At 53.3% G+C, this 889045-nt stretch overlaps 2 protein-coding genes across 2 annotated transcripts in view; both read left to right on the top strand.

Annotated features, from left to right (window-relative positions):
* The first annotated feature begins 171611 nt into the window (after positions 1 to 171611).
* On the top strand, positions 171612 to 856424 carry LOC140395883 (complement factor B-like). The gene is made up of 17 exons (XM_072483954.1): positions 171612 to 171746; positions 505761 to 505946; positions 529163 to 529336; positions 532965 to 533045; positions 536589 to 536683; positions 536798 to 536918; positions 777513 to 777641; positions 781569 to 781649; positions 784557 to 784697; positions 786250 to 786368; positions 789816 to 789945; positions 795262 to 795418; positions 797044 to 797129; positions 838200 to 838324; positions 838925 to 839003; positions 851404 to 851453; positions 856087 to 856424. Exons 1-17 carry the CDS (start codon positions 171689 to 171691, stop codon positions 856207 to 856209), a joined length of 1935 nt encoding a protein of 644 aa, XP_072340055.1. The 5' UTR covers positions 171612 to 171688; the 3' UTR covers positions 856210 to 856424.
* A 22021-nt stretch (positions 856425 to 878445) lies between these two features.
* The window catches only part of LOC140395882 (tumor necrosis factor receptor superfamily member 12A-like), a 51472-nt gene continuing 40872 nt past the window's right edge, over positions 878446 to 889045 (top strand). Inside the window, exon 1 of the mRNA XM_072483953.1 lies at positions 878446 to 878622. Coding sequence (XP_072340054.1) covers positions 878508 to 878622 — 115 coding nt within the window. The 5' untranslated portion in view covers positions 878446 to 878507. The remainder of the gene's footprint in view (positions 878623 to 889045) is intronic.

Raw genomic sequence — 889045 nt, 5'->3', positions numbered from 1 at the left:
TCCCTCGCCATCTCCCTCCCTCTCCCTCTCCCTCCCTCACCAACCCCTCCCACTCCCTCGCCATCTCCCTCCCTCTCCCTCCCTCACCAACCCCCTCCCCCTCCCTCGTCATCTCCCCTCCCTCAGCCTCCCTCGCCATCTCCCTCCCTCAGCCTCCCTCGCCATCGCCCTCCTTCTGCCTCGCTCACAACCCCTCCCCCTCCCTCGCCATCTCCCTCCCTCGCCATCTCCCTCTCTCACCAACCCCTCCCCCTCCCTCGCCATCTCCCTCCCTCACCAACCCCTCCCCCTCCCTCGCCATCTCCCTCTCTCACCAACCCCTCCCCTCCCTCTCCCTCCCCCTCCCTTGCCCACTCCCTCCCTCAGCCTCCCTCGCCATCTCCCTCCTTCTCCCTCCCTCACCAACCCCTCCCCCTCCCTCGCCATCTCCCTCATCCCTCTCCCAGCCTCCCTCCCCCTCCCCCAATCTCCCTCCCCCTCTCCCAGCCTCCCTCCCCCTCTCCCAGCCTCCCTCCCCTCTCCCAGCCTCCCTCCCCCTCCCCCAGTCTCCCTCCCCCTCTCCAGCCTCCCACCCCTCTCCCAACCTCCCTCCCCCTCTCCCAGCCTCCCTCACCCTCCCCCAGTCTCCCTCCCCCTCTCCCAGCCTCCCTCCCCCTCTCCCAGCCTCCCTCCCCTCTCCCAGCCTCCCTTCCCCTCCCCTCCCCCTCCCCCTCCCCCTCTCCCCCTTTCCCCTCCCCCTCCACCCCCATCCACCTCCCCCAGCACCCCCCCTCCCCTTCCCCCCTCCACCTCCCCTGTTGGAGAACATAACATGGGGCGACACGGTAGCACAGTGGTTAGCACAATTGCTTCACAGCTCCAGGGTCCCAGGTTCGATTCCGGCTTGGGTCACTGTCTGTGCGGAGTCTGCACATTTTCCCCGTGTGTGCGTGGGTTTCCTCCGGGTGCTCCGGTTTCCTCCCACAGTCCAAAGATGGGCAGGTTAGGTGGATTGGCCGTGATAAACTGCCCACAGTGTCCAAAAAGGTTAAGTGGAGTTATGGGGATGGGGTGGGAGTGTGGGCTTGGGTAGGGTGCTCTTTCCAAGGGCCGGTGCAGACTCGATGGGCCGAATGGCCTCCTTCAGCACTGTAAATTCTACTCTCTCTGTGTCTCCCTCCATCTCTCTGTCGCACTCTCCGCGTCTCCTTCCTTCTCTTCCACTTTGTCTCCATCTGTCTCTCCCTCATTTCTCCCTCCCATCTCTCCCTCCCTCTCTCTGTCTGTCCCTCCCTCTCGCTGCCTCTTTCTCTCTCTTTGTGTATCTCTCCTCCACTTGTTTTCTCTCTCTTTCTCTCTCCATGTCTCCTTCCCTCTTTCTTTCAATCTCTCTCCGTGTCCCTCTGCCTCTCTTTTTCTCTCCGTGTCTCTCTCCCTCTCTATCTCCTTCCTTCTCGCTTTCACTCTCTCTCTCTGTCTCTCTACCGCTCTGTCTCTCTCGCCGTGTCTCCCTCTCTCTGCCTCTTTCTCTCTCCGTGTATCTCTCTCTCTCTCACTCGCCTCTCTCCAATCTCTCGTCCCCCTTTCTCTGTGTCCCTCCCTCTCGCTATCTATTTCTCTCTTTGTGTATCTCTTCCTCACTCAGTCTCTCTTTCTCTTTCGGTGTTTCCCTCCCCCTCTCTCTCTCTCTCCACGCCTCCCTCCCTCTCTTTGACTCTCTCTCTCCATGTCTCCATCCTTCGCTCTATCTCTCACTCCATCTATGTCTCACTCCCACTCCCTCTCTCTCTCCGTGTCTCCAACTCTCTCCCTTTCAGTCTCTCCCCTGTCTCCTTCCCGCAGTCTCCCCATGTCTCCCTTTCTCTCAATGTCTCTCCCACTCTCTGTGTCTCGCCCCCTCTCTCAGTCTGTCTCTCTCTCACTGTCTCCGTCTCTCTTTCTCCCTCTAGCCATGTCTCCCTGTCTCTGTCACTCTCTCTCCTTGTCCTCCTCCTCTCTCTTTATCTCTCACTCTCCATGTCTCCCTCCTTCCCTCTTTCTCAATCTGTGCTCCTCATAATTTTATACATCGCAATCGAGTCCCCCTTAGTCTCCTCTGCTCCAAGGAAAATCTATCAAATCTCTGCTTGTAGCTCAAACTCTCCAGCCCAGGCAACATCCTGGTAAATCTCCTCTGCACCCTTTCCAGTGCTGTCACATCCCTCCTGTAATGTGGATTCCAGAACTGCACACAATACTCTAGCTGTTGCCTAACAAGCGTTTTACACTGTTCCAGAGTAACCTCCCACCTCTTAAACTCTATGCCTCGGTTAATAATGACAAGTATACCAGAAATGGTGAACCAAATCGCCCAGTATCGAGTATTCCCCACGGTCAAACTGAAATCGGCCTATCATCAACTCCCTATCCGCCCAGAGGACCGCCCCCATATGGCCTTCGAAGCAGCCGGTCGGCTCTTCCCCTTCCTCAGGGTCCCTTTCGGTGTCACAAACGGGATCTCTGTTTTCAAAGGGCAATGGATCAAATGGTGGACCAGTACGGCTTACGGGCTACATACCCGTACTTGGACAACGTCACCATCTGCGGCCATGACCAGCAGGACCATGACGCAAACCTGAGGAAGTTCCTCCAGACCGCCCGGTCCCTCAATCTGATATACAATAAAGAGAAATGCGTGTTCCACACAACCCGGCTAGCCATCCTCGGCTACGTCGTGGAAAACGGGGTCCTAGGCCGAGACCCCGACCGCATGCGCCCCCTTAAGGGACTTCCCCTCCCCCGTAGCCTCAGGGCACTCAAACGGTGCCTGGGGCTCTTTTCCTATTTGGCCCAGTGGATCCCCAGATATGCGGACAAGCCCGTCCACTCATTAAGACCACGGTCTTTCCCCTGACGGCTGAGGCTCAGTCGGCCTTCAGTCGTATCAAGGCCAATATCATCAAGGCCGCCATGCCCGCGATGGACAAAACCATTCCCTTCCAGGCAGAAAGCGACGCATCAGACGTCGCCCTGGCTGCTACCCTCAACCAGGCGGGCAGACCGGTAGCGTTCTTCTCCCGAACCCTCACTGCCTCGGAAATTCGACACTCTGCAGTCGAGAAGGAGGCACAAGCCATAGTAGAGGCCGTAGTAGAGGCACTGGAGGCACTACCTAGCCGGTAGGAGGTTCACCCTCATCACCGACCAACGGTCGGTCGCCTTTATGTTCGATAACACGCAACGGGGCAAAATAAAGAATGATAAAATTCTGAGGTGGAAGATCGTACTCTCCACCTACACGTCCGGGGAAGCTCAACGAGTCCCCAGATGCCCTGTCCCGCGGCACATGCGCCAACGCGCAGAAAGACTGTCTGCGGGCCATCCACGATGACCTCTGTCACCCGGTGGTTACCCGGCTTGCCCATTTCATCAAGTCCCACAACCTACCTTACTCCACCGAGGAGGTCAAGGCCATGACCAAGGCTTGCCAGATCTGTGCGGAGTGTAAACCGCGCTTCTATCGACCAGACAAGACTCGCCTGGTAAAGGCCTCTGGGCCCTTTGAGCGACTAAGCGTGGACTTCAAAGGGCCCCTCCCGTCTACCAACCACAACACCTACTTCCTCACTGTCATCGACAAATTCTCCCGCTTCCCATTCGCCGTTCCCTGCCCCAATATGACATCGGCCTCCGTAATCAAGGCACCGCACAGCATCTTCACCGTGTTCGGTTTCCCCGCCTATATCCACAGCGACCGGGGTACATCGTTCATGAGCGATGAGCTGCGTCGATATCTGCTCAACAAGGGCATCGCCTCGAGCAGAACGACCAGCTATAACCCGCGGGGAAACGGGCAGGTGGAGAGGGAGAACGCGACAGTTTGGAAGGCTGTTCTTCTAGCCCTATGGTCAAGAAGTCTCCCAATCGCCCGCTGGCAGGAGGTCCTACCCGATGCCCTGCACTCCATTAGGTCGCTCCTCTGTACGGCCACGAACGAGATGCCTCACAACCGTTTGTTTGTCTTCCCCAGGATGTCCACCTCTGGGGTCTCGCTTCCACGTTGGCTGACGAATCCAGGACCAGTTCTACTCCGGAGGCACGTGAGGAGCCATAAGACAGATCGGCTGGTCGAGAGGGTCCAACTACTACACGCAAACCCTCAACACGCCTACGTCGAGCACCCCGACAGCAGGCAGGAAACCGTTTCCCTGCGAGACCTGGCACCCGCTGGCTCGCCCACGACGCCCCCCCCCTTCCACCGACGCTCCCCTCCCCGCACCGGCTGTCGACTTCGACAGCGCCCCCCAGCCGGCGCCGGCACCAATCACCCGAGTCACCCCCGATAGCCCCCCTGCTCCAACCGTGCTCCCGGATATACCACCACCGAGGTCGACCGTATCCGCCGCACCACCGGAGCTGAGAAGGTCGACACGGGCAATCAGACCACCCAAATGACGATGTGTTTTTTTAAAACAGGGGGTGAATGTGATGAATGAATCTGTATACACATGTACCTTTAATGCGTAGGCCCTTTAAGACCGGGTTTGGAACGCTGGGGGACTCCGCCTCCGGCTCCACCCCAGGAAGCTGTATATAAGGTTACGTTCAGTTGGCAGCGTGCAGTGAGCACACTTCTCGGCAGCTGTCTGGTTCTCTGGTAATTAAAGCCTTTGAATTATCAATCATCGCTCCTGAGTCATAATTGAGGGTTTCTCACCGTGTTTCCCTCTCTGTCTCTCCATGTTTCCCTCTCTCTCTCTCTCTGTTTCCCTCTCTCTCTCTCTCTCTCTCTCTCTCTGTGTTTCCCTCTCTCTGTCTCTCTCTCTGTCTCTCTCTCTCTGTCTCTCTCTCTGTGTTTCCCTCTCTCTCCGTGTTTCCCTATCTCTCTGTGTTTCCCTCTCTCTCTCTCTCCGTGTTTCCATCTCTCTCTCTCTCTCTCTCTCTTCCTCTCCCTGTTACCCTCTCTCTCTCTCTCCGTGTTTCCCTCTCACTGTCTCTCCGTGTTTCCCTCTCTCTGTCTCTCTCCCTGTTTCCCTCTCTCTCTGTCTCTCTCCCTGTTTCCCTCTCTCTCTGTCTCTCTCTCCGTGTTTCCCTCTCTCTGTCGCTCCATGTTTCCCTCTCTCTGTCTCTCCGTGTTTCCCTCTCTCTGTCTCTTTCCCTGTTTCCCTCTCTCTCTGTGTTTCCCTCTCTCTCTGTCTCTCTGTGTTTCCCTCTCTCTGTCTCTCTGTGTTTCCCTCTCTCTGTCTCTCTCCCTGTTTCCCTCTCTCTCTGTCTCTCTCTCCGTGTTTCCCTCTCTCTGTCTCTCCGTGTTTCCCTCTCTCTATCTCTCACCCTTTTTCCCTCTCTCTCTGTCTGTCTCTCCGTGTTTCCCTCTCTCTGTCTCTCTCCCTGTTTCCCTCTCTCTCTGTCTCTCTCTCTGTGTTTCCCTCTCTCTGTCTCTCCGTGTTTCCCTCTCTCTGTCTCTCTCCCTGTTTCCCTCTCTCTCTGTCTCTCTCTCTGTGTTTCCCTCTCTCTGTCTCTCTGTTCATGTTTCCCTCTCTCTCTCTCTCTGTGTTTCTCTCTCTCCCTCTCTCCGTGTTTCCCTCTCTCTCTCTCTCCCTCTCCCTGTTACCCTCTCTCTCTCGCTCAGTGTTTCCCTCTCTCTCTCTCTCTGTTTCCCTCTCTCTCTGTCTCTCTCTCCGTGTTTCCCTCTCACTGTCTCTCCGTGTTTCCCTCTCTCTGTCTCTCTGTCCGTGTTTCCCTCTATCTCTCTCCCCGTGTTTCCCTCTCTCTGTCTCTCTCTCCGTGTTTTCCTCTCTCTGTGTGTCTCTCTCTCTGTGTTCACCTCTCTCTGTCACTCTCTCTCTCTCTCTCTGTTTCCCACTCTCTGTCTCTCTTTCTCCATGTTTCCCTCTCTTTGTCTCTCTCCGTGTTTCCCTCCCTCTGTCTCTCTCTCTGTGTTTCCGTCTCTCTGTCTCTCTCCGTGTTTCCCTCCCTCTCTCTCTCTCTCCGTGTTTCCCTCTCTCTTTCTGTATTTCCCTCTCTCACTGTCTCTCTCTCTCGCTGTTTCCCTCTCTCTCTCTCTCCATGTTTCCCTCTCTCTGTCTCTCTCTCTCTGTTTCCCTCTCTCTGTCTTGTGGTGATGTGCATCAATGTAAATGCATGTAGGCTAGCTAGACACTGGAGGGAGCACAGGAGACATCACACACACACACAACCAATAGATCAGTTAGATAGGACACGACCAATGGACATTCACGATACACACAGAGGTGACACCACCACAGGGGGCATTACACCAACCCATATATAAAGGACACCACACACATGATTTGCCTCTTTCCAGTGGAGACAGTCAGTGAGTACAGACACAGTTGATTCAATATCACTCCCACCACGTGGATTGCAGCAACTGGTTAGTCAGTCTGGGTAGCTATAGTAGGATTAGCAGTAGTGTCGAACCCAAGTAATAGAAGTGTAAATAGTTTAATAAACGTGTTGAAGTTATCTCCATGTCTGAACCTTCGTTTGTCAAGGAAGCCGCTTATGTTACACCTACAACATAACAAATCATGGTAACAGCAGCAAACTGTTTCAATCCAGATAGCCATACCTCAGCGTACAGTGACAACCAGTAACGATACCCAGGCAAGGTGTTCGACATCCGGGTCCGCAGCATCTCCAGTGCCACGGCGATCTCCGCCAAAACTGGCGGGTATTCCGGCAAAAGTATGAACTCTTCCTGGTAGTAGCCGAACTGGAAGACGTGGCCGATGCTGAAAAGACAGAGCTTCTCCTCACCATCGCCGGTGCCAGAGCAGAAGAAATCTTTTAAAAATTCAAGTTCTCCAAGGGGCAAAACAGGAGCGACTTCCAGGCAGTCCTGGACAAATTCGGCAAATACCGTGAGGAAAACACACTCCAACCAGCAAGAAAAGGTAAGAGAAGCGCCAGTACTCACCACGAGGCCGAGATCCCGGAGCAGAGAACAGTTTTGATCGGTGGCCATCTTTCTAAAGGGACTGCACATGCGCAGTGGCGCGAGACGCCGCGCTGGCGCAATCACGAAAATGGCCTCCATTACAGGAACAGCGATTTGCACATGTGCAAACGCTTCCTACGTATGATGTCACGTGCATCATGACGTCAGAGGCCCCGGACCACGCCCATTTAAAGGGGAAACGTCCCAAATCAAAGAAAAAATCTTTTAAAGCCGTAAAACAACATTCACCTGGAATGACAGCGCAATGCCTCAAATTGAACCAGGAAATGAAATTAACCTCCGAAGAACCCTGCAACAAGCAGTTACCTACGCCCAAACCGATGATTCCGACCTTGAATACTTCGATACCGACCTTTACCTTTTCTCTGGACCTCGCGAGCCCAATGCCAGCTCCGACGCAAACAGTGATGATGTGGTCCTGGAAGACTACGACTCGGACGAACCTTTCACCTTACATACCACCACACCCAGTACCAAATCCGAACCGCAGCTAGACGTGTTGCACGTTGACGATCCCGACGACGGATTCTTCGGATTTGAGGATCTTCAGCCCAGCAGATATGACATCCCGACTCGTGAGTGCAGGATGATGCTGCGGCCTGACACCAAGAGACAGAGAGCGGTACAAGCCCACAGAGAGCGGCCTGCTGCCACACAGAGCGTGGTCCACGCACCGCTCAGGGTTCCCGACTCTACGAAAGAAGACACGCAAGACTCCAGAGCGCAGTCCTCGCAGGAACAAGAAGTGACTCCAGTGTCACAAGCCTCCACAGCGAGCTCGTGGACAGACTCCACGATAGAAGACCATAAGACATAGGAGTGGAAGAAAGGCCATTCGGCCCATCGAGTCCATTCCACCATTCAATCATGGCTGATTCCAACTCCATTTACCCGCTCTCTCTCCATAGCCCTTAATTCCTCGAGAAATCAAGAATTTATCAACTTCTGTCTTAAAGACACTCAACATCCCGGCCTCCACCGCCCTCTGTGGCAATGAATTCCACAGACCGACCACTCTCTGGCTGAAGAAAGTTCTCCTCATCTCTGTTCTAAAGTGACTCCCTTTTATTCTAAGGCTGTGCCCCCGGGTCCTAGTCTCCCCTGCTAATGGAAACAACTTCCCTACATCCACCCTATCTAAGCCATTCATTATCTTGTAAGTTTCTATTAGATCTCCCCTCAACCTCCTAAACTCCAATGAATATAATCCCAGGATCCTCAGACGTTCATCGTATGTTAGGCCTACCATTCCTGGGACCATCCGTGTGAATCTCTGCTGGACCCGCTCCAGTGCCAGTATGTCCTTACTGAGGTGAGGGGCCCAAAATTGCTCACAGTATTCTAAATGGGGCCTAACTAATGCTTTTCAAGCTTCAGAAGTACATTCAGAAGAGACGCAAGACTCCAGAGCACAGTCCTTGCACACACAAGACATGACTCCAGTGTCACAAGCCTCTGCAACGAGCTCGTGGACAGCCTCCACGATAGAAGCAATGTAAGACTCCGACGCAGGAACAAGACCATGAGGGTCTAGCAACCTCCTCTGACCAACTAGCGGCAGACGATGCAAGTCTGCCATGCTCAAGTAAACAGCAAGACGACTACGACAGTCTACCACGCTCCAGTACACAGCAGGACGACCATGACGGTCTATCATGCTACAGTGAAGAACAAAGCGACGATGACAGTCCCAGCCCAAATGAAGGACAACAGCAAGACAATGACAGACCACCCACATTGTTTGCACCACCAGATGAAGACTCTGACAATTTACCCAACCCACGTGAACAACAAGCAGCTACTGAGGCTCTACCCACGGTATGTGAGATGAGTGACTACAGCATCCCACTTCCCATGCAAGATGTGCAAAGTGACAGACCTCAGCTAGTGTGTACAGAGGCACTCGACGATCACTGTGAGAACACTGGTGACTCCGGTGACACCACGATGCTTCCACCCTCATTCGCTCGAACCTCTCCACAAGTCAATGCATTCCTGCACGTTCCGACTCCAGACGTGCAGCTTCAAGAAATCTCAGCTGACTCCAGTGAACCTGCTAAGACTCCGGACGGGGAGCATCAACAAACCAACACTGACTCAGTTAAAACAGACAAGACTCCAGATGGGGAACAACCAAACACCGACTCTGATTCACGTAAGCCGGACTTTACTCCAGACAGGGAGTGCCGCAACCTCAGTGATGGCACGCTCAGGGTGACAGCAGATGCCACAACGACAGGAGATGGATCACTCAACAATTACACTGGGTCAGTAATAACAAGCAGCGGCTACAGTCCAAGAGGAATACACCAATATTCACCACAGCTATATCCACACATTTCTTTCCACACCCGCAGTGCAGCCAATGACAGCTCATGCTGGACAAACCCAGTATTCAGGCATGCAGCAGCCAGCAGTCTATGCAGCATATTCTCAAACAGGCCAGCACTACGGATTGCCCACTAATGGAATCAAGACCGAAGGAGGACTACCGCAAGCGCAATCTGCACTACATTCTGGATGCCTTAGTTACAGCCCAGGATTTGCTGCACCCCAGCCTGGCCAGTCGGCATATTCCTATCAGATGCAAGGTTCTAGTTTCACACCATCACCAGGTATTTATGCGAGCAGCAATTCTGTTTCCAATTCGACAAGCTTCAACGGTTCTCAGCAGGGTCACCCTTCCAGCACAGCACGTGGCCAGAGCCAGTATGTACAGTCTTATCCAACTTCAACATATGGCACATCCATGACCTCGAATGATACTGTTGATGGTACCTCTTCAACGTCAACACCTTATCAGCTACAAGATGCCATCCGACAGCACTATCACAAACATCAAAAAAGAAAGGGACTCCAAATCAGACAGCGAAGTGATTTGACCACTTCTTGTTTCCTGTGGCACAGGGACGTTGATGCCGTTCATAACCAAGAGAGACATTTGACCATGGTGATTGATGTTTTTTGGACTCACATGAATGATTTGAACTTATTGTTTAATCACTGTTCCCATGACTTGTATACACCTTAACCTGTCTACCTGGTTTTTGTTCAATTTTCTTAAAATGTACAGAAAATATGTAACATATAAAAAAGGGGGGATGTGGTGATGTGCATCAATGTAAATGCATGTAGGCTAGCTAGACACTAGAGGGAGCACCAGAAACATCACACATACACACTCAACCAATAGGTCAGTTAGAGTCGAACAGGGGAGGTGTCTCGTACCCGTTAACCCGGACGGCCATCATTGAGCTCTTGAGGTGCTTGGGTCGCGACTGGTCCAAGGTGACTGCGCTGAGTTGAGGGTAACTCGCGGTGTGGTCGGCTGTGCTGGGGCGGCCCCCCAGTGACTGTCCGAGCAGGTCGTACGCGTCGAGCGGCGTAGCAGATGCCGTCCAAGATGGCGGCTCCCGTTGATCAAGCGTAGCGGGCGTCGAGGAACATGGCGTCCAAGATGGCGGCCCCCATGGATCGCACGTGGCCGGCCGTGTGGGGGAGGATGGCCAAAATGGCGGCCCCCGTGAGTCGCACGTGCTGTGCGGAGTCGGCAGGTACGCTGCCACATTGCGAGGTCTACGGGCCTGAGAGTCGGTCGTCCGGGTCTGAGAGTTTGCGTGCTTAGGCGAGGCGGACCTTGGCGAAGTGCCCTTTTCGGGCACAACTGCTGCAGTGCGCGTTGCGGGCCGGGCAATGCTGTCGAGGGTGTTGAGGCTGGCCGCAAAAATAACAAAAGGCAACCCCCCGTGTTGAGCGGGTGGGCGCGCAGCACAGGCCTGGGGTAGTCTCTGGTCGGGAGCCCACGAGGGGGTCGAGTGTTGGGCCGGAAATGCAGCGGGGCTCTGGAAAGCGACCTCCAGTGAAGTCGCCAGTTTCACCGTCTCGTCCAGGTCCTGGGCCCCTCTCTCTCGAGCAGTCGCTGCCGCATGTAATTTGACCTGACCCCCGCAACGTAGACGTCTCGGACGGCGAGCTCCATGTGCTGAGTGGCCGTAACGGCCTGATAGTTGCAGTTGCGCGCAAGGGCTTTGAGGTCGTGCAGATAGTCGGCGAGTGACTCCCCGGGGCGTTGGCGCCGAGTAGTGAGAATATGTCGCTCATAGACCTCGTTCACAGGCCGCACGTAGATGCGCTCGAGGACTGCGAGAGCGGTGGTAAATATGAGGTGGCCTCTTCGAGTTGCACAGAAATGCGGTGACCCACCCGTGCGTGGAGAAGACTCAATTAATGTTCGCCGTGACGGATGGCATCGATGACGCGGCAAGGTCGGCCTTGAAACACCGCAGCCAGTGTGAAATAATTTCCTTCGCCTCCGCAGCCTGTTGATCGAGCTCCAGTCTGTCAGGTTTGAGGGCTGACTCCATAATCGTTATTGTTCAGATAGTTAATTAAATTGATGCGACCATCAATTCACTCAAGGACTCGTGTCGGAGTAAAACAGTGCTTTTAATTAACTATCAACATTGCCTGCCTGCGACTGGTACATACTGAGGACACTCCCACAGGCCAGCTACTCTTATACTCCTTCAAAGGGGCGGAGCCATGGGCGGAACCCATACATGCTCCAACATCCTCCAACATCTCCCCCTGTGGGTGAAGCCATACAATGGCCCACTGATAAAACCCACAGGGTTAATAACATAGAACATAGCTGGTCAATTAACTGTATTTACATTCACCACACTCTCTGTCTCTCTCTCTGTTTTTCCCTCTCTCTCTCTGTCTCTCTCTCTCTGTCCGTGTTTTCCTCTCTCTGTCTCTCTCTGTCTCTCTCTCTCTCTCTCTCTCTCCATGTTTCCCTCTCTCTGTCTCTCTCTCTGTGTTTCACTCTCTCTGTCACTCTCTCCGTGATTCCCTCTCTCTGTCTCTCTCTCTCCATGTTTCCTTCTCTCTGTCACTCTCTCCGTGTTTCTCTCTCTCCGTGTTTCCCTCTCTCTCTCTCTCTCGCCGTGTTTCCCTCTCTCTGTCTCTCACTCTCTCTCTCTCCGTGTTTCCCTCTCTCTGTCTCCCTCTCCGTGTTTCCCTCTCTCTCCCCGTGTTTCCCTCTCTCTGTCTCTCTCTCTCTCTGTCTCTCTCTGTGTTTCCCTCTCTGTCCTCTCTCCATGTTTCCCTCTCTCTGTCTCTCTCCCTGTGTTTCCCTCTCTCTGTCTCTCTCTCCGTGTTTCCCTCTCTCTCTCTCTCTGTGTTTCCCTCTCTCTCTCTCCGTGTTTCCCTCTCTGTGTCTCTCTCTCCATGTTTCCCTCTCTCTGTCTCTCTCTCCGTGTTTCCCTCTCTCTCTCCATTGTTCCCTCTCTCTGTCTCTCTCCGTGTTTCCCTCTCTCTCTCTCTCTTACTGTGTTTCCCTCTCTCTGTCTCTCTCTCCGTGTTTCCCTCTCTCTCACTCTCCGTGTTTCCCTCTATCTCTCTCTCTCTCCATGTTTCCCTCTCTCTGTCTCTCTCCCCGTGTTTCCCTCTTTGTGGTGGTATGTATTAGGGGTAATGTGGTACCTGTGAAGCCGAGAGGCTATTGGCTGACAGGTTCGGGCCCTGGTTGGATCTGCCGACTTCTGGCTCTGCCCTGAAGGCGGAGTATAAGAGCCCGAGCTTCTCCCCGCAGCCTCATTCTTTTGCTGAGCTGCTGGGGACAAGTCTCGCTTAATAAAGCCTCGATAGACTTCATCGCTTCTCGTCTCGCGTAAGTCATTGTGCGCTACAATTTATTAAGCGAGTTTAAAAGACTATGGAGCTCCGGATCGCCCCGGAATGCCTGCGGATCAGCCCCCATGCAGCGAACTTGGCGGCCGTATTCAAACACTGGCTAGAATGCTTCGAAGGTTACCTTCGAACGGCCCCCGGCCGGATCACGGAAGACCAGAAAATGCAGGTCCTGCATTCGAGGGTAAGCCCGGAAATTTACTCGCTTATAGGAGACGCAGAGGATTTCCCGACGGCGCTCGCATTGCTGAAGGGCATCTACGTTCGGCCCGGAAACCAGGTCTACTCACGCCACCAACTCGCGACGAGACGACAAATTCCCGGAGAATCGCTCGAGGAATTCTACGCCGCGCTGCTGATTTTGGGACGAGGCTGCAACTGGCCGCCGGTGAACGCGATCGAACACGCGGACCTGCTAATTCGTGACGCATTCGTGGCAGGTATGAACTCTCCCCAAATTCGTCAAAGTCTTTTAGAAAGAGAGTCGCTAGGACTCTCAGAGGCACGGGCCCTTGCGGCCTCCCTTGATTTGGCCTCGCAAAACGTCCACGCCTACGGCCCCGACCGTGCGGCAGCCCCTTGGGCTCCGTGGACCCCCGTCGCGACCAACTCCCCAGCACCCCCCCATCAAGCTTGTGCGGTTAAAGTGCCAGACCATCCCAGGGGGGGCCCGCTGCTATTTTTGCGGACAGGCGAAACACCCCCGGCAGTGCTGCCCGGCCCGCGCAGCTACTTGTAAAAGCTGCGGCAAAAAGGGCCATTACGCGGCAGTGTGCCGGTCCCGGGGGGTCGCCGCAATCCCCGGAGAAGAACGAGGACAGCACATCCCAAACACCCCCCAACCCCCCCCCCCGCGCCCCATGTGCGACCCGCGGGCGCCGCCATTTTGGGTCCCGGGCACCACGAGGGGAGGATGGGCGCCGCCATCTTCTGACCCCCCAGCCACGTGCGATTCATGGGGGCGGCCATTTTGTCCACCCCCGGCCGCGTGCGATTCATGGACGCCGCCATCTTGGTTGACAACAAAGGACCCCAGCATTGACAGCTCCACGGGGTCCGAAGAAGACGCCGCGACACTACTACCACGACTGGCTTCGGTGACACTGGATCAATCGCGGCCCCGGACGCTCCAGACGACGACAACAACGGTGCTGGTCAACGGATACGAGACACCATGCCTGATCGACTCCAGGAGCACTGAATGTTTTATTCACCCAGACACGGAAGTCCTCCTCCGGAACGTCGCTGCCGACCTGGCTGGCGGCCCCAGGACCCATCTTGCTCCGGAAACATGTGCGACGTTGGTCGAGAGGGTCCACCTTCTCCACGCGAACCCGCAGTACGCCTATGTGGCGTACCCCGACAGCCGACAGGACACGGTCTCCCTGCGGGACCTGGCGCCCACCGGCAACACACACACCCCACCCGACACCGATCATCCCCTCCCTGTCACCGGCGCACCCCACGACCGCCCCCTTCCCAAGGGGATCGGTCCTCCTCCCGTGCCCGCCCAGGAATAAAACAGGAACAAACAGCGAAATGCTCCCGGAGACGACAACGCCCGAGCAAGCACCTGCAGCACCACCGGGGCTGAGGCGATCGACGAGGAAGACCAGACCACCCGCTCGACTCGTGGAATCCGCGTGACACCAAGAAAAAGCAAGAATGCTGTTGTAACAAAAAAATGTTTTTTGCTGGTATTGTAAATAGTTCTCACAAACTTGTACATAGCCCAGTGTAGGGCTAAAACTGTATTAACACAGTCCGACATTTGTTCCAGGGCCAGCCTTGTAAACCCCTGCCACCATGCGAACCACCACCCCGCCGGGTTCCTTTTTAACAAGGGGTGAATGTGGTGGTATGTATTAGGGGTAATGTGGTACCTGTGAAGCCGAGAGGCTATTGGCTGAAAGGTCCCCGGTCCTGGTTGGATCTGCCGACTTCTGGCTGCGCCCTGAAGGCGGAGTATATAAGCTCGAGTTTCTCCCCGCAGCCTCATTCTGTTGCTGAGCTGCTGGGGACAAGTCTCGCTTAATAAAGCCTAGATAGACTTCATCACTTCTCGTCTCGCGTAAGTCATTGTGCGCTACACTCTCTCTCTCCATGTTTCCCTCTCTCTGTCTCTCTCTCCGTGTTTCCCTCTCTTTCTCTGTCTCTTTCTATCTCTCTCTCCGTATTTCTCTCTCTCTCTCCCCGTGTTTCACTCTTTCTCTTTCTCTCCGTATTTCCCTCTCTCTCTCTCTCTCTATCTCTGTGTTTCTCTCTCCTTGTTTCCCTCTCTCTGTCTCTCTCTCTCTGTTTCTCTCTCTCTCTCTCCATGTTTCCCTCTCTCTGACACTCTCTCTCTCTCACTCCGTGTTTCCCTCTCTCTCTCTCTCCGTGTTTCCCTCTCTCTCTCTGCCTCTCTCTCCGTGTTTCCCTCTCTTTCTCTGTCTCTCTCTCTCTCTCTCCGTGTTTCTCTCTCTCTCTCTCTCTCCGTGTTTCCCTCTATTTGTCTCTCTCTGTGTTTCTCTCTCTGTCTCTCTCTCCGTGCTTCCCTCTCTCTCTCTCTCTCCGTGTTTCCCTCTCTCTCTCTCTCTCTCTCTCTCCGTGTTTCCCTCTCTCTCTCCCCGTGTTTCCCTCTTCCTCTTTCTCTCCGTATTTCCATCTCTCTCTCTCTCTCTGTGTTTCTCTCTCCGTGTTTCCCTCTCTCTGTTGCTCTCTCTCTGTTTCTCTCTCTCTCACTCCGTGTTTCCCTCTCTCTCTCTCTCCGTGTTTCCCTCTCTCTCTCTGCCTCTCTCTCCGTGTTTCCCTCTTTTTCTCTGTCTCTCTCTCTCTCCGTGTTTCTCTCTCTCTCTCTCTCTCCGTGTTTCCCTCTCTTTGTCTCTCTCTGTTTCTCTCTCTGTCTCTCTCTCCGTGCTTCCCTCTCTCTCTCTCTCTCTCCGTGTTTCCCTCTCTCTCTCTCTCTCTCTCTCCGTGTTTCCCTCTCTCTCTCTGAGTTTCGCTCTCTCTGCCGCTCTCTCTGTGTTTCTCTCTCTGTCTCTCTCTCCGTGCTTCCCTCTCTCTCTCTCTCCGTGTTTCCCTCTCTCTTTCTCTCTCTCTCTCCGTGTTTCCCTCTCTCTCTCTCTCTGAGTTTCGCTCTCTCTGCCGCTCTCTCTGTGTTTCCCTCTCTCTCTGTCTCTCTCTTTCTCTCTCCATGTTTCTTTCTCTCTCTCTCCGTGTTTCCTTCTCTCTCCGTGTTTCCCTCCCTCTGTCTCTCTCTCCATGTTTCCCTCTGTCTCTCTGTCTCTCTCTCTGTTTTACTCCCTCTCTGTCTCTCTCTCTCTCGCCATGTTTCCATCTCTCTGTCTCTCTGAGTTTTGCTCTCACTGTCTCTCTTGATTTGTTATGTTCTAGGTGTAACATCAGTGGCTTCCTTGTGGTGCACTTGACAAAGGAAGGTTCAGACGTGGAGATAACGTCAACACGTTTATTAAACTATTTACACTTCTATTACTCGGGTTCGACACGACAGCTAATCCTGCTGTAGCTACCCAGACTGACTAACCAGTTGCTGCAAGGACTGCGGTGTAGAGTCTTGCGTGTCTTCTTTCGTAGAGTCGGGAACCCTGAGCGGTGCGTGGACCACGCTCTGTGTGGCAGCAGGCCGCTCTCTGTGGGCTTGTACCGCTCTCTGTCTCTTGGTGTCAGGCCGCAGCATCATCCTGCACTCACGATTTGGGATGTCATATCTGCTGGGCTGAAGGTCCACAAATCCGAAGAATCCGTCGTCGGGGTCGTCAATGTGCAACACGACCAGTTGCGGTTCGGATTTGGTACTGGGTGTGGTGGTATGTAAGGTGAAAGGTTCGTCCGAGTCGTAGTCTTCTAGGACCATATCATTACTGTTTGCGTCGGAGCTGGCATTGGGCTCGCGAGGTCCAGAGAAAATGTAAAGGTCGGTATCGAAGTATTCAAGGTTGGAATCATCTGTTTGGGCATAGGTAACTGCTTGTTGCAGGGTTCTTCGGAGGTTAATTTCATTTCCTGGTTCAATTTGAGGCATTGCGCTGTCATTCCAGGTGAAGAAAGGTTGTTTTACGGCTTTAAAAGATTTTTTCTTTGATTTGGGACGTTTCCCCTTTAAATGGGCGTGGTCCGGGGCCTCTGACGTCATGATGCACGTGGCATCATACGTAGGAAGCGTTTGCACATGCGCAAATCGCTGTTCCTGTAATGGAGGCCGTTTTCGTGAGTGCGCCAGCGCGGCGTCTCGCGCAACTGTGCATGTGCAGTCCCTTTAGAAAGATGGCCACCGATCAAAATTGTTCTCTGCTCCGGGATCTCGGCCTCGTGGTGAGTACCGGCGCTTCTCTTACCTTTTCTTGCTGGTTGGAGTGTGTTTTCCTCACAGTATTTGCCAAATTTGTCCAGGACTGCCTGGAAGTCGCTCCTGTTTTGCCCTTTAGAGAACTTGAATTTTTAAAAGATTTCTTCTGCTCTGGCACCGGCGATGGTGAGGAGAAGCTCTGTCTTTTCAGCATCGGCCACGTCTTCCAGTTCGGCTACTACCAGGAAGAGTTCAAACATTTGCCGGAATACCCGCCAGTTTTTGCGGAGATCGCCGTGGCACTGGAGATGCTGCGGACCCGGATGTCGAATACCTTGCCTGGGTATCGTTACTGGTTGTCACTGTACGCTGAGGTATGGCTATGTGGATTGAAACAGTTTGCTGCTGTTACCATGATTTGTTATGTTGTAGGTGTAACATAAACGGCTTCCTTGACAAAGGAAGGTTCAGACGTGGAGATAACTTCAACACGTTTATTAAACTATTTACACTTCTATTACTCGGGTTCGACGCTACTGCTAATCCTACTATAGCTACCCAGACTGACTAACCAGTTGCTGCAATCCACGTGGTGGGAGTGATATTGAATCAACCCTGTGTCTCTACTCACTGACTGTCTCCACTGGAAAGAGGCAGATCATGTGTGTGGTGTCCTTTATATATGGGTAATGCCCTCCTGTGGTGGTGTCACCTCTGTGTGTATCGTGAATGTCCATTGGTCGTGCCCCATCTAACTGATCTATTGGTTGAGTGTGTGTGTGATGTCTCCTGTGCTCCCTCTAGTGTCTCGCTAGCCTACATGCATTTACATTGATGCACATCACCACATCTCTCTCAGAGTTTCGCTCTCACTGTCTCTCTCTCCGTGTTTCCCTCTCACTCTCTCTCTCTTTCCCCATGTTTCCCTCTTTCTCTCAGTCTCTCTCTCCGTGTTTTCCTCTCTCTCTCTCTCTCTCTCCATTTTTCCATCCCTCTGTCTCTCTCTCTGTGTTTCCCTCTCTCTCTCCATGTTTCCCTCCCTCTGTCTCTCTCTCCGTGTTTCCCTCTCTCTCTCTGTCTCTCTCTCTATTTCTCTCTCTCTGTCTCTCTCTCTGTTTCTCTCTCTCTCTGTCTCTCTCTCTGTTTCTGTCTCTCTATCTCTCTATCTATGTTTCCCTCTCTCTCTCTCTCCGTGTTACCCTCCCTCTGTCTCTCTCTCCGTGTTTCCCTCTCTCTCTCTCCATGTTTCCCTCTCTCTCTCTCCGTGTTACCCTCCCTCTGTCTCTCTCTCCGTGTTTCCCTCTCTCTCTCCATGTTTCCCTCTCTCTGTCTCTCTCACCGTGTTTCCCTCTCTCTCTCTCCCTGTTCCCCCTCTCTCTCTGTCTCTCTCCCTGTGTTTTTCTCTCTCTCTCCATATTTCTCTCCCTCTCTCTCTCTCCGTTTTTCGCTCTCTCTGTCTCTCTCCGTTTTTCCCTCTCTCTGTCTCTCTCCGTATTTCCCTCACTCTCTCTGTCTCTCTCTCTCTGTTTCCCTCTCTTGTCATAATATACACCAGTATATCATGGTGCAGACACACACACTGATGGACACACAGCGGGACCAATCAACACGCACAACACCGCAGCCAATCACCAGTTAGAGCACACTCACTGTATAGACAGGGGGCATCAGAGTTCCCGCTCATTCGGGATGCAGCCTCCTACAAGGACAGAGCTTACAGCTTACAGCACAGATCCTCACCATGTGCTGAGTGCATCTCCTGGTTAGGACAGGCATCGGTCTTTAGTTTAATCTAACATCGTGTTAACCCACAGTGAAAGTATGTTCAACAGTTTCTAACTTAATGAAATAGTGTTGTATTATTTTACGTGTTGGTGGCCTGTATGTGTTCCACGGATCCAGAGCACCCAACACATCGTGGTACCAGGAGTTGAGGGATATTAGAACTTCTTAGACCTACCTGCAAGTGATCTGCCTTCTGCAACATAGAGGAGAATGAAAGTTTCGAGTGCTATATTTTCCAACAGCGTTTGCAGGGTAAGGATGAACCTTTCCAGTCCTTTCTCACCCACCTCCGCATCCTTGCGCAGTCCTGTAATTGCGGGCCCACCTCCGACTCCATGATACGCGACCAGATCGTTTTCGGTGTTCAGTCGGACCCCCTACGCCAGCAGCTCCTCAAGGTAAAGCAGCTCCCCCTAGCGACCGCCATCGAGACCTGCGTGCTACACGAAATGCCATTAGTCGGTATTCCCACATCCAAGCGGCTGAAACGGCGCGGCAAGGTCACCACGAGGCAGAACGGGTCCAAGCAATCGAGCAGCTCCAGGGCCTCAGCCTGGATGACAGCGGCCATTTTGTGCGCTTTTCGCGGACTCCCACGCTTGTGCGCACCGAACGAGGGGACGGCAACATTGATGAGTGTACTGCGCAGGCGCGCAGCACGTACGACTGCACCGCGCATGCGCGGTGGCGCAGTGAACGTACTGATGCTACAACGTGTGGCAACTGTGGCTCCGCCCACTTAAAGCGGCAATGTCCTGCCAAATCTCGACAATGCCTGAGATGGGGCAAACTTGGCCACTCTGCTGCTTTATGCAGATCAGCTCAGCCTGCCAACTCTCGTCGCTCCAGCCAGCCTCGCAGGAATGTCCGGGCCATTCAACCCACGGTCACCGAGTCCGATTTGGACCTGCTACCCGATATTGACACCGAGGACCCGAAGGCGCCTTTTCGAGTCGGCATCGTTACAAAAAACAGGGTGTCCCCGAAGCAAAGAATCCAGCCTCTATCAGTACACAGCATCGATCCAGACGATGAGTGGTGTGCCACCCTGACGGTCAACCGGTCCCAAATACGATTCCGCCTGGACACTGGTGCCTCCGCCAATCTCATTGCGCGGTCTGACCTCCAAAGCCTTTGTGTCAAACCAGCCATCCTCCCATCAGCCTGCCAGCTATTAGAATATAATGGCAATGCCATTGTTGCCAGCGGCTCGTGTCAGCTTGAAGTGACGCACAGGTCACGCAAAGCCATCCTTCCCTTTGAAATCATGGCTCCTCGAAAGCCTCCCTGCTTGGCGCGCAGACATGCAAGCTGTTGAACCTAGTTCAGAGAGTTCACTCTCTCTCCTGCTGACGCGTCTGCCTTTCAGGACACTGACTTCAGGGCGCAGCTCAACGCCATTATCAACCAGCACCACGACGTCTTCGAGGGCACGGGCACGCTCCCGTACACCTACAAGATTTTATTAAAACAGAATGCCACGCCTGTAGTGCACGCACCTCGCAGGGTCCCAGCACCCCTTAAGGACCGCCTCAAGCAGCAGCTGCAGGACCTCCAGAACCAAGGAGTGATTTCCAAAGTCACGGAACCGACCGACTGGGTCAGTTCCATGGTATGTGTAAAAAAGCCTTCCGGCGAATTGAGAATTTGCATTGATCCCAAGGATCTAAGTCGCAATATCATGAGGGAGCATTATCCAATTCCCAAGCGCGAAGAGCTCACATGTGAGATGGCTCGCGCCAAGCTCTTCACCAAACTCGACGCCTCAAAAGGATTCTGGCAAACCAGCTCGATAAATCCAGCAGGAAACTTTGCACATTTAACACCCCCTTTGGCAGATATTGTTACAACAGGATGCCGTTTGGGATCATGTCTGCTTCAGAAGTGTTCCATAGGATTATGGAACAGATGATGAAAGGCATTGAGGGTGTTCGCGTCTATGTCGATGGCGTAATCATTTGGTCCACCACCCCGCAGGAGCATGTTAGCTCGTATTCAGACGTATACGTGAGCAGGGCCTCTGCCTCAACTGGGCCAAATGCTCCTTCAGCCAGACGGAACTCAAGTTCCTCGGGGACCACATCTCCCAGTTGGGTGTGCAGCCGGATGCGGACAAGGTAGCTGCCATCACAGCAATGAAAACGCCAGAGGACACGAAGGCGGTCCTCCGATTTCTGGGTGTCATGATATTCAAACATACATCATAACACATACATAATGATAGACAGACCAACGGAACAATTAGCACACATAACACGACAGCCAATCACAGACAAGAGCAGACACAGTATAAAACAAGAAACACGACACTTCCTGGGCAGTCCATCTGGAGACAGCACAGGGCCAGGACCTCATAGCAAGACACTCACACAGTCACAACGTGCTGAGTACCAAGTCTGATGTATAAATAGTTCAATGGAGTAAAACTGCGTTGTACCAATCGCAACCGTGTTGGTTCGTCTGTACCTCAGAGCACCCAACACTTCATGATACCAGGAGTTAATCGATACCTACCGGCAAATCTGCCATCCTGAGCCATGGACACCCTCAACAAACCGCAGCCGTTGAAAGTCGCTGGGAACCTGGGCACAAATTGGAAGCTCTTCAAGCAGTGATTCGAACTGTTCATGCGAGCCAACGAAAAACAGGGCGCCTCGGACGAAACAAAGATTGCCATGCTCCTCACTACCGCAGGTCAGCACGCCATCGATGTATACAACTCCTTGGTGTTCGCGGAAGGCGAGAACAAAGCTAAGTATGACACGGTCCTCCTCAAGCTCGACAAGCACTTCAACGTTGAGGTCAACGAAAGCTTTGAGAGGTATATCTTTCAGCAGCGCCTACAAGGTAAGGATGAGCTCTTTCAGTCCTTCCTGACGCACCTCCGCATACTCGCGCAGTCCTGCGGTTACGACACCACCTCAGAGTCCATGATCCGGGACCGGATCGTTTTTGGCATTGCCTCCAGTGGCCGACGCCAGCAGCTTATAAAAATAAAAGGCCTGACCTTAGCATCTGCAGTTGAAGCCTGTGTCCTGCGTGAGAATGCGACCAGCCTCTACGCCCAATTTCAGGCGACCGAATCGGCACGGAGGGGGTCCCACGCGATCGAATCGGCAAGCCAGGCCGCCCACGAGGCCGAACGCATCCAGGCAATCGAGTTTCTCCCGGCCCGCGGCCCGGACGAGGGCGGCCGTATCGCGCGCTTTTCAAGGCCTCCCGCATTTGTGCGCGCCAAAACCTACGGCAACACTGAGGGACGCACTGCGCAGGCGCGCCCGACGCAAGACCGAACTGCGCATGCGCAGTGGCATAACGAACGCCATGACGTCATGACGTGCGGCAACTGTGGAGCTGCACATTTAAAAGGGCAATGTCCTGCAAAAACCCGACAATGACTACGCTGGCAAGATGGGCCACTACGCTGCTTACTGTCGAGCGGCTCAACCTGTGGATCTTCCACATCTCCGACAACCTCGCAGACATGTGCGGACCATCCAGGCTCCACATCAGGACATCCAAACCGACGACACAGATGACCAAGACGCCTTCCGGGTTGCGGTCATTGATGCGAACCGGGTCAACACCATCAATCTGGGCGATGAATGGTGTGCCACCCTGACGGTCAACCGATCGCCGATCACTTTCCACCTGGACACTGGCGCCTCCGCCAACCTCATAGCATGGTCAGCCTTCTACGCCATGAAGGTCAGACCACCAATCCGGCCATCCCGGTGCAAGATGGTCGACTACAACGGGAACGTTATCCCGGCCATGGGATCCTGCCAGCTCCAGGTGACACACAAAACACACACGGCCACACTCTCGTTCGAGATAGTCGGCTCATCGAAGGACTCCCTGCTGGGCGCACAGGCATGCAAGGCTCTCCACCTCGTGCAACGAGTCCACTCTCTCTCTCCAGACGGAACGTCTGACTTCCCGGATGCAGAGTTCACGCACAGCTCCAATCACTCCTCGCCCACAACCAGGAGGCATTCGAGGGCATGGGAAGACAGCCATACACCACCTGAATTTGCCTCAAACCAGACGCCATCCCGGTCGTTCACGCACCTCGCAGGGTTCCTGCGCCACTTAAAGACCGCCTCAAGCAGCAGCTGCAGGATCTCCAGGACCAAGGGGTCCTATCCAGGGTCACGGAGCCCACGCCATGGGTCAGCTCCATGGTGTGTGTCAAGAAGCCCTCTGGCGGACTTCCGGGTGCGGCGATGACCAGCTAAGTCGCACGTTTCGGCAGCTCCCGGTGGAACGGACTTTTGGGCTCTTGATAGGAGCCCCAACGGCAATTTTAACGGCTAAAAACACCGTGCGGTAAACCAAAAGGGAATTCCCCCTGGACACGGATGGAAAAAGGAGAGGAAAGTGGCCGGATTGCAGCGGATCCTTTGGAACAGCGGCAAGGAAGGCAAGCAAAAACCAAGATGGCGTCGGAAGGTGGCAGTTTAACATGGGGCCCTGAACAACAAGAGTTCTTGAAATGCTGCGTGGAGGAGATAAAAAAGGAAATGAAGAAAGAGCTGTTGGCCCCGATACTACAGGCGATCGAAGGGCTAAAGGAGGAACAAAAGACCCAGGAGCAGGAGCTTCGGGTCGTGAAGGTGAAGGCAGCCGAGAATGAGGACGATATACAGGGCCTGGTGGTGAAGACGGAGATACAGGAGGCACATCAGAAACGATGTGTGGAGAGGCTGGAGGCACTGGAAAACAACGCAAGGAGGAACAACCTGAGGATTCTTGGTCTTCCTGAAGGTGTGGAGGGGGCGGACGTCGGGGCATATGTGAGCACGATGCTGCACTCGTTAATGGGAGCGGAGGCCCCGACGGGTCCGTTGGAGGTGGAGGAAGCGTACCGAGTTATGGCGCGAGGATCGAGAGCAGGAGAAACTCCCAGAGCCATAGTGGTGAGATTCCTCCGTTTCAAGGATAGAGAAATGGTCCTTAGATGGGCGAAGAAAACTCGGTGCAGTAAATGGGAGAACGCGGTGATCCGCATTTATCAAGACTGGAGTGCGGAGGTGGCGAGAAGGAGGGCGAGCTTTAATCGGGCCAAGGCGGTGCTTCATAAAAGGAAGATAAAATTTGGAATGCTGCAACCGGCAAGACTGTGGGTCACATATCAAGGGAGGCACCACTACTTTGAGACGGCGGATGAAGCGTGGACTTTTATTGTAGAAGAAAAACTGGAATGAGTGGATTATTAAAAGAACGTTTGGACAAAGTGGTGGGGCGAATGTGGGGGGCGAAGAGGGGTTTTATGTTCTAATCCTGCGGTATGGTAACTTTTCTCTCTCCCACAGGTGGTGATGGGGGGAGGTGGGGAGGGAGAGAAGATGGGGCGTTGGCCATGGGAGGCGGGGCCAAGGGAGAAGCGCGGGCTTGGTTCCCGCGCTATGATAATTATGGCGGGAATAGAGAAGCAGGAAGGAGGGGGCGTCGCACGGTGCGAGCCGTGGTCACGGGGGGAAGCCGAGGTCAGCCAGAGTTTGCTGACTTCTGGGAGCAACATGGGGGGAGTAATTACGCTAGCGGGGGGGTCTAGCGGGGGGGGGAGGGGGGAATTACTGGGTTACTGCTGCTGGGGAAAGGGGGGAGTGGGTACGGGAGAGGATGGGCGGGGGGGCACCGCCTGGGGGAGATACAGCTGCGTGGGAACTGGGTGAGAAGCTGGAAAAAGATGATGGCTAATCGGCAAGGGGGGGGGATGGGAAGCCCCCCAACTCGGCTGATCACGTGGAACGTGAGAGGGCTCAACGGGCCGATAAAGAGGGCACGGGTACTCGCACACCTTAAGAAACTTAAAGCAGATGTGGTTATGTTACAGGAAACGCACCTGAAACTGATAGACCAGGTTAGGCTGCGCAAAGGATGGGTGGGGCAGGTGTTCCATTCGGGGCTGGATGCGAAAAACAGGGGGGTGGCTATATTAGTGGGGAAGCGGGTAATGTTCGAGGCAAAGACTATAGTGGCGGATAACGGGGGCAGATACGTGATGGTGAGTGGCAAATTACAGGGAGAGATGGTGATTTTGGTAAACGTGTATGCCCTGAACTGGGATGATGCCAATTTTATGAGGCGAATGCTAGGACGCATTCCGGACCTAGAGACGGGAAAGCTGATAATGGGGGGAGACTTTAACACGGTGTTGGAACCAGGGCTGGATAGGTCGAAGTCCAGGACTGGTAGGAGGCCGGCAGCAGCCAAGGTGCTTAAAGATTTTATGGAGCAGATGGGAGGTGTAGACCCGTGGAGATTCAGTAGACCTAGGAGTAAGGAGTTCTCGTTTTTCTCCTATGTCCATAAAGTATATTCGCGCATAGACTTTTTTGTGCTGGGTAGGGCATTGATCCCGAAGGTGAGGGGAACGGAATATACGGCTATAGCCATTTCGGATCATGCCCCACACTGGGTGGACTTGGAGATAGGGGAGGAAGCAGGAGGGCGCCCACCCTGGAGAATGGACATGGGACTAATGGCGGATGAGGGGGTGTGTCTAAGGGTGAGGGGATGTATTGAAAAGTACTTGGAACTCAATGACAATGGGGAGGTCCAGGTGGGAGTGGTCTGGGAGGCGTTGAAGGCGGTGGTTAGGGGGGAGCTGATATCAATAAGGGCACATAAAGGGAAGCAGGAGAGTAAGGAACGGGAGCGGTTGCTGCAAGAACTTTTGAGGGTGGACAGACAATATGCGGAAGCTCCGGAGGAGGGATTGTACTACAGGCACTGCAGAGGCACAATGGAGGAAGGCGCAGGGTGTACAGTATGAATATGGGGAGAAGGCGAGCAGATTGCTGGCACACCAATTGAGGAAAAGGGGAGCAGCGAGGGAAATAGGGGGAGTGAGGGATGAGGAAGGAGAGATGGAGCGGGGAGCGGAGAGAGTGAATGAAGTGTTCAAGACATTTTATAAAAAATTATATGAAGCTCAACCCCCGGATGGGAGGGAGAGAATGATGGACTTTTTGGATCGGCTGGAAATTCCCAAGGTGAAAGAGCAGGAAAGGGTGGGACTGGGAGCACAGATCGAGGTAGAAGAAGTGGTGAAAGGAATTAGGAATATGCAGACGGGAAAGGCCCCGGGACCGGACGGATTCCCAGTTGAATTTTACAGAAAATATTTGGACTTGCTCGCCCCGGTACTGACGAGGACCTTTAACGAGGCAAAGGAAAGGGGACAACTGCCCCCGACTATGTCTGAAGCAACGATATCGCTTCTCTTAAAGAAGGAAAAGGACCCGCTACAATGCGGGTCCTATAGACCAATTTCCCTCCTAAATGTGGATGCCAAGGTCCTGGCCAAGGTAATGGCAATGAGAATAGAGGAATGTGTCCCGGGGGTGGTTCACGAGGACCAAACTGGGTTTGTGAAGGGGAGACAGCTGAACACGAATATACGGAGGCTGTTAGGGGTAATGATGATGGCCCCACCAGAGGGTGAAACGGAGATAGTAGTGGCGATGGATGCCGAGAAAGCATTTGATAGAGTGGAATGGGATTATTTGTGGGAGGTGTTGAGGAGATTTGGTTTTGGAGAGGGGTATGTTAGATGGGTGCAGCTATTGTATAGGGCCCCAGTGGCGAGTGTGGTCACGAATGGACGGGGATCGGCATATTTTCGGCTCCATAGAGGGACAAGGCAGGGATGTCCTCTGTCCCCATTACTGTTTGCACTGGCGATTGAGCCCCTGGCGATAGCGCTGAGGGGTTCCAAGAGATGGAGGGGAGTACTTAGGGGAGGAGAAGAACACCGGGTATCTCTGTATGCGGATGATTTGCTACTATATGTGGCGGATCCGGCGGAGGGGATGCCAGAAATAATGCGGATACTTGGGGAGTTTGGGGATTTCTCAGGGTATAAATTGAACATGGGGAAGAGTGAGCTGTTTGTGGTGCATCCAGGGGAGCAGAGTAGAGAAATAGAGGACCTACCGTTGAGGAAGGTAACAAGAGACTTTCGTTACCTGGGGATCCAGATAGCTAAGAATTGGGGCACATTGCACAGGCTAAATTTAACGCGGCTGGTGGAACAGATGGAGGATGATTTCAAGAGATGGGATATGGTAGCCCTGTCAATGGCAGGGAGGGTGCAGGCGGTTAAGATGGTGGTCCTCCCGAGATTCCTCTTTGTGTTTCAGTGCCTCCCGGTGGTGATCACGAAGGCTTTTTTTAAAAGGATAGAAAAGAGCATCATGGGTTTTGTTTGGGCCGGGAAGACTCCGAGAGTGAGGAAGGGATTCTTACAGCGTAGTAGGGATAGGGGGGGGCTGGCACTACCGAGCCTAAGTGAGTACTATTGGGCCGCTAATATTTCAATGGTGAGTAAGTGGATGGGAGAGGAGGAGGGAGCGGCGTGGAAGAGATTAGAGAGGGCGTCCTGTAGGGGGACTAGCCTGCAGGCTATGGTGACAGCCCCATTGCCGTTCTCACTGAGGAACTACACCACAAGCCCGGTGGTGGTAGCTACACTGAAGATTTGGGGACAGTGGAGACGACATAGGGGAAAGACTGGAGCATTGGGGGGGTCCCCGATAAGAAACAATCATAGGTTTGCCCCGGGGGGAATGGATGGGGGATATGGAATGTGGCAAAGAGCAGGAATAACGCAACTGAAAGATCTATTTGTGGATGGGAAGTTCGCGAGTCTGGGAGCGCTGACCGAGAAATATGGGTTGTCCCAAGGGAATGCATTCAGGTATATGCAATTGAGGGCTTTTGCGAGGCAACAGGTGAGGGAATTTCCGCAGCTCCCGACACAAGAGGTGCAGGACAGAGTGATCTCAAAGAAATGGGTGGGGGATGGTAAGGTGTCAGATATATATAGGGAAATGAGGGACGAAGGGGAGACTATGGTGGATGAACTAAAAGGGAAATGGGAAGAAGAGCTAGGGGAGGAGATCGAGGAGGGGCTGTGGGCAGATGCCCTAAGCAGGGTAAACTCGTCGTCCTCGTGTGCCAGGCTAAACCTGATTCAGTTTAAGGTATTACACAGGGCACATATGACTGGAACACGGATCAGTAAATTTTTTGGGGTGGAGGATAGGTGTGCGAGGTGCTCGAGAAGCCCAGCGAATCATACCCATATGTTTTGGTCATGCCCGGCACTACAGGGGTTTTGGATGGGGGTGACAAAGGCGCTTTCAAAAGTAGTAGGAGTCCGGGTCGAACCAAGCTGGGGGTTGGCTATATTTGGGGTTGCACAAGAGCCGGGAGTGCAGGAGGCGAGAGAGGCCGATGTTTTGGCCTTTGCGTCCCTAGTAGCCCGGCGCAGGATATTGCTAATGTGGAAAGAAGCCAAGCCCCCGGGGGTGGAGACCTGGATAAATGACATGGCGGGGTTCATAAAGCTAGAGCGGATTAAGTTCGTCCTAAGGGGGTCGGCTCAAGGGTTCACCAGGCGGTGGCAACCGTTCGTCGAATATCTTGCGGATAGATAGATGGGGGAAAAAAAAAGAAGGCAGCAGCAGCAGCCCAGGATTTGGGGGGGGGGGGGGGGGGGATGGGGGGGGGGGGGTGTAGCCTGTGACAAGGCAGTTGCCAATTAGGGCTAGTTTTCATTTTTGTTATTTAATATTTATTTATTTTTTGTTTTTTGTTTATATAAAATAGGTCATTGTTATCTGTGTTGTTATAATGTTGTGTAAAGGATGCACAATGTACTGTGTTGGTTGACCAAAAATTTTCAATAAAATATTTATTAAAAAAAAAAGAAGCCCTCTGGCGAGCTCCGCATCTGTATTGACTCCAAAGACCTCAATAATAATATTATGAGGGAACATTATCCCATACCCAAACGGGAGGAGATCACCAGTGAAATGGCCCAGGCGAAGATATTCACAAAACTGGATGCTTCTAAAGGATTTTGGCAGATCCAACTGGACCCGTCCAGCCGAAAGCTGTGCACCTTCAATACCCCTTTCGGCAGGTTCTGCTATAACTGGATGCCATTTGGCATCATCTCGGCATCCGAGATCTTCCACAGAATCATGGAGCAGATGATGGAGGGCATCGAAGGGGTGCGCGTATATGTGGACGATGTCATCATCTGGTCCACCACACCGCAGGAGCACATACATCGTCTCCAACGCGTTTTTGCCCGCATACGGGAAAACGGCCTGCGCCTCAACCGAGCCAAGTGCTCCTTTGGCCAGACCGAATTGAAGTTCCTGGGGGACCACATTTCCCGGCCAGGGGTCCGTCCGGATGCAGACAAGGTGAGCGCCATTACAGCCATGCCGCAGCCGGCAGACAAGAAAGCAGTGCTACGCTTCCTTGGCATGGTCATCTTCCTGGGTAAGTTCAATCCCAACCTGGGCTCCCACACGACAGCTCTGCGCCACCTCGTCAAAAAGTCCACAGAGTTCCAGTGGCAACACACACACCAGCTGGAATGGGAGGAGCTCAAACGCAAACTCACCACGGCACCAGTGTTGGCGTTTTTTGACACATCTCGTGCCACCAAAATCTCAACTGATGCCAGCCAATCCGGCATTGGAGCAGTGCTCCTGCAGCGGGATGACACGGCATCATGCGCCCCAGTGGCCTATGCATCGCGAGCCATGACCCCCACAGAGCAGCGCTAGGCGCAGATCGAAAAAGAATGCCTGGGCTTGCTAACTGGTTTAGACAAGTTCCACGATTACGTATATGGTCTTCCACGGTTCACGGTCGAAACTGACCACCGCCCCCTGGTCAGCAGAATAAACAAGGACCTGAACGAGATGACCCCTCGCCTCAAGCGCATCCTACTTAAACTCAGGAGGTACGACTTCCAACTGGTCTACACTCCAGGGAAGGACCTCATCATGGCGGATGCCCTATCCAGAGCAGTGAGCACGCCGCCAGATGCGGAGGGGTTCGTATGTCAGGTCGAGGCACAGGTGGCTTTCACAGCGGCAAATCTGCCAGCTGACGACTCCAGTCTGGCCCGTATCCGCCGAGAGACTGCGGCCGACCCCCTTCTGCAGCGAGTGATGCGCCACATGACGGGAGGGTGGCTCAAAGGGCAGTGCCCGCAGTTCTACAATGTCCGAGACGACTTGGCCGTCATTGATGGTGTCCTTCTGAAGCTGGACCGGATTGTGATTCCGCACAGCATGCACAAGCTGGTTCTCGACCAACTACACGAAGGCCACTTGGGGGTCGAGAAGTGCAGACGGAGGGCTCGAGGGGTGGTATACTGGCCGGGCATCAGTGACGATATTGCCAACATGGTGGTCAACTGTACAACCTGCCAAAGGTTTCAGCCGGCGCAACCTCCTGAGACGCTTCTGCCCCATGAGCTGGTGACGGCCCCCTGGGTGAAGGTGGGTGTCGACCTATTTCACGCACTCGGCAAGGACTATGTCATCATAGTTGACTACTTCTCAAACTACCCTGAAGTCATACGCCTGCACGATCTGACGTTGTCTGCTGTCATTGGGCCTGCAAAGACACCTTTGCTCGCCACGGCATTCCGATGACTGTCATGTCGGACAATGGGCCCTGTTTTGCCAGCCAGGAATGGTCGTCCTTTGCTGCTTCGTATGGCTTCACACACGTGACGTCCAGCCCTCTGCATCCCCAGTCCAATGGAAAGGCGGAGAAGGGCATTCACATTGCCAAGCGGCTCCTCTGCAAGGCTGCTGCTGCCGGATCGGACTTCTACCTCGCCCTGCTGGCCTATCGCTCGGCTCCACTAGCCACGGGTCTCTCGCCAGCCCAGCTGCTGATGGGTTGCACCCTCAGGACCACTGTGCCTTCCATCCTGGCACCCGCAATAGACCATGCTCCGGTACTGCATAGGATGCAACTGCAGCGCGGTCGCCAGAAGAGATCGTACGACACACGGGCAACTGATCTTCCCTCCCTGGCCCCTGGAGATAACGTCCGCATCCACCTACCAGACGGTGGCTGGTCAGCACCTGCCGAAGTCCTCCACTGGTTCCTGATAGCGACTTCGTGGAGCTGCCATATACCAAGCCCCTTCTGTCGCCGCCCGTGTCCAGGCCCGCACCTCAGCCGGTGGTTCTCGACCCACCCTTGAGGCGGTCAACCCGAATTCGTCGCCCACCTACTAGACTGGACTTATGAGACTGTTCACACGTCAAACTTTTGCAACCACTGTTTTATAACATGTCTCTGTTTTATTGTTACAGGCCTCGTTTGATCGGTCCAAATTTCCACGTTGTTCTTTTTGTTATGGTACAACCTCGTTATTATGTCACACCCGACATCGCCCCTTGTATATAGTTAAGCCCCATGTACATGATGTAAATATTCCGCGCGCACACACCTTTAGCTGCACTCAGGAGACATTTAAATTTATAACCACGCAGGCACATAATCTTGTAAAAAAGGGAGGATGTCATGATATTCAAACATACATCATAACACATACATAATGATAGACAGACCAACAGACCAATTAGCACACTTAACGCGACAGCCAATCACAGACAAGAGCAGACACAGTATAAAACAAGAAACACGACACTTCCTCGGCAGCCCATCTGGAGACGGCACAGGGCCAGGACCTCATAGCAAGACACTCACACTGTCACAACGTGCTGAGTACCAAGTCTGATGTATAAATAGTTCAATGGAATAAAACTGCGTTGTACCAATCGCAACTGTGTTGGTTCGTCTGTACCTCAGAGCACCCAACACTTCATTGGTCATGGTAAATTTTTTAGGGAAATTCATCCCTAATCTCGACTCTCATACCACGGCTCTCAGGAAGCTGGTCAGGAAGACGACAGACTTCCAATGGCTCCCTGCCCACGAGCGCGAATGGAGAGAACTCAAAACAAAACTGACCACGGCCCCGGTCTTAGCCTTCTTTGATCCAGCAAAGGAGACCAAAATTTCCATAAGACATAGGAGCGGAAGTAAGGCCATTCGGCCCATCGAGTCCACTCCACCATTCAATCATGGCTGATTTCAACTCCATTTACCCGCTCTCTCTCCATAGCCCTTAATTCCTCGAGAAATCAAGAATTTATCAACTTCTGTCTTAAAGACTCTCAACGTCCCGGCCTCCACCGCCCTCTGTGGCAATGAATTCCACAGACCCACCACTCTCTGGCTGAAGAAGTTTCTCCTCATCTCTGTTCTAAAGTGACTCCCTTTTATTCTAAGGCTGTGCCCCCGGGTCCTAGTCTCCCCTGCTAATGGAAACAACTTCCCTACGTCCACCCTATCTAAGCCATTCATTATCTTGTAAGTTGCTATTAGATCTCCCCTCAACCTCCTAAACTCCAATGAATATAATCCCAGGATCCTCAGACGTTCATCGTATGTTAGGCCTACCATTCCTGGAATCATCCGTGTGAATCTCCGCTGGACCCGCTCCAGTGCCAGTATGTCCTTCCTGAGGTGTGGGGCCCAAAATCTCTCACAGTATTTTAAATGGGGCCTAACTAGTGCTTTACAAAGCTTCAGAAGTATATCCCTGCTTTTATATTCCAAGCCTCTTGAGATGAATGACAACATTGCATTTGCTTTCTTAATTACGGACTCAACCTGCAAGTTTACCTTTAGAGAATCCTGGACTAGGACTCCCAAGTCCCTTTGCACTTCAGCATTATGAATTTTGTCACCGTTTAGAAAATAGTCCATGCCTCTATTCTTTTTTCCAAAGTGCAAGACCTCGCACTTGCCCACGTTGAATTTCATCAGCCATTTCTTGGACCACTCTCCTAAACTGTCTAAATCTTTCTGCAGCCTCCCCACCTCCTCAATACTACCTGCCCTCCACCTATCTTTGTATCATCGGCAAACTTAGCCAGAATGCCCCCAGTCCCGTCATCTAGATCGTTAATATATAAAGAGAACAGCTGTGACCCCAATACTGAACACTGCGGGACACCACTCGTGACCGGTTGCCATTCCGAAAAAGAACCTTTTATCCCAACCCTCTGCCTTCTGCCTGACAGCCAATCGTCAATCCATGTTAGTACCTTGCCTCGAATACCATGGGCCCTTATTTTACTCAGCAGTCTCCCGTGAGGCACCTTATCAAAGGCCTTTTGGAAGTCAAGATAGATAACATCCATTGGCTCTCCTTGGTCTAACCTATTTGTTATCTCTTCAAAGAACTCTAACAGGTTTGTCAGGCATGACCTCCCCTTACTAAATCCATGCTGACTTGTCCTAATCCGACCCTGCACTTCCAAGAATTTAGAAATCTCATCCTTAACAATGGATTCTAGAATCTTGCCAACAACTGAGGTTAGGCTAATTGGCCTATAATTTTCCATCTTTTTCCTTGTTCCCTTCTTGAACAGGGGGGTTACAACAGCGATTTTCCAATCCTCTGGGACTTTCCCTGACCCCAGTGACTTTTGAAAGATCATAACTAACGCCTCCACTATTTCATTAGCTATCTCCTTTAGAACTCTAGGATGTAGCCCATCTGGGCCCGGAGATATATCAATTTTTAGACCTCTTAGTTTCTCTAGCACTTTCTCCTTTGTGATGGCTACCATATTCAACTCTGCCCCCTGACTCTCCGGAATTGTTGGGCTATTACTCATGTCTTCTACTGTGAAGACTGACACAGAGTACTTATTTAGTTCCTCAGCTATTTCCTTGTCTCCCATCACTAGATTACCAGCGTCATTTAGGAGTGGCCCAATGTCTACTTTTACCTCCCGTTTGTTTTTAATGTATTTAAAGAAACTTTTACTATCATTCCTAATGTTACTGGCTAGCCTACCTTCATATTTGATCCTCTCTTCCTTATTTCTCTCTTTGTTATCCTGTTTGTTTTTGTAGCCTTCCCAATCTTCTGACTTCCCACTACTCTTTGCCACATTATAGGCTTTCTCTTTTGTTTTGATGCATTCCCTGCCTTCCTTTTTCAGTCATGGCTGCCTAATCCCCCCTCTGATAACCTTTCTTTTCTTTGGGATGAACCTCTGCACTGTGTCCTCAATTACTCCCAGAAATTCCTGCCATTGCTGTTCTACTGTCTTTCCCACTAGGCTCTGCTCCCAGTCGATTTCCGTCAGTTCCTCCCTCATGCCCCTGTAGTTACCTTTATTTAACTGTAACACCTTTACATCTGATTCTACCTTCTTTCTTTCAAATTGAAGACTGAATTCTACCATATTATGATCACTGCCTCCAAAGTGTTCCCTTACTTTCAGATCTTTTATCAAGTCTGGCTCATTACATAACACAGTCCAGAATGGCCTGTTCCCTCGTGGGCTCCATCACAAGCTGTTCCAAAAAGCCCTCCTGTAAACATTCAATGAATTACCTTTCTTTGGGTCCACTGGCAGCATTATTTACCCAGTCCACCTGCATATTGAAGTCCCCCATGATCACTGTGACCTTGCCTTTCTGACATGCACTTCCTATTTCGTGGTGCATTTTGTGCCCCCGGTCCTGACCACTGTTAGGAGGCCTGTACATAACTCCCATTATGGTTTTTTTGCCTTTGTGGTCCCTCAACTCTACCCACACAGACTCCACATCATCTGACCCTATGTCATTTAGTGCTATTGATTTAATTTCATTCCTAATTAACAAGGCAACCCCGCCCCCTCTGCCCACCTCCCTGTCTTTTTGATAGGTTGTGAATCCCTGGATGTTTAAATGCCAGTCCTGAACCCCCTGCAAACACGTCTCTGTGATGCCTACCACATCATACCTGCCAGTCACAATCTGGGCCACAAGCTCATCTACCTTGTTCCATACACTGCGCGCATTTAAATACAGCACCTTTAATTCTCTATTGACCATCCCTTTTTGTTTTCTTAGTTTGGTGGACCTTGGTTTACTGAGCCTTTCCATACAATGTGTCATATTTTGTGACATGGGGACGATCGTAACCTCTCCTGAGTTTTGTCTTTTCGTGCTTTTTTGTATTCCTAAGCAGCTACGCTTCCCACTGATTACTTCACCTCTTGGTTCCCTGACTTTCCCTTCCCCCCCCCAATCTCTAGTTTAAAGTCCTATTGACCATCCTATTTACTCTTTTCGCCAGAACACTGGTCCCAGCTCGGTTCAGGTGGAGACCATCCCAACGGTACAGGTCACCCCTGTCCCAAAACTGATGCCAGTGTCCCATGAAAAGGAACCCCTCTTTCCCACACCACTCTTTCTGCCACATGTTAACTTCCCTTATTCTTGCCTCCCTATGCCAATTTGCACGTGGCTCGGGCAGTAATCCGGAGATTATGACCCTTGAGGACCTGTTTTTTAATTTGAATCCTAGCTCTTTATAATCTATAAACAGGTCCTCTTTCCTAGACTTGCCTATGTTGTTGGTACCGACATGGACCACAACAACTGGATCCTCCCCATCCCTCTCCAGTATCCTTTCAAGCCGGTCAGAGATGTCCCGCGTCCTAGCACCGGGCAGGCAACATACCATGCGGGACTCTTTATCCTGCTCACAAAGGATACTATCTATCCCCCTGATAATAGAATCCCCTACAACTACAACTTGCCTATTTACTCCCTCCCCTTGAATGGCCTGCTGAACCATGGTGCCTTGGTCAGCTGACTCATCCTTCCTGCAGCCCTGTTTGCCATCCACACAGGGAGCAAGTGCCTCATACCTGTTGGACAGGGTCAAGGGCTGAGTCTCCTGAGTTCCTGACTTCTGGTTCCCTTTACCTGCCTGATTTGCAGTCACACCTGCTGTCCCTGGCCACTGGTAGGATTTAAACTACTTACTCTGACAGGTGTGACTGCCTCCTGAAACACAGTGTCCAGGTAAGTCTCCCCCTCCCGGATGTGCCTCAGTGTTTGAAGCTCAGACTCCAGCTCATCAACTCTGAGCCGGAGCACTTCGAACAGCCAACACTTACTGCAGATGTGGTCGCTGCAGCTCGCAATGGGATCTGCCAGCTCCCACATCAAGCAGCTCAAGCACATCACCTGACCAACCATCTCTAATTAATTAATTAGTTTAATTTAAGTTTACGAGTTTAGCTGTGTTTTTTTTAAATTTGGGGCAGATTTGCTATCAACCAATCAGATCATAGCTTCCCTCTGATGTCACTTTTGAAAAAAAAAGTGGAAAACAGGAAGTTACCATTAGGTTTTTATACTCACAGAGACTGCTCCTCCTCCACCGAACGGCTCACAAAATAGTCACTTACCAGGGATAAAAAACACTTCCTCCCCACCTAGCTTCGAATTCCCACCTAAATTCAAATTCCCAAACTCACTCTTGGTTCTGTCTCACTCTGGCTGTGTCCTCTCTGGCTCACTGGGAGAACTCACTGGGAGTGAGTTTACAAGTTGCTCTTTTTAAATTCGACCGATGCAAGTCAATCCGGCATTGGGGCAGTGCTCCTTCAATGTGATGAGGCCTCATCATGGGCCCCCGTTGCATATGCGTCACGTGCGATGACCCCCACGGAGCAGCGCTACGCGCAGATGGAAAAGGAGTGCCTGGGCCTTCTGACCGGTGTGGTTAAGTTTCACGATTATGTCTACGAGCTTCCTCAATTCACAGTCAAGACCGACCATCGCCCACTGGTCAATATAATAAGAAAGACTTGAACGACATGACGCCTCGCCTCCAGCGTATTCTTCTCAAGCTCCGGCGATACGACTTCCAGCTGGTATACACCCCAGGCAAAGACCTCATCATTGCTGACGCTCTCTCCAGGGCAGTCAAAACTCCATGTGACCCAGCGGGATTTGTCTGCCGGGTTGACGCCCATGTGGCCTTTGTGGCCTCCAATCTACCTGCCTCGGATGAACGCCTCGTCCAAATTCGCCGCGAGACGGCGGCTGACCCCTTGCTACAGCGTGTCATGCGCCACCTAACGGACGGGTGGCTCAAGGGCCAATGCCCTCAGTTCTATAATGTCAGAGAGGATCTGGCGGTAGTAGACGGGGTTCTTCTAAAACTGGACCGCATTGTCATCCCGCATAGCATGCGCCAGCCCGTCCTGGAACAGCTACACGAGGGCCACCTTGGCGTGGAAAGTGCCGCCGACTGGCCCGAGAGGCAGTGTACTGGCCCGGCATTAATGACGACATAGCCAACACAGTGTTCAACCGCCCCACCAGTCAGCGCTTCCAGCCGGCCCAACCACGTGAGACCCTGCAGCCCCATGAGTTGGTCACGTTACCATGGACCAAGGTGGGCATCGACCTGTTCCACGCGCTGGGCAGGGACTATGTCCTGATTGTGGACTACTTTTCGAATTACCCGGAGGTGATACCTGCATCACCTCGTCTGCAGTCATTCGTGCATGTAAAGAAACATTTGCTCGACACGGCATCCCGCTCACGGTTATGTCGGACAATGGCCCCTGCTTCGCCAGCCAGGAATGGTCCAACTTTGCCAGGCAGTACAATTTTGCCCATGTGACGTCCAGTCCCCTGTACCCCCAATCCAACGGCAAAGCGGAGAAGGGAGTCCACATAGTCAAACGGCTCCTCTGCAAGGCTGCTGATGCTGGGTCCGATTTCTACCTTGCCTTTCTGGCCTATCGCTCCGCCCCACTGTCCACTGGCCTGTCGCCAGCCCAGTTACTCATGGGTCGTACCCTGAGGATGAAGGTGCCATCTAATCATGTCCCAGACCTCAACCACGTTCCGGTACTTCGCCGTCTCAGCACAAGGCGGCTCATGACTCCCGTGCAGCTGATCTCCCTGCTCTGGCTCCAGATGACACTGTCCGCGTCCATCTTCCGGATGGTGGCTGGTCTGCGACTGCTGTTGTCCTTCGTCAGGATGCCCCCCGCTTGTTCCTGGTCCGTCTACCGGATGGCTCCATTCTGCGCCGCAATCGACGCGCCCTTCGTCTCGTTCCACGCTCGCTATGTGATCCTCAACTGTCGCCTCGCCCTCCTGCTGACCCTGCCATGGACTATGCAGAGCTCCCTGTCACTCTGCCTCCCCCTGGCTCTGACGCAGTCCAGTCCGCCCCTGAACCGGCGGCTCTCGACCCTTGAGGCGGTCAACCAGAATTTGTCGACCACCTCAGAGACTAAATTTATGAACTTTGCGGACTTATAGACTCTCTGAATTGTTTTGTTGCTTTGTTTGATCGTTTCCCTGGTTTGTATATAGTGTTGATCTCGTTACTCTTGTTGCATACTGCTTCTCTGCACCAGGCACCTTCCCATGTAAATAGCTTAGTTCTCATGTACATAGTCCTGTAAATATGTCTTCGCACCCCACACGTAGTTAGGAACATTCTCACCATACATTATTTTTTGCCACACACATGCATGTTTTTTATAAAAGGAGGGATGTCATAATATACACCAGTATATCATGGTGCAGACACACACACTGATGGACACACAGCGGGACCAATCAACACACACAACACCGCAGCCAATCACCAGTTAGAGCACACTCACTATAAAGACAGGGGGCATCAGAGTTCCCGCTCATTCGGGATGCAGCCTCCTACAAGGACAGAGCTTACAGCTTACAGCACAGATCCTCACCATGTGCTGAGTGCATAGACTGGCTCGGACAGGCATAGGTCTTTAGTTTAATCTAACATTGTGTTAACCCACAGTGAAAGTGTGTTCAACAGTTTCTAACTTAATCAAATAGTGTTGCAATATTTTAAGTGTTGGTGGCCGGTATGTGTTCCCCGGATCCAGAGCACCCAACACAACAGCTCTCTCTGTCACTCTCTCCGTGTTTCCCTCTCTCTCCTGTCTCTCTCTCTCTCCATGTTTCCCTCTCTCTCTCTCTCCGTGTTTTCCTCTCTCTCTCTGTCACTCTCTCTCTCTCTCCGTGATTCCCTCTCTCTGTCTCTCTCTCCATATTTCCCTCTCTCTCTGTCACTCTCTCTCTCTTCATGTTTCCCTCTCTCTGTCTCTCTCTGTGTTTCTCTCTCTCTCTCTCTCACCGTGTTTTCCTCTCTCTGTCTTTCTCTCTCTGTTTCCCTCTCTCTCTCTCCCCGTGTTTCCCCCTCTCTCTGTCTCTCTCTCCCCCCATGTTTCCCTCTCTCTGTCTCTCTCTCCGTGTTCCCTCTCTCTCTCTGTCTCTCTCCCCGTGTTTCCCTCTCTCTCTCACTCTCTCTCCATGTTTCCCTCTCTCTGTCTCTCTGTGTTTCTCTCTCTCTATCACTCGCTCCGTGTTTCTCTCTCTCTGTCTCTCTCCGTGATCCCCTCTCTCTCTCTCTCTCTCTGTGTTTCTCTCTCTCTGTGTTTCCCTCTCTCTGTCTCTCTCTGTGTTTCTCTCTCTATCACTCTCTCCGTGTTTCCCTCTCTCTGTCTCTCTCTGTGTTTGTCTCTCTCTCTCTCTGTTACTCTCTCTCTGTCTCTTTCTCCGTGTTCCCTCTTTCTCTCTGTCTCTCTCCCCGTGTTTCCCTCTCTCTCTCACTCTCTCTCCATGTTTCCCTCTCTCTGTCTCTCTGTGTTTCTCTCTCTCTATCACTCGCTCCGTGTTTCTCTCTCTCTGTCTCTCTCCGTGATCCCCTCTCTCTCTCTCTCTCTCTGTGTTTCTCTCTCTCTGTGTTTCCCTCTCTCTGCCTCTCTCTGTGTTTCTCTCTCTATCACTCTCTCCGTGTTTCCCTCTCTGTCTCTCTCTGTGTTTGTCTCTCTCTCTCTGTTACTCTCTCTCTGTCTCTCTCTCCGTGTTTCCCTCTCTTTCTGTCTCTCTCGCCATTTGTTCCTTCCCTCTGTCTCCCTCTCAATGTTTCCCTCGCTCTACATCTCTCGCTGTGTGTCCCTCTCTCTCTCCCCCCCTCTCTCTCTGTCTCACTTACTCTCTTGCTGTGCCACCCTTCCCCTTTCTGTATCTCTGTCTCAGTCCCTCTCTCTCTCTCTGTCTCCCTCCCTCTCTCTCTCTCTCTCTGTCTCACTCCCTTCTCTCTCTCTCACTCTGTGTCTCCGTCCCTCTCTCTGTCTCCCTCCCTCTCTTTTTCTTTGTCTCCCTCTCTCACTCCCTTCTCTCTCTCACTCTGTGTCTCCTTCCCTCTCTCTGTCTCCCTCCCTCTCTCTTTCTTTGTCTCCCTCTCTCACTCCCTTCTCTCTCTCACTCTGTGTCTCCTTCCCTCTCTCTGTCTCCCTCCCTCTCTCTTTCTTTGTCTCCCTCCCTCTCTCTCTGTCTCTCTCTGTCATCCTCCCTTCTCTCTCTCTCACTCTGTGTCTCCTTCCCTCTCTCTGTCTCCCTCCCTCTCTCTTTCTTTGTCTCCCTCTCTCTCTCTCTCTCTCTCACTCCCTTCTCTCTCTCTCACTCTGTGTCTCCTTCCCTCTCTCTGCCTGCCTCTCTCTCACTTTCAGTGGCTGAGAGCCAGCTACAAGGCCGTGTGTGTGGTCTTTTACAACAAAAAAACTGCTTGAAACCCTCACTGATCCCAGTCCTGGTGAGGAGCGAACACCGGAGCCGGATGAAGCTCCCGGAAATCAGCCGGAGAATGGCCGGGTCGCTAGCCGCTCATGCACAGTGCTGACGACCTGCAGCAGCTGCACCATACAACATGGCGGCGGCCATGTGCGAACCCGACCCCCCATCCGCGACCCCACGGGGCTGTTTAGCACAGGGCTAAATCGCTGGCTTTGAAAGCAGACCAAGGCAGGCCAGCAGCACGGTTCAATTCCCGTACCAGCCTCCCCGAACAGGCGCCGGAATGTGGCGACTAGGGGCTTTTCACAGTAACTTCATTTGAAGCCTACTTGTGACAATAAGCGATTTTCATTCATTTAATTTCATTTTCATTTCAACCAATGAAGACTCAGAATAGGACACAACCAATGGGCAGTCAGGACACTCTGAGGTGTCATCACCACAAGGGGGCATGACATAAACACTATAAAAGGGATGAGGCACTCACACCCTGCTTCTTTCCACAGACAGACAGCCAGAGAGTTAGACAGGGTGTGGTAAACCACTGTTGCTCCTATATTAGGTGATGTACGGTAGCACCTGTACTACAGGTTCGCCGGTAGTCCCTGCCTGCTGGCTCCGCCCAGTAGGTGGAGTATAAATATGTGTGTCCTCCGTGCAGCAGCCATTTCGCCAGCTGCTGTAGGAGGCCACACATCTTAGTGTAATAAAGCCTCAGTTGTATTCAACTCTCGTCTTTGTGCAATTGATCGTGCATCAATTTATTGCTCTGAGATTTTCAGAAGATGGACCTCCGTATCAAGCCGGATCGCCTGCAGCTGGATCCGCAATCAAGCGACGCCAAGAAGGACTTTCAGCACTGGCTAGCTTGCTTCGAGGCGGACATCAGGTCTGCACCAGACCCTGTTCCGGAGGCTCAGAAAATACAGATACTGTACTCGAGGTTGAGCTCCAACGTCTTTCCGCTGATCCAGGACGCCCCGAACTTCGACGAAGCCATGCCGCTACTTAAAGAAAATTATGCCCAGCGGACGAACACGCTCTTCGCCAGGCACGTACTCGCCACTCGCTCTCAGCTCCCTGGTGAGTCCATAGGAGATTTCTGGTGGGCCCTAATCCCACTCGTCCGGGACTGTGACTGTCAGGCCGTTACGGCCTTGGAACATTCTAACCTCCTTACGCGGGACGCGTTCGTTACGGGGATTGGGTCGGACCTCTTACGCCAGCGACTTTTAGAAAGGGCCACGCTCGATCTCACAGAGACAAAGAAGCTAGCGCTCTCTATGACGGTCGCCTCGCGCAATATTCAGGCCTACACCCCCAGCCGCGCGGCCCACCTCTCCTACGCATCGTGGACCCCACAGACGGCCGCCCAGCGATGGCCTTACCCAGCCAATACGCCTGCACCACGCGCCAGCCAGCGAACCCCGGGGTCCACGATGTTACTTTTGCGGCCTGCAAAAACACCCCCGCCAACGCTGCCCGGCCCGCGCTGCCCTTTGCAAGGCTTGCGGGAAATGTGTGCCAGGCCGCGCAATTGCCCTCATTCCCCTCGCTTACGCACAATGGGAGCTGCCATCTTCACCCCCCCGGACCATGTGCGGCCAGTGGGTGCCGCCATCTTCCCCCCGAGCAAAACGTGCAGCCCATTGGCGCCGCCATTTTGTCCTCCCCAAGATCTTCAGGCGCTGCCATCTTGTCTCCCCCATGGTGCATGGGCACCACCAGCGTTCCAGGACCCGTGCCCGCCGGGCACCCCATCATCTGACACCAGCAACGACCAACCACAACTCGCCTCAGTGACCATCGGCCAGTCTCGTCCGCACAACCAGGCCACCGCATCGACCAGCGTTAACATCGATGGACACGTGACCTCCTGCCTGCTGGACTCCGGGAGCACCGAAAGCTTCATCCACCCGGATACGGTAAGGCGCTGCTCCCTCGCGGTACACCCCGCCAACCAAAGAATCTCCCTGACCTCCGGATCCCATTCCGTGGCGATCCGGGGGTACTGTACGGTCACACTCACGGTCCAGGGTGTAGAATTCAGCGGCCTCCGCCTCTACGTCCTCCCTAACCTCTGCGCTGCCCTACTGCTAGGCCTGGACTTCCAGTGCAACCTCCAGAGCCTAACCCTCAAATTCGGCGGACCCCTACCACCCCTCACTCTGTGCGGCCTCGCGACCCTAAAGGCCGATCCACCTTCCCTCTTTGCCAATCTAACCCCGGATTGCAAACCCGTCGCCACCAGGAGCAGACGGTACAGCACCCAGGACAGGACCTTCATCAGGTCCGAGGTCCAGCGGCTGCTTAAGGAGGGTATTATCGAGGCCAGCAACAGCCCCTGGAGAGCCCAAGTGGTAGTGGTGAAAACTGGGGAGAAACACAGGATGGTCGTGGACTACAGCCAGACCATCAATCGGTACACGCAGCTCGACGCGTACCCCCTCCCACGCATATCTGATATGGTCAATCAGATTGCACAGTACCGGGTCTTCTCAACGGTGGACCTGAAATCTGCCTACCACCTGCTCCCCAACCGTAAATCAGACTGTTCATACACCGCTTTCGAGGCAGACGGTCGCCTCTATCACTTCCTCAGGGTTCCCTTCGACGTCACCAACGGGTCTTCCAAAGGGAGATGGGCCGAATAGTCGACCGGTACGGGCTGCGGGCCACCTTCCCCGTACCTAGACAACGTCACCATCTGCGGCCATGACCAGCAGGACCACGATGCCAACCTTGCCAAATTTCTCCACACCGCCACTTTCCTAAACCTCACCTCCAACAAGGAGAAGTGCGTGTTCAGCACAAACCGCTTAGCCATACTCGGCTATGTGGTCCAGAACTGAGTTCTGGGGCCCGATCCCAACCGCATGCGTCCCCTCATGGATCTCCCCCTCCCCCACTGCCCAAGGCCCTCAAACGCTGCCTCGGGTTCTTCTCGTACTACACCCAGTGGGTCCCAAACTATGCAGACAAGGCCCGCCCACTCACACAGTCCACCCATTTTCCCCTGACGGCTGAGGCTGAACAGGCCTTCGCCCGTATCAGAGCCAATATCGTCAAGGCCGGGATGCACGCAGTAGACGAGTCACTGCCCTTTCAAGTGGAGAGCGACGCATCAGACGTCGCCGTAGTCGCCACCCTCAACCAGGCAGGCAGGCCCGTGGCATTCTTTTCCCGCACCCCTCATGCCTCCGAAATTAGGCACTCCTCCATCGAAAAAGAGGCCCAAAAAGAGGCTATCGTTGAGGCTGTGCGGCATTGGAGGCATTACCTGGCCGGCAGGAGATTCACTCTCCTCACTGACCAACAGTCGGTTGTCTTCATGTTCAATAACACACAGCGGGGCAAGATCAAGAATGATAAGATCTTGAGGTGGAGGATCGAGCTCTCCACCTACAATTACGAGATTTTGTATCGCCCCGGTAAGCTCAATGAGCCCCGAGACGCCCTATCCCGAGGTACATGTGCCAGCGCACAAGTAGACCGACTCCGGACCCTGCACGATAGCCTTTGTCACCGGGAGTCACACGGTTGTACCATTTCATAAAGGCCCGCAATCTGCCCTACTCCGTCGAGGAAGTACGGACAGTCACCAGGGACTGCCAGGCCTGTGCGGAGTGCAAGCCGCACTTCTACCGGCCGGGCCGTGCGCGCCTGGTGAAGGCCTCCCGCCCCTTTGAACGCCTCAGCGTGGATTTCAAAGGACCCCTCCCCTCTCCCGACCGTAACACGTATTTTCTCATTGTGGTTGATGAGTACTCCAGATTCCCCTTCGCCATCCCATGCCCCGATATGACGTCTGCCACCGTCATCAAGGCCCTCAACACCATCTTCGCTCTGTTCGGCTTCCCCGTCAGTGACAGGGGATCCTCATTCATGAGCGATGAGCTGCGTCAGTTCCTGCTCAGCAGGGGTACAGCCTCCAGCAGGACGACCAGCTACAACCCCCGGGGAAACGGACAGGTAGAGAGGGAGAACGGGACGGTCTGGAGGGCCGTCCAACTGGCCCTATGGTCCAGGAACCTCCCGGCCTCCCGCTGGCAGGAGGTCCTCCCTGATGCACTACACTCCATTCAGTCACGGCTGTGCACCGCCACTAACAACACACCCATGAGCGTTTCTTTGCCTTCCCCAGGAAGTCCACATCCGGGGTGTCGCTCCCGACTTGGCTCGCAGCTCCAGGACCCGTCCTTCTCCGTCGGCACGTCCGACTCCACAAGGCGGACCCCTTGGTGGAGAGGGTGCAATTGCTCCATGCCAACCCCCAGTATGCCTACGTGGTGTACCCCGATGGCCGCCTGGATACTGTCTCCCTCAGGGACCTGGCACCAGCAGGTTCCCCCCCCCCCCCCCCCCCCCCCCCCCCCCCCCGCCGGCCCGGCTCCACCCCCCCTCCTCCGGCGCTCCCAGCAGCAACCCCCCCAGGACCATCCGTCCTCCCCCTGCCCACGCCCGAGGATGAAGAGGATTTCGGCACGCTCCCGGAGTCACCGAAGACCAGACCAGCATCGGTATCGCCGCCACCACTGCGTCGCTCCCAGCGGCACAACAAGGCCCCGGACAGGTTAAACCTCCAACTGGTTCATTCGACTTCAAAAGAAACTTTTATTCCCACAAATATTGTATATGTAAATTCAATTTCTGTATATAATTCTCCACCAATCCCACTGGACTCAATTTTAACAGGGGGTGAATGTGGTAAAACACTGTTGCACCTATATTAGGTGATGTACGGTAGGACCTATACTACAGGTACGGCGGTAGTCCCTGCCTGTTGGCTCCGCCCAGTAGGTGGAGTATAAATATATGTGTCCTCCGTGCAGCAGCCATTTTGCCAGCTGCTGTGGGAGGGCACACATCTTAGAGCAATAAAGCCTCAGTAGTATTCAACTCTCGTCTTTGTCCAATTGATCGTGCATCACAGGGTTGATCAGCAGTATCGCACCCCAGCACGTGGCTTAGAGCAAGCTGGTACAGTTAGACTGAGTTACTACAGTTAGATTAGCAGAGAGTCCAACTCATTTGAGAACTGTGCTAATAGTCCAATAAACACGTTGAACACATTTCGGAGCCGATCCGGGGTGGAGCATCGCGGGACAGCCTGCCAATGACGCGCCAATGCCATTGCAACGGCACCTGCCGTGCGACTCGATGACGCCATTTCGGAGGGGGCGTAGCATGGATGACCGGTGTCAAACCCCAATTTCGCCGTCGGAGTCAATTCTCCGCCCGATCGCCGATTATGATATCGGCGATCGGGCAACGGCGAATCCCGCCCTGGAGAGAGAGAGAGAGAGAGTGAGGGGTTGGAGATGGAGGGAGAGAGAGAGCGGGATTGGAGATGGAGGGAGAGAGAGAGCGGGATTGGAGACGGAGGGAAAGAGAGAGTGAAGGATTGGAGACTGAGTGAGAGAGAGAGAGTGAGAATTGGCAATGAAGGACGCAAGAGAGTGTGAGGATTTGGAGGTAGAGAGAGAGAATAAATGAGGGATTGGAAATAGAGGAAGAGAGAGGGAGGGAAGATGGAGGGAGAGAGGATTGGCGATGAAGGAGTGGAGAGAGAGTGAGAGATTGGCGATGGAAAAAAGGGAGAGAGTGAGGAACTAGAGATGGAGGGAGAGAGAGTGAGGGATTGGAGATGGAGAGAGAGAGAGTGAGGAACTGGAGATGGAGGGAGAGAGAGTGAGGGATTGGAGATGGAGAGAGTGAGAGTGAGGAACTGGAGATGGAGGGAGCGAGAGAGTGAGGAATTAGAGATGGAGGGCGAGAGTGAGGGATTGGAGATGGAGGGAGATAGAGTGAGGGATTGGAGATGGAGAGAGAGAGTGAGGGATTAGAGATGGAGAGAGAGAGAGTGAGGAATTGGAGATGGAGGGAGAGAGAGTGAGGGATTGGAGATGGAGGGAGAGAGAGAGTGAGGGATTGGAGATGGAGAGAGAGAGTGAGGGATTGGCGATGGAGAGAGAGAGTGAGGAATTGGAGATGGAGGGAGAGAGAGTGAGGGATTGGAGATGGAGGGAGAGAGAGAGTGAGGGATTGGAGACTGAGTGAGAGAGAGAGAGTGAGAATTGGCAATGAAGGACGCGAGAGAGTGTGAGGATTTGGAGGTAGAGGGAGAGAAAGAGTGAGGGATTGGAAATAGAGGAAGAGAGGGAGGGAAGATGGAGGGAGAGAGGATTGGCTATGAAAGAGTAGAGAGAGAGTGAGAGATTGGCGATGGAAAAAAGGGAGAGAAAGTGAGGGATTGGAGATGGAGGGAGAGAGAGTGAGGGATTGGAGATGAAGGGAGAGAGAGTGAGGGATTAGAGATGGAGAGAGAGAGTGAGGGATTGGAGATGGAGGGAGAGAGAGCGAGGAACGGGTGATGGAGGGAGAGAGAGTGAGGGATTGGCGATGGAGGGAGAGAGTGAGGGATTGGAGATGGAGGGAGAGAGAGAGTGAGGGACTGGAGATGGAGGGAGAGAGGTTGAGGGTAAGGGATTGGTGGTGGAGAGAGCGGTGAAGTATTTGAACGGGGTTGAGTGTGAGGGATTGGAGATGGAGGAAGAAAGAGGGATTCAGTGAGGAGGATGAGTGAAGAAGAGAGACTAAGGAATGAAGATGGAGTGAGAGAGAGTGAAGAATTGGAGATTGAGTGAGAGAGAGAATGATGGACTGCATATGGGGGGAAGAGTGATAGTGAGTGCTCGAGGTGGCTCTAATATAAAAATAATGATAGGCCCCACTCCCTCGTACCCTCCCTCTCCCCCAGCCCAATGAGTTGCGAGGTTACCTGCGAGTGAGGGCTCGACGAGGTGCATGAGGCCTAGGATGAGAAGTACAGCCTGCATTGTCGAGTGAGTGTGGAGTCGACAGTCCAAAACAACATTGACGGGGATTCCAGTCAGGCGAGGACTGAGTCAACACACACCGCCTCTGGCCACAGTCCCTCAGAAATTGTACAAACACTGAGCAAAGTTCATGCAGTGCTCCCAGGGACAGAGAGCAGATTTCGTAACACCCCCCACACGCCCCCAACGGAGATATCCGGCTCTCTCTGGGTGGATCAGTTCTGGGTGCTGTGGTGATATGCATCACTGTATATACACAAGGGGTTAATATAAATACACTATAACTAAGTAACTACTTGAGGGAGAACCAGAGATGTCATGACATGCAGACATACAGCCAATGGGTCATCACAACAGGACACGGCCAAAGGGTAATCAGGACACCCAGAGGTGGCTTTACCACAAGGGGGCACTTCACAACCCATATAAATGGACAGGGCACACATGCCCACAGACAGACATCCAGAGAGTACATCAGGGTTGATCAACAGCATCACACCCAGCACGTGGCTTAGAGCAGGCTGATCAAGATAGACTGAGATACTACAGTTAGATTAACAGAGAGTCAAACTCATTTAAGAACTGTGTTAATAGTTCAACAAACACGTTGAACTCATTTCATAGTCTGGAGCTTCCTTTGTTAAAGCATACATCAAGGAAGCAACTTATGCTACACAAAGCAGCATAGCACATGATACCAGGAGTGCCTGTTACATCTATTTAGTTCAACTCAGCGAGCCGTGACAACCAGCAACCGAACCCAGGCACGATGATCGAGATTCCGGTTCCTAATCCACTCAGGTGCCACGGCAATCTCAGTGCCAACTGGCAGGCATCTAAGCAACGATTTCAGCTTTACATGGAAGCATCCGACCTACATGGCGTGGCCGATGCTGAGAAGATTGCTCTTCTCCTCACCATTGCGGGTGAACATGCAACAGAGATATTCCGCTCCTTTAAATACTCCAAAGGGCCGGACCGAACGTGATTCCAGACGGTCCTGGACAAATTTGAAAGCTACTGCGAGGTAAACACAAAAGAAGTCGGTAAACTGGCTCCAATACTCACCACGAGGCAGAGATAGGGTTGCAACAGAAGCAAACGGCCATTTTGATTGGCAGCCATCTTGTGCATATACAGCCGGCCCAGTCCGCACAGGCGCAGTTTCTGGGAAGACGCGAGCCGGCAAAACACTGCGAAAAGAGCGCACAGTAAAGGAAAAGTGATTTGCGCATGCGCCATCCATTCCTACGCTTTACGGCACGAGCGTCATGATGTCAGAGGCCCCGGACCACGCCCACTTAAAGGGGAAATGTCCGAAAATTACAAAGAAGAGTTTTAAAGCCACAAAACACCATTCTTTCACTTCGAAAGACAGAACAATGCCTGAACTACCAGTAGTTGAAAGCAACCTCTGCAGAACCCTGCAACAAGCAGTTAGCACCGCCCAAAGAGATTATTTGGTCCATGAGGACTACGACTCAGACCTTGAATTCTTCCTTGGACACAGAGAGCGCAATGACAATACCGAAACAAACGAAGGTAATTGGTTTATCGAAGGAAACTGCTCAGACATGGCTCAGTTATTCGGATATGATGATCATACAAGCATTAGCGCCACAGTTGCAAATCTCAACACGCCTCTACTCACGGTAGATGAATCCAATACCACGATGCCATGGCAGATCGTCGATACATTGGATGATAGAAACCTGTCAAATACCCACGAAGAAGGTGAAGCCCACAGAGAGCGGCCTGATGCCACACAGAGAGTGGTCCACGCAGCACGAAGAGGCCCCGACTCCACAGAGAGGGTGGTCCACGCAGCACGAAGAGTCCCCGACTCCACACAGAGAGCGATGAAAGACTCCGCAGCGAGACCACTGCACGTCTCCACACAGGGATCGATGAAGGTCTATCCACCTTATCTGAGCAACCAGCAGCAGACGATGCAAGTCTACCACGCTCACGTGAACAACAGAAAGACTCTGACAGTCTACCAGCTCATCTAACCAACAAGCAGACACTGCAGCTCTACCCACTGCATGTGAGACAAGTGACGGTGGCATCACAATTCCCTTACAAGGGGCGAGATTCTCCGACCCCCCGCCGGGTTGGAGAATCGCCGGGGGCTGGCGTGAATCCCGCCCCCGCCGGTTGCCGAATTCTCCGGCACCGGGCATTCAGCGGGGGCGGGAATCGCGCCGCGCCGGTTGGCGGGCCCCACCCTCCCGCGATTCTCCGGCCCGGATCGGCCGAAGTCCCGCCGCTAAAATGCCTGTCCCGCCGGCGTAGATTAAACCACCTACCTTAGCGGCGGGACAAGGCGGCGCGGGCGGGCTCCGGGGTCCTGGGGGGGGGCGAGGGGCGATCTGGCCCCGGGGGGTGCCCCCATGGTGGCCTGGCCCGCGATTGGGGCCCACCGATCCGCGGGCGGGCCTGTGCCGTGGGGGCGCTCTTTCCCTTCCGCCTTCGCCACGGTCTCCACCATGGCGGAGGCGGAAGAGACTCCCTCCAACGCGCATGCGCGGGAATGCCGTCAGCGGCCGCTGATGCTCCCGCACATGCGCCGCCCGGAGATGTCATTTCCGCGCCAGCTGGCGGGGCACCAAAGGCCTTTTCCGCCAGCTGGCTGGGCGGAAATTCGTCCAGCGCGGGCCTAGCCCCTTAAGGTTGGGGCTCGGCCCCCCAAGTTGCGGAGCGTTCCGCACCTTTGGGGCGGCGCGATGCCCGACTGATTTGCGCTGTTTTGGGCGCCAGTCGGCGGACATCGCGCCAATACCGGAGAACTTCGCCCCTGATGTGCAACATCACAGCGAGACTGACAGATCTCAGCTCGTAAGCACAGAGGTACTCGACAATCCAAGAGAAACTACTCGTGAGTCCAGTGCGACCACGTCAATTGAAACCTCATCTACTCGAGCCTCTCCACAAGAAAATGAAATCTTGAACATTTTGACGCCAGACGAGGACCATCAAGAAACCAAAGATGATTCAGGTGAACCAGAACGGACTCCAGACGGGGGGGCATCGACAAGCTAAAGATGATTCCAGTGAACTGGATATGACTCCAGACGGGGAGCACCGAGGAATCAGAGACGGCTCAATGAAACAGCAGATGCCACAAAGGACACTGACACAAGTAACTTTGTGAAGGACTCAAATTCTCCACTCGGTCTGGTCATTGAGCGTAACAAACACAACAACAAGCACATCAATAACAACAACACAGACAACAACAAGAAGCGTACCAAAGGCACCAACGTCAACAACGAGCATGACAAAAACAACAACACTGGAACAACGACTGGGACGACATGGTACAACCCTCAAATGCAGGACAATGTGACAGCACAGCTCCTAACACTGGCAAGAGTACAGCCACACCCTGGCAAGATAATGCATCTTACAAATTCACGTTTGCTACACTACAAACAAGCAGACCAGCTTTCAAGGCAGCTGACATACGGCATCAATATCGCAATCACACAAAACAGTCCAGGTCGGACAACACAGATGACAGACTACATCGCTACCACAAGCATCGAAAAAAAAGAGTCCAAATCAGACAACGCAGTGATTTGACCATTTGAACACCTCCTGATGACTTCTTGGTTCCTTAAGCACAAGGAAATGACAACATCAACATCGACACTTCAATAACAAAACAAGAAAGCCACTCAACCATATAAATTCATGAACTTTGGACTCATAAATATGATTTGCTACTGGATAATCATCACAGTCATCATGACTTGTACATGTCATCACTTATCTACCTATATTGTTCAATTTTCTTTAACCGAGTACAGAAAATATGTAAGACGAATAAAGGGGGGATGTGGTGATATGCATCACGGTATATACACAAGGGGTTAATATAAATACACTACAACTAAGGAACCACTAGAGGGAGCACTCTTCGGAGATGTCATGACATGCAGACATACAGCCAATGGGTCATCACAACAGGACACAAGCAATGGGTAATCAGGACACCCAGAGGTGGCATTACCACAAGGGGGCACTTCACAACCTACATAAAAGGACAGGGCACACACGCTTTGCCTCTTTCCACAGACAGACATCTGCAGAGTACATCAGGGTTGATCAACAGCATCACACCTAGCATGTGGCTTAGAGCAGGCTGGTAAAGATAGACTGAGTTACTACAGTTAGATTAGCAGAGAGTTGAACTCATTTAAGAACTGTGTTAATAGTTCAAGAAACACGTTGAACTCATTTCATAGTCTGGAGCTTCCTTTGTTAAAGCTTACATTAAAAGTAACCGGCTTATGCGACATGACAGGTGCGAGTCACCCCATCTCACCCCCATAGGTGCACACAGCAATGCTCAGGCTTCATTTCGGGCCTAGCACTGAGCCAACCTCACATCCTGTCTGTGAGTTACCCCTCCCCCATATACACACACACAGCAATGCTCCATTTCAGGCCCAGTGCTGAGTTAGCCCATCACAGACCCTGGATGTGTTACTCCTCCCACAATACGCGAACACAGCAAAGCTCAGGCTCCAGTTCCGGCCTAGTCCTGAATTAGCACATCATGCAACCAGTTATAGGCCAAAAAGCCTTGAATCAGAGAAATACTTAACCCAAAGGGGAAAGAAGATTAGCACACAAATCTAAATATATTAGTGCTGAATGAGGAACAATGCCATCAAGTGAGGATACAACGATCGTTCAAAAGCAATTAAAAACTTTAAAATCTTCTCCTCAGCCTCACACAAACTTTCAAGGTTGAATTTGATGATAGGATAAAGCAGGGGAGAGGAGGCTCTTGGCCAACTGCCAATGAAACTTCCACAACTAGAAATGTATTTGTTGCTAACAAACTCTTGTGTTCCCGTATTGGAGGAGTGTGAAGCAAACTTTAGTTCAATTCCGACAGTGTTCATGCTGTTGTTAGTAATCTGAGAGATCCCAGGCCTTAGAAGGCCACAAGTGCGAACTCCGGCCCAGTGCTGAGATAGCCTCTCTTCACAACCTATTTCAGTGGACCACTATACCAGTATATCTACCTGGATGGCTAATCCAGCAATTTAAACACTACACTTATGATGTTCCCTTGACTATTAGTGGAGTAATGTCACCACGACACTACTATATCTCCCTGGAATACTGATACAGTAATATAACCACTACACTACTGTATCTCCCTGGATTACTGATACAGTAATATAACCACTAAACCACTGTATCTCCCTGGATTACTGATACAGTAATATAACCACTACACTACTGTATCTCCCTGGATTACTGATACAGTAATATAACCACTACACTACTGTATCTCCCTGGATTACTGATACAGTAATATAACCACTACACTACTGTATCTCCCTGGATTACTAGTCCAGTAATATAACCTCTACACTACTATATCTCCCTGGATTACTAGTCCAGTAATATAACCTCTGCACTACTGTATCTCCCTGCATTACTAGTCAAGTAATATAACCACTACACTACTGTATGCCCCTGGATTACTAGTCCAGTAATATAACCATTACACAACTGTATCTCCCTGGATTACTAGTCCAGTAATATAACCACTACACTACTGTCTGCCCCTGGATTACTAGTCCAGTAATATAACAATTACACAACTGTATCTCCCTGGATTACTGATACAGTAATATAACCACTACACTACAGCACGGTAACATTGTGGATAGCACAATTGATTCACAGCTCCAGGGTCCCAGGTTCGATTCCGGCTTGGTACACTGTCTGTGCGGAGTCTGCACATCCTCCCCGTGTGTGCGTGGGTTTCCTCCGGGTGCTCCGGTTTCCTCCCACAGTCCAAAGATGTGCAGGTTAGGTGGATTGGCCCTGATAAATTGACCTTAGTGTCCAAGATTGCCCTTAGTGTTGGGTGGGGTTACTGGGTTATGGGGAGAGGGTGGAGGTGTTGACCTTGGGTCGGGTGCTCTTTCCACGAGCCGGTGCAGGCTCGATGGGCCGAATGGCCTCCTTCTGCACTGTAAATTTTATGATAATCTGTGACTACGGTATCCCCCTGGATGACTCGTTCCATAATATAATCACTACACTACTGTATCTCCCTGGATTTCTGATACAATAATATAACCACTATTCTTCTGTATCTCCCTGGATTGCTGATACAGTAATATAAACACTACACTACTGTATCTCCCTGGATTACTGGTACAGTGATATAACCACTACACTACTGTATCTCCCTGGATTACTAATACAATAATATAACCACTACTCTACTGTATCTCCCTGGATTACTGGTACAGTGATATAACCACTACACTACTGTATCTCCCTGGATTACTGATACAATAATATAACCACTACTCTACTGTATCTCCCTGGATTACTGGTACAGTGATATAACCACTACACTACTGTATCCCCCTGGATTGCTGATACAGTAATATAACCACTGCACTACTGTATCTCCCTGGATTACTGGTACAGTGATATAACCACGACACTACTGTATCTCCCTGGATTTCTGATACAATAATATAACCATTACTCTACTGTATCTCCCTGGATTACTGGTACAGTGATATAACCACTACACTACTGTATCCCCCTGGATTACTGATACAATTATATAATCACCACACTACTGTATCTCCCTGGATTACTGATACAGTAATATAACCACTACACTACTGTATCTCCCTGGATTACTGATACAGTAATATAACCACTACACTACTGTATCTCCCTGGATTACTGATACAATAATATAACCACTACTCTACTGTATCTCCCTGGATTGCTGATACAGTAATATAACCTCTACACAAATGTGCCTCCCTGGATTACTGATACAGTAATATAACCACTACACTATTGTATCTCCCTGGATTACTGATACAATAATATAACCACTACACTACTGTATCTGCCTGGATTACTGATAAAGAAATATAACCACTACACTACTGTATCTCCCTGGATTACTGCTACAGTAATATAACCACTACACTACTGTATCTCACTGGATTACTGCTACAGTAATATAACCACTACACTACTTTATATCCCTGGATTACTAGTTCAGTAACATAACCATTACACTACTGTATCTCCTTGGATCACTGATACAGTAATATAACCACTACACTACTGTATCTCCCTGGATTACTGATACAGTAATATAACCACTACATAAGAACATAAGAACTAGGAGCAGGAGTAGGCCATGTGGCCCCTCGAGCCTGCTCCACCATTCAATGAGATCATGGCTGATCTTTTGTGGGCTCAGCTCCACTTTCCGGCCCGAACACCATAACCCTTAATCCCTTTATTCTTCAAAAAACTATCTATCTTTTTCTTAAAAACATTTAATGAAGGAGCCTCAACTGCTTCACTGGGCAAGGAATTCCATAGATTCACAACCCTTTGAGTGAAGAAGTTCCTCCTAAACTCAGTCCTAAATCTACTTCTCCTTATTTTGAGGCTATGCCCCCTAGTTCTGCTTCCACCCGCCACTGGAAACAACCTGCCCGCATCTATCCTATCTAGTCCCTTCATAATCTTATATGTTTCTATAAGATCCCCCCTCATCCTTCTAAATTCCAACGAGTACAGGCCCAGTCTACTCAACCTCTCCTCATAATCCAACCCCTTCAGCTCTGGGATTAACCTAGTGAATCTCCTCTGCACACCCTCCAGTGCCAGTACGTCCTTTCTCAAGTAAGGAGACCAAAACTGAACACAATACTCCAGGTGTGGCCTCACTAACACCTTATACAATTGCAGCATAACCTCCCTAGTCTTAAACTCCATCCCTCTAGCAATGAAGGACAAAATTCCATTTGCCTTCTTAATCACCTGTTGCACCTGAAAACCAAATTTCTGCGACTCATGCACTAGCGCACCCAGGTCTCTCTGCACAGCAGCATGTTTTAATATTTTATCATTTAAATAATAATCCCTTTTTGCTGTTATTCCTACCAAAATGGATAACCTCACATTTGTCAACATTGTATTCCATCTGCCAGACCCTAGCCCATTCACTTAGCCTATCCAAATCCCTCTGCAGACTTCCAGTATCCTCTGCACTTTTTGCTTTACCACTTATCTTAGTGTCGTCTGCAAACTTGGACACATTGCCCTTGGTCCCCAACTCCAAATCATCTATGTAAATTGTGAACAGTTGTGGGCCCAACACTGATCCCTGAGGGACACCACTAGCTACTGATTGCCAACCAGAGAAACACCCATTAATCCCCACTCTTTGCTTTCTATTAATTAACCAATCCTCTATCCATGCTACTACTTTCCCCTTAATGCCATGCATCTTTATCTTATGCAACAACCTTGTGTGTGGCACCTTGTCAAAGGCTTTCTGGAAATCCAGATATACCACATCCATTGGCTCCCCGTTATCTACCGCACTGTTAATGTCCTCAAAACATTCCACTAAATTAGTTAGGCACGACCTGCCCTTTATGAACCCATGCTGCACCTGTCCAATGGGACAATTTCCATCTAGATGCCTCGCTGTTTCTTCCTTGATGATAGATTCCAGCATCTTCCCTACTACTGAAGTTAAGCTCACTGGCCTATAATTACCCACTTTCTGCCTACCTCCTTTTTTAAACAGTGGTGTCACGTTTGCTAATTTCCAATCCGCCGGGACCACCCCAGAATCTAGTGAATTTTGGTAAATTATCACTAGTGCATTTGCAATTTCCCTAGCCATCTCTTTTAGCACTCTGGGATGCATTCCATCAGGGCCAGGAGACTTGTCTACCTTTAGCCCCATTAGCTTGCCCATCACTACCTCCTTGGTGATATCAATCCTGTCAAGGTCCTCACCTGTCATAGCCTCATTTCCATCAGTCACTGGCATGTTATTTGTGTCTTCCACTGTGAAGACCGACCCAAAATACCTGTTCAGTTCCTCAGCCATTTCCTCATCTCCCATTATTAAATCTCCCTTCTCATCCTCTAAAGGACCAATATTTACCTTAGCCACTCTTTTTTGTTTTATGTATTTGTAGAAACTTTTACTATCTGTTTTTATATTCTGAGCAAGTTTACTCTCATAATCTGTCTTACTCTTCTTTATAGCTTTTTAAGTAGCTTTCTGTTGCCCCCTAAAGATTTCCCAGTCCTCTAGTCTCCCACTGATCTTTGCTACTTTGTATGTTTTTTCCTTCAATTTGATACTCTCCCTTATTTCCTTAGATATCCACGGTCGATTTTCCCTCTTTTTACCGTCCTTCCTTTTTGTTGGTATAAACCTTTGCTGGGCACTGTGAAAAATCACTTGGAAGGTTCTCCACTGTTCCTCAACTGTTTCACCATAAAGTCTTTGCTCCCAGTCTACCTTAGCTAGTTCTTCTCTCCTCCCATTGTAATCTCCTTTGTTTAAGCACAAAACACTAGTGCTTGATTTTACCTTCTCACCCTCCATCTGTATATTAAATTCCACCATATTGTGCTCGCTCCCACTACACTACTGTCCCTCCCTGGATTACTGATACAGCAATATAAACACTACACTACTGTATCTCCCTGGATTACTGCTACAGTAATATAAACACTCCACTCCTTTTTCTCCCTGGATTACTACTTCAGTAATCTAACCAGTACACTACTGTATCCCCCTCGATTACTAGTCCAGTAATATAACCATTACACTACAGTATCTCCTTGGATTACTAGTCCAGTAATATAACCACTACACTACTGTATGTCCCTGGATTACAAGCCCTGTAATATAACCATTACACTACAGTATCTCCATGGATGACTGATACAGTAATATAACCACTACACTACTGTATCTCCCTGGATTACTAGTCCAGTAATATAACCACTACACTACTGTATCTCCCTCGATTACTGATACAGTAATATAACCACTACAATACTGTATCTCCCTCGATTACTGATACAGTAATATAACCACTACACTACTGTATCTCCCTCGATTACTGATGCAGTAATATAACCACTACACTACTGTATCTCCCTGGATTACTGATACAGAAATATAACCACTACACTACTGTATCTCCCTGGATTACTGAGACAGTAATATAACCACTACACTACTGCATCTCCCTGGATTACTGAAACAGTAATATAACCACTGCACTACTGTATCTCCCTAGATTACTAGTCCAGTAATATAACCATTACACTACAGTATCTCTTTGGATTGCTGATACAGTAATATAACCATTACACTACTGTATCCCCCTGGATTAATGATACAGTAATATAACCACTACACTACTGTATCTCCCTGGATTACTGGTACAGGAATGTAACCACTACACTACTGTATCTCCCTGGATTACTGATACAGTAATATAACCATTACACTACTGTATCCCCCTGGATTACTGATACAGTAATATAACCACTACACTACTGTATCTCCCTGGATCACTGATACAGTAATATAACCACTACACTACTGCATCCCCCTGGATTACCGATACAGTAATATAACCACTACACTGCAGTGTCTCCTTGGATTACAGATTCAGTAATATAACCAATACACTACTGTATCTCCCTGGATTACTGATACAATTATATAATCACCACACTACTGTATCTCCCTGGATTACTGATACAGTAATATAACCACTACACTACTGTATCTCCCTGGATTACTGATACAATAATATAACCACTACTCTACTGTATCTCCATGGATTACTGATACAGTAATATAACCTCTACACAAATGTGCCTCCCTGGATTACTGATACAGTAATATAACCACTACACTACTGTATCTCCCTGGAATGCTGATACAATAATATAACCACTACACTACTGTATCTCCCTGGATTACTGATAAAGAAATATAACCACTACACTACTGTATCTCCCTGGATTACTGCTACAGTAATATAACCACTGCACTACTGTATCTCACTGGATTACTGCTACAGTAATATAACCACTACACAACTTTATATCCCTGGATTACTAGTTCAGTAACATAACCATTACACTACTGTATCTCCTTGGATCACTGATACAGTAATATAACCACTACACTACTGTATCTCCCTGGACTACTGATACAGTAATATAACCACTACATAAGAACATAAGAACTAGGAGCAGGAGTAGGCCATCTGGCCCCTCGAGCCTGCTCCACCATTCAATGAGATCATGGCTGATCTTTTGTGGACTCAGCTCCACTTTCCGGCCCGAACACCATAATCCTTAATCCCTTTATTCTTCAAAAAACTATCTATCTTTTTCTTAAAAACATTTAATGAAGGAGCCTCAACTGCTTCACTGGGCAAGGAATTCCATAGATTCACAACCCTTTGGGTGAAGAAGTTCCTCCTAAACTCAGTCCTAAATCTACTTCCCCTTATTTTGAGGCTATGCCCCCTAGTTCTGCTTCCACCCGCCAGTGGAAACAACCTGCCCGCATCTATCCTATCTATTCCCTTCATAATATTATATGTTTCTATAAGATCCCCCCTCATCCTTCTAAATTCCAACGAGTACAGTCCCAGTCTACTCAACCTCTCCTCGTAATCCAACCCCTTCAGCTCTGGGATTAACCTAGTGAATCTCCTCTGCACACCCTCCAGTGCCAGTACGTCCTTTCTCAAGTAAGGAGACCAAAACTGAACACAATACTCCAGGTGTGGCCTCACTAACACCTTATACAATTGCAGCATAACCTCCCTAGTCTTAAACTCCATCCCTCTAGCAATGAAGGACAAAATTCCATTTGCCTTCTTAATCACCTGTTGCACCTGAAAACCAAATTTCTGCGACTCATGCACTAGCACACCCAGGTCTCTCTGCACAGCAGCATGTTTTAATATTTTATCATTTAAATAATAATCCCTTTTTACTGTTATTCCTACCAAAATGGATAACCTCACATTTGTCAACATTGTATTCCATCTGCCAGACCCTAGCCCATTCACTTAGCCTATCCAAATCCCTCTGCAGACTTCCAGTATCCTCTGCACTTTTTGCTTTACCACTTATCTTAGTGTCGTCTGCAAACTTGGACACATTGCCCTTGGTCCCCAACTCCAAATCATCTATGTAAATTGTGAACAGTTGTGGGCCCAACACTGATCCCTGAGGGACACCACTAGCTACTGATTGCCAACCAGAGAAACACCCATTAATCCCCACTCTTTTCTTTCTATTAATTAATAAATCCTCTATCCATGCTACTACTTTCCCCTTAATGCCATGCATCTTTATCTTATGCAACAACCTTTTGTGTGGCACCTTGTCAAAGGCTTTCTGGAGATCCAGATATACCACATCCATTGGCTCCCCGTTATCTACCGCACTGTTAATGTCCTCAAAACATTCCACTAAATTAGTTAGGCACGACCTGCCCTTTATGAACCCATGCTGCACCTGTCCAATGGGACAATTTCCATCTAGATGCCTCGCTGTTTTTTCCTTGATGATAGATTCCAGCATCTTCCCTACTACCGAAGTTAAGCTCACTGGCCTATAATTAACCACTTTCTGCCTACCTCCTTTTTTAAACAGTGGTGTCACGTTTGCTAATTTCCAATCCGCCGGGACCACCCCAGAGTCTAGTGAATTTTGGTAAATTATCACGAGTGCATTTGCAATTTCCCTAGCCATCTCTTTTAGCACTCTGGGATGCATTCCATCAGGGCCAGGAGACTTGTCTACCTTTAGCCCCATTAGCTTGCCCATCACTACCTCCTTGGTGATATCAATCCTGTCAAGGTCCTCACCTGTCATAGCCTCATTTCCATCAGTCACTGGCATGTTATTTGTGTCTTCCACTGTGAAGGCCGACCCAAAATACCTGTTCAGTTCCTCAGCCATTTCCTCATCTCCCATTATTAAATCTCCCTTCTCATCCTCTAAAGGACCAATATTTACCTTAGCCACTCTTTTTTGTTTTATGTATTTGTAGAAACTTTTACGATCTGTTTTTATATTCTGAGCAAGTTTACTCTCATAATCTGTCTTACTCTTCTTTATAGCTTTTTTAGTAGCTTTCTGTTGCCCCCTAAAGATTTCCCAGTCCTCTAGTCTCCCACTGATCTTTGCTACTTTGTATGTTTTTTCCTTCAATTTGATACTCTCCCTTATTTCCTTAGATATCCACGGTCGATTTTCCCTCTTTTTACCGTCCTTCCTTTTTGTTGGTATAAACCTTTGCTGGGCACTGTGAAAAATCACTTGGAAGGTTCTCCACTGTTCCTCAACTGTTTCACCATAAAGTCTTTGCTCCCAGTCTACCTTAGCTAGTTCTTCTCTCCTCCCATTTTAATCTCCTTTGTTTAAGCACAAAACACTAGTGCTTGATTTTACCTTCTCACCCTCCATCTGTATATTAAATTCCACCATATTGTGCTCGCTCCCACTACACTACTGTCCCTCCCTGGATTACTCATACAGCAATATAAACACTACACTACTGTATCTCCCTGGATTACTGCTACAGTAATATAAACACTCCACTCCTTTTTCTCCCTGGATTACTACTTCAGTAATCTAACCAGTACACTACTGTATCCCCCTCGATTACTAGTCCAGTAATATAACCATTACACTACAGTATCTCCTTGGATTACTAGTCCAGTAATATAACCACTACACTACTGTATCTCCCTGGATTACAAGCCCTGTAATATAACCATTACACTACAGTATCTCCATGGATGACTGATACAGTAATATAACCACTACACTACTGTATCTCCCTGGATTACTAGTCCAGTAATATAACCACTACAATACTGTATCTCCCTCGATTACTGATACAGTAATATAACCACTACACTACTGTATCTCCCTCGATTACTGATACAGTAATATAACCACTACACTACTGCATCTCCCTGGATTACTGAAACAGTAATATAACCACTGCACTACTGTATCTCCCTAGATTACTAGTCCAGTAATATAACCATTACACTACAGTATCTCTTTGGATTGCTGATACAGTAATATAACCATTACACTACTGTATCCCCCTGGATTAATGATACAGTAATATAACCACTACACTACTGTATCTCCCTGGATTACTGGTACAGGAATGTAACCACTACACTACTGTATCTCCCTGGATTACTGATACAGTAATATAACCATTACACTACTGTATCCCCCTGGATTACTGATACAGTAATATAACCACTACACTACTGTATCTCCCTGGATCACTGATACAGTAATATAACCAATACACTACTGTATCTCCCTGGATTACTAGTCCAGTAATATAACCATGAGACTACTGTATCTCCATGGATTACTGATACAGTATATTAACCACTACACTACTGTATCCCCCTGGATTACCGATACAGTAATATAACCACTACACTGCAGTGTCTCCTTGGATTACGGATTCAGTAATATAACCAATACACTACTGTATCTCCCTGGATTACTAGTCCAGTAATATAACCATGAGACTACTGTATCTCCATGGATTACTGATACAGTATATTAACCACTACACTACTGTATCCCCCTGGATTACTGATACAGTAATATAACCTCTACACTACTGTATCTCCCTGGATTACTAGTCCAGTAATATAACCACTACACTACTGTATCTACCTGGATTACTGACACAGTAATATAAGCACTACACTACTGTATCTCCCTGGATTACTGATACAGTAATATAACCACTACACTACTGTATCCCCCTGGATTACTACTCCAGTAATAAAACCACTAAACTACTGTATCCCTCTGGATTACTAGTTCAGTAATATAATCACTAAACTATTGTATCTCCCTGGATTACTAGTCAAGTAATATAACCACTGCACTACTGTATCTCCCTGGACTACTGATACAGTAATATAACCACAATACTACTGTACCTCCCTGCATTACAGATGCAGTAATATAACCACTGCACAATTGTATCCACCTTAATTACTAGTCCAACAATATAGCCACTACACTACTGTATCCCCCTGGATTACAGATGCAGTAATATAACCTCTACACTACTGTATCTCCCTGGATTACTGATATAGTAATATAACCTCTACACTTCTGAATCTCCCTGGATTACTAGTCCAGTAATATAACCACTACACTACTGTATCTGCCTGGATTACTGATACAGTAATATAACCACTGCGCTACTGTATCTCCCTGGATTACTAGTCCAGTAATATAACCACTACACTACTGTTTTCCACTGGATTATTAGTCCAGTAATATAACCACCACACTATTGTATCTCCCTGAATTTCTAATCCAGTATTATTACCACTATACTTCTGTATCCCCTTGGATTACAAGTCCAGTAATGTCACATCCATACTACTGTATCTCCCCGGATTAGTGTTACTGTAATATAACAACTACACTACTGTATCTCCCTGGATTATTAGTCCAGTAATATAACCGCTACACTACTGTTTTCCCCTGGATTACTAGTCCAGTAATATAACCACTACACTACTGTATCTCCCTGGATTACTGATACAGTAATCTAACCACTACACTAGTATATCTCCCTGGATTCCTGATACAGTAATATAAACACTACACTACTGTATCTCCCTGGATTACTGATACAGTAATCTAACCACAACACTACTGTATCCCCTTGGATTATAAGTCCAATAATATAACTACTACACTACTGTTTCTCCCTGGATTACGTGTCCAGTAATCTAACCACAACACTACTGTATCCACTTGGATTACTCGTCCAGTAATATAACAACTACACTACTGAATCCCCCTGGATTACTAGTTCTGTAACATAACCACTACAATACAGTATTCCCCTGGATTACAATCCTGTAATATAACCACTACACTACTGTATCTCCCTGGATTAGTGTTACAGTACTATAACCACTACACTACTGTATCCCCCTGGATTACTGATACAGTAATATAACTACTACGCTACTGTAAATCCCTGTATTACTAGTTCAGTAACATAACCACTACAATAGTGTATCTCCCTGGATTATTAGACCAGTAATAACCACACCGCTACTTTAATTTCGCTGGATTAGTGATACAATAATATAACCACTACACTACTGTATCCCCCTGGATTACTGATACAGTAATATAACCACTACACTACTGTTTCTCCCAGGATCATTAGTCCAGTTATAACAGACTTGAGGCTGTTTTCGTTAGAGAGAAGAAGGTTAAGAGTTGACTTAATTGAGGCATACAAGATGATCAGAGGATTGGATACGGTGGACAATGAGAGCCTTTTTCGTCGGATGGTGATGTCTAGCATGAGGGGACACTCCTTTATATTGAGGGGAGATAGATATAAGACAGATGTCAGAGGTAGGTTCTTTACTCAGAGAGTCGTAAGGGTGTGGAATGCCCTGCCTGCAACAGTAGTGGACTCGCCAAGGCTAAGGGCCTTCAAATGGTCATTGGATAGCCATATGGACAATAAGGGAATAGTGTAGATGGGCTTTAGAGTGGTTTCACAGGTCGGCGCAACATCGAGGGCCGAAGGGCCTGTACTGCGCTGTAATGTTCTATGTTCTATAACCACTACATTACTGTATCTCCCTTGATTACCGATACAGTAATATAACCACTACACTACTGTATGTCCCTGGATTACAAATCCAGTATTATAACCACTTCACTACTGTATCTCCCTGGAATACTCGTTCAGTAATATAGCCACTATACTACTGTATCCCCCTGGATTACCAGTCCAGTAATATCACCACTACACTACTGTACCCCCTGGACAACGACTCCAGTAATATAACCTCTACACTAATGTATCTCCCTGGATTGCTGATACAGTAATATAGCCACTATACTACTGTATCCCCCTGGATTACTGATACAGTAATATAACCACTACACTACTGTATCTCCCTGGAATACTCGTTCAGTAATATAGCCACTATACTACTTTATCCCCCTGGATTACCAGTCCAGTAATATAACCACTACACTACTGTATCTCCCTGGATTACTGATACAGTAATATAACCACTACACTACTGTATCTCCCTGGATTACTGATACAGTAATATAACCACTACACTACTGTATCTCCCTGGATTACTGATACAGTAATATAACCTCTACACTACTGTATCTCCCTGGATTACTGATACAGTAATATAACCACTACACTACTGTATCTCACTGGATTACTGATACAGTAATATAACCACTACACTACTGTATCTCCCTGGATTACTGATACAGTAATATAACCACTACACTACTGTATCTCACTGGATTACTGATACAGTAATATAACCACGACACTACTGTATCTCCCTGGATTACAGATACAGTAATATAACCACTACACTACTGTCTCCCCCTGGATTACTGATAAAGTAATATAACCACTGCACTACTGTATCTCACTGGATTACTGATACAGTAATATAACCACTACACTACTGTATCAACCTGGATTACTGATACAGTAATATAACCACTATGCTACTGTATCTTCCTGGATGACTGATACAGTAACATAACCAGGAATCTACTGTATCCCCCTGGATAACGACTCCAGTGAAGTAACCACTACACTACAGTATCTCCCGGGATTACTGATACAGTAATAAAACCACTACACTACTGTATCTCACTGGATTACTGATACAGCAATGTAATCACCACACTGCTGTATCTCACTGGATTACTAGTCCAGTAATATAACCACTGCACTACTGTATCTCACTGGATTACTGATACAGCAATGTAATCACCACACTGCTGTATCTCACTGGATTACTAGTCCAGTAATATAACCACTGTACTACTGTATCTCACTGGATTACTGATACAGTAATATAACCACTACACTACAGTATCTCCCCGGATTACTGATACAGTAATAAAACCACTACACTACTGTATCCCCCTGGATTACTGAAACTGTAATATAACAACTACACTACTGTATCTCCCTGGATTACTGATAAAGTAATAAAACCACTACACTACTGTATCTCCCTGGATTACTGATACAGTAATATAACCACTACACTACTGTATGTCCCTGGATAACTGATACAGAAATAAAACCACGACACTACTGTATCTCACTGGATTACTGATACAGTAATATAACCACTACACTACTCTATCTCCCTGGATTACTGATACAGTATTATAACCACTACACTACTGAATCTCCCTGGATTACTGACACTGTAATATAACCACTACACTACTGTATCACTCTGGATAACTGATACAGAAATAAAACCACTACACTACTGTATCTCCCTGGATAACTGATACAGAAATAAAACCACTACACTACTGTATCTCACTGGATTACTGATACAGTAATATAACCACTACACTACTCTATCTCCCTGGATTACTGATACAGTATTATAACCACTACACTACTGTATCTCCCTGGATTACTGATACAGTAATAAAACCACTACACTACTGTATCTCCCTGGATTACTGATACTGTAATATAACCACTACACTACTGTATCTCCCTGGATTACTGATACAGTAATAAAACCACCACACTACTGAATCTCACTGGATTACTGATACTGTAATACAACCACTACACTACTGTATCTCCCTGGATTACTGATACAGCAATGTAATCACCACACTGCTGTATCTCACTGGATTACTAGTCCAGTAATATAACCACCACACTACTGTATCTCCCTGGATTACTGATAAAGTAATATAACCACTACACTACGCTATCTCCCTGGATTACTGATACAGTACTATAACCTCTACACTACTGTATCTCACTGGATTCCTTGTCCAGTAATATAACCACTACACTACTGTATCCGTCTGGATTACCAGTCCAGTATTATGACCACTATACTAAAGAATCTCATGGGTTACTAATCCAGTAATATAACCACTACACTACTGTATCTCCCTGGATTACTGATACAGTAATAAAACCACCACACTACTGAATCTCGCTGGATTACTGATAATGTAATATAACCACTACACTACTGTATCTCCCTGGATTACTGATACAGTAATATAACCACTACACTACTGTATCTCACTGGATTACTAATCCAGTAATGTAACCACCACACTATTGTATATCCCTGGATTACTGATACAGTAATATAACCACTACACTACTCTATCTCCTTGGATTACTGATACAGTAATATAACCACTACGCTACTGTATATCACTGGATTACTAGTCCAGTAATATAACCACTACACTAATGTGTCCATCTGGATTACCAGTCCAGTATTATGACCACTACACTAAAGTATCTCATGGGTTACTAATCCAGTAATATAACCACTACACTACTGTATCTCCCTGGATTACTGATACAGTAATATAACCATTACACTACTGTATCCGTCTGGATTACCAGTCCAGTAATATGACCACTACACTTCTGTATCTGATGGGGTACTAATCCAGTAATATAACCACTACACTACTGTGTCAACCTGGATTACTAATCCAGCAATATAACCACTACACTGCAGTATATCCCTGGATTACTAGTCCAGTAATATAACCACCACACTACTGTATCTCCCTGGATTATTGATACAGTAATATATCCACTACACTACTCTATCCCCCTGGATTACGACTCCAGTAAAGTAACCACTACACTACTGTAATTACCTGGATTACTATTCCAGTAATATAACCACTACACTGCTGTATCTCAGAGGAGTACTAGGCCAGTAATATAACCACTACACTACTGTATCCCCCTGGAATACTAGTCCAGTAATCTAACCACAACACCACTGTATCACCATGGATTACTGACACAGTAATATAACTACTACACTACAGTATTCCCCTGGATTACTAGTCCTGTAATATAACAACTACACTACTGTATCCCCCTGGATTACTCGTCCAGTAATATAACATCTACACTACTGTATCTGCCTGGATTACTAGTCAAGTTATATATCCACTAAACTATTGTATCCCCCTGAATTACCAGTCCAGTAATATAACCATTGCACTACTGTATCTCCCTGGATTACTGATACAGTAATATAACCACTACATTACTCTCCCTCCCTGGATTACTAGTCCAGTAATATAACCTCTACACTACTGTATCTCCCTGGATAACTAGTCCAGTTATATAACCACTACACTACTCGTATCTCCCTGGATTACTAGTGAAGCAATATAACCACTACACTACTGTATCTCCATGGATTACCAATCTAGCAATGAAAACACTACACTAATGTATCTCCCTGGATTACTGATATAGTTGTCTAACTACTACACTACTGTATCTCTTGTGTTACTAGTCACGTAATCTAATCACAACACTTCTGTATCCCCCTGGATTACTGATACAGTAATATAACCACTACACTACTGTATCTCCCTGGAATCCTGATACAGTAATATAACCACGACACTACTGTATCTCCCTGGATTACTAATCAAGTAATATTACCACTACACTACTGTATCTCCATGGATTACTAATCCAGTAATATGACCACTACACTACTGTATCCGTCTGGATTACCAGTTCAGTAATATAAGCACTACACTACTGTTTGTCCCTGGATTACCAGTCCAGTATTATAACCACTATACTACTGTATCTCCCTGGATTACGACTCCAGTAAAGTAACCACTGCACTACCGTATCTCCCGGGATTACTGATACAGTAATATAATCAGTGCACCACTGTATCTCCCTGGATTACTGATACAGTAATACAACCATTATACCACTGTATCTCCCTGGATTACTACTCCTGTAATATAACGTCTACACTACTGTATCCCCCCTGGTTTACTAGTCCAGTAGTATAACCACCACACTAGTGTGTCAATCTGGATCACCAGTCCAGTAATATATCCACTACACTACTGTATTTCCCTGGATTACAAATCCAGTAATATAACCACTACGCTACTGTATCCCCCTGAATTACCAGTCCAGTAATATAAACACTGCACTACTGTATCTCCCTAGATTACTGATACAGTAATATAACCACTACATTACTCTACCTCCCTGGATTACTAGTCCAGCAATATAACCTCTACATTACTGTATCTTCCTGGATTACTAGTCCAGTTATATAACCACTACACTACTGTCTATCCCTGGATTACTAGTCCAGTAATATAACCACGAATCTACTGGTTCTCCATGGATTACCAATCTAGCAATGAAAACACTACACTAATGTATCTCACTGTATCCCCCTGGTTTACTAGTCCTGTTATATAACCACTGCACTAGCGTATCAATCTGGATTACCAGTCCAGTAATACAACCACTACACTACTATATCTCCCTGGATTACTTATATAGTAATACAACCACGACACAACTGTATCTCCCTTGATTACAAGTCGAGTAATATAACCACTACTCGACTGTATCCTTCTGGATTAGCAGTTCTATAATATAACCACTACACTACTGTATCTCCCTGGATTACAAATCCAGTAATATTACCACTATACTACTGTTTCTCCCTGGATTACAAATCCTGTAATATAACCACTCCACCACTGTATCTCCCTGGATTACAAATCCAGTAATATAACCACTATACTACTGTACCTCCCTGGATTACAAATCCAGTAATATAACCACTCCACTACTGTATCTCCCTGGAGTACTGGTACAGTAATATAATGAATACACTCATGTATCTCTCTAGATTACAAGTCCTGTAATATAACCATTACACTACCTTATACCATTGGATTACTAGTTCTGTAAAATAACCTCTACACTACTGTATGTCCCTGTATTACTGACACAGTAATATAACCACTGCACTACAGTATCCCCTGGATTACTGATACAGTAATATAACCACTACACTACTGTATCTCCCTGGATTACTATTCCAGTAAAATAACCACTACACTACTGTATCTCCATGTATTACTGATACAGTAATATAACCACTACACTACTGCATGTCCCTGGATTACTAGTCCAGTAATATAACCACTTCAGTACTGTCTATCCCTTGATTATTAGTCCAGTAATATTACCACTACACTACTGTCATTCCATGGATTAACAATCTAGCAATGAATACACTACACAATGTATCTTCCTGGATTACTGATATAGTAATATAAACACTACACTACTGTATCTCCCTGGATTACTAGTCAAGTTATGTAAGCACAACACTACTGTATCCCCCTGGATTGATAAAATATATATCAACTACACTACTGTATCTCCCTGGATTACTGATACAGTATTATAACCACTACACTACTTAACTCCCTGGATTACTGATACAGTAATATAACCACAACACTACTTAACTCCCTGGATTACTGATACAGTAATATAACCACAACACTACTGTATCCCCCTGGATTACTGATACAGTAATATAACCACCACTCTACTGTATCTCCTTGGATTACTGATACAGTAATATAACCAGTACACTACTCTATCTCCCTGGATTACTGATACAGTAATATAAACACTACACTACTGTGTCTCCCTGGTTTACTGGTGCAGTAATATAACCACTACACTGCTGTATCTCCCTGAATTACTGATACAGTAATATAACCACTACACTACTGTATCTTCCTGAATTACTGATACATTTATATAATCACTGCACTACAGTATTCTCCTGGATTACCAGTCCAGTAATATAACCACTACACTACTGTATCTCCCTGGATTACTGATACAGTAATATAACCACTACACTACTGTATCTCCCTGGATTACTAGTCCAGTAATAATACCACTACACTACTGTATCTCCCTGAACTTCTGATACAATAATATAACGACTAGACTACCGTAACCCCGTGGATTACTAGTCCAGAAATATTACCAGCAAACTACAGTATCTCCCTGTATTGCTAGCCCCGTATTATAACCACTACACTACTGTATCTCGCTGGGTTACTAGTCCTGGAATATAACCACTACCCCATTGTATCTCCCTGGACTACAAGTCCAGTAATATAAACACTACACTACCGTAACTCCCTGGATTACTAGTCAAGTAATATAGCCACGACACTACTGTATCCCTCTCGATTACTGATACAGTAATATAACCACGACACTACTGTTTCTCCCTGGATTACTTATAAAGTAATATAACAACTACACGACTGTTTCTCCCTGGATTACTGATACAGTAATATAACCACGACACTATTGTATCTCACTGGATTACCAGTCCAGTAATATAGCCACTACACTACTGTATCCGGCAGGTTTACCAGTCCAGTAATATAGCCACTACACTACTGTATCTCCCTAGATTACTGATACAGTAATATAACCACTACACTACTGTATCCCCCTTGGTTACTGATACAGTAATATAACCACTACACTACTGTATCTCCCTGGATTACTGATATAGTAATATAACCACTACACTCCTGTGTCTCCCTGGATTACAAGTCCAGTAATATAAACAATACACCAATGTATCTACAGAGATTACTAGTCCAGTAATATAACCATTACGATACTGTATCGCACTGGACTACTAGTCCTGTAAAATAACCTCTACACGACTGTATTTCCCTGTTTTACTGATACAGTAATATAACAAATACACTACTGTATCCCCCTGGATTACTGATACAGTAATATAACCACTGCACTACTGTATCTCCCTGGATTACTATTCCAGTAATATAGCCACTACACTACTGTATATCCCTGTATTACTGATACAGTAATATAACCACTACACTATTGTATCCCCCTGGATTACTAGTCCAGTATTATAATCACTACACGACTGTATCTCCCTGGATTACTACTCCAGTAATATAACGTCTACGCTACTGTATCCCCCTTGCTTACTAGTCCAGTAATATAACCACTACAATAGTGTATCAATCTGGATTATTAGTCCAGTAATATAACCACTACACTACAGTATCTCCCTGGATTACTGATACAGTAACATTAAAACCAAACTACTGTATCCCCCTTGATTACTTTCCCAGTATTTTAAAGACTACCCTACTGTATCTCCCTGTATTACTGATACAGTAATATAACCATTACACTACTGTATCCCCCTGGATTACTGATACAGTAAGCAAACCACCACACTACTATATCTCCCTGAAATACTAATCCAGTAATCTAACCACTGCATACTGTATGTCCCTGGATTACCATCCCAGTAATATAACCACTACACTACTGTGTCTCCCTGGATTACAAGTCCAGTAATATAACCAATACACTACTTTTTATTCCTGGATTACTAGTCCAGTAATATAACCACTACACTACTGTATCTCCCTGGATTACTGATATAGTAATATAACCACTACACTCCTGTATCTCCCTGGATTACTAGTCAAGTAATCTGATCACAAAATTACTGTATCCCCCTGGATTACTGATACAGTAATATAACCACTACACTACTGTATCTCCCTGGATTACTAGTCAAGTAATCTGATCACAACACTACTGTATCCCCCTGGATAAATACTCAAGTTATATAATTACTACACTGCTGTATCTCCCTGGATTACTGATACGGTAATATATCCACTGCACTACAGTATTTCCCTGGTTTACTAGTCCAGTAATATAACCACTACACTACTCTCTCTCACTGGATTACTAGTCCAGTAATATAACCACTACACTACTGTATCTCCCTGGATTGCTAGTCCAGTAATATAAACACTCCACTACTGTATCGCCCTGGATTACTGATACAGTTATATAACCACTACACTATTGTATCTCCCAGGATTACTAGTCCAGTAAAATAACCACGACACTATTGTGTCTCCCTGGATTACTTGTCGAGTAATATATACACTCCACTACCGTATCGCCCTGGATTACTGATACAGTAATATAAGCGCTACACTACTAAGAACACAGAACAAAGAACAAAGAAATGTACAGCACAGGAACAGGCCCTTCGGCCCTCCAAGCCCGTGCCGACCATGCTGCCCGACTAAACTACAATCTTCTACACTTCCTGGGTCCATATCCCTCTATTCCCATCCTATTCATGTATTTGTCAAGATGCCCCTGAAATGTCACTATCGTCCCTGCTTCCACCACCTCCTCCGGAAGCGAGTTCCAGGCACCCACTACCCTCTGCGTAAAAAACTTGCCTCGTACATCTACTCTAAACCTTGCCCCTCTCACCTTAAACCTATGCCCCCTAGTAATTGACCCCTCTACCCTGGGGAAAAGCCTCTGACTATCCACTCTGTCTATGCCCCTCATAATTTTGTATACCTCTATCAGGTCTCCCCTCAACCTCCTTCGTTCCAGTGAGAACAAACCGAGTTTATTCAACCGCTCCTCATAGCTAATGCCCTCCATACCAGGCAACATTCTGGTAAATCTCTTCTGCACCCTCTCTAAAGCCTCCACACCCTTCTGGTAGTGTGGCGACCAGAATTGAACACTATACTCCAAGTGTGGCCTAACTAAGGTTCTATACAGCTGCAACATGACTTGCCAATTCTTATACTCAATGCCCCGGCCAATGAAGGCAAGCATGCCGTATGCCTTCTTGACTACCTTCTCCACCTGTGTTGCCCCTTTCAATGACCTGTGGACCTGCACTCCTAGATCTCTTTGACTTACAATACTCTTGAGGGTTCTACCATTCACCGTATATTCCCTACCTGCATTAGACCTTCCAAAATGCATTACCTCACATTTGTCCGGATTAAACTCCATCTGCCATCTCTCCGCCCAAGTCTCCAAACAATCTAAATCCTGCTGTATCCTCCGACAGTCCTCATCGCTATCCGCAATTCCACCAACCTTTGTGTCGTCTGCAAACTTACTAATCAGACCAGTTACATTTTCCTCCAAATCATTTATATATACTACAAAGAGCAAAGGTCCCAGCACTGATCCCTGTGGAACACCACTGGTCACAGCCCTCCAATTAGAAAAGCATCCTTCCATTGCTACTCTCTGCCTTCTATGGCCTAGCCAGTTCTGTATCCACCTTGTCAGCTCACCCCTGATCCCGTGTGACTTCACCTTTTGTACTAGTCTACCATGAGGGACCTTGTCAAAGGCCTTACTGAAGTCCATATAGACAACATCCACTGCCCTACCTGCATCATTCATCTTAGTGACCTCCTCGAAAAACTCTATCAAGTTAGTGAGACACGACCTCCCCTTCACAAAACCATGCTGCCTCTCACTAATACGTCCATTTGCTTCCAAATGGGAGTAGGTCCTGTCTCGAAGAATTCTCTCCAGTAATTTCCCTACCACTGAAGTAAGGCTCACCGGCCTGTAGTTCCCGGGATTATCCTTGCTACCCTTCTTAAACAGAGGAACAACATTGGCTATTCTCCAGTCCTCCGGGACATCCCCTGAAGACAGCGAGGATCCAAAGATTTCTGTCAAGGCCTCAGCAATTTCCTCTCCAGCCTCCTTCAGTATTCAGGCCCTGGGGACTTATCTACCTTAATATTTTTTAAGACACCCAACACCTTTTCTTTTTGGATCTCAATGCGACCCAGGCTATCTACACACCCTTCTCCAGACTCAACATCTACCAATTTCTTCTCTTTGGTGAATACTGAGGCAAAGTATTCATTTAGTACCTCACCCATTTCCTCTGGCTCCACACATAGATTCCCTTGCCTATCCTTCAGTGGGCCAACCCTTTCCCTGGCTACCCTTTTGCTTTTTATGTACGTGTAAAAAGCCTTGGGATTTTCCTGAACCCTATTTGCCAATGAGGTTTCGTGACCCCTTCTAGCCCTCCTGACTCCTTGCTTAAGTTCCTTCCTACTTTCCTTATATTCCACGCAGGCTTCGTCTGTTCCCAGCCTTTTAGCCCTGACAAATGCCTCCTTTTTCTTTTTGGCAAGGCCTACAATATCTCTCGTTATCCAAGGTTCCCGAAAATTGCCGTATTTATCCTTCTTCCTCACAGGAACATGCCGGTCCTGAATTCCTTTCAACTGCCACTTGAAAGCCTCCCACATGTCAGATGTTGATTTGCCCTCAAACATCCGCACCCAATCTATGTTCTTCAGTTCCAGCCTAATATTTTTATAATTAGTCTTCCCCCAATTTAGCACATTCATTCTAGGACCACTCTTATCCTTGTCAACCAGTACTTTAAAACTTACTGAATTGTGGTCACTATTACCGAAATGCTCCCCTACTGAAACATCTACCACCTGGCCGGGCTCATTCCCCAATACCAGGTCCAGTACCGCCCCTTCCCTAGTTGGACTGTCTACATATTGTTTTAAGAAGCCCTCCTGGATGCTCCTTAGAAACTCCGCCCCGTCTAAGCCCCTGGCACTAAGTGAGTCCCAGTCAATATTGGGGAAGTTGAAGTCTCCCATCACCACAACCCTGTTGTTTTTACTCTTTTCCAAATTCTGTCTACCTATCTGCTCCTCTATCTCCCGCTGGCTGTTGGGAGGCCTATAGTAAACCCCCAACATTGTGACTGCACCCTTCTTATTCCTGATCTCTACCCATATAGCCTCACTGCCCTCTGAGGTGTCCTCTCGCAGTACAGCTGTGATATTCTCCCGAACCAGTAGCGCAACTCCGCCTCCCCTTTTACATCCCCTCTATCCCGCCTGAAACATCTAAATCCTGGAACGTTTAGCTGCCAATCCTGCCCTTCCCTCAACCAAGTCTCTGTAATGGCAACAACATCATAGTTCCAAGTACTAATCCAAGCTCTAAGTTCATCTGCCTTACCTGTAATACTTCTTGCATTAAAACATACGCACTTCAGGCCACCAGACCCGCTGTGTTCAGCAACTTCTCCCTGTCTGCTCTGCCTCAGAGCCACACTGTCCCTATTCCCTAGTTCTCCCTCAATGCTCGCACCTTCTGACCTATTGCTCCCGTGCCCACCCCCCTGCCATACTAGTTTAAACCCTCCCGTGTGACACTAGCAAACTTCGCGGCCAGGATATTTATGCCTCTCCGGTTTAGATGCAACCCGTCCTGCTTACACAGGTCACACCTGCCCCAGAAGAGCTCCCAGTGGTCCAGATAATGGAAACCCTCCCTCCTACACCAGCTGTTTAGCCACGTGTTTAGCTGCTCTATCTTCCTATTTCTAGCCTCACTGGCAGGTGGCACAGAGAGTAATCCCGAGATTACAACCCTCGAGGTCCTGTCTTTTAAATTTCTGCCTAGCTCCCTGAACTCCTGCTGCAGGACCTCATGCCCCTTCCTGCCTATATCGTTAGTACCAATATGTACAACGACCTCTGCCTGTTTGCCCTCCCCCTTCAGGATGCCCTCTACCCGTTCGGAGACATCCTGGACCCTGGCACCAGGGAGCCAACATACCATCCTGGAGTCTCTTTCACGTCCACAGAAGCGCCTCTCTGTGCCCCTGACGATAGAGTCCCCTATTACTATTACTCTTCTGCGCTTTGACCCTCCCTTCTGAACATCAGAGCCAGCCGTGGTGCCACTGCTCTGACTGCTGCTGTTTTCCCCTGATAGGCTATCCCCCCGACAGTATCCAAAGGGGTATATCTGTTCGAGAGGGTGACAACCACAGGGGATTCCTGCACTGACTGCCTGCCCTACACTACTGTATCACCCTGGATTACTAGTCCAGGTATATAACCACTGCACTACTGTATCTCCCTGGATTAATGATACAGTAGTGTGACAACTGCACTACTGTATCTTCCTGGATTACTATTCCAGTAATATAACCACTACACTACTGTATCTCCCTGGATTACTAGTCCATGAATATAACCACTGCACTTCTGTATCTCCCTGCATTACTGATACAGAAATATAACCACTACACTAGAGTATTCCCCAGGATTATTAGTCCAGTAATGTAACCACACCGCTACGGTATCTCCCTGGATTACTGATACAGTAATATAACCACTACACTACTGTATCCCCCTGGATTACTAATAGAGTAATATAACCGCTACACTACTGTATCTCCCTGTATTACTAGTCCAGTAATATAACCATTACAGTACTGGGTGCCCCTGGATTCCTAGTACAATAATTTAACACCTGCACTACTGTATCTCCCAGGATTACTGAGAGAGTAATATAACCATTCCATTACTGTTCCTCCCTCGATTACCAGTCCAGTAATATAACCACTACACTACTGTATCTCCCTGGATTACTAGTCCAGTTATATACCCACTACACTACTGTATCTCCCTGGATTAGTAGTCCAGTGTTATAACCACTACACTACTGTATCTCCCTTGATTACTGATACAGTATTAAAACCACTACACTACTGTCTATCCCTGGGTTACTAGTCCAGTAATATAACCACTACACTACTGTAACTCCATGGATTACCAATCTAGCAATGAATACACTACACTACTGTATACTCCTGGATTACTGATATAGTAATATAAACACTACGCTACTGTATCTCCCTGGATTATTAGTCAAGTTATGTAAGCACAACACTACTGTATCCCCCTGGATTAATAAAATATATATCAACTACACTAATGTATCTCCCTGGATTACTGATACAGCAATATAACCACTGCACTACTGTATCTCCCTGGATTACTGATACAGTAATATAACCACTACACTACAGTATCTCCCTGGATTACTGATACAGAAATATAACCACTACACTACTGTATCTCCCTGGATTACTGATACAGTAATATAGCCACTACACTACTGTATCTCCCTGGATTACTGATACAGTAATATAACCACTACACTACTGTATCCCCCTGGATTACTGATACAGTAATATAACCGGTACACTACTGTAACTCCCTGGATTACTGACACAGTAATATAAACACTACACTACTATATCTCCCTGGATTACTGACACAGTAATATAACCACTACACTACTGAATCTCCCTGGATTACTGGTGCAGTAATATAACCACTACACCACAGTATCTCCCTGGATTACTGATCCAGTAACATAAAAACCAAACTACTGTATCCCCCTTGATTACTTTCCCAGTATTTTAAAGACTACCCTACTGTATCTCCCTTTATTACTGATACAGTAATATAACCACCACACAACTGTATCTCCCTGAAATACTAATCCAGTAATCTAACCACTGCATACTGTATGTCCCTGGATTACCATCCAAGTAATATAACCAATACACTACTGTGTCTCCCTGGATTTCAAGTCCAGTAATATAACCAATACACTACTGTCTATCCCTGGATTACTAGTCCAGTAATATAACCACTACACTACTGTATCTCCCTGGATTACTGTTATAGTAATATTGCCACTACACTACTGTATCTCCCTGGATTACTAGTCCAGTAATATAACCACTACACTACTGTATCTCCCTGGATTACTAGTCCAGTAATATAACCACTACACTACTGTATCTCCCTGGATTACTAGTCCATGAATATAACCACTGCACTTCTGTATCTCCCTGCATTACTGATACAGAAATATAACCACTACACTAGAGTATTCCCCAGGATTATTAGTCCAGTAATGTAACCACACCGCTACGGTATCTCCCTGGATTACTGATACAGTAATATAACCACTACACTACTGTATCCCCCTGGATTACTAATAGAGTAATATAACCGCTACACTACTGTATCTCCCTGTATTACTAGTCCAGTAATATAACCATTACAGTACTGGGTGCCCCTGGATTCCTAGTACAATAATTTAACAGCTGCACTACTGTATCTCCCAGGATTACTGAGAGAGTAATATAACCACTCCATTACTGTTCCTCCCTCGATTACCAGTCCAGTAATATAACCACTACACTACTGTATCTCCCTGGATTACTAGTCCAGTTATATACCCACTACACTACTGTATCTCCCTGGATTAGTAGTCCAGTGTTATAACCACTACAGTACTGTATCTCCCTTGATTACTGATACAGTATTAAAACCACTACACTACTGTCTATCCCTGGGTTACTAGTCCAGTAATATAACCACTACACTACTGTAACTCCATGGATTACCAATCTAGCAATGAATACACTACACTACTGTATACTCCTGGATTACTGATATAGTAATATAAACACTACGCTACTGTATCTCCCTGGATTATTAGTCAAGTTATGTAAGCACAACACTACTGTATCCCCCTGGATTAATAAAATATATATCAACTACACTACTGTATCTCCCTGGATTACTGATACAGCAATATAACCACTGCACTACTGTATCTCCCTGGATTACTGATACAGTAATATAACCACTACACTACAGTATCTCCCTGGATTACTGATACAGAAATATAACCACTACACTACTGTATCTCCCTGGATTACTGATACAGTAATATAGCCACTACACTACTGTATCTCCCTGGATTACTGATACAGTAATATAACCACTACACTACTGTATCCCCCTGGATTACTGATACAGTAATATAACCGGTACACTACTGTAACTCCCTGGATTACTGACACAGTAATGTAAACACTACACTACTATATCTCCCTGGATTACTGACACAGTAATATAACCACTACACTACTGAATCTCCCTGGATTACTGGTGCAGTAATATAACCACTACACCACAGTATCTCCCTGGATTACTGATCCAGTAACATAAAAACCAAACTACTGTATCCCCCTTGATTACTTTCCCAGTATTTTAAAGACTACCCTACTGTATCTCCCTTTATTACTGATACAGTAATATAACCATTACACTACTGTATCTCCCTGTATTACTGATACAGTAAGCAAACCACCACACAACTGTATCTCCCTGAAATACTAATCCAGTAATCTAACCACTGCATACTGTATGTCCCTGGATTACCATCCAAGTAATATAACCAATACACTACTGTGTCTCCCTGGATTTCAAGTCCAGTAATATAACCAATACACTACTGTCTATCCCTGGATTACTAGTCCAGTAATATAACCACTACACTACTGTATCTCCCTGGATTACTGATATAGTAATATTACCACTACACTACTGTATCTCCCTAGATTACTGATACAGTAATATAACCACTACACTACTGTATCTCCCTGGATTACTAGTTCAGTAATATAACCACTACACTACTGTATCTCCCTGGATTACTGATACAGTAATATAACCACTAAACTACTGTATCTCCCTGGATTACTGATATAGTAATATAACCACTACACTACTGTATCTCCCTGGGTTACTAGTCAAGTAATCTGATCACAACACTACTGTATCCCCCTGGATTAATACTCATTTTATATAATTACTACACTACTGTATCTCCCTGGATTACTGACATGGTAATATATTCACTGCACTACAGTATTCCCCTGGTTTAGTCATCCAGTAATATAACCACTACACTATCTTACTGGATGACTAGTCCAGTAATATAACCACTACACTACTGTATCTGCCTGGATTACTAGTCAAGTAATATAACCACAACACTACTGTATCTCCCTGGATTACTAGTCCAGTAATATAACCACTACACTACTGTATCTCCCTGGATTACTGATATAGTAATATTACCACTACACTACTGTATCTCCCTGGATTACTGATACAGTAATATAACCACTACACTACTGTATCTCCCTGGATTACTAGTCCAGTAATATAACCACTACACTACTGTATCTCCCAGGATTACTGATACAGTAAAATAACCACTACACTACTGTATCTCCCTGGAGTACTAGTCCAGTAATATAACCACTACACTACTGTATCTCCCTGGATTACTAGTCCAGTAATATAACCACTACACTACTGTATCTCCCTGGATTACTGATTCAGTAATATCACCACTACACCACTGTATCTCCCTAGATTACTGATACAGTAATATAACCACTACACAACTGTTTCTCCGTGGACTACTGATACCGTAATATATCCACTACACTACTGTATCTCCCTGGATTACTGATATAGTAATATAACCACTACACTACTGTATCTCCCTGGATTACTGATATAGTAATATAACCACTACACTACTGTATCTCCCTTGGTTACTAGTCAAGTAATCTAATCACAACACTACTGTATCCCCCTGGATTAATACTCATTTTATATAATTACTACACTACTGTATCTCCCTGGATTACTGACATGGTAATATATTCACTGCACTACAGTATTCCCCTGGTTTAGTCATCCAGTAATATAACCACTACACTATCTCACTGGATTACTAGTCCAGTTATATAACCACTACACTACTGTATCCCCCTGGATTACTGATACAGTAACTTAAAATCTACACAACTGTATCCCCCTGGATTACTATTCAAAAGTTTGGATCACTATTATAAAGACTACACTACTGTATCTCCCTTTATTACTAGTTCAGTATTATAACCACTACCTTCTGTATGTCCCTGGGTTACTAGTCCAGCAATATAACCACTACACTACAGAATTTCCCTGGATTGCAAGTCCAGTAATATAACCAATACACTACTGTCTATCCCTCGATTACTAGTCCAGTAATATAACCACTACACTACTGTATCTCCCTGGATTACTGATACAGTAATTTAACCACTACACTACTGATTTTCCCTGGATTACAGATACCGTAATATAACCACTACACTACTGTATCTCCCTGGATTACTTGTCCAGTAATATAACCACTACACTACTGTATCTCCCTGGATTACTGATATAGTAATATAACCACTACACTACTGTATCTCCCTGGATTACTGATACAGTAATATAACCACGGCACTACTGTTTCTCCCTGGAATGCTGATACCGTAATATATCCACTACACTACTGTATCTCCCTGGATTACTGATATAGTAATATAACCACTACACTACTGTATCTCCCTGGATTACAGATATAGTAATATAACCACTACACTACTGTATCTCCCTGCATTACTTGTCAAGTAATCTGATCACAACACTACCGTATCCTCCTGGATTAATACTCAAGTTATATAATTACGACACTACTGTATCTCCCTGGATTACTGACACGGTAATATATCCACTGCACTACTGTATCTCCCTGGATTAATAGTCAAGTAATATAACCACAGCACTACTGTATCTCCCTGGATTACTAGTCCAGTTATATAACCACTACACTACTGAATCCCCCTGGATTACTGATACAGTAACTTACAATCTACGCAACTGTATCCCCCTGGGTTACTATTCAAAAGTTTGGATCATTATTATAAAGACTACACTAGTGTATCTCCCTTTATTACTAGTCCAGTATTATAACCACTACCTTCTGTATGTCCCTGGGTTACTAGTCCAGTAATATAAGCACTGCACCACTGTATCTCCATGGATTACAAGTCCAGTAATATAACCACTCCACTATGTATCCCACTGGATTACTAGTCCAGTATAATAACCAATATACTAATTTATCTCCCTAGATTATATTACGGGACTACTAATCCAGCAAGATACACTAGTGTAGTGGTTGTATTACTGTATCAGTAATCCATTGAGATACAGTAGTGTCCTGGTTATATTACTATATCAGTAATCCAGTAAGATACAGTAGTGTCGTGGTAATATTACTGTATCAGCAATCCAGGGAGATACAGTAATATAGTGGGTATATTACTGTATCAGTATTCAAGGGAGATACAGTAGTGTAGTGGTTGTATTACTGTATTAGTAATCCAGGGAGATACAGTAGTGTAGTGGTTATATTACTGTATCAGTAATCCAGGGCGATACAGTAGTGTAATGGTTATATTACTGTATCGGTAATCCAGGGGGATACAGTAGTGTAGTGGTTATATTCCTGGACACGTAATCCAGGGAGATACAGTAGTGTAGTGGTAATATTACTGTTTTAGTAATCCAGGGAGATGCAGTATTGTAGTGGTTATATTACTGTCTCAGTAATCCAGGGAGATACAGTATTGTAGTGGTTATATTACTGTATCAGTAATCCAGGGAGATAAAGTAGTGTAGTGTTTATATTAACAGACTCGTAATCCAGGGAGATACAGTAGTGTTGTGGTTATAATATTGGACCAGTAATCCAGGGAAATACAGTAGTGTAGTGGTTATATTACTGTCTCAGTAATCCAGGGAGATACAGTATTGTAGTGGTTATATTACTGTATCAGTAATCCAGGGAGATAAAGTAGTGTAGTGTTTATATTAACAGACTCGTAATCCAGGGAGATACAGTAGTGTTGTGGTTATAATATTGGACCAGTAATCCAGGGAAATACAGTAGTGTAGTGGTTATATTACCCTATCAGTAATCCAGGGGGATACAGTAGTGTAGTGGTAATATTACTGTATCAGTAATCCAGGGGGAGACAGTAGTGTAGTGGTTATGTTTCTGCATCAGTAATCCAGGGAGATACAGCAGTGCATTGGTTATATTACTGTCTCAGTAATCCCGGGAGATACAGTAGTGTAGTGGTTATATTACTGTATCAGTAATCCAGGGTGATGCAGTAGTGTAGTGGGTATGTTACTGTATCAGTAATCCAGGGAGTTACAGTAGTGTAGTGGTTATATTACTGTATCAGTAATCCAGGGGAATACAGTAGTGTAGTGGTTATATTACTGTATCAGTAACCAAGGGGGATATAGTAGTGGAGTGTTTATATTACTGAATCAGTAATCCAGGAAGGTACAGCAGTGCAGTGATTATGTTACAGGACTGTCAGTCCAGTGAGATGCAGTAGTGTAGTGGTTATATTACTGCATCAGTAATCCATTGGCATACAGTAGTGCCGTGGTTATATTACTGTATCAGTAATCCAGGGAGATACACTATGGTAGTGGTTATATTACTGGACTAGTAATCGAGGGAGATACAGTAGTGCAGTGGTTATATTACTGTATCCGTAATCTTGGGAGACACAGTAGAGTAGTGGTTATATTACTGGGCTAGTAATCCAGGGATATACAGTAGTGTAGTGGTTATATTACTGGACTAGCAATCCAGGGAGACACAGTAGTGTAGTGGTTATATTACTGTATGAGTAATCCAGGGAGATACAGTAGTATAGTGTTCATATTACTGTATCAGTAATCCAGGGAGATACAGTAGTATAGTGTTCATATTACTGTATCAGTAATCCAGGGGGATACAGTAGTGTAGTGGTTATATAACTGTATCAGTAATCCATGGAGATATAGTTGTGTAGTGGTTATATTACTCTATCAGTAATCCAGGACGAAACAGTAGTAGAGTGGTTATATTACTGGACTAGTAATCCAGGGAGACACAGTAGTGTAGTGGTTATATTACTGTATCAGTAATCAAGGGGGATACAGTAGTGTAGTGGTTATATTACTGTATCCGTAATCCAGGGAGGTACAGGAGTGCAGTGTTTATATTACTTTATCAGTAATCCAGGGGGATACAGTAGTGTAGTGGTTATATTACTGTATCAGTAATCCAGGGAGATGCAGTAGTGTACTGGATATTATCCTGGTCTAGTTATCCAGTGAGATACCGTAGTGTAGTGGTTATATTACTGGACTAGTAATCCAGGGAGATACAGTAGTGTAGTGGTTATATGATTGTAGCAGTAATCAAGGGAGATAAAGTAGTGTGTTGGCTATATTACTACTGGACTAGTAATCCAGCGATGTACAGTAATGCAGTGGTTATATTACTGTATCAGTAATCCAGGGAGATACTGTAGTGTAGTGGTTACATTACTGGACTAGTAATCCAGGGAGGTACAGTCGTGAAGTTGTTATATTACGGTATCAGTAATCCAGGGGGGATACAGTTATGTAGTGGTTATATTACTGTATCAGTATTCCAGGGAGATACAGTAGTGTAGTTGTTGTATTACTGTATTAGTAATCAAGGAAGATACAGTAGTGTAGTGGTTACATTACTGTATCGGTAATCCAGGGAGATACATTAGTGTAGTGGTTATATTCGTGGACACGTAATCCAGGGAGATACAGTCGTGTGGTGGCTATTTTGCTGGACTAGTAATCCAGGGAGATACAGTAGTGTTGTGGTTATATTACTGTATCAGGAATCCAGGTAGATACAGTAATGTTGTGGTTATATTACTGGACTAACAATCCAGGGAGATATAGTAGTGCAGTGGCTCTATTACTGTATCAGTATTCCAGGGGGATACAGGAGTATATTGGTTTTATTGCTGTACTAGTAATCCAGAGAGATTCAGTAGTACAGTGGTTATATTACTGTATCCGTAATCCAGGGAGATAAAGTAGTGTAGTGGTTATATTACTGTATCAGTAATCCAGGGGGATACAGTAGTGTAGTGGTTATATTACTGTATCAGTAATCCAGGGAGATGCAGTAGTGTAGTGGTTATATTGCTGTACTAGTAATCCAGCGAGATTCAGGAGTGTAGTGGTTATATTACTGTATCAGTAATCCAGGGAGATAAAGTAGTGTAGTGGTTATATTACTAGACTAGGAATCCAGTGAAATACAGTAATGTGGTGGTTCTATTACTGCATCAGTAATCCAGGGAGATACAGTAGTGTAGTGGTTATATTACTGTATCAGTAATCCAGGGAGATACAGTAGTGTAGTGGTTATATTACTGTATCAGTAATCCAGTGGGATACAGTAGTGTAGTGGTTATGTTATTGGACTAGTTATCCAGGGAGAGACAGTAGTGAACTTGTTACATTACTGGACTAGTAATCCAGAGAGACACAGAAGTGTAGTGGTTATATTACTGTATCAGTAATCCTGGGAGATACAGTAGTGCAATGGTTATGTTACTGTATCAGTAACCCAGGGAGATACAGTAGTGTAGTGGTTATATTACGGTATCAGTAATCAAGGGGGATACAGCAGTGTAGTGGTTATATTACTGTATCATTAATCCAGGGAGGTATAGTGGTGCAGTGGTTATATTACTGTATCAGTAATCCAGGGGGCTACAGTAGTTTAGTGGTTATATTACTGGATCAGTAATCCAGGGAGGCGCAGCAATGTAGTGGTTATATTACTGGACATGTAATCCAGGGAGATGCCGTAGTGTAGTGGATATAATCCTGGTCTAGTAATCCAGTGAGATACAGTTGTGCAGTGGTTATATTACTGGACTAGTAATCCAGGGAGATACAGTAGTGTAGTGGTTATATTACTGTATATGTAATCCAGGGAGATACAGTAGTGCGGTGGTTATATTACTGGACTAGTAATCCAGGGAGATACAGTAGCGTAGAGGTTATATTAATGTATCAGTAATCCAGGGGGATACAGTAGTGTAGTGGTCATATCATTGTATCAGTAATCCAGGGAGGTACAGTAGTGTAGTGGTTATATTACTGTATCAGTAATCCAAGGTGATACAGTAGTGCAGTGGTTATATTACTGTATCAGTAATCCAAGGAGATAAAGCAGTGCAGTGTTTATATTAATAGACTAGTAATCCAGGGAGATAAAGTACTGTGGTGGTTATTTAACTGGACTAGTAATCCAGGGAGATACAGTAGTGTTGTGGTTATAATATTGGACCCGTAATCCAGGGAAATACAGTAGTGTAGTGGTTATATTACCGTATCAGTAATCCAGGGGGATACAGTAGTGTAGTGGTTATATTACTGTATCAGTAATCCAGGGGGATACAGTAGTGTAGTGGTTATAATACTGTATCAGTAATCCAGGGCGATACTGTAGTGTAATGGTTATATTACAGTATCAGTAATCCAGGGAGATACAGTAGTGTAGTGGTTATATGATTGTAGCAGTAATCAAGGGAGATACAGTAGTGTGGTGGTTATATTACTACTCGACTAGTAATCCAGGGGGATACAGTTATGTAGTGGTTATATTGCTGTATCTGTATTCCAGGGAGATTCAGTAGTGTAGTGGATGTATTACTGTATTAGTAATCCGGGAGATACAGTAGTGTAGTGGTTATATTACTGTATCGGTAATCCAGGGGGATACAGTAGTGTAGTGGTTATATTCCTGGACACATAATCCAGAAAGATACAGTTGTGTGGTGGTTATCTTACTGTATCAGGAATCAAGGTAGATACAGAAGTGTTGTGGTTATATTACTGGACTAGTAATCCAATGAGATATTGTAGTGCAGTGGTTCTATTACAGTATCAGTATTCCAGGGGGATACAGTAGTATAGTGGTTATATTGCTGCACTAGTAATCCAGAGAAATTCAGTAGTGCAGTGGTTATATTACTGTATCAGTAATCCAGGGAGATACAGTAGTGTTGTGGTTATATTACTGCCTCAGTAATCCAGGGGGATGCAGTATTGTAGTGGTTATATTACTGTCTCAGTAATCCAGGGGGATGCAGTATTGTAGTGGTTATATTACTGTCTCAGTAATCCAGGGAGATACAATAGTGTTGTGGTTATATTACTGCCTCAGTAATCCAGGGGGATGCAGTATTGTAGTGGTTATATTACTGTCTCAGTAATCCAGGGAGATGCAGTAGTGTCGTGGTTATATTAATGTCTCAGTAATCCAGGGAGGTGCAGTATTGTAGTGGTTATATTACTGTATCAGTAATCCAGGGGGAGACAGGAGTGTAGTGGTTAGGTTACTGCATCAGTAATCCAGGGAGATACAGCAGTGCAGTGGTTATATTACTGTCTGAGTAATCTAGGGAGATGCAGTATTGTAGTGCTTATATTACTGTCTCAGTAATCTCGGAAGATAGAGTAGTGTCGTGGTTATATTACTGTATCAGTAATCCAGGGTGATGCACTACGGTAGTGGTTATATTACTGTATCAGTAATCCAGGGGGATACAGTAGTGTAGTGTTTATATTACTGAATCAGTAATCTAGGAAGGTACAGCAGTGCAGTGATTATATTACTGGACTATCATTTCAGTGAGATGCAGTAGTGCAGTGGTTATATTACTGTGTCAGTAATCCAGGGGGAGACAGTAGTGTAATGGTTATATTACTGTATCAGTAATCCAGGGAGATACATTAGTGTAGTGGTTATATTACTGTATCAGTAATCCAGGGATGTACAGTAGTGTAGTGGTTATATTAATGTATCTGTAATCCAGGGAGATACAGTAGTGTAGTGGTTATATTACTGTATCAGTAATCCTTTGGGATAAAGTAGTGTTGTGGTTATATTACTGTATCAGGAATCCAGGGAGATACACTATGGTAGTGGTTATATTACTGGAAAAGTAATCCAGTGAGATACAGTAGTGTAGTGGTTACTTTAGTGGACTAGTAATCGAGGGAGATACATTAGTGCAGTGGTTATATTACTGTATCAGTAATCTTGGGAGACAAAGTTGTGTAGTGGTTATATTACTGTATCAGTAATCCTGGGAGATACATTAGTGCAGTGGTTATATTACTGTATCAGTAACCCAGGGAGATACAGTAGTGTAGTGGTTATATTACTGTCTCAGTAATCCAGGGAGATACAGTAGTATAGTGGTTATATTACTGTATCAGTAATCCAGGGAGTTACAGTAGTGTAGTGGTTATATTACTGTATCAGTAATCCAGGGAGACACAGTAGTGTAGTGGTTATATTATTTTATCAGTAATCCAGGGAGATACAGTAGTGTAGTGGTTATATTACTGTATCAGTAATCCAGTAGGATACAGTAGTGTAGTGGTTATTTTATTGGACTAGTTATCCAGGGAGAGACAGTAGTGAACTGGTTACATTACTGCACTAGTAATCCAGGGAGACACAGAAGTGTAGTGGTTATATTACTGTATCAGTAATCCAGGGGGATACAGCAGTGCAGTGGTTTCTTCCTGTCTCAGTAATCCAGGTAGATGCAGTATTGTAGTCGTTATATTACTGTCTCAGTAATCCAGCGAGATACAGTAGTGTAGTGGTTAGATTACTGTATCAGTAATCCAGGATGATGCAGTAGCGTAGTGGTTATATTACTGTATCAGTAATCCGGGGAGATACAGTATTGTAGTGGTTATATTACTGTATCAGTAATCCAGGGGGATACAGTAGTTTAGTGTTTATATTACTGAATCAGTAATCTAGGAAGGTACAACAGTGCAGTGATTATAGTACAGGACGATCATTTCAGTGAGATGCAGTAGTGTAGTGGTTATATTACTGTATCAGTAATCCTTTGGGATAAAGTAGTGATGTGGTTATATTACTGGAAAAGTAATCCAGTGAGATACAGTAGTGTAGTGGTTATATTAGTGGAGTAGTAATCGAAGGAGATACATTAGTGCAGTGGTTATATTACTGTATCAGTAATCTTGGGAGACAAAGTAGTGTAGTGGTTATATTACTGTATCAGTAATCCAGTAAAATAGAGTAGTGTAGTGGTTATATTACTGTATCAGTAATCCAGGGAGTTACAGTAGTGTAGTGGTTATATTACTGTATCAGTAATCCAGGGAGACACAGTAGTGTAGTGGTTATATTACTGTATCAGTAATCCACGGAGATACAGTAGTGTAGTGGTTATATTACTGTATCAGTAATCCAGGAAGATACAGTAGTGTAGTGGTTATATTATTGGACTAGTAATCCAGGGAGAGACAGTAGTGTAGTGGTTACATTACTGGACTAGCAATCCAGGGAGACACAGAAGTGTAGTGGTTATATTACTGTATCAGTAATCCTGGGAGATACATTAGTGCAGTGGTTATATTACTGTATCAGTAACCCAGGGAGATACAGTAGTGTAGTGGTTATATTACTGTCTCAGTAATCCAGGGAGATACAGTAGTATAGTGGTTATATTACTGTATCAGTAATCCAGGGAGTTACAGTAGTGTAGTGGTTATATTACTGTATCAGTAATCCAGGGAGATACAGTAGTGTAGTGGTTATATTACTGTATCAGTAATCCAGTAGGATACAGTAGTGTAGTGGTTATGTTATTGGACTAGTTATCCAGGGAGAGACAGTAGTGTACTGGTTACATTACTGGACTAGTAATCCAGGGAGACACAGAAGTGTAGTGGTTATATTACTGTATCAGTAATCCAGGGAGATACAGTAGTGCAATGGTTATGTTACTGTATCAGTAACCCAGGGAGATGCAGTAGTGTAGTGATTATATTACGGTATCAGTAATCAAGGGGGATACAGCAGTGTAGTGGTTATATTACTGTATCATTAATCCAGGGAGGTACAGTAGTGCAGTGGTTATATTATTGTATCAGTAATCCAGGGGGCTACAGTAGTTTAGTGGTTATATTACTGGATCAGTAATCCAGGGAGGCGCAGCAGTGTAGTGGTTATATTACTGGACATGTAATCCAGGGAGATGCCGTAGTGTAGTGGATATAATCCTGGTCTAGTAATCCAGTGAGATACAGTTGTGCAGTGGTTATATTACTGGACTAGTAATCCAGGGAGATACAGTTGTGCAGTGGTTATATTACTGGACTAGTAATCCAGGGAGATACAGTAGTGTAGTGGTTATATTACAGTATATGTAATCCAGGGAGATACAGTAGTGCGGTGGTTATATTACTGGACTAGTAATCCAGGGAGATACAGTAGCGTAGAGGTAATATTAATGTATCAGTAATCCAGGAAGATACAGTAGTGTAGTGCTTATATTACTGTATCGGTAATCCAGGGAGATACAGAAGTGTAGTGGTTATATTACTGTGTCAGTAATCCAGGGTGCCAAAGTAGTGTAGTGGTTATATTAATAGACCAGTAATCCTGGGAGATAAAGTAGTGTGGTGGTTTAATTACTGGACTAGTAATCCAGGGAGATACAGTAGTGTTGTGGTTATAATAATGTACCAGTAATCCAGGGAGATACATTAGTGTAGTGGTTATATTACTGTATCAGTAATCCAGGGGGATACAGTAGTGTAGTGTTTATATTACAGGATTAGTAATCCAGGGAGATAGTGTAGTGTAGTGGTTATATTACTGGACTAGTAATCCAGGGAGATACAGTAGTGTAGTGGTTACATTACTGCACTAGTAATCCAGGGAGGTACAGTCGTGAAGTTGTTATATTACGGTATCAGTAATCCAGGGGGGATACAGTTATGTAGTGGTTATATTACTGTATCAGTATTCCAGGGAGATACAGTAGTGTAGTTGTTGTATTACTGTATTAGTAATCAAGGGAGATACAGTAGTGTAGTGGTTACATTACTGTATCGGTAATCCAGGGAGATACAGTAGTGTAGTGGTTATATTCGTGGACACGTAATCCAGGGAGATACAGTCGTGTGGTGGTTATTTTGCTGGACTAGTAATCCAGGGAGATACAGTAGTGTTGTGGTTATATTACTGTATCAGGAATCCAGGTAGATACAGTAATGTTGTGGTTATATTACTGGACTAATAATCCAGGGAGATATAGTAGTGCAGTGGCTCTATTACTGTATCAGTATTCCAGGGGCATACAGTAGTATATTGGTTTTATTGCTGTACAAGTAATCCAGAGAGATTCAGTAGTACAGTGGTTATATTACTGTATCTGTAATCCAGGGAGATAATGTAGTGTAGTGGTTATATTACTGTATCAGTAATCCAGGGGGATACAGTAGTGTAGTGGTTATATTACTGTATCAGTAATCCAGGGAAATGCAGTAGTGTAGTGGTTATATTGCTGTACTAGTAATCCAGCGAGATTCAGTAGTGTAGTGGTTATATTACTGTATCAGTAATCCAGGGAGATAAAGTAGTGTAGTGGTTATATTACTAGACTAGGAATCCAGTGAAATACAGTAATGTAGTGGTTCTATTACTGCATCAGTAATCCAGGGAGATACAGTATTGTAGTGGTTACGTTACTGTATCAGTAATCCAGGGAGATAAAGTAGTGTAGTGGTTATATTACTGTGTCAGTAATCCAGGGTGAAAAAGTAGTGTCGTGGTTATATTACTGTCTCAGTAATCCAGGGAGATACAGTAGTGTTGTGGTTATATTACTGTCTCAGTAATCCAGGGGGATACAGTAGTGTAGTCGTTATATTACTGTATCAGTAATCCAGGATGATGCAGTAGTGTAGTGGTTATATTACTGTATCAGTAATCCAGGGGGATACAGTAGTGTAATGTTTATATTACTGAATCAGTAATCTAGGATGGTACAACAGTGCAGTGATTATATTACAGGACTATCATTTCAGTGAGATGCAGTAGTGTAGTGGTTATATTACTGTATCAGTAATCCTTTGGGATAAAGTAGTGTTGTGGTTATATTACTGTATCAGGAATCCAGGGAGATACACTATGGTAGTGGTTATATTACTGGAAAAGTAATCCAGTGAGATACAGTAGTGTAGTGGTTATATTAGTGGACTAGTAATCGAGGGAGATATATTAGTGCAGTGGTTATATTACTGTATCAGTAATCTTGGGAGACAAAGTTGTGTAGTGGTTAAATTACTGTATCAGTAATCCAGTAAAATAGAGTAGTGTAGTGGTTATATTACTGTATCAGTAATCCAGGGAATTACAGTAGTGTAGTGGTTATATTACTGTATCAGTAATCCAGGCAGACACAGTAGTGTTGTGGTTATATTACTGTATCAGTAATCCAGGGAGATACAGTAGTGTAGTAGTTATATTACAGTATCAGTAATCCAGGAAGATACAGTAGTGTAGTGGTTATATTATTGGACTAGTAATCCAGGGAGAGACAGTAGTGTAGTGGTTACATTACTGGACTAGCAATCCAGGGAGACACAGAAGTGTAGTGGTTATATTACTGTATCAGTAATCCTGGGAGATACATTAGTGCAGTGGTTATATTACTGTATCAGTAACCCAGAGAGATACAGTAGTGTAGTGGTTATATTACTGTCTCAGTAATCCAGGGAGATACAGTAGTATAGTGGTTATATTACTGTATCAGTAATCCAGGGAGTTACAGTAGTGTAGTGGTTATATTACTGTATCAGTAATCCAGGGAGACACAGTAGTGTAGTGGTTATATTACTGTATCAGTAATCCAGGGAGATACAGTAGTGTAGTGGTTATATTACTGTATCAGTAATCCAGTAGGCTACAGTAGTGTAGTGGTTATGTTATTGGACTAGTTATCCAGGGAGAGACAGTAGTGAACTGGTTACATTACTGCACCAGTAATCCAGGGAGACACAGAAGTGTAGTGGTTATATTACTGTATCAGTAATCCAGGGGGATACAGCAGTGCAGTGGTTTCTTCCTGTCTCAGTAATCCAGGTAGATGCAGTATTGTAGTCGTTATATTACTGTCTCAGTAATCCAGCGAGATACAGTAGTGTAGTGGTTAGATTACTGTATCAGTAATCCAGGATGATGCAGTAGCGTAGTGGTTATATTACTGTATCAGTAATCCGGGGAGATACAGTATTGTAGTGGTTATATTACTGTATCAGTAATCCAGGGGGATACAGTAGTTTAGTGTTTATATTACTGAATCAGTAATCTAGGAAGGTACAACAGTGCAGTGATTATATTACAGGACTATCATTTCAGTGAGATGCAGTAGTGTAGTGGTTATATTACTGTATCAGTAATCCTTTGGGATAAAGTAGTGATGTGGTTATATTACTGTATCAGGAATCCAGGGAGATACACTATGGTAGTGGTTATATTACTGGAAAAGTAATCCAGTGAGATACAGTAGTGTAGTGGTTATATTAGTGGAGTAGTAATCGAGGGAGATACATTAGTGCAGTGGTTATATTACTGTATCAGTAATCTTGGGAGACAAAGTAGTGTAGTGGTTATATTACTGTATCAGTAATCCAGTAAAATAGAGTAGTGTAGTGGTTATATTACTGTATCAGTAATCCAGGGAGTTACAGTAGTGTAGTGGTTATATTACTGTATCAGTAATCCAGGGAGACACAGTAGTGTAGTGGTTATATTACTGTATCAGGAATCCACGGAGATACAGTAGTGTAGTGGTTATATTATTGGAGTAGTAATCGAGGGAGATACATTAGTGCAGTGGTTATATTACTGTATCAGTAATCTTGGGAGACAAAGTAGTGTAGTGGTTATATTACTGTATCAGTAATCCAGTAAAATAGAGTAGTGTAGTGGTTATATTACTGTATCAGTAATCCAGGGAGTTACAGTAGTGTAGTGGTTATATTACTGTATCAGTAATCCAGGGAGACACAGTAGTGTAGTGGTTATATTACTGTATCAGTAATCCACGGAGATACAGTAGTGTAGTGGTTGTATTACTGTATCAGTAATCCAGGAAGATACAGTAGTGTAGTGGTTATATTATTGGACTAGTAATCCAGGGAGAGACATTAGAGTAGTGGTTACATTACTGGACTAGCAATCCAGGGAGACACAGAAGTGTAGTGGTTATATTACTGTATCAGTAATCCTGGGAGATACATTAGTGCAGTGGTTATATTACTGTATCAGTAACCCAGGGAGATACAGTAGTGTAGTGGTTATATTACTGTCTCAGTAATCCAGGGAGATACAGTAGTATAGTGGTTATATTACTGTATCAGTAATCCAGGGAGTTACAGTAGTGTAGTGGTTATATTACTGTATCAGTAATCCAGGGAGATACAGTAGTGTAGTGGTTATATTACTGTATCAGTAATCCAGTAGGATACAGTAGTGTAGTGGTTATGTTATTGGACTAGTTATCCAGGGAGAGACAGTAGTGTACTGGGTACATTACTGGACTAGTAATCCAGGGAGACACAGAAGTGTAGTGGTTATATTACTGTATCAGTAATCCTGGGAGATACAGTAGTGCAATGGTTATGTTACTGTATCAGTAACCCAGGGAGATACAGTAGTGTAGTGATTATATTACGGTATCAGTAATCAAGGGGGATACAGCAGTGTAGTGGTTATATTACTGTATCATTAATCCAGGGAGGTACAGTAGTGCAGTGGTTATATTACTGTATCAGTAATCCAGGGGGCTACAGTAGTTTAGTGGTTATATTACTGGATCAGTAATCCAGGGAGGCGCAGCAGTGTAGTGGTTATATTACTGGACATGTAATCCAGGGAGATGCCATAGTGTAGTGGATATAATCCTGGTCTAGTAATCCAGTGAGATACAGTTGTGCAGTGGTTATATTACTGGACTAGTAATCCAGGGAGATACAGTTGTGCAGTGGTTATATTACTGGACTAGTAATCCAGGGAGATACAGTAGTGTAGTGGTTATATTACTGTATATGTAATCCAGGGAGATACAGTAGTGCGGTGGTTATATTACTGGACTAGTAATCCAGGGAGATACAGTAGCGTAGAGGTTATATAAATGTATCAGTAATCCAGGGGGATACAGTAGTGTAGTGGTCATATCATTGTATCAGTAATCCAGGGAGGTACAGTAGTGTAGTGGTTATATTACTGTATCAGTAATCCAAGGTGATACAGTAGTGTAGTGGTTATATTACTGTATCAGTAATCCAGGGAGATAAAGCAGTGTTGTGTTTATATTAATAGACTAGTAATCCAGGGAGATAAAGTAGTGTGGTGGTTATATAACTGGACTAGTAATCCAGGGAGATACAGTAGTGTTGTGGTTTTAATATTGGACCCGTAATCCAGGGAAATACAGTAGTGTAGTGGTTATATTACCGTATCAGTAATCAAGGGGGATACAGTAGTGTAGTGGTTATATTACTGTATCAGTAATCCAGGGGGATACAGTAGTGTAGTGGTTATATTACTGTATCAGTAATCCAGGGTGATACTGTAGTGTAATGGTTATATTACTGTATCAGTAATCCAGGGAGATACAGTAGTGTAGTGGTTATATGATTGTAGCAGTAATCAAGGGAGATACAGTAGTGTGGTGGTTATATTACTACTCGACTAGTAATCCAGGGGGATACTGTTATGTAGTGGTTATATTGCTGTATCAGTATTCCAGGGAGATTCAGTAGTGTAGTGGATGTATTACTGTATTAGTAATCCGGGAGATAAGGTAGTGTAGTGGTTTTATTACTGTATCGGTAATCCAGGGGGATACAGTAGTGTAGTGGTTATATTCCTGGACACATAATCCAGAGAGATACAATTGTGTGGTGGTTATCTTAGTGTATCAGGAATCCAGGTAGACACTGAAGTGTTGTGGTTATATTACTGTATCCGTAATCCAGGGAGGTACAGCAGTGCAGTGTTTATATTACTTTATCAGTAATCCAGGGGGATACAGTAGTGTAGTGGTTATATTACTGTATCAGTAATCCAGGGAGATGCAGTAGTGTAGTGGATATTATCCTGGTCTAGTTATCCAGTGAGATACAGTAGTGTAGTGGTTATATTACTGGACTAGTAATCCAGGAAGATACAGTAGTGTAGTGCTTATATTACTGTATCTGTAATCCAGGGAGATACAGAAGTGTAGTGGTTATATTACTGTGTCAGTAATCCAGGGTGCCAAAGTAGTGTAGTGGTTATATTAATAGACCAGTAATCCTGGGAGATAAAGTAGTGTGGTGGTTTAATTACTGGACTAGTAATCCAGGGAGATACAGTAGTGTTGTGGTTATAATAATGTACCAGTAATCCAGGGAGATACATTCGTGTAGTGGTTATATTACTGTATCAGTAATCCAGGGAGATACATTAGTGTAGTGGTTATATGATTGTAGCAGTAATCAAGGGAGATAAAGTGGTGTGTTGGCTATATTACTACTGGACTAGTAATCCAGCGATGTACAGTAATGCAGTGGTTATATTACTGTATCAGTAATCCAGGGAGATACAATAGTGTAGTGGTTACATTACTGGACTAGTAATCCAGGGAGGTACAGTCGTGAAGTTGTTATATTACGGTATCAGTAATCCAGGGGGGATACAGTTATGTAGTGGTTATATTACTGTATCAGTATTCCAGGGAGATACAGTAGTGTAGTTGTTGTATTACTGTATTAGTAATCAAGGGAGATACAGTAGTGTAGTGGTTACATTACTGTATCGGTAATCCAGGGAGATACAGTAGTGTAGTGGTTATATTCGTGGACACGTAATCCAGGGAGATATAGTCGTGTGGTGGTTATTTTGCTGGACTAGTAATCCAGGGAGATACAGTAGTGTTGTGGTTATATTACTGTATCAGGAATCCAGGTAGATACAGTAATGTTGTGGTTATATTACTGGACTAATAATCCAGGGAGATATAGTAGTGCAGTGGCTCTATTACTGTATCAGTATTCCAGGGGGATACAGTAGTATATTGGTTTTATTGCTGTACTAGTAATCCAGAGAGATTCATTGTACAGTGGTTATATTACTGTATCCGTAATCCAGGGAGATAAAGTAGTGTAGTGGTTATATTACTGTATCAGTAATCCAGGGGGATACAGTAGTGTAGTGGTTATATTACTGTATCAGTAATCCACGGAGATGCAGTAGTGTAGTGGTTATATTGCTGTAGTAGTAATCCAGCGAGATTCAGTAGTGTTGTGGTTATATTACTTTCTCAGTAATCCAGGGAGATACAGTAGTGTAGTGGTTATATTACTGTCTCAGTAATCCAGGGAGATACAGTAGTGTAGTGGTTACATTACTGTCTCAGCAATCCAGAGAGATTCAGTATTGTAGTGGTTATATTAATGTATCAGTAATCCAGGGGGAGACAGTAGTGTAGTGGTTATATTACTGTATTAGTAATCCAGGGAGATGCAGTAGTGTAGTGGTTATATTACTGTATTAGTAATCCAGGGAGATGCAGTAGTGTAGTGGTTATATCACTGTATCAGTAATCCAGGATGATGCAGTAGTGTAGTGGTTATATTACTGTATCAGTAATCCAGGGGGATACAGTAGTGTAGTGTTTATATTACTGAATCAGTAATCTAGGATGGTACAACAGTGCAGTGATTATATTACAGGACTATCATTTCAGTGAGATGCAGTAGTGTAGTGGTTATATTACTGTATCAGTAATCCTTTGGGATAAAGTAGTGTTGTGGTTATATTACTGTATCAGGAATCCAGGGAGATACACTATGGTAGTGGTTATATTACTGGAAAAGTAATCCAGTGAGATACAGTAGTGTAGTGGTTATATTAGTGGACTAGTAATCGAGGGAGATACATTAGTGCAGTGGTTATATTACTGTATCAGTAATCTTGGGAAACAAAGTTGTGTAGTCGTTATATTACTGTATCAGTAATCCAGTAAAATAGAGTAGTGTAGTTGTTATATTACTGTATCAGTAATCCAGGGAGTTACAGTAGTGTAGTGGTTATATTACTGTATCAGTAATCCAGTAAAATAGAGTAGTGTAGTTGTTATATTACTGTATCAGTAATCCAGGGAGTTACAGTAGTGTAGTGGTTATATTACTGTATCAGTAATCCAGGGAGACACAGTAGAGTAGTGGTTTTATTACTGTATCAGTAATCCAGGGAGATTCAGTAGTTTAGTGGTTATATTACTGTATCGGTAATCCAGGAAGATACAGTAGTGTAGTGGTTATATTATTGGACTAGTAATCCAGGGAGAGACAGTAGTGTAGTGGTTACATTACTGGACTAGCAATCCAGGGAGACACAGAAGTGTAGTGGTTATATTACTGTATCAGTAATCCTGGGAGATACATTAGTGCAGTGGTTATATTACTGTATCAGTAACCCAGGGAGATATAGTAGTGTAGTGGTTATATAACTGTCCAGTAATCCAGGGAGATACCGTAGTTAAGTGGTTATATTACTGTATCAGTAATCCAGGGAGTTACAGTAGTGTAGTGGTTATATTACTGTATCAGTAATCCAGGGAGACACAGTAGTGTAGTGGTTATATTACTGTATCAGTAATCCAGTGAGATACAGTAGTGTAGTGGTTATATTAGTGGTCTAGTAATCGAGGGAGACACATTAGTGAAATGGTTATATTACTGTATCCGTAATATTGGGAGACACAGTAGTGTAGTGGTTATATTACAGGACTAGTAATCCAGGGAGATAAAGTAGTGTAGTGGTTATATTACTGGACTAGTAATCCAGGGATATACAATAGTGTAGTGGTTATATTACTGGACTAGTAATCCAGGGAGACACGGAAGTGTAGTAGTTATATTACTGTATCAGTAATCCAGGGAGATACAGTAGTATAGTGTTTATATTACTGTATCAGTAACCCAGGGAGTTATAGTAGTGTAGTGGTTATATTACTGTATCAGTAATCCAGGGAGTTACAGTAGTGTAGTGGTTATATTACTGTATCAGTAATCCAGGGAGATACAGTAGTGTAGTTGTTATATTAGTGGTCTAGTAATCGAGGGAGATACATTAGTGCAGTGGTTATATTACTGTATCCGTAATCTTGGGAGACACAGTAGTGTAGTGGTTATATTACAGGACTAGTAATCCAGGGAGATAAAGTAGTGTAGTGGTTATATTACTGGACTAGTAATCCAGGGATATACAAAAGTGTAGTGGTTATATTACTGGACTAGTAATCCAGGGAGACACGGTAGTGTAGTAGTTATATTACTGTATCAGTAATCCAGGGAGATACAGTAGTATAGTGTTTATATTACTGTATCAGTAACCCAGCGAGTTATAGTAGTGTAGTGGTTATATTACTGTATCAGTAATCCAGGGAGATACAGTAGTGTAGTGGTTATATTTCTGTATCAGTAATCCAGGAAAATACAGTAGTGTAGTGGTTATATTACTAGACTAGTAATCCAGGGAGATGCAGTAGTGTAGTGGTTATATTACTGGACTAGTAATCCAGGGAGACACAGTAGTGTAGTGGTTATATTACTGGACTAGTAACCCAGGGATATACAGTTGTGTAGTGGTTATATTACTGTATCAGTAATCCAGGGAGACACAGTAGTGTAATGGTTATATTACTCTATCAGTAATCCAGGCAGATACAGTAGTGTAGTGGTTATAATACTGTATCAGTAATCCAGGAAGATACAGTAGTGTAGTGGTTATATTACTGGACTAGTAATCCAGGGAGATGCAGTATGCAGTATTGTAGTGGTTATATTACTGGACTAGTAATACAGGGAGACACAGTAGTGTAGTGGTTATATTACTGTATCAGTAATCCAGGGAGATACAGTAGTGCAGTGGTTATATTACTGTATCAGGAACCCAGGGATGTCCTGTAGTGCAGTGGTTATATTGCTGTATCAGTAATCCAGGGGGATACAGTAGTTTAGTGGTTATGTTACTGTATCAGTAATCCAGGGAGGCGCAGCAGTGTAGTGGTTATATTACTGTATCAGTAATCCAGGGAGATACAGTAGTGTAGTGGTTATATTACTGGACAAGTAATCCAGGGAGTTCCAGTCGTGTAGTGGATATAATCCTGGTCTAGTAATCCAGTGAGATTCAGTAGTGCAGTGGTTATATTACTGGACTAGTAATCCAGTGAGATACAGTAGTGCGGTGGTTATATTACTGGACTAGTAATCCAGGTAGATACAGTAGTGTAGAGGTTATATTATTGTATCAGTAATCCAGGGGGATACAGTAATGTAGTGGTTATATCACTCTATCAGTAATCCAGGAAGATACAGTAGTTTAGTGGTTATATTACTGTATCAGTAATCCAAGGTGATACAGCAGTGTAGTGGTTATATTACTGTATCAGTAATCCAGGGAGATGCAGTAGTGTAGTGTTTATATTAATAGACTAGTAATCCAGGGAGATAAAGTAGTGTGGTGGTTATATTACTGGACTCGTAATCCAGGGAGATACAGTAGTGTTGTGGTTATAATATTGGACCAGTAATCCAGGGAAATACAGTAGTGTAGTGGTTATATTACTATATCAGTAATCCAGGGAGATGCATTAGTGTAGTGGTTATATTACCGTATCAGTAATCCAGGGGGATACAGTAATGTAGTGGTTATATTACTGTATCAGTAATCCAGGGTGATACAGTAGTGTAGTGGTATTATTACTGTATCCGTAATCCAGGGAGATACAGTAGTGTAGTGGTTATATGATTGTAGCAGTAATCAAGGGAGATACAGTAGTGTAGTGGTTATATGATTGTAGCAGTAATCAAGGGAGATACAGTAGTGTAGTGGTTATATTACTGGACTAGTAATCCAGAGAGGTACAGTAGTGTAGTAATGATATTACTGTATCAGTAATCGAGGGAGATATAATAGTGTAGTGGTTATATGATTGTAGCAGTAATCCCGGGAGATACAGTAGTGTTGTGGTTATATTAATGGAGCAGTAAATCTGGGGTATACAGTAGTGTAGTGGTTATATTACTGGACTAGTAATCCAGGGAGATACAGTAGTGTAGTGGTTATATTACTGTATCAGTAATCCAGGGGGATAGATTAGTGTGGTGGTTATATTACTGGATTCGTAATACAAGGAGATACAGTAGTGTAGTGGTTATATTACAGTATCAGTAATCCAGGGAGATAAAGTAGTGTGGTGGTTATATTACTATTGGACTAGTAATCCAGGGGGATACAGTTATGTAGTGGTTATATTACTGTATCAGTATTCCAGGGAGATTCAGTAGTGTAGTAGTTGTATTACTGTATTAGTAATCCAGGGAGATACAGTAGTGTAGTGGTTATATTACTGTATCGGTAATCCAGGGGGATACATTAGTGTAGTGGTTATATTCCTGGACACATAATCCAGGGAGATACAGTAGTGTGGTGGTTATTTTGCTGGACTAGTAATCCAGGGAGATACAGTAGTGTGGTGGTTATCTTACCATATCAGGAATCCAGGCAGATACAGTAGTGTTGTGGTTATATTACTGGACTAGTAATCCAATGAGATATAGTAGTGCAGTGGTTCTATTACAGTATCAGTATTCCAGGGGGATACAGTAGTATAGTGGTTATATTGCTGTACTAGTAATCCAGAGAGATTCAGTAGTGCAGTGGTTATATTACTGGATCAGTAACCCAGGGAGTTATAGTAGTGTAGTGGTTATATTACTGTATCAGTAATCCAGGGAGACACAGAAGTGTAGTGGTTATATTACTGTATCAGTAATCCAGGGAGACACAGTAGTGTAGTGGTTATATTACTGTATCAGTAATCCACGAAGATACAGTAGTGTAGTGGTTATATTAATGGACTAGTAATCCAGGGAGATGCAGTAGTGTAGTGGTTATATTACTGGACTAGTAATCCAGGGAGACACAGTAGTGTAGTGGTTATATTTGTGGACTAGTAATCAAGGGAGATACAGTAGTGCAGTGGTTATATTACTGAATCCGTAATCTTGGGAGACACAGTAGTGTAGTGGTTATATTACAGGACTAGTAATCCAGGGAGATAGAGTAGTGTAGTGGTTATATTACTGTACTAGTAATCCAGGGATATACAGTAGTGTAGTGGTTATATTACTGGACTAGTAATCCAGGGAGACACGGTAGTGTAGTAGTTATATTACTGTATCAGTAATCCAGGGAGTTAAAGTAGTGTAGTGGTTATGTTACTGTATCAGTAATCCAGGGAGACACAGTAGTGTAATGGTTATATTACTCTATCAGTATTCCAGGGAGATACAGTAGTGTAGTGGTTATATTACTGTATCAGTAATCCAGGAAGATACAGTAGTGTAGTGGTTATATTACTGGACTAGTAATCCAGGGAGATGCAGTATGCAGTATTGTAGTGGTTATATTACTGGACTAGTAATACAGGGAGACACAGTAGTGTAACGGTTAAATTACTGTATCAGTAATCATGGGAGATACAGTAGTGCAGTGGTTATATTACTGTATCAGTAACCCAGGGATGTACAGTAGTGCAGTGGTTATATTGCTGTATCAGTAATCCAGGGGGATACAGTAGTTTAGTGGTTATGTTACTGTATCAGTAATCCAGGGAGGCGCAGCAGTGTAGTGGTTATATTACTGTATCAGTAATCCAGGGAGATACAGTAGTGTAGTGGTTATATTACTGGACAAGTAATCCAGGGAGTTCCAGTCGTGTAGTGGATATAATCCTGGTCTAGTAATCCAGTGAGATTCAGTAGTGCAGTGGTTATATTACTGGACTAGTAATCCAGTGAGATACAGTAGTGCGGTGGTTATATTACTGGACTAGTAATCCAGGTAGATACAGTAGTGTAGAGGTTATATTATTGTATCAGTAATCCAGGGGGATACACTAATGTAGTGGTTATATCACTGTATCAGTAATCCAGGAAGATACAGTAGTTTAGTGGTTATATTACTGTATCAGTAATCCAAGGTGATACAGTAGTGTAGTGGTTATATTACTGTATCAGTAATCCAGGGAGATGCAGTAGTGTAGTGTTTATATTAATAGACTAGTAATCCAGGGAGATAAAGTAGTGTGGTGGTTATATTACTGGACTAGTAATCCAGGGAGATACAGTAGTGTTGTGGTTAAAATATTGGACCAGTAATCCAGGGAAATACAGTAGTGTAGTGGTTATATTACTATATCAGTAATCCAGGGAGATGCATTAGTGTAGTGGTTATATTACCGTATCAGTAATCCAGGGGGATACAGTAATGTAGTGGTTATATTACTGTATCAGTAATCCAGGGTGATACAGTAGTGTAGTGGTATTATTACTGTATCAGTAATCCAGGGAGATACAGTAGTGTAGTGGTTATATGATTGTAGCAGTAATCAAGGGAGATGCAGTAGTGTTGTGGTTATATTACTGTATCAGTAATCCAGGGAGATAAAGTACTGTGGTGGTTAAATTACTACTCGACTAGTAATCCAGGGATGTACAGTAATGCCGTGGTTATATTACTGTATCAGTAATCCAGGGAGATACAGTAGTGTAGTGGTTATATTACTGGACTAGTAATCCAGAGAGGTACAGTAGTGTAGTAATGATATTACTGTATCAGTAATCGAGGGAGATATAGTAGTGTAGCGGTTATATGATTGTAGCAGTAATCCCTGGAGATACAGTAGTGTTGTGGTTATATTAATGGAGCAGTAAATCTGGGGTATACAGTAGTGTAGTGGTTATATTACTGGACTAGTAATCCAGGGAGATACAGTAGTGTAGTGGTTATATTACTGTATCAGTAATCCAGGGGGATAGATTAGTGTGGTGGTTATATTACTGGATTCGTAATACAAGGAGATACAGTAGTGTAGTGGTTATATTACAGTATCAGTAATCCAGGGAGATAAAGTAGTGTGGTGGTTATATTACTATTCGACGAGTAATCCAGGGGGATACAGTTATGTAGTGGTTATATTACTGTATCAGTATTCCAGGGAGATTCAGTAGTGTAGTAGTTGTATTACTGTATTAGTAATCCAGGGAGATACAGTAGTGTAGTGGTTATATTACTGTATCGGTAATCCAGGGGGATACAGTAGTGTAGTGGTTATATTCCTGGACATATAATCCAGGGAGATACAGTAGTGTGGTGGTTATTTTGCTGGACTAGTAATCCAGGGAGATACAGTAGTGTGGTGGTTATCTTACTGTATCAGGAATCCAGGCAGATACAGTAGTGTTGTGGTTATATTACTGGACTAGTAATCCAATGAGATATAGTAGTGCAGTGGTTCTATTACAGTATCAGTATTCCAGGGGGATACAGTAGTATAGTGGTTATATTGCTGTACTAGTAATCCAGAGAGATTCAGTAGTGCAGTGGTTATATTACTGGATCAGAAACCCAGGGAGTTATAGTAGTGTAGTGGTTATATTACTGTATCAGTAATCCAGGGAGACACAGTAGTGTAGTGGTTATATTACTGTATCAGTAATCCAGGGAGATACAGTAGTGTAGTGGTTATATTTCTGTATCAGTAATCCAGGAAGATACAGTAGTGTAGTGGTTATATTACTGGACTAGTAATCCAGGGAGATGCAGTAGTGTAGTGGTTATATTACTGGACAAGTAATCCAGGGAGTCACAGTAGTGTAGTGGTTATAGAACATAGAACATAGAACAATACAGCGCAGTACAGGCCCTTCGGCCCACGATGTTGCACCGAAACAAAAGCCATCTAACCTACACTATACCATTATCATCCATATGTTTATCCAATAAACTTTTAAATGCCCTTAATGTTGGCGAGTTCACTACTGTAGCAGGTAGGGCATTCCACGGCCTCACTACTCTTTGCGTAAAGAACCTACCCCTGACCTCTGTCCTATATCTATTACCCCTCAGTTTAAGGCTATGTCCCCTCGTGCTAGCCATTTCCATCCGCGGGAGAAGGCTCTCACTGTCCACCCTATCTAACCCTCTGATCATTTTGTATGCCTCTATTAAGTCTCCTCTTAACCTTCTTCTCTCTAACGAAAACAACCTCAAGTCCATCAGCCTTTCCTCATAAGATTTTCCCTCCACACCAGGCAACATCCTGGTAAATCTCCTCTGCACCCGTTCCAAAGCCTCCACGTCCTTCCTATAATGCGGTGACCAGAACTGTACGCAATACTCCAAATGCGGCCGTACCAGAGTTCTGTACAGCTGCAACATGACCTCCTGACTCCGGAACTCAATCCCTCTACCAATAAAGGCCAACACTCCATAGGCCTTCTTCACCACCCTATCAACCTGGGTGGCAACTTTCAGGGATCTATGTACATGGACACCTAGATCCCTCTGCTCATCCACACTTTCAAGAACTTTTCCATTAGCCACATATTCCACATTCCTGTTTTTCCTTCCAAAGTGAATCACCTCACACTTCTCTACATTAAACTCCATTTGCCACCTCTCAGCCCAGCACTGCAGCTTATCTATATCCCTCTGTAACCTGCTACTTCCTTCCTCACTATCGACAACACCACCGACTTTAGTATCGTCTGCAAATTTACTCACCCACCCTTCTGCGCCTTCCTCTAGGTCATTGATAAAAATGACAAACAGCAACGGCCCCAGAACAGATCCTTGTGGTACTCCACTTGTGACAGAACTCCATTCTGAACATTTCCCATCAACCACCACCCTCTGTCTTCTTTCAGCTAGCCAATTTCTGATCCACGTCTCTAAATCACCCTCAATCCCCAGCCTCCGTATTTTCTGCAATAGCCTACCGTGGGGAACCTTATCAAACGCTTTGCTGAAATCCATATACACCACATCAACTGCTCTACCCTCGTCTACCTGTTCAGTCACCTTCTCAAAGAACTCGATAAGGTTTGTGAGGCATGACCTACCCTTCACAAAGCCATGCTGACTATCCCTGATCATATTATTCCTATCTAGATGATTATAAATCTTGTCTCTTATAATGCCCTCCAAGACTTTACCCACTACAGACGTGAGGCTCACCGGTCTATAGTTGCCGGGGTTGTCTCTGCTCCCCTTTTTGAACAAAGGGACCACATTTGCTATCCTCCAGTCCTCTGGCACTATTCCTGTATCCAATGATGACATAAAAATCAAAGCCAATGGTCCAGCAATCTCTTCCCTGGCCTCCCAGAGAATCCTAGGATAAATCCCATCAGGCCCCGGGGACTTATCTATTTTCAGCCTGTCCAGAATTGCCAACACCTCTTCCCTACTTACCTCAATGCCATCTAATCTATTTACCTGGAGCTCAGCATTCTCCTCCACAACATTATCTTTTTCCTGAGTGAATACTGACGAAAAATATTCATTTAGTATCTCGCCTATCTCTTCAGACTCTACACACAACTTCCCATCCCTGTCCTTGACTGGTCCTACTCTGTCCCTAGTCATTCGCTTATTCCTGAATTCCTTATATTTGTGGACTAGTAATCAAGGGAGATACAGTAGTGCAGTGGTTATATTACTGTATCCGTAATCTTGGGAGACACAGTAGTGTAGTGGTTATATTACAGGACTAGTAATCCAGGGAGATAGAGTAGTGTAGTGGTTATATTACTGGACTAGTAATCCAGGGATATACAGTAGTGTAGTGGTTATATTACTGGACTAGTAATCCAGGGAGACACGGTAGTGTAGTAGTTATATTACTGTATCAGTAATCCAGGGAGTTAAAGTACTGTAGTGGTTATGTTACTGTATCAGTAATCCAGGGAGACACAGTAGTGTAATGGTTATATTACTCTATCAGTAATGCAGGGAGATACAGTAGTGTAGTGGTTATATTACTGTATCAGTAATCCAGGAAGAGACAGTAGTGTAGTGGTTATATTACTGGACTAGTAATCCAGGGAGATGCAGTATGCAGTATTGTAGTGGTTATATTACTGGACTAGTAAACAGGGAGACACAGTAGTGTAATGGTTAAATTACTGTATCAGAAATCATGGGAGATACAGTAGTGCAGTGGTTATATTACTGTATCAGTAACCCAGGGATGTACAGTAGTGCAGTGGTTATATTGCTGTATCAGTAATCCAGGGGGATACAGTAGTTTAGTGGTTATGTTACTGTATCAGTAATCCAGGGAGGTGCAGCAGTGTAGTGGTTATATTACTGTATCAGTAATCCGGGGAGATACAGTAGTGTAGTGGTTATATTACTGGACAAGTAATCCAGGGAGTTCCAGTCGTGTCGTGGATATAATCCTGGTCTAGTAATCCAGTGAGATTCAGTAGTGCAGTGGTTATATTACTGGACTAGTAATCCAGGGAGATACAGTAGTGTAGTGGTTATAATACTGTATCTGTAATCCAGGGAGATACAGTATTGTAGTGCTTATATTACTGTCTCAGTAATCTAGGAAGATACAGTAGTATAGTGGTTATATTACTGAATCAGTAATTCAGGAAGGTACAGCAGTGCAGTGATTATATTACAGGACTATCATTTCCGTGAGATGCAGTAGTGTGGTGGTTATATTACTGCGTCAGTAATCCATTGGGATACAGTAGTGTCGTGGTTCTATTACTGTATCCGGAATCCAGAAAGATACACTATGGTAGAGATTATATTACTGGACAAGTAATCCAGTGAGATACAGTAGTGTAGTGGTTATATTACTGGTCTAGTAATCGAGGGAGATACATTAGTGCAGTGGTTATATTACTGTATCCGTAATCTTGGGAGACACAGTAGTGTAGTGGTTATATTACAGGACTAGTAATCCAGGGAGATAAAGTAGTGTAGTGGTTATATTACTGGACTAGTAATCCAGGGATATACAATAGTGTAGTGGTTATATTACTGGACTAGTAATCCAGGGAGACACGTTATTGTAGTAGTTATATTACTGTATCAGTAATCCAGGGAGATACAGTAGTATAGTGTTTATATTACTCTATCAGTAACCCAGGGAGTTATAGTAGTGTAGTGGTTGTATTACTGTATCAGTAATCCAGGGAGACACAGTAGTGTAGTGGTTATATTACTGTATCAGTAATCCAGGGAGATACAGTAGTGTAGTGGTTATATTTCTGTATCAGTAATCCAGGAAGATACAGTAGTGTAATGGTTATATTACTGGACTAGTAATCCAGGGAGATGCAGTAGTGTAGTGGTTATATTACTGGACTAGTAATCCAGGGAGACACAGTAGTGTAGTGGTTATATTTGTGGACTAGTAATCGAGGGAGATACAGTACTGCAGTGGTTATATTACTGTATCCGTAATCTTGGGAGACACAGTAGTGTAGTGGTTATATTACAGGACTAGTAATCCAGAGAGATAGAGTAGTGTAGTGGTTATATTACTGGACTAGTAATCCAGGGATATACAGTAGTGTAGTGGTTATATTACTGGACTAGTAATCCAGGGAGACACGGTAGTGTAGTAGTTATATTACTGTATCAGTAATCCAGGGAGTTAAAGTAGTGTAGTGGTTATGTTACTGTATCAGTAATCCAGGGAGACACAGTAGTGTAATGGTTATATTACTCTATCAGTAATCCAGGGAGATACAGTAGTGTAGTGGTTATATTACTGGACTAGTAATCCAGGGAGATGCAGTATGCAGTATTGTAGTGGTTATATTACTGGACTAGTAATACAGGGAGACACAGTAGTGTAATGGATAAATTACTGTATCAGTAATCATGGGAGATACAGTAGTGCAGTGGTTATATTACTGTATCAGTAACCCAGGGATGTAATGTAGTGCAGTGGTTATATTGTTGTATCAGTAATCCAGGGGGATACAGTAGTTTAGTGGTTATGTTACTGTATCAGTAATCCAGGGAGATACAATAGTGTAGTGGTTATATTACTGGACAAGTAATCCAGGGAGTTCCAGTCGTGTAGTGGATATAATCCTGGTCTAGTAATCCAGTGAGATTCAGTAGTGCAGTGGTTATATTACTGGACTAGTAATCCAGGGAGATACAGTAGTGTAGTGGTTATAATACAGTATCTGTAATCCAGGGAGATACAGTAGTGCGGTGGTTATATTACTGGACTAGTAATCCAGGGAGATACAGTAGTGTAGAGGTTATATTACTGTATCAGTAATCCAGCGGGATACACTAATGTAGTGGTTATATCACTGTATCAGTAATCCAGGAAGATACAGTAGTTTAGTGGTTATATTACTGTATCAGTAATCCAAGGTGATACAGTACTGTAGTGGTTATATTACTGTATCAGTAATCCAGGGAGATAAAGTAGTGTAGTGTTTATATTATTGGACTCGTAATCCAGGGAGATAAAGTAGTGTGGTGGTTATATTACTGGACTAGTAATCCAGGGAGATACAGTAGTGTTGTCGTTATAATATTGGACCAGTAATCCAGGGAAATACAGTAGTGTAGTGGTTATATTACTATATCAGTAAACCAGGGAGATGCATTAGTGTAGTGGTTATATTACCGTATCAGTAATCCAGGGGGATACAGTAATGTAGTGGTTATATTACTGTATCAGTAATCCATGGTGATACAGTAGTGTAGTGGTATTATTACTGTATCCGTAATCCAGGGAGATACAGTAGTGTAGTGGTTATATGATTGTAGCAGTAATCAAGGGAGATACAGTAGTGTTGTTGTTATATTACTGTATCAGTAATCCAGGGAGATAAAGTACTGTGGTGGTTATATTACTACTGGACTAGTAATCCAGGGATGTACAGTAATGCCGTGGTTATATTACTGTATCAGTAATCCAGGGAGATACAGCAGTGTAGTGGTTATATTACTGGACTAGTAATCCAGGGAGGTACAGTAGTGTAGTAATGATATTACTGTATCAGTAATCGAGGGAGGTATAGTAGTGTAGTGGTTATATGATTGTAGCAGTAATCCCGGGAGATACAGTAGTGTTGTGGTTTTATTAATGTATCAGTAAATCTGGGGTATACAGTAGTGTAGTGGTTATATTACTGGGCTAGTAATCCAGGGAGATACAGTAGTGTAGTGGTTTTATTACTGTATCAGTAATCCATGGGGATAGATTAGTGTGGTGGTTATAATAATGGATTCGTGATACAGTAGTGTCGTGGTTATATTACAGTATCAGTAATCCAGGGAGGTAAAGTAGTGTGGTGGTTATATTACTATTGGACTAGTAATCCATGGGGATCCAGTTATGTAGTGGTTATATTACTGTATCAGTATTCCAGGGAGATTCAGTAGTGTAGTGGCTGTATTACTGTATCGGTAATCCAGGGGGATACAGTAGTGTAGTGGTTATATTCCTGGACACTTAATCCAGGGAGATACAGTAATGTGGTGGTTATTTTGCTGGACTAGTGATCCAGGGAGATACAGTAGTGTGGTGGTTATCTTACAGTATCAGGAATCCAGGCAGATACAGTAGTGTTGTGGTTATATTACTGGACTAGTAATCCAATGAGATATAGTAGTGCAGTGGTTCTATTACAGTATCAGTATTCCAGGGGGATACATTAGTATAGTGGTTATATTGCTGTACTAGTAATCCAGAGAGATTCAGTAGTGCAGTGGTTATATTACTGTATCAGTAATCCAGGGAGATAAAGTAGTGTAGTGGTTATATAACTCTATCAGTAATCCAGGGGGATACAGTAGTGTAGTGGTTATATTACTGTATCAGTAATCCAGGGAGATACAGTAGTGTAGTGGTTATATTACTGTCTCAGTAATCCAGGGAGATGCAGTAGTGTCGTGGTTATGTTAATGTCTCAGTAATCCAGGGAGATGCAGTAGTGTCGTGGTTATATTCCTGTCTCGGTAATCCAGGGAGATACAGTAGTGTAGTGGTTATATTACTGTATCAGTGTTCCAGGGAGATAAAGTAGTGTAGTGGTTATATTACTGGACTAGGAATCCAGTGAAATACAGTAGTGTAGTGGTTATATTACTGCATCAGTAATCCAGTGAGATACAGTAGTGTTGTGGTTATATTACTAGACTAGGAATCCAGTGAAATACAGTAGTGTAGTGGTTATATTACTGCATCAGTAATCCAGTGAGATACAGTAGTGTAGTGGTTATATTACTAGACTAGGAATCCAGTGAAATACAGTAGTGTAGTGGTTATATTACTGCATCAGTAATCCAGTGAGATACAGTACTGTAGTGCTTATATTACTGTATCAGTAATCCAGGGAGATACAGTAGTGTACTGGTTATATTACTGTATCAGTAATCCAGGGAGATACAGTAGTGTCGTGGTTAATATTACAGTATCAGTAATCCAGGGAGATACAGTAGTGTTGTGGTTATATTACTGTCTCAGTAATCTAGGGAGATACAGTAGTATAGTGGTTATATTACTGTATCAGTGATCCAGGGTGATGCAGTATTGTAGTGGTTATATTATTGTCTCAGTAATCCAGGGAGATGCAGTATTGTAGTGGTTATATTACTGTCTCAGTAATCCAGGGTGATACAGTAGTATAGTGGTTATATTACTGTATCAGTGATCCAGGGTGATGCAGTACGGTAGTGGTTATATTACTGTATCAGTAATCCAGGGGGATACAGTAGTGTAGTGTTTATATTACTGAATCAGTAATCTAGGAAGGTACAGCAGTGCAGTGATTATATTACAGGACTATCATTTCAGTGAGATGCAGTAGTGTAGTGGTTATATTACTGTGTCAGTAATCCATTGGGATACAGTAGTGTCGTGGTTCTATTACTGTATCAGGAATCCAGGAAGATACACTATGGTAGAGATTATATTACTGGACAAGTAATCCAGTGAGATACAGTAGTGTAGTGGTTATATTAGTGGTCTAGTAATCGAGGGAGATACATTAGTGCAGTGGTTATATTACTGTATCCGTAATCTTGGGAGACACAGTAGTGTAGTGGTTATATTACAGGACTAGTAATCCAGGGAGATAAAGTAGTGTAGTGGTTATATTACTGGACTAGTAATCCAGGGATATACAATAGTGTAGTGGTTATATTACTGGACTAGTAATCCAGGGAGACACGTTATTGTAGTAGTTATATTACTGTATCAGTAATCCAGGGAGATACAGTAGTATAGTGTTTATATTACTCTATCAGTAACCCAGGGAGTTATAGTAGTGTAGTGGTTGTATTACTGTATCAGTAATCCAGGGAGACACAGTAGTGTAGTGGTTATATTACTGTATCAGTAATCCAGGGAGATACAGTAGTGTAGTGGTTATATTTCTGTATCAGTAATCCAGGAAGATACAGTAGTGTAATGGTTATATTACTGGACTAGTAATCCAGGGAGATGCAGTAGTGTAGTGGTTATATTACTGGACTAGTAATCCAGGGAGACACAGTAGTGTAGTGGTTATATTTGTGGACTAGTAATCGAGGGAGATACAGTACTGCAGTGGTTATATTACTGTATCCGTAATCTTGGGAGACACAGTAGTGTAGTGGTTATATTACAGGACTAGTAATCCAGAGAGATAGAGTAGTGTAGTGGTTATATTACTGGACTAGTAATCCAGGGATATACAGTAGTGTAGTGGTTATATTACTGGACTAGTAATCCAGGGAGACACGGTAGTGTAGTAGTTATATTACTGTATCAGTAATCCAGGGAGTTAAAGTAGTGTAGTGGTTATGTTACTGTATCAGTAATCCAGGGAGACACAGTAGTGTAATGGTTATATTACTCTATCAGTAATCCAGGGAGATACAGTAGTGTAGTGGTTATATTACTGGACTAGTAATCCAGGGAGATGCAGTATGCAGTATTGTAGTGGTTATATTACTGGACTAGTAATACAGGGAGACACAGTAGTGTAATGGATAAAATACTGTATCAGTAATCATGGGAGATACAGTCGTGCAGTGGTTATATTACTGTATCAGTAACCCAGGGATGTAATGTAGTGCAGTGGTTATATTGTTGTATCAGTAATCCAGGGGGATACAGTAGTTTAGTGGTTATGTTACTGTATCAGTAATCCAGGGAGATACAATAGTGTAGTGGTTATATTACTGGACAAGTAATCCAGGGAGTTCCAGTCGTGTAGTGGATATAATCCTGGTCTAGTAATCCAGTGAGATTCAGTAGTGCAGTGGTTATATTACTGGACTAGTAATCCAGGGAGATACAGTAGTGTAGTGGTTATAATACAGTATCTGTAATCCAGGGAGATACAGTAGTGCGGTGGTTATATTACTGGACTAGTAATCCAGGGAGATACAGTAGTGTAGAGGTTATATTACTGTATCAGTAATCCAGCGGGATACACTAATGTAGTGGTTATATCACTGTATCAGTAATCCAGGAAGATACAGTAGTTTAGTGGTTATATTACTGTATCAGTAATCCAAGGTGATACAGTACTGTAGTGGTTATATTACTGTATCAGTAATCCAGGGAGATAAAGTAGTGTAGTGTTTATATTATTGGATTCGTAATCCAGGGAGATAAAGTAGTGTGGTGGTTATATTACTGGACTAGTAATCCAGGGAGATACAGTAGTGTTGTCGTTATAATATTGGACCAGTAATCCAGGGAAATACAGTAGTGTAGTGGTTATATTACTATATCAGTAAACCAGGGAGATGCATTAGTGTAGTGGTTATATTACCGTATCAGTAATCCAGGGGGATACAGTAATGTAGTGGTTATATTACTGTATCAGTAATCCATGGTGATACAGTAGTGTAGTGGTATTATTACTGTATCCGTAATCCAGGGAGATACAGTAGTGTAGTGGTTATATGATTGTAGCAGTAATCAAGGGAGATACAGTAGTGTTGTTGTTATATTACTGTATCAGTAATCCAGGGAGATAAAGTACTGTGGTGGTTATATTACTACTGGACTAGTAATCCAGGGATGTACAGTAATGCCGTGGTTATATTACTGTATCAGTAATCCAGGGAGATACAGCAGTGTAGTGGTTATATTACTGGACTAGTAATCCAGGGAGGTACAGTAGTGTAGTAATGATATTACTGTATCAGTAATCGAGGGAGGTATAGTAGTGTAGTGGTTATATGATTGTAGCAGTAATCCCGGGAGATACAGTAGTGTTGTGGTTTTATTAATGTATCAGTAAATCTGGGGTATACAGTAGTGTAGTGGTTATATTACTGGGCTAGTAATCCAGGGAGATACAGTAGTGTAGTGGTTTTATTACTGTATCAGTAATCCATGGGGATAGATTAGTGTGGTGGTTATAATAATGGATTCGTGATACAGTAGTGTCGTGGTTATATTACAGTATCAGTAATCCAGGGAGGTAAAGTAGTGTGGTGGTTATATTACTATTGGACTAGTAATCCATGGGGATCCAGTTATGTAGTGGTTATATTACTGTATCAGTATTCCAGGGAGATTCAGTAGTGTAGTGGCTGTATTACTGTATCGGTAATCCAGGGGGATACAGTAGTGTAGTGGTTATATTCCTGGACACTTAATCCAGGGAGATACAGTAATGTGGTGGTTATTTTGCTGGACTAGTGATCCAGGGAGATACAGTAGTGTGGTGGTTATCTTACAGTATCAGGAATCCAGGCAGATACAGTAGTGTTGTGGTTATATTACTGGACTAGTAATCCAATGAGATATAGTAGTGCAGTGGTTCTATTACAGTATCAGTATTCCAGGGGGATACATTAGTATAGTGGTTATATTGCTGTACTAGTAATCCAGAGAGATTCAGTAGTGCAGTGGTTATATTACTGTATCAGTAATCCAGGGAGATAAAGTAGTGTAGTGGTTATATAACTCTATCAGTAATCCAGGGGGATACAGTAGTGTAGTGGTTATATTACTGTATCAGTAATCCAGGGAGATACAGTAGTGTAGTGGTTATATTACTGTCTCAGTAATCCAGGGAGATGCAGTAGTGTCGTGGTTATGTTAATGTCTCAGTAATCCAGGGAGATGCAGTAGTGTCGTGGTTATATTCCTGTCTCGGTAATCCAGGGAGATACAGTAGTGTAGTGGTTATATTACTGTATCAGTGTTCCAGGGAGATAAAGTAGTGTAGTGGTTATATTACTGGACTAGGAATCCAGTGAAATACAGTAGTGTAGTGGTTATATTACTGCATCAGTAATCCAGTGAGATACAGTAGTGTTGTGGTTATATTACTAGACTAGGAATCCAGTGAAATACAGTAGTGTAGTGGTTATATTACTGCATCAGTAATCCAGTGAGATACAGTAGTGTAGTGGTTATATTACTAGACTAGGAATCCAGTGAAATACAGTAGTGTAGTGGTTATATTACTGCATCAGTAATCCAGTGAGATACAGTACTGTAGTGCTTATATTACTGTATCAGTAATCCAGGGAGATACAGTAGTGTACTGGTTATATTACTGTATCAGTAATCCAGGGAGATACAGTAGTGTCGTGGTTAATATTACAGTATCAGTAATCCAGGGAGATACAGTAGTGTTGTGGTTATATTACTGTCTCAGTAATCTAGGGAGATACAGTAGTATAGTGGTTATATTACTGTATCAGTGATCCAGGGTGATGCAGTATTGTAGTGGTTATATTACTGTCTCAGTAATCCAGGGAGATGCAGTAGTGTAGTGCTTATATTACTGTCTCAGTAATCCAAGGTGATACAGTAGTATAGTGGTTATATTACTGTATCAGTGATCCAGGGTGATGCAGTACGGTAGTGGTTATATTACTGTATCAGTAATCCAGGGGGATACAGTAGTGTAGTGTTTATATTACTGAATCAGTAATCTAGGAAGGTACAGCAGTGCAGTGATTATATTACAGGACTATCATTTCAGTGAGATGCAGTAGTGTAGTGGTTATATTACTGTGTCAGTAATCCATTGGGATACAGTAGTGTCGTGGTTCTATTACTGTATCAGGAATCCAGGAAGATACACTATGGTAGAGATTATATTACTGGACAAGTAATCCAGTGAGATACAGTAGTGTAGTGGTTATATTAGTGGTCTAGTAATCGAGGGAGATACATTAGTGCAGTGGTTATATTACTGTATCCGTAATTTTGGGAGACACAGTAGTGTTGTGGTTATATTACAGGACTAGTAATCCAGGGAGATAAAGTAGTGTTGTGGTTATATTACTGGACTAGTAATCCAGGGATATACAATAGTGTAGTGGTTATATTACTGGGCTAGTAATCCAGGGAGACACGGTAGTGTAGTAGTTATATTCCTGTATCAGTAATCCAGGGAGATACAGTAGTATAGTGTTTATATTACTGTATCAGTAACCCAGGGAGTTATAGTAGTGTAGTGGTTATATTACTGTATCAGTAATCCAGGGAGACACAGTAGTGTAGTGGTTATATTACTGTATCAGTAATCCAGGGAGATACAGTAGTGTAGTGGTTATATTACAGGACTAGTAATCCAGGGAGATAGAGTAGTGTAGTGGTTATATTACTGGACTAGTAATCCAGGGATATACAGTAGTGTAGTGGTTATATTACTGGACTTGTAATCCAGGGAGACACGGTAGTGTAGTAGTTATATTGCTTTATCAGTAATCCAGGGAGTTAAAGTAGTGTAGTGGTTATGTTACTGTATCAGTAATCCAGGGAGACACAGTAGTGTAATGGTTATATTACTCTATCAGTAATCCAGGGAGATACAGAGGTGTAGTGGTTATATTACTGTATCAGTAATCCAGGAAGATACAGTAGTGTAGTGGTTATATTACTGGACTAGTAATCCAGGGAGATGCAGTATGCAGTATTGTAGTGGTTATATTACTGGACTAGTAATACAGGGAGACACAGTAGTGTAATGGTTAAATTACTGTATCAGTAATCATGGGAGATACAGTAGTGCAGTGGTTATATTACTGTATCAGTAACCCAGGGATGTACAGTAGTGCAGTGGTTATATTGCTGTATCAGTAATCCAGGGGGATACAGTAGTTTAGTGGTTATGTTACTGTATCAGTAATCCAGGGAGGCGCAGCAGTGTAGTGGTTATATTACTGTATCAGTAATCCAGGGAGATACAGTAGTGTAGTGGTTATATTACTGGACAAGTAATCCAGGGAGTTCCAGTCGTGTAGTGGATATAATCCTGGTCTAGTAATCCAGTGAGATTCAGTAGTGCAGTGGTTATATTACTGGACTAGTAATCCAGGGAGATACAGTAGTGTAGTGGTTATAATACTGTATCTGTAATCCAGGGAGATACAGTAGTGCGGTGGTTATTTTACTGGACTAGTAATATAGGGAGATACAGTAGTGTAGAGGTTATATTACTGTATCAGTAATCCAGGGGGATACACTAATGTAGTGGTTATATCACTGTATCAGTAATCCAGGAAGATACAGTAGTTTAGTGGTTATATTACTGTAGCAGTAATCCAAGGTGATACAGTAGTGTAGTGGTTATATTACTGTATCAGTAATCCAGGGAGATAATGTAGTGTCGTGTTTATATTAATAGACTAGTAATCCAGGGAGATAAAGTAGTGTGGTGGTTATATTACTGGACTAGTAATCCAGGGAGATACAGTAGTGTTGTGGTTATAATATTGGACCAGTAATCCAGGGAAATACAGTAGTGTAGTGGTTATATTACTATATCAGTAATCCAGGGGGATACAGTAATGTAGTGGTTATATTACTGTATCAGTAATCCAGGGTGATACAGTAGTGTAGTGGTATTTTTACTGTATCAGTAATCCAGGGAGGTACAGTAGTGTAGTGGTTATATTACTGTATCAGTAATCCAGGGAGGTACATTAGTGTAGTGGTTATATTACTGGTCTAGTAATCAATGGAGATACAGTAGTCTAGTGGTTATATTACTGTATCAGTAATCCAGGTTGGTACAGTAGTGTAGTGGTTATATTACTATATCAGTAATCCAGGGAGATGCATTAGTGTAGTGGTTATATTACCGTATCAGTAATCCAGGGGGATACAGTGGTGTAGTGGTTATATTACTGTATCAGTAATCCAGGGAGTTCCAGTCGTGTAGTGGATATAATCCTGGTCTAGTAATCCAGTGAGATTCAGTAGTGTAGTGGTTATATTCCTGTATCAGTAATCCAGGGAGATACAGTAGTGTAGTGGTTATATGATTGTAGAAGTAATCAAGGGAGATACAGTAGTGTTATGGTTATATTTCTGTATCAGTAATCCAGGGAGATAAAGTACTGTGTTGGTTATATTACTACTGGACTAGTAATCCAGGGATGTACAGTAATGCCGTGGTTATATTACTGTATCAGTAATCCAGGGAGATACAGTAGTGTAGTGGTTATATTACTGGACTAGTAATCCAGGGAGGTACAGTAGTGTAGTAATGATATTACTGTATCAGTAATCGAGGGAGATATAGTAGTGTAGTGGTTATATGATTGTAGCTGTAATCCCGGGAGATACAGTAGTGTTGTGGTTATATTAATGTATCAGTAAATCAGGGGTATACAGTAGTGTAGTGGTTATATTACTGGACTAGTAATCCAGGGAGATACAATAGTGTAGTGGTTATATTACTGTATCAGTAATCCAGGGGGATACTGTAGTTTGGTGGTTATATTGCAGGACTAGTAATCCAGGGAGATACAGTATTGTAGTGGTTATATTGTAGTAGTGTAGGGGCAGCACGGTATCTTTGTGGAGAGGACAATTGCTTCACAGCTCCAGGGTCCCATGTTCGATTCCGGCTTTGGGTCACTGACTGTGCGGAGTCTGTACATCCTCTCCGTGTGTGCATGGGTTTCCTCAGGGTGCTCCGGTTTCCACCCACAGTCCAAAGATGTGCAGGTTAGGTGGATTGGCCATGATAAATTGTGCTTAGTGTCCAATATTGCCATTAGTGTTGGGTGTGGTTACTTGGTTATGGGGATAGAGTGTAGGTGTATACCTTGGTTCGGGTGCTTTTTCCAAGAGCCAGTGCAGACACGGTGGGCCGAATGGCCTCCTTCTGCACTGTAAATTCTATGATAATCGATGAGATTACTGTATCAGTAATCCAGGGAGGAACAGCAGTGTAGTGGTTATATTACTGGACTAGTAATCCGGGGAGATACAGTGTTGTAGTGGTTATATTACTGTATCAGAAATCCAGGGAGGTACAGTAGTGTAGAGGTTATATTACTGCATCAGTAATCCATGGGGATACAGTAGTGTAGAGGTTCTATTACCGTATATGTAATTCAGGGAGGTACAGTAGTGTAGTGGTTATATTGCTGGACTAGTATTCCAGGGAGATTCAGTAGTATAGTGGTTATGTTACTGGATCAGTAATCCAGGGGGATACAGTAGTGTAGTGGTTATATTACTGGTTTAGTAATCCAGTGAGGTACAGTAGTGTAGTGGTTATATTACTGTATCAGTAATCCAGGGAGGTACAGTAGTGTAGTGGTTATATTACTTGTCTAGTAATCCAGGGAGGTACAGAGTGTTGTGGTTATATTACTGTATCAGTAATCCAGGCAGATGCAGTAGTGTAGTGGTTATATTACAGGACTAGTAATCAATGGAGATACAGTAGTCTAGTGGTTATATTACTGTATCAGTAATCCAGGTTGGTACAGTAGTGTAGTGGTTATATTACTGTATCTGTTATACAGGGAGATGCAGTAGTGTAGTGGTTAAATTACTGGACTTGTAATCCAGCGAGGTGCAATAGTGTAGTGGTTATATTACTGTATCAGTAATCAAGGGAGATACAGTAGTTTAGTGGTTTCTTACTGTATCAGTTATCCAGGGAGATACAGTAGTTTAGTGGTTATATTAATGTATCAGTAATCCAGTGGGATACAGTAGTGTAGTGGTTATATTACTGTATCAGTAATCCAGGGAGATACAGTAGTGTAGTGGTTATACTAATGTATCAGTAATCCAGGAAGATACAGTAGTATAGTGGTTATATTACTGGACTAGGCATCCAGGAAGGTACAGTAGTGTTGTGGTTATATTACTGGACAAGTAATCCAGGGAAATACAGTCATTTAGTGGTTATATTATGTATCAGTAATCCAGAGAGATGCAGTAGTGTAGTGGTTATATTACTGGACTTGTAATCCAGCGAGGTATAGTAGTGTTGTGGTTATATTACTGCATCACTAATTCAGGGAGTTGCAGTAGTGTAGTGGTTATATTACTGTATCAGTAATCCAGGGATACAGTAGTTTAATGGTTATATTACTGTATCTGTAATCCAGGGAGATACAGTAGTGTAGTGGTTATATTACTGTATCAGTAATCCAGGGATACAGTAGTTTAATGGTTATATTACTGTATCAGTAATCCAGGGAGATACAGTAGTGTAGTGGTTATATTACTGTATCAGTAATCCAGGGATACAGTAGTTTAATGGTTATATTACTGTATCTGTAATCCAGGGAGATACAGTAGTGTAGTGGTTATATTACTGTATCAGTAATCCAGGGATACAGTAGTTTAATGGTTATATTACTGTATCTGTAATCCAGGGAGATACAGTAGTGTAGTGGTTATATTACTGTATCAGTAATCCAGGGATACAGTAGTTTAATGGTTATATTAATGTATCTGTAATCCAGTGAGATACAGTAGTGTAGTGGTTATATTACTGTATCAGTAATCCAGGGAGATACAGTAGTGTAGTGGTTATATTACTGTATCAGTAATCCAGGGATACAGTAGTTTAATGGTTATATTACTGTATCAGTAATCCAGGGAGATACAGTAGTTGTCATGATATTCAAACACACACATCATGATAGACACACCAACAGACAAATCAGAACACACAACACCACAACCAATGACAGAAAGATAAAAAAGCACAGACACGACCCCCGGTGGTCAGTATTAGCTGCAGAGAAGGACCAGGACACATCTGTTACCAAACACACTCAGGGAGACAGCACGTGCAGAGTATCCAGGACGAACTGTATTATAAGAGTTAAAATAAAATAGAGTTGTACCACATACAACTGTGTTGGCTCATCTGTGCACCAGGGCACCCAACACCACATGGTACAGGAGTGGATCGATACCTGCCGGCATACCTCAGTGTACAGAGACAACCAGCAGTGCCCAGGCAAAATGATAGAGCTCCCGGTTCCGCAGCCGCTCCAGTGCTACGGTGATCTCCGCGAAAACTGGCGGCGATTCCGGCAATGGTTCGAATTGTTCCTGGTGGCAGCTGAACTCCAAGACCTGGATGATAGCGAAAAAAATTGAATTTCTCCTCACCATCGCCGGTGCAAGAGCACGAGAAATATTCACAAGGTTCAGGTTCTTCAGGAGGCAGCAAAGGTACGATTACCAGGCAGTCCTGGGCAAATTCTCCAAGTACTGTGAAGAAAACGCAATCCAATGGGCAAGTAAAGGTAAGAAAAGCTGCAGTACTCACCTCGTGGCCGGGATCCCGGAGCCCGAATTCCCAGAGTCCGAAATCCCGGGCCTGAGAGAGGGCTGGGTCGAGGTCGGCGGCCACCTTGCTAAAGGTATCACGCTAGCACAGTTGCACGAGATGCTGCGCATGCGCAGTCAAGAAAACGGCCATCGGTAAAGGAACAGCGATCTGAGCATGCGCAGTCGCTTCCTACGTGCTAGATACCGAGCGTCAGGATGTCAGAGGCCCCAGACTGCACCAATTTAAAGGGGAAATGTCCCAAATCCAATTTAAAAGGGAAACGTCCCAAATCAAAAAAACAAAAATCTGTTAAAGCTGTAAAACAACCTTCCCTCACCTGGAATGACAGCACATTGCCGGAAATTGACCCAGGAGATGAATTTGACCTCCGAAGAACCCTCCGACAAGCAGTTACCTACGCACAAGCCGATGATTCCGACCTCGAATGACGATCTTTACAGTGTTTCCGGACCTCGCGAGCCCAATGATAACTCCGTGGTCCTATACGACTATGACTCGGACGAACCTTTTTTGTTGCACATTGGCGGCCCCCACATTGAATCCGACGCAGATGCGGATTCATTTTTCGGATTTGAGGATCTTCAATCCAGCAGATATGACGTTCCAACTTATCAGTACCGGATGATGCTGCAGCCTGACATTAACAGACAGGGAGCGGTGCAAGCACACGGAGAGCGCCCTGCTGCCACACAGAGCGTGGTCCACGTCCCGCTCAACGTTCCCGACTCTATGAAAGAAGACATGCAAGACTCCAGAGCGCAGTCCTCGCATGAACCAGAAGTGACTCCAGTGTCACAAGCTTCCACAGCAAGCTCGTGGACAGACTCCACAATTGCAGAAATGCAAGACTCCAGAGCGCAGTCCTTGCACGGACAAGAAGTGACTCCAGTGTCACAAGCCTCCACAGAGAGCTCGTGGACAGCCTCCACGATAGAAGCAACGCAAGACTCCAGAGCGCAGTCCTTGCACGAACAAGAAGTGACTCCAGTGTCACAAGCCTCCACAGAGAGCTCGTGGACAGCCTCCACGATAGAAGCAACGCAAGACTCCAATGTGCAGTCCTTGCAGGAACAGGACCATGAGGGTCTAGCAACCTCTCCTGACCAACCAGCGGCAGACGATGCAAGTCTGCCATGCTCACGTGAACAGCAAGAAGGCTATAACAGCCTACCATGCTCCACTACACAGCAGCATGACCATGACGGTCTCTCATGCTACAATGAAGGGCACAGCGCTGAAGACTGTTCAAGCCCAACTGAAGACAAGCCAAAGGAATCGCCTCGTCCAAGCCCGAAGAAAAAAGGTTTATGCGCTGACCTTCAGGATCATTATAGCCGAACAGAGATTAATAATGCTGCACGGCCACAGAAGGATGCTGAGGATTTGCTAACGAAATTAATTGAATGTTTAACTTGCAAGGAGCAGACTGAGAATTGCCAGTGTTTTAGTACGGATCGAAAAAATGGACAAGACATTGATCCTCAGGTAATGGAAATAACACAACCTGAATCATATCTACAGCAGGGACAAATGTCTCCCTTCAACACAACGCCGCAAAATCCCAACTTCGGAGACCAGCAGTTAGTCAGTAATGACTCTTCAAACCTTGAGGGGAACATTAATTGCATTGAACCTATACACACTCCACTGATAAATGAGCAGAACATTGGAGCAAGAATCCTGAGGACACCGACATCGAGTAGCCAGATAACGAATTTAAAACCCACAGCAGTTTCAAGTGAACCAAGTGTGCTTTCCACTAATGGTGAAGATGCAGATAAGGTCGACCCGATTATCCATTGTACCACACTAACCCCAGTGATTAAGCAGTTATGTATGGGGAGTATAATGTGGGCAATTGAGAACAGTAAAAGAGAGACTGTGACCATGCCAGTCCCAGCAAAATCAGACCCAGAGACCATGAAGGCATGTACATTAGACAGAGATACATATGAGGTACCTGAGAAGAAAAGTGAAACGGAATGTTCTTTGGAAAATAGTACAATGTCGATAGAAACATTGGATCCTATATTCGAGACCATACATATGGGAGAATTTGGGGGTAATAAACAAGGTTCTGCAATGTCTGGGGGAAGATTTAAAATTCCAAAGAAGAAAAGCCCAAATGAAGGACAACGGCAAGACAATGACAGTCCACCGACATGGTGTGCACCACCAGATGAAAACTCTGACAATTTACTCAACCCTAGTGAACAGCAAGCTGCTAATGAGGATCTATCCACGGGATGTGAGACGAGTGACGACAGCATCCCACTTCCCATGCAAAAGGTGCAAGGTGACAGACCTCGCCTAGTGCGTACCGAGGCACTCGACAATCACGGTGGGACCACTGACGACTGCGGTGGCGGCGCACCGCTTCCACCCTCGATGGCTCGACCCTCTCCACTGGTCGGTGCATTCCTGCATGTTGCGACTCCAGAAGTGCAGCTTCAGGGAATCTCGGCTGCCTCCAGTGAACCTGTTTGGACTCCGGACGGGGGGCATCGACGGAAGGCAGACCGGACTCCAGATGGGGAGCAGCCAAGCGCCAACTCTGATTTGCGCACGCCAGACCTTGCTCCGGACGGGCGGTGTCGCGGCCTCGGTGATGGCACACTCAGGGTGACGGCGGATGCCACGGCGACAGGGAATGGATTGCGTGGCAGTCACACTGAGTTGGCAGTGGCAACCAGCACCGGCGGTCCAAGATGGACACACCAATTCGCGCCATCGCCAGACGTTGATGCGAGCAACAATTCTCTCTCCAAGGCGACATGCTTCGACGTTTCTCTGCGGAGTCGCCCTTCCGGCACAGCAGGTGGCCGGAACCAGCGTGCACGGTCTCGGCCAACTTCCACATCTGGCACAGTCATCGCCTTGCATGATATTAGTGATGGTGCTACTTCGATGGCAACGACCCATCGGCTACAAGATGCCGTCCACCACAAACATAAAAAGAAAAAAGACTCCACCTTGTTCCTGGCATGCAGGGCGGATGGATTGGTGCGTAGGCGCAATCAGCGAGCTTTGCGCCGCATTCCACGCTCGTAACTGAACCGTACGCACACGCCGGATCCTCCACTGGTTCCCAGGATGACTTCGTGGAGATGCCACGGATCATGCCCCTTCCATCGCCACCAGAACCAAACCACAGCCAAGGCAACACTAACAAAGATGTTGAATGTTATATTTGCACGAATGAAAAAACCAAGCACTGCACGAAGTACAACAAATGGTAAAGTAGAGACTTCGGCAACAGCATCACCTCCAACAGTCCAAGGTGAACCAGTGTGACCCCAAATCTCCACAGCTGAACCGGCTTGAGGACCAGCCCATTCTTGAGGCGGTCACCCATTAGACTGGACTTATAACGCTGTTCATACGTTCAAAAAGTCAAACACTTCTGTATTATAACCTGTTGTTGTTTATTGTTCCAGATATCGTCTGACCGGACCAATGTTCAAGTTTTTTTTTTCTCTCGCATCCAAGTTTTGTTATGGTACAACCTTGTTAGTGTGACGCACCCGACATCGCACCATGTAAATAGTTACGTCATATACACACGCTGTACACAACACACACACACACTCTTAGATGCACTCACGACACAATTATATTTATAACCACGTAGGCACATATCTTTGTAAAAAGGGGGGATGTCATGATATTCAAACACACACATCATGATAGACACACCAACAGACAAATCAGAACACACAACACAATGACAGAAAGATATAAAAGCACAGACACGACCCCCGGTGGTCAGTATTAGCTGCAGAGGAGGACCAGGACAGATCTGCTACCAAACACACTCAGGGAGAGAGCACGTGCAGAGTATCCAGAACGAACTGTATTATAAGAGTTAAAATAAAATAGAGTTGTACCACATACAACTGTGTTGGCTCATCTGTGCACCAGAGCACCCAACACCACAGTAGTGTAGTTAGAATCATAGAATCATAGAAGTTTACAGCATGGAAACAGGCCCTTCGGTCCAACCAGTCCATGCCGCCCAGTTTTTACCATTAAGCTAGTCCCAGTTGCCCGCACTTGGCCCATAACCCTCTATACCCATCTTACCCATGTAACCATCTAAATGCTTTTTGAAAGACACAATTGTAGTGGTTATATTGCTGCATCAGTAAGCCAGGGTGATGCAGTAGTCTAGTGGTTACATTACTGGACCAGCAAACCAGGGATATACAGCAGTTTAGTGGTTATTTTACTGTATCAGTAATCAAGGGAGTTACAGTAGTGTGGTGGTTATATTACTGAACTAGTAAGTCCAAGGAGGTACAGTAGTGTAGTGGTTAAATTACTGTATCAGTCATCCAGGGATACAGTCTTGTAGCGGTTATATTACTGGATTAGTCATCCTGGGATACAGTCGTGTAGCGGTTATATTACTGTATCAGAAACCCAGGGAGATACAGTAGAGTACTGGTTATATTACTGTATCAGTAATCCAGGGAGATACAGTAGTTTAATGGTTATATCACTGTATCAGTAATCCTGGGAGATACAGTAGTGCAGTGGTTCTATTACTGTATTAGTAATCCAGGGAGATACAGTAGAGTACTGGTTATATTACTGTCACATAAATCCTGGGAGATACAGTAGTGTAGTGGTTATATTATTCGACTAATAATCCAGGGAGGTACAGTAGTGTAGTGGTTATATTACTGTATCAGTAATCCAGGGAGGTACAGTAGTGTAGTGCTTATATTACTGTGTCAGTAATCCTGGGAGATACAGTACTGTAGTGGTTATTGAACTTGACTAGTAATCCAGGCAGATACAGTAGTGTAGTGGTTATATTACTGTATTAGTAATCCAGTGGGATACAGTAGTGTAGTAGTTATATTACTGTATCAGTAATCCAGGGAGGTACAGTAGTGTAGTGTTTAGATTACTGTATCAGTAATCCAGGGAGATACATTAGTGATGTGGTTATATTACTGGACTAGTAATCCAGGGGGACACAGTAGTGTAGTGGTTATATTACTGCATCAGTAATCCAGGGAGATACAGTACTGCAGTGGTTATATTACTGTATCGGTAATCCTGGGAGATACAGTAGTGTAGTGGTTATTGTACTGGACTAGGAATCCAGGGAGATACAGTAGTGTAGTGGTTATATTACTGTATTAGTAATCCAGTGGGACAAAGTAGTGGAGCAGTTATATTACTGTATCAATAATCCCGGGAGTTACAGTAGTGTAGTGTTTAGATTACTGTATCAGTAATCCAGGGAGATACAGTAGTGCAGTGGTTATAATACTGCATCAGTAATCCAGGGAGATACAGTAGTGCAGTGGTTATAATACTGCATCAGTAATCCAGGGAGATACAATAGTGTAGTGGTTATATTACTGGACTAGTAATCCTGTGGGATACAGCAGTTTAGTGGTTATATTACTGGACTAGTAATCCAGGGAGGTCCAGTAGTGCAGTTGTTATATTACTGCATCAGTAATCCAGGGGGATACAGTAGTGTAGTGGTTATAATACTGTATTAGTAATGCAGGGAGATGCAGTAGTGTAGTGGTTAAATTACTGGACTTGTAATCCAGCGAGGTACAATAGTGTAGTGGTTATATTGCTGCATCAGTAATCCAGGGAGTTACAGTAGTGCAGTGGTTATATTACTGTATCAGTAATCCAGGGAGATACAGTAGTTTAGTGGTTTCTTACTGCATCAATTATCCAGGGAGACACAGTAGTTTAGTGGTTATGTTACTGTATCAGTAAGCCAGGGAAATAGAATTGTGTAGTGGTTATATTGTTGGATCAGTAAGCCAGGGTGATGCAGTAGTGTAGTGGTTATATTACTGTATCAGTAATCCAGGGGGATACAGTAGTGTTGTGGTTAGATTACTGTATCAGTAATCCAGGGAGATACAGTACTGTAGTGGTTATATTACTGTATCAGTAATCCAGGAAGATACAGTAGTTTTGAGGTCATATTACTGTATCAGTAATCCAGGGGGATACAATAGTGTAGTGGTTATATTACAGGATCAGTAATCCAGGGAGATACAGTAGTGTAGTGGTTATATTGCTGTATCAGTAAGCCAGGGCGCTGCAGTAGTCTAGTGGTTACATTACTGGACCAGCAAACCAGGGATATACAGCAGTTTAGTGGTTATATTGGTGTATCAGAAATCAAGGGAGTTACAGTAGTGTGGTGGTTATATTACTGAACTAGTAACTCCAGGGATGTACAGTAGTGTAGCGGTTATATTACTGTATCAGTAATCCAGGGAGATACAGCAGTGTAGTGGTTATAGTACTGTATCAGAAATCCAGGGAGATACAGTAGTGTAGTGGTTATATTACTGTATCAGTAATCCAGGGAGATACCGTAGTGTAGTGGTCATATTACTGTTTCAGTAATCCAGGGAGATACAGTCGAGTACTGGTTATATTACTGTATCATTAATCCTGGGAGATACAGTAGTGTAGTGGTTATATTATTTGAGTAGTAATCCAGGGAGTTACAGTTGTGTAGTGGTTATATTACTGTGTCAGTAATCGAGGGAGGTACAGTAGTGTAGTGTTTATATTACCGTGTCAGTAATCCAGGGAGATACAGTAGTGTAGTGGTTATTGTACTGGACTAGTAATCCAGAGAGATACAGTAGTGCAGTGGTTATATTACTGTATATGTAATCCAGGGAGATACAGTAGTGTCGTGGTTATATTACTGGACCAGTAATCCAGGGAGATACAGTAGTGTTGTGGTTTTAATAATATACCAGTAATTCTGAGAGATACATTAGTGTAGTGGTTATATTACTGGACCAGTAATCCACGGAGATACAGTAGTGTAGTGGTTATATTACTGTATCAGTCATCCAGGGGGGTGCAGTAGTGTAGTGGTTATATTACTGTACCAGTAATTCAGGGAGATACAGTAGTGTAGTGGTTATATTACTGGACTAGTAATCAAGGGAGATACAGTAGTGTAGTGGTTATATTACTGTATCAGTAATCCAGGGAGATACAGTAGTGTAGTGGTTATATGATTGTAGCAGTAATCAAGGGAGATACAGTAGTGTTGTGGTTATATTACTGTATCAGTAATCCAGGGAGATAAAGTAGTGTGTTGGTCATATTACTACTGGACTAGTAATCCAGTGATGTACAGTAATGCAGTGGTTATATTACTGTATCAGTCATCCAGGGAGATACAGAAGTGTAGCGGTTACATTACTGGACTAGTAATCCAGGGAGGTAGAGTAGTGAAGTTGTTATATTACAGTATCAGTAATCCAGGGGGATACAGTTATGTAGTGGTTATATTTCTGTATCAGTATTCCAGGGAGATACAGTAGTGTAGTTGTTGTATTACTGTATTAGTAATCCAGGGAGATACAGTAGAATAGTGGTGATATTACTGTATCGGTAATTCAGGGGGATACAGTAGTGTAGTGGTTATATTCCTCGACACGTAATCCGGGGAGATACAGTCGTGTGGTGGTTATTTTGCTGGACTAGTAATCCAGGGAGATACAGTAGTGTAGTGGTTATATTACTGTATCAGGAATCCAGGTAGATACAGTAGTGTTGTGGTTATATTACTGGACTAGTAATCCAGGGAGATATAGTAGTGCAGTGGTTCTATTACTGTATGAGTATTCCAGGGGGACACAGTAGGATAGTGGTTTTATTGCAGTACTAGTAATCCAGAGAGATTCAGTAGTGCAGTGGTTATATTACTGTATCCGTAATCCAGGGAGATAATGTAGTGTAGTGGTTACATTACTGGACTAGTAATCCAGGGAGGTAGAGTAGTGAAGTTGTTATATTACGGTATCAGTAATCCAGGGAGATACAGTAGTGTAGTGGTTATATTACTGTATCAGTATTCCAGGGAGATACAGTAGTGTAGTTGTTGTATTACTGTATCAGTAATCCAGGGAGATAAAGTAGTGTAGTGGTTATATTACTAGACTAGGAATCCAGTAAAATACAGTAGTGTAGTGGTTATATTACTGCATCAGTAATCCAGGGAGATACAGTAGTGTTGTGGTTATATTACTGTCTCAGTAATCCAGGGAGATGCAGTATTGTAGTGGTTATATTACTGTCTCAGTAATCCTGGGAGATACAGTAGTGTAGTGGTTATATTACTGTCTCAGTAATCCAGGGAGATACGGTAGTGTAGTGGTTATATTACTTTATCAGTAATCCATTTGGGATAAAGTAGTGTCGTGGTTATATTGCTGTATCAGGAATCCAGGGAGATACACTATGGTAGTGGTTATATTACTGGACAAGTAATCCAATGAGATACAGTAGTGTAGTGGTTATATTAGTGGACTAGTAATCGAGGGAGATACATTAGTGCAATGGTTATATTACTGTATCCGTAATCTTGGGAGACACAGAAGTGTAGTGTTTATATTACAGGACTAGTAATCCAGGGAGATAGAGTATGGTAGTGGTTATATTACTGGTCTAGTAATTCAGGGATATACAGTAGTGTAGTGGTTATATTACTGGACTAGTAATCCAGGGAGACACAGTAGTGTAGTGGTTATATTACTGTATCAGTAATCCAGGGAGATACAGTAGTATAGTGGTTATATTACTGTGTCAGTAATCCAGGGAGTTAAAGTAGTGTAGTGGTTATATTACTGTATCAGTAATCCAGGGAGACACAGTAGTGTAGTGGTTATATTACTGTATCAGTAATCCAGGGAGATACAGTAGTGTAGTGGTTATATTACTGTATCAGTAATCGAGGAAGATACAGTAGAGTAGTGGTTATATTACTGGACTAGTAATCCAGGGAGATACAGTAGTGTAGTGGTTATATTACTGGACGAGTAATCTAGGGAGACACAGTAGTGTAGTAGTTATATTACTGTATCAGTAATCCTGGGAGATACAGTAGTGTAGTGGTTACATTACTGGACTAGTAATCCAGGGAGGTAGAGTAGTGAAGTTGTTATATTACGGTATCAGTAATCCAGGGCGATACAGTAGTGTAGTGGTTATATTACTGTATCAGTAATCCAGGGAGACAAAGTAGTGTAGTGGTTATATTAATAGACCAGTAATTCAGGGAGATAAAATAGTGTGGTGGTTTAATTACTGGACTAGTAATCCAGGGAGATACAGTAGTGTAGTGGTTATATGATTGTAGCAGTAACCAAGGGAGATACAGTAGTGTTGTGGTTATATTACTGTATCAGTAGTCCAGGGAGATAATGTAGTGTGTTGGTTATATTACTACTGGACTAGTAATCCAGGGATGTACAGTAATTCAGTGGTTATATTACTGTATCAGTAATCCAGGGAGATACAGTAGTGTAGTGGTTACATTACTGGACTAGTAATCCAGGGAGGTAGAGTAGTGAAGTTGTTATATTACGGTATCAGTAATCCAGGGAGATCCAGTAGTGTAGTGGTTATATTACTGTATCAGTATTCCAGGGAGACACAGTAGTGTAGTGTTTATATTACAGGATTAGTAATCCAGGGAGATAGAGTAGTGTAGTGGTTATATTACTGGACTAGTAATCCAGGGATATAGAGTAGTGTAGTGGTTATATTACTGGACTAGTAATCCAGGGAGACACTGTAGTGTAGTGGTTATATTACTGTATCAGTAATCCAGGAAGTTACAGTAGTGTAGTGGTTATATTACTGTATCAGTAATCCAGGGAGACACAGTAGTGTAGTGGTTATATTACTGTATCAGTAATCCAGGGAGATACAGTAGTGTAGTGGTTATATTACTGTATAAGTAATCCAGGAAGATACAGTAGTGTAGTGGTTATATTACTGGACTAATAATCCAGGGAGATACAGTCGTGTAGTGGTTCTATTACTGGACTAGTAATCCAGGGAGACACTGTAGGGTATTGGTTATATTACTGTATCAGTAATCCTGGGAGATACAGTAGTGCAGTGGTTATATTACTCTATCAGTAATCAAGGGGGATACAGTAGTGTAGTGGTTATATTACTGTGTCAGTAATCCAGGGAGGTACAGTAGTGCAGTGGTTATATTACTGTATCAGTAATCCAGGGTGATACAGTAGTGCAGTGGTTATATTACTGTATCAGTAATCCTGGGAGATACAGTACTGCAGTGGTTATATTACTGTATCAGTAATCAACGGGGATACAGTAGTGCAGTGGTTATATTACTGTGCCAGTAATCCAGGGAGGCGCAGCAGTGTAGTGGTTATATTACTGTATCAGTAATCCAGGGAGATAAGTAATGTAGTGGTTATATTACTGGACAAGTAATCCAGGGGGATGCCGTAGTGTAGTGGATATAATCCTGGTCCAGTAATCCAGTGAGATACAGTAGTGCAGTGGTTATATTACTGGACTAGTAATCCAGTGAGATACAGTAGTGTAGTGGTTATATTACTGTATATGTAATCCAAGGAGATACAGTAGTGCGGTGGTTATATTACTGGACTAGTATTCCAGGGAGATACAGTAGTGTAGAGGTTATATTAATGTATCAGTAATCCAGGGGGATACAATAGTGTAGTGGTTATATCACTGTATCAGTAATCCAGGGAGATACAATAGTGTAGCAGTTATGTTAATGTATCAGTAATCCAAGGTGATACAGTAGTGTAGTGGTTATATTACTGTATCAGTAAGCCAGGGAGATAAAATAGTATAGTGTTTATATTAATAGACTAGTAATCCAGGGGGATAAAGTAGTGTGGTGGTTATATAACTGGATAGTAATCCAGGCAGATACAGTAGTGTTGTGGTTATAATATTGGACCAGTAATCCAAAAAAATACAGTAGTGTAGTGGTTATATTACCGTATCAGTAATCCAGGGGGATACAGTAGTGTAGTGGTTATATTACTGTATCAGTAATCCAGGGGGATACAGTAGAGTAGTGGTTATATTACTGTATCAGTAATCCAGGGGGATACAGTAGTGTTGTGGTTATATTACGGTATCAGTAATCCAGGGAGATACAGTAGTGAAGTGGTTATATTACTACTGGACTAGTAATCCAGGGAGATACAGTAGTGTAGTGGTTATATTACTGGACTAGTAATCCAGGGAGACACAGTAGTGTTGTGGTTATATTACAGTATCAGTAATCCAGGGAGATAAAGTAGTGTGGTGGTTATATTACACCTGGACTAGTAATCCAGGGGGATACAGTTATGTAGTGGTTATATTTCTGTATCAGTATTCCAGGGAGATTCAGAAGTGTAGTGGTTGTATTACTGTATTAGTAATCCAGGGAGAAACAGTAGTGTAGTGGTTATATTACTGTATCGGTAATCCAGGGGGATAGAGTAGTGTAGTGGTTATATTCCTGGACACGTAATCCAGGTAGATACAGTAGTGTTATGGTTATATTACTGGACTCGTAATCTAATGCGATATAGTAGTGCAGTGGTTCTATTACTGTATCAGTATTCCAGGGGGATACAGTAGTATAGTGGTTATATTGCTGTACTAGTAATCCAGAGAGATTCAGTCGTGCAGTGGTTATATTACAGTATCAGTAATCCAGGGAGATAAAGTAGTGTAGTGGTTATATTACTGTATCAGTAATCTAGGGGGATACAGTAGTGTAGTGGTTATATTATGTTTCAGTAATCCAGGGAAATGCAGTAGTGTCGTGGTTATATTACATTCTCAGTAATCCAGGGAAATACAGTAGTGTAGTGGTTATATTACTCTCTCAGTAATCCAGGGAGATGCAGTAGTGTCGTGGTTATATTAATGTCTCAGTAATCCAGGGAGATGCAGTAGTGTTGTGGTTATATTACTTACTCAGTAATCCAGAGAGATACAGTAGTCTAGTGGTTATATTGCTGTACTAGTAATCCAGCGAGATTCCGTAGTGTAGTGGTTATATTACTGTATCAGTAATCCAGGGAGATAAAGTAGTGTAGTGGTTATATTTCTGGACTAGGAATCCAGTGAAATACAGTAGTGTAGTGGTTATATTACTGCATCAGCAATCCAGGGAGATACAGTAGTGTTGTGGTTATATTACTGTCTCAGTAATCCAGGGAGATACAGTATTGTAGTGGTTACGTTACTGTATCAGTAATCCAGGGGGAGACGTTACTGCATCAGTAATCCAGGGAGATACAGTAGTGTAGTGGTTAAATTACTGTATCAGTAATCCAGGGTGATGCAGTGGGGTAGTGGTTATATTACTGTATCAGTAATCCAGGGGGATACAGTAGTGTAGTGTTTATACTACTGAATCAGTAATCTTGGAAGTTACAGCAGTGCAGTGATTATATTACAGGACTATCATTTCAGTGAGATGCAGTAGTGTAGTGGTTGTATTACTTTGTCAGTAATCCATTGGGATACAGTAGTGTCGTGGTTATATTACTGTATCAGGAATCCAGGAAGATACACTATCGTAGTGGTTATATTACTGGACAAGTAATCCAGTGAGATACAGTAGTGTAGTGGTTATATTAGTGGACTAGTAACCCAGGGAGATAGAGTAGTGTCGTGGTTATATTACTGGACTAGTAATCCAGGGATATACAGTAGTGTAATAGTTATATTACTGGACTAGTAATCCAGGGAGACACGGTAGTGTAGTGGTTATATTACTGTTTCAGTAATCCAGGTAGATACAGTAGTATAGTGGTTATATTACTGTATCAGTAATCCAGGGAGTTAAAGTAGTGTAGTGGTTATATTACTGTATCAGTAATCCAGGGAGACACAGTAGTGTAGTGGTTATATTACTGTATCAGTAATCCAGGGAGATACAGTAGTGTTAAGGTTATATTACTGTATCAGTAATCCAGGACGATACAGTAGTGTAGTGGTTATATTACTGGACTAGTAATCCAGAGAGATTCAGTAGTGTAGTGGTTGTAGTTCTGGACTAGTACTCCAGGGAGACACAGTAGTGTAGTGGTTATATTGCTGTATCAGTAATCCTGGGAGATACAGTAGTGAAGTGGTTATATTACTGTATCAGTTACCCAGGGAGGTACATTAGTGCAGTGGTTATATTACTGTACCAGTAATCCAGGGGGATGCAGTAGTGTAGTGGTTATGTTACTGTATTGAGTTATCCAGGGAGGCGCAGCAGTGTAGTGGTTATATTACTGTATCAGTAATCCAGGGAGATACAGTAATGTAGTGGTTATATTACTGGACAGGTAATCCAGGGAGATGCAGTAATGTAGTGGATATAATCCTGGTCTACAAATCCAGTGAGATACAGTAGTGCAGTGGTTACATTACTGGACTAGTAATCCAGGGAGATACAGTAGTGTAGTGGTTATATTACTGTATCTGTAATCCAGGGAGATACAGTAGTGTGGTGGTTATATAACTGGACTAGTAATCCAGGGAGATACAGTAGTGTAGAGGTTATATTACTGTATCAGTAATCCAGGGGGATACAGTAGTGTAGTGATTATATCACTGTATCAGTAATCCAGGGAGATACAGTAGTGTAGTGGACATATTACTGTATCAGTAATCCAAGGTGATACAGTAGTGTAGTGGTTATATTACTGTATCAGTAATCCAGGGAGATAAAGCATTGTAGTGTTTATATTAATAGACTAGTAATCCAGGGAGATAAAGTAGTGTGGTGGTTATATTACTGGACTAGTAATCCAGTGAGATACAGTCGTGTTGTGGTTATAATATTGGACGAGTAATCCAGGGAAATACAGTAGTGTAGTGGTTATATTACCATATCAGAAATGCAGGGAGATGCATTAGTGTAGTGGTTATATTACCGTATCAGTAATCCAGCGAGATACAGTAGTGTAGTAGTTATATTACTGTATCAGTAATCCAGGGAGACACAGTAGTGTAGTGGTTATATTACTGTATCAGTAATCCAGGGAGATACAGTAGTGTAGTGGTTATATTACTGTATCAGTAATCCAGGAAGATACAGTAGTGTAGTGGTTATATTACTGCATCAGTAATCCAGGGAGATACAGTAGTGTAGTGGTTATATTACTGTATCAGTAATCCAGGGAGACACAGTAGTGTAGTGGTTATATTACTGTATCAGTAATCCCGGGAGATACAGTAGTGTAGTGGTTATATTACTGTATCAGTAATCCAGGGGGAGACAGTAGTGTAGTGGTTATGTTACTGCATCAGTAATCCAGGGAGATACAGCAGTGCAGTGGTTTCTTGCTGTCTCAGTAATCCAGGGAGATGCAGTATTGTAGAGGTTATATTACTGTCTCAGTTATCCAGGGAGATACAGTAGTTTAGTGGGTATATTACTGTATCAGTAATCCAGGATGATGCAGTAGTGTAGTGGTTATATAACTGTATCAGTAATCCTGGGGGATACAGTCGTGTAGTGTTTATATTACTGAATCAGTAATCTAGGAAGGTACAACAGTGCAGTGATTATATTACAGGACTATCATTTCAGTGAAATGCAGTAGTGTAGTGGTTATATCACTGTATCAGTAATCCATTGGGATAAAGTAGTGTCGTGGTTATATTGCTGTATCAGGAATCCAGGGAGATACACTTTGGTAGTGGTTATATTACTGGACAAGTAATCCAGTGCGATACAGTAGTGTAGTGGTTATATTAGTGGACTAGTTATCGAAGGAGATACATTAGTGCAGTGGTTATATTACTGTATCCGTAATCTTGGGAGACACAGAAGTGTAGTGTTTATATTACAGGACTAGTAATCCAGGGAGATAGAGTAGTGTAGTGGTTATATTACTGGACTAGTAATCCAGGGATATACAGTAGTGTAGTGGTTATATTACTGGACTAGTAATCCAGGGAGACACAGTAGTGTAGTGGTTATATTACTGTATCAGTAATCCAGGGAGATATAGTAGTATAGTGGTTATATTACTGTGTCAGTAATCCAGGAAGTTACAGTAGTGTAGTGGTTATATTACTGTTTCAGTAATCCAGGGAGACACAGTAGTGTAGTGGTTATATTACTGTATCAGTAATCCAGAGAGATACAGTAGTGTAGTGGTTATATTACTGTATCAGTAATCCAGGAAGAAACAGTAGTGTAGTGGTTTTATTCCTGGACTAGTAATCCAGAGAGATACAGTTGTGTAGTGGTTATATTACTGGACTAGTAATCCAGGGAGACACTGTAGGGTATTGGTTATATTACTGTATCAGTAATCCTGGGAGATACAATAGTGCAGTGGTTATATTACTGTATCAGTAATCAAGGGGGATACAGTAGTGTAGTGGTTATATTACTGTGTCAGTAATCCAGGGAGGTACAGTAGTGCAGTGGTTATATTACTGTATCAGTAATCCAGGGGGATACAGTAGTGTAGTGGTTATATAACTGTATCAGTAATCCAGGGAGGCGCAGCAGTGTAGTGGTTATATTACTGTATCAGTAATCCAGGGAGTTAAGTAATGTAGTGGTTATATTACTGGACAAGTAATCCAGGGGGATGCCGTAGTGTAGTGGATATAATCCTGGTCCAGTAATCCAGTGAGATACAGTAGTGCAGTGGTTATATTACTGGACTAGTAATCCAGGGAGATACAGTAGTGTAGTGGTTATATTACTGTATATGTAATCCAGGGAGATGCAGTAGTGTAGAGGTTATATTAATGTATCAGTAATCCAGGGGGATACAGTAGTGTAGTGGTTATATCACTGTATCAGTAATCCAGGGAGATACAGTATTGTAGCAGTTATATTACTGTATCAGTAATCCAAGGTGATACAGTAGTGTAGTGGTTATATTACTGTATCAGTAATCCAGGGAGATAAAATAGTGTAGTGTTTTTATTAATAGACTAGTAATCCAGGGGGATAAAGTAGTGTAGTCGTTATATCACTGTATCAGTAATCCATGCAGATACAGTAGTGTTGTGGTTATAATATTGGACCAGTAATCCAGGGAAATACAGTAGTGTAGTGGTTATATTACCGTATCAGTAATCCAGGGGGATACAGTAGTGTAGTGGTTATATTACTGTATCAGTAATCCAGGGGGATACTGTAGAGTAGTGGTTATATTACTGTATCAGTAATCCAGGGGGATACAGTAGTGTTGTGGTTATATTACAGTATCCACTTCCGGGTGCGGCGATGACCAGCTGAGTCGCACGTTTCGGCAGCTCCCTGTGAAACGGACTTTTGGGCTCTTGATAGGAGCCCCAACGGCAATTTTAACGGCTGAAAACACCGTGCGGTAAACCAGAAGGGTGTTCCCCCTGGACACGGATGGAAAAAGGAGAGGAAAGTGGCCGGATTGCAGCGGATCCTTTGGAACAACGGCAAGGAAGGCAAGCAGAAACCAAGATGGCGTCGGAAGGTGGCAGTTTCATATGGGGCCCTGAACAACAAGAGTTTTTGAAACGCTGCGTGGAGGAGATAAAAAAGGAAATGAAGAAAGAGTTGTTGGCCCCGATATTACAGGCGATTGAAGGGCTGAAAGAGGAACAAAAGACCCAGGAGCAGGAGCTTCGGGTCGTGAAGGCGAAAGCAGCTGAGAATGAAAACGATATACAGGGCCTGGTGGTGAAGTCGGAGATACAGGAGGCACACCAGAAACGATCTGTGGAGAGGTTGGAGGCACTGGAAAATAACGCAAGGAGGAACAACTTGAGGATTCTTGGCCTTCCTGAAGGTGTGGAGGGGGCGGACGTCGGGGCATATGTGAGCACGATGCTGCACTCGTTAATGGGAGTGGAGGCCCCGACGGGTCCGTTGGAGGTGGAGGGAGCATACCGAGTTATGGTGCGAGGACCGAGAGCAGGAGAAGCTCCCAGAGCCATAGTGGTGAGATTTCTCCGTTTTAAGGATAGAGAAATGGTCCTTAGATGGGCGAAGAAAACTCGGTGTAGTAAATGGGAGAACGCGGTGATCCGCGTCTATCAAGATTGGAGTGCGGAGGTGGCGAGAAGGAGGGCGAGCTTTAATCGGGCCAAAGCGGTACTTCACAAAAAAAAGATAAAGTTTGGAATGCTGCAACCGGCAAGACTGTGGGTCACATATCAAGGGAGGCACCACTACTTTGAGACGGCGGATGAAGCGTGGACTTTTATTGTAGAAGAAAAATTGGAATGATTGGACTACGAAAATGAACGTTTGGACAAAGTGGTGGGACGAGTGGGGGGGGGGGGGGCGAAGAGGGATTGTATTGTATGATTAATCCTGCGGTATGGTAACTTTTCTTTCTCCCACAGGTGGTGATGGGGGGAGGTGGGGAGGGAGAGGAGATGGGGCGTTGGCCATGGGAGGCGGGGCCGAGGGAGAGGCGCGGGCTTGGTTCCCGCGCTATGATAATTATGGCGGGAATAGAGAAGCAGGAAGGAGGGGGCACCGCACGGGGCGAGCCGTGATCACGGGGGGAAGCCGAGGTCAGCCAGAGTTTGCTGACTTCTGGGAGCAACATGGGGGGAGTAATTACGCTAGCGGGGGGTCTAGCGGGGGGGGGGGGAGGGGGGAATTACTGGGTTGCTGCTGCTGGGGAAAGGGGGGAGTGGGTGCGGGAAAGGATGGGCGGGGGGGCACCGTCTGGGAGAAATACAGCCGCGTGGGAACTGGGCGAGAAGCTGGAAAAAGATGATGGCTAACCGGCAAGGGGGGGGGGGGGGAAGCCCCCCAACTCGGCTGATCACGTGGAACGTGAGGGGGCTTAACGGGCCGATAAAGAGGGCACGAGTACTCGCACACCTTAAGAAACTTAAAGCAGATGTGGTCATGTTACAGGAAACGCACCTGAAACTGATAGATCAGGTTAGGTTGCGCAAAGGATGGGTAGGGCAGGTGTTCCATTCGGGGCTGGATGCGAAAAACAGGGGGGTGGCTATATTAGTGGGGAAGCGGGTAATGTTCGAGGCAAAGACTATAGTGGCGGATAACGGGGGCAGATACGTGATGGTGAGTGGCAAATTACAGGGAGAGATGGTGGTGTTGGTAAACGTGTATGCCCCGAATTGGGACGATGCCAATTTTATGAGGCGAATGCTAGGACGCATCCCAGACCTAGAGACCGGAAAGCTGATAATGGGGGGAGACTTTAACACGGTGTTGGAACCAAGGCTGGATAGGTCGAAGTCCAGGACTGGTAGGAGGCCGGCAGCAGCCATGGTGCTTAAGGATTTTATGGAGCAGATGGGAGGGGTGGACCCGTGGAGATTCAGTAGACCTAGGAGTAAGGAGTTCTCGTTTTTCTCCTATGTCCATAAAGTCTATTCACGCATAGACTTTTTTGTGTTGGGTAGGGCATTGATCCCGAGGGTGAGGGGAACGGAATATACGGCTATAGCCATTTCGGATCATGCCCCACACTGGGTAGACTTGGAGATAGGGGAGGAAACAAGAGGGCGTCCACCCTGGAGAATGGATATGGGACTAATGGCGGATGAGGGGGTGTGCTTAAGGGTGAGGGGATGCATTGAAAAGTACTTGGAACTCAATGACAATGGGGAGGTTCAGGTGGGAGTGGTCTGGGAGGCGTTGAAGGCGGTGGTTAGGGGGGAGCTGATATCAATAAGGACACATAAAGGGAAGCAGGAGAGTAAGGAACGGGAGCGGTTGTTGCAAGAACTTTTGAGGGTGGACAGACAGTATGCGGAAGCACCGGAGGAGGGACTGTATAGGGAAAGGCAAAGGCTGCATGTGGAATTTGACTTGCTGACCACAGGCACTGCAGAGGCACAATGGAGGAAGGCGCAGGGTGTACAGTATGAATATGGAGAGAAGGCGAGCAGATTGCTGGCACACCAATTGAGGAAAAGGGGAGCAGCGAGGGAAATAGGGGGGGTGAGAGACGAAGATGGAGAGACGGAGCGGGGAGCGGAGAGAGTGAATGAAGTGTTCAAGACATTTTATAAAAAATTGTATGAAGCTCAACCCCCGGATGGGAGGGAGAGAATGATGGAGTTTTTGGATCGGCTGGAAATTCCCAAGGTGGAAGAGCAGGAAAGGATGGGATTGGGAGCACAGATCACGGTAGAAGAAGTGGTGAAAGGAATTAGGAACATGCAGACGGGAAAGGCCCCGGGACAGGACGGATTCTCAGTTGAATTTTACAGAAAATATTTGGACTTGCTCGCCCCGCTACTGACGAGGACCTTCAACGAGGCAAAGGAAAGGGGACAACTGCCCCCGACTATGTCAGAAGCAACGATATCGCTTCTTTTAAAGAAGGAAAAGGATCCGCTACAATGCGGGTCCTACAGACCAATCTCCCTCCTCAATGTAGATGCCAAGGTCTTGGCCAAGGTAATGGCAATGAGAATAGAGGAATGTGTCCCGGGGGTGGTTCATGAAGACCAAACTGGGTTTGTGAAGGGGAGACAGCTGAACACGAACATACGGAGGTTGTTAGGCGTAATGATGATGGCCCCACCAGAGGGTGAAACGGAGATAGTAGTGGCGATGGATGCCGAGAAAGCATTTGATAGAGTGGAGTGGGATTATCTGTGGGAGGTGTTGAGGAGATTTGGGTTCGGAGAGGGGTATGTTAGATGGGTGCAGCTGTTGTATAGGGCCCCAGTGGCGAGTGTGGTCACGAATGGACGGGGATCGGCATATTTTCGGCTCCACAGAGGGACAAGGCAGGGATGTCCTCTGTCCCCATTACTGTTTGCACTGGCGATTGAGCCCCTGGCGATAGCGCTGAGAGGTTCCAAGGGATGGAGGGGAATACTTAGGGGAGGAGAAGAACACCGGGTATCTTTATATGCGGATGATCTGCTACTATATGTGGCGGATCCAGCGGAGGGGATGCCAGAAATAATGCGGATACTTGGGGAGTTTGGGGATTTTTCAGGGTATAAATTGAACATGGGAAAGAGTGAGCTGTTTGTGGTGCATCCAGGGGAGCAGAGTAGAGAAATAGAAGACCTACCGTTGAGGAAGGTAACAAGAGACTTTCGTTACCTGGGGATCCAGATAGCTAAGAATTGGGGCACATTGCACAGGCTAAATTTGACGCGGTTGGTGGAACAGATGGAGGAAGATTTCAAGAGATGGGACATGGTAGCATTGTCAATGGCAGGGAGGGTGCAGGCAGTTAAGATGGTGGTCCTCCCGAGATTCCTTTTTGTGTTTCAGTGTCTCCCGGTGGTGATCACGAAGGCTTTTTTCAAAAGGATAGAAAAGAGTATTATGGGTTTTGTTTGGGCCGGGAAGACTCCGAGAGTGAGGAAGGGATTCTTACAGCGTAGTAGGGATAGGGGGGGCTGGCACTACCGAGCCTAAGTGAGTATTATTGGGCCGCTAATATTTCAATGGTGAGTAAGTGGATGGGAGAGGAGGAAGGAGCGGCGTGGAAGAGATTAGAGAGGGCGTCCTGTAGGGGGACCAGCCTGCAGGCTATGGTGACAGCCCCATTGCCGTTCTCACCAAGGAACTATACCACGAGTCCGGTGGTGGTAGCTACACTGAAGATTTGGGGACAGTGGAGACGACATAGGGGAAAGACCGGAGCACTGGGGGGGTCCCCGATAAGAAACAACCATAGGTTTGCCCCGGGGGGAATGGATGGGGGATATGGAATGTGGCAAAGAGCAGGTATAACGCAATTGAAAGATCTATTTGTGGATGGGAAGTTTGCGAGTCTGGGAGCGCTGACCGAGAAATATGGGTTGCCCCAAGGGAATGCATTCAGGTACATGCAATTGAGGGCTTTTGCGAGGCAGCAGGTGAGGGAATTCCCGCAGCTCCCGACACAAGAGGTGCAGGACAGAGTCATCTCAAAGAAATGGGTGGGGGACGGTAAGGTGTCGGATATATATAGGGAATTGAGAGACGAAGGGGAGACTATGATGGACGAACTAAAAGGGAAATGGGAAGAAGAGCTAGGGGAGGAGATTGAGGAGGGGATGTGGGCAGATGCCCTAAACAGGGTAAACTCGTCGTCCTCGTGCGCCAGGCTAAGCCTGATTCAGTTTAAGGTATTACACAGGGCACATATGACTGGAACACGGCTCAGTAAATTTTTTGGGGTGGAGGATAGGTGTGCGAGGTGCTCGAGAAGCCCAGCGAATCATACCCATATGTTTTGGTCATGCCCGGCACTACAGGGGTTTTGGATGGGGGTGACAAAGGTGCTTTCGAAAGTAGTAGGAGTCCGGGTCGAACCAAGCTGGGGGTTGGCTATATTTGGGGTTGCACAAGAGCCGGGAGTGCAGGAGGCGAAAGAGGCCGATGTTTTGGCCTTTGCGTCCCTAGTAGCCCGGCGCAGAATATTGCTAATGTGGAAAGAAGCCAAGCCCCCGGGGGTGGAGACCTGGATAAATGATATGGCGGGGTTCATAAAGTTAGAGCGGATTAAGTTCGTCCTAAGGGGGTCGGCTCAAGGGTTTACAAGGCGGTGGCAACCGTTCGTCGAATATCTTGCGGAAAGATAGATAGGGGAGAACAAAGAAGGCAGCAGCAGCAGCCCAGAACTTGGGGGGTGGGGGGTGGGGGGGGGGGGGGGGGGTGGCCTGAGACAAGGCAGTTGCCAATTAGGGCTAGTTTTTATTTTTGTTATTTAATATTTATTTATTTGTTGTTGTTTTCTTTTGTTCTTGTTTAAATAAAAAAGGTCATTATTATCTGTATTGTTATAATGTTGTGTAAAGGATGCACAATGTACTGTGTTGGTTGACCAAAAATTTTCAATAAAATATTATTTAAAAAAAAAAATATTACAGTATCAGTAATCCAGGGAGATAAAGTAGTGTGGTGGTTATATTACTACTGGACTAGTAATCCAGGGAGATACAGTAGTGTAGTGGTTATATTACTGGACTAGTAATCCAGGGAGACACAGTAGTGTTGTGGTTATATTACAGTATCAGTAATCCAGGGAGATAAAGTAGTTTGGTGGTTATATTTCTACTGGACTAGTAATCCAGGGGGATACAGTTATGCAGTGGTTATATTTCTGTATCAGTATTCCAGGGAGATTCAGTAGTGTAGTGGTTGTATTGCTGTATTAGTAATCCAGGGAGATACAGTAGTGTAGTGGTTATATTACTGTATCGGTAATCCAGGGGGATACAGTAGTGTAGTGGTTATATTCCTGGACACGTAATCCTGGTAGATACAGTAGTGTTGTGGTTATATTACTGGACTAGTAATCTAATGAGATATAGTAGTGCAGTGGTTCTATTACTGTTTCAGTATTCCAGGGGGATACAGTAGTATAGTGGTTATATTGCTGTACGAGTAATCCAGAGAGATTCAGTAGTGCAGTGGTTATATTACTGTATCAGTAATCCAGGGAGATAAAGTTGTGTAGTTCTTATATTACTGTATCAGTAATCTAGGGGGATACAGTAGTGTAGTGGTTATATTACTGTTTCAGTAATCCAGGGAGATGCAGTATTGTAGTGGTTATATTACTGTCTCAGTAATCCAGGGAGATACAGTATCGTAGTGGTTATGTTACTGTATCAGTAATCCAGGGTGAGACGTTACTGCATCAGTAATCCAGGGAGATACAGAAGTGCAGTGGTTACTTACTGTCTCAGTAATCCAGGGAGATACAGTACTGTAGTGGTTATGTTACTGTATCAGTAATCCAGGGGGATACAGTAGTGTAGTATTTACATTACTGAATCAGTAATCTTGGAAGTTAAAGCAGTGCAGTGATTATATTACAGGACTATCATTTCAGTGAGATGCAGTAGTGTAGTGGTTATATTACTTTGTCAGTAATCCATTGGGATACAGTAGTGTCGTGGTTGTATTACTGTATCAGGAATCCAGGAAGATACACTATCGTAGTGGTTATATTACTGGACAAGTAATTCAGTGAGATACAGTAGTGTAGTGGATCTTTAGTGGACTCGTAACCCAGGGAGATAGAGTAGTGTAGTGGTTATATTACTGGGCTAGTAATCCAGGGATATACAGTAGTGTAGTAGTTATATTACTGGACTAGTAGTCCAGGGAGACACGGTAGTGTAGTGGTTATATTACTGTATCAGTAATCCAGGTAGATACAGTAGTATAGTGGTTATATTACTGTATCAGTAATCCAGGGAGTTAAAGTAGTGTAGTGGTTATATTACTGTATCAGTAATCCAGGGAGACACAGTAGTGTAGTGGTTATATTACTGTATCAGTAATCCAGGGAGATACAGTAGTGTTAAGGTTATATTACTGCATCAGTAATCCAGGACGATACAGTAGTGTAGTGGTTCTATTACTGGACTAGTAATCCAGAGAGATACAGTAGTGAAGTGGTTATATTACTGTATCAGTAACCCAGGGAGGTCATTAGTGCAGTGGTTATATTACTGTATCAGTAATCCAGGGGGATACAGTAGTGTAGTGGTTATGTTACTGTATTGAGTAATCCAGGGAGGCGCTGCAGTGTAGTGGTTATATTACTGTATCAGTAATCCAGGGAGATACAGTAATGTAGTGGTTATATTTCTGGACAGGTAATCCAGTGAGATGCAGTAATGTAGTGGATATAATCCTGGTCTAGAAATCCAGTGAGATACAGTAGTGCAGTGGTTATATTACTGGACTAGTAATCCAGGGAGATACAGTAGTGTAGTGGTTATGTTGCTGTATCCGTAATCCAGGGAGATACAGTAGTGCGGTGGTTATACTACTGGACTAGTAATCCAGGGAGATACAGTAGTGTAGAGGTTATATTACTGTATCAGTAATCCAGGGGGATACAGTAGTGTAGTGATTATATCACTGTATCAGTAATCCAGGGAGATATAGTAGTGTAGTGGTCATATTACTGTATCAGTAATCCAAGGTGATACAGTAGTGTAGTGGTTATATTACTGTATCAGTAATCCAGGGAGATAAAGCATTGTAGTGTTTATATTAATAGACTAGTAATCCAGGGAGATAAAGTAGTGGGGTGGTTATATTACATGACTAGTAATCCAGGGAGATACAGTAGTGTTGTGGTTATAATATTGGACGAGTAATCCAGGGAAATACAGTCGTGTAGTGGTTATATTACTATATCAGAAATCCAGGGAGATGCATTAGTTTAGTGGTTATATTACCGTATCAGTAATCCAGGGGGATACTGTAGTGTAGTGGTTATATTACTGTATCAGTAATCCAGGGGGATACAGTAGTGTAGTGGTATTATTACTGTATCAGTAATCCAAGGAGATACAGTAGTGTAGTGGTTATATGATGTATCAGTAATCCAGGGAGATACAGTAGTGTTGTGGTTATATTACAGTATCAGTAATCCAGGGAGATAAAGTAGTGTGGTGGTTATATTACTATTGGACTAGTATTCAGGGGGATACAGTTATGTAGTGGTTGTATTTCTGTATCAGTATTCCAGGGAGATTCAGTAGTGTTGTGGTTGTATTACTTTATTAGTAATCCAGGAAGATACAGTAAAGTAGTGATTATATTACTGTATCGGTAATCCAGGGGGATACAGTTATGTAGTGGTTATATTTCTGTAGCAGTATTCCGGGGAGATTCAGTAGTGTTGTGGTTGTATTACTGTATTAGTAATCCAGGGAGATGCAGTAGTGTCGTGGTTATATTACTGTCTCAGTAATCCAGGGAGATACAGTATTGTAGTGGTTATGTTACTGCATCAGTAAGCCAGGGAGATACAGCAGTGCAGCGGTTATATTACTGTCTCAGTAATCAAGGGAGATGCAGTATTGTAGTGCTTATATTACTGTCTCAGTAATCCAGGGAGATACAGTAGTGTAGTGGTTATATTACAGTATCAGTGATCCAGGGTGATGCAGTAGGGTAGTGGTTATATTACTGCATCAGTAATCCAGGGAGATGCAGTAGTGTCGTGGTTATATTAATGTATCAGTAATCCAGGGAGATACAGTAGTGTAGTGGTTATATTACTGTATCAGTAATCCAGGGAGATAAAGTAGTCTAGTGGTTATATTACTGGACTAGGAATCCAGTGAAATAGAGTACTGTAGTGGTTATATTACTGCATCAGTAATCCAGGGAGATACAGCAGTGCAGCGGTTATATTACTGTCTCAGTAATCCAGGGAGATACAGTACTGTAGTGGTTATATTACAGTATCAGTAATCCAGGGTGATGCAGTAGGGGAGTGGTTATATTACTGTATCAGTAATCCAGGCAGATACAGTAGTGTAGTGTTTATATTACTGAATCAGTAATCTTGGAAGGTACAGTAATGCAGTGATTATATTACAGGACTATCACTTCAGTGAGATGCAGTAGTGTAGTGGTTATATTACTGTGTCAGTAATCCATTGGGATACAGTAGTGTCGTGGTTATATTACTGTACCAGGAATCCAGGAAGATACACTATGGTAGTGGTTATATTACTGGACAAGTAATCCAGTGAGATACAGTAGTGTAGTGGTTATATTAGTGGACTAGTAATCCAGGGAGACACAGTAGTGTAGTGGTTATATTACTGTATCAGTAATCCCGGGTGATACAGTAGTATAGTAGTTATATTATTGTATCAGTAATCCAGGGAGTAAAAGTAGTGTAGTTGTTATATTACTGTATCAGTAATCCAGGGAGACACAGTAGTGTAGTGGTTATATTACTGTATCAGTAATCCAGCGAGATACAGTAGTGTAGTGGTTATATTACTGTATCAGTAATCCAGGACGATACAGTAGTGTAGTGGTTATATTACTCGACTAGTATTCCACAGAGATACAGTAGTGTAGTGGTTATATTACTGGACTAGTAATCCAGGGAGACACAGTAGTGTAGTGGTTATATTTCTGTATCAGTAATCCTGGGAGATACAGTAGTGCAGTGGTTATATTACTGTATCAGTAACCCAGGGAGGTACAGTAGTGCAGTGGTTATATTACTGTATCAGTAATCCAGGAGGATACAGTAGTGTAGTGGTTATGTTACTGTATCAGTAATCCAGGGAGGCGCAGCAGCGTAGTGGTTATATTACTGTATCATTAATCCAGGCAGATACAGTAATGTAGTGGTTATATTACTGGACAAGTAATCCAGGGTGATGCAGTAGTGTAGTGGATATTATCCTGGTCTAGTAATCCAGTGAGATACAGTAGTGCAGTGGCTATATTACTGGACTAGTAATCCAGGGAGATACAGTAGTGTAGTGGTTATATTACTGTATCTGTAATCCAGGGAGATACAGTAGTGCGGTGGTTATATTACTGGACTAGTAATCCAGGGAGACACAGTAGTGTAGTGGTTATATTACTGTATCAGTAATCCAGGGGGATACAGTAGTGTAGTGGTTATATTACTGTCTCAGTAATCTAGGGTGATACAGTAGTGTAGTGGTTATATTACTGTTTCAGTAATCCAGGGAGATGCAGTAGTGTCGTGGTTATTTTACTGTCTCAGTAATCCAGGGAGATACAGTATTGTAGTGGTTATTTTACTGTCTCAGTAATCCAGGGAAATACAGTAGTGTAGTGGTTATATTACTGTATCAGTAATCCAGGGAGATACAGTAGTGTAGTGGTTATATTACTGTATCTGTAATCCAGGGAGATACAGTAGTGCGGTGGTTATATTACTGGACTAGTAATCCAGGGAGACACAGTAGTGTAGTGGTTATATTACTGTATCAGTAATCCAGGGGGATACAGTAGTGTAGTGGTTATATTACTGTCTCAGTAATCTAGGGTGATACAGTAGTGTAGTGGTTATATTACTGTTTCAGTAATCCAGGGAGATGCAGTAGTGCAGTGGTTATATTACTGTCTCAGTAATCCAGGGAAATACAGTAGTGTAGTCGTTATATTACTGTTTCAGTAATCCAGGGAGATGCAGTAGTGTCGTGGTTATATTACTGTATCAGTAATCCAGGGAGATACAGTAGTGTAGTCGTTATATTACTGTTTCAGTAATCCAGGGAGATGCAGTAGTGTCGTGGTTATATTACTGTATCAGTAATCCAGGGGGATACAGTAGTGTAGTGGTTATATTACTGTTTCAGTAATCCAGGGAGATGCAGTAGTGTCGTGGTTACATTACTGTCTCAGTAATCCAGGGAGATGCAGTATTGTAGTGGTTATATTACTGTATCAGTAATCCAGGGGGTGATGTTACTGCATCAGTAATCCAGGGAGATACAGCAGTGCAGTGGTTATATTTCTGTCTCAGTAATCCAGGGAGATACAGTAGTGTAGTGGTTATATTACTGTATCAGTAATCCAGGGTGATGCAGTAGGGTAGTGGTTATATTACTGTATCAGTAATCCAGGGGGATACAGTAGTGTAGTGTTTATATTACTGAATCAGTAATCTTGGAAAGTACAGCAGTGCAGTGATTATATTACAGGACTATCATTTCAGTGAGATACAGTAGTGTAGTGGTTATATTACTTTGTCAGTAATCCATTGGGATACAGTAGTGTCGTGGTTATATTACTGTATCAGGAATCTAGGAAGATACAGTATCGTAGTGGTTATATTACTGGACAAGTAATCCAGTGAGATACAGTAGTGTAGTGGTTATATTAGTGGACTAGTAACCCAGGGAGATAGAGTAGTGTAGTGGTTATATTACTGGACTCGTAATCCAGGTCTATACAGTAGTGAAGTGGTTATATTACTGGACTAGTAATCCAGGGAGACACGGTAGTGTAGTGGTTATATTACTGTATCAGTAATCCAGGGAGATACAGTAGTATAGTGGTTATATTACTGTATCAGTAATCCAGGGAGTAAAAGTAGTGTAGTGGTTATATTACTGTATCAGTAATCCAGGGAGACACAGTAGTGTAGTGGTTATATTACTGTATCAGTAATCCAGGGAGATACAGTAGTGTTAAGGTTATATTACTGTATCAGTAATCCACGACGATACAGTAGTGCAGTCGTTATATTACTGGACTAGTAATCCAGAGAGATACAGTAGTGTAGTGGTTATATTACTGGACTAGTAATCCAGGGAGACACAGTAGTGTAGTGGTTATATTACTGTATCGGTAATCCTGGGAGATAGAGTAGTGAAGTGGTTATATTACTGCATTAGTAACCCAGGGAGGTACATTAGTGCAGTGGTTATATTACTGTATCAGTAATCCAGGGGGATACAGTAGTGTAGTGGTTATGTTACTGTATTGAGTAATCCAGGGAGGCGCAGCAGTGTAGTGGTTAAAATACTGTATCGGTAATCCAGGGAGATACAGTAATGTAGTGGTTATATTACTGGACAGGTAATCCAGGGAGATGCAGTAGTGTAGTGGATATAATCCTGGTCTAAACATCCAGTGAGATACAGTAGTGCAGTGGTTATATTACTGGAGTAGTAATCCAGGGAGATACAGTAGTGTAGGGGTTATATTACTGTATCTGTAATCCAGGGAGATACAGTAGTGCGGTGGTTATATTACTGGACTAGTAATCCAGGGAGATACAGTAGTGTAGAGGTTATATTACTATATCAGTAATCCAGGGGGATACAGTAGTGCAGTGATTATATCACTGTATCAGTAATCCTGGGAGGTACAGTAGTGTAGTGGTCATATTACTGTATCAGTAATCCAAGGTGATACAGTAGTGTAGTGGTTATATTACTGTATTAGTAATCCAGGGAGATAAAGCATTGTAGTGTTTATATTAATAGACTAGTAATCCAGGGAGATAAAGTAGTGTGGTGGTTATATTACTGGACTAGTAATCCAGGGAGATACAGTAGTGTTGTGGTTATAATATTGGACCAGTAATCTAGGGAAATACCGCAGTGTAGTGGTTATATTACTATATCAGAAATCCAGGGTGATGCATTAGTGTAGTGGTTATATTACCGTATCAGTAATCCAGGGGATACTGTAGTGTAGTAGTTATATTACTGTATCAGTAATCCAGGGGGATACAGTAGTGTAGTGGTATTATTACTGTATCAGTAATCCAGGGAGATACAGTAGTGTAGTGGTTATATGATGTAACATTAATCAAGGGAGATACAGTAGTGTTGTGGTTATATTACTACTGGACTAGTAATCCAGGGATGTACAGTAATGCCCTGGTTATATTACGGTATCAGTAATCCAGGGAGATACAGTAGTGTTGTGGTTATATTACAGTATCAGTAATCCAGGGAGATAAAGTAGTGTGGTGGTTATATTACTACTGGACTAGTATTCAGGGGGATACAGTTATGTAGTGGTTATATTTCTGTATCAGTATTCCAGGGAGATTCAGTAGTGTTGTGGTTGTATTACTGTATTAGTAATCCAGGGAGATACAGTAATGTAGTGGTCATATTACTGTATCGGTAATCCAGGGGGATACAGTAGTGTAGTGGTTATATTCCTGGACACGTAATCCAGGTAGAAAAAGTATTGTTGTGGTTATATTACTGGACTAGTAATCCACGGAGATACAGTAGTGTAGTGGTTATATTACTGGATTATTCATCCAGGGGGAGACAGTCGTGTAGTGGTTTTGTTACTGGACAGGTAATCCAGGGAGATATAGTAGTGTAGTGGTTATATTACTGGACTAGTTATCCAGGGAGATAAAGTAGTGCAGTGGTTATAATACTGGATTAGTAATCCGGGGAGATACAGTAGTGTCAGTTGAAAGGAATTCAGGACCGGCATGTTCCTGTGAGGAAGAAGGATAAATACGGCAATTTTCGGGAACCTTGGATGACGAGTGATATTGTAGGCCTCGTCAAAAAGAAAAAGGAGGCATTTGTCAGGGCTAAAAGGCTGGGAACAGACGAAGCCTGCGTGTAATATAAGGAAAGTAGGAAGGAACTATGGCAGATAGGGTTAAGGAAAATCCCAAGGCTTTTTACACGTACATAAAAAGCAAGAGGGTAGCCAGGGAAAGGGTTGGCCCACTGAAGGATAGGCAAGGGAATCTATGTGTGGAGCCAGAGGAAATGGGCGAGGTACTAAATGAATACTTTGCATCAGTATTCACCAAGAGAAGAAATTGGTAGATGTTGAGTCTGGAGAAGGGTGTGTAGATAGCCTGGGTCATATTGAGATCCAAAAAGACGAGGTGTTGGGTGTCTTAAAAAATATTAAGGTAGATAAGTCCCCAGGGCCTGATGGGATCTACCCCAGAATACTGAAGGAGGCAGGAGAGGAAATTGCTGAGGCCTTGACAGAAATCTTTGGTTCCTCACTGTCTTCAGGGGATGTCCCGGGGGACTGGAGAATAGCCAATGTTGTTCCTCTGTTTAAGAAGAGTAGCAAGGATAATCTGGGGAACTACAGGCCGGTGAGCCTTACTTCAGTGGTAGGGAAATTACTGGAGAGAATTCTTCGAGACAGGACCTACTCCCATTTGGAAGCAAATGGACATATTAGTGAGAGGCAGCATGGTTTTGTGAAGGGGAGGTCGTGTCTCACTAACTTGATAGAGTTTTTCGAGGAGGTCACTAAGATGATTTTTGCAGGTAGGGCAGTGGATGTTGTCTATATGGACTTCAGTAAGGCCTTTGACAAGGTCCCTCATGGTAGACTCGTACAAAAGGTGAAGTCACACAGGATCAGGGGTGAGCTGGCAAGGTGGATACAGAACTGGCTAGGTCATAGAAGGCAGAGAGTAGCAATGGAAGGATGCTTTTCTAATTGGAGGGCTGTGACCAGTGGTGTTCCACAGGGATCAGTGCTGGGACCTTTGCTCTTTGTAGTATATATAAATGATTTGGAGGAAAATGTAACTGGTCTGATTAGTAAGTTTGCAGACGACACAAAGGTTGGTGGAATTGCGGATAGCGATGAGGACTGTCAGAGGATACAGCAGGATTTAGATTGTTTGGAGACCTGGGCGGAGAGATGGCAGATGGAGTTTCATCCGGACAAATGTGAGGTAATGCATTTTGGAAGGTCTAATGCAGGTAGGGAATATACAGTGAATGGTAGAACCCTCAAGAGTATTGAAAGTCAAAGAGATCTAGGAGTACAGGTCCACAGGTCATTGAAAGGGGCAACACAGGTGGAGAAGGTAGTCAAGAAGGCATACGGCATGCTTGCCTTCATTGGCCGGGGCATTGAGTATAAGAATTGGCAAGTCATGTTGCAGCTGTATAGAAGCTTAGTTAGGCCACACTTGGAGTATAGTGTTCAATTCTGGTCGCCACACTACCAGAAGGATGTGGAGGCTTTAGAGAGGGTGCAGAAGAGATTTACCAGAATGTTGCCTGGCATGGAGGGCATTAGCTATGAGGAGCGGTTCTCACTGGAACGAAGGAGGTTGAGGGGTGACCTGATAGAGGTCTACAAAATTATGAGGGGCATAGACAGAGTGGATAGACAGAGGCTTTTCCCCAGGGTAGAGGGGTCAATTACTAGGGGGCATAGGTTTAAGGTGAGAGGGGCAAGGTTTCGAGTAGATGTACGAGGCAAATTTTTTACGCAGAGTGTAGTGGGTGCCTGGAACACGCTACCGGAGGAGGTGGTGGAAGCAGGGACGATAGTGACATTTGAGGGGCATCTTGACAAATACATGAATAGGATGGGAATAGAGGGATACGGACCCAGGAAGTGTAGAAGATTGTAGTTTAGTCGGGCAGCATGTTCGACACGGTCGTGGAGGGCCGAAGGGCCTATTCCTGTGCTGTACATTTCTTTGTTCTTTATTTGTTCTTTGTAGTGGCTATATTACTGAACTAGTAATCCAGGGAGATATAGTAGTGTAGTGGTTATGTTACTGAACTAGTAATCCAGGGAGATAAAGTAGTGTAGTGGTTATATTACTGTATCAGTAATCCAGGGAGATACAGTAGTGTAGTGGTTATATCACTGTACCAGTAATCCAGGGGGATACAATAGTGTAGTGGTTATATTACTGGACTAATAATCCAGGGAGATGCAGTAGTGTAGTGGTTATATTACTGAACTCCTAATCCAGGGAGATTCAGTAGTGTAGTGGTTATGTTACTGAACTAGTAATCCAGGGAGATACAGTAGTGTAGTGGTTATATTACTGTATCAGTAATCCAGGAAGATACAGTAGTGTAGTGGTTATATCACTGGACTTGTAATCCAGGGAGATACAGTAGTGTAATGGTAATATTACTGTATCAGTAATCCAGGTAGATATCGTACTGTAGTGGTTATATTACTGTATCAGTAATCCCGGGAGATGCAGTAGTGGAATGGTTATATTACTGTATCAGTAATCCAGGGAGATATAGTAGTGTAGTCGTTATATTACTGTATCAGTAATCCAGGGAGATACAGTAGTGTAGTGGTTATATCACTGGATCAGATATCCAGGGAGATACAGTTATGTAGTGTTATATTACTGGACTAGTAATCCAGGGAGATACAGTAGTGTAGTGGCAATGTCACTGGACTAATACTCCAGGGGGATGCATTAGTGTAGTTGTTATATTACTGGACTAGTAATCCAGGGAGATAAAGTAGTGTAGAGGTTATATTACTGGACAAGTAATACTGGGAGATACAGTTGTGTAGTGGTTATATTGCTGTATCAGTAATCCAGGGAGATGCAGTAGTGCAGTGGTTAAATTACTGTATCAGTAATCCAGGGAGATACAGTAGTTTAGTGGTAATATTACTGGACTTGTAATCCAGGGAGATACAGTCGTGTAGAGGTTATATTACTGGACGAGTAATACAGGGAGATACAGTAGTGTAGTGGTTATATTACTGGATTAGTCATCCAGAGGGATACAGTAGAGTAGTGGTTTTGATACTGGGCAAGTAATCCAGGGAGATACAGTCGTGTAGTGGTTATATTACTGGATTAGTCATCCAGGGAGATACAGTAGTGTAGTGGTTATATTACTGGATTAGTCATCCAGGGGGATACAGTAGTGTAGTGATTATATTAATGTATCAGTAATTCAGGGGGATACAGTAGTGTAGTGGTTATATTACTGGATTAGTCAACCAGGGAGATTCAGTAGTGTAGTGGTTATATTACTGTATCAGTAATCCAGGGAGATACAGTAGGGTAGTGGTTATATTTCTGGATTAGTCATCCAGGGAGATACAGTAGTGTAGTCGTTATATTACTGGACTAGTAATCCAGGGAGGTACAGTTGTGTAGTGGTTATATTACTGGATTAGTCATCCAGGGAGATACAGTAGTGTAGTGGTTATTTTACTGTATCAGTAATCCAGGGAGATACAGTAGTGTAGTCGTTATATTACTGTATCAGTAATCCAGGGAGATACAGTGGTGTAGTGGTTATAATACTGAACTAGTAATCCGGGGAGATACAGTAGTGTAGTGGTTATGTTACTGAATTTGTAATCCAGGGAGATACAGTAGTGTAGTGGTTATATTACTGGACTAGTAATCCAGGGAGATACAGTCGTTTTGTGGTTATATTACTGGATTTGTAATCCAGCGAGATACAGTAGTGTAGTGGTTATATTACTGTATCAGTAATCCAGGGAGATACAGTAGTGTAGTGGTTATACTACTGGACTAGCAATCCAGGGGGATACAGCAGTGTAGTGGTTATATTACTGGACTACTAATCCAGAGAGATACAGTAGTGTAGAGGTTACATTACTGGACTAGTAATCCAGGGGGATACAGCAGTGTAGTGGTTATATTACTGGACTAGTAATCCAGGGAGATAGAGTAGTGTAGAGGTTAAACTACTGGACAAGTAACCCAGGGAGATACAGTAGTGTAGTGGTTATATTACTGTATCAGTAATCCAGGGAGATGCAGTAGTGTGTCGGTTATACTACTGGACTAGCAATCCAGGGGGATACAGCAGTGTAGTGGTTATATTACTGGACTAGTAATCCAGGGAGATACAGTAGTGTATAGGTTATATTACTGTACTAAAAATCCAGGGAGATACAGTAGTTTAGAGGTTATATTACTGGACTAGTAATCCAGGGAGATACAGTAGTGTTGTGGTTATGTTACTGAATTAGTCATCCAGGGGGATACAGTAGTGTAGTGGTTTTGTTACTGGACAAGTAATCCAGGGAGATATAGTAGTGTAGTGGTTATTTACTGTATCAGTAATCCAGGGAGGTGCAGTTGTGTAGTGGTTATATTACTGTATCGGTAATCCAGGGAGATGCAGTAATGTAGTGGTTATATTACTGGACTTGTAATCCAGGGAGAAACTATAGTGTAGTGGTTATATTACTGTATCAGTAATCCAGGGAGATACTGTAGTGTAGTGTTTATGTTACTGTATCAGTAATCCAGGGAGATACAGCAGTGTAGTGGTTATATTACTGCATAGGTAATCCAGTTAGATGCAGTAGTATAGTGGTTATATTACTGGACTAGTAATCCAGCCAGAAACAATAGTGTAGTGGTTATATTACTGTATCAGTAATCCAGGGAGATACAGTAGTGTAGTGGTTATATTACTGTATCAGTAATCCAGGGAGATACAGTTGTTTTGTGGTTATATAACTGGACTAGTATTCCAGGGAGATACAGTAGTGTAGTGGTTATATCACTGTACCTGTAACCAGGGGTATACAGTAGTGTAGTGGTTATATTACTTTATCAGTAATCCAGGGAGATACATTTGTGCAGTGGTTATATTTCTGCACTAGAAATCCAGGGAGATACTGTAGTGTACTGGCTATATTGCTGGCCTTGTGATCCACGGAGATACAGTAGTGTAGTGGTTATATTACTGTATCAGTAATCGAGGGAGATAAACTAGTGTCGTGGTTATATTACTGTATCAGTAATCCAGGGAGATACAGTAGTGTAGTGGTTATACTGACAATATTCCAAATTTCTTTACCCGTCAGTCTGGCCTCAATAAAAGTCGAGATGGATTTGCAGTTATGCATTAGTTATTTTATTTGACTTGCAAGTCTTTCTCAATTCACAGCAAGTACAAAGCACATCTTGCTTCGTACACCTCTGGCATCAAGGTCGTCTGTAGGACAAAGAGACCTCTACTAATAACACAAATGGCATCAAGTTTCACATACACGATTCCCATAGGTCATCCTATACCCCTCCTGACCTAGCTATACACTCTAATTGGCTCACTTCCAGTCCCTTCCTCTGGCCCCTATTACCCAGCATCCTTTTCCCCTCCGTAGCTGGACACACCTCTTCCTTGCTTTGCCATGCGGTCTGAAATCCTTTGTCTGTGAACTCACCAGGATGAGCCTGGCCTATCTCTACATTACAGTAACTAATATCTCTAAAGGAACTATTTTATATCACATTCGTCATTCCCTCCTTTTATCATTCCATGATAACCGAACTATCCAATCCATAGCTACGGTCCCTCATCTAAAAGGATCCATCGCTGAATTTCCAATTCCTGGCGTAGCCCCCCCTTCATCTGCTGCACCCTCATGGATTTTGACATCCAAGATTTCAGGGGCGTTGATCTGTTCCAGTGCACCCCGCATTCTACCCATCACACATTTAAGGATGGCTAGGCCCACAAAGATGCAGCCGATAGCCACCACTAAATACATGGCCATATTTATCAACCAGTCCTTCCAACCTCCAAATCCCCAGTTACCCCAAGAGCCAGGATCCTGCATTCCGTCCAGGTGATCCCGTATGTGATCCATAAATTTAGTGATGTTAGCGGACAAGTCCTGAACTCCCATGATACACTTGCCCTGTACTATGGCGCATACCCCACCATCACGGGCCAGAAGATAGTCAAGAGCATATCGGTTCTGCATTGCAAACAACCGCAGCTGAGACAACTCCTTGGTTATTGCCCCGAGGGCTCCCAAGGTTTCATTTCCCAGGATGGTAAGGCCACAAATAAAATAATTCCTATCGCTGACAGCCAAGGAACCCCCCACACCTCCCAGTGTCAAGATGCTCCGAATTCCCCACAGGGCTGAGTGGCCCCGGCTGGGTGCGAGAACCTGAGGTTTTTTCCAGTTCTCGCAAAATTCAGCTGAGACTGCCCGGCGTGCTAACTGATTATGCAGCTTCCACGCTGACGGGCAGGGGACTGAGGTAGGGACTAGAGTCCCAATAGCAATTTGGCGGGGAAATGGGGGTGACAAAACATTGGTTGCTGTGCCATTAAATAAAAAGTAGTATCCTTGCTCCGTGTGCAGGCTAGCATCACAATCAGTATATCGGTTGCGTAAGGACACCCCAGTAGCCCTGTTTATCCAGCTTGGAAACACCCATTCGGGTCGCCTAGCAATGCGGAAAGCCCTAGTCCCAACAGTGATGTGAGAGACATTCGCCCAGCCACAAAGGAGCTGGAGGCCGGCGTTCAATGGAACGCAGGTGGTGTTATAACAAACGCATTGGCCAGGCGCCTGGGTGATATGGCACCTCCTGTCCGTACAGGTGGGGAACAGACATGTTATATTTGTTTCCACCTCCACCAGCAAACAGCCGTATCCTTCACTGCTGAAACAATTCTCGTACGACCGGGAATCCCGATTGGGAGTGAAGTGGCTAGGTATAGATGCCCTCCACCGTTGCAGCCTATCATACTGTGAGTGGGAATTATCCCGAGGAAGGGGAAGGCAAATAGCCGGTGGTGCTGAACCCGGATCGTAAGGAAGAGTGACTTGCTCGGGCGGTGGCTCGGAACGCTGACAATGAACCACCGTTTGGGGAGTGCCCCAAAGCGGTGAAACAGAAAATAACCTAGACACCGCTGCGGGGTTCGGGTAGCAGACAACCCGTCCCTGGCCATACAAGCGGTGGTAAATCTGGTAGAAGAGATTCATTCTACCCGGGTTTTCCTCAGTTTGGCCTTTAACTAAATTAAGTGTATCTCCTGATAACCTACGTTCTAGCTGTACTTCCCTTCTCACACGTCCCGTCCTCTCTCTAGTCCCTCTCTCTCTCTCACAGCCTCTTCCTACTCTCTCCTGACGGTCTGATGTTACCTTTAAAGCACCAATCTTAACACATCCAAAATCAAATTTACATGTATTCCAAAAACAAGGCAATGTCCATATAATGTTCCCTTCCCATCGCCGGGACCGGTGCAATTGCTTCATGACTCCTGCATTCTCCTTAACTTTGACGACCTTCCATGAGTCGATACCATGTCCTCGTATATGGGGGCAGCGAAGAACATCACCTTTGCATAAATGAAATATCCTTGTAGTTTGGTTGGGGTTACAAATGTAGTTAATATTTCCCTTTTCCATGTCCGTCGCCAATAACACTCCAAGCGAGGTGAGGCCGTAGATCATACAGGCGGTGCGTAGCCACCCCATCATATTCCACACCTGTAAAATAGCACTGGAGAAGGGAGGCAGGTTAGTAACCGACCTTTTACAGTAGTGGAGATGGACTCAATTTACAGTGGTGGAGGTGGACCCAAGCACTTCGCCCCTCCACTTTAACTGCTGTGGGGGTGGTAAGGAGAACTTGGAAGGGCCCGTCCCATCGCGGCTCCGACCCCTTCCAAGTCCAATGTTTGACCATGACATAACTGCCGGGCTGGACTGAAAGTGAGCTAGGTACTGGGGGCAATGGCTGGTGAGCCGCGCGGACCTGGCCATGGAGCTCCTTGAGCACCTGCGTGAGGGCTAGAACATAGGTGGTCATCTCTTCAGTCATCTGATGAAACTGAACCAGTCTGGGAACCTGCAGGCTCCAAGGAGTTCTAAGAGGCCTGCCATAAAGGATCTCGGCAGGAGAGAGCCGGGCCGGTCCCGCAGGTGTAACCCGCAGCTGGAAGAGGGCAACGGGGAGCAACTTAAGCCATGTCAGTCCTGTGTCTGCTCTTAATTTAGCCAATTTAGTTTTGAGGGTCTGATTGTGTCTCTCAACCAACCCGGCCGCCTGCGGTCTATAAGCACAGTGTAACTGCTGGCGTATGCCCAACTGGGAGTAAAACTCCTTGTTAATTTGTCCAATAAAATGAGGCCCATTATCAGAACTTAACTGAGCTGGTATACCGTACCGGGGAATGATTTCCCGCATCAAGACTTTAACCACAGTAGCAGCTTTATTATCGATAGTCGGATACGCCTCGACCCATCTGCTGAACACATCCACAATTACCAAAACATATTTATAACATTGACAGCTTTCCAACTCAATGTGATCCATTTGGAGCGTCTCAAAGGGACCACTGGGCAACGGGGTTTGCCCCTTCCCACAAGGGATACCTTTGCCGGTGTTATATTGCTGACAAATCAAACACCGATTACTGATACTTTGGGCCAACCCCTGCATTTTAGGGTGCCACCAAGTGTCCAGCAACAAATCACTAGTCCCCCGAGCCCCACAATGAGTTGCAAAGTGTACACATTCGATGACCCATAAAGCCAGTACATCAGACATACAAGTCTGATGTGCAGGCGTGGTCTATAAAGAGGAAACAGAATCATATGTACAACTTAACCGTTTCCACATTTATTTATCATTCTCAGGAGCGTCCTCCTGTAACCTTATGACGCCTTGGATGGTTGGCATTGGCTTGTCAGAAGCAGACATATTTATAGTAGATCGTTTAGTCTGACTTAACATTTTAGGCACCATCACTTGCTGAATTTGCGCGGCTGTCCGCGCTGCACAATCTGCTCGTTCATTATCAACGTCAACTGGGGTCTTACCATTTGTGTGGGCAGCGCATTTAATGACGGAAATCTGCGTGGGCATAAGAAGGGCCTGCAGTAGGTCATTAACTAAACCCCGGTGGGATATTTCCGTGCCGGCCGAGGTAAGGAATCCCCTCTTCTTCCAGAGCTGTCCGAAGTCATGAACTACCCCGAAGGCGTATCGGGAGTCAGTGTAAATATTTACCCGACGATCTCCCCCAAGTATACATGCACGGGTGAGGGCAAAAAGTTCGGCTTGTTGGGCTGAATAAGGGGTCTGGAAAGCTGCCGCTTCTAGAATCAGACCATCCTGATCTACGATTGCATAACCGGACAATCTCCGGCCAGTGGGGCTTACTAATGCACTGCCATCAACATACATAATCATGTCAGGTTGTTCTAACGGAATATCACTCAGATCGTCCCTTATTGTGGTAGTTTCCTGAATCAAGGCTAAACAGTCGTGACCAGGTGCGTCCTCATGGACAGGGGGACCGCTAAGAAAACAGGCTGGATTGATAGTGGTACAGCATTTAAATGTCAGACGTGGATTGTTCAAAAGGTATATCTCATACCTATTCTGACGAGCTGCGGTAAGATGTTGAGTTTGAAGTTGCCCCAATAGTGCGATTACCGAGTGGGAGCTATACACCGTAATATCCTGTTGGAGAGTTATATTGACAGCAGCCTGCAAACTATTGTATATCGCTGCCAAGATCTGGGTGCAAACAGGGTGGCCCAACGCCACTGGGTCGAGTTTGGAAGAGTAATATGCTACGGGCCGGTGCGTGTCCCCATGTTGCTGGGTGAGTACCGCTGTTGAACATCCTTCCAGAACAGTACAGTATATCTGGAACGGTCGGTCGTATAGGGGCCTACCAAGGGCCGGTGCTTGTAGCAAGGCCTGCTCCAGGCAACGGAAGGCCTCGAGTGCCTCGGTGGTGAGAATAAAGTTTCCCTCTTCACTAGTGTAAGGCGTCAGCAGCTTTGTATAGACAGCGATGTTTGGTATCCACTGCCGACAATAATTCACCATACCCAGCCAATGACGGACCTCCTTGGCTATTGTAGGGGTGGGGAATTGGCATATTGGTTCAATCCTACTGGGTTCGAGACTTCTTTCTGTGGCTGTAAGTAAAACTCCGAAGAACTTTACCATTCTCTGAGCCACCAAGACCTTTGATTGTGAGATAACATAACCCAACGAGGATAGGTGGATTTATAATTGGATCACATCATTCCTATTACTGGGCTCGTCAGGACTTGCTACCAATATGTCATCTACATACTGCACTAGAGTGGAACCATGCTCCAATGCCAAGGCCTGGAGTTGGGTCTGCAGACATCTGGAGAAGAGTGTAGGTGAGTTGACGAACCCCTGTGGCAGTCGGGTCCAGGTATACAGCTGTCCATTGTAAGTGAAGGCAAACAAATATTGGCTTTCAGATGCAAGTGGGAGGGCAAAGAAGGCGTGCTGAAGGTCAATTATGGCGAAGACCCGGGCTTGAGCTGGAATTTGAGCCAGTATGTGGGCAGGGTTAGGGACGAGAGCATGTAACGGCTATGCGATGGCATTAATTGAACGTAAATCCTGTACTAATCGGTACTGGTCTGGTTTGGCTGGTTTAGGCACAGCAAGTATGGGGGTGTTACATTCTGATTGGCAAGGGACCAAAATACCCTGTTGCAACAGCTCTTGAATTAATTTATCTATTGATGGAGCAGCTTGAGATTTCAGGGGGTATTGTCGAATGGAAGGTAGCTTTACATGATCCTTAATTGTTACCTTAATAGGTGTAACATTTGTCTTTCCCACTTGTGATGGGTATTCCGCCCAGACCTGTGGATTGACATATTCCAACAGATCATGTCCCCAGTGATGCTGCAGTCGAGTGTTAATCGTTTCAGGGACCTCAAAATATTTTATGGCAGTGCCATCTGGCGTGACTTGAAGTGCGTACTCTGTTGGATCCGAATGATCCACTGCCCTCCTTACCATAGGCCCCAGATCCCTGGCATGGTACTGGTTGTGGACCTGACGTGTAATATGAGGGCTTACCGAAGCGGACTGTGGCCATAAATGTGGAGCTATTGTAACAAAATCGGCTGTACCTTCTTTTCCCGTGACTGTGGCTGTAACCTTGACTGGCCATTCGGTCCCAATTAATGGCCGGTATTTGTCCTCCAACTCCCTGTTTTGTCCGGTTCTGTCATAGGCCAGGGTCACGTGATGCAGTGAATGTTCAAAGTCTAACGTCCACCACTGGGGGTTTATAGAAATATAGCACTGTTGTCTCATCCTCCATGATTTAACCATTACCCCCTCGTCTCCGCACTCTAGCTGTAGCTGGAAGATACACAGTAAATCTCGGGCCAACAAGTTACAGTCCAATCCAGTAGTCACTACAAACTGATGATCTGCAGACTTATTCTCGTAAGTGACTGTCACAGGTTCAGAAATAGGATACTCACACACCTGTCCTTGGAACCCCGACAATTGCTGCGTGTGGTCGGATAATGGTAGTCGAAGTTCTGATTGCACAGAAGACATGGCTGCTCCAGTGTCGATTACAAATGAGTGATGTTCATCTCCTATCTGCAGAAAAATAATAGGTTTCCCTGTCCGATTGGAGAGTCCTTATGACTAAATTAGCTAGTCAATCCTGTGTTGGGAAAGGGTTTGCCTGGGAAAAGTCAGTGTATCTCGTCTGTCCTCCCCTTGGTGGGTACCCCCTCCTTTGGGTCGGGTAGTCTCCTTCTGCTGCCTGTCTTTTAAAGGGGCATTCCTGTTGCCAGTGATCTGCACGGCCGCAATTAAAACATGCATTGCTCCCTCTATATCTGCCCCGTCCTCTTCTCCCAGTAGACCAATGGCCCCTCAGAGGGGGCGGCGGTTGTAAAGCTGTTGGTGCATACGGTGGGCCATAAAAAGGAGCTGAGGGTCCCTTTGGGTGGGTTTGATATCCTCCCCCTCGCTGATCCACTCACTCAAAGTCACAATATTGGGGCTCCAGCTGGTAAGCTACCATTTCTGCCACTTGTTGGGGTCGCAGATCATCCTTTTTCATTACATACTCAGTCTTAACCTATGTAACTGAGCCTCCTTCCTGGCCTACACCCTCCTTCCAATAAAATCTGACTGCCCTTGCCATCTGGGAAGGGTCGTTCTCTGTCCAATTCATGTTATTACATTTCACAGCAGTAGCCACAGAAGGTTGTAGGCAATGCATTAACATAGCACAATATTGAGGGGAATTCTGACCATTTTGATATGGCCTGACTGCCCACGGTAGATTTCATTAAAACGTTCCAGAAATTCATCTGGCTCTTCAATCTTCTTAGGTTTTAGGTCTAAGATAGCAGAAATATTTATGGGCTTTTGAAATGTGCTATTCAACGCATTCAGGATTTGTGTCCGTCTATCGTCGTCTAACGCATGGGCTTGCTGAAGTGCGGCGTGGCTAGCATAATTCAAGTGATTAAGATAATTGCGGTACTCTGCTGGGGTTAAAACCTGCTGGACTAAGGCCCAGAGGTCCCTTGAATCAGCTTGATAAATTGAGATGGTAGTTCTCAGGGAATCCACAAAAGCAGCAAGAGATTTTTTTCTATCTGGGATTGTAGCCATAATAGCCATCATCTCACTGGGTGTCCATGGGAAGTAAACGTCTATCGTGGGCTGGGCCCCGGCAGTCACCGCGTCAGGGTTTGGTATCTTCCTAATCGGCAACTGTCTCCGAGTCTCACCAGGGGGCACTCTAGCTATTTCCTCTGGTTCTTCCAAGATGTCGACGTCCCTCCCTGTCACTAGAGGGAGTTCTTTCTCTTCAGAATCATCCCTGGCATCTCCCTTTGTTCTCGAAATTTGCGGTTTCCCCTTGGTCTGAAGGGATTTAGGTGGTATGCTTAATTGTTTCTGGTTAGGATCAAGCCCTTCTCTCGCTGTCCGAGATCGGGTCCTAGAGCTAACTGGGCTTGTGGAACAGAGCTCCTCTTCCCCTACTGATCGTGAAGATGGTAAATCGGGACCCACGCTATCAACCAAAAATGGCTGGAGTTACTGGCATGATTGGAATCTGGGGAGCAGTGACTGGATATAAATTATTATACTCTGGTGGTTCTGGAATTAGTGCAGACAATGCTACAGGTGCAGTCGGAACTTTTGCTGACATTTTCAAATCATCGAATTGATCATTTTCTGTCAATTCAAGGCCAGCCATTGAACTACGTAGCCCATCTTTTGTTTGACCCGAGCCTTTCCTGTCTTTACTTGCGCGTTTTTTGAATGCACATTCCTTTTTCAAGACCTGTAATGTTTTTTTGGTTACCCTGTTCACTAATTGGAATTCCCATTTTAAGGGCATTGGCCTGCCAACTTGATAACATGATCTTATCTCTTTCCTCTTGACAATATTGTCTCCATAATCCAATTAATTCTTTTGCTTTCATTCTTTGACTCTTTTTCCAGATGTGTCCCTGAATTTTCTTAATAATCTCTAGGTCTTTGGTGCCCCCTAGTGGCCATTCATCACCCATTTTACTCCTTAACGTTGCTGACATTTTCCTGAAATCTTTTGCTTTATCCGGATACATATTGCATAATATTTGCAATGGCATGCCTGGATCATTTGTGCTATTCAAGGAATTCCCCATAATCTCAACTAGTCCTCAGAACTGCATTTTTCGCCACTACAGTCCAAGGGTACAATTTTAGCTGAATCAACTATAGATTTAAAACGCTCATTGAACTGAACCTTCATCTGCTGAAGTCCCATCAGTCTTTAAAACACTTACTTAACTGAACCTTCATCTGCTGAAGTCACATCAGTCTTAAAAACACTTACTTAACTGAACCTTCATCTACTGAAGTCACATCAGTCTTAAAAACACTTATACATGGAATTGAATCATCGTTTTAGATGTTACATCAACCCAAAACCTAACCCAAGCCGAATCAACAATATGAAATCCCATCAATTAAATTTCTAAACCCCAGACTGACCTTTGATTTCGTCGAGACGATCTTTCCGTACCAACCGCGAGTGACCAGACTAATCAGACGATAAGAAGAGGGGAAAAATCAATGCGCGGTCATTTTCCAGCTGTACATTGTGGGCCCTTTTTTCCCATCCTCCTGTTCATAATCAGTCTAATTCTGATTTCGCAGTTGGTCAGAACCGTCTTGAGAAATCCCGGGTTTCCGGCACCAAATGACAATATTCCAAATTACTTTACCCGTCAGTCTGGCCTCAATAAAAGTCGAGATGGATTTGCAGGTACAGCATTGGTTATTTTATTTGACTTGCAAGTCTTTCTCAATTCACAGCGGTACAAAGCACATCTTGCTTCGTACACCTCTGGCATCAAGGTAGTCTGTAGGACAAAGAGACCTCTACTAATAACACAAATGGCATCAAGTTTCACATACACGATTCCCATAGGTCATCCTATACCCCTCCTGACCTGGTCATACATTCTGATTGGCTCACTTCTCATCCCTTCCTCTGGCCCCCTTATTACCCAGCATCTTTTTCTCCTCCTTTGGTGGACACACTTCCTCCTTGCTTTGCCATGTGGTCTGAAATCCTTTGTCTGTGAACTCACCAGAATGAGACTGGCCTATCTCTACATTACAGTAACTAATATCTCTAAAGTAACTATTTTATGTCACATTTGTCAATACTACTGGATAGTAATCCAGGGAGATACAGTAGTGTAGTGGTTATATTACTGTATCAGTAATCCAGGGAGATACAGTAGTGTAGTGGTTATATCACTGTATCAGTATTCCAGGAAGATACAGTAGTGTAGTGGTTATATTACTGTATCAGTAATCCAGGGAGATACAGTAGTGTAGTGGTTATATTACTGGACTAGTAATCCAGGGAGATACAGTAGTGTAGTGGTTATATCACTGTATCAGTAATCCAGGGAGATACAGTAGTGTAGTGGTTATATTACTGGACTAGTAATCCAGGGAGATACAGTAGTGTAGAGGTTATATTACTGGACTAGTAATCCAGGGAGATACAGTAGTGTAGCGGTTATATTACTGGATTAGTAATCCAGGGGGATACAGTAATGTAGTGGTTATGTTAATGGACTAGTAATGCAGGGGGATGCAGTAGTGTAGTGGTTATATTACTGGACTAGTAATCCAGGGGGATCCAGTAGTGTAGTGGTTATATTACAGGACTAGTAATCCAGGGAGATACAGAAGTGTAGAGGTTATATTACTGTACTAGTAATCCGGGGAGATACAGTAGTGTAGTGGTTATATTACTGAACTAGTAATCCAGGGAGATACAGTAGTGTAGTGGTTATATTACTGGACTAGTAATCGGGGGAGATGCAGTAGTGTAGTGGTTATATTACTGGACTAGTAATCCAGGGAGATACAGTAGTGTAGTGGTTATAATACTGGACTAGTAATCCGGGAGATACAGTAGTGTAGTGGTTATATTACTGGACTAGTAATCCAGGGAGATGCAGTAGTGTAGTGGTTATAATACTGGATTAGTAATCCGGGGAGATACTGTAGTGTAGTGGATATATTTCTGTATCAGTAATCCAGGGGGATACAGTTGTGTAGTGGTTATATTACTGGATTAGTCAACCAGGGAGCTACAGTAGTGTAGTGGTTTTGTTACTGGACCAGTAATACAGGGAGATATAGTAGTGTAGTGGTGATATTACTGGACTCGTAATCCAGGGAGATACAATAGTGTAGGTGTTATATTACTGGACTAGTGATCCAGGGGGATTCGATAGTGTAGAGGTTATATTACTGTATCAGAAATCCAGGGAGATACAGTAGTGCAGTGGTTATATTACTGGACTAGTAATCCAGGGAGATACAGTCGTGTAGTGGTTATATTACTGTACCAGTAACCAGGGAGATACAGTAGGGTAGTGGTTATATTACTGTATCAGTAACCAGGGAGATACAGTAGTGTAGTGGTTATATTACTGTATCAGTAATCCAGGGAGATACAGTAGTGTAGTGGTTATATTACTGTACCAGTAACCAGGGAGATACAGTAGTGTAGTGGTTATATTACTGGACTAGTAATCCAGGGAGATACAGTAGTGTAGTGGTTATATTACTGGACTAGTAATCCAGGGAGATACAGTAGTGTAGTGGTTATATTACTGTATCAGTAACCAGGGAGATACAGTAGTGTAGTGGTTATATTACTGTATCAGTAATCCAGGGAGATACAGTAGTGCAGTGGTTATATTACTGTATCATTAATCCAGGGAGATACAGCAGTGTAGAGGTTATATAACTGGACTAGTAATCCAGGGAGATACAGTAGTGTCGTGGTTATATTACTGTATCATTAATCCAGGGAGATACAGTAGTGTAGTGGTTATATTACTGGACTAGTAATCCAGGGAGATACAGTAGTGAAGTGGTTATATTACTGGACTAGTAATCCAGGGAGATACAGTAGTGTAGTGGTTATATTACTGCATCAGTAATCCAAGGGGATACAGTAGTGTAGAGGTTATATTACTGTATCAGTAACCAGGGAGATACAGTAGTGTAGAGGTTTTATTACTGTATCAGTAGCCAGGGAGATACAGTAGTGTAGAGGTTTTATTACTGTATCAGTAGCCAGGGAGATACAGTAGTGTTGTGGTTATATTACTGCATCAGTAATCCAGGGAGATACAGTAGTGTAGAGGTTATATTACTGTATCAGTAACCAGGGAGATACAGTACTGTAGTGGTTGTATTACTGTATCAGTAATCCAGGGAGATACAGTAGTGTAGAGGTTATATTACTGTATCAGTAATCCAGGGAGATACATTAGTGTAGTGGTTGTATTACTGTATCAGTAATCCAGGGAGATACAGTAGTGTAGAGGTTATATTACTTTATCAGTAACCAGGGAGATACAGTACTTTAGTGGTTGTATTACTGTATCAGTAATCCAGGGAGATATAGTAGTGTAGTGGTTGTATTACTGTATCAGTAATCCAGTGAGATACAGTAGTGTAGTGGTTGTATTACTGTATCAGTAATCCAGGGAGATACAGTACTGTAGTGGTTGTATTACTGTATCAGTAATCCAGGGAGATATAGTAGTATAGTCGTTATATTACTGTATCAGTAATCCAGTGGGATACTGTAGTGTAATGGTTATATTACTGTATCAGTAATCCAGGGAGATATAGTAGTCTAGTGGTTGTATTACTGTATCAGTAATCCAGGGAGATATAGTAGTGAAGTGGTTGTATTACTGTATCAGTAATCCAGGGAGATACAGTAGTGTAGTGGTTGTATTACTGTATCAGTAATCCAGAGAGATATAGTAGTGTAGTGGTTATATTACTGTATCAGTAATCCAGGGGGATACAGTAGTGTAGTGGTTATATTACTGTATCAGTAATCCAGGGAGATATAGTAGTGTAGTGGTTATATTACTGTATCAGTAATCCAGGGAGATACAGTAGTGTAGAGGTTATATTACTGTATCAGTAGCCAGGGAAATACAGTAGTGTAGTGGTTACATTACTGTATCAGTAATCCAGGGATACAGTAGTTTAATGGTTATATTACTGTATCAGTAATCCAGGGAGATACAGTAGTGTAGTGGTTATATTACTGGACTAGTAATCCAGGGAGATACAGTAGTGTAGTGGTTATATTACTGTACCAGTAACCAGGGAGATACAGTAGTGTAGTGGTTATATTACTGTATCAGAAATCCAGGGAGATACAGTAGTGTAGTGGTTATATTACTGTATCAGTAACCAGGGAGATACAGTAGTGTAGTGGTTATATTACTGTATCAGTAATCCAGGGAGATACAGTAGTGTAGTGGTTATATTACTGTACCAGTAACCAGGGAGATACAGTAGTGTAGTGGTTATATTACTGGACTAGTAATCCAGGGAGATACAGTAGTGTAGTGGTTATATTACTGGACTAGTAATCCAGGGAGATACAGTAGTGTAGTGGTTATATTACTGTATCAGTAACCAGGGAGATACAGTAGTGTAGTGGTTATATTACTGTATCAGAAATCCAGGGAGATACAGTAGTGTAGTGGTTATATTACTGTATCTGTAACCAGGGAGATACAGTAGTGTAGTGGTTATATTACTGTATCAGTAATCCAGGGAGATACAGTAGTGTAGTGGTTATATTACTGTACCAGTAACCAGGGAGATACAGTAGTGTAGTGGTTATATTACTGTATCAGTAATCCAGGGAGATACAGTAGTGTAGTGGTTATATTACTGTACCAGTAACCAGGGAGATACAGTAGTGTAGTGGTTATATTACTGGACTAGTAATCCAGGGAGATACAGTAGTGTAGTGGTTATATTACTGGACTAGTAATCCAGGGAGATACAGTAGTGTAGTGGTTATATTACTGGACTAGTAATCCAGGGAGATACAGTAGTGTAGTGGTTATATTACTGTATCAGTAATCCAGGGAGATACAGTAGTTTCATGGTTATATTACTGTATCAGTAATCCAGGGAGATATAGTAGTGTAGTGGTTATATTACTGTATCAGTAATAGCTGCAGCTCCAAATCAAACCAGATCGCCTGCAGCTGGATCCGCAATCAAGCGACGCCAAAAAGGGACTTTAATCACTGGCTAGCTTGCTTCGAGGCGGACATCAACTCAGCGACCACCCCTGTTCCGGAGGCTCAGAAGATACATATCCTGTAATCAATTATGAGCTCCAGCGTGTTTCCGCTGATGCAGGAAGCCCCGAACTACGCCGACGCCATGGCGCTTCTCAAAGAAAACTACGCACAGACACCGAACACGCTCTTCGCCAGGCACGCACTCGCAACTCGCTCTCAACTCCCTGGTGAGTCCCATAGAAGACTTCTGGTGGGCCCTAATCCCATTCGTCCGGGACTGTGACTGTCAAGTTGCTTCGGCCACCGAACATTGCAACCTTCTTATGCGGGATGTGTTCGTAACGGGGATTGGGTCGGACCTCATACACCAAAGACTGTTAGAAGGGGCCACGCTCGATCTAGCTGAGACAAAGAAGCTAGCGCTCTCTATGATGGTTGCCTCACGTAACATTCAGGCCTACCCCACCAGCCGCGCGGCCCACCACTCCTACCCCTCGTGGTCCCCACAGACGGCCGCCCCAGTCAGTACGCCTGCGCCACACGCCAGCCCGCGCACCCCAGGGGTCCCCGATGTTAATTCTGCGGCCAGCAGAAGCACCCTCGCTAACGCTGCCCGGCCCACGCTGCCGTTTGCAAGTATTGCGGCAAAAAGGGGCACTTCCCCCGCGGTGTGCCAGGCCAGCGCAGTCGCCGTTATCGCCCCCACCCCCCTAGCCTGCACACAATGGGTGCCGCCATCTTCACCTCCCGGGGCCACACACGGCCAGTGGGCGCCGCCATCTTCATAGAATTTACAGTACAGTAGGAGGCCATTCGACCCATCGAGTCTGCACCGGCTCTTGGAAAGAGCACCCTACCCAAGGTCAACAGCTCCACCCTATCCCCATAACCCAGTAACCCCACCCAACACTAAGGGCAATTTTGGACACTAAGGGCAATTTATCATGGCCAATCCACCTAACCTGCACATCTTTGGACTGTGGGAGGAAACCGGAGCACCCGGAGGAAACCCACGCACACACGGGGAGAACGTGCAGACTCAGCACAGACAGTGACCCATCAGGGAATCCAACCTGGGACCCTGGAGCTGTGAAGCAATTGTGCTATCCACAATGCTACCGTGCTGCTGCCTTTTCCATTTCCTCCAGGTCCCCTTTGGCGTCACAAATGGGGTTTCGGTGTTCCAATGAGCGATGGACCGAACGGTGGACCAGTGCGGGCCACGTTTCCGTACTTGAACAATGTCACCATCTGCGGCCATGATCAGCAGGACCACAACGCCAACCTCCACCGATTTCTCCAAACCGCCCAAAAACTCAACCTCACCGACAACAAGGAGAAATGCGTTTTCCGCACAACCAGGCTAGCCATCCTCGGCTACGTCGTGGAAAACGGGGTCCTGGGACCCGACCCTGACCGTATGCGCCCCCTCCTACAACTCCCCCTCCCTCACTGCCCCAAGGCCCTGAAGAGGTGCCTTGGATTTTTCTCCTATTACGCCCAGTGGGTCCCCCAGTATGAGGACAAAGCCCGCCCACTATTTAAGGCCACCCTCTTTCCACTGGCAGCTGAGGCTCGACAGGCCTTCAACTGCATCAAGGCGGACATCGCCAAAGCTGCGATGCGCGCGGTTGATGAGACCGTCCCCTTCCAGGTGGAGAGCGAGGCCTCAACGTCGCCCTCGCCGCCGCCCTCAACCAAGCAGGCAGACCGGTAGCATTTTTTCCACACACTCTCACCACCATCTTCTCCCCCTCAGTCCACGTGCGGCCCATGGGCGCCGCCACCTTGTCCAACCCCCGCATCAACCAGTGTGAAAATTAACGGACACGTGACCTCTTGCCTGCTGGACTCGGGGAGCACCGAAAGCTTCATCCGGGGTGTCGCTCCCCATTTGGCTCACGGCTTCAGGACCAGTTGTGCTCCGTCGGCACGACCGCCTCCACACGGCGGACCCGTTGGTGGAGAGGGTGCAGTTGCTCCATGCGAACCCGCAGTGTGCCTACGTGGTGTACCCCGACGACCGCCTGGATACTGTCTCCCTCAGGGACCTGGCACCATCAGGTTCCACACACACACCCCTCCCCCCCCTCCCCAGGTGCTCCCAGCAGCAACCCCACCAGGACCATCCGTCCTGCCCCTGCCCACGCCCGAGGATGAAGAGGATTTCAGCACGCTCCCGGAGTCATCAGGCCAGCATCGACATCGCCGCCACCGCTACGTCGCTCCCAGCGGAACATCAAGGCCCCGGACCGGTTAAACCTCCAACTGGTTCACTGGACTTCAAAAGACATTTTGTTTCTGATCAAATACTGTAAATATAAATTCTGTGCTGTATCTAGTTCTCCACCACCCCCACCGTACTCAATTTTAACGGGGTGATGGAGATACCCCTAAGTAAACCACTGTTGACCTATATTAGGTGATGTAAGGTAGGACCTGTACTACAGGTTCGCCGGTAGTCCCTGCCTGCTGGCTCTGCGTGTCCTCCATTCAGCAGCCATTTCGCCAGCTGCTGTGGGAGGCCACACATCTTAGAGCAATAAAGCCTCAGTTGTATCCAACTCCAGTCTTTGTTCAATTGATCGTGCCTCACTGAGCGTTGCACTTTTGTGTGTATACGGGGAAGAATAACTCTCATACAGGTTTCAAGATCTGCTAACTCAGGACTAGACCTGAAATGGAGCCGGAGCATTGCTGTGTACATGTATCGGGGTCTGAGACTGTCGAACTCAGCACTAGGCCGAAATTGAGCCTGAGAGTCACTGTGTGCATGTAATGGGGGGTGTGGGGGGTGAGTAACTCGCTCACAGGGTCCGAGATCAGCTAAGGACTTGAAATGGAGCCTGAGCATTGCTGTGTGTGTGAATGGGTGGAGGGGTAACTCACAGACAGGGTGTGAGGTTGGCTCACTCACTACGAGGCGCGAAATGAAGCCTGAGCATTGCTGTGTGCATGCATGGGGGTCGGGTGAGGGTGGGGGTAGATCTATTACCCAGAGGTGACCAACCAAGAGAGAGTCAGATATCTCCGTTGGGGGCTTGTGGCAGGGGATACTCACAGACAGGGTGTGAGATTGGCTAACTCAGTACTAGGCCCAAAATGAAGCCTGAGCATTACAGCGTGTGCATATAGGGGGTGGGGTAACCCACAGAGAGGATATGTGGTCGGCTGACTCACCACTAGGCCCTAAGTGAAGCCTGAGCATTGTTGTGTACGCGTATGGGGTGGACTGGGGGTGGGGAAGGAACTCGTACCCAGAAGTAATCCACCCAGAGAGATTCAGATATCGCTGTTGGGGGCGTGTAGAGGGAGTTAAAAAATCTGCTCTCTGTCCCTGGGAGCACTGCATGAACTTTGCTCAGTGTTTGTACAATTGCTGAGGGACTGTGGCCAGAGGCGGTGTGTGTTGACTCAGTCCTCGCCTGACTGGAATCCCCGTCAATGTTGTTTTGGACTGTCGACTCCACACTCACTCGAAAATGCAGGCTGTACTTCTCATCCTAGGCCTCATGCACCTCGTCGAGCCCTCGCTCGCAGGTAACCTCGCAACTCCTTGGGCTGGGGAGGGAGGGTACGAGGGAGTGGTGCTTATCATTGTTTTTATATTGATCCACCTCGAGCCCTCATGATCTCTCCCCCCCATACGTAATCTATCATTCTCTCTCTCCCTCCATGTCCATTCCCTCACTCTCTCTCCCTTCATCTCCAATCCCTCACTCTCTCTCTCTCTCCATCTCCAATCTCACACTCTCACACCCTCCATCTCCAATCTCTCACTCTCTGTCCCTCCATCTCCAATCCCTCACTCTCTCCCTCTATATCCAGTCCCTCACTCTCCCTCCATCTCCAATCCCTCACTCTCTCTCCCTACATCTCCAATCCCTCACTCTCCCTCCCTCCATCTTCAATCTCTCACTGTCCCTCCATCTCCAATCCCTCACTCTCTCTCCCTCCATCTCCAATTCCTCTATCTCCCTCCATCTCCAATCCCTCACTCTTTCTCCCTCCACATGCAATCCCTCACTCACTCTCCCCCCATCTTCAATCCCTCACTCTTACTCTCCCTGTAACTCCAATCCCTCACTCACACTCTCCTTCCATCTCCAATCCCTCACTCTCACTGTCCCTCCATCTCCAATCCCTCACTCTCTCTATCTCCCTCCATCTCCAATCCCTCACTCTCTCTCCCTCCATCTCCAATCTCTCACTCTCTCTCTCTCCCTCCATCTCCAATCTCTCACTCTCTCTCTCCAACTCCAATCCCTCACTCCCTCTCTCCCTGCCTCACAGCAACACCCAGATCCCTCTGTACCACAGCAACACCCAGATCCCTCTGTACCGCAGCAACACCCAGATCCCTGTGTACCGCAGCAACACCCAGATCACTCTGTACCGCAGCAACACCCAGATCCCTCTGTATCGCAGCAACACCCAGATCCCTCTGTACCACAGCAACACCCAGATCCCTCTGTACCGCAGCAACACCCAGATCCCTCTGTACCGCAGCAACACCCAGATCCCTCTGTACCACAGCAACACCCAGATCCCTCTGTACCACAGCAACACACAGATCTCTCTGTACCACAGCAACACTCAGATCACTCTGTACCACAGCAACACCCAGATCCCTCTGTACCACAGCAACACCCAGATCCCTCTATAGAACATAGAACATAGAACATAGAACAATACAGCGCAGTACAGGCCCTTCGGCCCACGATGTTGCACCGAAACAAAAGCCATCTAACCTACACTATGCCATTATCATCCATATGTTTATCCAATAAACTTTTAAATGCCCTCAATGTTGGCGAGTTCACTACTGTAGCAGGTAGGGCATTCCACGGCCTCACTACTCTTTGCGTAAAGAACCTACCTCTGACCTCTGTCCTATATCTATTACCCCTCAGTTTAAAGTTATGTCCCCTCGTGCCAGCCATATCCATCCGCGGGAGAAGGCTCTCACTGTCCACCCTATCCAACCCCCTGATCATTTTGTATGCCTCTATTAAGTCTCCTCTTAACCTTCTTCTCTCCAACGAAAACAACCTCAAGTCCGTCAGCCTTTCCTCATAAGATTTTCCCTCCATACCAGGCAACATCCTGGTAAATCTCCTCTGCACCCGCTCCAAAGCCTCCACGTCCTTCCTATAATGCGGTGACCAGAACTGTACGCAATACTCCAAATGCGGCCGGACCAGAGTTCTGTACAGCTGCAACATGACCTCCCGACTCCGGAACTCAATCCCTCTACCAATAAAGGCCAACACTCCATAGGCCTTCTTCACAACCCTATCAACCTGGGTGGCAACTTTCAGGGATCTATGTACATGGACACCTAGATCCCTCTGCTCAGCCACACTTTCAAGAACTTTACCATTAGCCAAATATTCCGCATTCCTGTTATTCCTTCCAAAGTGAATCACCTCACACTTCTCTACATTAAACTCCATTTGCCACCTCTCAGCCCAGCTCTGCAGCTTATCTATATCCCTCTGTAACCTGCTACATCCTTCCACACTATCGACAACACCACCGACTTTAGTATCATCTGCAAATTTACTCACCCACCCTTCTGTGCCTTCCTCTAGGTCATTGATAAAAATGACAAACAGCAACGGCCCCAGAACAGATCCTTGTGGTACTCCACTTGTGACTGTACTCCATTCTGAACATTTCCCATCAACCACCACCCTCTGTCTTCTTTCAGCTAGCCAAGTTCTGATCCACATCTCTAAATCACCCTTAATCCCCAGCCTCCGTATTTTTTGCAATAGCCTACCGTGGGGAACCTTATCAAACGCTTTGCTGAAATCCATATACACCACATCAACTGCTCTACCCTCGTCTACCTGTTCAGTCACCTTCTCAAAGAACTCAATAAGGTTTGTGAGGCATGACCTACCCTTCACAAAGCCATGCTGACTATCCCTGATCATATCATTCCTATCTAGATGATTATAAATCTTGTCCCTTATAATCCCCTCCAAGACTTTACCCACTACAGACGTGAGGCTCACCGGTCTATAGTTGCCGGGGTTGTCTCTGCTCCCCTTTTTGAACAAAGGGACCACATTTGCTGTCCTCCAGTCCTCTGGCACTATTCCTGTAGCCAATGATGACATAAAAATCAAAGCCAAAGGTCCAGCAATCTCTTCCCTGGCCTCCCATAGAATCCTAGGATAAATCCCATCAGGTCCCGGGGACTTATCTATTTTCAGCCTGTCCAGAATTGCCAACACCTCTTCCCTACGTACCTCAATGCCATCTATTCAATTAGCCTGGGGCTCAGCATTCTCCTCCACAACATTATCTTTTTCCTGAGTGAATACTGACGAAAAATATTCATTTAGTATCTCGCCTATCTCTTCAGACTCCACACACAATTTCCCATCCCTGTCCTTGACTGGTCCTACTCTTTCCCTAGTCATTCGCTTATTCCTGACATACCTATAGAAAGCTTTTGGGTTTTCCTTGATCCTTCCTGCCAAATACTTCTCATGTCCCCTCCTTGCTCGTCTTAGCTCTCTCTTTAGATCCTTCCTCGCTACCTTGTAACTATCCATCGCCCCAACCGAAACTTCACACTTCATCTTCACATAGACCTCCTTCTTCCTCTTAACAAGAGATTCCACTTCCCTGGTAAACCACGGTTCCCTCGCTCGACGCCTTCCTCCCTGTCTGACCGGTACATACTTATCAAGAACACGCAGTAGCTGATCCTTGAACAAGCCCCACTTATCCAGTGTTATCCAGGCCCGTACCCCATGGCTTACCCCTGGTAAGTCGTCCCCCCCACAAGTATCCAAAGCGGTATACTTGTTTCTCAGGGGAACGACCGCAGGGGATCCCTGCACTGACTGTTTTTTCCCAGTCCCTCTTACAGTTACCCACCTATCTCCAATCTTTGGTGTAACTAATTCCCTGAAGCTGCTATCTATGACCCCTTCTGCCTCCCGAATGATCCGAAGTTCTTCCAACTCCAGCTCCAGTTCCCTAACTCGGTCTTGGAGGAGCTGGAGATGGCAGCACTTCCTGCAGGTAAAATCAGCAGGGACACTAACTGCATCCCTCACCTCAAACATCCTGCAGGAGGAACATTGCACTCCCTTCCCTGCCATTCCTCTAACTTTCTACCAAGATCTAGCTAACAACTAAATTAAATTTTTATAAAAAATAATAATAATATAATAAAAATATGGTACTTACCTCAGACCAATGGGTTTTATTATTAGGTTAGAGGAGGAGGGCGGGTGGGAGACACTACACGTGTAGTGTCTCGGGTTTCCTCTCCACCAGAATTTATTGGTGAGGGTCTTCCCAGACGTCCGCGGGTCGACTTCCTGATCCCGCCTAAAAAACTAATTTAAAGAAAAAGTCTCAGCTCCTGCTGAAACTGACTCACCACTCACCAGCTGTTCTCCCGCCGAAATCGACTGGCCTGCCCCTGCAAAGAGAAGTACCACAGCAACACCCAGATCCCTCTGTACCACAGCAACACCCAGATCCCTCAGAACCACAGCAACACCCAGATCCCTCTGTACCACAGCAACACCCAGATCCCTCTGTACCACAGCGACACCCAGATCCCTCTGTACCACAGCAACACCCAGATCCCTCTGTACCGCAGCAACACCCAGATCCCTCTGTACCACAGCAACACCCAGATCCCTCTGTACCACAGCGACACCCAGATCCCTCTGTACCACAGCAACACCCAGATCCCTCTGTACCACAGCGACACCCAGATCCCTCTGTCCCGCAGCAACACCCAGATCCCTCTGTACCGCAGCAACACCCAGATCCCTCTGTACCACAGCAACACCCAGATCCCTCTGTACCACAGCGACACCCAGATCCCTCTGTACCACAGCAACACACAGATCCCTCTGTACCACAGCGACACCCAGATCCCTCTGTATCGCAGCAAGACACAGATCCCTCTGTACCGCAGCAACACCCAGATCCTTCTGTACCGCAGCGACACCCAGATCCCTCTGTCCAACAGCAACACCCAGATCCCTCTGTACCATAGCGACACACAGATCCCTCTGTACCGCAGCAAGACACAGATCCCTCTGTACCGCAGCAACACCCAGATAACTCTGTACCGCAGCGGCACCCAGATCACTCTGTCCAACAGCAACACCCATATCCCTCTGTCCAACAGCGACACCCAGATCCCTCTGTCCAACAGCAACACCCAGATCCCTCTGTACCGCAGCGACCCCCAGATCCCTCGGTCCAACAGCAACACCCAGATCCCTCTGTACCACAGTAACACCCAGATCCCTCTGTACCACAGCAACACCCAGATCCCTCTCTACCACAGCAACTCACAGATCCCTCTGTACCAAAGCAACGCCCAGATCCCTCTGTACCACAGCAACACCCAGATCCCTCTGTACCACAGCAATACCCAGATCCCTCTTTAGCGCAGCAACACACAGATCCCTCTGTACCACAGCAACACCCAGATCCCTCTGCACCGCAGCAACGCCCAGATCACGCTGTACAACAGCGACACCCAGATCCCTCTGTACCGCAGCAACACCCAGATCCCTCTGTACCACAGCAACACCCAGATCCCTCTGCACCGCAGCAACGCCCAGATCCCTCTGTACAACAGCGACACCCAGATCCCTCTGTACCAGAGCAACACCCAGATCCCACTGACCACAGCAACACCCAGATCCCTCTGTACTGCAGCAACACCCAGATCCCTCTGTACAACAGCGACACCCAGATCCCTCTGTACCACAGTGACACCCAGATCCCTCTGTACCACAGCAACACGCAGATCCCTCTGTACCACAGCAACACCCAGATCCCTCTGTACCACAGCAACACCCAGATCCCTCTGTACCACAGCGACACCCAGATCCCTCTGCACCACAGCAACACTAGATCCCCCTGTACCAAAGTAACACCCAGATCCCTCCGTACCACAGCGGCACGCAGATCCCTCTGTACCACAGCAACACCCAGATCCCTCTGTATCACAGCAACACCCAGATCCCTCCGTACCACAGCGGCACCCAGATCCCTCTGTGCCACAGCAAAACCCAGATCTCTCTGTACCACAGCAACACCCAGATCCCTCTGTACCGCAGCGACACACAGATCCCTCTGTACCGCAGCGACACCCAGATCCCTCTGTACCACAGCGACACCCAGATCCCTCTGTACCTCCACAACACCCAGATCCCTCTGTACCGCAGCAATACCCAGATCCCTCTGTACCGCAGTGACATTCAGATCTCTCTGCACCGCAGCGACACCCAGATCCGTCTGTACCACAACGACACCCAGATCCCTCTGTACCACAGCGACACCCAGATCCCTCAGTACCGCAGCGACACCCAGATCCCTCTGTACCACAGCGACACTCAGATCCCTCTGTACCACAGCGACACCCAGATCTCTCTGTACCGCAGCGACACCCAGATCCCCCTGTACCACAGCAACACCCAGACCTCTCTGTACCACAGCGACACTCAGATCCCTCTGTACCGCAGCAGCTACACCCAGATCCCTCTGTACCACAGCGACACCCAGATCTCTCTTTACCACAGCGACACACAGATCCCTCTGTACCGCAGCGACTCCCATATCCTTCTGTACCACAGCAACACCCACATCCCTCTGTACCACAGCGTCACCCAGATCCCTCTGTACCACAGCAACACCCAGATCCCTTTGTACCACAGCGACACCCAGATCCCTCTGTACCACAGCGACACCCAGATCCCTCTGTACAGCAGCAATACCCATATCCCTCTGTACCACAGCAACACCCACATCCGTCTGTACCACTGTGACACCCAGATCCCTATGTACCACAGCGACACGCAGATCAGCTGTACCATAGCAACACCCAGATGCCTCTGTGCCACAGCAACACCCAGATCCCTCTGTACCACAGCAACACCCAGATCCCTCTGTACCACAGCAACACCCAGATCCCTCTGTACCGCAGCAATACCCAGAACCCTCTGTACCGCAGCAACACCCACATCGATCAATACCACAGCAACACCCAGATTCATTTGTACCACAGCGACACCCAGATCCCTCTGTACCACAGCAACAGCCAGCTTCTTCTGTACCACAGCGACACCCAGATCCCTCTGTACCGCAGCAACACCCAGATCCCTCTGTACCACGGCGACACCCAGATTCCTCTGTACCGCAGCGACACCCAGATCCCACTGTACCACAGCGACACCCAGATCCCTCTGTACCGCAGCGACACCCAGATCCCTCTGTACCGCAGCAACACCCAGATCCCTCTGTACCACAGCAACACTCAGATCACTCTGTACCACAGCAACACCCAGATCCCGCTGTACCACAGCAACACCCAGATCCCTCTGTACCACAGCAATACCCAGATCCCTCTGTACCACAGCAACACCCAGATCCCTCAGAACCACAGCAACACCCAGATCCCTCTGTACCACAGCAACACTCAGATCCCTCTGTCCATTAGCAACACCCAGATCCCTCTGTACCGCAGCAACACCCAGATCCCTCTGTACCACAGCAACACCCAGATCCCTCTGTACCACAGCGACACCGAGATCCCTCTGTACCACAGCGACACCCAGATCCCTCTGTACCGCAGCAAGACACAGATCCCTCTGTACCGCAGCAACACCCAGATCCTTCTGTACCGCAGCGACACCCAGATCCCTCTGTCCAACAGCAACACCCAGATCCCTCTGTACCATAGCGACACCCAGATCCCTCTGTACCGCAGCAAGACACAGATCCCTCTGTACCGCAGCAACACCCATATCACTCTGTACCGTAGCGGCACCCAGATCCCTCTGTACAGCAGCAACACCCAGATCCCTCTGTACCACAGCAACACCCAGATCCCTCTGTCCAACAGCGACACACAGATCCCTCTGTCCAACAGCAACACCCAGATAGCTCTGTACCGCAGCGACCCCCAGATCCCTCGGTCCAACAGCAACACCCAGATCCCTCTGTACCACAGTAACACCCAGATCCCTCTGTACCACAGCAACGCTCAGATCACTCTGTACCACAGCAACACCCAGATCCCGCTGTACCACAGCAACACCCAGATCCCTCTGTACCACAGCAACACCCAGATCCCTCTGTACCACAGCAACACCCAGATCCCTCAGAACCACAGCAACACCCAGATCCCTCTGTACCACAGCAACACTCAGATCCCTCTGTCCTGTAGCAACACCCAGATCCCTCTGTACCGCAGCAACACCCAGATCCCTCTGTACCACAGCAACACCCAGATCCCTCTGTACCACAGCGACACCGAGATCCCTCTGTACCACAGCGACACCCAGATCCCTCTGTACCACAGCAACACCCAGATCCCTCTGTACCACAGCGACACCCAGATCCCTCTGTACCGCAGCAAGACACAGATCTCTCTGTACCGCAGCAACACCCAGATCCCTCTGTACCACAGCAACACCCAGATCCCTCTGTACCACAGCAACACTCAGATCCCTCTGTCCATTAGCAACACCCAGATCCCTCTGTACCGCAGCAACACCCAGATCCCTCTGTACCACAGCAACACCCAGATCCCTCTGTACCACAGCGACACCGAGATCCCTCTGTACCACAGCGACACCCAGATCCCTCTGTACCGCAGCAAGACACAGATCCCTCTGTACCGCAGCAACACCCAGATCCTTCTGTACCGCAGCGACACCCAGATCCCTCTGTCCAACAGCAACACCCAGATCCCTCTGTACCATAGCGACACCCAGATCCCTCTGTACCGCAGCAAGACACAGATCCCTCTGTACCGCAGCAACACCCATATCACTCTGTACCGTAGCGGCACCCAGATCCCTCTGTACAGCAGCAACACCCAGATCCCTCTGTACCACAGCAACACCCAGATCCCTCTGTCCAACAGCGACACACAGATCCCTCTGTCCAACAGCAACACCCAGATAGCTCTGTACCGCAGCGACCCCCAGATCCCTCGGTCCAACAGCAACACCCAGATCCCTCTGTACCACAGTAACACCCAGATCCCTCTGTACCACAGCAACTCGCAGATCCCTCTCTACCACAGCAACTCACAGATCCCTCTGTACCAAAGCAACGCCCAGATCCCTCTGTACCACAGCAACACCCAGATCCCTCTGTACCGCAGCAACACCCAGATCCCTCTGTACCACAGCAACGCTCAGATCACTCTGTACCACAGCAACACCCAGATCCCGCTGTACCACAGCAACACCCAGATCCCTCTGTACCACAGCAACACCCAGATCCCTCTGTACCACAGCAACACCCAGATCCCTCAGAACCACAGCAACACCCAGATCCCTCTGTACCACAGCAACACTCAGATCCCTCTGTCCTGTAGCAACACCCAGATCCCTCTGTACCGCAGCAACACCCAGATCCCTCTGTACCACAGCAACACCCAGATCCCTCTGTACCACAGCGACACCGAGATCCCTCTGTACCACAGCGACACCCAGATCCCTCTGTACCACAGCAACACCCAGATCCCTCTGTACCACAGCGACACCCAGATCCCTCTGTACCGCAGCAAGACACAGATCTCTCTGTACCGCAGCAACACCCAGATCCCTCTGTACCACAGCGACACCCAGATCCCTCTGTACCACAGCAACACCCAGATCCCTCTGTACCACAGCGACACCCAGATCCCTCTGTACCGCAGCAAGACACAGATCCCTCTGTACCGCAGCAACACCCAGATCCTTCTGTACCGCAGCGACACCCAGATCCCTCTGTCCAACAGCAACACCCAGATCCCTCTGTACCATAGCGACACCCAGATCCCTCTGTACCGCAGCAAGACACAGATCCCTCTGTACCGCAGCAACACCCATATCACTCTGTACCGTAGCGGCACCCAGATCCCTCTGTACCGCAGCAACACCCAGATCACTCTGTTCCGCAGCGGCACCCAGATCCCTCTGTCCAACAGCGACACACAGATCCCTCTGTCCAACAGCAACACCCAGATAGCTCTGTACCGCAGCGACCCCCAGATCCCTCGGTCCAACAGCAACACCCAGATCCCTCTGTACCACAGTAACACCCAGATCCCTCTGTACCGCAGCAACTCCCAGATCCCTCTCTACCACAGCAACTCACAGATCCCTCTGTACCAAAGCAACGCCCAGATCCCTCTGTACCACAGCAACACCCAGATCCCTCTGTACCACAGCAATACCCAGATCCCTCTTTAACGCAGCAACACCCAGATCCCTCTGTACCACAGCAACACCCAGATCCCTCTGTGCCGCAGCAACACCCAGATCCCTCTGTACCACAGCAACACCCAGATCCCTCTGCACCGCAGCAACGCCCAGATCCCGCTGTACAACAGCGACACCCAGATCCCTCTGTACCGCAGCAACACCCAGATCCCTCTGTACCACAGCAACACCCAGATCCCTCTGCACCGCAGCAACGCCCAGATCCCTCTGTACAACAGCGACACCCAGATCCCTCTGTACCAGAGCAACACCCAAATCCCAATGACCACAGCAACACTCAGATCCCTCTGTACTGCAGCAACACCCAGATCCCTCTGTACAACAGCGACACCCAGATCCCTCTGTACCACAGTGACACCCAGATCCCTCTGTACCACAGCAACACCCAGATCCCTCTGTACCACAGCAACACCCAGATCCCTCTGTACCACAGCAACACCCAGATCCCTCTGTGCCACAGCGACACCCAGATCCCTCTGTACCACAGCAACGCCTAGATCCCCCTGTACCAAAGTAGCACCCAGATCCCTCTGTACCACAGCAACACTCAGATCCCTCTGTACTGCAGCAACACCCAGATCCCTCTGTACAACAGCGACACCCAGATCCCTCTGTACCACAGCAACACCCAGATCCCTCTGTACCACAGCAACACCCAGATCCCTCTGTACCACAGCAACACCCAGATCCCTCTGTGCCACAGCGACACCCAGATCCCTCTGTACCACAGCAACGCCTAGATCCCCCTGTACCAAAGTAACACCCAGATCCCCCTGTACCACAGCAACACCCAGATCCCTCTGTACCACAGCAACACCCAGATCCCTCTGTACCACAGCAACACCCAGATCCCTCTGTGCCACAGCAACACCCAGATCCCTCTGTACCACAGCGGCACGCAGATCCCTCTGTACCACAGCAACACACAAATCTCTCTGTACCACAGCAACACCCAGATCCCTCTGTATCAGAGCAACATCCAGATCCCTCCGTACCACAGCGGCACCCAGATCCCTCTGTACCACAGCAACAAACAGATCCCACTGTACCACAGCAACATTCAGATCCCTCTGTACCACAGCGACACCCAGATCCCTCTGTACCTCCACAACACCCAGATTCCTCTGTACCGCAGCAATACCCAGAGCCCTCCGTACCGCAGTGACATTCAGATCTCTCTGGACCGCAGTGACAACCAGATCCCTCTGGACCACAACGACACCCAGATCCCTCTGTACCACAGCGACACCCAGATCCCTCAGTACTGCAACGACACCCAGATCCCTCTGTACCGCAGCGACACACAGATCCCTCTGTACCACAGCGACACCCAGATCCCTCTGTACCTCCACAACACCCAGATCCCTCTGTGCCGCAGCAATACCCAGATCCCTCTGTACCGCAGTGACATTCAGATCTCTCTGGACCGCAGCGACACCCAGATCCCTCTGTACCACAACGACACCCAGATCCCTCTGTACCACAGCGACACCCAGATCCCTCAGTACTGCAGCGACACCCAGATCCCTCTGTACCACAGCGACACACAGATCCCTCTGTACCACAGCAACACCCAGATCCCACTGTACCACAGCAACATTCAGATCCCTCTGTACCACAGCGACACCCAGATCCCTCTGTACCTCCACAACACCCAGATCCCTCTGTACCACAGCGACACTGAGATCCCTCTGTACCACAGCGACACCCAGATCTCTCTGTACCGCTGCGACACCCAGATCCCCCTGTACCACAGCTACACCCAGGTCCCTCTGTACCACAGCGACACCCAGATCTCTCTTTACCACAGCGACACACAGATCCCTCTGTACCGCAGCGACACCCAGATCCCTCTGTACCACAGCAACACCCAGATCCCTCTGTACCGCAGCGACACCCATATCCCTCTGTACCACAGCAACACCCAGATCCCTCTGTACCACAGCGACACCCAGATCCCTCTGTACCACAGCAACACCCACCTCCCTCTGTACCACAGCGTCACCCAGATCCCTCTGTACCACAGCGACACCCAGATCCCTCTGTACCACAGCGACACCCAGATCCCTCTGTACCACAGCGACACCCAGATCCCTCTGTACCACAGCGTCAACCAGATCCCGCTGTACCACAGCAACACACAGATCCCTCTGTACCACAGCGACACCCAGATCCCTCTGTACCACAGCAACACCCACCTCCCTCTGTACCACAGCAACACCCAGATCCCTCTGTACCACAGCGACACCCAGATCCCTCTGTACCACAGCAACACCCACCTCCCTCTGTACCACAGCAACACCCAGATCCCTCTGTACCACAGCGACACCCAGATCCCTCTGTACCACAGCGTCACCCAGATTCCTTTGTACCACAGCGACACCCAGATCCCTCTGTACCAGAGCGACACTCAGATCCCTCTGTACCACAGCAACGCCCACATCCGTCTGTACCACAGTGACACCCAGATCCCTCTGTACCACAGCGACACGCAGATCCGCTGTACCATAGCAACACCCAGATGCCTCTGTGCCACAGCAACACCCAGATCCCTCTGTACCACAGCAACACCAAGATCCCTCTGTACCACAGCGACACCCAGATCCCTCTGTACCACAGCAACACCCAGATCCCTCTGTACCGCAGCAACACCCACATCCCTCTATACCACAGCAACACCCAGATTCCTTTGTACCACAGCGACACCCAGATCCCTCTGTACCACAGCAACAGCCAGATCCCTCTGTACCGCAGCAACACCCACATCCCTCTATACCACAGCAACACCCAGCTTCCTCTGTACCACAGCGACACCCAGATCCCTCTGTACCACAGCAACACCCAGATCCCTCTGTACCACAGCGACACCCAGATTCCTCTGTACCGCAGCGACACCCAGATCCCTCTGTACCACAGCGACACCCAGATCCCTCTGTACCGCAGCGACACCCAGATCCCTCTGTACCGCAGCGACACCCAGATCCCTCTGTAGCGCAGCAACACCCTGATCCCTCTGTACCGCAGCAACACCCAGATCCCTCTGTACCGCAGCAACACCCAGATCCCTCTGTGCCACAGCAACGCCCAGATCCCTCTGTACCACAGCAACACCCAGATCCCTCTGTACCACAGCAACACCCAAATCCCTCTGTACCGCAGCAACACCCAGATCCCTCTGTACCGCAGCAACACCCAGATCCCTCTTTAGCGCAGCAACACCCAGATCCCTCTGTACCACAGCAACACCCAGATCCCTCTGTACCGCAGCAACACCCAGATCCCTCTGTACCGCAGCAACACCCAGATCCCTCTGTACCACAGCAACACCCAGATCCCTCTGTACCACAGCAACACCCAAATCCCTCTGTACCGCAGCAACACCCAGATCCCTCTGTACCACAGCAATACCCAGATCCCTCTTTAGCGCAGCAACACCCAGATCCCTCTGTACCACAGCAACACCCAGATCCCTCTGTACCGCAGCAACACCCAGATCCCTCTGTACCGCAGCAACACCCAGATCCCTCTGTACCACAGCAACACCCAGATCCCTCTGCACAGCAGCAACGCCCAGATCCCGCTGTACAACAGCGACACCCAAATCCCTCTGTACCGCAGCAACACCCAGATCCGTCTGTACCACAGCAACACTCAGATCCCTCTGCACCGCAGCAACGCCCAGATCCCTCTGTACAACAGCGACACCCAGATCCCTCTGTACCAGAGCAACACCCAGATCCCAATGACCACAGCAACACCCAGATCCCTCTGTACTGCAGCAACACCCAGATCCCTCTGTACAACAGCGACACCCAGATCCCTCTGTACCACAGTGACACCCAGATCCCTCTGTCCCACAGCAACACCCAGATCCCTCTGTACCACAGCAACACCCAGATCCCTCTGTACCACAGCAACACCCAGATCCCTCTGTACCACAGCGACACCCAGATCCCTCTGTACCACAGCAACACCTAGATCCCCCTGTACCAAAGTAACACCCAGATCCCTCCGTACCACAGCGGCACGCAGATCCCTCTGGACCACAGCAACACACAAATCTCTCTGTATCACAGCAACACCCAGATCCCTCCGTACCACAGCGGCACCCAGATCCCTCTGTACCACATCAACACCCAGATCTCTCTGTACCACAGCAACACCCAGATCCCACTGTAGCACAGCAACATTCAGATCCCTCTGTACCACAGCAACAGCCAGATCCCTCTGTACCACAGCGACACCCAGATCCCTCTGTACCGCAGCGACACACAGATCCCTCTGTACCACAGCGACACCCAGATCCCTCTGTACCTCCACAACACCCAGATCCCTCTGCACCGCAGCAATACCCAGATCCCTCTGTACCGCAGTGACATTCAGATCTCTCTGGACCGCAGCGACACCCAGATCCCTCTGTACCACAGCAACACCTAGATCCCCCTGTACCAAAGTAACACCCAGATCGCTCCGTACCACAGCGGCACGCAGATCCCTCTGGACCACAGCAACACACAAATCTCACTGCACCACAGCAACACCCAGATCCCTCTGTATCACAGCAACACCCAGATCCCTCCGTACCACAGCGGCACCCAGATCCCTCTGTACCACAGCAACACCCAGATCTCTCTGTACCACAGCAGCACCCAGATCACTCTGCACCACAGCAACATTCAGATCCCTCTGTACCACAGCAACACCCAGATCCCTCTGTACCACAGCGACACCCAGATCCCTCTGTACCGCAGCGACACACAGATCCCTCTGTACCACAGCGACACCCAGATCCCTCTGTACCTCCACAACACCCAGATCCCTCTGCACCGCAGCAATACACAGATCCCTCTGTACCGCAGTGACATTCAGATCTCTCTGGACCGCAGCGACACCCAGATCCCTCTGTACCACAACGACACCCAGATCCCCCTGTACCACAGCGACACCCAGATCCCTCTGTACCACAGCAACACCCAGATCCCTCTGTACCACAGCAACACCCAGATCCCTCTGTACCGCAGCAATACCCAGATCCCTCTGTACCGCAGCAACACCCACATCCCTCTATACCACAGCAACACCCAGATTCCTTTGTACCACAGCGACACCCAGATCCCTCTGTACCACAGCAACAGCCAGCTTCCTCTGTACCACAGCGACACCCAGATCCCTCTGTACCGCAGCAACACCCAGATCCCTCTGTACCACAGTGACACCCAGATCCCTCTGTACCACAGCGACACGCAGATCCGCTGTACCATAGCAACACCCAGATGCCTCTGTGCCACAGCAACACCCAGATCCCTCTGTACCACAGCAACACCAAGATCCCTCTGTACCACAGCGACACCCAGATCCCTCTGTACCACAGCAACACCCAGATCCCTCTGTACCGCAGCAACACCCACATCCCTCTATACCACAGCAACACCCAGATTCCTTTGTACCACAGCGACACCCAGATCCCTCTGTACCACAGCAACAGCCAGATCCCTCTGTACCGCAGCAACACCCACATCCCTCTATACCACAGCAACACCCAGCTTCCTCTGTACCACAGCGACACCCAGATCCCTCTGTACCACAGCAACACCCAGATCCCTCTGTACCACAGCGACACCCAGATTCCTCTGTACCGCAGCGACACCCAGATCCCTCTGTACCACAGCGACACCCAGATCCCTCTGTACCGCAGCGACACCCAGATCCCTCTGTACCGCAGCGACACCCAGATCCCTCTGTAGCGCAGCAACACCCTGATCCCTCTGTACCGCAGCAACACCCAGATCCCTCTGTACCGCAGCAACACCCAGATCCCTCTGTGCCACAGCAACGCCCAGATCCCTCTGTACCACAGCAACACCCAGATCCCTCTGTACCACAGCAACACCCAAATCCCTCTGTACCGCAGCAACACCCAGATCCCTCTGTACCGCAGCAACACCCAGATCCCTCTTTAGCGCAGCAACACCCAGATCCCTCTGTACCACAGCAACACCCAGATCCCTCTGTACCGCAGCAACACCCAGATCCCTCTGTACCGCAGCAACACCCAGATCCCTCTGTACCACAGCAACACCCAGATCCCTCTGTACCACAGCAACACCCAAATCCCTCTGTACCGCAGCAACACCCAGATCCCTCTGTACCACAGCAATACCCAGATCCCTCTTTAGCGCAGCAACACCCAGATCCCTCTGTACCACAGCAACACCCAGATCCCTCTGTACCGCAGCAACACCCAGATCCCTCTGTACCGCAGCAACACCCAGATCCCTCTGTACCACAGCAACACCCAGATCCCTCTGCACAGCAGCAACGCCCAGATCCCGCTGTACAACAGCGACACCCAAATCCCTCTGTACCGCAGCAACACCCAGATCCGTCTGTACCACAGCAACACTCAGATCCCTCTGCACCGCAGCAACGCCCAGATCCCTCTGTACAACAGCGACACCCAGATCCCTCTGTACCAGAGCAACACCCAGATCCCAATGACCACAGCAACACCCAGATCCCTCTGTACTGCAGCAACACCCAGATCCCTCTGTACAACAGCGACACCCAGATCCCTCTGTACCACAGTGACACCCAGATCCCTCTGTCCCACAGCAACACCCAGATCCCTCTGTACCACAGCAACACCCAGATCCCTCTGTACCACAGCAACACCCAGATCCCTCTGTACCACAGCGACACCCAGATCCCTCTGTACCACAGCAACACCTAGATCCCCCTGTACCAAAGTAACACCCAGATCCCTCCGTACCACAGCGGCACGCAGATCCCTCTGGACCACAGCAACACACAAATCTCTCTGTATCACAGCAACACCCAGATCCCTCCGTACCACAGCGGCACCCAGATCCCTCTGTACCACATCAACACCCAGATCTCTCTGTACCACAGCAACACCCAGATCCCACTGTAGCACAGCAACATTCAGATCCCTCTGTACCACAGCAACAGCCAGATCCCTCTGTACCACAGCGACACCCAGATCCCTCTGTACCGCAGCGACACACAGATCCCTCTGTACCACAGCGACACCCAGATCCCTCTGTACCTCCACAACACCCAGATCCCTCTGCACCGCAGCAATACCCAGATCCCTCTGTACCGCAGTGACATTCAGATCTCTCTGGACCGCAGCGACACCCAGATCCCTCTGTACCACAGCAACACCTAGATCCCCCTGTACCAAAGTAACACCCAGATCGCTCCGTACCACAGCGGCACGCAGATCCCTCTGGACCACAGCAACACACAAATCTCACTGCACCACAGCAACACCCAGATCCCTCTGTATCACAGCAACACCCAGATCCCTCCGTACCACAGCGGCACCCAGATCCCTCTGTACCACAGCAACACCCAGATCTCTCTGTACCACAGCAGCACCCAGATCACTCTGCACCACAGCAACATTCAGATCCCTCTGTACCACAGCAACACCCAGATCCCTCTGTACCACAGCGACACCCAGATCCCTCTGTACCGCAGCGACACACAGATCCCTCTGTACCACAGCGACACCCAGATCCCTCTGTACCTCCACAACACCCAGATCCCTCTGCACCGCAGCAATACACAGATCCCTCTGTACCGCAGTGACATTCAGATCTCTCTGGACCGCAGCGACACCCAGATCCCTCTGTACCACAACGACACCCAGATCCCCCTGTACCACAGCGACACCCAGATCCCTCTGTACCACAGCAACACCCAGATCCCTCTGTACCACAGCAACACCCAGATCCCTCTGTACCGCAGCAATACCCAGATCCCTCTGTACCGCAGCAACACCCACATCCCTCTATACCACAGCAACACCCAGATTCCTTTGTACCACAGCGACACCCAGATCCCTCTGTACCACAGCAACAGCCAGCTTCCTCTGTACCACAGCGACACCCAGATCCCTCTGTACCGCAGCAACACCCAGATCCCTCTGTACCACAGCGACACCCAGATTCCAATGTACCGCAGCGACACCCAGATCCCTCTGTACCACAGCAACACCCAGATCCCTCTGTACCGCAGTGACACCCAGATCCCTCTGTACCGCAGCAACACCCAGATCCCTCTGTACCGCAGCTACACCCTGATCCCTCTGTACCGCAGCAACACCCAGATCCCTCTGTACCGCAGCAACACCCAGATCCCTCTGTGCCACAGCAACACCCAGATCCCTCTGTACCTAAGCAACACCCAGATCCCTCTGTCCGCAGCAATACCCAGAACCCTCTGTACCGCAGCGACACCCAGATCCCTCTGTACCACAGCGACACCCAGATCCCTCTGTACCGCAGCGACACCCAGATCCCTCTGTACCGCAGCGACACCCAGATCCCTCTGTACCACAGCAACACTCAGATCACTCTGCACTATAGCAACACCCAGATTCCTCTGTACCACAGCAACACCCAGATCCCTCTGTACCACAGCAACACCCAGATCCCTCTGTACCACAGCAACACCCAGATCCCTCAGAACCACAGCAACACCCAGATCCCTCTGTACCACAGCAACACCCAGATCCCTCTGTCCCGCAGCAACACCCAGATCCCTCTGTACCGCAGCAACACCCAGATCCCTCTGTACCACAGCAACACCCAGATCCCTCTGTACCACAGCGACACCCAGATCCCTCTGTACCACAGCAACACACAGATCCCTCTGTACCACAGCGACACCCAGATCCCTCTGTACCGCAGAAAGACACAGATCCCTCTGTACCGCAGCAACACCCAGATCCTTCTGTACCCCAGCAACACCCAGATCCCTCTGTCCAACAGCAACACCCAGATCCCTCTGTACCATAGCGACACCCAGATCCCTCTGTACCGCAGCAAGACACAGATCCCTCTGTACCGCAGCAACACCCAGATCACTCTGTACCGCAGCGGCACCCAGATCACTCTGTCCAACAGCAACACACAGATCCCTCTGTCCAACAGCGACACCCAGATCCCTCTGTCCAAAAGCAACACCCAGATCCCTCTGTACCGCAGCGACCCCCAGATCCCTCGGTCCAACAGCAACACCCATATCCCTCTGTACAACAGCAACACCCAGATCCCTCTCTCCCACAGCAACACACAGATCCCTCTGTACCAAAGCAACGCCCAGATCCCTCTGTACCACAGCGACACCCAGATCCCTCTGTACCTCAGCAACACCCAGATCCCTGTGTACCACAGCAATACCCAGATCCCTCTTTAGCGCAGCAACACCCAGATCCCTCTGTACCACAGCAACACCCAGATCCCTCTGTACCGCAGCAACACCCAGATCCCTCTGTACCACAGCAACACCCAGATCCCTCTGCACCGCAGCAACGCCCAGATCCCGCTGTACAACAGCGACACCCAGATCCCTCTGTACCACAGCAACACCCAGATCCCTCTGTACCACAGCAACACCCAGATCCCTCTGCACCGCAGCAATGCCCAGATCCCTCTGTACAACAGCGACACCCAGATCCCTCTGTACCAGAGCAACACCCAGATCCCAATGACCACAGCAACACCCAGATCCCTCTGTACTGCAGCAAGACACAGATCCCTCTGTACCGCAGCAACACCCAGATCCCTCTGTACAACAGCGACACCCAGATCCCTCTGTACCACAGTGACACCCAGATCCCTCTGTACCGCAGCAACACCCAGATCCCTCTGTACCACAGCAACACCCAGATCCCTCTGTACGACAGCGACACCCAGATCCCTCTGTACCACAGCAACACACAGATCCCTCTGTACCACAGCGACACCCAGATCCCTCTGTACCGCAGAAAGACACAGATCCCTCTGTACCGCAGCAACACCCAGATCCTTCTGTACCCCAGCAACACCCAGATCCCTCTGTCCAACAGCAACACCCAGATCCCTCTGTACCATAGCGACACCCAGATCCCTCTGTACCGCAGCAAGACACAGATCCCTCTGTACCGCAGCAACACCCAGATCACTCTGTACCGCAGCGGCACCCAGATCACTCTGTCCAACAGCGACACCCAGATCCCTCTGTCCAAAAGCAACACCCAGATCCCTCTCTACCGCAGCGACCCCCAGATCCCTCGGTCCAACAGCAACACCCAGATCCCTCTGTACCACAGTAACACCCAGATCCCTCTGTACAACAGCAACACCCAGATCCCTCTCTACCACAGCAACTCACAGATCCCTCTGTACCAAAGCAACGCCCAGATCCCTCTGTACCACAGCGACACCCAGATCCCTCTGTACCACAGCAACACCCAGATCCCTGTGTACCACAGCAATACCCAGATCCCTCTTTAGCGCAGCAACACCCAGATCCCTCTGTACCACAGCAACACCCAGATCCCTCTGTACCGCAGCAACACCCAGATCCCTCTGTACCACAGCAACACCCAGATCCCTCTGCACCGCAGCAACGCCCAGATCCCGCTGTACAACAGCGACACCCAGATCCCTCTGTACCACAGCAACACCCAGATCCCTCTGTACCACAGCAACACCCAGATCCCTCTGCACCGCAGCAATGCCCAGATCCCTCTGTACAACAGCGACACCCAGATCCCTCTGTACCAGAGCAACACCCAGATCCCAATGACCACAGCAACACCCAGATCCCTCTGTACTGCAGCAACACCCAGATCCCTCTGTACAACAGCGACACCCAGATCCCTCTGTACCACAGTGACACCCAGATCCCTCTGTACCACAGCAACACCCAGATCCCTCTGTACCACAGCAACACCCAGATCCCTCTGTACCACAGCAACACCCAGATACCTCTGTACCACAGCGACACCCAGATCCCTCTGTACCACAGCAACACCTAGATCCCCCTGTACCAAAGTAACACCCAGATCCCTCCGTACCACAGCGGCACGCAGATCCCTCTGTACCACAGCAACACACAAATCTCTCTGTACCACAGCAACACCCAGATCCCTCTGTATCACAGCAACACCCAGATCCCTTCGTACCACAGCGGCACCCAGATCCCTCTGTAATACAGCAACACCCAGATCTCTCTGTACCACAGCAACACCCAGATCCCACTGTACCACAGCGACACCCAGACACCTCTGTACCGCAGCAACAGCCAGATCCCTCTGTACCACAGCGACACCCAGATTCCTCTGTACCGCAGCGACACCCAGATCCCTCTGTACCACAGCGACACCCAGATCCCTCTGTACCGCAGTGACACCCAGATCCCTCTGTACCGCAGCAACACCCAGATCCCTCTGTACCGCAGCAACACCCTGATCCCTCTGTACCGCAGCAACACCCAGATCCCTCTGTACCGCAGCAACACCCAGATTCCTCTGTGCCACAGCAACACCTAGATCCCTCTGTACCACAGCAACACCCAGATCCCTCTGTACCTAAGCAACACCCAGATCCCTCTGTACCACAGTAACACCCAGATCCCTCTGTACCACAGCAACACCCAGATCCCTCTCTACCACAGCAACTCACAGATCCCTCTGTACCAAAGCAACGCCCAGATCCCTCTGTACCACAGCGACACCCAGATCCCTCTGTATCACAGCAACACCCAGATCCCTGTGTACCACAGCAATACCCAGATCCCTCTTTAGCGCAGCAACACCCAGATCCCTCTGTACCACAGCAACACCCAGATCCCTCTGTACCGCAGCAACACCCAGATCCCTCTGTACCACAGCAACACCCAGATCCCTCTGCACCGCAGCCACGCCCAGATCCCGCTGTACAACAGCGACACCCAGATCCCTCTGTACCGCAGCAACACCCAGATCCCTCTGTACCACAGCAACACCCAGATCCCTCTGCACCGCAGCAACGCCCAGATCCCTCTGTACAACAGCGACACCCAGATCCCTCTGTACCAGAGCAACACCCAGATCCCAATGACCACAGCAACACCCAGATCCCTCAGTACTGCAGCAACACCCAGATCCCTCTGTACAACAGCGACACCCAGATCCCTCTGTACCACAGTGACACCCAGATCCCTCTGTACCACAGCAACACCCAGATCCCTCTGTACCACAGCAACACCCAGATCCCTCTGTACCACAGCAACACCCAGATCCCTCGGTACCACAGCGACACCCAGATCCCTCTGTACCACAGCAACACCTAGATCCCCCTGTACCAAAGTAACACCCAGATCCCTCTGTACCACAGCAACACACAAATCTCTCTGTACCACAGCAACACCCAGATCCCTCTGTATCACAGCAACACCCAGATCCCTCTGTACCACAGCGGCACCCAGATCGCTCTGTACCACAGCAACACCCAGATCTCGCTGTACCACAGCAACACCCAGATCCCACTGTACCACAGCGACACCCAGATCCCTCTGTACCGCAGCAACACCCAGATCCCTCTGTACCACAGCGACACCCAGATTCCTCTGTACCGCAGCGACACCCAGATCCCTCTGTACCGCAGCAACACCCAGATCCCTCTGTACCGCAGCAACACCCAGATTCCTCTGTGCCACAGCAACACCCAGATCCCTCTGTAACACAGCAACACCCAGATCCCTCTGTACCTAAGCAACACCCAGATCCCTCTGTCCGCAGCGATACCCAGAACCCTCTGTACCGCAGCAACACCCACATCCCTCGATACCACAGCATCACCCAGATTCCTTTGTACCACAGCGACACCCAGATCCCTCTGTACCACAGCGACACCCAGATCCCTCTGTACCGCAGCAACACCCAGATCCCTCTGTACCACAGCGACACCCAGATTCCTCTGTACCGCAGCGACACCCAGATCCCTCTGTACCACAGCGACACCCAGATCCCTCTGTACCGCAGCGACACCCAGATCCCTCTGTACCGCAGCAAGACCCAGATCCCTCTGTACCACAGCAACACTCAGATAACTCTGTACCACAGCAACACCCAGATTCCTCTGTACCACAGCAACACCCAGAACCCTCTGTACCATAGCAACACCCAGATCCCTCTGTACCACAGCAACACCCAGATCCCTCAGAACCACAGCAACACCCAGATCCCTCTGTACCACAGCAACACCCAGATCCCTCTGTCCCGCAGCAACACCCAGATCCCTCTGTACCGCAGCAACACCCAGATCCCTCTGTACCACAGCAACACCCAGATCCCTCTGTACCACAGCGACACCCAGATCCCTCTGTACCACAGCGACACCCAGATCCCTCTGTACCACAGCAACACACAGATCCCTCTGTACCACAGCGACACCCAGATCCCTCTGTACCGCAGAAAGACACAGATCCCTCTGTACCGCAGCAACACCCAGATCCTTCTGTACCGCAGCGACACCCAGATCCCTCTGTCCAACAGCAACACCCAGATCCCTCTGTACCATAGCGACACCCAGATCCCTCTGTACCGCAGGAAGACACAGATCCCTCTGTACCGCAGCAACACCCAGATCACTCTGTACCGCAGCAGCACCCAGATCACTCTGTCCAACAGCAACACCCAGATCCCTCTGTCCAACAGCGACACCCAGATCCCTCTGTCCAACAGCAACACCCAGATCCCTCTTTACCACAGCAACACCCACATCCGTCTGTACCACAGTGACACACAGATCCCTATGTACCACAGCGACACCCAGATCCCTCTGTACCGCAGCAACACCCAGATCCCTCTGTACCGCAGCAACACCCAGATCCCTCTGTACCACAGCAACACCCAGATCCCTCTGCACCGCAGCAACGCCCAGATCCCGCTGTACAACAGCGACACCCAGATCCCTCTGTACCAGAGCAACACCCAGATCCCAATGACCACAGCAACACCCAGATCCCTCTGTACTGCAGCAACACCCAGATCCCTCTGTACAACAGCGACACCCAGATCCCTCTGTACCACAGTGACACCCAGATCCCTCTGTACCACAGCAACACCCAGATCCCTCTGTACCACAGCAACACCCAGATCCCTCTGTACCACAGCAACACCCAGATACCTCTGTACCACAGCGACACCCAGATCCCTCTGTACCACAGCAACACCTAGATCCGCCTGTACCAAAGTAACACCCAGATCCCTCCGTACCACAGCGGCACGCAGATCCCTCTGTACCACAGCAACACACAAATCTCTCTGTACCACAGCAACACCCAGATCCCTCTGTATCACAGCAAGACCCAGATCCCGCTGTACAACAGCGACACCCAGATCCCTCTGTACCGCAGCAACACCCAGATCCCTCTGTACCACAGCAACACCCAGATCCCTCTGCACCGCAGCAACGCCCAGATCCCTCTGCACAACAGCGACACCCAGATCCCTCTGTACCAGAGCAACACCCAGATCCCAATGACCACAGCAACACCCAGATCCCTCAGTACTGCAGCAACACCCAGATCCCTCTGTACAACAGCGACACCCAGATCCCTCTGTACCACAGTGACACCCAGATCCCTCTGTACCACAGCAACACCCAGATCCCTCTGTACCACAGCAACACCCAGATCCCTCTGTACCACAGCAACACCCAGATCCCTCGGTACCACAGCGACACCCAGATCCCTCTGTACCACAGCAACACCTAGATCCCCCTGTACCAAAGTAACACCCAGATCCCTCCGTACCACAGCGGCACGCAGATCCCTCTGTACCACAGCAACCACAAATCTCTCTGTACCACAGCAACACCCAGATCCCTCTGTATCACAGCAACACCCAGATCCCTCTGTACCACAGCGGCACCCAGATCGCTCTGTACCACAGCAACACCCAGATCTCGCTGTACCACAGCAACACCCAGATCCCACTGTACCACAGCGACACCCAGATCCCTCTGTACTGCAGCAACACCCAGATCCCTCTGTACCACAGCGACACCCAGATTCCTCTGTACCGCAGCGACACCCAGATCCCTCTGTACCGCAGCAACACCCAGATCCCTCTGTACCGCAGCAACACCCAGATTCCTCTGTGCCACAGCAACACCCAGATCCCTCTGTACCACAGCAACACCCAGATCCCTCTGTACCTAAGCAACACCCAGATCCCTCTGTCCGCAGCGATACCCAGAACCCTCTGTACCGCAGCAACACCCACATCCCTCGATACCACAGCAACACCCAGATTCCTTTGTACCACAGCGACACCCAGATCCCTCTGTACCACAGCGACACCCAGATCCCTCTGTACCGCAGCAACACCCAGATCCCTCTGTACCACAGCGACACCCAGATTCCTCTGTACCGCAGCGACACCCAGATCCCTCTGTACCACAGCGACACCCAGATCCCTTTGTACCGCAGCGACACCCAGATCCCTCTGTACCGCAGCAAGACCCAGATCCCTCTGTACCACAGCAACACTCAGATAACTCTGTACCACAGCAACACCCAGATTCCTCTGTACCACAGCAAAACCCAGAACCCTCTGTACCATAGCAACACCCAGATCCCTCTGTACCACAGCAACACCCAGATCCCTCAGAACCACAGCAACACCCAGATCCCTCTGTACCACAGCAACACCCAGATCCCTCTGTCCCGCAGCAACACCCAGATCCCTCTGTACCGCAGCAACACCCAGATCCCTCTGTACCACAGCAACACCCAGATCCCTCTGTACCACAGCGACACCCAGATCCCTCTGTACCACAGCGACACCCAGATCCCTCTGTACCACAGCAACACACAGATCCCTCTGTACCACAGCGACACCCAGATCCCTCTGTACCGCAGAAAGACACAGATCCCTCTGTACCGCAGCAACACCCAGATCCTTCTGTACCGCAGCGACACCCAGATCCCTCTGTACCACAGCAACACCCAGATCCCTCCGTACCACAGCGGCACCCAGATCCCTCTTTACCACAGCAACACCCACACCCTCTGTACCACAGTGACACACAGATCCCTATGTACCACAGCGACACCCAGATCCCTCTGTACCGCAGCAACACCCTGATCCCTCTGTACCGCAGCAACACCCAGATCCCTCTGTACCGCAGCAACACCCACATCCCTCTGTACCGCAGCAACACCCTGATCCCTTCGTACCGCAGCAACACCCAGATCCCTCTGTAGCGCAGCAACACCCACATCCCTCTATACCACAGCAACACCCAGATTCCTTTGTACCACAGCGGTACCCAGATCCCTCCGTACCACAGCAACAGCCAGCTTCCTCTGTACCACAGCGACACCCAGATCCCTCTGTACCGCAGCAACACCCAGATCCCTCTGTACCACAGCGACACCCAGATTCCTCTGTACCGCAGCGACACAACGATCCCTCTGTACCACAGCGACACCCAGATCCCTCTGTACCGCAGCGACACCCAGATCCCTCTGTACCGGAGCAACACCCAAATCCCTCTGTACCGCAGCAACACCCTGATCCCTCTGTGCCGCAGCAACACCCAGATCCCTCTGTACCGCAGCAACACCCAGATCCCTCTGTACCGCAGCAACACCCAGATCCCTCAGTACCGCAGTGACAACTAGATCCCTCTGTACCACAGCGACACCCAGATCCCTCTGTACCACACCAACACCCAGATCCCTGTGTACCACAGCAATACCCAGATCCCTCTGTACCACACCAACACCCAGATCACTCTGTACCGCAGCAACACCCAGATCCCTCTGTACGGCAGCAACACCCAGATCCCTCTGTACCACAGCAACACCCAGATCCCTCTGCACCGCAGCAACGCCCAGATCCCTCTGTACAACAGCGACACCCAGATCCCTCTGTACCAGAGCAACACCCAGATCCCAATGACCACAGCAACACCCAGATCCCTCTGTACTGCAGCAACACCCAGATCCCTCTGTACAACAGCGACACCCAGATCCCTCTGTACCACAGTGACACCCAGATCCCTCTGTACCAAAGCAACACCCAGATCCCTCTGTACCACAGCAACACCCAGATCCCTCTGTACCTCAGCAACACCCAGATCCCTCTGTACCACAGCGACACCCAGATCCCTCTGTACCACAGCAACACCTAGATCCCCCTGTACCAAAGTAACACCCAGATCCCTCCGTACCACAGCGGCACGCAGATCCCTCTGTACCACAGCGGCACGCAGATCCCTCTGTACCACAGCAACACCCAGATCCCTCTGTACCGCAGCAACACCCAGATCCCTCTGTACGGCAGCAACACCCAGATCCCTCTGTACCACAGCAACACCCAGATCCCTCTGCACCGCAGCAATGCCCAGATCCCTCTGTACAACAGCGACACCCAGATCCCTCTGTACCAGAGCAACACCCAGATCCCAATGACCACAGCAACACCCAGATCCCTCTGTACTGCAGCAACACCCAGATCCCTCTGTACCACACCAACACCCAGATCCCTGTGTACCACAGCAATACCCAGATCCCTCTGTACCACACCAACACCCAGATCACTCTGTACCGCAGCAACACCCAGATCCCTCTGTACGGCAGCAACACCCAGATCCCTCTGTACCACAGCAACACCCAGATCCCACTGCACCGCAGCAACGCCCAGATCCCTCTGTACAACAGCGACACCCAGATCCCTCTGTACCAGAGCAACACCCAGATTCCAATGACCACAGCAACACCCAGATCCCTCTGTACTGCAGCAACACCCAGATCCCTCTGTACAACAGCGACACCCAGATCCCTCTGTACCACAGTGACACCCAGATCCCTCTGTACCAAAGCAACACCCAGATCCCTCTGTACCACAGCAACACCCAGATCCCTCTGTACCTCAGCAACACCCAGATCCCTCTGTACCACAGCGACACCCAGATCCCTCTGTACCACAGCAACACCTAGATCCCCCTGTACCAAAGTAACACCCAGATCCCTCCGTACCACAGCGGCACGCAGATCCCTCTGTACCACAGCGGCACGCAGATCCCTCTGTACCACAGCAACACCCAGATCTCTCTGTACCGCAGCAACACCCAGATCCCTCTGTACGGCAGCAACACCCAGATCCCTCTGTACCACAGCAACACCCAGATCCCTCTGCACCGCAGCAATGCCCAGATCCCTCTGTACAACAGCGACACCCAGATCCCTCTGTACCAGAGCAACACCCAGATCCCAATGACCACAGCAACACCCAGATCCCTCTGTACTGCAGCAACACCCAGATCCCTCTGTACAACAGCGACACCCAGATCCCTCTGTACCACAGTGACACCCAGATCCCTCTGTACCAAAGCAACACCCAGATCCCTCTGTACCACAGCAACACCCAGATCCCTCTGTACCTCAGCAACACCCAGATCCCTCTGTACCACAGCGACACCCAGATCCCTCTGTACCACAGCAACACCTAGATCCCCCTGTACCAAAGTAACACCCAGATCCCTCCGTACCACAGCGGCACGCAGATCCCTCTGTACCACAGCAACACCCAGATCCCTCTGTACCACAGCAACACACAAATCTCTCTGTACCACAGCAACACCCAGATCCCTCTGTACCACAGCGACACCCAGATTCCTCTGTACCACAGCAACACCCAGATCCCTCTGTATCACAGCAACACCCAGATCCCTCCGTACCACAGCGGCACCCAGATCCCTCTGTACCACAGCAACACCCAGATCTCTCTGTACCACAGCAACACCCAGATCCCTCTGTACCACAGCGACACCGAGATCCCTCTGTACCGCAGCGACACAGAGATCCCTCTGTACCACAGCGACACCCAGATCCCTCTGTACCTCCACAACACCCAGATCCCTCTGTAACGCAGCTACACCCAGATCCCTCTGTACCACAGCGACACCCAGATCTCTCTTTACAACAGCGACACACAGATCCCTCTGTACCGCAGCAACACCCAGATCCCTCTGTACCACAGCAACACCCAGATCCCTCTGTACCGCAGCGACACCCATATCCCTCTGTACCACAGCAACACCCACATCCCTCTGTACCACAGCGTCACCCAGATCCCTCTGTACCACAGCAACACCTAGATCCCTTTGTACCACAGCGACACCAAGATCCCTCTGTACCAGAACGACACCCAGATCCCTCTGTACCACAGCAACGCCCACATCCGTCTGTACCACAGTGACACCCAGATCCCTATGTACCACAGCGACACGCAGATCCGCTGTACCATAGCAACACCCAGATGCCTCTGTGCCACAGCAACACCCAGATCCCTCTGTACCACAGCAACACCAAGATCCCTCTGTACCACAGCGACACCCAGATCCCTCTGTACCACAGCAACACCCACATCTGTCTGTACCACAGTGACACACAGATCCCTATGTACCACAGCAACACGCAGATCCGCTGTACCATAGCAACACTCAGATGCCTCTGCACCACAGCAACACCCACATCCCTCTATACCACAGCAACAACCAGATTCCTTTTTACCACAGCGACACCCAGATCCCTCTGTACCACAGCAACAGCCAGCTTCCTCTGTACCACAGTGACACCCAGATCCCTCTGTACCGCAGCAACACCCAGATCCCTCTGTACCACAGCGACACCCAGATTCCTCTGTACCGCAGCGACACCCAGATCCCTCTGTACCACAGCGACACCCAGATCCCTCTGTACCGCAGCGACACCCAGATCCCTCTGTAACGCAACAACACCCAGATCCCTCTGTACCGCAGCAACACACTGATCCCTCTGTACCGCAGCAACACCCAGATCCCTCTGTACCGCAGCAACACCCAGATGCCTCTGTGCCACAGCAACACCCAGATCCCTCTGTACCACAGCAACACCAAGATCCCTCTGTACCACAGCGACACCCAGATCCCTCTGTACCACAGCAACACCCACTTCCGTCTGTACCACAGTGACAGACAGATCCCTATGTACCACAGCGACACGCAGATCCGCTGTACCATAGCAACACCCAGATGCCTCTGTGCCACAGCAACACCCAGATCCCTCTGTACCACAGCAACACCCAGATCCCTCTGTACCACAGCAACACCCAGATCCCTCTGTACCGCAGCAATACCCAGATCCCTCTGTACCGCAGCAACACCCACATCCCTCTGTACCACAGCAACACCCAGATTCCTTTGTACCACAGCGACACCCAGATCCCTCTGTACCACAGCAACAGCCAGCTTCCTCTGTACCACAGCGACACCCAGATCCCTCTGTACCGCAGCAACACCCAGATCCCTCTGTACCACAGCGACACCCAGATTCCTCTGTACCGCAGCGACACCCAGATCCCTCTGTACCACAGCGACACTCAGATCCCTCTGTACCGCAGCGACACCCAGCTCCCTCTGTACCACAGCAACACCCAGATCCCTCTGTACCGCAGCAACACCCTGATCCCTCTGTACCGCAGCAACACCCAGATCCCCCTGTACCGCAGCAACACCCAGATCCCTCAGTACCGCAGCGACACCCAGAACCCTCTGTACCACAGCGACACCCAGATCCCTCTGTACCACAGCAACACCCAGATCCCTGTCTACCACAGCAATACCCAGATCCCTCTGTACCACACCAACACCCAGATCACTCTGGACCGCAGCAACACCCAGATCCCTCTGTACCGCAGCAACACCCAAATCCCTCTGTACCACAGCAACACCCAGATCCCTCTGTACCTCAGGAACACCCAAAGCCCTCTGTAACGCAGCAACACCCAGATCCCTCTGTACCACAGCAACACCCAGATTAATCTGCACCGCAGCAACACCCAGATCCCTCTGTACCGCAGCAACACCCAGATCCCTCTGTACCGCAGCAACACCCAGATCCCTTTGAACCGCAGCAACACCCAGATCCCTCTGTACCGCAGCAACACCCAGATCCCTCTGTACCACAGCGACACACAGATCCCTCTGTACCGCAGCGACACTCAGATCCCTCTGTACCACAGCAACACCCAGATTCCTCTGTACCGCAGAACACCCAGATCCCTCTGTACCACAGCGACACCCAGATTCCTCTGTACCACAGCGACACACAGATCCCTCAGTACTGCAGCGAGACCCAGATCCCTCTGTACCACAGCGACACCCAGATCTCTCTGTACCGCAGCGACACCCAGATCCCCCTGTACCACAGCAACACCCAGACCCCTCTGTACCACAGCGACACTCTGATCCCTCTGTACCGCAGCAGCTACACCCAGATCCCTCTGTACCACAGCGACACCCAGATCTCTCTTTACCACAGCGACACACAGATCCCTCTGTACCGCAGCGACACCCAGATCCCTCTGTACCGCAGCGACACCCAGATCCCTCTGTACCACAGCGTCACCCAGATCCCTCTGCACCACAGCAACACCCAGATCCCTCTGTACCAGAGCGACACCCAGATCCCTCTGTACCACAGCAACGCCCACATCCGTCTGTACCACAGTGACACTCAGATCCCTATGTACCACAGCGACACGCAGATCCGCTGCACCATAGCAACACCGAGATGCCTCTGTGCCACAGCAACACCCAGATCCCCCTGTACCACATCAACACCAAGATCCCTCTGTACCACAGCGACACCCAGATCCCACTGTACCACAGCGACACCCAGATCCCTCTGTACCACAGCAACACCCACATCCGTCTGTACCACAGTGACACACAGATCCCTATGTACCACAGCGACACGCAGATCCGCTGTACCATAGCAACACCCAGATGCCTCTGTGCCACAGCAACACCCAGATCCCTCTGTACCACATTAACACCCAGATCCCTCTGTACCACAGCAACACCCAGATCCCTCTGTACCGCAGCAATACCCAGATCCCTCTGTACCGCAGCAACACCCACATCCCTCTATACCACAGCAACACCCAGATCCCTCTGTACCACAGCAACGCCCACATCCGTCTGTACCACAGTGACACTCAGATCCCTATGTACCACAGCGACACGCAGATCCGCTGCACCATAGCAACACCGAGATGCCTCTGTGCCACAGCAACACCCAGATCCCCCTGTACCACATCAACACCAAGATCCCTCTGTACCACAGCGACACCCAGATCCCACTGTACCACAGCGACACCCAGATCCCTCTGTACCACAGCAACACCCACATCCGTCTGTACCACAGTGACACACAGATCCCTATGTACCACAGCGACACGCAGATCCGCTGTACCATAGCAACACCCAGATGCCTCTGTGCCACAGCAACACCCAGATCCCTCTGTACCACATTAACACCCAGATCCCTCTGTACCACAGCAACACCCAGATCCCTCTGTACCGCAGCAATACCCAGATCCCTCTGTACCGCAGCAACACCCACATCCCTCTATACCACAGCAACACCCAGATTCCTTTGTACCACAGCGACACCCACATCCCTCTGTACCACAGCAACGCCCACATCCGTCTGTACCACAGTGACACCCAGATCCCTATGTACCACAGCGACACGCAGATCCGCTGTACCATAGCAACACCCAGATGCCTCTGTGCCACAGCAACACCCAGATCCCTCTGTACCACAGCAACACCAAGATCCCTCTGTAGCACAGCGACACCCAGATCCCTCTGTACCACAGCAACACCCACATCCGTCTGTACCACAGTGACAGACAGATCCCTATGTACCACAGCGACACGCAGATCCGCTGTACCATAGCAACACCCAGATGCCTCTGTGCCACAGCAACACCCAGATCCCTCTGTACCACAGCAACACCCAGATCCCTCTGTACCACAGCAACACCCAGATCCCTCTGTACCGCAGCAATCCCCAGATCCCTCTGTACCGCAGCAACACCCACATCCCTCTATACCACAGCAACACCCAGATTCCTTTGTACCACAGCGACACGCAGATCCCTCTGTACCACAGCAACAGCCAGCTTCCTCTGTACCACAGCGACACCCAGATCCCTCTGTACCGCAGCAACACCCAGATCCCTCTGTACCACAGCGACACCCAGATTCCTCTGTACCGCAGCGACACACAGATCCCTCTGTACCACAGCGACACCCAGATCCCTCTGTACCGCAGCGACACCCAGATCCCTCTGTACCACAGCAACACCCAGATTCCAGTCTACCACAGCAATACCCAGAGCCCTCTGTACCACACCAACACCCAGATCACTCTGGACCGCAGCAACACCCAGATCCCTCTGTACCGCAGCAACACCCAGATCCCTCTGTACCACAGCAACACCCAGATCACTCTGTACCGCAGCAACACCCAGATCCCTCTGTACCGCAGCAACACCCAGATCCCTCTGTACCACAGCAACACCCAGATCCCTCTGCACCGCAGCAACGCCCAGATCCCTCTGTACAACAGCGACACCCAGATCCCTCTGTACCAGAGCAACACCCAGATCCCAATGACCACAGCAACACCCAGATCCCTCTGTACTGCAGCAACACCCAGATCCCTCTGTACAACAGCGACACCCAGATCCCTCTGTACCACAGTGACACCCAGATCCCTCTGTACCACAGCAACACCCAGATCCCTCTGTATCACAGCAACACCCAGATCCCTCCGTACTACAGCAGCACCCAGATCCCTCTGTACCACAGCAACACCCAGATCTCTCTGTACCACAGCAACACCCAGATCCCACTGTACCACAGCAACACCCAGATCCCTCTGTACCACAGCGACACCCAGATCCCTCTGTACCGCAGCGACACACAGATCCCTCTGTACCACAGCAACACCCACATCCCTCTGTACCACAGCGACGCCCAGATCCCTCTGTACCAGAGCGACACCCAGATCCCTCTGTACCACAGCAACGCCCACATCCGTCTGTACCACAGCGGCACGCAGATCCCTCTGTACCGCAGCGACACCCAGATCCCTCTGTACCTCCACAACACCCAGATCCCTCTGTACCACAGCGACACCCAGATCCCTCTGTACCACAGCAACACCCAGATCCCTCTGTACCACAGCGTCACTCACATCCCTCTGTACCACAGCAACACCCAGATCCCTTTGTACCACAGCGACGCCCAGATCCCTCTGTACCAGAGCGACACCCAGATCCCTCTGTACCACAGCAACGCCCACATCCGTCTGTACCACAGCGACACGCAGATCCGCTGTACCATAGCAACACCCAGATGCCTCTGTGCCACAGCAACACCCAGATCCCTCTGTACCACAGCAACACCAAGATCCCTCTGTACCACAGCGACACCCAGATCCCTCTGTACCACAGCAACACCCACTTCCGTCTGTACCACAGTGACAGACAGATCCCTATGTACCACAGCGACACGCAGATCCGCTGTACCATAGCAACACCCAGATGCCTCTGTGCCACAGCAACACCCAGATCCCTCTGTACCACAGCAACACCCAGATCCCTCTGTACCACAGCAATACCCAGATCCCTCTGTACCGCAGCAATACCCAGATCCCTCTGTACCGCAGCAACACCCACATCCCTCTGTACCACAGCAACACCCAGATTCCTTTGTACCACAGCGACACCCAGATCCCTCTGTACCACAGCAACAGCCAGCTTCCTCTGTACCACAGCGACACCCAGATCCCTCTGTACCGCAGCAACACCCAGATCCCTCTGTACCACAGCGACACTCAGATTCCTCTGTACCGCAGCGACACCCAGATCCCTCTGTACCACAGCGACACCCAGATCCCTCTGTACCGCAGCGACACCCAGATCCCTCTGTACCACAGCAACACCCAGATCCCTCTGTACCGCAGCAACACCCTGATCCCTCTGTACCGCAGCAACACCCAGATCCCTCTGTACCGCAGCAACACCCAGATCCCTCAGTACCGCAGCGACACCCAGATCCCTCTGTACCACAGCGACACCCAGATCCCTCTGTACCACAGCAACACCCAGATGCCTGTCTATCACAGCAATACCCAGATCCCTCTGTACCACACCAACACCCAGATCACTCTGGACCGCAGCAACACCCAGATCCCTCTGTACCGCAGCAACACCCAAATCCCTCTGTACCACAGCAACACCCAGATCCCTCTGTACCTCAGGAACACCCAGAGCCCTCTGTAACGCAGCAACACCCAGATCCCTCTGTACCACAGCAACACCCAGATTAATCTGCACCGCAGCAACACCCAGATCCCTCTGTACCGCAGCAACACCCAGATCCCTCTGTACCGCAGCAACACCCAGATCCCTTTGAACCGCAGCAACACCCAGATCCCTCTTTACCGCAGCAACACCCAGATCCCTTTGTATCACAGCGACACACAGAATCCTCAGTACCGCACAACATTCAGATCTCTCTGTACCACAGCAATACCCAGATCCCTCTGTACCACAGCAACACCCAGATCCCTCTGTACCACAGCAACACCCAGATCCCTCTGTACCGCAGCAAAAACCAGATCCCTCTGTACCACAGCAACACCCAGATCCCTCCGTACCACAGCGACACCCGGATCTCTCTGTACCACAGCGACACACAGATCCCTCTGTACCGCAGCGACACTCAGATCCCTCTGTACCACAGCAACACCCAGATTCCTCTGTACCGCAGAACACCCAGATCCCTCTGTACCACAGCGACACCCAGATTCCTCTGTACCACAGTGACATTCAGATCTCTCTGGACCGCAGCGACACCCAGATCCCTCTGTACCACAGCGACACCCAGATCCCTCAGTACTGCAGCGAGACCCAGATCCCTCTGTACCACAGCGACACTCAGATCCCTCTGTACCACAGCGACACCCAGATCTCTCTGTACCACAGCGACACTCAGATCCCTCTGTACCGCAGCAGCTACACCCAGATCCCTCTGTACCACAGCGACACCCAGATCCCTCTGTACCACAGCGACACCCAGATCCCTCTGTACCACAGCGACATCCAGATCCCTCTGTACCACAGCTACACCCAGATCCCTCTGTACCACAGCGACACCCAGATCCCTCTGTACCACAGCGACACCCAGATCCCTCTGTACCACAGCGACACCCAGATCTCTCTGTACCACAGCGTCACCCAGATCTCTCTGTACCACAGCGACACCCAGATCTCTCTGTACCACAGCGTCACCCAGATCTCTCTGTACCACAGCGTCACCCAGATCTCTCTGTACCACAGCGACACCCAGATCTCTCTTTACCACAGCGACACACAGATCCCTCTGTACCGCAGCGTCACCCAGATCTCTCTTTACCACAGCGACACACAGATCCCTCTTTACCACAGCGACACCCAGATCCCTCTGTACCACAGCGACACCCAGATCCCACTGTACCACAGCGACACCCAGATCCCTCTGTACCACAGCGACACCCAGATCTCTCTTTACCACAGCGACACACAGATCCCTCTGTACCGCAGCGACACCCAGATCCCACTGTACCACAGCAACACCCACATCCCTCTGTACCACAGCGTCACCCAGATCCCTCTGTACCACAGCGACACCCAGATCCCTCTGTACCACAGCGACACCCAGATCTCTCTTTACCACAGCGACACACAGATCCCTCTGTACCGCAGCGACACCCAGATCCCTCTGTACCACAGCGACACCCAGATTCCTCTGTACCACAGCGTCACCCAGATCCCTCTGCACCACAGCAACACCCAGATCCCTTTGTACCACAGCAACACCCAGATCCCTCTGTACCAGAGCGACACCCAGATCCCTCTGTACCACAGCAACGCCCACATCCGTCTGTACCACAGTGACACCCAGATCCCTATGTACCACAGCGACACGCAGATCCGCTGCACCATAGCAACACCGAGATGCCTCTGTGCCACAGCAACACCCAGATCCCTCTGTACCACATCAGCACCAAGATCCCTCTGTACCACAGCGACACCCAGATCCCTCTGTACCACAGCAACACCCACATCCGTCTGTACCACAGTGACACACAGATCCCTATGTACCACAGCGACACGCAGATCCGCTGTACGATAGCAACACCCAGATCCCTCTGTACCGCAGCAATACCCAGATCCCTCTGTACCGCAGCAACACCCACATCCCTCTATACCACAGCAACACCCAGATGCCTCTGTGCCACAGCAACACCCAGATCCCTCTGTACCACAGCGACACCCAGATCCCTCTGTACCACAGCGACACCCAGATCTCTCTGTACCACAGCGTCACCCAGATCTCTCTGTACCACAGCGACACCCAGATCTCTCTGTACCACAGCGTCACCCAGATCTCTCTGTACCACAGCGACACCCAGATCTCTCTTTACCACAGCGACACACAGATCCCTCTGTACCGCAGCGTCACCCAGATCTCTCTTTACCACAGCGACACACAGATCCCTCTTTACCACAGCGACACCCAGATCCCTCTGTACCACAGCGACACCCAGATCCCACTGTACCACAGCGACACCCAGATCTCTCTTTACCACAGCGACACACAGATCCCTCTGTACCGCAGCGACACCCAGATCCCACTGTACCACAGCAACACCCACATCCCTCTGTACCACAGCGTCACCCAGATCCCTCTGTACCACAGCGACACCCAGATCCCTCTGTACCACAGCGACACCCAGATCTCTCTTTACCACAGCGACACACAGATCCCTCTGTACCGCAGCGACACCCAGATCCCTCTGTACCACAGCGACACCCAGATTCCTCTGTACCACAGCGTCACCCAGATCCCTCTGCACCACAGCAACACCCAGATCCCTTTGTACCACAGCAACACCCAGATCCCTCTGTACCAGAGCGACACCCAGATCCCTCTGTACCACAGCAACGCCCACATCCGTCTGTACCACAGTGACACCCAGATCCCTATGTACCACAGCGACACGCAGATCCGCTGCACCATAGCAACACCGAGATGCCTCTGTGCCACAGCAACACCCAGATCCCTCTGTACCACATCAGCACCAAGATCCCTCTGTACCACAGCGACACCCAGATCCCTCTGTACCACAGCAACACCCACATCCGTCTGTACCACAGTGACACACAGATCCCTATGTACCACAGCGACACGCAGATCCGCTGTACGATAGCAACACCCAGATCCCTCTGTACCGCAGCAATACCCAGATCCCTCTGTACCGCAGCAACACCCACATCCCTCTATACCACAGCAACACCCAGATTCCTTTGTACCACAGCGACACCCAGATCCCTCTGTACCACAGCAACGCCCACATCCGTCTGTACCACAGTGACACCCAGATCCCTATGTACCACAGCGACACGCAGATCCGCTGTACCATAGCAACACCCAGATGCCTCTGTGCCACAGCAACACCCAGATGCCTCTGTACCACAGCAACACCCAGATCCCCCTGTACCACAGCAACACCCAGATCCCTCTGTACCGCAGCAATACCCAGATCCCTCTGTACCGCAGCAACACCCACATCCCTCTATACCACAGCAACACCCAGATTCCTTTGTACCACAGCGACACCCAGATCCCTCTGTACCACAGCAACAGCCAGCTTCCTCTGTACCACAGCGACACCCAGATCCCTCTGTACCGCAGCAACACCCAGATCCCTCTGTACCACAGCGACACCCAGATTCCTCTGTACCGCAGCGACACCCAGATCCCTCTGTACCACAGCGACACCCAGATCCCTCTGTACCGCAGCAACACCCAGATCCCTCAGTACCACAGCGACACCCAGATCCCTCTGTACCACAGCGACACCCAGATCCCTCTGTACCACAGCAACACCCAGATCACTCTGGACCGCAGCAACACCCAGAGCCCTCTGTACCGCAGCAACACCCAGATCCCTCTGTACCACAGCAACACCCAGATCCCTCTGTACCTCAGCAACACCCAGAGCCCTCTGTAACGCAGCAACACCCAGATCCCTCTGTACCACAGCAACACCCAGATTAATCTGCACCGCAGCAACACCCAGATCCCTCTGTACCGCAGCAACACCCAGATCCCTCTGTACCGCAGCAACACCCAGATCCCTTTGAACCGCAGCAACACCCAGATCCCTCTTTACCGCAGCTATACCCAGATCCCTTTGTATCACAGCGACACACAGAATCCTCTGTACCGCAGCAACATTCAGATCTCTCTGTACCACAGCAATACCCAGATCCCTCTGTACCACAGCAACACCCAGATCCCTCCGTACCACAGCGGCACCCAGATCCCTCTGTACCACAGCAACACCCAGATCTCTCTGTACCACAGCAACACCCTGATCCCTCTGTACCACAGCGACACCCAGATCTCTCTGTACCGCAGCGACACCCAGATCCCACTGTACCACAGCAACACCCAGATTCCTCTGTACGGCAGAACACCCAGATCCCTCTGTACCACAGCGACACCCAGATTCCTCTGTACCGCAGTGACATTCAGATCTCTCTGGACCGCAGCGACACGCAGATCCCTCTGTACCACAGCGACACCTAGATCCCTCAGTACTGCAGCGAGACCCAGATCCCTCTGTACCACAGCGACACTCAAATCTCTCTGTACCACAGCGACACTCAGATCCCTCTGTACCGCAGCAGATACACGCAGATCCCTCTGTACCACAGCGACACCCAGATCTCTCTTTACCACAGCGACACACAGATCCCTCTGTACCGCAGCGAAACCCAGATCCCTCTGTACCACAGCAACACCCACATCCCTCTGTACCACAGCAACGCCCACATCCGTCTGTACCACAGTGACACCCAGATCCCTATGTACCACAGCGACACGCAGATCCGCTGTACCATAGCAACACCCAGATGCCTCTGTGCCACAGCAACACCCAGATCCCTCTGTACCACAGCAACACCAAGATCCCTCTGTACCACAGCGACACCCTGATCCCTCTTTACCACAGCAACACCCACATCCGTCTGTACCACAGTGACACACAGATCCCTATGTCCCACAGCGACACGCAGATCCGCTGTACCATAGCAACAACCAGATGCCTCTGTGCCACAGCAACACCCATATCCCTCTGTACCACAGCAACACCCAGATCCCTCTGTACCACAGCAACACCCAGATCCCTCTGTACCACAGCAATACCCAGATCCCTCTGTACCGCAGCAACACCCACATCCCTCTATACCACAGCAACACCCAGATTCCTTTGTACCACAGCGACACCCAGATCCCTCTGTACCACAGCAACAGCCAGCTTCCTCTGTACCACAGCGACACCCAGATCCCTCTGTACCGCAGCAACACCCAGATCCCTCTGTACCACAGCGACACCCAGATTCCTCTGTACCGCAGCGACACATCGATCCCTCTGTACCACAGCGACACCCAGATCCCTCTGTACCGCAGCGACACCCAGATCCCTCTGTACCGCAGCAACACCCAGATCCCTCTGTACCGCAGCAACACCCTGATCCCTCTGTGCCGCAACAACACCCAGATCCCTCTGTACCGCAGCAACACCCAGACCCCTCAGTACCACAGCGACACCCAGATCCCTCTGTACCACAGCGACACCCAGATCCCTCTGTACCACAGCAACACCCAGATCACTCGGGACCGCAGCTACACCCAGATCCCTCTGTACCGCAGCAACACCCAGATCCCTTTGAACCGCAGCAACACCCTGATCCCTCTGTGCCGCAACAACACCCAGATCCCACTGTACCGCAGCAACATTCAGATCTCTCTGTACCACAGCAACACCCAGATCCCTCCGTACCACAGCGGCACCCAGATCCCTCTGTACCACAGCAACACCCAGATCTCTCTGTACCACAGCAACACCCTGATCCCTCTGTACCACAGCGACACACAGATCCCTCCGTACCGCAGCGACACTCAGATCCCTCTGTACGGCAGAACACCCAGATCCCTCTGTACCACAGCGACACCCAGATTCCTCTGTACGGCAGAACACCCAGATCCCTCTGTACCACAGCGACACCCAGATTCCTCTGTACCGCAGTGACATTCAGATCTCTCTGGACCGCAGCGACACGCAGATCCCTCTGTACCACAGCGACACCTAGATCCCTCAGTACTGCAGCGAGACCCAGATCCCTCTGTACCACAGCGACACTCAAATCTCTCTGTACCACAGCGACACTCAGATCCCTCTGTACCGCAGCAGATACACGCAGATCCCTCTGTACCACAGCGACACCCAGATCTCTCTTTACCACAGCGACACACAGATCCCTCTGTACCGCAGCGAAACCCAGATCCCTCTGTACCACAGCAACACCCACATCCCTCTGTACCACAGCAACGCCCACATCCGTCTGTACCACAGTGACACCCAGATCCCTATGTACCACAGCGACACGCAGATCCGCTGTACCATAGCAACACCCAGATGCCTCTGTGCCACAGCAACACCCAGATCCCTCTGTACCACAGCAACACCAAGATCCCTCTGTACCACAGCGACACCCTGATCCCTCTTTACCACAGCAACACCCACATCCGTCTGTACCACAGTGACACACAGATCCCTATGTCCCACAGCGACACGCAGATCCGCTGTACCATAGCAACAACCAGATGCCTCTGTGCCACAGCAACACCCATATCCCTCTGTACCACAGCAACACCCAGATCCCTCTGTACCACAGCAACACCCAGATCCCTCTGTACCACAGCAATACCCAGATCCCTCTGTACCGCAGCAACACCCACATCCCTCTATACCACAGCAACACCCAGATTCCTTTGTACCACAGCGACACCCAGATCCCTCTGTACCACAGCAACAGCCAGCTTCCTCTGTACCACAGCGACACCCAGATCCCTCTGTACCGCAGCAACACCCAGATCCCTCTGTACCACAGCGACACCCAGATTCCTCTGTACCGCAGCGACACATCGATCCCTCTGTACCACAGCGACACCCAGATCCCTCTGTACCGCAGCGACACCCAGATCCCTCTGTACCGCAGCAACACCCAGATCCCTCTGTACCGCAGCAACACCCTGATCCCTCTGTGCCGCAACAACACCCAGATCCCTCTGTACCGCAGCAACACCCAGACCCCTCAGTACCACAGCGACACCCAGATCCCTCTGTACCACAGCGACACCCAGATCCCTCTGTACCACAGCAACACCCAGATCACTCGGGACCGCAGCTACACCCAGATCCCTCTGTACCGCAGCAACACCCAGATCCCTTTGAACCGCAGCAACACCCTGATCCCTCTGTGCCGCAACAACACCCAGATCCCACTGTACCGCAGCAACATTCAGATCTCTCTGTACCACAGCAACACCCAGATCCCTCCGTACCACAGCGGCACCCAGATCCCTCTGTACCACAGCAACACCCAGATCTCTCTGTACCACAGCAACACCCTGATCCCTCTGTACCACAGCGACACACAGATCCCTCCGTACCGCAGCGACACTCAGATCCCTCTGTACGGCAGAACACCCAGATCCCTCTGTACCACAGCGACACCCAGATTCCTCTGTACGGCAGAACACCCAGATCCCTCTGTACCACAGCGACACCCAGATTCCTCTGTACCGCAGTGACATTCAGATCTCTCTGGACCGCAGCGACACGCAGATCCCTCTGTACCACAGCGACACCCAGATCCCTCAGTACTGCAGCGAGACCCAGATCCCTCTGTACCACAGCGACACTCAAATCCCTCTGTACCACAGCGACACCCAGATCTCTCTGTACCACAGCGACACTCAAATCCCTCTGTACCACAGCGACACCCAGATCTCTCTTTACCACAGCGACACACAGATCCCTCTGTTCCGCAGCAACACCCAGATCCCTCTGTACCGCAGCAACACCCAGATCCCTCTGTACCACAGCAACACCCAGATCCATCTGTACCTCAGCAACACCCAGAGCCCGCTGTAACGCAGCAACACCCAGATCCCTCTGTACCACAGCAACACCCAGATTAATCTGCACCGCAGCAACACCCAGATCCCTCTGTACCACAGCAATACCCAGATCCCTCTGTACCACAGCAACACCCAGATCCCTCCGTACCACAGCGGCACCCAGATCCCTCTGTACCACAGCAACACCCAGATCTCTCTGTACCACAGCAACACCCTGATCCCTCTGTACCACAGCGACACCCAGATCTCTCTGTACCACAGCGACACCCAGATCTCTCTGTACCGCAGCGACACTCAGATCCCACTGTACCACAGCAACACCCAGATCCCTCTGTACGGCAGAACACCCAGATCCCTCTGTACCACAGCGACACCCAGATTCCTCTGTACGGCAGAACACCCAGATCCCTCTGTACCACAGCGACACCCAGATTCCTCTGTACCGCAGTGACATTCAGATCTCTCTGGACCGCAGCGACACGCAGATCCCTCTGTACCACAGCGACACCCAGATCCCTCAGCACTGCAGCGAGACCCAGATCCCTCTGTACCACAGCGACACTCAAATCCCTCTGTACCACAGCGACACCCAGATCTCTCTGTACCACAGCGACACTCAGATCCCTCTGTACCACAGCGACACCCAGATCTCTCTTTACCACAGCGACACACAGATCCCTCTGTACCGCAGCGACACCCAGATCCCTCTGTACCACAGCAACACCCAGATCCCTCTGTAACGCAGCGACACCCATATCCCTCTGTACCACAGCAACACCCAGATCCCTTTGTACCACAGCGACACCCAGATCCCTCTGTACCAGAGCGACACCCAGATCCCTCTGTACCACAGCTTCGCCCACATCCGTCTGTACCACAGTGACACCCAGATCCCTATGTACCACAGCGACACGCAGATCCGCTGTACCATAGCAACACCCAGATGCCTCTGTGCCACAGCAACACCCAGATCCCTCTGTACCACAGCAACACCAAGATCCCTCTGTACCACAGCGACACCCAGATCCCTCTTTACCACAGCAACACCCACATCCGTCTGTACCACAGTGACACACAGATCCCTATGTACCACAGCGACACGCAGATCCGCTGTACCATAGCAACAACCAGATGCCTCTGTGCCACAGCAACACCCATATCCCTCTGTACCACAGCAACACCCAGATCCCTCTGTACCACAGCAACACCCAGATCCCTCTGTACCGCAGCGACACCCAGATCCCTCTGTACCGCAGCAACACCCAGATCCCTCTGTACCGCAGCAACACCCTGATCCCTCTGTGCCGCAACAACACCCAGATCCCTCTGTACCGCAGCAACACCCAGATCCCTCAGTACCACAGCGACACCCAGATCCCTCTGTACCACAGCGACACCCAGATCCCTCTGTACCACAGCAACACCCAGATCACTCAGGACCGCAGCTACACCCAGATCCCTCTGTACCGCAGCAACACCCAGATCCCTTTGAACCGCAGCAACACCCAGATCCCTTTGTATCACAGCGACACACAGAATCCTCTGTACCGCAGCAACATTCAGATCTCTCTGTACCACAGCAACACCCAGATCCCTCCGTACCACAGCGGCACCCAGATCCCTCTGTACCACAGCGACACACAGATCCCTCCGTACCGCAGCGACACTCAGATCCCTCTGTACGGCAGAACACCCAGATCCCTCTGTACCACAGCGACACCCAGATTCCTCTGTACGGCAGAACACCCAGATCCCTCTGTACCACAGCGACACCCAGATTCCTCTGTACCGCAGTGACATTCAGATCTCTCTGGACCGCAGCGACACGCAGATCCCTCTGTACCACAGCGACACCCAGATCCCTCAGTACTGCAGCGACACTCAAATCCCTCTGTACCACAGCGACACCCAGATCTCTCTGTACCACAGCGACACTCAAATCCCTCTGTACCACAGCGACACCCAGATCTCTCTTTACCACAGCGACACACAGATCCCTCTGTTCCGCAGCAACACCCAGATCCCTCTGTACCGCAGCAACACCCAGATCCCTCTGTACCACAGCAACACCCAGATCCATCTGTACCTCAGCAACACCCAGAGCCCTCTGTAACGCAGCAACACCCAGATGCCTCTGTACCACAGCAACACCCAGATTAATCTGCACCGCAGCAACACCCAGATCCCTCTGTACCACAGCAATACCCAGATCCCTCTGTACCACAGCAACACCCAGATCCCTCCGTACCACAGCGGCACCCAGATCCCTCTGTACCACAGCAACACCCAGATCTCTCTGTACCACAGCAACACCCTGATCCCTCTGTACCACAGCGACACCCAGATCTCTCTGTACCACAGCGACACCCAGATCTCTCTGTACCGCAGCGACACTCAGATCCCACTGTACCACAGCAACACCCAGATCCCTCTGTACGGCAGAACACCCAGATCCCTCTGTACCACAGCGACACCCAGTTTCCTCTGTACGGCAGAACACCCAGATCCCTCTGTACCACAGCGACACCCAGATTCCTCTGTACCGCAGTGACATTCAGATCTCTCTGGACCGCAGCGACACGCAGATCCCTCTGTACCACAGCGACACCCAGATCCCTCAGTACTGCAGCGAGACCCAGATCCCTCTGTACCACAGCGACACTCAAATCCCTCTGTACCACAGCGACACCCAGATCTCTCTGTACCACAGCGACACTCAGATCCCTCTGTACCACAGCGACACCCAGATCTCTCTTTACCACAGCGACACACAGATCCCTCTGTACCGCAGCGACACACAGATCCCTCTGTACCACAGCAACACCCAGATCCCTCTGTAACGCAGCGACACCCATATCCCTCTGTACCACAGCAACACCCAGATCCCTTTGTACCACAGCGACACCCAGATCCCTCTGTACCAGAGCGACACCCAGATCCCTCTGTACCACAGCAACGCCCACATCCGTCTGTACCACAGTGACACCCAGATCCCTATGTACCACAGCGACACGCAGATCCGCTGTACCATAGCAACACCCAGATGCCTCTGTGCCACAGCAACACCCAGATCCCTCTGTACCACAGCAACACCAAGATCCCTCTGTACCACAGCGACACCCAGATCCCTCTTTACCACAGCAACACCCACATCCGTCTGTACCACAGTGACACACAGATCCCTATGTACCACAGCGACACGCAGATCCGCTGTACCATAGCAACAACCAGATGCCTCTGTGCCACAGCAACACCCATATCCCTCTGTACCACAGCAACACCCAGATCCCTCTGTACCACAGCAACACCCAGATCCCTCTGTACCGCAGCAATACCCAGATCCCTCTGTACCGCAGCAACACCCACATCCCTCTATACCACAGCAACACCCAGATTCCTTTGTACCACAGCGACACCCAGATCCCTTTGTACCACAGCAACAGCCAGCTTCCTCTGTACCACAGCGACACCCAGATCCCTCTGTACCGCAGCAACACCCAGATCCCTCTGTACCACAGCGACACCCAGATTCCTCTGTACCGCAGCGACACAACGATCCCTCTGTACCACAGCGACACCCAGATCCCTCTGTACCGCAGCGACACCCAGAGCCCTCTGTGCCGCAGCAACACCCAGATCCCTCTGTACCGCAGCAACACCCAGATCCCTCAGTACCACAGCGACACCCAGATCCCTCTGTACCGCAGTGACAACTAGATCCCTCTGTACCACAACGACACCCAGATCCCTCTGTACCACACCAACACCCAGGTCCCTGTGTACCACAGCAATACCCAGATCCCTCTGTACCACACCAACACCCAGATCCCTGTGTACAACAGCGACACCCAGATCCCTCTGTACCACAGTGACACCCAGATCCCTCTGTACCACAGCAACACCCAGATCCCTCTGTACCACAGCAACACCCAGATCCCTCTGTACCACAGCAACACCCTGATCCCTCTGTGCCGCTGCAACATCCAGATCCCTCTGTACCGCAGCAACACCCAGATCCCTCAGTACCACAGCGACACCCAGATCCCTCTGTACCGCAGTGACAACTAGATCCCTCTGTACCACAGCGACACCCAGATCCCTCTGTACCACACCAACACCCAGATCCCTGTGTACCACAGCAATACCCAGATCCCTCTGTACCACACCAACACCCAGATCCCTCTGTACAACAGCGACACCCAGATCCCTCTGTACCACAGTGACACCCAGATCCCTCTGTACCACAGCAACACCCAGATCCCTCTGTACCACAGCAACACCCAGATCCCTCTGTACCACAGCAACACCCAGATCCCTCTGTACCACAGCGACACCCAGATCCCTCTGTACCACAGCAACACCTAGATCCCCCTGTACCAAAGTAACACCCAGATCCCTCTGTACCACAGCGACACCCAGATCCCTCTGTACCGCAGCGACACCCAGATCCCTCTGTACCGCAGCAACACCCAGATCCCTCTGTACCGCAGCAACACCCTGATCCCTCTGTACCGCAGCAACACCCAGATCCCTCTGTACCGCAGCAACACCCAGATCCCTCAGTACCACAGCGACACCCAGATCCCTCTGTACCACAGCGACACCCAGATCCCTCTGTACCACAGCAACACCCAGATCCCTGTCTACCACAGCAATACCCAGATCCCTCAGTACCACACCAACACCCAGATCACTCTGGCCGCAGCAACACCCAGATCCCTCTGTACCGCAGCAACACCCAGATCCCTCTGTACCACAGCAACACCCAGATCCCTCTGTACCTCAGCAACACCCAGAGCCCTCTCTAACGCAGCAACAGCCAGATCCCTCTGTACCACACCAACACCCAGATCACTCTGTACCGCAGCAACACCCAGATCCCTCTGTACAGCAGCAACACCCAGATCTCTCTGTACCACAGCAACACCCAGATACCTCTGTACCACAGCAACGCCCAGATCCCTCTGTACCGCAGCAATACCCAGATCCCTCTGTATCGCAGCAACACCCACATCCCTCTATACCACAGCATCACCCAGATTCCTTTGTACCACAGCGACACCCAGATCCCTCTGTACCACAGCAACAGCCAGCTTCCTCTGTACCACAGCGACACCCAGATCCCTCTGTACTGCAGCAACACCCAGAACCCTCTGTACCACAGCGACACCCAGATTCCTCTGTACCGCATCGACACCCAGATCCCTCTGTACCACAGCGACACCCAGATCCCTCTGTACCGCAGCGACACCCAGATCCCTCTGTACCGCAGCAACACCCAGATCCCTCTGTACCGCAGCAACACCCTGATCCCTCTGTACCGCAGCAACACCCAGATCCCTCTGTACCGCAGCAACACCCAGATCCCTCAGTACCACAGCGACACGCAGATCCCTCTGTACCACAGCGACACCCAGATCCCTCTGTACCACAGCAACACCCAGATCCCTGTCTACCACAGCAATACCCAGATCCCTCTGTACCACACCAACACCCAGATCACTCTGGACCGCAGCAACACCCAGATTCCTCTGTACCGCAGCAACACCCAGATCCCTCTGTACCACAGCAACACCCAGATCACTCTGTACCGCAGCAACACCCAGATCCCTCTGTACCGCAGCAACACCCAGATCCCTCTGTACCACAGCAATACCCAGATCCCTCTGCACCGCAGCAACGCCCAGATCCCTCTGTACAACAGCGACACCCAGATCCCTCTGTACCAGAGCAACACCCAGATCCCTCTGTACCACAGCAACACCCAGATCCCTCTGTACCACAGTAACACCCAGATCCCTCTGTACCACAGCAACACCCAGATCCCTCTGTACCACAGCAACACCTAGATCCCCCTGTACCAAAGTAACACCCAGATCCCTCCGTACCACAGCGGCACGCAGATCCCTCTGTACCACAGCAACACACAAATCTCTCTGTACCACAGCAACACCCAGATCCCTCTGTACCACAGCAACACACAAATCTCTCTGTACCACAGCGACACCCAGATCCCTCAGTACCACAGCAACACACAAATCTCTCTGTACCACAGCAACACCCAGATCCCTCTGTATCACAGCAACACCCAGATCCCTCCGTACCACAGCGGCACCCAGATCCCTCTGTACCACAGCAACACCCAGATCTCTCTGTACCACAGCAACACCCAGATCCCACTGTACCACAGCAACATTCAGATCCCTCTGTACCACAGCAACACCCAGATCCCTCTGTACCACAGCGACACCAAGATCCCTCTGTACCGCAGCGACACACAGATCCCTCTGTACCACAGCGACACCCAGATCCCTCTGTACCTCCACAACACCCAGATCCCTCTGTAACGCAGCTACACCCAGATCCCTCTGTACCACAGCGACACCCAGATCTCTCTTTACCACAGCGACACACAGATCCCTCTGTACCGCAGCGAAACCCAGATCCCTCTGTACCACAGCAACACCCAGATCCCTCTGCACCGCAGCGACACCCATATCCCTCTGTACCACAGCAACACCCACATCCCTCTGTACCACAGCGACACCCAGATCCCTCTGTACCAGAGCGACACCCAGATCCCTCTGTACCACAGCAACGCCCACATCCGTCTGTACCACAGTGACACCCAGATCCCTATGTACCACAGCGACACGCAGATCCGCTGTACCATAGCAACACCCAGATGCCTCTGTGCCACAGCAACACCCAGATCCCTCTGTACCACAGCAACACCAAGATCCCTCTGTACCACAGCGACACCCAGATCCCTCTTTACCACAGCAACACCCACATCCGTCTGTACCACAGTGACACACAGATCCCTATGTACCACAGCGACACGCAGATCCGCTGTACCATAGCAACAACCAGATGCCTCTGTGCCACAGCAACACCCATATCCCTCTGTACCACAGCAACACCCAGATCCCTCTGTACCACAGCAACACCCAGATCCCTCTGTACCGCAGCGACACCCAGATCCCTCTGTACCGCAGCAACACCCAGATCCCTCTGTACCGCAGCAACACCCTGATCCCTCTGTGCCGCAACAACACCCAGATCCCTCTGTACCGCAGCAACACCCAGATCCCTCAGTACCACAGCGACACCCAGATCCCTCTGTACCACAGCGACACCCAGATCCCTCTGTACCACAGCAACACCCAGATCACTCAGGACCGCAGCTACACCCAGATCCCTCTGTACCGCAGCAACACCCAGATCCCTTTGAACCGCAGCAACACCCAGATCCCTTTGTATCACAGCGACACACAGAATCCTCTGTACCGCAGCAACATTCAGATCTCTCTGTACCACAGCAACACCCAGATCCCTCCGTACCACAGCGGCACCCAGATCCCTCTGTACCACAGCAACACCCAGATCTCTCTGTACCACAGCAACACCCTGATCCCTCTGTACCACAGCGACACACAGATCCCTCCGTACCGCAGCGACACTCAGATCCCTCTGTACGGCAGAACACCCAGATCCCTCTGTACCACAGCGACACCCAGATTCCTCTGTACGGCAGAACACCCAGATCCCTCTGTACCACAGCGACACCCAGATTCCTCTGTACCGCAGTGACATTCAGATCTCTCTGGACCGCAGCGACACGCAGATCCCTCTGTACCACAGCGACACCCAGATCCCTCAGTACTGCAGCGACACTCAAATCCCTCTGTACCACAGCGACACCCAGATCTCTCTGTACCACAGCGACACTCAAATCCCTCTGTACCACAGCGACACCCAGATCTCTCTTTACCACAGCGACACACAGATCCCTCTGTTCCGCAGCAACACCCAGATCCCTCTGTACCGCAGCAACACCCAGATCCCTCTGTACCACAGCAACACCCAGATCCATCTGTACCTCAGCAACACCCAGAGCCCTCTGTAACGCAGCAACACCCAGATCCCTCTGTACCACAGCAACACCCAGATTAATCTGCACCGCAGCAACACCCAGATCCCTCTGTACCACAGCAATACCCAGATCCCTCTGTACCACAGCAACACCCAGATCCCTCCGTACCACAGCGGCACCCAGATCCCTCTGTACCACAGCAACACCCAGATCTCTCTGTACCACAGCGACACCCAGATCTCTCTGTACCGCAGCGACACTCAGATCCCACTGTACCACAGCAACACCCAGATCCCTCTGTACGGCAGAACACCCAGATCCCTCTGTACCACAGCGACACCCAGTTTCCTCTGTACGGCAGAACACCCAGATCCCTCTGTACCACAGCGACACCCAGATTCCTCTGTACCGCAGTGACATTCAGATCTCTCTGGACGCAGCGACACGCAGATCCCTCTGTACCACAGCGACACCCAGATCCCTCAGTACTGCAGCGAGACCCAGATCCCTCTGTACCACAGCGACACTCAAATCCCTCTGTACCACAGCGACACCCAGATCTCTCTGTACCACAGCGACACTCAGATCCCTCTGTACCACAGCGACACCCAGATCTCTCTTTACCACAGCGACACACAGATCCCTCTGTACCGCAGCGACACCCAGATCCCTCTGTACCACAGCAACACCCAGATCCCTCTGTAACGCAGCGACACCCATATCCCTCTGTACCACAGCAACACCCAGATCCCTTTGTACCACAGCGACACCCAGATCCCTCTGTACCAGAGCGACACCCAGATCCCTCTGTACCACAGCAACGCCCACATCCGTCTGTACCACAGTGACACCCAGATCCCTATGTACCACAGCGACACGCAGATCCGCTGTACCATAGCAACACCCAGATGCCTCTGTGCCACAGCAACACCCAGATCCCTCTGTACCACAGCAACACCAAGATCCCTCTGTACCACAGCGACACCCAGATCCCTCTTTACCACAGCAACACCCACATCCGTCTGTACCACAGTGACACACAGATCCCTATGTACCACAGCGACACGCAGATCCGCTGTACCATAGCAACAACCAGATGCCTCTGTGCCACAGCAACACCCATATCCCTCTGTACCACAGCAACACCCAGATCCCTCTGTACCACAGCAACACCCAGATCCCTCTGTACTGCAGCAATACCCAGATCCCTCTGTACCGCAGCAACACCCACATCCCTCTATACCACAGCAACACCCAGATTCCTTTGTACCACAGCGACACCCAGATCCCTCTGTACCACAGCAACAGCCAGCTTCCTCTGTACCACAGCGACACCCAGATCCCTCTGTACCGCAGCAACACCCAGATCCCTCTGTACCACAGCGACACCCAGATTCCTCTGTACCGCAGCGACACAACGATCCCTCTGTACCACAGCGACACCCAGATCCCTCTGTACCGCAGCGACACCCAGATCCCTCTGTACCGCAGCAACACCCAGATCCCTCTGTACCGCAGAAACACCCTGATCCCTCTGTGCCGCAGCAACACCCAGATCCCTCTGTACCGCAGCAACACCCAATTCCCTCAGTACCACAGCGACACCCAGATCCCTCTGTACCGCAGTGACAACTAGATCCCTCTGTACCACAACGACACCCAGATCCCTCTGTACCACACCAACACCCAGGTCCCTGTGTACCACAGCAATACCCAGATCCCTCTGTACCACACCAACACCCAGATCCCTGTGTACAACAGCGACACCCAGATCCCTCTGTACCACAGTGACACCCAGATCCCTCTGTACCACAGCAACACCCAGATCCCTCTGTACCACAGCAACACCCAGATCCCTCTGTACCACAGCAACACCCTGATCCCTCTGTGCCGCAGCAACATCCAGATCCCTCTGTACCGCAGCAACACCCAGATCCCTCAGTACCACAGCGACACCCAGATCCCTCTGTACCGCAGTGACAACTAGATCCCTCTGTACCACAGCGACACCCAGATCCCTCTGTACCACACCAACACCCAGATCCCTGTGTACCACAGCAATACCCAGATCCCTCTGTACCACACCAACACCCAGATCCCTCTGTACAACAGCGACACCCAGATCCCTCTGTACCACAGTGACACCCAGATCCCTCTGTACCACAGCAACACCCAGATCCCTCTGTACCACAGCAACACCCAGATCCCTCTGTACCACAGCAACACCCAGATCCCTCTGTACCACAGCGACACCCAGATCCCTCTGTACCACAGCAACACCTAGATCCCCCTGTACCAAAGTAACACCCAGATCCCTCTGTACCACAGCGACACCCAGATCCCTCTGTACCGCAGCGACACCCAGATCCCTCTGTACCGCAGCAACACCCAGATCCCTCTGTACCGCAGCAACACCCTGATCCCTCTGTACCGGAGCAACACCCAGATCCCTCTGTACCGCAGCAACACCCAGATCCCTCAGTACCACAGCGACACCCAGATCCCTCTGTACCACAGCGACACCCAGATCCCTCTGTACCACAGCAACACCCAGATCCCTGTCTACCACAGCAATACCCAGATCCCTCAGTACCACACCAACACCCAGATCACTCTGGCCGCAGCAACACCCAGATCCCTCTGTGCCGCAGGAACACCCAGATCCCTCTGTACCACAGCAACACCCAGATCCCTCTGTACCTCAGCAACACCCAGAGCCCTCTCTAACGCAGCAACAGCCAGATCCCTCTGTACCACACCAACACCCAGATCACTCTGTACCGCAGCAACACCAAGATCCCTCTGTACAGCAGCAACACCCAGATCTCTCTGTACCACAGCAACACCCAGATACCTCTGTACCACAGCAACGCCCAGATCCCTCTGTACCGCAGCAATACCCAGATCCCTCTGTATCGCAGCAACACCCACATCCCTCTATACCACAGCATCACCCAGATTCCTTTGTACCACAGCGACACCCAGATCCCTCTGTACCACAGCAACAGCCAGCTTCCTCTGTACCACAGCGACACCCAGATCCCTCTGTACTGCAGCAACACCCAGATCCCTCTGTACCACAGCGACACCCAGATTCCTCTGTACCGCAGCGACACCCAGATCCCTCTGTACCACAGCGACACCCAGATCCCTCTGTACCGCAGCGACACCCAGATCCCTCTGTACCGCAGCAACACCCAGATCCCTCTGTACCGCAGCAACACCCTGATCCCTCTGTACCGCAGCAACACCCAGATCCCTCTGTACCGCAGCAACACCCAGATCCCTCAGTACCACAGCGACACGCAGATCCCTCTGTACCACAGCGACACCCAGATCCCTCTGTACCACAGCAACACCCAGATCCCTGTCTACCACAGCAATACCCAGATCCCTCTGTACCACACCAACACCCAGATCACTCTGGACCGCAGCAACACCCAGATTCCTCTGTACCGCAGCAACACCCAGATCCCTCTGTACCACAGCAACACCCAGATCACTCTGTACCGCAGCAACACCCAGATCCCTCTGTACCGCAGCAACACCCAGATCCCTCTGTACCACAGCAACACCCAGATCCCTCTGCACCGCAGCAACGCCCAGATCCCTCTGTACAACATCGACACCCAGATCCCTCTGTACCAGAGCAACACCCAGATCCCAATGACCACAGCAACACCCAGATCCCTCTGTACTGCAGCAACACCCAGATCCCTCTGTACAACAGCGACACCCAGATCCCTCTGTACCACAGTGACACCCAGATCCCTCTGTACCACAGCAACACCCAGATCCCTCTGTACCACAGCAACACCCAGATCCCTCTGTACCACAGTAACACCCAGATCCCTCTGTACCACAGCAAACCCAGATCCCTCTGTACCACAGCAACACCTAGATCCCCCTGTACCAAAGTAACACCCAGATCCCTCCGTACCACAGCGGCACGCAGATCCCTCTGTACCACAGCAACACACAAATCTCTCTGTACCACAGCAACACCCAGATCCCTCTGTACCACAGCAACACACAAATCTCTCTGTACCACAGCGACACCCAGATCCCTCAGTACCACAGCAACACACAAATCTCTCTGTACCACAGCAACACCCAGATCCCTCTGTATCACAGCAACACCCAGATCCCTCCGTACCACAGCGGCACCCAGATCCCTCTGTACCACAGCAACACCCAGATCTCTCTGTACCACAGCAACACCCAGATCCCACTGTACCACAGCAACATTCAGATCCCTCTGTACCACAGCAACACCCAGATCCCTCTGTACCACAGCGACACCAAGATCCCTCTGTACCGCAGCGACACACAGATCCCTCTGTACCACAGCGACACCCAGATCCCTCTGTACCTCCACAACACCCAGATCCCTCTGTAACGCAGCTACACCCAGATCCCTCTGTACCACAGCGACACCCAGATCTCTCTTTACCACAGCGACACACAGATCCCTCTGTACCGCAGCGAAACCCAGATCCCTCTGTACCACAGCAACACCCAGATCCCTCTGCACCGCAGCGACACCCATATCCCTCTGTACCACAGCAACACCCACATCCCTCTGTACCACAGCGACACCCAGATCCCTCTGTACCACAGCAACAGCCAGCTTCCTCTGTACCACAGCGACACCCAGATCCCTCTGTACTGCAGCAACACCCAGATCCCTCTGTACCACAGCGACACCCAGATTCCTCTGTACCGCAGCGACACCCAGATCCCTCTGTACCACAGCGACACCCAGATCCCTCTGTACCGCAGCGACATCCAGATCCCTCTGTACCGCAGCTACACCCAGATCCCTCTGTACCGCAGCAACACCCTGATCCCTCTGTACCGCAGCAACACCCAGATCCCTCTGTACCGCAGCAACACCCAGATCCCTCAGTACCACAGCGACACGCAGATCCCTCTGTACCACAGCGACACCCAGATCCCTCTGTACCACAGCAACACCCAGATCCCTGTCTACCACAGCAATACCCAGATCCCTCTGTACCACAGCAACAGCCAGCTTCCTCTGTACCACAGCGACACCCAGATCCATCTGTACTGCAGCAACACCCAGATCCCTCTGTACCACAGCGACACCCAGATTCCTCTGTACCGCAGCGACACCCAGATCACTCTGTACCACAGCGACACCCAGATCCCTCTGTACCGCAGCGACACCCAGATCCCTCTGTACCGCAGCAACACCCAGATCCCTCTGTACCGCAGCAACACCCTGATCCCTCTGTACCGCAGCAACACCCAGATCCCTCTGTACCGCAGCAACACCCAGATCCCTCAGTACCACAGCGACACGCAGATCCCTCTGTACCACAGCGACACCCAGGTCCCTCTGTACCACAGCAACACCCAGATCCCTGTCTACCACAGCAATACCCAGATCCCTCTGTACCACACCAACACGCAGATCACTCTGGACCGCAGCAACACCCAGATTCCTCTGTACCGCAGCAACACCCAGATCCCTCTGTACCACAGCAACACCCAGATCACTCTGTACCGCAGCAACACCCAGATCCCTCTGTACCGCAGCAACACCCAGGTCCCTCTGTACCACAGCAACACCCAGATCCCTCTGCACCGCAGCAACGCCCAGATCCCTCTGTACAACAGCGACACCCAGATCCCTCTGTACCAGAGCAACACCCAGATCCCAATGACCACAGCAACACCCAGATCCCTCTGTACTGCAGCAACACCCAGATCCCTCTGTACAACAGCGACACCCAGATCCCTCTGTACCACAGTGACACCCAGATCCCTCTGTACCACAGCAACACCCAGATCCATCTGTACCACAGCAACACCCAGATCCCTCTGTACCACAGTAACACCCAGATCCCTCTGTACCACAGCAACACCCAGATCCCTCTGTACCACAGCAACACCTAGATCCCCCTGTACCAAAGTAACACCCAGATCCCTCCGTACCACAGCGGCACGCAGATCCCTCTGTACCACAGCAACACACAAATCTCTCTGTACCACAGCAACACCCAGATCCCTCTGTATCACAGCAACACCCAGATCCCTCCGTACCACAGCGGCACCCAGATCCCTCTGTACCACAGCAACACCCAGATCTCTCTGTACCACAGCAACACCCAGATCCCACTGTACCACAGCAACATTCAGATCCCTCTGTACCACAGCAACACCCAGATCCCTCTGTACCGCAGCGACACACAGAACCCTCTGTACCACAGCGACACCCAGATCCCTCTGTACCTCCACAACACCCAGATCCCTCTGTAACGCAGCTACACCCAGATCCCTCTGTACCACAGCGACACCCAGATCCCTCTGTACCGCAGCGAAACCCAGATCCCTCTGTACCACAGCAACACCCAGATCCCTCTGCACCGCAGCGACACCCATATCCCTCTGTACCACAGCAACACCCACATCCCTCTGTACCACAGCGACACCCAGATCCCACTGTACCACAGCAACAGCCAGCTTCCTCTGTACCACAGCGACACCCAGATCCCTCTGTACTGCAGAAACACCCAGATCCCTCTGTACCACAGCGACACCCAGATTCCTCTGTACCGCAGCGACACCCAGATCCCTCTGTACCACAGCGACACCCAGATCCCTCTGTACCGCAGCGACACCCAGATCCCTCTGTACCGCAGCTACACCCAGATCCCTCTGTACCGCAGCAACACCCTGATCCCTCTGTACCGCAGCAACACCCAGATCCCTCTGTACCGCAGCAACACCCAGATCCCTCAGTACCACAGCGACACGCAGATCCCTCTGTACCACAGCGACACCCAGATCCCTCTGTACCACAGCAACACCCAGATCCCTGTCTACCACAGCAATACCCAGATCCCTCTGTACCACACCAACACCAGATCACTCTGGACCGCAGCAACACCCAGATTCCTCTGTACCGCAGCAACACCCAGATCCCTCTGTACCACAGCAACACCCAGATCACTCTGTACCGCAGCAACACCCAGATCCCTCTGTACCGCAGCAACACCCAGATCCCTCTGTACCACAGCAACACCCAGATCCCTCTGCACCGCAGCAACGCCCAGATCCCTCTGTACAACAGCGACACCCAGATCCCTCTGTACCAGAGCAACTCCCAGATCCCAATGATCACAGCAACACCCAGATCCCTCTGTACTGCAGCAACACCCAGATCCCTCTGTACAACAGCGACACCCAGATCCCTCTGTACCACAGTGACACCCAGATCCCTCTGTACCACAGCAACACCCAGATCCCTCTGTACCACAGCAACACCCAGATCCCTCTGTACCACAGTAACACCCAGATCCCTCTGTACCACAGCGACACCCAGATCCCTCTGTACCACAGCAACACCTAGATCCCCCTGTACCAAAGTAACACCCAGATCCCTCCGTACCACAGCGGCACGCAGATCCCTCTGTACCACAGCAACACACAAATCTCTCTGTACCACAGCAACACCCAGATCCCTCTGTATCACAGCAACACCCAGATCCCTCCGTACCACAGCGGCACCCAGATCCCTCTGTACCACAGCAACACCCAGATCTCTCTGTACCACAGCAACACCCAAATCCCACTGTACCACAGCAACATTCAGATCCCTCTGTACCACAGCAACACCCAGATCCCTCTGTACCACAGCGACACCAAGATCCCTCTGTACCGCAGCGACACACAGATCCCTCTGTACCACAGCGACACCCAGATCCCTCTGTACCTCCACAACACCCAGATCCCTCTGTAACGCAGCTACACCCAGATCCCTCTGTACCACAGCGACACCCAGATCTGTCTTTACCACAGCGACACACAGATCCCTCTGTACCACAGCGACACCCAGATCCCTCTGTACCTCCACAACACCCAGATCCCTCTGTAACGCAGCTACACCCAGATCCCTCTGTACCACAGCGACACCCAGGTCTCTCTTTACCACAGCAACACCCAGATCCCTCTGTACCGCAACGAAACCCAGATCCCTCTGTACCACAGCAACACCCAGATCCCTCTGCACCGCAGCGACACCCATATCCCTCTGTACCACAGCAACACCCACATCCCTCTGTACCACAGCGTCACCCAGATCCCTCTGTATCACAGCAACACCCAGATCCCTTTGTACCACAGCGACGCCCAGATCCCTCTGTACCAGAGCGACACCCAGACCCCTCTGTACCACAGCAACGCCCACATCCGTCTGTACCCCAGTGACACCCAGATCCCTCTGTACCACAGCAACGCCCACATCCGTCTGTACCACAGTGACACCCAGATCCCTATGTACCACAGCGACACGCAGATCCGCTGTACCATAGCAACACCCAGATGCCTCTGTGCCACAGCAACACCCAGATCCCTCTGTACCACAGCAACACCCAGAACCCTCTGTACCACAGCAACACCCAGATCCCTCTGTACCGCAGCAATACCCAGATCCCTCTGTACCGCAGCAACACCCACATCCCTCTATACCACAGCAACACCCAGATTCCTTTGTACCACAGCGACACCCAGATCCCTCTGTACCACAGCAACAGCCAGCTTCCTCTGTACCACAGCGACACCCAGATCACTCTGTTCCGCAGCAACACACAGATCCCTCTGTACCACAGCGACACCCAGATTCCTCTGCACCGCAGCGACACCCAGATCCCTCTGTACCACAGCGACACCCAGATCCCTCTGTACCGCAGCGACACCCAGATCCCTCTGTACCGCAGCAACACCCAGATCCCTCTGTACCGCAGCAACACCCTGATCCCTCTGTGCCGCAGCAACACCCAGATCCCTCTGTACCGCAGCAACACCCAGATTCCTCAGTACCACAGCGACACCCAGATCCCTCTGTACCGCAGTGACAACTAGATCCCTCTGTACCACAGCGACACCCAGGTCCCTCTGTACCACAGCAACACCCAGATCCCTGTGTACCACAGCAATACCCAGATCCCTCTGTACCACACCAACACCCAGATCACTCTGTACCGCAGCAACACCCAGATCCCTCTGTACCGCAGCAACACCCAGATCCCTCTGTACCACAGCAACACCCAGATCCCTCTGTACCTCAGCAACACCCAGAGCCCTCTGTACCGCAGCAACACCCAGATCCCTCTGTACCACAGCAACACCCAGATTAATCTGCACCGCAGCAACACCCAGATCCCTCTGTACCGCAGCAACACCCAGATCCCTCTGTACCACAGCAACACCCAGATCCCTTTGAACCGCAGCAACACCCAGATCCCTCTTTACCGCATCAACACCCAGATCCCTTTGTATCACAGCGACACACAGAATCCTCTGTACCACAGCAATACCCAGATCCCTCTGTACCACAGCAACACCCAGATCCCTCCGTACCACAGCGGCACCCAGATCCCTCTGTACCACAGCAACACCCAGATCTCTCTGTACCACAGCAACACCCTGATCCCTCTGTACCACAGCGACACCCAGACCTCTCTGTACCACAGCGACACACAGATCCCTCTGTACCGCAGCGACACTCAGATCCCTCTGTACCACTGCAACACCCAGATTCCTCTGTACCACAGCAACACCCTGATCCCTCTGTACCACAGCGACACCCAGACCTCTCTGTACCACAGCGACACACAGATCCCTCTGTACCGCAGCGACACTCAGATCCCTCTGTACCACTGCAACACCCAGATTCCTCTGTACCGCAGAACACCCAGATCCCTCTGTACCACAGCAACCCCCAGATTCCTCTGTACCGCAGAACACCCAGATCCCTCTGTACCACAGCGACACACAGATTCCTCTGTACCGCAGTGACATTCAGACCTCTCTGGACCGCAGCGACACCCAGATCCCTCTGTACAACAGCGACACCCAGATACTCAGTACTGCAGCGACACCCAGATTCCCCTGTACCACAGCAACACCCAGACCCCTCTGTACCACAGCGACACTCAGATCCCTCTGTACCGCAGCAGCTACACCCAGATCCCTCTGTACCACAGCGACACCCAGATCTCTCTTTACCACAGCGACACACAGATCCCTCTGTACCGCAGCGACACCCAGATCCCTATGTACCACAGCAACACCCAGATCCCTCTGTACCGCAGCGACACCCATATCCCTCTGTACCACAGCGACACCCACATCCCTCTGTAAAACAGCAACACCCAGATCCGTCTGTACCACAGTGACACCCAGATCCCTATGTACCACAGCGACACGCAGATCCGCTGCACCATAGCAACACCCAGATGCCTCTGTGCCACAGCAACACCCAGATCCCTCTGTACCACAGCAACACCAACATCCCTCTGTACCACAGCGACACCCAGATCCCTCTGTACCACAGCAACACCCATATCCGTCTGTACGACAGTGACACACAGATCCCTATGTACCACAGCGACACGCAGATCCGCTGTACCATAGCAACACCCAGATGCCTCTGTGCCACAGCAACACCCAGATCCCTCTGTACCACAGCAACACCCAGATCCCTCTGTGCCACAGCAACACCCAGATCCCTCTGTACCGCAGCAATACCCAGATCCCTCTGTACCGCAGCAACACCCACATCCCTCTATACCACAGCAACACCCAGATTCCTTTGTACCACAGCGACACCCAGATCCTTCTGTACCACAGCAACAGCCAGCTTCCTCTGTACCACAGCGACACCCAGATCCCTCTGTACCACAGCGACACCCAGATCCCTCTTTACACAGCAACAGCCAGCTTCCTCTGTACCACAGCGACACCCAGATCCCTCTGTACCGCAGCAACACCCAGATCCCTCTGTACCACAGCGACACCCAGATTCCTCTGTACCGCAGCGACACCCAGATCCCTCTGTTCCACAGCGACACCCAGATCCCTCTGTACCACAGCAACACCCACATCCGTCTGTACGACAGTGACACACAGATCCCTATGTACCACAGCGACACGCAGATCCGCTGTACCATAGCAACACCCAGATGCCTCTGTGCCACAGCAACACCCAGATCCCTCTGTACCACAGCAACACCCAGATCCCTCTGTGCCACAGCAACACCCAGATCCCTCTGTACCGCAGCAATACCCAGATCCCTCTGTACCGCAGCAACACCCACATCCCTCTATACCACAGCAACACCCAGATTCCTTTGTACCACAGCGACACCCAGATCCTTCTGTACCACAGCAACAGCCAGCTTCCTCTGTACCACAGCGACACCCAGATCCCTCTGTACCACAGCGACACCCAGATCCCTCTGTACACAGCGACACCCAGATCCCTCTGTACCGCAGCGACACCCAGATCCCTCTGTACCTCAGCAACACCCAGAGCCCTCTGTACCGCAGCAACACCCAGATCCCTCTGTACCACAGCAACACCCAGATTAATCTGCACCGCAGCAACACCCAGATCCCTCTTTACCGCAGCAACACCCAGATCCCTCTGTACCGCAGCAACACACAGATCCCTTTGAACCGCAGCAACACCCAGATCCCTCTTTACCGCAGCAACACCCAGATCCCTTTGTATCACAGCGACACACAGAATCCTCTGTACCACAGCAATACCCAGATCCCTCTGTACCACAGCAACACCCAGATCCCTCCGTACCACAGCGGCACCCAGATCCCTCTGTACCACAGCAACACCCAGATCTCTCTGTACCACAGCAACACCCTGATCCCTCTGTACCACAGCGACACCCAGACCTCTCTGTACCACAGCGACACACAGATCCCTCTGTACCGCAGCGACACTCAGATCACTCTGTCCCTCAGCTACACCCAGATCCCTCTTTGCCACAGCAACACCCAGATCCCTCTGTACCACAGTGACACCCAGATCCCTCTGTACCACAGCGACACCCAGATCTCTCTTTACCACAGCAACACCCAGATCCCTCTGTACCGCAGCGAAACCCAGATCCCTCTGTACCACAGCAACACCCAGATCCCTCTGCACCGCAGCGACACCCATATCCCTCTGTACCACAGCAACACCCACATCCCTCTGTACCACAGCGTCACCCAGATCCCTCTGTACCACAGCAACACCCACATCCCTTTGTACCACAGCGACGCCCAGATCCCTCTGTACCAGAGCAACACCCAGATCCCTCTGTACCACAGCAACGCCCACATCCGTCTGTACCCCAGTGACACCCAGATCCCTATGTACCACAGCAACGCCCACATCCGTCTGTACCACAGTGACACCCAGATCCCTATGTACCACAGCGACACGCAGATCCGCTGTACCATAGCAACACCCAGATGCCTCTGTGCCACAGCAACACCCAGATCCCTCTGTACCACAGCAACACCCAGATCCCTCTGTACCACAGCAACACCCAGATCCCTCTGTACCACAGCAACACCCAGATCTCTCTGTACCACAGCAACACCCAGATCCCACTGTACCACAGCAACATTCAGATCCCTCTGTACCACAGCAACACCCAGATCCCTCTGTACCGCAGCGACACACAGAACCCTCTGTACCACAGCAACACCCAGATCTCTCTGTACCACAGCAACACCCAGATCCCACTGTACCACAGCAACATTCAGATCCCTCTGTACCACAGCAACACCCAGATCCCTCTGTACCGCAGCGACACACAGAACCCTCTGTACCACAGGGACACCCAGATCCCTCTGTACCTCCACAACACCCAGATCCCTCTGTAACGCAGCTACACCCAGATCCCTCTGTACCACAGCGACACCCAGATCCCTCTGTACCGCAGCGAAACCCAGATCCCTCTGTACCACAGCAACACCCAGATCCCTCTGCACCGCAGCGACACCCATATCCCTCTGTACCACAGCAACACCCACATCCCTCTGTACCACAGCGACACCCAGATCCCACTGTACCACAGCAACAGCCAGCTTCCTCTGTACCACAGCGACACCCAGATCCCTCTGTACTGCAGAAACACCCAGATCCCTCTGTACCACAGCGACACCCAGATTCCTCTGTACCGCAGCGACACCCAGATCCCTCTGTACCACAGCGACACCCAGATCCCTCTGTACCGCAGCGACACCCAGATCCCTCTGTACCGCAGCTACACCCAGATCCCTCTGTACCGCAGCAACACCCTGATCCCTCTGTACCGCAGCAACACCCAGATCCCTCTGTACCGCAGCAACACCCAGATCCCTCAGTACCACAGCGACACGCAGATCCCTCTGTACCACAGCGACACCCAGATCCCTCTGTACCACAGCAACACCCAGATCCCTGTCTACCACAGCAATACCCAGATCCCTCTGTACCACACCAACACCAGATCACTCTGGACCGCAGCAACACCCAGATTCCTCTGTACCGCAGCAACACCCAGATCCCTCTGTACCACAGCAACACCCAGATCACTCTGTACCGCAGCAACACCCAGATCCCTCTGTACCGCAGCAACACCCAGATCCCTCTGTACCACAGCAACACCCAGATCCCTCTGCACCGCAGCAACGCCCAGATCCCTCTGTACAACAGCGACACCCAGATCCCTCTGTACCAGAGCAACACCCAGATCCCAATGATCACAGCAACACCCAGATCCCTCTGTACTGCAGCAACACCCAGATCCCTCTGTACAACAGCGACACCCAGATCCCTCTGTACCACAGTGACACCCAGATCCCTCTGTACCACAGCAACACCCAGATCCCTCTGTACCACAGCAACACCCAGATCCCTCTGTACCACAGTAACACCCAGATCCCTCTGTACCACAGCGACACCCAGATCCCTCTGTACCACAGCAACACCTAGATCCCCCTGTACCAAAGTAACACCCAGATCCCTCCGTACCACAGCGGCACGCAGATCCCTCTGTACCACAGCAACACACAAATCTCTCTGTACCACAGCAACACCCAGATCCCTCTGTATCACAGCAACACCCAGATCCCTCCGTACCACAGCGGCACCCAGATCCCTCTGTACCACAGCAACACCCAGATCTCTCTGTACCACAGCAACACCCAAATCCCACTGTACCACAGCAACATTCAGATCCCTCTGTACCACAGCAACACCCAGATCCCTCTGTACCACAGCGACACCAAGATCCCTCTGTACCGCAGCGACACACAGATCCCTCTGTACCACAGCGACACCCAGATCCCTCTGTACCTCCACAACACCCAGATCCCTCTGTAACGCAGCTACACCCAGATCCCTCTGTACCACAGCGACACCCAGATCTGTCTTTACCACAGCGACACACAGATCCCTCTGTACCACAGCGTCACCCAGATCCCTCTGTACCTCCACAACACCCAGATCCCTCTGTAACGCAGCTACACCCAGATCCCTCTGTACCACAGCGACACCCAGGTCTCTCTTTACCACAGCAACACCCAGATCCCTCTGTACCGCAGCGAAACCCAGATCCCTCTGTACCACAGCAACACCCAGATCCCTCTGCACCGCAGCGACACCCATATCCCTCTGTACCACAGCAACACCCACATCCCTCTGTACCACAGCGTCACCCAGATCCCTCTGTATCACAGCAACACCCAGATCCCTTTTTACCACAGCGACGCCCAGATCCCTCTGTACCAGAGCGACACCCAGACCCCTCTGTACCACAGCAACGCCCACATCCGTCTGTACCCCAGTGACACCCAGATCCCTCTGTACCACAGCAACGCCCACATCCGTCTGTACCACAGTGACACCCAGATCCCTATGTACCACAGCGACACGCAGATCCGCTGTACCATAGCAACACCCAGATGCCTCTGTGCCACAGCAACACCCAGATCCCTCTGTACCACAGCAACACCCAGAACCCTCTGTACCACAGCAACACCCAGATCCCTCTGTACCGCAGCAATACCCAGATCCCTCTGTACCGCAGCAACACCCACATCCCTCTATACCACAGCAACACCCAGATTCCTTTGTACCACAGCGACACCCAGATCCCTCTGTACCACAGCAACAGCCAGCTTCCTCTGTACCACAGCGACACCCAGATCACTCTGTTCCGCAGCAACACACAGATCCCTCTGTACCACAGCGACACCCAGATTCCTCTGCACCGCAGCGACACCCAGATCCCTCTGTACCACAGCGACACCCAGATCCCTCTGTACCGCAGCGACACCCAGATCCCTCTGTACCGCAGCAACACCCAGATCCCTCTGTACCGCAGCAACACCCTGATCCCTCTGTGCCGCAGCAACACCCAGATCCCTCTGTACCGCAGCAACACCCAGATTCCTCAGTACCACAGCGACACCCAGATCCCTCTGTACCGCAGTGACAACTAGATCCCTCTGTACCACAGCGACACCCAGGTCCCTCTGTACCACAGCAACACCCAGATCCCTGTGTACCACAGCAATACCCAGATCCCTCTGTACCACACCAACACCCAGATCACTCTGTACCGCAGCAACACCCAGATCCCTCTGTACCGCAGCAACACCCAGATCCCTCTGTACCACAGCAACACCCAGATCCCTCTGTACCTCAGCAACACCCAGAGCCCTCTGTACCGCAGCAACACCCAGATCCCTCTGTACCACAGCAACACCCAGATTAATCTGCACCGCAGCAACACCCAGATCCCTCTGTACCGCAGCAACACCCAGATCCCTCTGTACCACAGCAACACCCAGATCCCTTTGAACCGCAGCAACACCCAGATCCCTCTTTACCGCATCAACACCCAGATCCCTTTGTATCACAGCGACACACAGAATCCTCTGTACCACAGCAATACCCAGATCCCTCTGTACCACAGCAACACCCAGATCCCTCCGTACCACAGCGGCACCCAGATCCCTCTGTACCACAGCAACACCCAGATCTCTCTGTACCACAGCAACACCCTGATCCCTCTGTACCACAGCGACACCCAGACCTCTCTGTACCACAGCGACACACAGATCCCTCTGTACCGCAGCGACACTCAGATCCCTCTGTACCACTGCAACACCCAGATTCCTCTGTACCACAGCAACACCCTGATCCCTCTGTACCACAGCGACACCCAGACCTCTCTGTACCACAGCGACACACAGATCCCTCTGTACCGCAGCGACACTCAGATCCCTCTGTACCACTGCAACACCCAGATTCCTCTGTACCGCAGAACACCCAGATCCCTCTGTACCACAGCAACCCCCAGATTCCTCTGTACCGCAGAACACCCAGATCCCTCTGTACCACAGCGACACACAGATTCCTCTGTACCGCAGTGACATTCAGACCTCTCTGGACCGCAGCGACACCCAGATCCCTCTGTACAACAGCGACACCCAGATACTCAGTACTGCAGCGACACCCAGATTCCCCTGTACCACAGCAACACCCAGACCCCTCTGTACCACAGCGACACTCAGATCCCTCTGTACCGCAGCAGCTACACCCAGATCCCTCTGTACCACAGCGACACCCAGATCTCTCTTTACCACAGCGACACACAGATCCCTCTGTACCGCAGCGACACCCAGATCCCTATGTACCACAGCAACACCCAGATCCCTCTGTACCGCAGCGACACCCATATCCCTCTGTACCACAGCGACACCCACATCCCTCTGTAAAACAGCAACACCCAGATCCGTCTGTACCACAGTGACACCCAGATCCCTATGTACCACAGCGACACGCAGATCCGCGGCACCATAGCAACACCCAGATGCCTCTGTGCCACAGCAACACCCAGATCCCTCTGTACCACAGCAACACCAACATCCCTCTGTACCACAGCGACACCCAGATCCCTCTGTACCACAGCAACACCCACATCCGTCTGTACGACAGTGACACACAGATCCCTATGTACCACAGCGACACGCAGATCCGCTGTACCATAGCAACACCCAGATGCCTCTGTGCCACAGCAACACCCAGATCCCTCTGTACCACAGCAACACCCAGATCCCTCTGTGCCACAGCAACACCCAGATCCCTCTGTACCGCAGCAATACCCAGATCCCTCTGTACCGCAGCAACACCCACATCCCTCTATACCACAGCAACACCCAGATTCCTTTGTACCACAGCGACACCCAGATCCTTCTGTACCACAGCAACAGCCAGCTTCCTCTGTACCACAGCGACACCCAGATCCCTCTGTACCACAGCGACACCCAGATCCCTCTTTACACAGCAACAGCCAGCTTCCTCTGTACCACAGCGACACCCAGATCCCTCTGTACCGCAGCAACACCCAGATCCCTCTGTACCACAGCGACACCCAGATTCCTCTGTACCGCAGCGACACCCAGATCCCTCTGTTCCACAGCGACACCCAGATCCCTCTGTACCACAGCAACACCCACATCCGTCTGTACGACAGTGACACACAGATCCCTATGTACCACAGCGACACGCAGATCCGCTGTACCATAGCAACACCCAGATGCCTCTGTGCCACAGCAACACCCAGATCCCTCTGTACCACAGCAACACCCAGATCCCTCTGTGCCACAGCAACACCCAGATCCCTCTGTACCGCAGCAATACCCAGATCCCTCTGTACCGCAGCAACACCCACATCCCTCTATACCACAGCAACACCCAGATTCCTTTGTACCACAGCGACACCCAGATCCTTCTGTACCACAGCAACAGCCAGCTTCCTCTGTACCACAGCGACACCCAGATCCCTCTGTACCACAGCGACACCCAGATCCCTCTGTACACAGCGACACCCAGATCCCTCTGTACCGCAGCGACACCCAGATCCCTCTGTACCTCAGCAACACCCAGAGCCCTCTGTACCGCAGCAACACCCAGATCCCTCTGTACCACAGCAACACCCAGATTAATCTGCACCGCAGCAACACCCAGATCCCTCTTTACCGCAGCAACACCCAGATCCCTCTGTACCGCAGCAACACACAGATCCCTTTGAACCGCAGCAACACCCAGATCCCTCTTTACCGCAGCAACACCCAGATCCCTTTGTATCACAGCGACACACAGAATCCTCTGTACCACAGCAATACCCAGATCCCTCTGTACCACAGCAACACCCAGATCCCTCCGTACCACAGCGGCACCCAGATCCCTCTGTACCACAGCAACACCCAGATCTCTCTGTACCACAGCAACACCCTGATCCCTCTGTACCACAGCGACACCCAGACCTCTCTGTACCACAGCGACACACAGATCCCTCTGTACCGCAGCGACACTCAGATCACTCTGTCCCTCAGCTACACCCAGATCCCTCTTTGCCACAGCAACACCCAGATCCCTCTGTACCACAGTGACACCCAGATCCCTCTGTACCACAGCGACACCCAGATCTCTCTTTACCACAGCAACACCCAGATCCCTCTGTACCGCAGCGAAACCCAGATCCCTCTGTACCACAGCAACACCCAGATCCCTCTGCACCGCAGCGACACCCATATCCCTCTGTACCACAGCAACACCCACATCCCTCTGTACCACAGCGTCACCCAGATCCCTCTGTACCACAGCAACACCCACATCCCTTTGTACCACAGCGACGCCCAGATCCCTCTGTACCAGAGCAACACCCAGATCCCTCTGTACCACAGCAACGCCCACATCCGTCTGTACCCCAGTGACACCCAGATCCCTATGTACCACAGCAACGCCCACATCCGTCTGTACCACAGTGACACCCAGATCCCTATGTACCACAGCGACACGCAGATCCGCTGTACCATAGCAACACCCAGATGCCTCTGTGCCACAGCAACACCCAGATCCCTCTGTACCACAGCAACACCCAGATCCCTCTGTACCACAGCAACACCCAGATCCCTCTGTACCGCAGCAATACCCAGATCCCTCTGTACCGCAGCAACACCCACATCCCTCTATACCACAGCAACACCCAGATTCCTTTGTACCACAGCGACACCCAGATCCCTCTGTACCACAGCAACAGCCAGCTTCCTCTGTACCACAGCGACACCCAGATCACTCTGTTCCGCAGCAACACACAGATCCCTCTGTACCACAGCGACACCCAGATTCCTCTGCCACGCAGCGACACCCAGATCCCTCTGTACCACAGCGACACCCAGATCCCTCTGTACCGCAGCGACACCCAGATCCCTCTGTACCGCAGCAACACCCAGATCCCTCTGTACCGCAGCAACACCCTGATCCCTCTGTGCCGCAGCAACACCCAGATCCCTCTGTACCGCAGCAACACCCAGATCCCTCAGTACCACAGCGACACCCAGATCCCTCTGTACCGCAGTGACAACTAGATCCCTCTGTACCACTGCGATACCCAGATCCCTCTGTACCACAGCAACACCCAGATCCCTGTGTACCACAGCAATACCCAGATCCCTCTGTACCACACCAACACCCAGATCACTCTGTACCGCAGCAACACCCAGATCCCTCTGTACCGCAGCAACACCCAGATCCCTCTGTACCACAGCAACACCCAGATCCCTCTGTACCTCAGCAACACCCAGAGCCCTCTGTACCGCAGCAACACCCAGATCCCTCTGTACCACAGCAACACCCAGATTAATCTGCACCGCAGCAACACCCAGATCCCTCTGTACCGCAGCAACACCCAGATCCCTCTGTACCACAGCAACACCCAGATCCCTTTGAACCGCAGCAACACCCAGATCCCTCTTTACCGCAGCAACACCCAGATCCCTTTGTATCACAGCGACACACAGAATCCTCTGTACCACAGCAATACCCAGATCCCTCTGTACCACAGCAACACCCAGATCCCTCCGTACCACAGCGGCACCCAGATCCCTCTGTACCACAGCAACACCCAGATCTCTCTGTACCACAGCAACACCCTGATCCCTCTGTACCACAGCGACACCCAGACCTCTCTGTACCACAGCGACACACAGATCCCTCTGTACCGCAGCGACACTCAGATCCCTCTGTACCACTGCAACACCCAGATTCCTCTGTACCACAGCAACACCCTGATCCCTCTGTACCACAGCGACACCCAGACCTCTCTGTACCACAGCGACACACAGATCCCTCTGTACCGCAGCGACACTCAGATCCCTCTGTACCACTGCAACACCCAGATTCCTCTGTACCGCAGAACACCCAGATCCCTCTGTACCACAGCAACACCCAGATTCCTCTGTACCGCAGAACACCCAGATCCCTCTGTACCACAGCGACACCCAGATTCCTCTGTACCGCAGTGACATTCAGATCTCTCTGGACCGCAGCGACACCCAGATCCCTCTGTACCACAGCGACACCCAGATCCCTCAGTACTGCAGCGACACCCAGATTCCCCTGTACCACAGCAACACCCAGACCCCTCTGTGCCACAGCGACACTCAGATCCCTCTGTACCGCAGCAGCTACACCCAGATCCCTCTGTACCACAGCGACACGCAGATCCGCTGTACCATAGCAACACCCAGATGCCTCTGTGCCACAGCAACACCCAGATCCCTCTGTACCACAGCAACACCCAGATCCCTCTGTGCCACAGCAACACCCAGATCCCTCTGTACCGCAGCAATACCCAGATCCCTCTGTACCGCAGCAACACCCACATCCCTCTATACCACAGCAACACCCAGATTCCTTTGTACCACAGCGACACCCAGATCCCTCTGTACCACAGCAACAGCCAGCTTCCTCTGTACCACAGCGACACCCAGATCCCTCTGTACCACAGCGACACCCAGATCCCTCTGTACACAGCAACAGCCAGCTTCCTCTGTACCACAGCGACACCCAGATCCCTCTGTGCCGCAGCAACACCCAGATCCCTCTGTACCACAGCGACACCCAGATTCCTCTGCACCGCAGCGACACCCAGATCCCTCTGTACCACAGCGACACCCAGATCCCTCTGTACCGCAGCGACACCCAGATCCCTCTGTACCTCAGCAACACCCAGAGCCCTCTGTACCGCAGCAACACCCAGATCCCTCTGTACCACAGCAACACCCAGATTAATCTGCACCGCAGCAACACCCAGATCCCTCTGTACCGCAGCAACACCCAGATCCCTCTGTACCGCAGCAACACACAGATCCCTTTGAACCGCAGCAACACCCAGATCCCTCTTTACCGCAGCAACACCCAGATCCCTTTGTATCACAGCGACACACAGAATCCTCTGTACCACAGCAATACCCAGATCCCTCTGTACCACAGCAACACCCAGATCCCTCCGTACCACAGCGGCACCCAGATCCCTCTGTACCACAGAAACACCCAGATCTCTCTGTACCACAGCAACACCCTGATCCCTCTGTACCACAGCGACACCCAGACCTCTCTGTACCACAGCGACACACAGATCCCTCTGTACCGCAGCGACACTCAGATCACTCTGTCCCTCAGCTACACCCAGATCCCTCTTTGCCACAGCAACACCCAGATCCCTCTGTACCACAGTGACACCCAGATCCCTCTGTAACACAGCGACACCCAGATCCCTCTGTACCGCAGCAACACCCATATCCCTCTGTGCCACAGCAACACCTATATCCCTCTGTCCCACAGAAAAATCCAAATCCCTCTGTAACACAGCAACACCAACATCCCTCTGTACCACAGCGACAACCACATCGCTCTGTACCACAGCAACACCCAGATCCCTCTGTACCGCCGCAACACCCAGATCCCTCGGTACCACAGCAACACCCAGATCCCTCTGTACCTCAGCAACACCCAGAGCTCTCTGTACCGCAGCAACACACAGATCCCTCGGTACCACAGCAACACCCAGATCCCTCTGTACCACAGCAACACCCAGATCCCTCTGTATCACAGCAACACCCAGATCCCTCTGTACCACAGCAACACCCAGATCCCTCTGTACCTCAGCAACACCCAGAGCCCTCTGAACCGCAGCAACACCCAGATCCCTCGGTACCACAGCAACACCCAGATCCCTCTGTACCTCAGCAACACCCAGAGCCCTCTGTACCTCAGCAACACCCAGATCCCTCTGTACCGCAGCAACACCCAGATCCCTCTGTACTGCAGCAACACCGAGATCCCTCTGTACCGCAGCAACACCCAGATCCCTCTGTACCGCAGCAACATTCAGATCTCTCTGTACCACAGCAATACCCAGATCCCTCTGTACCACAGCAACACCCAGATCCCTCTGTACCTCAGCAACACCCAGAGCCCTCTGTACCTCAGCAACACCCAGATCCCTCTGTACCGCAGCAACACACAGATCCCTCTGTATCACAGCAACACCCAGATCCCTCTGTACCACAGCAACACCCAGATCCCTCTGTACCTCAGCAACACCCAGAGCCCTCTGAACCGCAGCAACACCCAGATCCCTCGGTACCACAGCAACACCCAGATCCCTCTGTACCTCAGCAACACCCAGAGCCCTCTGTACCTCAGCAACACCCAGATCCCTCTGTACCGCAGCAACACCCAGATCCCTCTGTACTGCAGCAACACCGAGATCCCTCTGTACCGCAGCAACACCCAGATCCCTCTGTACCGCAGCAACATTCAGATCTCTCTGTACCACAGCAATACCCAGATCCCTCTGTACCACAGCAACACCCAGATCCCTCCGTACCACAGCGGCACCCAGATCACTCTGTCCCACAGCAACACCCAGATCTCTCTGTACCACAGCAACACCCTGATCCCTCTGTACCACAGCGACACCCAGATCTCTCTGTACCACAGCGACACACAGATCCCTCAGTAGCGCAGCGACACTCAGATCCCTCTGTACCACTGCAACACCCAGATTCCTCTGTACCGCAGAACACCCAGATCCCTCTGTACCACAGCGACACCCAGATCCCTCTGTCCCTCAGCTACACCCAGATCCCTCTTTGACACAGCAACACCCAGGTCCCTCTGTACCACAGTGACACCCAGATCCCTCTGTAACACAGCGACACCCAGTTCCCTCTGTACCGCAGCAACACCCATATCCCTCTGTGCCACAGCAACACCCATATCCCTCTGTCCCACAGCAAAACCCAAATCCCTCTGTAACACAGCAACACCAACATCCCTCTGTACCACAGCGACAACCAGATCGCTCTGTACCACAGCAACACCCAGATCCCTCTGTACAACAGCAACACCCAGATCCCTCTGTACCACAGCGACACACAGATCCCTCTGTACCGCAGCAATACCCATATGCCTCTGGACCACAGCAACACCCACATCTCTCTGTACCACAGTGACACCCAGATCCCTATGTACCACAGCGACACACAGATCCTGCTGTACCATAGCAACACCCAGATGCCTCTATACCACAGCAACACCCAGATCCCTCTGTACCGCAGCAACACCCTGATCACTCTGTACCACAGCGACACCCAGATCCCTCTGTACCGCTGCAACACCCACATCCCTCTGTACCACAGCAACACCCAGATCCCTCTGTCCCTCAGCTACACCCAGATCCCTCTTTGCCACAACAACACCCAGATCCCCCTGGTCCACAGTGACACCCAGATCCCTCTGTAACACAGCGACACCCAGATCCCTCTGTACCGCAGCAACACCCAGATCCCTCCATACCACAGCGGCACCCAGATCCCTCTGTACCACAGCAACACCCAGATCCCTCTGTACCACAGCGACATCCAGATCCCTCTGTACCACAGCGGCACCCAGATCCCTCTGTACCGCAGCAATACCCATATCCCTCTGTACCAGAGCAACACCCACATCCCTCTGTACCACAGCGACATCCAGATCCCTCCATACCACAGCGGCACCCAGATCCCTCTGTCCCACAGCAACACCCAGATCCCTCTGTACCACAGCGACATCCAGATCCCTCTGTACCACAGCGACACCCAGATCCCTCTGTACCGCAGCAGCACCCAGATCCCTCTGTACCGCAGCAACACCCAGATCCCTTTGAACCGCAGCAACACCCAGATCCCTCTGTACCGCAGCAACACCCAGATCCCTCTGTACCACAGCAACACCCAGATCCCTCTGTACCTCAGCAACAACCAGAGCCCTCTGTACCGCAGCAACACCCAGATCCCTCTGTACCACAGCAACACCCAGATTAATCTGCACCGCAGCAACACCCAGATCCCTCTGTACCGCAGCAACACCCAGATCTCTCTGTACCACAGCAACACCCTGATCCCTCTTTACCACAGCGACACCCAGATCTCTCTGTACCACAGTGACACACAGATACCTCTGTACCGCAGCGACACTCAGATCCCTCTTGTACCACTGCAACACCCAGATTCCTCTGTACCGCAGAACACCCAGATCCCTCTGTACCACAGCGACACCCAGATCCCTCTGTCTCTCAGCTACACCCTGATCCCTTTTTGCCACAGCAACACCCAGGTCCCTCTGTACCACAGTGACAGCCAGATCCCTCTGTAACACAGCGACACCCAGATCCCTCTGTACCGCAGCAACACCCAAATCCCTCTGTGCCACAGCAACACCCATATCCCTCTGTCCCACAGCAAAACCCAAATCCCTCTGTAACACAGCAACACCAACATCCCTCTGTACCACAGCAACAACCAGATCGCTCTGTACCACAGCAACACCCAGATCCCTCTGTACCACAGCAACACCCAGATCCCTCTGTACCACAGCGACACACAGATCCCTCTGTACCGCAGCAATACCCATATGCCTCTGGACCACAGCAACACCCAGATCTCTCTGTACCACAGTGACACCCAGATCCCTATGTACCACAGCGACACACAGATCCCGCTGTACCATAGCAACACCCAGATGCCTCTGTACCACAGCAACACCCAGATCCCTCTGTACCGCAGCGACACCCAGATCCCTCTGTACCGCAGCAACACCCAGATCCCTCTGTACCCCTGCAACACCCAGATCCCTCTGTACCACAGCAACACACAGATCCCTCTGTACCACAGCAACAACCAGATCCCTCTGTACCGCAGCAACACCCAGATCCCTCTTTACAGCAGCAACACCCAGATCCCTATGTATCACAGTGACACCCAGATCCCTCTGTACCACAGCAACACACAAATCCCTCTGTACCACAGCAACACCCAGATCCCTCCGTACCACAGCGGCACCCAGATCCCTCTGTACCACAGCAAAACCCAGATCTCTCTGTACGTCAGCAACACCCAGATCCCTCTGTACCACAGCGACACCCAAATCCCTCTGTACCGCAGCAACACCCAGATCCCTATGTACCACAGCGACACCCAAATCCCTCTGTACGTCAGCAACACCCAGATCCCTCTGTACCACAGCGACACCCAAATCCCTCTGTACCACAGCAACACCCAGATCCCTATGTACCACAGCGACACACAGATCCCGCTGTACCATAGCAACACCCAGATGCCTCTGTACCACAGCAACGTTCAGATCCTCCTGTACCACAGCGACACCCAGATCCCTCTGTACCACAGCAACACCCAGATCCCTATGTACCACAGCGACACACAGATCCCGCTGTACCATAGCAACACCCAGATGCCTCTGTACCACAGCAACACCCAGATCCCCCTGTACCGCAGCAACACCAAGATCCCTCTGTACCACAGTGGCACGTAGATCCCTCTGTACCACAGCAACACCCAGATCCCTCTGTATCACAGCAACACCCAGATCCCTCCGTACCACGGCGGCACCCAGATCCCTCTGTACCACAGCAACACCCAGATCTCTCTGTCCCACAGCAACACCCAGATCCCTCTGTACCACAGCAACACCCAGATCCCTCTCTACCGCAGCAACACCCAGATCCCTCTGTACCGCAGCGACATCCAGATCCATCTGTACCACAGTGACACCCAGATCCCTCTGTACCACAACAACACCCAGATCCCCCTGTACCACAGAAATACCCAGATTCCTCTGTACCGCAGCGACATCCAGATCTCTCTGGACCGCAGCGACACCCAGATCCCTCTGTACCACAGCGACACCCAGATCCCTCAGTACCGCAGCGACACCCAGATCCCTCTGTACCACAGCGACACTCAGATCCCTCTGTACCACAGCGACACTCAGGTCCCTCTGTACCACAGCGACACCCAGATCTCTCTGTACCACAGCGACACACAGATCCTTCTGTACCGCAGCGACACCCTGATCCCCCTGTACCACAGCAACACCCAGACCCCTCTGTACCACAGCGACACTCAGATCCCTCAGTACCGCAGCAACACCCAGATCCCTCTGTACCATAGCAACACCCAGATGCCTCTGTACCACAGCAACACCCAGATCCCCCTGTACCGCAGCAACACCAAGATCCCTCTGTACCACAGTGGCACGTAGATCCCTCTGTACCACAGCAACACCCAGATCCCTCTGTACCACAGCAACACCCAGATCCCTCTGTATCACAGCAACACCCAGATCCCTCCGTACCACGGCGGCACCCAGATCCCTCTGTACCACAGCAACACCCAGATCTCTCTGTCCCACAGCAACACCCAGATCCCCCTGTACCACAGAAATACCCAGATTCCTCTGTACCGCAGCGACATCCAGATCTCTCTGGACCGCAGCGACACCCAGATCCCTCTGTACCACAGCGACACCCAGATCCCTCAGTACCGCAGCGACACCCAGATCCCTCTGTACCACAGCGACACTCAGATCCCTCTGTACCACAGCGACACTCAGGTCCCTCTGTACCACAGCGACACCCAGATCTCTCTGTACCACAGCGACACACAGATCCTTCTGTACCGCAGCGACACCCTGATCCCCCTGTACCACAGCAACACCCAGACCCCTCTGTACCACAGCGACACTCAGATCCCTCACTACCGCAGCAACACCCAGATCCCTCTGTACCGCAGCGACACCCAGATCCCTCTGTACCACAGCAACACCCAGATCCCTCTGTACCGCAGCGACACCCAGTTCCCTCTGTACCAAAGCGACACCCAGATCCCTCTGTCCCACAGCTACACCCAGATCTCTCTTTGCCACAGCAAAACCCAGATCCCTCTGTAACACAGCGACACCCAGATCCCTCTGTACCGCAGCAACACTCATTTCCCTCTGTACCACAGCAACACCCATATCACTCTGTACCACAGCAATACCCATTTCCCTCTGAACCACAGCAACTCCCACATCCCTCTGTACCACAGCGACACCCACATCCCTCTGTACCACAGCAACACCCACATCCGTCTGTACCACAGTGACACCCAGATCCATATGTACCACAGCGACACACAGATCCCGCTGTACCATAGCAACACCCAGATGCCTCTGTGCCACAGCAACACCCAGATCCATCTGTACCGCATCAATACCCAGATCCCTCTGTACCGCAGCAACACCCACATCCCTCTATACCACAGCAACACCCAGATTCCTTTGTACCACAGCGACACCCAGAATCCTCTGTACCGCAGCAACATTCAGATCCCTCTGTACCACAGCAACACCCAGATCCCTCTGTACCACAGCAACACCCAGATCCCTCCGTACCACAGCGGCACCCAGATCCCTCTGTACCACAGCAACACCCAGATCCCTCTGTACCACAGCAACACCCAGATCTCTCTGTACCACAGCGACACCCACATCCCTCTGTACCACAGCAACACCCAGATCCCTCTGTACCACAGCGACACCCAGATCCCTCTGTACCACAGCGACACCCAGATCCCTCTGTACAGCAGCAATACCCATATCCCTCTGTACCACAGCAACACCCACATCCGTCTGTACCACAGTGACACCCAGATCCATATGTACCACAGCGACACACAGATCCCGCTGTATCGCAGCAATACAAAGATGCCTCTGTGCCACAGCAACACCCAGATCCCTCTGTACCGCAGCAATACACAGATGCCTCTGTACCGCAGCAACACCCACATCCCTCTATACCACAGCAACACCCAGATTCCTTTGTACCACAGCGACATCCAGATCCCTCTGTACGGCAGCAACACCCAGATCCCTCAGTACCACAGCGACACCCAGATCCCTCTGTACCGCGGTGATACCTAGATCCCTCTGTACCACATCGACACCCAGATCCCTCTGTACCACAGCAACACCCAGATCCCTCTGGACCACAGCAATACCCAGATCCCTCTGTACCACAGCAACACCCAGATTCCTCTGTACCGCAGCAACACCCAGATCCCTCTGTACCGCAGCAGCACCCAGATCCCTCTGTACCACAGCAACACCCAGATCCCTCTGCACCTCAGCAATACCCAGAGCTCTCTGTACCGCAGCAACACCCAGATCCCTCTGTACCGCAGCAACACCCAGATCCCTCTGTACCGCAGCAACACCCAGATCCCTCTGTACCACAGCAACACCCAGATCCCTCTGTACCGCAGCAACACCCAGATCCCTCTGTACCGCAGCAGCACCCAGAACCCTCTGTACCACAGCAACACCCAGATCCCTCTGCACCTCAGCAATACCCAGATCCCTCTGTACCGCAGCAACACCCAGATCCCTCTGCACCGCAGCAACACCCAGATCCCTCTGTACCGCAGCAACACCCAGATCCCTTTGTACCGCAGCAACACCCAGATCCCTCTTTACCGCAGCAACACCCCGATCACTTTGTATCACAGCGACACCCAGAATCCTCTGTACCGCAGCAACATTCAGATCCCTCTGTACCACAGAAACACCCAGATCCCTCTGTACCACAGCAACACCCAGATCCCTCCGTACCACAGCGGCACCCAGATCCCTCTGTACCACAGCAACACCCAGATCTCTCTGTACAACAGCAACACCCAGATCCCTCTGTACCACAGCGACACCCAGATCTCTCTGTACCACAGCGACACACAGTTCCCTCTGTACCGCAGCGACACTCAGATCCCTCTGTACCACAGCAACACCCAGATCCCTCTGTACCGCAGCGACACCCAGATCCCTCTGTACCACAGCGATACCCAGATCCCTCTGTCCCTCAGCTACACCCAGATCCCTCTTTGCCACAGCAACACCCAGATCCCTCTTACCACAGTGACACCCAGATCCCTCTGTAACACAGCGACACCCAGATCCCTCTGTACCGCAGCAACACCCACATCCCTCTATACCACAGCAACACCCAGATTCCTTTGTACCACAGCGTCAACCAGAATCCTCTGTACCGCAGCAACATTCAGATCCCTCTGTACCACAGCAACACCCAGATCCCTCTGTACCACAGCAACACCCAGATCCCTCCGTACCACAGCGGCACCCAGATCCCTCTGTACCACAGCAACACCCAGATCCCTCTGTACCACAGCAACACCCAGATCTCTCTGTACCACAGCGACACCCACATCCCTCTGTACCACAGCAACACCCAGATCCCTCTGTACCACAGCGACACCCAGATCCCTCTGTACCACAGCGACACCCAGATCCCTCTGTACAGCAGCAATACCCATATCCCTCTGTACCACAGCAACACCCACATCCGTCTGTACCACAGTGACACCCAGATCCATATGTACCACAGCGACACACAGATCCCGCTGTATCGCAGCAATACACAGATGCCTCTGTGCCACAGCAACACCCAGATCCCTCTGTACCGCAGCAATACACAGATGCCTCTGTACCGCAGCAACACCCACATCCCTCTATACCACAGCAACACCCAGATTCCTTTGTACCACAGCGACATCCAGATCCCTCTGTACGGCAGCAACACCCAGATCCCTCAGTACCACAGCGACACCCAGATCCCTCTGTACCGCGGTGATACCTAGATCCCTCTGTACCACAGCGACACCCAGATCCCTCTGTACCACAGCAACACCCAGATCCCTCTGGACCACAGCAATACCCAGATCCCTCTGTACCACAGCAACACCCAGATCCCTCTGTACCGCAGCAACACCCAGATCCCTCTGTACCGCAGCAGCACCCAGATCCCTCTGTACCACAGCAACACCCAGATCCCTCTGCACCTCAGCAATACCCAGAGCTCTCTGTACCGCAGCAACACCCAGATCCCTCTGTACCGCAGCAACACCCAGATCCCTCTGTACCGCAGCAACACCCAGATCCCTCTGTACCACAGCAACACACAGATCCCTCTGTACCGCAGCAACACCCAGATCCCTCTGTACCGCAGCAGCACCCAGAACCCTCTGTACCACAGCAACACCCAGATCCCTCTGCACCTCAGCAATACCCAGATCCCTCTGTACCGCAGCAACACCCAGATCCCTCTGCACCGCAGCAACACCCAGATCCCTCTGTACCGCAGCAACACCCAGATCCCTTTGTACCGCAGCAACACCCAGATCCCTCTTTACCGCAGCAACACCCCGATCACTTTGTATCACAGCGACACCCAGAATCCTCTGTACCGCAGCAACATTCAGATCCCTCTGTACCACAGAAACACCCAGATCCCTCTGTACCACAGCAACACCCAGATCCCTCCGTACCACAGCGGCACCCAGATCCCTCTGTACCACAGCAACACCCAGATCTCTCTGTACAACAGCAACACCCAGATCCCTCTGTACCACAGCGACACCCAGATCTCTCTGTACCACAGCGACACACAGTTCCCTCTGTACCGCAGCGACACTCAGATCCCTCTGTACCACAGCAACACCCAGATCCCTCTGTACCGCAGCGACACCCAGATCCCTCTGTACCACAGCGATACCCAGATCCCTCTGTCCCTCAGCTACACCCAGATCCCTCTTTGCCACAGCAACACCCAGATCCCTCTTACCACAGTGACACCCAGATCCCTCTGTAACACAGCGACACCCAGATCCCTCTGTCCCGCAGCAACACCCATATTCCTCTGTACCACAGCAACACACGAATCCCTCTGTACCACAGCAACACCAACATCCCTCTGTACCACAGCTAAACCCAGATCCCTCTGTACCGCAGCAACACCCAGATCCCTCTGTACCACAGCGACACCCAGATCCCTCTGTACCACAGCGACACCCAGATCCCTCTGTACCGCAGCAATACCCATATCCCTCTGTACCACAGCAACACCCACATCCCTCTGTACCTCAGTGACACCCAGATCCCTATGTACCACCGCGACACACAGATCCCGCTGTACCATAGCAACACCCAGATGCCTCTGTACCGCAGCAACACCAAGATCCCTCTGTACCGCTGCAACACCCACATCTCTCTGTACCACAGCAACACCCAGATCCCTCTGTACCACAGCAACACCCAGATCTCTCTGTACAACAGCAACAACCAGATCCCTCTGTACCACAGCAACACCCAGATCTCTCTGTACCACAGCAACACCCAGATCCCTCTGTACCGCAGCAACACCCAGATCCCTTTGTACCGCAGCAACACCCAGATCCCTCTTTACCGCAGCAACACCCCGATCACTTTGTATCACAGCGACACCCAGAATCCTCTGTACCGCAGCAACATTCAGATCCCTCTGTACCACAGAAACACCCAGATCCCTCTGTACCACAGCAACACCCAGATCCCTCCGTACCACAGCGGCACCCAGATCCCTCTGTACCACAGCAACACCCAGATCTCTCTGTACAACAGCAACACCCAGATCCCTCTGTACCACAGCGACACCCAGATCTCTCTGTACCACAGCGACACACAGTTCCCTCTGTACCGCAGCGACACTCAGATCCCTCTGTACCACAGCAACACCCAGATCCCTCTGTACCGCAGCGACACCCAGATCCCTCTGGACCACAGCGATACCCAGATCCCTCTGTCCCTCAGCTACACCCAGATCCCTCTTTGCCACAGCAACACCCAGATCCCTCTTACCACAGTGACACCCAGATCCCTCTGTAACACAGCGACACCCAGATCCCTCTGTACCGCAGCAACACCCACATCCCTCTATACCACAGCAACACCCAGATTCCTTTGTACCACAGCGTCAACCAGAATCCTCTGTACCGCAGCAACATTCAGATCCCTCTGCACCACAGCAACACCCAGATCCCTCTGTACCACAGCAACACCCAGATCCCTCCGTACCACAGCGGCACCCAGATCCCTCTGTACCACAGCAACACCCAGATCCCTCTGTACCACAGCAACACCCAGATCTCTCTGTACCACAGCGACACCCACATCCCTCTGTACCTCAGCAACACCCAGATCCCTCTGTACCACAGCGACACCCAGATCCCTCTGTACCACAGCGACACCCAGATCCCTCTGTACAGCAGCAATACCCATATCCCTCTGTACCACAGCAACACCCACATCCGTCTGTACCACAGTGACACCCAGATCCATATGTACCACAGCGACACACAGATCCCGCTGTATCGCAGCAATACACAGATGCCTCTGTGCCACAGCAACACCCAGATCCCTCTGTACCGCAGCAATACACAGATGCCTCTGTACCGCAGCAACACCCACATCCCTCTATACCACAGCAACACCCAGATTCCTTTGTACCACAGCGACATCCAGATCCCTCTGTACGGCAGCAACACCCAGATCCCTCAGTACCACAGCGACACCCAGATCCCTCTGTACCGCGGTGATACCTAGATCCCTCTGTACCACAGCGACACCCAGATCCCTCTGTACCACAGCAACACCCAGATCCCTCTGGACCACAGCAATACCCAGATCCCTCTGTACCACAGCAACACCCAGATCCCTCTGTACCGCAGCAACACCCAGATCCCTCTGTACCGCAGCAGCACCCAGATCCCTCTGTACCACAGCAACACCCAGATCCCTCTGCACCTCAGCAATACCCAGAGCTCTCTGTACCGCAGCAACACCCAGATCCCTCTGTACCGCAGCAACACCCAGATCCCTCTGTACCGCAGCAACACCCAGATCCCTCTGTACCACAGCAACACCCAGATCCCTCTGTACCGCAGCAACACCCAGATCCCTCTGTACCGCAGCAGCACCCAGAACCCTCTGTACCACAGCAACACCCAGATCCCTCTGCACCTCAGCAATACCCAGATCCCTCTGTACCGCAGCAACACCCAGATCCCTCTGCACCGCAGCAACACCCAGATCCCTCTGTACCGCAGCAACACCCAGATCCCTTTGTACCGCAGCAACACCCAGATCCCTCTTTACCGCAGCAACACCCCGATCACTTTGTATCACAGCGACACCCAGAATCCTCTGTACCGCAGTAACATTCAGATCCCTCTGTACCACAGAAACACCCAGATCCCTCTGTACCACAGCAACACCCAGATCCCTCCGTACCACAGCGGCACCCAGATCCCTCTGTACCACAGCAACACCCAGATCTCTCTGTACAACAGCAACACCCAGATCCCTCTGTACCACAGCGACACCCAGATCTCTCTGTACCACAGCGACACACAGTTCCCTCTGTACCGCAGCGACACTCAGATCCCTCTGTACCACAGCAACACCCAGATCCCTCTGTACCGCAGCGACACCCAGATCCCTCTGTACCACAGCGATACCCAGATCCCTCTGTCCCTCAGCTACACCCAGATCCCTCTTTGCCACAGCAACACCCAGATCCCTCTTACCACAGTGACACCCAGATCCCTCTGTAACACAGCGACACCCAGATCCCTCTGTACCGCAGCAACACCCATATTCCTCTGTACCACAGCAACACACGAATCCCTCTGTACCACAGCAACACCAACATCCCTCTGTACCACAGCTAAACCCAGATCCCTCTGTACCGCAGCAACACCCAGATCCCTCTGTACCACAGCGACACCCAGATCCCTCTGTACCACAGCGACACCCAGATCCCTCTGTACCGCAGCAATACCCATATCCCTCTGTACCACAGCAACACCCACATCCCTCTGTACCTCAGTGACACCCAGATCCCTATGTACCACCGCGACACACAGATCCCGCTGTACCATAGCAACACCCAGATGCCTCTGTACCGCAGCAACACCAAGATCCCTCTGTACCGCTGCAACACCCACATCCCTCTGTACCACAGCAACACCCAGATCCCTCTGTACCACAGCAACACCCAGATCTCTCTGTACAACAGCAACAACCAGATCCCTCTGTACCACAGCAACACCCAGATCTCTCTGTACCACAGCGACACCCACATCCCTCTGTACCACAGCAACACCCAGATCCCTCTGTACCACAGCGACACCCAGATCCCTCTGTACGACAGCGACACCCAGATCCCTCTTTACAGCAGCAATACCCATATCCCTCTGTACCACAGCAACACCCACATCCGTCTGTACCACAGTGACACCCAGATCCATATGTACCACAGCGACACACAGATCCCGCTGTACCGCAGCAATACACAGATGCCTCTGTGCCACAGCAACACCCAGATCCCTCTGTACCGCAGCAATACACAGATGCCTCTGTACCGCAGCAACACCCACATCCCTCTATACCACAGCAACACCCAGATTCCTTTGTACCACAGCGACATCCAGATCCCTCTGTACGGCAGCAACACCCAGATCCCTCAGTACCACAGCGACACCCAGATCCCTCTGTACCGCGGTGATACCTAGATCCCTCTGTACCACAGCGACACCCAGATCCCTCTGTACCACAGCAACACCCAGATCCCTCTGTACCACAGCAATACCCAGATCCCTCTGTACCACAGCAACACCCAGATCCCTCTGTACCGCAGCAACACCCAGATCCCTCTGTACCGCAGCAGCACCCAGATCCCTCTGTACCACAGCAACACCCAGATCCCTCTGTACCTCAGCAATACCCAGAGCTCTCTGTACCGCAGCAACACCCAGATCCCTCTGTACCGCAGCAACACCCAGATCCCTCTATACCGCAGCAACACCCAGATCGCTCTGTACCACAGCAACACCCAGATCCCTCTGTACCGCAGCAACACCCAGATCCCTCTGTACCGCAGCAGCACCCAGATCCCTCTGTACCACAGCAACACCCAGATCCCTCTGCACCTCAGCAATACCCAGAGCCCTCTGTACCGCAGCAACACCCAGATCCCTCTGCACCGCAGCAACACCCAGATCCCTCTGTACCGCAGCAACACCCAGATCCCTTTGTACCGCAGTAACACCCAGATCCCTCTTTACCGCAGCAACACCCCGATCACTTTGTATCACAGCGACACCCAGAATCCTCTGTACCGCAGCAACATTCAGATCCCTCTGTACCACAGAAACACCCAGATCCCTCTGTACCACAGCAACACCCAGATCCCTCCGTACCACAGCGGCACCCAGATCCCTCTGTACCACAGCAACACCCAGATCTCTCTGTACAACAGCAACACCCAGATCCCTCTGTACCACAGCGACACCCAGATCTCTCTGTACCACAGCGACACACAGATCCCTCTGTGCCGCAGCGACACTCAGATCCCTCTGTACCACAGCAACACCCAGATCCCTCTGTACCGCAGCGACACCCAGATCCCTCTGTACCACAGCGACACCCAGATCCCTCTGTCCCTCAGCTACACCCAGATCCCTCTTTGCCACAGCAACACCCAGATCCCTCTTACCACAGTGACACCCAGATCCCTCTGTAACACAGCGACACCCAGATCCCTCTGTACCGCAGCAACACCCATATCCCTCTGTACCACAGCAACACACAAATCCCTCTGTACCACAGCAACACCAACATCCCTCTGTACCACAGCTAAACCCAGATCCCTCTGTACCGCAGCAACACCCAGATCCCTCTGTACCACAGCGACACCCAGATCCCTCTGTACCACAGCGACACCCAGATCCCTCTGTACCGCAGCAATACCCATAACCCTCTGTACCACAGCAACACCCACATCCCTCTGTACCTCAGTGACACCCAGATCCCTATGTACCACAGCGACACACAGATCCCTCTGTACCACAGCAACAGCCAGATCTCTCTGTACCACAGCAACACCCAGATCCCTCTGTACCACAGCAACATTCAGATCCTCCTGTACCACAGCGACACCCAGATCCCTCTGTACCACAGCAACACCCAGATCCATCTGTACCACAGCAAAACCCAGATCCCTCTGTAACACAACAACACCCTGATCCCTCTGTACCGCAGCAACACGCAGATCCCTCTGTACCGCAGCAACACCCAGATCCCTCTGTACTGCAGCAACACCCAGGTCCCTCAGTACCACAGCGACGCCCAGATCCCTCTGTACCACAGCAACACCCAGATCCCTCTGTACCACAGCAACACCCAGAACCCTCTGTACCACAGCAACACCCAGATCCCTCTGTACCTCAGCAATACCCATATCCCTCTGTACCACAGCAACACCCACATCCGTCTGTACCACAGTGACACCCAGATCCATATGTACCACAGCGACACACAGATCCCGCTGTACCGCAGCAATACACAGATGCCTCTGTGCCACAGCAACACCCAGATCCCTCTGTACCGCAGCAATACACAGATGCCTCTGTACCGCAGCAACACCCACATCCCTCTATACCACAGCAACACCCAGATTCCTTTGTACCACAGCGACATCCAGATCCCTCTGTACGGCAGCAACACCCAGATCCCTCAGTACCACAGCGACACCCAGATCCCTCTGTACCGCGGTGATACCTAGATCCCTCTGTACCACAGCGACACCCAGATCCCTCTGTACCACAGCAACACCCAGATCCCTCTGTACCACAGCAATACCCAGATCCCTCTGTACCACAGCAACACCCAGATCCCTCTGTACCGCAGCAACACCCAGATCCCTCTGTACCGCAGCAGCACCCAGATCCCTCTGTACCACAGCAACACCCAGATCCCTCTGTACCTCAGCAATACCCAGAGCTCTCTGTACCGCAGCAACACCCAGATCCCTCTGTACCGCAGCAACACCCAGATCCCTCTATACCGCAGCAACACCCAGATCGCTCTGTACCACAGCAACACCCAGATCCCTCTGTACCGCAGCAACACCCAGATCCCTCTGTACCGCAGCAGCACCCAGATCCCTCTGTACCACAGCAACACCCAGATCCCTCTGCACCTCAGCAATACCCAGAGCCCTCTGTACCGCAGCAACACCCAGATCCCTCTGCACCGCAGCAACACCCAGATCCCTCTGTACCGCAGCAACACCCAGATCCCTTTGTACCGCAGTAACACCCAGATCCCTCTTTACCGCAGCAACACCCCGATCACTTTGTATCACAGCGACACCCAGAATCCTCTGTACCGCAGCAACATTCAGATCCCTCTGTACCACAGAAACACCCAGATCCCTCTGTACCACAGCAACACCCAGATCCCTCCGTACCACAGCGGCACCCAGATCCCTCTGTACCACAGCAACACCCAGATCTCTCTGTACAACAGCAACACCCAGATCCCTCTGTACCACAGCGACACCCAGATCTCTCTGTACCACAGCGACACACAGATCCCTCTGTGCCGCAGCGACACTCAGATCCCTCTGTACCACAGCAACACCCAGATCCCTCTGTACCGCAGCGACACCCAGATCCCTCTGTACCACAGCGACACCCAGATCCCTCTGTCCCACAGCTACACCCAGATCCTTCTTTGCCACAGCAACACCCAGATCCCTCTTACCACAGTGACACCCAGATCCCTCTGTAACACAGCGACACCCAGATCCCTCTGTACCGCAGCAACACCCATATCCCTCTGTACCACAGCAACACACAAATCCCTCTGTACCACAGCAACACCAACATCCCTCTGTACCACAGCTAAACCCAGATCCCTCTGTACCGCAGCAACACCCAGATCCCTCTGTACCACAGCGACACCCAGATCCCTCTGTACCACAGCGACACCCAGATCCCTCTGTACCGCAGCAATACCCATAACCCTCTGTACCACAGCAACACCCACATCCCTCTGTACCTCAGTGACACCCAGATCCCTATGTACCACAGCGACACACAGATCCCTCTGTACCACAGCAACAGCCAGATCTCTCTGTACCACAGCAACACCCAGATCCCTCTGTACCACAGCAACATTCAGATCCTCCTGTACCACAGCGACACCCAGATCCCTCTGTACCACAGCAACACCCAGATCCATCTATACCACAGCAAAACCCAGATCCCTCTGTAACACAACAACACCCTGATCCCTCTGTACCGCAGCAACACGCAGATCCCTCTGTACCGCAGCAACACCCAGATCCCTCTGTACTGCAGCAACACCCAGGTCCCTCAGTACCACAGCGACGCCCAGATCCCTCTGTACCACAGCAACACCCAGATCCCTCTGTACCACAGCAACACCCAGAACCCTCTGTACCGCAGCAACACCCAGATCCCTCTGTACCACAGCAACACCCAGATCCCTCTGTACCTCAGCAACACCCAGAGCCCTCTGTACCGCAGCAACACCCAGATCCCTCTGTACCACAGCAACACCCAGATCCCTCTGCACCGCAGCAACACCCAGATCCCTCTGTACCGCAGCAACACCCAGATCCCTCTGTACCGCAGCAACACCCAGATCCCTTTGTACCGCAGCAACACCCAGATCCCTCTGTACCGCAGCAGCACCCAGATCCCTCTGTACCACAGCAACATCCAGATCCCTATGCACCTCAGCAATACCCAGAGCTCTCTGTACCGCAGCAACACCCAGATCCCTCTGTTCCACAGCAACACCCAGATCCCTCTGTACCGCAGCAACACCCAGATCCCTCTGTACCACAGCAACACCCAGATCCCTCTGTACCGCAGCAACACCCAGATCCCTCTGTACCGCAGCAGCACCCAGAACCCTCTGTACCACAGCAACACCCAGATCCCTCTGCACCTCAGCAATACCCAGAGCCCTCTGTACCGCAGCAACACCCAGATCCCTCTGCACCGCAGCAACACCCAGATCCCTCTGTACCGCAGCAACACCCAGATCCCTTTGTACCGCAGCAACACCCAGATCCCTCTTTACCGCAGCAACACCCCGATCACTTTGTATCACAGCGACACCCAGAATCCTCTGTACCGCAGCAACATTCAGATCCCTCTGTACCACAGAAACACCCAGATCCCTCTGTACCACAGCAACACCCAGATCCCTCCGTACCACAGCGACACCCAGATCTCTCTGTACCACAGCGACACACAGATCCCTCTGTACCGCAGCGACACCCAGATCCCTCTGTACCACAGCGACACCCAGATCCCTCTGTCCCTCAGCTACACCCAGATCCCTCTTTGCCACAGCAACACCCAGATCCCTCTTACCACAGTGACACCCAGATCCCTCTGTAACACAGCGACACCCAGATCCCTCTGTACCGCAGCAACACCCATATCCCTCTGTACCACAGCAACACACAAATCCCTCTGTACCACAGCAACACCAACATCCCTCTGTACCACAGCTAAACCCAGATCCCTCTGTACCGCAGCAACACCCAGATCCCTCTGTACCACAGCGACACCCAGATCCCTCTGTACCACAGCGACACCCAGATCCCTCTGTACCGCAGCAATACCCATAACCCTCTGTACCACAGCAACACCCACATCCCTCTGTACCTCAGTGACACCCAGATCCCTATGTACCACAGCGACACACAGATCCCTCTGTACCACAGCAACAGCCAGATCTCTCTGTACCACAGCAACACCCAGATCCCTCTGTACCACAGCAACATTCAGATCCTCCTGTACCACAGCGACACCCAGATCCCTCTGTACCACAGCAACACCCAGATCCATCTGTACCACAGCAAAACCCAGATCCCTCTGTAACACAACAACACCCTGATCCCTCTGTACCGCAGCAACACGCAGATCCCTCTGTACCGCAGCAACACCCAGATCCCTCTGTACTGCAGCAACACCCAGGTCCCTCAGTACCACAGCGACGCCCAGATCCCTCTGTACCACAGCAACACCCAGATCCCTCTGTACCACAGCAACACCCAGAACCCTCTGTACCACAGCAACACCCAGATCCCTCTGTACCTCAGCAATACCCATATCCCTCTGTACCACAGCAACACCCACATCCGTCTGTACCACAGTGACACCCAGATCCATATGTACCACAGCGACACACAGATCCCGCTGTACCGCAGCAATACACAGATGCCTCTGTGCCACAGCAACACCCAGATCCCTCTGTACCGCAGCAATACACAGATGCCTCTGTACCGCAGCAACACCCACATCCCTCTATACCACAGCAACACCCAGATTCCTTTGTACCACAGCGACATCCAGATCCCTCTGTACGGCAGCAACACCCAGATCCCTCAGTACCACAGCGACACCCAGATCCCTCTGTACCGCGGTGATACCTAGATCCCTCTGTACCACAGCGACACCCAGATCCCTCTGTACCACAGCAACACCCAGATCCCTCTGTACCACAGCAATACCCAGATCCCTCTGTACCACAGCAACACCCAGATCCCTCTGTACCGCAGCAACACCCAGATCCCTCTGTACCGCAGCAGCACCCAGATCCCTCTGTACCACAGCAACACCCAGATCCCTCTGTACCTCAGCAATACCCAGAGCTCTCTGTACCGCAGCAACACCCAGATCCCTCTGTACCGCAGCAACACCCAGATCCCTCTATACCGCAGCAACACCCAGATCGCTCTGTACCACAGCAACACCCAGATCCCTCTGTACCGCAGCAACACCCAGATCCCTCTGTACCGCAGCAGCACCCAGATCCCTCTGTACCACAGCAACACCCAGATCCCTCTGCACCTCAGCAATACCCAGAGCCCTCTGTACCGCAGCAACACCCAGATCCCTCTGCACCGCAGCAACACCCAGATCCCTCTGTACCGCAGCAACACCCAGATCCCTTTGTACCGCAGTAACACCCAGATCCCTCTTTACCGCAGCAACACCCCGATCACTTTGTATCACAGCGACACCCAGAATCCTCTGTACCGCAGCAACATTCAGATCCCTCTGTACCACAGAAACACCCAGATCCCTCTGTACCACAGCAACACCCAGATCCCTCCGTACCACAGCGGCACCCAGATCCCTCTGTACCACAGCAACACCCAGATCTCTCTGTACAACAGCAACACCCAGATCCCTCTGTACCACAGCGACACCCAGATCTCTCTGTACCACAGCGACACACAGATCCCTCTGTGCCGCAGCGACACTCAGATCCCTCTGTACCACAGCAACACCCAGATCCCTCTGTACCGCAGCGACACCCAGATCCCTCTGTACCACAGCGACACCCAGATCCCTCTGTCCCTCAGCTACACCCAGATCCCTCTTTGCCACAGCAACACCCAGATCCCTCTTACCACAGTGACACCCAGATCCCTCTGTAACACAGCGACACCCAGATCCCTCTGTACCGCAGCAACACCCATATCCCTCTGTACCACAGCAACACACAAATCCCTCTGTACCACAGCAACACCAACATCCCTCTGTACCACAGCTAAACCCAGATCCCTCTGTACCGCAGCAACACCCAGATCCCTCTGTACCACAGCGACACCCAGATCCCTCTGTACCACAGCGACACCCAGATCCCTCTGTACCGCAGCAATACCCATAACCCTCTGTACCACAGCAACACCCACATCCCTCTGTACCTCAGTGACACCCAGATCCCTATGTACCACAGCGACACACAGATCCCTCTGTACCACAGCAACAGCCAGATCTCTCTGTACCACAGCAACACCCAGATCCCTCTGTACCACAGCAACATTCAGATCCTCCTGTACCACAGCGACACCCAGATCCCTCTGTACCACAGCAACACCCAGATCCATCTATACCACAGCAAAACCCAGATCCCTCTGTAACACAACAACACCCTGATCCCTCTGTACCGCAGCAACACGCAGATCCCTCTGTACCGCAGCAACACCCAGATCCCTCTGTACTGCAGCAACACCCAGGTCCCTCAGTACCACAGCGACGCCCAGATCCCTCTGTACCACAGCAACACCCAGATCCCTCTGTACCACAGCAACACCCAGAACCCTCTGTACCGCAGCAACACCCAGATCCCTCTGTACCACAGCAACACCCAGATCCCTCTGTACCTCAGCAACACCCAGAGCCCTCTGTACCGCAGCAACACCCAGATCCCTCTGTACCACAGCAACACCCAGATCCCTCTGCACCGCAGCAACACCCAGATCCCTCTGTACCGCAGCAACACCCAGATCCCTCTGTACCGCAGCAACACCCAGGTCCCTTTGTACCGCAGCAACACCCAGATCCCTCTGTACCGCAGCAGCACCCAGATCCCTCTGTACCACAGCAACATCCAGATCCCTATGCACCTCAGCAATACCCAGAGCTCTCTGTACCGCAGCAACACCCAGATCCCTCTGTTCCACAGCAACACCCAGATCCCTCTGTACCGCAGCAACACCCAGATCCCTCTGTACCACAGCAACACCCAGATCCCTCTGTACCGCAGCAACACCCAGATCCCTCTGTACCGCAGCAGCACCCAGAACCCTCTGTACCACAGCAACACCCAGATCCCTCTGCACCTCAGCAATACCCAGAGCCCTCTGTACCGCAGCAACACCCAGATCCCTCTGCACCGCAGCAACACCCAGATCCCTCTGTACCGCAGCAACACCCAGATCCCTTTGTACCGCAGCAACACCCAGATCCCTCTTTACCGCAGCAACACCCCGATCACTTTGTATCACAGCGACACCCAGAATCCTCTGTACCGCAGCAACATTCAGATCCCTCTGTACCACAGAAACACCCAGATCCCTCTGTACCACAGCAACACCCAGATCCCTCCGTACCACAGCGGCACCCAGATCCCTCTGTACCACAGCAACACCCAGATCTCTCTGTACAACAGCAACACCCAGATCCCTCTGTACCACAGCGACACCCAGATCTCTCTGTACCACAGCGACACTCAGATCCCTCTGTACCGCAGCAACACCCATATCCCTCTGTACCACAGCAACACCCAGATCCCTCTGTACCGCAGCAACACCCAGATCCCTCTGTACCACAGCGACACCCAGATCCCTCTGTCCCTCAGCTACACCCAGATCCCTCTTTGCCACAGCAACACCCAGATCCCTCTTACCACAGTGACACCCAGATCCCTCTGTAACACAGCGACACCCAGATCCCTCTGTACCGCAGCAACACGCATATCCCTCTGTACCACAGCAACACACGAATCCCTCTGTACCACAGCAACACCAACATCCCTCTGTACCACAGCTAAACCCAGATCCCTCTGTACCGCAGCAACACCCAGATCCCTCTGTACCACAGCGACACCCAGATCCCTCTGTACCACAGCGACACCCAGATCCCTCTGTACCGCAGCAATACCCATATCCCTCTGTACCACAGCAACACCCACATCCCTCTGTACCTCAGTGACACCCAGATCCCTCTGTACCACAGCAACACCCAGATCTCTCTGTACAACAGCAACAACCAGATCCCTCTGTACCACAGCAACACCCAGATCTCTCTGTACCACAGCGACACCCACATCCCTCTGTACCACAGCAACACCCAGATCCCTCTGTACCACAGCGACACCCAGATCCCTCTGTACGACAGCGACACCCAGATCCCTCTTTACAGCAGCAATACCCATATCCCTCTGTACCACAGCAACACCCACATCCGTCTGTACCACAGTGACACCCAGATCCATATGTACCACAGCGACACACAGATCCCGCTGTACCGCAGCAATACACAGATGCCTCTGTGCCACAGCAACACCCAGATCCCTCTGTACCGCAGCAATACACAGATGCCTCTGTACCGCAGCAACACCCACATCCCTCTATACCACAGCAACACCCAGATTCCTTTGTACCACAGCGACATCCAGATCCCTCTGTACGGCAGCAACACCCAGATCCCTCAGTACCACAGCGACACCCAGATCCCTCTGTACCGCGGTGATACCTAGATCCCTCTGTACCACAGCGACACCCAGATCCCTCTGTACCACAGCAACACCCAGATCCCTCTGTACCACAGCAATACCCAGATCCCTCTGTACCACAGCAACACCCAGATCCCTCTGTACCGCAGCAACACCCAGATCCCTCTGTACCGCAGCAGCACCCAGATCCCTCTGTACCACAGCAACACCCAGATCCCTCTGTACCTCAGCAATACCCAGAGCTCTCTGTACCGCAGCAACACCCAGATCACTCTGTACCGCAGCAACACCCAGATCCCTCTATACCGCAGCAACACCCAGATCGCTCTGTACCACAGCAACACCCAGATCCCTCTGTACCGCAGCAACACCCAGATCCCTCTGTACCGCAGCAGCACCCAGATCCCTCTGTACCACAGCAACACCCAGATCCCTCTGCACCGCAGCAACACCCAGATCCCTCTGTACCGCAGCAACACCCAGATCCCTTTGTAACGCAGTAACACCCTGATCCCTCTTTTCCGCAGCAACACCCCGATCACTTTGTATCACAGCGACACCCAGAATCCTCTGTACCGCAGCAACATTCAGATCCCTCTGTACCACAGAAACACCCAGATCCCTCTGTACCGCAGCAACACCCAGATCCCTTTGTAACGCAGTAACACCCTGATCCCTCTTTTCCGCAGCAACACCCCGATCACTTTGTATCACAGCGACACCCAGAATCCTCTGTACCGCAGCAACATTCAGATCCCTCTGTACCACAGAAACACCCAGATCCCTCTGTACCACAGCAACACCCAGATCCCTCCGTACCACAGCGACACCCAGATCTCTCTGTACCACAGCGACACACAGATCCCTCTGTACCACAGCAACACCCAGATCCCTCTGTACCGCAGCGACACCCAGATCCCTCTGTACCACAGCGACACCCAGATCCCTCTGTCCCTCAGCTACACCCAGATCCCTCTTTGCCACAGCAACACCCAGATCCCTCTTACCACAGTGACACCCAGATCCCTCTGTAACACAGCGACACCCAGATCCCTCTGTACCGCAGCAACACCCATATCCCTCTGTACCACAGCAACACACAAATCCCTCTGTACCACAGCAACACCAACATCCCTCTGTACCACAGCTAAACCCAGATCCCTCTGTACCGCAGCAACACCCAGATCCCTCTGTACCACAGCGACACCCAGATCCCTCTGTACCACAGCGACACCCAGATCCCTCTGTACCGCAGCAATACCCATAACCCTCTGTACCACAGCAACACCCACATCCCTCTGTACCTCAGTGACACCCAGATCCCTATGTACCACAGCGACACACAGATCCCTCTGTACCACAGCAACAGCCAGATCTCTCTGTACCACAGCAACACCCAGATCCCTCTGTACCACAGCAACATTCAGATCCTCCTGTACCACAGCGACACCCAGATCCCTCTGTAGCACAGCAACACCCAGATCCATCTGTACCACAGCAAAACCCAGATCCCTCTGTAACACAACAACACCCTGATCCCTCTGTACCGCAGCAACACGCAGATCCCTCTGTACCGCAGCAACACCCAGATCCCTCTGTACTGCAGCAACACCCAGGTCCCTCAGTACCACAGCGACACCCAGATCCCTCTGTACCGCAGTGACACCTTGATCCCTCTGTACCACAGCGACGCCCAGATCCCTCTGTACCACAGCAACACCCAGATCCCTCTGTACCACAGCAACACCCAGAACCCTCTGTACCGCAGCAACACCCAGATCCCTCTGTACCACAGCAACACCCAGATCCCTCTGTACCTCAGCAACACCCAGAGCCCTCTGTACCGCAGCAACACCCAGATCCCTCTGTACCACAGCAACACCCAGATCCCTCTGCACCGCAGCAACACCCAGATCCCTCTGTACCGCAGCAACACCCAGATCCCTCTGTACCGCAGCAACACCCAGATCCCTTTGTACCGCAGCAACACCCAGATCCCTCTGTACCGCAGCAGCACCCAGATCCCTCTGTACCACAGCAACACCCAGATCCCTATGCACCTCAGCAATACCCAGAGCTCTCTGTACCGCAGCAACACCCAGATCCCTCTGTACCGCAGCAACACCCAGATCCCTCTGTACCGCAGCAACACCCAGATCCCTCTGTACCACAGCAACACCCAGATCCCTCTGTACCGCAGCAACACCCAGATCCCTCTGTACCGCAGCAGCACCCAGAACCCTCTGTACCACAGCAACACCCAGATCCCTCTGCACCTCAGCAATACCCAGAGCCCTCTGTACCGCAGCAACACCCAGATCCCTCTGCACCGCAGCAACACCCAGATCCCTCTGTACCGCAGCAACACCCAGATCCCTTTGTACCGCAGCAACACCCAGATCCCTCTTTACCGCAGCAACACCCCGATCACTTTGTATCACAGCGACACCCAGAATCCTCTGTACCGCAGCAACATTCAGATCCCTCTGTACCACAGAAACACCCAGATCCCTCTGTACCACAGCAACACCCAGATCCCTCCGTACCACAGCGGCACCCAGATCCCTCTGTACCACAGCAACACCCAGATCTCTCTGTACAACAGCAACACCCAGATCCCTCTGTACCACAGCGACACCCAGATCTCTCTGTACCACAGCGACACACAGATCCCTCTGTACCGCAGCGACACTCAGATCCCTCTGTACCACAGCAACACCCAGATCCCTCTGTACCGCAGCGACACCCAGATCCCTCTGTACCACAGCGACACCCAGATCCCTCTGTCCCTCAGCTACACCCAGATCCCTCTTTGCCACAGCAACACCCAGATCCCTCTTACCACAGTGACACCCAGATCCCTCTGTAACACAGCGACACCCAGATCCCTCTGTACCGCAGCAACACCCATATCCCTCTGTACCACAGCAACACACGAATCCCTCTGTACCACAGCAACACCAACATCCCTCTGTACCACAGCTAAACCCAGATCCCTCTGTACCGCAGCAACACCCAGATCCCTCTGTACCACAGCGACACCCAGATCCCTCTGTACCACAGCGACACCCAGATCCCTCTGTACCGCAGCAATACCCATATCCCTCTGTACCACAGTAACACCCACATCCCTCTGTACCTCAGTGACACCCAGATCCCTATGTACCACCGCGACACACAGATCCCGCTGTACCATAGCAACACCCAGATGCCTCTGTACCGCAGCAACACCAAGATCCCTCTGTACCGCTGCAACACCCACATCCCTCTGTACCACAGCAACACCCAGATCCCTCTGTACCACAGCAACACCCAGATCTCTCTGTACAACAGCAACAACCAGATCCCTCTGTACCACAGCAACACCCAGATCTCTCTGTACCACAGCGACACCCACATCCCTCTGTACCACAGCAACACCCAGATCCCTCTGTACCACAGCGACACCCAGATCCCTCTGTACGACAGCGACACCCAGATCCCTCTGTACAGCAGCAATACCCATATCCCTCTGTACCACAGCAACACCCACATCCGTCTGTACCACAGTGACACCCAGATCCATATGTACCACAGCGACACACAGATCCCGCTGTACCGCAGCAATACACAGATGCCTCTGTGCCACAGCAACACCCAGATCCCTCTGTACCGCAGCAATACACAGATGCCTCTGTACCGCAGCAACACCCACATCCCTCTATACCACAGCAACACCCAGATTCCTTTGTACCACAGCGACACCCAGATTCCTTTGTACCACAGCGACATCCAGATCCCTCTGTACGGCAGCAACACCCAGATCCCTCAGTACCACAGCGACACCCAGAGCCCTCTGGACCGCGGTGATACCTAGATCCCTCTGTACCACAGCGACACCCAGATCCCTCTGTACCACAGCAACACCCAGATCCCTCTGTACCACAGCAATACCCAGATCCCTCTGTACCACAGCAACACCCAGATCCCTCTGTACCGCAGCAACACCCAGATCCCTCTGTACCGCAGCAGCACCCAGATCCCTCTGTACCACAGCAACACCCAGATCCCTCTGTACCTCAGCAATACCCAGAGCTCTCTGTACCGCAGCAACACCCAGATCCCTCTGTACCGCAGCAACACCCAGATCCCTCTATACCGCAGCAACACCCAGATCGCTCTGTACCACAGCAACACCCAGATCCCTCTGTACCGCAGCAACACCCAGATCCCTCTGTACCGCAGCAGCACCCAGATCCCTCTGTACCACAGCAACACCCAGATCCCTCTGCACCTCAGCAATACCCAGAGCCCTCTGTACCGCAGCAACACCCAGATCCCTCTGCACCGCAGCAACACCCAGATCCCTCTGTACCGCAGCAACACCCAGATCCCTTTGTACCGCAGCAACACCCAGATCCCTCTTTACCGCAGCAACACCCCGATCACTTTGTATCACAGCGACACCCAGAATCCTCTGTACCGCGGCAACATTCAGATCCCTCTGTACCACAGAAACACCCAGATCCCTCTGTACCACAGCAACACCCAGATCCCTCCGTACCACAGCGGCACCCAGATCCCTCTGTACCACAGCAACACCCAGATCTCTCTGTACAACAGCAACACCCAGATCCCTCTGTACCACAGCGACACCCAGATCTCTCTGTACCACAGCGACACACAGATCCCTCTGTACCGCAGCGACACTCAGATCCCTCTGTACCACAGCAACACCCAGATCCCTCTGTACCGCAGCGACACCCAGATCCCTCTGTACCACAGCGACACCCAGATCCCTCTGTCCCTCAGCTACACCCAGATCCCTCTTTGCCACAGCAACACCCAGATCCCTCTTACCACAGTGACACCCAGATCCCTCTGTAACACAGCGACACCCAGATCCCTCTGTACCGCAGCAACACCCATATCCCTCTGTACCACAGCAACACACGAATCCCTCTGTACCACAGCAACACCAACATCCCTCTGTACCACAGCTAAACCCAGATCCCTCTGTACCGCAGCAACACCCAGATCCCTCTGTACCACAGCGACACCCAGATCCCTCTGTACCACAGCGACACCCAGATCCCTCTGTACCGCAGCAATACCCATAACCCTCTGTACCACAGCAACACCCACATCCCTCTGTACCTCAGTGACACCCAGATCCCTATGTACCACCGCGACACACAGATCCCGCTGTACCATAGCAACACCCAGATGCCTCTGTACCGCAGCAACACCAAGATCCCTCTGTACCGCTGCAACACCCACATCCCTCTGTACCACAGCAACACCCAGATTCCTCTGTACCACAGCGACACACAGATCCCTCTGTACCACAGCAACAGCCAGATCTCTCTGTACCACAGCAACACCCAGATTCCTCTGTACCACAGCAACATTCAGATCCTCCTGTACCACAGCGACACCCAGATCCATCTGTACCACAGCAAAACCCAGATCCCTCTGTAACACAACAACACCCTGATCCCTCTGTACCGCAGCAACACGCAGATCCCTCTGTACCGCAGCAACACCCAGATCCCTCTGTACTGCAGCAACACCCAGATCCCTCAGTACCACAGCGACACCCAGATCCCTCTGTACCGCAGTGACACCTTGATCCCTCTGTACCACAGCGACGCCCAGATCCCTCTGTACCACAGCAACACCCAGATCCCTCTGTACCACAGCAACACACAGAACCCTCTGTGCCGCAGCAACACCCAGATCCCTCTGTACCACAGCAACACCCAGATCCCTCTGTACCTCAGCAACACCCAGAGCCCTCTGTACCGCAGCAACACCCAGATCCCTCTGTACCACAGCAACACCCAGATCCCTCTGCACCGCAGCAACACCCAGATCCCTCTGTACCGCAGCAACACCCAGATCCCTCTGTACCGCAGCAACACCCAGATCCCTTTGTACTGCAGCAACACCCAGATCCCTCTTTGCCGCAGCAACACCCAGATTCCTCTGTACCACAGCGACACCCAGATCCCTCTGTACCACAGCAACACCCAGGTCCCTTTTAATCAAAGCGACACCCAGAATCCTCTGTACCGCAGCAACATTCAGATCCCTCTGTACCACAGCAACACCCAGATCCCTCTCTACCACAGCAACACCCAGATCCCTCCGTACCACAGCGGCACCCAGATCTCTCAGTACCACAGCAACAACCAGATCTATCTGTACCACAGCGGCACCCAGATCTCTCAGTACCACAGCAACAACCAGATCTATCTGTACCACAGCGACACCCAGATCCCTCTGTACCACAGCAACACCCAGAGCCCTCTGTACCGCAGCAACACCCAGATCCCTCTGTACCACAGCAACACCCAGATCCCTCTGCACCGCAGCAACACCCAGATCCCTCTGTACCGCAGCAACACCCAGATCACATTGTACCGCAGCAACACCCAGATCCCTCTTTACCGCAGCAACACTGAGATTCCTCTGTACCACAGCGACACCCAGATCCCTCTGTACCACAGCAACACCCAGATCCCTCTGTACCACAGCAACACCCAGATCCCTCCGGACCACAGCGGCACCCAGATCCCTCTGTACCACAGCAACACCCAGATCTATCTGTACCACAGCAACACCCAGATCCCTCTGTACCACAGCGACACCCAGATCACTCTGTACCACAGCGACACACAGATCCCTCTGTACCGCAGCGACACGCAGATCCCTCTGTACCACAGCGACACCCAGATCCCTCTGTCCCTCAGCTACACCCAAATCCCTCTTTGCCACAGCAACACCCAGATCCCTCTGTACCACAGTGACACCCAGAATCCTCTGTAACACAGGGACACCCAGATCCCTCTATACCACAGCAACACCCAAATCCCTATGTACCACAGCAACACCAACATCCCTCTGTCCACAGCAACACCCAGATCCCTCTGTACCACAGCAACACCCAGATCCCTCTGTACCACTGCGACACCCAGATCCCTCTGTACCGCAGCAATACCCATATCCCTCTGTACCACAGCAACACCCACATCCCTCTGTACCACAGTGACACCCAGATCCCTATGTACCACAGCGACACATAGATCCCGCTGTACCATAGGAAAACCCTGATGCCTCTGTACCACAGCAACACACATATCCCTCTGTACCGCAGCAAAACCCAGATCCCTCTGTACCGCTGCGACACCCACATCCCTCTGCACCACACCAACACCCAGATTCCTCTGTACCACAGCGACACACAGATCCCTCTGTTCCACAGCAACAGCCAGCTTCCTCTGTACCACAGCGACACCCAGATCCCTCTGTACCGCAGCAACAACCAGATCCCTCTGTACCACAGAGACACCCAGATTCCTCTGTACCGCAGCGACACCCAGATCCCTCTGTACCGCAGCGACACTCAGATCCCTCTGTACCACAGCGACACCCAGATCCCTCTGTACCGCAGCGACACCCAGATCCCTGTGTACCGCAGCAACACCCAGATCCCTCAGTACCACAGCGACACCCAGATCCCTCTGTACCACGGCGACACCCAGATCCCTCTGTACAACAGCAACACCGAGATCCCTCTGTACCACAGCAATACCCAGATCCCTCTGTACCGCAGCAACACCCAGATCCCTCTGTACCGCAGCAACACCCAGATCCCTCTGTACCGCAGCAACACCCAGATCCCTCTGTACCTCAGCAACACCCAGAGCCCTCTGTACCGCAGCAACACCCAGATCCCTCTGTACCACAGCAACACCCAGATCCCTCTGCACCGCAGCAACACGCAGATCCCTCTGTACCGCAGCAACACCCAGATCCCTCTGTACCGCAGCAACACCCAGATCCCTTTGTACTGCAGCAACACCCAGATCCCTCTTTGCCGCAGCAACACCCAGATGCCTCTGTACCACAGCGACACACAGATCCCTCTGTACCACAGCAACACCCAGGTCCCTTTTAATCAAAGCGACACCCAGAATCCTCTGTACCGCAGCAACATTCAGATCCCTCTGTACCACAGCAACACCCAGATCCCTCTGTACCACAGCAACACCCAGATCCCTCCGAACCACAGCGGCACCCAGATCTCTCAGTACCACAGCAACAACCAGATCTATCTGTACCACAGCAACACCCAGATCCCTCTGTATCACAGCGACACCCAGATCTCTCTGTACCACAGCAACACCCAGAGCCCTCTGTACCGCAGCAACACCCAGATCCCTCTGTACCACAGCAACTCCCAGATCCCTCTGCACCGCAGCAACACCCAGATCCCTCTGTACCGCAGCAACACCCAGATCCCTCTGTACCGCAGCAACACCCAGATCACATTGTACCGCAGCAACACCCAGATCCCTCTTTACCGCAGCAACACCGAGATTCCTCTGTACCACAGCGACACCCAGATCCCTCTGTACCACAGCAACACCCAGATCCCTCTGTACCACAGCAACACCCAGATCCCTCCGTACCACAGCGGCACCCAGATCCCTCTGTACCACAGCAACACCCAGATCTATCTGTACCACAGCAACACCCAGATCCCTCTGTACCACAGCGACACCCAGATCACTCTGTACCACAGCGACACACAGATCCCTCTGTACCGCAGCGACACGCAGATCCCTCTGTACCACAGCGACACCCAGATCCCTCTGTCCCTCAGCTACACCCAAATCCCTCTTTGCCACAGCAACACCCAGATCCCTCTGTACCACAGTGACACCCAGAATCCTCTGTAACACAGGGACACCCAGATCCCTCTATACCACAGCAACACCCAAATCCCTATGTACCACAGCAACACCAACATCCCTCTGTACCACAGCAACACCCAGATCCCTCTGTACCACAGCAACACCCAGATCCCTCTGTACCACTGCGACACCCAGATCCCTCTGTACCGCAGCAATACCCATATCCCTCTGTACCACAGCAACACCCACATCCCTCTGTACCACAGTGACACCCAGATCTCTATGTACCACAGCGACACATAGATCCCGCTGTACCATAGGAAAACCCTGATGCCTCTGTACCACAGCAACACACATATCCCTCTGTACCGCAGCAAAACCCAGATCCCTCTGTACCGCTGCGACACCCAGATCCCTCTGCACCACACCAACACCCAGATTCCTCTGTACCACAGCGACACACAGATCCCTCTGTTCCACAGCAACAGCCAGCTTCCTCTGTACCACAGCGACACCCAGATCCCTCTGTACCGCAGCAACAACCAGATCCCACTGTACCACAGAGACACCCAGATTCCTCTGTACCGCAGCGACACCCAGATCCCTCTGTACCGCAGCGACACTCAGATCCCTCTGTACCACAGCGACACCCAGATCCCTCTGTACCGCAGCGACACCCAGATCCCTGTGTACCGCAGCAACACCCAGATCCCTCAGTACCACAGCGACACCCAGATCCCTCTGTACCACGGCGACACCCAGATCCCTCTGTACAACAGCAACACCGAGATCCCTCTGTACCACAGCAATACCCAGATCCCTCTGTACCGCAGCAACACCCAGATCCCTCTGTACCACAGTGACACCCAGAATCCTCTGTAACACAGGGACACCCAGATCCCTCTATACCACAGCAACACCCAAATCCCTATGTACCACAGCAACACCAACATCCCTCTGTCCACAGCAACACCCAGATCCCTCTGTACCACAGCAACACCCAGATCCCTCTGTACCACTGCGACACCCAGATCCCTCTGTACCGCAGCAATACCCATATCCCTCTGTACCACAGCAACACCCACATCCCTCTGTACCACAGTGACACCCAGATCCCTATGTACCACAGCGACACATAGATCCCGCTGTACCATAGGAAAACCCTGATGCCTCTGTACCACAGCAACACACATATCCCTCTGTACCGCAGCAAAACCCAGATCCCTCTGTACCGCTGCGACACCCACATCCCTCTGCACCACACCAACACCCAGATTCCTCTGTACCACAGCGACACACAGATCCCTCTGTTCCACAGCAACAGCCAGCTTCCTCTGTACCACAGCGACACCCAGATCCCTCTGTACCGCAGCAACAACCAGATCCCTCTGTACCACAGAGACACCCAGATTCCTCTGTACCGCAGCGACACCCAGATCCCTCTGTACCGCAGCGACACTCAGATCCCTCTGTACCACAGCGACACCCAGATCCCTCTGTACCGCAGCGACACCCAGATCCCTGTGTACCGCAGCAACACCCAGATCCCTCAGTACCACAGCGACACCCAGATCCCTCTGTACCACGGCGACACCCAGATCCCTCTGTACAACAGCAACACCGAGATCCCTCTGTACCACAGCAATACCCAGATCCCTCTGTACCGCAGCAACACCCAGATCCCTCTGTACCGCAGCAACACCCAGATCCCTCTGTACCGCAGCAACACCCAGATCCCTCTGTACCTCAGCAACACCCAGAGCCCTCTGTACCGCAGCAACACCCAGATCCCTCTGTACCACAGCAACACACAGATCCCTCTGCACCGCAGCAACACGCAGATCCCTCTGTACCGCAGCAACACCCAGATACCTCTGTACCGCAGCAACACCCAGATCCCTTTGTACTGCAGCAACACCCAGATCCCTCTTTGCCGCAGCAACACCCAGATGCCTCTGTACCACAGCGACACACAGATCCCTCTGTAACACAGCAACACCCAGGTCCCTTTTAATCAAAGCGACACCCAGAATCCTCTGTACCGCAGCAACATTCAGATCCCTCTGTACCACAGCAACACCCAGATCCCTCTGTACCACAGCAACACCCAGATCCCTCCGAACCACAGCGGCACCCAGATCTCTCAGTACCACAGCAACAACCAGATCTATCTGTACCACAGCAACACCCAGATCCCTCTGTATCACAGCGACACCCAGATCTCTCTGTACCACAGCAACACCCAGAGCCCTCTGTACCGCAGCAACACCCAGATCCCTCTGTACCACAGCAACTCCCAGATCCCTCTGCACCGCAGCAACACCCAGATCCCTCTGTACCGCAGCAACACCCAGATCCCTCTGTACCGCAGCAACACCCAGATCACATTGTACCGCAGCAACACCCAGATCCCTCTTTACCGCAGCAACACCGAGATTCCTCTGTACCACAGCGACACCCAGATCCCTCTGTACCACAGCAACACCCAGATCCCTCTGTACCACAGCAACACCCAGATCCCTCCGTACCACAGCGGCACCCAGATCCCTCTGTACCACAGCAACACCCAGATCTATCTGTACCACAGCAACACCCAGATCCCTCTGTACCACAGCGACACCCAGATCACTCTGTACCACAGCGACACACAGATCCCTCTGTACCGCAGCGACACGCAGATCCCTCTGTACCACAGCGACACCCAGATCCCTCTGTCCCTCAGCTACACCCAAATCCCTCTTTGCCACAGCAACACCCAGATCCCTCTGTACCACAGTGACACCCAGAATCCTCTGTAACACAGGGACACCCAGATCCCTCTATACCACAGCAACACCCAAATCCCTATGTACCACAGCAACACCAACATCCCTCTGTACCACAGCAACACCCAGATCCCTCTGTACCACAGCAACACCCAGATCCCTCTGTACCACTGCGACACCCAGATCCCTCTGTACCGCAGCAATACCCATATCCCTCTGTACCACAGCAACACCCACATCCCTCTGTACCACAGTGACACCCAGATCTCTATGTACCACAGCGACACATAGATCCCGCTGTACCATAGGAAAACCCTGATGCCTCTGTACCACAGCAACACACATATCCCTCTGTACCGCAGCAAAACCCAGATCCCTCTGTACCGCTGCGACACCCAGATCCCTCTGCACCACACCAACACCCAGATTCCTCTGTACCACAGCGACACACAGATCCCTCTGTTCCACAGCAACAGCCAGCTTCCTCTGTACCACAGCGACACCCAGATCCCTCTGTACCGCAGCAACAACCAGATCCCACTGTACCACAGAGACACCCAGATTCCTCTGTACCGCAGCGACACCCAGATCCCTCTGTACCGCAGCGACACTCAGATCCCTCTGTACCACAGCGACACCCAGATCCCTCTGTACCGCAGCGACACCCAGATCCCTGTGTACCGCAGCAACACCCAGATCCCTCAGTACCACAGCGACACCCAGATCCCTCTGTACCACGGCGACACCCAGATCCCTCTGTACAACAGCAACACCGAGATCCCTCTGTACCACAGCAATACCCAGATCCCTCTGTACCGCAGCAACACCCAGATCCCTCTGTACCGCAGCAACACCCAGATCCCTCTGTACCGCAGCAACACCCAGATCCCTCTGTACCGCAGCAACACCCAGATCCTTCTGTACCCCAGCAACAACCAGATCCCTCTGTACCGCAGCAACACCCAGATCCCTCTGTACCGCTGCAACACCCAGATCCCTCTGTACCTCAGCAACACCCAGATCCCTCTGTACCTCAGCAACACCCAGATCCCTCTCTACCGCAGCAACAACCAGATCACTCTGTACCACAGCAACACCCAGATCCCTCTGCACCGCAGCAATGCCCAGATCCCTCTGTGCCGCAGCAACACCCAGATCCCTCTGTACCGCAGCAACACCCAGATCCCTTTGTACCGCAGCAACACCCAGATCCCTCTTTACCACAGCAAAACCCAGATCCCTCTGTACCACAGCAACACCCAGGTCCCTCTGTACCACAGCAACACCCAGATCCCTCCGTACTACAGCGGCACCCAGATCCCTCTGTACCACAGCAACACCCAGATCTCTCTGTACCACAGCAACACCCAGATCCCTCTGTACCACAGCAACATTCAGATCCTCCTGTACCACAGCGACACCCAGATCCCTCTGTACCACAGCAACACCCGGATCCCTCTGTACCACAGCAAAACCCAGATCCCTCTGTAACACAACAACACCCAGATCCCTCTGTACCACAGCAAAACCCAGATACCTCTGTACCGCAGCAACACCCAGATCCCTCTGAACCGCAGCAACACCCAGATCCCTCTGTACCGCAGCAACACCCAGATCCCTCAGTACCACAGCGACACCCAGATCCCTCTGTACCGCAGTGACACCTTGATCCCTCTGTACCACAGCGACACCCAGATCCCTCTGTACCACAGCAACACCCAGATCCCTCTGTACCACAGCAATACCAGATCCCTCTGTACCACAGCAACACCCAGATCCCACTGTACCGCAGCAACACCCAGAACCCTCTGTACCACAGCAACACCCAGATCCCTCTGTACCACAGCAACACCCAGATCCCTCTGTACCTCAGCAACACCCAGAGCCCTCTGTACCGCAGCAACACCCAGATCCACTGTACCACAGCAACACCCAGATCCCTCTGCACCGCAGCAACACCCAGATCCCTCTGTACCGCAGCAACACCCAGATCCCTCTGTACCGCAGCAACACCCAGATCCCTTTGTACTGCAGCAACACCCAGATCCCTCTTTACCGCAGCAACACCCGGATTCCTCTGTACCACAGCGACACCCATATCCCTCTGTACCACAGCAACACCCAGATCCCACTGTACCGCAGCAACACCCAGAACCCTCTGTACCACAGCGACACACAGATCCCTCTGTACCACAGCAACACCCAGGTCCCTTTTAATCAAAGCGACACCCAGAATCCTCTGTACCGCAGCAACATTCAGATCCCTCTGTACCACAGCAACACCCAGATCCCTCTGTACCACAGCAACACCCAGATCCCTCCGAACCACAGCGGCACCCAGATCTCTCAGTACCACAGCAACAACCAGATCTATCTGTACCACAGCAACACCCAGATCCCTCTGTACCACAGCAACACCCAGATCCCTCTGTACCACAGCAACTCCCAGATCCCTCTGCACCGCAGCAACACCCAGATCCCTATGTACCGCAGCAACACCCAGATCCCTCTGTACCGCAGCAACACCCAGATCACATTGTACCGCAGCAACACCCAGATCCCTCTTTACCGCAGCAACACCGAGATTCCTCTGTACCACAGCGACACCCAGATCCCTCTGTACCACAGCAACACCCAGATCCCTCTGTACCACAGCAACACCCAGATCCCTCCGTACCACAGCGGCACCCAGATCCCTCTGTACCACAGCAACACCCAGATCTATCTGTACCACAGCAACACCCAGATCCCTCTGTACCACAGCGACACCCAGATCACTCTGTACCACAGCGACACACAGATCCCTCTGTACCGCAGCGACACGCAGATCCCTCTGTACCACAGCGACACCCAGATCCCTCTGTCCCTCAGCTACACCCAAATCCCTCTTTGCCACAGCAACACCCAGATCCCTCTGTACCACAGTGACACCCAGAATCCTCTGTAACACAGGGACACCCAGATCCCTCTATACCACAGCAACACCCAAATCCTATTGTACCACAGCAACACCAACATCCCTCTGTACCACAGCAACACCCAGATCCCTCTGTACCACAGCAACACCCAGATCCCTCTGTACCACTGCGACACCCAGATCCCTCTGTACCGCAGCAATACCCATATCCCTCTGTACCACAGCAACACCCACATCCCTCTGTACCACAGTGACACCCAGATCCCTATGTACCACCGCGACACATAGATCCCGCTGTACCATAGGAAAACCCTGATGCCTCTGTACCACAGCAACACACATATCCCTCTGTACCGCAGCAAAACCCAGATCCCTCTGTACCACTGCGACACCCACATCCCTCTGCACCACACCAACACCCAGATTCCTCTGTACCACAGCGACACACAGATCCCTCTGTTCCACAGCAACAGCCAGCTTCCTCTGTACCACAGCGACACCCAGATCCCTCTGTACCGCAGCAACAACCAGATCCCACTGTACCACAGAGACACCCAGATTCCTCTGTACCGCAGCGACACCCAGATCACTCTGTACCGCAGCGACACTCAGATCCCTCTGTACCACAGCGACACCCAGATCCCTCTGTACCGCAGCGACACCCAGATCCCTGTGTACCGCAGCAACACCCAGATCCCTCAGTACCACAGCGACACCCAGATCCCTCTGTACCACGGCGACACCCAGATCCCTCTGTACAACAGCAACACCGAGATCCCTCTGTACCACAGCAATACCCAGATCCCTCTGTACCGCAGCAACACCCAGATCCCTCTGTACCGCAGCAACACCCAGATCCCTCTGTACCGCAGCAACACCCAGATCCCTCTGTACCGCAGCAACACCCAGATCCTTCTGTACCCCAGCAACAACCAGATCCCTCTGTACCGCAGCAACACCCAGATCCCTCTGTACCGCTGCAACACCCAGATCCCTCTGTACCTCAGCAACACCCAGATCCCTCTGTACCTCAGCAACACCCAGATCCCTCTCTACCGCAGCAACAACCAGATCACTCTGTACCACAGCAACACCCAGATCCCTCTGCACCGCAGCAATGCCCAGATCCCTCTGTGCCGCAGCAACACCCAGATCCCTCTGTACCGCAGCAACACCCAGATCCCTTTGTACCGCAGCAACACCCAGATCCCTCTTTACCACAGCAAAACCCAGATCCCTCTGTACCACAGCAACACCCAGGTCCCTCTGTACCACAGCAACACCCAGATCCCTCCGTACCACAGCGGCACCCAGATCCCTCTGTACCACAGCTACACCCAGATCTCTCTGTACCACAGCAACACCCAGAACCCTCTGTACCACAGCAACATTCAGATCCTCCTGTACCACAGCGACACCCAGATCCCTCTGTACCACAGCAACACCCAGATCCCTCTGTACCACAGCAAAACCCAGATCCCTCTGTACCACAGCAACACCCAGATCCCTCCGTACCACAGCGGCACCCAGATCCCTCTGTACCACAGCAACACCCAGATCTATCTGTACCACAGCAACACCCAGATCCCTCTGTACCACAGCGACACCCAGATCACTCTGTACCACAGCGACACACAGATCCCTCTGTACCGCAGCGACACGCAGATCCCTCTGTACCACAGCGACACCCAGATCCCTCTGTCCCTCAGCTACACCCAAATCCCTCTTTGCCACAGCAACACCCAGATCCCTCTGTACCACAGTGACACCCAGAATCCTCTGTAACACAGGGACACCCAGATCCCTCTATACCACAGCAACACCCAAATCCTATTGTACCACAGCAACACCAACATCCCTCTGTACCACAGCAACACCCAGATCCCTCTGTACCACAGCAACACCCAGATCCCTCTGTACCACTGCGACACCCAGATCCCTCTGTACCGCAGCAATACCCATATCCCTCTGTACCACAGCAACACCCACATCCCTCTGTACCACAGTGACACCCAGATCCCTATGTACCACCGCGACACATAGATCCCGCTGTACCATAGGAAAACCCTGATGCCTCTGTACCACAGCAACACACATATCCCTCTGTACCGCAGCAAAACCCAGATCCCTCTGTACCACTGCGACACCCACATCCCTCTGCACCACACCAACACCCAGATTCCTCTGTACCACAGCGACACACAGATCCCTCTGTTCCACAGCAACAGCCAGCTTCCTCTGTACCACAGCGACACCCAGATCCCTCTGTACCGCAGCAACAACCAGATCCCACTGTACCACAGAGACACCCAGATTCCTCTGTACCGCAGCGACACCCAGATCACTCTGTACCGCAGCGACACTCAGATCCCTCTGTACCACAGCGACACCCAGATCCCTCTGTACCGCAGCGACACCCAGATCCCTGTGTACCGCAGCAACACCCAGATCCCTCAGTACCACAGCGACACCCAGATCCCTCTGTACCACGGCGACACCCAGATCCCTCTGTACAACAGCAACACCGAGATCCCTCTGTACCACAGCAATACCCAGATCCCTCTGTACCGCAGCAACACCCAGATCCCTCTGTACCGCAGCAACACCCAGATCCCTCTGTACCGCAGCAACACCCAGATCCCTCTGTACCGCAGCAACACCCAGATCCTTCTGTACCCCAGCAACAACCAGATCCCTCTGTACCGCAGCAACACCCAGATCCCTCTGTACCGCTGCAACACCCAGATCCCTCTGTACCTCAGCAACACCCAGATCCCTCTGTACCTCAGCAACACACAGATCCCTCTCTACCGCAGCAACAACCAGATCACTCTGTACCACAGCAACACCCAGATCCCTCTGCACCGCAGCAATGCCCAGATCCCTCTGTGCCGCAGCAACACCCAGATCCCTCTGTACCGCAGCAACACCCAGATCCCTTTGTACCGCAGCAACACCCAGATCCCTCTTTACCACAGCAAAACCCAGATCCCTCTGTACCACAGCAACACCCAGGTCCCTCTGTACCACAGCAACACCCAGATCCCTCCGTACCACAGCGGCACCCAGATCCCTCTGTACCACAGCTACACCCAGATCTCTCTGTACCACAGCAACACCCAGAACCCTCTGTACCACAGCAACATTCAGATCCTCCTGTACCACAGCGACACCCAGATCCCTCTGTACCACAGCAACACCCAGATCCCTCTGTACCACAGCAAAACCCAGATCCCTCTGTAACACAACAACACCCAGATACCTCTGTACCACAGCAAAACCCAGATACCTCTGTACCGCAGCAACACCCAGATCCCTCTGTACCGCAGCAACTCCCAGATCCCTCTGTACCGCAGCAACACCCAGATCCCTCAGTACCACAGCGACACCCAGATCCCTCTGTACCGCAGTGACACCTTGATCCCTCTGTACCACAGCGACACCCAGATCCCTCTGTACCACAGCAACACCCAGATCCCTCTGTACCACAGCAATACCAGATCCCTCTGTACCACAGCAACACCCAGATCCCACTGTACCGCAGCAACACCCAGAACCCTCTGTACCACAGCAACACCCAGATCCCTCTGTACCTCAGCAACACCCAGAGCCCTCTGTACCGTAGCAACACCCAGATCCACTGTACCACAGCAACACCCAGATCCCTCTGCACCGCAGCAACACCCAGATCCCTCTGTACCGCAGCAACACCCAGATCCCTCTGTACCGCAGCAACACCCAGATCCCTTTGTACTGCAGCAACACCCAGATCCCTCTTTACCGCAGCAACACCCGGATTCCTCTGTACCACAGCGACACCCATATCCCTCTGTACCACAGCAACACCCAGATCCCTTTTAATCACAGCGAAACCCAGAATCCTCTGTACCGCAGCAACATTCAGATCCCTCTGTACCACAGCAACACCCAGATCCCTCTGTACCGCAGTGACACCCATATCACTCTGTACCACAGCAACACCCAGATCCCTCCGTACCACAGCGGCACCCAGATCCCTCTGTACCACAGCAACACCCAGATCTATCTGTACCACAGCAACACCCAGATCCCTCTGTACCACAGCGACACCCAGATCTCTCTGTACCACAGCAACACCGAGAGCCCTCTGTACCGCAGCAACACCCAGATCCCTCTGTACCGCAGCAACACCCAGATCCCTCTGTACCGCAGCAACACCCAGATCCCTCTTTACTGCAGCAACACCCAGATTCCTCTGTACCGCAGCAACACCCAGATCCCTTTGTATCACAGCGACACCCTGAATCCTCTGTACCGCAGCAACACCCAGATCCCTCTGCACCACAGCAACACCCAGATCACTCTGTACCACAGCAACACCCAGATCCCTCTGTACCGCAGCAACACCCAGATCCCTCTTTACTGCAGCAACACCCAGATTCCTCTGTACCGCAGCAACACCCAGATCCCTTTGTATCACAGCGACACCCTGAATCCTCTGTACCGCAGCAACACCCAGATCCCTCTGTACCACAGCGACACCCAGATCTCTCTGTCCCACAGCAACACCCAGATCCCTCTGTACCACAGCAACATTCAGATCCTCCTGTACCACAGCGACACCCAGATCCCTCTGTACCACAGCAACACCCAGATCCCTCTGTACCACAGCAAAACCCAGATCCCTCTGTAACACAACAACACCCAGATCCCTCTGTACCACAGCAAAACCCAGATACCTCTGTACCGCAGCAACACCCAGATCCCTCTGTACCGCAGCAACACCCAGATCCCTCTGTACCGCAGCAACACCCAGATCCCTCAGTACCACAGCGACACCCAGATCCCTCTGTACCGCAGTGACACCTTGATCCCTCTGGACCACAGCGACACCCAGATCCCTCTGTACCACAGCAACACCCAGATCCCTCTGTACCACAGCAATACCAGATCCCTCTGTACCACAGCAACACCCAGATCCCACTGTACCGCAGCAACACCCAGAACCCTCTGTACCACAGCAACACCCAGATCCCTCTGTACCACAGCAACACCCAGATCCCTCTGTACCTCAGCAACACCCAGAGCCCTCTGTACCGCAGCAACACCCAGATCCCTCTGTACCGCAGCAACACCCAGATCCCTCTGTACCGCAGCAACACCCAGATCCCTTTGTACTGCAGCAACACCCAGATCCCTCTTTACCGCAGCAACACCCGGATTCCTCTGTACCACAGCGACACCCATATCCCTCTGTACCACAGCAACACCCAGATCCCTTTTAATCACAGCGAAACCCAGAATCCTCTGTTCCGCAGCAACATTCAGATCCCTCTGTACGACAGCAACACCCAGATCCCTCTGTACCGCAGTGACACCCAGATCACTCTGTACCACAGCAACACCCAGATCCCTCCGTACCACAGCGGCACCCAGATCCCTCTGTACCACAGCAACACCCAGATCTATCTGTACCACAGCAACACCCAGATCCCTCTGTACCACAGCGACACCCAGATCTCTCTGTACCACAGCAACACCGAGAGCCCTCTGTACCGCAGCAACACCCAGATCCCTCTGTACCGCAGCAACACCCAGATCCCTCTGTACCGCAGCAACACCCAGATCCCTCTTTACTGCAGCAACACCCAGATTCCTCTGTACCGCAGCAACACCCAGATCCCTTTGTATCACAGCGACACCCTGAATCCTCTGTACCGCAGCAACACCCAGATCCCTCTGCACCACAGCAACACCCAGATCACTCTGTACCACAGCAACACCCAGATCCCTCTGTACCGCAGCAACACCCAGATCCCTCTTTACTGCAGCAACACCCAGATTCCTCTGTACCGCAGCAACACCCAGATCCCTTTGTATCACAGCGACACCCTGAATCCTCTGTACCGCAGCAACACCCAGATCCCTCTGTACCACAGCGACACCCAGATTCCTCTGTACCACAGCAACACCCAGATCACTCTGTACCACAGCAACACCCAGATCCCTCTGTACCGCAGCAACACCCAGATTACTCTTTACTGCAGCAACACCCAGATTCCTCTGTACCACAGAAACACCCAGATCCTTTTGTATCACAGCGACACCCAGATCCCTCTGTACCGCAGCAACATTCAGATCCCTCTGCACCACAGCAACACCCAGATTCCTCTGTACCGCAGCAACACCCAGATCCCTCTGTATCACAGCAACACCCAGATCCCTCTGTACCACAGCAACACCCAGATCCCTTTGTATCACAGCGACACCCAGAATCCTCTGTACCGCAGCAACATTCAGATCCCTCTGCACCACAGCAACACCCAGATCCCTCTGTACCACAGCAACACCCAGATCCCTCCGTACCACAGCGGCACCCAGATCCCTCTGTACCACAGCAACACCCAGATCTATCCGTACCACAGCAACACCCAGATCCCTCTGTACCACAGCGACACCCAGATCCCTCTGTACCGCAGCAACACCCAGATCCCTCTGTATCGCAGCAGCACCCAGATCCCTCTGTACCACAGCAACACCGAGATCCCTCTGTACCTCAGCAATACCCAGTGCTCTCTGTACCGCAGCAACACCCAGATCCCTCTGTACCGCAGCAACACCCAGATCCCTCTGTACCGCAGCAACACCCAGATCCCTCTGTACCGCAGTGACACCCAGATCCCTCTGTGCCACAGCAACACACAGATCCCTCTGCACCTCAGCAATACCCAGAGCCCTCTGAACCGCAGCAACACCCAGATCCCTCTGTACTGCAGCAACACCCAGATCCCTTTGTACCGCAGCAACACCCAGATCCCTCTATACCGCAGCAACACCCAGATCACTTTGTATCACAGCGACACCCAGAATCCTCTGTACCGCAGCAACATTCATATCCCTCTGTACCACAGCAACACCCAGATCCCTCCGTACCACAGCAACACCCAGATCCCTCTGTACCACAGCAACACCCAGATCTCTCTGTACAACAGCAACACCCAGATCCCTCTGTACCACAGCGACACCCAGATCTCTCTGTACCACAGCGACACACAGATCCCTCTGTACCGCAGCGACACTCAGATCCCTCTGTACCACAGCAACCCCCAGATCCCTCTGTACCGCAGCGACACCCAGATCCCTCTGTACCACAGCAAGACCCAGATCCCTCTGTACCACAGCGACACCCAGATCCCTCTGTCCCTCAGCTACACCCAGATCCCTCTTTGCCACAGCAACACCCAGATCCCTCTTACCACAGTGACACCCAGATCCCTCTGTAACACAGCGACACCCAGATCCCTCTGTACCGCAGCAACACCCATATCCCTCTGTACCACAGCAACACACAAATCCCTCTGTACCACAGCAACACCAACATCCCTCTGTACCACAGCTAAACCCAGATCCCTCTGTACCGCAGCAACACCCAGATCCCTCTGTACCACAGCGACACCCAGATCCCTCTGTACCACAGCGACACCCAGAACCCTCTGTACCGCAGCAATACCCATATCCCTCTGTACCACAGCAACACCCACATCCCTCTGTACCACAGTGACACCCAGATACCTATGTACCACCGCGACACACAGATCCCGCTGTACCATAGCAACACCCAGATGCCTCTGTGCCACAGCAACACCCAGATCCCTCTGTACCGCAGCAACACCAAGATCCCTCTGTACCGCTGCAACACCCACATCCCTCATTACCACAGCAACACCCAGATTCCTCTGTACCACAGCGACACACAGATCCCTCTGTACCACAGCAACAGCCAGATCTCTCTGTACCGCAGCAACACCCAGATCCCTCTGTAGCACAGCAACACCCAGATCCCTCTGTACCACAGCAACATTCAGATCCTCCTGTACCACAGCGACACCCAGATCCCTCTGTACCACAGCAACACCCAGATCCATCTGTACCACAGCAAAACCCAGATCCCTCTGTAACACAACAACACCCAGATCCCTCTGTACCGCAGCAACACGCAGTACCCTCTCTACCGCAGCAACACCCAGATCCCTCTGTACCGCAGCAACACCCAGATCCCTCAGTACCACAGCGACACCCAGATCCCTCTATACCGCAGTGACACCTTGATCCCTCTGTACCACAGCGACGCCCAGATCCCTCTGTACCACAGCAACACCCAGATCCCTCTGTACCACAGCAACACCCAGAACCCTCTGTACCGCAGCAACACCCAGATCCCTCTGTACCACAGCAACACCCAGATCCCTCTGTACCTCAGCAACACCCAGAGCCCTCTGTACCGCAGCAACACCCAGATCCCTCTGTACCACAGCAACACCCAGATCCCTCTGCACCGCAGCAACACCCAGATCCCTCTGTACCGCAGCAACACCCAGATCCCTCTGTACCGCAGCAACACCCAGATCCCTTTGTACTGCAGCAACACCCAGATCCCTCTTTACCGCAGCAACACCCAGATTCCTCTGTACCACAGCGACACCCAGATCCCTCTGTACCACAGCAACACCCAGGTCCCTTTTAATCAAAGCGACACCCAGAATCCTCTGTACCGCAGCAACATTCAGATCCCTCTGTACCACAGCAACACCCAGATCCCTCTGTACCACAGCAACACCCAGATCCCTCCGTACCACAGCGGCACCCAGATCCCTCTGTACCACAGCAACACCCAGATCCCTCTGTACCACAGCAACACCCAGATCCCTCTGCACCGCAGCAACACCCAGATCCCTCTGTACCGCAGCAACACCCAGATCCCTCTGTACCGCAGCAACACCCAGATCACATTGTACCGCAGCAACACCCAGATCCCTCTTTACCGCAGCAACACCCAGATTCCTCTGTACCACAGCGACACCCAGATCCCTCTGTACCACAGCAACACCCAGATCCCTCTGTACCACAGCAACACCCAGATCCCTCCGTACCACAGCGGCACCCAGATCCCTCTGTACCACAGCAACACCCAGATCTATCTGTACCACAGCAACACCCAGATCCCTCTGTACCACAGCGACACCCAGATCACTCTGTACCACAGCGACACACAGATCCCTCTGTACCGCAGCGACACGCAGATCCCTCTGTACCACAGCAACACCCAGATCCCTCTCTACCGCAGCGACACCCAGATCCTTCTGTACCACAGCGACACCCAGATCCCTCTGTCCCTCAGCTACACCCAAATCCCTCTTAGCCACAGCAACACCCAGATCCCTCTGTACCACAGTGACACCCAGAATCCTCTGTAACACAGGGACACATAGATCCCGCTGTACCATAGGAAAACCCTGATGCCTCTGTACCACAGCAACACACAGATCCCTCTGTACCACAGCAACACCCAGATCTATCTGTACCGCAGCAACACCCATATCCCTCTGTGCCACAGCAACACCCATATCCCTCTATACCACAGCAACACCCAAATCCCTATGTACCACAGCAACACCAACATCCCTCTGTACCACAGCAACACCCAGAACCCTCTGTACCACAGCAACACCCAGATCCCTAAGTACCACTGCGACACCCAGATCCCTCTGTACCGCAGCAATACCCATATCCCTCTGTACCACAGCAACACCCACATCCCTCTGTACCACAGTGACACCCAGATCCCTATGTACCACAGCGACACATAGATCCCGCTGTACCATAGGAAAACCCTGATGCCTCTGTACCACAGCAACACACAGATCCCTCTGTACCGCAGCAACACCCAGATCCCTCTGTACCGCTGCGACACCCACATCCCTCTGCACCACACCAACACCCAGATTCCTCTGTACCACAGCGACACACAGATCCCTCTGTACCACAGCAACAGCCAGCTTCCTCTGTACCACAGCGACTCCCAGATCCCTCTGTACCGCAGCAACAACCAGATCCCTCTGTACCACAGAGACACCCAGATTCCTCTGTACCGCAGCGACACCCAGATCCCTCTGTACCGCAACGACACCCAGATCCCTCTGTACCACAGCGACACCCAGATCCCTCTGTACCGCAGCGACACCCAGATCCCTGTGTACCGCAGCAACACCCAGATCCCTCAGTACCACAGCGACACCCAGATCCCTCTGTACCACGGCGACACCCAGATCCCTCTGTACAACAGCAACACCGAGATCCCTCTGTACCACAGCAATACCCAGATCCCTCTGTACCGCAGCAACACCCAGAACCCTCTGTACCGCAGCAACACCCAGATCCCTCTGTACCGCAGCAACACCCAGATCCCTCTGTACCGCAGCAACACCCAGATCCTCCTGTACCACAGCAACAACCAGATCCCTCTGTACCGCAGCAACACCCAGATCCCTCTGTACCACAGCGACACCCAGATCTCTCTGTACCGCAGCAACACCGAGAGCCCTCTGTACCGCAGCAACACCCAGATCCCTCTGTACCGCAGCAACACCCAGATTCCTCTGTACCGCAGCAACACCCAGATCCCTCTTTACTGCAGCAACACCCAGATTCCTCTGTACCGCAGCAACACCCAGATCCCTTTGTATCACAGCGACACCCTGAATCCTCTGTACCGCAGCAACACCCAGATCCCTCTGTACCACGGCGACACCCAGATCCCTCTGTACAACAGCAACACCGAGATCCCTCTGTACCACAGCAATACCCAGATCCCTCTGTACCGCAGCAACACCCAGAACCCTCTGTACCGCAGCAACACCCAGATCCCTCTGTACCGCAGCAACACCCAGATCCCTCTGTACCGCAGCAACACCCAGATCCTCCTGTACCACAGCAACAACCAGATCCCTCTGTACCGCAGCAACACCCAGATCCCTCTGTACCACAGCGACACCCAGATCTCTCTGTACCGCAGCAACACCGAGAGCCCTCTGTACCACAGCGACACACAGATCCCTCTGTACCACAGCAACAGCCAGATCTCTCTGTACCGCAGCAACACCCAGATCCCTCTGTAGCACAGCAACACCCAGATCCCTCTGTACCACAGCAACATTCAGATCCTCCTGTACCACAGCGACACCCAGATCCCTCTGTACCACAGCAACACCCAGATCCATCTGTACCACAGCAAAACCCAGATCCCTCTGTAACACAACACCCAGATCCCTCTGTACCGCAGCAACACGCAGTTCCCTCTGTACCGCAGCAACACCCAGATCCCTCTGTACCGCAGCAACACCCAGATCCCTCAGTACCACAGCGACACCCAGATCCCTCTATACCGCAGTGACACCTTGATCCCTCTGTACCACAGCGACGCCCAGATCCCTCTGTACCACAGCAACACCCAGATCCCTCTGTACCACAGCAACACCCAGAACCCTCTGTACCGCAGCAACACCCAGATCCCTCTGTACCACAGCAACACCCAGATCCCTCTGTACCTCAGCAACACCCAGAGCCCTCTGTACCGCAGCAACACCCAGATCCCTCTGTACCACAGCAACACCCAGATCCCTCTGCACCGCAGCAACACCCAGATCCCTCTGCACCGCAGCAACACCCAGATCCCTCTGGACCGCAGCAACACCCAGATCCCTTTGTACTGCAGCAACACCCAGATCCCTCTTTACCGCAGCAACACCCAGATTCCTCTGTACCACAGCGACACCCAGATCCCTCTGTACCACAGCAACACCCAGGTCCCTTTTAATCAAAGCGACACCCAGAATCCTCTGTACCGCAGCAACATTCAGATCCCTCTGTACCACAGCAACACCCAGATCCCTCTGTACCACAGCAACACCCAGATCCCTCCGTACCACAGCGGCACCCAGATCCCTCTGTACCACAGCAACACCCAGATCCCTCTGTACCACAGCAACACCCAGATCCCTCTGCACCGCAGCAACACCCAGATCCCTCTGTACCGCAGCAACACCCAGATCCCTCTGTACCGCAGCAACACCCAGATCACATTGTACCGCAGCAACACCCAGATCCCTCTTTACCGCAGCAACACCCAGATTCCTCTGTACCACAGCGACACCCAGATCCCTCTGTACCACAGCAACACCCAGATCCCTCTGTACCACAGCAACACCCAGATCCCTCCGTACCACAGCGGCACCCAGATCCCTCTGTACCACAGCAACAACCAGATCTATCTGTACCACAGCAACACCCAGATCCCTCTGTACCACAGCAACACCCAGATCACTTTGTATCACAGCGACACCCAGAATCCTCTGTACCGCAGCAACATTCATATCCCTCTGTACCACAGCAACACCCAGATCCCTCCGTACCACAGCAACACCCAGATCTCTCTGTACAACAGCAACACCCAGATCCCTCTGTACCACAGCGACACCCAGATCTCTCTGTACCACAGCGACACACAGATCCCTCTGTACCGCAGCGACACTCAGATCCCTCTGTACCACAGCAACCCCCAGATCCCTCTGTACCGCAGCGACACCCAGATCCCTCTGTACCACAGCAAGACCCAGATCCCTCTGTACCACAGCGACACCCAGATCCCTCTGTCCCTCAGCTACACCCAGATCCCTCTTTGCCACAGCAACACCCAGATCCCTCTTACCACAGTGACACCCAGATCCCTCTGTAACACAGCGACACCCAGATCCCTCTGTACCGCAGCAACACCCATATCCCTCTGTACCACAGCAACACACAAATCCCTCTGTACCACAGCAACACCAACATCCCTCTGTACCACAGCTAAACCCAGATCCCTCTGTACCGCAGCAACACCCAGATCCCTCTGTACCACAGCGACACCCAGATCCCTCTGTACCACAGCGACACCCAGAACCCTCTGTACCGCAGCAATACCCATATCCCTCTGTACCACAGCAACACCCACATCCCTCTGTACCACAGTGACACCCAGATACCTATGTACCACCGCGACACACAGATCCCGCTGTACCATAGCAACACCCAGATGCCTCTGTGCCACAGCAACACCCAGATCCCTCTGTACCGCAGCAACACCAAGATCCCTCTGTACCGCTGCAACACCCACATCCCTCATTACCACAGCAACACCCAGATTCCTCTGTACCACAGCGACACACAGATCCCTCTGTACCACAGCAACAGCCAGATCTCTCTGTACCGCAGCAACACCCAGATCCCTCTGTAGCACAGCAACACCCAGATCCCTCTGTACCACAGCAACATTCAGATCCTCCTGTACCACAGCGACACCCAGATCCCTCTGTACCACAGCAACACCCAGATCCATCTGTACCACAGCAAAACCCAGATCCCTCTGTAACACAACAACACCCAGATCCCTCTGTACCGCAGCAACACGCAGTACCCTCTCTACCGCAGCAACACCCAGATCCCTCTGTACCGCAGCAACACCCAGATCCCTCAGTACCACAGCGACACCCAGATCCCTCTATACCGCAGTGACACCTTGATCCCTCTGTACCACAGCGACGCCCAGATCCCTCTGTACCACAGCAACACCCAGATCCCTCTGTACCACAGCAACACCCAGAACCCTCTGTACCGCAGCAACACCCAGATCCCTCTGTACCACAGCAACACCCAGATCCCTCTGTACCTCAGCAACACCCAGAGCCCTCTGTACCGCAGCAACACCCAGATCCCTCTGTACCACAGCAACACCCAGATCCCTCTGCACCGCAGCAACACCCAGATCCCTCTGTACCGCAGCAACACCCAGATCCCTCTGTACCGCAGCAACACCCAGATCCCTTTGTACTGCAGCAACACCCAGATCCCTCTTTACCGCAGCAACACCCAGATTCCTCTGTACCACAGCGACACCCAGATCCCTCTGTACCACAGCAACACCCAGGTCCCTTTTAATCAAAGCGACACCCAGAATCCTCTGTACCGCAGCAACATTCAGATCCCTCTGTACCACAGCAACACCCAGATCCCTCTGTACCACAGCAACACCCAGATCCCTCCGTACCACAGCGGCACCCAGATCCCTCTGTACCACAGCAACACCCAGATCCCTCTGTACCACAGCAACACCCAGATCCCTCTGCACCGCAGCAACACCCAGATCCCTCTGTACCGCAGCAACACCCAGATCCCTCTGTACCGCAGCAACACCCAGATCACATTGTACCGCAGCAACACCCAGATCCCTCTTTACCGCAGCAACACCCAGATTCCTCTGTACCACAGCGACACCCAGATCCCTCTGTACCACAGCAACACCCAGATCCCTCTGTACCACAGCAACACCCAGATCCCTCCGTACCACAGCGGCACCCAGATCCCTCTGTACCACAGCAACACCCAGATCTATCTGTACCACAGCAACACCCAGATCCCTCTGTACCACAGCGACACCCAGATCACTCTGTACCACAGCGACACACAGATCCCTCTGTACCGCAGCGACACGCAGATCCCTCTGTACCACAGCAACACCCAGATCCCTCTCTACCGCAGCGACACCCAGATCCTTCTGTACCACAGCGACACCCAGATCCCTCTGTCCCTCAGCTACACCCAAATCCCTCTTAGCCACAGCAACACCCAGATCCCTCTGTACCACAGTGACACCCAGAATCCTCTGTAACACAGGGACACATAGATCCCGCTGTACCATAGGAAAACCCTGATGCCTCTGTACCACAGCAACACACAGATCCCTCTGTACCACAGCAACACCCAGATCTATCTGTACCGCAGCAACACCCATATCCCTCTGTGCCACAGCAACACCCATATCCCTCTATACCACAGCAACACCCAAATCCCTATGTACCACAGCAACACCAACATCCCTCTGTACCACAGCAACACCCAGAACCCTCTGTACCACAGCAACACCCAGATCCCTAAGTACCACTGCGACACCCAGATCCCTCTGTACCGCAGCAATACCCATATCCCTCTGTACCACAGCAACACCCACATCCCTCTGTACCACAGTGACACCCAGATCCCTATGTACCACAGCGACACATAGATCCCGCTGTACCATAGGAAAACCCTGATGCCTCTGTACCACAGCAACACACAGATCCCTCTGTACCGCAGCAACACCCAGATCCCTCTGTACCGCTGCGACACCCACATCCCTCTGCACCACACCAACACCCAGATTCCTCTGTACCACAGCGACACACAGATCCCTCTGTACCACAGCAACAGCCAGCTTCCTCTGTACCACAGCGACTCCCAGATCCCTCTGTACCGCAGCAACAACCAGATCCCTCTGTACCACAGAGACACCCAGATTCCTCTGTACCGCAGCGACACCCAGATCCCTCTGTACCGCAACGACACCCAGATCCCTCTGTACCACAGCGACACCCAGATCCCTCTGTACCGCAGCGACACCCAGATCCCTGTGTACCGCAGCAACACCCAGATCCCTCAGTACCACAGCGACACCCAGATCCCTCTGTACCACGGCGACACCCAGATCCCTCTGTACAACAGCAACACCGAGATCCCTCTGTACCACAGCAATACCCAGATCCCTCTGTACCGCAGCAACACCCAGAACCCTCTGTACCGCAGCAACACCCAGATCCCTCTGTACCGCAGCAACACCCAGATCCCTCTGTACCGCAGCAACACCCAGATCCTCCTGTACCACAGCAACAACCAGATCCCTCTGTACCGCAGCAACACCCAGATCCCTCTGTACCACAGCGACACCCAGATCTCTCTGTACCGCAGCAACACCGAGAGCCCTCTGTACCGCAGCAACACCCAGATCCCTCTGTACCGCAGCAACACCCAGATTCCTCTGTACCGCAGCAACACCCAGATCCCTCTTTACTGCAGCAACACCCAGATTCCTCTGTACCGCAGCAACACCCAGATCCCTTTGTATCACAGCGACACCCTGAATCCTCTGTACCGCAGCAACACCCAGATCCCTCTGTACCACGGCGACACCCAGATCCCTCTGTACAACAGCAACACCGAGATCCCTCTGTACCACAGCAATACCCAGATCCCTCTGTACCGCAGCAACACCCAGAACCCTCTGTACCGCAGCAACACCCAGATCCCTCTGTACCGCAGCAACACCCAGATCCCTCTGTACCGCAGCAACACCCAGATCCTCCTGTACCACAGCAACAACCAGATCCCTCTGTACCGCAGCAACACCCAGATCCCTCTGTACCACAGCGACACCCAGATCTCTCTGTACCGCAGCAACACCGAGAGCCCTCTGTACCACAGCGACACACAGATCCCTCTGTACCACAGCAACAGCCAGATCTCTCTGTACCGCAGCAACACCCAGATCCCTCTGTAGCACAGCAACACCCAGATCCCTCTGTACCACAGCAACATTCAGATCCTCCTGTACCACAGCGACACCCAGATCCCTCTGTACCACAGCAACACCCAGATCCATCTGTACCACAGCAAAACCCAGATCCCTCTGTAACACAACACCCAGATCCCTCTGTACCGCAGCAACACGCAGTTCCCTCTGTACCGCAGCAACACCCAGATCCCTCTGTACCGCAGCAACACCCAGATCCCTCAGTACCACAGCGACACCCAGATCCCTCTATACCGCAGTGACACCTTGATCCCTCTGTACCACAGCGACGCCCAGATCCCTCTGTACCACAGCAACACCCAGATCCCTCTGTACCACAGCAACACCCAGAACCCTCTGTACCGCAGCAACACCCAGATCCCTCTGTACCACAGCAACACCCAGATCCCTCTGTACCTCAGCAACACCCAGAGCCCTCTGTACCGCAGCAACACCCAGATCCCTCTGTACCACAGCAACACCCAGATCCCTCTGCACCGCAGCAACACCCAGATCCCTCTGCACCGCAGCAACACCCAGATCCCTCTGGACCGCAGCAACACCCAGATCCCTTTGTACTGCAGCAACACCCAGATCCCTCTTTACCGCAGCAACACCCAGATTCCTCTGTACCACAGCGACACCCAGATCCCTCTGTACCACAGCAACACCCAGGTCCCTTTTAATCAAAGCGACACCCAGAATCCTCTGTACCGCAGCAACATTCAGATCCCTCTGTACCACAGCAACACCCAGATCCCTCTGTACCACAGCAACACCCAGATCCCTCCGTACCACAGCGGCACCCAGATCCCTCTGTACCACAGCAACACCCAGATCCCTCTGTACCACAGCAACACCCAGATCCCTCTGCACCGCAGCAACACCCAGATCCCTCTGTACCGCAGCAACACCCAGATCCCTCTGTACCGCAGCAACACCCAGATCACATTGTACCGCAGCAACACCCAGATCCCTCTTTACCGCAGCAACACCCAGATTCCTCTGTACCACAGCGACACCCAGATCCCTCTGTACCACAGCAACACCCAGATCCCTCTGTACCACAGCAACACCCAGATCCCTCCGTACCACAGCGGCACCCAGATCCCTCTGTACCACAGCAACAACCAGATCTATCTGTACCACAGCAACACCCAGATCCCTCTGTACCACAGCGACACCCAGATCACTCTGTACCACAGCGACACACAGATCCCTCTGTACCGCAGCGACACGCAGATCCCTCTGTACCACAGCAACACCCAGATCCCTCTCTACCGCAGCGACACCCAGATCCTTCTGTACCACAGCGACACCCAGATCCCTCTGTCCCTCAGCTACACCCAAATCCCTCTTTGCCACAGCAACACCCAGATCCCTCTGTACCACAGTGACACCCAGAATCCTCTGTAACACAGGGACACATAGATCCCGCTGTACCATAGGAAAACCCTGATGCCTCTGTACCACAGCAACACACAGATCCCTCTGTACCACAGCAACACCCAGATCTATCTGTACCGCAGCAACACCCAAATCCCTATGTACCACAGCAACACCAACATCCCTCTGTACCACAGCAACACCCAGATCCCTCTGTACCACAGCAACACCCAGATCCCTCTGTACCACTGCGACACCCAGATCCCTCTGTACCGCAGCAATACCCATATCCCTCTGTACCACAGCAACACCCACATCCCTCTGTACCACAGTGACACCCAGATCCCTATGTACCACAGCGACACATAGATCCCGCTGTACCATAGGAAAACCCTGATGCCTCTGTACCACAGCAACACACAGATCCCTCTGTACCGCAGCAACACCCAGATCCCTCTGTACCGCTGCGACACCCACATCCCTCTGCACCACACCAACACCCAGGTTCCTCTGTACCACAGCGACACACAGATCCCTCTGTACCACAGCAACAGCCAGCTTCCTCTGTACCACAGCGACTCCCAGATCCCTCTGTACCGCAGCAACACCCAGATCCCTCTGTACCACAGCAACACCCAGATCCCTCTGCACCGCAGCAACACCCAGATCCCTCTGCACCGCAGCAACACCCAGATCCCTCTGGACCGCAGCAACACCCAGATCCCTTTGTACTGCAGCAACACCCAGATCCCTGTGTACCGCAGCAACACCCTGATCCCTCAGTACCACAGCGACACCCAGATCCCTCTGTACCACGGCGACACCCAGATCCCTCTGTACAACAGCAACACCGAGAACCCTCTGTACCACAGCAATACCCAGATCCCTCTGTACCGCAGCAACACCCAGAACCCTCTGTACCGCAGCAACACCCAGATCCCTCTGTACCGCAGCAACACCCAGATCCCTCTGTACCGCAGCAACACCCAGATCCTTCTGTACCACAGCAACAACCAGATCCCTCTGTACCGCAGCAACACCCAGATCCCTCTGTACCGCAGCAACACCCAGATCCCTCTGTACCTCAGCAACACCCAGATCCCTCTGTACCTCAGCAACACCCAGATCCCTCTCTACCGCAGCAACAACCAGATCACTCTGTACCATAGCAACACCCAGATCCCTCTGCACCGCAGCAATGCCCAGATCCCTCTGTGCCGCAGCAAAACCCAGATCCCTCTGCACCGCAGCAACACCCAGATCCCTTTGTACCGCATCAACACCCAGATCCCTCTTTACCGCAGCAACACCCAGATCCCTCTGTACCACAGCAACACCCAGGTCCCTCTGTACCACAGCAACACCCAGATCCCTCCGTACCACAGCGGCACCCAGATCCCTCTGTACCACAGCAACACCCAGATCTCTCTGTACCACAGCAACACCCAGATCCCTCTATACCACAGCAACATTCAGATCCTCCTGTACCACAGCGACACCCAGATCCCTCTGTACCACAGCAACACCCAGATCCCTCTGTACCACAGCAAAACCCAGATCCCTCTGTAACACAACAACACCCAGATCCCTCTGTACCACAGCAAAACCCAGATCCCTCTGTACCGCAGCAACACCCAGATCCCTCTGGACCGCAGCAACACCCAGATCCCTCTGTACCGCAGCAACACCCAGATCCCTCAGTACCACAGCGACACCCAGATCCCTCTGTACCGCAGTGACACCTTAATCCCTCTGTACCACATCGACACCCAGATCCCTCTGTACCACAGCAACACCCAGATCCCTCTGTACCACAGCAATACCAGATCCCTCTGTACCACAGCAACACCCAGATCCCTCTGTACCGGAGCGACACCCAGATCTCTCTGTACCACAGCAACACCTAGATCCCTCTGTACCACAGCGACACCCAGATCCCTCTGTACCGCAGCAACAACCAGAACCCTCTGTACCGCTGCAACAGCCAGATCCCTCTGTACCACAGCAACACCCAGATCCCTCTGTACCTCAGCAACACCCAGAGCCCTCTGTACCGCAGCAACACCCAGATCCCACTGTACCACAGCAACACCCAGATCCCTCTGCAGCGCAGCAACACCCAGATCCCTCTGTACCGCAGCAACACCCAGATCCCTCTGTACCGCAGCAACACCCAGATCCCTTTGTACTGCAGCAACACCCAGATCCCTCTTTACCGCAGCAACACCCGGATTCCTCTGTACCACAGCGACACCCATATCCCTCTGTACCACAGCAACACCCAGATCCCTTTTAATCACAGCGAAACCCAGAATCCTCTGTACCGCAGCAACATTCAGATCCCTCTGTACCACAGCAACACCCAGATCCCTCTGTACCACAGCAACACCCAGATCCCTCCGTACCACAGCGACACCCAGATCTCTCTGTACCACAGCGACACCCAGATCCCTCTGTACCACAGCAACATTCAGGTCCTCCTGTACCACAGCGACACCCAGATCCCTCTGTACCACAGCAACACCCAGATCCCTCTGTACCACAGGAACACCCAGATCCCTCTGTACCACAGCAACACCCAGATCCCTCTGTACAACAGCAACACCCAGATCCCTCTGTACCACAGCAAAACCCAGATCCCTCTGTAACACAACAACACCCAGATCCCTCTGTACCACAGCAAAACCCAGATACCTCTGTACCGCAGCAACACCCAGATCCCTCTGTACCGCAGCAACACCCAGATCCCTCTGTACCGCAGCAACACCCAGATCCCTCAGTACCACAGCGACACCCAGATCCCTCTGTACCGCAGTGACACCTTGATCCCTCTGTACCACAGCGACACCCAGATCCCTCTGTACCACAGCAACACCCAGATCCCTCTGTACCACAGCAATACCAGATCCCTCTGTACCACAGCAACACCCAGATCCCACTGTACCGCAGCAACACCCAGAACCCTCTGTACCACAGCACACCCAGATCCCTCTGTACCACAGCAACACCCAGATCCCTCTGTACCTCAGCAACACCCAGAGCCCTCTGTACCGCAGCAACACCCAGATCCCACTGTACCACAGCAACACCCAGATCCCTCTGCACCGCAGCAACACCCAGATCCCTCTGTACCGCAGCAACACCCAGATCCCTCTGTACCGCAGCAACACCCAGATCCCTTTGTACTGCAGCAACACCCAGATCCCTCTTTACCGCAGCAACACCCGGATTCCTCTGTACCACAGCGACACCCATATCCCTCTGTACCACAACAACACCCAGATCCCTTTTAATCACAGCGAAACCCAGAATCCTCTGTACCGCAGCAACATTCAGATCCCTCTGTACCACAGCAACACCCAGATCCCTCTGTACCGTAGTGACACCGAGATCACTCTGTACCGCAGCAACACCCAGATCCCTCCGTACCACAGCGGCACCCAGATCCCTCTGTACCACAGCAACACCCAGATCTATCTGTACCACAGCAACACCCAGATCCCTCTGTACCACAGCGACACCCAGATCTCTCTGTACCACAGCAACACCGAGAGCCCTCTGTACCGCAGCAACACCCAGATCCCTCTGTACCGCAGCAACACCCAGATCCCTCTGTACCGCAGCAACACCCAGATCCCTCTTTACTGCAGCAACACCCAGATTCCTCTGTACCGCAGCAACACCCAGATCCTTTTGTATCACAGCGACACCCTGAATCCTCTGTACCGCAGAAACACCCAGATCTCTCTGCACCACAGCAACACCCAGATCACTCTGTACCACAGCAACACCCAGATCCCTCTGTACCGCAGCAACACCCAGATCCCTCTTTACTGCAGCAACACCCAGATTCCTCTGTACCGCAGCAACACCCAGATCCCTTTGTATCACAGCGACACCCTGAATCCTCTGTACCGCAGCAACACCCAGATCCCTCTGTACCACAGCGACACCCAGATTCCTCTGTACCACAGCAACACCCAGATCACTCTGTACCACAGCAACACCCAGATCCCTCTGTACCGCAGCAACACCCAGATTACTCTTTACTGCAGCAACACCCAGATTCCTCTGTACCACAGCAACACCCAGATCCCTATGTACCACAGTAACACTCAGATCCCTCTGTATCACAGCGACACCCAGAATCCTCTGTACCGCAGCAACATTCAGATCCCTCTGCACCACAGCAACACCCAGATCCCTCTGTACCGCAGCAACACCCAGATCCCTCTGTATCACAGCAACACCCAGATCCCTCTGTACCACAGCAACACCCAGATCCCTTTGTATCACAGTGACACCCAGAATCCTCTGTACCGCAGCAACATTCAGATGCCTCTGTACCACAGCAACACCCAGATCCCTCTGTACCACAACAACACCCAGATCCCTCCGTACCACAGCGGCACCCAGATCCCTCTGTACCACAGCAACACCCAGATCTATCCGTACCACAGCAACACCCAGATCCCTCTGTACCACAGCGACACCCAGATCCCTCTGTACCGCAGCAACACCCAGATCCCTCTGTATCGCAGCAGCACCCAGATCCCTCTGTACCACAGCAACACCCAGATCCCTCTGTACCTCAGCAATACCCAGAGCTCTCTGTACCGCAGCAACACCCAGATCCCTCTGTACCGCAGCAACACCCAGATCCCTCTGTACCACAGCAACACCCAGATCCCTCTGTACCGCAGCAACACCCAGATCCCTCTTACCACAGTGACACCCAGATCCCTCTGTAACACAGCAACACCCATATCCCTCTGTACCACAGCAACACACGAATCCCTCTGTACCACAGCAACACCAACATCCCTCTGTACCACAGCTAAACCCAGATCCCTCTGTATCACAGCAACACCCAGATCCCTCTGTACCGCAGCAACACCCAGATCCCTCTGTACCACAGTGACACCCAGATCCCTCTGTACCACAGCGACACCCAGAACCCTCTGTACCGCAGCAATACCCATATCCCTCTGTACCACAGCAACACCCACATCCCTCTGTACCACAGTGACACCCAGATCCCTATGTACCACCGCGACACACAGGTCCCGCTGTACCATAGCAACACCCAGATGCCTCTGTGCCACAGCAACACCCAGATCCCTCTGTACCGCAGCAACACCAAGATCCCTCTGTACCGCTGCAACACCCACATCCCTCTGTACCACAGCAACACCCAGATTCCTCTGTACCACAGCGACACACAGATCCCTCTGTACCACAGCAACAGCCAGATCTCTCTGTACCGCAGCAACACCCAGATCCCTCTGTAGCACAGCAACACCCAGATCCCTCTGTACCACAGCAACATTCAGATCCTCCTGTACCACAGCGACACCCAGATCCCTCTGTACCACAGCAACACCCAGATCCATCTGTACCACAGCAAAACCCAGATCCCTCTGTAACACAACAACACCCAGATCCCTCTGTACCGCAGCAACACGCAGATCCCTCTGTACCGCAGCAAAACCCAGATCCCTCTGTACCGCAGCAACACCCAGATCCCTCAGTACCACAGCGACACCCAGATCCCTCTATACCGCAGTGACACCTTGATCCCTCTGTACCACAGCGACGCCCAGATCCCTCTGTACCACAGCAACACCCAGATCCCTCTGTACCACAGCAACACCCAGAACCCTCTGTACCGCAGCAACACCCAGATCCCTCTGTACCACAGCAACACCCAGATCCCTCTGTACCTCAGCAACACCCAGAGCCCTCTGTACCGCAGCAACACCCAGATCCCTCTGTACCACAGCGACACCCAGATCCCTCTATACCGCAGTGACACCTTGATCCCTCTGTACCACAGCGACGCCCAGATCCCTCTGTACCACAGCAACACCCAGATCCCTCTGCACCGCAGCAACACCCAGATCCCTCTGTACCTCAGCAACACCCAGATCCCTCTGTACCGCAGCAACACGCAGATCCCTCTGTACCGCAGCAACACCCAGATCCCTTTGTACTGCAGCAACACCCAGATCCCTCTTTACCGCAGCAACACCCAGATTCCTCTGTACCACAGCGACACCCAGATCCCTCTGTACCACAGCAACACCCAGGTCCCTTTTAATCAAAGGGACACCCAGAATCCTCTGTACCGCAGCAACATTCAGATCCCTCTGTACCACAGCAACACCCAGATCCCTCTGTACCACAGCAACACCCAGATCCCTCCGTACCACAGCGGCACCCACATCCCTCTGTACCACAGCAACACCCAGATCCCTCTGTACCACAGCAACACCCAGATCCCTCTGCACCGCAGCAACACCCAGATCCCTCTGTACCGCAGCAACACCCAGATCCCTCTGTACCGCAGCAACACCCAGATCACATTGTACCGCAGCAACACCCAGATCCCTCTTTACCGCAGCAACACCCAGATTCCTCTGTACCACAGCTACACCCAGATCCCTCTGTACCACAGCAACACCCAGATCCCTCTGTACCACAGCAACACCCAGATCCCTCCGTACCACAGCGGCACCCAGATCCCTCTGTACCACAGCAACACCCAGATCTATCTGTACCACAGCAACACCCAGATCCCTCTGTACCACAGCGACACCCAGATCACTCTGTACCACAGCGACACACAGATCCCTCTGTACCGCAGCGACACGCAGATCCCTCTGTACCACAGCAACACCCAGATCCCTCTCTACCGCAGCGACACCCAGATCCTTCTGTACCACAGCGACACCCAGATCCCTCTGTCCCTCAGCTACACCCAAATCCCTCTTTGCCACAGCAACACCCAGATCCCTCTGTACCACAGTGACACCCAGAATCCTCTTTAACACAGGGACACATAGATCCCGCTGTACCATAGGAAAACCCTGATGCCTCTGTACCACAGCAACACACAGATCCCTCTGTACCACAGCAACACCCAGATCTATCTGTACCGCAGCAACACCCATATCCCTCTGTACCACAGCGACACGCAGATCCCTCTGTAGCACTGCGACACCCAGATCCCTCTGTACCGCAGCAATACCCATATCCCTCTGTACCACAGCAACACCCACATCCCTCTATACCACAGCAACACCCAAATCCCTATGTACCACAGCAACACCAACATCCCTCTGTACCACAGCAACACCCAGATCCCTCTGTACCACAGCAACACCCAGATCCCTCTGTACCACTGCGACACCCAGATCCCTCTGTACCGCAGCAATACCCATATCCCTCTGTACCACAGCAACACCCACATCCCTCTGTACCACAGTGACACCCAGATCCCTATGTACCACAGCGACACATAGATCCCGCTGTACCATAGGAAAACCCTGATGCCTCTGTACCACAGCAACACACAGATCCCTCTGTACCGCAGCAACACCCAGATCCCTCTGTACCGCTGCGACACCCACATCCCTCTGCACCACACCAACACCCAGATTGCTCTGTACCACAGCGACACACAGATCCCTCTGTACCACAGCAACAGCCAGCTTCCTCTGTACCACAGCGACTCCCAGATCCCTCTGTACCGCAGCAACAACCAGATCCCTCTGTACCACAGAGACACCCAGATTCCTCTGTACCGCAGCGACACCCAGATCCCTCTGTACCGCAACGACACCCAGATCCCTCTGTACCACAGCGACACCCAGATCCCTCTGTACCGCAGCGACACCCAGATCCCTGTGTACCGCAGCAACTCCCAGATCCCTCAGTACCACAGCGACACCCAGATCCCTCTGTACCACGGCGACACCCAGATCCCTCTGTACCACAGCAATACCCAGATCCCTCTGTACCGCAGCAACACCCAGAACCCTCTGTACCGCAGCAACACCCAGATCCCTATGTACCGCAGCAACACCCAGATCCCTCTGTACCGCAGCAACACCCAGATCCTTCTGTACCACAGCAACAACCAGATCCCTCTGTACCGCAGCAACACCCAGATCCCTCTGTACCGCAGCAACACCCAGATCCCTCTGTACCTCAGCAACACCCAGATCCCTCTGTACCTCAGCAACACCCAGATCCCTCTCTACCGCAGCAACAACCAGATCACTCTGTACCACAGCAACACCCAGATCCCTCTGCACCGCAGCAATGCCCAGATCCCTCTGTGCCGCAGCAACACCCAGATCCCTCTGTACCGCAGCAACACCCAGATCCCTTTGTACCGCAGCAACACCCAGATCCCTCTTTACCGCAGCAACACCCAGATCCCTCTGTACCACAGCAACACCCAGGTCCCTCTGTACCACAGCAACACCCAGATCCCTCCGTACCACAGCGGCACCCAGATCCCTCTGTACCACAGCAACACCCAGATCTCTCTGTACCACAGCAACACCCAGATCCCTCTATACCACAGCAACATTCAGATCCTCCTGTACCACAGCGACACCCAGATCCCTCTGTACCACAGCAACACCCAGATCCCTCAGTACCACAGCAAAACCCAGATCCCTCTGTAACACAACAACACCCAGATCCCTCTGTACCACAGCAAAACCCAGATCCCTCTGTACCGCAGCAACACCCAGATCCCTCTGTACCGCAGCAACACCCAGATCCCTCTGTACCGCAGCAACACCCAGATCCCTCAGTACCACAGCGACACCCAGATCCCTCTGTACCGCAGTGACACCTTAATCCCTCTGTACCACATCGACACCCAGATCCCTCTGTACCACAGCAACACCCAGATCCCTCTGTACCACAGCAATACCAGATCCCTCTGTACCACAGCAACACCCAGATCCCTCTGTACCGGAGCGACACCCAGATCTCTCTGTACCACAGCAACACCTAGATCCCTCTGTACCACAGCGACACCCAGATCCCTCTGTACCGCAGCAACAACCAGAACCCTCTGTACCGCTGCAACACCCAGATCCCTCTGTACCACAGCAACACCCAGATCCCTCTGTACCTCAGCAACACCCAGAGCCCTCTGTACCGCAGCAACACCCAGATCCCACTGTACCACAGCAACACCCAGATCCCTCTGCAGCGCAGCAACACCCAGATCCCTCTGTACCGCAGCAACACCCAGATCCCTCTGTACCGCAGCAACACCCAGATCCCTTTGTACTGCAGCAACACCCAGATCCCTCTTTACCGCAGCAACACCCGGATTCCTCTGTACCACAGCGACACCCATATCCCTCTGTACCACAGCAACACCCAGATCCCTTTTAATCACAGCGAAACCCAGAATCCTCTGTACCGCAGCAACATTCAGATCCCTCTGTACCACAGCAACACCCAGATCCCTCTGTACCACAGCATCACCCAGATCCCTCCGTACCACAGCGGCACCCAGATCCCTCTGTACCACAGCAACACCCAGATCTATCTGTACCACAGCAACACCCAGATCCCTCTGTACCACAGCGACACCCAGATCACTCTGTACCACAGCGACACCCAGATCACTCTGTACCACAGCGACACACAGATCCCTCTGTACCACAGCAACATCCAGATCCCTCTGTACCACAGCAACACCCAGATCCCTCTGTACCACAGCGACACTCAGTTCCCTCTGTACCACAGCAACACCGAGAGCCGTCTGTACCGCAGCAACACCCAGATCCCTCTGTACCACAGCAACACCCAGATCCCTCTGCACCGCAGCAACACCCAGATCCCTCTGTACCGCAGCAACACCCAGATGCCTCTTTACTGCAGCAACACCCAGATTCCTCTGTAGCACAGCAACACCCAGATCCCTTTGTATCACAGCGACACCCTGAATCCTCTGTACCGCAGCAACACCCAGATCCCTCTGTACCACAGCAACACCCAGATCACTCTGTACCACAGCAACACCCAGATCCCTCTGTACCGCAGCAACACCCAGATCCCTCTTTACTGCAGCAACACACAGATTCCTCTGTACCACAGCGACACCCAGATCCCTCTGTACCACAGCAACACCCAGATCCCTTTGTATCACAGCGACACCCAGAATCCTCTGTACCGCAGCAACATTCAGATCCCTCTGCACCACAGCAACACCCAGATCCCTCTGTACCACAGCAACACACAGATCCCTCTGTACCACAGCAACACCCAGATCCCTCCGTACCACAGCGGCACCCAGATCCCTCTGTACCACAGCAACACCCAGATCTATCCGTACCACAGCAACACCCAGATCACTCTGTACCACAGCGACACCCAGATCACTCTGTACCACAGCGACACACAGATCCCTCTGTACCACAGCAACATCCTGATCCCTCTGTACAGCAGCGACACCAGATCCCTCTGTACCGCAGCAACACCCAGATCCCTCTGTACCGCAGCAACACCCAGATCCCTCAGTACCACAGCGACACCCAGATCCCTCTATACCGCAGTGACACCTTGATCCCTCTGTACCACAGCGACGCCCAGATCCCTCTGTACCACAGCAACACCCAGATCCCTCTGTACCACAGCAACACCCAGAACCCTCTGTACCGCAGCAACACCCAGATCCCTCTGTACCACAGCAACACCCAGATCCCTCTGTACCTCAGCAACACCCAGAGCCCTCTGTACCGCAGCAACACCCAGATCCCTCTGTACCACAGCGACACCCAGATCCCTCTATACCGCAGTGACACCTTGATCCCTCTGTACCACAGCGACGCCCAGATCCCTCTGTACCACAGCAACACCCAGATCCCTCTGCACCGCAGCAACACCCAGATCCCTCTGTACCTCAGCAACGCCCAGATCCCTCTGTACCGCAGCAACACCCAGATCCCTTTGTACTGCAGCAACACCCAGATCCCTCTTTACCGCAGCAACACCCAGATTCCTCTGTACCACAGCGACACCCAGATCCCTCTGTACCACAGCAACACCCAGGTCCCTTTTAATCAAAGGGACACCCAGAATCCTCTGTACCGCAGCAACATTCAGATCCCTCTGTACCACAGCAACACCCAGATCCCTCTGTACCACAGCAACACCCAGATCCCTCCGTACCACAGCGGCACCCAGATCCCTCTGTACCACAGCAACACCCAGATCCCTCTGTACCACAGCAACACCCAGATCCCTCTGCACCGCAGCAACACCCAGATCCCTCTGTACCGCAGCAACACCCAGATCCCTCTGTACCGCAGCAACACCCAGATCACATTGTACCGCAGCAACACCCAGATCCCTCTTTACCGCAGCAACACCCAGATTCCTCTGTACCACAGCTACACCCAGATCCCTCTGTACCACAGCAACACCCAGATCCCTCTGTACCACAGCAACACCCAGATCCCTCCGTACCACAGCGGCACCCAGATCCCTCTGTACCACAGCAACACCCAGATCTATCTGTACCACAGCAACACCCAGATCCCTCTGTACCGCAGTGACACCTTAATCCCTCTGTACCACATCGACACCCAGATCCCTCTGTACCACAGCAACACCCAGATCCCTCTGTACCACAGCAATACCAGATCCCTCTGTACCACAGCAACACCCAGATCCCTCTGTACCGGAGCGACACCCAGATCTCTCTGTACCACAGCAACACCTAGATCCCTCTGTACCACAGCGACACCCAGATCCCTCTGTACCGCAGCAACAACCAGAACCCTCTGTACCGCTGCAACACCCAGATCCCTCTGTACCACAGCAACACCCAGATCCCTCTGTACCTCAGCAACACCCAGAGCCCTCTGTACCGCAGCAACACCCAGATCCCACTGTACCACAGCAACACCCAGATCCCTCTGCAGCGCAGCAACACCCAGATCCCTCTGTACCGCAGCAACACCCAGATCCCTCTGTACCGCAGCAACACCCAGATCCCTTTGTACTGCAGCAACACCCAGATCCCTCTTTACCGCAGCAACACCCGGATTCCTCTGTACCACAGCGACACCCATATCCCTCTGTACCACAGCAACACCCAGATCCCTTTTAATCACAGCGAAACCCAGAATCCTCTGTACCGCAGCAACATTCAGATCCCTCTGTACCACAGCAACACCCAGATCCCTCTGTACCACAGCATCACCCAGATCCCTCCGTACCACAGCGGCACCCAGATCCCTCTGTACCACAGCAACACCCAGATCTATCTGTACCACAGCAACACCCAGATCCCTCTGTACCACAGCGACACCCAGATCACTCTGTACCACAGCGACACCCAGATCACTCTGTACCACAGCGACACACAGATCCCTCTGTACCACAGCAACATCCAGATCCCTCTGTACCACAGCAACACCCAGATCCCTCTGTACCACAGCGACACTCAGTTCCCTCTGTACCACAGCAACACCGAGAGCCGTCTGTACCGCAGCAACACCCAGATCCCTCTGTACCACAGCAACACCCAGATCCCTCTGCACCGCAGCAACACCCAGATCCCTCTGTACCGCAGCAACACCCAGATGCCTCTTTACTGCAGCAACACCCAGATTCCTCTGTAGCACAGCAACACCCAGATCCCTTTGTATCACAGCGACACCCTGAATCCTCTGTACCGCAGCAACACCCAGATCCCTCTGTACCACAGCAACACCCAGATCACTCTGTACCACAGCAACACCCAGATCCCTCTGTACCGCAGCAACACCCAGATCCCTCTTTACTGCAGCAACACACAGATTCCTCTGTACCACAGCGACACCCAGATCCCTCTGTACCACAGCAACACCCAGATCCCTTTGTATCACAGCGACACCCAGAATCCTCTGTACCGCAGCAACATTCAGATCCCTCTGCACCACAGCAACACCCAGATCCCTCTGTACCACAGCAACACACAGATCCCTCTGTACCACAGCAACACCCAGATCCCTCCGTACCACAGCGGCACCCAGATCCCTCTGTACCACAGCAACACCCAGATCTATCCGTACCACAGCAACACCCAGATCACTCTGTACCACAGCGACACCCAGATCACTCTGTACCACAGCGACACACAGATCCCTCTGTACCACAGCAACATCCTGATCCCTCTGTACAGCAGCGACACCAGATCCCTCTGTACCGCAGCAACACCCAGATCCCTCTGTACCGCAGCAACACCCAGATCCCTCAGTACCACAGCGACACCCAGATCCCTCTATACCGCAGTGACACCTTGATCCCTCTGTACCACAGCGACGCCCAGATCCCTCTGTACCACAGCAACACCCAGATCCCTCTGTACCACAGCAACACCCAGAACCCTCTGTACCGCAGCAACACCCAGATCCCTCTGTACCACAGCAACACCCAGATCCCTCTGTACCTCAGCAACACCCAGAGCCCTCTGCACCGCAGCAACACCCAGATCCCTCTGTACCACAGCGACACCCAGATCCCTCTATACCGCAGTGACACCTTGATCCCTCTGTACCACAGCGACGCCCAGATCCCTCTGTACCACAGCAACACCCAGATCCCTCTGCACCGCAGCAACACCCAGATCCCTCTGTACCTCAGCAACACCCAGATCCCTCTGTACCGCAGCAACACCCAGATCCCTTTGTACTGCAGCAACACCCAGATCCCTCTTTACCGCAGCAACACCCAGATTCCTCTGTACCACAGCGACACCCAGATCCCTCTGTACCACAGCAACACCCAGGTCCCTTTTAATCAAAGGGACACCCAGAATCCTCTGTACCGCAGCAACATTCAGATCCCTCTGTACCACAGCAACACCCAGATCCCTCTGTACCACAGCAACACCCAGATCCCTCCGTACCACAGCGGCACCCAGATCCCTCTGTACCACAGCAACACCCAGATCCCTCTGTACCACAGCAACACCCAGATCCCTCTGCACCGCAGCAACACCCAGATCCCTCTGTACCGCAGCAACACCCAGATCCCTCTGTACCGCAGCAACACCCAGATCACATTGTACCGCAGCAACACCCAGATCCCTCTTTACCGCAGCAACACCCAGATTCCTCTGTACCACAGCTACACCCAGATCCCTCTGTACCACAGCAACACCCAGATCCCTCTGTACCACAGCAACACCCAGATCCCTCCGTACCACAGCGGCACCCAGATCCCTCTGTACCACAGCAACACCCAGATCTATCTGTACCACAGCAACACCCAGATCCCTCTGTACCACAGCGACACCCAGATCACTCTGTACCACAGCGACACACAGATCCCTCTGTACCGCAGCGACACGCAGATCCCTCTGTACCACAGCAACACCCAGATCCCTCTCTACCGCAGCGACACCCAGATCCTTCTGTACCACAGCGACACCCAGATCCCTCTGTCCCTCAGCTACACCCAAATCCCTCTTTGCCACAGCAACACCCAGATCCCTCTGTACCACAGTGACACCCAGAATCCTCTTTAACACAGGGACACATAGATCCCGCTGTACCATAGGAAAACCCTGATGCCTCTGTACCACAGCAACACACAGATCCCTCTGTACCACAGCAACACCCAGATCTATCTGTACCGCAGCAACACCCATATCCCTCTGTACCACAGCGACACGCAGATCCCTCTGTAGCACTGCGACACCCAGATCCCTCTGTACCGCAGCAATACCCATATCCCTCTGTACCACAGCAACACCCACATCCCTCTATACCACAGCAACACCCAAATCCCTATGTACCACAGCAACACCAACATCCCTCTGTACCACAGCAACACCCAGATCCCTCTGTACCACAGCAACACCCAGATCCCTCTGTACCACTGCGACACCCAGATCCCTCTGTACCGCAGCAATACCCATATCCCTCTGTACCACAGCAACACCCACATCCCTCTGTACCACAGTGACACCCAGATCCCTATGTACCACAGCGACACATAGATCCCGCTGTACCATAGGAAAACCCTGATGCCTCTGTACCACAGCAACACACAGATCCCTCTGTACCGCAGCAACACCCAGATCCCTCTGTACCGCTGCGACACCCACATCCCTCTGCACCACACCAACACCCAGATTGCTCTGTACCACAGCGACACACAGATCCCTCTGTACCACAGCAACAGCCAGCTTCCTCTGTACCACAGCGACTCCCAGATCCCTCTGTACCGCAGCAACAACCAGATCCCTCTGTACCACAGAGACACCCAGATTCCTCTGTACCGCAGCGACACCCAGATCCCTCTGTACCGCAACGACACCCAGATCCCTCTGTACCACAGCGACACCCAGATCCCTCTGTACCGCAGCGACACCCAGATCCCTGTGTACCGCAGCAACTCCCAGATCCCTCAGTACCACAGCGACACCCAGATCCCTCTGTACCACGGCGACACCCAGATCCCTCTGTACCACAGCAATACCCAGATCCCTCTGTACCGCAGCAACACCCAGAACCCTCTGTACCGCAGCAACACCCAGATCCCTATGTACCGCAGCAACACCCAGATCCCTCTGTACCGCAGCAACACCCAGATCCTTCTGTACCACAGCAACAACCAGATCCCTCTGTACCGCAGCAACACCCAGATCCCTCTGTACCGCAGCAACACCCAGATCCCTCTGTACCTCAGCAACACCCAGATCCCTCTGTACCTCAGCAACACCCAGATCCCTCTCTACCGCAGCAACAACCAGATCACTCTGTACCACAGCAACACCCAGATCCCTCTGCACCGCAGCAATGCCCAGATCCCTCTGTGCCGCAGCAACACCCAGATCCCTCTGTACCGCAGCAACACCCAGATCCCTTTGTACCGCAGCAACACCCAGATCCCTCTTTACCGCAGCAACACCCAGATCCCTCTGTACCACAGCAACACCCAGGTCCCTCTGTACCACAGCAACACCCAGATCCCTCCGTACCACAGCGGCACCCAGATCCCTCTGTACCACAGCAACACCCAGATCTCTCTGTACCACAGCAACACCCAGATCCCTCTATACCACAGCAACATTCAGATCCTCCTGTACCACAGCGACACCCAGATCCCTCTGTACCACAGCAACACCCAGATCCCTCAGTACCACAGCAAAACCCAGATCCCTCTGTAACACAACAACACCCAGATCCCTCTGTACCACAGCAAAACCCAGATCCCTCTGTACCGCAGCAACACCCAGATCCCTCTGTACCGCAGCAACACCCAGATCCCTCTGTACCGCAGCAACACCCAGATCCCTCAGTACCACAGCGACACCCAGATCCCTCTGTACCGCAGTGACACCTTAATCCCTCTGTACCACATCGACACCCAGATCCCTCTGTACCACAGCAACACCCAGATCCCTCTGTACCACAGCAATACCAGATCCCTCTGTACCACAGCAACACCCAGATCCCTCTGTACCGGAGCGACACCCAGATCTCTCTGTACCACAGCAACACCTAGATCCCTCTGTACCACAGCGACACCCAGATCCCTCTGTACCGCAGCAACAACCAGAACCCTCTGTACCGCTGCAACACCCAGATCCCTCTGTACCACAGCAACACCCAGATCCCTCTGTACCTCAGCAACACCCAGAGCCCTCTGTACCGCAGCAACACCCAGATCCCACTGTACCACAGCAACACCCAGATCCCTCTGCAGCGCAGCAACACCCAGATCCCTCTGTACCGCAGCAACACCCAGATCCCTCTGTACCGCAGCAACACCCAGATCCCTTTGTACTGCAGCAACACCCAGATCCCTCTTTACCGCAGCAACACCCGGATTCCTCTGTACCACAGCGACACCCATATCCCTCTGTACCACAGCAACACCCAGATCCCTTTTAATCACAGCGAAACCCAGAATCCTCTGTACCGCAGCAACATTCAGATCCCTCTGTACCACAGCAACACCCAGATCCCTCTGTACCACAGCATCACCCAGATCCCTCCGTACCACAGCGGCACCCAGATCCCTCTGTACCACAGCAACACCCAGATCTATCTGTACCACAGCAACACCCAGATCCCTCTGTACCACAGCAACACCCAGATCCCTCTGTACCTCAGCAACACCCAGATCCCTCTGTACCTCAGCAACACCCAGATCCCTCTCTACCGCAGCAACAACCAGATCACTCTGTACCACAGCAACACCCAGATCCCTCTGCACCGCAGCAATGCCCAGATCCCTCTGTGCCGCAGCAACACCCAGATCCCTCTGTACCGCAGCAACACCCAGATCCCTTTGTACCGCAGCAACACCCAGATCCCTCTTTACCGCAGCAACACCCAGATCCCTCTGTACCACAGCAACACCCAGGTCCCTCTGTACCACAGCAACACCCAGATCCCTCCGTACCACAGCGGCACCCAGATCCCTCTGTACCACAGCAACACCCAGATCTCTCTGTACCACAGCAACACCCAGATCCCTCTATACCACAGCAACATTCAGATCCTCCTGTACCACAGCGACACCCAGATCCCTCTGTACCACAGCAACACCCAGATCCCTCAGTACCACAGCAAAACCCAGATCCCTCTGTAACACAACAACACCCAGATCCCTCTGTACCACAGCAAAACCCAGATCCCTCTGTACCGCAGCAACACCCAGATCCCTCTGTACCGCAGCAACACACAGATCCCTCTGTACCGCAGCAACACCCAGATCCCTCAGTACCACAGCGACACCCAGATCCCTCTGTACCGCAGTGACACCTTAATCCCTCTGTACCACATCGACACCCAGATCCCTCTGTACCACAGCAACACCCAGATCCCTCTGTACCACAGCAATACCAGATCCCTCTGTACCACAGCAACACCCAGATCCCTCTGTACCGGAGCGACACCCAGATCTCTCTGTACCACAGCAACACCTAGATCCCTCTGTACCACAGCGACACCCAGATCCCTCTGTACCGCAGCAACAACCAGAACCCTCTGTACCGCTGCAACACCCAGATCCCTCTGTACCACAGCAACACCCAGATCCCTCTGTACCTCAGCAACACCCAGAGCCCTCTGTACCGCAGCAACACCCAGATCCCACTGTACCACAGCAACACCCAGATCCCTCTGCAGCGCAGCAACACCCAGATCCCTCTGTACCGCAGCAACACCCAGATCCCTCTGTACCGCAGCAACACCCAGATCCCTTTGTACTGCAGCAACACCCAGATCCCTCTTTACCGCAGCAACACCCGGATTCCTCTGTACCACAGCGACACCCATATCCCTCTGTACCACAGCAACACCCAGATCCCTTTTAATCACAGCGAAACCCAGAATCCTCTGTACCGCAGCAACATTCAGATCCCTCTGTACCACAGCAACACCCAGATCCCTCTGTACCACAGCATCACCCAGATCCCTCCGTACCACAGCGGCACCCAGATCCCTCTGTACCACAGCAACACCCAGATCTATCTGTACCACAGCAACACCCAGATCCCTCTGTACCACAGCGACACCCAGATCACTCTGTACCACAGCGACACCCAGATCACTCTGTACCACAGCGACACACAGATCCTTCTGTACCACAGCAACATCCAGATCCCTCTGTACCACAGCAACACCCAGATCCCTCTGTACCACAGCGACACTCAGTTCCCTCTGTACCACAGCAACACCGAGAGCCGTCTGTACCGCAGCAACACCCAGATCCCTCTGTACCACAGCAACACCCAGATCCCTCTGCACCGCAGCAACACCCAGATCCCTCTGTACCGCAGCAACACCCAGATGCCTCTTTACTGCAGCAACACCCAGATTCCTCTGTAGCACAGCAACACCCAGATCCCTTTGTATCACAGCGACACCCTGAATCCTCTGTACCGCAGCAACACCCAGATCCCTCTGTACCACAGCAACACCCAGATCACTCTGTACCACAGCAACACCCAGATCCCTCTGTACCGCAGCAACACCCAGATCCCTCTTTACTGCAGCAACACACAGATTCCTCTGTACCACAGCGACACCCAGATCCCTCTGTACCACAGCAACACCCAGATCCCTTTGTATCACAGCGACACCCAGAATCCTCTGTACCGCAGCAACATTCAGATCCCTCTGCACCACAGCAACACCCAGATCCCTCTGTACCACAGCAACACACAGATCCCTCTGTACCACAGCAACACCCAGATCCCTCCGTACCACAGCGGCACCCAGATCCCTCTGTACCACAGCAACACCCAGATCTATCCGTACCACAGCAACACCCAGATCACTCTGTACCACAGCGACACCCAGATCACTCTGTACCACAGCGACACACAGATCCCTCTGTACCACAGCAACATCCTGATCCCTCTGTACAGCAGCGACACCAGATCCCTCTGTACCGCAGCGACACCCAGATCCTTCTGTACCACAGCGACACCCAGATCCCTCTGTCCCTCAGCTACACCAAGATCCCTCTTTGCCACAGCAACACCCAGATCCCTCTGTACCACAGTGACACCCAGAATCCTCTGTAACACAGGGACACCCAGATCCCTTTGTACCGCAGCAAAACCCATATCCCTCTGTGCCACAGCAACACCCATATCCCTCTATACCACAGCAACACCCAAATCCCTCTGTACCACAGCAACACCAACATCCCTCTGGACCACAGCAACACCCAGATCCCTCTGTACCACAGCAACACCCAGATCCCTCTGTACCACTGCGACACCCAGATCCCTCTGTACCGCAGCAATACCCATATCCCTCTGTACCACAGCAACACCCACATCCCTCTGTACCACAGTGACACCCAGATCCCTATGTACCACAGCGACACACAGATCCCGCTGTACCATAGCAAAACCCAGATGCCTCTGTACCACAGCAACACACAGATCCCTCTGTACCGCAGCAACACCCAGATACCCCTGTACCGCTGCAACACCCACATCCCTCTGTACCACACCAACACCCAGATTCCTCTGTACCACAGCGACACACAGATCCCTCTGTACCACAGCAACAGCCAGCTTCCTCTGTACCACAGCGACACCCAGATCCCTCTGTACCTCAGCAACACCCAGATCCCTCTGTACCTCAGCAACACCCAGATCCCTCTCTACCGCAGCAACAACCAGATCACTCTGTACCACAGCAACACCCAGATCCCTCTGCACCGCAGCAATGCCCAGATCCCTCTGTGCCGCAGCAACACCCAGATCCCTCTGTACCGCAGCAACACCCAGATCCCTTTGTACCGCAGCAACACCCAGATCCCTCTTTACCGCAGCAACACCCAGATCCCTCTGTACCACAGCAACACCCAGGTCCCTCTGTACCACAGCAACACCCAGATCCCTCCGTACCACAGCGGCACCCAGATCCCTCTGTACCACAGCAACACCCAGATCTCTCTGTACCACAGCAACACCCAGATCCCTCTATACCACAGCAACATTCAGATCCTCCTGTACCACAGCGACACCCAGATCCCTCTGTACCACAGCAACACCCAGATCCCTCAGTACCACAGCAAAACCCAGATCCCTCTGTAACACAACAACACCCAGATCCCTCTGTACCACAGCAAAACCCAGATCCCTCTGTACCGCAGCAACACCCAGATCCCTCTGTACCTCAGCAACACCCAGATCCCTCTCTACCGCAGCAACAACCAGATCACTCTGTACCACAGCAACACCCAGATCCCTCTGCACCGCAGCAATGCCCAGATCCCTCTGTGCCGCAGCAACACCCAGATCCCTCTGTACCGCAGCAACACCCAGATCCCTTTGTACCGCAGCAACACCCAGATCCCTCTTTACCGCAGCAACACCCAGATCCCTCTGTACCACAGCAACACCCAGGTCCCTCTGTACCACAGCAACACCCAGATCCCTCCGTACCACAGCGGCACCCAGATCCCTCTGTACCACAGCAACACCCAGATCTCTCTGTACCACAGCAACACCCAGATCCCTCTATACCACAGCAACATTCAGATCCTCCTGTACCACAGCGACACCCAGATCCCTCTGTACCACAGCAACACCCAGATCCCTCAGTACCACAGCAAAACCCAGATCCCTCTGTAACACAACAACACCCAGATCCCTCTGTACCACAGCAAAACCCAGATCCCTCTGTACCGCAGCAACACCCAGATCCCTCTGTACCGCAGCAACACCCAGATCCCTCTGTACCGCAGCAACACCCAGATCCCTCAGTACCACAGCGACACCCAGATCCCTCTGTACCGCAGTGACACCTTAATCCCTCTGTACCACATCGACACCCAGATCCCTCTGTACCACAGCAACACCCAGATCCCTCTGTACCACAGCAATACCAGATCCCTCTGTACCACAGCAACACCCAGATCCCTCTGTACCGGAGCGACACCCAGATCTCTCTGTACCACAGCAACACCTAGATCCCTCTGTACCACAGCGACACCCAGATCCCTCTGTACCGCAGCAACAACCAGAACCCTCTGTACCGCTGCAACACCCAGATCCCTCTGTACCACAGCAACACCCAGATCCCTCTGTACCTCAGCAACACCCAGAGCCCTCTGTACCGCAGCAACACCCAGATCCCACTGTACCACAGCAACACCCAGATCCCTCTGCAGCGCAGCAACACCCAGATCCCTCTGTACCGCAGCAACACCCAGATCCCTCTGTACCGCAGCAACACCCAGATCCCTTTGTACTGCAGCAACACCCAGATCCCTCTTTACCGCAGCAACACCCGGATTCCTCTGTACCACAGCGACACCCATATCCCTCTGTACCACAGCAACACCCAGATCCCTTTTAATCACAGCGAAACCCAGAATCCTCTGTACCGCAGCAACATTCAGATCCCTCTGTACCACAGCAACACCCAGATCCCTCTGTACCACAGCATCACCCAGATCCCTCCGTACCACAGCGGCACCCAGATCCCTCTGTACCACAGCAACACCCAGATCTATCTGTACCACAGCAACACCCAGATCCCTCTGTACCACAGCGACACCCAGATCACTCTGTACCACAGCGACACCCAGATCACTCTGTACCACAGCGACACACAGATCCTTCTGTACCACAGCAACATCCAGATCCCTCTGTACCACAGCAACACCCAGATCCCTCTGTACCACAGCGACACTCAGTTCCCTCTGTACCACAGCAACACCGAGAGCCGTCTGTACCGCAGCAACACCCAGATCCCTCTGTACCACAGCAACACCCAGATCCCTCTGCACCGCAGCAACACCCAGATCCCTCTGTACCGCAGCAACACCCAGATGCCTCTTTACTGCAGCAACACCCAGATTCCTCTGTAGCACAGCAACACCCAGATCCCTTTGTATCACAGCGACACCCTGAATCCTCTGTACCGCAGCAACACCCAGATCCCTCTGTACCACAGCAACACCCAGATCACTCTGTACCACAGCAACACCCAGATCCCTCTGTACCGCAGCAACACCCAGATCCCTCTTTACTGCAGCAACACACAGATTCCTCTGTACCACAGCGACACCCAGATCCCTCTGTACCACAGCAACACCCAGATCCCTTTGTATCACAGCGACACCCAGAATCCTCTGTACCGCAGCAACATTCAGATCCCTCTGCACCACAGCAACACCCAGATCCCTCTGTACCACAGCAACACACAGATCCCTCTGTACCACAGCAACACCCAGATCCCTCCGTACCACAGCGGCACCCAGATCCCTCTGTACCACAGCAACACCCAGATCTATCCGTACCACAGCAACACCCAGATCACTCTGTACCACAGCGACACCCAGATCACTCTGTACCACAGCGACACACAGATCCCTCTGTACCACAGCAACATCCTGATCCCTCTGTACAGCAGCGACACCAGATCCCTCTGTACCGCAGCGACACCCAGATCCTTCTGTACCACAGCGACACCCAGATCCCTCTGTCCCTCAGCTACACCAAGATCCCTCTTTGCCACAGCAACACCCAGATCCCTCTGTACCACAGTGACACCCAGAATCCTCTGTAACACAGGGACACCCAGATCCCTTTGTACCGCAGCAAAACCCAAATCCCTCTGTGCCACAGCAACACCCATATCCCTCTATACCACAGCAACACCCAAATCCCTCTGTACCACAGCAACACCAACATCCCTCTGGACCACAGCAACACCCAGATCCCTCTGTACCACAGCAACACCCAGATCCCTCTGTACCACTGCGACACCCAGATCCCTCTGTACCGCAGCAATACCCATATCCCTCTGTACCACAGCAACACCCACATCCCTCTGTACCACAGTGACACCCAGATCCCTATGTACCACAGCGACACACAGATCCCGCTGTACCATAGCAAAACCCAGATGCCTCTGTACCACAGCAACACACAGATCCCTCTGTACCGCAGCAACACCCAGATACCCCTGTACCGCTGCAACACCCACATCCCTCTGTACCACACCAACACCCAGATTCCTCTGTACCACAGCGACACACAGATCCCTCTGTACCACAGCAACAGCCAGCTTCCTCTGTACCACAGCGACACCCAGATCCCTTTGTACCGCAGCAACAACCAGATCCCTCTGTACCACAGAGACACCCAGATTCCTCCGTACAGCAGCGACACCCAGATCCCTCTGTGCCGCAGCGACACCCAGATCCCTCTGTACCACAGCGACACCCAGATTCCTCTGTACCGCAGCGACACCCAGATCCCTCTGTACCGCAACGACACCCAGATCCCTCTGTACCACAGCGACACCCAGATCCCTCTGTACCGCAGCGACACCCAGATCCCTGTGTACCGCAGCAACACCCAGATCCCTCAGTACCACAGCGACACCCAGATCCCTCTGTACCACGGCGACACCCAGATCCCTCTGTACAACAGCAACACCGAGATCCCTCTGTACCACAGCAATACCCAGATCCCTCTGTACCGCAGCAACACCCAGAACGCTCTGTACCGCAGCAACACCCAGATCCCTCTGTGCCGCAGCAACACCCAGATCCCTCTGTACCGCAGCAACACCCAGATCCTTCTGTACCACAGCAACAACCAGATCCCTCTGTACCGCAGCAACACCCAGATCCCTCTGTACCGCAGCTACACCCAGATCACTCTGTACCTCAGCAACACCCAGATCCCTCTGTACCTCAGCAACACCCAGATCCCTCTCTACCGCAGCAACAACCAGATCACTCTGTACCACAGCAACACCCAGATCCCTCTGCACCGCAGCAATGCCCAGATCCCTCTGTGCCGCAGCAACACCCAGATCCCTCTGTACCGCAGCAACACCCAGATCCCTTTGTACCGCAGCAACACCCAGATCCCTCTTTACCGCAGCAACACCCAGATCCCTCTGTACCACAGCAACACCCATGTCCCTCTGTACCACAGCAACACCCAGATCCCTCCGTACCACAGCGGCACCCAGATCCCTCTGTACCACAGCAACACCCAGATCTCTCTGTACCACAGCAACACCCAGATCCCTCTATACCACAGCAACATTCAGATCCTCCTGTACCACAGCGACACCCAGATCCCTCTGTACCACAGCAACACCCAGATCCCTCTGTACCACAGCAAAACCCAGATCCCTCTGTAACACAACAACACCCAGATCCCTCTGTACCACAGCAAAACCCAGATCCCTCTGTACCGCAGCAACACCCAGATCCCTCTGTACCGCAGCAACACCCAGATCCCTCTGTACCGCAGCAACACCCAGATCCCTCAGTCCCACAGCGACACCCAGATCCCTCTGTACCGCAGTGACACTTTAATCCCTCTGTACCACATCGACACCCAGATCCCTCTGTACCACAGCAACACCCAGATCCCTCTGTACCACAGCAATACCAGATCCCTCTGTACCACAGCAACACCCAGATCCCTCTGTACAGGAGCGACACCCAGATCTCTCTGTACCACAGCAACACCTAGATTCCTCTGTACCACAGCGACACCCAGATCCCTCTGTACCGCAGCAACAACCAGAACCCTCTGTACCGCTGCAACACCCAGATCCCTCTGTACCACAGCAACACCCAGATCCCTCTGTACCTCAGCAACACCCAGAGCCCTCTGTACCGCAGCAACACCCAGATCCCACTGTACCACAGCAACACCCAGATCCCTCTGCACCGCAGCAACACCCAGATCCCTCTGTACCGCAGCAACACCCAGATCCCTCTGTACCGCAGCAACACCCAGATCCCTTTGTACTGCAGCAACACCCAGATCCCTCTTTACCGCAGCAACACCCGGATTCCTCTGTACAACAGCGACACCCATATCCCTCTGTACCACAGCAACACCCAGATCCCTTTTAATCACAGCGAAACCCAGAATCCTCTGTACCGCAGCAACATTCAGATCCCTCTGTACCACAGCAACACCCAGATCCCTCTGTACCACAGCAACACCCAGATCCCTCCGTACCACAGCGGCACCCAGATCCCTCTGTACCACAGCAACACCCAGATCTATCTGTACCACAGCAACACCCAGATCCCTCTGTACCACAGCGACACCCAGATCTCTCTGTAACACAGCAACACCGAGAGCCCTCTGTACCGCAGCAACACCCAGATCCCTCTGTACCACAGCAACACCCAGATCCCTCTGCACCGCAGCAACACCCAGATCCCTCTGTACCACAGCGACACCCAGATCTCTCTGTACCACAGCAACACCCAGATCCCTCTGTACCACAGCAACACCCAGATCCCTCTGCACCGCAGCAACACCCAGATCCCTCTGTACCGCAGCAACACCCAGATCCCTCTTTACTGCAGCAACACCCAGATTCCTCTGTACCACAGCAACACCCAGATCCCTTTGTATCACAGCGACACCCTGAATCCCCTGTACCGCAGCAACACCCAGATCCCTCTGTACCACAGCAACACCCAGATCACTCTGTACCACAGCAACACCCAGATCCCTCTGTACCGCAGCAACACCCAGATCCCTCTTTACTGCAGCAACACCCAGATTCCTCTGTATAAACAGCGACACCCAGATCCCTCTGTACCACAGCAACACCCAGATTCCTTTGTATCACAGCGACACCCAGAATCCTCTGTACCGTAGCAACATTCAGATCCCTCTGCACCACAGCAACACCCAGATCCCTCTGTACCACAGCAACACACAGATCCCTCTGTACCACAGCAACACCCAGATCCCTCCGTACCACAGCGGCACCCAGATCCCTCTGTACCACAGCAACACCCAGATCTATCCGTACCACAGCAACACCCAGATCACTCTGTACCACAGCGACACCCAGATCACTCTGTACCACAGCGACACACAGATCCCTCTGTACCACAGCAACATCCAGATCCCTCTGTACCACAGCAACACCCAGATCCCTCTGTACCACAGTGACACTCAGTTCCCTCTGTACCACAGCAACACCCAGATCCCTCTGTACCGCAGCGACACCCAGATCCTTCTGTCCCACAGCGACACCCAGATCCCTCTGTCCCTCAGCTACACCAAGATTCCTCTTTGCCACAGCAACACCCAGATCCCTCTGTACCACAGTGACACCCAGAATCCTCTGTAACACAGGGGCACCCAGATCCCTTTGTACCGCAGCAACACCCATATCCCTCTGTGCCACAGCAACACCCATATCCCTCTATACCACAGCAACACCCAAATCCCTCTGTACCACAGCAACACCAACATCCCTCTGGACCACAGCAACACCCAGATCCCTCTGTACCACAGCAACACCCAGATCCCTCTGTACCACTGCGACACCCAGATCCCTCTGTAACGCAGCAATACCCATATCCCTCTGTACCACAGCAACACCCACATCCCTCTGTACCACAGTGACACCCAGATCCCTATGTACCACAGCGACACACAGATCCCGCTGTACCATAGCAAAACCCAGATGCCTCTGTACCACAGCAACACACAGATCCCTCTGTACCGCAGCAACACCCAGATACCTCTGTACCGCTGCAACACCCACATCCCTCTGTACCACACCAACACCCAGATTCCTCTGTACCACAGCGACACACAGATCCCTCTGTACCACAGCAACAGCCAGCTTCCTCTGTACCACAGCGACACCCAGATCCCTCTGTACCGCAGCAACAACCAGATCCCTCTGTACCACAGAGACACCCAGATTCCTCCGTACCGCAGCGACACCCAGATCCCTCTGTGCCGCAGCGACACCCAGATCCCTCTGTACCACAGCGACACCCAGATCCCTCTGTACCGCAGCGACACCCAGATCCCTGTGTACCGCAGCAACACCCAGATCCCTCAGTACCACAGCGACACCCAGATCCCTCTGTACCACGGCGACTCCCAGATCCCTCTGAACAACAGCAACACCGAGATCCCTCTGTACCACCGCAACACCCAGATCCCTCTGTACCACAGCAACAGCCAGATCCCTCTGTACCTCAGCAACACCCAGAGCCCTCTGTACCGCAGCAACACCCTGATCCCTCTGTACCACAGCAACATCCAGATCCCTCTGCACCGCAGCAACACCCAGATCCCTCTGTACCGCAGCAACACCCAGATCCCTCTGTCCCGCAGCAACACCCAGATCCCTTTGTACCGCAGCAACACCCAGATCCCTCTTTACCGCAGCAACACCCAGATCCCTTTGTATCACAGCGACACTCAGAATCCTCTGTACCACAGCAACACCCAGATCCCTCTGAACCACAGCAACTCCCAGATCCCTCCATACCACAGCAACACACAGATCCCTCTGGACCACAGCAACACCCAGATCTCTCTGTACCACAGCAACACCCAGATCTCTCTGTACCACAGCAACACCCAGATCCCTCTGTACCACAGCGGCACCCAGATCCCTCTGTACCACAGCAACACACAGATCCCTCTGTACCGCAGCGACACCCAGATCCCTCTGTACAGCAGCAACACCCAGATCCCTCTGTACCGCAGCAACACCCAGATCCCTCTGTACCGCAGCAACACCCAGATCCATCTGTACCACAGCAACACCCAGATCCCTCTGCACCGCAGCAACACCCAGATCCCTCTGTACAGCAGCAACAGCCAGATCCCTTTGTACCGCAGCAACACCCTGATCCCTCTTTACCGCAGCGACACCCAGATCTCTCTGTACCACAGCGACACACAGATCCCTCTGTACCGCAGCGACACTCAGATCCCTCTGTACCACAGCAACACCCAGATCCCGCTGTACCGCAGCGACACCCAGATCCCTCTGTCCCTCAGCTACACCCAGATCCCTCTTTGCCACAGCAACACGCAGATCCCTCTGTACCACAGTGACACCCAGATCCCTCTGTAACACAGCGACACCCAGATGCCTCTGTACCGCAGCAACACCCATATCCCTCTGTGCCACAGCAACACCCATATCCATCTGTACCACAGCAAAACCCAAATCCCTCTGTACCACAGCAACACCAACATCCCTCAGTACCACAGGAACACCCAGATCCCTCTGTACCACAGCAACACCCAGATCCCTCTGTACCACAGCAACACCCAGATCCCTCTGTATCACAGCAACATCCAGGTCCCTCCGTACCACAGCGGCACGCAGATCCCTCTGTACCACAGCGACATCCAGATCCCTCTGTCCCTCAGCTACACCCAGATCCCTCTTTGCCACAGCAGCACCCAGATCCCTCTGTACCACAGTGACACCCAGATCCCTCTGTAACACAGCGACACCCAGATCCCTTGTACCGCAGCAACACCCAGATCCCTCTGTACCACAGCAACACCCAGATCCCTCTGTACCACAATAACACCCAGATCCCTCTGTACAACAGCGACACCCAGATCCCTCTGTACCATAGTGACACCCAGATCCCTATGTACCGCAGCGACACACAGATCCCTCTGTATCACAGCAACAGCCAGCTTACTCTGTACCACAGCAACATCCAGATCCCTCTGTACCGCAGCAACACCCAGATCCTTCTGTACCACAGCAACACCCAGATTCCTCTGTACCGCAGCGACACCCAGATCCCTCTGTACCGCAGCAACACCCAGATCCCTCTATACCACAGCGACATCCAGATCCATCTGTACCGCAGCGACACCCAGATTCCTCTGTACCGCAGCAACACCCAGATCCCTCTGTACCACAGCAGCACCCAGATCCCTCTGTACCACAGTGACACCCAGATCCCTCTGTAACACAGCGACACCCAGATCCCTTGTACCGCAGCAACACCCAGATCCCTCTGTACCACAGCAACACCCAGATCCCTCTGTACCACAATAACACCCAGATCCCTCTGTACAACAGCGACACCCAGATCCCTCTGTACCATAGTGACACCCAGATCCCTATGTACCGCAGCGACACACAGATCCCTCTGTATCACAGCAACAGCCAGCTTACTCTGTACCACAGCAACATCCAGATCCCTCTGTACCGCAGCAACACCCAGATCCTTCTGTACCACAGCAACACCCAGATTCCTCTGTATCGCAGCGACACCCAGATCCCTCTGTACCGCAGCAACACCCAGATCCCTCTATACCACAGCGACACCCAGATCCATCTGTACCGCAGCGACACCCAGATTCCTCTGTACCGCAGCAACACCCAGATCCCTCTGTACCACAGCAACACTCAGATCCCTCTGTACCACAACAACACCCAGATCCCTCTGTACCGCAGCAACACCCAGATCCCTCTGTACCACAGCAACACCCAGATCCCTCTGTACCGCAGCAACACTCAGATCCCTCTGTACCACAGCAACACCCAGATCCCTCTGTACCGCAGCAACACCCAGATCCCTCTGCACCACAGCAACACCCAGATCCCTCTGTACCTCAGCAACACCCAGATCCCTCAGTACCACAGCAACATTCAGATCCCTCTGTACCACAGCAACACCCAGATCCCTCTGTACCACAGCGACACCCAGATCCCTCTGTACCACAGCAACACCCAGATCCCTCTGCACCGCAGCAACGCCCAGATCCCTCTGTACCGCAGCAACAACCAGAACCCTCTGCACTGCAGCAACACCCAGATCCCTTTGTACCGCAGCAACACCCAGATCCCTCTTTACCGCAGCAACACCCAGATCCCTCTGTACCGCAGCGACACCCAGATCCCTCTGTACCACAGCAACACCCAGATCCCTCTGTACCACAGCAAAATTCAGATCCCTCTGTACAACAGCAACACCCAGATCTCTCTGTACCGTAGCAACATTCAGATCCCTCTGCACCACAGCAACACCCAGATCCCTCTGTACCACAGCAACACACAGATCCCTCTGTACCACAGCAACACCCAGATCCCTCCGTACCACAGCGGCACCCAGATCCCTCTGTACCACAGCAACACCCAGATCTATCCGTACCACAGCAACACCCAGATCACTCTGTACCACAGCGACACCCAGATCACTCTGTACCACAGCGACACACAGATCCCTCTGTACCACAGCAACATCCAGATCCCTCTGTAACACAGCAACACCCAGATCCCTCTGTACCACAGCGACACTCAGTTCCCTCTGTACCACAGCAACACCCAGATCCCTCTGTACCGCAGCGACACCCAGATCCTTCTGTCCCACAGCGACACCCAGATCCCTCTGTCCCTCAGCTACACCAAGATTCCTCTTTGCCACAGCAACACCCAGATCCCTCTGTACCACAGTGACACCCAGAATCCTCTGTAACACAGGGACACCCAGATCCCTTTGTACCGGAGCAACACCCATATCCCTCTGTGCCACAGCAACACACATATCCCTCTATACCACAGCAACACCCAAATCCCTCTGTACCACAGCAACACCAACATCCCTCTGGTCCACAGCAACACCCAGATCCCTCTGTACCACAGCAACACCCAGATCCCTCTGTACCACTGCGACACCCAGATCCCTCTGTAACGCAGCAATACCCATATCCCTCTGTACCACAGCAACACCCACATCCCTCTGTACCACAGTGACACCCAGATCCCTATGTACCACAGCGACACACAGATCCCGCTGTACCATAGCAAAACCCAGATGCCTCTGTACCACAGCAACACACAGATCCCTCTGTACCGCAGCAACACCCAGATACCTCTGTACCGCTGCAACACCCACATCCCTCTGTACCACACCAACACCCAGATTCCTCTGTACCACAGCGACACACAGATCCCTCTGTACCACAGCAACAGCCAGCTTCCTCTGTACCACAGCGACACCCAGATCCCTCTGTACCGCAGCAACAACCAGATCCCTCTGTACCACAGAGACACCCAGATTCCTCCGTACCGCAGCGACACCCAGATCCCTCTGTGCCGCAGCGACACCCAGATCCCTCTGTACCACAGCGACACCCAGATCCCTCTGTACCGCAGCGACACCCAGATCCCTTTGTACCGCAGCAACACCCAGATCCCTCTTTACCGCAGCAACACCCAGATCCCTTTGTATCACAGCGACACTCAGAATCCTCTGTACCACAGCAACACCCAGATCCCTCTGAACCACAACAACTCCCAGATCCCTCCATACCACAGCAACACACAGATCCCTCTGTACCACAGCAACACCCAGGTCTCTCTGTACCACAGCAACACCCAGATCTCTCTGTACCACAGCAACACCCAGATCCCTCTGTACCACAGCGGCACCCAGATCCCTCTGTACCACAGCAACACACAGATCCCTCTGTACCGCAGCGACACCCAGATCCCTCTGTACAGCAGCAACACCCAGATCCCTCTGTACCGCAGCAACACCCAGATCCCTCTGTACCGCAGCAACACCCAGATCCATCTGTACCACAGCAACACCCAGATCCCTCTGCACCGCAGCAACACCCAGATCCCTCTGTACAGCAGCAACAGCCAGATCCCTTTGTACCGCAGCAACACCCTGATCCCTCTTTACCGCAGCGACACCCAGATCTCTCTGTACCACAGTGACACACAGATCCCTCTGTACCGCAGCGACACTCAGATCCCTCTGTACCACAGCAACACCCAGATCCCGCTGTACCGCAGCGACACCCAGATCCCTCTGTCCCTCAGCTACACCCAGATCCCTCTTTGCCACAGCAACACGCAGATCCCTCTGTACCACAGTGACACCCAGATCCCTCTGTAACACAGCGACACCCAGATGCCTCTGTACCGCAGCAACACCCATATCCCTCTGTGCCACAGCAACACCCATATCCCTCTGTACCACAGCAACACCCAAATCCCTCTGTACCACAGCAACACCAACATCCCTCAGTACCACAGGAACACCCAGATCCCTCTGTACCACAGCAACACCCAGATCCCTCTGTACCACAGCAACACCCAGATCCCTCTGTATCACAGCAACATCCAGGTCCCTCCGTACCACAGCGGCACGCAGATCCCTCTGTACCACAGCGACATCCAGATCCCTCTGTCCCTCAGCTACACCCAGATCCCTCTTTGCCACAGCAGCACCCAGATCCCTCTGTACCACAGTGACACCCAGATCCCTCTGTAACACAGCGACACCCAGATCCCTTGTACCGCAGCAACACCCAGATCCCTCTGTACCACAGCAACACCCAGATCCCTCTGTACCACAATAACACCCAGATCCCTCTGTACAACAGCGACACCCAGATCCCTCTGTACCACAGTGACACCCAGATCCCTATGTACCGCAGCGACACACAGATCCCTCTGTATCACAGCAACAGCCAGCTTACTCTGTACCACAGCAACATCCAGATCCCTCTGTACCGCAGCAACACCCAGATCCTTCTGTACCACAGCAACACCCAGATTCCTCTGTACCGCAGCGACACCCAGATCCCTCTGTACCGCAGCAACACCCAGATCCCTCTATACCACAGCGACACCCAGATCCATCTGTACCGCAGCGACACCCAGATTCCTCTGTACCGCAGCAACACCCAGATCCCTCTGTACCACAGCAACACTCAGATCCCTCTGTACCACAGCAACACCCAGATCCCTCTGTACCGCAGCAACACCCAGATCCCTCTGTACCACAGCAACACCCAGATCCCTCTGTACCGCAGCAACACTCAGATCCCTCTGTACCACAGCAACACCCAGATCCCTCTGTACCGCAGCAACACCCAGATCCCTCTGCACCACAGCAACACCCAGATCCCTCTGTACCTCAGCAACGCCCAGATCCCTCAGTACCACAGCAACATTCAGATCCCTCTGTACCACAGCAACACCCAGATCCCTCTGTACCACAGCGACACCCAGATCCCTCTGTACCACAGCAACACCCAGATCCCTCTGCACCGCAGCAACGCCCAGATCCCTCTGTACCGCAGCAACAACCAGAACCCTCTGCACTGCAGCAACACCCAGATCCCTTTGTACCGCAGCAACACCCAGATCCCTCTTTACCGCAGCAACACCCAGATCCCTCTGTACCGCAGCGACACCCAGATCCCTCTGTACCACAGCAACACCCAGATCCCTCTGTACCACAGCAAAATTCAGATCCCTCTGTACAACAGCAACACCCAGATCTCTCTGTACCGTAGCAACATTCAGATCCCTCTGCACCACAGCAACACCCAGATCCCTCTGTACCACAGCAACACACAGATCCCTCTGTACCACAGCAACACCCAGATCCCTCCGTACCACAGCGGCACCCAGATCCCTCTGTACCACAGCAACACCCAGATCTATCCGTACCACAGCAACACCCAGATCACTCTGTACCACAGCGACACCCAGATCACTCTGTACCACAGCGACACACAGATCCCTCTGTACCACAGCAACATCCAGATCCCTCTGTACCACAGCAACACCCAGATCCCTCTGTACCACAGCGACACTCAGTTCCCTCTGTACCACAGCAACACCCAGATCCCTCTGTACCGCAGCGACACCCAGATCCTTCTGTCCCACAGCGACACCCAGATCCCTCTGTCCCTCAGCTACACCAAGATTCCTCTTTGCCACAGCAACACCCAGATCCCTCTGTACCACAGTGACACCCAAAATCCTCTGTAACACAGGGACACCCAGATCCCTTTGTACCGTAGCAACACCCATATCCCTCTGTGCCACAGCAACACCCATATCCCTCTATACCACAGCAACACCCAAATCCCTCTGTACCACAGCAACACCAACATCCCTCTGGTCCACAGCAACACCCAGATCCCTCTGTACCACAGCAACACCCAGATCCCTCTGTACCACTGCGACACCCAGATCCCTCTGTAACGCAGCAATACCCATATCCCTCTGTACCACAGCAACACCCACATCCCTCTGTACCACAGTGACACCCAGATCCCTATGTACCACAGCGACACACAGATCCCGCTGTACCATAGCAAAACCCAGATGCCTCTGTACCACAGCAACACACAGATCCCTCTGTACCGCAGCAACACCCAGATACCTCTGTACCGCTGCAACACCCACATCCCTCTGTACCACACCAACACCCAGATTCCTCTGTACCACAGCGACACACAGATCCCTCTGTACCACAGCAACAGCCAGCTTCCTCTGTACCACAGCGACACCCAGATCCCTCTGTACCGCAGCAACAACCAGATCCCTCTGTACCACAGAGACACCCAGATTCCTCCGTACCGCAGCGACACCCAGATCCCTCTGTGCCGCAGCGACACCCAGATCCCTCTGTACCACAGCGACACCCAGATCCCTCTGTACCGCAGCGACACCCAGATCCCTGTGTACCGCAGCAAAACCCAGATCCCTCAGTACCACAGCGACACCCAGATCCCTCTGTACCACGGCGACTCCCAGATCCCTCTGAACAACAGCAACACCGAGATCCCTCTGTACCACCGCAACACCCAGATCCCTCTGTACCACAGCAACAGCCAGATCCCTCTGTACCTCAGCAACACCCAGAGCCCTCTGTACCGCAGCAACACCCTGATCCCTCTGTACCACAGCAACATCCAGATCCCTCTGCACCGCAGCAACACCCAGATCCCTCTGTACCGCAGCAACACCCAGATCCCTCTGTCCCGCAGCATCACCCAGATCCCTTTGTACCGCAGTAACACCCAGATCCCTCTTTACCGCAGCAACACCCAGATCCCTTTGTATCACAGCGACACTCAGAATCCTCTGTACCACAGCAACACCCAGATCCCTCTGAACCACAGCAACTCCCAGATCCCTCCATACCACAGCAACACACAGATCCCTCTGTACCACAGCAACACCCAGATCTCTCTGTACCACAGCAACACCCAGATCTCTCTGTACCACAGCAACACCCAGATCCCTCTGTACCACAGCGGCACCCAGATCCCTCTGTACCACAGCAACACACAGATCCCTCTGTACCGCAGCGACACCCAGATCCCTCTGTACAGCAGCAACACCCAGATCCCTCTGTACCGCAGCAACACCCATATCCCTCTGTGCCACAGCAACACCCATATCCCTCTGTACCACAGCAACACCCAAATCCCTCTGTACCACAGCAACACCAACATCCCTCAGTACCACAGGAACACCCAGATCCCTCTGTACCACAGCAACACCCAGATCCCTCTGTACCACAGCAACACCCAGATCCCTCTGTATCACAGCAACATCCAGGTCCCTCCGTACCACAGCGGCACGCAGATCCCTCTGTACCACAGCGACATCCAGATCCCTCTGTCCCTCAGCTACACCCAGATCCCTCTTTGCCACAGCAGCACCCAGATCCCTCTGTACCACAGTGACACCCAGATCCCTCTGTAACACAGCGACACCCAGATCCCTTGTACCGCAGCAACACCCAGATCCCTCTGTACCACAGCAACACCCAGATCCCTCTGTACCACAATAACACCCAGATCCCTCTGTACAACAGCGACACCCAGATCCCTCTGTACCACAGTGACACCCAGATCCCTATGTACCGCAGCGACACACAGATCCCTCTGTATCACAGCAACAGCCAGCTTACTCTGTACCACAGCAACATCCAGATCCCTCTGTACCGCAGCAACACCCAGATCCTTCTGTACCACAGCAACACCCAGATTCCTCTGTACCGCAGCGACACCCAGATCCCTCTGTACCGCAGCAACACCCAGATCCCTCTATACCACAGCGACACCCAGATCCATCTGTACCGCAGCGACACCCAGATTCCTCTGTACCGCAGCAACACCCAGATCCCTCTGTACCACAGCAACACTCAGATCCCTCTGTACCACAGCAACACCCAGATCCCTCTGTACCGCAGCAACACCCAGATCCCTCTGTACCACAGCAACACCCAGATCCCTCTGTACCGCAGCAACACTCAGATCCCTCTGTACCACAGCAACACCCAGATCCCTCTGTACCGCAGCAACACCCAGATCCCTCTGCACCACAGCAACACCCAGATCCCTCTGTACCTCAGCAACACCCAGATCCCTCAGTACCACAGCAACATTCAGATCCCTCTGTACCACAGCAACACCCAGATCCCTCTGTACCACAGCGACACCCAGATCCCTCTGTACCACAGCAACACCCAGATCCCTCTGCACCGCAGCAACGCCCAGATCCCTCTGTACCGCAGCAACAACCAGAACCCTCTGCACTGCAGCAACACCCAGATCCCTTTGTACCGCAGCAACACCCAGATCCCTCTTTACCGCAGCAACACCCAGATCCCTCTGTACCGCAGCGACACCCAGATCCCTCTGTACCACAGCAACACCCAGATCCCTCTGTACCACAGCAAAATTCAGATCCCTCTGTACAACAGCAACACTCAGATCCCTCTGTACCACAGCAACACCCAGATCCCTCTGTACCGCAGCAACACCCAGATCCCTCTGTACCACAGCAACACCCAGATCCCTCTGTACCGCAGCAACACTCAGATCCCTCTGTACCACAGCAACACCCAGATCCCTCTGTACCGCAGCAACACCCAGATCCCTCTGCACCACAGCAACACCCAGATCCCTCTGTACCTCAGCAACACCCAGATCCCTCAGTACCACAGCAACATTCAGATCCCTCTGTACCACAGCAACACCCAGATCCCTCTGTACCACAGCGACACCCAGATCCCTCTGTACCACAGCAACACCCAGATCCCTCTGCACCGCAGCAACGCCCAGATCCCTCTGTACCGCAGCAACAACCAGAACCCTCTGCACTGCAGCAACACCCAGATCCCTTTGTACCGCAGCAACACCCAGATCCCTCTTTACCGCAGCAACACCCAGATCCCTCTGTACCGCAGCGACACCCAGATCCCTCTGTACCACAGCGACACCCAGATCCCTCTGTCCCTCAGCTACATCAAGATTCCTCTTTGCCACAGCAACACCCAGATCCCTCTGTACCACAGTGACACCCAAAATCCTCTGTAACACAGGGACACCCAGATCCCTTTGTACCGTAGCAACACCCATATCCCTCTGTGCCACAGCAACACCCATATCCCTCTATACCACAGCAACACCCAAATCCCTCTGTACCACAGCAACACCAACATCCCTCTGGTCCACAGCAACACCCAGATCCTTCTGTACCACAGCAACACCCAGATCCCTCTGTACCACTGCGACACCCAGATCCCTCTGTAACGCAGCAATACCCATATCCCTCTGTACCACAGCAACACCCACATCCCTCTGTACCACAGTGACACCCAGATCCCTATGTACCACAGCGACACACAGATCCCGCTGTACCATAGCAAAACCCAGATGCCTCTGTACCACAGCAACACACAGATCCCTCTGTACCGCAGCAACACCCAGATACCTCTGTACCGCTGCAACACCCACATCCCTCTGTACCACACCAACACCCAGATTCCTCTGTACCACAGCGACACACAGATCCCTCTGTACCACAGCAACAGCCAGCTTCCTCTGTACCACAGCGACACCCAGATCCCTCTGTACCGCAGCAACAACCAGATCCCTCTGTACCACAGAGACACCCAGATTCCTCCGTACCGCAGCGACACCCAGATCCCTCTGTGCCGCAGCGACACCCAGATCCCTCTGTACCACAGCGACACCCAGATCCCTCTGTACCGCAGCGACACCCAGATCCCTGTGTACCGCAGCAACACCCAGATCCCTCAGTACCACAGCGACACCCAGATCCCTCTGTACCACGGCGACTCCCAGATCCCTCTGAACAACAGCAACACCGAGATCCCTCTGTACCACCGCAACACCCAGATCCCTCTGTACCACAGCAACAGCCAGATCCCTCTGTACCTCAGCAACACCCAGAGCCCTCTGTACCGCAGCAACACCCTGATCCCTCTGTACCACAGCAACATCCAGATCCCTCTGCACCGCAGCAACACCCAGATCCCTCTGTACCGCAGCAACACCCAGATCCCTCTGTCCCGCAGCAACACCCAGATCCCTTTGTACCGCAGCAACACCCAGATCCCTCTTTACCGCAGCAACACCCAGATCCCTTTGTATCACAGCGACACTCAGAATCCTCTGTACCACAGCAACACCCAGATCCCTCTGAACCACAGCAACTCCCAGATCCCTCCATACCACAGCAACACACAGATCCCTCTGTACCACAGCAACACCCAGATCTCTCTGTACCACAGCAACACCCAGATCTCTCTGTACCACAGCAACACCCAGATCCCTCTGTACCACAGCGGCACCCAGATCCCTCTGTACCACAGCAACACACAGATCCCTCTGTACCGCAGCGACACCCAGATCCCTCTGTACAGCAGCAACACCCAGATCCCTCTGTACCGCAGCAACACCCAGATCCCTCTGTACCGCAGCAACACCCAGATCCATCTGTACCACAGCAACACCCAGATCCCTCTGCACCGCAGCAACACCCAGATCCCTCTGTACAGCAGCAACAGCCAGATCCCTTTGTACCGCAGCAACACCCTGATCCCTCTTTACCGCAGCGACACCCAGATCTCTCTGTACCACAGCGACACACAGATCCCTCTGTACCGCAGCGACACTCAGATCCCTCTGTACCACAGCAACACCCAGATCCCGCTGTACCGCAGCGACACCCAGATCCCTCTGTCCCTCAGCTACACCCAGATCCCTCTTTGCCACAGCAACACGCAGATCCCTCTGTACCACAGTGACACCCAGATCCCTCTGTAACACAGCGACACCCAGATGCCTCTGTACCGCAGCAACACCCATATCCCTCTGTGCCACAGCAACACCCATATCCCTCTGTACCACAGCAACACCCAAATCCCTCTGTACCACAGCAACACCAACATCCCTCAGTACCACAGGAACACCCAGATCCCTCTGTACCACAGCAACACCCAGATCCCTCTGTACCACAGCAACACCCAGATCCCTCTGTATCACAGCAACATCCAGGTCCCTCCGTACCACAGCGGCACGCAGATCCCTCTGTACCACAGCGACATCCAGATCCCTCTGTCCCTCAGCTACACCCAGATCCCTCTTTGCCACAGCAGCACCCAGATCCCTCTGTACCACAGTGACACCCAGATCCCTCTGTAACACAGCGACACCCAGATCCCTTGTACCGCAGCAACACCCAGATCCCTCTGTACCACAGCAACACCCAGATCCCTCTGTACCACAATAACACCCAGATCCCTCTGTACAACAGCGACACCCAGATCCCTCTGTACCACAGTGACACCCAGATCCCTATGTACCGCAGCGACACACAGATCCCTCTGTATCACAGCAACAGCCAGCTTACTCTGTACCACAGCAACATCCAGATCCCTCTGTACCGCAGCAACACCCAGATCCTTCTGTACCACAGCAACACCCAGATTCCTCTGTACCGCAGCGACACCCAGATCCCTCTGTACCGCAGCAACACCCAGATCCCTCTATACCACAGCGACACCCAGATCCATCTGTACCGCAGCGACACCCAGATTCCTCTGTACCGCAGCAACACCCAGATCCCTCTGTACCACAGCAACACTCAGATCCCTCTGTACCACAGCAACACCCAGATCCCTCTGTACCGCAGCAACACCCAGATCCCTCTGTACCACAGCAACACCCAGATCCCTCTGTACCGCAGCAACACTCAGATCCCGCTGTACCACAGCAACACCCAGATCCCTCTGTACCGCAGCAACACCCAGATCCCTCTGCACCACAGCAACACCCAGATCCCTCTGTACCTCAGCAACACCCAGATCCCTCAGTACCACAGCAACATTCAGATCCCTCTGTACCACAGCAACACCCAGATCCCTCTGTACCACAGCGACACCCAGATCCCTCTGTACCACAGCAACACCCAGATCCCTCTGCACCGCAGCAACGCCCAGATCCCTCTGTACCGCAGCAACAACCAGAACCCTCTGCACTGCAGCAACACCCAGATCCCTTTGTACCGCAGCAACACCCAGATCCCTCTTTACCGCAGCAACACCCAGATCCCTCTGTACCGCAGCGACACCCAGATCCCTCTGTACCACAGCAACACCCAGATCCCTCTGTACCACAGCAAAATTCAGATCCCTCTGTACAACAGCAACACTCAGATCCCTCTGTACCACAGCAACACCCAGATCCCTCTGTACCGCAGCAACACCCAGATCCCTCTGTACCACAGCAACACCCAGATCCCTCTGTACCGCAGCAACACTCAGATCCCTCTGTACCACAGCAACACCCAGATCCCTCTGTACCGCAGCAACACCCAGATCCCTCTGCACCACAGCAACACCCAGATCCCTCTGTACCTCAGCAACACCCAGATCGCTCAGTACCACAGCAACATTCAGATCCCTCTGTACCACAGCAACACCCAGATCCCTCTGTACCACAGCGACACCCAGATCCCTCTGTACCACAGCAACACCCAGATCCCTCTGCACCGCAGCAACGCCCAGATCCCTCTGTACCGCAGCAACAACCAGAACCCTCTGCACTGCAGCAACACCCAGATCCCTTTGTACCGCAGCAACACCCAGATCCCTCTTTACCGCAGCAACACCCAGATCCCTCTGTACCGCAGCGACACCCAGATCCCTCTGTACCACAGCAACACCCAGATCCCTCTGTACCACAGCAAAATTCAGATCCCTCTGTACAACAGCAACACCCAGATCTCTCTGTACCACAGCAACACCCAGATCCCTCCGTACCACTGCGGCACCCAGATCCCTCTGTACCACAGCAACACCCAGATCTCTCTGTACCACAGCAACACATAGATCCCTCTGTACCACAGCAACATTCAGATCCTCCTGTACCACAGCGACACCCAGATCTCTCTGTACCACAGCAACACCCAGATCCCTCTGTACCACAGCAAAACCCAGATCCCTCTGTACCGCAGCGACACCCACATCCCTCTGTACCACAACAACACCCAGTTCCCTCTGTACCACTGCGACACCCAGATCCCTCAGTACCGCAGCGACACCCAGATCCCACTTTACCACAGCGACACTCAGATCCCTCTGTACCGCAGCGACACCCAGATCCCTCTGTACCACAGCGAAACCCAGATCCCTCTGTAACACAACAACACCCAGATCCCTCTGGACCGCAGCGACACCCAGATCCCTCTGTACCACAGCGACACTCAGAACTCTCTGTACCACAGCGACACACAGATCTCTCTGTACAACAGCTACACACAGATCCCTTTGTACCGCAGCGACACTCAGGTCACTCTGTACCACAGCGACACCCAGATCTCTCTCTACCACAGCGACACACAGATCCTTCTGTGCCGCAGCGACACCCAGATCCCCCTGTACCACAGCAACACCCAGACCCCTCTGTATAACAGCGACACTCAGATCCCTCTGTACCGCAGCAACACCCAGATCCCTCTGTACCACAGCGACACCCAGATCCCTCTGTACCGCAGCAACACCCAGAATCCTCTGTACCACAGCAACACCCAGATCCCTCTGTACCACGGCAACACCCACATCCCTCTGTACCACAGCGACACCCACATCCCTCTGTACCACAGCAACACCTAGATCCCTCTTTACCACAGCGACACCCAGATACCTCTGTACCACAGCAACACCCAGATCTCTCTGTACCACAGCAACACCCAGATCCCTCTGTACCACGGCAACACCCACATCCCTCTGTACCACAGCGACACCCACTTCCCTCTGTACCACAGCAACACCCAGATCCCTCTTTACCACAGCGACACCCAGATCCCTCTGTACCACAGCGACACCCAGGTCCCTCTGTACCACAGCGACTCCCAGATCGCTCTGTACCGCAGCAACACCCAGATCTCTCTGTACCACAGCAACACCCAGATCCCTCTGTATCACAGCAACACCCAGATCCCTCTGTATCATAGCAACATCCAGATCCCTCCGTACCACAGCGGCACCCAGATCCCTCTGTACCACAGCAACACCCAGATCCCTCTGTACCACAGTGACACCCAGATCCCTATGTACCACAGCGACACACAGATCCCGCTGTACCATAGCAACACCCAGATGCCTCTGAACCACAGCGACACCCAGATCCTTCTGTACCACAGCGACATCCAGATCCCTCTGTCCCTCAGCTACACACAGATCCCTCTTTGCCACAGCAACACGCAGATCCCTCTGTACCACAGTGACACCCAGATCCCTCTGTAACACAGCGACACCCAGATCCCTCTTTGCCACAGCAACACCCATATCCCTCTGTACCACAGCAACACCCGAATCCCTCTGTACCACAGCAACACCAACATCCCTCAGTACCACAGCAACACCGAGATCCCTGTGTACCACAGCAACACCCAGATCCCTCTGTACCACAGCAACACCCAGATCCGTCTGTAGCACAGCAACATCCAGATCCCTCCGTACCATAGCGGCACCCAGATCCCTCTGTACCACAGCAACACCCAGATCCCTCAGTAGCACAGCAACACCCAGATCCGTCTGTATCACAGCAACATCCAGATCCCTCTTTACCACAGCGACACCCAGATCCCTCTTTGCCACAGCAACACCGAGATCCCTCTGTACCACAGCAACACCCAGATCCCTATGTAACGCAGCAACACCCAGATCGCTCTGTACCACAGCAACAACCAGATCCCTCCGTACCACAGCGGCACCCAGATCCCTCTGTACCACAGCAACACCGAGATCTCTCTGTACCACAGCAACACTCAGATCCCTCTGTACCACAGCAACATTCAGATCCCTCTGTACCACAGCGACACCCAGATCCCTCTGTACCGCAGCAACACCCAGATCCCTCTGTACCACAGCGACACCCAGATCCCTCTGTACCACAGCGACACCCAGATCCCTCTGTACCGCAGCAACACCCTGATCCCTCTGTACCACAGCAACACCCAGATCCCTCTGTACCACAATAACACCCAGATCCCTCTGTACCACAGCGACAACCAGATCGCTCTGTACCACAGCAACACCCTGATCCCTCTGTACCGCAGCAACACCCAGATCCCTCTGTACCACAATAACACCCAGATCCCTCTGTACCACAGTGACACCCAGATCGCTCTGTACCACAGCAACACCCACATCCCTCTGTACCACAGTGACACCCAGATCCCTATGTACCACAGCGACACACAGATCCCGCTGTACCATAGCAACACACAGATGCCTCTGTACCACAGCAACACCCAGATCCCTCTGTACCGCAGCAACACCCAGATCCCTCTGTACCGCAGCAACACCCAGATCCCTCTGTACCGCTGCAACTCCCACATCCCTCTGTACCACAGCAACACACAGATTCCTCTGTACCACAGCGACACACAGATTCCTCTGTACCACAGCAACACCCTGATCCCTCTGTACCACAGCGACACCAAGATTCCTCTGTAGCGCAGCGACACCCAGATCCCGCTGTACCATAGCAACACACAGATGCCTCTGTACCACAGCAACACCCAGATCCCTCAGTACCGCAGCAACACCCAGATCCCTCTGTACCACAGCGACACCCAGATCCCTCTGTACCACAGCAACACCCAGATCCCTCTGTACCACAATAACACCCAGATCCCTCTGTACCACAGCGACACCCAGATCGCTCTGTACCACAGCAACACCCACATCCCTCTGTACCACAGTGACACCCAGATCCCTATGTACCACAGCGACACACAGATCCCGCTGTACCATAGCAACACACAGATGCCTCTGTACCACAGCAACACCCAGATCCCTCTGTACCGCAGCAACACCCAGATCCCTCTGTACCGCAGCAATACCCAGATCCCTCTGTACCGCTGCAACACCCACATCCCTCTGTACCATGGCAACACCCAGATCTCTCTGTACCACAGCGACATCCAGATCCCTCTGTCCCTCAGCTACACACAGATCCCTCTTTGCCACAGCAACACGCAGATCCCTCTGTACCACAGTGACACCCAGATCCCTCTGTAACACAGCGACACCCAGATCCCTCTTTGCCACAGCAACACCCAGATCCCTCTGTACCACAGCAACACCCGAATCCCTCTGTACCACAGCAACACCCAGATCCCTCTGTACCACAATAACACCCAGATCCCTCTGTACCACAGCAATACCCATATCCCTCTGTAACACAGCAACTCCCACATCCCTCTGTACCACAGCGACACCCAGATCCCTATGTACCACAGCGACACCCAGATCCCGTCTGTATCACAGCAACATCCAGATCCCTCCGTACCATAGCGGCACCCAGATCCCTCTGTACCGCAGCAACACCCAGATCCCTTTGTACCGCAGCAACACCCAGATCCCTCTTTACCGCAGCAACACCCAGATCCCTTTGTATCACAGCGACACTCAGAATCCTCTGTACCACAGCAACACCCAGATCCCTCTGAACCACAGCAACTCCCAGATCCCTCCATACCACAGCAACACACAGATCCCTCTGTACCACAGCAACACCCAGATCTCTCTGTACCACAGCAACACCCAGATCTCTCTGTACCACAGCAACACCCAGATCCCTCTGTACCACAGCGGCACCCAGATCCCTCTGTACCACAGCAACACACAGATCCCTCTGTACCGCAGCGACACCCAGATCCCTCTGTACAGCAGCAACACCCAGATCCCTCTGTACGCAGCAACACCCAGATCCCTCTGTACCGCAGCAACACCCAGATCCATCTGTACCACAGCAACACCCAGATCCCTCTGCACCGCAGCAACACCCAGATCCCTCTGTACAGCAGCAACAGCCAGATCCCTTTGTACCGCAGCAACACCCTGATCCCTCTTTACCGCAGCGACACCCAGATCTCTCTGTACCACAGCGACACACAGATCCCTCTGTACCGCAGCGACACTCAGATCCCTCTGTACCACAGCAACACCCAGATCCCGCTGTACCGCAGCGACACCCAGATCCCTCTGTCCCTCAGCTACACCCAGATCCCTCTTTGCCACAGCAACACGCAGATCCCTCTGTACCACAGTGACACCCAGATCCCTCTGTAACACAGCGACACCCAGATGCCTCTGTACCGCAGCAACACCCATATCCCTCTGTGCCACAGCAACACCCATATCCCTCTGTACCACAGCAACACCCAAATCCCTCTGTACCACAGCAACACCAACATCCCTCAGTACCACAGGAACACCCAGATCCCTCTGTACCACAGCAACACCCAGATCCCTCTGTACCACAGCAACACCCAGATCCCTCTGTATCACAGCAACATCCAGGTCCCTCCGTACCACAGCGGCACGCAGATCCCTCTGTACCACAGCGACATCCAGATCCCTCTGTCCCTCAGCTACACCCAGATCCCTCTTTGCCACAGCAGCACCCAGATCCCTCTGTACCACAGTGACACCCAGATCCCTCTGTAACACAGCGACACCCAGATCCCTTGTACCGCAGCAACACCCAGATCCCTCTGTACCACAGCAACACCCAGATCCCTCTGTACCACAATAACACCCAGATCCCTCTGTACAACAGCGACACCCAGATCCCTCTGTACCACAGTGACACCCAGATCCCTATGTACCGCAGCGACACACAGATCCCTCTGTATCACAGCAACAGCCAGCTTACTCTGTACCACAGCAACATCCAGATCCCTCTGTACCGCAGCAACACCCAGATCCTTCTGTACCACAGCAACACCCAGATTCCTCTGTACCGCAGCGACACCCAGATCCCTCTGTACCGCAGCAACACCCAGATCCCTCTATACCACAGCGACACCCAGATCCATCTGTACCGCAGCGACACCCAGATTCCTCTGTACCGCAGCAACACCCAGATCCCTCTGTACCACAGCAACACTCAGATCCCTCTGTACCACAGCAACACCCAGATCCCTCTGTACCGCAGCAACACCCAGATCCCTCTGTACCACAGCAACACCCAGATCCCTCTGTACCGCAGCAACACTCAGATCCCGCTGTACCACAGCAACACCCAGATCCCTCTGTACCGCAGCAACACCCAGATCCCTCTGCACCACAGCAACACCCAGATCCCTCTGTACCTCAGCAACACCCAGATCCCTCAGTACCACAGCAACATTCAGATCCCTCTGTACCACAGCAACACCCAGATCCCTCTGTACCACAGCGACACCCAGATCCCTCTGTACCACAGCAACACCCAGATCCCTCTGCACCGCAGCAACGCCCAGATCCCTCTGTACCGCAGCAACAACCAGAACCCTCTGCACTGCAGCAACACCCAGATCCCTTTGTACCGCAGCAACACCCAGATCCCTCTTTACCGCAGCAACACCCAGATCCCTCTGTACCGCAGCGACACCCAGATCCCTCTGTACCACAGCAACACCCAGATCCCTCTGTACCACAGCAAAATTCAGATCCCTCTGTACAACAGCAACACTCAGATCCCTCTGTACCACAGCAACACCCAGATCCCTCTGTACCGCAGCAACACCCAGATCCCTCTGTACCACAGCAACACCCAGATCCCTCTGTACCGCAGCAACACTCAGATCCCTCTGTACCACAGCAACACCCAGATCCCTCTGTACCGCAGCAACACCCAGATCCCTCTGCACCACAGCAACACCCAGATCCCTCTGTACCTCAGCAACACCCAGATCCCTCAGTACCACAGCAACATTCAGATCCCTCTGTACCACAGCAACACCCAGATCCCTCTGTACCACAGCGACACCCAGATCCCTCTGTACCACAGCAACACCCAGATCCCTCTGCACCGCAGCAACGCCCAGATCCCTCTGTACCGCAGCAACAACCAGAACCCTCTGCACTGCAGCAACACCCAGATCCCTTTGTACCGCAGCAACACCCAGATCCCTCTTTACCGCAGCAACACCCAGATCCCTCTGTACCGCAGCGACACCCAGATCCCTCTGTACCACAGCAACACCCAGATCTCTCTGTACCACAGCAACACCCAGATCCCTCCGTACCACTGCGGCACCCAGATCCCTCTGTACCACAGCAACACCCAGATCTCTCTGTACCACAGCAACACATAGATCCCTCTGTACCACAGCAACATTCAGATCCTCCTGTACCACAGCGACACCCAGATCTCTCTGTACCACAGCAACACCCAGATCCCTCTGTACCACAGCAAAACCCAGATCCCTCTGTACCGCAGCGACACCCACATCCCTCTGTACCACAACAACACCCAGTTCCCTCTGTACCACTGCGACACCCAGATCCCTCAGTACCGCAGCGACACCCAGATCCCACTTTACCACAGCGACACTCAGATCCCTCTGTACCGCAGCGACACCCAGATCCCTCTGTACCACAGCGAAACCCAGATCCCTCTGTAACACAACAACACCCAGATCCCTCTGTACCACAGCAATACCCAGATCCCTCTGTACCGCAGCGACATCCAGATGTCTCTGGACCGCAGCGACACCCAGATCCCTCTGTACCACAACGACACCCCGATCCCTCTGGACCACAGCGACACCCAGATCCCTCAGTACTGCAGCGACACCCAGATCCCTCTGTACCACAGCGACACTCAGAACTCTCTGTACCACAGCGACACACAGATCTCTCTGTACAACAGCTACACACAGATCCCTTTGTACCGCAGCGACACTCAGGTCACTCTGTACCACAGCGACACCCAGATCTCTCTCTACCACAGCGACACACAGATCCTTCTGTGCCGCAGCGACACCCAGATCCCCCTGTACCACAGCAACACCCAGACCCCTCTGTATAACAGCGACACTCAGATCCCTCTGTACCGCAGCAACACCCAGATCCCTCTGTACCACAGCGACACCCAGATCCCTCTGTACCGCAGCAACACCCAGAATCCTCTGTACCACAGCAACACCCAGATCCCTCTGTACCACGGCAACACCCACATCCCTCTGTACCACAGCGACACCCACATCCCTCTGTACCACAGCAACACCTAGATCCCTCTTTACCACAGCGACACCCAGATCCCTCTGTACCACAGCAACACCCAGATCTCTCTGTACCACAGCAACACCCAGATCCCTCTGTACCACGGCAACACCCACATCCCTCTGTACCACAGCGACACCCACTTCCCTCTGTACCACAGCAACACCCAGATCCCTCTTTACCACAGCGACACCCAGATCCCTCTGTACCACAGCGACACCCAGGTCCCTCTGTACCACAGCGACTCCCAGATCGCTCTGTACCGCAGCAACACCCAGATCTCTCTGTACCACAGCAACACCCAGATCCCTCTGTATCACAGCAACACCCAGATCCCTCTGTATCATAGCAACATCCAGATCCCTCCGTACCACAGCGGCACCCAGATCCCTCTGTACCACAGCAACACCCAGATCCCTCTGTACCACAGTGACACCCAGATCCCTATGTACCACAGCGACACACAGATCCCGCTGTACCATAGCAACACCCAGATGCCTCTGAACCACAGCGACACCCAGATCCTTCTGTACCACAGCGACATCCAGATCCCTCTGTCCCTCAGCTACACACAGATCCCTCTTTGCCACAGCAACACGCAGATCCCTCTGTACCACAGTGACACCCAGATCCCTCTGTAACACAGCGACACCCAGATCCCTCTTTGCCACAGCAACACCCATATCCCTCTGTACCACAGCAACACCCGAATCCCTCTGTACCACAGCAACACCAACATCCCTCAGTACCACAGCAACACCGAGATCCCTGTGTACCACAGCAACACCCAGATCCCTCTGTACCACAGCAACACCCAGATCCGTCTGTAGCACAGCAACATCCAGATCCCTCCGTACCATAGCGGCACCCAGATCCCTCTGTACCACAGCAACACCCAGATCCCTCAGTAGCACAGCAACACCCAGATCCGTCTGTATCACAGCAACATCCAGATCCCTCTTTACCACAGCGACACCCAGATCCCTCTTTGCCACAGCAACACCGAGATCCCTCTGTACCACAGCAACACCCAGATCCCTATGTAACGCAGCAACACCCAGATCGCTCTGTACCACAGCAACAACCAGATCCCTCCGTACCACAGCGGCACCCAGATCCCTCTGTACCACAGCAACACCGAGATCTCTCTGTACCACAGCAACACTCAGATCCCTCTGTACCACAGCAACATTCAGATCCCTCTGTACCACAGCGACACCCAGATCCCTCTGTACCGCAGCAACACCCAGATCCCTCTGTACCACAGCGACACCCAGATCCCTCTGTACCACAGCGACACCCAGATCCCTCTGTACCGCAGCAACACCCTGATCCCTCTGTACCACAGCAACACCCAGATCCCTCTGTACCACAATAACACCCAGATCCCTCTGTACCACAGCGACAACCAGATCGCTCTGTACCACAGCAACACCCTGATCCCTCTGTACCGCAGCAACACCCAGATCCCTCTGTACCACAATAACACCCAGATCCCTCTGTACCACAGTGACACCCAGATCGCTCTGTACCACAGCAACACCCACATCCCTCTGTACCACAGTGACACCCAGATCCCTATGTACCACAGCGACACACAGATCCCGCTGTACCATAGCAACACACAGATGCCTCTGTACCACAGCAACACCCAGATCCCTCTGTACCGCAGCAACACCCAGATCCCTCTGTACCGCAGCAACACCCAGATCCCTCTGTACCGCTGCAACTCCCACATCCCTCTGTACCACAGCAACACACAGATTCCTCTGTACCACAGCGACACACAGATTCCTCTGTACCACAGCAACACCCTGATCCCTCTGTACCACAGCGACACCAAGATTCCTCTGTAGCGCAGCGACACCCAGATCCCGCTGTACCATAGCAACACACAGATGCCTCTGTACCACAGCCACACCCAGATCCCTCTGTACCGCAGCAACACCCAGATCCCTCTGTACCGCAGCAACACCCAGATCCCTCTGTACCGCTGCAACACCCACATCCCTCTGTACCACAGCAACACACAGATTCCTCTGTACCACAGCGACACACAGTCCCTCTGTACCACAGCAACAGCCAGCTTCCTCTGTACCACAGCGACACCCAGATCCCTCTGTACCGCAGCAACACCCAGATCCCTCTGTACCACAGCGACACCCAGATTCCTCTGTACCGCAGCGACACCCAGATCCGTCTGTACCGCAGCAACACCCAGATCCCTCTGTACCACAGCGACACCCAGATCCATCTGTAACGCAGCGACACCCAAATTCCTCTGTACCGCAGCAACACCCAGATCCCTCTGTACCGCAGCAACACTCAGATCCCTCTGTACCACAGCAACACCCAGATCCCTCTGTACCGCAGCAACACCCAGATCCCTCTGTACCACAGCAACAGCCAGATCCCTCTGTACCTCTGCAACACCCAGATCCCTCTGTACCGCAGCAACACTCAGATCCCTCTGTACCACAGCAACATTCAGATCCCTCTGTACCAAAGCAACACCCAGATCCCTCTGTACCACAGCGACACCCAGATCCCTCTGTACCACAGCAACATTCAGATCCCTCTGTACCACAATAACACCCAGATCCCTCTGTATCACAGCAACACCCACATCCCTCTGTATCACAGTGACACCCAGATCCCTATGTACCACAGCGACACACAGATCCCGTTGTACCATAGCAATACCCAGATGCCTCTGTACCACAGCAACACCCAGATCCCTCTGTACCGCAGCAACACCCAGATCCCTCTGTACCGCTGCGACACCCACATCCCTCTGTACCACAGTAACACACAGATTCCTCTGTACCACAGCGACACACAGATCCCTCTGTACCACAGCAACAGCCAGCTTCCTCTGTACCACAGCGACACCCAGATCCCTCTGTACCGCAGCAACACCCAGATCCATCTGTACCACAGCGACACCCAGATTCCTCTGTACCACAGCAACACCCAGATCCCTCTGTACCGCAGCAACACCCAGACCCCTCTGTACCGCAGCGACACCCAGATCCCTCTGTACCACAGCGACACCCAGATCCATCTGTACCGCAGCGACACCCAGATTCCTCTGAACAGCAGCAACATCCAGATCCCTCTGTACCGCAGCAACACCCAGATCCCTCTGTACCACAGCAACACCCAGATCCCTCTGTACCGCAGCAACACCCTGATCCCTCTGTACCACAGCAACACCCAGATCCCTCTGTACCTCAGCAACACCCAGATCCCTCTGTACCGCAGCAACACCCAGATCCCTCTGTACCACAGCAACACCCAGATCCCTCTGCACCACAGCAACGCCCAGATCCCTCTGTACCGCAGCAACACCCAGAACCCTCTGCACCGCAGCAACACCCAGATCCCTTTGTACCGCAGCAACACCCAGATCCCTCTTTACCGCAGCAACACCCAGATCCCTTTGTATCACAGCGACACCCAGAATCCTCTGTACCGCAGCAACACCCAGATCCCTCTGTACCACAGCAACACCCAGATCCCTCTGTACCACAGCAACACCCAGATCCCTCCGTACCACTGCGGCACCCAGATCCCTCTGTACCACAGCAACACCCAGATCTCTCTGTACCACAGCAACACCCAGATCCCTCTGTACCACAGCAAAACCCAGATCCCTCTGTACCGCAGCGACACCCAGATCTCTCTGTACCGCAGCGACACCCACATCCATCTGTACCACAACAATACCCAGATCCCTCTGTACCACTGCGACACCCAGATCCCTCAGTACCGCAGCGACACCCAGATCCCTCTTTACCACAGTGACACTCAGATCCCTCTGTACCGCAGCGACACCCAGATCCCTCTGTAACACAGCGACACCCAGATCCCTCTGTAACACAACAACACCCAGATCCCTCTGTACCACAGCAATACCCAGATCCCTCTGTACCGCAGCGACATCCAGATGTCTCTGGACCGCAGCGACACCCAGATCCCTCTGTACCAAAACGACACCCCGATCCCTCTGTACCACAGCGACACCCAGATCTCTCAGTACTGCAGCGACACCCAGATCCCTCTGTACCACAGCGACACTCAGATTCATCTGTACCACAGCAACACCCATATCCCTCTGTACCACAGCAACACCCAGATCCCTCTGTACCACAGTGACACCCAAATCCCGCTGTACCACAGCAACACCCAGATTCCTCTGCACCACAGCGACACCCAGATCCCTCTGTGCCACAGCGACACCCAGTTCCCTCTGTACAGCAGCAATACCCAGATCCCTCTGTACCACAGCGACACCCAGATCCCTCTGTACCACAGTGACACCCAGATCCCTCTGTAACACAGGGACACCCAGATCCCTCTGTACCGCAGCAACACCCATATCCCTCTGTGCCACAGCAACACCCATATCCCTCTGTACCACAGCAACACCCAAATCCCTCTGTACCACAGCAACACCTACATCCCTCTGTACCACAGCAACACTCAGATCCCTCTGTACCGTAGCGACACCCAGATCCCGCTGTACCACAGCAACATCCAGATCCCTCTGTACCACAGCAACACCCAGATCCCTCTGTACCGCAGCAACACCCAGATCCCTCTTTACCGCAGCATAACCCATATCCCTCTGAAACCAAAGCTACACCCAGATACCTCTGTACCACAGCAACGCCCAGATCCCTCTGTACCACAGCAACACCCAGATCCCTCTGTACCGCAGCAACACCCAGATCCTTCTGTACCGCAGCAACACCCAGATCCCTCTGTACCGCTGCAGCACCCAGATCCCTTAGCTACCGCAGCAACACCCAGATCCCTCTGTACCACAGCCACACCCAGATCCCTCTGTACCACAGCGACACTCGGATCCCTCTGTACCGCAGTGACTCCCTGATCCCTCTGTACCACATTAACATCCAGATCCCTCTGTACCGCAGCAACACCCAAATCCCTCTGTACCACAGCAACACCCAGATCCCTCTGTACCACAGCAACACCCAGATCCTTCTGTACCACAGCAACACCCAGGTCCCACTGTCCCACAGCAACACCCAGATCACTCTGTACCACAGCAACATCCAGTTCCCTCTGTACCGCAGCAACACCCAGATCCCTCTGTACCACGGCGAAACCCAGATCCCTCTGTACCACAGCAACACCCAGATCCCTCTGTCCCACAGCAACACCCAGATCACTCTGTACCACAGCAACACCCAGATCCCTCTGTACCATAGCAACACCCAGATCCCTCAGGATCACAGCAACACCCAGATCCTTCTGTACCACAGCGACACCCAGATCCCTCTGTACTACAGCAACACCCAGATCCCTCAGGATCACAGCAACACCCAGATCCCTCTGTACCACAGCGACACCCAGATCCCTCAATATCACAGCAACCCCCAGATCCCTCTGTACTACAGCAACACCCAGGTCCCTCTGTACCGCAGCAACACCCTGACCCTTCTGTACCACAGCAACACCTAGTTCCCTCTGTACCACAGCAACACCCAGATCCCTCTGTACCACAGCAACACCCTGTTCCCACTGTCCCACAGCAACACCCAGATCACTCTGTACCACAGCAACATCCAGATCCCTCTGTACCGCAGCAACACCCAGATCCCTCTGTACCACAGCGACACCCAGATCCCTCTGTACCGCAGCTACACCCAGATCCCTCTGTACCACAGCAACACCCAGATCACTCTGTACCACAGCAACACCCAGATCCCTCTGTACCACAGCAACACCCAGATCCCTCAGGATCACTGCAACACCCAGATCCCTCTGTACCACAGTGACGCCCAGATCCCCCTGTACCACAGCGACACCCAGGTGCCTCTGTACCACAGCAACACCCAGATCCCGCTGTACCACAGTAACACCCAGATCCCGCTGTACCACAGCCACACCCAGATCCATCTGTGCCACCGCAACACCCAGATACCTGTGTACCACAGACACACCCAGATCCCTCTGTACCACAGCGACACTCGGATCCCTCTGTACCGCAGCAACACCCAGATCCCTCTGTACCACATCAACATCCTAATCCCTCTGTACCGCAGCAACACCCAAATCCCTATGTACCACAGCAACACGCAGATCCCTCTGTACCACATCGACATCCTAATCCCTCTGTACCACAGCGACACCCAGATCCCTCTGTACCACAGCAACACGCAGATCCCTCTGTACCACAGCAACACCCAGATCCCTCTGTACCACAGCGACACCCAGATCCCTCAATATCACAGCAACCCCCAGATCCCTCTGTACTACAGCAACACCCAGGTCCCTCTGTACCGCAGCAACACCCTGACCCTTCTGTACCACAGCAACACCTAGTTCCCTCTGTACCACAGCAACACCCAGATCCCTCTGTACCACAGCAACACCCTGTTCCCACTGTCCCACAGCAACACCCAGATCACTCTGTACCACAGCAACATCCAGATCCCTCTGTACCGCAGCAACACCCAGATCCCTCTGTACCACAGCGACACCCAGATCCCTCTGTACCGCAGCTACACCCAGATCCCTCTGTACCACAGCAACACCCAGATCACTCTGTACCACAGCAACACCCAGATCCCTCTGTACCACAGCAACACCCAGATCCCTCAGGATCACTGCAACACCCAGATCCCTCTGTACCACAGTGACGCCCAGATCCCCCTGTACCACAGCGACACCCAGGTGCCTCTGTACCACAGCAACACCCAGATCCCGCTGTACCACAGTAACACCCAGATCCCGCTGTACCACAGCCACACCCAGATCCATCTGTGCCACCGCAACACCCAGATACCTGTGTACCACAGACACACCCAGATCCCTCTGTACCACAGCGACACTCGGATCCCTCTGTACCGCAGCAACACCCAGATCCCTCTGTACCACATCAACATCCTAATCCCTCTGTACCGCAGCAACACCCAAATCCCTATGTACCACAGCAACACGCAGATCCCTCTGTACCACATCGACATCCTAATCCCTCTGTACCACAGCGACACCCAGATCCCTCTGTACCACAGCAACACGCAGATCCCTCTGTACCACAGCAACACCCAGATCCCTCTGTACCACAGCAACAACCAGATCCCTCTGTACCGCAGCAACACCCAGATCCCTCTGTACCACAGCAACACCCAGATCCCACTGTCCCACAGCAACACCCAGATCCCTCTGTATCTCAGCAACACCCAGATCCCTCTGTACCACAGCAACACCCAGATCCCTCTGTACCACAGCAACACCCAGATCCCTCAGTATCACAGCAACACCCAGATCCCTCTGTACCACAGCGACACCCAGATCCCTCTGTACTACAGCAACACCCAGATCCCTCAGGATCACAGCAACACCCAGATCCCTCTGTACCACAGCGACACCCAGGTCCCTCTGTACCACAACAACACCCAGATCCCCCTGTACCACAGCAACACCCAGATCCCTCTGTACCGCAGCAACACCCAGATCCCTCTGTACAGCAGCATAACCGGTATAAGAATTGGCAAGTCATGTTGCAGCTGTATAGAACCTTAGTTAGGCCACACTTGGAGTATGGTGTTTAATTCTGGTCGCCACACTACCAGAAGGATGTGGAGGCTTTAGAGAGGGTGCAGAAGAGATTTACCAGAATGTTGCCTGGTATGGAGGGCATAAGCTATGAGGAGCGATTGAATGAACTTGGTTTGTTCTCACTGGAACGAAGGAGGTTGAGGGGCGACCTGATAGAGGTATACAAAATTATGAGGGGCATAGACAGAGTGGATAGTCAGAGGCTTTTTCCCAGGATAGAGGGGTCAATTACTAGGGGGCATAGGTTTAAGGTGAGAGGGGCAAGGTTTAGAGTAGATGTACGAGGCAAGATTTTTACGCAGAGGGTAGTGGGTGCCTGGAACTCACTACCGGAGGAGGTAGTGGAAGCAGGGACGATAGGGACATTTAAGGGGCATCTTGACAAATATATGAATAGGATGGGAATAGAAGGATATGGACCCAGGAAGTGTAGAAGATTGTAGTTTAGACGGGCAGTATGGTCGGCACGGGCTTGGAGGGCCGAAGGGCCTGTTCCTGTGCTGTACATTTCTTTGTTGTTTGTTGTTTGTTTATCCCTCTGTACCACAGCAACACCCAGATCCCTCTGTCCCACAGCAACACCCAGATCACTCTGTACCACAGCAACACCCAGATCCCTCTGTACCATAGCAACACCCAGATCCCTCAGGATCACAGCAACACCCAGATCCTTCTGTACCACAGCGACACCCAGATCCCTCTGTACTACAGCAACACCCAGATCCCTCAGGATCACAGCAACACCCAGATCCCTCTGTACCACAGCGACACCCAGATCCCTCAATATCACAGCAACCCCCAGATCCCTCTGTACTACAGCAACACCCAGGTCCCTCTGTACCGCAGCAACACCCTGACCCTTCTGTACCACAGCAACACCTAGTTCCCTCTGTACCACAGCAACACCCAGATCCCTCTGTACCACAGCAACACCCTGTTCCCACTGTCCCACAGCAACACCCAGATCACTCTGTACCACAGCAACATCCAGATCCCTCTGTACCGCAGCAACACCCAGATCCCTCTGTACCACAGCGACACCCAGATCCCTCTGTACCGCAGCTACACCCAGATCCCTCTGTACCACAGCAACACCCAGATCACTCTGTACCACAGCAACACCCAGATCCCTCTGTACCACAGCAACACCCAGATCCCTCAGGATCACTGCAACACCCAGATCCCTCTGTACCACAGTGACGCCCAGATCCCCCTGTACCACAGCGACACCCAGGTGCCTCTGTACCACAGCAACACCCAGATCCCGCTGTACCACAGTAACACCCAGATCCCGCTGTACCACAGCCACACCCAGATCCATCTGTGCCACCGCAACACCCAGATACCTGTGTACCACAGACACACCCAGATCCCTCTGTACCACAGCGACACTCGGATCCCTCTGTACCGCAGCAACACCCAGATCCCTCTGTACCACATCAACATCCTAATCCCTCTGTACCGCAGCAACACCCAAATCCCTATGTACCACAGCAACACGCAGATCCCTCTGTACCACATCGACATCCTAATCCCTCTGTACCACAGCGACACCCAGATCACTCTGTACCACAGCAACATCCAGATCCCTCTGTACCGCAGCAACACCCAGGTCCCTCTGTACCACAGCGACACCCAGATCCCTCTGTACTACAGCAACACCCAGGTCCCTCTGTACCGCAGCAACACCCTGACCCTTCTGTACCACAGCAACACCTAGTTCCCTCTGTACCACAGCAACACCCAGATCCCTCTGTACCACAGCAACACCCTGTTCCCACTGTCCCACAGCAACACCCAGATCACTCTGTACCACAGCAACATCCAGATCCCTCTGTACCGCAGCAACACCCAGATCCCTCTGTACCACAGCGACACCCAGATCCCTCTGTACCGCAGCTACACCCAGATCCCTCTGTACCACAGCAACACCCAGATCACTCTGTACCACAGCAACACCCAGATCCCTCTGTACCACAGCAACACCCAGATCCCTCAGGATCACTGCAACACCCAGATCCCTCTGTACCACAGTGACGCCCAGATCCCCCTGTACCACAGCGACACCCAGGTGCCTCTGTACCACAGCAACACCCAGATCCCGCTGTACCACAGTAACACCCAGATCCCGCTGTACCACAGCCACACCCAGATCCATCTGTGCCACCGCAACACCCAGATACCTGTGTACCACAGACACACCCAGATCCCTCTGTACCACAGCGACACTCGGATCCCTCTGTACCGCAGCAACACCCAGATCCCTCTGTACCACATCAACATCCTAATCCCTCTGTACCGCAGCAACACCCAAATCCCTATGTACCACAGCAACACGCAGATCCCTCTGTACCACATCGACATCCTAATCCCTCTGTACCACAGCGACACCCAGATCCCTCTGTACCACAGCAACACGCAGATCCCTCTGTACCACAGCAACACCCAGATCCCTCTGTACCACAGCGACACCCAGATCCCTCAATATCACAGCAACCCCCAGATCCCTCTGTACTACAGCAACACCCAGGTCCCTCTGTACCGCAGCAACACCCTGACCCTTCTGTACCACAGCAACACCTAGTTCCCTCTGTACCACAGCAACACCCAGATCCCTCTGTACCACAGCAACACCCTGTTCCCACTGTCCCACAGCAACACCCAGATCACTCTGTACCACAGCAACATCCAGATCCCTCTGTACCGCAGCAACACCCAGATCCCTCTGTACCACAGCGACACCCAGATCCCTCTGTACCGCAGCTACACCCAGATCCCTCTGTACCACAGCAACACCCAGATCACTCTGTACCACAGCAACACCCAGATCCCTCTGTACCACAGCAACACCCAGATCCCTCAGGATCACTGCAACACCCAGATCCCTCTGTACCACAGTGACGCCCAGATCCCCCTGTACCACAGCGACACCCAGGTGCCTCTGTACCACAGCAACACCCAGATCCCGCTGTACCACAGTAACACCCAGATCCCGCTGTACCACAGCCACACCCAGATCCATCTGTGCCACCGCAACACCCAGATACCTGTGTACCACAGACACACCCAGATCCCTCTGTACCACAGCGACACTCGGATCCCTCTGTACCGCAGCAACACCCAGATCCCTCTGTACCACATCAACATCCTAATCCCTCTGTACCGCAGCAACACCCAAATCCCTATGTACCACAGCAACACGCAGATCCCTCTGTACCACATCGACATCCTAATCCCTCTGTACCACAGCGACACCCAGATCCCTCTGTACCACAGCAACACGCAGATCCCTCTGTACCACAGCAACACCCAGATCCCTCTGTACCACAGCAACAACCAGATCCCTCTGTACCGCAGCAACACCCAGATCCCTCTGTACCACAGCAACACCCAGATCCCACTGTCCCACAGCAACACCCAGATCCCTCTGTATCTCAGCAACACCCAGATCCCTCTGTACCACAGCAACACCCAGATCCCTCTGTACCACAGCAACACCCAGATCCCTCAGTATCACAGCAACACCCAGATCCCTCTGTACCACAGCGACACCCAGATCCCTCTGTACTACAGCAACACCCAGATCCCTCAGGATCACAGCAACACCCAGATCCCTCTGTACCACAGCGACACCCAGGTCCCTCTGTACCACAACAACACCCAGATCCCCCTGTACCACAGCAACACCCAGATCCCTCTGTACCGCAGCAACACCCAGATCCCTCTGTACAGCAGCATAACCGGTATAAGAATTGGCAAGTCATGTTGCAGCTGTATAGAACCTTAGTTAGGCCACACTTGGAGTATGGTGTTTAATTCTGGTCGCCACACTACCAGAAGGATGTGGAGGCTTTAGAGAGGGTGCAGAAGAGATTTACCAGAATGTTGCCTGGTATGGAGGGCATAAGCTATGAGGAGCGATTGAATGAACTTGGTTTGTTCTCACTGGAACGAAGGAGGTTGAGGGGCGACCTGATAGAGGTATACAAAATTATGAGGGGCATAGACAGAGTGGATAGTCAGAGGCTTTTTCCCAGGATAGAGGGGTCAATTACTAGGGGGCATAGGTTTAAGGTGAGAGGGGCAAGGTTTAGAGTAGATGTACGAGGCAAGATTTTTACGCAGAGGGTAGTGGGTGCCTGGAACTCACTACCGGAGGAGGTAGTGGAAGCAGGGACGATAGGGACATTTAAGGGGCATCTTGACAAATATATGAATAGGATGGGAATAGAAGGATATGGACCCAGGAAGTGTAGAAGATTGTAGTTTAGACGGGCAGTATGGTCGGCACGGGCTTGGAGGGCCGAAGGGCCTGTTCCTGTGCTGTACATTTCTTTGTTGTTTGTTGTTTGTTTATCCCTCTGTACCACAGCAACACCCAGATCCCTCTGTCCCACAGCAACACCCAGATCACTCTGTACCACAGCAACACCCAGATCCCTCTGTACCATAGCAACACCCAGATCCCTCAGGATCACAGCAACACCCAGATCCTTCTGTACCACAGCGACACCCAGATCCCTCTGTACTACAGCAACACCCAGATCCCTCAGGATCACAGCAACACCCAGATCCCTCTGTACCACAGCAACAACCAGATCCCTCTGTACCGCAGCAACACCCAGATCCCTCTGTACCACAGCAACACCCAGATCCCACTGTCCCACAGCAACACCCAGATCCCTCTGTATCTCAGCAACACCCAGATCCCTCTGTACCACAGCAACACCCAGATCCCTCTGTACCACAGCAACACCCAGATCCCTCAGTATCACAGCAACACCCAGATCCCTCTGTACCACAGCGACACCCAGATCCCTCTGTACTACAGCAACACCCAGATCCCTCAGGATCACAGCAACACCCAGATCCCTCTGTACCACAGCGACACCCAGGTCCCTCTGTACCACAACAACACCCAGATCCCCCTGTACCACAGCAACACCCAGATCCCTCTGTACCGCAGCAACACCCAGATCCCTCTGTACAGCAGCATAACCGGTATAAGAATTGGCAAGTCATGTTGCAGCTGTATAGAACCTTAGTTAGGCCACACTTGGAGTATGGTGTTTAATTCTGGTCGCCACACTACCAGAAGGATGTGGAGGCTTTAGAGAGGGTGCAGAAGAGATTTACCAGAATGTTGCCTGGTATGGAGGGCATAAGCTATGAGGAGCGATTGAATGAACTTGGTTTGTTCTCACTGGAACGAAGGAGGTTGAGGGGCGACCTGATAGAGGTATACAAAATTATGAGGGGCATAGACAGAGTGGATAGTCAGAGGCTTTTTCCCAGGATAGAGGGGTCAATTACTAGGGGGCATAGGTTTAAGGTGAGAGGGGCAAGGTTTAGAGTAGATGTACGAGGCAAGATTTTTACGCAGAGGGTAGTGGGTGCCTGGAACTCACTACCGGAGGAGGTAGTGGAAGCAGGGACGATAGGGACATTTAAGGGGCATCTTGACAAATATATGAATAGGATGGGAATAGAAGGATATGGACCCAGGAAGTGTAGAAGATTGTAGTTTAGACGGGCAGTATGGTCGGCACGGGCTTGGAGGGCCGAAGGGCCTGTTCCTGTGCTGTACATTTCTTTGTTGTTTGTTGTTTGTTTATCCCTCTGTACCACAGCAACACCCAGATCCCTCTGTCCCACAGCAACACCCAGATCACTCTGTACCACAGCAACACCCAGATCCCTCTGTACCATAGCAACACCCAGATCCCTCAGGATCACAGCAACACCCAGATCCTTCTGTACCACAGCGACACCCAGATCCCTCTGTACTACAGCAACACCCAGATCCCTCAGGATCACAGCAACACCCAGATCCCTCTGTACCACAGCAACAACCAGATCCCTCTGTACCGCAGCAACACCCAGATCCCTCTGTACCACAGCAACACCCAGATCCCACTGTCCCACAGCAACACCCAGATCCCTCTGTATCTCAGCAACACCCAGATCCCTCTGTACCACAGCAACACCCAGATCCCTCTGTACCACAGCAACACCCAGATCCCTCAGTATCACAGCAACACCCAGATCCCTCTGTACCACAGCGACACCCAGATCCCTCTGTACTACAGCAACACCCAGATCCCTCAGGATCACAGCAACACCCAGATCCCTCTGTACCACAGCGACACCCAGGTCCCTCTGTACCACAACAACACCCAGATCCCCCTGTACCACAGCAACACCCAGATCCCTCTGTACCGCAGCAACACCCAGATCCCTCTGTACAGCAGCATAACCGGTATAAGAATTGGCAAGTCATGTTGCAGCTGTATAGAACCTTAGTTAGGCCACACTTGGAGTATGGTGTTTAATTCTGGTCGCCACACTACCAGAAGGATGTGGAGGCTTTAGAGAGGGTGCAGAAGAGATTTACCAGAATGTTGCCTGGTATGGAGGGCATAAGCTATGAGGAGCGATTGAATGAACTTGGTTTGTTCTCACTGGAACGAAGGAGGTTGAGGGGCGACCTGATAGAGGTATACAAAATTATGAGGGGCATAGACAGAGTGGATAGTCAGAGGCTTTTTCCCAGGATAGAGGGGTCAATTACTAGGGGGCATAGGTTTAAGGTGAGAGGGGCAAGGTTTAGAGTAGATGTACGAGGCAAGATTTTTACGCAGAGGGTAGTGGGTGCCTGGAACTCACTACCGGAGGAGGTAGTGGAAGCAGGGACGATAGGGACATTTAAGGGGCATCTTGACAAATATATGAATAGGATGGGAATAGAAGGATATGGACCCAGGAAGTGTAGAAGATTGTAGTTTAGACGGGCAGTATGGTCGGCACGGGCTTGGAGGGCCGAAGGGCCTGTTCCTGTGCTGTACATTTCTTTGTTGTTTGTTGTTTGTTTATCCCTCTGTACCACAGCAACACCCAGATCCCTCTGTCCCACAGCAACACCCAGATCACTCTGTACCACAGCAACACCCAGATCCCTCTGTACCATAGCAACACCCAGATCCCTCAGGATCACAGCAACACCCAGATCCTTCTGTACCACAGCGACACCCAGATCCCTCTGTACTACAGCAACACCCAGATCCCTCAGGATCACAGCAACACCCAGATCCCTCTGTACCACAGCGACACCCAGATCCCTCAATATCACAGCAACCCCCAGATCCCTCTGTACTACAGCAACACCCAGGTCCCTCTGTACCGCAGCAACACCCTGACCCTTCTGTACCACAGCAACACCTAGTTCCCTCTGTACCACAGCAACACCCAGATCCCTCTGTACCACAGCAACACCCTGTTCCCACTGTCCCACAGCAACACCCAGATCACTCTGTACCACAGCAACATCCAGATCCCTCTGTACCGCAGCAACACCCAGATCCCTCTGTACCACAGCGACACCCAGATCCCTCTGTACCGCAGCTACACCCAGATCCCTCTGTACCACAGCAACACCCAGATCACTCTGTACCACAGCAACACCCAGATCCCTCTGTACCACAGCAACACCCAGATCCCTCAGGATCACTGCAACACCCAGATCCCTCTGTACCACAGTGACGCCCAGATCCCCCTGTACCACAGCGACACCCAGGTGCCTCTGTACCACAGCAACACCCAGATCCCGCTGTACCACAGTAACACCCAGATCCCGCTGTACCACAGCCACACCCAGATCCATCTGTGCCACCGCAACACCCAGATACCTGTGTACCACAGACACACCCAGATCCCTCTGTACCACAGCGACACTCGGATCCCTCTGTACCGCAGCAACACCCAGATCCCTCTGTACCACATCAACATCCTAATCCCTCTGTACCGCAGCAACACCCAAATCCCTATGTACCACAGCAACACGCAGATCCCTCTGTACCACATCGACATCCTAATCCCTCTGTACCACAGCGACACCCAGATCCCTCTGTACCACAGCAACACGCAGATCCCTCTGTACCACAGCAACACCCAGATCCCTCTGTACCACAGCAACAACCAGATCCCTCTGTACCGCAGCAACACCCAGATCCCTCTGTACCACAGCAACACCCAGATCCCACTGTCCCACAGCAACACCCAGATCCCTCTGTATCTCAGCAACACCCAGATCCCTCTGTACCACAGCAACACCCAGATCCCTCTGTACCACAGCAACACCCAGATCCCTCAGTATCACAGCAACACCCAGATCCCTCTGTACCACAGCGACACCCAGATCCCTCTGTACTACAGCAACACCCAGATCCCTCAGGATCACAGCAACACCCAGATCCCTCTGTACCACAGCGACACCCAGGTCCCTCTGTACCACAACAACACCCAGATCCCCCTGTACCACAGCAACACCCAGATCCCTCTGTACCGCAGCAACACCCAGATCCCTCTGTACAGCAGCATAACCGGTATAAGAATTGGCAAGTCATGTTGCAGCTGTATAGAACCTTAGTTAGGCCACACTTGGAGTATAGTGTTTAATTCTGGTCGCCACACTACCAGAAGGATGTGGAGGCTTTAGAGAGGGTGCAGAAGAGATTTACCAGAATGTTGCCTGGTATGGAGGGCATAAGCTATGAGGAGCGATTGAATGAACTTGGTTTGTTCTCACTGGAACGAAGGAGGTTGAGGGGCGACCTGATAGAGGTATACAAAATTATGAGGGGCATAGACAGAGTGGATAGTCAGAGGCTTTTTCCCAGGATAGAGGGGTCAATTACTAGGGGGCATAGGTTTAAGGTGAGAGGGGCAAGGTTTAGAGTAGATGTACGAGGCAAGATTTTTACGCAGAGGGTAGTGGGTGCCTGGAACTCACTACCGGAGGAGGTAGTGGAAGCAGGGACGATAGGGACATTTAAGGGGCATCTTGACAAATATATGAATAGGATGGGAATAGAAGGATATGGACCCAGGAAGTGTAGAAGATTGTAGTTTAGACGGGCAGTATGGTCGGCACGGGCTTGGAGGGCCGAAGGGCCTGTTCCTGTGCTGTACATTTCTTTGTTGTTTGTTGTTTGTTTATCCCTCTGTACCACAGCAACACCCAGGTCCCTCTGTACCACAGCGACACCCAGATCCCTCTGTACCGCAGCTACACCCAGATCCCTCTGTACCAAAGCAACACCAAGATCCCTCTGTACCGCAGCAACACACAAATCCCTCTGTACCACAGCAACACCCAGATCCCTCTGTACCACAGCAACACCCAGATCCCTCTGTACCACAGCAACACCCAGATCCTTCTGTACCACAGCAACACCCAGGTCCCACTGTCCCACAGCAACACCCAGATCACTCTGTACCACAGCAACATCCAGTTCCCTCTGTACCGCAGCAACACCCAGATCCCTCTGTACCACAGCGAAACCCAGATCCCTCTGTACCACAGCAACACCCATATCCCTCTGTACCACAGCAACACCCAGATCCTTCTGTACCACAGCAACACCCAGGTCCCACTGTCCCACAGCAACACCCAGATCACTCTGTACCACAGCAACACCCAGATCCCTCTGTACCATAGCAACACCCAGATCCCTCAGGATCACAGCAAAACCCAGATCCTTCTGTACCACAGCGACACCCAGATCCCTCTGTACCACATCAACACCCTGATCCCTCATGATCACAGCAACACCCAGATCCCTCTGTACCACAGCGACACCCAGATCCCTCTGTATCACAGCAACCCCCAGAACCCTCTGTACTACAGCAACACCCAGGTCCCTCTGTACCGCAGCAACACCCAGACCCCTCTGTACCACAGCAACACGTAGATCCCTCTGTACCACAGCAACACCCAGATCCCTCTGTACCACAGCAACACCCTGTTCCCACTGTCCCACAGCAACACCCAGATCACTCTGTACCACAGCAACATCCAGATCCCTCTGTACCGCAGCAACACCCAGATCCCTCTGTACCACAGCGACTCCCAGATCCCTCTGTACCGCAGCTACACCCAGATCCCTCTGTACCACAGCAACACCCAGATCACTCTGTACCACAGCAACACCCACATCCCTCTGTACCGCAGCAACACCCAGATCCCTCTGTACCACAGCAACACCCAGATCACTCTGTACCACAGCAACACCCAGATCCCTCTGTACCACAGCAACACCCAGATCCCTCAGGATCACTGCAACACCCAGATCCCTCTGTACCACAGTGACGCCCAGATACCCCTGTACCACAGCGACACCCAGGTGCCTCTGTACCACAGCAACACCCAGATCCCGCTGTACCACAGCAACACCCAGATCCCGCTGTACCACAGCCACACCCAGATCCATCTGTGCCACCGCAACACCCAGATACCTGTGTACCACAGACACACCCAGATCCCTCTGTACCACAGCGACAATCGGATCCCTCTGTACCGCAGCAACACCCAGATCCCTCTGTACCAAATCAACATCCTAATCCCTCTGTACCGCAGCAACACCCAAATCCCTCTGTACCACAGCAACACGCAGATCCCTCTGTACCACAGCTACACTCAGATCCCTCTGTACAACAGCAACAACCAGATCCCTCTGTACCGCAGCAACACCCAGATCCCTCTGTACCACAGCAACACCCATATCCCTCTGTACCACAGCAACACCCAGATCCTTCTGTACCACAGCAACACCCAGGTCCCACAGTCCCACAGCAACACCCAGATCACTCTGTACCACAGCAACACCCAGATCCCTCTGTATCATAGCAACACCCAGATCCCTCAGGATCACAGCAAAACCCAGATCCTTCTGTACCACAGCGACACCCAGATCCCTCTGTACCACATCAACACCCTGATCCCTCATGATCACAGCAACTCCCAGATCCCTCTGTACCACAGCGACACCCAGATCCCTCTGTATCACAGCAACCCCCAGAACCCTCTGTACTACAGCAACACCCAGGTCCCTCTGTACCGCAGCAACACCCAGACCCCTCTGTACCACAGCAACACGTAGATCCCTCTGTACCACAGCAACACCCAGATCCCTCTGTACCACAGCAACACCCTGTTCCCACTGTCCCACAGCAACACCCAGATCACTCTGTACCACAGCAACATCCAGATCCCTCTGTACCGCAGCAACACCCAGATCCCTCTGTACCACAGCGACTCCCAGATCCCTCTGTAACGCAGCTACACCCAGATCCCTCTGTACCACAGCAACACCCAGATCACTCTGTACCACAGCAACACCCAGATCCCTCTGTACCGCAGCAACACCCAGATCCCTCTGTACCACAGCAACACCCAGATCACTCTGTACCACAGCAACACCCAGATCCCTCTGTACCACAGCAACACCCAGATCCCTCAGGATCACTGCAACACCCAGATCCCTCTGTACCACAGTGACGCCCAGATACCCCTGTACCACAGCGACACCCAGGTGCCTCTGTACCACAGCAACACCCAGATCCCGCTGTACCACAGCAACACCCAGATCCCGCTGTACCACAGCCACACCCAGATCCATCTGTGCCACCGCAACACCCAGATACCTGTGTACCACAGACACACCCAGATCCCTCTGTACCACAGCGACACTCGGATCCCTCTGTACCGCAGCAACACCCAGATCCCTCTGTACCAAATCAACATCCTAATCCCTCTGTACCGCAGCAACACCCAAATCCCTCTGTACCACAGCAACACGCAGATCCCTCTGTACCACAGCAACACCCAGATCCCTCTGTACAACAGCAACAACCAGATCCCTCTGTACCGCAGCAACACCCAGATCCCTCTGTACCACAGCAACACCCAGATCCCACTGTCCCACAGCAACACCCAGATCACTCTGTACCACAGCAACATCCAGATCCCTCTGTGCCGCAGCAACACCCAGATCCCTCTGTACCACAGCAACACCAAGATCCCTCTGTACCGCAGCTACACCCAGATCCCTCTGTATCTCAGCAACACCCAGATCCCTCTGTACCACAGCAACACCCAGATCCCTCTGTACCACAACAACACCCAGATCCCTCAGGATCACAGCAACACCCAGATCCCTCTGTACCACAGCGACACCCAGATCCCTCTGTACTACAGCAACACCCAGATCCCTCAGGATCACAGCAACACCCAGATCCCTCTGTACCACAGCGACACCCAGGTCCCTCTGTACCACAACAACATCCAGATCCCTCTGTACCACAGCAACACCCAGATACCTCTGTACTGCAGCAACACCCAGATCCCTCTGTACCGCAGCATAACCGGTATAAGAATTGGCAAGTCATGTTGCAGCTGTATAGAACCTTAGTTAGGCCACACTTGGAGTATAGTGTTTAATTCTGGTCGCCACACTACCAGAAGGATGTGGAGGCTTTAGAGAGGGTGCAGAAGAGATTTACCAGAATGTTGCCTGGTATGGAGGGCATAAGCTATGAGGAGCGATTGAATAAACTCGGTTTGTTCTCACTGGAACGAAGGAGGTTGAGGGGCGACCTGATCGAGGTATACGAAATTATGAGGGGCATAGACAGAGTGGATTGTCAGAGGCTTTTTCCCAGGGTAGAGGGGTCAATTACTAGGGGGCATAGGTTTAAGGTGAGAGGGGCAAGGTTTAGAGTAGATGTACGAGGCAAGTTTTTTACGCAGAGGGTAGTGGGTGCCTGGAACTCACTACCGGAGGAGGTAGTGGAAGCAGGGACGATAGGGACATTTAAGGGGCATCTTGACAAATATATGAATAGGATGGGAATAGAAGGATATGGACCCAGGAAGTGTAGAAGATTGTAGTTTAGTCGGGCAGTATGGTCGGCACGGGCTTGGAGAGCTGAAGGGCCTGTTCCTGTGCTGTACATTTCTTTGTTGATTGTTGTTTGTTTATCCCTCTGTACCACAGCAACACCCAGATCCATCTGTACCACAGCGACACCCACATCCCTCTGTACCGCAGCTACACCCAGATCCCTCTGTACCAAAGCAACACCAAGATTACTCTGTACCACAGCAACACCCAGATCCCTCCGCACCACAGCATCACCCACGTCCCTCAGGATCACAGTAACACCCAGATCCCTCTGTACCACAGCAACACCCAGATCCCTCTGTACGGCTGCAACACCCAGATCCCTCTGTACCGCAGCAACACTCAGATCCCTCTGCACCGCAGCAACACCCAGATACCTCTGTATCTCAGCAACACCCAGATCCCTCTGTACCACAGCAACACCCAGATCCCTCTGTATCTCAGCAACACCCAGATCCCTCTGTACCACAGCAACACCCAGATCCCTCTGTCCCACAGCAACACCCAGATCCCTCTGTACCACAGCAACACCCAGATCCCTCTGTACCACAGCGACACCTAGATCCCTCTGAATCTCAGCAACACCCAGATCCCTCTGTACCACAGCAGCACCCATATCCCTCTGTACCACAGCAACACCCAGATCCCTCTGTACCACAGCGACACCCAGATCCCTCTGTACCACAGCGACACCCAGATCCCTCTGTATCACAGCAACACCCATATCCCTCTGTACCACTGCGACACCCAGATCCCTCTGTACCACAGCGACACCCAGATCCATCTGTACCACAGCAACACCCAGATCCCTCTGGATCACAGCAATACCCAGATCCCTCTGTACCACAACGCCACCCAGATCCCTCTGTACCACAGCAACACCCAGATCACTCAGGATTACAGCAACAGCCAGATCCCTCTGTACCACAGCGACACCAAGATCCCTCTGTACGACAGCAACACCCAGATCCCTCTGTACCACAGCAACACCCACACCCCCCTGTACCGCAGCAACACCCAGATCCCTCTGTACCACAGCAACAGCCAGATCCCTCAGGATCACAGCAACACCCAGATCCTTCTGTACCACAGCGACACCCAGATCCCTCTGTACCACAGCAACACCCTGATCCCTCAGGATCACAGCAACACCCAGATCCCTCTGTACCACAGCAACATCCAGATCCCTCAGTACCACAGCAACACCCAGATCCTTCTGTACCACAGCGACACCCAGATCCCTATGTACCACAGCAACACCCTGATCCCTCAGGATCACAGCAACACCCAGATCACTCTGTACCACAGCAACACCCAGATCCCTCTGTACCACAGCAACACCCAGATCCTTCTGTACCACAGCGACACCCAGATCCCTCTGTACCACAGCAACACCCTGATCCCTCAGGATCACAGCAACACCCAGATCCCTTTGTACCACAGCGACACCCAGATCCCTCTGTATCACAGCAACCCCCAGATCCCTCTGTACCACAGCAACACCCAGATTCCTCTGTACCGCAGGAAAACCCAGACCCCTCTGTACCACAGCAACACCCAGATCCCTCTGTACCACAGCGACACCCAGATCCCTCTGTACCGCAGCTACACCCAGATCCCTCTGTACCACAGCAACACCCAGATCCCTCTGTACCACAGGAACACCGAGTTCCCTCTGTACCACAGCGACACCCAGATCCCTCTGTATCACAGCAACACCCAGATCCCTCAGTACCACAGCGACACGCTGATCCCTCTGTACCACAGCGACACCCAGATCCCTCTGTATCACAGCAACACCCAGATCCATCTGTGCCACAGCGACACCCAGATCCCTCTGTACCGCAGCGACACCCAGATCCCTCTGTACCACAACGACACCCAGATCCCTCTGTACCACAGCAATACCCAGATCCCTCTGTACCACAGTGACACCGAGATCCCTCTTTACCAAAGTGACAACCAGATGCCTCTGTACCACAGCGACACCCAGATCACTCTGTACCACAGCAACACCAAGATCCCTCTGTACCACAGCTACACCCAGATCCCTCTGTACCACAGCGACACCCAGATCCCTCTGTACCACAGCAACACCCAGATCCCCCAGTACCAGAGCAACACCAACATCCCTCTGTACCGCAGCAACACCCAGATCCCTCTTTACCACAGCAACACCAAGATCCCTCTGTACCACAGCTACACCCAGATACCTCTGTACCGCAACAACATCCAGATCCCTCTGTACCACAGAAACACCCAGATCCCGCTGTACCACAGCCACACCCAGATCCGTCTGTACCACCGCATCACCCAGATCCCTCTATTCCTCAGCAACACCAAGATCCCTCTGTATCACAGCGAAACCCAGATCCCTCTGTACCACAGCAACACCCAGATCCCTCTATTCCTCAGCAACACCAAGATCCCTCTGTACCACAGCGACACACAGATCCCTCTGTACCACATTAACATCCAGATCCCTCTGTACCGCAGCAACACCCAAATCCCTCTGTACCACAGGAACACCCAGATCCCTCTGTACCGCAGCAACACCCAAATCCCTCTGTACCACAGCAACACCCAGATCCCTCTGTACCGCAGCAACACCCAGATCCTTCTGTACCGCTGCAACTCCCAGATCCCTCTGTACCACAGCAACATCCAGTTCCCTCTGTACCGCAGCAACACCCAGATCCCTCTGTACCACAGCGAAACCCAGATTCCTCTGTACCACAGCAACACCCATATCCATCTGTACCACAGCGACACCCAGATCCCTCTGTACCGCAGCTACACCCAGATCCCTCTGTACCACAGCAACACCCAGATCACTCTGTACCACAGCAACACCCAGATCCCTCTGTACCATAGCAACACCCAGATCCCTCAGGATCACAGTAACACCCAGATCCTTCTGTACCACAGCGACACCCAGATCCCTCTGTACCACAGCAACACCCAGATCCCTCAGGATCACAGCAACACCCAGATCCCTCTGTACCACAGCGACACGCAGATCCCTCTGTATCACAGCAACCCCCAGATCCCTCTGTACCACAGCAACACCCAGGCCCCTCTGTACCGCAGCAACACCCAGACCCCTCTGTACCACAGCGACACCTCGATCCCTCTGTACAACAGCAACACCCAGATCCCTCTGTACCACAGCAACACCCAGATCCTTCTGTACCGCAGCAACACCCAGATCCCTCTGTACCTCAGCAACACCCAGTTCCCACTGTCCCACAGCAACACCCAGATCACTCTGTACCACAGCAACATCCAGATCCCTCTGTACCGCAGCAACACCCAGATCCCTCTGTACCACAGCGTCACCCAGATCCCTCTGTACCACAGCAACACCCAGATCACTCTGTACCACAGCAACACCCAGATCCCTCTGTACCACAGCAACACCCAGATCACTCAGGATCACATCAACACCCAGATCCCTCTGTACCACAGTGACGCCCAGATCCCCTGTACCACAGCGACACCCAGGTGCATCTGTACCACAGCAACACCCAGATCCCTCTGTACCACAGCAACACCCAGATCCCGCTGTACCACAGCCACACCCAGATCCATCTGTGCCACCGCAACACCCAGATACCTGTGTACCACAGATACACCTAGATCCCTCTGTACCACAGCGACACCCAGATCCCTCTGTACCACAACGACACCCAGATCCCTCCGTACCACAGCAATACCCAGATCCCTCTGTACCACAGTGACACCGAGATCCCTCTGTACCAAAGTGACAACCAGATGCCTCTGTACCACAGCGACACCCAGATCACTCTGTACCACAGCAACACCAAGATCCCTCTGTACCACAGCTACACCCAGATCCCTCTGTACCACAGCGACACCCAGATCCCTCTGTACCACAGCAACACCCAGATCCCCCAGTACCAGAGCAACACCCAGATCCCTCTGTACCACAGCAACACCCAGATCACTCAGGATCACATCAACACCCAGATCCCTCTGTACCACAGTGACGCCCAGATCCCCTGTACCACAGCGACACCCAGGTGCATCTGTACCACAGCAACACCCAGATCCCTCTGTACCACAGCAACACCCAGATCCCGCTGTACCATAGCCACACCCAGATCCATCTGTGCCACCGCAACACCCAGATACCTGAGTACCACAGATACACCTAGATCCCTCTGTACCACAGCGACACCCAGATCCCTCTGTACCACAACTACACCCAGATCCCTCCGTACCACAGCAATACCCAGATCCCTCTGTACCACAGTGACACCGAGATCCCTCTGTACCAAAGTGACAACCAGATGCCTCTGTACCACAGCGACACCCTGATCACTCTGTACCACAGCAACACCAAGATCCCTCTGTACCACAGCTACACCCAGATCCGTCTGTACCACAGCGACACCCAGATCCCTCTGTACCACAGCAACACCCAGATCCCCCAGTACCAGAGCAACACCCACATCCCTCTGTACCGCAGCAACACCCAGATCCCTCTGTACCACAGCAACACTCAGATCCCTCTGTACCGTAGCGACACCCAGATCCCGCTGTACCACAGCAACATCCAGATCCCTCTGTACCACTGCAACACCCAGATCCCTCTGTACAGCAGCAACACCCAGATCCCTCTGTACCGCAGCATAACCCAGAACCCTCTGAAACCACAGCGACACACAGATCCCTCTGTACCACAGCAACACCCAGATCCCTCTTTACCACAACCACACCCAGATCCCTCTGTACCACAGCGACACTCGGATCCCTCTGTACCGCAGTGACACCCAAATCCCTCTGTACCACAGCAACACACAGACCCCTCTGTACCGCAGCAACATCCAGATCCCTCTTTACCGCAGCAACACCCAGATCCCTCTGTACCGCAGCAACACCCAGATCCCTCTGTACCGCAGCAACACCCAGGTCCCTCTGTACCACAGGAACACCCAGATACCTCTGTACAACAGCAACACCCAGATCCCTCAGAACCACAGCGACACACCGATCCCTCTGTATCACCGCAACAACCAGATCCCTCTGTACCACAGCGACACCCAGATCCCTCTGTACCACAGCGACACCCAGATCCCTCTGTACCACAGCGACACCCAGATCCCTCTGTACCACAGCAACAACCTGATCCCTCTGTACCACACCGACACCCAGATCACTCTGTATCACAGCAACACCCAGATCCCTCTGTACCACAGCAACACCCAGATCCATCAGGATCACAGCAACACCCAGATCCCTCAGTACCACAGCAACACCCAGATCCCTCTGTAACACAGCGACACCCATATCCCTCTGTACCACAGCGACACACAGAATCCTCTGTACCGCAGCAACACCCAGATCCCTCTGTACCACAGCAACACCCATATCCCTCTGTACCACAGAGACACCCAGATCCCTCTGTACCGCAGCTACACCCAGATCCCTCTGTACCACAGCAACACCCAGATCACTCAGTACCACAGCAACACCCAGATCCCTCTGTACCACAGCAACACCCAGATCCCTCAGGATCACAGCAAAACCCAGATCCCTCTGTACAACAGCGACACCCATATCCCTCTGCACCACAGCAACACCCAGATCCCTCAGGATCACAGCAACACCCAGAACCCTTTGTACCACAGCGACACCGAGATCCCTCTGTACCACAGCAACACCCAGATCCCTCAGGATCACAGCAACACCCAGATCTCCCTGTACCACAGCGACACCTAGATCCCTCTGTACCACAGCAAGACCCAGATTCCTCTGTACCGCAGCGACACGCAGATCACTCTGTACCGCAGCGACACCCAGATCCCTCTGTACCGCAGTAACACACATCCCTCTGTACCATAGCAACACCCATATCCCTCTGTACCACAGCTACACCCAGATCCCTCTGTACCGCAGCAACTGCCAGATACCTCTGTACCGCAGTAACACCCACATTCCTCTGTTCCATAGCAAAACCAAGGTCCCTCTGTACCACCGCGACACACATATCCCGCTGTACCATAGCAACACGCATATCCCTCTGTACCACAGCAACACCCAGATCCCTCTGTACCGCAGCAACACCCAGATCCCTCTGTACCAAATCAACTTCCAGTTCCCTCTGTACCGAAGCAACACCCAAATCCCTCTGTGCCGCAGCAACACCCAGATGCCTCTCTACCACAGCAAAACCCACTTCCCTCTGTACATCAGCAACACCCAGATCCCTCTGTACCACAGGGAGACCCAGATTCCTCTGTACCGCAGCGACACCCAGATCCCTCTGTACCGCAGCAACACCCAGAACCCTCTGTATCGCAGCAACTCCCAGATCCCTCTATACCACAGCGACACCCAGATCCCTCTGTACCGCAGCGACACCCAGATCCCTCTGTACAGCAGCAACACCCAGATCCCTCTGTACCGCAGCAAAATCCAGATCCCTCTGTACCGCAGCAACGCCCAGATCCCTCTGTACCGCAGCAACAACCAGATCCCTCTGTACCACAGTGACACCCAGATCCCTCGGTACCACAGCAACACCCAGATCCCTCTGTACCACAGCAACACCCAGATCCCTCTGCACCACAGCAACACCCAGATCCCTCTGTACCACATCAACACCTAGTTCCCGCTGTACCACCGCAACACCCAGATCCCTCTGTACCACAGCAACACCCAGATCCCTCTGTACCACAGCAACACCCAGATCCCTCTGTACCACAGCAACACCCAGATCCCTCTGTACCGCAGCGTCACCCTGATCCCGCTGTACCACAGCAACATCCAGATTCCTCTATACCGCAGCAACACCCAGATCACTCTGTACCACAGCAACACCCAGATCCCTCTGTATCGCAGCTACACCCAGATCCCTCTTTACCGCAGCAACACCCAGATCCCTCTGTACCGCAGCAACACCCAGATCCCTCTGTACCACAGCAACACTCAGATCCCTCTGTGCCGTAGCGACACCCAGATCCCGCTGTACCACAGCAACATCCAGATCCCTCTGTACCACTGCAACACCCAGATCCCTCTGTACAGCAGCAACACCCAGATCCCTCAGTACCGCAGCATAACCCAGAACCCTCTGAAACCACAGCGACACCCAGATCCCTCTGTACCACAGCAACACCCAGATCCCTCTTTACCACAACCACAGTCAGATCCTTCTGTACAGCAGCAACACCCAGATCCCTCTGTACCACAGCAACACACAGATCCCTCTGTACCACAGCAACACCCAGATCCCTCAGTACCGCAGCATAACCCAGAAACCTCTGAAACCACAGCGACACCCAGATCCCTCTGTACCACAGCAACACCCAGATCCCTCTGTACCACAGCAACACCCAGATCACTCAGGATCACATCAACACCCAGATCCCTCTGTACCACAGTGACGCCCAGATCCCCCTGTACCACAGCGACAACCAGGTGCATCTGTACCACAGCAACACCCAGATCCCTCTGTACCACAGCAACACCCAGATCCCGCTGTGCCACACCCAGATCCATCTGTGCCACCGCAACACCCAGATACCTGTGTACCACAGATACACCTAGATCCCTCTGTACCACAGCGACACCCAGATCCCTCTGTACCACAACGACACCCAGATCCCTCCGTACCACAGCAATACCCAAATCCCTCTGTACCACAGTGACACCGAGATCCCTCTGTACCAAAGTGACAACCAGATGCCTCTGTACCACAGCGACACCCAGATCACTCTGTACCACAGCAACACCAAGATCCCTCTGTACCACAGCTACAACCAGATCCCTCTGTACCACAGCGACACCCAGATCCCTCTGTACCACAGCAACACCCAGATCCCCCAGTACCAGAGCAACACCCACATCCCTCTGTAGCGCAGCAACACCCAGATCCCTCTGTACCACAACAACACTCAGATCCCTCTGTACCGTAGCGACATCCAGATCCCTCTGTACCACTGCAACACCCAGATCCCTCTGTACAGCAGCAACACCCAGATCCCTCTGTACCGCAGCATAACCCAGAACCCTCTGAAACCACAGCGACACCCAGATCCCTCTGTACCACAGCAACACCCAAATCCCTCTTTACCACAACCACACCCAGATCCCTCTGTACCACAGCGACACTCGGATCCCTCTGTACCGCAGTGACACCCAAATCCCTCTGTACCACAGCAACACACAGACCCCTCTGTACCACAGCAACATCCAGATCCCTCTTTACCGCAGCAACACCCAGATCCCTCTGTACCGCAGCAACACCCAGATCCCTCTGTACCGCAGCAACACCCAGGTCCCTCTGTACCACAGGAACACCCAGATACCTCTGTACAACAGCAACACCCAGATCCCTCAGAACCACAGCGACACACCGATCCCTCTGTATCACCGCAACAACCAGATCCCTCTGCACCACAGCGACACCCAGATCCCTCTGTACCACAGCGACACCCAGATCCCTCTGTACCACAGCGACACCCAGATCCCTCTGTACCACAGCAACAACCTGTTCCCTCTGTACCACACCGACACCCAGATCACTCTGTATCACAGCAACACCCAGATCCCTCTGTACCACAGCAACACCCAAATCCATCAGGATCACAGCAACACCCAGATCCCTCTGTACCACAGCAACAACCAGATCCCTCTGTAACACAGCGACACCCATATCCCTCTGTACCACAGCGACACACAGAATCCTCTGTACCGCAGCAACACCCAGATCCCTCTGTACCACAGCAACACCCATATCCCTCTGTACCACAGAGACACCCAGATCCCTCTGTACCGCAGCTACACCCAGATCCCTCTGTACCACAGCAACACCCAGATCACTCAGTACCACAGCAACACCCAGATCCCTCTGTACCACAGCAACACCCAGATCCCTCAGGATCACAGCAACACCCAGATCCCTTTGTACCACAGCGACACCGAGATCCCTCTGTACCACAGCAACCCCCAGATCCCTCTGCACCACAGCAACACCCAGATCACTCTGTACCACAGCAACACCCAGATCCCTCTGTACCACAGCAACACCCAGATCCCTCAGGATCACAGCAAAACCCAGATCCCTCTGTACAACAGCGACACCCATATCCCTCTGCACCACAGCAACACCCAGATCCCTCAGGATCACAGCAACACCCAGATCCCTTTGTACCACAGCGACACCGAGATCCCTCTGTACCACAGCAACACCCAGATCCCTCTGTACCGCAGCAACACCCAGATCCCTCAGGATCACAGCAACACCCAGATCTCCCTGTACCACAGCGACACCTAGATCCCTCTGTACCACAGCAAGACCCAGATTCCTCTGTACCGCAGCGACACGCAGATCACTCTGTACCGCAGCGACACCCAGATCCCTCTGTACCGCAGTAACACACATCCCTCTGTACCATAGCAACACCCATATCCCTCTGTACCACAGCTACACCCAGATCCCTCTGTACCGCAGTAACACCCACATCCCACTGTTCCATAGCAAAACCAAGGTCCCTCTGTACCACCGCGACACACATATCCCGCTGTACCATAGCAACACGCATATCCCTCTGTACCACAGCAACACCCAGATCCCTCTGTACCGCAGCAACACCCAGATCCCTCTGTACCAAATCAACTTCCAGTTCCCTCTGTACCGAAGCAACACCCAAATCCCTCTGTGCTGCAGCAACACCCAGATGCCTCTCTACCACAGCAAAACCCACTTCCCTCTGTACATCAGCAACACCCAGATCCCACTGTACCACAGGGAGACCCAGATTCCTCTGTACCGCAGCGACACCCAGATCCCTCTGTACCGCAGCAACACCCAGAACCCTCTGTAACGCAGCAACTCCCAGATCCCTCTATACCACAGCGACACCCAGATCCCTCTGTACCGCAGCGACACCCAGATCCCTCTGTACAGCAGCAACACCCAGATCCCTCTGTACCGCAGCAAAATCCAGATCCCTCTGTACCGCAGCAACGCCCAGATCCCTCTGTACCGTAGCAACAACCAGATCCCTCTGTACCACAGCGACACCCAGATCCCTCTGTACCGCAGTGACACCAATATCCCTCTGTCCCGCAGCAAAACCCAGATCCCTCTGTATCACAGCAACACCCAGATCCCTCGGTACCACAGCAACACCCAGATCCCTCTGTACCACAGCAACACCCAGATCCCTCTGCACCACAGCAACACCCAGATCCCTCTGTACCACATCAACACCTAGTTCCCGCTGTACCACCGCAACACCCAGATCCCTCTGTACCACTGCAACACCCAGATCCCTCTGTACCACAGCAACACCCAGATCCCTCTGTACCACAGCAACACCCAGATCCCTCTGTACCGCAGCGTCACCCTGATCCCGCTGTACCACAGCAACATCCAGATTCCTCTATACCGCAGCAACACCCAGATCACTCTGTACCACAGCAACACCCAGATCCCTCTGTATCGCAGCTACACCCAGATCCCTCTTTACCGCAGCAACACCCAGATCCCTCTGTACCGCAGCAACACCCAGATCCCTCTGTACCACAGCAACACTCAGTTCCCTCTGTACCGTAGCGACACCCAGATCCCGCTGTACCACAGCAACATCCAGATCCCTCTGTACCACTGCAACACCCAGATCCCTCTGTACAGCAGCAACACCCAGATCCCTCAGTACCGCAGCAAAACCCAGAACCCTCTGAAACCACAGCGACACCCAGATCCCTCTGTACCACAGCAACACCCAGATACCTCTTTACCACAACCACAGTCAGATCCCTCTGTACCACAGCGACACTCGGATCCCTCTGTACCGCAGTGACACCCTGATCCCTCTGTACCAAATCAACATCCAGATCCCTCTGTACCGCAGCAACACCCAAATCCCTCTGTACCACAGCAACACACAGATCCCTCTGTACCACAGCAACATCCAGATCCCTCTTTACCGCAGCAACACCCAGATCCCTCTGTACCGCAGCAACACCCAGATCCCTCTGTACCACAGCAACACTCAGATCCCTCTGTACCGTAGCGACACCCAGATCCCGCTGTACCACAGCAACATCCAGATCCCTCTGTACCACTGCAACACCCAGATCCCTCTGTACAGCAGCATCACCCAGATCCCTCTGTACCGCAGCATAACCCAGATCCCTCTGAAAGCACAGCGACACCAATATCCCTCTGTACCGCAGCAAAACCCAGATCCCTCTGTATCACAGCATCACCCAGATCCCTCGGTACCACAGCGACACCCAGATCCCGCTGTACGACAGCAACATCCAGATCCCTCTATACCGCAACAACACCCAGATCACTCTGTACCACAGCAACACCCAGATCCCTCTGTACCGCAGCAACACCCAGATCCCTCTGTACCGCAGCAACACCCAGATCCCTCTGTACCACAGCAACACTCAGAATCCTCTGTACCATAGCGACACCCAGATCCCGATGTACCACAGCAACATCCAGATGCCTCTGTACCACAGCAACACCCAGATCTCTCTGTACCGCAGCAACACACAGATCCCTCTGTACCGCAGCATAACCCTGATGCCTCTGAAACCACAGCGACACCCAGATCCCTCTGTACCACAGCAACACCCAGATCCCTCTGTACCACAGCAACACTCAGATGCCTCTGTACCGTAGCGACACCCAGATCCCGCTGTACCACAGCAACACCCAAATCCCTCTGTACCGCAGCAACACCCTGAACCCTCTGTACCGCAGCAACTCCCAGATCCCTCTATACCACAGCGACACGCAGATCCCTCTGTACCGCAGCAACACCCTGAACCCTCTGTACCGCAGCAACTCCCAGATCCCTCTATTCCACAGCGACACCCAGATCCCTCTGTACCGCAGCGACACCCTGATCCCTCTGTACAGCAGCAACACCCAGATCCCTCTGTACCGCAGCAAAATCCAGATCCCTCTGTACCGCAGCAACACCCAGATCCCTCTGTACCGCAGCAACAACCAGATCCCTCTGTACCACAGCAACATCCAGATTCCTCTATACCGCAGCAACACCCAGATCCCTCTGTACCACAGCAACACCCAGATCCCTCTGTATCGCAGCTACACCCAGATCCCTCTTTACCGCAGCAACAGCCAGATCCCTCTGTACCACAGCAACACCCAGATCCCTCTGTACCGCAGCAGCACCCAGATTCCTCTGTACCACAGCAACACTCAGATCCCTCTGTACCGTAGCGACACCCAGATCCCGCTGTACCACAGCAACATCCAGATCCCTCTGTACCACTGCAACACCCAGATCCCTCTGTACAGCAGCAACACCCAGATCCCTCTGTACCGCAGCATAACCCAGAACCCTCTGAAACCACAGCGACACCCAGATCCCTCTGAACCACAGCAACACCCAGATCCCTCTTTACCACAACCACACCCAGATCCCTCTGTACCACAGCGACACTCGGATCCCTCCTTACCGCAGTGACACCCTGATCCCTCTGTACCAAATCAACATCCAGATCCCTCTGTACCGCAGCAACACCCAAATCCCTCTGTGCCGCAGCAACACCCAGATGCCTCTCTACCACAGCAAAACCCACTTCCCTCTGTACATCAGCAACACCCAGATCCCTCTGTACCACAGGGAGACCCAGATTCCTCTGTACCGCAGCGACAACCAGATCCCTCTGTACCGCAGCAACACTCAGAACCCTCTGTACCGCAGCGACACCCAGATCCCTCTGTACAGCAGCAACACCCAGATCCCTCTGTACCGCAGCAAAATCCAGATCCCTCTGTACCGCAGCAACGCCCAGATCCCTCTGTACCGCAGCAACAACCAGATCCCTCTGTACCGCAGCAACACCCAGATCCCTCTGTACCACAGCAACACTCAGAATCCTCTGTACCACAGCAACATCCAGATGCCTCTGTACCACAGCAACACCCAGATCCCTCTGTACCGCAGCAACACACAGATCCCTCTGTACCGCAGCATAACCCTGATGCCTCTGAAACCACAGCGACACCCAGATCCCTCTGTACCACAGCAACACTCAGATGCCTCTGTACCGTAGCGACACCCAGATCCCGCTGTACCACAGCAACACCCAAATCCCTCTGTACCGCAGCAACACCCAGAACCCTCTGTACCGCAGCAACTCCCAGATCCCTCTATACCACAGCGACACCCAGATCCCTCTGTACCGCAGCGACACCCTGATCCCTCTGTACAGCAGCAACACCCAGATCCCTCTGTACCGCAGCAAAATCCAGATCCCTCTGTACCGCAGCAACACCCAGATCCCTCTGTACCGCAGCAACAACCAGATCCCTCTGTCCCACAGCAACACCCTGATCCCTCTGTACAGCAGCAACACCCAGATCCCTCTGTACCGCAGCAAAATCCAGATCCCTCTGTACCGCAGCAACACCCAGAACCCTCTGTACCGCAGCAACTCCCAGATCCCTCTATACCACAGCGACACCCAGATCCCTCTGTACCGCAGCGACACCCTGATCCCTCTGTACAGCAGCAACACCCAGATCCCTCTGTACCGCAGCAAAATCCAGATCCCTCTGTACCGCAGCAACACCCAGATCCCTCTGTACCGCAGCAACACCCAGATCCCTCTGTACCACAGCAACACACAGATCCCTCTGTACCACAGCAACATCCAGATCCCTCTTTACCGCAGCAACACCCAGATCACTCTGTACCGCAGCAACACCCAGATCCCTCTGTACCACAGCAACACTCAGATCCCTCTGTACCGTAGCGACACCCAGATCCCGCTGTACCACAGCAACATCCAGTTCCCTCTGTACCACTGCAACACCCAGATCCCTCTGTACAGCAGCAACACCCAGATCCCTCTGTACCGCAGCATAACCCAGATCCCTCTGAAACCACAGTGACACCAATATCCCTCTGTACCGCAGCAAAACCCAGATCCCTCTGTATCACAGCAACACCCAGATCCCTCGGTACCACAGCGACACCCAGATCCCGCTGTACGACAGCAACATCCAGATCCCTCTATACCGCAGCAACACCCAGATCACTCTGTACCACAGCAACACCCAGATCCCTCTGTACCGCAGCAACACCCAGATCCCTCTGTACCGCCGCGACACACAGATCCCGCTGTACCATAGCAACACGCATATCCCTCTGTACCACAGCAACACCCAGATCCCTCTGTACCGCAGCAACACCCAGATCCCTCTGTACCAAATCAACTTCCAGTTCCCTCTGTACCGAAGCAACACCCAAATCCCTCTGTGCCGCAGCAACACCCAGATGCCTCTCTACCACAGCAAAACCCACTTCCCTCTGTACATCAGCAACACCCAGATCCCTCTGTACCACAGGGAGACCCAGATTCCTCTGTACCGCAGCGACAACCAGATCCCTCTGTACCGCAGCAACACCCAGAACCCTCTGTACCGCAGCGACACCCAGATCCCTCTGTACAGCAGCAACACCCAGATCCCTCTGTACCGCAGCAAAATCCAGATCCCTCTGTACCGCAGCAACGCCCAGATCCCTCTGTACCGCAGCAACAACCAGATCCCTCTGTACCACAGCGACACCCAGATCCCTCTGTACCGCAGTGACACCAATATCCCTCTGTACCGCAGCAAAACCCAGATCCCTCTGTATCACAGCAACACCCAGATCCCTCGGTACCACAGCAACACCCAGATCCCTCTGTACCACAGCAACACACAGATCCCTCTGCACCACAGCAACACCTAGGTCCCACTGTACCACCGCAACACCCAGATCCCTCTGTACCACAGCAACACCCAGATCCCTCTGTACCACATCAACACCTAGTTCCCGCTGTACCACCGCAACACCCAGATCCCCCTGTACCACAGCAACACCCAGATCCCTCTTTACCACAGCAACACCCAGATCCCTCTGTACCGCAGCGTCACCCTGATCCCGCTGTACCACAGCAACATCCAGATTCCTCTATACCGCAGCAACACCCAGATCACTCTGTACCACAGCAACACCCAGATCCCTCTGTATCGCAGCTACACCCAGATCCCTCTTTACCGCAGCAACACTCAGATCCCTCTGTACCACAGCAACACTCAGATCCCTCTGTACCGTAGCGACACCCAGATCCCGCTGTACCACAGCAACATCCAGATCCCTCTGTACCACTGCAACACCCAGATCCCTCTGTACAGCAGCAACACCCAGATCCCTCTGTACCGCAGCATAACCCAGAACCCTCTGAAACCACAGCGACACCCAGATCCCTCTGTACCACAGCAACACCCAGATCCCTCTTTACCACAACCACACCCAGATCCCTCTGTACCACAGCGACACTCGGATCCCTCTGTACCGCAGTGACACCCAAATCCCTCTGTAAAACAGCAACACACAGATCCCTCTGTACCACAGCAACATCCAGATCCCCCTTTACCGCAGCAACACCCAGATCCCTCTGTACCGCAGCAACACCCAGATCCCTCTGAACCGCAGCAACACCCAGATCCCTCTGTACCACAGCAACACTCAGATCCCTCTGTACCGTAGCGACACCCAGATCCCGCTGTACCACAGCAACATCCAGATCCCTCTGTACCACTGCAACACCCAGATCCCTCTGTACAGCAGCAACACCCAGATCCCCCTGTACCGCAGCATAACCCAGATCCCTCTGAAACCACAGCGACACCAATATCCCTCTGCACCACAGCAAAACCCAGATCCCTCTGTATCACAGCAACACCCAGATCCCTCGGTACCACAGCGACACCCAGATTCCCCTGTACGACAGCTACACCCAGGTCCCTCTGTACCACAACAACACTCAGATGCCTCCGTACCGTAGCGACACCCAGATCCCGCTGTACCACAGCAACACCCAAATCCCTCTGTACCGCAGCAACACCCAGAACCCTCTGTACCGCAGCAAATCCCAGATCCCTCTATTCCACAGCGACACCCAGATCCCTCTGTACCGCAGCGACACCCTGATCCCTCTGTACAGCAGCAACACCCAGATCCCTCTGTACCGCAGCAAAATCCAGATCCCTCTGTACCGCAGCAACGCCCAGATCCCTCTGTACCGCAGCAACAACCGGATCCCTCTGTACCACAGCGACACCCAGATCCCTCTGTACCGCAGTGACACCAATATCCCTCTGTACCGCAGCATAACCCAGATCCCTCTGTATCACAGCAACACCCAGATCCCTCGGTACCACAGCAACACCCAGATCCCTCTGTACCGCAGTGACACCCAGATCATTCTGTACCACAGCAACACCCAGATCCCTCTGTACCGCAGCTACACCCAGATCCCTCTTTACCGCAGCAACACCCAGATCCCTCTCTACCGCAGCAACACCCAGACCCCTCTGTACCACAGCAACACTCAGAATCCTCTGTACCATAGCGACACCCAGATCCCGATGTACCACAGCAACATCCAGATGCCTCTCTACCACAGCAACACCCAGATCCCTCTGTACCGCAGCAACACACAGATCCCTCTGTACCGCAGCATAACCCTGATGCCTCTGAAACCACAGCGACACCCAGATCCCTCTGTACCACAGCAACACCCAGATCCCTCTGTACCACAGCCACACCCAGATCCCTCTGTACCGCAGCAACACCCAGATCCCTCTGTACCAAATCAACTTCCAGTTCCCTCTGTACCGAAGCAACACCCAAATCCCTCTGTGCCGCAGCAACACCCAGATGCCTCTCTACCACAGCAAAACCCACTTCCCTCTGTACATCAGCAACACCCAGATCCCTCTGTACCACAGGGAGACCCAGATTCCTCTGTACCGCAGCGACAACCAGATCCCTCTGTACCGCAGCAACACCCAGAACCCTCTGTACCGCAGCGACACCCAGATCCCTCTGTACAGCAGCAAAACCCAGATCCCTCTGTACCGCAGCAAAATCCAGATCCCTCTGCACCGCAGCAACGCCCAGATCCCTCTGTACCGCAGCAACAACCAGATCCCTCTGTCCCTCAGCGACACCCAGATCCCTCTGTACCGCAGTGACACCAATATCCCTCTGTACCGCAGCAAAACCCAGATCCCTCTGTATCACAGCAACACCCAGATCCCTCGGTACCACAGCAACACCCAGATCCCTCTGTACCACAGCAACACACAGATCCCTCTGCACCACAACAACACCTAGGTCCCACTGTACCACCGCAACACCCAGATCCCTCTGTACCACAGCAACACCCAGATCCCTCTGTACCACATCAACACCTAGTTCCCGCTGTACCACCGCAACACCCAGATCCCTCTGTACCACAGCAACACCCAGATCCCTCTGTACCACAGCAACACCCAGATCCCTCTGTACCACAGCAACACCCAGATCCCTCTGTACCGCAGCGTCACCCTGATCCCGCTGTACCACAGCAACATCCAGATTCCTCTATACCGCAGCAACACCCAGATCACTCTGTACCACAGCAACACCCAGATCCCTCTGTATCGCAGCTACACCCAGATCCCTCTTTACCGCAGCAACACTCAGATCCCTCTGTACCGCAGCAACACCCAGATCCCTCTGTACCACAGCAACACTCAGATCCCTCTGTACCGTAGCGACACCCAGATCCCGCTGTACCACAGCAACATCCAGATCCCTCTGTACCACTGCAACACCCAGATCCCTCTGTACAGCAGCAACACCCAGATCCCTCTGTACCGCAGCATAACCCAGAACCCTCTGAAACCACAGCGACACCCAGATCCCTCTGTACCGCAGCAACACCCAGAACCCTCTGTACCGCAGCGACACCCAGATCCCTCTGTACAGCAGCAACACCCAGATCCCTCTGTACCGCAGCAAAATCCAGATCCCTCTGTACCGCAGCAACGCCCAGATCCCTCTGTACCGCAGCAACAACCAGATCCCTCTGTACCACAGCGACACCCAGATCCCTCTGTACCGCAGTGACACCAATATCCCTCTGTACCGCAGCAAAACCCAGATCCCTCTGTATCACAGCAACACCCAGATCCCTCGGTACCACAGCAACACCCAGATCCCTCTGTACCACAGCAACACACAGATCCCTCTGCACCACAGCAACACCTAGGTCCCACTGTACCACCGCAACACCCAGATCCCTCTGTACCACAGCAACACCCAGATCCCTCTGTACCACATCAACACCTAGTTCCCGCTGTACCACCGCAACACCCAGATCCCTCTGTACCACAGCAACACCCAGATCCCTCTGTACCACAGCAACACCCAGATCCCTCTGTACCACAGCAACACCCAGATCCCTCTGTACCGCAGCGTCACCCTGATCCCGCTGTACCACAGCAACATCCAGATTCCTCTATACCGCAGCAACACCCAGATCACTCTGTACCACAGCAACACCCAGATCCCTCTGTATCGCAGCTACACCCAGATCCCTCTTTACCGCAGCAACACTCAGATCCCTCTGTACCGCAGCAACACCCAGATTCCTCTGTACCACAGCAACACTCAGATCCCTCTGTACCGTAGCGACACCCAGATCCCGCTGTACCACAGCAACATCCAGATCCCTCTGTACCACTGCAACACCCAGATCCCTCTGTACAGCAGCAACACCCAGATCCCTCTGTACCGCAGCAGAACCCAGAACCCTCTGAAACCACAGCGACACCCAGATCCCTCTGTACCACAGCAACACCCAGATCCCTCTTTACCACAACCACACCCAGATCCCGATGTACCACAGCAACATCCAGATGCCTCTCTACCACAGCAACACCCAGATCCCTCTGTACCGCAGCAACACACAGATCCCTCTGTACCGCAGCATAACCCTGATGCCTCTGAAACCACAGCGACACCCAGATCCCTCTGTACCACAGCAACACCCAGATCCCTCTGTACCACAGCCACACCCAGATCCCTCTGTACCGCAGCAACACCCAGATCCCTCTGTACCAAATCAACTTCCAGTTCCCTCTGTACCGAAGCAACACCCAAATCCCTCTGTGCCGCAGCAACACCCAGATGCCTCTCTACCACAGCAAAACCCACTTCCCTCTGTACATCAGCAACACCCAGATCCCTCTGTACCACAGGGAGACCCAGATTCCTCTGTACCGCAGCGACAACCAGATCCCTCTGTACCGCAGCAACACCCAGAACCCTCTGTACCGCAGCGACACCCAGATCCCTCTGTACAGCAGCAAAACCCAGATCCCTCTGTACCGCAGCAAAATCCAGATCCCTCTGCACCGCAGCAACGCCCAGATCCCTCTGTACCGCAGCAACAACCAGATCCCTCTGTCCCTCAGCGACACCCAGATCCCTCTGTACCGCAGTGACACCAATATCCCTCTGTACCGCAGCAAAACCCAGATCCCTCTGTATCACAGCAACACCCAGATCCCTCGGTACCACAGCAACACCCAGATCCCTCTGTACCACAGCAACACACAGATCCCTCTGCACCACAACAACACCTAGGTCCCACTGTACCACCGCAACACCCAGATCCCTCTGTACCACAGCAACACCCAGATCCCTCTGTACCACATCAACACCTAGTTCCCGCTGTACCACCGCAACACCCAGATCCCTCTGTACCACAGCAACACCCAGATCCCTCTGTACCACAGCAACACCCAGATCCCTCTGTACCACAGCAACACCCAGATCCCTCTGTACCGCAGCGTCACCCTGATCCCGCTGTACCACAGCAACATCCAGATTCCTCTATACCGCAGCAACACCCAGATCACTCTGTACCACAGCAACACCCAGATCCCTCTGTATCGCAGCTACACCCAGATCCCTCTTTACCGCAGCAACACTCAGATCCCTCTGTACCGCAGCAACACCCAGATCCCTCTGTACCACAGCAACACTCAGATCCCTCTGTACCGTAGCGACACCCAGATCCCGCTGTACCACAGCAACATCCAGATCCCTCTGTACCACTGCAACACCCAGATCCCTCTGTACAGCAGCAACACCCAGATCCCTCTGTACCGCAGCATAACCCAGAACCCTCTGAAACCACAGCGACACCCAGATCCCTCTGTACCGCAGCAACACCCAGAACCCTCTGTACCGCAGCGACACCCAGATCCCTCTGTACAGCAGCAACACCCAGATCCCTCTGTACCGCAGCAAAATCCAGATCCCTCTGTACCGCAGCAACGCCCAGATCCCTCTGTACCGCAGCAACAACCAGATCCCTCTGTACCACAGCGACACCCAGATCCCTCTGTACCGCAGTGACACCAATATCCCTCTGTACCGCAGCAAAACCCAGATCCCTCTGTATCACAGCAACACCCAGATCCCTCGGTACCACAGCAACACCCAGATCCCTCTGTACCACAGCAACACACAGATCCCTCTGCACCACAGCAACACCTAGGTCCCACTGTACCACCGCAACACCCAGATCCCTCTGTACCACAGCAACACCCAGATCCCTCTGTACCACATCAACACCTAGTTCCCGCTGTACCACCGCAACACCCAGATCCCTCTGTACCACAGCAACACCCAGATCCCTCTGTACCACAGCAACACCCAGATCCCTCTGTACCACAGCAACACCCAGATCCCTCTGTACCGCAGCGTCACCCTGATCCCGCTGTACCACAGCAACATCCAGATTCCTCTATACCGCAGCAACACCCAGATCACTCTGTACCACAGCAACACCCAGATCCCTCTGTATCGCAGCTACACCCAGATCCCTCTTTACCGCAGCAACACTCAGATCCCTCTGTACCGCAGCAACACCCAGATTCCTCTGTACCACAGCAACACTCAGATCCCTCTGTACCGTAGCGACACCCAGATCCCGCTGTACCACAGCAACATCCAGATCCCTCTGTACCACTGCAACACCCAGATCCCTCTGTACAGCAGCAACACCCAGATCCCTCTGTACCGCAGCAGAACCCAGAACCCTCTGAAACCACAGCGACACCCAGATCCCTCTGTACCACAGCAACACCCAGATCCCTCTTTACCACAACCACACCCAGATCCCTCTGTACCACAGCGACACTCGGATCCCTCTGTACCGCAGTGACACCCTAATCCCTCTGTAAAACAGCAACACACAGATCCCTCTGTACCACAGCAACATCCAGATCCCCCTTTACCGCAGCAACACCCAGATCCCTCTGTACCGCAGCAACACCCAGATCCCTCTGAACCGCAGCAACACCCAGATCCCTCTGTACCACAGCAACACTCAGATCCCTCTGTACCGTAGCGACACCCAGATCCCGCTGTACCACAGCAACATCCAGATCCCTCTGTACCACTGCAACACCCAGATCCCTCTGTACAGCAGCAACATCCAGATCCCTCTGTACCGCAGCATAACCCAGATCCCTCTGAAACCACAGCGACACCAACATCCCTCTGCACCACAGCAAAACCCAGATCCCTCTGTATCACAGCAACACCCAGATCCCTCGGTACCACAGCGACACCCAGATCCCGCTGTACGACAGCAACACCCAGATCCCTCTTACCCACAGCAACACTCAGATGCCTCTGTACCGTAGCGACACCCAGATCCCGCTGTACCACAGCAACACCCAAATCCCTCTGTACCGCAGCAACACCCAGAACCCTCTGTACCGCAGCAAATCCCAGATCCCTCTATACCACAGCGACACCCAGATCCCTCTGTACCGCAGCGACACCCTGATCCCTCTGTACAGCAGCAACACCCAGATCCCTCTGTACCGCAGCAAAATCCAGATCCCTCTGTACCGCAGCAACGCCCAGATCCCTCTGTACCGCAGCAACAACCAGATCCCTCTGTACCACAGCGACACCCACATCCCTCTGTACCGCAGTGACACCAATATCCCTCTGTACCGCAGCATAACCCAGATCCCTCTGTATCACAGCAACACCCAGATCCCTCGGTACCACAGCAACACCCAGATCCCGCTGTACGACAGCAACATCCAGATCCCTCTATACCGCAGCAACACCCAGATCATTCTGTACCACAGCAACACCCAGATCCCTCTGTACCGCAGCTACACCCAGATCCCTCTTTACCGCAGCAACACCCAGATCCCTCTCTACCGCAGCAACACCCAGACCCCTCTGTACCACAGCAACACTCAGAATCCTCTGTACCATAGCGACACCCAGATCCCGATGTACCACAGCAACATCCAGATGCCTCTCTACCACAGCAACACCCAGATCCCTCTGTACCGCAGCAACACACAGATCCCTCTGTACCGCAGCAACACCCAGATCCCTCTGTACCACAGCCACACCCAGATCCCTCTGTACCACAGCAACACCCAGATCCCTCTGTACCACAGCAACACCCAGATCCCTCTGTACCACAGCCACACCCAGATCCCTCTGTACCACAGCAACACCCAGATCCCTCTGTACCGCAGTGACACCCAGATCCCTCTGTACCGCAGCAACACCCAGATCCCTCTGTACCACAGCAGCACCCAAATCCCTCTGTACCACAGCAACACCCAGATCCCTCTGTACCACAGCAACACCCAGATCCCTCTGTACCACAGCAACACCCAGATCCCTCTGTACCGCAGCAACACCCAGATCCCTCTCTACCACAGCAAAACCCACATCCCTCTGTAACGCAGCAACAACCAGATCCCTCTGTACCACAGCAACACCCAAATCCCTCTGTACCACAGCAACACCCAGATCCCTCTGTATCACAGAAACACCCAGATCCCTCTGTACCATAGCGACACCCAGATCCCTCTGTATCACCGCAACACCCAGATCCCTCTGTACCAAAGCGACGCCCAGATCCCTCTGTACCACAGCGACACCCAGATCGCTCTGTACTACAGCGACTCCCAGATCCCTCTGTACCACAGCAACACCCAGATCACTCTGTACCACAGCAACACCCAGATCCCTCTGTACCACAGCAACACCCAGATCCCTCTGTACCACCGAACACCCAGATCCCTCTCTACCGCAGCAACATCCAGATCCCTCTGTACCACTGCAACACCCAGATCCCTCTGTACAGCAGCAACACCCAGATCCCTCTGTACCGCAGCATAACCCAGATCCCTCTGAAACCACAGCGACACCAATATCACTCTGCACCACAGCAAAACCCAGATCCCTCTGTATCAAGTCAACACCCAGATCCCTCGGTACCACAGCGACACCCAGATCCCGCTGTACGACAGCAACACCCAGATCCCTCTGTACCACAGCAACACTCAGATGCCTCTGTACCGTAGCGACACCCAGATCCCGCTGTACCACAGCAACACCCAAATCCCTCTGTACCGCAGCAACACCCAGAACCCTCTGTACCGCAGCAAATTCCAGATCCCTCTATACCACAGCGACACCCAGATCCCTCTGTACCGCAGCGACACCCTGATCCCTCTGTACCGCAGCAAAATCCAGATCCCTCTGTACCGCAGCAACGCCCAGATCCCTCTGTACCGCAGCAACAACCAGATCCCTCTGTACCACAGCGACACCCAGATCCCTCTGTACCGCAGTGACACCAATATCCCTCTGTACCGCAGCATAACCCAGATCCCTCTGTATCACAGCAACACCCAGATCCCTCGGTACCACAGCAACACCCAGATCCCGCTGTACGACAGCAACACCCAGATCCCTCTGTACCGCAGCAAAATCCAGATCCCTCTGTACCGCAGCAACGCCCAGATCCCTCTGTACCGCAGCAACAACCAGATCCCTCTGTACCACAGCGACACCCAGATCCCTCTGTACCGCAGTGACACCAATATCCCTCTGTACCGCAGCATAACCCAGATCCCTCTGTATCACAGCAACACCCAGATCCCTCGGTACCACAGCAACACCCAGATCCCGCTGTACGACAGCAACACCCAGATCCCTCTGTACCGCAGCAAAATCCAGATCCCTCTGTACCGCAGCAACGCCCAGATCCCTCTGTACCGCAGCAACAACCAGATCCCTCTGTACCACAGCGACACCCACATCCCTCTGTACCGCAGTGACACCAATATCCCTCTGTACCACAGCATAACCCAGATCCCTCTGTATCACAGCAACACCCAGATCCCTCGGTACCACAGCAACACCCAGATCCCGCTGTACGACAGCAACATCCAGATCCCTCTATACCGCAGCAACACCCAGATCATTCTGTACCACAGCAACACCCAGATCCCTCTGTACCGCAGCTACACCCAGATCCCTCTTTACCGCAGCAACACCCAGATCCCTCTCTACCGCAGCAACACCCAGACCCCTCTGTACCACAGCAACACTCAGAATCCTCTGTACCATAGCGACACCCAGATCCCGATGTACCACAGCAACATCCAGATGCCTCTCTACCACAGCAACACCCAGATCCCTCTGTACCGCAGCAACACACAGATCCCTCTGTACCGCAGCATAACCCTGATGCCTCTGAAACCACAGCGACACCCAGATCCCTCTGTACCACAGCAACACCCAGATCCCTCTGTACCACAGCCACACCCAGATCCCTCTGTACCACAGCAACACCCAGATCCCTCTGTACCGCAGTGACACCCAGATCCCTCTGTACCGCAGCAACACCCAGATCCCTCTGTACCACAGCAGCACCCAAATCCCTCTGTACCACAGCAACACCCAGATCCCTCTGTACCACAGCAACACCCAGATCCCTCTGTACCACAGCAACACCCAGATCCCTCTGTACCGCAGCAACACCCAGATCCCTCTCTACCACAGCAAAACCCACATCCCTCTGTAACGCAGCAACAACCAGATCCCTCTGTACCACAGCAACACCCAAATCCCTCTGTACCACAGCAACACCCAGATCCCTCTGTATCACAGAAACACCCAGATCCCTCTGTACCATAGCGACACCCAGATCCCTCTGTATCACCGCAACACCCAGATCCCTCTGTACCAAAGCGACGCCCAGATCCCTCTGTACCACAGCGACACCCAGATCGCTCTGTACTACAGCGACTCCCAGATCCCTCTGTACCACAGCAACACCCAGATCACTCTGTACCACAGCAACACCCAGATCCCTCTGTACCACAGCAACACCCAGATCCCTCTGTACCACCGAACACCCAGATCCCTCTCTACCGCAGCAACATCCAGATCCCTCTGTACCACTGCAACACCCAGATCCCTCTGTACAGCAGCAACACCCAGATCCCTCTGTACCGCAGCATAACCCAGATCCCTCTGAAACCACAGCGACACCAATATCACTCTGCACCACAGCAAAACCCAGATCCCTCTGTATCAAGTCAACACCCAGATCCCTCGGTACCACAGCGACACCCAGATCCCGCTGTACGACAGCAACACCCAGATCCCTCTGTACCACAGCAACACTCAGATGCCTCTGTACCGTAGCGACACCCAGATCCCGCTGTACCACAGCAACACCCAAATCCCTCTGTACCGCAGCAACACCCAGAACCCTCTGTACCGCAGCAAATCCCAGATCCCTCTATACCACAGCGACACCCAGATCCCTCTGTACCGCAGCGACACCCTGATCCCTCTGTACCGCAGCAAAATCCAGATCCCTCTGTACCGCAGCAACGCCCAGATCCCTCTGTACCGCAGCAACAACCAGATCCCTCTGTACCACAGCGACACCCAGATCCCTCTGTACCGCAGTGACACCAATATCCCTCTGTACCGCAGCATAACCCAGATCCCTCTGTATCACAGCAACACCCAGATCCCTCGGTACCACAGCAACACCCAGATCCCGCTGTACGACAGCAACACCCAGATCCCTCTGTACCGCAGCAAAATCCAGATCCCTCTGTACCGCAGCAACGCCCAGATCCCTCTGTACCGCAGCAACAACCAGATCCCTCTGTACCACAGCGACACCCAGATCCCTCTGTACCGCTGTGACACCAATATCCCTCTGTACCGCAGCATAACCCAGATCCCTCTGTATCACAGCAACACCCAGATCCCTCGGTACCACAGCAACACCCAGATCCCGCTGTACGACAGCAACATCCAGATCCCTCTATACCGCAGCAACACCCAGATCATTCTGTACCACAGCAACACCCAGATCCCTCTGTACCGCAGCTACACCCAGATCCCTCTTTACCGCAGCAACACCCAGATCCCTCTCTACCGCAGCAACACCCAGACCCCTCTGTACCACAGCAACACTCAGAATCCTCTGTACCATAGCGACACCCAGATCCCGATGTACCACAGCAACATCCAGATGCCTCTCTACCACAGCAACACCCAGATCCCTCTGTACCGCAGCAACACACAGATCCCTCTGTACCGCAGCATAACCCTGATGCCTCTGAAACCACAGCGACACCCAGATCCCTCTGTACCACAGCAACACCCAGATCCCTCTGTACCACAGCCACACCCAGATCCCTCTGTACCACAGCAACACCCAGATCCCTCTGTACCGCAGTGACACCCAGATCCCTCTGTACCGCAGCAACACCCAGATCCCTCTGTACCACAGCAGCACCCAAATCCCTCTGTACCACAGCAACACCCAGATCCCTCTGTACCACAGCAACACCCAGATCCCTCTGTACCACAGCAACACCCAGATCCCTCTGTACCGCAGCAACACCCAGATCCCTCTCTACCACAGCAAAACCCACATCCCTCTGTAACGCAGCAACAACCAGATCCCTCTGTACCACAGCAACACCCAAATCCCTCTGTACCACAGCAACACCCAGATCCCTCTGTATCACAGAAACACCCAGATCCCTCTGTACCATAGCGACACCCAGATCCCTCTGTATCACCGCAACACCCAGATCCCTCTGTACCACAGCGACGCCCAGATCCCTCTGTACCACAGCGACACCCAGATCGCTCTGTACTACAGCGACTCCCAGATCCCTCTGTACCACAGCAACACCCAGATCACTCTGTACCACAGCAACACCCAGATCCCTCTGTACCACAGCAACACCCAGATCCCTCTGTACCACCGAACACCCAGATCCCTCTCTACCGCAGCAACACCCAGATCCCTCTGTACCACAGCGACACCCAGATCCCTCTGCACCGCAGCAAAACCCAGATTCCCCTGTACCACAGCAACAACCAGATCCATCTGTACCACCGCAACACACATCCCTCTGTACCGCAGCAACACCCAGATCCCTCTGTACCACAGCAACACTCAGATGCCTCTGTACCGTAGCGACACCCAGATCCCGCTGTACCACAGCAACACCCAAATCCCTCTGTACCGCAGCAACACCCAGAACCCTCTGTACCGCAGCAAATCCCAAATCCCTCTATACCACAGCGACACCCAGATCCCTCTGTACCGCAGCGACACCCTGATCCCTCTGTACAGCAGCAACACCCAGATCCCTCTGTACCGCAGCAAAATCCAGATCCCTCTGTACCGCAGCAACGCCCAGATCCCTCTGTACCGCAGCAACAACCAGATCCCTCTGTACCACAGCGACACCCAGATCCCTCTGTACCGCAGTGACACCAATATCCCTCTGTACCGCAGCATAACCCAGATCCCTCTGTATCACAGCAACACCCAGATCCCTCGGTACCACAGCAACACCCAGATCCCGCTGTACGACAGCAACATCCAGATCCCTCTATACCGCAGCAACACCCAGATCATTCTGTACCACAGCAACACCCAGATCCCTCTGTACCGCAGCTACACCCAGATCCCTCTTTACCGCAGCAACACCCAGATCCCTCTCTACCGCAGCAACACCCAGACCCCTCTGTACCACAGCAACACTCAGAATCCTCTGTACCATAGCGACACCCAGATCCCGATGTACCACAGCAACATCCAGATGCCTCTCTACCACAGCAACACCCAGATCCCTCTCTACCACAGCAAAACCCACATCCCTCTGTAACGCAGCAACAACCAGATCCCTCTGTACCACAGCAACACCCAAATCCCTCTGTACCACAGCAACACCCAGATCCCTCTGTATCACAGAAACACCCAGATCCCTCTGTACCATAGCGACACCCAGATCCCTCTGTATCACCGCAACACCCAGATCCCTCTGTACCACAGCGACGCCCAGATCCCTCTGTACCACAGCGACACCCAGATCGCTCTGTACTACAGCGACTCCCAGATCCCTCTGTACCACAGCAACACCCAGATCACTCTGTACCACAGCAACACCCAGATCCCTCTGTACCACAGCAACACCCAGATCCCTCTGTACCACCGAACACCCAGATCCCTCTGTACCGCAGCAACACCCAGATCCCTCTGTACCACAGCGACACCCAGATCCCTCTGCACCGCAGCAACACCTATATTCCCCTGTACCACAGCAACACCCAGATCACTCTGTACCACAGCAACACCCAGATCCCTCTGTACCACAGCGAATCCCAGATCCCTCTGTACCACAGCGACACCCAGATCCCTCTGTTCAAAGGCGACACCCAGAACCCTCTGTACCGCAGCGACACCCAGATCCCTCTCTACCACAGCAAAACCCACAACCCTCTGTACCGCAACAACACCCAGATCCCTCTGTACCACAGCAACACCCACATCCCTCTGTACCATAGCAACACCCACATCCCTCTGTACCAGCTCAACACCCAGATCCCTCTGTACCGCAGCAACACCAAGATCCCTCTGTACGACAGCGACTCCCAGATCCCTCTGTACCACAGCAACACCCAGATCCCTCGGTACCAGAGCAACACCCAGAACCCACTTTATCACAGCAACAACCAGATCCCTCTGTACCACAGCAACACCCAGATCCCTGTGTATCTCAGCAACACCTTGATCCCTCTGTACCACAGCAACATCCAGATCCCTCTGTACCACAGGAACACCCAGATCCCACTGTACCACAGCAACACCCAGATCCCTCAGTACCACCGCGACACACAGATCCCTCTGTATCACGCAACACCCAGATCACTCTGTACCACAGCGACACCAAGATCCCTCTGTACCACAGCGACACCCAGATCCCTCTGTACCACAGCGACACCCAGATCCCTCTGTACCACAGCGAAACCCTGATCCCTCTGTACCACAGCGACACCCAGATCCCTCTGTATCACAGCAACACCCAGATCCCTCTGTACCACAGCAACACCCAGATGCCTCAGGATCACAGCAACACCCAGATCCCTCTGTGCCACAGCAACACCCAGATCCCTCTGTACCACAGCGACACCCATATCCCTCTGTACCACAGCGGCACCCAGAATCCTCTGTACCGCAGCAACACCCAGATCCCTCTGTTCCACAGCAACACCCATATCCCTCTGTAGCACAGCGACACGCAGATCCCTCTGTACCGCAGCTACACGCAGAGCCCTCTGAACCACAGCAACACCCAGATCACTCTGTACCACAGCAACACCCAGTTCCCTCTGTACCACAGCAACATCCAGATCCCTCTGTACCACTACAACACCCAGATCCCTCTGTACAGCAGCAACACCCAGATCCCTCTGTACCGCAGCATAACCCAGAACCCTCTGAAACCACAGCGACACCCAGATCCCTCTGTACCACAGCAACACCCAGATCCCTCTTTACCACAACCACACCCAGATCCCTCTGTACCACAGCGACACTCGGATCCCTCTGTACCGCAGTGACACCCAAATCCCTCTGTACCACAGCAACACACAGATCCCTCTGTACCACAGCAACATCCAGAACCCCCTTTACCGCAGCAACACCCAGATCCCTCTGTACCGCAGCAACACCCAGATCCCTCTGTACCGCAGCAACACCCAGATCCCTCTGTACCACAGCAACACTCAGATCCCTCTGTACCGTATCGACACCCAGATCCCGCTGTACCACAGCAACATCCAGATCCCTCTGTACCACTGCAACACCCAGATCCCTCTGTACAGCAGCAACACCCAGATCCCTCTGTACCGCAGCATAACCCAGATCCCTCTGAAACCACAGCGACACCAATATCCCTCCTGTACCGCAGCAAAACCCAGATCCCTCTGTATCACAGCAACACCCAGATCCCTCGGTACCACAGCGACACCCAGATCCCGCTGTACGACAGCAGCACCCAGATCCCTCTGTACCACAGCAACACTCAGATGCCTCTGTACCGTAGCGACACCCAGATCCCGCTGTACCACAGCAACACCCAAACCCCTCTGTACCGCAGCAACACCCAGAACCCTCTGTACCGCAGCAAATCCCAGATCCCTCTATACCACAGCGACACCCAGTTCCCTCTGTACCGCAGCGACACCCTGATCCCTCTGTACAGCAGCAACACCCAGATCCCTCTGTACCGCAGCAAAATCCAGATCCCTCTGTACCGCAGCAACACCCAGATCCCTCTGTACCGCAGCAACAACCAGAACCCTCTGTACCACAACGACACCCAGATCCCTCTGTACCGCAGTGACACCAATATCCCGCTGTACCGCAGCAAAACCCAGATCCCTCTGTATCACAGCAACACCCAGATCCCTCGGTACCACAGCAACACCCAGATCCCGCTGTACGACAGCAACATCCAGATCCCTCTATACCGCAGCAACACCCAGATCACTCTGTACCACAGCAACACCCAGATCCCTCTGTACCGCAGCTACACCCAGATCCCTCTTTACCGCAGCAACACCCAGACCCCTCTGTACCACAGCAACACTCAGAATCCTCTGTACCATAGCGACACCCAGATCCCGATGTACCACAGCAACATCCAGATGCCTCTGTATCACAGCAACACCCAGATCCCTCTGTACCGCAGCAACACACAGATCCCTCTGTACCGCAGCATAACCCTGATGCCTCTGAAACCACAGCGACACCCAGATCCCTCTGTACCACAGCAACACCCAGATCCCTCTGTACCACAGCCACACCCGGATCCCTCTGTACCACAGCAACACCCAGATCCCTCTGTACCGCAGTGACACCCAGATCCCTCTGTACCGCAGCAACACCAAGATCCCTCTGTACCACAGCAGCACCCAAATCCCTCTGTACCACAGCAACACCCAGATCCCTCTGTACCACAGCAACACCCAGATCCCTCTGTACCACAGCAACACCCAGATCCCTCTGTACCGCAGCAACACCCAGATCCCTCTCTACCACAGCAAAACCCACATCCCTCTGTACCGCAGCAACAACCAGATCCCTCTGTACCACAGCAACACCCAAATCCCTCTGTACCACAGCAACACCCAGATCCCTCTGTATCACAGAAACACCCAGATCCCTCTGTACCATAGCAACACCCAGATCCCTCTGTATCACCGCAACACCCAGATCCCTCTGTACCACAGCGACGCCCAGATCCCTCTGTACCACAGCGACACCCAGATCCCTCTGTACTACAGCGACTCCCAGATCCCTCTGTACCACAGCAACACCCAGATCACTCTGTACCACAGCAACACCCAGATCCCTCTGTACCACAGCAACACCCAGATCCCTCTGTACCACCGAACACCCAGATCCCTCTGTACCGCAGCAACACCCAGATCCCTCTGTACCACAGCGACACCCAGATCCCTCTGCACCGCAGCAACACCCAGATTCCCCTGTACCACAGCAACAACCAGATCCATCTGTACCACCGCAACACACATCCCTCTGTACCGCAGCAACACCCAGATCCCTCTGTACCACAGCGAATCCCAGATCCCTCTGTACCACAGCGACACCCAGATCCCTCTGTTCAAAGGCGACACCCAGAACACTCTGTACCGCAGCGACACCCAGATCCCTCTCTACCACAGCAAAACCCACATCCCTCTGTACCGCAACAACACCCAGATCCCTCTGTACCACAGCAACACCCAGATCCCTGTGTATCTCAGCAACACCTTGATCCCTCTGTACCACAGCAACACCCAGATCCCTCTGTACCACAGCAACACCCAGATCCCTCTGTACCACAGCAACACCCAGATCCCTCAGTACCACAGGAACACCCAGATCCCTCTGTACCACAGCAACACCCAGATCCCTGTGTATCTCAGCAACACCCAGATCACTCTGTACCACAGCGACACCAAGATCCCTCTGTACCACAGCGACACCCAGATCCCTCTGTACCACAGTGACACCCAGAACCCTCTGTACCACAGCGAAACCCTGATCCCTCTGTACCACAGCGACACCCAGATCCCTCTGTACCACAGCAACACCCAGATCCCTCTGTACCACAGCAACACCCAGATCCCTCTGTACCACAGCAACACCCATATCCCTCTGTACCACAGCGACACCCAGCATCCTCTGTACCGCAGCAACACCCAGATCCCTCTGTTCCACAGCAACACCCATATCCCTCTGTAGCACAGCGACACGCAGATCCCTCTGTACCGCAGCTACACGCAGAGCCCTCTGAACCACAGCAACACCCAGATCACTCTGTACCACAGCAACACCCAGTTCCCTCTGTACCACAGCAACACCCAGATCCCTCAGGAGCACAGCGACACCCAGATCCCTCTGTACCACAGCGAAACCCTGATCCCTCTGTACCACAGCGACACCCAGATCCCTCTGTATCACAGCAACACCCAGATCCCTCTGTACCACAGCAACACCCAGATGCCTCAGGATCACAGCAACACCCAGATCCCTCTGTACCACAGCAACACCCAGATCCCTCTGTACCACAGCAACACCCAGGTCTCTCTGTACCGCAGCAACACCCAGATCCCTCTGTTCCACAGCAACACCCATATCCCTCTGTAGCACAGCGACACGCAGATCCCTCTGTACCACAGCAACACCCAGATCCCTCTGTACCACAGCAACACCCAGATCCCTCTGTTCCACAGCAACACCCATATCCCTCTGTAGCACAGCGACACGCAGATCCCTCTGTACCACAGCAACACCCATATCCCTCTGTAGCACAGCTACACGCAGAGCCCTCTGAACCACAGCAACACCCAGATCACTCTGTACCACAGCAACACCCAGTTCCCTCTGTACCACAGCAACATCCAGATCCCTCTGTACCACTGCAACACCCAGATCCCTCTGTACAGCAGCAACACCCAGATCCCTCTGTACCGCAGCATAACCCAGAACCCTCTGAAACCACAGCGACACCCAGATCCCTCTGTACCACAGCAACACCCAGATCCCTCTTTACCACAACCACACCCAGATCCCTCTGTACCACAGCGACACTCGGATCCCTCTGTACCGCAGTGACACCCAAATCCCTCTGTACCACAGCAACACACAGATCCCTCTGTACCACAGCAACATCCAGAACCCCCTTTACCGCAGCAACACCCAGATCCCTCTGTACCGCAGCAACACCCAGATCCCTCTGTACCGCAGCAACACCCAGATCCCTCTGTACCACAGCAACACTCAGATCCCTCTGTACCGTAGCGACACCCAGATCCCGCTGTACCACAGCAACATCCAGATCCCTCTGTACCACTGCAACACCCAGATCCCTCTGTACAGCAGCAACACCCAGATCCCTCTGTACCGCAGCATAACCCAGATCCCTCTGAAACCACAGCGACACCAATATCCCTCCTGTACCGCAGCAAAACCCAGATCCCTCTGTATCACAGCAACACCCAGATCCCTCGGTACCACAGCGACACCCAGATCCCGCTGTACGACAGCAGCACCCAGATCCCTCTGTACCACAGCAACACTCAGATGCCTCTGTACCGTAGCGACACCCAGATCCCGCTGTACCACAGCAACACCCAAACCCCTCTGTACCGCAGCAACACCCAGAACCCTCTGTACCGCAGCAAATCCCAGATCCCTCTATACCACAGCGACACCCAGATCCCTCTGTACCGCAGCGACACCCTGATCCCTCTGTACAGCAGCAACACCCAGATCCCTCTGGACCGCAGCAAAATCCAGATCCCTCTGTACCGCAGCAACACCCAGATCCCTCAGTACCGCAGCAACAACCAGAACCCTCTGTACCACAGCGACACCCAGATCCCTCTGTACCGCAGTGACACCAATATCCCGCTGTACCGCAGCAAAACCCAGATCCCTCTGTATCACAGCAACACCCAGATCCCTCGGTACCACAGAAACACCCAGATCCCGCTGTACGACAGCAACATCCAGATCCCTCTATACCGCAGCAACACCCAGATCACTCTGTACCACAGCAACACCCAGATCCCTCTGTACCGCAGCTACACCCAGATCCCTCTTTACCGCAGCAACACCCAGACCCCTCTGTACCACAGCAACACTCAGAATCCTCTGTACCATAGCGACACCCAGATCCCGATGTACCACAGCAACATCCAGATGCCTCTGTACCACAGCAACACCCAGATCCCTCTGTACCGCAGCAACACACAGATCCCTCTGTACCGCAGCATAACCCTGATGCCTCTGAAACCACAGCGACACCCAGATCCCTCTGTACCACAGCAACACCCAGATCCCTCTGTACCACAGCCACACCCAGATCCCTCTGTCCCACAGCAACACCCAGATCCCTCTGTACCGCAGTGACACCCAGATCCCTCTGTACCGCAGCAACACCAAGATCCCTCTGTACCACAGCAGCACCCAAATCCCTCTGTACCACAGCAACACCCAGATCCCTCTGTACTACAGCGACTCCCAGATCCCTCTGTACCACAGCAACACCCAGATCACTCTGTACCACAGCAACACCCAGATCCCTCTGTACCACAGCAACACCCAGATCCCTCTGTACCACCGAACACCCAGATCCCTCTGTACCGCAGCAACACCCAGATCCCTCTGTACCACAGCGACACCCAGATCCCTCTGCACCGCAGCAACACCCAGATTCCCCTGTACCACAGCAACAACCAGATCCATCTGTACCACCGCAACACACATCCCTCTGTACCGCAGCAACACCCAGATCCCTCTGTACCACAGCGAATCCCAGATCCCTCTGTACCACAGCGACACCCAGATCCCTCTGTTCAAAGGCGACACCCAGAACACTCTGTACCGCAGCGACACCCAGATCCCTCTGTACCACAGCAAAACCCACATCCCTCTGTACCGCAACAACACCCAGATCCCTCTGTACCACAGCAACACCCAGATCCCTGTGTATCTCAGCAACACCTCGATCCCTCTGTACCACAGCAACACCCAGATCCCTCTGTACCACAGGAACACCCAGATCCCTCTGTACCACAGCAACACCCAGATCCCTCAGTACCACAGCGACACACAGATCCCTCTGTATCACGCAACACCCAGATCACTCTGTACCACAGCGACACCAAGATCCCTCTGTACCACAGCGACACCCAGATCCCTCTGTACCACAGCGACACCCAGAACCCTCTGTACCACAGCGAAACCCTGATCCCTCTGTACCACAGCGACACCCAGATCCCTCTGTATCACAGCAACACCCAGATCCCTCTGTACCACAGCAACACCCAGATGCCTCAGGATCACAGCAACACCCAGATCCCTCTGTACCACAGCAACACCCAGATCCCTCTGTACCACAGCTACACCCATATCCCTCTGTACCACAGCGACACCCAGCATCCTCTGTACCGCAGCAACACCCAGATCCCTCTGTTCCACAGCAACACCCATATCCCTCTGTAGCACAGCGACACGCAGATCCCTCTGTACCGCAGCTACACGCAGAGCCCTCTGAACCACAGCAACACCCAGATCACTCTGTACCACAGCAACACCCAGTTCCCTCTGTACCACAGCAACACCCAGATCCCTCAGGAGCACAGCGACACCCAGATCCCTCTGTACCACAGCGAAACCCTGATCCCTCTGTACCACAGCGACACCCAGATCCCTCTGTATCACAGCAACACCCAGATCCCTCTGTACCACAGCAACACCCAGATGCCTCAGGATCACAGCAACACCCAGATCCCTCTGTACCACAGCAACACCCAGATCCCTCTGTACCACAGCAACACCCAGGTCTCTCTGTACCGCAGCAACACCCAGATCCCTCTGTTCCACAGCAACACCCATATCCCTCTGTAGCACAGCGACACGCAGATCCCTCTGTACCACAGCAACACCCAGATCCCTCTGTACCACAGCAACACCCAGATCGCTCTGTTCCACAGCAACACCCATATCCCTCTGTAGCACAGCGACACGCAGATCCCTCTGTACCACAGCAACACCCATATCCCTCTGTAGCACAGCTACACGCAGAGCCCTCTGAACCACAGCAACACCCAGATCACTCTGTACCACAGCAACACCCAGTTCCCTCTGTACCACAGCAACATCCAGATCCCTCTGTACCACTGCAACACCCAGATCCCTCTGTACAGCAGCAACACCCAGATCCCTCTGTACCGCAGCATAACCCAGAACCCTCTGAAACCACAGCGACACCCAGATCCCTCTGTACCACAGCAACACCCAGATCCCTCTTTACCACAACCACACCCAGATCCCTCTGTACCACAGCGACACTCGGATCCCTCTGTACCGCAGTGACACCCAAATCCCTCTGTACCACAGCAACACACAGATCCCTCTGTACCACAGCAACATCCAGAACCCCCTTTACCGCAGCAACACCCAGATCCCTCTGTACCGCAGCAACACCCAGATCCCTCTGTACCGCAGCAACACCCAGATCCCTCTGTACCACAGCAACACTCAGATCCCTCTGTACCGTAGCGACACCCAGATCCCGCTGTACCACAGCAACATCCAGATCCCTCTGTACCACTGCAACACCCAGATCCCTCTGTACAGCAGCAACACCCAGATCCCTCTGTACCGCAGCATAACCCAGATCCCTCTGAAACCACAGCGACACCAATATCCCTCCTGTACCGCAGCAAAACCCAGATCCCTCTGTATCACAGCAACACCCAGATCCCTCGGTACCACAGCGACACCCAGATCCCGCTGTACGACAGCAGCACCCAGATCCCTCTGTACCACAGCAACACTCAGATGCCTCTGTACCGTAGCGACACCCAGATCCCGCTGTACCACAGCAACACCCAAACCCCTCTGTACCGCAGCAACACCCAGAACCCTCTGTACCGCAGCAAATCCCAGATCCCTCTATACCACAGCGACACCCAGATCCCTCTGTACCGCAGCGACACCCTGATCCCTCTGTACAGCAGCAACACCCAGATCCCTCTGGACCGCAGCAAAATCCAGATCCCTCTGTACCGCAGCAACACCCAGATCCCTCAGTACCGCAGCAACAACCAGAACCCTCTGTACCACAGCGACACCCAGATCCCTCTGTACCGCAGTGACACCAATATCCCGCTGTACCGCAGCAAAACCCAGATCCCTCTGTATCACAGCAACACCCAGATCCCTCGGTACCACAGCAACACCCAGATCCCGCTGTTCGACAGCAACATCCAGATCCCTCTATACCGCAGCAACACCCAGATCACTCTGTACCACAGCAACACCCAGATCCCTCTGTACCGCAGCTACACCCAGATCCCTCTTTACCGCAGCAACACCCAGACCCCTCTGTACCACAGCAACACTCAGAATCCTCTGTACCATAGCGACACCCAGATCCCGATGTACCACAGCAACATCCAGATGCCTCTGTACCACAGCAACACCCAGATCCCTCTGTACCGCAGCAACACACAGATCCCTCTGTACCGCAGCATAACCCTGATGCCTCTGAAACCACAGCGACACCCAGATCCCTCTGTACCACAGCAACACCCAGATCCCTCTGTACCACAGCCACACCCAGATCCCTCTGTACCACAGCAACACCCAGATCCCTCTGTACCGCAGTGACACCCAGATCCCTCTGTACCGCAGCAACACCAAGATCCCTCTGTACCACAGCAGCACCCAAATCCCTCTGTACCACAGCAACACCCAGATCCCTCTGTACCACAGCAACACCCAGATCCCTCTGTACCACAGCAACACCCAGATCCCTCTGTACCGCAGGAACACCCAGATCCCTCTCTACCACAGCAAAACCCACATCCCTCTGTACCGCAGCAACAACCAGATCCCTCTGTACCACAGCAACACCCAAATCCCTCTGTACCACAGCAACACCCAGATCCCTCTGTATCACACAAACACCCAGATCCCTCTGTACCATAGAGACACCCAGATCCCTCTGTATCACCGCAACACCCAGATCCCTCTGTACCACAGCGACGCCCAGATCCCTCTGTACCACAGCGACACCCAGATCCCTCTGTACTACAGCGACTCCCAGATCCCTCTGTACCACAGCAACACCCAGATCACTCTGTACCACAGCAACACCCAGATCCCTCTGTACCACAGCAACACCCAGATCCCTCTGTACCACCGAACACCCAGATCCCTCTGTACCGCAGCAACACCCAGATCCCTCTGTACCACAGCGACACCCAGATCCCTCTGCACCGCAGCAACACCCAGATTCCCCTGTACCACAGCAACAACCAGATCCATCTGTACCACCGCAACACACATCCCTCTGTACCGCAGCAACACCCAGATCCCTCTGTACCACAGCGAATCCCAGATCCCTCTGTACCACAGCGACACCCAGACCCCTCTGTTCAAAGGCGACACCCAGAACCCTCTGTACCGCAGCGACACCCAGATCCCTCTCTACCACAGCAAAACCCACATCCCTCTGTACCGCAACAACACCCAGATACCTCTGTACCACAGCAACACCCAGATCCCTGTGTATCTCAGCAACACCTTGATTCCTCTGTACCACAGCAACACCCAGATCCCTCTGTACCACAGGAACACCCAGATCCCTCTGTACCACAGCAACACCCAGATCCCTCAGTACCACAGCGACACACAGATCCCTCTGTATCACGCAACACCCAGATCACTCTGTACCACAGCGACACCAAGATCCCTCTGTACCACAGCGACACCCAGATCCCTCTGTACCACAGCGACACCCAGAACCCTCTGTACCACAGCGAAACCCTGATCCCTCTGTACCACAGCGACACCCAGATCCCTCTGTATCACAGCAACACCCAGATCCCTCTGTACCACAGCAACACCCAGATGCCTCAGGATCACAGCAACACCCAGATCCCTCTGTACCACAGCAACACCCAGATCCCTCTGTACCACAGCTACACCCATATCCCTCTGTACCACAGCGACACCCAGAATCCTCTGTACCGCAGCAACACCCAGATCCCTCTGTTCCACAGCAACACCCATATCCCTCTGTAGCACAGCGACACGCAGATCCCTCTGTACCGCAGCTACACGCAGAGCCCTCTGAACCACAGCAACACCCAGATCACTCTGTACCACAGCAACACCCAGTTCCCTCTGTACCACAGCAACACCCAGATCCCTCAGGAGCACAGCAACACCCAGATCCCTCTGTACCACAGCGACACCCAGATCCCTCTGTACCACAGCAACACTCAGGTCCCTCAGGATCACAGCAACACCCAGATCCCTTTGTACCACAGCGACACCGAGATCCCTCTGGACCACAGCAACCCCCAGATCCCTCTGTACCACAGCAACACCCAAATCCTTCTGTACCACAGCAACACCCAGATCCCTCAGGATCACAGCAACACTCAGATCCCTCTGTACCCTAGCGACACACAGATCCCGCTGTACCACAGCAACATCCAGATCCCTCTGTACCACAGCAACACCCAGATCCCTCTGTACCACAGCAACACCCAGATCCCTCTGTACCGCAGCATAACCCAGATCCCTCTGAAACCACAGCGACACCCAGATCCCTCTGTACCACAGCAACACCCAGATCCCTCTGTACCACAGCCACACCCAGATCCCTCTGTACCACAGCGACACTTGGATCCCTCTGTACCGCAGTGACACCCTGATCCCTCTGTACCAAATCAACATCCAGATCCCTCTGTACCGCAGCAACACCCAAATCCCTCTGTACCACAGCAACACCCAGATACCTCTGTACCACAGCAACACCCAGATCCCTCTGTACCACAGCAACACCCAGATCCCTCTGTACCACAGCAACACCCAGATCCCTCTCTACCACAGCAAATCCCACATCCCTCTGTACCGCAGCAACACCCAGATCCCTCTGTACCACAGCAACACCCAGATCCCTCTGTACCGCAGCAACACCCCGATCCCTCTGCACCGCAGCAACACCCAGATCCCTCTGTACCATAGCGACACCCAGATCCCGATGTACCACAGCAACATCCAGATGCCTCTGTACCACAGCAACACCCAGATCCCTCTGTACCGCAGCAACACACAGATCCCTCTGTACCGCAGCATAACCCTGATGCCTCTGAAACCACAGCGACACCCAGATCCCTCTGTACCACAGCAACACCCAGATCCCTCTGTACCACAGCCACACCCAGATCCCTCTGTACCACAGCAACACCCAGATCCCTCTGTACCGCAGTGACACCCAGATCCCTCTGTACCGCAGCAACACCAAGATCCCTCTGTACCACAGCAACACCCAGATCCCTCTGTACCACAGCAACACCCAGATCCCTCTGTACCGCAGCAACACCCAGATCCCTCTCTACCACAGCAAAACCCACATCCCTCTGTACCGCAGCAACAACCAGATCCCTCTGTACTACAGCGACTCCCAGATCCCTCTGTACCACAGCAACACCCAGATCACTCTGTACCACAGCAACACCCAGATCCCTCTGTACCACAGCAACACCCAGATCCCTCTGTACCACCGAACACCCAGATCCCTCTGTACCGCAGCAACACCCAGATCCCTCTGTACCACAGCGACACCCAGATCCCTCTGCACCGCAGCAACACCCAGATTCCCCTGTACCACAGCAACAACCAGATCCATCTGTACCACCGCAACACACATCCCTCTGTACCGCAGCAACACCCAGATCCCTCTGTACCACAGCGAATCCCAGATCCCTCTGTACCACAGCGACACCCAGATCCCTCTGTTCAAAGGCGACACCCAGAACCCTCTGTACCGCAGCGACACCCAGATCCCTCTCTACCACAGCAAAACCCACATCCCTCTGTACCGCAACAACACCCAGATCCCTCTGTACCACAGCAACACCCAGATCCCTGTGTATCTCAGCAACACCTTGATCCCTCTGTACCACAGCAACACCCAGATCCCTCTGTACCACAGGAACACCCAGATCCCTCTGTACCACAGCAACACCCAGATCCCTCAGTACCACAGCGACACACAGATCCCTCTGTATCACGCAACACCCAGATCACTCTGTACCACAGCGACACCAAGATCCCTCTGTACCACAGCGACACCCAGATCCCTCTGTACCACAGCGACACCCAGATCCCTCTGTACCACAGCGAAACCCTGATCCCTCTGTACCACAGCGACACCCAGATCCCTCTGTATCACAGCAACACCCAGATCCCTCTGTACCACAGCAACACCCAGATGCCTCAGGATCACAGCAACACCCAGATTCCTCTGTACCACAGCAACACCCAGATCCCTCTGTACCACAGCTACACCCATATCCCTCTGTACCACAGCGACACCCAGAATCCTCTGTACCGCAGCAACACCCAGATCCCTCTGTTCCACAGCAACACCCATATCCCTCTGTAGCACAGCGACACGCAGATCCCTCTGTACCGCAGCTACACGCAGAGCCCTCTGAACCACAGCAACACCCAGATCACTCTGTACCACAGCAACACCCAGTTCCCTCTGTACCACAGCAACACCCAGATCCCTCAGGAGCACAGCAACACCCAGATCCCTCTGTACCACAGCGACACCCAGATCCCTCTGTACCACAGCAACACTCAGGTCCCTCAGGATCACAGCAACACCCAGATCCCTTTGTACCACAGCGACACCGAGATCCCTCTGGACCACAGCAACCCCCAGATCCCTCTGTGCCACAGCAACACCCAGATCACTCTGTACCACAGCAACACCCAAATCCTTCTGTACCACAGCAACACCCAGATCCCTCAGGATCACAGCAACACTCAGATCCCTCTGTACCCTAGCGACACACAGATCCCGCTGTACCACAGCAACATCCAGATCCCTCAGTACCACAGCAACACCCAGATCCCTCTGTACCACAGCAACACCCAGATCCCTCTGTACCGCAGCATAACCCAGATCCCTCTGAAACCACAGCGACACCCAGATCCCTCTGTACCACAGCAACACCCAGATCCCTCTGTACCACAGCCACACCCAGATCCCTCTGTACCACAGCAACACTTGGATCCCTCTGTACCGCAGTGACACCCTGATCCCTCTGTACCAAATCAACATCCAGATCCCTCTGTACCGCAGCAACACCCAAATCCCTCTGTACCACAGCAACACCCAGATACCTCTGTACCACAGCAACACCCAGATCCCTCTGTACCACAGCAACACCCAGATCCCTCTGTACCACAGCAACACCCAGATCCCTCTCTACCACAGCAAGTCCCACATCCCTCTGTACCGCAGCAACACCCAGATCCCTCTGTACCACAGCAACACCCAGATCCCTCTGTACCGCAGCAACACCCCGATCCCTCTGCACCGCAGCAACACCCAGATCCCTCTGTATCTTAGCAACACCCAGATCCCTCTGTATCACAGCAACACCCAGACCCCTCTGTACCACAGCAACACCCAGATCCCTCTGTATCACCGCAACACCCAGATCCCTCTGTACCACAGCGACGCCCAGATCCCTCTGTACCACAGCGAATCCCAGATCCCTCTGTACCACAGCAACACCCAGATCCCTCTGTACCATAGCAACACCCAGATCCCGCTGTACCACAGCAACACCCAGATCCCTCTGTACCACCGCAACACACAGATCCCTCTGTACCACAGCCACACCCAGATCCCTCTGTACCACAGCAACACCCAGATCCCTCTGTACCGCAGTGACACCCAGATCCCTCCTTACCGCAGCAACACCCAGATCCCTCTGTACCACAGCAGCACCCAAATCCCTCTGTACCATAGCAACACCCAGATCCCTCTGTACCACAGCCACACCCAGATCCCTCTGTAGCACAGCAACACCCAGATCCCTCTGTACCGCAGTGACACCCAGATCCCTCTGTACCGCAGCAACACCCAGATCCCTCTGTACCACAGCAGCACCCAAATCCCTCTGTACCACAGCAACACCCAGATCCCTCTGTACCACAGCAACACCCAGATCCCTCTGTACCGCAGCAACACCCAGATCCCTCTCTACCACAGCAAAACCCACATCCCTCTGTACCGCAGCAACAACCAGATCCCTCTGTACCACAGCAATACCCAAATCCCTCTGTACCACAGCAACACCCAGATCACTCTGTATCACAGAAACACCCAGATCCCTCTGTACCATAGCGACACCCAGATCCCTCTGTATCATCGCAACACCCAGATCCCTCTGTACCACAGCGACGCCCAGATCCCTCTGTACCACAGCGACACCCAGATCCCTCTGTACTACAGCGACTCCCAGATCCCTCTGTACCACAGCAACACCCAGATCCCTCTGTACCACAGCAACACCCAGATCCCTCTGTACCACCGAACACCCAGATCCCTCTGTACCGCAGCAACACTCAGATCCCTCTGTACCACAGCGACACCCAGATCCCTCTGCACCGCAGCAACACCCAGATTCCCCTGTACCACAGCAACAACCAGATCCATCTTTACCACCGCAACACACATCCCTCTGTACCGCAGCAACACCCAGATCCCTCTGTACCACAGCGAATCCCAGATCCCTCTGTACCACAGCGACACCCAGATCCCTCTGTTCAAAGGCGACACCCAGAACCCTCTGTACCGCAGCGACACCCAGATCCCTCTGTACCACAGCAACACCCAGATCCCTCTCTACCACAGCAAAACCCACATCCCTCTGTACCGCAACAACACCCAGATCCCTCTGTACCACAGCAACACCCACATCCCTCTGTACCATAGCAACACCCACATCCCTCTGTACCAGCGCAACACCCAGATCCCTCTGTACCGCAGCAACACCAAGATCCCTCTGTACGACAGCGACTCCCAGATCCCTCTGTACCACAGCAACACCCAGATCCCTCTGTACCACAGCAACACCCAGATCCCTCTGTACCACAGCAACACCCAGATCCCTCGGTACCAGAGCAACACCCAAAACCCACTTTATCACAGCAACAACCAGATCCCTCTGTACCACAGCAACACCCAGAGCCCTCTGTACCACAGCAACACCCAGATCCCTCTGTGCCACAGGAACACCCAGATCCCTCTGTACCACAGCAACACCCAGATCCCTCAGTACCACAGCGACACACAGATCCCTCTGTATCACGCAACACCCAGATCACTCTGTACCACAGCGACACCAAGATCCCTCTGTACCACAGCGACACCCAGATCCCTCTGTACCACAGCGACACCCAGATCCCTCTGTACCACAGCGAAACCCTGACCCCTCTTTACCACAGCGACACCCAGATCCCTCTGTACCGCAGTGACACCCAGTTCCCTCTGTACCGCAGCAACACCCAGATCACTCTGTACCACAGCAACACCCAGATCCCTCTGTACCACAGCAACACCCAGATCCCTCTGTACCACAGCGACAGCCAGATCCCTCTGCACAGCAGCAACACCCAGATTCCCCTGTACCACAGCAACAACCAGATCCATCTGTACCACCGCAACACACATCCCTCTGTACCGCAGCAACACCCAGATCCCTCTGTACCACAGCAAAACCCACATCCCTCTGTTCAAAGGCGACACCCAGATCCCTCTGTACCGCAGCGACACCCAGATCCCTCTGTACCATAGCAACACCCACATCCCTCTGTACCAGCGCAACACCCAGATCCCTCTGTACCGCAGCAACACCAAGATCCCTCTGTACGACAGCGACTCCCAGATCCCTCTGTACCACAGCAACACCCAGATCCCTCGGTACCAGAGCAACACCCAGAACCCACTTTATCAGAGCAACAACCAGATCCCTCTGTACCATAGCAACACCCAGATCCCTCTGTACCGCAGCAACACCAAGATCCCTCTGTACGACAGCGACTCCCAGATCCCTCTGTACCACAGCAACACCCAGATCCCTCTGTACCACAGGAACACCCAGATCCCTCTGTACCACAGCAACACCCAGATCCCTCAGTACCACAGCGACACACAGATCCCTCTGTATCACGCAACACCCAGATCACTCTGTACCACAGCGACACCAAGATCCCTCTGTACCACAGGAACACCCAGATCCCTCTGTACCACAGCAACACCCAGATCCCTCAGTACCACAGCGACACCCAGATCCCTCTGTATCACGCAACACCCAGATCACTCTGTACCACAGCGACACCAAGATCCCTCTGTACCACAGCGACACCCAGATCCCTCTGTACCACAGCGACACCCATATCCCTCTGTACCACAGCGAAACCCTGATCCCTCTGTACCACAGCGACACCCAGATCCCTCTGTACCGCAGTGACACCCAGATCCCTCTGTACCGCAGCAACACCCAGATCCCTCTGTACCACAGCAGCACCCAAATCCCTCTGTACCACAGCAACACCCAGATCCCTCTGTACCACAGCAACACCCAGATCCCTCTGTACCACAGCAACACCCAGATCCCTCTGTACCGCAGCGACACCCAGATCCCTCTGTACCGCAGCAACTCCCAGATCCCTCTGTACCACAGCAGCACCCAAATCCCTCTGTACCACAGCAACACCCAGATCCCTCTGTACCACAGCAACACCCAGATCCCTCTGTACCACAGCAACACCCAGATCCCTCTGTACCGCAGTAACACCCAGATCCCTCTCTACCACAGCAAAACCCACATCCCTCTGTACCGCAGCAACAACCAGATCCCTCTGTACCACAGCAACACCCAAATCCCTCTGTACCACAGCAACACCCAGATCCCTCTGTATCACAGAAACACCCAGATCCCTCTGTACCATAGCAACACCCAGATCCCTCTGTATCATCGCAACACCCAGATCCCTCTGTACCACAGCGACGCCCAGATCCCTCTGTACCACAGCGACACCCAGATCCCTCTGTACTACAGCGACTGCCAGATCCCTCTGTACCACAGCAACACCCAGATCACTCTGTACCACAGCAACACCCAGATCCCTCTGTACCACAGCAACACCCAGATCCCTCTGTACCACAGCGGCTCCCAGATCCCTCTGCACCGCAGCAACACCCAGATTCCCCTCTACCGCAGCAACACCCAGATCCCTCTGTACCACAGCGAATCCCAGATCCCTCTGTACCACAGCGACACCCAGATCCCTCTGTTCAAAGGCGAGACCCAGAACCCTCTGTACCGCAGCGACACTCAGATCCCTCTCTACCACAGCAAAACCCACATCCCTCTGTACCGCAACAACACCCAGATCCCTCTGTACCAGCAGCAACACCCACATCCCTCTGTACCATAGCAACACCCACATCCCTCTGTACCAGCGCAACACCCAGATCCCTCTGTACCGCAGCAACACCAAGATCCCTCTGTACGACAGCGACTCCCAGATCCCTCTGTACCACAGCAACACCCAGATCCCTCGGTACCAGAGCAACACCCAGAACCCACTTTATCACAGCAACAACCAGATCCCTCTGTACCACAGCAACACCCAGATCCCTGTGTATCTCAGCAACACCTTGATCCCTCTGTACCACAGCAACACCCAGATCCCTCTGTACCACAGGAACACCCAGATCCCTCTGTACCACAGCAACACCCAGATCCCTCAGTACCACAGCGACACACAGATCCCTCTGTATCACGCAACACCCAGATCACTCTGTACCACAGTGACACCAAGATCCCTCTGTACCACAGCGACACCCAGATCTCTCTGTACCACAGCGACACCCAGATCCCTCTGTACCACAGCGAAACCCTGATCCCTCTGTACCACAGCGACAACCAGATCCCTCTGTATCACAGCAACACCCAGATCCCTCTGTACCACAGCAACACCCAGATGCCTCAGGATCACAGCAACACCCAGATCCCTCTGTACCACAGCAACACCCAGATCCCTCTGTACCACAGCGACACCCATATCCCTCTGTACCACAGCGACACCCAGAATCCTCTGTACTGCAGCAACACCCAGATCCCTCTGTTCCACAGCAACACCCATATCCCTCTGTAGCACAGCGACACGCAGATCCCTCTGTACCGCAGCTACACGCAGAGCCCTCTGAACCACACCAACACCCAGATCACTCTGTACCACAGCAACACCCAGTTCCCTCTGTACCACAGCAACACCCAGATCCCTCAGGAGCACAGCAACACCCAGATCCCTCTGTACCACAGCGACACCCAGATCCCTCTGTACCACAGCAACACTCAGATTCCTCAGGATCACAGCAACACCCAGATCCCTTTGTACCACAGCGACACCGAGATCCCTCTGGTACACAGCAACCCCCAGATCCCTCTGTACCACAGCAACACCCAGATCCCTCTGCACCGCAGCAACCCCCAGATCCCTCTGTACCACAGCAACACCCAGATCCCTCTGTACCACAGCAACACCCAAATCCTTCTGTGCCACAGCAACACCCAGATCCCTCAGGATCACAGCAACACTCAGATCCCTCTGTACCCTAGCGACACACAGATCCCGCTGTACCACAGCAACATCCAGATCCCTCAGTACCACAGCAACACCCAGATCCCTCTGTACCACAGCAACACCCAGATCCCTCTGTACCGCAGCATAACCCAGATCCCTCTGAAACCACAGCGACACCCAGATCCCTCTGTACCACAGCAACACCCAGATCCCTCTTTACCACAGCCACACTCAGATCCCTCTGTACCACAGCGACACTTGGATCCCTCTGTACCGCAGTGACACCCTGATCCCTCTGTACCAAATCAACATCGAGATCCCTCTGTACCGCAGCAACACCCAAATCCCTCTGTACCACAGCAACACCCAGATACCTCTGTACCACAGCAATACCCAGATCCCTCTGTACCACAGCAACACCCAGATCCCTCTGTACCACAGCAACACCCAGATCCCTCTCTACCACAGCAAATCCCACATCCCTCTGTACCGCAGCAACACCCAGATCCCTCTGTACCACAGCAACACCCAGATCCCTCTGTACCGCAGCAACACCCCGATCCCTCTGCACCGCAGCAACACCCAGATCCCTCTGTATCTCAGCAACACCCAGATCTCTCTGCACCACAGTAACACCCAGATCCCTTTGCACCACAGCGACACCCAGATCCCTCTGTATCTTAGCAACACCCAGATCCCTCTGTACCACAGCAACACCCAGATCCCTCTGTACCACAGCAACACCCAGATCCCTCTGTATCACCGCAACACCCAGATCCCTCTGTACCACAGCGACGCCCAGATCCCTCTGTACCACAGCGAATCCCAGATCCCTCTGTACCACAGCAACACCCAGATCCCTCTGTACCACAGCAACACCCAGATCCCTCTGTACCGCAGTGCCACCCAGATCCCTCTGTACCGCAGCAACACCCAGATCCCTCTGTACCACAGCAGCACCCAAATCCCTCTGTACCACAGCAACACCCAGATCCCTCTGTACCACAGCAACACCCAGATCCCTCTGTACCACAGCAACACCCAGATCCCTCTGTACCGCAGCAACACCCAGATCCCTCTCTACCACAGCAAAACCCACATCCCTCTGTACCGCAGCAACAACCAGATCCCTCTGTACCACAGCAACACCCAAATCCTTCTGTACCACAGCAACACCCAGATCCCTCTGTATCACAGAAACACCCAGATCCCTCTGTACCATAGCGACACCCAGATCCCTCTGTATCATCGCAACACCCAGATCCCTCTGTACCACAGCGACGCCCAGATCCCTCTGTACCACAGCGACACCCAGATCCCTCTGTACTACAGCGACTCCCAGATCCCTCTGTACCACAGCAACACCCAGATCACTCTGTACCACAGCAACACCCAGATCCCTCTGTACCACAGCAACACCCAGATCCCTCTGTACCACAGCGACTCCCAGATCCCTCTGCACCGCAGCAACACCCAGATTCCCCTGTACCGCAGCAACACCCAGATCCCTCTGTACCACAGCGAATCCCAGATCCCTCTGTACCACAGCGACACCCAGATCCCTCTGTTCAAAGGCGAGACCCAGAACCCTCTGTACCGCAGCGACACCCAGATCCCTCTCTACCACAGCAAAACCCACATCCCTCTGTACCGCAACAACACCCAGATCCCTCTGTACCACAGCAACACCCACATCCCTCTGTACCATAGCAACACCCACATCCCTCTGTACCAGCGCAACACCCAGATCCCTCTGTACCGCAGCAACACCAAGATCCCTCTGTACGACAGCGACTCCCAGATCCCTCTGTACCACAGCAACACCCAGATCCCTCGGTACCAGAGCAACACCCAGAACCCACTTTATCACAGCAACAACCAGATCCCTCTGTACCACAGCAACACCCAGATCCCTGTGTATCTCAGCAACACCTTGATCCCTCTGTACCACAGCAACACCCAGATCCCTCTGTACCACAGGAACACCCAGATCCCTCTGTACCACAGCAACACCCAGATCCCTCAGTACCACAGCGACACACAGATCCCTCTGTATCACGCAACACCCAGATCACTCTGTACCACAGCGACACCAAGATCCCTCTGTACCACAGCGACACCCAGATCTCTCTGTACCACAGCGACACCCAGATCCCTCTGTACCACAGCGAAACCCTGATCCCTCTGTACCACAGCGACAACCAGATCCCTCTGTATCACAGCAACACCCAGATCCCTCTGTACCACAGCAACACCGAGATGCCTCAGGATCACAGCAACACCCAGATCCCTCTGTACCACAGCAACACCCAGATCCCTCTGTACCACAGCGACACCCATATCCCTCTGTACCACAGCGACACCCAGAATCCTTGTACTGCAGCAACACCCAGATCCCTCTGTTCCACAGCAACACCCATATCCCTCTGTAGCACAGCGACACGCAGATCCCTCTGTACCACAGCAACACCCAGATCCCTCAGGAGCACAGCAACACCCAGATCCCTCTGTACCACAGCGACACCCAGATCCCTCTGCACCACAGCAACACTCAGATTCCTCAGGATCACAGCAACACCCAGATCCCTTTGTACCACAGCGACACCGAGATCCCTCTGGTACACAGCAACCCCCAGATCCCTCTGTACCACAGCAACACCCAGATCACTCTGTACCACAGCAACACCCAAATACTTCTGTACCACAGCAACACCCAGATCCCTCAGGATCACAGCAACACTCAGATCCCGCTGTACCCTAGCGACACACAGATCCCGCTGTACCACAGCAACATCCAGATCCCTCAGTACCACAGCAACACCCAGATCCCTCTGTACCACAGCAACACCCAGATCCCTCTGTACCGCAGCATAACCCAGATTCCTCTGAAACCACAGCGACACCCAGATCCCTCTGTACCACAGCAACACCCAGATCCCTCTGTACCACAGCCACACCCAGATCCCTCTGTACCACAGCGACACTTGGATCCCTCTGTACCGCAGTGACACCCTGATCCCTCTGTACCAAATCAACATCGAGATCCCTCTGTACCGCAGCAACACCCAAATCCCTCTGTACCACAGCAACACCCAGATACCTCTGTACCACAGCAATACCCAGATCCCTCTGTACCACAGCAACACCCAGATCCCTCTGTACCACAGCAACACCCAGATCCCTCTCTACCACAGCAAATCCCACATCCCTCTGTACCGCAGCAACACCCAGATCCCTCTGTACCACAGCAACACCCAGATCCCTCTGTACCGCAGCAACACCCCGATCCCTCTGCACCGCAGCAACACCCAGATCCCTCTGTATCTCAGCAACACCCAGATCTCTCTGCACCACAGTAACACCCAGATCCCTTTGCACCACAGCGACACCCAGATCCCTCTGTATCTTAGCAACACCCAGATCCCTCTGTACCACAGCAACACCCAGATCCCTCTGTACCACAGCAACACCCAGATCCCTCTGTATCACCGCAACACCCAGATCCCTCTGTACCACAGCGACGCCCAGATCCCTCTGTACCACAGCGAATCCCAGATCCCTCTGTACCACAGCAACACCCAGATCCCTCTGTACCATAGCAACACCCAGATCCCGCTGTACCACAGCAACACCCAGATCCCTCTGTACCACCGCAACACCCAGATCCCTCTGTACCGCCGCAACACCCAGATCCCTCTGTACGACAGCCACTTCCAGATCCCTCTGTACCACAGCAACACCCAGATACCTCTGTACCACAGCAACACCCAGATCACTCTGTACCACAGCAACACCCAGATCCCTCTGTACCACAGCAACACCCAGATCCCTCAGGAGCACAGCAACACCCAGATCCCTCTGTACCACAGCGACACCCAGATCCCTCTGTACTACAGCAACACTCAGATCCCTCAGGATCACAGCAACACCCAGATCCCTTTGTACCACAGCGACACCGAGATCCCTCTGACCACAGCAACCCCCAGATCCCTCTGTACCACAGCAACACCCAGATCCCTCTGTACCACAGCAACACCCAGATCCCTCAGTACCACAGCGACACACAGATCCCTCTGTATCACGCAACACCCAGATCACTCTGTACCACAGCGACACCAAGATCCCTCTGTACCACAGCGACACCCAGATCCCTCTGTACCACAGCGACACCCAGATCCCTCTGTACCACAGCGAAACCCTGATCCCTCTGTACCACAGCGACACCCAGATCCCTCTGTATCACAGCAACACCCAGATCTCTCTGTACCACAGCAACACCCAGATGCCTCAGGATCACAGCAACACCCAGATCCCTCTGTACCACAGCAACACCCACATCCCTCTGTACCACAGCGACACCCATATCCCTCTGTACCACAGCGACACCCAAAATCCTCTGTACCGCAGCAACACCCAGATCCCTCTGTTCCACAGCAACACCCATATCCCTCTGTAGCACAGCGACACGCAGATCCCTCTGTACCGCAGCTACACGCAGAGCCCTCTGAACCACAGCAACACCCAGATCACTCTGTACCACAGCAACACCCAGTTCCCTCTGTACCACAGCAACACCCAGATCCCTCAGGAGCACAGCAACAGCCAGATCCCTCTGTACCACAGCGACACCCAGATCCCTCTGTACCACAGCAACACTCAGATCCCTCAGGATCACAGCAACACCCAGATCCCTTTGTACCACAGCGACACCGAGATCCCTCTGGACCACAGCAACCCCCAGATCCCTCTGTACCACAGCAACACCCAGATCACTCTGTACCACAGCAACACCCAAATCCTTCTGTACCACAGCAACACCCAGATCCCTCAGGATCACAGCAACACTCAGATCCCTCTGTACTCTAGCGACACACAGATCCCGCTGTACCACAGCAACATCCAGATCCCTCAGTACCACAGCAACACCCAGATCCCTCTGTACCACAGCAACACCCAGATCCCTCTGTACCGCAGCATAACCCAGATCCCTCTGAAACCACAGCGACACCCAGATCCCTCTGTACCACAGCAACACCCAGATCCCTCTGTACCACAGCCACACCCAGATCCCTCTGTACCACAGCGACACTTGGATCCCTCTGTACCGCAGTGACACCCTGATCCCTCTGTACCAAATCAACATCGAGATCCCTCTGTACCGCAGCAACACCCAAATCCCTCTGTACCACAGCAACACCCAGATACCTCTGTACCACAGCAACACCCAGATCCCTCTGTACCACAGCAACACCCAGATCCCTCTGTAACACAGCAACACCCAGATCCCTCTCTACCACAGCAAATCCCACATCCCTCTGTACCGCAGCAACACCCAGATCCCTCTGTACCACAGCAACACCCAGATCCCTCTGTACCGCAGCAACACCCCGATCCCTCTGCACCGCAGCAACACCCAGATCCCTCTGTATCTCAGCAACACCCAGATCCCTGTGCACCACAGTAACACCCAGATCCCTCTGTACCACAGCAACACCCAGATCCCTCTGTACCACAGCAACACCCAGATCCCTCTGTATCACCGCAACACCCAGATCCCTCTGTACCACAGCGACGCCCAGATCCCTCTGTACCACAGCGAATCCCAGATCCCTCTTTACCACAGCAACACCCAGATCCCTCTGTACCATAGCAACACCCAGATCCGGCTGTACCACAGCAACACCCAGATCCCTCTGTACCACCGCAACACCCAGATCCCTCTGTACCGCCGCAACACCCAGATCCCTCTGTACGACAGCGACTTCCAGATCCCTCTGTACCACAGCAACACCCAGATACCTCAGTACCACAGCGACACACAGATCCCTCTGTATCACGCAACACCCAGATCACTCTGTACCACAGCGACACCAAGATCCCTCTGTACCACAGCGACACCCAGATCCCTCTGTACCACAGCGACACCCAGATGCCTCTGTACCACAGCGAAACCCTGATCCCTCTGTACCACAGCGACACCCAGATCCCTCTGTATCACAGCAACACCCAGATCCCTCTGTACCACAGCAACACCCAGATGCCTCAGGATCACAGCAACACCCAGATCCCTCTGTACCACAGCAACACCCAGATCCCTCTGTACCACAGCGACACCCATATCCCTCTGTACCACAGCGACACCCAGAATCCTCTGTACCGCAACAACACCCAGATCCCTCTGTTCCACAGCAACACCCATATCCCTCTGTACCACAGCGACACCCAGATCCCTCTGTACCGCAGCTACACCCAGAGCCCTCTGAACCAGAGCAACACCCAGATCACTCTGTACCACAGCAACTCCCAGTTCCCTCTGTACCACAGCAACACCCAGATACCTCAGGAGCACAGCAACACCCAGATCCTTCTGTACCACAGCGACACCCAGATCCCTCTGTACCACAGCAACACTCAGATCCCTCAGGATCACAGCAACACCCAGATCCCTTTGTACCACAGCGACACCGAGATCCCTCTGTACCACAGCAACCCCCAGAACCCTCTGTACCACAGCAACACCCAGATCACTCTGTACCACAGCAACACCCAGATCCCTCTGTACCACAGCAACACCCAGATCCCTCAGGATCACAGCAACACCCAGATCCCTCTGTACCACAGCGACACCCAGATACCTGTTTACCGCAGCAACACCCAGATCCCTCTGTACCGCATCATCACCCAGATCCCTCTGTACCACAGCAACTCTCAGATCCCTCTGTACCCTAGCGACACACAGATCCCGCTGGACCACAGCAACATCCAGATCCCTCTGTACCACAGCAACACCCAGATCCCTCTGTACCACAGCAACACCCAGATCCCTCTGTACCACAGCGACACCCAGATCCCTCTGCACCGCAGCAACACCCAGATTCCCCTGTACCACAGCAACAACCAGATCCATCTGTACCACCGCAACACACATCCCTCTGTACCGCAGCAACACCCAGATCCCTCTGTACCACAGCGAATCCCAGATCCCTCTGTACCACAGCGACACCCAGATCCCTCTGTTCAAAGGCGAGACCCAGAACCCTCTGTACCGCAGCGACACCCAGATCCCTCTCTACCACAGCAAAACCCACATCCCTCTGTACCGCAACAACACCCAGATCCCTCTGTACCACAGCAACACCCACATCCCTCTGTACCATAGCAACACCCACATCCCTCTGTACCAGCGCAACACCCAGATCCCTCTGTACCGCAGCAACACCAAGATCCCTCTGTACGACAGCGACTCCCAGATCCCTCTGTACCACAGCAACACCCAGATCCCTCGGTACCAGAGCAACACCCAGAACCCACTTTATCACAGCAACAACCAGATCCCTCTGTACCACAGCAACACCCAGATCCCTGTGTATCTCAGCAACACCTTGATCCCTCTGTACCACAGCAACACCCAGATCCCTCTGTACCACAGGAACACCCAGATCCCTCTGTACCACAGCAACACCCAGATCCCTCAGTACCACAGCGACACACAGATCCCTCTGTATCACGCAACACCCAGATCACTCTGTACCACAGCGACACCAAGATCCCTCTGTACCACAGCGACACCCAGATCTCTCTGTACCACAGCGACACCCAGATCCCTCTGTACCACAGCGAAACCCTGATCCCTCTGTACCACAGCGACACCCAGATCCCTCTGTACCACAGCAACACCCAGATGCCTCAGGATCACAGCAACACCCAGATCCCTCTGTACCACAGCAACACCCAGATCCCTCTGTACCACAGCGACACCCATATCCCTCTGTACCACAGCGACACCCAGAATCCTCTGTACCGCAGCAACACCCAGATCCCTCTGTTCCACAGCAACACCCATATCCCTCTGTAGCACAGCGACACGCAGATCCCTCTGTACCGCAGCTACACGCAGAGCCCTCTGAACCACAGCAACACCCAGATCACTCTGTACCACAGCAACACCCAGTTCCCTCTGTACCACAGCAACACCCAGATCCCTCAGGAGCACAGCAACACCCAGATCCCTCTGTACCACAGCAACACTCAGATTCCTCAGGATCACAGCAACACCCAGATCCCTTTGTACCACAGCGACACCGAGATCCCTCTGGACCACAGCAACCCCCAGATCCCTCTGTACCACAGCAACACCCAGATCACTCTGTACCACAGCAACACCCAAATCCTTCTGTACCACAGCAACACCCAGATCCCTCAGGATCACAACAACACTCAGATCCCTCTGTACCCTAGCGACACACAGATCCCGCTGTACCACAGCAACATCCAGATCCCTCAGTACCACAGCAACACCCAGATCCCTCTGTACCACAGCAACACCCAGATCCCTCTGTACCGCAGCATAACCCAGATCCCTCTGAAACCACAGCGACACCCAGATCCCTCTGTACCACAGCAACATCCAGATCCCTCAGTACCACAGCAACACCCAGATCCCTCTGTACCACAGCAACACCCAGATCCCTCTGTACCACAGCCACACCCAGATCCCTCTGTACCACAGCGACACTTGGATCCCTCTGTACCGCAGTGACACCCTGATCCCTCTGTACCAAATCAACATCGAGATCCCTCTGTACCGCAGCAACACCCAAATCCCTCTGTACCACAGCAACACCCAGATACCTCTGTACCACAGCAATACCCAGATCCCTCTGTACCACAGCAACACCCAGATCCCTCTGTACCACAGCAACACCCAGATCCCTCTCTACCACAGCAAATCCCACATCCCTCTGTACCGCAGCAACACCCAGATCCCTCTGTACCACAGCAACACCCAGATCCCTCTGTACCGCAGCAACACCCCGATCCCTCTGCACCGCAGCAACACCCAGATCCCTCTGTATCTCAGCAACACCCAGATCTCTCTGCACCACAGTAACACCCAGATCCCTTTGCACCACAGCGACACCCAGATCCCTCTGTATCTTAGCAACACCCAGATCCCTCTGTACCACAGCAACACCCAGATCCCTCTGTACCACAGCAACACCCAGATCCCTCTGTATCACCGCAACACCCAGATCCCTCTGTACCACAGCGACACCCAGATCCCTCTGTACCACAGCGAATCCCAGATCCCTCTGTACCACAGCAACACCCAGATCCCTCTGTACCATAGCAACACCCAGATCCCGCTGTACCACAGCAACACCCAGATCCCTCTGTACCACCGCAACACCCAGATCCCTCTGTACCGCCGCAACACCCAGATCCCTCTGTACGACAGCCACTTCCAGATCCCTATGTACCACAGCAACACCCAGATACCTCTGTACCACAGCAACACCCAGATCACTCTGTACCACAGCAACACCCAGATCCCTCTGTACCACAGCAACACCCAGATCCCTCAGGATCACAGCAACACCCAGATCCCTCTGTACCACAGCGACACCCAGATACCTGTTTACCGCAGCAACACCAAGATCCCTCTGTACGACAGCGACTCCCAGATCCCTCTGTACCACAGCAACACACAGATCCCTCGGTACCAGAGCAACACCCAGAACCCACTTTATCACAGCAACAACCAGATCCCTCTGTACCACAGCAACACCCAAATCCCTGTGTATCTCAGCAACACCTTGATCCCTCTGTACCACAGCAACACCCAGATCCCTCTGTACCACAGGAACACCCAGATCCCTCTGTACCACAGCAACACCCAGATCCCTCAGTACCACAGCGACACACAGATCCCTCTGTATCACGCAACACCCAGATCACTCTGTACCACAGCGACACCAAGATCCCTCTGTACCACAGCGACACCCAGATCCCTCTGTACCACAGCGACACCCAGATCCCTCTGTACCACAGCGAAACCCTGATCCCTCTGTACCACAGCGACACCCAGATCCCTCTGTATCACAGCAACACCCAGATCCCTCTGTACCACAGCAACACCCAGATGCCTCAGGATCACAGCAACACCCAGATCCCTCTGTACCAAAGCAACACCCACATCCCTCTGTACCACAGCGACACCCATATCCCTCTGTACCACAGCGACACCCAGAATCCTCTGTACCGCAGCAACACCCAGATCCCTCTCTTCCACAGCAACACCCATATCCCTCTGTAGCACAGCGACACGCAGATCCCTCTGTACCGCAGCTACACGCAGAGCCCTCTGAACCACAGCAACACCCAGATCACTCTGTACCACAGCAACACCCAGTTCCCTCTGTACCACAGCAACACCCAGATCCCTCAGGAGCACAGCAACACCCAGATCCCTCTGTACCACAGCGACACCCAGATCCCTCTGTACCACAGCAACACTCAGATCCCTCAGGATCACAGCAACACCCAGATCCCTTTGTACCACAGCGACACCGAGATCCCTCTGGACCACAGCAACCCCCAGACCCCTCTGTACCACAGCAACACCCAGATCACTCTGTACCACAGCAACACCCAAATCCTTCTGTACCACAGCAACACCCAGATCCCTCAGGATCACAGCAACACTCAGATCCCTCTGTACCCTAGCGACACACAGATCCCGCTGTACCACAGCAACATCCAGATCCCTCAGTACCACTTCAACACCCAGATCCCTCTGTACCACAGCAACACCCAGATCCCTCTGTACCGCAGCATAACCCAGATCCCTCTGAAACCACAGCGACACCCAGATCCCTCTGTACCACAGCAACACCCAGATCCCTCTGTACCACAGCCACACCCAGATCCCTCTGTACCACAGCGACACTTGGATCCTTCTGTACCGCAGTGACACCCTGATCCCTCTGTACCAAATCAACATCGAGATCCCTCTGTACCGCAGCAACACCCAAATCCCTCTGTACCACAGCAACACCCAGATACCTCTGTACCACAGCAACACCCAGATCCCTCTGTACCACAGCAACACCCAGATCCCTCTGTACCGCAGCAACACCCCGATCCCTCTGCACCGCAGCAACACCCAGATCCCTCTGTATCTCAGCAACACCCAGATCCCTCTGCACCACAGTAACACCCAGATCCCTCTGTACCGCAGCTACACCCAGATCCCTCTGTACCACAGCAACACCCAGATCCCTCTCTACCACAGCAAATCCCACATCCCTCTGTACCGCAGCAACACCCAGATCCCTCTGTACCACAGCAACACCCAGATCCCTCTGTACCGCAGCAACACCCCGATCCCTCTGCACCGCAGCAACACCCAGATCCCTCTGTATCTCAGCAACACCCAGATCCCTCTGCACCACAGTAACACCCAGATCCCTCTGTACCACAGCAACACCCAGATCCCTCTGTACCACAGCAACACCCAGATCCCTCTGTATCACCGCAACACCCAGATCCCTCTGTACCACAGCGACGCCCAGATCCCTCTGTACCACAGCGAATCCCAGATCCCTCTGTACCACAGCAACACCCAGATCCCTCTGTACCATAGCAACACCCAGATCCCGCTGTACCACAGCAACACCCAGATCCCTCTGTACCACCGCAACACCCAGATCCCTCTGTACCGCCGCAACACCCAGAACCCTCTGTACGACAGCGACTTCCAGATCCCTCTGTACCACAGCAACACCCAGATACCTCAGTACCACAGCGACACACAGATCCCTCTGTATCACGCAACACCCAGATCACTCTGTACCACAGCGACACCAAGATCCCTCTGTACCACAGCGACACCCAGATCCCTCTGTACCACAGCGACACCCAGATCCCTCTGTACCACAGCGAAACCCTGATCCCTCTGTACCACAGCGACACCCAGATCCCTCTGTATCACAGCAACACCCAGATCCCTCTGTACCACAGCAACACCCAGATGCCTCAGGATCACAGCAACACCCAGATCCCTCTGTACCACAGCAACACCCAGATCCCTCTGTACCACAGCGACACCCATATCCCTCTGTACCACAGCGACACCCAGAATCCTCTGTACCGCAGCAACACCCAGATCCCTCTGTTCCACAGCAACACCCATATCCCTCTGTACCACAGCGACACCCAGATCCCTCTGTACCGCAGCTACACCCAGAGCCCTCTGAACCAGAGCAACACCCAGATCACTCTGTACCACAGCAACTCCCAGTTCCCTCTGTACCACAGCAACACCCAGATACCTCAGGAGCACAGCAACACCCAGATCCCTCTGTACCACAGCGACACCCAGATCCCTCTGTACCACAGCAACACTCAGATCCCTCAGGATCACAGCAACACCCAGATCCCTTTGTACCACAGCGACACCGAGATCCCTCTGTACCACAGCAACCCCCAGATCCCTCTGTACCACAGCAACACCCAGATCACTCTGTACCACAGCAACACCCAGATCCCTCTGTACCACAGCAACACCCAGATCCCTCAGGATCACAGCAACGCCCAGATCCCTCTGTACCACAGCGACACCCAGATACCTGTTTACCGCAGCAACACCCAGATCCCTCTGTACCGCATCATCACCCAGATCCCTCTGTACCACAGCAACACTCAGATACCTCTGTACCCTAGCGACACACAGATCCCGCTGTACAACAGCAACATCCAGATCCCTCTGTACCACAGCAACACCCAGATCCCTCTGTACCGCAGCATAACCCAGATCCCTCTGTACCACTGCAACACCCAGATCCCTCAGGATCACAGCAACACCCAGATCCCTCTGTACCACAGCGACACCCAGATACCTGTTTACCGCAGCAACACCAAGATCCCTCTGTACGACAGCGACTCCCAGATCCCTCTGTACCACAGCAACACCCAGATCCCTCGGTACCAGAGCAACACCCAGAACCCACTTTATCACAGCAACAACCAGATCCCTCTGTACCACAGCAACACCCAAATCCCTGTGTATCTCAGCAACACCTTGATCCCTCTGTACCACAGCAACACCCAGATCCCTCTGTACCACAGGAACACCCAGATCCCTCTGTACCACAGCAACACCCAGATCCCTCAGTACCACAGCGACACACAGATCCCTCTGTATCACGCAACACCCAGATCACTCTGTACCACAGCGACACCAAGATCCCTCTGTACCACAGCGACACCCAGATCCCTCTGTACCACAGCGACACCCAGATCCCTCTGTACCACAGCGAAACCCTGATCCCTCTGTACCACAGCGACACCCAGATCCCTCTGTATCACAGCAACACCCAGATCCCTCTGTACCACAGCAACACCCAGATGCCTCAGGATCACAGCAACACCCAGATCCCTCTGTACCACAGCAACACCCACATCCCTCTGTACCACAGCGACACCCATATCCCTCTGTACCACAGCGACACCCAGAATCCTCTGTACCGCAGCAACACCCAGATCCCTCTGTTCCACAGCAACACCCATATCCCTCTGTAGCACAGCGACACGCAGATCCCTCTGTACCGCAGCTACACGCAGAGCCCTCTGAACCACAGCAACACCCAGATCACTCTGTACCACAGCAACACCCAGTTCCCTCTGTACCACAGCAACACCCAGATCCCTCAGGAGCACAGCAACACCCAGATCCCTCTGTACCACAGCGACACCCAGATCCCTCTGTACCACAGCAACACTCAGATCCCTCAGGATCACAGCAACACCCAGATCCCTTTGTACCACAGCGACACCGAGATCCCTCTGGACCACAGCAACCCCCAGACCCCTCTGTACCACAGCGACACCGAGATCCCTCTGTACCACAGCAACCCCCAGACCCCTCTGTACCACAGCAACACCCAGATCCCTCTGTACCACAGCAACACCCAAATCACTCTGTACCACAGCAACACCCAAATCCTTCTGTACCACAGCAACACCCAGATCCCTCAGGATCACAGCAACACTCAGATCCCTCTGTACCACAGCGACACCCAGATCCCTCTGTACCCTAGCGACACACAGATCCCGCTGTACCACAGCAACATCCAGATCCCTCAGTACCACTGCAACACCCAGATCCCTCTGTACCACAGCAACACCCAGATCCCTCTGTACCGCAGCATAACCCAGATCCCTCTGAAACCACAGCGACACCCAGATCCCTCTGTACCACAGCAACACCCAGATCCCTCTGTACCACAGCCACACCCAGATCCCTCTGTACCACAGCGACACTTGGATCCCTCTGTACCGCAGTGACACCCTGATCCCTCTGTACCAAATCAACATCCAGATCCCTCTGTACCGCAGCAACACCCAAATCCCTCTGTACCACAGCAACACCCAGATACCTCTGTACCACAGCAACACACAGATCCCTCTGTACCACAGCAACACCCAGATCCCTCTGTACCACAGCAACACCCAGATCCCTCTCTACCACAGCAAATCCCACATCCCTCTGTACCGCAGCAACACCCAGATCCCTCTGTACCACAGCAAAACCCAGATCCCTCTGTACCGCAGCAACACCCCGATCCCTCTGCACCGCAGCAACACCCAGATCCCGCTGTACCACAGCAACACCCAGATCCCTCTGTACCACAGCGACGCCCAGATCCCTCTGTACCACAGCGAATCCCAGATCCCTCTGTACCACAGCAACACCCAGATCCCTCTGTACCATAGCAACACCCAGATCCCGCTGTACCACAGCAACACCCAGATCCCTCTGTACCACCGCAACACCCAGATCCCTCTGTACCGCCGCAACACCCAGAACCCTCTGTACGACAGCGACTTCCAGATCCCTCTGTACCACAGCAACACCCAGATACCTCAGTACCACAGCGACACACAGATCCCTCTGTATCACGCAACACCCAGATCACTCTGTACCACAGCGACACCAAGATCCCTCTGTACCACAGCGACACCCAGATCCCTCTGTACCACAGCGAGACCCAGATCCCTCTGTACCACAGCGAAACCCTGATCCCTCTGTACCACAGCGACACCCAGATACCTCTGTACCACAGCAACACCCAGATCCCTCTGTACCACAGCAACACCCAGATCCCTCTGTACCACAGCAACACCCAGATCCCTCTCTACCACAGCAAATCCCACATCCCTCTGTACCGCAGCAACACCCAGATCCCTCTGTACCACAGCAACACCCAGATCCCTCTGTACCGCAGCAACACCCCGATCCCTCTGCACCGCAGCAACACCCAGATCCCTCTGTATCTCAGCAACACCCAGATCCCTCTGCACCACAGTAACACCCAGATCCCTCTGTACCACAGCAACACCCAGATCCCTCTGTATCACAGCAACACCCAGATTCCTCTGTACCACAGCAACACCCAGATGCCTCAGGATCACAGCAACACCCATATCCCTCTGTACCACAGCGACACCCAGAATCCTCTGTACCGCAGCAACACCCAGATCCCTCTGTTCCACAGCAACACCCATATCCCTCTGTACCACAGCGACACCCAGATCCCTCTGTACCGCAGCTACACCCAGAGCCCTCTGAACCAGAGCAACACCCAGATCACTCTGTACCACAGCAACTCCCAGTTCCCTCTGTACCACAGCAACACCCAGATACCTCAGGAGCACAGCAACACCCAGATCCCTCTGTACCACAGCGACACCCAGATCCCTCTGTACCACAGCAACACTCAGATCCCTCAGGATCACAGAAACACCCAGATCCCTTTGTACCACAGCGACACCGAGATCCCTCTGTACCACAGCAACCCCCAGATCCCTCTGTACCACAGCAACACCCAGATCACTCTGTACCACAGCAACACCCAGATCCCTCTGTACCACAGCAACACCCAGATCCCTCAGGATCACAGCAACACCCAGATCCCTCTGTACCACAGCGACACCCAGATACCTGTTTACCGCAGCAACACCCAGATCCCTCTGTACCGCATCATCACCCAGATCCCTCTGTACCACAGCAACACTCAGATACCTCTGTACCCTAGCGACACACAGATCCCGCTGTACCACAGCAACATCCAGATCCCTCTGTACCACAGCAACACCCAGATCCCTCTATACCACAGCAACACCCAGATCCCTCTGTACCACAGCGACACTTGGACCCCTCTGTACCGCAGTGACACCCTGATCCCTCTGTACCAAATCAACATCCAGATCCCTCTGTACCGCAGCAACACCCAAATCCCTCTGTACCACAGCAACACCCAGATCCCTCTGTACCACAGCAACACCCAGATCCCTCTGTACCACAGCAACACCCAGATCCCTCTGTACCGCAGCAACACCCAGATCCCTCTCTACCACAGCAAAACCCACATCCCTCTGTACCGCAGCAACACCTAGATCCCTCTGTACCACAGCAACACCCAGATCCCTCTGTACCGCAGCAACACCCCGATCCCTCTGCACCGCAGCAACACCCAGATCCCTCTGTATCTCAGCAACACCCAGATCCCTCTGCACCACTGTAACACCCAGATCCCTTTGTACCACAGCGACACACAGATCCCTCTGTATCTTAGCAACACCCAGATCCCTCTGTACCACAGCAACACCCAGATCCCTCTGTACCACAGCAACACCCAAATCCCTCTGTACCACAGCAACACCCAGATCCCTCTGTATCACCGCAACACCCAGATCCCTCTGTACCACAGCGACGCCCAGATCCCTCTGTACCACAGCGACTCCCAGATCCCTCTGTACCACAGCAACACCCAGATCCCTCTGTACCACAGCAACACCCAGATCCCGCTGTACCACATCAGCACCCAGATCCCTCTGTACCACCGCAACACCCAGATCCCTCTGTACCGCCGCAACACCCAGATCCCTCTGTACGACAGCGACTCCCAGATCCCTCTGTACCACAGCAACACCCAGATCCCTCTGTACCCGAGCAACACCCAGCACCCACTTTATCACAGCAACAACCAGATCCCTCTGAACCACAGCAACACCCAGATCCCTCTGTACCACAGCAACACCCAAATCCCTCTGTACCACAGCAACACCCAGATCCCTCTGTACCACAGCATCACCCAGATCCCTCTGTACCGCAGCAACACCCAGAACCCTCTGTACCGCAGCAACTCCCAGATCCCTCTATACCACAGCGACACCCAGATCCCTCTGTACCGCAGCGACACCCAGATCCCTCTGTACAGCAGCAACACCCAGATCCCTCTGTACCGCAGCAAAATCCAGATCCCTCTGTACCGCAGCAACACCCAGATCCCTCTGTACCGCAGCAACAAGCAGATCCCTCTGTACCACAGCGACACCCAGATCCCTCTGTACCGCAGTGACACCAATATCCCTCTGTACCGCAGCAAAACCCAGATCGCTCTGTATCACAGCAACACCCAGATCCCTCGGTACCACAGCAACACCCAGATCGCTCTGTACCACAGCAACACCCAGATCCCTCTGCACCACAGCAACACCTAGGTCCCAATGTACCACCGCAACACCCAGATCCCTCTGTACCACAGCAACACCCAGATCCCACTGTACCACCTCAACACCTAATTACCGCTGTACCACCGCAACACCCAGAGCCCTCTGTACCACAGCAACACCCAGATCCCTCTGTACCACAGCAACACCAAGATCCCTCTGTACCACAGCAACACCCAGATCCCTCTGTACCGCAGCGTCACCCTGATCCCGCTGTACCACAGCAACATCCAGATCCCTCTATACCGCAGCAACACCCAGATCACTCTGTACCACAGCAACACCCAGATCCCTCTGTATCGCAGCTACACCCAGATCCCTCTTTACCGCAGCAACACCCAGATCCCTCTGTACCACAGCAACACCCAGATCCCTCTGTACCACAGCAACACTCAGATCCCTCTGTACCGTAGCGACACCCAGATCCCGCTGTACCACAGCGACATCCAGATCCCTCTGTACCACAGCAACACCCAGATCCCTCTGTACAGCAGCAACACCCAGATCCCTCTGTACCGCAGCATAACCCAGATCCCTCTGAAACCACAGCGACACCCAGATCCCTCTTTACCACAGCAACACCCAGATCCCTCTTTACCACAACCACACCCAGATCCCTCTGTACCACAGCGACACTCGGATCCCTCTGTACCGCAGTGACACCCTGATCCCTCTGTACCAAATCATCATCCAGATCCCTCTGTACCGCAGCAACACCCAAATCCCTCTGTACCACAGCAACACCCAGATCCCTCTGTACCACAGCAACACCCAGATCCCTCTGTACCACAGCAACACCCAGATCCCTCTGTACCGCAGCAACACCCAGATCCCTCTCTACCACAGCAAAACCCACATCCCTCTGTACCGCAGCAACACCCAGATCCCTCTGTACGACAGCAACACCCAGATCCCTCTGTACCGCAGCAACACCCCGATCCCTCTGCACCGCAGCAACACCCAGATCCCTCTGTACCACCGCAACACCCAGATCCCTCTGTACCACAGCGACGCCCAGATCCCTCTGTACCACAGCGACTCCCAGATCCCTCTGTACCACAGCAACACCCAGATCCCTCTGTACCACAGCAACACCCAGATCCCGCTGTACCACATCAGCACCCAGATCCCTCTGTACCACCGCAACACCCAGATCCCTCTGTACCGCCGCAACACCCAGATCCCTCTGTACCACAGCAACACCCAAATCCCTCTGTACCACAGCAACACCCAGATCCCTCTGTATCACCGCAACACCCAGATCCCTCTGTACCACAGCGACGCCCAGATCCCTCTGTACCACAGCGACTCCCAGATCCCTCTGTACCACAGCAACACCCAGATCCCTCTGTACCACAGCAACACCCAGATCCCGCTGTACCACATCAGCACCCAGATCCCTCTGTACCACCGCAACACCCAGATCCCTCTGTACCGCCGCAACACCCAGATCCCTCTGTACGACAGCGACTCCCAGATCCCTCTGTACCACAGCAACACCCAGATCCCTCTGTACCCGAGCAACACCCAGCACCCACTTTATCACAGCAACAACCAGATACCTCTGAACCACAGCAACACCCAGATCCCTCTGTACCACAGCAACACCCAAATCCCTCTGTACCACAGCAACACCCAGATCCCTCTGTACCACAGCATCACCCAGATCCCTCTGTACCGCAGCAACACCCAGAACCCTCTGTACCGCAGCAACTCCCAGATCCCTCTATACCACAGCGACACCCAGATCCCTCTGTACCGCAGCGACACCCAGATCCCTCTGTATCGCAGCAAAATCCAGATCCCTCTGTACCGCAGCAACACCCAGATCCCTCTGTACCGCAGCAACAAGCAGATCCCTCTGTACCACAGCGACACCCAGATCCCTCTGTACCGCAGTGGCACCAATATCCCTCTGTACCGCAGCAAAACCCAGATCCCTCTGTATCACAGCAACACCCAGATCCCTCGGTACCACAGCAACACCCAGATCGCTCTGTACCACAGCAACACCCAGATCCCTCTGCACCACAGCAACACCTAGGTCCCAATGTACCACCGCAACACCCAGATCCCTCTGTACCACAGCAACACCCAGATCCCTCTGTACCACCTCAACACCTAATTACCGCTGTACCACCGCAACACCCAGAGCCCTCTGTACCACAGCAACACCCAGATCCCTCTGTACCACAGCAACACCAAGATCCCTCTGTACCACAGCAACACCCAGATCCCTCTGTACCGCAGCGTCACCCTGATCCCGCTGTACCACAGCAACATCCAGATCCCTCTATACCGCAGCAACACCCAGATCACTCTGTACCACAGCAACACCCAGATCCCTCTGTATCGCAGCTACACCCAGATCCCTCTTTACCGCAGCAACACCCAGATCCCTCTGTACCGCAGCAACACCCAGATCCCTCTGTACCACAGCAACACTCAGATCCCTCTGTACCGTAGCGACACCCAGATCCCTCTGTACCACAGCGACGCCCAGATCCCTCTGTACCACAGCGACGCCCAGATCCCTCTGTACCACAGCGACTCCCAGATCCCTCTGTACCACAGCAACACCCAGATCCCTCTGTACCACAGCAACACCCAGATCCCGCTGGACCACATCAGCACCCAGATCCCTCTGTACCACCGCAACACCCAGATCCCTCTGTACCGCCGCAACACCCAGATCCCTCTGTACGACAGCGACTCCCAGATCCCTCTGTACCACAGCAACACCCAGATCCCTCTGTACTCGAGCAACACCCAGCACCCACTTTATCACAGCAACAACCAGATACCTCTGAACCACAGCAACACCCAGATCCCTCTGTACCACAGCAACACCCAAATCCCTCTGTACCACAGCAACACCCAGATCCCTCTGTACCACAGCATCACCCAGATCCCTCTGTACCGCAGCAACACCCAGAACCCTCTGTACCGCAGCAACTCCCAGATCCCTCTATACCACAGCGACACCCAGATCCCTCTGTACCGCAGCGACACCCAGATCCCTCTGTACAGCAGCAACACCCAGATCCCTCTGTACCGCAGCAAAATCCAGATCCCTCTGTACCGCAGCAACACCCAGATCCCTCTGTACCGCAGCAACAAGCAGATCCCTCTGTACCACAGCGACACCCAGATCCCTCTGCACCACAGCAACACCTAGGTCCCAATGTACCACCGCAACACCCAGATCCCTCTGTACCACAGCAACACCCAGATCCCTCTGTACCACCTCAACACCTAATTACCGCTGTACCACCGCAACACCCAGAGCCCTCTGTACCACAGCAACACCCAGATCCCTCTGTACCACAGCAACACCAAGATCCCTCTGTACCACAGCAACACCCAGATCCCTCTGTACCGCAGCGTCACCCTGATCCCGCTGTACCACAGCAACATCCAGATCCCTCTATACCGCAGCAACACCCAGATCACTCTGTACCACAGCAACACCCAGATCCCTCTGTATCGCAGCTACACCCAGATCCCTCTTTACCGCAGCAACACCCAGATCCCTCTGTACCGCAGCAACACCCAGATCCCTCTGTACCACAGCAACACTCAGATCCCTCTGTACCGTAGCGCCACCCAGATCCCGCTGTACCACAGCGACATCCAGATCCCTCTGTACCACAGCAACACCCAGATCCCTCTGTACAGCAGCAACACCCAGATCCCTCTGTACCGCAGCATAACACAGATCCCTCTGAAACCACAGCGACACCCAGATCCCTCTTTACCACAGCAACACCCAGATCCCTCTTTACCACAACCACACCCAGATCCCTCTGTACCACAGCGACACTCGGATCCCTCTGTACCGCAGTGACACCCTGATCCCTCTGTACCAAATCATCATCCAGATCCCTCTGTACCGCAGCAACACCCAAATCCCTCTGTACCACAGCAACACCCTGATCCCTCTGTACCACAGCAACACCCACATCCCTCTGTACCACAGCAACACCCAGATCCCTCTGTACCGCAGCAACACCCAGATCCCTCTCTATCACAGCAAAACCCACATCCCTCTGTACCGCAGCAACACCCAGATCCCTCTGTACGACAGCAACACCCAGATCCCTCTGTACCGCAGCAACACCCCGATCCCTCTGCACCGCAGCAACACCCAGATCCCTCTGTACCACCGCAACACCCAGATCCCTCTGTACCACAGCGACGCCCAGATCCCTCTGTACCACAGCGACTCCCAGATCCCTCTGTACCACAGCAACACCCAGATCCCTCTGTACCACAGCAACACCCAGATCCCGCTGTACCACATCAGCACCCAGATCCCTCTGTACCACCGCAACACCCAGATCCCTCTGTACCGCCGCAACACCCAGATCCCTCTGTACGACAGCGACTCCCAGATCCCTCTGTACCACAGCAACACCCAGATCCCTCTGTACCCGAGCAACACCCAGCACCCACTTTATCACAGCAACAACCAGATACCTCTGAACCACAGCAACACCCAGATCCCTCTGTACCACAGCAACACCCAAATCCCTCTGTACCACAGCAACACCCAGATCCCTCTGTACCACAGCATCACCCAGATCCCTCTGTACCGCAGCAACACCCAGAACCCTCTGTACCGCAGCAACTCCCAGATCCCTCTATACCACAGCGACACCCAGATCCCTCTGTACCGCAGCGACACCCAGATCCCTCTGTACAGCAGCAACACCCAGATCCCTCTGTACCGCAGCAAAATCCAGATCCCTCTGTACCGCAGCAACACCCAGATCCCTCTGTACCGCAGCAACAAGCAGATCCCTCTGTACCACAGCGACACCCAGATCCCTCTGCACCACAGCAACACCTAGGTCCCAATGTACCACCGCAACACCCAGATCCCTCTGTACCACAGCAACACCCAGATCCCTCTGTACCACCTCAACACCTAATTACCACTGTACCACCGCAACACCCAGAGCCCTCTGTACCACAGCAACACCCAAATCCCTCTGTACCACAGCAACACCAAGATCCCTCTGTACCACAGCAACACCCAGATCCCTCTGTACCGCAGCGTCACCCTGATCCCGCTGTACCACAGCAACATCCAGATCCCTCTATACCGCAGCAACACCCAGATCACTCTGTACCACAGCAACACCCAGATCCCTCTGTCTCGCAGCTACACCCAGATCCCTCTTTACCGCAGCAACACCCAGATCCCTCTGTACCGCAGCAACACCCAGATCCCTCTGTACCACAGCAACACTCAGATCCCTCTGTACCGTAGCGCCACCCAGATCCCGCTGTACCACAGCGACATCCAGATCCCTCTGTACCACAGCAACACCCAGATCCCTCTGTACCGCAGCGTCACCCTGATCCCGCTGTACCACAGCAACATCCAGATCCCTCTATACCGCAGCAACACCCAGATCACTCTGTACCACAGCAACACCCAGATCCCTCTGTATCGCAGCTACACCCAGATCCCTCTTTACCGCAGCAACACCCAGATCCCTCTGTACCACAGCAACACCCAGATCCCTCTGTACCACAGCAACACTCAGATCCCTCTGTACCGTAGCGACACCCAGATCCCGCTGTACCACAGCGACATCCAGATCCCTCTGTACCACAGCAACACCCAGATCCCTCTGTACAGCAGCAACACCCAGATCCCTCTGTACCGCAGCATAACCCAGATCCCTCTGAAACCACAGCGACACCCAGATCCCTCTTTACCACAGCAACACCCAGATCCCTCTTTACCACAACCACACCCAGATCCCTCTGTACCACAGCGACACTCGGATCCCTCTGTACCGCAGTGACACCCTGATCCCTCTGTACCAAATCATCATCCAGATCCCTCTGTACCGCAGCAACACCCAAATCCCTCTGTACCACAGCAACACCCAGATCCCTCTGTACCACAGCAACACCCAGATCCCTCTGTACCACAGCAACACCCAGATCCCTCTGTACCGCAGCAACACCCAGATCCCTCTCTACCACAGCAAAACCCACATCCCTCTGTACCGCAGCAACACCCAGATCCCTCTGTACGACAGCAACACCCAGATCCCTCTGTACCGCAGCAACACCCCGATCCCTCTGCACCGCAGCAACACCCAGATCCCTCTGTACCACCGCAACACCCAGATCCCTCTGTACCACAGCGACGCCCAGATCCCTCTGTACCACAGCGACTCCCAGATCCCTCTGTACCACAGCAACACCCAGATCCCTCTGTACCACAGCAACACCCAGATCCCGCTGTACCACATCAGCACCCAGATCCCTCTGTACCACCGCAACACCCAGATCCCTCTGTACCGCCGCAACACCCAGATCCCTCTGTACCACAGCAACACCCAAATCCCTCTGTACCACAGCAACACCCAGATCCCTCTGTATCACCGCAACACCCAGATCCCTCTGTACCACAGCGACGCCCAGATCCCTCTGTACCACAGCGACTCCCAGATCCCTCTGTACCACAGCAACACCCAGATCCCTCTGTACCACAGCAACACCCAGATCCCGCTGTACCACATCAGCACCCAGATCCCTCTGTACCACCGCAACACCCAGATCCCTCTGTACCGCCGCAACACCCAGATCCCTCTGTACGACAGCGACTCCCAGATCCCTCTGTACCACAGCAACACCCAGATCCCTCTGTACCCGAGCAACACCCAGCACCCACTTTATCACAGCAACAACCAGATACCTCTGAACCACAGCAACACCCAGATCCCTCTGTACCACAGCAACACCCAAATCCCTCTGTACCACAGCAACACCCAGATCCCTCTGTACCACAGCATCACCCAGATCCCTCTGTACCGCAGCAACACCCAGAAACCTCTGTACCGCAGCAACTCCCAGATCCCTCTATACCACAGCGACACCCAGATCCCTCTGTACCGCAGCGACACCCAGATCCCTCTGTATCGCAGCAAAATCCAGATCCCTCTGTACCGCAGCAACACCCAGATCCCTCTGTACCGCAGCAACAAGCAGATCCCTCTGTACCACAGCGACACCCAGATCCCACTGTACCGCAGTGGCACCAATATCCCTCTGTACCGCAGCAAAACCCAGATCCCTCTGTATCACAGCAACACCCAGATCCCTCGGTACCACAGCAACACCCAGATCGCTCTGTACCACAGCAACACCCAGATCCCTCTGCACCACAGCAACACCTAGGTCCCAATGTACCACCGCAACACCCAGATCCCTCTGTACCACAGCAACACCCAGATCCCTCTGTACCACCTCAACACCTAATTACCGCTGTACCACCGCAACACCCAGAGCCCTCTGTACCACAGCAACACCCAGATCCCTCTGTACCACAGCAACACCAAGATCCCTCTGTACCACAGCAACACCCAGATCCCTCTGTACCGCAGCGTCACCCTGATCCCGCTGTACCACAGCAACATCCAGATCCCTCTATACCGCAGCAACACCCAGATCACTCTGTACCACAGCAACACCCAGATCCCTCTGTATCGCAGCTACACCCAGATCCCTCTTTACCGCAGCAACACCCAGATCCCTCTGTACCGCAGCAACACCCAGATCCCTCTGTACCACAGCAACACTCAGATCCCTCTGTACCGTAGCGACACCCAGATCCCTCTGTACCACAGCGACGCCCAGATCCCTCTGTACCACAGCGACGCCCAGATCCCTCTGTACCACAGCGACTCCCAGATCCCTCTGTACCACAGCAACACCCAGATCCCTCTGTACCACAGCAACACCCAGATCCCGCTGTAACACATCAGCACCCAGATCCCTCTGTACCACCGCAACACCCAGATCCCTCTGTACCGCCGCAACACCCAGATCCCTCTGTACGACAGCGACTCCCAGATCCCTCTGTACCACAGCAACACCCAGATCCCTCTGTACTCGAGCAACACCCAGCACCCACTTTATCACAGCAACAACCAGATACCTCTGAACCACAGCAACACCCAGATCCCTCTGTACCACAGCAACACCCAAATCCCTCTGTACCACAGCAACACCCAGATCCCTCTGTACCACAGCATCACCCAGATCCCTTTGTACCGCAGCAACACCCAGAACCCTCTGTACCGCAGCAACTCCCAGATCCCTCTATACCACAGCGACACCCAGATCCCTCTGTACCGCAGCGACACCCAGATCCCTCTGTACAGCAGCAACACCCAGATCCCTCTGTACCGCAGCAAAATCCAGATCCCTCTGTACCGCAGCAACACCCAGATCCCTCTGTACCGCAGCAACAAGCAGATCCCTCTGTACCACAGCGACACCCAGATCCCTCTGCACCACAGCAACACCTAGGTCCCAATGTACCACCGCAACACCCAGATCCCTCTGTACCACAGCAACACCCAGATCCCTCTGTACCACCTCAACACCTAATTACCGCTGTACCACCGCAACACCCAGAGCCCTCTGTACCACAGCAACACCCAGATCCCTCTGTACCACAGCAACACCAAGATCCCTCTGTACCACAGCAACACCCAGATCCCTCTGTACCGCAGCGTCACCCTGATCCCGCTGTACCACAGCAACATCCAGATCCCTCTATACCGCAGCAACACCCAGATCACTCTGTACCACAGCAACACCCAGATCCCTCTGTATCGCAGCTACACCCAGATCCCTCTTTACCGCAGCAACACCCAGATCCCTCTGTACCGCAGCAACACCCAGATCCCTCTGTACCACAGCAACACTCAGATCCCTCTGTACCGTAGCGCCACCCAGATCCCGCTGTACCACAGCGACATCCAGATCCCTCTGTACCACAGCAACACCCAGATCCCTCTGTACAGCAGCAACACCCAGATCCCTCTGTACCGCAGCATAACACAGATCCCTCTGAAACCACAGCGACACCCAGATCCCTCTTTACCACAGCAACACCCAGATCCCTCTTTACCACAACCACACCCAGATCCCTCTGTACCACAGCGACACTCGGATCCCTCTGTACCGCAGTGACACCCTGATCCCTCTGTACCAAATCATCATCCAGATCCCTCTGTACCGCAGCAACACCCAAATCCCTCTGTACCACAGCAACACCCTGATCCCTCTGTACCACAGCAACACCCAGATCCCTCTGTACCACAGCAACACCCAGATCCCTCTGTACCGCAGCAACACCCAGATCCCTCTCTATCACAGCAAAACCCACATCCCTCTGTACCGCAGCAACACCCAGATCCCTCTGTACGACAGCAACACCCAGATCCCTCTGTACCGCAGCAACACCCCGATCCCTCTGCACCGCAGCAACACCCAGATCCCTCTGTACCACCGCAACACCCAGATCCCTCTGTACCACAGCGACGCCCAGATCCCTCTGTACCACAGCGACTCCCAGATCCCTCTGTACCACAGCAACACCCAGATCCCTCTGTACCACAGCAACACCCAGATCCCGCTGTACCACATCAGCACCCAGATCCCTCTGTACCACCGCAACACCCAGATCCCTCTGTACCGCCGCAACACCCAGATCCCTCTGTACGACAGCGACTCCCAGATCCCTCTGTACCACAGCAACACCCAGATCCCTCTGTACCCGAGCAACACCCAGCACCCACTTTATCACAGCAACAACCAGATACCTCTGAACCACAGCAACACCCAGATCCCTCTGTACCACAGCAACACCCAAATCCCTCTGTACCACAGCAACACCCAGATCCCTCTGTACCACAGCATCACCCAGATCCCTCTGTACCGCAGCAACACCCAGAACCCTCTGTACCGCAGCAACTCCCAGATCCCTCTATACCACAGCGACACCCAGATCCCTCTGTACCGCAGCGACACCCAGATCCCTCTGTACAGCAGCAACACCCAGATCCCTCTGTACCGCAGCAAAATCCAGATCCCTCTGTACCGCAGCAACACCCAGATCCCTCTGTACCGCAGCAACAAGCAGATCCCTCTGTACCACAGCGACACCCAGATCCCTCTGCACCACAGCAACACCTAGGTCCCAATGTACCACCGCAACACCCAGATCCCTCTGTACCACAGCAACACCCAGATCCCTCTGTACCACCTCAACACCTAATTACCACTGTACCACCGCAACACCCAGAGCCCTCTGTACCACAGCAACACCCAGATCCCTATGTACCACAGCAACACCAAGATCCCTCTGTACCACAGCAACACCCAGATCCCTCTGTACCGCAGCGTCACCCTGATCCCGCTGTACCACAGCAACATCCAGATCCCTCTATACCGCAGCAACACCCAGATCACTCTGTACCACAGCAACACCCAGATCCCTCTGTATCGCAGCTACACCCAGATCCCTCTTTACCGCAGCAACACCCAGATCCCTCTGTACCGCAGCAACACCCAGATCCCTCTGTACCACAGCAACACTCAGATCCCTCTGTACCGTAGCGCCACCCAGATCCCGCTGTACCACAGCGACATCCAGATCCCTCTGTACCACAGCAACACCCAGATCCCTCTGTACAGCAGCAACACCCAGATCCCTCTGTACCGCAGCATAACACAGATCCCTCTGAAACCACAGCGACACCCAGATCCCTCTTTACCACAGCAACACCCAGATCCCTCTTTACCACAACCACACCCAGATCCCTCTGTACCACAGCGACACTCGGATCCCTCTGTACCGCAGTGACACCCTGATCCCTCTGTACCAAATCATCATCCAGATCCCTCTGTACCGCAGCAACACCCAAATCCCTCTGTACCACAGCAACACCCTGATCCCTCTGTACCACAGCAACACCCAGATCCCTCTGTACCACAGCAACACCCAGATCCCTCTGTACCGCAGCAACACCCAGATCCCTCTCTACCACAGCAAAACCCACATCCCTCTGTACCGAAGCAACACCCAGATCCCTCTGTACGACAGCAACACCCAGATCCCTCTGTACCGCAGCAACACCCCGATCCCTCTGCACCGCAGCAACACCCAGATCCCTCTGTACCACCGCAACACCCAGATCCCTCTGTACCACAGCGACGCCCAGATCCCTCTGTACCACAGCGACTCCCAGATCCCTCTGTACCACAGCAACACCCAGATCCCTCTGTACCACAGCAACACCCAGATCCCGCTGTACCACATCAGCACCCAGATCCCTCTGTACCACCGCAACACCCAGATCCCTCTGTACCGCCGCAACACCCAGATCCCTCTGTACGACAGCGACTCCCAGATCCCTCTGTACCACAGCAACACCCAGATCCCTCTGTACCCGAGCAACACCCAGCACCCACTTTATCACAGCAACAACCAGATCCCTCTGAACCACAGCAACACCCAGATCCCTCTGTACCACAGCAACACCCAAATCCCTCTGTACCACAGCAACACCCAGATCCCTCTGTACCACAGCATCACCCAGATCCCTCTGTACCGCAGCAACACCCAGAACCCTCTGTACCGCAGCAACTCCCAGATCCCTCTATACCACAGCGACACCCAGATCCCTCTGTACCGCAGCAACACCCAGATCCCTCTGTACAGCAGCAACACCCAGATCCCTCTGTACCGCAGCAAAATCCAGATCCCTCTGTACCGCAGCAACACCCAGATCCCTCTGTACCGCAGCAACAAGCAGATCCCTCTGTACCACAGCGACACCCAGATCCCTCTGTACCGCAGTGACACCAATATCCCTCTGTACCGCAGCAAAACCCAGATCCCTCTGTATCACAGCAACACCCAGATCCCTCGGTACCACAGCAACACCCAGATCGCTCTGTGCCACAGCAACACCCAGATCCCTCTGCACCACAGCAACACCTAGGTCCCAATGTACCACCGCAACACCCAGATCCCTCTGTACCACAGCATCACCCAGATCCCTCTGTACCACCTCAACACCTAATTACCGCTGTACCACCGCAACACCCAGATCCCTCTGTACCACAGCAACACCCAGATCCCTCTGTACCACAGCAACACCAAGATCCCTCTGTACCACAGCAACACCCAGATCCCTCTGTACCGCAGCGTCACCCTGATCCCGCTGTACCACAGCAACATCCAGATCCCTCTATACCGCAGCAACACCCAGATCACTCTGTACCACAGCAACAGCCAGATCCCTCTGTATCGCAGCTACACCCAGATCCCTCTTTACCGCAGCAACACCCAGATCCCTATGTACCACAGCAACACCCAGATCCCTCTGTACCACAGCAACACTCAGATCCCTCTGTACCACAGCATCACCCAGATCCCTCTGTACCACCTCAACACCTAATTACCGCTGTACCACCGCAACACCCAGATCCCTCTCTACCACAGCAAAACCCACATCCCTCTGTACCGCAGCAACACCCAGATCCCTCTGTACCACAGCAACACCCAGATCCCTCTGTACCGCAGCAACACCCCGATCCCTCTGCACCGCAGCAACACCCAGATCCCTCTGTATCTCAGCAACACCCAGATCCCTCTGCACCACAGTAACACCCAGATCCCTTTGTACCACAGCGACACCCAGATCCCTCTGTATCTTAGCAACACCCAGATCCCTCTGTACCACAGCAACACCCAGATCCCTCTGTACCACAGCAACACCCAAATCCCTCTGTACCACAGCAACACCCAGATCCCACTGTATCACCGCAACACCCAGATCCCTCTGTACCACAGCGACGCCCAGATCCCTCTGTACCACAGCGACTCCCAGATCCCTCTGTACCACAGCAACACCCAGATCCCTCTGTACCACAGCAACAGCCAGATCCCTCTGTACCACAGCAACACCCAGATCCCTCTGTACCACAGCAACACCCAGATCCCTCTGTACCGCAGCAACACCCAGATCCCTCTCTACCACAGCAAAACCCACATCCCTCTGTACCGCAGCAACACCCAGATCCCTCTGTACCACAGCAACACCCAGATCCCTCTGTACCGCAGCAACACCCCGATCCCTCTGCACCGCAGCAACACCCAGATCCCTCTGTATCACCGCAACACCCAGATCCCTCTGTACCACAGCGACGCCCAGATCCCTCTGTACCACAGCGACTCCCAGATCCCTCTGTACCACAGCAACACCCAGATCCCTCTGTACCACAGCAACACCCAGATCCCGCTGTACCACATCAGCACCCAGATCCCTCTGTACCACCGCAACACCCAGATCCCTCTGTACCGCCGCAACACCCAGATCCCTCTGTACGACAGCGACTCCCAGATCCCTCTGTACCACAGCAACACCCAGATCCCTCTGTACCCGAGCAACACCCAGCACCCACTTTATCACAGCAACAACCAGATCCCTCTGAACCACAGCAACACCCAGATCCCTCTGTACCACAGCAACACCCAAATCCCTCTGTACCACAGCAACACCCAGATCCCTCTGTACCACAGCATCACCCAGATCCCTCTGTACCGCAGCAACACCCAGAACCCTCTGTACCGCAGCAACTGCCAGATCCCTCTATACCACAGCGACACCCAGATCCCTCTGTACCGCAGCGACACCCAAATCCCTCTGTACAGCAGCAACACCCAGATCCCTCTGTACCGCAGCAAAATCCAGATCCCTCTGTACCGCAGCAACACCCAGATCCCTCTGTACCGCAGCAACAAGCAGATCCCTCTGTACCACAGCGACACCAATATCCCTCTGTACCGCAGCAAAACCCAGATCCCTCTGTATCACAGCAACACCCAGATCCCTCGGTACCACAGCAACACCCAGATCGCTCTGTACCACAGCAACACCCAGATCCCTCTGCACCACAGCAACACCTAGGTCCCAATGTACCACCGCAACACACAGATCCCTCTGTACCACAGCAACACCCAGATCCCTCTGTACCACCTCAACACCTAATTACCGCTGTACCACCGCAACACCCAGATCCCTCTGTACCACAGCAACACCCAGATCCCTCTGTACCACAGCAACACCAAGATCCCTCTGTACCACAGCAACACCCAGATCCCTCTGTACCGCAGCGTCACCCTGATCCCGCTGTACCACAGCAACATCCAGATCCCTCTATACCGCAGCAACACCCAGATCACTCCGTACCACAGCAACACCCAGATCCCTCTGTATCGCAGCTACACCCAGATCCCTCTTTACCGCAGCAACACCCAGATCCCTCTGTACCACAGCAACACCCAGATCCCTCTGTACCACAGCAACACTCAGATCCCTCTGTACCGTAGCGACACCCAGATCCCGCTGTACCACAGCGACATCCAGATCCCTCTGTACCAAAGCAACACCCAGATCCCTCTGTACAGCAGCAACACCCAGATCCCTCTGTACCGCAGCATAACCCAGATCCCTCTGAAACAACAGCGACACCCAGATCCCTCTTTACCACAGCAACACCCAGATCCCTCTTTACCACAACCACACCCAGATCCCTCTGTACCACAGCGACACTCGGATCCCTCTGTACCACAGTGACACCCTGATCCCTCTGTACCAAATCATCATCCAGATCCCTCTGTACCGCAGCAACACCCAAATCCCTCTGTACCACAGCAACACCCAGATCCCTCTGTACCACAGCAACACCCAGATGCCTCTGTACCACAGCAACACCCAGATCCCTCTGTACCGCAGCAACACCCAGATCCCTCTCTACCACAGCAAAACCCACATCCCTCTGTACCGCAGCAACACCCAGATCCCTCTGTACCACAGCAACACCCAGATCCCTCTGTACCACAGCAACACCCAGATCCCTCTGTACCACAGCAACACCAAGATCCCTCTGTACCACAGCAACACCCAGATCCCTCTGTACCGCAGCGTCACCCTGATCCCGCTGTACCACAGCAACATCCAGATCCCTCTATACCGCAGCAACACCCAGATCACTCTGTACCACAGCAACAGCCAGATCCCTCTGTATCGCAGCTACACCCAGATCCCTCTTTACCGCAGCAACACCCAGATCCCTATGTACCACAGCAACACCCAGATCCCTCTGTACCACAGCAACACTCAGATCCCTCTGTACCACAGCATCACCCAGATCCCTCTGTACCACCTCAACACCTAATTACCGCTGTACCACCGCAACACCCAGATCCCTCTCTACCACAGCAAAACCCACATCCCTCTGTACCGCAGCAACACCCAGATCCCTCTGTACCACAGCAACACCCAGATCCCTCTGTACCGCAGCAACACCCCGATCCCTCTGCACCGCAGCAACACCCAGATCCCTCTGTATCTCAGCAACACCCAGATCCCTCTGCACCACAGTAACACCCAGATCCCTTTGTACCACAGCGACACCCAGATCCCTCTGTATCTGAGCAACACCCAGATCCCTCTGTACCACAGCAACACCCAGATCCCTCTGTACCACAGCAACACCCAAATCCCTCTGTACCACAGCAACACCCAGATCCCACTGTATCACCGCAACACCCAGATCCCTCTGTACCACAGCGACGCCCAGATCCCTCTGTACCACAGCGACTCCCAGATCCCTCTGTACCACAGCAACACCCAGATCCCTCTGTACCACAGCAACAGCCAGATCCCTCTGTACCACAGCAACACCCAGATCCCTCTGTACCACAGCAACACCCAGATCCCTCTGTACCGCAGCAACACCCAGATCCCTCTCTACCACAGCAAAACCCACATCCCTCTGTACCGCAGCAACACCCAGATCCCTCTGTACCACAGCAACACCCAGATCCCTCTGTACCGCAGCAACACCCCGATCCCTCTGCACCGCAGCAACACCCAGATCCCTCTGTATCACCGCAACACCCAGATCCCTCTGTACCACAGCGACGCCCAGATCCCTCTGTACCACAGCGACTCCCAGATCCCTCTGTACCACAGCAACACCCAGATCCCTCTGTACCACAGCAACACCCAGATCCCGCTGTACCACATCAGCACCCAGATCCCTCTGTACCACCGCAACACCCAGATCCCTCTGTACCGCCGCAACACCCAGATCCCTCTGTACGACAGCGACTCCCAGATCCCTCTGTACCACAGCAACACCCAGATCCCTCTGTACCCGAGCAACACCCAGCACCCACTTTATCACAGCAACAACCAGATCCCTCTGAACCACAGCAACACCCAGATCCCTCTGTACCACAGCAACACCCAAATCCCTTTGTACCACAGCAACACCCAGATCCCTCTGTACCACAGCATCACCCAGATCCCTCTGTACCGCAGCAACACCCAGAACCCTCTGTACCGCAGCAACTGCCAGATCCCTCTATACCACAGCGACACCCAGATCCCTCTGTACCGCAGCGACACCCAAATCCCTCTGTACAGCAGCAACACCCAGATCCCTCTGTACCGCAGCAAAATCCAGATCCCTCTGTACCGCAGCAACACCCAGATCCCTCTGTACCGCAGCAACAAGCAGATCCCTCTGTACCACAGCGACACCAATATCCCTCTGTACCGCAGCAAAACCCACATCCCTCTGTATCACAGCAACACCCAGATCCCTCGGTACCACAGCAACACCCAGATCGCTCTGTACCACAGCAACACCCAGATCCCTCTGCACCACAGCAACACCTAGGTCCCAATGTACCACCGCAACACACAGATCCCTCTGTACCACAGCAACACCCAGATCCCTCTGTACCACCTCAACACCTAATTACCGCTGTACCACCGCAACACCCAGATCCCTCTGTACCACAGCAACACCCAGATCCCTCTGTACCACAGCAACACCAAGATCCCTCTGTACCACAGCAACACCCAGATCCCTCTGTACCGCAGCGTCACCCTGATCCCGCTGTACCACAGCAACATCCAGATCCCTCTATACCGCAGCAACACCCAGATCACTCCGTACCACAGCAACACCCAGATCCCTCTGTATCGCAGCTACACCCAGATCCCTCTTTACCGCAGCAACACCCAGATCCCTCTGTACCACAGCAACACCCAGATCCCTCTGTACCACAGCAACACTCAGATCCCTCTGTACCGTAGCGACACCCAGATCCCGCTGTACCACAGCGACATCCAGATCCCTCTGTACCAAAGCAACACCCAGATCACTCTGTACAGCAGCAACACCCAGATCCCTCTGTACCGCAGCATAACCCAGATCCCTCTGAAACAACAGCGACACCCAGATCCCTCTTTACCACAGCAACACCCAGATCCCTCTTTACCACAACCACACCCAGATCCCTCTGTACCACAGCGACACTCGGATCCCTCTGTACCACAGTGACACCCTGATCCCTCTGTACCAAATCATCATCCAGATCCCTCTGTACCGCAGCAACACCCAAATCCCTCTGTACCACAGCAACACCCAGATCCCTCTGTACCACAGCAACACCCAGATGCCTCTGTACCACAGCAACACCCAGATCCCTCTGTACCGCAGCAACACCCAGATCCCTCTCTACCACAGCAAAACCCACATCCCTCTGTACCGCAGCAACACCCAGATCCCTCTGTACCACAGCAACACCCAGATCCCTCTGTACCGCAGCAACACCCCGATCCCTCTGCACCGCAGCAACACCCAGATCCCTCTGTATCTCAGCAACACCCAGATCCCTCTGCACCACAGTAACACCCAGATCCCTTTGTACCACAGCGACACCCAGATCCCTCTGTATCTTAGCAACACCCAGATCCCTCTGTACCACAGCAACACCCAGATCCCTCTGTACCACAGCAACACCCAAATCCCTCTGTACCACAGCAACACCCAGATCCCACTGTATCACCGCAACACCCAGATCCCTCTGTACCACAGCGACGCCCAGATCCCTCTGTACCACAGCGACTCCCAGATCCCTCTGTACCACAGCAACACCCAGATCCCTCTGTACCACAGCAACAGCCAGATCACTCTGTACCACAGAAACACCCAGATCCCTCTGTACCACCGCAACACCCAGATCCCTCTGTACCGCCGCAACACCCAGATCCCTCTGTACGACAGCGACTCCCAGATCCCTCTGTACCACAGCAACACCCAGATCCCTCTGTACCCGAGCAACACCCAGCACCCACTTTATCACAGCAACAACCAGATCCCTCTGAACCACAGCAACACCCAGATCCCTCTGTACCACAGCAACACCCAAATCCCTCTGTACCACAGCAACACCCAGATCCCTCTGTACCACAGCATCACGCAGATCCCTCTGTACCGCAGCAACACCCAGAACCCTCTGTACCGCAGCAACTCCCAGATCCCTCTATACCACAGCGACACCCAGATCCCTCTGTACCGCAGCGACACCCAGATCCCTCTCTACCACAGCAAAACCCACATCCCTCTGTACCGCAGCAACACCCAGATCCCTCTGTAACACCTCAACACCTAATTCCCGCTGTACCACCGCAACACCCAGATCCCTCTGTACCACTGCAACACCCAGATCCCTCTGTACCACCGCAACACCCAGATCCCTCTGTACCACAGCAACACCCAGATCCCTCTGTACCACAGCAACACCCAGATCCCTCTGTACCGCAGCGTCACGCTGATCCCGCTGTACCACAGCAACATCCAGATCCCTCTATACCGCAGCAACACCCAGATCACTCTGTACCACAGCAACACCCAGATCCCTCTGTATCGCAGCTACACCCAGATCCCTCTTTACCGCAGCAACACCCAGATCCCTCTGTACCACAGCAACACCCAGATCCCTCTGTACCACAGCAACACTCAGATCCCTCTGTACCGTAGCGACACCCAGATCCCGCTGTACCACAGCCACATCCAGATCCCTCTGTACCACAGCAACACCCAGATCCCTCTGTACAGCAGCAACACCCAGATCCCTCTGTACCGCAGCATAACCCTGATGCCTCTGAAACCACAGCGACACCCAGATCCCTCTGTACCACAGCAACACACAGATCCCTCTGTACCGCAGTGACACCAAGATCCCTCTGTACCGCAGCGACACCCAAATCGATCTGTACCACAGCAACACCCAGATCTCTCTGTACCACAGCCACACCCAGATCCCTCTGTAGCGCAGCAACACCCAGATCCCTCTTTACCGCAGCAACACCCAGATTCCTCTGTACCACAGCAACACCCAGATCCCTCTGTACCGCATCAACACCCAGATCCCTCTGTACCACAGCAACACACAGATCCCTCTGTACCACAGCAACATTCAGATGCCTCTGTACCACAGCAACACCCAGATCCCTCTGTACCGCAGCAACACCCAGATCCCTCTGTATCGCAGCATAACCCTGATGCTTCTGAAACCACAGCCACACCCAGATCCCTCTGTACCACAGCCACACCCAGATCCCTCTGTACCACAGCAACACGCAGATCCCTCTGTACCGCAGTGACACCCAGATCCCTCTGTACCGCAGCAACACCCAGATCCCTCTGTACCACAGCAGCACCCAAATCCCTCTGTACCACAGCAACACCCAGATCCCTCTGTACCACAGCAACACCCAGATCCCTCTGTACCGCAGCAACACCCAGATCCCTCTGTACCGCAGCAACACCCAGATCCCTCTCTACCACAGCAAAACCCACATCCCTCTGTACCGCAGCAACAACCAGATGCCTCTGTACAACAGCAACAACCAAATCCCTCTGTACCACAGCAACACCCAGATCCCTCTGTATCACAGCAACACCCAGATCCCTCTGTACCATAGCGACAACCAGATCCCTCTGTATCACCGCAACACCCAGATCCCTCTGTACCACAGCGACGCCCAGATCCCTCTGTACCACAGCGACACCCAGATCCCTCTGAACCACAGCCACACCCAGATCCCTCTGTACCGCAGCAACACCCAGATCCCTCTGTACTACAGCGACTCCCAGATCCCTCTGTACCACAGCAACACCCAGATCCCTCTGTCCCGCAGCAACACCCAGATCCCTCTGTACGACAGCGACTCCCAGATCCCTCTGTACCACAGCAACACCCAGATCCCTCTGTACCAGAGCAACACCCAGCACCCACTTTATCACAGCAACAACCAGATCCCTCTGAACCACAGCAACACCCAGATCCCTCTGTACCACAGCAACACCCAAATCCCTCTGTACCACAGCAACACCCAGATCCCTCTGTACCACAGCATCACGCAGATCCCTCTGTACCGCAGCAACACCCAGAACCCTCTGTACCGCAGCAACTCCCAGATCCCTCTATTCCACAGCGACACCCAGATCCCTCTGTACCGCAGCGACACCCAGATCCCTCTGTACTGCAGCAACACCCAGATCCCTCTGTACCGCAGCAAAATCCAGATCCCTCTGTACCGCAGCAACACCCAGATCCCTCTGTACCGCAGCAACAACCAGATGCCTCTGTACCACAGCGACACCCAGATCCCTCTGTACCGCAGTGACACCAATATCCCTCTGTACCACAGCAAAACCCAGATCCGTCTGTATCACAGCAACACCCAGATCCCTCGGTACCACAGCAACACCCAGAGCGCTCTGTACCACAGCAGCACACAGATCCCTCTGCACCACAGCAACACCTAGGTCCCACTGTACCACCGCAACACCCAGATCCCTCTGTACCACAGCAACACCCAGATCCCTCTGTAACACCTCAACACCTAATTCCCGCTGTACCACCGCAACACCCAGATCCCTCTGTACCACAGCAACACCCAGATCCCTCTGTACCACAGCAACACCCAGATCCCTCTGTACCACAGCAACACCCAGATCCCTCTGTACCGCAGCGTCACGCTGATCCCGCTGTACCACAGCAACATCCAGATCCCTCTATACCGCAGCAACACCCAGATCACTCTGTACCACAGCAACACCCAGATCCCTCTGTATCGCAGCTACACCCAGATCCCTCTTTACCGCAGCAACACCCAGATCCCTCTGTACCACAGCAACACCCAGATCCCTCTGTACCACAGCAACACTCAGATCCCTCTGTACCGTAGCGACACCCAGATCCCGCTGTACCACAGCCACATCCAGATCCCTCTGTACCACAGCAACACCCAGATCCCTCTGTACAGCAGCAACACCCAGATCCCTCTGTACCGCAGCATAACCCTGATGCCTCTGAAACCACAGCGACACCCAGATCCCTCTGTACCACAGCAACACACAGATCCCTCTGTACCGCAGTGACACCAAGATCCCTCTGTACCGCAGCGACACCCAAATCGATCTGTACCACAGCAACACCCAGATCTCTCTGTACCACAGCCACACCCAGATCCCTCTGTAGCGCAGCAACACCCAGATCCCTCTTTACCGCAGCAACACCCAGATTCCTCTGTACCACAGCAACACCCAGATCCCTCTGTACCGCATCAACACCCAGATCCCTCTGTACCACAGCAACACACAGATCCCTCTGTACCACAGCAACATTCAGATGCCTCTGTACCACAGCAACACCCAGATCCCTCTGTACCGCAGCAACACCCAGATCCCTCTGTATCGCAGCATAACCCTGATGCTTCTGAAACCACAGCCACACCCAGATCCCTCTGTACCACAGCCACACCCAGATCCCTCTGTACCACAGCAACACCCAGATCCCTCTGTACCGCAGTGACACCCAGATCCCTCTGTACCGCAGCAACACCCAGATCCCTCTGTACCACAGCAGCACCCAAATCCCTCTGTACCACAGCAACACCCAGATCCCTCTGTACCACAGCAACACCCAGATCCCTCTGTACCGCAGCAACACCCAGATCCCTCTGTACCGCAGCAACACCCAGATCCCTCTCTACCACAGCAAAACCCACATCCCTCTGTACCGCAGCAACAACCAGATGCCTCTGTACAACAGCAACAACCAAATCCCTCTGTACCACAGCAACACCCAGATCCCTCTGTATCACAGCAACACCCAGATCCCTCTGTACCATAGCGACAACCAGATCCCTCTGTATCACCGCAACACCCAGATCCCTCTGTACCACAGCGACGCCCAGATCCCTCTGTACCACAGCGACACCCAGATCCCTCTGAACCACAGCCACACCCAGATCCCTCTGTACCGCAGCAACACCCAGATCCCTCTGTACTACAGCGACTCCCAGATCCCTCTGTACCACAGCAACACCCAGATCCCTCTGTCCCGCAGCAACACCCAGATCACTCTGTCCCACAGCAACACCCAGATCCCTCTCTACCACAGCAACACCCAGATCCCTCTGTACCACCGAACACCCAGATCGCTCTGTACCGCAGCAACACCCAGATCCCTCTGTACCACAGCGACACCCAGATCACTCTGTACCGCAGCAACACCCAGATCCCCCTGTACCACAGCAACAACCAGATCCATCCGTACCACCGCAACACACAGATCCCTCTGTACCGCAGCAACACCCAGATCCCTCTGTACCACAGCGAATCCCAGATGCCTCTGTACCACAGCGACACCCAGATCCCTCTGTACAAAGGCGACACCCAGATCCCTCTGTACCGCAGCAACACCCAGATCCCTCTCTACCACAGCAAAACCCGCATCCCTCTGTACCGCAACATCACCTAGATCCCTGTGTACCACAGCAACACCCACATCCCTCTGTACCACAGCAACAACCACATCCCTCTGTACCAGCGCAACACCCAGATCCCTCTGTACCGCAGCAACACCCAGATCCCTCTGTACGACATAGACTCCCAGATCCCTCTGTACCACAGCAACACCCAGATCCCTCTGTACCAGTGCAACACCCAGAACCCACTTTATCACAGCCACAAACAGATCCCTCTGTACCACAGCAACACCCAGATCCCTGTGTATCTCAGCAACACCTTGATCCATCTGTACCACAGCAACACCCAGATCCCTCTGTACCACAGGAACACCCAGATCCCTCTGTACCACAGCAACACCCAGATCCCTCTGTACCACAGCAACACCCAGATCCCTCTGTACCGCAGCAACACCCAGATCCCTCTCTACCACAGCAAAACCCACATCCCTCTGTACCGCAGCAACACCCAGATCCCTCTGTACCACAGCAACACCCAGATCCCTCTGTACCACAGCAAAACCCGCATCCCTCTGTACCGTAGCGACACCCAGATCCCGCTGTACCACAGCGACATCCAGATCCCTCTGTACCATAGCAACACCCAGATCCCTCTGTACAGCAGCAACACCCAGATCCCTCTGTACCGCAGCATAACCCAGATCCCTCTGAAACAACAGCGACACCCAGATCCCTCTTTACCACAGCAACACCCAGATCCCTCTTTACCACAACCACACCCAGATCCTTCTGTACCACAGCGACACTCGGATCCCTCTGTACCGCAGTGACACCCTGATCCCTCTGTACCAAATCATCATCCAGATCCCTCTGTACCGCAGCAACACCCAAATCCCTCTGTACCACAGCAACACCCAGATCCCTCTGTACCACAGCAACACCCAGATGCCTCTGTACCACAGCAACACCCAGATCCCTCTGTACAGCAGCAACACCCAGATCCCTCTCTACCACAGCAAAACCCACATCCCTCTGTACCGCAGCAACACCCAGATCCCTCTGTACCACAGCAACACCCAGATCCCTCTGTACCGCAGCAACACCCCGATCCCTCTGCACCGCAGCAACACCCAGATCCCTCTGTATCTCAGCAACACCCAGATCCCTCTGCACCACAGTAACACCCAGATCCCTTTGTACCACAGCGACACCCAGATCCCTCTGTATCTTAGCAACACCCAGATCCCTCTGTACCACAGCAACACCCAGATCCCTCTGTACCACAGCAACACCCAAATCCCTCTGTACCACAGCAACACCCAGATCCCACTGTATCACCGCAACACCCAGATCCCTCTGTACCACAGCGACGCCCAGATCCCTCTGTACCACAGCGACTCCCAGATCCCTCTGTACCACAGCAACACCCAGATCCCTCTGTACCACAGCAACAGCCAGATCCCTCTGTACCACAGAAACACCCAGATCCCTCTGTACCACCGCAACACCCAGATCCCTCTGTACCGCCGCAACACCCAGATCCCTCTGTACGACAGCGACTCCCAGATCCCTCTGTACCACAGCAACACCCAGATCCCTCTGTACCCGAGCAACACCCAGCACCCACTTTATCACAGCAACAACCAGATCCCTCTGAACCACAGCAACACCCAGATCCCTCTGTACCACAGCAACACCCAAATCCCTCTGTACCACAGCAACACCCAGATCCCTCTGTACCACAGCATCACGCAGATCCCTCTGTACCGCAGCAACACCCAGAACCCTCTGTACCGCAGCAACTCCCAGATCCCTCTATACCACAGCGACACCCAGATCCCTCTGTACCGCAGCGACACCCAGATCCCTCTCTCCCACAGCAAAACCCACATCCCTCTGTACCGCAGCAACACCCAGATCCCTCTGTACCACAGCAACACCCAGATCCCTCTGTACCGCAGCAACACCCCGATCCCTCTGCACCGCAGCAACACCCAGATCCCTCTGTATCTCAGCAACACCCAGATCCCTCTGCACCACAGTAACACCCAGATCCCTTTGTACCACAGCGACACCCAGATCCCTCTGTATCTTAGCAACACCCAGATCCCTCTGTACCACAGCAACACCCAGATCCCTCTGTACCACAGCAACACCCAAATCCCTCTGTACCACAGCAACACCCAGATCCCACTGTATCACCGCAACACCCAGATCCCTCTGTACCACAGCGACGCCCAGATCCCTCTGTACCACAGCGACTCCCAGATCCCTCTGTACCACAGCAACACCCAGATCCCTCTGTACCACAGCAACAGCCAGATCCCTCTGTACCACAGAAACACCCAGATCCCTCTGTACCACCGCAACACCCAGATCCCTCTGTACCGCCGCAACACCCAGATCCCTCTGTACGACAGCGACTCCCAGATCCCTCTGTACCACAGCAACACCCAGATCCCTCTGTACCCGAGCAACACCCAGCACCCACTTTATCACAGCAACAACCAGATCCCTCTGAACCACAGCAACACCCAGATCCCTCTGTACCACAGCAACACCCAAATCCCTCTGTACCACAGCAACACCCAGATCCCTCTGTACCACAGCATCACGCAGATCCCTCTGTACCGCAGCAACACCCAGAACCCTCTGTACCGCAGCAACTCCCAGATCCCTCTATTCCACAGCGACACCCAGATCCCTCTGTACCGCAGCGACACCCAGATCCCTCTGTACTGCAGCAACACCCAGATCCCTCTGTACCGCAGCAAAATCCAGATCCCTCTGTACCGCAGCAACACCCAGATCCCTCTGTACCGCAGCAACAACCAGATGCCTCTGTACCACAGCGACACCCAGATCCCTCTGTACCGCAGTGACACCAATATCCCTCTGTACCACAGCAAAACCCAGATCCGTCTGTATCACAGCAACACCCAGATCCCTCGGTACCACAGCAACACCCAGAGCGCTCTGTACCACAGCAGCACACAGATCCCTCTGCACCACAGCAACACCTAGGTCCCACTGTACCACCGCAACACCCAGATCCCTCTGTACCACAGCAACACCCAGATCCCTCTGTAACACCTCAACACCTAATTCCCGCTGTACCACCGCAACACCCAGATCCCTCTGTACCACAGCAACACCCAGATCCCTCTGTACCACAGCAACACCCAGATCCCTCTGTACCACAGCAACACCCAGATCCCTCTGTACCGCAGCGTCACGCTGATCCCGCTGTACCACAGCAACATCCAGATCCCTCTATACCGCAGCAACACCCAGATCACTCTGTACCACAGCAACACCCAGATCCCTCTGTATCGCAGCTACACCCAGATCCCTCTTTACCGCAGCAACACCCAGACCCCTCTGTACCACAGCAACACCCAGATCCCTCTGTACCACAGCAACACTCAGATCCCTCTGTACCGTAGCGACACCCAGATCCCGCTGTACCACAGCCACATCCAGATCCCTCTGTACCACAGCAACACCCAGATCCCTCTGTACAGCAGCAACACCCAGATCCCTCTGTACCGCAGCATAACCCTGATGCCTCTGAAACCACAGCGACACCCAGATCCCTCTGTACCACAGCAACACACAGATCCCTCTGTACCGCAGCAACACCCAGATCCCTCTCTACCACAGCAAAACCCACATCCCTCTGTACCGCAGCAACACCCAGATCCCTCTGTACCACAGCAACACCCAGATCCCTCTGTACCGCAGCAACACCCCGATCCCTCTGCACCGCAGCAACACCCAGATCCCTCTGTATCTCAGCAACACCCAGATCCCTCTGCACCACAGTAACACCCAGATCCCTTTGTACCACAGCGACAGCCAGATCCCTCTGTATCTTAGCAACACCCAGATCCCTCTGTACCACAGCAACACCCAGATCCCTCTGTACCACAGCAACACCCAAATCCCTCTGTACCACAGCAACACCCAGATCCCACTGTATCACCGCAACACCCAGATCCCTCTGTACCACAGCGACGCCCAGATCCCTCTGTACCACAGCGACTCCCAGATCCCTCTGTACCACAGCAACACCCAGATCCCTCTGTACCACAGCAACAGCCAGATCCCTCTGTACCACAGAAACACCCAGATCCCTCTGTACCACCGCAACACCCAGATCCCTCTGTACCACAGCAACACCCAGATCCCTCTGTACGACAGCGACTCCCAGATCCCTCTGTACCACAGCAACACCCAGATCCCTCTGTACCCGAGCAACACCCAGCACCCACTTTATCACAGCAACAACCAGATCCCTCTGAACCACAGCAACACCCAGATCCCTCTGTACCACAGCAACACCCAAATCCCTCTGTACCACAGCAACACCCAGATCCCTCTGTACCACAGCATCACGCAGATCCCTCTGTACCGCAGCAACACCCAGAACCCTCTGTACCGCAGCAACTCCCAGATCCCTCTATACCACAGCGACACCCAGATCCCTCTGTACCGCAGCGACACCCAGATCCCTCTCTACCACAGCAAAACCCACATCCCTCTGTACCGCAGCAACACCCAGATCCCTCTGTACCACAGCAACACCCAGATCCCTCTGTACCGCAGCAACACCCCGATCCCTCTGCACCGCAGCAACACCCAGATCCCTCTGTATCTCAGCAACACCCAGATCCCTCTGCACCACAGTAACACCCAGATCCCTTTGTACCACAGCGACACCCAGATCCCTCTGTATCTTAGCAACACCCAGATCCCTCTGTACCACAGCAACACCCAGATCCCTCTGTACCACAGCAACACCCAAATCCCTCTGTACCACAGCAACACCCAGATCCCACTGTATCACCGCAACACCCAGATCCCTCTGTACCACAGCGACGCCCAGATCCCTCTGTACCACAGCGACTCCCAGATCCCTCTGTACCACAGCAACACCCAGATCCCTCTGTACCACAGCAACAGCCAGATCCCTCTGTACCACAGAAACACCCAGATCCCTCTGTACCACCGCAACACCCAGATCCCTCTGTACCGCCGCAACACCCAGATCCCTCTGTACGACAGCGACTCCCAGATCCCTCTGTACCACAGCAACACCCAGATCCCTCTGTACCCGAGCAACACCCAGCACCCACTTTATCACAGCAACAACCAGATCCCTCTGAACCACAGCAACACCCAGATCCCTCTGTACCACAGCAACACCCAAATCCCTCTGTACCACAGCAACACCCAGATCCCTCTGTACCACAGCATCACGCAGATCCCTCTGTACCGCAGCAACACCCAGAACCCTCTGTACCGCAGCAACTCCCAGATCCCTCTATTCCACAGCGACACCCAGATCCCTCTGTACCGCAGCGACACCCAGATCCGTCTGTACTGCAGCAACACCCAGATCCCTCTGTACCGCAGCAAAATCCAGATCCCTCTGTACCGCAGCAACACCCAGATCCCTCTGTACCGCAGCAACAACCAGATGCCTCTGTACCACAGCGACACCCAGATCCCTCTGTACCGCAGTGACACCAATATCCCTCTGTACCACAGCAAAACCCAGATCCGTCTGTATCACAGCAACACCCAGATCCCTCGGTACCACAGCAACACCCAGAGCGCTCTGTACCACAGCAGCACACAGATCCCTCTGCACCACAGCAACACCTAGGTCCCACTGTACCACCGCAACACCCAGATCCCTCTGTACCACAGCAACACCCAGATCCCTCTGTAACACCTCAACACCTAATTCCCGCTGTACCACCGCAACACCCAGATCCCTCTGTACCACAGCAACACCCAGATCCCTCTGTACCACAGCAACACCCAGATCCCTCTGTACCACAGCAACACCCAGATCCCTCTGTACCGCAGCGTCACGCTGATCCCGCTGTACCACAGCAACATCCAGATCCCTCTATACCGCAGCAACACCCAGATCACTCTGTACCACAGCAACACCCAGATCCCTCTGTATCGCAGCTACACCCAGATCCCTCTTTACCGCAGCAACACCCAGATCCCTCTGTACCACAGCAACACCCAGATCCCTCTGTACCACAGCAACACTCAGATCACTCTGTACCGTAGCGACACCCAGATCCCGCTGTACCACAGCCACATCCAGATCCCTCTGTACCACAGCAACACCCAGATCCCTCTGTACAGCAGCAACACCCAGATCCCTCTGTACCGCAGCATAACCCTGATGCCTCTGAAACCACAGCGACACCCAGATCCCTCTGTACCACAGCAACACACAGATCCCTCTGTACCGCAGTGACACCAAGATCCCTCTGTACCGCAGCGACACCCAAATCGATCTGTACCACAGCAACACCCAGATCTCTCTGTACCACAGCCACACCCAGATCCCTCTGTAGCGCAGCAACACCCAGATCCCTCTTTACCGCAGCAACACCCAGATTCCTCTGTACCACAGCAACACCCAGATCCCTCTGTACCGCATCAACACCCAGATCCCTCTGTACCACAGCAACACACAGATCCCTCTGTACCACAGCAACATTCAGATGCCTCTGTACCACAGCAACACCCAGATCCCTCTGTACCGCAGCAACACCCAGATCCCCCTGTATCGCAGCATAACCCTGATGCTTCTGAAACCACAGCCACACCCAGATCCCTCTGTACCACAGCAACACCCAGATTCCTCTGTACCACAGCCACACCCAGATCCCTCTGTACCACAGCAACACCCAGATCCCTCTGTACCGCAGTGACACCCAGATCCCTCTGTACCGCAGCAACACCCAGATCCCTCTGTACCACAGCAGCACCCAAATCCCTCTGTACCACAGCAACACCCAGATCCCTCTGTACCACAGCAACACCCAGATCCCTCTGTACCGCAGCAACACCCAGATCCCTCTGTACCGCAGCAACACCCAGATCCCTCTCTACCACAGCAAAACCCACATCCCTCTGTACCGCAGCAACAACCAGATGCCTCTGTACAACAGCAACAACCAAATCCCTCTGTACCACAGCAACACCCAGATCCCTCTGTATCACAGCAACACCCAGATCCCTCTGTACCACAGCAACACACAGATCCCTCTGTATCACCGCAACACCCAGATCCCTCTGTACCGCAGCGACAACCAGATCCCTCTGTATCACCGCAACACCCAGATCCCTCTGTACCACAGCGACGCCCAGATCCCTCTGTACCACAGCGACACCCAGATCCCTCTGAACCACAGCCACACCCAGATCCCTCTGTACCGCAGCAACACCCAGATCCCTCTGTACTACAGCGACTCCCAGATCCCTCTGTACCACAGCAACACCCAGATCCCTCTGTCCCGCAGCAACACCCAGATCACTCTGTCCCACAGCAACACCCAGATCCCTCTCTACCACAGCAACACCCAGATCCCTCTGTACCACCGAACACCCAGATCGCTCTGTACCGCAGCAACACCCAGATCCCTCTGTACCACAGCGACACCCAGATCACTCTGTACCGCAGCAACACCCAGATCCCCCTGTACCACAGCAACAACCAGATCCATCTGTACCACCGCAACACACAGATCCCTCTGTACCGCAGCAACACCCAGATCCCTCTGTACCACAGCGAATCCCAGATCCCTCTGTACCACAGCGACACCCAGATCCCTCTGTACAAAGGCGACACCCAGATCCCTCTGTACCGCAGCAACACCCAGATCCCTCTCTACCACAGCAAAACCCGCATCCCTCTGTACCGCAACATCACCTAGATCCCTGTGTACCACAGCAACACCCACATCCCTCTGTACCACAGCAACAACCACATCCCTCTGTACCAGCGCAACACCCAGATCCCTCTGTACCGCAGCAACACCCAGATCCCTCTGTACGACATAGACTCCCAGATCCCTCTGTACCACAGCAACACCCAGATCCCTTTGTACCAGTGCAACACCCAGAACCCACTTTATCACAGCCACAAACAGATCCCTCTGTACCACAGCAACACCCAGATCCCTGTGTATCTCAGCAACACCTTGATCCATCTGTACCACAGCAACACCCAGATCCCTCTGTACCACAGGAACACCCAGATCCCTCAGTACCACAGCAACACCCAGATCCCTCAGTACCACAGCGACACACATATCCCTCTGTATCACCGCAACACCCAGATCACTCTGTACCACAGCGACACCCAGATCCCTCTGTACCACAGCGACATCCAGATCCCTCTGTACCACAGCGACACCCAGATCGCTCTGTACCACAGCGAAACCCTGATCCCTCTGTACCACAGCGACACCCAGATCCCTCAGGATCACAGCAACACCCAGTTCCCTCTGTACCACAGCAACACCCAGATCCCTCTGTACCACAGCGACACCCATATCCCTCTGTACCACAGCGACACCCAGAATCCTCTGTACCGCAGCAACACCCAGATCCCTCTGTTCCACAGCAACACCCATATCCCTCTGTACCACAGCGACACCCAGATCCCTCTGTACCGCAGCTACACCCAGATCCCTCTGAACCACAGCAACACCCAGGTCACTCTGTACCACAGCAACACCCAGTTCCCTCTGTACCACAGCAACACCCAGATCCCTCAGGAGCACAGCAACACCCAGATCCCTCTGTACCACAGCGACACCCAGATCCCTCTGTACCACAGCAACACCCAGATCCCTCAGGAGCACAGCAACACCCAGATCCCTCTGTACCACAGCGACACCCAGATACCTCTTTACCGCAGCAACACCCAGATCCCTCTGTACCGCATCAACACCCAGATCCCTCTGTACCGCAGCAACAACCAGATCCCTCTGTACCACAGCGACACCTAGATCCCTCTGTACCGCAGTGACACCAATATCCCTCTGTACCGCAGCAAAACCCAGATCCCTCTGTATCACAGCAACACCCAGATCCCTCGGTACCACAGCAACACCCAGATCGCTCTCTACCTGCTCAACACCTAATTCCCGCCGTACCACCGCAACACCCAGATCCCTCTGTACCGCAGCAACACCGAGACCCCTCTGTACCCTAGCGACACACAGATCCCGCTGTACCACAGCAACACCCAAATCGATCTGTACCACAGCAACACCCAGATCTCTCTGTACCGCAGCGACACCCAGATCCCTCTTTACCGCAGCAACACCCAGATCCCTCTGTACCGCAGCAACACCCAGATCCCTCTGTACCACAGCAACACCCAGATCCCTCTGTACCACAGCAACACCCAGATCCCTCTGTACCACAGCAACACACAGATCCCTCTGTACCACAGCAACATCCAGATGCCTCTGTACCACAGCAACACCCAGATCCCTCTGTACCGCAGCATAACCCTGATGCCTCTGAAACCACAGCGACACCCAGATCCCTCTGTACCACAGCCACACCCAGATCACTCTGGACCACAGCCACACCCAGATCCCTCTGTACCACAGCAACATCCAGATCCCTCTGTACCGCAGTGACACCCAGATCCCTCTGTACCGCAGCAACACCCAGATCCCTCTGTACCACAGCAGCACCCAAATCCCTCTGTACCACAGCAACACCCAGATCCCTCTGTACCACAGCAACACCCAGATCCCTCTGTACCGCAGCAACACCCAGATCCCTCTCTACCACTGCAAAACCCACATCGCTCCGTACCGCAGCAACAACCAGATCCCTCTGTACCACAGCAACACCCAAATCCCTCTGTACCACAGCAACACCCAGATCCCTCTGTATCACAGCAACACCCAGATCCCTCTGTACCATAGCGACAACCAGATCCCTCTGTATCACCGCAACACCCAGACCCCTCTGTACCACAGCAACACCCAGATCCCTCTGTACCACAGCAACACCCAGATCCCTCTGTACCACCGAACACCCAGATCCCTCTGTACCGCAGCAACACCGAGACCCCTCTGTACCCTAGCGACACACAGATCCCGCTGTACCACAGCAACATCCAGATCCCTCTGTACCACAGCAACAGCCAGATCCCTCTGTACCACAGCAAAGCCAGATCCCTCTGTACCGCAGCATAACCCAGATCCCTCTGAAACCACAGCGACACCCAGATCCCTCTGTACCACAGCAACACCCAGATCGCTCTGTACCACAGCCACACCCAGATCCCTCTGCACCACAGCAACACCCAGATCCCTCTGTACCACAGCAACACTCAGATCCCTCTGTACTGTAGCGACACCCAGATCCCGCTGTACCACAGCCACATCCAGATCCCTCTGTACCACAGCAACACCCAGATCCCTCTGTACAGCAGCAACACCCAGATCCCTCTGTACCGCAGCATAACCCAGATCCCTCTGAAACCACAGCGACACCCAGATCCCTCTGTACCACAGCAACACCCAGATCCCTCTTTACCACAACCACACCCAGATCCCTCTGTACCACAGCGACACTCGGATCCCTCTGTACCGCAGTGACACCCTGATATCTCTGTACCAAATCAACATCCAGATCCCTCTGTACCGCAGCAACACCCAAATCCCTCTGTACCACAGCAACACCCAGATCCCTCTGTACCACAGCAACACCCAAATCCCTCTGTACCACAGGGAGACCCAGATTCCTCTGTACCGCAGCGACACCCAGATCCCTCTGTACCGCAGTGACACCAAGATCCCTCTGTTCCGCAGCAACACCCAAATCGATCTGTACCACAGCAACACCCAGATCTCTCTGTACCACAGCCACACCCAGACTCCTCTCAGCCGCAGCAACACCCAGATCCCTCTGTACCACAGCAACACCCAGATCCCTCTGTACCGCAGCATAACCCAGATCCCTCTGAAACCACAGCGACACCCAGATCCCTCTGTACCACAGCAACACCCAGATCGCTCTGTACCACAGCCACACCCAGATCCCTCTGCACCACAGCAACACCCAGATCCCTCTGTACCACAGCAACACTCAGATCCCTCTGTACTGTAGCGACACCCAGATCCCGCTGTACCACAGCCACATCCAGATCCCTCTGTACCACAGCAACACCCAGATCCCTCTGTACAGCAGCAACACCCAGATCCCTCTGTACCGCAGCATAACCCAGATCCCTCTGAAACCACAGCGACACCCAGATCCCTCTGTACCACAGCAACACCCAGATCCCTCTTTACCACAACCACACCCAGATCCCTCTGTACCACAGCGACACTCGGATCCCTCTGTACCGCAGTGACACCCTGATCCCTCTGTACCAAATCAACATCCAGATCCCTCTGTACCGCAGCAACACCCAAATCCCTCTGTACCACAGCAACACCCAGATCCCTCTGTACCACAGCAACACCCAAATCCCTCTGTACCACAGGGAGACCCAGATTCCTCTGTACCGCAGCGACACCCAGATCCCTCTGTACCGCAGTGACACCAAGATCCCTCTGTTCCGCAGCAACACCCAAATCGATCTGTACCACAGCAACACCCAGATCTCTCTGTACCACAGCCACACCCAGACTCCTCTCAGCCGCAGCAACACCCAGATCCCTCTGTACCACAGCAACACCCGGATCCCTCTGTACCACATCAACACCCAGATCCCGCTGTACCACCACAACACCCAGATCCCTCTGTACCACAGCAACAGCCAGATCCCTCTGTACCACAGCAACACCCAGATCCCTCTTTACCGCAGCAACACCCAGATCCCTCTGTACCGCAGCAACACCCAGATCCCTCTGTACCACAGCAACACGCAGATCACTCTGTACCATAGCGACACCCAGGTCCCGATGTACCACAGCAACATCCAGATGCCTCTGTACCACAGCAACACCCAGATCCCTCTGTACCGCAGCAACACACAGATCCCTCTGTACCACAGCCACACCCAGATCCCTCTGTACCACAGCAACACCCAGATCCCTCTGTACCGTAGTGACACCCAGATCCCTCTGTACCGCAGCAACACCCAGATCCCTCTGTACCACAGCAGCACCCAAATCCCTCTGTACCACAGCAACACCAGATCCCTCTGTACCACAGCAACACCCAGATCCCTCTGTACCACAGCAACACCCAGATCCCTCTGTACCGCAGCAACACCCAGATCCCTCTCTACCTCAGCAAAACCCACATCCTTCTGTACCACAGCAACAACCAGATCCCTCTGTACCACAGCAGCACCCAAATCCCTCTGTACCGCAGCAACACCCAGATGCCTCTCTACCACAGCAATACACACATCCCTCTGTACATCAGCAACACCCAGATCCCTCTGTACCACAGGGAGACCCAGATTCCTCTGTACCGCAGCGACACCCAGATCCCTCTGTACCGCAGTGACACCAAGATCCCTCTGTACCGCAGCGACACCCAAATCGATCTGTACCACAGCAACACCCAGATCTCTCTGTACCGCAGCGACACCCAGATCCCTCTTTACCGCAGCAACACCCAGATCCCTCTGTACCGCAGCAACACACAGATCCCTCTGTACCACAGCAACATCCAGATGCCTCTGTACCACAGCAACACCCAGATCCCTCTGTACCGCAGCATAACCCTGATGCCTCTGAAACCACAGCGACACCCAGATCCCTCTGTACCACAGCCACACCCAGATCCCTCTGTACCACAGCCACACCCAGATCCCTCTGTACCACAGCAACATCCAGATCCCTCTGTACCGCAGTGACACCCAGATCCCTCTGTACCGCAGCAACACCCAGATCCCTCTGTACCACAGCAGCACCCAAATCCCTCTGTACCACAGCAACACCCAGATCCCTCTGTACCACAGCAACACCCAGATCCCTCTGTACCGCAGCAACACCCAGATCCCTCTCTACCACAGCAAAACCCACATCCCTCTGTACCGCAGCAACAACCAGATCCCTCTGTACCACAGCAACACCCAAATCCCTCTGTACCACAGCAACACCCAGATCCCTGTGTATCACAGCAACACCCAGATCCCTCTGTACCATAGCGACAACCAGATCCCTCTGTATCACCGCAACACCCAGACCCGTCTGTACCACAGCGACGCCCAGATCCCTCTGTACCACAGCGACACCCAGATCCCTCTGTACCACAGCCACACCCATATCCCTCTGTACCGCAGCAACACCCAGATCCCTCTGTACTACAGCGACTCCCAGATCCCTCTGTACCACAGCAACACCCAGATCCCTCTGTCCCCCAGCAACACCCAGATCACTCTGTACCACAGCAACACCCAAATCCCTCTGTACCACAGCAACACCCAGATCCCTCTGTACCACCGAACACCCAGATCCCTCTGTACCGCAGCAACACCGAGATCCCTCTGTACCACAGCGACACCCAGATCCCTCTGTACCGCAGCAACAACCAGATCCCCCTGTACTACAGCAACAACCAGATCCATCTGTACCACCGCAACACACACATCCCTCTGTACCGCAGCAACACCCAGATCCTTCTGTACCACAGCGAATCCCAGATCCCTCTGTACCACAGCGACACCCAGATCCCTCTGTACAAAGGCGACACCCAGATCCCTCTGTACCGCAGCAACACCCAGATCCCTCTCTACCACAGCAAAACCCACAACCCTCTGTACCGCAACATCACCCAGATCCCTCTGAACCACAGCAACACCCACATCCCTCTGTACCACAGCAACACCCACATCCCTCTGTACGACAGCGACTCCCAGATCCCTCTGTACCAGAGCAACACCCAGATCCCTCTGTACCAGTGCAACACCCAGAACCCACTTTATCACAGCAACAAACAGATCCCTCTGTACCACAGCAACACCCAGATCCCTTTGTATCTCAGCAACACCTTGATCCATCTGTACCACAGCAACACCCAGATCCCTCTGTACCACAGGAACACCCAGATCCCTCTGTACCACAGCAACACCCAGATCCCTCAGTACCACAGCGACACACAGATCCCTCTGTATCACCGCAACACCCAGATCACTCTGTACCACAGCGACACTTACATCCCTCTGTACCACAGCGACATCCAGATCCCTCTGTACCACAGCGACACCCAGATCCCTCTGTACCACAGCGAAACCCTGATCCCTCTGTACCACAGCGCCACCCAGATCCCTCTGTATCACAGCAACACCCAGATCCCTCTGTACCACAGCAACACCCAGATGCCTCAGGATCACAGCAACACCCAGATCCCTCTGTACCACAGCAACCCCCAGATCCCTCTGTACCACAGCGACACCCATATCCCTCTGTACCACAGCGCCACCCAGAATCCTCTGTACCGCAGCAACACCCAGATCCCTCTGTTCCACCGCAACACCCATATCCCTCTGTACCACAGCGACACCCAGATCCCTCTGTACCGCAGCTACACCCAGATCCCTCTGAACCACAGCAACACCCAGATCACTCTGTACCACAGCAAGCCCCAGTTCCCTCTGTACCACAGCAACACCCAGATCCCTCAGGATCACAGCAACACCCAGATCCCTTTGTACCACAGCGACACCCAGATACCTCTTTACCGCAGCAACACCCAGATCCCTCTGTACCGCATCAACACCCAGATCCCTCTGTACCACAGCAACACTCAGATCCCTCTGTACCCTAGCGACACACAGATCCCGCTGTACCACAGCAACATCCAGATCCCTCTGTACCACAGCAACAGCCAGATCCCTCTGAACCACAGCAACACCCAGATCACTCTGTACCACAGCAACACCCAGTTCCCTCTGTACCACAGCAACACCCAGATCCCTCAGGATCACAGCAACACCCAGATCCCTTTGTACCACAGCGACACCCAGATACCTCTTTACCGCAGCAACACCCAGATCCCTCTGTGCCGCATCAACACCCAGATCCCTCTGTACCACAGCAACACTCAGATCCCTCTGTACCCTAGCGACACACAGATCCCGCTGTACCACAGCAACATCCAGATCCCTCTGTACCACAGCAACAGCCAGATCCCTCTGTACCACAGCAACACCCAGATCCCTCTGTACCGCAGCATAACCCAAATCCCTCTGAAACCACAGCGACACCCAGATCGCTCTGTACCACAGCCACACCCAGATCCCTCTGTACCACAGCCACACCCAGGTCCCTCTGTACCGCAGTGACACCCTGATCCCTCTGTACCAAATCAACATCCAGATCCCTCTGTACCGCAGCAACACCCAGATCCCTCTGTACCACAGCAACACCCAGATCCCTCTGTACCACAGCAACACCCAGATCCCTCTGTACCGCAGCAACACCCAGATCCCTCTCTACCACAGCAAAACCCACATCCCTCTGTACCGCAGCAACACCCAGATCCCTCTGTACCACAGCAACACCCAGATCCCTCTGTACCGCAGCAACACCCCGATCCCTCTGCACCGCAGCAACACCCAGATCCCTCTGTATCTCAGCAACACCCAGATCCCTCTGCACCACAGTAACACCCAGATCCCTTTGTACCACAGCGACACCCAGATCCCTCTGTATCTTAGCAACACTCAGATCCCTCTGTACTGTAGCGACACCCAGATCCCGCTGTACCACAGCCACATACAGATCCCTCTGTACCACAGCCACACCCAGATCCCTCTGTACCACAGCAACATCCAGATCCCTCTGTACCGCAGTGACACCCAGATCCCTCTGTACCGCAGCAACACCCAGATCCCTCTGTACCACAGCAGCACCCAAATCCCTCTGTACCACAGCAACACACAGATCCCTCTGTACCACAGCAACACCCAGATCCCTCTGTACCGCAGCAACACCCAGATCCCTCTCTACCACAGCAAAACCCACATCCCTCTGTACCGCAGCAACAACCAGATCCCTCTGTACCACAGCAACACCCAAATCCCTCTGTACCACAGCAACACCCAGATCCCTCTGTATCACAGCAACACCCAGATCCCTCTGTACCATAGCGACAACCAGATCCCTCTGTATCACCGCAACACCCAGATCCCTCTGTACCACAGCGACGCCCAGATCCCTCTGTACCACAGCGACACCCAGATCCCTCTGTACCACAGCCACACCCATATCCCTCTGTACCGCAGCAACACCGAGATCCCTCTGTACTACAGCGACTCCCAGATCCCTCTGTACCACAGCAACACCCAGATCCCTCTGTCCCGCAGCAACACCCAGATCACTCTGTACCACAGCAACACCCAGATCCCTCTGTACCACAGCAACACCCAGATCCCTCTGTACCACCGAACACCCAGATCCCTCTGTACCGCAGCAACACCGAGATCCCTCTGTACCACAGCGACACCCAGATCCCTCTGTACCGCAGCAACACCCAGATCCCCCTGTACCACAGCAACAACCAGATTCATCTGTACCACCGCAACACACACATCCCTCTGTACCGCAGCAACACCCAGATCCCTCTGTACCACAGCGAATCCCAGATCCCTCTGTACCACAGCGACACCCAGATCCCTCTGTACAAAGGCGCCACCCAGATCCCTCTGTACCGCAGCAACACCCAGATCCCTCTCTACCACAGCAAAACCCACAACCCTCTGTACCGCAACATCACCCAGATCCCTCTGTACCACAGCAACACCCACATCCCTCTGTACCACAGCGACACCCAGATCCCTCTGTACCGCAACATCACCCAGATCCCTCTGTACCACATCAACACCCACATCCCTCTGTACCAGCGCAACACCCAGATTCCTCTGTACCGCAGCAACACCCAGATCCCTCTGTACGACAGCGACTCCCAGATCCCTCTGTACCACAGCAACACCCAGATCCCTCTGTACCAGTGCAACACCCAGAACCCACTTTATCACAGCAACAAACAGATCCCTCTGTACCACAGCAACACCCAGGTCCCTGTGTATCTCAGCAACACCTTGATCCATCTGTACCACAGCAACACCCAGATCCCTCTGTACCACAGGAACACCCAGATCCCTCTGTACCACAGCAACACCCAGATCCCTCAGTACCACAGCGACACACAGATCCCTCTGTATCACCGCAACACCCAGATCACTCTGTACCACAGCGACACTTACATCCCTCTGTACCACAGCGACATCCAGATCCCTCTGTACCACAGCGACACCCAGATCACTCTGTACCACAGCGAAACCCTGATCCCTCTGTACCACAGCGCCACCCAGATCCCTCTGTATCACAGCAACACCCAGATCCCTCTGTACCACAGCAACACCCAGATGCCTCAGGATCACAGCAACACCCAGATCCCTCTGTACCACAGCAACACCCAGATCCCTCTGTACCACAGCGACACCCATATCCCTCTGTACCACAGAGCCACCCAGAATCCTCTGTACCGCAGCAACACCCAGATCCCTCTGTTCCACCGCAACACCCATATCCCTCTGTACCACAGCAACACCCAGATCCCTCTGTACGACAGCGACTCCCAGATCCCTCTGTACCGCAGCTACACCCAGATCCCTCTGAACCACAGCAACACCCAGATCACTCTGTACCACAGCAACACCCAGTTCCCTCTGTACCACAGCAACACCCAGATCCCTCAGGATCACAGCAACACCCAGATCCCTTTGTACCACAGCGACACCCAGATACCTCTTTACCGCAGCAACACCCAGATCCCTCTGTACCGCATCAACACCCAGATCCCTCTGTACCACAGCAACACTCAGATCCCTCTGTACCCTAGCGACACACAGATCCCGCTGTACCACAGCAACATCCAGATCCCTCTGTACCACAACAACAGCCAGATCCCTCTGTACCACAGCAACACCCAGATCCCTCTGTACCGCAGCATAACCCAGATCCCTCTGAAACCACAGCGACACCCAGATCCCTCTGTACCACAGCAACACCCAGATCGCTATGTACCACAGCCACACCCAGATCCCTCTGTACCACAGCCACACCCAGATCCCTCTGTACCGCAGTGACACCCTGATCCCTCTGTACCAAATCAACATCCAGATCCCTCTGTACCGCAGCAACACCCAGATCCCTCTGCACCACAGGAACACCCAGATCCCTCTGTACCGCAGCAACACCCAGATCCCTCTCTACCACAGCAAAACCCACATCCCTCTGTACCGCAGCAACACGCAGATCCCTCTGTACCACAGCAACACCCAGATCCCTCTGTACCGCAGCAACACCCCGATCCCTCTGCACCGCAGCAACACCCAGATCCCTCTGTATCTCAGCAACACCCAGATCCCTCTGCACCACAGTAACACCCAGATCCCTTTGTACCACAGCGACACCCAGATCTCTCTGTATCTTAGCAACACCCAGATCCCTCTGTACCACAGCAACACCCAGATCCCTCTGTACCACAGCAACACCCAAATCCCTCTGTACCACAGCAACACCCAGATCCCTCTGTATCACCGCAACACCCAGATCCCTCTGTACCACAGCGACGCCCAGATCCCTCTGTACCACAGCGACACCCAGATCCCTCTGTACCACAGCAACACCCAGATCCCTCTGTCCCGCAGCAACACCCAGATCCCTCTGTACCACAGCAACACCCAGATCCCGCTGTACCACAGCAACACACAGATCCCTCTGTACCAGCGCAACACCCAGAACCCTCTGTACGGCCGCAACACCCAGATCCCTCTGTACGACAGCGACTCCCAGATCCCTCTGTACCACAGCAACACCCAGATCCCTCTGTACCACAGCAACACCCAGAACCCACTTTATCACAGCAACAACCAGATCCCTCTGTACCACAGCAACACCCAGATCCCTCTGTACCACAGCAACACCCAAATACCTCTGTACCACAGCAACACTCAGATCCCTCTGTACCACAGCATCACCCAGATCTCTCTGTACCACAGCAGCACCCAGATCCCTCTGTACCACAGCAACACCCAAATCCCTCTGTACCACAGCAACACCCAGATCCCTCTGTATCACAGCAACACCCAGATCCCTCTGTACCACAGCGACACCCAGATCCCTCTGTACCACAGCCACAGCCAGATCTCTCTGTACCGCAGCAACACCCAGATCCCTCTGTACTACAGAGACTCCCAGATACCTCTGTACCACAGCAACACCCAGATCCCTCTGTCCCGCAGCAACACCCACATCACTCTGTACCACAGCAACACCCAGATCCCTCTGTACCACAGCAACACCCAGATCCCTCTGTACCACCGAACACCCAGATCCCTCTGTACCGCAGCAACACCCGAATCCCTCTGTACCACAGCGACACCCAGATCCCTCTGTACCGCAGCAACACCCAGATCCCCCTGTACCACAGCAACACCCAGATCCATCTGTACCACCGCAACACACAGATCCCTCTGTAACGCAGCAACACCCAGATCCCTCTGTACCACAGCGAATCCCAGATCCCTCTGTACCACAGCGACACCCAGATCCCTCTGTACCAAGGCAACACCCAGATCCCTCTGTACCGCAGCAACACCCAGATCCCTCTCTACCACAGCAAAACCCGCATCCCTCTTTACCGCAGCAACACCCAGATCCCTCTGTACCACAGCAACACCCACATCCCTCTGTACCACAGCAAAACCCAGATCCCTCTGTACCAGCGCAACACCCAGATCCCTCTGTACCGCAGCAACACCCAGATCCCTCTGTACGACAGCGACTCCCAGATCCCTCTGTACCATAGCAACACCCAGATCACTCTGTACCAGAGCAACACCCAGAACCCACTTTATCACAGCAACAACCAGATCCCTCTGTACCACAGCAACACCCAGGTCCCTGTGTATCTCAGCAACACCTTGATCCCTCTGTACCACAGCAACACCCAGATCCCTCAGTACCACAGCGACACACAGATCCCTCTGTATCACCGCAACACCCAGATCACTCTGTACCACAGCGACACCCAGATCCCTCTGTACCACAGCGACACCCAGATCCCTCTGTACCACAGCGACACCCTGATCCCTCTGTACCACAGCGACACCCAGATCCCTCTGTATCACAGCAACACCCAGATCCCTCTGTACCACAGCAACACCCAGATGCCTCAGGATCACAGCAACACCCAGATCCCACTGTACCACAGCAACACCCATATCCCTCTGTACCACAGCTATACCCATAACCCTCTGTACCACAGCGACACCCAGAATCCTCTGTACCGCAGCTACTCCCAGATCCCTCTGAACCACAGCAACACCCAGATCACTCTGTACCACAGCAACACCCAGTTCCCTCTGTACCACAGCAACACCCAGATCCCTCAGGATCACAGCAACACCCAGATCCCTCTGTACCACAGCAACACTCAGATCCCTCAGGATCACAGCAACACCCAGATCCCTCTGTACCAAGGCAACACCCAGATCCCTCTGTACCGCAGCAACACCCAGATCCCTCTGTACCACAGCAACACCCACATCCCTCTTTACGCAGCAACACCCAGATCCCTCTGTACCACAGCAACTCCCACATCCCTCTGTACCACAGCAAAACCCAGATCCCTCTGTACCAGCGCAACACCCAGATCCCTCTGTACCGCAGCAACACCCAGATCCCTCTGTACGACAGCGAATCCCAGATCCCTCTGTACCATAGCAACACCCAGATCACTCTGTACCAGAGCAACACCCAGAACTCACTTTATCACAGCAACAACCAGATCCCTCTGTACCACAGCAACACCCAGGTCCCTGTGTATCTCAGCAACACCTTGATCCCTCTGTACCACAGCAACACCCAGATCCCTCAGTACCACAGCGACACACAGATCCCTCTGTATCACCGCAACACCCAGATCACTCTGTACCACAGCGACACCCAGATCCCTCTGTACCACAGCGACACCCAGATCCCTCTGTACCACAGCGACACCCTGATCCCTCTGTACCACAGCGACACACAGATCCCTCTGTATCAGAGCAACACCCAGATCCCTCTGTACCACAGCAACACCCAGATGCCTCAGAATCACAGCAACACCCAGATCCCACTGTACCACAGCAACACCCATATCCCTCTGTACCACAGTGACACCCATATCCCTCTGTACCACAGCGACACCCAGAATCCTCTGTACCGCAGCAACACCCAGATCCCTCTGTACCACAGCAACACCCATATCGCTCTGTACCACAGTGAAACCCAGATCCCTCTGTACCGCAGCTACTCCCAGATCCCTCTGAACCACAGCAACACCCAGATCACTCTGTACCACAGCAACACCCAGTTCCCTCTGTACCACAGCAACACCCAGATCCCTCAGGATCACAGCAACACCCAGATCCCTCTGTACCACAGTAACACTCAGATCCCTCAGGATCACAGCAACACCCAGATCCCTTTGTACCACAGCAACACCCAGGTCCCTGTGTATCTCAGCAACACCTTGATCCCTCTGTACCACAGCAACACCCAGATCCCTCAGTACCACAGCGACACACAGATCCCTCTGTATCACCGCAACACCCAGATCACTCTGTACCACAGCGACACCCAGATCCCTCTGTACCACAGCGACACCCAGATCCCTCTGTACCACAGCGACACCCTGATCCCTCTGTACCACAGCGACACCCAGATCCCTCTGTATCACAGCAACACCCAGATCCCTCTGTACCACAGCAACACCCAGATGCCTCAGGATCACAGCAACACCCAGATCCCACTGTACCACAGCAACACCCATATCCCTCTGTACCACAGTGACACCCATATCCCTCTGTACCACAGCGACACCCAGAATCCTCTGTACCGCAGCAACACCCAGATCCCTCTGTACCACAGCAACACCCATATCGCTCTGTACCACAGTGAAACCCAGATCCCTCTGTACCGCAGCTACTCCCAGATCCCTCTGAACCACAGCAACACCCAGATCACTCTGTACCACAGCAACACCCAGTTCCCTCTGTACCACAGCAACACCCAGATCCCTCAGGGTCACAGCAACACCCAGATCCCTCTGTACCACAGCAACACTCAGATCCCTCAGGATCACAGCAACACCCAGATCCCTTTGTACCACAGCGACACCGAGATCCCTCTGTACCACAGCAACCCCCAGATCCCTCTGTACCACAGCAACACCCAGATCACTCTGTACCACAGCAACACCCAGATCCCTCTGTACCACAGCAACACCCAGATCCCTCAGGATCACAGCAACACCCAGATCCCTCTGTACCACAGCGACACCCAGATACCTCTTTACCGCAGCAACACCCAGATCCCTCTGTACCGCATCAACACCCAGATCCCTCTGTACCACAGCAACACTCAGATCCCTCTGTACCCTAGCGACACACAGATCCCGCTGTACCACAGCAACATCCAGATCCCTCTGTACCACAGCAACACACAGATCCCTCTGTAAAACAGCAACACCCAGATCCCTCTGTACCGCAGCATAAACCAGATCCCTCTGAAACCACAGCAACACCCAGATCCCTCTGTACCACAGCAACACCCAGATCCCTCTGTACCACAGCCACACCCAGATCCCTCTGTACCACAGCGACACTTGGATCCCTCTGTACCGCAGTGACACCCTGATCCCTCTGTACCAAATCAACATCCAGATCCCTCTGTACCGCAGCAACACCCAAATCCCTCTGTACCACAGCAACACCCAGATCCCTCTGTACCACAGCGACACCCAGATCCCTCTGTACCACAACAACACCCAGACTCCTCTGTACCACAGCAACACCCAGATCCCTCTGTACCGCAGCAACACCCAGATCCCTCTCTACCACAGCAAAACCCACATCCCTCTGTACCGCAGCAACACTCAGATCCCTCTGTACCACAGCAACACCCAGATCCCTCTGTACCACAGCAGCACCCAGATCCCTCTGTACCACCGCAACACCCAGATCCCTCTGTACCGCTGCAACACCCAGATCCCTCTGTACGACAGTGACTCCAAGATCCCTCCGTACCACAGCAACACCCAGATCCCTCTGTACCCGAGCAACACCCAGAACCCACTTTATCACAGCAACAACCAGATCCCTCTGAACCACAGCAACACCCAGATCCCTCTGTACCACAGCAACACCCAAATCCCTCTGTACCACAGCAACACCCAGATCCCTCTGTACCACAGCATCACCCAGATCCCTCTGTACCACAACAACACCCAGATCCCTCTGTACCACAGCAACACCCAAATCCCTCTGTATCACAGCAACACCCAGATCCCTCTGTATCACAGCAACACCCAGATCCCTCTGTACCACAGCGACACCCAGATCCCTCTGTACCACAGCAACACTCAGATCCCTCAGGATCACAGCAACACCCAGATCCCTTTGTACCACAGCGACACACAGATACCTCTTTACCGCAGCAACACCCAGATCCCTCTGTACCGCATCAACACCCAGATCCCTCTGTACCACAGCAACACCCAGATCGCTCTGTACCACAACCACACCCAGATCCCTCTGTACCACAGCCACACCCAGATCCCTCTGTACCGCAGTGACACCCTGATCCCTCTGTACCAAATCAACATCCAGATCCCTCTGTACCGCAGCAACACCCAAATCCCTCTGTACCACAGCAACACCCAGACCCCTCTGTACCACAGCAACACCCAGATCCCTGTCCCACAGCAACACCTAGATCCCTCTGTACCACAGCGACACCCATATCCCTCTGTACCACAGCGACACCCAGAATCCTCTGTACCGCAGCAACACCCAGATCCCTCTGTACCACAGCAACACCCATAACGCTCTGTACTACAGCGACACCCAGATCCCTCTGTACCGCAGCTACACCCAGATCCCTCTGAACCACAGCAACACCCAGATCACTCTGTACCACAGCAACACCCAGTTCCCTCTGTACCACAGCAACACCCAGATCCCTCAGGATCACAGCAACACCCAGATCCCTCTGTACCACAGCAACACTCAGATCCCTCAGGATCACAGCAACACCCAGATCCCTTTGTACCACAGCGACACCGAGATCCCTCTGTCCCACAGCAACACCCAGATCCCTCTGTACCACAGCAACACCCAGATCACTCTGTACCACAGCAACACCCTGATCCCTCTGTACCACAGCAACACCCAGATCCCTCAGGATCACAGCAACACCCAGATCCCTCTGTACCACAGCGACACCCAGATACCTCTTTACCGCAGCAACTCCCAGATCCCTCTGTACCGCATCAAAACCCAGATCCCTCTGTACCACAGCAACACTCAGATCCCTCTATACCTAGCGACACACAGATCCCGCTGTACCACAGCAACATCCAGATCCCTCTGTAACACAGCAACACCCAGATCCCTCTGTAAAACAGCAACACCCAGATCCCTCTGTACCGCAGCATAACCCAGATCCCTCTGAAACCACAGCGACACCCAGATCCCTCTGTACCACAGCAACACCCAGATCCCTCTGTACCACAGCCACACCCAGATCCCTCTGTACCACAGCGACACTTGGATCCCTCTGTACCGCAGTGACACCCTGATCCCTCTGTACCAAATCAACATCCAGATCCCTCTGTACCGCAGCAACACCCAAATACCTCTGTACAACAGCAACACCCAGATCCCTCTGTACCACAGCAACACCCAGATCCCTCTGTACCTCAGCAACATCCAGATCCCTCTGCACCACAGTAACTCCCAGATCCCTTTGTACCACAGCGACACCCAGATCCCTCTGTATCTTAGCAACACCCAGATCCCTCTGTACCACAGCAACACCCAGATCCCTCTGTACCACAGCAACACCCAAATCCCTCTGTACCACAGCAACACCCAGATCCCTCTGTATCACCGCAACACCCAGATCCCTCTGTACCACAGCGACGCCCAGATCCCTCTGTAGCACAGCGACACCCAGATCCCTCTGTACCACAGCAACACCCAGATCCCTCTGTCCCGCAGCAACACCCAGATCCCTCTGTACCTCAGCAACACCCAGATCCCGCTGTACCACAGCAGCACCCAGATCCCTCTGTACCACCGCAACACCCAGATCCCTCTGTACCGCCGCAACACCCAGATCCCTCTGTACGACAGCGACTCCCATATCCCTCTGTACCACAGCAACACCCAGATCCCTCTGTACCCGAGCAACACCCAGAACCCACTTTATCACAGCAACAACCAGATCCCTCTGAACCACAGCAACACCCAGATTCCTCTGTACCACAGAAACACCCAAATCCCTCTGCACCACAGCAACACCCAGATCCCTCTGTACCACAGCATCACCCAGATCCCTCGGTACCACAGCAACACCCAGATCCCTCTGTACCACAGCAACACCCAAATCCCTCTGTACCACAGCAACACCCAGATCCGTCAGGATCACAGCAACACCCAGATCCCTCTGTACCACAGCGACACCCAGATCCCTCTGTATCACCGCAATACCCAGATCCCTCTGTACCACAGCGACGCCCAGATCCCTCTGTACCACAGGGACACCCAGATCCCTCTGTACCATAGCAACACCCAGATCCCTCTGTACCACAGCGACACCCAGATCCCTCTGTACCACAGCAACACTCAGATCCCTCAGGATCACAGCAACACCCAGATCCCTTTGTACCACAGCGACACCCAGATACCTCTTTACCGCAGCAACACCCAGATCCCTCTGTTCCGCATCCACACCCAGATCCCTCTGTACCACAGCAACACTCAGATCCCTCTGTACCCTAGCGACACACAGATCCCGCTGTACCACAGCAACATCCAGATCCCTCTGTACCACAGCAACACCCAGATCCCTCTGTACCACAGCAACACCCAGATCCCTCTGTACCGCAGCATAACCCAGATCCCTCTGAAATCACAGCGACACCCAAATCCCTCTGTACCACAGCAACACCCAGATCGCTCTGTACCACAGCCACACCCAGATCCCTCTGTACCACAGCCACACCCAGATCCCTCTGTACCGCAGTGACACCCTGATTCCTCTGTACCAAATCAACATCCAGATCCCTCTGTACCGCAGCAACACCCAAATCCCTCTGTACCACAGCAACACCCAGATCCCTCTGTACCACAGCCACACCCAGATCCCTCTCTACCGCAGTGACACCCTGATCCCTCTGTACCAAATCAACATCCAGATCCCTCTGTACCCAAGCAACACCCAGATCCCTCTGTACCACAGTAACACCCAGATCCCTCTGTACCACAGCAACACCCAGATCCCTCTGTACCGCAGCAACACCCAGATCCCTCTCTACCACATCAAAACCCACATCCCTCTGTACCGCAGCAACACCCAGATCCCTCTGTACCACAGCAACACCCAGATCCCTCTGTACCGCAGCAACACCCCGATCCCTCTGCACCGCAGCAACACCCAGATCCCTCTGTATCTCAGCAACACCCAGATCCCTCTGCACCACAGTAACACCCAGATCCCTTTGTACCACAGCGACACCCAGATCCCTCTGTATCTTAGCAACACCCAGATCCCTCTGTACCACAGCAACACCCAGATCCCTCTGTACCACAGCAACACCCAAATCCCTCTGTACCACAGCAACACCCAGATCCCTCTGTATCACCGCAACACCCAGATCCCTCTGTACCACAGCGACGCCCAGATCCCTCTGTACCACAGCGACACCCAGATCCCTCTGTACCACAGCAACACCCAGATCCCTCTGTCCCGCAGCAACACACAGATCCCTCTGTACCACAGCAACACCCAGATCCCGCTGTACCACAGCTACACCCAGATCCCTCTGTACCACCGCAACACCCAGATCCCTCTCTACCGCCGCAACACCCAGATCCCGCTGTACGACAGCGACTCCCAGATCCCTCTGTACCACAGCAACACCCAGATCCCACTGTACCCGAGCAACACCCAGAACCCACTTTATCACAGCAACAACCAGATCCCTCTGTACCACAGCAACACCCAGATCCATCTGTACCACAGCAACACCCATATCCCTCAGGATCACAGCAACACCCAGATCCCTCTGTACCACAGCGACACCCAGATACCTCTTTACCGCAGCAACACCCAGATCCCTCTGTACCGCATCAACACCCAGATCCCTCTGTACCACAGCAACACCCAGATCCCTCTGTACCGCAGCATAACCCAGATCCCTCTGAAACCACAGCGACACCCAGATCCCTCTGTACCACAGCAACACCCAGATCCCTCTGTACCACAGCCACACCCAGATCCCTCTGTACCACAGCGACACTTGGATCCCTCTGTACCGCAGTGACACCCTGATCCCTCTGTACCAAATCAACATCCAGATCCCTCTGTACCGCAGCAACACCCAAATCCCTCTGTACCACAGCAACACCCAGATCCCTCTGTACCACAGCGACACCCAGATCCCTCTGTACCACAACAACACCCAGACTCCTCTGTACCACAGCAACACCCAGATCCCTCTGTACCGCAGCAACACCCAGATCCATCTCTACCACAGCAAAACCCACATCCCTCTGTACCGCAGCAACACTCAGATCCCTCTGTACCACAGCAACACCCAGATCCCTCTGTACCACAGCAGCACCCAGATCCCTCTGTACCACCGCAACACCCAGATCCCTCTGTACCGCCGCAACACCCAGATCCCTCTGTACGACAGCGACTCCAAGATCCCTCCGTACCACAGCAACACCCAGATCCCTCTGTACCCGAGCAACACCCAGAACCCACTTTATCACAGCAACAACCAGATCCCTCTGAACCACAGCAACACCCAGATCCCTCTGTACCACAGCAACACCCAAATCCCTCTGTACCACAGCAACACCCAGATCCCTCTGTACCACAGCATCACCCAGATCCCTCTGTACCACAACAACACCCAGATCCCTCTGTACCACAGCAACACCCAAATCCCTCTGTACCACAGCAACACCCAGATCCCTCTGTATCACAGCAACACCCAGATCCCTCTGTACCACAGCGACACCCAGATCCCTCTGTACCACAGCAACACTCAGATCCCTCAGGATCACAGCAACACCCAGATCCCTTTGTACCACAGCGACACACAGATACCTCTTTACCGCAGCAACACCCAGATCCCTCTGTACCGCATCAACACCCAGATCCCTCTGTACCACAGCAACACTCAGATCCCTCTGTACCCGAGCGACACACAGATCCCGCTGTACCACAGCAACATCCAGATCCCTCTGTACCACAGCAACACCCAGATCCCTCTGTACCACAGCAACACCCAGATCCCTCTGTACCACAGCATAACTCAGATCCCTCTGAAACCACAGCGACACCCAGATCTCTCTGTACCACAGCAACACCCAGATCGCTCTGTACCACAACCACACCCAGATCCCTCTGTACCACAGCCACACCCAGATCCCTCTGTACCGCAGTGACACCTTGATCCATCTGTCCCAAATCAACATCCAGATCCCTCTGTACCGCAGCAACACCCAAATCCCTCTGTACCACAGCAACACCCAGACCCCTCTGTACCACAGCAACACCCAGATCCCTGTCCCACAGCAACACCTAGATCCCTCTGTACCACAGCGACACCCATATCCCTCTGTACCACAGCGACACCCAGAATCCTCTGTACCCCAGCAACACCCAGATCCCTCTGTACCACAGCAACACCCATAACGCTCTGTACCACAGCGACACCCAGATCCCTCTGTACCGCAGCTACACCCAGATCCCTCTGAACCACAGCAACACCCAGATCACTCTGTACCACAGCAACACCCAGTTCCCTCTGTACCACAGCAACACCCAGATCCCTCAGGATCACAGCAACACCCAGATCCCTCTGTACCACAGCAACACTCAGATCCCTCAGGATCACAGCAACACCCAGATCCCTTTGTACCACAGCGACACCGAGATCCCTCTGTCCCACAGCAACACCCAGATCCCTCTGTACCACAGCAACACCCAGATCACTCTGTACCACAGCAACACCCTGATCCCTCTGTACCACAGCAACACCCAGATCCCTCAGGATCACAGCAACACCCAGATCCCTCTGTACCACAGCGACACCCAGATACCTCTTTACCGCAGCAACTCCCAGATCCCTCTGTACCGCATCAACACCCAGATCCCTCTGTACCACAGCAACACTCAGATCCCTCTATACCTAGCGACACACAGATCCCGCTGTACCACAGCAACATCCAGATCCCTCTGTAACACAGCAACACCCAGATCCCTCTGTAAAACAGCAACACCCAGATCCCTCTGTACCGCAGCATAACCCAGATCCCTCTGAAACCACAGCGACACCCAGATCCCTCTGTACCACAGCAACACCCAGATCCCTCTGTACCACAGCCACACCCAGATCCCTCTGTACCACAGCGACACTTGGATCCCTCTGTACCGCAGTGACACCCTGATCCCTCTGTACCAAATCAACATCCAGATCCCACTGTACCGCAGCAACACCCAAATACCTCTGTACAACAGCAACACCCAGATCCCTCTGTACCACAGCAACACCCAGATCCCTCTGTACCTCAGCAACATCCAGATCCCTCTGCACCACAGTAACTCCCAGATCCCTTTGTACCACAGCGACACCCAGATCCCTCTGTATCTTAGCAACACCCAGATCCCTCTGTACCACAGCAACACCCAGATCCCTCTGTACCACAGCAACACCCAAATCCCTCTGTACCACAGCAACACCCAGATCCCTCTGTATCACCGCAACACCCAGATCCCTCTGTACCACAGCGACGCCCAGATCCCTCTGTACCACAGCGACACCCAGATCCCTCTGTACCACAGCAACACCCAGATCCCTCTGTCCCGCAGCAACACCCAGATCCCTCTGTACCTCAGCAACACCCAGATCCCGCTGTACTACAGCAGCACCCAGATCCCTCTGTACCACCGCAACACCCAGATCCCTCTGTACCGCCGCAACACCCAGATCCCTCTGTACGACAGCGACTCCCATATCCCTCTGTACCACAGCAACACCCAGATCCCTCTGTACCCGAGCAACACCCAGAACCCACTTTATCACAGCAACAACCAGATCCCTCTGAACCACAGCAACACCCAGATTCCTCTGTACCACAGAAACACCCAAATCCCTCTGCACCACAGCAACACCCAGATCCCTCTGTACCACAGCATCACCCAGATCCCTCGGTACCACAGCAACACCCAGATCCCTCTGTACCACAGCAACACCCAAATCCCTCTGTACCACAGCAACACCCAGATCCGTCAGGATCACAGCAACACCCAGATCCCTCTGTACCACAGCGACACCCAGATCCCTCTGTATCACCGCAATACCCAGATCCCTCTGTACCACAGCGACGCCCAGATCCCTCTGTACCACAGCGACACCCAGATCCCTCTGTACCATAGCAACACCAAGATCCCTCTGTACCACAGCGACACCCAGATCCCTCTGTACCACAGCAACACTCAGATCCCTCAGGATCACAGCAACACCCAGATCCCTTTGTACCACAGCGACACCCAGATACCTCTTTACCGCAGCAACACCCAGATCCCTCTGTTCCGCATCCACACCCAGATCCCTCTGTACCACAGCAACACTCAGATCCCTCTGTACCCTAGCGACACACAGATCCCGCTGTACCACAGCAACATCCAGATCCCTCTGTACCACAGCAACACCCAGATCCCTCTGTACCACAGCAACACCCAGATCCCTCTGTACCGCAGCATAACCCAGATCCCTCTGAAATCACAGCGACACCCAAATCCCTCTGTACCACAGCAACACCCAGATCGCTCTGTACCACAGCCACACCCAGATCCCTCTGTACCACAGCCACACCCAGATCCCTCTGTACCGCAGTGACACCCTGATTCCTCTGTACCAAATCAACATCCAGATCCCTCTGTACCGCAGCAACACCCAAATCCCTCTGTACCACAGCAACACCCAGATCCCTCTGTACCACAGCCACACCCAGATCCCTCTCTACCGCAGTGACACCCTGATCCCTCTGTACCAAATCAACATCCAGATCCCTCTGTACCCAAGCAACACCCAGATCCCTCTGTACCACAGTAACACCCAGATCCCTCTGTACCACAGCAACACCCAGATCCCTCTGTACCGCAGCAACACCCAGATCCCTCTCTACCACATCAAAACCCACATCCCTCTGTACCGCAGCAACACCCAGATCCCTCTGTACCACAGCAACACCCATAACGCTCTGTACCACAGCGACACCCAGATCCCTCTGTACCGCAGCTACACCCAGATCCCTCTGAACCACAGCAACACCCAGATCACTCTGTACCACAGCAACACCCAGTTCCCTCTGTACCACAGCAACACCCAGATCCCTCAGGATCACAGCAACACCCAGATCCCTCTGTACCACAGCAACACTCAGATCCCTCAGGATCACAGCAACACCCAGATCCCTTTGTACCACAGCGACACCGAGATCCCTCTGTCCCACAGCAACACCCAGATCCCTCTGTACCACAGCAACACCCAGATCACTCTGTACCACAGCAACACCCTGATCCCTCTGTACCACAGCAACACCCAGATCCCTCAGGATCACAGCAACACCCAGATCCCTCTGTACCACAGCGACACCCAGATACCTCTTTACCGCAGCAACTCCCAGATCCCTCTGTACCGCATCAACACCCAGATCCCTCTGTACCACAGCAACACTCAGATCCCTCTATACCTAGCGACACACAGATCCCGCTGTACCACAGCAACATCCAGATCCCTCTGTAACACAGCAACACCCAGATCCCTCTGTAAAACAGCAACACCCAGATCCCTCTGTACCGCAGCATAACCCAGATCCCTCTGAAACCACAGCGACACCCAGATCCCTCTGTACCACAGCAACACCCAGATCCCTCTGTACCACAGCCACACCCAGATCCCTCTGTACCACAGCGACACTTGGATCCCTCTGTACCGCAGTGACACCCTGATCCCTCTGTACCAAATCAACATCCAGATCCCACTGTACCGCAGCAACACCCAAATACCTCTGTACAACAGCAACACCCAGATCCCTCTGTACCACAGCAACACCCAGATCCCTCTGTACCTCAGCAACATCCAGATCCCTCTGCACCACAGTAACTCCCAGATCCCTTTGTACCACAGCGACACCCAGATCCCTCTGTATCTTAGCAACACCCAGATCCCTCTGTACCACAGCAACACCCAGATCCCTCTGTACCACAGCAACACCCAAATCCCTCTGTACCACAGCAACACCCAGATCCCTCTGTATCACCGCAACACCCAGATCCCTCTGTACCACAGCGACGCCCAGATCCCTCTGTACCACAGCGACACCCAGATCCCTCTGTACCACAGCAACACCCAGATCCCTCTGTCCCGCAGCAACACCCAGATCCCTCTGTACCTCAGCAACACCCAGATCCCGCTGTACTACAGCAGCACCCAGATCCCTCTGTACCACCGCAACACCCAGATCCCTCTGTACCGCCGCAACACCCAGATCCCTCTGTACGACAGCGACTCCCATATCCCTCTGTACCACAGCAACACCCAGATCCCTCTGTACCCGAGCAACACCCAGAACCCACTTTATCACAGCAACAACCAGATCCCTCTGTACCACAGCAACACCCAGATCCATCTGTACCACAGCAACACCCATATCCCTCAGGATCACAGCAACACCCAGATCCCTCTGTACCACAGCAACACCCAGATCCCTCTGTACCCGAGCAACACCCAGAACCCACTTTATCACAGCAACAACCAGATCCCTCTGAACCACAGCAACACCCAGATTCCTCTGTACCACAGAAACACCCAAATCCCTCTGCACCACAGCAACACCCAGATCCCTCTGTACCACAGCATCACCCAGATCCCTCGGTACCACAGCAACACCCAGATCCCTCTGTACCACAGCAACACCCAAATCCCTCTGTACCACAGCAACACCCAGATCCGTCAGGATCACAGCAACACCCAGATCCCTCTGTACCACAGCGACACCCAGATCCCTCTGTATCACCGCAATACCCAGATCCCTCTGTACCACAGCGACGCCCAGATCCCTCTGTACCACAGGGACACCCAGATCCCTCTGTACCATAGCAACACCCAGATCCCTCTGTACCACAGCGACACCCAGATCCCTCTGTACCACAGCAACACTCAGATCCCTCAGGATCACAGCAACACCCAGATCCCTTTGTACCACAGCGACACCCAGATACCTCTTTACCGCAGCAACACCCAGATCCCTCTGTTCCGCATCCACACCCAGATCCCTCTGTACCACAGCAACACTCAGATCCCTCTGTACCCTAGCGACACACAGATCCCGCTGTACCACAGCAACATCCAGATCCCTCTGTACCACAGCAACACCCAGATCCCTCTGTACCACAGCAACACCCAGATCCCTCTGTACCGCAGCATAACCCAGATCCCTCTGAAATCACAGCGACACCCAAATCCCTCTGTACCACAGCAACACCCAGATCGCTCTGTACCACAGCCACACCCAGATCCCTCTGTACCACAGCCACACCCAGATCCCTCTGTACCGCAGTGACACCCTGATTCCTCTGTACCAAATCAACATCCAGATCCCTCTGTACCGCAGCAACACCCAAATCCCTCTGTACCACAGAAACACCCAGATCCCTCTGTACCACAGCCACACCCAGATCCCTCTCTACCGCAGTGACACCCTGATCCCTCTGTACCAAATCAACATCCAGATCCCTCTGTACCCAAGCAACACCCAGATCCCTCTGTACCACAGTAACACCCAGATCCCTCTGTACCACAGCAACACCCAGATCCCTCTGTACCGCAGCAACACCCAGATCCCTCTCTACCACATCAAAACCCACATCCCTCTGTACCGCAGCAACACCCAGATCCCTCTGTACCACAGCAACACCCAGATCCCTCTGTACCGCAGCAACACCCCGATCCCTCTGCACCGCAGCAACACCCAGATCCCTCTGTATCTCAGCAACACCCAGATCCCTCTGCACCACAGTAACACCCAGATCCCTTTGTACCACAGCGACACCCAGATCCCTCTGTATCTTAGCAACACCCAGATCCCTCTGTACCACAGCAACACCCAGATCCCTCTGTACCACAGCAACACCCAAATCCCTCTGTACCACAGCAACACCCAGATCCCTCTGTATCACCGCAACACCCAGATCCCTCTGTACCACAGCGACGCCCAGATCCCTCTGTACCACAGCGACACCCAGATCCCTCTGTACCACAGCAACACCCAGATCCCTCTGTCCCGCAGCAACACACAGATCCCTCTGTACCACAGCAACACCCAGATCCCGCTGTACCACAGCTACACCCAGATCCCTCTGTACCACCGCAACACCCAGATCCCTCTCTACCGCCGCAACACCCAGATCCCGCTGTACGACAGCGACTCCCAGATCCCTCTGTACCACAGCAACACCCAGATCCCACTGTACCCGAGCAACACCCAGAACCCACTTTATCACAGCAACAACCAGATCCCTCTGTACCACAGCAACACCCAGATCCATCTGTACCACAGCAACACCCATATCCCTCAGGATCACAGCAACACCCAGATCCCTCTGTACCACAGCGACACCCAGATACCTCTTTACCGCAGCAACACCCAGATCCCTCTGTACCGCATCAACACCCAGATCCCTCTGTACCACAGCAACACCCAGATCCCTCTGTACCGCAGCATAACCCAGATCCCTCTGAAACCACAGCGACACCCAGATCCCTCTGTACCACAGCAACACCCAGATCCCTCTGTACCACAGCCACACCCAGATCCCTCTGTACCACAGCGACACTTGGATCCCTCTGTACCGCAGTGACACCCTGATCCCTCTGTACCAAATCAACATCCAGATCCCTCTGTACCGCAGCAACACCCAAATCCCTCTGTACCACAGCAACACCCAGATCCCTCTGTACCACAGCGACACCCAGATCCCTCTGTACCACAACAACACCCAGACTCCTCTGTACCACAGCAACACCCAGATCCCTCTGTACCGCAGCAACACCCAGATCCATCTCTACCACAGCAAAACCCACATCCCTCTGTACCGCAGCAACACTCAGATCCCTCTGTACCACAGCAACACCCAGATCCCTCTGTACCACAGCAGCACCCAGATCCCTCTGTACCACCGCAACACCCAGATCCCTCTGTACCGCCGCAACACCCAGATCCCTCTGTACGACAGCGACTCCAAGATCCCTCCGTACCACAGCAACACCCAGATCCCTCTGTACCCGAGCAACACCCAGAACCCACTTTATCACAGCAACAACCAGATCCCTCTGAACCACAGCAACACCCAGATCCCTCTGTACCACAGCAACACCCAAATCCCTCTGTACCACAGCAACACCCAGATCCCTCTGTACCACAGCATCACCCAGATCCCTCTGTACCACAACAACACCCAGATCCCTCTGTACCACAGCAACACCCAAATCCCTCTGTACCACAGCAACACCCAGATCCCTCTGTATCACAGCAACACCCAGATCCCTCTGTACCACAGCGACACCCAGATCCCTCTGTACCACAGCAACACTCAGATCCCTCAGGATCACAGCAACACCCAGATCCCTTTGTACCACAGCGACACACAGATACCTCTTTACCGCAGCAACACCCAGATCCCTCTGTACCGCATCAACACCCAGATCCCTCTGTACCACAGCAACACTCAGATCCCTCTGTACCCGAGCGACACACAGATCCCGCTGTACCACAGCAACATCCAGATCCCTCTGTACCACAGCAACACCCAGATCCCTCTGTACCACAGCAACACCCAGATCCCTCTGTACCACAGCATAACCCAGATCCCTCTGAAACCACAGCGACACCCAGATCTCTCTGTACCACAGCAACACCCAGATCGCTCTGTACCACAACCACACCCAGATCCCTCTGTACCACAGCCACACCCAGATCCCTCTGTACCGCAGTGACACCCTGATCCCTCTGTACCAAATCAACATCCAGATCCCTCTGTACCGCAGCAACACCCAAATCCCTCTGTACCACAGCAACACCCAGACCCCTCTGTACCACAGCAACACCCAGATCCCTGTCCCACAGCAACACCTAGATCCCTCTGTACCACAGCGACACCCATATCCCTCTGTACCACAGCGACACCCAGAATCCTCTGTACCGCAGCAACACCCAGATCCCTCTGTACCACAGCAACACCCATAACGCTCTGTACCACAGCGACACCCAGATCCCTCTGTACCGCAGCTACACCCAGATCCCTCTGAACCACAGCAACACCCAGATCACTCTGTACCACAGCAACACCCAGTTCCCTCTGTACCACAGCAACACCCAGATCCCTCAGGATCACAGCAACACCCAGATCCCTCTGTACCACAGCAACACTCAGATCCCTCAGGATCACAGCAACACCCAGATCCCTTTGTACCACAGCGACACCGAGATCCCTCTGTCCCACAGCAACACCCAGATCCCTCTGTACCACAGCAACACCCAGATCACTCTGTACCACAGCAACACCCTGATCCCTCTGTACCACAGCAACACCCAGATCCCTCAGGATCACAGCAACACCCAGATCCCTCTGTACCACAGCGACACCCAGATACCTCTTTACCGCAGCAACTCCCAGATCCCTCTGTACCGCATCAACACCCAGATCCCTCTGTACCACAGCAACACTCAGATCCCTCTATACCTAGCGACACACAGATCCCGCTGTACCACAGCAACATCCAGATCCCTCTGTAACACAGCAACACCCAGATCCCTCTGTAAAACAGCAACACCCAGATCCCTCTGTACCGCAGCATAACCCAGATCCCTCTGAAACCACAGCGACACCCAGATCCCTCTGTACCACAGCAACACCCAGATCCCTCTGTACCACAGCCACACCCAGATCCCTCTGTACCACAGCGACACTTGGATCCCTCTGTACCGCAGTGACACCCTGATCCCTCTGTACCAAATCAACATCCAGATCCCACTGTACCGCAGCAACACCCAAATACCTCTGTACAACAGCAACACCCAGATCCCTCTGTACCACAGCAACACCCAGATCCCTCTGTACCTCAGCAACATCCAGATCCCTCTGCACCACAGTAACTCCCAGATCCCTTTGTACCACAGCGACACCCAGATCCCTCTGTATCTTAGCAACACCCAGATCCCTCTGTACCACAGCAACACCCAGATCCCTCTGTACCACAGCAACACCCAAATCCCTCTGTACCACAGCAACACCCAGATCCCTCTGTATCACCGCAACACCCAGATCCCTCTGTACCACAGCGACGCCCAGATCCCTCTGTACCACAGCGACACCCAGATCCCTCTGTACCACAGCAACACCCACATCCCTCTGTCCCGCAGCAACACCCAGATCCCTCTGTACCTCAGCAACACCCAGATCCCGCTGTACTACAGCAGCACCCAGATCCCTCTGTACCACCGCAACACCCAGATCCCTCTGTACCGCCGCAACACCCAGATCCCTCTGTACGACAGCGACTCCCATATCCCTCTGTACCACAGCAACACCCAGATCCCTCTGTACCCGAGCAACACCCAGAACCCACTTTATCACAGCAACAACCAGATCCCTCTGAACCACAGCAACACCCAGATTCCTCTGTACCACAGAAACACCCAAATCCCTCTGCACCACAGCAACACCCAGATCCCTCTGTACCACAGCATCACCCAGATCCCTCGGTACCACAGCAACACCCAGATCCCTCTGTACCACAGCAACACCCTGATCCCTCTGTACCACAGCAACACCCAGATCCCTCAGGATCACAGCAACACCCAGATCCCTCTGTACCACAGCGACACCCAGATCCCTCTGTATCACCGCAATACCCAGATCCCTCTGTACCACAGCGACGCCCAGATCCCTCTGTACCACAGCGACACCCAGATCCCTCTGTACCATAGCAACACCAAGATCCCTCTGTACCACAGCGACACCCAGATCCCTCTGTACCACAGCAACACTCAGATCCCTCAGGATCACAGCAACACCCAGATCCCTTTGTACCACAGCGACACCCAGATACCTCTTTATCGCAGCAACACCCAGATCCCTCTGTTCCGCATCCACACCCAGATCCCTCTGTACCACAGCAACACTCAGATCCCTCTGTACCCTAGCGACACACAGATCCCGCTGTACCACAGCAACATCCAGATCCCTCTGTACCACAGCAACACCCAGATCCCTCTGTACCACAGCAACACCCAGATCCCTCTGTACCGCAGCATAACCCAGATCCCTCTGAAATCACAGCGACACCCAAATCCCTCTGTACCACAGCAACACCCAGATCGCTCTGTACCACAGCCACACCCAGATCCCTCTGTACCACAGCCACACCCAGATCCCTCTGTACCGCAGTGACACCCTGATTCCTCTGTACCAAATCAACATCCAGATCCCTCTGTACCGCAGCAACACCCAAATCCCTCTGTACCACAGCAACACCCAGATCCCTCTGTACCACAGCCACACCCAGATCCCTCTCTACCGCAGTGACACCCTGATCCCTCTGTACCAAATCAACATCCAGATCCCTCTGTACCCAAGCAACACCCAGATCCCTCTGTACCACAGTAACACCCAGATCCCTCTGTACCACAGCAACACCCAGATCCCTCTGTACCGCAGCAACACCCAGATCCCTCTCTACCACATCAAAACCCACATCCCTCTGTACCGCAGCAACACCCAGATCCCTCTGTACCACAGCAACACCCATAACGCTCTGTACCACAGCGACACCCAGATCCCTCTGTACCGCAGCTACACCCAGATCCCTCTGAACCACAGCAACACCCAGATCACTCTGTACCACAGCAACACCCAGTTCCCTCTGTACCACAGCAACACCCAGATCCCTCAGGATCACAGCAACACCCAGATCCCTCTGTACCACAGCAACACTCAGATCCCTCAGGATCACAGCAACACCCAGATCCCTTTGTACCACAGCGACACCGAGATCCCTCTGTCCCACAGCAACACCCAGATCCCTCTGTACCACAGCAACACCCAGATCACTCTGTACCACAGCAACACCCTGATCCCTCTGTACCACAGCAACACCCAGATCCCTCAGGATCACAGCAACACCCAGATCCCTCTGTACCACAGCGACACCCAGATACCTCTTTACCGCAGCAACTCCCAGATCCCTCTGTACCGCATCAACACCCAGATCCCTCTGTACCACAGCAACACTCAGATCCCTCTATACCTAGCGACACACAGATCCCGCTGTACCACAGCAACATCCAGATCCCTCTGTAACACAGCAACACCCAGATCCCTCTGTAAAACAGCAACACCCAGATCCCTCTGTACCGCAGCATAACCCAGATCCCTCTGAAACCACAGCGACACCCAGATCCCTCTGTACCACAGCAACACCCAGATCCCTCTGTACCACAGCCACACCCAGATCCCTCTGAAACCACAGCGACACCCAGATCCCTCTGTACCACAGCAACACCCAGATCCCTCTGTACCACAGCCACACCCAGATCCCTCTGTACCACAGCGACACTTGGATCCCTCTGTACCGCAGTGACACCCTGATCCCTCTGTACCAAATCAACATCCAGATCCCACTGTACCGCAGCAACACCCAAATACCTCTGTACAACAGCAACACCCAGATCCCTCTGTACCACAGCAACACCCAGATCCCTCTGTACCTCAGCAACATCCAGATCCCTCTGCACCACAGTAACTCCCAGATCCCTTTGTACCACAGCGACACCCAGATCCCTCTGTATCTTAGCAACACCCAGATCCCTCTGTACCACAGCAACACCCAGATCCCTCTGTACCACAGCAACACCCAAATCCCTCTGTACCACAGCAACACCCAGATCCCTCTGTATCACCGCAACACCCAGATCCCTCTGTACCACAGCGACGCCCAGATCCCTCTGTACCACAGCGACACCCAGATCCCTCTGTACCACAGCAACACCCAGATCCCTCTGTCCCGCAGCAACACCCAGATCCATCTGTACCTCAGCAACACCCAGATCCCGCTGTACTACAGCAGCACCCAGATCCCTCTGTACCACCGCAACACCCAGATCCCTCTGTACCGCCGCAACACCCAGATCCCTCTGTACGACAGCGACTCCCATATCCCTCTGTACCACAGCAACACCCAGATCCCTCTGTACCCGAGCAACACCCAGAACCCACTTTATCACAGCAACAACCAGATCCCTCTGAACCACAGCAACACCCAGATTCCTCTGTACCACAGAAACACCCAAATCCCTCTGCACCACAGCAACACCCAGATCCCTCTGTACCACAGCATCACCCAGATCCCTCGGTACCACAGCAACACCCAGATCCCTCTGTACCACAGCAACACCCAAATCCCTCTGTACCACAGCAACACCCAGATCCGTCAGGATCACAGCAACACCCAGATCCCTCTGTACCACAGCGACACCCAGATCCCTCTGTATCACCGCAATACCCAGATCCCTCTGTACCACAGCGACGCCCAGATCCCTCTGTACCACAGCGACACCCAGATCCCTCTGTACCATAGCAACACCAAGATCCCTCTGTACCACAGCGACACCCAGATCCCTCTGTACCACAGCAACACTCAGATCCCTCAGGATCACAGCAACACCCAGATCCCTTTGTACCACAGCGACACCCAGATACCTCTTTACCGCAGCAACACCCAGATCCCTCTGTTCCGCATCCACACCCAGATCCCTCTGTACCACAGCAACACTCAGATCCCTCTGTACCCTAGCGACACACAGATCCCGCTGTACCACAGCAACATCCAGATCCCTCTGTACCACAGCAACACCCAGATCCCTCTGTACCACAGCAACACCCAGATCCCTCTGTACCGCAGCATAACCCAGATCCCTCTGAAATCACAGCGACACCCAAATCCCTCTGTACCACAGCAACACCCAGATCGCTCTGTACCACAGCCACACCCAGATCCCTCTGTACCACAGCCACACCCAGATCCCTCTGTACCGCAGTGACACCCTGATTCCTCTGTACCAAATCAACATCCAGATCCCTCTGTACCGCAGCAACACCCAAATCCCTCTGTACCACAGCAACACCCAGATCCCTCTGTACCACAGCCACACCCAGATCCCTCTCTACCGCAGTGACACCCTGATCCCTCTGTACCAAATCAACATCCAGATCCCTCTGTACCCAAGCAACACCCAGATCCCTCTGTACCACAGTAACACCCAGATCCCTCTGTACCACAGCAACACCCAGATCCCTCTGTACCGCAGCAACACCCAGATCCCTCTCTACCACATCAAAACCCACATCCCTCTGTACCGCAGCAACACCCAGATCCCTCTGTACCACAGCAACACCCAGATCCCTCTGTACCGCAGCAACACCCCGATCCCTCTGCACCGCAGCAACACCCAGATCCCTCTGTATCTCAGCAACACCCAGATCCCTCTGCACCACAGTAACACCCAGATCCCTTTGTACCACAGCGACACCCAGATCCCTCTGTATCTTAGCAACACCCAGATCCCTCTGTACCACAGCAACACCCAGATCCCTCTGTACCACAGCAACACCCAAATCCCTCTGTACCACAGCAACACCCAGATCCCTCTGTATCACCGCAACACCCAGATCCCTCTGTACCACAGCGACGCCCAGATCCCTCTGTACCACAGCGACACCCAGATCCCTCTGTACCACAGCAACACCCAGATCCCTCTGTCCCGCAGCAACACACAGATCCCTCTGTACCACAGCAACACCCAGATCCCGCTGTACCACAGCTACACCCAGATCCCTCTGTACCACCGCAACACCCAGATCCCTCTCTACCGCCGCAACACCCAGATCCCGCTGTACGACAGCGACTCCCAGATCCCTCTGTACCACAGCAACACCCAGATCCCACTGTACCCGAGCAACACCCAGAACCCACTTTATCACAGCAACAACCAGATCCCTCTGTACCACAGCAACACCCAGATCCCTCTGTACCACAGCAACACCCAAATCCCTCTGTACCACAGCAACACCCAGATCCCTCTGTACCACAGCATCACCCACATCCCTCTGTATCACAGCAGCACCCAGATCCCTCTGTACCACAGCAACACCCAAATCCCTCTGTACCACAGCAACACCCAGATCCCTCTGTATCACAGCAACACCCAGATCCCTCTGTACCACAGCGACACCCAGATCCCTCTGTACCACAGCCACAGCCAAATCCCTCTGTACCGCAGCAACACCCAGATCCCTCTGTACTACAGATACTCCCAGATACCTCTGTAACACAGCAACACCCAGATCCCTCTGTCCCGCAGCAACACCCACATCACTCTGTACCACAGCAACACCCAGATCCCTCTGTACCGCAGTGACACCCTGATCCCTCTGTACCAAATCAACATCCAGATCCCTCTGTACCGCAGCAACACCCAAATCCCTCCGTACCAAAGCAACACCCAGATTCCTCTGTACCACAGCAACACCCAGATCCCTCTGTACCACAGCAAGACCCAGATCCCTCTGTACCGCAGCAACACCCAGATCCCTCTCTACCACATCAAAACCCACATCCCTCTGTACCGCAGCAACACCCAGATCCCTCTGTACCACAGCAACACCCAGTTCCCTCTGTACCGCAGCAACACCCCGATCCCTCTGCACCGCAGCAACACCCAGATCCCTCTGTATCTCAGCAACACCCAGATCCCTCTGCACCACAGTAACACCCAAATCCCTTTGTACCACAGCGACACCCAGATCCCTCTGTATCTTAGCAACACCCAGATCCCTCTGTACCACAGCAACACCCAGATCCCTCTGTACCACAGCAACACCCAAATCCCTCTGCACCACAGCAACACCCAGATCCCTCTGTATCACCGCAACACCCAGATCCCTCTGTACCACAGCGACACCCAGATCCCTCTGTACCACAGCAACACCCAGATCCCTCTGTCCCGCAGCAACACCCAGATCCCTCTGTACCACAGCAACACCCAGATCCAGCTGTACCACAGCTACACCCAGATCCCTCTGTACCACCGCAACACCCAGATCCCTCTCTACCGCCGCAACACCCAGATCCCTCTGTACGACAGCGACTCCCAGATCCCTCTGTACCACAGCGACACCCAGATCCCTCTGTACCACAGCCACAGCCAAATCCCTCTGTACCGCAGCAACACCCAGATCCCTCTGTACTACAGAGACTCCCAGATACCTCTGTACCACAGCAACACCCAGATCCCTCTGTCCCGCAGCAACACCCAGATCACTCTGTACCACAGCAACACCCTGATCGCTCTGTACCACAGCAACACCCAGATCCCTCTGTACCACCGTACACCCAGATCCCTCTGTACCGCAACAACACCCAAAAACCCTCTGTACCACAGCGACACCCAGATCCCTCTGTACCGCAGCAACACCCAGATCCCTCTGTACCGCAGCAACACCCAGATCCCTCTGTACCACAGCAACACCCAGATCCCTCTGTACCGCAGCAACACCCCGATCCCTCTGCACCGCAGCAACACCCAGATCCCTCTGTATCTCAGCAACACCCAGATCCCTCTGCACCACAGTAGCACCCAGATCCCTTTGTACCACAGCGACACCCAGATCCCTCTGTATCTTAGCATCACCCAGATCCCTCTGTACCACAGCAACACACAGATCCCTCTGTACCACAGCAACACCCAAATCCCTCTGTACCACAGCAACACCCAGATCCCTCTGTATCACCGCAACACCCAGATCCCTCTGTACCACAGCGACGCCCAGATCCCTCTGTACCACAGCGACACCCAGATCCCTCTGTACCACAGCAACACCCAGATCCCTCTGTCCCGCAGCAACACCCAGATCCCTCTGTACCACAGCAACACCCAGATCCAGCTGTACCACAGCTACACCCAGATCCCTCTGTACCACCGCAACACCCAGATCCCTCTCTACCGCCGCAACACCCAGATCCCTCTGTACGACAGCGACTCCCAGATCCCTCTGTACCACAGCGACACCCAGATCCCTCTGTACCACAGCCACAGCCAAATCCCTCTGTACCGCAGCAACACCCAGATCCCTCTGTACTACAGAGACTCCCAGATACCTCTGTACCACAGCAACACCCAGATCCCTCTGTCCCGCAGCAACACCCAGATCACTCTGTACCACAACAACACCCTGATCCCTCTGTACCACAGCAACACCCAGATCCCTCTGTACCACCGTACACCCAGATCCCTCTGTACCGCAGCAACACCCAAATCCCTCTGTACCACAGCGACACCCAGATCCCTCTGTACCGCAGCAACACCCAGATCCCCCTGTACCACAGCAACACCCAGATCCATCTGTACCACCGCAACACACAGATCCCTCTGTACCGCAGCAACACCCAGATCCCTCTGTACCACAGCGAATCCCAGATCCCTCTGTCCCACAGCGACACACAGAGCCCTCTGTACCAAGGCGACACCCAGATCCCTCTGTACCGCAGCAACACCCAGATCCCTCTCTACCACAGCAAAACCCACATCCCTCTTTACCGCAACCACACCCAGATCCCTCTGTACCACAGCAACACCCACATCCCTCTGTACCACAGCAACACCCAGATCCCTATGTACCAGCGCAACACCCAGATCCCTCTGTACCGCAGCAACATCCAGATCCCTCTGTACGACAGCGACTCCCAGATCCCTCTGTACCATAGCAACACCCAGATCCCTCTGTACCAGAGCAACACCCAGAACCCACTTTATCACAGCAACAACCAGATCCCTCTGTACCACAGCAACACCCAGATCCCTGTGTATCTCAGCAACACCTTGATCCCTCTGTACCACAGCAACACCCAGATCCCTCTGTACCACAGGAATACCCAGATCCCTCTGTACCACAGCGACACCCAGATCCCTCTGTACCACAGCGACACCCAGATCCCTCTGTACCACAGCGACACCCTGATCCCTCTATACCACAGCGACACCCAGATCCCTCTGTATCACAGCAACACCCAGATCCCTCTGTACCACAGCAACACCTAGATGCCTCAGGATCACAGCAACACCCAGATCCCACTGTACCACAGCAACAGCCAGAGCCCTCTGTACCACAGCGACACCCATTTCCCTCTGTACCACAGCGACACCCAGAATCCTCTGTACCGCAGCAACACCCAGATCCCTCTGTACCACAGCAACACCCATATCGCTCTGTACCACAGCGACACCCAGATCCCTCTGTACCACAGCGACACCCAGATCCCTCTGTACCACAGCGACACCCTGATCCCTCTGTACCACAGCGACACCCAGATCCCTCTGTATCACAGCAACACCCAGATCCCTCTGTACCACAGCAACACCTAGATGCCTCAGGATCACAGCAACACCCAGATCCCTCTGTACCACAGCGACACCCAGATCCCTCTGTATCTCAGCAACACCTTGATCCCTCTGTACCACAGCAACACCCAGATCCCTCTGTACCACAGGAATACCCAGATCCCTCTGTACCACAGCAACACCCAGATCCCTCTGTACCACAGCGACACCCAGATCCCTCTGTACCACAGCGACACCCTGATCCCTCTGTACCACAGCGACACCCAGATCCCTCTGTATCACAGCAACACCCAGATCCCTCTGTACCACAGCAACACCTAGATGCCTCAGGATCACAGCAACACCCAGATCCCTCTGTACCACAGCAACAGCCAGAGCCCTCTGTACCACAGCGACACCCATTTCCCTCTGTACCACAGCGACACCCAGAATCCTCTGTACCGCAGCAACACCCAGATCCCTCTGTACCACAGCAACGCCCATATCGCTCTGTACCACAGCGACACCCAGATCCCTCTGTACCGCAGCTACACCCAAGATCCCTCTGGACCACAGCAACACCCAGATCACTCTGTACCACAGCAACACCCAGTTCCCTCTGTACCACAGCAACACCCAGATCCCTCAGGATCACAGCAACACCCAGATCCCTCTGTACCACAGCAACACTCAGATCCCTCAGGATCACAGCAACACCCAGATCCCTTTGTACCACAGCGACACCGAGATCCCTCTGTACCACAGCAACCCCCAGATCCCTCTGTACCACAGCAACACCCAGATCACTCTGTACCACAGCAACACCCAGATCCCTCTGTACCACAGCAACACCCAGATCCCTCAGGATCACAGCAACACCCAGATCATTCTGTACCACAGCGACACCAAGATACCTCTTTACCGCAGCAACACCCAGATCCCTCTGTACCGCATCAGTACCAAATCCCTCTGTACCACAGCAACACACAGATCCCTCTGTACCCTAGCGACACACAGATCCCGCTGTACCACAGCAACATTCAGATCCCTCTGTACCACAGCAACACCCAGATCCCTCTGTAAAACAGCAACACCCAGATCCCTCTGTACCGCAGCATAACCCAGATCCCTCTGAAACCACAGCGACACCCAGATCCCTCTGTACCACAGCAACACCCAGATCCGTCTGTACCACAGCCACACCCAGATCCCTCAGGATCACAGCAACACCCAGATCCCTCTGTACCACAGCAACACTCAGATCCCTCAGGATCACAGCAACACCCAGATCCCTTTGTACCACAGCGACACCGAGATCCCTCTGTACCACAGCAACCCCCAGATCCCTCTGTACCACAGCAACACCCAGATCACTCTGTACCACAGCAACACCCAGATCCCTCTGTACCACAGCAACACCCAGATCCCTCAGGATCACAGCAACACCCAGATCCCTCTGTACCACAGCGACACCCAGATACCTCTTTACCGCAGCAACACCCAGATCCCTCTGTACCGCATCAGTACCCAGATCCCTCTGTACCACAGCAACACTCAGATCCCTCTGTACCCTAGCGACACACAGATCCCGCTGTACCACAGCAACATCCAGATCCCTCTGTACCACAGCAACACCCAGATCCCTCTGTAAAACAGCAACACCCAGATCCCTCTGTACCGCAGCATAACCCAGATCCCTCTGAAACCACAGCGACACCCAGATCCCTCTGTACCACAGCAACACCCAGATCCCTCTGTACCACAGCCACACCCAGATCCCTCTGTAGCACAGCGATACCCTGATCCCACTGAACCAAATCAACATCCAGATCCCTCTGTACCGCAGCAACACCCAAATCCCTCTGTACCACAGCAACACCCAGATCCCTCTGTACCACAGCAACACCCAGATCCCTCTGTACCACAGCAACACCCAGATCCCTCTGTACCGCAGCAACACCCAGATCCCTCTCTACCACAGCAAAACCCATATCCCTCTGCACCGCAGCAACACCCAGATCCCTCTGTATCTCAGCAACACCCAGATCCCTCTGCACCACAGTAACTCCCAGATCCCTTTGTACCACAGCAACACCCAAATCCCTCTGTACCACAGCAACACCCAGATCCCTCTGTATCACCACAACACCCAGATTCCTCTGTACCACAGCGACACCCAGATCCCTCCGTACCACAGCAACACCCAGATCCCTCTGTCCCGCAGCAACACCCAGATCCCTCTGTACCACAGCAACACCCAGATCCCTCAGTACCACAGCAACACCCAGATCCCTCTGTACCGCCGCAACACCCAGATCCCTCTGTACGACAGCGACTCCCAGATCCCTCTGTACCACAGCAACACCCAGATCCCTCTGTACCGCAGCAACACCCAGATCCCTCTCTACCACAGCAAAACCCACATCCCTCTGCACCGCAGCAACACCCAGATCCCTCTGTATCTCAGCAACACCCAGATCCCTCTGCACCACAGTAACTCCCAGATCCCTTTGTACCACAGCGACACCCAGATCCCTCTGTATCTTAGCAACACCCAGATCCCTCTGCACCACTGCAACACCCAGATCCCTCTGTACCACAGCAACACCCAAATCCCTCTGTACCACAGCAACACCCAGATCCCTCTGTATCACCGCAACACCCAGATCCCTCTGTATCACAGCGACGCCCAGATCCCTCTGTACCACAGCGACTCCCAGATCCCTCTGTACCACAGCAACACCCAGATCCCTCTGTACCCGAGCAACACTCAGAACCCACTTTATCACAGCAACAACCAGATCCCTCTGAACCACAGCAACACCAAGATCCCTCTGTACCACAGCAACACCCAAATCCCTCTGTACCACAGCAACACCCAGATCCCTCTGTACCACAGCATCACCCAGATCCCTCTGTACCACAGCAACACCCAGATCCCTCAGTACCACAGCGACACACAGATCCCTCTGTATCACCGCAACACCCAGATCCCTCTGTATCACAGCAACACCCAGATCCCTCTGTACCACAGCGACACCCAGATCCCTCTGTATCACCGCAATACCCAGATCCCTCTGTACCACAGCGACGCCCAGATCCCTCTGTACCACAGCGACACCCAGATCCCTCTGTACCATAGCAACACCCAGATCCCTCTGTACCAGAGCAACACCCAGAACCCACTTTATCACAGCAACAACCAGATCCCTCTGTACCACAGCAACACCCAGATCCCTCTGTACCACAGGAACACCCAGATCCCTCTGTACCACAGCAACACCCAGATCCCTCAGTACCACAGCGACACACAGATCCCTCTGTATCACCGCAACACCAAGATCACTCTGTACCACAGCGACACCCAGATCCCTCTGTACCAGAGCAACACCCAGAACGCACTTTATCACAGCAACAACCAGATCCCTCTGTACCACAGCAACACCCAGATCCCTCTGTACCACAGCAACACCCAGATCCCTCTCTACCACAGCAACACCCAGATCCCTCAGTACCACAGCGACACACAGATCCCTCTGTATCACCGCAACACCCAGATCCCTCTGTACCACAGCAACACCCAGATCCCTCTGTCCGGCAGCAACACCCAGATCCCTCTGTACCACAGTGACACCTCGATCCATCTGTACCACCGCAACACCCAGATCCCTCTGTACCGCAGCAACACCCAGATACCTCTGTACCACAGCAACACCCAAGTCCCTCCGTACCAAAGCAACACCCAGATCCCTCTGTACCAGAGCAACACCCAGATCCCTCTGTACCACAGCAACACCCAGATCCCTGTGTATCTCAGCAACACCTTGATCCCTCTGTACCAGAGCAACACCCAGATCCCTCTGTACCACAGGAACACCCAGATCCCTCTGTACCACAGCAACACCCAGATCCCTCAGTACCACAGCGACACACAGATCCCTCTGTATCACCGCAACACCCAGATCACTCTGTACCACAGCGACACCCAGATCCCTCTGTACCAGAGCAACACCCAGAACCCACTTTATCACAGCAACAACCAGATCCCTCTGTACCACAGCAACACCCAGATCCCTGTGTATCTCAGCAACACCTTGATCCCTCTGTACCACAGCAACACCCAGATCCCTCTGTACCACAGGAACACCCAGATCCCTCTGTACCACAGCAACACCCAGATCCCTCAGTACCACAGCGACACACAGATCCCTCTGTATCACCGCAACACCCAGATCCCTCTGTACGACAGCAACACCCAGATCCCTCTGTCCGGCAGCAACACCCAGATCCCTCTGTACCACAGTGACACCTCGATCCATCTGTACCACCGCAACACCCAGATCCCTCTGTACCGCAGCAACACCCAGATCCCTCTGTATCTCAGCAACACCCAGATCCCTCTGTACTACAGCAACACCCAGATAACTCTGTACCACAGCAACACCCAAGTCCCTCCGTACCACAGCAACACCCAGATCCCTCTGTACCACAGCAACACCCAGATCCCTCTGGACCACAGCAACACCCAAATTCCTCTGTACCACAGCAACAACCAGATCCTGCTGTACCATAGCGGCACCTAGATCCATCTGTACCACCGCAACACCCAGATCCCTCTGTACCACAGCAACACCCAGATCCCTCTGTACCACAGCAACACCCAGATCCCTCTGTCCGGCAGCAACACCCAGATCCCTCTGTACCACAGCAACATCTAGATCCATCTGTACCACCGCAACACCCAGATCCCTCTGTACCACAGCAACACCCAGATCCCTCTGTATCTCAGCAACACCCAGATCCCTCTATACCACAGCAACACCCAGATCCCTCTGGACCACAGCAACACCCAAATTCCTCTGTACCACAGCAACACCCAGATCCCTCTGTACCACAGCAACACCCAGATCCCTCTGTACCACAGCAACACCCAGATCCCTCTGTACCGCAGCAACACCCAGATCCCTCTGTACCACAGCGACACCCAGATCCCTCTGTATCTTAGCAACACCCAGATCCCTCTGTGCCACAGCAACACCCAGATTCCTCTGTACCACAGCAACACCCAGATCTCTCTGTACCACAGCAACACCCAGATCCCTCTGTATCACAGCAACACCCAGATCCCTCTGTACCACAGCGACACCCAGATCCCTCTGTATCTCAGCAACACCCAGATCCCTCTGTACCACAGCGACACCCAGATCCCTCTGTACCACAGCAACACCCAGATCCCTCTGTACCACAGCAACACCCAGATCCCTCTGGACCACAGCAACACCCAAATTCCTCTGTACCACAGCAACAACCAGATCCCGCTGTACCATAGTGGCACCTAGATCCATCTGTACCACCGCAACACCCAGATCCCTCTGTACCACAGCAACACCCAGATCCCTCTGTACCACAGCAACACCCAGATCCCTCTGTCCGGCAGTAACACCCAGATCCCTCTGTACCACAGCAACATCTAGATCCATCTGTACCACAGCAACACCCAGATCCCTCTGTATCACAGCAAAACCCAGATCCCTCTGTACCACAGCGACACCCAGATCCCTCTGTATCTCAGCAACACCCAGATCCCTCTGTACCACAGCGACACCCAGATCTCTCTGTATCACCGCAACACCCAGATCCCTCTGTACCACAGCGACGCCCAGATCCCTCTGTACCACAGCAACACCCAGATCTGTCTGTACCACAGCGACACCCAGATCCCTCTGTAGCACAGCAACAACCAGATCCCTCTGTACCACAGCGACACCCAGATCCCTCTGTACCACAGCAACACCCAGATCCCTCTGTACCACAGCGACACCCAGATCCCTCTGTACCAAAGCAACACCCAGATCCCTCTGTACCACAGCGACACCCAGATCCCTCTGTACCACAGCAACACCCAGACCCCTCTGTACCACAGCGACACCCAGATCCCTCTGTAGTGACTGACAGTTAACGGCCAAGCATTGTCTGAAAACTGAAACCAGGCATCTTGGATCTAATTGCATTCCCCTGAGGAATGGACCAGTGAATGGCCATCACTGATTTTGTCTCAATGAAACAGGCACAATGTGTGCACCTGACCTTCCTGTCTGAAAATGTTAGGGTCCTGAGTATTCATATATGTAGTTTCCGGTACACGCAGAGTCATGTGCTGGAAAGGAGGAACTGATTCTGGCAGACAGGAAGTATATGTACACACACTGCGCCTGTTTCAGCAGAAGAAAATCAGCGGCAGCCATTCACTTGCTCTTTGCTCAGTGCAATGCCTTGACCCATCAGAGTCAAGCTGCCTGGATTACGTTTCAAAAATAGTGTTCGGCGGCTGACTGACTCCATCAACTGGTGCACTCTCCCACGGCAACAACAATATGAGTATAAGATTTAATTCAAGGTCATACTATGGGCATTGCACCCCCGGCTTGCATCCATCACCACAACCCTTGCAATGCCCGTTTCCCGCTCCCTCTAGCTGCCCTGGGATCTCTGAACTCCTCCCTTTGAGGTGAGAGACAGGAGGGAAATGTACGATTAACATTGGTATGGATGGATCTCCAGGGGCTGACCTCCTCCGCCGATGGATCTTTCCCAACAGCCTACACGTGCGTGGGGCCCACCTACATGGAGAACGGATTCTTCCACCCTCGCAAGATGAGGTACGTGGTCAACGACACCATCGAGTTTGAGTGCGACCAAGGCTTCGACCTGATTGGCTCCCAGAAGCGGACCTGCCTGAGGAACGGGCGCTGGAGTGGGAGGAGCACAATCTGCGATGGAGGAGGTGAGCGAGGGTCCGCCATCCACTCCCCTGCCCTCCCCATGCCTCTCCTCATCTCCCCTCCCCTCCTCTCCCCACCCCTTCCCTCCCCTCCCCTTCCCACACCTCCCCACCCCTCCCGTCCCCACCACCCCCATCCGCACCCCTCCCGTCCGCACCCTTCCCCTCCCCACCCCTTCCCTCCCCTCCCCTCCTAGAGGAGCCAACGGCTGCTGTTCAAAATATACAAACCCCCCCTCCCCCACCCCCAAATGCCCCCTTGAGGAAAACAAACATGGACTCGCTGAACCCTCGCAGTCTGTGGGGGGTCTCTCCGCTTGTCGTGTCTGTAGTAGCGCCCCCCCAAAGATCAATCCAACTGGTCCCATTCCCCTTCCCGAGTTACCCGTACACTTTTCAGATAACAATCCTACTCCCTCTTGCTCCTGGTAATAAATCCCAGGATACTGTTCACTTCATTGACCCCTCTCTCTCCGTCTGTCACCTGCAGTGATTCATACCCACAGACACCCAGGTCCCTCTGCTCCTTCAGCTCCTTTACAATTGGTCACTTTATTCAATATTGTCACTCGCACACACACACAGTCAAACTCACACACACACAGTCAAACTCACACACAATGTCAAACTCACACACACACATTCAAATTCACACACACATTCAAACTCACTCACACAGTCACACTTACACACACAGTCAAACTCACACACACATATTCAAACTCACACACACTGTCAAACTCACACACACATTCAAACTTACACACACGCAGTCAAACACACACACCCACAGTCAAACTCACACACACACATTCAAACTCACAGACACATTCAAACTCACACACACACACATTCAAACTCACACACACATTCAAACTTACACACAGACAGTCAAACTTACACACACAGTCATACTCACACACACATTCAAACTCACACACACACAGTCAAACTCACACACACACATTCAAACTCACACACGCAGTCAAACTCTCACACACACACATTCAAACTCACACACATATTCAAACTCACACACACACAGTCAAACTCACACACACATTCAAACTTACACACACGCAGTCAAACACACACACCCACAGTCAAACTCACACACACATTCAAACTTACACACACGCAGTCAAACACACACACCCACAGTCAAACTCACACGCACACACATTCAAAATCACACACACGCAGTCAAACGCACACACACACAGTCAAAGTCACACACACATTCAAACTCACACACACACACATTTAAACTCATACACACGCAGTCAAACTCACACACACACATTCAAACTCACACACACATTCAAACTCACACACATGCAGTCAAAGTCACACACACACACAGTCAAAGTCACACACACATTCAAACTCACACACACACACATTCAAACTCACACACACAGTCAAACTCTCACACACACACCCAAACTCACACACCCGCAGTTAAACTCAGACACACACAGTCAAAGTCACACACACATTCAAACTCACACACACACACATTCAAACTCACACACACATTCAAACTCACACACGCAGTCAAACTCTCACACACACACATTCAAACATACACACATGCAGTCAAACTCACACACATATTCAAACTCACACACACACATTAAAACTCACACACATGCAGTCAAACTCACACACACAGTCAACTCACACACACATATTCAAACTTACACACACGCAGTCAAACTCACACACCCACAGTTAAACTCACACACACACACACACAGTCAAACTCACACACACACACATTCAAACTCACACACACGCAGTCAAACTCACACACACGCAGTCAGACACACACACACATTCAAACTCACACACACACATTCAAACTCACACACACACATTCAAACACACACACATTCAAACTTACACACACGCAGTCAAACTCACACACCCACAGTCAAAATCACACACACACGCAGTCAAACTCATACACACACATTCAAACTCACACACAGTCAAACTCCCACACACACATTCAAACTCACACACACATTCAAACTCACACACGCAGTCAAACTCACACACGCAGTCAAACTTACTCACACATTCAAACTCACACACACACAGTCAAACTCACACACACAGTCAAACTCACACACACACAGTCAAACTCACACACACACATTCAAACTCACACACACACAGTCAAACTTATTCACACATAGTCAAACTCACACACACAGTCAAACTCACACACACAGTCAAACTCACAAACACATTCAAACTCACACACACACACATTCAAACTCACACACACATTCAAACTCACTCACACAGTCAAACTTACGCACACACAGTCAAACTCACACACACATATTCAAACTCACACACACATTCAAACTCACACACATGCAGTCAAACTCACACACACACAGTCAAAGTCACACACACATTCAAACTCACACACACACATTCAAACTCACACACGCAGTCAAACTCTCACACACACACATTCAAACTCACACACACGCAGTTAAACTCACACACACACATTCAAACTCACACACACATTCAAACTCACACACACGCATTGAAACTCACACACATGCAGTCAAACTCACACACGCACAGTCAACTCACACACACATATTCAAACTTACACACGCGCAGTCAAACTCACACACCCACAGTTAAACTCACACACACACATTCAAACTCACACACACGCAGTCAAACTCACACACACGCAGTCAAACACACACACACATTCAAACTCACACACACACATTCAATCTCACACACACACATTCAAACACACACACATTCAAACTCACACACATACAGTCAAACTCACACACACACACACAGTCAAACTGACACACACACATTCAAACTCACACACACAATCAAACTTACACACACACGCATTCAAACTCACACACACACATTCAAACTCACACCCATGCAGTCAAACTCACACACACATTCAAACACACACACACAGTCAAACTCACACACACATTCAAACTCACACACACATTCAAACTCACACACACACAGTCAAACTTACAGACACACAGTCAAACTCACACACACAAGCAGTCAAACTCACACACACACTCAAACTCACACACACACAGTCGAACTTACACACACACAGTCAAACTCACACACACACACGCAGTCAAACACACACACATTCAAACTCACACACACACATTCAAACTCACACACACACATTCAAACTCACACACACACATTCGAACTCACACACACATTCATACTCACACACACACAGTCAAACTCACACACACACATTCAAACTCACACACACGCACAATCAAACTCACATACACGCAGTCAATCTCACATACACGCACAGTCAAACTCACAGACACATTCAAACTCACACACACATTCAAACTCACACACACATTCAAACTTACACACAGACAGTCAAACTTACACACACAGTCATACTCACACACACATTCAAACTCAAACACACACAGTCAAACTCACACACACACATTCAAACTCACACACGCAGTCAAACTCTCACACACACACATTCAAACTCACACACACCTATTCAAACTCACACACACACAGTCAAACTCACACACACATTCAAACTTACACACACGCAGTCAAACACACACACCCACAGTCAAACTCACACGCACACAGTCAAACTCACACACACAGTCAAACTCACACACACACAGTCAAACTCACACACACACATTCAAACTCACACACACACAGTCAAACTTATTCACACATAGTCAAACTCACACACACAGTCAAACTCACACACACAGTCAAACTCACACACACATTCAAACTCACACACACACACATTCAAACTCACACACACATTCAAACTCACTCACACAGTCAAACTTACGCACACACAGTCAAACTCACACACACATATTCAAACTCACACACACACAGTCAAACTCACACACACACATTCAAACTTACACACACGCAGTCAAACTCACACACCCACAGTCAAACTCACACGCACACACATTCAAACTCACACACACGCAGTCAAACTCACACACACACATTCAGACTCACACACACATTCAAACTCACACACATGCAGTCAAACTCACACACACACAGTCAAAGTCACACACACATTCAAACTCACACACACACATTCAAACTCACACACGCAGTCAAACTCTCACACACACACATTCAAACTCACACACACGCAGTTAAACTCACACACACACATTCAAACTCACACACACATTCAAACTCACACACACGCATTGAAACTCACACACATGCAGTCAAGCTCACACACGCACAGTCAACTCACACACACATATTCAAACTTACACACGCGCAGTCAAACTCACACACCCACAGTTAAACTCACACACACACATTCAAACTCACACACACGCAGTCAAACTCACACACACGCAGTCAAACACACACACACATTCAAACTCACACACACACATTCAATCTCACACACACACATTCAAACACACACACATTCAAACTCACACACACAGTCAAACTCACACACACACACACAGTCAAACTCACACACACACATTCAAACTCACACACACACAATCAAACTTACACACACACGCATTCAAACTCACACACACACATTCAAACTCACACCCATGCAGTCAAACTCACACACACATTCAAACACACACACACACAGTCAAACTCACACACACATTCAAACTCACACACACATTCAAACTCACACACACACAGTCAAACTTACAGACACACAGTCAAACTCACACACACAAGCAGTCAAACTCACACACACACTCAAACTCACACACACACAGTCAAACTCACACACACACATGCAGTCAAACACACACACACATTCAAACTCACACACACACATTCAAACTCACACACACACATTCAAACTCACACACACACATTCGAACTCACACACACATTCATACTCACACACACGCAGTCAAACTCACACACACACATTCAAACTCACACACACGCACAATCAAACTCACATACACGCAGTCAATCTCACATACACGCACAGTCAAACTCACAGACACATTCAAACTCACACACACATTCAAACTCACACACACATTCAAACTTACACACAGACAGTCAAACTTACACACACAGTCATACTCACACACACATTCAAACTCACACACACACACAGTCAAACTCACACACACACATTCAAACTCACACACGCAGTCAAACTCTCACACACACACATTCAAACTCACACACACCTATTCAAACTCACACACACACAGTCAAACTCACACACACATTCAAACTTACACACACGCAGTCAAACACTCACACCCACAGTCAAACTCACACACACATTCAAACTTACACACACGCAGTCAAACACACACACCCACAGTCAAACTCACACGCACACACATTCAAAATCACACACACGCAGTCAAACTCACACACACACATTCAAACTCACACACACATTCAAACTCACACACACATACATTCAAACTCACACACACGCAGTCAAACTCACACACACACATTCAAACTCACACACACATTCAAACTCACACACATGCAGTCAAAGTCACACACAGACAGTCAAAGTCACACACACATTCAAACTCACACACACACACATTCAAACTCACACACGCAGTCAAACTCTCACACACACACATTCAAACTCACACACACGCAGTTAAACTCAGACACACACAGTCAAAGTCACACACACATTCAAACTCACACACACACACATTCAAACTCACACACGCAGTCAAACTCTCACACACACACATTCAAACTCACACACATGCAGTCAAACTCACACACACACAGTCAAAGTCAAACACATATTCAAACTCACACACACACACATTCAAACTCACACACATGCAGTCAAACTCACACACACAGTCAACTCACACACACATATTCAAACTTACACACACGCAGTCAAACTCACACACACACACATTCAAACTCACACACACGCAGTCAAACTCACACACGCAGTCAGACACACACACATTCAAACTCACACACACACATTCAAACTCACACACACACATTCAAACTCACACACATTCAAACTTACACACACGCTTTCAAACACACACACACAGTCAAAATCACACACACACGCAGTCAAACTCACACACACACATTCAAACTCACACACACAGTCAAACTCACACACACACATTCAAACTCACACACACATTCAAACTCACACACACACATTCAAACTCACACACGCAGTCAAACTCACACATGCAGTCAAACTCACTCACACATTCAAACTCACACACACACATTCAAACTCACACACACACATTCAAACTCTCACACACACAGTCAAACTCACACACACACATTCAAACTTACACACACGCAGTCAAACTCACACACCCACAGTCAAACGCACACGCACACACATTCAAACTCACACACACGCAGTCAAACTCACACACACACATTCAAACTCACACACACATTCAAACTCACACACATGCAGTCAAACTCACACACACACAGTCAACGTCACACACGCATTCAAACTCACACACACACACATTCAAACTCACACACGCAGTCAAACTCTCACACCCACACATTCAAACTCACACACATGCAGTTAAACTCACATACACACATTCAAACTCACACACACATTCAAACTCACACACACACGCATTGAAACTCACACACATGCAGTCAAACTCATACACACAGTCAACTCACACACACATATTCAAACTTACACATGCGCAGTCAAACTCACACACCCACAGTTAAACTCACACACACACATTCAAACTCACACACCGCAGTCAAACTCACACACACGCTGTCAAACACACACACACATTCAAACTCACACACACACATTCAATCTCACACACACACATTCAAACACACACACATTCAAACTCACACACACACACAGTCAAACTCACACACACACATTCAAACTCACACACACATTCAAACTCACACACACACAATCAAACTTACACACACACGCATTCAAACTTACACACACACATTCGAACTCACACCCATGCAGTCAAACTCACACACACATTCAAACACACACACACACAGTCAAACTCACACACACATTCAAACTCACACACACATTCAAACTCACACACACACAGTCAAACTTACAGACACACAGTCAAACTCACACATACAAGCAGTCAAACTCACACACACACTCAAACTCACACACACACATTCAAACTCACACACACACATTCAAACTCACACACACACATTCAAACTCACACACACACATTCGAACTCACACACACATTCATACTCACACACACGCAGTCAAACTCACACACACACATTCAAACTCACACACACGCACAATCAAACCCACATACACGCAGTCAATCTCACATACACACACAGTCAAACTCACAGCCACATTCAAACTCACACACACACACATTCAAACTCACACACACATTCAAACTTACACACAGACAGTCAAACTTACACACACAGTCATACTCACACACACATTCAAACTCACACACACACAGTCAAACTTACACACACACACAGTCAAACTCACACACCCACAGTCAAACTCACACACACGCGCAGTCAAACTCACACACACACACATTCAAACTCACACACACGCAGTCAAACTCACACACACACATTCAAACTCACACACACATTCAAACTCACACACACACATTCAAACTCACACACACACAGTCAAACTCACACACACACGCATTCAAACTCACACACACACAGTCAAACTCACACACACACATTCAAACTTACACACACGCAGTCAAACTCACACACCCACAGTCAAACTCACACACACACACGCAGTCAAACTCACACACACGCACATTCAAACTCACACACACGCAGTCAAACTGACACACACATTCAAACTCACACACACATTCAAACTCACAAACACACACATTCAAACCCACACACATGCAGTCAAACTCTCACACACACCGTCAAACTCACACACGTAGTCAAACTCTCACACACACACATTCAAACTCACACACACACACATTCAAACTCACACACACGCAGTCAAACTCATTCAAACTCACATACACATTCAAACTCACACACACACACATTCAAACTCTCACACACACACATTCAAACTCTCACACACACACATTCAAACTCTCACACACACACATTCAAACTCACACACACGCAGCCAAACTCACACAAACACATTCAAACTCACATACACATTCAAACTCACACACACACACATTCAAACTCACACACATGCAGTCAAACTCACACACACAGTCAACTCACACACACACATTCAAACTTACACACACGCAGTCAAACTCACACACCCACAGTCAAACTCACACACACACACACAGTCAAACTCACATACACATTCAAACTCACACACACGCAGTCAAACTCACACACACGCAGTCAAACACACACATTCAAACTCACACACACACATTCAAGCACACACACATTCAAACACACACACACACAGTCAAACTCACACACACAGTCAAACTGACACACACACATTCAAACTCACACACACACAATCAATCTTACACACACACACATTCAAACTCACACACACACATTCAAACTCACACCCACGCAGTCAAACTCACACATACATTCAAACACACACAGAAGCAGTCAAACTCACACACACATTCAAACTCACACACACATTCAAACTCACACACACAGTCAAACTTACAGACACACAGTCAAACTCACGCACACAAGCATTCAAACTCACACACACAGTCAAACTTACACACACAAATTCAAACTCACACACACACATTCAAACACACACACACATTCGAACTCACACACACATTCAAACTCACAAACACACAGTCAAACTCACACACACACAGTCAAACTCACACACGCAGTCAAACACACACACACATTCAAACTCACACACACACATTCAAACTCACACACACACATTCAAACTCACACGCACACATTCGAACTCACACACACATTCATACTCACACACACACAGTCAAACTCACACACACACATTCAGACTCACACACACACAATCAAACTCACACACACGCATTCAAATTCACACACACACATTCAAACTCACACCCACGCAGTCAAACTCACACACACATTCAAACTCACACCCACGCAGTCAAACTCACACACACATTCAAACACACACACACGCAGTCAAACTCACACACACATTCAAACTCACACACACATTCAAACTCACACACACACAGTCAGACTTACAGACACACAGTCAAACTCACGCACACAAGCAGTCAAACTCACACACACAGTCAAACTTACACACACAGTCAAACTCACACACACACGCAGTCAAACACACACACACATTCAAACTCACACACACACATTCAAACTCACACACACATTCAAACTCACACACACGCATTGAAACTCACACACATGCAGTCAAACTCACACACGCACAGTCAACTCACACACACATATTCAAACTTACCCACGCGCAGTCAAACTCACACACCCACAGTTAAACTCACACACACACATTCAAACTCACACACACGCAGTCAAACTCACACACACGCAGTCAAACACACACACACATTCAATCTCACACACACACATTCAAACACACACACATTCAAACTCACACACACACAGTCAAACTCACACACACACACAGTCAAACTCACACACACATTCAAACACACACACACACAGTCAAACTCACACACACATTCAAACTCACACACACATTCAAACTCACACACACACAGTCAAACTTACACACACAGTCAAACTCACACACACACGCAGTCAAACACACACACACATTCAAACTCACACACACACATTCAAACTCACACACACATTCAAACTCACACACACGCATTGAAACTCACACACATGCAGTCAAACTCACACACGCACAGTCAATTCACACACACATATTCAAACTTACACACGCGCAGTCAAACTCACACACCCACAGTTAAACTCACACACACACATTCAAACTCACACACACGCAGTCAAACTCACACACACGCAGTCAAACACACACACACATTCAAACTCACACACACACATTCAATCTCACACACACACATTCAAACACACACACATTCAAATTCACACACACACAGTCAAACTCACACACACACACACAGTCAAACTCACACACACATTCAAACACACACACACACAGTCAAACTCACACACACATTCAAACTCACACACACATTCAAACTCACACACACACAGTCAAACTTACAGACACACAGTCAAACTCACACACACAAGCAGTCAAACTCACACACACACTCAAACTCACACACACACAGTCAAACTTACACACACACAGTCAAACTCACACACACACACGCAGTCAAACACACACACACATTCAAACTCACACACACACACATTCAAACTCACACACACACATTCAAACTCACACACACACATTCGAACTCACACACACATTCATACTCACACACACGCAGTCAAACTCACACACACACATTCAAACTCACACACACGCACAATCAAACTCACATACACGCAGTCAATCTCACATACACGCACAGTCAAACTCACAGACACATTCAAACTCACACACACATTCAAACTCACACACACATTCAAACTTACACACAGACAGTCAAACTTACACACACAGTCATACTCACACACACATTCAAACTCACACACACACAGTCAAACTCACACACACACATTCAAACTCACACACGCAGTCAAACTCTCACACACACACATTCAAACTCACACACACCTATTCAAACTCACACACACACAGTCAAACTCACACACACATTCAAACTTACACACACGCAGTCAAACACACACACCCACAGTCAAACTCACACACACATTCAAACTTACACACACGCAGTCAAACACACACACCCACAGTCAAACTCACACGCACACACATTCAAAATCACACACACGCAGTCAAACTCACACACACACATTCAAACTCACACACATTCAAACTCACACACACACACATTCAAACTCACACACACACAGTCAAACTCACACACACACATTCAAACTCACACACACATTCAAACTCACACACATGCAGTCAAAGTCACACACAGACAGTCAAAGTCACACACACATTCAAACTCACACGCACACACATTCAAACTCACACACGCAGTCAAACTCTCACACACGCACATTCAAACTCACACACACGCAGTTAAACTCAGACACACACAGTCAAAGTCACACACACATTCAAACTCACACACACACACATTCAAACTCACACACGCAGTCAAACTCTCACACACACACATTCAAACTCACACACATGCAGTCAAACTCACACACACACAGTCAAAGTCAAACACATATTCAAACTCAAACACAAAAACATTCAAACTCACACACATGCAGTCAAACTCACACACACAGTCAACTCACACACACATATTCAAACTTACACACACGCAGTCAAACTCACACACACACACATTCAAACTCACACACACGCAGTCAAACTCACACACGCAGTCAGACACACACACATTCAAACTCACACACACACATTCAAACTCACACACACACATTCAAACTCACACACATTCAAACTTACACACACGCAGTCAAACTCACACACACACAGTCAAAATCACACACACACGCAGTCAAACTCACACACACACATTCAAACTCACACACACAGTCAAACTCACACACACACATTCAAACTCACACACACATTCAAACTCACACACACACATTCAAACTCACACACGCAGTCAAACTCACACATGCAGTCAAACTCACTCACACATTCAAACTCACACACACACATTCAAACTCACACACACACATTCAAACTCTCACACACACAGTCAAACTCACACACACACATTCAAACTTACACACACGCAGTCAAACTCACACACCCACAGTCAAACTCACACGCACACACATTCAAACTCACACACACATTCAAACTCACACACATGCAGTCAAACTCACACACACACAGTCAAAGTCACACACACATTCAAACTCACACACACACACATTCAAACTCACACACGCAGTCAAACTCTCACACCCACACATTCAAACTCACACACATGCAGTTAAACTCACATACACACATTCAAACTCACACACACATTCAAACTCACACACACACGCATTGAAACTCACACACATGCAGTCAAACTCACACACACAGTCAACTCACACACACATATTCAAACTTACACATGCGCAGTCAAACTCACACACCCACAGTTAAACTCACACACACACATTCAAACTCACACACCGCAGTCAAACTCACACACACGCTGTCAAACACACACACACATTCAAACTCACACACACACATTCAATCTCACACACACACATTCAAACACACACACATTCAAACTCACACACACACACAGTCAAACTCACACACACACATTCAAACTCACACACACATTCAAACTCACACACACACAATCAAACTTACACACACACGCATTCAAACTTACACACACACATTCGAACTCACACCCATGCAGTCAAACTCACACACACATTCAAACACACACACACACAGTCAAACTCACACACACATTCAAACTCACACACACATTCAAACTCACACACACACAGTCAAACTTACAGACACACAGTCAAACTCACACATACAAGCAGTCAAACTCACACACACACTCAAACTCACACACACACATTCAAACTCACACACACACATTCAAACTCACACACACACATTCAAACTCACACACACACATTCGAACTCACACACACATTCATACTCACACACACGCAGTCAAACTCACACACACACATTCAAACTCACACACACGCACAATCAAACCCACATACACGCAGTCAATCTCACATACACACACAGTCAAACTCACAGCCACATTCAAACTCACACACACACACATTCAAACTCACACACACATTCAAACTTACACACAGACAGTCAAACTTACACACACAGTCATACTCACACACACATTCAAACTCACACACACACAGTCAAACTTACACACACACACAGTCAAACTCACACACCCACAGTCAAACTCACACACACGCGCAGTCAAAATCACACACACACACATTCAAACTCACACACACGCAGTCAAACTCACACACACACATTCAAACTCACACACACATTCAAACTCACACACACACATTCAAACTCACACACACACAGTCAAACTCACACACACACGCATTCAAACTCACACACACACAGTCAAACTCACACACACACATTCAAACTTACACACACGCAGTCAAACTCACACACCCACAGTCAAACTCACACACACACACGCAGTCAAACTCACACACACGCACATTCAAACTCACACACACGCAGTCAAACTGACACACACATTCAAACTCACACACACATTCAAACTCACAAACACACACATTCAAACCCACACACATGCAGTCAAACTCACACACACACCGTCAAACTCACACACGTAGTCAAACTCTCACACACACACATTCAAACTCACACACACACACATTCAAACTCACACACACGCAGTCAAACACATTCAAACTCACATACACATTCAAACTCACACACACACACATTCAAACTCTCACACACACATTCAAACTCACACACACACAGTCAAACTTACACACACACACAGTCAAACTCACACACCCACAGTCAAACTCACACACACGCGCAGTCAAACTCACACACACACACATTCAAACTCACACACACGCAGTCAAACTCACACACACACATTCAAACTCACACACACATTCAAACTCACACACACACATTCAAACTCACACACACACAGTCAAACTCACACACACACGCATTCAAACTCACACACACACAGTCAAACTCACACACACACATTCAAACTTACACACACGCAGTCAAACTCACACACCCACAGTCAAACTCACACACACACACGCAGTCAAACTCACACACACGCACATTCAAACTCACACACACGCAGTCAAACTGACACACACATTCAAACTCACACACACATTCAAACTCACAAACACACACATTCAAACCCACACACATGCAGTCAAACTCACACACACACCGTCAAACTCACACACGTAGTCAAACTCTCACACACACACATTCAAACTCACACACACACACATTCAAACTCACACACACGCAGTCAAACACATTCAAACTCACATACACATTCAACCTCACACACACACACATTCAAACTCTCACACACACACATTCAAACTCTCACACACACATTCAAACTCACACACACGCAGCCAAACTCACACAAACACATTCAAACTCACATACACATTCAAACTCACACACACACACATTCAAACTCACACACATGCAGTCAAACTCACACACACAGTCAACTCACACACACACATTCAAACTTACACACACGCAGTCAAACTCACACACCCACAGTCAAACTCACACACACACACACAGTCAAACTCACATACACATTCAAACTCACACACACGCAGTCAAACTCACACACACGCAGTCAAACACACACACACATTCAAACTCACACACACACATTCAAGCACACACACATTCAAACACACACACACACAGTCAAACTCACACACACAGTCAAACTGACACACACACATTCAAACTCACACACACACAATCAATCTTACACACACACACATTCAAACTCACACACACACATTCAAACTCACACCCACGCAGTCAAACTCACACACACACACATTCAAACTCACACCCACGCAGTCAAACTCACACATACATTCAAACACACACAGAAGCAGTCAAACTCACACACACATTCAAACTCACACACACATTCAAACTCACACACACAGTCAAACTTACAGACACACAGTCAAACTCACGCACACAAGCATTCAAACTCACACACACAGTCAAACTTACACACACAAATTCAAACTCACACACACACATTCAAACACACACACACATTCGAACTCACACACACATTCAAACTCACACACACACAGTCAAACTCACACACACACAGTCAAACTCACACACGCAGTCAAACACATACACACATTCAAACTCACACACACACATTCAAACTCACACACACACATTCAAACTCACACGCACACATTCGAACTCACACACACATTCATACTCACACACACACAGTCAAACTCACACACACACATTCAGACTCACACACACACAATCAAACTCACACACACGCATTCAAATTCAACACACACATTCAAACTCACACCCACGCAGTCAAACACATACACACATTCAAACTCACACACACACATTCAAACTCACACACACACATTCAAACTCACACGCACACATTCGAACTCACACACACATTCATACTCACACACACACAGTCAAACTCACACACACACATTCAGACTCACACACACACAATCAAACTCACACACACACATTCAAACTCACACACACCTATTCAAACTCACACACACACAGTCAAACTCACACACACATTCAAACTTACACACACGCAGTCAAACACACACACCCACAGTCAAACTCACACACACATTCAAACTTACACACACGCAGTCAAACACACACACCCACAGTCAAACTCACACGCACACACATTCAAAATCACACACACGCAGTCAAACTCACACACACACATTCAAACTCACACACATTCAAACTCACACACACACACATTCAAACTCACACACACACAGTCAAACTCACACACACACATTCAAACTCACACACACATTCAAACTCACACACATGCAGTCAAAGTCACACACAGACAGTCAAAGTCACACACACATTCAAACTCACACGCACACACATTCAAACTCACACACGCAGTCAAACTCTCACACACGCACATTCAAACTCACACACACGCAGTTAAACTCAGACACACACAGTCAAAGTCACACACACATTCAAACTCACACACACACACATTCAAACTCACACACGCAGTCAAACTCTCACACACACACATTCAAACTCACACACATGCAGTCAAACTCACACACACACAGTCAAAGTCAAACACATATTCAAACTCAAACACAAAAACATTCAAACTCACACACATGCAGTCAAACTCACACACACAGTCAACTCACACACACATATTCAAACTTACACACACGCAGTCAAACTCACACACACACACATTCAAACTCACACACACGCAGTCAAACTCACACACGCAGTCAGACACACACACATTCAAACTCACACACACACATTCAAACTCACACACACACATTCAAACTCACACACATTCAAACTTACACACACGCAGTCAAACTCACACACACACAGTCAAAATCACACACACACGCAGTCAAACTCACACACACACATTCAAACTCACACACACAGTCAAACTCACACACACACATTCAAACTCACACACACATTCAAACTCACACACACACATTCAAACTCACACACGCAGTCAAACTCACACATGCAGTCAAACTCACTCACACATTCAAACTCACACACACACATTCAAACTCACACACACACATTCAAACTCTCACACACACAGTCAAACTCACACACACACATTCAAACTTACACACACGCAGTCAAACTCACACACCCACAGTCAAACTCACACGCACACACATTCAAACTCACACACACATTCAAACTCACACACATGCAGTCAAACTCACACACACACAGTCAAAGTCACACACACATTCAAACTCACACACACACACATTCAAACTCACACACGCAGTCAAACTCTCACACCCACACATTCAAACTCACACACATGCAGTTAAACTCACATACACACATTCAAACTCACACACACATTCAAACTCACACACACACGCATTGAAACTCACACACATGCAGTCAAACTCACACACACAGTCAACTCACACACACATATTCAAACTTACACATGCGCAGTCAAACTCACACACCCACAGTTAAACTCACACACACACATTCAAACTCACACACCGCAGTCAAACTCACACACACGCTGTCAAACACACACACACATTCAAACTCACACACACACATTCAATCTCACACACACACATTCAAACACACACACATTCAAACTCACACACACACACAGTCAAACTCACACACACACATTCAAACTCACACACACATTCAAACTCACACACACACAATCAAACTTACACACACACGCATTCAAACTTACACACACACATTCGAACTCACACCCATGCAGTCAAACTCACACACACATTCAAACACACACACACACAGTCAAACTCACACACACATTCAAACTCACACACACATTCAAACTCACACACACACAGTCAAACTTACAGACACACAGTCAAACTCACACATACAAGCAGTCAAACTCACACACACACTCAAACTCACACACACACATTCAAACTCACACACACACATTCAAACTCACACACACACATTCAAACTCACACACACACATTCGAACTCACACACACATTCATACTCACACACACGCAGTCAAACTCACACACACACATTCAAACTCACACACACGCACAATCAAACCCACATACACGCAGTCAATCTCACATACACACACAGTCAAACTCACAGCCACATTCAAACTCACACACACACACATTCAAACTCACACACACATTCAAACTTACACACAGACAGTCAAACTTACACACACAGTCATACTCACACACACATTCAAACTCACACACACACAGTCAAACTTACACACACACACAGTCAAACTCACACACCCACAGTCAAACTCACACACACGCGCAGTCAAAATCACACACACACACATTCAAACTCACACACACGCAGTCAAACTCACACACACACATTCAAACTCACACACACATTCAAACTCACACACACACATTCAAACTCACACACACACAGTCAAACTCACACACACACGCATTCAAACTCACACACACACAGTCAAACTCACACACACACATTCAAACTTACACACACGCAGTCAAACTCACACACCCACAGTCAAACTCACACACACACACGCAGTCAAACTCACACACACGCACATTCAAACTCACACACACGCAGTCAAACTGACACACACATTCAAACTCACACACACATTCAAACTCACAAACACACACATTCAAACCCACACACATGCAGTCAAACTCACACACACACCGTCAAACTCACACACGTAGTCAAACTCTCACACACACACATTCAAACTCACACACACACACATTCAAACTCACACACACGCAGTCAAACACATTCAAACTCACATACACATTCAAACTCACACACACACACATTCAAACTCTCACACACACATTCAAACTCACACACACACAGTCAAACTTACACACACACACAGTCAAACTCACACACCCACAGTCAAACTCACACACACGCGCAGTCAAACTCACACACACACACATTCAAACTCACACACACGCAGTCAAACTCACACACACACATTCAAACTCACACACACATTCAAACTCACACACACACATTCAAACTCACACACACACAGTCAAACTCACACACACACGCATTCAAACTCACACACACACAGTCAAACTCACACACACACATTCAAACTTACACACACGCAGTCAAACTCACACACCCACAGTCAAACTCACACACACACACGCAGTCAAACTCACACACACGCACATTCAAACTCACACACACGCAGTCAAACTGACACACACATTCAAACTCACACACACATTCAAACTCACAAACACACACATTCAAACCCACACACATGCAGTCAAACTCACACACACACCGTCAAACTCACACACGTAGTCAAACTCTCACACACACACATTCAAACTCACACACACACACATTCAAACTCACACACACGCAGTCAAACACATTCAAACTCACATACACATTCAACCTCACACACACACACATTCAAACTCTCACACACACACATTCAAACTCTCACACACACATTCAAACTCACACACACGCAGCCAAACTCACACAAACACATTCAAACTCACATACACATTCAAACTCACACACACACACATTCAAACTCACACACATGCAGTCAAACTCACACACACAGTCAACTCACACACACACATTCAAACTTACACACACGCAGTCAAACTCACACACCCACAGTCAAACTCACACACACACACACAGTCAAACTCACATACACATTCAAACTCACACACACGCAGTCAAACTCACACACACGCAGTCAAACACACACACACATTCAAACTCACACACACACATTCAAGCACACACACATTCAAACACACACACACACAGTCAAACTCACACACACAGTCAAACTGACACACACACATTCAAACTCACACACACACAATCAATCTTACACACACACACATTCAAACTCACACACACACATTCAAACTCACACCCACGCAGTCAAACTCACACACACACACATTCAAACTCACACCCACGCAGTCAAACTCACACATACATTCAAACACACACAGAAGCAGTCAAACTCACACACACATTCAAACTCACACACACATTCAAACTCACACACACAGTCAAACTTACAGACACACAGTCAAACTCACGCACACAAGCATTCAAACTCACACACACAGTCAAACTTACACACACAAATTCAAACTCACACACACACATTCAAACACACACACACATTCGAACTCACACACACATTCAAACTCACACACACACAGTCAAACTCACACACACACAGTCAAACTCACACACGCAGTCAAACACATACACACATTCAAACTCACACACACACATTCAAACTCACACACACACATTCAAACTCACACGCACACATTCGAACTCACACACACATTCATACTCACACACACACAGTCAAACTCACACACACACATTCAGACTCACACACACACAATCAAACTCACACACACGCATTCAAATTCAACACACACATTCAAACTCACACCCACGCAGTCAAACTCACACACACATTCAAACTCACACCCACGCAGTCAAACTCACACACACATTCAAACACACACACACGCAGTCAAACTCACACACACATTCAAACTCACACACACATTCAAACTCACACACACACAGTCAAACTTACAGACACACAGTCAAACTCACGCACACAAGCAGTCAAACTCACACACACAGTCAAACTTACACACACAGTCAAACTCACACACACACGCAGTCAAACACACACACACATTCAAACTCACACACACATTCAAACTCACACACACACATTCAAACTCACACACACACATTCGAACTCACACACACATTCATACTCTCACACACGCAGTCAAACTCACACATACACATTCAAACTCACACACACAACCAAACTCACATACACGCAGTCAATCTCACATACACACATAGTCAAACTCACAGACACATTCAAACTCACACACACACCTTCAAACTCACACACACATTCAAACTTACACACAGACAGTCAAACTTACACACACAGTCAAACTCACAGACACACATTCAAACTCACACACACACAGTCAAACTTACACACACACACAGTCAAACTCACACACCCACAGTCAAACTCACACACACGCGCAGTCAACTCACACACACACACATTCAAACTCACACACACGCAGCCAAACTCACACACACACATTCAAACTCACACACATTCAAACTCACACACACACAGTCAAACTCACACACACACGCAGTCAAACTCACGTACACACACAGTCAAACTCACACACACATTCAAACTCACACACACAGTCAAACTCACACAAACAGTCAAACCCACACACACGCAGTCAAACTCACACACACACTCCCACTGCCACACATTCAAGCTCCCACATGTCCATTTAAACTCACACACACACTCTCCAGCTCACGCACACGTGGTCGCATTCTCCGGCTGCATTGCTCGGTGATCGGAGAATCCCGTCCGAAGTCAATGGGTTTTTCCATCCTCAGCGTCTCACCCGTGGTGATCTTGCAGCGGGCGGGGTGGGAGAATCCAGCTCACACACACACACACACAAACTCACACTCACACACACACACACACTCACACACAAACACACTCACACACACACAAACACACTCACACACACACACTCACTCACACACAAACTCACACTCACACACACACACTCACTCACACAAAAACACACACTCACTCATACACAAACTGACACTCACAAACTCACACACAAACTCACACTCACTCACAAACTCACATTCACACAAACACACACAAGCTCAAACTCACACAAACTCACACACAAACTCACACTCTCACAAACTCATACTCACACACAAACTCACATTCTCACACAAACTCACACTCACTCACAAACTCACACTCACAAACTAACACAGGAGCTCACACTCACACACAAACTCACACAGAAACTCACTCACACACAAACTCACACACAAACTCACACTCACTCACAAACTCACACTCACAAACTAACACAGGAGCTCACACTCACACTCAAACTCACACAGAAACTCACACTCACACACAAACTCACACACAAACTCACACTCACACACAAACTCACACAGAAACTCACACTCACACACAAACTCACACACAAACTCATACACAAACTCACACTCTCACAAACTCATACTCACACACAAACTCACATTCTCACACAAACTCACATTCTCACACAAACTCACACTCACTCACAAACTCACACTCACAAACTAACACAGGAGCTCACACTCACACTCAAACTCACACACAAACTCACACACAAACTCACACTCTCACAAACTCATACTCACACACAAACTCACATTCTCACACAAACTCACACTCACTCACAAACTCACACTCACAAACTAACACAGGAGCTCACACTCACACACAAGCTCACACAGAAACTCATACTCACACAAACTCACACACAAACCCTCACTCACACACAAACTCACACTCACACGCAAACTCATACACAAACTCACACTCACGCACAAACCCACGCATAAACTCAGTCACATAGAAACTCACACACAAACTCACACACAAACTCACACTCACACAAACTCACTCACACAGAAACTCACACACAAACCCTCACTCACACACAAACTCACACTCACACGCAAACTCATACACAAACTCACACTCAAGCACAAACCCACGCATAAACTCAGTCACATAGAAACTCACACACAAATTCACACACAAATTGCAATTCATACTTACATAAACTCACACTCACACATAAATTCACTCACACGGTCCAATTCACGACCATAGACACTCTCTCACACACAAACACACACTCAAACTCACTCATATTCACATAAGTTCACACTCACACACACAAACTCCCGCTCACAATTAGACACACACCCATGCAGACATACACACTCCAACTTGCAGTCACACAAATTCACACTCACACAAAAACTCACTCGCACTCACAGAAACTCCCACACAAATTCAAAGACACACACACAGACAAAAACACACACAGACAAACACATATTCACAAACAAACACGCACAATCGCACGCTCAGACTCTCTTACACACTCACTTAACGCTCTCTCAAATTCACACACCTAAACTCACACACTCACAAACACACTCACACACACATACAATCAAACTCAATCAATCACACACACTATCTCACACACACTCAGGCACAGACTCTCGAATACACGCTCACTCACACACTCACTCTCTAACACCCACCCACATCCACTCTCTCACATCACACACACTCATGCACAGACATTCACATGTACACTACTCACATATTCACAAAGACACTCACACACAATCAAACTCCATCAATCACAAACACTCACTCACGCACTCACTCCCTCACACTCACACGCACTCACACTCAATCTCTCACATCCCACACAGACATTTTCAAGTACACTACTTCATACATTCACACAGACATTTACACACACTCATTCTCTCACACTCACACACTCATTGTCTCACACTACCACACACTCAAACACACTCACACACGCTCACTCACACCAGTCTGCGCAGCGATAACGGAGGGCAGAGGGTTGATTTGGATAAAATGCTCGGTGTTTACCTCTGACCCTCATCGTGACCTCGGGAGGTTGTGAGGTTAATCAGGCTGGAAGTGTGATTTCCATTTCAGAGACTTTCTGTCAGGATCCTGGAATCCCATTTGGTGGAATCAGACGAGGGAATCGTTTTGGGAAGGGAGATATGGTCACCTACTACTGCTTCTCGGAGTTCGTGCTGAGAGGGTCATCGTCACGGAGATGCGATTCGGCAGGAAGGTGGCTGGGAATCGAGGCGACCTGCGAACGTAAAGTGGCGTTGTTATTGTCTGAATGAATCTCCCTCGACTCGTCCCCATCAAACACTCCCAGGGCAGGGACAGCACGGGGTTAGATACAGAGTAAAGCTCCCTCTACACTGTCCCCATCAAACACTCCTAGGACAGGTACAGCACGGGGTTAGATACAGAGTAAAGCATCCTCTACACTGTCCCCATCAAACACTCCCAGGACAGGTACAGCACGGGGTTAGATACAGAGTAAAGCTCCCTCGACAATGTCCCCATCAAACACTCCCAGGACAGGTACAGCACGGGGTTAGATACAGAGTAAAGCTCCCTCTACACTGTCCCCATCAAACACTCCCAGGACAGGTACAGCACGGGGTTAGATACAGAGTAAAGCTCCCTCGACAATGTCCCCATCAAACACTCCCAGGACAGGTACAGCACGGGGTTAGATACAGAGTAAAGCTCCCTCGACAATGTCCCCATCAAACACTCCCAGGACAGGTACAGCACGGGGTTAGATACAGAGTAAAGCTCCCTCTACACTGTCCCCATCAAACACTCCCAGGACAGGGACAGCACGGGGTTAGATACAGAGTAAAGCTCCCTCGACACTGTCCCCATCAAACACTCCCAGGACAGGTATAGCACGGGGTTAGATACAGAGTTAAGCTCCCTCTGCACTGTCCCCATCAAACAGTCCCAGGACAGGTCCAGCACGGGGTTAGATACAGAGTAAAGCTCCCTCTACACTGTCCCCATCAAGCACTCCCAGGACAGGTCCAGCACGGAGTTAGATACAGAGTAAAGCTCCCTCTACACTGTCCCCATCAAACACTCCCAGGACAGGTACAGCACGGGGTTAGATACAGAGTAAAGCTCCCTCTGCACTGTCCCCATCAAACAGTCCCAGGACAGGTACAGCACAGGGTTAGATACAGAGTAAAGCTCCCTCTACACTGTCTCCATCAAACACTCCCAGCACAGGTACAGCACGGGGTTAGATAGAGAATAAAGCTCCCTCTACAATGTCCTCATCACAGTCCCAGGACAGGTACAGCACGGGGTTAGGTACAGAGTAAAGCTCCCTCTACACTGTCCCCATCAAACACTCCCCGGACAGGTACAGCACGGGGTTAGGTACAGAGTAAAGCTCCCTCTACACTGTCTCCATCAAACACTCCCAGGACAGGTACATAACGGGGTTAGATACAGAGTTAAGCTCCCTCTGCACTGTCCCCATCAAACAGTCCCAGGACAGGTCCAGCACGGGGTTAGATACAGAGTAAAGCTCCCTCTACACTGTCCCCATCAAACACTCCCAGGACAGGTACAGCACGGGGTTAGATACAGAGTAAAGCTCCCTCTGCACTGTCCCCATCAAACAGTCCCAGGACAGGTACAGCACAGGGTTAGATACAGAGTAAAGCTCCCTCTACACTGTCTCCATCAAACACTCCCAGCACAGGTACAGCACGGGGTTAGATACAGAGTAAAGCTCTCTCAACACTGTCCCCATCAAACACTCCCAGGACAGGTACAGCACGGGGTTAGGTACAGAGTAAAGCTCCCTCTACACTGTCCCCATCAAACACTCCCCGGACAGGTACAGCACGGGGTTAGGTACAGAGTAAAGCTCACTCTACACTGTCTCCATCAAACACTCCCAGGACAGGTACATAACGGGATTAGATACAGAGTAAAGCTCCCTCTACTCTGTCCCCATCAAACACTCCCAGGACAGGTACATCACGGGGTTAGATACAGAGTAAAGCTCCCTCTACACTGTCCCCATCAAACACTCCCAAGACAGGTACAGCATGGGGATTGATACAGAGTAAAGCTCCCTCTATACTGTCCCCATCAAACACTCCCAGGACAGGTGAAGCACGGGGTTAGATACAGAGTAAAGCTCCCTCTGCATTGTTCCCAACAAACACCCCCAGGACATGTACAGCACGGGGTTAGATACAGAGTAAAGCTCCCTCGACATTGTCCCCATCAAACACTCCCAGGACAGGTATAGCACGGGGTTAGATACAGAGTTAAGCTCCCTCTGCACTGTCCCCATCAAACAGTCCCAGGACAGGTCCAGCACGGGGTTAGATACAGAGTAAAGCTCCCTCTACACTGTCCCCATCAAGCACTCCCAGGACAGGTCCAGCACGGGGTTAGATACAGAGTAAAGCTCCCTCTACACTGTCCCCATCAAACACTCCCAGGACAGGTACAGCATGGGGTTAGGTACAGAGTAAAGCTCCCTCTACACTGTCCCCATCAAACACTCCCAGGACAGGTACAGCACGGGGTTAGATACAGAGTAAAGCTCTCTCGACACTGTCCCCATCAAACACTCCCAGGACAGGTACAGCACGGCATTAGATACAGAGTAAAGCTCCCTCTACACTGTCCCCATCAAACGCTCCCAGGACAGGTACAGCACGGGTTAGATACAGAGTAAAGCTCCCTCTGCATTGTTCCCATCAAACACCCCCAGGACATGTACAGCACGGGGTTAGATACAGAGTAAAGCTCCCTCTACACTGTCCCCATCAAATGCTCCAAGTATTGTGTCGTGTTAGGTGTTCCGATGCACAAATGATCCAACACGGCTGTAGATGGTACAACTCTATTTTATTGTCTTAAACAGTAACAACTGATGTTCGTGCTTCACCAGCTAACCTGTGGACCCAGCCCTTGCACTATCTTGGTGAGGCACTCAGCACATGGTGCATGTCTGAGTGGCACGCTGTGAGCTCTGTGCTCTGAGCTATCTCCTGGTAGAATGAGCAGGAACTGTGGTGTTCCCTGTTTTATAGTGCTTGTGCTCTCACTGGTGATTGGCTGCGATGTTGTGTGTGTGGTGGTTGGTCCAACTACCTGTCCTTCACTATGTGTGTGTGAATGCACCATGATGTGCTAATGTGGATATCATGACAGACTGGAACAGCACGGGGTTAGATACAGAGTAAAGCTCCCTCTACACTGTCCCCAACAAACACTCCCGGGACAGGTACAGCATGGGGTTAGATACAGAGTAAAGCTCCCTCTGCATTGTCCCCATCAAACACCCCCAGGACAGGTACAGCACGGGGTTAGATACAGAGTAAAGCTCCCTCTGCACTGTCCCCATCAAACACTCCCAGGACAGGTACAGCACGGGGTTAGATACAGAGTAAAGCTCCCTGTACACTGTCCCCATCAAACACTCCCAGAACAGGTACAGTGAGGTGCTCAACACGATTTTGAAAGTGTGAAGGTCTGGATTTAGACACAATACTCAGGTTAGAAGCCATCAGGATTTTATGAAGTGTTTCAGAGTAAAATCTCTTTCCTTTTTAATTAATCTGCCCATTAATGTGGGTCCATCCATTTTTAGAAACTGATCCTCAGCTGCTCTGTGACCTCAAATAATTTGTTTAGCTCCACCCCCACATCTCTCCTCTCACACGCCTCTGTCAAATTGTCCCGTTTGGTTTAGTTCACCTCCGCACGGCCCCCCCTCCTCCCCCCCTCCCCCCGATCAAACTCTATCACATCACTCTTCCCAGTGTATAACTGTATCTGCCTCTGGTCAGCCCATTTCACCATCTGTCCAGTGTCCTTTCCTTTATCATTGTGTTATGGAGTTTGTCTTTGCTTCTTGTAGTTCCCTTCTCCTACGATGAGCCCAGGATGGTGGCTGAGAGTCTGACCCTATCGGAGGAGATTCTCGAACACGCCAGGCAAGGTAAGTCCGTCGATAATGACTGTCAAAGAACAATGCAGCACACGAACAGGCCCTTGGGCCCTCCAAGCCTGTACCCGTCATGTTACCATCCTGGGCCAAAACCCTCAGCACTCCCTTGTGCCGTATCCCTCGATACCCATCCTGTCCATGTATTTGTCAAGATGCCTTTTGAATGCCGATAATGTATCTGTTTCCACAACCTCCCCTGGCAACGCATTCCAGGCACTCACCACCCTCGGTGTAAAACACCGACCTTTCACATCTCCTCTAAACCTTGCCCCACGGGCCTTAAACCTATGCCCCCTGGTGACTGACCCCTCCACTCTGGGACAGAGTGCCTGCCCATCCACTCTATCCATGCCCCTCATAATCTTGTAGACCTCTATCAGGTCACCCCTCAACCTCCATCTTTCTAATGAAAACAAAAAGAAACCTGTCCTCCCCCAACCTCTGCCACACGTTCATTCCTGTATCGTGACACCCTCGTTTCAATGGTGTCCCTGGCGGAGAGACTCCCTCTTTAACAGGGGTCCCTGACGGAGAGACTCCCTCTTTAACAGGGGTCCCTGACGGAGAGACTCCCTCTTTAACAGGAGTCCCTGACAGAGAGACTCCCTCTTTAACAGGGGTCCCTGACGGAGAGACTCCGTCTTTAACAGGGGTCCCTGATGGAGAGACTCCCTCTTTAACAGGGGTCCCTGACGGAGAGACTCCCTCTTTAACAGGGTCCCTGATGGAGAGACTCCCTCTTCAACAGGAGTCCCTGACGGAGAGACTCCCTCTTTATCAGGGGTCCCTGACGGAGAGACTCCCTCTTTAACAGGGGTCCCTGACGGAGAGACTCCCTCTTTAACAGGGTCCCTGACGGGGAGACTCCCTCTTTAACAGGGGTCCCTGACAGAGAGACTCCCTCTTTAACAGGGGTCCCTGACGGAGAAACTCCCTCTTTAACAGGGGTAACTGACGTAGAGACTCCCTCTTTAACAGGGGTCCCTGACGGAGAGACTCCCTCTTTAACAGGGGTCCCTGACAGAGAGACTCCCTCTTTAACAGGGGTCCCTGACAGAGAGACTCCCTCTTTAACAGGGGTAACTGACGTAGAGACTCCCTCTTTAACAGGGGTCCCTGATGGAGAGACTCCCTCTTTAACAGGGGTCCCTGAGGGAGAGACTCCCTCTTTAACAGGGGTCCCTGACGTAGAGACTCCCTCTTTAAAAGGGGTCCCTGACGGAGAGACTCCCTCTTTAACAGGGGTCCCTGACGAAGAGACTCCCTCTTTAACAGGGGTCCCTGACTGAGAGAATCCCTCTATAACAGGGGTCCCTGACGGAGAGACTCCCTCTTTAACAGGGGTCCCTGACGGAGAGACTCCCTCTTTAACAGGGGTCTCTGACAGAGAGACTCCCTCTTTAACAGTGGTCCCTGACGGAGAGACCCCCTCTTTAACAGTGGTCCCTGACGGAGAGACCCCCTCTTTAACAGGGGTCCCTGACGGAGAGACTCCCTCTTTAACAGGGGTCCCTGACGGAGAGACTCCCTCTTTAACAGAGGTCCCTGACGGAGAGACCCCCTCTTTAACAGAGGTCCCTGACGGAGAGACTCCCTCTTTAACAGAGGTCCCTGACGGAGAGACTCCCTCTTTAACAGGGGTCTCTGACAGAGAGACTCCCTCTTTAACAGTGGTCCCTGACGGAGAGACCCCCTCTTTAACAGTGGTCCCTGACGGAGAGACCCCCTCTTTAACAGGGGTCCCTGACGGAGAGACTCCCTCTTTAACAGGGGTCCCTGACGGAGTGACTCCCTCTTTAACAGAGGTCCCTGACGGAGAGACCCCCTCTTTAACAGAGGTCCCTGACGGAGAGACTCCCTCTTTAACAGGGGTCCCTGACAGAGAGACTCCCTCTTTAACAGGGGTCCCTGACAGAGAGACTCCCTCTTTAACAGGGTCCCTGACGGAGAGACTCCCTCTTTAAAAGGGGTCCCTGACGGAGAGACTCCCTCTTTAACAGGGTCCCTGACGTAGAGACTCCCTCTTTAACAGGGGTAACTGACGTAGAGACTCCCTCTTTAACAGGTGTCCCTGACGGAGAGACTTCCTCTTTAAAATGGGTCCCTGACGGAGAGACTCCCTCTTTAACAGGGTCCCTGACGTAGAGACTCCCTCTTTAACAGGGGTCCCTGACGGAGAGACTCCCTCTTTAACAGGGGTCCCTGACGGAGAGACTCCCTCTTTAACAGGGGTAACTGACGTAGAGACTCCCTCTTTAATAGGGGTCCCTGACGGAGAGACTCCCTCTTTAACAGGGGGTCCCTGACAGAGAGACTCCCTCTTTAACAGGGTCCCTGACGGAGAGACTCCCTCTTTAAAAGGGGTCCCTGACGGAGAGACTCCCTCTTTAACAGGGTCCCTGACGTAGAGACTCCCTCTTTAACAGGGGTAACTGACGTAGAGACTCCCTCTTTAACAGGGGTCCCTGACGGAGAGACTTCCTCTTTAACAGGGGTCCCTGACGGAGAGACTCCCTCTTTAACAGGGGTCCCTGACGGAGAGACTCCCTCTTTAACAGGGGTCCCTGACGGAGAGACTCCCTCTTTAACAGGGGTCCCTGACGGAGAGACTCCCTCTTTAACAGGGGTCCCTGACGGAGAGACTCCCTCTTTAACAGGGGTCCCTGACGGAGAGACCCCCTCTTTAACAGGGGTCCCTGACGGAGAGACTCCCTCTTTAACAGGGGGTCCCTGACAGAGAGACTCCCTCTTTAACAGGGTCCCTGACGGAGAGACTCCCTCTTTAAAAGGGGTCCCTGACGGAGAGACTCCCTCTTTAACAGGGTCCCTGACGTAGAGACTCCCTCTTTAACAGGGGTCCCTGACGGAGAGACTCCCTCTTTAACAGAGGTCCCTGACGGAGAGACCCCCTCTTTAACAGAGGTCCCTGACGGAGAGACTCCCTCTTTAACAGGGGTCCCTGACAGAGAGACTCCCTCTTTAACAGGGGTCCCTGACAGAGAGACTCCCTCTTTAACAGGGTCCCTGACGGAGAGACTCCCTCTTTAAAAGGGGTCCCTGACGGAGAGACTCCCTCTTTAACAGGGTCCCTGACGTAGAGACTCCCTCTTTAACAGGGGTCCCTGACGGAGAGACTCCCTCTTTAACAGGGGTCCCTGACGGAGAGACTCCCTCTTTAACAGGGGTAACTGACGTAGAGACTCCCTCTTTAACAGGGGTCCCTGACGGAGAGACTCCCTCTTTAACAGGGGGTCCCTGACAGAGAGACTCCCTCTTTAACAGGGTCCCTGACGGAGAGACTCCCTCTTTAAAAGGGGTCCCTGACGGAGAGACTCCCTCTTTAACAGGGTCCCTGACGTAGAGACTCCCTCTTTAACAGGGGTCCCTGACGGAGAGACTCCCTCTTTAACAGGGGTCCCTGACGGAGAGACTCCCTCTTTAACAGGGGTAACTGACGTAGAGACTCCCTCTTTAAAAGGGGTCCCTGACGGAGAGACCCCCTCTTTCATTGTCTGCTTTTGTCTTTGTGCCCAGGTACCCACCTATACTTTGTGGTCGATGCTTCAGGCAGTGTGGGCACGGAGAATTTTCAGAAGAACCAAATGTTTATTGAAACGTTCAGTAAAATGGTAAGATTGCACCTTCAACCCAGTGACTGTGAGAGTCAACATATCGATCAGAGCGTTTGGAGATTTGAAGAGAGCCATCTCGCTGATCCCAGTCTCTCTCGTCTGCCTTCACAGACCGATATGATATCAGGAAGGATGAAATATTTTGTGCTGCTTTTCGCCTCCAAAGTCCTTTTCAAACCAAGCCTGTCAAATAGTCCCATCGAAGAACAATTCCAGAAGTTAAACTACATGAGTATGAATTATAATATCATCACTATCTCCCTGTCTCTCACTGTCTCCGTTTCTCTCTCTCTGGCTCCGTTTCTCTCTCTCCCTGTCACTCTCTCTTTATTTGTCTCTCTCTCGCTCAGTCTCTCTTGCACTGAGTGTGTGTCTCTCTCTGGCTGTCTCTCTGTTAGTGTCTTTCTCTGTCACTCTGTCTCTGTCACTCTCTGTCAGCTCTCACTTCCTATGCCTCTCTCTTGGTTTCTCTCTCCCATTCTCTCTCATTGTCTTTCAGTCTCTCAATCTCTCTTTCACTGTCCCTTTATCTGTCTCTCGTTCTCTGCCTCTCTCTCTCCATCCCTCTCTCCATTCCTGTCTCTCTCTCTCTCTCTGTCTCTCCCTCTCTGTCTCTCTCTCTCCCTGTCACTCCCTCGCTGTCTCCGTCTCTCTGTTTCCTTCTCTCCGTCTCCCTCTCTCCTTCTCCCTCTCTTAGCTATGAGGAGCGGTTGAATAAACTCGGTTTGTTCTCACTGGAACAAAGGAGGTTGAGGGGCGACCTGATAGAGGTCTACAAAATTATGAGGGGCATAGACAGAGTGGATAGTCAGAGGCTTTTCCCCGGGGTAGAGGGGTCAATTACTAGGGGGCATAGGTTTAAGGTGAGAGGGGCAAGGTTTAGAGTAGATGTACGAGGCAAGTTTTTTACACAGAGAGTAGTGGGTGCCTGGAACTCGCTACCGGAGGAGATGGTGGAAGCAGGGACGATAGGGACATTTAAGGGGCATCTTGACAAATACAAGAATAGGATGGCAATAGAGGGATACGGACCCAGGAAGTGTAGAAGATTGTAGTTTAGTCGGGCAGCATGGTCGGCACGGGCTTGGAGGGCCGAAGGGCCTGTTCCTGTGCTGCACTTTTCTTTGTTCTTTGTTCTCGCTCTGTCTCTCTCTGTCTCCGTCTCCATCTGCTTCGCTCAGTCTTCCTCTCTCTTTCTCCCTCTTTCCGTCCCCCTCTCTCTGCCCCCCTCTCTCCATCCCCCTCTCTCCGTATCCCTCTCACTGAGTCTGCCTGTGGCGATACCCTCCTTCGCTCGCTGTGTCCCTTTCCTCGTTCCTCTGTCTACATTTTTGGGACAGAGAAAACCATTCCACTTCGCTCCTCCCCAAGCCCCCACCCCTATCTGTATTCCCACAAACACGACAAGGCCCACACTGGGGTGGGCGAGGCACTTGCCCTGAGGGGCCATTCCACCTACGCCAGTGGCGGGGCCGAACAGAGCCACCCCTGCGGGGCTGGTGGCCTCTTCGGCCTCCGCTAACACCGCAAGCCAAACACCTTTCTGGTGGCTGACCCTGAAATCTGGGCGTGAAGTGCTGCGCTCACCCCACCGTCACCACAGAGGCGTGCGTTCGCGCGAGGGCCGGGGTCGTCGGCCATTATGGCCGCCTCTCGAATGTGCGGGAAATTCGTGTTCTTCCCAAGGGCCGAGAGAGCCTTTGAAAAGGGGCTCGCGGTGGGCCGGACCTGCGTGGCGGTGTCCAATGTCCCGCCTTACCTCCCTACCGAGCTCCTCCTCCCCCACCTCCAACTACTAGGTTCGTTCTGAGGTAGCGCCGCTCCCTCTCGGCCTGAAGGCACATCTACTCCTTCCGGCGCCAGGCTTTCTCCTGCTTGGCTCGGAGGATGTATTAGAGGGGGGATTCGAGGTCTCCGGGTGGGATTCGAGGTCTCCGGGGGGGATTCGGGGTCTCCGTGGGGATTCGAGGTCTCTGGGGGGGATTCGAGGTCTCCGGGTGGGATTCGAGGTCTCCGGGGGGGATTCGGGGTCTCCGTGGGGATTCGAGGTCTCTGGGGGGGATTCGAGGTCTCCGGGTGGGATTCGAGGTCTCCGGGTGGGATTCGAGGTCTCCGGGGGGGATTCGAGGTCTCCGGGTGGGATTCGAGGTCTCCGGGGGGGATTTGAGGTCTCCGGGGGGATTCGAGGTCTCCGGGGGGGATTCGAGCTCTCCGGGGGGATTTGAAGTCTCCGGGTTGGATTTGAGGTCTCCGGGGGGGATTCGAGGTCTCCGGGGGGGATTCGAGCTCTCCGGGGGGATTTGAAGTCTCCGGGGGGGATTCGAGGTCTCCGGGGGGCATTCGAGGTCTCCGGGGGGGGGATTTGAGGTCTCCGGGGGGGATTCGAGGTCTCCGGGGGGATTCAAGGTCTCCGGGGGGATTCGAGGTCTCCGGGGGGGATTTGAGGTCCCCGGGGGGGATTCGAGGTCTCCGGGGGGATTCGAGGTCTCCGGGGGGGATGATTCGAGGTCTCCGGGTGGGATTCGAGGTCTCCGGGTGGGATTCGAGGTCTCCGGGGGGGATTCGAGGTCTCCGGGGGGGATTCGAGCTCTCTGGGGGGGATTCGTGGTCTCCGGGGGGGATTTGAAGTCTCCGGAGGGGATTTGAGGTCTCCGGGGGGGATTCGACGTCTCCGGGGGGATTTGAGGTCTCCGGGGGGGATTCGTGGTCTCCGGGGGGGATTCGTGGTCTCCGGGGGGGATTCGAGGTCTCCGGGGGGGATTTGAGGTCTCCGGGGGGATTCGAGGTCTCCGGGGGGGATTTGAAGTCTCCGGAGGGGATTCGAGGTCTCCGGGGGGGATTCGAGGTCTCCGGGGGGGATTCGAGGTCTCCGGGGGGGATTCGAGGTCTCCGGGGGGGATTTGAGGTCTCCGGGGGGGATTCGAGGTCTCCGGGGGGGATTCGAGGTCTCCGGGGGGATTCGAGGTCTCCGGGGGGATTCGAGCACTCCGGGTGGGATTCGATCTCTCGGGGGGGGATTTGAAGTCTCTGGGGGGGATTCGACGTCTCCGGGTGGGATTCGAGGTCTCCGGGGGGATTCGAGGTCTCCGGGGGGGATTCGAGGTCTCCGGGGGGGATTCGAGGTCTCCGGGGGGATTCGAGGTCTCCGGGGGGGATTCGAGCTCTCCGGGGGGGGATTCGAGGTCTCCGGGTGGGATTCGAGGTCTCCGGGGGGATTCGAGGTCACCGGGGGGGATTCAAGCTCTCCGGGTGGGATTCAAGGTCTCCAGGGGGGGATTCGAGGTCTCCGGGGGGATTCGAGATCTCCGGGGGGATTCGAGGCCTCTGGGGGTTTCGAGGCCTCCCATTGAGGGGCCGGGTCCGAGCGAGACCCCCCGAGCAGGACGCCTTGGGGACGGCGGTGCGAGCGGGACCCCCGAGCAGGAATCCTCGGGGCCGGGTGGGAGCGAGACCCCCGAGCAGGACGGCTCGGGGCCGGGTGGGAGCGGGACCCCCGAGCAGGACGCCTCGGGGCCGGGTGTGAGCGGGACCCCCGTGCAGGACGTCTCGGGGCCGGGTGGGAGTGGTACCCCCGAGCAGGACGTCTCGCGGCCGGGTGCGAGCGGGACCCCCGAGCAGGACGTCATGGGGCCAGGTGGGAGCGGGACCCTCCCCAAGCAGGACGTCTTGCGGCCGGGTGGGAGCAGGACCCCCGAACAGGACCTCTCGGGGCCGGGTGGGAGCAGGACCCCCGAACAGGATGCCTCGGGGCCGGGTGGGAGCGGGACCCCCGAGCAGGACGTCTCGGGGCCAGGGGGGAGCGGGACCCCCGAACAGGACGTCTAGGGGCCGGGTGGGAGTGAGGCACCCGAGCAGGACGTTTCGGGGCCGGGTGGGAGCGAGACCCCCGAGCAGGAAGCCTCGGGGCCGGGTGGGAGCGGGACCCCCGAGCAGGACGTCTCAGGGCCGGGTGGGAGGAGACGCCCGAGCAGGACGGCTCGCGGCCGGGTGGGAGGAGACGCCCGAGCAGGACGCCTCGGTTCCGTGGGGGGAGCGAGAACCCCGAGGAGGACGCCTCGGGGCTGGGTGGGAGCGAGACACCCGAGCAGGACGTCTTGGGGCCGGGTGCGAGCGGGACCCCCGAGCAGGACGTCTCGGGGCCAGGGGGGAGCGGGACACCCGAGCAGGACATCTCAGGGCTGGGTGGGAGCGGGACTCCCGAGCTGGACGTCTCGGGGCCAGGGGGGAGCGGGACCCCCGAACAGGATGCCTCATGGCCAGGTGGGAGCGAGACACCCGAGCATGTCGTTTCGGGGCCGGGTGGGAGCGAGACCTCCGAGCAGGAGGCCTCGGGGCCGGGTGCGAGCGGGACCCCCGAGCAGGACGTCTCGGGGCCGGGTGCGAGCGGGACCCCCGAGCAGGACGGCTCGCGGCCGGGTGGGAGGAGACGCCCGAGCAGGACGTCTCGGTTCCGTGGGGGGAGCGAGACCCCCGAGCAGGAAGTCTTGGGGCCGGGTGGGAGCGGGACCCCCGAGCAGGACGCCTCGGGGCCGGGTGGGAGCAGTACCCCCCCAAGCAGGACGTCTTGGGGCCGGGTGCGAGCGGGACCCCCGAGCAGGACGTCTCGGGGCCAGGGGGGGAGCAGGACCCCCGAGCAGGACGTCTCGCGGCCGGGTGCGAGCGGGACCCCCGAACAGGACGTGTCGGGGCCGGGTGGGAGGAAACGCCCGAGCAGGACGTCTTGGGGCCGGGTGGGAGCGAGACCCCCGAGCAGGACGTCTCGGGGACGGGTGGGAGCAGGACCCCCGAGCAGGACGTCTCGCGGCCGGGTGCGAGCGGGACCCCCGAACAGGACGTGTCGGGGCCGGGTGGGAGGAAACGCCCGAGCAGGACGTCTTGGGGCCGGGTGCGAGCGGGACCCCCGAGCAGGACGTCTCGGGGCCAGGGGGGAGCGGGACACCCGAGCAGGACGTCTCAGGGCCGGGTGGGAGCGGGACTCCCGAGCTGGACGTCTCGGGGCCAGGGGGGAGCGGGACCCCCGAACAGGATGCCTCATGGCCAGGTGGGAGCGAGACACCCGAGCATGTCGTTTCGGGGCCGGGTGGGAGCGAGACCTCCGAGCAGGAGGCCTCGGGGCCGGGTGCGAGCGGGACCCCCGAGCAGGACGTCTCGGGGTCGGGTGGGAGCGGGACCCCCGAGCAGGACGGCTCGCGGCCGGGTGGGAGGAGACGCCCGAGCAGGACGTCTCGGGGCCGGGTGGGAGCGGGACCCCCGAGCAGGACGCCTCGGGGCCGAGTGGGAGCAGGACCCCCCCCCCAAGCAGGACGTCTTGGGGCCGGGTGCGAGCGGGACCCCCGAGCGGGACGTCTCGGGGCCAGGGGAGAGCGGGACCCCCGAACAGGACGTCTCGAGGGCCGGGTGGGAGCGGTACCCCCGAACAGGACGTGTCGGGGCCGGGTGGGAGCGGGACCCTCGAGCAGGACGTCTCGGGGCCGGGTGGGAGCGGGACCCCCGTGCAGGATGTCTCGGGATGGGTGGGAGCGGGACCCCCGTGCAGGACGTCTCGCGGCCAGGTGGGAGCGGGACCCTCCCCAAGCAGGACGCCTCGCGGCTGGGAGGGAGCGGGACCCCCGAGCAGGACGGCTCGGGGCCGGGTGGGAGCGGGTTCTCCCCCAAGCAGGACGTCTTGCGGCCGGGTGGGAGCAGGACCCCCGAACAGGACCTCTCGGGGCCGGGTGAGAGCAGGACCCCCGAACAGGATGCCTCGGGGTCGGGTGGGAGCGAGGCACCCGAGCAGGACGTTTCGGGGCCGGGTGGGAGCGAGACCCCCGAGCAGGAAGCCTCGGGGCCGGGTGCGAGCGGGACCCCCGAGCAGGACGTCTCAGGGCCGGGTGGGAGGAGACGCCCGAGCTGGACGTCTCGGTTCCGTGGGGGGAGCGAGACCATCGAGGAGGACGTCTTGGGGCCGGGTGGGAGCGGGACCCCCGAGCAGGACGTCTCGGGGCCAGGAGGGAGCGGGACCCCCGAGCTGGACGTCTTTGGGCTGGGTGGGAGCGGGACCCCCGAGCAGGACGTCTCGGGGCCAGGAGGGAGCGGGACCCCCGAACAGGATGCCTCGGGGCCGGGTGGGAGCGAGACACCCGAGCAGGTCGTTTCGGGGCCGGGTGGGAGCGGGACCCCCGAGCAGGACGTCTTGGGGCCGGGTGGGAGCGGGACCCCCGAGCAGGACGTCTCGCGGCCGGGTGGGAGCGGGACCCCCGAGCAGGACGTCTCGCGGCCGGGTGCGAGCGGGACCCCCGAACAGGACGCGTCGGGGCCGGGTGGGAGCGGGACCCCCGAGCAGGACGGCTCGCGGCCGGGTGGGAGGAGACGCCCGAGCAGGACGTCTTGGGGCCGGGTGGGAGCGGGACCCCAGAGCAGGACGCCTCGGGACCGGGTGGGAGCGGGACCCCCGAGCAGGACGTCTTGGGGCCGGGTGCGAGCGGGACCCCCGAGCAGGACGTCTTGGGGCCGGGTGCGAGCGGGACCCCCGAGCAGGACGTCTCGGGGCCAGGGGGGAGCGGGACCCCCGAACAGGATGCCTCGGGGCCGGGTGGGAGCGGTACCCCCGAGCAGGACGTCTCGGGGCCGGGTGGGAGCGGGACCCCCCGAGCAGGACGTCTCTGGGCCAGGTGGGAGCGCGACCCCCGAGCAGGACGTCTTGGGGCCGGGTGGGAGCGGGACCCCCGAGCAGGACGTCTTGGGGCCGGGTGGGAGCGGGACCCCCGAGCAGGACGTCTTGGGGCCGGGTGGGAGCGGGACCCCCGAGCAGGATGCCTCGGGGCCGGGTGGGAGCGCGACACCCGAGCAGGACGTCTTGGGGCCGGGTGGGAGCGGGACCCCCGAGCAGGACGTCTTGGGGCCGGGTGGGAGCGGGACCCCCGAGCAGGATGCCTCGGGGCCGGGTGGGAGCAGGACCCCCCCCCAAGCAGGACGTCTTGGGGCCGGGTGCGAGCGGGACCCCCGAGCAGGACGTCTCGGGGCCAGGGGGGAGCGGGACCCCCAAACAGGATGCCTCGGGGCCGGGTGGGAGCGGGACCCCCGAGCAGGACGCCTTGGGGCCGGGTGCGAGCAGGACCCCCGAGCAGGACGTCTCGGGGCCAGGGGAGAGCGGGACCCCCGAACAGGACGTCTCGAGGGCCGGGTGGGAGCGGTACCCCCGAGCAGGACGTCTCGGGGCCGGGTGGGAGCGGGACCCCCGAGCAGGCCGTTTCGCGGCCGGGTGCGAGCGGGACCCCCGAACAGGACGTGTCGGGGCCGGGTGGGAGCGGGACCCTCGAGCAGGACGTCTCGGGGCCGGGTGGGAGCGGGTCCCCCGAGCAGGACGCCTCGGGGCCGGGTGGGAGCGGGACCCCCGAGCAGGACGTCTCGGGGCCGGGTGGGAGCGGGTCCCCCGAGCAGGACGCCTCGGGGCCGGGTGCGAGCGGGACCCCCGAACAGGACGTGTCGGGGCCGGGTGGAGCAGGACCCCCCCCAAGCAGGACGTCTCGCGGCCGGGTGCGAGCGGGACCCCCGAGCAGGACGTCTCGGGGCCAGGGGGGAGCGGCACCCCCGAACAGGATGCCTCGGGGCCGGGTGGGAGCGGGACCCCTGAGCAGGACGTCTTGGGGCCTGGTGGGAGCGGGACCCCCGAGCAGAATGCCTCGGGGCCGGGTAGAGCAGGACCCCCCCCAAGCAGGACGTCTCGCGGCCGGGTGTGAGCGGGACCCCCGAGCAGGACGTCTCGGGGCCAGGGGGGAACGGCACCCCCGAACAGGACGTCTCGGGGCCGAGTGGGAGCGGGACCCCCGAGCAGGACGTCTCGGGGCCGAGTGGGAGCGGGACCCCCGAGCAGGATGTCTCGGGGCCGGGTGGGAGCGGGACCCCCGAGCAGGACGCCTCGGGGCTGGGTGGGAGAGGGACCCCCGAGCAGGACGTCTCGGGGCTGGGTGGGAGCGGGACCCCCGAGCAGGACGTCTCGGGGCCGGGTGGGAGAGGGACCCCCGAGCAGGACGCCTTGGGGCCAGGGGGAGCGGGACCCCCGAACAGGACGTCTCCGTGACGGGTGGGAGCGGGACCCCCGAACAGGACGTCTTGGGGCCGGGTGGGAGCGGGACCCCCGAGCAGGACGCCTCCAGCCTGGGTGGGAGCGAGACACCCGAGCAGGACGTCTTGGGGCCGGGTGGGAGCGGGACCCCCGAGCAGGACGTCTTGGGGCCGGGTGGGAGCGGGACCCCCGAGCAGGACGCCTCGGGGCCGAGTGGGAGCAGGACCCCCCCCAAGCAGGACGTCTTGGGGCCGGGTGCGAGCGGGACCCCCGAGCAGGACGTCTCGGGGCCAGGGGGGAGCGGGACCCCCGAACAGGATGTCTCGGGGCCAGGTGGGAGCGGGACCCCCGAGCAGAACGCCTTGGGGCCGGGTGCGAGCGGGACCCCCGAGCAGGACGTCTCGGGGCCAGGGGGGAGCGGGACCCCCGAACAGGACGTCTAGGGGCCGGGTGGGAGTGGTACCCCCGAACTAGACATATTGTGGCCGGGTGGGAGCAGGACCCCCCCCAAGCAGGCCGTCTCGGGGAAAGGTGCGAGCGGGACCCCCGAACAGGACGTCGCGGGGCCGGGTGGGAGCGAAACCCCAGAGCTAGACGTATTGTGGCCGGGTGGGAGCAGGACCCCCCCCCCCAAGCGGGACGTCTCGGGGAAAGGTGGGAGCGGGACCCCCGAGTAGGACGTCTCGGGGCCGGGTGGGAGTGAGACCCCCGAGCAGGACGTCTCGAGGCCGGGTGGGTGCGAGACCCCCGAGCAGGACGTCTCGGGGCCGGGTGGGAGCGAGACCCCCCAGCAGGACGTCTCGGGACCGGGTGGGAGCGGGACTCCAGAGCAGGACGTCCCGGGGCCGGGTGGGAGCGGGACCCCCGAGCAGGCCGTTTCGCGGCCGGGTGCGAGCGGGACCCCCGAACAGGATGTGTCGGGGCCGGGTGGGAGCAGGACCCTCGAGCAGGACGTCTCGGGGCCAGGTGGGAGCGGGACCCCCGAACAGGACGTCTCGGGGCTAGAAGCGGGACCCCCGAACAGGACGTCTCGAGGGCCGGGTGGGAGCGGTACCCCCAGCAGGACGTCTCGGGGCTAGAAGCGGGACCCCCGAACAGGACGTCTCGAGGGCCGGGTGGGAGCGGTACCCCCGAGCAGGACGTCTCGGGGCCGGGTGGGAGCGGGACCCCCGAGCAGGCCGTTTCGCGGCCGGGTGCGAGCGGGACCCCCGAACAGGATGTGTCGGGGCCGGGTGGGAGCAGGACCCTCGAGCAGGACGTCTCGGGGCCGGGTGGGAGCGGTTCCCCCGAGCAGGACGCCTCGGGGCCGGGTGGGAGCGGGACCCCCGTGCAGGATGTCTCGGGACGGGTGGGAGCGGGACCCCCGAACAGGACGTGTCGGGGCCGGGTGGAGCAGGACCCTCCCCAAGCAGGACGTCTCGCGGCCGGGTGCGAGCGGGACCCCCGAGCAGGGCGTCTCGGGGCCAGGGGGGAGCGCGACCCCCGAGCAGGACGTCTTGGGGCCGGGTGGGAGCGGGACCCCCGAGCAGGATGCCTCGGGGCCGGGTGGAGCAGGACCCCCCCCAAGCAGGTCGTCTCGCGGCCGGGTGCGAGCGAGACCCCCGAGCAGGACGCCTCGGGGCCGGGTGCGGGCGTGACCCCCGAGCAGGACGACTCGGGGCCAGGGGGGAGCGGGACCCCCGAGCAGGACGTCTCGGGGCCAGGGGGGAGCGGGACCCCCGAACAGGACGCCTCGGGGCCGGGTGGGAGCGGGACCACCGAGCAGGATGTCTCGGGGCCGAGTGGGAGCGGGACCCCCGAGCAGGACGTCTCGGTGCCAGGGGGGAGCGGGACCCCCGAACAGGATGCCTCTGGGCCGGGTGCGAGCGGGACCCCCGAGCAGGACGTCTCGGTGCCAGGGGGGAGCGGGACCCCCGAGCAGGACGTCTCGGTGCCAGGTGGGAGCGGGACCCGCGAGCAGGACTTCTCGGGGCCGGGTGGGAGAGGGACCCCCGAGCAGGACGTCTCGCGGCCGGGTGCGAGCGAGACCCCCGAGCAGGACGCCTCGGGGCCGGGTGCGGGCGTGACCCCCGAGCAGGACGACTCGGGGCCAGGGGGGAGCGGGACCCCCGAGCAGGACGTCTCGGGGCCAGGGGGGAGCGGGACCCCCGAACAGGACGCCTCGGGGCCGGGTGGGAGCGGGACCACCGAGCAGGATGTCTCGGGGCCGAGTGGGAGCGGGACCCCCGAGCAGGATGTCTCGGGGCCGGGTGGGAGCGGGACCCCCGAGCTGGAGGGATTGGTGCCAGGGGGGAGCGTGACAACCGAACAGGATGCCTCGGGGCCGGGTGGGAGCGGGACCCCCGAGCAGGACGTCTCGGGGCCGGGTGGGAGCGAGATACCCGAGCAGGACGTCTCGGGGCCGGGTGGAAGCGAGACCCCCGAGCAGGACGCCTCGGGGCCGGGTGCGAGCGGGACCCCCGAGCAGGACGTCTCGGGGCCGGGTGCGGGCGGGACCCCCGAGCAGGACGTCTCAGGGCCAGGTGGGAGCGGGACCCCCGAGCAGGACGTCTCGGGGCCGGGTGGGAGCGGGACCCCCGAGAAGAACATCTCGCGGCCTGGTGCGAGCGGGACCCCCGAGCAGGACGTCTCGGGGCCGGGTGGGAGCGAGATACCCGAGAAGGACGTCTCGGGGCCGGGTGGGAGCGGGACCCCCGAGCAGGACGTCTCGGGGCCGGGTGTGAGCGGGACCCCCGAGCAGGACGCCTCGGGCCGGGTGGGGGGAGACCCCCGAGCAGGACGCCTCGGGGCCGGGTGGGAGGAGACGCCCGAGCAGGACGTCTCGGTTCCGGGGGGGAGCGGGACCCCCGAACAGGACGCGTCGGGGCCGGGTGGGAGCGTGACCCCCGAGCAGGACATCACGGGGCCGGGGGTGAGCGCGACCACCGAGCAGGACGTCACGGGGCCGAGGGGGAGCGAGAATCCCGAACAGGACGTCTCTGGGCCGTGTGGTCGCGGGACCCCCCCCCCCCCAAGCAGAACGTCTCGGGGAAAGTTGCGAGCGGGACCCCCGAACAGGACGTCGCGGGGCCGGGTGGGAGCGAAACCCCAGAGCTAGACGTATTGTGGCCGGGTGGGAGCAGGACCCCCCCCCAAGCGGGACGTCTCGGGGAAAGGTGCGAGCGGGACCCCCGAGCAGGACGTCTCGGGGCCGGGTGGGAGCAGGACCCCCGAGCAGGACATCTCGGGACCGAGTGGGAGCAGGACCCCCCAGCAGGACGTCTCGGGGCCGGGTGGGAGCGGGACCCCTGAGCAGGACGTCCCATGGCCGGGTGGGTGCTGGAACTCGAGCAGGACGCCTCGAGGCCGGGTGGGAGCGAGACCCCCGAGCAGGACGTCTCGGGGCCGGGTGGGAGCGAGACCCCCGAGCAGGACGTCCGGGGGCCGGGTGGGAGTGGGACCCCCGAGCAGGACGTCTCGGGGCCGGGTGGGAGCGAGACCCCCGAGCAGGACGTCTCGGGGCCGGGTGGGAGCGAGACCCCCGAGCAGGACGTCTTGGGGCCGGGTGGGAGTGGGACCCCCGAGCAGGACGTCTCGGGGCCGGGTGGGAGTGGGACCCCCGAGCAGGACGTCGAGGGGCCAGGAGGGAGCGGGTTCCCCAGGCAGGACGCCTCGGGGCCGTGGGGGAGCGGGACCCCAGAGCAGGACGACTCGGGGCCGGGTGGGTGCGAGATCCCCGAGCAGGACATCTCGGGGCCGGGGGGGAGCGGGACCCCCGAGCAGGACGTCTCGGGGTCGGGTGGGAGCGGGACCCCAGAGCAGGACGTCTCGGGGCCGGGGGAGCGGGACCCCCGAGCAGGACGTCTCGGGGCCGGGTGGGAGCGGGACCCCAGAGCAGGACGACTCGGGGCCGGGTGGGTGCGAGATCCCCGAGCAGGACATCTCGGGGCCGGGGGTGGGTGCGAGACCCCCGAGCAGGACGTCTCGGGGTCGGGTGGGAGCGGGACCCCGTAGCAGGATGTCTTGGGACCGGGTGCAAGCGAGACCACCGAGCAGGACGTCTTGGGGCCGGTTGGGAGCGGGACCCCCGAGCAGGACGTCCGGGGCCGGGTGGGAACGAGACCCCCGAGCAGGACGTCTCGGGGCTGGGTGGGAGCGGGGCCCCCGAGCAGGACGTCTCGGGGCCGGGTGGGAGCGAGACCCCCGAGCAAGACGTCTTGGGGCCGGGTGGGAGCGAGACCCCCGAGCAGGACGTCGAGGGGCCAGGAGGGAGCGGGTTCCCCAGGCAGGACGCCTCGGGGCCGTGGGGGAGCGGGAACCCCGAGCAGGACGTCTCGGGGCCGGGGGGGAGCGGGACCCCAGAGCAGGACGACTCGGTGCCGGGTGGGTGCGAGATCCCCGAGCAGGACATCTCGGGGCCGGGGGTGGGTGCAAGACCCCCGAGCAGGACGTCTCGGGGCCGGGGGGGAGCGGGACCCCAGAGCAGGACGACTCGGTGCCGGGTGGGTGCGAGATCCCCGAGCAGGACGTCTCGGGGCCGGGGGTGGGTGCGAGATCCCCGAGCAGGACATCTCGGGGCCGGGGGTGGGAGCGAGACCCCCGAGCAGGACATCTCGGGGCCGGGGGTGGGTGCGAGATCCCCGAGCAGGACATCTCGGGGCCGGGGGTGGGAGCGAGACCCCCGAGCAGGACATCTCGGGGCCGGGGGTGGGTGCGAGATCCCCGAGCAGGACATCTCGGGGCCGGGGGTGGGTGCGAGATCCCCGAGCAGGACGTCTCGTGGCCGGTTGGGAGCGGGACCCCCGAGCAGGACGTCTCGTGGCCGGGTGCGAGCGGGACTCCCGAGCAGGACACCTCTGGGCCTCGTGGTAGCGGGACCCCCGAGCAGGACATCTCGGGGCCGGGTGGGATCGTGACCCCCCCCCCCCTAGCAGAACGTCTCGGGGAAAGTTGCGATCGGGACACCCGAGCAGGATGTCTCGGGACCGGGTGGGAGCGGGACCCCCGTGCAGGACGTCTCGCGGCTGGGAGGGAGCGGGACCCCCGAGCAGGACGGCTCGGGGCCGGGTGGGAGCGGGACCCTCCCCAAGCAGGACGCCTCGCGGCTGGGAGGGAGCGGGACCCCCGTGCAGGATGTCTCGGGATGGGTGGGAGCGGGACCCCCGTGCAGGACGTCTTGCGGCCGGGTGGGAGCAGGACCCCCGAACAGGATGCCTCGGGGCCGGGTGGGAGCGGGACCCCCGAGCAGGACGTCTAGGGGTCGGGTGGGAGCGAGGCACCCGAGCAGGACGTTTCGGGGCCGGGTGGGAGCGAGACCCCCGAGCAGGACGTTTCGGGGCCGGGTGGGAGCAGGACCCCCGAACAGGATGCCTCGGGGTCGGGTGGGAGCGGGACCCCCGAGCTGGACGTCTCGGGGCCAGGGGGGAGCGGGACACCCGAGCAGGACGTCTCAGGGCCAGGAGGGAGCGGGACCCCCGAACAGGATGCCTCGGGGCCGGGTGGGAGCGAGACACCCGAGCAGGTCGTTTCGGGGCCGGGTGGGAGCGGGACCCCCGAGCAGGACGTCTTGGGGCCGGGTGGGAGCGGGACCCCCGAGCAGGACGTCTCGCGGCCGGGTGGGAGCGGGACCCCCGAGCAGGACGTCTCGCGGCCGGGTGCGAGCGGGACCCCCGAACAGGACGCGTCGGGGCCGGGTGGGAGCGGGACCCCCGAGCAGGACGGCTCGCGGCCGGGTGGGAGGAGACGCCCGAGCAGGACGTCTTGGGGCCGGGTGGGAGCGGGACCCCCGAGCAGGACGTCTTGGGGCCGGGTGCGAGCGGGACCCCCGAGCAGGACGTCTTGGGGCCGGGTGCGAGCGGGACCCCCGAGCAGGACGTCTCGGGGCCAGGGGGGAGCGGGACCCCCGAACAGGATGCCTCGGGGCCGGGTGGGAGCGGTACCCCCGAGCAGGACGTCTCGGGGCCGGGTGGGAGCGGGACCCCCCGAGCAGGACGTCTCTGGGCCAGGTGGGAGCGCGACACCCGAGCAGGACGTCTTGGGGCCGGGTGGGAGCGGGACCCCCGAGCAGGACGTCTTGGGGCCGGGTGGGAGCGGGACCCCCGAGCAGGACGTCTTGGGGCCGGGTGGGAGCGGGACCCCCGAGCAGGATGCCTCGGGGCCGGGTGGGAGCGCGACACCCGAGCAGGACGTCTTGGGGCCGGGTGGGAGCGGGACCCCCGAGCAGGACGTCTTGGGGCCGGGTGGGAGCGGGACCCCCGAGCAGGATGCCTCGGGGCCGGGTGGGAGCAGGACCCCCCCCCAAGCAGGACGTCTTGGGGCCGGGTGCGAGCGGGACCCCCGAGCAGGACGTCTCGGGGCCAGGGGGGAGCGGGACCCCCAAACAGGATGCCTCGGGGCCGGGTGGGAGCGGGACCCCCGAGCAGGACGCCTTGGGGCCGGGTGCGAGCAGGACCCCCGAGCAGGACGTCTCGGGGCCAGGGGAGAGCGGGACCCCCGAACAGGACGTCTCGAGGGCCGGGTGGGAGCGGTACCCCCGAGCAGAACGTCTCGGGGCCGGGTGGGAGCGGGACCCCCGAGCAGGCCGTTTCGCGGCCGGGTGCGAGCGGGACCCCCGAACAGGACGTGTCGGGGCCGGGTGGGAGCGGGACCCTCGAGCAGGACGTCTCGGGGCCGGGTGGGAGCGGGTCCCCCGAGCAGGACGCCTCGGGGCCGGGTGGGAGCGGGACCCCCGAGCAGGACGTCTCGGGGCCGGGTGGGAGCGGGTCCCCCGAGCAGGACGCCTCGGGGCCGGGTGCGAGCGGGACCCCCCGAACAGGACGTGTCGGGGCCGGGTGAGCAGGACCCCCCCCAAGCAGGACGTCTCGCGGCCGGGTGTGAGCGGGAACCCCCGAGCAGGACGTCTCGGGGCCAGGGGGGAACGGCACCCCCGAACAGGACGTCTCGGGGCCGAGTGGGAGCGGGACCCCCGAGCAGGACGTCTCGGGGCCGAGTGGGAGCGGGACCCCCGAGCAGGATGTCTCGGGGCCGGGTGGAGCGGGACCCCCGAGCAGGACGCCTCGGGGCTGGGTGGGAGAGGGACCCCCGAGCAGGACGTCTCGGGGCTGGGTGGGAGCGGGACCCCCGAGCAGGACGTCTCGGGGCCGGGTGGGAGAGGGACCCCCGAGCAGGACGCCTTGGGGCCAGGGGGAGCGGGACCCCCGAACAGGACGTCTCCGTGACGGGTGGGAGCGGGACCCCCGAACAGGACGTCTTGGGGCCGGGTGGGAGCGGGACCCCCGAGCAGGACGCCTCCAGCCTGGGTGGGAGCGAGACACCCGAGCAGGACGTCTTGGGGCCGGGTGGGAGCGGGACCCCCGAGCAGGACGTCTTGGGGCCGGGTGGGAGCGGGGACCCCCGAGCAGGACGCCTCGGGGCCGAGTGGGAGCAGGACCCCCCCCAAGCAGGACGTCTTGGGGCCGGGTGCGAGCGGGACCCCCGAGCAGGACGTCTCGGGGCCAGGGGGGAGCGGACCCCCGAACAGGATGTCTCGGGGCCAGGTGGGAGCGGGACCCCCGAGCAGAACGCCTTGGGGCCGGGTGCGAGCGGGACCCCCGAGCAGGACGTCTCGGGGCCAGGGGGGAGCGGGACCCCCGAACAGGACGTCTAGGGGCCGGGTGGGAGTGGTACCCCCGAACTAGACATATTGTGGCCGGGTGGAGCAGGACCCCCCCAAGCAGGCCGTCTCGGGGAAAGGTGCGAGCGGGACCCCCGAACAGGACGTCGCGGGGCCGGGTGGGAGCGAAACCCCAGAGCTAGACGTATTGTGGCCGGGTGGGAGCAGGACCCCCCCCCCCAAGCGGGACGTCTCGGGGAAAGGTGGGAGCGGGACCCCCGAGTAGGACGTCTCGGGGCCGGGTGGGAGTGAGACCCCCGAGCAGGACGTCTCGAGGCCGGGTGGGTGCGAGACCCCCGAGCAGGACGTCTCGGGGCCGGGTGGGAGCGAGACCCCCCAGCAGGACGTCTCGGGACCGGGTGGGAGCGGGACTCCAGAGCAGGACGTCCCGGGGCCGGGTGGGAGCGGGACCCCCGAGCAGGCCGTTTCGCGGCCGGTGTGCGAGCGGGACCCCCGAACAGGATGTGTCGGGGCCGGGTGGGAGCAGGACCCTCGAGCAGGACGTCTCGGGGCCAGGTGGGAGCGGGACCCCCCGAACAGGACGTCTCGGGGCTAGAAGACGGGACCCCCGAACAGGACGTCTCGAGGGCCGGGTGGGAGCGGTACCCCCAGCAGGACGTCTCGGGGCTAGAAGCGGGACCCCCGAACAGGACGTCTCGAGGGCCGGGTGGGAGCGGTACCCCCCGAGCAGGACGTCTCGGGGCCGGGTGGGAGCGGGACCCCCGAGCAGGCCGTTTCGCGGCGGGTGCGAGCGGGACCCCCGAACAGGATGTGTCGGGGGCCGGGTGGGAGCAGGACCCTCGAGCAGGACGTCTCGGGGCCGGGTGGGAGCGGTTCCCCCGAGCAGGACGCCTCGGGGCCGGGTGGGAGCGGGACCCCCGTGCAGGATGTCTCGGGACGGGTGGGAGCGGGACCCCCGAACAGGACGTGTCGGGGCCGGGTGGAGCAGGACCCTCCCCAAGCAGGACGTCTCGCGGCCGGGTGCGAGCGGGACCCCCGAGCAGGGCGTCTCGGGGCCAGGGGGGAGCGCGACCCCCGAGCAGGACGTCTTGGGGCCGGGTGGGAGCGGGACCCCCGAGCAGGATGCCTCGGGGCCGGGTGGAGCAGGACCCCCCCCAAGCAGGTCGTCTCGCGGCCGGGTGCGAGCGAGACCCCCGAGCAGGACGCCTCGGGGCCGGGTGCGGGCGTGACCCCCGAGCAGGACGACTCGGGGCCAGGGGGGAGCGGGACCCCCGAGCAGGACGTCTCGGGGCCAGGGGGGAGCGGGACCCCCGAACAGGACGCCTCGGGGCCGGGTGGGAGCGGGACCACCGAGCAGGATGTCTCGGGGCCGAGTGGGAGCGGGACCCCCGAGCAGGACGTCTCGGTGCCAGGGGGGAGCGGGACCCCCGAACAGGATGCCTCTGGGCCGGGTGCGAGCGGGACCCCCGAGCAGGACGTCTCGGTGCCAGGGGGGAGCGGGACCCCCGAGCAGGACGTCTCGGTGCCAGGTGGGAGCGGGACCCGCGAGCAGGACGTCTCGGGGCCGGGTGGGAGAGGGACCCCCGAGCAGGACGTCTCGCGGCCGGGTGCGAGCGAGACCCCCGAGCAGGACGCCTCGGGGCCGGGTGCGGGCGTGACCCCCGAGCAGGACGACTCGGGGCCAGGGGGGAGCGGGACCCCCGAGCAGGACGTCTCGGGGCCAGGGGGGAGCGGGACCCCCGAACAGACGCCTCGGGGCCGGGTGGGAGCGGGACCACCGAGCAGGGTGTCTCGGGGCCGAGTGGGAGCGGGACCCCCGAGCAGGATGTCTCGGGGCCGGGTGGGAGCGGGACCCCCGAGCTGGAGGGATTGGTGCCAGGGGGGAGCGTGACAACCGAACAGGATGCCTCGGGGCCGGGTGGGAGCGGGACCCCCGAGCAGGACGTCTCGGGCCGGGTGGGAGCGAGATACCCGAGCAGGACGTCTCGGGGCCGGGTGGAAGCGAGACCCCCGAGCAGGACGCCTCGGGGCCGGGTGCGAGCGGGACCCCCGAGCAGGACGTCTCGGGGCCGGGTGCGGGCGGGACCCCCGAGCAGGACGTCTCGGGGCCAGGTGGGAGCGGGACCCCCGAGCAGGACGTCTCGGGGCCGGGTGGGAGCGGGACCCCCGAGAAGAACATCTCGCGGCCTGGTGCGAGCGGGACCCCCGAGCAGGACGTCTCGGGGCCGGGTGGAGCGAGATACCCGAGAAGGACGTCTCGGGGCCGGGTGGGAGCGGGACCCCCGAGCAGGACGTCTCGGGGCCGGGTGTGAGCGGGACCCCCGAGCAGGACGCCTCGGGCCGGGTGGGGGGAGACCCCCGAGCAGGACGCCTCGGGGCCGGGTGGGAGGAGACGCCCGAGCAGGACGTCTCGGTTCCGGGGGGGAGCGGGACCCCCGAACAGGACGCGTCGGGGCCGGGTGGGAGCGTGACCCCCGAGCAGGACATCACGGGGCCGGGGGTGAGCGCGACCACCGAGCAGGACGTCACGGGGCCGGGGGGAGCGGGACCCCCGAGCAGGATGTCTCGGGGCCGGGTGGGAGCGAGACCCCCGAGCAGGACGTCTCGGGGCCGGGTGGGAGCGAGATCCCCGAGCAGGACGTCTCGGGACACCCCCCAAGCAGGATGTCTCGGGGCCGGGTGGGAACGAGACCCCCGAGCAGGACGTCTCGGGGCCGGGTGGGACCGGGATCCCCAAGCAGGACGTCTCGTGGCCGGGTGCGTGCGGGACTCCCGAGCAGGACACCTCGGGGCCGAGGGGGAGCGAGAATCCCGAACAGGACGTCTCTGGGCCGTGTGGTCGCGGGACCCCCCCCCCCCCCAAGCAGAACGTCTCGGGGAAAGTTGCGAGCGGGACCCCCGAACAGGACGTCGCGGGGCCGGGTGGGAGCGAAACCCCAGAGCTAGACGTATTGTGGCCGGGTGGGAGCAGGACCCCCCCCCAAGCGGGACGTCTCGGGGAAAGGTGCGAGCGGGACCCCCGAGCAGGACGTCTCGGGGCCGGGTGGGAGCAGGACCCCCCAGCAGGACATCTCGGGACCGAGTGGGAGCAGGACCCCCCAGCAGGACGTCTCGGGGCCGGGTGGGAGCGAGACCCCCGAGCAGGACGTCTCGGGGCCGGGTGGGTGCTGGAACTCGAGCAGGACGCCTCGAGGCCGGGTGGGAGCGAGACCCCCGAGCAGGACGTCTCGGGGCCGGGTGGGAGCGAGACCCCCGAGCAGGACGTCCGGGGGCCGGGTGGGAGTGGGACCCCCGAGCAGGACGTCTCGGGGCCGGGTGGGAGCGAGACCCCCGAGCAGGACGTCTCGGGGCCGGGTGGGAGCGAGACCCCCGAGCAGGACGTCTTGGGGCCGGGTGGGAGTGGGGACCCCCGAGCAGGACGTCTCGGGGCCGGGTGGGAGTGGGACCCCCGAGCAGGACGTCGAGGGGCCAGGAGGGAGCGGGTTCCCCAGGCAGGACGCCTCGGGGCCGTGGGGGAGCGGGACCCCAGAGCAGGACGACTCGGGGCCGGGTGGGTGCGAGATCCCCGAGCAGGACATCTCGGGGCCGGGGGGGAGCGGGACCCCCGAGCAGGACGTCTCGGGGTCGGGTGGGAGCGGGACCCCAGAGCAGGACGTCTCGGGGCCGGGGGGGGAGCGGGACCCCCGAGCAGGACGTCTCGGGGCCGGGTGGGAGCGGGACCCCAGAGCAGGACGACTCGGGGCCGGGTGGGTGCGAGATCCCCGAGCAGGACATCTCGGGGCCGGGGGTGGGTGCGAGACCCCCGAGCAGGACGTCTCGGGGTCGGGTGGGAGCGGGACCCCGTAGCAGGATGTCTTGGGACCGGGTGCAAGCGAGACCACCGAGCAGGACGTCTTGGGGCCGGTTGGGAGCGGGACCCCCGAGCAGGACGTCCGGGGCCGGGTGGGAACGAGACCCCCGAGCAGGACGTCTCGGGGCTGGGTGGGAGCGGGGGCCCCCGAGCAGGACGTCTCGGGGCCGGGTGGGAGCGAGACCCCCGAGCAGGACGTCTTGGGGCCGGGTGGGAGCGAGACCCCCGAGCAGGACGTCGAGGGGCCAGGAGGGAGCGGGTTCCCCAGGCAGGACGCCTCGGGGCCGTGGGGGAGCGGGAACCCCGAGCAGGACGTCTCGGGCCGGGGGGGAGCGGGACCCCAGAGCAGGACGACTCGGTGCCGGGTGGGTGCGAGATCCCCGAGCAGGACATCTCGGGGCCGGGGGTGGGTGCGAGACCCCCGAGCAGGACGTCTCGGGGCCGGGGGAGAGCGGGACCCCAGAGCAGGACGACTCGGTGCCGGGTGGGTGCGAGATCCCCGAGCAGGACGTCTCGGGGCCGGGGGTGGGTGCGAGATCCCCGAGCAGGACATCTCGGGGCCGGGGGTGGGAGCGAGACCCCCGAGCAGGACATCTCGGGGCCGGGGGTGGGTGCGAGATCCCCGAGCAGGACATCTCGGGGCCGGGGGTGGGAGCGAGACCCCCGAGCAGGACATCTCGGGGCCGGGGGTGGGTGCGAGATCCCCGAGCAGGACATCTCGGGGCCGGGGGTGGGTGCGAGATCCCCGAGCAGGACGTCTCGTGGCCGGTTGGGAGCGGGACCCCCGAGCAGGACGTCTCGTGGCCGGGGTGCGAGCGGGACTCCCGAGCAGGACACCTCTGGGCCTCGTGGTAGCGGGACCCCCGAGCAGGACATCTCGGGGCCGGGTGGGATCGTGACCCCCCCCCCCTAGCAGAACGTCTCGGGGAAAGTTGCGATCGGGACACCCGAGCAGGATGTCTCGGGACCGGGTGGGAGCGGGACCCCCGTGCAGGACGTCTCGCGGCTGGGAGGGAGCGGGACCCCCGAGCAGGACGGCTCGGGGCCGGGTGGGAGCGGGACCCTCCCCAAGCAGGACGCCTCGCGGCTGGGAGGGAGCGGGACCCCCGTGCAGGATGTCTCGGGATGGGTGGGAGCGGGACCCCCGTGCAGGACGTCTTGCGGCCGGGGTGGGAGCAGGACCCCCGAACAGGATGCCTCGGGGCCGGGTGGGAGCGGGACCCCCGAGCAGGACGTCTAGGGGTCGGGTGGGAGCGAGGCACCCGAGCAGGACGTTTCGGGGGCGGGTGGGAGCGAGACCCCCGAGCAGGACGTTTCGGGGCCGGGTGGGAGCAGGACCCCCGAACAGGATGCCTCGGGGTCGGGTGGGAGCGGGACCCCCGAGCTGGACGTCTCGGGGCCAGGGGGGAGCGGGACACCCGAGCAGGACGTCTCAGGGCCGGGTGGGAGCGGGACCCCCGAGCTGGACGTCTTTGGGCTGGGTGGGAGCGGGACCCCCGAGCAGGACGTCTCGGGGCCAGGAGGGAGCGGGACCCCCGAACAGGATGCCTCGGGGCCGGGTGGGAGCGAGACACCCGAGCAGGTCGTTTCGGGGCCGGGTGCGAGCGGGACCCCCGAGCAGGACGTCTCGCGGCCGGGTGGGAGCGGGACCCCCGAGCAGGACGTCTCGGGGCCGGGTGGGAGCGGGACCCCCGAGCAGGACGGCTCGCGGCCGGGTGGGAGGAGACGCCCGAGCAGGACGGCTCGCGGCCGGGTGGGAGGAGACGCCCGAGCAGGACGTCTCGGTTCCGTGGGGGGGAGCGAGACCATCGAGGAGGACGCCTCGGGACTGGGTGGGGAGCGAGACCCCCGAGCAGGACGTCTTGGGGCCGGGTGGGAGCGGGGACCCCCGAGCAGGACGCCTCGGGGGCCGGGTGGGAGCAGTAACCCCCCAAGCAGGACGTCTCGGGGCCGGGTGGGAGCGGGACCCCCCGAGCAGGACGTCTCGCGGCCGGGTGCGAGCGGGACCCCCGAACAGGATGTGTCGGGGCCGGGTGGGAGGAGACGCCCGAGCAGGATGCCTCGGGGCCGGGTGGGAGCAGGACCCCCCCCCAAGCAGGACGTCTTGGGGCCGGGTTGCGAGCGGGACCCCCGAGCAGGACGTCTCGGGGCCAGGGGGGAGCGGGACCCCCAAACAGGATGCCTCGGGGCCGGGTGGGAGCGGGACCCCCGAGCAGGACGCCTTGGGGCCGGGTGCGAGCGGGACCCCCGAGCAGGACGTCTCGGGGCCAGGGGAGAGCGGGACCCCCGAACAGGACGTGTCGGGGCCGGGTGGGAGCGGGACCCTCGAGCAGGACGTCTCGGGGCCGGGTGGGAGCGGGTCCCCCGAGCAGGACGCCTCGGGGCCGGGTGGGAGCGGGACCCCCGAGCAGGACGTCTCGCGGCCAGGTGCGAGCGGGACCCCCGAACAGGACGTGTCGGGGCCGGGTGGAGCAGGACCCCCCCCAAGCAGGACGTCTCGCGGCCGGGTGCGAGCGGGACCCCCGAGCAGGACGTCTCGGGGCCAGGGGGGGAGCGGCACCCCCGAACAGGATGCCTCGGGGCCGGGTGGGAGCGGGACCCCTGAGCAGGACGTCTTGGGGCCTGGTGGGAGCGGGACCCCCGAGCAGAATGCCTCGGGGCCGGGTAGAGCAGGACCCCCCCCAAGCAGGACGTCTCGCGGCCGGGTGTGAGCGGGACCCCCGAGCAGGACGTCTCGGGGCCAGGGGGGAACGGCACCCCCGAACAGGATGCCTCGGGGCCGGGTTGCGAGCGGGACCACCGAGCAGGACGTCTCGGGGGCCGAGTGGGAGCGGGACCCCCGAGCAGGATGTCTCGGGGCCGGGTGGGAGCGGGACCCCCGAGCAGGACGCCTCGGGGCTGGGTGGGAGAGGGACCCCCGAGCAGGACGTCTCGGGGCTGGGTGGGAGCGGGACCCGCGAGCAGGACGTCTCGCGGCCTGGTGCGAGCGGGAGCCCCGAGCAGGACGCCTCGGGGCCGGGTGCGAGCGGGACCCCCCGAGCAGGACGTCTTGGGGCCAGGGGGAGCGGGACCCCCGAACAGGACGTCTCCGTGACGGGTGGGAGCGGGACCCCCGAACAGGACGTCTTGGGGCCGGGTGGGAGCGGGACCCCCGAGCAGGACGCCTCCAGCCTGGGTGGGAGCGAGACACCCGAGCAGGACGTCTTGGGGCCGGGTGGGAGCGGGACCCCCGAGCAGGACGTCTTGGGGCCGGGTGGGAGCGGGACCCCCGAGCAGGACGCCTCGGGGCCGAGTGGGAGCAGGACCCCCCCCAAGCAGGACGTCTCGGGGCCGGGTGGGAGCGGGACCCCCGAGCAGAACGCCTTGGGGCCGGGTGCGAGCGGGACCCCCGAGCAGGACGTCTCGGGGCCAGGGGGGAGCGGGACCCCCGAACAGGACGTCTAGGGGCCGGGTGGGAGTGGTACCCCCGAACTAGACATATTGTGGCCGGGTGGGAGCAGGACCCCCCCCAAGCAGGCCGTCTCGGGGAAAGGTGCGAGCGGGACCCCCGAACAGGACGTCGCGGGGCCGGGTGGGAGCGAAACCCAGAGCTAGACGTATTGTGGCCGGGTGGGAGCAGGACCCCCCCCCCCAAGCGGGACGTCTCGGGGAAAGGTGCGAGCGGGACCCCCGAGCAGGACGTCTCGGGGCCGGGTGGGAGCAGGACCCCCCCCAAGCAGGCCGTCTCGGGGAAAGGTGCGAGCGGGACCCCCGAACAGGACGTCGCGGGGCCGGGTGGGAGCGAAACCCCAGAGCTAGACGTATTGTGGCCGGGTGGGAGCAGGACCCCCCTCCCAAGCGGGACGTCTCGGGGAAAGGTGCGAGCAGGACCCCCGAGCAGGACGTCTCGGGGCCGGGTGGGAGTGAGACCCCCGAGCAGGACGTCTCGAGGCCGGGTGGGTGCGAGACCCCCGAGCAGGACGTCTCGGGGCCGGGTGGGAGCGAGACCCCCCAGCAGGACGTCTCGGGACCGGGTGGGAGCGGGACCCCTGAGTAGGACGTTCCATGGCCGGGTGGGTGCTGGAACTCGAGCAGGACGCCTCGGGGCTGGGTGGGAGCTGGAACTCGAGCAGGACGTCTCGGGGCCGGGTGGGAGCGGGACCCTCGAGCAGGACGTCTCGGGGCCAGGTGGGAGCGGGACCCCGAACAGGACGTCTCGGGGCTAGAAGCGGGACCCCCGAACAGGACGTCTCGGGACCGGGTGGGAGCGGGACCCCTGAGTAGGACGTTCCATGGCCGGGTGGGTGCTGGAACTCGAGCAGGACGCCTCGGGGCTGGGTGGGAGCTGGAACTCGAGCAGGACGTCTCGGGGCCGGGTGGGAGCGGGACTCCAGAGCAGGACGTCCCGGGGCCGGGTGGGAGCGGGACCCCCGAGCAGGCCGTTTCGCGGCCGGGTGCGAGCGGGACCCCCGAACAGGATGTGTCGGGGCCGGGTGGGAGCAGGACCCTCGAGCAGGACGTCTCGGGGCTAGAAGCGGGACCCCCGAACAGGACGTCTCGAGGGCCGGGTGGGAGCGGGACCCCCGAACAGGACGTCTCGGGGCTAGAAGCGGGACCCCCGAACAGGACGTCTCGAGGGCCGGGTGGGAGCAGGACCCTCGAGCAGGAAGTCTCGGGGAGCGGTTCCCCCGAGCAGGACGCCTCGGGGCCGGGTGGGAGCGGTTCCCCCGAGCAGGACGCCTCGGGGCCGGGTGGGAGCGGGACCCCCATGCAGGATGTCTCGGGACGGGTGGGAGCGGGACCCCCGAACAGGACGTGTCGGGGCCGGGTGGAGCAGGATCCTCCCCAAGCAGGACGTCTCGCGGCCGGGTGCGAGCGGGACCCCCGAGCAGGGCGTCTCGGGGCCAGGGGGGAGCGCGACCCCCGAGCAGGACGTCTTGGGGCCGGGTGGGAGCGGGACCCCCGAGCAGGATGCCTCGGGGCCGGGTGGAGCAGGACCCCCCCCAAGCAGGACGTCTCGCGGCCGGGTGCGAGCGAGACCCCCGAGCAGGACGCCTCGGGGCCGGGTGCGGGCGTGACCCCCGAGCAGGACGACTCGGGGCCAGGGGGGAGCGGGACCCCCGAGCAGGACGTCTCGGGGCCAGGGGGGAGCGGGACCCCCGAACAGGACGCCTCGGGGCCGGGTGGGAGCGGGACCACCGAGCAGGATGTCTCGGGGCCGAGTGGGAGCGGGACCCCCGAGCAGGACGTCTCGGTGCCAGGGGGGAGCGGGGCCCCCGAACAGGATGCCTCTGGGCCGGGTGCGAGCGGGACCCCTGAGCAGGACGTCTCGGTGCCAGGGGGGAGCGGGACCCCCGAGCAGGACGTCTCGGTGCCAGGTGGGAGCGGGACCCGCGAGCAGGACGTCTCGGGGCCGGGTGGGAGAGGGACCCCCGAGCAGGACGTCTCGCGGCCGGGTGCGAGCGAGACCCCCGAGCAGGACGCCTCGGGGCCGGGTGCGGGCGTGACCCCCGAGCAGGACGACTCGGGGCCAGGGGGGAGCGGGACCCCCGAGCAGGACGTCTCGGGGCCAGGGGGGAGCGGGACCCCCGAACAGGACGCCTCGGGGCCGGGTGGGAGCGGGACCACCGAGCAGGATGTCTCGGGGCCGAGTGGGAGCGGGACCCCCGAGCAGGATGTCTCGGGGCCGGGTGGGAGCGGGACCCCCGAGCTGGAGGGATTGGTGCCAGGGGGGAGCGTGACAACCGAACAGGATGCCTCGGGGCCGGGTGGGAGCGGGACCCCCGAGCAGGACGTCTCGGGGCCGGGTGGGAGCGAGATACCCGAGCAGGACGTCTCGGGGCCGGGTGGAAGCGAGACCCCCGAGCAGGACGCCTCGGGGCCGGGTGCGAGCGGGACCCCCGAGCAGGACGTCTCGGGGCCGGGTGCGGGCGGGACCCCCGAGCAGGACGTCTCGGGGCCAGGTGGGAGCGGGACCCCCGAGCAGGACGTCTCGGGGCCGGGTGGGAGCGGGACCCCCGAGAAGAACATCTCGCGGCCTGGTGCGAGCGGGACCCCCGAGCAGGACGTCTCGGGGCCGGGTGGGAGCGAGATACCCGAGAAGGACGTCTCGGGGCCGGGTGGGAGCGGGACCCCCGAGCAGGACGTCTCGGGGCCGGGTGTGAGCGGGACCCCCGAGCAGGACGCCTCGGGCCGGGTGGGGGGAGACCCCCGAGCAGGACGCCTCGGGGCCGGGTGGGAGGAGACGCCCGAGCAGGACGTCTCGGTTCCGGGGGGGAGCGGGACCCCCGAACAGGACGCGTCGGGGCCGGGTGGGAGCGTGACCCCCGAGCAGGACATCACGGGGCCGGGGGTGAGCGCGACCACCGAGCAGGACGTCACGGGGCCGGGGGGAGCGGGACCCCCGAGCAGGATGTCTCGGGGCCGGGTGGGAGCGAGACCCCCGAGCAGGACGTCTCGGGACACCCCCCAAGCAGGACGCCTCGGGGCCGGGTGAGAGCGAGATCCCCGAGCAGGACGTCTCGGGACCCCCCCCAAGCAGGACGCCTCGTGGCCGGGTGGGAGGAGACCCCCGAGCAGGACGTCTCGGGGCCAGGTGGGAGCGGGACCCCCGAGCAGGATGTCTCGGGGCCGGGTGGGAACGAGACCCCCGAGCAGGACGTCTCGTGGCCGGGTGCGAGCGGGACTCCCGAGCAGGACACCTCGGGGCCGAGGGGGAGCGAGAATCCCGAGCAGGACGTCTCCTGGCCGTGTGGTCGCGGGACCCCCGAGCAGGACATCTCGGGGCCGGGTGGGAGCGTGACCCCCCCCCCCCAAGCAGGACGTCTCGGGGCCGGGTGGGAGTGGTACCCCCGAACTAGACATATTGTGGCCGGGTGGGAGCAGGACCCCCCCCCAAGCAGGACGTCTCGGGGAAAGGTGCGAGCGGGACCCCCGAACAGGACGTTGCGGGGCTGGGTGGGAGCGAAACCCCAGAGCTAGACGTATTGTGGCCGGGTGGGAGCAGGACCCCCCCCCAAGCGGGACGTCTCGGGGAAAGGTGCGAGCGGGACCCCCGAGCAGGACGTCTCGGGGCCGGGTGAGAGCAGGACCCCCCAGCAGGACATCTCGGGACCGAGTGGGAGCGGGACCCCCGAGTAGGACGTCTCTGGACCGGGTCGGAGCGCGACCCCCGAGCAGGACGCCTCGGGGCCGGGTGGGAGCGAGACCCCCGAGCAGGACGTCTCGGGGCCGGGTGGGAGCGAGACCCCCGAGCAGGACGTCTCGGGGCCGGGTGGGAGCGAGACCCCCGAGCAGGACGCCTCGGGGCCGGGTGGGAGCGAGACCCCCGAGCAGGACGTCTTGGGGCCGGGTGGGAGTGGGACCCCCGAGCAGGACGTCTTGGGGCCGGGTGGGAGTGGGACCCCCGAGCAGGACGTCTCGGGGCCGGGTGGGAGTGGGACCCCCGAGCAGGACGTCGAGGGGCCAGGAGGGAGCGGGTTCCCCAGGCAGGACGCCTCGGGGCCGTGGGGGAGCGGGAACCCCGAGCAGGACGTCTCGGGGCCGGGTGGGAGCGGGGCCCCCGAGCAGGACGTCTCGGGGCCGGGGGGGAGCGGGACCCCCGAGAAGAACATCTCGGGGCCGGGGGGGAGCGGGAACCCCGAGCAGGACGTCTCGGGGCCGGGGGGGAGCGGGGCCCCCGAGCAGGACGTCTCGGGGCCGGGGGGGAGCGGGAACCCCGAGCAGGACGTCTCGGGGCCGGGGGGGAGCGGGACCCCCGAGCAGGACATCTCGGGGCCGGGGGTGGGTGCGAGACCCCCGAGCAGGACGTCTCGGGGTCGGGTGGGAGCGGGACCCCGTAGCAGGATGTCTTGGCACCGGGTGCAAGCGAGACCACCGAGCAGGACGTCTTGGGGCCGGTTGGGAGCGGGACCCCCGAGCAGGACGTCCGGGGCCGGGTGGGAGCGGGACCCCCGAGCAGGACGTCTCGGGGCCGGGTGGGAGCGGGACCCCCGAGCAGGACGTCTCGGGGCCGGGTGGGAGCGGGACCCCCGAGCTGGACGTCTCGGGGCCGGGTGGGAGCGGGACCCCCGAGCAGGACGTCTCGGGGCCGGGTGGGAGCGGGACCCCCGAGCAGGACGTCTTGGTGCCGGGTGGGAGCGGGACCCCCGAGCAGGACGTATCGGGGCCGGTTGGGTCCGGGACCCACGAGCAGGACGTCTTGGTGCCGGGTGGGAGCGGGACCCCCGAGCAGGACGTCTCGGGGCCGGGTGGGAGCGAGACCCCCGAGCAGGACGTCTCGGGGCCGGGTGGGAGCGAGACCCCCGAGCAGGACGTCTTGGGGCCGGGTGGGAGCGGGACCCCCGAGCAGGACGTCTCGGGGCCGGGTGGGAGCGAGACCCCCGAGCAGGACGTCTTGGGGCCGGGTGGGAGTGGGACCCCCGAGCAGGACGTCTCGGGGCCGGGTGGGAGTGGGACCCCCGAGCAGGACGTCGAGGGGCCAGGAGGGAGCGGGACCCCAGAGCAGGACGACTCGGTGCCGGGTGGGTGCGAGATCCCCGAGCAGGACATCTCGGGGCCGGGGGTGGGTGCGAGACCCCCGAGCAGGACGTCTCGGGGTCGGGTGGGAGCGGGACCCCGGAGCAGGATGTCTTGGGGCCGGGTGCAAGCGAGACCACCGAGCAGGACGTCTTGGGGCCGGTTGGGAGCGGGACCCCCGAGCAGGACGTCTCGGGGGCGGGTGGGAGCGGGACCCCCGAGCAGGACGTCTCGGGGCCGGGTGGGAACGAGACCCCCGAGCAGGACGTCTCGGGGCTGGGTGGGAGCGGGGCCCCCGAGCAGGACGTCTCGGGGCCGGGTGGGACCGGGATCCCCAAGCAGGACGTCTCGGGGCCGGGGGGGAGCGGGACCCCAGAGCAGGACGACTCGGTGCCGGGTGGGTGCGAGATCCCCGAGCAGGACATCTCGGGGCCGGGGGTGGGTGCGAGACCCCCGAGCAGGACGTCTCGGGGTCGGGTGGGAGCGGAACCCCGGAGCAGGATGTCTTGGGGCCGGGTGCAAGCGAGACCACCGAGCAGGACGTCTTGGGGCCGGTTGGGAGCGGGACCCCCGAGCAGGACGTCTCGGGGGCGGGTGGGAGCGGGACCCCCGAGCAGGACGTCTCGGGGCCGGGTGGGAGCGAGACCACCGAGCAGGACGTCTTGGGGCCGGGTGGGAGCGAGACCCCCGAGCAGGACATCTCGGGGCAGGGTGGGACCGGGACCCCCGAGTAGGATGCCGCGGGGCCAGGGGGGAGCGAGACCACCGAGTAGGACGCCTCGGGGCCGGGTGGGAGCGAGACCTCCGAGCAGGACGCTTCAGGGCCAGGGTGGGAGCGAGACCCCAGAGCAGGATGTCTAGGGGCCGGTTGGGAGCGTGACCCCCCCCCCCCAAGCAGGACGTCGAGGGGCCAGGAGGGAGCGGGTTCCCCAGGCAGGACGCCTCGGGGCCGTGGGGGAGCGGGAACCCCGAGCAGGACGTCGAGGGGCCAGGAGGGAGCGGGTTCCCCAGGCAGGACGCCTCGGGGCCGTGGGGGTGCGAGATCCCCGAGCAGGACATCTCGGGGCCGGGGGTGGGTGCGAGACCCCCGAGCAGGACGTCTCGGGGTCGGGTGGGAGCGGGACCCCGTAGCAGGATGTCTTGGCACCGGGTGCAAGCGAGACCCCCGAGCAGGACGTCTTGGGGCCGGGTGGGACCGGGACCCCCGAGCAGGACGTCTCAGGGCCGGTTGGGTCCGGGACCCACGAGCAGGACGTCTTGGGGCCGGGTGGGACCGGGACCCCCGAGCAGGACGTCTCAGGGCCGGTTGGGTCCGGGACCCACGAGCAGGACGTCTTGGTGCCGGGTGGGACCGGGACCCCCGAGCAGGACGTCTTGGGGCCGGTTGGGAGCGGGACCCCCCGAGCAGGACGTCTTGGGGCCGGGTGGGACCGGGACCCCCGAGCTGGACGTATTGGGGCCGGGTGGGAGCGGGACCCCCGAGCAGGACGTCTTGGGGCCGAATGGGACCGGGACCCCCGAGCAGGACGCCTCGGGGCCGGGTGGGAGCGGGACCCCCGAGCAGGACGTCTCAGGGCCGGTTGGGTCCGGGACCCACGAGCAGGACGTCTTGGGGCCGGGTGGGACCGGGACCCCCGAGCAGGACGCCTCGGTGCCGGGTGGGAGCGGGACCCCCGAGCAGGACGTCTTGGGGCCGGGTGGGAGTGGGACCCCCGAGCAGGACGTCTCGGGGCCGGGTGGGAGTGGGACCCCCGAGCAGGACGTCGAGGGGCCAGGAGGGAGCGGGACCCCAGAGCAGGACGACTCGGTGCCGGGTGGGTGCGAGATCCCCGAGCAGGACATCTCGGGGCCGGGGGTGGGTGCGAGACCCCCGAGCAGGACGTCTCGGGGTCGGGTGGGAGCGGGACCCCGGAGCAGGATGTCTTGGGGCCGGGTGCAAGCGAGACCACCGAGCAGGACGTCTTGGGGCCGGTTGGGAGCGGGACCCCCGAGCAGGACGTCTCGGGGGCGGGTGGGAGCGGGACCCCCGAGCAGGACGTCTCGGGGCCGGGTGGGAACGAGACCCCCGAGCAGGACGTCTCGGGGCTGGGTGGGAGCGGGGCCCCCGAGCAGGACGTCTCGGGGCCGGGTGGGACCGGGATCCCCAAGCAGGACGTCTCGGGGCCGGGGGGGAGCGGGACCCCAGAGCAGGACGACTCGGTGCCGGGTGGGTGCGAGATCCCCGAGCAGGACATCTCGGGGCCGGGGGTGGGTGCGAGACCCCCGAGCAGGACGTCTCGGGGTCGGGTGGGAGCGGGACCCCGGAGCAGGATGTCTTGGGGCCGGGTGCAAGCGAGACCACCGAGCAGGACGTCTTGGGGCCGGTTGGGAGCGGGACCCCCGAGCAGGACGTCTCGGGGGCGGGTGGGAGCGGGACCCCCGAGCAGGACGTCTCGGGGCCGGGTGGGAACGAGACCCCCGAGCAGGACGTCTCGGGGCTGGTTGGGAGCGGGGCCCCCGAGCAGGACGTCTCGTGGCCGGGGTGCGAGCGGGACTCCCGAGCAGGACACCTCTGGGCCTCGTGGTAGCGGGACCCCCGAGCAGGACATCTCGGGGCCGGGTGGGATCGTGACCCCCCCCCCCCAAGCAGAACGTCTCGGGGAAAGTTGCGATCGGGACCCCCGAGCAGGACGTCTCGGGACCGGGTGGGAGCGGGACCCCCCAGCAGGACGTCTCGGGACCGGGTGGGAGCGGGACCCCTGAGCAGGACGTCTCATGGCCGGGTGGGAGCTGGAACTCGAGCAGGACGTCTCGGGGCTGGTTGGGAGCGGGAATCCAGAGCAGGACGTCCCGGGGCCGGGTGGGAGCAGGACCCCCGAGCAGGACGACCCGGGGCCGGGTGGGACCGGGACCCCCGAGCAGGACGTCTTGGGGCCGGGACCCCCGAGCAGGACGTCTTGGGGCCGGGTGGGAGCGAGACCCCCGAGCAGGACCTCTCGGGGCCGGGGGGTAGCGGGACCCCAGAGGAGGACGTCTCGGGGCCGGGGGGGGAGCAAGACCCCCGAGCAGGACGTCTTGGGGCCGGGTGGGAGCGGGACCCGCGAGCAGGACCTCTCGGGGCCGGGGGGTAGCGGGACCCCAGAGGAGGACGTCTCGGGGCCGGGGGGGAGCGAGACCACCGAGCAGGACGTCTTGGGGCCGGGTGGGAGCGAGACCCCCGAGCAGGACATCTCGGGGCAGGGTGGGAGCGAGACCCCCGAGCAGGACGTCTCGGGGCCGGGTGGGACCGGGACCCCCGAGTAGGATGCCGCGGGGCCAGGGGGGAGCGAGACCACCGAGTAGGACGCCTCGGGGCCGGGTGGGAGCGAGACCTCCGAGCAGGACGCTTCAGGGCCAGGGTGGGAGCGAGACCCCAGAGCAGGATGTCTAGGGGCCGGTTGGGAGCGTGACCCCCCCCCCCCCAAGCAGGACGTCGAGGGGCCAGGAGGGAGCGGGTTCCCCAGGCAGGACGCCTCGGGGCCGTGGGGGAGCGGGAACCCCGAGCAGGACGTCGAGGGGCCAGGAGGGAGCGGGTTCCCCAGGCAGGACGCCTCGGGGCCGTGGGGGTGCGAGATCCCCGAGCAGGACATCTCGGGGCCGGGGGTGGGTGCGAGACCCCCGAGCAGGACGTCTCGGGGTCGGGTGGGAGCGGGACCCCGTAGCAGGATGTCTTGGCACCGGGTGCAAGCGAGACCACCGAGCAGGACGTCTTGGGGCCGGTTGGGAGCGGGACCCCCGAGCAGGACGTCCGGGGCCGGGTGGGAGCGGGACCCCCGAGCAGGACGTCTCGGGGCCGGGTGGGAACGAGACCCCCGAGCAGGACGTCTTGGGGCCGGGTGGGACCGGGACCCCCGAGCAGGACGTCTCAGGGCCGGTTGGGTCCGGGACCCACGAGCAGGACGTCTTGGGGCCGGGTGGGACCGGGACCCCCGAGCAGGACGTCTCAGGGCCGGTTGGGTCCGGGACCCACGAGCAGGACGTCTTGGTGCCGGGTGGGACCGGGACCCCCGAGCAGGACGTCTTGGGGCCGGTTGGGAGCGGGACCCCCCGAGCAGGACGTCTTGGGGCCGGGTGGGACCGGGACCCCCGAGCTGGACGTATTGGGGCCGGGTGGGAGCGGGACCCCCGAGCAGGACGTCTTGGGGCCGAATGGGACCGGGACCCCCGAGCAGGACGCCTCGGGGCCGGGTGGGAGCGGGACCCCCGAGCAGGACGTCTCAGGGCCGGTTGGGTCCGGGACCCACGAGCAGGACGTCTTGGGGCCGGGTGGGACCGGGACCCCCGAGCAGGACGCCTCGGTGCCGGGTGGGAGCGGGACCCCCGAGCAGGACGTCTCGGGGCCGGGTGGGAGCGAGACCCCCGAGCAGGACGTCTCGGGGCCGGGTGGGAGCGAGACCCCCGAGCAGGACGTCTTGGGGCCGGGTGGGAGCGGGACCCCAGAGCAGGACGACTCGGTGCCGGGTGGGTGCGAGATCCCCGAGCAGGACATCTCGGGGCCGGGGGTGGGTGCGAGACCCCCGAGCAGGACGTCTCGGGGTCGGGTGGGAGCGGGACCCCGGAGCAGGATGTCTTGGGGCCGGGTGCAAGCGAGACCACCGAGCAGGACGTCTTGGGGCCGGTTGGGAGCGGGACCCCCGAGCAGGACGTCTCGGGGGCGGGTGGGAGCGGGACCCCCGAGCAGGACGTCTCGGGGCCGGGTGGGAACGAGACCCCCGAGCAGGACGTCTCGGGGCTGGGTGGGAGCGGGGCCCCCGAGCAGGACGTCTCGGGGCCGGGTGGGACCGGGATCCCCAAGCAGGACGTCTCGGGGCCGGGGGGGGAGCGGGACCCCCGAGCAGGACGACTCGGTGCCGGGTGGGTGCGAGATCCCCGAGCAGGACATCTCGGGGCCGGGGGTGGGTGCGAGACCCCCGAGCAGGACGTCTCGTGGCCGGGTGCGAGCGGGACTCCCGAGCAGGACACCTCTGGGCCTCGTGGTAGCGGGACCCCCGAGCAGGACGCCTCGGGACCGGGTGGGAGCGGGACCCCCCAGCAGGACGTCTCGGGACCGGGTGGGAGCGGGACCCCCCAGCAGGACGTCTCGGGGCCGGGTGGGAGCGGGACCCCCCAGCAGGACGTCTCGGGACCGGGTGGGAGCGGGACCCCTGAGCAGGACGTCTCATGGCCGGGTGGGAGCTGGAACTCGAGCAGGACGTCTCGGGGCTGGTTGGGAGCGGGAATCCAGAGCAGGACGTCCCGGGGCCGGGTGGGAGCAGGACCCCCGAGCAGGACGACCCGGGGCCGGGTGGGACCGGGACCCCCGAGCAGGACGTCTTGGGGCCGGGACCCCCGAGCAGGACGTCTTGGGGCCGGGTGGGAGCGAGACCCCCGAGCAGGACCTCTCGGGGCCGGGGGGTAGCGGGACCCCAGAGGAGGACGTCTCGGGGCCGGGGGGGGAGCAAGACCCCCGAGCAGGACGTCTCGGGGCCGGGTGGGAGTGGGACCCCCGAGCAGGACGTCGAGGGGCCAGGAGGGAGCGGGACCCCAGAGCAGGACGACTCGGTGCCGGGTGGGTGCGAGATCCCCGAGCAGGACATCTCGGGGCCGGGGGTGGGTGCGAGACCCCCGAGCAGGACGTCTCGGGGTCGGGTGGGAGCGGGACCCCGGAGCAGGATGTCTTGGGGCCGGGTGCAAGCGAGACCACCGAGCAGGACGTCTTGGGGCCGGTTGGGAGCGGGACCCCCGAGCAGGACGTCTCGGGGGCGGGTGGGAGCGGGACCCCCGAGCAGGACGTCTCGGGGCCGGGTGGGAACGAGACCCCCGAGCAGGACGTCTCGGGGCTGGGTGGGAGCGGGGCCCCCGAGCAGGACGTCTCGGGGCCGGGTGGGACCGGGATCCCCAAGCAGGACGTCTCGGGGCCGGGGGGGGAGCGGGACCCCAGAGCAGGACGACTCGGTGCCGGGTGGGTGCGAGATCCCCGAGCAGGACATCTCGGGGCCGGGGGTGGGTGCGAGACCCCCGAGCAGGACGTCTCGGGGTCGGGTGGGAGCGGAACCCCGGAGCAGGATGTCTTGGGGCCGGGTGCAAGCGAGACCACCGAGCAGGACGTCTTGGGGCCGGTTGGGAGCGGGACCCCCGAGCAGGACGTCTCGGGGGCGGGTGGGAGCGGGACCCCCGAGCAGGACGTCTCGGGGCCGGGTGGGAACGAGACCCCCGAGCAGGACGTCTCGGGGCTGGTTGGGAGCGGGGCCCCCGAGCAGGACGTCTCGGGGCCGGGTGGGACCGGGATCCCCAAGCAGGACGTCTCGTGGCCGGGTGCGAGCGGGACTCCCGAGCAGGACACCTCTGGGCCTCGTGGTAGCGGGACCCCCGAGCAGGACATCTCGGGGCCGGGTGGGATCGTGACCCCCCCCCCCCAAGCAGAACGTCTCGGGGAAAGTTGCGATCGGGACCCCCGAGCAGGACGTCTCGGGACCGGGTGGGAGCGGGACCCCCCAGCAGGACGTCTCGGGACCGGGTGGGAGCGGGACCCCTGAGCAGGACGTCTCATGGCCGGGTGGGAGCTGGAACTCGAGCAGGACGTCTCGGGGCTGGTTGGGAGCGGGAATCCAGAGCAGGACGTCCCGGGGCCGGGTGGGAGCAGGACCCCCGAGCAGGACGACCCGGGGCCGGGTGGGACCGGGACCCCCGAGCAGGACGTCTTGGGGCCGGGACCCCCGAGCAGGACGTCTTGGGGCCGGGTGGGAGCGAGACCCCCGAGCAGGACCTCTCGGGGCCGGGGGGTAGCGGGACCCCAGAGGAGGACGTCTCGGGGCCGGGGGGGGGAGCAAGACCCCCGAGCAGGACGTCTTGGGGCCGGGTGGGAGCGGGACCCGCGAGCAGGACCTCTCGGGGCCGGGGGGTAGCGGGACCCCAGAGGAGGACGTCTCGGGGCCGGGGGGGGAGCGAGACCACCGAGCAGGACGTCTTGGGGCCGGGTGGGAGCGAGACCCCCGAGCAGGACATCTCGGGGCAGGGTGGGAGCGAGACCCCCGAGCAGGACGTCTCGGGGCCGGGTGGGACCGGGACCCCCGAGTAGGATGCCGCGGGGCCAGGGGGGAGCGAGACCACCGAGTAGGACGCCTCGGGGCCGGGTGGGAGCGAGACCTCCGAGCAGGACGCTTCAGGGCCAGGGTGGGAGCGAGACCCCCGAGCAGGACGCCTCGGAGCCGGGTGGGAGCGAGACCCCAGAGCAGGATGTCTAGGGGCCGGTTGGGAGCGTGACCCCCCCCCCCCCAAGCAGGACGTCGAGGGGCCAGGAGGGAGCGGGTTCCCCAGGCAGGACGCCTCGGGGCCGTGGGGGAGCGGGAACCCCGAGCAGGACGTCGAGGGGCCAGGAGGGAGCGGGTTCCCCAGGCAGGACGCCTCTGGGCCGTGGGGGTGCGAGATCCCCGAGCAGGACATCTCGGGGCCGGGGGTGGGTGCGAGACCCCCGAGCAGGACGTCTCGGGGTCGGGTGGGAGCGGGACCCCGTAGCAGGATGTCTTGGCACCGGGTGCAAGCGAGACCACCGAGCAGGACGTCTTGGGGCCGGTTGGGAGCGGGACCCCCGAGCAGGACGTCCGGGGCCGGGTGGGAGCGGGACCCCCGAGCAGGACGTCTCGGGGCCGGGTGGGAACGAGACCCCCGAGCAGGACGTCTTGGGGCCGGGTGGGACCGGGACCCCCGAGCAGGACGTCTCAGGGCCGGTTGGGTCCGGGACCCACGAGCAGGACGTCTTGGGGCCGGGTGGGACCGGGACCCCCGAGCAGGACGTCTCAGGGCCGGTTGGGTCCGGGACCCACGAGCAGGACGTCTTGGTGCCGGGTGGGACCGGGACCCCCGAGCAGGACGTCTTGGGGCCGGTTGGGAGCGGGACCCCCCGAGCAGGACGTCTTGGGGCCGGGTGGGACCGGGACCCCCGAGCTGGACGTATTGGGGCCGGGTGGGAGCGGGACCCCCGAGCAGGACGTCTTGGGGCCGAATGGGACCGGGACCCCCCGAGCAGGACGCCTCGGGGCCGGGTGGGAGCGGGACCCCCGAGCAGGACGTCTCAGGGCCGGTTGGGTCCGGGACCCACGAGCAGGACGTCTTGGGGCCGGGTGGGACCGGGACCCCCGAGCAGGACGCCTCGGTGCCGGGTGGGAGCGGGACCCCCGAGCAGGACGTCTTGGGGCCGGGTGGGAGTGGGACCCCCGAGCAGGACGTCTCGGGGCCGGGTGGGAGTGGGACCCCCGAGCAGGACGTCGAGGGGCCAGGAGGGAGCGGGACCCCAGAGCAGGACGACTCGGTGCCGGGTGGGTGCGAGATCCCCGAGCAGGACATCTCGGGGCCGGGGGTGGGTGCGAGACCCCCGAGCAGGCCGTCTCGGGGTCGGGTGGGAGCGGGACCCCGGAGCAGGATGTCTTGGGGCCGGGTGCAAGCGAGACCACCGAGCAGGACGTCTTGGGGCCGGTTGGGAGCGGGACCCCCGAGCAGGACGTCTCGGGGGCGGGTGGGAGCGGGACCCCCGAGCAGGACGTCTCGGGGCCGGGTGGGAACGAGACCCCCGAGCAGGACGTCTCGGGGCTGGGTGGGAGCGGGGCCCCCGAGCAGGACGTCTCGGGGCCGGGTGGGACCGGGATCCCCAAGCAGGACGTCTCGGGGCCGGGGGGGAGCGGGACCCCAGAGCAGGACGACTCGGTGCCGGGTGGGTGCGAGATCCCCGAGCAGGACATCTCGGGGCCGGGGGTGGGTGCGAGACCCCCGAGCAGGACGTCTCGGGGTCGGGTGGGAGCGGGACCCCGGAGCAGGATGTCTTGGGGCCGGGTGCAAGCGAGACCACCGAGCAGGACGTCTTGGGGCCGGTTGGGAGCGGGACCCCCGAGCAGGACGTCTCGGGGGCGGGTGGGAGCGGGACCCCCGAGCAGGACGTCTCGGGGCCGGGTGGGAACGAGACCCCCGAGCAGGACGTCTCGGGGCTGGTTGGGAGCGGGGCCCCCGAGCAGGACGTCTCGTGGCCGGGTGCGAGCGGGACTCCCGAGCAGGACACCTCTGGGCCTCGTGGTAGCGGGACCCCCGAGCAGGACATCTCGGGGCCGGGTGGGATCGTGACCCCCCCCCCCCCAAGCAGAACGTCTCGGGGAAAGTTGCGATCGGGACCCCCGAGCAGGACGTCTCGGGACCGGGTGGGAGCGGGACCCCCCAGCAGGACGTCTCGGGACCGGGTGGGAGCGGGACCCCTGAGCAGGACGTCTCATGGCCGGGTGGGAGCTGGAACTCGAGCAGGACGTCTCGGGGCTGGTTGGGAGCGGGAATCCAGAGCAGGACGTCCCGGGGCCGGGTGGGAGCAGGACCCCCGAGCAGGACGACCCGGGGCCGGGTGGGACCGGGACCCCCGAGCAGGACGTCTTGGGGCCGGGACCCCCGAGCAGGACGTCTTGGGGCCGGGTGGGAGCGAGACCCCCGAGCAGGACCTCTCGGGGCCGGGGGGGTAGCGGGACCCCAGAGGAGGACGTCTCGGGGCCGGGGGGGGAGCAAGACCCCCGAGCAGGACGTCTTGGGGCCGGGTGGGAGCGGGACCCGCGAGCAGGACCTCTCGGGGCCGGGGGGGTAGCGGGACCCCAGAGGAGGACGTCTCGGGGCCGGGGGGGAGCGAGACCACCGAGCAGGACGTCTTGGGGCCGGGTGGGAGCGAGACCCCCGAGCAGGACATCTCGGGGCAGGGTGGGAGCGAGACCCCCGAGCAGGACGTCTCGGGGCCGGGTGGGACCGGGACCCCCGAGTAGGATGCCGCGGGGCCAGGGGGGGAGCGAGACCACCGAGTAGGACGCCTCGGGGCCGGGTGGGAGCGAGACCTCCGAGCAGGACGCTTCAGGGCCAGGGTGGGAGCGAGACCCCCGAGCAGGACGCCTCGGAGCCGGGTGGGAGCGAGACCCCAGAGCAGGATGTCTAGGGGCCGGTTGGGAGCGTGACCCCCCCCCCCCCAAGCAGGACGTCGAGGGGCCAGGAGGGAGCGGGTTCCCCAGGCAGGACGCCTCGGGGCCGTGGGGGAGCGGGAACCCCGAGCAGGACGTCGAGGGGCCAGGAGGGAGCGGGTTCCCCAGGCAGGACGCCTCGGGGCCGTGGGGGTGCGAGATCCCCGAGCAGGACATCTCGGGGCCGGGGGTGGGTGCGAGACCCCCGAGCAGGACGTCTCGGGGTCGGGTGGGAGCGGGACCCCGTAGCAGGATGTCTTGGCACCGGGTGCAAGCGAGACCACCGAGCAGGACGTCTTGGGGCCGGTTGGGAGCGGGACCCCCGAGCAGGACGTCCGGGGCCGGGTGGGAGCGGGACCCCCGAGCAGGACGTCTCGGGGCCGGGTGGGAACGAGACCCCCGAGCAGGACGTCTTGGGGCCGGGTGGGACCGGGACCCCCGAGCAGGACGTCTCAGGGCCGGTTGGGTCCGGGACCCACGAGCAGGACGTCTTGGGGCCGGGTGGGACCGGGACCCCCGAGCAGGACGTCTCAGGGCCGGTTGGGTCCGGGACCCACGAGCAGGACGTCTTGGTGCCGGGTGGGACCGGGACCCCCGAGCAGGACGTCTTGGGGCCGGTTGGGAGCGGGACCCCCCGAGCAGGACGTCTTGGGGCCGGGTGGGACCGGGACCCCCGAGCTGGACGTATTGGGGCCGGGTGGGAGCGGGACCCCCGAGCAGGACGTCTTGGGGCCGAATGGGACCGGGACCCCCGAGCAGGACGCCTCGGGGCCGGGTGGGAGCGGGACCCCCGAGCAGGACGTCTCAGGGCCGGTTGGGTCCGGGACCCACGAGCAGGACGTCTTGGGGCCGGGTGGGACCGGGACCCCCGAGCAGGACGCCTCGGTGCCGGGTGGGAGCGGGACCCCCGAGCAGGACGTCTCGGGGCCGGGTGGGAGCGAGACCCCCGAGCAGGACGTCTCGGGGCCGGGTGGGAGCGAGACCCCCGAGCAGGACGTCTTGGGGCCGGGTGGGAGCGGGACCCCAGAGCAGGACGACTCGGTGCCGGGTGGGTGCGAGATCCCCGAGCAGGACATCTCGGGGCCGGGGGTGGGTGCGAGACCCCCGAGCAGGACGTCTCGGGGTCGGGTGGGAGCGGGACCCCGGAGCAGGATGTCTTGGGGCCGGGTGCAAGCGAGACCACCGAGCAGGACGTCTTGGGGCCGGTTGGGAGCGGGACCCCCGAGCAGGACGTCTCGGGGGCGGGTGGGAGCGGGACCCCCGAGCAGGACGTCTCGGGGCCGGGTGGGAACGAGACCCCCGAGCAGGACGTCTCGGGGCTGGGTGGGAGCGGGGCCCCCGAGCAGGACGTCTCGGGGCCGGGTGGGACCGGGATCCCCAAGCAGGACGTCTCGGGGCCGGGGGGGAGCGGGACCCCCGAGCAGGACGACTCGGTGCCGGGTGGGTGCGAGATCCCCGAGCAGGACATCTCGGGGCCGGGGGTGGGTGCGAGACCCCCGAGCAGGACGTCTCGTGGCCGGGTGCGAGCGGGACTCCCGAGCAGGACACCTCTGGGCCTCGTGGTAGCGGGACCCCCGAGCAGGACGCCTCGGGACCGGGTGGGAGCGGGACCCCCCAGCAGGACGTCTCGGGACCGGGTGGGAGCGGGACCCCCCAGCAGGACGTCTCGGGGCCGGGTGGGAGCGGGACCCCCCAGCAGGACGTCTCGGGACCGGGTGGGAGCGGGACCCCTGAGCAGGACGTCTCATGGCCGGGTGGGAGCTGGAACTCGAGCAGGACGTCTCGGGGCTGGTTGGGAGCGGGAATCCAGAGCAGGACGTCCCGGGGCCGGGTGGGAGCAGGACCCCCGAGCAGGACGACCCGGGGCCGGGTGGGACCGGGACCCCCGAGCAGGACGTCTTGGGGCCGGGACCCCCGAGCAGGACGTCTTGGGGCCGGGTGGGAGCGAGACCCCCGAGCAGGACCTCTCGGGGCCGGGGGGTAGCGGGACCCCAGAGGAGGACGTCTCGGGGCCGGGGGGGGAGCAAGACCCCCGAGCAGGACGTCTTGGGGCCGGGTGGGAGCGGGACCCGCGAGCAGGACCTCTCGGGGCCGGGGGGTAGCGGGACCCCAGAGGAGGACGTCTCGGGGCCGGGGGGGAGCGAGACCACCGAGCAGGACGTCTTGGGGCCGGGTGGGAGCGAGACCCCCGAGCAGGACATCTCGGGGCAGGGTGGGAGCGAGACCCCCGAGCAGGACGTCTCGGGGCCGGGTGGGACCGGGACCCCCGAGTAGGATGCCGCGGGGCCAGGGGGGAGCGAGACCACCGAGCAGGACGTCTTGGGGCCGTGTTGGAGCGGGACCCGCGAGCAGGACGTCTCGGGGCCGGGTGGGAGTGGGACCCCCGAGCAGGCCGCCTCGGGGTCGGAGGGGGATCGGGACCCCCGAGCAGGACGCCTCGGGGCCAGGGGGGAGTGAGACTCCCGAGCAGGATGCCTCGGGGTTGGAGGGGGAGCGGGACCCCCTAGCAGGACGCCTCGGGGCCGGGTGGGAGCTGGAACTCGAGCAGGACGCCTCGGGGCCGGGTGGGAGCGAGACCTCCGAGCAGGACGCCTCGGGGCCGGGTGGGAGCGAGACCTCCGAGCAGGACGCTTCAGGGCCAGGGTGGGAGCGAGACCCCCGAGCAGGACGCCTCGGAGCCGGGTGGGAGCGAGACCCCAGAGCAGGATGTCTAGGGGCCGGTTGGGAGCGTGACCCCCCCCCCCCCAAGCAGAACGTCTCGGGGAAAGATGCGATCGGGACCCCCGAGCAGGACGTCTCGGGGTCGGGTGGGAGTGGTACCCCCGAGCAGTACGTCTCGGGGCCGGGGGATGAGCGGGACCCCTGAGCAGGACGTCTCGGGGCCGGCTGGGAGCGAGACCCCCGAGCAGGATGTCTTGGGGTCAGGTGGGAGCGGGACCCCCGAGCAGGACGTCTCGGGGCCGGGTGGGACCGGTACCCCCGAGCAGGACATCTCGGGGACAGGTGGGAGCGGGACCCCTGAGAAGGACGCCAGACGGCCAGGTGGGAGCGAGACCCCCAAGCAGAACGTCTCGGGGAAAGTTGCGATCGGGACCCCCGAGAAGGACGTCTCGGGGACAGGTGGGAGTGGTGCCCCCGAGGAGGACGTCTCGGGGCCGGGGGGCACCGAGACCCCCGAGCAGGACGTCTCGGGGCCGGGTGGGACCGGGACCCCCGAGTAGGATGCCGCGGGGCCAGGGGGGAGCGAGACCACCGAGCAGGACGTCTTGGGGCCGTGTTGGAGCGGGACCCGCGAGCAGGACGTCTCGGGGCCGGGTGGGAGTGGGACCCCCGAGCAGGCCGCCTCGGGGTCGGAGGGGGATCGGGACCCCCGAGCAGGACGCCTCGGGGCCAGGGCGGAGTGAGACTCCCGAGCAGGATGCCTCGGGGTTGGAGGGGGAGCGGGACCCCCTAGCAGGACGCCTCGGGGCCGGGTGGGAGCTGGAACTCGAGCAGGACGCCTCGGGGCCGGGTGGGAGCGAGACCTCCGAGCAGGACGCTTCAGGGCCATGGTGGGAGCGAGACCCCCGAGCAGGACGCCTCGGAGCCGGGTGGGAGCGAGACCCCAGAGCAGGATGTCTAGGGGCCGGTGGGGAGCGTGACCCCCCCCCCCCCAAGCAGAACGTCTCGGGGAAAGATGCGATCGGGACCCCCGAGCAGGACGTCTCGGGGTCGGGTGGGAGTGGTACCCCCGAGCAGGACGTCTCGGGGCCGGGGGATGAGCGGGACCCCTGAGCAGGACGTCTCGGGGCCGGCTGGGAGCGAGACCCCCGAGCAGGATGTCTTGGGGTCAGGTGGGAGCGGGACCCCCGAGCAGGACGTCTCGGGGCCGGGTGGGACCGGTACCCCCGAGCAGGACATCTCGGGGACAGGTGGGAGCGGGACCCCTGAGAAGGACGCCAGACGGCCAGGTGGGAGCGAGACCCCCAAGCAGAACGTCTCGGGGAAAGTTGCGATCGGGACCCCCGAGAAGGACGTCTCGGGGACAGGTGGGAGTGGTGCCCCCGAGGAGGACGTCTCGGGGCCGGGGGGGAGCGGGACCCCTGAGCAGGACGTCTCGGGGCCGGGTGGGACCGAGACCCCCGAGCAGGATGTCTTGGGGTCGGGTGGGAGCGGGACCCCCGAGCAGGACGTCTCGGGGCCGAATGGGAGCGAAACCCCAGAGCTGGACGTTTTGGGGCCGGGTGGGAGCGGGACCCACCCCCAAGCAGGACGTCTCGGGGAAAGGTGCGAGTGGGACCCCCGAACAGGACGTCGCGGGGCCGGGTGTTGAGCGAAACCCCAGAGCTAGACGTATTGTGGCCGGGTGGGAGCAGGACCCCCCCCCCAAGCAGGACGTCTCGGGGAATGGTGCGAGCGGGACCCTCGAGCAGGACGTCTCGGGACCGAGTGGGAGCGGGACCCCCGAGCAGGACGTCTCGGGGCCGGGTGGGAGCGGGAACCCCCAGCAGGACGTCTCTGGACCGGGTGGGAGCGCGACCCCCGAGCAGGACCTCTCGGGGGCCGGATGGGAGTGGGACCCCCGAGCAGGACGTCTCGGGGCCGGGTGGGAGCGAGACCCCCGAGCAGTACGTCTCTGGGCCGGGTGGGAGCGAGACCCCCGAGCAGGACGTCTCAGCGCCGGGTGGGAGCGGGACCCCTGAACAGGACGTCTCATGGTCGGGTGGGAGCTGGAACTCGAGCAGGACGTCTCGGGGCTGGTTGGGAGCAGGACCCCCGAGCAGGACGACCCGGGGCCGGGTGGGAGCGGGACCCCCGAGCAGGACGACCCGGGGCCGGGTGGGAGCGGGACCCCCGAGCAGGACGTCTCGGGGGCGGGTGGGAGCGGGACCCCCGAGCAGGACGTCTCGGGGCCGGGTGGGAACGAGACCCCCGAGCAGGACGTCTCGGGGCTGGGTGGGAGCGGGGCCCCCGAGCAGGACGTCTCGGGGCCGGGTGGGACCGGGATCCCCAAGCAGGACGTCTCGGGGCCGGGGGGGAGCGGGACCCCAGAGCAGGACGACTCGGTGCCGGGTGGGTGCGAGATCCCGAGCAGGACATCTCGGGGCCGGGGGTGGGTGCGAGACCCCCGAGCAGGACGTCTCGGGGTCGGGTGGGAGCGGGACCCGGAGCAGGATGTCTTGGGGCCGGGTGCAAGCGAGGACCACCGAGCAGACGTCTTGGGGCCGGTTGGGAGCGGGACCCCCGAGCAGGACGTCTCGGGGGCGGGTGGGAGCGGGACCCCCGAGCAGGACGTCTCGGGGCCGGGTGGGAACGAGACCCCCGAGCAGGACGTCTCGGGGCTGGTTGGGAGCGGGGCCCCCGAGCAGGACGTCTCGTGGCCGGGTGCGAGCGGGACTCCCGAGCAGGACACCTCTGGGCCTCGTGGTAGCGGGACCCCCGAGCAGGACATCTCGGGGCCGGGTGGGAGCGAGACCCCAGAGCAGGATGTCTAGGGGCCGGTTGGGAGCGTGACCCCCCCCCCCCCAAGCAGAACGTCTCGGGGAAAGATGCGATCGGGACCCCCGAGCAGGACGTCTCGGGGTCGGGTGGGAGTGGTACCCCCGAGCAGGACGTCTCGGGGCCGGGGGATGAGCGGGACCCCTGAGCAGGACGTCTCGGGGCCGGCTGGGAGCGAGACCCCCGAGCAGGATGTCTTGGGGTCAGGTGGGAGCGGGACCCCCGAGCAGGACATCTCGGGGACAGGTGGGAGCGGGACCCCCGAGCAGGACGTCTCGGGGCCGGGTGGGACCGGTACCCCCGAGCAGGACATCTCGGGGACAGGTGGGAGCGGGACCCCTGAGAAGGACGCCAGACGGCCAGGTGGGAGCGAGACCCCCAAGCAGAACGTCTCGGGGAAAGTTGCGATCGGGACCCCCGAGAAGGACGTCTCGGGGCCGGGGGGGAGCGGGACCCCTGAGCAGGACGTCTCGGGGCCGGGTGGGACCGAGACCCCCGAGCAGGATGTCTTGGGGTCGGGTGTGAGCGGGACCCCCGAGCAGGACGTCTCGGGGCCGAATGGGAGCGAAACCCCAGAGCTGGACGTTTTGGGGCCGGGTGGGAGCGGGACCCACCCCCAAGCAGGACGTCTCGGGGAAAGGTGCGAGCGGGACCCCCGAACAGGACGTCGCGGGGCCGGGTGGGAGCGAAACCCCAGAGCTAGACGTATTGTGGCCGGGTGGGAGCAGGACCCCCCCCCCCCAAGCAGGACGTCTCGGGGAATGGTGCGAGCGGGACCCCCGAGCAGGACGTATCGGGGCCGGGGTGGGAGCGGGAACCCCCAGCAGGACGTCTCTGGACCGGGTGGGAGCGCGACCCCCGAGCAGGACGTCTCGGGGCCGGGTGGGAGTGGGACCCCCGAGCAGGACGTCTCGGGGCCGGGTGGGGAGCGAGACCCCCGAGCAGGACGTCTCAGGGCCGGGTGGGAGCGGGACCCCCCAGCAGGACGTCTCGGGACCGGGTGGGAGCGGGACCCCTGAGCAGGACGTCTTGGTGCCGGGTGGGAGCGGGACCCGCGAGCAGGACGCCTCGGGGCCGGGTGGGAGCGAGACACCCGAGCAGGACGTCTTGGTGCCGGGTGGGAGCGGGGACCCGCGAGCAGGACGCCTCGGGGCCGGGTGGGAGCGAGACACCCGAGCAGGACGCCTCGGGGCCGGGTGGGAGCGGGACCCGCGAGCAGGACGTCTCGGGGCCAGGTGGGTGTGAGACCCCCGAGCTGGACGTATTGAGGCCGGGTGGGACCGGGACCACCGAGCAGGACGTCTCAGGGTCGGTTGGGACCGGGACCCACGAGCAGGACGTCTCGGGGCCAGGTGGGTGTGAGACCCCCGAGCTGGACGTATTGAGGCCGGGTGGGACCGGGACCACCGAGCAGGACGTCTTGGGGCCGGGTGGGAGCGGGACCCGCGAGCAGGACCTCTCGGGGCCGGGGGGGTAGCGGGACCCCAGAGGAGGACGTCTCGGGGCCAGGGGGGAGCGGGGCCCACGAGCAGGACGTCTCGGGACCGGGGGGGGGGAGCGGGACCCCCGAGCAGGACGTCTCAGGGCCGGGTGGGAGCGAGACCCCCGAGCAGGACGTCTCGGGGCCGGGTGGGACCGGGAGCCCCGAGCAGGATGCCGCGCGGCCAGGTGGTAGCGAGACCACCGAGCAGGACGTCTTGGGGCCATGTGGGAGTAGGACCCCCGAGCAGGACGTCTCGGGGCCGGGTGGGAGTGGGACCCCCGAGCAGGATGCCTGGGGTCGGAGGGGGAGCGGGACCCCCGAGCAGGACGCCTCGTGGCCAGGGGGGAGCGAGACCCCCGAGCAGGATGCCTCAGGGTCGGAGGGGGAGCAGGACCCCAGAGCAGGACGACTCGGTGCCGGGTGGGTGCGAGATCCCCGAGCAGGACATCTCGGGGCCGGGGGTGGGTGCGAGACCCCCGAGCAGGACGTCTCGGGGTCGGGTGGGAGCGGGACCCCGGAGCAGGATGTCTTGGGGCCGGGTGCAAGCGAGACCACCGAGCAGGACGTCTTGGGGCCGGTTGGGAGCGGGACCCCCGAGCAGGACGTCTCGGGGGCGGGTGGGAGCGGGACCCCCGAGCAGGACGTCTCGGGGCCGGGTGGGAACGAGGACCCCCGAGCAGGACGTCTCGGGGCTGGTTGGGAGCGGGGCCCCCGAGCAGGACGTCTCGTGGCCGGGTGCGAGCGGGACTCCCGAGCAGGACACCTCTGGGCCTCGTGGTAGCGGGACCCCCGAGCAGGACATCTCGGGGCCGGGTGGGAGCGAGACCCCAGAGCAGGATGTCTAGGGGCCGGTTGGGAGCGTGACCCCCCCCCCCCCCAAGCAGAACGTCTCGGGGAAAGATGCGATCGGGACCCCCGAGCAGGACGTCTCGGGGTCGGGTGGGAGTGGTACCCCCGAGCAGGACGTCTCGGGGCCGGGGGATGAGCGGGACCCCTGAGCAGGACGTCTCGGGGCCGGCTGGGAGCGAGACCCCCGAGCAGGATGTCTTGGGGTCAGGTGGGAGCGGGACCCCCGAGCAGGACGTCTCGGGGCCGGGTGGGACCGGTACCCCCGAGCAGGACATCTCGGGGACAGGTGGGAGCGGGACCCCTGAGAAGGACGCCAGACGGCCAGGTGGGAGCGAGACCCCCAAGCAGAACGTCTCGGGGAAAGTTGCGATCGGGACCCCCGAGAAGGACGTGTTGCGATCGGGACCCCCGAGAAGGACGTCTCGGGGACAGGTGGGAGTGGTGCCCCCGAGGAGGACGTCTCGGGGCCGGGGGGGAGCGGGACCCCTGAGCAGGACGTCTCGGGGCCGGGTGGGACCGAGACCCCCGAGCAGGATGTCTTGGGGTCGGGTGTGAGCGGGACCCCGAGCAGGACGTCTCGGGGCCGAATGGGAGCGAAACCCCAGAGCTGGACGTTTTGGGGCCGGGTGGGAGCGGGACCCACCCCCAAGCAGGACGTCTCGGGAAAGGTTGCGAGCGGGACCCCCGAACAGGACGTCGCGGGGCCGGGTGGGAGCGAAACCCCAGAGCTAGACGTATTGTGGCCGGGTGGGAGCAGGACCCCCCCCCCCAAGCAGGACGTCTCGGGGAATGGTGCGAGCGGGACCCCCGAGCAGGACGTATCGGGGCCGGGTGGGAGCGGGAACCCCCAGCAGGACGTCTCTGGACCGGGTGGGAGCGCGACCCCCGAGCAGGACGTCTCGGGGCCGGGTGGGAGTGGGACCCCCGAGCAGGACGTCTCGGGGGCCGGAGTGGGAGCGAGACCCCCGAGCAGGACGTCTCAGGGCCGGGTGGGAGCGGGACCCCCCAGCAGGACGTCCTCGGGACCGGGTGGGAGCGGGACCCCTGAGCAGGACGTCTTGGTGCCGGGTGGGAGCGGGACCCCGCGAGCAGGACGCCTCGGGGCCGGGTGGGGAGCGAGACACCCGAGCAGGACGTCTTGGTGCCGGGTGGGAGCGGGGACCCGCGAGCAGGACGCCTCGGGGCCGGGTGGGAGCGAGGACACCCGAGCAGGACGCCTCGGGGCCGGGTGGGAGCGGGACCCGCGAGCAGGACGTCTCAGGGTCGGTTGGGACGGGACCCACGAGCAGGACGTCTTGGGGCCGGGTGGGACCGGGACCCCCCGAGCTGGAACGTATTGGGGCCAGGTCCGAGGAGACCCCCGAGCAGGACGTCTCGGGGCCAGGTGGGTGTGAGACCCCCGAGCTGGACGTATTGAGGCCGGGTGGGACCGGGACCACCGAGCAGGACGTCTTGGGGCCGGGGTGGGAGCGGGACCCGCGAGCAGGACATCTCGGGGCCGGGGGGTAGCGGGACCCCAGAGGAGGACGTCTCGGGGCCAGGGGGGGAGCGGGGCCACGAGCAGGACGTCTCGGGACCGGGGGGGGGAGCGGGGACCCCCGAGCAGGACGTCTCAGGGCCGGGTGGGAGCGAGACCCCCGAGCAGGACGTCTCGGGGCCGGGTGGGACCGGGAGCCCCGAGCAGGATGCCGCGCGGCCAGGTGGTAGCGAGACCACCGAGCAGGACGTCTTGGGGCCATGTGGGAGTAGGACCCCCGAGCAGGACGTCTCGGGGCCGGGTGGGAGTGGGACCCCCGAGCAGGATGCCTGGGGTCGGAGGGGGAGCGGGACCCCCGAGCAGGACGCCTCGTGGCCAGGGGGGAGCGAGGACCCCCGAGCAGGATGCCTCAGGGTCGGAGGGGGAGCAGGACCCCCGAGCAGGATGTCTCGGGGCCGGGTGGGAGCGGGACCCCCCCCCCTAGTAGGACGTCTCGGGGAAAGTGGCGAGCGGGACCCCCGAGCAGGACGTCTCGGTGCCGGGTGGGAGCGGGACCCCCGAGCAGGATGTCTCGGGGCCGGGTGGGACCAGTACCCCCGAGCAGGACATCTCGGGGACAGGTGGGAGCGGGACCCCCGAGCAGGACGTCTCGGGGCCGGGTGGGACCGGTACCCCCGAGCAGGACATCTCGGGGACAGGTGGGAGCGGGACCCCCGAGCAGGACGTCTCGGGGCCGGGTGGGACCGGTACCCCCGAGCAGGACATCTCGGGGACAGGTGGGAGCGGGACCCCTGAGAAGGACGCCAGACGGCCAGGTGGGAGCGAGACCCCCAAGCAGAACGTCTCGGGGAAAGTTGCGATCGGGACCCCCGAGAAGGACGTCTCGTGGACAGGTGGGAGTGGTACCCCCGAGGAGAACGTCTCGGGGGTTGGGAGCGGGAATCCAGAGCAGGACGTCCCGGGGCCGGGTGGGAGCAGGACCCCCGAGCAGGACGACCCGGGGCCGGGTGGGAGCGGGACCCCCCAAGCAGGATGCCTCGGGGCCGGGGGGGGAGCGGGACCCCCGATCAGGACGTCCCGGTGCCGGGTGGGAGCGGGACCCCCCGAGCAGGACGTCTCTGGGCCTGGTGGGAGCGGGACCCCAGAGAAGGACGCCAGACGGCCAGGTGGGAGCGTGACCCCCGAGCAGGACGCCTCGAGGCCGGAGGGGAGCGGGACCCCCGAGCAGGACGTCTCGGGGTTGGCTGGGAGCGGGACCCCCGAGCTGGACGTATTGGGGCCTGGTCCGAGGAGACCCCCGAGCAGGACGTCTCGGGGACGGGGGTGGTGGGAGCGGGACCCGCGAGCAGGACGCCTCGGGGCCGGGTGGGAGCGAGACACCCGAGCAGGACGTCTCGGGGCCGGGGTGGAGCGGGACCCCTGAGCAGGACGTCTCGGGGCCGAGTGTGAGCGAGACCCCCGAGCAGGACGTCTCGGGGCCGAATGGGAGCGAAACCCCAGAGCTGGACGTTTTGGGGCCGGGTGGGAGCGGGACCCACCCCCAAGCAGGACGTCTCGGGGAAAGGTGCGAGCGGGACCCCCGAACAGGACGTCGCGGGGCCGGGTGGGAGCGAAACCCCAGAGCTAGACGTATTGTGGCCGGGTGGGAGCAGGACCCCCCACAAGCAGGACGTCTCGGGGAATGGGGCGAGCGGGACCCCCGAGCAGGACGTCTCGGGACCGAGTGGGAGCGGGACCCCCGAGCAGGACGTCTCGGGGCCGGGTGGGAGCGGGACCCCCCCAGCACGACGTCTCGGGACCGGGTGGGAGCGCGACCCCCGAGCAGGACGCCTCGGGGCCGGGTGGGAGTGAGACCCCCGAGCAGGACGTCTCGGGGCCGGGTGGGAGCGAGACCCCCGAGCAGGACGTCTCGGGGCCGGGTGGGAGCGGGACCCCCGAGCAGGGCGTCTCGGGGCCGGGTGGGAGTGGGACCCCCGAGCAGGATGCCGCGGGGCCAGGGGGGAGCGAGACCACTGAGCAGGACGTCTCGGGGCCGGGTGGGAGCGGGACGCCCCGAGCAGGATGCCTCATGGCCGGGTGGGAGCTGGAACTCGAGCAGGACGTCCCGGTGCCGGGTGGGAGCAGGACCCCCGAGCAGGACGACCCGGGGCCGGGTGGGAGCGGGACCCCCCGAGCAGGATGCCTCGGGGCCGGGGGGGAGCGGGACCCCCGATCAGGACGTCCCGGTGCCGGGTGGGAGCGGGACCCCCCGAGCAGGACGTCTCTGGGCCTGGTGGGAGCGGGACCCCTGAGAAGGACGCCAGACGGCCAGGTGGGAGCGAGACCCCCGAGCAGGACGCCTCGAGGCCGGAGGGGAGCGGGACTCCCGAGCAGGACGTCTCGGGGTTGGCTGGGAGCGGGACCCCCGACAGGACGTCTCGGGGCCGGGTGGTAGCGAGACCCCCGAGCTGGACGTATTGGGGCCTGGTCCGAGGAGACCCCCGAGCAGGACGTCTCGGGGACGGGGGGGGGGGGGAGTGGGGCCCTCGAGCAGGACGCCTCGGGGCCAGGGGGGGAGCGGGACCCACGAGCAGGACGTCTCGGGGCCGGGGGGGGAGCGGGTCCCCCGAGCAGGACGTCTCAGGGCCAGGTGGGAGCGAGACCCCCGAGCAGGACGCCTCGAGGCCGGAGGGGAGCGGGACCCCCGAGCAGGACGTCTCGGGGTTGGCTGGGAGCGGGACCCCCGAGCAGGACGTCTCGGGGCCGGGTGGTAGCGAGACCCCCGAGCTGGACGTATTGGGGCCTGGTCCGAGGAGACCCCCAAGCAGGACGTCTCGGGGACGGGGGTGGGGGGAGTGGGGCCCTCGAGCAGGACGCCTCGGGGCCGGGTGGGAGCGAGACACCCGAGCAGGACGTCTTGGTGCCGGGTGGGAGCGGGACCCGCGAGCAGGACGCCTCGGGGCCGGGTGGGAGCGAGACCCCCGAGCAGGACGTCTCGGGGTCGGAAGGGGAGCGGGACCCCCGAGCAAAACGTCTCAGGGCCGGGTGGGAGCTGGAACTCGAGCAGGACATCTCAGGGCCGGGTGGGACCGGGACGCCCGAGCAGGACGCTTCGGGGCCAGGGTGGGAGCGAGACCCCCGAGCAGGACGCCTCGGAGCCGGGTGGGAGCAAGACCCCAGAGCAGGACGTCTCGGGACCGGGTGGGTGCGTGACCCCCGAGCAGGACGCCTCGGGGCCGGGTGGGATTGAGACCCCCGAGCAGGACGTCTCGGCGCCGGGTGGAGCGAGACCCCCCGAGCAGGACGCTTCTGGTGCCGGGGTGGGAGTGGGACCCCCCGAGCAGGACGTCTCGGGGCCGGGTGGTAGCGAGACCCCCGAGCTGGACGTATTGGGGCCTGGTCCGAGGAGACCCCCGGCAGGACGTCTCGGGGACGGGGGTGGGGGGGAGTGGGGCCCTCGAGCAGGGACGCCTCGGGGCTCGGGGTGGAACGAGACACCCGAGCAGGACGTCTTGGTGCCAGGTGGGAGCGGGGCCCGCGAGCAGGACGCCTCGGGAGCGAGTGAGAGCGAGACACCCGAGCATAACGTCTCGGGGCCGGGTGGGAGCGGGACCCCCCAGCAGGACATCTCGGGGTCGGAATGGGAGCGGGACCCCCGAGCAGAACGCCTCAGGGCCGGGTGGGAGCTGAACTCGAGCAGGACATCGCAGGGCCGTGGTGGGAACGGGACGCCCGAGCAGGACGCTTCGGGGCCAGGGGTGGGAGCGAGACCCCCAAGCAGGACGCCTCGGAGCCGGGTGGGAGCGAGAGACCCCAGAGCAGGACGTCTAGGGCCCGGGTGGGAGCGTGAACCCCCCCCAAGCAGAACGTCTCGGGGAAAGTTGCGATCGGGACCCCCGAGAAGGACGTCTCGGGGCCGGGTGGGAGTGGTACCCCCGAGGAGGCCGTCTCTTGGCCGGGGGGGAGCGGGACCCCTGAGCAGGACGTCTCGGGGCCGGGTGGGAGCGAGACCCCCGAGCAGGATGTCTTGGGGGTCGGGTGGGAGCGGGACCCCCGAGCAGGACGTCTCGGGGCCGAATGGGAGCGAAACCCCCGAGCAGGACGCCTCGAGGCCGGAGGGGAGCGGGACCCCCGAGCAGGACATCTCGGGGTTGGCTGGGAATGGGACCCCCGAGCAGGACGTCTCGGGGCCGGGTGGTAGCGAGACCCCCGAGCTGGACGTATTGGGGCCTGGTCCGAGGAGACCCCCGGCAGGACGTCTCGGGGACGGGGGTGGGGGGGAGTGGGGCCCTCGAGCAGGACGCCTCGGGGCCGGGTGGGAGCGAGACACCCGAGCAGGACGTCTTGGTGCCAGGTGGGAGCGGGGCCCGCGAGCAGGACGCCTCGGGAGCGAGTGGGAGCGGGACCCCCGAGCATAACGTCTCGGGGCCGGGTTGGGAGCGGGACCCCCCAGCAGGACATCTCGGGGTCGGAATGGGAGCGGGACCCCCGAGCAGAACGCCTCAGGGCCGGGTGGGAGCTGGAACTCGAGCAGGACATCGCAGGGCCGGGTGGGACCGGGACGCCCGAGCAGGACGCTTCGGGGCCAGGGGTGGGAGCGAGACCCCCCGAGCAGGACGCCTCGGAGCCGGGTGGGAGCGAGACCCCAGAGCAGGACGTCTAGGGCCCGGGTGGGAGCGTGAACCCTCCCCAAGCAGAACGTCTCGGGGAAAGTTGCGATCGGGACCCCCGAGAAGGTCGTCTCGGGGACAGGTGGTGAGTGGTACCCCCGAGGAGGCCGTCTCGGGGCCGGGGGGGAGCGGGGACCCCTGAGCAGGACGTCTCGGGGCCGAAATGGGAGCGAAACCCCCGATCAGGACGTCTCGGGGGACGGGTGGGACCGGTACCCCCGAGCAGGACATCTCGGGGCAGGGTGGGAGCGAGACCCCCGAGCAGGACGTCTCGGGGCCGGGTGGGACCGGGAGCCCCGAGCAGGATGCCGCGGGGCCAGGGGGGAGCGAGACCACTGAGCAGGACGTCTTGGGGCCGTGTGGGAGCGGGACCCCCGAGCAGGGACGTCTCGGGGCCGGGTAGGAGTGGGACCCCCGAGCAGGATGCCGCAGGTCCAGAGGGGAGCGAGACCACTGAGCAGGACGTCTCGGGGGCCGGGTGGGAGCGGGACCCTCCAGCAGGACGTCTCGGGACCGGGTGGGAGCGGGACCCCTGAGCAGGACGTCTCATGGCCGGGTGGGAGCTGGAACTCGAGCAGGACGTCCCGGGGCCGGGTGGGAGCAGGACCCCCGAGCAGGACGACCCGGGGCCGGGTGGGAGCGGGACCCCCCGAGCAGGACGACCCGGGGGCCGGGTGGGAGCGGGACCCCCCGAGCAGGATGCCTCGGGGCCGGGGGGGAGCGGGACCCCCGATCAGGACGTCCCGGTGCCGGGTGGGAGCTGGAACTCGAGCAGGACATCTCAGGGCCGGGTGGGACCGGGGACGCCCGAGCAGGACGCTTCGGGGCCAGGGTGGGAGCGAGACCCCCGAGCAGGACGCCTCGGAGCCGGGTGGGAGCGAGACCCCAGAGCAGGACGTCTCGGGACCGGGTGGGTGCGTGACCCCCGAGCAGAACATCTCGGGGAAAGTTGCGATCGGGACCCCCGAGAAGGACGTCTCGGTGACAGGTGGGAGTGAGACCCCCGAGCAGGATGGCCTTGGGGGTCGGGTGGGAGCGGGACCCCCGAGCAGGACGTCTCGGGGCCGAATGGGAGCGAAACCCCAGAGCTGGACGTTTTTGGGGGCGGGTGGGATCGGGGACCCACCCCCAAGCAGGACGTCTCGGGGAAAGTGTGTCGAGCGGGACCCCCGAACAGGACGTCGCGGGGCCGGGTGGGGGTGGGAGTGAAACCCCAGAGCTAGACGTATTGTGGCCGGGTGGGAGCAGGACCCCCCCCCCAAGCAGGACGTCTCGGGGAATGGGGCGAGAGCGGGACCCCCGAGCAGGACGTCTCGGGACCGAGTGGGAGCGGGGACCCCCGAGCAGGACGTCTCGGGGCCGGGTGGGAGCGGGACCCCCCCCAGCAGGACGTCTCGGGACCGGGTGGGAGCGTGACCCCCGAGCAGGACGCCTCGGGGCCGGGTGGGAGTGAGACCCCCGAGCAGGACGCCTCGGGGCCGGGTGGAGTGAGACCCCCGAGCAGGACGCCTCGGGGCCGGGTGGGAGTGAGACCCCCGAGCAGGACGTCTCGGGGCCGGGTGGGGAGTGAGACCCCCGAGCAGGATGTCTCTGGGCCGGGTGGGAGCGAGACACCCGAGCAGGACGTCTCGGGGCCGGGTGGGAGCGGGATCCCCCAGCAGGACGTCTCGGGACCGGGTGGGAGAGCGGGACCCCTGAGCAGGACGTCTCATGGCCGGGTGGGAGCAGGACCCCCGAGCAGGACGACCCGGGGCCGGGTGGGAGCGGGGCCCCCCGAGCAGGATGCCTCGGGGCCGGAGGGGAGCGGGACCCCCGATCAGGACGTCCCCGGTGGCCGGGTGGGAGCGGGACCCCCCCGAGCAGGACGTCTCTGGGCCTGGTGGGAGCGGGACCCCTGAGAAGGACGCCAGACGGCCAGGTGGGAGCGAGGACCCCCGAGCAGGCCGCCTCGAGGCCGGAGGGGAGCGGGGACCCCCCGAGCAGGACGTCTCGGGGCCGGGTGGGAGCGGGACCCCCCGAGCAGGACGTCTCGGGGGCCGAGGTGGGAGCGGGGCCCCTGAGAAGGACGCCAGACGGCCAGATGGGAGCGAGACCCCCGAGCAGGACGCCTCGAGGCCGGAGGGGAGCGGGACCCCCGAGCAGGACGTCACGGGGTTGGCTGGGAGCGGGATCCCCGAGCAGGACGGTCTCGGGGCCGGGTGGTAGCGAGACCCCCGAGCTGGACGTATTGGGGCCTGGTCCGAGGAGACCCCCGAGCAGGACGCCTCGGGGCCAGGGGGGGAGCGGGACCCACGAGCAGGACGTCTCGGGGCCGGGGGGGGGGGGGAGCGGGACCCCCGAGCAGGACGTCTCAGGGCCGGGTGGGACCGAGACCCCCCGAGCAGGATGTCACGGGGGCCGGGTGGGACCGGGAGCCCCGAGCAGGATGCCGCGGGGCCAGGGGGGAGCGAGACCACTGAGCAGGACGTCTTGGGGCCGTGTGCGAGCGGGACCCCCGAGCAGGACGTCTCGGGGCCGGGTGGGAGCGGGACCCCCCCCCCCTAGCAGAACGTCTCGGGGAAAGTTGCGAGCGGGACCCCCGAGCAAGACGTCTCGGTGCCGGGTGGGAGCGGGACCCCCGAGCAGGATGTCTCGGGGCCGGGTGGGAGCGGGACCCCCGAGCAGGATGCCTCGGGGCCGGGTGGGAGCGGGACCCCCGAGCAGGATGCCTCGTGGGAGCGGGACTCCAGAGCAGGACGTCCCGGGGCCGGGTGGGAGCAGGACCCCCGAGCAGGACGACCCGGGGCCGGGTGGGAGCGGGACCCCCCGAGCAGGATGCCTCGGGGCCGGGGGGGAGCGGGACCCCCGATCAGGACGTCCCGGTGCCGGGTGGGAGCGGGACCCCCCGAGCAGGACGTCTCTGGGCCTGGTGGGAGCGGGACCCCTGAGAAGGACGCCAGACGGCCAGGTGGGAGCGAGACCCCCGAGCAGGACGCCTCGAGGCCGGAGGGGAGCGGGACCCACGAGCAGGACGTCTCGGGGCCGGGGGGGGGGGGGAGCGGGACCCCCGAGCAGGACGTCTCAGGGCCGGGTGGGACCGAGACCCCCCGAGCAGGATGTCACGGGGCCGGGTGGGACCGGGAGCCCCGAGCAGGATGCCGCGGGGCCAGGGGAAGCGAGACCACTGAGCAGGACGTCTTGGGGCCGTGTGGGAGCGGGACCCCCGAGCAGGACGTCTCGGGGCCGGGTGGGAGCGAGACCACCGAGCAGGACGCCTCGGGGCCAGGGGGGAGCGAGACCCCCCCCCCTAGCAGAACGTCTCGGGGAAAGTTGCGAGCGGGACCCCCGAGCAAGACGTCTCGGTGCCGGGTGGGAGCGGGACCCCCGAGCAGGATGTCTCGGGGCCGGGTGGGAGCGAGACCACCGAGCAGGACGCCTCGGGGCCAGGGGGGAGCGAGACCCCCGAGCAGGACGCCTCGGGGCCAGGTGGGACCGGGACACCCGAGCAGGACGCTTCGGGGCCAGGGTGGGAGCGAGACCCCCGAGCAGGACGCCTCGGAGCCGGGTGGGAGCGAGACCCCAGAGCAGGACGTCTAGGGCCCGGGTGGGAGCGTGACCCCCCCCCCCCAAGCAGAACGTCTCGGGGAAAGTTGCGATCGGGACCCCCGAGCAGGACGTCTCGGGGCCGGGGGGGAGCGGGACCCCTGAGCAGGACGTCTTGGGGTCGGGTGGGAGCGGGACCCCCGAGTAGGAGGTCTCGGGGCCGGGTGGGAGAGAAACCCCAGAGCTTGACGTTTTGGGGCCGGGTGGGAGCGGAACCCCCCCCCAAGCAGGACGTCTCGGGAAAAGGTGCGAGCGGGACCCCCGAGCAGGACGTCTCGGGGCCGAATGGGAGCGAAACCCCAGAGCTTGACGTTTTGGGGCCGGGTGGGAGCGGAACCCCCCCCCAAGCAGGACGTCTCGGGGAAAGGTGCGAGCGGGACCCCCCGAGCAGGACGTCTCGGGACCGAGTGGGAGCGGGACCCCCGAGCATGACGTCTCGGGGCCGGGTGGGAGCGTGACCCCCCCCCCCCAAGCAGAACGTCTCGGGGAAAGTTGCGATCGGGACCCCCGAGAAGGACGTCTCGGGGACAGGTGGGAGCGGGACCCCTGAGCAGGACGTCTCGGGGCCGGGTGGGAGCGGGACCCCTGAGCAGGACGTCTCGGGGCCGGGTGGGACCGAGACCCCCGAGCAGGATGTCTTGGGGTCGGGTGGGAGCGGGACCCCCGAGCAGGACGTCTCGGGGCCGAATGGGAGCGAAACCCCAGAGCTGGACGTTTTGGGGCCGGGTGGGAGCGGAACCCCCCCCCAAGCAGGACGTCTCGGGAAAAGGTGCGAGCGGGACCCCCGAGCAGGACGTCGCGGGGCCGGGTGGGAGCAAAACCCCAGAGCTAGACGTATTGTGGCCGGGTGGTAGCAGGACCCACCCCCCAAGCAGGACGTCTCGGGGAAAGGTGCGAGCGGGACCCCCGAGCATGACGTCTCGGGGCCGGGTGGGAGCGGGACCCCCCCAGCAGGACGTCTCGGGGTCGGAAGGGGAGCGGGACCCCCGAGCAGAACGCCTCAGGGCCGGGTGGGAGCTGGAACTCGAGCAGGACATCGCAGGGCCGGGTGGGACCGGGACGCCCGAGCAGGACGCTTCGGGGCCAGGGTGGGAGCGAGACCCCCGAGCAGGACGCCTCGGAGCCGGGTGGGAGCGAGACCCCAGAGCAGGACGTCTAGGGCCCGGGTGGGAGCGTGAACATCCCCCAAGCAGAACGTCTCGGGGAAAGTTGCGATCAGGACCCCCGAGCAGGACGTCTCGGGGCCGGGGGGGGAGCGAGACCCCCGAGCAGGATGTCTTGGGGTCAGGTGGGAGCGGGGACCCACCCCCAAGCAGGACGTCTCGGGGAAAGGTGCGAGCGGGACCCCCGAACAGGACGTCGCGGGGCCGGGTGGGAGCGAAACCCCAGAGCTAGACGTATTGTGGCCGGGTGGGAGCAGGACCCCCCCCCAAGAAGGACGTCTCGGGGCCGGGTGGGAGCGAGACCCCCGAGCAGGACGTCTCGGGGCCGGGTGGGAGCGGGACCCCTGAGCAGGACGTCTCATGGCCGGGTGGGAGCTGGAACTCGAGCAGGACGTCTCGGGGCTGGTTGGGAGCGGGACTCCAGAGCAGGACGTCCCGGGGCCGGGTGGGAGCAGGACCCCCGAGCAGGACGACCCGGGGCCGGGTGGGAGCGGGACCCCCCGAGCAGGATGCCTCGGGGCCGGGGGGGAGCGGGACCCCCGATCAGGACGTCCCGGTGCCGGGTGGGAGCGGGACCCCCCGAGCAGGACGTCTCTGGGCCTGGTGGGAGCGGGACCCCTGAGAAGGACGCCAGACGGCCAGGTGGGAGCGAGACCCCCGAGCAGGACGCCTCGAGGCCGGAGGGGAGCGGGACCCCCGAGCAGGACGTCTCGGGGGTTGGCTGGGAGCGGGATCCCCGAGCAGCACGTCTCGGGGCCGGGTGGGAGTGGGACCCCCGAGCAGGACGTCTCGGGGGCCGGGTGGTAGCGAGACCCCCGAGCTGGACGTATTGGGGCCTGGTCCGAGGAGACCCCCGAGCAGGACGTCTCGGGGACGGGGTTGGGGGGAGTGGGGCCCTCGAGCAGGACGCCTCGGGGCCGGGTGGGAGCGAGACACCCGAGCAGGACGTCTTGGTGCCGGGTGGGACCGGGACCCCCGAGCAGGACGTCTTGGCGCCGGGTGGGAGCGGGACCCGCGAGCAGGACCTCTCGGTGCCGGGGGGTAGCGGGACCCCCAGAGGAGGACGTCTCGGGGCCAGGGGGGAGCGGGACCCACGAGCAGGACGTCTCGGGGCCGGGGGGGGGGGGAGCGGGACCCCCGAGCAGGACGTCTCAGGGCCGGGTGGGGACCGAGACCCCCGAGCAGGATGTCACGGGGCCGGGTGGGACCGGTACCCCCGAGCAGGACATCTCGGGGCAGGGTGGGAGCGAGACCCCCGAGCAGGACGTCTCGGGGACGGGTGGGACCGGTACCCCCGAGCAGGACATCTCTGGGGCAGGGTGGGAGCGAGACCCCCGAGCAGGACGTCTCGGGGCCGGGTGGGACCGGGAGCCCCGAGCAGGATGCCGCGGGGCCAGGGGGGAGCGAGACCACCGAGCAGGACGTCTCGGGGCCGGGTGGGACCGGGAGCCCCGAGCAGGTTGCCGCGGGGCCAGGGGGGAGCGAGACTCCCGAGCTGGACGTATTGGGGCCTGGTCCGAGGAGACCCCCGAGCAGGACGTCTCGGGGACGGGGGTGGGGGGAGTGGGGCCCTCGAGCAGGACGCCTCGGGGCCGGGTGGGAGCGGGACCCCCCCCCCCTAGCAGAACGTCTCGGGGAAAGTTGCGAGCGGGGACCCCCGAGCAAGACGTCTCGGTGCCGGGTGGGAGCGGGACCCCCGAGCAGGATGTCTCGGGGCCGGGTGGGAGCGGGACCTCCGAGCAGGATGCCTCGGGGCCGGGTGGGACCTGGAACTCGAGCAGGACGTCTCGGGCCGGGTGGGAGCGAGACCCCCGAGGAGGACGCCTCGCGGCCGGGTGGGAGCGAGACCACCGAGCAGGACGTCTTGGAGCCGTGTGGGAGCGGGACCCGCGAGCAGGACGCCTCGGGGCCAGGGGGGAGCGAGACCCCCGAGCAGGACGCCTCGGGGCCAGGTGGGACCGGGACACCCGAGCAGGACGCCTCGGGGCCAGGGGGGGAGCGAGACCCCCGAGCAGGACATCTCAGGGAAGGGTGGGACCGGGACCCCCGAGCAGGACGCTTCGGGGCCAGGGTGGGAGCGAGACCCCCGAGCAGGACATCTCAGGGAAGGGTGGGACCGGACCCCCGAGCAGGACGCCTCGGAGCCGGGTGGGAGCGAGACCCCAGAGCAGGACGTCTAGGGGCCGGGTGGGAGCGTGACCCCCCCCCCCCCAAGCAGAACGTCTCGGGGAAAGTTGCGATCGGGACCCCCCGAGCAGGACGTCTCGGGGCCGGGTGGGAGTGGTCCCCCCGAGCAGGACGTCTCGGGGCCGGGGGGGGGGGAGCGGGACCCCTGAGCAGGACGTCTCGGGGTCGGGTGGGAGCGGGACCCCCGAGCAGGAGGTCTCGGGGCCGGGTGGGAGAGAAACCCCAGAGCTTGACGTTTTGGGGCCGGGTGGGAGCGGAACCCCCCCCCCCCAAGCAAGACGTCTCGGGAAAAGGTGCGAGCGGGACCCCCGAACAGGACGTCGCGGGGCCGGGTGGGAGCAAAACCCCAGAGCTAGACGTATTGTGGCCGGGTGGTAGCAGGACCCACCCCCCCAAGCAGGACGTCTCGGGGAAAGGTGCGAGCGGGACCCCCGAGCAGGACGTCTCGGGACCGAGTGGGAGCGGGACCCCCGAGCATGACGTCTCGGGGGCCGGGTGGGAGCGGGACCCGTCTCGGGGTCGGAAGGGAGTGGGGCCCTCGAGCAGGACGCCTCAGGGCCGGGTGGGAGCTGGAACTCGAGCAGGACATCTCAGGGCCGGGTGGGACCGGGACGCCCGAGCAGGACGCTTCGGGGCCAGGGTGGGAGCGAGACCCCCGAGCAGGACGCCTCGGAGCCGGGTGGGAGCGAGACCCCAGAGCAGGATGTCTAGGGCCCGGGTGGGAGCGTGAACATCCCCCAAGCAGAACGTCTCGGGGAAAGTTGCGATCAGGACCCCCGAGCAGGACGTCTCGGGGCCGGGGGGGAGTGGTCCCCCCGAGCAGGACGTCTCGGGGCCGGGGGGGAGCGGGACCCCTGAGCAGGACGTCTCGGGGCCGGGTGGGAGTGGTCCCCCCGAGCAGGACGTCTCGGGGCCGGGGGGGAGCGGGACCCCTGAGCAGGACGTCTCGGGGCCGGGGGGGAGCGGGACCCCTGAGCAGGACGTCTCGGGGCCGGGTGGGAGCGAGACCCCCGAGCAGGATATCTTGGGGTCGGGTGGGAGCGGGACCCACCCCCAAGCAGGACGTCTCGGGGAAAGGTGCGAGCGGGACCCCCGAGCAGGACGTCTCGGGGCCGGGTGGGAGCGAGACCCCAGAGCAGGACGCCTCGGAGCCGGGTGGGAGCGAGACCCCAGAGCAGGACGTCTAGGGGCCGGGTGGGAGCGAGACCCCCGAGCAGGATATCTTGGGGTCGGGTGGGAGCGGGACCCACCCCCAAGCAGGACGTCTCGGGGAAAGGTGCGAGCGGGACCCCCGAGCAGGACGTCGCGGGGCCGGGTGTGAGCGAAACCCCAGAGCTAGACGTATTGTGGCCGGGTGGGAGCAGGACCCCCCCCCCAAGAAGGACGTCTCGGGGAATGGTGCGAGCGGGACCCCCGAGCAGGACGCCTCGAGGCCGGGTGGGAGTGAGACCCCCGAGCAGGACGTCTTGGAGCCGTGTGGGAGCGAGACCCCCGAGCAGGACATCTCAGGGAAGGGTGGGACCGGGACCCCCGAGCAGGACGCTTCGGGGCCAGGGTGGGAGCGAGACTCCCGAGCAGGACGCCTCGGAGCCGGGTGGGAGCGAGACCCCAGAGCAGGACGTCTCGGGGCCGGGTGGGAGCGTGACCCCCCCTCCAAGCAGAACGTCTCGGGGAAAGTTGCGATCGGGACCCCCGAGCAGGACGTCTCGGGGCCGGGGGGGGGGGGAGCGGGACCCCTGAGCAGGACGTCTCGGGGTCGGGTGGGAGCGGGACCCCCGAGCACGACGTCTCGGGGCCGGGGGGGAGCGGGACCCCCGAGCAGGACGTCTCGGGACCGAGTGGGAGCTGGAACTCGAGCAGGACGTCTCGGGGCTGGTTGGGAGCAGGACCCCCGAGCAGGACGTCTCGGGGCCGGGTGGGAGCGGGACCCCCGAGGAGGCCGTCTCTTGGCCGGGGGGGAGCGGGACCCCTGAGCAGGACGTCTCGGGGCCGGGTGGGAGCGAGACCCCCGAGCAGGATGTCTTGGGGTCGGGTGGGAGCGGGACCCCCGAGCAGGACGTCTCGGGGCCGAATGGGAGCGAAACCCCCGAGCAGGACGCCTCGAGGCCGGAGGGGAGCGGGACCCCCGAGCAGGACATCTCGGGGTTGGCTGGGAATGGGACCCCCGAGCAGGACGTCTCGGGGCCGGGTGGTAGCGAGACCCCCGAGCTGGACGTATTGGGGCCTGGTCCGAGGAGACCCCCGGCAGGACGTCTCGGGGACGGGGGTGGGGGGAGTGGGGCCCTCGAGCAGGACGCCTCGGGGCCGGGTGGGAGCGAGACACCCGAGCAGGACGTCTTGGTGCCAGGTGGGAGCGGGGCCCGCGAGCAGGACGCCTCGGGAGCGAGTGGGAGCGGGACCCCCGAGCATAACGTCTCGGGGCCGGGTGGGAGCGGGACCCCCCAGCAGGACATCTCGGGGTCGGAATGGGAGCGGGACCCCCGAGCAGAACGCCTCAGGGCCGGGTGGGAGCTGGAACTCGAGCAGGACATCGCAGGGCCGGGTGGGACCGGGACGCCCGAGCAGGACGCTTCGGGGCCAGGGTGGGAGCGAGACCCCCGAGCAGGACGCCTCGGAGCCGGGTGGGAGCGAGACCCCAGAGCAGGACGTCTAGGGCCCGGGTGGGAGCGTGAACCCTCCCCAAGCAGAACGTCTCGGGGAAAGTTGCGATCGGGACCCCCGAGAAGGTCGTCTCGGGGACAGGTGGGAGTGGTACCCCCGAGGAGGCCGTCTCGGGGCCGGGGGGGAGCGGGACCCCTGAGCAGGACGTCTCGGGGCCGAATGGGAGCGAAACCCCCGATCAGGACGTCTCGGGGGACGGGTGGGACCGGTACCCCCGAGCAGGACATCTCGGGGCAGGGTGGGAGCGAGACCCCCGAGCAGGACGTCTCGGGGCCGGGTGGGACCGGGAGCCCCGAGCAGGATGCCGCGGGGCCAGGGGGGAGCGAGACCACTGAGCAGGACGTCTTGGGGCCGTGTGGGAGCGGGACCCCCGAGCAGGACGTCTCGGGGCCGGGTAGGAGTGGGACCCCCGAGCAGGATGCCGCAGGTCCAGGGGGGAGCGAGACCACTGAGCAGGACGTCTCGGGGCCGGGTGGGAGCGGGACCCTCCAGCAGGACGTCTCGGGACCGGGTGGGAGCGGGACCCCTGAGCAGGACGTCTCATGGCCGGGTGGGAGCTGGAACTCGAGCAGGACGTCCCGGGGCCGGGTGGGAGCAGGACCCCCGAGCAGGACGACCCGGGGCCGGGTGGGAGCGGGACCCCCCGAGCAGGACGACCCGGGGCCGGGTGGGAGCGGGACCCCCCGAGCAGGATGCCTCGGGGCCGGGGGGGAGCGGGACCCCCGATCAGGACGTCCCGGTGCCGGGTGGGAGCTGGAACTCGAGCAGGACATCTCAGGGCCGGGTGGGACCGGGACGCCCGAGCAGGACGCTTCGGGGCCAGGGTGGGAGCGAGACCCCCGAGCAGGACGCCTCGGAGCCGGGTGGGAGCGAGACCCCAGAGCAGGACGTCTCGGGACCGGGTGGGTGCGTGACCCCCGAGCAGAACATCTCGGGGAAAGTTGCGATCGGGACCCCCGAGAAGGACGTCTCGGTGACAGGTGGGAGTGAGACCCCCGAGCAGGATGCCTTGGGGTCGGGTGGGAGCGGGACCCCCGAGCAGGACGTCTCGGGGCCGAATGGGAGCGAAACCCCAGAGCTGGACGTTTTGGGGGCGGGTGGGATCGGGACCCACCCCCAAGCAGGACGTCTCGGGGAAAGGTGCGAGCGGGACCCCCGAACAGGACGTCGCGGGGCCGGGTGGGAGTGAAACCCCAGAGCTAGACGTATTGTGGCCGGGTGGGAGCAGGACCCCCCCCCAAGCAGGACGTCTCGGGGAATGGGGCGAGCGGGACCCCCGAGCAGGACGTCTCGGGACCGAGTGGGAGCGGGACCCCCGAGCAGGACGTCTCGGGGCCGGGTGGGAGCGGGACCCCCCCAGCAGGACGTCTCGGGACCGGGTGGGAGCGTGACCCCCGAGCAGGACGCCTCGGGGCCGGGTGGGAGTGAGACCCCCGAGCAGGACGCCTCGGGGCCGGGTGGGAGTGAGACCCCCGAGCAGGACGCCTCGGGGCCGGGTGGGAGTGAGACCCCCGAGCAGGACGTCTCGGGGCCGGGTGGGAGTGAGACCCCCGAGCAGGATGTCTCTGGGCCGGGTGGGAGCGAGACACCCGAGCAGGACGTCTCGGGGCCGGGTGGGAGCGGGATCCCCCAGCAGGACGTCTCGGGACCGGGTGGGAGCGGGACCCCTGAGCAGGACGTCTCATGGCCGGGTGGGAGCAGGACCCCCGAGCAGGACGACCCGGGGCCGGGTGGGAGCGGGGCCCCCCGAGCAGGATGCCTCGGGGCCGGAGGGGAGCGGGACCCCCGATCAGGACGTCCCGGTGCCGGGTGGGAGCGGGACCCCCCGAGCAGGACGTCTCTGGGCCTGGTGGGAGCGGGACCCCTGAGAAGGACGCCAGACGGCCAGGTGGGAGCGAGACCCCCGAGCAGGCCGCCTCGAGGCCGGAGGGGAGCGGGACCCCCGAGCAGGACGTCTCGGGGCCGGGTGGGAGCGGGACCCCCCGAGCAGGACGTCTCGGGGCCGGGTGGGAGCGGGGCCCCTGAGAAGGACGCCAGACGGCCAGATGGGAGCGAGACCCCCGAGCAGGACGCCTCGAGGCCGGAGGGGAGCGGGACCCCCGAGCAGGACGTCACGGGGTTGGCTGGGAGCGGGATCCCCGAGCAGGACGTCTCGGGGCCGGGTGGTAGCGAGACCCCGAGCTGGACGTATTGGGGCCTGGTCCGAGGAGACCCCCGAGCAGGACGCCTCGGGGCCAGGGGGGAGCGGGACCCACGAGCAGGACGTCTCGGGGCCGGGGGGGGGGGGAGCGGGACCCCCGAGCAGGACGTCTCAGGGCCGGGTGGGACCGAGACCCCCCGAGCAGGATGTCACGGGGCCGGGTGGGACCGGGAGCCCCGAGCAGGATGCCGCGGGGCCAGGGGGGAGCGAGACCACTGAGCAGGACGTCTTGGGGCCGTGTGCGAGCGGGACCCCCGAGCAGGACGTCTCGGGGCCGGGTGGGAGCGGGACCCCCCCCCCTAGCAGAACGTCTCGGGGAAAGTTGCGAGCGGGACCCCCGAGCAAGACGTCTCGGTGCCGGGTGGGAGCGGGACCCCCGAGCAGGATGTCTCGGGGCCGGGTGGGAGCGGGACCCCCGAGCAGGATGCCTCGGGGCCGGGTGGGAGCGGGACCCCCGAGCAGGATGCCTCGGGGCCGGGTGGGACCTGGAACTCGAGCAGGACGCCTCGCGGCCGGGTGGGAGCGGGACTCCAGAGCAGGACGTCCCGGGGCCGGGTGGGAGCAGGACCCCCGAGCAGGACGACCCGGGGCCGGGTGGGAGCGGGACCCCCCGAGCAGGATGCCTCGGGGCCGGGGGGGAGCGGGACCCCCGATCAGGACGTCCCGGTGCCGGGTGGGAGCGGGACCCCCCGAGCAGGACGTCTCTGGGCCTGGTGGGAGCGGGACCCCTGAGAAGGACGCCAGACGGCCAGGTGGGAGCGAGACCCCCGAGCAGGACGCCTCGAGGCCGGAGGGGAGCGGGACCCACGAGCAGGACGTCTCGGGGCCGGGGGGGGGGGGGGGAGCGGGACCCCCGAGCAGGACGTCTCAGGGCCGGGTGGGACCGAGACCCCCCGAGCAGGATGTCACGGGGCCGGGTGGGACCGGGAGCCCCGAGCAGGATGCCGCGGGGCCAGGGGGAAGCGAGACCACTGAGCAGGACGTCTTGGGGCCGTGTGGGAGCGGGACCCCCGAGCAAGACGTCTCGGTGCCGGGTGGGAGCGGGACCCCCGAGCAGGACGTCTCGGGGCCGGGTGGGAGCGAGACCACCGAGCAGGACGCCTCGGGGCCAGGGGGGAGCGAGACCCCCCCCCCCTAGCAGAACGTCTCGGGGAAAGTTGCGAGCGGGACCCCCGAGCAAGACGTCTCGGTGCCGGGTGGGAGCGGGACCCCCGAGCAGGATGTCTCGGGGCCGGGTGGGAGCGAGACCACCGAGCAGGACGCCTCGGGGCCAGGGGGGAGCGAGACCCCCGAGCAGGACGCCTCGGGGCCAGGTGGGACCGGGACACCCGAGCAGGACGCTTCGGGGCCAGGGTGGGAGCGAGACCCCCGAGCAGGACGCCTCGGAGCCGGGTGGGAGCGAGACCCCAGAGCAGGACGTCTAGGGCCCGGGTGGGAGCGTGACCCCCCCCCCCAAGCAGAACGTCTCGGGGAAAGTTGCGATCGGGACCCCCGAGCAGGACGTCTCGGGGCCGGGGGGGAGCGGGACCCCTGAGCAGGACGTCTTGGGGTCGGGTGGGAGCGGGACCCCCGAGTAGGAGGTCTCGGGGCCGGGTGGGAGAGAAACCCCAGAGCTTGACGTTTTGGGGCCGGGTGGGAGCGGAACCCCCCCCCAAGCAGGACGTCTCGGGAAAAGGTGCGAGCGGGACCCCCGAGCAGGACGTCTCGGGGCCGAATGGGAGCGAAACCCCAGAGCTTGACGTTTTGGGGCCGGGTGGGAGCGGAACCCCCCCCCAAGCAGGACGTCTCGGGGAAAGGTGCGAGCGGGACCCCCGAGCAGGACGTCTCGGGACCGAGTGGGAGCGGGACCCCCGAGCATGACGTCTCGGGGCCGGGTGGGAGCGTGACCCCCCCCCCCAAGCAGAACGTCTCGGGGAAAGTTGCGATCGGGACCCCCGAGAAGGACGTCTCGGGGACAGGTGGGAGCGGGACCCCTGAGCAGGACGTCTCGGGGCCGGGTGGGAGCGGGACCCCTGAGCAGGACGTCTCGGGGCCGGGTGGGACCGAGACCCCCGAGCAGGATGTCTTGGGGTCGGGTGGGAGCGGGACCCCCGAGCAGGACGTCTCGGGGCCGAATGGGAGCGAAACCCCAGAGCTGGACGTTTTGGGGCCGGGTGGGAGCGGAACCCCCCCCCAAGCAGGACGTCTCGGGAAAAGGTGCGAGCGGGACCCCCGAGCAGGACGTCGCGGGGCCGGGTGGGAGCAAAACCCCAGAGCTAGACGTATTGTGGCCGGGTGGTAGCAGGACCCACCCCCCAAGCAGGACGTCTCGGGGAAAGGTGCGAGCGGGACCCCCGAGCATGACGTCTCGGGGCCGGGTGGGAGCGGGACCCCCCAGCAGGACGTCTCGGGGTCGGAAGGGGAGCGGGACCCCCGAGCAGAACGCCTCAGGGCCGGGTGGGAGCTGGAACTCGAGCAGGACATCGCAGGGCCGGGTGGGACCGGGACGCCCGAGCAGGACGCTTCGGGGCCAGGGTGGGAGCGAGACCCCCGAGCAGGACGCCTCGGAGCCGGGTGGGAGCGAGACCCCAGAGCAGGACGTCTAGGGCCCGGGTGGGAGCGTGAACATCCCCCAAGCAGAACGTCTCGGGGAAAGTTGCGATCAGGACCCCCGAGCAGGACGTCTCGGGGCCGGGGGGGAGCGAGACCCCCGAGCAGGATGTCTTGGGGTCAGGTGGGAGCGGGACCCACCCCCAAGCAGGACGTCTCGGGGAAAGGTGCGAGCGGGACCCCCGAACAGGACGTCGCGGGGCCGGGTGGGAGCGAAACCCCAGAGCTAGACGTATTGTGGCCGGGTGGGAGCAGGACCCCCCCCCAAGAAGGACGTCTCGGGGCCGGGTGGGAGCGAGACCCCCGAGCAGGACGTCTCGGGGCCGGGTGGGAGCGGGACCCCTGAGCAGGACGTCTCATGGCCGGGTGGGAGCTGGAACTCGAGCAGGACGTCTCGGGGCTGGTTGGGAGCGGGACTCCAGAGCAGGACGTCCCGGGGCCGGGTGGGAGCAGGACCCCCGAGCAGGACGACCCGGGGCCGGGTGGGAGCGGGACCCCCCGAGCAGGATGCCTCGGGGCCGGGGGGGAGCGGGACCCCCGATCAGGACGTCCCGGTGCCGGGTGGGAGCGGGACCCCCCGAGCAGGACGTCTCTGGGCCTGGTGGGAGCGGGACCCCTGAGAAGGACGCCAGACGGCCAGGTGGGAGCGAGACCCCCGAGCAGGACGCCTCGAGGCCGGAGGGGAGCGGGACCCCCGAGCAGGACGTCTCGGGGTTGGCTGGGAGCGGGATCCCCGAGCAGCACGTCTCGGGGCCGGGTGGGAGTGGGACCCCCGAGCAGGACGTCTCGGGGCCGGGTGGTAGCGAGACCCCCGAGCTGGACGTATTGGGGCCTGGTCCGAGGAGACCCCCGAGCAGGACGTCTCGGGGACGGGGTTGGGGGGAGTGGGGCCCTCGAGCAGGACGCCTCGGGGCCGGGTGGGAGCGAGACACCCGAGCAGGACGTCTTGGTGCCGGGTGGGACCGGGACCCCCGAGCAGGACGTCTTGGCGCCGGGTGGGAGCGGGACCCGCGAGCAGGACCTCTCGGTGCCGGGGGGTAGCGGGACCCCAGAGGAGGACGTCTCGGGGCCAGGGGGGAGCGGGACCCACGAGCAGGACGTCTCGGGGCCGGGGGGGGGGGGAGCGGGACCCCCGAGCAGGACGTCTCAGGGCCGGGTGGGACCGAGACCCCCGAGCAGGATGTCACGGGGCCGGGTGGGACCGGTACCCCCGAGCAGGACATCTCGGGGCAGGGTGGGAGCGAGACCCCCGAGCAGGACGTCTCGGGGACGGGTGGGACCGGTACCCCCGAGCAGGACATCTCTGGGGCAGGGTGGGAGCGAGACCCCCGAGCAGGACGTCTCGGGGCCGGGTGGGACCGGGAGCCCCGAGCAGGATGCCGCGGGGCCAGGGGGGAGCGAGACCACCGAGCAGGACGTCTCGGGGCCGGGTGGGACCGGGAGCCCCGAGCAGGTTGCCGCGGGGCCAGGGGGGAGCGAGACTCCCGAGCTGGACGTATTGGGGCCTGGTCCGAGGAGACCCCCGAGCAGGACGTCTCGGGGACGGGGGTGGGGGGAGTGGGGCCCTCGAGCAGGACGCCTCGGGGCCGGGTGGGAGCGGGACCCCCCCCCCCCTAGCAGAACGTCTCGGGGAAAGTTGCGAGCGGGACCCCCGAGCAAGACGTCTCGGTGCCGGGTGGGAGCGGGACCCCCGAGCAGGATGTCTCGGGGCCGGGTGGGAGCGGGACCTCCGAGCAGGATGCCTCGGGGCCGGGTGGGACCTGGAACTCGAGCAGGACGTCTCGGGCCGGGTGGGAGCGAGACCCCCGAGGAGGACGCCTCGCGGCCGGGTGGGAGCGAGACCACCGAGCAGGACGTCTTGGAGCCGTGTGGGAGCGGGACCCGCGAGCAGGACGCCTCGGGGCCAGGGGGGAGCGAGACCCCCGAGCAGGACGCCTCGGGGCCAGGTGGGACCGGGACACCCGAGCAGGACGCCTCGGGGCCAGGGGGGGAGCGAGACCCCCGAGCAGGACATCTCAGGGAAGGGTGGGACCGGGACCCCCGAGCAGGACGCTTCGGGGCCAGGGTGGGAGCGAGACCCCCGAGCAGGACGTCTCGGGGACGGGGTTGGGGGGAGTGGGGCCCTCGAGCAGGACGCCTCGGGGCCGGGTGGGAGCGAGACACCCGAGCAGGACGTCTTGGTGCCGGGTGGGACCGGGACCCCCGAGCAGGACGTCTTGGCGCCGGGTGGGAGCGGGACCCGCGAGCAGGACCTCTCGGTGCCGGGGGGTAGCGGGACCCCAGAGGAGGACGTCTCGGGGCCAGGGGGGAGCGGGACCCACGAGCAGGACGTCTCGGGGCCGGGGGGGGGGGGAGCGGGACCCCCGAGCAGGACGTCTCAGGGCCGGGTGGGACCGAGACCCCCGAGCAGGATGTCACGGGGCCGGGTGGGACCGGTACCCCCGAGCAGGACATCTCGGGGCAGGGTGGGAGCGAGACCCCCGAGCAGGACGTCTCGGGGACGGGTGGGACCGGTACCCCCGAGCAGGACATCTCTGGGGCAGGGTGGGAGCGAGACCCCCGAGCAGGACGTCTCGGGGCCGGGTGGGACCGGGAGCCCCGAGCAGGATGCCGCGGGGCCAGGGGGGAGCGAGACCACCGAGCAGGACGTCTCGGGGCCGGGTGGGACCGGGAGCCCCGAGCAGGTTGCCGCGGGGCCAGGGGGGAGCGAGACTCCCGAGCTGGACGTATTGGGGCCTGGTCCGAGGAGACCCCCGAGCAGGACGTCTCGGGGACGGGGGTGGGGGGAGTGGGGCCCTCGAGCAGGACGCCTCGGGGCCGGGTGGGAGCGGGACCCCCCCCCCCTAGCAGAACGTCTCGGGGAAAGTTGCGAGCGGGACCCCCGAGCAAGACGTCTCGGTGCCGGGTGGGAGCGGGACCCCCGAGCAGGATGTCTCGGGGCCGGGTGGGAGCGGGACCTCCGAGCAGGATGCCTCGGGGCCGGGTGGGACCTGGAACTCGAGCAGGACGTCTCGGGCCGGGTGGGAGCGAGACCCCCGAGGAGGACGCCTCGCGGCCGGGTGGGAGCGAGACCACCGAGCAGGACGTCTTGGAGCCGTGTGGGAGCGGGACCCGCGAGCAGGACGCCTCGGGGCCAGGGGGGAGCGAGACCCCCGAGCAGGACGCCTCGGGGCCAGGTGGGACCGGGACACCCGAGCAGGACGCCTCGGGGCCAGGGGGGGAGCGAGACCCCCGAGCAGGACATCTCAGGGAAGGGTGGGACCGGGACCCCCGAGCAGGACGCTTCGGGGCCAGGGTGGGAGCGAGACCCCCGAGCAGGACATCTCAGGGAAGGGTGGGACCGGGACCCCCGAGCAGGACGCCTCGGAGCCGGGTGGGAGCGAGACCCCAGAGCAGGACGTCTAGGGGCCGGGTGGGAGCGTGACCCCCCCCCCCCAAGCAGAACGTCTCGGGGAAAGTTGCGATCGGGACCCCCGAGCAGGACGTCTCGGGGCCGGGTGGGAGTGGTCCCCCCGAGCAGGACGTCTCGGGGCCGGGGGGGGGGGAGCGGGACCCCTGAGCAGGACGTCTCGGGGTCGGGTGGGAGCGGGACCCCCGAGCAGGAGGTCTCGGGGCCGGGTGGGAGAGAAACCCCAGAGCTTGACGTTTTGGGGCCGGGTGGGAGCGGAACCCCCCCCCCCAAGCAAGACGTCTCGGGAAAAGGTGCGAGCGGGACCCCCGAATAGGACGTCGCGGGGCCGGGTGGGAGCAAAACCCCAGAGCTAGACGTATTGTGGCCGGGTGGTAGCAGGACCCACCCCCCAAGCAGGACGTCTCGGGGAAAGGTGCGAGCGGGACCCCCGAGCAGGACGTCTCGGGACCGAGTGGGAGCGGGACCCCCGAGCATGACGTCTCGGGGCCGGGTGGGAGCGGGACCCCCCAGCAGGACGTCTCGGGGTCGGAAGGGAGTGGGGCCCTCGAGCAGGACGCCTCAGGGCCGGGTGGGAGCTGGAACTCGAGCAGGACATCTCAGGGCCGGGTGGGACCGGGACGCCCGAGCAGGACGCTTCGGGGCCAGGGTGGGAGCGAGACCCCCGAGCAGGACGCCTCGGAGCCGGGTGGGAGCGAGACCCCAGAGCAGGATGTCTAGGGCCCGGGTGGGAGCGTGAACATCCCCCAAGCAGAACGTCTCGGGGAAAGTTGCGATCAGGACCCCCGAGCAGGACGTCTCGGGGCCGGGGGGGAGTGGTCCCCCCGAGCAGGACGTCTCGGGGCCGGGGGGGAGCGGGACCCCTGAGCAGGACGTCTCGGGGCCGGGTGGGAGTGGTCCCCCCGAGCAGGACGTCTCGGGGCCGGGGGGGAGCGGGACCCCTGAGCAGGACGTCTCGGGGCCGGGGGGGAGCGGGACCCCTGAGCAGGACGTCTCGGGGCCGGGTGGGAGCGAGACCCCCGAGCAGGATATCTTGGGGTCGGGTGGGAGCGGGACCCACCCCCAAGCAGGACGTCTCGGGGAAAGGTGCGAGCGGGACCCCCGAGCAGGACGTCTCGGGGCCGGGTGGGAGCGAGACCCCAGAGCAGGACGCCTCGGAGCCGGGTGGGAGCGAGACCCCAGAGCAGGACGTCTAGGGGCCGGGTGGGAGCGAGACCCCCGAGCAGGATATCTTGGGGTCGGGTGGGAGCGGGACCCACCCCCAAGCAGGACGTCTCGGGGAAAGGTGCGAGCGGGACCCCCGAGCAGGACGTCGCGGGGCCGGGTGTGAGCGAAACCCCAGAGCTAGACGTATTGTGGCCGGGTGGGAGCAGGACCCCCCCCCAAGAAGGACGTCTCGGGGAATGGTGCGAGCGGGACCCCCGAGCAGGACGCCTCGAGGCCGGGTGGGAGTGAGACCCCCGAGCAGGACGTCTTGGAGCCGTGTGGGAGCGAGACCCCCGAGCAGGACATCTCAGGGAAGGGTGGGACCGGGACCCCCGAGCAGGACGCTTCGGGGCCAGGGTGGGAGCGAGACTCCCGAGCAGGACGCCTCGGAGCCGGGTGGGAGCGAGACCCCAGAGCAGGACGTCTCGGGGCCGGGTGGGAGCGTGACCCCCCCTCCAAGCAGAACGTCTCGGGGAAAGTTGCGATCGGGACCCCCGAGCAGGACGTCTCGGGGCCGGGGGGGGGGAGCGGGACCCCTGAGCAGGACGTCTCGGGGTCGGGTGGGAGCGGGACCCCCGAGCACGACGTCTCGGGGCCGGGGGGGAGCGGGACCCCCGAGCAGGACGTCTCGGGACCGAGTGGGAGCTGGAACTCGAGCAGGACGTCTCGGGGCTGGTTGGGAGCAGGACCCCCGAGCAGGACGTCTCGGGGCCGGGTGGGAGCGGGACCCCCCCCCCAAGCAGGACGTCTCGGGAAAAGGTGCGAGCGGGACCCCCGAACAGGACGTCGCGGGGCCGGGTGGGAGCAAAACCCCAGAGCTAGACGTATTGTGGCCGGGTGGGAGCAGGACCCCCCCCCCCAAGCAGGACGTCTCGGGGAAAGGTGCGAGCGGGACCCCCCAGCAGGACGTCTCGGGGTCGGAAGGGGAGCGGGACCCCCGAGCAGGACGCCTCGGGGCCGGGTGGGAGCTGGAACTCGAGCAGGACGTCTCAGGGCCGGGTGGGACCGGGACGCCCGAGCAGGACGCCTCGGAGCCGGGTGGGAGCGAGACCCCAGGGCAGGACGTCTAGGGCCCGGGTGGGAGCGTGAACATCCCCCAAGCAGAACGTCTCGGGGAAAGTTTCGATCAGGACCCCCGAGCAGGACGTCTCGGGGCCGGGTGGGAGCGAGACCCCCGAGCAGGATGTCTCGGGACCGAGTGGGAGTGAGACCCCCGAGCAGGACGTCTCGGGGCCGGGTGGGAGCGGGACCCCCGAGCAGGACGTCTCGGGGCCGGGTGGGAGCGAGACCCCCGAGCAGGACGTCTCGGGGCCGGGTGGGAGCGAGACGCCCGAGCAGGACGTCCCGGGGCCGGCTGGGAGCAGGACCCCCGAGCAGGACGTCTCTGGGCCTGGTGGGAGCGAGACCCCTGAGATGGACGCCAGACGGCCAGGTGGGAGCGAGACCCCCTAGCAGGACGCCTCGAGGCCGGAGGGGAGCGGGACCCCCGAGCAGGACGTATTGGGGCCTGGTCCGAGGAGACCCCCGAGCAGGACGTCTCGGGGACGGGGTTGGGGGGAGTGGGGCCCTCGAGCAGGACGCCTCGGGGCCGGGTGGGAGCGAGACACACGAGCAGGACGTCTTGGTGCCGGGTGGGACCGGGACCCCCGAGCAGGACGTCTTGGCGCCGGGTGGGAGCGGGACCCGCGAGCAGGACCTCTCGGGGCCGGGGGGTAGCGGGACCCACGAGCAGGACGTCTCGGGGCCGGGTGGGACCGAGACCCCCGAGCAGGACGTCTCGGGGCCGGGTGGGACCGAGACCCCCGAGCAGGATGTCACGGGGCCGGGTGGGACCGAGACCCCCGATCAGGACGTCTCGGGGCCGGGTGGGACCGGTACCCCCGAGCAGGACGTCTCGGGGCCGGGTGGGACCGGGAGCCCCGAGCAGGATGCCGCGGGGCCAGGAGGGAGCGAGACCACCGAGCAGGACGTCTTGGGGCCGTGTGGGAGCGGGACCCCCGAGCAGGACATCTCGTGGCCGGGTGGGAGTGGGACCCCCGAGCAGGATGCCTCAGGGTCGGAGGGGGAGCGGGACCCCCGAGCAGGATGTCTCGGGGCCGGATGGGAGCGAGACCCCCGAGCAGGACGTCTCGGGGCCGGGTGGGAGCGGGACCCCCCCCCCCCCTAGCAGAACGTCTCGGGGAAAGTTGCGAGCGGGACCCCCGAGCAGGATGCCTCGGGGCCGGGTGGGACCTGGAACTCGAGCAGGACGCCTCGCGGCCGGGTGGGAGCGAGACCACCGAGCAGGACGTCTTGGGGCAGTGTGGGAGCGGGACCCGCGAGCAGGACGTCTCGGGGCCGGGTGGGAGTGGGACCCCCGAGCAGGATGCCACGGGGTCGGAGGGGGAGCGGGACCCCCGAGCAGGAAGCCTCGGGGCCAAGGGCAAGCGAGACCCCCGAGCAGGATGCCTCGGGCTTGGAGGGGGAGCGGGACCCCCGATCAGGACGTCCCGGTGCCGGGTGGGAGCGGGACCCCCGAGCAGGACATCTCTGGGCCTGGTGGGTGCGGGACCCCTGAGAAGGACGCCAGACGGCCAGGTGGGAGTGAGACCCCCGAGCAGGACGCCTCGAGGCCGGAGGGGAGCGGGACCCCCGAGCAGGACGTCTCGAGGTTGGCTGGGAACGGGACCCCCGAGCATGACGTCTTGGGGCCAGGTGGTAGCGAGACCCCCGAGCTGGACGTATTGGGGCCTGGTCCGAGGAGACCCCCGAGCAGGACGTCTCGGGGACGGGGGCAGGGGGAGAGGGACCCCCGAGCAGGACGTCTCGGGGCCGGGGGGGGGGGGAGCTGGACCCCCGAGCAGGATGTCTCAGGGCCGGGTGGGACCGAGACCCCCCGAGCAGGACGTCTCGGGGACGGGTGGGACCGGGAGCCCCGAGCAGGACGTCTCGGGGACGGGTGGGACCGGGAGCCCCGAGCAGGATGCCGCGGGGCCAGGGGGGAGCGAGACCACTGAGCAGGACGTCTTGGGGCCGTGTGGGAGCGGGACCCCCGAGCAGGACGTCTCGGGGCCAGGGGGGAGCGAGACCACTGAGCAGGACGTCTTGGGGCCGTGTGGGAGCGGGACCCCCGAGCAGGACGTCTCGGGGCCGGGTGGGAGTGGGACCCCCGAGCAGGATGCCGCGGGGCCAGGGGGGAGCGAGACTCCCGAGCAGGACGTCTCGGGGCCGGGTGGGAGCGTGACCCCCCCCCCCAAGCAGAACGTCTCGGGGAAAGTTGCGATCGGGACCCCCGAGCAGGACGTCTCGGGGCCGGGTGAGAGCGGGACCCCCGAGCAGGAGGTCTCGGGGCCGGGGGGGGGAGCGGGACCCCTGAGCAGGACGTCTCGGGGCCGGGTGGGAGCCAGACCCCCGAGCAGGAGGTCTCGGGGCCGGGTGGGAGAGAAACCCCAGAGCTTGACGTTTTGGGGCCGGGTGGGAGCGGAACCCCCCCCCCAAGCAGGACGTCTCGGGAAAAGGTGCGAGCGGGACCCCCGAACAGGACGTCGCGGGGCCGGGTGGGAGCAAAACCCCAGAGCTAGACGTATTGTGGCCGGGTGGTAGCAGGACCCCCCCCCCCAAGCAGGACGTCTCGGGGAAAGGTGCGAGCGGGACCCACGAGCAGGACGTCTCGGGACCGAGTGGGAGCGGGACCCCCGAGCATGACGTCTCGGGGCCGGGTGGGAGCGGGACCCCCCAGCAGGACGTCTCGGGGTCGGAAGGGGAGCGGGACCCCCGAGCAGAACGCCTCAGGGCCGGGTGGGAGCTGGAACTCGAGCAGGACATCTCAGGGCCGGGTGGGACCGGGACGCCCGAGCAGGACGCTTCGGGGCCAGGGTGGGAGCGAGACCCCCGAGCAGGACGCCTCGGAGCCGGGTGGGAGCGAGACCCCAGAGCAGGACGTCTAGGGCCCGGGTGGGAGCGTGAACATCCCCCAAGCAGAACGTCTCGGGGAAAGTTGCGATCAGGACCCCCGAGCAGGACGTCTCGGGGCCGGGGGGGAGCGGGACCCCTGAGCAGGACGTCTCGGGGCCGGGTGGGAGCGAGACCCCCGAGCAGGACGTCTCGGGGCCGGGTGGGAGCGGGACCCCCCAGCAGGACGTCTCGGGACCGGGTGGGAGCGGGACCCCTGAGCAGGACGTCTCATGGCCGGGTGGGAGCGAGACCCCCGAGCAGGACGTCTCGGGGCCGGGTGGGAGCGGGACCCCCCAGCAGGACGTCTCGGGACCGGGTGGGAGCGGGACCCCCGAGCAGGACGTCTCGGGGCCGGGTGGGAGCAGGACCCCCGAGCAGGACGACCCGGGGCCGGGTGGGAGCGGGGCCCCCCGAGCAGGATGCCTCGGGGCTGGGGGGGAGCGGGACCCCCGATCAGGACGTCCCGGTGCCGGGTGGGAGCGGGACCCCCCGAGCAGGACGTTTCTGGGCCTGGTGGGAGCGGGACCCCTGAGAAGGACGCCAGACGGCCAGGTGGGAGCGAGACCCCCGAGCAGGACGCCTCGAGGCCGGAGGGGCGCGGGACCCCCGAGCAGGACGTCTCGGGGTTGGCTGGGAGCGGGACCCCCGAGCAGGATGTCTCGGGGCCGGGTGGTAGCGAGACCCCCGAGCTGGACGTATTGGGGCCTGGTCCGAGGAGACCCCCGAGCAGGACGTCTCGGGGACGGGGGTGGGGGGAGTGGGACCCTCGAGCAGGACGCCTCGGGGCCGGGTGGGAGCGAGACACCCGAGCAGGACGTCTTGGTGCCGGGTGGGACCGGGACCCCCGAGCAGGACGTCTCGGGGACGGGGGTGGGGGGAGTGGGACCCTCGAGCAGGACGTCTTGGTGCCGGGTGGGACCGGGACCCCCGAGCAGGACGTCTTGGCGCCGGGTGGGAGCGGGACCCGCGAGCAGGACCTCTCGGGGCCGGGGGGTAGCGGGACCCCAGAGGAGGACCTCTCGGGGCCGGGGGGTAGCGGGACCCCCGAGCAGGACGTCTCGGGGCCGGGGGGGGGGGGGAGCGGGACCCCCGACCAGGACGTCTCGGGGCCGGGTGGGACCGGTACCCCCGATCAGGACGTCGAGGGGCCGGGTGGGACCGAGACCCCCGAGCAGGATGTCACGGGGCCGGGTGGGACCGGTACCCCCGAGCAGGACATCTCGGGGCAGGGTGGGAGCGAGACCCCCGAGCAGGACGTCTCGGGGCCGGGTGGGACCGGGAGCCCCGAGCAGGATGCCGCGGGGCCAGGGGGGAGCGAGACCACCGAGCAGGACGTCTTGGGGCCTTGTGGGAGCGGGACCCCCGAGCAGGACATCTCGTGGCCGGGTGGGAGTGGGACCCCCGAGCAGGATGCCTCGGGGTCGGAGGGGGAGCGGGACCCCCGAGCAGGACGCCTCGTGGCCAGGGGGGAGCGAGACCCCCGAGCAGGATGCCTCAGGGTCGGAGGGGGAGCGGGACCCCCGAGCAGGATGTCTCGGGGCCGGGTGGGAGCGAGACCCCCGAGCAGGACGTCTCGGGGCCGGGTGGGAGCGGGACCCCCCCCCCTAGCAGAACGTCTCGGGGAAAGTTGCGAGCGGGACCCCCGAGCAGGACGTCTCGGTGCCGGGTGGGAGCGGGACCCCCGAGCAGGATGCCTCGGGGCCGGGTGGGACCTGGAACTCGAGCAGGACGCCTCGCGGCCGGGTGGGAGCGAGACCACCGAGCAGGACGTCTTGGGGCAGTGTGGGAGCGGGACCCGCGAGCAGGACGTCTCGGGGCCGGGTGGGAGTGGGACCCCCGAGCAGGATGCCACGGGGTCGGAGGGGGAGCGGGACCCCTAAAGAAAACTTTAATTTATGGGATCTTAACCTGTCGAACCACGCCAAGTTTGGGGGAAGCTTAGTTGATGAATCAAGTCCTGGCGCAATACGTCAAGTTATAAGATTTGTAATATTTTGTAGACTGTGTTAAGTTGTTTGATTCCTTGTATTATTCGACTGTGTAAAGTTGAAGGAATTTATATCATCTCTGCTATTTGGTTATCAGTAGCACTTTGCGAATACTGGAACTCAGCAGAAATTTGCAGTATAAACTCCTCAGGTGCCAAAAAGAATTGTTTTATTTGTAGTCGCTTGATTACAATTTGAAAGTCATTTAAAAGGCAATTCGTAGACAATTCGAAGCTTTCAGAGAATTACAGACATTATCTTTCTTTGCTTAGGCAGACAGCTCGAAAGTAACTTTTAAAAGGTCAAAGTCTGGCAATGAAACATGAAGAGAGAGAGAAAGCTAATCTTCAGCTAAACTCAAACTCAAAGTCAAAAGTGGACTAACATCACTGACACAGACTGTTAGACTGACAACCCCCAAAAGACATCTCTAAAATGGAGACTAGAATCAAAGGCAAAAACTGACTAAACTAACAGAAAGACAAAACTTAAAAAACTAAAAACTAAAATGGCGGGGAAAAACTTTTTAGTTATACACTTTCATATCTGTCTTAAGTCATCTAATTACACCCCAATATAATCCTAATTGGTTTGGGTTAGACTCAAACACATTTGATTTGATGGCAAGCCGTCCATCTTCAATGTGCAACATCAGCTTTTCTGACCTAGCTGTTATCTGCATTGTGAACAATGGTGCTGTGTATCCAGTCCCTGTCCTTGACAATTAGCACAAGACAGTGTCAAATTATCTTGCAACTGTGCTTTTTTTTAATGTCACACTGTTTCTTGAAAATATGCATTTGCCAGAACAATGGACTTCAGTAAAAGTGAATTATGCTGTATAAGTGGGTATTAAAAACTGGGGCTCAACATTTATGCTTAAACAGCTATCTTTTACCTATACTAGTTGTATTTGAAATACTTGGCTTCTACAGTCGGCCCTTTGATAAATCGAAAAATTGAGATATATCAGAAAATACATCATTAATGCGATAGGATAGGTAAAAGCGCAAAGAATCATTGCAGTTTTAAACAATAAAATGGAATTAACATTGCAACAGGCATTTCAAAATAATTATTATAATTAATAGATTAATCAAATTTGACCCTACTGATTCAGTATTAATAAATTATACAATGTTAATAATACAGTCAAAATAATTATTATAATTAATAAATTAATCAAATTTGATCCTACTGATTCAGTATTAATAAATTATACAATATGTTAATAATAGTCAAATAGTTGATTGATCAGTAATATTTCAATAATAGTATTTCAGCTCAAGTTCATCAATTACGGGTACCGTTGGGTTAGTTTGAATCATTCTAATAGTTGGTCCCCTGCGTTTAGCGAATAGGTTTTTTATGCACTTAGCACATTGGTATGTTATGTAAATGGTGAATACAGCTACACAGGAGAATGAGATTATTCTTATTGTGGACATTCCAGTAGGTCCAAGCCACCCACAAATTTTATCCCAGAGAGAGATAAATTGGGGTGGATCAAGTTTTTTGATTTCGTTTTGGATATGTAATGCCAAATCTTTAACTTCTTTCGAGTTATCGGGAATGAAAGTGCAACACTCTGCACCAATCAGGGCGCAGGTGCCACCTTTTTCAGCTAGCACATAGTCAAGTGCGATTCGATTTTGTAATACCACGGTTCTAATTGCTCGCATTTCGTCAGAAATTTTATCTAGGGCAGTGGCGGTGTAATCGGCTACGTTTTGTATGATGGTTGTTATTTTATTCAATTTATTCTCCATCCTCATTTCCTGATAGAATGGAATCATTCTATCAAAAATTGCATCTTTTAAGAAAATGGAACGTTTGTTCCTTCGAGCAACTGCTTCTGAAGCATGAGGAAGATTAATCACATGACGAATAGCCGGTACAATGTATCCTAAATAGCAAGATCCTGACCAGGATGTTGGGAGCCAAGGATATGCTTTATTACCACAAATAAAATAAGTTCCATTATAAGCAGAATATAAGTAAATATTTTCTAAGAACCATCGGTCTTCGAATGTTTTATTATTTTTGAGGTTAGGTATGCCTGTTATCTTTGAGGACCGCAGAACTCTTTGTAAGAGATCGTTTGTACATTTATAAGCTGTGTTAACATCTACATAATTAGTACAAATACTATTACCCATTTGTATCCCTTTAGGGTTCTTACTCATGAAGCAAATTGATCCGTTTTGTTTACCATTAGTTGGGACGTTGAGATGTTGAGGTTTTTGGTTAGGGTTATATTTAAGTTGGTGCCATCCTGAAAAGGTATTTAGTGGATAACCTGCAGATTTCCATAGTTTAATATATTTTTGGATGCGAACCTGGTACCTCCCTTTTTCACATGAATATGCTCCAGAATGGATCACCACAGAGTGAGGGACACTTTGATAGATGTACCATTCTGCCGTTTCTGAAGCATTAAAGGGAATAGTTAGAAAGGGAATACCCTCCCCTGAGTTAGTTGGGGTTGCAATGCATACCCAACAATTAGAAATATTAAAGTTTTTAGCATATATCTTCGATGTGTAAAGGAATGTGTTCTTATTCAGTTCTGATACAACGTTCACAAAGCCTATCAAATAACTGAAAATTAAAATTGCGGCAAACATTTTACTTGTACGCGCGCTTCACGTGTGATGCGTGAATCCAACTTTAAATTATATAGGAAATCACTTGTATGCTGTATAAGTGGGTATTAAAAACTGGGGCTCAACATTTATGCTTAAACAGCTATCTTTTACCTATACTAGTTGTATTTGAAATACTTGGCTTCTACAACCCCCGAGCAGGAAGCCTCGGGGCCAGGGGCGAGCGAGACCCCCGAGCAGGATGCCTCGGGCTTGGAGGGGGAGCGGGACCCCCGATCAGGACGTCCCGGTGCCGGGTGGGAGCGGGACCCCCGAGCAGGACGTCTCTGGGCCTGGTGGGTGCGGGACCCCTGAGAAGGACGCCAGACGGCCAGGTGGGAGCGAGACCCCCGAGCAGGACGCCTCGAGGCCGGAGGGGAGCGGGACCCCCGAGCAGTACGTCTCGAGGTTGGCTGGGAACGGGACCCCCGAGCAGGACGTCTCGGGGCCGGGTGGTAGCGAAACCCCCGAGCTGGACGTATTGAGGCCTGGTCCGAGGAGACCCCCGAGCAGGACGTCTCGGGGACGGGGGCGGGGGGAGAGGGGCCCTCGAGCAGGACGCCTCGGGGCCGGGTGGGAGCGAGACACCCGAGCAGGACGTCTTGGTGCCGGGTCTGAGCGGGACCCGCGAGCAGGACGCCTCGGGGCCGGGTGGGAGCGAGACACCCGAGCAGGTCGTCTTGGTGCCGGGTGGGAGCGGGACCCGCGAGCAGGACGCCTCGGGGCCCGGTGGGAGCGAGACACCCGAGCAGGACGTCTCGGGGCCGGTTGGGACCGGGACCCACGAGCAGGACGTCTTGGGGCCGGGTGGGAGCGGAACCCGCGAGCTGGACGTCTTGGGGCCTGGTCCGAGGAGACCCCCGAGCAGGACGTCTCGGGGCCCGGTGGGAGCGAGACACCCGAGCAGGACGTCTTGGTGCCGGGTGGGAGCGGGACCCGCGAGCAGGACGCCTCGGGGCCCGGTGGGAGCGAGACACCTGAGCAGGACGTCTTGGGGCCGGGTGGGACCGGGACCCCCGAGCTGGACGTCTTGGGGCCTGGTCCGAGGAGACCCCCGAGCAGGACGTATTGAGGCCGGGTGGGACCGGGACCCCCGAGCAGGACGTCTTGGGGCCGGGTGGGAGCGGGACCCGGGAGCAGGACCTCTCGGGGCCGGGGGGTAGCGGGACCCCAGAGGAGGACGCCTCGGGGCCAGGGGGGGGGCGGGACCCACGAGCAGGTCGTCTCGGGGCCTGGGGGGGGGGAGCGGGACCCCCGAGCAGGACGTCTCAGGGCCGGGTGGGACCGAGACCCCCGATCAGGACGTCTCGGGGCCGGGTGGGACCGGTACCCCCGAGCAGGACATCTCGGGGCAGGGTGGGAGCGAGACCCCCGAGCAGGACATCACGGGGCCGGGTGGGACCGAGACCCCCGAGCAGGACGTCTCAGGGCCGGGTGGGACCGAGACCCCCGAGCAGGATGCCTCGGGGTCGGAGGGGGAGCGGGACCCCCGAGCAGGACGCCTCGTGGCCAGGGGGGAGCGAGACCCCCAAGCAGGATGTCTCAGGGTCGGAGGGGGAGCGGGACCCCCGAGCAGGATGTCTCGGGGCCGGGTGGGAGCGAAACCCCCGAGCTGGACGTATTGAGGCCTGGTCCGAGGAGACCCCCGAGCAGGACGTCTCGGGGACGGGGGTGGGGGGAGTGGGGCCCTCGAGCAGGACGCCTCGGGGCCGGGTGGGAGCGAGACACCCGAGCAGGACGTCTTGGGGCCGGTTGGGAGCGGGACCCGCGAGCAGGACCTCTCGGGGCCGGGGGGTAGCGGGACCCCAGAGGAGGACGTCTCGGGGCCGGGGGGGGCGGGACCCACGAGCAGGACGTCTCGGGGCCGGGGGGGGGAGCGGGACCCCCGAGCAGGACGTCTCAGGGCCGGGTGGGACCGAGACCCCCGATCAGGACATCTCGGGCAGGGTGGGAGCGAGACCCCCGAGCAGGACGTCACGGGGCCAGGTGGGACCGGGAGCCCCGAGCAGGATGCCTCAGGGTCGGAGGGGGAGCGGGACCCCCGAGCAGGACGCCTCGTGGCCAGGGGGGAGCGAGACCCCCGAGCAGGATGCCTCAGGGTCGGAGGGGGAGCGGGACCCCCGAGCAGGATGTCTCGGGGCCGGGTGGGAGCGAGACCCCCGAGCAGGACGTCTCGGGGCCGGGTGGGAGCGGGGGCCCCCCCCCTAGCAGAACGTCTCGGGGAAAGTTGCGAGCGGGACCCCCGAGCAGGACGTCTCGGTGCCGGGTGGGAGCGGGACCCCCGAGCAGGATGCCTCGGGGCCGGGTGGGAGCGAGATCCCCGAGCAGGATGCCTCAGGGGCGGAGGGGGAGCGGGACCCCCGAGCAGGATGTCTCAGGGCCGGGTGGGAGCGAGACCCCCGAGCAGGACGTCTCGGGGCCGGGTGGGAGCAGGCCCCCCCCCCCTAGCAGAACGTCGCGGGGAAAGTTGCGAGCGGGACCCCCGAGCAGGACGTCTCGGTGCCGGGTGGGAGCGGGACCCCCGAGCAGGATGCCTCGGGGCCGGGTGGGACCTGGAACTCGAGCAGGACGCCTCGTGGCCAGGGGGGAGCGGGACCCCCGAGCAGGAAGCCTCGGGGCCAGGGGGGAGCGAGACCCCCGAGCAGGATGCCTCGGGCTTGGAGGGGGAGAGGGACCCCCGAGCAGGATGCCACGGGGTCGGAGGGGGAGCGTGACCCCCGAGCAGGATGCCTCGGGCTTGGAGGGGGAGCGAGACCCCCGAGCAGGACACCTCGGGGCCGTGTGGGAGCTGGAACTCGAGCAGGACATCTCAGGGCCGGGTGGGATCGGGACGCCCGAGCAGGACGCTTCGGGGCCAGGGGGGGAGCGAGACCCCCGAGCAGGATGCCTCGGAGCCGGGTGGGAGCGAGACCCCAGAGCAGGACGTCCAGGGGCCGGGTGGGAGCGAGACCCCCGAGCAGGACGTCTCGGGGCCGGGTGGGAGTGAGACCCCCGAGCAGGACGTCTCGGGGCCGGGTGGGAGCGGGACCCCCGAGCAGGATGTCTCGGGGCCGGGTGGGAGCGGGACCCGCGAGCGTGACGCCTCGGGGCCGTGTGGGAGCGAGACACCCGAGCAGGACGTTTCAGGGCCGGTTGGGACTGGGACCGCCGAGCAGGATGCCTCGGGGTCGGAGGGGGAGAGGGACCCCCGAGCAGGACGCCTCGGGGCCAGGGGGGAGCGAGACCCCCGAGCAGGACGCCTCGGGGCCGGGTGGGAGCGAGACCCCCGAGCAGGACGCCTCGGAGCCGGGTGGGAGCGAGACCCCAGAGCAGGACGTTTAGGGGCCGGGTGGGAGCGAGACCCCCGAGCAGGACGTCTCGGGGCCGGGTGGGAGCGGGACCCCCCCCCAAGCAGGACGTCTCGGTGCCGGGTGGGAGCTACCCTATTTTGTTACGTTTGGACAGTGCCCATACAGGAGCTGCTCTATTTTGTTACGTTTGGGCAGTGCCCATACATGAGCCGCCCAATTTTGTTATGTTTGGGCAGTGCCCGTACAGGAGCTGGTCTATTTTGTTATGTTTGGGCAGTGCCCATACAGGAGCTGCTCTATTTTTTTACGTTTGGGCAGTGCCCGTACAGGAGCTGCTCTATTTTGTTACGTTTGGGCAGTGCCCAGACAGGAGCCGCTCTATTTTGTTACATTTGGGCAGTGCCCGTACAGGAGCTGCTCTATTTTGTTACGTTTGGGCAGTGCCCATAGAAGAGCGGGTCTATATTGTTACGTTTGGGCAGTGCCCATACAGGAGCCACTCTATTTGGTTACGTTTGGACAGTGCCCATACAGAAGCGGCTCTATTTTGTTACGTTTGGACAGTGCCCATACAGAAGCGGCTCTGTTTTGTTATGTTTGGGCACTGCCCAGACAGGAACTGCTCTATTTTGTTACGTTTGGACAGTGCCCATACAGGAGCTGCTCTATTTTGTTACGTTTGGACAGTGCCCATACAGAAGCGGCTCTGTTTTGTTACGTTTGGGCATTGCCCAGACAGGAGCTGCTCTATTTTGTTACGTTTGGGCAGTACCCATACAGGAGCTGCCCTATTTTGTTATGTTTGGCAGTGCCCATACAGGAGCTGCTCTATTTTGTTACGTTTGGACAGTGTCAATACAGGAGCGGCTCTATTTTGTTACGTTTGGGCAGTGCCCATACAGGAGATGCCCTATTTTGTTACGTTTGGGCAGTGCCCATACAGGAGCGGCTCTATTTTGTTACGTTTGGACAGTGCCCATACAGGAGCGGCCCTATTTTGTTACGTTTGGACAGTGTCCATACAGGAGCTACCCTATTTTGTTACGTTTGGGCAGTGCCCATACAGGAGCTGCTCTATTTTGTTACGTTTGGGCAGTGCCCATACAGGAGCCGCTCTATTTTGTTACGTCTGGGCAGTGCCCATACAGGAGCCGCTCTATTTTGTTCCGTTTGGACAGTGCCCATACAGGAGCCGCACTATTTTGTTACGTTTGAACAGTGCCCATACAGGAGTGGCTCTATTTTGTTCCGTTTGGGCAGTGCCCATACAGGAGCCGCCCTATATTGTTACGTTTGGGCAGTGCCCATACTGGAGCTGCTCTATTTTGTGACGTTTGGGCAGTGCCCATACAGGAGTGGCTCTATTTTGTTCCGTTTGCGCAGTGCCCATACAGGAGCTGCCCTATTTTGTTACGTTTGGACAGTGCCCATACAGGTGCTGCCCTATTTTGTTACGTTTGGGCAGTGCCCATACAGGAGCTGCTCTATTTTGTTACGTTTGGACAGTGCCCATACAGGAGCCGCCCTATTTTGTTATGTTTGGGCAGTGCCCATACAGGAGCTGCTCTATTTTGTTATGTTTGGACAGTGACCATACAGGAGCTCCCCTATTTTGTTACGTTTGGGCAGTGCCCATACAGGAGCTGCCCTATTTTGTTACGTTTGGGCAGTGCCCATACAGGAGCTGCTCTATTTTGTTACGTTTGGACAGTGTCCATACAGGAGCGGCTCTATTTTGTTTCGTTTGGGCAGTGCCCATACAGGAGCTGCTCTATTTTGTTACGTTTGGACAGTGTCCATACAGGAGCGGCTCTATTTTGTTTCGTTTGGGCAGTGCCCATACAGGAGCTGCTCTATTTTGTTACGTTTGGACAGTGTCCATACAGGAGCCGCTCTATTTTGTTACGTTTGGGCAGTGCCCATACAGGAGCTGCTCTATTTTCTTACGTTTGGGCAGTGCCCATACAGGAGCGGCCCTGTTTTGTTACGTTTGGGCAGTGCCCAGACAGCAGCTGCCCTATTTTGTTACACTTGGGCAGTGCCCATACAGGAGCTGCCCTATTTTGTTACGTTTGGGCAGTGCCCATACAGGAGCGGCTCTATTTTGTTACGTTTGTCAGTGTCCAGACAGCAGCTGCCCTATTTTGTTACACTTGGGCAGTGCCCATACAGGAGCTGCCCTATTATGTTACGTTTGGACAGTGCCCATACAGGAGCGGCTCTATTTTGTTACGTTTGGACAGCGCCCATACAGGAACTGCGCTATTTTGTTATGTTTGGACAGTGCCCATACAGAAGCGGCTCTATTTTGTTACGTTTGGACAGTGCCCATACAGGAGCCGCCCTATTTTGTTACGTTTCGGCAGTGCCCATATAGGAGCTCCCCTATTTTGTTATGTTTGGACAGTGCCCATACAGGAGCTGTCCTATTTTGTTACGTTTGGGCAGTGCCCATACAGGAGCTGCCCTATTTTGTTATGTTTGGACAGTGCCAATACAGGAGCGGCTCTATTTTGTTACGTTTGGGCAGTGCCCATACAGGAGCTGCCCTATTTTGTTACGTTTGGGCAGTGCGCATATAGGAGCTCCCCTATTTTGTTATGTTTGGACAGTGCCCATACAGGAGCTGTCCTATTTTGTTACGTTTGGGCAGTGCCCATACAGGAGCGGCACTATTTTGTTACGTTTGGACAGTGCCCATACAGGAGCGGCTCTATTTTGTTATGTTTGGGCAGTGCCCATACAGGAGCGGCTCTATTTTGTTACGTTTGAGTAGTGCCCATACAGGAGCTGCACCATTTTGTTACGTTTGGGCAGTGCCCATACAGGAGCTGCTCTATTTTGTTATGTTTGGGCAGTGCCCATACAGGAGCGGCTCTAGTTTGATACGTTTGGGCAGTGCCCATACAGGAGCTGCACCATTTTGTTACGTTTGGGCAGTGCCCATACAGGAGCTGCACCATTTTGTTACGTTTGGGCAGTGCCCATACAGGAGCTGCTCTATTTTGTTATGTTTGGGCAGTGCCCATACAGGAGCTGCTCTATTTTGTTACGTTTGGGCAGTGCCCATACAGGAGCGGCTCTAGTTGTTATGTTTGGGCAGTGCCCATACAGGAGCGGCTCTAGTTTGATACGTTTGGACAGTGCCCATACAGGAGCTGCCATATTTTGTTACGTTTGGGCAGTGCCCATACAGGCGCCGCTCTATTTGTTAATTTTGGGCAGTGCCCATACAGGCGCCGCTCTATTTGTTAATTTTGGGCAGTGCCCATACAGGAGCGGCTCTAGTTTGATACGTTTGGACAGTGCCCATACAGGATCTGCCCTATTTTGTTACGTTTGGGCAGTGCCCATACAGGAGCCGCTCTATTTTGTTACGTTTGGGCAGAGCCCATACAGGAGCGGCTCTATTTTGTTACGTTTGAGCAGTGCCCATACAGGAGCTGCCCTATTTTGTTACGTTTGGACAGTGCCCATACAGGAGCCCCTCTATTTTGTTACGTTTGGGTAGTGCCCATACAGGAGCGGCTCTATTTTGTTATGTTTGCGCAGTGCCCATACAGGAGCTGCCATATTTTGTTACGTTTGGACAGTGCCCATACAGGCGCTGTTCTATTTTGTTATGTTTGGGCAGTGCCCATACAGGAGCTGCCCTATTTTGTTACGTTTGGCCAGTGTCCATACAGGAGCTGCTCTATTTTGTTAATTTTGGGCAGTGCCCATACAGGAGCTGTCCAATTTTGTTACGTTTGCGTAGTGCCCATACAGGAGCTGCCCTATTTTGTTATGTTTGGACAGTGCCCATACAGGAGCTGCTCTATTTTGTTACGTTTGGGCAGTGCCGATACAGGAGCTGCCCTATTTTGTTAAGTTTGGACAGTGCCCATACAGGAGCTGCACCATTTTGTTACGTTTGGGCAGTGCCCATACAGGAGCTGCTCTACTTTGTTACGTTTGGACAGTGCCCATACAGGAGCTGCTCTATTTTGTTACGTTTGGACAGTGCCCATACAGGAGCTGCTCTATTTTGTTACGTTTGGACAGTGCCCATACAGGAGCCACCCTATTTTGTTACGTTTGGACAGTGCCCATACAGGAGCGGCTCTCTTTTGTTACGTATAGACAGTGCCCACACAGGAACGGCTCTATTTTGTTACGTTTGGACAGTGCCCATACAGGAACGGCTCTATTTTGTTACGTTTGGGCAGTGCCCATACAGGAGCTGCACTATTTTGTTACGTTTGGACAGTGCCCATACAGGAGCCGCCATATTTTGTTACGTTTGGGCAGTGCCCATACAGGGGCTGCTCTATTTTGTTACGTTTGGGCAGTGCCCATACAGGGGCTGCTCTATTTTGTTATGTTTGGGCAGTGCCGATACAGGAGCGGCCCTTTTTTGTTACGTTTGGGCAGTGCCCATACAGGAGCTGCTCTATTTTGATACGTTTGGACAGTGCCCATACAGGAGCGGCTCTGTTTTGTTACGTTTGGACAGTGCCCATTCGGGAGCCGCTCTATTTTGTTATGTTTGGACAGTGGCCATACAGGAGCGGCCCTATTTTGTTATGTTTGGACAGTGCCCATACAGGAGCTGCTCTATTTTGTCACGTTTGGACAGTGCCCATTCAGGAGCCGCTCTATTTTGTTACGTTTGCACAGTGCCCATACAGGAGCTGCTCTATTTTGTTTCGTATGGACAGTGCCCATACAGGAGCCGCCCTATTTTGTTACGTTTTCGCAGTGCCCATAGAGGAGCCCCCCTATTTTGTTACGTTTGGGCAGTGCCCATACAGGAGCTGTCCTATTTTGTTACGTTTGGGCAGTGCCCATACAGGAGCCGCTCGATTTTGTTACGTTTGGGCAGTGCCCATACAGGAGCCGCTCTATTTTGTTACGTTTGAGTAGTGCCATACAGGAGCTGCACCATTTTGTTACATTTGGGCAGTGCCCATACAGGAGCGGCTCTATTTTGTTATGTTTGGGCAGTGCCCATACAGGAGCTGCCCTATTTTGTTATGTTTGGGCAGTGCCCATACAGGAGCGGCTCTATTTTGTTACGTTTGGGCAGTGCCCATACAGGAGCTGCCCTATCTTGTCACGTTTGGACAGTGCCCATTCAGGAGCCGCTCTATTTTGTTTCGTATGGACAGTGTCCATACAGGAGCTGCTCTATTTTGTTACGTTTGGGCAGTGCCCATACAGGAGATGCCCTATTTTGTTACGTTTGGGCAGTGCCCATACAGGAGCTGTCCTATTTTGTTACGTTTGGGCGGTGCCCATACAGGAGCCGCCCTATTTTGTTACGTTTGGGCAGTGCCCATACAGGAGCTGTCCTATTTTGTTACGTTTGGGCAGTGCCCATACAGGAGCTGTCCTATTTTGTTACGTTTGGGCGGTGCCCATACAGGAGCCGCTCGAGTTTGTTACGTTTGGGCAGTTCCCATACAGGAGCTGTCCTATTTTGTTACGTTTGGACAGTGCCCATACAGGAGCCGCCCTATTTTGTTAAGTTTGGACAGTGCCCATACAGGAGCGGCTCTATTTTGTTATGTTTGGGCAGTGCCCATACAGGCGCGGCTCTATTTTGTTACGTTTGGGCAGTGCCCATACAGGAGCTGCCCTATTTTGTTACGTTTGTGTAGTGCCCATACAGGAGCTGCACCATTTTGTTACATTTGGGCAGTGCCCATACAGGAGCGGCTCTATTTTGTTATGTTTGGGCAGTGCCCATACAGGAGCGGCTCTAGTTTGTTACGTTTGGGCAGTGCCCATACATGAGCTGCTCTATTTTGTTCTGTTTGGACAGTGCCCATACAGGAGCCGCTCTAGTTTGTTACGTTTGGGCAGTGCCCATACAGGAGCGGCTCTATTTTGTTACGTTTGGGCAGTGCCCATACAGGAGCTGCCCTATATTGTTACGTTTGGACAGTGCCCATACAGGAGTGGCCCCATTTTGTTACGTTTGGATCGTGCCATCACAGGCGCCACTCTATTTTGTTAATTTTGGGCAGTGCCCATACAGGAGCTGCCCTATTTTGTTACGTTTGGGCAGTGCCCATACAGGAGCCGCTCTATTTTGTTACGCTTGGGCAGTGCCCATACAGGAGCGGCCCTATTTTGTTACGTTTGGGCAGTGCCGATACAGGAGCTGCCCTATTTTGTTACGTTTGGACAGTGCCCATACAGGAGCTGCTCTATTTTGTTACGTTTGGGCAGTGCCCATACAGGAGCTGCCCTATTTTGTTTCGTTTGGACAGTGCCCATACATGAGCTGCACTATTTTGTTACGTTTGGGCAGTGCCCATACAGGAGCTGCACTATTTTGTTACGTTTGGGCAGTGCCCATACAGGAGCCGCCCCTTTTTGTTACGTTTGGACAGTGCCCATACAGGAGCTGCCCTATTTTGTTACGTTTGGACCGTGCCCATACAGGAGCTGCCCTATTTTGTTAAGATTGGACAGTGCCCATTAAGGAGCCTATCTATTTTGTTACATTTGGGCTGTGCCCATACAGGAGTTGCTCTATTTTGTTACGTTTGGGCAGTGCCCATACAGGAGCCGCTCTATTTTGTTACATTTGGGCAGTGCCCATACAGGAGCCGCACTATTTTGTTACGTTTGGACAGTGAACATACAGGAGCCGCTCTATTTTGTTACGTTTGGGCAGTGCCCATACAGGAGCGGCTCTATTTTGTTACGTTTGGGGAGTGCCCATACAGGAGCAGCTCTATTTTGTTACGTTTGGGCAGTGCCCATACAGGAGCTGCACTATTTTGTTACGTTTGGGCAGTGCCCATACAGGAGCCGCCCTATTTTGTTACGTTTGGACAGTGCCCGTACAGGAGCTGCACTATTTTGTTTCGTTTGGGCAGTGCCCATACAGGAGCCGCTCTATTTTGTTACGTTTGGGCAGTGCCCATCGAGGAGCTCCCCTATTTTGTTATGCTTGGACAGTGCCCATACATGAGCTGCTCTATTTTGTTACGTTTGGGCAGTGCCGATACAGGAGCTGCCCTATTTTGTTACGTTTGGACAGTGCCCATACAGGAGCTGCCCTATTTTGTTACGTTTGGACCGTGCCCATACAGGCGCCGCTCTATTTTGTTAATTTTGGGCTGTGCCCATACAGGAGCTGGTTTATTTTGTTACGTTTGGGCAGTGCCCATACAGGAGCCGCTCTATTTTGTTACGTTTGGGCAGTGCCCATACAGGAGCGGCCCTATTTTGTTACGTTTGGGCAGTGCCGATACAGGAGCTGCACTATTTTGTTTCGTTTGTACAGTGCCCATCCAGGAGCTGCACTATTTTGTTACGTTTGGGCAGTGCCCATACATGAGCCGCCCTATTTTGTTACGTTTGGGCAGTGCCCATACAGGAGCTGCACTATTTTGTTACGTTTGGACAGTGCCCATACAGGAGTTGCACTATTTTGTTAAGTTTGGACAGTGCCCACACAGGAGTTGCTCTATTTTGTTACATTTGCCCCGCGCCCATACAGGAGCTGCCCTATTTTGTTCCGTTTGTGCAGTTCCGTACAGGAGCGGCACTATTATGTTACGTTTGGGCAGTGCCCATACAGGAGCCGCACTATTTTGTTACGTTTGGGCAGTGCCCATACAGGACCCGCCCTATTTTGTTACGTTTGGGCAGTGCCCATACAGGAGCCGCACTATTTTGTTACGTTTGGGCAGTGCCCATCCAGGAGCTGCTCTATTTTGTTACGTTTGGGCAGTGCCCATACAGGAGCCGCTCTATTTTGTTACGTTTGGGCAGTGCCCATACAGGAGCCGCTCTGTTTTGTTACATTTGGGCAGTGCCCATACAGGAGCTGCTCTATTTTGTTAAGTTTGGGCAGTGCCCATACAGGAGCCGCTCTGTTTTGTTACATTTGGGCAGTGCCCATACAGGAGCTGCTCTATTTTGTTAAGTTTGGGCAGTGCCCATACAGGAGCTGCTCTATTTCGTTACGTTTGGGCAGTGACCATACAGGAGCTGCCCTATTTTGTTACGTTTGGGCAGTGCCCATACAGGAGCGGCCCTATCTTGTTACGTTTGGGCAGTGCCCATACAGGACCGGCTCTATTTTGTTACGTTTAGGCAGTGCCCATACAGGAGCTGCCCTATTTTGTTACGTTTGGACAGTGCCCATACAGGCGCTGCTCTATTTTGTTACGTTTGGGAAGTGTCCATACAGGAGCTGCTCTATTTTGTTACGTTTGGGCAGTGCCCATACAGGAGCTGCACCATTTTGTTACGTTTGGGCAGTGCCCATACAGGAGCTGCACCATTTTGTTTCGTTTGAGCAGGGCCCATACAGGAGCTACTCTATTTTGTTATGTTTGGGCAGTGCCCATAAAAGCGCCGCTCCATTTTGTTACGTTTGGGCAGTGCCCATGCAGGAGCTGCCCTAGTTTGTTACGTTTGGACAGTGCCCATTCAGGAGCCGCTCTATTTTGTTACGTTTGGGCAGTGCCCATACAGGAGCGGCTCTATTTTGTTACGTTTGGGCAGTGCCCATACAGGAGCCGCCCTATTTTGTTACGTTTGGCCAGTGCCCATACAGGAGGTGCCCTATTTTGTTACGTTTGGGCAGTGCCCATACAGGAGCTGCCCTATTTTGTTACGTTTGGGCAGTGCCCATACAGGAGCTGCCCTATTTTGTTACGTTTGTGCAGTGCCCATACAGGAGCTGCCCTATTTTGATACGTTTGGGCAGTGCCCATACAGGAGCGGCTCTAGTTTGTTACGTTTGGGCAGTGCCCATACAGGAACCGCTCTATTTTGTTAAGTTTGGACAGTGCCCATACAGGAGCGGCTCTATTTTATAAGAACTAGGAGCAGGAGTCGGCCATCTGGCCCCTCGAGCCTGCTCCGCCATTCAATGAGATCATGGCTGATCTTTTGTGGACTCAGCTCCACTTTCCGGCCCGAACACCATAACCCTTATCCCTTTATTCTTCAAAAAACTATCTATCTTTATCTTAAAAACATTTCATGAAGGAGCCTCTACTGCTTCACTGGGCAAGGAATTCCATAGATTCACAACCCTTTGGGTGAAGAAGTTCCTCCTAAACTCAGTCCTAAATCTACTTCCCCTTATTTTGAGGCTATGCCCCGTAGTTCTGCTTTCACCCACCAGTGGAAACAACCTGCCCGCATCTATCCTATCTATTCCCTTCATAATCTTATATGTTTCTATAAGATCCCCCCTCATCCTTCTAAATTCCAACGAGTACAGTCCCAGTCTACTCAACCTCTCCTCGTAATCCAACCCCTTCAGCTCTGGGATTAACCTAGTGAATCTCCTCTGCACACCCTCCAGTGCCAGTACGTCCTTTCTCAAGTAAGGAGACCAAAACTGAACACAATACTCCAGGTGTGGCCTCACTAACACCTTATACAATTGCAGCATAACCTCCCTAGTCTTAAACTCCATCCCTCTAGCAATGAAGGACAAAATTCCATTTGCCTTCTTAATCACCTGTTGCACCTGAAAACCAACTTTCTGCGACTCATGCACTAGCACACCCAGGTCTCTCTGCACAGCAGCATGTTTTAATTTTTTATCATTTAAATAATCCCTTTTGCTGTTATTCCTACCAAAATGGATAACCTCACATTTGTCAACATTGTATTCCATCTGCCAGACCCTAGCCCATTCATTTAGCCTATCCAAATCCCTCTGCAGACTTCCAGTATCCTCTGCACTTTTTGCTTTACCACTTATCTTAGTGTCGTCTGCAAACTTGGACAAATTGCCCTTGGTCCCCAACTCCAAATCATCTATGTAAATTGTGAACAGTTGTGGGCCCAACACTGATCTCTGAGGGACACCACTAGCTACTGATTGCCAACCAGAGAAACACCCATTAATCCCCACTCTTTGCTTTCTATTAATTAACCAATCCTCTATCCATGCTCCTACTTTCCCCTTAATGCCATGCATCTTTATCTTATGCAACAACCTTTTGTGTGGCACCTTGTCAAAGGCTTTCTGGAAATCCAGATATACCACATCCATTGGCTCCCCGTTATCTACCGCACTGTTAATGTCCTCAAAGAATTCCACTAAATTAGTTAGGCACGACCTGCCCTTTATGAACCCATGCTGCGTCTGTCCAATGGGACAATTTCCATCCAGATGCCTCGCTATTTCTTCCTTGATGATAGATTCCAGCATCTTCCCTACTACCGAAGTTAAGCTCACTGGCCTATAATTACCCACTTTCTGCCTACCTCCTTTTTTAAACAGTGGTGTCACGTTTGCTAATTTCCAATCCGCCGGGACCACCCCAGAGTCTAGTGAATTTTGGTAAATTATCACTAGTGCATTTGCAATTTCCCTAGCCATCTCTTTTGGCACTCTGGGATGCATTTCAACAGGGCCAGGAGACTTGTCTACCTTTAGCCCCATTAGCTTGCCCATCACTACCTCCTTGGTGATATCAATCCTCTCAAGGTCCTCACCTGTCATAGCCTCATTTCCATCAGTCACTGGCATGTTATTTGTGTCTTCCACTGTGAAGACCGACCCAAAAAACCTGTTCAGTTCCTCAGCCATTTCCTCATCTCCCATTATTAAATCTCCCTTCTCATCCTCTAAAGGACCAATATTTACCTTAGCCACTCTTTTTTGTTTTAAGGATGTTTTTATATTCTGAGCAAGTTTACTCTCATAATCTATCTTACTCTTCTTTATAGCTTTTTTAGTAGCTTTCTGTTGCCCCCTAAAGATTTCCCAGTCCTCTAGTCTCCCACTGATCTTTGCTACTTTGTATGTTTTTTCCTTCAATTTGATACTCTCCCTTATTTCCTTAGATATCCACGGTCGATTTTCCCTCTTTTTACCGTCCTTCCTTTTTGTTGGTATAAACCTTTGCTGGGCACTGTGAAAAATCACTTGGAAGGTTCTCCACTGTTCCTCAACTGTTTCACCATAAAGTCTTTGCTCCCAGTCTACCTTAGCTAGTTCTTCTCTCATCCCATTGTAATCTCCTTTGTTTAAGCACAAAACACTAGTGCTTGATTTTACCTTCTCACCCTCCATCTGTATTTTAAATTCCACCATATTGTGATCGCTCCTTCCGAGAGGATCCCTAACTATGAGATCCTGAATCAATCCTGTCTCATTACACAGGACCAGATCTAGGACCGCTTGTTCCCTCGTAGGTTCCATTACATACTGTTCGAGGAAACTATCGCAGATACTTTCTATAAACTCCTCCTCAAGGCTGCCTTGACCGACCTGGTTAAACCAATCAACATGTAGATTAAAATCCCCCATGATAACTGCTGTACCATTTCTACATGCATCTGTTATTTCTTTGTTTATTGCCTGCCCCACCATAATGTTACTATTTGGTGGCCTATAGATTACTCCTATCAGTAACTTTTTCGCCTTACTATTCCTGATTTCCACCCAAATGGATTCAACCTTATCCTCCATAGCACCGATGTCATCCCTTACTGTTGCCCGGATGTCATCCTTAAATAACAGAGCTACACCACCTCCCTTACCATCCACTCTGTCCTTCCGAAAAGTTTGATACCCTCGGATATTTAACTCCCAGTCATGACCATCCTTTAACCATGTTCCAGTAATGGCCACTAAATCATAGTCATTCACGATGATTTGCGCCATCAACTCATTTACCTTATTCCGAATACTACGAGCATTCAGGTAAAGTACACTTATGTTGGCTTTTTTACCTCTGTTCTGAATCTTAACACCTCGATCAGTAACCTCTCCTAAGTTATATTTCCTCTTAACTTTTCTCCTAATTTTCCTTGTCGTCGAACCCACATCTTCATGTAACAACCTGCCGCGTCGCTTACCATTAATGTTTTCACTTCCCGTTTTATTTATTTTAGTATTCCTGGTCCTATTCACTGAGCTCCCCTCAGTCACTGTACCTTGTACTGTCGCCCTTTTTGATTTTTGACTATGGCTTCTCTGCCTTACACTTTCCCCCTTACTGCCTTTTATTTCTGTCCCTGTTTTACTACCTTCCAACTTCCTGCATCGGTTCCCATCCCCCTGCCACATTAGTTTAAACCCTTCCCAACAGCTCTAGCAAATACCCCCCTAGGACATCGGTTCCAGTCCTGCCCAGGTGCAGACCGTCCGGTTTGTACTGGTCCCACCTCCCCCAGAATCAGTTCCAATGTCCCAGGAATTTGAATCCCTCCCTCTTGCACCATCTCTCGAGCCAAGTATTCATCCTCTCTATCCTGACATTCCTACTCTGACTAGCTCGTGGCACTGGTAGCAATCCTGAGATTACTACCTTTGAGGTCCTACTTTTTATTTTAACTCCTAGCTCCCTAAATTCAGCTTGTAGGACCTTGTCCCGTTTTTTACCTATATCGTTGGTGCCTATATGCACCACGACAGCTGGCTGTTCACCCTCCCCCCCCAGAATGTCCTGCAGCCGCTCCGAGACATCCTTGACCCTTGCACCAGGGAGGCAACATACCATCCTGGAGTCGCGATTGCGTCCGCAGAACCGCCTGTCTATTCCCCTTACAATTGAGCCCCCTATCACTATAGCCCTGCCATTCTTCTTCCTGCCCAGCTGCGCAGCAGAGCCAGCCACGGTGCCATGAACCTGGCTGCTGCTGCCTTCCCCTGGTGAGCCATCTCCCCCAACAGTATCCAAAGCGGTATATCTGTTTTGCAGGGAGATGACCGCAGAGGACACCTGCACTGCCTTCCTACTCTTGCTCTGTCTTTTGGTCACCCATTTACTATCTCCCTCAGTACCTTTCACCTGCGGTGTGACCAACTCACTAAACGTGCTATCCACGACGTCCTCAGCATAAAGTGACTAATGCTCCAAAGTGAGTCCATCCGCAGCTCCAGAGCCGTCATGCGGTCTAACAGGAGCTGCAACTGGACACACTTCATGCACATGAAGGAATTTTGTTACGTTTGGGCAGTGCCCACACAGGAGCGGCCCTATTATGTTACTTTTGCTCATTGCCCATACAGGAGCTGCCCTATTTTGCTACGTTTGGGCAGTGCCCATACAGGAGCTGCCCTATTTTGTTACGTTTGGACAGTGCCCATACATGAGCTGCTCTATTTTGTAACGTTTGCGCAGTGCCCATTCAGGAGCTGCCCTATTTTGTTACGTTTGGACAGTGCCCATACAGGAGCTGCTCTATTTTGTTAAGTTTGCGAAGTGCCCACACAGGAGCTGCCCTATTTTGTTACGTTTGGACAGTGCCCATTCAGGAGCTGCCCTATTTTGTTACGTTTGGGCAGTGCCCATACAGGAGCGGCTCTATTTTGTTACGTTTAGGCAGTGCCCATACAGGAGCCGCACTATTTTGTTACGTTTGGGTCGTGCCCATACAGGAGAGGCTCTATTTTGTTACGTTTGGACAGTGCCCATACAGCAGCTGCTCTATTTTGTTTCGTTTGGACAGTGCCCATACAGGAGCTGCTCTATTTTGTTACATTTGGGCAGTGCCCATATAGAAGCCGCTCTATTTTGTTACGTTTGGGCAATGTGCACACAGGAGCGGCTCTATTTTGTTACGTTTGGGCAGTGCACATACAGGAGCTGCTCTATTTTGTTACGTTTGCGCAGTGCCCATACAGGAGCTGCCCTATTTTGTTACGTTTGGACAGTGCTCATACAGGTGCTGCTCTATTTTGTTACGTTTGGGCAGTGCCCATACAGGAGCTGCACCATTTTGTTACGTTTGGGCAGTGCCCATACAGGACCTGCTCTATTTTGTTACGTTTGCGCAGTGCCCATTCAGGAGCTGCCCTATTTTGTTACGTTTGGACAGTGCCCATATGGGAGCTGCACCATTTTGTTAAGTTTGCGAAGTGCCCACACAGGAGCTGCCCTATTTTGTTACGTTTGGACAGTGCCCATTCAGGAGCTGCCCTATTTTGTTACGTTTGGGCAGTGCCCATACAGGAGCGGCTCTATTTTGTTACGTTTAGGCAGTGCCCATACAGGAGCCGCACTATTTTGTTACGTTTGGGTCGTGCCCATACAGGAGAGGCTCTATTTTGTTACGTTTGGACAGTGCCCATACAGCAGCTGCTCTATATTGTTTCGTTTGGACAGTGCCCATACAGGAGCTGCTCTATTTTGTTACATTTGGGCAGTGCCCATATAGAAGCCGCTCTATTTTGTTACGTTTGGGCAATGTGCACACAGGAGCGGCTCTATTTTGTTACGTTTGGGCAGTGCACATACAGGAGCTGCTCTATTTTGTTACGTTTGCGCAGTGCCCATACAGGAGCTGCCCTATTTTGTTACGTTTGGACAGTGCTCATACAGGTGCTGCTCTATTTTGTTACGTTTGGGCAGTGCCCATACAGGAGCTGCACCATTTTGTTACGTTTGGGCAGTGCCCATACAGGACCTGCTCTATTTTGTTACGTTTGGGCAGTGCCCATATAGGCGCCGCACTATTTTGTTATGTTTGGACAGTGCCCATACAGGAGCCGCTCTATTTTGTTACGTTTGGGCAGTGCCCATACAGGAGCGGCTCAATTTTGTTACGTTTGGGCAGTGCCCATATAGGAGCTGCCATATTTTGTTACATTTGCGCAGTGCCCATACAGGAGCCGCTCTATTTTGTTACGTTTGGACAGTGCCCATACAGGAGCCGCTCTATTTTGTTACGTTTGGGCAGTGCCCATACAGGAGCTGCTCTATTTTGTTACGTTTGGACAGTGCCCATACAGGAGCGGCTCTATTTTGTTACGTTTGGACAGTGCCCATACAGGAGCGGCCCTATTTTTTTACGTTTGAGAAATGTCCATGCAGGAGCGGCTCTATTTTGTTTCGTTTAGACAGTGCCCATACAGGTCGGCACTATTTTGTTACATTTGGGCAGTGCCCATACAGGAGCGGCCCTATTTTGTTACATTTGGGCAGTGCCCATATAGAAGCCGCTCTATTTCATTACGTTTGGGCAGTGCCCATACAGGAGCCGCTCTATTTTGTTACGTTTGGGCAATGTCCATACAGGAGCTGCTCTATTTTGTTACGTTTGGACAGTGCCCATACAGGAGCCACCCTATTTTGTTACATTTGTGCAGTGCCCAAACAGGAGCCGCCCTATTTTGTTACGTTTGCCCGGTGCCCATACAGGTGCTGCTCTATTTTGTTACGTTTGGGCAGTGCCCATAGAGGAGATGCCCTATTTTGTTAAGTTTGGACAGTGCCCATACAGAAGCCGTTCTATTTCGTTACGTTTGGGCAGTGCCCATACAGGAGCGGCTCTATTTTGTTACGTTCCGGCAGTGCCCATACAGGAGCCGCCCTATGTTGTTACGTTTGGGCAGTGCCCAGACAGGAGCTGCCCTATTTTGTTACGTTTGGACAGTGCCCATACAGGAGCCGCCCTATTTCGTTACGTTTGGGCAGTGCCCATGCAGCAGCGGCTCTATTTTGTTACGTTTGGGCAGTGCCCATGCAGGAGCGGCTCTATTTTGTTACGTTTGGGCAGTGCCCATACAGGAGCGTCCCTATTTTGTTACGTTTGGACAGTGCCCATACAGGAGCCGCCCTATTTTGTTACATTTGGGCAGTGCCCATACAGGAGCTGCTCTATTTTGAACGTTTGCGCAGTGCCCATACAGGAGCTGCCCTATTATGTTACGCTTGGACAGTGCCCATACATGAGCTGCTCTATTTTGTTCCTTTGGGCTGTGCCCATATAGGAGCTGCACCATTTCGTTAAGTTTGCGCAGTGCCCATACAGGAGCTGCCCTATTTTGTTACGTTTGGACAGTGCCCATGCAGGAGCTGCCCTATTTTGTTACGTTTGGGCAGTGCCCATACAGGAGCCGCCCTATTTTGTTACGTTTGGGCAGTGCCCATACAGGAGCGGCCCTATTTTCTTACGTTTGGACTGTGCCCATACAGGAGCGGCTCTATTTTGTTACGTTTAGGCAGTGCACATATAGGAGCTGCCCTAATTTGTTAGATTTGCGCAGTGCCCATACAGGAGCTGCCCTAGTTTGTTACGTTTGGACAGTGCCCATACAGGAGCGGCTCTATTTTGTTACGTTCGGGCAGTGCCAATACTGGAGCGGCCCCATTTTTTACTTTTGCGCAGTGCCCATACAGGAGCTGCTCCATTTTGTTACGTTTGGGCAGTGCCCATACAGGAGCTGCTCCATTTTGTTACGTTTTGGCAGTGCCCATACAGGAGATGCTCTATTTTGTGACGTTTGGGCAGTGCCCATAAAGGAGCTGCCCTATTTTGTTTCGTTTGGACAGTGCCCATACAGGAGCTGCACTATTTTGTTACGTTTGGGCAGCGCCCATACAGGAGCTGCCCTATTTTGTTTCGTTTGGGCAGTGCCCATACAGGAGCTGCACTATTTTGTTACGTTTGGGCAGTGCCCATACCGGAGCCGCCCTATTTTGTTACGTTTGGACAGTGCCCATACAGGAGGTGCCCTGTTTTGTTACGTTTGGGCAGTGCCCATACAGGAGCCGCCCTATTTTGTTACGTTTGTGCAGTGCCCATACAGGAGCTGCCCTATTTTGTTACATTTGGGCAGTGCCCATACAGGAGCTGCCCTATTTTGTTACGTTTGGACAGTGCCCATACATGAGCTGCTCTATTTTGTTCCTTTTGGGCTGTGCCCATATAGGAGCTGCACCATTTTGTTAAGTTTGCGCAGTGCCCACACAGGAGCTGCCCTATTTTGTTACGTTTGGGCAGTGCCCATACAGGAGCGACCCTATTTTGTTACGTTTGGGCAGTGCACATACAGGAGCGGCACTATTATGTTACGTTTGGGCAGTGCACATACAGGAGCGGCACTATTATGTTACGATTGGGCAGTGCCCATACAGGAGCCACTCTATTTTGTTACGTTTGGACAGTGCCCATCCAGGAACGGCCATATTTTGATTCGTTTGGACAGTGCCCATACTGGAGCGTCCCTATTTTGTTAAGTTCGGGCAGTGCCCATTAAGGAGCGTCCCTATTTTGTTATGTTTGTATAGTGCCCACACAGGAGGCGCTCTATTGTGTTACGTTTGGGCAGTGCCCATACAGGAGCAGCTCGATTTTGTTATGTTTGGACAGTGCCCATACAGGAGCCGCTCTATTTTGTTACGTTTGGGCAGTGCCCATACAGGAGCGGCACTACTTTGTTATGTTTGGACAGTGCCCATACAGGAGCCGCTCTATTTTGTTACGTTTGGACAGTGCCCATACAGAAGCCGTTCTATTTCGTTACGTTTGGGCAGTGCCCATACAGGAGCGGCTCTATTTTGTTACGTTTGGGCAGTGCCCATACAGGAGCCGCCCTATTTTGTTACGTTTGGGCAGTGCCCAGACAGGAGCTGCCCTATTTTGTTACATTTGGACAGTGCCCATACAGGAGCCGCCCTATTTCGTTCCGTTTGGGCAGTGCCCATGCAGCAGCGGCTCTATTTTGTTACGTTTGGGCAGTGCCCATGCAAGAGCGGCTCTATTATGTTACGTTTGGGCAGTGCCCATACAGGAGCCGCCCTATTTTGTTACGTTTGGACAGTACCCATACAGGAGCTGCTCTATTTTGTTACGTTTGCGCAGTGCCCATACAGGAGCCGCTCTATTTTGTTACGTTTGGGGAGTGCCCATACAGGAGCGGCCCTATTATGTTACGCTTGGACAGTGCCCATACAGGAGCTGCCCTATTTTGTTACGTTTGGACAGTGCCCATACATGAGCTGCTCTATTTTGTTCCTTTGGGCTGTGCCCATATAGGAGCTGCACCATTTCGTTAAGTTTGCGCAGTGCCCATACAGGAGCTGCCCTATTTTGTTACGTTTGGACAGTGCCCATACATGAGCTGCTCTATTTTGTTCCTTTGGGCTGTGCCCATATAGGAGCAGCACCATTTCGTAAAGTTTGCGCAGTGCCCATACAGGAGCTGCCCTATTTTGTTACGTTTGGACTGTGCCCATACAGGAGCGGCTCTATTTTGTTACGTTTGGGCAGTGCCCATACAGGAGCTGCTCTATTTTGTTACGTTTGACAGTGCCCATACAGGAGCGGCTCCATTTTGTTACGTTTGGGCAGTGCCCGTACAGGAGCTGCTCTATTTTGTTACGTTTGGGCAGTGCACATATAGGAGCTGCCCTAATTTGTTACATTTGCGCAGTGCCCATACAGGAGCTGCCCTAGTTTGTTACGTTTGGACAGTGCACATACAGTAGCTGCTCTATCTTGTTACATTTGGGCAGTGCCCATACAGGAGCGGCTCAATTTTGTTACGTTTGGGCAGTGCCCTTACTGGAGCGGCCCTATTTTTTCCTTTTGCGCAGTGCCCATACAGGAGCTGCTCCATTTTGTTACGTTTGGGCAGTGCCCATTCAGGAGCTGCTCCATTTTGTTACGTTTGGGCAGTGCCCATACAGGAGATGCTCTATTTTGTGACGTTTGGGCAGTGCCCATAAAGGAGCTGCTCTATTTTGTTACGTTTGGACAGTGTCCATACAGGAGCTGCTCCATTTTGTGACGTTTGGGCAGTGCCCATACAGGAGCTGCTCTATTTTGTTACGTTTGGACAATGCCCATACAGGAGCGGCTCTGTTTTGTTACGTTTGGGCAGCGCCCATACAGGAGCTGCCCTATTTTGTTTCGTTTGGGCAGTGCCCATACAGCAGCTGCACCATTTTGTTACATTTGGGCAGTGCCCATACAGAAGCCGCCCTATTTTGTTACGTTTGTGCAGTGCCCATACAGGAGCCGCACTATTTTGTTACGTTTGCCCAGTGCCCATACAGGAGCTGCCCTATTTTGTTACGTTTGGGCAGTGCCCATAGAGGAGATGCCCTATTTTGATAAGTTTGGATAGTGCCCATACAGGAGCTGCTCTATTTTGTTACATTTGGGCAGTGCCCATACAGGAGCTGCCCTATTTTGTTACGTTTGGGCAGTGCCCATACAGGAGCAGCCCTATTTTGTTACGTTTCGACAGTGCCCATACATGAGCTGCTCTATTTTGTTCCTTTTGGGCTGTGCCCATATAGGAGCTGCACCATTTCGTTAAGTTTGCGCAGTGCCCATACAGGAGCTGCCCTATTTTGTTACGTCTGGACAGTGCCCATTCAGGAGCCGCTCTATTTTGTTACGTTTGGACAGTGCCCATACAGGAGCGGCTCTATTTTGTTACGTTTGGGTAGTGCCCATACAGGAGCGGCTCTATTATGTTACGTTTGGGCAGTGCCCATACAGGAGCTGCTCTATTTTGTTACGATTGGGCAGTGCCCATACAGGAGCCACTCTATTTTGTTACGTTTGGACAGTGCCCATACAGGAGCTGCTCTATTTTGTTACGTTTGGGCAGTGCCCATACAGGAGCGGTTCTATTTTATTACGTTTGGGCAGTGCCCATACAGGAGCGACTCTATTTTGTTATGTTTGGGCAGTGCCCATACAGGAGCCACTCTATTTTGTTACGTTTGGGCAGTGCCCATACAGGAGCTGCCCTATTTTGTTACGTTTGGACAGTGCCCATTCAGGAGCCGCTCTATTTTGTTACGTTTGGACAGTGCCCATACAGGAGCGGCTCTATTTTGTTACGTTTGGGTAGTGCCCATACAGGAGCGGCTCTATTATGTTACGTTTGGGCAGTGCCCATACAGGAGCTGCTCTATTTTGTTACGATTGGGCAGTGCCCATACAGGAGCCACTCTATTTTGTTACGTTTGGACAGTGCCCATACAGGAGCTGCTCTATTTTGTTACGTTTGGGCAGTGCCCATACAGGAGCGGTCCTATTTTATTACGTTTGGGCAGTGCCCATACAGGAGCGACTCTATTTTGTTATGTTTGGGCAGTGCCCATACAGGAGCCACTCTATTTTGTTACGTTTGGGCAGTGCCCATACAGGAGCCGCCCTATTTTGTTACGGTTGGACAGTGCCCATACAGGAGCTGCCCTATTTTGTTACGTTTGGACTGTGCCCATACAGGAGCCGCCCTATTTTGTTACGTTTGGGCAGTGCCCATACAGGAGCTGCCCTATTTTGTTACGTTTGGACAGTGCCCATACAGGAACTGCTCTATTTTGTTACGTTTGGACAGTGCCCATACAGGAGATGCTCTATTTTGTTACGTTTGGGCAGTGCCCATACAGGAGCTGCCCTATTTTGTTACGTTTGGACAGTGCCCATACAGGAGCGGCCCTATTTTGTTACGTTTGGACAGTGCCCATACAGGAGCCGCCCTATTTTGTTACGTTTGGGCAGTGCCCATACAGGAGATGCTCTATTTTGCTTCGTTTGGGCAGTGCCCATACAGGAGCGGCCGTATTTTGTTACGTTTGTCAGTGCCCATACAGGAGCCGCCCTATTTTGTTACGTTTGAGCAGTGCCCAGACAGGAGCTGCCCTATTTTGTTACGTTTCGACAGTGCCCATACAGGAGCTGCCCTATTTTGTTACGTTTGGACAGTGCCCATACAGGAGCGGCCCTATTTTGTTACGTTTGTCAGTGCCCATACAGGAGCGGCCCTATTTTGTTACGTTTGAGCAGTGCCCAGACAGGAGCTGCCCTATTTTGTTACTTTTGGGCAGTGCCCATACAGGAGCCGCCCTATTTCGTTACGTTTGGGCAGTGCCCATGCAGCAGCGGCTCTAGTTTGTTACGTTTGGACAGTGCCCATACAGGAGCTGCTCTATTTTGTTACGTTTGTGCAGTGCCCATACAGGAGCTGCTCTATTTTGTTACGTTTTGACAGTGCCCATACAGGAGCCGCCCTATTTCGTTACGTTTGGGCAGTGCCCATACAGGAGCCGCCCTATTTCGTTACGTTTGGGCAGTGCCCATACAGGAGCGGCCCTATTTTGTTACGTTTGGACAGTGCCCATACAGGAGCCGCCCTATTTCGTTACGTTTGGGCAGTGCCCATGCAGCAGCGGCTCTATTTTGTTACGTTTGGGCAGTGCCCATACAGGAGCTGCCCTATTTTGTTACGTTTGGGCAGTGCCCATACAGGAGCTGCCCTATTTTGTTACGTTTGGGCAGTGCCCATACAGGAGAGGCTCTATTTTGTTACTTTTGGACAGTGCCCATACAGGAGCTGCCCTATTTTGTTACGTTTGGTCAGTGCCCATACAGGAGCTGCCCTATTTTGTTACGTTTGGACAGTGCCCATACAGGAGCCGCTCTATTTTGTTACGTTTGGGCAGTGCCCATACAGGAGCGGCCCTATTTTGTTACGTTTGGACAGTGCCCATACAGGAGCTGCCCTATTTTGTTACGTTGGGACAGTGCCCATACAGGAGCCGCCCTACTTTGTTACGTTTGGGCAGTGCCCATACAGGAGCTGCCCTATTTTGTTATGTTTGGGCAGTGCCCATACAGGAGCTGCCCTACTTTGTTACGTTTGGGCAGTGCCCATACAGGAGCTGCCCTATTTTGTTACGTTGGGACAGTGCCCATACAGGAGCGGCTCTATTGTGTTACGTTTGGACAGTGCCCATACAGGAGCCGCTCTATTTTGTTACGTTTGGACAGTGCCCATACAGGAGCGGCCCTATTTTGTGACGTTTGGACAGTGCCCATACAGGAGCAGCCCTATTTTGTGATGTTTGGACAGTGCCCATACAGGAGCCGCCCTATTTTGTTACGTTTGGGCAGTGCCCACACAGGAGCTGCCCTATTTTGTTACGTTTGGACAGTGCCCATACAGGAGCGGCCCTATTTTGTTACGTTTGGACTGTGCCCATACAGGAGCGGCTCTATTTTGTTACGTTTGGGCAGTGCCCATACATGAGCGGCACTATTATGTTACGTTTGGGCAGTGCCCATACAGGACCTGCTCTATTTTGTTACGTTTGGGCAGTGCCCATACTGAAGCCGTTCTATTTCGTTACGTTTGGGCAGTGCCCATACAGGAGCGGCTCTATTTTGTTACGTTTGGGCAGTGCCATACAGGAGCGTCACTATTTTGTTACGTTTGGACTGTGCACATACAGTAGCTGCTCTATCTTGTTACATTTGGGCAGTGCCCATACAGGAGCGGCTCAATTTTGTTACGTTTGGGCAGTGCCCTTACTGGAGCGGCCCTATTTTTTCCTTTTGCGCAGTGCCCATACAGGAGCTGCTCCATTTTGTTACGTTTGGGCAGTGCCCATTCAGGAGCTGCTCCATTTTGTTACGTTTGGGCAGTGCCCATACAGGAGATGCTCTATTTTGTGACGTTTGGGCAGTGCCCATAAAGGAGCTGCTCTATTTTGTTACGTTTGGACAGTGTCCATACAGGAGCTGCTCCATTTTGTGACGTTTGGGCAGTGCCCATACAGGAGCTGCTCTATTTTGTTACGTTTGGACAATGCCCATACAGGAGCGGCTCTGTTTTGTTACGTTTGGGCAGCGCCCATACAGGAGCTGCCCTATTTTGTTTCGTTTGGGCAGTGCCCATACAGCAGCTGCACCATTTTGTTACATTTGGGCAGTGCCCATACAGGAGCCGCCCTATTTTGTTACGTTTGTGCAGTGCCCATACAGGAGCCGCACTATTTTGTTACGTTTGCCCAGTGCCCATACAGGAGCTGCCCTATTTTGTTACGTTTGGGCAGTGCCCATAGAGGAGATGCCCTATTTTGATAAGTTTGGATAGTGCCCATACAGGAGCTGCTCTATTTTGTTACATTTGGGCAGTGCCCATACAGGAGCTGCCCTATTTTGTTACGTTTGGGCAGTGCCCATACAGGAGCAGCCCTATTTTGTTACGTTTGGACAGTGCCCATACATGAGCTGCTCTATTTTGTTCCTTTTGGGCTGTGCCCATATAGGAGCTGCACCATTTCGTTAAGTTTGCGCAGTGCCCATACAGGAGCTGCCCTATTTTGTTACGTCTGGACAGTGCCCATTCAGGAGCCGCTCTATTTTGTTACGTTTGGACAGTGCCCATACAGGAGCGGCTCTATTTTGTTACGTTTGGGTAGTGCCCATACAGGAGCGGCTCTATTATGTTACGTTTGGGCAGTGCCCATACAGGAGCTGCTCTATTTTGTTACGATTGGGCAGTGCCCATACAGGAGCCACTCTATTTTGTTACGTTTGGACAGTGCCCATACAGGAGCTGCTCTATTTTGTTACGTTTGGGCAGTGCCCATACAGGAGCGGTTCTATTTTATTACGTTTGGGCAGTGCCCATACAGGAGCGACTCTATTTTGTTATGTTTGGGCAGTGCCCATACAGGAGCCACTCTATTTTGTTACGTTTGGGCAGTGCCCATACAGGAGCTGCCCTATTTTGTTACGTTTGGACAGTGCCCATTCAGGAGCCGCTCTATTTTGTTACGTTTGGACAGTGCCCATACAGGAGCGGCTCTATTTTGTTACGTTTGGGTAGTGCCCATACAGGAGCGGCTCTATTATGTTACGTTTGGGCAGTGCCCATACAGGAGCTGCTCTATTTTGTTACGATTGGGCAGTGCCCATACAGGAGCCACTCTATTTTGTTACGTTTGGACAGTGCCCATACAGGAGCTGCTCTATTTTGTTACGTTTGGGCAGTGCCCATACAGGAGCGGTCCTATTTTATTACGTTTGGGCAGTGCCCATACAGGAGCGACTCTATTTTGTTATGTTTGGGCAGTGCCCATACAGGAGCCACTCTATTTTGTTACGTTTGGGCAGTGCCCATACAGGAGCCGCCCTATTTTGTTACGGTTGGACAGTGCCCATACAGGAGCTGCCCTATTTTGTTACGTTTGGACTGTGCCCATACAGGAGCCGCCCTATTTTGTTACGTTTGGGCAGTGCCCATACAGGAGCTGCCCTATTTTGTTACGTTTGGACAGTGCCCATACAGGAACTGCTCTATTTTGTTACGTTTGGACAGTGCCCATACAGGAGATGCTCTATTTTGTTACGTTTGGGCAGTGCCCATACAGGAGCTGCCCTATTTTGTTACGTTTGGACAGTGCCCATACAGGAGCGGCCCTATTTTGTTACGTTTGGACAGTGCCCATACAGGAGCCGCCCTATTTTGTTACGTTTGGGCAGTGCCCATACAGGAGATGCTCTATTTTGCTTCGTTTGGGCAGTGCCCATACAGGAGCGGCCGTATTTTGTTACGTTTGTCAGTGCCCATACAGGAGCCGCCCTATTTTGTTACGTTTGAGCAGTGCCCAGACAGGAGCTGCCCTATTTTGTTACGTTTCGACAGTGCCCATACAGGAGCTGCCCTATTTTGTTACGTTTGGACAGTGCCCATACAGGAGCGGCCCTATTTTGTTACGTTTGTCAGTGCCCATACAGGAGCGGCCCTATTTTGTTACGTTTGAGCAGTGCCCAGACAGGAGCTGCCCTATTTTGTTACTTTTGGGCAGTGCCCATACAGGAGCCGCCCTATTTCGTTACGTTTGGGCAGTGCCCATGCAGCAGCGGCTCTAGTTTGTTACGTTTGGACAGTGCCCATACAGGAGCTGCTCTATTTTGTTACGTTTGTGCAGTGCCCATACAGGAGCTGCTCTATTTTGTTACGTTTTGACAGTGCCCATACAGGAGCCGCCCTATTTCGTTACGTTTGGGCAGTGCCCATACAGGAGCCGCCCTATTTCGTTACGTTTGGGCAGTGCCCATACAGGAGCGGCCCTATTTTGTTACGTTTGGACAGTGCCCATACAGGAGCCGCCCTATTTCGTTACGTTTGGGCAGTGCCCATGCAGCAGCGGCTCTATTTTGTTACGTTTGGGCAGTGCCCATACAGGAGCTGCCCTATTTTGTTACGTTTGGGCAGTGCCCATACAGGAGCTGCCCTATTTTGTTACGTTTGGGCAGTGCCCATACAGGAGTGGCTCTATTTTGTTACTTTTGGACAGTGCCCATACAGGAGCTGCCCTATTTTGTTACGTTTGGACAGTGCCCATACAGGAGCTGCCCTATTTTGTTACGTTTGGACAGTGCCCATACAGGAGCCGCTCTATTTTGTTACGTTTGGGCAGTGCCCATACAGGAGCGGCCCTATTTTGTTACGTTTGGACAGTGCCCATACAGGAGCTGCCCTATTTTGTTACGTTGGGACAGTGCCCATACAGGAGCCGCCCTACTTTGTTACGTTTGGGCAGTGCCCATACAGGAGCTGCCCTATTTTGTTATGTTTGGGCAGTGCCCATACAGGAGCTGCCCTACTTTGTTACGTTTGGGCAGTGCCCATACAGGAGCTGCCCTATTTTGTTACGTTGGGACAGTGCCCATACAGGAGCGGCTCTATTGTGTTACGTTTGGACAGTGCCCATACAGGAGCCGCTCTATTTTGTTACGTTTGGACAGTGCCCATACAGGAGCGGCCCTATTTTGTGACGTTTGGACAGTGCCCATACAGGAGCAGCCCTATTTTGTGACGTTTGGACAGTGCCCATACAGGAGCCGCCCTATTTTGTTACGTTTGGGCAGTGCCCACACAGGAGCTGCCCTATTTTGTTACGTTTGGACAGTGCCCATACAGGAGCGGCCCTATTTTGTTACGTTTGGACTGTGCCCATACAGGAGCGGCTCTATTTTGTTACGTTTGGGCAGTGCCCATACATGAGCGGCACTATTATGTTACGTTTGGGCAGTGCCCATACAGGACCTGCTCTATTTTGTTACGTTTGGGCAGTGCCCATACTGAAGCCGTTCTATTTCGTTACGTTTGGGCAGTGCCCATACAGGAGCGGCTCTATTTTGTTACGTTTGGGCAGTGCCATACAGGAGCGTCACTATTTTGTTACGTTTGGACTGTGCCCATACAGGAGCGGCTCTATTTTGTTACGTTTGGGCAGTGCCCATACATGAGCGGCACTATTATGTTACGTTTGGGCAGTGCCCATACAGGACCTGCTCTATTTTGTTACGTTTGGGCAGTGCCCATACTGAAGCCGTTCTATTTCGTTACGTTTGGGCAGTGCCCATACAGGAGCCGCCCTATTTTGTTACGTTTGGGCAGTGCCCAGACAGGAGCTGCCCTATTTTGTTACGTTTGGACAGTGCCCATACAGGAGCCGCCCTATTTCGTTACGTTTGGGCAGTGCCCATGCAGCAGCGGCTCTATTTTGTTACGTTTGGGCAGTGCCCATGCAGGAGCGGCTCTATTTTGTTACGTTTGGGCAGTGCCCATACAGGAGCCGCCCTATTTTGTTACGTTTGGACAGTGCCCATACTGGAGCTGGTCTATTTTGTTACGTTTGCGCAGTGCCCATACAGGAGCCGCTCTATTTTGTTATGTTTGGGGAGTGCCCATACAGGAGCTGCCCTATTTTGTTACGTTTGGGCAGTGCCCATACAGGAGCTGCCCTAATTTGTTACTTTTGCTCAGTGCCCATACAGGAGCTGCCCTATTTTGTTACGTTTGGGCAGTGCCCATACAGGAACTGCCCTATTTTGTTACTTTTGCTCAGTGCCCATACATGAGCTGCCCTATTTTGTTACTTTTGGGCAGTGCCCATATAGGAGCTGCACCATTTTGTTAAGTTGCGAAGTGCCCATACAGGAGCTGCCATATTTTGTTACGTTTGGACAGTGCCCATACAGGAGCGGCCCTATTTTGTTACGTTTGGACTGTCCCCATACAGGAGCGGCTCTATTTTGTTACGTTTGGGCAGTGCCCATACATGAGCGGCACTATTATGTTACGTTTGGGCAGTGCCCATACAGGACCTGCTCTATTTTGTTACGTTTGGACAGTGCCCATACAGGAGCCGCACTATTTTGTTACGTTTGTGCAGTGCCCATACAGGAGCTGCTCTATTTTGTTACGTTTGGGCAGTGCCCATACAGGAGCGGCTCTATTTTGTTACGTTTGGACAGTGCACATACAGGAGCCGCTCTATTTTGTTACGTTTGGGCAGTGCCCATACAGGACCTGCTCTATTTTGTTACGTTTGGACAGTGCCCATACAGGAGCCGCACTATTTTGTTACGTCTGGGCAGTGCCCATACAGGAGCGGCTCTATTTTGTTACGTTCGGGCAGTGCCCATGCATGAGCTGCTCTATTTTGTTCCTTTTGGGCTGTACCCATATAGGAGCTGCACCATTTCGTTAAGTTTGCGCAGTGCCCATACAGGAGCTGCCCTATTTTGTTACGTCTGGACAGTGCCCATACAAAGCCGCTCTATTTTGTTATGTTTGGGCAGTGCCCATACAGGAGCCGCCCTATTTTGTGACGTTTGGGCAGTGCCCACACAGGAGCTGCCCTATTTTGTTACGTTTGGACAGTGCCCATACAGGAGCCGCTCAATTTTGTTATGTTTGGGCAGTGCCCATACAGGAGCTGCTCTATTTTGTGACGTTTGGGCAGTGCCCACACAGGAGCTGCCCTATTTTGTTACGTTTGGACAGTGCCCATACAGGAGCTGCCCTATTTTGTTATGTTTGGGCAGTGCCCAGACAGGAGCGTCCCTATTTTGTTACGTTTGGGCAGTGCCCATACAGGAGCTGCCCTATTTTGTTACGTTTGGGCAGTGCCCATACAGGAGCTGCCCTATTTTGTTACGTTTGGACAGTGCCCATACAGGAGCGGCCCAATTTTGTGACGTTTGGACAGTGCCCATACAGGAGCCGCCCTATTTTGTTACGTTTGGGCAGTGCCCATACAGGAGCGGCCCTATTTTGTGACGTTTGGGCAGTGCCCATACAGGAGCTGCCCTATTTTGTTACGTTTGGACAGTGCCCATACAGGAGCGGCCCTATTTTGTTACGTTTGGACTGTGCCCATACAGGAGCGGCTCTATTTTGTTACGTTTGGGCAGTGCCCATACATGAGCGGCACTGTTATGTTACGTTTGGGCAGTGCCCATACAGGACCTGCTCTATTTTGTTACGTTTGGGCAGTGCCCATACAGAAGCCGTTCTATTTCGTTACGTTTGGACAGTGCCCATACAGGAGCGGCTCTATTTTGTTACGTTTGGGCAGTGCCATACAGGAGCTGCCCTATTTTGTTACGTTTGAGCAGTGCCCATACAGGAGCCGCCCTATTTTGTTACATTTGGGCAGTGCCCAGTCAGGAGCTGCCCTATTTTGTTACGTTTGGACAGTGCCCATACAGGAGCTGCTCTATTTTGTTACGTTTGGACAGTGCCCATGCAGCAGCGGCTCTATTTTGTTACGTTTGGGCAGTGCCCATGCAGGAGCAGCTCTATTTTGTTACGTTTGGGCAGTGCCCATACAGGAGCGTCCCTATTTTGTTACGTTTGGACAGTACCCATACAGGAGCTGCCCTATTTTGTTACGTTTGGATAGTGCCCATACAGGAGCTGCCCTATTTTGTTACGTTTGGGCAGTGCCCATACAGGAGCGGCTCTATTTTGTTACGTTTGGGCAGTGCCCATACAGGAGGTGCCCTATTTTGTTACTTTTGCTCAGTGCCCATACAGGAGCTGCCCTATTTTGTTACGTTTGGGCAGTGCCCATACAGGAGCTGCCCTATTTTGTTACGTTTGGGCAGTGCCCATACAGGAGCTGCCCTATTTTGTTACTTTTGCTCAGAGCCCATACAGGAGCGGCTCTATTTTGTTACGTTTGGGCAGTGCACATATAGGAGCTGCCCTAGTTTGTTACGTTTGGACAGTGCCCATACAGGAGCGGCTCTATTTTGTTACATTTGGGCAATGCCCATACAGGAGCGGCTCTATTTTGTTACGTTCGGGCAGTGCCCATACATGAGCTGCTCTATTTTGTTCCTTTTGGGCTGTGCCCATATAGGAGCTGCACCATTTCGTTAAGTTTGCGCAGTGCCCATACAGGAGCTGCCCTATTTTGTTACGTCTGGACAGTGCCCATACAAAGCCGCTCTATTTTGTTATGTTTGGGCAGTGCCCATACAGGAGCCGCCCTATTTTGTGACGTTTGGGCAGTGCCCACACAGGAGCTGCCCTATTTTGTTACGTTTGGACAGTGCCCATACAGGAGCTGCGCTATTTTGTTACGTTTGGGCAGTGCCCATACAGGAGCCGCCCTATTTTTTTACGTTTGGACAGTGCCCATACAGGAGCCGCACTATTTTGTTACGTTTGGGCAGTGCCCATTCAGCAGCCGCTCTATTTTGTTACGTTTGGACAGTGCCCATACAGGAGCGGCTCTATTTTGTTACGTTTGGGCAGTGCCCATACAGGAGCGGCCCTATTTTGTTACGATTGGGCAGTGTCCATACAGGAGCGGCTCTATTTTGTTACGTTTGGGCAGTGCCCATACAGGAGCTGCTCTATTTTGTTACGATTGGGCAGTGCCCATACAGGAGATGCCCTATTTTTTTACGTTTGGGCAGTGCCCATACAGGAGCAGCTCTATTTTGTTACGTTTGGACAGTGCCCATACAGGAGCCACTCTATTTTGTTACGTTTGGACAGTGCCCATACAGGGGCAACTCTATTTTGTTACGTTTGGGCAGTGCCCAGACAGGAGCGGCCGTTTTTTGTTACGTTTGGACAGTGCCCATACAGGAGCGGTCCTATTTTATTACGTTTGGGCAGTGCCCATACAGGAGCGACTCTATTTTGTTATGTTTGGACAGTGCCCATACAGCAGCTGCTCTATTTTGTTACGTTTGGGCAGTGCACATACAGGAGCGGCTCTATTATGTTACGTTTGGGCAGTGCCCATACAGGAGCGGCTCTATTATGTTACGTTTGGACAGTGCCCATACAGGAGCGGCCCTATTTTGTTACGTTTGGACAGTGCCCATACAGGAGTTGCTCTATTTTGTTACGTTTGGGCTGTGCCCATACAGGAGCGGCTCTATTATGTTACGTTTGGGCAGTGCACATACAGGAGTTGCTCTATTTTGTTACGTTTGGGCAGTGCGCATACAGGAGCGGCTCTATTATGTTACGTTTGGGCAGTGCCCATACAGGAGCGGCTCTATTATGTTACGTTTGGGCAGTGCCCATACAGGAGCTGCTCTATTTTGTTACGATTGGGCAGTGCCCATACAAGGGCAACTCTATTTTGTTACGTTTGGGCAGTGCCCAGACAGGAGCGGCCGTTTTTTGTTACGTTTGGACAGTGCCCATACAGGAGCGGTCCTATTTTATTACGTTTGGGCAGTGCCCATACAGGAGCGGCTCTATTTTGTTATGTTTGGGCAGTGCCCATACAGGAGCCGCTCTATTTTGTTACGTTTGGGCAGTGCCCATACAGGAACTGCTCTATTTTGTTACGTTTGGACAGTGCCCATACAGGAGCCGCCCTATTTTGTTACGTTTGGGCAGTGCCCATACAGGAGATGCACTATTTTGTTACGTTTGGGCAGTGCCCATACAGGAGCTGCACTATTTTGTTACGTTTGGACAGTGCCCATACAGGAGCCGCCCTATTTCGTTACGTTTGGGCAGTGCCCATGCAGCAGCGGCTCTATTTTGTTACGTTTGGGCAGTGCCCATACAGGAGCGTCCCTATTTTGTTACGTTTGGACAGTGCCCATACAGGAGTCGCCCTATTTTGTTACGTTTGGGCAGTGCCCATACAGGAGCAGCTCTATTTTGTTACGTTTGGGCAGTGCCCATACAGGAGCTGCTCTATTTTGTTACGTTTGCGCAGTGCCCATACAGGAGCCGCTCTATTTTGTTATGTTTGGGCAGTGCCCATACAGGAGCTGCCCTATTTTGTTACGTTTGGACAGTACCCATACAGGAGCGGCTCTATTTTGTTACGTTTGGGCAGTGCCCATACAGGAGCTGCCCTATTTTGTTACTTTTGCTCAGTGCCCATACAGGAGTTGCCCTATTTTGTTACGTTTAGGCAGTGCCCATACAGGAGCCGCCCTATTTTGTTACGTTTGGGCAGTGCCCATACAGGAGCTGCCCTATTTTGTTACGTTTGGACAGTGCCCATACACGAGCGGCCCAATTTTGTGACGTTTGGACAGTGCCCATACAGGAGCCGCCCTATTTTGTTACGTTTGGGCAGTGCCCATACAGGAGCGGCCCTATTTTGTGACGTTTGGGCAGTGCCCATACAGGAGCTGCCCTATTTTGTTACGTTTGGACAGTGCCCATACAGGAGCGGCCCTATTTTGTTACGTTTGGACTGTGCCCATACAGGAGCGGCTCTATTTTGTTACGTTTGGGCAGTGCCCATACATGAGCGGCACTGTTATGTTACGTTTGGGCAGTGCCCATACAGGACCTGCTCTATTTTGTTACGTTTGGGCAGTGCCCATACAGAAGCCGTTCTATTTCGTTACGTTTGGACAGTGCCCATACAGGAGCGGCTCTATTATGTTACGTTTGGGCAGTGCACATACAGGAGTTGCTCTATTTTGTTACGTTTGGGCAGTGCGCATACAGGAGCGGCTCTATTATGTTACGTTTGGGCAGTGCCCATACAGGAGCGGCTCTATTATGTTACGTTTGGGCAGTGCCCATACAGGAGCTGCTCTATTTTGTTACGATTGGGCAGTGCCCATACAGGGGCAACTCTATTTTGTTACGTTTGGGCAGTGCCCAGACAGGAGCGGCCGTTTTTTGTGACGTTTGGACAGTGCCCATACAGGAGCGGTCCTATTTTATTACGTTTGGGCAGTGCCCATACAGGAGCGGCTCTATTTTGTTATGTTTGGGCAGTGCCCATACAGGAGCCGCTCTATTTTGTTACGTTTGGGCAGTGCCCATACAGGAACTGCTCTATTTTGTTACATTTGGACAGTGCCCATACAGGAGCGGCCCTATTTTGCTTCGTTTGGGCAGTGCCCATACAGGAGCTGCACTATTTTGTTACGTTTGGACAGTGCCCATACAGGAGCTGCACTATTTTGTTACGTTTGGGCAGTGCCCATACAGGAGCTGCACTATTTTGTTACGTTTGGACAGTGCCCATACAGGAGCCGCCCTATTTCGTTACGTTTGGGCAGTGCCCATGCAGCAGCGGCTCTATTTTGTTACGTTTGGGCAGTGCCCAAGCAGGAGCGGCTCTATTTTGTTACGTTTGGGCAGTGCCCATACAGGAGCGGCTCTATTTTGTTACGTTTGGACAGTGCCCATACAGGAGCTGCACTATTTTGTTACGTTTGGGCAGTGCCCATACAGGAGCTGCACTATTTTGTTACGTTTGGACAGTGCCCATACAGGAGCCGCCCTATTTCGTTACGTTTGGGCAGTGCCCATGCAGCAGCGGCTCTATTTTGTTACGTTTGGGCAGTGCCCAAGCAGGAGCGGCTCTATTTTGTTACGTTTGGACAGTGCCCATACAGGAGCTGCCCTATTTTGTTACGCTTGGGCAGTGCCGATACAGGAGCTGCCCTATTTTGTTACTTTTGCTCAGTGCCCATACAGGAGCGTCCCTATTTTGTTACGTTTGGACAGTGCCCATACAGGAGTCGCCCTATTTTGTTACGTTTGAGCAGTGCCCATACAGGAGCAGCTCTATTTTGTTACGTTTGGGCAGTGCCCATACAGGAGCTGCTCTATTTTGTTACGTTTGCGCAGTGCCCATACAGGAGCCGCTCTATTTTGTTATGTTTGGGGAGTGCCCATACAGGAGCTGCCCTATTTTGTTACGTTTGGACAGTGCCCATACAGGAGCTGCCCTATTTTGTTACTTTTGCTCAGTGCCCATACAGGAGCTGCCCTATTTTGTTACGCTTGGGCAGTGCCCATACAGGAGCTGCCCTATTTTGTTACTTTTGCTCAGTGCCCATACAGGAGCTGCCCTATTTTGTTGCTTTTGCTCAGTGCCCATACAGAAGCTGCCCTATTTTGTTACGTTTGGACAGTGCCCATACATGAGCTGCTCTATTTTGTTCCTTTGGGCTGTGCCCATATAGGAGCTGCACCATTTCGTTAAGTTGCGCAGTGCCCATACAGGAGCTGCCCTATTTTGTTACGTTTGGGCAGTGCCCATACAGGAGCTGCTCTATTTTGTTACGTTTGCGCAGTGCCCATACAGGAGCCGCCCTATTTTCTTACGTTTGGGCAGTGCCCATACAGGAGCAGCTCTATTTTGTTACGTTTGGACAGTGCCCATACAGGAGCTGCTCTATTTTGTTACGTTTGGGCAGTGCCCATACAGGAGCTGCCCTATTTTGTTACGTTTGGACAGTGCCCATACAGGAGCCGCCCTATTTTGTTACGTTTGGGCAGTGCCCATACAGGAGCGGCCCTATTTTGTGACGTTTGGACAGTGCCCATACAGGAGCCGCCCTATTTTGTTACGTTTGGGCAGTGCCCATACAGGAGCTGCTCTATTTTGTTACGTTTGGACAGTGCCCATACAGGAGCTGCTCTATTTTGTTACGTTTGGGCAGTGCCCATACAGGAGCTGCCCTATTTTGTTACGTTTGGACAGTGCCCATACAGGAGCCGCCCTATTTTGTTACGTTTGGACAGTGCCCATACAGGAGCGGCCCTATTTTGTGACGTTTGGACAGTGCCCATACAGGAGCCGCCCTATTTTGTTACGTTTGGGCAGTGCCCATACAGGAGCTGCCCTATTTTGTTACGTTTGGACAGTGCCCATACAGGAGCGGCCCTATTTTGTTACGTTTGGACTGTGCCCATACAGGAGCGGCTCTATTTTGTTACGTTTGGGCAGTGCCCATACATGAGCGGCAATATAATGTTACGTTTGGGCAGTGCCCATACAGGACCTGCTCTATTTTGTTACGTTTGGGCAGTGCCCATACAGAAGCCGTTCTATTTCGTTACGTTTGGGCAGTGCCCATACAGGAGCGGCTCTATTTTGTTACGTTTGGGCAGTGCCATACAGGAGCTGCCCTAATTTGTTACGTTTGAGCAGTGCCCATACAGGAGCCGCCCTATTTTGTTACGTTTGGGCAGTGCCCAGACAGGAGCTGCCCTATTTTGTTACGTTTGGACAGTGCCCATACAGGAGCCGCCCTATTTCGTTACGTTTGGGCAGTGCCCATGCAGCAGCGGCTCTATTTTGTTACGTTTGGGCTGTGCCCATGCAGGAGCGGCTCTCTTTTGTTACGTTTGGGCAGTGCCCATACAAGAGCGTCCCTATTTTGTTACGTTTGGACAGTGCCCATACAGGAGCCGCCCTATTTTGTTACGTTTGGACAGTACCCATACAGGAGCTGGTCTATTTTGTTACGTTTGCGCAGTGCCCATACAGGAGCCGCTCTATTTTGTTATGTTTGGGGAGTGCCCATACAGGAGCAGCCCTATTTTGTTACTTTTGCTCAGTGCCCATACAGGAGCTGCCCTATTTTGTTACGTTTGGGCAGTGCCCATACAGGAGCTGCCCTATTTTGTTACTTTTGCTCAGTGCCCATACAGGAGTTGCCCTATTTTGTTACGTTTAGGCAGTGCCCATACAGGAGCCGCCCTATTTTGTTACGTTTGGGCAGTGCCCATACAGGAGCTGCCCTATTTTGTTACGTTTTGACAGTGCCCATACAGGAGCGGCCCAATGTTGTGACGTTTGGACAGTGCCCATACAGGAGCCGCCCTATTTTGTTACGTTTGGGCAGTGCCCATACAGGAGCGGCCCTATTTTGTGACGTTTGGGCAGTGCCCATACAGGAGCTGCCCTATTTTGTTACGTTTGGACAGTGCCCATACAGGAGCGGCCCTATTTTGTAACGTTTGGACTGTGCCCATACAGGAGCGGCTCTATTTTGTTACGTTTGGGCAGTGCCCATACATGAGCGGCACTGTTATGTTACGTTTGGTCAGTGCCCATACAGGACCTGCTCTATTTTGTTACGTTTGGGCAGTGCCCATACAGAAGCCGTTCTATTTCGTTACGTTTGGACAGTGCCCATACAGGAGCGGCTCTATTTTGTTACGTTTGGGCAGTGCCATACAGGAGCTGCCCTATTTTGTTACGTTTGAGCAGTGCCCATACAGGAGCCGCCCTATTTTGTTACGTTTGGGCAGTGCCCAGTCAGGAGCTGCCCTATTTTGTTACGTTTGGACAGTGCCCATACAGGAGCTGCTCTATTTTGTTACGTTTGGACAGTGCCCATGCAGCAGCGGCTCTATTTTGTTACGTTTGGGCAGTGCCCATGCAGGAGCAGCTCTATTTTGTTACGTTTGGGCAGTGCCCATACAGGAGCGTCCCTATTTTGTTACGTTTGGACAGTACCCATACAGGGGCTGCCCTATTTTGTTACGTTTGGACAGTGCCCATACAGGAGCTGCCCTATTTTGTTACGTTTGGGCAGTGCCCATACAGGAGCGGCTCTATTTTGTTACGTTTGGGCAGTGCCCATACAGGAGCTGCCCTATTTTGTTACTTTTGCTCAGTGCCCATACAGGAGCTGCCCTATTTTGTTACTTTTGCTCAGTGCCCATACAGGAGCGGCTCTATTTTGTTACGTTTGGGCAGTGCCCATACAGGAGCTGCCCTATTTTGTTACTTTTGCTCAGTGCCCATACAGGAGCTGCCCTATTTTGTTACTTTTGCTCAGTGCCCATACAGGAGCGGCCCTATTTTGTTACGTTTGGGCAGTGCCCATACAGGAGCTGCCCTATTTTGTTACTTTTGCTCAGAGCCCATACAGGAGCGACTCTATTTTGTTACATTTGGGCAATGCCCATACAGGAGCGGCTCTATTTTGTTACGTTCGGGCAGTGCCCATACATGAGCTGCTCTATTTTGTTCCTTTTGGGCTGTGCCCATATAGGAGCTGCACCATTTCGTTAAGTTTGCGCAGTGCCCATACAGGAGCTGCCCTATTTTGTTACGTCTGGACAGTGCCCATACAAAGCCGCTCTATTTTGTTATGTTTGGGCAGTGCCCATACAGGAGCCGCCCTATTTTGTGACGTTTGGGCAGTGCCCACACAGGAGCTGCCCTATTTTGTTACGTTTGGACAGTGCCCATACAGGAGCTGCGCTATTTTGTTACGTTTGGGCAGTGCCCATACAGGAGCCGCCCTATTTTTTTACGTTTGGACAGTGCCCATACAGGAGCCGCTCTATTTTGTTACGTTTGGACAGTGCCCATACAGGAGCGGCTCTATTTTGTTACGTTTGGGCAGTGCCCATACAGGAGCTGCTCTATTTTGTTACGATTGGGCAGTGCCCATACAGGAGCGGCTCTATTTTGTTACGTTTGGGCAGTGCCCATACAGGAGCTGCTCTATTTTGTTACGATTGGGCAGTGCCCATACAGGAGATGCCCTATTTTTTTACGTTTGGACAGTGCCCATACAGGAGCAGCTCTATTTTGTTACGTTTGGACAGTGCCCATACAGGAGCCACTCTATTTTGTTACGTTTGGACAGTGCCCATACAGGGGCAACTCTATTTTGTTACGTTTGGGCAGTGCACAGACAGGAGCGGCCGTTTTTTGTTACGTTTGGACAGTGCCCATACAGGAGCGGTTCTATTTTGTTACGTTCGGGCAGTGCCCATACATGAGCTGCTCTATTTTGTTCCTTTTGGGCTGTGCCCATATAGGAGCTGCACCATTTCGTTAAGTTTGCGCAGTGCCCATACAGGAGCTGCCCTATTTTGTTACGTCTGGACAGTGCCCATACAAAGCCGCTCTATTTTGTTATGTTTGGGCAGTGCCCATACAGGAGCCGCCCTATTTTGTGACGTTTGGGCAGTGCCCACACAGGAGCTGCCCTATTTTGTTACGTTTGGACAGTGCCCATACAGGAGCTGCGCTATTTTGTTACGTTTGGGCAGTGCCCATACAGGAGCCGCCCTATTTTTTTACGTTTGGACAGTGCCCATACAGGAGCCGCTCTATTTTGTTACGTTTGGACAGTGCCCATACAGGAGCGGCTCTATTTTGTTACGTTTGGGCAGTGCCCATACAGGAGCTGCTCTATTTTGTTACGATTGGGCAGTGCCCATACAGGAGCGGCTCTATTTTGTTACGTTTGGGCAGTGCCCATACAGGAGCTGCTCTATTTTGTTACGATTGGGCAGTGCCCATACAGGAGATGCCCTATTTTTTTACGTTTGGACAGTGCCCATACAGGAGCAGCTCTATTTTGTTACGTTTGGACAGTGCCCATACAGGAGCCACTCTATTTTGTTACGTTTGGACAGTGCCCATACAGGGGCAACTCTATTTTGTTACGTTTGGGCAGTGCACAGACAGGAGCGGCCGTTTTTTGTTACGTTTGGACAGTGCCCATACAGGAGCGGTCCTATTTTATTACGTTTGGGCAGTGCCCATACAGGAGCGACTCTATTTTGTTATGTTTGGACAGTGCCCATACAGGAGCTGCTCTATTTTGTTACGTTTGGGCAGTGCACATACAGGAGCGGCTCTATTATGTTACGTTTGGGCAGTGCCCATACAGGAGCGGCTCTATTATGTTACGTTTGGACAGTGCCCATACAGGAGCGGCACTATTTTGTTATGTTTGGACAGTGCCCATACAGGAGCGGTCCTATTTTATTACGTTTGGGCAGTGCCCATACAGCAGCTGCTCTATTTTGTTATGTTTGGACAGTGCCCATACAGGAGCTGCTCTATTTTGTTACGTTTGGGCAGTGCACATACAGGAGCGGCTCTATTATGTTACGTTTGGGCAGAGCCCATACAGGAGCGGCTCTATTATGTTACGTTTGGACAGTGCCCATACAGGAGTTGCTCTATTTTGTTACGTTTGGCCTGTGCACATACAGGAGTTGCTCTATTTTGTTACGTTTGGGCAGTGCACATACAGGAGCGGCTCTATTATGTTACGTTTGGACAGTGCACATACAGGAGTTGCTCTATTTTGTTACGTTTGGGCTGTGCCCATACAGGAGCGGCTCTATTATGTTACGTTTGGGCAGTGCACATACAGGAGCGGCTCTATTATGTTACGTTTGGACAGTGCCCATACAGGAGTTGCTCTATTTTGTTACGTTTGGGCAGTGCGCATACAGGAGCGGCTCTATTATGTTACGTTTGGGCAGTGCCCATACAGGAGCGGCTCTATTATGTTACGTTTGGGCAGTGCCCATACAGGAGCTGCTCTATTTTGTTACGATTGGGCAGTGCCCATACAGGGGCAACTCTATTTTGTTACGTTTGGGCAGTGCCCAGACAGGAGCGGCCGTTTTTTGTTACGTTTGGACAGTGCCCATACAGGAGCGGTCCTATTTTATTACGTTTGGGCAGTGCCCATACAGGAGCGGCTCTATTTTGTTATGTTTGGGCAGTGCCCATACAGGAGCCGCTCTATTTTGTTACGTTTGGGCAGTGCCCATACAGGAACTGCTCTATTTTGTTACGTTTGGACAGTGCCCATACAGGAGCCGCCCTATTTTGTTACGTTTGGGCAGTGCCCATACAGGAACTGCTCTATTTTGTTACGTTTGGACAGTGCCCATACAGGAGATGCTCTATTTTGCTTCGTTTGGGCAGTGCCCATGCAGCAGCGGCTCTATTTTGTTACGTTTGGGCAGTGCCCATGCAGCAGCGGCTCTATTTTGTTACGTTTGGGCAGTGCCCAAGCAGGAGCGGCTCTATTTTGTTACGTTTGGGCAGTGCCCATACAGGAGCGTCCCTATTTTGTTACGTTTGGACAGTGCCCATACAGGAGTCGCCCTATTTTGTTACGTTTGGGCAGTGCCCATACAGGAGCTGCCCTATTTTGTTACGCTTGGGCAGTGCCCATACAGGAGCTGCCCTATTTTGTTGCTTTTGCTCAGTGCCCATACAGGAGCTGCCCTATTTTGTTACTTTTGCTCAGTGCCCATACAGGAGCTGCCCTATTTTGTTACGTTTGGGCAGTGCCCATACAGGAGCTGCCCTATTTTGTTACGTTTGGACAGTGCCCATACATGAGCTGCTCTATTTTGTTCCTTTGGGCTGTGCCCATATAGGAGCTGCAACATTTCGTTAAGTTGCGCAGTGCCCATACAGGAGCTGCCCTATTTTGTTACGTTTGGGCAGTGCCCATACAGGAGCTGCTCTATTTTGTTACGTTTGGGCAGTGCCCATACAGGAGCGGCCCTATTTTGTTACGTTTGGACAGTGCCCATACAGGAGCCGCCCTATTTTGTTACGTTTGGGCAGTGCCCATACAGGAGCAGCTCTATTTTGTTACGTTTGGACAGTGCCCATACAGGAGCTGCTCTATTTTGTTACGTTTGGGCAGTGCCCATACAGGAGCTGCCCTATTTTGTTACGTTTGGACAGTGCCCATACAGGAGCCGCCCTATTTTGTTACGTTTGGGCAGTGCCCATACGGGAGCTGCCCTATTTTGTTACGTTTGGACAGTGCCCATACAGGAGCGGCCCTATTTTGTGACGTTTGGACAGTGCCCATACAGGAGCCGCCCTATTTTGTTACGTTTGGGCAGTGCCCATACAGGAGCTGCCCTATTTTGTTACGTTTGGACAGTGCCCATACAGGAGCGGCCCTATTTTGTTACGTTTGGACTGTGCCCATACAGGAGCGGCTCTATTTTGTTACGTTTGGGCAGTGCCCATACATGAGCGGCAATATTATGTTACGTTTGGGCAGTGCCCATACAGGACCTGCTCTATTTTGTTACGTTTGGGCAGTGCCCATACAGAAGCCGTTCTATTTCGTTACGTTTGGGCAGTGCCCATACAGGAGCGGCTCTATTTTGTTACGTTTGGGCAGTGCCATACAGGAGCTGCCCTATTTTGTTACGTTTGAGCAGTGCCCATACAGGAGCCGCCCTATTTTGTTACGTTTGGGCAGTGCCCAGACAGGAGCTGCCCTATTTTGTTACGTTTGGACAGTGCCCATACAGGAGCCGCCCTATTTCGTTACGTTTGGGCAGTGCCCATGCAGCAGCGGCTCTATTTTGTTACGTTCGGGCAGTGCCCATGCAGGAGCGGCTCTCTTTTGTTACGTTTGGGCAGTGCCCATACAAGAGCGTCCCTATTTTGTTACGTTTGGACAGTGCCCATACAGGAGCCGCCCTATTTTGTTACGTTTGGACAGTACCCATACAGGAGCTGGTCTATTTTGTTACGTTTGCGCAGTGCCCATACAGGAGCCGCTCTATTTTGTTATGTTTGGGGAGTGCCCATACAGGAGCTGCCCTATTTTGTTACTTTTGCTCAGTGCCCATACAGGAGCTGCCCTATTTTGTTACTTTTGCTCAGTGCCCATACAGGAGCTGCCCTATTTTGTTACGTTTGGACAGTGCCCATACAGGAGTTGCTCTATTTTATTACGTTTGGGCAGTGCGCATACAGGAGCGGCTCTATTATGTTACGTTTGGGCAGTGCCCATACAGGAGCGGCTCTATTATGTTACGTTTGGGCAGTGCCCATACAGGAGCTGCTCTATTTTGTTACGATTGGGCAGTGCCCATACAGGGGCAACTCTATTTTGTTACGTTTGGGCAGTGCCCAGACAGGAGCGGCCGTTTTTTGTTACGTTTGGACAGTGCCCATACTGGAGCGGTCCTATTTTATTACGTTTGGGCAGTGCCCATACAGGAGCGGCTCTATTTTGTTATGTTTGGGCAGTGCCCATACAGGAGCCGCTCTATTTTGTTACGTTTGGGCAGTGCCCATACAGGAACTGCTCTATTTTGTTACGTTTGGACAGTGCCCATACAGGAGCCGCCCTATTTTGTTACGTTTGGGCAGTGCCCATACAGGAGATGCTCTATTTTGCTTCGTTTGGGCAGTACCCATACAGGAGCTGCACTATTTTGTTACGTTTGGACAGTGCCCATACAGGAGCCGCCCTATTTCGTTACGTTTGGGCAGTGCCCATGCAGCAGCGGCTCTATTTTGTTACGTATTGGCAGTGCCCAAGCAGGAGCGGCTCTATTTTGTTACGTTTGGGCAGTGCCCATACAGGAGCGGCTCTATTTTGTTACGTTTGGACATTGCCCATACAGGAGTCGCCCTATTTTGTTACGTTTGGGCAGTGCCCATACAGGAGCAACTCTATTTTGTTACGTTTGGGCAGTGCCCATACAGGAGTTGCTCTATTTTGTTACGTTTGGGCAGTGCCCATACAGGAGCTGCCCTATTTTGTTACTTTTGCTCAGTGCCCATACAGGAGCTGCCCTATTTTGTTACGCTTGGGCAGTGCCCATACAGGAGCTGCCCTATTTTGTTGCTTTTGCTCAGTGCCCAGACAGGAGCTGCCCTATTTTGTTACTTTTGCTCAGTTCCCATACAGGAGCTGCCCTATTTTGTTACGTTTGGGCAGTGCCCATACAGGAGCTGCCCTATTTTGTTACGTTTGGACAGTGCCCATACATGAGCTGCTCTATTTTGTTCCTTTGGGCTGTGCCCATATAGGAGCTGCACCATTTCGTTAAGTTGCGCAGTGCCCATACAGGAGCTGCCCTATTTTGTTACGTTTGGGCAGTGCCCATACAGGAGCTGCTCTATTTTGTTACGTTTGGGCAGTGCCCATACAGGAGCGGCCCTATTTTGTTACGTTTGGACAGTGCCCATACAGGAGCCGCCCTATTTTGTTACGTTTGGGCAGTGCCCATACAGGAGCAGCTCTATTTTGTTACGTTTGGACAGTGCCCATACAGGAGCTGCTCTATTTTGTTACGTTTGGGCAGTGCCCATACAGGAGCTGCCCTATTTTGTTACGTTTGGACAGTGCCCATACAGGAGCCGCCCTATTTTGTTACGTTTGGGCAGTGCCCATACGGGAGCTGCCCTATTTTGTTACGTTTGGACAGTGCCCATACAGGAGCGGCCCTATTTTGTGACGTTTGGACAGTGCCCATACAGGAGCCGCCCTATTTTGTTACGTTTGGGCAGTGCCCATACAGGAGCTGCCCTATTTTGTTACGTTTGGACAGTGCCCATACAGGAGCGGCCCTATTTTGTTACGTTTGGACTGTGCCCATACAGGAGCGGCTCTATTTTGTTACGTTTGGGCAGTGCCCATACATGAGCGGCAATATTATGTTACGTTTGGGCAGTGCCCATACAGGACCTGCTCTATTTTGTTACGTTTGGGCAGTGCCCATACAGAAGCCGTTCTATTTCGTTACGTTTGGGCAGTGCCCATACAGGAGCGGCTCTATTTTGTTACGTTTGGGCAGTGCCATACAGGAGCTGCCCTATTTTGTTACGTTTGAGCAGTGCCCATACAGGAGCCGCCCTATTTTGTTACGTTTGGGCAGTGCCCAGACAGGAGCTGCCCTATTTTGTTACGTTTGGACAGTGCCCATACAGGAGCCGCCCTATTTCGTTACGTTTGGGCAGTGCCCATGCAGCAGCGGCTCTATTTTGTTACGTTCGGGCAGTGCCCATGCAGGAGCGGCTCTCTTTTGTTACGTTTGGGCAGTGCCCATACAAGAGCGTCCCTATTTTGTTACGTTTGGACAGTGCCCATACAGGAGCCGCCCTATTTTGTTACGTTTGGGCAGTGCGCATACAGGAGCGGCTCTATTATGTTACGTTTGGGCAGTGCCCATACAGGAGCGGCTCTATTTTGTTACTTTTGCTCAGTGCCCATACAGGAGCTGCCCTATTTTGTTACTTTTGCTCAGTGCCCATACAGGAGCTGCCCTATTTTGTTACGTTTGGGCAGTGCCCATACAGGAGCGGCTCTATTATGTTACGTTTGGACAGTGCCCATACAGGAGTTGCTCTATTTTATTACGTTTGGGCAGTGCGCATACAGGAGCGGCTCTATTATGTTACGTTTGGGCAGTGCCCATACAGGAGCGGCTCTATTATGTTACGTTTGGGCAGTGCCCATACAGGAGCTGCTCTATTTTGTTACGATTGGGCAGTGCCCATACAGGGGCAACTCTATTTTGTTACGTTTGGGCAGTGCCCAGACAGGAGCGGCCGTTTTTTGTTACGTTTGGACAGTGCCCATACTGGAGCGGTCCTATTTTATTACGTTTGGGCAGTGCCCATACAGGAGCGGCTCTATTTTGTTATGTTTGGGCAGTGCCCATACAGGAGCCGCTCTATTTTGTTACGTTTGGGCAGTGCCCATACAGGAACTGCTCTATTTTGTTACGTTTGGACAGTGCCCATACAGGAGCCGCCCTATTTTGTTACGTTTGGGCAGTGCCCATACAGGAGATGCACTATTTTGTTACGTTTGGGCAGTGCCCATACAGGAGCTGCACTATTTTGTTACGTTTGGACAGTGCCCATACAGGAGCCGCCCTATTTCGTTACGTTTGGGCAGTGCCCATGCAGCAGCGGCTCTATTTTGTTACGTATTGGCAGTGCCCAAGCAGGAGCGGCTCTATTTTGTTACGTTTGGGCAGTGCCCATACAGGAGCGGCTCTATTTTGTTACGTTTGGACATTGCCCATACAGGAGTCGCCCTATTTTGTTACGTTTGGGCAGTGCCCATACAGGAGCAACTCTATTTTGTTACGTTTGGGCAGTGCCCATACAGGAGTTGCTCTATTTTGTTACGTTTGGGCAGTGCCCATACAGGAGCTGCCCTATTTTGTTACTTTTGCTCAGTGCCCATACAGGAGCTGCCCTATTTTGTTACGCTTGGGCAGTGCCCATACAGGAGCTGCCCTATTTTGTTGCTTTTGCTCAGTGCCCATACAGGAGCTGCCCTATTTTGTTACTTTTGCTCAGTTCCCATACAGGAGCTGCCCTATTTTGTTACGTTTGGACAGTGCCCATACATGAGCTGCTCTATTTTGTTCCTTTGGGCTGTGCCCATATAGGAGCTGCACCATTTCGTTAAGTTGCGCAGTGCCCATACAGGAGCTGCCCTATTTTGTTACGTTTGGGCAGTGCCCATACAGGAGCTGCTCTATTTTGTTACGTTTGGGCAGTGCCCATACAGGAGCGGCCCTATTTTGTTACGTTTGGACAGTGCCCATACAGGAGCCGCCCTATTTTGTTACGTTTGGGCAGTGCCCATACAGGAGCAGCTCTATTTTGTTACGTTTGGACAGTGCCCATACAGGAGCTGCTCTATTTTGTTACGTTTGGGCAGTGCCCATACAGGAGCTGCCCTATTTTGTTACGTTTGGACAGTGCCCATACAGGAGCCGCCCTATTTTGTTACGTTTGGGCAGTGCCCATACGGGAGCTGCCCTATTTTGTTACGTTTGGACAGTGCCCATACAGGAGCGGCCCTATTTTGTGACGTTTGGACAGTGCCCATACAGGAGCCGCCCTATTTTGTTACGTTTGGGCAGTGCCCATACAGGAGCGGCTCTATTATGTTACGTTTGGACAGTGCCCATACAGGAGTTGCTCTATTTTATTACGTTTGGGCAGTGCGCATACAGGAGCGGCTCTATTATGTTACGTTTGGGCAGTGCCCATACAGGAGCGGCTCTATTATGTTACGTTTGGGCAGTGCCCATACAGGAGCTGCTCTATTTTGTTACGATTGGGCAGTGCCCATACAGGGGCAACTCTATTTTGTTACGTTTGGGCAGTGCCCAGACAGGAGCGGCCGTTTTTTGTTACGTTTGGACAGTGCCCATACTGGAGCGGTCCTATTTTATTACGTTTGGGCAGTGCCCATACAGGAGTAGCTCTATTTTGTTATGTTTGGGCAGTGCCCATACAGGAGCCGCTCTATTTTGTTACGTTTGGGCAGTGCCCATACAGGAACTGCTCTATTTTGTTACGTTTGGACAGTGCCCATACAGGAGCCGCCCTATTTTGTTACGTTTGGGCAGTGCCCATACAGGAGATGCTCTATTTTGCTTCGTTTGGGCAGTGCCCATACAGGAGCTGCACTATTTTGTTACGTTTGGACAGTGCCCATACAGGAGCCGCCCTATTTCGTTACGTTTGGGCAGTGCCCATGCAGCAGCGGCTCTATTTTGTTACGTATTGGCAGTGCCCAAGCAGGAGCGGCTCTATTTTGTTACGTTTGGGCAGTGCCCATACAGGAGCGGCTCTATTTTGTTACGTTTGGACATTGCCCATACAGGAGTCGCCCTATTTTGTTACGTTTGGGCAGTGCCCATACAGGAGCAACTCTATTTTGTTACGTTTGGACAGTGCCCATACAGGAGCCGCCCTATTTCGTTACGTTTGGGCAGTGCCCATGCAGCAGCGGCTCTATTTTGTTACTTTTGCTCAGTGCCCATACAGGAGCTGCTCTATTTTGTTACGTTTGGGCAGTGCCCATACAGGAGCTGCCCTATTTTGTTACGTTTGGACAGTGCCCATACAGGAGCCGCCCTATTTTGTTACGTTTGGGCAGTGCCCATACGGGAGCTGCCCTATTTTGTTACGTTTGGACAGTGCCCATACAGGAGCGGCCCTATTTTGTGACGTTTGGACAGTGCCCATACAGGAGCCGCCCTATTTTGTTACGTTTGGGCAGTGCCCATACAGGAGCTGCCCTATTTTGTTACGTTTGGACAGTGCCCATACAGGAGCGGCCCTATTTTGTTACGTTTGGACTGTGCCCATACAGGAGCGGCTCTATTTTGTTACGTTTGGGCAGTGCCCATACATGAGCGGCAATATTATGTTACGTTTGGGCAGTGCCCATACAGGACCTGCTCTATTTTGTTACGTTTGGGCAGTGCCCATACAGAAGCCGTTCTATTTCGTTACGTTTGGGCAGTGCCCATACAGGAGCGGCTCTATTTTCTTACGTTTGGGCAGTGCCATACAGGAGCTGCCCTATTTTGTTACGTTTGAGCAGTGCCCATACAGGAGCCGCCCTATTTTGTTACATTTGGGCAGTGCCCAGACAGGAGCTGCCCTATTTTGTTACGTTTGGACAGTGCCCATACAGGAGCCGCCCTATTTCGTTACGTTTGGGCAGTGCCCATGCAGCAGCGGCTCTATTTTGTTACGTTTGGGCAGTGCCCATGCAGGAGCGGCTCTCTTTTGTTACGTTTGGGCAGTGCCCATACAGGAGCTGCCCTATTTTGTTACGTTTGGACAGTGCCCATACAGGAGCTGGTCTATTTTGTTACGTTTGCGCAGTGCCCATACAGGAGCCGCTCTATTTTGTTATGTTTGGGGAGTGCCCATACAGGAGCTGCCCTATTTTGTTACTTTTGCTCAGTGCCCATACAGGAGCTGCCCTATTTTGTTACTTTTGCTCAGTGCCCATACAGGAGCTGCCCTATTTTGTTACGTTTGGACAGTGCCCATACAGGAGTTGCTCTATTTTATTACGTTTGGGCAGTGCGCATACAGGAGCGGCTCTATTATGTTACGTTTGGGCAGTGCCCATACAGGAGCGGCTCTATTATGTTACGTTTGGGCAGTGCCCATACAGGAGCTGCTCTATTTTGTTACGATTGGGCAGTGCCCATACAGGGGCAACTCTATTTTGTTACGTTTGGGCAGTGCCCAGACAGGAGCGGCCGTTTTTTGTTACGTTTGGACAGTGCCCATACTGGAGCGGTCCTATTTTATTACGTTTGGGCAGTGCCCATACAGGAGCGGCTCTATTTTGTTATGTTTGGGCAGTGCCCATACAGGAGCCGCTCTATTTTGTTACGTTTGGGCAGTGCCCATACAGGAACTGCTCTATTTTGTTACGTTTGGACAGTGCCCATACAGGAGCCGCCCTATTTTGTTACGTTTGGGCAGTGCCCATACAGGAGATGCTCTATTTTGCTTCGTTTGGGCAGTACCCATACAGGAGCTGCACTATTTTGTTACGTTTGGACAGTGCCCATACAGGAGCCGCCCTATTTCGTTACGTTTGGGCAGTGCCCATGCAGCAGCGGCTCTATTTTGTTACGTATTGGCAGTGCCCAAGCAGGAGCGGCTCTATTTTGTTACGTTTGGGCAGTGCCCATACAGGAGCGGCTCTATTTTGTTACGTTTGGACATTGCCCATACAGGAGTCGCCCTATTTTGTTACGTTTGGGCAGTGCCCATACAGGAGCAACTCTATTTTGTTACGTTTGGGCAGTGCCCATACAGGAGTTGCTCTATTTTGTTACGTTTGGGCAGTGCCCATACAGGAGCTGCCCTATTTTGTTACTTTTGCTCAGTGCCCATACAGGAGCTGCCCTATTTTGTTACGCTTGGGCAGTGCCCATACAGGAGCTGCCCTATTTTGTTGCTTTTGCTCAGTGCCCATACAGGAGCTGCCCTATTTTGTTACTTTTGCTCAGTTCCCATACAGGAGCTGCCCTATTTTGTTACGTTTGGGCAGTGCCCATACAGGAGCTGCCCTATTTTGTTACGTTTGGACAGTGCCCATACATGAGCTGCTCTATTTTGTTCCTTTGGGCTGTGCCCATATAGGAGCTGCACCATTTCGTTAAGTTGCGCAGTGCCCATACAGGAGCTGCCCTATTTTGTTACGTTTGGGCAGTGCCCATACAGGAGCTGCTCTATTTTGTTACGTTTGGGCAGTGCCCATACAGGAGCGGCCCTATTTTGTTACGTTTGGACAGTGCCCATACAGGAGCCGCCCTATTTTGTTACGTTTGGGCAGTGCCCATACAGGAGCAGCTCTATTTTGTTACGTTTGGACAGTGCCTATACAGGAGCTGCTCTATTTTGTTACGTTTGGGCAGTGCCCATACAGGAGCTGCCCTATTTTGTTACGTTTGGACAGTGCCCATACAGGAGCCGCCCTATTTTGTTACGTTTGGGCAGTGCCCATACGGGAGCTGCCCTATTTTGTTACGTTTGGACAGTGCCCATACAGGAGCGGCCCTATTTTGTGACGTTTGGACAGTGCCCATACAGGAGCCGCCCTATTTTGTTACGTTTGGGCAGTGCCCATACAGGAGCTGCCCTATTTTGTTACGTTTGGACAGTGCCCATACAGGAGCGGCCCTATTTTGTTACGTTTGGACTGTGCCCATACAGGAGCGGCTCTATTTTGTTACGTTTGGGCAGTGCCCATACATGAGCGGCAATATTATGTTACGTTTGGGCAGTGCCCATACAGGACCTGCTCTATTTTGTTACGTTTGGGCAGTGCCCATACAGAAGCCGTTCTATTTCGTTACGTTTGGGCAGTGCCCATACAGGAGCGGCTCTATTTTGTTACGTTTGGGCAGTGCCATACAGGAGCTGCCCTATTTTGTTACGTTTGAGCAGTGCCCATACAGGAGCCGCCCTATTTTGTTACGTTTGGGCAGTGCCCAGACAGGAGCTGCCCTATTTTGTTACGTTTGGACAGTGCCCATACAGGAGCCGCCCTATTTCGTTACGTTTGGGCAGTGCCCATGCAGCAGCGGCTCTATTTTGTTACGTTCGGGCAGTGCCCATGCAGGAGCGGCTCTCTTTTGTTACGTTTGGGCAGTGCCCATACAAGAGCGTCCCTATTTTGTTACGTTTGGACAGTGCCCATACAGGAGCCGCCCTATTTTGTTACGTTTGGGCAGTGCGCATACAGGAGCGGCTCTATTATGTTACGTTTGGGCAGTGCCCATACAGGAGCGGCTCTATTTTGTTACTTTTGCTCAGTGCCCATACAGGAGCTGCCCTATTTTGTTACTTTTGCTCAGTGCCCATACAGGAGCTGCCCTATTTTGTTACGTTTGGGCAGTGCCCATACAGGAGCGGCTCTATTATGTTACGTTTGGACAGTGCCCATACAGGAGTTGCTCTATTTTATTACGTTTGGGCAGTGCGCATACAGGAGCGGCTCTATTATGTTACGTTTGGGCAGTGCCCATACAGGAGCGGCTCTATTATGTTACGTTTGGGCAGTGCCCATACAGGAGCTGCTCTATTTTGTTACGATTGGGCAGTGCCCATACAGGGGCAACTCTATTTTGTTACGTTTGGGCAGTGCCCAGACAGGAGCGGCCGTTTTTTGTTACGTTTGGACAGTGCCCATACTGGAGCGGTCCTATTTTATTACGTTTGGGCAGTGCCCATACAGGAGCGGCTCTATTTTGTTATGTTTGGGCAGTGCCCATACAGGAGCCGCTCTATTTTGTTACGTTTGGGCAGTGCCCATACAGGAACTGCTCTATTTTGTTACGTTTGGACAGTGCCCATACAGGAGCCGCCCTATTTTGTTACGTTTGGGCAGTGCCCATACAGGAGATGCACTATTTTGTTACGTTTGGGCAGTGCCCATACAGGAGCTGCACTATTTTGTTACGTTTGGACAGTGCCCATACAGGAGCCGCCCTATTTCGTTACGTTTGGGCAGTGCCCATGCAGCAGCGGCTCTATTTTGTTACGTATTGGCAGTGCCCAAGCAGGAGCGGCTCTATTTTGTTACGTTTGGGCAGTGCCCATACAGGAGCGGCTCTATTTTGTTACGTTTGGACATTGCCCATACAGGAGTCGCCCTATTTTGTTACGTTTGGGCAGTGCCCATACAGGAGCAACTCTATTTTGTTACGTTTGGGCAGTGCCCATACAGGAGTTGCTCTATTTTGTTACGTTTGGGCAGTGCCCATACAGGAGCTGCCCTATTTTGTTACTTTTGCTCAGTGCCCATACAGGAGCTGCCCTATTTTGTTACGCTTGGGCAGTGCCCATACAGGAGCTGCCCTATTTTGTTGCTTTTGCTCAGTGCCCATACAGGAGCTGCCCTATTTTGTTACTTTTGCTCAGTTCCCATACAGGAGCTGCCCTATTTTGTTACGTTTGGGCAGTGCCCATACAGGAGCTGCCCTATTTTGTTACGTTTGGACAGTGCCCATACATGAGCTGCTCTATTTTGTTCCTTTGGGCTGTGCCCATATAGGAGCTGCACCATTTCGTTAAGTTGCGCAGTGCCCATACAGGAGCTGCCCTATTTTGTTACGTTTGGGCAGTGCCCATACAGGAGCTGCTCTATTTTGTTACGTTTGGGCAGTGCCCATACAGGAGCGGCCCTATTTTGTTACGTTTGGACAGTGCCCATACAGGAGCCGCCCTATTTTGTTACGTTTGGGCAGTGCCCATACAGGAGCAGCTCTATTTTGTTACGTTTGGACAGTGCCCATACAGGAGCTGCTCTATTTTGTTACGTTTGGGCAGTGCCCATACAGGAGCTGCCCTATTTTGTTACGTTTGGACAGTGCCCATACAGGAGCCGCCCTATTTTGTTACGTTTGGGCAGTGCCCATACGGGAGCTGCCCTATTTTGTTACGTTTGGACAGTGCCCATACAGGAGCGGCCCTATTTTGTGACGTTTGGACAGTGCCCATACAGGAGCCGCCCTATTTTGTTACGTTTGGGCAGTGCCCATACAGGAGCGGCTCTATTATGTTACGTTTGGACAGTGCCCATACAGGAGTTGCTCTATTTTATTACGTTTGGGCAGTGCGCATACAGGAGCGGCTCTATTATGTTACGTTTGGGCAGTGCCCATACAGGAGCGGCTCTATTATGTTACGTTTGGGCAGTGCCCATACAGGAGCTGCTCTATTTTGTTACGATTGGGCAGTGCCCATACAGGGGCAACTCTATTTTGTTACGTTTGGGCAGTGCCCAGACAGGAGCGGCCGTTTTTTGTTACGTTTGGACAGTGCCCATACTGGAGCGGTCCTATTTTATTACGTTTGGGCAGTGCCCATACAGGAGCGGCTCTATTTTGTTATGTTTGGGCAGTGCCCATACAGGAGCCGCTCTATTTTGTTACGTTTGGGCAGTGCCCATACAGGAACTGCTCTATTTTGTTACGTTTGGACAGTGCCCATACAGGAGCCGCCCTATTTTGTTACGTTTGGGCAGTGCCCATACAGGAGATGCTCTATTTTGCTTCGTTTGGGCAGTGCCCATACAGGAGCTGCACTATTTTGTTACGTTTGGACAGTGCCCATACAGGAGCCGCCCTATTTCGTTACGTTTGGGCAGTGCCCATGCAGCAGCGGCTCTATTTTGTTACGTATTGGCAGTGCCCAAGCAGGAGCGGCTCTATTTTGTTACGTTTGGGCAGTGCCCATACAGGAGCGGCTCTATTTTGTTACGTTTGGACATTGCCCATACAGGAGTCGCCCTATTTTGTTACGTTTGGGCAGTGCCCATACAGGAGCAACTCTATTTTGTTACGTTTGGACAGTGCCCATACAGGAGCCGCCCTATTTCGTTACGTTTGGGCAGTGCCCATGCAGCAGCGGCTCTATTTTGTTACTTTTGCTCAGTGCCCATACAGGAGCTGCTCTATTTTGTTACGTTTGGGCAGTGCCCATACAGGAGCTGCCCTATTTTGTTACGTTTGGACAGTGCCCATACAGGAGCCGCCCTATTTTGTTACGTTTGGGCAGTGCCCATACGGGAGCTGCCCTATTTTGTTACGTTTGGACAGTGCCCATACAGGAGCGGCCCTATTTTGTGACGTTTGGACAGTGCCCATACAGGAGCCGCCCTATTTTGTTACGTTTGGGCAGTGCCCATACAGGAGCTGCCCTATTTTGTTACGTTTGGACAGTGCCCATACAGGAGCGGCCCTATTTTGTTACGTTTGGACTGTGCCCATACAGGAGCGGCTCTATTTTGTTACATTTGGGCAGTGCCCATACATGAGCGGCAATATTATGTTACGTTTGGGCAGTGCCCATACAGGACCTGCTCTATTTTGTTACGTTTGGGCAGTGCCCATACAGAAGCCGTTCTATTTCGTTACGTTTGGGCAGTGCCCATACAGGAGCGGCTCTATTTTGTTACGTTTGGGCAGTGCCATACAGGAGCTGCCCTATTTTGTTACGTTTGAGCAGTGCCCATACAGGAGCCGCCCTATTTTGTTACATTTGGGCAGTGCCCAGACAGGAGCTGCCCTATTTTGTTACGTTTGGACAGTGCCCATACAGGAGCCGCCCTATTTCGTTACGTTTGGGCAGTGCCCATGCAGCAGCGGCTCTATTTTGTTACGTTTGGGCAGTGCCCATGCAGGAGCGGCTCTCTTTTGTTACGTTTGGGCAGTGCCCATACAGGAGCTGCCCTATTTTGTTACGTTTGGACAGTGCCCATACAGGAGCCGCCCTATTTTGTTACGTTTGGACAGTACCCATACAGGAGCTGGTCTATTTTGTTACGTTTGCGCAGTGCCCATACAGGAGCCGCTCTATTTTGTTATGTTTGGGGAGTGCCCATACAGGAGCTGCCCTATTTTGTTACTTTTGCTCAGTGCCCATACAGGAGCTGCCCTATTTTGTTACTTTTGCTCAGTGCCCATACAGGAGCTGCCCTATTTTGTTACGTTTGGGCAGTGCCCATACAGGAGCTGCCCTATTTTGTTACTTTTGCTCAGTGCCCATACAGGAGCTGCCCTATTTTGTTACTTTTGCTCAGTGCACATACAGGAGCCGCTCTATTTTGTTACATTTGGGCAATGCCCATACAGGAGCGGCTCTATTTTGTTACGTTCGGGCAGTGCCCATACAGGAGCGGCCCTATTTTGTTACTTTTGCGCAGTGCCCATACTGGAGCTGCCCTATTTTGTTACGTTTGTGCAGTGCCCATACAGGAGCTGCCCTTTTTGTTACGTTTGGGCAGTGCCCATACAGGAGCGGCCCGATTTTGTTACGTTTGGACAGTGCCCATACAGGAGAGGCTCTAGTTTGTTACATTTCGGCAGTGCCCATACAGGAGCGGCCCTATTTTGTTACGTTTGGACACTGTCCATACAGGAGCGGCTCTATTTTGTTACGTTTGGGCAGTGCCCATACAGGAGCTGCACCATTTCGTTAAGTTTGCGCAGTGCCCACACAGGAGCTGCCCTATTTTGTTACGTTTGGACTGTGCCCATACAGGAGCTGCCCTATTTTGTTACGTTTGGACAGTGCCCATACAGGAGCGGCCCTATTTTGTTACGTTTGGACTGTGCCCATACAGGAGCCACTCTATTTTGTTACGTTTGGACAGTGCACATACAGGAGCTGCTCTATTTTGTTACGTTTGGGCAGTACCCAGACAGGAGCGGCCGTTTTTTGTTACGTTTGGACAGTGCCCATACAGGAGCGGTCCTATTTTATTACGGTTGGGCAGTGCCCATACAGGAGCGACTCTATTTTGTTACGTTTGGGCAGTGCCCATACTGGAGCGGCTCTATTTTGTTACGTTTGGGCAGTGCCCATACAGGAGCAGCACTATTATGTTACGTTTGGACAGTGCCCATACAGGAGTTGCTCTATTTTGTTACGTTTGGGCAGTGCCCAGACAGGAGCGGCCGTTTTTTGTTACGTTTGGACAGTGCCCATACAGGAGAGGTCCTATTTTGTTACATTCGGCAGTGACCATACAGTAGCCGCTCTATTTTGTTACATTTGGGCAGTGCCCATACAGGAGCGGCTCTATTTTGTTACGTTTGGGCAGTGCCCATACAGGAGCGGCCCTATTTTTTACTTTTGCGCAGTGCCCATACAGGAGCTGCTCCATTTTGTTACGTTTGGGCAGTGCCCATACAGGAGCTGCTCTATTTTGTTACGTTTGGACAGTGTCCATACAGGAGCTGCTCCATTTTGTGACGTTTGGGCAGTGCCCATACAGGAGCTGCTCTATTTTGTTACGTTTGGACAGTGTCCATACAGGAGCGGCTCTATATTGTTACGTTTGGACAGTGCCCATACAGGAGGTGCCCTATTTTGTTACGTTTGGACAGTGCCCATACAGGAGCGGCTCTATTTTGTTGCGTTTGGGCAGTGCACATACAGGAGCTGCCCTATTTTGTTACGTTTGGACAGTACCCATACAGGAGCGGCACTATTTTGTTACGTTTGTACAGTGCCCATACAGGAGTTGCTCTATTTTGTTTCGTTTGGACAGTGCCCATACAGGAGCGGCTCTATTTTGTTACGTTTGGACAGTACCCATACAGGAGCGGCAATATTTTGTTACGTTTGGGCAGTGCCCATACAGGAGCTGCCCTATTTTGTTACTTTTGCTCAGTGCCCATACAGGAGCTGCCCTATTTTGTTACGTTTGGGCAGTGCCCATACAGGAGCTGCCCTATTTTGTTACTTTTGCTCAGTGCCCATACAGGAGCCGCTCTATTTTGTTACGTTTGGACAGTGCCCATACAGGAGCGGCTCTATTTTGTTACGTTTGGACAGTACCCATACAGGAGCGGCTCTATTTTGTTACGTTTGGGCAGTGCCCATACAGGAGCTGCCCTATTTTGTTACTTTTGCTCAGTGCCCATACAGGAGCTGCCCTATTTTGTTACGTTTGGGCAGTGCCCATACAGGAGCTACCCTATTTTGTTACGTTTGGACAGTGCCCATACAGGAGCGGCTCTATTTTGTTACGTTTGGACAGTGCCCATACAGGAGCTGCCCTATTTTGTTACGTTTGGGCAGTGCCCATACAGGAGCTGCCCTATTTTGTTACGTTTGGGCAGTGCCCATACAGGAGCTGCCCTATTTTGTTACGTTTGGACAGTGCCCATACATGAGCTGCTCTATTTTGTTCCTTTGGGCTGTGCCCATATAGGAGCTGCACCATTTCGTTAAGTTTGCGTAGTGCCCATACAGGAGCTGCCCTATTTTGTTACGTTTGGACAGTGCCCATACAGGAGCGGCCATATTTTGTTACGTTTGGACTGTGCCCATACAGGAGCGGCTCTATTTTGTTACGTTTTGGCAGTGCCCATACATGAGCGGCACTATTATGTTACGTTTGGGCAGTACCCATACAGGTGCTGCTCTATTTTGTTACGTTTGACAGTGCCCATACAGGAGCGGCTCTATTTTGTTACGTTTGGACAGTGCCCATACAGGAGCCGCACTATTTTGTTACGTTTGGGCAGTGCCCATACAGGAGCGGCTATATTTTGTTACGTTTCGGCAGTGCACATATAGGAGCTGCCCTATTTTGTTACATTTGCGCAGTGCCCATACAGGAGCTGCCCTAGTTTGTTACGTTTGGACAGTGCACATACAGGAGCCGCTCTATTTTGTTACATTTGGGCAGTTCCCATACAGGAGCGGCTCTATTTTGTAACGTTCGGGCAGTGCCCATACAGGAGCGGCCCTATTTTTTACTTTTGCGCAGTGCCCATACAGGAGCTGCTCCATTTTGTTACGTTTGGGCAGTGCCCATACAGGAGCTGCTCCATTTTGTGACGTTTGGGCAGTGCCCATACAGGAGCTGCTCTATTTTGTTACGTTTGGACAGTGTCCACACAGGAGCGGCTCTATTTTGTTACGTTTGGGCAGCACCCATACAGGAGCTGCTCCATTTTGTGACGTTTGGGCAGTGCCCATACAGGAGCTGCTCTATTTTGTTACGTTTGGACAGTGTCCACACAGGAGCTGCCCTATTTTGTTTCGTTTGGGCAGTGCCCAAACAGGAGCTGCACCATTTTGTTAAGTTTGTGCAGTGCCCATACAGGAGCCGCCCTATATTGTTACGTTTGGATAGTGCCCATACAGGAGTTGCCCTATTTTGTTACGTTTGGGCAGTGCCCATACAGGAGCCGCCCTATTTTGTTACGTTTGTGCAGTGCCCATACAGGAGCCGCCCTATTTTGTTACGTTTGCCCAGTGCCCATACAGGAGCTCCTCTATTTTGTTACGTTTGGGCAGTGCCCATAGAGGAGATGCCATATTTTGTTAAGTTTGGATAGTGCCCATACAGGAGCTGCTCTATTTTGTTACGTTTGGGCAGTGCCCATACAGGAGCTGCCCTATTTTGTTACGTTTGGGCAGTTCCCATACAGGAGCTGCCCTATTTTGTTACGTTTGTTCAGTGCCCATTCAGGAGCTGCACTTTTTGTTACGTTTGGGCAGTGCCCATACAGGAGAGGCTCTAGTTGGTTACATTTGGGCAGTGCCCATACAGGAGCAGCTCTATTTTGTTACGTTTCGACACTGTCCATACAGGAGCTGCCCTATTTTGTTACGTTTGGACAGTGCCCATACAGGAGGTGCCCTATTTTGTTACGTTTGGGCTGTGGCCATACAGGAGCGGCTCAATTGTGTTACGTTCGGACAGTGCCCATACAGGAGGTGGCCTATTTTGTTACGTTTGGGCAGTGCCCATACAGGAGCGGCTCAATTTTGTTACGTTTGGACAGTGCCCATACAGGAGCCGCCCTATTTTGTTATGTTTGGACAGTGCCCATACAGGTGCGGCTCTATTTTGTTACGTTTGGGAAGTGCCCATACAGGAGCGGCTCTATTTTGTTACGTTTGGGCAGTGCACATACAGGAGCGGCACTATTATGTTACGTTTGGGCAGTGCCCATACAGGAGCTGCTCTATTTTGTTACTTTTGGGCAGTGCCCATACAGGAGCTGCCCTATTTTGTTACGTTTGGACAGTGCCCATACAGGAGCCGCCCTATTTTGTTCCTTTTGGGCTGTGCCCATATAGGAGCTGCACCATTTCGTTAAGTTTGCGCAATGCCAACACAGGAGCTGCCCTATTTTGTTACGTTTGGGCAGTGCCCATACAGGAGCCGCCCTATTTTGTTATGTTTGGACAGTGCCCATACAGGTGCGGCTCTATTTTGTTACGTTTGGACAGTGCCCATACAGGAGCGGCTCTATTTTGTTACGTATCGGCAGTGCACATACAGGAGCGGCACTATTATGTTACGTTTGGGCAGTGCCCATACAGGAGCTGCTCAATTTTGTTACGTCTGGGCAGTGCCCATACAGGAGCCACCCTATTTTGTTACGTTTGGACAGTGCCCATACAGGAGCTGGTCTATTTTGTTACGTTTGGGCAGTCCCCATACAGGAGCTGCTCTATTTTGTTACGTTTGGGCAGTGCCCAGACTGGAGCGGCCGTTTTTTGTTATGTTTGGGCAGTGCCCATACAGGAGCCGTCCTATTTTGTTACGTTTGGACAGTGCCCATACAGGAGCCGCTCTATTTCGTTACGTTTGGGCAGTGCCCATACAGAAGCGGCTCTGTTTTTTTACGTTTGGGCAGTGCCCATACAGAAGCCGCTCTATTTTGTTACGTTTGGTCAGTGCCCATACAGGAGCGGCCATATTTTGATTCGTTTGGACAGTGCCCATACTGGAGCAGCTCGATTTTGTTACGTTTGGACAGTGCCCATACAGGAGCGGCACTCATTTGTTATGTTTGGACAGTGCCCATACAGGAGTTGCTCTATTTTGTTACGTTTGGGCAGTGCCCAGACAGGAGCGGCCGTTTTTTGTTATGTTTGGGCATTGCCCATACAGGAGCGGCTTTATTTTGTTACGTTTGGACAGTGCCCATACAGGAGCAGCCCTACTTTGTTACGTTTGGACTGTGCCCATACAGGTGCCGCCCTATTTTGTTACGTTTGGGCAGTGCGCATACAGGAGTTGCTCTATTTTGTTTCGTTTGGGCAGTGCCCATACAGGAGCCGCTCTATTTTGTTACGTTTGGGCAGTGCCCATACAGGTGCGGCTCTATTTTGTTACGTTTGGGCAGTGCCCATACAGGAGCCGCCCTATTTTGTTACGTTTGGGCAGTGCCCATACAGGAGCCGCCCTATTTTGTTACGTTTGGGCATTGCCCAGACAGGAGCTGCACTATTTTGTTACGTTTGGACAGTGCCCATACAGGAGCGGCTCTATTTTGTTATGTCTGGGCAGTGCCCATACAGGAGCGTCCCTTTTTTGTTACGTTTGGACAGTGCCCATACAGGAGCTGCCCTATTTTGTTACGTTTGGACAGTGCCCACACAGGAGCCACTATATTTTGTTACTTTTGGGCAGTGCCCATACAGGAGCTGCCCTATTGTGTTACGTTCGGCAGTGCCCATACATGAGCCGTTCTATTTTGTTACGTTTGGGCAGTGCCCATACAGGTTTGCACTATTTTGTTACGTTTGGGCAGTGCCCATACAGGAGCGGCCCTATTGTGTTACATTTGGGCAGTGCCCATACAGGAGCTGCCCTATTGTGTTACGTTCGGCAGTGCCCGTACATGAGCCGTTCTATTTTGTTACGTTTGGGCAGTGCCCATACAGGTTTGCACTATTTTGTTACGTTTGGGCAGTGCCCATACAGGAGCGGCCCTATTTTGTTACATTTGGGCAGTGCCCATACAGAAGCCGCTCTATTTCATTACGTTTGGGCAGTGCCCATACAGGAGCCGCTCTATTTTGTTACGTTTGTGCAATGTCCATACAGGAGCGGCTCTATTTTGTTACGTTTGGGCATTGCCCATACAGGAGCTGCACCATTTTGTTACTTTTGGGCAGTGCCCATACAGGAGCTGCTCTATTTTGTTACGCTTGGGCAGTGCCCATACAGGCGCCGCACTATTTTGTTACGTTTGGGCAGTGCCGATACAGGCGCCACACTATTTTGTTACGTTTGGGCAGTGCCCATATAGGAGCCGCCATATTTTGTTACGTTTGGACAGTGCCCATAAAGGAGCGGCCCTATTTTGTTACTTTTGGGCAGTGCCCATACAGGAGCGGCCCTATTTTGTTACGTTTGGACAGTGCCCATACAGGAGTCGCCCTATTTTGTTACTTTTGGGCAGTGCCCAGACAGGAGCGGCCCTATTTTGTTAGGTTTGGACAGTGCCCATACAGGCGCCGCACTATTTTGTTACGTTTGGGCAGTGCGCGTACAGGAGTCGCCCTATTTTGTTACGTTTGGACAGTGCCCATAAAGGAGCAGCTCTATTTTGTTACGTTTGGGCAGTGCCCATACAGGAGCGGCACAAGTTTGTTACGTTTGGGCAGTGCCCATACAGGAGCTGCTCTATTTTGTTACGTTTGGACAGTGCCCATACAGGAGCGGCTCTATTTTGTTACGTTTGGACAGTGCCCATACAGGAGCGGCTCTATTTTGTTACGTTTGGGCAGTGCCCATACAGGAGCGGCTCTATTTTGTTACGTTTGGACAGTGCCCATACAGGAGCTGCCCTATTTTGTTACGTTTGGACAGTGCCCATAAAGGAGCCGCCCTATTTTGTTACGTTTGGACAGTGCCCATACAGGAGCGGCCCTATTTTGTTACGTTTGGGCAGTGCCCATACAGGAGCGGCCCTATTTTGTTATGTTTGGACAGTGCCCATACAGGAGCAGCCCTATTTTGTTACGTTTGGGCAGTGCCCATACAGGAGCGGCCCTATTTTGTTACGTTTGGGCAGTGCCCATACAGGAGCCGCCCTATTTTGTTACGTTTGGACAGTGCCCATACAGGTGCGGTCCTATTTTGTTACGTTTGGTCAGTGCCCATACAGGAGCCGCTCTATTTTGTTATGTTTGGGCAGTGCCCATACAGGAGCCGCTCTAATTTGTTACGTTTGGGCAGTGCCCATACAGGAGCCGCTCTATTTTGTTACGTTTGGCCAGTGCCCATACAGGAGCTGCTCTATTTTGTTACGTTTGTGCAGTGCCCATACAGGAGCCGCTCTATTTTGTTACGATGGGGCAGTGCCCATACAGGAGCGGCCCTATTTGGTTACGTTTGAGTAGTGCCCATACAGGAGCGGCCCTATTTTGTTACGTTTGGACAGTGCCCATACAGGAGCTGCCCTATTTTGTTACGTTTGGACAGTGCCCATACAGGAGCTGCCCTATTTTGTTACGTTTGGACAGTGCCCATACAGGAGCTGCCCTATTTTGTTACATTAGGGCAGAGCCCATACAGGAGCTGCTCTATTTTGTTACGTTTGGACAGTGCCCATACAGGAGCCGCCCTATTTTGTTACGTTTGGGCAGTGCCCATACAGGAGCTGCTCTATTTTGTTACGTTTGGACAGTGCCCATACAGGAGCCGCCCTATTTTGTTACGTTTGGACATTGCCCATACAGGAGCTGCTCTATTTTGTTACGTTTGGGCAGTGCCCATACAGGAGCCGCTCTATTTTGTTCCGTTTGGGCAGTGCCCATACAGGAGCCGCTCTATTTTGTTCCGTTTGGACAGTGCCCATACAGGAGCTGCTCTATTTTGTTACGTTTGGGCAGTGCCCATACAGGAGCGGGCCTATTTTGTTACGTTTGGGCAGTGCCCATACAGGAGCCGCTCTATTTTGTTACGTTTGGGCAGTGCCCATACAGGAGCCGCTCTATTTTGTTACATTTGTGCAGTGCCCATACAGGAACGGCCCTATTTTGTTACGTTTGGACAATGCCCATACAGGAGCCGCATTATTTTGTTACCTTTGGACAGTGCCCATACAGGAGCTGCCCTATTTTGTTACGTTTGGGCAGTGCCCATACAGGAGCCGCTCTATTTTGTTACCTTTGGACAGTGCCCATACAGGAGCTGCCCTATTTTGTTACGTTTGGACAGTGCCCATAAAGGAGCGGCCCTATTTTGTTACGTTTGGGCAGTGACCATATAGGAGCCGCCCTATTTTGTTACGTTTGGACAGTGCCCATAAAGGAGCGGCCCTATTTTGTTACTTTTGGGCAGTGCCCATACAGGAGCGGCCCTATTTTGTTACGTTTGGACAGTGCCCATACACGAGTCGCCCTATTTTGTTACGTTTGGACAGTGCCCATACAGGAGCAGCTCTATTTTGTTACGTTTGGTCTGTGCCCATACAGGAGCGGCACAAGTTTGTTACGTTTGGGCAGTGCCCATACAGGAGCTGCTCTATTTTGTTACGTTTGCACAGTGCCCATACAGGAGCGGCACAAGTTTGTTACGTTTGGGCAGTGCCCATACAGGAGCTGCTCTATTTTGTTACGTTTGCACAGTGCCCATACAGGAGCGGCTCTATTTTGTTACGTTTGGACAGTGCCCATACAGGAGCGGCTCTATTTTGTTACGTTTGGGCAGTGCCCATACAGGAGCGGCTCTATTTTGTTACGTTTGGGCAGTGCCCATACAGGAGCGGCTCTATTTTGTTACGTCTGGACAGAGCCCATACAGGAGCGGCTCTATTTTGTTACGTTTGGGCAGTACCCATACAGGAGCGGCACAAGTTTGTTACGTTTGGGCAGTGCCCATACAGGAGCTGCTCTATTTTGTTACGTTTGCACAGTGCCCATACAGGAGCCGCTCTATTTTGTTACGTTTGGCCAGTGCCCATACAGGAGCTGCTCTATTTTGTTACGTTTGTGCAGTGCCCATTCAGGAGCGGCTCTATTTTGTTACGTTTGGGCAGTGCCCATACAGGAGCCGCTCTATTTTGTTACGTTTGGGCAGTGCCCATACAGGAGCGGCCCTATTTTGTTACGTTTGGCCAGTGCCCATACAGGAGCTGCTCTATTTTGTTACGTTTGGGCAGTGCCTATACAGGAGCCGCTCTATTTTGTTACGTTTGGGCAGTGCCCATACAGGAGCCGCTCTATTTTGTTACGTTTGGGCAGTGCCCATACAGGAACGGCTCTATTTTGTTACATTTGGGCAGTGCCCATACAGGAGCCGCCCTATTTTGTTATGTTTGGACTGTGCCCATAGAGGAGGCGCCCTATTTTGTTACGTTTGGATAGTGCCCATACAGGAGCTGCTCTATTTTGTTACGTTTGGACAGTGCCCATACAGGAGCGGCCCTATTTTGTTACTTTTGGGCAGTGCCCATACAGGAGCAGCTCTATTTTGTTCCGTTTGGGCAGTGCCCATACAGGAGCGGCACAAGTTTGTTAAGTTTGGGCAGTGCCCATACAGGAGCGGACCTATTTTGTTACGTTTGGACAGTGCCCATACAGGAGTCGCCCTATTTTGTTACGTTTGGACAGAGCCCATACAGGAGTCGTCCTTTTTTGTTACGTTTGGACAGTGCCCATACAGGAGCAGCTCTATTTTGTTCCGTTTGGGCAGTGCCCATACAGGAGCGGCACAAGTTTGTTAAGTTTGGGCAGTGCCCATACAGGAGCGGCTCTATTTTGTTACGTTTGGGCAGTGCCCATACAGGAGCCACTCTATTTTGTTCCGTTTGACAGTGTCCATAGAGCAGCTGCTCTATTTTGTTACGTTTGGGCAGTGCCCATACAGGAGCGGGCCTATTTTGTTACGTTTGGGCAGTGCCCATACAGGAGCGGCTCTATTTTGTTACGTTTGGGCAGTGCCCATACAGGAGCCGCTCTATTTTGTTACGTTTGGGCAGTGCCCATACAGGAACGGCTCTATTTTGTTACATTTGGGCAGTGCCCATACAGGAGCCGCCCTATTTTGTTATGTTTGGATAGTGCCCATACAGGAGCTGCTCTATTTTGTTACGTTTGGACAGTGCCCATACAGGAGCGGCCCTATTTTGTTACTTTTGGATAGTGCCCATTCAGGAGCGGCCCTATTTTGTTACTTTTGGGCAGTGCCCATAAAGGAGCGGCCCTATTTTGTTATGTTTGGACAATGCCCATACAGGAGCGGCCCTATTTTGTTACGTTTGGACAGTGCCCATACAGGAGTCGCCCTATTTTGTTACTTTTGGGCAGAGCCCATAAAGGAGCGGCCCTATTTTGTTACTTTTGGGCAGTGCCCACACAGGAGCGGCCCTATTTTGTTACGTTTGGACAGTGCCCATACAGGAGTCGCCCTATTTTGTTACTTTTGGGCAGTGCCCACACAGGAGCGGACCTATTTTGTTACGTTTGGACAGTGCCCATACAGGAGTCGCCCTATTTTGTTACGTTTGGACAGAGCCCATACAGGAGTCGTCCTTTTTTGTTACGTTTGGACAGTGCCCATACAGGAGCAGCTCTATTTTGTTCCGTTTGGGCAGTGCCCATACAGGAGCGGCACAAGTTTGTTAAGTTTGGGCAGTGCCCATACAGGAGCCGCTCTATTTTGTTACGTTTGGACAGTTCCCACACAGGAGCTGCCCTATTTTGTTACGTTTGGACAGTGCCCATACAGGAGCAGCTCTATTTTGTTACGTTTGGGCAGTGCCCATACAGGAGCTGCCCTATTTTGTTACGTTTGGACAGTGCCCATACAGGAGCGGCTCTATTTTGTTACGTTTGGACAGTGCCCATACAGGAGCTGCCCTATTTTGTTACGTTTGGACAGTGTCCATAAAGGAGCGGCCCTATTTTGTTACGTTTGGACAGTGTCCATACAGGAGCCGCCCTATTTTGTTACGTTTGGGCAGTGCCCATACAGGAGCGGCTCTATTTTGTTACGTTTGGACAGTGCCCATAGAGGAGCCGCCCTATTTTGTTACGTTTGGACAGTGCCCATAAAGGAACGGCCCTATTTTGTTACGTTTGGGCAGTGCCCAGACAGGAGCGGCCGTTTTTTGTTACGTTTGGACAGTGCCCATACAGGTGCGGTCCTATTTTGTTACGTTTGGGCAGTGCCCATACAGGAGCCGCTCTATTTTGTTATGTTTGGGGAGTGCCCATACAGGAGCGGCTCTATTTTGTTATGTTTGGGCAGTGCCCATACAGGAGCGGCTCTATTTTGTTACGTTTGGGCAGTGCCCATACATGAGCCGCACTATTTTGTTACGTTTGGGCAGTGCCCATACAGGAGCGGCCCTATTTTGTTACGTTTGGCCAGTGCCCATACAGGAGCTGCTCTATTTTGTTACGTTTGGGCAGTGCCCATACAGGAGCCGCTCTATTTTGTTACGTTTGGGCAGTGCCCATACAGGAGCCGCTCTATTTTGTTACGTTTGGGCAGTGCCCATACAGGTGCCGCTCAATTTTTTTACGTTTGGGCAGTGCCCATACAGGAGTTGCTCTATTTTGTTACGTTTGGGCAGTCCCCATACAGGAGCGGCTCTATTTTGTTACGTTTGGGCAGTGCCCATAAAGGAGCTGCCCTATTTTGTTACGTTTGGGCAGTGCCCATACAGGAGTTGCTCTATTTTGTTACGTTTGGGCAGTGCCCATACAGGAGCTGCCCTATTTTGTTACGTTTGGGCAGTGCCCATAAAGGAGCGGCCCTATTTTGTTACGTTTGGACAATGCCCATACAGGAGCGGCCCTATTTTGTTATGTTTGGACAGTGCCCATGAAGGAGCCGCCCTATTTTGTTACGTTTGGGCAGTGCCCATATAGGAGCCGCCCAATTTTGTTACGTTTGTACATTGCCCATAAAGGAGCGGCCCTATTTTCTTACTTTTGGGCAGTGCCCATACAGGAGCGGCCCTATTTTGTTACGTTTGGACAGTGCCCATACAGGAGTCGCCCTATTTTGTTACTTTTGGGCAGTGCCCAGACAGGAGCGGCCCTATTTTCTTACGTTTGTACAGTGCCCATACAGGAGTCGCCCTATTTTGTTACGTTTGGACAGTGCCCATACAGGAGTCGCCCTATTTTGTTACGTTTGGACAGTGCCCATACAGGAGCAGCTCTATTTTGTTCCGTTTGGGCAGTGCCCATACAGGAGCGGCACAAGTTTGTTACGTTTGGGCAGTGCCCATACAGGAGCGGCTCTATTTTGTTACGTTTGGACAGTTCCCATACAGGAGCTGCCCTATTTTGTTACGTTTTGACAGTCCCCATACAGGAGCGGCCCTATTTTGTTACGTTTGGGCAGTGCCCATACAGGAGCGGCTCTATTTTGTTACGTTTGGACAGTTCCCATACAGGAGCTGCCCTATTTTGTTACGTTTGGGCAGTGCCCATACAGGAGCGGCTCTATTTTGTTACGTTTGGACAGTGCCCATACAGGAGCCGCCCTATTTTGTTACGTTTGGACAGTTCCCATACAGGAGCGGCCCTATTTTGTTACGTTTGGGCAGTGCCCATACAGGAGCTGCCCTATTTTGTTACGTTTGGGCAGTGCCCATACAGGAGCCGCTCTATTTTGTTACGTTTGGACAGTGCCCATACAGGAGCGGCCCTATTTTGTTACGTTTGGGCAGTGCCCATACAGGAGCTGCCCTATTTTGTTACGTTTGGACAGTGCCCATACAGGAGCGGCCCTATTTTGTTACGTTTGGGCAGTGCCCATACAGGAGCTGCCCTATTTTGTTATGTTTGGGCAGTGCCCATACAGGAGCCGCTCTATTTTGTTACGTTTGGGCAGTGCCCATACAGGAGCGGCACTATTATGTTACGTTTGGACAGTGCCCATACAGGAGCTGCTCTATTTTGTTATGTTTGGGCAGTGCCCATACAGGAGCGGCTCTATTTTGTTACGTTTGGACAGTGCCCATATAGGAGCTGCCCTATTTTGTTACGTTTGGACAGTGCCCATACAGGAGCTGCTCTATTTTGTTACGTTTGGACAGTGCCCATACAGGTGCGGTCCTATTTTGTTACGTTTGGGCAGTGTCCATAAAGGAGCGGCCCTATTTTGTTACGTTTGGACAGTGCCCATACAGGTGCGGTCCTATTTTGTTACGTTTGGGCAGTGCCCATACAGGAGCCGCTCTATTTTGTTATGTTTGGGCAGTGCCCATCCAGGAGCGGCTCTATTTTGTTACGTTTGGGCATTGCCCATACAGGAGCGGCCCTATTTTGTTGCGTTTGGCCAGTGCCCATACAGGAGCTGCTCTATTTTGTTACGTTTGGGCAGTGCCCATACAGGAGCCGCTCTATTTTGTTACGTTTGGGCAGTGCCCATACAGGAGCCGCTCTATTTTATTCCGTTTGGACAGTGCCCATACAGGAGCTGCTCTATTTTGTTACGTTTGGGCAGTGCCCATACAGGAGCGGGCCTATTTTCTTACGTTTGGGCGGTGCCCATACAGGAGCCGCTCTATTTTGTTACGTTTGGGCAGTGCCCATACAGGAGCCGCTCTATTTTGTTACGTTTGGGCGGTGCCCGTACAGGAGCAGCCCTATTTTGTTACGTTTGGACAATGCCCATACAGGAGCCGCCTATTTTGTTACGTTTGGACAGTGCCCATACAGGAGCGGCCCTATTTTGTTATGTTTGGACTGTGCCCATAGAGGAGCCGCCCTATTTTGTTACGTTTGGACAATGCCCATACAGGAGCGGCTCTAGTTTGATACGTTTGGGCAGTGCCCATACAGGAGCTGCTCTATTTTGTTACGTTTGGGCAGTGCCCATACAGGAGCTGCTCTATTTTGTTACGTTTGGGCAGTGCCCACACAGGGGCTGCTCTATTTTGTTACGTTTGGGCAGTGCCCACACAGGAGCTTCTCTATTTTGTTACATTTAGGCAGTGCCCATACAGGAGCTGCCCTATTTTGTTACATTTAGGCAGTGCCCACACAGGTGCTGCTCTATTTTGTTACATTTGGGAATTGCCCATACAGGAGCGGCCCTATTTTCTTACTTTTGCGCAGTGCCCATACAGGAGCGGCCCTATTTTGTTACGTTTGGACAGTGCCCATACAGGAGCTGCCCTATTTTGTTACGTTTGGGCAGTGCCCATACAGGAGCCGCTCTATTTTGTTACGTTTGGACAGTGCCCATACAGGAGCGGCCCTATTTTGTTACGTTTGGGCAGTGCCCATACAGGAGCTGCCCTATTTTGTTACGTTTGGGCAGTGCCCATACAGGAGCGGCCCTATTTTGTTACGTTTGGGCAGTGCCCATACAGGAGCTGCCCTATTTTGTTATGTTTGGGCAGTGCCCATACAGGAGCCGCTCTATTTTGTTACGTTTGGGCAGTGCCCATACAGGAGCGGCACTATTATGTTACGTTTGGACAGTGCCCATACAGGAGCTGCTCTATTTTGTTATGTTTGGGCAGTGCCCATACAGGAGCTGCTCTATTTTGTTATGTTTGGGCAGTGCCCATACAGGAGCTGCCCTATTTTGTTACGTTTGGGCAGTGCCCATACAGGAGCTGCTCTATTTTGTTATGTTTGGGCAGTGCCCATACAGGAGCGGCTCTATTTTGTTACGTTTGGACAGTGCCCATACAGGAGCCGCCCTATTTTGTTACGTTTGGACAGTGCCCATAAAGGAGCGGCCCTATTTTGTTACGTTTGGACAGTGCCCATACAGGTGCGGTCCTATTTTGTTACGTTTGGGCAGTGCCCATACAGGAGCCGCTCTATTTTGTTATGTTTGGGCAGTGCCCATACAGGAGCGGCTCTATTTTGTTACGTTTGGGCATTGCCCATACAGGAGCGGCCCTATTTTGTTGCGTTTGGCCAGTGCCCATACAGGAGCTGCTCTATTTTGTTACGTTTGGGCAGTGCCCATACAGGAGCCGCTCTATTTTGTTACGTTTGGGCAGTGCCCATACAGGAGCCGCTCTATTTTATTCCGTTTGGACAGTGCCCATACAGGAGCTGCTCTATTTTGTTACGTTTGGGCAGTGCCCATACAGGAGCGGGCCTATTTTCTTACGTTTGGGCGGTGCCCATACAGGAGCCGCTCTATTTTGTTACGTTTGGGCAGTGCCCATACAGGAGCCGCTCTATTTTGTTACGTTTGGGCGGTGCCCGTACAGGAGCGGCCCTATTTTGTTACGTTTGGACAATGCCCATACAGGAGCCGCCTATTTTGTTACGTTTGGACAGTGCCCATACAGGAGCTGCTCTATTTTGTTACGTTTGGACAGTGTCCACACAGGAGCTGCTCTATTTTGTTACGTTTGGGCAGTGTCCACACAGGGGCTGCTCTATTTTGTTATGTTTGGACTGTGCCCATAGAGGAGCGGCTCTATTTTGTTACGTTTGGGAATTGCCCATACAGGAGCGGCCCTATTTTCTTACTTTTGCGCAGTGCCCATACAGGAGCGGCCCTATTTTGTTACGTTTGGACAGTGCCCATACAGGAGACGCCCTATTTTGTTATGTTTGGGCAGTGCCCATACAGGAGACGCCCTATTATGTTACGTTTGGGCAGTGCCCATACAGGAGCGGCCCTATTTTGTTACGTTTGGACAGTGCCCATACAGGAGTTGCTCTATTTTGTTACGTTTGGGCAGTGCCCAGACAGGAGCGGCCGTTTTTTGTTGCGTTTGGACAGTGCCCATACAGGAGCGGTCCTATTTTGTTACGTTCGGCAGTGCCCATACAGGAGCCGCTCTATTTTGTTACATTTGGGCAGTGCCCATACAGGAGCCGCACTCTTTTGTTACGTTTGGACAGTGCCCATACAGGAGCTGCTCTATTTTGTTACTTTTGGGCAGTGCCCATACAGGAGCCGCACTATTTTGTTACGTTTGGACAGTGCCCATACAGGAGCCGCTCTATTTTGTTACGTTTGGGCAGTGCCCATATAGGAGCCGCCCTATTTTGTTACGTTTGGACAGTGCCCATAAAGGAGCGGCCCTATATTGTTACGTTTGGACAGTGCCCAGACAGGAGCGGCCGTTTTTTGTTCTGTTTGGACAGTGCCCATACAGGTGTGGTCCTATTTTGTTACGTTTGGACAGTGCCCATACAGGAGCCGCCCTATTTTGTTACGTTTGGACAGTGCCCATACAGGAGCGGCCCGATATTGTTATTTTTGGACTGTGCCCATAGAGGCGCCGCCCTATTTTGTTACGTTTGGACAGTGCCCATAAAGGAACGGCCCTATTTTGTTACGTTTGGGCAGTGCCCAGACAGGAGCGGCCGTTTTTTGTTACGTTTGGACAGTGCCCATACAGGTGCGGTCCTATTTTGTTACGTTTGGGCAGTGCCCATACAGGAGCCGCTCTATTTTGTTATGTTTGGGGAGTGCCCATACAGGAGCGGCTCTATTTTGTTATGTTTGGGCAGTGCCCATACAGGAGCGGCTCTATTTTGTTACGTTTGGGCAGTGCCCATACAGGAGCGGCCCTATTTTGTTACGTTTGGCCAGTGCCCATACAGGAGCTGCTCTATTTTGTTACGTTTGGGCAGTGCCCATACAGGAGCCGCTCTATTTTGTTACGTTTGGGCAGTGCCCATACAGGAGCCGCTCTATTTTGTTCCGTTTGGACAGTGCCCATACAGGAGCTGCTCTATTTTGCTACGTTTGGGCAGTGCCCATAAAGGAGCGGGCCTATTTTGTTACGTTTGGGCAGTGCCCATACAGGAGCCGCTCTATTATATTACGTTTGGGCAGTGCCCATACAGGAGCCGCTCTATTTTGTTACGTTTGGGCAGTGCCCATACAGGAGCGGCCCTATTTTGTTACGTTTGGACAATGCCCATACAGGAGCCGCCCTGTTTTGTTACGTTTGGACAGTGCCCATACAGGAGCGGCCCTATTTTGTTACGTTTGGACAATGCCCATACAGGAGCCGCCCTGTTTTGTTACGTTTGGACAGTGCCCATACAGGTGCGGTCCTGTTTTGTTACGTTTGGGCAGTGCCCATACAGGAGCCGCTCTATTTTGTTATGTTTGGGCAGTGCCCATACAGGAGCCGCTCTATTTTGTTATGTTTGGGCAGTGCCCATACAGGAGCCGCTCTATTTTGTTACGTTTGGCCAGTGCCCATACAGGAGCCGCTCTATTTTGTTATGTTTGGGCAGTGCCCATACAGGAGCTGCTCTATTTTGCTACGTTTGTGCAGTGCCCATACAGGAGCGGCTGCATTTTGTTACGTTTGGGCAGTGCCCATACAGGAGCCGCTCTATTTTGTTACGTTTGGGCAGTGCCCATACAGGAGCGGCCCTATTTTGTTACGTTTGGCCAGTGCCCATACAGGAGCTGCTCTATTTTGTTACGTTTGGGCAGTGCCCATACAGGAGCCGCTCTATTTTGTTACGTTTGGGCAGTGCCCATACAGGAGCCGCTCTATTTTGTTCCGTTTGGACAGTGCCCATAGAGGAGCTTCTCTATTTTGTTGCGTTTGGGCAGTGCCCATACAGGAGTTGCTCTATTTTGTTACGTTTGGGCAGTGCCCATACAGGAGCTGCCCTATTTTGTTACGTTTGGGCAGTGCCCATAAAGGAGCGGCCCTATTTTGTTACGTTTGGACAATGCCCATACAGGAGCTGACCTATTTTGTTATGTTTGGACTGTGCCCATACAGGAGCCGCCCTATTTTGTTCCGTTTGGACAGTGCCCATGAAGGAGCCGCCCTATTTTGTTACGTTTGGGCAGTGCCCATATAGGAGCCGCCCAATTTTGTTACGTTTGTACATTGCCCATAAAGGAGCGGCCCTATTTTGTTACTTTTGGGCAGTGCCCATACAGGAGCGGCCCTATTTTGTTACGTTTGGACAGTGCCCATACAGGAGTCGCCCTATTTTGTTACTTTTGGGCAGTGCCCAGACAGGAGCGGCCCTATTTTCTTACGTTTGTACAGTGCCCATACAGGAGTCGCCCTATTTTGTTACGTTTGGACAGTGCCCATACAGGAGTCGCCCTATTTTGTTACGTTTGGACAGTGCCCATACAGGAGCAGCTCTATTTTGTTCCGTTTGGGCAGTGCCCATACAGGAGCGGCACAAGTTTGTTACGTTTGGGCAGTGCCCATACAGGAGCGGCTCTATTTTGTTACGTTTGGACAGTTCCCATACAGGAGCTGCCCTATTTTGTTACGTTTGGACAGTGCCCATACAGGAGCGGCCCTATTTTGTTACGTTTGGGCAGTGCCCATACAGGAGCGGCTCTATTTTGTTACGTTTGGACAGTTCCCATACAGGAGCTGCCCTATTTTGTTACGTTTGGGCAGTGCCCATACAGGAGCTGCTCTATTTTGTTACGTTTGGGCAGTGCCCATACAGGAGCGGCTCTATTTTGTTACGTTTGGACAGTGCCCATACAGGAGCCGCCCTATTTTGTTACGTTTGGACAGTTCCCATACAGGAGCGGCCCTATTTTGTTACGTTTGGGCAGTGCCCATACAGGAGCTGCCCTATTTTGTTACGTTTGGGCAGTGCCCATACAGGAGCCGCTCTATTTTGTTATGTTTGGACAGTGCCCATACAGGAGCGGCCCTATTTTGTTACGTTTGGGCAGTGCCCATACAGGAGCTGCCCTATTTTGTTACGTTTGGACAGTGCCCATACAGGAGCGGCCCTATTTTGTTACGTTTGGGCAGTGCCCATACAGGAGCTGCCCTATTTTGTTATGTTTGGGCAGTGCCCATACAGGAGCGGGCCTATTTTCTTACGTTTGGGCGGTGCCCATACAGGAGCCGCCCTATTTTGTTACGTTTGGGCAGTGCCCATACAGGAGCCGCTCTATTTTGTTACGTTTGGGCGGTGCCCGTACAGGAGCGGCCCTATTTTGTTACGTTTGGGCAGTGCCCATACAGGAGCCGCCTATTTTGTTACGTTTGGACAGTGCCCATACAGGAGCGGCCCTATTTTGTTATGTTTGGACTGTGCCCATAGAGGAGCCGCCCTATTTTGTTACGTTTGGACAGTGCCCATACAGGAGCTGCTCTATTTTGTTACGTTTGGGCAGTGCCCACACAGGGGCTGCTCTATTTTGTTACGTTTGGGCAGTGCCCACACAGGAGCTTCTCTATTTTGTTACATTTAGGCAGTGCCCATACAGGAGCTGCCCTATTTTGTTACGTTTGGGCAGTGCCCACACAGGAGCTTCTCTATTTTGTTACATTTAGGCAGTGCCCATACAGGAGCTGCTCTATTTTGTTACATTTGGGAATTGCCCATACAGGAGCGGCCCTATTTTCTTACTTTTGCGCAGTGCCCATACAGGAGCGGCCCTATTTTGTTACGTTTGGACAGTGCCCATACAGGAGACGCCCTATTTTGTTATGTTTGGGCAGTGCCCATACAGGAGACGCCCTATTATGTTACGTTTGGGCTGTGCCCATACAGGAGCGGCCCTATTTTGTTACGTTTGGACAGTGCCCATACAGGAGTTGCTCTATTTTGTTACGTTTGGGCAGTGCCCAGACAGGAGCGGCCGTTTATTGTTACGTTTGGACAGTGCCCATACAGGAGCGGTCCTAATTTGTTACGTTCGGCAGTGCCCATACAGGAGCCGCTCTATTTTGTTACGTTTGGGCACTGCCCATACAGGAGCCGCACTATTTTGTTACGTTTGGACAGTGCCCATACAGGAGCTGCTCTATTTTGTTACGTTTGGGCAGTGCCCATACAGGAGCCGCACTATTTTGTTACGTTTGGACAGTGCCCATACAGGAGCCGCTCTATTTTGTTACGTTTGGGCAGTGCCCATATAGGAGCCGCCCTATTTTGTTACGTTTGGACAGTGCCCATAAAGGAGCGGCCCTATATTGTTACGTTTGGACAGTGCCCAGACAGGAGCGGACGTTTTTTGTTCTGTTTGGACAGTGCCCATACAGGTGTGGTCCTATTTTGTTACGTTTGGGCAGTGCCCATACAGGAGCCGCCCTATTTTGTTACGTTTGTGCAGTGCCCATACAGGAGCGGCCCTATTTTGTTACGTTTGCGCAGTGCCCATACAGGATCCGCTCTATTTTGTTACGTTTGGGCAGTGCCCATACAGGAGCCGCCCTATTTTGTTACGTTTGTGCAGTGCCCATACAGGAGCGGCCCTATTTTGTTACGTTTGGCCAGTGCCCATACAGGAGCTGCTCTATTTTGTTACGTTTGTGCAGTGCCCATACAGGAGCCGCCCTATTTTGTTACGTTTGTGCAGTGCCCATACAGGAGTGGCCCTATTTTGTTACGTTTGGCCAGTGCCCATACAGGAGACGCCCTATTTTGTTACGTTTGGACAGTGCCCATACAGGAACCGCTCTATTTTGCTACGTTTGGGCAGTGCCCATACAGGGGCGGCCCTATTTTGTTACGTTTGGACAGTGTCCATACAGGAGCCGCCCTATTTTGTTACGTTTGGGCAGTGCCCATAAAGGAGCGGCTCTTTTTTGTTACGTTTGGGCAGTGCCCATACAGGAGCTGCTCTATTTTGTTCCGTTTGGACAGTGCCCACACAGGAGCTTCTCTATTTTGTTACATTTGGGCAGTGCCCATACAGGAGCTGCCCTATTTTGTTACATTTGGGCAGTGCCCACACAGGAGCTGCTCTATTTTGTTACATTTGGGCAGTGCCCATACAGGAGCGGCCCTATTTTCTTACTTTTGCGCAGTGCCCATACAGGAGCGGCCCTAGTTTGTTACGTTTGGACAGTGCCCATACAGGAGTTGCTCTATTTTGTTACGTTTGGGCAGTGCCCAGACAGGAGCGGCTGTTTTTTGTTACGTTTGGACAGTGCCCATACAGGAGCGGTCCTATTTTGTTACGTTCGGCAGTGCCCATACAGGAGCCGCTCTATTTTGTTACATTTGGGCAGTGCCCATACAGAAGCCGCTCTATTTTGTTACGTTTGGGCAGTGCCCATACAGGAGCGGCTCAATTTTGTTACGTTTGCGCAGTGCCCATACAGGAGCTGCCCTATTTTGTTACGTTTGTACAGTGCCCATACAGGAGCTGCTCTATTTTGTTACGTTTGGGCATTGCCCATACAGGAGCTGCACCATTTTGTTACGTTTGGGCAATGCCCATACAGGAGCTGCTCTACTTTGTTACGTTTGGGCAGTGCCCATACAGGCGCCGCACTATTTTGTTACGTTTGGGCAGTGCCCATACAGGCGCCGTACTAATTTGTTACATTTGGGCAGTGCCCATATAGGAGCTGCCCTATTTTGTTACGTTTTGGCAGTGCCCATACAGGAGCCGCAAATTTTGTTACGTTTGGGCAGTGCCCATACAGGTGCCGCCCTATTTTGTTACGTTTGGGCAGTGCCCATTCAGGAGCGGCTCTATTTTGTTACTTTTGTGCAGTGCTCAGACAGGAGCTGCTCTATTTTGTTACGTTTGGACAGTGCCCATACAGGAGCCGCTCTATTTTGCTACGTTTGGGCAGTGCCCATACAGGAGCGGCCCTATTTTGTTACGTTTGGACAGTGTCCATACAGGAGCGGCTCTATTTTGTTACGTTTGGGCAGTGCCCATAAAGGAGCGGCTCTATTTTGTTACGTTTGGGCAGTGCCCATACAGGAGCTGCTCTATTTTGTTACGTTTGGGCAGTGCCCACACAGGAGCTTCTCTATTTTGTTACATTTGGGCAGTGCCCATACAGGAGCTGCCCTATTTTGTTACATTTGGGCAGTGCCCACACAGGAGCTGCTCTATTTTGTTACATTTGGGCAGTGCCCATACAGGAGCGGCCCTATTTTCTTACTTTTGCGCAGTGCCCATACAGGAGCGGCCCTATTTTGTTACGTTTGGACAGTGCCCATCCAGGAGACGCCCTATTTTGTTATGATTGGGCAGTGCCCATACAGGAGACGCCCTATTATGTTACGTTTGGGCAGTGCCCATACAGGAGCGGCCCAATTTTGTTACGTTTGGGCAGTGCCCATACAGGAGGCGCACTATTTTGTTACGTTGGACAGTGCCCATACAGGAGCCGCTCTATTTTGTTACGTTTGGACAGTGCCCATACAGGAGCGGTCCTATTTTGTTACGTTCGGCAGTGCCCATACAGGAGCCGCTCTATTTTGTTACGTTTGGGCAGTGCCCATACAGGAGCCGCACTATTTTGTTACGTTTGGACAGTGCCCATACAGGAGCTGCTCTATTTTGTTACGTTTGGGCACTGCCCATACAGGAGCCGCCCTATTTTGTTACGTTTGGACAGTGCCCATACATGAGCGGCCCGATTTTGTTACGTTTGGACAATACCCATACAGGAGCGGCTCTATTTTGTTACGTTTGGGCGGTGCCCATACAGGAGCTGCCTTATTTTGTTACGTTTTCGCAGTGCCCATACAGGAGCTGCCCTATTTTGTTACGTTTGTACAGTGCCCATACAGGAGCTGCTCTATTTTGTTACATTTGCGCATTCCCCATACAGGAGCTGCAGCATTTTGTTACGTTTGGGCAATGCCCATACAGGAGCTGCTCTACTTTGTTACGTTTGGGCAGTGCCCATACAGGCGCCACACTATTTTGTTACGTTTGGGCAGTGCCCAAACAGGCGCCGTACTATTTTGTTACATTTGGGCAGTGCCCATATAGGAGCGGGCCTATTTTGTTACGTTTGGACAGTGCCCATACAGGAGCGGCCCGATTTTGTTACGTTTGGGCAGTGCCCATAAAGGAGCGGCTCTATTTTGTTACGTTTGGGCAGTGCCCATACAGGAGATGCTCTATTTTGTTACGTTTGGGCAGTGCCCACACAGGAGCTGCTCTATTTTGTTACATTTGGGCAGTGCCCATACAGGAGCTGCCCTATTTTGTAACGTTTGGTCAGTGCCCATACAGGAGCCGCACTATTTAGTTACGTTTGGACAGTGCCCATACAGGTTTGCACTATTTTGTTACGTGTGGGCAGTGCCCATACAGGAGCGGCCCTATTTTGTTACATTTGGGCAGTGCCCATTCAGAAGCCTCTCTATTTCATTACGTTTGTGCAATGTCCATACATGAGCGGCTCTATTTTGTTACGTTTGGACAGTGCCCATACAGGAGCGGCTCTAATTTGTTATGTTTGGACAGTGCCCATACAGGAGCCGCTCTATTTTGTTACGTTTGGGCAGTGCCCATACAGGAGCCGCCCTATTTTTTTACGTTTGGGCAGTGCCCATACAGGAGCGGCTCTATTTTGTTACTTTTGGGCAGTGCTCAGACAGGAGCTGCTCTATTTTGTTACGTTTGGACAGTGCCCATACAGGAGCCGCTCTATTTTGCTACGTTTGGGCAGTGCCCATACAGGAGCGACCCTATTTTGTTACGTTTGGACAGTGTCCATACAGGAGCGGCTCTATTTTGTTACGTTTGGGCAGTGCCCATAAAGGAGCGGCTCTATTTTGTTACGTTTGGGCAGTGCCCATACAGGAGCTGCTCTATTTTGTTACGTTTGGGCAGTGCCCACACAGGAGCTTCTCTATTTTGTTACATTTGGGCAGTGCCCATACAGGAGCTGCCCTATTTTGTTACATTTGGGCAGTGCCCACATAGGAGCTGCTCTATTTTGTTACATTTGGGCAGTGCCCATACAGGAGCGGCCCTATTTTCTTACTTTTGCGCAGTGCCCATACAGGAGCGGCCCTATTTTGTTACGTTTGGACAGGGCCCATACAGGAGACGCCGTATTTTGTTATGTTTGGGCAGTGCCCATACAGGAGACGCTCTATTTTGTTACGTTTGGGCAGTGCCCATACAGGAGCCGCCCTATTTTGTTACGTTTGGGCAGTGCCCATACAGGAGCGGCTCAGTTTTGTTATGTTTGCGCAGTGCCCATATATGAGCCGCCCTATTTTGTTACGTTTGGACAGTGCACATACAGGAGCGGCTCTAATTTGTTATGTTTGGACAGTGCCCATACAGGAGCCGCTCTATTTTGTTACGTTTGGGCAGTGCCCATACAGGAGCCGCCCTATTTTGTTACGTTTGGGCAGTGCCCATACAGGAGCGGCTCTATTTTGTTACTTTTGGGCAGTGCTCAGACAGGAGCTGCTCTATTTTGTTACGTTTGGACAGTGCCCATACAGGAGCCGCTCTATTTTGCTACGTTTGGGCAGTGCCCATACAGGAGCGACCCTATTTTGTTACGTTTGGACGGTGTCCATACAGGAGCGGCTCTATTTTGTTACGTTTGGGCAGTGCCCATAAAGGAGCGGCTCTATTTTGTTACGTTTGGGCAGTGCCCATACAGGAGCTGCTCTATTTTGTTACGTTTGGGCAGTGCCCACACAGGAGCTTCTCTATTTTGTTACATTTGGGCAGTGCCCATACAGGAGCTGCCCTATTTTGTTACATTTGGGCAGTGCCCATATAGGAGCTGCTCTATTTTGTTACACTTGGGCAGTGCCCATACAGGAGCGGCCCTATTTTGTTACGTTTGGACAGGGCCCATACAGGAGACGCCGTATTTTGTTATGTTTGGGCCGTGACCATACAGGAGACGCCCTATTATGTTACGTTTGGGCTGTGCCCATACAGGAGCGGCCCTATTTTGTTACGTTTGGACAGTGCCCATAGAGGAGTTGTTCTATTTTGTTACGTTTGGGCAGTGCCCAGACAGGAGCGGCCATTTTTTGTTACGTTTGGACAGTGCCCATACAGGAGCGGTCCTATTTTGTTACGTTCGGCAGTGCCCATACAGGAGCCGCTCTATTTTGTTACGTTTGGGCAGTGCCCATACAGGAGCCGCACTATTTTGTTACGTTTGGACAGTGCCCATACAGGAGCTGCTCTATTTTGTTACGTTTGGGCAGTGCCCATTCAGGAGCCGCACTATTTTGTTACGTTTGGACAGTGCCCATACAGGAGCCGCTCTATTTTTTTACGTTTGGGCAGTGCCTATATAGGAGCCGCCCTATTTTGTTACGTTTGGACAGTGCCCATAAAGGAGCGGCCCTATTTTGTTACGTTTGGACAGTGCCCAGACAGGAGCGGCAGTTTTTTGTTACGTTTGGACAGTGCCCATACAGGAGCGGCCCTAGTTTGTTACGTTTGGACAGTGCCCATACAGGAGTTGCTCTATTTTGTTACGTTTGGGCAGTGCCCATACAGGAGCCGCTCTATTTTGTTACGTTTGGGCAGTGCCCATACAGGAGCCGCCCTATTTTGTTACGTTTGTGCAGTGCCCATACAGGAGCGGCCCTATTTTGTTACGTTTTGCCAGTGCCCATACAGGAGCCGCCCTATTTTGTTACGTTTGTGCAGTGCCCATACAGGAGCCGCCCTATTTTGTTATGTTTGTGCAGTGCCCATACTGGAGCTGCTCTATTTTGTTACGTTTGGCCAGTGCCCATACAGGAGCCGCTCTATTTTGTTACGTTTGGGCAGTGCCCATACAGGAGACGCACTATTTTGTTATGTTTGGGCAGTGCCCATACAGGAGCGGCCCTATTTTGTTACGTTTGGACAGTGCCCATACATGAGCTGCTCTATTTTGTTACGTTTGGGCAGTGCCCATACAGGAGCTGCTCTATTTTGTTACGTTTGGCCAGTGCCCATACAGGAGCCGCTCTATTTTGCTACGTTTGGGCAGTGCCCATACAGGAGCGGCCCTATTTTGTTACGTTTGGACAGTGTCCATACAGGAGCGGCTCTATTTTGTTACGTTTGGGCAGTGCCCATAAAGGAGCGGCTCTTTTTTGTTACGTTTGGGCAGTGCCCATACAGGAGCGGCTCTATTTTGTTACGTTTGGGCAGTGCCCACACAGGAGCTTCTCTATTTTGTTACATTTGGGCAGTGCACATACAGGAGCTGCCCTATTTTGTTACATTTGGGCAGTGCCCACACAGGAGCTGCTCTATTTTGTTACATTTGGGCAGTGCCCATACAGGGGCGGCCCTATATTCTTACTTTTGCGCAGTGCCCATACAGGAGCGGCCCTAGTTTGTTACGTTTGGACAGTGCCCATACAGGAGTTGCTCTATTTTGTTACGTTTGGGCAGTGCCCAGACAGGAGCGGCTGTTTTTTGTTACGTTTGGGCAGTGCCCACATAGGAGCTGCTCTATTTTGTTACATTTGGGCAGTGCCCATACAGGAGCGGCCCTATTTTCTTACTTTTGCGCAGTGCCCATACAGGAGCGGCCCTATTTTGTTACGTTTGGACAGGGCCCATACAGGAGACGCCGTATTTTGTTATGTTTGGGCAGTGCCCATACAGGAGACGCTCTATTTTGTTACGTTTGGGCAGTGCCCATACAGGAGCCGCCCTATTTTGTTACGTTTGGGCAGTGCCCATACAGGAGCGGCTCAATTTTGTTATGTTTGCGCAGTGCCCATATATGAGCCGCCCTATTTTGTTACGTTTGGACAGTGCCCATACAGGAGCGGCTCTAATTTGTTATGTTTGGACAGTGCCCATACAGGAGCCGCTCTATTTTGTTACGTTTGGGCAGTGCCCATACAGGAGCCGCCCTATTTTGTTACGTTTGGGCCGTGACCATACAGGAGCGGCTCTATTTTGTTACTTTTGGGCAGTGCTCAGACAGGAGCTGCTCTATTTTGTTACGTTTGGACAGTGCCCATAAAGGAGCCGCTCTATTTTGCTACGTTTGGGCAGTGCCCATACAGGAGCGACCCTATTTTGTTACGTTTGGACGGTGTCCATACAGGAGCGGCTCTATTTTGTTACGTTTGGGCAGTGCCCATACAGGAGCGGCCCTATTTTGTTACGTTTGGACAGGGCCCATACAGGAGACGCCGTATTTTGTTATGTTTGGGCAGTGCCCATACAGGAGACGCCCTATTATGTTACGTTTGGGCTGTGCCCATACAGGAGCGGCCCTATTTTGTTACGTTTGGACAGTGCCCATACAGGAGTTGTTCTATTTTGTTACGTTTGGGCAGTGCCCAGACAGGAGCGGCCATTTTTTGTTACGTTTGGACAGTGCCCATACAGGAGCGGTCCTATTTTGTTACGTTCGGCAGTGCCCATACAGGAGCCGCTCTATTTTGTTACGTTTGGGCAGTGCCCATACAGGAGCCGCACTATTTTGTTACGTTTGGACAGTGCCCATACAGGAGCTGCTCTATTTTGTTACGTTTGGGCAGTGCCCATACAGGAGCCGCACTATTTTGTTACGTTTGGACAGTGCCCATACAGGAGCCGCTCTATTTTTTTACGTTTGGGCAGTGCCTATATAGGAGCCGCCCTATTTTGTTACGTTTGGACAGTGCCCATAAAGGAGCAGCCCTATTTTGTTACGTTTGGACAGTGCCCAGACAGGAGCGGCCGTTTTTTGTTACGTTTGGACAGTGCCCATACAGGAGCGGCCCTAGTTTGTTACGTTTGGACAGTGCCCATACAGGAGTTGCTCTATTTTGTTACGTTTGGGCAGTGCCCATACAGGAGCCGCTCTATTTTGTTACGTTTGGGCAGTGCCCATACAGGAGCCGCCCTATTTTGTTACGTTTGTGCAGTGCCCATACAGGAGCGGCCCTATTTTGTTACGTTTTGCCAGTGCCCATACAGGAGCCGCCCTATTTTGTTACGTTTGTGCAGTGCCCATACAGGAGCCGCCCTATTTTGTTATGTTTGTGCAGTGCCCATACTGGAGCTGCTCTATTTTGTTACGTTTGGCCAGTGCCCATACAGGAGCCGCTCGATTTTGTTACGTTTGGGCAGTGCCCATACAGGAGACGCACTATTTTGTTATGTTTGGGCAGTGCCCATACAGGAGCGGCCCTATTTTGTTACGTTTGGACAGTGCCCATACATGAGCTGCTCTATTTTGTTACGTTTGGGCAGTGCCCATACAGGAGCTGCTCTATTTTGTTACGTTTGGCCAGTGCCCATACAGGAGCCGCTCTATTTTGCTACGTTTGGGCAGTGCCCATACAGGAGCGGCCCTATTTTGTTACGTTTGGACAGTGTCCATACAGGAGCGGCTCTATTTTGTTACGTTTGGGCAGTGCCCATAAAGGAGCGGCACTTTTTTGTTACGTTTGGGCAGTGCCCATACAGGAGCGGCTCTATTTTGTTACGTTTGGGCAGTGCCCACACAGGAGCTTCTCTATTTTGTTACATTTGGGCAGTGCACATACAGGAGCTGCCCTATTTTGTTACATTTGGGCAGTGCCCACACAGGAGCTGCTCTATTTTGTTACATTTGGGCAGTGCCCATACAGGAGCGGCCCTATATTCTTACTTTTGCGCAGTGCCCATACAGGAGCGGCCCTAGTTTGTTACGTTTGGACAGTGCCCATACAGGAGTTGCTCTATTTTGTTACGTTTGGGCAGTGCCCAGACAGGAGCGGCTGTTTTTTGTTACGTTTGGACAGTGCCCATACAGGAGCGGTCCTATTTTGTTACGTTCGGCAGTGCCCATACAGGAGCCGCTCTATTTTGTTACATTTGGGCAGTGCCCATACAGAAGCCGCTCTATTTTGTTACGTTTGGGCAGTGCCCATACAGGAGCTGCTCTATTTTGTTACGTTTGGGCAGTGCCCACACAGGAGCTGCTCTATTTTGTTACGTTTGCACAGTGCCCACACAGGAGCTGCTCTATTTTGTTACATTTGGGCAGTGCCCATACAGGAGCTGCCCTATTTTGTAACGTTTGGTCAGTGCCCATACAGGAGCCGCACTATTTTGTTACGTTTGGACAGTGCCCATACAGGTTTGCACTATTTTGTTACGTTTGGGCAGTGCCCATACAGGAGCGGCCCTATTTTGTTACATTTGGGCAGTGCCCATTCAGAAGCCTCTCTATTTCATTACGTTTGTGCAATGTCCATACATGAGCGGCTCTATTTTGTTACGTTTGGACAGTGCCCATACAGGAGCGGCTCAATTTTGTTATGTTTGCGCAGTGCCCATATATGAGCCGCCCTATTTTGTTACGTTTGGACAGTGCCCATACAGGAGCGGCTCTAATTTGTTATGTTTGGACAGTGCCCATACAGGAGCCGCTCTATTTTGTTACATTTGGGCAGTGCCCATACAGGAGCCGCACTATTTTGTTACGTTTGGGCAGTGCCCATACAGGAGCGGCTCTATTTTGTTACTTTTGGGCAGTGCCCATACAGGAGCGGCCCTATTTTGTTACTTTTGGGCAGTGCTCAGACAGGAGCTGCTCTATTTTGTTACGTTTGGACAGTGCCCATACAGGAGCCGCTCTATTTTGCTACGTTTGGGCAGTGCCCATACAGGAGCGACCCTATTTTGTTACGTTTGGACAGTGTCCATACAGGAGCGGCTCTATTTTGTTACGTTTGGGCAGTGCCCATAAAGGAGCGGCTCTATTTTGTTACGTTTGGGCAGTGCCCATACAGGAGCTGCTCTATTTTGTTACGTTTGGGCAGTGCCCACACAGGAGCTTCTCTATTTTGTTACATTTGGGCAGTGCCCATACAGGAGCTGCCCTATTTTGTTACATTTGGGCAGTGCCCACATAGGAGCTGCTCTATTTTGTTACATTTGGGCAGTGCCCATACAGGAGCGGCCCTATTTTCTTACTTTTGCGCAGTGCCCATACAGGAGCGGCCCTATTTTGTTACGTTTGGACAGGGCCCATACAGGAGACGCCGTATTTTGTTATGTTTGGGCAGTGCCCATACAGGAGACGCTCTATTTTGTTACGTTTTGGCAGTGCCCATACAGGAGCCGCCCTATTTTGTTACGTTTGGGCAGTGCCCATACAGGAGCGGCTCAATTTTGTTATGTTTGCACATTGCCCATATATGAGCCGCCCTATTTTGTTACGTTTGGACAGTGCCCATACAGGAGCGGCTCTAATTTGTTATGTTTGGACAGTGCCCATACAGGAGCCGCTCTATTTTGTTACGTTTGGGCAGTGCCCATACAGGAGCCGCCCTATTTTGTTACGTTTGGGCAGTGCTCAGACAGGAGCTGCTCTATTTTGTTACGTTTGGACAGTGCCCATACAGGAGCCGCTCTATTTTGCTACGTTTGGGCAGTGCCCATACAGGAGCGACCCTATTTTGTTACGTTTGGATGGTGTCCATACAGGAGCGGCTCTATTTTGTTACGTTTGGGCAGTGCCCATAAAGGAGCGGCTCTATTTTGTTACGTTTGGGCAGTGCCCATACAGGAGCTGCTCTATTTTGTTACGTTTGGGCAGTGCCCACACATGAGCTTCTCTATTTTGTTACATTTGGGCAGTGCCCATACAGGAGCTGCCCTATTTTGTTACATTTGGGCAGTGCCCACATAGGAGCTACTCTATTTTGTTACACTTGGGCAGTGCCCATACAGGAGCGGCCCTATTTTCTTACTTTTGCGCAGTGCCCATACAGGAGCGGCCCTATTTTGTTACGTTTGGACAGGGCCCATACAGGAGACGCCGTATTTTGTTATGTTTGGGCAGTGCCCATACAGGAGACGCCCTATTATGTTACGTTTGGGCTGTGCCCATACAGGAGCGGCCCTATTTTGTTACGTTTGGACAGTGCCCGTACAGGAGTTGCTCTATTTTGTTACGTTTGGGCAGTGCCCAGACAGGAGCGGCCATTTTTTGTTACGTTTGGACAGTGCCCATACAGGAGCGGTCCTATTTTGTTACGTTCGGCAGTGCCCATACAGGAGCCGCTCTATTTTGTTACGTTTGGGCAGTGCCCATACAGGAGCCGCACTATTTTGTTACGTTTGGACAGTGCCCATACAGGAGCTGCTCTATTTTGTTACGTTTGTGCAGTGCCCATACAGGAGCCGCACTATTTTGTTACGTTTGGACAGTGCCCATACAGGAGCCGCTCTATTTTTTTACGTTTGGGCAGTGCCTATATAGGAGCCGCCCTATTTTGTTACGTTTGGACAGTGCCCATAAAGGAGCGGCCCTATTTTGTTACGTTTGGACAGTGCCCAGACAGGAGCGGCCGTTTTTTGTTACGTTTGGACAGTGCCCATACAGGAGCGGCCCTAGTTTGTTACGTTTGGACAGTGCCCATACAGGAGTTGCTCTATTTTGTTACGTTTGGGCAGTGCCCATACAGGAGCCGCTCTATTTTGTTACGTTTGGGCAGTGCCCATACAGGAGCCGCCCTATTTTGTTACGTTTGTGCAGTGCCCATACAGGAGCGGCCCTATTTTGTTACGTTTTGCCAGTGCCCATACAGGAGCCGCCCTATTTTGTTACGTTTGTGCAGTGCCCATACAGGAGCCGCCCTATTTTGTTATGTTTGTGCAGTGCCCATACTGGAGCTGCTCTATTTTGTTACGTTTGGCCAGTGCCCATACAGGAGCCGCTCTATTTTGTTACGTTTGGGCAGTGCCCATACAGGAGATGCACTATTTTGTTATGTTTGGGCAGTGCCCATACAGGAGCGGCCCTATTTTGTTACGTTTGGACAGTGCCCATACATGAGCTGCTCTATTTTGTTACGTTTGGCCAGTGCCCATACAGGAGCCGCTCTATTTTGCTACGTTTGGGCAGTGCCCATACAGGAGCGGCCCTATTTTGTTACGTTTGGACAGTGTCCATACAGGAGCGGCTCTATTTTGTTACGTTTGGGCAGTGCCCATAAAGGAGCGACTCTTTTTTGTTACGTTTGGGCAGTGCCCATACAGGAGCGGCTCTATTTTGTTACGTTTGGGCAGTGCCCACACAGGAGCTTCTCTATTTTGTTACATTTGGGCAGTGCCCATACAGGAGCTGCCCTATTTTGTTACATTTGGGCAGTGCCCACACAGGAGCTGCTCTATTTTGTTACATTTGGGCAGTGCCCATACAGGAGCGGCCCTATTTTCTTACTTTTGCGCAGTGCCCATACAGGAGCGGCCCTAGTTTGTTACGTTTGGACAGTGCCCATACAGGAGTTGCTCTATTTTGTTACGTTTGGGCAGTGCCCAGACAGGAGCGGCTGTTTTTTGTTACGTTTGGACAGTGCCCATACAGGAGCGGTCCTATTTTGTTACGTTCGGCAGTGCCCATACAGGAGCCGCTCTATTTTGTTACATTTGGGCAGTGCCCATACAGAAGCCGCTCTATTTTGTTACGTTTGGGCAGTGCCCATACAGGAGCCGCTCTATTTTGTTACGTTTGTGCAATGTCCATACAGGAGCGGCTCTATTTTGTTACGTTTGGGCAGTGCCCATACAGGAGCGGCTCAATTTTGTTACGTTTGCGCAGTGCCCATACAGGAGCTGCCCTATTTTGTTACGTTTGTACAGTGCCCATACAGGAGCTGCTCTATTTTGTTACGTTTGGGCATTGCCCATACAGGAGCTGCACCATTTTGTTACGTTTGGGCAATGCCCATACAGGAGCTGCTCTACTTTGTTACGTTTGGGCAGTGCCCATACAGGCGCCGCACTATTTTGTTACGTTTGGGCAGTGCCCATACAGGCGCCGTACTAATTTGTTACATTTGGGCAGTGCCCATATAGGAGCTGCCCTATTTTGTTACGTTTTGGCAGTGCCCATACAGGAGCCGCACTATTTTGTTACGTTTGGGCAGTGCCCATACAGGTGCCGCCCTATTTTGTTACGTTTGGGCCGTGCCCATTCAGGAGCGGCTCTATTTTGTTACTTTTGGGCAGTGCTCAGACAGGAGCTGCTCTATTTTGTTACGTTTGGACAGTGCCCATACAGGAGCCGCTCTATTTTGCTACGTTTGGGCAGTGCCCATACAGGAGCGGCCCTATTTTGTTATGTTTGGACAGTGTCCATACAGGAGCGGCTCTATTTTGTTACGTTTGGGCAGTGCCCATAAAGGAGCGGCTCTATTTTGCTACGTTTGGGCCGTGCCCATACAGGAGCTGCTCTATTTTGTTACGTTTGGGCAGTGCCCACACAGGAGCTTCTCTATTTTGTTACATTTGGGCAGTGCCCATACAGGAGCTGCCCTATTTTGTTACATTTGGGCAGTGCCCACACAGGAGCTGCTCTATTTTGTTACATTTGGGCAGTGCCCATACAGGAGCGGCCCTATTTTCTTACTTTTGCGCAGTGTCCATACAGGAGCGGCCCTATTTTGTTCCGTTTGGACAGTGCCCATACAGGAGACGCCCTATTTTGTTATGTTTGGGCAGTGCCCATACAGGAGACGCCCTATTATGTTACGTTTGGGCAGTGCCCATACAGGAGCTGCCCTATTTTGTTACGTTTGGACAGTGCCCATACAGGAGTTGCTCTATTTTGTTACGTTTGGGCAGTGCCCAGACAGGAGCGGCCGTTTTTTGTTACGTTTGGACAGTGCCCATACAGGAGCGGTCCTATTTTGTTACGTTGGGCAGTGCCCATACAGGAGCCGCACTATTTTGTTACGTTCGGCAGTGCCCATACAGGAGCTGCTCTATTTTGTTACGTTTGGGCAGTGCCCATATAGGAGCCGCCCTATTTTGTTACGTTTGGACAGTTCCCATACAGGAGCGGCGCTATTTTGTTACGTTTTGACAGTGCCCATACAGGAGCTGCTCTATTTTGTTACGTTTGGACAGTGCCCATACAGGAGTCGCCCTATTTTGTTACGTTTGGACAGTGCCCATAAAGGAGCGGCCCTATTTTGTTACGTTTTGACAGTGCCCATACAGGAGCGGCTCTATTTTGTTATGTTTGGACAGTGCCCATACAGGAGCCGCCCTATTTTGTTACGTTTGGGCGGTGCGCATACAGGAGCGGCTCTATTTTGTTACATTTGGGCAGTGCTCAGACAGGAGCTACTCTATTTTGTTACGTTTGGACAGTGCCCATACAGGAGCCGCTCTATTTTGTTACGTTTGGGAAGTGCCCATACAGGAGCGGCCCTATTTTGTTACGTTTGGACAGTGCCCATACAGGAGCGGCCCGATTTTGTTACGTTTGGACAGTGCCCATACAGGAGCGGCCCGATTTTGTTACGTTTGGACAGTGCCCATACAGGAGCTGCTCTATTTTGTTACATTTGGACAGTGCCCATACAGGAGCTGCTCTATTTTGTTACATTTGGACAGTGCCCATACAGGAGATGCCCTATTTTGTTCCGTTTGGGCTGTGCCCATACAGGAGCTGCCCTATTTTGTTACGTTTGGACAGTGCCCATACATGAGCGGCCCGATTTTGTTACGTTTGGACAATACCCATACAGGAGCGGCTCTATTTTGTTACGTTTGGGCAGTGCCCATACAGGAGCTGCCTTATTTTGTTACATTTGCGCAGTGCCCATACAGGAGCTGCCCTATTTTGTTACGTTTGTACAGTGCCCATACAGGAGCTGCCCTATTTTGTTACATTTGCGCATTCCCCATACAGGAGCTGCACCATTTTGTTACGTTTGGACAGTGCCCATACAGGAGCTGCTCTACTTTGTTACGTTTGGGCAGTGCCCATACAGGCGCCACACTATTTTGTTACGTTTGGGCAGTGCCCATACAGGCGGCGTACTATTTTGTTACATTTGGGCAGTGCCCATATAGGAGGGGCCCTATTTTGTTACGTTTGGACAGTGCCCATACAGGAGCGGCCCGATTTTGTTACGTTTGGGCAGTGCCCATAAAGGAGCGGCTCTATTTTGTTACGTTTGGGCAGTGCCCATACAGGAGCTGCTCTATTTTGTTACGTTTGGGCAGTGCCCATACAGGAGCTGCTCTATTTTGTTACGTTTGGGCCGTGCCCACACAGGAGCTGCTCTATTTTGTTACATTTGGGCAGTGCCCATACAGGAGCTGCCCTATTTTGTAACGTTTGGTCAGTGCCCACACAGGAGCGGCTCTAGTTTGTTACGTTTGGGCAGTGCCCATACAGGAGCGGCCCTATTTTCTTACTTTTGCGCAGTGCCCATACAGGAGCTGCCCTATTTTGTTCCGTTTGGGCTGTGCCCATACAGGAGCTGCCCTATTTTCTTACTTTTGCGCAGTGCCCATACAGGAGCTGCCCTATTTTGTTCCGTTTGGGCTGTGCCCATACAGGAGCTGCCCTATTTTGCTATGTTTGGACAGTACCCATACAGGAGCGGCTCTATATTGTTACGTATGGGCAGTGCCCACACAGGAGCTGCCTTATTTTGTTACGTTTGCGCAGTGCCCATTCAGGAGCTGCCCTATTTTGCTATGTTTGGACAGTACCCATACAGGAGCGGCTCTATTTTGTTACGTTTGTACAGTGCCCATACAGGAACTGCTCTATTTTGTTACGTTTGGGCAGTGCCCATACAGGAACTGCACTTTTTTGTTACGTTTGGACAGTGCCCATACAGGAGCTGCCCTATTTTGTTACGTTTGGACAGTGCCCATACAGGAGCTGCTCTATTTTGTTACGTTTGGGCAGTGCCCATACAGGAACTGCACTTTTTTGTTACGTTTGGACAGTGCCCATACAGGAGCTGCTCTATTTTGTTACGTTTGGACAGTGCCCATACAGAAGCGGCTCTATTTTGTTACGTTTGGGCAGTGCCCATACAGGAACTGCACTTTTTTGTTACGTTTGGACAGTGCCCATACAGGAGCTGCCCTATTTTGTTATGTTTGGACAGTGCCCATACAGGAGCGGCTCTATTTTGTTATGTTTGGGCAGTGCCCATACAGGAACTGCACTTTTTTGTTACGTTTGGACAGTGCCCATACAGGAGCTGCCCTATTTTGTTACGTTTGGGCAGTGCCCATACAGTAGAGGCTCTATTTTGTTACGTTTGGGCAGTGCCCATACAGGAGCGGCTCTATTTTGTTACGTTTGGGCAGTGCCCATACAGGAGCGGCTCTATTTTGTTACGTTTGGACAGTGCCCATACAGGATCCGCCCTATTTTGTTACGTTTGTGCAGTGCCCATACAGGAGCGGCTCTATTTTTTTACATTTGGGCAGTGCCCATACAGGAGCGGCTCTATTTTGTTACGTTTGGGCAGTGCCCATACAGGAGCGGCTCAATTTTGTTACGTTTGCGCAGTGCCCATACAGGATCTGCCCTATTTTGTTACGTTTGTACATTGCCCTTACAGGAGCTGCTCTATTTTGTTACGTTTGGGCATTGCCCATACAGGAGCTGCACCATTTTGTTACGTTTGGGCAATGCCCATACAGGAGCTGCTCTACTTTGTTACGTTTGGGCAGTGCCCATACAGGCGCCGCACTATTTTGTTACGTTTGGGCAGTGCCCATACAGGCGCCGTACTATTTTGTTACATTTGGGCAGTGCCCATATAGGAGCCCCCCTAAATTGTTACGTTTTGGCAGTGCCCATACAGGAGCAGCTCTATTTTGTTACGTTTGGGCAGTGCACATACAGGACCCTCCCTATTTTGTTACGTTTGGGCTGTGCCCATACAGGAGCGGCTCTATTTTGTTACTTTTGGGCAGTGCTCAGACAGGAGCTGCTCTATTTTGTTACGTTTGGACAGTGCCCATACAGGAGCCGGTCTATTTTGCTACGTTTGGGCAGTGCCCATACAGGTGCTGCTCTATTTTGTTACGTTTGGGCAGTGCCCATACAGGTGCTGCTCTATTTTGTTACGTTTGGGCAGTGCCCATACAGGAGCGGCTCTATTTTGTTACGTTTGGACAGTGCCCACACAGGAGCTTCTCTATTTTGTTACATTTGGGCAGTGCCCATACAGGAGCGGCTCTATTTTGTTACGTTTGGACAGTGCCCACACAGGAGCTTCTCTATTTTGTTACATTTGGGCAGTGCCCATACAGGAGCTGCCCTATTTTGTTACATTTGGGCAGTGCCCACACAGGAGCTGCTCTATTTTGTTACATTTGTGCAGTGCCCATACAGGAGCGGCCCTATTTTCTTACTTTTGCGCAGTGCCCATACAGGAGCGGCCCTATTTTGTTACGTTTGGACAGTGCCCATACAGGAGACGCCGTATTTTGTTATGTTTGGGCAGTGCCCATACTGGAGACGCCCTATTATTTTACGTTTGGGCAGTGCCCATACAGGAGCGGCCCTATTTTGTTACGTTTGGACAGTGCCCATACAGGAGTTGCTCTATTTTGTTACGTTTGGGCAGTGCCCATACAGGAGATGCCCTATTTTGTTATGTTTGGGCAGTGCCCATACTGGAGACGCCCTATTATGTTACGTTTGGACAGTGCCCATACAGGAGCGGCCGTTTTTTGTTACGTTTGGACAGTGCCCATAAAGGAGCGGTCCTATTTTGTTACGTTCGGCAGTGCCCATACAGGAGCCGCTCTAATTTGTTACGTTTGGGCGGTGCCCATACTGGAGCCGCACTATTTTGTTACGTTTGGACAGTGCCCATACAGGAGCTGCTCTATTTTGTTACGTTCGGGCAGTGCCCATACAGGAGGCGCACTATTTTTTTACGTTTGGACAGTGCCCATACAGGAGCCTCTCTATTTTGTTACGTTTGGGCAGTGCCCATATAGGAGCCGCCCTATTTTGTTACGTTTGGACAGTGCCCATAAAGGAGCGGCCCTATTTTGTTACATTTGGGCAGTGCCCATACAGGAGCGGCTCTATTTTGTGATGTTTGGACAGTGCCCATACAGGAGCCGCTCTATTTTGTTATGTTCGGGCACTGCCCATACAGGAGCCGCCCTATTTTGTTACGTTGGGGCGGTGCCCATACAGGAGCGGCTCTATTTTGTTACTTTTGGGCAGTGCTCAGACAGGAGCTACTCTATTTTGTTACGTTTGGACAGTGCCCATACAGGAGCCGCTCTATTTTGTTACGTTTGGGCAGTGCCCATACAGGAGCGGCCCTATTTTGTTACGTTTGGACAGTGCCCATACAGGAGCGGATCGATTTTGTTACGTTTGGGCAGTGCCCATAAACGAGCGGCTCTATTTTGTTACGTTTGGGCAGTGCCCATACAGGAGCTGCTCTATTTTGTTACGTTTGGGCAGTGCCCATACAGGAGCTGCTCTATTTTATTACGTTTGGGCAGTGCCCACACAGGAGCTGCTCTATTTTGTTACATTTGGGCAGTGCCCATACAGGAGCTGCCCTATTTTGTTCCGTTTGGGCAGTTCCCATACAGGAGGTGCCCTAGTTTGTTACGTTTGGGCAGTGCCCATACAGGAGCTGCCCTATTTTGTAACGTTTGGGCAGTGCCCATACAGGAGCGGCTCTATTTTGTTACGTTTGGGCAGTGCCCATACAGGAGCGGCCCTATTTTGTTACGTTTGGACAGTGCCCATACAGGAGCGGATCGATTTTGTTACGTTTGGGCAGTGCCCATAAACGAGCGGCTCTATTTTGTTACGTTTGGGCAGTGCCCATACAGGAGCTGCTCTATTTTGTTACGTTTGGGCAGTGCCCATACAGGAGCTGCTCTATTTTGTTACGTTTGGGCAGTGCCCACACAGGAGCTGCTCTATTTTGTTACATTTGGGCAGTGCCCATACAGGAGCTGCCCTATTTTGTTCCGTTTGGGCAGTTCCCATACAGGAGGTGCCCTAGTTTGTTACGTTTGGGCAGTGCCCATACAGGAGCTGCCCTATTTTGTAACGTTTGGGCAGTGCCCATACAGGAGCGGCTCTAGTTTGTTACGTTTGGACAGTGCCCATACAGGAGCGGCCCTATTTTGTTATGTTTGGGCAGTGCCCATACAGGAGCTGCTCTATTTTGTTATGTTTGGACAGTGCCCATACATGAGCGGCCCTATTTTGTTACGTTTGGACAATACCCATACAGGAGCGGCTCTATTTTGTTACGTTTGGACAGTGCCCATACAGGAGCTGCCCTATTTTGTTACGTTTGTACAGTGCCCATACAGGAGCTGCTCTATTTTGTTACGTTTGGGCATTGCCCATACAGGAGTTGCACCATTTTGTTACGTTTGGGCAATGCCCATACAGGAGCTGCTCTACTTTGTTACGTTTGGGCAGTGCCCATACAGGCGCCGCACTATTTTGTTACGTTTGGGCAGTGCCCATACAGGCGCCGCACTATTTTATTACGTTTGGGCAGTGCCCATACAGGCGCCGTACTATTTTGTTACATTTGAGCAGTGCCCATATAGGAGCCGCCATATTTTGTCACGTTTTGGCAGTGCCCATACAGGAGCCGCCCTATTTTGTTACGTTTGGGCAGTGCCCATACAGGAGCGGCTCTATTTTGTTACTTTTGGGCAGTGCTCAGACAGGAGCTGCTCTATTTTGTTACGTTTGGACAGTGCCCATACAGGAGCCGCTCTATTTTGCTACGTTTGGGCAGTGCCCATACAGGAGCGGCCCTATTTTGTTACGTTTGGACAGTGTCCATACAGCAGCGGCTCTATTTTGTTACGTTTGGGCAGTGCCCATAAAGGAGCGGCTCTATTTTGTTACGTTTGGGCAGTGCCCATACAGGAGCTGCTCTATTTTGTTACGTTTGGGCAGTGCCCACACAGGAGTTTCTCCATTTTGTTACATTTGGGCAGTGCCCATACAGGAGCTGCTCTATTTTGTTACATTTGGGCAGTGCCAAAACAGGAGCGGCCCTATTTTGTTACGTTTGGACAGTGCCCATACAGGAGACGCCATATTTTGTTATGTTTGGGCAGTGCGCACACAGGAGACGCACTATTATGTTACGTTTGGGCAGTGCCCATACAGGAGCGGCTCTATTTTGTTCCGTTTGGGCAGTGCCCATACAGGAGCTGCTCTATTTTGTTACGTTTGGGCAGTGCCCACACAGGAGCTTCTCTATTTTGTTACGTTTGGACAGTGCACATACAGGAGCCGCTCGATTTTGTTACGTTTGGACAGTGCCCATACAGGAGCCGCCCTATTTTGTTACGTTTGGACAGTGCCCATACAGGAGTTGCTCTATTTTGTTACGTTTGGGCAGTGCCCAGACAGGAGCGGCCGTTTTTTGTTACGTTTGGACAGTGCCCATACAGGAGCGGTCCTATTTTGTTACGTTTGGACAGTGCCCATACAGGAGCCGATCTATTTTGTTATGTTTGGGCAGTGCCCATACAGGAGCCGCACTATTTTGTTACGTTTGGACAGTGCCAATACAGGAGCTGCTCTATTTTGTTACGTTTGGGCAGTGCCCATACAGGAGGCGCACTATTTTGTTACGTTTGGGCAGTGCCCTTACAGGAGCCGCTCTATTTTGTTACGTTTGGACAGTGCCCATAAAGGAGCGGACCTATTTTGTTACGTTTGGGCAGTGCCCATACAGGAGCGGCCCTATTTTGTTACGTTTGGACAGTGCCCATACAGGAGCGGCTCTATTTTGTTACGTTTGGACAGTGCCCATACAGGAGCAGCTCTATTTTGTTATGTTCGGGCACGGCCCATACAGGAGCTGCCCTATTTTGTTACGTTTGGGCAGTGCCCATAAAGGAGAGGCTCTATTTTGTTACGTTTGGACAGTGCCCATACAGGAGCGGCCCGATTTTGTTACGTTTGGGCAGTGCCCATACAGGAGCGGCCCGATTTTGTTGCGTTTGGGCAGTGCCCATAAAGGAGAGGCTCTATTTTGTTACGTTTGGGCAGTGCCCATACAGGAGCTGCTCTATTTTGTTACGTTTGGGCAGTGCCCATACAGGAGCGGCTCTATTTTGTTACGTTTGGGCAGTGCCCATACAGGAGCTGCCCTATTTTGTTACGTTTGTACAGTGCCCATACAGGAGCTGCTCTATTTTGTTACGTTTGGGCATTGCCCATACAGGAGTTGCACCATTTTGTTACGTTTGGGCAATGCCCATACAGGAGCTGCTCTACTTTGTTACGTTTGGGCAGTGCCCATACAGGCGCCGCACTATTTTGTTACGTTTGGGCAGTGCCCATACAGGCGCCGCACTATTTTATTACGTTTGGGCAGTGCCCATACAGGCGCCGTACTATTTTGTTACATTTGAGCAGTGCCCATATAGGAGCCGCCATATTTTGTCACGTTTTGGCAGTGCCCATACAGGAGCCGCCCTATTTTGTTACGTTTGGGCAGTGCCCATACAGGAGCGGCTCTATTTTGTTACTTTTGGGCAGTGCTCAGACAGGAGCTGCTCTATTTTGTTACGTTTGGACAGTGCCCATACAGGAGCCGCTCTATTTTGCTACGTTTGGGCAGTGCCCATACAGGAGCGGCCCTATTTTGTTACGTTTGGACAGTGTCCATACAGCAGCGGCTCTATTTTGTTACGTTTGGGCAGTGCCCATAAAGGAGCGGCTCTATTTTGTTACGTTTGGGCAGTGCCCATACAGGAGCTGCTCTATTTTGTTACGTTTGGGCAGTGCCCACACAGGAGTTTCTCCATTTTGTTACATTTGGGCAGTGCCCATACAGGAGCTGCTCTATTTTGTTACATTTGGGCAGTGCCAAAACAGGAGCGGCCCTATTTTGTTACGTTTGGACAGTGCCCATACAGGAGACGCCATATTTTGTTATGTTTGGGCAGTGCGCACACAGGAGACGCACTATTATGTTACGTTTGGGCAGTGCCCATACAGGAGCGGCTCTATTTTGTTCCGTTTGGGCAGTGCCCATACAGGAGCTGCTCTATTTTGTTACGTTTGGGCAGTGCCCACACAGGAGCTTCTCTATTTTGTTACGTTTGGACAGTGCACATACAGGAGCCGCTCGATTTTGTTACGTTTGGACAGTGCCCATACAGGAGCCGCCCTATTTTGTTACGTTTGGACAGTGCCCATACAGGAGTTGCTCTATTTTGTTACGTTTGGGCAGTGCCCAGACAGGAGCGGCCGTTTTTTGTTACGTTTGGACAGTGCCCATACAGGAGCGGTCCTATTTTGTTACGTTTGGACAGTGCCCATACAGGAGCCGATCTATTTTGTTATGTTTGGGCAGTGCCCATACAGGAGCCGCACTATTTTGTTACGTTTGGACAGTGCCAATACAGGAGCTGCTCTATTTTGTTACGTTTGGGCAGTGCCCATACAGGAGGCGCACTATTTTGTTACGTTTGGGCAGTGCCCTTACAGGAGCCGCTCTATTTTGTTACGTTTGGACAGTGCCCATAAAGGAGCGGACCTATTTTGTTACGTTTGGGCAGTGCCCATACAGGAGCGGCCCTATTTTGTTACGTTTGGACAGTGCCCATACAGGAGCGGCTCTATTTTGTTACGTTTGGACAGTGCCCATACAGGAGCAGCTCTATTTTGTTATGTTCGGGCACGGCCCATACAGGAGCTGCCCTATTTTGTTACGTTTGGGCAGTGCCCATAAAGGAGAGGCTCTATTTTGTTACGTTTGGACAGTGCCCATACAGGAGCGGCCCGATTTTGTTACGTTTGGGCAGTGCCCATACAGGAGCGGCCCGATTTTGTTGCGTTTGGGCAGTGCCCATAAAGGAGAGGCTCTATTTTGTTACGTTTGGGCAGTGCCCATACAGGAGCTGCTCTATTTTGTTACGTTTGGGCAGTGCCCATACAGGAGCGGCTCTATTTTGTTACGTTTGGGCAGTGCCCATACAGGAGCTGCCTTATTTTGTTACGTTTGCGCAGTGCCCATTCAGGAGCTGCCCTATTTTGCTATGTTTGGACAGTATCCATACAGGAGCGGCTCTATTTTGTTACGTTTGGGCAGTGCCCATACAGGAGCTGCTCTATTTTGTTAATTTTGGGCAGTGCCCATTCATGAGCCGCACTATTTTATTACGTTTGGGCAGTGCCCACACAGGATCCGCCCTATTTTGTTACGTTTGTGCAGTGCCCATACAGGAGCTGCTCTATTTTGTTACGTTTGCGCAGTACCCATACAGGAGTTGCTCTATTTTGTTACGTTTGAGCAGTGCCCACACAGGAGCCGCCCTATTTTGTTACGTTTGGACAGTGCCCAAACAGGAGTTGCTCTATTTTGTTGCGTTTGGTCAGTGCCCATACAGGAGCTGCCCTATTTTGTTACATTTGCGCAGTGCCCATACAGGAGTTGCTCTATTTTGTTACGTTTGGACAGTGCGCATACAGGAGCGGCCCTATTTTCTTACATTTGAACAGTGCCCATGCAGGACATGCACTATTTTGTTCCGTTTGGGCTGTGCCCATACAGGAGCTGCCCTATTTTGTTACGTTTGGACAGTGCCCATACAGGAGCCGCCCTATTTTGTTATGTTTGGACAGTGCCCATACAGGAGCCGCTCTATTTTGTTATGTTTGGGCAGTGCCCATACAGGAGCGGCTCTATTTTGTTACGTTTGGGCAGTGCCCATACAGGAGCGGCTCTATTTTGTTACGTTTAGGCAGTTCCCATACAGGAGCTGCTCTATTTTGTTAATTTTGGGCAGTGCCCATACAGCAGCTGCTCTATTTTGTTAATTTTGGGCAGTGCCCATACAGGAGCTGCTCTATTTTGTTACGTTTGGGCAGTGCCCATACATGAGCCGCACTATTTTGTTACGTTTGGGCAGTGCCCACACAGGAGCCGCCCTATTTTGTTACGTTTGGACAGTGCCCATACAGGAGCCGCTCTATTTTGTTACGTTTGCGCAGTGCCCATACAGGAGCGGTTCTATTTTGTGACGTTTGAGCAGGCCCATACTGGAGCGGCTCTATTTTGTTACGTTTGGGCAGTGCCCATACAGGAGCGGCTCTAGTTTGTCACGTTTGGACAGTGCCCATACAGGAGCGGCCCTATTTTGTTCCGTTTGTGCAGTTCCCATACAGGAGGTGCCCTAGTTTGTTACGTTTGGGCAGTGCCCATACAGGAGCTGCTCTATATTGTATCGTTTGGACAGTGCCCATACAGGAGCGGCTCTAGTTTGTTACGTTTGGACAGTGCCCATACAGGAGCGGCCCTATTTTGTTATGTTTGGGCAGTGCCCATACAGGAGCTGCTCTATTTTGTTATGTTTGGACAGTGCCCATACATGAGCGGCCCTATTTTGTTACGTTTGGACAATACCCATACAGGAGCGGCTCTATTTTGTTACGTTTGGACAGTGCCCATACAGGAGCTGCCCTATTTTGTTACGTTTGTACAGTGCCCATACAGGAGCTGCTCTATTTTGTTACGTTTGGGCATTGCCCATACAGGAGTTGCACCATTTTGTTACGTTTGGGCAATGCCCATACAGGAGCTGCTCTACTTTGTTACGTTTGGGCAGTGCCCATACAGGCGCCGCACTATTTTGTTACGTTTGGGCAGTGCCCATACAGGCGCCGCACTATTTTATTACGTTTGGGCAGTGCCCATACAGGCGCCGTACTATTTTGTTACATTTGAGCAGTGCCCATATAGGAGCCGCCATATTTTGTCACGTTTTGGCAGTGCCCATACAGGAGCCGCCCTATTTTGTTACGTTTGGGCAGTGCCCATACAGGAGCGGCTCTATTTTGTTACTTTTGGGCAGTGCTCAGACAGGAGCTGCTCTATTTTGTTACGTTTGGACAGTGCCCATACAGGAGCCGCTCTATTTTGCTACGTTTGGGCAGTGCCCATACAGGAACGGCCCTATTTTGTAACGTTTGGACAGTGTCCATACAGCAGCGGCTCTATTTTGTTACGTTTGGGCAGTGCCCATAAAGGAGCGGCTCTATTTTGTTACGTTTGGGCAGTGCCCATACAGGAGCTGCTCTATTTTGTTACGTTTGGGCAGTGCCCACACAGGAGTTTCTCCATTTTGTTACATTTGGGCAGTGCCCATACAGGAGCTGCTCTATTTTGTTACATTTGGGCAGTGCCAAAACAGGAGCGGCCCTATTTTGTTACGTTTGGACAGTGCCCATACAGGAGACGCCATATTTTGTTATGTTTGGGCAGTGCGCACACAGGAGACGCACTATTATGTTACGTTTGGGCAGTGCCCATACAGGAGCGGCTCTATTTTGTTACGTTTGGGCAGTGCCCATACAGGAGCTGCTCTATTTTGTTACGTTTGGGCAGTGCCCACACAGGAGCTTCTCTATTTTGTTACGTTTGGACAGTGCACATACAGGAGCCGCTCGATTTTGTTACGTTTGGACAGTGCCCATACAGGAGCCGCCCTATTTTGTTACGTTTGGACAGTGCCCATACAGGAGTTGCTCTATTTTGTTACGTTTGGGCAGTGCCCAGACAGGAGCGGCCGTTTTTTGTTACGTTTGGACAGTGCCCATACAGGAGCGGTCCTATTTTGTTACGTTTGGACAGTGCCCATACAGGAGCCGATCTATTTTGTTATGTTTGGGCAGTGCCCATACAGGAGCCGCACTATTTTGTTACGTTTGGACAGTGCCAATACAGGAGCTGCTCTATTTTGTTACGTTTGGGCAGTGCCCATACAGGAGGCGCACTATTTTGTTACGTTTGGGCAGTGCCCTTACAGGAGCCGCTCTATTTTGTTACGTTTGGACAGTGCCCATAAAGGAGCGGACCTATTTTGTTACGTTTGGGCAGTGCCCATACAGGAGCGGCCCTATTTTGTTACGTTTGGACAGTGCCCATACAGGAGCGGCTCTATTTTGTTACGTTTGGACAGTGCCCATACAGGAGCAGCTCTATTTTGTTATGTTCGGGCACGGCCCATACAGGAGCTGCCCTATTTTGTTACGTTTGGGCAGTGCCCATAAAGGAGAGGCTCTATTTTGTTACGTTTGGACAGTGCCCATACAGGAGCGGCCCGATTTTGTTACGTTTGGGCAGTGCCCATACAGGAGCGGCCCGATTTTGTTGCGTTTGGGCAGTGCCCATAAAGGAGAGGCTCTATTTTGTTACGTTTGGGCAGTGCCCATACAGGAGCTGCTCTATTTTGTTACGTTTGGGCAGTGCCCATACAGGAGCGGCTCTATTTTGTTACGTTTGGGCAGTGCCCATACAGGAGCTGCCTTATTTTGTTACGTTTGCGCAGTGCCCATTCAGGAGCTGCCCTATTTTGCTATGTTTGGACAGTATCCATACAGGAGCGGCTCTATTTTGTTACGTTTGGGCAGTGCCCATACAGGAGCTGCTCTATTTTGTTAATTTTGGGCAGTGCCCATTCATGAGCCGCACTATTTTATTACGTTTGGGCAGTGCCCACACAGGATCCGCCCTATTTTGTTACGTTTGTGCAGTGCCCATACAGGAGCTGCTCTATTTTGTTACGTTTGCGCAGTGCCCATACAGGAGTTGCTCTATTTTGTTACGTTTGAGCAGTGCCCACACAGGAGCCGCCCTATTTTGTTACGTTTGGACAGTGCCCAAACAGGAGTTGCTCTATTTTGTTGCGTTTGGTCAGTGCCCATACAGGAGCTGCCCTATTTTGTTACATTTGCGCAGTGCCCATACAGGAGTTGCTCTATTTTGTTACGTTTGGACAGTGCGCATACAGGAGCGGCCCTATTTTCTTACATTTGAACAGTGTCCATGCAGGACATGCACTATTTTGTTCCGTTTGGGCTGTGCCCATACAGGAGCTGCCCTATTTTGTTACGTTTGGACAGTGCCCATACAGGAGCCGCCCTATTTTGTTATGTTTGGACAGTGCCCATACAGGAGCCGCTCTATTTTGTTATGTTTGGGCAGTGCCCATACAGGAGCGGCTCTATTTTGTTACGTTTGGGCAGTGCCCATACAGGAGCGGCTCTATTTTGTTACGTTTAGGCAGTTCCCATACAGGAGCTGCTCTATTTTGTTAATTTTGGGCAGTGCCCATACAGCAGCTGCTCTATTTTGTTAATTTTGGGCAGTGCCCATACAGGAGCTGCTCTATTTTGTTACGTTTGGGCAGTGCCCATACATGAGCCGCACTATTTTGTTACGTTTGGGCAGTGCCCACACAGGAGCCGCCCTATTTTGTTACGTTTGGACAGTGCCCATACAGGAGCCGCTCTATTTTGTTACGTTTGCGCAGTGCCCATACAGGAGCGGTTCTATTTTGTGACGTTTGAGCAGGCCCATACTGGAGCGGCTCTATTTTGTTACGTTTGGGCAGTGCCCATACAGGAGCGGCTCTAGTTTGTCACGTTTGGACAGTGCCCATACAGGAGCGGCCCTATTTTGTTCCTTTTGGGCTGTGCCCATACAGGAGCTGCCCTATTTTGTTAAGTTTTGACAGTGCCCATACAGGAGCTGCTCTATATTGTATCGTTTGGACAGTGCCCATACAGGAGCTGCCCTCTTTTGTTCCTTTTGGGCAGTGCACATACAGGAGCTGCTCTATTTTGTTACATTTGGGCAGTGCCCATACAGGAGCCGCCCTATTTTGTTACGTTTGGGCAGTGCCCATACAGGAGCTGCTCTATTTTGTTACATTTGGGCAGTGCCCATACAGGAGCTGCCCTATTTTGTTACATTTGGGCAGTGCCCACACAGGAGCTGCTCTACTTTGTTACATTTGGACAGTGCCCATACAGGAGGTGCCCTATTTTGTTACGTTTGGGCAGTGACCATACAGGAGCGGCCCTATTTTCTTACTTTTGCGCAGTGCCCATACAGGAGCGGCCCTAGTTTGTTATGTTTGGACAGTGCCCATACAGGAGACGCCCTATTTTGTTATGTTTGGGCAGTGCCCATACAGGTGACGCCCTATTATGTTACGTTTGGGCAGTGCCCATACAGGAGCGGCCCTATTTTGTTACGTCTGGACAGTGCCGATACAGCAGCTGCTCTAATTTGTTATGTTTGGGCAGTGCCCATACATGAGACGCCCTATTATGTTACGTTTGGGCAGTGCCCATACAGGAGCGGCTCTATTTTGTTACGTTTGGGCAGTGCCCATACAGGAGCGGCTCTATTTTGTTACGTTTAGGCAGTTCCCATACAGGAGCTGCTCTATTTTGTTAATTTTGGGCAGTGCCCATACAGCAGCTGCTCTATTTTGTTAATTTTGGGCAGTGCCCATACAGGAGCTGCTCTATTTTGTTACGTTTGGGCAGTGCCCATACATGAGCCGCACTATTTTGTTACGTTTGGGCAGTGCCCACACAGGAGCCGCCCTATTTTGTTACGTTTGGACAGTGCCCATACAGGAGCCGCTCTATTTTGTTACGTTTGCGCAGTGCCCATACAGGAGCGGTTCTATTTTGTGACGTTTGAGCAGGCCCATACTGGAGCGGCTCTATTTTGTTACGTTTGGGCAGTGCCCATACAGGAGCGGCTCTAGTTTGTCACGTTTGGACAGTGCCCATACAGGAGCGGCCCTATTTTGTTCCTTTTGGGCTGTGCCCATACAGGAGCTGCCCTATTTTGTTAAGTTTTGACAGTGCCCATACAGGAGCTGCTCTATATTGTATCGTTTGGACAGTGCCCATACAGGAGCTGCCCTCTTTTGTTCCTTTTGGGCAGTGCACATACAGGAGCTGCTCTATTTTGTTACATTTGGGCAGTGCCCATACAGGAGCCGCCCTATTTTGTTACGTTTGGGCAGGGCCCATACAGGAGCTGCTCTATTTTGTTACATTTGGGCAGTGCCCATACAGGAGCTGCCCTATTTTGTTACATTTGGGCAGTGCCCACACAGGAGCTGCTCTACTTTGTTACATTTGGACAGTGCCCATACAGGAGGTGCCCTATTTTGTTACGTTTGGGCAGTGACCATACAGGAGCGGCCCTATTTTCTTACTTTTGCGCAGTGCCCATACAGGAGCGGCCCTAGTTTGTTATGTTTGGACAGTGCCCATACAGGAGACGCCCTATTTTGTTATGTTTGGGCAGTGCCCATACAGGTGACGCCCTATTATGTTACGTTTGGGCAGTGCCCATACAGGAGCGGCCCTATTTTGTTACGTCTGGACAGTGCCGATACAGCAGCTGCTCTAATTTGTTATGTTTGGGCAGTGCCCATACATGAGACGCCCTATTATGTTACGTTTGGGCAGTGCCCATACAGGAGCTGCTCTACTTTGTTACGTTTGGGCAGTGCCCAGACAGGAGCGGCCGTTTTTTGTTACGTTTGGACAGTGCCCATACAGGAGCGCTCCTATTTTGTTACGTTCGGCAGTGCCCATACAGGAGCCGCTCCATTTTGTTACGTTTGGGCAGTGCCCATACAGGAGCCGCACTATTTTGTTACGTTTGGACAGTTCCCATACAGGTTTGCACTATTTTGTTACGTGTGGGCAGTGCCCATACAGGAGCGGCCCTATTTTGTTACATTTGGGCAGTGCCCATTCAGAAGCCGCTCTATTTCATTACGTTTGGGCAGTGCCCATACAGGAGCCGCTCTATTTTGTTACGTTTGTGCAATGTCCATACAGGAGCTGCTCCAATTTGTTACGTTTGGGCAGTGCCCATACAGGAGCTGCACCATTTTGTTACGTTTGGGCAGTGCCCATACAGGAGCTGCACCATTTTGTTACGTTTGGGCAGTGCCCATACAGGCGCAGCACTATTTTGTTACGTTTGGGCAGTGCCCATACAGGCGCCGCACTATTTTTTTACGTTTGGACAGTGCCCATATAGGAGCCGTCCTATTTTGTTACGTTTGGACAGTGCCCATAAAGGAGCGGCCCTATTTTGTTACTTTTGGGCAGTGCCCATACAGGAGCGGCCCTATTTTGTTACGTTTGGACAGTGCCCATACAGGAGCGGCTCAATTTTGTTACGTTTGGACAGTGCCCAAACAGGAGCAGCTCTATTTTGTTACGTTTGGGCAGTGCCCATACAGGAGCCGCCCTATTTTGTTACGTTTGGGCAGTGCCCATACAGGAGCGGCTCTATTTTGTTACTTTTGGGCAGTGCTCAGACAGGAGCTGCTCTATTTTGCTACGTTTGGACAGTGCCCATACAGGAGCCGCTCTATTTTGCTACGTTTGGGCAGTGCCCATACAGGAGCGGCCCTATTTTGTTACGTTTGGACAGTGTCCATACAGGAGCGGCTCTATTTTGTTACGTTTGGGCAGTGCCCATAAAGGAGCGGCTCTATTTTGTTACGTTTGGGCAGTGCCCATACAGGAGCTGCTCTATTTTGTTACGTTTGGGCAGTGCCCACACAGGAGCTTCTCTATTTTGTTACATTTGGGCAGTGCCCATACAGGAGCTGCCCTATTTTGTTACATTTGGGCAGTGCCCACACATGAGCTGCTCTATTTTGTTACATTTGGGCAGTGCCCATACAGGAGCGGCCCTATTTTCTTACTTTTGCGGAGTGCCCATACAGGAGCGGCCCTAGTTTGTTACGTATGGACAGTGCCCATAACAGGAGACGCCCTATTTTGTTATGTTTGGGCAGTGCCCATACAGGAGACGCCCTATTATGTTACGTTTGGGCAGTGCCCATACAGGAGCGGCCCTATTTTGTTACGTTTGGACAGTGCCCATACAGGAGTAGCTCTATTTTGTTACGTTTGGGCAGTGCCCAGACAGGAGCGGCCGTTTTTTGTTACGTTTGGACAGTGCCCATACAGGAGCGGTCCTATTTTGTTACGTTCGGCAGTGCCCATACAGGAGCCGCTCTATTTTGTTACATTTGGGCAGTGCCCATACAGAAGCCGCTCTATTTTGTTACATTTGGGCAGTGCCCATACAGGAGCCGCTCTATTTTGTTACGTTTGTGCAATGTCCATCGAGGAGCGGCTCTATTTTGTTACGTTTGGGCAGTGCCCATACAGGAGCGGCTCAATTTTGTTACGTTTGCGCAGTGCCCATACGGGAGCTGCCCTATTTTGTTACATTTGTACAGTGCCCATACAGGAGCTGCTCTATTTTGTTACGTTTGGGCATTGCCCATACAGGAGCTGCACCATTTTGTTACGTTTGGGCCATGCCCATACAGGAGCTGGTCTTCTTTGTTACGTTTGGGCAGTGCCCATACAGGCGCCGCACTATTTTGTTACGTTTGGGCAGTGCCCATACAGGCGCCGTACTATTTTGTTACATTTGGGCAGTGCCCATATAGGAGCCGCCCTATTTTGTTACGTTTTGGCAGTGCCCACACAGGAGCCGCTCTATTTTGTTACGTTTGGGCAGTGCCCATACAGGAGTTGCTCTATTTTGTTACGTTTGGGCAGTGCCCAGACAGGAGCGGCCGTTTTTTGTTACGTTTGGACAGTGCCCATACAGGAGTGGTCCTATTTTGTTACATTCGGCAGTGCCCATACAGGAGCCGCACTATTTTGTTACGTTTGGGCAGTGCCCATACAGGAGCCGCACTATTTTGTTACGTTTGGACAGTGCCCAAACAGGAGCTGCACTATTTTGTTACGTTTGGGCAGTTCCCATACAGGCGGCGCACTAATTTGTTACGTTTGGACAGTGCCCATACAGGAGCTGTCCTATTTTGTTACGTTTGCTCAGTGCCCATACAGGAGCCGCTCTATTTTGTTATGTTTGGGCAGTGCCCATAAAGGAGCTGCTCTATTTTGTTACGTTTGGGCAGTGCCCATAAAGGAGCGGCCCTATTTTGTTACATTTGGGCAGTGCCCATACAGGAGCGGCCCTATTTTGTTACGTTTGGACAGTGCCCATACAGGAGCGGCTCTATTGTGTTACGTTTGGACAGTGCCCATACAGGAGCGGCTCTATTGTGTTACGTTTGGACAGTGCCCATACAGGAGCGGCCCTATTTTGTTACGTTTGGGCAGTGCCCATACAGGAGCGGCTCTATTTTGTTATGTTCGGCGGGGCCCATACAGGAGCGGCTCTATTTTGTTACTTTTGGACAGGGCCCATACAGGAGCCGCTCTATTTTGTTACGTTTGGGCAGTGCCCATACAGGAGCGGCCCTATTTTGTTACGTTTGGGCGGTGCCCATACAGGAGTCGCTCTATTTTGTTACGTTTGGGCAGTGCCCAGAAAGGAGCGGCTCTATTTTGTTACGTTTGGGCAGTGCCCATACAGGAGCGGCTCTATTTTGTTACGTTTGGGCAGTGCCCATACAGGAGCGGCCCTATTTTGTTACGTTTGGGCAGTGCCCATACAGGAGCGGCCCTATTTTGTTACGTTTGGGCAGTGCCCATACAGGAGCGGCCCTATTTTGTTACGTTTGGGCAGTGCCCATACAGGAGCGGCCCTATTTTGTTACTTTTGGGCGGTGCCCATACAGGAGCCGCTCTATTTTGTTACGTTTGGGCAGTGCCCAGAAAGGAGCGGCTCTATTTTGTTACGTTTGGGCAGTGCCCATACAGGAGCGGCCCTATTTTGTTATGTTTGGACAGTGCCCATACAGGAGCTGCCCTATTTTGTTACGTTTGGGCAGTGCCCATACAGGAGCGGCCCTATTTTGTTACGTTTGGGCAGTGCCCATACAGGAGCGGCCCTATTTTGTTACGTTTGGGCGGTGCCCATACAGGAGCCGCTCTATTTTGTTACGTTTGGGCAGTGCCCAGAAAGGAGCGGCTCTATTTTGTTACGTTTGGGCAGTGCCCATACAGGAGCGGCCCTATTTTGTTATGTTTGGACAGTGCCCATACAGGAGCTGCCCTATTTTGTTATGTTTGGACAGTGCCCATACAGGAGCGGCCCTATTTTGTTACGTTTGGGCAGTGCCCATACAGGAGCGGCCCTATTTTGTTACGTTTGGGCAGTGCTCAATCAGGAGCGGCCCTATTTTGTTACGTTTGGGCAGTGCCCATACAGGAGCGGCCCTATTTTGTTACGTTTGGGCAGTGCCCATACAGGAGCGGCCCTATTTTGTTATGTTTGGACAGTGCCCATACAGGAGCCGCTCTATTTTGTTACGTTTGGACAGTGCCCATACAGGAGCCGCTCTATTTTGTTACGTTTGGGCAGTGCCCATACAGGAGCGGCCCTATTTTGTTACGTTTGGGCAGTGCCCATTCAGGAGCGGCCCTATTTTGTTACGTTTGGGCAGTGCCCATACAGGAGCGGCCCTATTTTGTTACGTTTGGGCAGTGCCCATACAGGAGCGGCCCTATTTTGTTACGTTTGGGCAGTGCCCATACAGGAGCGGCTCTATTTTGTTACGTTTGGACAGTGCCCATACAGGAGCTGCCCTATTTTGTTACGTTTGGGCAGTGCCCATACAGGAGCGGCCCTATTTTGTTACGTTTGGGCGGTGCCCATACAGGAGTCGCTCTATTTTGTTACGTTTGGGCAGTGCCCAGAAAGGAGCGGCTCTTTTTTGTTACGTTTGGGCAGTGCCCATACAGGAGCGGCTCTATTTTGTTACGTTTGGGCAGTGCCCATACAGGAGCGGCCCTATTTTGTTACGTTTGGGCAGTGCCCATACAGGAGCGGCCCTATTTTGTTACGTTTGGGCAGTGCCCATACAGGAGCGGCCCTATTTTGTTACGTTTGGGCAGTGCCCATACAGGAGCGGCCCTATTTTGTTACGTTTGGGCGGTGCCCATACAGGAGCCGCTCTATTTTGTTACGTTTGGGCAGTGCCCAGAAAGGAGCGGCTCTATTTTGTTACGTTTGGGCAGTGCCCATACAGGAGCGGCCCTATTTTGTTATGTTTGGACAGTGCCCATACAGGAGCTGCCCTATTTTGTTACGTTTGGGCAGTGCCCATACAGGAGCGGCCCTATTTTGTTACGTTTGGGCAGTGCCCATACAGGAGCGGCCCTATTTTGTTACGTTTGGGCGGTGCCCATACAGGAGCCGCTCTATTTTGTTACGTTTGGGCAGTGCCCAGAAAGGAGCGGCTCTATTTTGTTACGTTTGGGCAGTGCCCATACAGGAGCGGCCCTATTTTGTTATGTTTGGACAGTGCCCATACAGGAGCTGCCCTATTTTGTTATGTTTGGACAGTGCCCATACAGGAGCGGCCCTATTTTGTTACGTTTGGGCAGTGCCCATACAGGAGCGGCCCTATTTTGTTACGTTTGGGCAGTGCCCAATCAGGAGCGGCCCTATTTTGTTACGTTTGGGCAGTGCCCATACAGGAGCGGCCCTATTTTGTTACGTTTGGGCAGTGCCCATACAGGAGCGGCCCTATTTTGTTATGTTTGGACAGTGCCCATACAGGAGCCGCTCTATTTTGTTACGTTTGGACAGTGCCCATACAGGAGCCGCTCTATTTTGTTACGTTTGGGCAGTGCCCATACAGGAGCGGCCCTATTTTGTTACGTTTGGGCAGTGCCCATTCAGGAGCGGCCCTATTTTGTTACGTTTGGGCAGTGCCCATACAGGAGCGGCCCTATTTTGTTACGTTTGGGCAGTGCCCATACAGGAGCGGCCCTATTTTGTTACGTTTGGGCAGTGCCCATACAGGAGCGGCTCTATTTTGTTACGTTTGGACAGTGCCCATACAGGAGCTGCCCTATTTTGTTACGTTTGGGCAGTGCCCATACAGGAGCGGCCCTATTTTGTTACGTTTGGGCAGTGCCCATACAGGAGCGGCCCTATTTTGTTACGTTTGGGCAGTGCCCATACAGGAGCGGCTCTATTTTGTTACGTTTGGACAGTGCCCATACAGGAGCTGCCCTATTTTGTTACGTTTGGGCAGTGCCCATACAGGAGCCGCTCTATTTTGTTACGTTTGGGCAGTGCCCATACAGGAGCGGCCCTATTTTGTTATGTTTGGACAGTGCCCATACAGGAGCGGCCCTATTTTGTTACGCTTGGACAGTGCCCATACAGGAGCGGCCCTATTTTGTTACGTTTGGGCAGTGCCCATACAGGAGCGGCCCTATTTTGTTACGTTTGGACAGTGCCCATACAGGTGCGGCCCTATTATGTTACGTTTGGACAGTGCCCATACAGGAGCGGCCCGATTTTGTTACGTTTGGGCAGTGCCCATACAGGAGCCGCTCTATTTTGTTACGTTTGGGAAGTGCCCAGAAAGGAGCGGCTCTATTTTGTTACGTTTGGGCAGTGCCCATACATGAGCTGCTCTATTTTGTTACGTTTGGGCAGTGCCCATACAGGAGCTGCTCTATTTTGTTACGTTTGGGCAGTGCCCACACAGGAGCTGCTCTATTTTGTTTCATTTGGGCAGTGCCCATACAGGAGCCGCTCTATTTTGTTACGTTTGGGCAGTGCCCATACAGGAGCGGCCCTATTTTGTTACGTTTGGACAGTGCCCATACAGGAGCTGCCCTATTTTGTTACGTTTGGACAGTGCCCATACAGGAGCCGCCCTATTTTGTTATGTTTGGACAGTGCCCATACAGGAGCTGCCTTATTTTGTTACGTTTGCGCAGTGCCCATTCAGGAGCTGCCCTATTTTGTTACGTTTGGGCAGTGCCCATACAGGAGCGGCTCTATTTTGTTACGTTTGGGCAGTGCCCATACAGGAGCGGCTCTAGTTTGTCACGTTTGGACAGTGCCCATACAGGAGCGGCCCTATTTTGTTCCTTTTGGGCAGTGCCCATACAGGAGCTGCCCTATTTTGTTAAGTTTGCGCAGTGCCCATACAGGAGCCGCCCTATTTTGTTAAGTTTTGGCAGTGCCCATACAGGAGCTGCTCTATATTGTTAAGTTTGGACAGTGCCCATACTGGAGCTGCCTTCTTTTGTTCCTTTTGGGCAGTGCCCATACAGGAGCCGCCCTATTTTGTAACGTTTGGGCAGTGCCCATACAGGATCTGCCCTATTTTGTTACATTTGGGCAGTGCCCACACAGGAGCTGCTCTATTTTGTTACATTTGGGCAGTGACCCATACAGGAGCGGCCCTATTTTCTTACTTTTGCGCAGTGCCCCTACAGGAGCGGCCCTAGTTTGTTACGTTTGGACAGTGCCCATACAGGAGACGCCCTATTATGTTACGTTTTGGCAGTGCCCATACAGGAGCGGCCCTATTTTGTGACATTTGGACAGTGCCCATACAGGAGTTGCTCTATTTTGTTACGTTTGGGCAGTGCCCAGACAGGAGCGGCCGTTTTCTGTTACGTTTGGACAGTGCCCATACAGGAGCGGCTCTATTTTGTTACGTTTGGACAGTGCCCATACAGGAGCCGCTCTATTTTGTTAAGTTTGGGCAGTGCCCATACAGGAGCCGCTCTATTTTGTTACGTTTGGGCAGTGCCCATACAGAAGCCGCTCTATTTTGTTACATTTGGGCAGTGCCCATACAGGAGCTGCTCTATTTTGTTACGTTTGGGCAGTGTCCATACAGGAGCGGCTCTATTTTGTTACGTTTGGGCACTGCCCATACAGGAGCGGCTCAATTTTGTTACGTTTGCGCAATGCCCATACAGGAGCTGCCCTATTTTGTTACGTTTGTACAGTGCCCATACAGAAGCTGCTCTATTTTGTTACGTTTGTACAGTGCCCATACAGAAGCTGCTCTATTTTGTTACGTTTGGGCATTGCCCATACAGGAGCTGCACCATTTTGTTACGTTTGGGCATTGCCCATACAGGAGCTGCTCTACTTTGTTACGTTTGGGCAGTGCCCATACAGGCGCCGCACTATTTTGTTACGTTTGGGCAGTGCCCATACAGGCGCCGCACAATTTTGTTACGTTTGGGCAGTGCCCATATAGGAGCCGCCCTATTTTGTTACGTTTTGGCAGTGCCCATACAGGAGCCGCTCTATTTTGTTACGTTCGGGCAGTGCCCATACAGGAGCTGCCCTATTTTGTTACGTTTGGGCAGTGACAATACAGGAGCGGCTCTATTTTGTTACTTTTGGGCAGTGCTCAGACAGGAGCTGCTCTATTTTGTTACGTTTGTACAGTGCCCATACAGGAGCCGCTCTATTTTGCTACGTTTGGGCAGTGCCCATACAGGAGCGGCCCTATTTTGTTACGTTTGGACAGTGTCCATACAGGAGCGGCTCTATTTTGTTACGTTTGGGCAGTGCCCATAAAGGAGCGGCTCTATTTTGTTACGTTTGGGCAGTGCCCATACAGGAGCTGCTCTATTTTGTTACGTTTGGGCAGTGCCCACACAGGAGCTTCTCTATTTTGTTACATTTGGGCAGTGCCCATACAGGAGCTGCCCTATTTTGTTACATTTGGGCAGTGCCCACACAGGAGCTGCTCTATTTTGTTACATTTGGGCAGTGCCCATACAGGAGCGGCCCTATTTTCTTACTTTTGCGCAGTGCCCATACAGGAGCGGCCCTATTTTGTTACGTTTGGACAGTGCCCATACAGGAGACGCCCTATTTTGTTATGTTTGAGCAGTGCCCATACAGGATCTGCCCTATTTTGTTACGTATGGGCAGTGACAATACAGGAGCGGCTCTATTTTGTTACTTTTGGGCAGTGCTCAGACATAAGCTGCTCTATTTTGTTACGTTTGTACAGTGCCCATACAGGAGCAGCTCTATTTTGCTACGTTTGGGCAGTGCCCATACAGGAGCGGCCCTATTTTCTTACTTTTGCGCAGTGCCCATTCAGGAGCGGCCCTATTTTGTTACGTTTGGACAGTGCCCATACAGGAGACGCCCTATTTTGTTATGTTTGAGCAGTGCCCATACAGGATCTGCCCTATTTTGTTACGTATGGGCAGTGACAATACAGGAGCGGCTCTATTTTGTTACTTTTGGGCAGTGCTCAGACAGGAGCTGCTCTATTTTGTTACGTTTGTACAGTGCCCATACAGGAGCCGCTCTATTTTGCTACGTTTGGGCAGTGCCCATACAGGAGCGGCCCTATTTTGTTACGTTTGGACAGTGTCCATACAGGAGCGGCTCTATTTTGTTACGTTTGGGCAGTGCCCATAAAGGAGCGGCTCTATTTTGTTACGTTTGGGCAGTGCCCATACAGGAGCTGCTCTATTTTGTTACGTTTGGGCAGTGCCCACACAGGAGCTTCTCTATTTTGTTACATTTGGGCAGTGCCCATACAGGAGCTGCCCTATTTTGTTACATTTGGGCAGTGCCCACACAGGAGCTGCTCTATTTTGTTACATTTGGGCAGTGCCCATACAGGAGCGGCTCTATTTTGTTACGTTTGGACAGTGCCCATACAGGAGCTGCTCTATTTTGTTACGTTTGGACAGTGCCCATACAGGAGACGCCCTATTTTGTTATGTTTGGGCAGTGCCCATACAGGAGACGCCCTATTATGTTACGTTTGGGCAGTGCCCATACAGGAGCGGCCCTATTTTGTGACGTTTGGACAGTGCCCATACAGGAGTTGCTCTATTTTGTTACGTTTGGGCACTGCCCAGACAGGAGCGGCCGTTTTTTGTTACGTTTGGACAGTGCCCATACAGGAGCGGTCCTATTTTGTTACGTTCGGCAGTGCCCATACAGGAGCTGCTCTATTTTGTTACGTTTGGGCAGTGCCCATACAGAAGCCGCACTTTTTGTTACGTTTGGACAGTGCCCTTACAGGAGCTGCTCTATTTTGTTACGTTTGGGCAGTGCCCATACAGGAGGCGCACTATTTTGTTACGTTTGAGCAGTGCCCATACAGGAGCTGCTCTATTTTGTTACGTTTGGACAGTTCCCATACAGGAGCTGCTCTATTTTGTTACGTTTGGACAGTGCCCATACAGGAGCTGCTCTATTTTGTTACGTTTGGGCAGTGCCCATACAGAAGCTGCTCTATTTTGTTACGTTTGGACAGTGCCCATACAGGAGCCGCTCTATTTTGTTACGTTTGGGCAGTGCCCATACAGGAGCCGCTCTATTTTGTTACGTCTGGCCAGTGCCCATATAGGAGCCGCCCTATTTTGTTACGTTTGGACAGTGCCCATATAGGAGCGGCCCTATTTTGTTACATTTGGGCAGTGCCCATACAGGAGCGGCCCTATTTTGTTACGTTTGGGCAGTGCCCATACAGGAGCGACCCTATTTTGCTACGTTTGGGCAGTGCCCATACAGGAGCCGCTCTATTTTGTTACGTTTGGGCAGTGCCCATACAGGAGCCGCTCTATTTTGTTACGTTTGGACAGTGCCCATACAGGAGCGGCCCTATTTTGTTACGTTTGGGCAGTGCCCATACAGGAGCGACCCTATTTTGTTACGTTTGGACAGTGCCCATATAGGAGCGGCCCTATTTTGTTACATTTGGGCAGTGCCCATACAGGAGCGGCCCTATTTTGTTACGTTTGGGCAGTACCCATACAGGAGCCGCTCTATTTTGTTAAGTTTGGGCACTGCCCATACAGGAGCGGCTCTATTTTGTTACGTTTGGGCGGTGCCCATACAGGAGCGGCTCTATTTTGTTACATTTGGGCAGTGCTCAGACAGGAGCTACTCTATTTTGTTACGTTTGGACAGTGCCCACACAGGAGCTGCTCTATTTTGTTACGTTTGGACAGTGCACATACAGGAGCCGCTCTATTTTGTTACGTTTGGGCAGTGCCCATACAGGAGCGGCCCTATTTTGTTACGTTTGGACAGTGCCCATACAGGAGCGGCACGATTTTGTTACGTTTGGGCAGTGCCCATACAGGAGCGCCCCTATTTTCTTACTTTTGCGCAGTGCCCATACAGGAGATGCCCTATTTTGTTCCGTTTGGGCTGTGCCCATACCGGAGCTGCCCTACTTTGTTACGTTTGGACAATACCCATGCAGGAGCGGCTCTATTTTGTTACGTTTGGGCAATGCCCATACAGGAGCTGCCTTATTTTGTTACGTTTGCGCAGTGCCCATTCAGGAGCTGCCCTATTTTGTTATGTTTGGACAGTACCCATACAGGAGCGGCTCTATGTTGTTACGTTTGGGCAGTGCCCATACAGGAGCTGCCCTATTTTGTTACATTTGGGCAGTGCCCATACAGGAGCGGCTCTATTTTGTTACGTCTGGCCAGTGCCCATATAGGAGCCGCCCTATTTTGTTACGTTTGGACAGTGCCCATATAGGAGCGGCCCTATTTTGTTACATTTGGGCAGTGCCCATACAGGAGCGGCCCTATTTTGTTACGTTTGGGCAGTGCCCATACAGGAGCGACCCTATTTTGTTACGTTTGGGCAGTGCCCATACAGGAGCCGCTCTATTTTGTTACGTTTGGGCAGTGCCCATACAGGAGCGGCCCTATTTTGTTACGTTTGGGCAGTACCCATACAGGAGCCGCTCTATTTTGTTAAGTTTGGGCACTGCCCATACAGGAGCGGCTCTATTTTGTTACGTTTGGGCGGTGCCCATACAGGAGCGGCTCTATTTTGTTACATTTGGGCAGTGCTCAGACAGGAGCTACTCTATTTTGTTACGTTTGGACAGTGCCCACACAGGAGCTGCTCTATTTTGTTACGTTTGGACAGTGCACATACAGGAGCCGCTCTATTTTGTTACGTTTGGGCAGTGCCCATACAGGAGCGGCCCTATTTTGTTACGTTTGGACAGTGCCCATACAGGAGCGGCACGATTTTGTTACGTTTGGGCAGTGCCCATACAGGAGCGCCCCTATTTTCTTACTTTTGCGCAGTGCCCATACAGGAGATGCCCTATTTTGTTCCGTTTGGGCTGTGCCCATACCGGAGCTGCCCTACTTTGTTACGTTTGGACAATACCCATGCAGGAGCGGCTCTATTTTGTTACGTTTGGGCAATGCCCATACAGGAGCTGCCTTATTTTGTTACGTTTGCGCAGTGCCCATTCAGGAGCTGCCCTATTTTGTTATGTTTGGACAGTACCCATACAGGAGCGGCTCTATGTTGTTACGTTTGGGCAGTGCCCATACAGGAGCTGCCCTATTTTGTTACATTTGGGCAGTGCCCATACAGGAGCGGCTCTATTTTGTTACGTCTGGCCAGTGCCCATATAGGAGCCGCCCTATTTTGTTACGTTTGGACAGTGCCCATATAGGAGCGGCCCTATTTTGTTACATTTGGGCAGTGCCCATACAGGAGCGGCCCTATTTTGTTACGTTTGGGCAGTGCCCATACAGGAGCGACCCTATTTTGTTACGTTTGGGCAGTGCCCATACAGGAGCCGCTCTATTTTGTTACGTTTGGGCAGTGCCCATACAGGAGCGACCCTATTTTGTTACGTTTGGACAGTGCCCATATAGGAGCGGCCCTATTTTGTTACATTTGGGCAGTGCCCATACAGGAGCGGCCCTATTTTGTTACGTTTGGGCAGTACCCATACAGGAGCCGCTCTATTTTGTTAAGTTTGGGCACTGCCCATACAGGAGCGGCTCTATTTTGTTACGTTTGGGCGGTGCCCATACAGGAGCGGCTCTATTTTGTTACATTTGGGCAGTGCTCAGACAGGAGCTACTCTATTTTGTTACGTTTGGACAGTGCCCACACAGGAGCTGCTCTATTTTGTTACGTTTGGACAGTGCACATACAGGAGCCGCTCTATTTTGTTACGTTTGGGCAGTGCCCATACAGGAGCGGCCCTATTTTGTTACGTTTGGACAGTGCCCATACAGGAGCGGCACGATTTTGTTACGTTTGGGCAGTGCCCATACAGGAGCGCCCCTATTTTCTTACTTTTGCGCAGTGCCCATACAGGAGATGCCCTATTTTGTTCCGTTTGGGCTGTGCCCATACCGGAGCTGCCCTACTTTGTTACGTTTGGACAATACCCATACAGGAGCGGCTCTATTTTGTTACGTTTGGGCAATGCCCATACAGGAGCTGCCTTATTTTGTTACGTTTGCGCAGTGCCCATTCAGGAGCTGCCCTATTTTGTTATGTTTGGACAGTACCCATACAGGAGCGGCTCTATGTTGTTACGTTTGGGCAGTGCCCATACAGGAGCTGCCCTATTTTGTTACATTTGGGCAGTGCCCATACAGGAGCGGCTCTATTTTGTTACGTTTGGACAGTGCCCACACAGGAGCGGCTCTATTTTGTTACGTTTGGGCAGTGCCCACACAGGAGTTGCTCTATTTTGTTGCGTTTGGTCAGTGCCCATACAGGAGCCGCTCTATTTTGTTATGTTTGGACAGTGCCCATACAGGAGCTGCCTTATTTTGTTACGTTTGCGCCGTGCCCATTCAGGAGCGGCTCTATTTTGTTACATTTGGGCAGTGCCCATACAGGAGCGGCTCTATTTTGTTACGTTTGGACAGTGCCCACACAGGAGCGGCTCTATTTTGTTACGTTTGGGCAGTGCCCACACAGGAGTTGCTCTATTTTGTTGCGTTTGGGCAGTGCCCACACAGGAGCGGCTCTATTTTGTTACGTTTGGACAGTGCCCATACAGGAGCGGCCCTATTTTCTTACTTTTGCGCAGTGCCCATGCAGGACATCCCTATTTTGTTCCGTTTGGGCTGTGCCCATACAGGAGCTGCCCTATTTTGTTACGTTTGGACAGTACCCATACAGGAGCCGCCCTATTTTGTTATGTTTGGACAGTGCCCATACAGGAGCTGCCTTATTTTGTTACGTTTGCGCAGTGCCCATTCAGGAGCTGCCCTATTTTGTTATGTTTGGGCAGTGCCCATTCAGGAGCTGCCCTATTTTGTTACGTTTGGGCAGTGCCCATACAGGAGCTGCCCTATTTTGTTACGTTTGGACAGTGCCCATACAGAAGCGGCTCTATTTTGTTACGTTTGGACAGTGCCCATACAGGAGCGGCTCTATTTTGTTACGTTTGGGCAGTTCCCATACAGGAGCTGCTCTATTTTGTTAATTTTGGGCAGTGCCCATACAGGAGCCACTCTATTTTGTTACGTTTGGGCAGTGCCCATACATGAGCCGCACTATTTTGTTACGTTTTGGCAGTGCCCATACAGGAGCGGCTCTAGTTTGTCACGTTTGGACAGTGCCCATACAGGAGCGGCCCGATTTTGTTAAGTTTGCGCAGTGCCCATACAGGAGCCGCCCTATTTTGTTAAGTTTTGACAGTGCCCATGCAGGAAATGCCCTATTTTGTAACGTTTGGACAGTGCCCATACAGGAGTTGCTCTATTTTGTTACGTTTGGGCACTGCCCAGACAGGAGCGGCCGTTTTTTGTTACGTTTGGACAGTGCCCATACAGGAGCTGCTCTATTTTGTTACGTTTGGGCAGTGCCCATACAGAAGCCGCACTTTTTGTTACGTTTGGACAGTGCCCTTACAGGAGCTGCTCTATTTTGTTACGTTTGGGCAGTGCCCATACAGGAGGCGCACTATTTTGTTACGTTTGAGCAGTGCCCATACAGGAGCTGCTCTATTTTGTTACGTTTGGACAGTTCCCATACAGGAGCTGCTCTATTTTGTTACGTTTGGACAGTGCCCATACAGGAGCTGCTCTATTTTGTTACGTTTGGGCAGTGCCCATACAGAAGCTGCTCTATTTTGTTACGTTTGGACAGTGTCCATACAGGAGCCGCTCTATTTTGTTACGTTTGGGCAGTGCCCATACAGGAGCCGCTCTATTTTGTTACGTCTGGCCAGTGCCCATATAGGAGCCGCCCTATTTTGTTACGTTTGGACAGTGCCCATATAGGAGCGGCCCTATTTTGTTACATTTGGGCAGTGCCCATACAGGAGCGGCCCTATTTTGTTACGTTTTGGCAGTGCCCATACAGGAGCGACCCTATTTTGTTACGTTTGGGCAGTGCCCATACAGGAGCCGCTCTATTTTGTTACGTTTGGGCAGTGCCCATACAGGAGCCGCTCTATTTTGTTACGTTTGGACAGTGCCCATACAGGAGCTGCTCTATTTTGTTACGTTTGGACAGTGCCCATACAGGAGCCGCTCTATTTTGTTACGTTTGGGCAGTGCCCATACAGGAGCCGCTCTATTTTGTTACGTCTGGCCAGTGCCCATATAGGAGCCGCCCTATTTTGTTACGTTTGGACAGTGCCCATATAGGAGCGGCCCTATTTTGTTACATTTGGGCAGTGCCCATACAGGAGCGGCCCTATTTTGTTACGTTTGGGCAGTACCCATACAGGAGCCGCTCTATTTTGTTAAGTTTGGGCACTGCCCATACAGGAGCGGCTCTATTTTGTTACGTTTGGGCGGTGCCCATACAGGAGCGGCTCTATTTTGTTACATTTGGGCAGTGCTCAGACAGGAGCTACTCTATTTTGTTACGTTTGGACAGTGCCCACACAGGAGCTGCTCTATTTTGTTACGTTTGGACAGTGCACATACAGGAGCCGCTCTATTTTGTTACGTTTGGGCAGTGCCCATACAGGAGCGGCCCTATTTTGTTACGTTTGGACAGTGCCCATACAGGAGCGGCACGATTTTGTTACGTTTGGGCAGTGCCCATACAGGAGCGCCCCTATTTTCTTACTTTTGCGCAGTGCCCATACAGGAGATGCCCTATTTTGTTCCGTTTGGGCTGTGCCCATACCGGAGCTGCCCTACTTTGTTACGTTTGGACAATACCCATACAGGAGCGGCTCTATTTTGTTACGTTTGGGCAATGCCCATACAGGAGCTGCCTTATTTTGTTACGTTTGCGCAGTGCCCATTCAGGAGCTGCCCTATTTTGTTATGTTTGGACAGTACCCATACAGGAGCGGCTCTATGTTGTTACGTTTGGGCAGTGCCCATACAGGAGCTGCCCTATTTTGTTACATTTGGGCAGTGCCCATACAGGAGCGGCTCTATTTTGTTACGTTTGGACAGTGCCCCCACAGGAGCGGCTCTATTTTGTTACGTTTGGGCAGTGCCCACACAGGAGTTGCTCTATTTTGTTGCGTTTGGTCAGTGCCCATACAGGAGCCGCTCTATTTTGTTATGTTTGGACAGTGCCCATACAGGAGCTGCCTTATTTTGTTACGTTTGCGCAGTGCCCATTCAGGAGCGGCTCTATTTTGTTACATTTGGGCAGTGCCCATACAGGAGCGGCTCTATTTTGTTACGTTTGGACAGTGCCCACACAGGAGCGGCTCTATTTTGTTACGTTTGGGCAGTGCCCACACAGGAGTTGCTCTATTATGTTGCGTTTGGGCAGTGCCCACACAGGAGCGGCTCTATTTTGTTACGTTTGGACAGTGCCCATACAGGAGCGGCCCTATTTTCTTACTTTTGCGCAGTGCCCATGCAGGACATCCCTATTTTGTTCCGTTTGGGCTGTGCCCATACAGGAGCTGCCCTATTTTGTTACGTTTGGACAGTACCCATACAGGAGCCGCCCTATTTTGTTATGTTTGGACAGTGCCCATACAGGAGCTGCCTTATTTTGTTACGTTTGCGCAGTGCCCATTCAGGAGCTGCCCTATTTTGTTATGTTTGGGCAGTGCCCATTCAGGAGCTGCCCTATTTTGTTACGTTTGGGCAGTGCCCATACAGGAGCTGCCCTATTTTGTTACGTTTGGACAGTGCCCATACAGAAGCGGCTCTATTTTGTTACGTTTGGACAGTGCCCATACAGGAGCGGCTCTATTTTGTTACGTTTGGGCAGTTCCCATACAGGAGCTGCTCTATTTTGTTAATTTTGGGCAGTGCCCATACAGGAGCCACTCTATTTTGTTACGTTTGGGCAGTGCCCATACATGAGCCGCACTATTTTGTTACGTTTGGACAGTTCCCATACAGGAGAGGCTCTATTTTGTTATGTTTGGGCAGTGCCCACACAGGAGTTGCTCTATTTTGTTGCGTTTGGTCAGTGCCCATACAGGAGCCGCTCTATTTTGTTATGTTTGGACAGTGCCCATACAGGAGCTGCCTTATTTTGTTACGTTTGCGCAGTGCCCATTCAGGAGCTGCCCTATTTTGTTACGTTTGCGCAGTGCCCATACAGGAGCGGCTCTATTTTGTCACGTTTGGACAGTGCCCATACAGGAGCGGCCCTATTTTCTTACTTTTGCGCAGTGCCCATGCAGGACATCCCTATTTTGTTCCGTTTGGGCTGTGCCCATACAGGAGCTGCCCTATTTTGTTACGTTTGGACAGTACCCATACAGGAGCCGCCCTATTTTGTTATGTTTGGACAGTGCCCATACAGGAGCTGCCTTATTTTGTTACGTTTGCGCAGTGCCCATTCAGGAGCTGCCCTATTTTGTTACGTTTGGGCAGTGCCCATACAGGAGCGGCTCTATTTTGTTACGTTTGGGCAGTGCCCATACAGGAGCGGCTCTATTTTGTTACGTTTGGGCAGTTCCCATACAGGAGCTGCTCTATTTTGTTAATTTTGGGCAGTGCCCATACAGGAGCCACTCTATTTTGTTACGTTTGGGCAGTGCCCATACATGAGCCGCACTATTTTGTTACGTTTGGGCAGTGCCCATACAGGATCTGCTCTATTTTGTTACGTTTGGGCAGTGCCCATACATGAGCCGCACTATTTTGTTACGTTTTGGCAGTGCCCATACAGGAGCGGCTCTAGTTTGTCACGTTTGGACAGTGCCCATACAGGAGCGGCCCTATTTTGTTCCTTTTGGGCAGTGCCCATACAGGAGCTGCCCTATTTTGTTAAGTTTGCGCAGTGCCCATACAGGAGCCGCCCTATTTTGTTAAGTTTTGACAGTGCCCATACAGGAGCTGCTCTATATTGTTACGTTTGGACAGTGCCCATACAGGAGCTGCCTTATTTTATTCCTTTTGGGCAGTGCCCATACAGGAGCCGCCCTATTTTGTAACGTTTGGGCAGTGCCCATACAGGAGCCGCCCTATTTTGTTACATTTGGGCAGTGCCCATACAGGATCTGCCCTATTTTGTTACATTTGGGCAGTGCCCACACAGGAGCTGCTCTATTTTGTTACATTTGGGCAGTGCCCATACAGGAGCGGCCCTATTTTCTTACTTTTGCGCAGTGCCCATACAGGAGCGGCCCTAGTTTGTTACGTTTGGACAGTGCCCATACAGGAGACGCCCTATTTTGTTATGTTTGGGCAGCGCCCATACAGGAGACGCCCTATTATGTTACGTTTGGGCAGTGCCCATACAGGAGCGGCCCTATTTTGTGACGTTTGGACAGTGCCCATACAGGAGTTGCTCTATTTTGTTACGTTTGGGCAGTGCCCATACAGAAGCTGCTCTATTTTGTTACGTTTGGGCATTGCCCATACAGGAGCTGCACCATTTTGTTACGTTTGGGCAGTGCCCATACAGGAGCTGCTCTACTTTGTTACGTTTGGGCAGTGCCCATACAGGCGCCGCACTATTTTGTTACGTTTGGGCAGTGCCCATACAGGCGCCGCACTATTTTGTTACGTTTGGGCAGTGCCCATATAGGAGCCGCCCTATTTTGTTACGTTTTGGCAGTGCCCATACAGGAGCCGCTCTATTTTGTTACGTTTGGGCAGTGCCCATACAGGAGCTGCCCTATTTTGTTACGTTGAGGCAGTGACAATACAGGAGCGGCTCTATTTTGTTACTTTTGGGCAGTGCTCAGACAGGAGCTGCTCTATTTTGTTACGTTTGTACAGTGCCCATACAGGAGCCGCTCTATTTTGCTACGTTTGGGCAGTGCCCATACAGGAGCGGCCCTATTTTGTTACGTTTGGACAGTGTCCATACAGGAGCGGCTCTATTTTGTTACGTTTGGGCAGAGCCCATAAAGGAGCGGCTCTATTTTGTTACGTTTGGGCAGTGCCCATACAGGAGCTGCTCTATTTTGTTACGTTTGGGCAGTGCCCACACAGGAGCTTCTCTATTTTGTTACATTTGGGCAGTGCCCATACAGGAGCTGCCCTATTTTGTTACATTTGGGCAGTTCCCACACAGGAACTGCTCTATTTTGTTACATTTGGGCAGTGCCCATACAGGAGCGGCCCTATTTTCTTGCTTTTGCGCAGTGCCCATACAGGAGCGGCCCTATTTTGTTACGTTTGGACAGTGCCCATACAGGAGACGCCCTATTTTGTTATGTTTGGGCAGTGCCCATACAGGAGACGCCCTATTATGTTACGTTTGGCAGTGCCCATAGAGGAGCGGCCCTATTTTGTTACGTTTGGACAGTGCCCACACAGGAGTTGCTCTATTTTGTTACGTTTGGGCAGTGCCCAGACAGGAGCGGCCGTTTTTTGTTATGTTTGGGCAGTGCCCATATAGGAGCGGCCCTATTTTGTTACATTTGGGCAATGCCCATACAAGAGCAGCCTTATTTTGTTACGTTTGGACAGTGCCCATACAGGAGCGGCTTTATTTTGTTATGTTTGGACAGTGCCCATACAGGAGCCGCTCTATTTTGTTAAGTTTGGGCACTGCCCATACAGGAGCCGCCCTATTTTGTTACGTTTGGGCGGTGCCCATACAGGAGCGGCTCTATTTTGTTACATTTGGGCAGTGCTCAGACAGGAGCTACTCTATTTTGTTACGTTTGGACAGTGCCCATACAGGAGCCGCTCTATTTTGTTACGTTTGGGCAGTGCCCATACAGGAGCGGCCCTATTTTGTTACGTTTGGACAGTGCCCATACAGGTGCGGCCCGATTTTGTTACGTTTGGGCAGTGCCCATACAGGAGCCGCCCTATTTTGTTACGTTTGGGCAGTGCCCACACAGGAGCTGCTCTATTTTGTAACGTTTGGGCAGTGCCCATACAGGAGCGGCTCTATTTTGTTACGTTTGGACAGTGCCCATACAGGAGCGGCTCTATTTTCTTACTTTTGCGCAGTGCCCATACAGGAGATGCCCTATTTTGTTCCGTTTGGGCTGTGCCCATACAGGAGCTGCGCTATTTTGTTACGTTTGGACAGTGCCCATACATGAGCGGCCCTATTTTGTTACGTTTGGACAGTGCCCATACAGGAGCGGCTCTATTTTCTTACTTTTGCGCAGTGCCCATGCAGGAGCTGCCTTATTTTGTTACGTTTGGACAGTGCCCATACATGAGCGGCCCTATTATGTTACGTTTGGACAGTACCCATACAGGAGCGGCTCTATTTTGTTACGTTTGGTCAGTGCCCATACAGGAGCGGCCCTATTTTGTTACGTTTGGACAGTACCCATACAGGAGCGGCTCTATTTTGTTACGTTTGGACAGTGCCCATACAGGAGCTGCCTTATTTTGTTACGTTTGGGCAGTGCCCATACAGGAGCGGCTCTATTTTGTTACGTTTATACAGTGCCCACACAGTAGCGGCTCGATTTTGTTACGTTTGGGCAGTGCCCATACAGGACCTGCACCTTTTTGTTGCGTTTGGACAGTGCCCATACAGGAGCTGCGCTATTTTGTTACATTTGGGCAGTGCCCATACAGGAGCGGCTCTATTTTGTTACGTTTGGGCAGTGCCCATACAGGAGCGGCTCTATTTTGTTACGTTTGGACAGTGCCCATACAGGAGCCGCTCTATTTTCTTACTTTTGCGCAGTGCCCATACAGGAGCGGCTCTATTTTGTTACGTTTGGACAGTGCCCATACAGGCGACGCACTATTTTGTTATGTTTGGGCAGTGCCCATACAGGCGCCGCACTATTTTGTTACGTTTGGGCAGTGCCCATATAGGAGCCGCCCTATTTTGTTACGTTTTGGCAGTGCCCATACAGGAGCCGCTCTATTTTGTTACGTTTGGGCAGTGCCCATACAGGAGCTGCCCTATTTTGTTACGTTGAGGCAGTGCCCATACAGGAGCGGCTCTATTTTGTTACTTTTGGGCAGTGCTCAGACAGGAGCTGCTCTATTTTGTTACGTTTGTACAGTGCCCATACAGGAGCCGCTCTATTTTGCTACGTTTGGGCAGTGCCCATACAGGAGCGGCCCTATTTTGTTACGTTTGGACAGTGTCCATACAGGAGCGGCTCTATTTTGTTACGTTTGGGCAGTGCCCATAAAGGAGCGGCTCTATTTTGTTACGTTTGGGCAGTGCCCATACAGGAGCTGCTCTATTTTGTTACGTTTGGGCAGTGCCCACACAGGAGCTTCTCTATTTTGTTACATTTGGGCAGTGCCCATACAGGAGCTGCCTATTTTGTTACATTTGGGCAGTGCCCACACAGGAGCTGCTCTATTTTGTTACATTTGGGCAGTGCCCATACAGGAGCGGCCCTATTTTCTTACTTTTGCGCAGTGCCCATACAGGAGCGGCCCTATTTTGTTACGTTTGGACAGTGCCCATACAGGAGACGCCCTATTTTGTTATGTTTGGGCAGTGCCCATACAGGAGGCGCCCTATTATGTTACGTTTGGCAGTGCCCATAGAGGAGCGGCCCTATTTTGTTACGTTTGGACAGTGCCCACACAGGAGTTGCTCTATTTTGTTACGTTTGGGCAGTGCCCAGACAGGAGCGGACGTTTTTTGTTATGTTTGGACCGAGCCCATACAGGAGCTGTCCTATTTTGTTACGTTCGGCAGTGCCCATATAGGAGCGGCCCTATTTTGTTACATTTGGGCAGTGCCCATACAGGTGCGGCCCGATTTTGTTACGTTTGGGCAGTGCCCATAAAGGAGCGGCTCTATTTTGTTACGTTTGGGCAGTGCCCATACAGGAGGTGCTCTATTTTGTTACGTTTGGGCAGTGCCCATACAGGAGCTGCTCTATTTTGTTACGTTTGGGCAGTGCCCACACAGGAGCTGCTCTATTTTGTTACATTTGGGCAGTGCCCATACAGGTGCTGCCCTATTTTGTAACGTTTGGGCAGTGCCCATACAGGAGCGGCTCTAGTTTGTTACGTTTGGACAGTGCCCATACAGGAGCGGCCCGATTTTGTTCCGTTTGGGTAGTGCCCATACAGGAGCTGCTCTATTTTGTTACGTTTGGGCAGTGCCCATACAGGAGCGGCTCTAGTTTGTCACGTTTGGACAGTGCCCATACAGGAGCGGCCCTATTTTCTTACTTTTGCGCAGTGCCCATGCAGGACATCCCTATTTTGTTCCGTTTGGGCTGTGCCCATACAGGAGCTGCCCTATTTTGTTACGTTTGGACAGTACCCATACAGGAGCCGCCCTATATTGTTATGTTTGGACAGTACCCATACAGGAGCCGCCCTATTTTGTTATGTTTGGGCAATGCCCATACAGGAGCTGCCTTATTTTGTTACGTTTGCGCAGTGCCCATTCAGGAGCTGCCCTATTTTGTTACGTTTGGGCAGTGCCCATACAGGAGCGGCTCTATTTTGTAACGTTTGGTCAGTGCCCATACAGGAGCGGCTCTATTTTGTTACTTTTGGGCAGTTCCCATACAGGAGCTGCTCTATTTTGTTAATTTTGGGCAGTGCCCATACAGGAGCCACTCTATTTTGTTACGTTTGGGCAGTGCCCATACATGAGCCGCACTATTTTGTTACGTTTTGGCAGTGCCCATACAGGAGCCGCCCTATTTTGTTACGTTTGGGCAGTGCCCATACATGAGCCGCACTATTTTGTCACGTTTGGACAGTGCCCATACAGGAGCGGCCCTATTTTGTTCCTTTTGGGCAGTGCCCATACAGGAGCTGCCCTATTTTGTTAAGTTTGCGCAGTGCCCATACAGGAGCCGCCCTATTTTGTTAAGTTTTGACAGTGCCCATACAGGAGCTGCTCTATATTGTTACGTTTGGACAGTGCCCATACAGGAGCTGCCTTATTTTATTCCTTTTGGGCAGTGCCCATACAGGAGCCGCCCTATTTTGTAACGTTTGGGCAGTGCCCATACAGGAGCCGCCCTATTTTGTTACATTTGGGCAGTGCCCATACAGGATCTGCCCTATTTTGTTACATTTGGGCAGTGCCCACACAGGAGCTGCTCTATTTTGTTACATTTGGGCAGTGCCCATACAGGAGCGGCCCGAGTTTGTTACGTTTGGACAGTGCCCATACAGGAGACGCCCTATTTTGTTATGTTTGGGCAGCGCCCATACAGGAGACGCCCTATTATGTTACGTTTGGGCAGTGCCCATACAGGAGCGGCCCTATTTTGTGACGTTTGGACAGTGCCCATACAGGAGTTGCTCTATTTTGTTACGTTTGGGCAGTGCCCATACAGAAGCTGCTCTATTTTGTTACGTTTGGGCATTGCCCATACAGGAGCTGCACCATTTTGTTATGTTTGGGCAGTGCCCATACAGGAGCTGCTCTACTTTGTTACGTTTGGGCAGTGCCCATACAGGCGCCGCACTATTTTGTTACGTTTGGGCAGTGCCCATATAGGAGCCGCCCTATTTTGTTACGTTTTGGCAGTGCCCATACAGGAGCCGCTCTATTTTGTTACGTTTGGACAGTGCCCATACAGGAGCTGCCCTATTTTGTTACGTTGAGGCAGTGACAATACAGGAGCGGCTCTATTTTGTTACTTTTGGGCAGTGCTCAGACAGGAGCTGCTCTATTTTGTTACGTTTGTACAGTGCCCATACAGGAGCCGCTCTATTTTGCTACGTTTGGGCAGTGCCCATACAGGAGCGGCCCTATTTTGTTACGTTTGGACAGTGTCCATACAGGAGCGGCTCTATTTTGTTACGTTTGGGCAGTGCCCATAAAGGAGCGGCTCTATTTTGTTACGTTTGGGCAGTGCCCATACAGGAGCTGCTCTATTTTGTTACGTTTGGGCAGTGCCCACACAGGAGCTTCTCTATTTTGTTACATTTGGGCAGTGCCCATACAGGAGCTGCCCTATTTTGTTACATTTGGGCAGTGCCCACACAGGAGCTGCTCTATTTTGTTACATTTGGGCAGTGCCCATACAGGAGCGGCCCTATTTTCTTACTTTTGCGCAGTGCCCATACAGGAGCGGCCCTATTTTGTTACGTTTGGACAGTGCCCATACAGGAGACGCCCTATTTTGTTATGTTTGTGCAGTGCCCATACAGGAGACGCCCTATTATGTTACGTTTGGCAGTGCCCATAGAGGAGCGGCCCTATTTTGTTACGTTTGGACAGTGCCCACACAGGAGTTGCTCTATTTTGTTACGTTTGGGCAGTGCCCAGACAGGAGCGGCCGTTTTTTGTTATGTTTGGACAGTGCCCATACAGGAGCGGTCCTATTTTGTTACGTTCGGCAGTGCCCATATAGGAGCGGCCCTATTTTGTTACATTTGGGCAATGCCCATACAGGAGCAGCCCTATTTTGTTACGTTTGGACAGTGCCCATACAGGAGCGGCTTTATTTTGTTATGTTTGGACAGTGCCCATACAGGAGCCGCTCTATTTTGTTAAGTTTGGGCACTGCCCATACAGGAGCGGCCCTATTTTGTTACGTTTGCGCAGTGCCCATACAGGTGCGGCCCGATTTTGTTACGTTTGGGCAGTGCCCATAAAGGAGCGGCTCTATTTTGTTACGTTTGGGCAGTTCTCATACAGGAGCTGCTCTATTTTGTTACGTTTGGGCAGTGCCCACACAGGAGCTGCTCTAGTTTTTTACGTTTGGGCAGTGCCCACACAGGAGCTGCTCTATTTTGTTACATTTGGGCAGTGCCCATACAGGAGCTGCCCTATTTTGTAACGTTTGGGCAGTGCCCATACAGGAGCGGCTCTAGTTTGTTACGTTTGGACAGTGCCCATACAGGAGCGGCTCTATTTTCTTACTTTTGCGCAGTGCCCATACAGGAGATGCCCTATTTTGTTCCGTTTGGGCTGTGCCCATACAGGAGCTGCGCTATTTTGTTACGTTTGGACAGTGCCCATACAGGAGCGGCTCTATTTTGTTACGTTTGGTCAGTGCCCATACAGGAGCGGCCCTATTTTGTTACGTTTGGACAGTACCCATACAGGAGCGGCTCTATTTTGTTACGTTTGGACAGTGCCCATACAGGAGCTGCCTTATTTTGTTACGTTTGGGCAGTGCCCATACAGGAGCGGCTCTATTTTGTTACGTTTATACAGTGCCCACACAGTAGCGGCTCGATTTTGTTACGTTTGGGCAGTGCCCATACAGGACCTGCACCTTTTTGTTGCGTTTGGACAGTGCCCATACAGGAGCTGCGCTATTTTGTTACATTTGGGCAGTGCCCATACAGGAGCGGCTCTATTTTGTTACGTTTGGGCAGTGCCCATACAGGAGCGGCTCTATTTTGTTACGTTTGGACAGTGCCCATACAGGAGCCGCTCTATTTTCTTACTTTTGCGCAGTGCCCATACAGGAGCGGCTCTATTTTGTTACGTTTGGACAGTGCCCATACAGGCGACGCACTATTTTGTTATGTTTGGGCAGTGCCCATACAGGCGCCGCACTATTTTGTTACGTTTGGGCAGTGCCCATATAGGAGCCGCCCTATTTTGTTACGTTTTGGCAGTGCCCATACAGGAGCCGCTCTATTTTGTTACGTTTGGGCAGTGCCCATACAGGAGCTGCCCTATTTTATTACGTTGAGGCAGTGACAATACAGGAGCGGCTCTATTTTGTTACTTTTGGGCAGTGCTCAGACAGGAGCTGCTCTATTTTGTTACGTTTGTACAGTGCCCATACAGGAGCCGCTCTATTTTGCTACGTTTGGGCAGTGCCCATACAGGAGCGGCCCTATTTTGTTACGTTTGGACAGTGTCCATACAGGAGCGGCTCTATTTTGTTACGTTTGGGCAGTGCCCATAAAGGAGCGGCTCTATTTTGTTACGTTTGGGCAGTGCCCATACAGGAGCTGCCTATTTTGTTACATTTGGGCAGTGCCCACACAGGAGCTGCTCTATTTTGTTACATTTGGGCAGTGCCCATACAGGAGCGGCCCTATTTTCTTACTTTTGCGCAGTGCCCATACAGGAGCGGCCCTATTTTGTTACGTTTGGACAGTGCCCATACAGGAGACGCCCTATTTTGTTATGTTTGGGCAGTGCCCATACAGGAGACGCCCTATTATGTTACGTTTGGCAGTGCCCATAGAGGAGCGGCCCTATTTTGTTACGTTTGGACAGTGCCCACACAGGAGTTGCTCCATTTTGTTACGTTTGGGCAGTGCCCAGACAGGAGCGGACGTTTTTTGTTATGTTGGGACAGAGCCCATACAGGAGCTGTCCTATTTTGTTACGTTCGGCAGTGCCCATATAGGAGCGGCCCTATTTTGTGACATTTGGGCAGTGCCCATACAGGTGCGGCCCGATTTTGTTACGTTTGGGCAGTGCCCATAAAGGAGCGGCTCTATTTTGTTACGTTTGGGCAGTGCCCATACAGGAGGTGCTCTATTTTGTTACGTTTGGGCAGTGCCCATACAGGAGCTGCTCTATTTTGTTACGTTTGGGCAGTGCCCACACAGGAGCTGCTCTATTTTGTTACATTTGGGCAGTGCCCATACAGGAGCTGCCCTATTTTGTAACGTTTGGGCAGTGCCCATACAGGAGCGGCTCTAGTTTGTTACGTTTGGACAGTGCCCATACAGGAGCGGCCCGATTTTGTTCCGTTTGGGTAGTGCCCACACAGGAGCTGCTCTATTTTGTTACATTTGGGCAGTGCCCATACAGGAGCGGCCCTAGTTTGTTACGTTTGGACAGTGCCCATACAGGAGACGCCCTATTTTGTTATGTTTGGGCAGCGCCCATACAGGAGACGCCCTATTATGTTACGTTTGGGCAGTGCCCATACAGGAGCGGCCCTATTTTGTGACGTTTGGACAGTGCCCATACAGGAGTTGCTCTATTTTGTTACGTTTGGGCAGTGCCCATACAGAAGCTGCTCTATTTTGTTACGTTTGGGCATTGCCCATACAGGAGCTGCACCATTTTGTTATGTTTGGGCAGTGCCCATACAGGAGCTGCTCTACTTTGTTACGTTTGGGCAGTGCCCATACAGGCGCCGCACTATTTTGTTACGTTTGGGCAGTGCCCATATAGGAGCCACCCTATTTTGTTACGTTTTGGCAGTGCCCATACAGGAGCCGCTCTATTTTGTTACGTTTGGGCAGTGCCCATACAGGAGCTGCCCTATTTTGTTACGTTGAGGCAGTGACAATACAGGAGCGGCTCTATTTTGTTACTTTTGGGCAGTGCTCAGACAGGAGCTGCTCTATTTTGTTACGTTTGTACAGTGCCCATACAGGAGCCGCTCTATTTTGCTACGTTTGGGCAGTGCCCATACAGGAGCGGCCCTATTTTGTTACGTTTGGACAGTGTCCATACAGGAGCGGCTCTATTTTGTTACGTTTGGGCAGTGCCCATAAAGGAGCGGCTCTATTTTGTTACGTTTGGGCAGTGCCCATACAGGAGCTGCTCTATTTTGTTACGTTTGGGCAGTGCCCACACAGGAGCTTCTCTATTTTGTTACATTTGGGCAGTGCCCATACAGGAGCTGCCCTATTTTGTTACATTTGGGCAGTGCCCACACAGGAGCTGCTCTATTTTGTTACATTTGGGCAGTGCCCATACAGGAGCGGCCCTATTTTCTTACTTTTGCGCAGTGCCCATACAGGAGCGGCCCTATTTTGTTACGTTTGGACAGTGCCCATACAGGAGACGCCCTATTTTGTTATGTTTGTGCAGTGCCCATACAGGAGACGCCCTATTATGTTACGTTTGGCAGTGCCCATAGAGGAGCGGCCCTATTTTGTTACGTTTGGACAGTGCCCACACAGGAGTTGCTCTATTTTGTTACGTTTGGGCAGTGCCCAGACAGGAGCGGCCGTTTTTTGTTATGTTTGGACAGTGCCCATACAGGAGCGGTCCTATTTTGTTACGTTCGGCAGTGCCCATATAGGAGCGGCCCTATTTTGTTACATTTGGGCAATGCCCATACAGGAGCAGCCCTATTTTGTTACGTTTGGACAGTGCCCATACAGGAGCGGCTTTATTTTGTTATGTTTGGACAGTGCCCATACAGGAGCCGCTCTATTTTGTTAAGTTTGGGCACTGCCCATACAGGAGCGGCCCTATTTTGTTACGTTTGCGCAGTGCCCATACAGGTGCGGCCCGATTTTGTTACGTTTGGGCAGTGCCCATAAAGGAGCGGCTCTATTTTGTTACGTTTGGGCAGTTCTCATACAGGAGCTGCTCTATTTTGTTACGTTTGGGCAGTGCCCACACAGGAGCTGCTCTAGTTTTTTACGTTTGGGCAGTGCCCACACAGGAGCTGCTCTATTTTGTTACATTTGGGCAGTGCCCATACAGGAGCTGCCCTATTTTGTAACGTTTGGGCAGTGCCCATACAGGAGCGGCTCTAGTTTGTTACGTTTGGACAGTGCCCATACAGGAGCGGCTCTATTTTCTTACTTTTGCGCAGTGCCCATACAGGAGATGCCCTATTTTGTTCCGTTTGGGCTGTGCCCATACAGGAGCTGCGCTATTTTGTTACGTTTGGACAGTGCCCATACAGGAGCGGCTCTATTTTGTTACGTTTGGTCAGTGCCCATACAGGAGCGGCCCTATTTTGTTACGTTTGGACAGTACCCATACAGGAGCGGCTCTATTTTGTTACGTTTGGACAGTGCCCATACAGGAGCTGCCTTATTTTGTTACGTTTGGGCAGTGCCCATACAGGAGCGGCTCTATTTTGTTACGTTTATACAGTGCCCACACAGTAGCGGCTCGATTTTGTTACGTTTGGGCAGTGCCCATACAGGACCTGCACCTTTTTGTTGCGTTTGGACAGTGCCCATACAGGAGCTGCGCTATTTTGTTACATTTGGGCAGTGCCCATACAGGAGCGGCTCTATTTTGTTACGTTTGGGCAGTGCCCATACAGGAGCGGCTCTATTTTGTTACGTTTGGACAGTGCCCATACAGGAGCCGCTCTATTTTCTTACTTTTGCGCAGTGCCCATACAGGAGCGGCTCTATTTTGTTACGTTTGGACAGTGCCCATACAGGCGACGCACTATTTTGTTATGTTTGGGCAGTGCCCATACAGGCGCCGCACTATTTTGTTACGTTTGGGCAGTGCCCATATAGGAGCCGCCCTATTTTGTTACGTTTTGGCAGTGCCCATACAGGAGCCGCTCTATTTTGTTACGTTTGGGCAGTGCCCATACAGGAGCTGCCCTATTTTGTTACGTTGAGGCAGTGACAATACAGGAGCGGCTCTATTTTGTTACTTTTGGGCAGTGCTCAGACAGGAGCTGCTCTATTTTGTTACGTTTGTACAGTGCCCATACAGGAGCCGCTCTATTTTGCTACGTTTGGGCAGTGCCCATACAGGAGCGGCCCTATTTTGTTACGTTTGGACAGTGTCCATACAGGAGCGGCTCTATTTTGTTACGTTTGGGCAGTGCCCATAAAGGAGCGGCTCTATTTTGTTACGTTTGGGCAGTGCCCATACAGGAGCTGCTCTATTTTGTTACGTTTGGGCAGTGCCCATAAAGGAGCGGCTCTATTTTGTTACGTTTGGGCAGTGCCCATAAAGGAGCGGCTCTATTTTGTTACGTTTGGGCAGTGCCCACACAGGAGCTTCTCTATTTTGTTACATTTGGGCAGTGCCCATACAGGAGCTGCCTATTTTGTTACATTTGGGCAGTGCCCACACAGGAGCTGCTCTATTTTGTTACATTTGGGCAGTGCCCATACAGGAGCGGCCCTATTTTCTTACTTTTGCGCAGTGCCCATACAGGAGCGGCCCTATTTTGTTACGTTTGGACAGTGCCCATACAGGAGACGCCCTATTTTGTTATGTTTGGGCAGTGCCCATACAGGAGACGCCCTATTATGTTACGTTTGGCAGTGCCCATAGAGGAGCGGCCCTATTTTGTTACGTTTGGACAGTGCCCACACAGGAGTTGCTCCATTTTGTTACGTTTGGGCAGTGCCCAGACAGGAGCGGACGTTTTTTGTTATGTTGGGACAGAGCCCATACAGGAGCTGTCCTATTTTGTTACGTTCGGCAGTGCCCATATAGGAGCGGCCCTATTTTGTGACATTTGGGCAGTGCCCATACAGGTGCGGCCCGATTTTGTTACGTTTGGGCAGTGCCCATAAAGGAGCGGCTCTATTTTGTTACGTTTGGGCAGTGCCCATACAGGAGGTGCTCTATTTTGTTACGTTTGGGCAGTGCCCATACAGGAGCTGCTCTATTTTGTTACGTTTGGGCAGTGCCCACACAGGAGCTGCTCTATTTTGTTACATTTGGGCAGTGCCCATACAGGAGCTGCCCTATTTTGTAACGTTTGGGCAGTGCCCATACAGGAGCGGCTCTAGTTTGTTACGTTTGGACAGTGCCCATACAGGAGCGGCCCGATTTTGTTCCGTTTGGGTAGTGCCCATACAGGAGCTGCTCTATTTTGTTACGTTTGGGCAGTGCCCATACAGGAGCGGCTCTAGTTTGTCACGTTTGGACAGTGCCCATACAGGAGCGGCCCTATTTTCTTACTTTTGCGCAGTGCCCATGCAGGACATCCCTATTTTATTCCGTTTGGGCTGTGCCCATACAGGAGCTGCCCTATTTTGTTACGTTTGGACAGTACCCATACAGGAGCCGCCCTATTTTGTTATGTTTGGACAGTACCCATACAGGAGCCGCCCTATTTTGTTAAGTTTGGGCAATGCCCATACAGGAGCTGCCTTATTTTGTTACGTTTGCGCAGTGCCCATTCAGGAGCTGCCCTATTTTGTTACGTTTGGGCAGTGCCCATACAGGAGCGGCTCTATTTTGTTACGTTTGGGCAGTGCCCATACAGGAGCGGCTCTATTTTGTTACGTTTGGGCAGTTCCCATACAGGAGCTGCTCTATTTTGTTAATTTTGGGCAGTGCCCATACAGGAGCCGCTCTATTTTGTTACGTTTGGGCAGTGCCCATACATGAGCCGCACTATTTTGTTACGTTTGGGCAGTGCCCATACATGAGCCGCACTATTTTGTTACGTTTGGACAGTGCCCATACAGGAGCGGCCCTATTTTGTTCCTTTTGGGCAGTGCCCATACAGGAGCTGCCCTATTTTGTTAAGTTTGCGCAGTGCCCATACAGGAGCCGCCCTATTTTGTTAAGTTTTGACAGTGCCCATACAGGAGCTGCTCTATATTGTTACGTTTGGACAGTGCCCATACAGGAGCTGCCTTATTTTATTCCTTTTGGGCAGTGCCCATACAGGAGCCGCCCTATTTTGTAACGTTTGGGCAGTGCCCATACAGGAGCCGCCCTATTTTGTTACATTTGGGCAGTGCCCATACAGGATCTGCCCTATTTTGTTACATTTGGGCAGTGCCCACACAGGAGCTGCTCTATTTTGTTACATTTGGGCAGTGCCCATACAGGAGCGGCCCTAGTTTGTTACGTTTGGACAGTGCCCATACAGGAGACGCCCTATTTTGTTATGTTTGGGCAGCGCCCATACAGGAGACGCCCTATTATGTTACGTTTGGGCAGTGCCCATACAGGAGCGGCCCTATTTTGTGACGTTTGGACAGTGCCCATACAGGAGTTGCTCTATTTTGTTACGTTTGGGCAGTGCCCATACAGAAGCTGCTCTATTTTGTTACGTTTGGGCATTGCCCATACAGGAGCTGCACCATTTTGTTATGTTTGGGCAGTGCCCATACAGGAGCTGCTCTACTTTGTTACGTTTGGGCAGTGCCCATACCGGCGCCGCACTATTTTGTTACGTTTGGGCAGTGCCCATACAGGCGCCGCACTATTTTGTTACGTTTGGGCAGTGCCCATATAGGAGCCGCCCTATTTTGTTACGTTTTGGCAGTGCCCATACAGGAGCCGCTCTATTTTGTTACGTTTGGGCAGTGCCCATACAGGAGCTGCCCTATTTTGTTACGTTGAGGCAGTGACAATACAGGAGCGGCTCTATTTTGTTACTTTTGGGCAGTGCTCAGACAGGAGCTGCTCTATTTTGTTACGTTTGTACAGTGCCCATACAGGAGCCGCTCTATTTTGCTACGTTTGGGCAGTGCCCATACAGGAGCGGCCCTATTTTGTTACGTTTGGACAGTGTCCATACAGGAGCGGCTCTATTTTGTTACGTTTGGGCAGTGCCCATAAAGGAGCGGCTCTATTGTGTTACGTTTGGGCAGTGCCCATACAGGAGCTGCTCTATTTTGTTACGTTTGGGCAGTGCCCACACAGGAGCTTCTCTATTTTGTTACATTTGGGCAGTGCCCATACAGGAGCTGCCCTATTTTGTTACATTTGGGCAGTGCCCACACAGGAGCTGCTCTATTTTGTTACATTTGGGCAGTGCCCATACAGGAGCGGCCCTATTTTCTTACTTTTGCGCAGTGCCCATACAGGAGCGGCCCTATTTTGTTACGTTTGGACAGTGCCCATACAGGAGACGCCCTATTTTGTTATGTTTGTGCAGTGCCCATACAGGAGACGCCCTATTATGTTACGTTTGGCAGTGCCCATAGAGGAGCGGCCCTATTTTGTTACGTTTGGACAGTGCCCACACAGGAGTTGCTCTATTTTGTTACGTTTGGGCAGTGCCCAGACAGGAGCGGCCGTTTTTTGTTATGTTTGGACAGTGCCCATACAGGAGCGGTCCTATTTTGTTACGTTCGGCAGTGCCCATATAGGAGCGGCCCTATTTTGTTACATTTGGGCAATGCCCATACAGGAGCAGCCCTATTTTGTTACGTTTGGACAGTGCCCATACAGGAGCGGCTTTATTTTGTTATGTTTGGACAGTGCCCATACAGGAGCCGCTCTATTTTGTTAAGTTTGGGCACTGCCCATACAGGAGCGGCCCTATTTTGTTACATTTGGGCAGTGCCCATAAAGGAGCGGCTCTATTTTGTTACGTTTGGGCAGTGCCCATACAGGAGCTGCTCTATTTTGTTACGTTTGGGCAATGCCCACACAGGAGCTGCTCTAGTTTTTTACGTTTGGGCAGTGCCCACACAGGAGCTGCTCTATTTTGTTACATTTGGGCAGTGCCCATACAGGAGCTGCCCTATTTTGTAACGTTTGGGCAGTGCCCATACAGGAGCGGCTCTAGTTTGTTACGTTTGGACAGTGCCCATACAGGAGCGGCTCTATTTTCTTACTTTTGCGCAGTGCCCATACAGGAGATGCCCTATTTTGTTCCGTTTGGGCTGTGCCCATACAGGAGCTGCGCTATTTTGTTACGTTTGGACAGTGCCCATACATGAGCGGCCCTATTTTGTTACGTTTGGACAGTGCCCATACAGGAGCGGCTCTATTTTCTTACTTTTGCGCAGTGCCCATGCAGGAGCTGCCCTATTTTGTTATGTTTGGACAGTGCCCATACATGAGCGGCCCTATTTTGTTACGTTTGGACAATACCCATACAGGAGCGGCTCTATTTTGTTATGTTTGGGCAGTGCCCACACAGTAGCGGCTCGATTTTGTTACGTTTGGGCAGTGCCCATACAGGACCTGCACCTTTTTGTTGCGTTTGGACAGTGCCCATACAGGAGCTGCGCTATTTTGTTACATTTGGGCAGTGCCCATACAGGAGCGGCTCAATTTTGTTACGTTTGGGCAGTGCCCATACAGGAGCGGCTCTATTTTGTTACGTTTGGACAGTGCCCATACAGGAGCCGCACTAATTTGTTATGTTTGGACAGTGCCCATACAGGAGCTGCCTTATTTTGTTACGTTTGGGCAGTGCCCATACAGGCGACGCACTATTTTCTTATGTTTGTGCAGTGCCCATACAGGCGCCGCACTATTTTGTTACGTTTGGGCAGTGCCCATATAGGAGCCGCCCTATTTTGTTACGTTTTGGCAGTGCCCATACAGGAGCCGCTCTATTTTGTTACGTTTGGGCAGTGCCCATACAGGAGCTGCCCTATTTTGTTACGTTGAGGCAGTGACAATACAGGAGCGGCTCTATTTTGTTACTTTTGGGCAGTGCTCAGACAGGAGCTGCTCTATTTTGTTACGTTTGTACAGTGCCCATACAGGAGCCGCTCTATTTTGTTACGTTTGGGCAGTGCCCATACAGGAGCTGCCCTATTTTGTTACGTTGAGGCAGTGACAATACAGGAGCGGCTCTATTTTGTTACTTTTGGGCAGTGCTCAGACAGGAGCTGCTCTATTTTGTTACGTTTGGGCAGTGCCCATACAGGAGCCGCTCTATTTTGCTACGTTTGGGCAGTGCCCATACAGGAGCGGCCCTATTTTGTTACGTTTGGACAGTGTCCATACAGGAGCGGCTCTATTTTGTTACGTTTGGGCAGTGCCCATAAAGGAGCGGCTCTATTTTGTTACGTTTGGGCAGTGCCCATACAGGAGCTGCACTATTTTGTTATGTTTGGGCAGTGCCCACACAGGAGCTTCTCTATTTTGTTACATTTGGGCAGTGCCCATACAGGAGCTGCCTATTTTGTTACATTTGGGCAGTGCCCACACAGGAGCTGCTCTATTTTGTTACATTTGGGCAGTGCCCATACAGGAGCGGCCCTATTTTCTTACTTTTGCGCAGTGCCCATACAGGAGCGGCCCTATTTTGTTACGTTTGGACAGTGCCCATACAGGAGACGCCCTATTTTGTTATGTTTGGGCAGTGCCCATACAGGAGACGCCCTATTATGTTACGTTTGGCAGTGCCCATAGAGGAGCGGCCCTATTTTGTTACGTTTGGACAGTGCCCACACAGGAGTTGCTCTATTTTGTTACGTTTGGGCAGTGCCCAGACAGGAGCGGCCGTTTTTTGTTATGTTTGGACAGAGCCCATACAGGAGCTGTCCTATTTTGTTACGTTCGGCAGTGCCCATATAGGAGCGGCCCTATTTTGTTACATTTGGGCAATGCCCATACAGGAGCAGCCCTATTTTGTTACGTTTGGACAGTTCCCATACAGGAGCAGCCCTATTTTGTTACGTTTGGGCAGTGCCCATACAGGAGCGGCTCTAGTTTGTTACGTTGGGGCAGTGCCTATACAGGAGCGGCTCTATTTTCTTACTTTTGCGCAGTGCCCATACAGGAGATGCCCTATTTTGTTCCGTTTGGGCAGTGCCCATACAGGAGCTGCCCTATTTTGTTACGTTTGGACAGTGCCCATACAGGAGCGGCTCTAGTTTGTTACGTTTGGACAGTGCCCATACAGGAGATGCCCTATTTTGTTCCGTTTGGGCTGTGCCCATACAGGAGCGGCTCTATTTTGTTACGTTTGGGCAGTGCCCATGCAGGAGCTGCCTTATTTTGTTACGTTTGGACAGTGCCCATACAGGAGCCCTATTTTGTTACGTTTGGACAATACCCACACAGTAGCAGCTCGATTTTGTTACGTTTGGGCAGTGCCCATACAGGACCTGCACCTTTTTGTTGCGTTTGGACAGTGCCCATACAGGAGCTGCGCTATTTTGTTACATTTGGGCAGTGCCCATACAGGAGCGGCTCTGTTTTGTTACGTTTGGGCAGTGCCCATACAGGAGCTGCTCTATTTTGTTACGTTTGGGCAGTGCCCATACAGGAGCCGCACTATTTTGTTATGTTTGGACAGTGCCCATACAGGAGCTGCCTTATTTTGTTACGTTTGGGCACTGCCCATTCAGGAGCGGCTCTATTTTGTTACGTTTGGACAGTGCCCATACAGGAGCTGCACTATTTTGTTACGTTTGGGCAGTGCCCATTCAGGAGCGGCTCTATTTTGTTACGTTTGGGCAGTGCCCATACAGGAGCTGCCCTATTTTGTTACGTTTGGACAGTGCCCATACAGGAGCGGCTCTATTTTGTTACGTTTGGGCAGTGCCCATAAAGCAGCGGCTCTATTTTGTTACGTTTAGGCAGTTCCCATACAGCAGCTGCTCTATTTTGTTAATTTTGGGCAGTGCCCATACAAGAGCTACTCTATTTTGTTAATTTTGGGCAGTGCCCATACAGGAGCTGCTCTATTTTGTTACGTTTGGGCAGTGCCCATACTGGAGCGGCTCTATTTTGTTACGTTTGGGCAGTGCCCATACAGGAGCGGCCCTATTTTGTTACGTTTGGACAGTGCCCATACAGGAGCTGCTCTATTTTGTTACGTTTGGTCAGTGCCCATACATGAGCCGCACTATTTTGTTACGTTTGGGCAGTGCCCACACAGGAGCCGCCCTATTTTGTTATGTTTGGACAGTGCCCATACAGGAGCCGCTCTATTTTGTTACGTTTGCGCAGTGCCCATACAGGAGCGGCTCTATTTTGTTACGTTTGCGCAGTGCCCATACAGGAGCGGCTCTATTTTGTTACGTTTGGACAGTGCCCATACAGGAGCGGCCCTATTTTGTTACGTTTGGACAGTGCCCATACAGGAGCGGCTCTATTTTGTTACGTTTGAGCAGTGCCCACACAGGAGCCGCTCTATTTTGTTACGTTTGGACAGTGCCCATACAGGAGCGGCTCTATTTTGTTACGTTTGAGCAGTGCCCATACAGGAGCCGCTCTATTTTGTTACGTTTGCGCAGTGCCCATTCGGGAGCGGCTCTATTTTGTTACGATTGAGCAGTGCCCATACAGGAGCGGCTCTATTTTGTTATGTTTGGACAGTGCCCACACAGGAGTTGCTCTATTTTGTTGCGTTTGGTCAGTGCCCATACAGGAGCTGCCCTATTTTGTTACGTTTGCGCAGTGCCCATTCGGGAGCGGCTCTATTTTGTTACGTTTGGACAGTGCCCATACAGGAGCGGCCCTATTTTGTTCCTTTTGGGCAGTGCCGAAACAGGAGCTGCCCTATTTTGTTAAGTTTGCGCAGTGCCCATACAGGAGCCGCCCTATTTTGTTAAGTTTTGACAGTGCCCATACAGGAGCTGCTCTATATTGTTACGTTTGGACAGTGCCCATACAGGAGCTGCCCTCTTTTGTTCCTTTTGGGCAGTGCCCATACAGGAGCTGCACCATTTTGTTAAGTTTGCGCAGTGCCCATACAGGAGCCGCCCTATTTTGTTACGTTTGCGCAGTGCCCATACGGGAGCAGCTCTAGTTTGTTACGTTTGGACAGTGCCCATACAGGAGCTGCTTTATTTTGTTACGTTTGGACAGTGCCCATACAGGAGCTGCACCATTTTGTTAAGTTTGCTCAGTGCCCATACAGGAGCTGCTCTATTTTGTTATGTTTGGGCAGTGCCCATACAGGAGCCGCTCTATTTTGTTACGTTTGGGCAGTGCCCATAAAGGAGCGGCTCTATTTTGTTACGTATGGGCAGTGCCCTTACAGGAGCTGCTCTATTTTGTTAAGTTTGGGCAGTGCCCACACATGAGCTGCTCTATTTTGTTACATTTGGGCAGTGCCCATACAGGAGCGGCCCTATTTTCTTACTTTTGCGCAGTGCCCATACAGGAGCTGCCCTATTTTGTTACGTTTCGACAGTTCCCATACAGGAGCTGTTTTTTTTGTTACGTTTGGACAGTGGCCATACAGGAGACTCCTATTTAGTTACGTTTGGGCAGTGCCCAGACAGGAGCGGCCGTTTTTTGTTACGTTTGGACAGTGCCCATACAGGAGCGGTCCTATTTTGTTACGTTCGGCAGTGCCCATACAGGAGCCGCTCTATTTTGTTACGTTTGGGCAGTGCCCATACAGGGGCCGCACTATTTTGTTATGTTTGGACAGTGCCCATACAGGAGCCGCTCTATTTTGTTACGTTTGGGCAGTGCCCATACAGGAGCCGCTCTATTTTGTTACGTTTGGGCAGTGCCCATATAGGAGCCGCCCTATTTTGTTACGTTTGGATAGTGCCCATAAAGGAGCGGCCCTATTTTGTTACATTTGGGCAGTGCCCATACAGGAGAGGCCCTATTTTGTTACGTTTGGACTGTGCCCATACAGGAGCGGCTCAATTTTGTTACGTTTGGACAGTGCGCATACAGGAGCCGCCCTACTTTGTTACGTTTGGGCAGTGCCCATACAGGAGCCGCTCTATTTTGTTACGTTTGGTCAGTGCCCATACAGGAGAGGCCCTATTTTGTTACGTGTGGACAGTGCCAATACAGGAGCGGCCCTATTTCGTTACGTTAGGGCAGTGCCCATACAGGAGCGGCTCTATTTTGTTACGTTTGGACAGTGCACATACAGGAGCGGCTCTATTTTGTTACGTTTGGACAGTGCCCATACAGGAGCGGCCCTATTTTGTTACGTTTGGGCAGTGCCCATACAGGAGCGGCTCTATTTTGTTACGTTTGGACAGTGCCCATACAGGAGCGGCCCTATTTTGTTACGTTTGGACAGTGCCCATTCAGGAGCCGCCCTATTTTGTTACATTTGGGCAGTGCCCATACAGGAGCGGCTCTATTTTGTTACATTTGGGCAGTGCCCATACAGGAGAGGCCCTATTTTGTTACGTTTGGACAGTGCCCATAAAGGAGCGGCTCTATTTTGTTACGTTTGGACAGTGCGCATACAGGAGCCGCCCTATTTTGTTACGTTTGGGCAGTGCCCATACAGGAGCCGCTCTATTTTGTTACGTTTGGTCAGTGCCCATACAGGAGAGGCCCTATTTTGTTACGTTTGGACAGTGCCAATACAGGAGCGGCCCTATTTCGTTACGTTTGGGCAGTGCCCATACAGGAGCGGCTCTATTTTGTTACGTTTGGACAGTGCCCATACAGGAGCCGCTCTATTTTGTTACGTTTTGGCAGTGCCCATCGAGGAGCCGCCCTATTTTGTTACGTTTGGGCAGTGCCCATACAGGAGCGGCTCTATTTTGTTACGTTTGGACAGTGCCCATACAGGAGCGGCCCTATTTTGTTACGTTTGGACAGTTCCCATACAGGAGCTGTTTTTTTTGTTACGTTTGGACAGTGGCCATACAGGAGACTCCTATTTAGTTACGTTTGGGCAGTGCCCAGACAGGAGCGGCCGTTTTTTGTTACGTTTGGACAGTGCCCATACAGGAGCGGTCCTATTTTGTTACGTTCGGCAGTGCCCATACAGGAGCCGCTCTATTTTGTTACGTTTGGGCAGTGCCCATACAGGAGCCGCACTATTTTGTTATGTTTGGACAGTGCCCATACAGGAGCCGCTCTATTTTGTTACGTTTGGGCAGTGCCCATACAGGAGCCGCTCTATTTTGTTACGTTTGGGCAGTGCCCATATAGGAGCCGCCCTATTTTGTTACGTTTGGACAGTGCCCATAAAGGAGCGGCCCTATTTTGTTACATTTGGGCAGTGCCCATACAGGAGAGGCCCTATTTTGTTACGTTTGGACTGTGCCCATACAGGAGCGGCTCTATTTTGTTACGTTTGGACAGTGCCCATACAGGAGCGGCCCTATTTTGTTACGTTTGGACAGTGCCCATACAGGAGCCGCCCTATTTTGTTACATTTGGGCAGTGCCCATACAGGAGCGGCTCTATTTTGTTACATTTGGGCAGTGCCCATACAGGAGAGGCCCTATTTTGTTACATTTGGGCAGTGCCCATACAGGAGAGGCCCTATTTTGTTACGTTTGGACTGTGCCCATACAGGAGCGGCTCAATTTTGTTACGTTTGGACAGTGCGCATACAGGAGCCGCCCTATTTTGTTACGTTTGGGCAGTGCCCATACAGGAGCCGCTCTATTTTGTTACGTTTGGTCAGTGCCCATACAGGAGAGGCCCTATTTTGTTACGTTTGGACAGTGCCAATACAGGAGCGGCCCTATTTCGTTACGTTTGGGCAGTGCCCATACAGGAGCGGCTCTATTTTGTTACGTTTGGACAGTGCCCATACAGGAGCTGCCTTATTTTGTTACGTTTGGGCAGTGCCCATACAGGAGCGGCTCTATTTTGTTACGTTTATACAGTGCCCACACAGTAGCGGCTCGATTTTGTTACGTTTGGGCAGTGCCCATACAGGACCTGCAACTTTTTGTTGCGTTTGGACAGTGCCCATACAGGAGCTGCGCTATTTTGTTACATTTGGGCAGTGCCCATACAGGAGCGGCTCTATTTTGTTACATTTGGGCAGTGCCCATACAGGAGCGGCCCTATTTTGTTACATTTGGGCAGTGCCCATACAGGAGAGGCCCTATTTTGTTACGTTTGGACTGTGCCCATACAGGAGCGGCTCAATTTTGTTACGTTTGGACAGTGCGCATACAGGAGCCGCCCTATTTTGTTACGTTTGGGCAGTGCCCATACAGGAGCCGCTCTATTTTGTTACGTTTGGTCAGTGCCCATACAGGAGAGGCCCTATTTTGTTACGTTTGGACAGTGCCAATACAGGAGCGGCCCTATTTCGTTACGTTTGGGCAGTGCCCATACAGGAGCGGCTCTATTTTGTTACGTTTGGACAGTGCCCATACAGGAGCCGCTCTATTTTGTTACGTTTTGGCAGTGCCCATCGAGGAGCCGCCCTATTTTGTTACGTTTGGGCAGTGCCCATACAGGAGCGGCTCTATTTTGTTACGTTTGGACAGTGCCCATACAGGAGCGGCCCTATTTTGTTACGTTTGGACAGTGCCCATACAGGAGCGGCCCTATTTTGTTACGTTTGGACAGTGCCCATACAGGAGCGGCACTATTTTCTTAAGTTTGGGCAGTGCCCATACAGGAGCTGCTCTATTTTGTTATGTTTGTGCAGTGCCCATACAGGAGCGGCTCTATTTTGTTACGTTTGGACAGTGCCCATACAGGAGCGGCCCTATTTTGTTACGTTTGGACAGTGCCCATACAGGAGCCGCCCTATTTTGTTACGTTTGGACAGTGCCCATACAGGAGCGGCTCTATTTTGTTACGTTTGGGCAGTGCCCATACAGGAGCGGCTCTATTTTGTTACGTTTGGACAGTGCCCATATAGGAGCCGCTCTATTTTGTTACTTTTTGGCAGTGCCCAGACAGGAGCAGCTCTATTTTGTTACGTTTGGACAGTGCCCATATAGGAGCCGCTCTATTTTGTTACTTTTTGGCAGTGCCCATACAGGAGCGGCTCTATTTTGTTACGTTTGGACAGTGCCCATATAGGAGCCGCTCTATTTTGTTACTTTTTGGCAGTGCTCAGACAGGAGCTGCTCTATTTTGTTACGTTTGGACAGTGCCCATACAGGAGCGGCTCTATTTTGTTACATTTGGGCAGTGCCCATTCAGGAGCTGCTCTATTTTGTTACTTTTGGGCAGTGCTCAGACAGGAGCTGCTCTATTTTGTTACGTTTGGACAGTGCCCATACAGGAGCGACCCTATTTTGTTACGTTTGGGCAGTGCCCATACAGGAGCGGCTCTATTTTGTTACTTTTGGGCAGTGCTCAGACAGGAGCGGCCCTATTTTGTTACGTTTGGACAGTGCCCATACAGGAGCCGCTCTATTTTGTTATGTTTGTGCAGTGCCCATACAGGAGCGGCTCTATTTTGTTACGTTTGGACAGTGCCCAGACAGGAGCTGCTCTATTTTGTTACGTTTGGGCAGTGCCCATACAGGAGCTGCCCTATTTTGTTACGTTTGGGCATTGCCCATACAGGAGCGGCTCTATTTTGTTACGTTTGGACAGTGCCCATATAGGAGCCGCCCTATTTTGTTACGTTTGGGCAGTGCCCATACAGGAGCCGCTCTATTTTGTTAATTTTTGGCAGTGCCCATACAGGAGCTGCTCTATTTTGTTACGTTTGGGCAGTGCCCATACAGGAGCCGCTCTATTTTGTTACTTTTTGGCAGTGCCCATACAGGAGCTGCTCTATTTTGTTACGTTTGGGCAGTGCCCATACAGCAGCTGCTCTATTTTGTTACTTTTTGGCAGTGCCCATACAGGAGCTGCTCTATTTTGTTACGTTTGGGCAGTGCCCATACAGCAGCTGCTCTATTTTGTTACATTTGGGCAGTGCCCATTCAGGAGCCGCTGTATTTTGTTACGTTTGGACAGTGCCCATACAGGAGCGGCTCTATTTTCTTACTTTTGGGCAGTGCTCAGACAGGAGCGGCCCTATTTTGTTACGTTTTAACAGTCCCCATACAAGAGCCGCTCTATTTTGTTACGTTTGTGCAGTGCCCATACTGGAGCTGCTCTATTTTGTTACGTTTGGCCAGTGCCCATACAGGAGCTGCCCTATTTTGTTACGTTTGGGCAGTGCCCATACAGGAGCGGCTCTATTTTGTTATGTTTGGGCAGTGCCCATACAGGAACTGCACATTTTTGTTACGTTTGGACAGTGCCCATACAGGAGGGGCTCTATTTTGTTACGTTTGGGCAGTGCCCATACAGGAGCTGCTCTATTTTGTTACGTTTGCGCAGTGCCCATACAGGAGCGGCTCTATTTTGTTACGTTTGGGCAGTGCCCACACAGGAGCCGCCCTATTTTGTTACGTTTGGACAGTGCCCATACAGTAGCTGCTCTATTTTGTTAATTTTGGGCAGTGCCCATTCATGAACCGCACTATTTTGTTACGTTTGGGCAGTGCCCATACAGGAGCTGCTCTATTTTGTTACGTTTGCGCAGTGCCCACACAGGAGCCGCCCTATTTTGTTACGTTTGGACAGTGCCCATACAGGAGTTGCTCTATTTTGTTGCGTTTGGTCAGTGCCCATACAGGAACGGCTCTATTTTGTTACGTTTGAGCAGTGCCCACACAGGAGCCACCCTATTTTGTTCCGTTTGGACAGTGCCCATACAGGAGCGGCTCTATTTTGTTACGTTTGGGCAGTGCCCATACAGGAGCTGCTCTATTTTGTTACGTTTGGACAGTGCCCATACAGGAGCTGCCCTATTTTGTTACGTTTGGGCAGTGCCCATACAGGAGCGGCTCTATTTTGTTACGTTTGGGCAGTGCCCATACAGGAGCGGCTCTATTTTGTTACGTTTGGGCAGTGCCCATACAGGAGCGGCTCTATTTTGTTACTTTTGGGCAGTGCCCATACAGGAGCGGCTCTATTTTGTTACGTTTAGGCAGTTCCCATACAGTAGCTGCTCTATTTTGTTAATTTTGCGCAGTGCCTATTCAGGAGCTGCCCTATTTTGTTACGTTTGGGCAGTGCCCATACAGGAGCTGCCCTATTTTGTTACGTTTGGGCAGTGCCCATACAGGAGCGGCTCTATTTTGTTACGTTTAGGCAGTTCCCATACAGTAGCTGCTCTATTTTGTTACGTTTGCGCAGTGCCCATACAGGAGCCGCTCTATTTTGTTACGTTTAGGCAGTTCCCATACAGGAGCTGCTCTATTTTGTTAATTTTGGGCAGTGCCCATACAGGAGTTGCTCCATTTTGTTAATTTTGGGCAGTGCCCATACAGGAGCTGCTCTATTTTGTTACGTTTGTGCAGTGCCCATACATGAGCCGCACTATTTTGTTACGTTTGGGCAGTGCCCACACAGGAGCGGCTCTATTTTGTTACGTTTGTACAGTGCCCATACATGAGCCGCACTATTTTGTTACGTTTGGGCAGTGCCCATACAGGAGCCGCCCTATTTTGTTACGTTTGGACAGTGCCCATACAGGAGTTGCTCTATTTTGTTACGTTTGGGCAGTGCCCATACAGGAGCTGCCCTATTTTGTTACGTTTGCGCAGTGTCCATACAGGAGCGGCTCTAGTTTGTCACGTTTGGACAGTGCCCATAGAGGAGCTGCCCTCTTTTGTTCCTTTTGGGCAGTGCCCATACAGGAGCTGCACCATTTTGTTAAGTTTGCGCAGTGCCCATACGGGAGCTGCTCTATTTTGTTACGTTTGGACAGTGCCCATACAGGAGCTGCACCATTTTGTTAAGTTTGCGCAGTGCCCATACAGGAGCTGCCCTATTTTGTTACGTTTGGACAGTGCCCATACAGGTGCCGCCCTATTTTGTTACGTTTGGGCAGTGCCCATACAGGAGCCGCTCTATTTTGTTACGTTTGGGCAGTGCCCATACAGGAGCTGCACTATTTTGTTACGTTTGGGCAGTGCCCATACAGGAGCGGCTCTAGTTTGTTACGTTTGGACAGTGCCCATACAGGAGCTGCACCATTTTGTTAAGTTTGCGCAGTGCCCATACAGGAGCTGCTCTATTTTGTTATGTTTGGACAGTGCCCATACAGGAGCTGCTCTATTTTGTTACGTTTGGACAGTGCCCATACAGGAGCTGCACCATTTTGTTAAGTTTGCGCAGTGCCCATACAGGAGCTGCTCTATTTTGTTACGTTTGGGCAGTGCCCATAAAGGAGCGGCTCTATTTTGTTATGTTTGGACAGTGCCCATACAGGAGCTGCTCTATTTTGTTACGTTTGGGCAGTGCCCATAAAGGAGCGGCTCTATTTTGTTACGTATGGGCATTGCCCATACAGGAGCTGCACCATTTTGTTAAGTTTGCGCAGTGCCCATACAGGAGCTGCTCTATTTTGTTACGTTTGGGCAGTGCCCATAAAGGAGCGGCTCTATTTTGTTACGTATGGGCAGTGCCCATACAGGAGCGGTCCTATTTTGTTACGTTCGGCAGTGCCCATACAGGAGCCGCTCTATTTTGTTACGTTTGGGCATGCCCATACAGGAGCCGCACTATTTTGTTATGTTTGGACAGTGCCCATACAGGAGCCGCTCTATTTTGTTACGTTTGGGCAGTGCCCATACAGGAGCCGCTCTATTTTGTTACGTTTGGGCAGTGCCCATATAGGAGCTGCCCTATTTTGTTACGTTTGGACAGTGCCCATAAAGGAGCGGCCCTATTTTGTTACATTTGGACAGTGCCCATACAGGAGAGGCCCTATTTTGTTACGTTTGGACAGTGCCCATACAGGAGCGGCTCAATTTTGTTACGTTTGGAAAGTGCCCATACAGGAGCCGCACTATTTTGTTACGTTTGGGCAGTGCCCATACAGGAGCCGCTCTATTTTGTTACGTTTGGCCAGTGCCCATACAGGAGCGGCCCTATTTTGTTACGTTTGGACAGTGCCAATACAGGAGCGGCCCTATTTTGTTACGTTTGGGCAGTGCCGATACAGGTGCTGCTCTATTTTGTTACGTTTGGACAGTGCCCATACAGGAGCGGCTCTATTTTGTTACGTTTGGACAGTGCCCATACAGAAGCTGCCCTATTTTGTTACGTTTGGGCAGTGCCCAGACAGGAGCTGCCCTATTTTGTTACGTTTGGGCAGTGCCCATACAGGAGCTGCCCTATTTTGTTACGTTTGGGCAGTGACCATACAGGAGCGGCTCTATTTTGTTACGTTTAGGCAGTTCCCATACAGTAGCTGCTCTATTTTGTTACATTTGCGCAGTGCCCATACAGGAGCCGCTCTATTTTGTTACGTTTAGGCAGTTCCCATACAGGAGCTGCTCTATTTTGTTAATTTTGGGCTTGCCCATACAGGAGTTGCTCCATTTTGTTAATTTTGGGCAGTGCCCATACAGGAGCTGCTCTATTTTGTTACGTTTGTGCAGTGCCCATACATGAGCCGCACTATTTTGTTACGTTTGGGCAGTGCCCACACAGGAGCGGCTCTATTTTGTTACGTTTGGAGAGTGCCCATACATGAGCCGCACTATTTTGTTTGTTTGGGCAGTGCCCATACAGGAGCCGCCCTATTTTGTTACGTTTGGACAGTGCCTATACAGGAGTTGCTCTATTTTGTTGCGTTTGGTCAGTGCCCATACAGGAGCTGCCTTATTTTGTTACGTTTGCGCAGTGCCCATACAGGAGCCGCCCTATTTTGTTACGTTTGGAAAGTGCCCATACAGGGGCGGCCCTGTTTTGTTACGTTTGGAAAGTGCCCATACAGGGGCGGCCCTATTTTGTTCCTTTTGGGCAGTGCCCATACAGGAGCTGCCCTGTTTTGTTACGTTTGGAAAGTGCCCATACAGGGGCGGCCCTATTTTGTTCCTTTTGGGCAGTGCCCATACAGGAGCTGCTCTATATTGTTACGTTTGGACAGTGCCCATAGAGGAGCTGCCCTCTTTTGTTCCTTTTGGGCAGTGCCCATACAGGAGCTGCACCATTTTGTTAAGTTTGCGCAGTGCCCATACGGGAGCGGCTCTAGTTTGTTACATTTGGACAGTGCCCATACAGGAGCGGCTCTATTTTGTTACGTTTGGGCAGTGCCCATACGGGAGCGGCTCTAGTTTGTTACGTTTGGGCGGTGCCCATACAGGAGCTGCTCTATTTTGTTACGTTTGGACAGTGCCCATACAGGAGCTGCACCATTTTGTTAAGTTTGCGCAGTGTCCATACAGGAGCTGCTTTATTTTGTTACGTTTGGACAGTGCCCATACAGGAGCCGCCCTATTTTGTTACGTTTGGGCAGTGCCCATACAGGAGCCGCCCTATTTTGTTACGTTTGGGCAGTGCCCATACAGGAGCTGCTCTATTTTGTTACGTTTGGACAGTGCCCATACAGGAGCTGCACCATTTTGTTAAGTTTGCGCAGTGTCCATACAGGAGCTGCTTTATTTTGTTACGTTTGGACAGTGCCCATACAGGAGCCGCCCTATTTTGTTACGTTTGGACAGTGCCCATACAGGAGCCGCCCTATTTTGTTACGTTTGGGCAGTGCCCATACAGGAGCCGCTCTATTTTGTTACGTTTGGGCAGTGCCCATACAGGAGCCGCTCTATTTTGTTACGTTTGGGCAGTGCCCATACAGGAGCCGCTCTATTTTGTTACGTTTGGGCAGTGCCCATACAGGAGCCGCTCTATTTTGTTACGTTTGGACAGTGCCCATACAGGAGCCGCCCTATTTTGTTACGTTTGGGCAGTGCCCATACAGGAGCCGCTCTATTTTGTTACGTTTGGGCAGTGCCCATACAGGAGCTGCACTATTTTGTTATGTTTGGACAGTGCCCATACAGGAGCTGCACTATTTTGTTATGTTTGGGCAGTGCCCAGACAGGAGCAGCTCTAGTTTGTTACGTTTGGACAGTGCCCATACAGGAGCTGCACCATTTTGTTAAGTTTGCGCAGTGCCCATACAGGAGCTGCTCTATTTTGTTATGTTTGGACAGTGCCCATACAGGAGCTGCTCTATTTTGTTACGTTTGGACAGTGCCCATACAGGAGCTGCACCATTTTGTTAAGTTTGCGCAGTGCCCATACAGGAGCTGCTCTATTTTGTTACGTTTGGGCAGTGCCCATAAAGGAGCGGCTCTATTTTGTTATGTTTGGACAGTGCCCATACAGGAGCTGCTCTATTTTGTTACGTTTGGACAGTGCCCATACAGGAGCTGCACCATTTTGTTAAGTTTGCGCAGTGCCCATACAGGAGCTGCTCTATTTTGTTACGTTTGGGCAGTGCCCATAAAGGAGCGGCTCTATTTTGTTACGTATGGGCAGTGCCCATACAGGAGCGGTCCTGTTTTGTTACGTTCGGCAGTGCCCATACAGGAGCCGCTCTATTTTGTTACGTTTGGGCATGCCCATACAGGAGCCGCTCTATTTTGTTACGTTTGGGCAGTGCCCATACAGGAGCCGCTCTATTTTGTTACGTTTGGGCAGTGCCCATATAGGAGCTGCCCTATTTTGTTACGTTTGGACAGTGCCCATAAAGGAGCGGCCCTATTTTGTTACATTTGGGCAGTGCCCATACAGGAGAGGCCCTATTTTGTTACGTTTGGACAGTGCCCATACAGGAGCGGCTCAATTTTGTTACGTTTGGAAAGTGCCCATACAGGAGCCGCACTATTTTGTTACGTTTGGGCAGTGCCCATACAGGAGCCGCTCTATTTTGTTACGTTTGGCCAGTGCCCATACAGGAGCGGCCCTATTTTGTTACGTTTGGACAGTGCCAATACAGGAGCGGCCCTATTTTGTTACGTTTGGGCAGTGCCGATACAGGTGCTGCTCTATTTTGTTACGTTTGGACAGTGCCCATACAGGAGCGGCTCTATTTTGTTACGTTTGGACAGTGCCCATACAGGAGCTGCCCTATTTTGTTACGTTTGGGCAGTGCCCAGACAGGAGCTGCAATATTTTGTTACGTTTGGGCAGTGCCCAGACAGGAGCCGCACTATTTTGTTACGTTTGGACAGTGCCCATACAGGAGCGGCTCTATTTTGTTACGTTTGGACAGTGCCCATACAGGAGCCGCTCTATTTTGTTACGTTTGGGCAGTGCCCATATAGGAGCCGCCCTATTTTGTTACGTTTGGACAGTGCCCATAAAGGAGCGGCCCTATTTTGTTACATTTGGGCAGTGCCCATACAGGAGCGGTTCAATTTTGTTACGTTTGGACAGTGCCCGTACAGGAGCCGCCCAATTTTGTTACGTTTGGACAGTGCCCATACAGGCGCCGCACTCTTTTGTTACGTTTGGACAGTTCCCATACAGGAGCGGCTCTATTTTGTTACGTTTGGACAGTGCCCATAAAGGAGCGGCTCTATTTTGTTACTTTTGGGCAGTGCTCAGACAGGAGCTGCTCTATTTTTTTACGTTTGGACAGTGCCCATACAGGAGCCGCTCTATTTTGTTACTTTTGGGCAGTGCCCATACAGGAGCGGCCCTATTTTCTTACTTTTGCGCAGTGCCCATGCAGGAGATGCCCTATTTTGTTCCGTTTGGACAGTGCCCATACAGGAGCGGCTCTATTTTGTTACTTTTGGGCAGTGCCCATACAGGAGCGGCTCTATTTTGTTACGTTTAGGCAGTTCCCATACAGTAGCTGCTCTATTTTGTTAATTTTGCGCAGTGCCTATTCAGGAGCTGCCCTATTTTGTTACGTTTGGGCAGTGCCCATACAGGAGCTGCCCTATTTTGTTACGTTTGGGCAGTGCCCATATAGGAGCGGCTCTATTTTGTTACGTTTAAGCAGTTCCCATACAGTAGCTGCTTTATTTTGTTACGTTTGCGCAGTGCCCATACAGGAGCCGCTCTATTTTGTTACGTTTAGGCAGTTCCCATACAGGAGCTGCTCTATTTTGTTAATTTTGGGCAGTGCCCATACAGGAGTTGCTCTATTTTGTTAATTTTGGGCAGTGCCCATACAGGAGCTGCTCTATTTTGTTACGTTTGTGCAGTGCCCATACATGAGCCGCACTATTTTGTTACGTTTGGGCAGTGCCCACACAGGAGCGGCTCTATTTTGTTACGTTTGGACAGTGCCCATACATGAGCCGCACTATTTTGTTACGTTTGGGCAGTGCCCATACAGGAGCCGCCCTATTTTGTTACGTTTGGACAGTGCCCATACAGGAGTTGCTCTATTTTGTTGCGTTTGGTCAGTGCCCATACAGGAGCTGCCCTATTTTGTTACGTTTGCGCAGTGCCCATACAGGAGCTGCCTTATTTTGTTACGTTTGCGCAGTGCCCATACAGGGGCGGCCCTATTTTGTTCCTTTTGGGCAGTGCCCATACAGGAGCTGCTCTATATTGTTACGTTTGGACAGTGCCCATAGAGGAGCTGCCCTCTTTTGTTCCTTTTGGGCAGTGCCCATACAGGAGCTGCACCATTTTGTTAAGTTTGCGCAGTGCCCATACGGGAGCGGCTCTAGTTTGTTACATTTGGACAGTGCCCATACAGGAGCCGCTCTATTTTGTTACGTTTGGGCAGTGCCCATACAGGAGCTGCTCTATTTTGTTACGTTTTGGCAGTGCCCATACAGGAGCTGCTCTATTTTGTTACATTTGGACAGTGCCCATACAGGAGCTGCTCTATTTTGTTACATTTGGACAGTGCCCATACAGGAGCTGCTTTATTTTGTTACGTTTGGACAGTGCCCATACAGGAGCCGCCCTATTTTGTTACGTTTGGGCAGTGCCCATACAGGAGCTGCACCATTTTGTTAAGTTTGCGCAGTGTCCATACAGGAGCTGCTTTATTTTGTTACGTTTGGACAGTGCCCATACAGGAGCCGCCCTATTTTGTTACGTTTGGGCAGTGCCCATACAGGAGCCGCTCTATTTTGTTACGTTTGGGCAGTGCCCATACAGGAGCCGCTCTATTTTGTTATGTTTGGGCAGTGCCCATACAGGAGCCGCTCTAGTTTGTTACGTTTGGACAGTGCCCATACAGGAGCGGCCCTATTTTGTTACGTTTGGGCAGTGCCCATACAGGAGCTGCACCATTTTGTTAAGTTTGCGCAGTGCCCATACAGGAGCTGCTCTATTTTGTTATGTTTGGACAGTGCCCATACAGGAGCTGCTCTATTTTGTTACGTTTTGACAGTGCCCATACAGGAGCTGCACCATTTTGTTAAGTTTGCGCAGTGCCCATACAGGAGCTGCTCTATTTTGTTACGTTTGGGCAGTGCCCATAAAGGAGCGGCTCTATTTTGTTATGTTTGTACAGTGCCCATACAGGAGCTGCTCTATTTTGTTACGTTTGGGCAGTGCCCATAAAGGAGCGGCTCTATTTTGTTATGTTTGGACAGTGCCCATACAGGAGCTGCTCTATTTTGTTACGTTTGGACAGTGCCCATACAGGAGCTGCACCATTTTGTTAAGTTTGCGCAGTGCCCATACAGGAGCTGCTCTATTTTGTTACGTTTGGGCAGTGCCCATAAAGGAGCGGCTCTATTTTGTTATGTTTGGACAGTGCCCATACAGGAGCTGCTCTATTTTGTTACGTTTGGACAGTGCCCATACAGGAGCTGCACCATTTTGTTAAGTTTGCGCAGTGCCCATACAGGAGCTGCTCTATTTTGTTACGTTTGGGCAGTGCCCATAAAGGAGCGGCTCTATTTTGTTACGTATGGGCAGTGCCCATACAGGAGCGGTCCTATTTTGTTACGTTCGGCAGTGCCCATACAGGAGCCGCTCTATTTTGTTACGTTTGGGCATGCCCATACAGGAGCCGCACTATTTTGTTATGTTTGGTCAGTGCCCATACAGGAGCCGCTCTATTTTGTTACGTTTGGGCAGTGCCCATACAGGAGCCGCTCTATTTTGTTACGTTTGGGCAGTGCCCATATAGGAGCTGCCCTATTTTGTTACGTTTGGACAGTGCCCATAAAGGAGCGGCCCTATTTTGTTACATTTGGGCAGTGCCCATACAAGAGAGGCCCTATTTTGTTACGTTTGGACAGTGCCCATACAGGAGCGGCTCAATTTTGTTACGTTTGGAAAGTGCCCATACAGGAGCCGCACTATTTTGTTACGTTTGGGCAGTGCCCATACAGGAGCCGCTCTATTTTGTTATGTTTGGACAGTGCCCATACAGGAGCGGCCCTATTTTGTTACGTTTGGACAGTGCCGATACAGGTGCTGCTCTATTTTGTTACGTTTGGACAGTGCCCATACAGGAGCGGCTCTATTTTGTTACGTTTGGACAGTGCCCATACAGGAGCTGCCCTATTTTGTTACGTTTGGGCAGTGCCCAGACAGGAGCTGCAATATTTTGTTACGTTTGGGCAGTGCCCAGACAGGAGCCGCACTATTTTGTTACGTTTGGACAGTGCCCATACAGGAGCGGCTCTATTTTGTTACGTTTGGACAGTGCCCATGCAGGAGCCGCTCTATTTTGTTACGTTTGGGCAGTGCCCATATAGGAGCCGCCCTATTTTGTTACGTTTGGACAGTGCCCATAAAGGAGCGGCACTATTTTGTTACATTTGGGCAGTGCCCATACAGGAGCGGTTCAATTTTGTTACGTTTGGACAGTGCCCGTACAGGAGCCGCCCAATTTTGTTACGTTTGGACAGTGCCCATACAGGCGCCGCACTCTTTTGTTACGTTTGGACAGTTCCCATACAGGAGCGGCTCTATTTTGTTACGTTTGGACAGTGCCCATAAAGGAGCGGCTCTATTTTGTTACTTTTGGGCAGTGCTCAGACAGGAGCTGCTCTATTTTTTTACGTTTGGACAGTGCCCATACAGGAGCCGCTCTATTTTGTTACTTTTGGGCAGTGCCCATACAGGAGCGGCACTATTTTGTTACGTTTGGACAGTGCCAATACAGGAGCCGCTCTATTTTGTTACGTTTGGACAGTGCCCATACAGGAGCGGCCCTATTTTGTTACGTTTGGACAGTGCCGATACAGGTGCTGCTCTATTTTGTTACGTTTGGACAGTGCCCATACAGGAGCGGCTCTATTTTGTTACGTTTGGACAGTGCCCATACAGGAGCTGCCCTATTTTGTTACGTTTGGGCAGTGCCCAGACAGGAGCTGCAATATTTTGTTACGTTTGGGCAGTGCCCAGACAGGAGCCGCACTATTTTGTTACGTTTGGACAGTGCCCATACAGGAGCGGCTCTATTTTGTTACGTTTGGACAGTGCCCATGCAGGAGCCGCTCTATTTTGTTACGTTTGGGCAGTGCCCATATAGGAGCCGCCCTATTTTGTTACGTTTGGACAGTGCCCATAAAGGAGCGGCACTATTTTGTTACATTTGGGCAGTGCCCATACAGGAGCGGTTCAATTTTGTTACGTTTGGACAGTGCCCGTACAGGAGCCGCCCAATTTTGTTACGTTTGGACAGTGCCCATACAGGCGCCGCACTCTTTTGTTACGTTTGGACAGTTCCCATACAGGAGCGGCTCTATTTTGTTACGTTTGGACAGTGCCCATAAAGGAGCGGCTCTATTTTGTTACTTTTGGGCAGTGCTCAGACAGGAGCTGCTCTATTTTTTTACGTTTGGACAGTGCCCATACAGGAGCCGCTCTATTTTGTTACTTTTGGGCAGTGCCCATACAGGAGCGGCACTATTTTGTTACGTTTGGACAGTGCCAATACAGGAGCCGCTCTATTTTGTTACGTTTGGACAGTGCCCATACAGGAGCCGCTCTATTTTGTTACGTTTGGGCAGTGCCCATACAGGAGCGGCCCTATTTTGTTACGTTTGGGCAGTGCCCATACAGGAGCGGCCCTATTTTGTTATGTTTGGACAGTGCCCATACAGGAGCGGCCCTATTTTGTTACGTTTGGGCAGTGCCCATAAAGGAGCGGCTCTATTTTGTTACGTTTGGGCAGTGCCCATACCAGAGCTGCTCTATTTTGTTACGTTTGGGCAGTGCCCACACAGGAGCTGCTCTATTTTGTTACATTTGGGCAGTGCCCATACAGGAGCTGCCCTATTTTGTTACGTTTGGACAGTGCCCATACAGGAGCGGCTAGAGTTTGTTACGTTTGGGCAGTGCCCATACAGGAGCTGCCCTATTTTGTTACGTTTGGACAGTGCCCAGACAGGAGCTGCCCTATTTTGTTACGTTTGGACAGTGCCCATACAGGAGCGGCCTTATTTTGTTAATTTTGCGCAGTGCCCATACAGGAGCTGCTCGATTTTGTTCCTTTTGGGCAGTACTCATACAGGAGCTGCACCATTTTGTTAAGTTTGCGCAGTGCCCATACAGGAGCTGCCCTATTTTGTTATGTTTGGGCAGTGCCCATACAGGAGCGGCTCTATTTTGTTACGTTTGGGCAGTGCCCATACAGGAGCTGCCCTATTTTGTTACGTTTGGACAGTGCCCATACATGAGCTGCACCATTTTGTTACGTTTGGGCAGTGAGCATCCAGGAGCTGCACCATTTTGTTACGTTTGGGCAGTGCCCATACAGGAGCGGCTCTATTTTGTTACGTTTGGACAGTGCCCATACAGGAGCGGCTCTAGTTTGTTACGTTTGGACAGTGCCCATACAGGAGCTGCTCTATCTTGTTACGTTTGGACAGTGCCCAAACAGGAGCGGCCCTATTTTGTTACGTTTGGGCAGTCCCCATACAGGCGCCGCACTCTTTTGTTACGTTTGGACAGTGCCCATACAGGAGCGGCTCTATTTTGTTACGTTTGGACAGTGCCCATACAGGAGCGGCTCTATTTTGTTACGTTTGGACTGTGCCCATACAGGAGCCGATCTATTTTGTTATGTTTGGGCAGTGCCCATACAGGCGCCGCACTCTTTTGTTACGTTTGGACAGTGCTCATACAGGAGCTGCTCTATTTTGTTACGTTTGGACAGTGCCCATACAGGAGCTGCTCTATTTTGTTACTTTTGGGCAGTGCCTATACAGGAGATGCCCTATTTTGTTACGTTTGGACTGTGCCCATACAGGAGCCGCTCTATTTTGTTACGTTTGGGCAGTGCCCATACAGGAGCGGCTCTATTTTGTTACGTTTGGGCAGTGCCCATACAGGAGATGCACTATTTTGTTACGTTTGGACAGTGCCCATACAGGAGCCGCCCTATTTTGTTATGTTTGGGCAGTGCCCATACAGGAGCCGCTCTATTTTGTTACGTTTGGGCAGTGCCCATACAGGAGCGGCTCTATTTTGTTACGTTTGGACAGTGCCCATACAGGAGCGGCCCTATTTTGTTATGTTTGGGCAGTGCCCATACAGGAGCCGCCCTATTTTGTTATGTTTGGGCAGTGCCCATACAGGAGCGGCTCTATTTTGTTACGTTTGGACAGTGCACATACAGTAGCTGCTCTATTTTGTTACGTTTGGGCAGTGCCCATACAGGAGCTGCTCTATTTTGTTACGTTTGGACAGTGCCCATACAGTAGCTGCTCTATTTTGTTACGTTTGGACAGTGCCCGTACAGGAGCCGCCCAATTTTGTTACGTTTGGGCAGTGCCCATACAGGAGCGGCTCTATTTTGTTACGTTTGGACAGTGCCCATACAGGAGCTGCTCTATTTTGTTACGTTTGGACAGTGCCCATAAAGGAGCGGCTCTATTTTGTTACTTTTGGGCAGTGCTCAGACAGGAGCTGCTCCATTTTTTTACGTTTGGACAGTGCCCATACAGGAGCCGCTCTATTTTGTTACTTTTGGGCAGTGCCCATACAGGAGCGGCCCTATTTTGTTACGTTTGGGCAGTGCCCATACAGGAGCGACCCTATTTTGTTCCGTTTGGACAGTGCCCATACAAGAGCCGCTCTATTTTGTTACGTTTGGGCAGTGCCCATACAGGAGCGGCCCTATTTTGTTACGTTTGGGCAGTGCCCATACAGGAGCGACCCTATTTTGTTCCGTTTGGACAGTGCCCATACAGGTCGGCCCTATTTTGTTACGTTTGGGCAGTGCCCATACAGGAGCGGCCCTATTTTGTTACGTTTGGGCAGTGCCCATAAAGGAGCGGCTCTATTTTGTTACGTTTGGGCAGTGCCCATACCGGAGCTGCTCTATTTTGTTACGTTTGGGCAGTGCCCACACAGGAGCTGCTCTATTTTGTTACAATTGGGCAGTGCCCATACAGGAGCTGCCCTATTTTGTTACGTTTGGACAGTGCCCATACAGGAGCGGCTCTAGTTTGTTACGTTTGGGCAGTGCCCATACAGGAGCTGCCCTATTTTGTTACGTTTGGACAGTGCCCAGACAGGAGCTGCACTATTTTGTTACGTTTGGACAGTGCCCATACAGTAGCTGCTCTATTTTGTTACGTTTGGACAGTGCCCATACAGGAGCGGCCATATTTTGTTACGTTTGGGCAGTGCCCATACAGGAGCGGCCCTATTTTGTTACGTTTGCGCAGTGCCCATACAGTAGCTGCTCTATTTTGTTATGTTTGGGCAGTGCCCATACACGAGCCGCTCTATTTTGTTACGTTTGGGCAGTGCCCATACAGTAGCTGCTCTATTTTGTTATGTTTGGGCAGGGCCCATACAGGAGCTGCTCTATTTTGTTATGTTTGGACAGTGCCCATACAGGAGCTGCTCTATTTTGTTACGTTTGGGCAGTGCCCATACAGGAGCGGCTCTATTTTGTTACGTTTGGACAGTGCCCATACAGTAGCTGCTCTATTTTGTTATGTTTGGGCAGTGCCCATACAGGAGCTGCTCTATTTTGTTACGTTTGGGCAGTGCCCATACAGGAGCGGCTCTATTTTGTTATGTTTGGACAGTGCCCATACAGGAGCGGCTCTATTTTGTTACGTTTGGGCAGTGCCCATACAGGAGCGGCCCTATTTTGTTACTTTGCGCAGTGCCCATACAGTAGCTGCTCTATTTTGTTATGTTTGGGCAGTGCCCATACACGAGCCGCTCTATTTTGTTACGTTTGGGCAGTGCCCATACAGTAGCTGCTCTATTTTGTTATGTTTGGGCAGTGCCCATACAGGAGCTGCTCTATTTTGTTATGTTTGGACAGTGCCCATACAGGAGCTGCTCTATTTTGTTACATTTGGGCAGTGCCCATACAGGAGCTGCTCTATTTTGTTATGTTTGGACAGTGCCCATACAGGAGCTGCTCTATTTTGTTACGTTTGGGCAGTGCCCATACAGGAGCTGCTCTATTTTGTTACGTTTGGGCAGTGCCCATACAGGAGCGGCTCTATTTTGTTACGTTTGGACAGTGCCCATACAGGAGCGGCTCTATTTTGTTACGTTTGGACAGTGCCCATACAGGAGCGGCCCTATTTTGTTACGTTTGGACAGTGCCCATACAGGAGCGGCTCTATTTTGTTACGTTTGGGCAGTGCCCATACAGGAGCTGCTCTATTTTGTTACATTTGGGCAGTGCCCATACAGGAGCTGCTCTATTTTGTTACGTTTGGACAGTGCCCATACAGGAGCTGCTCTATTTTGTTACGTTTGGGCAGTGCCCATACAGGAGCGGCTCTATTTTGTTACGTTTGGACAGTGCCCATACAGGAGCTGCTCTATTTTGTTACGTTTGGGCAGTGCCCATACAGGAGCCGCTCTATTTTGTTACATTTGGGCAGTGCCCATACAGGAGCTGCCATATTTTGTTACGTTTGGGCAGTGCCCATACAGGAGCTGCCCTATTTTGTTACGTTTGGGCAGTGCCCATACAGGAGCTGCCCTATTTTGTTACGTTTGGGCAGTGCCCATACAGGAGCTGCCCTATTTTGCTACGTTTGGGCAGTGCCCATACAGGAGCTGCCCTATTTTGTTTTACCCCACAGTTTGCTTTCTTTCCTTTTCTTTATTTGGTTCACCTCTGAAAACAGCCCCGAAACTGAGTTTATTTACTACTTACCACCTGTCTGTCTCTTTCTTTCTGTCTCTCTCTCGTTCCCTCTCCCTCTGTCTTGATATCTGTCTCTCCCTCGCTCACTCTCTCACTCTCTCTCATTGTCTCCCTCTCTCTCTCTCTGACTCTCTCTCTCTCTCTCACTGTCTCTGTCTATCACTGTTGTAACCCCCCTGTTCAAGAAGGGAACAAGGAAAAAGATGGAAAATTATAGGCCAATTAGCCTAACCTCGGTTGTTGGCAAGATTCTAGAATCCATTGTTAAGGATGAGATTTCTAAATTCTTGGAGGTGCAGGGTCGGATTAGGACAAGTCAGCATGGGTTTAGTAAGGGGAGGTCGTGCCTGACAAACCTGTTAGAGTTCTTTGAAGAGATAACAAATAGGTTAGACCAAGGAGAGCCAATGGATGTTGACTTCTTGACTTCCAAAAGGCCTTTGATAAGGTGCCTCACAGGAGACTGCTGAGTAAAATAAGTGCCCATGGTATTCGAGGCAAGGTACTAACATGGATTGACGATTGGCTGTCAGGCAGAAGGCAGAGAGTTGGGATAAAAGGTTCTTTTTCGGAATGGCAACCGGTGACGAGTGGTGTCCCGCAGGGTTCAGTGTTGGGGCCACAGCTGTTCTCTGTGAGGCATGAGAATAGAGGCATGGACTATTTTCTAAACGGTGACAAAATTCATAATGCTGAAGTGCAAAGGGACTTGGGAGTCCTAGCCCAGGATTCTCTAAAGGTAAACTTGCAGGTTGAGTCCGTAATTAAGAAAGCAAATGCAATGTTGTCATTCATCTCAAGAGGCTTGGAATATAAAAGCAGGGATGTACTTCTGAAGCTTTATAAAGCATTAGTTAGGCCCCATTTAGAATACTGTGAGCAATTTTGGGCCCCACACCTCAGGAAGGACATACTGGCACTGGAGCGGGTCCAGCGGAGATTCACACGGATGATCCCAGGAATGGTAGGCCTAACATACGATGAACGTCTGAGGATCCTGGGATTATATTCATTGGAGTTTAGGAGGTTGAGGGGAGATCGAATAGAAACTTACAAGATAATGAATGGCTTAGATAGGGTGGATGTAGGGAATTTGTTTCCATTAGCAAGGGAGACTAGGACCCGGGGGCACAGCCTTAGAATAAAAGGGAGTCACTTTAGAACAGAAGTGAGGAGAAAATTCTTCAGCCAGAGAGTGGTGGGTCTGTGGAATTCATTGCCACAGAGGGCGGTGGAGGCCGGGACGTTGACTGTCTTTAAGACAGAAGTTGATAAATTCTTGATTTCTCGAGGAATTAAGGGCTATGGAGAGAGAGCGGGTAAATGGAGTTGAAATCAGCCATGATTGAATGGTGGAGTGGACTCGATGGGCCGAATGGCCTTACTTCCGCTCCTATGTCTTATGGTCTTATGGTCTCTATAATCTCTCTCTATCTCACTGACTTTCCCTTTCTATGTGACGCTCTCTCTCTCTCTCTGCCTCTCTCTCTCTCACTGTCTCTCTCTATCTCTCTCACTGTCTCTCTCTATCTCTCTCTACCTCACTGACTCTCCCTCTCTATGTGACTCGCTCTCTCTCTCGCTCCCACATCTAACAAGTGAACTCCATTCTCTTTCCGGTAGGTTTTGAGAATCAGATGGGGACGAACATTGGAGGAGCTCTGAGGAAGGTTCTGGAATCTATAAACGAGACAATGCAGGAAAAAAGGAGAGCAGGAGTCCCGAGGCACATAATTCTCCTAATTACAGACGGTAACGGAATTACCTTAAACGCACTGTTCAAGGGTCAGTACTGAGGGAGCGCCGCACTGTTGGACGGTCAGTGCTGAGGGAGCGCCGCACAGTCGGACGGTCAGTGCTGAGGGAGCGCCGCACTGTCGGAGGGTCAGTACTGAGGGAGCGCCGCACTGTCGGAGGGTCAGTACTGAGGGAGCGCCGCACTGTCGGAGGGTCAGTACTGAGGGAGTGCCGCACTGTCGGAGGGTCAGTACTGAGGGAGCGCCGCACTGTCGGAGGGTCAGTAAAGAGGGAGTGCCGCACTGTCGGAGGGTCAGTACTGAGGGAGTGCCGCACTGTCGGAGGGTCAGTACTGAGGGAGAGTCGCACTGTCGGAGGGTCAGTACTGAGGGAGCGCTGCACTGTCGGACGCTCAGTACTGAGGGAGTGCCGCACTGTCGGAGCTTCAATACTGAGGGAGCGCCGCACTGTCGGAGGGTCAGTGCTGGGGGAGCGCCGCACAGTCAGACGGTCAGTACTGAGGGAGTGCCGCACTATCAGAGGGTCAGTGCTGAGGGAGAGTCGCACTGTTCAAGGGTCAGTGCTGAGGGAGCGCTGCACTGTCAGAGGGTCAGTACTGAGGGAACGCTGCACTGTGGGAGGGTCATTGCTGAGGGCGCGCCGCACTGTCAGAGGGTCAGTGCTGAGGGAGCGCCGCACTGTTGGAGGGTCAGTACTGAGGGAGCGCCGCACTGTCGGAGGGTCAGGACTGAGGGAGCACCGCACTGTCAGAGAGTCAGTGCTGAGGGAGCACCGCACTGTCAGAGAGTCAGTGCTGAGAGAGAGCCGCACTGTTGGAGAGTCAGTGCTGAGGGAGCGCCGCACTGTCAGACGGTCAGTACTGAGGGAGCGCCGCACTGGCAGACGGTCAGTGCTGAGGGAGTGCCGCACTGTTGGAGGGTCAGTACTGAGGGAGCACCGCACTGTCAGAGAGTCAGTGCTGAGAGAGAGCCGCACTGTTGGAGAGCCAGTGCTGAGGGAGTGCCGCACTGTCGGAGGGTCAGTACTGTGGGAGCACCGCACTGTCGGAGGGTCAGTGCTGAGGGAGTGCCGCACTTTCGGAGTGTCAGGACTGAGGGAGCGCCGCTCTGTCGGAGGGTCAGTACTGAGGGAGCTCCCCACTGTCGGAGGGTCAGTGCTGAGGGAGTGCTGCACTGTCGGAGGGTCAGTACTGAGGGAGCACCGCACTGTCGGAGGGTCAGTGCTGAGGGAGTGCCTCACTGTCGGAAGGTCAGTACTGAGGGAGCACCGCACTGTCAGAGGGCCAGGACAGAGGGAGTGCCGCACTGTTGGAGGGTCAGTACTGAGGAAGTGCTGCACTGTCGGAGGGTCAGTACTGAGGGAGTGCCACCCTGTCAGAGGATCAGTACTGAGGGAGTGCCGCACTGTCGGAGGGACAGTACTGAGGGAGCGCCGCACTGTCGGAGGGACGGTGCTGAGGGAGTGCCACCCTGTCAGAGGATCAGTACTGAGGGAGTACCGCACTGTCAGAGGATCAGTACTGAGGGAGCTCCCCAATGTCGGAGGGTCAGTCCTGAGGGAATGCTGCACTGTCGGAGGGTCAGTACTGAGGGAGCACCGCACTGTCGGAGAGTCAGTGCTGCGGGAGTGCCTCACTGTCGGAAGGTCAGTACTGAGGGAGCACCGCACTGTCAGAGGGCCAGGACAGAGGGAGTGCCGCACTGTTGGAGGGTCAGTACTGAGGAAGTGCTGCACTGTCGGAGGGTCAGTACTGAGGGAGTGCCACCCTGTCAGAGTATCAGTACTGAGGGAGTGCCGCACTGTCGGAGGGACGGTGCTGAGGGAGTGCCACCCTGTCAGAGGATCAGTACTGAGGGAGTACCGCACTGTCAGAGGATCAGTACTGAGGGAGCGCCGCACTGTCGGAGGGACAGTACTGAGGGAGCGCCGTACTGTCGGAGGGACAGTGCTGAGGGAGCACCGCACTGGCGGAGGGTCAGTACTGAGGTAGCAGCGCACTGTCGGAGTGTCAGTGCTGAGGGAGCACCGCACTGTCGGAGTGTCAGTGCTGAGGGAGCGCCGCACAGTCGGAGGGTCTTGCTGAGGGAGCATCGCACTGTCGGAGGGTCAGTACTGAGGGAGCGCCGCACTGTCGGAGGGTCGGTACTGAGGGAGCGCCACACTGTTGGGGGGTCAGTGTTGAGGGAGCCCCGCACAGTCGGAGGGTCAGTGTTGAGGGAGCGCCGCACAGTCGGAGGGTCAGTACTGAGCGAGTGCTGCACTGTCGGAGGGTCGGTACTGAGGGAGCGCCGCACTGTTGGAGGGTCAGTGTTGAGGGAGCGCCGCACTGTCAGAGGGTCAGTGTTGAGGGAGAGCCGCACTGTCAGAGGGTCAGTACTGAGGGAGCGCCGCACTGTTGGAGGGTCAGTGTTGAGGGAGCACCGCACTGTTGGAGGGTCAGTGTTGAGGGAGAGCCACACTGTCGGAGTGGCAGTGCTGAGGGAGCACCGCACTGTTAGAGGGTCAGTGCTGAGGGAGTGCCGCACTGTCAGAGGGTCAGTACTGAGGGAGTGCTGCACTGTCAGAGGGTCAGTACTGAGGGAGCACCGCACTGTCAGAGAGTCAGTGCTGAGGGAGCGCCGCACTGTCAGAGGGTCAGTACTGAGGGAGTGCTGCACTGTCAGAGGGCCAGTACTGAGTGAGTGCCGCACTGTCAGAGGGTCAGTACTGAGGGAGCGCCGCACTGTCAGAGGGTCAGTACTGAGGGAGTGCCGCACTGTCAGAGGGTCAGTACTGAGGGAGTGCCGCACTGTCAGTGGGTCAGTACTGAGGGTGCGCCGCACTGTCGGAGGGTCAGTACTGAGGGAGCTCCGCACTGTCAGAGGGTCAGTGCTGAGGGAGCGCCGCACTGTCGGAGGGTCAGTACTGAGGGAGTGCCGCACTGTTCGAGGGTCAGTACTGAGGGAGCGCCGCACTGTCGGAGAGTCAGTACTGAGGGAGCTCCACACTGTCGGAGGATCAATACCGAGGGAGTGCCACACTGTTAGAGGGTCAGTACTGAGGGAGCACCGCACTGTCGGAGGGTCAGTACTGAGGGAGTGCCGCACTGTCGGAGGGTCAGTACTGAGGGAGCGCCGCACTGTCAGAGGGTCAGTACTGAGGGAGTGCCGCACTGTTAGAGGGTCAGTACTGAGGGAGCGCCGCACTGTCAGAGGGTCAGTACTGAGGGAGTGCCGCACTGTCGGAGGGTCAGTACTGAGGGAGCGCCGCACTGTCAGAGGGTCAGTACTGAGGGAGTGCCGCACTGTCGGAGGGTCAGTACTGAGGGAGCGCCGCACTGTCAGAGGGTCAGTACTGAGGGAGTGCTGCACTGTCGGAGGGTCAGTGCTGAGGGAGCGCCGCACTGTCGGAGGGTCAGAGCTGAGGGAGCGCCGCACTGTTAGAGGGTCAGTACTGAGGGAGCGCCGCACTGTCAGAGGGTCAGTACTGAGGGAGCACCGCACTGTCGGAGGGTCAGTACTGAGGGAGTGCCGCACTGTCGGAGGGTCAGTACTGAGGGAGTGCCGCACTGTCGGAGGGTCAGTGCTAAGGGAGTGCCGCACTGTCAGAGGGTCAGTACTGAGGGAGCGCCGCACTGTCGGAGAGTCAGTACTGAGGGAGCGCCGCACTGTCTGAGGGTCAGTACTGAGGGAGTATTCTCTGTTGAGATTGAGGATCAGCCATGATATTGAATGGCGGAGCAGGCTCGATGGGCCGAATGGTCATCTCGTGCTGCTGTTTTCCACATTTCTCGGAGCCACTGATGGTAAATATGTCTTTGGTGGTATAAATGTCTCCGGCTCTCTGATAGGTGCCCATTCTCCATCAGGATTGGTCAGTTTTTGCCTGTGAACTCTGCAGTTTAGTGACTCCCTCCCAATGATCGAATCGATATCTCCACAGGTCGTCACAATGTTGGTCCCAGCCCCCCAGATGTCGTGCAGAAGATCAAAGAGACTGTCCCAGACCCGGATCGGAACCTTGGTGAGCACCTTCACCTTTCGCTCCCGTGTAGCTTTTCCGGGAATTCCCTCACTCGCAATCGCTGCTGTGTTTGAGGAGGAAGCAAATGAAGAACTTCAAAACTTGCCGCTGATATTAACGTTGGTCGGGTGGTTACCCATGAGTGGGACAGTAACAGTCTTCGGCACGACACGGACAGACAGACTTACCTGGCAGATGTGTGCCAGATGCCGTTTAACACACAGAGAATTGTGAAGTGATGCAGCTTTTTATGGAGAGGGAACCAACCTGCTTCATTTTGTCACTCTTTGTTTGTCAGTGGAGCTGTTTCAATTTCTGAAATGGGAGCCATTTTCCCCAACCCATTTGTTCTTGAAGCCCATTTTAAATTGGCCGGCACCAAACTCTCTTCAGGGTTAAATTAGACATATAGTTTATTCATACATTCAAACCCGTGCAATGGTCGTCCCAACTACACACTCACACAAGCACACAAGGAGTTTAGAAAGAAAAGTGATGTAAAACTAGTAAAAACAAAAACAAAAACGTGGATATTAATTTGCATGAGTAACAGAGTTCAGTAAGTGCTGTCCTTAATGTAGGAGTTGAAGTCGAGACAACTTCACTTCACTGAAATGGCGAGTTGCAGATCTGCGTTAAAGTTGGTGAAGGTGCCATGAGGTGAGGTTGGTTTGCAGAAACCTGGTCCACTCTCCAGGCAATGGCTGGATTCTTTCCGAGAGCCTTGGACAGGGTAAGGCTTGAGTCAGGCTTTGGTGTCAGGCCTGGAGTCCTGCCTTGGCATCGACAGACTGACACCAGAGTCCAGGATTATCATCTTAAACCATCCCAAAGGCAAAGGACTACATAAGTCACGTGGGGTTGCCATTGGTGAGTCAATGTCAGAGAACCAATCAGCTTCTGTGCTGTTGGTCAAAATAAAATGCATTGTTCACCTGTGGAAATCGATGGTGGCTGTTTGCGCCTATCTAGGTACCACAAGTTTCAATAGAACTCTCTCTCTCTCTCTCATAATTCCAGCCTGGGGAGATAGACTAACTGCTTCTCTCTTGTTCCGGAGATTGTAATGAATCCAGAAAAGAGTAGGTGCTCATTTCCACATGGATTAGTTTTGAGCTTTGTCCCATAATTATGATTATGAGTTTCCAGAACTGTAGCCAACTTACAAATCATATGACCTGTGGCAGCCATTTTTGTTCTTAAGTAAGTAGAAAGTAAGGTTTGCTTTAAGCAGTTGATGGTCTCTTTCACGTCACATGGACATGGTCTTAGTCAGAGAGGAATCAAGGATGGAGGGGGATTTTGCACAATGTTTAACAAACCCTGGAGCTCTGAGTCCAATCCCGGACTCCTCAATTTTAGAAGGATGTCAAGGTTGTTCCAATCTCAGTTGATGTTACCACTAGACAGGAAGGTGCCAGATTGAAACCCTGCCTCAAGTGACCGTAACTTATCCTTTTTTTTCAGAGGGCGGGACTGACAATGAACTTTTAACAAATGTCAAATCGAATATTGATTAAACATGACATTTTTGACCACAATACAATACTCCTTCACTCCCACTTACCTTCTCAAATATACACCGATTCTCAGAACAACACAGATTCCATTGTGTAACAATCCCAGTAAATAAACAGTCCCAGCAAACCAACAGTCTGACTGTGGTCAGACACACCGCGCTGAAAGCAAGTGGATTTCTCCGCGAATACCCCTTCCCCTCCAGATGATTATTACTCTGTGAGCCAGCTGTCATCCAACCCTTGTTTCCGCATGAGTCTTTCCAAGCTCCATTCTCGAAAAGACAGCACTCAGAATCTCCTTCTATGTGATGGGTTCCCTCAGCATTTCCCAACGTGAATCCACTTCCAGGATTTCCAACTCTCCTTTCGGTAATCCTTTGCCTGAAATAGCCTGGCGCAGTCACGATTTTGACACAATCTCACAGGTTCCCAGCCTCCGACAGACGACTATTGTTTTGCAAACGGCACTGAGACCAGCTACCTCAGGATTGCTTCAGATCTCCGACTTCCCTCCAGCCAACTTCGCTGGTTCTAAACCGAACTTGCAGTATCCTGTTCAGATTCCAGTTCCCCTTGAACTTCAGTTTTCCTGGGAGCTCTCGTTCATTTTCTAGTTCCCATGACTCGCTGTTCTTTACATTCTCGGACTCGCTGGCTCGCCGATTACGCCATTGCATTGCTTTTTGCTTTCGGACAGCAATGGGAGAGCCCTTCCCCCCCCCCCTCGCTGCTAACCTCACGCTGGCTCGTGCTCAGGTAAACTGCACTCAGGTCTTCCTTCCTAAAGGTGCCTCTGGTTGCCAAGCGACATCTCATTCCTTCCCGGCGCATGATTACCTTTTACATCGTAAACACTCGAAACACAATCGAGGCACTGAAATCCAAATTTAAAAATACCATACAGGAAAAAACTTTGTCCAGCATGGACCTAACTAAAGAGTTAACCCTTTCTTGTACATTTAACCCAATTAAATCAATAACTTATTTCTGGTATCCAAATTACAAAATAGATCATTTTAAGACGACCTCTGCTTCCAAACAGGGCTTTGGATAGGGGGGAGGGAGCGGAGGGGATTTATCAGAAAGGGTGCCAGCAAAGAGGAGACACATTTTAGGGAAAGGCATTGTCCAGAGAGTGGGGAGAATGTGGAACACATTTCTAAGTGAGTGGGAGAGAGGAAGAGATTCAGGTTGGGGGAGGGAGCGAATGCAGAAATATTTTAGTGGGGAGGAAGAGCTCGAAACATGGATGGGGTGAGATGGAAATGGAGGTGAAGGGGACATTGGAGTGGGGTCGGTGAACCAGCAGGTGTCAGAGGGGCCGACTGATCACTCAGTGAGCTGTAAATCCAGTGATCGGCCTAACAAAGGCTCTTGTCCTTTACAGATATCTTCACCATCGGGATCGGGGACGCGAGCAAGGAGGAGCTGGAAAAACTCACAACAAACAAGGAAGAACCTCATTCTTACTATTTCAGAAGTTATGATCAGCTGGAGGAGTTAACAGAGCTGATTCAAAACAGAAAGAGTGAGTAGAGGGCTGGAGTTGGACAGGAGCTAAACTGGTCAATAATTTAAACCCATTGCAGACAATCCCAATGGACCCAACTCCTTCCCATTCACTTCCACTGTGCACAATCCCAATGGACACAAACCCCTTCCCGTTCACTCCCACTGTACACAATCCCAATGGACACAAACCCCTTTCCATTCACTCCCACTGTACACAATCCCAATGGAAACAAACTGCTTCCCATTCACTCCAACTCTACACAATCCAAATGGACCCCAAATCCGTTCCTGTTCAAACCCACGGTACACAATCCCAATGGACACAAATCCCTTCCCCTTCATTCCCACTGTACACAATCCCAATGGACCCAACCCCCTTCCCATTCACTCCCACTGTACACAATCCCAATGGACACAAATCCCTTCCCCTTCATTCCCACTGTAAACAATCCCAATGGACTCAAACCCTTCCCGTTCACTCCCATTGTACACAATCCCAATGAGCCCAAACCCCTTCCCGTTCACTCCCACTGTACACAATCCCAATGAACGCAAACCCCTTCCCGTTCACTCCCACTGTACACAATCCCAATGAACCCAAACCCCTTCCCGTTCACTCCCACTGTACACAATCCCAATGGACCCAAACCCGTTCCCGTTCACTCCCACTGTACACAATCCCAATGGACACAAACCCCTTCCCGTTCACTCCCATTGTACACAATCCCAATGAACCCAAAACCCTTCCCATTCATTCCCACTGTACACAATCCCAATGGACACAAACGCCTTCCCATTCATTCCCACTGTACACAATCCCAATGGACACAACCCCTTCCCGTTCACTCCCACTGTACACAATCCCAATGGACACAAACCCCTTCCCGTTCACTCCCATTGTACACAATCCCAATGAACCCATAACCCTTCCCATTCATTCCCACTGTACACAATCCCAATGGACCCAAACGCCTTCCCATTCATTCCCACTGTACACAATCCCAATGGACCCAAACCCCTTCCCATTCATTCCCACTGTACGCAATCTCAATGGACCCAAACGCCTTCCCATTCATTCCCACTGTACACAATCCCAATGGACCCTAACCCCTTCCCATTCCTTCCCACTGTACACAATCTCAATGGACCCAAACCCCTTCCCATTCCTTCCCACTGTACACAATCTCAATGGACCCAAACGCCTTCCCATTCATTCCCACTGTACACAATCCCAATGGACCCAAACCCCTTCCCATTCCTTCCCACTGTACACAATCCCAATGGACCCAAACCCCTTCCCATTCATTCCCACTGTACACAATCCCAATGGACCCAAACCCCTTCCCATTCCTTCCCACTGTACACAATCCCAATGGACCCAAACCCCTTCCCATTCATTCCCACTGTACACAATCTCAATGAACCCAAAACCCTTCCCAATCTCACCCACTGTACACAATCCCAATGGACCCACACCCCTTTTCATTCAGAAGATTATTTCCTTCCCAATGATGCCTGGTGAATGAGACAAAGTCTATTATACAATTTGAGGGGTTCTTCATTCTCAGGTGACCATGTCGGTTGTGGGGTCAGGGGTCAGAGCCGGAGGACAAGGAGTGTCGGTCGAATCTACGGTGGAGAAAAGGCTGAAGAAAAACAATGGCCCTGGCAAGTCTCAATAAAAATGGTGAGAGAATCGGAATCAGTCCCACAGGCATTAGAGTAAAGTTCGCTCCACACTATCCGCAGCAAACAGTCCCAGGACAGGTAACGCCAGGGGTTAGAAACAGAGTAAAGCTCCCTCTACACTGTCCCCATCAAACACTCCCAGGACAGGAACAGCACGGGGTTAGAAACAGAGTAAAGCTCCCTCTACACTGTCCCCATCAAACACTCCCAGGACAGGTACAGCACGGGGTTAGATACAGAGTAAAGCTCCCTCTACACTGTCCCCATCAAATACACCCAGGGCAGGTACAGCACGGGGTTAGATACAGAGTAAAGCTCCCTCTACACTGTCCCCATCAAACACTCCCAGGACAGGAACAGCACGGGGTTAGAAACAGAGTAAAGCTCCCTCTACACTGTCCCCATCAAACACTCCCAGGACAGGTACAGCACGGGGTTAGATACAGAGTAAAGCTCCCTCTACACTGTCCCCATCAAATACACCCAGGGCAGGTACAGCACGGGATTAGATACAGAGTAAAGCTCCCTCTACATTGTCCCCATCTAACACTCCCAGGACAGGTACAGCACGGGGTTAGATACAGAGTAAAGCTCCCTCTACACTGTCCCCATCAAACACACCCAGGGCAGGTACAGCACGGGGTGAGATACAGAGTAAAGCTCCCTCTACACTGTCCCCATCAAACACTCCCAGGACAGGTACAGCACGGAGTTAGATACAGAGTAAAGCTCCCTCTACACTGTCCCCATCAAACACTCCCAGGACAGGTACAGCACGGTTAGATACAGAGTAAAGCTCTCTCGACACTGTCCCCATCAAACACTCCCAGGACAGGTACAGCACGGGGTGAGAGACAGAGTAAAGCTCCCTCTACACTGTCCCCATCAAACACTCCCAGGACAGGTACAGCACGGGGTTAGATACAGAGTAAAGCTCCCTCTACACTGTCCCCATCAAACACTCCCAGGACAGGTACAGCATGGGATTAGATACAGAGTAAAGCTCCCTCTACACTGTCCCCATCAAACACTCCCAGGGCAGGTACAGCACGGGGTGAGATACAGAGTAAAGCTCCCTCTACACTGTCCCCATCAAACACTCCCAGGACAGGTACAGCACGGGGTTAGATACAGAGTAAAGCTCCCTCTACACTGTCCCCATCAAACACTCCCAGGACAGGTACAGCATGGGATTAGATACAGAGTAAAGCTCCCTCTACACTGTCCCCATCAAACACTCCCAGGACAGGTACAGCACGGGGTTAGATACAGAGTAAAGCTCCCTCTACACTGTCCCCATCAAACACTCCCAGGACAGGTACAGCACAGGGTTAGATACAGAGTAAAGCTCCCTCTGCACTGTCCCCATCAAACACTCCCAGGACAGCTACAGCACGGGGTTAGATACAGAGTAAAGCTCCCTCTACACTGTCCCCATCAAACAATCCCAGGACAGGTACAGCACGGGGTTAGATACAGAGTAAAGCTCCCTCTAAACTGTCCCCATCAAACACTCCCAGGACAGGTACAGCACGGGGTTAGATACAGAGTAAAGCTCCCTCTACACTGTCCCCATCAAACACTCCCAGGACAGGTACAGCACGGGGTTAGATACAGAGTAAAGATCCCTCTACACTGTCCCCACCAAACACACCCAGGACAGGTACAGCACGGGGTTAGATACAGAGTAAAGCTCCCTCTACACTGTCCTCATCAAACACTCCCAGGACAGGTACAGCACAGGGTTAGATACAGAGTAAAGCTCCCTCTGCACTGTCCCCATCAAACACTCCCAGGACAGGCACAGCACGGGGTTAGATACAGAGTAAAGCTCCCTCTACACTGTCCCCATCAAACAATCCCAGGACAGGTACAGCACGGGGTTAGATACAGAGTAAAGCTCCCTCTACACTGTCCCCATCAAACACTCCCAGGACAGGTACAGCACGGGGTTAGATACAGAGTAAAGCTCCCTCTACACTGTCCCCATCAAACAATCCCAGGACAGGTACAGCACGGGGTGAGATACAGAGTAAAGCTCCCTCTACACTGTCCCCATCAAACACTCCCAGGACAGGTACAGCACGGGGTTAGATACAGAGTAAAGCTCCCTCTACACTGTCCCCATCAAACACTCCCAGGACAGGTACAGCACAGGGTTAGATACAGAGTAAAGCTCCCTCTACACTGTCCCCATCAAACACTCCCAGGACAGGTACAGCACGGAGTTAGATACAGAGTAAAGCTCCCTCTACACTGTCCCCATCAAACACTCCCAGGACAGGTACAGCACGGGGTTAGATACAGAGTAAAGCTCCCTCTACACTGTCCCCATCAAACACTCCCAGGACAGGTACAGCACGGGGTTAGATACAGAGTAAAGCTCCCTCTACACTGTCCCCATCAAACACTCCCAGGACAGGTACAGCACGGGGTTAGATACAGAGTAAAGCTCCCTCTACACTGTCCCCATCAAACACTCCCAGGACAGGTACAGCACGGGGTTAGATACAGAGTAAAGCTCCCTCTACACTGTCCCCATCAAACACTCCCAGGACAGGTACAGCATTCAATTAGATAAAAGGCTCATTCCTGGGTTGGCGGGATTGTCTTATGAGGAAACACAAAGTCATTTTGGATCAGATTCATTGGAGTTTCGAAGAGTGAGAAGGGATCTTGTAGAAACCTATAAAATTCTAACAGGATTAGACAGGGTAGATTCAGAATGAATGTTCCCGATGGTGGGTCTCGTGGTGGGTGTTCCGATACACAAACGAACCAACACAGTTGTAGATGGTACAACTCTGTTTTATTGTTCTGTACAATAACAACTGTTAACTTCTGGCTGTGGTTCGTACTTCACCAGCTAACCTGTGGACCCAGCCCTTGTCTGAGTGGCACGCTGTGAGCTCTGTGCTCTGAGCTATCTCCTGGTAGAATGAGCGGGAACTGTGGTGTTCCCTGTTTTATAGTGCGTGTGCTCTCACTGGTGATTGGCTGCGATGTTGTGTGTGTGTTGGTTGGTCCAACTACCTGTCCATCAGTGTGTGTGTGATTGCACCATGATACGCTGATCTGGATATCATGACAGTGGGGAAGTCCAAAACTGGGGGTCCGTGTTTGAGGATTAGGGGTGGACATTTTGATACTGAGGGGAGGAGACATTTCTTCACCCAGAGAGCGGTGAATCTGTGGAATTCACTCCCACAGAATGTAGTTGAGGCTAAAACATTGTGTAATTTCAAGAAGGAATTAGATATAGCTCTTGGGGCTAAAGGGATCCAGGGGTATGGGGGGAAGGCGGCATCAGGGTATTGAACTTGATGATCAGCCATGATCATAATGAATGACGGAGCAGGCTCGATGGGCTGAATGGTCTCCTCCTGAGGTTCTTTGTTGCTCTTTGAGAATGTGGGATGTTTGCCTGATGTATTTCTGCCCACAGACCGCCTTTGAGGGAGACTATACTGGAGGAGGTTCCATCATTTCACCAACGTGGATTCTGACTGCTGCCCACAACATGTTTGACGATGCGGGACTCCAATTGGAGCCGCCTAACGTTAAGGTGTACGTGGGTAAGTCGCCTCTTTCACTTTTGTTATTTGCCCCTCGCCAGGCTGGGCCTTGGCCTATCAGCGAATCGCACTCTCAGCGGGGGGATTCGAGTCCTCCCCCCACTGTCACAGAGAATAGGAAAGTCCCAGGCTTCATTTACGGCCTGCTGCCAAGTTAGCCAATCCGGTGCGAGTTGAAGAACAAAAGGACTCCAATTGGACAGACAAGTTATCTGAACTTGCTGTCAGGTTGTTCATTAAATTGTTGAGTCAGGTTGTAAAGAATTAAAACTCCCGGGAAACTATCATAAACTTCGGTGTGCTGATATGCCTATGGGCCATATCATCATTGATGGTGTAAGACCTCCAACCAGCAGTTGGCGGTATAGACACACCATGCAGTCTCAAGACCAAGGTCATGTGACCTGGGACCTGTATATAAAGAGAGTGTCAGGTGAGAGTGCCTTTAAGAAATGGATGTTTAAGCAATGTACCTTTAAGAAATACAGTGATGTCAGAGTGGGTGGAGCTGGGTTTTAGATCAGCCATTTTGCAGCTTTTAGTTTTAGTTTGAAAAGAGCTTGGGAGTGTCTGTGTTTTGCAGTGAGCTGGATCTGCTGTGATCTCTGCCATGAAAGACTATCTCTGGATCATTTGGGTGATTTAAACTCATAAAAGTAAAGCCTTTAACCTGCTGGTTTTCTGTTTAAAGGTGTTCAGTCTCATGGATGTTGAAAGGAATAACTGAAGGATTATTTAGTGTTGTAATATTTTCGGGGTTATCTTTGAAGTAAGGGGTGTTAAGGGATCCAATGTTTATTTAAAAGTTAAGTTGAGTCCATGGAATAAACATTGTTTTGTGTTTAAAAGCCCACGTGTCCATAATTGTAATCCCACACCTGGGGAACAAGCCGTGTGCTCGGAAAAGCAACAATAGCATTAAAGGGAGAGGTTGGTTGAACTCCATGATACATTTTGGGGTTCTGAAAATGCCTCGCCCATAACAAGAGGCTCATCCAGCCATCGCCACGAGAACACGAGGTAGAGGGTAATCAGACGTACATGTAACAGGGCAGCAGAAGGTGTAAGTTCCAGTGGTTAGCACTGCTGCCTCACAGCGGCAGGGACCCGGGTTCAATTCGCACCCCAATACGCCAACATCTTCATGCACAAGTTTTAACAAGCCCTCCTCACTGCACAGGACCTTCAACCGACGTTATGCACCAGATACATCGATGACATTTTTTTCCTTTGGACCCATGGCGAAGAATCACTGAAACGACTACACGATGACATCAATAAGTTCCATCCCACTGTCAGACTCACCATGGACTACTCTCCAAAATCAGTTGCATTCTTGGACACACTCATCTCCATCAAGGACGGTCACCTCAGCACTTCGCTTTACCGCAAACCCACGGATAACCTCACGATGCTCCACTTCTCCAGCTTCCACCCTAAACACATTAAAGAAGCCATCCCCAATGGACAAGCTCTCCATATACACAGGATCTGCTCAGACGAGGAGGAGCGTAACAGACATCTACAGACGTTGAAAGATGCCCTCGTACGAACGGGATATGGCACTCGACTCATCGACCGACAGTTCCAACGCGCCACAGCGAAAAACCGGACCGACCTCCTCAGAAGACAAACATGGGACACAACCGACAGAATACCCTTCGTCGTCCAGTACTTCCCCGGAGCGGAGAAACTACGTCATCTTCTTCACAGCCTTCAACATGTCATTGATGACGATGAACATCTTGCCAAGGTCATCCCCACACCCCCACTACCCGTCTTCAAATAACCGCGCAACCTCAAACGAACCATTGTTTGCAGCAAACTACCCAGTCTTCAGAACAGTGACCACGACACCACACAACCCTGTCATGGTAATCTCTGCAAGACGTGCCAGATCATCGACATGGATACCACTATTACACGCGAGAACACCACCCACCAGGTATGCGGTACATACTCGTGCGACTCAGCCAACGTTGTCTACCTCATTCGCTGCAGGAAAGGATGTCCCGAAGCGTGGTACATTGGCGAGACCATGCAGACGCTGCGACAACGAATGAACGGACATCGCGCGACAATCACCAGGCAGGAATGTTCCCTTCCAGTCGGGGAACACTTCAGCAGTCAAGGGCATTCAGCCTCTGATCTCCGGGTAAGCGTTCTCCAAAGCGACCTTCAGGACCCGCGACAACGCAGAATCGCCGAGCAGAAACTTATAGCCAAGTTCCGCACACATGAGTGCGGCCTCAACCGGGACCTGGGATTCATGTCCATTACATTCATCCCCCACCATCTGGCCTGCAAAATCCTACCAACTGTCCTGGCTTGACACAATTCACACCTCTTTAACCTGGGGTTACCCCATCTCTGGATCTGTAAAGATTTAATCACCTGCTAATGCTCACATTCCTAGCATTGTTTGGCAGCTTTGAATTTGTCTATATATGTGTTTCTGGAACAGACCTCTTCATTCACCTGAGGAAGGAGCAGCGCTCCGAAAGCTAGTGACATCGAAACAAACCTGTTGGACTTTAACCTGGTGTTGTAAAACTTCTTACTGTGCTCACCCCAGTCCAACGCCGGCATCTCCACATCAAGAAAAGCACAGCACAGGAACAGGCCCTTCAGCACTCCAAGTCTGCCCCGACCATGCTGCTTATCTAACCTAAAACCTTTTACATTTCCTGGGTCCGTATCCCTCCATTCGTCTTTTTCATATGTTTGTCAAGATGACCCTTAAACGTCACGTTCGTTCCTGCTTCCACCACCTCCTCCGGCAGCGAGTTCCCGACATGCACCGCACTGTGAGTGAGATCCTGGGCGGGATTCTCCAGTAATGGGGCTATGGCCCCACGCCCGCGCGAACGCGGACGCGGATCACTCCGGACTTTTTTCTGGAGAGTCCGGGGTGATTCTCTGTTTTTAAGGGAGCTGCAGGACCCCGGATTGCTCCACGCTGCCCCTGCTGCTGATATGGGACCCTGCACCTCCGGCCGCCTGCGGCGCTGGCCTCGCACAACACGTTGAACCCACACAGCGGGCCGGTGCTAAAGAAGTAGCCCCCCCCCTCCCCCACCAGATCGCGCCCGCCCGCCGATCGGTGGCCCCCGATCGTGGGACTGACCGTCGTGGAGCCCCTCCCCCGGTGACGGATCCCCCGGCCCCCCCACCAGGACGGCCACCGCAGCCGCGACGGCGAGCTCCCGCGGGGTGGAGCCACGCCGGCGGAAACTGAGCCGATCGTCCGCGGAGAATCGCCGCGGGGGCCGCTTTCAACGGCCCCCGACCGGCGCTGCGTCGACCGCGCGCGCGACTGGCTGCGATTCTCCGCTCACCGGGGAATCGAGCAAAGACGTCGCGGGTCCGGCGCCCCGTTCTCCACCCCCGAGCCAAGGCTCGGGGAATTCCGGCCACTATGTCAACTTTAACTTGTATCCATAGAATCGTAGTAAGGCCGCACTTGGAGTATAGTGTTCAATTCTGGTCGCCACACTCGCAGAAGGATGTGGAGGCTTTAGAGAGGGTGCAGAAGAGATGTTGCCTGGTATGGAGGGCATTATGGATTTGCAAAAAACCTCCCTCGCACATCTCCTCTGAACCTATGCCTCCTAGTAATTGACCCCTCTACCCTGGGAAAAAGCCCCTGAATAGCCATTCTGTCGATGCCCCTCATAATTTTGTAGACCTCTATCATGTCGATCCTCAATCTCCGTCGTTCCAGTGAGAACAAACCGAGTTTATCCAAATTTTCCTCATAGTTAATGTCCTCCAGACCAGGGAACATCCTGGTAAATCTCTTCTGTACCCTCTCCGAAAGCCTCCACATCCTTCTGGTAATGTGGCGACCAGAATTGACCAACTGTGGCCTAACTAAGTTTCTATGTATACAAGTTAACGTAGAATCGCACTCCCAGTGTAGACCCGACAGTGATTGTTTTCTCGTGATTCTCATAGGGGTTATAACCTAGGGGAACCTCAGGGAGCTCGGTGCCGGACACACTGTCATCCATCGACGCGGGAACCTCCGCCTCCATCTCGGTACCTGAATCGCAGTAACCCCACGCTGTCGTCGATCGCAGCGAGACGGCCGGTTGGGCCCACAACCGCAGGGGCGGTTCATGCTGAGGTGACGGCGGTACTATTGCCTGTGGAACACTCCGAGAGCCGACCTCAGGCTTGGTCAAGTTGCCGACGTGTTTTGCCAAGGGTCGTTGCCTGGACGTGAACCTTGGACAAGATCGGGCCCGTCTAGTCCAGCAGCGCGCTCGGAAGCCACATTTGCCCCTGCCCCACCTTCAAACATTTGGGGCAAATATGGCGTGTCCGGCACGGAATGTTCGTCCCGGCACACCGGGACCGCGGGTGACTCCACAGTGCTTCCTGAGGCCGCTCGACCTTGCTCCCTCGACTCGGAAGCGCCAATCTCAACCAAGTCCGGATCTACCGCTTCATTCGAATGTTCCAGCGGGAGCAATCGCGGCGGTCACGAGCGGCATCGTGCGATCTCGGAATAAAAAAGGCGGCAGTCTCGTATCCATAGATCACGGCGATTGCTTTTTTAAACGGCCCATCAAAGTTTGGATCACCCACTCACGGAGACCATCAGAGGGCGGACGATACGGAGCGGTGTGGATGTGGAGAATGCCGCGACACCGCCTGAAAACGGCAAAGTCCTCGCTGGTAAAAGGACTGCCGTTATCTGCCACCAGCCAGCCCCAGCAGTCCATGTGTACTAAATACCTGGTGATTCACAATGGCTGGCCCTAGGCGTATGGTAGACATCTTGCAAACCTTGGAGATGTTATGAGATCCTGATGAGTCCACAGTGAGAACAATTAAAGGCGGAAAGCAAAGGCCTCCAGCTGAAGCCGTGCACTGAACGATGTTCCAGAAGATGTCCATCGCTAAAAGACTTTTATCCTTTGGACATTTCAGATTTTTTTTCCACCTCTCCTTCCCCTCTGTGTTTGTTTGTCTTGTGTGTGTATGGAGGATGGGGAGAGTTAAAGAGGGGGGGGAGGGGGGATTAGAAATTCGATAATAGTTAACCATTTGTATTTGCTGCTATTTAATTATAGTGACTGTTATTAATAAATTTACAAACTTGGTGACTAGTTATTGGGCAGCCGGAGACCAATCACTTTGGGCAGTTTTGTAGAATGAACAGTTCATTTCAATTGTGTTGCGACTGCGGGTCCTGTGGGGCTGGTATTGACCGCGCACTATCCAGAGGGTCGTAACAATACAGACAGCAACCGCTGCTCCTGCACATCTTTTTAAGAGTTGTAACCCTTCTGTTATGCTGTGTTTCAGGAACTCTGAGGAGCGCCAAAGGTCGTGCGAGAGATGTAACAGAAATCCACATTCATCGTCGCTACAACCAAACGAACGCAGGGGATAATAACAATTACGCTTACGACATTGCCTTGCTTCGCCTGAAGGAAACATTAATTTACAGTGACACGATCAGGTCAGGATGATCTCCAATTCTCCCTCCGAGGAATTTCAGATACGAAGCATTAGAATCGGAAAGCAGTCAATTGGTGGCCTAGAACCTCGGTTAGACCACACTGGGAGCACTGAGCACAGTGGTCTCCATATCCCTCAGTTAGAACACACTGGGAGCACTGTGCACAGTTCTGGTCTCCATATCCCTCGGTTAGACCACACTGGGAGCACTGTGCACAGTGGTCTCCATATCCCTCGGTTAGACCACACTGGGAGCACTGTGCACAGTTCTGGTCTCCGTATCCCTTGGTTAGACCACACTGGGAGCATTGTGCATAGTTCTGGTCTCCGTATCCCTCGGTTAGACCACACTGGGAGCACTGTACACAGTTCTGGTCTCCGTATCCCTCGGTTAGACCACACTGGGAGCACTGTGCACAGTTCTGGTCTCCATATCCCTCGGTTAGATCACACTGGGAGCACTGTGCACAGTTCTGGTCTCCATATCCCTCAGTTAGCCCACACTGGGAGCACTGGGCACAGTTCTGATCTCCGTAACCCTCGGTTAGACCACACTGGGAGCACTGTGCACAGTTCTGGTCTCCGTATCTCTCAGTTAGACCACACTGGGAGCACTGTGCACAGTTCTGGTCTCCTTATCCATGGATAGACCACACTGGGAGCACTGCGCTCAGTTCTGGTCTCCGTATCCATGGATAGACCACACTGGGAGCAGTGTGCACAGTTCTGGTCTCCATATCCCTCGGTTAGACCACATTGGGAGCACTGTGTACAGTTCAGGTCTCCATATCCCTCAGTTAGACCACACTGGGAGCACTGTGCATAGTTCTGGTCTCCATATCCCTCAGTTAGATCACACTGGGAGCACTGTGCACAGTTCTGGTCTCCATATCCCTCGGTTAGATCACACTGGGAGCATTGTGCATAGTTCTGGTCTCCGTATCCCTCAGTTAGACCACACTGGGAGCGCTGTGCACAGTTCTGGTCTCCGTATCCCTCGGTTAGATCACACTGGGAGCACTGTGCACAGTTCTGGCCTCCATATCCCTCAGTTAGACCTCACTGGGAGTACTGGGCACAGTTCTGATCTCCGTATCCCTCGGTTAGACCACACTAGGAGCACTGTGCACAGTTCTGGTCTCCATATCCCTCGGTGAGACCACACTGGGAGCACTTTGCACAGTTCCCGTCTCCATATCCCTGAGTTAGACCACACTGGGAGCACTGTACACAGTTCTGGTCTCCATATCCGTTGATAGACCACACTGGGAGCACTGTGCACAGTTCTGGTCTCCATATCCCTCGGTGAGACCACACTGGGAGCACTTTGCACAGTTCCCGTCTCCATATCCCTGAGTTAGACCACACTGGGAGCACTGTACACAGTTCTGGTCTCCATATCCGTTGATAGACCACACTGCGAACACTTCCAAAAACACCAGTAGAGGCAGATGGGATTGATATCCTGCGACACCAATATCCCTCTGTCCCACTTCGTTGTGTTTGATGTTTTAATGCTTTTATTCTGTTCTTTATTGGAGAGCGGTTTTAGTCTAATTTCTAAAAATGCTTCTCTAGTTATTGTTATGGTAACTGAGGCCATGTTCTCTCTGACTCTCCCACCAGGCCTGTATGCCTCCCGTGTACGAAGGAAGTGACAGATTTCCTCCCCGCTCCTGCTGGGAAATGGCAGATTCAGTGCACCTACCAAGGTAGAATAGTGAACAACTGTGGTATCAGCAAAACAGGGGGACCACAGCGGAACGTAGTATGGCCAAGTCTGATATTAATCCCATGTAGCTGTCCTGGGAGTGCTTGATGGGGACAGTGTAGAGGGAGCTTTACTCTGTATCTAACTCCGTGCTGTACCTGTCCTGGGAGTGTTTGATGGGACAGTGTAGAGGGAGCTTAACTCTGTATCTAACCCCGTGCTGTACCTGTCCTGGGAGTGTTTGATGGGGACAGTGTAGAGGGAGCTTTACTCTGTATCTAACCCCGTGCTGTACCTGTCCTGGGAGTGTTTGATGGGACAGTGTAGAGGGAGCTTTACTCTGTATCTAACCCCGTGCTGTACCTGTCCTGGGAGTGTTTGATGGGACAGTGTAGAGGGAGCTTTACTCTGTATCTAACCCCGTGCTGTACCTGTCCTGGGAGTGTTTGATGGGACAGTGTAGAGGGAGCTTTACTCTGTATCTAACCCCGTGCTGTACCTGTCCTGGGAGTGTTTGATGGGGACAGTGTAGAGGGAGCTTTACTCTGTATCTAACCCCGTGCTGTACCTGTCCTGGGAGTGTTTGATGGGGACAGTGTAGAGGGAGCTTTACTCTGTATCTAACCCCGTGCTGTCCCTGTCCTGGGAGTGTTTGATGGGGACAGTGTAGAGGGAGCTTTACTCTGTATCTAACCCCGTGCTGTACCTGTCCTGGGAGTGTTTGATAGGACAGTGTAGAGGGAGTTTTAACCTGTATCTAACCCCGTGCTGTACCTGTCCTGGGAGTGTTTGATTGGGACAGTGTAGAGGGAGCTTTACTCTGTATCTAACCCCGGGCTGTACATGTCCTGGGAGTGTTTGCTGGGGGCAGTGTAGAGGGAGCTTTACTCTGTATCTAACCCCGTGCTGTACCTGTCCTGGGAGTGTTTGATGGGACAGTGTAGAGGGAGTTTTAACCTGTATCTAACCCCATACTGTACCGGTCCTGGGAGTGTTTGATGAGGACAGTGTTGCGGGAGCTTTAGTCTGTATGTAACGCCCTTCTGTACCTGTCCTGGGAGTGTTTGCTGGGGACAGTGTAGAGGGAGATTTACTGTGTATCGAACACCGTGCTGTACCTGTCCTGGGAGTGTTTGATGGGGACAGTGTAGAGGGAGCTTTACTCTGTATCTAACCCCGTGCTGTACCTGTCCTGGGAGTGTTTGATGGGACAGTGTAGAGGGAGTTTTAACCTGTATCTAACCCCATACTGTACCGGTCCTGGGAGTGTTTGATGGGGACAGTGTTGCGGGAGCTTTAGTCTGTATGTAACGCCCTTCTGTACCTGTCCTGGGAGTGTTTGATGGGGACAGTGTAGAGGGAGATTTACTGTGCATCTAACCCCGTGCTGTACCTCTCCTGGGAGAGTTTGATGGGGACAGTGTCGAGGGAGTTCTACTCTGTATCTAACCCCGTGCTGTACCTGTCCTGGGAGTGATTGATGGGGACAGTGTAGGGGGAGTTCTACTCTGTATCTTATCCCGTGCTGTACCTGTCCTGGGAGTGTTTGATGGGGACAGTGACGAGGGAGCTTTACTCTGTATCTAACCCCATGTAGTACCTGTCCTGGGAGTGTTCGATGGCAACAGTGTAGAGGAAGCTTTACTCTGTATCTAACCCCGTGCTGTCCCTGTCCTGGGAATGTTTGATCGCGACAGTGTCGAGGGAGCTTTACTCTGCATCTAACACCGTGCTGTTCCTTTCCTGGTAGTTTGATGGGGACTGTGTCGAGGGAGCTTTACTCTGTATCTAACCCCGTGCTGTACCTGTCCTGGGAGTGTTTGATGGGACAGTGTAGAGGGAGTTTTAACCTGTATCTAACCCCGTGCTGTACCTGTCCTGAGAGCGTTTGATTGGGACAGTGTAGAGGGAGCTTTACTCTGTATCTAACCCCGGGCTGTACATGTCCTGGGAGTGTTTGCTGGGGACAGTGTAGAGGGAGCTTTACTCTGTATCTAACCCCGTGCTGTACCTGTCCTGGGAGTGTTTGATGGGACAGTGTAGAGGGAGTTTTAACCTGTATCTAACCCCATACTGTACAGGTCCTGGGAGTGTTTGATGGGGACAGTGTTGCGGGAGCTTTAGTCTGTATGTAACGGCCTTCTGTACCTGTCCTGGGAGTGTTTGCTGGGGACAGTGTAGAGGGAGATTTACTGTGTATCGAACCCCGTGCTGTACCTGTCCTGGGAGTGTTTGATGGGGACAGTGTAGAGGGAGCTTTACTCTGTATCTAACCCCGTGCTGTACCTGTCCTGGGAGTGTTTGATGGGACAGTGTAGAGGGAGTTTTAACCTGTATCTAACCCCATACTGTACCGGCCCTGGGAGTGTTTGATGGGGACAGTGTTGCGGGAGCTTTAGTCTGTATGTAACGCCCTTCTGTACCTGTCCTGGGAGTGTTTGATGGGGACAGTGTAGAGGGAGATTTACTGTGTATCTAACCCCGTGCTGTACCTGTCCCGGGAGTGTTTGATGGGGACAGTGTTGAGGGAGCTTTACTCTGTATCTAACCCTCTGCTGTACCTGTCCTGGGAGTGTTTGATGGGGAAAGTGTAGATGGAGCTTTACTCTGTTAGTAACCCGGTGCTGTACCTCTCCTGGGAGAGTTTGATGGGGACAGTGTAGAGGGAGTGTTACTCTGTATCTAACCCCGCGCTGTACCTGTCCTGCGAGTGTTTGATGGGGACAGTGTAGGGGGAGTTCTACTCTGTATCTTATCCCGTGCTGTACCTGTCCTGGGAGTGTTTGATGGGGACAGTGACGAGGGAGATTTACTCTGTATCTAACCCCATGCAGTACCTGTCCTGGGAGTGTTCGATGGCAACAGTGTAGAGGAAGCTTTACTCTGTATCTAACCCCGTGCTGTACCTGCCCTGGGAATGTTTGATCGCGACAGTGTCGAGGGAGCTTTACTCTGCATCTAACCCCGTGCTGTTCCTTTCCTGGTAGTTTGATGGGGACAGTGTCGAGGGAGCTTTACTCTGTATCTAACCCCTTGCTGTACCTGTCCTGGGAGTGTTTGATGGGGACTGTGTCGAGGGAGCTTTCCTCTGTATCTAACCCCGTGCTGTACCTGTCCTGGGAGCGTTTAATGGGGATAGTGTGGAGGGAGATCTACTCTGTATCTTACCCTGTGGTGTACCTGTCCTGGGAGTGGTTGATGGGGAAAGTGTAGAGGGAACTTTACTCTGTATCTAACCCCGTGCTGTACCTGTCCTGGGAGTGTTTGATGGGGACAGTGTAGAGGGAGCTTTACTCTGTATCTAACCCCGTGCTGTACATGTCATGGGAGTGTTTGATGGCGACAGTGTAGAGGGCCATTTACTGTGTATCTAACCCCGTGCTGTACCTGTCCTGGGAGTGTTTGATGGGGACAGTGTAGAGGGAGCTTTACGCTCAATCTTACCCCATGCTGTACCTGTCCTGGGAGTGTTTGCTGGGGACAGTTTAGAGGGAGCTTTACTCTGTATCTAACCTCGTGCTGTACCTGTCCTGGGAGTGTTTGATGGGGACAGTGTAGAGGGAGCTTTACTCTGTATCTAACCCCGTGCTGTATCTGTTCTGGGAGTGTTTGATGGGGACAGTGTAGAGGAAGCTTTTCTCTGTGTAGCGCACCAAGACTCCGTTAGACGAATAGCGTGAAGTCGATGAGGCTTTATTAAGCGTGTCTGTTCCCCCGAAGCTCAATAGTAGATTGGCCTGCGGGGGAGGACTCCGGCTTCTTATACTCCGCCTTCAGGGCGGAGCTAGATGTCAACGGCCAACCAGGACCCGGGATCTGTCAGCCAATGACATTAGGGCTTCCAGTCCCACATGACCCCCAATACATATTACCACACTCTGTATCTAACCCCGTGCTGGACCTGTCATGGGAGTGTTTGATGGGGACATTGTAGAGGGAGCTTTACTCTGTATTTAACCCCGTTCTGTACCTGTCCTGTGAGTGTTTGATGGGGACAGTTTTGAGGGAGCTTTATTCTGTATTTAACCCTGTGCTGTACCTGTGCTGGGAATGTTTATTGGGGACAGTGTAGAGGGAGCTTTACTCTGTATCTAACCCCGTGCTGTACCTCTCCTGGGAGTGTTTGAGGGGGACAGTGTCGAGGGAGCTTTACTCTGTATCTAACCCCGTGCTGTACCTGTCCTGGGAGTGTTTGATGGGGACAGTGTAGAGGAAGCTTTACTCTGTATCTAACCCTGTGCTGTACACATCCTGGGAGTGTTTGATGGGGACAGTGTAGAGGGAGCTTTACTCTGTATCTAACACCGTGCTGTACCTGTCCGGGGCGTGTTTGATGGGGACAGTGTAGAGGGAGCTTTACTCTGTATCTAACCCCGTGCTGTACATGTCCTGGGAGTGTTTGCTGGGGACAGTGTAGAGGGATATTTATTGTGTATCGAACCCCGTGCCTTACCTGTCCTGGGGACAGTGTAGAGGGAGTTCTACTCTGTATTTTATCCCGTGCTGTACTTGTCCTGGGAGTGTTTGATGGGACAGTGTAGAGGGAATTCTTACCTGGATCTAACCCCATACTGTAACTGTCCTGGGAGTGTTTGATGGGGACAGTGTAGAGGGGGCTTTACTCTGTATCTAACCCCGTGCTGTACCTGTCCTGGGAGTGTTTGATGGGGACAGTGTAGAGGGAGTTCTTACCTGGATCTAACCCCATACTGTAACTGTCCTGGGAGTGTTTGATGGGGTCAGTGTGGCGGGGGCTTTACTCTATATCTAACCCCGTGCTGTACCTGTCCCGGGAGTGTTTGATGGGGACAGTGTTGAGGGAGCTTTACTCTGTATCTAACCCTGTGCTGTACCTGTCCTGGGAGTGTTTGATGGGGAAAGTTTAGATGGAGGTTTACTCTGTTAGGAACCCGGTGCTGTACGTCTTCTGGGAGAGTTTGATGGGGACAGTGTAGAGGGAGCTTTACTCTGTATCTAACCCCGTGCTGTACCTCTCCTGGGAGTGTTTGAGGGGGACAGTGTCGAGGGAGCTTTACTCTGTATCTAACCCCGTGCTGTACCTGTCCTGGGAGTGTTTGATGGGGACAGTGTCGAGGGAGTTCTACTCTGTATCTTATCCCGTGCTGTACCTCTCCTGGGAGTGTCTGATGGGGACAGTGTCGAGGGAGCTTTACTCTATATCTAACCCCGTGCTGTACCTGTCCCGGGAGTGTTTGATGGGGACAGTGTAGAGGGAGCTTTACTCTGTATCTAACCCCGTGCTGTACCTCTCCTGGGAGTGTTTGAGGGGGACAGTGTCGAGGGAGCTTTACTCTGTATCTAACCCCGTGCTGTACCTGTCCTGTGAGTGTTTGATGGGGACAGTGTCGAGGGAGTTCTACTCTGTATCTTATCCCGTGCTGTACCTCTCCTGGGAGTGTCTGATGGGGACAGTGTCGAGGGAGCTTTACTCTGTATCTAACCCCATGCAGTACCTGTCCTGGGAGTGTTTGATGGGGAAAGTTTAGATGGAGGTTTACTCTGTTAGTAACCCGGTGCTGTACGTCTTCTGGGAGAGTTTGATGGGGACAGTGTCGAGGGAGTTCTACTCTGTATCTTATCCCGTGCTGTACCTCTCCTGGGAGTGTCTGATGGGGACAGTGTCGAGGGAGCTTTACTCTGTATCGAACCCCGTGCTGTACCTGTCCTGGGAGTGTTTGATGGGAACAGTGTAGAGGGAGCTTTACTCTGTATCTTACCCCGTGCTGTACCTGTCCCGGGAGTGTTTGATGGGGACAGTGTTGAGGGAGCTTTACTCTGCATCTAACCCTGTGCTGTACCTGTCCTGGGAGTGTTTGATGGGGACTGTGTCGAGGGAGCTTTACTCAGTATCTAACCCCGTGCTGCCCTGTCCTGGGAGTGTTTGATGGGGACAGTGTAGAGGGAGCTTTACTCTGTATCTAACCCCGTGCTGTACCTGTCCTGGGAGTGTTTGAGGGGGACAGTGTCGAGGGAGCTATACTCTGTATCTAACCCCGTGCTGTACCTGTCCTGGGAGTGTTTGATGGGGAATGTGTTAAGGGAGCTTTACTCTGTATCTAACCCCGTGCTGTACCTGTCCTGAGAGCATTTAATGGGGACAGTGTAGAGGGAGTTCTGCTCTGTATCTTATCCCGTGCTGTACCTGTCCTTGGAGTGTTTAATGGGGACAGTGTAGAGGGAGTCCAACCTGTATCTAACCCCATACTGTAAATGTCCTGGGAGTGTTTGATGGGGACAGTGTGGCGGGGGCTTTACTCTGTATCTAACCCCGTGCTGTACCTGTCCTGGGAGTATATGATGGGGACAGTGTAGAGGGAGATTTACTATGTATCGAACCCCGTGTTGTACCTGCCCTGGGAGTGTTTAATGGGGACAGTGTAGAGGGAGATTTACTATGTATCGAACCCCGTGCTGTACCTGTCCTGGGAGTTTTTGATGGGGACAGTGTAGAGGGAGCTTTACTCTGTATCTTAACCCGTGCTGTACCTGTCCTGGGAGTGTTTGATGGGACAGTGTAGAGGGAGTTTTAACCTGTATCTAACCCCATACTGTACCGGTCCTGGGAGTGTTTGATGGGGACAGTGTAGCGGGGGCTTTAGTCTGTATCTAACGCCCTTCTGTACCTGTCCTGGGAGTGTTTGATGGGGACAGTGTAGAGGGAGATTTACTGTGTATCTAACCCCGTGCTGTTCCTGTCCCGGGAGTGTTTGATGGGGACAGTGTTGAGGGAGCTTTACTCTGTATCTAACCCTGTGCTGTACCTGTCCTGGGAGTGTTTGATGGGGAAAGTTTAGATGGAGCTTTACTCTGTATCTAACCCCGTGCTGTACCTGTCCTGGGAGTGTTTGATGGGGAAAGTGTCGATGGAGCTTTACTCTGTTAGTAACCCGCTGCTGTGCCTGTCCTGGGAGAGTTTGATGGGGACAGTGTCGAGGGCGTTTTACTCTGTATCTTATCCAGTGCTGTACCTGTCCTGGAAGTGTTTGATGGGGACAGTGTAGAGGGAGCTTTACTCTGTATCTAACCCCGTGCTGTACCTGTCCTGTGAGTGTTTGATGGGACAGTGTAGAGGGAGTTTTAACCTGTATCTAACCCCATACTGTACCGGTCCTGGGAGTGTTTGATGGGGACAGTGTTGCGGGAGCTTTAGTCTGTATGTAACGCCCTTCTGTACCTGTCCTGGGAGTGTCTGATGGGGACAGTGTCGAGGGAGCTTTACTCTGTATCGAACCCCGTGCTGTACCTGTCCTGGGAGTGTTTGATGGGAACAGTGTAGAGGGAGCTTTACTCTGTATCTTACCCCGTGCTGTACCTGTCCCGGGAGTGTTTGATGGGGACAGTGTTGAGGGAGCTTTACTCTGCATCTAACCCTGTGCTGTACCTGTCCTGGGAGTGTTTGATGGGGACTGTGTCGAGGGAGCTTTACTCAGTATCTAACCCCGTGCTGCCCTGTCCTGGGAGTGTTTGATGGGGACAGTGTAGAGGGAGCTTTACTCTGTATCTAACCCCGTGCTGTACCTGTCCTGGGAGTGTTTGAGGGGGACAGTGTCGAGGGAGCTATACTCTGTATCTAACCCCGTGCTGTACCTGTCCTGGGAGTGTTTGATGGGGAATGTGTTAAGGGAGCTTTACTCTGTATCTAACCCCGTGCTGTACCTGTCCTGAGAGCATTTAATGGGGACAGTGTAGAGGGAGTTCTACTCTGTATCTTATCCCGTGCTGTACCTGTCCTTGGAGTGTTTAATGGGGACAGTGTAGAGGGAGTCCAACCTGTATCTAACCCCATACTGTAACTGTCCTGGGAGTGTTTGATGGGGACAGTGTGGCGGGGGCTTTACTCTGTATCTAACCCCGTGCTGTACCTGTCCTGGGAGTGTATGATGGGGACAGTGTAGAGGGAGATTTACTATGTATCGAACCCCGTGTTGTACCTGCCCTGGGAGTGTTTAATGGGGACAGTGTAGAGGGAGATTTACTATGTATCGAACCCCGTGCTGTACCTGTCCTGGGAGTTTTTGATGGGGACAGTGTAGAGGGAGCTTTACTCTGTATCTTAACCCGTGCTGTACCTGTCCTGGGAGTGTTTGATGGGACAGTGTAGAGGGAGTTTTAACCTGTATCTAACCCCATACTGTACCGGTCCTGGGAGTGTTTGATGGGGACAGTGTAGCGGGGGCTTTAGTCTGTATCTAACGCCCTTCTGTACCTGTCCTGGGAGTGTTTGATGGGGACAGTGTAGAGGGAGATTTACTGTGTATCTAACCCCGTGCTGTTCCTGTCCCGGGAGTGTTTGATGGGGACAGTGTTGAGGGAGCTTTACTCTGTATCTAACCCTGTGCTGTACCTGTCCTGGGAGTGTTTGATGGGGAAAGTTTAGATGGAGCTTTACTCTGTATCTAACCCCGTGCTGTACCTGTCCTGGGAGTGTTTGATGGGGAAAGTGTCGATGGAGCTTTACTCTGTTAGTAACCCGCTGCTGTGCCTGTCCTGGGAGAGTTTGATGGGGACAGTGTCGAGGGCGTTTTACTCTGTATCTTATCCAGTGCTGTACCTGTCCTGGGAGTGTTTGATGGGGACAGTGTAGAGGGAGCTTTACTCTGTATCTAACCCCGTGCTGTACCTGTCCTGTGAGTGTTTGATGGGACAGTGTAGAGGGAGTTTTAACCTGTATCTAACCCCATACTGTACCGGTCCTGGGAGTGTTTGATGGGGACAGTGTTGCGGGAGCTTTAGTCTGTATGTAACGCCCTTCTGTACCTGTCCTGGGAGTGTTTGATGGGGACAGTGTAGAGGGAGATTTACTGTGTATCTAACCCCGTGCTGTACCTCTCCTGGGAGAGTTTGATGGGGACAGTGTCGAGGGAGTTCTACTCTGTATCTAACCCCGTGCTGTACCTGTCCTGCGAGTGTTTGCTGGGGACAGTGTAGGGGGAGTTCTACTCTGTATCTTATCCCGTGCTGTACCTGTCCTGGGAGTGTTTGATGGGGACAGTGACGAGGGAGCTTTACTCTGTATCTAACCCCATGTAGTACCTGTCCTGGGAGTGTTCGATGGCAACAGTGTAGAGGAAGCTTTACTCTGTATCAAACCCCGTGATGTCCCTGTCCTGGGAATGTTTGATCGCGACAGTGTCGAGGGAGCTTTACTCTGCATCTAACACCGTGCTGTTCCTTTCCTGGTAGTTTGATGGGGACTGTGTAGAGGGAGCTTTACTCTGTATCTAACCCCGTGCTGTACCTGTCCTGAGAGCGTTTGATTGGGACAGTGTAGAGGGAGCTTTACTCTGTATCTAACCCCGGGCTGTACATGTCCTGGGAGTGTTTGCTGGGGACAGTGTAGAGGGAGCTTTACTCTGTATCTAACCCCGTGCTGTACCTGTCCTGGGAGTGTTTGATGGGACAGTGTAGAGGGAGTTTTAACCTGTATCTAACCCCATACTGTACAGGTCCTGGGAGTGTTTGATGGGGACAGTGTTGCGGGAGCTTTAGTCTGTATGTAACGGCCTTCTGTACCTGTCCTGGGAGTGTTTGCTGGGGACAGTGTAGAGGGAGATTTACTGTGTATCGAACCCCGTGCTGTACCTGTCCTGGGAGTGTTTGATGGGGACAGTGTAGAGGGAGCTGTACTCTGTATCTAACCCCGTGCTGTACCTGTCCTGGGAGTGTTTGATGGGACAGTGTAGAGGGAGTTTTAACCTGTATCTAACCCCATACTGTACCGGCCCTGGGAGTGTTTGATGGGGACAGTGTTGCGGGAGCTTTAGTCTGTATGTAACGCCCTTCTGTACCTGTCCTGGGAGTGTTTGATGGGGACAGTGTAGAGGGAGATTTACTGTGTATCTAACCCCGTGCTGTACCTGTCCCGGGAGTGTTTGATGGGGACAGTGTTGAGGGAGCTTTACTCTGTATCTAACCCTCTGCTGTACCTGTCCTGGGAGTGTTTGATGGGGAAAGTGTAGATGGAGCTTTACTCTGTTAGTAACCCGGTGTTGTACCTCTCCTGGGAGAGTTTGATGGGGACAGTGTAGAGGGAGTGTTACTCTGTATCTAACCCCGCGCTGTACCTGTCCTGCGAGTGTTTGATGGGGACAGTGTAGGGGGAGTTCTACTCTGTATCTTATCCCGTGCTGTACCTGTCCTGGGAGTGTTTGATGGGGACAGTGACGAGGGAGATTTACTCTGTATCTAACCCCATGCAGTACCTGTCCTGGGAGTGTTCGATGGCAACAGTGTAGAGGAAGCTTTACTCTGTATCTAACCCCGTGCTGTACCTGTCCTGGGAGTGTTTGATGGGGACTGTGTCGAGGGAGCTTTCCTCTGTATCTAACCCCGTGCTGTACCTGTCCTGGGAGCGTTTAATGGGGATAGTGTGGAGGGAGATCTACTCTGTATCTTACCCTGTGGTGTACCTGTCCTGGGAGTGGTTGATGGGGAAAGTGTAGAGGGAACTTTACTCTGTATCTAACCCCGTGCTGTACCTGTCCTGGGAGTGTTTGATGGGGACAGTGTAGAGGGAGCTTTACTCTGTATCTAACCCCGTGCTGTACATGTCATGGGAGTGTTTGATGGCGACAGTGTAGAGGGCCATTTACTGTGTATCTAACCCCGTGCTGTACCTGTCCTGGGAGTGTTTGATGGGGACAGTGTAGAGGGAGCTTTACGCTCACTCTTACCCCATGCTGTACCTGTCCTGGGAGTGTTTGCTGGGGACAGTTTAGAGGGAGCTTTACTCTGTATCTAACCTCGTGCTGTACCTGTCCTGGGAGTGTTTGATGGGGACAGTGTAGAGGGAGCTTTACTCTGTATCTAACCCCGTGCTGTATCTGTTCTGGGAGTGTTTGATGGGGACAGTGTAGAGGAAGCTTTTCTCTGTGTAGCGCACCAAGACTCCGTTAGACGAATAGCGTGAAGTCGATGAGGCTTTATTAAGCGTGTCTGTTCCCCCGAAGCTCAATAGTAGATTGGCCTGCGGGGGAGGACTCCGGCTTCTTATACTCCGCCTTCAGGGCGGAGCTAGAGGTCAACGGCCAACCAGGACCCGGGATCTGTCAGCCAATGACATTAGGGCTTCCAGTCCCACATGACCCCCAATACATATTACCACACTCTGTATCTAACCCCGTGCTGTACCTGTCATGGGAGTGTTTGATGGGGACATTGTAGAGGGAGCTTTACTCTGTATCTAACCCCGTTCTGTACCTGTCCTGTGAGTGTTTGATGGGGACAGTTTTGAGGGAGCTTTATTCTGTATTTAACCCTGTGCTGTACCTGTGCTGGGAATGTTTATTGGGGACAGTGTAGAGGGAGCTTTACTCTGTATCTAACCCCGTGCTGTACCTCTCCTGGGAGTGTTTGAGGGGGACAGTGTCGAGGGAGCTTTACTCTGTATCTAACCCCGTGCTGTACCTGTCCTGGGAGTGTTTGATGGGGACAGTGTAGAGGAAGCTTTACTCTGTATCTAACCCTGTGCTGTACACATCCTGGGAGTGTTTGATGGGGACAGTGTAGAGGGAGCTTTACTCTGTATCTAACACCGTGCTGTACCTGTCCGGGGCGTGTTTGATGGGGACAGTGTAGAGGGAGCTTTACTCTGTATCTAACCCCGTGCTGTACATGTCCTGGGAGTGTTTGCTGGGGACAGTGTAGAGGGATATTTATTGTGTATCGAACCCCGTGCCTTACCTGTCCTGGGGACAGTGTAGAGGGAGTTCTACTCTGTATTTTATCCCGTGCTGTACTTGTCCTGGGAGTGTTTGATGGGACAGTGTAGAGGGAGTTCTTACCTGGATCTAACCCCATACTGTAACTGTCCTGGGAGTGTTTGATGGGGACAGTGTAGAGGGGGCTTTACTCTGTATCTAACCCCGTGCTGTACCTGTCCTGGGAGTGTTTGATGGGGACAGTGTAGAGGGAGTTCTTACCTGGATCTAACCCCATACTGTAACTGTCCTGGGAGTGTTTGATGGGGTCAGTGTGGCGGGGGCTTTACTCTATATCTAACCCCGTGCTGTACCTGTCCCGGGAGTGTTTGATGGGGACAGTGTTGAGGGAGCTTTACTCTGTATCTAACCCTGTGCTGTACCTGTCCTGGGAGTGTTTGATGGGGAAAGTTTAGATGGAGGTTTACTCTGTTAGGAACCCGGTGCTGTACGTCTTCTGGGAGAGTTTGATGGGGACAGTGTAGAGGGAGCTTTACTCTGTATCTAAACCCGTGCTGTACCTCTCCTGGGAGTGTTTGAGGGGGACAGTGTCGAGGGAGCTTTACTCTGTATCTAACCCCGTGCTGTACCTGTCCTGGGAGTGTTTGATGGGGACAGTGTCGAGGGAGTTCTACTCTGTATCTTATCCCGTGCTGTACCTCTCCTGGGAGTGTCTGATGGGGACAGTGTCGAGGGAGCTTTACTCTATATCTAACCCCGTGCTGTACCTGTCCCGGGAGTGTTTGATGGGGACAGTGTAGAGGGAGCTTTACTCTGTATCTAACCCCGTGCTGTACCTCTCCTGGGAGTGTTTGAGGGGGACAGTGTCGAGGGAGCTTTACTCTGTATCTAACCCCGTGCTGTACCTGTCCTGTGAGTGTTTGATGGGGACAGTGTCGAGGGAGTTCTACTCTGTATCTTATCCCGTGCTGTACCTCTCCTGGGAGTGTCTGATGGGGACAGTGTCGAGGGAGCTTTACTCTGTATCTAACCCCATGCAGAACCTGTCCTGGGAGTGTTTGATGGCGACAGTGTAGAGGAAGCTTTACTCTGTATCTAACCCTGTGCTGTACCTGTCCTGGGAGTGTTTGATGGGGAAAGTTTAGATGGAGGTTTACTCTGTTAGTAACCCGGTGCTGTACGTCTTCTGGGAGAGTTTGATGGGGACAGTGTCGAGGGAGTTCTACTCTGTATCTTATCCCGTGCTGTACCTCTCCTGGGAGTGTCTGATGGGGACAGTGTCGAGGGAGCTTTACTCTGTATCGAACCCCGTGCTGTACCTGTCCTGGGAGTGTTTGATGGGAACAGTGTAGAGGGAGCTTTACTCTGTATCTTACCCCGTGCTGTACCTGTCCCGGGAGTGTTTGATGGGGACAGTGTTGAGGGAGCTTTACTCTGCATCTAACCCTGTGCTGTACCTGTCCTGGGAGTGTTTGATGGGGACTGTGTCGAGGGAGCTTTACTCAGTATCTAACCCCGTGCTGCCCTGTCCTGGGAGTGTTTGATGGGGACAGTGTAGAGGGAGCTTTACTCTGTATCTAACCCCGTGCTGTACCTGTCCTGGGAGTGTTTGAGGGGGACAGTGTCGAGGGAGCTATACTCTGTATCTAACCCCGTGCTGTACCTGTCCTGGGAGTGTTTGATGGGGAATGTGTTATGGGAGCTTTACTCTGTATCTAACCCCGTGCTGTACCTGTCCTGAGAGCATTTAATGGGGACAGTGTAGAGGGAGTTCTACTCTGTATCTTATCCCGTGCTGTACCTGTCCTTGGAGTGTTTAATGGGGACAGTGTAGAGGGAGTCCAACCTGTATCTAACCCCATACTGTAACTGTCCTGGGAGTGTTTGATGGGGACAGTGTGGCGGGGGCTTTACTCTGTATCTAACCCCGTGCTGTACCTGTCCTGGGAGTGTATGATGGGGACAGTGTAGAGGGAGATTTACTATGTATCGAACCCCGTGTTGTACCTGCCCTGGGAGTGTTTAATGGGGACAGTGTAGAGGGAGATTTACTATGTATCGAACCCCGTGCTGTACCTGTCCTGGGAGTTTTTGATGGGGACAGTGTAGAGGGAGCTTTACTCTGTATCTTAACCCGTGCTGTACCTGTCCTGGGAGTGTTTGATGGGACAGTGTAGAGGGAGTTTTAACCTGTATCTAACCCCATACTGTACCGGTCCTGGGAGTGTTTGATGGGGACAGTGTAGCGGGGGCTTTAGTCTGTATCTAACGCCCTTCTGTACCTGTCCTGGGAGTGTTTGATGGGGACAGTGTAGAGGGAGATTTACTGTGTATCTAACCCCGTGCTGTTCCTGTCCCGGGAGTGTTTGATGGGGACAGTGTTGAGGGAGCTTTACTCTGTATCTAACCCTGTGCTGTACCTGTCCTGGGAGTGTTTGATGGGGAAAGTTTAGATGGAGCTTTACTCTGTATCTAACCCCGTGCTGTACCTGTCCTGGGAGTGTTTGATGGGGAAAGTGTCGATGGAGCTTTACTCTGTTAGTAACCCGCTGCTGTGCCTGTCCTGGGAGAGTTTGATGGGGACAGTGTCGAGGGCGTTTTACTCTGTATCTTATCCAGTGCTGTACCTGTCCTGGGAGTGTTTGATGGGGACAGTGTAGAGGGAGCTTTACTCTGTATCTAACCCCGTGCTGTACCTGTCCTGTGAGTGTTTGATGGGGACAGTGTCGAGGGAGCTTTACTCTGTATCTAACCCCATGCTGTACCTGTCCTGGGTGTTTTTGATGGGGACAGTGTAGAGTAGACTTTACCCTGTATATAACCCCGTGCTGTACATGTCATGGCAGTGTTTGATGGCGACAGTGTAGAGGGCCATTTACTGTGTATCTAACCCCGAGCTGTACCTGTCCTGGGAGTGTTTGATGGGGACAGTGTAGAGGGAGCTTTACGCTGTATCTTACCCCATGCTGTACCTGTCCTGGGAGTGTTTGCTGGGGACAGTTTAGAGGGAGCTTTACTCTGTATCTAACCTCGTGCTGTACCTCTCCTGGGAGTGTTTGATGGGGACAGTGTAGATGGAGCTTTTCTCTGTGTAGTGCACCAATACTCCGTGAGACGAATAGCGTGAAGTCGATGAGGCTTTATTAAGCGTGTCTGTTCCCCCGCAGCTCAATAGTAGATTGGCCTGCGGGGGAGGACTCCGGCTTCTTATACTCCGCCTTCAGGGCGGAGCTAGAGGTCAACGGCCAACCAGGACCCGGGATCTGTCAGCCAATGACATTAGGGCTTCCAGTCCCACATGACCCCCAATACATATTACCACACTCTGTATCTAACCCCGTGCTGTACCTGTCATGGGAGTGTTTGATGGGGACAGTGTAGAGGGAGCTTTACTCTGTATCTAACCCCGTGCTGTACCTCTCCTGGGAGTGTTTGAGGGGGACAGTGTCGAGGGAGCTTTACTCTGTATCTAACCCCGTGCTGTACCTGTCTTGGGAGTGTTTGATGGGGACAGTGTAGAGGAAGCTTTACTCTGTATCTAACCCTGTGCTGTACCCATCCTGGGAGTGTTTGATGGGGACAGTGTAGAGGGAGCTTTACTCTGTATCTAACACCGTGCTGTACCTGTCCGGTGAGTGTTTGATGGGGACAGTGTAGAGGGAGCTTTACTCTGTATCTAACCCCGTGCTGTACCTGTCTTGGGAGTGTTTGATGGGGACAGTGTAGAGGAAGCTTTACTCTGTATCTAACCCTGTGCTGTACCCATCCTGGGAGTGTTTGATGGGGACAGTGTAGAGGGAGCTTTACTCTGTATCTAACACCGTGCTGTACCTGTCCGGTGAGTGTTTGATGGGGACAGTGTAGAGGGAGTTCTACTCTGTATTTTATCCCGTGCTGTACTTGTCCTGGGAGTGTTTGATGGGACAGTGTAGAGGGAGTTCTTACCTGGATCTAACCCCATACTGTAACTGTCCTGGGAGTGTTTGATGGGGACAGTGTGGCGGGGGCTTTACTCTGTATCTAACCCCGTGCTGTACCTGTCCTGGGAGTGTTTGATGGCGACAGTGTAGAGGAAGCTTTACTGTGTATCTAAGCCCGTGCTGTACCTGTCCTGGGAGTGTTTGATGGGAACAGTGTAGAGGGAGCTTTACTCTGTATCTTACCCCGTGCTGTACCTGTCCCGGGAGTGTTTGATGGGGACAGTGTTGAGGGAGCTTTACTCTGCATCCAACCCTGTGCTGTACCTGTCCTGGGAGTGTTTGATGGGGACTGTGTCGAGGGAGCTTTACTCAGTATCTAACCCCGTGCTGCCCTGACCTGGGAGTGTTTGATGGGGACAGTGTAGAGGGAGTTCTACTCTGTATTTTATCCCGTGCTGTACTTGTCCTGGGAGTGTTTGATGGGACAGTGTAGAGGGAGTTCTTACCTGGATCTAACCCCATACTGTAACTGTCCTGGGAGTGTTTGATGGGGACTGTGTAGAGGGAGCTTTACTCTGTATCTAACCCCGTGCTGTACCTGTCCTGGGAGTGTTTGATGGGGACAGTGTTGAGGGAGCTTTACTCTGTATCTAACCCCGTGCTGTACCTGTCCTGGGCGAGTTTGATGGGGACAGTGTAGAGGGAGCTTGACTCTGTATCTAACCCTGTGCTGTACCTGTCCTGGGAGTGTTTGATGGGGAAAGTTTAGATGGAGGTTTACTCTGTTAGTAACCCGGTGCTGTACGTCTTCTGGGAGAGTTTGATGGGGACAGTGTCGAGGGAGTTCTACTCTGTATCTTATCCCGTGCTGTACCTCTCCTGGGAGTGTCTGATGGGGACAGTGTCGAGGGAGCTTTACTCTGTATCGAACCCCGTGCTGTACCTGTCCTGGGAGTGTTTGATGGGAACAGTGTAGAGGGAGCTTTACTCTGTATCTTACCCCGTGCTGTACCTGTCCCGGGAGTGTTTGATGGGGACAGTGTTGAGGGAGCTTTACTCTGCATCTAACCCTGTGCTGTACCTGTCCTGGGAGTGTTTGATGGGGACTGTGTCGAGGGAGCTTTACTCAGTATCTAACCCCGTGCTGCCCTGTCCTGGGAGTGTTTGATGGGGACAGTGTAGAGGGAGCTTTACTCTGTATATAACCCCGTGCTGTACCTGTCCTGGGAGTGTTTGAGGGGGACAGTGTCGAGGGAGCTATACTCTGTATCTAACCCCGTGCTGTACCTGTCCTGGGAGTGTTTGATGGGGAATGTGTTAAGGGAGCTTTACTCTGTATCTAACCCCGTGCTGTACCTGTCCTGAGAGCATTTAATGGGGACAGTGTAGAGGGAGTTCTACTCTGTATCTTATCCCGTGCTGTACCTGTCCTTGGAGTGTTTAATGGGAACAGTGTAGAGGGAGTCCAACCTGTATCTAACCCCATACTGTAACTGTCCTGGGAGTGTTTGATGGGGACAGTGTGGCGGGGGCTTTACTCTGTATCTAACCCCGTGCTCTACCTGTCCTGGGAGTGTATGATGGGGACAGTGTAGAGGGAGATTTACTATGTATCGAACCCCGTGTTGTACCTGCCCTGGGAGTGTTTAATGGGGACAGTGTAGAGGGAGATTTACTATGTATCGAACCCCGTGCTGTACCTGTCCTGGGAGTTTTTGATGGGGACAGTGTAGAGGGAGCTTTAATCTGTATCTTAACCCGTGCTGTACCTTTCCTGGGAGTGTTTGATGGGACAGTGTAGAGGGAGTTTTAACCTGTATCTAACCCCATACTGTACCGGTCCTGGGAGTGTTTGATGGGGACAGTGTAGCGGGGGCTTTAGTCTGTATCTAACGCCCTTCTGTACCTGTCCTGGGAGTGTTTGATGGGGACACTGTAGAGGGAGATTTTCTGTGTATCTAACCCCGTGCTGTTCCTGTCCCGGGACTGTTTGATGGGGACAGTGTTGAGGGAGCTTTACTCTGTATCTAACCCTGTGCTGTACCTGTCCTGGGAGTGTTTGATGGGGAAAGTTTAGATGGAGCTTTACTCTGTATCTAACCCCGTGCTGTACCTGTCCTGGGAGTGTTTGATGGGGAAAGTGTCGATGGAGCTTTACTCTGTTAGTAACCCGGTGCTGTGCCTGTCCTGGGAGAGTTTGATGGGGACAGTGTCGAGGGCGTTTTACTCTGTATCTTATCCAGTGCTGTACCTGTCCTGGGAGTGTTTGATGGGGACAGTGTAGAGGGAGCTTTACTCTGTATCTAACCCCATGCTGTACCTGTCCTGGGTGTTTTTGATGGGGACAGTGTAGAGTAGACTTTACCCTTTATATAACCCCGTGCTGTACATGTCATGGCAGTGTTTGATGGCGACAGTGTAGAGGGCCATTTACTGTGTATCTAACCCCGAGCTGTACCTGTCCTGGGAGTGTTTGATGGGGACAGTGTAGAGGGAGCTTTACGCTGTATCTTACCCCATGCTGTACCTGTCCTGGGAGTGTTTGCTGGGGACAGTTTAGAGGGAGCTTTACTCTGTATCTAACCTCGTGCTGTACCTCTCCTGGGAGTGTTTGATGGGGACAGTGTAGAGGGAGCTTTTCTCTGTGTAGCGCACCAATACTCCGTGAGACGAATAGCGTGAAGTCGATGAGGCTTTATTAAGCGTGTCTGTTCCCCCGCAGCTCAATAGTAGATTGGCCTGCGGGGGAGGACTCCGGCTTCTTATACTCCGCCTTCAGGGCGGAGCTAGAGGTCAACGGCCAACCAGGACCCGGGATCTGTCAGCCAATGACATTCGGGCTTCCAGTCCCACATGACCCCCAATACATATTACCACACTCTGTATCTAACCCCGTGCTGTACCTGTCATGGGAGTGTTTGATGGGGACAGTGTAGAGGGAGCTTTACTCTGTATCTAACCCCGTGCTGTACCTCTCCTGGGAGTGTTTGAGGGGGACAGTGTCGAGGGAGCTTTACTCTGTATCTAACCCCGTGCTGTACCTGTCTTGGGAGTGTTTGATGGGGACAGTGTAGAGGAAGCTTTACTCTGTATCTAACCCTGTGCTGTACCCATCCTGGGAGTGTTTGATGGGGACAGTGTAGAGGGAGCTTTACTCTGTATCTAACACCGTGCTGTACCTGTCCGGTGAGTGTTTGATGGGGACAGTGTAGAGGGAGCTTTACTCTGTATCTAACCCCGTGCTGTACATGTCCTGGGAGTGTTTGCTGGGGACAGTGTAGAGGGATATTTACTGTGTATCGAACCCCGTGCTGTACCTGTCCTGGGAGTGTTTGATGGGGACAGTGTCGAGGGAGTTCTACTCTGTATTTTATCCCGTGCTGTACTTGTCCTGGGAGTGTTTGATGGGACAGTGTAGAGGGAGTTCTTACCTGGATCTAACCCCATACTGTAACTGTCCTGGGAGTGTTTGATGGGGACAGTGTGGCGGGGGCTTTACTCTGTATCTAACCCCGTGCTGTACCTGTTCTGGGAGTGTTTGATGGCGACAGTGTAGAGGAAGCTTTACTGTGTATCTAAGCCCGTGCTGTACCTGTCCTAGGAGTGTTTGATGGGAACAGTGTAGAGGGAGCTTTACTCTGTATCTTACCCCGTGCTGTACCTGTCCCGGGAGTGTTTGATGGGGACAGTGTTGAGGGAGCTTTACTCTGCATCTAACCCTGTGCTGTACCTGTCCTGGGAGTGTTTGATGGGGACTGTGTCGAGGGAGCTTTACTCAGTATCTAACCCCGTGCTGCCCTGTCCTGGGAGTGTTTGATGGGGACAGTGTAGAGGGAGTTCTACTCTGTATTTTATCCCGTGCTGTACTTGTCCTGGGAGTGTTTGATGGGACAGTGTAGAGGGCGTTCTTACCTGGATCTAACCCCATACTGTAACTGTCCTGGGAGTGTTTGATGGGGACAGTGTAGAGGGAGCTTTACTCTGTATCTAACCCCGTGCTGAACCTGTCCTGGGAGTGTTTGATGGGGACAGTGTAGAGGGAGCTTTACTCTATATCTAACCCCGTGCTGTACCTGTCCTAGGAGTGTTTGATGGGAACAGTGTAGAGGGAGCTTTACTCTGTATCTTACCCCGTGCTGTACCTGTCCCGGGAGTGTTTGATGGGGACAGTGTTGAGGGAGCTTTACTCTGCATCTAACCCTGTGCTGTACCTGTCCAGGGAGTGTTTGATGGGGACTGTGTTGAGGGAGCTTTACTCAGTATCTAACCCCGTGCTGCCCTGTCCTGGGAGTGTTTGATGGGGACAGTGTAGAGGGAGCTTTACTCTGTATCTAACCCCGTGCTGTACCTGTCCTGGGAGTGTTTGAGGGGGACAGTGTCGAGAGAGCTTTACTCTGTATCGAACCCCGTGCTGTACCTGTCCTGGGAGTGTTTGATGGGAACAGTGTAGAGGGAGCTTTACTCTGTATCTTACCCCGTGCTGTACCTGTCCCGGGAGTGTTTGATGGGGACAGTGTTGAGGGAGCTTTACTCTGCATCTAACCCTGTGCTGTACCTGTCCTGGGAGTGTTTGATGGGGACTGTGTCGAGGGAGCTTTACTCAGTATCTAACCCCGTGCTGCCCTGTCCTGGGAGTGTTTGATGGGGACAGTGTAGAGGGAGGTTTACTCTGTATATAACCCCGTGCTGTACCTGTCCTGGGAGTGTTTGAGGGGGACAGTGTCGAGGGAGCTATACTCTGTATCTAACCCCGTGCTGTACCTGTCCTGGGAGTGTTTGATGGGGAATGTGTTAAGGGAGCTTTACTCTGTATCTAACCCCGTGCTGTACCTGTCCTGAGAGCATTTAATGGGGACAGTGTAGAGGGAGTTCTACTCTGTATCTTATCCCGTGCTGTACCTGTCCTTGGAGTGTTTAATGGGAACAGTGTAGAGGGAGTCCAACCTGTATCTAACCCCATACTGTAACTGTCCTGGGAGTGTTTGATGGGGACAGTGTGGCGGGGGCTTTACTCTGTATCTAACCCCGTGCTGTACCTGTCCTGGGAGTGTATGATGGGGACAGTGTAGAGGGAGATTTACTATGTATCGAACCCCGTGTTGTACCTGCCCTGGGAGTGTTTAATGGGGACAGTGTAGAGGGAGATTTACTATGTATCGAACCCCGTGCTGTACCTGTCCTGGGAGTTTTTGATGGGGACAGTGTAGAGGGAGCTTTACTCTGTATCTTAACCCGTGCTGTACCTGTCCTGGGAGTGTTTGATGGGACAGTGTAGAGGGAGTTTTAACCTGTATCTAACCCCATACTGTACCGGTCCTGGGAGTGTTTGATGGGGACAGTGTAGCGGGGGCTTTAGTCTGTATCTAACGCCCTTCTGTACCTGTCCTGGGAGTGTTTGATGGGGACAGTGTAGAGGGAGATTTTCTGTGTATCTAACCCCGTGCTGTTCCTGTCCCGGGAGTGTTTGATGGGGACAGTGTTGAGGGAGCTTTACTCTGTATCTAACCCTGTGCTGTACCTGTCCTGGGAGTGTTTGATGGGGAAAGTTTAGATGGAGCTTTACTCTGTATCTAACCCCGTGCTGTACCTGTCCTGGGAGTGTTTGATGGGGAAAGTGTCGATGGAGCTTTACTCTGTTAGTAACCCGGTGCTGTGCCTGTCCTGGGAGAGTTTGATGGGGACAGTGTCGAGGGCGTTTTACTCTGTATCTTATCCAGTGCTGTACCTGTCCTGGGAGTGTTTGATGGGGACAGTGTAGAGGGAGCTTTACTCTGTATCTAACCCCATGCTGTACCTGTCCTGGGTGTTTTTGATGGGGACAGTGTAGAGTAGACTTTACCCTGTATATAACCCCGTGCTGTACATGTCATGGCAGTGTTTGATGGCGACAGTGTAGAGGGCCATTTACTGTGTATCTAACCCCGAGCTGTACCTGTCCTGGGAGTGTTTGATGGGGACAGTGTCGAGAGAGCTTTACGCTGTATCTTACCCCATGCTGTACCTGTCCTGGGAGTGTTTGCTGGGGACAGTTTAGAGGGAGCTTTACTCTGTATCTAACCTCGTGCTGTACCTCTCCTGGGAGTGTTTGATGGGGACAGTGTAGAGGGAGCTTTTCTCTGTGTAGCGCACCAATACTCCGTGAGACGAATAGCGTGAAGTCGATGAGGCTTTATTAAGCGTGTCTGTTCCCCCGCAGCTCAATAGTAGATTGGCCTGCGGGGGAGGACTCCGGCTTCTTATACTCCGCCTTCAGGGCGGAGCTAGAGGTCAACGGCCAACCAGGACCCGGGATCTGTCAGCCAATGACATTCGGGCTTCCAGTCCCACATGACCCACAATACATATTACCACACTCTGTATCTAACCCCGTGCTGTACCTGTCATGGGAGTGTTTGATGGGGACAGTGTAGAGGGAGCTTTACTCTGTATCTAACCCCGTGCTGTACCTCTCCTGGGAGTGTTTGAGGGGGACAGTGTCGAGGGAGCTTTACTCTGTATCTAACCCCGTGCTGTACCTGTCTTGGGAGTGTTTGATGGGGACAGTGTAGAGGAAGCTTTACTCTGTATCTAACCCTGTGCTGTACCCATCCTGGGAGTGTTTGATGGGGACAGTGTAGAGGGAGCTTTACTCTGTATCTAACACCGTGCTGTACCTGTCCGGTGAGTGTTTGATGGGGACAGTGTAGAGGGAGCTTTACTCTGTATCTAACCCCGTGCTGTACATGTCCTGGGAGTGTTTGCTGGGGACAGTGTAGAGGGATATTTACTGTGTATCGAACCCCGTGCTGTACCTGTCCTGGGAGTGTTTGATGGGGACAGTGTCGAGGGAGTTCTACTCTGTATTTTATCCCGTGCTGTACTTGTCCTGGGAGTGTTTGATGGGACAGTGTAGAGGGAGTTCTTACCTGGATCTAACCCCATACTGTAACTGTCCTGGGAGTGTTTGATGGGGACAGTGTGGCGGGGGCTTTACTCTGTATCTAACCCCGTGCTGTACCTGTTCTGGGAGTGTTTGATGGCGACAGTGTAGAGGAAGCTTTACTGTGTATCTAAGCCCGTGCTGTACCTGTCCTAGGAGTGTTTGATGGGTACAGTGTAGAGGGAGCTTTACTCTGTATCTTACCCCGTGCTGTACCTGTCCCGGGAGTGTTTGATGGGGACAGTGTTGAGGGAGCTTTACTCTGCATCTAACCCTGTGCTGTACCTGTCCTGGGAGTGTTTGATGGGGACTGTGTCGAGGGAGCTTTACTCAGTATCTAACCCCGTGCTGCCCTGTCCTGGGAGTGTTTGATGGGGACAGTGTAGAGGGAGTTCTACTCTGTATTTTATCCCGTGCTGTACTTGTCCTGGGAGTGTTTGATGGGACAGTGTAGAGGGCGTTCTTACCAGGATCTAACCCCATACTGTAACTGTCCTGGGAGTGTTTGATGGGGACAGTGTAGAGGGAGCTTTACTCTGTATCTAACCCCGTGCTGAACCTGTCCTGGGAGTGTTTGATGGGGACAGTGTAGAGGGAGCTTTACTCTATATCTAACACCGTGCTGTACCTGTCCTAGGAGTGTTTGATGGGAACAGTGTAGAGGGAGCTTTACTCTGTATCTTACCCCGTGCTGTACCTGTCCCGGGAGTGTTTGATGGGGACAGTGTTGAGGGAGCTTTACTCTGCATCTAACCCTGTGCTGTACCTGTCCAGGGAGTGTTTGATGGGGACAGTGTAGAGGAAGCTTTACTCTGTATCTAACCCTGTGCTGTACCCATCCTGGGAGTGTTTGATGGGGACAGTGTAGAGGGAGCTTTACTCTGTATCTAACACCGTGCTGTACCTGTCCGGTGAGTGTTTGATGGGGACAGTGTAGAGGGAGCTTTACTCTGTATCTAACCCCGTGCTGTACATGTCCTGGGAGTGTTTGCTGGGGACAGTGTAGAGGGATATTTACTGTGTATCGAACCCCGTGCTGTACCTGTCCTGGGAGTGTTTGATGGGGACAGTGTCGAGGGAGTTCTACTCTGTATTTTATCCCGTGCTGTACTTGTCCTGGGAGTGTTTGATGGGACAGTGTAGAGGGAGTTCTTACCTGGATCTAACCCCATACTGTAACTGTCCTGGGAGTGTTTGATGGGGACAGTGTGGCGGGGGCTTTACTCTGTATCTAACCCCGTGCTGTACCTGTTCTGGGAGTGTTTGATGGCGACAGTGTAGAGGAAGCTTTACTGTGTATCTAAGCCCGTGCTGTACCTGTCCTAGGAGTGTTTGATGGGTACAGTGTAGAGGGAGCTTTACTCTGTATCTTACCCCGTGCTGAACCTGTCCTGGGAGTGTTTGATGGGGACAGTGTAGAGGGAGCTTTACTCTATATCTAACCCCGTGCTGTACCTGTCCTAGGAGTGTTTGATGGGAACAGTGTAGAGGGAGCTTTACTCTGTATCTTACCCCGTGCTGTACCTGTCCCGGGAGTGTTTGATGGGGACAGTGTTGAGGGAGCTTTACTCTGCATCTAACCCTGTGCTGTACCTGTCCAGGGAGTGTTTGATGGGGACTGTGTTGAGGGAGCTTTACTCAGTATCTAACCCCGTGCTGCCCTGTCCTGGGAGTGTTTGATGGGGACAGTGTAGAGGGAGCTTTACTCTGTATCTAACCCCGTGCTGTACCTGTCCTGGGAGTGTTTGAGGGGGACAGTGTCGAGAGAGCTATACTCTGTATCTAACCCCGTGCTGTACCTGTCCTGGGAGTGTTTGATGGGGACTGTGTTGAGGGAGCTTTACTCTGTATCTAACCCCGTGCTGTACCTGTCCTGAGAGCATTTAATGGGGACAGTGTAGAGGGAGTTCTACTCTGTATCTTATCCCGTGCTGTACCTGTCCTTGGAGAGATTGATGGGGACAGTGTAGAGGGAGTTCTATCCTGTATCTAACCCCATACTGTAACTGTCCTGGGAGTGTTTGATGGGGACAGTGTAGAGGGAGATTTACTATGTATCGAACCCCGTGTTGTACCTGTCCTGGGAGTGTCTGATGGGGACAGTGTCAAGGGAGCTTTACTCTGTATCTAACCCCATGCAGTACCTGTCCTGGGAGTGTTTGATGGCGACAGTGTAGAGGAAGCTTTACTGTGTATCTAAGCCCGTGCTGTACCTGTCCTAGGAGTGTTTGATGGGAACAGTGTAGAGGGAGCTTTACTCTGTATCTTACCCCGTGCTGTACCTGTCCCGGGAATGTTTGATGGAGACAGTGTTGAGGGAGCTTTACTCTGCATCTAACCCTGTGCTGTACCTGTCCTGGGAGTGTTTAATGGGGACTGTGTCGAGGGAGATTTACTCAGTATCTAACCCCGTGCTGCCCTGTCCTGGGAGTGTTTGATGGGGACAGTGTAGAGGGAGCTTTACTCTGTATCTAACCCCGTGCTGTACCTGTCCTGGGAGTGTTTGAGGGGGACAGTGTCGAGGGACCTATACTCTGTATCTAACCCCGTGCTGTACCTGTCCTGGGAGTGTTTGATGGGGACTGTGTTGAGGGAGCTTTACCCTGTATCTAACCCCGTGCTGTACCTGTCCTGAGAGCATTTAATGGGGACAGTGTAGAGGGAATTCTACTCTGTATCTTATCCCGTGCTGTACCTGTCCTTGGAGAGATTGATGGGGACAATGTAGAGGGAGTTCTATCCTGTATCTAACCCCATACTGTAACTGTCCTGGGAGTGTTTGATGGGGACAGTGTGGCAGGGGCTTTACTCTGTATCTAACCCCGTGCTGTACCTGTCCTGGGAGTGTTTGATGGGGACAGTGTAGAGGGAGATTTACTATGTATCGAACCCCGTGTTGTACCTGTCCTGGGAGTGTTTCATGGGGACAGTGTAGAGGGAGATTTACTATGTATCGAACCCCGTGCTGTACCTGTCCTGGGAGTTTTTGATGGGGACAGTGTAGAGGGAGCTTTACTCTGTATCTTAGCCCGTGCTTTACCTGTCCTGGGAGTGTTTGATGGGACAGTGTAGAGGGAGTTTTAACCTGTATCTAACCCCATACTGTACCGGTCCTGGGAGTGTTTGATGGGGACAGTGTAGCGGGGGCTTTAGTCTGTATCTAACGCCCTTCTGTACCTGTCCTGGGAGTGTTTGATGGGGAAAGTTTAGATGGAGCTTTACTCTGTATCTCACCCCGTGCTGTACCTGTCCTGTGAGTGCTTGATGGGGACAGTGTAGAGGGAGATTTACTATGTATCGAACCCCGTGCTGTACCTGTCCTGGGAGTGTTTAATGGGGACAGTGTAGAGGGAGTTCTACTCTGTATCTTATCCCGTGCTGTACCTGTCCTGGGAGTGTTTGATGGGACAGTGTAGAGGGAGTTTTAACCTGTATCTAACCCCATACTGTACCGGGCCTGGGAGTGTTTGATGGGGACAGTGTAGCGGGGGCTTTAGTCTGTATCTAACGCCCTTCTGTACCTGTCCTGGGAGTGTTTGATGGGGACAGTGTAGAGGGAGATTTACTGTGTATCTAACCCTGTGCTGTACCTGTCCTGGGAGTGTTTGATGGGGACTGTGTTGAGGGAGCTTTACTCAGTATCTAACCCCGTGCTGCCCTGTCCTGGGAGTGTTTGATGGGGACAGTGTAGAGGGAGCTTTACTCTGTATCTAACCCCGTGCTGTACCTGTCCTGGGAGTGTTTGAGGGGGACAGTGTCGAGGGAGCTATACTCTGTATCTAACCCCGTGCTGTACCTGTCCTGGGAGTGTTTGATGGGGACTGTGTTGAGGGAGCTTTACTCTGTATCTAACCCCGTGCTGTACCTGTCCTGAGAGCATTTAATGGGGACAGTGTAGAGGGAGTTCTACTCTGTATCTTATCCCGTGCTGTACCTGTCCTTGGAGAGATTGATGGGACAGTGTAGAGGGAGTTCTTACCTGGATCTAACCCCATACTGTAACTGTCCTGGGAGTGTTTGATGGGGACAGTGTAGAGGGAGCTTTACTCTGTATCTAACCCCGTGCTGAACCTGTCCTGGGAGTGTTTGATGGGGACAGTGTAGAGGGAGCTTTACTCTATATCTAACCCCGTGCTGTACCTGTCCTAGGAGTGTTTGATGGGAACAGTGTAGAGGGAGCTTTACTCTGTATCTTACCCCGTGCTGTACCTGTCCCGGGAGTGTTTGATGGGGACAGTGTTGAGGGAGCTTTACTCTGCATCTAACCCTGTGCTGTACCTGTCCTGGGAGTGTTTGATGGGGACTGTGTTGAGGGAGCTTTACTCAGTATCTAACCCCGTGCTGCCCTGTCCTGGGAGTGTTTGATGGGGACAGTGTAGAGGGAGCTTTACTCTGTATCTAACCCCGTGCTGTACCTGTCCTGGGAGTGTTTGAGGGGGACAGTGTCGAGGGAGCTATACTCTGTATCTAACCCCGTGCTGTACCTGTCCTGGGAGTGTTTGATGGGGACTGTGTTGAGGGAGCTTTACTCTGTATCTAACCCCGTGCTGTACCTGTCCTGAGAGCATTTAATGGGGACAGTGTAGAGGGAGTTCTACTCTGTATCTTATCCCGTGCTGTACCTGTCCTTGGAGAGATTGATGGGGACAGTGTAGAGGGAGTTCTATCCTGTATCTAACCCCATACTGTAACTGTCCTGGGAGTGTTTGATGGGGACAGTGTGGCAGGGGCTTTACTCTGTATCTAACCCCGTGCTGTACCTGTCCTGGGAGTGTTTGATGGGGACAGTGTAGAGGGAGATTTACTATGTATCGAACCCCGTGTTGTACCTGTCCTGGGAGTGTCTGATGGGGACAGTGTCAAGGGAGCTTTACTCTGTATCTAACCCCATGCAGTACCTGTCCTGGGAGTGTTTGATGGCGACAGTGTAGAGGAAGATTTACTGTGTATCTAAGCCCGTGCTGTACCTGTCCTAGGAGTGTTTGATGGGAACAGTGTAGAGGGAGCTTTACTCTGTATCTTACCCCGTGCTGTACCTGTCCCGGGAATGTTTGATGGAGACAGTGTTGAGGGAGCTTTACTCTGCATCTAACCCTGTGCTGTACCTGTCCTGGGAGTGTTTGATGGGGACTGTGTCGAGGGAGATTTACTCAGTATCTAACCCCGTGCTGCCCTGTCCTGGGAGTGTTTGATGGGGACAGTGTAGAGGGAGCTTTACTCTGTATCTAACCCCGTGCTGTACCTGTCCTGGGAGTGTTTGAGGGGGACAGTGTCGAGGGAGCTATACTCTGTATCTAACCCCGTGCTGTACCTGTCCTGGGAGTGTTTGATGGGGACTGTGTTGAGGGAGCTTTACCCTGTATCTAACCCCGTGCTGTACCTGTCCTGAGAGCATTTAATGGGGACAGTGTAGAGGGAATTCTACTCTGTATCTTATCCCGTGCTGTACCTGTCCTTGGAGAGATTGATGGGGACAGTGTAGAGGGAGTTCTATCCTGTATCTAACCCCATACTGTAACTGTCCTGGGAGTGTTTGATGGGGACAGTGTGGCAGGGGCTTTACTCTGTAACTAACCCCGTGCTGTACCTGTCCTGGGAGTGTTTGATGGGGACAGTGTAGAGGGAGATTTACTATGTATCGAACCCCGTGTTGTACCTGTCCTGGGAGTGTTTCATGGGGACAGTGTAGAGGGAGATTTACTATGTATCGAACCCCGTGCTGTACCTGTCCTGGGAGTTTTTGATGGGGACAGTGTAGAGGGAGCTTTACTCTGTATCTTAGCCCGTGCTTTACCTGTCCTGGGAGTGTTTGATGGGACAGTGTAGAGGGAGTTTTAACCTGTATCTAACCCCATACTGTACCGGTCCTGGGAGTGTTTGATGGGGACAGTGTAGCGGGGGCTTTAGTCTGTATCTAACGCCCTTCTGTACCTGTCCTGGGAGTGTTTGATGGGGAAAGTTTAGATGGAGCTTTACTCTGTATCTCACCCCGTGCTGTACCTGTCCTGTGAGTGCTTGATGGGGACAGTGTAGAGGGAGATTTACTATGTATCGAACCCCGTGCTGTACCTGTCCTGGGAGTGTTTAATGGGGACAGTGTAGAGGGAGTTCTACTCTGTATCTTATCCCGTGCTGTACCTGTCCTGGGAGTGTTTGATGGGACAGTGTAGAGGGAGTTTTAACCTGTATCTAACCCCATACTGTACCGGGCCTGGGAGTGTTTGATGGGGACAGTGTAGCGGGGGCTTTAGTCTGTATCTAACGCCCTTCTGTACCTGTCCTGGGAGTGTTTGATGGGGACAGTGTAGAGGGAGATTTACTGTGTATCTAACCCTGTGCTGTACCTGTCCTGGGAGTGTTTGATGGGGACTGTGTTGAGGGAGCTTTACTCAGTATCTAACCCCGTGCTGCCCTATCCTGGGAGTGTTTGATGGGGACAGTGTAGAGGGAGCTTTACTCTGTATCTAACCCCGTGCTGTACCTGTCCTGGGAGTGTTTGAGGGGGACAGTGTCGAGGGAGCTATACTCTGTATCTAACCCCGTGCTGTACCTGTCCTGGGAGTGTTTGATGGGGACTGTGTTGAGGGAGCTTTACTCTGTATCTAACCCCGTGCTGTACCTGTCCTGAGAGCATTTAATGGGGACAGTGTAGAGGGAGTTCTACTCTGTATCTTATCCCGTGCTGTACCTGTCCTTGGAGAGATTGATGGGGACAGTGTAGAGGGAGTTCTATCCTGTATCTAACCCCATACTGTAACTGTCCTGGGAGTGTTTGATGGGGACATTGTGGCAGGGGCTTTACTCTGTATCTAACCCCGTGCTGTACCTGTCCTGGGAGTGTTTGATGGGGACAGTGTAGAGGGAGATTTACTATGTATCGAACCCCGTGTTGTACCTGTCCTGGGAGTGTCTGATGGGGCCAGTGTCAAGGGAGCTTTACTCTGTATCTAACCCCATGCAGTACCTGTCCTGGGAGTGTTTGATGGCGACAGTGTAGAGGAAGCTTTACTGTGTATCTAAGCCCGTGCTGTACCTGTCCTAGGAGTGTTTGATGGGAACAGTGTAGAGGGAGCTTTACTCTGTATCTTACCCCGTGCTGTACCTGTCCCGGGAATGTTTGATGGAGACAGTGTTGAGGGAGCTTTACTCTGCATCTAACCCTGTGCTGTACCTGTCCTGGGAGTGTTTGATGGGGACTGTGTCGAGGGAGATTTACTCAGTACCTAACCCCGTGCTGCCCTGTCCTGGGAGTGTTTGATGGGGACAGTGTAGAGGGAGCTTTACTCTGTATCTAACCCCGTGCTGTACCTGTCCTGGGAGTGTTTGAGGGGGACAGTGTCGAGGGAGCTATACTCTGTATCTAACCCCGTGCTGTACCTGTCCTGGGAGTGTTTGATGGGGACTGTGTTGAGGGAGATTTACCCTGTATCTAACCCCGTGCTGTACCTGTCCTGAGAGCATTTAATGGGGACAGTGTAGAGGGAATTCTACTCTGTATCTTATCCCGTGCTGTACCTGTCCTTGGAGAGATTGATGGGGACAGTGTAGAGGGAGTTCTATCCTGTATCTAACCCCATACTGTAACTGTCCTGGGAGTGTTTGAAGGGGACAGTGTGGCAGGGGCTTTACTCTGTATCTAACCCCGTGCTGTACCTGTCCTGGGAGTGTTTGATGGGGACAGTGTAGAGGGAGATTTACTATGTATCGAACCCCGTGTTGTACCTGTCCTGGGAGTGTTTCATGGGGACAGTGTAGAGGGAGATTTACTATGTATCGAACCCCGTGCTGTACCTGTCCTGGGAGTTTTTGATGGGGACAGTGTAGAGGGAGCTTTACTCTGTATCTTAGCCCGTGCTTTACCTGTCCTGGGAGTGTTTGATGGGATAGTGTAGAGGGAGTTTTAACCTGTATCTAACCCCATACTGTACCGGTCCTGGGAGTGTTTGATGGGGACAGTGTAGCGGGGGCTTTAGTCTGTATCTAACGCCCTTCTGTACCTGTCCTGGGAGTGTTTGATGGGGAAAGTTTAGATGGAGCTTTACTCTGTATCTCACCCCGTGCTGTACCTGTCCTGGGAGTGCTTGATGGGGACAGTGTAGAGGGAGATTTACTATGTATCGAACCCCGTGCTGTACCTGTCCTGGGAGTGTTTAATGGGGACAGTGTAGAGGGAGTTCTACTCTGTATCTTATCCCGTGCTGTACCTGTCCTGGGAGTGTTTGATGGGACAGTGTAGAGGGAGTTTTAACCTGTATCTAACCCCATACTGTACCGGGCCTGGGAGTGTTTGATGGGGACAGTGTAGCGGGGGCTTTAGTCTGTATCTAACGCCCTTCTGTACCTGTCCTGGGAGTGTTTGATGGGGACAGTGTAGAGGGAGATTTACTGTGTATCTAACCCTGTGCTGTACCTGTCCTGGGAGTGTTTGATGGGGACTGTGTTGAGGGAGCTTTACTCAGTATCTAACCCCGTGCTGCCCTGTCCTGGGAGTGTTTGATGGGGACAGTGTAGAGGGAGCTTTACTCTGTATCTAACCCCGTGCTGTACCTGTCCTGGGAGTGTTTGAGGGGGACAGTGTCGAGGGAGCTATACTCTGTATCTAACCCCGTGCTGTACCTGTCCTGGGAGTGTTTGATGGGGACTGTGTTGAGGGAGCTTTACTCTGTATCTAACCCCGTGCTGTACCTGTCCTGAGAGCATTTAATGGGGACAGTGTAGAGGGAGTTCTACTCTGTATCTTATCCCGTGCTGTACCTGTCCTTGGAGAGATTGATGGGGACAGTGTAGAGGGAGTTCTATCCTGTATCTAACCCCATACTGTAACTGTCCTGGGAGTGTTTGATGGGGACAGTGTGGCAGGGGCTTTACTCTGTATCTAACCCCGTGCTGTACCTGTCCTGGGAGTGTTTGATGGGGACAGTGTAGAGGGAGATTTACTGTGTATCGAACCCCGTGTTGTACCTGTCCTGGGAGTGTTTGATGGCGACAGTGTAGAGGAAGCTTTACTGTGTATCTAAGCCCGTGCTGTACCTGTCCTAGGAGTGTTTGATGGGAACAGTGTAGAGGGAGCTTTACTCTGTATCTTACCCCGTGCTGTACCTGTCCCGGGAATGTTTGATGGAGACAGTGTTGAGGGAGCTTTACTCTGCATCTAACCCTGTGCTGTACCTGTCCTGGGAGTGTTTGATGGGGACTGTGTCGAGGGAGCTTTACTCAGTATCTAACCCCGTGCTGCCCTGTCCTGGGAGTGTTTGATGGGGACAGTGTAGAGGGAGCTTTACTCTGTATCTAACCCCGTGCTGTACCTGTCCTGGGAGTGTTTGAGGGGGACAGTGTCGAGGGAGCTATACTCTGTATCTAACCCCGTGCTGTACCTGTCCTGGGAGTGTTTGATGGGGACTGTGTTGAGGGAGCTTTACCCTGTATCTAACCCCGTGCTGTACCTGTCCTGAGAGCATTTAATGGGGACAGTGTAGAGGGAATTCTACTCTGTATCTTATCCCGTGCTGTACCTGTCCTTGGAGAGATTGATGGGGACAGTGTAGAGGGAGTTCTATCCTGTATCTAACCCCATACTGTAACTGTCCTGGGAGTGTTTGATGGGGACAGTGTGGCAGGGGCTTTACTCTGTATCTAACCCCGTGCTGTACCTGTCCTGGGAGTGTTTGATGGGGACAGTGTAGAGGGAGATTTACTATGTATCGAACCCCGTGTTGTACCTGTCCTGGGAGTGTTTAATGGGGACAGTGTAGAGGGAGATTTACTATGTATCGAACCCCGTGCTGTACCTGTCCTGGGAGTTTTTGATGGGGGCAGTGTAGAGGGAGCTTTACTCTGTATCTTAGCCCGTGCTTTACCTGTCCTGGGAGTGTTTGATGGGACAGTGTAGAGGGAGTTTTAACCTGTATCTAACCCCATACTGTACCGGTCCTGGGAGTGTTTGATGGGGACAGTGTAGCGGGGGCTTTAGTCTGTATCTAACGCCCTTCTGTACCTGTCCTGGGAGTGTTTGATGGGGAAAGTTTAGATGGAGCTTTACTCTGTATCTCACCCCGTGCTGTACCTGTCCTGGGAGTGCTTGATGGGGACAGTGTAGAGGGAGATTTACCATGTATCGAACCCCGTGCTGTACCTGTCCTGGGAGTGTTTAATGGGGACAGTGTAGAGGGAGTTCTACTCTGTATCTTGTCCCGTGCTGTACCTGTCCTGGGAGTGTTTGATGGGACAGTGTAGAGGGAGTTTTAACCTGTATCTAACCCCATACTGTACCGGGCCTGGGAGTGTTTGATGGGGACAGTGTAGCGGGGGCTTTAGTCTGTATCTAACGCCCTTCTGTACCTGTCCTGGGAGTGTTTGATGGGGACAGTGTAGAGGGAGATTTACTGTGTATCTAACCCCGTGCTGTTCCTGTCCCGGGAGTGTTTGATGGGGACAGTGTTGAGGGAGCTTTACTCTGTATCTAACCCTGTGCTGTACCTGTTCTGGGAGTGCTTGATGGGGAAAGTGTAGATGGAGCTTTACTCTGTTAGTAACCCGGTGCTGTAACTCTCCTGGGAGAGTTTGATGGGGACAGTGTCGAGGGCGTTTTACTCTGTATCTTATCCAGTGCTGTACCTGTCCTGTGAGTGTTTGATGGGGACAGTGTCGAGGGAGCTTTACTCTGTATCTAACCGCATGCAGTACCTGTCCTGGGAGTGTTTGATGGCGACAGTGTAGAGGAAGCTTTACTGTGTATCTAACCCCGTGCTGTACCTGTCCTAGGAGTGTTTGATGGGAACAGTGTTGAGGGAGCTTTACTCTGCATCTAACCCCGTGCTGTACCTGTCCTGGGAGTGTTTGATGGGAACAGTGTTGAGGGAGCTTTACTCTGTATCTAACCCTGTGCTGTACCTGTCCTGGGAGTGTTTGATGGGGACAGTGTCGAGGGCGTTTTACTCTGTATCTTATCCAGTGCTGTACCTGTCCTGTGAGTGTCTGATGGGGACAGTGTCGAGGGAGCTTTACTCAATATCTAACCGCATGCAGTACCTGTCCTGGGAGTGTTTGATGGCGACAGTGTAGAGGAAGCTTTACTGTGTATCTAACCCCGTGCTGTACCTGTCCTGGGAGTGTGTGATGGGGACAGTGTCGAGGGAGCTTTACTCTGTATCTAACCCCATGCTGTACCTGTCCTGGGTGTTTTTGATGGGGACAGTGTTCCGGGAGCTTTACTCTGTATCTTACCCCATGCTGTACCTGTCCTGGGAGTGTTTGATGGGGACAGTGTAGAGCGAGCTTTACTCTGTATCTTACCCCATGCTGTACCTGTCCTGGGTGTTTTTGTTGGGGACAGTGTCGAGGGAGCTTTACTCTGTATCTAACCCCGTGCTGTACCTGTCCTGTGAGTGTTTGATGGCGATAGTGTCGAGGAAGCTTTGCTGTGTATCTAACCCCGTGCTGTACCTGTCCTAGGAGTGTTTGATGGGAACAGTTTAGAGGGAGCTTTACTCTGTATCTTACCCCATGCTGTACGTGTCCTGGGTGTTTTTGATGGGGACAGTGTCGAGGGAGCTTTACTCTGTATCTAACCCCGTGCTGTACCTGTCCTGGGAGTGTTTGATGGGGACAGTGTAGAGGGAGCTTTTCTCTGTATCTAACCCCGTGCTGTACATGTCCTGGGAGTGTTTGATGGCGGCAGTGTAGAGGGAGCTTTACTCTGTATCTTACACCGTGCTGTACCTGTCCTGGTAGTGTTTGATGGGGACAGTGTAGAGGGAGCTTTACTCTGTATCTAACCCCGTGCTGTACCTGTCCAGGGAGTTTTTGATGGGGACAGTGTAGTGGGAGCTTTACTCTGTATCTAACTCCGTGCTGTACCTGTCCTGGGAGTGTTTGATGGGGACAGTGTAGAGTGAGCTTTACTCTGTATATTACCCCATGCTGTACCTGTCCTGGGAGTGTTTTATGGGGACAGTGTAGAGGGAGTTTAAACTGTATCTAACCCTATACTGTACCTGTCCTGGGAATGTTACATGGGTACCATGTAGAGGGAGCTTAACTCTGGATCCAGCGCCGTGCTGTACCTGTCCTGGGAGTGTTTGATGGGGACAGTGCAGAGGGAGCTTCACTCTGTATCTAACCCCATGCTGGTCCAGTCCTGGGACTGTTTGATGGGGACAGTGTAGAGGGAGCTTTACAGTGTATCTAACCCTGTGCTGTCCCTGTCCTGGGCGTGTTTGATGGGGACAGTGTAGAGGGAGCTTTACTCTGTATCTAACCCCGCGCTGTCCCTGTCCTGGGAGTGTTTGATGGGCACAGTGTAGAGGTTGCTTTACTCTGTATCTGACCCCGCGCTGTACCTGTCCTGGGAGTGTTTGATGGGGACAGTGTAGAGGGAGATTTACTCTGTATCTAACCCCGTGCTGTACCTGTCGTGGGAGTGTTTGATGCGGACAGTGTAGAGGGAGCTTTACTCTGTTAGTAACACGGTGCTGTACCTGCCCTGGGAGTATTTGATGGGGACTGTGTCGAGGGAGCATTCCTCTGTATCTAACCCCGTGCTGTATCTGTCCTGGGAGCGTTTAATGGGGATAGTGTGGAGGGAGCTCTACTCTGTGTCTTACCCTGTGGTGTACCTGTCCTGGGAGTGTTTGATGGGGACAGTGTAGAGGGAGCTCTACTGTGTATCTAACCCCGTGCTGTACCTGTCCTGGGAGTGTTTGATGGGGACAGTGTAGAGTAGACTTTACCCTGTATCTTACCCCGTGCTGTACATGTCCTGGGAGTGTTTGATGGCGACAGTGTAGAGGGCCATTTACTGTGTATCTAACCCCGTGCTGTACCTGTCCTGGGAGTGTTTGATGGGGACAGTGTAGAGGGAGCTTTACTCTGTATTTTACCCCATGCTGTACCTGTCCTGGGAGTGTTTGATGGGGACAGTGTAGAGGGAGCTTTACTCAGTATCTAACACCGTGCTGTACCTATCCAGGGAGTGTTTGATGGGGACAGTGTAGAGGGAGCTTTTTTCTGTGTAGCGCACCAAGACTCCGTGAGACGAATAGAGTGAAGTCGATGAGGCTTTATTAAGCGTGTCTGTTCCCCCGAAGCTCAATAGTAGACTGGCCTGCGGGGGAGGACTCGGGCTTCTTATACTCAGCCTTCAGGGCGGAGCTAGTTGTCAACGGCCAACCAGGACCCGGGATCTGTCAGCCAATGACATTAGGGCTTCCAGTCCCACATGACCCCCAATACATACTACCACACTCTGTTTCTAACCCCGTGCTGTACCTGTCATGGGAGTGTTTGATGGGGACATTGTAGAGGGAGCTTTACTCTGTATCTAACCCCATGCAGTACCTTTCCTGGGAGTGTTTGATGGCGAAAGTGTAGATGAAGCTTTACTGTGTATCTAACCCCGTGCAGTACCTGTCCTAGGAATGTTTGATGGGAACAGTTTAGAGGGAGCTTTACTCTGTATCTTACCCCATGCTGTACCTGTCCTGGGAGTGTTTGATGGGGACAGTGTCGAGGGAGCTTTACTCTGTATCTAACCCCATGCTGTACCTGTCCTGGGTGTTTTTGATGGGGACAGTGTTCCGGGAGCTTTACTCTGTATCTTACCCCATGCTGTACCTGTCCTGGGAGTGTTTGATGGGGACAATGTAGAGGTAGCTTTACTCTGTATCTTACCCCATGCTGTACCTGTCCCGGGTGTTTTTGATGGGGACAGTGTCGAGGGAGCTTTACTCTGTATCTAACCCCGTGCTGTACCTGTCCTGTGAGTGTTTGATGGCGATAGTGTCGAGGAAGCTTTTCTCTGTATCTAACCCCGTGCTGTACATGTCCTGGGAGTGTTTGATGGAGGCAGTGTAGAGGGAGCTTTACTCTGTATCTTACACCGTGCTGTACCTGTCCTGGGAGTGTTTGATGGGGACAGTGTAGAGGGAGCTTTACTCTGTATATTACCCCATGCTGTACCTGTCCTGGGAGTGTTTTATGGGGACAGTGTAGAGGGAGTTTAAACTGTATCTAACCCTATACTGTACCTGTCCTGGGAATGTTACATGGGTACCATGTAGAGGGAGCTTTACTCTGGATCCAGCGCCGTGCTGTACCTGTCCTGGGAGTGTTTGATGGGTACAGTGCAGAGGGAGCTTCACTCTGTATCTAACCCCATGCTGGTCCAGTCCTGGGACTGTTTGATGGGGACAGTGTAGAGGGAGCTTTACAGTGTATCTAACCCTGTGCTGTCCCTGTCCTGGGCGTGTTTGATGGGGACAGTGTAGAGGGAGCTTTACTCTGTATCTAACCCCGCGCTGTCCCTGTCCTGGTAGTGTTTGATGGGCACAGTGTAGAGGTTGCTTTACTCTGTATCTAACCCCGCGCTGTACCTGTCCTGGGAGTGTTTGATGGGGACAGTGTAGAGGGAGATTTACTCTGTATCTAACCCCGTGCTGTACCTGTCGTGGGAGTGTTTGATGCGGACAGTGTAGAGGGAGCTTTACTCTGTTAGTAACACGGTGCTGTACCTGCCCTGGGAGTATTTGATGGGGACTGTGTCGAGGGAGCATTCCTCTGTATCTAACCCCGTGCTGTATCTGTCCTGGGAGCGTTTAATGGGGATAGTGTGGAGGGAGCTCTACTCTGTATCTTACCCTGTGGTGTACCTGTCCTGGGAGTGTTTGATGGGGACAGTGTAGAGGGAGCTCTACTGTGTATCTAACCCCGTGCTGTACCTGTCCTGGGAGTGTTTGATGGGGACAGTGTAGAGTAGACTTTACCCTGTATCTTACCCCGTGCTGTACATGTCCTGGGAGTGTTTGATGGCGACAGTGTAGAGGGCCATTTACTGTGTATCTAACCCCGTGCTGTACCTGTCCTGGGAGTGTTTGATGGGGACAGTGTAGAGGAAGCTTTACTCTGTATTTTACCCCATGCTGTACCTGTCCTGGGAGTGTTTGATGGGGACAGTGTAGAGGGAGCTTTACTCAGTATCTAACACCGTGCTGTACCTGTCCGGGGAGTGTTTGATGGGGACAGTGTAGAGGGAGCTTTTTTCTGTGTAGCGCACCAAGACTCCGTGAGACGAATAGAGTGAAGTCGATGAGGCTTTATTAAGCGTGTCTGTTCCCCCGAAGCTCAATAGTAGACTGGCCTGCGGGGGAGGACTCCGGCATCTTATACTCAGCCTTCAGGGCGGAGCTAGTTGTCAACGGCCAACCAGGACCCGGGATCTGTCAGCCAATGACATTAGGGCTTCCAGTCCCACATGACCCCCAATACATACTACCACACTCTGTTTCTAACCCCGTGCTGTACCTGTCATGGGAGTGTTTGATGGGGACATTGTAGAGGGAGCTTTACTCTGTATCTAACCCCGTGCTGTACCTGTCCTGTGAGTGTTTGATGGGGACAGTGTTGAGCGAGCTTTATTCTGTATCTAACCCTGTGCTGTACCTGTGCTGGGAGTGTTTATTGGGGACAGTGTAGAGGGAGCTTTACTCTGTATCTAACCCCGTGCTGTACCTGTCCTGGGAGTGTTTGAGGGGGACAGTGTCGAGGGAGCTTTACTCTGTATCTAACCCCGTGCTGTACCTGTCCTGGGAGTGTTTGATGGGGACAGTGTCGAGGGAGCTTTACTCTGTATCTGACCCCGTGCTGTACCTGTCCTGGGAGCATTTAATGGGAACAGTGTAGAGGGAGCTTTACTCTGTATCTAACCCCGTGCTGTACCTGTCCTGGGAGTGTTTGAGGGGGACAGTGTCGAGGGAGCTTTACTCTGTATCTAACCCCGTGCTGTACCTGTCCTGGGAGTGATTGAGGGGGACAGTGTCGAGGGAGCTTTACTCTGTATCTAACCCCGTGCTGTACCTGTCCTGGGAGTGTTTGATGGGGACAGTGTAGAGGGAGCTTTACTCTGTATCTAACCCCGTGCTGTACCTGTCCTGGGAGTGTTTGATGCGGACAGTGTAGAGGGAGCTTTACTCTGTATCTAACCCCGTGCTGTACCTGTCCTTGGAGTGTTTGATGGGGACAGTGTAGAGGGAGATTTACTGTGTATCAAACCCTGTGCTGTACCTGTCCTGGGAGTGTTTGATGGGGACAGTGTAGAGGGAGCTTTACTCTTTATCTAACCCTGTGCTGTACCTGTCCTGGGAGAGTTTGATGGGGACAGTGTCGAGGGAGTTCTACTCTGTATCTTATCCCGTGCTGTACCTGTCCTGGGATTGTTTGATGGGGACAGTGTCTAGGGAGCTTTACTCTGTATCTAACCCAGTGCAGTACCTGTCCTGGGTGTGTTTAATGGCGACAGTGTAGAGGAAGCTTTACTGTGTATCTAACCCCGTGCTGTACCTGTCCTAGGAGTGTTTGATGGGAACAGTGTAGAGGGAGCTTCACTCTGTATCTAACCCCGTGCTGTACCTGTCCTGGGTGTTTTTGATGGGGACCGTGTTCAGGGAGCTTTACTCTGTATCTAACCCTGTGCTGTACCTGTCCTGGGAGTGTTTGATGGGTACAGTGTTCAGGGAGCTTTACTCTGTATCTAACCCTGTGCTGTACCTGTCCTGGGAGTGTTTGAGGGGGACAGTGTCGAGGGAGCTTTACTCTGTATCTAACCCCGTGCTGTACCTGTCCTGGGAATGTTTGATGGGGACAGTGTCGAGGGAGCTTTACTCTGTATCTAACCCCGTGCTGTACCTGTCCTGGGAATGTTTGATGGGGACAGTGTCGAGGGAGCTTTACTCTGTATCTAACCCCGTGCTGTACCTGTCCTGTGAGTGTTTGATGGGGACAGTGTTGAGCGAGCTTTATTCTGTATCTAACCCTGTGCTGTACCTGTGCTGGGAGTGTTTATTGGGGACAGTGTAGAGGGAGCTTTACTCTGTATCTAACCCCGTGCTGTACCTGTCCTGGGAGTGTTTGAGGGGGACAGTGTCGAGGGAGCTTTACTCTGTATCTAACCCCGTGCTGTACCTGTCCTGGGAGTGTTTGATGGGGACAGTGTCGAGGGAGCTTTACTCTGTATCTGACCCCGTGCTGTACCTGTCCTGGGAGCATTTAATGGGAACAGTGTAGAGGGAGCTTTACTCTGTATCTAACCCCGTGCTGTACCTGTCCTGGGAGTGTTTGAGGGGGACAGTGTCGAGGGAGCTTTACTCTGTATCTAACCCCGTGCTGTACCTGTCCTGGGAGTGATTGAGGGGGACAGTGTCGAGGGAGCTTTACTCTGTATCTAACCCCGTGCTGTACCTGTCCTGGGAGTGTTTGATGGGGACAGTGTAGAGGGAGCTTTACTCTGTATCTAACCCCGTGCTGTACCTGTCCTGGGAGTGTTTGATGCGGACAGTGTAGAGGGAGCTTTACTCTGTATCTAACCCCGTGCTGTACCTGTCCTTGGAGTGTTTGATGGGGACAGTGTAGAGGGAGATTTACTGTGTATCAAACCCTGTGCTGTACCTGTCCTGGGAGTGTTTGATGGGGACAGTGTAGAGGGAGCTTTACTCTTTATCTAACCCTGTGCTGTACCTGTCCTGGGAGAGTTTGATGGGGACAGTGTCGAGGGAGTTCTACTCTGTATCTTATCCCGTGCTGTACCTGTCCTGGGATTGTTTGATGGGGACAGTGTCTAGGGAGCTTTACTCTGTATCTAACCCAGTGCAGTACCTGTCCTGGGTGTGTTTAATGGCGACAGTGTAGAGGAAGCTTTACTGTGTATCTAACCCCGTGCTGTACCTGTCCTAGGAGTGTTTGATGGGAACAGTGTAGAGGGAGCTTCACTCTGTATCTAACCCCGTGCTGTACCTGTCCTGGGTGTTTTTGATGGGGACCGTGTTCAGGGAGCTTTACTCTGTATCTAACCCTGTGCTGTACCTGTCCTGGGAGTGTTTGATGGGTACAGTGTTCAGGGAGCTTTACTCTGTATCTAACCCTGTGCTGTACCTGTCCTGGGAGTGTTTGAGGGGGACAGTGTCGAGGGAGCTTTACTCTGTATCTAACCCCGTGCTGTACCTGTCCTGGGAATGTTTGATGGGGACAGTGTCGAGGGAGCTTTACTCTGTATCTAACCCCGTGCTGTACCTGTCCTGGGAGTGTTTGATGGGGACAGTGTAGAGTAGACTTTACCCTGTATCTAACCCCGTGCTGTACATGTCCTGGGAGTGTTTGATGGCGACACTGTAGAGGGCCATTTTCTATCTATCTAACCCCATGCTGTACCTGTCCTGGGAGTGTTTGATGGGGACAGTGTAGAGGGAGCTTTATTCTGTATCTTACCCCATGCTGTACCTGTCCTGGGAGTGTTTGATGGGGACAGTGTAGAGGGAGTTTAAACTGTATCTAACCTTATACTGTACCTGTCCTGGGAATGTTTGATGGGTACCGTGTAGAGGGAGCTTTACTCTGTATCTAACCCCGTGCTGTACCTGTCCTGGGAGTGTTTGATGGGGACAGTGTAGAGAGAGATTTACTCTGTATCTAACTCCGTGCTGTTACTGTCCCGGGAGTGTTTGATGGGGACATTGTGGAGGGAGTTTTACTCTGTATCTAATCCCGTGTCTATTCCCGAATCCTAGATCGGATTCTGACGGGATTCGGAGGCAGTGAACCCAGGGAGGTCACCGGTTATGTGTCCGGCTGGGGAGTCACTGAACGAGGCCAGCCACCCATTCATCTAAATTATGGCCTCATTTCTATTAAGGTAACTGCTTTCAACGTGAGTAACAATTGATTGGTGAGAGGCAGCACCGAGGCCGTTCTGTCCCTCTCCCCTGTGCTGTCCCTCCGGTGGAACTGTCCAATTGATCAAACTCCACCCCCCCCACTGCTCTCCCCCCGCTCTCTCCTACTGCCCCCACTGCTCTCCCCCCCAACCCGCGCTCCCCTCTCCTCCCCCAATCACCTTCAATCTGTGTCCCTCAGGTTTCCGTCACTGTGAACAGTTTCTCCTCATTGACTCTCTCAGAGACCCTTCCTGATTCCCAAACGCCTCGGTTCAATCCCCACCTGAGCCTTTCCTGCTCCCAGGAGAACCATCCCAGCTCCTCTACTCTCCACAACAACTGCAGCCCCCTCCTGCCCGGGATGCGTACCGGGATATCGATCCCCGCACCCTCTCCTCGGGGTCACGACGCCCTTCCTGAAGTGTGGAGACCCGGACTTGGTGACACTTTGGAATCTTCATCGCGAGTCCGCATTCTCCCTCCTAGTCTGCCCCAGCCTTACTCAGATCCCTCCCTCACTCCTCCCGTCACTTACTCGTTGATACATTAATGGCTGAAGAATTCTCTCTCCCATACAGTCACGTGACCAGTGCCAGAAAGACGATCTCGATGACAGTCAGTTCTGTGCCAACGGAGATGGTGTTGATTCCTGTGCAGGTAAAACCCATCTTCACAAAGCAAATAATATTCCTCTGTGTGGTAGTCAGCACTGATGTATACATTGTATATATAGGATGTTGATGTAGGTGCTTTACGGTAAGGCCCCTGTACTACAGGTAAGGGGGTAGATCCCTGCCTGCTGGCTCCGCCCAGTAGGCGGAGTATAAATGTGTGTGCTCCCCGAACAGCAGCCATTTCGTAAGCAGCTGTAGGAGGCCACACATCTCTGTGTAATAAAGCCTCGATTACATTCTACTCTCGGCTCGTCATAATTGATAGTGCATCACTCTATCCAACGAACTCCAGATTCCCTCTCTGTCTCTATCCCTGCCTTACCCATTCTCCGCTCTCTCTATCCCACTCTTGCAGTATCTCCCCTCTCTCTATCCCTCTTTCCCCATCTCTCCTTTTTCTTTATCAGTCACCCCTCAGTCTCTCCCCTCTCTCTATACCACTCTACCCCAGCTAGCCCTGTCTCTATCCCTCTCTCCCCTCCCTATATTCCTCTCTCCCCGCAGTCACCCCTCTTTTTACCCCTCTCTCCAGCCCTCTTTCCTCTCCCTCTAACCATCTCTCCCCCCAGTCTCCCCCTCTTTCTATTTCTCTCTCCCCCCAGTCTGTCACCTTTCACTATCGTTCTCCCACAGTCTCTCCCCTCTCCCTACCACTCTCACCCCCAAACTCTCCCATCTCTCTATCCTTCCCTTCCCTCTCTCCCTCTCTCCCCATTCTCTCCGTGTCCTTACTCCAGTTTCTTCCCTCTCTCTATCCCTCACCCCAAAGTCTCTTCCCTCTCACTATCCCCCTCTCCCCTCGTCTCCTCCCTCTCACTATCCCCCTCTCCCCTAGTCTCCTCCCTCTCACTATCCCCCTCTCCCCTAGTCTCCTCCCCCTCTCTATCTGTCCCTCCCCTAGTCACCCCCCCTCTCTCTCTCTCTCTCTAACGCCCCCCCTCACAAGTCTGGATGCCCTCTCTCTAGCCCTCTCTCTCACAGTCTCCCCCTCTCACCCCCCCAGACTCTCACATATCTCTCTCCCTCTCGCACATGCTCTCCCCTCTCTCCACCCCTCTCTCCCACAGTCTCTCCCATCTCTCCATCCTTCCCTCCCCCCACCTCCCTCCCTCGTTTTCCCAGTTTCCTCTCTCTCTCCCACACTCCCCACTTTCTTCCCCCCTCTATCCCTCCCCCACAAGTCCCTCCCCTCCGACTATCACCCTCTTCCCCAGTCTCTCCCTCTCTCTATCCCTCTCCCCCCCAGTCTCTCCCTCTATCCCTCTCTCACCCAGTCTCCCATCACCCTCTCCCAGTCTGTCCCAGTCTCTATCCCTCTTTTTTTCGGCCTCCCCTCTCTCTATTGCTCTCCCTGCCTGTCACTTTTCTGCACAACCTCTCACCTGTCAATGTCTCTCTCTCTCTACCCCACTAGCCTTTCCCCTCTCGTTATCCCACTCACCGCCAGTCTCTCCCCTCTCTCTATCCCACTCACCGCCAGTCTCTCCCCTCTCTCTATCCCACTCACCGCCAGTCTCTCCCCTCTCTCTATCCCACTCACCGCCAGTCTCTCCCCTCTCTCTATCCCACTCACCGCCAGTCTCTCCCCTCTCTCTATCCCACTCACCGCCAGTCTCTCCCCTCTCTCTATCCCACTCACCGCCAGTCTCTCCCCTCTCTCTATCCCACTCACCCCCAGTCTCTCCCCTCTCTCTATCCCACTCACCCCCAGTCTCTCCCCTCTCTCTATCCCACTCACCCCCAGTCTCTCCCCTCTCTCTATCCCACTCACCCCCAGTCTCTCCCCTCTCTCTATCCCACTCACCCCCAGTCTCTCCCCTCTCTCTATCCCACTCACCACCAGTCTCTCCCCTCTCTCTATCCCACTCACCCCCAGTCTCTCCCCTCTCTCTATCCCACTCACCCCCAGTCTCTCCCCTCTCTCTATCCCACTCACCCCCAGTCTCTCCCCTCTCTCTATCCCACTCACCCCCAGTCTCTCCCCTCTCTCTATCCCACTCACCCCCAGTCTCTCCCCTCTCTCTATCCCACTCACCCCCAGTCTCTCCCCTCTCTCTATCCCACTCACCGCCAGTCTCTCCCCTCTCTCTATCCCACTCACCCCCAGTCTCTCCCCTCTCTCTATCCCACTCATCCCCAGTCTCTCCCCTCTCTCTATCCCACTCACCCCCAGTCTCTCCCCTCTCTCTATCCCACTCACCGCCAGTCTCTCCCCTCTCTCTATCCCACTCACCGCCAGTCTCTCCCCTCTCTCTATCCCACTCACCCCCAGTCTCTCCCCTCTCTCTATCCCACTCACCCCCAGTCTCTCCCCTCTCTCTATCCCACTCACCGCCAGTCTCTCCCCTCTCTATCCCACTCACCCCCAGTCTCTCCCCTCTCTCTATCCCACTCACCCCCAGTCTCTCCCCTCTCTCTATCCCACTCATCCCCAGTCTCTCCCCTCTCTCTATCCCACTCACCCCCAGTCTCTCCCCTCTCTCTATCCCACTCACCCCCAGTCTCTCCCCTCTCTCTATCCCACTCACCGCCAGTCTCTCCCCTCTCTCTATCCCACTCCGCCGCCAGTCTCTCCCCTCTCTCTATCCCACTCACCGCCAGTCTCTCCCCTCTCTCTATCCCACTCACCCCCAGTCTCTCCCCTCTCTCTATCCCACTCACCCCCAGTCTCTCCCCTCTCTCTATCCCACTCACCCCCAGTCTCTCCCCTCTCTCTATCCCACTCACCCCCAGTCTCTCCCCTCTCTCTATCCCACTCACCCCCAGTCTCTCCCCTCTCTCTGCCTCTTGCCCCCATTCTTTCCTCTTTCTCTGCTGTATTCTGCGATACAACCGTTTTAATGATGTACACAGAACTTAGATTTGTTTAACTATAAAGATGATTTATTAACAAACACGTGGAAAGATAACTGATAAACTATAATATAGACGATGGCTACTAAATGAATTCAATAAATTCTCCTGGAGTTACGCTAAGTGTGACTATCCTCTTGTACGACTTACTACCAACTGGCGGGTGTGTTGAGTCACGTGATAGATCTCTATCACCATCAGCTGGTTGGAGGTTGCAATGCGAACGATATACTGTGCACAGCATTATCACCACATTCTCTATGTCTCCTTCCCCCAGTTTATTCCTTTGCTCTATCGCTCCGCTCCCAAATCTTTCCCCTCCATTTTCATCCTCTTCTCCCCAGTCTACCCCCTCGCTCTGTCACTCTCTAACCCACTCACTCTTTCCCCACAGTCTCCCGCCTGTCTTTAGCCCTCTCTCCCCGGTCTCTCCCATCTCTGTATCCTTCCCTCCCCTCTCTATCCCTCTCTCCCCGGCCACTCCTGTCTGTCTGTCCCTCTCTCCTCCCATTGCCGCCTTCTCTCTCCCCCCCATAAAGGCCATAAGACATAGGAGCAGAATTAGGCCACTCGGCCCATCGAGTCTGCTCCGCCATTCACTCATGGCTGATATTTTTCTCATCCCCGTTTTCCTGCCTTCTCCCCATAACCCCTGATCCCCTTATTAATCAAGAACCTATCTATCTCTGTCTTAAAGACACTCAGTGATTTGGCCTCTGTCGTGATATGCAAACATGCAGCTAATGAACACATAGAATAGGACATGACCAATGAGCAGTCAGGACACTCGGGGTGGTATCTCACTATAAAAGGGATAAGGCACTCACACCCCGCCTCGTTCCACAGACCAACATCTACAGAGTGAGACAGGGCGTATCCTCAGCATCACACCCCAGCACGTGGCTTAGAGCAAGGCTGGTTCAGTTAGACTGAGTTACTACATTTAGATTAGCAGAGAGTTGAACTCATTGAGAACTGTGCTAATAGTTCAATAAAACACATTGAACTCACTTCAACGTCAGGAGCATCTTTTACTCAAAACTGCATCAAGGGGCAGCTTGTGTTATTCCAAATTACATAACACGACATGATACCAGGAGTCTGTTCAATCTAGTTAGTTCAACTGAGCAAGATCCGTGACGACCAGCGAATGTATCCCGGCACAATGGAGAAGATTCAGGCTCCTCACCAGCTCAGGACCTCCGGCAATCTCAGTGCCAACGGGCGGACATTCAAGCAGAAATTTCAGCTTTCCGTCGAAGCATCAGACCTCAATGGTGCGTCTAATGCACGGAAGATAGCTCTTTTCCTCACCACAGCGGGTGATCACGCCTTGGAAATATTCAACTCCTTTCACTTCGCCGAAGACCAGGACTAAAGGATCGACCCTTCAGTCTGAGATGGTGTCCTCTGCTTCTAATTTTTCCTACACGTGGAAACATCCTCTCCACGTCCACACTATCCAGGCCTCGCAGTATCCTGTAAATTTCAATAGTCCCAATCTCGAACAGACTACCCCTCTCAATCTCCGTCTCTCCCACTCTTCCCTCACTCTATCCCTCTCTCCTGCAGTCACTCCACACTCTCTATCCCTCTCTCACCAGCTGCTCCCTTATCCCTCCCCCAGTCTTCCTAAGATTTCCCAGCTTTTCATCCCCCCTCTCTCCCGCTGTCTTCCGTCACTCTATCCCTCTCTCCCCTAGCCACCCCCCTCTCATTACCCCTTTCTCTCCCAGACTGACCCTCTCTCTATCCCTCTCACACCGTCTCGCTCCTCTTTTGATCCTTTCCTCCCCCTCACTATCCCTGCCTCCCCAGGTTTCCTCCCTCTCTCTATCTCCCATTCCCCCAGTCTCTCCTCTCTCTCTCTCTCTCTCCTTCCAACCCTCAGTCCCCCCCCCCCATCTCTATCCCTCTCTCTCCAGTCTGTCCCCTCTCTCTATCCCTCTCTCCCCCACTCTCCCCTCTCTCTATCGTTCTCTCTCCGAATCTGACACCTCTCTCCCCCCGACTCTCCCCTGCCTATGTCTCTCCCTCCCTCGCCAGTCTCTCACCTCTCTTTATCCCCCTCTCCTAGTCTCTCCCAGTTACCCCTCTTTCTATCCGTCCTTCCACTCTCTCCCTCTTCCCCCAGTTTCTCTCTTGGGGGGCTTTCGAAAAGGAAATGGGGAGGGTACAGGCCTAACATAATCCCTCTCGGGTGACGGGAAGGGGTAATTACCCCAGAGAACCATGGGTGAACAGAGATATTGAGGATACAATGAGAGGGAAAAGAGAGACGTTAGCAAGTACAAGGGGAGAAAATCAATAGAGGCATTAGTGGAGCAGAGAAAGTGCAGGGTGGAGCTTAAGAAAGCAATTAGGAGAGCAAAGAGGGCATATGAGAAAATTCTGGCTGGTAAAAGTATGGAAAAATCCCAGGATATTCCATAAGTATTTCAATGGGAAGAGGATAACCAAGAAAAGAGTAGGGCCCATTAGGGAGCAAGGGAGAAACCTGTGGGTGGAGCCAGGGGACCCAGAGAATGGGGAGGTAGATATGGAACTCGGGGAGACAGACTGTGAGGTTCTTGAACAAGTTGTCACAGGGAGGGACTAGGTATTGAGGTGTTGGAGGCTTAAAAGTGGACAAATCTCCAGGCCTGGGTGAATTGTGTCCCAGGGTATAGTGGGAGGCGAAGGAGGAGACTGCAGAGACAGTGATCCAAATTCCTCTCTGGCAGAGGACTGGAGAACAGCTAATGTGGTCCCACTATTTAAGAAAGGCTGGAGGGATAAGCTAGGGAACGAATAATAATAATATTTATTCTCACAAGTAGGCTTACATTAACACTGCAATGAAGTTACTGTGAAAAGCCCCTAGTCGCCACATTCCGGCGCCTGTTCAGATACACGGAGGGAAAATTCAGAATGTCCAATTCTCCTAACAAGCACGTCTTTCGGGACTTGTGGGAGGAAACCGGAGCACCCGGAGGAAACCCACGCAGACAGATGGAGGACGTGCAGACTCCGCACAGAGAGTGACCTAGCCGGGAATCGAACCTGGGACCCTGGTGCTGTGAAGCAACAGTGCTATCCACTGTGCTACCGCGCTTCCCGAAGAGTAAACGGGACCAGTGAAACTTACGCCAGTGGTGGGGAAACGATTGGGGAAAATTCTGAAGGAGAGAATCTGTCTCCACTTGAACAGTCAGCATGGCTTTGTCAGAGGGAGGTCATGCCTAACAAATCTGATTGAATTTATTGAGGAGGTGACCAGGTGTGTAGATGAGGGTAGTGCAGTTGATGTAGTTTACCTGGACTTGAGAAAAGCCTTTGACAAGGTCCCACTTGTTAGACTTATAAAGAAGGAAAATGCACCTGGGATACCGGGGAACTTGATAAGGTGGATTCAAAGCTGGCTTAGTTGTAGGAGACACAGGGTGATGACAGACGGCTGCGTTAGTGACAGGAAGCCAGTGACCAATGGCGTATCTGGGATCTGTGCTGGGCCTCCTATTGTTTGTCATTCATATAAATGACATAGATGACCAAGTGGGGGTAGGATCAGTAAGTTTGTGGATGGCACAAAGATTAGACGGGCAGTTAATAGTGAGGTTATGTGCCATGGGTTAACGGAAGCTATTGTCATGTGAGAGTACATTTAAGAAATGGATGTTTGAGCAATGTACCTTTAAGAAAGCAGTGATGTCAGAGAGTGGGTGGAGCTGAGCTCAGATCAGCCATTTTGCAGTTTAGTTTTCAGTTTGAAAAGAGCTGGGTGTGTGTCTGCGTTTGCAGTGAGCTGGATCTGCTGTGATCTCTGCCATGAAAGACTATCTCTGGATCATTTGGGTGACTTAAACACATAATAGTAAAGCCTTTAACCTGATGTGATTCTGTTTAAAGATGTTAAGCTCTGGGATGTTGAAAGGAATAACTGAAGGATTATTTACTGTTGTAATATTTTCGGGGTTATCTTTGAAGTAAGGGGTGTTAAGAGATCCAATGCTTATTTAAGAGGTTAAGTTGAGTTCATGGAATAAACATTGTTTTGTGTTTAAAAACCCACGTGTCCATAATTGTAATATCGAACCTGGGGAACAAGCCGTGTGCTCGGAACAGCAACAAGAGCATTAAAGGGGGAGGCTGGTTGAACTCCATGATGAAATGAATGAATGAAATGAAATGAAAATCGCTCATTGTCACAAGTAGGCTTCAAATGAAGTTAACTGTGAAAAGCCCCTAGTCGCCACATTCCGGCGCCTGTTCGGGGGAGGCTGGTACGGGAATTGAACCGTGCTGCTGGCCTGCCTTGGTCTGCTTTCAAAGCCAGCGATTTAGCCCTGTGCTAAACAGCCCCAGTGTTACATTTTGGGGTTCTGAAAACGCCTCTCCTATAACAATATAGACGGGATAATAATCTTTATTATTGTCACAAGTAGGCTTACATTAACACTGCAATGAAGTTACTGTGACAAGCCCCGAATTGCCACATTCCGGCACCTGTTCGGGTACACTGAGGGAGAATTCAGAATGTCCAATTCACCTAACAGCACTTGCGGGAGGAAACCGGAGCACCCGGTGGAAACCCAGACGGACACGAGGAGAACGTGCAGACTCTGCACAGACAGTGACCCAAGCCGGGAATCGAACCTGGGACCCCGGAGCTGTGAAGCAATCACAACAACTGTGCTACCGTGCTGCCCTGTCAAATGGAGAGGAAAGTGGCAGATGGAATTTAACCCTGAAAAGTATTAGTTGATACACTTCAGGAGTATTTGCCAAGGAGATATTCAATGAATGGTATGACGCTGGGAAATGCTGAGGATCGAAGCGAACTTGGAGTGTTTGTCCTTGGATCTCTGAAGGCAGAAGGGCTGGATAATAGGGTGGTGAAAATGTTGGAGTTGTATAGACGTTTGGTGAGGCCACAGCTGGAGTACTGTGTGCAGGTCTGGTCAGCACACTATAGGAAGGATGTGATTGCACTGGAGGGGGTGCAGAGGAGATTCACCAGGATGTTGCCTGGGATGGAACATTTAAGTTATGAAGGGAGGTTGGATCGGCTTGGGTTGTTTTCTCTGGAGCAGAGATGACTGAGGGGTGACTCAAACCAGCAGAGAGAATGAATCTTCTGCACCATCTAATTTTGTGATCCTCACCCCTCCCTTTCTCTATCGCTCTCTCCACCAGTCTGTGCCCTCTATCCCTCTCTCTCACAGTCTCTCCCCTCTCTCTACCCCTCTCACCCCGTCTCCCCATCCCTCTATCACTCCTTTGTCCTTCTCCCTCTCTTCCCCAGTTTCCACCCCTCGCTACCCAGTCTCTTCCCTCTCTCCAGCAGTCTCTCCCCTATCGCTATCCCTCTACCACCTTCTCTCCCCTTCCTCTACCCCTCTCACCCCCAGTCTCATCCATATCTCTACCCCCCCTTCCCTTTCTCTTCCCTGTCATAATATACACCAGTATATCATGGTGCGGACACACACACTGATGGACACACAGCGGGACCAATCAACACACACAACACCGCAGCCAATCACCAGTTAGAGCACACTCACTATAAAGACAGGGGGCATCAGAGTTCCCGCTCATTCGGGATGCAGCCTCCTACAAGGACAGAGCTTTCAGTTTACATAGAAAACATAGAACATAGAAAATACAGCACAGAACAGGCCCTTCGGCCCACGATGTTGTGCCGAACCTTTGTCCTAGATTAATCATAGATTATCATTGAATTTACAGTGCAGAAGGAGGCCATTCGGCCCCCCGAGTCTGCACCGGCTCTTGGAAAGAGGACCCCACCCAAACTCAACACCTCCACCCAACACCAAGGGCAATTTTGGACACTAAGGGCAATTTATCATGGCCAATCCACCTACCCTGCACATCTTTGGACTGTGGGAGGAAACCGGAGCACCCGGAGGAAACCCACGCAGACACACGGAGGACGTGCAGATTCCGCACAGACAGTGACCCAAGCCGGAATCGAACCTGGGACCCTGGAGCTGTGAAACAATTGTGCTATCCACAATGCTACCGTGCTGCCCTTAAGAACAAATAAATCTACACTACATCATTTTACCGTAATCCATGTACCTATCCAATAGCTGCTTGAAGGTCCCTAATGTTTCCGACTCAACTACTTCCACAGGCAGTGCATTCCATGCCCCCACTACTCTCTGGGTAAAGAACCTACCTCTGATATCCCTCCTATATCTTCCACCTTTCACCTTAAATTTATGTCCCCTTGTAATGGTTTGTTCCACCCGGGGAAAAAGTCTCTGTCTACTCTATCTATTCCCCTGATCATCTTATAAACCTCTATCAAGTCGCCCCACATCCTTCTCCGTTCTAATGAGAAAAGGCCTAGCACCCTCAACCTTTCCTCGTAAGACCTACTCTCCATTACAGGTAACATCCTGGTAAATCTTCTTTGCACCTTTTCCAAAGCTTCCACATCCTTCCTAAAATGAGGCGACCAGAACTGTACACAGTACTCCAAATGTGGCCTTACCAAAGTTTTGTACAGCTGCATCATCACCTCACGGCTCTCAAATTCAATCCCTCTGTTAATGAACGCGAGCACACCATAGGCCTTCTTCACAGCTCTATCCACTTGAGTGGCAACGTTCAAAGATGTATGAACGTAGACCCCAAGATCTCTCTGCTCCTCCACATTGCCAAGAACTCTACCGTTAACCCTGTATTCCGCATTCATATTTGTCCTTCCAAAATGGACACAGATCTTCATCATGTGCTGAGTGCATAGACTGGCTCGGACAGGCGTAGGTCTTTAGTTTAATCTAACATCGTGTTAACCCACAGTGAAAGTGTGTTCAACAGTTTCTAACTTAATAAAATAGTGTTGCACTATTTTAAGTGTTGGTGGCCGGTGTGTGTTCCCCGGATCCAGAGCACCCAACACATCATCCCCCGCTCTCCCTCAGTCTCCCCCCTCTGTACCCAATCGCTCCTGGTTCTTTCCAACCTTCTCTACCCCATTCGCTACCCTCTCCCTATCCCTCTCTCCCTCGCTCCCCTCTATTCCTCTCTTCCCAGTCTCCTCCCTCTCTCTATCCCTCTCCCCCGAGTCTATGCTCTCTATAACCCTCTTTCCCACTGACTCTCCTCTCCCTATCTCACTCTTCCGCAGTCTCCCCTCTGTCTATATCTCTCACAGTCTCTGCACTCTCTCTATCCCTCTCTCCTCTAGTCTCCTCTCTCTCTATCCCTCTCTCCTCTAGTCTCCCCTCTCTCTTTTCCTCTCTCCTCCAGTCTCTCCCCTCTCTCCATCCCTCTCCCAAAGTCTTTCCCCTTTCTCCACCGCTCGCTCCCCCATTCTCTCCCCTCTCTCCATGACCTTCCCCCCATTTCTTCCCTCATTCAATCGCTCCCCTCCAAAATCTCTCCCCTCCTTCTCTATCCCTCCCTCCCGCAGTGTACCCCCTGATCTCTATCCCTCTTCCCCCCATCCGCCATCTCTCTTTATCCTTCCCACCCCAGTCTCCCTCATGCCTTTATCCCTCTTTCCCCAGTGTCACCCATCTCTCTATCCCTCCCTCCCCTCTCCATTCCTCTCCCCCGAGCCTCTCCCACCTGTCTACCCCTCTCTCCTCCAGTTGCTCCCTTCTCTCCCCCAGTCTCCCTAAGGTTCCCAAGCTTTGAATCTCCCTCTCTCCACTTTCTTCACTCACACTATCCCTCTCTCCCCCTCTCTACCCCTTTCAAACCCCAGTCTCTCCCTTCTCACTATCCCTCCCTGCCCCAGTCTCCCCCTCTCTAACCCTCTCTTCCCCCAGTCTCTCTCCCATATCAATCTCTCTCTACCCAGTCTCTCCCCTCCCTCTACCCCTCTCTCCCCGTCTCCATCCTCAATTCCTCTATCCCCCAGTCTCTCTCTGTACCGAAGCCTCTCTCCCCCAGTCTCTCCCCTCTCTCTATCCATCTCTCCCCCAGTCTCTCCCCTCGCTCTATCCCTCTCTCCCTCTCTCTCCCACAGTCTCTCCTCCCTCTCCCACATTTTCTCCCCTCTCTCTGTCCCTCTCTCCCCATGACTCGCCCTCTCTCTATCTCTCTCTCTCCCACAGTCTCTCCTCTCACTCTATCCCTCTCTCCCCGTCTCCATCCTCGATTCCTCTATCCCCCAGTCTCTCTCTGTACCGAAGCCTCTCTCCCCCAGTCTCCCCTCTCTCTATCCCTCTCTCCCCTCTCTCTATCCATCTCTCCCCTAGTCTCTCCCCTCTCTCTATCCCTCTCTCCCCCAGTCTCCCCTCTCTCTATCCCCCTCTCCCCCAGTCTCTCCCCTCTCTCTATCCCTCTCTCCCCTCTCTTTATCCCTCTCTCTCACACTCTCTCCCACAGTCTCTCCCCTCTCTCCCACAGTCTCTCGCCTCTCTCTATCCCTCTCTCCCACAGTCTCTCCCCCAAACTCGCCCTCTCTCTATATCTCGCTCTCCCCCAGGCTCGCCCTCGCTCTATCCCTCCCTCTCCCAGTCTCCCCCCTTTTGCATCCCCCTCTCCCCAGTCTCTTCCCTGTCTCTATCCCTCTTTCCCCCAGCCTGTTTCCTATTTAATTCATTTACGGGGTGTGGGTGTCGCTGGCCGAGCCCAGCATTCATTCCCCATCCCTAATTGCCCCTTGAGAAGGAGGTGGGTGAGCTGCTGCAGTCCCGTGTGGTGTAGGTACACCCACAGTGCTGTTAGGGAGGGGGTTTGACCCAGCGACACTGAAGGAACGGTCGATATCTTTCCCAGTCAGGATGGTGAGTGTGGGGTTTGGAACTTGCAGGTGGTGGGTGTTGCCCGTGTGTCTGCTGCCCCTTGTCCCTCTGGATGGTAGAGGTGGCGGGTTTGGAAGGTGCTGTCGAAGGAGCCTTGGCCAATCGCTGCAGAGCATCTTGTAGACGGTACACACGGCTGCTGCTGTGTGTCGGTGGTGGAGGGAGTGAATGTCTGTGGATGGGGTGTCGATCGAGCGGGGCTGCTTTGTCCTGGATGGTGTCGAGCTTCTCGAGTGTTGTTGGAGCCGCCACTCATCCAGGCAAGTGGAGAGGGTCCCATCACACTCCCGACTTGTGTCCTTGTCGATGGTGGACAGGCTTTGGGGGGAGTCAGGAGGTGAGTTCCTCTCCGCAGGATTCCCAGCCTCTGACCTTGTTCTATAAATTGAGAGAACCCAATTAATTTTTTTCCAATTAAGGGGCAATTTAGCGCGGCCAATCCACCTACTGCACATCTTTGGGCTGTGGGGGTGAAACCCACGCAGACACGGGGAGAATGTGCAAACTCCACACGGACAGTCTCAGAGCCGGGATTCGAACCTGGGACCTCGGCGCCGTGAGACTGCAGGGCTAACCACTGAGCCGTCCTGGCCTGCCCTGGTAGTCACAGTATTTATATGGCTGGGTCCAGTTCAGTTTCTGGTCACCCCCAGGGGTTTGATGGTGGTGGGGGCAGATGGTGGGGGATTCAGTGATTTTGATGCCGTCGAATGTCACAGTGACGATTGGCCCAGTAAAATCTAACCAGATTCTTCTCAATTCCAGGCGACTCTGGGGGTCCGTTTGCCGCGAGATTCAGACAGCGATGGATCCAGGTAAACCGGAAAGACACAAAACACACTCACACTCACTCACGCTCACACTTGCTCACACTTGCTCACACATACATCCGCACACTCGCACTCACACACTCACACACACACATTCACACACTCACTCACTCACACCCATCCACACACACACTCATACTCATTCACACTCACACACACACTCACACCCACCCACTCACTCACACCCATCCACACACACTCATACTCATTCACACTCACACACACACTCACACCCACCCACTCACTCACACCCAACCACACACTCGCACACTCACACACTCGCACACTCGCATTCACACACACACTCATGCTCACACTCACATGCACGCTCACACACTCACACTCTCACACACACTTACACACTCACACACACTCACTCACTCCCACTCACTCACCCACACACACACACTCATACACGCACACACACACTCACACTCACACATTCACACACATTCTCTCACACACTGACTCACAAACACTCACACACACTCACACACACTCTTTCACACACTCTCTCACACACTCTCTCACACACTCTCTCACACACTCTCTCACACACTGACTCACAAACACACACTCACACACACACTCACACACACTCACACACACACTCACACACACACTCTCACACACACTCTCACACACACACACACTCACTCACACACACATTCACATACGCACAAACACACACACACACACTCCCACTCACACACACTCGCTCACTCACACACGTACACACTCACTCACACCCATCCACACACACACACACACACACACTCATACTCATTCACACTCACACACTCACACATTCACACTGACTCACAAACACTCTCACACACGCATACTCACACACACACATTCTCTCACACACACACACACTCACACTCACACTCTCACACACACACTCGCTCACTCACACTCGCTCACTCACACACTTACTCACACACTTACTCACACACTTACTCACACACTCCACTCTCTCCACTGCCCCAGTACCTGTCCCAGAGCCTCACCTGCCCCAGAACCAGTCCCAGTGCCTCACCTGCCCCAGAACCGGTCCCAGTGCCTCAGCTGCCCCAGAACCAGTCCCAGTGCCTCACCTGCCCCAGAACCAGTCCCAGTGCCTCACCTGCCCCAGAACCGGTCCCAGTGCCTCACCTGCCCCTGAATCGGTCCCAGTGCCTCACCTGCCCCAGAACTGATCCCAGTGCCTCACCTGCCCCAGAACCGGTCCCAGAGCCTCACCTGCCCCAGAACTGATCCCAGGGCCTCACCTGTCCCAGAACCTGTTCCAGTGCCTCACCTGCCCCAGATCCTGTCCCAGTGCCTCACCTGCCCCAGAACCGGTCCCAGTGCCTCACCTGCCCTAGAACCAGTCCCAGTGCCTCACATGCCCCAGAACCAGTCCCAGTGCCTCACCTGCCCCAGAACTTATCCCAGTGCCTCACCTGCCCCAGAACCGGTCCCAGTGCCTCACCTGCCCCAAAACCTGTCCCAGTGCCTCACCTGCCCCAAAACCTGTCCCAGTGCATCACCTGCCCCTGAATCGGCCCCAGTGCCTCACCTGCCCCAGAACTGATCCCAGTGCCTCACCTGCCCCAGAACCTGTCCCAGAGCCTCACCTGCCCCAGAACTGATCCCAGTGCCTCACCTGCCCCAGAACCTGTCCCAGTGCCTCACCTGCCCCAGAACCAGTCCCAGTGCCTCACCTGCCCCAGAACCAGTCCCAGTGCCTCACCTACCCCAGAACCAGTCCCAGTGCCTCACCTGCCCCAGAACTGATTCCAGTGCCTCACCTGCCCCAGAGCCTGTCCCAGTGCCTCACCTGCCCCAGAACCGGTCCCAGTGCCTCACCTGCCCCAGAACCGGTCCCAGTGCCTCACCTGCCCCAGAACCGGTCCCAGTGCCTCACCTGCCCCAGAACCAGTCCCAGTGCCTCACCTGCCCCAGAACCGGTCCCAGTGCCTCACCTGCCCCTGAATCGGTCCCAGTGCCTCACCTGCCCCAGAACCGATCCCAGTGCCTCACCTGCCCCAGAACCTGTCCCAGAGCCTCACCTGCCCCATAACTGATCCCAGTGCCTCACCTGCCCCAGAACCTGTCCCAGTGCCTCACCTGCCCCAGAGCCTGTCCCAGTGCCTCACCTGCCCCAGAACCGGTCCCAGTGCCTCACCTGCCCCAGAACCAGTCCCAGTGCCTCACCTGCCCCAGAACCAGTCCCAGTGCCTCACCTGCCCCAGAACAGATCCCAGTGCCTCACCTGCCCCAGAACCGGTCCCAGTGCCTCACCTGCCCCAGAACCGGTCCCAGTGCCTCACCTGCCCCAGAACCGGTCCCAGTGCCTCACCTGCCCCAGAACCGGCCCCAGTGCCTCACCTGCCCCAGAACCGGTCCCAGAGCCTCACCTGCCCCAGAACCAGTCCCAGTGCCTCACCTGCCCCAGAACTGATCCCAGTGCCTCACCTGCCCCAGAACCAGTCCCAGTGCCTCACCTGCCCCAGAACCAGTCCCAGTGCCTCACCTGCCCCAGAACTGGTCCCAGTGCCTCACCTGCCCCAGAACCGGTCCCAGTGCCTCACCTGCCCCAGTACCAGTCCCAGTGCCTCACCTGCCCCAGAACCGGTCCCAGTGCCTCACCTGCCCCAGTACCAGTCCCAGTGCCTCACCTGCCCCAGAACCGGCCCCAGTGCCTCAGCTGCCCCAGAACCAGTCCCAGTGCCTCACCTGCCCCAGAACCAGTCCCAGTGCCTCACCTGCCCCAGAACCGGTCCCAGTGCATCACCTGCCCCTGAATCGGTCCCAGTGCCTCACCTGCCCCAGAACTGATCCCAGTGCCTCACCTGCCCCAGAACCTGTCCCAGAGCCTCACCTGCCCCAGAACTGATCCCAGTGCCTTACCTGCCCCAGAACCTGTCCCAGTGCCTCACCTGCCCCAGAGCCTGTCCCAGTGCCTCACCTGCCCCAGAACCGGTCCCAGTGCCTCACCTGCCCCAGAACCAGTCCCAGTGCCTCACCTGCCCCAGAACCAGTCCCAGTGCCTCACCTGCCCCAGAACTGATTCCAGTGCCTCACCTGCCCCAGTACCAGTCCCTCACCTGCCCCAGAACCAGTCCCAGTGCCTCAGTTGCCCCAGAACCAGTCCCAGTGCCTCACCTGCCCCAGAACCAGTCCCAGTGCCTCACCTGCCCCAGAACTGATCCCAGTGCCTCACCTGCCCCAGAACCGGTCCCAGTGCCTCACCTGCCCCAGTACCAGTCCCAGTGCCTCACCTGCCCCAGAACCGGTCCCAGTGCCTCAAGACTCTATCTATCTGTCTGTCTGTCTGTCTATCTGTCTGTCTGTCTATCTGTGTATCTTTCTTTCTGTCTGTCTGTCTCGTTCTGTCTGTCCATTCCTCCATCCCTCCATCCGTCCATCCCTCCCTCTCTCCCTCCCTCACTCACAGACACACTCACTCACAGGCAGACTCACAGACACTCTCACACACTCAAGCTCACACACTCACACACACTCACTCACATACACTCAATCTCCAACATCCACCCACTCAAACTCACACACACACTGAAATACGCTCACACAATTACTCACACACACTCGTGCACTCACACACGCACTCACACAACCACTCATGCACTTACACACACACTCACACTCACGCATTCACGCACACACTCACACGTACTAATTTGAATTGGAATGGGAAGGGGTTTGTGTCCATTGGGATTGTGTACAGTGGGAGTGAATAGGAAGGGGTTTGGGTCCATTGGGATTGTGTACAGTGGGACTGAACGGGAAGGGGTTTGGGTCCATTGGGATTGTGTACAGTGGGAGTGAATGGGAAGGTCTTGGGGGCCATTGGGATTGTGTACAGTGGGAGTGAACGGGAAGGGGTTTGGGTCCATTGGGATTGTGTACCGTGGGAGTGAACGGGAAGGGGTTTGGGTCCATTGGGATTGTGTACAGTGGGTGTGAATGGGAAGGGGTTTGAGTCCATTGGGATTGTGTACAGTGGGAGTGAATGGGAAGGGGTTTGAGTCCATTGGGATTGTGTACCGTGGGAGTGAACGGGAAGGGGTTTGTGTCCATTGGGATTGTGTACAGTGGGAGTGAACGGGAAGGGGTTTGGGTCCATTGGGATTGTGTACAGTGGGAGTGAACGGGAAGTGGTTTGGGTCAATTGGGATTGTGTACAGTGGGAGTGAACGGGAAGGGGTTTGGGTCCATTGGGATTGTGTACAGTGGGAGTGAATGGGAAGGGGTTGGGATTGTGTACAGTGGGAGTGATCGGGAAGGGGTTTGGGTCCATTGGGATTGTGTACAGTGGGAGTGAACGGGAAGGGGTTTGGGTCCATTGGGATTGTCTACAGTGGGAGTGAACGGGAAGGTGTTTGGGTCAATTGGGATTGTGTACAGTGAGAGTGAACGGGAAGGGGTTTGGGTCCATTGGGATTGTGTACAGTGGGAGTGAACGGGAAGTGGTTTGGGTCCATTGGGATTGTGTACAGTGGGAGTGAACGGGAAGGGGTTTGGGTCCATTGGGATTGTGTACAGTGGGAGTGAACGTGAAGGGTTTGGGATGAGGATTATTATTTTGTTTCTTCCTGTTGATCTCCAGCTAGGGATTGTGAGCTCTGGATTATACACTGGGTGTACTGCTGACAACATGGGTTACTACACCAATGTGGTCCGAATGATGGACTGGCTGAGAGGGAAGGTGACAGATCTCGAGTTTGATTAGCTGCCTCACGTCCGGATGGACCCAGATTCCCAGCAGCTGGACTTCAATAGGAACCTGCTCCAGATGCAGGACCAGCCTGTCTCATCCCTCCGACTCACAGTGAAACATTCCCTGATCCCGAGTGTGGGAAAATCACCATCATTCCATCCAGAAACCCTGTGCTGAAGTTGAGAATATCCAGGCTGCTGCTGGAAATGTAATTTTAAATAAAGTGGAAATTCTCCTGTTGTGGATTCTGATCAGAATTAACATTTAATTTAACCATCTGCAAATTTATTGGAGCTGAACCTGATACAGGCATATACACATACATACAGGCATATATACATTCATACATATATACACATGCATGTGCACACACGCACACACTTTCTCACTCTCTTATTCATCACACAGATTTACACACTCATCACACACACACTCACACACACTCATTAACACACTCACACACACTCATTAACACACACACATACACACACTCACATACAGTCACACACTCACCTTCACACACTCAATCACAAACACACCCTCACTGACACACACAAACTCACGCTCACTCACATACAATCACACTCACTTTCACACACTCTCACACACACACATTCACATACACACACAGTCTCACACAGGGACTCACACACCACATACACACGCAGTTACTCACACACACTCTCTCTTAACACACACACACATACCTACCCACACATGCACTCACGCACACTTTCACACACACTCACTCACACACACATGCACTCCCACACACACCCACTGACACACATGCAAACACACACATGTACAGACATGCACATATGCACATATTCAGTCACATACTCATACACACATGCACAAATTCACACACAGAGACTTGCACATACGTATACACCGACATACACACAATCAGATAGACAGCCACACACACACGCAGGCACTCGTACACGCACTCACAAACACATACTTAGAGACACACACTCTGACACACACACTCTGACACACACACTCTGACACAGTCACAGAGGTGCACATGCAGACTCAACGCTACCACCAAGAATGCACAACAGCGCCTATACTTCCTCAGGAAACTAAGGAAATTCAGCATGTCCACATTAACTCTTACCAACTTTTACAGATGCACCATAGAAAGCATTGTACCTGGCTGCAACACAGCCTGGTATGGCAACTGCTCGGCACAGGACCGCAGGAGTCATGAACACCACCCAGTCCATCACACAAACCTGCCTCCCATCCATTGACTCCATCTACACCTCCCGCTGCCTGGGGAAAGCGGGCAGTATAATCAAAGACCCCTCCCACCCGGCTTACTCACTCTTCCAACTTCTTCCATCGGGCAGGAGATACAGAAGTCTGAGAACACGCACGAACAGACTCAAAAACAGCTTCTTCCCCGCTGTTACCAGACTCCTAAATAACCCTCTTATGGACTGACCTCATTAACACTACACCCTGTATGCTTCACCCGATGCCGGTGTTATGTAGTTACATTTCATACCTTGTGTTGCCCTATTATGTATTTTCTTTTATTCCCTTTTCTTCCCATGTACTTAATGATCTGTTGAGCTGCTCACAGTAAAATACTTTTCACTGTACCTCGGTACACGTGACAATAAACAAATCCAATCCCATCCCATCCAACAGACTCTCACTCACACAGATACACTCATACTCTAGGGCTGGTTTAGCACAGGGCTAAATCGCTGGCTTTGAAAGCAGACCAAGGCAGGCCAGCAGCACGGTTCAATTCCCGTACCAGCCTCCCCCCGAATAGGCGCCGGAATGTGGCGACTAGGGGGTTTTCACAGTAACTTCATTTGAAGCCTACTTGTGACAATAAGCGATTTTCATACTCAGATGCACACACACATTCACATACACTCTCAGATTGGAACACACGCACAAACATAGACTCACACACACACTTACACACGCTCTCATACACACAAGCAGAAAGTAACACTCACAAACACACACTCAGACTCACACAGACACTGGCCGCGATTCCCGGAAATAATTCCCAAGTGCTGTAGCGAGCGGGAGTCGCCGCGAGCTTTTCCTGCCGCTCCGCCCAGTGAGGCCGGCAACACCGTTCAACGTTAAGTGGCCCACTTAACGAGGCCTCACGGGCTTCGCCCCGGATGCCAGCTCGCCAGCTGATTGGCTGCACCGCGCTCGCCAGCCCTCCCGCAACAAGGCCGAGAAGCACTTAGCCTGCCCTTGCTCAGCCAACCCCAGCCAGCTCACAGCAACGGCACCGAGGGGACCGGCCCCGGGATTCGGGGACGCTGCCCTGGGGGAGGCTGCTGGATGCCGTGGAGGCCAGGAGAGATGTCCTGTTCCCCCGAGGGTCCCGGAGGGTCAGCCACGAGGCAGTCGGTGCTCCCTGGGACGGGGTTAGCCGGCATCCAACTCGGATGTGCTTCCTGGGAGCACAATTAGAAGTGGTGGTCGAGCTGGGAGGGCAAAGCACATCGAGGATCACCGAGGGCAGCGGGGGAGGGGGGACGGGGTAGGTAAGGGGTGAGGGGGGGGGGATGCACCATTGGGAGAGTTGGGGGCACAAATTGCCCAATAAACACCCTTGTGAACAACCAGTAGGAAGCCTCTGTCACTTTCTCCCGCAATGCTTCGCCGGGTGCAGGTGATGGGAGCAAACACTCAGCAGACAGACAGGGGTCAGGCTGTGGCACAGACTGAGGGGCACTAGTGCCCCAGCCCTCCCTGGCCCTGCGGGCTTGCCGGGCCTTCACCCCTGCTGCCTCCGGCTGGGCCTCAGGCTCCTCCCCGGCCTCGTTCTCCACCCCGACGGTCCCCCTCGCGCCCTCCTCAGAACTGGCCGCACCAACCTCCAGCTCGCCGCCCCTTCACCGTGCCAGGTTGCGGAAGACACAGCAGACCACCGCAAAGCGGGCGACCCTCCGGGTGGGGCACTGGAGGGCACCTCCGGAGCGGTCCAGGCATCGGAACCGCGAGCAGGCCGAGGAACCGCTCAACGGCGGCCCGGTTGGCCACATGGGCCTCGTTGTATCAGGTCTCCGCTTCAGTCTCCGGCCTCCGTACTGCCGCCATTAGTCAGGTCCGCAGCGGATACCCCTCACCCGGCAAGAGCCGCCCGCCCTGGGGTGGGACGCGAATAGGCCGGGGATGTCCGACTATCCGGTTAACGTTTGGCACCCCAAGCTGACCCGCTGAGCGCAGGGCAACGTGCGAGGCATCTGTGACTCCCTGGACCTTGGGCCTCCTGGGTATGGTGGAGAAACGTGCTGCTGGGCCTGATCCATGTCAAAACTGATGTAATCTTCCACCTGGACACACAGGGCATTCATGACCTGCTAGGTGCACCTGTGGGCTGCGGCCTATGAGGTGCCCCACAGGCCCCTGCTCGAGCCCTGGACTGGACCCGTGGCAGAAACATTCAGAGCTGCAGCAACCTTGGCGGCCACCAGGTGTCCCTCTCCTCCACGTGGAGCCAAGTCCGCGAGAATATGGCACAGGTGTCGCAACGTCTCCTTGTTGATGCGGAGCCTCCGGCTGCACACGCCGTCCACCGTTTGTTCCGATTACCAGTGGCGCCTGTGCACCCTGGGCCGTCGCCGGACTCCCCCTCCTCTGGGTCCCTCCCTGGCCTGGTGGGCAGCCGGGTCCTCAGGGTGTGGGGCGGGGTCCGGCACAAGTCGCGTACCACCGGCATCACTAGGGCAACCTCTGCGGCCAACATCCCTGCCGTGGCATTCACCAGAGCCCCCCCCCCAGCACCCCCACGGCAGCTCACCCCTGCCGAGGGTCCCCCCATTCCCCTGCCGAGGGTCCCCCCATTCCCCTGCCGAGGGTCCCCCCATTCCCCAGCCGAGGGTCCCCCCCATTCCCCAGCCGAGGGTCCCCCCCATTCCCCAGCCGAGGGTCCCCCCCATTCCCCAGCCGAGGGTCCCCCCATTCCCCAGCCGAGGGTCCCCCCATTCCCCAGCCGAGGGTCCCCCCCATTCCCCAGCCGAGGGTCCCCCCATTCCCCAGCCGAGGGTCCCCCCCATTCCCCAGCCGAGGGTCCCCCCATTCCCCAGCCGAGGGTCCCCCCCATTCCCCAGCCGAGGGTCCCCCCCATTCCCCTGCCGAGGGTCCCCCCATTCCCCAGCCGAGGGTCCCCCCCATTCCCCAGCCGAGGGTCCCCCCCATTCCCCAGCCGAGGGTCCCCCCCATTCCCCAGCCGAGGGTCCCCCCCATTCCCCAGCCGAGGGTCCCCCCCATTCCCCAGCCGAGGGTCCCCCCATTCCCCAGCCGAGGGTCCCCCCCATTCCCCAGCCGAGGGTCCCCCCCATTCCCCAGCCGAGGGTCCCCCCCATTCCCCAGCCGAGGGTCCCCCCCATTCCCCAGCCGAGGGTCCCCCCCATTCCCCAGCCGAGGGTCCCACACCCTCCCACCCCCGGCCGAGCACAGGGCTGGCAAACCCATCGCCCCCCCCCCCGGCCCTTTCCCTGAGAGCAATGATGGCTGCTCTCCTCCTCGCCCCCCCCCCCCCCCCGCTTGCTGAGGAGTCGATAACGGGTCACTCGCGTTAATTGGAAATTGGGCTGACGTGGTGATAAATGGCTTCTCCTCTCGCTGCAGTGACATCCCGGTTTCACCCCCGGGAGCGGCGTGGATCTCGGCTTTCGGCTGCTCCCGCTCTTCACCGGCCTCGTCACGCTTGAGCGAGAGAGTAACCAGGTCGCAGAATCGCACCCTCAGATAGAGACTCAAACTGAAACACACACTCGCACACACACTCAGGCACACACACTCAGGCACACACACTCAGGCACACACACTCAGGCACACACACTCAGGCACACACACTCAGGCACACACACTCAGGCACACACACTCGCTCACACACACACTCAGGCACACACACTCAGGCACACACACTCAGGCGCACACACACACTCGCACACACACACTCGCACACACACACTCGCACACACACACTCGCACACACACACACTCGCACACACACTCAGACACACACACTCGCACACACACACTCGCACACACACACACTCGCACACGCACTCGCACACACACTCAGACACACACACTCAGACACACACACTCAGACACACACACTCAGACACACACTCACACACACTCAGACACACACTCACACACACTCGCACGCACACTCAGACACACACTCAGACACACACTCGCAGACACACACACTCAGACGTACACACTCAGACGCACACACTCAGACGCACACACTCAGACGCACACACTCAGACACACACTCGCACACACACTCAGACACACATACTCAGACACACACTCGCACACACACTCAGACACACACACTCGCACACACACTCACTCGCACACACACTCAGACACACACACACTCAGACACACACACACTCAGACACACACACTCAGACACACACACTCAGACACACACACTCACATACACTCAGACACACACACTCAGGCACACACACTCAGGCACACACACTCAGGCACACAATCACTCGCACACAATCACTCGCACACACACTCAGGCATTCACTCGCACACACGCACACTCAGACACTCAGACACACGCACTCAGACACACACACTCAGACACTCACACGCACACTCAGACACACACTCAGACATTCACTCGCACTCACACACGCACTCAGACACACACTCTTGCACACTCAGACACACACTCAGACACACACTCAGACACTCACTCGTACACTCAGAGGCACACTCAGGCACACACACACTTGCACACTCAGACACACACTTGCACACACACTGAGACACACTCGCACACTCAGACACACAGTCAGACACTCACACGCACACTCAGGCACACACACACACTCACTCGCACACACACTCAGACATTCACTCACATACACACACACACACTCAGACACACACACTCGCACACTCAGACACCCACTCAGACACACACACTCAGACACTCACTTGCACACTCAGGCACACACTCGGACACCCACACACAGACATACACACACTCGCACACAGTCAGACACTAACTAGACTCGCACGCACACTCAGACACACAGTCACTCGCACACACTCAGACACACACACTCAACCACACACACTCAGACACACACTCAGGCACACACTCACTCGCCACACTCGCACACACACTCAGATACACACACTCAGACACTCACTCACACAAACACACACTCAGACACACACTCGCACGCACACTCAGACATACACACTCACTCGCACACACTCAGGCACACACACTCAGGTACCCGCACGGACACACACACTCGCACACACACTCAGACACACACACTCATACACACTCAGACACACACTCGCACACTCAGACACACACACTCACTCAAACACTCAGACACACACACATTCAAACTCACTCGCACACACACTCAGACACACACAGTCACACACTCACTCACTCACACACACTCAGCCACACACACTTACTCGCATACACTCAGGCACACACTCGCACGTATACTCACTCGCAGACACACACACTCGCACACTCAGACACACAAACACACACACTCAGACACTCACTCGCACGTATACTCACTCACACACACTCAGACACACACACACAGAGACACTCACTCGCACACACTCAGACACACTCTCGCACAGCCACGCACACTCGCACTCACTCACTCGCACACACTCAGACACATACTCACACAGACACACACACTCGCACACTCACTCACTCGCACACTCACTCACTCGCACACACTCAGACATCACAAACACACACACTCAGACACTCACTCGCACAGACACACACGGAGACACTCACTCACACGCACGCACTCAGACACACACTCGCACGTATACTCACTCGCACAGACACACACACTCGCACACTCACTCACTCAGGCACACACAATCAGACACACACAGACACTCACTCGCACAGCCACACACACTCGCACACTCACTCACTCGCACACATTCAGACACTCACTCGCACAGACACACACGGAGACACTCACTCGCTCACACACACTCAGACACACAAACACACACACTCGCACACACACTCACTCACTCGCACACACTCAGACACACACAATCAGACACACACACTCAGACACTCACTCGCACAGCCACACACACTCGCACACTCACTCACTCAGGCACACACAATCAGACACACACATTCGCACACTCACTCACTCGCACACATTCAGGCACTCACTCGCACAGACACACACGGAGACACTCACTCACTCGCACACACTCAGACACACACTCACACAGACACACACACTCACTCACTCGCACACACTCAGACACACACAATCAGACACACACACTCAGACACTCACTCGCACGCACACACATAGACACACACTCGCGCGCACACACACACACACACTCACTCGCACACACTCAGGCACACAAACACACACAATCAGACACACACAAGCAGGCACTCACTCACATAGACACACACACAAACTCAGACACACACACTCAGACACTCAGTCCCACAGACACACACCCACAAACTCAGACACACACTCAGACACTCACTCACACAGACACACACTCAGACACTCACTCACACAGACACACACCCACAAACTCAGACACACACACACAAACTCAGACACTCACTCACACAGACACATACACGTAAACTCTGACACACACACTCAGGCACTCACTCACAAAGACACACACCCACAAACTCAGACACACACACTCAGACACTCACTCACACAGACACACACACTCAGACACACACACTCAGGCACTCACTCACAAAGACACACACCCACAAACTCAGACACACACACTCAGACACACACCCACAAACTCAGACACACACACTCAGACACTCACTCACACAGACACACACCCACAAACTCAGACACACACACTCAGACACTCACTCACAGACACACACACAAACTCAGACACTCACACTCAGACACTCACTCACAAAGACACACACACGTAAACTCAGACACACACACTCAGGCACTCACTCACAAAGACACACACCCACAAATTCAGACACACACACTCAGACACTCACTCACAGACACACACACAAACTCAGACACACACACTCAGACACTCACTCACACAGACACACACCCACAAACTCAGACACACACACTCAGACACTCACTCACAGACACACACACAAACTCAGACACTCACACTCAGACACTCACTCACAAAGACACACACACGTAAACTCAGACACACACACTCAGGCACTCACTCACACAGACACACACACACAAACTCAGACACACACTCACACAGACACACACCCACAAACTCAGACACACACACTCAGACACTCACTCACACAGACACACACCCACAAACTCAGACACACACACTCAGACACTCACTCACAGACACACACACACAAACTCAGACACACACACTCAGACACTCACTCACACAGACACACACACACAAACTCAGACACACACTCACACAGACACACACCCACAAACTCAGACACACACACTCAGACACTCACTCACACAGACACACACCCACAAACTCAGACACACAGACTCAGACACTCACTCGCACAGACACACACCCACAAACTCAGACACACACACTCAGACACTCACTCACACAGACACACACACAAACTCAGACACACACACTCAGACACTCACTCACACAGACACACACACAAACTCAGACACACACACTCAGACACTCACTCACACAGACACACACACTCAGACACTCACTCACACAGACACACACCCACAAACTCACTCACACAGACACACACCCACAAACTCAGACACACACACTCAGACACTCACTCACACAGACACACACACAAACTCAGACACACACACTCAGACACTCACTCACACAGACACACATACTCAGACACTCACTCACACAGACACACACCCACAAACTCAGACACACACACTCAGACACTCACTCACACAGACACACACCCACAAACTCAGACACACAGACTCAGACACTCACTCACACAGACACACACACAAACTCAGACACACAGACTCAGACACTCACTCACACAGACACACACACACAAACTCAGACACACACACTCAGACACTCACTCACTCACACAGACACACACACACAAACTCAGACACACACACTCAGACACTCACTCACGCAGACACACACACACAAACTCAGACACACACACTCAGACACTCACTCACACAGACACACACACACAAACTCAGACACACACACTCAGACACTCACTCACACAGACACACACACACAAACTCAGACACACACACTCAGACACTCACTCACAGACACACACACAAAATCAGACACACACACTCAGACACTCACTCACACAGACACACACACACAAACTCAGACACACACACTCAGACACTCACTCACACAGACACACACACACAAACTCAGACACACACACTCAGACACTCACTCACTCGCAGACACACGCACAAACTCAGACACACACACTCAGACACTCACACAGACACACACACACAAACGCAGACACACACACTCAGACACTCACTCACACAGACACACACACACAAACTCAGACACACACACTCAGACACTCACTCACAAAGACACACACCCACAAACTCAGACACACACACTCAGACACTCACTCACAGACACAGACACAAACTCAGACACACACACTCAGACACTCACTCACAAAGACACACACCCACAAACTCAGACACACACAGTCAGACACTCACACACAAACTCAGACACACAGACTCAGACACTCACTCACAAAGACACACACCCACAAACTCAGACACACACAAAGAACAAAGAACAAAGAAATGTACAGCACAGGAACAGGCCCTTCGGCCCTCCAAGCCCGTGCCGACCATACTGCCCGACTAAACTACAATCTTCTACACTTCCTGGGTCCGTATCCTTCTATTCCCATCCTATTCATATATTTGTCAAGATGCCCCTTAAATGTCCCTATCGTCCCTGCTTCCACCACCTCCTCCGGTAGTGAGTTCCAGGCACCCACTACCCTCTGCGTAAAAAAACTTGCCTCGTACATCTACTCTAAACCTTGCCCCTCTCACCTTAAACCTATGCCCCCTAGTAATTGACCCCTCTACCCTGGGGAAAAACCTCTGACTATCCACTCTGTCTATGCCCCTCATAATTTTGTATACCTCTATCAGGTCGCCCCTCAACCTCCTTCGTTCCAGTGAGAACAAACCGAGTTTATTCAATCGCTCCTCATAGCTTATGCCCTCCATACCAGGCAACATTCTGGTAAATCTCTTCTGCACCCTCTCTAAAGCCTCCACATCCTTCTGGTAGTGTGGCGACCAGAATTGAACACTATACTCCAAGTGTGGCCTAACTAAGGTTCTATACAGCTGCAACATGACTTGCCAATTCTTATACTCAATGCCCCGGCCAATGAAGGCAAGCATGCCGTATGCCTTCTTGACTACCTTCTCCACCTGTGTTGCCCCTTTCAATGACCTGTGGACCTGTATTCCTAGATCTCTTTGACTTTCAATACTCTTGAGGGTTCTACCATTCACTGTATATTCCCTACCTGCATTAGCCCTTCCAAAATGCATTACCTCACATTTGTCCGGATTAAACTCCATCTGCCATCTCTCCGCCCAAGTCTCCAGACAATCTAAATCCTGCTGTATCCTCAGACAGTCCTCATCGCTATCCGCAATTCCACCAACCTTTGTGTCGTCTGCAAACTTACTAATCAGACCAGTTACACTTTCCTCCAAATCATTTATATATACTACAAAGAGCAAAGGTCCCAGCACTGATCCCTGTGGAACACCACTGGTCACAGCCCTCCAATTAGAAAAGCATCCTTCCATTGCTACTCTCTGCCTTCTGTGACCTAGCCAGTTCTGTACCCACCTTGCCAGCTCACCCCTGATCCCGTGTGACTTCACCTTTTGTACTAGTCTACCATGAGGGACCTTGTCAAAGGCCTCACAGAAGTCCATATAGACAACATCTACTGCCCTACCTGCATCAATCATCTTAGTGACCTCCTCGAAAAACTCTATCAAGTTAGTGAGACACGACCTCCCCTTCACAAAACCGTGCTGCCTCTCACTAATACGTCCATTTGCTTCCAAATGGGAGTAGATCCTGTCTCGAAGAATTCTCTCCAGTAATTTCCCTACCACTGAAGTAAGGCTCACCGGCCTGTAGTTCCCGGGATTATCCTTGCTACCCTTCTTAAACAGAGGAACAACATTGGCTATTCTCCAGTCCTCCGGGACATCCCCTGAAGACAGCGAGGATCCAAAGATTTCTGTCAAGGCCTCAGCAATTTCCTCTCCAGCCTCCTTCAGTATTCTGGGGTAGATCCCATCAGGCCCTGGGGACTTATCTACCTTAATATTTTTTAAGACACCCAACACCTCGTCTTTTTGGATCACAATGTGACCCAGGCTATCTACACCCCCTTCTCCAGACTCAACATCTACCAATTCCTTCTCTTTGGTGAATACTGATGCAAAGTATTCATTTAGTACCTCGCCCATTTCCTCTGGCTCCACACATAGATTCCGTTGCCTATCCTTCAGTGGGCCAACCCTTTCCCTGGCTACCCTCTTGCTTTTTATGTACGTGTAAAAAGCCTTGGGATTTTCCTTAACCCTATTTGAGACACACAGACTCAGACGCTCACTCACAGACACACACACAAACTCAGACACACACACTCAGACACTCACTCACAAAGACACACACCCACAAACTCAGACACACACACTCAGACACTCACTCACACAGACACACAGACACAAACTCAGACACACACACTCAGACACTCACTCGCACAGACACACACTCAGACACTCACTCGCACAGACACACACACACACACTCAGTCACACACACACACACTCAGACACACAAACACACACAATCAGACACACACTCGCACAGACACACACACACAAACTCAGACACACAGACTCAGACACTCACTCACACACACACACACAAACTCAGACACACAGACTCAGACACTCACTCACACAGACACACACACACAAACTCAGACACACACACTCAGACACTCACTTACAAAGACACACACACACAAACTCAGATACACAAACTCAGACACTCACTCGCACAGACACACACACACAAACTCAGACACACAAACTCAGACACTCACTCGCACAGACACACACACACAAACTCAGACACACACCCTCAGACACACACTCGCACAGACACACACACACACAAACTCAGACACACACACTCAGACACTCACTCACAGACACACACAAACTCAGACACACAAACTCAGACACTCACTCGCACAGACACACACACACAAACTCAGACACACACCCTCAGACACACACTCGCACAGACACACACACACAAACTCAGACACACAAACTCAGACACTCACTCGCACAGACACACACACACAAACTCAGACACACACCCTCAGACACTCACTCGCACAGACACACACTCAGACACTCACTCGCACAGACACACACACACACTCAGACACACAAACACACACAATCAGACACACACTCGCACAGACACACACACACAAACTCAGACACACAGACTCAGACACTCACTCACAAAGACACACACACAAACTCAGACACACAAACTCAGACGCTCACTCGCACAGACACACACCCACAAACTCAGACACACACACTCAGACACTCACTCACTCGCACACACTCAGACACTCACTCACAGACACACACTCAGACACTCACTCACACAGACACACACACTCAGACACTCACTCACAGACACACACACACAAACTCAGACACACACACTCAGACACTCACTCACACAGACACACACTCAGACACTCACTCACAAACACACAGACTCAGACACTCACTCACAAAGACACACACACGTAAACTCAGACACACACACTCAGACACTCACTCACACAGACACACACACACAAACTCAGACACACACACTCAGACACTCACTCACAAAGACACACACCCACAAACTCAGACACACACACTCAGACACTCACTCGCACAGACACGCACACAAACTCAGACACTCACTCGCACAGACACGCACACAAACTCAGACACACAGACTCAGACACTCACTCACAAAGACACACACACACAAACTCAGACACACACACTCAGACACTCACTCACAAAGACACACACCCACAAACTCAGACACACACACTCAGACACTCACTCACAGACACACACACAAACTCAGACACACACACTCAGACACTCACTCACAGACACACACACAAACTCAGACACACACACTCAGACACTCACTCACAAAGACACACACCCACAAACTCAGACACACACACTCAGACACTCACTCGCACAGACACACACACACAAACTCAGACACACAGACTCAGACACTCACTCACAAAGACACACACCCACAAACTCAGACACACACAAAGAACAAAGAACAAAGAAATGTACAGCACAGGAACAGGCCCTTCGGCCCTCCAAGCCCATGCCGACCATACTGCCCGACTAAACTACAATCTTCTACACTTCCTGGGTCCGTATCCTTCTATTCCCATCCTATTCATATATTTGTCAAGATGCCCCTTAAATGTCACTATCGTCCCTGCCTCCACTACCTCCTCCGGTAGTGAGTTCCAGGCACCCACTACCCTCTGCGTAAAAAAACTTGCCTCGTACATCTACTCTAAACTTTGCCCCTCTCACCTTAAACCTATGCCCCCTAGTAATTGACCCCTCTACCCTGGGGAAAAGCCTCTGACTATCCACTCTGTCTATGCCCCTCATAATTTTGTATACCTCTATCAGGTCGCCCCTCAACCTCCTTCGTTCCAGTGAGAACAAACCGAGTTTATTCAATCGCTCCTCATAGCTTATGCCCTCCATACCAGGCAACATTCTGGTAAATCTCTTCTGCACCCTCTCTAAAGCCTCCACATCCTTCTGGTAGTGTGGCGACCAGAATTGAACACTATACTCCAAGTGTGGCCTAACTAAGGTTCTATACAGCTGCAACATGACTTGCCAATTCTTATACTCAATGCCCCGGCCAATGAAGGCAAGCATGCCGTATGCCTTCTTGACTACCTTCTCCACCTGTGTTGCCCCTTTCAATGACCTGTGGACCTGTATTCCTAGATCTCTTTGACTTTCAATACTCTTGAGGGTTCTACCATTCACTGTATATTCCCTACCTGCATTAGCCCTTCCAAAATGCATTACCTCACATTTGTCCGGATTAAACTCCATCTGCCATCTCTCCGCCCAAGTCTCCAGACAATCTAAATCCTGCTGTATCCTCAGACAGTCCTCATCGCTATCCGCAATTCCACCAACCTTTGTGTCGTCTGCAAACTTACTAATCAGACCAGTTACACTTTCCTCCAAATCATTTATATATACTACAAAGAGCAAAGGTCCCAGCACTGATCCCTGTGGAACACCACTGGTCACAGCCCTCCAATTAGAAAAGCATCCTTCCATTGCTACTCTCTGCCTTCTGTGACCTAGCCAGTTCTGTACCCACCTTGCCAGCTCACCCCTGATCCCGTGTGACTTCACCTTTTGTACTAGTCTACCATGAGGGACCTTGTCAAAGGCCTCACTGAAGTCCATATAGACAACATCTACTGCCCTACCTGCATCAATCATCTTAGTGACCTCCTCGAAAAACTCTATCAAGTTAGTGAGACACGACCTCCCCTTCACAAAACCGTGCTGCCTCTCACTAATACGTCCATTTGCTTCCAAATGGGAGTAGATCCTGTCTCGAAGAATTCTCTCCAGTAATTTCCCTACCACTGAAGTAAGGCTCACCGGCCTGTAGTTCCCGGGATTATCCTTGCTACCCTTCTTAAACAGAGGAACAACATTGGCTATTCTCCAGTCCTCCGGGACATCCCCTGAAGACAGCGAGGATCCAAAGATTTCTGTCAAGGCCTCAGCAATTTCCTCTCCAGCCTCCTTCAGTATTCTGGGGTAGATCCCATCAGGCCCTGGGGACTTATCTACCTTAATATTTTTTAAGACACCCAACACCTCGTCTTTTTGGATCACAATGTGACCCAGGCTATCTACACCCCCTTCTCCAGACTCAACATCTACCAATTCCTTCTCTTTGGTGAATACTGATGCAAAGTATTCATTTAGTACCTCGCCCATTTCCTCTGGCTCCACACATAGATTCCGTTGCCTATCCTTCAGTGGGCCAACCCTTTCCCTGGCTACCCTCTTGCTTTTTATGTACGTGTAAAAAGCCTTGGGATTTTCCTTAACCCTATTTGAGACACACAGACTCAGACGCTCACTCACAGACACACACACAAACTCAGACACACACACTCAGACACTCACTCACAAAGACACACACCCACAAACTCAGACACACACACTCAGACACTCACTCACACAGACACACAGACACAAACTCAGACACACACACTCAGACACTCACTCGCACAGACACACACTCAGACACTCACTCGCACAGACACACACACACACACTCAGTCACACACACACACACTCAGACACACAAACACACACAATCAGACACACACTCGCACAGACACACACACACAAACTCAGACACACAGACTCAGACACTCACTCACACACACACACAAACTCAGACACACAGACTCAGACACTCACTCACACAGACACACACACACAAACTCAGACACACACACTCAGACACTCACTTACAAAGACACACACACACAAACTCAGATACACAAACTCAGACACTCACTCGCACAGACACACACACACAAACTCAGACACACAAACTCAGACACTCACTCGCACAGACACACACACACAAACTCAGACACACACCCTCAGACACACACTCGCACAGACACACACACACACAAACTCAGACACACACACTCAGACACTCACTCACAGACACACACAAACTCAGACACACAAACTCAGACACTCACTCGCACAGACACACACACACAAACTCAGACACACACCCTCAGACACACACTCGCACAGACACACACACACAAACTCAGACACACAAACTCAGACACTCACTCGCACAGACACACACACACAAACTCAGACACACACCCTCAGACACTCACTCGCACAGACACACACTCAGACACTCACTCGCACAGACACACACACACACTCAGACACACAAACACACACAATCAGACACACACTCGCACAGACACACACACACAAACTCAGACACACAGACTCAGACACTCACTCACAAAGACACACACACAAACTCAGACACACAAACTCAGACGCTCACTCGCACAGACACACACCCACAAACTCAGACACACACACTCAGACACTCACTCACTCGCACACACTCAGACACTCACTCACAGACACACACTCAGGCACTCACTCACACAGACACACACACTCAGACACTCACTCACAGACACACACACACAAACTCAGACACACACACTCAGACACTCACTCACACAGACACACACTCAGACACTCACTCACAAACACACAGACTCAGACACTCACTCACAAAGACACACACACGTAAACTCAGACACACACACTCAGACACTCACTCACACAGACACACACACACAAACTCAGACACACACACTCAGACACTCACTCACAAAGACACACACCCACAAACTCAGACACACACACTCAGACACTCACTCGCACAGACACGCACACAAACTCAGACACTCACTCGCACAGACACGCACACAAACTCAGACACACAGACTCAGACACTCACTCACAAAGACACACACACACAAACTCAGACACACACACTCAGACACTCACTCACAAAGACACACACCCACAAACTCAGACACACACACTCAGACACTCACTCACAGACACACACACAAACTCAGACACACACAAACTCAGACACTCACTCACACAGACACACACACACAAACTCAGACACACACACTCAGACACTCACTCACACAGACACACACCCACAAACTCAGACACACACACTCAGACACTCACTCACACAGACACACACCCACAAACTCAGACACACAGACTCAGACACTCACTCACAGACACACACACAAACTCAGACACACACACTCAGACACTCACTCACACAGACACACACACACAAACTCAGACACTCACTCACACAGACACACACACACAAACTCAGACACACACACTCAGACACTCACTCACACAGACACACACCCACAAACTCAGACACACACACTCAGACACTCACTCACACAGACACACACACGTAAACTCAGACACACACACTCAGACACTCACTCGCACAGACACACACACACAAACTCAGACACACACACTCAGGCACACACACTCAGGCACACACACCAACTCAGACACACACACTCAGACACTCACTCACAAAGACACACACACACCAACTCAGGCACACACACTCAGACACTCACTCACAGACACACACACCAACTCAGACACACACACTCAGACACTCACTCGCACAGACACACACACACAAACTCAGACACACACTCAGACACTCACTCACACAGACACACACACACAAACTCAGACACACTCACTCAGACACTCACTCACACAGACACACACACACAAACTCAGACACACACACTCAGACACTCACTCGCACAGACACACACACACAAACTCAGACACACAGACTCAGACACTCACTCACACAGACACACACCTACAAACTCAGACACACACACTCAGACCCTCACTCACACAGACACACACACACAAACTCAGACACACACTCAGACACTCACTCACAGACACACACACCAACTCAGACACACACACTCAGACACTCACTCACACAGACACACACACACAAACTCAGACACACAGACTCAGACACTCACTCACACAGACACACACACACAAACTCAGACACACACACAGACACTCACTCACACAGACACACACGGAGACACTCACTCGCACACACTCAGACACACACTCGAACAGACTCACACACACTCACTCACTCGCACACACTCAGACACTCACTCACACAGACACACACACACAAACTCAGACACACACACTCAGACACTCACTCACACAGACACACACACACAAACTCAGACACACACACATCAGACACACACTCGCACAGACACACACACACAAACTCAGACACACACACTCAGACACTCACTCACACAGACACACACCCACAAACTCAGACACACACACTCAGACACTCACTCACACAGACACACACCCACAAACTCAGACACACACTCAGACACTCACTCACAGACACACACACAAACCCAGACACACACACTCAGACACTCACTCACTCGCACACACACACAAACTCAGACACACACACTGAGACACTCACTCACACAGACACACACACGTAAACTCAGACACACACACTCAGACACTCACTCACACAGACACACACACGTAAACTCAGACACACACACTCAGACACTCACTCGCACAGACACACACACACAAACTCAGACACACACACTCAGGCACACACACCAACTCAGACACACACACTCAGACACTCACTCACAAAGACACACACACACCAACTCAGGCACACACACTCAGACACTCACTCACAGACACACACACCAACTCAGACACACACACTCAGACACTCACTCACACAGACACACCCACACAAACTCAGACACACACACTCAGACACTCACTCACACAGACACACACACACAAACTCAGACACACACACTCAGACACTCACTCGCACAGACACACACACAAACTCAGACACACACTCAGACACTCACTCACACAGACACACACACACAAACTCAGACACACACACCGACACTCACTCACACAGACACACACGGAGACACTCACTCGCACACACTCAGACACACACTCGAACAGACTCACACACACTCACTCACTCGCACACACTCAGACACTCACACACAGACACACACACAAACTCAGACACACACACTCAGACACTCACTCACAGACACACACACCAACTCAGACACTCACTCGCACAGACACACACACACAAACTCAGACACACACTCAGACACTCACTCGCACAGACACACACACACAAACTCAGACACACACACTCAGACACTCACTCACACAGACACACACACACAAACTCAGACACACACACTCAGACACTCACTCACAGACACACACACACAAACTCAGACACACACTCAGACACTCACTCACAGACACACACACCAACTCAGACACACACACTCAGACACTCACTCGCACAGACACACACACACAAACTCAGACACACAGACTCAGACACTCACTCACACAGACACACACACACAAACTCAGACACACACTCAGACACTCACTCACACACACACACACAAACTCAGACACACACACTCAGACACTCACTCACACAGACACACACACAAACTCAGACACACACACTCAGACACTCACTCACACAGACACACACACACAAACTCAGACACACACACTCAGACACTCACTCACACAGACACACACCCACAAACTCAGACACACACACTCAGACACTCACTCACACAGACACACACACACAAACTCAGACACACACACTCAGACACTCACTCACACAGACACACACACACAAACTCAGACACACACACTCAGACACTCACTCACACAGACACACACACACAATCTCAGACACACACACAGACACTCACTCACACAGACACACACGGAGACACTCACTCGCACATACTCAGACACAAACTCGCACAGACTCACACACACTCACTCACTCGCACACACTCAGACACTCACACACAGACACACACGGAGACACTCACTCACTCGCACACACTCAGACATACAAACACACACACTCAGACACACACACAGACACACACGGAGACACTCACTCACTCGCACACACTCAGACACTCACTGACACACACACGCTCAGACACACTCGCGCACACACTCAGACACTCACTGACACACACACGTTCACTCACTCGCACACACACGCTCAGACACACACACTGATTAACACGGGTAGGTACCAAACCTAGATGAGGCAGTGAATCATTTGCTGGCTCTGTAAGTGCAGGATATGTATTTAAAAGCCTGGATCATTTTGTAGACATTCTTCCCCAGTTAGTAAACATCAAACTGACCCATTTCCTGTCTTGACAGTCTGCAGCTGAAAGCGTCAGTCCACACCGAGACAGCATTAATGTCTTTTCCACCAACACCTCCTACCTCCCGAGCCGATCTTAGTCTCACTCCGCCTTCACCACTCTCTATCCAACCTTACATCCTCCTTTTCTCTTGATCCCTCTATCCTCTCTCCCCTGCTCCTCGGTCTCTCTCTCCTGCCTCCCTCGCTCCCTCTCGTTTTAAACAAGCCCAACTCTGTCCTTCTTCCGTGCCAGCAAACTCTCAGTCCTCGTTTCTTCCTCGGTTTCGCCCGTCAACCAACTCTCCTCGCCATCAATCACTCTTCATTTCACACGCACTCTCACACACTCAAACACACTCACTCAATCGCATCGAGCGTGGACTCGCACACTCACACAAACACACACTCACACACTGGTATACAACACGCACTGACATAGACATCGCTCGCTCACACGCACACTCATGCACTCTCACACACACTCACTCACACGCTCACACATAGACATACAAACCCTCACGCACACACATTCACATACAGACACACTCACATACAGACACACACTCACATGCACACAATTGCACACACACACTTATGCACACACAACCATTCACACACACACAGACATACACTCACTAGCAGACACACACAGTCATATGCGGACATACACACACTCACATGATGACACACTCACATGCACACAAACACACATACACAATCATAATTGTGTACACACACACATTTACTCTCACACACTTACACAGACACACACACTCAATCACACACTCAATAACTCATGCTCAGACACTGGCGCACACACAGTCACACACAATCACTCTTTCTCACTCACACACACAGTCACTGACACACATATTCACACACACACACACACACACACACATGTATACACATATTCACACACACTCTCACTCACAATGACACATACACACACTAAAACATACACACATTCACACTCAGACATTCATTCACACTGCCACACTCACTCACACTGACACATTCACTCACACTGACACACACACTCATTCACACTCACACACACTCATTCACAGTCAGCCACACACTCTCATTCACTCACACTGACACACCTTCACTCATACTGACACACCCAGTCACTCACACTGACACACTCAGTCACTCACACTCATTCACACACACAGGACTGCCCCCCCCCCCTCACTCACACACAACCCTTGCCCCCTCACTCACACACATTCACTCACTCACACTGACACACTCACACTGCCACACTCACACACACACACACTCACACACACATTCACACACTCACACACTGACACGCTCACTCACACTCACTGCCACACTTACGCACACACACAGTCATCCTCATACACACACTCATTCACATTCACTCACATTGACACACTCACTCACTCACTCAGACTGGCAAACTCACTCACACTGACACACTCACACACACACTCACCCCCACACACACTCATTCACACTGATAACTGACTTAAACTGACACACACTCATTTTGACTGACTCACTCACTCACACTGACACAATCACCCACACACATTCATTCACACTCATACACACACTGACACACACTCACACTGACACTCTCACTCACTCACTCACACTGACACACACACACTGACACACACTCGCTCACTCACACTGAAACTCACTCACTCACCCTGACTCACTCACTCACACTGACACACACTCACTCACACTGACACACACTCACTCACACTGCCACACTCACTCACACTGCCACACTCACTCACACTGCCACACACTCATTCACACTGACTCACACTGACACAATCACCCAAACACACTCATTCACACTGACTGACTCACACTCACACTGACACAATCACCCACACACACTCACAATCACCCCCACATACACATTGACACTCACACAGACACACACAGGACTGGCTGTCTGAGGGTTAATCAGACGAGCAGCCAGTCTGCTGTTAGTGTGTGAGTCACTCTGACTGCAGAGTTCACAGTGTGAGGAATGAAGACTGAGTCACTGTGGGCTGAGGGGCTGGTAGTTTGCAATCGCCTCTCTGTCAGGGTCAGTGTGAAGAGGATCGAGAGCCGGCAGCATGCAGTGCGGGGCAATGCCAAGGCTCTGCTCCTTCCTGCTGCTCTTACAGGCAGCAATGCTGGTTCGAGCCCAGATCCAGGAAGATGCGGACCGGACAATCGCTCTGAATGCGGGTGAGCTTCCTCTGTAATCCGGAACACAAATACCCCACTGAGCTCCCTCTGTAATCCCATTTCCAAATACCCCACTGAGCTCCCTCTGTAATCCGGAACCCAAATACCCCACTGAGCTCCCTCTGTAATCCCATTTCCAAATACCCCACTGAGCTCCCTCTGTAATCCCATTTCCAAATACCCCACTGAGCTCCCTCTGTAAACTCATTCCCAAATACCCCACTGAGCTCCCTCTGTAATCCCATTTCCAAATACCCCACTGAGACCCTCTGTAAACTCATTCCCAAATACCCCACTGAGCTCCCTCTGTAAACTCATTCCCAAATACCCCACTGAGCTCCCTCTGTAATCCCATTTCCAAATACCCCACTGAGCTCCCTCTGTAATCCGGAACCCAAATACCCCACTGAGCTCCCTCTGTAAACTCATTCCCAAATACCCCACTGAGCTCCCTCTGTAATCCGGAACCCAAATACCCCACTGAGCTCCCTCTGTAATCCCATTTCCAAATACCCCACTGAGCTCCCTCTGTAATCCGGAACCCAAATACCCCACTGAGCTCCCTCTGTAATCCCATTTCCAAATACCCCACTGAGCTCCCTCTGTAAACTCATTTCCAAATACCCCACTGAGCTCCCTCTGTAATCCCATTTCCAAATACCCCACTGAGCTCCCTCTGTAAACTCATTCCCAAATACCCCACTGAGCTCCCTCTGTAATCCGGAACCCAAATACCCCACTGAGCTCCCTCTGTAATCCCATTTCCAAATACCCCACTGAGCTCCCTCTGTAATCCGGAACCCAAATACCCCACTGAGCTCCCTCTGTAATCCCATTTCCAAATACCCCACTGAGCTCCCTCTGTAAACTCATTCCCAAATACCCCACTGAGCTCCCTCTGTAAACTCATTCCCAAATACCCCACTGAGCTCCCTCTGTAAACTCATTCCCAAATACCCCACTGAGCTCCCTCTGTAAACTCATTCCCAAATACCCCACTGAGCTCCCTCTGTAAACTCATTCCCAAATACCCCACTGAGCTCCCTCTGTAAACTCATTCCCAAATACCCCACTGAGACCCTCTGTAATCCCATTCCCAAATACCCCACTGAGCTCCCTCTGTAAACTCATTCCCAAATACCCCACTGAGCTCCCTCTGTAATCCGGAACCCAAATACCCCACTGAGCTTCCTCTGTAATCCCATTCCCAAATACCCCACTGAGCTCCCTCTGTAATCCCATTCCCAAATACCCCACTGAGCTCCCTCTGTAATCCGGAACCCAAATACCCCACTGAGCTCCCTCTGTAATCCCATTCCCAAATACCCCACTGAGCTCCCTCTGTAATCCCATTCCCAAATACCCCACTGAGCTCCCTCTGTAATCCCATTTCCAAATACCCCACTGAGCTCCCTCTGTAAACTCATTCCCAAATACCCCACTGAGCTCCCTCTGTAAACTCATTCCCAAATACCCCACTGAGCTCCCTCTGTAATCCCATTTCCAAATACCCCACTGAGCTCCCTCTGTAAACTCATTCCCAAATACCCCACTGAGCTCCCTCTGTAATCCCATTTCCAAATACCCCACTGAGACCCTCTGTAATCCCATTCCCAAATACCCCACTGAGCTCCCTCTGTAATCCCATTTCCAAATACCCCACTGAGCTCCCTCTGTAAACTCATTCCCAAATACCCCACTGAGCTCCCTCTGTAAACTCATTCCCAAATACCCCACTGAGCTCCCTCTGTAATCCCATTTCCAAATACCCCACTGAGCTCCCTCTGTAAACTCATTCCCAAATACCCCACTGAGCTCCCTCTGTAAACTCATTCCCAAATACCCCACTGAGCTCCCTCTGTAAACTCATTCCCAAATACCCCACTGAGCTCCCTCTGTAAACTCATTCCCAAATACCCCACTGAGCTCCCTCTGTAATCCCATTCCCAAATACCCCACTGAGCTCCCTCTGTAATCCCATTTCCAAATACCCCACTGAGACCCTCTGTAATCCCATTCCCAAATACCCCACTGAGCTCCCTCTGTAAACTCATTCCCAAATACCCCACTGAGCTCCCTCTGTAAACTCATTCCCAAATACCCCACTGAGCTCCCTCTGTAATCCCATTTCCAAATACCCCACTGAGCTCCCTCTGTAATCCCATTTCCAAATACCCCACTGAGACCCTCTGTAATCCCATTTCCAAATACCCCACTGAGCTCCCTCTGTAAACTCATTCCCAAATACCCCACTGAGCTCCCTCTGTAAACTCATTCCCAAATACCCCACTGAGCTCCCTCTGTAAACTCATTCCCAAATACCCCACTGAGACCCTCTGTAATCCCATTCCCAAATACCCCAGCACCCACCCCCTCCCCAACTCATTCCCTCTACCTCCTCTCCCCTCTCCCCCCTCACTGGGGAAAGAGGCCAGTTGTAGCTCTCGACACAACTGTGCCTGGTCCAGAGCAACATTGTGCACTGTGGGGCTGCGAGATCCACAACTCTCCCTCATCTCTCTGTCCCGCTCTCTCTGCTTTTCTCCCTCTCTATCTCACTCTGTTTCTGGCTTTCTCTATCTCTCATTGTCTCTCTCTATCTGCCAATCTGCCTGTCACTCTCTCTCTCTCTGACACACTCTCTCTGTCCCTCTCTCTCTTTGTCTCTCTTTTTGTCTCCCTCTCTCTCTCTTTGTCTCTCTCTCTTTGTCTCTATCTCTCTGTCTCTCTCTCTGCGTCTCCCTCTCTCTCTTGCTACCTCTCTCCCTCTCAGCCTCTCTGCCTGTCTCTCTCTCTCAGTCTCTCTCACTGTCAATCTCGGTCTATCTCTCTCTCTGTATCTCTATCCGTTTCTCTCTCTCTCTCTCTGCTTCTCTCTTTCTCTGTCTCCCTCTCTCTCTCCCTCTGTCTCTTTCCGGCTCTCTCTATTTGGGTGGGCTCCAGTTTAGGGCCTAGCCCATTGAGGAAAGCTGACAGCTGGCAGGACGAGTGGATTCCCGAGTGGCTGCAACGCCAGGCAGCAGAGTGAGGGTCACAGGAGCTCCCACTGCCTCGGCAAAGGCTCCTTCAGTCACGACACAGAGAGCACACAGAACCCCAAGAAAACAAATTCAATCACAAACAAATCGACCTGTAAACATAGAGGGAGCTTAATCCCAGTATCTAACCCCGTGCTGTACCTGTCCTGGGAGTGTTTGATGGGGACAGTGTCGAGGGAGCTTTACTCTGTATCTAACCCCGTGCTGTACCTGTCCTGGGAGTGTTTGATGGGGACAGTGTAGATGGAGCTTTACTCTGTATCTAACCCCGTGCTGTACCTGTCCTGGGAGTGTTTGATGGGGACAGTGTCGAGGGAGCTTTACTCTGTATCTAACCCCGTGCTGTACCTGTCCTGGGAGTGTTTGATGGGGACAGTGTCGAGGGAGCTTTACTCTGTATCTAACCCCGTGCTGAACCTGTCCTGGGAGTGTTTGATGGGGACAGTGTCGAGGGAGCTTTACTCTGTATCTAACCCCGTGCTGGACCTGTCCTGGGAGTGTTTGATGGGGACAGTGTAGATGGAGCTTTACTCTGTATCTAACCCCGTGCTGTACCTGTCCTGGGAGTGTTTGCTGGGGACAGTGTAGAGGGAGCTTTACTCTGTATCTAACCCCGTGCTGTCCCTGTCCTGGGAGTGTTTGATGGGGACAGTGTAGAGGGAGCTTTACTCTGTATCTAACCCCGTGCTGTCCCTGTCCTGGGAGTGTTTGATGGGGACAGTGTAGAGGGAGCTTTACTCTGTATCTAACCCCGTGCTGTCCCTGTCCTGGGAGTGTTTGATGGGGACAGTGTAGAGGGAGCTTTACTCTGTATCTAACCCCGTGCTGTACCTGTCCTGGGAGTGATTGATGGGGACAGTGTAGAGGGAGCTTAACTCTGTATCTAACCCCGTGCTGTACCTGTCCTGGGAATGTTTGATGGGGACAGTGTAGAGGGAGCTTTACTCTGTATCTAACTCCGTGCTGTACCTGTCCTGGGAGTGTTTGATGGGGACAGTGTAGTGGGAGCTTTACTCTGTATCTAACCCTGTGCTGTACCTGTCCTGGGAGTGTTTGATGGGGAAAGTGTAGTGGGAGCTTTACTCTGTATCTAACTCCGTGCTGTACCTGTCCTGGGAGTGTTTGATGGGGACAGTGTAGAGGAAGCTTTACTCTGTATCTAACCCCATGCTGTACCTGTCCTGGGAGTGTTTGATGGGGACAGTGTAGAGGGAGCCTTACTCTGTATCTTACCCCAATCTGTACCTGTCCTGGGAGTGTTTGATGGGGACAGTGTAGAGGGAGCTTTACTCTGTATCTAACCCCGTGCTGTGCCTGTCCTGGGAGTGCTTGATGGGGACAGTGTAGAGGGAGCTTTACTCTGTATCTAACCCCGTGCTGTACCTGTCCTGGGAGTGTTTGATGGGGACAGTGTAGAGGGAGCTTTACTCTGTATCTAACCCCGTGCTGTGCCTGTCCTGGGAATGTTTGATGGGGACAGTGTAGAGGGAGATTTACTCTGTATCTAACCCCGTGCTGTACCTGTCCTGGGAATGTTTGATGGGGACAGTGTAGAGGGAGCTTTACTCTGTATCTAACCCCGTGCTGTGCCTGTCCTGGGAGTGTTTGATGGGGACAGTGTAGAGGGAGCTTTACTCTGTATCTAATCCCGTGCTGTACCTGTCCTGGGAGTGTTTGATGGGGACAGTGTAGAGGGAGCTTTACTCTGTATCTAACTCCGTGCTGTACCTGTCCTGGGAGTGTTTGATAGGGACAGTGTAGAGGGAGCTTTACTCTGTATCTAACTCCTTGCTGTACCTGTCCTGGGAGTGTTTGATGGGGACAGTGTAGAGGGAGCTTTACTCTGTATCTAACCCCGTGCTGTACCTGTCCTGCGCGAGTTTGATGGGGACAGTGTAGAGGGAGCCTTACTCTGTATCTTACCCTGTGCTGTACCTGTCCTGGGAGTGTTTGATGGGGACAGTGTAGAGGGAGCTTTACTCTGTATCTAACCCCGTGCTGTACCTGTCCTGGGTGTGTTTGATGGGGACAGTGTAGAGGGAGCTTTACTCTGTATCTAACTCTGTGCTGTACCTGTCCGGGGAGTGTTTGATGGGGACAGTGTAGAGGGAGCTTTACTCTGTATCTAACCCCGTGCTGTACCTGTCCTGGGCGAGTTTGATGGGGACAGTGTAGAGGGAGCCTTACTCTGTATCTTACCCCGTGCTGTACCTGTCCTGGGAGTGTTTGATGGGGACAGTGTAGAGGGAGCCTTACTCTGTATCTTACCCCGTGCTGTACCTGTCCTGGGAGTGTTTGATGGGGACAGTGTAGAGGGAGCTTTACTCTGTATCTAACCCCGTGCTGTACCTGTCCTGGGAGTGTTTAATGGGGACAGTGTAGAGGGAGCTTTACTCTGTATCTAACTCCGTGCTGTACCTGTCCTGGGAGTGTTTGATGGGGACAGTGTAGAGGGAGCTTTACTCTGTATCTAACTCCTTGCTGTACCTGTCCTGGGAGTGTTTGATGGGGACAGTGTAGAGGGAGCTTTACTCTGTATCTAACCCCGTGCTGTACCTGTCCTGGGAGTGCTTGATGGGGACAGTGTAGAGGGAGCTTTACTCTGTATCTCACCCCGTGCTGTACCTGTCCTGCGCGAGTTTGATGGGGACAGTGTAGAGGGAGCTTTACTCTGTATCTAACCCCGTGCTGTACCTGTCCTGCGCGAGTTTGATGGGGACAGTGTAGAGGGAGCTTTACTCTGTATCTAACCCCGTGCTGTACCTGTCCTGGGAGTGTTGGATGGGGACAGTGTAGAGGGAGCTTTACTCTGTATCTAACTCCGTGCTGTACCTGTCCGGGGAGTGTTTGATGGGGACAGTGTAGAGGGAGCTTTACTCTGTATCTAACCCCGTGCTTTACCTGTCCTGGGAGTGTTGGATGGGGACAGTGTAGAGGAAGCTTTACTCTGTATCTAACTCCGTGCTGTACCTGTCCTGGGAGTGTTTGATGGGGACAGTGTAGAGGGAGCTTTACTCTGTATCTAACCCCGTGCTGTACCTGTCCTGGGAGTGTTTGATGGGGACATTGTAGAGGGAGCTTTCATCTGTATCTAACCCCGTGCTGTACCTGTCCTGGGAGTGTTTGATGGGGACATTGTAGAGGGAGATTTACTCTGTATCTAACCCTGTGCTGTACCTGTCCTGGGAGTGTTTGATGGGGACATTGTAGAGGGAGATTTACTCTGTATCTAACCCTGTGCTGTATCTGTCCTGGGAGTGTTTGATGGGGACAGTGTAGAGGGAGCTTTACTCTGTATCTAACCCCGTGCTTTACCTGTCCTGGGAGTGTTGGATGGGGACAGTGTAGAGGGAGCTTTACTCTGTATCTAACCCCGTGCTGTACCTGTCCTGGGAGTGTTTGATGAGGCCAGTGTAGAGGGACCTTTACTCTGTATCTAACCCCGTGCTGTACCTGTCCTGGGAGTGTTTGATGGGGACAGTGTAGAGGGAGCTTTACTCAGTATCTAACCCCGTGCTGTACATGTCCTGGGAATGTTTGATGGGGCCAGTGTAGATGGAGCTTTACTCTGTATCTAACACCGTGCTGTACCTGTCCTGGGAGTGTTTGATGGGGACAGTGTAGAGGGACCTTTACTCAGTATCTAACCCCGTGCTGTACCTGTCCTGGGAGTGTTTGATGGGGACAGTGTAGAGGGAGCTTTACTCTGTATCTAACCCCGTGCTGTAGCTGTCCTGGGAGTGTTTGATGGGGACAGTGTAGAGGCAGCTTTACTCTGTATCTAACTCCGTGCTGTACCTGTCCTGGGAGTGTTTGATGGGGACAGTGTAGAGGGGGCGTTACTGTGTATCTAACTCCGTGCTGTACCTGTCCTGGGAGTGTTTGATGGGGACAGTGTAGAGGGAGCTTTACTCTGTATCTAACCCCGTGCTGAACCTGTCCTGGGAGTGTTTGATGGGGACAGTGTAGAGGGAGCTTTACTCTGTATCTAACCCTGTGCTGTACCTGTCCTGGGAGTGTTTCATGGGGACAGTGTAGAGGGAGCTTTACTCTGTATCTAACCCCGTGCTGAACCTGTCCTGGGAGTGTTTGATTGGGACAGTGTAGCGGGAGCTTTACTCTGTATCTAACCCCGTGCTGTACCTGTCCTGGGAGTGTTTGATGGGGACAGTGTAGAGGGAGATTTATTCTGTATCGAACCCTGTGTTTGTTGATAAATAGATTTGAATCGCTCTGAATGTATTTGCTGCTCTCTGTCTGGGAGTGCGAGACAGGCATCTCAGCCATTTCCTATTCTTTAATGTTGAGCCTCTCACCACCAGCTAACCTTGCCCAATGTAACTTGTGGCCAGACTGTCAGACTGTTCTTCACCTCGAGGTTACTGCGTCTGAATAACTGAGAAACTCTGTCAGCCCCAACCCAGCTGTCAGGAAATTGTTAAAAGAGGGCGGAATTCTCCGACCCCCCCGCCGGGTCAGAGTCCGACCCCGGGGGGGGGGGGGGTCTCCGTGTCCTGGCCCGCGACCGGGACCCACCAATCGGCAGGCTGGCCTCTCTGCCCCCGGCCTCCATTCCGCCGTGCCGGCTCCGGTAGTCCTGCGCCATTTGTCCGCCGCTCGTTCGTGCCAGGATCAGGTCGGGATCGGCAGCTGGAGCGACGTAGGCCGCAGAATTGGGTCCCGGAACGGGCGCCGACGCCGGAGTAAAACCCTCCCGCCCGGAGTCTCCCCGTCGGGCGGCGCGGGAGCGGAGTGGTTAGCATTGTTGGTCCCAGGTCCGCTTCCTGGCTTGGGTCACTGCCTGTGCGAAGACTGGGCGTTCTGCCCATGTCTAGGTGGGTTCCCTCCGGGTACTCCGGCCTCCACCCACCCCGAAAGACGTGGGCCGGGATCCTCCGGTAACCAGCGGGGCGGGCGGCCCCGACGCCGAGGAGTGGCGTGACTCGCTCCGGCGTCAGGCCGCCCGGAAGGTGTGGAATCCTCCGCTCCTTCGGGGGCTAGGCTGGCGCTGGAGGGGCTGAAGGGCCTCCGCCGGCCGGCGCGAGTCGGCGCCTGCGTGCGAGCGCCAGGAGGATCCAGCGTGATCCCAGCGCACGTGCAGGGGGTTCCAATCGCCGGCCATGGCGGAGCTTCGCGTCGGCCGGCGCGGAGGGATAGAGTGCTCCCGCCGCACGGGTCGGTGGGCCTCGATCGCGGGCCAGGCCACCGTGCCCCCCCCCCCCCCCCCCGCGCTCCCCCCAGAGGACTCCGCAGGCCGCCCGCAGAGCCAGGTCCCGCCGGTAAGAACCTCGTGTAATTTACGCCGACGGGTCCGACCGGAAACGGGCGGCCACTCGGCCCATCACCGGGGTGGGGGGGGGGGGGGGGGGGTGGGGGGGAGGCGCTGTCAATGGCCCTCGACCGGCGTGATTCTCGCTCCCGCCAAAGAACCGGCACCGGAGAATTCGGCAGTCGGCGGCGGGGCAGCGGGATTCACGCCGCCCCCCTGCCGATTCTCCGGCCCGGTGGGGGGTGCCAGAGAATCCCACCCGTGCTGTCAGGTGAATTGGACATTTTGAATTCTCCCTCAGTGTACCCGAACAGGCGCCGGAATGAGGCGACTAGGGGCTTTTCACAGTAACTTCATTGCAGTGTTAATGTAAGCCTACTTGTAAAGATTATTTTTATATTGTTAAAGAGGGAGTCTCTCCGTCAGGGACCCTGTTAAAGAGGGAGTCTCTCCGTCTGGGACCCCTGTTAAAGAGGGAGTCTCTACGTCAGGGACCCCTGTTAAAGAGGGAGTCTCTCAGTCAGGGACCCCTGTCAAAGAGGGAGTCTCTCCGTCAGGTACCCCTGTTAAAGAGGGAGTCTCTCCGTCAGGGACCCCTGTTAAAGAGGGAGTCTCTCCGTCAGGGACCCCTGTTAAAGAGGGAGTCTCTCCGTCAGGGACCCCTGTTAAAGAGGAAGTCTCTCCGTCCGGGACCCCTGTTAAAGAGGGAGTCTCTCCGTCAGGGACCCCTGTTAAAGAGGGAGTCTCTCCGTCAGGGACCCCTGTTAAAGAGGGAGTCTCTCCGTCAGGGACCCCTGTTAAAGAGGGAGTCTCTCTGTCAGGGACCCCTGTTAAAGAGGGGGTCTCTCTGTCAGGGACCCTGTTAAAGAGGGAGTCTCTCCATCAGGGACCCTGTTAAAGAGGGAGTCTCTCCGTCAGGGACCCCTGTTAAAGAGGGGGTCTCTCTGTCAGGGACCCTGTTAAAGAGGGAGTCTCTCCATCAGGGACCCTGTTAAAGAGGGAGTCTCTCCGTTAGGGACCACTGTTAAAGAGGGAGTCTCTCTGTCAGGGACCCCCTGTTAAAGAGGGATGGGACGGGAGGATGGGTGGGGGTGGGGGGATGTAGGGGGGATAGGAGGATGGGAGGGAGGGGTGGGGGGATGGGAGGCAGGTGTGTGGGAGGGACGGGTGGGAGGGTTGGGGGATGGGAGGGAGGGGGGATGGGAGGGGTGGGGGGAGGACGGATGGGAGGGGGTTGGGAGTGGTGGGGGGATGGGAAGGGGTGGGGGGAGGCGAGGGGGTGGGGGAGGGGGATGGGAGGGGTTTGGGGGATGGGAGGGGGTGGGGAGATGGGAGGGGTGGGGGGATGGGAGGGAGGGGAGGGATGGAGGGGGATAGGAGGGGGGATGGGCGGGGTGGGGGAATGGGAGGGGTGGAGGGCTGGGAGGGGTGGGGGGATGGGAGGGGGTGGGGGGGATGGGAGGGGGTAGGGGGATGGGAGAGTTGGGGGGATGGGAGGGCGGGTTAGGAGGGGGTAGGGGGATGGGTGGATGGGAGGGGTGGGTGGATGGGAGGGGGGGATGGGAGGGGATAGGGGGATGGGATGGGACGGGAGGGGGTGAGGATGGGAGGGAGGGGTGAGGGGATGGGAGGGAGGGGTGGGGGAGGGATGGGTGGGAGGGTATGGGAGAGTTGGGGGGATTGGAGGGAGTGGGGATGGGAGGGGGTGGGGGATGGGGAGGGGGTAGGGGGATGGGAGTGGTGGGGTGATGGGAGGGGTGGTGGGATTGGAGGGAGGATTGTGGGAGGGAGGGGGTGGGGGGATGGGAGGGGTGGGGGGATGGGAGGGACGGGGATGGGAGGGGTGGGGGGATGGGAGGGGCGGGGATGGGAGGGGTGGGGGATGGGAGGGAGGATGGGAGGGAGGGGGGATGGGAGGGAGGATTGTGGGAGGGAGGGGGTGGGGGGATGGGAGGGGTGGGGGGATGGGACGGAGGATTGTGGGAGGGAGGGGGTGGGGGGATGGGAGGGGTGGGGGGATGGGAGGGAGGGGTGGGGGGATGGGAGGGAGGGGGGGATGGGAGGGGTGGGGGATGGGAGGGAGGGCGAATGGGAGGGGGTGCGGGGATGGGAGGGG

The sequence above is a fragment of the Scyliorhinus torazame genome, chromosome 19 (genome assembly GCF_047496885.1).
Source record: "Scyliorhinus torazame isolate Kashiwa2021f chromosome 19, sScyTor2.1, whole genome shotgun sequence".
NCBI lineage: Eukaryota > Metazoa > Chordata > Chondrichthyes > Carcharhiniformes > Scyliorhinidae > Scyliorhinus > Scyliorhinus torazame.
The sequence above is the reverse complement of the archived record's forward strand: the minus strand, read 5'-3'. Positions and strand labels throughout refer to the sequence as shown.

Bases quoted from the DNA above. Each gene is read 5' to 3' on its own strand.
- LOC140395883 (XM_072483954.1), top strand. From the start codon at position 171,689: ATGCAGGCTGTACTTCTCATCCTAGGCCTCATGCACCTCGTCGAGCCC. The intron at 536,684-536,797 runs GTAAGATTGCAC...CTGCCTTCACAG, and splicing joins TTGAAACGTTCAGTAAAATG to ACCGATATGATATCAGGAAG. The intron at 839,004-851,403 runs GTAAAACCCATC...TCTCAATTCCAG, and splicing joins TGGTGTTGATTCCTGTGCAG to GCGACTCTGGGGGTCCGTTT.